The sequence below is a fragment of the Antechinus flavipes genome, chromosome 5 (genome assembly GCF_016432865.1).
Source record: "Antechinus flavipes isolate AdamAnt ecotype Samford, QLD, Australia chromosome 5, AdamAnt_v2, whole genome shotgun sequence".
Lineage (NCBI taxonomy): Eukaryota > Metazoa > Chordata > Mammalia > Dasyuromorphia > Dasyuridae > Antechinus > Antechinus flavipes.
Window position 1 is genome coordinate 116571308 of NC_067402.1, and position 1153433 is coordinate 117724740.

Genomic DNA, 1153433 nt, shown 5'->3' on the forward strand with positions numbered 1-1153433 from the left:
TAAGATCCTGGCAACTGGTCCGATCACTTCTTGGCAAATAGAGGGAGAAAAATGGAAGCAGTGTCAGATTTTATATACTTAGGCTCAAAGATCACCACAGATGGGTGACTTTTAGTTATAAAATTATAAGATACTAGCTTCTTGGAAAATAAACTATGGTAAATCTGGACAGAATAATAAAAAGCAGAGACATTACCTTGCTGACAAAGTGCATATAGTCAAAACTGTTTTTTTTTTTCAATAGTAATGTAGGACTATGAGAGTTGGACTATAAGGTAAGTGAGTGCTGCAGAATTGATAACTTTTTGAATTGTAGAGCTGGACAAGACTTTTTGAGAGTCCCTTGAACAGCATGACATCAGTCAAAAATTAAAATTAATTTGGAGTATTCACTATAAGATCAAATATTGAAGCTGAAGCTTAAATACTTTGGTCACATAATGAGAAGACTGTACTTATTGGAAAAGACCCTGATGTTGGGAAAATTGGAAGGCCAAAGGAAAAAGAGCCAGTAGAGGATGGGATGGATAGAAAGTATCATGGAAACAATGAACATGAACTTAGAAAAATTTCAAGAGAAAGAGGATAGAAAAGCCTGCATGCTAAAGTCCATAGAATTGTGAAGAGTTGGATACAACTACATAATAGCAACAACACCCTCTTACCTTGCAGTCCCTTGGTACTAGATATTAGTTACTAAGTTACTTAAGGACCTTTGAGTCTTGCCACTTGCCTTGTAGCTGGTTTTCTCATATATTTTATATCCTCTTCCCATTCAAAGGACTCCTTTTTATTCAGTATAATAACTATTAAGTACCTACTATCTTCAAGGCTCCCAGGTTAAATAGGGAGAATTTTTTTAGATGATGCAGTTTCTGCCTCTGAACATGTTACAATTATTAGTAGAGATATGGCTATAGATAAGTATAACACAAAGCCAAATATACTTGAGGGAAAGGAGAGATCCAGAAAAATTGAATGGAAAAATTTGATGTGTGAGAGAATACTTTCAGCTGGAGAGAGCTTCCATGATGATGTGCACCTGAGGTGTGCCTTGAAGGAAGGAAAGAATTTTAAAAGGAAGAGCTGGGGAAAGAGTGCATTCCAAGCATGAAGGATGTCCTATGAAAAATGCATGGTCATAAGAGATGGTAAGTTGAGATGGGAAAAGATAGCGATCCAGTTCAGTTAGAATGGGAATGCAAGCATAATATGAAAGGGGGCTGCAAATACAGGTTGGATTCAGATTGTGGAGGATTCTAAGTGGCAGATTAAAATTTTGATATTTTATCTTTGAGGCCGTAGAGAGACACTAGGGACTTTTGAGCAGGAGGATGACATGGTTAAATTTATGCCTTGGGAAAATTATTTTGGTAACTGTGTGAAAGATGGATTGGAGATGAAAGGGACTATAGGCAGAGAAACAAATTGGGAAACTATTCTAATAGTCCAGGAAGTAGGTAACAAGATTCTGCCCTGAGGTGGTAGCAGTGTGATTGGAGAGATAGTTAGATATTCACAAGATATATTTGGAGATGAAACCCACAGGATTTAGTAAAAGACTGGATATGGGTGGTAAGGGAGAGAGAAGTCAGGTTTTGAGTGTTGTTAACTGGGAAAAATGTTGTGCATCAACAAAAAGGGGAGAAACAGAAGAAGGAAAGATTTAGAAGATAAGAGTAAGTTGTTTTTCTCTTATTGAAATTTGAAGTTCTAATGGCCAGCCAAATGAAGATATCTGGGAGGTGACATAATTTGCCTAGAGGCAATGTAGGAAGGGGAATTGAACTGGGGTAATAAGAGAGAAGTGAATATTTTGAACAAAAATTGTGATGATAGAGAATCAATTAGATAATATCAAAAGTTTGCCTTGGCAGGATGAATCTAGTCAAGGTCGGACAATGTGATTTTTCAGTTGATCCACACAGTATAATTTTATGACTTTTCCCAGAAGGCTTTAGCAACTCCAGAAAAGGAACAGAGAAGAAAGTTGGTGAGAATGACCTAGGGTTAAGGAATTAGTAAGATGTAAACAAACTGTAGAAGTACAAGAGGATAATGTATGCATTTTAAGTTTATGCATATTTAAGAATATTTTCAGCCTGTTCTCCTTCATGCAATTGCCCCATCATTAGTAGATGTGCTTTGAGTTATTTTTTCTTGTTTTAAGAACACCAATAAAATTCTATTCCAATGCTTTATGGTGGTATGGGGATGGAGGTGACCTAGGGTTTTTTTTTTTTTTTTTTTTTAAGATTTACTATTGTAGTACAAACTTTGGCAGGTTCTGCCATGATGGAAAACCTTTGAGTTTGGACCAAATGATGGATTATGTATCTATTATCTAAGGATTAGCCTAACTTTAGAGAGGCTCATTCCAAGGAAGCAGCAGGGCAACTAATTTTCTCACCCATAGCAACTTTGAAACACCATCTACCCACACTGTCAAAATTATATATATATTTGAAGTAAGAGATGAATTTATATGAACTCATTCATGCTTTCTCACAAAACTTCTCTCTGTGGTCAACTGCATGCATTTGGGAAATGTCTAACTGAGGTTAATTATCTCATCATTGGTAATGAAGCTGAATGATTTCACCTGGCCTTTTCAGAATTTTATCTGTAGCTTTAAATTCAAAAGCACAATGATCAAAAGCACAAAAAAACAAACTATGCCTGGAAAAAATGATTGGATACAAATTAATGTTTGTAGATAAATTATGTATACTTTACATGAGTTTTGTTTTTATTTTATTTTTCCCAATAGAATAGAGAAGCAAAAAGTAAAGAAATAAATCTGATCTCCCACATGTACTAGTTCTGTGATGCTGAGCAAGTCATTTAATCCTGTTTACCTCAGTTTCCTAACCTATAAAACGAGCTGGAGAAGAAAATGGCAAACTACTCTAATATCTTTGCCAAGAAAACCCCAAATGGGGCCATGAAGAGTTGGACATGACTGAAACATCTAAACAACAAACTGTCCTCAAGAAATTTACAACCCACTGGATTGGAGCAGCTTGTCATTCTATGCCACTTCTATAAATACTACCTAATTCCTATTTCACATACTCTTTTTACAAAAGTGTCCTTGAAAAAGACTCTACATTTTGCCCCAGTTTTGACACATCAGCTCTATTACTAGCATCCATCCTGATGAGATACCTTGTTAGCTGCAGGCCAGAATTAGTCCAATATCCAATCCATGGTCCTAGATGTGCTTTTGCTCAGGGCCACACAACTAGTACATTTGGGAGACTGGATTAAAATTTAGATCTCCCTTTAAGAGACTCTAGCTCCGTGCTCTATCCACTGAGTAACTTAACTGCTTACCTTGAGGACAAGGGACATTTTATTTCTGTATTTGTATTCCCAAAACTTAGTAGTGCCATGCATATGGTAAGCACTTATTAAATGCTTGCTGAATTGATGTGGATTAGTTTAGAGTATTTCTGTCTATCTGTTCTTCTCTCTCTGTCCCAGATGTTCAGTTCTTTGGGTGAACCTCCTAGAAGGGCAAGTAATTTCTGGGACTTTTGCTTATCTGAGTAAATGTGGAATGAAGTTATGCCTTTACACACCGGGAGAAGTAGCAACACAGTGACTCATATTCAGCTTTGAGCTACATATTTGATAGCTTCTATTGAGACCAATGAGGAAACAAGAATAGGGGCAGGTCCCATCACTGATTGGCTGCTTTCTAAAAGAGCATCCTATACAGTACTTATGCCTTAATGATGGTACTGAAGCATGAATTCTGGCAAATAGCACCATGTGTGGAATACATATCACAGCTTGAATTAAATGGACACTAAACATATGGCATTGTTTTCTGCATTTTCCAACACATGGGCAGTTTCTCACATTTTAAATTAACAGAAAATGAGAAGATTATGGGTAAATCTACTTTCAGGATTAGCAACTAGAAAATATGTTCTATTTTGCATAGAGATTGAGGTTAAGATAACTAATGCCCAATACCACTGAGGACAGAGATTTCTCAAAGAAATACAGAAAGCCATAATCAGTAATAAGACCTGAAAGAACATTATATATAAATATTTTGTTTCAGATGAATAATAATGATAAAACTTCTTCCATATGTCATTCCCATCATTTCATTGATATAGGCAGTTTCTCCATTAGTACAAATCTGAGTTCCTTTATACTTTAGTGGATGGTTTCATGAGTTGCTATGGCCAAAACTGTGGCCAGTCACATAGTGACTGACTATGTTATGCTGGGTTTCTCTGAGTTTAGTTAGTCTTCAGTGACCAGATGTACTTGAAATCGTTTTCAGTTAGGTGGAGCAACAGATAGAACTTTGGTCCTGGAGTCAGGAAGACTCATCTTCCTGAGTTCAAAACTGACCTCCGATACTTAGTAGTTGTGTCATCCTAGGCAAGTCACTTCACCCTGTTTGCCTCAGTTTCTTCACCTGTAAAATGAGCTAGAGAGGGAAGTGGCAAACCACTCCAGTATCTTTGAAAGAAAACTGCAAATAGGATCACAAAGAGACTGAAACAACTCAACACTAAAAAATATTAGAGCGTGTCTTCTGATGGCATTGCCTTTGAGAGCCAAAAGTCACTTCTGCAAGATGAGGCCTTAGAAAAAGGGTAAGGAAATCAGTGACATTTATGCAGCACTTTACCATTATAAATATTCTGAATTGCAAGCCACTAAGGAGGGAACAGACAGAGGATTTCAACATCAATTCTATTTATCTGTATTAATTTAATTTTAAACAGTTTGCTATAGCACAAATTATTATAGAAAGAAATCAGATCTAAGGTACCAAACTTGGGTTTAATGAAAGGTAGTTGAGGTAGAGGGAGACTGAATATCTTCACAATCGTATTACAAATGACCAATGGCCAAAGAATAGGATCATAAATTTAAACCTAGACCTTATAGATCTTTTATCTGATCCTCTAATTTTACACTTGAGAAAATGGTATTCCAGAGAGGTGAAGTTGCTCCCTAAAAATTTCATATGGAATAAGTACACAGCCAAAATTTGAACCCAGCTCTTCTGACTTCAGATTCAGCAGGCCTCTTGTAGAAAGCCTCTTTTACTATTCTTCAGATTATGATTGATTCTGAATTCTTTAAGGAGGAAGCTTGAATATTTAACATTAATCACAGAAGCAAAGGGCAATTTGTTATAGTAATTTAAAATCTACAAGAATTCAAGAAATGAATCTACTTGATATTGATGTTCATGGGCAGTTTTGGATAATGGCTTAATTCTGGGTTTGAATAATTAAAGATAATGTGAAATGGAAAATTAGAATCCAACTCTGTTGTTCTTTTGTTGCCTGGAAAAAACCTGTTATTTTGAGGGGGAAATCAGTCATTAATTCTCCAAATGAAAGTATCAAGGTAAGGCTTCTGAAGCCTTTTGCATTTATTTTCATGATAATTTTTAAGAGGTAAAGACCAAAAGTAAAGAAAGAAAAGAGACTAATAAGAATTTTCTATAATGCTGATCACACTTGTGTAGTTTCTAGTGGAATAAAAGTATGATATACATGCTCAGCTAGATGGTACTAACAGGTAAGAGCATGGAACCCACAGTCAGGAAGATCCAAGTTGCAATTCTTATCAGACAACTAGATGTATGATAGAGGGCAAATCATTCTCCACCTCAGTTTCTTTATCTGTTTAATGGAGATGACAATAGCACCTACTTCACAAAGTTGTTGTGAGAATAAAATGAGGTAACATGTAGAGTTTTATCCAAATGCTAGCTATTGTTTTAATAATTAAAAAAAAGCATCCCTATTTGTTATTTCTGCACACAGATAGGTAGGTCTTAGCAAATGCCAAAGAAATATATGATTGTTGAAGTTTCTAGAGCATCTTCTAAGCCCCTCTATCTGCCTCCTTTATTTACCCTTTGTTCCAGTATCATCCTCCCCTCGATATTAATGCACAAATGGAAAAGAATTTTGAAAGATATACTTAGCTTGGTTGGACAAATTTGACTTCTCTGAAAAGAACTTAAGTGCCATCCACAGATAGCTATTGCTAGAGCATCAGAAAAAGGGTGACCATCCTAAGGCTTAAGGGACCGCTTGGGTCCTGTTTCTGGGATGAGACATCTAGGCATAGATTTAGGAAGTCAGGCAATTGGAAAGAAGAGATTAATTCTGCTAAATAGTGTTTCCTTCCTATCAGAATCAGAATCTCTCTCTCTCTCTCTCTCTCTCTCTCTCTCTCTCTCTCTCTCTCTCTCTCTCTCTCTCTCTCTCTCTTTCACACACACACACACACACACACACACACACACACACACACACACACTCAATTGTCCTGTAAATCAACATTTCCCATATGGCAAAGGTAGCACTGCTGCAGTTTGGGGGCATACAGTCTTATCTGCTTTAGTATGAACTCCAAGTCACTCCCTCTTCCCTCTACCTTGGCCCTAATCATAGAAGAAGAAGGACCAAGAAGAGAATTATAGAATTCTGAGCTGGAAGGAGACTTCAGGTCACCTTGTCCATTCACCACTTTTTTTTTTTTTTTTTTTTTTTTTTTTTTTTTTTTTTTTTTTACAGATGAGGCTTGGAAAGAGACATCACTTACTCAAGGCCACATATGTAAAGAGAAGAGCCAATTTTAAAACCAAGCTCTGGCTCCAAAACCAGTGCACTTTCCACCATATTAGGCACCGACGTCTGAGACTAGGGAGTTAATATTGCAAGTTGCAAAGGATGAAAGGCCCTGTTCTGAACACTAAGCCAGAGTGAGGGCAGCATCCAGAATTTAAACTTTAGCACCGTTGCTAAGAAGGGATCTTTAAAAATGCGAGTTCGGAAATGTGAAAGGTGTTACAGCAGGGGAACAGAAACAGACCTGAGAAGATTAAGCTCAGGGACTGCTTTGCACTTGGTCAGTACTCGCTTTGTCACCAGATTTCCTCCACTACTTCCTCCTCACTCTCTACTCCCCTCTCTTAGCAAGCTCAGCCTTCAGATGTAGGATTTGACGCCCTCCTCCACACATCCTCCAGCTCAGACGCTTGCCCTAATTTCTCTCATGCAGCTGCTGAACAATCAGATTGCGGGGTGAGAGAAGTGGCTCTTATCCTCTCTGTGATTCACACATTTCTCACCCAAGGAAGTGTAGAAATTCCGGGCCGACCCGGCTTTCCAGCAGACTGCAGTTGCCCACAGCTTCCTCAAGATGGAACTTTCTCACCAAGACAAGGCTTGGCGGCGGAGGCGCGGGCGGCTCCTGGCTAATAATCCCTGGCGAGGAGACCCGGTGCTAGCTGCGCGCAGAGCGCGTGCGGTGTAATAGGCTTAGCTACATCTTCCTAGCGCTTTGGGGAGAGATGTTTTGATAACACCAAGAAAGGGGCGCGGGCGGGTGGGAACAGCGAGGGGGCGTGTTTCAATACAATCGATGTCAAAGGGAAACCTGAGGGTTCCCGCACGGAAAAGAAGAGAAAAGGCACAGCCGTGGATGTGCTGAGGTGGTTTCCTTCTGTCCTGAGTCCAAAACCGAAGCCGGATCTGTGACTAATTTCAAAAAAGCTGTGCCCACCGCGGCACGCCCCACCTCGTCTCACCTCACCTTACTTCACCCCTCGGCTCTGCCCCAGTTGGCCACCCACTTCGCCCGTTTTGGGGGCTTCATGGAAAGGCTGTCTCCCATCTCCCAGGAGTAACTTCGCTCTCTTGAGTCCTTTGCTGCTGCCCGCCAGGACAAACAGCCAGGTAGCAGCCCAGCAGTGTGGGGATGGATAAAACTTTGATGGAGATCCACCCTAGCTAGTTCTGTTTATGAGTATCTCAGCTCCTATTTAATGTTTTTAAGGTGACGAGGAGTGGTGGGAGGGAGAAAGAGGATATTTCATTATTGTGATGTACTCTATATATTGCGATTGTTTTCATAGAGATGATCATTAGCTAGCATTAGTATCTCCAGCGGTTATTATGACAGTATACTAGGTCGACTGGGTAAGGTTCTCCCTCCACCCCACTCCCAACACCAAGAGTTCCCAGCCCACTTCACCCCCCCCACTCCCCAGTGAAGTGCTTCTCAGCCAGTTAGAGCTATTCAACAGCTATGTATTTCTTAACAGCCGTATTATTTATTTCTATTCATTCTCTTTCCTTCCTAATCCTTTCAAGTCCAAGAGTCTCCATTTCTGTTCTAGAAGTGGGGAGGTGTATTTCCCGCTCCCCCCCAGACCAGTTACATTTTTTGGTTGTTTTAGCTTTGGTTCGGGCTGCAGCGATTTAGAGGAGGGGAAATCCACAACACACACACACACACACACACACACACACACACACACACACACACTCGCGCGCGCGCGCACATACTCAAACATACTCACACTCACACTCAAAGCCCGCCTCGGGTCAGCTTCGTGACATCGGAATCCGGGGGCTTCCGAACCTCGGGATCTCTCCTCTGCATTCCAGATGTGACTTGCTTGGCACGCAACGATTGGCGATTATTCCGCGAGATCCCGTGCTGGGAAAGCTCCCTTAGCCCGTGGCCAGGCTGAATGGCTGATAAGAGGTGGATTAAGAGGAGAGTTAGACAGACCAATAGCTGCTGCCAGTGGGAGTATTTGTTATTCACATGGAAGAGACTTTGCGTTGTGCTCTGGAATCGCAGCCCCTTTCAGCACCAAGAACAGCTACAAGTGCAGCTCCCAGTCCCAGGCTCTCACAGCCGCATGCCCTGACATGGAGCTGCAAGCAGCCAAGGCGGGCTTCTTTACAGCACCCTCTGCCTGAAATAGGGTAAGAATATGATCGTGCAGGAAAAAAAAAAAAAAAGAAAGAAAGAAAGAAAGAAAAAGAAAAAGAAAAAAAAAGAGGAAAAAGAAAATAATCAAACAAAAAATTTCCCCTCCAGACCCAACAAAACATTATGTTTACCGAAAAAGGAAGATTCTCGCCTATTTTTTTTTCTTTTCTTTTAATTTTGTAAATCCGTACGGTGGGCAGCCAGTTGCACCTCTCTTTCTTCCTGGAGTTTGGTGGTTGGATTTTCGCTGGGGACATGTAGCTATGCACCGAAAACACGGGTGGAAACGGGTGAATAGGGGTGGAGGTGGGAAGTGGGATCCGGAGGGGCGAAGGGAGTGTGAATTGGAGGGTGAGGGGATGCCAGGGTATCTGAGCATGGTTTTGTTTCGATTGATTTCTCATTGCAAAGTAAAAGACTACCCCATTTGCTTTTTAAAATGTTCTTTTAAATTTTAGGTTGAAGAGCTTAAAACAGAGGGAAGGGGTTTAGCTGTGAACTCCAAGGTTTGGTAAAGTGGTCCCAAAAAGTTTATTTGATGTTATTTGGGGCTAAAAGATGAAGGGAAAGGGTGTGTGTGTGTCTGTGTGTTTGGGGTGGGGGAAGCTCTGCCTCGGAAGATATGATGTGCCATGCAGCAGCATTTTAAGGAGCTCTCCCTCAGGCTACCTGCTCCGTATTATCTCCTGCATAGTAAGCTGACGCTATTGAGAAAGATACAGTGAGGGAATGATTTACGTTTGTTGTACAGAATTTACAGAAGGGTATTTCCGAAGCCAGAGGCTTCTGTAGTGAATTCCGGGGACTTCTTGCCTTTCTTAGAAGAGCTGATAGGTAACTAAACCTCTCCCTGACGGGAGATATTGGGGCGTGGGGTGGGGTGGGGGAAAGCGGTGTTTGGGGCTCAGACAGGAAAGCAGGCACAGCCCTTCCTCCTTTTCCTCCTCCCCTATCCTATCCTCTACCCCCTTCCCCCGGGTGCAAGTTTTGCCTATAGCTCTTGTCTTCGGCCATCGATTGCTCCTGGTTCCTTGGCGAGATCGGAATTCCACTCCCCCCCCCCCACTTCCTTATCCCCATCTCTCTCATAGGTTGTGTGTCTTCCGATTGTCTTTTAAATGGAAAACGGCCATGGAAATCCAGAATGGGAAAAACAGGGCCCCCAGATGAGTCCCCAAAGACCCGGGTGCCCAGTTTTGTCTCCACTCCAAATCTATCCGGCGTTACCTGCGTGGGTCTCCGCGCGCAGGGATTGAGAGCTGAATAATGGTAGGCAGTCAGAACCTACGGGTTATTAAACCGCCCCCCCACGGCGAACAGTTTCCGAAGGCTGGGGACAGATGCGCAGCGTGGGGCTGGGAACTTAGAACAGAACTGAAGAAAGGAGCGGACGCTAGGGAAGGGAAATAGCATTGGACCTTTCCCACGTCCCTCCCTTAGCTCTATCCCTAAGCCTAGTTCTCCTCTGCCCAGGGCCAGGGAATCTTAAGACCCACAGGAGAGAAGTAACAGGAAGACAGGGAAGGAAAAGGGGTGAATGGGGGCGGGGCGGGCTGACTGTCATAAAATAGAGCCCGCTCAGCAACACAGAAAGCGAATGCATCTGCTCAGCGAAATAGCGCGAAGATCCCTTGAGGCTTGTTCAGCTGGTGAAAAGATAATAGAATCACACAAAATACAGTCTGTCTGACACGTCCCGCTTGGTGCAAATGAAACGCAGGGGGGCTTTGCCAAGCACCGAGCTGCGCAAGATGACACCCCCGCGCTCTGCTGACGAATTGCTTCACCCGCTACTTAAGTTTGTAGAGCCCAGGGTCAGAGGATTCCTCAGTTCCCTGGAACTGCCGCTGGCATGGAAAGTATCACAACAACAACAATCCCCCTCCAACTATCAAACAAACTCTGGCTTTGGGAGGGAATGCCCTACTAGTGGTTTTTAGGGGAGAGGGATTCTTTTCCTTCCGTCATGGAAAGGAGACTGACAAAACAATTTGCAAGTGAATGTAGGATACCCCAAAATCAACTACAGTAATTTGCATTGATTACTGACTTGATCTCATGCAAAATCTGCCAAGCTTGCTGACAAATGCTGAAAAATGCTTCACTGGCGCTTAGGACGGATTTATGCGAAGATTTTTTTTTTTTCTGTCTAACTGAGGAAGAGCAATCAGATCATAGCTTGCATTTTGTCTGATGGAGGAAGGAGAAAAGGGGGAAAGGAACCACCAGTAAGGAACACAATGTTTATCATGCATAAACAATTTTATGTTCCAACATTGATTAAGAGATTGTTTATCGATAGTTGTAAAAGGGAAATGATTTTCCTTTAATCAGGTCACCTGCGTGTGGATAAAGTCTTTAGAGATCAGTATCAGGTGAATTGTGAAGTTCTTTTAGGTATTCTTTGAAGCAATGAATATTTGGTTTCTTAATTTACATGAGAAAGGATTTTGATCTATCAGGGAAAGCTGAGCTAGACTTTTTAAAACAAATCTTTCAAGTCAGGATAAATTATGGGGTACGTTGTAGGTAAGTTGAAAACAAAACAAAAATACATTGTTATGAATCAGTGAGAAAGTAGCAGACTACGACAAAAAGCTCTCTACAAAGTATTTGCATAGATTCAAGGCAGAGGTGCTGAAAACATAACCCTTTGTAGGGACTTAGGCCCCATTTCTTCTTTCTGATTTATACTAATTCTCTAGCACTCTGGTTCCTTGGCAAGCAAGTTGTAGGCAATAGAAATGATCTGAAAAATATTGAATCCAAAAAGAAAGAACCAAAGGAAACCTAAACTTCCAGAAAGCATAACAAAGAAAGTTACTGGCTGTTTTCAAAGTTGTCATAGGGTAGCTGTAATTTGTGTAATTTGTATCTAGGCATGGCATTCAACTTGGTAGTGTCATGATGGCATCTGTGTGATGGAATCAAAGGTACAGATTTTAAAACCCATTTTTGGATAGGTATCAATGTGATGTTTTCATTCTACTCTCTCCCTTTCTCTCCTTTCCCACTCCTCACCTTAAGCTTTTAAAATAAAACCTTACTATTAAGGAGACCTTATGAAGGATTTGAGTTGCCCTGTTAGAACATCTTCAGAAAATGATGTCACACTGAATCTACTTTTCAGGTACAGCTGCAGCAAAGTGGTGACCAGAAATATGTCAGTAGGTATGCTTGGATAGACTTTTAAACTCATTGATGTTTATTTGTTAGCTGTGGATTTGACATCACACAGTGAAGATACTATGTGTATAGGTAATTCATATGGAGTTGGAGAAATTATTTCATTTTGCTTCTGATAGAAGTTTCTCAATTGAGAAGGGACTCTTTTTTCAATGAAGTAAGAATTTGCTATTTGATAGGATTTCAAATTGAATTTGACCTAGCCTTATGGACTTAGATCTTTTGAGGAGGTATGATGATATTATGGATTTCTAGAGCCAGAAAGAATCTTGAGAATTCACCTATTTCCTTACCACAGAGCCAGTTATCTCAATGAATATAGATCCAATAGATTGTGGGTGGCATTTGAAGAATATTGCTAGAAGTCTCTTCTCCAATGGTTGCCACAAATGACATCCTAATCATCAAAGGATCATTTCTTGGAGTAAGGAAGTTATCTTCAGGTATCACTTTTTCAAGAAAACAAATTAAGAAAAAACAAACAAACAAAATCTAGGAGAAGTAATCAGCCAATAATACTTCTGTGTGATTTTTAAAAACCCCAGAAATTAGCCACTTAATAAAGTCCTAAGGGAAATAAATACAGAACAGATAAAGCTTAGAGAAGGGGAAGGAAATGTCTAGGACTAAAACATAATGTAAGGCCACGTGGGAAAAGTCACCATGGGAAAGCCACTTAACCTCTGACTTCATTTTCCTCATCTGTAAAAAAAGAATGATAATATCTATAACCTCCTCCTCACAAAACTGTGAGGGTCAAATGAATGTGAAGGTAAAGTCCTTTGCAAACCTTAAAGAATTATATAAACACCAAATAGGATTCTTATTAAATAGAAAAAAAATTAGAAAATAGAATACAAATATCAAGAGAATTTAGTGGATGTATTGTTTTATGAACTGATCATACTCCTCAAGTTTAGTGATTTTGTTAATGAGCCAGATGGAATTCAGTCTAAAAATTCTTTTTATCAGTTTTAAAAACTATTTATTTATGTATTATTTAAAAATGTACAACTGAGATACAATATTTGTCATTTCAATATAGCTTCAATTCACTTATAGAATCTCAGAGTTGAAAGGGATCTCAAATATTATTTGGTCTAAGACATTTCTGATTTTCCAAAAATACCTGATAAGTGGTCAGCTAGCATATGCTATACCTACCCTGTTGGGATATTCATTGAGTTCTGAGGCAACCCATTCTATTTGGGAGTAGCTTTAATTATTAGAAAGTTTCTTCATGTATCAAGCCAAATTATTCCTCTCTGTAACTTTCATCCATTGCTTTTATTTCTGTCCTTATTGATTGTGATTGCTCCGTGGGATCATATAAAGCTAAAGTCTCTTTTGAACGACAGTCCTTTCAATATTTAAAGAGAGGTATCATAGATACCCCCTTGTTTGTGGAGAGAGGCCTTTTTTAGGCAAAATAAGCAAAATTTCTTCAAATTGATTCTCATATGGCATGGTCTTTAAGCTCCTGGTTGTTGTTTTTCAGGTTCATTTTAGCTTATCAATGTCTTTTTAAAAACAGGATCTTATTGATTATACGACTTATTTTTCTCATTGTGGAAATTATATTTTTTATTATTGTGTCAAAATGTCACATAAGTTATTGCTGTTGTTTGGCTATGATGTCACACTAGTGACAAAATATATTGAACTGGTTAGCCACTAAAATCCTCAGATCTTTTTCACAGCAGTTTTCATCAAAACTCCTTGGATCTTTTTCATATGAACTATTGCCTAGACACAACTTCCTTAAATATTTACTCTTGCACCTAAGTGGTCTGATAGGCAGAGTACTGGACATGGGTGCAAGAAGACTTGAGTTTAAATCCAATCTCAGAGACTTACTAATTACATGACCCTAAACAAGACACTTAGCTGCTGTTGCCTTCAGTTTTCCTATTTGTAAAATGAAGATAAAGCACCTATCTCCCAGAGTTGTTAGGAAGATAAAATGAAATAATATTTGTAAAACTTTTTTGCAAAATTTAAAGTACAATATAAATTCTAGTTATGATAATAATGATAATAGTTATTATTTCAGGGGAGCTTGGAAAAGAAGCATAGAACTTTGCATTAAATTTGAGCTATTACATTTAATCCCTTTTAAATTACCTCTTAGGACATTGAATCTCTTATTCTGTCTTGTTGAGAAGTGACTTGTCTAAGGTTACCTAGCATTCCTGTTGTGACACATTGAGAATGGCCCGCAACAAAACAACCAGGAAGCACAATATTCATAGCATCCCAGAACTAGAATTGGAAGGCACCACGGAAGGCTCCAACTACATCATTTTACAAATGAGGAAACTGAGACCTAGGAAGTTAAATTACTTGACAGAGGTTTCACAAGCAGCAAGTATCAGAGGTGGGATTTGAATTTGGGTCCTCTATCTGTAATAATTTGTGATGCATTTGCTTGGGGAATCACCATACCAACTTTATCACAGAATTATTACCTTTTTATTGTTTTTCTTTTTTCTGATACTTAAAGAGAATTTTATGCCCTGGTTTTCTTTTTTTCCATTTAGAATATTTTTAATCCTTTTAACCTTTCCTCATAGGTATTACTGTTCTTTAATAACATTTGTGTTTTCATTGTCATCAGACACTTAGTAAGTACTTCCTATATATAATGGATCAGGGTTAGGGGAAAATACAAAGTTTAGGTAAGAAAGGTTCCTTGAAATCATGGATCTTACAGTCTAGAATGAAAATTAGGCACAGGAATCAATAGCTATCATATCTACCTTTATGTGTGTGTATAAGAGAGTTACAGAGGAAAGAGTGTGTGAGGATTTAGGGAGAAGATCTTCACCAACAGAGGATCAAACTTTCTAGAGGAGATAGTATTTGAATTGGGCTTTAAATGATAGGTTAGAAATTCAGTATGCACAGAAGGGAAAAGAGTACATTTCAGGTGTAGTCAGCAAGAGCAGCAGCATCAATAACAACAACCCAGAAGTATTTATGTGAAGACCAAGTTAGCATCCTGGATGCCTTAGAATCAGCCGGAGTCAGGATAAGCAAAAGTCCTTGGTCTTTATTCTTGGTCTTTAGGGGGAGAAGTGAAGGGGATGGACAAGACTGTTACAAGATCTCCACAACTCCCTTCTCCTCGTCTGCCACAAAAGTAACTCTGGCTTGTCTTACTCTACTCCCTAATCCCTCCTACAATTTTCTGTATACACCAAAAGATCTAGCCAGCACAGAATAGTGGGAAGGGCCATTTTCCAAGCATATACCAATAGAGTATTGTCCAATAAGTAGTGACCCCTAAGTTCTCAGTTGTCTAATTCTAGTGCACCTACTTAGAGTTTTAGCCCTTTACATATTTAAGCATAGTCCATGTTTGAGGGGCAGAGAATAGTCCAATTTGGACCATAAAACACAGAGAGGTTGTATATCAGAGGATTTTGTATATCAGACAGAGAAGTTTGAATTTTGTTTATTAGGCAATAATCATCTGAAGAAAGTGTGTGAGAAGAGGAGTGACATGAGCAGTCTAATTTGGTAGTGTCATGGAGGATGAATTAGCAAGTAGAAATGGTTTTCTATAACTCTTTAAGTTCTTTACATTATTTCTTCTGATGAAATGTTCCTAATTCTCCACAGATTTTGCTTATAAACATTAGTGTTTTTAAGAAAACACACCATCTTCTAAATTAGTTTCCTTTAAGTTTAGAAATAATTAATGCTTGAAGATTTCCCCCAAATTTAAGCACTTCCATAAATAATCCTTGAAGGGTATGGAGCAGGGGTTTGTAGTGTGTGTGTGTGTATGTGTGTGTGCTCACGTGCATGCGCGTGTGTGCACACACCCATCATGGACCCCTTTGGCAACATGATAAAATCTATGGAGCCCTTTGTAGAATAGTATTTTTAAATGCCCCAAACAAAACATCTAAGGTTACAAAGAAAAGCAATTAGATTGGATTACAGTTATCAAAATATTTTAAAACTTGGACTGAAAGTTAAGAATCTTGTGGATTAAGGGGTCCCTGAGGCAAGTCCTGTACAGTTCCCTTGTCCACTAATTTCCACTTTGAGAATAGTCCACTATTGGACTATTGGAGATGTCATTTGACGTGGGATCTCAGAACATAGATTTAAGCCTTTAAACTATGCAAAGCCTATGATCTATTTCCATTAGAATTTAGTTCAAAATGAATTAAAAAAGAACCTTTTGTAGCCTAATCTACCATATTAAGTTAAAGATTAATCAGTCAGTCACTAAATCTTTATTTAGCACTTCCTGAATCCATGCTGTGGACTACAGTTGAGGAGAGATCAATAAAAGGAAGCAGGCAGGAATTCTGACTTTGAGGAGTCTCTAATCTAATTGGAGCCAGAAGAAATGCACAGGAGAAAACTAGAAAGTAATGGCAAGGTGATATAAAAGCAAGTTCTGAGTAATCCAATCTGGATGGTGGACATAGCCAAGGGAAAGTAAAGTGATGGAATGAGTGACTAGAGTACCAGCATAATCAGGTAAGGCTTCATCTGAAATGTTCTAGTCCTTTATTTATGCTTAGTAATAAGAAAGGGTGCCAGTTATGCACAGATATCATTTTTCAGAAACATGGAGTTTAACATCTCTGGGAGGAGTTAAAGCAGAATGGATATTTGAATTGCTACAACGTTGAGGTCAACCTTAGAGATAAAAGAATTCACTATGAATGAAGTGCTGAACACAAAACAGAATCGTTTAGCTTTGTGGCAATGCAGCATCATGATTTTTCTATAATAAAAACTATTTAGCTAGATGAGATGCTAGATAGAGCCCTGGACATGGTGGCAGGAAAATATGATATCCTCAGCACTCACTAGCTGTGTGATCCTGGGCAGGTCATTTTACCTCTGTCAGCTTCAATTTTCTCATCTATAAAATGGGGATAAGAGCAACATCCATCTCCTAGAGTTGTTATGAGAATCAAATGAGATAATATTTTAAGGCATTTTGCAAATTTTAAAGTTAAATATAGTTGCATAGAAGCAATAGTTAAGTTTAATCATGAAATTTAAGTGATGAGATTTTGAATGAATAAATCACTGCAATATGTGTATTTGCATATCAGAAAATAAAAAGGAGCTAAAAATCTAAACTGTATTGGATTATGCATTTTATCAACAGTTTTGATTTCATTTCCAAGATAAGTGACAAGTTCAGATATCGAAAAATCATGCTGGATTAATATAGAGAACACTAGTCTGAATTAGCGAATACAAGAATTATGAAACCCCTTCAGATTTCAGATTCATTAGTTTGAAGGACATAAACTAAATGGAATTAGGCTAATGAGTTATCTACTAGTAGTATCTGCTTTAAAGAATTTAGAGGGATTTATAGTTAGCATATCATTTGTTTTTATATCAAGTTTATGTCTTTAGGTTGTTTGAAAACAGTTTGTTCTCCTAAATATTTTCAACTTGTTCTTACTAATAAGATATATTAGCCATGACGAGCCTGTTTGCTCACCTGAGCTCTGACATACTTTAGCCTCACTTTAATGGAAATTATCATACATTCTCATTAAGTAGAAAGAGAATTAGTGAGATATAAATAACCTTTGAAGTCACTTCTAACTCTAGAGTCTGGGTAACAAAGATATATCTGTCTGGTAAAGGATTTTACATCCTGGTGATTAGTGTCCTCAAAGTTTGTGGGAAGCTTTGTGTGAAATGACTATAACTATACTTGCTTTGCTAACTTCTTGTAATTGTAATGTCTTGGGTCACTCAAGGGATCAGAACAAGGACTGAAGAAGAGAAATTATAGAGAGGCAAATTTATGGTTCAATGGGAGGAAAAATTTCCTAAATACTAAAGTTCTCTGAAAATGAAATGAACTGTTGTTAGAAAGAGTCTTCCTTCATTGTTGAATACCACTTGTTAGTGAAGTATGTGAGAGTTTTGATCCATAATTTGAAAGAATTCACAGAGATTCTCTATAGTAACAAGAGTTTGTTTATGCCACAACAGATGGACTAGTATCTAAAAGAATCTATCAATTGGAAAGAATTTGGGGAGAGTTTTGTATACTGAAAATTTGGGGCTTGGCTAGTAGGCTAACAGCCTCCTAGCTGTTGTAATTTATAAAAGAGAGAGAAGGAAGGAGCCAGGATGTCTTTTCATCCAGGTAAGGAGAAAGGATGTCTTTTAGCAATGTATTGTCAGTCAGACAGGATGGAGTTTTTGCAGAGGACAAATAAGGAGTAACAGATAAGAGGTTTTTATTGTTCCACATTTCTTAGTTAGATAGGCAGTTTTGAGTAGACTCTTGGCTCTGATCCATCATCACTCCCTTTTTTGTCTTTTGGGGACAAGAATTGGGGACCCATCATCTGGGATGTTGTAGAACTGATTTATGCTTTGGCCCAGAGTTGGACCAGGAAGGCCTTTGAGATCGCTTCTGATCCAAGAATTCTATTTACAAACATTGAATTGCACATTTCAGAGTCAAACTGTTAAAAAAAAATCAAGTGAGATTTTTCCTGTTCTGTCATTTTTTTGTTCCGACTTTGCATGTCCTTACCTGAAGAACAGGAGGAAAACTAATTCATTTTGTTACCAGTGTCCATTAATCAACTTAATTCAAAAATTTAGAGCAAACAACAGGCTAAACTCTAATGACTCAGAGATAAGAGTAGAAGAATTGTAAATAGCACAAAAAAGTCAACAGGGTCAAGGACCTGTAGACTTGGTGTATGGAATATCATTCACATAGCAAGCAAACAGATAAAATATAGGTGACATGATGCAGAAAAAGAAGTGGTAAAGGGGATATCTTCAAGTATTATACATTGGGTGTTCTGAATACTTTTTAGAGTCCACTTTCATAAGAAATGTCAAGACTTTGGGTATTTTAATTTGCTTTTAGTGCCCCCAGAGAAAGTACTGTTGAATTTCTTAACAAACATATTAAAATTAGATCACTGTTAAGAGCATGAAACAGTATACAAAACATTGATGATACACAGATGAAAAATGTTCAAGTCCTTGCTCCCTAGGAGAATGCTTTCTAATGGAGGGGTAGTGGTGCTATATCTAGCATGTATAGAAATATATACTTCTAAAGACAATGAGATAGGGGCAGAAGGAGAGTAAGAGGTTTCATGGAAGAAATAACTTCTGAGTTGGACCTTGAAATGGTGTCATATAAAATGTCATGGGCATTAAGCCCAAAGCATACCCCTAAGTTCAATATTTCATCTTCTGGTATAGTTGAAAAGCTAATAATTTGGAAAATCTGAGACAACTCTCTCTCCTGCCCATAATGTTCTCTTTCTCATGTCTCTCTCTTAGAGACTAAGAAAATTGTAACAATTCTAAGAAAATGTCAGTACAAGTGCCCCTTTCATTTTATAGTCTTTTTTTGACACTCCCCTTAGTTGCTAAGGCACCTCTCCCTTCTCCACAAAATCCCTATATATATTGCATTAATTTTGCATATATGCTGTACATGTTCAATCTCATTTAAAATGCATGCTCTTTGAGGGTAGGCACTATTTCACTTTTATTGTGATATCTCCAATGCTTAGCACAGTTAATAGACACATAGTGAATCCTTATTAAATACTAGTTGATTGAATGATTGAGTGAATAAGTGGTACGTATAAGTTGGGCCAGGACAGTCCTCACCCATATGTGAATGGGATAATCTGCCAAGGTTTATGAAGCAGTGGACTATGTATACCTTGTCTGAACTGGCAGCTAAGCAGCTTTCCAACTCATCTTGGCTAAAGCACGTTGTTATAAATTCAATGAAGATCAAAGCAGCCACTGCTAATAAAAAGTCAGAGGGCCTGGCATCAAATCTAGCTCAAAAATATCTCTGTGGTCTAACATCCATAGGCCCTTATTTTCTCATCTCTAAAGGGAAGGAACTGGACTAGATAGCCTCTGAGGGTCTTTTAGGTACTAGAGCTAAACATCCTCTTCTGTTTATTGGTGATCTCAACATTTAATAGGAAATATTTTAACCAAACAATATGAGATATGCACATCTCATATTAATTGGTATTGACTATTACTATAGAAAAAAAGCTGTGTTTTTTTTTTAAATGTCCTGCATAGACAGTTTGAGTCAACTGTGGCAACTGTAAAAACTCAGGCAGTCTTTAGCAGTTTTTAATAGAACTCGAAAATGAAGAAGGCAAGAGGTGAGGGTCTTGCTATTTTCTGCACTGGTCAGACCCTATTTAGAATATTGTGTCCAGTTCTTTGGAGCCATATTTTAGGAAAGATTTTGATGAACTACACTGTATTCCTAGGAGGCTTACCAGGATCGTGGGGGAAGCTGTGCTATTCAAGAATCAGATGAAGGAACTAGCAACATTTTGCCTCAGAGAACTGAAGACTTGAGGAGAAAAATGATCAATGCCTTCAAAATTTTTAAGAGTTTTCATGTCAAAGAATAATAAGTAGAACTTTTCTTGAAGGCTTGATAAGGGCAGAAGTAGGTCCATTGGATGGATGCATGGAAATTTCAGTTCCTTCTGTGTTTCTCTGGGCCTCAGTTTTCCTAGTCTACAAAATGAAGGGTTTGGATTAAGTGATCTCTAAGATAGTTTTTCCTATGGAATTTTGTGATCTTAATATAACATGTATTTTTTTTCAAAATTAAAGACTCATAACTCTTTTCTTTAATGAATACCTACTGATATTCTATGAAAGAATAAATTCATCCAGAAAGTCAAGCCTGTCTCATTAGTATATCTTTAGGGATGGTTCTCTGAACTCAGCTCACTAGGATGTCTTGGAGTCAGAAGAAGGTGATGAGAAAAGTGAATATAAGGGGAGGAAGATGGGAGGTAGGGAGTAAGGCCTAAAGTGAAATCATTCAGTTTTGCTTTTAAGGCTCTGCAAAGTTTAGTTCCAAGTACTTTTCCAGATCTACTTCACAGTGTAATGGGTTGAAGCTCCAGTTGATGCACTGAGGTCCCAAGTACCATACTCTATTAATATATGCTTGGAGAAAGAATGGCCCCACCCACTCTTTGTGCAAATTTTGATGTATTGTATAGGAAATGACGTAGAGACGATTTTGGTGGGTGGATAGAGCAGTGGGGAGAGAGGCAGAGGGACTGCTGGCCAGGTTCGTGTCACACATTCCTATCGTCATCCCCCTTCACCTCCACAAAGAATAAAGATTGAGGATTTTCCCTTTACCTGAATTCCTGATTCTGGCTGATTTTAAAATATTGTCATCACATCACAGTACTTTCATTCATGCTCCTTATGCATAAACAAAACCAACTTTCTGTACTTGACATTCCATTTTTGCCTTTGAGCATTTGGTCAGCTGTTTCATGCTCAATATTCAATAGAGAATATTAGTATTCTCTAATATAAAATGGTCCATTCTATTCTCATTAAGGTATAATTTTGTTAGGCACTTCTTCCTGATTAATATTCTGAATTCCATTTTCCTATGATTTTAATACCTGGGCTCTAGTTCTCCCTTCACAGAATACGTTCATTCTTTTTCATATGACAACTCCTTTAGTAGTTAAAGGCAGGAATCCTACTACTGTCAAACCTTCTCTTTTCTCCATGTGTTCCCCCTTTTTTGCCTAGATCTCTCAGAATCCTCTATCTTCCTTTGAGGCTCACCTCAGTTTCCCTTTCTTATGCAGAACTTTTCTTGGTTAGGGTTCTCAACTTGGGAGCCAGGAAGACCTGGCTTTAAATTTGGTCTCTGATATTGATTAACTATATAGTTATGGGAATGTCAACTAGATTTTCTAGATTTCAACTTCCTTATCTGTAAAGTTGAGGTAATAATACCTGTCATATCTATCTCATGGTGTTGTTTTAGGGCAACCAAAAGCAGAGTCTTATCTAGAAGTTAAAAGTTTTATATAATATTAACAATTATTTTTGATTCTACCCTTTCTGGTTGTTGGAGAAGATCAAATGAAATGATATGTATAAAATATATTTTTCAAATAATATCTGTTATATTTGCTATTATTATAGTCTATTGTTTCTCTTCAAATTATTTTGTATTTTCTCCTCTGTGTATATAGAATCAAGAATCCCAGAAGTGCAAGGGACTTTAAGTTCATCTAGTCAGTCTGTTAAGCAACAAGCATTTATTGAAAATCTACTATGTGTCAAATATTGGGTTAAGGCCTAGAGATATGAAGAAGTGAGGAAATAATAATTCTTGATCTCAAGGAATTCACAATCTAATGGGGATGAGAACATGCAAATAAACATGCAAACATAATAAATATGAGATAAATTGGACATCATCAACAAAGGGCAGATTAAAGAAGACTAATTGGAGTATCAGTGTATGCTCTAATTGTCCAGAAATGTGTTTTTTAAATTTTCACCTTAAAATTATGTATATGGAATTCGTTAACTTCTAAACCAGACTACTTTTTTGGATTGATGCTACATAATTCTGATAGGTAGGATGTTATTTTTTAAATTGATCTGAACTCTGCCTCTTGCTAACTTCTAACTGTTCATCCAACTAGTCTAATTTCCAGCTAGTTTTTCATTCTTTTTACAAAAAAAAATTGAATTCCTCTTCCAAGCAAGAATTCTCAGACAGCATATTATTTTCTTAAATATATCCTTTTACTGTTTCCCAAAATTTCCAACATTTCTCTCCCTAGTACCTTTGTTTATATGATTTCCTTTGCCTGGGATATTCTTTCCTTTTCTCCACAGCTGCTTTTGCTTCCTGGTTCAGTGTTGTTCCCATTAAGTGACATTATCTCCCAAAATAACAAATCAAATCATCTTGTCATAAGACACATAAACACTTGTCTTGGGTAGTTATGTAGAATTCAAATTCTTGAGCCAATAGTGTAGGTTAGAATTTTCTTGAAGAGATCTGAAGCCATTTTCAAATTCTGCATCAGGATTACATATATTTTAGCAATGTAATATTAGAATAGAATACAGGATTAATACTCATAAACATTCTATCTCCTCAGGAGATTGTAGACTTGAGGACAAACTCTGTTTTGCTTTCTTCACTATATCAGAGTTCTCATTCCAATACCATGCAAACTTGAGTTAAAAAATAATTGATCATGGCTGTCAGTTTGGAAATGGGATTGACAAATTTCAGGTTTAGATATATTGTAGAAGTTTTAAAGGTAAAGAAATAAACAGCATCATTGGATTTTGAAGCTACAAGGACCCCTAGAGATTTTGAAAGGAAGGGATCTGGGAAGTGAACTGCTTCTTTTTGTTCAACCTAAAAGTGAGTGCAAGAGTAAATTGCTTTAAATGTCACTGGGGAAATAGTCTTCTGAACACATCTCCATCATGACTATAGGAAAGGAAGAAAAGAAAAATTCACAGAACAGAAATTAAGTAGGATTTCAGAAAATACAGTTAGATGTTGATGGGTGATGAGAAAAAGAAGGAATTCCCTAATTCCAGGTCTGAGAATTGTATCAGTGAGTTATCAATGGGCTAACCAGGTTAATCAGGATGTCAAAACAAGTTCATAGAATGCTTGACATTTACAGAATATTACATGTGATTGCGTTCTGTCTATGTAAAATCAAGTGATCATCTGGCTTTAGATTGAGTATTCTCTAATATAAAATGGTCCATTCTATTCTCATTAAGGTATAATTTTGTTAGACACTTCTTCCTGATTAATATTCTGAATTCCATTTTCCTATGATTTTAATACCTGGGCTCTAGTTCTTCCTTCACAGAATACGTTCATTCTCTTTCATATGACAACTCCTTTAGTGGTTAAAGGCAGGAATCCTACTCCTGTCAAACCTTCTCTTTTCTAGGCTCAAAGTTTCCAGTCTATTCAAATAGTTCTCATATTACAAAGTTCCATTGTCACTCTGGTCACTGGAATTTATTTTTTAATTGCATTGATCCTTCAAATCTCACTGGTTCTTCAAATTCCTTTGCATTCCCAGTAGCATATAAGTGCTTGAGGGCAAAGATTGTTTTTTTCTTTGTAAACTCAGAATCTAATATAGCATCCATGTACATAGTAGGTACTTAATAAATGTTTGCTTAATAGATTGGAATATAATGCTGAATAAATTATTTACATTTTACTAGTTAAACCAGAGCAAAAGTATTTAAAAGGAATTTGTTAAATGCTTTAAAAGTGATGTGAAAACCCAAACAAGCAAATTTTCCCAGTGTTTTAAAGATAAAAATTTCCAAAGTATAAATCTTCTATTAGGAATTATGGGGTTATATTTTACACTCTGGATTATTTCCAGCCATGGGCAAAATCAAGAACCTGTTCAATTGATTTCTGATTCTGGTTTGTTTCTAGTGATTCTATGATCAAGGCATGTTTACGTCAGAACAACAATCGTACTTATTGCCTTCCAGCTAAGAAAATTAATAGGAAATTTAGATAAAGGTAATGCAAATATATTGATACACTGTCCTTCCCATGTGTTTAATTTTCATCTTTTTGTGTTTTTTGTCAGATCATGATGAGGTACATTTATATAAAATAACTGACACTCTACATTGAATTTCTTTCACTAGCCATAAATCTCATATTCTTTTAGGATCCTTAGGTAGATTTTTTTTTGTGATTGAATAATCATTTTTCCCACGGGAAATCGATTTTGAGGCACCAAATACATTTCACTAACAAATGACTGGCTTATTGAATATATTATATAAAGAAATCTTTTATCATGATTTTGTAGACAAAATCCAAATAAAAAATCCTGACAGCTGTTAAAAAATTTGAAAAAAGTACCATAAATTATGTGAAGTTATCTTAGCTGAAATGGAATTTGTTGGAATAAAATGGCAAATAAGAATAGTTTTTGCTTTAGGAGCAACAGCTTGGTTTTGATACTTTTGTATTTTCTTTGCTCTGATAGTATCATCAGTCTCACTTTTTATAGCTCAGTGTAACCAGGTGTTTGAATCCACAGGAGGATAAAAGAATTAATTACTCACTGAATGGGAAAATAAAATAACAAAAAAATTAGATGGAGGTAACCATGCTTTTAAAAAGATGACAGTCTTAAGCTCATTAAACTGAATTCATTTACCCTGTTTTTCTCTTCTTCCTTTTAGGAATAGTTCTGCTGCAGGGCTGACTTCATGTATTGTTGACCTCATCCCAACATCAGGACCTCAGATATTCTAATTATCTCATCAGTCTATGGGAGCTGAATTGATTGATAGAGAAACTTGAATCATATGGGCCCAATGGAAATTCACTGTGAAGCTCACATCCAGAAACCTTGCTGAAACACATAGAGCCCTTACTTCATGGGCCCTAATGGTAGCCTTCAGAAGGTACAGCTTCATATGGTCCCCTTCCTTCTGCAGCAAGAATAAACTTTGGGTCTTGGATTTTAATACCACTTGTGGAGAAAATGGTATGCGAAGGAAAGCGGTCGCCTTCTTGTCCTTGTTTCTTCCTCCTGACAGCCAAGTTCTACTGGATTCTCACCATGATGCAAAGAACTCACAGTCAGGAATATGCTCATTCTATTCGAGTGGATGGGGATGTCATTTTGGGAGGACTATTCCCCGTCCATGCAAAAGGAGATAGAGGGGTACCTTGTGGAGAGTTGAAGAAGGAAAAAGGGATCCACAGACTAGAGGCCATGCTATATGCAATAGACCAGATCAATAAAGATCCTGATCTCCTTGCCAATATCACTCTCGGGGTCCGGATCCTGGACACTTGTTCCCGAGACACTTATGCTCTAGAGCAATCTTTAACATTTGTGCAAGCATTAATAGAGAAAGATGCTTCGGATGTGAAATGCGCTAATGGAGATCCACCCATTTTCACTAAGCCCGACAAGATATCAGGGGTCATAGGTGCTGCAGCAAGTTCTGTATCTATCATGGTTGCTAATATTTTAAGACTTTTTAAGGTAGGTAAAAAAAAAAACTTTTAATTTGCTTATCGTCTGGTTTACAAAAACTTGTAACTTCAAAAATAGCTTCAAGAAGAAAGGAAAGGGAATGCATTATAGCTTGGCAAAGCAACCATGTGTTTTCATTGTAAGAATTGTTTTCAGAATAGCATTCAAAGCAAGAGGTACCATGCCTACTGAAAGTGTGTTTTCCAAGTGCTTTCTTATTATTTCTCTATCTCTCCAGTTTACAAAGGATGATGGAGTTGAATTCTGGCTTGATTACAACCCTGACATTCAGGTCCTTGTATTTGTTGTTATGTCCTATTATGGATTGATTTTTAGCATTCAGAGCACAGTTTTCTTAAATAAATTGCTCCTATGGCAACATGGGAAGAGAGGAGATAATATTGTTAAATATTAGGATGTGGGATTGTTAATTACATTGGGAATTTTATGGCCTGGTTTGTTTTTGTCAAAAAATCAATGGCACTCTGTTCTATTGTCCATAAGTTAGTGAGTGCACTGGTTATTGCTCTTATTTTTTTCTGTTACAAAGAAAGTGGCAATTTTGGTATTCAATGATCTTTAACATAAATAGCTTTGGGATCTCTTCCACTTTGTGATTCTTTTTATTTATTATTATTATTAATTATTATTTATGTAAGGAAATTGGTATTAAGCAATTTGCCCAGGATCATATAACAAGTAAGTGTCTAAGACTGGACTTGAAATCAAGTCTTCCCAATTCCAGGACCATCACTTTATCCAGTGTGCCACCTAGCTGCCTGAGGCATGGAAGATACAAATACATTGAATGACTTGAATTTCCTGAGGGATGTAAGACAATCTCTTATCACCTCATATGGGCTTTCAATTCCCTGTTAAACACTTTTGCTTTACCCTTCCCTTTTAAAGATCATTTTCCTTGACTGAGAAAACAAAAGCAAAATATGAGTTGCCTTTTTCACTACCCATTATCATCACCTCATAGCCTCTGAGCAGTGGTCCTATTTCTTCTATGTTCTTGGCTCCAACATAGCTGAGAACATCCTTAATGTCAATTTTTGCTGTTCTCACCATCAACTTTAGCTTGTAATTGCTTCTCTCTTTTTGTATTAATCCTCTATTACTTGCCCTTGCTTTCATTTTAAGATCATAACTCTAGAATTGTAAAGGAGCTTCTAGTACTTAATTTATATAAGAAGAAATAATCCCAGAGAATTTAAATGGCCTACAGGAATTATTGAAGTTGGGATTCACATTTAGGTTACATGATTCCACATTCAGTGGAGCAGTTCAGAATTCCTTTTACTCTACCATGTTGCCTCCCTCTTCTGTCCATCCCTTTTTAAATTGGGCCATTGTCTGTTCTCTTGACTCTTGTCTTGGCAGTGGACTAAGAAAACTCTGGAAAAGGGAGTTTGGCTGATGACTTTGTTTAACTCTGCAACACTTAAATCCAATTCATAAGCAAGACATCACTCCTGTGATGTCATTGCTTCTCTTCCACAACAAAGGTTGAATAACAATAACTATTTTTTAACAATGTAATTTGATTGATGAAATCCTTGCACTTCTGCACTGAACTCTTTAGATGGTTCCTCTTCTCTTCCCTTAACAAAAATGTATTTATGTGATCAGAATTTCACTTTTGAAGCCTTATTGCCAAGAGTTCCCTCGTTTTTTTCTCTTCATCTCCCTTCACTCCAATGCCTCCCCCCACTATCTCCTCATTCACTTATGTTTCCCATAAAGACCTGATCTTTTTTCTTTTTCTTTTTCTTCTTTTTTTGCCGAGGCAATTAGGGTTAAGTGACTTGCCCAGGATCACACAACCAGGACCTGTTAAGTGTCTGAGGCACTCAGGTCCTCCTGCCTTCAGGGCTGGTAATCTATTCACTGTGCCACCTGGTTCCCCCCTTCCCTGGTGATCTTTTTTCTTGCTGAGTCAAACCCCTCAACATACCATGATTCCATTCTCTTATCTTCTCCAGCAGTTTACATCTTCTATCATTTCCATCCTCTCACTGACTTAAAAACTCTTCTTGTCTGCTGTTTGTCTCCCTTCTGCATACCAACATTTCCAAGTCTCCTTAAAAATATTCTCCTTTGTTTGCTGAGTCTCTGCTGGTTATTATTCTATATCTTTCCTCCCTGTCATAGTCAAACTCCTTGAGAAAATTGTCTACCCTCTTTGATTCCTTTCTTGTCACTCTCTTCATAACTTTCTGCAGTCTGGCTTTTGACTTCATCATTCAATTGAAACTACTTTCCAAAGTAACTAATGATTACTTTATTGTAAAACACAATGGCCTCATCTCAAATCAGCCTGTCAATCCCTTTTTCCTTGATTCCTCTTCTCTCTTATTTTTCATGGTATAACTTACTCTTGGTTCTTCTCTTATCTGTCCAACTTTTCCTTTTCAGTCTTTTTTTATTTCCATTTTTTCATCTAGTTTGCATCCAATAACCACAGGTATTTTCCAAGACTTTGTCCTTGTCCCTTCTCTCTCTATACTATTTTTCTTGCTGATCTCATCCACTCTTAAAGATTTAATTATAGTTTCTATGCAGATGATTCTGGCATCTATTTATCCAGTTTTGACCTCTCTCTCTACTTCCATTATCGTATCTCCAATTGTCTATTGAGCATCTTAAATCTGATGTCCTTTAGACTTCTTAAACTCAATATGTCCAAAACTGAACTCATCATCTTTCCCCCAAAAGCTCCACTCCTTCTAATTTTCTTATTACTGTCAAAGGCACCATCATCTTCCCAGTCCTATATACTAGCAAGGTAGGTGTCATTGCTGACTTCTCACTCTGTTATAATCTTTATATCTAATCTATTGCCAGCTTTTGTGAATTCTGTCTTCCTAATGTCTCTCCCACACTCTTTCTTCTCTTCTTTGATACTGCTCCTGCATCACTTCTCTTCCAGATGTACAAAAGGCTGATGGTGTGCTTTTCTGCCTCAAGTCTCTCTCTGTTCTACTCTAGCCTCCATTTAACTACCAAATTGATTGTCCAGAATTGATCACGTCATTCCCATTGTCAATAAACTCTAGAGATTCCTTCTCATATCCAGGGTCATATATAGCGTCTTTTCTGTTTGACTTTTAAAGTCCTTCATTTTTAGCCTTTACATTCCTTTCTAGTCCTCTTATACTTTTCTTTCCTTCATGTACTGTAGGATCTATTGACACTGGTCTCATCCCTATTCCTCTGAAACCAAGATTCTCCTGTTCCTGATTCCTCCATTTTCACAAGCTCTTCCCCATGCCTAGAATGCTTTCTCTCCTAATATCTACCTCATGTATTCTCTGGCTTTCCTCAAATTTCAGCTAAAATTCCTTCACATGCAAGGAACCTTTTCTGGTCTCTCTTTTAATGTACCTTCCCTTAGAAAATTTACCCTTATATATCATGTATATACATAGTTGTTTGCAACTTTTAAATCTCATTAGTCAGTTCCTTGAATCTGGTATTGCTTCCACCTTCTTTTATATCTCCAGTGCTTAATTTAGAGCTTGGAACAAAGTTATTACTTAGTAAGTGTCTAACTACCATTTCTCTGTAATTGTGGAGGAGAAATGAATATCTACAACCACTTGTGAACACATCATGGACCTTATCAAGTCTGACCTCATTTGATAGATGAACAAAAGGGAAATGACTGGCCTAGCACCATATACATGGGCTTGGTAAATAGTGCCAACATTGCTTTATTCTCCAGCTTTTTAAACTGGGTTGTGACCCCATATGAGGTCTTATAACTGAATGTGGGGGTAACGAAATTATGATTTACTATCAGTTATATATATCTATATACTTGGGGTCATATAAGAGTTTCTCAGGCGAAAAAATATGAAAAGGTTATTTATTTCATGGCCACAGGCTTTATCATTAAGCCCAGTCAGTTGTTTCACAAATGTCAAAAGAGGGGCAAAAGGTAGCAGGATCTAACTAGTGAAGGGGGAAACTTAGTATATGTGTCTTCTGAATAATGACTCATTAGCATTATTTTCATATATAAGGGAGGGTACATTGTCATTATAATTCATATTAATATGAAGTTAAGTCATTGGAGCAGCACAGGTTTGATTGGCCAAGTACAATATGATAACCTATTGCTGGGATAGAGATTTCCCTGGTGACTAGCAGTCACTTCTGAATTCATGCCCCATACACAATGTATTCTCCGTTCTATAACTGACACCTAAAATACATACAAGTACCTTTAGTACTAAGATGATAAATTACTTTGAGAACTTCTCAAGTAGAGAATACTTAACATGTTTAGTATTTTATAATTCCTTATACTGATTACTAATCTACTTTAGAATCAAAAGTCAAGCCTCTGATTAATTTCTTTAAAGCAACTTTATGTGACAAGGCATAGATCGGTTCCTTAGATAATCCATCAAAAAATTAATAGATTCCTTATATATCCACCAGAAAATTAACTACCTTTTGTCACTCCATTTGGCTAGGGAACAGCAGTTAACTCTCCTTAACTAGCATGCAATATGCCCTGGAGGGATCACTTTCTTGAATCTGAGCCCAGGACCATAGAAATCTCTCTTTAAGAAGGCGCATTTGGGCTTTAAGAGGAAAACTTAGGACCCTTGTTTTAACACTCCCTAGGATTTAGTATGTGATGAAGTTTTAATCCCAAGGCATCAAAAAGCATTATACTACAGTGACATCCCATTAATTCAAATGTCCCTCATTTGGAATTTGTGATCATTTGAACAGAGTGGAAGTTGACCTTTGCACTCTCTTTGGCTAGATAAATCAATGTTATATCACTAGGGAAAAAGTCAAACTTCTTGAGTCTTCTTAAGAGAGGAAAGTTTTTTTCAAGTACTTAAGAAGCACCCCAAACATACAAAGACTTCATATGCTAATGACAAATCATCATTTTCTATGAAAGCAGGTTTTTCTGTGAAAGCAGGTTGCTTGTTTTGCTTAGTAACACATTTTAGTTACTGTATGCTTGGAAGCAATGGAATATTTTAAAAGAAATATGTTTTTGAAGTGCAGAAGTTTAATAAATTCAGACTGGTTTTCTCTTCATTCTTCTTCATTATATTTTTCCTTCCACAAGTACTTGTGTAAAAAAATTATGATGTTCTATTTATTAGAGATGATCTCATCTTCTGTTTTTTTCTATTGATTCTAATAATATATTCCAAAATAGGTTAGCAACATATATCAATCAAGGCATTTATTAAGCATCTGCTGGCTACCAGCACTGTGCTAAAAACTAGTTTTCAGAGAGAAAAAAGGGAAGTTATCCCTGTTCTCAAGAAATTTACATTCTATACATGTGCATTGAATAAGAGTGTATATATATATATATATATATATATATATATATATATATGTATATATATATACATATATATATATATATATATATATATATATATATATATTCACAGAAATTAGATTGCAGTTCTTCATAACAGTATTTTGGAAAAGTTACATGGGATTTTAAAACTATTATTAAAGATATTTGAGTACAGTCTATAATTATACTTAGAAAAAAAAAGGGATGTCTCTTTCTTCTGTCAGAAAGTGTGGTTCTATCAATTAAATGGGCAAATAGGGACTTTCCTAAGGGTGGGGACAAAAGGAGGCGCTTATGACCCTCTATTGATTAAGAGTGCAGTGGAATGCTATTTGCAATCTCATTGCATAATGGAAATCAGGAGGTAGCTGTCATGGTTTCAGAAGACAAATTACTGGTAGCTAAGACAAATCATAGCTTCCTTTCTCTTCTTATTGTTTTCAATTCATAGCTAATATGTATCTTACAGGCCTTGTTACTTAAATCAGTCTACTCAACCATTTTAGATAGTAAAAATGAGTAAAAGTGGTAATTTGGGTGACCCTGCATTTGAAGGCATGTTCAAGTTACCATTACTGCTATTATTACTTTGGAGATATGCATTATTTAATAAGAGAACACAACTTCTAAAAGGGCATACAATTAAAAATAGATCTTTATAGCAGTTGCTGTGATTATGGCTAATACGGACAGGAATCCAAACAGGCGAGAGTCAAAAGAAAAAAGGCCATGATCCAGACAGAACATTTTAAAATCTCATTTGTGTTTTGTGTACCTTGACTTTCTGGGCAAACCTGTAGTATGTCTGGAGCCAAGTGTTAATCTTATAGCCTTAAGTCTTCTTAAATGACTAGAAATCAACCCTTGGTGGCAAGAGCCTAGCTAGCTGAGAAGTAACCTATAAAAAAGCCCAAATCTAAAATCATTGCAATGTCCAATTTTAGATTGGAAAAACTAAATATAAGGGCATCTAGGTGGTACAGTGGACAGAGCTTCAGTCCTGGAGTCAGGAGGACCTGAGTTCAAATCTACTCATAGACACTTACTAACTATGTGATCCTGTACAGGTCATTTAACCCTAATCAACTCCAAAATTTATACATATATAAGGCAAACATATTTATGTATCAGTTTAAAGTGTGAAGGTACTTTACATATATTCTCTCATATATTATCCCAATTTTACACACGAGAAAACTGAGGCTGAAGGAGGGTTAAATTACTTGCCCAGGTTGATATAGCTGACAAAGTTTGAATTCAAATCTTGAATCCATGTCCAGCACTTTATTTGTGACGCCACCTGTTCTGGATTCAAATACCCCTCCAAAGACTTTTCAGACAACTCCTTAGGACTTATTCTCAAATCACAGAAGAGTTGCCACCTGCAACAGTGGAGGGAGTTGCCATTGGAATGAAATTATAGATGCTTTAGCTTGGATTTATAATTTCATCTGAGTGTGGACTATATCTATATCTATATGTATATCTATATGCAGACCAGCAAATTTTGTCATTTTTGTCATTTTTAATTTTAGAGTATTTCCTGGGATACCGAGTGATTATTTGCTCAACCCCAGCTTCTCTTGCTTTTGTACACAGGTTGATGGTACAATGGATAGAGTATTGGGCCTTGAGTCAGGAAGTTCCAAGTTCAAAACTCCCCTTAGACCGGTCCTAGCTATGTGAACTTGAGCAAGTAACTTATCCTGTTTACCTCAGTTTCTTCAACTGTAAAATGAGGATAATAATAACACCTACCTCCCTGCATTGTTGTGAGGAGCAAATAAGATAATAGTTGTAAAGTGCCTGGAACATAGCAGATGCTATATAAATGTTAATTAGTTTGTTGCCTTTTATGCATATATAAACATACACACAAGTCACATATTCTCCACACAGATAAAATCACAGGTCCAAGTTAAAAAATAGTGGATCTATGATTTCATCAGAATGGGAACTCCTTTCATCAAGGCAGATAGCCTTTCATAATTAGGTGATAAGTCCTATGCAGTTGCCTGAGGCTCAGAGACATTTAGCAGTTTGCTTATGATCACATAGCTAGTTAGTGTCAGAAGTATTTGAATATATATGTGTGTGTGTGTGTACATATTCACAGAATTGTATACAAGGATTTTCATGAGCAAACTCACTTTCTCAGAAGAAATGTTCTTTTAAAAACAGTTTGCATGATTATATAAGGTAAAATTAAAATAACAACTCTAAGACATTTTCCAATCCTCTCTCAAAGAGAAAGTGGGTAAAAACATGTTAAAATCCAGGTTCTGTATTCTTCTTTTAGCCACTGTCAGGGTACAAGTTCTATAGATAAGTTGAGACCCTTTTTGCATGAGTGGGAATTCTGGTGATGGGGATAGTTTTGAGGGAGGGGCAGTTCTTGATACTTGACCATCAGAGTGTGAGTTCCTTGAGGGCATGAATCATGTTTTTGCCTTTCTTTGAAGTCTCACATTTAGCACAGTATATAATAGACACTTAATGCTTGGTGACTGAATAACATTCTACTCCCTCTTTTGGGTTGATTTGTTCCTCATCTCAAATGCAAGGTGAATGTGAGCTCTTTGGATGACTGAGTTCTAGCATGTTGTAGTTAAAAGAATTCATTGGATTGACTGAAAGGCTCTACCTTTCAATTTTCCATTATCTATTTGCCATCAAATAAGATTTAAAACGAAATGTTAACTCCTGCTGAGTTTATTGATTAGGACCATTTATCTGTCCATCTAACTAGATGAGCCCCGATGTGACAGATTTACCATTTCATAGCTTATAGTTAATATAGCTGAAGCTATGCAATAAATAATGTGTAAAAGGTTTGACTGTGTTGAAGTAGGTTGCCACAATTGTAAGGCTTTTTGAAAGAAAATATATCTTTGTTGTAATACAAAACTGGGCAGGTTGAGAATTCCTGGGAAATATATTGAGGTATATTTCATTTAGTTAAATATGCAGATCAATTTGAGTCATTTATAACCACCGTACATCTATATTTGGAAATATTATCTGGTCAATTTTCACATAGATTTTGGTTAAAAAACCCAACTTAACTACTTTTAGAACTAGCCTAATACTAATCTCCAACCTCTGCAAAATTAGTAGCCTAGGTTAAGTTAAATGGAGAAAAATAGTTTTTCTTGACACTGTTCTATTTACTTTTTTTTTTTTTTTTTTTTTTTTTTTTTTGCTGTGTGTGGTTTTTTCTTTTTTCTTTTCTTTTTTTTTGGCGGGGGGGGGGTATGCATATGAGTTGCTTGTAAGGATTAAAGAACTATTTTAGAATAAAAATGTTCAGTTAATTTTCAAAGTGAACTGTATTGTTATTTTGTTGATGAGGTCAACTTTGCTCTTAATTAAAAGAGAAAAAAATAATCCAGAAAAGAAAGGACAATTAGAGTTAGGCATAACATTCCTTGTATGTACATACTTCAAAAGTGCTTTGTAAAATTTGAGTTTAAATTCTGGGCTTTCCAATCAACATTTTTAAAAAAATGTTCAAAAAAGCCCCTGAATTTTTGCTAATTGCATGATATGAAGATTTATGGCCAAAAGATAAATTCCTCCTTTCAGGTACTTCTCTGAAATATATAAGATTGAGTAATGCTTATACCTAAGAATTCCCTCTTTCAGAATACAAGCAAAAAGGATTAGGGGACATCAAGTCATTTGTAGTACCATTCCACTGGATTCAGCTAAAATTTCTTCTGAGTCCATTGTTATCCTGCCTTTCCTCAGAGCAAAAGCAGACATTTTGTCTATCTAAATAGCTTGTTTGGTCCTTCTTCTTGTATTGAATAAGAAGAAAGGCCTATGCATCCAATGTCTACCCTGTTTTCTCTGTCATTGGTTATTTATGCTATTGGTAGGCATCAGACTAGACAGCTATAGTGTAATAGCCACTTCAAACAATGGCTAGCTAACATAATGTTGATTGACAGGTTCAGGTAGTCAGTGCCATTGATGGAAAGAGGGAGAGAAAAATGGACTTCTTTCTTACTAGATTTAGAGGATTTGATTTGGAGGATACCTGATGGCACATCTCTTCCTTCATCACCTAGAAACAACTACTTGGTGGAAATAATTATTAACAAAATGGGAAGCAATAAAAATACACAAGAGTCTACTCCTCCAGGTTGAGTTCTCCTCAGTCCGATTAGGGAGATATCAAACATGGGGCCTACATGCAGCCAGAATGCCACAGACCAGATTATATTGGAAAAAATTTAAGAAAATAAATAAAATACAATAAAACATAGAGAATATTAATTTGTGGTTTTTAGGGCACCGTGTAGCTCATTTTTATTTGAATTTGATACCAAAGAACTAGGTGATTTCTAAGGACTCAGTTTGATATCTAGGATCCAATAATCCTCCTTCCAATCCCTTTTTTACTTCCCTATTCCCAGGCTCCTGAAGAGAACCTAGGGAATGTGAGGGGAGATTTAAAAAAAAAAGCACAATTCAATGTAATGAAAAATAGAAAATGGTGAGTGTATAGGACAGTTACAAATAAAAGTACAAGAATTAAACTAATTAGTCTGAATATCAAACTAATGACTTTCGCTTCATTATCCCCACACTGAATCCCAGTGAACTGAGTTATCCTCCCCTGTGCTATTTCTCTCAAGCCCATGTGTGGTAGATAATGTCATTTTATCTGTAAATGGCTGTATTGAGGCCAAGATTGAGTGACCTAGAGATTAGATTTGTCTAAGATTTTAAGGCTACTACTTATTAAGCTATTAAATGTGAGCTCTCCAGAAGTTCCACTTAAAAATAAGAGCCATCCCTTAAAGAGATTCTTTGAAGTTTTTCCACAGAGATTTTTGAATTCTTCATCAGGATATTCATAAAGTGCAAAATAAAAGATTATGGTTGAGAGAAAGTAACCTTCCAACATCTTGCTGAAATACAGCTATTGGTGGAAATTCACATTGAAAACTTTGGCCCCAAAGCAGAAACTCAAATGCAAAGTTGACAAAAAACATATTTGATTGAGGAAGGAATCTGCTACTATGGTGAACAACTAAGTGACCAGAGTTCATGCTTTGATGCTGCAAACGCCAGGAATTTAGAGGCTAATGCAATTCAGAGGAGTTTTATAAATTTAGTTAAATTTACTTGGACAACCAAAAAAAATAATATAACCGAATGATTAGATTATAATCCAAATGGTAATTTCCTACCCCAAAGTTCTGGATTGTTTTAAAATGTAAATAATTCCGTTTAGAAGGTAAACAATTCATTGTTATTTTGTCCTTATAAGATATCTGTGAAGTATACTCTGCTCTTAAACTCATTTACAAATGAGGAATATCAAGCTCAGAGAGAGCAAATAGTCTGCTTCTGGTCATACAGCAAGTGTCAGACATAGCATTCTAACCCAGGTGTCTCATAACACAAAGTCCAATACTCTACACCAGTACAGAATATAAATGTAGGAAGATTTAGAAGAAAGGATAAGTTTATGACTAAAGGCTGCAATGGTCACTTAAGGATTTTTGAAGGAATTAAAATTGAACCTAGTCTAGACAGATGTGTAATAGTAATGATAATATTCCTCCTCTCTCCCCTAAATCCTTCTCTCATTTCCCATTTTGATAAGAAAGTTCTGGTCCTTGATTCTGGAAACCTATTCTATAAGAATTCAAGATTTGACAAGTCCTGACAAGCTGGAAAGGCTTCAAATATAGATTCAATGAGGGAATGTGACAGTCATCCAAGGATGAACTTTGTTAAGCTCAGAGAAGCTCATCACCATCTTTGGCCACTAGATGATGACCAGTTTTTAGTTAAAATAATATATGAAGTTCATCTTTCAACTAACATATACAAATATGCTTGACATTGGTCTTGATGATGGAGGTGAATGAAATCAATGGAATCATGATTATTTTGAACAACTGACATGGGCAGAAGGTGTAGTGGATTGAGAACTAACCTCAGAGATAAGAAGACCTGGGTTCCTATCATTCCTCTTTGCATATTGGTTAGATAACCCAAATTAAATCACTCAATCTCTTAGTTCTCATCATTCAATTCTCTAAGATCATAAATTGAAGAGAAAGTTCTGATCAACATTAGAAGAGGATGTTATCTACACTAATAATAGCCAAAAAAGAAAAAAAGTTGAGGTGAATTGTAGTTCTCATTCATATAGTGCTTTGCATTTTACAAAATACTATAAAATTCTAGGAAATAGATGGAAAGAAGTATTGTGAGATGAAGAAATTGAGGCATGATTTAAATGGATGATGGGAATGGGCAGAACGGAGGAGGGCTTTCCAAGAAGATGGAATAGATAGTCAAAAATTTGAGGAATAAAAGTGAGACTAGATTATTCACCTCTTTATGGTGATCTCTCTGCTGCATTGCTTTCTGTGGGATTTTCAAAAATTAGTGTATAGTGGTGGGGCACAGAAGTAGGCAACTTGTGAGCACAAAAAGAGGTAGAAGGAATATTTAATTAGCTTCCATAAACAAGATGAGTTGCCTCTTGGTAGGCAGGCAGAGTTAGGAGTAGATGGCGATGACATGCAATGGGGATTTGAGGAAGGGAGCAAAAGGTAAGAGATAAGTTTCTTAGGTGGAGCACTTTGGAACTAAAAGGGAGCTTAGTGATGGGCCATTCTAACCATTTCATTTTTGTAGATGAGATGAACTGACACCCACAGAAGTTGTGACTGACTCAGACTCACACAGCTAGTCCTTGGCAGAGCTGAGACCAGCCCGATCCAGAGCTTTTTTTGTGTAACCACACTGTTTATAGGGAATCCATTGTTAGCATGAAGAGGAACTGAGCTCAATAAGCATGAAAATAATGTCTGTCAATCTTGCTTTTCTGTCTCTGTACTTATATATCATTTTTAATTCATGCATTGCCTTCACAGAATTTGAGTTGGAAAGGATATTAGAAGCTTTTTAGTCTAATCCAAACCTGAATGAAAATCTTGTCCTTATTCCTCCCTAAATCAAAATCAACAAAAGTTCATCTACCTTTTATTTGAAAATTCTCTAAGAAACAACCTACCTTCTGGATAGATACAGGGTAGCCCATAACAATTTTGTACAGCTTTAATCATTAAAAATGTTTTTCTCACATCAAACCTAAATGTTTGTCTCTGAAAACTTCCAGACATTTTGTAGTCCTTCCTTCTGAATCTGAAGAGAATGGGTCATATTCATCTTCCACTTTATAACTTTTCAGATACCTGAAAACAACAATCATGTGCCTGCTAAGTCTTCTCTGGGCTAAATATCCCCGCTTCCTTCAGCTAGTCCTCACACAGCATGATCTTGTTGCCCTTCACTATTTTTCTTATCCCTTTTTTGATACTCTTTGCCATGGTACTGTTCCTAAACATTGGGCATGGTGGTGCCCAGAACTGAAGCTAATAGCTTATCTTACATAATGCCTCCCAATGAAATCTTAGAATTACATCACTTTTCTTTGATACCCTAACCCACTGTTAATTCATGTTGAACTTGCAGCATTTTAACCAATCCTCTCCTGGATCTCTATATTTTAAGATGAAGGGCTACTTTGGGACAGGTAGGTGGTACAGTGCATAGAGTGCCCGACATGGAGTTAAGGAATATTTATCTTCATGAGTTCAATATACTCACCAGTTGTGTGGTCCTGGATAAGTCACTTAACTCTGCCTCAGTTTCCTCATCTATAAAATGAGCTGGAGAAGGAAATCCAGTATCTTTGTTGAGAAAACTTCAAATGCGATCACAAAGAATCGAACACAACTGAACAACAATGGCTCTGTAGCCAGGACTTGTACTTTTGAAGCTGGTTGTTTGAACCCGAGTATAAGACTTTACATTTATCCCCATTAAGTTTCATCTTACTGGATTATATGATTATTTATAGAAAGAAATATATTGTCTTATTAGTGAGATTGAAACAATGATTCCAAGTTTCTTCAACTGGCTTTATGCCAGTAAGGAACATCATTGATTTGGGAAGTATTTATGGATACTTTCTTCTTAAAAGGGATGGCAGCATATCTGTCCTAAATTTAAATCAATAGATCGTAGGATGATATATTCTATAGTTTGGTTAAAGACTTAAAAATCTCAATGGGACAACAATAAATATTTTTTGGAAATAGCTTCCATATTGATTAATGCTAAAAAAATTTCTATTACCCCCCCTCTTAGTGATCCTAACATCTTTCATCATCTGCAAAATGGTTTAATAATACCATTAATATGCATTTCAAAGTGGTTGTGCAGATTAAATAATATAATGTGTGGATATATATATGTTGTTGTTGTTGAGTTGTTGTAGTTGTGTCTGACTCCATTTGAGATTTTCTTGGCAGAGGTACTTGAGTAATTTGCTTTTTCCTTCTCCAGCTCATTTGCAGATTAGGAAATTGAGGCAAATGAAATTAAGTGACTGTGTGGAGTCACACAGCTAGTATCTGATATCAGTTATGAACTCATGAACAACTCATGAAGATGAGTCTTGTTTAGTCATTTTTAGTCATTTCTGACTCTTTGTGATCCCATTTGACAGTTTCTTGGCAAAGATATTGGAATGGTATGCCATCTCTTTCTCCAGTTCATTTTACAGATGAAAAACTGACACAAAATGAGCAGTTATTTGCCCAGGTTCATATAGCTAGGAAGTGTCTGAGGCCAGATAATAAAGGACTTTAACATTGTTAAATTCTTTAGTAAATATGTTATTTTTATTAATAAATAGTGATTTTATAAATTGACTATAAATACATAGATTAGGGATCCTAAATTAGTAAATATATTTATGATCATGAATCCTTCCATTTAATGTTTCCACTTTTGTAAATAAATACCTCTGATTTGAATGGCAAGTCCATGTGAAGAAGAGATATTGCAGCACATTGAGATCATTTGAATGGAATTTTACTTCCTGTCTTTTTTTTCTTGACTGTACAAAGAATAATAGTAATGATCTCTCTGTTTTCATCTCTCTGTGTCTCTGTGCCTCTCTGTCTCTGTCTCTATCTCTGTCTCTATGACTCTGTCTCTCTCTGTCTCTCTCACTCTCTTTCTCTCCCTCCCTCCCTCTTTTCCTCCCCTTTTGGTTGTATTCATTTTCATGCTGTCAAAACAGCTAGTATTTTCTGTTGGTGTTTAAACTGATATTTACAGGTAACACCCAATTGAAAATAAAATAGATTAAGTAGAGAATATTTTTCCCTTTGGTTCCTTCTCTAATCAAAATAAAATATCCCAATATCACTCCTTCTCTGAATATCCCATCTGTCACCTCCATACTAATCCAAGCCAGTGTCATACTGGGAGCAGTGTAGGGCTGAAGGTATGCATATGAATCAATATGGGTATGTCATGTGTAGGGAATTGGGATTTTTAGCATCAGGCTTATATTTGCCCTCAGTATGCTCCTTGGAATTATGGGGACATTAAACCAAAATCCATATTTTCAATCATAATGACATGATTTGCATTCAAATTTTGGCTTACGCTTATTAATGTCATAGCATTTATGCATAGCATAAATAAAATATATAAATTTGGATATTAAGTTAATAATACAAATACTACAAATTGTATATAGGTTTGTAAGTAAACACTATTTAAAAATCTTATTTATTTTTCATTTCTTGATGTTAACATGTTCAAACTAGCAATTTTAATATTTTATTACGTTGAAGTAGTATGATTCCGGGATTTTAGAGGAAATAAACGAGGGAACTGATGTGTGATACTAATTGCCAGATAGTGAGTATTAGCACTAAGGAACCTATAGCCTATTAGGAAATGGTGCTTGTGAAAACCCCTAGAAAACTCAATTCTGTGCTTGTTTAAAACATAACTTAGCAGAACTAAATGGCAATATAGTCATTTCACTGTCCTCACATGAGACTAATCACATCTACTAATGGGCACATTCAAGATGAATCATCTTCTAGGAATGTTTGCACAAAAATAACTCAAGATTTTAAAACACAGGCAATTTCCCTTAGGCACCCCAAATGCTTAGGGTCTTTGAATTTTAACAATTAGAACTATTAAAAATGTACTGGGCTGACTATGGAGGAAGTGGCTTTCCCATATGGGAAGATTTTAAGCAGAAGCTATCTATTTCTCAGCAGTAGCATTGGGAATTCTTCTTCAGGTCTAGATCGGAATTGTACATTCTTCATTTCCAAAGGGAAAATGACATCAGAGTGATGTCTTGACTTGAATTGGAATCAAATGAGTTGCACAAAAGTTGTCAGTCTCATTTTCTCTTCCAGAGTCATTGAAATCCAATGGTAAAACAAAAGTCAAGATTACTGGAGATGATTTGGAATGCAGTGGATGATTTTAATATCTTCCATGTCCGATTAAGCTCCACGTGAGCCCCAGTGCCTGTTTCAGTTGCCTTCTTGGCCATTGGAACAAATCGTTCTCACCCACCCATTCAGCAGGGAAAACTCTTCACATGCTTGAGGTAGACATTTCCTTAACTTACTGATGGGTTTGTTATCAGTTACCTTCAGCCTGATTTAGATCATCTGCTGAGATTTTTTTTTTTTTTTATCAGAGTATGGCCACTGTGCATACAACAGCTTCTTAGAGCCACTGAGGTCTCTTTCAGCTCTTAAATTCTTTTCTTTGTGAATTTTAGCAGTGAAAAGGACTTTGGAGGTTATTTCCAATCTCCTGTCTTAATGCCGGAATTCCTTGTATAGCATTCAACAGATGGTTATCTAGTCTCTAGCTGTACCATTGTTAAGAAGGACAACTTATTATTTTGTGAATCAATCTATGGAATTTTTGGGAAGTTCAAATGGTGAGGGGGTTTTTTCAAGAGACAAAGCTGAAATCATTCCTAGGCTCTAATTGCTGGTTCTCATTCTGCCCTATGGAGCTACATAAAATAAATGTAATCCTTCTTCTCTTTTGAACATCCAAAGAGAGTTATCTTGTGTCTACCCTCAACCTTTGCCATATCATCTCTTCTCTATTCTAGGATAAACATCTGTTATTTTTCAACAATTGCTTATGTGATGTAGTTTCTAAACTCTTTACCTCTTTGGGATAACTCCAATTAAACTTATGTCATCTTGAATTAAATTAAATCAAATCTTTCCTGTTTAATGATAAGATCATTGAGCAACCATGGAAAATTCAGATTCATTAATAAATATTTTCAAGTAATATGAACTTCAAAGCAACATGTTTTGGTGAACTTGGATGTAACATTAGCTATTGTCAACATTATCCATATAAAGTCCTAGGACTTCAGAAAAATGTTAGAAAGATTTTGTGTTATTCTAAGGTTACAGCATAGGCTTAACAGGGAATCCTATAATTAGCACCAATACAGTTCCAAGGAAGAGAGTTTATGAGTGATAATTTTGTATGGATTCTAAATGTTCACTGGGGTACACATGCATTGGGAACATTTTCCATGGTAAAACTGTGAGTTATTCCAGATATTTTAAGGAAGTGCATATTTTTCTGTAGTTAGTGGCAGGAAGTGGTGAAAATAACCATTCTGTAGAAAAGTCACTGAAAATTTCAAAATAAATAAATGTGGTTTGATCTACTCTTTTCCCACACTAAATCCCACTATTTTCATCAGGAAAGAAGTATGTATGATCATCTAGTCCTGCTTTTACCACCAACTATTTACGTGACTCAGAGTCAGCCACAATCATTCTTTGCTTTAGTTGGGTTACTAATGAAATAATTCAATCCAACATACATTTATTAAACATTTATTGTTTGCAAAGTAATAACTCATATATTTGTTGCTTATTGAGATTTGTGAAGTTTTTTGTCTATCAATCTTCAAGTTTTTATTTAGTGCCTTTTCTGTATCAGGTGTGCTAAGTTCTGGAGATTCAGACAAAAATAAAACTATCCTTGTTCTATGGGTGAGGCAAAATGTACACACACACATACTCATAATAAGTATGGATATGCTATGTTTAAAAATACAATAGAATTTTTTTGGGGGGGAGGGACTAGTAGCTGGGGAAATCAGGAAAAGGATTATGTAAACAGTATATGGCATGTGAACTAAGCTTTGAAAAGAACAGTGGGATTTTTAAAAGTCTTCATTTTATAGATAAATAAACTGAGCCTGAGGGATCGAATGACTTGCCCATTCAGCCTTTGTCCTCAGAGGTGGGATATGAAATGAAACAGTTGATGTGTCAGAGCTTCTTAAACTTTTTCCACTTGTGACTTCTTTTTGCCTGAGAAATTTTTATATGATCCCAGGTATTTAAGTAATAAAATAGGAATCAATCAAATCAAATCAAATATTTACTGATAATAAATCATAATTTCAAGACCCTCACATTCAGTTATGAGAGCCCATTTAGGATCACAAACTACGGTTTAAGAGGGCCTTCCATTTCTAACATTATGTAATTCTAAATACTAGGTAAAATGGAAAAATATTAGAGCATATCTTCTGATTATCTTGATTACTCTGTTGAAATTCATTATAATAGCCTATCAGGACTTCCCTCCTTTCCCTTCTCCCTCCAATTCTATCAAAAATCTTCAGCAGTTCCCGATTTCCTTTGCTTTTTTCTTAATTCATTTGCTTTTCATTTAAAGCCTTCTACCAACTGCTATTACTCCACCTTTTATATATTTATTCATTTAATTCATTCAGTGATTCTCCAAACATTTATCTAGACAACAAGTAGATAGAGTGCTGGGCTTGTGGTCAGGAAGGTATTACTGTTATTCAATTGTGATCCCATGGACCATAGCACACCAATACTGCTAATGGGGTTTTCTTAGCAGAAATAATGGAGTGTTTTGCCCTTTTCTTCTCTGTTGATTTGTGTAGGGTCACACAACTAGTAAGGTGTCTTAGGCCATATTTGCATTCTATCACTCTGTGACTCTAGGTTCCCTATACTGAGCCACCCAACTGCCTCCAGGAAGACCTGAATTCAAATTTAACATCAGACACTTACTAGTTGTGTTGCACTAGGCAAATCATTTAATCTTTGGCTCATTTTTCTCAACTATGGAATGGAACATCTAACTCCCAGGATTGTTGTGTGGATCATCTGATATCACATTTGTAAAATATTTAAGCATAATGGCTGGCATATAATAGGTCCTTTATAAATGCTTATTCCCTTATTTCCCTTCTTCTTAGTGGGTAGAAAGCTCTAGACTCAGTGCTAAAGAAGATGCAATATTTACAATTGCCCTGCTTTCATGAAAGGCAGGGAGAGAATACATATTGGTAATGCTAAACAATAATGTTATATCAGTTATTCAAAATAAAAATGACAATAAAAAGTGCTTTAAAGAGTTTTAAAATAAAATGTTTTGTAAAGTTTGAGGTTGGGGGTCATTTTAACTCTATCTCATTTTACTTTCCTCCATGTGTTCCAAGCTAAAGTCATTCTTTTGTGTCTTCATATATTCATTTTAGATGCCCGGAATATTTTGCCTCTTTCGTTTTGCCAGCTGGATTTCCTCATCTTTAAAAACCCAATTCAAAGACCACTTCCTTCCTGAAGTCTTCCTTTAGTCCTTTCATTGGAATTGACTTTCTTCCCTTAACACTCTTTGTTTTGTTCTATAGATTTCTAATGCAATTATCATATATTATTGTGTAGTATCAGTTTGATTTGTTTCTCCTTACACACTGATAGATAGGACCTATTTTAATCAAATTTCTTATTTTTTTCCAGTGACTAACATAGAACACTGCATGCAGTAGATGCTTAATAAACATTGGAGCTGTGGCTGAATGAATTCTTAGGGAAAGTAATTTCACAATGGAAATGTGGAAGAAGTAGAGATGTTGTAAAAGTGGCACAACAGATAGACTGGGAGACTTGGATTACTTGACATCTCTGAAACTCAGTTCCCCGATCTGTTAAATGGAGAAAATAAATTACCTTATCTACCCACTTCAATCAATCAATTAATAAGCATTTATTAATTGCCTGCTACATGCTAGGCACTAGGCTAAGCTCAAGACACACAAATAATGAATGAAAAATCCATACTCAGGGGAGCTTAAATTCTAATGGGGAAGAAAATAAGCATTTAACAGTACTTACTATATGCCAAATGAAATGATCTTTTCAAGGTCATACAGATAGATTTTTGATAGATCTAGACAAGGACATAGTTCCCCTGATTTCAAACCTGATATTCTTTCTATCATGCAATGCACCATCTTTGGCAGAGGTGGGATAGGGTAGAGTGAGGAGTGCTTTGTTACCTGCCCTAGGTGAATATTTCAGATTATTTTACTTTGAAACTATTTTATCTCAACTGTTAGTCTATCTTCCTATAACTTCTCTGATTTACTCATTACTTCAGCCATCCCTCCATTGCTAATGTGTCTTTTTTTTTGTACAGGTGGTCTCCTCTATATGACATATATTCCCTTTTTACTTGTACCTTACAGAAGCCCTAACTTCCTCCAAAGCAAGCTCAGGTCCCAACTCCTCCACAAAACCTTTCTTGATTATCCCAGTGATCAGGCCTTGTCTTTCTTCAAATGATTTAATGTTGATTTGTATGTATATTGTATTTATTTATATGGGCATTTGTTGTATCTTCCATCAGGATATATCTCAGGCATTGTATAAGTATTAGAGGTACAAAGAAAGGCAAAAATAGTTGAAATTGTTTCATATTTGTCTTTGTACCTCCCAGTATCTTGCAGAATGCCTTATATGGGGGGCATCTAGGTGGCACAGTGGATAGATCACCAGCCCTGAAGTCAGGAGGACTTGAATTCAAATTTGACCTCATATACTTAACCCTTTCTAGCTGTGTGACCCTGGGCAAGTCACTTAACCCCAACTGCCTCAGGGAAAAAAAAGAATGCCTTATATGTAGTAAGTAGGAGCCTAACAAATATTTGTTGAATTGACTAGAATAACTTTAAAATTTTTATTTTATTTGTATTTCTTTTCTTTCATTATTTTTATTTATACTGATGTTTTTTTTTAAATTACTTATAACTTTATTTTGTAAATTAATGAATCCAATGACAGGCTTAGTGGTATATAAGTACAAAGAATTGTACAAATCTGCCTGATTTTCTTATAGGGAAAAGAAGCATATATATAATACAAAATCTTATGCAAATGGAATAAAATTCTCTTCTTTGGTGGAGATTGATTACTTACTTCTCTCTGCTTAGGTAGAATTGGCAGGGCTTGGGAGATGTGGGATCCTGATCTTCTTGATTCCAAATTGGAGAGAGAAAATGTTTGATTCCAGATTGTCTTCAGGTAGAAATCCCTGATCTGACAAAAGCCTCCTGGAAGACCAAGACATGATCAAAGCTCTTTTTGATTCTTCTACATGTTGGCTTTTTCCCAAAGTCTTTCTTTCTCTCTTCAGGGACCTCTCTCTAAAGAGAATCTTGAAACAAATGTCTTTTCTCTTATAGCTGGAAATTAAAAGAGTAGCATCTCTTTACTTGCAAGCTCTCAAACACTCCACTTTGAGCAAGTCTTGAGGATTGAGTAATCCATTTCTGTCAATGAAGAGAGTCCTATGCAAATAAGCTTTGAACTGCAAGTTACATACACAAATATATATTACATAAAGTTAACAAATAATACTAAATAAAATACAAGCAGCGATGTACTGGAGCCAACTTTTAAGTGTCTGGAGTATGTACTACTAAATTTTCAGTGTAAACATTATTTATATCATGGAAATCAGGAAACCCTTCAAATCAGGGCCTGGTTTATTTATTTATATTGATTTGTAAACAAACCATGCTTGTCTAGACTAAGAAAAGAAATGGAGAAGATGTTAATAATTCAGTTAATAATTCAGTGTGTTTTGTCATGCATACTTTTTTCTGGAGATCTGATTGTTAAATATTTACCAGCATATTCCTGAATAAAAGATTATATTTTTTTGGGAGGGAGTACTAGAAATTGTGTTGGTGACAAGAATCAGGAAAAGCTTCCTGTAGAGGATGGTGCTTAGTTTATAACTTTAAGGAAGAGAGGGGCTCTAAAAGGTGAAGTAAGGGAGTATAACATTTTATAATTTTTGGTGTTCCTTTTGGTTTTTCCTATTAGATAAAAAGAGCTTTTAGAACTTATGTTTCCATGGTAATAGATAACCTGGATTTCTTTAGAAAATGGTTAGCTTCAGTTATAACCATGTTGTTGATGGAAAGTTTAAGTATTATGGACTGACACAATAAAAGCTAGTTTACCTATGAAAAGACTGATAGCATACTGGAAATACTTCAAACTACCTAGCAATGATATAATGGGTACATATTTTTTAAAAATTGCAATCAGTGGAATTTGGAGAGTCTTGCAATGCAGGCAATCTAGGAGCATTAGCATGAAATTTAGTGTGTGCTAATCGGCTCAAAGCAGAGAGCGCCAAATTAACTTGAGGCATTAATTTTGCATTTAACAGTATCTTAGAAGCAAATGTAAATTTGGTTACAAAGTATTTCAGTTTCCACTTTCCACAAGTGTCAGGCTGCTTTTTGGAATTTCAGGACAGGGACTGAGTGGGATAAAAGCTTTCCTCAGACTGTTGGATGCTGACAAAGTGATGAGATCAGGGACCAATTTTTGAAGACAAAGCTTAGAATTTGGTAACATGGGAGTGGTTGCTAGAATCCATGTTGCTGGCACTTGGAGAGTGGGAAGTGGTGAGGTGAAAGGAAATATGAAAATGCAGCTGAGTACTGGGCTGACCATAAAGGGAGAAGAGGAAATAAAACCAAAATAGGTGCAAAAAGTGATGTTGCAGAGAAGTCTGTTAAAATGAGAATGGGAATTGGGTTGGTGCTGCTGTTGGTTGGATTTGTGTGGTCAAAGCTCTATGGTCTATGGGTAATTTTTATGCAAAAACAGAGCTTCAATCCATTGATGTTTTTACTGATCTTCATTCTGCAGCATAGTAGTGGAAGCCAGTTACTGAGGATGCATTTAATACTTTCTGTGCAGACCCCCAATATTACTTATAAGTGTAGCATTAAGAACATCTCCATTAAAAAAAAAAAACCTAAAGGAGAAAGAAGTAGGCTAGAAAAATTAGCCATACAAAAGTTCAGAGCATTTTCATAGGGGAAATAAAACTTCTTTATATTGGATGGCAGAAAATTAAAGAGCTAGGAGGTATTTTGCCTTGACCTTGACCACATCTACCATAGTCCTGCCCCTTCTGCTACTCTGATAAAAATGAATGAACTTAAAAGCATTTATTAAGTACTTACTAAGTATTTACTATGTGTTGAAGAGAAATGGAATAAGAAGATGGGAAGCAAAATAAGGAACAATGTTCTAAAGTTCTCTGTTCTCTTCAGTTAGCTATCTCTTTCCTCTAACCTCAAGCTCTGTTTTTTTTTTTTTTAATGGATTATCAGATTCTGGAGTTCTGTTTCCATGTTCTTGTCAGAATTAGAGAATGTGGATTGCTGGCAAATAATTCATTATTCTTATACAGAAAAAAGAGAGTAATTGGGTACTTTGCTGATGTTTCCTTTGCATAGAAAAAGCATGAAACCTGGACATAGTCAGTATACAAATAATTCTTAATTGAGTGAAAAAGCTCCCACAATGACAAACTTCCTAATTTAGATATTTCATGATTAGAATATTGAATTGAATATAGAATTGGAGTCATAATTCTTCTATAGCCTTTATTTAAAGGACATTACTGATGAGAACAATTGCTCTAATGGAACAGTAGATTTTAAAAGTGTTTTTTTTAAGAACAATATGGTGTATCAATAGAATAATCTATATTGCTTAGTAATTATTTACATTTAAATTGACTTCAAAGCATAAAATATTATAGCAGGTTTTTATTCACTCCCTCTAAGTTTCTATAAGGAATTTTTGTTTCCCCATTCATGCTCATTTTTTGTTTTATTTATTTGTTCTTATATAGTCATGGCTCTTCTATTTTTTTGATTCCACTATTCCCCTCATCCCAATTTTGTATGCATAAAGTTCTTTGCAGATTTCTTTGTATCTTTCATACTTATAAGTCTTAATGATATCTTAGTATTACATTATATTAAGGTGCCACAAATAATTTTAATCACTTCCATATTTTGGGATATTTAGGTGGCTTCAAATTTAATTATATATAATACTGTTATACAAATCTTTGTATGGTTCTTTTAAAAAATCTTAATACTTTTCAGTAGGGCTTGTTTTTGATGTGGATTCAGTGATTTCAGTTTACTTTGTAATAAATTTTTTTTTAAATCCCCTCTATTTTCTTTGCCTTATGGATAAAAATGAATGCATTGTATCAATTGACCCAACTTAGTCCCACAAGGTATTCTCAAATTCTAGTCCTTCTAGGGTTGAAACATGCCTCTTCTCTCCCTTTCTCTCTTACTTCTCCTTCCCCCCCAAGAGAGGTGGTGAATTGCACATATGGAGTAATTTTTCTCAATACTTATTCTTTTATTGACGGGTATTTTATTTGTCCCCACCTTTGTTGTTTGGGGGTATTTGCAAGTAGACTATTCTGCTGGTATCTTTTTTCTGCTAAGAAGTAACTGAAATGCCTCTCTTTTGTATAATAGTCATATTTTTATTGGTGTTAAGACTTAGATTTGCATGATATAGTTTCGAATTGCAGTTGGAATTTTTTTCTTTTTTGAAATATAGCATTCTGTTCCCTTCTATTATTTCTCATGTCCTTGGACTAATTTTGTGTTACATGAATTTACTTTTCTTTTTATATGAAGATTTTTCTCCTGGATGGTTTAAGAATCTGTTGGCTTTTTAATTTTTTTTTTGGAGGGGTGTTGCTGAAATGATTAAATTTAACTACTTTGCATTCTTGAATTTAAAGCAGCATATTTTTCTTCTGGAGATGATCTCTAGATTCTCTCGATTGAGTAATTTGATTTTTGATAATCAGATATTTTAGGAAGTCTTTTTTATAGTATCTCCTACTTTATAATATTTAGATGTTTGACTTTTTATGTTCTGGAAAACATAGTATCCTTAAGTTGATTCTTCATACTGTCTTTGAAGTCATAATCATTTTGGCTTATATAAAATACATTTGTTCTTATAACATTATTATCTTTTGCTTTTCTTTTATTAGATTTTCTGCTACTTCAGTATTTTTGTGTTTCAAATCTGTTAATTTCTCTTTTGCTTATTCAGAGAATCTCTTAGTTATGGATTCAATTCTCCTTCTCCTCTTCCAACCCATCTCCTGTGTACCTGATAACAGGCTACTCTAAGAATTTTCCATGTTAATTCAGAAATATTTTATATTGTCAGGTTTTTCTCTCATTTGTCCCATCATTTTATCTGTAATTGTTCTTCATCTGGTACATACTCCCTTTCTTTGTTGGTGAGAGAGTTAGAAAAGTTTGGAAAAAATAACTATTCCACCATATTGCTGGTTGCTCACCATCTTTTATCTATTTATTTCAAGATCTTTCTGATTGCTCTTCACAAATGAAGAAATTGTTTTATGGGAACATTTGTCCTATGTAGCTTTGTAACTAAATGTAATTAAATTAAATGTTTGCTGGATTAGAGGCATGGGTTATCCACTTTCACTAGTGATTTCTTTTGACCTGTTGAAAATTTCGGGCAATTAGATATCAATTTATCTATACAAGCACATTCTCATATTTTATTCCGAGAGTTTCTTGCTTTATGATTATGTGTATTTTTAAAGATAGTTTTTTCTATAAAAAATTCTTTTATTCTGAACTTAAGAAATAAAATACGCATTTCTCTAATACAATAAAATAGAAAAAACGATTGCAGAAATATATAATAAAGTTATCATATAACTTTCTCTGTTTTATTTTTTTCTTTTCTTCCCTCCTCCACCCCCAGCTTAGAGACAGTTATCATTAGACACAAATATATGTATATGTATATATATACCGTTCTAGACATATAATGCCAGAGAAACTGAGGCAGGAGAGAGATTAGAGAGTTTTTAATATTTTATTAATGGGAGAGTAAGATTGACTGGACAGGACTCTCATCTCAAATTATCCAGTCAGACAGAGATAAAGATATACTGGGACCAAGGAATTCATGTTGGTCCCAGGGCTGGAGGAGTCCAGCATACAACTGCCAGCTGCCATACTCCAGCAATGAATGGAGGAACCCCAACTTCTTAAATACCTTTTTGGAGACAAAGAAGAGGGAAAGAGCGGGAAAGCCCAGCTGGAAAAGGATGTGAATCAAAGAGGAACCCAGAGACATGATGTCTGAATACCCAGAGATAAAGATGTTAGTGAAATATCTTGGAATATTTTAGAGGGATGTTCTCAAGGACAGAAGATAATCAGGAGGTCTACTCTCTTGTTTATCTTGCTTGGGCTAACAATTTATAACCTTAGACTAATTGGTCCTCAGCCTTCATGGACCAGAGGGAGATTTACAGCTTAGGGGAGTAATTAGGAAGACTGAGACAAGGGAAACTTGTACAAGGAAACTGAGTCAGGACAGTTAAAGAGAACTGTGGCATAACAGACATACTTCTATTTATCAGTTTCTTTTTGGATTTATCAGTTTCCCAAGAAATTTCCATCTGCCATGGCTTCCATTCGATTTAATTAATAATATGATGTTTGGATCAGAAAGGAAACTTGAGATGTTGTCTAGTTTCTATTGTCTTTTCCAGGTTCCAGACTGACATTTTAAATTTCCTACTGGACATCTCTACCTGGATTTATAGATATTTCTTCTTAAGCTCAGTACTTATAAAATCAAAATTGTCATTTCCCTCTAAAATCTGTTCTTTCTATCATCCTATATCAATTAAAGGAAGATATTATTTCTCCAGTTGCTAAGGCTTGAACCCTTCAAGTTATCTTTGACTCTTTCTTTCTTATTATTCACATTGCCAGAATCAATGTATTTTGCATTGACTTTGTCACTGAACAAATTATTTGACCTTTGGATAAACCACTTCATCTCCCTTCCTCTTAATTTAAAATGGAGGATGGTGTCCTCTGATGTCTCTTTCAGTTTTAGATCTAAGAGCTTTCCCTTTCCTTTGCATTCTGATTGCTACCACCCTAGCTATGGATTTCAGTATTTCTCTTCTGGACTATTGTAATAGATATCTCCTATCCAATGCATTCTACATACTGTTACCAGGCTATTTCCGCCCATGCATAATTCTAATGTCCTTTGCCCCAAAGTCTACATTAGTCTTTCATTGCTTATGGAATAGAGTCCTTCAAGGTTCTACATAATCTAACTCCAGTCCATATCATCTTACTTTTTTACATACTCCATGCTCTAGTCCAAATATCCTACTTGCTATACCTGGAGTGTATTGCATGCTTTCTGACCTTTGTGTCTTTGCTCATAGCATTTCCTCTATATCTCCTCACATATATCTGTTTAAAACCCAGTCATCCTTCAGAGTCCAGTTTATTGATACTACTTCCAGAAGCCGTTTCTGATTTCTCCCAATAAAAATGATCTTTCTCTCTCTCAACTCCACACAACATTTGGCATCTCTACTTTGTACTTAACTAATCTAATTTCATTATTATTGTATACAAGATTCAACAAAAATTATATACAAAGCAATGCATAAGCACCTTGAGATCTGGGATCTTATAATTTATTTATACACACCCGGCAGTGTTTTGCTTGTGGTAGGCATACAATAAATATCCAGTGAATTAAACTGAATCCTTCTATGTGTTCAGGAAGAATCACAAATAATGATGAATGTTTATTTTTTAAAGCTTTACAAATAAGCAGATACCTCAATCTGCCTCATGAATACTTTTCATTATTTGAAAACTCTAATTGTTAGAAATCCCTCATCTAATTTCATCATTAGGGGTTGAAAATCAATTAGTGATCAAGTAGTTTTGAAGTACTTACTATGTGCCAGATACTTAAGACAGGTGGGTATTACAATGGATAGAATAAAGTCAAGAAGACCTGAATTCACATCCAGTCCTCAGATACTTAGTGTGTAAGCCTATTCAAGTTACTTAACTTCTATTTGCATGTTTCATCATCTGTAAAATCGGGACAATAATAATACCTACCTCCCAGGATTATTGTGACAATCAAAGGAGATGATCATTGTAAAACTCTTATCATAGTCCTTGACCTGTAATAAGCATTATATAAATGTTAATTCTTGTTGTTGTTAGATATTTTTCAAGGCCAAGGGGATACATCTACAAATATGAAACATTCTTTATGGGAAAACAACTTATATTTCACTAGGAACTATTCATATTCTCCCAAAATAAAGGCCACTTTTAAATGCTACCTTGTCATTCTTTTTTCAGATTTCAAAAATCCTAATTCCTTTTTCTAGATAGAGCTGGAAAGACCTGATTGCAAATTTGACCCCAGACATTTTCTAGCTGTCTGACTGTGGGCAAATATTTAATGTCCTTCAACTTTAGTTTCCTTATCTATCAAATTGGCACAATAGAACCTATGTCAAACAGTTGTATTGAAGATCAAATAAGCTATATGTAAAGTATTTTGCAGAAGTATATAAAATGAAGTATATAAATGTTATCTATCTATTATCATCATGATGATGATTATTTTCTGATGAGTCTAATTTAAAAACATTTTAATTAGGTGGCTTTCCTTGGGGGTGATCTTCAAGTGATTTTCAAGTTTTTGAAGGGTTATTTTATGCAGGATGGATTAACTTTGCTCTGCTTGGCCACAGAAGATAGGTGAAATAAGGGAACGTCATCAGGAGGTAGCTTTCAAAATGATTCAATGAAACACTAATAATTAGGACTGTCTAAAAAGGGAATGAATTAACTGTTTGGTGATCATTGACACCTGAGGCCTTCAAATGAAAAGTGGATGACCTGAAGATGCTTTGAAGATGTTGTGAGCCTGGGTGACTAAAAGAATGGTATAACTCCACCAGAGATTGAAAATTTTTAGGAGGGGCAGATTTAGTAGAGGAGGAGAAGATAATGAGTCCTATTTGTTGGACATACTAAATTTGTGTGAGCTATCGGATATTGAAATGAAGATGTTCAGCAGGCAGCTGAAGATGTGGGCAATTAGGTGGGATGGTGGAGAGAACTCTGGGCCTGGAGTCAGGAAGACCTGGATTCAAATCTGCTCTCAGAATATACTAACTGTGTGAAATTGGGCAAATTATTTACCCCTTTTTGCCTCAATTTCCTCATCTGGAAAATTATCTGGAGAAGGAAATGGCAAATCAATCTAGCATTTTTGTCAAGAAAAGACCAAAACAGGTTATGAAGAATTGGACATGATTGAAAATAACTAAACAACAGTGATGTAAGACTACATTTCCAGAGAAAGATGAGGATTGCAGATAGAGATTTGGAACTTATATTCATTGATATAATAATCAGTCCATTGGGGACATTGAAAGAATTAGCATAAAGCATCAATATATGAAGAAGATATACTGATAGGAGAAGATCCAAGAACCAGAGAAAAGAAACATAGTGGAAAGTATTTGGAAGAATTTGGAACCCCCAATTCCATGGATCTAACTCATTAAAAACAGGGGCAGCAATAGAAGAATGGATTGAGGTCTGTGGAAAGAGGAAACAAAGAGCCCTTTATAGGAACCTATTGAATTAGTTCAGGTAGATAATAATGAGGATCTGCTTTAGGATAGTAAAGTGGAAATAGATGACCATGAGAGACAGCATGAAGCTGGAATTATTTTGCTACCACAAAAAGAGTTATAAATATTTTTGTGAATATAGATCCTTTTCCTTTTAAAATTTTTTGATTCTTTTGGGATACAGACTTAGTAATGGTATTATAGGGTCAAAGGGCCCCCTCACAGTTCTAAATTAATCTCTGGAATGGTTGGATCAGTTCACAATTCCACCAACAGTACATTAGTGTCCCAAGTTTTGAATTCAAAGGGTTGATTGTGAGACCTTAAGTGAATGATGGCATATATAAAAATAACAATATCAGAAGGAAATGCAAATTCAGGAGAAAAAATCAGTTTAGGGATGTTGATTTTCACTTTCATGGTTGATTAGGAGAGGAATGTTGAGAAAACTTATTTTCTCTGCCATAACTATGTTGTCTTTCTATCTTGCTCTTTCCCACAAAATCCTTCTTTATGGAAAGTGAAAGTTCTAAACTGTAAGTTTAGAAACTATAGGTTTTTATAGTTATAGGAATATATATATGTATAATATGCACATATATTTATACACACACATATATAGTTATAAGTATAGAAATTAAAACTATAGGTTTAGAAAAAACTGCTTTTTCTATTTTTTTCTAATTTTGGGGGGATTGAGGAAATATAAGCCTCCTGAAGGTTGGAACTGTTTCATTTTTTTGTCTTTATATCCCCAGAACCTAGCACAGTTTGGTATCTAATAGTCTACTAATAAATCAAATAAAATTTATGATTGATTGATCCTTTGACTAGGGGGTAGTCAGTCACCTTTTTTTTTTAAATAAAAGAATCTTGCTGCTGACTCTTCCCTTTTAATTGAAATCCCACGAAGCCATTGGGAAGGAGGAAAATACCTCTTTGCCTCTGGCCAAGCGCTGAGCTCCTTATTTGCCTGGGCATCATAGCCAGATGCAGTGAAATGGGAGGTTTTTTCCTCTTTGATATTGCATAGCAGGCTGACCTTTCCTTCAGAGAAGTCAGTCTGCTGCACAGTCAGCAGATACAGAGTCTGCTGGAGTTTGTGCATCTCAGATGACGATTTCTGTCTGGGCAGAGCTTTTAGAGTGGAAGCTGAGGGCTTGCAATTAAATTACTGGATTTGAGGGAGAGAGGAGTAGAGAGAGGGAGGGAGGAAGAGAAAGAGAAAGACACACACACAGAGAAAGAGAAAGAGAAAGAGAGAGAAAAAGAGAAAGAAAGATAAAGAGAGAGAGAGAGAGAGAGAGAGAGAGAGAGAGAGAGAGAGAGAGAGAGAGAGAACACACACCCAGAAAGAGATCAAATAGAAATGGAAAGGGATAGAGAAAGATGGAGAAAGAGGAAGAGAAAGAGACAGACAGACAGAGATCCAGAGATCCAGAAGACTAAAGACTCAAAGAAACAGAGATGGATAGAGAAAGACAGAGGCAGAGCTAGAAATGCAGAGACAGAAAAAGACATGGAGTAGGAGGTAGAGAAAGAGAGATAGAACGATGTGATATCTCTTCTTTTTCTTCCTCTTCTCCCACACTCTCCAGAAAACAGCCTTGTTGTCATTTCTTTGTGATTTGGTTTAGGTTTTATGTATGATATTAAAACAACAGAAGCAATTTTTATTCAGTATCTTCCATTAGGAGCATTAACTAACTTTATTTCAGGAAAGATAAGTGGAAATGTAGCTTATGGCATGATCAGGTTTTTTTTTTTTTATTGAAGAAAATCCTGCTATTTTCATTTTTTTCTGGTTTGTTGTGAGTTGCTTACCCTATAGTGATGTGGCTCCCAGGCTCGGTTGAGAAATCTTGGAACCATTGTCTGTCAGTGCTAATGAGTATGGATTTGGGGGAAGAGTTATTTTGTGTCAAGAGGGCACTTAGACCAGAGATCGAAAGGAGCAAGTTTCCTCCTCTGAAGCCTTTTGTTATCAACCACCTGCTTTGATACTTACAATATAATCTAAGTCTTGGGATAATGAGATGGAGGCTTTAGGAGGTACTGACTTCAACCAACTTTTTAACCTGCCAGACTGTAAAAGCAAAGTGCAGAATTAAAGGAAAGGATTCTTTGTGCTTTGTTGAATCATAACAGAAGCCTAGGTAATGACAGACAGAACCATTAGGAGGCATTAAAGAAAAAGAAGAAACATGGCTGAGAGTTCCATAGTAGAAGAAAATTTATTCTTTTTGAACATTTAAGTTCAATAATGGTACTTTCTCTGTAGATACTATGATGAAGATACCATCAGTGACCCACTCTCTGTGGGTCATGTTTTTCCAGAAGAGGGGATGGATTTCTTGTTATTGAGTCACATTTTTTAACTTGTCTGTCTCTTTTTATCAGCTTGATAAGCGAGATTAGGGATGCCATTTGTGGCCACAGGCCAGTGTCCTGCTGTTTCATGTTAGGCAACAAAACTGTGATATGAGATTTTTTTTTTGCCATTGTACCCTAATTCATCCATAATAATCTTTAGATTTCACGATCCCCCCCTCATTTATCTTCTTCTGTGCATTTACGGACCTCTAAGATCTTAATTATTAATTATAATAAGAAAAAAGGAATTTTTAGTTGTGGTTGCCAGATTAGGGGAAGAATGGCAGTAATTGAAAACAAGAATCTCTTAATATCAGGAATTTCAGAATATGTGCTAGAGTAAAGAAACAGTGGAGAAGCATGGTAGAATAGAAATCGTCTCAGCTTTGGAGTTGGGAGGCCTGAGTTTGAATCCAGACTGTTTCTTATTAATTATTTGTAAAAATACGTTGAGGACACGTGCCAACATGTGACATAACTACTTGGGTCTCCTTTACTCTTATCTCAGATATACCATAGCCCATTCAAAGTTCAACTATTACTACTAATAACTAGCAGTTCCATAAAATAATCATAACAATTAGGTTAAAAATCATCAAACTTTACAGATGTTAATTCATTTGATCCTGACAACCATGGGAGACAGACATTATTATTATCCTCATTTTACAGGTAAGGAAACTGAGACTGAGAGTGAGTAGTCACCCAGCATCACAAAGCTAGTGTTTGAGACCAGATTTGAATTCACTTTTTTTACTCCAACTCTACTCACTCAGTAGCTAGGAAGTTCTACCATGATTTCTGATTGAACTGAGCAGCTCTTAAATGTAGTCACTTACTTTGTTCCATACAGAGAGCTACCTAGCTCTCTTTTAAAAATTTTATTAAAGCTTTTTATTTTTCAAAACAGATGCACAGATAATTCAGCTAGCTTTTAAACTGTTTTGATCTAGGGAAAGTAATCCTTTTTCCCTTCCTCTCTACATTCTTCTCTTTGAATAAACCAATCATGAGTAAGCTAGATGAGGATTTGAATAGGATTGGTCAAAGGACCTTTGGTATTCAATGGATACCTTCATAGAGTCACTTTCTGATGATTGTTTATTATAGGCTTTATTGTTACTTCCCTTGTCTTGAATTACCTCATGGTCATTGACCATGGGCAAGTCACTTGATCTCTAGAAACTACAGATGTTCCTCATCTGTAAAATGAGAGGATTGAATGAGATTGGGATTTTAAACCTCGGATCCATAGATAACCTCTCTCCAAAAATGTTGGTGGATAGGTTTCAAGAAGTTCATGGATTGAGATGGGAAAATACATATTTATTTCAACACCATTAGTTTCCTTTGTTCTTTTAGAAATTCCTTTGTAATTTTATTTTATGCATTTAGCAACATTTTTCTGAGGAGGGATCCATAGGTTTCAGCAGATTGCTTAAGGATTTATGTATGAAACAAAAAAGTTACGAATCTCAGGATTAGATCACCTTTAAGTTCCCTTCCAGTTTCTAACTCCTATTACCACCTACCTCACAGAATTGCTATATGAAAGTCTCCTTACAAATATTAAAGTGATACCTACATGTGAACTATTTTTATTAGGGGAATGGATCACAAGTGACAATAATAGCTTACATTTATGTAATGTTTTACATACATTATCTCACTTCAACCATGTGAAGCAGGGAGTGCCAGTATTATGATGAATTTTCTTTGTTCATTTTCTTCCTGTGATGTCTATGTTTTCTGGTATACTGGTGCTTTAAATTCCTTTGAAAATAATGCAGATGAATAAGAGAGAGACTATCAGCAACCATAGAAATTATTCACATTTATTAATAATCAGAGAAAAAGTAAATGTCACCTCATCTATTTTTGTCAGGGCCAGGAAAACTAACTGTCACAATTCATTATATTCTGTATCCTCTTTTCCTTTCTTTCCCCCTTTGCTCGATCCCCACTTGGATGAGTTGCCAAATCTACTCTTTCCATTGAGATGGAGGAAAATCAATTTCTTCTGCCACTTCCTCTTAAAGGCCTCCTGGCTTTATCATCTGTCCTTATTCTAGTATCTTACATACCTCCTGCCCACCTCCCTACTGGCATCTGACCTGCTTATTTAACCTAGGGACCTTTGGGCTCGGTTATCTATCTCTCTGACTAATTTTTAGGATCTCCAGGCCTTTCCATCACGCTGTAGTTGAACTTTCTTTTAAATCGTGTCTTTGTTATAGAGTTCCTTGAGAGCCAGGACTATCTTGCATTTTCTAGTTACATCTATCCAGTGCCTAATGCAGTGTTTGGTAATTAGGAAGCACCTAATAAATTATTTTTTTTTTCATTCATTCACTATTTCAGAGAGGATGAGGTAAAGGCTAGACAGGTGATATTGCTCAAGTTATATTATTTGTAAGTATCATATTGGGACTCAGGTCTAGGTCTTTAAGAGCAGGGTCCTTTTTAGTAGTATTCTGTGCTCCCTCTTGTGACTAATATCATAAAGTCAGGAACTGTGAACTGATCCAACCATTTTGGATTGCAATCTGGAATTGGCCCCAAAGAATTATAAAACTGTATATCCTTTGACCTATCAGGACCACTATTAGGTCTATTTCCCAAGGTGATTAAGGAAAAAAGAAAAGAACTTAAATGCTCTAAAATATTTATAGCAGCTCTTTTTGTGGTGGTAAAGAACTGGAAATTGAAGGGATGCCCGTCAAGGGGAATGGCTGGACAAGTTGTGGTATATGATTGTGATGGAATACTACTGTCCTATAAGAAATGATGAGCTGGTTGATTTTAGAAAAACATGGATAGTCTTGCATGAAACAATGAAGAAATAGATGAGCAGAACCAAAAGAAGAAACAGCAATATTGTTTTAAGAACAACTTTGAATGACTAAGTCATTTTGAATATTATAAATACTTAAATCAACTATAAAAGAGCTATCAAAGAAGATGCTATTCACAACCAGAGAAAGAACTGGTACATAGAAGTAGGTATATTATGGTTTTACATATATACATATATATGTAATATATATGTATATACAAATTTGTATGCAATGATAGTCTTCTCTAGGGTGGGATGGGAGGAAAGTAGGAAAAAAGTGTGCAACAGAAAACAAAAGAAAACAAAAGAATCATAGAAATCAGGGTAACTTTGAAAATATGTAGTATTTATTACATAGTGGGTTTTTTCCCTTGAGGCAAATGGGGTTAAGTGACTTGCCCAGGGTCACACAGGTAGGAAGTGTTAAGTGTCTGAGAGGAGATTTGAATTCAGGTCCTTCTGACTTCAGTGCTGGTGCTCTATCCACTGCTCCATCTAGTTTACCCTTGTAGTGTTTTTTTTTTTTTTTTTAAGTATGAAATGAAAATTCAGTTTTATATTGAATCTGCTTTTTATATTGTACTATATACATGAAAATGTTCTTTTTTGTCTTTTTGTTTTTAAGTTCAAAATGAATAAATTTTTAAAAAAAAAACCATAGATTTAAGGCTGGAAAGGATCTTAGAGGCCGCTGAGTTCTTCATTTGACATATGAGCAAATTGAGAGAGAGACATATAGCTAGTTATGTCTGATTTAGTATTTGTTTCCAGTCCTTCCCAATATCTGCCCATCAGACAGGTTAGCAACTCAAAAAAGTAGAGGAAAAAAGGGTGTAGAATGATTTATGCATCATTTCACTTGGTGATATAGGAAGTATAATGGGCTCATGTATAGGAACTGAACTTTTAAGCAAGTCCGATCTAATTCAATCAGGAAGACTAAAGTTTTTCCAAAGCTTCAGAGATGTGAAAATCTTGCCAATGAATACCAGTGGGCTATATGTTGACTTTTATTTTTCAGTGATAACTATAGGCAAGGCACTAGGGATATAAAGACAAAAATGATAGAAAAAAACAACCTTCCCTCAAAAACTATATCTGGGCTTTGGGGGTTTCACTGTGATTGTCTCCCTCACTCATGGTACTTAGAGGTCCCAAGGTGGGAAGGAAGAAGAAATGGTTCTCAGAACTTCCAGTCTCTAACCCCATATCCAGAAGAAATTTCCATTCAACTTCTCCTGAACTGGAAGATCATCCTTTCAAAAAACTTCAAGGACTTGCCCAAGGTATTGGGAGTGAAAATGATGCTAAGAAAGACTGCTATAGCAGCCACTTCAGAGCCAGTAATGGAGATTAAACAGGATGAGAGAGAATTTCTACATCAAAACTTCTACCACTGTGAGGACCGCTGAGATAAACTTCAAAATTGGGAAAGAGTTTGAGGAGCAGAGACTGGATGGGAGGCCCTGTAAGAGCTTGGTGAAATGGGAAAGTCAGAACAAGATGGTCTGTGAACAGAGATTCCTGAAAGAGGAGGCACCCAAGACCTCCTGGTCTCAGGAACTGGCCAGTAATGAAGAATTGATCCTAACCTAACAGCAGATGATATAGTGTGCACTAGGGTCTATGTCAGATAATGAGTGCTGAGGAGATGTCCTGAAAGGATCTTTTACAGCTCTCCTGCTCCATGTCCTCCCAGTGACCATTCAACTTCAATCTTTGCTTTTCTTCCAACTTTACCCAGCTAGTGTTCTGACCTCTGCCCCTACCCTGCTCCTTGTTATATCTGAGAGAAACAGAGAAACAGAGAGAAAGAGAGACACACAGAGAGAGACAAAGACAATTCCCACAAACATTGGACAGAAACCCTCAGTCTCTGCTTTATCCCTAAAGCCTCTCCCTCACATACCACAGCATTTCCTTTCTTCCCCATATCTCTGTAGCTGATTCAGTTTGGAATATTTATTTGTTAATGTTATTAAACCATTTGAAAGTTTAAAAAATCCTACAAGTCCCTTGTGAAAAGGAATTGGATATTTTTCATTTTTTCCATCCCACTTTAAGTATTTTTAAAATTTTATTTGCCTGATCTTTCTGCTGAAAGCCCTTCTTTAGATTGAGAAAAAGTTCAGCTGGTACAAATTGGGTTCTAGGTGGGATGTGATCACTTTTTTTTTTAAACAGTGCTTACTCTTTTTATTTCAGAACATATAGCACCAGGGCTGCAGATCAGCATTTACTAGTCTATCCTATCAGTGACACGCGTAGATCTTCCCACTGACGATGAGCCAAGGGGAGAAAGGTCTAGCTGGTTTTCAAAGACTCTACATCTGTTCTCAACTAGTCTTTCCCTTGAGCTTTTTTCAGGCTTCCATCACTGTCACTCTGGGTTCCTCTCTGTTTGTAGCTAAGCTTCAGGTGAGGTTTATCTTTCACTTTCATATCATCTGGCTGTCCTTCAAGTGTCAGCTAAAATCCCACCTTCCTGATGTCACTGGCCTTCTTCAGAAACAAAAGGTGAACAACAATCTGCACTCCATAGAATAGAATGTAAGTTCTCCACGAGTAGGGATGGTTACAATGTTTTTATCTCTACTGCTCGGCACATTGTAGGCTTTTAAGAAAAACTTGTTTACTGATTGATTGATTGAATACAACAGTGAAAGTAGAGACATGATTACTGCATGGACTTCAACTTTAATTACTGCACTGATATCAGCTTTACTGACTGCATTGACTGGCTTCAGGGTGGTGAAAGTTCCCTTTCAGCTTTTGCTGGTTTTACTTTCCCACTCTGCTCTCCCAAGGCAGTGGCTTCCTCTTGTTCCTCCACATGGTGACATTTTGATTCCAGAAGTTCAGGCCATGGGGTTTACCTGGCACATTGCTGCTGCCAGGGCTCACCTCCAAGACTTTGGAAGCTATAAATAGCTGGACACTCGCTCTACAGACATTAAGTGTTTGAGAAAGAAGGATTGGTGGAGGTGAGACACAGAGAGAGTCATAGGAGTAAGCATTCCGTGGCAAGAAGGTCATCTGGGACTTTAGGAGGAGCAGCTCACAGGCAGGTAAGACTAAGCTAAGTAAAGGGGAAGCTTAGGAAGAAGGGACAGAGAGGCTGGGCCTGAGCCATGAGTGGGATGAACACAGCATTAGGCTTTCCACTCCATACACTTCCATATCCCTCTGGTGGGGGTACACACCATCCAGCGAATTACAGAATTACAGCTGTTCAGCAGTTTTAGAGCAATAGTAAACAATGGCTTAGTGCAAGGAGAGAAATAGACCCTATCAGTTGAATTGAAGGAAGGGATTTGGGAACTTGGAATTTAATTATCCTCATGCAAATTTGACCAGGAGCCTAATGTGAATTTCTCTGTGACATTTAGATCAGTCTTCCCCTTCTCCCCCACCTGCAGTGTATTGATAGAAACTAGCTGAAAGAGGACCAAATTCTTTAACTACAGAGAGGAGAAAACCTTGCCAGTGAATACCAGTGGGCGGTGCCTTGGCTCTCATATCTCAGTTAAAACAGCACAATGTCCCAGAACGCTGGTTCAATACAAAAGCCACATTATCTGGCTCTGAATCAATTACCATGTCAACCTCACCCAGCCAACCTGAGAGGCAGTTTGGTGGAGGGTGGAGAGTCAGAAGACTTAGCTTTCAGACCTGTCCTCCCCCTTATTTCATGGTTGTATAATATGAGCAAATCACTTGACCCAGAGGATGGGGAGTCTTTGAGCCTCAGTTTCTTAATCTATGAAATGGGAATAGTCTTTGTTTTCCTATATCACAGGATTAGTGGCTTGGTGGAGGAAAGAAAGTTCAGAAGATCTTCATATCATGTGAGCTGAATTCCTTAGTCAAGTCATTTGTTTTGGGCAGCTTCTGAGCCTCAGTTTCTAAATCTGCAAAGCTGAAAAAGTCATTTAGACATATGTAGACATTTTATATATATAATTTATTCTATGTATATATACACATATATTTAGAAATTATGTATATATGTGTGTGTATATATATATATATATATGTATATATATATATATTTAGAAATTATATGCCAGGCACTGTGTTAAGGTGCTAGGGATATAATAAAAAATAATATGAGAAAACTGCCTTCAAAGAGTTTACATAATAATTTTAATAAATAGTACCTGCCCTACATACTTCACAGAACTATTAAGTTAAAATGAAATGAAAATACTTTGATTTTGCTGAATTTTTTCTCTCTTTTAAAATCCATTAAATAGAAAAAGAAAGAGCTTGCTGGTTAGGGAGAAGAGAGAAGGAGGTATTTAATAATGAAGACAACAGGAAAATTAAAAAAAATCAGAAAGAAAGTGTTTTGAATACTGCAAAACAGCAGGTAATGGGCTGGTTATTATTATAGTAGCAGTAGAATGTAAGCCCTTAGAGGATGAGATTGTTCCTTATGATATCTTCATATTTCCAATAGATGTTTGGATCATAGATGGTGAGCTGAGAGGTTCAGTTCCCTTATTTTCAAAAGGAGGAAACTAAAATTTAGAGATGTTATGTGATTTACTCAAGATCACCCAGATATCAAATATCAAGAGGCAGTGATGAATCTTGATTCTCTGATCCCAGAGCCAGAACCCCTTCCACTATATAATCCTTTATTCAGTGTTTCTACTATAATCAATGCTTGTTGAAGTGAATTGAGCAACAGACTCTAAGTTAAAACCTCTCCCAGACCTAATTCTTCTTATACTATGAAATTTTAGCGTAAGGAGTAAGACCACAAAGACTGGTTGACAAATATATCAAGGGAAAACATTTGTAGCTATCTGAGCTCTGATATTTGAAAAATAAGACAGTATTTTTATAGGTAGAAGCTCAGTAATATATTAGTTAATCCATATTAAGCAGGAAAATAGGTAAACAGAATTTTCCTTATGTAAAAAACCTGACCCATTTATTTTTGTACATTCTATATGATGCAGTGGAATGGGGATTGGATGTGAAATCAAAAGAGCCAAATTCAAATTCTGGTTCGTCAACTTACTGCCTATGTGACCTTGGATGAGGTATTTGCTTTCTCTTGGCCTCAGTTTCCTCATCTGTAAAATGAGGAGGTTGGGCTGGATAATCTCTCAGATCCCTCTAATCTGTGATTTCATGATTCTATAATTATCCGATTGAGTATGGAACTTCCTTATCAACAATTTTAACAGGTTAACAGAGATTTCCAGCAAATCCTTTCACCCTGATTTTGGGGGTCTTTGGATATTCTAGTTTGTAGAGATTCTTGCAGTTGTCTCAATCTAAAGTTATACTTAAATCACTTTGAATGTGAGTTCCTCTAACTTTTTAGTTTTCCTGAATTTTGAACCAGATGGCATTTCACTGGCCCTTTCTTCTCAACTCCACAAATACACCCACTCACACCCACATACACTCTGTTCTCATCACAACTCACTTTGAGGTTGCTAAAGTTACTCATTTGTACCCCCATTATTTATGAAATTTAAGGGAGTTTCTCAATATTGAATGGAAATATTTGAATAAGATCACTGACTCATGATGACCTTTGCTGGATGGACAGTAGGATGGAATCTATTGAAAAGAAATCAAGGTCAGGAAGGACGGTCCTGGGTTCTAAGCCTAGCTTAGTCACAAGGTTAAATAATTTAGTTTTGCTCCTCTGCAGGTGTCTTTTCTGGATAAAATAGAGCTATAGACTCATGGTATGTGAAAGCAAGAAGATTTCAGAGCCCTTCTGATCCAATCTTTATATTGAATAGTCAAGGAAACTGAGTCTCAGAAGGGAAAGTAATGATTATCTCATGTCATCCTCACCACAGCTTTTATTTTATAGCAAAGAAATTGAACTTGAGTGGTCTTGACAAAGGGTCATAGTTAATAACATTATAATAATAATGGACATTTGTGTAGAACTTTAAAGCTTGAAAAGTGTTTTACATATGTACCAGCTCATTTTGTCTTCATGATAGTAAAATTTCATGAGTCATCTTGATGAAAAATTTTTTCCTTATGAAGTGAGCAGTTTATCGATGTTGTACAATCTTGTGATTAGCTATAATGGCCCTTGGAAAATAGATTCAGCTTGTAATTAGGGCCATATTTGAGCCTTTCCAGCATGGTAGAACTTGTATTTGTACTGATTGCTAGATCCTATGGTCATCCCTAAAATATGATGAAACAATGATGTAGGACTTCGTGGATGGATTCAACTTTGAAAGGTTAACTGATTGGCCCATGATCATGAAATTAACATGTTTCAGAAGCAGAATTTTCACCCTTATTCCTTCTGGCTCCAAGTACATTGCTTTTTTCAATTTGTAGTGACATGAGTTAAAGAAGTCCCTAAATCTAATCTAATCTAATTCCCTATCAAATACAAGAATAACTTCTGTAATATCAGAATATTACAGATGGATGGATATAAACTCTGCTTAAATGATCGCATTTGATGACATATCCTATTTTTTGTTTGTTTGAATGGTTAGGAAATTTTTTTGTTTGTTAAGACAAAATATGCCCATGTGAGCTTATATTCAGAGGTATGTGGAAGAATAAAAGACACCTTACATATGAAAACAACATATATATGTATATATGGTGGTGAGGGGGAAGAGGGCAAGAATTAAAAGCACCAAAAATTTTGATGAAATCTTCAGCAATATTAATCATAATGAAGATATCTGACTTAACTCTTGAGTATTATATATTCTACTTGCTTCTTCCTTTTTTCCTACTTAGCAACTAACTAAGTCTATCTCCCAAGTCTGGCAGTTCTTAGAATTGAGCTGAGTAGGTGCAATAAAAAGTGAAAAATATGAAGAATATATTAAGATATGTAAGAAACACCAAATGTAACCTGATTCCTCAAGCCCATTGACGTAGGACTCTTTTCTTATTGCTGGACCTTATTTCCTCATCTCCATGTAAGAGACAGGGTGAAGAAAAGAGAGGAGTTTCAATCTCTTGTTTTCTTTGAGTGCTTTACAAATTTTTATAGTTTCTTCTGGTGCTATAATCATCTCGGGCTCTTTCAGCTTAAGCTCACTTCAGGTTTCTGAAAGATAAGATTTTGGGAAGAGGCAGATATGAGAGGAGCTGGCAGGCTCTACCATGTCCCTATCCCTAACACTAGAGACTTTGAGAAATTTTCCTTTAGGTAAAATCTAGGAGACTCTCTTGCTTAATCTATTATTTTACTCACAATGGAAAAGTTCCTTTGCTCTGTATAGTTTGGTATATATTCTCCCATGGGCTACTGACATGAAAAACTGGATTTCTTTGGCATTAACTATATATGTATTCATTGTGGGATTGGTATTTGGTGGGAAAGGAGTCAAATCTAAGACAGAGCTTGAGATTCTTCCCCTTACTATCTTTATTAAGAAATAATGTTTAGAAGCTTAGCTTGAACTTAAAAAGATATCCCTTAGAGACTAACAATATTTAAGGGAACAGATACCTGGCTCTTTCTAAAGAGAACAGGATGGTCAAGCTTTTGGCCCTAACATTCTGCTTCCTTTTCTAGCAAGAATTAAAATATAGATGGAGGGACAAGAGGCTAGAAATTCTAATTGCCTTCCTTTGAGCCACACAATGATACTTCTCTGCTACATGTGAAGGACATACCTTGCCACACATATGTGAAGTAATAAAAAGCGAGTTCAGGATATAATAGGGACAACACATATTTTGACTATACTCATGAAGATACAACAAAAATAACCAAACTAATGATTTAGAGACACACTTGAAAGAAGACACAGGGAAACACATATTCTGATATTGTTTAAATTTACATATTAAATTTTTTCCTAATAAAATATAAGTAGCACAAATTTTAGGAATTTTATTTGGGTTCCTACTCTATGTGTTATTTGATTATTTGTCTGTTTCTCTTTCTTGAGAGTGTTATTAATACAAACCATACCTCAGAACAGGCACATTGGACTGACAAAGATCCAAGTTTTATCTTGAAGGGTTTTTAATAATTTGTATTTTCTGTGGCTTACCCTAACACAGATTGTCAATCTAGGAACTACTGAATTTAGATAATTTCTAGCATATTCAGTTTGTCTACTTGCTAGTAATCAAGTTTATCATTAAATGCTTTTTTTAAACATAAAAAGCATATTTATTACCAAGTAAATTTGGACGTGGATCTATATTCAGGAGCAAGGAACAAAATTCATGAGATTGATAGGGAAATCTTATTTTGTGAATGAGGTAGGTGAACTTTGGTGAGGAAGAGGTCTCACTTTTTACATCAGCTTTAGATTTGACTTTATGCCTCTGTTACAGCCAGATTGTTACTCTCTGCCACTTCAGGTATTTTCAACATTGACCCAACAGCTGATGCCTCTGCTGCATTCTTGCTGAATGCCATGTTTCCCAGACATCCCTCCTGTCTCTGCTTGGTGTCCTTGTTCCCAGATGTTTCTGTTCTCCTCTAATCAGTGCCAGTGTTTTGGTCCCAAGGAAAATGAGTCCTTGAACTTCTCTGTAATCAATGTCTATACCTGAGAACCTGGACTCCATGGGAAAATTAAATCTTCTCCACTGTTACAATGTCTTAAGACTAGTGACAATATAGAAAAATGAATCTTTTCTCTACTGGGCATATTTGTTACAAGAAATTTATTATAGGTATACATGTAAACCTATAAAAGTATATAAATAAATGTATTTATCTCACAAGTGTATTTATAGGTAAGTATAGTATATATATTCATATATATATATATAAATATCAACATAATGAATATCCTTAAAATTTTTTCTTGAGAGTTAGAATAGGGATAATGTTTCTCTAAGTCTATCTAGGAGTTCATAGATCTTTGAGTAGGTTCTATTACTACATCATTGGTAAACATATAGCTTGCTTTTTTGCTTTTGGTGAGATTTAAGGGAAAATAACAATAACAGCTCACTTTCACAGAATCTCAAAATGGAAATGATCCTTACATGTCATTAGTTCAACCCCAAATTAGACTATAAAGAACATTACCAGTGGTCAGAAAATCTTTACTTGATGATCTCTGGGATGGAGAGTTCATTACCTCTTGAAGGAATCAGTTCCATTTCCTCCTACCCTGCCCCACCCCCAATTTACATCTAATAGAAATCTGCCTCTACACAATTTCCATTCAGTGCTGCTAGTACTATACAATAGGACCTATCAGAACAAATCTAATCTAATATTCCATTTAAAATATCCTAATATATTAAAAGATAACCATTATGTCTTCCCTGCGCCCTTTCTCCTCTAGGTCAAACATCCCTAATTCTTTGAACTTATGTCCACTCATGAAATAATTTCCAATCAACTCACATGTTTTCTAATCGCATTCTAATTTGTCAAAATCCTTCCAAATGGAAAATGCCATCCACATCCAGAGAGAGAATTATGGAGACTGAATGTGGATTGAAACATTCTATTTTCAAGTTTTTAGTTTGCTTTTTCTTTATTGTGGTTTTCCCCTTTTGTTCTTATTTTTCTGTCACAGCATGACTAATATGGAAATATTTTAAAATGTACATGTATAACATGTCAGATTGCTTGCTGTTTTGGGAAAGGGGGAGGTAAGAGAGGGAGGGAGAAAAAATTTGGAAGTCAAAATCTTACAGAAATGAATGTAGATCTATTTTTATGTAATTGGAAAAATAAAATATGATTGAAAAAAAAAAACGAATGATGCTGTAATCATAGCACCTAGGAAAAAAATCCTTCCTAAAGCATGTTTAAATCCAACATTCCAAATGTATTCTGACCAGGGTCAGACCAGGTTCGGTCCATCACTTCTTTTATAGAACCCTATACTTCTACTCAATCAACCATCAATTTTTAAATACCTACTATATGCCAGACATTGAATTGTATTGGGATACAAAAGAAAGATAAAAGATTTTAAAGTTTAATGAGAGCGTTAACATGCAAACAACTACACACAAAGGCAAGATCTATGTCCTATGAGCCAAGACTCAAACCTAAGAATTCTGGTTTCCATTTCAATGTTCTTTCCTCTTTCTTATTGACTCCCTGCTATTGTATAACATTTATATATATATTCATCTTAATATATTTCTTTGGAGAGCAGTGCAGATAAGGAGATTTCAAACAAATTGTAAGTTATACCTTAATGAGGGAAGAGTGAGTAAATAGAGTTTGAAGAATCTTAGAGCATTTGTATGTTCTCACACCTTGCCAACTGCATAGAATCTTTCTGCTATCAGGATACTTATCAAATTCATCCTCTAAATAAACAATGTTTATTAAAGTATCCAGTCTTTTCATAATCATGTTAAATCTGAGAGAAGTCCCAAGAAATCTCTCTATCAAATTATAGCACCTCAGAGTTAAAAAGATTCTCAGAGGCTGTCTAGTCCAACTCACCCCACAAAGAGTCATCTTTACATCCAACCCAACATGTGGTCATGTAATCTTATCTTGAATACATTCAGTGAGAAATAACCTATTACCACCCAAGGGAGCCCATGTATAAAGTACCCTGTATAGCATAAACTTGCTCTTCACCATCTTTGTTGATTTCATCTAGACAATTTAAAAATTAATTCATGATCTCCCAAATTGTGGCAACCAGAACTGAACAGCTCATTCCCAGATTAATTTTGATTCACCTTAGAAGAATGTTACTCCTAGGAAGTTTTCCTGGAGAATCCTTAAGACAAAAAGATGGGTTCATCTCTGATTGTTTGAATCTACTAGAGGGGGAATATGAGGAGGCCCTAATCTGGATCTCAGTGAAATTTTTTTCTGAGTGGCTCATAATTCTTAGAATGGGACTGATGGCTTTGAATCTATAATTCCTCCCCCCCATCTTCCAAGTCAGTTCCTGAGAATTCTAGAATTACCTTGGGACCTGACCAGTAGTGTGACATTTGGAGAATATATGGGACATAGCACAAATTCTGTCTACCATTGCCAATTAGTACTTATTGGTACAATTTTGCATTGTGTGTCTATCTAAAGAAGCTATTTAAGTTTTTCTTATTAACCTTTAATTTCAGGGAGCATGTAGAGTTCCCCATATTGAATGCTACTACCGACTAGCAAGTTACAACTGAGATCTTGTCATGGCCTATATCCAACCAGCTTGGTTCTGACTTAAAAAAATTTTTTTAGAGTGTTAGTTTTCTTGCTGAATAATCCATTTTTGAAGAGGTTTCTATGTGAATCCATGTTTCCTATTAAAGAAGATTTTAGGTTGATTTACTTAATTCTTCAGATTGAAAGCCCAGGGCTTGTTTCAAGGTAGAGGGAATGAAGAGAAATCTAACATATATTTAAATAAATATGGTAAATCACTCATTTGATGATGAGTTGCTCAGCTCTCAGATCAAGGTCTTATTATTGAAAAAAAACTTCTTTTGTTTTAGACAGTCATTCTTTAATTTTATACATGTGTACATTATCTGACTTCCAAAGTTGTATGACTGTGGTTACTGGATTGGTACCTTGGGCACTCCCAAGTGGAAAAGACTCTGTTAAAGTAAAATGGGGATGGGGTTAGGAGGAATCAGGTTGCCCTCTTAAAATTAGATAACAAGAAGGTGAAATCTAATGGAAAGAGTAAGAATTCAACAAATGCCAACAAAAACCACAGAAAATAAAACTGTGGTTGATCCCAGATGATTAGGCTAAGTGTTTTGTAGTTTGCTTTCAGAATACTGGAAAAGAAAACAGTCATGTAAGTTTTAAAGATGATTAACATTTCTCAAGTTTACACTATATATGAGATATATGAGAATGATTTTTTGCTTTTCATTGGCTCTAGTCCATTAATATACCGATTATACCATTACCAGGGATCTTACAGAAGTATCAATGGTTGCTCAGATTATTCTATTACTTGATATTTTTAGCTTCACAGGAACTAGAAGCCTGCTTTCCCTTTCTAGTCATTCCTATACTGTTCCACACTACCTTGAATTTTCTAGTTTGTCTTTCCTCATTAGAACGTAAGATCCTAGGGGGCAGGGACTATCTTGCTTATTTGTGTTTGTATAATTCAAAAAAAGATATGCACTTATGGTTTATAATTATACTTCCATTGATACTTCTTTTTAAAAGAGATTTCATATGATTAGGCAGCCAGGCATAGGGCAAAGAATATGGAGTAGTTAGGTTTGAATCCTAGCTCTACTACCTACATAACCTGAATCAGTAACTTCTTTCTGGGTCTTGATTTTCTCATCTGCAAAATTCAATGAGGGCATTTGTGTGATCTGGTAGGTCTCTATTAGCTCTAAAATTGTGATCCCAAAGCATTTGATCCAATGATAAATTCAATTCCTACTTTCCATAATTGGAAGGAAAAAAAGGAGGGGAAAGAGAAGGAAAGAAAAAGGAAAGGGGAAGGAAAAAGGAAGGGAAAGTGTTAAAAAAAAAAAGGGAAAAAAAAAAGGGGAATGGAAAGGAAACAAAACCAGAGAAACAGAGATCATTTATTAAGATTATATATACTAAGTGCTAGGTTGGCATTATGTGAAGTGCTTGGCACTGTTGTTGAATTAAATTTGAATGACATATAGTTTCCCTGATTATTTCTATTAATTAGTTTTATTTTTGCTTTTGCTTTGTCTGAGATCATGATTGCTACCCCTGTCTTTTAAAAATTTCATCTGAAGCATATTAGATTCTGCTCTAGATCTTAATAACTCTGTATGTCTTTTTGTTCCAAGTATATTTCTTATAAACAACAGATTGTTGGATTCTGATTTCTAATCCATTCTGCTAACTGCTTTCATTTTGTTAGAGTGTATCCCATTCACAATTACGATTACTATTTCCCTCTATCCTGTTTTTCTTCCTTTGTTCCTTCCTTCATTCCTTTCTTTTTGCTCCTGTCCTTCTTCTTCTCTCTTTTTTTTTTCTGCTCAAAATTTTATTTTGCTTCTAGCCATTGCCTTCCTTAATCAAGCTTTATTTTTATTATTCCTTCCCTTCTCTTTTATCCTTTTCGCTTCTTGTTTTTCTATTGGGTAACTTACATTTCTATATACAACAGAATGTGTATATGTATTTATTACTCCTTGAGCCAATTCTGATGAGAGAGAGGTTCAATAATTGTCTGCTTGCCACCCTGCCCATTGCAAAATGTGTGTTCCTCTTTTATGTAAGAATATTTTCCCTATTCCACCTCTCCCTTCCGTCTTCTCCCAGAGCATCTCTCTTTCTCACATATTTGTTTGTTTTTTTGGGAGCTCATTTCAACATACTCTGTGTAAACTCTTTTTAACTGTCCAATAATGATACAAGTCTTAGGAGTAACATGTATCATCTCATTTGGGAGTATAAACAGTTTAACTTTATTGAATCCTTTGTGATTATTCTTTCATGTTTACCTTTTTATGTTTCTCTTGAATCTTCTGTTTGAATATCATATTTTCTTATTAGCTCTGTTTTTCCCTATCAGGAAAGCTTTAAAGTCCTTTATTTCCTTAAATATCCATTTTTACCCGAAAGATTACACTCAGTTTTGCAGGGTAAGTAATTCTTTGTTTAATCCTAGCTTCTTTGCCTTTTGGAATATCATATTCCAAGTCCTTTGTTATTTTAAAGTGAAAGCTGCTTAATCTTGAGTGATCCTGACTCCATCTCCATGATATTTGAATGTTTTTTCCTAGTTTCTTGAAATATTTTCTCTTTGACCTGGGAGTTAAGGATTTTGGCTATATTGCTAGATGTTTTCATTTTGATATATCTTTCAGGAGGTGATTGGTGCACTCTTTCAATTTCTATTTCACTCTCTAGAAACATGATATTGGGATTTTTCCTTGATAATTTCTTGAAATATTTTGTTTAGGCTCTTTCTTTGAGCATGACTTTTAGGTAGCTTAATTCTTAAATTATCTTTCTTCAATCTATTTTCCAGGCAATTATTTTTCTAACAAGATATTTTAATTTTTCTTCAATTTTTTTTTCATTCTTTTGACTTTCTTTTATTGTTTCTTGATACCTGATGGAGTAATTAGCATCTACTTGCCCAATTCTAGTTTTTAAGGAATTGTTTCCTTCAGTAAAATTGTATACCTCTTTTTTTCCCATTTGGCCAATTTTGCTTTTTAGGGAGTTCTTCTCTTCAGTTGATATTTTGTTCATCTTTTTCCACTTAACCATTTCTGTTATTTTTTCAGCAATTTTTATGCCTTTTAAAAAGCTAGTTGTTATTTTTTTCATAATTTTTTTGCATCTCTCTTATTTTCCCCCTATCTTTCTCTCTACTTCTCTTATTGTTTTCTTTGACATCTGGGAATTCTTATTGGGTTTGGCTCCAATTAGCGTTTTTGAGGGTTTTTTTGGTAGCTGTTTTTACATTTTTATTTTTGTCTGAGTTTATGTCTTGATCTTCTCTGCTCCTACAGTAGGTTTTTAATAGTTAATTTCTTTTTTTTTTTTGATGGTTGTTTTTATTTGCTACTTTCCCCAGTTTATTTCTTGACTTTATATTTGATGTTAAAGTTTGACTTTGGGAGACAGTATTCCAAGTTTCAGACTTTTTCATCCCATTGCTTTAAAACTAGTTCTGGAAGTCTCAAGCTTTTGTGCTTCCAAGGTAGTATGATGGGGAAAGATATGGTCATTACTCTCCTTGTCTGCACTCTAGTTTTTTTAACAAGGAAGAACTTCTAGTCCCTTCCAACCATAAGTGCTGATGCTCCTTTTTGTTTTGTAATTTAAACCAGGATCCTTGTTTCCTTGTGACTGAACTCTGTACTATTTTCTGCTGCCCTAGAACTATGATCAAGAATTGCACATGGGCAATAGAGTTTCCAATAAGTACCAGTTGTACCTAGTGACAGTAAATGGTCCCTAATACTCTTTTTCTGATAAGTTGTCCAACTTCCCTCACTGTTTCTGAGTCAAGAGATCCCAAAGTTGCTTCTGCTGCTGCTGTTTCAAGCCACCATTATGTGAGTGAGCTCCAGATAAACCAATACCTTTATATTTCAGACTTCTCCTACTGATTTCTTAAGTCAGAAAAAATATCTCATTCTGACATTCTGTTGGCTCTGCTGCTCCAAAATTTGATTTGAGATGTTTGGATGAGTTGTTTGGATGACCATATTGGGAGGATTTGGCTGTTTGGCTGCCCCTAATCTGCCACCTTGGCTGCTCAAGAAGAATTTCTAGAAACACATGCCTGATTTTGTCACTCTCCCATTCAATAAATTCCAATGTCTTGCATTCTTCTAAGATCAATATACATCCCTTACCTTGTCATTTAAATACTTGGAGAAGGCAAATGATTTTTAAGGGGTTTTAATATGGAAAAAAGAGAGCTTACATCTGATGGTTTCACTCTCTCTCCCCCCCCTGTAAAATAAGAAGCAAAGTCTCAGCTAAAGGATGGGAAGAGGGAGAGATGTGGAAAGCTTGAGCAGGAAAAAAGTTTCAGTATCATATTTAGTAAGGAAAGTGACAAACTGGAGTGTGCCCCAGAGGAAGGAGACCAGGTTAATAAAAATGCTTGAAATCATGTCACCTGATGATTATTTGATGGTTCTGGGGGTGTTTAATCTAGAGAAAGCTTAGGGGATACACACACAGACATACACACAAATCTTTTTGCAGCTGAACTCCAACCTATAAAGGAGACATATATTTGCACTGTATGGCCTGACTTCACACAAGAAACTCCATCTTCCTATTTTTTATGTAGACTATTCTACCTGCCTAGAATGCACTTTTTTTTCTCCCTTTTGTCCCATATAGAATCCTAGTGTCTTTCAGAGTCAAATACTGCCCTAAATAGAATGCCTTTCTGGATCCCCACAAGTTCTGATGCCTCCCTTTCCCCCAATAACTGCCTTGAATTTGCTTGGTTTATATTTCTGCATTATTATGAGGAAAGTATATTTTAAGTGACAAAATAATTTGTGAAAGTGAGCTGCTATTATTATTATCCAAACTATATTAGCTCACCTTTTGATTACCATTCATATAGAGGCAGCACAGTGGATAGAACATTGGGACTGAAATCTGGAAGACAAATTCAAATTCATCATTAGACACTTGTTAGCTATGTGATCCTGGAAAAAACACTCACCCTCTGTTTGTCTCAGTTTCCTCAATTGTAATTTGGGAGTAATAATAGGACATAACTCCCTAGGTGCAGTGCCTGGTACATAGTAAGTGCTATATAAATGTTATCATTGCTATTATTACACTTGGCACAATGCTTGGCACATAGTGTAACAAATGTTGTTACCATTATTATTATACTTAATACAGTTCCTGTCACATAGCAAGTGTTATATAAATATTGTTATTATTGTTGTTATCGTTACACTTAGCACAGTATCTGACACATAGTATTATATAAATGTTATTATTATTATGCTAAGCACAGTGCCCATCACATAGTAAATGCTATATAAATGTTATTGTTGTTACTGTTATTGTTATACTTAGCACAGTGCCTGGCACATAGCAAGTATTATGTAAATATTGCTATTGTTGTTGTTATTGTTACACTTAGCATGGTGTCTGACACATAGTGCTATATAAATGTTTTTATTATTATTATGCTTAGCACAGTATCTGTCACATAATAAATGCTATATAAATGTTATTGTTGTTATTGTTATTGTTATACTTAGCACAGTGCCTGGCACATAGTGTTATATAAATGTTGTTGTTGTTACCATTTTTATTATTATTATACTTACTACAGTATCTGTCACATAGTAAGTGCTATATAAATGTTGTTATTACAGTGATTAGCACAGTGTCTGACATAGTGTTATATAAAGATTGCTATTCTTCTTCTTCTTAGCACAGTGCCTGTCACATAATAAGTCACATATATATATAACACATATAAATGGTGGTGTTATTATTATAGTGATTAGCACAGTATCTGGTATGTAGTAGGTGCCATATAAATCCTTATTCCCGTCTCACCTCCCATCCCCAGGTGTGGTGTGGGAAAGTAGAGTTAAGGGTACAGTTGAGAGGTAGCTGGAAGGAAACATTAGTATATTACAAGCTGTGTCTTCCAGGAGGAAGGAAGCTTGTCTCTTTTTGAAGCTGGGGGAGTGCAGGTAAGGCTGGCTCCAGATTGTGTTTGGATTAGGAGTATGGGTAGACATCAAGCCAGAGACAGCCCTGATGTTTTTTTCTCTTTCTGTTGCAATGGGAAGGAGTGCCGAACATCAATGGATGTGCTGTCAGGGACTTCTGGGGGGGAGGGGCTAGCACAAAGGGGATAAGGGTCAGGAAGTCTGATAATGACTGCAGGGCAGACAAAGGTCTTTGCCTAAGTCAAAGCAGCAGATGTTCTTTTTGTGAAGGCAAAGAACTGGAAATTGTGGGGATGCTTGTCAATCGTGGAATGGCCAAACAAGTTGTGATATATGATTGTGATGGAATTTAATGTGGTATAAGAAGTGATAATGATCTTAGAAAAACATGGAAAGACTTGCATGAAATAATGAAAAGCAAAATGAGCAGAACTAAGAGAACATTGTATACAGTAACAGCAATATTGTTTTAAGAATTACTTTGAGCTAATGAGTTATTTTATCCTTTATAAATACTCAAATCAACTACAAAGGATGTCTGAAGAAAGAGTCCCTTTGCATCCAAAGATAGAACTGATAAGTAAAAGTATCTATAGAATAATTATATATATGCTATATATATGTGTGTGTGTATGTATAGATAGATATATACTTATTTACATGATTTTATATGATTTTGCTGTATATTTAAAAGAAATGGCAAGTTATATATAGTAGATTTGCATTTTCATGCACAATCATCTTTTTATTGTACCATTTTATGTAAATGTTTGCAGCTGTGGCTGAAATTCGTGAGAAGGGTTTTGGTGAGTAGTCACTGGTAAAGGAGAGCAGATGCCCTGACAACAGACAAGACCTTGTGAGATCCTGGAAAGAGAGAAATCTTCAGAATATATAACATTTATCTCTTCTTCCAGCCCAGATCGCCCTCCCTTACTCCCATCCCCACCTTTCTCCAATGGTCTTCTATCTATATGATCTGAGTTATGATGAGTCACTCTTCACAGATCTCCAAGTCTAAGGAATCAGAACTTCAACCCCATGAGCTCCTGTAACTTAGTGTTATTGTTTCTTATATCAAAAATAAGTGATAATATTTTGGAGTGAAAATTGGTTTAATTTCCTGTACTTTGTTCTGAAATTTTCTGACCCCTTTAGAATATCTGAATTCCCACCTCAGCTCTGCCATTAAATGTGAGTCACTTAAACTCTTGACACCTCAATTGTATCATTTTTATGGAGATAATAATTATTGTACTATCCATCACATAGGACTGAGATGGGGAAAGCACCTGGCAAGTCTAAGAAAAACACTCTATCAATGTGAGTCATTTTTCCTTCTCACCTGTACTTCTGAAAGTGCCTCATTTCTTTTATGAGAAATGAAGAGATATTATGGATAGAATGCCAGAAAGATCTGATTATTGTCTTAGATAGCATTTGAACATCATAGCTGTGGGATCTTGGGCAAATCACTTAACTGGCCGGCCTCAGTTTCCTCCTCTGTAAAATGGGCACAATAATATCATCTAGCTCTTGGTGTTGTTATAAGGATTGAATGAGATATTTGTAAAGCAATTTACCAACATTAGGCCACTCTATAAATGAGTGACTGGAGAGTAATCTCCTCTATGATAGGTAAGAGTTGCCAAAATATATTCATCACAATGTAGAAATTATAAAGGCTAAACCTAGTTTTTGTTATTATGCTCAAGCACAATAAGATAAGAGCAGGAGGGGCTGGCCTCAGACCTCAGAGAAAGCTTGACTCTAATCATTAGGATTCTGACAAGGTCTTTTATAGGCAAAATGATATCAGAGGGGCAGAAATAATTCTCTTACATTTATGCAATCTTGTACATTTCTCTTAGTCCATTAAAATTAAAGAAATGGCAGATTTGTAATATTTCCTTCAGTGTCATAAAATTTGAACAAAGTCAGTAATCTCATATATTCCTATGTAAACAAACTTTGTTAAATAAACTCTGTAGGTAAACTAAATAAAGTTATAGATTAAGCTACATTTAGAAAGTTCACAAGTAGACTGATTGAGAATGAAGATTTATATGTTATCAAGATAACAAAGACTAGACTTCAATAGTCTAGAGCTAACAAATAACTAAATCATGTTGGCTCTCCTTTGGCTTCTAGCTAAAGAATGTCAAATAGTTTTTCCTGATCTCATCAATCAGGTGTTGGTCAAGTAAGGCAATGGTGACAGAAGACAGACTTTTAGTTACCTCAGTTTTCAGGAGAAATAATCCTGAGTCTGAAATTGCAAAGAAAAAATAAAAATTCCAATTATAGTTATGATTTTTAGCTCAAGTTACCTCCTAACTTCCTTATCTCCTCAGATATTAATGTTCTTCCTAACCCCCCCCCAAAACTGCCTTTTATTTCTTTTGCATATGGCACAGTGTATATAACTCTAGAGAATCAGAGTTCAACTCTAACTTCACACACTTACTAGCTGTGCAATCCTAAGCACGTCAATTAACTCTTTTGCTTCAGTTTCTTATTTGTAAAATGACCTGGAGAAAGAAATAGCTTTATCAAGAAAAACCCAAGTGGGATCACAGAGAGTAGACAATCAGACATGACTGAAACAACTTTCCACCATCACCACCAAGAAAATACTTCAAATTTATTTATTTTTGTATTCATGCTATTTTCCCATAGAATACAACACCCTTGAGAACTAGAATGGTTTTTTCTTTGCATTCCTACTACCCAGAACAACACCTGCACATAGGTGCACGATAATTGTAGTGCAATGAAGGGAATTGTTCTTGCTTTTATTAGTTTTGGAATGGGAGTATTTCATTGCTTTCACCACAGTCTAATATTTGTGAATTCTGTCAGTATGTAGGGGTCCAAAAATTGTAGAGAAGTTTTAAGTTTTAAAAACTTTTGGGATCCTTAGCAATTTGAGTTCCAAAGTGTCATGAGGACAATTTAGTTTGAGAAATTCTGCTGTAGATCTAATGAAACTGATATGAAGTATTCAAGTAAATGTTGAAGCATCACTTTTAAGTCTAATTGGACTAAGATCGAGTTTAGTTACACAGTGAATAACTATTCTTGTTGATGAGATACATTTATTAAGATTATGTATTTTAGGAGAAAATTCTAATTCATATTTGTTAAATAATAATATCAACCACTATTGTAATATTTACCTTTATAGAATATTTCTAGCTTTTCAAAGTCCTTTCCCATCAAAAATTTTGTTATATCTTCACAAAGTGAAGTAGGCATCCTTTTCTGAACTTGTAGAAAAATATTCCAAATTGTTTCTATCTTTTGGAGCCCAGAATACAATGCATTTTCCTGGAGAAACAATGCAGAAACATTCTGATGATTGTAGAATAGACTCAATAGCTGACTATTGGCTGTATTTCCAATCAGCAGGGCTCTCTTGTGTTCCATGAACACAGGGCTTATCAAAGATTTAAATTGTTCTCACCATGTGGATTTCAGTGGGTTTCCTAGTGTGTTGATATGCTTTTTTCTATGCTATTGAAATATGTAAGAGAAAGCTGTGCAGAAGGGAAACAGATACATTTTTCAGGAGTTGCATAACTTGAATTTGTTCACAAGTTTGAAGATGCCAAGGAGGTTTCTTAGTTTCAAGAAAGTCTAACTTTCTCCTCAATAAAGAACTGCCTGAGCCCAAACCACATTGCTAAACTATACTACCCAGAATTGGGGAGAGGAACATTTATGAACATACCAGAAAAGAACCACTTTTTAAGTATGGATCAATTTTTAAAAACCCATGTATTCTGTGAAACAAATTTTAAAAACATTTAAGGCAGTTGTTAGATTAGCCTAGCTTCTTAAACTGTGACTCTTGACTCCATATTGAGTCTCATAAATGGGTATAGGCTCATGAAATCATAATTTATTATTAGTAAATGTTTCATTTCTATATCTACCTAAATAGTTACATACCTGGAGTCATGTAAAAATTTCTTGGGTGAAAAGTAGTCATGAATGGAAAAAGTTTAAGAAGCCCTGGTCTAGAGAACTGTCGGATTTTGTAGTCTTTCACTTAGGATTTCTGAACTTAGTAGCATCCTAATGGTGATGGATGGATGGATGAGGAGGAATGGGCAATTTAAATAGAAAAGTGATAGTTGACAAGTTTCAGGAGAAAGAGTGGCAACAAGGTTGGGGTGACCCAACTTTGCCCTTTGTAATTATTTTTTACATAGAATTGAGCTCTTAATTAGCAAGCCTAATTATTTACAGTACAAAGCTTCCAGATGAGGTCTTTCTTCCAGGTAGCATTGTTCCATCTTGATCCTTCTTGGTGGCTGTCTGAAGAAGTACTGAATTGCTCTCTGGTCTTTTCTCTCATGGAATCCTGTGTAGGAGGTCTCACTTCCAAATCATATGATTAATCTTACAATAGTGTTGACCTTATCCTCCTTTTGGCTAAAATCTGGCATTGTTCTTATGGTATATATTTTGAAATTGCAAGATATTTTTTCCCTTCACCCAACAAGATTAGTATGATAATAACACTGTTGAGTATTAGCTTTGCTGTCAACTAGCAAGTCACATAAACTTTCTAGGCCTTTGCTTCTTCATCTATAAAATAAAGTATTTAGACTAAATCATGTAAGATCCCTTTATAGCTGTATCATCCTAGGATTCTACCACTTAATGGGTTCCACATATATGATGAAACACTTTTTTTTTTTTTGGCTGAAGCAATTGGAGTTAAGTGATTTGTCCAGGGTCACACAGCCAGGAAGTGTTAAGTGTCCAGATTTGTTAAGAGACCAGATTTAAACTCAGGTCCTCCTGACTTCAGGGCTGGTGCTCTATCCACTGCACCACTAGCTGCCCCCAATGAAGCACATCTTGCGCAAATCACGCTCCCCTCAATTTTCCTCATCTGCAAATTGGAAGGATTTGATTAGTTTTATTGCCATGTGAATTACAGAGTTGCAGAAAGGTAGATTTGGATGGGACTTTTAAAAACTGTCTAGTCTAACTCTTGCATTTTATAGGTAATGAAATCACAGTCCAGGCAATTTTAATTTAATTGTCATTGTCAAGGCCTAGTTTGATTGGTGGTATTTTCATAAAATGACAGAAGCTTGTTGAAATAGGATTCCTTCTGAGACTCTCTAACTTGAACTATATTCCTAGTTAAAGATTATAGACTGGCACAAGATCACAGAATTAATTAAATCAGAAGAATTGATTAGATTTCAGGCCTACTGATTCCAGGAAGTCATCATTTATACAAGGAACAGAAAAAGAAGGTATACAATTGAGTCCTAGATGGTCACTGATCTTTTCAAATTTTTTCCCTTCTTCCATCCTCAAAAAAGAGAAAGCCCACGGGGGTGACTGAGCAATTTGATACTTGACATTGGCTTTGAAGGAAGAATAATAGGCTTAGAGGTTTACTGCAAACTAATCTTATGAAATTGAGGCTTTTCACATTGTATGTGCAAGTTGGTGACAGTTCTTGTCATTCTAATGTTTCCTCTATTTTCACAGTTGGAAAAATGAATGCGTTTTACTGCAACATGAAGAATAACTTCAAAAAGTAGTTGTAATAGATTCCAACATTTGGCAATGTCAGTAAAAGATATGTACATCTTTTCTGTGGATTATTTTACTGGATGAATTGGTCTTTTCACTGAGTACTTATGATGATGACTGATTAAGTGGTAGGATCATTGAGTCTGGAATTATTTTAGTGTATTCTGTGTATACTATTTCTCATATTCAGTACCATAATCATTTAACATTCTAGTTACTGTACTTTATGGTCCTTTTTGTGGATTATCAGAGTCATCACCTTGGAGCACAATTGAGTTAGGGATTTGGGGATTATGATTTCTCATTGAAGGAGATTTTTAGAAGTAGTTTGCCATTTTCTATCTAGCCTAATATAGACAAATGGACAAAAGTTTTAATACTTAGTTTTTGAATTTATAGAAATTACAAATTTATTTAATGAGGTGAATTCCTTAGAATCTCCTCAATGATGTAGATGCTTCCCCCACAATTTTCCTTGATTTTCTAACATTTGAAATTTCACACAATTTGAAATTCTATGAAGATATAACTTTAATTTGAATATCCAGGAGAGATTGGTCAAATTCTTTGAAAGCAAGGCTTCATCTTAGTTAAAATTGTTCTTTCTCCAGTGCATACTTTATAAATATATGTAGCCATATATTTAATACATAATACTAGCTAGCATTTATCCATTGTTTTAAAGTTTGTAAAGCACTTTATATACATTGCTTCATTTGATCTTCACAGCAATCCTTGTGAGGAAGGTACTATTTTTATGCCATTTTATAGATGAGAAAATTGAGGCTGAGAGAGGTTGTGACTTGTCAGTGATTATACACTTAAATGTAAGAAGTAATATTGAACTTGTTGCAAATGTATTATATAGTATAATAAAGAAGATTAGTAAAAATTAAGGGAATGAGTTTAGATTCTGATGAGAAGATGGGATGTATAGCATTCTATGTCAGCATGGCATAGTAAAGTAGATACTGTATCAGAGTCCCTTCCTGACTCTCTAAATTACCAAATTTGCCAATTTGCTAAAAATTGGCAAATCCTTGGCAAATTACTTAAACTTCCCTTAAGCTCAGTTTTCCTTCTCTGCAAATGAACAATAATACTTTAACCAGGTTGTTGTCAACTTTAATTTATTTTTGTTACTTTACACCCTTTGCCTTCTTATCTTAGTGCTTTCTTTTCCCTGATCCTCTTCCAATACTCTATTTGTAAATGTTAACAAACTACATTTTGAAAACTTGACACACTTAAGTTTAATCAGCATCATTCTCATTTCCTCTATCAACAAGTCTAGACAATTGATAAAACAACAAATTAAACCCCGATTTGTTGATCAGCCCTTGCTGATTTCCAAGGTATAAAATGCCCATGCTGAAAATTTAAGTCTTCTCTTGAGAGCAGGTTCAGGTTGGCTTCAGCACTTCCCTCATGTAATCAAATGTATATTTAATCTGAGAGAGGAGGATAAGTGCAAGATTTTGGCTACTATTATCCAAGCCATAATTTTCTCTGCCTAAAGATTTCCTTTTCAGTAATTCAATAGGTACGCTCTCAACTGGGTATTCAGAATATAAAGATAAAGGGATAGAGGTAAGGGTTAGTATAAGGATTACCCAGATGAGAAAATCTCAAGTCAACACTTAGTCTGCAATTTGAGGTCCCAGAGAACTGCTTATTGTTCTCAAAATTTCAGTGACTTATCCCAGGGATCCACAATTCTGGCCAGAACTTGATTCCAGGTCTTCTAGGCTTTGAGACTAGCCAGATTTATTTTGCTATGCTCCTGCCATAAGGTAGTTTTTAAACCTTTTTATATCTTAGTTTTGGAGCAGGTAAGTGGTGCAATGGTTAGCGTGCTGATCCTGAAGTCAGGAGGACCTGAATTCCAGTCTGACCTCAGATACTAACTGTGGTTTCCTGGTCAGGTCACTTGATCCTTATAGTCTCAGTCTTTTCATCTTCAAAATGAACTGGAGAAAGAAATAGAAAACTACTTCAGTATCTTTTCCAAGAAAAATTCAGCTGCGGCCACAAAGATTTGAATATGATTCAAAAATGATTGAACAACAACAAAATCTTGGTTTTTCCATTTGTAAGATAAGGGGATTGGACTAGGTAGCCTCTAAGAACTTTTTTAGTTCTAAGACTGAGATTCTACCTATCCAATCCCATTTCATTTTACTCTTCTCTAAATGCTCCCAAGTACCATCTCATCCCAAATGGCCTATTGCTATTTCCCAAACTTGACATTGTACCTTCTGCTTCCAAGTTTTGGACAGTCTGTCCTGCAAGGCTATAATTGATTCCTTCCTCACCTCTAGCTTTTGGAAGTCTCAGCTGCCTTCAAGGCTCAAGTCTATGGGAAGCCTTTGATGTTGTTACAGTCTTCCTTAATGAATTATCTAGGTTAACCAGTGTAAATCTTGTATTGGTTCAAGAGAATAAAACTTCTTTGATGGCATACTTTCTATCCTCCCTTTTTGTTTTTGTAACCTCACCATAGTGAATAAATGAGAAAAAATATTCATTAAGCTCCTACTGGGTGCAAAGATTTTGTGCTAAGTTCTGGGGATACTAATGGAAAAGACTAACTTTACTTTCAAGAAATTCACATTTTAATGGGGGAGCAACACCGAAAATTTTAATTGCAAGTCAGAGGAATAAATCCCATGATATTTAGGGTACTGCAGCTAAGTAGATAGTTATATAATATCTTTGATGTTATTTCCAAGAATAAAATCATATCAGTTTCTGATGTTGAACCACCTGACAGTACTTAGGACTTTAGTAGCAAGATCTTTCTTTTCTGGGTCTTTAGTAATTGTGACTATAGCACTTACAAAAGTAATTGTGACTATAACCAATCTAGAAATTTCCTTGGGGTTTGCTTTCTAGGTTTCAGACTGTGGGGTGGAAAGAAGACAAGTGGTGGGAGATCTGGGAGATGGGCTGCTATTGCCAAGGCTATTGGTCAGCAATTAGTGTTGGAGATGATGAGGAAGGTGGGCCCTTCTCTACAGAATAGACACTTCCTTACTGAATGTTGAATTTAACTGAATTGTATAATTCTTGTCTTACATTTCTGTAATTCTGCCATCAAAGATCTACTTAATGCCCAGGAGGCTTTCTCCTGGTTCTTTTAATGCTTCATGGCTATCATGGCAAAGGCTTAAGGCTTTTTCTCAGTCAACCCAGATTTTCTATTAGACCAGATTATCTCTTCTCTCATTCATGTCCTCCTTCTCCTCAACAGGTCAGCAATGCTAATTGTGTTGCTAAAAAAGCTAAGAATTAGGGAGAGCTTTATTTAATCAATGCAAGAAGTAATTAGGAAGACATCATATTTAATTCTGCATTTAGGAAATCAAGACTATTCACCTAGGGGTCAATTTCAGTAGCAGCTACATTTGAGGAATTCATGTTACTGGGTTTTTTTTCTTGTCTTATTAAACATGGAAGATTCCTTCGGTATTGAGGATATTTGAAAGAAGAATATTGTGAAATAATTGTTCTCCCATTTAACTAGTGTGACATTTATGTTCAGCACTATTGTGTTTTTAGTTTCTTCCTCTGAAAGATCAGATCAAAAAATTTTCCTGACAGTTTTTCCATCTCCCATGGGGATGTTCTCCCTTTGTTATTTCACCCCTCTTCCTGTTTCTGACAGACAGTTCCTCCCTTATTGAGAGAAGCTAAGATGAAAGGGAATAAGTTTGCTTCTTTGTTTTCTGTTTGTTTTAGGAAAAAAAAAGACTCACCACAACTTTGAGGTAGGAATCCTTTCTATTCTTAAAGTATCTTTCCTTAGGTCCTCCAGGCAGTTATGTTGGCAGGAGGCTGATAGAACTGGTTAATTAACTTTAGTGCCTGAAAAAGGGAAATCAAATTCACTGGATGCCCTGGCCTTCAAAATTTCCTTGACTATTGTATTTACATAGGCATTCACACAGGTCCACAGAGTTTGGAAAAATTTAGAACAAGTGACTAAAAAATAAATTTCTAAAGTAATGATTACTTATGTGGGACCATTCAAAAATCATCCATCTCCTGTAACATCATAGGTAGAAAGCTGCCTTCAGAATCAGGAAGACCTCAATTCAAGTCCTGCCTTTGACATGTAATGGCTAGGTGAACCTAGCAAAACACTTGATATCTTAGTCCTCTAGATCATATAGTGGTCAAACTCAGGGTCCGAGGTCTGTAAACAGCTTAAAAAACTTCCAAGTTTTTTTTCCTTTCCTATCCTATCCTATCCTATCCTAGCCTAGCCTAGCCTAGCCTAGCCTAGCCTAGTTTAGCCTAGCTTAGCTTAGCTTAGTTTAGCAGCCTACCCTAGTCTAGCCTAACCTAGCCCAGTTTAGCCTAGCCTAGCCCATCCCAAACCATCCCATCCCATCCCATCCCATCCCATCCCATCCCATCCCATCCCAAACTATCCTAGTCCAGTAACACTGCTAGTAAATATCTAAGATGGAATTTGAACTCAGGTCCTCCTGATTTTAGGGCTGGTGCTACTGTGCCTTTAAGCTGCCTTTATGATTTTTAAGTCAATATCTGTCTTACTAGGATCCATATCTATTGAGTCTGACATTCTTATATCAGGTAACTCTAGGGCTAAGCTGCAGAGGTGTTGATCTATATTGGTAGGGGGAATTTACTCATCCAGAAGTTTCTAATACCATTGGTATCACAGGGCCAATTTATATCTCTAGGAAATCCTACCTCTCTGGTACTTAAACTGTTATTTTAATAACTTCCGGTAAATTGAGATAATGGTACTAGCATGAAACAAGCAAACAAAAAAAGACAATTTGAGCTAAATTGTTTAAAAAATTTATCTTTTATCTAAGCTATTTGAAATATTTGTGGCCATTAGACAATATATATCTGTGGTCATAGTATGGTAGCAATTAACCCACTCAGTAAAAAGAGTAATTTTAAAATCAGTTGTTGAGAATACTTATAATTTTAAAGAAAAATAATAAATTATAATAAAATCTCCTCTGATTCAGAATTTCTGATCATTTAAAGGAGAGAGTGCAGCTAAAATGCACATTTGTATAGTTTATTAGAAAAATGTTTACTAAGCAAATTAATTGGGTAATCATTTCATGCCCCTAAAACTATTAATTTACTTAAGAGAACAAACTGTTTTCAACACCTTTGGAAACACTCATTTACATATAAACAATTGAAATGCTAATAATAAATTATTCATATCTATTCATTTAGGCAGGTCTCTAAGGACCAGTAATGGGGAGATATACTGGCTATATTTTATTATTTTGGTTTCTGTTGCTGAATGCATTTAGAAATAAAAACAAACAAATGAATTTCATATATAGGACTTACATATAATACTTATAGGTTTGCATAATGCTTTACAGACATTATCTTATTATCTTCAACTATTTGAGGCATTATTATTATTATCCTATTTTATATATGAGGAGACTAAGGCTGAGTAGAGTTAAATGATTTGTCCATGGTCATTAGAAGGCAAAAGAATAAACATTTATTAAGTATCTAGTGTTCTAGGCACTGTGATAAGTATTTTACAAGTATTATCTCATTTGATTCCCAGAACAAATAAATAGATGCTATTATTAATCTATTTTATTGAGGAAGAAACCAAGACAACTTAGAATCATACAACTAGTAACTGATCCAGAAGTCTATGTGATGAAGATAAGGAATGGAACCTTTTCAAGCATGGGATGGCCAGTGGAAAGGCACAGAAAAAGTAAATAAAGACTGGGTAATTCCTGACCAAATCTTGTACTTTAGTTACTAGCCTGTAAAAGAGAGTATATTTCTTTGGAATATGGATATGTTTTAAAGAAAGTGACAGAATGGAGAGTCCAATAGACAATTTAATATTAAGCCTGATGAGTATCATTTCTTCTAGACTGGTAGGGAAAATTGCTTGGGCACAAACAGAAAATTAAGTCATTTTGAAATGAAGAGATCTGGTAATTTATGAGCCAAAATATGTTCATTTGTATATTACCTAGAAGAGAATCTCTATTTCCCAAAACACAAAGAAATCTGAAAACAAGGATGAAAAGAGAAATGATTAGTCCTAAGAATCCTGGTTATAGTTTTCCTGAATCACTTATATATAGTTCATTAGCTTAGATTCTAGGAGGGTACTGCATATTTTCAGAATTAAAGTATTTCAGAATTTGACATTACTGGCCACAGTCTATCGAACACTCTCTCTCTCTCTCTCTCTCTCTCTCTCTCTCTCTCTCTCTCTCTCTCTCCTCCACAATTAACTCATTCTCCATTTGCTTCCCAAGATGGGAAATCTAGTACCTTCTGAGGCCATTCATTCCTCTTTAGGGCAGCTCTAGTTATTGGAAGGGCACGGATAGAATCACAAGCCTGAGTTCAAGTTCAGCCTTGGACACTTAACAGTTTTGTGATTCTGAACAAGTCACTTAGCCCTATTTGCCTCAGTTTCTTCATCTATAAAACAAGTTGGAGAAGGAAAATGGCAAACTATTCCAGTATCTCTACAAAGAAAACCCTAAATGAGGTCATGAAGAGTCAGATACTACTAAACAACATTAATAGAAATTGTTAGGAAAATGTTGCTTATAGCAAGCAAATTTTCCTGGTTGCAATTTCTTATTGTTTCTAGTTCTCTCTGAGGTGAAACAGGACAAGCTTAATCTTTTCTTCTGATGATAAGCCCTCTGAATATTTGAAGATAGTCATGGTGTCCTTCTTTGCTATTCTCTAGGCTGAATATACTCGGGAATTCTGGAGCTTTGAACTCCTCTTCCTTTTTGTCGAGAGCAGTAGTTGGTAACTTTTGTTCACTTGGTATCATCATCTGAAGGTTTATGATATTCTGATTCAGCTTGATTAATCTGGGATGGGGAGATCTTAGTCTTAGACCAAATTCCATGCTTAGTTGTAGTTTCTCCCTTCTACTCTGTACTTTTACTTGAAGGGCAGCAGTGAATGAATCAAAGTGGATATTGTTCATAGGGTTTGCCATTCATGGCATTGTAGCATTCCTTGCTTGAGCAAGAATAAGGATTGTAAGAGAAATGATTATTAATAACTAATGATTTGGGGAGATCCAGAATTCTCTCTTTTCCTATAGTCCTTATTTCAAAGTTCAGTCTCTTGAAGTATATTACCAATAATGAGATTAAATTTACTTTCCTCAATCTTCATCAGAACCCACCCAATCTTCTACTCAGGTTTAGATGGGGAATAAATATTTTGAATAGATTGTCCAAGGATGGGAGTAACTTATAAGGAAATGACATAATCAAAGTTCATTAGGCTAGGTCCAGAGCCTCATTGTAATATTCATTCTTATTAGTTGTTAACCACGTGAAGTGGATTGCCACACTCAGGAGCATCTTAATGCACCAAGGGCATTTAACCATGAGCCTGATGCCATAATGGCTTTTGGCATTTGAGAGGGCCACTGATCTCTTTTTGTTAAAAATGGGTATTATTAATAAAATGACTAGTTACCTAGAAACATCTCTCAAACTTTTAAAATGTCATAATAGTTGACATTTCTTTGGTGTTTTATGGTTGCTTTTTCACTATATATCTCTTCTTGAATCCTGGGTCTATACAAACTACCTTTCTCTTTGTTCTTTTTACATTTCTCAAATCTGTGCCTTTGCAGTGGCTCATGTTTGGAATGCATTTCTTTCTTACCTTCATCACATAGGATCCCTAACTTTCTTAGGAATTTGGCCTAAGCACCCTACCTTCTCCATCCTTCCTCCCCCACTTTTTTGTATTGATTTTATATTTATTCAATGCTTCCTTATAAATGTGTGTTGTCTCTCCTGATAGAATGTAAGCTTTTTCAGGGCAGGGATAGTTTCATTTTTGCTTTGTGTACTCTTTGACTAGTTAGGTACCTGGTACATAATAGATATTCCATATATATATATATTTGCTGACTGATTCGCTGATTGTTTTACAAAGATCTTCCCATATGTTATTTCTTTTCATATCATAACAACTCCATAATAGTGCAAATATTATTCCAGTTTTTAGAGGTGAGAAAACTGAGACTTGGAAAATGTCCCAGTTTCCTCAGGGGGTAAGAGACTTTCACAAAGAATTAGGTAGGCCAATAAATGTTTGAAAGCAATAGATTCCTATTAACATTTTAATTCACACAAGGGAGGGCTGAAGTCTTAAGATGAGACATCAGGGACAATGTGGAGCATGGGGAAACAGGCCAAAGGAAGAGGAACTCTGGGAAAAGAATTCCATTCAGACCTCAGCTAATACACGGTGATGAGGATACCACTAGGTCTTACTTGCTAGAGATGGATAATTGGATCTCAAGGACACTGGTATTCAGGACTCAGAATGGGAGTGTATGTGTAGCAGAGGGGGAGGGTGGGATGTCTACTGATGGATCCAGAGACACTTCCTTCAGATTTCATATATCTAAATTGTGCCAAGCTTTCATGACTCCTCCTTATTAGTGGGTAGAATACCTAGTGTCTTTTGTTATTTCTTCAAAGGGCAGGTCATCTCTCTATAGTAGTTATGGCTTTGTATATAAAGGAAAAAACAGTACTGATTCTTTCATTAGGCATCCTCTATAGGTGAATTGTCCAGGGAACAGTGCCCAGGCCACTCTTTGGATTTCATAAGTGGATAATGCTTTCCAATAGGTAAAGAAAAATGTTTGATGGGATTACTATTGAGTGTGGCTTGGGAGGATTTATATAATGGTAAAAGGATCAAGGCAATAGGTAGGAAAAAGAGGGAGTATATACAGAGTCTTAAAAGCTTTGAAAGAAAACAAGTGTTCTCTGCATTTAACCAAGAGATATTCCTTTATTATTTTGCATCCTATTTCAGGGAGAGAGATTGACCAACATTATTTCCCTGGCTTGCCAAGGACTTGCTTTCTAAAATAGAAGTTCTTAACATATGTGTGTGCATGCATATGCATGTGTGTGATGGATCCCTTTGGCAGTCTACTGAAACCTATAGACCTCTTTTCAGTCAGTCAGTGGTTCTACAACATTTATTAAGCATCTATTATTTGCCAAGTACCATGTGTTAAGTGCTGAGGACACAAAAGCAAAAATTAGTTTCTCTTCTCAAGGTACTCATAGTCTAATGGGGGATAATGTTTTTAAATGCAAAAAGTAAAATATATAGGATTTCAAGGGAAGCCAATTATACTGAAATAGAGTAATCAAAATATTAAAAAAAGAATAGTTTGTGGATTTGAGGATAAAAATTCCTGCCCTAATGGAACAATTATAGAAGTGTCCTTAGAAAAGAACTAATAATGAGTGTTAGCCTCTCAGGAGACCAAGGACCTTCTAACCCTTACCTGGTAATTTTAAGCTTCCATACAACTTTGTGACATTTTTCACCAGATAGTTTAGAGCTGCTGCTTAATCAAATAACAAAGAGTAGAATGTGGTTAGTGAGTAAGAAAGGGAGAGCTTGTAGGAAGGAGAGATAATCTAGGATGATAAGGGAAGGCTCATGAAGCTAAAAAGGATCATAGAGATCATTTAGTAAATCATTTTGTAGATGAAGAAATTAAGGCCTAATTTAAATCCATCAAGTCACATAGCTAATAAGTGTCAGAGCCAAAGTCAAGGTCATTTTCTTGCTATGATACCATCATCCTCCTTTTTTATATTAGACCTTTCTAAATAAAGTTCAAAATTGTTTTCATTTCAACACACTGGGTTTCAATGTACACAGAATGGAAGCAAATAGCATTCCTTGACTCCGAATCATTTTATAACCTTAGCTGGATCTTACAGAGAAACATGACCAAGTTTGGTGCTTCACAATTTCTTTCATCTACAATGCTCCTTTGTAATGTCAGATTATTTTGTTTTGTAAATGGAAAACTCAAGATCTGGCAATATGATTTGGGAACTCCTAATCTGGCAAATAAAAGGAAAAGGAATGAAAGCAGCATCAGATTTTATATTCTTGAACTTTAAGATCATTGCAGACAGCAACTGCAGGCATGAAATTAAAAGATGCTCACTCCTTGGAAGAAAAGCTATGGCAAATCCGAACAGCATAGTAAAAAGCAGAGGCTTCACCTTGCAGACAAAAGGGGTGGAATCAAGACTATAGCTTTTCCAGTAGCAATGAATGGCTGTGAGAGCTGAAATATAAGAAAGTTGCAGCAGAATCAACCCTTTTGATTTGTGGTGCTGGAAAAAAACTTTGAGAGTCCCACTGATGGTAAGGAGATCAAATTAGTCAATGCTTAAAGAAATTAATTCAGATTATTCCTCAGAAGCACAGATATTAAAATTAAAGCTTAGATACTTTTGCTACATAATGAGAAGATAGGACTCATTGGAAAAAACCTGAAGCTGGGAAAATTTGAAGGGAAAAGAAGAAAGGGACAAGAGTGGATGAGGGAGATTGATGGTATCAAGGAAGTAATACATAAGCTTGGACAGACATCAGTAAATAGTGGAGGATATAAAGCCCTACTGTGTTATAGGCTTTGGGGTCACAAAAAGGGAGGCACAACTGAACAACAATAACGATAGCAAGCTATGTATGACACATAGTGTATGCCTTCATAAAAAGCTGCTTTTGAAGGAAATTGGTTAAATTTAGGGAAAAACAAAGAAAACAAAAGGAAAAAAAATCACTTTCATGTTTCCTTCCTTACTTTCTGCTTTTTTCTAAACAATCAGTACCTTAGTTTCTCATCCTTGGATTAGAGGTCAAGGCATCACTAACTCAATCAATAAAACCTTCCCCACATTTACAATTAATTAATAAAAATTATTTATCAAACACTATTATATTCCAGATATCATGTATAAATTCTGTGAAAATTTAGATTCTTCTGTACCAGAAACGGTGACAGAAACAATTTGTCTCCTTCCTGATTTTGCAGGGCAGAGGTGTTCATTTCTTACATGGACCTATGGGTTTGTTTCACAACAGTTGCTGGTATATCTTAAGCTAGATTAATGTAGTTCCTATCTGATTTTAACGTCTTAATATATTAAGAAAGAAGAAATATATAGCATAAGAAGTCAGCTAGGTGACACAGTGGATAGAGATGGTCCTGGAGACAGGAAGACTCATCTGAGTTTAAATCTGGCCTTAGACACTTCCTAGCTGTGTGACTCTGAGCAAGTCACCTAACCCTGTTTGTTTCAGTTTCCTCATTTGTAAAATGAGTTGAAGAAGGAAATGGCAAACTCTTCCAGTGCCATTATCAAGAAAATTACAACCCAGGGTCACAAAGAGTTGTATATGATTGAAAATGACTGAACAACAAAATAAAATATGTAGCTTTCAAGTCTACTGTGGTCCTTGGGGATCCTTATCTATGGCATTGTGGTCTCTATTTTCTATTGAATTTGATTTCACTGTTTTAGGGAACTACAACAAGGGAATCTTTTTTTTTTCTTCAGCTGGTAACTAGTTCTTATTCATTCATTCATTGAACATCAAAACATTTATTCTGTTGTGCTAGATGTGAAACATGATTCCTACCCCAATGGACTTAAACTATCTAGTAGGAATGATTCATAGACATAAAATATATTGCAAAACAAAATATGACAATTTCATAGGAACAGTATTTTTTAAAGGTCGAGAGGGGTGGCTTTATCAGTATGGGGGAACTCCTATAGGTGAAGATTTTCTATTAATTTTTTTTTTTTTTTTTTTTTTGCTAAGGTAATTGGGGTTAAGTGACTTGCCCAGAAAATGTTAAGTGTCTGAGGTCAGATTTGAACTCAGGTCCTTCTGACTTCAGGGCTGGTGTTCTATTCATTAGTACCACCTAGCTGCCCCTCTTTGGTCCTGAATAGTAGGTGACTTGCTGTAATGACTGCGTATTTAAAGTCAGCTGGAATCAGGAATTCAGGTTAAGGGAAAAATCTTCAATATTTATTGAAGTGAAGAGGTGAATAAAGATTGCTATAGCAAATATAGGCAAGAAAGGTTGGGACAGCAATATGGAAGTTGTGACAGGAAGCCAGCTAACAGAGAGAGATGTGAGCTGAGCAAACCGTGGCAAGGCAATCCCAAAAGTCTCTCCTTCCCCTTCCTTTTCCACAACCCTGCCTCCACCCACCAAAATCGTCATTTCCTATACAACACATCACGACTTGCACAAAGAGTGGGTGGGGGCCATTCTTTCTCCAAGCTTATATATTAATAGAGTATGGTCCAATTACTATTTAGCCTCATGTGCTTGGGACCTCAGTGCATCAACTCAAGCCTCAGCCCATTACAACTTGCCTGTGAACAAATGAATATTTGTCAAAAACAAGACCTGAATTTGCATCTTTCTGACTCCAAAGTTAGCCTCTTTATTTGTGATTCCATATCGCCTCTAATCTATCAATATTAATATAGATATCAATCAGTAAATTCATATATAGAGATAGAAATATATCTATGTCTATATATTGATTTAGGCATCAATATAGGTATATTAATATAGTTATAGTTATATACATGTATATGTAATTCCTCCTTGGAATGGTCCTGGAGGTTATGATAGGAAATAAGGCTAATTGGAGAGATGCAATAGCAGCAGGAGTGTAGTACCCTGCCGAAGGGGAAATGAATTAACAGGGCCTTTCTTAGAGTATGAGGGGTTCCCTAGGCAAATATGTTTGGCAGGCTCCTATCTATAAAACTTTTGATTAAAATTATGTTAAATTCATGGGCCTATAGGAGGCATACTGATTTGTTGGTATTGGCAATAATTAGCTTCATCTTTTAATAGGAATTATTATTATTTAAAATTCTGAATTGTACAGAGCCTAAATGACTGTTTAAATTTGGGTTGTTATTGTAGTCTTCATGACTATTCACATTACAATTTCAGGCCCTCATCACCATTTGCCAGGATTATGGCAAAAGTCTCCCTGTATCTGGTCTTTCCCTTCTCCAATCCATCTTCCTTATAGCAACTGAATTGATAGTCTTAAAGTACAGGCATTATCTCTTGTTATTCCTTTCTTCTCTAACCTTAGAATCAAATACAAAGTGCTAACTTTCACAATTTGGTTTCAGCCTCTTTCCAGATTAATTACTTATTACTTTTCCTTTTGTACTAAACACATTTACTGTTCCTCATGCATGAAATTTCATCTCCTTTCTCTTTTTGCTCAAGTCTTGGAATTCTCTTTTTTTTTCCCTTCACCTCTTCAACCCTCAGTACCCTCCAAGCCTTACCCCAAGTTCTACTTCCTTTAAGAAGCCTATTCTTAATCACTTAATTTAATTCAGTTGTTAAGTCCACCCCATATCATTATATATTGAATTTATATATAACCTATATTTATTCCTCTGTGAACACAGTACCTCCCCCTAGAAAAATGTAAGCTTCTTGAGCACAAGGACTGTCTAACTTTTGTATCAGCATCTCCATAACCTCTCATAGTATCTGACCCATAGCAGGTTTTAAGTATAAGTTTATTGACAATACAAAAATAAAGATAGAACCTCTGTCCTCAAGGAGCTTAGGAGTTATAGCATGTCCACAAAGAGTTCTAATGTGGGATGAGGTTATAAAGAGTACCAAGTCCAGATATAGAGCTCAATAAAAGTGAACTTGTAGTCAGGATGATCAAGGGAAGAAAGGGCACCTCAGTTTTGGAGTGTTTTGGAGCTGGGAGGAGCTGGTGGGACTGGCTGCATCTGGGCCTGTGTCAACCTCAGCTTCATAGTGGATCTCCACTTGGGTCTTGATGAACCCTTGGATCTTGTCTGAGCAGGTTAGGAGGCTCAACGGGACCCACTTGTCTGGGTCTAAGGGCTGTTCTGGATAAAAGAACCAGAGAGACCTACGTGCAATCCTTCTCTGACTGCTGATTCTCCTGACTGTGCTCTATAATGGGTTAGCTGTGGTTAGTCTATCCAACTGAATGCAAAAGTTGCTGAAAGTTTGATGATAGGAGAAACTCCCTAATAATTAAAACTGTGCAGACATGGAGTTGGCTGCTTCATGGGATGGTGGACTCCCTTTCTTTGGAAGTCAAGCAGAGGTTGGATGACCATTTCTCAATGATATTGCAATGAATATTCCTTTTGCATATGGTTGGGCCCCTAGATGGTCCATAAGGTAACCTCCAATTCTCAAACATTATGATTCTGTCAGAGACACTCAGGTGGCTGGACAAACTTATGAGACTTATGAGACCAAGAAAGCATGAGTGAAGTATGATTTTTCATCCTCTTTAGAATTTTTGTGTTTGTGCCATTAGAATTTCATCATTAAAAAGACTCTGTCCCCCTCCCTCCAACTTCTGAGTCATTTTTTTCTATATCATCATGGGGCACTGAAGTTCCTTATTCCTTTTTTGATCTTTTTAAAATCCTCTTTGCCAAAGTTTTGGGTATCATAATAAACCCAGTGTTTCCTTATGTTACATAAAGAAATGAAGACTGTGACATTATAGCCAAAGTTTCTTGTCATTCCACTTTTGCAATCATTTCCTCCTGATTAGTTAGCTCTAAAATAGACACTCTTCATTGTTTCTTTCACATATTGTGATCTCCTTGAAGGTAGAAGTTGTTTTGTTTTCTTTTTAGTCCCAGAACTTCATGTAATTCCTGACACATAGTTATTTGATAAATTGGGTATAGGCCATAGAACCAAGGGATTCACTGATTGACATCCATAGAGAGGGTGGAATTTATTCAGCAGTTTTGCCCCATGGAAAAGTGAGGAGTTTGATATTAATGTCACTAGATAATTAAGAAATATAACAAATTTAATTTAAAAAGAATTCTGTGCAGACATATTCACAAAGCAGAGAAAAAAGAATTAATAATAAACTGTGCTGAATAAAATATATCCTTATGAGGAGTGCAAAGTTCAGATAGAGTTATCTGAGGTTATATAGATTGCAGTATATACATTTTAGATGGACAAAGCTCCCAATTTATATATTTCCTCATTGAATGATGAAAGAAAGAAATGTAAATGTTTCAATATTCTTTAATAATATGTAAAAATAAAGTTTAAATCCACATTGACTATGGTATCATTCATCAGTGTCACTATCTCCCCAACTCTTAATGAAGAAATTATACACATGACCAATTTTCTTGGGATAGACTATTAAATTGTATGATAGTTTGTCATCTTCTTTTATATTTTTTGAAATCTCACAAATATTTGAACCTCCCTTCTTTATTGATAAACTTTTCCAAATACTTAAAACAGAAACTGTAACAGTTAAGAGTTATTCCTCCTCACATTTCTCTTAGGGCACGATTGTCCTACTCCTTTGGATGGTTATCACAAAGCCCCAAAACAACATTCTGCTCCAAAGGGAGCATCTGTCTTCTTGGCAGGCTTCTTGGTCACTTGAATGAATTTTCTGCATTTGCCTTGGAGCCTGCCGTGTACCAAAGTCACCTAGTTGTCCAGCCTGGATTGCTTTATTCTGTGATTATTTCAGATATCAATGTACAAAGGTACATTGAGGTAGAGACACAGGGTAGAGAGCAGTTCTACACTAAGTAGCAAAGCCAATTAGTACAATGTGCAATTTACTCAGGAGCTTGTATAGTCAAATTTAATAGCAACAGTGTTAGTTGTTACATGAAGATGGATAAACCACTGACCAAATCATATACCTCTGAAATATCAGAGCTACACACAATGAAAATGTGGTGTGACCACGTTGGAGGAAAGGCAGGTGTAACCCCCCTTTAAAGCTTTATAATATTGGTTTCCCCACAGACCAACATTTGACTGATGCTTGGAGTTATTTGAGATGTTTCACATATTTAGACATTATTTATTGTACAACATGCTGGGGATGATTGGTGGATTTTTTTTTTTTGGTTCTTGCTTTCTGGTATAATATGCTTGCTTGCTTGTCTCCCCTAGGCCTGTATCTGAGGTGTGATGGAGATCCCTCTGAGACTTGTCAAAGTTGATGATCACTATCCATTTCTGGTGATTTATGTGGAGACAAATGATTGTGCTAGAAGGATGCTAGAAAGCATCTCTTAGGATTGTGAACTTCTGGTCTGAAAATGAAGCCCTAAGGAGCATAAATTGTATTTTTCTCATTGTTGCTGTTTAAAGTTTGAGATTTCAGATAAGAAAGGTGCATATGGGAAGTGATTAGTTGGTTAAATGTGACAGAATGGAATTTGGATTTCTAGATTTGGACAAATATATTGGACTCTTGGCCAGGATACAAAATGCCTAATAAGATCTAGGAAAACTCCATTTTTTTTGGGAGGAAACTTGCTGATTTAATCAAAGAATCTTTAAACTTAAAATGGAAGATGAGGTATAAACTTACCACATATAATTACAAAGATAGATGCCTTAGAGAATAGCAGGCAAGACTTTGTGAGAAGGATGGCAGTAAGGCTATTGCAGTAAGTTACCAGAAAATATCCAAGAATAGGCTGTCTCAGATGTTTAGATACAAATATAAAGAATTTGGGTAGTAAAGATGGAGATATTAGTGTAAGAATTATACTAAGAGTGCCACAATGGAAGGGTCCATCTTATCCAAAAGGAATAGATTTAGATGAAAGAGAGGAAGAATAGCACTGTTTTTTGAGAAAATATTTCCCTGTGTGGAAATCTGCCAGCCAGAGAGAACTATCATAATAGAGAGTATTAGTATGAGAGTGAATGAATAGAGAAATAAGAGCAGTGTTTTTGTGAGAATATATACTAGAACACTTAACCAGAGACAGGAGACTGATGATGACCTCTGGAAACAGATTGATATTCAATTAATTTCAACAAATATTTATTAAGAGCCTCTTTTGTGCAAGGTATTTTTTGCTAGCTTATGGGAGCACAGAGGACAAATGATAGCTCTTGTCATGAAGTGGGACCAGTTAGTGTCTTCAACTATACAGATACTTTGTTGAAGTTTTATTTCTTTCTTTGCTAAAATCCATGTAGCTGATTCATTCTTCATTTGCTTTGTGAAAATTTTCATCTTTCATAAAGTAAAAGAATCAATGAAAAGAATGGTTATACTGGACCTAACTAATCAGGAAGAAATAACTGTAAAAGTAGAATGATAAGAAACCTTGGAACAAGGGAACACTGGGCTTATTGTGACAACCCAGACTGTGGTGAAGACAATTTTGGAGAGTTAAAGAAAAAGAATAGTGGACTTCCATGTCACAGGATGATGTAGAAAAAATTGACTCAGAAGATGGAGGTTCCTCTAAACAATGAGATTCTGATGGCTCTGTTGAAATCCCAGCTTGTCACCTGTATAAATTGGGACAGGTCACTTAATTTCTGGGTACTCTAGCTTGTTGTTTTTAAAGTAAGGTGGTCTTACTAAGTACTTGGAAGGTTCTTTATGGTTCTAAAATTCTTTGTTTATGTACAAGTTGCATGATAAACTTGAATTTTTAAGAGAACAATTAGGATTGCAAAGAGACATATATAGAATATATGAATAAGGGTAATTCAACAAATATTTATTTTGACTTATGCATCTGCAGGGCCACTAGGCCAAGCCACTAGTGTTACATATAGTGAACACTTTTAATAACTGTTAAATTGAATTAGCTAAGACAATCATTTGATAAAAGAAGCAGCATATTATCATAGATAGGCAGCTGGCCTTAATCTCTAAGTGCCCCAAGAAATTCTCTAATATTACAAATTTCAAAACAGTTGCAGTTATTTGTTGATAGAAAAATTTTCTCACTAGAAACTCCCTTCACCAATGCATACTAGACAAATAAACGAATGTATACTTGAGATAGGTGGTGTGATATTGAAAAAAAGATACAAAAACTACATCCCTTTTTTGATTTTTTTTTCTACTAATGAGATTGATCTTTAGTTTGGGAATCAGTTGACAGGGAGTTGAAAATCAAGATGAGTGTAGAGATGGAGAATATTAACATGTCTTCAATGAGTTCAAGTCAGTAGGACAAAGTATAATACATTGCAAGGAGATTGTAACAACCTGATAGATGTGATTGTTGAAATGCTGTTTATGATGTTTGAAAAATTATGGAGAACAAAAGAAGTGTAATTGAACTAGAGACAGAAAGATTAAAAATTTTTTTAATATGGGAAAAATGTAGATTCTTCGAACCTATGGGCAAATAAGGTTGATTTTTATTCCTATTAAAAAAAAATTCTGGAGAGTGTTACCGAAAGGATTGTTTGTGAGGACTTAGAAAAGGGAGCAGATCCAGGTTGAATTCATCAACAAGTCACAGCAAAGTGACAAAAATGCCATAAGCATGGTATAACTAACAGGGTTTTAGTAAAATATTTGATGGGGCAGCTAGGCAACACAATGAATAGAACTCTAGTCCTGGAGAGTGGAGGACTTGAGTTCAAATATGATCTTAGAACCTGGACAAGTTACTTTACCCATTTGCTGCAGTTTCTTCATTTGTGAAATGAACTGGAAAAGGAAATGGCAAACCATTCCAGTATCTTTGCTAAGAAAATCTTAAATGAAGTCATGAAGAGTTGGTCACACCCAAAGCAACAATATATTGATCATAATCTCTTATATTACTTTTGTGGACAAGAAGGCTATATGTGGGCTAAATCAATGATGGCAAAATAAAATAGAAATGGGGCCATTAAAGGATAAGGATTTCTGCAGCCTGCATATTGGCTTGAAAAGCCACATATTTTTATTATGTGTTTTATTGTATTTTTATTTATTTTGTTAAATATTACCCAATTACCTTTTAATCTGGTTTTGGTCTTGATCAAAGCTTCTTCTACTATAGTTTGTGATCCCGTATGAGGTCTGTATGTGGGGACTGTGAAAAGATGATTTATTATCAGTAAACATTTGATTTGTATACCTTTTTTATATCAGTCTGGTGTCTCATACAGATTTCTTAGGTGTAAAGGGTTTGTGAATGGAAAAAGTTTAAGAAATCCTGGGGCAAATGATAGTAAAGTTACATGGAATTGGAACAGATTGGAAATCTAGACCTGAAAAATGATGATTTATAGATTGATATCAAATTGGAGTGATTTTTCTATTGAAATGCTGCAGGGTTCTATCACTGACTCTGCTTTGTTCTTTGCTCTGTCTTTTAATTAAGCATTTGGATAAAAGCATAGATGATACTTATTAAATTTCTAGATAACTTAGACAGGAAAAATTGTTAATGTGTTAAGTGACAGTATTAGGACCTCACGACCCCCCTAGAATGGAGGCTGATAAAAAAGTAAAAACCATTTTTAGCTCATGAGCCATACAAAAATAGGACTGCATTTGGCCTATGGACCCTAATTTCCAGTCCTCTGCTCTGGCATATTGTATTGAATCTAATAAGATAAAATAAATGTAAATGTCTATATTTCTGTTGAAAAATTCAATTGCACAAATATATGACCCAGAATATATGTCTTAACAATATGGTATATGGAAAAGAAAACTAGAATTTATAAAGGAGGAAAACACTGTTATATATTTTAAAAAAACCCCTAAACCTCTAATTTCATTGGCATCCCAACCAGATATATCTATTTTACTGTTTTTTTAATAGTAGTTAAGTAACTTGCTTGAAGTTATACAGCTAATATATGTAAGGATTTCAATCCAGGTCTTGCACACTCTAAAATTACTTCTCTATCCACTATGTCACAGTACCTCACGTTGGCAAGATCTTTTATTCTTCTTGTTGTTCAGTCACATTTGACTGTTTGGATTTTCTTGGCAAAGAAACTGGAGTAATTTACCATTTCCTTCTCCAGATGATTTAACAAATGAGGAAACTGAAGCTAACTGTTAAGTGACTTGCCCAGAGTCATGGAACTATAAGTGTCTCTGAGTCTGGACATGAACTCAGAAAGACGAGTTTTCCTCACTCTAGTCTCAGTGCTATATCCACTGTGCACCTTGCTGCCCCAGCAAGTTCTTTAGAATGCACTAACTTGATTAAGTAATTGTGGAAACTTTTCCATCATATTGACTGGGTAGAACTACTGAGGTAAGGGTTACATGAAGATCAACTAAGTTAAGAGCTTTGTAATTTACTTTTAAGGCAGAGAGAGTTTCTCTTAAAAGTACCAAAATCATTGGAAGACACAGGAGATAAAAGCTATTTTTCAAGACATGAAATACTTTCAATTTTTCATTATGTATTTTGCTTGAGAATGGTCTTTGGAATTAAGCCCAAGAACTGTATGTTAAAATAAGTAAGATAAGATGTTATCCAAAACAGCATATATGTGGCCAAGTAAATTGGTGACTGGGAAATAGGTTCAAATGACAAAAACTGGAACAGGTAAGAGGAATCCCCTTCTATCTTTGGTCTTAGAGGACAAGAGTTAGCATTGTGATAGTTTTAATTCTGGGTTTGCAGTAAATGAGACTACAATTCATATCCTGCTTCTATCACTTATCAGTTGAGTCACGACAGGCAAGTCACTTAACCTTTATGTGCTTCTTTGTACTCATAGATCTTTCCCATATTTGACATTGATATTTATCACTGTGATTTATAGGGAAGTCCTTCCAGATATCCAAGTTCACAATCATAGAGTCAATCCCTCAATCTCCTTCCACCTCCAGCCTCCATATCTAATCAGCCATTGATTCTGCCTCCACAGCATCTTTTGCATCTGTCCCCTTCTTCCCATTTCCCTCATTCAGGCCCTTATCATCTCTCACCAGGACCATTGCCACAGACTTTTGATTGATCTGCCTAAAGTCTCTTTTCTCTCCAATTTATCCTTCACAAATGTGTCTCTGTTCCTCCCTAACTCAAGAACATCCAGGAGCTTCCTCTTGTCTCTAGGATCATATAAAAACTCTTTTCTGTAACTTTTGAAACCCCTTACCACCTGGCTATCTCTTATCTTTCAGAGTTTGTGATATATTTCTCTGTTTCACAAACTGTATTTTAGATAAATTGGCTTATTGACTGTTTTCTGCACACAACTTTACCTCTCCATACTTTTGTACAAGGGACTCCCAATTCCTAGAATGTACTGTCTTTTCTCTTCCATTCTGTAGAAACTTGAGTTTTTTTCAAAGCCCAGATCAAGGACAACTTTGTATGTGAACCTTATTCTAATTCCCTCTATGTCTGGTGTTCTCTCGCTTTCTCCTTACCCAATGAATTTATTGTGGTGTGAGCCCCCAGATGAATAATTATGACTCTGTTTGTACTTTTGCTTCAAGTATTATTCATATTATGTTAGGGATATGGGTATTTATTTCTCTTGGAGATGCAATTATTTTAAACCTCATCTTTTTTCTATCTCTGCTTCTTGATGTTTGGATCAATGACAATAATGTTTCTCGACACCAAATGTAGAAAGGTATTTTATTTTTTCCAATTTTTATTTTCCAATTACATGTAAAATTACATATAAAGTAGTTTTCAACATTCATTTTTGCAAAATCTTGAATTCCATTTTCTCCTTCCTTTATCTTCTTCTCCAATAAAGCAAGCAATCTTATATAGAATATGCATGTACAATCATTTAAAACATATTTTCATATTAGTCATATTGTGAAAGAGAAATCAAAACAAAAGGGAAAAACCAAGAAAATCAATGAAACAGACAAAAAATGAAAATAGTATGCTTTGATCTGAATTCGGTTTTCATGCTTTTCTCTCTGGATGCAGATGGCATTTTCCATCCCAAATCTATTGAAATTGTCTTGGATAACTATTGCTGAAAAGAGTTAAGCCTATGTTGATCATCACATAATATTGCTGTTACAGTATACAATGTTCTCTTAGTTCCTTGCTGAAAAGAGCTAAGTCTATCATAATTGATCATCACTAATATTGCTGTTACCGTGTACAGTGTTCTCTTGGTTCTGTTCACGTTATTCTGCATCAGTTTATGTAAGTCTTTCCAGGCTTTTCTGAAATCAGCCTACTTATTATTTCTTATAGAGCAATAATATTTCATTATAATAATATACCATAATTTAATTCAGCCATTCTTCAATTGATGAGCATTCCCTCAATTTCTAATTTCTTGCCATCACAAAAAGTGGCTACAAACATTTTTGCACTAGTAGTTCCTTTTCCCTATTTTATGATCTCTTTGGGATATAGACCCAGTGTGTACTTTTACTTTTAGAAATACATGAACTTGTGATTTCTACATCATGGGTGAATTTAGCCTCCCTAACAATCCTCCCTATTGGAGTAGGGATTATAATACTCCAGTAGGGCCAAATATCCTGTGTATATCCAGCATATATATGGCCAAGTAAATTGGTGACTGGGAAATAGGTTCAAATGACATAAATGGAACAGATCTTAAAAAGTATTACGATCCTTTCTTTTTATGGATGAAGAAAATGAATTCCATAGAGGTAAAGTCATGTGTCTAAGGTCACAAAGTGGCAAAGTGATAGAGCTAGGTTTTGAACCCTTTTTTGCATCATGGACCCCATTGGTTGGATAGTGAAGCCTTTGAACTTCCACTCGTCCTTTTAAGATAATGTTTATAATAATTGATGAAAATGCTAAATTTCAAATAGAGGTTAGTAAAAACAAAGATTTTTTCTGCCTCCAAGTTTGTGGATCACTTGAAATATTTCTTTTGATAGTATAGGAAAATTTTTGAACCCTCTTTTATTTTGGATGATGTCTTTAAAATAGTTAATGGAACTAACTAGATGATAGTTAGAAGTTAGTAAAAATAAAGATGTATTTTTCACATCTCCAAGTTTATGGACTCCCTGAAATCTTTTTATGTATTCTTTAGGGATCCATAGAGGAAGAGAATTCCTCTCATAAGGCTTGCTGCCCCAAGTAGGTGAGCCATAGCTATGGAAAATAGAATCATTAACACATGAATCTTAGAATAACTCTGGGGGCAGGGAATAACTCTGTGGTGTCTGGATGGTGTGGATCTTGAGAGTCCTTTTGTGCAAATAGTAATCTTGAGAAAGGTCAGACGCTGGCTCTAGAGGGTCCATTTATACTAAGGAAAGGAAATCCTGACTGAATAGCAGCTTCTTCCAATTTCTCAGCAAGGTATAACCCTTTCATATATAACCCTTTCATAAGTTTGAGAAAAAAAAGGTCTGTTGAGCAGAAGCAGGACAATTGTTAACTATGATAGGATTTAGAGCTTCAAAGAACCTTACAATTCCTGTCTTCAGACCTAGAGATCTCAGACATATAGGAAATAGTAGAGTTGGTATTGGAAATTCCAGGTTGTTTAACCAGGATCAAGCACTAACTAGACTAGACTGAAGTTACTGGGAAAGAAAGGGTTTTCTTCTTCCAAGAGTAACATGTCCTGAGAGATTGTATGTTAGACTCTGGGCTGGAATTTAAATGAAAAAGAAAGGCATAGTGAGAAAGGGAAGTAAGGAAGGATGCATTTGCCTACTGCTCATGCCCCAATACTATGTATTAAGTAGCTCATAAAATTCAGTTGGGGCTGAAGCTTCTGCTTCTTAGGCTGATCATTGAGGCAGGCAGGTGATTGAATGCATAGAGTGCTGGGAGACCTGATTTCAACCCCCGATTTCTACTAGTGTGTGACTTTGGCCAAATTCCTTATCCTCAGTTTCCTCATCTGTAGAATGGGGATAATAATAACATGTCTCTCTCCTGGGATTGTGGTGAGACTTAAATGAAATACTATTTGCAAAAGAAAAAAAAGTACTTAACACTATGCTGGACACATAGTAGTTTCTAATGTAAAAGTTTATTCCCTTCCATTTCCTTTTCCCTAATTCTTTTCTCTCCTTCATTTAATCACAGAAAAATTCCTGGGTCTGCCTGTTGTGTTGGGATTCTAGTCCTCCATCCACTTGCGTAGAATCTTTGATTCTATGAGTTTTGGTTCCTTGGAAGGAGTTTACTCCAGTGTCTCTGCAGGGAGCAGGATTCATAGATGTTATATCTTCTTGTAGGTCAAAGGATTAAGCTGAGAATGTGACCCCAAGTGGAAGAATTAGAAGAGGAAAAGTCATAGGTGACATTATTGACTAAGTTAAAGCCTTTTATAGTTCTGAGAGTCCTCTATGGCATATTACTGCCATATCATTTAGGAAAGAAGGAAGTGCCCAACTAAGTACCCACTCTAATTTGCCAAGGAAAGCGATGTAAAATATTGTAGTGTACTTATCTAGCAGAACATAGGAAACTCTTAAAAAGAAAGATTAATTATTAAATGCTTATTAAGTATTTCACATGTGCAAGATACTGTGTTGTATGTGTGTCATAGGGAAATGGAATACAAAAAAGTAAGACACAATCTTACCCTGAATGTCTTAGATTCTAATTGGATGGACATAGAAATACATATAAGTATTATATTGTAACATATAAACATATAAGGAATATATAATTAATTACAATACATAAGCATATAAATAATGATCCAAAACTACTGTGTATGATGATTTGCCAAGTGAGTGACATAGATAATTTTTGGGTACTTTAGGAGTTCAGAGGGGGAAAAAAATCACTTTCTGATGGGGGTCATCAGGGAAAGGTTTACTTAAAAGAATTTTGAAAATGGCTAAGATTTAGATAAGGGAGGGAGGAATTGGCTTTAGCAAAGGCTTAGAGGTGTGAAAATTCAAAGTATAGATAGTATCCAAATCAAGTAAAGAAGCCAAATAACATTTATTAAACTCACACTTAGTGCCAGATAGTATGTTAAGGGCTAGGATGCAAAGAGTAGACTCAGGGAATAGAGCAGCTAGAGCAGAGGGTCCTTGGAGGGAAGTAGTGGAAGATAAGATTGGAGTTGTTACATAATATTCTGTAATCTAACACAATCCATATTCTCTATTACAATGTTGGGAGAAGCCCCAGGCAGTTACTAGATGTACAGGATAAACTATATGAAGAATGAGGGCATCAACCTAGTTATAGTTCAGAATGTGACCTTCACTTTCAGCAATTCCAGTGGTTCCAGTGCAGGATAAAATGTGAAATTCTCCTGGGCTTGGTATCAAATACTTTTTATATTCTCCAGGCTTCCTCTTTTTTGTAAACCCAGATGGGTTCCTGGAGACTCATGATAAAGAACAAACCTAGCGGGTGAACAACAAAGATGTCATAAATTACTGTACCTGGGCTCATAGGGCCTTGTTTCAGAGAGAGATTATAATTTGAGAACACAGATCTGCTATATGTCTCGAAAACAAGTTTTACAATTTTACAATTTAGGTTCCTAGGCTACTTTCCCATTTTCATCCCCATTCCCGACTCCATAATACCTTGGTAATTGAGAAAAACTACAAATGGATTGAGATTTAAATGAAATTCCAGTACTTAAAATGGACTTTGGTTATAGCTATTTCAAGTAATGGTGCATAATTTGGAAGAAGACAACATATGTTTCCCTTTTATCTATTTGTTCAATTTTCTTCTTCCTTCTATGAGAGTCTCTTTGAAAGGGTGCCTCAGATAAGCTCTGTGCCCCAGGTAATATTTTCCAATCAGAATAATTTGTATGCTTTTCTTCCCATATTGGGCTCTCTCTTTTGCATGATTTTGCTAACACTGGGAATTTTGGAAAAAGGGATAAATAGATCTTGTGTCTGGTCTACTGGTCACTATAAATGGAATCATAGCTCTCCTTTCAGGAGCTTTAATAAATGTGTCATGAGTTAACATATTGTGCATAATGACAAGATGGAAAGCTGCATCCCTAAATCAACGGTACATGGCAATGACCCTTAATGTATGGTGACTTGGGATTCTTCTGCAAAATATCCTTAAAAAAACCTAAGGTATCAGAAATATGTCATTTCATCAAGTTCCAAGGGAAGACTATCTGACAGAACTAGGTAAGAAATTTATTTTGAGGAATTTGCTGCTATTGGTAGCTCATGCTGAGAATATTATTTATATTAACGGGCAAAATAGCCTGGCCGTGCACAAGCAATTACCTCCATCTTATGTTTAGGGCTGTGCTCATAAATCTGTGTAATGATGGCATATCTGTTATGAGACTACATTAACTTCCTGGTTACCATAATTGTATTGAAGCAAATATTTGTCCCCTTGAAGATTGAGACACCGGGGTTTGAGCTCCACTAGCTGAGAAGATAAATAGGCTGAATAGCCCAGGACTTTAAAAACAAAAGAAACTTTTCCAATTAATTCTAAGTGGCTATAATTTGAACACTGACCTCTTTTTTTAACCCAAGTCTTTATGTCTACTGGAACACTTTTATCTCTAGAAGGTTAAGGGATGGGAAATTAAAGTCCCCATTTCTTCTCATGGTAGAAAAACAAAGTAGGTAGTTAAACTGTCAAAAGCATCCAACCTAGAAATGGAAGAGGGGTGTGTGTGTGTGTGTGTGTGTGTGTGTGTGTGTGTGTGTGTGTGTGTGTGTATGTGTGTGTATGCATGTGCATAATGGAAATTACAAGGTGTTTAAACCTTTAGAACTTAAGACTCTACTTGACTTTTGGGACACCCTCCCTGTATGTCAGAAACAACAAATTATGGATATATGACAAATTTATTACAATTACAACTCTAAGAAAATACTGCATTTTAAATGCTTGAAAAAATTGAAAGCAAATGGTATTCACATTTTCTTTTTAAGCTTTCATTTGAAGTCTTTCAAATGTTTATTTGTATTTTAGTTATTTCTGACATTATAATTTCCATTTTCTCTCACTAGGGCTGAAACTCCCCCCCCCCAAAAAAAAAACTTTTACTTTTAATATGTCCTTGTAAATAAAATAAACTGTGTCTATTGAAATGTTTTACTAGTCCACCTAACCACAAGAATACACCCTGCTGTTTATCCCACCCATTTATAGATTGTCTTTGCATTTAACACCTCTATTTTATCTCATCCATTTATATAATACCTTTAATTTGCATAGAGTTTTACAGTTTAATAATAGTATCATTTAGCTAGCACTCTAATATGTGTAAAATACTTTACATACATTATCTCTCCCTTGCTCTCACTCTCTCCCTCATTCCCTCCCTCACTCCCTCTCTTGCTTTCTCCCTCCCTCCCCCTCTCTCCCTCCCTCCCTCTCTTCTTCTCTCTCCCCTCTCTCCCTCCTTCCCTCCCTTGCTCCCTCCTCCCTCTGCCTCCCTCCTCCCTCCCTCTTTCTCTCCCTCCCTCCCTCCCTCCCTCCCTAGCTCTTTCATTTGCTCTCTCCCTCCCTCCTCTCTCCCCAGTGCTCTACTGCTTGCTCACCCGCACACTCCTACTCGCTCCCCCACACTCTTCCGCTCGCTTCCCCATGTGCTCCTGCTCACCCCCCCCCCCGCATGCTTCCGCTTGCTTCCCCATGCTTGCCCGCAAGCTCCCTTGCGTGCTCCCGCTAGCTCCCCTGCACGCTCCTTTCCCTGCTCCCTCCCTCCTCTCCCTCTTTCCCTCTCTCTCTCCCTCCCTCGTTCCCTCCCTCTCTCCATTCCTCGCTTTCTCCCTCCCTTTCTCTCTCCCTCCATCTCTCTCTCTCCCTCCGTCTCTCTCTCCCTCCTTCCTCCATCTCTCCCTCGCTTGCTCCCTCCCTTGCTCCTTTCCTCTCTCCCTCCCTCGCTTTCTCCCTTGCTTCCCCTCTCTTCCTCCCTCTTTCTTTCCCTTGCTCCCCCCTCTCCCTTTTGTCCTCCCTTCCTCCCTCCCTCTCTCTCCCTCCCCCACTCTCTCCCTCGCTCTTTCACTTGCTCTCTCCCTCGCTCCCTCCCTTGCTCCCTCCTTCCCTTCCTCTCTCCCCTGAGCACTCCCGCTTGCTCCTTTGCACGCTCCCTTCCCTGCTCCCTCCCTCTCTTCTTCTCTTCCTCCCTCCCTCCCTCTCTTCTTCTTCTCTCTCTCTCTCCATTCCTCTTTCCCTCCCTCCCTCTCTTCTTCTCTCTCTCTCTCCATCCCTCTCTCTCTCCCTCCTTCCTTCCCTCCCTCACTTCCTCCCTTGCTCTCCCCTCTCTCTCCCTCTTGCCCTCACTCTCCCTCTCTCTTCCTCCCTCACTCTCTCCCTCACTCTTTCACTCGCTCTTTCACTTACTCTCCCTCCCTTGCTCCCTCCCTCCCTTCCTCTCTCCCCAGGGTGCTACCGCTCTCTCCCCCATTTGCTCCTGCTCACTTCCCCGCGTGTTCCTGCTGCTTTCCCGCGCACTCCTACTCGCTTCCCTGCACACTCCCTTCCCTGTTCCCTCCCTTCTTCTCTTTCTCTCTCCCTCCCTCCCTTGCTCCCTTCCTTGTTCCCTCCCTCGCTCTCTCCCTTGCTCCCTCCCTTGCTCCCTCCCTCGCTCCCTCCTTTGCTCCCTCCCTCGCTCCCTCCCTTGCTCTCCCCTCTCTCTTCCTCCCTCCCTCCCTCTTTTTCTCTCCCTCTCTTGCTCTCTCCCTTGCTCTTTCACTTGCTCTCTCCCTCACTTCCTCCCTTGCTCCCTCCTTCCCTTCCTCTCTCCCCTGAGCACTCCCACTCACTCCCTCCCTCGCACCCTCCCTTGCTCCCTCCCTCACTTCCTCCTTTGCTCTCCCCTCTCTCTTCTTTTCACCCTCACCTTCCCTCTCTTTCCCTCCTTCCCTCTTTCCCTCCCTCTCTCCCTCACTCTTTCACTTGTTCTCTCCCTTGCTTCCTCCCTCGCTCCCTCCCTCCCTTCTTCTCTTCCTCTCTCTCCGGCATGCTCCCACTCGCTCCCCTGTGTGCTCTCGCTCGCTCCCTTGCACGCTCCCGCTAGGTCTCCTGCATGATCCCTTCCCTGCTCCTTCCCTCTCTTCCTCTCTCCCTCCCTCCCTCTCTCCTCTCCATCCCTGTCTCCCTCCCTCCCTTGCTCCCTCCCTTGCTCCCTTCCTTTCTCCATCCCTCGCTCCTTCCCTCCTTCCCTCCCTCGCTCCCCCTTCCCTCCCTTGCTCCCCTCCTCTTTCCTTCTCTCCCTTCCTCCCTCTCTCTCCCTCCCTCGCTTTCTCCCTCACTCTTTCACTCGCTCGTTCACTTGCTCTCTCCCTCACTCGTTCCCTCTCTTCCTCCCTTCCTTCCTCTCTCCCCAGCATGCTCCCGCTCACTCCCCCATGTGCTCCTGCTCGCTCCCTCGCATGCTCACATTTGCTTTCCTGCGCGCTCCCTTCCCTGCAGTGGAGTAGCAGATAAGATAGCTGGCTTTGTCAAGTCCCACTTCTGTCAAATATTGACTTTGTGATGCCAGGCAAAGCCCTTAGTCTCTTGGTGCTCTTGACATCTAAAACCATAACTTGGGCAGAAGATGTCTTCAGGGGCAAAGTTTCTTCAGATATTTGTTCTCTGTATCATTGAAATTATAGGTCCCTTCCTATGCTCTATCTTTTCTCCCTCAAGCCTCACAATAGCTCTCTGAGAGAAATATTGCAGGTTATATTATCCCATATTATAGATAAGGAAACAGGTTCAGAGAGATTAAATGAATTATGTGTGGTAACACAGGTAGCAAATGTTGGTGCTGGGATTGAACTCTTATTTGATGCTAAGAAGAAGTATGGTGTAGTGAATAGAGAAGTGACTTTGGAACCTGTCTCTGACACATAGTGACCATAAGATCCTTGCAAGTCATTTAACTTTATAGTACCTTTGGCAAAAGGCACTGTTTTGTGTTTCAGTCATGTCCAACTCTTCCTGAACCTTTTTGAAGTTTACTTGGCAAAGATACCAGAGTGGTTTGCCATTTCTTTCTCCAGTTCATTTTACAGGTAAGGAAACCGAGGCAAATAGCGTTAAGTGACTTGCCTAGGATCACACTGCTAGCAAGTCTCTGAGGCCAGGTTAGAATGTAGGAAGAGGAATTATCCTGACTCCCGGCCCTGTACTTTACCCTTGTGCCACCTAACTGCCCTGATCCGCATTAGTTTAGGTCAATGCAGATAAGATTGTTTATATCTATTTATAAAATTATGTCCAAAATGGAAGTACCTTCAGAAATTTTTTAAGGGTAGAAGATAAAATTTCAAAATGTATCTGATTTTTGGGCTTCTTTTACTTAAAAATCTATAACTAAATAAAATTCTTTTTACTATATTACTTTCCTACTCAAGTAATGTCAGTGGATCCCTATTGCTCTAAGGATTCCATAAAAAGTCCTGTTTGTCATTCAGATCCCTTACCAACTTGACTGCAATCCATCTTTCCAGCCTTATCACACATTCCTTTCCTTCATTCATTCTTTGATTTTGTCAAACTGGCCCTTATATTATTTCTCACACATGACCTTCTATATCTTCTTTCCATGTCTTTGCATTTGCTATTTTCCATATCTAGAATGCTCTCCCTCTTCACTTCTGCCTCTTAACATTTCTTGTTTCTTTCAAATCACAGTTCAAATATCACTTTCCAGGTGAAACATTCCTTATTTCTAGCAGCTGTTCATGCCTTTTCCCTCCAATCCATGTATTTATTTTGTGTAGTTTTATATATGTACATACAGTCTCCCCTGTAGAATGTAAACTTCTTGAAGCTTGTATTTTTTTTTTCTGAGGCAATTGGGATCAAATAATTTGCCAGGGTCACACAGTTAGGAAGCGTTAAGTTTCTGGAGCCAGACTTGAACTCAGGTCCTCCTGTCGTCAGGGCTGGTGCTCTTTCTACTGCACCATCTAGCTTCTCTGAAAGCTAGAACTTGTTTATTCTTTATCAAATTGAAAACAATATTAACCTTCTCCTTTGGCCAGTTCTAAATAAAGTCATAGCACTGTATTAGGGATGAATCACTCCCTTCACAGATATGACACTTGGGAATTACTGCTGTTTACAAGAGAGCATCACCAATAGCAAGGTTTAAGAATACCCTACAGTGAAAATACAAATAAATTTACAGTGATGAGTGATAGAAAATAGCTCAAACTTGCTTATGTCTGCAGGTCTCCTTAACATAATATAATCCTGTGCTGGCAGGAGGAAAAGAAATACCACTGCTGGAAAGAAAATATGGAGGAAAGATGTGACAACAGCAACCCATATTCCCCAAATGGTACCTCCTAAAGTTGCCATTCTTCATGAAACTTTTTTCAGGGACAGCTAGGAAGATAGAGTGCTATACCTGGAGTCTGAAAGACTCATCTTACTGAGTTTAAATTTGGTTGAGACACTTACTAGATGGGTGACACTGGAAAAGTCCCTCAACTCTGCCTGTTCCCTCATCCTGTAAAATGAAAATGATTGAACAAGAACAAGTAGGATTTTTTGGATTTACAACATAAATATCATGCTCAGAGAGATGAAAACAAGAAAATATACGAATCTTTCAACATTTTGTAGATTCAATGTTTCTATGATCATTTAGGCAGAGATGCAAGTCAAAGTCATTGGGGCATTTGAGTTACATTGGAGCAATTCTGTCACCCTTGTTGGCTTGGGAAATTCTGGAAACAGGTGACTTTCTTCAGACTGTTCTGAAGAATTTGATTTTGTTTCCCCAGGTAAAGGGAATTATTTAGTATATTATGCGAATGTATTCAGAAGAGATATGAGAAATAAGAAATGTGCTTGGTCTTAATGATTTATATTTGTATTTATTAGAACAAGTAATGAAATTGATATAAATAATATTTATTTAGTACCTTAAAATTTTAAAACACTTTTCTTGTAACAGCTCTGTGAGGGAGGGAGAACACATTTTGCCTTTATTTTATAAACAAGAAGGTTTAAAGAATCCTAGTGACTTGTCTAAGGTCATTTAACTAGTGTGTTCTGAAGTCTGAACCCAGAGCTTCTGACTTCAAATCTAGCATTTTTTCATTCCATTCCATGATCTGGACATACATGCTTGACAGAGTGATAATAATTACAAAATAACTTTATCAAATTACAAAATAATACAATTTTGATTGAAGCAAGGAATCTTAGAGGTCAAAAGGACCCTGAGAGCATCTATTCCAAATATTACTGAAATTAATTTATATCTAGAACTTATCCCTTTAATATATTTTTTTTTGTTGGGGAGTATTTATTTATGGGTATATGTGTTATTTTCTTTTGTGGAATATAAGTTTCTTAAGAACAGGGAATGATTTTTTTTCTCCATCTCAAGCACAGTGCCCAGCACAGGGTAGGTCTTGAACAAATGTTGGTTGCTTGAATTTTTGGATAGAATACGGTAAATTAAAGAAAACTTATTAATTTTGAGCTAGTGTTGGTTAAGGTAATGGATATGGTTTGATTGAAAGGAAAAGAAAGCAATTCCAAGGGGGAAAGAATGCAATGAGCAAAAGCAAGGGGTGGGAATTAACAGTTACATTCAGATAATAGCTTGCCCAGTGCTAAGAGGCTAAGTTAGTGAGCAAGGGTAGATAAGATTAGAAAAGTCACTGTAGGGAAATCAGAGCTGGTAAGAGCCAAAGAAGACCTTAGAGATCATCTAATTCAACCCCCTTCATTTTATAGATGAGGAAATTGATGCCCAAAGGAGTTAATGCCAATCTGTGGAGTTTGAACAGGGGAGTAACATGATGAAAGTATTATTTGAGAAAGATTCTTCTTGTAGTTGTATACAAAATGAACAGAAGCCAGAGAGAGACTAGTTCGGTGGTTGTTGCAATAATCCAGTTGTGGAATGAAGAGACCTAGACTAGACTGAGATGTAGAGTGGGTTGATGATAGAAATAGAAAAGAAGGAGGAAATCTGAAATACTTGGCAGAAAAACATTCAGCAAGGTAGTGCAAGTGAAAGTAAGATTCTAAAATCATTGGTTCATTTATTTATTAAGTAGCCTTTTATTTTTGCAAATACATGCAAAGATTGTTTTAAACATTTATTTTTTGCAAAACCTTGCATTCCAAATTTTTCTCCTTTCTTCCCTCTCCCCCCTCTGATAGACAGCAAGAAATCCAATAAAGGTTAAATGTGTATAATTCTTTTAAAACATTTTATTAAAGCTTTTTATTTTCAAAACATATGCATGGGTAATTCTTCAACATTAACCCTTGCAAAACCTTGTGTTCCAATTTTCCCCCCTCTCCCCATTCCCTCCCTTAAATGGCAAGTAGTCCAATATGTTAAGCATGGTAGAAATGTTAAATACAATATATGCATATGTATTTATACAATTATCTTGCTGCACAAGAAAAATCAAATCCAAATGGAAAAAAAGAGAGAGAAAATAAAATGCAAGCAAACAACAACAAAAAGAGTGAAAATGCTATATTGTGAACTACACTCAGTTCCCACAGTCTTCACTCTGGATACAAATGGCTCCATTCCAAGACCATTGGAACTGGCCTGATTCATCTCATTGTTAAAAAGAGCCATGTCCACTAGAATTGAACATATAATCTTGTTGTGGCTATGTATAATGATCTCCTAGTTCTATTCATTTCACTCAGCATCAGTTGATGTAAGTCTCTCCAGGCCTCTCTGAAATCATCCTGCTGGTCATTTCTTACAGAACAATAATATTTCATAACATTCATATATCATAATTTACCCAGCCATTCTCCAATTGATGGGCATCCATTCAGTTTCCAGTTTTTTGCCACTACAAAAAGGGCTGCCACAAACTGCACAAAACATGTACAATTCTTTTAAACATATTTCCATTTTCATAATGCTACATAAGAAAAATCAGATCAAAAAGTGAAAGAAAAAAATGAGAAAAAACCAAGTAAATTATCAACAACAACAAAAGTGAAAATGCTATGTTTTGATCCCTATTCAGTCTCCATAGTTCTCTCTCTGAATGAGGATTTCTCTTTCCATCACAAGTCTATTGGAGTTGCTTTGAATCATCTCATTATTGAAAGGAACCAAGTCTGTCATAATTGATCATCACATAATCTTGTTGCTGTGTACAATGTTCTTTTGGTTCTTCTCATTTAAGATCATCATTTTCAAGTTAGAAGGAATATTCAGGATCATCCTGTCCTACCTCTACCCCTCTATTTTACAGAAGAGCAAACTGAAAGTTTAAGTGACTTACTTAAAAGTCACAATAGCAAATAGGAGAGATGGGATTTGGTTCTAGGTCCTCTGACTAAACTGAGGACACAGTTCAGTCATTTTTCAGTCTTGTCTGACTCTTTATGACCTCATTTGGGGTTTTATTGGAAGAGATGCTGGAGTGGCTTACCGTTTTTTCTCCAATTCATTTTACAAATGAGGAAACTAAATTAAATGGGGTTAAATGATTTGCCCAGAGTCACCTAACTAAATGACTGGGGCTGGATTTGAACTCAGAAAGATGAGTCTTCCTATCTCTATTCTGGGACTCTATCCACTGTGCTACCGAATTACCTCAAACTGAAGGCACTTAATACCAAATACAGGATGTTCTAAAAGTCTAAGTTAAATTTTAAGCTTTAATAAACTTAGTATAGTACCGGGTACATAATAGGTAGTTGTTGATTTGGTTTACTGTTAGTTTAGTATTCCTCTATGCTCTATACAAATGGAAGCTAAAACAAAAACACGTCGTCTAAAATCAGCAGTTAATAGAGACAGTGTTCTTTTAATTTACTCGGATAGGGTGTCACAAAAGTCTTAGTGTAGTTTTATTATACCTACTATGTGATGGATACTTCTAAGCTTTGTGGATATAGAGAAGGGCAGATGCAATCTGATTCTTTAGAAAATATCTAGTATTATGTTTAAATAAAAAAAAATCTTTCTCTTGAGAGTATTTCTCTTTTCAGAAAAAAAGAATCCCTCAAAAATGGATTTGTTTTGGCCATGGAAATAACAGATGTGTACATGCTTAACATTTCAAGGTACACAGTGTTAGGTCACCGTAACCTGGATGGCTTGATCTTTATTTGGACTGCTTCAATTCTCTGTCAAAATTCTTCTTAGAACTTAGAGCAGGCTTTGAGAATTAGCTAACCAGCTTTCTTGAACAATAGCCCCTCGTCTGGGTGATTGTGTGGATGAGTGGAAAGACTGCTGGATTTGAAGCCAGAGGACATACATTATCTGTTCCTTCCTACCCATGAAACATTGTGCCAAGAACCTTACCCTCTCAAGGTTCCAGTTTCTTCATCTATAAAATGACAGAGTTACCCTGAATTAGAAACCCTTCAGCCTCTTCTATCTCTAAATTCATAGGCAACTAACTGGTACAGTGGATAGACAGAGTGCTAAAACTGCAATCAGGAGTTAATAAAATCCTGTTTCAGGCACTCACTGACCTAGCTGTGTGACCCTGGGCAAGTCACTTAACACTGTCCAACTCAGTTTCCCCATCTGTAAAATGAACTAGAGAAGGTAAAGACAAACCACTCAAGTATCTTTGCCAAAAAAACCCCATTGTTGGTGTCCAAAAAGTCAGACCTGACTGAAATTACTGAACAACAACAACAAAATCATAAGATTAATAATTACAATAATTTAAATTGATCACATTTAATTTTTAAAAAAAAACATGCATTAATGAGACTGCCTATGGTTTATTCCCTTTTGCCTCTGAGTTAGCTAAGTTGGGAAAATATCGATTTAAAAGACTGATTCCCACTAATGTCATGGAATCATTGGATTAGAGTTTTCTAGAGGAAGGGATTTTAGATCATCTGTTCTAAATCCTTCATTTTAAAGATGAGAAACCAAGGTCAAGTGAAACAAAGTAAATTTTCGAAGGCCACAAAGCTAGGTAAAGGCATAAATTGAATAGAAACTGGCCTTCTTAGTCCCAGGCCAGATGTTAATTGGCTTAATCTGTGAATCTTTTTAGGGCTTTTTACATGCTTTGAAAGAGAATTTTTGACTTATATGGGTTGAATTTGAATAGTAAATAGTATAGTCTGTCTGGAGGATGGTCATTTTGAGACAAGAGGGGTTGTGTGTATCCACCTTTGAGATCATTCTTGGGAAATGAGATTATTTCCAATGGAAAGGGAATTATTGGTATGGAATTATTGAAGTCAGTGTACTGGGGTACAGAAAGCTCCTGAATCACAGAGCCTAAATTTGAGTCTTAGTTCTTGGGTGCTACTGGGCAAGACATTTAATGACTAAGGTTCCCTTCAGGTCTATGATATTTTTTTCTATGGGAGGCAGGAATGACATCGATAATTAGAATCAACCTTTTTTGTTCTTGAAGTACTCCTAAAACTCTCCAGGTTGGTGAAAAACTTTGTGTTAATGTCAGGATCAATCTGACAATAACAAGATCTTTTTAAAGGCTTTGGTGTCCAGGACTGGAGCTAAACTTTTTTGTAGTTAATTGTTTCTCTTCTTTAACAAAAGGAAATGTTCCAGTTTTGTAAATAATGCATAGGAATTACAATTTGTAACTGACTAATACCTACCAAATTCCTCCTTTGATAAAGATTATATGCAACCATAGATTGAAGTCAGTACACCTAATGTTACTTGAAGAGGATGGGACTACTAGGTTTAAGTAGGAGGCAGAATATGTTTGGTGTCAGAAGAACTTAGATTCTTATTTTTGTTACTTCCTACTTTTTTATTTTGGGCAAATTACTTAACTTCTCTGGGGCTCAGAGGGCAGGGGTCACTTTGGATAACCTCTAAACTCCCTTTTGGCACCAAATTTATGATTCCGCGAGTTGGTAAACAGCTTAAAAATAGTTATCTTTCCCCTAAAACTGGTGATAATGAAGGAAATTCTTATGGTTGCTACCTTGGGGTAGGAGGGAGTAGGTAGAAAAGTCTGGGAATTTTTTTCAACTTATCTCCTGATTTTTGTCCCCAAGAGGTAGCAGAATTGGACTTTTATTACCACCAAGAAACTAAAACATTGTTTTCTCATATTACTTCATTTTCGAGGAAATGTTCACAATGGCACATATTGGAATGCTGATTGCAGAGGTAGGTACATTGAGACCTTTTCTTGTCCTTGGGTACAATTTATACACTCTTAAATCTTCCCTGTGGAAGCTCTAATCTCACACTAGTTTAACACAGGAAGCAAAACAGGGAAAAAAGGGGGTAGGTGGGAATGATTTTGAGTGGGAATTTTGAGTGGGAATAATTTATCCTCGCTACAGAAAGTACATGTATTAGCCCAAGTTGTAGGGTTTAAGGCAAGCGAAAATTTTAAATTTATGTGGGCTTAAGAGGCTTATTTCTAAGAATTTAATTTCTAAAGCTTTGAAGTTCTCCCATGTTGGAAAAACTCTGGGCTCTGCATATAAGGAAAAATGACAGCCACGAAGGCAGAAGGTGAAGGGAAACATCTGTATCAATCCTTACAATAGCCAAGAGATTTTCCTGGAGTTGACTTGTTTTCAGTGAAATAAGAATCAAGTAACCTAGGGTCAAATTGCCCATGGCCTTCTTCAGAGTTACGTGTTTCTCCTCTTAATGTTTTCATTATTTCCACTTACATTGGACTCATCAAGAATCAATTTCCATTACCAACATTTTCCCCTTTGGTCAAGATAAGCATCACATTTATCTTCCTGAATCTTCTGGCATTTTCTAAGAGGAATCCTTATTTGACTAGTTCTGAGTTACTAAAAATGGTTAGAATTAAATTCAAGCACTTGAGTCGTGTCTTTCCAAAATCTTTTATTTCTAGCTCCTCTTTATGTGTTTTCCCATAAGGTTGAAAGTTCTTTGAGGTTGGAGACTATTTTACTTGTTTGTATGTGTGCTACTAACATATGTCACAATGACTGACACTTAATAGACATGTCCATTTTCTCCATTCTCTTCTCCTTCAGTTCCTGTTCTGTCTTTACCTCCTTTCTCCATTCCTTCCCTCTATCTTTAAATCTCTCACATCATCTGTCCTATATTCCCTTTCAGCAGAAGACCTCGTATTTTTAGTGAGAGAATAGAGGCTATTTGCTGTGAGCTGTTTCTTTGATTCTACATCTCAAAAAAAATTGACATCATTCTCCATTCTCTTTTTCTTTACTACAGTCTCTGATGGAGTGGCCCTTCTTTTCTTCAAGTCCAGCTCCTCTACTTGTATCCCTGATCCCTTCCCTTTCATCTCTTCATGTAAATTGCCCACACAGTCATCTTACTACCCACCCTTTCATCTTTCTCTATTTACTGGTGTCTTCCTTTCCCTGCTGTAATAGGGACCTGCCCTATACCATTTTCTTACCATTATCTTAAGGTATATTATTTCTACACATGATGCCTCTGCTGCCTTTCTTCTCACTTCCCAACCCTTTTGAAATTTGACCTCAACTCTCATATCTCATCTGAAGCTGCTCTCTACAGTTAGCAGTGATTGCTGCTAAAACTAATAACCTTTCTCAAACTCTATCCTTCATGTCTTTGTTGCATTGGCCCAATTGATCATCCTCTCCTTTGGATACTCTTTCTCTCTCTGGGGTGTTATTCTCACACTGCTCTTTCTTGGATCTTTTCCTATCAGTCTGACTGCTTCTGTTTCTTTTACCAAATCATAGTTCATGTCCTGATCCCAAACCAAGGGACTTATCCCAAAGTTATTTCTTAGGTTCTCTGTCTCTGTTTCTATTTCCGTCTCTGTCTCTCTTTGTCTCTCTCTGATTCTCTGTTTCTGTCTTTGTCCCTATCTCCCTGTCTCTCTCCATTTTTTCTTGCTTCCTCTTTCATTCTTTCTTGCTTCCTCTCCCTCTCTCATCCTTTCTCTTGGAGAACTCATCATCTCTTATGGCTACAATAATTATCTTGATGAACCTGATTCCCAGATTTATATTTACAACTCTAGTGTTCCTCCTTTCCCCCCAGTCTCATATATTCACTGGTTTTCTTTGAACATATCTTTCGCATCTCAAACTCAACATGTCTAAAAGGAAGCTCATTATTTTTTCCCTCAAACCCACCTCTCCTCCAAAATTCCCTGTTTCTAGCAAGAGCACCTCTATCCCTATAGTGACTCATGTCTGTGAACCCCTCTTCTTTATTCTCCCATTTACAGTTGTAAAGCCTCATCCATACTATTTCTATAGCATCTCTTTTATTTGTTCCCTTCTTTCCACTCATATGACTGCCACGCTCATTCAGATTTTACTACCTCTTTCCTGGACTAACCCTAATTGTTCTCAGTGCCTCAGTTTCTCCCCTCTCCTCACCACAAATGCCAAAATGTTTTCCAAAGTTTCCTAAAGTCAAAGTTTAATCATATCATACCCTTGCTTAAGATACTGCTAGGGTTCCTTATGGCCTTTAGGATCAAATCCTCTGTTTAACATTTAAAATTCTTCACAATCAAAATCCTACTTTTTGGGTTTAAAACATGTCATCCTTCCTTTAACACTTTATACATTCTAGAAGAACTGGTCTACTTGCTGTTTTCTCTATACAGTATTCCATTTCCCATCTCTAGATCTTTGTATAGTCTGTCTAGAAGATATGCCATTCTCATCTCTGTTTCTTGAGAATCTTAACTTCTTCAAATCTTTTTTTTTTTTTTGAGGCAGTTGGGGTTGTCACTTGCCAAGGGTCACACAGTTAGCAAATGTCTGAGGCTAGATTTGAAGTCAGGTCCTTCTGATTCTGAACTCTATTCACTTAGTCACTTAATTATCCCCTTCCTTCAGATTTAAGCTCAAACATCATTTATTGCTTGTGGTTTTTCCTGATCTTTTCTCACTCCTTGCCCCTGCTGTCCCTTGTCCCCCTTCTTCCCCACAAATTTTATACTTAATTTTATGTAGATTTTTTATTTCTCTTAATATAATGTATGTACCTTGAAGGCAAAGCCTGTTTGTTTCATTTGACTTTTTGAACATCTAACCTCTCTCCCTCCTTTTTTCATATTTGGCAATGAAAGTGTTTTATTTTGTTTTGTTTTTAAACATGTGGCTGAAGTTTCACTTCTAGATAGAGCTTTGCAAACCCCTTAGGAGACCTACTGATTAATAATATTTAATCAATGTTTGTTAATTATCATGTAATATTATATGTAATAGTTTCTTGTGTTTGTGTAATATCTCTCTACAAGACTATAAGTCCCTTAGGATCAGGGACAATTTCTCATCTAAACTTGATATGTCCTCTAGCAGTTACGAAAAGACTTCTCACATAGTAGATACTTTATAAATAAGTATACAATCCTCTTTTCCTGTTCTATGTATATGGAAATGTTCATGTTTATAAAATTCATAAGAGAAAATAAAGTTAAAAAAAGATTAACCAGAAATCATTCTTATCCATAATCACTCTAGCTAAAAAACAAACAACAAAAACAACACCAAAAAACAAAAACAAAATCAAATCAAGAGAACCACCTAGAGAGTGAAGTTAGTGTATTTTGTCTTAATCATGCTTAAAAAGGGGACACTTCCAAGACAAATCTTTTGATTCTCAGAATTATGTACTGATCATTTTTTAAGCTACTGCATCATTAGGTCATAATCACTGCCATAATAATACTAACCAAGTAATAAATATCAATCATATAGCACTTTTAAGATCTGCAAAGTATTGTGCAAATATTGCATCTTATTTTTACACAACCTTGGGAGGCAGGTACTATTATTATCCCCATTTTACAGATGAAGAAACTGAGGCAAAGGGAGGTTTAGTGACTTGCTCAGAACCACACAACTAGTAAATATCTGAGCTATTTTTGAACATTGTGGGCACAGAGGGATGGCATGAAGGAAGGCAGCTAGTGGGTAGTTTTGTCCAGTTTGGTTGGAGCCCAGGTTGTGGAAAGGAATGATATGAAATCTAGCTGGAAAAGTTTAGGAAGTCTGGCATGTCATTCAAAGGAATCTGACCTTCACTCAGTGTGCAATAATGTGAAACCTTGTAGTTTTTTGAGTCGATGGGTAGCATGAGTCATCTCTGTTCATGAGAATATTTTGGCAGCAATTTTGGCAGGAAAGGATGGATTGGAGGGAAGAGAGGAGAGGTGCTAAGCCTTGTGAGGAGCTATTTTAATAAGCTGGGAGTCTGTACTAAGGAAATTGTAATGGGAATCAAGAGGGGGCACAGCAGATATATCGAGGAGGTGGAATTGACTGGCATTGATAGCTGATTGGATCTGAGAGTTGTGGGAGAGGAAAATGTCAAAGATAAGCCCAAGGTTTTTGAACATGGGAGAAAAGGTGATTGGCAATATCATAATAAGAAAGTGAAATCAGGTAAAATAAATTTAGGGGGAAAAGATCTTAAGTGTGATTGGAGATGTGTTGGGTCTGAAATGATAGTAAGAATATCCAAGTGGCATTGACTCACAGGTAGATGGAAATATTAATTCTCAAGTTCAAAAGAGAGGTCAAGACATAAATTGAAAGTTATTTGCACAGATTTTTATGACTGAACCAAGGAGGAGAATGTAGTAAAAGAAGAAATGGGGTCCAGGACAGAAGAAGCATCCACATTAAGAGTTTAGGATGAAATTTGAGAAGCCAGTGAAGGAGGTAGAAAAGATCCTTGGAAAAGAGATTTAAATCTAGAGAGTGTCTTGAAGGTCATTGAGTTCAACTCCCTCAATTTACAGATAAGGAAACTGAGGCCCAGATTGGTTAAATGACTTTTCCAAAGTTACTCAGCTAAGAAATGTCTAAGGGGAGAACGAATCCAGTTCTTCTTGATTGCAAGTCCAGCCCTCTTATTGGCCACACCATTCTGCTTTTGAAAGTGGTTGGGGAAGTAGGAAGAAAATCTGGAAGATGTGATATCTCTCTGAAGGCAGTGAAGGAGAGAGCATCTGGTGGAGGGTGGATGTTCAATATTATCAATAGCTTAAGGAGGCTAAAAATGATAAAGGAATGGAAAAAGGCTGTTGATTTTAATTAATAATCTTAGATAGACCAGGCCCTGTAGTTTAATGGTGGCGATGAAAGACTGAATGCAAAAGTTGAGAAGAAGAGGGGTGGTGAAGAAGTAAAGGCTTTTATTAAATATAGATGCCTTTTCTAAAAGTTTAGCAGTGAAAAGAAAAAGAAAGAAAAGATAGCAAAAAAATGGGATAAGATTGTCAAGGAAAAGGTTTTTTTTTCCTTCAAAAAATTAAAAAGACCTACACTCCTTCAATGATCTCATCAACTCTCATGGTCTAATGATTATTTCTATGCAGATAACTCTAGGCCTATGGGAAGGAAGCACAGGAGAAATATTTAATGATCCATGAAAATTTGCATGCCTTCACATGTATAATTGATATTGTATTGCTTTCCTTCTGAAGGTATATAGAGAGAGGCAGAAAGAAAGAAGAGAATTTGGAATTCAAAATTTTTAAAAATGTTAATTTTTACTTGTAATTGGGAAATAGTTAATGAAATAAATAAAAATATATTTGAAAAAAATCCATGAGAGAGACAATGTTTATGGGGTCACAGACAGAGGAGAAGACAGGAGAAGAAAATAAATAATAATAGCTAGCATTTATATAACACCTACTATGTGCCAGTATTGTAGTAAGTATTTTATAAATATTATTTCATTTAATCCTCATCCTGGGAGATAGAGGCTATTATCATCCCTATTTTACAGAACTGAGCAAATTGAGAAAAAAGATAGAGGTAATTAATTGACTTGCCTTAGATCACCCAGGTAATAATTATCTGTGGATGGATTTGAATTAAGGACTTCTTGAGTTTCTGAACTCTTCCATTGTGCCAAGACAGCAGGTTTATTAAATAATTGAAATACCACATGAAGACATAGATTTATTTTTTATTTTTTTCCCTTCCCTCCCTCTATCCCCTCCCCCAGATGGCAAGCAGTCCTTTACATGTTAAATAGGTTACAGTATATCCTAGATACAACATATGTGTGCAGAACCGAACAGTTCTCTTGTTGCACAGGGAGAATTGGATTCAGAAGGTATAAATAACCCGGGAAGAAAAACAAAAATGCAAGCAGTTTATATTCATTTCCCAGTGTTTTTTCTTTGGGTGTAGCTGCTTCTGTCCATCCTTGATCAATTGAAACTGAATTAGCTCTCTTTATTGAAGAGATCCACTTCCATCAGAATACATCCTCAAACAGTATCGTTGTTGAGGTATAGAATGATCTCCTGGTTCTGCTTGTCTCACTTAGCATCAGTTCATGTAAGTCTCGCCAGTTCTCTCTGTATTCATCCCGCAAGTCATTTCTTACAGAACAATAATATTCCATAACGTTCATATACCACAATTTACTCAACCATTCTCCAATTGATGGGCATCCATTCATTTTCCAGCTTCTAGCCACTACAAACAGGGCTGCCACAAACATTTTGGCACATACGAAGACATAGATTTATGACCAAGGGAATAAGGAGAGAATTTTGGTCATACTGACAAGTATTGAAGAAATGAAAGAGAAAAGCTGGAGGAATTTATGTCCACCATGATAATTTTAACCCTCATAATAGCAAAGTAGGAGTCTCGCTGCCATAAAGGTTGAGACTGGGGATATAGTAGAGAATAAGAAGAGACACAAAAGGTTTGGAACAACAGTTGTGAGGAATGAACTAGATGGTGATAAGAGTACAGTGGGAAAGATGTTGTGTAGCACCAAAGGCAAGCCAAGCTAATGAACCATGGATTTAAAATAAGCAGAATCGACTTTATCTTGTCACTTCTTCAGCAATGCTTATTAGTCCTACAGTAGAATTGCAAAGGCAGTTATCCTTCACAGAGAATGATATTGCAAGTAAGTGAAGTCAAAGTGTAGGAGGTGGATTGGGGGGACTAGGAATGGGTTAAGGGAATGGAGATTGTGATAAGGACAAAGGGTATATTTAGTCTGAGACAAAGAGTAGCAGAGGATTTGTTTGGGAGAATGGAATTTTGAATGTCAGGCAGCATGATCTAGTGGATAGAACCTTGGACTTGGATTGAGAAGGCATAGATTCAAACCTTGACTCAGATGCTAGCTGAGTGATCTAACAAGTGACCTTAAGCTCTCTGTATTTCAGATTTCTCTTCTATAAAATGAAGGGATTGATATCTGTAACCTCTAGCTCTAAAATCAATGATTTTATGTTCTATGATTTTGGAGTTGTGCAGTTTCAAGAGTTGGTAATTATTTTGTGACTGAGATGGGACCATGTTTTTGAGTGATTTCACTCAAGACAGAGTAATTGGAATTGAGGAAGTGGAGGAACTTTATGGTCTGATCTTTAAAGAGACCAGAAAAGAGTCAGCACGAGTTCATCACTGACAAGCTGTCCCAGACCAGCTTTGTTCCCAAGATTAGATTAGTGGCACACCAAAGAAATGCATTATATATAGTATTATTTACATTTGATATAATATACTTAGATTCCATCAAAATAAACAATCAGTTCTCTCAAAAGTCTTTCTTTTTGTGTGGTTTTAGTCAAGAGGGAGTCATTGAAGTTGAGAAAGTGGAGGAACTATATAGTCAAATCTTTAAAAGGATCATCTTCATGAATACTGAAGTCCTCAATGATAATTGCAGGAAGAGAATAGAAAGGGGGGGTCATGAGCTTGGTTCCAAAATCCTTAAAAACAGGAGAATGACTTGGAAATTGGTAAAAGACAAAAAGTAGAAACTGATATAATCCAATTGCTGGGATCTTAAAAAAGGATTGAGTGGAAGTAGGAAGCAAGCAGGACACAGACCCCTTTTCTTGGCCCTCTGAATTGCATGAATCAAGAGGAGTGACACCTCATGGAGAGGGTGTACTCCCTTCCTCTTAGAGTTGTTAGGCTTTCATCAACCTATTTAACCCTTCTCTTGAATATAGTCATAGTTTCCAGTCCATCCAACTGCATTGTTATTTGATACACCTATATGCATATTGCTTACAAATATCTTGAGAGTCTCTGTTGCCTTTCTTGATGAAATATGAGTATATTACATCTAGTGCATTTCTTTGATCACCACTAATCTAGCCTTGGGAATGAAGCCAGTCTGGGACAGCTAGTCATTTCTATGGTCCACAAATTAGGCAGCTGGGTATTATGATAGATCATCAGACATGGAGGCAGGAAGACCTGAATTCAAATCTGGCTTCAAGCACTTATTAGCTGTTGTGACTTTCGGCAAGTCACTTAGCCTGTCTGCCTCAGTTTTCTTTATATGTAAAATGGGGATAATAATAGCACCTTCTTCCAGAGTTTTTGAGAGGATAAAATGAGATAATATTAATAAAATAAACTTTTAAAACTTTAATAAAAGTATCTATAAATAAAAATTAAAAAGTTTAAATGCTTAGTTAATTTTAAAGTATTATATAAATACTATCTATTGTTATTATTATTTTCCCATTTCTGGAACTTAAAAAGTTTTTTTAAGAGGAGTCTGGATTTGCAATTATCAGGATGATTATAGAATACTAATATCTAGTCTTTATAGAACTCTTTAAAGTTTGCAAAGCACTTTACATATGTTATCTCATTTTATCTTCACAACAATTTTGTGAGGTAGATGCTGTTTTATGGAAACTGATAATATAAGAGGTTAGTTGACTTGTCCAGAGTCACTGAATTCAGAGTGTTCTAACTCCAAGTTCAGTTCTCTTTCCCTTTTAATGCTCTCTGCCTCATATTCAGGGATGAATTAGATCAGAAAGTTCTCTTCCAACTCAAACTTTCAATGATCTATAAGTGTTCAGAGGACTGATAATTTGGAATCAGAAAGTGGAAGAGATAATGCAAGTAAAAATAATTAAGCACTGAATTAAAAGGCAGTTAAATGTGTGTGGTCAGTAAGCAGTTTCTTAGGAAATAATTAAGAATGAAGAAATGAAAAGGTAAAGACTGAAATAGCAGAAATGAAAGAATCTGTCAAAGATGTGAAAGCGTGCTGATGACAAAGCAATGTGTTAGCAAACAAAATTAGGTCAAGACCAAAATGATGGGTATGGAGGAAATGGTGAAAAGTTTCAGTTTCTTATTACAAATCTGACAATTGGGTGAGCTCACCAATTCATTAAGGATTCAGAGATTATCAGAATGATTTTGATCAAAATACAGAGACTGAATTGAACTTTAGCCACTGGAGTGAAAGTGATTAGAGCATAAAAACTTAATTCAATTAAAATCAACCATTTTATTGTGTCTTCTATGTATCAGGAACTAAGGATATAAGGACAAGAATCAAAGTCTCTCCCACCAAGGAGCTTACATTCTACTGGAGTGAAACAACACGGATCCAAGCAAGTTGGCACAAAATATATAAAAAATGTACAAAATAAGTATGAATCAATTTGTATTTTAGGGAGAAGGTACTAATAACTAATAAATGTAAATCAGGAAAGGTCTTTGTAGCAGGGAACAATTGAATTGAACTTTGAATGGAACAAAAAGATAAAGACGAGGAAGGAAGGCATATCAGGTATGGGAGACAGGGGTAGGAAATGCAATGTCATATTTGTGAAACAGCAAAAGGGATACATCTATATGATGGAGTGAATTTAGAAAATAGTTTGGGGCTAGATGGTAAAAAGAAGGAAAAAAGGAATAAACATTTATTAAGCACCTAGTAATGCTAGGCACTATGTTAAGTACTTTACAAATTTATCTCTTTTAATGCTCACAGCAACTATACCTCCCAGTAGGTACTATAATTTTTCCCTTTTTACAATTTAGAAAACTGAGACAAACAGTTTAAGTACTTGCCCAAGATCAAATAGGCTAGTAAATATTTCAGGCCAAATTTGAACTTGAATCTTCTTAATTCCATTCCCTGAAAGACTTTTAATATTAAACAGTAGGGTTGATAACAATTCTATTTACAGAGTAGTGTGAATTAATTTCAAAACTTATCAAAATCAGAGCCTTATCATAGCTTAAACCAACATCAATGTGAATAAAACATATAATTTTCAGGCTTTAATAAATGATGATTGATAAACTTTTAATCAAAAGTTTTATTACTTTTGTTTTTTACTTCATAGATAATTCCTGATTTCTCACTATTTGCTCCTTTGTCACAAATAAAAAAAAAACAAAACTAATCAATACAGTGACAGAATCTTTAAAAATTGCACATGCAACATTTGGAGTCTATAGTTCTCTATTGTGAATAGGGAGATATGTTTTATTATCTCCAACCAAGATTGGTCATTGTCTTAAATATGAGTTCATCTAATGTTTAGAGTTGGTTTCATTTTTATTCCTATAGTCTTTGTGCCTATTCATTCTCCTGGCTTTTGTTTGTTTGACTGTTTTAAATCTGTGTGATTGACAAACTTTTAAACCATTTCCTTCTTTCTAGTACTATGGAACATCACAGAATCCTAGAACCATATTATTGAAATGGGGCTAAGAGCCCAGTCTAGTCCAAAGCTTTCTTCTGTATATCAATCTATTTCTTCAACAACCCCATCAAATTGCTGTTCAGTCTCAGTTTTAATATCTCTATCAGTAAGGAAGGAATTTATGGTCTCATGAGGCAGTCCATTCCATTTTAGACAAAGCTAATTGTAAGAATGTTCTTTCCTAAGTTGACCTGAAATCAGCTTCTTTATAACCTTTAGGCACAAAATGTCATTCTCCTTTTTATAGCTACACAAAGTCCACCCATCTTGTACAATCTTAGCTTCTTTTTGGGATTTTTTTGCTCTGGCAAATTAGTCATTGCTGTTACCCTGTCCATGGTACCCTGCCATAAAGTTACCTTGAGTCATTTGCACTGGATCTCTGTTCAGCCTTTCAGAGAAAGAAGATAGAAACCTGAATATTTTCAATGATTCTGAGCTGAAACAAGAATGTCATTCTTATCCTGTACCCCCATCCCAGGATTAATGTAATTTTACAGAGATGGAAATATATGAGATGTCAGGGGGAAGAGAGTTTATTGGTCAAATGAAAATTTTACTTAGAACTTTTAAAAGATTTATTTGAAAACATATCCAATTTGATGAAGAGGACTCTAAACTTCCGCTGAAAGGCATAAAGATATTTTTCAGTCTGTCAATCAATCAACAAGAGTTATTAAGATACTGCCAGATATCAAGCTATAGATATAGACAAAAAAAATGAGACAATCCCTGCTCTTAAGGAACTTCTACTGGGACTGGATGAGGAGAAAGAGAAAACAAATGCATATATACATATATATCACATTCAGAATAAATATAATTCAAAATAAATTTAAATATTCAGAATAAATATGATATAAATGTAAAATAGTTAAGGAGGGAAGTATCTCTATTTTCATTGATGTGGGTACATATTTTCCAGCTTCTTTGAATCTCTCTAATTTTATCAGAAAGTCTTCAGTAGCGTTTTTTCCCAAATGATGCCTATTGAGAATGTGGTGAAGAAGCCGTGGGTGCTTGCTTAACTAGAATGATCCTCAGACAGTACACATTCACAGCCCATTTTCCTGCATTTCTTGCCAAAGCCTATGCTTTTCCTGCAGCCCCCACAGTGAGCTGTTGGAGTAGGACTTTAGTGGATAAAAATCATAGATATTAAAAAAATCAAGGCCATTCACTGTGGTAATTTGATAAAACTACAGGGAAAGAATGAAATTTCATTTACTTCTTTACTTGCTTTATCTAAGGTTGCTCAAGGAAATAAGAATTTAAATAGGAGTTTTCCAGAAAACTCTTAGGTTGGACTCACAAAACAGAACAAGTATGATTATGAGGGGGGAAAAAAGCTATGCAAGTATACTGATTGAAAGGCTGTGGGATTATAGAAAACCTTGGATAGGATGAGCTGTATGAGCCTTTCACCATGATAAGGTCTCACTGGTGGGCTCGGTGCAGAGCCACATGTCTGTGACCTGAGGACCACCTGGACCAATTATAAGGCTTTTGTGGGCTGTTGGATAATGAATATTTTGTCTATAACAAATTACTTATCCTCTCTGAACCTCAGTTTATTGCTCCGTAAATTAGGTATAAAAATAGTTGAACCACCTACATTCTGCATAAGGTTGATTCTCGGGAAGTGCTTTAAAAACTGTGATGTGGTATGTAAATGAGTACTAGTAGGATGTCTTAATTTGACATTAAGTGCCTCCTGGCTGCCTAACAGGAATTTCAGGGAACATAAAAAGTATAAAACATAGTCTTTGCCCTCAAGGAGCTAAATATATAATTGGGAAGATGAGAATTGCATACATGAAATAGTTAGAAAACAATTTCAGGAAAATGTATATTCAAGTGTAACAGAAGTAGAGGATCATAGATTTAGGGCAGAAATCTTTAATATCATTTATTATAATTCCCTTGTTTTATTTATTAGGAAACTGAGACCCAGACAGGGAAAGGGATTAGCATTTATATAATACCTACTTTGTGCTATGTACTTTTTACAAATATTATCTCATTTGTTCCTCACAATAATCTTACAGGGCAAGCATTATTTATTAATCTCATTTTACAAGTAAGGAAATTGAGGCAATTGGAGATTAGAAGACTTATCCAGGATCAAACAAAACAAGTATCAGAGTCTGGAAACCTAGACTTCCTAATTCCAGAATCAGTGTTCTGTCCACTGCATTATTACCAGCTGCTTCTATTAGATTAAGATTGGCTCAATCAATCAGCTATAAAAGTGAAAGAGTCAGGACTTGAATCTGGGTCTTTTGACTAATAGTGTCTATTACTTTTATAACATTCTGTCTTTTCTTTCATTTTTTCTTATCCCATTATTTTTGCACTTTACTGAATAAAACCAAGATTATAAATTGAGAAATGGTCTTTAGAGCTCAACTAGTCCAGTGGTGTCAAAATACAGTAGAAATGAGGGTCAGTTAACAATAGAGAAAGATTCTTATGGGTCACATACTGACTTAGAAAACCACATAATAATATTATCAATGTTCTATTGTATTTTTCTTTATTTTGTTAAATATTTTCCAATTACATTTTAATCTTGTTGGGCAGTCCCCCAATCAAGATTGTTGTAGTCCCCCTTTCTGTAGAAACTGAGTCCCAAAAATGATTTCTTCAAGAATATATAAATGGCCAAGGGAAGTATGGCACTGGAATACAGTAGATAGAATCCAAAGAGATGGATTTGGAACCTGGTTCTACTACTTATTTCCTGTGCATCCTTGGGCAAGATAATTGCCTCTCTGAGTCTCAGCTTTCTTACTTTAAAAACAAAAAAAAAGAGTTGGACTCTATGGTCTTCTTTAGCCCCCAGTATATAATCTTGTGATTCTATGAATTTGGATGTGAATCCAGGTCCTTGGATTCAAATTGTACTTTCTTTCCATTTCCTACCCAACTTCTGCCAATCCTTTTCCATCTGGATCTTTCAGACACTAACTTAATGGTGATCAGGGGGTTTTGATTGTAGGTGTTGAAGGTAGCCAACATGTAGGTTCACCATTTCTCCTATCCCCTGTATTTATACCCTGAGTTCTCTGTTATTCTGTAATCTAATTAGTTCAGTAAACATTAAGTATCTATGATGTAACAGACACTGTCCTAAATTCTGGGAATAAAATCAATAAAAAAGACATTCCCTGTCTTCGATAAGCTTACAGTCTAAATAGAGCAACAACACACAAAAGTAGGTAGGAAAGGTGGGCTAGTGGGGATATCAAGAAGAATCTTGTTCCATGGACTGGAATTCTTCATTTTCTTAAACTATATGACCTTATGTGGGGGTCATGGAATAATGATTTATTATCAGTAAATGTTTGATTTGTATGTCTGTGTTATATACCAGTAAACACTGCAGGACATAAAAATCTCCTGAGCAGAAAGCGGTCATCAGTGGGAAACGTTTAAGAAGCTCTGCTCTGATGAGAGAGAAGAGACTGAGGGTAGTATATATAATCAAGAGATATAACTGAAGAGTGGAGAGCTTTCTTGGTCATTGGAATAGCAGATGCAAAAGCTTGAAAATGGGAAAGTGATACCATAAATTTGAAAGGTCGTGATGCAATGTGGCCCTTTGCAGTATGCACAAAATATGAATGCTAGGACATAGGTAGTCAGTGGTCAAAGTGGGGAGGGCCAACATGTCCACCCAAAGTTGTTTTTTATTTTCATTTTATCAGTATTTCACTAAGCACCTACTATTCAAGACTAGGTGTAGGGAGCCATTGAAGTACTATGTAGAGCAGTATATGTGAGCAAAGTGCTGTTTTACTCTCTGCTCCCCTACCCTTGTTAGCAACATTACTGAATATTCTTGAAAGTAATTAAATTGCATAGATTTAAGAATGATTTAAAGCTCAGACCTTCCATAGAGCCAGACTGACCTTGGCCCCAATTATGGTGAATTAGGTTTTACAATGCAATTAGTTTAGAAAAGACCATCCATATATTATATAAAGCTATTTATATTTAGGATTGGGACAAAGTGGGAAGGAGGCTGTTTGTCTTATCTATGTTCTTTTTTCCATCTAAGTTTAATCTCTTCCTTCTGTATATGTCTTTCCCCCAAATGCCCTGTTGCCTTCTTCTTAGCTGACTTTTTAGGATCCTTAGTCAAGCCTGAATGTTATAGACAGTGTGTCATACCATAAACCAATCTCTATAACCTTCCACCTATCAATTAGGCAACTAAGTTGTGTAGTTAAAATCCTGTCTCAGATTTGTGACTTTGGGTCTGAGTTTTCTCAACTGTAAAATGGGGATAACAATAGCAGAGTAGTGAGCATCAGATAGATAATATCTGATAAAGTGCTTAGCACAGTTCCTGGTCCATGGTAAGTGCTGTATGAATGTAAACTATTCTATTATTCTTGTGAGGCTAAGGGAAGGACCAGAAGACTTCTTATAGAAAGTTACTCCTGTACTTGGAAGGAAATATGGGCTTTTTCTAGGAAGAGGTGGAGGAAATGCATTTTAGACTTGTACAGAACTAAAGGAAATAGGTTGCTATATATGAGAGTTCTGGTAGGATTGTGTAAAAGATGATAATATAAAATTATCCTGGAAAAATCAGTGGGATCCAGCTATCAACTAGCAGCCTTGTGGAAGATGGTCTAATTCATACCAAGGTGTTAATAGTTATTAAAATAGATCATTCCTCCAAGGAGAATGTGCTTTTTACATTTTATTGAAACAGGTGAACGTTTTTGATTGAAAGGAATGAATTTCTAATGATGACATTTTAGACATCATTGAGAATTGGGAGAAGAGATAGTTTTGAACAGGAGTTTTTTGCTTTTGTTCCTCAAATCATGCCTTCTGTTCCAATGCTACAGACTAAATCTTAACATCTTACACTTATACAGTAAAAGCAAGGTGCAAAGAAACGGCTGCAATTGTTGGTGAAAGAAATAAGCTGTTCAAATTTGAATTGGTGACAAAGGATCAAGGATTTAGCCTCATTAAGAAAAAATAAGCATTGTCTCCCTTAACACCTAGCTGAAAGTTCTAACTAGAGTGGGCTCTGATGATGGTTGAATGAGTAAATGGATGATGAATGCAATAAGAAGGTCCTTGAAAATTATTGCTAAATGTCCCAAGGGTTATAAAACAGAAAGTTTAATTAAACTAATCCTTTCAGTGTTAATTACTTATTTGGTAGACAGGAAGAAAGTAGGGACTGTTAACAACACAGCTGTGGGATAATTAGTCAACCCACATTTATTAAGTGCTTACTATGTGCTGACCATTGTACTTATTCCTGGATATAGTGAAAACAACAATGACTTCAGCTTCCCAGGGTTAAAGTTTGAATCCTGGCTCTGCCAGTACTACATGTAGGAGTTTGCACCACTTAACCAGTGTCTCATTTATGAAATGAAGGGGTCAGATGAGATAAACTCCAATACTCCTTCCACAGCCTATGCATGGTAAAAGGAGGATAAGCATTATATATGATGGAAGCTTTCTTTGGGTAATCATCTCCTGGATAAATATAAATTGTCACAAGGTCTCAGGTATGTGGGGAAAAAGAGGCTTAAGACTTCTTTCTTTCTCCTTCCTATCTTCCTCCCTTCTTTCTCTTCTTCCCTTCCTTCCTTCTCTCATCTCCTCTTTCCTTCTCCTTCTTCCTCCCTTCTCTCTCCTCCTCCTCTTCCCTCCTACTTATCCTCCCTCTCTTCCTTCTTTTCCTCTCTCCTTCTCTTCCTCCCCTCTCTTTCCTTCCTTCCTTCCTTCCCTCCCTTCTCCTTTTTCTTTTATCTTCCTTCCTTCCTTTCCTTCTTCTCTCATTCCTTTCTGCAGAGCAAACACCAAAATAGTTGGAGGCCTTACTGTAATTTATCTGAATAATGAGAGATGAGCAAAAGCTGACAGAACAAGGAGTCCAAGCTATCAACAATTTTCAACAGTGTGGCTGCAGAGGCTCTTCAAGAATAGCTATTTCAGGTGGAGCTTTGGTTACTACTGTAGATGTAGCTCTTCAGCCATCATTGGATACGCTTTATCTTGATCCCAGTATAGTGAGCCATTTTGGTCCTCCTTGAGGACTGACAACAAGAGGAACAACAAATTTAAGCCTTCAAGCTTCAGATAACCAAAGGATATTTTAGCATGAGGTTTTTTTTGGGGGGGAGAGGGTGAATATTTGAGGGTTAGAATTATATAACTTTGGAAATGAATAGAAATTTAGGAATCATGTCATCCCTTTCTCCTATTTTATAGCTGAGGACAAATTATAAATCTTCCCTAAATTCAAGATACTTTTGTAAGGGAAGCAAGATGATGGTTAAGCAATAATTGATTACTAATAAAAGGTAAGGTAAGCAAAATAATAAATTATAAGTACAGCTATTTTGTCTTTTAAATCTTGCTTTAAATAGGGTTAGCCATCTAAATTTCTCTCTTAAAGACTTACTATTTAATCTATCTTGTTATTTTAATAAAGATTTATGGTCACATGGAAAATAGACACAATGTGAGGTATGTATTTGTTCTCTGAGAATAATTTTTTTAAACTCTTAGAATGTTCAATGGAATAAGGTGCTGATATTAAATTAGGGCTGGTCATTAAAGGAACCTAGGCAGGTAGATCTCTTTTCCATTTCTTCTTAGATAATTACTTGCTGTGTGATCCTGGTCAAGACATTTAATTTCCATTAGCCTGGGGTTCTTCATCAGAGCAAACAATTTTGCAATGGGGATAAAGGAAATTTGGGTAAGCAAAAATGGAAGGAAAACAAGCCAGTAGGAAATAAAGTGATTCAATGAATCATACTGGGGCAGAGGAATACTCTCCCTTTTCAATTTTTTGGTGTGGAGGACAAATTTAAATTTACTTTTCTTTATCACTATTACATCTTTCTCTTATTTCTTTTCTCTTGTTTCATTATTTTTTCATCTCTTTCTCTCTTCTTTATTTCCTTTCCCCTTTATCCCGCCCCCATCTCTACAAAAAAAAAACAAAATGGAAAATGGTCAGGATATAGAGAAAATCAGTTTAGTATATTCTTTCCTCTTGGCCTAAGCAAAATTGTTTTCTCACTGTATTTGTGATCCTACTCAAGAAATTGCAAAATCAGGGGGTCAGATTGGATAATATCTAAGATGCTTTCCATCTCTAAATCTATTGTCCTGTGATTCTATGTGCAAAAAAACAAGATGATCACATTTTAAAACTTGTTTGTTATTGTGAGATAAGCTTCCTAGTCACTTTATTCTTCTGCAAAGATGGTGGGATGAACATTTGGAAGTCAGGATATAAATATGGACAGGGGTGTTTTTCTTATGATGAGTTATGTGAAGTTAGCATATGCATGTACACAAGTATACAAATATATTCAATTTATATATGTCCCTTTTTATTTACTGTAGTATTCAATTCATGCTTGTTGGATTAAAAAAAAACAGTTTTATGCTCTTAATAAAAAATCACCTTACACTTCTCTTATGAAAAAGCTTTTAGAGAATTTTCTTATTAGCTATGTACTTTGGCACTCCATTCAGGCATTTATTCTTTGGCTCAGTAGTACTTTCTGCTATTGCTGGAAATTCAGTTTTCAGAATCAGTTTTTTTGTTTTGCAAAAGAGCAAGAGAAGCGCATTTCATTCTTTCAAGCTAAGGTCACAATTGAGCTCTTCTCACACTCTCTATCTGTCCTACAAAGGTGAATCTAGCATTTAGTTTATTTTGTCTGCATCTCAGAGTGACCTAATTAATGAAAAAAAAAATGACTCCTTTATCCTTGATCTAGTTGCCATTTAGATGACATTAACTTTCTTGAAAAAAGTACAAAGTTCAGTGGCTGTGTACATACATGCTTAAAAACAATCTGAGACTAGAATCTGATTTACAAAATGAGAATATAAATGAAAATATGCAGAACATTGTTTAAAAAAATAAAAAAATAACTGTGACAACATGCTATCCTCCAGAATTCACTCTATAGTGAATAGAAAGAGCGATGGATTTGGAGTAAGAGGACAAAGTTGTGAATCTTGCCTCTGCTGCTTTCTACAAGTCATTTCTCTTTTCTTGGTCTCATATTTCTCATCTTCCTTTCAGCTCTTCCAAATTTATCCTCTTTGGGCTACCAGTATAGAGTGATTTCCCCCTCCCCATAGTTTCCCCATCTTGGTTGCCAGTTTTATCTAAATCATTATATACACTTTCACAGACCTCCTCTGACATTAGTGTGTTTTCAGGCAGCAGTGTTTGTCTATATCCTCACCTGTGTTTCTTTTCTCACCACATTCTATAGACCAATTAATTGGGTCATTTTTAAAAATAGATATCGGTGACTAAACTCAGCCTCAACTCAGACAGTGTTTCTGTCTATTTATTGTCTTGGCTCACAAGTACTTTATTTTGCATCTTATTATCAGTGACTAAAAGGCTTTACTTAGATAAGTAATTTCAGATGAGAGAAACGGAACATGGATAAGATTTGTTTTTATTAGTTCACAAAAGAAGACTTTAAGAATATCAAGAGAAACTGTTCCCTCTGCTTTCATTAGCCCCTTTGTCTAGATTTGTTCCAACTAAGCAGCTATTTACAGTTTTCTTCCTACAGAAAAGGAATGCAAATTTGCTCATAAGGAAGCTTATGCCTGCATCTGTTGGTTCACTTTGGCATCCTTTGGCTGTATACCATATTTCATGTTGATTTTTTGGGGGGATGTATGGGAGACCGGATCTCACTGTCTTGTGTGGGCTGGCATTCATAGTCCATGTACCACTGCTGGTCGACACGGGCAATTTGACCTACACAGTTTCTAATTCAGACTGGCTCACTCTTCCTTTTTAAGGCAGCCTGATCCCTCCCCTTCCCTGCCACCTTGGGCAATTCCCATACTGGCACTAGGCCTAGAGCAGATGATCAATTGGCTTACCATAATGTGGCTCACCAGTCCTGAGCTCAAGTGGTCCCTTAGCTTCAGACTCTCCTAGGAACAGGGATTCTAGGTGTATGCAGGTAGCCTAAGCATTCACGGTACCTCTATTGACTTCCTTAGTTATATCAGACAACTGAATGATACTGTGTTTCTGCTTTTATTTTTAAAAACAAAGTGAGAGGTTTGACACATTAATATCCATCCTACCATATACCCATCACTACTCTCTTTATTCTGAGCCACCTTACTCTCTAGAAGGCTAAGATAACAGAAATATGCAGCAAAGGTGGCTATACCTGGTATCTCCCCACAAACACAGATTATAATGACAATCAAACCAGAAAGAAAAGAATCGTTGCTCTAATCCATTGAAGCTGCCATGGGACTTTAAAGGCTTAAAAAAAATAGACAAACCAGTCAATGAATGCTGAACACTATGGGTTTATTTTAACTTGAAAAAGAGAAAGTCTGACATAGTGTTCTTCATGAATGAGAGGAGGGAGAAAGAAGTCCAGGGGATATAGGAAGCTGGCACAGTGAAGGATGGTGATAGATCTTTAAGCATATATAATATGGATCAAAGTTAATCTTTTAGGGGCCAGTTGTGGGAGTGAGAAGGTGGGCAGGTAAGCACTAACAGGCAAGGCGATCAGATAAGGCTTCATGTAGAGGGGACACGTGGATATTGAAGGAAGTTAGGGGTTCTAAGAGATAGAGGTGAGAAGTCAGTTCTAGGTATGGGAGTATCTGTGTTCAAAAGCATAAAGAGGAGAAGAGGAAGTAGTATGAATGAAGAATAATAACAAGGTTAGTTGTTTAGATCTTGAAGGATGTGAAGCAGGGTGATGGGTAAAAAGGCTGGAAAGACAACTTCAGACCAGTTCTGGATACTGAGAGGAGTTTATGTTCACTTTAATTTATTAAGGAGGGTAGGGATGTGGTTAGATTTGTGCTTTAGGAAAATCATTTTGTCAGTAATTCAGAGGATGGATCGGAACACAGAGAGATGTCGGGAGACCAATTTAGGCAAGGATCAGAAAATAAGCATTTATTAATGGCTTACTATACAACAGGCACTGGATTAACCACTGCGGATACAAGAAGGCAAAAATACAATCTCTGTTCTTAAGGTACTCACAGTTTATGAGGAGGCAGGAATAGTACACAGAAATTTTGTACATACAAGATATATATGGTGAGGCAGATGGCCATCCCAGAGGGCAATCAAGCATTAGCAGTCGAGGATAGTCTGGAAAGGTTGCCTGAAGAAAAGGTAGGATTTGAGCACTTTTCTTGATCTAAGGAGGTGGCTGTGTGAGTTGAGAGAAGGAAATAGGTGCAAATGATATGGAGGACCATTATAAAGTGATGCAAAGTGAAGTGAGCAGAACCAGGAAAACAATGTACAAAGTAAAAGCAATGATAATCAAATTTGAAAGACTTATAACTATGATCAATATAATGACAGGCAATAATTCCAAAGGATTCATGATGAAATAGGCTATCCACTACTAGATACAGAAACTGATGGTCTTAGAGTATGGATTGAAGCATATTATTTTGTCTTTCTTTTTCTTGATTTTTTTTGGAGGGGGAGAGGGATGAGAAAGATCTAATGCAGAAATTTTTTTTAACTACACATTTGTTATAGGTTTAATTTTTCTTGCTATCTCATTGAGTGAAGGAAAGTGTAAGGGAAACAAGAAAGTTTGGAACTAAAAAAAGGAATAAAAAATTCTTTAACAATAATAACAAATAACAATTAAAATTATAAAATATTTATTATTATAATTATATTTATAGATACTATTTATTATTAGATATAAAATAACAAACTAAATCAAATTTTTATATATAAAACATATTTATACATGTAAATACTTATGATTATAAATATTACAAAATAAATTAAAAATATTTTGCAATTGATTGGATATTTGGGTGAGAGGAAATTGATGATGGCTTTGAATTTGTGAACCTGGGTGACCAGGAGGATAGGAATGCCAACAACAGTAATAGGAAAGTTTAGATAAATGATGGGTTTTGAAAAAATATAATAAATTTATTTTAGTTATGTTAACTTTGAAATGCACATAGTTCATCTAATATCTACTATGCAGTTGATGATACAAGACTAAAGAGAGACTAGGAGAGAAAATAGTATCAGATATTTAGATTTAGGAAACTTCTAAATGGCAAATAAACTTTTGAGAAATGATGGGAGTACAAATTAAGATCACAGAGAAGAGAAGAGGGCCCAGGGTACAATCACAGTTATGGTCAAGGCAACAAACATTTATTAAGTGCTTACTGTGTGACAGGCATAATGTAAGTATTGGAAATACAAAATCCAGCAGAAATAAAAATATCCACATGGAGATTACATTGCAATGGGAGAGGACAGCTCATAAAAGAGAGCTGGAAAGGGAAGGAGGAGATCAAGTAATGAACATACCTGGGGTGGAGACATTGGAGATACTGGAAGAATCAGAAATAAAATCTGAAGAGAAATGAAGACATTGCTGAGCTGGGAATTATTCCCAGGAATGGAGATTCCTGGAGGAATTAGCCAGTCAGAGAAGCCACAGGTTGGAGAATATTTCTGTTATGTAAAATCCAGGGATGAAATAAGCTCTTGGAGTGAAAAAGTTTCTGGGACAAGGTAGAGAAAAGAGCTAGCAGACTTAGAAATGCTGCCTGGAGAGGAGTAAGTTAGAGAATGTGATATCCATAATGATTCAGTAAAAGGTATTAAGAAGTCAGGTAGGAGAACAAGAATAGTGTCACAAAAACCAAGAACAGGGACCATATCTAGGAAAAAGCGATCAGCAGTGTCAAAAGCCCCTAATTTAGTGATCTTTCACTATACTACATCTGTCTCATCATCACATGAAAGAAACATTCATTTTATTTTTGTTTTTATTCACATTAGGTTCCTAGCACTTGACCCTGATTTATTTTTATGATGCTTTATTTTAAGGAATTTCCTTGAGAACAATCTTGCAAGATAATTCTGAATTTTGTATAGAATTACCACATGATTCTGAGAACTTCATTCTTCTCAGTTTCTCCTCTTCCCTATGCTTCTTCTGGGGTAGAAGGACCTCCCATGATCATTATGGCACATTAAATATTGAATATCACCTTATTCAGAAGTCAGCTAGCTGTTCTGTGAGTGCTGATATCTTGGAAGTATCAACCAGACCAGAACTATCTTCTAACCTTGGAATGGCCAAAGACAGATAGAGCAGACTAGAGACAGGAGAATCAGAACACAAACAGAAATTTAGTTAATTTAAATATAAGGAAAGTTCAGAAGTCCTCCTGAGGGGGTGTGCTTAAATTTCTAGGACTTTCAAAGCTCTAAGTCACAAGGTCTAATTGCACAAAGAAGATAGTTGCCATAATAGAAAGGTTCTACTTGGGTCAACTCTTTCACTGACTAATGAGTCACTCTAAATAAATCATATCACCATTCTCTCTCTCTCTCTCTCTCTCTCTCTCTCTCTCTCTCTCTCTCTCTCTCTCTCTCTCTCTCTCTCTCTCTCTCTCTCTCTCTCTCTGTCTCTCTCTTTCTCTCTCTCTCTCTCTCTCTCTCTCTCTCTCTCTCTCTCTCTCTCTGTCCATCCATTCTCAAAGTCCATCCAAATCTCTTGGGATTTTAGCAGAATCTAAGCTTATTATAAGATTGTATACAACCACCAAAAACTTCCCTTAAGCTTTGTCTGCTTAAAGAGAAGCACTTAGCACAGTGGCTAATACAGTGTTTAATAAAAATGCTTGTTGACTTGCTGGCAGAAGCATAATGTCAAGAATGTAGGAGGTGATAGTTAGTTCGGCCCTTCTCAGACTATATCTTGACAATTATGTTCCGTTCTGGGTACCATATGTTAGAAGAACATTGACAAGTTGGAGCACATTCAGAAGATAAGGGTGGTAAGGGAATGTGAAACCAGGCCATATTAAGACTGACTGAAAAAAAATTGGGAGTTTTACTTTGAAGAAGAGAAGATTTAGGTGGATCATGATATTCAAATATTTGGATGATTGTTTCATAGAAGATGAATAAGGTGTGTTTTGCATAGCTTCAGAAAGAACTAGGAACAATAGGTGAAAATTGTGGAGAGGCATTTTTTTTTAACTTGACATAAGGGATATTTTCTAGCAATTAGAGTCATTCTAAAGTGGAATGATCTGCATTGGGTGATACTGAATTCTCTGTAATGAAAGGTCTTTAAACAGAGTTTCATAATTATAGCTTTCAAAATGCTGATATAATTTCATGGGTATTAGCAAAGAAGACATTGCCTGTAGCCTTTCCAGTAAAATAACACAGGCAGGGGTCATCTGTATCCAAGATCCACACCTTATGGCCCCTGAATGTGTGCCCTGGGTGGATACTTCCTTACTCTCATTCATTGCTTAGTATTCCCACCTGCATGGATTCAAACTGATCTGTTCTCTCTCTATTTCTACTTTATTTACACTGTTTACCCTAATAGGAATCAGGTCTTGTCACTAAAGCAATCAATTTTTTTTATTTCAGGTCAGGAGGGGGAGCCCTGATAAGTGAAAATTGCTGATAGTTATAAAAATATCTCATTTCCCCAGTGTGTCTATTTTCCTTTAGGACCCTTTATCTTAACAGAGATGACCCCAAGATCATTTCTAGATCTGAAATCCTAGGACTCTAGGATTCACATTACAATGTAGTTTTTTAATGGCCTCCAAGTCCCAGTTGTCCCTACAGTGAGGTAGTGATTGCCATATAAATGGAATCTCAACCATCTGGCTAACCTGGAATTCTATGGTCAACTTTCATCTCCCTTATGCTTACTTGTGAGCTATTGAGGTGACATGGTACAGTGTAAAGGATGTTAGAATTTTTGAGTAAGTAAGAATGGATTTGAATTCAAGCTCTGTCAGTTATTACCTTTGTGACCATGGGCATGTCATATTTCTTAGTTTTCTCATCCATAAAGGTGCATGACCTCTAGAGTCCCCATAGCTCTAGATCTGTGATTCTATATGCTGCATATATTATTTGTAATTCACAGAAAAAGCTTATTCCCATGATCATCAAAGACCATCCTAGAACTGCTTAGAATTCTGATGGGAAATGACATATTCTAGATCTTAGGTTTTATCTCATGTAAATGTTGGTGCTCATTCCCAAGCCAAGAATATTTTATAGCCTATAAATTATTATGATTATGGTTAATAATTGAGACCATAGACTTTGTTTTTTGAATTGGAATATGTACAATTTATTGAATTTACCCTTCCCTAGCCAAATCTTTGACTATCTTTGGAAGTTAGAATCACTGGGGAATTTATGGTTCTGCCAATTGCCTGCAAGAAATGGCTTTGATGACTATGGAAAATAAGCTTTTTTGTGGACTATAATAAATAAATTGTTTACTACATATCTCTCCCCTGAGCTCTTTCCTAAATAAAGTAATAGGCAGCATGCTTTAGTGATAGAGTATTGGAGTGGAAGTTTGAAAGACAGGTGTCAAATTCTGTTTTTTGATCCATATTAGCTGTGTGACAGTGGGTAAGACCTTTAACATCCCCAATCTCTGGTTTACTCATCTGTAAAAAAGAGATCCTAACACCACTCATATAGGTTTTTTTTTTAATTTCATATATGGGGTTATTGTGAGGCTCAAATAAGATGATATACAATAATTAGGGTTTGGCAAACCACAAAGCACTAAGCAGCTATGTTTAATAAAGCCCCGAATGAATTTAGTAAAGCCTTAATGCAATATAAAGAGGCAGTATAGGCTCTGTATACAGTATAGAGACCTGGCCTTGAAACCTAGAATATCTGGATTCTAGCTCCACATCTATGTGACTTTGGACAAGTCATTTAACTTCTCAGTATATCAGGCAACTATTAAGTTGATATGTATCAGAGAAGGCCCAGTTTGCATTGGTGGATAGAGTGTCCTCTCTTGGCAGTTTCCTAGACCCACAGGTCTAGTTCTTATCTCTTAAACTAAAGATACCACATTCCATAGTAGACTGTGGGTTTCTTTTGATATAATATATAATTTTAATAAATGGGTTACGGAACACTGGGCTACTCTCTCTGCCCTCTAACATTTCTTGTACTTTTCCACATCTATACCTTTCATCATATCTGGGTCTCTTGTTTTAGAATTTCTTCCCTTACCTTCTTGGCTGTATTCCAACCCTTCTTTTCAAGTCCAACTCAAATGTGACTTTGTTCATGAAATTTTCTTTAATATTCTCTCCTATAATAGATTTATCTCCTGGACCTAATTAATATTTTGTTGTGTAATTCTCAAATTCACGTAAAACATGATACTGTTTTTTGAAAGAGTTCTAGAGTAAGACAACTGGAAGATAAATTTCATCTTTGCCAAATATTGCCCATTGGAACTTGGGCAAGATGCTTAATTAATATTTCTGTGTCTTAGTTTCTCCATCTTTATAATGAGGGTATTGGATTAGATAATTTCTAAGGTATTTTTAAAAACTCTTAATCAATGATCTAATAATTCTAAGACTGCAACTCTAGAAGGCAACTAGATGATACAGTGGATTGAGTACTAGTGGTCTTAAAGCTAAGAAGATCTGAGTTCAAGACTTTCCTCAAGGTAGAAACTTAGGAGCTTGTATGATCTTGGGCAGGTTACTTCATCTCTTTTTTCCTTAGTTTTTTCATTTATAAAATGAGGATAATAACTGCATCTAACTCCCATGGTGAGTATAACAAAGTATTTGTAAAGCATTTTTCAAATCTTATAGTGCTATTTAACTGCTAGTTAATATTTTTTCTCTATACCTTTCATCTTCTTCAGTATATAGTACAATATTCTGTCTATAGTTGGTGTTAAATAAATACTTGTTGTACTCTTAGGACTACTGTGATCTGATTGGAGGAATAAAAGTAGTGTTAAACTATTTAAAAAACCCAAAACCTTAAGGAGAGATTTTGTGATTCATGCTAATAGGGTTGACTAATTGGTTATTCCATAAATGGACTGCCTATAATTTAATTCTGACTGACAAATGGTTCCAAATTGTTAAGAACATAAGTAGTATAACAACAATTGAACTACAGCTCTATAAAGCATATGTCTAAAAAAAAGAAGTAATTTTATTCATTGTTTTTCCTCTTTAGAAAATTTCTTCAGGGATGTTTTAATTGTTTTCTTCAACTGCCATGAGCTGTGTTTCTAATTTGAAGAAATACTCTTTGCTTATAATACCTGGTCTCAAAAAAAAAGAAGGAATTTGGCAAAACAAATGCACATATGAAGAGCCCCCAGGGAAATGAGAAGATGATCTTTGGTGGCAGGTGTTTTATCAATTGTCATTGAAACCAGACCACTGGGAAATAATGCAGACATGTTGTAGACTCTCAAGGAGCTCACAATCTAATTCAATGCGGAGACTATATGATAGCGTATTATGCTGTTATACTTTTCTCCTTGATTTTAGGGTTTCATTTCTCTTCCACCTTTAGTGTCTTTTGATTTTTGTAGTCTTCCTCATCTTTAATATCTCTGCAATGTATCTTCATCACCTTCCTCCCCTTCTGGCCAACATTTTTTTGTTTTTACAATGTCTGTTCTATGTTCTTCCGTTTTTCTTATTATATATGTTCTTAACCATCCTCTACAAGAAAAAGAATGAGAGTGGATTAAACTTTTCTCAGCTAATAATTTCCCTCTGTTTTCAGGTTAAAATGAATGTTTTGATAACATTAATGGATTTCTCTTTTTAGTGATGTGACTATTCTCCTAGTACTGGTTATGACTTCGTTGAGTTGCTGTTATTTTTTTAATCCCATGGGATTCTTACTCAGATCTTTCCATGAGTAATCCATGAAAGGGACACCCAATCTACCTTGGATTCTTTTAATATTTCATGGAAACATATAGCCCATCATTTCTTTATTTGCTTTCTCTTGCCACATGACCGTATTTTTTTGGTCATACATATCCTTGAGATATTTCACAACATTTTTTTGTGTGTCCAAGTCATTGTTATTCATTCTTTATTTTCACAGAGACTTATGACATCATGATGATGTCTTGATTTGTTTGTTAGTGAATTGGATTTAAATGAGGCAGAGACGTGTAAAGTCATCAGCCATTCCCTTTTTCTGAATCACTGAAGTCCAATGGCAAGACAAAAATCATTGCTTTCAATATGAATTAACTAACCTAGACTTATTATACATCTTTTCTGCTATCTTTTGGGTAACTTCTAATTTTAACTCTTTTGTGATTGTGGTCCATGATCCCAGTTTATATATTGTTAGGAAAATATTGATGCCAAAGCAATGGACTTTTTATAGGGAACAGGCTGGCATTGTTGAAAGTACTGAACAGTTTCTCCAATGTGATCAAGCCCACTTTCCTCCTTTTCAATCCTGGGTCCATTTTATTATCTGTATGCAGTATAGCTAGATGGTAAAGTATATATAGAATGCTGAACTTGGAATCAGGAAGTTCTGAATTCAAAATCTAATTTATATACTCACTGGCTATGTGATGCTAGGCAAATTACTTAATCTCCCACAGCTTTAGTTTCCTTGTATGTAAAATGGAAATAATAGCACCTACCTCATAGTATTGTTGAGAGGATGAAATGAGATAATTTTTGTAAAGTGCTTTGTAAACATTAAAATATTACCTAAATGTTAATTATTATTGTTAGTTTTTTAATAGTTATGATACAGGTAAAAATACTTTAACTTTACCTCTGTCACAATCTGTGAAATGGACATTCTTCATCCACTTGGAGCTTCTTGTGAAGATTGCTAAGTTGATTTCTTTAAATTCCATGATGAGTAAGGAGGGAAGCATTTTTAAGTGTCTATTATGTGCCAAGCACTAGGTTAAACACTGTGAACTATATTAGTTATGATGATGATACATATGCTTTAGAATTAATTTATTGCTTACTTTATATTCATGATCTGATCTGATCTTCAAAACAAATTCATGAAGAAGGTAGTATATGCATTTAATATCTCCTTTAGGGATATGGAAACTGAGATTCAGGGATACATAGTTCAAAGTTACATGGCTAGTGAGAATCAAAACCAGAACTTGAACTTGGGTCCTCTTATTACAAATTCAGTGCTCTTTCCATTATAGTAATCTGGATTTATTAGTAGAAAACTACATCTACCAGTGAGTTAATTTAGCAACTGCCTTTAAAAAGGTTAAGAATATCCAATAAAATCAAACTATTTTATAATATTTCCAATTGTGGATTTTATAAGTTGGAACATAAAATATTTGTTTAGTTTTTTTTTTTTTTTGGTGGTGTCTAACTCTGTATGTTCTCATTTAGGATTTTCTTGGCAAAGATTCTGGAGTGTTTTGCCATTTCATTCCCCAGTTCATTTTACAGATAAAGAACTAAGGCTGGCAGGATGAAGGGACTTGTCCAGGGTCACATAGCTACTAAGTGTTTGTGGCCAGATTTAAATTCAAGAAGGTGAATCATCCTGATTCCAAACCTGACACTCTACCCACTGCATAAAATATAATAGGATATTAATCCCATCAAGGAAAAATATCACTAAGAGACTGTTAACAGAACTTTCAGGGTTCACATAATATCCCCCCTTTTGTCTGGCAATTCATAAAATCCATGGAAATATAGCTCTTGTTATATAAATCGTGCTTCCATAGAGTCTGATGATTCTGCCTTTTTCCCTTTGAGACATTTTTGTAAAGTGTAGAACCCAACATGTTTTTTGATTAGCCTCTATTTAGTTTCCCTAGAAGCCCAGTAGAGTTCCTATGTACTTAGATGCTCAAGAAAATAGGTTATTAATGATGAGGAAAGATGAGTCTGAATACTCCTGGTTAACTCTTAAGTGAGATTTCTTATTTCGTTTGCTACCAGACAGTGCTGTTGATGAGTCCCGAGGTGTATTTTGCCTTTCTCTCTTCATAAATGAGGAACTTAAGTACCCTTCTGCTATTTATCCCTGTGATCTCTTTGATGGCATAGACATATCTTTTAGCAAAGTGTTTTGCTTGTGATACAAGTGCTAGTGGGAGCTGAGCTGTGGATGGTTAACATAGAGGGTAGCCTAAAAGTCTTAGTTCAGTTTTAACCCATTAAAGAATAAATTTGTTGAATTTTCATTTTCATTGAAATGAACAAAAGTGATCACTATGATCTGGTGTTTATACTGGAAGGGTGAGGAACATATTGAATTTCTTTAGAAACCCCAAAAGTCTCAAGGAGAAATTTTGTGATTGATACTAATAAGGTTGGCTAATCAATCATTTCATAAATGAGCTGCTTCCGATTTAAATTTTTTTTCTCAATAGCATTTCTTTCCAAATACATGTAAAGATAATTTCCAACATTCATTTTTGTAAGATTTTGTGTTCTTTTTCTCCTTTCCTTCCTTCCTCTCTTCCTTCCTTTTATCCTTCCTTTTTTTCTTCCTTCCTTCCTTCCTTCTTTCCTTCCTTCCTTCCTTCCTTCTTCCTTCCTTCCTTCCTTCCTTCCTTCCTTCCTTCCTTCCTTCAACTCCTCCCTTTCCTAGACAGCAAGCAATCTGATGTTGAACATGCATATAACCTTTTAAAACATATTTCCATATTTTTCATGTGCCAGAAAAATCAGATCAAAAGGGAAAAACCAAGAGAAAGCAAGCAAACAAACAAAAAGTGAAAATGCTAGGATCCACATTCAGTCTCCATAGTTCTCTTTCTGGATGCACATGACATTTTCTCTCCCAAGTCTATTGTAATTGTCCCTCCAATTTAATTTCGATTGACAAATACTTCCAAATTATTAAGAACATATCTTAACAGAGTCCGTGGACTGGTTGGTATCTCTGATGTCTAAGTATCCTTGGGAAGCTGTCTATTAAGAAGTTTGATGAGATACTTTGGCTCTATCTTTGGAGGATATAAGGTTTGGAACTGGGACTTAAATAAATATAAGACCAAGGGATATCTCTGGCCCTTCAGGCTGATCATAGATACTAGAGAACTTGAATAGACATATGTGATATGTTAGAATGCAATGAACTTAGAGTTAAAAGACTTTGGTTTAAATTCCAACTTTGCCACTTTTGTGAATGTGGGCAACAATTAATTTCTCTGGGTCTCTGATTTCATAACTGTAAAATGAAGGTATTAACCTGGACTCTTTCCAAAATCTATCTCAACTCTAACTCCTGGGATTCTGCAGTCCCATGAAAATCTTATAAGGACAGGTATTCTATAGTATCATATGTTTAGGTATATCTGGTGAGATGGTATGCACACAGTGGGTATAATAACATAAAAACAATAAATATTTGGTGGATGATTGAATTCTAGTTCTCCTTGAGTTTGGTCTGAACATTTCTTTCTTTTTAAATTGTTTTATTTTTTCCTTTATACATGCACATTAACTTTTAAAATACACATTTCTTTATGAATCATGTTGGGAAAGAAAAATCAGAACAAAAGGGGAAACCATGAGAGAAAAACAAAACAGAAAAAAGTGTTCATAGTATATGTTGATTTGCATTCAATTTTCATAGTTCTCTTTCTGGATGCAGATGATGTTTTCTACCCAAAGTTCATTAAGATTGCCTTGGATCACTGCAGCTGAGAAGAACCAAATCTTTTATAGTTGATCATCACACATTCTTGCTGTTAGTGTTTACACAGTGTGTATTTTTGATTCTGCTTGTTTCACTCAGCATCAGTTCATGTAATGAATCTTTTGAAAATGTAAAAACATTTCTGTGAGCCCTGGACTAGATACCACTTCTTAGATCTCATAGCTTATACATCAGGGGTCATGGTTCATGTGCATTTTATTGATGATAGCTTTGTGCTACACATCTTACTCATGTATCTTGGAGTATTATGATATAACTTTAACTTACGGTGATCCTGGACTAAGCTATTTCCAAGCTTCCATTGGAAGACTGATTTTATCTTCTTAAGTTCAGTAGCATACCTCTGCTTTTACCAAGTTATATTCCATTTAATTTCAGCTTATCCTACAACTTCTCTAGGTTGGTGTGCTTATCAGTTTCATCCTCTGGCAGTCCTTCCAGCAAATATTCGCACATGTAACTTCAGGCTGCTATGTGCTGTTGGATTAGGGACAGATTTGTGTCAAAAAATGGTATTATATTTATGAGGGAGAAAAAAGTATTTTTTGTATTAGTACAAAGGTAATTCCCCCTTCTTCCCACCCCCCCCCGACCAAACCTCCCTCTGTCTTCAGAACAAATAAACAAAAAAAACCCCAAACAAACCCAAAGTAAATATTAAAATCTAAATATACAGTAAACAAGGGCCTTAAAGAGACTTCTCTAAAAGCAGGTTCAAATTTCTAAAAATTAAGTAGAAAAATCCACAAATTCATCAGAAATCAGTATTGATAGGATGAAGTAGCATGGGAAAATATGGGTATTATGTTTTTCAAGAGACTGCCTCTAAGACTATGCTCTACCTACAACATTAAAACTGCTGCCTTCAGTGTTTTTCTACAAAGTGGTGGTTTTTGATTTGCTTGTTTTTTATTGTTCTTGAAGTATATTCAAGACATCAGAACTAGGGTCTAGTCTATTGATACACCTGAGATAAACAAAGTAAGCTTAAAATGAGAACTCTCAGTTCTTTACTACCTTCTGTTGTGTTTTCAAAGCTATTTGGTAACTTTTGGGGGTAAAATGGGAAAAAATTCTAACACTATATAAAACATTATTGTTGGTTCCAATGGAAAAAAAAAACATAACACAATTTGAAAGACATGTAATTCCTGCTTATGGTCTAGTTGAGGGAGAAAACACACACAAATAGTACAAAATAAATTATCAATAATGAAAAATGCAGATTTCTGTAGAACTTTGGGGAAAAAATGGGCCCATAATTGAGGATGAAAAAAGAGGCTAACCTTGATGATATCTGGGATTTTTTTCAAGACTTAGAATCATGTCAAGCTACTCTATGCTATCAAAGCTTTTTTTTTTTTTTTGCACGAATAATTTCTAGTTAATTCTATATGGAAGTAAGTCATATAATATCATGATTTATAAAGAATCCAAGTTATAGGTGAACCCAAAGGACATTGGAAAGATACATGACAGATATATATATATATATGCAAATATATATAAACTATGACATTATCAAAGCTGATTTTTATACACTAGAAGTGTTATAAAAGTTATTGAGGCTGTAAATATGATTGGCAAAAGAGGTGATGTAAGATTAAGGGATGGAAAGTACACATTTTATACTGGTATCCATGAAATATTAAATGAACCAGGGTAGGGTCACCATTATGTTGGATAGATCTACAGAGCATTTATGGAAGGACATAGATAAGAATTTCATAGAATGAAATAGAATATGTTCTGCTATATCTGTAGAGACAATACCTACAGGCAACAATAAATATCATAAATCCAACATAGTATCAACAAAAGGAATACAGAAGGACTTCTTAGAGGAGGTAACTTTTGATCTGAGTCTTGAAGGAGGGTATAAATATGGAAAGGGAAGATGAGAGTACATTGCAGGTTGGAAGAATAGTATGTGGACAAAAGAGCTGTGGAATTATCATTGTGAGTACAGAAAGAGATCTGGACTGATAAAGAGATGAAAACAAACAGCCAGCCAATGAAGTCAGCAAACAGGGAATATGCTGAAGATGTTGAAAAAAAAAGTTTCAAAATGTGAACCTGAGGTTATTTTGTAGTAAATCCAATCAGCATATCTATTATTAGTGTTTGTCAGAAAAGTTTCAACTGTTGAGATGGCTGTCTTACTGTCTCTACTCATTTGTCAAAAAATTATTTCTTATTTTTGTTTCTAGCTTCACTTGATTGAGTGAAGGCCCTTTGGCCACCAGGGAAGAATTAAGAGTCTTTATCTTTGTGTGTTTTGTGCACTACATAATAATCTACTTCACTAGCATTGAAATTGGCATCTCTTGGTAAATTGAATCCAACTATTTCTGTTTTATTTAGGTTTTTTAAATTAAATCAACCTTATTTTTAGTTATTTAGCTGACAAATTCCATCAAATAGTAATATTTCCATAAAGAAAAAAAAAGAGGATTGTATATGAAAGTGAGTACTTCATCTCTCTGTCTCTTTTTTTAAAGCACACAATAAACTTAATATAGTAATTTAAAGCTATCCTGTTTTTGGCTTTGAACTTCCTCATGTATCAGATCATCAGCATCAGAATGATGGGATCAGCTATAAATAGATTAGGTAATCTTTCCCCTAGGACAAATCATATTGCAATTTAATAAGTGTGTTAATATCAGTATTAGTGTTTTGGATTGCTCAGGGTTAAAATCGTCAGGACCAGTGTAATGAAACCACTTTACATTTCAAATCAAATCCAAAAATCATTTATGCAGTAACTAATATGCACAAGGGATTGTGCTAGGTAATGGGAATAAAAAGTACATTTAAAAGTGTAATAGGAAAAAAAAGAACATTTTAAACCACAGTTTATCAGACATACTTCTTTGATACAATAATGGAGCCATGATTGAGAGGGGAACTTTTTCTCTTACTGAAAACTGCAATCTACCTCTGCCTTTATCTAAGCAGTTTGTGTCTGTGACCACCCATAAATCCCCCACAGAATATAAAACCAATATAGTGGAGGTCTTCTCAGGCAGAATTCCTTAACTTGGGTTACATGAACTTTAAGAAAATATTCTTATAATTTTTCCCAATATAACTGGTTTTCTTGATAATCCTCTGCATTTTATTTCATGCCTTTAAAATAATTCAAGTTTATGGGCTTCATGGCACTGCTTCTAGAGGGTTCCTTGACACAAAAAATGTTAAGATTACTTGTCCTCAGCCTTTTAATATTGGCATATGCCAGAGTAATGTCAGGTGGCCCACCTATTATCCCTTGCTCACCCCTGATCCATCCACTTCCTCTTCCCTATATACAAATCTTCAGTATCTTATATGCTTCTAGCTACATGTTATTACTAGTATTATGAGGCAGCATACTAATACCCATCATAAGGATTTCCATTGGCTTGTGGGGTATTTGCACTTCTGTTTCTTCTAAGATAGTTCCATTTCCTGATTCTTTGCTTATGATATCATGAGAGAATATTTGTTTTTAAAAGATGGACATTTGTGATGGAAATAAACTTGGCATATCGGAGTGGGATGTATAGTTCTCCAGGTCTATTTTAATTTCCTCTTACTCTTTAATTGTAGGAGCAGATCATTATCCATCTCTAGTTCCCTCTTAAAACAGGGGGCAAAAGCATTGGCCCCAGCATTGATAGATCTAGGTTTAAGTCTCACTCCTCATTTTCACTAATTGGGTGACTTTGGGCAAGGGACTTAGACTCTAAACTTCAGTCTCTTCATCTGTAAATGAATTTGGACTACATAATCTCTGAAATTCCTTCCAGTTTCTTATAAAGACTACTTCAATAGACTGTCTGCTCAACTAGTTCTGTAATCCACCTTTCCTTTTCCAGGAATCTCTATTTCCCTTGCTTGCTCTTGTGGGTAGTCAGAGATGTTGTCTGACACCCCCTTTTCTGTTCTTCTTCACAGCAACTATCTATTTAAATTCAACACCCTGTGCTTAAGTTGTAGCAAGTAGGGACCCCACTCCATACCTTGGAAAAGAACAACCACATTCCTACCAAATAGAAGAGGGGACAATTTGCAATTGTCCAAGTTAAAATGGGATATAACAGTTTAATATAAATGGTGTGATCTTTTTGAAGGCAAATAAAATTAGTAGCCCTAGTTGAATTCAACTTTGTTGGATACTTGCTTTCATTGAAATTTATGGAAATGTGTGCCTTGAATTAAATTGAAGTCAAGAATTTCAAGTCTAATCTTTTCGACTACAGAATAGAAATTGCAAGGTAAGTAGGTCATGTTCTGGGATCCAAGAGCCCTGAAGAAACTCTTCATATTCCAGCATATGAGGCTATTAAGATATTTTGGAGTTCCCAAGTCATGGATTCAGAAATCTTTGCAGTTATCCAATCCAACTCACTGCATTTGGGTATGAGGAACCCGATGATCTGAGAGACTGATTCATTGGGTTGTCCAGCTTACTTGGAGTCTGCTCTGTGTGGATTAGGGAGAAGGTCCTCTGGTAGGGAAATACCTATTCCATTGCCCTTCATCTATGCACAGATTAGACATTAGTTACTTGGGGTTATGCATAGTATCAGAGTTGGAGTATGAGTTGATATAATACACAAGCTGTTGTTTAATTCTAGGAACCTCTTCAGTCCTGAGATCCAAATGACTTGAGGAAGCTATCTCCTACAGAATGAGGGCATAATGATGCTTATGGCACCCAATAATATAAGCCCAGAGGACAGAGAGGTGGAAAGAGGAAAGGGCAGGGCAAGTCATGCAATAGAATATGAGTAATGATGCTGAGAGACACGTGGAGACATAACTATATAGTCTTATATTTTGGAGAGAAGTGTGTTATATATGGCTCATTAAAGGTGAGTATAGGTATTGTGGTGTTTTAGTATCCGAGCAGTAAAGGTAGGCATCCTTGCTTTTTTGTATGGGATTTACACAAAGTAATCAACCAATGTGATCTTGACTGTCAAAAGAAGAGAAAAAAGAGTAGTTTTTATTTGTGAGCATTTAAGAACTATTAAGTGCTAAATTGGAAGGAAGGAAGTATGGTAGAGTGGGAAGAATACAAGTTCTGGAGTTAGAGGATATGGATCCAAATATTGTCTCCAATGTCACTCCTTGTGTGAGAGGAGCAAATTTCATAGTCTCCCTATACCTATAAATGAGTACATTGGACCATGTGGTTTCTAATGTTCCTTCCTATTCTAAAATTATTTCTATAATATTATCTATGAGACTATTTCCTATCTTCTAATTTTGCCTCCCAAAGTACTGACTGAAGTATGTATTTTTAAAAAATTTGTGTGAGTTGGAATAAATTTTATTTAGAGAAATTGATTGGATCACTTGAGATAATGAATGCACTGAAAAATCATTGTAGTAACATTGAAATCCAGACTTTTAAGCTTTTGGTTTGCCATGACTTGTCTAAGACTTAAGAAGCATAAGATTCTTTAATTCTAGCTTCAGAATTTACCCTTTAAGTACTTTGATAATGCATTCCAAAATTAGTATGTATGGGAGTATTTCTGAAACATATTTGTCAGTTATTATGACCACATAGTTTACCCATTATAGACCGTGCAGATGAAATATGCATCACAAATAGGGGAAGCTATTCTTGGAAAACAGCAATTGCATACTCTGGCATGACATTATAGCCATGTAAGTATTTAAAATCAAGAAAATTTGATTTCAGATCCTGCCTGCTGCTGATCCTATGACAATGGCAAAGCTACTTATAATAATTTAGTAGTAATAATAGCTAATATTTACATTGTGATTTAAAGTTTACAAAACTATTTACATATATGATCTCATTTGAACCTTCATCCTCTCTCAGCTGAAGTTTTCTCATCTTAAAATGTATACTTGCCCTTATTACCTCACAGGATTTTTATGATGATGATCTTAGTGAATAGAAGTAAAAGTACCTTGAAAACCAAACTTTGCTATATGTTAATTAACTTGCAAAAGAATTAAAGATTTAGAAAAAAATATCTTCACAATAGCTTTTTAAGATAAGTGATATAAATATTTTCTCTTCCCATTTTACAGGCAAAAGGGCAGAGAGGGCAAGGGACTTGTACATGATTAGTAGGTACAAAAGTTGGAAATTGACCTGAGGTATCCATATTTTACTTTTCTACCATATTGTGTCTCAATAAAAATTAAGGTTGCTTATTATTTTAATACTTCAGAAGATCAGAAATTCCATTAATGAGAGTTTTCTCTCTCAGTACAGATCGCAACATCTTTAAAAACCAAGAATATTGGGAAATATAATCCAACCTTGTCACATGTTGGTTAAATATTTGGCAGTGAGCTTTTCTGAATTCACCTAGTCTGGTTTTTGGACAAAGGATTCAGTCTTTACTCAGAGACTTTTAAAAGCTTAGTAGGTTCTTTTGGAAATTACTTCCCTAACAGACTTATGGAGCCTTGGGGGTCACATGGTAGGAATTAAGTGGAATAAACTTTTTTTTTATCATTAGCAACAATTATTATGAATAATTTAGTAATTATGATAATGTACTTAAGGAATTCAAATGTTGTCTCTGATGATGTCTAGTTTAAGGTCATTGCTTTTGAAAAGGGTGGCTAGAACCAGACCAGAATATAGATAGAATTAGATTTAACAATGATTTCCATCAGGCTATTTCCAGTTGAGGAAATTAATTTGAAATGTCATTTGTTAATTATTATTTGTTACCCTTAATTAAAATGGTAATGAAATAGATTTATATTTGCAACATATTTAACATGTTGACTTTTTGACAAAGTCAGTGAGTCAGTTTTCTCTCTCCTATTTTCAAATGTTTTTCTTGTTCTTTTTTATTTCAATATTTTGGAGAAATGACAAATATAATTAAGCCAAACAGAAGCATCTGTGATTAAATCTCAACAGCTCATTGTACTGCTGTGGTTGGAGATAGCAGGCTTATAGGAAAGTAGGACATGAAGGAAAGAAAATAAAATTGAGTAGATGCTATGCATTTTTAGTCTTATGTTTAAATATGAGAAAGAACTTGACAAAAGTTAATCAACTGTAAAAGACCCATTCAAACTGGTATTTATAAATAAAAGAAATTGATTGGGAGAAGCACTTTAAACAGAAACTCACTTCAGTAACATTCACAAAAGGCAAAGTGAAGACAAAAATCTTTTTATACTTTTATGGTGGGACACAGTTGACCTCTTTTCTTGATGTACTTTGGAGATATTCTTTATTTGAATGATTCAGCTAGTCTTTTTGAAACAATATATGGGAATACATGGAAAATTGGATCAAAATTGTCCCTGAACAATGATTGTGATTTCTCTCTTTTCCACCCATCCATCCCTTAACCCACCTCTGTTTTGGTTAATTGACATCCTTGTTGTGTTTAAAAGGAAATAAAGTCCTGTATATTGGCTTATAAACACAATGACTCTTATGCAATTTAGTCATGAAGTCAAAATTTCTATTTCTCACCATTTCAAAATGCATTAGTTGAACATTAGGCAAGTATTTATTGAACTTCCACTGTGCAAATAGTAGCCAAGTAAGCATTTGGGGTAGATTTTAAAGACTCAGCAGGCTTCCTTTCCTCTAGGAGCACATCACATTGTTATTTAAGGAGCTTGTGAACATAAATTTTAATATTTTTGGTTATTCAAGGCTAAGATTATTTGTTTAGTGAAGTGAACTTGCTTTAAATTTCTATTCCAATACAAAAAGTGTTTATCAAATACCTACTGTGTACAAGGCATTGTGTTTTAGATTCTGTGTTTAAAATGACAAAACAAAGTCTATATCTGTGGGAGCTCACATTTTACATTTCTATCTTAAGAAATGATGCTGCTATAAATGGATTAAAGGCATCAAAATGACTGCTCTCATGTTATATATAATATCTGTCACTAATTTTTTTAAATCTGGAAAATGATCTCTAAATTCCTTAAGTAATAAGATTTGACAATTACATATCTTTCTACCCCCATAGATTTGCAAATTTTGGTCCTGTCAAAACCTTTATGTTTACTGATACTTTTATTAAGATTCCTTCCTTGAAAGAAATGACTGGAACAAATAGGAAGCACTTAAATGATTGTTGATCTGACTTGAAGGCTATCAATAGAAAAGGCTTCAGAACTAGTGTTTAGTGAATGCATGTCAGTTTGGAGGATGGAAGCTAGTGGAGTATTATAATTATGCTTTGATTATGTTCTGTTCAATATTTTACACCTCCCTCCAATAATTTGGATAAAGGAAATAACTGAATTCCTTTCAGATCTGACATAGTAAACAAAATGATTCTTATGTGCTAAGCATTGTGCAGAATGCTAGTAATTAAAAAGAAAGAAGTAAATAATAGTGCCTTCTCACATAAAGTTAAAAAGGATGATTAAAATAATAATGCCAGAATCAGGATCCAAAAATATGACAGGCTAAACACTGAGCCAAATGTAATATGAGATGACTTACAAAGGAAAAAAAAAAGGAAATATCCATAGTTGGATTAAAAATATAATAAACTTTGGAAGTGTAGAATGGGGAAATTGTATCTATATAATTCATTTTGCAATAGACCTCTGAGTTTTACTGGTTTAAAAGTTTTATAGGTGTCTAGCTAATGCACCTTTAGAATGCATTGATAGAAACAGCATATATAAGTTTTTGCTGCTGTGCTTTTTCACCTGGTCATCCCGCATTAAGAGTGTTGTCTTTGGTTCTAGAAGGTACATTTTAATCAAGGAAACAGATAAGCTAAAACATATCCAGCAAAAGGTACCTGGAATGGAGAAAAGGCTGCAGAATATGCCATGCAAATAAATTGAAGAAATTGGAGCTGTTTAATGTGGAGAAGAGATGACTTGGGGTAAAAGGAAAAATATGAAAGTTGTCAGAAAATATTTAGAAAGCTGCTGAATGAAAGAGAGATTTTAACTTGTTTTGTTTGTCCCTCAAAAGGCAGAAGTAAAAGCAATGGGTGAAAGCAACATACAGGTATATTTTGGCTATTTGGGGAAAAATTGCTAATAATTAAAGTTCTCTAAGTCCCTAGGTGCCACAGTGGATAAGTACCCATATAGAAGAGTCAGATATCTTCCTGAATTCAAGTCTGACATCAGGTAGCAAGTACTAACTGTATGATCCTGGAATCGTCACTTAACTTCCTTTGCTTCAATTTTCACATCTGTAAAATGAGTTGGAATAGGAAATGACAAGAAAATCCAAAATAGGGTCATAAAAGTGAAATGACTCAATGACAACAACAATTGTCCAAAAGTAGAACAGATTGTGCTGAAATGTAATGAGTTCCTTCAATTGGAGATCTTTGAACAGAGGCTGTTTATGCATTAATCAAGGATTTTGTAGAGGGGATTTCTTCCTATATGGATAAGAACTGACTCTTCAGGATTTGACATATTCTAAAATTCTATTAAAACAATTAAAACAAAACAAAAGCTCTCCAAGAATAAAAATTATACCAAAATACAATTCAGACCTTTTCTTAGCTCAACAAGCACTTTGTTATAAGAGCATCAACTTTTAATAAAGATACAACTCAGTTAAAAACACATGACCTACTAATTTGCTGATGATTGGCAAATATTAGCTGCTTAATAGTTACTAGCTCCGAAATAGATAGCATTTGAAAAGGTTCAATAGAAATATGCAAATTGGCAAAGAATATGGATTACTTTCATCTCAATCATTTGATCATTACCTGCTGAGTGTAATATATTATTTCCTTCATCTGGATATTCCATCAATGAATGTTTACACTCCTATAATTTTTGCTAAAAAGTCTTTCTGGGAATGAATGCTAAGAATGCCCATTAAAAAAATAGAGACATTTCAAATGTCTCTATCCATTACATCCAGATACACTTTGCCGGCTTGATTGCCTTTTTTTTGTTTGGGCTTTCCTTTTAGAGATGTTAAGATGCTGGGACAGAGAAATATAAGGGGGAGAAGGGAAAACATGTGCCAAGAGACTAAATAGAGATGTAGATATTCCATTCATCTTCTCTCTGATACTGTTCTATAGTTTTTGCGTTCTATCAATTCCTAATTTCACTAAGGAGTGACTTGCCACAGAAGCAATCTGACTGTTGGGTGCCTTTTCTTGCTAATTTGGCATTGAACCCAGAAATGTGATTAAGAGAGACACTGGGAAAAATAAACATCTTTTTTGGTCTTGGTGTATTTCTTTGTTAGAAAAGCTTTGTATTTTGGTGCATGCTGGTCACAGGATTTTATTTAGTCCATCATTGCTTTATTTCTATTTCCTTGCTAATGTCCTGTTTTTGTGTTTCTTTTTGGCCTACTCAATTATATCCCTTAAATTTGGACACTTCACTTTGTGTGAACCATGTTACCAGAGTCAGTGTTTTGATGAATTTTTTTGGTAGCACTTTGAAAGGGTTCAAGTCAAGTTAACAAGCATTTGTTAATTATCTACTAATTGCCCAGTACTATATTATACACTGGGATACATAAAAATCAAAAATAATTTCTTCCCTCAAAATTATAACCTAATGGGGTAGATAATGTATAAAAAATTATATAAAACAAGATACATACTGGATAAATTGTAGATAATTTCAGAGGGAATGCGTAAACATTAAGGGCGACCATGAAATACTTCTTTTAAAAAAATTAATAGTTTTTTATTTTAAAAATAAATGCAAAGATAGTTTTCAATATTCACCCTTGCAAAATTTTGTGTTCCAATTTTTTTCCCTTCCCCTCAACCCCCACCCCTAGACATCAAGTAATCCAATATAGGCTAAACATGTGCAATTCTTCTCTACATATTTTCACATTTATCATGCTGCACAAGAAAAATCTAATCAAAAAGGGGAAAAAAGTGGAAGAAAAAAGCAAGCAAGCAACAACAAAAAGGTGAAAAAATATATTTGAAAATGATCAATCAATCCCCATAATCCTCTCTCTGGATGCAAAGAGCTCACTCTCGCACAAGTCTACTGGAATTGTCCTGAATCACCTCATTGTTGAAAAGAGCCAATTACATCAGAGTTGATCATCACATAATATTGTTGTTGCTGTGTACAATGTTTTCTTGGTTTTAACTCACTTCACTTAGCATCAGTTCATATAAGTCTCTCCAGGCCTTCCTGAAATTATCCTGCTGATCATTTCTTATAAAACCATAATATTTTATGATATTTATATACCATAGCTTATTCAGCCATTCTCCAATTGATGGACATCCATTCAGTTTCCAGTTCCTCACCACTACAAAAAGGGCTGCTACAAACATTTTTGTTCATGTGGGTCCTTTTTCCTTTTTTATGATCTCTTTGGGATACAGAACCAGTAGAGACTCTGCTGGATCAAAGAGTATGCACAATTTGATAGACCTTTGGGCATAGTTGTAAATGGCTCTCCAGAATGATTGGATCAGTTCACGACTCCACCAATAATGAATTTGTGCCATAGTTTTCCCATATCCCTTCCAACATCTATCATTATCTTTTCCTATTATCTTAGCTAATCTGAAAGGTATATAGTAGTACCTCAGAGTTGTCTTAATGTGCATTTCTCTAATCAATAATGAATTAGAGCATTTTTTATATAATTAGGAATGACTTTAATTTCTTTGTCTGAAAATTGCCTATTCATATCCTTTGACTATCAATTAATTGGAAAATGGCATATATTCTTATAAATTTGAGTCAATTCTTTATATATTTTAGAAATGAGTTCTTTATCAGAACTCTTGGATATAAAAATTTTCCTCCCAATTTCTATGAAAGGTTTCTTGGAGAAGATGAACTTTTAGCTGACACTTGAAGGAAGTCGTTAGGTAGAGGTAAGGAGTGAGAAAATTCCAGGCATGGAATGTAACCATTTAAAGCACTCTGATGTGGAAGATGGAGTTTTTTTTTTTTTTTTTTCAAGAAACAGTAAGGAAATTAGAGTCTCTATACTCTACATGGTGGAATGCATAGAGGGAAGTAAGATATAAAAATATTGGAAACAAAAAAAGGGGGAAAGTTATGAGTAGCCATAAAAGCCAAGTGGAGGATTTTATGTTTGATGTTGGAGATAATAGGGAACCATTGGAATTGATTAAATAGGGGATGCCATGTTGAAACCTATACTTTAGGAAGACTACGTTGATAGCTGAGTGTAAGATGGAATAGATGGGAGAGCATCTTGAAGTAGGGGAGCCAAGCTGTAGGCCATTACAATGGTATTGGTGTAAGGTGATACCTGAATCAACATGGTGGCAGTGTTTAATTTACTGTGAATTCTCTTTCTTATTGAATTTTATTGTGATGTCGCAGTACAGTTATTTAATTCTGTGCAACTTTCTAATGAGAATTAGTTAGATATCGTTTTGCTTGGAGGCAGAATATTGAGCTGACTGATCATTTGAAATTCTCTTTCCTCTGATATTTTTTAGCACATTTTAAGTGTATAATGCAAATTAGTTATCTATTGGCTTGTGACACCTTTTAGAATTTTCCTCAGTTCCTTTTTTTTTTTTTTTGCCTGAGTTACCTGCACTTAACTTTCTGACACAATTCAGGGCTGCATAAAAAAGGATATGAGAGATAGAATCTGATGTCTTTAGGTGTTTTTATATAATGTAAGAAGAATTTCAAGCATTTTTCTTTTCCTAAGAAAATACGTGGGAGTGTATTTAGTAGAAGTAAAGCAGATAATGTATTCAAATATTACATTCATTATGAAAGAGAACTGAAGAAACTGTTTCTGTAGTTTCCTAATCTTTCATTTTTCCTTTCTCCCCAAAGCAATGACTGTTAATTTTTTTTTTGTTAATTTTAGAGTAAAATATGAAGCGAATTATTTGGAAAAATAAGTGACCTTAATTATATACTAATCTCAGAGAGGAAAATCACAAACAAAAATCCTATCATGCAAGTTAATTCTGAGCACTGTGGTCAGAGTTGTTCTAAATATGGAAATACACATGACTACCTGCTTTCAAATTCCAGTTTTGATACTTATCAGATATATGAAACTGGGTAAGTCACTTAATTTCTCCAAATCTCAGTTTCTTCTTCTGTAAAATGGAGATGATAATGTCTATTTTGAGGCAGTTAAGTGAATAGAGAGCTAGGTCTAAAGTCAGGATCAGTTGGTTGTTGACCTTCATTCTCGAAGAGGACCAAAATGATATCACTATATTAGTTGAGTTACAGTATGTCCAACATTGGGTCCAATACAAGCTCAGAGTGCTCTGCCACAGGTCCAACACAAACAATTCATATGAACATTTGGGGTGAAATCTCTAGCTTTTGTATCTCACATTTCTTCTGGGCTAATTCAGTTCTGCTTTGCTTATAGACTACAGCGCTGTCAGGAAGACTCATCTGGACTTCCTCTGACCTCGGGCATTTATTAGCTTTGCAACTCAGGACAAGTCATTTCATCTTGTTTGCTTCAGTTTCCTAAAGTGAGCTAGAGAAGGAAATGACAAACTGGTCCAGTATCCTTGCCAAGAAAACCCTGCATGAGGTCATGAAGAGTTAGACAGAACAGAAATAATTGAACAACACCACCACCTTTTTTACCTACCTCATTGGGCAATTGTGAGCAGAATACCTTGAAAATTTTAAAGCTTCATATAAAAATCTATGTTATTAAAGAAAGATGGTTCAGTGGATAGATGACTAGATTTGGAGCCAGGAAGATCTGGGACAAGTCCTGACTGATAAGTATTAGCTATAAGACTGTATGTGATCCACTTCAGCTGTCTTTGTGAAAGAATGAGGTGGGGGAATCTCTAAAAACTCATTAAAATTAGATAGTCCAGGAGCAGGGTGGATCAATGAGCTCACCCTTGTCTAAAAGCTCCCTCTGACTAAAAGTTACAGATATCTTTTCACACTTGGAGTTTGTGACACTGACAAAATCATGGTCTGCATAAATAAGTAAGCTATTACTTTTCAGCATTTCCTGGATAAATCCCAGATGTAAAGCCAGACAAATGAATCTAGTATCAAACAATAGAGCTAAGATTCAGAGTGATTCACAAGAATACAAGTTATGAAATAACATTTTCATTATTTACATTGTAATAATATAGTATTATATTTGTCTTTTAAGGCTCATTTGATATTGGAGAAGTAAGCAAACAGAATGAAATTAGGATCTCACAGCCTAGTTTATTCACATGGATTATACTTAATTATTGCTATGTACACATTAGGAGTACCACCTTTGATGGTTGTTAACCATGTATCCTTCTAGAGGAAGGAACTTAACTAAAACTCTTTTCAGGTGAAATTATTGTATCCTAACCAGCTGTTAGAGGGCATCTGGACTTAAGGGAAATTCTGGTTTTGTTTTTTGACAGAAGAGCAATGACTAAATGCTCCATTGCCCCATGCCACGGATGTTTTCCTGGCTTGCTTAGAAAAATTATTTTTCCTTGCCATTCATCCTGACTCTTGATTCCCACTTGGCTTCTAGCAGAAAGAGCCTAAAGTGAGGGACTTATATATTCTTTTTGAAGTGATCTTTTATGAAGATATTTCTCCAGAGAGACTTTTCCTGAGACTAATAGTTGTTGTTCTGAAGTGGGGAAATTTTTCCCGAAGCAAGTTTACCAATGTTTTCCACAGTAAGCCTGGTTTCTTTCTGTGTGGAAGTTACTTCATATCCAAGCAGTCCTGCCATTCCTTCTTTGATATCATCACTTTCATGTAGTACAGTAGCATTCTCAGTTGATTTTCTTCATAATTATAACCTAATGACTCATCAAATGGAATTACTCTTGAACTTTAACTTAATGTATGTTCTTATCACTTTGTCTAACTGTTCCCTATATGATATGGACAAAGTTTGTTCAATTTTATGTGCAATTCATTCATTTCTCTAATTGTTTAGGGAGCATTTATTGAAGCCTTGTACCAGCCAAAGCACTGTGCTAGATGCTAGAGTGGATGCCAAGGAAAAATGCAATATTTTCTTTTACCTATTGGATATCAAAGTTAAGTAGGGGATAAAATAAGTACACAAATGACTGAATCAAAATGAGCAATTTGGTGACTTGTTGGAGCAGGCAACACTAAATATATCCCCAAACTGATTATGGAGAGGGGGGAGAAACTCCAACATTGGCTCTGGAAGAGAGTACTCTAAGACACTGTTCCCTTAGTAGAAAAGATCACAGATACCAACAGCATTAGAGGACACCATATGATACTACTGTGTGCAAGAAAGGCAGAGAACACAGTCTCACTGGGGGAAGACACTAGGCTATGTAATATTACTGCTGGAGATGTGCCCTAGGGAGGAGCAAGATGAATTAAGGAATTCATGCACTTTACATTTTTGCATCCTTTAAATTTCCATGCCCTGCGTCACAGGAGTTACTCCATCCTAAGTATGGCTCTGAAAATAAGAACTATGCCAGGTAAGAATGAAAAAGTGGAATAAAAAATCTGCCAAGAGTGGCTGGAGTTCAAAGTAGTAAGAGAGGGTATTATTACTCTACAATGACTAACTGTACTTATCCTCATAGCTGTATGAGACTCCCTAATTTCTTGTCACTGAAAGGACACAGGTACATGTCAACATTTTTTTTTTTCAGGTTGTAGGGTTTGTTTTTTATTAAGCTATTTGCATTTTCTGGTCTACTTTCCCTGAGACCAATGACAGCAAATGGGATCAATAGCTAGATATGTTTCTGTGAAGCTGTTAAACCTGGATGCCTCCCACAAAAAGAAGTAGATGTTTGTTGTTCGTTTATATGCCATATTCACCATATATATATATATATATACATGTGAATATGTGTATCCAGATAATATATACATACATACCTTTATACAAATCTAAAAATAAGCACACACCATATAAAAAGCCTCTACTATGATAATTGTTATAACATGGAATTTTATATAAGCAGCCTATATTCTGGCTCACCAAATATTAATTCTTATAAAGTGGTATGTTGGAAATCCATCCTAGAATTTATTTACGAATGAAGGAAGTCATTTCAAGGACTAGCAGTATGATCAATCATGTGAGCAGGTGCCTTCAGCATGTTTACAAAGTATAAAACCAGTGAAAGAATCTTGTTGGTTGGACTCTTTAATGAAGAGTTAGAGTAATGCACTGCTGCATTATGACCAGATGCAGTTATCTAGTAATATTTATTTAGCTGAAGGCAGGCACCATAAAAAAAAAAAAAAAAGCAGAGAGCTGATTGGTTTGTGCTTTTTTACATTTTTTTTTTTTTTTTTTATATAGAGACTTAGAATAATGTTCTACTTGGAAAATGTGCCAGTGAACCCACCACTTTAGAAGCCTTTGGGTGCATGGAGCCAATTATGAAACAGAAAGTTAGAATAAATAACTAAGCAGAAGAATATTGGGGTGTGTATATGTGAGGAAGAGCTGGTAGAAAAGGAAAATACAACATTATTTCCTGAGAAAAGTCAGGTTAAAGGAATCTGCTTTGCATCTTTGTGCCATCACTAAAACTTAAATTGCCTCTGCAGATTTCTTGTTTCAGGAGTAGTGGATCCCCTGCTAGTTGCTTTTGGCCATGATGGCCCTACTTACACTTCTGATTGGAGAGGTCCAATTAGGGTGGGAGTAGAATGTTGATTTACACCAGAGGCCTCTTCAAATTTTTGATGAGTATTAAAGACTCTTTTTCCCCCTTTCACATTCAAGATCTATTTTTAAGAGAAAATGAATATGTAGTAGTTATGGAATTTTAGCACAGACATTATCCTATTACATTTTTATAGGCTAAAAATCCAACAAAATATATTTTCCCTTACTTATGTATTAAAAAAAAAGAATACAAGCAAGGAAGATAGTCACAAGATTACTACAACTTATCCAATAATTTGAGTATAGTCTGAGCCATGAAAGAAAATATTTGATTTCTAAAATTCTTTTATTTAAAAAAACAAATCAAGCTGTCATTTGTTTTTTTCTCTCTCCTTCCCTCCGTCCTTTCCTTTTTCCGTCCGTCCCTCCCTTTCTCCTTCTTTCCCTTCCTTCTTACCTCCCTCCCTTTACCCCATCTTTCCCTTTCTCCTTCCTCTCTTCTAATATGTTGAAAATCACACTTATTTCTACCCCCCCCACCTGCTTCTCTTTTAGACTTTGTTTTTGTTGGTGACACTACATTTGCTTGATTTCTCATGCTTGATACCGTGAAATCTTTGATTTTTTTCCTCTCCTTCTCCTCACTTACCAATAATTAGTAAGCCTTGAAGATTTTGATTCTGCAATATCTATCCAGACTTTGTAGCTTCTCTATTACAACAGCTATTGCCTTCATACAGACCTTTATATCAATTATCACTTTCTTTCTCTAAATCAACAATATAATCAATAATCTGGATTACTGCAATGGTCCCCCAGCAGATTTTTCATTCTCCATGCAATCTCCTCAAATGAATTATTATCATTATTTCTCTCCTCCTTTTCTTCTTTCTCATCATTATAGCTAGAATTTATATAATTCTTTAAGACTAGCAAAATGCTTTATAATTAAATTATTATTTCATCTGTAGCTCACAAATACCTGGGACGTAGTTATTATTTTCATTATACATATATACATACATATGCATGTATACATGTGTGTATAGGTATGTACACATTCATATACATATATACTATGCAGACCTATGCATATCCATATATATACATATGCATATATAGTATATATTGCTAAGATCCCACATCTAATAAGTATCTGCTGTCATATTTGAACACAGGTATTCCTGATTCTAGGTCTAGTATACCATTGTACCACCTCACTGTTTAGATATAGATAATATGCTGGTTTCATTATCTCAGAATTCTATTGGAGGATAGAATTAAAATATCTCAGAGTAGAAAGAGTTTTAGGGACAATCTGATCTAATTTATACTTAAATTGCATACATATATGCAATTTTTCAAATATAGTTACTCAAACTAGTCCAAAACAGGTTGTCAATTAGAATGTTTTTAATGGACCTGTTTTCATGAATAGATAAGAATGATTTGTAATTCATCTATATGAAGTCTTTGTAGTTATTTATATGTAAATAGATGCTGCTAAACTACTTAAAAACAGTTTGTTCTTAAAGTTGACTTTATTAAGTCAAATAGTCTTTTTGCAATTTTGTTCACTTTATTTACTTAACATTCTTCCTTCCTTTTCTGAAATATATGGTACAAAAAATGAACTTTAGTCCATTCACTGTATAAATGAAAGCAAAAGCCAAACTGGATTTGAGTTGAGCTTTATATTATATCGTAGCTAATATCCCCTTTTGAGGGGAAGAAAAGTGGGCCTTAACTTAGGGCATTCCCTGTGAGGAAACTCCTTTAAGCAGTGAGGATTGGTAACATGTAATTTAAATATTATAAAGTGATTAATTGGGGCAATAGATGGACAGAGCACCTGCGTTGAAGTCAGGAAAACCTGAGTTCAAATCTAGCCTCAGCCATTTAACTTACTAACTGTGCGACTCTGAGCAAGTCACTTCACTCCAATTACCTCAGCAAAACAACAACAGCAAAAAAAAAAAAAAAAATCAGGTTTAAAGTGATTAAGTGATTTGCCCAACGTGATCTAATATAGCCAGTATACATTAGATTCTAGACTAAAATCTACTTGTCCATTGTGATTTAATATAGCTAGTACATATTAGATTCTGGACCAGAATCTAGATCTTCCTGACTAACTTTCCTGCCAACTTTCTATCACTAAGACACATTGCTTCTTTTAAGATTCCAATAATCTATTAAATTTGAAAGTGCCACTTTACAGTTAAATTTAGCTACACTAATTGGCTTCCTGAAATTGCTAGGTTTTGTTGTTATTGGTGATGTTTGTACATTGATGATGTTAAGCTTACAGAAGTGACCTTTCTATCCCAACAAACATATTTCAAGGTGCTGCATTAAAACAATATGGTAGCTTTGTGAAAACTGTTGAACTTCACAAAGTAAAAGATTCCGATGAAACCTGATTAATATTGGCTACACTATCTATTGTGCTGCGCTATTTTTTGGTCCATAAAATAAATTGAAAAATCTGCTTTTCTAATTAAGAAAATCCTAAGTACAGGGATAATTTACTGTGCTTTTTGATAAGAGGCATCATCATTTTCATATGAACTGGAAAAAGAGTGCTAGTCAGGCTATTCCTGGGTTACTTTCTTTCCAGTTTCTATCTAGAAGTGGGGGGAAGCCCTTTGAGAATTTTTTAATGAGTTTGCTCATAAGAAGAGTTTATATTTAACAAAAGGCTCTTTTCCTATGAGCCAATAGATATAGGTCAATATCAGAACAGACTATTGTATCTGAAAAATGTCATAACCACAATTCTCTAATTTGGTGTCAGTAAGTCAACAAGAGTTTTAGGCACTGTGCTAAATGCTAGAAATACAAATATGAACAAAAAGAAAAGTGTTTTGAAGGAATGAACATTTTAATAGAGGAAAAGCCACACTTAAAAGGGGTCTTGAAAGGGAGGGTGAGGCTTTGGGAATAATCAGAGAAAGGAGGTACCTGGTGCATACAGGCGTCTGGATATAGCTTGGTGAGAAATGAAGATATATTTAGCCTGGGTGCTGTCCTTAAAGAAAGATTCTAGGTAGAACAATTCAATCAGAGGAAGGGATGATAGGGACAGAGGTTACTTCTGAAGAATGAATTCCAGGGCTAAAATCTTCATGGACAAGTTCAGAGTAGCTTGAGGAAAAACAAAGAGATATTTTAATGTTATCAAGGCAAACTGAACAGATGTTACAAAGATGTTTTCTTTTTATCTGTTATTTTAAAAAAATAGAATATAGATTTGAGGGTAGGACTTGATATTCCAATCAATCAACAAACATTTATTAAGTTTCTATTATGTGCTAGACACTTGCTAAGCTTTGGTGATACGACAAAAGGCAAAATACAGTTTCCTCCCTCAAGAAGCTTACATTCTAATGAAGACGACAACATACAAACAATTATACAAAGCAGGGCATATAGAGTTTAAATAGAAAAGAAAAAAAACATTGGATTAAGACAAAATAGAGAAGGTTTCCTATAGAAAGTGAGATTTCACTTGGGAAATCAGTAATTGAATCAAGGAAGGGAACATTCTTGACATGGGGACAGCCAGAAAAAATGCCCAGAGCTAAGGCATAATTTCTTGGGTATGGGACAGCCAGAAGGTCTGTATCACTGAATCAAAGATTATGTCTCAGGGAGTAGTAAGATATAAGAAGATTGGAAAGGTAGGTTGTAAAGAGCTTTGAATGCCAAATAGAACATTTTATATTTATTTGCAGAGAAAATATGAAGGCACAAGTTTGTTTTGAAAGAGGGAGAGAGAGACACAGACACAGACATAGATATAGACACAGACACAGACACACAGACATACACACACACATATAGCTAGAGAGAGAGTGAGAGACAGAGAGTATGTGTATGTGTGCATGCATGTATGTATGTGTTATGATCAGAGCTGCATTTTAGGAAAAAATCACTTTAGCCACTGAATAGAGAATGGATAGGAGTGGGGAAAAGCTTGAGATAGGCCCACTAGCATCTATTGTATTAATCAAGTTGTGAAATGATGAAGGCAGACTCTTTGGATATGAGGGATGATAGTGAGGAACACAGGATGACTCCTAGGTCTGAAGAATTGGGATGATAGTATTGCCCTGCATAGTAGGGAAGATAAGAGGAGGAAAGGGTGTTTGGGAGAAAGATCTTGAATTCGTTTTTAGGCATATTTGCTTTTGTATTTCCATACCTAGCACAATGCCTTGTCCATAGTAGAAGCTTAGTAAATGCTTGTTGAATTGGGTTGTATTGTAGCCAGTGTATTTTGGGATTTCTTCCTCTTAATTTCAACTCACATTTGAAGGTCTAATAGAGTTTTGGTAGAGATGATCCCACTCTGAGCAAAATTTTTCACTTCACTTTTGAAGTGCTCCCATTTTTATTCTCAGACATATTTTCTTCATTTAAATCATAACAGTTTTAAAGCTGATCCAGGCACATGAGAATTTATGTGACTAAAGTTTATCAAGTCAAGGTGAGATTTTGAGTAGGTGAGATCTGTTTCAAAATATGAATGTGCTTTAAATTGAACTTAGAAGAGTTAAGCAACTTTATTCCAATAGTACAATGATACTGATTTTTTCATTTGATTGCAAGCTAGGTCATTGCTATATTCTCTAGACATTTTCTCTTTTGACATAGGGAACTTCTACTATACATAGTCTCAGAACAGAATTTTTGATTTGTCTTGTTTTGATTTAAAATGAAGATTTCATTTTTTTTTAAAGGCTATCACTCACGTATCAGATACTTTAAGTTGATTAGACCATTAGATATGTTAGATAATTTCAGGAAACTGTGACCCACTCAGTGATGCAATTACATTATGGTCAATAATGCATTAGACTTGGAGCCTGAAGACTTGGCTTTTATTTCCCAGCTTGACCATTTACTAGATGGGGAACTTAGGCAAGTCATCCCACCATTCTAAGTCTCAATTTTTTTCAACTATAAAATTGAGGTATTATACAATGTCTTAGATTCTTTTCATCTTTAACATTCTCTGAAAATTTAAAGTATAAGAGCGTTCTCCTTGGAAGCAACTTTTAGCAATCTATCACCTAATTTAGACCTCTCAGTCAATTGCAAGGCTATAAAATCATCCTCTATTTCTAGATCTTTGTTGTCACAAAGAGTGTTGTTATTGATAATGCCCCAAATTTTCAACATTTCACTCTATCTTTGACTTACTTGGGGTTTATATCATATAGTACATGAAACAGTTTGGACAATTTAGTCTCTGTCTCTCCTTCCCCCCTCCCTAATTTTATTTTACTTTTTTTTTTGCATTAGTTTAAACTGAAACATAGAAGCCTTGTACCACTTTGTAGCTTGACCAACAATGTATCATTTTTTTCCCACACTAACTTTTTCCATCTTTGCTAATTTGCCTGTTATGAAGTGAAGCCTCAGAGTTGTTTTTAATTTTTTATTGTTTAGTTGTTTCAGTTATGTTCAATTCTTTCTGATCCATTTTGGGGTTTTCTTGGCAAAGATATTTTGCCATTTCCTTCTCCAGTTCATTTACAAATAAGAAAACTGAGGGAAACGAGATTAAGAGATTGAGGTTCACACAGAGCTAATAACCAAATGGTTGGATTTGAACTCAAGATGATTTTTCCTGACTCCAGCGCCAGTGTTTTATTCACTGTACTATATTATGGCTCTTGTTTTAATTTATTCTTTGCTTCCTATTAGTGATTTTGGAGCTTGCTTTCTTGTGGTCTTTTATAATTTTCACTCCTTTTGAAAATTTATACTCCTTGACATTTCATAAGACTTTTATATTTAGAAAATTATTTATTCATTTTATATTTGATTCAAAAAATTTTCCCCATTCTATTGCTTTTCTTCCAGTTGTATTGCTAGTGAATTCTTAGGAGTGGGGAAACTGGGGCAATTTATATTGAGTAACTGCTACTCTTTCCCTAAACATTTTTATACAAAGGAAACTTATTTATTTTCAAAGTAATTTTGAATGAGAAAGGAGAGCATATGTTACAAAATGATAAAAGGTTTGATTTGGAAATAGGGAGGGATTATTGTTTTGATTATGTAGTAGGGGATACTTACTGAATAAGGATATTTCAGATTTTTATTGTTTGAGGAGTAGCTGAGGTAACATTCTTTCCTCAAACTCCTAGAATCACTATGGAGCTCCAATTGCTTGGTGGGTCTCTCTTTACAGTACCAAATCTAGAGCAATCACCCCAGATGTCCATAAACAAGAGGCAATTCTACCTATATTTTATTTTATTTTAGAGTAACCAAAAAACATACTATAGTGCACAGTGAATTCTAGTTTCTACTTTTTAATCATTGAGATTCAAAGTTTCCTTGAATTTAGCTTCTCTTGATTACTAGAGTCAATTAAATGCACTATGTTCAAAGCATAGTTTTGCTCTTGAATTTAGAATTGCTTAGACTCAGAAATTAAATTAAGTTTTGCACATGTAATGAAAGACAGGAAACAAGAGAAAATGGCAAAATACCAATAACAAAAAATGTCAAAAATAACAATTTTAATAGATTCTTCATACTGTAAAAATCATTTTGGGTGTGATAAATTAAGTCTGTTATTAAGTTAAGAATAGAAATAATAGTTATGCTAGATTTGATACATTTGATATATATATATATATACACATATGTCAAATGGCATGAAATTATTTTAAACATGATATAAAAGGAAAGTTGAATTTTAATAACATCTGATACTTTGTAATGATGTAGAAATATCCATGAGTTCTTTAAAGCTACCCCAAATAGAATGGGAACTCTGAAAGATCTTTTTGTTATTGTTGATTGTTCAGTTGTTTTAATCATTCTATATGACCCTATTTGGGTTTTTTCCTTGACAAAGATATGGAGTAGTTTTTCATTTTCTTCTCCAGCTCACTTTACAGATGAGGAAACTGAGGCAAATAGAGACTAGTAACACACAATTAGTAAGTGTCTGAGGCCAGATTTGAACTCAAGAAGTCTTCCACATGCAATCTTGGCATTTTATCTACTGACCTAATGGTAGTAATCTTATGTAGCTAAGGGAAAATTAGTCAAATGCAGACAGATGGTTACCAGATGAAATTCTTAAATCACAACCACTTATGAAATCATCTACTAAGATGTAAAGAGATCATGATGTTCACTTATTGAGGAAGTGCCTGCACAAATGGTCATGGAGCCTTGAAGTATTGCAATAAAAGGGAAGACTGGGAAATTTAGACGGCAGCTCCAACTTAGACTTTTAAGTTTTAAAGGCTATTGATGATGATGATGGTGATGGTGATGTGGTGATGACAGTATTTCTTTTAATAATTTAAAGCTTTAATCAAACACTTTACATATTTCATTTGAGCTTCACAAAAACCTTTTAAAGTAGGTGTTATTTTTGCTAGAAAGTATATTATTATTTATTATACAGATAAAGAAACTGATTTGGGAGGTAAAAGCAAAATTACCCAGGATTGTACAGCTAGTAAAAGGCTATGTCAGAATCTGAATTCATATCTTCTTGACTCCAAGTCCAGAGCTCTAACTTCTCCATTACTTCTGTGACTATGGAAGAACTGAATTTATAATCTGGATTACTCTGCTTTAAGACTACTAAGTGAAAAGAATATGAAACTAGCAAAAGGGACCTTAGAGATTACCTATTTCCAGCCTCCACCTTATAGGTGAAGAAAATACCATCCAAAGAAACTAAATGACCTGTTCAAGAAGAGCTGGAGTTGGAATTTTGACTCCAAATGCAGTCCTATTTCCACTGTATTAAATGGCTGTTTTTAGCGCAAAGAAAAAATGTGCATTTGACTGTGACAATATTCTGGATGCTAAAACAAGTTTTGAACAAAATCTTTAAGCCAGTGAATTCTGTTTGTATACAACCATTTCAATTGCTTTAGTACCTGGTGAATGAAAAGAATATTCCTATGTTTAAGAAAGGCACTATGGGAAGCATAGTCTTCTGTGAGCTTATTTCATTCATTGGAGCATTACTCTGTGAAATTGCCTTTCTGGCCTTTTAATGTTTACTATTTCACTGAGAGAGAAAAAAATAAAAAAAAAATGACAAATCTTTTGAATAGATGAAAGTCACTAGTTCATTAGGAACTAGCAGTCATCTAATTGAGATTAGTTTTCTTAGAGAATCAGTTTGCCATAACCTAAAAGAACGAAATGAATATACAAATATGTTCAATTTACACTTGATGTGGTTAGTCACTTGACAAGTGTTTGGGATTTTTTGATTATTTTTTTTCCAGTGTAGTATGAAATGAATGAAGTAATATTAAAGGAGATGGCATTTGCTTTATTTCTCGACATGACCAAATTTGTATCCCATTGACATTACTTTATTATTAGAAGTAAAATACATCATTTAGGTTAAGTTATGCTTGTGACCAAATATAGAATACTAATAACCACAGCAGGAAAGAACAATTAGCAAGCAAGTACATCCTATAATCTTAGAGCTAGAACGAACTCTTAATGTTGTTTAGTTTAATTCCTTTTCTTTACATCCAAGGAAAACAAATCCCATGAAGGTAGATTGATTTATCCAAGCACTCTAAAAACTCCCAGTCTTCTTTCTACTATATACAATTCTGACTCCTATATTAAAGTGTGCCGTTTTTTGTAGCAAAGCCTAATAATTTAATGACAACTATAATACAACTATAATGACAATTATAATGACAACTGTATATGTTGATTGGTTCTGTTTTTTTTCTCTGAAAAGGCATAAAGTTTACACATTAATGGAAATTCAAATACTGTTATTCGCTTATGGACATAATCACTTCATTTAAGGGAAGGTTCATAAATTATTAGGGAAGATTCACAAATTATTATTTATAGGAATATTATAACAGAACCCATATTTCTTATGTTTCTCTTACAGTTCTTCTCTGATGCCAGATGTCAGAGGCTACCTAATCTTCAGGTGTGATGGCAATATCTTGTCTAAAAAAATAATTTCAGCCAGAACAAAATACAACATGCAATGAATTGCATGACTCAATGAAGCATTTTGACCATCTATTGCTAAACCTCATTATGCTCTGCCATAGGAAAGAGAGCTTGTAAAGAAAGTCACATTTTGATCAGCTTGAGCTGCATTCCACATTTTCCTTTATGCCTTGTGTTGGTGGGTGAATATAGCAAGTTTTGTTTGACAGCTACGTAGCTATGAGCCTATAGAAAAAAGAATTCAACATTAAAACAATTTCCTCAAACTTAGAGATCCTCCAAACTGGGTCTTAACAACCCAAAGCTTTCCCATAAGAATAACTTTGTCTTTTAAATTAAGGCCCTTCTCCTTTTAGGCAACTTTTAGATGGCATTGTGGTATATATTTACCATTTAAATCTTTCCTATATTTGAACCCAAAGAGATACATTGATTATCTACTTCTTTAAACTGTTTGTTACCTTATCTGCAGGTTATGCTTTTAACTTATAGTCTGACCATCATCATCATAAAAAAGCATTTTTGTATGTGTATAACATTCTTTGTATTTATATTTGCTTTCCTAATTAGATTTCAAGTTCTTTAAGGTCAAAGAATTTACTTCTATTATAACATAATTGATACTGATTCCAGTGCTTTGCACATATAAGACATTAATAAATATATAATAACTTGTTCTTTATACATACAGATATACATACATTGGGGCATTTAGGAAGAGGATGACATGGTCAGAGAACTAGGGAAAGAGTCCCCAAATCAGAAGTAATTTGAGTTATAAGGAGTCTTAGAAAGCCCTTTCATTTTATAAATGAAGAAACTGAGACAGAGAACAAATATTTCATTGTACAACTAAGGAAGCTGGGGCCCAGAGAGATTTATTTATCAGCCCCTGGTAACATACCTAGAAAACTTAAAATGTAAAAAAGGTTCCAGAGGAAATACCTTATTTATTTTTAAACTAAACTGACTCTTGCCAAAACACTCTCTACTTCTAGATCTTTGCACTTCCCATTCTCCACTTGTGATTCAAGTTCTGCTACTAACTTATCTCTTTTCTTATTGTTCAGTCATTTCAAGTCTTACTCTTCTGTCCCCATTTGGGAGTTTCTTGGCAAAGATACTGGAGTGGTTTGCCATTTCCTTCTCTGGTTCATTTTACAGAAGAGGAAATTGGAACAGACAGGGTTAAGTGATTTGCTCAGGATCACCTACTGGTAAATATTTGAGGCCTGCTTTGAACTCAGGAGGATGAATCTTCAGGTGTAATAAATAGTCTCTCCATTGTACCACCAATCTGCCCTACTTTATAGCTACTACTTCCCATTCTCCTCTTTAATCTTCCTGTTTTTAGTTTCTCACCCAAACTCGATCCTTCTCCTATTCAAATCTCATGTTCTTTTTTTCCATTATTAGTAGTCCATAATATTTGTCTGAAATCCACCCCTATTTTTCTATAACTAATTTCTAGTCTCTTCTCTTTAAACACTTATTTCTCTTCCCTTTTTTTTTCTATAACTCAAACATCTTTTATTCTGCTAATTCTCATCATTTCTCCCACTCCCTGTTTCTTTCTGCAAGAAAAAAAGCTGAATTTGTTATCTACAAGTATCTGGTAGATTGCATCCTTTAATCTTATTTTTCAACTTCTTTTGATTTTTACATTTATCTTTGAGTAGTTAAATTGTATTAAAATTGTGTACTATTTTTATTAAGGCATCTTTTCTATCAAGCTCATATTGGGACAATTAAAAAAAAAGCAACAGTAAGTTTTAAAATATATCCTTTAATAATATCCCTATTAAGGTTTTGGTAACTGACTATGCTGAAAAATAGTTAGAGGTTATATAGAAAATTTGAGGGAGTTGGAGAGATAGATATGTAACTTTATATTAAGTAATGATTTCTCAGAAGCAAGTTAGTTCTCTACAGGAAGAAATGATTCAGACTTAGTAGAACTTTGCATTATTTCAGATGAGCTGGAAAAGTCTTTGAGATTTAATTTAACTTGATAGTTCCCCCACTAGAAAGTAAGCTTCCTGAGAACAAGGACTTCCATTTTTGTATTTCCTATATCTTTGTATTTTCTGTGTCTGGCAAAGGTCTTACCTGTAATAGCACTACATAGCTATTGTTTAAATTGAATAAGGAAAAACTTATGTCAGGAATTCTGAATTATAGTTCTCTTGTAAGCACTGTTGGAATGATAAGGTTTGGAACTCATTTAATAAGGTCAATCAGTAAACATTTATTGAATGTCATCGATGTACTAAGTAATGTACTAAGTGCTAGAAAGAAAGAAAAAAAATAAACCCTGCTCATGATCTAAAGTACAAAAAATAGGTACAAACCAGCTATCTACAAGTTGAATAAGAAATAATTAAGAGAAAAGCACTAGATTTAAGAGGGGTTGAGCAAGATTTCCTGTAGAATATGGGATTTTACTAGGGATTTAAAAGGAATCCAGGGAAATCAGTAAGTATAGTAGAGAAAGAAGAGGATTCCAGGCATAAGGGACAGTTAGAGAAAATATCCAGAGTGAAGAGATGGAATGCCTTGTTTGTGGAATCAAAAAGAGGCCATTGTCACTGAATGGTATTCAGTATGTAGGTGAAGAGTAAGTTGTAAGAAGACTGAAAAGATAGAAAGGGACAGCATTATGAAAGTCTTTGTATGCCAAAGAGAGGATTTTGTTTTTGATTTTGGAAGTGATAGGGAGCCACATAGTTGAATCTACATTTGAGGAAAAATCTCTTTAGTGGCTGAATGGAGGATGAATGGAGTGGGAAGAAACTTGAAGAAGGTGGACCTACTAGGAGGCTATTATATAATCGAGATATGAGGTCAGGGGGCCTACACCAAGGTGATGACACTGTCAGAAGAGAGTGAATGACTGAAATCAATAATACAGATTACATATAGGGGGAATAGGAAAGATGATGAGAGAGAGTAAGAAATTAAAGATGGCCACTTGGATGTGAATCTGAGAGATGAAGAAGATAGTTATCCTCTATAATAATAGGGAAGGTAGGAAAAGAAGTGACTTTATGGGAAAGACAATAAGTTCTATTTTGAACCTGTAAGACCTAGTGATAGTATAATCATTTCCTGCAAAGTCCTATCCACTCATAGGCAAACAGTTCCTACTTTTTCTGTGTCATTGACTCCTTTGGAGTCTAGTAAAACCTAGAGATTTTTTCTCAGAAAAAATATTCTAATTGCATAAGTTAGACACATAGAGTTACAAAGGAAATTAATTATAATGGCATATAGTTATCAAAGTATTTTTAAAAATTCCACAAGTTTAAGAAATGTTGGCTTGGATTCTAGCAGTTACCTCCTCTCTAGAAGTAATTCTGGTAAAAATATTTCATTCTCTCAGACCATGGGTTGCTTAGCTCTATGGTGAATTTGAGGTTTGAGTTTGATATTCATTCACTATATTTTAATACAAAGTTCTTATTCCTAATACTTCAGCATCTACCTCATTTATATTAATCTAATTGTGTAAACCTCACAGCTTGAGAATCTTTTAATATCACAGGATCATAGAGGTAGAACTAGAAAAGACCTCAGGAAGTATCTGGTCTAGACCTTTCATTTTTATAGTTGGGAAACTGAGGCCCATAAAAATCAAAGAATAAGGTCACATAGTAAACACATAACAAATTCAGGATGAAAATCCTTTGGCTTTGAATTCATCCCTTTTTCTACTGCCTCTTCAATGGAGACCTTCAGTAACCTTTACTTGGGTAATGATACTTCTTGAAGTCCATAGGAGAATATTTGAGTCACACCAAAAAAACCTCAAGCTTCTGGTCTGATTATTCCCATTTGTTCACTTACTATCCCTGGGAACAGCAGAGACTCCTGTGGATATTTATGAGGGATACCAGACTAGAGAAGATGGAGTGGTAGAGATGGAGTTAAGAAAGCTCCAGTTTGAGCACCAAGCTCTTCAGGTGTGCAGACATATTGTCTGATCTGTGATGCTGAGTCAAAACTGCTTAGGATAAAAGAAGACCAGACCCCAACCATAATATGTTTATTAGCATATATATAGGAGAAGGTGAAAAAAGAAACTAGGCGTCCTGGATCTGATTTGCTAACTCTGAACAATAAACACCCTTGTCAGGAAGCAGAGTCCCCCATTCTACCTTTGGTTTGATGAGCATCGTTTTGCCTAGACAAAATCCAAACTTCTATTTCAAACTAAATTTTCCTTTGTGTCCCTTTCTTAAATTTTCTTTGCCCTTAGATTCTACAAATAACTTTTAAAATCCTGGGTTTTTTATTTTATTTTTTTGCTTGATTGTGGGCAAACTCTTAAAAAAGGTAGAAACAGAGAAGATACCAAGCTAAAGTGGGCCATGAATACTAAAACAATGCCAGGGGGCTCAATAAGAGGCATAATTGTATCCCTTGTCCTAGCTGGTCAGTCTACTATTTGTGTTCACTGGTAGTGAGGTAGGAATTGTTAAAACCTACAAGACAAAAAAGTCTGGTGGATTAGGGAGAAATTCAGGTATCCAAAAAGGGCAGACTGAGAGCTGTATTGGTTTTATCAGGAACTTGGGGAACATCATGAATAATTCTGGAGAGCAAAGTCTTTGTAGAATGATCAAGAAAGATTTTAAGTATAAGGGCAAAGCAGATTGGAAAGGCTATGAGATTGCAAATCAGATGTGAGAATAGATGATAGAATTTAAGAGGTTTTCACTGGGTCTGCCCAAGTAGACCTGGGAGAGAGAGAATATGGCATATAGAGGACATTTATTTTATTCAGCTCTTGTATTCCCTGAAATCTCTCCCATAATGTCAAAGCAGTGAATACTATAGGTAGGACTAAAAAGTATATATGTGACATATGACATATGTGATATATGACATTTAAAAAGTTTTAGAGACATATTTTCCATGTAATTTAATTAATTTCTTAATATGGCTAGTTTGTTTATTCATAAAAAGAAGTTAGAAGCACTCTCAAATACCAAAGACCCTCATGGCAATGGACTTAGAATGTATGTGCTCTGGGAAGTGCTTTTTGTTCTTGAAGATAGCAAACAACTCTGATTAGTTAATAATTAATGAGAAAATAAATATCATAATGAGGGCATGGTATGTGACTTGTATCACTCAAGTCTTGGTCAAAGAAACATCAATTTACATATTACCTATCTGACAAAAGGAAGAATCAACATATTCCCAGACCTGCCTGAGTAAACAACTTAAGTGTTGGAGGATCAGAATAACATCAACCTTCATTTTCTCATTATAAATATAACCAGAAAATAACAGAAAATTGGAGCAGCTAAATGGATGTTTAGCTCACAGGTTCTCCTGGGAGAGGACCAAAAAAAAAAGGTTGATAGAATTGATTTTATCATATATCTAAGGCAATACAAAATGTGAGGCAGGAGGAAGTTGGATGGAGTGGTCTTTAAGGATGTGGGTTTTTTTTCCTGTTATAGATATATTATGATCCTGTGACTTTTGATCATGTTATACTGCTCATGAAAAGTATTTGTAAAAACTGAAAATAACGTCAGTTTGTATGTGTGCATTTTTACTTCAGAGAATAAGGAAACCGAAGAATTCTATGAAAAAAAAATATAATCATATCTTCCACAGTAAAGTAATATGTATTTTAGTACTTTGATATAAAGCTAAATATAAGGAAAGACAGTGAAAATCTTGGAAAATAAGGTTCCAAAGTGAGAAATAAGAGACCAAAGGCTTGTAGATTATTTAGGAATCTCTTTTCTTGTCTCATGAATACTTCTTTCAAGAAGAGAGTTAGGTGACAGTAAATAAAATGAACATTAAATAATATGTTCTTAAATGAAATCAATTATTTTTTTTTTCTAATTGAAAATGCTTGATTACTGATGTAAAGATTCATTTCTGAAATTAAGTGCATTTAGTCAGGCTATCAATTTATTAGAGTGAAGATAAAAGTCAATATTGTTATTAGAAGTAAATAAAAATGAGAATATATGGTGCACAGGTTGGCAACTCCCATATTCATCTGGAGGATCTCAGCTGTTGTCTAGACCAACAATGTAATTTTGTGGATCAGGAAATTGAAGACTAAGGAGATTAAATGACTGATTTGACCAAGATCATGAAGATACTAAAAATTGGCAGTGGGAATTTGAGCTCTAGAATCTGTGTTAGTAAGTACCTCATGGGGGAAATAAAATATAAAGTTGGGAAAAGCAGCCACACCTGGAACAATACAGAGAGGAGCCGTGCTTGACCTACTACAAAAAATATGTTAATGTAGCAGGTAGAAGCAACACAATTTTTGTGGGCATTTAGATAAATGAAAGAGAAAAGGATATATCAAACACTTAGGGGAAAATCATAGACATTGTCATTATAGAAAAAATAATCAAGCAAAAACTAATAACTACTAATATGTATTCTAGCTTTCCCATCTCTGTAATTTTTTTTGGAAGAATAGCTTACAGATGTGTCAAGGGCATCTTTGATAAAGGTGTGAGAAAGGAACAATGAGGTTTTTGCAAATCATATTCTATAGCAAACCACATCTTGAAAGTTATACAATATATTTGATTTATTGCTTGTTAAATATTTCTTTAAAAAGCATTTGAATTGGTGGAACAAAATATTGCTTTAAAGATTCTTTTCAAATTATGTCAAAATGATATGAATTTCTTTGAAAGATGAAACTGAGATCACTGTTAAATAGCCATCTAATCATTAATATAATGTGTTTCCCACTGTTTTCCATTTATGGAGGGAGTCCATTATTATATCCAAATCAAAGAGGGATTGGATTGGCTTTAGATGGTGAACTTTTCTACGAACTGTTTGCAGATAATGATATTATTCTGAGTGCTTCCAAAGTGATATCTATAATCAGATAAAGGGGTTAGCCTATCCATCCATGCAAGAAAACCAAGTAGATGAAGAATATTATTTTCCAGATTTTGATATAAGATTGGAATGATAAACTCATAGTGCTAGTTTTTCAATACATATATCTTGTGCAGACATTGCAGGTGAGCAAATATTGGGCTGTGAAATAAATAAGAGGGGAGAACAAGTTGGATTTTATTTAGGAAATTGTATAGTGATTTTAGGGGCAGTTAGGTGGCACAGTGGATAAAGTGCTGGGCCAGAATTTTCCTGAGTTCAATCTGATCTCAGATACTTTACTAGCTGTGTGATTCAGGGCAAGTCATGTAACCTTGGTCCTTATCTATAAAATGAACTGGAGAAGAAAATTGCAAACCATTCACATATCTTTGCCAAGAAAACTCCAAACAGGATCACAAAGAGTAGTGCAAGACTGAACAAAAACAACAAAACAGTGATTTTAATGATATCAAGCTTCTTGAAACAAAAATTCATTTAAAAAAATTTAGTATTCTTCCAAAGATGCTGTATAACTTTGAGTCATAAACTACCATAAGTCTTTGAAGAATTAAAATTGTAGGTTACCCAACATGGGTAGACAAGATCCATTTGGATCTTGCTCTTAGATAAGCGTTTACTTTATCTTGCTTAGAATCAGTCTACCACTTACTTCCCAGTACTTCCAAATCTTGCTGCTTATATTCTGCCCAATCTCCTTATTTACTCTGGAGAGCTTTTGCCTGACCTTGCCCAGAACCAGGTCACTTTAGTATTCCTTGGCCATTTCCAAACAATGCTGCCATGTATATCATGGAGCAAAACAAAGAAATAAAAAACCCTATCTTTTAAAATAATTTTTATTTCCAGCATTTAGCATATATACCTGGCATTTATTAAGCATTTACTTAATTGATTCCTTGAACTATACTATGAGAAAAATGTATAACCAATAGGAGATGAGCCAGTTACTTAAGACAAGAGAGAACCAATAGACAATTTATGTAAAAAACAAAGAATGTGAAGGCAAATTGCTAGCCTTTAGGTAGGTTTTCCTATTTGCATCCCGCACTATGGAGGTTATGGAAAGACATGGACAAGAAGTAACCAGGATGGGAAGACGTGAGTATTTACAATCTACCCCAATTCAGGGATTATCCATTTTGATGAGATTACAAATCTAATGAAGTGTTGTTCTAGTTGTGTTGGTTTGTGAAGATAAGGCAAGAATAGATTTCTAGAAGAGATCCTTATTTAGATTGTCAAATCTCCTAGCCTGAGGCCATTTTTAAAGAATTCAAGTGTGTCTATATAGATCCTAGAAGTGTGTAAAGGCCATCTCCCCTTGCTCTTCAGGGAATGTGATAACATTTGTTCTAATGTTCCTTCTATAAATTTAAAGAAAAAGAGGGAGAAAAGAGGAAACACCAAAGATTAAAGTTGTCTTATGTTGGATGTACTAAATTATAAGAAAAATAGATGCATTTCCTTCAGGAAGGTTGGTATAAAGGATCTGAAATTTTATTTTTGGCTATGGTAAATCTGGGTTGTTTTTTTGAGTACAAAGAGGATCATATAAATAGGATATACACTTTGTCCATTTCATGGGTTAACTTACATTGGCTCATTCACAATCTTCCATCCAGTTTCCCTCATGCCCACAGGCAGACATTTGTCAGAAGGTTGGCCAGGGTCTGCTGCAGAATTTTTCTCTGTCTGAAACTAAATGGGGATCATTTTAAGAACTTTAATCTCATTAGTCCCATGAGTTAACCAGACTGGGGAGCATAGTAAGAAGGGGATTTACTACCTTTTTCTCTTACATTAAAATCCTGCCCAGCAGTCTTTGGCCCTCAGAATCAGCTCATTCCTGCCATCTGGGAGAGGTGATAAATAATGAGGTGATGACTGGGGTACTGGGGAATATGGATAATCATGCAAAATTCAAGAAATTGTCAACAGGGAAATAGTTTGCACAGACAAATGGCCCTATCGACATTTTCCCCAATTTGCAGGATTCAGATTGTTTATTAGTGAGTGGCAAAATGCCAGTCCAAATGGAATCTTTGCCAGCGCTGAATTTACTGACTTCCATTCCTTGGTTATAATTACTAACTTTTTATTTTTTAATGTGCTGTTGCTGACATGCTTGGGGGAAAAATTGAACCACAGCAGTGATTGCACAGCAAGGAAATCAGAAGAGGAACATTAAATGCTAGGTGATAGTTTGAAGTCAGCAGTGATGGGAGTGAGTGGGTGGGAGAGTTAAATTTTAAGTGATTTAGCAAATGATGCTAAGAAAGTGCCTCAGCATCATCTCAGCTTTCATATTACAGCAAATCATAATTGATCACTTTTGCAGTCTTGTAAAAAGACTACTTTACTTAAGATATGTTTCTTTATTTTAAGAAGCTACATTCTAAAGTGTTTTCCTACCTTGTATATAAAAGAAGATCATTAAAGTTTTTTTAACTGAGTAAAAATGTGGAGAAAGTAGTGGGGATACAATTTGGACAATCTCTTCACGTTGCTAACTTTCCATCAAGAACATAAATATTAGCACTGAAAAAAATCACATAAATAAGTATTTATTTATTTTTTTTTGGTGGGCTCCCATCTTCAAGGCTGTATGATTGCCTGTGTGTCAATGTCTGTCTTGTCAGAGTTTGTATCCCAGTTGGTTATTTTTCTTCATCAACTTGAAGAAGTTTGGGTATAATATTGTTTGACTAGTTGTGATCCTGTGTGGTTTTGGGGACGGTGAACATCTTATACTAGGTAAAGTGTGCATTATATGATTATTTTCTAAAATGCCCTCAGCACAAGATCAACTCAAAGCTTTTATATAATATTTGAAAATAGCATTTATAACAGGGTTGGGGAGTCTCTGGCCCTTGGCTTAATTTCATCTGACTGGAGGCAAGTTTTCTAAGATTCAGTGTCTGTCCGTCCTTTGGGTCCTACCACTCACAGTTAAGATTTTTTTTTTAAAAAAGCTTTTATATTTGAAAGAGAGTTCCCAAGGCAAAAGATCCAACTCTCTTACTTTTGTTTTACCTACCTTTCTTAGTGCCTAGTTTATCCTTTGGTTCAGTTTTTCTTTTACTCAGTCTCTTTCCCTTAGGTCCTCTTTTTCTCAGTCCTTCAGACCATTTTTCTTTTATTGTGACACTTTTTCTTCCCCCTCCACTTTTTTTCTTTTTCCTTCTCTCCTATAACTTGACATATTATAGAATGGAAGAATATTTTAAATTATTTCTTGTGCTCATTGACTTTTTTTGGGGGGGAGGGAGAGGAGTAAGGGAAGCAAAATCTTCAATTTCATCAGTGTCTAATCAGTGTATATCCTTGTATAGAAGAGTTTCAATCTAACTCACCTATAACTTATCTTAGCAGATTGCCTGGGATACTTGGTAGCTGAGTAAGCTATCCAGGTATACAACATATGTATTTGTTAGAAATAGAACTTGAACCCATATCTTCCAGTCTTAGGCTGGCCCTTTATCCGCTCTGACAGATTTTCTTTTATTCATTGGATAATGTTATATATCTATATCTATATCTGTCTATCTATCTGTATGTATATATATATTTCCTGTTTTTAATTTTCAAAATGGGCAATTCAAAATGTATTTCTTCTCTCAAAAAAACCCAGTCATTTCTTATTAGCAGTTTTTTTTTTTTTACTTATGTTGGCACTCAGTTTTGTATGAATGTAGTTGTGTATGTATGTGTGTGTGTGTGTGTGTGTGTGTGAGAGAGAGAGAGAGAGAAAGAGAGAGAGAGAGAGAGGGAGAGAGAGAGAGACAGACAGACAGAGGGAGAGACAGAGAGATGGAGAGACTGAGAGTGTGTGTGTGTGTGTGTGTGAGCCCATGTGTATTCACAAACAAGATAGCTCTGGGTTTGTAAATACATCCTGAACACAGAGATATGGTTTCAAAATTCAAAAAAAAAAAATCCAGAATTTCATTGTACTTGCTGATGGAAGTTCTAACTCTTCTGTGTCTTAACAGTCTTTTTGAGTTACATGATTCTCTCAAATCATTAATTGGCAGACAACCTTTCCTCAGCACAGCAGATAGAATTATGGACCTGGAATCCCCAAGACCTGAGTGTTTAGATACTTAGCTAGGTGTATGTCTCTGGCCAAGAAATTTAACCTGCCTGCCTCAGTTTCCTCAAGTGTAAAATGAGAATAACAGCACCTACCTCACAAGGTTATTGTGAAACTCAAATAAGAGAATATTTACAAAAAGTATTTAATATAAGGCCTAATTGTAGGTACTATATAAATGTTATTCCTTTATCTCTAACCTTCAGACAACAGGCATGTAAATCTATCACAAGATTCATGTTCTAAACTTTTGAAGATGGATAGGATGTTCGACTTTTATCATTATATTTTCCTATCATCTTAGCCAGTCTGATAGGTGATACCTCAGAATTATTTTAATTTGCATTTTCTAATCAATAGTGATTTTTTTAGAGCATTTTTATATGACTATAAATGGCTTTAAAGAAATTGTATTTTTTAACCATTGGGCTTTGAGTGATCCATTATATTATAGGTAGAACCATGACCAGGACAGTCCAATATTCTCTTCCCTCAAATTCTTGAAAAAACATTTCTTCACTTCCAATTTTCTAGCCCCTCCCCGTTTTTTTGCTTCTGATCCAAATCACTTAACTAAAATTTCCTCTCTGACAATAACAATGAATTCAGCTACTAAATCAGGCCATATTTTATTTGACCTCTATCAGCTTTTGAAACTGACAGAGCCCCCCCTTTTTTTCTCAATAATCACTTTTTCTTGGACTCTTTCCTGTAAATGAATGACTGAATGAAAAAAAAAAACATTCATTAAGCACTTCATATATGTTGATCACTATGTTAGTTGTCATACTTTTCTGAATGCTCAGTTTTCAATCTTTGCTGTTGAATCCATTATCCTACCACTAAATAAAGTTGTCTTTCAAATCTCTGTCCCTGAGACAGTTGGATGATGCTATGGGCAGAGTGATGAACCTGTCAGAAAGAGCCAAGTTCAAATTCAGCCTCAAACAACTAGTTGTATGATCCTGGCAAGTGACTTAACCTCTGTTGGCTTCAGTTCAGTAATAATAATAATGTAAAGTGGGAATAATAATAGTACTTACCTCCCAAGGTTGTTGTTGGGATCAAATGAAATAATGTTTGTAAAAAGGGTTAACTCTTGTTATTAAGGGCCAAGTACTTGGCCCTTAATAGATGCTTTAAAATGTTTGTGTTCTTCCTTCCTTCCATTTTCTCTTCTGACTTGACATTCTCTCAATGCTATCATCCATTCTAATGAGTTCATTTATGTTTTATATGTCAAAGATCTCTATATCCAATCCTAATTTTTCTCCTGAATGCCAGCCCCAAACTACAAACTACTTGCTGTATATCTTTCCCCATTTCTCCAATCTACCTCAAACTTAATTTGCCTAGAAGTTGATAGTACCTTCCTTTGATTGTCAGGGAACTAAAACAAACAAAGTGGGAAGAGATAGAGGAGCTCTTATTCTGGTGATCCAGTTCAACTACTTATTGCTGAATTAAATGTGATATTCTTCATAGTTGAGATATAGTGCTTGGTGAACTAGGAGATTTCTTTTCATGATCTTCAAAGACCATCCTGTATTTTTCAGTTGTGTGAATCATTGCATTTCCTTTGAATCTACTCTTTCATATTTGACTTTAGGAAGACATGTCATATCTAGACATTCCAGAAAAAAAAATATGGTTTTCTTTAAAGGGGAGCTGGTAGTTTGGGTCAACCCATGAGAGTAAACTGGGAAGCTGGTTTGACTTGGTCTGATTATGAGATGAAATTACTGTTGATGATTGCCAATTTTAGAGTATTCTTGTCTGAAAATAATTTTGAGGTATCTCTTATTGTGTTACTTTTTCCATGTGTATGATAACTAGAAGAGAGAAAAGAAATCACCCATTCTGTTTAAATATACAATGTAGAATCAGTATTTAAAAATCCTAATCATATAATTGAATTGATACTTTCTCCCCTTGGAGCTGTTTTCTTCTGTAATTGAAAAACAACTAAACAAATACAAAAAGCTTATTAATCATAAGGACTATACTAAAGATTGTTTAATTATAAATAATTATATTTATAGGTTATTCCTTACCTTTTAAAGAATTTGATCAGTCATCAGCCATATGTTCTGAACCATTTATTTTCAAATGTTATGCTATTCAAAATGATTGTCAAAAGAACTTAAAATAATTTGGGGCAGATAATATACTCTAAAATTTCCATTTGAAAACAAAATTACTGCCAATCTTAATAGTAGCATAATAGGAAAATAAAAATACAAGATATCTGAAAAGCCTTAGTGTAGTTTTAAGTATGCTGTATATACTGGTAAATTTGCAAATATACAATAGCATAATATTTCTAATAATATTTTGTAAATGAATGATGATGCAGACAAAATTTTCAACTTGAAGATTAGATTGACCACTCTATTAAGATTCCTAAATGATTAATATATAAGCTATCAATTAGCCTTCTAAAATCCAAATCCATATATTTCCTGAAAGGAGCATTGCTTCCTTCTTAAAATTTGATTGTGCTTATATATTTTATCAACACATTTCTTTAAATCTGGTACATAATTGAGATCCACAGCATTTTGAGAAATGGTAAGAATGCATTCTTTTGATGCCTTCAGAATATATAAATGGATTATTTGAAAACATCAAATAACTGCCCCACAAATTCCCTTTATGTGAGATATTTGCATGGCAAGAATCTGTACATTTTATGCATATGCTATTCTCTGCAACTCATTATAGTAAGTATTCAATGATTATGTTCATCCACCATGCTTGTCCTTTTTGGTATATTTTGTAGAAAGTATTTTACTCTATCAAGTACTATTTTTTAGATATAAACATAATATTACTGATCCACAATTGGTTGATAATGCTTTGAAATTTGTAATAATTGATATTGGATTTGGCCTGATTCACCATATTGTCCCAGTTCTCTTTATGATTTGCAATGTATTTATTTATTTTTAATAACTTTTTTAGTGACAGAGCCCATGCCAGAGTAATTTTTTACAACATTATCCCTTGCACTCTCTTTTGTTTGGATTTTTCCCCTCCCTCTCACCACCCCCTCCCTCACATGGCAAGCAGTCCTTTACATGTTAAATAGGTTACAGTATATCTTAGATACAATATAGGTGTGCAGAACCGAACAGTTCTCTTGTTGCGTAGGGAGAATTGGATTCAGAAGGTATAAATAACCCGGGAAGAAAGACAAAAATGCAAACAGTTTATATTCATTTCCCAGTGTCCTTTCTTTGGGTGTAGCTGCTTCTATCCATTCTTGATCAATTGAAACTGAGTTAGCTCTCTTTATCGAAGAGATCCACTTCCATCAGAATACATCCTCAAACAGTATCGTTGTTGAGGTAGATAATGATCTCCTGGTTCTGCTCATTTCATTCAGCATCAGTTCATGTAAGTCTCGCCAAGCCTCTCTGTATTCATCCTGCTGGTCATTTCTTATAGAACAATAATATTCCATAACATTCATATACCACAATTTACCCAACCATTCTCCAATTGATGGGCATCCATTCAGTTTCCAGTTTCTAGCCACTACAAACAGGGCTGCCACAAACACTTTGGCACATACAGGTACCTTTTCCTTCTTTAGTATCTCTTTGGTTGCAATGTATTTATGTGTGAGCTGTTTAATTAGTGAACAATATTCTCTTTAGTCAAATGATAGAGAAAAGCTATCTGATTGATGTGAGAAATATAACTTTTTACCTTAATTACAGTGATGACATGATTTATATATAGAAGAATTAACTAGCTACAGACCTTTGTCTTTAAAATTGTGTTTATTCTGAAATTGTAAAAGTAGAGCCCTTCTACTCTAGAAGAATAAAAAAAGAATTTTTTCATTAATTTATTTTAATTAAATTCAATAATCATTCATTAAGTATCTGCTATGTTTAAGATACATAAACTGAGTATTGAAGGAAATTAAAGATTGCAAGATGTAAAGTGAAGGATCTGTAAAAACACAGAGATAGAATGGACAGATAAGTTAAGAGAACAGAAATTAGGCAGATTTGGTACAAATGTAGAGTTTGTGAAGAGTAATAATATTCAATTAGCCTGGAAAGGTAGGCTCAGTCCCTGTAATTTTAACTGTCTTTTGTCTACCAGAATAATCACTTTTTCTTTCCCCATGTCACACTGTACATCAATATCTTTATTGAGCTCTTTTAGCCTTATCTGGATCTCAGACAAACTTAACTTGATGTTTTAATAGAGAGAAACAGTCAACTAGTGAAGTTTATATTTTGGCTTACTATACAAAATTGGTGGCTGTCCTTTGATGTTATGAAAAATGTTATTGGATACTCGATCTGTCTTGCCTTTTTCTATCTCTTTGTCTCTGTCTCTCTTTCTCCACCTCTGTGTGTCCCCCTTCTCTCCCTTTCCCTCTCTTTCCTTTCTTCTCACACTTCCCTTGGCTTTCCCCATCTTTTCTGAGCTGGAGGGTAGAGCTTATGATTATGGTTAGGTATAGAGAGGAGGAGGAGGAGGACAAATGCTCAGGAAATTGTTGTGGGGAGCAATGGTTTTATGGCCATTTAGCTCTTGCCTGAACCTTTTTGATCTTGCTTTTATATCCACCTTGAGCTTCGATTATACTCTTAAGTCTTGCTAAAAGCAACCAGTAGCTTTAACACTGGGAGGCAGTTGTGTGTTCATGTGGGCAGTCCAGTCCAAAAAAGAAGAAGTTAATGACTGTAATCATTACACATTCTAGGCACCAGTTCTGTAGTAACAACAAATCCATTTGAGAGGCCAACAGGAACAAGCTGTTGTTGGGATGGCAGTTGTTGCCATGGCTAGAATCCCTGAGGAAGTGCTCAGCAAAACACTACCCCCTGAGGAAACTGTGCAGCTTCATGCTGTTTGTCCACATGAGAAAACCAATGATACCATTGAATAGCACAAAGAATCCACCTTGCCATCCTCTTCCTCCATTAAGACAAGCGATCAATGGGCAAGATCAGCTGCCAAGAGAAAAAAGAGCAAAAGCACTCCCAGCAGGGGCCCTGAGTGAACATGTGTTTGCTGGCTCAGTCTTAAACAAACTCTTGCCTGTTAACTCCTACCCAGCTGTGTGGGAGGCTATACAATGTGATAAGTGTGGATTGCTCTAAGCAGCTGGGTTTTATAAGCTGGAAATAAAAGGACAGTATCATGATTGACCTATTCACTCTTGGTGAAATTGGCTATTTAGCTACGGCAACTGGAAGATTGTACAAATGGAACAACATGAATGGATTAGTGGGCAGTGGTCTGATTTGTCCATCGTAGGTTGGCCCAGCACCAGCCTTTGGGAAGAGAGGAATAAAATGATGACCTTAATCTTATGAAGTAGATGTGTTATGAACAATTTATTGCTGAGAGAATTTATTTAAGGGATTGTAATAGCGATTTGGACTCAAGATTTCATTAGAATGGAGAACTCCCCAGTGAGGAAATTCCCTTTGCCAATGCAAGTTGGGTACTATTCCTGCAACATGGAATCTTAGAGCATTGCCTAGAGAATTGAGAAGTTAAGTGAATTTTCCAGGTTCAAAGAGATGGTATGTTTTCAACTCAGGATTTGAAAGTAGGCTTTCCTGACTTCAAGACAGTCATTCTAGTTACTATACACTGCTGTCTTTCTAGCTATTATGATATACTATGTTTTATTTCTAATAAACTGAATAATATTTTAATGACTTCCCTGACAAAATTGGAAATCTATTCTTATACAAAGTGTTTTTGGACCTAAGAAATATTACAAATTATGCCATAAATGAAGAAAACTACAAAATTACATTTATATCAAATAACACAATTTGTTCCAAATGATTCCTTTTGAATAGTGAAGTTCTGTAGTTAGTTTTATTTTCAGATGACATTATGTTGATTGAATCTAGCTCTAAGATACTATAGAGTCTCCTGGGAGAAATCTGCAATGACTCAAAGGAATTTGTCCTGTCCACCCAAGTAATATAGACCACATATATGAAGAATACCTATTGCCCAAATTTCTACATAGTTTGAATGGACGTCCAATAGAACTTGTTCAACAGTACTTACATTTGGCACACTCAGTAAAAATAGACAATTAATTAGTTTGTCTTCTGTTTGAAAGGAGGAGAATGGTTAGATTGCTTTTGGAAAAACTACAAAGGTTTTTTTTTTTTTTGCTGACTTCAATCTTCCCATGAAAGAAAAGACTAACAGTTTTTTTTTTTTTACCAGTGTTGTTATATGGCAATGGGAATACAGGTATCTCTGAAGAAATAAAGATGAGCATTACAAAATTGTATAAATATGTTTACATATATTGGATTTAACATGTATTTTAACATGTATAATGTATTTTGGATTACTTGCCATCTAGGAGAGGCAGTGGGGAGAAGCAAGGGAAAGTTTGGAACACAAGGCTATGCAAAGGTCAATACTGAAAAATTACCTATCCATATGTTTTGAAAATAAAAAAGCTTTATTAAAAAGATGAGCATTACAGAGAGAACAATGAAAGATGCATAAATAAATATTAGCAGGATGCAATATAAAACCACAGAGGAACTCTGAAGGAGAATAAGGAGAAAGAATGCCATCAAGGGATTCTATGAGAGGAAAATAAAGTGGACTTGTTCATCCTTCAGTCTCGAAGAGGACCAATTGACATCAGAAGAGTGGTCTTGACTTGAAAATGAATTGAATTTAAATGAGGCACAGCTGTGCAAAGTCATCAGCTCAGTCTCTTCTCCAGAGGCATCAAAGTTCAGTGGCAAGGGGGCAACTAGGTAGCCCAGTGGATAGAGCACAACATGAACTTAGAATAGTATTTCTAAGTCTTTGGACAAAATAAAACAATGCTTAGAGGGTAACTCAGGGGAAAAAACAAATGGCAAAAAGTCAGGAAGTGATAATTCCCCTGTCAAACTACATCTGGAATTATTATGTTCAGTTCTAGAGACAACATTTTGAGATGAACATTGACAAACTGGAAATATTCAGAGACAATGATAAGAATACAAGAGATGAAGCTTTATGGGAATCAATTGAAAGAATTGGGGAGGTTTAGTCAGAACAAGAGACTCTTCTCTTGATTTGCCAAGTCTCTTGACAGGGACATGATCATTTTCTTTATATACTGAAGGATTGTCCTTTAATGCAGAGGGATCCATTTTTGCTGAACCAGGGTATCTTTTGGCCAATTCTTTAATTGTTAGGAAACTGTTTTTCACTTTAAATTGTAATGTGCCTCTGCAACTTCCAACCCTGTTCAGCCTTCTGGGGCCAACAGAACAAGCCAAATCATTCTTCCACATGACAATCCTTCAGCACATCAAGAAAATGATCATGTCCCTCTCAAGTTTCTTCTTTTACTCCAAAACTCCCTAGTTCTTTCAACTGTGCAGCATGATAATTGTTTAAATATATTTATACATATTGGATTTAACATATGTTATAACATGTATAACATATATTGGATTACTTGCCATCTCGGGGAGGCAGTGGGGAGAAGGAAAGGGAAGTTTGGAACACAAGGTTTGGAAGGGTCGATATTGAAAAATTATCCATGCATATGTTTTGAAAATAAAAAAAGCTTTAATAAAAAAAAAACACAATAAAGAAGTGGTCCATTGTCAATATCTCTTAAAATCCTATTTGTCATCCAGCATATTGACTATAACACACAATTTTGTGTCTTTTGTATGTTTAATGAGTGCACCACCTATTATATCATTCAAGCCACTGATAAAATTGTAAAATATTTAAAAACCAAGTATAAATTCTAAGAAACCACTGTAGATTTCCCTTCAAACTCATAATAATCCATCAATGTGTACATCTAGTAATTCTACAAAATGTGACTTTATCTAATTGCATAATTATGTTGTCTATACCATTTTTCCTGTCCCCTGAGGATGGCAATAATGATTTTATCAAATGTTTTACCAAAATCTGCATGTGTCATATCCACAGAATTCTCCTGGTCTATTGGCACATTTATCATGTCAAATAAAGAAATGAGATTTGTCTGGCATTCTCTACCATTCATGATGAATCATCAGCTTTTACCAATGATTATTTCCCTTTCTGAATAGAAAACACATCCTTTAAATAGATTCTTGATAGGGTTCAAGGTCAAGCTCTCTGGCCTATAGTTTGAAGACATTATCATCTTTCTTCTGTTTGAAAATTAGAATATTTACCCTTCTCTCTTGTTCACCTCATTCTTTCAAATATCACTGTAATGAGTCAACAGTCATGTTCTGCAGTTCTTGGGATAGTTTAGATTGTTATTCATCAAGACCTGGAGACTAAATCTCATTGAGGACAAATAAGGTCTCTTTTGCCTTTTCTTTCTGTATCAACTCTATGCTTAATACTTTAAATTTTATCTTCAGTTCCAAAATTATTTTTCTAGCCAGAGAAAATAGAAGCAAAATAAAAATTGAGTAGTTTTGTCTTCTGTTCCTTGTCATCATAGCTGTATCTGTTTCATACAATGCATTACTTCTTTTATCTTCCTCTTGCCCCCAACATAGCAAAACAAAAAAAAAAGTAGCCAAGTTGGTTGTCTTTTTAGTTTATCACAAACCTTAGCCCATTCTTAGCCTTAGTACATTTGACATTATTATTATAGAACTGTGCTACTCTTTGGGATTCATTTCCTATTATTTGTACTTGCTTCCTTCATCTGTGCACACCATTAAACAAGTTTGCATTGTTTAATCAGTCCCCTGTGCACCCACATATGGCTTCTTAAACAGCTCTTTCTTCGGTATTCTCAGTCTTCCCCCTCTGTTTATATCTTTAGAATTTCATTTTTGAGAACTGGCCATTCTTCATATACTTCTTGATGTCTCTGATCTACCTATCCTTTTCTGAATATGTGAAATCTGCTCACCTCAAGTTGAATGGTCCTTGAACAACGCCTAACTTTCTTTTCCTTCATTGTCATGAATTCCAAAAGAGTGATCCCTTGTACCTAAGAGAAAATTACCAGTAGCACTGTGGCCTAAAGCATGCTATTTACAAAATAGTTTCAATATTTATTAGAGCAGATAGGACTTGTACTTGCCCAAACTGGAGTCATAGACAAACATTTTAATTAAAAATCCTTTTAAAAACTGGTAACTCATCTATACAGCATTATGACAAATATTTTCAGTGCAAATGAATGATTTTTGCATGAATCCTACAAACTGAAAATGATTAATTGAAGGGTTCCTCCTTTTTGGGATCTGAATAAATTATGGAGCCAATTATCTGAAAAATAACTGGGAAAGGAGCTTCCTGAGAAGGGAACCCCATTACTAACCTCTTGTTAGTAATGACAGTTCTTGGCTTCATTTGTCCTGTAGAAAACTGGCCTCTGTTAACTAGAAACAAAATTTCTGTGAAAACATTGCAAAATGGGAAATGAATTAAGATAACCAAGTGTTCAAAATACTGTGATTTCATGGCAAAGGAAGGAAAAAAAAGAAATAATAGTAGTGTAAATAATAATAGTAATAATTCTTTAAATGATACTCTAAAAATTTCAAATCCTTTTAGATGCATTTTCCTTTTGTTCTTCATGTCAGCTCAGTTTGTTCCTCACATAGCTGAATAAAGCAGGTATTCTAATTGAATTAATTGAGAGACAGAGAAAGTAAATAACTGATTCAAGGTGACATAGGGAGGTATGGTACCTAAGCATGTTGAAGACTTCTTAGAGTGTTCAAAGAATACTTATTATATCCAAGACATTATGCTAAATACAATGGAGAGACTGGGAGAGTTACAAAGGTAATAATAGATTTGCATAGCAGTATAAAGTATCCAAAATGCTTCAAAGATACCAATATTTTCTTTAGGATAATTTAATTAGAGCTGGAAAAGGCCTTAAAAGCCATTTACTTCAACCTTCTCATTTTATAGATGTGGAAACTAAGGTCCAAAAAGATTGAATAATTTGTTTAAATTCATAGAAGTAATAAAGTGGCAAAGCCAATATTGGAACCCAGACTCTCTGTCTTCAGATTCAACATTCTTTCCATTCCTCAAAAGAACCCCAAGTTAGGCACCACAGATAATTTTATTTCCATGTTTAAATAAGGAAACTAAGACTGAAAATATCAAGTGACTTTCTGATGATCATCCAGCCAATAAGTCTCAGATGGTATTTATACCTCTGTTTTTTCTAGGATTCCAAATCCATTACTCCACCACATCATGTCCTTCTACCTAAATGAGTGAAGTTCCTGGTAGTGATACATACTATAGAGGGAAAGAGAAAGAAAAGAACCATTGCAGTCTTTTTTTTTCCTCCTGCTACCTGCATGAGAAAGGTGTGTGTGTGTGTGTGTGTGTGTGTGTGTGTGTGTATGTGTGTGTGTGATATGATTCAGGTTAGACACAGAAATTAAAATGATCAATGAACAAAGATTAGTGATTTATCATAGTTTTAAAATCATAAAATCATTGAGCACATCTTTGTTTAAAGCACTATTTAGAAATACTGTTAATGTATTTTGACTCAGATTATAAAAGGGTACAATCTACTAGAAACCGAATATAAAAAATGCAAACCACATGCTTTAGTTTACATTTCTTGGAGTTAATTTAAAGAAGGGAAGTTATTTTAGACTTTGGGGGGAAAGCCCACTGCCTAATTATTCCAACATCCTTCTTCTACCTGCATTTTTTATTTTATGTCCTCTTTACACCTGTTTAATTAATCTTAAACTGATGATTCCAGCTGCTAATTAAACAGCCTTGAATGTGACTGACTGAAGGTAGTAATTTGGGATAATTAGCTTTGGTTTCAAACACTCAATTTCACACTTTGTGCTCATTTTTAGAAAGGGGTGGCTCATTATTATGGGCAGAGTGGGGGCTGTCCACACTATCTTGCTACTGGACTCTGTGAAGATGAAGAAACTATTGGGTATCCAGAGAGGACTAGAGAATGTTTGTGCTGCAGAAATGATGATAGAAAAACCTGAAGTTTTAAATATTCTGTCTTTCAAAAATGAAGCTGCTGTTGAATCTCTGCATATAGAGAAAATATTTGTATTTTGAGTCTCCCCCACCCACCTAAATCAGTCATAGTTTATTTCCTATGATCAATAACAAGCTAGGAAGCTAGGGCTAGGTATCATGGATGAGAACAAGTTGTATTATGAAGACAGTAGGAGAATTTACATTGCCTCAATCTCAGAGGGTCGGGATTAGAGGCAAAATCTGCCAAAAAAGGAAGGTAGCAGGATTGCATTGTACAGCAATAGTATAAGCAGAGAAAAGAAAATTATCATAACTCAAGTAGTAGAAAAGGCTTTTAAATTGGTCACCTCCCTAACAGAAAAGTGGAGAAGATACATTTGATGTCTCCTTTTTGAAGAGCTAAGACTGGGTCCCCACATTAAGAGACCTTATTTTGTTTCATGGTGAAATTCAGTGACCTTACTCAAATCTTCATTTTTGTAATCTAGGCCATAACCAGACAATGACCATTAGTCTCCAGAACCTCCAGAATAGCTTTTAGCTTTAGGTTCACCTTTTTTATTTATTTCACCAGTTTCTTTATTTATATGTTATTTATAGTATAAATTCATCTAAGAGAGACTTCCCCTTATATCTTATTCTTTCTATATAATTAACTCTCACATCCCCAGTTAATTGCAGTCTGAAAGGAATACAACCCTGTACAAGGACAAAAGCAAAACTTGGAGCTTATATTGTATGTGAGTGTATGTATATACATACACATGTGTATATTGTATACACATATGTATATGTATACAACATATATATGTTGTGGATGCCTGATTGTGGTGGTGGGGATGGATGTATACATTTATAAGTGTATTTGAAGATGTTATTATGAAAAAGATATAGACTGCTCACTTTCTAGGGTTGGGGTAGGGTTAATAACTCAAGTCATGAGTTTTAGAATCATGGAATTGCTAGAGCTAAATGATACCTAAAAGATTATCATTTGATTTAAGTGCTTGTATTTTTACACACAGAGAAGACCCCCATGGGTGATCAGATGAACATTTATAGCTGGAAAGGACCTTAGAAAACATTGGGTTCAATTTCTAATTTTGCAGTCAAGGAAATTGAAGTAGAGAGGTTGATTTCATTGCTCTGGATCTCATAGCTGGTAAGGTCGGAGGAGTCACGTTTGCTTTAAATTTGTCTTCTTACTTCAAAACCCAGCATTTTGTCCACTGTATCACCTATGGAAAGTAAAGAGATCACAAGCTGGTTGGTATGAGTTCTGGGATTACAGCCGAGATCTTCTGATACTCAGTCAAGTCCAGTTATTTTTTCCCCAGGTTTTTACAAGCACAGCATCATGAAAGTTTCTTTTTCAGTACACACAATTCACCTGATTTAGCTCATATGGTCTCTGGCTTCTGTGATTCAAGTTCAATCAACAAGCATTTATTAAGTAACTCCGATATGTCAGGGAATGTACTGCTTGCTGGCATAGACTAGTACAAAGAGAATTGTAAAAACAGCCTCAGCTCTTAAAGAGCTTGCTTCCTCATGAAGGAAATAACATATACATAGAGAAATATGGAGAGGACATTAAAAAAGACTTAAAACAGCGTAAAGGAGGCCACTACCAACTGGCAGCATAAGAGAAGGCTTCAAACAAATCCTTGAGTTGAGTTTTGAAAGAAACAAGGAATTTCAACAATTATTGGAAGTAAAGAGAAAGAATATTCCAGCCATCTAGGACAGCCTGTAAAAAGGCTCAGAGATGAGAGGCAGATTGTTGTGGCTATTAGGAACTGCAAGAAGACTAATATGTCCAGAACATTTTGATTGGGAAAGATATCCAGCAAGACAGATTTTGAAAATCTGGGAAGATTCTGGGAAGATAGAGGAGTAGGTTGGTAAATTTCAAGCTTTCCAGTTTTCTCCCCAAAACAAAACAAAATTGTGTCCCAAGGCAAACAGAAGGGTGAAAAAGAAATCAGAATTGGGGAAGAACTAGGATCCTCCTGGGACAACCAGAAAAGACCTGAAAATATTTCCTAGGTGGGGAATTAATTTATGTGAAGCACAAGCAGTTCCAAGCTAACTCCTGAGAAACATCAATTATACCTAGTAGATATTTCTACACTTAGTGAAAGAAGTGAGGCTATAAGTAGCTCACTAGCACATGAAATAGCCTTGGACCAGCTAGGTTTGGCTGGAGCCTCAGCTGGAACCCCAGGAACTTTTACCATATGAGAGTGGGGGTCTGAGTTTGGAAAGACTGAGGGAACCTGGGCTGATTAGGAATGCCTGGCCTGGTTGTGCTGTGGGGACTTGGCCCTGAGCCAGAAGGAACCAGCACCTCAGTGAGTGCAGAAGCAGTGGAGCAGGGATGCTGCTGGCTGTGGGATTTGCGGGAGAGGGGAGCTTTTGGGTTGGGTTTCCAGGTCAGAGGGGATAGCTGAAGTGAAGCTAGAGGTACCATCCCCTCCATCCCCCCAGGAGTGCTTGTCCTAATAGTACTTATTAAAAATAAATGAAGAAATACTCCAACCATAAAAACTTCCTATGTAAATGAGGAATACTGGGATTCATCTTCAGAGGAAGATACTGAAAGTAAAAAAAAAAAAAAAAAAAAAAAACAAAAAAACCAAAAAAACCAAACTCTTCTACCCCAAACAGTAAAATGACTCCCTGCCCAGAAAGAATTTATACAAGAACTTAAAAAACAACTTTAAAAATCAAATGAGAGAAATTGAAAAAAATTTAAAGAAAAAAACAGAGACATTCAGGAAAAACAGGATTTTGAAAAAAAAAGTTAACCAACTAGAAAAGGAGATACAGAGCCTTAAAGAAGAAACTAATTCTTTGAAAATTAGAATTGGGCAAGTAGAAGCCAGAGAAAGTATGAGACCAAGAAATAACTAAACAAAATATAAAGGATGAAAAAATAGAAGATAATGTGAAAATGTCTTAGAAGGAAAATAAAAGATCCGAAAAAAAGATCAAGAAAAGAAAACATAAGAATAATTAAACTACCTGAAAGCTGTGTCTAAAAAAAGAACCTTGACACAATAATGCAAGAAATTGTCAAAGAAAATTGTCCTGGAGTGTTAGAACATAAAGGGAAAATAGAAATAGAAAAAATCCACTAATCACCAACTCAAAAAGATCTTACAAAGAAAATACTAGGAATATTATTGCTAAATTTTGAAAGTCCCAGGTCAAAGAGAAAATTCTACAAGAAACATACAAACCAGTTCTAATATGCTGGAGTCACAATTAGAATTGTGCAGTATTTATCAGCAGCTACAATAAAAGACCACACAGACCCTGGAATTTAGATAATCAAAAGAGCAGGGCCTGTGACCAAAAATCATATCCAACAAAATAATTATAATATTGAATGAAAAAAATGGATATTTAACATACTCTCAGATTTTGTGAAAACATATAAGAGCCAATAACAAAAAAATTATTTCAAGGGACTCAACAAGAACAATTGTTTATGTTTTTTTTTTTTTTACATGGAAATGTAAAACATGTTTAAGATGGACATCAATAATTGGATAGTTAAAAAAATTGGGGAAGTGCTGAGTATGGTCTGGCTCTAAAAAGTAAAGCTGTTTAGGAAAAGGAAAAAATAGTAATTGTGCTATAAAATGAGGTGCAGAGGAAGAAAAAACACAGAGACATTAGCTGTGGGAGGAGGGCTGGTAGTTCTGAAAACCTACTCACATTGGGAATGGATTAAATAGAGAAATACACACACACACACACACACACATATAAATACACACATAATACACACACGCACACACACATGCACCAGGAAAGATATAGCACCCTCCAAAATTTATAAAGAAATAACAGGGGGGAATAGAATAAGGTGGGGTATAGAGGGGTGCATGTATTTATAGCAGTGGGAGAAGGTGTGTAGATTAATGTGAATGGGACAAAGAAGAAGAGAAAGGGTAGTGAGAGAAGATAAGGGAGGGATTCATGGGTGAGGGGATGTTAGAATTAAAGTAGAACAAGATCAGGAGTAGATTTTATTAGGAAATAAAAATAGGCTAGTAATAATTGATCTCAGATAAAGTCAAACTTAAAAGATTCAATTAAGAAAAATATATAATATATGTCATCCATATTAATATAATTTTAGATGAATGTCTACATATGTGTAAGTATATATGTGTGTATGTATGCATGTAGATATGTCTGTGTGTATATATATGTATGTGGGTACTAATATGTGTGTGTATGTGTACATATATGCCCACCCACCCACACCCACCTTTGCTTAATTGTAGCTTGCTTGGGAGAAGTGGGGAAAGATGAAAGAAGAAGAAAGGAATAAAGTAAAAAGTACACAGCAGAGAACAAAAGAATATCCTATAAAAAAGCAAAGATGGATGGTCATGAATATAATCTCTTTTATTATATATGCCTTCTTGAAATGGAAATTTATTGTTACATATTTTGAATCCTTCCCGATGTTCTGCTGGGCACATGACAATGGTTTTTTTTTTTAAATTTTCTTTTTATGTCTTTCTTTTCTTATTTTGTATTAGTTAAATAATAAAAAAAGAAAATCTGGGAATCTTTCTTTTTTAATAGGTCATCTAACAATTTTTAAAATAGCTTTTTATTTACAAGTTATATGCATGGGTAACTTTACAGCATTGACAATTGCCAAACCTTTTGTTCTAAATTTTCCCCTCCTTTCCCTCATCCCCTCCCCTAGATGGCAGGATGACCAGTACATGTTAAATATGTTAAAGTATAAATTAAATACAAAATAAGTTTACATGTCCAAACTGTTATTTTGCTGTACAAAAAGAATCGGACTCTGAAATATTGTACAATTAGCCTGTGAAGGAAATGTAAAAAAAATGCAGGCAGGCAAAAATTTAGGGGTTGGGAATTCAATGTAATGGTTCTTCGTCATCTCCCAGAGTTCTTTCGCTGGGCGTAGCTGGTTCAGTTCATTACTGCTCCATTGGAACTGATTTGGTTCATCTCATTGTTGAGGATGGCCAGGCCATCAGACTTGATCATCATATAGTATTGTTGTTGAAATGTATAATGATCTCCTGGCCCTGCTTGTTTCACTCAGCATCAGTTCATGTAAGTCTCTCCAAGCCTTTCTGAAATCATCCTGCTGGTCATTTCTTACCGAACAATAATATTCCATATTATTCATATACCACAATTTACCCAACCATTCTCCAATTGATGGGCATTCACTCAGTTTCCAGCTTCTAGCCACTACAAACAGGGCTGCCACAAACATTTTGGCACACACAGGTCCCTTCCCTTCTTTAGTATCTCTTCGGGGTATAAGCCCAGTAGAAACACTGCTGGATCAAAGGGTATGCACAATTTGATAACTTTTTGAGCATAGTTCCAAATTGCTCTCCAGAATGGCTGGATGTGTTCACAATTCCACCAACAATGTATCAGTGTCCCTGTTTTTCCACATCCCTTCCAACATTCCGCATTATCTTTCCCTGTCACTCTAGCCAATCTGACAGGTGTGTAGTGTATCTCAGAGTTGTCTTAATTTGCATTTCTTTGATTAATAATGACTTGGAGCATCTTTTCATATGGCTAGTAATAGTTTCAATTTCTTCATATGAGAATTGTCTGTTCATATCCTTTGACCATTTATCAACTGGAAATGGCTTGATTTCTTATAAATTAGAGTCAATTCTCTATATATTTTGGAGATGAGGCCTTTGTCAGAATCTTTGGCTGTAAATATGTTTTCCCAGTTTATTGCTTCCCTTCTAATCTTGTCTGTATTAGTTTTGTTTGTACAAAAACTTTTCAATTTGATATAATCAAAATTTTCTATTTTATAATCAATAATGATCTCTAGTTCTTCCTTGGTCATAAATTCCTTCCTCTTCCACAGGTCTGAGAGGTAAACTATCCTGTGTTCCTCTAATTTATTTATAATCTCATTCTTTATGCCTAGGTCATGAACCCATTTTGACCTTATCTTGATATATAATGTTAAGTGTGGGTCAATGCCTAGTTTCTGCCATACTAATTTCCAATTTTCCCAGCAATTTTTATCAAACAGTGAGTTCTCATTCCAAAAGCTGGGGTCTTTGGGTTTGTCAAACACTAGAGTATTAAAGTTGACTGTTTTGTCCTGTGAATCTAACCTATTCCACTGATTAACTAATCTATTTCTTAGCCAATATCAAATGGTTTTGGTAACAGCTGCTTTATAATATAATTTTAGATCTGATGCAGGTAGGCCACCTTCATTTGATTTTTTTCATTAATTCCCTAGAAATTCTTGACCTTTTGTTTTTCCATATGAACTTTGTTGTTATTTTTTCTAGGTCATTAAAATAGTTTTTTGGGAGTCTGATTGGTATAGCTCTAAACAAATAGATTAGGTAGTATTGTCATCTTTATTATATTTGCTGACCCTATCCAAGAACATTTAATATTTTTCCAATTAGTTAGATCAGACTTAATTTGTGTGGAAAGTGTCTTGTAATTTTGCTCATAAAGTTTCTGATTGAAAATCTGGGAATCTTATAAAAGTACTCCTTTCCTTTCCCCACTTCCCAAAGAACAAACATTTATATTCTATTTTTAAAGTTAATGTTGAAAATTGTTGCATTATAGTAGAGAATAAATGATGAATCTTCAAGAAGTGTAAACTATTCATCAGGTAATTAAGTTCTTAGTGGATCAGACACTGTATTAGTACTAAAAACTGAAAGGCAAAAACATGATGCTTGCTCCCAAGATGTTTTTTAGTGAGACAACTTGCTGACAATTGCATATACAAAATTTATGTAAATAAGTAAATGTAAATAGATACACACACATATATATTTCTCTCTCTCCCTCTCTTTTTCTCTTTGTTTCCTTGCTCTTCTTGTTCTTCTTTTTCTCATTTTTCTTGTTCTCTTCTCTTCCCTCTCTATTTCTCTAGAGAGTAAATAGAAATTAATTTCAGAAAAAGGCCATTAATAGCAAGGGGAATAAGTGGAGAAGGGGGACTCAGGAGACTTAAGCTGAGTCTTAAAGGAAATAAAAAAGCAGAGATGAGGACAGAAAATTCCATGCATTAGAAATAAACGGTAAAAAGCATTTAGGCAGGAGATGGAGTATCATGTTTGAGGAATAATAAGAAGGCCAGAGTCTCTGGATCACAGAGTTTATGAAAGAAAAGGTGGGGAGAGGCTAGGTTATGAAGGGCTTTGAGCCATTGGAATTGATTGAATAGGGAGTGATGTAGTCAGAGCAGTGGTTTAGAAAGATTATCTTGGCAGTTCAGTGAAGATTAGATTGGAGTAAGGAGAGACTTGAGGCAGGAAAACCACTACATCACTACCTACTACAATAGCCCAGGCTCCCCAGGGGATTAGATGTGAATGGACAGAAAGGGACATGTGAAGGTAGATGGGACATGATTTGGCCACAGATTAGACTTGGGTGACCACCAAGGTCACAAGCTCGGGTGGTTGGGAGGAATAGGGCACCATTAACAACAATAAACATTCAGAAGACAGGATAGAGAGGGTTTGGGAGAAAAGGTAATAAATTATCTTTTTGGTGTATTGAATTTGAGTTATCTATACATATAGGATAAACTTTAAAGAGCTATATAAATGCTAAGTATTATTGTGATTGTTGTTAAGCAACTATGTGCAAGGCACAATACTAGGTAGATAGGATGAAAAGAAAAAAAAATCTCTTCAGGAAAGCTGTGATTTCTTAAGATAATATAGAAGGGGTGAAATTTGAACATAGGTCCTTGGTCTCCAGAATTAGTGCTTTTTCATCCTTTTCAGATTTTCTCATTGCATTGATTTTGTTGTTCCATTTTCTGTCACTATTCTATGTTCTTTTTGTCTAATACTTTTAATGCCCACCCCTTATTAAATTGTAATCTTCCTGAGGTCAGAGACCGCTGTGTTTTGTATCCTCCGTGCTTAGGATGGCACTATGTTTAACAGCAAATGTGACTATCTTGAATTGCAATGAATGTGTGTCAATAATAAATGTGTATTAATTCGAGAGCTGAATTAGGTAAAAATGTCCTGTCATTTCCTTCCCAGATACCTCAAATCAGCTATGCATCGACAGCTCCAGAGCTCAGTGATAACACCCGGTATGACTTTTTTTCCCGAGTGGTTCCACCTGACTCCTATCAAGCTCAAGCCATGGTCGATATTGTGACAGCTCTTGGATGGAATTATGTGTCAACCCTGGCTTCGGAGGGGAACTACGGCGAGAGTGGTGTGGAAGCATTTACGCAGATCTCCAGGGAAATCGGTAAGTGGGCATTGATCAGGCGTCTGTATTTCCTGTCGACAGGTTGCTCAAGACTCCCCAAGTGCTGTCTGGGCCATGTGGGATAATTAGAGCTCACAGATGAATGACCCAGACTGTCTCGCTTAGGCGAGGCTGTGCACGTTATGAATGATTTCCAGGTATCATAGGTCTGTCAAGGTGACACTTTTGGTGTGAATTTGGCAAAGAGCTTCTGGCTTCCGCAAACATTTTAAGAAGTTGTTTTGTTTGATGAGGGAGTTCTCCTAGGCATCGGAGCCATCGTGAATTTGAATAAATGACATGGTACTTGATTGTTGTAGAAGGAGGTTTACATTTACAAGTCATTAAATTAAAAATAAAAACCCACAGTGGAATTCTGCTAGTCCACTAGTGACAGGATCATACTAGTAATCTTATTAAAAACAATACTAATAGTCCCCAAAGCCATGTTTCAGTGATATCATTATTAAATGGTTCTATCTTCTAGACAGTTTTCATACTTTCATTCTTGCCATGTGTCTGTATGCTTGCTCTAGACTGGAAAGCAATGGGTAATCAGTAGAAAGGAGCATGGGGCTGAGGGTTAAGTCACAGCTTCTCATCCCCAAGGCAAATAGTCTCTTGTGTGATTAAAGATTACACAATGACAATCTCATAAACGTATCACCTTGGTCATAAGAAGGAAATGATGAGGCAAAGTGGGTGGTTTGATGTAAATCCATGTCCTGTTCAAGGCAGCTAGTTGCATTGTGAATAGAATGCTGGGTCTAGAATCAGGAAAACCTGAATTAAAATCCAACCACATACACTTATAGCTGTGTGTCCCCGGGCAAGTCACTTAACACTGTTTGTCCCAGTGTCCTCAGTGATAAAATGGGGATAATGATAGTACCTACCTTGCACATGTGTGCAAAGTGCTTAGCACAGTGCCTGGCTTCTAGTAGGCATGTAGAATATGAATGATTACTTTCTTCCTCCATTTGTTTAAAAATATTTTAAAAGCCCCTCAAGGTCCCTGTATTGCTGAGAGTGAGTCTCTTCATTTTGTATTAAGAAGTCACTATCAAATGCATGCTATTATTATTATTAACATAATATGAATAATATTTAAATATTTGTTTCTGTAGCAGAATAGCAAAATTTCATGGGAAGAATAAAGAGAAGTTACTTTTCAATAGTAAGAGATTTCTTTTTTCCAAATAAGAAAAGTCCTTTAGATTAGTTAAAGAAAAAAAAGACAATGGAATTCTCCTTCTGACTGTTTCCTTCACTAATTCTACACAGCTTACCAATGCCTTTCTTGTAGGGTTTAACTCCAGAAGAAAGCATGATATTTATGGTGGCTGATTGGTTTCAAATACAGGGATCCTTAGTTAAAAGAATGGGTCTAATTCTATTGATGGAGAGGGAGTAAGTTGCTTGCTTAGGAGAAAGAGGATCTCTTTTAGGGAACCATCAGGGTACAACATAAGTGTTATGATATTATCAGGTATCAACATCATTAATGAGATGGAATATGGATAGAGAACTGACCTTGGAGTCCGGTTTCTAACACACACTGTCTATGTGACAATGAACAAGTCACTTAATCTGTATCCCAGGCACTTATTTACTCTAAGCCACAGAGCAACGAATTAGAATTGAATTAGAAGATGGAGCTCAACCCCAAGAACATTCTATACTGATGAAATTATAGGTCTGGTAATGTGGTGTTTATTTTTATATTCATGTACATTTATATGTATACACATATATATTAAAGACACATATTTGACAGGCTTTATCTTTTATGAGATTTCTTTATTTTTGCTGTTATATAGATGGTTCAAAAAGCAGGGAGCAAGACTTTGATCAGAAGCTCACCTGATTTAACCTTTTAGATTGGGTTTATGGACTGATCAACTTGGCAGTGACTATAGAGTCAATTATATTTGCTACCCTCTGAAATTATTCTATATTATACTGCTGTTAGAATGAACTTTCTTTGATATATCTGTGGTCTCGTCCATGTGGGAAATGCATCCAAAAGTGCACATTATAGCCTTTCCTTGCTTCTTCATACTTAGCTTAGAACACTTGCCTTTATCCTACTATAAATCTTCAACAGGAATCCACTCAATATTCTAGGAACAATTCTCTAGATAATTTAACATTTCATGGATATAGCTGGAGTGTACAAACTATTTTTTGGTTATCCATTCTCACTTCATTATTGGTATATATACACACATATATATGCATATTTATTCTTTCAATATAATTTCAACAGGAATTATATAACATTTATAAATCTTTATGTGTCTTATTTTCCTCATCTGTAAAAGAGATATAATAATAATAATAACAATCCTAGGATTGTTGTAGAGATCTAATATTATAATATTTGTGAAATGTTTGCTTTGCAAACTTTACAGTAATCTATAAATGCTGAGTATTAATATCTTCTGAAGATATAGCTTTTTAGTCAGTTCCTCTTAACCATTATTTGTTGTTAGTATATTATAATATGTTCATACTTAACATGTACCTCTACATTACCCTGTGGCCTCATAATGTTTTGCTGTTCTTCACAGTGTAAATAGTTCTTTAAGATGCTGAAAAAAAGATTCAAATCTGCCTTATGAAAACATTCACTCCCATAATAACTTTGGTTTCTACAAGCAGAATTAATGAATTACTTATTATCGAATGTCAGTTAGAGAAATATCTAGGAAAAGAAAACTAATGGGGTGTCTCTGTCTCTCTGTCTCTGTTTCTCTCTCTCTATCTCTCTCTCTCTCTCTCTTTCTCTTTTTCTTTCTCTTTCTCTCTTCCTTTCTTTCTCTGTTTTTGAGGCAATTGGGGTTAAGTGATTTGCCCAGGATCACACAGCTAGGACATATTAAGAGTATGAGGTCACATTTGAACTCAGGTCCTCCTGACTTCAGGGCTGGTGCTCTATCCACTGCACCACTTAGCTGCCAATAGGGTCTTTTTAAAAAAAAAAAAAAAACAATTCTGAGAGGAAAATTTGCTTTTTTTTATTTCTTCACATGCTGCAATGTTGTGGTATATGCTCAGATATGTCTTTGGATCTGTGATTTCCTTGATGGGAGAACTGATCTCAAGGTTCAGATTGTTTTGTCCATCACTCAACATTTATTAAGTACCTACCATGTTCTAGACATTGTGTTAAGCACTGAGCATAAAAAAGGCAAAAGTCTGTACTTTTAAGGGGGCCACAGTTTCATGGGGAGATGGCATGCAAACAACTACATACAAACAACATAGGCTTAATCAATGGATTTATAACCAAAAGAAATATGTCAATAGAAATAAATCAACAAAAATCATCAATAGAGAAGAGATATTAGAATTAAAGGGAATCCTTGGGCCAGGCTTCTCTTAGAAGGTGGGATTTTAGCTTGCACATGTAGGAAACCAGGAGATAGAGATGAGGAAGGGACAGCATTTGAGGTACATGGGATAGTTAATGAAAATAATCAGAATAGGGAAATAGTTTTTTGTGTGAGGAACAGCAAAGATGCCAGTGTCATTGGGTCACAGAATATATGGGAACCAGTGGAATTTATTGAGTGTGTGTGAGGGTGACATGATCAGATTTGAGCTTTAGGAAGATTATGTTGATAGCTGAGTGGAGGATGGGGAGACACTGTGGCTGGGACTATTATTATTAGTTTATTATTATTATTATTATTATTATTAGACTATTGCATACAAAGTATGGAGTGGTAAGTGGCAGTATCATAGGAGACAAGAGATGGTATGCAATGAAAATTGATGATCCTTGCAGTTGATCAGATATAGAGGTGAGAGAGAGTAAAGAGTCAAGGATGACTTGGAGGTTGGATCTTGGGTGACAGAAGATGGTGGTACTTTTGACAGTAATAGAGAAGTTTGAAAGGGAGAAGAGTTAGGGGGAAAAGATAATGAGTTCAGTTTTGAACACGTTGAGTTTAAGTCAGTTATAGTACATCTTGTTTAGTCAATAAGTAGTTTGAGATAGGAAACTAGAAGTTAGTGATGAAGTTAGGATTGGAGAAATTAGATTTGAGAATCATTAGCCTAGGGATGATAATTGGATCCATGGGAACTGATGAAATCAAGTGAAAGGCTATAGATAGAGAAGAGGGCCCATTTACAGATCATAACTAATCTATGCATTTTCATCTGTGCAATTCTGGTCCATATCTGCCTAAATATTTAGAGGCTTACTCTATTACTCTTCATCACATAGCAGTGGAAACTTCAAGCTAACCATTGATTAATTTACTCTCACTATGTGAACAGTCTACTTCCTTTTGCATCATCTATGTCTTTGATTCATCCCTTCTTTTTTTTGTATAATTCTCTGTTGGAAATATGCTTTCATCTACTTATAAGAATAATGCAAGTCTCTTTTGTCTTTTGGATAATCTACAACTTTAATTCATTAGAGATTGTGGTAATCTATGTTCCTTATCTTAAGCGGGTAACTTCCTTAAGCAGTATCACTTAAAGAATATTCATATTTAAAATATGGATTGTTGATCAAGAAGAAACTTATAATCATTAAAAACATCATATGATTTCCTAATTGTTATCCATCCTCATTCCTTCAGTTCTGAACCCAATAAAGCAGCAACAACAACAATAGCGATTATAATAAATAATACTAACCAGCATTTATATAACCCTCTAAGTTTTGCAAAGCCCTTTATACAACTTTTTGAGGATGGTATTATTATTCTTATTTTGCAGATGAGGAATTTTAAGCTAAGAGTAGTTGGGAAGGACAAAACTTTTAAGTATCTAAAGTAGGATTTGAACTCATATCTTCTTTTTTTGGCATTAGATGCTCTTTAAAGTCTTTCAAGTATTTCAAGTAGACAATTCTAAATAAGAGATACAAATGTTCACACAGCATACCCAAGAAACGGATCTTGGAACACTGGGTATATATTATTTATATAATGAAAAGAATATGCTTTCTTTTATTAAATACCAAACCTCTAAGTCTCCCAACCTAAATGGCATATTTCTGCATGCAGAAATAAATTTCCTGCTCTTAAGTGAATAAAATTAATACCTAACAGCAAACAGTACTTCTAGCACACACAAGTAAGAACTCATATCTTCTTGATTTCAAGTCCATTATTCTATCTGCTGCATTTCCAAATCGCCACAATTTATCATCTATCTACAGAGCCTATCCACAATTTACATATTGCTAGACTTTCCCTATGATCTGTCCATCCAACTGTGTTTTATCATTTGTATTATAAGTATTCTTCATCTAGAATATATATGCATGCATGTGTATAAAAGATGAAAAATTTAAATTATTTTATGCTTCATAGGGTACTTTATATACATTCTTATTTGATCCTTTAAAAAATCCTGCATGTTAGGTAATGTAATTATTATTATCTCTTTTGTAGAAACCAAGGAGCTAAAAGGCAAAGAGTCTTGGGTAGGATCATGCAGTTTGCAGATAGAACTAGACATCAAGCTCATTTCTTAGGAATCTAAATCCAGTGACCTTTTCAGTACACCAAAATAAATATTTGCAAGATAGAAGTGGAATGCTTTTTTTTTTTTAAATAAAGAAAATAATTTTCTAATTGTAGAACCTGCTGAGAGTTGGTAGGCAGGATGTTGGATTGGGTTGTGGTTTTTTAAAAATTCCATGGGATTTGGTTGATTTTTATTTTGCACATTATTCCCTCACTCAGGTAATACCTGTCACATTAAAGTCTTCAAGTTGTAGCTTTAATTATTACTGCTATTGTGGTTGTCTTAATAGTGAGAGAAAATCATTTTTGTGCCTCATATGAGGGTTTGATTAAATCACTACTTTTCTTTCATGTTGATTGTTTCAGCATTCTGTGGTGTGATTGGCTGGTTGGTCTTTTTCCACTCTCCCTCACTGTTCTGGGGTAAAGAGGATGGATGGATTGTCAGCTGAAATGCAGAATATTGAAAAGGCCAAATTCATATCACACTACAATATGCTGTGAAATATATTAGATTTCATAAGCATCTCATTTTAATAACAAAGATTGCATCTAAAACAAAAATAGCTGAAAATTAAATCTTTATATGACAATGATAATAATAGACATAGCAAAGGGTAGCAACTTAACCCATTTTGAAATTATCTACTCACTCTAATGAAAGTGCTATAGTTCTGTAATAATTGATTCTCTTAGTACAACAATTGATGTCACTATGTCAGCGCATCTGTAAAATCCTTTGTATATTGATTTTGAGAAACGGCTATACAGATTCAGTATTTTAGAAGACATTGAAAATCAATTTTTGCCTCAATTCTATGATTATCTGATCCTCTTTCTTGAATTTCTCTGCTTATCAATTCTGATTGCTTAGAAATTTGGGTGTAAATTGAGATTTCCTACAATTTGTCTCTGATGCATTCAGACAGATCATAATGAAATAATATTGAAAAGAAAATCCATTTTAATGAGAAATTGCTTGCTGTTTGATTAGAAATTTTTCTTCATAGAAAAAGCTATATTTTGGTGGATCAAAACTTTATATCTGGAAATGTATTGGTGAATAATAGTCAATCTTTGACATTATAACCTTTAGCATCATGACCTTTGGCATTCTCTGTGATTATGATCTTTAAACCAGACTTTTCCAAAGAAGAAGGGGAAGGAGAAAAGTAATATGATAAAATCCTAGGTTTTCTTAATCTAGTAATTTTTAAAAATATGATATCATGGTATCAGTAGTGTATATGATTCCTTTATAGTATGACAAAGAGTATGGGATTGGGAGTCAGAGATTTGAGTTCAAAGGTCATTTTGCCATCGATTGATTGAGTGACATTCTGCATGTCACTTCCATTTCTGGCCCTCGGTATTGTAATATGAAGGTTTTACTGTATTACCTCACTGCTCCCTTCCATTTCTAAATCTCTGATCCTATAATCATATGAAACCAATGAGAAGAATAATTCAAATTTAGATAGATCTTTAAGAACATAAAATAATTTTCTCATATAAAAGTTCTATGCTAGGTAGTCCTATTATTTTAGCTTCCATGAACTTGTTCAAAGTTATAGCTCTTAGTGTCAGAATTTAGCTACAAATTGAAGTCTCTTGATACTGAAATCAGTGCTTTTAAATATACAGCTATCTCTTTGAGGGACATAGTAATATCAGGCATACTTAAATAGTAGGAATTACTGGGTTCCTCTGAGGGGAAACATAAGGCAGGCTTTGGTGAGGACATGCCATTAAATAGGTCTAGACAGTATCATATTGTTAATCTTTTAGGTCTTTTTGTCTTTTTATCAAAGTTGCCCAGGCTGTCATATCCCTGGGTTGTGGTCAAGATAAAGCAACAATTGAAGTGATTCAGATTTTTTCATATTGCAAACTTGGCAAAATACTTTCATCACTTAAGGAGTAAACAGCACTATATTATCATCTTTATTTTATAGATGAAAAAAACCTGTGATTTGGATAGATGAAGTAATCTTCCCATGGTCATACACAATCACTAAGTATGTGAGATGGAATTTGCATTCACATCCCCTTGTTGCAAAAACCAAGACTTACACCATCTAATTCTCACCTATTCCACCAGCCATTCTCAGAACAGGCTTGAAGTTCTTAAAGCTGCTCTGGAGAGTACTGCATGAAAACTAGGGCAAGAATTATATCTTCTTGATTTAGAAAAATAGTTGGAGTCAGTAATTTGGATTAAACACTAACTAGGTCTACCTTAGAATCTCTACATTGTGTTCCTTCTGAAGCCAACTGTCTTCATTTTCAATTTGAGAAAGGATAATCTCTGTGACAGAAAGAGATCTATTAGGAGATGGAATAAAGCATTGGGCTCATGTTTAATTTCTTTTAAATTAATATTCTTTGACCCCCAGTTTCTTAAATTATGGGTTGCAACCCCACATGGAAGTTTTATAACTGAAAGTGAGGGTTACAAAAGTGTGATTACTAGTAAATGTTTGATTTACATAGTTATTTTATATAGCTTTATACTTGAGGTCACATAAAAATTTCTTAAGCAAAAAGGGATCATGAATGGAAAAAAAAAGTTCTTTAGGGTAAATGATTCCTTAACTTCCTGATACAAGTGAACTCTTCACTATATTTATTGTTTACCATCAGCCTTAGATAATTCAAGAAAATTTCTTGATAATGCCTGGAAAATGTCCTACAATGTGACTCAGTAGATGGAGGATTGGACTTGGAGTCAGAAATTCTTGCTTCAGTCTTACCTCAGACTCTGGGCAAGTCCTATTACTTCTCTCAGTTTCAGTTTCTTCAAATCCAATGTCTTCTAAGGTTCCTTTTAGCTCAAAATCCATGATCCTATGAAACCAAGAGATCTTTGCTGGATGGGATTATTCTCATGTTCCATTTGGTCTCTCTTAGGATTGAGGGAAAGAAAGAACTTAGTTGGGTTTTTGTTGTTAAGATTACAATGTCACCCTGCTTGTAAAGTGCCAAGCTTTGGGAATCATTGTTCTGTTTCTTTTTGGTTGAGTGTGTGTATCATTTTTTTCTTTCCATATGATTTCATTTATGGAGCCATGAAGATGCTGTCAAATAATATGGATGTATGGCTTATAGCTTGTAGTAGAAGCTAAAGTTCCAATATTGACCTTTTTGGGTTCTTGGTCAAGATGTCTTTGAATAGATATGAACTCCACCATTCTTCAAAAGAAAGGAAAAGTAATAAATAGTATCGGTACCTCTCATGGTGAGGGAGAAGTAGGCTAATGATGATAAACAACAGATATAAAAGTACTCTGTCTTTTTTATGGGGATTTTTAAAGTATGTCTCTTGGGCTTCTCTATACAGTAATCAACTTCATGAATGAGTTATGAGATATGACAGGCCTGCAAATTGTCAGAAAAGACATTTCAGGTTTTTGAAGACAGAAAAGAAACACCCCTGTCAAGTTTTCTCCAATGCATAATAATAAACATAAAGCATTTTTTTGCAAATATAGTAAGTTACTGATTATCTGCTGATGGACACTCCTTGAAATTAATTAGTTAATTAAGCACTTACTTAATATGTTGACTATAAACCTTTTGAAAAGCACTGAAAAAATCTTTTAGAGAAAAATCACTTTTAGAGAAAAATGCCTGACATATGTCAATGTATTTGATGATTACAGGGTGTGATTCTTTTCCCCCTTTTCTAGAGCCAGTGGGGTAAGTGAAACATCATTTCTCCTCTTCAGTTGAAAAGCTTTCACTGATCATATTTTTCTATCATTGGCTGCCTTTATCTCCATATACCTTTGATGGAAAGCTCTTTTTTTCTCCTGGGTTTGTAAATGAGACCTGAGTTTCTATTCCCGAAAATGGATTCACTCTAAGATGAAAACAAAATATTTTCAATGACAGAAAGAGAAGAATACATAAAATGCAGCTCTTTCCCCTCAGATGTTCATTGCTTTAGAAAAATGGGGATTCAAGCTGGCAAAATCAATTTTAAAAAGCATTAATGTTCTAAAATACTATCACAAAAAGAAACATTTAAATTCAATTGGAAGTTTCACTTTTATATTTATACAGCTGAGTTCCATTGATAACACCACATTTCAAGTTGCAAACAATATTTAATTAATATTAACACCATGTAATTGGTAAGAATAGCTTCAAAGATGTGTTTGAAAATGTGCAAATTAGAGCTGCAGGTGCATTGATACTAAAGAAGTTTTAGAGTGAGTCAAAGAAAGTCTGACTTTTAAAAAAACAATTATTGTAAAATCTGATGAAACAGAATATAATTTAAAAGGCTCCTTTTGCTCTGGCCTCTTACATATTTGTGGGTTAGTAACAGGTCTTCTAATTAGATGACTGTGAGTCAGTACTGGCATATAGCAGAAAAGAAAGAAAAGTAGCAGTTTATATATATTTACTTTAATGCTATGCCTTCTGGTCAACCTTCTGGTGCTGAACCTCTCCTTATCTCAGTTGGCTGCTCCTTGAATGATAGATACCAAGTTCATTGCCAGCCTCACATCTGAAGTCCTATCCTGTTGGTAGACAGTCCAGCTTTAAATTTCAGTTTCTTCCACCTGTAAATCTATGATCCTATGAAACTAAGAATAATTTTATTGGTCTTGGATCTTGACCACTACTGCCACCAGCAGTGTAACAGCTAACATTTACAAAGGACTTTAAGTTTGTGAAATACTTCATAAAAATTAATGTATTTGATCTTCACAATTATCATGAGAAGTTATTGCTTTTATTATCCTTATTTTATGGATGAGAAAAATGAGGCAAACAGAGGTAAAGGGACTTGCTAGTACCCACATAGCTAGTATATGGAATACTTAGTACATAAGTAAGTGTCTGAAGAAGAACTCAGTCTCAAATCTTCCTGACTCCAACAGGTTACTAACTTTTGCCTGGCACTCATTTTATATATCCAATCTGTTGTGAAATCTTGTAGTTTCTCTTTTAACAACATTTCTCAGATATGTCCTTCTCCCTGTACTTACACAGCTACCATCCTGGGGCAGGTCCTCATCATCTAGTCACTGGATTATTGAAGTTGCCTCCTAACTGGACTCCTTGCCTCAAGTCTACTCTCCTTTCCAATCTATTGTCCACTCAGCTGTCAAAATTCCTAAAGCATGGCTGTTGCCATGTTACCCTGCTGTGCAATAAACCCTAGTGGCTCTCTGTTCCTGCCAGACTCAAATAGAAGTCTTTTGTTTGTATCTTAAAGTCCTTTACAACTTGGTTTTGCCTTTCTAATCTTCCTACACTTAGTTCACTCTCTGCACAATTTAAATTTTGTGACATTGACCATTTTATTGTTCCTGATATACAGTCTTCCATTTCCTCTTTGCTTTTTCACTAATTGTCTCCCATGCTTGAAAGGATGCTTTCCCTCCTCACCTTCACCTCTTGACTTCCTTTAAGACTCAGTTCCAATCACACCTTCTGCTGAAGGCTTTTCCTCACCCTTCTCTTTTCTTTCTCCTCTCTCTCATCTTAGAAGCTCCTTCTCTTAAGACTACTTACTATTTATTTTATACACACATACACCCACACACACTCACAAAAAATTTGTATGTACAATTTTATTTTGCACGTTGTTTTCTTCATTAGAATATAAGCTCTTTGAGGGTCTGCCTTTCTTTGTATCTACAATGCTTAGTACAGTGTCTGGCACATAGACATTTTTAATATTTGCTTATTGACTGACTGAGAATTGTTCTTTAGTTTAAGAACATTGCCGCTAAATTATTAGGAAATATCTTATGCAGCGACACAATAGAAATTGAATAAATGAGAAAAATGGGTTATGTTTTCAAACGTGACAGCATTTTACATTATTTATTACATCATTGGTTAAATGTGGACTAATGCAGAGAGAACTAGAAATAGTCAGGGTTGTTACTTTGCTTTTCCTGACCCATTTATAATTTATATAAATGTTTGGCAAGGCATAGCACCTGGGCCAAGGTAACAAAAAAACAATTTCAAGTATCACTGCCAGAGGAATCCAGGAAAAATTGAGAAATAGGCGAACATTTTCTATGGTGACCTCCCACCTCTATTCCTGCCCATTTTTCTCTTCCTGTTTTTTCAAAGCACTTTACAACTTGTCTTCACCTTTTTTCTTATGTCTTATTCTTTCAGCAGAATGTCAACAAGTCCCTATTGAGTTTTAATTCATACTTTTCCTTTTAAAACTCTGATATCTTGTTAAAATTAATTTTTTTCAGGGTAAATGTCTCAGAAGATTTTCGGGTTAGCAGTCCAGGTGCATAATTTGGACACTGAGAGACAGCATTGTATGTCAAAAATACTACTAATGATCTATGATATTAACACTGTAGGATTATCTTTACTAGACCAATTGTAGCCTTTCCATAACTGAACTGATCTGTCATTACTGAGTCAATAGGAACTCAATTTATTTCTATGACAAAACAGTACCACAGCCAATTTCAAATAATTTATTTTTTTCTGTTTTTGAATTACATGGAGGTTGATTAATAGTTGTTAATGCAATCTTAATTGGTAACTTTTTTTGGTAGCAGCTATATTTGTGGTTTTTTCTGAATTCTGTATTTGTTATCGTTCAATTATTTCAGTCATGTCTAATTCTCAATAATCCCATTTAATATTTTCTTGGCAAAGATACTGGATTGGTTTGCCATTTTCTCCTCCTGCTCATTTTACAGATGAGGAAACTGAGACAAACAGGGTAAAGTAACTTGCCTAGAGTCACATGGCCGGGGAGTGTCTGGGGCCAGATTTGAATTCACAAAGATGATTCTTTTTAATTCCATTCTCACCACTCTATCCATTGTACCATCTAGTTGCCTGCAATAATATAGTAGCTTCTCCAATTTCAGAAATCATTCCACCAATTTCTAAAAACCCTTAAATTGATGTTACTCTCTCTATATCATCCTTTTCTGAAAATATTTAGTTGAAGCTAGCTACCCTACCAATCTCTTATTTTCTTTAGAGATATTTCTATTTCATCACACTCCTTGGTTCCCCTTCCCTTCTCAGTTTCTTTGTTTATGTTGCCTTCTCCCATTAGACTATAAGCTCTTTGAGGAGAGGAATCTCTAGGTTAGATCACTGGGTCTTGCACATAATAGGCACTTAGTAAACATTTATTGAATTGAATTATATAGAAAGTTGAATGACATTAAAATCATTATGTGGTAGTTCTACTATCACTGCTGGAAAAACCAAATCTCCTTCCCCTCCCCTCCTCCCCCAGGTAATTTGGGTTAAGTGACTTGCCCAAGGTCACACAGCTAGGAAGTGTTAAGTGTCTGAGGCTATTTTTGAACTCAGGTCCTCCTGACTTTAGGACTGGTGCTCTATACACTGAGTCACCTAGCTGCCTCAAATCTGTTTTGTAGAAATACACACACACACACACACACACACGCGCGCGCATGCATGTGCACACATGCACTCTTTTTGTTATAGTTACAATTTTATCCTTTATATGGCTTAATAGGGCTGTATTTAATTTTTTTTTTTTGCAAATGATATTTTTTGTACATTTCTTCTTGCTCTTTTTGGAGATAATATGCATAATAATGTTCCACTATCTGTTCCACAAGATTTTGTAAATAGGCAATCAGTTTTGTCTCTGACTGCTATTTTTACTGGCTAAAATGGCTTCTAGTTACTTTTGGCTTCCTTGGTGTGGTGATTATTTTCTACTGGTTAAATTTCCATAGGAAATGATAAGATTCCATGGCAACAATTATTCCTTTACCTACTTCACATTTTTAGTGTCATAGTGGCTAGTTATATTGTTCTGATTCCTCAATTGCATATCTTATCTTTCCCCCCCCAGTCTTTCATTTGACTTAGCATTGATTTTTGCCCTAAGAAGCTGATGGTTTGATTATGCAAACATTTAATTGGGAAGTGATTCTTTTGTTGGTAACTCCATACCCTAAAATGTTTCTTGAATTGTTCTGATAAAAAAAAACAGAATTTAATCTGGTAGTCCATCTTCTGGTGATTAACTTTTCTGAACATAGATAGAACATTGGATAGAACAAAACCAGTGTTGATTACTGGATTCTGAAGACCTTTCAATTTTGTAGGCACTATCTAACCCTATAATGTTTTGGTTTAGTTTTTGAGAGGTTTTTGCTATGACATGTTGATGAGGAAAACCTAATTATAGTCTAAAATATATCATGGGTGTGTATTCCATTGTATAGAAGTCACCGTTGTTTAGAAGTCAGTTGTGTTTTATAAGCGGCCCCAGAGTCCTGTTTGAAGAATAAAAAATGCCTGTTAGCAGCTGATTCTAGTCTAATCAGTCAAACAATCAAAAAATATTTATTAAGTGCCTACTATGTGGCAGACTGCACTGAGTTCCAGATTTGTGATACAAGAAAAGAGTCAAAAGATAGTCCCTATTCTCAAGGACCTTATGTTCTAATGAGAGAGACAACAAACATGAAAACAAATATATATAAAGCAAATTATACAGGATAAATAGGAACAAAATGAACTAAAGGATTTAGCAAATATCAAACTACTACTATTATGTTATCTTGGCATTGTGCAATATGCCATCCATACTATTTTTTGTCAGTGCTACTATTTGTAATGTTTTTCTTAATATCAGTCAGGTGAAAGTTTCTAGCTCTTCCCATTTTGACTACTTGGGGCATAATAATCACATATAGAAACTTCTGTGTAATCCACATGACTTACAGAATCACTCTTCTCTTTTTTCATTTATGAAATACATTTCTCCCTGGATAAAATAGTGATTTCACTGCTGGAATAAGTGCCTTTTTACGAACCCTAAAGACAAGTCACATTCCTGAATTCTTCCATTTCAGAAGTCTTCTTCCTTGTCACAGCAGTTGTGGTCTGGAAAACATAGTTTTGGCTAGTGACAGCAAGGTGCAAGGATATTACCCAGTTTTGTGCTGATGAAAGTATTTAAAGATAAAAATATACTACTCTGACAAAAGCCTTCTACAAAAATAGAATAGCATCAGAATCAAGTTAAGTCATTTTGAGAGAACTTGAAATTTAATTCAATTCAACAAGCATTTATTTAAGTGCTTCTTATATCTCTTGGGGAGACTCAAAGATATTTAACAAATCCTTGACTCCATGGGGTTTACAGTATAATGGGTGGCAAATGAACAAGCAGTGATGATAAAGAATATGTAATAACTGTAAAATGAGTTCCAGTTAAAGGTTTCTTATAATATGAACTGTCAAAAAATAGTACTGGCTTCCTGAGATGAGTATATTGCCTCTGGAGGTCCCCATGCACTTGGGGGAACCCTCCACTTCCTCCTTCTGATTGGAGAGTATGAAAAGTAAAGGAACAGTGAGCTCCCAGATCTTCCAGTTAAGGAGGGCATCCAGGCTAGTCATCTATTCATTTCCTACCTTACTGTAGTCCTGTGGACTTCATTGTGCCCTACCCTATGTACTACATTCCCACCTACTTTTTAAGCTTTTTTCATGGCATCTTCCTCATTAGAATGTGAACTCCGTGTCTTTTGCTTTTATTTGAAGCTCTAGGACTTAGCAAAATGTCTAGCACCTATTAGGCACTTAAATGTTTATTGATTGATTGACTAGAAATATGAGAAATGATTCCTTCTTCTGATGTGGATTGGACTGAATGTGAAGGATAGCTGAGGTCCCTTGATCCTGTAATTCTTTACCTGCACTTCTCATTGAGACTTGAAAGAAGAAAGATCAATTTTAACCAGAGGAATTCTGGGGAGGAAGAAGAATCAGGGAAAACTACCTGGAATATGTAGCATTTAAGTTGGGTTTTAAGGAATGAGTAATAATTGGATCGATAGGAAAATAGGAGGGAAAAAATTTGGGTATGGGGATATATTATTGTAGCTGGATTGTGCCTGGTGATTGTTTAGTTTAATCATTTTGTGGGATACTGAGATCCAGAGAACTAACAGACTTTTCCCAGTGGAATATAATTTACCTGGAAGACATGTAGGCTGTGTGGGAACCCATGTTCAGTGTGCAGAGCATAGCATGATCAAAGGTATGGAGGTGAGAAGTTAGTTTGAGAAGCATATTCTTTAGTATATTTTATATACAGCTCCAGCTATTTGTCCTAATCAACATGATTTCACAATAAGAGGTAAGGAATTATGAGGCAACTAGGTGGTATAGTGGACAGAGAGCTAGAGTTCAGGAACCTCAGACAATAGCTGTGTGACCATGGTCAAGTTACTTAAATTCTGTTTTAAGTTTCAAGTACCTCATCTGAAAAATGAAGATGATATAGCACAGACTTGTGGTAAGTATCAAAAATATATATATTTTGCATATATTTGTTCAGAATGTTATGCAAACATTTAAATATAATATAAATATTTTCTATTTCTACAATTATTATTATATGCAAACCCCATCATGAAGTTACAAACTTGTCTTGTTACATTGTTCAGCTAATTAGCCATATATAACATTGCACTTCTGAGAGACTATGACCTTATAATGTAGCTTTTCTAAAGATCCTATTTTTGTAGAATTAAGTAAAAATGTCAGATTATACTAAATGAACAGTAATGATTTTTTAGTGTAAAGAAGATATAATTCTTTTAAAATTCTATTCCAATGACTCATTATAGCAGAAGACTTGAAGGCTATACCAGTGATAGTACTAGTCCTAACACATCCTTAGTTGAAGATAGAGATGACATGCTTATGCAAATTTAGAATTAATCAACCAGTCAATCAAATATTTATTGTTTCCCCTCTGTGCTTGGTGCTCTATGAGGATCTGGAGATATTGATAAAAATGATAAAATATGTGCTTTTATGAAGCTTACATTCTACCAGGAGGGACAATGTATGCACAAAAAGCAGTATAATAATATACAAAAGTAATTTGGGGAAATAGGGTACTTAGATCAGGGGATAGCAAGTGGAATGTCACAGAGTGCAAAAGTATGAAGATGGAGTTTTGTGTTTAAGGAAAGGCAAGATGGCCACCTTTACTGGGAGTGCACAAGGGGAGTCATGTATGATGAACTCATAAGGTAGATTAGAGCCAAGTTGTGAAGGACTTTTAAAAACTAAATGGAGGGACATCCATCTGATCCTCAAAGTAATAGGGAGCCATCAGAATGAGGGTTCTTAATCTTGTCCTTGCCATAGATTCCTTTGGCAGTTTGATAAATTCTTTGGACTGCTTTTTCAGAATGATATTTTTAAATGTATAAAATAAAATATATAGGATTACAAAGGAAGCTAATTATAGGCAAACTTGCTTTTACTGAATCTTGTTGGCTCACTATATACTTGGTCAAGAATTCATTTCATGTATACATATATATGTGAATATAAATATATTGTAAATAAAAATGTGCACATACATTTGACTTGCTGGCTGCAACATCCCCCTTGGATCCTGTCTCCAAAGTCACCATCATGCCTTAAACTCCCGAGTCTCATCCTCAAATAATTTTATTTAGTTGTTTTCTTCCCAGATGCTCCTTTTTCTTCTGAAATACCTTCCTTAAATCCTCAGAAGTAAAAAAAAAGTGATGAATAATTCTACTTCTGCTCTAGCTATCTCTACCCTTATGATTTCTTCCTTCTCTTGGTAAGTCCTCTCCAGAGCCATTCCACCTATGCTTACTGTCAGTCTAGCTCATCCCATCCAAGTTTAGCCTAGCCCAATTCCTGACTTTTTGGTTTCACTTTTCCTCCCCAGAGCTAGCCAGAACCATAATCTTCTATTGTATTTCTTGGTAGCTTTCTCTTTTTAGCCTTGTGGCTGATCATGTTTTACTTAGTGACTTATATGTGATCTTGGGCAAGATAGTTTCTTCATTTCTCAAATAGGGATAATAATAACATCTTCCTCCCAGGATTGTTGTGTGAGGATAAAATTATGTTGTATTTGTAAAGTGATTTGTAAACCTTATAGTACTTCATAAATGAAAGCTGTTATTATTACTCTTACTATTATTATTCACATAATCATTCTTTGAAGCTCAAAAATCTTCTTTCTCCTGAGATAGTCTAGTTGTTCCCTTTTAAGAAAAAGTCTCATAATTATTACTTGGTTTCAATTATTCAACATTTCTTTATTATTGTGTTATATTTTCCTTTTTAAATTTTCTTCTCTTTATTATATTAATATGTATTTATGGAATACAATACACATTTCCATAACATAGTACAATAAAAGAGATGATTGTACATGAAACAGCAAATCTACTATGCATAACTTGCTATTCCTTTCATATATACAACAAAATTATAGTGTAAATTTTTTTTGTTTCCTCTTTATTTCTACCCTTTCCCCACCCAACCCTAGAGACAAAGATCATTAGACACATATATACATATGTATATATGTAATGTATGTATAAAATTATTCTGTACATACTTCTTTTTATCAATTCTTTCTCAATGCAGATGGCATCCTCATACATCATTTACAGTTAATTTGAGTATTTATAATAGCTAAATTAACTTATTCACTGAAAGTTATTCTTAAAACAATATTGCTGTGGTCTACAATGTTCTCTTGATTCTTCTTATTTCATTCTTCCTCATTTTATGCAAGTCTTTTCATTGAGTGCATCATTTTTCTTAGCACAGTAATATTCTATCACAATCATATATCAAAACTTGTTCAGCCATTTCATAATTGATGATCATCCCTGAAATTTCCAGTTCTTTGCCATCACAAAGAGTGGTACTATAAACCTTTTAGGACAAAAATTTTCTTTTCCTTTTCCCCTAATCATTAACAAAATAGACCTAATAGTATTTTATTTTTCTACTCTCTATCTTCATGATACATGATTTAGAAGTGCTTTTATCTATTTTTTATTTTGTGTTGCTATCTTCTACTTCCATTTTTTGGGAATGACAACTTTCTTCTCCCTGATAGGGAGGAAGAACAAACACACACACATATATACATAATATATACATATGCATGCTAGAACATAAGCAGCAACACTTTCTTTTTTCAGGTTGCTGAAAACTTTTCCTTACCCTCCCTACTTTGTTTAAACTATAGCCTTTGCCTTTTGATTTTTTTTTTGATACCTTTTTTGGTTTAGCCTTGTGGTTAAGTGCTATGGTGAACTGTCTGCCACAGCTCTTCAGTGTGCTGAAAATTAGATCACTAGCAGTTCTGAATAAGAATCAATTTATTTAAGGGAGACTTCCTGCTTTTTCTCTGAATTGGAAAGTGCAATCTGCTCAGCTTCCTTAAAATGGTAGTTAACACATCTCTATTATATTCTATGCAAACAGAAACAGGCAATCTAGAAGCAAAAATCCAATTAAATATAACTATCATGTTTTTCCCCCTTGTCATTGATCTTCTGATGTCTCCTTAGTCCCTTGGCTCTCTGTCCCCATAATGTCAACTACCATGATCTACTGCACAACATCGGTGTCATTGTCAGAATCAGAAAATTAGGTTAGACAGAGCATATATCTGACCCACTGTGGCATTTTTATATCATTAGTCTAAAGAACTCAATTTGTGTGTGAGAACAGGCATATGGCTGTATTGTTAGTAGGCCTGTGAAGTGATATAGTCATTCTAAAAAAACAATTTGAAATTATATTCCTCAAGTCACTAAATATAGCATTTGACCCAGCAACACTACTTTTACTATCCTTTTATCCCTAGAGATCAAGCACAGAGGGAGAGGACCTGTATGTACAAAAATATAGGATCTCTTTTTGTTACAGCAAAGAAGTAGAAACAAAGAAGGTGTTCCAAATTGTGAAATCCAGAAAAAAATATATTCTATCCATATAATGGGATATTATTTTACTATAAAAATGACAAAAGGGATGGATTCAGAGATATCTGGGAATATTTGTATGAATTATTATCAGGTAAAGTGAGCAGAACCAAGAGAACAGTTTTATAATGACTATAATGCTGAAAATGACAATAACTGTGAAAGACTTAAAAACTGATCAATGAACTGATGAATCATGATTCCAGAAAACTGATGATGAAACATGTCAACTAGATAGAATGGAATCTACGTTATTAGATGTGACTAATACAACACAAAAACAAAAAAAAATAGTATTTGTTTTTCCTAATTGTACTATTTGTTACAAGAGAGAACATTTATTGGAGGAAAGGAGTTTTATGGATAGAATAATAGGAGTAGTGACAGTGATGTAGGGATGGAAAACATGGGAAACACAGAAATAAACCAGAGTTCAAGTGGACTTTCAGAAAGTGCATAGACCAGAAGGACAGTATTGGTATCAAAATGCTGAAGTTGAAATACATTAAAAAACAAAATAAAACCCAAGAAATTGCATATGGAAATTCATGTTTTAAGCCATCTTCTTTTTTGTTTGTATATGTAGAAATGTTTGTTTTGTTAATAAATGCCAAGCTCTAAATAATAAAAAGATAATTAATGTCATCCTTGTAATGTTTATTTTCAAATACAGTCCCCAAGAATAAGATTTCCTAGAGATTCTTGGATATTTCTTTCACCCTTTGCTTGAGTTTTTGAGAGTCTTGGAGGCTGAAAAATTCAATTGAGGTGCTCCCAATCTTATTTTGTTCTCACACATTGATAGATTAATTAATAATATTATTAACTATCATTGTATAGTGCTTTCAATGGACCAGGCACTGTACTTTGCAATTACTATCTCATTTGATCTTTTCAACAAATCTGAGAGGAAGGTGCTATTTTAAAAGAGGAAATTGTGGCAAATAGAGATTAACCGATTTGCCCAGGGTTACTTAACTAGTAAGGGTCTGAGATTAAATTTGATTTCAGCTGTTCCTGACTCCAGGCCTGGCACTGTATCCATTGTGTCACTTAGCTGCCAACGGAAGAGGAGTAGAGGGAGGGAAGGTCAAGAGGGATTCATGCCTTTCCAGTATTTCACCATGTTCAAGGCTCAAAAAGAGAAATATTGGGAAATGATGTTTTATGAGATAGTTTCCAGAGTTCTTAAAAGAAATTCTTTTAGGATATTTTAAATTGCTTTTTAATATGAGGTGTATCTGAGCTATATGATATCTTTATTAATGTATCCAAATCCTCTCCTTTCCTCCTCAATTTCTTATTTTTTTCTATTTTCCCTTGTATGACATTACTTTATATTGTGCTGATTCATAATTATATGGTTTCCTAATCTCAAAATAAATAGTGGCAATTCAAAAAAAAATGTATCAATATGTCTGTTTAGCCAATAGAACCCCATGGAAGATGGGGCCATGATTCGATCATTAAGCCTTCTGTGCCTCCCAAAATAAGTTTTTGTGATTATTTTGCTAACATATATAACTGGGTTATGTATTATGAACTTCAAATTCATATTCTACATAATAATTATAACAATTATTCTTAACTCCCAGGAAAACTGAAAGTAAGATTTTAAATCTTTTTGGAATTATAGATTTAAAGTATATTAGGAGACAGTTCAAGGATTAAGTCGTAGACAACATCTATCCACATAACTTCTTTAGACAATTCCTTTAAATCTCAGTTTGCATTTTATTTTGGCCTGTGATTCTTCAATGCTGAAAGGTCTAATCCTTTTTTTTTTTTCATTGCTGGAGATAACAGACTCTCAATGCCTTAACAGATATTTTCCTTTATTAACATTTTTTTTTCTTCATAACTGTGGTGAAGACAGCTGAACACTGGAAATCAACTTCTTAGTGATAATAATTTATTTCCTACCTATAGTCTCTTTCTTCTCCAATTCATCCTTCATTTAGCTGCTAATTTGATATTCCTAAAAAAGATAGATTTGAATATGTTAACTTTACCCACATCTTAACCAAAAGTCTTCAATAACTCCAAACTTTTCAACTTGGCTTTTTAAATGCCTTAGTTTGGCTCCCACCTACTTTTCTGGTTCTATATCACTTTATTATTATTTACATACTTCCCTCTTTTTCCTCCCCAGTCAAATGTCCAGCTAATATTTTATGCCCTTTCTCTGTGCCTTTCCATAAATTATCTTACATACACAGAATTGACTCCTAATCTTTATCTCAATTCCTCCTCCCCCCCAAAAAATTTCCTGCAATGTTCAGTAGCTACTTACTACATGAAACTTTCCATGATTCTCTCATTTATTAGCACTTTTTACTTTGAAATTACTTTGTCTTACTTTATATAAGCTTTGGATTTTTCTGTGTAGATATTATATTGTTTTAGTGGAATACAAACTTCTTGAGGACAAGAATATTTTTTAGTTTGTTTTTAATCTTTCCATTTTCAGTATCTAGGACAGTTCCTAGCATGGGATAAACAATAAATCTTGAGTTGACTTGAACAATTTATATTTATGTAGGTTTTTAACATTTAATGAGACTTTGCAGGTAGGTCGTATTGTATTAATGAAGACTCAGATATTTTGTTACTTGTTCTTAATCATATAGGTGACAGAGCTGAGACTAAAAACCAGGTCTTTTGACTCTAAAATCAGATTCCTTTTCACTATGGTATAATCCTTGTTGAGCTATTTTGATCCTCAGGCAACAGACATGGGCTGCTGCTGGGGCTGTAACCAAGAAATTCAATTTAACAAACATTTATTAAGCAAATATTATTCTCAGAAATCTGTGTGAGGGTCTGTAGGAGATGTAGAGATTAGTTTTAATGTGAACCTTGCCTTCATACAGCTTACCATTTAGTAGGGAGATATGGCATATACATTAATAATTAAATACACAATAAAACACAAGAAGTGCATAAGATAGAGGCAACCTGGAAAAGTAGATAGTATACTAGACTAACGATCAGAAAGACATCCTCAAATCCCACATTTAATACCTATCAACTGTCCTTTAAACTCTGTATTCCTCATATGACTTCTTGGCACTTAATTACTAAGTCGTAAATGTGTTGACTTTTGTCTCGATGGAGAAAGTTTCCATGGAGGGATCTCCTCACATGGGTGAATTAAATGATATTTTATATATTGTATGTTACACCTCTTTCTAGTGAATATGTTATAGAGCCTATCTCTTTAGAACAAGTTGAAAGTGTAGATATTGTTAATTGTAACTTCAAGCTGCAGATAAAATTCTGGGAGAATGGCCATTGGTACTTACAAGGTAAAAGGGATGGCTGAGAAATGGTTGCATATGGAATCAGGCAGAAGATGTATATCAATGTATGTTATCCAGCCCCTATGGAATCAGAGAAAAATTGTGTGTTTCTTTGCTTCTTATACATGAGAATCTAATTGATAAACTGGGGTGAGTCAGATGGAATGCTTCAAATTGTTAAGTGATCTGAACAGCTATTTCCTGTTACTACTGGAGAGATGCTGAATAAGAAACAGAAAAGAGATGAGATTTTTATCTGAGCTAGTTGTTTTCAATCTTTTATTATGAAGAGGATTTTAGAGAAGAGACTTTACATAATAGTTGAGTAATAATGAGTTTCCAGAGAAAAGATGTAAATTACAGAAGTATTAAGGATTTAAGATGTCATTGGTCAGAGCAAATATATTACAAATATGTTTATTTTATGTAATAGTGTTTGTGATTGCTTTCAGATACTGGTAATTTATGTATCTATTCAGCATCTTATATTTATTAAAATAGAAAAACACAAATTAGTCATAGGAAAAGCAGTTTCTTTCTTTCATCAGATATTTGATATTTAATGAATTAGAATGGCAGTTCAAGCTAATTAATTAGAAGAGAGTGCAAATTTATTAATGAGGAATAAATTATCTAACATAATATTTGATTGCTCTAGAGTTTAGAATTAGTAAATTAAATATTAGCAATGAGTCAAGTGGCAGCCAGAGGCTAGGTGACCTACAAGTGAGTATGGTCAGACCCCAAATTTTTCTATGCCTTTTACATGCATATTTATGGATAAGGTACAAGCAGTGTACTGTTAAGTCTAAGGAGAATCATGGAAGGATAGAGCTGGAAGGAACCTAAGCTGTTATCCACTGCAACCCCCTTGAAGCATCATTATTCATGCTTTTTGGAAGGTCATCTTACTCAAAGATTTTCCAGCTTGAAAGGACTTGCCAGACCTTGTTTTTCACTGGCATATCCTTTAAGAACCCAAGGTCACCTTCATGCTGAGATGAGTCACTGGAAAAAGACTTGTTCCTAAGATAATCTAAGCATCTTGGAAAAATAATAAAAGAAAAGATAATTAAGCCTTGCTCTAAATTGAGTCATTGACTCTCAAATGTCAACAATATTTTTTGGCTCCCATCTATATGACAACAGGAACATAATTAAGACCAGGAAAATGGTTCTTGTGTGTATATCCTCATTGTGGTTGAGTCATTTTAGTTGTGTCCATTCTTTGTGGCTCCTTTGGGGATTTTCTTGGCAGAGACAATGGAGTAGTTTGCCATTTCCTTCTCCTACAGAAGAAGAAACTGAGGCACATCCAGTGAAGTGACTTGTCATGTGACCCACGGCTGTAGGTCACAGCTAGTAAATGTCTGAGGTGAATTTGAACTCAGGAAGATGGGTCTTCCTAAGTCCAGGTCCAACATTCTGTGTACTATGGCATCACTTAGCTGCCCAGAGTGTATATCCTGCTGCCTTTTGCAAAGATAATATAGGCAATGATCTATCTCTTTGTGTGTTTACTAAGTTACAGAGCCCTGATCAGAGATACAATGTATTTTGCCTTCATAACTTGCAAGACCATTTTAGATTAATCAATATAGAATATCGAACCATTGTTATTTCACAAAATTATTTTATACTTTTTATTTTAAAAGATCATGTCTACATTTAGAGCCTATTTGCTGAAGTCAGCCAAGATGATCTAACTAGATGGGACTTTAGAGCAGCCAATACTGGGTTGCTCTTACATTCCTCTTTAGTACCCATCATAATATAATCAGGCAGCAACCAGGAAAACATTGACCAAAAGAAAAGAGAGTCAAATTAAGGTATATGTTTTAACATGAAAACCATCAAAAAACTGACTCTTTTATTAACTTTGTTTTTCACTTAAGAAAGAATTGTTAGTAAGGCATTTGTGTGTTTGAAAAATTTTGAGGAATATCTGGAATTCTTAAGAGAAACATCAAGCAGCCTGGGATTTTGAGAAGAAAAGCAGCACTTAGAAATTTAAAAAAAATTGCTATTTCTGAGAAAGTGCTAATTCTTCAGAACTGTTTTTTTAAATGAAGGCTAAATGAGATGTCAAAACAGACAATAAGTTGAGGAAGTTTGAACTGATTTGGTTATAGTATACACTTTTCCCTCTCTTGTTTTATATATTTTTTAGGAACTTTCAGCTTTCTTTCTGATTTTTGATATTATGTAATAGCATGAACACATGAACTCAGATTCTCTCTGGACTGTTTTATAACACCAAAGCTTCAGGGATGGCTGAATTAATTAACCTAGGGCATGATTATCCTATATGCTCTTCTTCATTATTACTGTAAAATGAAATTAGTACATCTCAAAAGGCTGTTACTTTATTTGGCTAGATGTATACATTTAATAAATCTGATTTTGAGATTGGTTTGGCTGTTAGATACATCATTTTCTTGGCTCTCAAAGAATTAAATTGATTATTTCAGAATGAACTCTTTTATTCTCTTCCAGTTTATTTTACAAAAAGTTCTCCCACTTCATGGACTCAGCCAGCTCTGTGCCATCTCCATGAAGCATGAAAATATTGTGACTTTACTCTCCTTACATTCATTAAATTGAATGCCATAACTACAGATGCCTTTTATGATTCTGTCTGCTGAAATTCAGTGGCAGCTATTTCCAAGTGGCTGGATATGTTAGGTGGTGGAGAAGTCAAGGAAGACAGGGGAGAGGAATATGATGATGGGGCAGGCCAAACACTAGACAAAACAAAACTGTATCTCTAAATTCTTGGGGTATGGTTAATTAACTAGGAATATATGTTATCTGCTATCACGACTGGTTATACATCTTTTTTCTTGTAGAAATCTAATAAGAGGCGTATGCTTTTTAAACAAGGCTTATCTCTAGAGATCCTAGAACTATCTAGTTCACGACAGTCTAGCATTTTGGGGGAACTCTCTAACTACCTCCCTTTTAATGGAGAAAAGGGTTGACAAAATAGCTGAATGAGTGGTTGTGATTAAGTTCAGCTCTCCTTCAGCACATCAATCAAATAATTAAACAATATGAATTAAAAAAATTTATTATAATAACTTTTTATTGACAGAACCCATGCCAGGGTAATTTTTTACATTATCCCTTGCATTCACTTCTGTTCCGATTTTTCCCCTCCCTCCCTCCACCCCCTTCCCTAGATGGCAAGCAGTCCTATGTATGTTAAATATGTCATAGTATATCCTAGATATAATATATGTGTGCAGAACCGAACAGTTCTCTTGTTGCACAGGGAGAATGGGATTTAGAAGATAGAAATAACCCAGGAAGAAAAACAAAAATGCAAATAGTTTACATTCATTTCCCAGTGTTCTTTCTTTGGTTGTAGCTGCTTCTGTCCATCATTGATCAATTGAAACTGAGTTAGATCTTCTCTTTGTCAAAGAAATCCACTTCCATCAGAATACATCTTCATACAGTATCATTGTTGACGTATATAATGATCTGCTTATTTCTGCTTATTTCATTTAGCATCAGTTCATATAAATTTCTCCAAGCCTCTCTGTATTCATCCAGCTAGTCATTTCTTATAGAACAATAATATTCCATAATATTCATATGCCACAATTTACTCAACCATTCTCCAATTGATGGGCATCCATTCATTTGTTTCTAGCCACTACAAACAGGGCTGCCACAAACATTTTGGCACATACAGGTCCCTTTCCCTTCTTTACTATTTTTTTGGGATATAAGCCCAGAAGTAACACTGCTGGATCAGAGGGTATGCAGAGTTTGATAACTTTTGGGGCATAATTCCAGATTGCTCTCCAGAATGGTTGGATTCGTTCACAACTCCACCAACAATGCATCAGTGTCCCAGTTTTCCCGCATCCTCTCCAACATTCATCATTATTTTTTCCTGTCATCTTAGCCAATCTGACAGGTGTGTAGTGGTATCTCAGAGTTGTCTTAATTTGAATTTCTCTGATCAATAGTGATTTGGAACACTCTTTCATATGAGTGGTAATAGTTTCAATTTCATCATCTGAAAATTGTCTGTTTATATCCTTTGACCATTTATCAATTGGAGAATGGCTTGATTTCTTATAAATTAGAGTCAATTCTCTCTGTATTTTGGAAATGAGGCCTTTATCAGAACCTTTAACTGTGAAGATGTGTTACCAGTTTGTTGCTTCCCTTCTAATCTTGTTTGCATTAGTTTTGTTTGTACAAAGGCTTTTTAATTTGATATAATCGAAATTTTCTATTTTGTGATCAGTAATGGTCTCTAGTTCATCTTTGGTCACAAATTTCTTCCTCCTCCACAAATCTGAGAGATAAATTATCCTATGTTCCTCTAATTTATTTTTAATCTCATTCTTTATGCTTAAGTCATGGACCAATTTTGATCTTATCTTGGTATACAGTGTTAAGTGTGGGTCCGTGCCTAATTTCTGCCATACTAATTTCCAGTTATTCCAGCAGTTTTTGTCAAATAGTGAATTCTTATCCCCAAAGTTAGGTTCTTTGGGTTTATCAAACACTAGATTGCTGTAATTGACTATTTTGTCTCGTGAACCTAACTTATTCCACTGATCAACTAATCTATTTCTTAGCCAATACCAAATGGTTTTAGTGACTGCTGCTTTATAATATAATTTTAGATCAGGTACACCTAGGCCACCTTCATTTGATTTTTTTCATTAATTCCCTTAAGATTCTCGACCTTTTGTTTTTCCATATGAATTTTGTTGTTATTTCGTCTAGATCATTAAAATATTTTCTTGGAAGTCTGATTGGTATAGCACTAAATAAATAGATCAGTTTAGGGAGTATTGTCATCTTTATTATATTTGCTCGGCCTATCCAAGAGCACTTAATATTTTTCCAATTATTTAAGTCTGACTTTATTTGTGTGGAAAGTTTTTGTAATTTTGCTCGTATAATTCCTGACTTTCCTTTGGTAGATAGATTCCCAAATATTTTATGCTGTCGACAGTTATTTTGAATGGAATTTCTCTTTGTATCTCTTGCTGTTGGATTTTGTTAGTGATACATAAAAATGCATAAAGAATTTATGGGGATTTATTTTGTATCCTGCAACTTTGCTAAAGTTATGAATTATTTCTAATAGTTTTTTAGTAGAATCTCTGGGGTTCTCTAGGTATACCATCATATCATCTGCAAAGAGTGATAATTTGGTTTCCTCATTGCCTACTCTAATTCCTTTAATCTTTTTCTTGACTCTTATTGCAGAGGCTAGTGTTTCTAATAGAATATTGAATAATAATGGTGATAGTGGGCAACCTTGCTTCACTCCAGATCCTACTGGGAAAGGTTCCAGTTTTTCTCCATTGCATATGATGCTAACTGATGGTTTTAAATATATGCTCCTGACTATTTTAAGGAAAAGGCCATTTATTCCTCTACTCTACTCAGATGCTTTTTCTGCATCTATTAAGATGATTATATGGTTTTTGTTAGTTTGGTTATTGATATAGTCGATTATGCTAATAGTTTTCCCTAATATTGAACCAGCCCTGCATTCCTGGTATAAATCCTACTTGGTCGTAGTGTATTATCCTGGGGATGATTTTCTGTAATCTTTTTGCTAATATTTTATTTAAGATTTTAGCATCAATATTCATTAGGGAGATTGGTCTATAATTTTCTTTCTCTGTTTGCAGCCTACCTGGTTTAGGGTTTAGACATCAGTACCATGTCTGTGTCATTAAAAAAAGCTTGCTAGGACTCCTTCAATCCCTATTTTTTCAAATAGTTTATATAGCATTGGAGTTAATTGTTCTCTAAATGTTTGGTAGAATTCACATCCATCTGGTCCTGGGGATTTTTTCTTAGGGAGTTGGTTAATAGCTTGTTCTGTTTCTTTTTCTAAGATGGGACTGTTTAGGATATTTACTCCTTCCTCTGTTAATCTGGGCAAGCTATATTTTTGAAGGCATTGTTCCATTTCATTTAAATTGTCGAATTTATTAGCATAAAGTTGGGTAAAGTAACTCTTAATGATTGCTCTAATTTCCTCTTCATTAGTGGTGAGTTCTCCCTTTTCATTTTTAAGATTAACAATTTGATTTTCCTCTTTCCTTTTTTAAATCAGATTTACTAAGGGTTTGTATATTTTCTTGGTTTTTTCATAGAACCAACTCTTAGTTTTATTAATTAATTCAATAGTTTTTTTACTTTCAATTTTATTGTTCTCTCCTTTTATTTTTAGAATTTCAAGTTTAGTGTTTGACTGGGGGTTTTTAATTTGTCCTTTTTTTTTAGCATTTTTAGTTGCAAGCCCAATTCATTGACCTTCTCTTTCTCTATCTTATGCAAGTAGGCCTCTAGAGATATGAAATTTCCCCTTATTACCACTTTGGCTGCATCCCACACATTTTGGTACGATGTCTCATTATTGTTGTTTTCTTGGGTGAAGTTATTAATTATGTCTATGATTTGCTGTTTCATCCAATCATTCTTTAGTATGAGATTATTTAGTTTCCATTTATTTTTTGGTCTACTTTCCCTTGGCTTTTTGTTGAATGTAATTTTCATTGCATCGTGGTCTGAAAAGGATGCATTTACTATTTCTGCCTTACTGCATTTGAGTTTGAGGTTTTTATGTACTAATATATGGTCAATTTTTGTATAAGTTCCATGAACTGCTGAAAAGAAAGTGTACTCCTTTCTGTCTCCATTTCATTTTCTCCAGAGATCTAGCATATCTAACTTTTCTAGCATTCTATTTACTTCTTTGACTTTTTTTCTTATTTACTTTGTGCTTTGATTTATCTAATTCTGAGAGTGCATGGATGAGACCTCCCACTATTATAATTTTGCTGTCTATTTCTTCTTGCAGCTCTCTTAATTTTTCTTTTAAGAATTACTTGCTACACCACTTGGTACATATATGTTTAATATTGATATTGCTTCATTATCTATGCTACCCTTTAGCAAGATATAGTGCCCTTCCTTATCTCTTTTAATTAGATCAATTTTTGCTTTTGCTTGATCTTAGATCAGGATGGCTACCCCTGCTTTTTTGACTTCACCTGAAACATAATAGATTTTGCTCCAACCTTTTACCTTTAACCTGCATGTATCTCCCTGCTTCAGGTGTGTTTCCTGTAAACAACATATTGTAGGATTCTGGCTTTTAATCCATTCTGCTAACCGCTTCCTCTTTATGGGGGAGTTTACCCTGTTCACATTTATGGTTAAAATGACCAATTCTGTATTACTTGCCATCTTGTTAACCCCTGTTTATACTTTTCTCCCTTCTTTTTCCATTACTCCCCTTCCCAGTATTAAACTTGTGAACACCACTTGCTTCTCACAGCCCTCCTTTTTTAGTATCCCTCACCCCGCCTTCCAGTTCCTCCCCCTATCTTATTCCTTTCCCTCACAGGTTCTATATTCCCTTCCACTTAGCTCATTCCTTCCCTTTTCACTTTTCCCTTCTCACTTTTCAATGAGATGGGAGAAGTTTCACCATAAATTGAATATGTCTAAAATTTTTCTCTTAAAGCCAATTCTGATAGCAGTAAGACACCCACTATATTCATCCCCCTCCATTCTTTCTCTCAGATATAATAGGTTTCCTTTACCTCTTCATGAGATGTAGTACCCCCACTTTACTCTTTTTCTGGTACAAAGTCCTTTCCACCTCTAGTTTCTAGAACAAGGTATACATGTATTCTTTATACATCTTTATAGCAGAAATATGGTTCCCAAGATTTCTTTTTATCTTTTTAGGTTTCTCTTAAGTTCTATATTTGTAGATCAACCTTTTTGTTAAGTTCTGGTTTTTTCATCAGAAATAGATGAAATTCACTTATTTCGTTGAATGTCTGTCCATCTTCTTCCCTGGAAAAAGATGCTCATTCTGGCTGGGTAGGTTATTTTTGGTTGTATACTGAGTTCCTCAGCCTTTTGGAATACCATATTCCAGTCCCTTTGATCTTTTAATGTGGATGCTGCTAGATCCTGGGTAATCCTTATTGTGGCTCCTCTATTGGGTTTTTCTAGCCGCTTGCAGTATTTTTTCCTTTGTCTGAGGATTCTGGCATTTGGCCACTATATTTCTTGGTGTTTTGATTTTAGGATCCCTTTCAGTAGGTGATCGATGAATTCTTTCAATGTCTATTTTACCCTCTGTTTCTATGACTTCTGGGCAGTTATCTTTGATGATTTCCTGGAAAATAGTGTCCAGGCTCTTTTTTTCATCATACTTTTCTGGGAGTCCTATAATTCTCAGATTGTTTCTCCTGGATCTGTTTTCCAGGTCTGTTGTTTTCCCAAGAAAGTATTTCACATTCTTTTCCATTGTTTGATTTTTTTGGATTTGCTTGACTAATTCTTTTTGTCTCCTCGAGTCATTCAATTCCATTTGTACGATTCTGATTTTCAATGAAATATTTTCTTCACTCACTTTTTTTATATCTTTTTCTATTTGTCCAATTGAGTTGTTTTGTTCTATGGATTTTTTTTCCATTTTGCCAATTTTATTTTTTAGAGAGCTATTTTCTGTTTCCAGTTCACTAATCCTATTTTTCAAGGATTTCATTTCTTTATCCACTCTGTCTTTAAATGCGTGGGATGACTTCTCCAGACTCTCTTGCTAAGCCTTCCTCTCCTTTTCCCATTTTTCTTCTAGCTCTCTTGTGAGAGCCTTTTAAATTTCTTCTATGAGATTCATCTGTGCTGAGGAACAATGATCTCCTCCTTTGGGGATTCACCTGGAGACAGTCTGTTTTTAGTCTCCTCAGGGTTTAGAGTCTGCTCTCTATCTATATAGAAGCTGTCAGTGGTTAAGGTCCTTTTCAATTTTTTGGTCATTTTGTCAGAGAAGAATCAAAGAGAAACTAGCAAAGAAAAAAAGAAAAAAAATCCCAAATGGAGTCTGCTTTTTTTGGGGGAGGTGCTGGGTGGTGTTATTGAGCTTCCTCTATGGGGGGGGGGGGAGAGGAAGCAGCAAGGCACTAGGACACTGTGGAGGAGGGGTGGCCAGGTCTGGCTGTTTGGGGTTGTATTCTTCACTCCTTCCTCCCCTCTTCCCCCCCTCCCCCGTGCCTCCCCAGTGTTTTTAGCTTCTCTGCAGGGCCACTGACTTGCTGCCAGGGCAAAGTATCCAATCCTGTAGCAAAACTCTCCCCGCAGAGACGGCTGAGATCACACCACACCCCCCCTCCGGGCTGTGAGCTGCCTGCCAGGCTCTTGCTGCCACTGCCTGCCCTCAGCCTGCACCTGATCTAAAACCGTCCCTGCCCTCGAGCAAAAACAGACCTTTCCTGGGGAATTTCAAGGATGTCTTCTCTTGGTAACTATTTGTGGGTTTTTTTTTCACTCAAGCATTAATTCAGAGGCTTGTCATGAAATGTATTCTGAGAGAAAACGTGGAGCTTATGCTGCTGTGTGCCTCCTCTCCACCATCTTGGCCAGAAGAACCATATGAATTTTTAAAGCACTTATGTGCCATGTTGAAATAAAAAAAATAGCAACAAATACACCAAATAAAACAAAAATACAATAAAAAGTAAAGGAAATCCTCTAAGGGAAATTTGTATCTCGGAAAAATGAATGAGTTAAAAAAACAGGTTCTTATACAATAAAGAGATGGAGTAAAAGAAGTCAACAGAAAGAAAGAACAAATAACAAGAAGGTATTCAAAAGTAAAACAGGACCTAGTTCAAGAATTTACAGTGTGAACAATAAGCTCAATAAGAGAAGCAAAGGAATATGGGGTATCTTTACAAAATAGAAATAAAATCAATGAACAAAAAATGTAGAAATAAAAACCATGAGAACTGTTAGCTTAGAACAGTTATTAGAATTTCTTAATAAACTGGTAAATTTTCTGAGGAATAAAATGGGTCAGGGAAATTAACAAAGCACATTTTTAAAAAGTTCAGTAAGAGAAAGTTGTGAGACCTATGAAAATGAAGCTAATGGATTTATTCTAGAGGACAGAGGATGGAGATGAAGAGAAGGTTGAATTAGGTTAACAGGTTGTTTTAAAATTAGTAACTTTAAATGGTTAGTTATCAAAATATAAATATGTTTGGCTAAATTTAACATTTATCGTCACTTGAATCTCCAAATTACTGTTGATTATTTATAAGAATAGAAATAAGTTATTGAAATAAAAAAGATGTAGAATTAGTGGTAACACTAAAGTTATAGGAAATGACCAGTTATCCACTTGAATTAAGCAATTCCATTACAATAGATATTTGTAAAGTAGTTTAATTTTATTCATTTTGAATGAATATAATTCTTTCCATTAAATCATTTCATTCACATACAAATTTTTGTTCTAGGGACTCATAAAGCAAAAATAAAAAAATCATTGTTCCTGCTTTCAAGGCTTTTACAATTTAGTATTTGACATTTGTTTTTGATATCCTCAAATTCCCAGCTCCATGATTTTGCCCCTCTCCCCACGTAGACACCAGCGTCTTCGTACTCCCTATTAAATTCTGTTTTTAGGGAAGAATTCTAAATCCATATACACGAAATGACTGATAATAACCTAAATATTGACTTCCCTAGGAAATTTACATCTCAGCTGGAAGGGCCCTAGGAGGTAACTTGGTCGAAGTCTTTCTAGTCCAATCCCATAATTCTACACATAACTGCAACCCAGAGAAGATAAAGGATGAGTGTAGGTAATACATGTCATAAACAAGATTTTAATCAAGGTCCTCTAACTTCAGACAGTCAATAAATATTTACTGAATGAGTTCATTCAGCATCAACAAAAAGATCCTGCCCTTGCTGAGGGTGATATTGCTGGCTGTTCTGCTTGGCTTTGTGGAGTGACAATTTTACAGTCTTCAAAACCATCTTTGGCAATGGGTACATTAGGCAAAGTCGACAAAGTGGAAGGAGCACTAGACAAGAGGTCAGAAGACCTTTTCATGTGACTTTTAATTAGATAACCTCTCTTCTACATTTTTTACGAAAGTAATAATACTCTTTGCCCTATCTACATTTTAAGTTTCCTTTTTATTAGCTCATCCATACCATGATTTATAAATATAGAAATACTTCAAGCTTCTCTCCCAGGCCCCTTCCCCTTTTATAATCTCTCTTTGTAACCCCTATAAGTTTAACTATCATCTCTATGTAGATAATTTCTAGATCTATTCATCCATTTATACATCCTTGACTCTTTCTCAGCTCATACATAGGTAAACATATATATTCATAAATGTGATGGCAACGAGACACCTAGGTGAGAATTTCTGTAGATATTGTGTCTATGTGAGTATGGGGGAAGGGGAATATGATCAGGGAGACATTCTTGAATAATGACTTTGCTCTAGAAGTGAGGGTAAGAATGGATAAGTGAAGTTTCTCCGAGGCTGAGATAAGAAAAAATGCTGAAACTGCACTCAAAAAAGTGAAGTAGTCCTTAGATTTAACACAGAATAAATCATTAAAGACCTTAGTAGGAGGGTTTCATTATCTCATATTATTCCTTAAAAATTTTTTTTGGGGGTGGGTGAGGATAGAGAGATGACTTGATTTTCCCCCCTGAAAGTTAAGATCAAATGATTAATTAAAAGTGCAACAGTGGCTTATTTTCATTTCATTTTATTTTTTTTCTTATATTTAGGCACCTTTTATTTTTGTTTTCAGATAACTTATTTACTTATCTAAAAGTTAGCCTTTAAAATTTCATTGCCTAATGATATACACACAAAGTTTTGAAAAATGTTAATTCTAAAATAATTACATCATATTTCATTACTCAGTTAAAAAAATAGGCATTCATAGAGTTATAGCAATATTTGGAAATGCTGTTGTACATCTTCCTTTAAACCAATCTTCATTGAGATGAAAATTTCAAGCTATGGATCCATCTTTATGATCAGAAGAAATTCTTTCTAGTTGCCACCCTTTATCATCAAAGATAAACATTATTAGTGGGGTTCAGTCATTCCAAAGTTTTACAAATAAGAAAAGTTGTGATACTACTTAAATTAATCTACTTATTCAGTGCCATACCAATCAAACTCCCAAGAAATCATCTTACAGAGCTAGAAAAAATAATAACAGAGTTCATCTGAAAGAACAAAAGACCAAAAATTTCAAAGGAATTAATGAAAAACATGCAAATGAAGATGGCCTAGCTGTATCAGACCTAAAACTATTATAAAGCAGCAATCATGAAAACCATTTGGTACTGGCTAAGAAATAGAGAAGTCAAACAGTAGAATAGGTTAAGTTCACAAGACAGAATTGTTAATGGCAATAATAATCTAGTGTTTGATAAACCCAAAGACCCTAGCTTCTGGGATGAGAACTCACTATTTGACAAAAATTGTTGGGAAAATTGGAAATTAGAATGGCAGAAACTAGGCACTAACCCACACCTAACACCATATATATATAAAATTTGAAATGGGTTCATGATTTAGACATAAAGAGTGATATTATAAGCAAATTAGAAGAGTATATGATAGTCTACCTCCCAGATTTGTGGAAAAGGAAGGAATTTGTGGCCAAAGAAGAATAAAAGTATATTATAGAATGCAAAATGGATAATTTTGATTATATTAAATTTTTTGTACAAATAAAACCAGTGCAGACAAGATTAGAAGAGAAGCAATAAACTGGGGAAAGTTTTATATCCAAGAATTCTGTTAAAGGCTAATGTCTAAAATATTTAGAGAATTGACTCAAATTTATAAGAATTCAAGCCATTCTCCACTTGATAAATGGCCAAAGGTTATGAACAGACAATTTTTCAGATGAAGAAATTAAAACCATTTATAGTCATATGAAAAAATGCTTTAAATCATTATTGATCAGAGAAATGCAAAGTAAGAGAACTCTGAGGTACTCACCTCTCAGAGTGGCTAAGATGACTGGAAAAGATAATGATGAATGTTAGAGGGGATGTGGGAAAACTGGGACACTAATTAATACATTGTGATGGAGTTGTGAACTGATCCAACCATTCTGCAGGGTTATCAAACTGTGCACACCCTTTGATCCAGCAGTGTTTCTACTTGGCTTATATTTCAAAGAGATCTTAAAGGAAGGAAAGGAACCCATATATGCAAGAATGTTTGTAGCAGCCATTTTTGTAGTGGCAAGAAACTGGAAACTGAGTGGGTGCCTATCAGTTGGGAAATGGCTGAATAAGTTATGGTATATGAATGTTATGGAATATTATTGTTCTATAAGAAATGATCAGCAGGACAATTTCAGAAAGGCCTGGATAGACTTACATGAACTGATGCTATGAAGTGAACAGAACCAGGAAAACATTTACACAGCAACAATAACACTATATGATGATCAATTCTGACACTCATGGCTCTTTACAGCATTGAGATGATTCAGGCCAGTTCCAATGGTCTTATGATGGAGAGAGTCAACTGCATCCAGAGGGAGTACTGTGAGGACTGAATGTGGATCACAACATAACATTTTCACTCTTTTTGGTGTTGTTTGCTTGCATTTTGTTTTCTTTCTCATTTTTTATTTTTTGGTCTGATATTTTTGTGCAGCATGATATTTGTGAAAATATGTATAGAAGAATTGTCTGTGTTCAACATATATTGGATTACTTTCTGTCTAGGGGAGGGAGTGGGAGAAAGAGAAGGAAATAATTTGGAGTTCAGGGTTTTGCAAGGGTGAAAGTTAAAATTATCTATGCATATGTTTTTGACAATAAACAACTTTAATAAAAAAGAAAAGTCGTGAAGCTAGCCAAATACATTCAGATAAAATAGAAGAAATGCATTATAGAAGCTGAAAAACTTAAACTCAGAGGTTTATTGTTAAGGTAACTCAGGGAGGAGAATGTTTTTAAAAGGTTAGAATTCCACCTTCTCTGTCTCTCTCTCTGATTGTTTGCTCTATGATCTTTCATACTTATGAAATTGGCAGCTACTATTGATTCACATGCTTTCTCATCTCTAAAACATCTTTATGAGAAAGACCTTTTGCATACTGTTGAGGAATTCCTAGATGATCTCTTGAAAAGGAAATAGTCTGGCTTTCAAAGGAGATTTTCTAGTGCAGTCCATACAACTAGACAGCCAACTTTTTGAAACATATAATAAATATAAGATCCTGCAAAAATGTTTTTTAAATACTTGTTTTTGAGAAAGTATTTGATTCAATGGAGTCAATGAATGGTAGCTTTGAGGCCTCTGCTTAGAATAGATGTTAGTAAAGATTTTGTGATAGATGCAACAATAGTATAGAGAACTTTATTCTAAGTGTTGACATCAGACTTTTGTTAAACAAGAAAATAGATGCTTAACAGCAATTTTTACCAAGGATATGGAAGACACTTCCCCTAAAGTCCAAACAACAGAAGGATTTCTTCTTGAAAATGGTTAGATTAACTTAGTGGTGGGATGGAGTGGAAAGAGTAGTACTAGTGATGAATTTTCCATGTAATAGCAGACATTTTAGAACATTTTCAAGGTTTGCAAAGCACTCATATTATTTCACTTGATCCTCACAACAACCCTCTGAAGCAATATCTATATGCATTTTATCTAGATATTATTTTCATCATTTTCTATATAAGAAAATTGAGGACTATTCTAATTATATCATCTAAGTGAACTTGAAAGCATCCTTAGTGAAATCCATAGAAGCAGAAACTGCTCTAAACATTTACAGTAAAAAATAAAAAAGAGAAAGAATAAAAAATGTGTATTTTCTGGATTGTGACAAAGCAGCTGAAAGGATATGTGGTAAAGGCAGTTCTATCAAGTGACTTAAGCACATTTTGAGCATGGGCATCAAATGAAACCCAGAACTGAGTAGTAGAAAATTGGACACTTGCATTTGGAAAATTGCTTTCAAAGCTCTTATATCATTTGATCATGAAAACACCAGTCTCTTTAAAACCAATATTCTCACAATAATACTATATTACTATAAATCATGAATCATTATGACTTGCAAAAAATAGCCCAAAGGATAATAGAATTATAAATGTTGGGGCCTCTAGAGAACTGAAATGTATTTCCAATGACTTGTACACAAGAAGTACTATAAAAGATATCATTTAGGACATGTATAACTAAAAAATGAGGGAAGCCAATTATGTATGAAAAAGAAGACTCAGTTGCAATTCATTCCTCTGCATATAGAGATATTCAGGTTATTGGCTAGATCTTTATGGGAAAACATGGATAAGAATCATATATGATGGGAAGGTATACAGGATGTTTTGATCTGCTTTAAGGGAAGTAGTATCTATACCAGTTAAATCCCAGGACTTCCATAAGGCCAAGTGTGTTGGTAGGGGTAATGGAGAGTGGAAATAACTGAGGGAAAAACTAGAAGAGGAGAAGCCTTGTGAACTTGGTTCACTTAATTCCCGTTTCAGGGGATCAATGTAAGCATTTGGTACAGTGCATGCACACCATTTGGGAGAGATGTAAAACCTTTGCTTGGAAAAACATGGATCAAAATAACAACTTTTAAAAACCTTGTTTGATAACTGGTTTCTTTTAATCATTAGAGATTTATTAATAATTAATGATTATTTATCAATTAATGCATGTTATTTATAACAAATAATTGTTATATAATTATACAATATGTTATTATTAACATTAATCAAAGCTAATAATTAGTATTGTGGTAAAACAAAAATAGTAGGTTGATTTTTCTAATAAGTAAGATATTAGAAGGATTATATTTTCATACTTGTAGACAAGCACAGGTAACATTCACATTGTGTCAATATAAAAACAGAGAGGAAACAGACTATTCTTTCTTCACATCAGGTCAATGACTAAATGTTAGCTGTTTAATAGATACAGAGTACTGAAGAGAGATACAATGTTAAAGAAGGTGATTCCTGTCCTGAGATGATAGTAGTGAGAAAAATAAGGGAGGAGAAAATGCACAAGTAAAATATAAAAGAAAATAGAGCATAACAATTTATTAATGCAGTAGAAATAGAGTGGTCTGTGAACTCTGAGGAGGGAAAGATGATTTTTTTTTCATTTGGGTACCAGAGAAGGTTTTTTCAAGATATAACAACCAAATTCATTAGTTTTAGTGGTAAGGATGCGGTCAGGGCTCAGCATGGGAGTGGTAATCGTATTCATGAAGTCTCTAAGAAATTGGTCTGGAATATACATGTAGCATTATTCAGTATAGCTAGTACCCTCGCTGTTTCAGTTGTTGGGTATTTCTATTAAAGCTGTTGCCATGTCATCAAAGACTTGGAAGATGCGTAATAGTGTCTGATACTCTAGAGACTTCTTAGTTCCATGCTTGTCAGGGCATGTCTAGTTGGGATGCAGAACTGGCTAATTTCATCCTTCAGCAAGTAGAGGAAGCAATGAGAAGAATTCCTATTCTGGACCTGATTCTGAGCAATGAGGAGGAACTCGTTGCCAGAACAAAAATGACAGGAATCTTGGGAGTAAAGTTACCACTCCATTTTAGAACCTAGTGATAGATTAGGATTGGAAAATTCAGCTACAGGGTGCACAGTGAAGTTTTTGGAGAAGTAGATTTAAAATTATTGTGTTATAATAGGATTTCATGAACTAGGTTTTTTGAAATCATCTCAAGAAGGCTCTGAAGAATAGAATTTTGATGACTCAAACATAAATGATTCTGATGAGGATGAAAAAACAGAGGGACCTCAAAAGAGACTGTTCCTTACTGTGGTTGCTCAGGAATTTTATTGATAAACTCACAAGCCAAAGATGGAACCAAGGACAGGTAACTGACAATGCAGACAAAAGTTGGCATAGGTTTATAAGAATGTGAAAATGCTAAAGACTAAAGCTGGGGCTGCTATTGCACACAAAGGATTATCAGTATGTTTGCCACTGACAACAGAGAGACTAACAACTTTAACTTGACTCAGCATCATGGTGAAGGACAGTGTCAACCAGCATGAAACTAAGGGCTTTATGTCACTATTAAGGATTTACAGGGGTGGAATACAGTGATGTATCTGAGAAGGAGCAAACAAGTGGATTTCACTTCTGGAAGGTGGATGAATATTGTAGTACCACATTATACTTTTTTTTGTGATTTCAGAGAACAGTTCAGATCCATGTAAACTTCTCAGTCTCTGGAAGGGTATGGATGCATAGTTAAAATCCCTCAGAGTTCGCTGATTTGAGTGAGTCTCAGTATTTTTGTCCCTGGACTAAGAAGCCATAAATATCATGAATGTTAGTGTTTCCCTTATTCCTGGGCATATTATGTATATACACATACTGTGTATGCCTACATGTAGTATTCCCACAGTTTTTTAGCATTCAAATCTACAATACTGAACAAACTCACTAATAAAAATTTCTGGGAAAACTGGAAAACCATTTTAGCAAAAACTGGGCAGAGACCAACATCTCACATTCTATAATAAATAACAAAATAAGTTCAAAATGGGTAAATGATTTTAGGTATAGAAGGTGATATTATAGGTAAATTAAGGAAGCATGGAAAAAATTACTTGTGAGATCTATCATTAAGATAAGAATTTGTGAATAAAAAAGAGGTGGAGAGGATCATAAGAAATAAATAATCTTGATTACATAAAATTTAAAAGATTTTATGCAAACAAAACCAATGCAGCCAAAATTATAAGAAAAGCAGGAAACTAAGAAAAATTATAATAAAGTTCTCTGCTAAATGCTTTAGTTCTCAAATCTATAAGGAAATGAACCAAATATAAAAATAAGAGCAATCTTCCAATTGATTAATGTCAAAGACCTTGAACAGATAATTAAAAAAACACGTTATTTGAATCATTATTGATTAGAGAGATTAACATTAAAACAACTCTGAAATACCACCTCACATCTATCAGACTGGTTAATGTGACAAAGAAGGAAAATGACAAATGCTGGAGGGAAGATAGAAAAATCAGGACACTAATTGGTCCAATTAGTGTCTGGTCCAAACTGGTCCAAACATTCTAGAAAAGAATTTGGAAAATGCCCAAAGACTGTGCATATCTATTGACTCAGCAACACTGTTACTAGACATATATCCCAAACAAATTAAAGAAAAGGAAAAGTGACATAATTTTTCAAAAAATAGATCATTTTGTTAGGCAAAAAATTGGGAATTAAAAAAATGCTCATCAATTAGGGCATGACTAAATAAGCTGTGGTATCTGATTATGGTAAAACACTATTGTGCTATAAAAATGATGAACAGAATGATTTCAGTAAAAAAACAACTTGAAAGACTTATATGAACTGATGTAAAGTGAAGTGAGCAGAACCAGGAGAATAGCAAAAATGTTCAATATTACCTAATTACATTTTAATCTCATTTGGGCTGTTCTTGGGAGTGTCATGACTTCATGCAGCTGCCCCTTGATGACACTTCTGCTTTAGAGCATGCTGTCAAGAACTAATATTTAATAGAGTCTTAAATCTCAGGAAAAATGAGTCAAGAAGAGTGCCTAGATATTAGACTACTGAAAGGACTTAAAGATATAATTCCCAGGAAGCATGCTATTATGATTTTTGAAAAACTGTGGAGAATGGGGATATTTTTGCAAATAGAACAATTGTTCTAAATTTCAAAAAGAGAAACTCAGTCTTTCAAATTATAGAGTGATCAGCTTGACTTGAATTCTCTTAAAAATTTTAGATTGCACTAATATTAAATAAGTGGTTTAGAAAATTTAGGGGAAAATGTGATTACTAGAAATCTATGATTTTGAACAACTCAAGCCAGATTGATCACTTTTCCACTAGGCTGACATGGGCTTGGTATGCCAGACTTTATCAAAGCAATTGTCAGAATTCTCCATGACACCTTTATAGAAAATATGGAGTGACCACCACCAAAAAATGGATTAAGAAATTGACATATCTGGAGGGTTAAAGTAAGAAGAGACTGTGTTTCATTAGGGTAAGAGACTAAGCAAAAGATGTAGTTTAAGTTCTGGATCAAATACTGAGTAGTTAAATAATTTAATCTCTCTTTTTTCCATTTCACCTTGAAATGAGTGGATTAAGTATACCCTATTATTTCGTATTTTTGTCAGAAAATTATTTTGTGCAACCTAAAATTTTACATGTGTGTATATATATATATATATATAAAATATATATGGATATTTATCTATACATTACCTACATATACCTATATGTCTATATCTATATTTATTTACTTATTTATATTAAAATATATTTAAATATAAGACTGAACTACAATGAAAAAAATTTAAATGGATTTAAAAATACAAAAAGTATTAAAGTTCAAATTCCAGCTCTTTTATTTACCATCTCTGAACCTTAGACAAATCAGGATATAAATATCAACTTTTAATATCATTATTACTAATATTAGCTTAATTCACTTGAATCAATATGTTCATTGATTCTTTCAAAGTGTTTTGAATCAAAGCTTTCAAGTGTCTGGTAAGTGCTAGGCACTGAGGATGTACATGAAATACATGATATATGGAATAAATATAAGTAAATATAAAATTGTTTAATATGAAGTAGTGAATTAATATTTATTAAGCATGTACTCATGATTAAGGCAGTTGGGAACCTCAAAGATTTTAATGGGCTTTAATGATAGCTTTAATCTAAAGTGATATAATTTAAGAGGAAATTAAATTTCTCTCCTTGGATTAAACAAAAAGTCCTATATATTTCCAACATTGGAAATATATAACTAGGGAATTAACCAAAAACACCTAGTAGGCAATATAAATTGACAGCCCTTGGGATGGGGCATGCATCCCAAGAAGTTGATGCTGTCGTAGGCAATATTAATGGAAGTAGTATCCAGAAAGAAGAAGATGTGTCTTGTATTTTGCTTTGGGTAAGCCACATCTAGAGTATTTTATTCAGTTCTGGCAACTGGTTTTTGGGAAGGACAATGACAAATTAGAGTAGATTCAAAGAAAGGAGACTAACATGGTGCAAGGGTTAGAGACTATGCCATATAAAAATCAATTTAAGGAACTAATGGTTTTTGATCTGAAGAAAGTGAGACTCAGAAGGGGCACAAAATCTCATTTTAATAGCTCCTAACCAATTGTTGGAGATATTATAAAGACAACTTTTTCATGTATGAATTGGAGAAGATTATCTTTGAGATACCTTCCAGATCTGAGAAGCTATAACTCTTTGGAGTGATTAGGGTCCAAAGGCAGGAGTTAAAATTAACATAGCCACAATCTGAATAGGAATAGATTAGGAATTTCTGAATAGGAAAAAATTCATAATGTTTCAAATATTGTCAAAGAAAGTAACCAGGATCAGAACAAAGTTTTGTTCTTTTTAAACTTCAAACACGACTTTGAAGCATCAGGCTGTTATTGAAATACCTGGATGTATTGATTTGAGTATTTCCAGTAAATCATCATACCTCAGAGAAATACTGTCATATGGAAGAAATAATACAGAAAGAATACCTGGAATCTGAAGCCTTGGGCATAAGTCTATGATGTACAAGTATGTAACTCTATGCAAGTTACAGAATTTAGATTTACAGCTAAAAGGGAACTTAAAGATCATGATGTATAATTCCCTAATTACTGATTAGGAGACTTAGGATCAGAGAAGGAAGATGACTTGTTCAGTCATACCTACAGTAAATAGAAAAGTGAAGATTTGAACACAGTTCTCCTGAGTCAAAGTTTAGATTCACATTGTTACATGATATCAATAACCAATTCTTGGTTTTGGTATTCTCATTAATAATCAGATGATAATATTTGCTCTACCTAACTCATAGAGTTGTGAGTAGACTAATTTGTAAGCTGTAAAGAACTATATGTAATGTAAGATTATCTTTGTCTTCTCCCTCCCCATAACCCATCATCATTATTTCTCTGGCTGACTTTATTTAGTTTTATGGCTAGATAGTGCAAATTCTTATTTTGCAGTGAAATATTGTGAATTAGATGTCTCTTATAAGCACAAGAAATAGTCTTACAATAAACTGCTTTCGTATATTGAAGTAAGTATGCTTTTTATTACCCACAAATATCTATACAACTTTCATAACTAATTCCCAGATGATATAAAAAATAAAATACTCTAATTATTTTGATCACATAGGACTCCATTGTCTTTCTAACTTTAACAGAATAAATCTTTGGCTAGACTTTTATAATTGTGCTATTTTTCCTTTTTGCATCAGAAGTTTTTTAAGAGCGCATTCTCTGCCTAGCATTGTAGACCTTGTTTCTGACCAATTTGAGAGTTTTGTTCAAGTATGGGTTAGTATAGAGTTCTCCTCTAACTTTGAGGTTCTGTCTAATCCTATATTATATAAAAATTGAATATGCTCAGTTTTGGATGGGCAACAGTGCATGTGATAGACAGGGGTTCAAGTAAATTACAAGGTCAATATGAGTCAAATGTGACATAGCAGATTAAAGAAACTAACTCCTTCTTGAACTACTTCAATTTAAATCAATTTTAATCATTTAATGCTTGGGTTAACTTTCTAACAGATCTCTTTGCATTCAAGCTTTTCCCATTTTAGCCTATTTTATCTGTTATCACCCAATAAATTTTCTTAAAATATCAACTTTCTCATGTTCAAAATGTGATTATGGTTCCTCACCATGCATAAAAAGAAATTTCAACACTTTTGTTTAAAGCATTTAAAACATTAGAAAGAACAAGTTATTTATAATTATGAGACTTGAATTTGAATCCTGGTTCTGTTACTAACTGTATGATCTTTGACAAATCAATTAATCTCCCCATGTTTTTATTTTTCCATCTGCAAAATGAAGATTATAATATTTGCAGTGCCCAAGGTTGATGGATTAATGTGGTACTTTGTGTAAAGCACTTTGTAAACTCCATAGTCTTGTATAAATGACAAGGCAGTTAATGATAAAAGTGCCTGAAGTATATGGTACCAGCTCTTTATAATAATGATAGTTTTTTTTTTTTGCAGAGTCCTTCATGCCAGTTGATTTATGCTTCTTACTGTTTCCACCACAAATTCTCTTTACTTTTACACACACACACACACATACACTCTACTACACAAACTCCAAAAAGAGAAGATATTTTCAATGGTTTCCAAGTCCTTCAGTTTTTAGCTAAAACTTAAATGTCACCTGAGACAAAATAGCAAGTGGTATCAGTCTTTTGTATATCAACCAAAGGAAAAGAATATTAGCCAAATGCATTCATGGAGCATTGACTAGTTCCAGTATTCTGTGGGAAAACTGATTCTTGTTGGAGGTGCAGTTCCACTGGCCAACAGGGCCTTCTAGGGGCACTTGGTGAACAGTGGATAGAGCATTGGGCTTGAAGTAAGAAAGACCTGAGTTCAATTTGGGCCTCAGGCACATTGGACAGGTTGTTTAAATCTCTGTCTGCCTTATTTTCCTCATCTGTAAAATGGAGATAGTAATGAAACCTACCCCTCAAGGTTACCCCTCTGTAAAGTACTTTGAAAACATTAAAACACTATATAAATGCTAGGTATTATACCAGCCAAATATTCTATTGTCATCTGAGCCTCCTTGTAGTACCTTGTAATTTTCTTTAAAAAACTCATTTGTTATAGTTATAACATATTTTATGTTTGACTTTATGTAATAAATAATGCATCATAATTATCTTTGTGTTTCCCCAGAGGCTGACATAGTGTTTTGTTCATAGTAGACGATAAATAATTGCTGAAAGAATAGTAGCGCTAATAACATAATAATAACTACAATTATTTTATTAACTTTCATTTATATAGTATATTAACATTTATATTAAACATTTTTAAAGAAATGTATTCCTGAACTTCTGATAAATTTGTATTTTTATAATCAATTTAGTAATAGGAAGAAGGGATTTTATCCATGTTTTAAAGCATTGTTATACTGCCACTACAGATTGTCTTTCTGCAAGAATCAGGAGAAAGGTACAGAAAATGAATTACTTTCCTAAGTGTTTATAAGGCAAGTATAGTTTTGAATGACCTAATTCTTAGTTCAAGGTAAAGCTTTTTATCAATATTTGTCACAATTTTGTGTTTGTTAATTGCCTATGGTGTGCTAGGTGGGAGTTCCCCAATCATTCCCTATCTCAATCACACCTTGTTTTGATGCTGCAAATCCCAGCGCAGAAAGGTGTTCTTCCTTCTTGCTCTTCAACTCGGAGATTTGCCTATCAGCATCCCTCATCCCTCCTCTCCAACTTATCACCCTAATGGTTTCAAGATTTGGGGATTCAAGGGAAATGGAATTTTGTTGTTTGCCTGTTTAACAGTCATGTCTTACTCTTCGTGATCCCATATAACATAAAAATCTTCTGTTATTCTTTGTTTATTTTCTACATTGTACCATTTTCTACTCAGATTCAACATGTAATGGAAAATTTGAGATATTTTTTAAAAATAGAGGGACCACAAAGAATTAAATTTTCATAAATGGCACAAAACCTTACTTTGAAAAGCTGAATTTTTACATCGAGGACCTGAATGTCATATCCTTTTCTGAGACAATAGCCTCTGTACTCTGAGTAATGATTAATCAAACTGCTATTTTATTTCTGGTTTCTCTTGAAAGAATAAGTCCAATCATATTTAGTGTATCCAATAAATCCAATATACCATTGTATTGCCATTTAGGCTTATCAATAGCAATCATTTCTACTTGTTATTAATTAATTGTCATTACATCATATTCATTGTACTCTAAATATTAAAGTACCAATATTACAGCAACAAAAAGCCTTTCTAATGCTTAAAAAAGGCCTGAATAAAACCATGTCTTTTTTAGTTTCCTATATTTTAATATTATGATCTTACCTGCAGCATATTCTTTTTTCAAGGACAAAAATTGGTTAAGAGGAGCTTCAAATTCTTTGAGAGGTAAGGCTTAGAATGTGGCAGTGTTTTCTGTCTAGTTAGAGTACGTATGAGGGTAAGCACTAAAAATGTCTGAAGGGAAGATTTTGATTGTACTCAAGAGGATTTCTAGTGTGCTGTTTTTCTTTTCAGATCTGATCAGATGGGTCATGTTCTGGTTAGACCGGACATTTCTCCTTTCTTTAAAGTTCTTTTGAGTTCAGAAGGGACTTCCTAGAGGCAACACAGATTCTCCCACTTTGTTCTATTCCTCTTCCCTCCCCAGTTCCTTTAAGAAGTTATGCTTCTCCTTTCATTAAGTTTAATATGAAGCTTTCTTCACTTTATCAAATTTAATTTCATTGATTCTGGGACTTATGGACTGCAATATATACAGAGAAAAGGGGAAGGGCAAAGGGATTCCATTGGTCACTTGGCTCATGTAAGCAGAGGCTCATGAGGTCATCTGCCAGTAGCTACCAATTCCAAGAGTTGGTTTTTTTCCCTGTCTCTTCCTCCCTCTGTCTCTCCCCCCGCCTTTATCCTTTTTTTCCCATTCCACTACTGAACAGCAAAGAAACTTTGACTTTTTGGTTCCCAAATGTAGCTGGTTAGCTGCTCCTTTCCCCTTCAGCTACCAGAGACTTGTCATGTTGCTGCTGGACTTTGTTAGGACTTGAATTTTATTGTCACTCAGAAATCCTTAGCTTAGGCAATCTTACAGCCTTAGCTTCCCTAGTAATAGGAATTACAGCTATGAGCCCTGTAAAGTACCAATTTTCAAAATCTTGTGAATTGTATAACTTGTCTGGCTGAATTTCTGTAATATTTGAACTAATCTGAGTAAGAATAGTTTCCTTTGTCATCTTCTCCATGGGTCATTTTGTTCTTTTAATTACATATACATATTTGTATATATACAGATATATTCATATGTATATATGTGCATTTGTAGGTAAACATAAATTTATATACACATATACATACATATGTGTATTTCACTTTTTATACATACATACACCTATATCTATATATCTATATCCTTTACTCAAGGTCAGACTATCATAGACAGTATTAGGCCATCTCCACGGCAAACTTGTATTGGAGTTTATAATATTTTTTCAGTTGCTAAGCTTCAATAGAACACAATCAGTCTTTAGAAATTGCCTATTCATCTGACTTCCAGAAGGTTTCCTCAGTGACCAGATTACAGGAGAACTTATCCATACTTGAAAGGGGATGGAAAAATCCAGTGCTAAATTTTATTTCTAGCTGTTTTCTCATTAGATTGAATTTATGTGAGTTGCTTTACAATTGGAGTCTTTAGAGGCAACATTTTTTGTTGATAAATTTTTCTGATTAAATATAGGACTTTACATTATTTTGGATCAACTTCCTTCCATAGCTAAGTGCTTAGGATTGAATTAGAAGCCATGTAAGTTGCTAGGCAGTGTGTTGCCTTTTCAGCCTTTGATCTAGACCACCTAATGAAGACCCAGTCAGGGCTTGATAAAGGAAGGTTGTTGTGGGTGACGCTGAGAACATAGCTCTAAATGATCTTAAATTAGAATCCATTCACCTTCATCCTTGATTTAGACCTAGCCTGTTGTAATGACATCGGTGCACAAAAGAAGAGGGTAGTATTATGAAGTCTTAAATCATTATCTGAAAACTGAGAAAGACTGTGAAAAAAGACCAGTTTTTAGCTCATTAAGGAATACTGTGAATACCCCAGGATATCAAATTAACCATTAAAAACCTTTGAAAGTTGAGTTTGAAACTAGGATGTTTTAAAAAATCTTTTGAGATTCAGTTTTTGAAGTGAAGGAAGCACAGAGCTTTTAAGTTTTTTTCCATCCATGATGAAGAGAACATTAAAGGACATTTTTCTTCTACTCCTTAGGAAAAGCATAAGAAGTTAAGTTCAGGAGAAAGCTTATTTGCTGGTGACATTATTTTTTTGGTAGGATGGTATAATAACCTAGATTTTGAAATGCATAGGAAATATGAAGTTGAAAACCTTGACATTAAAAAAGAGTTAAACGATTCCTAATAAAAAGAGAGATTCTACTTTTTGACCCTTTCTGAATGGTCTTATGCACTTATATGTAAATAACCTTTACAAATCACTCAATCCTGTTTGCCTTAATTTCCACATCTATAAAATGATCCGAAGGAGGAAATGGCAAACCACTTTAGTATTTTTGCTAAGAAAATCCCAAATGGGATCATGATGTATAAGACATAACCAAAATGACTGAATAAATAAAATTTTAAAAACCAAACTGTAATAATGAAGGCTCACAATTTTATAAACCATTCTCTCTTTTTTGTTTTTGGAAATGTTTATATTTGTCAAATTAAAAATTTGAAAACAAGAGTAATATAGAATTGTTCTTAAAGCTAATTGTTCTATATATTATAAATAAACATATAAGTGTATATATGTATTTACATACATACACACCTACATACCTACATACAAATGTATGTGTAAATGAATACATATACATATCTTTATTTAAACATTGTTAACTTATTGTAATCAAGGCAAAAGAGGAGGACTGTGGTTAATAAGCTATTGGTCACTTATATCTTGACAACAGTTTTCCCATGGATACTGTGCACATAAGAATTGCTGATTATACCATAATATTTCTTCCTTCCTACATCAACAGCTTGCACACACTGCCATTATTGTGTTATTATCAATATCACAATAACTCTGTTTTATTCCTTTGGACCTTAGAAGACCTGCTCTTGACTTGCAGGACGGTCATAGAAGGAAGTACCCATATTACATTTATTTAATGGCAGACTGTGTATATTATGGATCATATTTGGAAAAAGTCATTTATTTGTTGGCACACTATGAATAGCTGTACCAAGTGAAGAATCTTTTAACGCCATTCAGCTGAAAATATCAGGATACCTCTGACTTGAATTAAGCAGAATAAACACAATAAACTCATTTGGAAATTTAAAAAAAAATTTGGAGGCCTTGACTTGCCCCTGGGTCAAACAGTAATCTAAAGCCATATCTGAACTCAGGTCCTCCTGATTCCAGAAACAGTGCTCTATCCACTGTGCCAACTGATTGCCCCTATTTTAAAACATAGGAGGCTTTGAGAACTTAGCTCAGATCAGTTTTACTGGAAATAGAGTAGTTGAATCATTTCCTGAAATATTGATAATACTTTAAATGTTTTCCAAGCTTTGTTATGCCTTATTTGTCCATTTGAAGAAACAACTGTCTATTTGCAAGTTGGCAGGTTTCTAGATATGGGTGATAATGTAGAGAACAGTAACTCTTACTATCTTGAGATAGAAAAAATCAAATGTATTTACTTTCTGAGGAGAGAAAGCCAGTTAAACTTTGTTATTAAATGTCTTAATATGTCACAGATTGAATTCTACATGGTATTAAATCATGTCACCCAAATTCACAGAAGGGTGTCCTGATATCACTCACTGTAATAAGAAAAACCTATTAAATAGCTGACATCTTTCACTCCCAACCTTATTGTCATGACGAAAGTCTTTTCCCATACTATATTTATAAAATAAGTAAGTATAGAACAATGAACTTAGCCAGCATCAATGACCTAAGAAGAACAAATAAGGCATAAGATAATGGGGAATAATGCAGGGATGTTAGAACCTCTCAATTATTCAGGAAAAAAAGCAACTCATCCACCATTGAGTATGTTGCCTCAAGTGATTCTAGTTAAGTCTGAGGGTCTAACTAATCTAGAGAGAATGCCTCAGTGGTACTTTTGAATCTCTCTTTTTTTCACCAGGAGTAAAATCCCTAAAGATTTTCTTACTTGATGTCTGGGACTCTTTCCACCCTGTGCCTCTCAATCATGGTCATATATAACAGCTTTTAGTTGTGATCCTATTCTGGCTCAGTGCTAGAGTTCTGCATTTTATTGTGTGAGAAGACTTAGCTAGAAAAGCCCTTAAGATGTTATACTCCTTAAGTCATATTATTCCCTAAGTATGACATTTTAATCAGCTGTAAAGACAAGAGTCTGTCTTGCTTTTAGAAAACTCCAAAGAAGATTCTTCAGATTTCCTCATTCTAATTTTTAATAAATCTTTCTGTCAAGAAGCTGTATAATTATCATCTAATCAACTAATTCTTTTATCTTCAGTAAACTTCAGAGTTCTCTCAGTAAACACACAGCAATAGTTCTCTTGTCTCCAAGACATGGCATAGTAATTTTTTCTGTACTGGGGGAGAGAGAGGGAGGAAGGGAGGAAGGGAGGAAGGAGAAGAGAGAGAATGGGAGGAAGGGAGGAAGTATGAGAGAGAGAGAGAAAAAAAAGAGAGAGAGAGAATAAAGAGATAGAAGAGAGAGAAGAGAGACAGAGAACTATGAAGAGACACACAGAAACACACATGGAGATAAAGAGACAGAGAAACAGAGACAGAAAGAAAGAGAGAGATGAAGAGACACACAAAGAGAGAGAAACAAAGGCAGAGAATGGGAGAGAGAGAGAGAATGAATGAATGAATGAGAATGTTTATGCACAGGTTAGCTTGGAATGATAGATTAGGATATTTAAAAGTACTTTATGGAATTCAAAACTATAATTGTGTGGGAAGCTTATTAAAAATCAAATCATTATTAATTCATGAAAGTTCACTAGGTTTCAATCAATACATTGTCATCTTACTTGCCCAATCTAGTTTTGCAATTTGTTGAAATGTTCTCCAGTTGTTGCTAAGTGAGTTAATAAATTGAATTTGTGAATCTGGTTCTCAGGTGTTCTAAAAAATTAATGGAAAAAATCAAAATTCTCATATCTATCATTTGCAAATTCAAATACTTGTAACTTAAAGTTACAAAAGAATTTTGTTAAATCCTGGAATTTCATGAATCCATTGCTGAATTAAACGAAAGTGCAAAGACAGGGGTATGATTCATTACAATATACCATGATGATGGCCAGCATCTCTTACTATCTTTAGAATGTAGTAATAAATGATTGCTGATTGATTGGTAAGAATTTAATTTAGAAGGATAAACTTTTACACAATGTCTTCCAATAGGCTTATATTAAATAGGGTCTTCTAAATCATGGATTTAGAATTGGAAGAGACCTTAGAAATCAGCTAATTCAACCTCTTCCTTATACAAAAGAAGAACTTAAGATTCATTAGAGATTAAATGATTTGTGCAAGCTTTAGCAAGATATTCTGATAAATCTAACTCTGATTTCCTACCTCTCCTCCATGTTGGTGTCAACCATCTATTTAAATAATAAAACCCCTGGACAGAAGCCATGTCTAAACATGTGTTCCTGGAGAGTTTCTCATGCTCGTTCAAATTTAAATAACAATAGTGGTGAAGAAAGCAAGAATTGTTGTAAGAAAGTGATTTATCTAACTAGTAAAGAAGGAACCTGGCATATTCAGGTCTAATTTGGATGGAGTTTAGATTTGCTGTAAAAAAAAAAAAATGTCAGTTTTGTCTAATGACATTTTTAATTGCTAGAATCTAGTGCAGGATAACATCTTTTATAACAAAGGGGAGACATTTAAACTTAATGAAGAACTATCAAGGGGATAAAATGGAGAGTTGATACATGGTATTTATCCATCATAGAAAGCCTTAGAAAAGAGACCTAATAGAATTTTCTAGACTTGCAATATTTTTGCAAATTAAGCTAATTGTTCAGTGGGCTAAAGCAGCCCTCATAAAATTACCTTTGAGTAAAGCATTTTCCTTTAGGAATGGCAAACACAGAGTAATTTCTTGGTCGGGTAGAGGAATGCATTCAATTTGTCATTTCCACAAACATGTGACAACATTGACAAGGATGATTTAAAATAATAATGTGGCACCTGTTGCTGACAGATGCTAGAGCTACTATTCCTCAAGAGATGGTGAAGATATGTTGGAGGAAATGTCAGTGCCCTTCTGATGTGATCTGATTCTTGAGAAAATGGAGTTGCAGCTTCGGAGACGGCAGCTAGCTCTGCTCCTCTGGAAAGAACTAAGGTGTGAAAAGTTGGCCACCAGAGGGAGAGATGCACTAGGACAAAGAAGGGACAAAATGGCAAATGCACAGAAGTTGTTGAAACTGAGTGTCCAGTACATGAAGAAAGCTGGTGAATCTTCTCTTATTAAAGAAGATCTGTTTAAGAAATCTGTTTAAATAGAGAGCATCAGCCCAGATATACACAAGAAACAGGGAACAATAAAGCCTTAGCATGAACCAAAAATATACGCATACGAAGATATCACACATCAACCCCTTCCCCTGATTGTTTGGCCACCAAGTATAACATGTTACATTCTATAACTTGGCGTAGTGGAGGCATAGTTCAAGCTGAACTTGAAGTCAGGAAGGTTTGATTTCAAGGCTTTTCTTTCTCATAAACTATTTGGGTAACTCTGAACAAGTGACTTTAGCTCTCAATGCCTCAGGCAACTTTCTAATGCAAAGCAGGTGACAATCTATATTAGGGGAAGGAGTTTCCACCTGGAAGTTGCTTGCACTAATAAAATCACAGGACCATTTACTGTGCCCCCCAATATCCATAAAGCAAACCTACTCATAAAACAGAGCCCCAAACTGTACCCTGCAAAGGCCTCTGCGAGTCCATCTGTAATGACTGTCAGATCTTCCTTTTCTATAGGCATTATGGTAGGGTTCCACTGTATTTAGCAACAAATCTACCATTCCATTAAATGATATATGAGGTGCTATTCAGTGGATGATTGGTTTGCTTGAAATAATCAGCAGGTGCTAACGGGCTTTAAGAGAAGAAGCTGTTTAAAATTTATTCCATATGCTTCCTTTGCTCTTACTAAATTTATTAAAGAAAAACCAATTAATGGGATCAATGGAAGCAAGAATGGTATCAGATACTAATTTGAATTAAGGGGAATAGCACTCTCCCCATTTAAAAAAAAGTCCTTTTCCCCTCATGAAGTCAAAACTTTTCAACAAAAATGAAAGCTATTCAGGAGGTTCATTATTCTTCGTAGGTCAGTTTTTAAGTAGGAATGAGAAGAACTCTTTTCTTTTCTCCTTTTAAAAAGTTAAAGAAAGAGAAGGATGAATCTGACACATTGTAAATTTGTTTTTATTTGACCAGCTGTTTTGGGCAATGCTTTTAAGGAAGGAAAGTTCTAAGTACTTTTTTTATCAGGAAGTTAACTCTCACTGTTCATGTCCAGCCCTGACCTCTCTCTTGCCCTCCAATGTCAGATCAATGATTATAACACGATTCTACCTGAATATCCAGTGGTCACTTCAGTCTCAAAACATAAAGCACAACACGGAAAAATGAATGATTACTCACCTTTATCCAACTTCTCTACTCCTGTCAGTATTATTGATATTCCCTCTGATATCTTTAACTAAAATCTATGGCACAGATATATATTTTTTACACTCTCTTCTTTCATCTCACTATATTCAATATGTCAACAAGGCTTTTCATTTCTCCTTTTGAGATATTTTTCAGATTTGCCCTGATCTTCCATTTTCTTTGCACTCTCATCAAATTCTGACTATATAGGGACTGTTAGGTAAGTGGTGCAGTGGATAGACCTGAAGTGAGAAAGGCCTGAGTTCAAGTCTAACCTCAGGTCTTATTAGCTTTGTAATGCTGGATAAGTCACTTAATTTTTCTCTACCTCAGTTTCCTCAAATAGCAAATGGGCAAAATAATAGCACTTTACTTGCAGGGTTCTTGTGAAGATCAAATGAAATATTTGTAAAGCACTTAGCACAGGGTGGTATATGTTATTGTTTAATTATTTTAGTTGTTCTGAAACTCTGTGACCTCATTTGGGGTATTCTTGGCAAAGATACATCTTTACCAGTGGATTAAGGCAAACAGAGATTAAGGACTTGGCTAGAGTCACACAACTAGTGAGTGTATGAAGCTGGATTTAAAATCCCTGAATCTAGACCTAGTGCTTTATCCACTGAGCCATTTAGCTGCCACCTGCTACATAGCAGATGCTTTATAAAGGCTTATTCCCTTCACTTTCACTTTATCCCATACTCCCTATAGTCCATCAAAAGTCTTAATTCTAACATCTACCCCTTTTAATTTCTTCTGTCATATTAACATACCATTGCTATTATGTCATATTCCCTTCAAGAAATGGTACTGGCTCCCTTAGCATAGTATCTGACACATAGTATGTTCTTAATACATAATTATTTCCTTTTTTCCTCCTGCTTAAATCAAGTCTTTCTTGTTCTGACCCAGAAAATCCTTTGTAACTTTTTTGGGGGAATCAGTAACTATGAATTTCTTTTAATCCTTTGTCTCTAAACTTCCCATGTCAACCAGATCATTTCACCTGTTTGCCCCTGAAAACAGAAAAGGTAAAAATCAGAGGGAAACCAAAGCTTCAATGATCAAATGTTATGCACTCTGGGTTTTTTGGCCACTACTTAATGTCCTTCCTATTATCTAATGTGGTTTCCCACCAACATGAATTGTTTTCAAACTTGATTCTTTCCCCTAATTTCTTGATTGCCTTTCACTGATTTCTCTTTTAATTAAAAACCTGCTCTTCACTTGGTTGCAGACTCCTGCCTTACTCCGACTTCTCCATCTCTGTGTATCCTACTAACTACTGACGTTTCTTCTGGTTCCAGTTGTTCTCCACATGTTCAAATCCTACTAATGCTCTCATCCTTTCAGGAACATTTTTCCATTCTTCCTTTCTTTCCCCTACTTTCCATTATTGGTCCATTTTTAGTCAAGTCAATCTACTCTTCTGATCTATTATACCATGCCATTGCCTAGGCCTTTGCTCATGCTGTTTCCCATGTACTTATCTTCCTGACAATTGTCTTCTTCTCTCCTTTCTGGGCTACCCTTTCTTTCAAAGACCAGTTTAAGTTCTACTTTCTGCAAGAAGCCTATATTGTCTTTTGTCCCTTTTACCTTTGAACTCCCTTACTCCACTCTCTATCTGCCATCCTGTCTAAGTTCAATTTTAAGGAACAAGATGCCCCTTCAAGGATAAACTGATCATTCCCAATCTCTCTTCAACACTCTGGAGACTGTCTAATTCTCAGACTCCTTCCCTCCTCCTTCAGTCTCCTCTCACCGATTAGAGAAGTAGAGGGAGTACTGAACTCCTCTCAAGCCTTCCTTTATTGAGGGCAGAAATTAAACTTTCAGTTCATTCCACTTTATATTTGTAACTCTTCTTGGGTTCAGCTCCAAAGAACAAGATGTTCCAGTACAGAATCTAGCATAGCATCCAGATCTCCTGGAGACTTCTTGTCTTAGAAACTTTGAACTATTAACAATGTCTCTTTCAATCTGCCCGCCACATTTGAATTTGTTTGGTTATATATTATTATGTAATCTGCATTTCAAAGTATATTGAGATAGTTTATTAGAAGTTCAAGGAAGACCAGTGCCTCTGGTTGGATCATATAGATTTGGCACTTGAAATGACTGTAGAGATTGTCCTATCCAAACTTCTCATTTTGCAGATGAAGGAACTGAGGTCCCATGAAATTAGACAATTTATTCAGGATTAAATCAAAGAGAATGGTAGCAAAATTGGGATCAGAACTTTATTTTCATACTCTAATTTTCAAATTGATGTTTGTTTTTTTATAGGCTGCCTAATCCATCTGACTATTTAGAAATCCTGGTAATAAAACCAAAATTTTCTTATCTTGCTTCTCTAATTATGGGAAGTATTTAGGCCAATTTATAAACTTTTATATATTTTTTAAAAAAAATTAATATAGGCATAACTTTACAATTCTTAAGGAGAAAAGATCCAAGCTGCTCATCAAATGATAGTATCATCAATGGACAGCAGGAAGGCATTTTAAGGACCATGTAGAACTAATCCTCTTTAAAGGAAACTGAGGACCAGAAAAGATAAATGATTTGTGTCTGGTCAAGCAGGTAACATGTATGAATGCTCTAAGGTTTTAGTCCAGGTCATCTGATTCTAAATGTAATGCTTGAGTGAGGTAATATTTATAAAACTTAGTCCATTGCTTGGTATATGGTAGACTCTTCAATATGCTTGTACCTTTCATTCTCCTTTCCAAACTATAGAAGAAACATATAACATATTGCAGAAAACATTTCTAAGATCTAAACTTGCATCCTGAAACTCATATTACTAAGAAATAAAGAATATATTAGTCCTCAGAATGAACATTTTTAATATAAAAATAATTGCCTTTTCTGCTCTGGGGCAGACATGAGTATCATATATATATATATATTTTTTTTCTCCCCATATTTCCTGTCCAGTTCAGAGATGACAATCTAGAAGTCTGTCAGAAAATTTGCTTCATAGCCTCCTTTTTGCCTCACAGATCTGAAAGCAGTCACTAGGGACTGAAATCCCCCAGAGTTTTTATTCTCTTGTCATGTCTGGTTTTTTAAACACCTTTTGAGAATGTATGACAGCAACGATAGAAAACAGCTAACTGGTAGCTTTCATGTGAGCCTGAGTGTCAGATTACATAAGTAAGCTGGATTGAAGTATTTCTCCCATGGCATAGTAAAAATAAAATATTATTTCAACTTTTCCCAATTTTTTGTTGTTCAGTCATTCTTCAGTTGTGTCCAACTTTCTGTGACCCTACTTGGGGTTTTCTTGGTAAAGAGGTTCCAGTAGTTGGCCATTTTCTTCTCTAGCTTATTTTAAAAATGAGGAAACTGAGGCAAACAAAGTTAAAAGACTTGCCCAGGGCCACATAGATAAAAGTGTTGGAGTTTAAACTCAGGAAAAAGAATTTTTCTGACTCCAGGTCCTTTTATCTACATAGCTACCTTTTCTCAATTTACAGAGGTCAATTATTAACAATACTTTCTAATCTTCTATGAGTATATAAATTAGGGATGATCTTTGGAGTAAATTAAGTTTCTTTTATAGCCATAAGTGGTTTGATATCTGATTTTTTCTATTATAAAGTAGACAATATATCTAGCCTAGCAAATATAGGAGTCTCCTGTAATACTCAGAGGCTCAGAATACTCTGTATATTAGCAGTTGAAAACTATCACGTATGCATCTTGCCTAACCTAGATGTATTTGAATAGATCATTTAAACCATTTCCCATAGGGTTGCCCAATATTCCTTGGGTTAGGCTCACTGTCTAAGGAAAAGACCTTGGGACTAGTTCAATTGTGAATTCAGACATTTACTGGCTGTGGCATCCTTGAGCAATCTCTTAACTTCTTTTTCCTCAGTTTCTTTAACTGTAAAATAAGGATTATAAAAGCACATACCTCCCTGGGGTGTTAAAAAGATCAAAGGAGATAATAGTTTCAAAAGCATCTAGCACAGTAGCACATAATAGGCACTATATAAATGCTTATACCCTTTCCTTCTCTCCCTTTTTTCTGACATGTAACTGGGGGAAATTACTATTTGAACAAAAATAGCAGCTTGGTATATAGGAGATAAAGTATTGTCCTTAGAGTCAGGAAGTCTTGATTTTACCTCTTGGCTTTGTATATTCAGGTTTGTCTGATCCAGATATTCCTGCTTTGTAGTTTATTAAGGCAGCGTGATTTGATCTCAGGCTTATGATGGAGAAAAAACAAGATCCCTTCCTTCACAATATGCTTCCCCATCCTCACTACAAGCTCTGACTTAATTCTTTTTATGACCTGTTCACTTCAGCTATTCCAATTCATTCTGGGTTTGGGAGGGTAGAAAGAGATGAGTAGGGACAGAAAAGGAAGAAAGAGAAAGGGGAAAGGAATAGGGAAAGGAAGGTACTGAGTACCAAAAGTACTCTAGGGATATTCTAGCCTAGAGTAATTTTTATATATTTACAATTGGAATGGCAGAATTCCTCTTCCTTTTCTCCTATACCTCTTCTTTCTTTCTCCTCTTGCTCTTCCTCCTTATTTTCCTCTTCCTCCTCTCCCTGCTTCTAATACAATTGCTACTACATTTGGGAGGGGATAGTGGTGAGGATTACACTTCAGAAAACCTTAGAGGGTTATATACATATGTATAGTTACATAAAGCTTCCAAAAAACCAGAAGTGCCATTCCCCTTGATTCAGCTCTCTCTGATTGTCTACTTTAGGCTTTACGATTAGGAATTTTCCATGCTAATTTCTGAAAAGGGATTCCAGTTATTTCCTATTCTGAGAAAGGGTGATATGGCTTCAAGAATACAATCAAGCAGTTAACATGTATTTTTAAGCACTTTCTATGTGCCTGTGCTAGATTCTGGGAATACAGTGCAAAAATGAGTCAGTCCTTGCCCTTAAGAAGTTAACATTTTTCTCACAGAAAACTACATATAGATATATTATAAATATACTTTACCTATACATGCATACATACCAACATATCATGTTAATGTAAATTAATAAGGATGTTTGGTAAATGCAGAGTCACTAAGAGCTAAGATGAGATGACCTCCTAGAGAAGCACCTTGCCAGGAAAAGGAGAACTATGAATTTGGAGTCACTAATTTCCAAATTCAAATCCTGCCTTAAGCACTTGCTAGCTGTGGCAAGTCACTTAACCAATTTCAACCTTAGTTTCCTCTTCTGTAAAATGGGGATGATAATAGCAATGGCCTCCCTGAATTGTCACAATGATAAAATGAGATTATATATTTGTTGTTGCTTTCTGTCTTCTATATATTTGTTGTTCAACCATTTTAGTCATGTCCGACTCTTCATGACCCCAGTTGAGGTTTTCTTAGCAAAGATACCAGAGGGGTTTGTCATTTCCTTCTCCAGCTCAATTTATAGATATATAGATTTATAAAGGCAAACAGGGTTAAGTTACTTGCTCAGGGTCACACAACTGCAAAGTGTCTGAGACTGGATTTGAATTCCTGATATCAGACCTAGTGGTTTATCCACTCTGCCCTACAGCTAGCCCTAGCTACCCACTGAAGCCCTATTTATATTTTAGCAATTATTATGCAAGTGAAATAAGCTTTGAAAGAAGCTATGAGGGATTCTGTGAGCCAGGTTAAGAACTTGACTTGATTAGTTTTTAAAATTTTGAGTTCCAAAGAGTGACCTAAGTCTTTGGCCAAGGGCTCAAGATTGAGAGAGGTGGCTGAATGCTGTAGAAAAAATGAGTTGAGTAGTTCTGAAATGAAAATGTTTCTCTTTCCGAATCCTGCTGCTTTCATTTGTGTATGTCTACTTATAGAATTTGCAATGACAACCTTCCTGGGAGGCAGTTAAAGAGATCAGAATCCGACTTCACTTAATAGACTATTTCTATCACAAGGTGTCACAATGGTGATTTTCTTTTGCTTATAAAACATGAAATGGCACTAAATTTAAATAAAATTTGCAAATGGAATGCAAAAAAGTACATTCTACTGCTAATTTGGGAACTGGGAACAACAACAAAGCTTATTTATTCAGACCTTCTTATATGTCTTCAGATTTAAAAATGAAACAAATGAAATTACATTGAAGCATGTGTCCTTTATAGTTACACATCGAGATTTGGATAAAACATGGCTAAAAATATCTCATGAAATTAATTTTGAAAATTGCAATGAATCTGCTTTTATATTTTGTGTGATTTTGAGGCTGCTGCTCACCTAGCTAGTGCCTCAAGTTCCCTATTTGTAAAATGGAGAAAACGAATTTTACTCTCTCTTTTAAAGAACTATGAAAACAAAGTGGCTCAGAGACAGGGAGACCTGGGTTCAAATTGTATTTTTGACACTTAGATACTTGACCATGCATAGGTCACTTAATCTTTTTTAGCTTAAAGCAAGTCTTTGAGATTATTGTCTGAATCATAGACTCAAAATCTAATATCCCATGGTGGAAGGTCCTACACTGATCTGATAATAGATCTGTTATATAGGCATAGATATAACATGGGAATATATTTCAATTCTTTGGAGAACAAACATTAAATAAATCCAAGGAATTATTATAAGACCACTCTAGAGCAATGTACTTGGCACTTGTGAACTTGAAATCAATGGGATAAAAAAAGGTTAGTTGACTTAAGATTGAGATGGGGTCAATATTTGGCTCCAGATCTTGAATTTGTTATTTTCCTGGAATTCATTCAGTACTGGATTCATGTAGTCTGAAATCCATTAGATGTTTAACTCCAAAGGTCAGTGATGAACAGAAGATTATATTTGTGATATTAGAAGCTTTGGATTCTCCCTTCATTCTATGAGGGCAGATAAGAAGGTTAACATACCTGCAATGGCAAAAAAAAAATGTGATTTTGCAACCTACATCAAGAGCATTAGAGTTTATAGAGAGGAAAAGTTTTGAATTCCCTCATTCAAGTGCAGGGCCAAGGCAATTCTAAGGTAAAGCTTGAGGCTCCACATGAGAGCTATATTATTTATTGAATTTCTTATCTAAAAATCCACATTGACTTTTCCTTTTCTTTTGCTCCTCTTGAAATATGTAGCAAAGTTTGCTACTTGCTGAGAGTAACACATTATTTTTTGGATAAATCTTTGAAATGATAGTTGATTACTTTTGAATAGTCTTTCTGTCTTTTGGCAAAAGACTGATTGCCAACTAGCATCTGCAACAGGGGAGAGCAATTAGTGAATTGGGGAATTATCCTGTCTCTATTGTAAACAAGAATGCTAATTATTTATTTCTCTAGCTAAGATACTGTACCTTGATTATGGGATATCAGTGGTCATTAATAAGTGAAATTGTTTTTATCTTTCAAAAGAATGTCTGAATCTCTTTCCTTGAATTTCTTACTAAAGATCTAGTACCCTAATTCCAGGAGAAATCATTCCTTACATGCTTTGATTGAATCTTAGATTTCAAACTGCAGGGGCCCTTAGAAATAATTTAATTCACCTCACTACTTTTGTAGGTCAGGAAACTAAGGGCTGAAGAAGTAAAGAACTGATCTGTTCAAGAGCAAATTACTCATTAGAGGCATAGTTAGGACTTGACCATAGGTGTCCAGACTTCTTTCTGCTGCAAGTGCACTTAGGGAGTAAATTTAAGTTTTCATATACCATTGCTTATTTAGATTGTGCAAAATGTTTTCAAGATAATCCTGTTACCTATTATTTTGTTTTGCATTTATCTAGATTATAGTTAAATTGCCTTATTTGACAGTGACATTTTATTATCTCTTAATTATAGGAAGGGCATGGTGGGCATAAAAAATCTAAAACCATAGATTATCCAGACATCTCTTCCCATAATAATGGGTAGCATTTATATGTCACTTTAAGATTTGCAAACTACTTTACATATTTAATTTCATCTGCTTTTCATAACAAACAAGGAAAACAGGTAATAATTATTATTACTATTCCCATTTTACAATTGAGAAAGTAAGTGAGGCAAAGATTGAATGATTTGCTTAGGACCATATAACCAATAAATGCCAGAAAAACCATACCTCTCTTGGCCACTAAGTTTCTCCCCTTCATGTTCTCTCAACCTATTCATTTACTCCATTGTCAAGTCTTGTTAATGGGCAAAGAAAAAACAACGTTTATATAGCACTAAGTGCCAGACACTTTTTAAAGTATTTCAATGCCTACTATGTGCTAGAAACTGCACAAATATTTTTGCAAATATTATTAATCTTCACAACAAGCAGGAAGTAGGTGCTATTGTGATCCCTATTATATAGTTGAGGAAACAGAGGTAAGCAGAGGTTGTGACTTGTTCATGGTCACAAGTATTCAAAATTAGATTTGAATTCAGGTCTTCTTCCCTTCAGATAGTGCTTTGTCTACTCTGTCATCTCTCCATCTAGCTTCTGAGGAGAGCTCAGTAGTTTGCACTGATTTTTTTTCCAAATGGCAGGGTTGGTGTTTAGCCAGTGGGAAGAGTCTATTAGATCTAATATGAACTCAGAATTATAGAACATTTTAAAAGTATCCTACAGTGATCCATACAGAATACTCATAAATGTCTTCCAGGTAGTACTGATAGACCCACTAAAACTATAGTTAAGGGAAATTCATTTAAAAATAAATAGAAATTATTTTGTTAGCCTTGAAAAAGACTTTCTATAAAACTCAGCCAAATGAATGAAAGCACTTTTATTAAGCACTTTAAATGTGCAAACTACTATGTTTATTACTGGGAATGCAAATAGGAAAATCAGACAATGGCTATTGGGGCCTTCAAGTGCAAAACGATAAAAAGATGCAGTAGTCCATAGGATGCAAATGCAAAGTGATACATCTTCTTCATTTCTACTGATAAAACCTTAGCTTATTCTGACATTCAATCATTTTACAACGCAGGTGATTTTTGTGAAGAGAGCTTTCATTTCTGGATCTTTAGTAGTTACGGCAATTGAGAAGTTGAGTTTTCCAGCACTTGAAGAGGTAGAGGTAGTTGACAAGTCTTATGTTCAACATAGTTATGTCCCTGGATAATGTCTTTGAGGTACAGGCTGGTAGTAGTGTTGGCTGTTTGCGTCAGAGCTGTTGGGCTTACCCATGCATTGATGGTAGTTGTTTGGTATTTGTTGATGATGGGGATTTTGGGTTCTCAGTGATTTCTCTGTATGATTGATCTGCGAGTAGGATGTAGGTTCTGGAAGGCACTGAAATTAGTGGGGCTTTTGGACTCTGTGTCTTGGGCTATTTCCACCTAGATCTGAGAAGAGGTGATGTTTGAGGTGAGAAATCCTGAAATCTACATACTATTATTTCGTTGACTATATCATCTTGGGCAAATAACTTCAATTGTTAGGGCTCAACATGTTCCTTTTAAAACTGACAGGTTTGTTCTAAATGTTCATTCAGATCTTTTTAGTATTTTCTAACATTCTCTGGATATCTAGATAAACTTCAATGTAGGTACAATCTATGTTAGATCAAATGTTAAATATGAACATCAATAGCAGTATATTTTTGTTTGTAATATTTATTTATAATGTTTGACTTTGAAATTAACTCTATAATTTCTATTTCTGACTTTTGAGAGTGGAAAGTCCAAATATATTTCTACAGTTAATTTTAAATTCACAAACCATTTTTAAGTACTCTATATGGTTAGAATAAGGGTCAGCATATAGTTATGGAAAGTTCTTGGTTTGAAATCAAAAAGACCTGGGTTGGAATTCTCCCTCTTAATTTATTGGCTGCGTGACCCTGTTCAAGTCTATGTTTTGGGCAGCTATTCAAAACTTATTTGTTGATTCATAGATAAGTCTATTGTTGGTATATGGGAGTTCTCACATCAAACTTACCCATATAAATAAAATCATATATCCTTCATGTATTCATGTATATATAGATTATTGTGCTAGGAGCTAGAAGAGATGAAAAAACAACTCAGATGCAGTCTATGTATTCACGAATCATATAGTCTAATATTGGGACATCAGGCATCAGTAAATAAACAAAACATAAAAACTTGAATGCATAAGGAGGATATAAACAGAAAGCTAAATGAAGTTTGAGGAAGGAAGGATCATTTTCCATTAATGAAGGGAGACCAGGTAAATTTTTATAGCACTTTGTATTATTCCTTGAATGATAGATTAAAATTTAGAATTTCACCACAAAGCAGATAACACAAGGAAATGCTAGAGAGTTGTCCATCCTAATGTGGTAATTGTGATATCTCCTCAAAGGAAAACTACCACTGTTAAGTCCCAAGGGTAATCTTAAGGGTCTACATTCTAGACACTAATCACAAAACTCCACTGGTATGCTTCCCCTCAACTAGTAGTGAGCTACTAGTCACAACTAACTCTTAGGAAAAGCATTTATATATTGAGATGGAATAGTAAAGACAGCTATAAAATATCTCCCAACCCCCCAAACAAACAAAGCTGGAGGGTATTCTGCAACAAAAATATATAATATCTATGGGGAGAATGAGAAGTATCTTAGATTATAATGGTAATAAATAGTACTTATAAGGAACACATATATCACAGCAAGGCACAGCTCTGGAAATGCATGATTTATAAGAACTTTCTTTCTTGCTGAAATTGTTTTTCCAGCCAATTTCTTGAAAGATAGGGCTACTTATTTTGAGTCCATTAGTGACTCTAATGTCAGCTGCCCAGGGTCATGATCTTTGAAACTATTTCCTCCATCAGGTAGCTTTTTCTCTATATCCATGTCTGATTGTAGTATATGTCTCTGTTTTCTGGACCTCAAACTGACTCCAGTTGCTTGAAGAAATGTTGAAGAAAGTCATCATTTCAAAAAATAAAGAACTGACTTTGCTTCCATAAAAAATCTAGAGCAAAATAAAGGGATTTCATTCTTCCCCCACCTTGTATTATATATGCATATGATTGGTCCTGGGGGATAGAATACCAGTCAAAGGTGTTTTAACAATGATATTCCAGGGAGGAATCTCAGTTTGCAACTAACGATGCTCCTTCTCAGACAAGATATCTTGAGAACTTTAAGAAAATAACAATTGGTTCTAGAGATCATTAAACTCTACTGAATAAACAATTTTGTTTGAAACAAGCAGAGCGATTTTAATGATGACAAGTGGGTGGATTTTAAGGAAAATTTCTAGTTCAGCAAAATGTGCAAATCCTTTAGAAATAATTTTTAAGCATTGGAAATTTAATATTTTAACTCTAACTTTAACTGCACAAGATATATAAGCATTCCCACAAACAGAATAGAATTAAGATAGCTTTTCTGGGGCCAGCCTAGTTGATATACCCTAGTTGAAATCAAGAGAAGACAGAGACAGGAGAAGAAAGAAGAGGTAGAAAGGAAAGAAGTGAAATAAGAGAAGTAGAGGAGAGACAGGAGAGAGGAAAATGAGAGAAGGGAAAGAGGAGAAAAGAAAAGAGACATGAGAGGAGAAAGGGAGGAAAGAAAAGAAAAAAGGAGAGGAAGAGATAGAGAGATAGAGACAGAGAAACAGAGACAGAGTCACACATACACAAACACAAACACAGACACACACATACACACACAGAGCATCTAAGCCTTTCCACTATATTTTTAGCTTTGTCAGATCAGGAGACAACATGTTATATTGTAATTGTACTTTGGGATCTAAGGAACTAGAATCAAATCCTCCCTCTAATGCTTATATTTATATTATCTAATGCTTAATTTATAGAAGTGTGACCTTAAGAAAGTTGTTTTATTATCTTCATCTCAATTTACTTATTTGTGAGATGAGATTTTTGAATTAGACAGATGGCCTTTTGAAGTCCCTTTGAGCAAAGACTGATGTGTAATTAGCTTCTCTTTTTAGAATCTCTCTTGATTACTTCTCAGTAGACCCTGAAGATTAAAGGTCATCCTGTACCTTTTGTATTCCCAGCTCTACCTCAAGTGGAAAGAGTCATTGTTAGAGTGCTGTCCATGAGAAATAAATTGATTTTAAATCATGGAGATCCAACCATGCTTGTTGTCCATTTTTCTGAGCTGTACTGTCATGAGAGGCAGGGGTGAAGAATGATGTCATGTCCTCATTCCAAGAAGAGAGAAAGTAATAAGAGATCACTTATCATCATCATGTTGCCAAGAATAGTTGAGAGAGATTATTTAATAGGTGTGATGAAAGTGGAATTAGTTTTTACAGTATTAATTTAAAATCTTCTTCCATTTTGATAAATGTTATTGGTGAAGGAAAAGACCTTTTAAAAATTTTTAAAAATTTAAGAAGAGAAGATACTAACAAATCAAGATTTTTGTTTTGATGTAAAACAACTTTATTTTCCAAACTTTGCTGATTTATTTATTCTCCTTCATCCATTAAAATATATTTTAGAGCACATACTCTGTAATTCTTGTTTCATGTTCTATTATCATTTCCTTTCACCATAATTTAGGTTATTGTAAACAAGAGGGCCATTAAAGCAGAAAGTTGGATAATGAATAAGGGTTGCTAAGAAGGCATTGAATTCTGAAAAGGAAAAAGGAAAGAAGAAAAAAAGGAGGAAAGAAGAAAGGAAAGAAAACTCCTATGATTTTTCTTTTTTGAGAAATAAAATAATTTTATGTTATTCATGGTGGTTTTCCAAGTATGTTTACTTCACTTCATAGCATTATTCTATTAATCTAAATTCCTGTTTTAGTCTTTAAGTTACTTGCTTAGTCATAGGGAGTCTCAAAATATTTTATGATCTTCCAGAGCAATATTGTTTATGTTTATTGAAATTACTTTAAACTACTTAGCCTGGCATTCAAAGCCATCACAATCTAGTGATATTATGTATTACAGTAGATAAATTGGCCTTTCTGTTTTTTATATGATATATTCCATCTGAGAATGCCTTAGCATAACTGAATTCATATGCTACCTGCTCCATGAAACCTTTCCTGATCTCACTGATTACTTGCGCCTCTATTAATAATTTACCTGATATTTATTCTCTCTCTTTTTTGCTATGCTCATTGTTCTCTTGCATGACAGAATCAACCCCCTTCTAAAGAAGGGATCATTAGGACTTTATTTATCTCCAATAATTCATATAGGATAGGGACTAGATCAGTGATTACACTGATGTAGGTAACTCCATATAAAGAAATTATCACTTCCAGTGCAGGTTGGGACCTACTCTACAATTGATAGTTTTAGAAAATTGTCTTAGATTTTTCCATTAGTGTCATAGATGAGATGCATGAGCTCCCTTTACATCATACCTGCTGTCTAATTAGGTACTTAATAAATTCTAGTTGGTGATTTCCAGTCTTATCTCATATGATCTCTGGATACAGTAGGAGCTTAATAGAAGCTTAAAGTGAGAAACATGCTGGAGTTTGTTAGTTTGATTTTGGTGTCAAACTATTTCTTAGTCCTTCAAAAATCACATCTCTAAGGAGCTTCTTAGTTTCCATATCTGTATTAAAAACTTTTTTATATTAAATGATCTCTAAAGTTCCGTTCAATGCTAAGATCCTCTGTCTTACATCTCTCTTCCTTCCATTTATCTGCTGTGCCTTTTGCTTTCCTCAAGAATTCAGAGATACTGGTTATCTTCAGTAAAAGGAAAAGAGAATATAAATTGGATACAGCCAACTTTGTACATTCATGTGAGTGGATTTTACTTCCTGCCCCTCCCTCAAGCAAATGAGGGCAGAAGAAAGAAGGAAGCAAGAAAGGGGGAAAAGGAATGGAAAGAGAGGGAAGATGGGTAGAAAGGAAAAAAGGGAAGAAAAAAGAAAAAGTGAGACAGAAAAAATAAGAAAGGAAAATGGAGACAAGAAAGAGAAATTTCTTTTTAAATAAGTCTGACCTTTTCTTCCACCATCCATTCCTTTGCTATACACACCTAAAGTGATAATGAAAAGTATTATTAAAAGGGATTATAATGTCCTGAATATTGGTGTCGGTACTAACAAAATATTGATTAAGCATCAGCAGCCTACTAGGCAGAGTATTTAAATCTCATACAAAATGAGATTCCAAAAGAGGTCTAGGGTTTTAAGCCAAACTTTGTTACTTAAAAAGCAACTTCTTGACTTTTAACTAAAGTCTAATTTTAAATATGGCTTCCTAGGGAAAGACTATGTATACATAATTCAGGCAATTGCTTGCAAACTGATTGTTTTAATTACCTTTAAAATCTAAATTGTCTTAGAAAATTCCAAATAGACTCCATTTGGAGTCCCAAAGGGAGAAGCAAGTATGCCTTTCAAAGCCCCATTACTGAAGAGAAGTGCATTGGCTATAGAGCTCATCCTTTTCCTAATCCTTCTTGTCGGTAATAGGCTACAGGTTTGGGGGAATGCCAAGTTCAGGGAAGGAGTTGTTTCCTATAGCTGAAGGTTCCATTTTGGCTTTGGTTCTGGAGCATGCTGTTCCTGGTTAGTAAGAAGTAGGGCCAGTGATGGAAGAGGAAGAAAGAGCCTGAAGAAGGGGTTCTGGAGTCTGTTTTGTTCAGGAGATTGATTGCTGTGTTCACTCACATACACACTCATATAAATGTTAAATATAACATTTATATGTAAATATATAAAATCCGTATTTGTTTTAGTTTATGCTCCATATGTATTTCATATGTATTTGTATACAGTGGAGTATAACTCCTTGCCTGGAGGATGTCTTCTTCTTTTCTATTTTTATCCCCAGTACCTAGTAGTTGTCTGTCACACCACAGGACAGTGAACACTTATTGATGGGTGTCTTGCTAAACTAGCAACTATAAAGGTATGAACTGACAAAATGACTGTACTTGAATCAAGGTGATATTTTTCTTCTTTTAGGAGAGATTTCTGGGTATGTTTGAATATTGAGCCATATAAATCTTTAATTGACAGAACCCTGGGCCCTGGGGAGTAAGAGATTTTGAGGCAGGAGGGTCCAAGTGCCTTAAATTATATTACTCAACCTCCTTTTTCCTACATGTAAAACCAACCATGAGAGAGGAAAGCCTTTAGTCCTTACGTCCCCATAAGTTCCTTTTCCAGGTTAAGACAAATCAATCCGAGCTGGATAGCTATTCAGGCTCAAACACGTAGATTGGTTGTAAGTTCCAGGAACATATATATGTCACTTTTGTCTCTGGCTCAGAGGAAGGAATATTGAATTTAGAGTCAGACAGAGGACTTAGTTTAAATCCCAGTTCTGCCACTTACATTTGTGTACTTACGGACAAATCATTTAACCTTTCTAGCCCTTAGATCTCTAGTTTCTTTATTTGTAAAATGGGGTTGGATTAGACAAAGTCTATGGTCCTTTGTACCTATAAATCTATAATTTTCTTATTGCCCTATACAGAAGGGAGGTTCAGCTATTTATAATCCCAAGGATTATACAAATTGATGGGGCTTTAGAACTCAAAAAGGCTTTGTGCTCCACCTAGACCCTTCTCCAATTCCTCCCTGCTGCCTTGATCCCAAAGATGTTTGGCTACCATTTATACATAACTATGATACAGTCTAACAATAATCGTGCTTATTATATTGAATAATAATTAATTCATATAATGAATAAATAATTATTTAATATACATGATGAATTTTGTAGTAAATTTTTGCTTGATTATAATATCCAATTCTCTGTATACTTGGTTTTATGTTGTGTTTATTCAAGATATGCTTACTGATGGAATAATCCCCCTTTTTCCTGTATATCTCAATCTGGTCAGTGTATATTTGTTACCTTCATGGTTTCTCCCCTATGAATTGCTCGACTAACTTCACTAAAATTGGAATGTGTAGAAAACATTAGTATAGACTCTATGAAGTATTGACATACAAGTTTATGAAACATCCCATATTTTTCATCTTAGGCAATACAATGATAAAGTTGAAAACAGTATTCTTCCAAATCCTCATAAAGTGTGAGTTTTTGTTGAAGTTTTTCAATCATATTTGACTCTTCGTGACCCAATTTGGATTTTGGTTTTTTTTTTTTTTCCAGGAACTCTAGAGTGGTTTTCCTTCTCATTTTACAAATGAGAAAATGGAGGCAAATAGAGTTAAGTGACTAAATGAGGAAACTGAGGCAAACAGGGTTAAGTGATTTGCTCAGGTTTACATAATTAAGTTTATGAGGCCAGATTTGAATTCACAACAAGTCTTCCTGACTCCAGACCAAGCACTTTATCTACTGTGCCACCTAAGTACTCAGTTGAATTATCATTTAATTAGTGAGTTTTTATTTTCCCCAAACACTTGCCTTAGCCATGTGGCACATTTAATTTTCTTTATAAAAAATAAAAGGAAGAAGAATAATATTTCCATTTGGAACTAAGGGCAGAATTCAGTAGGCTTGAGGTAAAACCTATTGTAGACATTGGACAGAATACTTGAGATGTTCCTATCAGCTGGATTAGGCTCATACAGTGAACAAAGTCAATTCAAATAAGGTCAACAAATTTCGATAATATTTTAGGCATCACAGATTAACAAAATTGAGAGTCTCTGTGCTCAAGGAGTTTATATAGCCACGTTAAAAAATATCATGCTTTTATGCCTTCATCATAATTGGGTGAAGTGGATATTTTAGTGATTTCCCAGTCAGGATAGATGTATTCTTCATTCTGTTTTTTAAAGGCAAATTATGCTTTTATTGTCCATATTTTAAAAGATATTTTATATAGACTTCATGAGGGGAAGAATATGCTGGCTCCTGCTATTAATTTTATTTTTATTTTGTTGAGTAGCCATCAGAGCTAAAGCTAATCAATTTACTAACTGAATATGAAGAGGATAGATAGACTTTCATATCATCTGATGTGAAAAAATGTATTTTTTAAAGATTTAGATAGCTTGTCCATCACTGGTTATTTATTGTTGTAGTAAATCATCAATATTATTTAAATATTTAAGCTAAATATTTAAATAAGTGCCTTATTTCATTTTTATATTGGGAAGCAAAATAGATATAGTGCTGTTAATAAATAAGAAATAGATATATTATTTCCTCTTTATAATGAGGTTGGTCAAAGCCTGTGCTTTAGTCCATTAAAACATTCTGCTTTGACATGAAATGCAAAATTTCTTGTAACCTTTTTGCTTTATGTCAAGCAAATAGCTTCCTTGACTCTGCTTATACGTTTCCTTTAATTCATGACCCAATCATGACTTCCATGATCTATTATGTTTTGATCTTTGGCCCACAATGACCTTTCTCTTATTCTGAATTCCATAACATTTAAATGAGTGGTCTCTATCACATTATTTCATCCCTTTTTACATATTGTCATGAATTTTTGTACTAGGTTAGGAAGTTTTAACCTTTCTCACATTGTGGCCCATTTTGACATCTGGTGAAAGCCACGGACTATTTCTAATAATGTTTTTAAATTCATAGAACAATTGAAACTCATGAATTTCAAGATAAGAAACTCTGAACTAGTTGACTGTTTCAGACATATCATTATGTGGTCTCTATGAAGGTCCCCTGTCTTTCCCTATTTTTCCTTCTACTACTAGATGTTGGGAGCCTCACAAACACATTCCAAGACCGAAATCTAAAAATGAAATGTCATGAAGAGAACATTGGTTTTGGAATTAGAAGAGCTGAATTGGAATCCCAATTCTTGTTACTAGATGACCTAGAAAAGAAAATTTACCTCTTTAAGCATCAGTGTTTTTGTCTATAAAAATGGGTATTGAACTCACTGATCTCTAAGGTGACTTCTGATATTGAACATAGATCCTACAATCAATTGTTCTGTGACAGGATTGAGGTAATTTTCCTTAATAACTCTTCAACCTTCAGTGACTGGACTGATTATGAACATGATAAAAAATATCTAGAGATATACAAATGACTTCTGTTCTTGCATTGACATAAGAATTTTTTAAAATTTCCCTTCACCCCCTCTCTCTAAGACAAGATCCTGAAATACTGAATTAAAGGGAAAGACCTTGTGAAAGAAGCTTTAAGTACTCTCTAAGACTGCCCTTCTGGAGATCTGAACAAAGATCATCCCAGGATTCTTTATAAAAAGAACAGAAGTATTTTGTGCTGGGATGGAAGGGGTAAAGCTTTAGGCCTGAGGCCTGGTCTCCTACTTGGACTATAGGTGGTTATTTCTCATTCCTGTGACTGCTAATCTGAATCAACCATAGATATGGCAGCTCTGACTTAATGTTATTCATATTACTTCATTAGAGAAGAAAATGGAAAACCATTCAAGTATCTTTGTGAAAAAAATCCCAAATGGAGCCACTGAGTCAGACATGCTTAAATGACTAAACAAAAACAAGATATTATTATATAATATATACATATTATATATACATTTATATATACATATATACACATATATATCTGTTCTTTCTACTTTGATTCGAATCCACCTCAATGAATGATTTCTAGGCTTTTATTATGTATCTCTTTTTACATGAAGTGCTGAGGGGTATCCAAGAGAAACGTGTCATGGATCTTCCTCAAAGTCTCTCCATTAAAAAAAAAAATAAGTTGTGAGAAGGCTACCTCTATGAACAACTGATGATTAAACATACATGAAAAGAGTTTAGTGTCAGAATCAAATAAAGCTTGCAAGATTAATGACACATTAATGATATGCATAATAGTTATTGTGCACATGGTAATTAGCCATAAGTGGTAAGAAGTACTCACAAATTACTGTAATTAGTATTACTTTTACCCAGCACAATTGTGTTTTTAGCTTTTTTTTGGTCTTTGTTAGATTTCTGGTATCTATAAATGAACAATGTCAATGTTGACAGTTTTCCCTAATGTGATGAACAGTTTAATCTTCTCTCCACACGTGCAACAACACACATTTAAAGATAAAGAGCCTGGTTCCATCTCCTCAGTAGGAGGAAATGCCCCTATCATTCTGCTGCCTTTAGCCCTGTGTCTCAGATCTATCCCTTTGTCATGATCTCTCAGTCTTATTAATTTTTATCTCTAGCCTTCTAATAGATCCTTGAGTGAGCATAGTGAGTTCCCTCTGTTTCCAGCTCTTCATCTTCTACTTCTGGGTGCCACGGAGTCCAGGAAATCCAGAAAGATTCTTGGGTTGGAAATTGTGAATAGTTGGTTTAACCCAATATAATCACAAGTGCTGAACGCAGGATTCCAGTATAGAACAGAGGTTGCAAAGGAAACCCTGAGTATGAGCTTGGGGTCTCAGGCATTTGGGAGTATTGGAGCAAAAGGAGCAGAGGGAAAAAGAGTGAAGGTGAGGCAGGAAATAAGACAGGTAGGGAGAGCTGGGATCACACAGTTTAATACTGTACTTGGAAAAAGGTGACATTATCCATATTTCTCTACTCTACATCAGTTTCTCAAAACATGTTTTCTGCAAGTCCGTGCTCTGAAACAAATTCACACTCAAGTGAAAAAATAATCACCAGCCTATCTGTGGACTGGAAAATGGGCGAGGGAACAGAGGGCATGAGGTAACAGTATTGAGTAAAAGCAATTGTCCAATTGCTTCCAGCTACCACCAATCCTGTGGAATGGAGAGGAGGCATAAATAGTTAGGGCTGTCTGTCAGTCAAAAGGACTTCAATAAAGGAGTAAAGCATGTTGTCTGAATGTCATTGTCTCACTCTCTTATACTTTTATCTCATTTTTGTTGGTTTGTTATTTCATATCTGGGAATATCAATCAAGTTTCTGTTTTTGTTTTTTTTTTCTGTCTCATTTGCACCTACGCTCATGAAAAACCCCTTCTATTTCTTGGGACATTGTTTCATCTCTGATTTTCCTTATCCTGGCAAGGCTTTTCCACTTGCCATTTCTGATGTTGCACCTTCCCTCACACGCTCTGAAGTTGGTAACGCTCTGAAAGGTAGCTAGGTTTCCCATCCCTTCCCCACACCATATGGCATATAACAAATTAGCATCTTAATTTTTTTTTTTTTTTACTGATAGGATGATACTGATGATCTTCTTCCTTGTTCTCTCTGTTCTCTACCCAATTATTGAACTGACATAACTGACAGCGTTCCTCTCTGTTTTCCATAATACTTGGAGTTTTCTAGAGTGGGGTTCAAAGTACAGCACAAATAGATGGCAAGGTTGAAGCTGGAAGACTATTTTTGGTTGCCTTGAGCTTCAGCTGGATAGAGCCTTTAGATTTATAGGTAGGCTAAAATTGCCTTCTTAGATTATAGGAGTAAAGAAGTAGATTTTATTGCTGTTGTTCAGTCCTGTCTGACTCTACATGACCCCACTTAGGGTTTTCTTGGCAGAGATACTGGAGTGGTTTGCCATTTCCATTACCAGCTCATTTTACAAATGAGGAAACTGAGGCAAACAAGATTAAGTGACCTGCCCAGGGTTACCCAAATAGTAAGTATCCGAGGTCAAATTTGAACTCAGGAAAATAAGTTTTCTTCACTTCAGGCTCTATTCACTGTGCCACTTAGCTGAGCTAATAGGAGTAGAGCAATACGATTATTATATTAATTTAAGCACCTGGGATTTTACTAGATCCCTTTCTCTTTTTGTGTTATCTTTGACTGTGTTTCAATCATGCCTTCCCAAAGCCTACAGAAAGATACCCTACTGTGATGTGAATTATCCAGTGAGGGAGCTCCCAATTAGAATTACTCACAAGTGGGACTACACTATATTTGAGTCACCAGCCCAGCTCAGTCTGTTTCTTTCTGCTATATGCATGGAATAACTTTATTAAGAGATTACATCATCCCCTTTGGTCACTAAAAAGGTTCCTAGATGACAGAGCTCAGGCAACTCCCTTTATTTCCCAAACCAACCTGTGACTACTATAGCAATGCAGCTTTAGTTAACTTTCCCTGAGTGTGTGAAAAATTTATACAGAAGATAAAAGGGAAAATCGCTTAAGATACTAATTATGAAACATCTTGTTTATATCTAATTTTACTAGATATCTAGTAAATACCTAGTTTATATCATTCCTCTCAATGGACTCCTCTTTCTTTCAGCTCCCTGCCTACTGCATACACAGATTCAAGGATTTAGCAAACTGTGATCACATAGTTAATTGTATATAGTCCTAAATGAAAATGAGACAGATGAAACTCCTGTTTGAAGTTATTTAATACTGATTATCTCCTAGATCTCCTTCTTGTATCCTCCTAGATAATTGAGTCTCAGGACTCTCAGCCATAGCCATTCATAGCTCATAAGAAAGAAATAAAAGTGAAGAATACCTGCTTCTTTCTTCAGGAACAGGTACTACAAAGTAGTTAGATAGTGAAGGAAATTCATTTCTCAGTTTATTAATTCAGTAGGATTCAAAATACCTAGTAATCTCAATAATTCCATTATCTACTGTCCCATTGGGCTAGTCCCCATCCTTGCTCCTATTCTGATCTCTAGTTTCCTTTCTTTTTTAAATTCTACAGAGAATTTTAAAAAATACAAACATTTCCGGTTTACTTCTATCTTGAGTTCTGATAAAATGTAAAATAGTTAAATAAAACTAATAATACAATGGTTTCATCTAAAAGTGTGTGCAAAATTCTGTACCTGAAGTTCCCCCAATTGCTCTATTTTAAATGTTTTTTTTTAAAAATAAATAAATTTATTTTTTTTCTCTGTCATTCTGTAACCACATTAGTAAATGAGAGAGAAAAAGAGAGAGAGAGAGAATACATTCATTACAATAAATTTGCAGTCAAGCAAAACAAATTCCATCTTTCACTGTGTTCAAAAACTGTATCATTCAATATTCTAAATTCATCATCTCTCTATTAGGAGGTAGATGGTATGTTTCATCATAATACCTTTAAAATCATGGCTGTTCATTGTATTGAACCACACAGTCCTTAGAACTTTCAAATTGTTTGTTTCTACAGAGTGGTTTTTCACATATAAATTGTTCCCTTGGTTCTACTCATTTTATTCTTCATCAGTTTATAAAACTGTGATGAATATAGCATATTTGCAAATAAGTGAATATAAAGAATTTACAAAGTAATATGAAGACTTTTAAAAAAGAGAATGATTCACTAGCTAGATAGAAAAATAATGGTCTCATGCAGGATGTGGAACATTCCTTTAAAAGGAAAGTAGTAAAAAGTAGGTAAGAGTGAATTCTCAAGATAGGGAACCCCTAGTAAAAGGGAATGAAGGTGGATGAGATATGTCATATATGTGAAGCAGATAATGAGCCAGTTGAACTAGAATAGAGAATACATGAAAGGCAATAATCTGAGATAATACTGAAAAGGCATGTAGACAGTTGGCCAATTATTTTAAGTCTCAGGTATAAGAGTTTATATTTTTACTATAAAGTTTCCTAACTTCTTTTTCTACCCCTTTGGAAATCTGGTGGATTCTTTCTTAGAATGGAATTTGTTATTTACATTCACAATTGAAGAAAATATTAAATTTCGGTTAGACTAGTGAAAATAAAGATTTAATTTTTTCCATCCAAGTTCAAAGACCCCCTAAAATCTTTTTGGGGCTCATGGACTCCTGAATAAGAATACCTGCTTTGGAGGTAATAGCAAGCCATTTAGGATTTGTGTGTGTGTGTGTGTGTGGGGTGTGTGTGTGTGTGTGTGTGTGTGTGTGTTGACATTGTGAGATCCATTTTAGGAAAATAAGTTTGACAGATATTTGGAGGATGTATTAGAGAAAGGAAAAACTGGACATGGAGAGACCATCTAGAAGCAAAGAAGATTAGTGTAATAATACAGGTCAAAAGTGATCAAGACCTGAACTACAGCTTGTGTGTTTGCGAAGAATTTTATTACATGAGGAATATTGTGCAGATAAAATAAACAAAACCTGGCAATTGATTAGACATAGAGATCGATGGAGAAAGGAAGAAATAAGGATGATTCTAAAGATGTAAACTTGATAACCAGAAATGAAAAAGGAAAGTCTGGAACAAATATACTGTAGTTTTGTTTTGTTTTGGCTATGTAGAGTTTGAGTTGTTGATAGAATGTAAAGATTGAGATTTCAAGTAGAAAGATAGTTGGTAACACTGGACTAGATTTTAGGAGTGATATTAGAACTGCATGTGTAATTCTGGAATCTATTTACATAAATTACCTAATGTATAGGAGCAAAAGAGATGAAAGAGAGAAAGTGAGATGTAAAGAAATGAGAAGTGAGCCTTAGATAGAATCTTGGGGTAGACATAAGATTAGAACTCCCTTCTATCCAACTTGTCTGTGTTAAATATCTTCTTTTTCATTCATTCCTTTCCTATATCCTATTTCCCCCAAGTATTGTGCATTCTTGTAGTCTTCATCCAATTCTCTTGATTTCTGAATTCTGAAATCTCAGAATTTGGAACTTTATGCTACTACTACTTTTTTCCCTTTACCAGTCTCTAGGGAGACAACTCCTGAACTGAGCTAAGAAAAGAGACAAAGAAAGGCTAGATATATTTCCTTTTCTTTTTTCCTCTCTTATTTTTTGTGTGCAGGCACACTCTTGTGTTTGCCACCAAAGCTGTTTTTGCTGCAGGGCTGAAATCGTTATTGTGTAGAAGCATCCCTCTGGCTTGGTTTCTCTCTCTCTGAATGCCTGTATGTATTAATTATAGTCTTTATAGATGATATATTAGCAATACAAAGCATACATAGATATTATTTCTTATGAGTATGTATATTATCTCCAACTGATATCTTAGAAATGGATTTGTATTCAAAGGATTCAAGTTCTACATTTTTTGCTACCTCTGTTTTCTTAAGTCACTCACTTAATCTTTCTGAACCTTAGTTGCCCTGAATAGGAAATGAAGAGATTGAGGGGTTAGATTAGTTAACTCTAGTGTCCCTTCATGCTCTAAATCTATGATCTGATAACTAGACCATAAGTTCCTTAAAGACAGAATCTTTTATTTTTTAAATACATCCTCAACTTGTTTTAAATATCCAAAGCAGATAACTTATGCTGATTTTGTTGTTCAATAAATGTTTATTGATTGATTGTTGAAATATAGGGATAGCTATATGATAGAAGAAAGAGTAATGAACTATGAGTAAACTATGTGACTGTAGGCAATCACTTCAGCTTCAGTTTATTCATATGTAAAAGAGGGAAAATAGCATCTTCCTTATCTACATGGTAAGGTGGATGTAAAGATTCAGTTTAGTTCAAAAAGTATTAAAATTAGGTTTTCACTGAGCCCCATTTAAGTACTGGGGATAGAAAGACAAAAATAAATCAGCCCCAGCCCTCAAAAAGCTTACATATACAAAGAGATGACGTGTAAAAAAAACTTTGTAAACAACTAAGTGCTTTATAAATGTGAGTTAATTATTATTATTAAGTTCAATTATAAGAAAAGTAGGGCTAGACAATAAATTGATTTGAAAACTGAGATGACGAATAGGTATTATAAGATTAGAGTCCATGTCTTTTCCTCTTTTAAATCACCACAGCCTGTGGCACAACACTAGCCCCTGGTATGTAGTTAGCAATTTTTTTGAATAATATATAATATTCTATAAATGCCACAAATGAAATATTTTTGCATTATCCAAAAGCAAGTGTAGTTCCAAGCCTGGAACTACTCCCCTAAAGCAGCATTTAAAAATTGGATGCTGAAGGTGACCACTATCCCACCTTCTCTTTGGGTCTACATTTTTAAGAGTAGAATTGATGTTTTCCCACTGGTGTACTTACTGTTAAAGTCAGCCAGGAGACACATTTAGTCCAAATCAGACATTTACTTGGAGAGTATAGTCAAATTCCTTATTACAAAACATTTTCTCTCTTAACTTGAGTCAAACTCTTCCACCACCATACACAGGGCCTGTGAGAAGAATGGGTACAAATGTATATTGCTTCTGAGACACACATTGGGAGCAAATATGGCAAAGATAGTACATTCCTTTGACATTGTACAGTCCTAATTTTCCTATTCTTCCTCTGATGTTATGCTGCTCTTCTTTTTCTCTACTCCCAACTTGGGTATACTCTGTTGAGTAGGCAACTTACTTGGGTTCCTTCAGTTTATTATTCGTTATACCTCAACTCCTAACTGCTAGAGCAAATACTCTTGAATCATTAGTTGGCTCTCTTCCCAGATGCCAGCTATCCCAGTTACTGAAGACTAACTTGTCTATTTCTAAGGCTTAGTGATGGGTGCATTATTTTCTACTGATCAGGTAGCTCAGTTGGAGGATGAGGGAGAGAGAGGATGAAATTTTCATATTCTTTTTGTAGAGGCACAAGGGAAAAGGCCAAAAGATTCTTTGGGTCTTTCTTCCTTACCTGGTTCTTTGCTCCTAAGGCATCCTTTCCCACTTCTGTGCTTGCACAGTACTCTCTTCCTTCTCTCTCTCTTCCCTTCAGTCCCTTCTTTCTTTTCTTCTCCTTCTCCAGAGCTAGTTTTTAAAAAGCATCCCGTGGCAAGTCCAAACTTTAGCCAGCTAGTAGCAATGGTCTCTCCAGTTATATTAGGGAATTTTTTTTTAGACTTTGTAAAGTCTGGGTATGGTCTATAAATTTATAAATACCTGGTTACTTGAACATTATATAATTTTATAAACTTGGTTTTGGGGAATGGGGAACATTTGACTAGAAGTATCTGGAATAAAAAAAAAATAAAAAAATACCTCACAGGCTATATTTCAGCAGGAAATTAATAACAAATAATTTAGTATCTTCACTGGACAATTCATTTAAAGCATTACTTTAAGTACATTTTCTTCCTCTCAGTTGACTAATTAATCTAAATTAACAGATTGTGACAGCTATTGTATCCTTCCTTAAATATGTACATGTCATTGACCTCATAGAAGTCTGGGTCTTTTGAATTTGGAGTTTTAGAAACCAGAATATAGGATTTTTCAATGGAGCCTCACTTTCTATTGTATTCAAGAAGATTCTGATCCCCTAGTAAAAATATAATTCATTTAATTGGACTCATTCCTATGATCTAAAACATAATTATGCAAATTTCTCCTGTTTTGATATTTCTTTTTGTGATTTTTTTAACAATATATATTGGATCTCATTTCTGAAGATTGTAACAGTTCCTCATTGGCACATGCAATAGGTTTGAAAGAAACTCTGTTAGTTACAAACCTGGGGAAGAAATGACTAAAAGAAAACTTTATGATCAGAATACTTTTCTAAATTGAACAAGTTTTAAAAGGGTGTTGCAACATTCCTCCCTCTACTCCTGACTTCCTCCCCCCTACACTGTCCCTTACCATCTGGTCCATGCATCCTACCTCTGAGGTTTTAGAATGACTTGAGTGAAAATACAGTTTTAGAAGCTTTGTTATTGTTCTATTTTTAGGTCCTTTTTTCTCCTCCCCAAAACAATTTTCTCTCCTGAACAGGGTTTTCCTAGAGAAAACAGTGAAAACAATAACAAAATGGGCTTAGGTTCTGAAACTCTCTTTGAGTATTTTCCTGGACCAAAATCAGTTTAACTTTTGACTTGTGTTAGGATGAGGGCTTCCTTGTGACAGCACTGGGTTTTCCCACCAAATTTACAGACTTTCTGACTGTTTGCCAATGATGATTTCCAAGAAAGGTCTTGAGGTAGAAAACTACGAAAATATTTTTTGGGCTTTGGTAAAGAGAAAGCAGAATTGGATTTGGGATTAGATTTAGGAAAAAAATAAAAGGGGATAATAAGAAGTGAAGGCAGGACCATGTCAAATGAGTATTAGATGAAAATATAGAAAAAAATAAAGAAGAGAGTTGGCTGAGGTTTGGAAGAGAAGGATTGCAGTTTTAAATATTTTAGAGCTGTCCTGTGGAAGAGGGACTTGATTTGTTCTGCTTGGCTCCAAGGGCAAAACTAGGAGTAATGGAAGATAGCTACAGGTCAAATTTTGAGACAATATAAGGAAAAACTTTCCAATAATTAGGGCTGTCTTTGAGTAGAATGATTTTATGTGGTCAATGGGTTCCCCATCTTTGGAAGTCTTCAAATGGAAGCTGTATAATCTCAATTCTTATATCAGGAATGTTGTAGATGGAATTAATTCTCAGGCACATTTTGGATAAGTTGATCTTTAAATTCTTTTCCATGTTAGAGATTCTGGGGTTCATGAGGGTTGAATGAGGCATTTTTTACTTATCTAAAAGTGGGAGAGCGAGAGTATGCATCAATAAATAGGATCTCCATTCCTGAACCCTGATTTTGGTTAATTGTGATCTAGTCATGATGTGATCTAGCCATTTATAATCACAGGATTATAAATCTAGAGCTAGAGAGCTCAGAGGTCATCTAGTCCAATCCCCCTCATTTTATAGAGGACCAAAATAAGATCAAGAGATTAAATGATTTGGCCCTTGGTCACAGAGGTGGCAAATAAAAGGATGGGGATTTGAATGATCTGATGGAGATTTGAATGATCTGTATACTGCGTGAATCTTGCTATCAATTGAAAGAGTACTATCAGTAAGACTAGTAGATGCTTGCAGAGGTCAACTGAAAGCTCATTATACATAATTAGAGCTCTAGAAATACCAGCCAAAGTGACATAATTCAGCATTCGTAAACCCAAACCACTAAATGACAGGTCAACTAAATAGGGACATGAGAAGGCTAAGGCACTGAGGCACTGTGGTATTCAAAAAACACAGTTGGGATACATGCTAGATACTGAGATACTAAGAATGCAGAGTAAGAAAAGTCAATGAAGAGAACTCAAGACAAGGTTAGGAACAACACAATCGGCTATGGTGGAGGGACTCGCAGAAAACAGGTGAGCTCAGAACTATAACCAGATAGTTCAGTCACTTCAGGCTCTAATCCTATCTGGCATCTGGTGTAAGGAAAACAAACAGGACTCAGGATTTGACCAGAGGTGGATATGTGTGTGTGGGGGTGCAGCATTGATCTTTCCATTTCTTTGAACAATCTCAACAGAAGAAGCTCTTTTTATATGGTCTTCAAGGCCACATGTCAAGTGATTTATAAATATATATATTTATATTATATATATATATAAAACATATAATATATATAATTATAATATAAATATATAATTTTTGTCTTAGTGATGACAAACTAAGTAAATGAGAACAAAATACTTTGATATGCAACTGGTGCAAAATATTGAACAGATTTGCACATTGGTTTTGTATTGTGTAATCCTCTCTAAGAAGTCCACCCCATCTTCTTTGAATGAGATAAAGGAATAGTTGATTATGTCTCAGAGAGTCAGAAGTTTCATTTCCCGAGAAAACTCTTCCATTAGACCATAGCCATGAATCTTTCTAGCTGTATGCCCTTGTGGAATGTCTTAAAGACAGCGTAATTTGTGATGCATATTTAGTGCTTATGGGGAAATAATTGAATAGATTAAAAGCAATGTGTTTACATATGTGATTTTAGCTTCCATTATTAATGGTCCCTGTTCTATCAATGCATATGTCCAGGGTTTATATCAGAGTGAATACTCTGTGACTCATTGCTTTGATATTTAAAAATAATATGTCAATAAGTAGCTTTCCTTTGGCTTTGGTAATTGGTAGAGTGATAGAAGCAAGGCAGGATTTCTATTATAGTCCCTTTTGCCATGTGATTAGTATACTACCTGGCACATAATGAACACTCAAATAGATAGTTTTTAAAAATTCATTTTCATTGATCGATTTCATTGATTAATTCCATGTATTACTTCTGTTAAACATACTCAACTCCAATGTGGTAACATTGAACAGAGTTCAGGAAAAAACTACTAAGGTGATTAATACTTTCAAAAATAGAATCTCATTGGAAAGACTGGGGAAAAAGATTATGAAGGAGAAGCAAAGGCTGAAGAGAGCTCCATCTATCTTAAAATCTATGAAGGACTCCATTATACATTTATGGGAGAAAAAGAAATATGCCTTAACTTGATTTAATAATGTATTTAAATAGGCATAAAACATGGCAGGTCATTTGATCCAACCTACCATAGGGGTCTGTCACAAATGATGAAGGAAAACATGGTATATGATGTTGTGTTTACTAACTTTGCAACTTTTCCCCTTAAATGTCAGCATATAATAATTCCAGGATAAAGGGAATAATATCATGGCCTAGATACCAAGAACAACAATGACAATGATAAGAACAATAATTTATATATTGCCTGCTATGGGTCATGCACTGTGCCAAGTGCTTTATAAATCTATCATTTGATTCCCCAACACAACCCAATGAGGTGCTGTTATTATCTGCGTTTTACAGTTGAGTAAATTGAGTCAGGCAGAGGTTAAGTGACTTGTCAAGATCACCATATCATCATCATCATCATCATCCTCACCACCACCACCACCACAATAATAATAATGATAATAGCTAACATTTATATACCGCTTATATACCAGACTTTGTAGTTATTATCACAGTTGATTTTCACAACATCCCTGGAAGGTTAGTGTTATTATTATCCACATTTTTCAGGTGAGAAAAATGAGCCAAACAGAGGTTCAGGGTCACACAAGATTGCTCAAGGCTACAAACTAATAAATATCTGAAGCTGGATTTCAGTTCTGGTCCTTTTGATTCCAGACTCATTGTGCTACCTAGCTGCTTCTCTATGTGATTCTATGGCTTTTCTCCCATTATGGAAGGCATTCCCCTCTTCACTCTCTCCTCTGACTCGTAGAATCCCTATGTTTCTTTGAAATCTGGTTGAACAGACACTACCTGTATGAGACCCATCCTGTTAGCCCCGTTATTAGTTTTCTCTCCCTATGGAAATTATGTTCAATTATTTTGAACACATGTTGTGCTTGCTTGTCTACGTACATAATGAATTCCCCTTCCTTGTCCCCAGTAGAATATAAACTCCTTGAAGGTAGGGACTGCTGCATAGTGCAATGCATATCAATGTTGAATTGAATAAATTTGAGATTTCTCTGTGTTCTCTCTCTGATTCCTTTTGCAGCTGTTTACTTATAGAAAATCCATAATGAATTGACTGATGATAGTTTGGAGCAATTTTTTTTTCTGGATCAGCAAGTGGGTTATATTATCCTCATCATTTAAAAGGATTATTAAAATAAAAACAAATAAGAAAGATGTTAAATGTGGAAAGGACTTTAGAGATCACTTGGGCTAGCTTTCCTCCTACCCCTGGAGTCTGGCCCAGCCTTGTTTCATAGCAGAGGAAATTGAGACCCAACGAAGGATAGTAATTTGTCTAGCAATGTATAAGTAGAGCCCATGTTCTTTGATTCCAAATTTAGTGATCTTTCTGTTCAACAATTCCACATATAACGATAACTTATGAATATAGCTGAACTGTCTTTAAGACACAGGAGAGGTAGATTCTTCTTCCTACTCAACTCAAAGGAAAATGCGTCTTCCTGGACTTTCCCCTCAATGACTCACTGCTCATGCTGCTGTCTTTCTTCTGAAGCTGATTTTCTTATATTCTGTATATATCTTGTATGCAGATAGTTTAATAAGGCATGTTGTCTGCTCTATAGACTATAAGCTCTGTGAGATCAAGGACATTCTTTTGCTTTTCTTTGTATTCTCAGCATATAGCACAATACTTGAATATAGTAAGGGCTTAATAAATGCTTGTTAAACTCAAAAGAATAAATCAATAAATAAAACTCAATAAATAAATACTCAATAAAGTATTAATAATAAATAAAATAAATAAAACAAATAAATATTAATATAATAAATAAATAAAACTCAAAAGAAAATAAAATCACTAATCTTCAGTTAATATAGACCTTAAAACAAGATGCCCCTACTCTTCCTACCTCTTTCCTAAATCTAGATTTTAGATGTGGTCTAGGATTGAAGAAAAAAGAGCATAGTGAAGGGGCTATATCATAGGACCAAATAGTCTTTTTATGTTTTCTTAAATTTCCAGTGTTCATGCATAGTTAAAGATTTGGTCCACTTATCTCTGGTGGGAATCAAGATTGCTATTGATTTTTTTAAGTACCCCAAATTAAGGTAGTAAATGAACCTTAACAAAGTCTGGGACTTCAATTTTCCTTAAATAGCATGGTAAAAAGATTGTAGAAACATTCTACTTTTACAATATTGGGTTGCAAAAGCTAGTCAGTTATCCCTGAAATGAATTCCCAAATGTCAGTTGAGGTAAAGGGAGTCTATACTTGCTAACTTTCTTGATTGAGGTAAATAGATCAATAATGAAAATGAGTTAGATATGATAATGACCTAGGAGAAAAACATTCATCTGGGAAAACCCAGATGCAAGCTTTCAGTGTGAAGAAATATAGGAAGTATAAGTAATATTATGGCAACTAGGTGATGCAGCAGATAGTGCAGGGTTTGGAGTCAAGAAGACTTGCCTTCTTGAATTCAAATCTGGTCTCAGACACTTCACTGACCCTATTTGCTCCAATTTTCTCATCTGCTAGAGATGAGAATCTGCTAGTAAGGTGCTAGTGAGGAAATGAAAAAAAAACATTTAATATCTTTGCCAAGAAAACGCCAAATGGGGTCATGAAAAGTCAGACTTGACTGACCAATGACTGAACAAAAATGGGTAAGATTATGCTATAATGATGGTGCTTATATTTTGGTGAGGGAAAAGGAGATGGATTTGAAATGTATAAAGATGCATGAAACAGATTTCATTTAGCATCTCAAAAACAAGTCCTTCCCTTGTTATGATTTTAAAAGTATCTTTTTATAGATGTAGGATTAGATGGATCTTATTCTTAAGGCCCTGGAAGAGAAGAAAGGCAAGCAAGAAGAAAAAAATAAGGGAGGAAGTCTTGTAACTTTGATGGTCTGCTCATGAAATTCCTCTACCCACTGTCTTCTTTGTCTTTTCTCTCATACAAGCTATGGCCCACAGGGAGTTTTGTTGAGGATACTTTAAAAAAGATTCTCAATGTCCTAAAGGCTTTCTTTTGATTCTTTGAATATTCCATGGAGCCCATTGTAAAACTCTTCCTATTAATTCATCATTTATCCCAGGTCCTCTTTCTCTGGAAGCAGTGATCTTTCCACTATACTACACTGTCAGATTCAGACAGCTTATAGTCCAAGACAATGAAAAAAATCCTAAATGTTGACTCTGAGTCATTTCTTGGAAAAATCGCTGAGTGAAAAAGATAACAGAAGATTGGGATCGGATAAATGCTATTGTGTTTCTCAAAAATAGTTTAAAATCGAAAATTTAGGAACTATCTGTTGGTAATAATTGATTCCTAGCAAAATTCCTGAATAGATCAGTAAGCAAATAATTTCTGAGCTCTGCACAGTATAGTGAAAAGAACACTGTGGAAAATCCTGGTTTTGCTACTTAATATTTCCGTGACTTGGTCAAGTGACTTAAATTCTCAGTCTCAGTGTCCTCACCCATAAAATTAGTTGATCTCAGGTCTTTCTTTCACCTGTAAATTCTGTGATCAGGGAATCTTTGAAGAGAAGCATAAAATAAACATTAAGAACTAATATAGCTTTCCTGAAAAAAAAAGTCAAATAAAAACCCTTAATATCCTCTCTCTCTTCCTTCCCTCTCCCCTTCTTCATTCTCGCTGTCTGTCTGTCTGTCTCTCATGGACATACACAAGATTTGTATGTAGACAGTATTTTTTTATATTAAGAGAAGAAGTCTCCTAATAAAATCTTTGTAAGATTAGAGGGAACAAGGATGTGCATCCCTAAATTTGCAGGTTGATTAAACAACTCTATGAGACCTGATTAATGCTTTGAATACATGCTGAGAGAAGTCTCCTTTGGAAGTCCATAGGATTCTACATTGGCCCTGGGCTGTTGAGTGTTATTGTGCTTGATGAAGTTACAGAGGACTTTTTTTATTAAATGGACAAATGCCACCGATTTGAGGGAAATAAATAATATTACGGCTGACTACAATAATGGGTAAATGATTTTGATATATTCGATTACTTGGTGAAATCAACAATATTGATTTTAATAGGGATAAATATAATTTCCTGTGTTTAGAATAAAAAATCAATTGCAAAAATATAAGCTGGGGAGACTATACTTGATAGCAATTTATGGGGAAAAGATCTGAAAATGGTAATTGACATGCTTAACATGAGCAAATTGTGTAATGAGTCAGTTAGTCTACTAGCATTCATTAAGCAACTTATTTCGTACTAGACATTGGGCTAAAATACAAAGAAGATACAAACAAAGGCAAAAGGCCATCTTTTCTCTTAAGGAGCTCACAGTCCAAGAGGAGAGAAAACAAACAACTTTGTTCAAATAAGCTATTTATAGAAGAATTTGGAAATAATCAATAGAGGGAAAGCAGTAACATTAACTATGGGGGTGGAGGGTCAGGAAAGGCTTTTTTTAGAATGTGTTTTTTTTTTTTTAAGCTAGGAGTTGAAGGAATCCAGGAGAGCCAGAAGGAAGAGATGAGGAGGAAAAACATTCAAGACCTAAGGGAGAGCCAGTAAAAGTGCTTGGAGTAAAGAGATTGAGTGTTTTGTTTAAGGAATAGGAAATGCCATGCATTGAAAAATTCATGGAGGATGGAAGATGAAGAAAGGCCAGGATATGAAGTGCTACAAATGCCAAAGGAGTTTATATTGCTTTGTAATATCAAAATTGTAGCATTTTAAAGACTTATTTCATGCTATGTAGATACATTCATATCTTGAGAGGCACTAAAAGAACAAAAACAAAACTAAAATGCAAACAGAGGTTAAGTAAAATGGTGAAAGATTTAGAAAGCATGAGGAATAGTTGAATGAACTTAACCTGGAGAAGAGTAATATTAAAGGGAACCTAATAGGTGTCTTTCAATATCAAAGAGTGGGTTGACTTATTCTTTATTGCTCTAAAAAGCATAAATAGATAAGAAAGTAGCATAGAGAAGCATAGAATGGATGATCAGTTGCCAAAGGTATCATCGGAAGGATTTTTGCATTAGGTGAGAGATTGAATGAGATAACTAATATCCCTATCAACTGTAAGATCCTATGATTCTATGAATTCTATCTAACAATTGATTATAAATGGATTAGTTTTAAAATAGTCAATAATTTGGCCAAATCCAGCTTTCTTTTCAAAAACCATTTACGCATAGAACCATCTTTAAAATACTTTTAAATATTAAAGCTTCAATATTGCAAAAAGTCTGTGACTACACCAGGACTGGTATTTTTTCCCCTTATGCATTTCCCCCCAAAATCTTAGATACATATTTGTTAATTTCTATAAACAAAAATCTATATGGTGATTCCATAGGTAAACCTTTCTGAATTTGCTAGGCTAATCCTTAACCAACAGGCACATTTCTGGGTTCATACTCAAAGTATTTCCATCTCTGTAAGACCTACTAGAGTTTGTATTCCTGAGATTTGACTTTCAAGAGCACAATTTCTTTTATCAGGGCTTGATTACACCTTGGGGGAAGGTTTTAGTGTCACCATCTTGAAATAGCCTTTCTTGATGGAGAGACGTTCTGTAGGATGAGATATTTTCAATAATCACTTAGGGAAATTACAAAATCATTTTATAATATGTCCCTTAGATTTTATGTTTTTAATATTCTAAGATGTCAGGATATTTGAAAATCTATATGAAAGGCCATTATTTATGTAGGGTTTCAGATTAACAAGCCAATACAATTCCATAGGACTGTGCAAACATTGAATGAGATATGACTGCACGTTTAAAACTTGAAATTCTTGTCAGAGAGTGATATTATTTGGTCTGCCTCCCTGAATCCAATTTTACAGTTTTTACTTGATGAAATGATCAAAGTCTGTTGCTTTTGAGCTGCAATCCCTTTGAAATGTAAGATGAATAGCAGGAAAACCTAAGGGGGAAATAAGCATACTGTTTGGGGTTCCAGAATGTGACCAACTATTATTAATATCAGGAGAAAGCAAGGCCTGTTTAACAAAGAAGAAGGAAGAAGAGGAAGGAAGAAGAAAAAGAAAGAGCAAAGAAGGAAGAAGGAAGTAAAATAAGAAGAGGAAGGAGGAGAAAGAGAAGAAGTAGAAGCAGAAGCAGAAGCAGCAGCAGCAAATGCAAAGCCAACTTGAACATTTAGAAAGTGACCCACAACTTTATTTAACCTTGAAAAGTTGTCTGTCATTTTTCCATCTTGCACAACCACAAAATGGTCCTGATAGTAGCAGGAAGTGTACTAAAATTAATTGATTAATAACTTAAAATAATGTTTTGTCACAATAAGAAGCTAACACTATAAGTGAGTAAAGAAAATAATTGTACTCATTTTAGAGCTTTCTTAAAAAGGATGAAAACCATCCACAAAACAAGCAAAAGAAAATTAATAGGAAGGAGATAGTTTGAAATTCAGAAGGTTCAGAAATTACTCTTGAATACAAACTGGAGTGATGTAATTAGCAGTTTGTCAAAAAGTGATCTGGGGGCTTGTTCATTTATTACAAGCTCAAATAAAGTCAGTAGTATGATGTGGTAGCTGAAAAATCTAATGCAACCTTGGGCTGAATTAAGCGTAAAGCATAGCTTTCAAAATAAGGAATATATAACCCCTCTGTAGTCTGTCCTGGCCATATGACATGTGAAGCATTGTTTTCAGGCTTCTGGGCTTCTGAGTTTTCACAGACATCAAGAAGCAGGATGTCATTAAGGAGGGCAGCCAAGATAGTGAACTGCTTTGAGTTCATGTTATATAAGGAATAAGGAAAGAGTTCAATAACTTTGAAGAAAGGACTCTAAAGGACATCATAGTTGTCATGCAGAATTCTGAGTCCTGTTGTGAGAAAAAGGATTATACTTATTCCATTTCACTCCAGTGGACAGAACTAGGATCAATGGGTATACTGTGCAATGAAACAAATTTAGTTTAAATCTTGGGAAAATACCCTAAAAGTTGTCCAAACGAGGAATGGGCTCCTTCAGGAAGTGTTAGGTGTATACCAAATTTAACTAATTGGTGTTATGGGTCTCTTTCTGCCTCAGTTTCCTCAACTGTAAATTCAAATATTAACATCGACAATGATCAAATGAGATAATGTTTGTAAAATACTTAGCACAGTACCTGACACATAGAAGATGCTTATTAGATCCTTGTTTCCTTTGTTTCTTGTTATAGGAATTGGGCAATGAGGGCAATGATAAATAATGAAAATATTGTTATCTCTGTTTTACAGGTGAGGGAAAAAAAGTTCATGTAACTAGGTGATTTGTGCAAGGTCATGTAGCTAGTTAATGGCAGACTTGGTTCTGATTCTCAATCCTGTGATCTTTCTACCATGCAAATGTGAAGGCTGGGGCCTGGGTCTTTTGAAGATAGATCTAGTGTCTTTTCCACTATTCCAAACAGACTTTCTCACTAAAGATGGCATGTTTTATGTGTTTTTACAGGTGTTGTGTAAAAGCTATGAAATATATAGGCTCTTAACCAGTGAAATAAAAAAAAATACATAGTACTAGATGGTATGATTTGCTTGAACTTTTAGTGTCATTCTGGTCCCGGATTTTAGAGATATAACATTGAATTAGTTAGAATTTCTATGTTAATAATTGTTCAAATTTTCACTTAACTACTAATGGACTTTTACTTATTTTGGACTCCAGCACGTGGTGGTCACTTGATCTATTCTCCCCCACTGAGTTCCCTGTTTACTTTTATCTATCTTCCAAAAATTTCTTGGTGGGAACTTGACCTGAGAAAATTGCCTTTGCTATGGTTAACTTTTTCTAAAAAAGTCATTTTTGTGCTTAACTTTAGCCTGCAGCAGAAAATTATTTATTTTAAAGACACTCTCTGTTCCTGTATGACTTGAATATTAGCCTGGCCCACTAAGTACCCAGAGAATCTATGGCTCACCAATGGTCTAGAGATCATATCTTAAATGACAATTGATTTTGAATGAGTAATTTCCAAATCTAACTTTATCCATAATAACCTTTATGTCCAGGAAGAGAAATAGCATGAGGAGCATAACAAATGAGATATCTCTAAGAAAACCCTGATACAAAGTTAGCCATGAATTAATACATAATTGGACTGATAGCAAGCTATTTCCTCAGTAAGAGAGTCAGAAATGCTTAGTGCAAGAAAACCATTGCTGCCAAGTACAAGTTGCCTAAAGCATGAGTACTTAGATCTGGATCACATATTGTGTCCTCAGCATAGAGTCTGATTATAAAAGCAAGATATGGAAGGGGAAAAAAACCCCTCAAATACTCACAAGATTAACAGTGTAAATAGAGTAAGAACAGGAGAAGAGAAGACTCATTCAACAGGGAAAACATGCTACGAGTCAAAAGGACCAGAGTTTTCACTCTAGCTCTGCTGCTAAATAGCTAGGTGGCTGTTGATGAGCTACTTCAGTTCAGACTTAGCTTTTTTCCTGGTTGGACTAAACGATTTCTAAAATCATTTTTAGACTGTGGCTCAGAAATGAGAGAAAGAGAAGAGGTATTTTATTTTGCACTAAGCTTTCCAAATTTATCCATGGGCTCATGGGTTTATATATTTATTTAAAGTTTTATTATTGATTTTTGACTCTTCCAAAATGCCCCCTTTCCCTCCCTAGCCATTGGTCTGTCTTTTCTACCAAAGAATTGATAAACAAAACCAACAATTACAGAGATCATCATGTAAGGCAGCATATGTAACATTTTGGACTCATTTTCACAATTTCTTCACCAAAAAGCAGGAAATGTATTTCACCATTATCTGGGACACAAGATAGAAACTGCAATTAATCTGACTGAGTTCAGCTATCTATTAGTGTTATTTTCATTTTTCATTATTGTAATAATCATACTTATTTTCTCTTGGTTCCATGAATTTGAGTCTTTCTGTGTTTCTTGTAATTCTTCATATTTCTTATTTCTGTGTGAGTTCAGCTGTCTATTAGCGTTATTTTCATTTTTCATTATTGTAGTAATTATACTTATTTTCTCTTAGTGTCATGCATTTGAATCTTTCTGTGTTTTTTGTAATTTTTCATATTTCTTGTTTCTTGTGATATAATAGTATTCTATAACTGATTAGTATTCACTTCGTTTTCAATTTTTCTTTCTTCCTTTTCCTTTCTTTCCTTTTCTTCCCCTTCCTCTTCACTTTCAGTTTCCTCTTGCATTTCTCTCCTTTTCCCTTTCCCTTACCTCTCTTTCTTCTCTACTTCCCTTTCCCATTCTTTCTTTTTCCCTTCCCCTTTTTCTTTCCTTTCCCTTCTCCCCCTGCTCATTCTCTTTGCTCCTTTTCTTCTTTTCCTCTGAGAAAGGATAATTATTGTCAGACTTAATTGTAATTTTGTAAGTTTGATTAAATTAAACTAATTTTTAAAATGCTGTATATGTAGGTAATCATAACTAGTTAGAAATCTGATATTGCTATACAAACTTTGATTTTTTTAAAACCAATGTGTGCTTTTTAGTCTTAGAATCCTTCAAGCTATGTAAAATCAAAATTGGCTGCCTTAGGAGGTAATGAACCTTCTCTCAGCAAAACTCTTTAAAGAAAAGCTGATAGTGAGTTATCAGCATGTAAAAGGAGATTCTTGTTTATGTTCTGATTAAACTCTTCCAAACCTGAGGTTCTCTGATTGTACCTACGGATGCATAATTGAGGTCTTGACTTGACTTTCACAGGACTGAAGACCAACCAGTTTGAATGGACTGACTTATGAAATCAATCAAACATCTAGCTTGACTTTCCTCCCATTAATTTGATTTCAATTTGCAATTATTACACTGTGTTTTATCAAGTGGTATCTTTGACATTGTTAAGACATTTGATTAGAATTCATACCAAAAGGGAAAAGGATGCTGGGTGTGGTTTACCCTAGAGTACAAAAAGTATAGAGATAGAACAAGTAGGATTCTTTGGCCTAAGTCTGTTTAGGAGAATTTAATTCAAGAAGGAATGACGTTTATTAGGAGCACAGTTCTGGCAATATGGTAACCTATTTTATCTTTCCCAAATGAGAAAAAAGGAATTCTACATGGCTCCATAGGGAGCTCATCATGATGTACAGTTTAAAACTTATATATACAATAAGAGGATAGGAAAGTGAATATGAATAAAAATAGTAAGGGTTTAGAAAAATAGTATCAAAATGATATAAAGTTATGTCAGGGAAGCAGATTGTCTTATGGGAGAGGAATTAACTTGTTTTGATTGACCCAGTTTGTATAGAACTAGAATAAAAGAATAGAAGACATAGAAATACAGTGAATTCTTTATTGCTGGTTATTCTCAAGTAGAGGCTGGATGACCACTTGTCAGGGATATTTGGTTCCATTCTAGTAAATTTGACAAACAGCATCCTGTAATATGTTGGTCTCTGCTTTCTAAAGACCTTCAAAACCCAACTATACTCTTCAAGAACTAATATTCTACTGGAAAGGAGATATTTTTGTAAAGGATATTCTTTTTTTTTTTTTTTTTTTTTTTTTTTTGGTTGGGATTTGGTACTAGCTGACCTCTAAGACCTTGGCATTTCTGCAAATTCTTTCAATTCCTTTCTTCATTTTCAGAAAAAAAAAAAACCATCAAAGACAAATAGTAATTTGGTAGCTAAGGTTTGGACTGTAATTTCTTTTGGTAGTATCACCTGAGAAGTGCCTTTCTTTTAAACAGCTTCTATGCAAGAGCTCTGTCCTTTTCATGATTTGATTTCTGGGTGGTGACAGGGAGTCAGTGAGACTTTGGGCACCTCAGTTGGCTCTAGTTATCATATTTTATTGGAATCATTCCCGGTGGTGTCTCTGTACCCTGTGCAAGCCAAGAGAGAAAAGATTTTCTTTGTCTTTGTTTGAAACAATGACAACTGCTGTATTTGCAATACTCATGAATCTAAAAGACTTCCCTTTGCCCTTAAAGGTCCAAGACTAATGTAACAACCTTTGAAAAATGTAGAGATGTTATTCCTTGTAAGCATTTAGAACTGAATTGAAAGTCTTGAAAGTGTTGGCAACTGTACATAACACAATTGCTTATCTTTTTTTATAATGTACTATTCAGCACAGTGTACTTCCCCTTAGGAAGCTCTCTAGAATTGCCCTTTCTTCCATTTAGAAAAAAGCTTTAATTTTCTTCCTGTATCTATTCTGAATAGTAATAGACTACATAAGCTCTTGTTTTCTGATTTATGATGAAGATCAAGAGTGGTGGAAGAACCACATATATTTGACTGTTCTAAATTAACATAAGATAAAACAAAACAAAGTAAATAATGAGGGGATGAATTTCTGGATACTTTGCACTAGACTTAAGAGTTGCCTAATATTTAACAAGGAAGGAGCCAGTGAGATCTGCTTAATTTAACAAAGGCACTAGCATTTAAAAATAACTGGCCAAAAGTACATATTGACTTTTTTCAAAGGAATAAATGATATTTAATAAACTTCACACCTTTGTTATCATTAGAAAACTAATTATGAATGGTACTGTAGTACTATCTCCTGATTTGAAGACTGCTCATAAGGGGCCAAAAGACTTATACACATGACTTCAGGATGAAGGTGATGATAGGTGAGAAGCTCCCTTTCCTCTTTCTAGTAAAGAGAATATTTGTTTTTCTTCTGTGAGATAGATGCAGTATTAGACCATGGATTACCAGTTCAATCATGAGTAAAATCATTTCCTTCCTTCTGCTGGGAAATATTAGTACAGAGATCAGTTGGATGTTTGAGGGGATTGGTACGCTCACCAGGAAACTCCATGTTTACTGCATAAAGGTGGAAAAATGGCTAACCCAGCTCTTTTATTCCACTCTCCTTCTCCTTCAGGTTGACGCCTGGTGACTGACTTCACTCGTCTAGTTTCATCTCATCCCAGTTTTGTTCTTATTTCCTTATTTGACTGTAAACCCCTAGAAGGCAGTATACTTTAGGCCCTTAAAAAGTGTTTATGAAATTGAATTATGTATGGTTTGTTTCTTTGTTTCATAGAATTAACTCATTATCCTATGGTCCAGGACATTCCCAGTAGTTTCCTTTCCTTATTATCCAAACAAACTTTGTACTTCTTAATACTGGAATTTAACTCAAGTTGAAGGACATATATTGTGGAGATATATTTTGTGAGTCTGCTAGAAGGATATCCTAAGGCTACTAATAATTAAGCTATCTGGGATAGAATAAAAAGGCGACTCTTGTTTGAGTATATTTTGTAGGATGAGTCCTATTATAATGATATTCATATATTATTGATGCCATCAAGTTTATCATATCTAATCAAGGTACATTATTTGGAAATCCATGAGATTGTATCTGCTTTTAAATAGGATATAGTTAATGATACAGGAGGACAGAGGGGAAATTTGTGTGTTAATAAAACTTCAGTTTTGTGCTATTTGACAAAGATGAATTCATATATCCTTCAAAATGAGTGAATGAAGCTAAACAGTAAGCATAAAAAAGAAAGCAAAATTTAGACAATATTTTTTTCATACGTAAGTTACAAAAATCCACATAGACTTATTGGTTTATGTTAACAAAATCTGCAATCCAAAAGGACTCGATTGCATGCTATGATAAGCAATGCCATTTAAATGTCTACTACCTGTTATAACACATGACTGAGCTCTCTGAAACACACTTTCCATTACTTTCTTTAAAGTGCCCTTATTAATACACAAATACTAGAGGAACCATTTACAAATCTGGTACTATGACATGTGATTGTCTGTGAACAATCCACTTATTCATGGTACAAAAGCTGGGTATCCCTATCATTAATTTTAAAGAAAAGAGCTGTAGCTACTGTGGTTTCAGAAATGGAAAAAAAAAACAGGGTTATGATCTGTCTATAAATAGATGACATAGCTAATTCCTTGTAATATTTCATTACTCTCTTCTTTCTCATACCACTGAATATAGTTCTTTCACAAGGTTCTAGTTTTATCCTCTTCTGTTCTTTCTCTGTATTCTGAAAGGTTTCAATTCTTACAAAATTTGAAGGCCAAAGATCTTCAAAAAAGATCGTCTCTCAAGTCAGAAAATATAGTTTCAAATGTGCTTCCAAAGCTTACTGCCTGTGTTATCTATTACAAATCACCTAATCTTATCAAATGAAATAATTTTTGTAAAGCATTTAGCCCATTGCCTGACACATAGAGACATCTCCATATTTCCTTCATCTCTTAATCTCTTTGGACCTCAGTTTCATTATCTCTGAAGCAGTTGGACAATAGTTCAGCAATAGTTGAACAAATTACACAAATAAAATGCCCCTGAAACATTTTACCTGCCTGCTTGGTCCAAATGAGGATTGTTGGTTTGACTTAAAAGGGCTCATTCTATGTCTGAGTTGATGGGCAATGGCTCATGAGGCTTTGTCCTTCTTTGTCCTGAGTAAGTCTGGGATATTAAAGAGGTTCTTGGAGTATGGAAAAAATGGAAAGATCCCTAAGTTAATGAGTGAGAACCAAGGGATCAATTTTTTTTCTATTTGGGAAAGTCTAAATGAATAAAGAAAAGAAAAGGGTAGCTAGATAGCCCAGTGGATGGAGCACCAGCCCTGAAATCAGGAAGACCTGAGTCTTAGACACTTAACACTTCCTAGCTGTATGACTCTGAGCAAGTCACTTACCCCCAATTGCTTTAGCAAAAACAGAAAGAAAGAAAGAAAGAAAGAAAGAAAGAAAGAAAGAAAGAAAGAAAGAAAGAAAGAAAGAAAGAAAGAAAGAAAGAAAGAAAAGAGGGCTTTCCTTGGTGCACAAAAATGTATGCTTTCTACTTTACTGGATTATCATCTGCAGCATATTGGAGTTGAATAGGTTTTTACAAATTATTTGGTCCAAAAGTTTCATTTAACAGATTGTATTAAAACGACTCGACCAAGTTAATATGGGAAGTTAGTATACTCCTTTAATCATCCTATCCTTTTCTGCTTATCATAGCTCATACTGTTGCAACCCTTATAATCACTAGAATATGTTAATTCCTTAATAAATGCTTGTTGCTTGATTGAACATAAAACTGAAAGGGAAGATGAGGAGGCAGAATAATATGGGAATGAGTTTGTACTCATTCAAAATTGGATTAGCAAGACTGAAGTGGCTATGATGATGTGGATAAAAAAGTGGATCTGGGATCGGGAGGATCATGTTCTCACCTTCAATCTTCCAATAATTAACCATGTTACCTCCATGACATCCTTCAGTTTAAAGATAAAAATTTCCACTAAATGAATGCTGAAGTCCCATTATGTTTGACACATACAGTTACAATACATTGAAAATATGGGAGAATTGAGTTATTTAAACTGAGTGCTGCTAATTATAATATTACAAGAGTTTTTTCTTTCTGTACTATTGGTAAACGAATTCATGAAATGTGACAAGAGAGACATTAAAATCCTTTTGGAGCTTTGAAGGGTTTGGCAAAGACTGATCAGTTATTCCTACTCAGTAAATCTCATGATTCAAAAATCAGGGGAAATATATTAAAATTAATAGGTCTGAAATTTCATAGAACATATAATTTATCAAACCATACATGTCATTTCTGCAAGAAAATATTGAATCATATTGATATATTAGATGTCTAAATAAGAGAAGTCATGTTTATGTGAGCTCAAAATAATGGGCTGAAAAGTGAAAAAGTCAGTCAAACAAGTTATTTGGCTTCCTGCAGGGCAAAGAAAGGGACAGTAGGCGGTTCAGTGGATATTGTGCTGGTCCTAAACTCAGGAAGACTCATTTTCCTAGTTCAAACTTGGGAAAGTCACTTAATTGTGTTTGAATTCAATTTCTCATCTATACAACAAACTGGAAAAATAAATGGCAAACCATTCCAATATCTCTGCCAAGAAAAACCCAAATGGGGTCACAGAAAGTTGGACAGAACTGAAAAATGACTTAACAACAACAAATAGAGAATCCTATTCAAAACAATGGCAGCAAGAAACCATTTAGCTTTAAAACATACACACATTTTAAAAAATACACTTAATAAATGTAATTTTTTTTTAATTTAAGGGTTTTCTGTATATCTTTTAAGATTCAGAAACTGCATTGGAGACATCATGGTATCATGGAAGAAGCCTGAACTTGGAGTCAGGAGACCTTAATTCTAGGGCCTTTTTTGCCATTAATAGTAGCTTTCTCTTGTCACTTAAACTTTTGAGGCCTCAGGCTCTTTATGTGTAATAAAGTTTGCATTATCTACCTCACAGGTTACTGTAAAGAAAGCACTCTATTTATTACAAATGTAAGTAAGTATTATTTCACTGAATGACCTTCTCATCTTTGGTAGACTGACTCCCTAGCAGATTTATCTGGGTAATGCTATATGTATTCTTTTGATTATTTTTTGTTGCTGTCTTGCATTCTCATGGGAAGTTGACCATATTTGTTTTTGGTATTATAAAGAAAAAATAACTGATGGCCCCATGATACAGCTCAAATTTTGGTTCATTGGATTTATAGAATTTAGATTTTTTTTTACCACAGTTTTCTGGGATATATCCAATTAATAGATAATTAGAAGACCATAGAAATAACACAGCTGATACCTATATGCTCTCGTGACTCAATTTTTATTGATATCATATATTTTTCTCTTCTTTGTTTTATGTCTTAGCAGTCTTAATTTAATGGTTAAGAAAGTTGTGATTATTGATTTAGTTTGAAATATTTAGAATCACAGATTGATATTTAGAGCCCCAGGAGAACTTCAAAGTCATTAAGTCCAACACCCTAAATTTTGTAGATGAGAAGCTTGAGTCTCAGAGAAGGTAAGAAACTTGCTCAAGTATAACTCATCTGCAGAACCAGGGATTTAATTTCGATTTTCTGATTTCAGATCCAATCCCCTTTCCACTTTAACTTTTTGTTTCCTTCCTCAGCCTTTGTTTCCTTTCATAAATCATTTACCTAATTCTAAGATATTCCTTTTCTGGCATTGAGAGAAGAATTTTTTCTTTCTTTCTTTCCCTATGGACTTGTAAGAATCAAATTCATTTCTTGGATGAATGCCATATTACAAGTCACATGGCAGTGCTGGTGCTTCTAATATGGCCCTAGGCAGACTTTGTCTGTCTTCTCTATATTGGTAGAAATTCCACTTGCTCTTAGAGATATTTTTCTTCTAGATATTTTCCCTTCCAATAAGTAAAAATGAATGTTATTTGGATCTGAATCTGAATAATGTAAAATTCTTTTATGAAAGCAAGGTTGTAACTTAAGAACTGGGCCATTTTTGAGTTCACATAAGGACTCAACAATTCTAACCTGCATTAAATTTAAGATTTATTTGAAACTGACTCTTATTGATATCGGCTACAATTCATTCAACAAAATAACCACAAATACATGGAATATCTCTGTTTTCATCAGTGAAGTTAATTCTCCCTGTAGGGAGTCCCTTCCCATTTTTTACTATAATTTATTACTATATCACATTTATTACTATAATAAATCCTTGGGAATTTCTGAGACACAAATAATTTAAGTGACTTGCTCAGAATCACACAGGAAGTTGTTGGGATTTGAACCTTGCTCTTTTTGACTTCAAAGTCATAACTCTATCTACAATACCATTATATTTTTGTATTGGATAAAGTATCTGGAACTCTGGATCCTAGCATTCTTATACATTTTGGCATTTTGTCCATCTCCAAATACCTTTTAGACATTTGGAACTGGATATCCAGTAGATAATCTTGAATTTAACATGGACTAAATGGAATTCATTGCCTTTTCCTCCTAGACTTCACTACCCTATTTGCCACCCTGTCCCACAGCTTATTATTAGTTTAGATGGCAATATCACAGTCCCATTGCCATCACTGTGCTACAGGTTCTTATCACCTCATACCTAAACTATTGAAATAACTTTGTTCTACTTGCTTCAAGTCTCTCTATATGTCAATCTAACTTCCATTTAGCTGCTAAAGTGATATTCTTAAAACTTAGGTGGGGCTATCTGCCCTTCCCCCATTCAATAAATATATGATTCTTTATGGACTCCAGGATCAGAAACAAATCAAATTTTATCTTATGTTCAAAGCATTTTTCCTCCTACTTTCTAATCTTCTTATACCTCATTCCCTGCCACATATTCTTCTACCAAAATTCTTCCTTGCTATTCCATCAACAAGATAGTCCATCTCTTACTTGTGAGCATTTTCTCTGGCTTTTCTGATGCTTAGAATGCTCTTCCTTATCATCTCTATTCTCTAGCTCATTTTAAGCACAACTAAAATTTCATTTTCTACAGAAAGACTTTCCCAATCCATCTGAATTCTAGTGCCTCTTTGACTTAATTGTCTTATTTATCTGTTACTTAGCTAGTTTTCATGAAGTTATTTATTTGTTATTTTCCCTATTTTATTGTGAAGTACTCGAAGATAAGGACTGTCTTTTGCCTCTTTGAATCCCCAGTGCAATGCCTGGCACCTACTAGGTGCTTAATAAATAGTTCTTGATAGAATAATCCCTTCCACCTAAAACTAGCTAAGTTATCTTTTAGACATAATTTTATCTCTTTGGCCATAGTTTGCTCAATTGTTAACAATAAATCCATGGATTACTCTAGCTCATCTGGAAAGTTTCCTTCTTGTCTCAAAATACAATGATTCTGTTTTCAATAAACTAAATGACTGGGGATGGTTAATCCAAAAACAAATCAGTCTAGTACTTCAAGATAAAAGTCAATAAAAATGACTCCTTTTGCATTCCTCTTAAAAAGGCAGTCATACTGGACTTTTGATAATTCATTTCAGAAAGCACCAGCCACTGACCCAAATTTTGAATGCTACACATTGCTTATAAGACATTAAATTGATGGAAAAAATTCCCTTGAGGATCTTAATGAATGTCATCTACATATATTCTTTTTTATCTTTATTACATCTTTGTGAAACAGGTTTTATAGCTGAATTGACCATCAACTAAATGATGAAGTAGATAGAATGATGAGCCTGAAATCAGAGAATTGAGTTCAGAAACAACCTCAGACATTTAACAAGCTTTATGACTGAAGGCAGATTATTTAACTTCTGTCTGCTTCAATTTTCATAAGTATACAATGGAAATAACACCTACTTTCCATGGCATTGTGAAAATTAAATGAGATAAAACATTTAACATAATACCTGGAACATAATAGGTACATGATTTTTTAAAGGAAAGAAAAGAACTGTATGATAATATCTAGTGAAAAGTAGGAGTAGAGAGATGAACAAAGTTGGGGCAGAGAGATAATTCATCTCTCTCAATTTAGATTCCTTCTCATGCCATTACATGAGTGGTTCTTCATATTTTTTTGCAAATCATTGTTGCTTTTCCTTCATGATATCCTCAGGCTCCCATTTTTTTTTCCTCTCTGACCTTGTCATCATCAATTAATATCTATGGCTATCCAGAGGGTGCCTTCCCAGATTACTCATAACCTATTTTATCACACTAACTCCTTTACCCTGTGTTCTGGCAATACTCACATTGTCAATTGGCACTAGCGATTCACACTGGTGAAATATTATTTTCTAAATTATCTTCCTCAATTATACTGAATATTATCCTTTCCTTAATGCAACCTTAAACTCTTCAATGCCAGAGACAATACCTTCTGTGTGTTTGGTACTTCCCACAATGTCCAATATAATCTTGATACATGGTGAATTCTAACAAAAATAGATTGTTGGCAAAAGGTATAATTTATAATCTTAACTCTCTTGCTTTTATAACTCAAAGTAATTTTTATCTCTCAAAGAGTCATTGGAAAATGACTATATTGACTAAGACTGAACACTATTTTGAGTCACTGGGAATATATGTCTGGCCCTTGACCCAGATTCCTGTCTTATGCTATCAAAATTCTCATAGCATACTACATATAACACTTAGCACTTGCTCCATTGTCTCATAATTATTTTTGAACAAATCTTACTTCTCTGTATTAGATGACAAGCACCATGAGAATAGGGACATATCCAATTCCACATTTGTTATCACCTAGCACAATGCCTTATTAACACAAGACACTTAATCAATATTTGTTGAATTGGAAGGGATGAGGAAACACAACAGAAGTCAAAAACTGGGTGCTGTCTGGTGTTCATTAATGTCTATTTTCTGATTATGCCTCAGTTCCTGAATCTTACCTTATGACTATCAGCTGATGAAACCTCTAATTCCCTCTGCTCATTTCTGCCATGAACTGTTAAGTGATCCTACTTGTGAATTAGCTTCAGGGAAAGATGATCTTATAACTTGTCAGGGGACATTGTTGGCATCTTGGGGTCAGACAATCACCACCTAAAATATCTGGCTTTTTTTCATGGCTGCCCTCATCAAGCCCCAGTTTGCAGGGGATAAAATCAAAGCAGAAAATGACTATGAGTTGGAACAAGTGCCTCTTGTTGATCCAAGAAATAAGCCATGGAGACTAGAGTAGGAATGATATTGTATCTCTTTCAGGAAAACATAATAAAGGAAGGAATCTAGATGAAAGTTCCTGAAAATATTAACAATTAAACAAATATCCTGGAGAATTATTTAGATTTCTTTTTGGAAATCTGTTATTTTAATTTCTTCTTCTTAGCTTACATCTTACTTGATGCAGATAAAAATGAAAGAGGCAGGTAGTTGAAGAAAAGGATTGTGAACTACTACAGAATAGACGACAACAAAAATTATGAGGCTCTCTTCATTTTTATTCTAACATTTTAATCCTCAATAAATGGCTCATTGCCTTGTACACAATAGATGCTTAGTAACTATTAGTCAAGTTTAGTTAAATTGAAAGGGAGGAAGAGTCTTTAGAAGAGCTAGCAATGATAAGGCCAGTGACCTAAAACAACCAGAAAACCTATAGTCTAAAATGTAATGTAATATAAGCTGGGAAAAACTGCATCACAGAAGATGGCAATGATCAAATAAATCATAGGATGATTAATTTTTTAGAAGGGATTTTTTAATGTAGGGAAAAGGAATGACTGAAGTTTATCATGGTTAAGTGACTTTTCCTAGGTCATACAGATCATAAGTAATGCAGCCAGGTTTTGAGTGCAGGTTGTTTCTTTAGAATCCAAATTCTGTGAATTCCTTCAGCACAATGAAAAAATGTGTGGTTTATTTCAAGAAGATGAAGATATTTTTAATTACAACTTTTTATTTTGAAACATATACATGGATAATTTTTCAATACTGATCCTTGCAAAACCTTGTATTCCAAATTTCCCCACTCCCTCTCCTAGACGGCAAGCAATCCAATATATGTTAAACATTGTGCAATTCTTCCATACATATTTCCACAATTATTGTTCTGCACAAGAAAAATCAGATAAAAAAGATAAAAAAATGAGAAAGAAAACAAAATGCAAGTAAACAACAACAAAAAATGAAAATACTATCTTGTGATCCATACTCAGTTCCCACAGTCCCTTCTTTTGGTATAGATGGCTCTCTTCATCACAAGAACATTGAAACTGGTTTGAATCATCTCATTGTTGAAGCGAGCCATATCATCAGAATTGATCATCATATAATCTCATCATTGCTATGTACAATATTCTTTTGGTTCTACTCACTTCACTTAGCATCAGTTCATATAAGTCTCACCAAGCCTTTCTGAAGTCATCCTGCTGATCATTTCTAGATACAATAATATTCTAACAGAGAGGACTGGCGAGACTTACATGAACTGATGCTAAGTGAAATGAGCAGAACCAGGAGATCATTATATACCTCAACAATGATACTGTTTGAGGATGTATTCTGATGGAAATGCATCTCTTCAATAAAGAGAGCTAATTCAGTTTCAATTGATCAAAGATGGGCAGAAGCAGCTACACCCAAAGAAAGAACACTGGGAAATGAATATAAACTGCTTGCATTTTTGTCTTTCTTCCCGGGTTATTTATACCTTCTGAATTCAATTCTCCCTGTGCAACAAGAAAACTGTTCGGTTCTGCACACATATATTGTATCTAGAATATACTGTAACCTATTCAACATGTAAAGGACTGCTTGCCATCTGGGGGAGGGCGTGGAGGGAGGGAGGGGAAAAACTGGAACAGAAGTGAATACAAGGGATAATGCTGTAAAAAATTACCCTGGCATGAGTTCTATCAATAAAAAGCTATTAAAAAAATAAAAAAAATAATATTCTATAACATCCATATACCATCATTTATTCAGCCATTCTTTAACTGATAGGCATCCACTCAGTTTCCAGGTTCTTGCTACTACAAAAAGGGCTGCCATAAAATTTTTTACCATGTGGGTTCCTTTCCCTCCTTTTTGATATCTTTGGGATACAAGCCCAGAAGAAACACTGCTGGATCATAGGGTATACACATAGTCTGATAGCCCTTTGATCATAGTTCCAAATTGTTCTCCAGAATGGTTGAATCAGTTCACAACTTTACCAACAATATATCAGTGTCCCAGTTTTCCCACATTCCCTCCAACATTCATCATTATCTTTTCCTGTCATCTTAAGCAATCTGAGAGGTGTGTAGTGGTACCCAAAAGTTGTCTTAATTTGTGTTTCTTTGATCACTAGTGATTTAGAGAATCTTTTCATATGACTAGAAATGGTTTTAATTTCTTCATCTGAAAATTGTCTGTTCATATTCTTTGACCATTTATCAATTGGAGAATGGTTTGTTAAATTATTGTTTTTGTGAAGTTCTTCACATTGCATCTAGAGGGCAGTAATTTTCAATTTTAATTATAAATGGAAAAATATGAGTTATTGAAAGTTGTAAAGAAAGGTAAGTCTTATATGACATTAGATGCTATGATTTGTCAGAAATTGGTATTTTGAAAATAAGACTCTATGATTACAGCATGTTTAGAATTTCCCAAGGTCATACTATGAACTTGTACCAGAATCAGTACCACTGTTCAAGCCATCTGACCCAATGCCATTTCCATTAATCTCTGCATTAGACATCCTTTTCCCAAAGTAGCAGTTTTTGAATAAAACAAAGTTTTGATTATCATTAAAAATAAATAAACTACTGATGGAAGAAAGGGATCATGTAAAAGGAAAATATTTTACAAAAAATACAGATACAATTCTCATTTTGTTTCTCCTATTGATCACAATTCAATCATTTATGTCAGTGAACTAGACCAGAAAAGGCTGATATGATGAGTATTGAGGCATACTTAGGTTAGGCAAAGATTAAATTGTAGACCACTAGATTTATAGCCTGAAAGGGCTTTAGATATTATTTTGTTAAACCCCTTCATTCTATAAATAGGAAGATCTCCTAGGGAACAAAGAGCAATGTGGTGGCTGGAGATAGTCCAAGCATATAACAATGAAGATGGCATTGAACATTGGTAAATGGAAGATGGGGGTCCAATCTGCCGAGTGGGCCATGGGCAATGGTATTCGTTGGGCATAGGAATCAAGGATTCAAGTAAAAGCCTATCCACTATAAGATTTGGAGAGGAGAAGTAAGACAGTAATCTAAGAGAAACAGATTGATCACACAACATCTTAGAATCATGTGAAGAAACCAAGGACACAGATTTAGAATTAAGGTACAAGATCTGGCAAGCAGAAACAATTACCAGAACTATTGACATTGGGTTTTTAAAATCACCTTGTCCCCAACCTTGCCTGCCTAGTGAGGCAGCTCATCTTCAGAGTTTAGACAAGACTTCATTGATAGGGGATGGTCAAGTGAACCTGACTTCAAAGGAATGAAAGTTCAGGAAACTAAATAGGTCACTGTTTTACCTTTCTGGGCAAATGCTATTGTTAACAGATGTTTCCCTTTTTCCCTCTCATAGGAAAATGCAATTGATAGCATATCAGGAGTTAGGAAGACTTGAATTCAAATTTTAATTTAGGGCATATATCAGAGCTGTTATTACCTTGGGAGGGACAACCTCTTGGAGCCTCAATTTCTTCTCTTGTAAAATAAGGATAATAATAGCGCCTATCTCATAGGGTTGTTGAGATCAGATGAGATATATAAACCTTAAAGCATTATATAAATGTTAGCTATTATTTGGGGGATATAATGAGATACATAAATTATAAACATAAGAAAAATAGAGAATCTGATGGAAAAGATTGCTCAAATAGAGTTAATTATTGTACTTATCAAAAAGATTGTGATTAATTTTCCCCATTCCCCAAATAGGAATGCTGAAGTTAGTTGGGAATAGCCATTACTTGAGGAAACTATTACAGAAATGCAAATATGCAACAAAAATTATTTTTTGAACAAAATATCCCCGTCTACACACACACACACACACACACACACACACACACACACACACACACGTTATTTACAAAATATAAAGTATCACACAATTTAAAATGAGGATGCTGTAATGAGATCTTCATGCCAGAGTTTGCTTTTACACCTATTTTTCCCCACTCTATGATAGTGGTCTGACAGATGCCAGGGCCTCACTTGGACAGGTCTGCACAGAATGAGATGTCTGCCAGAGATATCCTCTTGACAGGTCAGAAATAAACATCTCTATGAAAGTGTTTCATGGCAAAACCCATTCTCAAATTGCAAGACTAATTTCCATGCCTAGCGTCACTGCTTTTCCCCAACATATTTATTTATTTTCATGGAAGCCTGAATTGTCTCTTTTCCACAAATGAAGCTTTCCTAGTTTTCAGTAGAGCCATAGGGTTTAAATAGGGTAAAGGGAACAAGGCAATTAAGATAGGTATTGTAATAACATAATATTAAACTATCATGTCCCACTTGTCATAAGTAAAATGTACAAATTTAGCCAAAATTGGAAGCAACAGATTTGGAAGTGATAGCAGCTCCTTTCTGGAAAGTTTAATTTATACTTAAACCCCAAGGCGTGTTTTGCAATTTGGGTTTTCATATTAAATGCATATGTTCAATTTAGAACTGTGACTTTATTTTACTGAATTCTGATCTCTTCTCTCTCTGCCGCAGCCTCGTGTCTTTGACTATGAAAGTGGGACAGTGCAGATCAGCAGTTTCATACATATTATCTTAAGGTTAGCATATTGGGTTGTTTTGTATCCCTTGAATTTGTGTTGGAGTTTCAGTGAACCTGAAACTCAAAGGAAGTGCCTTTTCATAATCATTTCCTCAGACTAAAATAATAAATTCTAGAAGAAAAAGTTGCAGTATGGCTAGAATTCAAATTCTATTTAAGAAAGTAATAAATGAAAATATTGGGATCATACGCTACTGATGATCAAGAATCACATTTTATCAATCTTTCCTTCCTCTACAACATGGGGATAGTTCTCGGCACATAGTATTTAATAAACACTTGTTGAATGTTTGGATGATCCTTAGATTCCATAAAGCATCTAGTAGAGTCATAACCAGAACAGGGTAACAAGTTACTTTGTCTCAAGGTATCAAAGTTTAGAGAGTACAAAAAAATAACCTCTGTACTGGTTCAGTGAATAGAAGCTATTGCAACAGATAATTCCTTCTCCTAATCAAATAAATGTTTCTTCTTGTATTATTTCAAATGAGGAATTATGTTTTACTCTGCCTGTCCTAGGTGACTTTTAAATTGCATGCCTTTGGAGCAAAAACTGCTAGCTAATTGCTGGACACCTAATACTGATCCATACTTTGTTGCATCTCAGCTTTGAAGGCTGCATTGAGTACACAATCATTTGTAAATAAAAAGTCATGTACTAACATTCCCTCCACTTTAGTTTTGGTTTCTAGCCTTTTCAAGTTATTCTTTGATGGAGAACTCACATAGGACAAGCACTCACAAGGTAGTTAGAAAAAGCAATACAAGGACAGTCTCAAAGTGTCTCTGAAGAACTTTATGATCGATTGTATGACATGGGAGACACTGACACAGGATCATTCACCATGGTGTACCTTCATCAGAGAAGGAACTGTGCTCTATGAGCGAAGCAAAATTGAATCAGCCCAAAAGAAATGAGAGCTGCACAAAATTAAAGGAGTTATTCCATATGTCCCCATTTATGTCCAACCTGTGGCAGAGCACTACAAGTGTGGACTGATCTGATCAGCCACAGTTGGACACACTGTAACTCAATTCTATCATACTAATGTTACTTTGGTCTTCTTTGAGAATGAAGGAAAACAATCAACAACCAATCAACCTGACATAACTGACATATATAACAAGTTTTCAATCAATGTCTGTTGAATGAATGAATCTGAATTACAGACTGCTTGAAACTTAGTTTTATAGCTTTTGAATTCCTACTGTAACTAATGACTAATAGAACATTGCTAAGCATCCTCTAGATTGGACATGGTGTGATGAATAGAGCGAAGTCATGTATAATTAAAACATTAATTATTAGCATGCAAATAAATGCTAGGTAATTACTTATATTAAATTGTTATCTTAAAATATTAAATTCTCATAAAACTATGTCTACATTGTGAATTTTTAAAGCAGTTATTTTTTCATAGATCACTTAAAGTTCTTTGTAGGGTTAGGTTCAGAAGATGGGTTTAGAACCCACTCTGCCCTTTGTTAATTTTGTGACCTTGGATAATTCTTGTAACTTTTCTAAACCTCTCTTTTCTCATTTGCACAGCACTAATAATTGCTTGTCTTATAAAGTTGTGTGAAAAACATCTGTTGATCATAAAGAGCAATCTCAAGGTGAGCTATTAAGCTAAATGTAATTGTTTGTTGAGAAGAGTCAGTGACAAGGTCTTAGAACCTTACATGTGGAGTTAGCAGCCATCTAACCTCCTCACTGTGCAGACTAGGAAACTGAGACCCAGAAAATGTAAGTGACTTGTTCAAAATCATGCAGTTATTAAATGGCACAACCAGTTATGATGATTAGAATCCACATGTGCTTCTAGAAGAGAAATGAAGTATCAAGGAGTAACCATAAGAAGAAGAACCATGCATTGTTCTAGTATAAACAAATGGAAAGCATCTGCTGCTTTCCCAGGCTAAATCTCAAATCTCCAAGCTATAATAGAGACATCCTTGAGATTTCTCAAATTTGAAAACCACCACTCACATTGAGTGATTCACAATGGAACATGAAGTCTATTGGGAAGGAACCTAGGAATGATCTCTATATCATTTTATATTATTTCAATAATAAATCTTTCCTATTTCAGAAGATGTATTCCTCTGAAACTCAAGGCAGAAAAAAAAAGCCCTACAATATTACCCTACATAATAATGATAGCTGGCATTTATATGTAGCACTTTACATTAACATTACAAACACATTTCTTTATATGTATGCCATTTGAATTAACCTTGTAAGGTCAGTGTTATCATTATACCTATTTCATACATGAGAAAACTGAGGCTGAAAGTGGCTGTTTAATATGCCTGGGATCATAGTGCTATATAAGTGTTGAGGAGAGTATTTAAACTCAGGTCTTCTGGCAGTGCAGTGGCACAATGAATAAAGACCAGGACTGAAGTTAGGAAAACTGAGTTAAAAACCCAACCCCAGAAACGTATTTGCTGTTTTCTCAGCTGTAAAATGATCTAGAGAAGGAAATCTCAAACCACAGAGTTTTAGTCAAGAAAACCCCAAGTGGGGCCACAAAGAGTCAGACACTACTGAAATGACTGAATAACAACAATAATTTCTAGACTGTAAGCACTGGCCTTTATCTATTACTTCATCTAGTTGGACCATTGCTTTTTCTCTCACTTTTTATATCTACTGAATTTGAGTTTCTCAGTTCCCCTTGGTTCATGCACTTACTGTTAATGGTCATGGACAAACTGGCTCTTTGCTGTGTCTGGGATCTGAGCCAGGGGTGCTTAAGTGAGTATGACATTTTTTCCCCTGGACTATTTCTATTTTTATTGATTTGTTTTGTTGGTTCAAATTTTCTAGTAAACATATGAAATGAGTGTATGCACATACTTATTTATCTGTGTGTGTATGAAAGTACATGCATTATTTTTCTGGGAGAAAGTAAATTGCTTTTTCCAGGTATATATAAGTCTCCACATGTTGTGGTTCAAACTTGAGTTTATGGGGTTTTTATGTAAGGGGTATTTCATATTCGACATGAAAATATGTGTATATATTGTGTACACATGTGCACTTGATATATTTCTGCCAATGTGAACCATGAATAATCTGAACAGTGCTTACATTAATCTGATTTCTGTAAGAAATTTTACTTATTTCTTCTTTTGTTCTTCCTTAATTCTTCCTATTTCCTTTATTTGCAGAAATCCAACTTTAAGCTACTTCCTGACTTTTTTCTTTCTCTTTTCTTTTCCCCTTCCGCTAGTCAGACACTTTGCCTGTATCGTGAGCCTCTTTGTCCCTCCAGCAATATAGTTGCCAAAGTGCATTTTACAAAAATGCAGGTCTGATCATGTCACTCCCCTATTCAATAACCTCCTCTAACTCCATATTATTTATAGATTCAAGTATAAGCTCAAGTTCTTCATAATCTGGCAACTTCTTGCCTTTTCGGGCTTATACATTACTCCTTTTTGGGCATTCTACAGTCCAACTAACCTGATACTTTTGCTGTTTCTCATAACATTTTTACAGAGACTGTCCCTGATGCCTGGTATAATCTCCCTCTTCCCTGCAAGCTCTTAGAATCTTTAATTTCCTTCACAGCTCAATTTAAGGGCCAGCTTTTGCCTAAAGCATTTCCAAAGGTGTTCCATCTACTTGTACACACCTTCATTTGGTCTGTGTTGGATATGTTTTCTTATTTCCTCTGTATACATATGTTTTTCTGGTGTCTCCCCTAGTTGAATGTAAGATCCCTGAATTCAGGTATTATTTCATTCTTCTTTGAATATTCATACTGCCTATTACAATTACTGACACATAGTGGGTGCTTGTAGATTGATCTTTGTATAGTGATTTCAAACATTTAAAGATGTTTGCTAAAGATCTTGTCTTCTGAAATCTTTTTTATAAGAAGGAACTCCTTCACTCTGGAGAATTTATGAATCTGTTTAAATGTGTCAAGTAAGCAGTATTCTAGTATTAATGGATTAGGCAAGCTTATTTCTTTGAAGTTACTATATACCAAGCCAGGTTCTTCATTTCTACATCTCTAAAATTGCTAATGTCTTCTAGGGAATAGTGCCAATCTAGACAGAATTTCTAAAAAATCGATAGGATTTGTGTAAATAAAACTTAGATGATGAAATAAAACTGATTGGAAACTGGACACAGGCTATATCTAGACTATCATGAATTCTAAATGCTGGTTTCACAGTTAATGAGTTTCTTTTAAACTGGATGAATTGAAAAGATCACTGATGACCTCTTACTTATCTTGTATCTCCCTTCCCCCACTCCTACCATATCCAGCATAGTGCTTTGCATTTTAAAAATCTGGATTGTTTAAAACAATAATAAAAATAAAAACAATCCTGATTGCTTAAATATACCTCTGTAATATTTTAATAGATCTATGACCTCAAAGGAGTAGAAATTTCCTCTTATGATGCAGATCATAGTCAATCTATACTTGCCCATCTTGTGAGATTCTTAGTTGTGTCTTCCCATAAATTGACCATTGGAAGTCTACTCAAATATTTTGAAGGACTCTAAATAAGATTATTCCTACATAACAATGATATGTTATAAAAAGATATTACAATTTAACATATTTAATTCTTATAATAACCTTGTTTAGTCAGTACTACAAGATAGTATTACTCCCATTTTTACAGATGAAAAAAATTGAGAGTTAGAGAGGTTGTGTGCCTTACCCATGGACCTACAACTATTAAGTGAAGGAAGCATTTGAATACAGGTTCAATTAACTTAAGTTGGGTGCTCTTTCCTCCAGCATACTGCTTCTTAAATATTAAAAACTTAAGCTATATTGACAAGCATATTAATTTAGCATTTTAACTAAATAGTGTTACTATTTCAGGGTCTCATGATTTCATTAGTGTGGGAATTTCCCTGTGATGATCGTGTATTTAAAATCAGCTGGAGTCAGGAATTCAGGTTAAGGGAAAAATCTTCAATCTTTATTCGTTTTGAGGTGAAGGGGGATTGCGATAGCAATATGGGCAGCTGTGACAGGAAGCCAGCCAGCAGAGGTGAAGAGGGATTGCAGGTGAAGGGGGTCGCGATAGCAATGCGAGCAGCTGTGTCAAGAAACCAGCCAGCAGTCTCTCTTTTCACTTCCCTTTCCACTCTCCTGCCTCCAAAATCATCATTTCCTATATAACACATCAGGACTTGCACAAAGAGTGGGCAGGGGGCCATTCTTTCTCCAAGTATATATATTAATAGGGTATGATCCAATTACTATTTAGCCTCACGTGCTTGGGACCTCAGTGCATCAACTCGAGCCTCAGCCCATAACATTTCCCTATTTTATTCTCATTATATATCAATTTCTATCGTCTATGAGGATTGGAAGTACTCCCTACCTTAGTAGATAGCTTTTAGGAATCTCTCTGTTCTCCCTACCTCAAAGCTTCAAAACCAAAGTTCTTTGAGAGGAGAGTCTGTATTTGTTCTTTCATTTTTATTTCCAAGGCTTAGCACAGTGCTTAGTAAATTATAAATAATAAATGAATATGACTTGATTTACCTTGTCTAACTCTTTCCTGTTTCAGGTGTATAAATAAGACATGAAGAAGTGAAATGACACAGAGGAAATAAGCAGTATAATCAGGATTTACACACAGTTCTCAGATTCCAAATGCAATGCTTTTTTCTCTACTGGTCTAGCCTTCAAGAACCTAATTATTAGCTGACTAAAGAATAGCAATTGTTCAATTTCTAAACCATACAATTTAAAACCAGAAAGTACCTTTTAGACTTAAACTCAGTCAATATATAGATGAAGACTGGAGTAATGGAGAAAAGAATCAAGCTCAAAGAAATAAAGCTACTAAATCATGAAGGAGTAAAAGCTAAGATTTGAGCCGAGGTATCCCTACTCCAAATCCAAGGTTCCTCCCTCTACACGTCACTACTTCATTTTAACTGGATCTTGAAGGGTCACTTTACTGAAAAAGAAACAAACAAAAGAAACCAGCCTATAGATGGGATGATTAAAAATTTTAGATTTCACAATCTTGACTAACTTTATCCACATGTTTTCTTAAAAATCGAGCAAACTAACAACAGCAGTGTCTAAAGCAGAAATCATAACAGGACAAACTGTAGACAAAGAATAATTTTCACTGATGGTACACTTTAGAAAGGTTAGCTAGAATGTGTTTGCATAATGCTTCATATTATACAAAAGTTATTATTTGTGTTTACATTGTCATTTCAATGATCTGTGATTTCCATAAAATAACAATATAATCTCCAAATGATATATCACCTTGATAAAAGTAGGAATACATTTTAAAGCTGAAAAAACATTCCACCATTGACATTTTCAGTTAACAATTGATTTGCTTTTCACTTTCATTGTGTGGAATGCTAGCTGTAACCAGAATGAACATCTCATCATGGATGATAATACATGTTCAGTAGTCATATAAAACAAAAAGGCATTAAAATGCCTGTGAAATTTTGGGATTCCCCCTCCCCCATTGCTAATTGATCCAAAGTTTACAAACCAACTAAAATAGGCTTTTGATTAGAAAGAAAAAAGTCACTAATAAGCAGTTATGTTAAGCAGAGATATGGAGGTGGTACAAAATTACATATTTAAATTAAATCAGGCAGAAATGCAATTAAGAGATAAAATAGAAGGCTTAAGGAAATGTTTAGCTTTTAGTAGGTCATCTGAGAAAATGGAAAGATTACCTTGTGACTTGGAAAGTATAAGTATTTCTAGACATTAAAACATATATAGTTTTACATATGTGATTTAAGCTATTTAGTGCCTAGATTCCCTAGAACTTAGTTAAAACAGGAAATGAAAAATAAGAGAAAAAAATAACACTACTATAATTTAAAATCCAGAGTTTGCTTTGAAGTACAGCAAGTAAATCTAGGCTCTATTTTTCTTTCTTTTTTTTCCCCCAAACCAAAACCAAGTACTTGCTACATATAAGGAACTATCCTAGGTGCTAAAATTCCTCATTTCCCTTAATGCTAACTTCTTTCCTGTATTATCTCCAGTTTATCCTTCTGTGAAGCTTGTTTCTATGTGTTTTTTTGAATGTGTTTCCCTCAGGAAGCAGTGAGTTTTTTGAAAGAAGGGACTGCCTTTGGCTTTTCTTTGTATCCCCACAGTTTAGCCCAGTACTTGATATTTTGTAGACCGGTATTAGAGGTAAGTTTCAAACCTCTGCTCTTTCACTCCAAAATTCTGTTTGCTGAACAGTATTGCATTACTATGATGAATTGCCATAGTAATGTTATTATTTCAGAACTCCTAAGCAGACTGACTACTCAATGATTCACAGAAAGAAAAAAAAAACATACCAATGTAAAAATAGTTCTTACCTTCAGAGAGCTTATAGTCTATTGGAGTTATATAACTTATATGCAGATAAAAATAAATCAGATAGAGAGAGGAAAAAGAGAGAGAGAGGAGAGAGGAGAGTGGAGAGAGAAAGAAGAGAAGAGGGAGGAGAGAGGAAAAAGGAGAGAGAGAGAGAGAAGAGAGAGAGAGAGAAGAGAAGAGAAGAGAAGAGAAGAGAAGAGAAGAGAAGAGAAGAGAAGAGAAGAAAAGGGAGACTTGGTCATTTCTATGTGACAATAAAATGAGATCTATTTAAAAATTTCTCTATAGATGATTTGTTTATATATCAAGATATCTTTAATAAGATCCCATTATGATGCTTTATTATTTCAAAGAAGTAATACAGGATCTCAAAGTCTAGCAGAGCACAAACTTAGAAAGATCTAATCAAGAAGTTTTCCCTCTGCCTGGTCCTATCTTACTTATTCCCACTTTAGCCTAAAAAAGTTGTGATTTAGTTTTTGTCTTGGTCTCTTTGTCTTGCTCTGACTAGACTGGTGAATTGAGGGAACAGGCTGCATGACAGCCATAGGGAGTAATGCTTCTTTTCTTTTTAAAAAATATATTTATATTTCCCATGGAAAACAATTTTTACATTTTTTTTGAATTTTTGAGTTCTGGATTCTCGCCTTTCCTCCTTACACCACCTCTCATTGGAAAAGCCCATGTCAAGTTGTAAAAACATTTACATAAAAGTCAGACTACAATAGAAAACATAGATTTCCCCACCCCCAAAAAAACCCTCAAGATAAAAGAAAGTTTAAAAAATATATTTCAGTGTGTATTAAGACACAATAAGTTCTTTCTCTGGGTATAGATATAATTTTTCATCATAAGTCCTTAAGAGTAGATGGACATGGTTCTTTTCAACTGCGAGGTGATTCAGGCTAATTCCAATGGTTTTGTGATGCAAAGAACCATCTGCATCCAGAGAGAGCATTGAGTGTGGATCACAACATAATATTTTCACTTTTTTGCTCTTGTTTGCTTGTGTTTTGTTTTCTTTCTCATTTTTTACTTTTTGATCTGATTTTTCTTGTGCAGCATAATTGTGGAAATATGTGTAGAAGAATTACACATATTTAGCATATATTAGATTACTTACTGTCTAGGATGGGAGGAAGGGAAAAGAATAACAGATAATTTTCTTTGATAATTCCTTGAAAGATGATATCTAGGCTCTTTTTTTGATCATGACTTTTAGGAAGACAACAATTTAAAAATTACCTCTTTTGGATCTATTTTTCAGGTCAGCTAGTTTTCCTATGAGATATTTCAATATTCTCCTTTTTTTTCATTCATTTGATTTTGCTTTATTGTATATTGGTTTCTCAAAGTCATTAACTTCCATTTTGCTCAATTTTAATTTTTAAGGAATTGTTTTCCTCTGTGAGATTTTTTATTTCCTTTTCCATTTGGCCAATTTTGCTTTTTAAGGCATTTTCTCATTACTTTTTTGTATTTCCTTTTGCTTCACTCTCATTTCTCTTTCTGATTTTTCCTCTACCTCTCTTATTTGATTTTCAAAATTTCTTTTGAGCTCTTCTATAAGTGGAGACCAATTCTTATTTTTCTTGAAAGCTTTGGATATAGGAGCTTTGACTTTCATCTTCTGAGTGTGAATTTTGATCTTCCTTGTCATAATAGTAATTTTCTGTAATTAGAATATTTTTCTGTTGTTTATTCATTTCCCCAGCCTATTATTACTTGGTTTTTTAAATTCTTTGTTAAAGTAGGGCTCTGTTTCTAGAGTGGAGGGCACACTGTCTCAAGCTTTAGGGCTTTTGTGTAGCAGTTTTTAGAGAACCTTCTAGGGACTGTACTGTGAACCAGCCCTGCTACCCAGATCTGAGTATAGGCAAAGCAACAGAGTCCTGCCACAGTGCCTGTAAAGAGGGTTCCTGCAATGTCCTTTGGACCAAATGTTCTGGCCCTGATATTTGTGTGCTGAGATCTCCAGAATATCTAGCTGTAAATGCTACTGCTGTAGCACTGCTCTGCTGCTATAGATTCAGTGGCTCCCCAAGCCCATTCCTGCAGCAGGGCTCTCCTCAGACTCTGGGACATCAAACTTTTCCTTGTTGTCTTTGACCTCTATGGGCTGAGAGGTCTGGAGTTCACTACCATTTTCTAAATTCTTGGGGCTCAGGCTGTGCTGACATAGGCTTATTCTGAGATTGAGCTTCAGACTCACTCCAATGCAACAGACCTGTCCTGCAGACCTTCCCAGCTGCCTTGGCTGGAAAATTGTTCCATTCTATCAATTTATGGATTCTGATGCTCTAAAATTGATTGAGTCATTATTGAAAGATAAAGGAGGAATCTTGGGGAGAACTTGAGAGAGTCCTTAAATTCACTCCTCCATCCTGGATCTGCCTCTCTAGAATGATGAGTTTCTGATGGTATTTATGCAGGTGTAGATTCCAAAACCATGTGGAATTAGCAAAAACTGAAAATAGGGCTATCTTTATGCTTTGTATGACCTAGACACATATGGCCTAGTAGAATTTAATAACATGCAGTTATTTCTCTATAGACAGTTCAAAGCCTATATTTAGAAGGCCTGAAAATTTATCATTATTGTAGCATTAGTCATAGTAAAGCAGCACTGCATAGTGAATGGAATGCTGGAGATGGAATGGAAAGACATGCATTCAGATTCCATCTCTAATTTTTTCTAGCTGCATAACCTTAATTATGCTCAGTCTGAGACTTCAGTTCATAATCTGTAAAATGGACCTAATAATATCTGCATAGTTACATCTTGGGGATAATGTGAAGCCTAAAAAAAATCCAACTCCAATTTCTTTTCTTTTTCTTTTGCATCCAACTCTTCCTCTTCTATCTTCTTTCTTTGTTCTTCTCTTTCTTCTTTTATTTCATCCATTTCCTTTTTTTTCTTCTCTTCTTCTTTCTCCCTGAATTTGGGGTCTTTGAGTTTTGTGCTTTGATTTAAGAGGGAGTAGAAATAACATTTAAAATGAACTTGGAAAGAACCTGAACAAAAATGCTGGAGATCACAGATTTTTAAAGGTATTCATCAATTCATTTTTAAGATGAATGATAACTAAAATAATGGTAATGCTCTAACCAGAAAAGACAACCTAGAGAATACTGATTAATATCCCTACAATTAGACATCAGTAGAGAAAGAGGTGATAGAAAGCTACAATGTTAGACATTGTCTTAACATAATTGAATCAAAGTACTTCTGAGCTCTGCTTCTGTTTAAATAAAAATCTGTAACAAAGATATCACACAAATTATTTTTAATAGGTTTACTATATGGTATGGATAGTTAGTGTCTTTTTGGAGTGGGGCAAACCTATGATTTCCTTGTAATAGTTGAGTGAGGAAACTCACTCTACCAAACTCACCTGCTCTGCATTTTGTAAGAGTTGCTCAAACCTTTGAGAGGTTAATTTAGCAAGTATTACAAAGACAGTATAGATAGATGGGGGAATTGAACGCAGGTTTCCTCTAAGCCTTTCTCTTCAGACCATTCTTACTCTGAGGTTCTTTTATAGATACTAATATTGCTGATCCCCCAGATAAAAATGGGTCAGAAGAAGGGGAATGGGAGGAAAGGATAAAATAAAATATCAGTGGCCCAACTTTGGTCAGTTTTTATACACATTTTCCCATACTTCCTTTTAGTCACTAGCAATTAACAAGCAGGAAAAGACACTGATTCTCTTGGGCAGCAAATAATTTCTAATTAACTCAGCTTTCCTTCCATCCACTGGTTTTACTTTTTTCAGTAATCATTTCCTTCATCATTTATGTCTATGAATGTTTTCTTGGTGTCTTTTGCTTTATTTGTACATTTGTCATCTTAATGCTGTGATGAGTCCAAAACGAGAATGAAGAAACTTCTTAATAACTGTTGTTATTGTTGAGTCAGTCATGTATAGTTCTTCATGACCTCATTTAGGGTTTTGTTGGCAAAGATACTGGAGGGGTTTATCATTTTGTTCCCCATCTTATCATACAGATGAGGAAACTGAGGCAAACAGGATTAAGTGATCATCCTAGGTTCACATAGAGAGTGTCTGAGGATGGATTTGAATGTAGTCCTTCTGGTTCCAGGGCTAGAATTCTAACCACAGCACCACATAACTGCCCCATCTAATGATTACATAATTGGACATATAAATTTTGAGTTTTGACTCCAGAGTAGAGGCAGCAAAGGATTTAGTACAAAGGCAGAGAAGTACAGCTACAGAGCAATGCAAACGCTATTCAACACAGCTATCATATTAGCTTTTTCTGCTTAACTCTATTTCTTTGTTAAAAATAAAATAAAAGCAGAATTCTCTAGAGGGAGGGGTCATTGGAAAGTGACATTAGTGTTTTTAAAAAAATATTGATCAAACTTCTTTAAAGTAGTACAAGTGTTTGAGACAGGAGAAAGAAATAAGAATTAGGTAAACATCAAGTAGAGCACTGAGCACATAAAATCTCTCAAGGAGTGTGCTTACAATCTAATAAGAGGATTCTGTTTTTTTTTAAAAAATAATTCTCCAAGAAATAATTTATGTTTAGATAAAATATAACTACATAATGTTCATTTCTTGTGTTTGTGAAAAAAGTTTAGGATGAGAAACTAAGATTTAACCTAGCCAATTACTTATTCAGGAGAAGGATCTTAAGTTCTCTTTATTCTGTTATAGTGACTGATTCCTGGTGTGAGATTGGCAGTAAAGAAGTTGGTAATATAGCCACATGTTCTAGCAGGTCTCCTGTTGTTAGAACTTGTCTTTTAAAACCTTCTAAAAAGAAAATTAATACACTTTTGATTTGCTCTCCTTACCTTATCATTTTTCTGTTGGCTATCTGATCATAAAAAAAGTTTATCTTTCATTTTGTGCTGATAATACTTCATATAACTTTTTAACACTTGAGAATCTTTGTTCACATCTTACATTTCCAAGGAATTATTAACATTTCTCACTCCTTTCCCCCAAAGAGATGAAATCACTGCAACAGAACTCTGTACTTGGATAGCCCCACTGTGGAACTGATTAAGAGATGACTCTATCCTTTCAATATTTACAATAAACTCAGAAGAGAACTTTGCTTGCCTTCCATTTTCCTCCTTATAGAATTAAAGAATCCATATTACATCCCCTGACTACTGTTGGCCAATTTCTGAACCTCTGCAATTCTGTATATCTCTCTGATCTTTGATAGAATGTGAATTCCTTCAAGGCTGCAAGCTCTATGTTGTAAATAATGCAAGACTTTACATATTAGAAAAGTTCAATAAATGGTTAAAATTGATATGCTGGTAAATCCATGAGCTCATTTCTCCTCCTCTGGTATGAATCCCAATCCTTTCCCACTTTCACCATCTCTATAGTTCCCCAGCTGTGTTCTTCCATGAATCTTTCATAATGGGACACTTCAATGTACTATAGGTTCGCTTGTGACTATACAGAGGGGCAGTGTAGGATAGTAGGGGGGGAAAATGCTGTGCTTGAAGCCAAGAATACTTCATCTATGACATTTTGTTGTGTGACCCTAGGCAACATCTTCTATTATAAATAATAAAATAAACAACTAATGTATCTATATAATTCTAAAACAAAACTAAATTGGTAAGGCATTCAGAGGTGGTTAATTTTTATAGAAAGGACAGGAGTTTATAGGGGTTAGAACTGAAAGAGGGATTTAGAAATCATATAATCCAATATGCTTATACAGTTAAGGAAGCTGAAACCCACAGGCATAATTTTTGCAGGTCATATATGTTGTAAATAACATAAATAGAATTTAAAACCAGGTCTTTTGACTCCACATCCAATGCTTTTATTCTAAGCAGTACATATAGGTTCACTGAAAGGAAGAAGAGTTTGAAAATCCCAGGTCGATTTGGAAGATTAGATTTCATGATTTTGGAATGTTTTAAATGGTTTTCAGTATTTGGGCAGGACCATTGGTGAATGGGCATATTTCTATTTGAGATGGTGGGAGTTCAGTATTTTCTCTTTTTTGCTCCTTCTTTGAAAAAAGAATCAGGTCTCTTGATATGTCACACTCATCCAAAGAAACATTGCTCAGGAGTGAATTTGAATTTTATCATGGTGGATAGCCTTTTGCCCCAATTACAGCTTCTCAAATAAAGTATATTGATAAAAAACATTGACATTGCCTTCTTTTATTTCCCTGAGTTAATAGAGGAACTATTGAATTATGGATGGCAATCCCTTAAAGAATTCATTTGTAGAATTGCCTCTGAGAAAAGAATTAGAAAAATGGAAACAAGAAAGTCTCTATTGGCTTGCAAAAACTGAGAATCTTGTGTAGCTTTCTGGGATAAGAAAGTCAAGCAGATGTCTGACTTTTTGAGAGTCTTATGAAGGAGACAAGAAATGAATTCCTATAATTATGATAAATGCCTTGATTATAGAATCATAGATTTAGAGATAAAAGGCAGTTCACAGAGGTAAATGGGAGGACCAAGATTTCCACCTACTCAGGTCCTTCAACTTTAAATCTTGTACTCTTTCTTTTGAGCCATGTCTAGCATTTCTTTACACAAGATTTAATTAGAATTAGTAATTTATTATTATTATTTATTGATAATATTATAATTGCAAGGGATCTTAGAGGTCATTTAAACAAATATCCTCATTTTACAAATGAAGAAATTGATTCTCAGAGACTAAATAAATTGTCCAAGTTTATACAAGTAATAAAGAGTAGAGTGAAGATAGATTTAATCCAAGTTTTTGGATTCCAGTTTAATACTTATGGGGAAACTTCAAATATTAAAGGTAGGCAAGGTCTTAGAGATCATGTAGTTAGTCAACTAGCATTTATTAAGTGTCTACTGTAAACCAGGTTATACTCTAATTATTGGGGATATAAAGAAAGACAAAAGACAGGCCCTGTCTTTATGGAGCTTGTAATCTAATGGAAAAGAATCCTATCATTTTGCAGATTGAAAAAAAAAAAGCACCCTGGGGTCTTGAGAGATTCAATAACTTTGCTAAATATGTCTATAAATAAATTTACAGCTAATAAATGGCAGAGATGATCATTGAACTTATGTTCTGATGTGGATCTAGTGACTTTTTATTACACCATTCAGCTAGATGGTTAAACATAAAATATAAAAAATACAGTAGTCAGTAGGAACTAATAAAAGTATTGGCCCTTGAGTCAAATGAAGCCTATGGACTCAGAATATTTTTATTGAATAAAATAAAATACACAGAATTACAAAAGAAACCAACCATATGAAAATCTACTTATTAATAGATATATGTATTATATATGTATATATTAAAATCATGAATACCAAGTAAGGGATACATGCTCTACACTCTCTCCTTCAGTGGTCTCAGTAATCATCTTAATAAAGCTTTCTTTCTGACAGAGTACTAGAATGATAGGCAAGAAGATTTGAGTTTAAATGTGGTCTCAGACACTAGCTTTGGGAATCTGGATAAGTCACATAAAATTTCCTCTGCCTCAGTTTTCACAACTGTGAAATGTGGAATTTGCTTTGCAAATTTCTGGAATCATCAAATGAGACAGCATATAGCAGACACGCAGTAAGTGCTATATAAATACTTATTTAATCCTTTCCCCAGTCCCCCATACCATGTTGCTTAGGCTACCACATGTTACTGCCTTCATGGAGATATTGTTGAATACTTAAAAGCAACCTAAAGCTCTAAGACTTCTGATGATTCATATTGCCTCAGGTTAGCCAGAAGGAGAATTATATGTTATTTTAAAAAATACCTTATCCTATCTAATGCTTAAAGAAAGTAGCCTAATTCTTTTTTGAATATTATTTCTCAGCTGGATACAAATGAAATGCTTAATCATTTATCCCTGTTTTGATAATCTTATCATGAGACCAGGCCATAGATTTAATGCTGGAAGAAACTTTGAAGTCATCTCATTCAACCTTCTCATTTAACTGAAGAGGAAACTAAGATCCTGAGATGTTTAAATGATTGCCCAGAGCTCCACAGGTAGTAAATGGGGGAAGCCAGAATTTGAACATAGTTCTTCAGAATCCAAATTCTTTCTACTGTTCTACTCTCAGTATCATTGGAAGAATATAATCTTGTTATAACAATACTGTGCTCTTTATGATGTGTCTTTATGTATCTCTTTATAATGAGAAAGACACATATATATGTATTTATTATATGTGTATATTATATATTATATGTATATACTATTCCACAAACCTTAAATTTATATATTTATTTTTTGTTATAATTTTTATTATTATTGATCTTAAAGATATATAGAAATATTACTCACTTTAGATAGGATTTTGTACCGGATAAGTTCTTAAAAGCACACATACACAATCAGATTAAAGATATTTTTAATATCATTTGGACTAACTCATATTTCTTGAGACAAGCTCCATTTTATCTTTAATAAATTGTACAAACTTTGGATAAATTGATTAATACATTTATATTGTCTAATATTTGAAAAGACTCATATCTTTTTTTTTAACTTTTTAAAGCTTTTTATTTTCAAAACATATGCATGGATAATTTTTCAGCATTGACCACTGCATAGCCTTGTGTTTCAGATTTTCCTCTTGTTCCTCCCATTCCCTGTCCTAGATGGCAAGCAATCCAATATATGTTATACATGTTAAGATACATGTTAAATTCAATATATGTAAACACATTTATACAATTCTCTTGCTGCACAAGAAAAATCAGAACAAAAAGGAAAGAAAATGAGTAAGAAAACAAAATGCAAGTGAACAATAACAAAAAGAGTAAGAATGTTATGTTGTGGTCCACATTCAGTTCCTCTCTCTGGGTATAGATGGTTCTCTTCATCACAAGATCATTGGAGCTGGCCTAAATCATCTCATTGTTGGAAGGAGTCACATTCATCAGAAATGATCATCATATAATATTGATGTTAAAAGGTTTATATCTTTATAATAACCTTTTGAATATGTGCAATTTTAAGAAAAAGTTGTATTTTCAGTTTTATGGGTTGCATGCTCAGAGTTAAGAAACAATAAGCTTATTGGTTCCTAAGTTGCTATAATTTTTATATTTCATGCAAATTTTTAAATTTATCAAGGCAGCAACTTTTGGGGAATCTTTTTAATTCAGTGCTTACCTTTTAGTCTAAGCTCAAGAAGTTATAGAATACCTTCCCCTCTTTTCATCGATTCTTTCTCCTTTAATAATAACAACTTATTTATTCCCCTATTAATGTCTCCCTAATTAATAGGTTACAACATATTACTAGCAAATAAAGAATTGTGTAAAGGATGTCATTAGACGAATGTATCATTGGGAAAGAAAACAAACCAGTTAAGTGTTTGGCAAAAGTAAGGGACACATGATGAATGGCTATTATATTCCACTGGTATTCATGAAACATCAAAAGATTAGAAGGAAAGCCTTTAGCATTTTGCAGGGAATTCCTGGATTTTCATGATGATATGCACAAGAGTGACCCAACAAGAGAGAACATAGATGGGCTGTATTCATACATCTATTAAATCAACAAGCTCTCTTTGATCCATTGATTGAAATAAATAACAATAACATATATATCTAATACTTTAAATTTTACAATACCTTAACAGGCATCTGTTACATACCTAGAATGCATAGGGAAGTGGAAGTGGTATAGAAGAAGTAGAAAACATGATTTCTGCTTTTTGTTGTTGTTGCTGTTGTTGTTGCTGAGGCAATTGGGGTTTAAGTGACTTGCCCAAGGTCAAACCATTGGGAAGTGTTAAGTATCTGAGGCCGGATTTGAACTCAGGTCTTCTTGATTTCAGGGCTGGTGTTCTAGGTTCCTGCTCTTAAGAAGTTTAATCTAGTTGGGGAAATCTACCAAGCTTACTAGAATCTCCTAGAACATATAATATATTTTTCTGTTAAATAATTATTGCTTTAATTCTCTTCCAAACTTTACTTTCCTATATATGAGAGACAAGGACTGGATACATATGTATATATACACACATATATGTGTGGAGAGAAACATACACAGAACAAATTAGTGAGTTTGATGTTATCTTTATTAAAATCATTGCTGGGAACACTGAAGGAGAGAGTATAGAGTAAGTGTTCTTAACTTGGTGTTCATGATTTAAATATATGAATATTTAAATCACATATATATGATTTATACACATATGCATATATATATGAATATAATTAGATTTCCATATCATTAGTTTTCTTTGTAATTCTGTATATTTTATTTTATTAATTGAGGAAATATTCTGAGGATCCTATAGACTTCACTAGACTCAAAAGCCAGTATTTTCATTGGTTCCAACTAGTTACTGTATTTTCCCCCCCTATTTTATGTTTATTTTTAAACATAATAAGGTCCCAAATGATGACTGAGTTTTTCCATATAATTTTTTGGTAATTCCCCCAAGTTGGTTTGGAGCAGTGTAAGAAAAAAAAATTTGGCCTGTGTATCTGGATTCTCTTAAAACAACATTGTTTTGATGTCCCTTTCTGCAAATAATATGATGCCAGCAGTGACTTCCCTTTGCAGAAAAAAGAAGTGCGTGGTGGCAATTGCTAACCTCTTGTAGTGTTTGTTGGAAATCCCATGCTATGGTAGTTTACTGTGCTTTCCTAGGCTTTTAGCCTGAAATGCTCTCTGCAGCTGGGCTGGCATGCCTTCAAACAGGAGGCATTAACATCTTTAGGTTCAAAACCCTACATTTCTGGAAACAGCAATGTCAAGAAGGGGGGTGTGATGTTCATTAGCTTTTCCCCCCTCCCTCGTATCCATTTTCTACAAATCACAAATAAATCCAGACAAACTTGCTAATTATAATATTGGAATGGTTGCTCACTCCCACTAAGAGAGTGAAGAAGCCAGTTACTTATATGTGTGAGAATTCTGGTATTCTCTTGTAATTTCTTCCTAAGGGAAATTTAACTCATTGATTGCTGTGCTATTTGCCCATAATACTTTATACACTTCAGAGAAGCAGCTAGACTATGGTAGATGTGAAGTTTAAGGACCTATATTTGAATCCTGACTCTAACTGTGTGACCTTAGGCAAGTGGTCTAGTTCAAATGATCTCTCTGGATTTCAATTTCTTCATCAGTGGAATGAAAGGGTTGGACTAAATGGCCTCTAGGCTCCCTTTCAGCTTAAGATTTATGATTATGAATCAAGAAAAATGTATCCCACTCATCAAAAAATGGGAAACTTTAAAAGGCCTCATTATTCAAAAGTAAAATTTGCTAATCTTCTGGGTATTATAATGACCCTTACCAAAAAGTAATCAATTTCCTAAATTTAGCTGTTCTAATCAGACAGCAATTTTATGGAATCACAGAATTTTAAAACTGGAAGAGATTTGAGAAGTCTTTTTGTCCATCCTTTTATTTAAAAAAAAAAGGTTTTTAGCCAATTAAGAAGCATTTATTCTCTGTTCCTATCTCCTTCCATTAAAAATAAAACAGAAAATCTGTAACAATTACACGGTCAAGAATAGCAAATTCCCACATTAACTATATGCAAAAATATATCTCATTTTGCATCTTTAGTCTTTCTCTTCTCCATCAGGAGTTAGGTGGCATTTTTTTCCATAGGTCTTTCATCATTGAAATCATAATTGGTCCTCATATTGATCAGAATTCTCATCAGTTGGGGAATAGATAAGCAAATTATAGTTTATGCTGTAAGAAATGATAGAAGGAATGATTATGGAAAAATGTGGGAAGATTTATAGGAACTGGTTCAGAGTGAAGCAATCAGGGCAATAACATCCCCTAACCATACCATCATAAAAACAAACAACTTTAAAAGACCAATCCTCCTATGATCTATCTGTTATCTAGTGATAAAAGTGATTTGTCTAAGGAGTAGGAGGAAGAGGGGAAAGGAGAAGGAGAAGAAGGAGGAAAGAAAAGAGAAGGAGGAAAAGGAAGAGAAAGAGGAGGAAGAAGAGGAAGAGGAGGAGGAAGAAGAGAAGAAGGAAGAGGAAGAAGATGAAGAAGAGGAGGAGGAGGAAGAAGAGAAGGACAAGGAGAAGAAGGAGAAGGAGGAGAAGGGAGAAGGAAGAGGAGGAGAAGGATGAGTAATAGTAGTAGTAGGAGAAGAAGAAGGAGGAGGAGGAGGAGAAGGAAGAGAAGGAACAGGAAAAGGAGGAGAAGGAGGAGGAAAAGGAGTGACACATTTATGAAATGTCTACTACATGCCGGGCACTATGCTAAGTGCTGGAATACATATACCAAAAAGAAAGACAGTTCCTGCCTTTAGTGAAATTTAATCTAAGAGAAGAAGACAAAATGCAAATGGAAGCCGAAAGATTGGAGTGGGGAAAGAGGAGAAGGTAGCAGATTTGAGGGCATAGTGATGTTATTCAAAGAAGTCCCGAAGAAATAAAATCAAGTGAAAAAGGAGGGGGTATTCACAAAGGGTAGTGACAAAACAACTAGATTCCAGGTCTTCTGACTCAAATCCTTTCCTTATTAATAAGGTGGCCATGAAGCACTGGGACCTGAGTGAGTAGTACTTGAGTTCAAATTCAGCAATACTTATTACCTGTGTGACTCTAGACTCCTGTGCTTGCCTTTACCTCCTCAATTGTAAAATGGAAATAGTAATAACTGTCTCATAGAGCTTTTGTGAGGAACAAATGAGATGATAGTTATAAAATGCTTAGTACAGTGGACTCAATAAATGCTAATTTTCTGTTTTCCCATTAGAAATATTCCCAGTAGGGATAAAAAATGAATTTTAACAAATATTAAACTGTGCTTCTCTTTTCTTCTCTGGACATCTCTTTGAATTCTCTCTTGGTGGAATTACACAGATAAGTTTTTCTCCCTCTTTTTTTCTGCTAAAAACAACTTGGCATATGTCAAGTGTTTCTGTCTATTTGCTACTGATTTTTCTAAGGAAAGAAAGGTAAGCCATGTAGTGAGAGCTGAAGCTCAAATCTCAGACAATGGATCAAACAGCTCCAATAAGCACAAGAAGCTAGTGAAATCTTTTCTAACATCCAGTGCAGAAGAAAAAAAAAGTGTATTATACATCTTACATTACTTTGACAGCAAGACTTTTAGAATCAAAATAATTTCAAAGCTAATCATCAAAATCCAAAGAAATTTAGGGGGTGGCCAAACTCAAAAGACAATCTGGCATTTATCTGTTGTCCTGGGAGAGAACTTGTACTCATTCTTTTCTAGGTCAGAATAGCAAATAATTTTGTTAGAAATTTTGTGTAGTGTACCGAAGCATCACGGGAATTTCTCCAACCCTACTTTTTGGAGGTTGTCCAGTATTGACTGCTTGTATCCTGATCATTATTTTTCTGATTGAATTCAAAGACATTTCTTTCTTGAAATATCAGGATCTTTGAACAATTTTTTAAATCTCCCCAATAACAAATTAGAAAATGAATATTACATCTACACTTGTTTGCCTCAGTTTCCTCATCTTTCAGTGATCTGGAGAAGGAAATAACAAGCTATTTCAGTATTTCTGCCAAGAAAATCCCAGTTGGAATCACAAAGGACAGACATAAAAATGAATAAATACATTGTTATTAATTATTTTTGGGAAATATTGTTGGTATTCTGAAAACAAGTGGTATGTTACTTTACTCTATGGCTCCCATAAAGAATTGCTATAAGCAATATCCAGGAGGTATTTGATTCATCAACAATCAGCTCATATATTCCAGTCACTGAGTATACAAATAGATACAAAAAATGAAACAATTCCTTATGCTGAAGGAACTTACATTTTATATGGTCAGACTATATAGTGAGAATAAGGAGTAACAAATTGCCTAGGTTTTACATCATTGTCTGTAGAATATTGTGACATAGAAGAGAGCTTTTCTTGTTTTGGAATACTTGTCCAAGAACCACATAAGTTAAAACATGTATTTGATGGTACAAATTGTTGTTATTTGTCCTTCATTATCAAAGAGAAAAAATACATTAGGGGTGAAATATTAACTTGTGCAAGAATTAGATTTGTGAGGCAGATTTTCACAAAATCATTAGCCTCATTCTTCTAGAGTAATTTAGGTTAAATGCCAAGACAAAGGTCAGGATGACTGGTATCTCTTGGGGGGCAGTAGATGACATTAGTGTTTTTGATGCTTGACCAAGCTCTGGGCTCTCCACAGGACTTGCTTCAGCCACCTTTCCAGCCCACGGGAATAAGTTGTTATTCATCATTCATCTGCCAGGAGAAGTCTTCAGATGCTTGAGGTAGACAGTCCCCTAACTCACTGATGGGCTTGAGACCTATTGGTTACTCTCAAACTGGTTTAGTCCATTTACCAAGACCATTTTACAAGGATGTGATTGCTGCACCTGCTACAGCTTCTTGCAGCCACTGGTAGTAGTTGCATGGCAAGGGAACAGCAAAGGTGGATGGTCATTCCTGAAAAGGGCTTGGCAAGCCCTCACACCAGAGATACTAATCCTCCCTTGTCATTGTATATGCCCTCTTCTCCAAATATATGGAGAGTGTTCCCACATTAATGGGATCACAGATCTGTTGAGTTGTTCAAGAATGGTAGTTGTGACTACAAGGCTTTTATTTTCTTCACTTAGGTGAACTATATATAGAAGTTGCGAGGAGATTGGAATGGCTTTTTCTTGTTGGGTTTAATCTGTAAATCATGCTTACATAAAACTGAACAATGCCATTTGAAATTTAGTCAGTCTTTTCTAGATACAGCTGTTCCTGTCATTAGAGTATGTGATACAGTTCATCACCTGTACTGGGAAAAGTATGGTTTTTACCTCAAGAGAGATACCATATAATGTGATTTCAAAGGGTGAAAGACTTGTAAAACTTTCCTGCTATCAGAAGGGTCTTTATTGGGGTCATGGAGAATGGTAAAGGATTAGTATGTTTTTGGTATTGGTAGGTTTTATTATAAGATAACTACGACAGTCTGACTCTGGAGAAGGAAAAAAAGACAGGGAGAGGGAGAGGAAAAGGGAGACACAAAGAGACAAAGAGAGTGAGAGTGAGACAGAAACAGAGACAAATAGAGAAAGACAATGAGAGGAAGAGAAGGATAGAGGGAAGGATAGAGACATTTTCTTATAGCAATTTTTTACCTTGTGCTGCTCCTTTTTGTAAAGAACTGACTCATCTATTAGGAAGTTACTTCACCCTACAAACTCAGTTACCTTGAATACTATCAAAATCCAAATTTAAAATATTTCTGGAAAGCCAGAATAAATGTCACAAAATTTGTGTACCTCCGTTCTTCAATCTCAGACTACTGATTCTCATTTTATATATAATTCTGATAACTTAATCTATCTTTTTATTACTAGACCAGAAGTTATAACTTTTTTAAAATGTTAGGATTAAAGACCATTGTTCTAGAGGGGTACCTTGAAAATGTCAAAAAAAAAAAAAAAAAAAAAAAAACCTGCCTCCATACCCTGGGGGTAAACCTCGCTAAAAGTAACCTGTCTTTATCTGTTTGTCCTGTTTGTGATGGAATCTTGAGTCTTTTTCTCCCCACCAAAGGGTCATTTTTTTCAGTCTTATCTCCTGGGCATTTCTTTCCTAACATCAATCCTATGTGGCCAATATTGAGATTTTACTCCCACAATTGATGTAAAACATACTTAGTGTAGTTGTCCTGGGTACCATTTTTGTAGTTTTTTTGGGTTTCAAAATTGCTAGTTAAAATTTACATATGTTACATAACTGCCTGTGGAGGAATGTGGATATAGTTTCTGCCTCCATGAATCATAAAATCTAGTAATAATGATTATAATGACCCAAAGCCAGTTTGAAAGGAGTTGAATTTTATTTAGCCTGTCTTTTTCAGAAGAATGTAAACCATTCAGTTATGGAGAACCATAGGAAAAGGACAGAGTATGTGCTTCAAGTAGGTGGTAAGGCTTAGGGAATACTCCACAATTGGTGAAAGTATTCTAAAATCATTTGCTTGTGCTTCTTACGTGTCCCATTTATATCATAACACCTAGTAAATTACTTCTAAAAGCTTTCTTTTCTCTTGGCTACAAGAGAAATGTTTAGTGGAGAACTGTGGGAGGAAAATTGTTTTGCAGAGAGATAATATGACTTTGAAAGTCTTAACTGGATAAAACATGCAAAAATTGTATCATGGTTCACAAGGAAGGCAGAATAATGCAGTATAAGGCACTCTGATTGTCTGGAGCCCATGGATCTACTGAATTTGTTAACTAATTAATTGGATAATCTTAAATATATCAATTCATCACTTTGGGTTATGTTTCCTTAATCCACAAAGGAGCTAAGGGAAACTTTCTGTTTGATAGGATCCATGGGATGATGCTGCACAAGGAAAATTTGGTAGAAAAAAGATTTTATAGCAATAAAAACATAGGCATTTGTGTCCATATTTGCTGATGCCTTCTTGATTTTATTCTGTCAATAATACCATCTGTGATCTTTTCCACTGTTCCCTGAGTGCCCTTAAAATTAAAACCCTTAGACCTCCATCATGGATTTCTTCTAAATGTATTTGGTGAGATTCAGCTCCTGTTCTAACTCTGTCTTCTCAAGTATTATTACCACTTCCTCCTATAGTATATTGGTTTTTTGAATATCGATACATGTAAATATAAAATGATGCATATAATAGTCAATAACCCACATTAGTGTGGGGAAGGAAGTGGATGATCACAAATAACAGAAAATACAAAATCAATTTATATTTGGCTTTAGGAGGGCTTACCCCAATCAGTGAAGCACAGTATTTGAGCTATAAGAGTGAGAAGACAGCAGCTATTGCCAATAAGACTAAGAAGAGCATCTTCTTGCTTGTTAAAAGGCCACTTATAGGCAGTCTCTAAAGCTAGGGAGTTGTCCAGGCTGGTGTTCTTTAAGCTATTCATTATGTGGGCATAAGATACCGACAGAAAGGAAAAAAGAGTCACATGAGACTTTATTGTGACAGATCAATGCTGTTGTAGAGAATCTGGTTACTCTGATAGGTTTTTCTATGGATCTGTATTGTTCCCCTATGTTCCTATTTCCCTAGGAAAAGGCTTTGTTGGTGGTGATGTGATTGTTATTTGCATTTTGTTTTGCTGTAAGTTGTCCAAGAACTTCATTATGAAGTACACAAAAGAACTATGTTGATGAATTTGTCACAAGATCAGTGGCAGCTGAATTCTAAGCAATATCTTCAGAATGCTTTCTTATTCCCTTGGATGTCTGGGTCAGAGGTGATGGGACCCTATTGGTCAGCAGTCATGGGATCCAAATAGAATACATTTCCAGATGCAATTTTATTTTAGCAGATTTGCTGATCAAATTGTTTTATAGAAAATATTGATATTAATTTATATTTCCTGAGCACGCAGTGGCTGGTCAGTGAGGGAAATGTGCTATCCTAAGTAGAATAGTAGTTCAATCTTTAGAATTTATCCTGTATAGTACACAAAGACTAATGCCTCGTTGTGATGTGGAAGTGAGCCTGATTTCAAGTCTGTGATAAATATGTGAAATCGCTATTTTCACAAAATAGGAAAGGAGGTGGATTATTATGTCTTTCACCTAGGAATGAATTTACTTAAATTCAGAGAGGGATATCATCAGGCCAGATGATAGATTCTTTCCACCCCAGTAATTATGGCGCAGAGGGGACATAAGTGGAGGATAGGTTGAAAACCTATCATAGATTTAGTAAAAACTATCACAGACCAGAAAAGATGTAGTTGGTCAGCTACGTGACTGTGGATAGAGCATTGGGCTTGGAATCAGGAAATTCTGAGTTAAAATCTGGCTTCAGACATTTATTAACTGTGCAAACTTAAGCAAGTCACTTAACTCTGTTTACCTCAATTTCCTTATCTGTAAAATGAGCTGGGGTAGGAAATAGCAAAACACATCAAGTCATTTTGCCAGGAAAATCTCAGATGGAGTCACCAAGAGTCACACATGACTCAAAACAACTGAACAATAACAAGAAAGCAGATAACATAGAGACATCATATATTGAAATGCATGTAAGATCTGATAGTTTACCATGTTTCAAGAGCCTTTGGTACAAGAAATTCTTAGAATAGCCTTTAATGTTTCTCAAACTGCAAAAAGAAAATCATTTTCTAAATCCATTCACATAATTTAAACAGGAGAATGGGGATTTCTCACAAAGTGAATGTGTTGAATAGACAATTATATATAGAAAGATAAAATGGGCTATGTGGAAATTCCCAAAGTGGGCCATAATGGCAGCAAAGGACAAAGAGATGCTAATACATTCATGTGGAAGGAGATTGTTTCTCTAAAAAGCAAATAGACAGGAAAAAGGAGGATAACTTAAGGAATTACTAAAGACTGGGCTCACCTCCTGCAGGCTAAGCATTTATCTATTTTTTTTCCCGACAAGAGAATATGTGGCTTGGGAGAAGTCTTTGCAAAGAACCTAATTTTTACTATAGGAAAATGTTGTTTTTGCTTCAAATATTGCTGGTTTTTTCTTTGTGAATTAGATATACCATCCATCATGGATTACTCTTCAGGCAAGGACTACATGTTTGATTACCTATCTGCAAGAGTGATTCTGGAAAACATGAGGCATTATATAAACCATAGAATCAGTATGGTATGGGGTTACAGTGAAATCACCACTCTGAGAGTGTAAAAAGCAGAGAACTTGAAAAGGTACATGCATTTTGGAAAATCATGTCACAAATAATCTCTGCCAGATTGTTGTTATTGTTTTCGAGGCTTGAGTTGCCTTCCTAAAAGAAATGATGGGGCTTAAAATAATTGGGCAAACCTGTGTGAAGAAATGTTTCCAACAAAGGCCATCTGGTCAAATAAGAAATGACACAGGAAGAGATTTGTTCTTCTCTTTAGTCAATCTTCCTTTCGCTCCTAAAGCTACCCCTCAAAAAAAAAGCTACTAATTTATTTTGATCTGCAATGAGCTGGATGCACTGAATACAAATTATAGTTCTTTGCTTTTCTTTGTTTTCTTACCTGGAAAATTATTTTTATGGACTGATACACCTTTTAAAGGCATAATTAGATCCAATTAGTTTCAATTCAATTTAACAAGAATTTATTAAGGGATTGTCTGCAGATATATAATCTTTGATATAAAGATAAATCAAAAAATCCTGCAAAATCTAGTGTCTGTCCTCAAGAAGCTTATATTCCTTTGGGAAAGGGAATATACAACATTTATATAGATAAGCTAATGCAAGATAATTTGAGAAATACAGAAGCCCTGGGACAATGATGGGGAATCAGAAATGGATTCCTAGAGAAGGATTCCTAGACTCAACATTCAAAAGCTGAATTTTGCATAAAGTTAAGAATTCTAAATAGATTAGTAATATGGATCTGAGGGATAGCCTGTTATTAAGGCAAAGAGTTGTAGTTGGCTAAGATGATTAGAAAAGATAATGATGAATGTTGGATGGGATGTGAGAAAATTGGGACACTAATACATTGTCCATAGAGTTGTGAACTGATCCAACAATTCTGGAGAGCAATTTGGAACTATGCCCAAAGGGCTATCAAACTGTGCATACCCTTTGATCTAGCAGTGTAACTACTGAGCCTCTATCCTCTAACCCAAAGAGATCATAAAGGAGGGAAAAGGACCCACATGTGCAAAAAATATTTGTGTCAGCCTTTTTTGTAGTGGCAAGAAACTGGAAATTGAGTGGATGCCCATCAGCTAGAGAATGGCTCAATATATTATGGCATATGAATGTCATGAAATAATACTGTTCTATAAGAAATGACCAGCAGGGGAGATGACTAAGAACCATTACACTGAATTCCCAATCCCTATATTTTTGCCCGCCTGCATTTTTTGATTTCCTTCACAGGCTAATTGTACAATATTTCAGAGTCCGACTCTTTTTATACAGCAAAATAACAGTTTGGACATGTATACATATATTGTATTTAACTTATACTTTAATATATTTGACATGTATTGATCATCCTGCCATCTAGGGGAGGGGGTGGGGGGAAGGAGGAGAAAAATTGGAACAAAAGGTTGGCAATTGTCAATGCTGTAAAATTACCCACGCATATATCTTGTAAATAAAAAGTTATTAAAAAATTTAAAAAAAGAAACAACTAGCATGATGATTTCAGAAAGGCCTAGTGAGACTTACAGGAACTGATGCTGAGTGATGCAGTAGAACCAAGAGAACATTGAACATAGCGATAATGAGATTATACGATGATCCATTCTGATGGATGTGGCTCTTTTTAGCAATGAGATGATTCAGGCCAGTTCCAATGGTCTTGTGATGGAAAGAGCCATCTGCACCCAGAGAGAGGATTGTTGGAACTGAGTGTGGATCACAACATAGTTTTTTTTTTCAATTTTTTATTATTGTTTGCTTGCTTTTTATTTTCTTTCTCATTTTGTTTTTCTTTTTGATCTGATATTTCTTGTGCAGCAAGATAATTGTGGATATACATATATATATATATATATATATATATATATATATATATATATATATATAAGAATTGCACATATTTAGTCTAATATTGGATTATTTGCAATCTAAGGGAGTGAGTGGGGGGAAGAGAAGAAAACAAAATTTTGGAACACAGGGGTTAATGTTGAAAACTATTGTATATGTTTTGAAAATAAAAAGCTTAAAAAAGGCAGAATTAGAAGGCTGAATTTGGGGACAAACTAGCAGGCCAGTTAAGCTATAATGAACGTTACATTAAGGGATTAATACAAAATTAGATCTAGAAATGCAGGCTGGATCCAGCTTTTGAAAATTTGTAAATGTCAAGCTGAGGTATTTGAATTTTACCTTCCTGTAATAGTGAGCCATTGAAAATTACTATTTAGGAAATATTAAGATTGTAGTTGCCTTAGGAAAGATTGATTTTGGTATCTTATATGAAAGATAAATTGTAGATAGAGACAGACTAGAATCAGGGAGGCTAGTTAGTAAACTGTTTGGATAGACTAGATAATATCCTGAATTAAGGTAAGGCCATATGAATGAAGGAAAGGAAACAAATTCAAGACATGTTGTATTGGTAAAACTGAAAGGACATGACAATTTATTGAATTTGGAAGTGAAAGAAAGGGAAGAATTGAGGGTAACTTCAACAGAAATAGACAATTTGGGGGAGGGAAGGGTTTGCGAGGGATGTAGCACCATCACTCACATATATTAACATACACATTTGGAAATATTACATTTTTATTATATTTTCTTCAGAACCATTTCCTTATCCCTTTTCTATCACCCAAGTGGCAGAGATTTAGATTGGTTTTCATCCCAAGTGTGTAGTCATTTGAGTCACATTGGAAAATCAATGTTAAGTTTTATTGGGAGCCAAACAAGTTTATTTTTTTTTTATTTTATAGTTTGAATGTTTTTTGTTATTTTCCCCCTCAGATATAAAGTATAGGCACTTAATATTTTCCCCAAAGTGTTATACTAACAACACACTTAAACAGTTCAACAAGAATTTATTAAGAGCCTTTGTGCCAGTTTCTAAACGTTGCCATCTCTACTTCTCCCTACTAGAACCTTGGATTCCAAACTTGGAACCATCCTGGCTCTGGTGAACTTTTGCTTTTAACTTGATGGACGTAGATTTTTTAAATTTATTGCCCACTTACTCACCATAAAGCTGCATATGTCTAGACATTGTATATAATGAATACAAAATAAAAATGAAATAAATAGTCCCTAATTTCAAGATGCTTACATTCTCTTGGAGTCAAACCATACACATTAAGTCTATACCAAATATAAACCAGATAAATAAAAGACAGTTTTTGAAGTATAGCATAGTAACTGGAAGAATAAAAAAAAAAATTGTGTAGAAGAAGGATGTGATGAGGGCCTTAAAGTGGTGACTGGATTAATAGATAAAAAGAGCCAGATATGAGTAATGTGGAGGTTAAACTCCCAATATCTACCAATCTAATGGATATATGGGATAAGGAAGAAATGAAAGATAAATCTAAGTTCATTCCAATGCAACATGGTAATCTAACTAAGAAATCTTAGTGATCTTTGATATAAAGCAAAAAGAATTAGTTACTGAAGTTATGAAAGGATATTTTAGTTGTTTAATAGTCTGGGTTAGTATAAAAATGTTGGAATTAGCCACAATTTGATTTTTAACTTTCACCATTATTGCTATTGAATAGAAGGAAATAAAAATTTGTATAGCACATATCATGTCAGCCAGTGTATTCTTTGCTATACAAATATAATTTTATTTGATCTCCACAACAATTTTTAGAGGTAGATTCTATTAGTGTAGTTTTCTTAATTGTATTTCATTTTCCTCAATTACATGTAAATATAGTTTTCAATATTTGTTTCTTTAATATTTTGAGTTCCAGTTTGCCTTGTCCCTCCCCTATTTCCCCCACCCTAAGATATCAAACAATCTTATAGGTTATACATAAACAATCATTTTAAACATATTTCCACAGTAGTCATTATACTTAATTTTTAAGTTAAGGAAATTGATATCCTTGCCTAGGATCACATAGTTTATAAGTATCTGAGTTTGGAATTGAATTCAAGTTTTCCTGAATTCAAACCTAGCACTCTATCCATTGTATCACCTAGCTGTCTAGTTTAGTTCCTATTTAGGTTGTTCAAAATAAATTGTTATCATGGCCTTGAGCACAACATGCTAATAAAGAATCAAGAGCTTTTCCCCATGTATATGCTATATTTATATTAAATTTGAAGATGGGGAAAGGAGCGACAGTTGGCATTACCTAAAGAAAAAAAAAAAAAAATTCCAAGTTGTGAAAGAGTTAAAATGAATTTTTAAGAGCTGTAATTCTGTAGAATAAAGTTACTATATTATTTAAGCCTTCCATTAGAGCTTTACCAGTTTACCTTCAAAAAAACTTACTTAGAAATTTCTGTTGACAAAATGAATGCTATTTTCTTTTTCTTGACATAATGAATTCTGAACATTCAGAACCCAATTCTTTGTTCTGAATGTTCAGAACTCAATTCTTTGTGTTATAGTTAGAAATTCTTGGATCTTAAGTTAAAAAAACAAAAAGATAAGAAATTTTTCTTTATCCTTTGTATATTAGTGATGTCTCACGATGAGAAGTCTCTTCTTCTCACAGTCTTCTTTGAATCCCTTTCTTTGCCTCAGGAGGCAACTGATAGAGGATGATTTTATTTTATCTGACCCTATCCACTTTTCTATTTTTTTTTTTTTTGCTCCTTAGGAATATTAGAGGCACATGAGTTATTAATTGCCATAACAGTAGAGTGACCTAGAGATGGAAGGAACCTTCAATGTTACCTAAGCCAAACTTTTAATTTTAATGATGAAGAAATGGAACTTCCAAGAGATTAAGTATATTGCTTTAAGCATCACAGATGGAATATCAAATCAGTTTCTCTCAGTCTAAAGCCAGGGTCCTAAAAATTAAGACTATAACATTTCCTGGGATAGAGATCTTCTTGAACTGATTGAAGACTTTCAGATTAATGCAACTTAAATGAGGTTATTTTATTACATGTAATTTAACTACTTTATGTTGAATATATAAAACTTATTCATACAGAAGCATCCTGTTAGAATGGATGGAAGGCTGGTTTCTGAATCAGGAAGATGTGGGTTTAAATATTTCTATTTTAAAAAAAATTAAAACTTTATTTTAATTTTCAAAATACATGCATACTTTTCAACATTTACCCCTGCAAAATCCTGTGTTCCAATTTTTTTCTCCCTCTCTTCCTCCATCCTCTCCTTTAGATGGCAAGCAAACCAATATATGTTAAACCTTGCAATTCTTCTATACATATTTCTAAAATTATCATGTTAAACAAAAAAAAATCAGATCAAAAAGGAAAATGAGAAAGAAAACAAAGTGCAATAAACAACAACAAAATATGAAAATACTATATTGTGGTCCACATTCAGTCCCTCCAGTCTTCTCTCTTGAGTGCAGATGGCTCTCTCCATCACAAATCTATTGGAAATGGCCTGAATCACTTCACTGTTGAAAAGAACCAAGTCCATCTCAGTTTATCTTCACATAATCTTGTTGTTGCTGTGTACAATGTTCTCTTGATTCTAATCATTTCACTCAGCACCAGTTCCTATAAGTCTCTCCAGGCTTCTCTGTATTCATCCTGCTGGTCATTTCTTACAGAACAATAATATCATCCATAACAGTCATATACCACAACTTATTCAGTCATTCTCCAACTGGTACCTCAGAGTTGTCTTATTTTGCATCAAATCTTGTTTTTAAATCATGAGCTGTGTCATTATAGGCAAATCACTTAATTATGAAGACAGGATTAGAAGATAATTTATGTGATTATAGATTTGTGGGTTTTAGTGGACTTTACAAGAAACTTTGAATCAGTAATGTGATGGGGCAACTTCATAAGCTAAAATAATGTTTGGCTACACCAAGAGTAGCATAACTTCTAAAAATAAGGCAGCAGCAGTCACCTTGTACTCCATCATTCCCAGATATCATCTGTGACACTGTGTTTAGTGCCGAGCACTCCAGCTTAGAACAGGCACTGAAATGAACGGAATTCCAGAGGAGAACAGAAGCCTTACACTCCCTTCTGTCACCTACACATTTGCACACTCTTATGCCTGGGATATTCCCCTTCATTTCTACCTCTTGGAACCTCTGGTTACCTTGAAGGTTTAGCTAAAATAGATTACATCCATTTAAAATGGTCCTTTTCTGATTCCTCTAGTTACTAGTTACCTTCACTTGGTATTTATTTTATAAATATACCTATAATATATTCCTATGTTACACAGGAAAATTCTAAGCTTGTTAAAGGTAAATTTATATAAAGACAATGACATGTAAAAGCAGTTCCATGCAGACTATATTTGTACTTTGGAGATGATGGCTTTTTTTTAAATAAGATACACAAAATACATACATATATATATATATGTATATGAATATGTATATATATTATATATATATATATACACACACTTACATATATTCTAACATCAGAATGAATTTCCCCCGATAGTCTGTACTTGTGAAAGAGTGCTGTGTCCCAGGTTTACGGGGAAGGATTATTTTTATAACCATTGTTATTGTTATGTCATTTGAGTAAATGTCTTTGCTAAGAGCTAATTGACTTTACTGGCTAATTATTAATGTGATATACACTGCTAGGGGCTCATGAACTATAGGTTTTTATAATGCTACCACAGGGCACATTCTTGAATCTTATACTGCAGTCACTTTCACAACCCCAACCTATAAATGAGAGGGCAACTTGGAGAATTGCACCAGAGAGGGTGCTGTATATCTCTTATATATGCTTATTTTTAGATATATTTGTCCTCAAGCCCAAGCAGAAGATAAGGTCAATGAATGTAAGGAATGTTTATTTAGGAATTGTTAATACCTAACAGTTCCTGGAACATCGTAATCATGTAAATACTTGTTTGACTCAAATACTTGCAAGTATACATTATGGAAGAGTTTATTCTTTTTAGTGTCAGAAATAGAAAAATGCATGGAAATCCTAGAGAGGAACATTTAAGTTTCATGTGATATAAAAATCCTCACCCATTTCTAACAATTAAAGCAATTCAAAAACTGGAATGGGCTATCCAGATTAGAGAATGGTGAAGGATTATCCTCACTGGAGATAGTCAAACAAAGGCTGAGTAACAATCTGTTGGGCATGCTGTAGTGTATTCTTTTTCTGGTGTAATTTGGACCAATCAAAGATTCTGTGATCCTGTGATTTCTCACCACTCTTTAAGATTAAAATTTACAGAAGCATTGTTGTGAATGATTGGAAGTGATTTTTCTACCAAAATAAAATAACAGGTTATTTGGATAAAATATGCCTCTGAATTAGTCAGATTTAAACAAAGAATTCCTTCCTTCATTCATTCAAAATGCACTTACCTAGCACCGACTATATAACTCCAGCTCCTTTGTCTCTGCCCTTGTACTAGCTATCCTTCAAATGTCTGGAATGCTTTCTCTTCAGACTTCCACCTGAGTTTCCTTGGTTTCCTTCAAAATTGACAAGATTCTATCTCTCTTCTCCAGGAGGACTTTCCTGGTCACCCTTACTGTTGTTATATTTCTTCTGAGATTCTTTTCTAGCCACTTTATATAAGATATCTTGCATGAACTTAATTATCTTCATGATTGCCTACCCCATTATAATGTGAGTTCCTCTCAAGGTCTGGGATAATTTTTGTTTTCTTGGGATAGACAAAGGGGGAGATAATTTAGCGCCTGACACATATTAAGCAATTAATAAATACTTATTAAATGATTGACTTAATAAAGGCTTGTTGACTGACTGACAGGCACTAAATATAGTCTGGAAATAGGAATACAAAAGTGAATATGATTTCTTAGTCTATTCTTGGGAATACTATCAGGCTCAGGGAATTCAAATTATTTAGGACAGTTGGGAAATAGTTACACCTATGATATTTATGCTCTTCCCAATATTCATGCTGATGAGATATTGGATTTTTTATGACCATCAGGATAATTTTACAGACCAGTTAGGGATTCTTATATTAAGAATAGTGGACCTGGCAAATATACAGAGAGACTAATAAGCTCAATTTAACTTCTGGTTGCCTTGTGTTGTAATCCTAAAATGATGTCCTATCTGTAAGGTTGACTGCACTTTTGGTTGCTTAATACCAAATAAAATTGCATTTGCTCAAATGCGCTTTAATTATAGTTCCCAGCAGGCAGAGACAGAGTCACAAAATACTAAGCTTTGATGATTTTTTGCATAATGAGCATAGTGAAAGTGTTTAGCACAAATGGATTACAATTCCCAGTACTAGATAACAATACTTTAGAAGAGCTGTATATTTTTTCTTTGGTCTTACATCCTCTTGTTCTCAGTGTTGGCTTAATCCCATTACTCCCTTTCTTCAGAAATATGGAATATAATATCTTTGTCCCCAAGAGAGGAAAGGACAGACTGACAAGATCATTTCTCCTATTCTGTTATGTGTATGGATTGCTTAAATCCAGCATTTTGTAAAACAGAGAGAAGTAAACAGTATCAGAACAAAAGCTGATTAAAGAATTTGATTTGGTTTTGTATAACAAAGAATTTGCTATTTAGATACAAAACCCCCCTTAAAATTAAAAAGCTGATTGATGGTAAAGAATTAAAGGAAAAGGAAAAAATGTCGATTGGGAATTTTTATATAAAAAAAGATGTGACATAAAAAGGACAAAAGGTTGGTGTGGTTACTGAATAAAGTCCTATCTTCCCAAAACCAGTACAGCTGGATGGACAGTTGAGCATTCAGGCAGGTGAAGATTTTTATTGGCCTACATAATGTCAGATAACCAGTTTGATTTTTTCCCATTGAAATGCAAAAACAAAATTGCTTCTTAATTCCCCTTAGGTGTCTGAACTATCGATGTCTTAGTGCTGTCTATTTTGGGAGCATGGATTTAGAGTTGGAAGGGACTTAGATATTATTTAGTTTAACACCTGTATTATTTTGAGAAAAATGAGGTTCAGAGGGGTTAGGTGACTTGACAAAAGTCTAATAACTAATAACTGCCTCCTTCGGTTTTAATCATATGATCCCATTAGCCCTGCTTTTATCCAAAGAGCAGCATACACCTGCCAGACTTGTTTACACAGCTTAAGAACACTTCTTGAAGACTTGAGAGAAGTGGAACAGGTTGTTGTGATATTCTTCTGGAATCTCAGCTACTGGGCAGGCTGAGGCTTAGTGATACTATGAGCTCAGATTTTCCAATCCACTTTTGTAGTGGCTAAGCTTATGAGACATCTGCACTGCTTGTCATTAATATGACAGCTCCCCAGGAATGGACAGGGGCTACCTAGTTACCTTTAGAGAGTGAACTAACCCCATTCAGAAACAGAGCAAGTCAAAGCTCCCCTGTTGATCAAAGTGGGACTGGACCATGAGTAGCTCCTGAATTTCCATCCTGGACCAAAAAAAAAAAAAAAAAGATGACTCAATCTTTATTTTTGTGAGAGCTTTTTATTTTTCAAAACACACGCCAAGATAGTTTTCAACATTCACCCTTACAAAACCTCCAAATTTTTCCTCTCCTTCCTCCCTTCCCCTACACAGCAAGTTATCCAATATAGGATAAAAAATGCAATTCTTCTAAATACATTTCCATATTTGTCATGTTGCATAAGAAAAATCAAAACAAAAGGGACAAAAACATGAGAAAGAAAAAAATAAGTAAACAAACAACTACAACAAAAAAGATGAAAAAATTATGCTTTGATCCACATTTAGTCTTTCTCTGGATGCAAATAGGTTTTTCTATCACAAACCTATTGGAATTTCCTTCAATCATATCATATTGAACAGAGTCCAATCCATCCCAGTTGATTACCATATAATCTTGTTCTTGTTGTATACTATGATCTTCTAATTCTGCTCATTTCACTTAGCATTAGTTCATGTAAGTTTCTCCAGGTGTCTCTGAAATCATCCTGCTGATCGTTTCTTATAGAACAATAATATTCCATATTCAGCTATTCCCCAACTGATGAGAATTCGCTGTTTCCAGTTCCTTGCCACTACAAAAAGGGCTGCCACAAACATTTTTGCACATGTATGTCCTTTTCCCTTTTTTAGTGATCTCTTTGGATGACCTAACCTTTAAAAAAATGAATTAATCAAAATAATTTTGGGAATCTATTTGCCAAAGGAAAATCAGGAATTATATGAGTAAAATTACAAAACACTTTTTACACAAATAAAGTCAGATTTAAATAATTGGGAAAATATTCAGTGCTCTTGGATAGGCAAATATATAAAAATGATAATACTACCAGACTAATCTGTTTATTTAATGCTATACCAATCAGACTCCCAAGAAACTATTTTAATGACCTAGAAAAAATAACAACAAAATTCATATGGAAGAACAAAAGGTCAAGATTTTTAAGAGAACGAATGAAAAAAAAAATCAAATGAAGGCAGCCTAGCTATACCTGATCTAAAACTATTTTATAAAGAAGAGGTCACCAAAACCATTTGGTATTGACTAAGAAATAGATTAATTGATCAGTGGAATGGGTTAGGTTCACAGGACAAAATAGTCAGTAACTATAGCAATCTAGTGTTTGACAAACCCAAAGATCCCAACTTTTGGGATAAGAATTCACTTTTTGACAAAAACTGCTGGGAAAACTGGAAATTAATATGGCAGAAACTAGGCATGGACCCACACTTAACACTGTACACCAAGATAAGATCAAAATGGGCCCATGATTTAGGCATAAAGAACGAGATTATAAATAAATTTGAGGAACATAGGATAGTTTACCTTTCAGACTTGTGGAGGAGGAAGGAATTTGTTACCAAAAAAGAACTAGAGATCATTATTGATCACAAAATAGAAAATTTTCATTATATCAAATTAAAAAGCCTTTATACAAACAAAACTAATGCAGACAAGATTAGAAGGGAGGTAATAAACTGGGAAAACATTTTCACAGTTAAAGATTCTGATAAAGGCCTCATTTCCAAAATATAGAGAGAATTGACTCTAATTGATAAGAAATCAAGCCATTCTCCAATTGATAAACGGTCAAAGGATATGAACAGACAATTTTCAGATGATGAAATTGAAACTATTACCACTCATATGAAAGAGTGTTCCAAATCACTATTGATCAGAGAAATGCAAATTAAGACAACTCTGAGATACCACTACACACCTGTCAGACTGGCAAAGATGACAGGAAAAGATAATCATGTATATTGGAGGGGATGTGGGAAAACTGGGACACTGATGCATTATTGGTGGAGTTGTGAACGAATCCAACCATTCTGGAGAGCAATCTGGAATTATGCCCCCAAAGTTATCAAACTATGCATACCCTTTGATTCAGCAGTGTTATTAAGTGGGCTTATATCCCAAAGAAATACTAAAGAAGGGAAAGGGACCTGTATGTGCCAAAATGTTTGTGCAGCCCTGTTTGTGGCTAGAAGCTGGAAAATGAATGGATGCCCATCAATTGGAGAATGGTTGGGTAAATTATGGTATATGAATGTTATGGAATATTATTTTTCTTTTTTTAAATTTAAATTTTATTTTATTTAATAATAACTTTGTATTGACAGAATCCATGCCAGGGTATTTTTTTTTACAACATTATCCCATGCACTTGCTTATGTTTCATTTTTTTCCCCTCCCTCCCTCCACCCCCCCCCCCCAAGATGGCAAACAGTCCTATATATGTTAAATATGTTGCAGTATATCCTAGATACAATACATTTTTGCAGAACTGAACAGTTCTCCTGTTGCACAGGGAAAATTGGATTCAGAAGGTAAAAATAACTCGGAAGAAAATCAAAAATGCAAATAGTTCATATTCGTTTCCCAGTGTTCCTTCTTTGGGTGTAGCTGTTTCTGTCCATCATTTATCCATTGAAACTCAGTTAGGTCTCTTTGTCATAGAAATCCACTTCCATCAGAATACATCCTCATACAATATCGTTGTCGAAGTGTATAATGATCTCCTGGTTCTGCTCATCTCACTTAGCATCAGTCCATGTAGGTCTCTCCAAGCCTCTCTGTATTCATCCTGCTGGTCATTCCTTACAGAGCAATAATATTCCATAACATTCATATACCACAATTTACCCAGCCATTCTCCAATTGATGGGCATCCATTCATTTTCCAGTTTCTAGCCACTACAAACAGGGCTGCTACAAACATCTTGGCACATACAGGTCCCTTTCCCTTTTTTAGTATCTCTTTGGGGTATAAGCCCAATAGAAACACTGCTGGATCAAAGGGTATGCACAGTTTGATAACTTTTTGGGCATAATTCCAGATTGCTCTCCAGAATGGTTGGATTTGTTCACAACTCCACCAACAATGCATCAGTGTCCCCGTTTTCCCACATCCCCTCCAACGGAATATTATTTTTCTGTAAGAAATGACCAGAGGATGAATACAAAGAGGACTGGCGAGACTTACATGAACTAATGCTGAGTGAAATGAGCAGAACCAGGAGATGATTATATACTTCAACAACAATGTATGAGGATATATTTTGATGGAAGTGGATTTCTTTGACAAAGTAAAGATCTAATTCAGTTTCAATTGATCAATGACGGACAAAATCAGCCGCACCCTGAGAAGGAACACAAGGAAATGAATGTGGACTACTTGCATTTTTGTTTTTCTTCCCAGGTTATTTTTACTTTCTGAATCCAATTTTTCTTATGCAACAAGAGAATTGTATAGATATGTACACATATATTGTATCTAGGATATTGTATCTGCCTGCCATCTTGGGGGGAGGGAGGTAAAGGGAGGGAAGGGAAAAGTCAGAACAGAAGTTAGTGCAAGGGATAATGTTGTAAAAAAAATTACCCATGCATATATTCTGTCAATAAAAAGTTATAATTTTAAAAAATGAATGAATGAATTAGTAAAGGAGAAGGCAGTTAGTTTTTGTCCTGGGATTAATGATTGTATTTTAGTATATCCAGTTAGGATAATGGGATCATGGAGTTAGTGCTAGAAGGTATTTTAGAAGCCATTGAATCCAATTTCCTTTTTTTTTTTTTTTCAATAAGAAAACTGAGGTCAGAGAGATTAAGTGATTTACCTAGGGTCACACAGCTAATAAGTGTCTGAGGGAAGATTTGAACCAAAATTTTCTTGATTTTATCACATAGTAAACACTTAATAAATGCTTACTAATTGAGTATCTCCAAATCCAAAGTTCTAGTCATTTCACATTGGAACTCATTTCTCAATTTTGGCTCTTAAAATGCTTTTTCTTGTGTCGTGGTTTAAACTCTATTGTTCTTCACCTGTTTCTTTAAGCCTCTATGTCTTCATGACTCTAATCTAAATTCTGACCCAGGACTGTATACTCAGAGTCTTCTCTAGCCTATGACCAAGTTAGCCTTTAAAACTATTATTAATAATAACAACAATAATATAGTATACCTACATATAGGTAGATGGTATTTGAAGTTTTACAAAGCACCTTCCAATATGTTACTATGAGATAGATATTACAAGTGATTTTTAATCTTGTTTCATAGATAGAGTAAGTAAAGCCAGAGGCTACATAACTAAGAAGTGTTAGAATCAACATTGGAACCTGGGTCTGTACTAGAATGATGGCCATGTCAGAGGAGAGAAGGGGCTACATTCAAGAGATGTTGCAGAGTTGAAAGTAATAAACTTGGCAATAATTTGGATATGGAGGGGGGTGGTTGAGAAAAAATGAGAAAATAAGAATGACCTAGGCTGTAAACCTAAGGGATTGGGTGTATGGTATTGCCCTCTATAGTGAAAGGGAAAGTATGAGGGGGAAAAAGTTTTAAGGGGAAAGAAAATGAGTTTTGTTTTAGGCATATTGAATTTAAGGTGTCTATGGGTCATCCAGGCTGGGATATCTGGAAAGTAACTGGAGGGGTAAGATTGGATGTCAACAAAGAGATTAGGGCAGAATAGATAGATAGGGGAATCATTGGCATAAAGGTGGTAATTAATTCTATGGGTGTACATGAGAATACCATGTGAAGTAATATAGAAAAAAGAAGAGAAGAGGGACCTGGATAGAACCCTATGGGACACCTATGTTCAGAGATTTTGATTTGGATGAGGATCCATCAAAGGAGAATAATAAGGAAGCCTGAAAAGCTAAAGAAGAGTACCAAGGATTGTTAACAGTATCAAAGACTGAAGAAAGGTCAAGGAGAATGAGGACTAAAGAAAAGATCATTGGATTTAGAAGTTAAGAAAAAAATGGCAACTTTGGAGAGAGCAAATTCAATAAAATGATGAGGTCAGAAGACAGGTTGTAAGGGATTATGAAAAGATGAGAGGAGAAAAAAAATAGACTCACATATTGTAGATGGCCTTTTTCAAGGAGTTTAGCCACAAAGGGCAAAAGAGATACAAGACAATAGTTACTGAGGAGGGAGAAACAAGTGAAGATTTTTTGAGAATGAAGGAGACATGGATATAATTGTAGATAGTAGAAAAGCAGCCTTTAGGCAGGGATAGATTGAAAATAAATGACGAAGTAGAGATAAGAAAGAGAGCAGTCTGTTGGAAGTTGGAAGGAGAGATCTGAGATAAGAGGGTGAAGGCTAGCCCAGAAACCATGTAGATGCAACACCTGTGGTGGGACTGGGTGGTGGTAATAGGAGCAGCAGCAGTTTCAGGAGTTCTCAAGTGAGAGGCAGTAAGGTGATCTGTAATGGGCTGAAGCTCTAGTTGATGCACTGAGGTCCCAAGCACGTGAGACTAAATAGTAATTGGACCATACTCTATTAATATATATGCTTGGAGAAAGAATGGCCCCCGTCCACTTTTTGTGCAAGTCCTGATATATGTTGTATAGGAAATGACGTTTTTGGTGGGTGGAGGCAGAGGGGCAGGAAGAGAGGGGAGAGAAACACTGCTGGCTGGGTTCGTGTCACGGCTGCTCTCACTTTCTATTGCCATCCCCCTTCACCTCTACAAAGAATAAAGATAGAAGATTTTCCTTTAACCTGAATTCCTGATTCTGGCTGATTTTAAAATACGCGGTCATCACAGTGACCCTATGCTGACATTATTAGCAAGGTTAGAAAGTATTGGCAACTCCATTGCCTATATCCACTTATGGGTCACAATTCAAGGGTAGAGAGGATCATTTTTGACCAAGAGGGCTCAGGAGCCCTGAGGAGCAGTAACACTTCCAGTCCCAATAGAGGCAAAGCCCTGAGAAATAATATTAATTGTAATCCCAAGGGAACAGGGACCCTTTTTGGGTAAGTACCAGAATTCACATCAAAAGAGCAATGACTGAATTTTTTCCCAGATCACCGCATTTTGGAAGCACTGAACTAGTCCCTAGAACTAGCCTTTGCTGCACAAGAGAATTGTATAAATATGTTTATAGATATTGGATTTAACATATAGTTTAACATGTTTAACATATATTGAATTGCTTGCCATCTAGGGGAGGGGATGAGGGGAAGGAGGAGAAAATCTGAAACACAAAGCTATGCAAGGGTCAATGTTGTCAAATTATTCGTGCATATGTTTTGAAAATAAAATGCTTTATAAAAAAAGAGAAAAGAGAACAAGAAAAGACAGTTATTAAGAGACAATTTGGTTTAAAAAGGCGCAAAAATTGAATAAAAAAACTTAAAAAGTAGAATTGGCCAAATGAAAAAAAGAAGAAAATTATTCCTTAAAAATTAGTATTAGCTAAGTGGAAGATAATGACTCCATGAGAAATTAAAAAATAAAATAAAGCCAAAAGAATAAAGAAGTAGAAGAAAATGTGAAATCTTATTGGAAAAGAACAACTGAACTAGAAAATAGGTAAAAAAGAGATACTTGAATAATTATTGAAGTACTGATCAAAGAGCCTTTAGACTCTTTATAGTTCAAGAAATTATCAAGGAAAATTGCCCTGATATCCTAGAGTCAAAGAGTAAAATAAAAATTGAAAGAATTCACTCATTACCAATTGAAGGACACTCCAAAATGAAAACTCCTAGGAACAGTATAGCCAAATTCCAGAGCTTCTGAGTCAAAGAGAAAATACTTCAAGTAGCCAGAAGAAAACTATGCACATTTCATGGAACAATAGTCAAAAGCATATAAGATTTAGCAACTATCATATTATGATATTCTAGAACACAAAAGACTTAGGAAAACAACTGAGAATAACCTACACAAACAAACTGATTATAATTCTTCAAGAGAAAAAATATCTATTTAGAGAAATAGAGAAATTTCAAGCATTCCTGATGAAATGATCAGAACTGATTAGAAAATTTGACTTTTAAATACAAGTGTCAAAAGAAACATAAAAGGTTCATGATAAAAGAAATAATAAGGGACTCAATAATGTTAAACTCTTTACCTTTCTATATAAGAAAATATGACTGCTGAGTCATTATTAGAATAGTTTTAAGCATTTTACATAAGGTGTAGTAGTGAGTCAATTATGTTGGAAGGATGTAAAAATAGATTGGTGAGAAAGCAATGTTCTAGAAGAAGGAGGAAGGGAAAGGTAAAATGGGAAAAATTATCTCACATGAAAGAGGTACTCAAGGAAGAGCTTTTACAGTTGAGGGGAAAATGGTTGGGGAAGAGACACAACACTTGAACCTCACTCTTACCTGAATTGAGCAAAAGAAGGAAAAATATATACACACATGTAATTGGGTATAGAAATCTATCTTACTCAATAAGGAAATAGTAGAGGAAGGAATTAAGAAAAGGGGATAAGGTGATAAAAGGGAGGGTGGATAAGGATGATTCTCATCAGAAGCAAGGCAGACTTTAGAGAAGGGACAAAATAAAAAGAGAGAGAGAGAAGGATAGACAAAATTAAATGGGATGAAGTGAAATAAAGTTATTAATTATTATTGAATGTGAATGGGATGAACATAATAGTTTAGAAACAAGAATTCAGCAATATTTTGTTTATAAGAAGCACACTTGAGACACACACAGAAACTGCAAGGGACTGGAGCAGAATCTAGTATGCTTTAGCTGAAGTAAAAAGATAGGTAGCAATCATGAACTCAGACAAGACAAAAGAAAGATCCAGCTCTTCTTTTCACCTAATGCCAGAGTTCAATCATCATAGAGGACCTCTGGTTCAGTAGGAAGTCAGTTTGGGGAAGATGGAAGATGCCAGGCCCTGGCTGCTCCCCTTGTAGCCTTTCCTAAAAACAGAGAAGTCAGAAGAAAATCAGACCATTTCATGTTTTCTGCTACACTATATTGTCTCGGTATTTCTCACTTCTGGCCCCCAAATCTCTGCCCACATTTCTTCCTATGAAGAAATTTTAAATCTATCCTCTCAATTTCTCAACCTGGTTTGAGTCATCCAATTTCTCAAGTCAAAATGCTTTCTGTTTTCAGCTTTGAAAGGCAGGACTCATGATTAATCACACACCCAGGTTTATACAAATTGGATCCCCAGTGTAATTCCTTATTTAGTATTTGTAAGGGCTGCTCAGCTAACCTGTTGTGAAAATAAAGGCTTTATCTCTTTGTAGTGGTAGGAAAGAAACTGACACAAAAATCTGTGTGTGGTATAGTGTCAGGAGATTAAGACCTCTTGGATTGAGGAGCTGGAATGACTTTCAGTTCTTACCGTTTATAACTCTGTGAAGCTTCTTTTGCTTTTCATCACCATCTGAGCAGCTGACAAGGACATGCTTGATTGTGCTATATTTCTAAATAAGTATTTAAAGGTGTTAGATTGTAGTAAACAGGTGGAGGTTTGTTGGAGGAAGCAATGGACTATTATCTGTGACAAAGAGCAGATAAAGTGCTACTTGATAATTATGGAGAATGGAGAAGACAAAAAAAAAAAAAAAGACAAAAATTTGCTTCTTGACCTCAGAATTCACATTCTAATAGGAAAGATAACATGCAAATAATTTTTATATCTGAGCTACATGTGCAAATGGGATGTGAATTCAGAGAAAAAGCAATGAGAGAGTATTGCTCTGTCCTCTCAGAGAAAGTGAGATTTTATCTGAGTCTTGAAAGATGTCCTGGAAGCCAGGATATGGAGGTGAGAAGGAAAAAAAAAAAACATTCTAGGCATGGAAAATAGCTTATGAAAAGCAATGTGGATCAATGTAGCTGAATTGGAAAGGAGAAAGGCACAAAACTGGAATGGAAGGAAGAAGCCTAGTTTTTAAAGGTTTTAAATGTTCATCAACAGAACATCTTATATGTGATCCTGGAAGTAATAAGAAAGTATTGAAGTTTATTGAGTAAAGAGAGAATGTAGACCTGTGTTTTAGGAAAACGATTCCATAATTGAATGAAGAATGGATTGGAGTGGGGAGAAGCTTGAAGTTCAGAGATCAATTAAAAGGTGATTGTAGTAGCAGGGGAGTATTGGTTATATAAGAGCAGAGAAGAGAGCATATATGAGAGAAGTCAAGACCAGAATTTCACAAAGGCAACAGATCTAGGGGCTAAGCAGAAGAACTTAATTCTGAAAAGAAAATGTTTAAGGAAGAAGGCCTTAAGGAAAAACACCACAGAAGGGAAAGCAAAGGTGATTTTTTTCTAACATTCCTATGCAAGTTCTTGGCCAGGAATAATAACTGGCATCTCAGCTGTGGCTGTCCACTCTGCTAAAGGCCACACTGCTGTGGTTGTTGACATAAAAAATGGTGGGGTTTCTCCACAAGCTGTAATAATAAAGTTCATTTACATCTACAAATACATTTATAAGCTCACACTAACAATTTATGAATATTTATGGACTGATATAAATGTATTGCACTATATTATGAATGCAAGCTACAGGATGGGAAAGTCATAGGAGCTTAAAGCAATTTCCATAAGAAATATTTCTTGCTTGATTATGATTTATTAGTTTAACTTACCCAGTTGACTATTAGCAATGTTATTCTCTTTGAAGAAAAGACTGCTGTTTTAGAACCCAATTAGGGCTTTACATGAACTATGAACCTACTTTTGCCTTGAGGAATTGAATGAAAGAAATAGTATAGAAATATTGTAAGATGTAGAGCTTGAGAAGTGAATATTTTCAGAATATCTTCACTTATACTAAGGAGAAGAGCACATTTAGAGGCATGGGGGAAAATAATTGTCAGTAGAAAAAGAAAAAGGAAGGCATTGATCCAAGTATGAAGTATTGCCATAGTGTTTTTGAAAAATCAAGAGAGTTAATTAAAGCATGCTGCAGATAGTCCTAACTTGTATAGCCATCATTCTGGCAACAGATCCTTGATATACTCCAGTAAGCTTCATGGAATAGCGGGGGTAATGCTTCTTATGTCTAAAATTTTCTTGAAAAATTCCATGATGTAAGGGAATAGAGACTTCAAGGTTCAGCTGGAACTATCTCTATCTTTTCCTATTTCTTCAAAATAGACAAAGCAAATGATTCAAAGAAATCCAGTACCTTTTTTATTCTTCTGTCTCTCTTTTTGTTTTTACATGGAGGTCTTCTGGACCTAGATCTGACTTATCATTTGGGTCCTCTTACATTGTATTTTTGCCTCCCCCCTAGAAATAGCTTTGCAATGGAGTTAGTGGATCAGAGGAAAGGTCATTTTTTTTGGAATGGAGATAGAATTACATTATTTTCATTGTGCTGCAGAGGATATATTTTTAACAAAGTTTTTCTGACCAAAAAGTGAACAAACTCAAGAATACAAGTATCCTACATATACATATTCATATTGTAGCAAAATTATCTTAATTTGGACTGATATTTATCATCACTCCCACTATCATTTTATATTATTATTATTTGATTTGATCTTTTGGTTTTTTACTGCAGAAAGTTCCCAGGAAGGAACTCCCTCTATCAATTCAGACTGGCACTTTCCCTGCAATTTGTAATCTTTTAGAATTGCTTCAGACACTAGGAGATTGAATACCTTGACCAGCATCACACTGACAATATGGGGCAGGACTGGAATTTGACCCTGAGGCAAACTTTAAAAAAATACAATTTTTTTCTTTCACATATAAAACTTCTTGTCTTTTATGTGAATGTTCCTATTCATCTGGATTACCTGCATAGTTTTCAGAAAAGGACACTGAAGCTCAGGTTTGCTCAAGATGATTGAGTTAATATGTGACAGAGCCTGATCATCAGAATATAGCCTTAGAGTGGAAGTGACCTTCGATACCATTTAGTTGTCATTTTTTTATTTTTTATTTTTTTTTTTTTAGAAATAACATCCTGAGGCTTAGGATTTAGGTAATAAATAGGGATAGGTGTTTTAGGCTGAAAAACCACAGGGATAGTGAATGGAATTAAAGGGCCACACTGATTGATGAACTCCTTCTAGGAATAGCAATATTTATTTGATTACTAGTCCCAGTTTGATTACTATTTTAAAGAAATAGGAAAAGATAGAAACAGTTCTAGCTGAATCTTCAAGTTTCTATTTCCTTACATCATATTGTTCTGATAATGAGACTTAGAAGGAATATGGGGTAAACAGGGGCAGCATGATATGAAAATCTCAAGAGAACAACAACAAAGATTGGCTTAAATGAGTAAATTTCTTCATGTAACTACTTTTCCAGAAGATGCTAAGAAATTAGGTGACTTTCTCAAGGTCACACACTGAAAATATCTTAAAAGTAATAATTAATCCCAGGTCTTCTTGACTCTGAGGAGTTGTCTATACCCTAATGCCTACCTGAAGGAGGTAAAAAATGAATGCTTCATATCTAGTACATATAGTAGGTCATGGATGAATGGTGAATTAATGTTTGAACATTCCTATATTATTATTAAGTTCTTTTTTTGCATAGAAATGGTAAAGAAAATATTCTTTGTCTGAATCATGACTTTTGAATTATTTAGGTCCTAGTTAATGAGATTTTATGATATTGGCAGGTTTCTTGCCTATTCCTCATATAGGACATTACCTATCTCACATCAGTTTCTCTCCTTTCTTCCAGTTCAGAGAGACTGTCATTTGCCTGTCACTTGCTCCATGAAACCTTTCCTAACCTCTCCTCCTTTAGTATTCCATCTTCCCCTTTTTTCTCTTTCCCTCTTGAGATGACTTGGTTTATAAAGTTCTTTTTTATTAATATATTATAAGCTTCTTGAAGGCAGGAAGTAGGTCTTTTTGTTATTGGGTTTTTTTTTTTTTTTTTGGATGAGGAAGGAGAAGAGAGATAAAACTGTGAAATCACTAGTGTTTACAACTCGATACCCCTGATGAGGACCATCCTCTAATGTATAGTAATGTGGTAGCTGAGAAACTGTTGTAAGAGTTAGTATGACAGTGAGTTGCCTGAACTATTGATAGTTTGAGTGACTAGTCCCAGCATCCCTTGGCTAGGAGGTATGAGGGGAAGGTCTGGAATATAAGTCTTCTTGCTTTTGATCTTATCCATTATGAATGTGATACTACCTTCATAGTTCCATGAATAAATTTGGGAGGAGGAATGACATTATCTGAAAATTAGAGAGACTTTTTAAAATCTATTGTCTGTTATGGTATATGTTTAATTATATTATAGACCAAAACATATGCCTCCCATGTAAATGGTAAGGTAGCATATCTCTCTTTTTGCATGATGTAGAAAGTCTATTATACAGAAATACTCTATGCATTTTGACTTTGTTGTTTTAGTTGGCTTCTTTAGTATTTTATCCTGGGACATTTATCCATCTGAAAGAATTTAATTCTAAGACACATTGAAGAATTCTTATAAATCTGATTAATAGGTGATTCTTTAAATTCAAATGGTTATTTTTAAAATAATGGATTACTCAGCACAGTTGTTCTTACTTTTCCTATCTCTTCTCTCTTAGTGGCTTGTATATTCATATTACTTTAAAAAACTTAGAAATTTCTGATTTGCATTCATAGTCCTAACTTTCTTCAGATCTTAGTTTGTATGTCTCCTCCTATTCTGGTCTTCCCTAGTTGTTAATGCTCTCTCTCTAGACATTCATTTAAAAAAAAATTTAATAGCTTTTTATTTACAAGTTATATGCATGGATAATTTTACAGCATTAACAATTGCCAACCTTTTGTTCCAATTTTCCCCCTCCTTCCCCCCTCCCCCTCCCCTAGATGGCAGGATGACTAATACATGTTAAATATATTAAAGTATAAATTAAATACAAAATAAGTATACATAGACATTCATTTTTACTAATTTTTAAGTTTGGTTTTCCATTTTTATATTTTTCTCCATAGAAAGAGACTTCTCTGGCTACTATTCCTCTATCTCTCTTGAATCTTTCCTTTATAGTCTGTCAGTGGGTTTCTTAAAGATTTTCTGTCTCAACTCTTCTGTTCCCATCAAGTTTTGAACATAAACAGAAGTTCATATGAGTCAAGGCATGATAGGAATGGAAGGGAATGATCATTTATTAATCTCCTAATATGTATCAGGCACTATGCTAAGAGTTTACAGAGATTATTTCTTTGGATCCTCACAATAGTCCTGACAAGTAAGTGACAATTATGACCTACATATTACAGTTGAGGAAATTAAGATTAAATGACTCGCCTAGGATAACACAGCTAGAATATTTCTCAGTCTAAATTTGAAATTAGGTTCAAGGCCCAACACAATTAATTGTGCCATCTAGCTAACCATTGGGAGTGCCTTCCATGGGAATAGACGTCATTATGAAACCTTTAAGGAAAATACTGACCCAATTCTCAGGTCAAAAGTACCTCATTCGGGTCTAGCATAATTCTATAGCACATGCTATATGAGTATTGTTCTTAAAGAGTTTCGGATTGAATAGAACATAAGACAAAAAGATAATTAGCTGTGATATAAAAGAGTAAAGTAAATGCAAAGGAGAGGCCTGAGTAAAGTGCCATGAGAAATTTGTGGGAGGAAGGATTGCTTTTACTTAAAGAGGGACAGGGAATATTTAGAGAAATTTTCATGGAGAAAGAAGATAACCTAGAATTGGGACTAGAAAAAATGAAAATACTTCAAAAGAAAAAAATGCTGGTGATCCCTTTTGGGGACATCTAGTAGAATGAAATTTGTTGAGTTCATTAAGTGAGATAGTGTCAGAGATTTTTCAATTGTGTCTACCTCTTTGGGACCCCATTTGGAATTTTCTTGACAAAGATACTGAAATGGTTTACCATTTCTTTCTGTAATTCATTTTACAGATGAGGAAGCTGAGGCAAATAGGGTATGTTTTTAAGTTGTGTCTAAGGTTACACATCTAATAAATATCTAAGGCCAGATTTGAACTTGGGAAGATGAGTCTTCCTAACTCCAGGCCCAGTATTCTATTCACTGAACCACCTAATTGTCCAAGAGAAAGAATGTAGCAAGGGCTAATTTCTGAAAGCTGGAAATGTCCCTAATTAAGAGAAAGAAGAAGAGGGATCCTATAGAGAAAAAGTGAGGTAGGAAACCTAGGACAACGTAGCTAAGGACATCAAAAAACTCAGGTATGAAAAGTTTATTATCAGTGTTAAAACCTAAAGGAAGGTCAATAAAAATAAGGACTGGGAAAAGGATTGTTGAATTCTTTATTAGAAGGTTGTTACTGGAGATAGAGAATACAGTTTCAGAAAACTAGAGGTGTCTGAAATCAGCTTACATTGTGTTAAAAGAAAGATGGGACCATATTAGTGAAAGTGAAAATATTTCTTAGAAGCAATGTGTTCGAGATGTTTGACAGTGAAAAATGCTGGGTAGGTTAAAGCTAGAAAAAAAAAAAGGGAGTAAGTCTAGGAGAATTTCAAAACAATTGGAGATATGTGCATATTTATTGATAGAGACAATAGAGACATATGGATGATAGTAGGTATTTAGTAAGCTATTTTTGACTCATTTCTGGATATATTTCAATGGACTAGCTCAAGTGGTCACTCAATTTATGTATTCCAATATAACAGAAACTATAGGAGAAAGAATGTTTATGGCAATTTACAGAAAACCTGTTGGCATTAAAAACTGAAATAACAATTTGGAACTATCCATTATAGAAAGGATAGAAAGCTTGAAAATTAACATCATATAATTTCACTATTTCAATTTTATTATAAGGCAAAATGAAATCCTACCTCATTCAAAACAAAAATTTTTGAAGAAAATAGTGATTGTGCTTACAAAATATTGTGCTGAAAAAAATGGATAAAAAAGAGAACTTGCTTGTTCATATCAACAGTTTAGAAGGGCCTTTCTCAAGATCAGGGTGGTACATGATTTCAATTAATGGAGAGATGACTTTAGAATGATAGGAAATGGAATCCACATAACCAACTAAACTGAACTTAAAACTCTGAACTTAAAAGCAAGAGCTCTGGGTTCCACTCTTAGAAACAGTATTCAATATCCATCTGAAAATAGACATTTTATACTCTCTCCAATTCTATTTCTTTATCTGTAAAATGGGGATAATAACACCATTAGAGCTATTTTACAGGGTCATTGTAACCAATGTAAATAGCAGCATTCTCTATGAATGTGAGTTATTATTGAAAGCAATGCAGAATGATATTTGTAGAAATATGTATAGAAGAATTGAACATGTTTAACATGTATTGGATTACTTGCCATCAAGGGGAGGAGGGAAGAAGGGAGGGGAGAATTTAGAACATAAGATTTTGTTGAAAATTATTCATGGGTAGAGTTTGAAAATAAAAGGCTTTAAATTTTTTAAAAAGAAAGCAATGCAGAAAACCCAGAAACAGGATCTAGAAAGGAAGTTTCACATAAAAACTTGACCTATGAAGAGAACAAATATACAAGATGGTTCTTTGAAACATTTACAGCAGACTTAGCTCATCAGGTTATCATGACAGACAATATTTGTTCTAACCACAGGTATTAAAAGAGAACTATTTACAGTGTTTTGAGCAAGCTCTTATTGAAGAAGGCTTGGTTAGAATTGGAAACTGCTAACTGTGAGTTATTAAAAGGCACAGTATACATAAATCAATTATGGCGAAATCCTTTTAAGGTGCATTATACACTATTACATTACCAGCAGTCATTTAACTGTAGAACTATAGTGTTTCCCATCCTTGTTATTACAAGGCAGAAGTCCACAATAATTTAACAATTCATCATGGAATGTTCTTTGCTGGAATACAATAATACCGATTATTTTGGTTGGCAGGGAGTAAATTCAAGGAGAAACAAAAATTTGATAAACTCTTGGTTGTAATAGTATTCCTTTCTATTTGCTTGTCACATCTTGACCTTATTGAGATATATTATTTCTTGGAAAATAGAGCATTCTGAACAGCAAAGACTACTCATGAATAGGAGGGACATTGGATTCATTCAGAAGACTGAGTTCTGCAATATTCTAGTTCTATGACCTTGGGGATGGTGATAGTGGAATCATACAGACAACAAAGCCTCAATTTACTTATTGTTAAAATGGGCATAAACTGTTTGTACTTCTTACCTCTCAAGGTTTTTGTGAGGATCAAATGAAAATGTCTCAAAGTGTTTTTTCACTTTAAAGTAGAGTTTTTTAACCTGAGGTCCATAAACTTGTTTATTTTTTTCAAAATGATAACTATATAAATTATTTCCTTTGCAATCCGGTATATTTAATTTCATGCATTTAAAATCATTATTCTGAGTGAGAGTCTATAGTCTTCACATAGGTCCATGACACAAAGGTTAAGAACCCCTACTTTACTGTGTTGAATATAAGCAGCTATTATTATTATTCCCATCATTCTTACCAATTTTCAGAAGCTTGAGAAAATGCCCTTGGTTTATCATCCAAAAGAGGAGAGAAGATAGGATCAACTTGAACAATAGAAAAACCAATGGTTTTATGAAAGCTGAGAGAGGAAAACCTATCTAGGTGAAGGAAATAATAAAATACAATCAAGAAGAGCCTGAGGAAAGACCATCAGAATTAACTGGAGGAATTAAGGGGAGATGGGAGATTTTCAGGTCCCTGTGACAACATCCACTTGTGGCCTGACAAATGTCAAGAGTCTTGATACTTTACTACAGCTGTGGGGGAATTTCCAGAGGAGTCAAAAATTAATTCAACAAATCAAAATGCTGCTCTTTTGAAGCCCCTCCTCTCTGAATACACTGGGAAATGGCAAGGATGAAGTTTGTAAAATTCTAGTGATTTCTTCAACTTAGGTTGAATTCTACAGTCAATAGCAGTGAGCTAGTATGTGAATATTTGGAGGCTCATTCTAAGCTATCATCACTCCCCCTTCCACATACTTAAAAAAAAATACCACATATTTTCACAGATGGCAATGATAGAAAAGTAGAGAAATAGGAAGGTAGTTGATACTCATTTAAGCAAAGCCATTAGCTTCCAAACAACAGTCTTCTCAGACAGTTTTCACAATTCAACTGCTTGTGTATAAAGTGCTTTAGTCTCATCATTCACTGTAGGTGCACTTTCAAACTCACTAGTTTTCTCCTTAGAGCCTATTAAAGACAAACTACATGATTTTGATTTTTTTTCTCCTTTTAAACTCAAATTTGTTTAGAGCAGGACTTAGATTTAAAAAAAAAAACAACCAACAACAACAGAATTGGGTGTATGATACACTTTATTCTTTGCTTGGATAATGTTGGCAGAGCTGAGTTTATGAAGATATAGAAAACTTTTTGCATCCAGAATTTTTGCTAGAACATAAAACAGCTCTTCTTTATTTATATTTTATGTACATTGGTAAAGGAGGTCCTGGATTTTAAATATTGGTAAGCCAATAAAGAAGATGAATTGAAATTTATTACAATTCATTGGGAAGGAGCGGACAAGTACAGAATTAAATTACACTAGATTTAGAACATCAAATTGAATAGTCATGTGAATAGTATTAGGTATGGGAGTCAGAGTGGTGAGGGCAGATAGAAAATATAGTTTCCTGATCCTAAGGCAAGTTTACCAGTGTGCAGGACTGAAATTCCCAAGAAAAACCCTCTTGGATGGTTTTCAACCAATAAAAGACTTTAAATGTAACAGGAAAGTTATCAGCTTTAGTGAGAGGTAGAAAGGGGTAGACAGAAAGTACAAATGAGAGTTTAGAATAGCTCCTAGTGCCTGAAGCTGAAAAAAGCTAAAAGATCATCAACTGGACAGAACTGGCCTCTGACCTGTGGATAGCTAGAGCTGAACAAAACTGACTAGAAACAAGAGAGTCAGGAATCAAACTGAAGTTTATTTTCAAAGGGAAGGAAATAACTTGTAAGCAAGGAGGGAAGTTAGACACGTGTACCAGCCAGTGGAGGAACCTACTTTAGTGTGGGCAGACTGCAATACTTATACCAATGACTACTTAGTGAATGGTAGCCCTGACAATGATGGGTAACAGCAACAAGGAGACAAGTTTGATTCATGGATATAGCAGGTGCTTGTCCGAGCTCAGAGAACACTGGGTATTGGTCAAAGCAATACAATCGTTATGTGAAACAATTGTGGGATTTTGCTGTGGCTGGGATCATCCAAAGGGTGAGCAGAAAGAATTGTTGTTAGTGCCAGACTCAGAGAACAGCTTATTTTCTGGGCATTAGCTCTGGACAACAGGGTGACTCCTAATAGTGTTTTGTCGTGGATTATAATAGGATCTACCTTACAGAATTATTGTGAGGATCAGAGGATATAATATTTGTAAAAAGTTCTTGTTTCAGTCTTTCCTATCCATCCTTTCTCACTTCCCACCGAGGTAGACAAAGTCTTTTCTTGGATTAAAAGCAGCAGATAGGATTTTCCTTGGAAATTTCAGTCCCTGTATTGACATATCCCCATATATTGACATTCGGGCAGTCTAACTCTTAGAATTTAAGACTGTTCAAATACTGGATGCTATATAAATGCTTATTATTTCTCCCCTGACCTTCCTGCTTTGAGGTTACTTATTTGCAGCAAACAAAAGCAGGAAATACTTAGAAATCTGGGCTGTTGTTAATTAGATCGTCCCATTATACCATGGTGGAGATAACATGTTTTAAAAAGGGTGAGCAAGAGAACTAGATGAGAGGTGGACCTTTTTAGAACGGAACAGTACAGTTTGGACAAAACTAATTTTCTTTGGTGTTTTCCTCCTATGTTTACCTACCCCTTTGTAAAAAGAGTTTTATATATTATACTATAAGCAGTCTGAAGAGTTAGACAATATATAAGAGAGCTAATTCATGTTGAATCTGTGTAATAATATGAGGAAGAGTTATGACTTTGACACCTTCTTAACCCTTCTCTATTCTCTCAGCTGTGTTTATATTAGAGATGGTAGACCATAAGACTATGAGCCCTTTAAGGAGGATTACCTTTGGAGAGTGTTTGTTCACCTTTCTTTGTATCCTCAGTGCCTCAAACATAGGGATTGCTGGACACTGATTATTTTGCTTGGGAAATTATAATTAAATGTTTTTTGACTGACTGAAAAGTGATTTTGTATCTGGGACCAGATTTAGCCTAAGCCTTTCTCAGTCATTGTTTTAATTAGGTTATGTTACCACCTTTCTAAGCCAGTTTACTTATCTTTAAAATGAAAGGAATTGACTAAAGAAGCTCTAAGTCCTATGATATAATTATGTTTCTAAGCTGGCCCTTAGTGCTTGAAGAGGACTAAAATGACATCACTAGGTGGGGATCAAGGTGCAGTGTCTGTCTGTGATTTCTCAGACCAATATGACCTTGAAAACCTTTAGCATAGATGGAGAAAAAATAATCCTTATGAACATTTGGAGTGGGGAAGTTTCTAAATTTGTGTGTGTTGCTAGTTAGGGAGGTGATCATATTTAACAACTGGCTTTCAAAAAAAGATATAGATGACACACTTTGAAATTTAATCTACATTATTATCATTTTATCCATCACTTTTTAAAGTCTGTTCAATCGACAAAGCAATATATTAAGCCCTGATTTGTAATTTTTGCCTATTTCTGAGGTGTGAATGCTCTCACTGAAAATTTAGCAATTAGCTTTCCTGAACTGTAAGAGTTGATTCCAGCACATCTCTGAGTAGGTGTTAGGATCCTGTAAATGTCAAAGATGGGAAGTTGTCCATAATTACATGGGGCTATTTAAGGGAGAGGTATACAGACTCCCTATGGTCATTGATTGTTTTAAGAGACTGGTCTGAAGGGGTGATGATGGGAATGGGAATAGATAGTTAACATTAATACTATGGGTATTAAAATAATGACTGGGGAACAGGAAAGGAGCACTCTGATTGGTTGGAAAGCTTAGTGGGATTGTGAATTTATTGTGAGAATGGCTTTACCAGGGAGAAAGAAGCAATGGCTATTTTGTGCTTGAATTAAGAAATTTCTAAAATGAGTCAGATGGCTTATATGTCATATAAGCAAAATACAGGGGTAAAATAACAACCTGGATTTTGGGGCTCACCTTCTACCCTATTTTTTCAGCTCAAGAATGGTAATGAAAAGCAGGTAGATCATTGTCTTGTATTTGTAGTAATATCTGAAGAGATTTCAGCTGACCTATTTTCAGGGCTTTTGAAGACTAGATCTCCTTCAGAGGAAAAGAAGCTGGCTAGGAGCATGGTTGTGCATGACTCTAACTTGATTGCAAGGAGGTCATGATCTTCTGACTCCTAGAGAATCAGAGACTGAAAACTGGAAATATTCTCAGATCTCTAATCTGTACCTGCTATTTTATAGATGAGGAAAGGCATGAGAACCAGGAGTGGCTCAGTCAGGGTCATATAATTAGTGATGGAAGGTAACATTAGAAACTGAGTCCTTTAGCCCCAAAATGAATGCTCTTTTCACTGTAACACTATGGTGACCAATGAAAATTAAATTGCTTTTTTCTAAGACCATTGGTATTTTTCAACTAGAGGTTCAAAATATTATGAATATTGTCCATGGACTCTGCCCCTTGCCCTGTTGCACACACAAAACTGATCCCAGTCAAAGAGGCAACCAAGTTCCTTCTCTGATGGGCCCCATACCTTTTCTAAGTCCCCAATGAGATCAGAGTGATTGATCAGGAGGCAGCAGTTAAACAAGGTTCAAATTCAACAGGATGCTTTGCCCTGTTAATAGGTTTTCATTTCAGTCATAGCCTCAAAGTTTATAACCTCCCTCTATGAATTGCCCAGAAAATCTTATTAACCTGGGATGGCAAAGATTGTTACAAGATGGGATGGGGGTAGGGGAGGAATTATGCTTTACTCTGAAGTCATCATCATAGTTCTGTTTCAGGAGATTACTACTATAAAACTTACCTCTTCATTGGAGAGTTGCTGTTATTTCTTGCTGTATAAAAGTCCCCTTGGGGCTTGATAGGAGGCTAGGAATGATGGTTTATTACCCTTTTCCCATTTGTCTTCACAAACAAGAGTGCTACCTATAAATAGGAGTGGTTTCTTACTTTCTAGTCTCTCAAAGAACACAAAGTATAAATGCTTATAGACCTAAATCTTTGTTGAATTTTAAAGAATGGGGGAACTTCTCTTTATTAAATTCTAAAACTATACCACTGATTTGAATATAAGACCCAAAAGCATTAGTAGTAGTATACATTTGCTTTGAGTAATCTCTGGACACGGTATAAAAATTATATTCCATTTCCTCTTATGAATATAGGCTTTTTCTTGGGACATTCCTATCTTGGTTTCCCTTTTATTCTTTGCTTTCCTTGTTTACCATTATCCTAAACACTTTAGCTATATTAGTATATGTCTGTAAATGCATACTAAAGTTTCATTGATGTTTTAAGTTTCCTGTATTTCATGACATCTGCTCCATGATAACTTGCATCTTCCTAGTCACTAATCACCTCCCTTCTCCTCAATTAAAAATGTATCCTAATTTAGATTTCCAGAGAACTTTCTCCTTCCTCTTCCTTGGAGGAGTTTGTCTACTTAGTTTTAGAATTCCATTCTAAGTTCTGATCGATGAGTGACTGATTGAATAAGTGAGTGTAAAAACAGCTAACATATTTAACACTATGGTTCCATTTGTTGTTCTCTCATCTGTCTTAGAGGGAGAAGATTGTGTCAGTTTTGTCACTGTATTTCCATGGCCTAGCATAGTTACTGGCATAGTAGGCATTTAATAGTTTTTTTTCTTCCTTCATTTCATGTTGATAAGTTAAAAATGCTTTTAAATATTACAAATAAATATTATTGTTTTATGCAACTAATATCTTAGATTTCTGTTGCCAGCCACCCTAATTTAACAGAAACGTTTCCTGGATCTTCTTTTTATTACACTTTAAGATTTATTGTCATTTGTTACTAATATTTAGCTGAATTCCATTCACAAATTCACATTCACATTCTTCTGCTATATACGGTCTTTGTTCTGCTGTTACTTATGTAATGTTGAGTGAACTATCCATGGAAGATTGATGGAAGAGAAAAGGGTAGAATTGTACAAAATGAGAAATCATGGATAGGTTACAATTTGCACTGTTAGAACACTGACACTAATGAGATTATATATCTGTTAACATATTGTAGCAGAAAAAAAGTCATCTAGATAGAAAATGAAGTAGTTACTTCATTTCAAAAGAACCAGCTTAGGTTCATTAGTAATGAATCATACTAGGTAAAGCTCTACTACATTTTTGATAGGATTATTAAATTGGAGTAATATTGAAATATATAGTTTACTTGGATTTCTTCAAGGCACTTGATAAAGTTCTTCATGCAACACATGTGGAAGAGATGGAAATATCTGAAATAAATGTACTCAATATTTTCGCAAGTAAGTGGGCTTAGAGCACTGGGCTTAGAATCAGGAAGTCTCAAATTTTTGAATTCAAATCTATTTTCTTACACTTACTAGCTGTGAGACCCAGGACAAGCCATTTAATCAGTTTGCCTTAGTTTCCTCATGTACTGTAGGAGGTGAAAAGGAAATGACAAACTACTCTAGTGTCTTTATCAAGAAAACCCCAAAAGGGGTCAGAAAGGCTCAGACATAACTGAATGACTCAATAATAACAAATAGTCTTAGCCCAATTAGATCAAGAATTGATATATTATACTTAATAGATTATATCGAATATAGAAGAGGGATTTATTGACATGTTATATATTATACTGAATGCAGAACAGATTGAAAAACTAGACTCAAGGTATAGTAATTGATGTTTTGATGTAGGAGGGTGCTGATTAAATGTTTAAAATTGGCTTTCTAGAAAAATATACATATATTTTTTTGGGAGGGCCCAAAGACAATTGGGATTAAGTGACTTGCCCAGGGTCACACAGCTAGGAAGTGTTAAGTGTCTAACAGCAGATCTGCACTCAGGACCTCCTGACTGCAGGACTGGTGCTTTATCCACTGCACCATCTAGCTGCCTCAATACGATGTTTGAGTTTAATCTACATTAATAACATTTTTACATCACTTTCTTAAATAAACAATAAACAAAAAAAATCAAGATCTTATTTCTAATATTTGCTGATTTCTGTTCACACTGAAAAAAATTATAGTTAATTTTGTGAATTTGTAGGAACTGGCTTTAATACATTTCTTTCTGGATTTCAACATTGAGGAGGGGAGTGGGAGTATCCCAAGGATATGTATTTAAAGTTTTATATGTTTACCTATGACTCAAATGTAGACATGATATCATGCTTATTATTAAGCCATTATCATAGCTTAATAAATGCATATTGCTTGATTATCAGATTTACAGATGACATAAATTTGAGAATGACAATAATATGGATGATAGAGTCAAGTTTCAAAAAAAAAATTACAACAACCTGGAATCATGGACCAAAGTTTGATATGAACTTGAAAGGAAGAAATGTAACATCTTTTTGATATAAAAATAATCAACTATATAAGGTAGTCAAGACTTAAAAATAGTACTTGTAAAAAAGATCTGTTGGGTTTTAACCTCAATATGAGTCAACAATGTGTACTGAAAAAGCTAACTTTTAGCTATAATTATAGGCTTTATTAATAGCAATATAGTATCCAGATAGAGGGAGATGGTGGCTATACCCTATTTTGCCCTGACAGATCCTATCTAGCTGTTATATTTTAAGAATGGCATTGACCAATTATGAATGGGCAGAAGAAAGTGTCCAAATTGGTGAAGGGACTGAATAGTATGCCATATTAGGACTGGTTGAAAACGCTAGAGAGGGATAAGTTGGTAAAATGAAAATTTAGGATGTTTGAGAGATGTGTCTAAGTATTGAATGAATGTCACGTGGAACTAAACTTCTTTTGTTTTGTGCCAAAGGGCAGAACTTGGTACAAAGGGTAGAAATTGCAAAGGCTTTTTTTTTTTTTTCACACAATTGTAAGACTGGCGACTGAATAAATTGTAGGAGGTACAGCTGACCCAAGTAAGAGGTCCTTTACTCTTCCACCTTTTCTCTTAGTACTTCTCTCCTCTTTTCTCTTTCTTTGTTGATGCCTCTCTCTTTTTTCATTTCCTTCTTTCCTCCTTCTCTCCTACCCCCTTCCTCTCTATCTAAATTTGTGAATTTATTTTAAATGAAAAGTTAGAAATACAAACACAATTGTTCAAAGCTTCCAGATAGGAAAAATTCTAATATTTAAATTGATGTTTGACTTTCTCTCTTGCTAATTCCTGGACTTTTTGTGGTTATAAGTCAAAACTTCAGATTTCAGAAAGTAGAATACAGAAACAAATAGAACATATCACACTGTCTATTAATAGAGACGTATGGGTAAGGGAAATTGAAAGAAAAATCCATTTCTTAGAATTTCTTTTGTTTCTTGAACAGGTGAGTGCAGCTGATGTTTTCAATACAATTCTTTTTCTCCGAGACCCATACCTGTAGCGTTTCATGAGACTCCTTGATCTTTCCCATCTTGGCCACAGCTTGGTCCTCCTTTTGGTTTTTCCTTTTGCCTATTGTCTTCTTCACTGCTGGGGAATCCTTTCCAATTCAGCTCAGGAGCAGCTATGGAAATTGACTCTAATGCTACAGTTAAGGTTTCCTTCCTTTCCTCTCAGTTTGTCTCACTCTCTCTTCAACTAATGCGATTCAGTCCAATAAACATTTCTTAAATATATACTATGTACCAGGCAATATGGTAAATACTGGGGATACATTTAATATAAAGAAAGACAGTTCCAGCCCTTAAGGAGTTTACAATCTAAATGAGGACACAACATACACAAGGGAGCAAGAAAGGAGGTGGAGATAGAACACCAGGACTTACTTGGTCCCAGGGCATCTTATTCAATGCCGAAACCAGACAGGGCAGCAAATACAAAATAGAGTGAGATCAACTGCCTTCCTCATCCCACCTCTTTAGATTCAAAATTAATAGCTATATTGGAAAAAAAAATTGCCCTCCACGTTCAGTGTTGCTATAGCTTGTCTTTTCAAGCTAAGAAGGAATATGAGTTTCAGGGTCTTCAGCAACCACCCTTATCCCCCATCCCCAACAAGACAGCCAATCCAGGACATGCCAGAATGACTATTACATAAGGAAAAAAAAACATCTTGTTAATTAGAGTCATTCAAACCCTACATTTACCGTTGCCTTAGCAGATGTATTCCTTCATATTGGAACTTTATGAATAAAAAGGAGCTTGATGATTCTTTATTAGAGACTGAGATTCCCATTCAGTTATGGGGTGAACTAGATGACTTCTGGAATCATCTAATCCAACACTGAAATTTTGTAGATGCATAAAATAAAATTGCTTCTACTGACAATTACATTTATTAAGGTAGTCAAGATTTAAAAATATAAATTTTAGAATTAAATTTTCTATATTAAAAATAATTTTAAGCTGTGCAAAGCACATTAGTTAGAGAATGAACATTTATTAAGCATCTGGTATGAACTATTCACTGCATTAAGCATTTTACATGTATCTCATTTAATCCTCACAACTCTGGAAGATAGGTGCTATTATTATAGCAGTTTTACATATAGGAAAATTGAGGTAGATGAAGATTAAATGACTTTACCAGAATCATACAGCTGATAAGTGTCTGAGGATGGATTTGAATTCAGATTTTCCTGACTCTAAGACCAGAACTCTATCCACTGAACCATCATTGTTTTCAACATCTTGAGCATATTATTTTTATATTCCCAAACCAAGCCCTAAACGTTTTTTTTTTCTTTTTCTTTTTTTAATTTGGGAGAGTAGTGTCTTTTTATTCATCGTGAATATTTAAAGTTTTCTTCATGTGATATATACCCCAACCAATTAGACTGTTGGTTGGGATTATTTTGTTTCATTTCCTGGCTGTTTGATTTTATGCTTATGGCTACAAAGCATGGATGATGTCTTTGTAAAAGAGAAAAATATGTGGAATTGAATTACACAGACATTGATGAAGCATCTCCTTTGTCAAAGGCTTTTTGCTAAACACTATAGATTTGAAATATGAAAATCAAGATCACAATAATAACAAACAGCACAGTATGAGTGCCTAAAAAGTGCTAACATCATTCTAGACCCTGAAGACATAAATGCAAAACAAATAACAGTTTCTGTGGTCTAATTCAAAATATTTTTTCTTTCTCTTCTCATTGTTCTTCATTGCTTCTCCAAGCAGCCCCTTTCTGTTCTTTCTTAGTTCTTTGTAAAGAATGCATTTCATATCATTGGCTAGTTACTCTCTGACTTATAAATGATCCTATCTGGGAATGTTTCTGGTTGTGGTACTTTGCCACCTCTTCTTTCCATACAAAGACAACTAGGAATTGTAGTCAACTGACTGTCATATAAACACAATCTTTGGTTTTCTTTCAAAGGGACCAGTATTTTTTTTAGTCTTTTTTTTTTAAATGGGCATACATTTTTTTTACACCAAAATCAGCATCTCATTGTTAAAAATGTCGTACTTGTTTTCTGATTAATTGACTCCATGTGAGTATTACATATCTTTCCACAAATATCATTTTAGCCTTGCTTTATTTTCTTGTGGTAATAGAGTTAAATGTGAGCCTGTCCTTTCCTTATATCAAGATTTGAGAAGCATTATATACCATTTGTTGTGTGTGCTTTGTCGGATCCCTCACACAAACTTTCTTATTTACTCTTGGATTGGCTAATTCAGTTGAAATATTATCTAACATTTTTTATTGCCTGAAAGGTGAGTTGTTAGAGTAGAAGAATACTCTTCAAGCCGTTGTTGCCATTTTGTCTGACATCTGTTTGACTGTCAGATCATGCTGCTTCTTTCTATTATTATTATTACTACCCCAAACCCAGTTTTTTCCCTATCTCCTTAAATCCAGTGCATTAGTTCAAGTACTTGTTATGTTTTGTCCAAATTATAATTTTCTTTATTAATGGCTTCTAGTATCCCCAACCTTTAATCTGCCCCTTCTCCTAAAAGTTGTATTTCAATTCTATTTTTAAATAGACTTCCAAGTTTTATGATTCCCTACTGACATATGGATCAGATCAAAATTGTTTCCCAGAGTTCTCTAAGTGACCTAATTTTGATGAACTCTTCCTATAATTCCATGCAATTGTATCTAACCCTTGTACTCTGTTTATATTGATTTTTCCACTCTGTTTCTGATTATTTCTCTAATTTACAATGGTCATTTAGAATTCTGATCCTAGCCTATAAGCTATGGTTATAATAATTTGATGTTAGCACCAGAGTTGCTGATAATATTTCTTTTCCTTCTTTCTTGTCTGCTTTTTTTATCATCTAAGCTGAACTTTGACCATATGCACTACCATTGACAGAAAGAGACAGGGGAGGATGGAAAGATATTACAAATCTCACTAATCTTGTAAAGAGTATCTTTTCAAGGAAGAAACATTGCTACTCAATATTTCAAAAAGTGATACATTCATCCCCCCTTACTATTAGTCCCAAACATCTTTTTTTTTAAGTTCTCTCTGTTCTCTTCAACTTTTAAAATTAGAATCTTCTGACCTTCATAGCTTTTCTTTCTGTAGTATTTCCCAACAGGAGGTTCTTTTCAACAGAATCTTCCTTCCTTTCTACACATGTCTTGAGAGAGATCTCAGATATAGAAATGCAGCAAAGAGAAGTGAAGGTTGTTAGATCTTTGGAAGTCTTGGATTTTGTTGTCATGTGGGGAATTCTGAAAGACACTGACAGTGATATTGAGAAAGAATGACAAAATAGCTTTCAGGATTCAGACTCTTCAAGGAATCTTAAAAGTTATCTTACTAGGGCTAAATAGGATCTTTTTTCTTACAATTATAAGTTTGATTCATATTTTACATTTTTGCAACATTTTTTAAATTTCAAAGTTACCAGAGGTATGATAATCATTTTATGGATTAGAAAACACTTTCTTCACTATAATTTTATTAATTATGAATTCATCATTACTTACATTTTACAGGTAGAAAATTGAGGCTTATAAAGGTTGTGATTTGCCTAAAACCATATAATTGATAAATGGCAGAACCCCAGGCTTTCGCATTTTTTAAAATTTAGAAACCAAAGTTGCTTCTACTTATAACTCTGTGAGGTAGTGACAGTATAATTATAATCTTTTTACCATGGAAGAAACTGAAACTGGTAAATTAAGGTCCCAATACCAATAAATATTTGAGTTGGACATTAATTGCCAAACCAATTTTCTGTCTCAAATTCACAGATATTTCTACTTCACTGCAGCCCTTTAAAGAAATGAAGCTATACTATAAGGAGCTACATAGTTAACCTAGTCATAATCTACCAGATTAAAAGCTTTTTCAAGGCAGGGCCATATTTTTTACTAAACTTTGTATTTCCCCTATTGCCCAATACTTTGTTGTGCATAATAATAAGTACTTAGTAAATGTTGAAGGAATGAATTAATTAGGTTATTTATATTATAAGCTTAAAGTGATAGGTTTTATTTCATCCATTAACAATAACTGAGAAACTGGCAAAACCTGCTGTAATGGGAGCTTTCAGCTTTCTAAAACCTTCAGTTATACCCTATTGCATATACAATAAAATACAAGACCCTTGCTATTCAATTAGATCCTACTATAATCAGACTCCAATTTGCCTTCCTAGCTTTATTTATTTTTACTCTCTATGTTCCAATCAAATGAAATAGCTAGCCATTCCCCTTTTCAGCACCTGTTTTTGTGTATTGAGATGAGTTTTCCCTCCCTGACTCACTTTTCTTCTCTGCCTGCTGAATTCTTTTTCTTCTTTCAAGAACCAGTTGAGGAGTTAACTCTTCTAGGAAACCTTCCATTCTGATAGGTTTAGCTTTGAGTCATCAATCTTTCTTCAAAGTTCTCATAGCATTTTGGCAAGATCTCTTCTTTAAACATATTCTTCTCTGTCTTGACATTATGATTATTTGTGTATATATTTCATACAATTCTAAACTGCAAACTTCTTGAGGGTAAGATCTTATATTTTTTATCTCTAGTACTTAAAATAGTGTCTTGCATATAGCTGGTATTTAATATCTGTTGAATGGAATTGTTAGGCATGTTTAGAGATCTATTTTTATCTACTATATACATTTTGGTTCCCACCTTATTTAGCTATAAGCCACTGTATAATAAACTTATTTCCTCCCCAATAAATTGAGGCTGTCTAAAAACCAAAGATGACTTTTAAAGAGATTTATGAACATTCCAGATTGGCTCTGCTTGACTGGATGAGGTACCATTTCCCCCCACTATCTTCCTCACCACTTTATCTTTGGAATACTCAACTTGATCACCCTGAGGTCCCTTTTAATCAAAAACATGCATATAATGAATGGGAACGATCCCAGGAAATCTTCTGGGAAACAAAACGAAACCTCACTGCAAACAAACACTAACAGTAGTCTTAGAAAATTGACAGGCTGTACTCTATCCTTAAGACAATTGCAGCAATTGCTAGAAAGCTCTTTGGAGATGCTCTCCTCCTTCAATGGCAGCACAATTAAGAGGCAATGTGATGTGGAAAAATACTCCATTGGAATGTTGAAATCTGGAGTCTGCCTGACAGAATGAAGAAGACAGATCTGCAGGGGTTTGTTAACAGGAAGATAGACCTGAATTGACAGGAATAATTAATCTCTTGAGTACAGATAGGGATAAAAAACATATTTTGGCCAATAGAATACTCTCAACTGCTTATGAAAACTAGTAATAAAGAAAAAAAATCCCTTATATTGATCTTGGCTCTGGGGGAAAGAATGAGTAGTTTTTGGAATAATTAACACTTCCCCTTTTCTGCCTTCTTTCCTCTTCCTTTCTCTTCTTTTTCCATCCCTTTCCCCTAGAAAGCAGAAGGAATGAATTCAAACAAGTTTCATTGAGAACATTTTTGTGGTTGTGGCTCTCACATCCAGTCAAAGATAAAGTGTCATTCTATAGGTGCAGAAATGTCTTTGTGTGTGAATTGAAGGGTTTCTCATGAAACTCCTCTAAGAAATGGAGATAGGAGAATTAGATAGGAAACTTCCAAGAGAAAACTTTATATTTAGATTTATTATCCAGGTGCAAGAAATCTGGACTGGGGATTGTTATTGTCAGTTGACCTCTAAATGGAAATATATTTACTAATGGTCACTAAATTATTTTTTCAAGGGCTAATATATCTTTATTCCGCATAGGTTTTTTCTCTGTCTGGACCTTATCTAGTGGTTTCATTCCTATTAATTCTCTCATAATTCTGAATTGAAAATGTAATATATAAAACATTGAAGGAAAATTCTGTAAGCTTTCCTCATTCTAAAACCTGACAGTAATTACTGTTAAGGGATTATAGGGAAATCTCATGCTATAATTTAGGGATCCTCAATTTACTCACAGAGTTCTTCTCCTTTACCCCCTGCATATATTATTTGCATAAATTTATCCTCCAGAAAAGAAGTTATATTAGAAAATAAATTTTTCATGTGTTAGTAATAAAATTGAAAATGTGTTAATCTCAGAGACCTAACCTTACAAGGAGATTCCAATAAAATTCAGTTTCTCTTATGATTTTTCATTAGAGCACCCAAATAAGCCTTTTTCTTTCTTTTCCACTTCCAATCATGTATGATTTCTATTCTTCCCCCTGTTGCTTCTCTGTCAATGCTTGACTGTTGAAATTGAGTGCCTTTTAAAACCTTGATCAAATGCCACATCTTCCATGAAACTTTATTGAATTTTCCTAGTTAGGAAATGAGCTTTCTTTTTTCAGACTTGGAGCAACACAGGGTTGAATCCATTTTGTGAAATTATCATGTTCTGTTTTACATTATAATTATTCCTCTTTTCATCTATTCCCAGTGTTCTCATAGGGCAGAAACATAGACTTAACTAAGCTTTCCTAGCACTTAGTAAAGTGCTCTGCACATAGTAGGTGATTAATAATGTTTGCAGAACTGAATTAGATTTGCCTAGAAGAAAACAATGCCTACCAGTAATTGGACAAAATGTGATAATAAAGATGGATTTATTATATTACATTTCTGCTAATCCTCTCCAAGTTTCATTTTAAACTTTGGCTGTGGGACCAATTTGAATGACTACTGCTATACCAAAGAGTGCATAAATAGACTTGTCCACTTCATAAAGTAGTTATCCCTCTAGCTGATTGTAAATTAAAATGTATAATTCATTGGAATTCAGTACTGGGTCATTTTCTTCAAAGGAGAGGTAGATATTAATTAATGCATGGCTTAGAGGCTTGATTATATGTATTTCATTCCCTTTGCTGTTGTCATAAAAACACTCCTTCAGCTCTTCAACTTTGGCTGATTAGCTCTCACACAGTCAATCTTTGATAGGCTGAATCTTGACAGAAGCTCTTTAGTAGAACTACAGTAGGTATGTGTAGCAGCAGCAAATACCTTTCATGATTTGACAAAGCTGGGGACTCTTTCACCTTACCAGATAAACTGACTTAAACTGCCTGACTTCCTCCATTATGGATAGCCTCCCCAGGGCTACAAACCAGCATGGCCAATAACTGACTTCCTAGAACTTTAACAAAATGATGACTGTATTTTGACTAAATTGATTTCTTTTATATGTGTATTTTATAACTATTTAAAAAGAAATGAGTTCTCTTTTTCAGAGACTTTTTTTAGTTGAAAATCTGACTGAGTCATTCTCCAAAGCTAACTAGGGAAGACTGTGATAGGAGAATTTTTCTCTGATTTGGAACACATGTTGAGTAAATTGGAGCTTCTAGCTCAATAATAACTAACAAATAAGACTCATTAATGCTTAGTGTAATTAACGGAATTATCACATTGTATTCTTAATATACAACTGAAATTAGAATAAAACACTCAAAATAGATTTCTATGAATTCATATTCAAGAAGCTGTAACATTTATGTTCATAAATGAATGATTTTTGAAGCACAGTATTGCCCGTTAAAAGCTATTTATTTCTTTTAGGACTTCCTTGATTCAACAAGAGAAAATATACTTAACAAAAATTAAAACTTCCTCCAAAATGAATATAAATTAAAAGGAAGAATAATAGGAAGATCTATCATCTTAGGGGCATATATCCAAGATATCCCAAGATATGTCAAAATGGATGAGTGATTAACATAATTATAAAGGATATTGCCAGAAGGAACTTAAAACATATTGCCAAAGATCACAACATTATGCAATCTTGAGATGTAGTTTGTATTCAGTGCTATTCATGGAAGACAAGGACAAAGAAAAAGAAAAAAATGATTTGAGAAGTGATGACTTGGGGTCCAATGATGGTATATAAGAATGAGATTTAGATTTCTTAATCAAGTGTTAAACTATAGGAATAACAAATTCTTAGCCAGAAATAAAAGACATCTACCCTAAGCTATCAAGAATTTATTTGCTTGGAATTTTGCAAATCTAATTAAAAGGAAGTAATAGTAGAAGTAGTAGTAGTAGTAGTAGTAGTAGTAGTAGTAGTAGTAGTAGTAGTAGTAGTAGTAGTAGTAGTGTAGTAATAGATGGAAGGTACATAAACCTCATCAAGTTAAATGTAATAATAATTATTAATAAAAGCTAGTATTATACAGTATTCACTGTGTGCTAAATACTATGGTAAGTGACTTAACAATTATTATTCCATTTGGTCCTCACAAAAACCCTAGGAAGTAATTGCTATTATTATTCCTTTTTTACAGATGAGGAAATTGAGGCAAACAGAACTAGCAAGTCTGAGGGTCCACTTAAATTTAGATTTTCTTGATTACAGACACAGTACTCTATCTCTTGCCATGAGGGTAGGGGAGAAAAAAGGAATTGAGAAAGAAGAAAGGAAGAAGGAAAGTGGAAGAGGAGGGAGAAGAGAATAAAAGCTAGTTACAATGAAGGAAGAATAGCACTTGAGAGATGACACCTTCATAGGAGAAAGACACTTAAAAAAAGAGCCAGTGATAAAACCCCATGACTTCAATAATTGATAGACAAATATTGCAGTTTGGGTGATAAGAAAAAAGATGTGGAGGTTCTATGGCAAGGATACAAATTTCAACCCCTAGATTTCAATGAGGTTTATGGGCATTGAAACTCTAAATAGATATAGTTCTTGATAGGTAAAATGGATTCAGAAGAAATAGTATCAGTAAAGCAAATGGATTAGGGAAAATATTGTACATTAATAAATTACAATCAGATGGGAAAATAGAGGTACAAGAGAGGACTATGATGGAGAGTCAGCATGAATAAAGGAAGAAATAAGTGAATTATTTCATCAGACTACCCAGACAGGAAAAGTACACAAGTGAGAAGATCAGAGATAAAAAGTCTGGTTTAGAGACTTCAACTAGGTAGACATCTGTTGAGGCATTTTTTTTTTTTTTGCCAAAAAAAGGAGCAGTTAAGTACTCCTTGGCTTGTCTTAATAATTATACTGTCCTTTAAAAAGTAGAGGAGCTAGTAAATTAAAATTCTATTCTCAGTATTATTTTTATAAACAGTGTAGGGAGCTGATGACTAGAGGAGTGATAATAGTAACTTTGAGGGAAGTGAAAAGTATCATGAGTTTGTGATAATATAATGTTATGGGCCAGAACTTGAAACAAGGTGATAACTCAATGGAATTGATAGAAACAATACTTGTGTTTATATTGTAGGGCCCCAATTAGAGTGTATTTTGAATTGGATGCTCAGCCTGATCATAAAATTGAGTACACTGATAGTCCAGATAAAGAAAGAACGAAGATGAATCCTAGGTTAAGGTCTAGGAGTGTATTGGGTATGGGTAAAGGTGTTAAAATTGTGAGGGCAATGGAAAGGACTAGAATAGGAGGGGTGATGAATATTGAAATATTCTTTAAAATTCTTTAAAATATTCTTAAAAAACTCTTTAAGAGAGTTTACACATTAGCTCACACATTAGTTCACAAGTTTGGGAGATTCACAAAGTCAGTATTCAGTATGAGATAAGTTTATACTTCCCATAATCCCACTCTCAGAGGAGGAGTCAACCTTTGAGTTTACACCTCTAAAAGAGCATAAAAAGGAGCTGAGTGAGTGGAGTCAGTCAGTTCGGGAGATCGACAGAGTGAGGAGAGACTTGAAGAGTTTGAGAACCAGAATTCAGTTGAGAGATTCAGAACCAAGATTCAGAGAGAACTGGAGGCTGAAGCTAGCAACAAGAGCTCTGGGAATCAAGGAAAGCTAACTAAGGTATTTTGAAGGAGACAATTAAGATTTGGATTTTAACTCCTGGCTGCATTTAAAGTGATTATTACTTTGAACTGAAACTAAGGCTGCCTCCAGAAGCTCCCCAAGAAACCTGCTCCCAGAGAACCATCATATATTAAACAAAAGAAGAGAACACTACAATATAACAAAAAGAAAATCATGAATGGTCTGACATGTATTCTAAATTTGGATACTAGATTTTAACCTCACAGGAAATTTTTTAATTATGAGTGGGCTTAAGGGAGAGACCTAGAATTCTAAAATCTTTAAAAATTGGATTTTCAAAGGATTCAGGAAAAGGATTAATAGGGTCTCATATATTAAAATTACATAATGGAAAAACTAATGGGAAACAAGAATGAACTACTAAAGACAGTGGGGAATAATTTTATTGAGTAGGAAAACTAAGTTGACTGAAGTTAGATAAAGATACAAAGATAACTCACCAAATAATAATTTTAAAAGAGATAATTTAGAAAAAAAAATTAAAGCATGGGGAGGTAAGAACTGATATGTATAAGTGTTAGCTCCAGTCATATATAAATGTCATAAATAGTAACCTTCAGAATGAGTTGCAACCAATGAAATTTGAAAGTGGACGATGAAAATTGAAAGTAGTTAATATTAACTGCTTAGGAATCTTGATATACCAACATGAACAAAGTTTAAAGACAAATGATTTTTTAAAAAGTAAAAACCTTTGGATGATTTTTTTTAAGTTAAGGTAAATAAAAACACTGGCAGAAGAATTATTTAGATAAAAGCTTTCTGAATGATTCCTTTGTTTAGTCCTTAACTCATTCCTTTGAATCTGGAATTCCTTTGTGTAAGAAGGATGGTTGTGTCTTAATATTATGAGTTTCTTAAATGGTACTGAGCAAAATTCTTAAAACCAAAAATGTCTCACTTATATCTTTAATCCTCAAGATTACTATGAGGGTGTGGTGGGAAAAGATACTGGCCATCCTGATTTGCATATAGAATGAATGAAATCTACTAGCATTTCTAGTTTTATTTCTCTCCCACTAGAAAAATAGTTAATTCACCATTCGGGACAGGTGGTCATATCTTTTGCTTTAACTCTTCTCCTTCAGAGAGATAGATGGCGAAAGACCTCTTTTTAGGTAAATGATTCCACTTTTTACTTTTTAAAAACTTTTTCCTTCACATTGAGTGAACTGAAACCTGTCTTTGTGAAACTTTTACTCATACATCATAGATGAAACTGAGTAGGTACTGTTCAGTGCTGAAATCTAGTCTGCTATTAACAGTCCCATATCTCTCCCTGGTAAGTGCACATAATTGGTCACAAAAGTAACCTAGAAGACCCCCAAATAGCTATCTTTTTAAAAAGATTCATTGAAGAATGTGATACCTATTAATTACTTTTGAATGAGCTGCTGTCCTCAGGTGATTTTTTTTCCATTTTTTAAAAAATAAAGTGAGCTTCAAAGAAACCTTGGATCTGGGAAAATCCAGTCATTTTTCTTCCAGTGATGGGACCTGAGTAAGTTATTTTTTCCTGTTCCTCAGAGGGTTCTGTGTGTATTGTTTCCCCTTAAGAAGGATGGAGAAATCGTCTGGGTGTTCAGATCTGGGAAAACATATTAGGGCTTCTAAGTAGGCTAGTTGACCAGGAGGTGTAGCCTAAGAATGATAATGGGATAATTCTCAGTTCATGCATGAGTTTTTGTTTCATGTAGATTTTTGATATCTCACCTTACAGTCATAGAATTGTAGAGTTATGTATAAAAATTTACTCTAACTCTGGTTCTTTTCCTATCACCTGTGAGATGCTTCTTAGCAAGGGAACAAATATGTTATCTATATCTATCTATCTACCTATCTATCTATCTGATCTGCCCTTTCTCTTCAATTAAGTTTAGGTGATACCTTTTGCTAGCCTTTGCTTCTCCCTGTGCCCTACATCCACTGAATTTATCTTTTATATAATGTACTTATAATATTCTTATTTAATTTTTGTCTGCATGCTGATTGCCATCAATAGAATGCAAATTCCTCAAGGTGGGAAACTTTTGTATTTTGTCTTTTTTATGCCCGGCAGTTGGGATAATTTTGGAATACATATGATAGGTGCCTAATACATGCTTGAATGAATAATGAATTCTCTAATGGGCCTTTTAAACTCTACTTATTTAGCTCTAGCCCAAGTCTATAAAATCATAATAAATGACTCATAAATTCAGATTTTGTATTTGAGGATACTCTTATATGTGAGAGAAATGGGGAATAGGAATAGTAAGGCTGGATGGTTTTAGCACCACTTTCACATATGAAACTGCCCAGATATGGTCTCTTATTGATTGCGATTTCACTTGAGAATCTTAAAATCTAAATGGGCTTGTAGTACTTCCACAGTTCAATTCTATATCTACTTATGGATAGCAGCTATGGGTTCTCTAGGTTCATCTGTGTTCCTATCTATTCTGAACATTCTTTGGAGTCTTCAAAACAAAGTTCTTAGGAAACCATGATGAAAACCATACTGTTACCTGTTTTTATTTTCTTTTAATTAATTCCAAATTACCAAGAGTCAGCAAAGACTGGTACTTATGCCTGAAACTCTTGTCCTTCCTCTTGGTCTCCCTTACTACTGACTTCTCTAGTTTCCTTGAAATTTCAATTAAAATCTCACCTTCTTCAGTAACCCTTTCTCTTATCCTTCTATTACTTCCTATTTATTCTATGTAGAGTATGCTTTGTATATATTTGTTTACATCTCTTTGATTAGTTGATAAACTTCTTGAAAGTAGAGACTATCTTTTGGGTCTTTTTTCATATCCTTAGCACTTTGCATGGTGCTTGGTAAGTATTAGATATTTAGTAGATAGTTATTGATTGATTTATGGTACAACTTTCCAATTTATTGGACTGAATTCTTCTCAGTAAAACCTATTAATTATCCCAAAATTTTCCTAAACAATTGACTGGAGAAAATATTGGCATTTACAGGAGGAAAGATTTAAGGCTTTTCCATATATCCCAGTTCCTGTTCATTTATTGTTTGAATGATAGTTTTAAAAATGGGAGGCATCTTAGAATTTTAGTACAGCATTTTAGTTTCTAGACAGGGACATTAAAGCCAACCTATTTCTCCAAGTTCCTATGGGTGATAGAATCACTTAGGACATCCAGCTCTTCTAGCATTCTTCATATACAACACTATTGCCTCCTAGTAGTCTAGAATTTGTCCAACTATGAAGCAAGCTAATAATTTTCTTCTTGCTATTGCTATTACCAGGACACATTGCCTATTGCTGTTGGCCATTAAAAATCTACATGTAAGAAAGATTCTGAAGGTGGTGGTTGCTGTCTCTTGAGTATAATACTGACCTAGAGATACTAGTTTCATTTGCATGCTAATAGCTTTTAGTTTGGGAAGGGGGTCATCCTTCCCATTTGGAAAGACAAAAGAAGCATTAAAATGCATTTGCAAACTCAAGAATTCATATATAAACTTCCTTTAAACAAACAATTAAATGACCTGCTTCTAAATAAATATTAAAGCTTCTTTCTCCTTAGGCAAATCAAAGACTTTTTTGTTAACTATTTGGCAAGTGGCTAAAGCAATTCATGTGTGTACATAAGATAGTGGGCTTGCTCCTTGCTATGCATCATAAATTTTACAAATGTGATTCCATAGGCCTAATTCCAACTGAGTCTGACTCCATTTATATAGAGTAGAGAAGATCTATAGATGTTATGCTTTTGAGTCTGGAAACAGTTGCATCCTGTTATGTCCTAAGAACAGTTTCAGACCATCAAAACAAAATGTGTATAGGTGCAATGATCTGATGAATTTGGGGCAGAGTAGACCACCAATTCAGATCATTTAGGACAATAGTTTTCTTTTTATTGTAAGATGCTAAAACTTACAGTGGCCTTTGGCCCAAAGGATGGATACAGATTTGACTGACCACTTTTCAGAGATATTTTCTCTTTTAGTCTCATTGCTTGAACCCAGATGCCAAATTCTCAGTTCTTGCTTATGACTGTAGCTCCTTGCATCAACTTATCTCTACCCAATTGTTTCCACTTTGACTATTTTGTTGGGCTTGTATCCTACAGGTAGGTTCCCAGCTTACTCCTGCTCACAGATCACACTGACTGGAAATTGTAAAGTGAAGTGCCACCCCAACATCTAAACTAACCCTTGCCTAACCCTGGAAGCTTAGCTAACTTAAAGTATAGTGAAACCTCTAGGGCCCAAAAGGAAAACTGCTACTTCACCATAACCAACATGACAACTCACCTGTCCTCAAAGACAATAGGAGACATCCTCTGGGCCTCGTGAAAAAAAACCCTGATAAGTCTCTATCCTTTGTGCACCCCTCATGCACAAAGAATAAGCACAAACTCAGCGTTCTATGCCCAATCCCCCTGCAGCACATCCTGTTGTTCAGATGACAGGGAAATTGCCACAAACTCCCCCTTCTCTTAGGCCCTGAAGGTTATTTTTCAATCAGCCCCCTCCTTTGTAAACTTCCTGGAACATTTTGGGTAACTTGAGGCATAAGGACATTCTGGTAATCCCCAGATATGGAACTAACTTCTTGCTTTTTGCTTCTTTACAACTGTTGTTTATGGCATAAGGACCTTCCTTCATATGGTTTTTGTTTGACCCTCCCTCCATTAAGACTTGCTGGGATTAAGGGACTGCCCCTTGTGGCCACATATTTTAATAAATCTTCTATTGGATTTTATCTCACATCTGTTTCAACATGACAAAGTGGCAGTTAGATCAGAAGATCCAAGCCCTCAGGTTCCTATTTGTACTTTGACTGGTGGTCACTATGCGTTATCTTCCTTTGAATTCTGGATCCAAAAGCTTTCTTCAACCTCTGAAATCTGATTATTTAAACCTTGGCTATCCTCCTCAGCTTCTGACCTTAGGTTTGTTTTTGCCCATCAGTAATCACAGACCCTATGATCTCTGGCTTGATTTTTTTTTTTTTTTGGCTTATTTCTCTGGTATCTTCCCACTTCTATAATCCTGTTTGACTCCTTTGAACTTTTATTTAAGGAAAAACAATAAATCAGATTGGGAGAATTTAAAGCTATAAATCCAGAGATACTGAAGGCATTATATAGCTCTTATTCTTTTATACTAGTCCATGATTGGAAGAAAAAGATTAGAAAAGTTATGTAAAGTTTCTTCTCCTCATTACCATTGCATTTATTTCAAAGTAGAGACAAGCAAATAGCCTGAAGATAGGCTAAGTAAGTAAATAATCATGATATATAAAGTACCTTTCTCAATAAAGTAATCCAGAAAGATTTATATGGTGCATCTTCAAACTGTTTTCTTGACTTAGATACTTATCCAGGCAACAAACAAATTCGACTAAGTGAAATGAAAAAATATTTTCTTTAAAAGAAGGTGTAGGTAAAGGGGATGAATCTTGCCTCTGGAGATATGATTGACCAATTAGGGGTTATAGTGGAGAGTTTTTGCACTAGATAGCTTCTGATAGTCTGTAGTCTATGAAAATGTACAAAAATGGAGAAGCTTCAAAAATATGGAACATATCTGGGCTATATTAGAAAGTGAATGCCTACTTGTGCAATCTGCTATAGTAAGAATTCCTTTTGTGTATAAGTCCAACTGGTAGGCTACTGAGCTCTCTTTGAACTCAGAAATTTTAACATTATGAGTTTCATTGAGGCACCAGATGCAGGTGAAAAATGATAAAGCTAAGAATTAGAGACTTGAATGCTATCTAGTTTCAGCTCTGTCCAAAAGAAAATTGACCTTACTGACTCGCTCTTGAGTTGCTTTGCCCCTTAGGACCTCAGTTTCTGTGAAATGAGGTTACACTAGTTGGACCCTTCCAGCTCTAACATCAGATGATTTGATATTTCTTAAGAATTTTCTGAAATTATATATCAAATGCTGTGGTCCTCTTATAAGATTGATGCAGTGATCACAAATACTTCAATGAAACTTTTTTTTTTTTTTTTTTCTGGGAGAGAGCATATCTACTTACATTCCTGATGGCAACAAAGATTTAAAAGCAATATATATATATATATATATATATATATATATATATATATATATATATATATACACATATATATTTTGCTTAGGGTCCCCTTATTGTAGAGGTTAGAGCTCTCCATAGATTATAGAGTTTGGAGGTTCAATTAAAGGATTCTTAGTAAAAGTACTAATTTATATGGTTATTAATGCCCCTTTCTCTTCTGAGCTTTGCTACATCTGCAATCTGTTCTGATCTGTAAGCCAATCAAGTTTTAAATAATGTGACCCTTCAGATTTACATTTAAACTTTTATGATTTGATTTTGGGAACCTAATTTTGAGTTCTATGATCTCTTACTCACCTTCAAGGAATCTTTGTTCCAGTCATTGACTACTTGCTATTACCTCAAATAGACAGACTATGTCTCACTATCTTAGCTTTATAAAAGGTGTCCCCCATCCCTGAAATATACTCTCTCTTCATTATAAACTCTTACAATCTGTAGTTTTCTTCAAAGATTAGCTTAGTACTGTCTTTTATGGTAGGTGCTTCCTGATCCTCAGCCACTGATGCTTTCTCCCCTCTCAAATTAAAACATGCACATACTTATCTAGTTATGTGACTTTTCTCTCCAGTTATAATTCAGGTTACTTAAAGTTGTTTCACATTTGTTTTTGCATCTTTGTGTCTAGGTTGCATTATTTTTATTTATTTATTTTAATCATATTTTTTCTTTCCAAATATATGCAAAGATAATCTCCAACATTTAGCTTCACAAAATCTTGTGTTCCAGATTTTTCATCCTTTTATCCCTCCTCCCTCTCAAAGACAGCAAACAATCAAATGTAGACTAAACATGTGCAGTTCTTCTAAACATATTTCCGTTTTTGTCATTCTGCACAAGGCAAAGCAAATAAAAAGAGGAAAAACATGAGAAAAGAAAAAAAAAACAAGTAAACAAGTAACATCAACAACAAAAGAGGAAAATGCCTTGATTCATATTCAGTCTCTATGGTTCTCTCTCTGCATGCAGATAGCACTTTCTACTATGAGTCTATTAGAATTTTCTTGAATCATCTTATTGTTGAAAAAAGACACTTCCATCAAAATTGGTCAGCACATAATCTTGTTGCTGTGGACAATGTTCTCTTGGTTCTGCTCACTTCATTTAGCAATTGTTCATGTAAGTTTTTCCAGGCTTTTCTGAAATCAGCCTGCTCATCATTTCTTGCAGAGTAATAGTATTCTATTATATTCATGTACTATAACTTATTCAACCATTTCCCAACTGATGACTATCCACTCAATTTCCAGTTACTTCCTACTACAAAAAGGCTGCTATAAACATTTTGCACATGAGGGTCCTTTTCCCTCTTTTATGATCTCTTTGGGATACAATCCTGCTAGTGGTATTGCTAGATCAGAAGGTATGCACAGTTTAGTTGCCCTTTGAACTTAGTTTCAAACTGTTCTCCAGAATGGTTGGATTAGGTCACAACTCCACCAACAATGTATTAGTGTCCATACCCTCCAGCATTCATCATTATCTTTTTCTCTCATCTTAGCCAATTTGAGAAGTGTGAAATAGTACCTCAAAGTTCTCTCAAAATGCATTTCTCTAATCAATAGTGATTTAAAACATTTGTTCTTATGACTAGAAATGAATGTTTGCATTTAATAAGAATATAGTGCTTGGTAGATTGAATAGTAAATATGGAAACAACCAAGGCAGTCCCTCTACTTTTAACACTAGTGTAACAGCCATCTTAAAAGGCCCATTTTGAATATCTTACTATTAGTTCTGCTTTTTCATTCATTTCCAAATGTTTTGCCTTTCCTATGCTATTGTTGTGGTCAGTAACTATAGTCTCCTTCCTTCTTGATCTCTTTCCTTTGGTGAGCTAGTTCATGTCTACTCTCAACTTCTTTGGACCTTATCCAATCAATATCTATGCCTTGATAAGCCATTGTCTTGGAACATGACTCCTATCTGTTATCTTCAGTCCTATTCACACTCTGCTAAATGGGGCTAGAGAAAATCATAAAAACGTGTGTCATCTATTTATTTTATTCAACTGGACACTCAGGGTAGCAAGACAGTCCTTTTATACCTCCCTAATTGATTCATTAACCCACTTCTCCTAGGGATTATTATAAACTAATCTTTTCTCAAGTCTGCATGGCTCCTATTTCCCTATACTCTTATCTGAAAATCTTGGTTTATACTTCATTGTAATGGGCTGAGGCTTGAATTGATGCACTGAGGTCCCAAGCACATGAGGCTAAATAGTAATTGGACCATACTCTATTAATATATATGCTTGGAGAAGGAATGGTCCTCGCCCACTCTTTGTGCAAGTCCTGATGTGTTGTATAGGAAATGACAATTTTGGTGGGTGGAGGCAGGATTGTGGAAAAGGAAGGGGAAGGAAAGACTTTTGGGATTGCCTTGCCACGGTTTGCTCAGCTCACATCTCTCCCTGTTAGCTGGCTTCCTGTTGCAACTGTCCATATTGCTATCCCAACCTTTCTTGCCTATATTTGCTATCGCAATCTTTATTCACCTCTTCACTTCAATAACTATTGAAGATTTTTCCCTTAACCTGAATTCCTGACTCCGGTTGATTTTAAATACGTGGTCATTACACTTCATCAATAAAATTCAAGTTTTTTGTCAAAAGCTCTTTCTTCTAGTCTATTTCTTTCACATCACTCATATATATACCTTGTCCCAGTATCTCCTTTTTCACCTCTGTCTCAAAAGAAGAGGTGTCCCTTTTCCTTGCTGAGGAAAAAAACCCCTTTTTTTTAAGTAAAACAAAATTAATTTGATTTAATCAGCAAAAATCTGACTTCTTATTCTCCCATCTACATTCCTCTCCCTTCCCAATTTAGAATACAAGAAAAACAAAATCCATTACAAGAAAAACAAAATCCTTACCTCTTTATCATGAGATGGATAGCATCTTTCATCATTAGTCCTCTGATATCACAGTTGGTCATTAAGCTCATAAATAATCAACACAAGAGTATTCCTTGACATTTATATACCAAAACTTGTTCCTCTATTCCAAAATTTATGTACACCTCCTCAGGTTCCCATTTTTGCCACTTCAGAAAAAGATATATTTTATAAATCCCCAGTCAGCTTTGTTTATGAATAATCTTTCCCCTTATCTATCCTCTGTAAAATTCCTCTTTCCCTTTCTTCCTTTTCTTCCCATTTCTTTATTAAGGGGAATGTACATTGTTCCTTCTTTTGACCACTTCAGATAAAAATAAAATTCAAGTGTCCACTCCTCCCCAACTCTTTTCTTTTTTTTGTGTAGCTATCTACTTGTGTTATAGAGAAATATAATTATCATTAATAATAGGTAATTATTTGTTGTTTAATCATTTCAGTTGTGTCCAACTTTTTGGAGTTTTCTTGGCAAAAATATTGGAGTGTTTTGCCATTTCCTTTTTCCAGTTTATTTTACAGACGAAGAACTGAGGTAAACAGAGTTAAATGACTTGTCCAGAGTCACACAGTAATAAATGTGAAGCTAGATTTGAACTCATCCTGAGTCTTCCTGACTCCAGGCCTGGTGCTCTATGTATGCACCAGCTAGGAGTTAATTATATAGGGAAATTATGTGAGATAATTCCCCTTATCTTCTTTCCCTTTCTCACAACCCCTTGTCTAGTGAATTCCTTTTCTTTTCTTCTTTAATTCTTTTCTTGAACACAGCACTGGTCCTGAAGCCAGCAGATCCTGAGATCAAATTCAGGCTTAGACACTTAACACTTACTAGCTGTGGGACCTGCACTTAACTCCAATTATGCCTTGCCAAAATAAAAAAAAAAAAAGAAAGAAAACAATTCTTTTCTTAAAATCTTCGTAATGTAACAGAACCATTCTTGTCTAATTAGACTCTCTTCGTAATACCTGAAGATAATAGGGATCAGAGGAGATAAATTTATCATATGTTTACATTTGAACTCAAGCATTTTCTCTTGATTTAGTCCTTGACCATTTTTCATTCATCTTTACTTTTTTGTTCTTTTTCTCTTTTATGTTTGAACTTTGAAGTTTTTCTACATCTAGTGGAGATATCTAGTTTTTTCATCAGAAAAGCTTGGAACACTTTTATTTTATTAAAGGATCATTTTCCTCCCCCTGTAGCCTTTCTATCAGTTTTTCTGGTAAATTGTTCTTGGCTGTAAGGTCAAATCCTTTTGCCTTCAACAATACTGTATTCCAAATTCTTTATTTCTCAGAATTTTGGCTAAGATCTTTCTAGGAATTTTCACTTGGGGATTTATTTCAGGAGACAAGCTTTGGATTCTATTTTCACTTTGCTCTCTGGTTCTAAGAGGGCTGGGCAGAAATTTAAAATCTTCTTTTAAAATTTCTTGAAATATGATATTTAGACTCTTTATGGTTATAGAGTTCAAATAGGCCAATGTCTATTTGATAGAAAAATAACAGGGATAATTTTTTTGTTCATTTCACTTTATCATTCAATTAAAATTAATATCTCCAAAATTATCAATGATTTCTTTCTTTACTGACAAATCTAATTTTTTAAGTCTGTCATTCACTTTTTTCTCCTTCTTTTCAAGTTTTTGAGATGCTTCCCATTTATCTGTGTGGCTCTTTCTTCTTGATCTCCTTTACTGGTTCTTCAATGAAGCTATACCTAGCAATCTCAGATATCTGCAAGACTCTGTCCTTGGCTTACTTCTATTCTCAATTTATATTATTTAGCCACCTTCATGGCAACTGAACAAATTGTTCTCATCTCTCCCTTCCATTAGGGGGAAGTCTTTGCATGCTTGGGATAGATGTCCCTTTAACTCACCAAAGACTTTGTGGATTTTCAGTTATCCTTGACTACTTTAGCTCAGAAGTGACATTGATCTTCTTGCTGTTATTGCATACAATATTCCATCTCTTATGTCTCAATCACTCTCCCCTCCTGACTTTTGCTTTTTGATTTCCTTGGCTTCCTTTAAGACTTAGGCCAAATCCCAACTTCTCTAAGTGGCCTCTCCCCAACCCATCACCTCCCATTGTATATATCTTGCATGTACATAATTGTTTGAATGTTCTTTCCCTTCATTGAAATGTGGATTGCTTAAGTACAAGGACAGGTTTTTTTTTTTCATTTTCTTGTTTTTTTGGTAATCCTAACACTTAATAGAATATCTGGCACATAGCAAGTGTTTAATAAATGCTTATTGACTGACTCTCACAGATTTGGCCACAGTCCTAAAATATAAAATTTATATCTGAATTCACATGGATCTTGACACAGTGAGCCAGGAAATCATGTCTCATAGAAGATAATTTAATATATTATAAGGAAGTGATAACTTGTTTTTTCCATGAAGTGTTCAGAAAATCCTGTCATCTATGGCTAATATGATTAGGGCAACGTTGGCTTCTGGGATGATATATAGATGCGATGTGAAAGTTAGATTAAGAAATCATCTAAGGAAAATGGTCACATGGGTAATATGACTAGTCAACAATCTAGAAGAGAGGATAACATAAATAACTCCTTTATGTTATTCTTATAAAAACTGGTTGTTTTAAAAATAAAGAAGAAACAATGCTTTGTAAAGGGCAATGCTAAGTATCTCTCACAAACTGATAAAATGGGATGTAGAATCAAAAATGGTATGTGCGGGGGGAGAGGGGGTAAGGAAAACTTCTATTTTAAGCAAGGGGATAAATGGTTTATTTTCTCTCTAGCTTTCAGTATATTTTTAGCTTTTGAAGAAACTGCCATCTTGAAAATGAAGGGAAAAAAAAGAATCTGCTCCATCCCAGATGTTGGCTTAACCAATGACACTAATTGTTCCAATCGCCATTCTGAAAGCTAGAGACATTGTCTTTGTGTACTTAATTTTAGTTTGGGGGAATCATTATAATTTGGGGTACTAGGAAGCACTCAGAACTGGAAGTGTTATTTAATCTAGTCTAGACTGGTCACTAAATTGTAAGGCTAGAGTGTATGGCTAATGAGATTAACACTAGAATTCATTTCCTATGAGCTGCTTAGCAAAACTGTATAGCATGGCAGAGGTACCAAGGCCATAGCCTTGTCATTCGGTCATTCATCTGGTAGACAGATGGTCATTCAGTGACTGTTTATCAAATGCTGTGACTGAGGGTAAGTGGGAATACACTGATAGATATAACACACTACTTTCAAGTAACTGAGAGTATAATGGCAAGAAGGACTACCCAAATACAAAAGAGATATTAGGAGAGGCATCTGGGAAGTGAGTGGGGTTGATAGAGATGCTGTGGAAGGCTACAATGAGCTGTCTTAAATAATTCATATTATAAATGTGTAACTCTACAAAATTTATATTTGTAGAAATAGGGTGGATTCCACTAAAATGTAAATTGTTTAGGGACAGAGACTCTTTTAATTGTTCTTTGATTATGAGCAGGTATTTAATGAATACTTATTGAATTGAACTGGATTAAAATGAGACAAAACAAAACTACCATCAAAGGATAAATTGTTGTTTATTTATTTATATCAATCATGTCTGACTCTTTGTGACTCCATTTGGAGTTTTCTTGACAAAGATACTAGAGTGGTTTACTATTTCTTTCTCCAACTCATTTATCAATGAAGAAATTGAGGCAAACAGGATTAAGTGACTTGCCTAGGGTCACATAGCTAGTAAGTGTCTGAAGCCCAATTTGACCTTAGGTCTTTTGGATTCCGGGCCTGGTGATTTATCCGCTGTGCCATTGTATTAGTCATTCTTTTTTTTGCAACAACCATTCAGGAATTTAAGAAGTAACTATTTTTAGGGTAAAATCTAGTAAGAAGAATCATTCATACACACACACACACACACACACACACACACACACACACACACATATATATATTATACACATACACACATACACATATGTATATGTTTGCACTTTTTTCCTTTTTCTTTTTCAATTTCATTGAGTATTTTAGAATTAATTTTTGCTTAGGTATATTGCTTCTCACATTCATGATTTAGTGATGGCTAGAATATTATGGTGGTGTTCAGCATGCTATCCACATGATCCTCTTGATTCAGCCTAGCATAATGGAGAGACTCTGGTCTTCATTTTAGTAAGACCTAGGTCTAAATTCTGTTTCTGACATTTGGTAGAATGCTGGGTGGTACAGTGAATAGAGTACTGGCCCTGGGATCAGGAAGATTGCTCTTTCTGAATTCAAATCTGGCTTCAGACACTTAGTTGAGTGACACTGGGCAAATCACTTAAAGCTGTTTGTCTTATCTGTAAAATTATCTGGAGAAGGAAATATCAAACCAATCCATTATCTTTGCCAAGAAAACCCCAAACAGGGTCATGAAAGGCTGGATGAGCCTGAAAATGATAAACAGCAAAAACAGATAAAAATCTGCTTGTGTCATTTTACTTTCCTATGTCAGGTGATCTCTGAGGATTTGGAAGATAAGTTCTAGAGGTCTCCAGGAGCTGAAATATCATTTAAAAACATTCATGACCTTTCATTCTCCTTAAGGAGTATTTTTTGATTTCCATGACATATCCATGTGTAAACACATGTGACCTTTGTTCCCAATTCCATCAGTATGTATTGTCTTGTATTTTCTTAGTAATAAGGTTAGGCTGAATTTTGAACTGAATGCTGGTTATCTCGGGGAAAGAGAGCTGGATTTGGACTTATAGGATCTGGGTTTAAGCTTTGCCTCTTATTGCAATACCTTTGTGATCCTGAGTAAGTCACTTGATCTCTGTGGACCTCATTTCACTCATCTCAGAAATGAAGAGGTTGGGCTATATGACCTTAAATGTCCTATCAAATTTTAAATATGTGATTCTCCTCAACAAGATACCTTTCTATTATAGAGTGTGCACAGAAAGAATAATGTCGTCTTATTTGCTGTCTCTCATCCAACTCCCTCACTGTGTTCTTACTAAACCAAAGTAAATTGAGTTTTAAGATAAAATGCTGTGAGGCAAATGATCCATTGCCTCTAGCCCAAATATCTATCATGTGGTGAATTTCTTTCAGCCAACAGTGTTGTAATTCTTTTACCCTCCAATAATATATTCAGTATGTCTGGAAAGATGTACTCATACTAATTCTAAACAGCATTATTTTGATGACTTTCTCTTCTCTTCTCTTCTCTACTCTACTGTTTCTCTGTCTTTCTCCATTGCTGACATCTTATCTAGCACAAAGTGCATTTATTAAGTTGTATTGTGGAAAGACAAAACAAAAAACCCAAGGTATACAAAATTATGTAAAGCCCAGTATCTGCATGAGAATAAAGGGCTGGTGGTCAGTTCTTTTATGAGAGTCTTCTAATCTATCCTTCCTCTTAGACCCAAACCACTCCAGTACTGTCTGAACAATATGCACTGAGCTTATAAGAATTGTCTTTGCTGCTCCTGAGATGGGGGGTGGGGAGGAATAAAGAAATTTTAAAATAGGAGGGGAAGGCACTAAGTGTGAGTTTTTATCCAAGAAAGGCACTTAACAAAAATGAAACTTAAAGCCTTTAGAATAGAATAGAATAGAAGCAGATCCCTTAGTAGCAATAGTTATTCTGTCATTTATATAGCTTTTACTATGAGTAAGGAGCTCTGCTAAACACTTTACAAATGTTCTCTCATTTTATGCTCACAACAACCCTAGGAAGTGTTATTATCATCTCCATTTTATATTTAGGTAAACTGAGGCACACAAAGGTTGCAGTGATTTGTCTGAGGTCATCCAGCTAATAAGTGTCTAAAGCCTGATTTGAACTCATTTTTCCTGACTCCAGAACCATCACTTTAATTGTATACTGGCCAGAACCCAAGACTTGGAGTCCAGAAGACTAGGAGTGGGGGTGGCAAGAGGGGCTACAGCTTTCAAGTTATCTAACCTCAGACAAAAACGACTTGGTCTCTTCCAGACTCCGTTGCCTCATTTATGAAATAGGTATAAAATAGTGATTACTCCACAGGATTGTTGAGCGAATCCATTGAGGTGCTATAAAAGAAGGCACATTGCAATTTCTCTAGGGCTATATAAATGCTAGCTATTGCTCTCACAGTGGATAGGCAGTTGGTCTGGGAGACCTAGCTTTAAGTTCTATCTGTGTCATACACTGGCTGGAGCATCTTGGGAAGATATTGATTTGCTTGCTGCTGTAGACCAGGTGTATCAAACTTAAATAGAACCGTGACTGCTCCCTGCAGGCTATATATTGACTTAGAAAACCACAAATTAACGTTACCTATGCTTTGTTGTATTTTTATTTATTTTGGTAAATATGTCTCCGTTGTTACATTTTCATCTGATTCTAGCTGCACTTGGGAAAGTTGTGGCCGGCAATATTGCCTCAGGCTGTGTATTGGAAAGCTTTGGCTATACACAACCCTTTCCAACTTTAGAAAAAATTCTGACTTGCTTTAGTGAAGGAAGTTTCCTCCTAGTTCCCTAGATAGATAGAATGTTTTAGTTCTTATTGTAGACCAGGCCCTGTACTAATCTGTGGGGATCCAAAAACAAATAAGCAAGACAATTCCTACCCTCTTGGAGCTTATATTATAAATGCTTAGCACAATCAGGTGCTAGCAAATGAATATTCTTTTCTCTTTCCCTATTGGAATGACAGTGCAAAATGAGGAATTATAAAGGGAAAAAGAAGAAAAGGATATCCAGAGAGGGGCTAAAAGAAGGAGCAAGGAGTATTGACAGAAGATGAGTTAAGAAATTATGCCCATGAGATGAATCTATAAAAGCCAGAGTTGCTAAAAATATTTGTTTGGATTCACATAAAACAAATCATTTTACTTCTCTGAGGTACAGTTTCCACATCCATAACATAAAGATAATACTTGCATTATCTACCAAGCAGATTATGACGATAAGCTGACATACACACATACACAGCTTTATTACCATAAAACTAGTCTATAAATATAAGCTATTATTACTATATCATCTAGCTTCTGCCAAGTCCATAGTCTTCAATATCTCTACTATAAACAGAAAACCTGAAATTTCTCCTTAGTTTCTCAAAAGAAGTGATTCTAGAACACAAGAATCTCCAAATTTTAGAAGATCCATTTAAAAAAATCATTGTGTTCATTTATGTTTCAATTATTATTTGTCTGACACTGAAGTTGCAACTTTATTCTATAAACACATCTTAAAAGTATTTTTAAAAACCATGCATGCATTATTGAGAATCATTCTGACAATGTTTTTTGTTGTTTTTTAAGGAGTGATAAATAGTTGAACTAAGTAATTATGTAGAAAAGGTTTGTCATTTGGTGAGTCAGCATGAGAAACAGTGCCCTTTAGCACCTTCTAAGTATGGGCATCCTCATAAGAGATGATATGTATAAAATACCTTGCAAATTTTACAATCCTTTATAAATATTAATTATTATGATTGAAAATTTTATTTCTTACTTATTGAAGCATCATACATAGCACGATAGGAATACAAATAAAGATTCCTCTCCCTCTCATATCAGAAAAATCTCTATTCCAATAAGGTCTGCATGTTTTTCCCATTCCTTCTTTTTTCTTCTTCCCTTTAGCCCTGGTCTTCCCCTTCTCTTAAGGCTCTTCCCTCCATATGTGGAATCTGTATTCTTTGTTTCTTTGGTTCTCTCTTCTATTCATCCTTCCTTCCTCCTTTCCTCCCTCTCTCCCTCCCTTCCTTCCCTCTCTCTCTTCCCCCTCATTCATTTCCCACGTGCCTCCTTCCTTCCCTTCTTCCTTCCTTCCCTCCTTCCTTCCTTCCCTCCTTCCGTCCTTCCTTCCTTCTCTCCTTCCCTCTTTCCTTCCTTTCTGCCTTCCTTCCTTCCTTCCTTCTTTCTTTCCTTCCTTTCTTTCCCTTCCTTTCCTTCCCTTCCTTTCCTCCTTCCTGTCAATCTGAGGTAAGTGACTTGACCAGGGTCACCCAGCTAGTGTCAAATGAGATTGAACTTGATTTCAGAGGTGGTGTTTTATCCACTACTGCCTTTGGAATCTTTTTCTAGGGTAGCAATATCCAGTTTCCCAGCTCATTGATGTTTCTTTGCCTGTGGCCTTAGGGATGAGGAAATATTCAGAGCCTTTGAACTGGATCTCTCTCTTCTCACTAAAATACCTGAGAATCTGGGTCTTGAAGCTACATTATTTGAACAGAAAGAAGCATCTAAGAGTTTGGTGTACTCATACATCAAATCGTTGGGGCAACCTTTTGCCAAACTGTAATGGGCTCCTTCCTGTAGTCACAGCTAGCTGCCATTGTGGTGAATGGCTTCTGGCAACATCTTGGCTTGTGTCCCTGACCTACCCTTTCTCAGTACCTTTTTGACAGTGTCAGTCTAAATCACACTCTAATTCTCCTCACTATCATTTTTGTCTCTACCTCTCCCTTCATAGTCTATTGGGTACTTCAGAAAAGTGCTAGAGTCTTTTCTCAACCATACCAATGAACATACAATGAAAATTGTTCCTGTCAGCACTGACCCATCTGATTGTCAGGGGCACTCTGGGAAGGTCCCTTGAGAAATGCACTCTCTTCTCACATCATGTTCATGTTTTAGAGGAAAGATCACTCACTATCTGGACAATCAAAGTGCTGGGTTTCAATTCTTGTCAGTGACACTATCAATGTAATATCCCTGGGCTTCAGTGGGAACTAGATTGCTTCTGAAGTCCGTTCTAGTTTTGAGTCTGAGATTCTATGAGCTATTCGTGGTAAGACCCTTTAGGTTGTACATCAGCACATAGTTATTAAACACCTACTCAGTTCCAATTGGGTCAGCTGAGTGGTGTGGTAGATAGGCTTGGAATCAGGAAGATTCATTTTCCTGAGTTCAGATCTGTCCTCAGACTCTATGTGACACTGGGCAATTAGCTTTGTATTTTTCTCAATTTCTTCATTTGTAAAATGAGCTGGAGAAGGAAATGGTAAACCACTTTAGTATCTTTGCCAAGCAAACTCCAAACAGGATCATGATGAGTCAAATAGGACTGAAATAACTGAATAGCAAATGTATCAAGCATTGTGTTATACCAGCAAGAAATAAGGAGACATTATCCTAGAATATTAGATTGCCAAATGGATCATTGACAACTTTATATTATGTCTTCTCAACTGCTTCTCCTTGCTGCAGAGCAATCCCTTAACACTTCCCTAATTGACTCACTTTCCCACTTACCATAGTGGTTTTTCCAAACCTTTTCATCTTTCTAATCTCTCCCTCTTGCAGCTCTCTCAATTAAGAACCTTGCTTCATATTTCAGTGAGAAAATTGAAACCATTCACTGAAAAATTTCTCTTCTTCCTGCCCCTTCAATTCATACCTCACAGATGCTTTCTGTATTTCCTCCTTCACTTTGTGTCCTTCTTGCCAAAGCAAATCTATCCAAGGCACAAGTGATCCATTTCTATCCTTTCTCCAGCAGAGTTCTCTGTCTCACTGTCTTATTTATCTTTAATTTCTCCTTCTCTACTGGTTGTTTCCTTACTACTTAAATATATTCTACCCTCACCTTCAAATTGGATGTCTTGTAAACATACATAGAATGTCCAAAATTGAACTCATAATCCTCCTTCAAAGACTTTCTTCCTAAATTCTCTATTACGATTGAGAATACCACCATATTTTTAGTTTTGTAAACCTGCATGAAATCCCTTAAGTATTCATTTTCTTACTATCCCTTTTCCACATCCACGTGGCAAGACCTATCAATTTTGCCTTTGTAACTAACACTTTTTGTATATGCTCCATCACTCCTCTGTTACTACCTTAATTTGGGTCAGGCCATCATCACCTCATATCTGGATTATTGCAATAGCCTATTGGTCAGTCTACCTGCCCCAAGTCTCACCCCTATCTCAAATTCATCTTCTATTCACCTGAAAAAGTGATCATCCTTAATCAAGCTTAAGGCTTGTCTACCTTATATACTCTTCCTCCCTACCCATTAAACTCTAATGGCTTCCTGTCATCTGCAGAATAAAATATACAGTGCTCTGGTACTCAAAATCCTTTGTGATCCAGGGATACTGACATCTTCATTGAATCTTGAAGAGACTCTATCACCTGACATTTTCATTGGACGTTTCCTATGTCTGAAAATTTTCCTCCTCTGTTTCTTCTTCCTAGTTTCATTTAAATATCAACTTTTCCAGAAAGTCTTTTTTATCCCTTTTAATACTAGTGTCTTCCCTCTGTTGATTATTTTAAATTTGTCTTAGTATATTTGTACATAGTTGTTTGCATTTTGACCCTTCATTAGACCGTGAGGCCCTTAAGAATAAGAATTTTTTTTGTCTTTGTATCCCTAGAACTTAGCCCAGTGCTGGTAAATAGTGGATACTTAATAAATATTAATAAACCAAATGACTGACTATAACTTACTAAGCCACTTCTTTTAGCCTTCATCACCTCTTCATTAAACTATTGTAATAGTCTCTTAATTGTTCTTCCTCCTTCTTGTCTTTCTTTTACACAGCTGCCAAACTGATTTTCCTAAGGTGTAGGACTGAAGATGTCATTTTCCCTTGTCAATAAACTCCAATGACTTCCAATTTCTTCTAGGAGCCCATACAAATTCCTCTGTCATTTAAAGTCTTTAAGAATCTTGTCTAAACTATCTTTCCAAGATTATTGTATAATACTCTCCTTCAAGGGGCTCTATGGTCTAGACAAATAATTTAATGTATAAATACAAGCATATACACATACTCACAGAGAGACATGATATTCCATCTCCGACCTTTGAAAAGGCTATTTTACACATATAGAATGAACTTTCACTTTGTTTCCACATCTTTGGAGGTATCATTTTCTTCAGAGTTCAGCTCAAATATACCCTCTCATATGAGGCTTTTTCTGGCTATTCTCCCAGACATTTTTGACCCTCTCCTCCACTTTACCTTGTATTCATTTTGTTTATAATTGTTCCTCATTTAGCTATATAGTTACTCCTTTGATAGATTTAAACTCCTTGAACATGGGCAATTTTATTTTTGTCTTTGTATCTTTAGCCCTGATACTTGGATCAGACTTTAACAAATGTTTATTGATTGATTTATGCATTTGCTAATTAAGATACCTTTTTGATGTTTGGTCGGTTTTCTGTGGCAATCTCCATTATGTCCAGACAACTGGTCATTTGAGCCAACTCATTTAAGAAAGCAATTCAAATACATGACTTGGTATAATGAAACTAAAAATCTGATTGATTAACTGACTAAATTTTTCACTTTTCAGCCTATAGTTTTGACATTATGGAGACCTAAACAATTTTTAGATCAATTTACATTAGTGGGATCTATTTATTATACTGTGAGCTATTAGAGACTACAATGACCACTTAACTCATTTTATACAGTGATTCACAGAGTTAATGAATACTTCTGACATTGTTCATTACCAACTCATCACTTCCCTTCTTCCATTCCATTTTATCTCAAATGATCGACAGCCAATGTCGGTTAGCATAGTTGGAGGCTATATAGCCAAAGGAAGGAATAATCATTTATTACTGAAAGGATATTCAGTTTTATTCTTACCTGGAGGATCCTTTAAATCTTGATATTTAAGTTGGAATGACAGGATCCTTCTACAGGCATATCTGTAAGTCTAGTCATAGAACCTGCCCATCCTTGAAAATCCATGGCTAGACTGGGGGAAGAGTGTGAGGGGAAGGGAGGGAAAAATTAGAACACAGGGTTTTGTAGGGGTGAATACTGAAAATTATCCATGTGTGTATTTTGAAAATAAAAAGGCATAATTAAAAAAAAAAGAAAATTTATAGTATAGTGAAAGAAGACATATCCAGTCAACTTTCTGGTGTGAAGATGTGGAACTCATGCTTTGGTTATCTTGATTACTTGATTATCTTGTATCCCTTGCCTTCTTCAGATAATATGTACTTTTCTGCTGTATTAACATTGTGAAAACATCCAGGAGCAGTCTGCATACATTATTAGGTGCTCTGAGTTACCTCTCCCTTCCTTAGAAGTACATATCCTTTTTCTACCCTCCACAATGAAGTTAGGGGTTAATCAAAGACCTTGGAATTATACTGTATCATGCACATGGTGAAGTAGGGTCTTACCACCTTTTCAGGAATAGCCAACTAGGGGAATATCTTCAGAAAAAAGTGTCTGTACTCATCCCCTAAATACGATCAAGGACAGACCAGATAGTCCTAATTCCAAGAGTTTTAGGAATAAGTGTTTTCTCTAATCTCTAATTGTTGACTACTGCCCCTGCTTCCAGGTGTGCCCTCTTAACTATTGTCTAGGGAATCAACCCATGTGAGCATGGGACTTTTTTCCTGCCTCTTTGGGAGCTAATAGTCTTCACCTGTGTAGAAGTCACAACATCTGAAGACCTAGAAAAGGATCCATCAAAGTCCTTGGCTCTATCTAATGGCTCAATATCAAAAAGAGATATGATTTTTATCAATGAAAGTTATCTTAAAATAACATCTGCTTTGCCACAGCAGGCTTAGTGGCTCGTTTTGAAACCTCCAAATGTATTGTCTTACCCATTAGAATGTTAGCAACTTGAAAGCAGAGTTCATCTTGGTTTGGATTTTTTATTTCCTATGTTTAATGCAATGCTTTGCTCCTAGTAAGTGATTAATAAATGTTTTCTTCCCCATTAATTCATTCCATAATGGATAGATGTAAATAGAAGGCAGACTCACTATTATTGGTATAGCAAATGAGAGAAAACAAAAAATACTACCTTTCTATGTCAGAATGTAGTGAATTCATTTAAACTGCACCAGAGGTTCATAATCTTCCTTGTGTCCTGAACCATTTTGTGTAATGGAGAAGTCAATGGATCCCTTCCCAGGATAATGTTTTGCTGCTTTTATCTATAATTAAAGAATTGGTAAAATTAAGTTATAAGTTAGTGATAATAAAAAAATACAATTTTCCCCCCATCTAAATTTATGGATCTTCTGAAATATGTCTGTAGAATGAAGACTTTAGATTAAGTGGCCATGATCTAGATGATTAGTTACCATAGTTGTAGCAATTGTGGTTTTTGGGATTCTGGGGCTGAGGTGGAAGATTAGACTTCTGGTAAAGGTACATTCCCCTAGAGAAGAGACATCCTCAGAGAATTTTGTCATAAAAAAAATCTGATATAGGCTTGTATTTACTGAAAAAGGTATTTTCTATATATTAGCAGTCAGTTATCAAGCACTTATTTAGCTTATTGATAGGTAAGTACTGTCCTAAGCAGTGAGTCTACTTATACTTAGCACACCAAAATCTTCTAATTGCCCATTTATCATCTCAATTCTTAGGTAGGTTTCCTTCAAGACTGTAATTATTCATTTTTCTCTTCTTTCTTTCATCCTTCCTTTGTGTTAAGTGTGCTTATCTGTTTTAATGCTAATCATGATAGTGTCTATTTAGGAAGTAGAACATCATTTTTTGAAGATAAAGTAAGAATGATTTTAGAGAAAGAAAACCAGAAAGACCATTTTTTAGGGACTCTGCAGAAGAGGGTCTAAGACTGGGATGTATGTTGGAATGAGTAAGCTGTACAGTTTTGTCCAAACACAAGTTTTTGTATCAGAACTCAAGGTTATAGGAGAAATTTTAAAAGAATCAGTATTGTAGAGACTTAGTGGAGTGAAGATAGAAATGAAGCCTTTGGATTTTATAGTCAGAAGGTCAATAGCAGCTGTTTTCTGGGGCTTTGATGCTAAGTGCTATTTGATGTTTTCAAACCAACCATGATAAATTATTTAAGTATTTATAATTTATCATACACATCAAGAAACTATATATTGCAATGTGAGCTGATGTCATTAAATAATATTTGCTTAGGTACTTGCCTAGATATTATAGAGGATTGTCAGCAGTGGACTTCTTAGTACCTTTTAGGTTCCAATTTCCCCCTCTCTGTAATATCTTCTATGCCCTGACTCCTTTATCATTCTGAGTCTTTCAAACTTGACAATTTAAAATTACAAAGAAATATTTATATTCATTTAAGTATCCAATAGCAGATTCTGTCTTGTGATACTCTGTGAAAGCCATCAGTATTTTCCATATGTGAACAGTAAAATGAATGGCTCCATCTATTTATAAAGCCAATATTTTATGAACTCCCTATAAATAGAAATTTGGGATTTTGATTCTTTAGTTCCCCCAGTGCTGACTTGAAATGCCATTAATCCATTGTTTGTTAACTTAGTTACAAGCGGCAGGCATGACATTTTTCACATTATTTTCAATATAATTTTGTAAAGTATAATTCTCACTTGACATGCAACAGCATGCCCCAGGTAAGGATTAGTTCATAAAGCCTCCAGAGATTATCATTTTTCATAGCAACTCCATAGCCTCGAGGGCTCTATTCCACACATTCAATCACACTACTAAATTTGTGTTGGGAAGGGAAAAAAAAAGTTCAATTGCTAGTCTGTCTAAAGTAGATTCTTTTTCTGTCTCTCTCACTCTCTCTGTGTGTTTTTCTCCATAGATATTCATACTTTAAGTATATATATGTATATATATACATATATATACATATATATACATATATATATACACACACACGTGTGTGTAGCATTTTGTTATAGTTTTAAAGTTTTTACAATATAACATATTTATTATAAATTAAATAACCATGAATCATGGTATAGTGCAGGGGATCTTAACCTTTTCAATGTCACAGACCTTTGATATTTTGGTGAAACTTTTGGTCCTTTTTTTGAAACCATGCTTTTAAATAATTGAAGGAAATGTGAAATTTTGGTTAAAGGTTAATAAAATTAAAAATAAATTTTTTTGCCCATCCAAATTCATGGATTCCCTGAAATCTATCCATGGCATTCTCTGGTTTAAGGGATTGAGGTAGAATGCTAGGGTTTCAGTTCCCATCTTTGGCACATTCTGTATGTGTAGTCCTGGGTGATTCAACTCAGCCTTTCAGTATTCAAGGCAACTCTTGAAGATTGTAAGTTGAAGAGAAGATGTCCTTAATAGTAGCAGAGGAAGTTTCTTCCTCTGGAAATTCCCTATGCTAAATTCTTTATCAGTGAACATTACAGACAGACAATATAATAATTGAGGGAATTTATTTGAACATCAAGAAACCTTAACAGGGAGTTAATCTACCTCATCCTGCCCTGTTTTACAAATGAGGAAACTGATGCTGGTTAATTCACTAGATGTTATAAAAGTCAAGAGATGGCAAAGTTGGAATTCAAACCCAATTCCTCTTATTCCAAAAAACAGCACCTTCTCCAGTGTAGCTCACTATTGTCCAACCTCAGTGTGACTGAGAATTCTCTCTCTAACATTCATGATAAGTAGCTATCTTGCCTTTATTGAAAGATTTCCAGTTTGCAAAACCGTATTAAATCCATTCCATCTTTGTATAGATCTGTTAGGAAGTTGATCCTCCTTCTCCTTGATAATAAGTTTCTTTTGAAACTATTCCTGACTGGTCCTAGTTCTGACTTTTGGACTAAACAAAATATTTCTAATCTGACTTCCATATGAAGGCATGATATTATCATATTATTCCTAAACCTTCTCTTCTCTAAGATAAATACTCCCAGTTCCTTCAGTTGATCTTTAAATGTTATGACCTTTCAAGGTACTCATTGATTTATACTCATCATACAGAAACAACAAGCTAAAACTCTGGAGATTTTCATCTATTTCCTACTCTTTAACTCTGGGAATCCTTCAGGGCTCTGTCCTGAGTCTTCATTATCATTGTCTCCTCTTCCTCTTTTACCAGCTCCTATGATTTCAATTTAGTTTTTGCTTTTTTTGTTTCAAATGCCTAGGGTAATAAATACTACAATAGTAGACAGTGCGGTACAGAGGAAAGGCCACTAACTCTGAAGTCAGGGCATTTGAGTTCAATCGCTACTTTTGATGATTATTGCCTATGTTACCTTGGGCAAATACATTCATAAGATCATAGATTTAAATCTGAAAGGGACCTTAGAGACTACTTCAACCTTTCTTTCCTATACCACCTTTTTTCTATTTAAGCATGAGGAAGTGAGGCTAAAAGACATTGTTAGTCAGTATTTGAACCTAGATCTTCTGGCTCCAATGCTAGAACTCCATTCACTTTGCCAGTGTCTCCTTATGCTATGTTTTACTCAACTATACCCAAATTCTCATATGTGTAGTATGAGAAAGGTTGATTAGATGGCTTTTTAGTCCTCCCAACGCTCTAAAAATGTAACCTAAATAAATGTTTATTGATGAATTAGTCATCTCAATAATTCCCTTGGCTCTGCCTATCTCAACATAGGTGACTCTCAAATCAATATTTCTATCCCTAATATATCTCCTAGATTTCAATCTCCTTTTATTTCCTGTTTGAACTTTACACCTGGATGTCCCGTTGGCAATTCAAAGTTCAACACAATAGAATTGATTATATCTACTCCATCATTCTCCATGTCTAAAACTGCTTCAAAATTCCCTATTTGTGTTGAGACTTACATGACACTTTCAGTCACCCAAATTTGATAAATTTGAATTAACAGTTACTTTTTCCTTACTCTTTCTCTTATTATTCAATTATTTTGTCAAACTTTATTGATTTTATCTCTCTGAGGAATTCCTCTTCATTGAATAACTTTTCCTGATTCTTTTAGATGCTAGTGTTCTCTTTTCTTGAAATTGTTTTTATTTACTTATTTTCTAAGTGGTGTACTCCCCCTTGCCATTGTGAACTGGGATTGTTTGCATTTTATGTTTGTATTCTTAAACTGGGTAGCTAGGTGATATGGTAGATAGGGTCCTGGATTCAGGAGGACCTGAGTTCAAATGTGGCCTCACACACTTGTTACCTGTGTATCTATATGGTCACTTAACTCTTTTTTTTTTTGCCTCAGTTCTTCACATATAAAATTAGCTAGAATAGGAAATGTCAAACTATATCAGCATATTTATCAAGAAAATCCCAAATGTAGTCATGGAGAGCCAGACACGAATGAAACAACACAACAATAGCAATGGCAATACAACAAAAATTCTAAACCCTATCACAATGACTTTCTCATAATACTCTATTTGTTTTTTTATATTTATTTGTCTTAAAAATTCTTTTCTTTTAAAATTTTGAGTTCTAAATTCCATCCCTTCTTCTTAGCCTTCTCTCATCCACTGAGAAAGCAAGCAATATGACTTAGGCATCTGAAATCATGCAAAGCTTTTCCATAGTAGCCATATCAACAAAGAAAGAAAAAAAAATAAATAAGAAAATCATGCTTCCATTTGCACTCATAGTTCATCAGTTATTTCTCTGGACAGATAATATTTTTTCATCATGTATCCCTGGGAACTGTATTGCGTTATTATATTGATGAGCATAGCCATGCTTTTCACAGTGGATCATCATTATTGCAATATTTCTATTACTGTGCACAATAATCTCCTGGTTCTTCTTACTACACTTTGCATCATTTCATAAAAGTCAGCTTGCTATGTTTTTATGAATCCAACCTCCCATCAATTATTATAGCATGATGGTACTCTATCACAACTTGTTCAGTTATTCTCAAATTGATGAGCATTCTCTTATTTTCTAATCTTTTGTCATTTCAAAGAAAACTGCAATAAATATTTTGAGCAAATAGTTTTTCCTTTTTCTTTGATAACTTTGGGATACTCAGACACTGATCTAGTAATGGCATTTTTTAGTCAAAAGATAAGCATAATTTGATAGGCCTTTGGGCATTGTTCCAAATTGTTCTCCAGAATGCCTGAATCAGTCTATAATTCCACCAACGATTTATTACTATACCTATTTTTCTTCTTCCCCTTAAGCATTTGTAATTTCTGATGTGATGAAGTACCTGAGAATTATTTGTTTACTTTGCATTTCTCTAAGCAATAGTGATTTCAAGCATTTTAGATGACTATAAATAGTTTTGATTTGGTACTAAAAAGTACCTGTTCATATCCTCCACCATTTATTAATTTAGGAATGCTCCTTATTTTTATAAATTTCACTCAATTCCCTATACATCTGAGAAATGAGGCCTTTATCAGAAAAATGATGCAAAAGTTTTTGATATCACATCATTATCTATGGTGCCATTTAGTATAATATAGTTTTCCTGATTATCTCTTTTAACTAGCTATGTTTTTGCTTTGTTTGAAATCATTATTATACCCTCACTTTTTTTTTTTAACTTCAGCAGACATATAACTGATTCTGCTCCAGGCCTTTATTTTAATACTGTATATGTTTTCCTATTTCAAGTGTAACTCTTGAAAACAACATATTGAATTCTGGTTTCTAGTCCATTCTGCTATTGCTTCCATTTTCTTGGTGATTTCATCCCATTCACATACACAGTTATGATTACTTGCTATATTTCTCTCCAGACTATTTATTTTCTTCCATTTATCTTTTTCTTGTTTTTTTTGTCTATTCTCAAAGGTCCATTTTGCTTCTATTCCCCTCTTTCATTCCCTTTACTTCTTTTTACCACCTTTCTTCCCATATCTCATTCCTTTTTATTCCCATTTCTCTATTGATATTATCTGAGAAATATTGTTTCTCAGTTTATGAAAAGACTGAGTATATATATACATAAACACACATAGCCCTACCTCTACCCACCCACTCTCAGCCCCAGATATCTCTATCTAACTATCTACATGTATTCTTCTTTCTTTGAGTCAATTTCAATGAGAATAAAGTTCAAGCATTGCCTACCATCATCCCTAATTTTTTCCTTTAGTATAAAAATTTTTCATTGTGTGCTTATTTTATGTGAGAAAAATCTCCCCATTCTGCTTCTCCTTTTCCCCTTTTTCCAGTATATCCTTTTTTTTTGCCCCCTCATTTTTTTGAGGGGGAGGAGATTATCCCAACATAATAAAATCCATACTCATGCCTTTGTCTATGTATACTACTTCTAACTGTTCTAATTATGAGAAAATTCATCTTGCATTTGGAATGTGAACAATTAAATTTTATTGAATCCTTTATGATTATTCTTTTATATTTATCTTTTTGTGCTTCTCTTGAGTCATCTGTTTGTATATTAAATTCTCCATTCAATTCTGGTCTTTTCATCAGGAAGGCTTGAAAGTCCTCTACTTCTTTACATATCCATTTTTTTCCCTGAAAGATTATACTTGATTTTGCTTGGTAGGTTGTTTTTGGTTGTGATCCTAGCTTCTTTGCCTTCTGGAATATCATATTCTAAACTCTCTATTCCATTACAATTGAAGTTGTTATGTTTTGTGCAGTATTGATATAGCTGGACAATATTTGAACCTTTCCTTTTGTCTGTTTCTAATAATTTCTTCTTGACCTAGGAGCTCTGGGATTTGGGTATGGTATTTTTAGAATGTTTTATTTTAGGATCTTAGGATATTGATACAAGCTTCCTTGATAATTTCCTGATATCTAGGCACCTTTGTAATCAAGACTTTCAGGCAGTATGATAATTATTAAATTATCTCTCTTTCATCTCTTTTCTAAGTCACTTTTTTTTTCCAGTGAGATATTTCATATTTTCTCCAACTTTTTCATTCTTTCACTTTATTTTATTATTTCTTAATGTTTCATGAAGCCATTTGCTCCCTCTTGCCAAATTTTAATTTTTAAGGAATTATTTTCTTCAGTGAATTTTTGTACTTTCCCCCCCAATTGACCTATTCTACATATTAAGATGTTCTTTTCTTTAGTGAAATTTTATGACTTTTACCAAGCTGTTAATTCTCTTCTCATAATTTCCTTGTGATCATTTTCATCCCACCCCATTTTTCCTCTACCATTCTTATGTCTTCCTTTAATTATCCCAGGAACTCTTGTTGGATTTGAGTTCAATTAGCATTTTTTTTTAAATTTAAGATTTACTTATAGCTGTTTTCATGTTATTTTCTTCTGAGTTTATGTCTTCGTGTTCCCTGCCACTATAGCAGCTTTTTAAGGTCAAGTTGTTTTTTTTGTTTGTTTTTTTTGTTTTTTTTTGTTGTTGTTGTTGTTGTTTGCTCATTCAGCCTATTTCTCACCTTTATGTTAAAGTTGAGGTCTGCCCACCTGGGAATGGAAAGGCAATGTTGCAAGATTTAGGCTTTTTAATGCTGCTGTTTTACATGTTTTCAATTTTTCCAAGGTGGTATGATCCAAGAAGAGGTATTTGATCACTATTCTCCTGGTCTGTGTTCTGATTTTTGCCTAAAACCAATTCCTGTTTCTCACTAGCAATCGCTAGTGATCCCATTGGCCCTGGAACTGTGACCAGATCCCCTGCTCACTTAGATTCCTAAATGTTTGTGCTTTTTTTGCCTTAGAACTATGACCAGAATTCATGTTTCCTTATGATCTACTTATAAGTGTTCTACTACATCCTGGTATAGTAACCCAGAGCTGCATATGGGCAACACAGTTGTCAATCAATGCTAGTTGTACCCTATGCCAACAAAGAGTCCCTTGTGATATTTTTCTGACAAGCTTTCTGATATTTTTACCAACTTTTTCTTAATACCTCCAGGTATGGAAAGAGCTCTAAGTCACTCATGGAAATATTTAACATCTTCATAATCAAGGTGTTATCCCTTACAAATAAGTCATAGGGAAGTCAACTAGGCAACACCATAGATAAGAGTGGTAAGTCTGGAGTTAAAAAGATCTGAGTTAAAATACAATCTGAGATACTTATTGGGTCTTTTACTCTGGGCAAATCCTTTCTGTCTGCCTCAATTGCCTCAAAATGGAGATGACAACAGTATCTACCTTCCAAGATGAGATAATATTTGTAAAGTGTTTTGCACAGGCCCAACACATAGTAGATACTTAATAAATGTTTATTTTCTCCCTCCTTCCTTCCTTCCTTCCTTTCTTCCTTCCTTCCTTCCTTCCTTCCTTCTCTTCCTTCCTTCCTTCCTCCCTCTCTCCCTTCCTCCCTCCTTCCCTCTCTTCCTTCCTTCCTTCTTCCTTCCTTCCTTCCTTCCTTCCTTCCTTCCTTCCTTCCTTCCTTCCTTCCTTCCTTCCTTCCTTCCTTCCTTCCTTCTTCCTTCCTTCCTTCCTCTCTCCTCCCTCCCTCCTTTCCTCTCTTCCTTCCTTCCTTCTTCTCTGTAGCAATTAATTCTCTTTCTTCTTATTCAGCTTTTTGGAATCTCAGAGCACATCTGGTCAGCTTCCCCATGATGCACTTGAAAGCAATAATTATGTTGCCCTTGGGTCCTCTCTTCTTCAAGCTAAATAAGCACAATTCTGTTAACCTTTCTCTTGAACATACATAATAAATATGATTTGATGATGCTATTTTCTCTAAAATCCTCGTATGCACCTCTTACTACCTTTTATTTCTAGAAAATCCATTTTCCTTTTGCTTTCTTCTTTTCCCTCCTCTGCTTCATCATGTTCCTTCACATTGAATGTATGTGAAACTAACTGCTGGTGCCTATTAAACAAACCCACACCTTCCTCTTTTGTGAAAGCTCCCTTGGGGTCCATTTCCTTTAAAAAGCCTTTCCTGATTCTCCTTTGAATCCCAAAAGACAATGAGATTGGACTTAGGGCTCACAGTGATGTTGTGACTGCTTTTCTCTTAACCTTGAGCTTTTCTCACTGTCTCCTTCTATTTCTTTTCTATATGTCTAAATAATCTCAACCAGAGGCCAAGCAGCAAAAGCAATCTAATGTCAAGAACCAGTTCAAGCAATTCAGATGTGCAGATGTGTGTGTGTGTGTGTATATATATATATATATATATATATATATATATATACACACACACACATACATTATATAATCAGATCATATCAGTAAATGTTGTGCAGATCTGACTTGTGCATCTCACCATTTCCTCATCTGACCACTGGCATTTACAAAATTAAACTTAATAGTGATGTTAATGATGTTAATGAGTAACAGACTCACCAAGTCAGAAGCAATCTTCTATTACAATTCTTACTTGAGAAAGAATCTTCACTTTACCCTACCAGAGAAATGATCATCTAGCTTTGCTTGATAACCTCTACTTAGGGGCAACAATTGTCATCCAAAGCATCGTGTTCTACTTTGGGATTCCTTGGATTGTAAAAAAGCTGTCCTTAACAAACCTACATTGATTGATCCCTTTGAAATTTCCATATATTATTTTTCTTCCAGCAATTGGGATTGTAACAAAGTGGAAAAAACCATTGGATTTGGAGTCAAAGAACTTGGATTCCAATTTTAATTCTTTCCCTTAAATATTTTGTGTTTTTGGACAAGTGACTTAAGCTTTTTGGATTTCAAGTTTCTTCTCTACAAAATGAGTAAATTGATCCAGGTTATACCTAAAATCTCTTCTGGTTTTAAATATGTCACTATGCTACAAATATATAACTAGTATTGTATGTTGTATTTCAGAATTTGTCTTGATTTCTTACTTTCCAGTTTGATTTAATCTTCTTGGGTCCTGGGTCTCTCTGTCACTACTATTTGGAGTAGATATTTGGTAATAAAGTATACTTTTTATCTCTATGGTTTTAGCCTCATGATAGTATGGAGGTATCCAAAGATGGTTCATAATCTTGATTCTTTTAATTTTTCCCAGTTCAGAAGACCAATTCATCTAATAATAGAATACAAATGCAACCATTCTAAGTCTTTCTGTCTTCTTTCTAAACATTCATTCAAGCATCATTTTCATAGAAATCTACCTATGCTTTTTGAACTACTTACTGTCTCACAATGTTGTGCTAAATATTTCATGACAAATACAATTATCATTTATCATTCAGTTTCAAAATAGAAGAAACTTATATTAAGACCCCAAATTGAGCCATCAATTGGTACTTTGGATAATTTCTTATTACCAATTAAAAGAAAAGGGAAATAAAATGAAGTAGCTATACTTCCTTTTAAATTCTTGTATCTTCTTTTACATGTGCATTAGAATGAATAAAATAGTCTCTTTCCTTTTCCTTAGGCCTGTTCTTTCTTCTTAGTATGAGAAGAGTAAGAGACAATAAACAGATCTGGCAGTCAAAAAGATGATGTGATCTTAGAATTTAATAATCATGGGAAAGTTGTGGTCTTGCTATTCCATCTTAGTTGGATCATATTTAGCGCACTGTTTTTATTTTTTGTTGTTACTTTTTAGGAAGGACATTGTTCAGTTGGAAAGAATCCAAAAGAGAATAAATATTGTGGAGAAGGGTCTAGAGATCATACCATGAGAACCAGTTGAAGGAGCTGAATTTGAAAACATGGCAGATAGAAAGTCAGTCAATAAACATTTAAATGCCTATTACATACCAGGCACTTTGCTCTATGTCTATGATTGTAATAACAATGCTCATTATCGTCATCCATATCTGATGTTCTCTGTGAGAACATCATGGTGCTTTTTTCTCTATGAGATACTTGAAGAAAAAGTTGTTTAATCCAATAAAGACATACTCCCTGCTCTCTAGAAATTTCTTTTTAAAGATAAAGCACCTGGATGCTTTTTCAATTGTAATAGATGAGAAGGCAGATGTGCACAAATAGTCACACATTAGTAAGATGAGAAAAACCTACTAGACCTTATCCTTTACCATGTAAATCATTACAACTGTGACACACTGGATTAACCAAAGGAATTAGCTACATATCCCTTCAGGTCCTGATATATTGTTCCATTACATGAGTCTCTGAAATGATTAAGCAAACCCCAACTATCCCAAAATGTCTTCAACAAAGGAGGGAAGGACAGCAAAGTGGCCTGTGAAGGGTACCCTGCTGGATGAGGATCTGGCTGTGCTTTTAGTCATGATTGGAAGAGGCATCCTGGTAGTGCAATGGATAGAGCATTAATTGACTTTTCCAAGATTTTATCAAGATTATCCAAATCCCACTTGTAATTTAAGGTCCTATCTTCAATGTCTGTGTCTCTTTTCCCATTATGACAGTGGATTATATGTGTCCCTTTGGGCTTTGATATATTCCATTAAAGATATTTCTCTGACATGTTTAAGGAAACCCCAACTATATCAAAATGTCTTGCACAAAGTAGAGTAGGGCAGCACTGCCTTCTTTGATTAATATAGTATTCCACAAAATGCTATTTTCCTTCTTTTCTTGCTTTGAGTAGAATTTCTGAGAGCCAATCTTTTCAGTTCATTCTGCAGTTTAGGGATAATCTAATTGCTGACTTGAAAATCTAGTTTACATATTTTACTTTTACACTTTATATGATCTGGGATTTCTTTTCCTAATGAAGGGTACAGTACCTTATCCTATAGGAGAGTTTCATGAATATTAACAAAATGCTCATCTGAACACATTTCTGGTGAGCAGCAGTCTCTCCAAAATTATTCAGCCTGGTTGGACAATAGATGGACCTGACAGAGCTTTTGTTTCATTGACTTAGCTTTTGAGAACTTGTCACCTCCTTATCATAATGTCATAAAGAGATATCAAAGAGTGCCATTTTAGTGGAAGCACTGAATAATAGGCTTACAAATATGCATGGATATTATTAAAGTAGAAGATCACATAAATCTTTTTTTTTTAATATTAGGTGTTTTTTACTTTATTTTATTTCATTTTAAATGTCCATTTCCAAGCATATCTATCCCTCTCATATAAAGACATCTTTTGAAATAAAGAAGTTTTAAAAGAAAAGGTAAGGAATTTCAATAAAACTAAGAAAAATATCATCTGTGTCTGACTAGGTATGTAATGTTTCAAATATATTCTAACTATTAATACAATTTTAAATGAGAAATATTTGGAAAATGGTTCCTTTTCCATCAGAAACATCTAGCAGATTTTTTTTTTTTTTTGGCTGAGGCAATTGGGGTTAAGTGACTTGCCCAGGGTCACACAGCTAGAAAGTGTTAAATGTCTGAGGTTAGATTTGAACTCATGTCCTTCTAACTTCAGGGCTGGATCTAGAAGATTTTAAACCTCTATAGGCCTGCCAGAGGCATAGGTATTTGAATAATGCCTTCTGTTTTGAAATGTTTTAGAACATCTTGATTTAGAGTTAAGACGGTCTGGGTTCAAATGCTGGAACAAGTCATTTAATTTCCCTTAGTCTCAGTGTGTGTCCTAGGGAGCAATGTAATGGGTAGACAATTGGATTTGGTGCCATGAATACCTATACTCAAATCATACTTCAGATGTACACTAGCTATATGTAGAGTTATCATTTCAGTTGTGTTTACATCTTTATGACCATATTTGGAGTTTCTTAGCAGAGACACTGGAATAGTTTGCCATTTCTTTTCCAGTTCTTATAGATGAGAAAACTGAGGCAAACAGGGTTAAATGTCTTATACAGGGTCACACAGTTAGCAAGGATCTGAGGCAGGATTTGAATTCAGCTCTTCCTGATTCTGGACTAGGTATACTATTCATTGCCAAGATGTTTTCACATTACCTGGACACATTATTTCACCTTTTTGTTTCTGTTTCCTCACCTGTAAAATAAGTTTTTGTGAATTTTTTTTCGCTTTTGAATCCATAATTCAGTGATATTATGACTGGGTGATTTCTGAGGTCCCTTCTAGATCTAGACACTGGTAACCTTGGCTTTTTCTTTCCCTTTCTTCTCTCTATCTCTTATTCTTAATTTTCCACATTCCCAACTTTCCTGGCAGTCCTACAAAAAACAATAAAAAATAACAACCCTCTGCCCCCACAACTTCAGCTTTCAAAAAATATTGCTTGATTCTCATGTATACCTTGGCATTAAAAGAAAAGCTGCTTTTCATGACCAATAATCACATCTATGTGATTTGTCATCAAATTTGATGGCATATTATACTTAGATAAGGTCATGCTTATTTTGTTTCAATAACATAATTTTTCAAAACTTCATTGCAACAGAACTTACAAATTCTAGCGTTTACCCTGAAGGCAATTTATTGATAGAGGTTTTCCTTTACTTGAATGAGGGAGGTAGGTATGAGGAAAAGAGTTTGCTTTTAAACACTGACAACATGGGCTACCATGTTTTTTTTTTTTTTTTTCTATTATTTACTGTTTAGTCGATATTCATTTTCCCTGTACTTTGCACTTACAAGAGGAAGCAGGCATGACTTTTTTGCCCTTGAAAAAATAAATGTATCCATCATTAGATTAAAAAAATGCATGAACAAAACCCTCACTATGCCAAGGTTGGCAGACTTGATGCATCTATGCAGCTGATGAAATCAAGGGCAGGATGATGCTCCCCTGCGGCTCTTCTCCATTCCATTCTCACTTGCCTTCGGGGCAGGAGCCCAGGTGGGCATTTGGGGTCAGAGACCTGGGTATTTTGTTCTGGCTGAACTATTAGGATTTGAAGTGAAGGGGGAAAATACAAAAGAATCCCAGCAGTTCTTTCCTTAAACCTACCATCCTGTAGTGCTTTTCACAAGGATCATAGATTTAGACTGCAAAGTTTCTTAGAATTCATTTAATATAAATTTCTCATTTTACAGGGGAAGAAAATGAGGACTTGAGATGATTAAGTGATTTGCCCAACATTACACAGTAGTAGAACTGAGACTTAACCTTTGATCCCAACATCTTCCCTCATTCTAGGGGACTTAAATGTAGATATTGATATTACCTCAAATATTCTAACCTCCAAATTCTTCAATCATTTCATTTTTTAAATTTTGATCAGCTTCTCCACCCCATCTCAGCAACACATAGAGATGGTCACTGGCCATGAACTACAGGTAGTCCACATCCATATTCAAGAACTCTGAAATCCCCTTATTTGATCACAATTTGTTGTTATTTCACTTCAGCCCCAAATCTCTTCTTAGTTCTCATTATGACCTTAATCTCCTCAACACTGTACTGATGTCTTCCCTATCTCCATCCTTAGAGAACCAGTACAAATATATATTACTCTCTACTCTTAAATCTTTTAAGCTATTCCAATCATACTTTGCTGAGCTTCGGCATTAGATTATTTTTATCATTCTTTACTTTCAACTTTTTTCATATCTTACTGAATAGAGTGAAAGAAAATCAGCTTCAAATGAGTCCAATATAATTTTATGTAGATCCTGGTGATCTTCTCACTCTGGATCATTTCTGCTCTACTGTGGTTCCCTCTTCTAATTGTTGAATTCCTATCAGAACCACTCATATTCACGCTTACTCCTTCACTTCTTTTTTGGCTCTTGAGACTATGAACTTCTGTACCCAACCAAGGAACTTTCTTCCCAATTGCCTTTTCAATTTCCTTTTTTTTTAATCTCCTTTTTCTTTTACTTTACTTGAGGTCTGGGACTTTGTTTTAGCTCAGAGCGTTTTCTTCTTCCTTCCTCTTTATGTCTCCTTCCTCATGTTTTCATTCTTATTTCATTGAAAGAGGTAGTCCTCCTTATTTCTTGGACAAATCTCACTACAACCATCCCTTTTCATCTGTCTCATGCCCCAGGATCGTCACTCCTATCATTCATTCCCAAACTCTTAGTAATCTCATTAATCTGTGTTTTTAATGGCTGCTATAAAAACATCTAAATTTCTCTCATCCCTTAAAAAACCTTTACTTGATTTTACCATTTCTAGTAGATAACTGTCCTTTTTCTCTTCTCCCTTTTGTGTCTTAACATTTTGGGAAATTCATCTATGATTGATACTTCCATTTGCTCTTCTTTCATTCATTTCCAAACTCTCTACTAATCCAAATGAAACTGCTCTCTCCAAAGTTATTAATGATTTCTTAATTTCAAAAGTCAATGACCTATAATCAGTCCTCATCCTTCTTAACATTTCTGTAGTTTTAACACTGCCATTCACAATCTTCTCTTGAATATTGTCTTGTCTTTTAGGTTTTCATACTTATCTTGTCTAATTCTCTTCCTACTGGGCTATTTATTCTTTCAAAATCTTTGATGGATCTTCCATCAGGTCACGTCCCCCAGTCATAGATACCTCCCCATGTTTTGTTCTTAGCATTCGTTTCCTTTTCCTCTATGTTATTCACTTGGTGAACTTATCAGCTCCATGGGCTCAATTTTAATCCCTATGCAGATGATTTTCCAAAACTCTTTATCAAGGACTAGTTTTTTTTTTCCTGACTTCTACTCTTGCATCACTGATTCCTTATTAGACATCTTAAACTGGATGTTTGATAGACATCCCAAACTTAACATGCTTGAGACAGAATTCATTATCTTTTATGAAAAATCCTTCCTTCTATCAAACTTCCTTATTATTTCTAGGATACCACCATCCTCTCCGTGATGTTGGCTTACAACTTTGGTGTAATTCTTAACATAATCTGTGCTTCTGTCACCTATTCATTATGTTGCCAAACTTCATCATTTACCTTCATAACATTTTTCATTTCTGTTCCCTTTTCTCTATTCACACTGTCACTATCCTGGTGTCCTAATTTTATCATACCTGAACTATTGAAATAGCTTTCTGATTGCTCTGCCTGCCTCAACTACCTCTACACTCTAGTATGTCTTCCGCTAAAATACTAGAGTGATTTTTCTAGTTCTGATAACTTAGTCAACAGCTCTTCAGTATATTCCAGTTGTTCCCCATTATCTCTAGAATCAAATATAAAACCTATTTGGCTTTCAAAGCTTTTAAAAGTATACTTTTTCCTACTTTCCCAATATTTTTATGTTTTACTCTCTTCCATGTACTTCGTGATCCAATGCTACTTACTGGCCTTCTTTATCTTCCTTAGTGAGGGAATCAACTAACATTTATTAAGTGATTACTAATTGCCAGATATAGTTCCATGTGTTGAGGATACAAAGACAAAATGTCTTGCTCTCAAGAAGCTTACAGAATTGGAAGAGACATATGCAAACAGCTATGTACAAAAAAAGATACATACAGACTTATACACTTACACAGATATTTGTATACGTGTGATCTCTCTCTGTCTCTGTCTCTCCCTCTCTTTCTATTTCTTTCGACTCTCTTTCTCTCTGAAGACATACATGATTAAGGAGGGCTATGAAAATTTTCTTGCATAAAGTGGGATTTTTGCTGAGATTTAATGGAAACTAGGGAAGCTAGGAAGCATAGGGGAGGAGAATATTTCAGGCTTGGCAGACAGCTAATGAAAATAGTCTGAGTCAGGAGATCTATTGTCTTATGGAAGGAACAGCAAGACAGCAAATGTCACTGGATTACAGAGTACATGGCATGTAATAAGGTATAAGAATACCTGGAAGATAGAAATGGGCCAGGTTATGAAAGGCTTTGAAAGCCACGTTTATTGTGTCATCATTTCAGTGGTGTCTGACTCTGTGACACCAAAGAGTTTTCTCTGGCAAAGATTATGGAATAACTTGCCACTTTTTTTTCAGTTGAATACAGAGGTTAAGTGACTTACCTGTTATCATACAGCTAAGAAGTTTCTGAGTCTGAATTTGAACTCAGATCTTCCTTACTGCTAGCCTATTATTGTATCCACTGAGCCACCTAATTGCTTCTTTGAAAGCCATATGAAGGATATACTATTTGAAATGGGAAGTTATAGAAAGTCACTTGAGTTTATTGACGAGAGATGAAAGGGTCAGACATGCAATTTAAGATCAATTTGACAGTTTCATTGAGGATATAGTAGAATGGGGAGAGACTTCTGGCAGGAAGATAAACCAGAAGACTATTACAATAGTTCAGTAATCACATCAGGCCATGATGGTGGATATGTCAGTGGAGAGAAGGGGGGATATATGAGAGACATTACAAAGATGAAAACAGCAGGACTTAATTGCTGATTGGAAAGGGGAAGTGAGAGAGAATGAAGAAGTCAGGAGTTTGGGTGTCTGGGGAAATGGTGATATTCTTTAAAGTAATAAGGAAGTTAAGAAGGGAAGATGTGGGAGGAAAGATAGTAAGTTCAGTTTTGGACATGTTTTTGAGATGCTTTTGGAACATACAATTCAAGATGCCAAAAAGATATTTAGAGATGTGAGTCTGAGGTCATAGGTACAGTTAGGGCTGAACAAATTTACTTGGGAATCATTTTCATAGAGCATAAGAGGTGATGAGATCACCAAGTAAAATAGCATAAAGGGAGGAGACGTGGACCCAGGACACAGAACACTCCATATTCTGAGCCATATCTTCTTAGTGGCTATTAGGCATTCTCCCTCATTTCTGCCTCCTGACTTCCTTCAAGAATTGACTAAAGTCCCACTTTCTTTAAGAAACCATTCCTGGAACCCCTTTCTGACTGCCTTCTTCCTGAGGTTATTTTATTTGCATGCTGTCTCCTTAATTAGAACATGAAATCCTTTAAAGTAAGGACTATGCATTTGTCTTTTTTATATCCCTGATTACAAAGTAGTTCCTGGCACATAGTAAGTACTTAATAGATACTTGTTGAATGATGTTAGTTGAACCTGTATACTTTGGATCTATACCTAGTACTCTTTTCGTTGCCCTAGTTAATTGAATTTCTTTTCATCTCTCCCATCCTCTACCAAGGATTATCCCTGGACTTTGAGGGAGAGGAAGATAAAACCTAGACAGGAAAAAAAAAAAGGGAAGAATGAAGACTATGAAGCAGAAAGAAGAAGACAGATAGACTAGAGGTATTTTGCATTAAGAGAGATGGAAACAACTAAAAATAAAACCACCAAAACATGAGCCAGAATAGGATGTCATTCATCCTCTCCCTTGTCATTCTTAAGTGTAACCTGTCATTTTTTCCCATTTTCATTTTTTTGAAGAGGGACTAGCAGATAGTGTGGGTAAGGATTGTTGATAAATTATATTCTAAGGTCCTGTACTCTATCTGTGTTTTTTGTTTTGCTGAACTATTTCCTGCCTCCCCCAGAAATCTTTCCAACCTGTATCCTCCCACACTTACCCATGATTATTCTTTACTCTAAGGATGATTTCTTACATGTAGAAAAGTGATATAGAAATGTAGGTAAAATCAAAATGTAGGTAACATTTAAAAAGTATAGCATCAAAGATTGCTTGTCAAATTCTAGAGTATAATAAATGGTGTCTAGAGATAAACAGGACAATATGAGACTAATGAAAAATTACTGGACTTCCATTCAAGAGAACTTGTGTTCAAGTCCTCATTTCAATGTTTACTAGTAAATAATAATCTAGTAATAATAATTATCATGTATAATAATTTAGTACCTCAAGGTTTTAAAAAGTGCTTTAAATATATTCTCTCATTTGATCCTCACAAAAAATTTTGGGAGATAGGTGATATTATGATTCCAGTTTTAGAGAAGAGGAAATTGAGGTAGTCAGAAGTTAATTGATTTACCCAGGATGACACATCTCATAAGTGACTAAGACAGGAGTTGAACTGATGTTTTCCTCATTCTAAGTTTCAGTGCTCTATTTGTCATATCTATTTGTCATCTGTCATTGTTGCTTTTGTGTGCAACATGTACTGGATTTGGGGTTTGAGGTCATAGATTCAAAATCCAGCTTTGCTAGGCTTTTAAGAAGCTAAAGTTATTTAGCTTTTTAAGGCCTCCATTAATTCATCTGTAAAACAGGAATGATAATTCTCATACTTCTTAGACTTAAGAAAAGACAACTTTAAACAACTTAAATTGCTCTAGAATTTTGAAATTTTAACAATTTAAGCAGAATTCATGACTCCAAATTTTGATTCTTATTTCCTCTACTCTTTTTCTTCAAGGTTTTAAGTGAACCTAATGCTCTTTCTCTTTCCCTATACATCCTGGAATGATTTATTTGTATCTTATTTGAATTTCCATTTCCCAGAATAGAATCATTTAATTCATTTAAAATTAACCACAAGGTAGGCCATATTGAGAGGCAGTATACAAATGGCGGAAATAGTTAATGAACATTGTCTAGTATGTGCACTAAACACGCATCTACTTTGTACCAGACACTATTCTAAGTTTTGGAGATATAAAGAAAGACAAAAGAGTTCATATTATGTTTTCAAGGAGCTCACAGTCTAAGGATAATATCTAAATAACTATCTTAAAAAAGATTTATAGTATACAGAATAAATTGGAAGTAATCAATAGAGGGAAGGCACTAGAATCAAAGAGAATCTTTATTGATCTTCTTCTTGTAGAAAGTAGAATTTTAGTTGAAACTTAACAGAAGTCAGGAAACCTAAGAGACAGAGATAAGGGGAGAAAATATTCCAGGCTCGGGGGACAACCAATCAGAGAAAATGCCCAGTTAGGACATGGAGGTTCTTGTTCAAAGTTGAAATTGGAAAGATTCTCGTTTGAATTCTGCCTTTACTACCAACTTTGGGGGTCTTACCAAAAAAGAAAGATTTCAGCAGATGATTTCTAAGTTTCCTATGAATTTTCATGGACTCTGAAAAGGATAGAATGAGTCAGCAAGGGTGATAGGCATCATCTCTTGTCCCATAGAGATTAGAGATGTGGAAACAAGATATGGAATGACTTGGCCAAATTTTGTTTTGATTCCTATTGATATCTAGGGATATGTCAGTCATTAAATTATTATGATCAAATTTCCTGGGATGACAAGAACAGGGGTTTTATCCTGGACTGGATATTTCTTTCATAAAGGAAATTATCATTGTGGAACTTCCCTTCATCAGTGTAGGTCAGATGTACAATGATATAAGATTGTTTGAGATGTCTCAAGCATTTTAGTGCAATTTTAATCTATAAAAATTAAAAACTAATTTCACTTATTAAAACTTAAAGTTTTAATTAGACTTTTGGGACACATTAGGTTATACTCTTCCAATGACTTCCATCATTATTCAAATATCATATACTATGTTTAAAAAAAACTATATTCCATCAAGAAAGAAATAACACAAAGTTTTCTAAATCTGATTTCTTTCTATCATAATTAATGATACACTACCCTTATTGAAGAAAAATATTCCTTAAAGCACCCATTGTTTTGTAGAAATAAGTAAAAATGAAAAGTAAAATAGTAAATCATCTTTTCTGACCATGAAATCAATGATATCCTTTGGGTGCAATATGGGTTTGTTATTTTATTTTACTGTAGCTAGTCAGATAGCTATCAGCCTGAATTTGATATTTTAATACTTAAAATGTGTCAGGTATTGATCAGGATAATATGCTATTTTAGAGATACAATTATTTTGAAAATTATTATTAGAAATTCTAAAAATTTGCTACACCAATGTTTCTGTGATGAAAAAAGGATCTAATATATTTCCAAATGAGAAGGGCTATTGACCTGACTGTCAGTGCTCAAAGAAGCAGTTTGAAAATTTGCTATAAATTCTTGTCATTTGTTAAATAACATTTCTCTGAGTTGGGGAAAGGGAAAAAAGAAACTTAGGAAAAAACATTAAGTGCTCAATGATCCCCAATGTTATCGAAGCATATAAGAATGAAAACTGATCCTAACTGCAAAATGATGAAAGGATAACAATTTATTCCTTCATAAATTTCTACAGGGTAATTTCCACTCATGCAAAAGCTCTTGGGTAGAATGGATTCTTTCTGTCTGAAATGTACCCCCTGAGGTTATAAACACATCTTCTTCTTCCTTGTGTGTAAAGTAATTATCTATAGATACAAAGAGATATAGAATGTGAGAAATATTTCCTTTTATAGAAATGGGATAGGTGGCAGTGTGGCACAATGGATAAAAGGTTGGTTTTGGAGTCAGGAAGACTTTGCTTCAAACTCTGTCTCTGTTATTATAGGTAAATCATATATCCTCTCAGTGTCCTAGACAACTAAGACTATTAAATTGAGTTGGAGACATTGTGTTGAGATGGATCAAATCTTTTTTTATTGCTTATTTTCATTCAACTTTATTTTATTTTTCTGAAAATCTCTCTCCGGCTCCTCTTCTTCCTACCCTACTCCCAGCCCTCCCTTTTCCCATTGAGAAAACAATGAAAACAAAATCCCTGTTACAAACGTGGAGTATTCTCTCTATTGAGAACAAGGATCTTAGTAGCCATCTAGCCCAATCACTGTATTTTACAGATGAGGAAACTGAGGGTTAGTTGAGCAATAACTTCCTTACAGTCAAATAGCTTGTATGAATATAGCTGCTTGATTTTAAGTTCAGTATTTTGGGTGAGTCTGTTTTGTTTAGCTATACATGTTTGTAACAGGACTTTCCTCATCTTTTCTTTCTCAATGTGGAAATGATCATACATATCATACTCTTGATTGTGGGCTGTACATAGTCTATACAAGGCTTTATCATGGGCCTTCCCTTCTCCCCTCTTTTTCCCTCTCTTTCCTTTTTTTTTCTTTCTTTCCTTTTCTCTTTCACTTTCCATTTACTTCCCTATCTCATTTGGTAATTCAAACAATTCTGGGAAGTGGGGACTATTATGTTGTCCATTTTATAGCTGAGGAAACTGAGACAGAGGTTAAGTGACTTGACAGGATCACAATCCACTAAATGTCTGAAAGAGGATTTAAATCCAGGTATTCCTGCTTTCAGATTCAGTACTCTATGCACTTTTACTATCTACCTGTTTTCAAGCTCATATCACCATTAGCCCATTGTCCTTTAAACACCTCAAATTCAATATGTTCAACAAAGAATTTATTGCCCTTCTTTCCAAACTTGCCTCATTTTTCTGATTTCTAGAAATAAAAGACACACCTGTCCTTTTAGTCACTCAGGATTACAATCTAAGAATTATCCTTAAAGTTATCTTCTTTCTCATTTCCCCTTCACTCCTAGTATCCTAGCAGTTACCAAGTCTTGTCACTCAAACTCTATAACATCTCTTGCATGATTTGTTCTCTTCTTTCATTTCACATGGCTACTATCCTAGTCCAGGACATCATCTCATTTCCCATGAACTATTATAAATTGTGAATTTCTTGGGAGCAGAAGTTCTCTCTGGTCTCCTAACTAATCTCTCTGAATCACGTTTCTGCCCTATCCAGTCCACCTTTCACATATTGGCAGAGTGACATTTCTAGAGCATAAGTTTGATGCTGTTCTCCTACTCAAAAAATTCTATGGGCTCTGTCACCTGAAGAATAAAATGAGAAATAATTCAATGGACATTTAAAGCTTTCCACAAGCTGGCTTTAGCCTATCTTTCTAGGTAGTATTCATTTCTATCCTTCATAGACTGTGTTCTTGCCAAACCAAGATACTTGTTTTTACTCATATATGACATTCCATCTTTCTCTGAATTTTTGCATAGCCTATCTCTCCTTTTCTCATCCTTGACTCTCAGAACACATATCCTCATGTATTAGCTAGTTCAAGATCTACTTCCAACAAGACTTACCTCATTCCCTGAGTAGTAATAATACACTCTACCCATCATACCTTTTCCCCCATTTCTACTTTATAAGAATTTTTTATTTATATGTGTCCATGTATTTCCCCTAACAGAAGCTCTTTGAAAGAAGTAGTTATTTGTTTTTTTCTTTATCTTATCCATACCTGACACAGTGAATGATTGGCCCATTGAGGATACTTTAAGTATTTGATTGTTTGATCCAAAAGTCTAGGCAAGAGACAATGAAAGCAGAAATACAGTCAACCAGTCCATTAACAAGAATTTATTAAGCACCTACAATATTCTATACACTTTACTAAGAACTGGGGATACATTTTTTAAAAAAGTTCCTTGTCCTTTGGAGATTTATCTAATGAACTCCAGTGGTGGAAGTAGAATGGGGAGAAGAGAGAAGGGAATATTAAAGAAATATGGAGGGAGTTGAGTTAAAATGAAGGATCTAAATGATAGGCCAAATTTAGGTAAAAAGAAGGAGGAATCTAGGATGATGCTAATATTTTGAGCTTAGAATTCTGGGAGTATTATGGAAATCAAGAAAGAAACAAGATTTGGAATAAGTATCTTGGTTTGGCAAGAGCATAGTCTCTGAAGAATAGAAATGGATATTACCTAGAAATACAGAATATGAGATATTACATTTGAGCTACTGATAGTACTTTCAACTATCCTCTTTTAGAGATGCATTTTTCCAGAAAACTAAAGGGCATGTTGGTCCATAAGTCAGAAGAGAGATAAGTTTGATGCAGATTTAGAAGTCATCTAGTTATATAAATCTATGGTAGTAAATGAATTTAATTAGGAAGAGAATGTAGGGGCAGCTAAGTGGCACAGTGGATAGAGCACCAGCTCTGAAGTCAGGAGGATCTGAGTTGAAATCTGGTCTCAGACACTTAACACTTCCTACCTGTGTGATCTTGGGCAAGCCACTAAACCCCAATTGCCTCAGTAAAAAAAGAGAGACAGAGAGAGAGAGGGAGAGGGAGAGGGAGAGGGAAAAGGAGAGGGAGAGAGAGAGGGAGAGGGAGAGGGAGGATGTAGAGAAAGAATAGAAAAATCAGAATAGAATAATAGGAATGGTAGCTTTTAGATACTAAAAAAGATAAGCTACCAAAAGTGTGTGTGTGTGTGTGTGTGTGTGTGTGTGTGTGTGTGTGTGTGTGTATGCGTGCGCTCAATTAACAGAAATCAAATATTGTGGAGCGATATGAGACATGACAAAAAACTATTGGACTTAGCAATTAAAAGGTTACTGGTAACTTTCTGAGAGAATATCTTCAATAGCATGGTAGGAAGTAGATTACAAATTACAAAGAATAGAATGTTAAGTGGTGAAAAAGTAATGTCTCTGAGCATATAGACAATTTTTTCATGAAGTTTAATGAAGTATAGATGAAGAGAGGAAAGAGATTGGTGGCTTCAGGAAATTAGAAAGTTTTTAATCCCTACAGAATCTCAAATATTGTTGCTTGTTAAAAGTTACTTCCTTTTCCATTGCAAGTATAAAAGTCATTTGACTTTTAGTTAAGGGATGGTGACTGTGTTATCTAGAGTTTTACATTTGTTGTATTTTAATTGGACCTTGTTTTTTGATTCAGATAAAACACTCTAATCCAAAAACATCATGTCAATGGTAGTGAATCTCCATGTCTAATGGATATTAAGAACACAACTTTTCTTTTATTATCTAGGTTAGCTATTAATTCTGTAATAAATTTAATTCAGTGACTTGATACTTTTTAATTTCTTTTTTTCTATTCATAGGCTTTTAAATCTCAAATAATGTGAAGCAATGATTCCCAAGGTTGATTCCATCTCTTGGTATGAGAATTTTCTCAATTAAAAGTTTCATTTCTTATACATTCTGCTCAGGCTAAACATTTGATCATCTCAGAGGCAATCATTTTTTTAGTTTTAGTTCTTCTGAATATATTGTTGGTCCAATTCACTAGGAATTAATTCAAACACAGTCAAACAAACAATATCCCTCCACAATATTACTTTATTCAAGAATTATATAAGTAGTGCCTCAACAATCCCTGAAAAGGGACAAAAGTTTCTACTTGAATGAATCCTTAGAGAATACCAGTGTCATCTTTGATTCCTTGTATCCTTTGTATTGTAATCAATTAGTTGATTAAGTCTGACATTTTAAGATCCTTCCTATCCTTCACAAATATTTTCTTCCCTTTTACCCATTCCCACTTTTACCACATTTTAAGATTTCATTGTATCTTGCCTGAACTATTGCAACATTCTTCTTTTACTTGGGATGCCTAATTCTAGCCTCTTTTTCATTATAACTGATAAGACAAATGTCAAATTATTCTTCTTAATATTCCTGAACGTGTCACACTTTTGACTTGATAACTTTCAAATGTCCCCATTACCTACAGATAAAGTCCAAATTCTTAAAACATTAAAAACCACAAAAATTGTTTACTTTTGTCCCAGTCTTCAGGAATACTAGTCTACAGTGTTTGCTTTGCTTTTATTAGTTTAGCAAACATCAATGTGTAAACCATCATAGTTGTTCTGTTTTATTGAAAAAATTTGTCTCTTTTCATTTTAACAATAATAGTTCACTTACATATCTTTTGAAGATGTACAAAGCATTTATCTCTCAACTCCATGGAAAATTAAGTTATATCACATGAGGGAATGTACATTTTGTCATTCACTAGAGATTTGGCATTAAGCTATTTTCACTTGTTTGGAATTTTAAAAAATTTAATTTGTAAATAAGAGTAGAGGTGAAGGATTGGACTTCATCACCTGTGCCTTATTATTTTGATTGTTTGAAGGATGGTGGGTTGAAGAAGATACTTGAATTATGGAGATAAATTAGAAGGGTATTGCAGTGATCCAGATGACAGCTGATAAGGTGCTGAATTAGGATGATGAAATATGAAAGATGTTATGGAGACTAAATCAAGACCTAGCAATTTATTGTATAAGGTGAATGAAAAAGAAAGAAGCATAAAGCTTGTACACAAAAGAAATAAGAATTGGGGCTTCATAGAGGAACATGAAAAGTTGTTTTAGATGTAACTTTGAGATTCTGGGTTAAGTTGTAAACAGTTGGTGATGTGGGACTAGAGTTCAGGGCAGAAATTACACTATATAGATGGCAGCTAAGTGGTGCAATAAATAGAACTCTGAGCCTGGAGTCAGGAAGACTCATCTTCCTGAGTTCAGATCTGTCCTCAATCATTTCACTCTGTTTGCCTCAGTTTCTTCATCTACAAAAGGAATTGGAAAAGGAAATGACCAACTACTCTGGTATCTTTGCCAAGAAAATCACAAATGGGGTCATAAAGAGTCAGGTATGACTGAAAATGGCTAAAGAATAACAACAATAGATATAGGAATTCTGTATATAGTAATGAATATTGAACTAATGAGAGTGGATGAAATTATCAAGGAAAAAGAGTTGAGTGAGAAGATAAGAGGACTCTGCATTAACTTTTATGGTAAGACTCATAGTCAAGTATAGAAAATGAAAGATGACTTAGCAAAGAATATTAAGAACACTTCCTCAGTGGAAGAGATCAACAGTGACATAGAAGCTAAAGAAAGAAAAAATATGAAGGAGAATGGAGTAGTCAATAGTGTCAAAAGCTATAGTGGGATTCTGAAAAAAGAGAACTGATGGAATAAGCAATTGAGATGATATTGTTAACTACTGAGAGTTATTTCTATAGCGTGGTGAGTGTCAAAGCCATATTGTAATAAATTGAGAAGTAGGTGAGTAATGAGGAAATGGAAGAAACATGTATGAGCATATTTTCCTAAAAGTTTGGCAGTGCAAATATGGTGTAATTTATGAGAGGACAGTGGGATTGAATGAAATTGTTTTTTATTGTCCTCGAATTTAAGAGTGGTTGAGATCTGTACTGATTTGTAGGGAGCAGAGAAAGGAAACAGTAAGCAAAAGAAACACACAGAGAGAATGAATGAATGAATGAAAGATTGAAGAAGTATAATCTCAGAGACCCAGGAAGGGAATTGACAGCACAAATAAAGTTAAGTACCAATTTTTCCCCAGAGAATGAAGCACAAGAAAAGATGGGTGAGATTTTAGAGGTTAAATAGTGAAGGTGAGAGAGCTCACAGCAGGTAGCCTCCATATGCTCTATAAAATAGGAGGGAAGAAGAAAAAACTGTAGAAGTAGACTTGAGGGAATATTTGTTGTTGCCCTTGGTTCAATTTTTCTGAGGCAACTCCTATTCAGTAATTAAAGGCTAAGTAAAAATTAGTTAAAAGATGGTGTACTTTGCCTTCAAAGAAGAATTCATCTGGGAGGGGAAGATCCTCAGCATTTCTGTGATGGAGGTAGATGAGAATTGCAGAGAATGGAGACCATTTGGAGGAGCTGGTGAATGGGTCATGACAGTCAATCTGGAAAGAATACAAGGATTGTCATTAAGCAATGTTCTCCTAGTTAAGCTTAGATAAATGAAGTTTATTTGGCTCTTCTGTTGCATGGGAGTAGGTGTGGAAAAAAGTTAATGGTGATTGACCAAGTGTTGAACATATGTGAAAGGCAAGTAAGACAAGGAAGTAAAAAGTGAAGGAGTACTTTGTGGAACTTGATGAGTGTAGTTTTAAGATTGTGAAGGGAGGAAAGTAGGCTCAGAGCCAGAATAATGGATTTAGAAAATAAAGTGGAAACAGAGGTTACAGGTCGGAATAAATGATGAGTTTAGAAGGAATGAGGCCAAAGGAGAAATGGGAGAAAAGTAATTATGGTGAGAATGGGGAATTTCAGAATTCAACAAAGAAAGGGAGGATGGAAAAGGAAATAAGCATTTATATAGCATCCATTTTTTGCCAAACACTGTGCTAAGTACTTTTACAAATATTATCTCATTTATTCTTTACAACAGTCCTGTGAAATGGGTGCTATTAATGATTTCCTATTTATCCTGTTTATAGGTCATGGTTATATGTATTTGTTTGCATGTGGTCTCCTTCAGTAGATTGTAAGCTCCTTGAGGGCAAGCTCATTTGCCTTTATAAAAAGTCACCAATATTTTAGCGCATTGTCTAGTGTAAGAACTTAATAAATATTTATTGACTGATTTAGGCAAACAGAGATTGTGACTTTCCTATTAGTCACATAGTCAGTAAATATCTGAGATCACTATACCACCTAGCCTCAAGATCACATTTTAGAATGTTAGTAAAGTATAGGATATTTAAGCTGTGTTATGAGTGGTTGAAGTAAAGATGCAAAACATTGATCTTAATGAGGTTGCTGAATTGAAAGGCCAGGGTATTTGAGGGAAGCCACTTGTGTGTGAATGTTTTCTAGGATCAGGGTGGGATTTGGTCTGAAAAGAGACTTTGAGGGTTAAGTTTTATACTCATTAATAGAGGAGGGATAATTACCTGGACACTTATTATCACCAAGCTACTTGAGGGAGTCTGTTTTTCTGTGTGTCTTTTTGGCCATTCTTCAGTTAATGGATACTCTTACTCCTGAGCTGTATCTCAAAGTACCTCATGCCTGAAGAAGACTTCAAAACCTTATCCTTGGTGCTTAAACCAAACAGTCTTGAGTGCATTAAGAGTAATATACTGCTAGACTCATAGCATTTTCGAGCTGTTTATCTCTCCCCGAGACCTTGAAAGAAGTCAAACAATTAAGAAGCTTTCTTTTCTGATCCTTTTGCTTTGGGGACTTTATGCTAGTTTCAATAACCTCTGAACAGAAACAAACAAAATCATAAATTTTCCCCTCAATTCCCTTGACTTACTTCCCTTTACCTGCACTCTCAGGAAAACAGAATGATTTCTGATTAAATTAAAAAAAAAAAAGATAAAGTGTTTGCAGTTAGAAAATCTATACATTTGCTCCTTGAAAAGAAAGAAATGAGTATAGTACTCTTCTAATACATTTAGGTTAACAATAACATTTTCAGAGCTCAAGTGAGAGAAATAACACACTGGGTCCACTTTGAGCTGAGAAAGTCACACACTTTAATCCTGCCGTGCACTTTGTGGCAAGTCCCAATTGTGCACCACATGAGCAGGTGAAAATATTATTGCAAGGGGTGTGATTACACTTATTTGAACCCCAGAATAAATTTTGCTTAAGCAGTACTAAAGAACCAATTACATCAGGTAAAAGTGTTATTTTACTTATGCTTCCTGAGAGGTTTAAAAAGAATCTATCTTGTCAAGGTATCGGTACTGAAAACATGCCTGTTCTTGATTTTCTTTTAAAGTTTCTATTTGATTTGCTGCTGATAAATTCATACAAATAATTAAAAAGATATGTATGGTTACTTTTCTCTCTTCTCTGTTACTTGGTTTCAATCATGATGAATATTTTCTTGCATCCTATTTTCAAAATCCATTAAGTTTTATAACACAGAATATTTTAAAACCTAGAGATCAAAGTCTTCTGCTACAGATGTCTGACAAGCTGAATAAAAAGGAACTGCATTTGATTAACTCAGAACCTTAATTTAGTGAAGTAATAAAGACATTAGCTACAGAGGTAGTGGCCATGTTTTGTTTCATTAAAATGTGCATATGCAGTAACAATGAATTTAGTTTTACTAAAGGCCTTTTGCATAGCACTATCATAGTGAGAACTATATATACATATATCTGTGTATATAGATAGATAGATAAATTGTTTCTTTCAGATTTTCTCCCTTCTATGACATCCAGTAATTATTACTATTAATAACAATAAAATTTCCTATTGTCCATGTTCACATCTCATTCCCCTAGCCTTTCTTTTCTTTTAATTTTTTAAATTTAAATATTTTAATAGTATTTGTAAGCTCTATCTGTGCAAGGCAATATACTAAGTATTGGGGCTACCAAGTCAAGATGAAACCATTCCTGTTCTTAAGAGGTTTACTAACTATTGGAGAATATGAAGAACAGAGATAAGAAAAACACATGGATAAGTAATTACAGGGAAATTTCCAGAGAGCTAACAATTGGGCAAAATAGGAAAGACTATTTTTTTTTTTTTTTGAGGAGGAAGAAGGAAATGACAGCTTGAGAGGTACTTAATAGCCTTCTAAGAGGAAGAGGTAAAGAGAAAATGCATTGCAGACCCTGGGAGTCATTTGCATACGGGCAAGAAGTTGGGAAAGGAGATGGACTATGGTTTATAGGAAATAGCAAGTAAATTTATTTGGTAGCTAGAGCCTGTGATTTCACTGGTATAAGGGTCTTCCAAAGAGGAAAATGTGTACCGATGCATGTCAATACCTTTGCTACAATTTGTAGTCTTAAGAGTATTGCTTGGAAAACCAATAACAGAAGGGTCATATATCCAATATGTGTCAGATATGTAATTTGAGCTCAGGTCTTCTTAGCTTTGAGGTCAGCTCTTTTTTTAAGTTTATTTTTTTAAATAATATTTTTCCAAATACATGCAAAGACAATTTTCAACATTTAGCTTTGCAAAACCTTGTGTCCCATTTTTTTCCCTTCCTCTTTTATCCACCTTTCCCCAAGACAGCAAACAAATCCAATATAGGTGAAACATGTACAATTTCATATTTGTCATGTTGTACAAGAAAAATCAGATTCAAAGGGAAAAAACATAAGAAAGAAAAAAAAAAAACCAAGCAAACAAACCACCACCACCACCACCACAAAAGGTGAAAATACTAGGCTTTGATCCACATTTAACCTCCATAGTTCACTCTCTGGATGCAGATGGCACTTTCCATCACAAGTCTATTGGAAGTGCCTTGAATTACTTGAGGTCAACTCTTTATCAAATTAACAAAACTAACTCTCTCTCTCTCTCTCTCTCTCTCTCTCTGTGTGTGTGTGTGTGTGTGTGTGTGTGTGTGTTTGTGATAATTATATACTAATAGGAGTACATACATATCTCCTCCAGGAGTTTTTACCTTAGTATCTATAAATTTGTTTTAAAAAAAATATTTTGATGATGTTAACATATAATTGATTTCCTAGCATGTACACTATAGAATATAAACCCTTTGACAACTGGAGTTTATCTTTCTCTTTCTACACGGTAGCATTTTAAATGTTTAATGAACAATTCATTGGTTTACAATCATAGATCCCTTATTTCTTCTCCTTGTTCTAAGATTCTTGTTTTCTGCTATTGTTGTGCATTATATTCCTAAGAAGTTAATATCATAAAATTTTAGATATAGAAGACAGCCAAGATATGTAATGCTGGAAAATCAATTATTCTCTTAGTTTTCTCATCTTAACATGGAGATAATGCCTCTTGCATTATCTCTTAGGATGGTTGATTGGGAATTAATTAAAGTGCCCTAAAAATGTGAACTTCTTTGATTACCTCATGGAAACCTCTGATATATGAGGAAACTGAGGATCAAGGAAGGGGAGCAGCTTGCTCGAAGACACATTTGAACTTCCTGATTCCCTGACTAGTAATTTTTTTCACTCTACATCTATAACCACTTTCCATGAGAGTATGTGTATGTGAATGTATGCACTAATCAAATGCCATTTTCTCATTAACTTACATTATCCTTTCTAGATAGTTTATCTTAATTTCTGATTGATTTTCCAATTAAGTTTCTCCTTCTCAAAGGATTGCTACCTATCCTGGATGTTTGTGAAGAAAATACTTTGTGAATTGAAAAGCATGATATAAATGAGAGGCATCACTGGTATAGTTGACAGCCAGAAAGATCTGGGTTGGAGATCTGTCCGTGGCACAAATTATCTGTGTGGCAATGATGCATTGCTTATCCTCCCAGTGTTCTAGCTCAGTCTGTAAATTATCAATGAATTGAAGATCATCATCAGTGGTTTCTGTACTAGCAGACAAAATCCCTTGAATCATGGCAGCACAATACATTGGAAAGAACAATAGGAGGGCAGCTTGGTGGGGCAGTGGGATATAGTTCTGGCTCCAACCATAAACCCTGATTTCTTCCGGAGTCAGGAAGATCTGAGTTCAAATCCAGCTTCAGAGACTAATTTGAGCAAGTCACTTAACCCTATTTGTTAGGATTCTTACAAGGTGCTAAGTGGAATGAGGAGATAATGGTTAAATCTAGTTTAGCACTGATTTAATCCTACAACAAATAATGTTTTCCTAGTGATATAATGTGTGGAACATATAAAGAAAAGCTGTCAGGGCCAGAAAGAACAAGTGCACTAGAAGCTCTTGGAGGCTGAGACAGATTCATTCCATCGTCCACCTTTGTTGTGCTGGAGGCTCAAGCACAAACCTTTGGATTTGGAGACATTTTGAGGAAGCTAGAGGCAGAAAGTGGCAGAGGCAAAGGACTAGTGGCAGGGAGCTCTCGGAACCAAGGAGAGAGATAGGCCTCTAAGAAAGCTAACTGGGCCCCAGGAAAAGAGACAAAACTTTGAAGGAGACAATAAAGGATCTGGACTTTAACTCCTGGCTGCATTTGGGGAGATTACTGAACTGAAAGGAAGGCTACTCCTAGAAGCCCCCCAAGAAACCTGCTCCCAGAGAACAATACATTTAGAGAAGAATATTATACCTATTGCCCTCAAAAAAAAAGGATAAAAAAGGAAAAAAAAAGGAAAATGAAAAAAGAGCAAAAGAATAATAGTTCTAAAGTTAGAAATATTGGGTCCCAGTCCAATTTTTGGTGCTTCTTTCTTTGTGATACAAATCATTTAATTTCATAAGACCTCAGTTTCTTCAACTGTAAAATGAGAATTGGCTTAGATGGCCTGTGAGGTCCCTTTTAGCTTTAGGTCTATGCTCTTGTGTACCTTTTATAAAGGCTGACAAGTAATTCTTTACATTCCCTTACAAAGTAATTACTCTATTGTAGTGTTCTATTTCTTGCCCTGAAAGATGAGATGACTTTGATTTAAATTTTCTATCCTTCATGTAGAGTGAGTTTTGCAAATGTGACTTCTCAGATCTTGGGTTTTAAGAGGTGTATTGATTTGAAGGATGGTAAGCAGTCCAAATTGTGAATTCCTGAAATGGCCATGTAGCTCAAACCTGGGATTCATCGATCTAAGCCATTTAAGTATGTTTATGGCACCTGTCCCACCACTGCTATTAGCAGCAGATCAGAGGATGGGAGTTGAATTATTTTGTTCTTCCTTATGACTTGCCATTTATGGGGAGGCAGAAATGGAGGCACAGATGGGTTTTAGCTTATGTGGCACACTGAATCATAGGCTTTGGTTAAAAAAAGAATACTATTGGTGCCCATTTCTATGGCAGCAACAAAGCCGTTTTCGGAGGGTGAGGGGTAAGGGTGGTAAAAGCATAGCTTTGTAGGTGGTCTTGGCTAGATATTGAAAACTTTGATATAGTAATGAGGCTTCCCTATGTTCTAAGTTATCCATGAAACTTAGGGGAACTTTAGATGATAAAATTAATCCCTTGGAACTTCATTACAAGCATTCTCTTTACAGAAGTTTCAATTCTGTTTATGAACCAGCTAGTCCTCTAAGGTTTTCTTAGCTTTTGTAGTTATTTTGTTCTGCCTTTCAATCCACTAACTAATTTTGTAGTAAATCCAGGAATTTGTCCTTATGGCTAAAAAAATATTGTTCAAATTTGTAAGTGACAGGATAATTTAGTGTAACAGGTAAAGAACTAGTCTTGGATTCAGCAATTCTTGGGTTCAAGCTTGCCTCTGAGATGTACTAAGGGACAATGTGAAGCTTATTTAGTCTGCCAGAGACCCAAGCAACTTTCTAAATTAAATTACAAAGGAGTTGCTGATCTATATTGGTGGAGAAAATTTCCCCCTAGGAGGTATCCTACAGGGATGAAATTAAGGATTTTCAACAAATATGACAAACAAAAAATATTTTCACTTTGGTTCTGGGAGAAGGGGAAGGCAGGAACATTGAAATTGATGGTTTTGTATATATAGATATATGTTTTAAAATTAGTGTTAATTCAGACGATTTGATTATAAATTTAGTCAATCAGGATATTTGGTACCATATAGACACTTCTGAATTATGATTTTTTTAAAATTTCATAAATTTTATCTCTGATCACTTAAGCCCATAGTCATCTCTCTCCCCTAAGAAGTACTCATTTCTTCTGCTCTCTTGGAATTTAATTCTTGTTCATTTGCACCAGGGCACACCTACTAAAAGATCACAAATCTTCTCCATTGTTTTGGATCTCTGAATTCTTTTCAAGGCTCAATTCAAGAGAGAGCTTCTTTAAAGGTCTTTACTGATTTCCTTAGTCATTTCTATCAGCACCATAGTATATTTTTTATATATGCCCTGTCTTTGCTTATGTGTGAATGGGTTGTATTTCCCCCACTACTACTCAGTAGAATGTAAAATCCATGAGGACAAGGATGTGTTCCTTTTTTATTTGTACTCTCAGGGTCTAGCACTATGTTTATTATATAGTGGGTAACTAATCAATACTTGTCGACTGATTGTGAATTACTCATTTTGCATTATAGTACTCAAATATGCACTATTTTCTCATACAATTTTTATTATTCTCTTGGACTGTTGTTTAACTCCTATCATTGTGCATAATTTCTCTAATTAGTTAAGTTTCTGAGAAGTAGAAAAATCTATGTTAGTCTGTTAGACTTGTCATTATTTCCCAGAATGCCTAATTCAGTTTTCCCACATGTGTTACTCTTGTTTCAGTCATGTCTTTGTGATTTGTGATTTGACTTGAGATTCTCTGGGCAAAGATACTGGTGTGGTTTGCTGTTTCTTTTCCCAAACTTCTTCAACCCACTTTATTGATGAGAAAACTAAGGCAAACAGGGTTAAATGACTAGGCAGAACACTCTATACATTGTGCTACCTAACTGCCTTTGATAAGGGCTTAAAAATATTTGTTCTTTGGAATGCATGAATCCTATGAATGAAATGATTTGGGGCATGTGTAAATACACATTATGAATCAGTGTCAAGGCCTGGAATGGAATCCCAAATTCCTCCTTCCTTTTTTCTGAAAAGTTAAATACAGGCTATGTCTTAATAAAATACCCATAATTATATAACTTCTCCTTCCAGAAAAATAAATGCAGACCAGGCTGACATAGACAAGGTGAAGCAGAGGGATGAGCAATTCTGTGATGTATTCAAGCAGGATAAATACCCAACCCAGATAATTCAAGGCTAGACATCTCTGTCTACATCACCTGTCTACCTTGCTTAAAGCTGTCAGTAGAACTTTTTTTTTCTTCAGGCCTTCAGATATTTTGCTAGGAAGTCCTGACTGTGCAGTGATTAGTGGTTTCAAAATGCTATTCAAGACAGAATAGGTCTTCAAAAGGATGCTTAAGTAATTAAGGCAATTTAATTAAGTCTTCAATAATAATTTGAAAAGGCCAGTGTATTGTTCCCAGGAGAAGGTTACAATTCTAGTGTCAGGTTTTATAGTTACATGATGTATTTTCCTTAGTACTTAATTTCCTGATTTTCTATGCAAAAATTAAGATAGTAACTAACTTATAAGTAGGTTGTGGTCAAAATTTTTGGAATGATTTTTAAAGAAGCCAACATATTTCCTGAATATTTTAGATGGTATTTGAATTTCAGTTTATCTCAGCTCCTCAACCTGATTAACTCTTTCAGTCTATAGAAGCATAGATTATAGATTAAGTGTTAGAAAGGGAATGTAAATGACCCTCATTTACCACCAAAGACAGGAGATTTAAAAACTTGGCCAAGATTACAGGGAAAGTTAAATATGAAATCATTTCGACTCCATAAGATGTTCATTCTACCATACTAATTAATGACTATTGTAGACAATGTACTGGTTGCATTCATGTATTGATAGTTCTGAAGTTTCCCATTGTCTCTCTTTCTGGTTCTCTCAATGAGTTGGGATATTACTCCATGGTGTAAAAAGAGTAAATTATCATATAGTAGCAAGGGTCACATTAGTACTCAAAGGATCTAGCTTGTATCTGGTTTCTCTTATTTCCTTCCCTTAGGAAAAGCACTTAATCTTTTGCAACTATGACTACAAAATGACCTCTCCCCCTCTCCCCACAAAAGAAAAAAAATCAAACCATATGACTTCTAAGATTTCTCCCAACTCTCAATCCTTCTCTGTTTGATGGGAAGATCATGGAAAGTTAGAAAGAAGTAAAATACTTCTCCCTCTTTTCTTCTTTTCCCTTCATCTTCTTCTAATTTAAGAGGATCTTTCTTTACTTTTATCCAGTTATTTGTAGCTGTGTGGTAATTCATAACCCTATTTGTGTTTGTTTTGTTTTGTTTTTGGCAAAGACACTGGAGCTATTTGCCATTTCCCTTTCCAGATTATTTTATAGATGATGAAATCAAGGTAAATGGTGTTAAGTGACTTGCCCAGAGTCACATAGCTAGTAAGTGTCTGAGGTCAGATTTGAACTCACAAAGATGAGTCTTTTCTCATTCTAAGCCAGGAACTATATTTGCTGAGCCACCTAGCAGCATCTTTCTTTGCTACTTGGATGAATAAAACCTTACAAAAGATTTCTAGATATAATGGCTTTATATTAAAAGAACATTGTCAAGTCCAAGGTTAACTGTTACTGATTTTCTGTTTAACAGACCCCTTGGAGGAAGACCACTCTGACCAGTATTGACTATAGAATGGATAGGATTTATTATATGTTTTGTCCATTGAAGGGTAGAAGTTAATTTCAAAATTAAAGGAAGGATTTGTGTCACAGCCAATAAGTCTTGCCCATGACACTTAGGTTAGTTAAAACAAATAGCTAGTTTCCTTCTATTACTAAACTTTCCTCAAATTTCTTTCATACAACATTTTCCCAATTGTATCAAGGAAAAATAACTCACTATTTTAGGGGGAAAAGATTATGGGACTGTTGTACAGCTATATAATTGGTATAATTTTCATCTGAAGCAAGAATTAGGTATTACTTAAACAAGACTGCTTCCTACAGGTGAGACAGATTTTAAAGAAACAAAATTCTCTTTGCAGAATCATTCTTTTATAAACTGTTCTCAATGGTTCTTTTAAAACCACAGAATTAATTAAAAAACACCAGCATATCAACATTGCCCTCTTTTCCCCCCCTCTTCCTTTGCAGGTGGTGTTTGTATTGCTCAGTCACAGAAAATCCCCCGTGAACCAAGGCCTGGAGAATTTGACAAAATCATCAAACGTTTATTGGAAACACCTAATGCTCGGGCAGTGATCATGTTTGCCAATGAGGATGACATCAGGTACTTATCTCTCTCTCTCTTTTTTTTTTTTTCTCAGTGGACTATCAGATCTGGTGACCTCCATTCTTTTTTCTAATTTATTCACATGTGTAGTAAAACTTTAGAAATTTAAAACATGTAAAGAAAAAGACTTTACAGTTATAGAAAAGACTGAATTCTGATCTACTGAGTGCTCATAGCTATCAAGCTCCTAAGGCTCAAGCTTTTCTCTGCTAAAACCTAGAAATTAAAAGAGAAGAAACAAATATGGATGATAGAGTGAAGGATGCAAATGAGCTTTATAATAAAACTTATTATCATATACTGAAGTTGAAGTCAATTATATTTCCTTAAGGAGATATGATTTAGATAGTTAAAATAATTGATTGACCAGTTGTGTAATGGTGACCTACCAACTATGTAGAACTTAATCCATTTAGTGTTCTAAGGCTTGTATTTGTTGAATTTCTTGCTAAACATTGTTGGTTTTATTTATTTTCATTTCTATAGGCGAATATTGGAAGCTGCCAAAAAAGTAAATCAAAGTGGGCATTTCCTCTGGATTGGCTCAGATAGTTGGGGCTCAAAAATATCACCTGTCTATCAACAAGAAGAAATTGCTGAAGGAGCTGTAACTATTTTACCCAAAAGAGCTTCAATTGATGGTAAGAAGGACACATTGTAATGACTGAGATCAATAAATGGATATGTTTCAGTTAAAGGAATAGAAGCTCAGTTGGATAAAGTACAATATTAAAATTGGAAAGAGAAGATTTATAACAATTCACTTCGAATGTATGAATATGCATATTGAATAGCTAGATCCATTGTACTGATTGACCAGTTGTTAACCAGGTAAGATACATATATGGATATGAGCAAGAAGACATTCACCACTCTGAGCCTCAGAGATATTTTCATAAATTGTGATTGAACATTATAAGCCTTCTAAAGAGGCCACATGGAATGGTAGAAAGAGGAACATCTTTTCTGGAAATCTGAAATGGGAGGTTTTTTTTCATTTGCTTTGAAATGGGAGCTGGATATGGACAATGAACATTCCCTACTGTCGACTCCCTTGAAGCCAGGAATGGGAGGGAAGATGCTTTATTCTATTTTTTGTATAGTAATTAATGATCCTGTTACCTTCTTTTCCTGAGCAAGCATACAAAGCATTCCTGAGAATTTCTGAGAACTTTCTCCTGCTTTTTTTCTTTTTTTCTTTCTTCTTTCTCTTTTTTCCCCTTCTCTTTTTCTCTTCTTTTCTCTTCTCTTCATTTCCCTTCCCCCATTTCCCTTTCCCATTATTACATCTTTCCCTTCTTCCCTATTCCCCAATTTCCTTCCTTTTCTTTAATACTTCCATTCCCAAGGTTAGTGGAAGGGAACAGATAGGAAGAAGAGTCTTGGAAAAGCTTTATTATAGTTAGGGAACAATGAACCATTTGGTTTCATTTTGGAGGTAGCATGATGTTTTGATAAGAACATTGGGTTAGGAGTCAGATGACAGTTGCAGATTACTATTTTTAGATCTTGTCATCCTCATTGTTTTTACTGACTTAAGCTTCTTCTTACTTTCTCTTATTTGTAAATATCCTACATAAGGTACCTATTCCCAGCTCTGCTGTTTTCTACATTACCTCTATCAAGTCACTTCCCTTCCTCTATTGCTTTAATAATCTCTAAGGTCCCTTCTAGTTCTGAAGGTCTATGATTTGCACCTACTTTTTTAAAATATAGAAATTGTTCATGCAATATAATAAGTTGCACTGAATTCCAAAATAGTAATTCATTCTGAATTGCAGCCTATAAGAAAAACCTGATTATTGTAGATGATTTTTTGGGGGGTAGGGAAGGGAACTAACAAACCCCTGTATTTTCCTTGGTTCTTTTTTGTTTTGTTATTTTTCAGTCTTGTCTGACTCTATGACTCCATTTGGGGTTTTCCTGGCAAAGCTACTGGTGTGCTTTGTCATTTCCTTCTCCCGCTCATTTTACAGTTGGAAAACTGAGGCAAGCAGGTTAAATGACTTGCTCTCCAGGTTCACACAGTTAGTAAGTGTCAGAGGCTAGATTTGAATTTTGGAAGATGAGCCCAGCATTTTATCCCCTGTATCATTTACTTGCTGTAATTTATTTTTTAAGTCTGAGTAAAGTCCTTCCTTATCTTGGCTGCTACTGGGACTATGCTGATTTGCATGCATGAATAGCAGAATATTATGTTATTTTAATCATTCGATTCTTTTTAATTGTTGAAGAAAGGAAAGTGGGATGTAGGATTAGTCTAATATACAAGTGGTCTGGAGGGGTCTAAATAACTTGTGACAGGACCCTAAAGTTCTGCCCACTTCTAACTATCTTTTCCATGTCCTGAGATGGTTTCAGAAATCCTCAACCTTAGGATCACTCTTTTGATTGATGACCTCGCAGGGTAATATCTATTATTACCCATGATCATATTAATAAAGATCAGTTTGTCAGATTATCTGGAATATATGACACAACACTAGAATTGTATGATGATTTAAAGGTCTGCTGTGTCCCTCCTAACTTTGTGTTTGCTTTAAAGTCGGTGATTTCAGGGAGGGGTGATGTTGCTTTTGTCTCCATTTTTTGTTTGTTTGTTTGTTTTGTTTACTTTCTGTGTATTTTATCACATTGGGATGGTTTGGATTTGGAATTGTAATTTCATTTGTATAAAGGATTGCCAATGGAAATACTCTTTCAAATGCAGGTCGGTTTATTTATTTATTTATTTATTTAATATTTGTTTATTTTTTTAAATTTAATTTTTATTTAATAATTACTTTATATTGACACTCGTTTCTGTTTCGATTTTTTTCCCCTCCCTCCCTCCACCCCCTCCCCTAGATGGCAAGCAGTCCTTTATATGTTGGATATGTATGCAGGTCTCTTTAATATATAGTCACAAACATTTCTTGGGAAACTGAGGGTGATTTACCCAAAGTAACAGCCAGAACTTGTTTTTAGCAATAAGTAGTCATAACTTACATGACTCAATGATCCACAAGAATATACAATTCTGTTTTGATTATGAATTTAATTTGATATTATTCTAGAAATAATAATTTCTAATATAATAACTTTTAAATTATTTCTTTCTTGTACATTATAGGATTTGATCGATATTTTAGAAGCCGGACTCTTGCCAATAATCGAAGGAATGTGTGGTTTGCTGAATTTTGGGAGGAGAATTTTGGATGCAAATTAGGATCACATGGAAAAAGAAATAGTCATATCAAGAAATGCACAGGTTGGATACTTGAGTATTTTATTTGAAACCATTATTCATAATTACATATAAAATGAAAAAATCCTTATAAAAATGAATGGTGCCTTATTTATGGGTAAGCTGGACTTAGCTAGCTTAAGCTCTTGAGAGCTGATTTTAAACTATTCTGTATGAGCATTTACACCTGAAAAAGTGGGAACATCTACAAATTAGTGCTTGAAATTTTGGTGATTTTCCAGACATAAGAAAGTGATAGACATATAACCTACATCTAATTGTTTAATTTTTCAGAGGGGTGGAGGTGAAAAAGGGGAAGGAGAGAAGGATAAAATTTGAAACTCAAAACTTTAAATAAAAATGTTTTAAAAGATAGAGAAAATCTAAATAATGCAGATTAAATTTAAAAGTGTTATGGATACCTTTTTGATTTTCAGAGAGCCAGATGTTAAATTATTATTGGTGAATTTTGCTATTTTTCTCCTTTGTTCCATAGAGAATCTCCCACAGAGTTGAACTCATATTAGGCAATCAAGTAGTGCTGGTTAATTGAGTGTGTTTATGTGTTCAGCACTATCCTAAATAAGTGACTGATAAAATAACTCTTTTAAAGATATGACTTTTGTCTACAAGAAGCTTATGATTCAGTTAGGAAGATAATTATAAAGTTTAGACAAAGGATTATTTAGGGAAGAGAGATACCAAGGTAGTCTTGAAGAGTTAAGAAAAATTCTACAAGAGAAGTGAAAGCATACATGGCCAATCCTTGAAGAATGGGTAACATTTGGCAAGATGGAGATGAAAGAACGTTCCATACAATAATACACCAAAGACCAAAATGAGAATGGTGTTTGTTCATAAAACAATGAGATTAGTTGGATTAGAATAGAAACTTTCTGTTGGGGAATAGTGGAAAGTAATGGATACATTGTTTTTAGGGGACTTGGCATGAGCTGAAAGAGTTGAAAGAAAACTTTTTATGTTTGATCTCTTGTTAAATTTTACTACAGTCTCCAAAGATAAACATCAGGCTAATAGTGATGTTTAGTTATCTCCAGATTAATTTTTTCAGATTCTGGTTTATGTATTCCTAATGATTTGGGGTGGAAAGATGACGAAAGAGCTGGTTGAATTCAATCAAATGCCTGGTTATTTTACAAATAACTTTTAGAAAGTGGTTATATAAACTCAGCTGGTTACCTTAGAATCATCTCCTGTCTGAATTCACATCATATCTATTCTTATTCTACACAACTCCCCTCCTTAAGTTGTATGGGGACACATATCCTATATGGCAGTGGCTGTGGGTATACTGAATAAATATGTCACTTGTGAATGTGGAATCAAACTACTGAATTTTCATGGATTCTGAATTTTATCCAGGTATTTGGCTATTATCAAAATTGTATTAACCTGCCAAATTAGAGCTATTTCAGTGTAGAACAAAAAAGGGTGTTTAATTGATAGGCTAGACCAGATATACCCCCTAAGGTTAACTACATCAAGAGGCAGATTTTCGTGCAAATTCCATTATGGCTGTTCCTGAAATAATTTCGAGAATGGAATTTCATCAGAAGCAAATCCAAGAAATACACACCTGGATTTTGTTGTTATTGTTTTGATTGTTAGTGAGGCTCTTTTTATTATTTTTATTGTTGTTGAGAAAACTTCCACAGCAGAAACTAGGCTGTGTTTGTGTCCTCAATTGCCATCACTTATAGCTTATGTTTCCATTTTTAGTTAGGAAATAAGGTCACCTAACATACTATTGATTAAAATGTTTAGGAGAATGAAGATTATAGGGCAGTTAAAAGTGTCCGTGTATAATTCAGCATTGATTTTTGCCTCCAACAGCCTCATTCCTGATTGACTAGAAATGTATCTATGAATAGATGTTTAATTCAAATTTGACTTCAGGTTTTATGATGGTTTTGACAGCCTTAGCAGAAGTTTTTGAAATTAGAGAATCTTTAATATATCTTTGCCATATCCCCATTAACAAAACAAGCAAGATTCATGTTAACGTTTTTGTAACACTTCCCACTTGGCGATGCTGGTCTCCCAACACTTGTACTGCCTTTGGGGCCATATCTGGATGACAAATTAACATGGCAAAAAGCTCAGTTCTCATAAGCTTGGGGACATCTTTTTTTTTTTTATCAGATTTCTAAAGCCAGAGATCTTTGAATTTTTGTAAAACACCTTGTGGAAAAGAGACGAGGTGTACTTTTTCTGAAAATCAAATGGTTTTTACTTTTTTTTTTTTTAGTAAAACAAGACTTGGCTTTTGGCTCATGATAATTGTTACCTTTAGGGTGCAGGCCAAATTCCAGATGAGCAATGTTTCTCTTCTATTGCTCAAGACTTAATAAATTTGAAAAAGAGAATTATTTAATCCTATGTAAAGTTTCCTTCATCTTCCTAAAGATGGAAAAACATCCTTTACTGATTATTGAGGTGATGGGTAAGATTTTGGTATGTCAGCTATATACACATATAGCTTGACAATTCTCCTTCATATGCAAACCCTCTGTCCCTTTCATCTTCACATTGTATACAAATCATCACTAACCATTCCTTTTGTCTCCCAGCTCCCCCTTGGACTAATCCATTTTCAGCACTGAGCATATAGTGGCCAAATTATAGCTTCAAACTGATTCTTTCCAGGAATTTTCTTAAAGATAGAAAGACTTAGATTTTAAAATTTTCCTTTAACTGGTGTCTTTTTCTAGCTAAGCAAAGGCATTTTGGAACTCGATCCAGCCCATCATGGCATCTCTCTCAGGAATTTTTTGGCTGAGAGCTCTGGCAGTACCTGCGCAAGGGGCTAGCCCTGATAATGTGTTGATGAGTCTTTCAGGGTGGGCTCCCTTCAACTTTCACATAGTCTCTGCCTTCTTTTCTTTAAACGTGAGCTCTGAGTCACCTCTACAATTTACTAGGACTATTCTTTTCCCTTCAGTCTTCCCCTTCCCCCACCAAAAAATATACCATCTTCTTCCATTTTTATGTGCCTTGTTTGTCTTTTGAATTTAGATTGTGAGCCCAGCGGGCAAGGACCTTATTGCTTAGGGAGTACATAGTTGACACTCAAGTGCTAAATGGTTGTGAGCATATGCTAGTTAAAATGGCCTATTGATTCTTATTTATGATGATAGGAATAGCAACGATGGGAAAAAATGCAAGCATATTCTGCTCCTGCCAACTGACTACATTCTGTTCATTGAAGGAAACAGAAAATTTAGTGAGGCTTGGGATTGCTAGTGCTTCCTAGTGGTTATTAGGAAGGTTTTAAGCTCCACCCCAAGTTTTATCTACTGCCTAAGCAGCTTTTTTGTGTGATTGGAGGGGTTCTTTGGAAGGACAAAATCATTTCCTTCCCAAGTAGGGAGCATGGAGGAGCTTTTGACCTAGATGGACTAAAAAATTACCATCACCTCTGCCACCTTATAAAATCTTACTTTGTTTCCTAACTCTTAAGAGGAAAAAGAAAATCAGTATTTGAAAATATATCCTATATATCTCTCTGTACATTTCCAAGATGAGAATGTATTCATACTTGCTACTCTGTAACATATGGGTGTGTGCATATATGTGCATGTATATTACATGTATATATATATACATTTTCTATATATATTCAATATATATTTCATCTACAATAAATGAAAGAATAATTACTACGAACTTACATTCTAACAGAGGAGAAAACAGGAACATGCATAAGTATAGCAATGAATATAATGTGCCTAAAGAGTTAATCCTACCATCAACAAATATTTATTAAGATGTATTAGGCACTCTCCAAAGCACTAAGGATCCAGAGAAAAGCAAGAACATAGTCCCTTCCCTGAAGCACCTGACATTCTGGAGAGGAGAAAACATGTAAACAACAATGTGCATATACTATTTATACAATATAAATGGAAAAAAAATATCTCAGAGGGAAAGTGCTAGTTGGGAGGGAGGCTAATGGGAAAGTTAAAGAAAGGCCTTTTGCTGCAGCTAAGTTAAAGCTTAAAGGAAGCCAAGAGGCAAAGATGAGGAGGGAAAACATTACAAATATGGGCAGCCAGTAAAAAAAGCAAGAAATCTGGGAGATTGTAATGCCTCTGTAGCTAGAAATTATACTAAATTAAAGGGAATACAGGTTGTAAAGGTACAAAGAGGCCAGGTTCTGAAGCTCTTTAAATGCTAACAAGAGTATTTTAAATTTGATCCTGCATGTAAATAGAAAGCCACTACCATTTATTTAGTGGAGGAAGTAAAGGGAAGGCATGGAACCTGGTCAGACCTTAAGCTTTAGGAAGATCAGTTTGTCAGGTGAATGGAAGATAGAGTGGAATAGGGAGGGATTTAAAGCAAAGAGGAAGCCATTGCAATAATTCGGGAGTAAAATAATAAGGTTTTACACTAGGCTAGCATGTGTGTGAGTAGAGAGAAGGGGATTGATATGAGAAATGTTCTGTAGGTCGAAATGTCAAGAGTTGACAACAGAATGGAAAGATGAAAAGAAAAAAAAAATATTGAGGAAGTTTCTGTCCAGTTGCACTGAGTAGAGTAGGAGAAAGGAGCTAAATATGGTCTGTCTTTTGGGTAATCCAAAAGAATAGCAATTTCAGGGGAGAGAGATGGCCCCAATACATCCTACCTTACTCCTCCCTTCCAGTTTTACGAGATGCTGCTTCAAGTAGGTGAAGAAGTAGTTTGTGGGAATGTTCTGATAAATATTTTTGTTTTGTTTTGTTTTCCTTTGTTTTAAGGAAGAGGAATTCATTAGCATTGTTATAGTTAACAGGAAAATGGGAAGAGATCAAAGAATAGTGAGAAAGTGGGGATATTGAGTGAGGGGATCTATTGGAGAAGACTACATGGTGCAGGGTCAAAGGTGCCTGTCTGTGCAGTGTTCTGGATGTTTGCTTTGGTCACTCATTCAGTCAACAAGCATTTATTAAATACTTGATATGTGTAAGACACCATGCAAGGTACTGAGGACACAGATGCAAAAAATACAATCCCTGTCCTCAAGGAATTCTCATTTTAATAATTTGAGCTTTCCCTTCTCTAAAGAGATGTGAGATAGAAGTGAAGTGAAGGAGCAGATAATAGAAAAAGATGTCTGAACAATGTGAAATGAGGAAAAAGGGAACTTCTCTTCCATCCCAAATCGATTGATATTTTTCCTTACTTACAATTTAGATTGCTAAATTGCAACTGAGAGAAAAGTTATATCACTTAAAATCAGGAGCTTTTACTCTGAGCATGGCTCAGGTTCATTACTATGGAAGAGAGGCAATATGAGGTAGTACATAAAGGGCTGACCTTTGAATCAGAAAAAGCTGGTTCAGGTGCTTCCTCTGACTATGGGCAGGTCATACCTAAGAAATTTTTGAAACTTACAGATGAATTTCTGATCTGCATTGATGATTGCGTTTCCAAATCTATAATATGTTATATATCAGTGAAATCCAAGGGCCATACTGAAGGGAGATAAAGGGAAGAAAGAGGAGAAAAGGCCTGCACAAGCTATTCAGATCTCTTTGTAAATCAGTTTCTTTTAAGAAAACTGCTATATAATAATTGTAAAAAAGGGAGGAAACAAACTTTTAAAAAGTATCTATTATGTACTAGTTAAGGTCTTTACAAATATCTCATTTTGTAATGAAAACACATAATGATCTGTCTTTTAAGATCTATCAAAATGTAAGTCATTATTATTATACTAGCTGGGGGAAAAAACTAATTGAAAGGGGAAAAAAAGGCCTTTAATGTTTCCAATTCATAATTATCTATGTCCTGCTGTTCCTAGCGGGCTAGGGGTGGCACTTTTGAATATGCACTTCTTAGAGACCATAGAACTTTGGGCATGGATCTTGCCACCTGCTGTGAAAGAGTCCTAATGTAGAATCCCCTCATAGCTTACTCCTCCTACTCTATTCTAAGACTTTCTCTTGTTAGCAAGCCTGAACTTAGCTTCCCATCCCTTCTTATGATTGTCTTGCTAGGAGAGAGCCTTCCATCTGCCACCCTCCACATTGAAATGGCCAGAGACTTCTAAACTGCTCAGGGTTGGGACAGGCAAGGTACTGAAGTGGCAATGCTACATAATCTCTAGGATGTAACAATGAAAACAAATCCTCTTTGAGAACCCAATGAAAAACAATATAAATGTAGATTTTAAACATGGTACCAGGGGATGATGGTGTTCAGTAATCAGTGAATCAAACCTTTGGTTTGACAGCAAATTAAAATTTGCCTGATGCACCATAGGTCTATATGTTACTACAGTCATTCTTCCTACATCTATATTTAGCAATAGAGTCAGTCATCACAGACTCTTAAGACAGATAAGCTGACAGAATGCTCAAGTTGCAAGTCAGTTTTCTAACAGAAAAAGGTCATGCATGAATGAATCATTTAAATTATTTTCTGTGTTTAGTTTCTTATTTTTAAACTACCAATATTATTTTCAGATTATTTAAAAGTCTATTAAAACATGTTGGACTAGGTACTATGGGTCATAAGTATGGAACAAGAAGAGATGAGGAGAATTGTTCAATAAATGACAGTTAATTCTACTTAATATTCTTTATCCTACCAGTGGGGGTAAAATATTTATTTAAATTTGATTCAACAAATATTAAGTATCTTCTTTATACAACCCCCCCCCCACTATTCTAGACCCTGAGCATACAAGATAAAAAAATCATATTCCTTTAACATAAGAAACTTACAATCTAGTAAGAGGATAAGATATCTATGTAAATATTATAATTTTTGTTATTATTGTTCAACTATGCTTGATTCTTTGTGATCTCATATGGGATTTTCTTTTCAAAGATACTGGAGTGGTTTGCCATTTCCTTCTCCAGTATATTACAGCAAACAGTCACCCAGCTGATTAGTGGTGGAAGCCAAATTTGAATTTGGTTTGATCCCAGACTCATTGTTCTATCCACTGAGCCACTTAGCTGCCTTAAAATATATATATATATATATATATATATATATATATATTATATATATATATATTATATATATATATATATATAAAGATCAGGTCATATAAGAAATCAAGCATGGTACCTTGGGATGGTCAAAGAGAAAAGGATCACTTGTGGCTTGAACAAAGAAGTGATCAGTTTATAAGCATTTATGAAGCACTTACTATAATGTCAGGTACCATACTTAACACTGAGTATACAAAGAAAGGATATTGTTTCTGTCCTTAAGGACAGAATATTCTAATTGGATACATACCTGTGTATATACAAGTCATATATAAAGAGAATATAATCTTGGAGGAAAAACACTAGCAGTCAGAGGAATGGATGCCTGAAGAAAATAAAATTTAAGTTTCCTTAAAGAAAACCACGGGAGTTAGGAGGCAGAAGTGAAGATGCATTACAAACACAGGGATGTAATGCAGGCATGGGGTTTGGCCATGGTATGGTGTTTGGGAAGAACTACAAGTATACCAGAGCATTTGGGCTAGAGTAAGTTGTGTCTGATTGGTTCCTGTAAGAGGAGCTTCCACTCTTTCCCAAAGAATAGAAACTTAATGAGAACTGAAATAAGCATTGTGTAGTATTCTATAACTAAGGCTTTTAAAATGAGAGACATCCCAGCATAATGATCAGAGAGCTGTCTTCAAAGCCAAGATTTGTTTCAAATCCAGCTTCTGCTACATACTTATTTTGTGACAATGGGAAAGTAACAACCTACAATTCTCTAGGCAACTTTCTAAGACTATAAATTGTAAAAATTATAAGATTGGTTTCTATTCTTATAAATGTTAGGTAAAATATGGAGGAACTTTTTATTTGTTTAATCTTAGTCCATTCTAAGACCTGTTATGCTTTATTGCTTTTGTTATTTTTCCCCTCTATAGATATGGTTTGTTTTACTTATACTAAGTTTGTTCCTAAAAAAATTTGATGTAAACTAAATTTAAAAAAAAATTAAACTTTAATTGTATTTGAAGGGTGACTTGATATTTAGAGGATATACTTGTAACTGGGTCAATATCAGGAATATGAACACCTTTGTGTGTATATGAGGTAGAACAGAGGAGTAGGTTATATGAATTGAGTAGGTAGAGGAATTAGGAAGTTAGTATTTTTGAAGATATATATACTGAGGTCTCCTTATATGAGGATGGAAGTCAGGCTATAGAAACTAGGTACTGAACTCTTTCAGGAAGGAAAGGGAATATCCTGGAGGGTTGGCATATATTAGCTACTAAAATCTGCATTTGTTGGTAAACTTAGATTAAATGAATCTTGAAGGGGGAAAAGATTCTAAGATTATTCAGTGATGAGGAAGGAGAGAGAGAGTCTGGAAATGGCAATGAAGAACAAAGAGTATTCCAATTCCCCTGCTGTGACAAGTGAATCAAGAGTATGAATTAAAGGATAATACTGGAAAGGATGGCCTGAGATGCCATGTTCTCATGTAGGAGCAAAATCTTAGAAGCAGAAGGTGGAAGGAGTATAAAAAGAAAAAAAATCTAAGATTTAAAGCAAATTTGCTAATTATTGAGTAGGCATTTCAAAGAGCACAGTGGGAAAAGTGAATAAATTTGAACTATTAGTGGAAGATTGAGAAATGTAGAAGTAAGGGAAAAAGCAACAAGAGATGATTAATAGAGGTTGTACAGGAATTCATATAGGAATGAGGAATTCAAAATCACTGGGATGAGGAGAGTAGAAAATTTAGGAGTATACCAATTATGAAGAAATGAATTCAGGTAGAGTATTAGTAGCTGGAGAGAGGTCTCTTGAGGGAGATAAGTGATTAGATTGTTCAAGAACTTCCTTGAATGTTAAACTTGATGACAGTTGATGATGTTCTCAAGTTCAGGAACAGGAAAGTGTAGACAAGGTATAGGAGTGTCTGGAAAGTAGAAAGAAGCTGAAAGTACTAGGTGGCTCTGGTTGGGCATTCCTGGTTCTTTGGAGAACAAGAGAAAGAGGGTGATGTCAAAAAGTGGAAGGATCTGAATCCAGGGCTGACACAAAGCTACCTAGAAAAACCATGAATCAATGGGTTTGATCATCAGAACCCAATTATTTTCACCCAGAATAGCCACAAGATAAGTTTTGTATGATTATTTGCAAATATCTATATCTATCTATTTATCTATATATCTAATGATTAACTAGAGAAATTATTTTTAAAATATGATTGGCTCAGTGGACCTCATCACTAATACTTTGCGGACCATTCAGAGCAGTTTAATGTAGTGAAAAGAACACTAGATTTGGGTATTTTTTTCCCCAGGTTTGTTGCTAACTAGCTGGGCAGTCACTTATTTTTTCTAAATTTTAATGCCTTATTCTGTAGAACGGATGGATTGAATTGAATTAGCAATTTGGTGTAGTAGAAAAGATACTAGATTTGGAGTAAAAGACCAGGGTTCAGATCCTAACCTGCCCACCACTTTTGTGAGTTTGAGCAATCTGAAATATATTATGTCTGAATTTCCTCTTCTGAAAAATATGGGGCTTCAATGATGTCAAAATTCTATCCCATATAGATACCTTATGATCCTAAATCTTTCCTCATGGGAGGGCATAGGTTGTTATGAGGGAGGAAGCATCCTATTCAGAATGAGTTCAGAAGTCCATTCCAAGTAAAATTTTACAATTTGATTTTCATGTGTCACTAATGACCTATTTTTAAAAATGTCTTCAGTATATTTTTTGCTTCTTTGCATTACACAAATTCACATCACCCATTTCTTTGCATATTTTTTTTGCAGACAGATACAGGTGCATTTGTGTACATTACTTTAAATCTCCTAATTAAGCTTCACATTTTCATATTTTCATGATGAAGCTATATATTTTCATTACCTTATCGTTTTAGTTCATATTTAATCAAGTTACTCACTAGTTGTTGAAAACAACACATGGAACATTGGCTGCCCCAGACTTCTGATTGCATATTCTTGAACTTTATAGTTTTTGACAACTTCTTTAAATGATCTGTATGGTACTTGAAATTTGTAAGTAAACTTTAGCACAGTTAACCATTAAAACTATCAGCTAAGCTTCATAGGCAGTTGATAACTCTTAAAGGAATTCTAACTATAGCACTTAGTATAATATACATACATATTTAATGAGTGCTAGTTCTCACTGATACAATACTTCAGAGCTTAGAAAGTATTATTTTTACAGGAACTCCCAAGTCAGTTAGCTCAAGTAATGTTATCTCTTTTACAGATAAAGGAAACTGAGGTCTAAAGATTTAAAGTAAATCTTCTAATCTCATACAGTTTTTAAATGATAGAGCCAGACATCATTTATATCTCCTCATTTTGACAGATCTTTATCTGTTATATCTCCCTTAAACACAGAGATAGTATCTTTCGTTTTATCGAATTTAGTGGTTCAATGTTTGCATCCTGTTTTGTACTATACTGGTAAATCACTTAAACTAACTTTTATTCTCTGTAAAATGGAGACAATAATAATACTTTCCTTACAGTATTGTTGTGAAGATAAAAAGTTAATATAGCACTATGTAAATGTTACCTATTATTGTTTCCCCAGATGCAACAGCTTATTTAAAATGAATTTAAAAGTTGGGCTTGCCATGGTCACATTCAGTATTTTCTTTCTTTCTCTTTTCTTCTAATTTGGAATTGGTTGTGGATTTCATTCTACCCACTCAGTGATCTAACTGCACAGAGAAAGCTGATTCTGAAATAGCTATTTTATTGGCAGTCTGTCATTTCTTGTCTGTCAAGATAAAATCAATTGCATTGTTGATGATATTCTTCAGTGCTTACCACATGCAGTACTTTATAAATCTTCTTGAAGAAATTACTTATGATGTAGTTGAGTTCCAAATCTATGTATCCAGTTTTCTTTCTCACCTGAAGCACTTTGCTGTACCAATAATGGGCTGCTAGGCATTTTCATTTGGATATCTTATAGCTCCCTCAGACTCAACTGGCCCCAAAGTGAATTCATTGTCTTTCACCAGCCCTTCTCTTATTTTTCCTTATTTCTTTGTAGGGTATCACTATCACCTAAATTCACAATACTGGACCATCTTTTTCTTTTCCTACTCCTTTACCCACCTACTGGGCAGTTGGTGATTTAGGGCTGGATTTCAAAAGAGAGATGAGAATTGGATTTATAGAAGTAACTTGCATAAAGATGATAATTGAATACACATGATGACATTTATTAAAATATCAAGATGAATATGGTATCATTACTCCATTAATATATCAACTCGTTGGTCTTTGGACCAAAAGGACATATTAACAACACCAGCAGTTAAACTACTGTGAATAGAGAAGATAGAGTTATTTGGTTCTTGAAATCCTCTTCTCTCTTTTCCAATCATCTGCCATAAGGACCATAGAAAGTAGTAGCAACTCACATTAATCTTGCACTTAGAATTTGTAATGAACTTCATATACATCATCTCATTTGAACCTTACAAGAATCTTTTGAGAGATGTGTATAAACACTGGACCTATGATTTCATTGATGCTTCCATGGACAAAATGAGAGAACTCATCTATGCTAGATTACTGATTGTTAAGGGACTTGCTTGAAATCACACAGCCAGCTTGTATCAGGAAGTTTGGATTCAACCCCAAATCTGCTTGCTTCTGAGTTCAACTCTTCATCCACTATCTACCACAATGTTTCCACCTGTAAGAAGTAGATATTACAGGCATATCATTCTTATCCATTACTTAAGAAGAACAGCTGTTTTGTTTCTTTGTTCTTTGTATTCACTTAGTCTGGCATAGTATGTTGCCCATGGCATACTTGTTGCATTGACATTTCTAAATGATGACAGAGACTCTGTGAGGTCACATAGCTTGGTACACATTTAAGAAATGACAGAGGTGGGATTGAAACATGGGTCTCCCTGACCCTTAAGTCCAACATTCTTTTCACTAGGCCATCCTGCCTCTAATTCTGAAAAAGAATGATTTTTTTTTCCTTCAGTAAATTTTTTGTATCTTTTTTCCCCATTTGGCCAATTCTGGTTTTTAAAGGTGTTGTTTTAATGAAATTTAGTCTTTTTCCATTTGGTATAGTTTGCTCTCTCATTTAAAGTGCCTTTCTGTACCACTAATGTTCTGCTGGGCATTTTCATTTGGATGTCTTGTAGCCCTCTCAGACTCAACAAGCCCCAAAGTGAATTTGCTGTCTTTCACCCCAAAACCAGCCTTCTCTTAATTTCCTTATTTCTTTGGGCATCACTATCATTTAGGTACACAATACCAGATTATCTTTTTATTTTCCTACTCCCTTACTTACCTGCCACTCAGGATTGTGACCAGATCTGAGTATGGGGCAAAGCAACAAAGTCCTGCCTCAGTGCTTACAGAGGTCTGTTTAATCTTCTGATGCATTGTTTGACCCTCTTATGATCTGTTGGCTGAGAGATCTGGAAGCACCCATGACACTGCCATTCATGATTCAGTGGCTCTCAATGCCTACTTCTAATTTACTGGGCCTGCACTGAACTATGTTCCACTCTCACCCAGATGCCTCAGACCTTTCCTGCCAACCTTATAAATTGTTTTTGGCTGGAAAAGTATTTCACTCTCTCCTTTAAGGGGTCTTCCTGCTCCAGGTTTTGTTTTAGGATATTATTTTAAAATGTTCAGAGAGGTTTTGAAGAGAGCTGAGTCCCTATCTTTTCTCAACTATCCTGTCTTTGCCTTATGAGAAAGTAGTTTTTTAACTGCTGTTGAAAATAACATCTTTTGTGTGTACACTTTGAAGTAGTTGGTTGGCCAGTGTGTCTGACTATTGTAATGCAAATTCACCTTTGTAGGGAGGTGACAGCAGGCTGAATATTTGGTGATGCTATTCAACATATGAATTTCTTTTAACCAAAAGTCTTATGGCTATTGGGAATGTTTTTACCTGTTTAGTAAGTTACATTGTTGCAACCAAATGGTTAGATTTACATATTTTCATTTGGAAAATTTTGATTCTTAGTATTGAGGAAGTTTATACTCTCATAATTAGCTACCTTAACTTTCATAGGATCATCAGTTTAGAGTTGGAAGAGATCTTAGAGATGATTAGATCTAATACTGTTATTTTACAGATGAGGAAACTGAGGCAAACAGGGTTAAATGATTTACTCAGGGTCATACAACTATTAAGCATCTGAGACCCAGAGTAACAGCTATTCCTAATTTGAAGCAGGATTTGAGCTAAAATCTTTCCATCTCCAGGTCTAGTGATCTTGCTGCCTTAGCTGCCTCCATTTTGTTTAGTCCTGGGTAGAATTCCATGTTACAGGATACAGCTGTCTCCTAGCCATCTAGATGACTTTCAGGAAGAAAATCAAATCTGTTAGTTAATCTCTTAGTGACAACATTCAGTTGTCTGCCAAAGAAGAGCCAAGACTAAAAAGATGCTTATTTGGCAGACTGTAGGAGTGTTATCTAAAACTGAGAACTCTGGAATCTGCCAGAAAATAAGAGTACAAATTAAAAGGAAATACAAAAGCCTGTAGCCAAGGGGAGGACAGGAGCCATACAGAGAACTTCATGCTTTACTAAGCAAGTGGAATGGGTGCAAGAATGGTTTTATTAGCAGCAAATGTGGCCTTGTTCATTGAATATGAACAGGCTTATTAGCAACTCTAATGAGTGATCTTTTCTTTATCCCTAGTCATAATGACAAGAAAGTCAGAAGTCAGGTGATAGTTACTGGGACTCACCCACCCAAAAGCAGAAGCTGTGGGATAACTACTACCCTTGGTTTAGCCAGCACTGAGAGCAGATCAGCAGTTGGACAGAGAATGCTTTATGCACGCAGAGCCAGCATTTGATTTTTTGTTTGGGGAACAGAATGATGGAAAGATTCGAAGTGTCAAATAAACCCCTTCAACTTTAAAATGCTTTGTTTTGGTGCTTCTGTTTAAATATGTGCTTGATATTCTAAGACTTCATGACATTTTATACTATAGGAGTTTTATAGGAGATAGAGTATGAGACTTACTGTCAGGGATTCCTGAATTTGAATTTTGCTCCAGGTACTTATTAGCTGGATGATCTTAGGCAACATCATTCAGCCTTAGTTTCCTCATCTTTAAAATGGTGATAATAAATGCATCTGAGTTATTCTGAGGATCAGTAAGATAACACATATAAAACACTTTTCAAACCTTAAAGTATTATCTATGTGTTATTGTTTTATCCTCCTCATTACGATTTTTTTTTATTTAATGTGCATGGGGTACTTCCTGGTATAGACATTTCCTCCACTGATGCAAATAGGCAACTCAATTAATTTATAATCTTAGTTGTGTGGAGCACTGAGAAATTAAATGACCCCCTTATAAAGAAGCTCATTGTAACCCAACTGGAAAGTCAGAGACAGATTTTAACCCCAAGACCTTACTCCAAGTATAGCTCTTTAATCATTGGTAGAATATAAGTTCCTTGAGGACAAGGAATCTCTCACATTTATTTATATTAACATCCACAGAGCCTAACTAGCGTCTGATAGGTACTTAATTAATGTTTATTGATCAATTTATAGTCCATAATGTCTTAGGTTTCAGCATTTGATTTTATAAATCAACTCAGAACAATCATGCATGGTTATTCATTATTTCCATACTGTACTTCCCTCTCCTCTTGTTGTAGAGAGTTCTCTACAACAAATATAGTGGTAAAGAGACCAACAACATCATTATTTGGGTGTGTTCATTGGTTCAGCAAAATTTTCATTTCTTTTCTTTTCTAAGCTTGATTATGATCTGTCATTTCTCTCTCTGAGAGTGAAGAATGTTTTAAAGAACCTTCTCTAACTACTGAATATCTGTGTGGGGCAGAGAAGTCCTTTATTTCTAGCTTCTGCAAACTCTAATCTGTACTTGAAGTAATTGCATGTAGATGTTATAAGTCATAGGATTTAAAATCAGATGTATCTGATATTATCTTATCCACCCCATCATTTGAAAATGCAGGAAAATAAACCTACAAAAGGTCAAAAGATTAGTTCCTAGTGATGATAACAAGGTTGGAATTCAAACTCAGTTCCTCTTCCTTAAAACAAAGTGTTCTTTCCAAAATATCATAATTTCTTCTAATATGAGCAAGAGTTAATTAAAAAAAAGTAATGATTTTATAAAGAAGCTGGAAGTTAGACTTGCAAAGAGAAACCTGTAGCAGAACATTTTCAAGACAAAATACAAAAGAAAAAGATCACCAGTATTTTGCTGCTCTTTGTGAAAGGAGGTACTATGGTATAAAGAATACAGACAAATGAATAAATTGTTTGGTCTTGATTAGTGGAGACGTGGTTTGAATTCAAATCTCACTTCTGATATTGAATGTCAATATCCTACATTGACACCTAAGCCACCCAAATGGTGGAACAGAGTGCTAGATCTAGAGTCAGGAAGATGAGTTCAAATCCTGCCTTGTATATTTATGAGCTTAAGACATTTGCAAACCTTAAAGCTGAATATAAATGTCAGTGATGATAAAATGACAAGTCATTTTTCTATGACCCAACTAATTTTCTATCACTTATCTATTGTATTGCAAGTATTTGCCAGTTTTGTAGAAGTTGTAATCTGTACTGTTGGAGTGATTTTTTTTTTTTTTTGTAAAACCCACAAAAGGTCTTTAATGACTTTTTATTTAAGATATCATGCTACTAATCTTTAAGCATTAATGCATTCATGAACAGGCCTGGAAATTAATGAACTCTGGTTTCCCATGGATTTTCTCATTAACTTCTCTTCTCTATTCTCCTTGTCTTCCTTACATCATTGGTGACATCCAAAGGCGTGTTATAGATCAACCTGCTGGCATTGTCACCATTTTTCAGCCATCGTTATAGATTTAAAGAGTTGTCTTAATTTGGAACTTTCATCAAATTTAATTGAAATGTCCATGTAGAATTAAAATAATTCAAACTGTATATTCACAGTGTAAGCAACTGTGAAGCAGCAAACAAAAAAAATGCAAAAGTTAGGTATGTAAAACAGTACTTGAATTCTGGTACACAGTTTCTTTTTATTGGGTTGAGACAGCATAATTTTTAATAGAAAAAAAAACAGAATTTGTGCAAGAAGATCTAAGTTTGACTTACTACTTAGAAACTATGTGACCTTTGACAACCTATTTTGTGTAGAGGTAGGTGACTCAGTGGCTAGAGAAGGACTCTAGTCAAATCTGGCTTCAGATTTTAATTTCTGTGACCCCGGACAAGTCACTTGATCTTTGTTTTTTTCATTTGCAAAATGATAATAATATAACATCTTCAAGAAGTGTCCTGAGGGCAAAATGAAATTACATTTGTATTTTGCAAACTAAAAAGTATGAGCTACTGTTATTGTTATTGTTAGGATGATGCTAATATCTCTAAACTTTAGTTTCTTCATTTGTAAAATGATAATTGCGAAAGTGTCTTCAGATATAATGGAAAGAACACTGGCTAAAGAAAATAAAGAAAGGTGGGAGTGATAATGTTTGAAATCTCAGCTATCAGGGAAGCTGTGGCTGGAGGCTCTCTTGATCTTAGAAGTTTGGAGTTGTACTAGGCTATGCAGATCAGCAGTCCTTACTAAATCTATACTGGGGTGCCTAAGGAGGGGATAGCTAACCCAGACTGGAAATGGAGAAGTCAAAGATCCTGTGCTCTACAGCTGTGCAACCAGGCTACTGAGACCACCTATATTTCAGCCTACATAAAGAAGGGAGACTTTGCTTAAAAAGAAGGAAGGAAGGGAAAAAGAGGAAGGGGGAAAGAAAGGAGAAGAAGGCAGAAAGAGAAGGAGAAAGAAAGGAGGAATATTGGCTTTGAAGTCAAAGAAATTGGAAAAATCTGCCTCTCTTATTTATTAAATGTAGAGATTGGAATAAATTGACTTTGGGGGTCTCTTCTAATGTATAACCCTGTGATTATCTGGGAGGAAATAATTAAAAGAGATAAAGTATCTAAAGATTTATGTATGTGTGTTTGTATGTATACAGACATGTATATGTCTACTCTGTGTGTATTTGTATGTGTTCTTGTTCAGCTGTTCAGTCATCCAACTCTTTGTGATCCTGTGGACATACCACATTAATACTTTCCATGGGATTGTCTTGGCAAAGATATTAGAGTGTTTTGCTATTTCATTCTCTAATGGATTAAGGCAAACAGAGTGTAAGTGATTTGCTCAGAAATATACAGTTAGCAAATCTGAGGTCAGATCTGAACTCAGGTCTTCCTGACTCCAGACTCAATACTCTATCATCTGAGCCACCTAATTTCCTTTCTTACACACACACACACACACACACACACACACACACACGCATGCACACATGCACATGCACATATATTTCTATAACGTGCACACATATAATATATAGCAATTTACATACATGTGTATGTATATTTATACAAATATATACTTACATGTACATAAAATATATATGCCAATTTTTATTTTGTTGCTATCATATAATCTAAGCAGTTCTTAATGTATAGTGCTCCAATAGTATATTAGTGATCAGAAAAAAAAAATTAAGTTTTGATTTTGTCCTTCAAGCTTGTGAAGGTAAATAAAGATACTCCTACTCTCTTATATTATGGTTAAATCACATATAGTGTATTGGGTTCAAGTCTAGACACCACATTTTAGGAGCACATTGATAAATTGGAGAGCATTTAGAAAAAGACAACCAGAATGGAGAAAGGTCATTGAGTTCATGCCCAAAGGAAGCTTGAGTTAAAGAATTGGAAGTGTATAAAAGAGAATGAGTAGCTATAAAATATCTGATTTCAAAAATTTGAAAGACATAGGCATTAGATTTTATTTTATTAAGTGCAAGAAAGTGGTCTACCAAATCAGGACCAATGGGTAGGAATTATGAAAGGGCAAATTTAAGGTTGATGCCATGAAAAATCTCCTGACAATGAAATTATTCAGAAGTGGAATGGGCCATCCCAACTGTTGAAAGGAATTGATAAGTATGTTCTTTGTTGGATAGATTTGGAGGGAATTCTTTTTCAGGTGTGAGTTGCACCAGGTGAGCTTTGACAGTCTTTCCAACTCTGAGCATCTAGATAATTGTGTTATGGTCATAAGATCAATTTATACTTGGCATTGAATTAGGAGACATCTACGTGTGTTCCATCACATTATAACTGAAGCTTACTGAAGCCCCAAAAATGATCTATACAAGAAAGACTTCCCATAATGGAACTAGAAGTTGAGCCAAAGTCATGAGATTTGAAATACAGTCTTTTTCTCTCCTTTGTCCTCATGACTATGCTTGGTTTGGAAATGTGGGTAAACTATAGCATTATAATGTCCATATAGTGCCAGTGTCTTCTGGTTATTAACTGAGGAATATGAAATATATCATTGATCATGAAAATTATCCAGCAATGTTTCTTAAGCATGCTCATTTAAAAACACATGCAGAGTCAATTATTGGTGAAATTTTGAATTGCTTAGCCATTTTAGAAAATAATTTGAAATTGTACCAAAACTAATAGGTTTGTATTTACAAAATGTTTACATCACTATTTTCTATATTGATGAAGAACTGGAAGGGATTTGGTGCTCAATAATTATAAATGATTGAATACATTGTGACACATGAATGTAAAGGCATATTTCATTATAATAAATAACGAATATGAAGAACTCAGAGAAACTTAAAGATTTTAATGAACTGATGCAAAGTAAAAGCATAATTAAGGGAACATGTTTTGGAGTGGTCACAATAATATAATAGAAAAATGCTGAAAGCCTTTAAAACTCTAATTAATGTTAGACACAATTGTGTCTAGAGAATTGATGGGAATGAAACATACCGTGTGCCTCTCATCAGAGTGATATGGAACTGTGGGTATGGTGTGAGACATATATTTTCAGTATTGGTCAATGTCTGGTTTGCTTGCTTAATTCTGTTTCTTTTTAAAAATAGTGTTTTCCTTGGGGTGAAACAATTGTGGGGAGCTATTGGGAAGTGACTAATATTTGGCAAATTTCAATCAAAAATTAAAAAAAATGTACATAACCCACATACACACAAATATACACACAGATATGGAAATGTTTGTACCTACAACTATATCTGTACCTGTATCTGCATTTGTAGCACTAAGGTCTGTGTGGAGTGAATGTCGGAAGTAGTTCTACTATCTGGCCTCCTAAAAACAAAATGAAATACACCTAAAAAGAAATGAATATATACCTAGAAAAAACAAAAAATAAAAACATTAATATAAGAATTAGATTTTCTCTGAGAATGCTGTATTTTAAGAATAGAATAAAATAGTTCCCCACTGAAGAAAGTAATTATCTTTCATTCCTTAAATTGCCAGTGCCCTTCCTAATCTTTCATTCCTTAAATTAGTAAGGGCACTGACAATATTTTATTGTTACATATAATTAAGTTGAATTTATTGGCTCTGAGCATTTTAAGTCCAATAACACTTTGGGTGGCTGTAGAAGTTCCAGTAGTTGGATGAAACAGAAAGGAGCATTGTACTCCCTTGTTTCTGTCAGGCAGTAAAACTCATCACTCAGCTTTTTTCCCCTTCTGTGCCTTTCAAAGACATATCCCTTATCAGAAGGAAGCAGATTCTGAGATTCTCTGAGCAGGTGTGGCCATGGCATTCCCACTGAGCCAGTTACTTGGCAAAAATCTATGAGAGCAGTGGAAAGAATTTAGGACAATATACCAGTCTTAGGTATTAATGTAACTGATGACTAGGAGGTAAGGGAGGATCTTCCGTGATTTGAAGCAAGGTTTGGATACAGGAGTAAAAGATGATTAGCAAAACAACCTCAGAGACATTTTAGATGGTTTGGGAAAAAAAAAGGAACACTCATTGACCTTGAGTGGAGAAGGAAGGAGATGTTATGAGTGATGCTGAAAAGGGAGCCTGTTGATATTGAAGGCAATTTTGTCTAAGGTAAATTACTTTATCTGATATTAGATAGAATGAAATCTTGTATTTTTGTTGTCCCAGTCTTTTTCTTGGAGAACTTAAGCCACTGAAGCCCAGAGAAACACAATAAGTAACAGTGAGTGTGGTATTTATGTTTGTGATGACCAATTTACTTATACGTCCCTTTGGCTATGAACCAATGATGTGATATAACTGCTGCTTTCTTCTTCTCCTTCTCCTTCCCTTTCTCCCTTGGGTGGGTTTTTCTTAGATCTTTCATTTTGGGGAAGGATCCAGAGGAGGAATCCTTCATTCTCTGAACTCTATAAGTACATCTCTCTCCTCTCACTTTTCCTCTTTCATGGGTTTTCTTCTCTGATTAAAATCTTCAAAGACAAGGAAATCTTTATTTTTGCTTGTATTTTTATTCTTATTGCTGAGATTTGTACTTGACATATAGTAGTTAAAAATATTTGTTAACTTGATTTGGCATAAAAGATAGAAATGGAGATGATGTTGTTGTGATGTTTTTGATGCAGGAAATTCTTAGATGAAGAAATTCCCCATACTTATGCAAATTGGCACCTTTTCTGCCACTTGTCATCTTAGAGAGTTTTCTAAGGCACAAACTGACTTGTATAGGTCACACAATCTATATGTGTAGATAGATGGAATGGATTCTAGGATGTATGTTGTTCTAACTTTTTCTTGGAGAATTTAAGTTACCGAAAACCAGAGAATCACAGTAAATCATAATCAGTGTGATATTTAGGAAAAGTCAACTAGATATCAGCTTCTTCTACCATTTAGATGGTACTTACTCATGCTTCTATTGACTTGTCCTAAGTCAAATTATAGAATCTACTTCCTTTGAGAGAATCAAGCAATTAAGCCAATGAAAAGCATGCAAAGAGAAAATATATCCAGTTTCTAGACTGTGGATACCAAATAATTGTATTAAAGATAAGCAATTATTTGGTTTAATTTATAGACTTTCTTTAGTCATAGACCAAAGGTTCTATAGAAACTGTTTTCTCTTTAGTTTAGATGGTTACCTATGAGAGGGGATCATAGAGTCCTGGAAATCTTTAAAATGAATGAAATCACTGCAGCCTTCAAATCATCCTGCTGGCAGTTCAAGATCCCTGGCCTCCAATTCACATTGAAGCATTCTGTTTGCAAGGCCTGCCTCTCTTGATGGCTTAGCCTCTTTATTTCTGCCTGATGCTGACTGGCTGATTCCCTCTTCAGTAGTTATAGTTTTTTATACATTGCTTTCAAGTACTTCTTTGAAATGTGGCCTTGCTGGGCAAGAGTTACCTGCTTACTTTCTACTGCTGACCTGCCTTATTACATGGAGTCATATAACTGGAGTCATATAACTTAGCTAACCTCACCCTTATTATAATGGTAATTTATAAGCATCACAATAAAAGATGGCCTAGCTAGAAGCTTAGTTTCTGCTTGGGCTAATTGAGCATAGCTAAGGCAAGTAGTAGGATTCTGGGGAAAATTAGAAGGCTTTAGCTATTATACGAAATCTTTCATATAAACCACCAAGTGATTTGAATAGTCATAGTGGAAACTTCTTACTATGGCTTTCAACACATATAGGGGTTGGTTCCTATTCCCAGCTAAGAATCTAAAAATACTTCCTCAGCCTTTCTTGGTCAAATAGATGTCATGTCAGCCCAAATCAGAACCACAAAATCCTAGGGTCTCGAAATTGGAGAAAGATTCAAAATTCACTTAGGACAATCAATATTTAAGATGGAATCAATCTCATCTACCAAGTTTAGCCTCTAGTTGGAAATCTCTGGTGAGCAGGAAAATATTACTTTGTGAGAGAACAACTGTTAGTGTTTTTTCCTTTGGTGACAAGGAACTATTACTTTCAGAGAGCAACTGTTAGTGTTAAAATTTTTTCCCTTGTACATACCAAAAATATGTCTCTGTAACTTTCATTTGCTATTCTTAGTGTCCTTTAGGTGTATACAAAAACATGTTTGCGCCTCTATTTGTCAGATATTCAAATACTTGGAGGCAATTATAATTTGTCTTTTAAGTTTTCTTTTTTCTAGGCTAAATATTTTCACCCCTTTTGGCAAGTCAGTCAATAAGGATTTATTAATTGCCTACTATGTGCAAGTAAAATGTTAGGAATAGGAAGAAAGGCCAAAGACAGATAGGACCTCAGAATTTAATGGGGAGAAAAATAGCAAAAAATGAACAAACTATGTATCAAATAGAAATAAGTTACAGAAGGAATTAATAACATTGTTTTTTAGATTTTGGTCAGGAAGTAAAGTTCATTGGCTTTTAGTTTGAAGAATCTGTCTTTTTCCTTTCTTGAAAAATGGAACATTATTTTCCAATTTCTAGTCTTTAGAAATTTCTTCCATTTTCACTGATATTTCAAATATCACCAATAATGACACAGAAATTATATTCTCAAGTTATTTTACTACCCTTGGCCGAGTTAGTTGAGTTCATCAAGTATATTGCGGTGCTGTTTTAGCATTTATTCTTTTAGTTTAGGTTTCCCTTATGAACAAAATACTTGTTTTATGTTTCTTAAGCAAAAGTTCCCCTTGGGAGAGAAAATCAAAGTTAAATAAGGATTGAGTTGATTTACCTTCAATTCCTTATTTATTCATATTCTATCCACCTTATTTAGTGGTCCTTTCCCAGGTCTTCTTTCTTTTTTCTCTAAGAGAACTACAGAAGCCTGATTGTTATATTTAGCCTTCATTAAAAACCTAAGTCAACTCTGGACTTTAGTGCTGGGGATTTGTAAGACTGTTTATCTGTTAGATGAAAAAGTAATATAGTATGGTGGATTACTAGATTTAGAGTCAGAAAGACATGGATTCAAATCCTATACAGACAATTATTAGATGTGCAACTGTGGGCAAGTCCCTTGAACTCTCATTGTTTTTTTCACTTTAAAAATGAGGATGAAAATACTTGTGGTATCAACCTCATGGAGTTCAGTTCATATCAAAAAAGATAAAGCACATTGTTATAATAAAGTTTTTCCTGTCAGATTTATTGACTGTGTAACCCTGAGAAGGTCACTACATTTCTCAATATATTTTATATTGGTAGTTCTCAAACATTTTGGTTTAGACTTCAACTATTATAGAAAGTCATATCATATTATAGGAAGTTGGCATTCTTGAAATTATTAAAAACTCCCTTCTCTACTCCCCAACAAAAAGTGGTTGTTTATGTAGATTACATCTGTAAATATTTACTGTATTATAAATTAAAATGTCAATATTATTTTAAAGAATTTTGACTTCATGGATCCCTTTAAAATGTATCTGAGACCCTGCGGACTTTTTGGAGCACCACATTTTGAGAACTGCTACTGTAGACAACTCTCTGACCATAAGTTTAAGAGAAAGTGCCTGTTTGTTAGGGAGTTACCTCATCTAGGAGTTCTCTATACTGATGAAAGTACAGGTCCAGTCCCAATCTTTATTCAATTTCTATTATCCTTTTCCTTTTCTTACTTAAAATGTTGATCTATTCAAAGGGAATTCAAAGTAAATGGAATGCTCCTCCCTCCTCCCCACCTTACTTTATTAATATTTTAACCGAGTTCAGGATGCTTTTAACTTTTTTTTAATCAGAAAAGTTGAATTAAGGACATGAAAAGAGAGAAGCAAAATGTTACGGCTATAAATTTCTGGGTCAATCCAAACATAAAAGGCATTAAAGAAAATGTCAGCTACGAGGCCAGATGCAGCCTGACAAGAGAGAAAACACACACACACACACACACACACACACACACACACACACACACACACACAATTTTGCTTGTTTTTTTTGAAAGCCCCAAATTCAAAACTAAATTAAAAATTGAGCTGACCTTTCTCCCTTGGGGCTGCAGATGTCACTGCTGTCCAATACAGAATCTTTGACTGTGAGAGAAAGAGAAGTCATAGATCTCTAGTGTAAAATGAAAGAGTCTACCTGCCAAATCCTTAAAATGACCTGCCATAGTTTTACAGGAGAGTGACAGCATAATTGTTTAACAACCCCTGTGAGTGACTACAAATTCCTGAATATTTGCTTGTGATGTCTCATCAACTTTATCCTAAGGAGCTGCACATATGCATCTATTTATCTGTCTGAGTATTTATCTATTTGTCTATCTGCATATATATCTATATCTCTCAGTCCATTTGTCTTTGTTTGCCTTCTCTGTCTTTATATCTGTCTGTATCTGTCTGTCTATTTGTCCATTTGTCTCTGTCTATTTGTCTTCTATATAACTCTTTGTCTCATCTCCTCAGTGTCTCTCTCTCTCTCTCTCTCTCTCTCTCTCTCTCTCTTTATATATATATGTCTGTCTGTCTCTATATATAACTGTCTGTCTCTGTCTGTCTATATATCTATCTGTCTTTATCTGTTTTTATATGTCTCTCTGAATCTGTCTATATATGGCTTTCTCTGTCTTCTGCCTATATATCTAAGTGTCTCTCTGTTTCTGTCTAAATGTCTCTCTATCTAAATCAATTGTTTCTGTGGCTTTCATTTCTAGTCAGAAATAATTATTGAGTGCCCTCTTTCTCAAAAACTATAGAAAGGACAAGGAAGAAATATGATGGGGAAAAAGACATAATTTCTTCCCAATAGTGGATTATATGTTAGTTGGGTAGACAACATAATATCATAACAATATTTATAAGGAAGTTTACCAATGGCTATAAATTAATGAAGTAGAAAAAGAACTCATAAATAATAAGGGATAAGGAAAGATTAGAGTGAAATACATTTAATCAGAGAAAGCAGTCTGAAGGTCACTAAGAAGTAACCATGTAGCAACATTATGTGAGATAATTCTATAAACCACAAATGATTATTAAATGATCAAAAGGATTCTTCACAATTATATACCCACACATATGTGCATATCTATCTATCTATCTATCTAACTATATATATATATATGAATATATGTGTTTAGTGGGAGCAGATATGATTTTGTAGGAACCTAAAATACTTAGTTTATTTATCACCCACAAAAAGGAACATTTTAAAATGTAGACAAGGACAAGAGAGAGAGGCCTTCTTAAGTTCTAGGTAAATGTGAAAATATTAAGCCTGGAAATTTATGAGTTGTGTGAATGAAGTGACTTTTTTTCCCCTAAAATACATTATTGGTAAGAAAAGCTGAAAATGACATTACTGAGACATTAAATAGGTTTGAAGACCTTTCAAAGGATGGAAATTTTATTCATGAACCAGGAGTCACTTCTTTTAGATCCTAGAGCAGGGGTAAAACAATTTTTTTTTCACATGAAATTGTAGGCAATTAATAGTGTGAATGATTTAGAAGAGGAAAAGAGCTTAGAGATAGAGAAACTAGCAAGTTGGCTATTACAATAGCCTAGCTGCAAAATGATATGATGTTAGGTGAACAAATAAAAACTGGGTAGAGCCAATAAGATAACACTATTGGGAAGAAATTGTATCTCTTTTCCCCCCTCATAACTCTTCTTTGTCCCTTCTATAATTTTTGAGAAACAGAGGACACTCAATAATTATTTCTGACTAATTAGAAATTAAAGCCACAGAAACAATTGAATTAGATACATAGAAAAATATTTAGACAGAGAAAGATAGACACTTAGATATATAGGCAGAAGACATAGAGATCATATATAGACAGAGACAGACGTATATAGACAAAGACAGATAGATATATAGACAGAGACAAACAGTTATATGGAGAGATAGAGAAACAGTTTCTCTCTCTCTCTCTCTCTCTCTCTCTGTCTCTCTCTGTCTCTCTCTGTCTATATACATATATATATATATATATATATATACATATATATATATATATATATAAATAAAATTGTTTGCCATTAAATGATATATGGATACAATTAATAATAACAATAATAAAGGAAATGTTACAAAAATGTTAGCCTTAAGAATCCTGACATTAGTTAATTGTATTATGAAAGGTAATAATAATAGCAACAATAATGAGGGGGATTTAATATTTGCAAAGCACTTTCCATAGAATATCTCATTTTATCCTCACATGAACATTGGGAAGTAGATACTATAATTATTTCCATTTTACAAATGGGGAAACTGAGAAGACAGAGTTTAAGTGACTTGCTCAGCATCAGACAGGTAGCAAATTTTGAATAAGGAATTTGAACCTAGGATTACCTGATTCCACATCAAGCATTTAATTGATGAATCTATAATTGCTCGTGCTTCATCCTTTCTGTTTAGTCATTATAATCCATAGTTGATAGCACTAACATTCTTCTATTATTATTACCTTTCATAATACAATTAACTAATGTCAGGATTCTTAAGGCTAACATTTTTGTAACATTTCCTTTATTATTGTTATTATTAATTGTATCCATATATCATTTAATGGCAAACAACTTTATATATCTATATCTATATCTATATATATATATATAGATATAGATATATATATATATACACAGAGAGAGACAGAGAGAGAGAGAGAGAGAGAGAGAGAGAGAGAGAGAGAGAAACTGTTTCTCTATCTCTCCATATAACTGTTTGTCTCTGTCTATATATCTATCTGTCTTTGTCTATATACGTCTGTCTCTGTCTATATATGATCTCTATGTCTTCTGTCCTATTTCAGATGACATCAGCTTGAGGAGCGAATGTCTCTCTTACTATGCCAAACTAGATCAATAACTGTTAATTTTATTTATTTTTAGGCTTTTAAAAATTAATCCATTTATTTTAATAAATACTGATTTATGAATCATGTTGGGAGAGAAAAATCAGAACAAGAGGGAAAAATCACAGAAGAGAAAAAAAAGTAAATATAGCATATGTCACTTTACATTCAATCTCCATAGTTATTTTTCTGGATGCAGATGGCATTTTCTGTCCAAAGTCTATAGGGATTTTGTTGGATCACTGAACCACTGAGAAAAACCAAGTCATTCATAGTTGATCATTGCACATTCTCACTGTTACTTTATACAATGTATTCCTGGTTCTGCTTGTTTTGCTCAGCATCAGTTTGTACTGTAAATCTTTGCAGGCCTTTCGAAAATCAACTTGTTCACCATTTTTATAGAACAATAATAATCCATTGCCTTCATATATTTCAACTTATTCGGCCATTCCCCAATTGATGAGCATTCATTTTCCAATTTTTTTTCCACAAAAGAGCTATTAGAAACATTTCCCTTCTTTATAATTTCTTTGGAATACAGACCTTCATTCTTGGTATAAATCCCATTTGGTCATAGCATATTATCCTGTTGATAAGTTGCTGTAATCTCTTTGCTAATATTTTATTTAAAATTTTTGCATCAATATTCATTAGGGAGATTGGTCTGTTATTTTCTATCTCTGTTTTGATTCTTCCTGGTTTAGCTATCAGTATTTTATTTATATTATAGAATGAATTTGGCAAGAAGCTTTCTTTGCATATTTTCCCAAATAGTTTACATAGTATTAGAATTAACTGTTCTTTAAATGTTTGGTAGAATTCACGTGTGAATCCGTCTGGACCTGGAGATTTTTTCTTAAGGAGTTCATTAATGGCTGGATCAATTTCTTTTTCTAAAATTGGGACAATTTAAGAGATTCATTTCCTCTTTTGTTAATTTGGGCAATTTTTTTTGTAAATATTTGAACATTTTGGTTAGATTGTAAGATTTGCTGACATACACAGTTGGGCAAAATAGCTCCTAATTATTGCTTCAATTTCTTTTTCATTGGTAGTAAATTTACCCTTTTTATTTTTAATGCTGGTGATTTGATTTTTTTCTTTCCTTTTTGTAATCAAATTAACTAAAGATTTATCTTTATTTTTTCATAAAACCAATTTTTAGTTTTATAAATTAGTTCAATAGTTTTCTTAATTTCAAATTTATTAATATCTATTTGTTTCAGGATTTCTAAATTAGTATTTAATTGGGCATTTTTAATTTGTTCTTTTTCTAACTTTTTTACTTGCATGCCTAATTCATTGATCTCCTCTTTCTCTATTTTATTCGTGTAGATATTTAGAGAAAATTTCCCCAAAGAATTGCTTTGGCTACATCACATAGATTTAGTATGTTGTCTCATTATTGTCATTGTCTTGGATGAAATTATGGATTATTTATGTAATTTGTTGTTTGACCCATTCATTTTTTAGAATTAGATTATTTAATTTCTGATTGGTTTTTAGTCTATTTTCCCTGGCCCTTTATGGAACATAATTTTGTTTATACTGTAGTCTAAAATGAAGCATTTATTATTTCTTACTTTCTGCATTTGAGTGAGGTTTTATGCCCTAATATATGATCAATTTTGTGAATATGCCATGTATTGCTGAGAAAATAGTATTTTCCTTTCTGCCTCTATTCAATTTTCTCCAGAGGTCTATCATTTCTAGGTTTTCTAGCATCCTGTTTACCTCTGTAGTTTCTTTCTTGTTTATTTTGTGGTTAAATTTGTCTGATTTTGAGAGGGGAACATTGAGGTCCCCCACTAGAATAGCTTTGCTGTCTATTTCTTCTGAATTGACTTTATATATATTTTCTAAGAATTTGTATATTCTACCACATAGTGCATATAGAATTAATAAGTTATTACTTTATTGTTTATGATACCCCTTATCAAAATGTACTTTCTCTCCTTATTTCTTTTAATGACATCTATTTTTACTTTTATTTTTTCTAAGATAAAAATTACTACCCCTATTTTTTTTCCCTTCAGTTGAAGCATAATAAATTCTGTTCCAGCCTTTTACCTTAACTCTGTATGTGTCTCTCTGTGTCAAATGTCTTTCGTGTAAACAACAAATTGTAGTATTCTTTTTAAATCCATTCTGCTATTTGCTTCCATTTTATGGGAGAGTTCATCTCATTCGCATTCATAGTTATGATTGCCAGCTCTGTGTTTCCTTCTATTTCATTTTCTCCCCTCATATGCTTTTGTGTTGGAATCCTTACTAACTGCTAAGTAATTAGAGTAGATCTAATCTTACAAGAAGATGTTTTGGGCAGAACCTGAAACAAGGTACTAAGTAGAACTAATTAAGACAAGGCTTGTGTTCACACCTTTACTCACTGGAGTCCACAAGTATGCTAGCTTCACAAAGTACACTTTCTACACCTCCCTTAAAGCTCATTGGGCCAGAGAGCACTATGGGAGAAAACCCATAATCCCATTCTCTCAGAAGAGGCAGATAAAAGGCCAGCGATGAGGGATCTATGGCAGAATACATTTTTTCCTCTTGGCTGGCTGATCGCGCTGGACTCGAGAGGAACGACTCTGGTGCAGAGAACACTTTGACGGATTTCAGTGGAGCTACGCCAGAAGCCCTCTCCCTGTGGCAAAACCGTCCATTCATTATCTTTTATAAGGCTCAGCTAAATTGACACTGGGCACCGAAAAGGCAAATCTCTTCACATCCTCCTTATCCAGAGGAATGGAATAGAAACAATCCTTGATGTCTAATAACCCAAAGAGGCCATTCTCTAGGAAGCTGAGTAGGAGATGGAAGTCCAGGCTGAAGAGTTCCCATAGTTTCCATCTGTTCGTTCACTTTTCTTAAATCAGTGAGCATCCTCCATTTTCCCGATTTCTTTTTTACAACGAACACTTTGAGGGCTTCTGGTGTAGCTCCACTGAAATCCGTCAAAGTGTTCTCTGCACCAGAGTCGTTCCTCTCGAGTCCAGCGCGATCAGCCAGCCAAGAGGAAAAAAATGTATTCTGCCATAGATCCCTCATCGCTGGCCTTTTATCTGCCTCTTCTGAGAGAATGGGATTATGGGTTTTCTCCCATAGTGCTCTCTGGCCCAATGAGCTTTAAGGGAGGTGTAGAAAGTGTACTTTGTGAAGCTAGCATACTTGTGGACTCCAGTGAGTAAAGGTGTGAACACAAGCCTTGTCTTAATTAGTTCTACTTAGTACCTTGTTTCAGGTTCTGGCCAAAACAACTTCTTGTAAGATTAGATCTACTCTAATTACTTAGCAGTTAGTAAGGATTCCAACACTTTTGTTCTCTCTTTCCACCCTTGACCCACTCTATCCACTAACTTATCTTCTATAATCCTCCCTCTTATATTAGTATTGTTTTTTCAACTTATCCAGCCCATTAACTTACCAACTTCTATCACTCTCACCCTTTCTCTTACCTTTCTTTCCTTAGTATTGCTGCCTTCCCTTATATCTAGCTTTTCCCTCTTTTTTATACTTCCCATTTGGTTGATTCTAGTTTTGAAGGTGCTGTTTTCTTCAGTGTTCTTTTTTTTTTTTTTTTTTTGCATTTAGACAATTGTATTTTTTAAGGAATTCCTTTTCCAAGAAATTGACTCTCTTTTACATACCTCATATTTCTTTCCCATTTTTTCTTCTACCTCTCTTATTTGTTTTTTAAAGTTTTTTATGGGCACTTCTAAGAAGCCTCTTTGGGCTTGAGACCAATTCATATCCCTCTTTGAGATTTCCTCTGTGGACATTTTGTCCTTGTCTGAATTTGTATTTTGGTCTTCCCTGTCACCATAGCAGCTTTCTACAATCAAGGTTCTTTTGTTTCTTGCTCATTTTCTTTCCTTTTATTTTGGTATTTTCTCTTTATTTTTTTTTTCTTTTTGATCAAGCTCTGTTCCTGGGAATAAGGGTGCTGTCCCCAGATTCCTATGCAATTCTGGACCTTGGCTTTGAGCATAGTGGCCCCTTGTGATTACAAGGGGTAGCTTTGTCTGCTCTTTTCAGGAAACAGCCTGGTTTCCCCATATTTGCATTCTGAGCTGAGACTGGGGGCTGCCCATCTGAATTGCTCCTCTACTTAGCCAGCACTGAAGATCTATGGTTGATTTGCTGTGATTAAGACTGTCTCACCAACTTTCTAAGAGTCTGTTTGAGCTAGGCTGAATACTCTTCTTACCCCAGTGAGACTGACCTTTCTTGAAGTTTTTCAAATTTATTTTGAACTGGAGAATAGTTTCATTCCATCAGACTCAGTTCAAAGACTTTATTTCATATGTTTTTTGAGGGAAACTGGGAGACCTCAAGCAAGTTCCTGGCTTCACTCTGCCATTTTGGTTCCACGTCCCAAAAGATTCAATAACTGTTAAGTTTTAAAAAGGTTCATCTGTATTTATTTTTACATTAAAACTTGCATTTATTAATATTTTCCCAATCTAAAATTTCCTGTTTTCCTGTTTTCTCAGTGTATTTATTTGCCCCATTATATGTAAACATTCAACATTCATTTTTGTAAGATTTTGAGTTCCAAATTGTTTATCCCTTCCTTATCTCCTCTTCTCTCCCAGATAGCAAGCAATCTGATATGTTATACATGTACAATCATTTTGAACATATTTTTATATTTCATGTTGTTAGAGACAAGTCAGGAAAAAAAGGGAAAACACCTCAAGAAAGAAAAAGGAAACAATTTTTTTTTAAAGTTCATAATAGTATATACTTTGATCAGTATTTGTTCTCCCTTTGGATTCTGGTGGCATTTTCCATCCCAAATTTATTGGAATTGTCTTAGATCATAACATGGTTCATCTTTGTTGAAACATCTTCTAATAATTTTATAGCTGAATAATTGTTTTGAAAACATTCATTTTTCATGAGAGGCAAATAAAATAATTGTTTTTTAGATTCTAACAATATTGTATTTGTTGCCCTCCACCCCAAAACCACATAAAACCTAAAACATTACTTCATTTAACAAAGATTTAGTGACTATAGGATTATCCTACATAACATTCAGGCCTTAATTTTTTTCCCATAATATATTGTCATAGCATTATAGATAACCCCACCTTGTTAGAAAGGGCCCCATTGTTGAGGCATTTCTCCATAACTAGCCTTGGTGAATGCCAGCATTCTATATGAGTCTTTATGCTGCCCACCTCAGCCATAGGTATAGTCCAGATTTTCCTATTTCTGTAATAAATAACTGAGACCAAAGTACATATACTTCCCACAGAGACACTATGCAGGTTACAACTTAACAGGGAATGAAAAAAAAATCAATGATGGCTAAAGCTGAAGGCATTGCTCAGCTGGCAGATGCAGGAGGATATAGTCAACAGTGTCAAATGCTGCAAAGAAGCCAAAGGCACAAGAAAGTGCAAAAATATATATCCTTATTTATTTTCTAGGAGCTTATAGGTCACTTGGAGGACACAAACAAAATTATAAGTCACAATAACAAAAACAAGTTTGAGGAAACTAGTTAAATACTATACACACACACACACACACACACACATACACACACACACACATATATATACACACACACACACATATATATATATGTGTATATATATATATATATATATATATATATATATTATATATATATATATATATATAGTGTCCTTTAATGAAGAAAAAAATGGATGCCTGGATCTTATACTTTGTCAACAGCTATGATAATTATGATAATACATTGCATTGTGTAGGATATATTGCTTTGCGCTAAGAAGAAAAAAAAAACTATTATAAAAACATAGAAAAATAAGAATATATATTTTTTTCCAAAAGATCCCAAACACTTTTATAGTATAATTTTCCAGAAGGGAAATCATGTAGATATAATTACAGTTAAGTTCTCTGTACATTATTGTTTACTTTTAAAAATAATCATGCATATTCATAGCTAAATTGTTAATTAGCATTCTGAGGGATTTTTTTTTTTATCAGCAAGAGAGATGATGAGCTTGGGCAAAAAGAATATGATAAAGATCTGAGAAAGCTGATATTTAACTGAGAATTTTACTGGTTGATTTCTCCCCAATGAACATGAGCATTAGAGCCTCATTATCATGTCTTTCAAAAGACAAAGAGGACAAGTATAAAATGATTTTTCAAGATAAAAATATTTCAAGGTCTTAAGAAGAGAGTTTAGAAATTTATTTTTCTTAAAACAGTTGCTGAATCTAATGAATGAAACTAGAGGCAAATTACGTTTTGGTGTTATGCACACTCCTGGAGGGCAAGGCTGGTTTTATTTTTCTATGTGTATTCCTTGGGTCCTAAGTCAGTACTTTCCAAACTTCCTTGCCAATTTATTTCAATTGATTGATATGTAAGATATTGCTCTAGGAATTATAGGGGACACAAAAGATAAAAAGTTACTTTCTGCCTTTTGTGATGTGAAATTTGGTAGAGAAGAGATATAAATAACTTCGGTACAAGGGGGAAAAGACGGGAATGAACATTTATGTAATGCCTAGTATGTTCTAGGCACAAGAATTAATACAGTTGATTCTTCTCCCTTTTATGTCCTTTATTAAGGATAGGATATAACAAATGGCAAATGATTTGTACCAATGGAATCTATAGTTAATATAGAGAGTATTTAAAGTAGTCTGGAAGATTGGGTAAAGTTTCAGCAGAGAGATGAAGAAGATAAATCATATATATGCATGTAAGTTTGTGTTTAATCTTTAATTCAAAGACTGCTAATTAGGAATTTGTGATAATTCTAAGTTAAAATTTATAATGGCCTTCATTTCTCTTCTTCTCCTTTCTCTTTCCCTTACCTATCCCCTCATTCTTGCCCATTTGTAAATTTGATTTGTGAGGAAGTATGATTATCTTAAGAGAAAAATAAACTGTGTTTAAGACATAGAAATATTGGATCTACTACACAAAGGAACTTTGGAAATCATTGAACCCCATTTTACTAATGAAGACATATCCCTGATGGGCACAGTGTAATTTTTGGATATTAAAGAGGGATTATTGCAAATTATTTTCTTCAGTGATGAAATGATTTTAGTAGGCAGATCAAAGGGATTGATAAATCTTTAATAAACCTGTGTGACTGTGTCATATGTACAATCCACTGCTGAGAAAGTCTGAATTTGAGTATTCCATGTCAAAAGATGAAGCAGGAAGTCTTGCTGTAACTATGAACTTAAATATTTCAAACAGCAAAAATAATGGCATACTTTAAGCTATGGTAAGGTGGCACTCAATGTGATTCTCCAATCCTCTTCCCACAAGAGAATTTGAACATATTGCAGAGAACAGGTTATGCTACTTCTATCATCATATTTTTTAATCAAATTGAGTTCCATAATGAATTACTGTAACTGTGAAAAATGAAATGAAGTCCTAGAATTCATTTTCATTCAGTGGATCATCATATAATCCAGGGAACAAAAAAAGATAATTAGTCTCTGACCCAAGGAAGGAAAGGAACAGGAATGTTTCTTTCCCAATTTGTTCTATTTATTCTATCCTTATTTCTGCATGTCCTTAAAAACTTTGCAGATACTTCCTTAACAGTTCCCCTATTGCTGCTCAGGAATAGAGGGCAGGTGATTTAGATAGAAATGTGATTCATTAAAAGAAATTGTTGAGTTTTGTGGAGGGGAGTGGGGTGGGAAAGAAGAGTGGATGAAAATTCCCCTTAACCTACTTAGTGGACTTTTTACATGTAAGTTTGTCCAGTTAATTAGTATCAATCCTCCATAGTATGAGTTTAAAGTTTTTTATGTTACATGGAATAACTTAGTAAGTCAAATTCTTTCTTTCATGTCCTACATCTCCATGCTGAATATATTTCAAAAGTGAGGATGATCTTTGAGGAAGAAAGCATGGGATCCAAGGATTTACTTCTGATTTCCCTACATAAGCAAAAAAAGGTGGATACTTCCAGAAATACAATCAAATATTATAATTTTAAAAGTTTTGAATCCTTCATTTACTTTGAAATTGTATATTGTGAGGTCTCAAAGTATGTTACATCCGCAATAGATAAAGCTTTAAATATGTCATTCTCCCCCTTTTCCTTTTTGATCACAGAAAAACTGTGGGAAACATAGATATTCTAAGGCTGAGGAAAAGTACTTTTTTCTGGATGTACCTTCACTCCTTCCCCCAAAAACCTAATCAGTGTTAGTCACATAGTAGGTATTAAGTACCAATTATCAACTGAACTTTGATCTCAATGTACTTTAAGCATTATAACATTTGGCAAAGTATGTTTGTAGAAAAATATTCTTTCTCCCTTTCTTTCTCCTCCCTCCAATTTTTTCCTATTCCTTTTCTTTTCTTCCATTGCTATATATATGTATCATCATATTATCCCATTTTGCCCTCTCCTTTTCATTTCTCTATTTCTTTTTAATGTGGTATTTCATTTCCTCTCCATTCTTTCCTTTATTCCCTTTGTATCTTTTTCTATTTCCTCCTTCTCCGTTATATATCTTCCTGTTTTTTTCCCTTTTCTCTGTCCCTTCCTTTAACCATTATTTCTCCCTTATTCCAAAATCTGTTATTTCAATGAATAGTGAAATAGTAAATCAATTAGATACTGAGCTTTACCATAATATGAAGAATTTCTAATTCTTTTCCCACAGATCATGATTTATTCCTAAGAAATATACACATCAATTGCCAGAAATTCATAAAATTTTCAGTCAATACATCAAAATTTCAAATTAACTTCTAGTAGATTCAATAAGAAAGCACCCAATTTCTTATTTTGCTTCATTTATTGTAGAACAAAGTAGTGATAGTTTGGAACAAGGCTGAATCGGGACACTATAAGAAAATGAGTCATGTAAATGAGTTTCCATTTCCTAAGATCCAGTCATTTGAGTGACTAAAGTTAGTTGGAGCTCATTGGATTGCATAGTTACGGGTATTCTGCTGTAACTCTCTTGTTATTATCAAGATTACTACATTGCTGCCTCTTTTTTCCTTTCCAGTCTAATCAATCCCAGAAAAGTATAGGTACATGCATATCAACATATACACACACACTGTACCAAACATTACATCTAAATCCAGATTTTTAAAATCCCATAAATTTTAATGAGATCATAACAACAACCAGTTAAGAAATTCTTTTTTTCTTTTTATACCAGGTTGGTAGCTTTTATGGATATTATAGCCTAGGTTTTATGTATTTATTTGGTGCTCTTAAGAAAGGTGTGACACTTTAAAAAATACATTTTATGTCCTCTTTTCTTCTTAAGAAGGACATGGTAAGTGGAAGTGGGAGCAGCTGAGCCCAGGCAGGGTAGAGATGCTATGTTGAAAGATGCCTTGAGGCACAGCTTTAGACAAGGTGGCACTCTTGTGAACTGCTGGGAAACCACAGCAGCTTAAAGGCTGGCCTGATGTGCTGCTATAAGGTACCATTTCTGAGCAAAGCCTGCAAGCCAGGAGAGTTAGGGTCTCAAAAAATGGGCTTTTCAAAGTGCAGCTGCATCCACAAAGAAAGAATGATCCTCACATGATCACAGTGTGTAAAGGACTTTTGTTTCTTCATTAGATTATTTTGGCTTTAGCTGAACACACAAGACATTTCCAGGGAGTGGTGTCTTGCTGAAGAAGAAGCAATGAGAAGAAAGGCAGTAAAAGATATATTTTATATAAGCTACAGATTCCAAGAACTTGATCAACTGCCACCAAAAAGGCTATAATTGCTAGCAAATTCATTAATTAATATTATGCTTGTATTTTAATTGTCAATTAAAATTTATTTAAACAGAGATCTTCTTAGTGCATTACATTTAGGTTGTTTATGGCTCACAGCAAAAGACCTTGTGTTTGGACTTTACAAGTAAGAGAACTGCAAATGTTATATGTTCCTTAATAATTTTCAGAAAATTATACTTTTTGTGAAAGTAAAATACCATGGCCATATACACATGGATGTTTAAATTTAATTGAAACAAAGGTCTTACTTGTGGCAATAAATTATTATATATTTTTTTATAAGTAGTAATTGCTATGTGATCACTGTAAACGATTCAGAACTTTTTTGAACTAAACCTGTGGTTTCCTCAATGAGAAGAAACTAACCAATATAGGTAGGTAGCTTCTCTGTCACTCATTCTTGGAGCTGCATTGAGTGAGAATTTCGTTGGATTTTCAACAATACTATTAACATAGGGTTTTATGTATGTATTTAGGGTTCATATTAAGGGGAGAAGATCTATCTTGCTGATTGAGTGGAATGAAATGGAAGCTAGACTATAGCTAGCCTCTTGTTTTGGATGCCAATAAAAAGTATTTTTGAAAATGGAAATCTAGTTGTATTTTGATTGCATTCTCATTAGTTAAGTCGTCAAATAAGGTAGTCACATTTTAAGATTGTTATAGTATTTATGATTTAATTTCCTTTTAATTATACAAAGAGAATCATGATATTCAAAATTTATATAATGAAACAGCCAGTTACACAAAGTTACTTTTAAAATCTGAGGAGGTTGAGGTAAAGAAAGGGATTATGGGAGTAGCATGCCCCATATACAGTCAAAAGGAGTTCTTTAGTCCTGATGGTTTACTTAAATTGGTTTTCTTTGTTACATGCTTGTACTCAGTGATAGTGGTTTTTTTTTTTTAATTGGAGAATGTCTCTAATGCAAAAACCAAAAGTCTTTAATACAATAAACAGAAACAAAGACACTAAGACAGTGTTTTCCAATGTAGGGAAGAGAAAGGAAAAGTTAGTGATGATTTTTTTTAAGGTTATAGAAATGTGGAGATTAACTTTGTTTTTTCATAGTCCTTCGCTGGAATTGCCTTAAGAGTAAACAGTCACCCAAATGGCATAACTTCATGGATACTTAACAGATTCCCTGGTTTCCCCCCATGCCTTTTTTGTTCAGCTTGTTAATGATTTCCATAATTACAGCTTCATTCCTTTGTCCCCTGTTAACACAAATGGTCTTTGGGAAAATAATACATTGACCTTAAATTTATATTTAAAACTCAACAAGTTCTTCAGATATTTTTCAGAAACTAGATTTTTCTTCAGAAAGAAAATATCTTCAGATATTTTAATAGAAAACTGAGTCTGCTGCATACCTGAGATGGAAATAAATGCTCTCCATTGAGCACCATCTAGGAGTGATGATCACAAACTTTACCTCTTCACCATTTTGCTCATTCTTATGGGAGAATAGAGGAATTTTCTGGATCAGTACATAGCATATCACTTATGTTTTCCAATAGCGAGCCCCAACATCTTGCCTAAGCTCACAAGGGCAGCTAAGTGGAAAATGGTTGCTTATAATGGTGATCTCCACAGCTGCCTCTCAGTAAGACAGCAGGCGGCAAAGTCATTTGGCTCAGCTGCAAATGAAGCAGGGATAGCCCTCTCTGGGCACCAATAAGACAACAATGACATTTGTCCTCTGCAGCTGTTGTTTCCTTTCTGTTGTGAACAGTGCCTTTCCCCTTAAGAAAAAAAAAAAAACTTTCTTTAATTTTACATTCCTCCCTCCCAAACCTACTTTTCCTTAAGCAAAGCAAATTTCCCAAACTTAGTAATCCCAGCTACCATTTTTTTCTACCTAAGGTAAGGAGAGACTTTTTTTCTTTATGCTGAAGAATGAATGTGCCATGAAATTAAAAAAAAAAGATATTTTAAACCAAGAAGTCTTAACCAAGAGACTGCAGACCCTTTATGAAGTTTGTCTGTAAACTCAAATGGGGAAAAATAAGACATCTTTTTTTTACTAACCTGTCTAAAATTTAGTGTTTCCTTCAATTGTTTAAAAATGTTATTCTGAGAAGAGGTTTGCTAGAATGCCAAAGGGATCCATGACATACAAAAAAGGTTAATAATTCCATCTCTAAACATGCCTATGATTAAAAACAGTAGTAATAAGAATTTTATGAGAGAAAAAGGGTGAGTTTTATTTGCTAAACATCAAAAGAAAAAGCTAGCTAACACAACCTAGTACAATGCCTCTCCAAGGTTTCATTCAGTGAACCTGACAGAGGAAAATGTGTGAGAAATGTGGTTGCCAACAGTAGAGTTTGAATGGAAATACTAAAAGTTATTGCTATTTTTGAACTAGATCATCATGTGCAGGTGCCCCAAATTGTATAACCCTTCCCTAGGGCCAAAGGTCTGGCCTTGGTAGATACAGATGAAATAGCTTGCTCTGGGCTGAGTTTTAACACATGTCATCACTGCTCAGATTCACTTTCAGAAGCATTCTTTGCCCAGACATAGCAAAAGACCTTGTTGGGGATCCTCATATAGGCAACTCTGGACAAACAGGCATTTCACATTAATTCATTCTGACTTGCTTTCCAAGAAGGTTAGACATACACCTGGGGTCAGTGGGTCTCACAAGGGAATCTATGTTGACAAGGACCAGTTTTGAGCCTAAATGCTTGATACTCCTAGAAAACAGATTGAGTTATCTCTTCTTTTGTGCATTGCCTCCATCTAGATTTGTCTAAGCAAGTTTCCAAATTTAAATGTCAGTATAACTTGTGTCCAAGATATCCCACTGTGGATAGTAGGGTCTCCAAATCTTGCACATTAAACAAAGTTTTCAAAAAGGATGACTTTTAATTCTACCTACAGACAATATATGATACCTCTTGCAAAATATCAAATAAATCCATGAAAATAGAGAAAAAAAGAACTTAAATAGATAATCAGCTGCTCTCCCTTCCTCCATCTCAGAGGAAACTGGACTTGGGATTGTTTTTCTGGGCAACTCTTTACAATTCCATTGAGTCTTTCTTTTTCCCAGAGTGTTATAAAATCTCCCTATGACTCATAGTATCTTCCTGTGCTGTAGACTGCTCTGAATGATAAATAAGCTTTGGAGCTTGTTAAACCATTTATTCTAGCCTTGTAAAACAAAACCAGAGAGGAATGTGCAGGAATCCCAAATCTTAGTTGAACCCCTGATTTCTTCCTGGAGGTTTGTTATAGCCCTTTAGTTTCATGTATTCCTCCATGCTACACTCTGAAAGTCACCAAAGGTTGGCTGGTTTGATCCCTTTACAAAAAAATGTCATTTGTTGTTCTGATTCTGCTTAAGTCTTCTTTCTTTAACCAGATTTCGTCTGTTGTTAATGCAAGTGAGAAGGATCTTCTCCCCACTTTTTTTTTCAGTTCCTTTGACAGTGTGAAAACAGCAAGTTTTATAGTATTTGAAAGCATTTTTCTTGAAGGCTTAGGTTGATAACATTCTGCAAAACATTTCCATGATGCTGTAATTTTGTTCATGGTTCCAAATTAATGTGCTAGGAGCTTTCTCTTAAGAAGATTTCATATATAATAATATTTGACAGGTGGAAGCCTTGTTTAGATGAGTAAAAAAAGTATTGGAAACTAAAATTCTAGTACACTTCTATCAGTTAGCTCTGTGATATTGAGTGATTCACTTAAATTCTTTTTTGAAAGTTAATTTAAAAAAAAGATTAATAAATATTAATTTTTTTTCTCCCTTTCCTTCCTAACCTACTGGGGCAGGTGGAATCTCTGGAACAAACATGTATAGTTAAGCAAAACAAATTTCCAATTTGGCTATGTCCATTTTTTTTTTTTTTTGCATTTAGTTAATCACATTTCTTTGAAGAGATAGCATTCTTTATCAGTCCTCCAGAATGATGGTTGGTTATTATGTTGATTAGAATTGTTAAGTTTTTCAGAATTTTTCATTTTTTAATAATATTGTTCTGCTCACTTCATTGCTCATTAGTTCATTCATGTTTTTCAAGGTTTTTAAAATTATCTTCATCATTTTATGCCTTCTATCAACATTTGTTGAATTAGATATGAAAAAGTTTTAATATTTTATGAAAATAATTTTGATATGAGAGAATCCCTAAAAGAGTCTCAAGGATCGCTGTGGGTCCCTGTATCATATTTTGACATTTTGGAGCAAAATAGAAGAAACAAAGCCTCTTTCTGTAGCAAAATCAAAACAAAACTTTTCAGATTTTAAAAATCATTTTTAACAATATGTAGGTAACTATATTGTAAGTTTTATATTTACCAATTATTTTCTTTTTCTTTTTTATTTTCAAATACTAATATCTTTTTTATTTTTCAAAATATGTACAAAGATAGTTTTCAACATTCACCCTTGCAAAATGTGATGTTCCAATACATTGTAAATTTTTAGAAAGAAATATACTTGATTTTCATTTTTTTAGTAGAACTCTAATTCCTATTTCATGAAACACTGGAACAAAGTTTGGAAATGGTTATTGGGAAGTTTGAATTAAACCTAAGTATGCTAGTGACCTCTAGTCTTTCTATTATTATTAAAGATAGTATGAAATACTCCCAATACAAATACATGTTAATACTTAGAAAAAACAATAAAATGAATGCAAATTATAGAAATATCATTCATTTATCTTTAACTTCTCTTTGTTGGAGATGAGTCTTCATTTCAGCTCTTCAAAACCTACAGAACAGATTGCTTGAGAAATTTGTGGCAATGTTACTTCAGTAACTTGATTTTTTAATTTACAAGCATTCCCTCCAGATCTCACAGTGACAGCAGATTTATAGAGCGCTAATAAAAGAATGTACTGAGTGGAAATATTTCAAGTTTGAAATTGCATATAGTAATGACTTACACTAGCAAGAGTCCAAAGCTATAGAATCCAACATATGGGACTGAATTTCAATTAATTATTGGGATTTGGGAAATAATAAATAAGGATATTTTAACCCCCAATATAGAGAAATATAGGGCTTATGTCAGAATGTAGAATTTGATTAGGAAACAAGGGCAGAACCAGTGATTTCCTTATCTTGCATATTATCTACTATATCCATTTCTTCCTCCAACAGAAAAGATGGTATTTTAGGCATCTGGGTAAAAAAAAATCTTTGTATGTCCTATAGAGTACTTTTATGGACAGTAACTTCAATCAACTTCTGTTGAGTGAATGAATTGATGAACAGTTCTATAGGAGTGGAGCCCTGCCTGTTGAGACTGACATCTATTACTAGAGAGCAAAGTCCAAAAGGACAATGGCCCTTAAATATTTCTGACATAACTCCCACTAATTTCTCTCTTACAAATAGTGACTTGTGGGCTTTGCCTTCTGATTTTTTGGGTCCCTAAAAATTATATGCCCACTAAATACTGTTTTTTTGCACTCTAAGGTTCACTCTTGGCCAACTAAAATCATTAATTCCTTCAATATTTAAAGAGTGTAATCTTGAGGCTCTTCAAGATCCTATTTTTCCTTTTGTACACATGCATCCCTTTCTTCCAAACACCATGGTTTTGTTAGTGCCCTGTCTAAAATATGACCCTCAGGAATGAGCAAAATATTCAAGATGTGGTCTGAGCAGGATGGAGTTCAGTGACCACCTTAGTACTAGATATCCTGCCTCTCTTAATGTAGTCTGAGATTGAATTTGTTTTTCTGGAAGCCTTATCACATTGTTCATTAATATTAAACAAGCCCCCTTAACCTATTTTGTTCCTCATATTTTGTACAGACTATAAAAAATAAAATTTCATTTTAACAAAATGAGATAATATTTCATTTTAACAAGGTGGGAAAATAACCTTGTCATTTTGCCCTGTGTGTGCAACATTTTTTTAGACTAGCTAGAGGGAGTCCTCTTACTTTATTACTTTGACCACCTATCTATCTTCATCCTTATGAGGTCACATCAAAACTATTGTGTCTGCATTAAAAGCTGTTTCTTTGTATGGTCTTAAAGTACAATGCAATCCTTTCAGTCACTCAGTAGCAACTAATGAAAGTTGAATCAACTAGAGGGATGTTTAACATAAGATGATGGCTATATTAAATTTTACTTGGAAATATATTAATATTTTAAAATAGCAATAATTGACATTCCAAATATTATTTATTATTAAGTGTACAACAGTTATACTTCTGAAGTTATTAAAGATTAATACTACTTTAAGACTTTTGGGACCCATGATATATCTGAAATATGTTATATTTCAAATATGGATCTTTTCTCACCAAACTATAGCCATTTCTATATGAGGTCAAACAGGTCTTCTTGTATTCACATCTCTAGTTCATCTAGATTGACACATATATTTAATAACTATTTCTTTAAAAAATTTTTAAGACTTTTTAAATTGAATTTTTCCCAAAACATATGCAAGGATAATTTTTCAACACTAACTCTTGAAAAACCTTGTGTTCCAATTTTTCCTCCAATTCCCCCACCCCTTCTCCTAGATGGCATGTAATCCAATGTTAATAACCATTCCTTTCTCAACTATTATGCACCTATAAAAAAGATCAGGCACTGGAGATAGAAAAATAGAAAACATATCAATCTTGAATCTTAAGGATTTACAAACTAGTAGATGAATAAGATATAAACAAAAACTATAATGTGAATTAAATTGTAAGAAGTATATAGGACATGTTAAAGAGAGTAGAAAGCATGAAACATTCCTAATTGATAAAGGAAAACTTAAAGAAAGTGTTGGTCTATCATTGAAGGCTTGAAGGAAAATAGTTATAGTAAGCATTCCTTCCTTACTAGACACATTCCTTGTGGACAGCATGAATGTTAAGCATGGGAATGGCCCAGACCACTGAATAGATACTGGAAAGAGAAGATCAGGGAATTAGGACATTAACATTATGTATAATTTTTATTTTTATTTAATTCTCATTTCTAGATACATTCTTTCCCCAGAACTCCTATCCCCACTTTTTTATTCTCAGTACCTTACAACATGTCTAGAAATGAGATCTTTATATTAAAAGATTTAAACAGTCTTGTGACTTTCTTTGCATACTTCAAAATCGTTTCCTCAGCATATTTGTACCAATAGTGCATTGGTGAATCTATTTTTTGGCATCTGTACCAACATCAACTATTTTGGATTTTGCTATGTTTGCCAATTTTCTGAGTGTAAGGTGAAACATTATAGTTGCTTTAACTTGAATTTCTCATTTTATTTGTAATTTGGAAAGAAAAACACTTTTATATGATTATTAATAGTTTGTAGTTCATTAACCATTTTTCTCTTGGGAATAGTTTTTGGCTTTATATATTTGTATTATTTTCCCATATAACTTTGGTATAAAATTTGATCAAAGATTTTTGATGCAAAAATCTTCATAATTGGCAGTTTTCCTTCTTTTTTTTTTTTTTTTTTTTCAAAAAATTTTTTTTTATTTTTTTTATTTTTTTTTAAGTTTTTTATTTAATAATTACATTATATTGACACTCATTTCTGTTCCGATTTTTTTCCCCTCCCTCCCTCCACCCCCTCCCCTAGATGGCAAGCAGTCCTTAATATGTTGGATATGTTGCAGTATATCCTAGATACAATATATGTTTGCAGAACCGAACAGTTCTCTTGTTGCGTAGGGAGAATTGGATTCAGAAGGTATAAATAATCCGGGAAGAAAAACAAAAATGCAGATAGTTCACATTCGTTTCCCAGTGTTCTTTCTTTGGGTGTAGCTGCTTTTGTCCGTCATTTATCAATTGAAACTCAGGTCTCTTTGTCAAAGAAATCCACTTCCATCAAAATATGTCCTCATACAATATCGTTGTCGAAGTGTATAATGATCTCCTGGTTCTGCTCATTTCACTTAGCATCAGTTCATGAAGGTCTCTCCAAGCCTCTCTGTATTCATCCTGCTGGTCATTTCTTACAGAACAATAATATTCCATAACATTCATATACCACAATTTACCCAGCCATTCTCCAATTGATGGGCATCCATTCATTTTCCAGTTTCTAGCCACTACAAACAGGGCTGCTACAAACATTTTGGCACATACAGGTCCCTTTCCCTTCTTTAGTATTTCTTTGGGATATAAGCCCAATAGAAACACTGCTGGATCAAAGGATATGCACATTTTGATAATTTTTTGGGCATAATTCCAGATTGCTCTCCAGAATGGTTGGATTCGTTCACAACTCCACCAACAATGCATTAGTGTCCCAGTTTTCCCGCATCCCCTCCAACATTCATCATTATTTTTTCCTGTCATCTTAGCCAATCTGACAGGTATGTAGTGGTATCTCAGAGTTGTCTTAATTTGCATTTCTCTGATCAATAATGATTTGGAACACTCTTTCATATGAGTGGTAATAGTTTCAATCTCATCCTCTGAAAATTGTCTGTTCATATCCTTTGACCATTTATCAATTGGAGAATGGCTTGATTTCTTATAAATTTGAGTCAGTTCTCTATATATTTTGGAAATGAGGCCTTTATCAGAACCTTTAACTGTGAAAATGTTTTCCCAGTTTGTTGCTTCCCTTCTAATCTTGTTTGCATTAGTTTTATTTGTACAAAGGCTTTTTAATTTGATGTAATCGAAATTTTCTATTCTGTGATCAGTAATGGTCTCTAGTTCATCTTTGGTCACAAATTTCTTTCTCCTCCACAAGTCTGAGAGATAAACTATTCTATGTTCCTCTAATTTATTTATAGTCTCGTTCTTTATGCCTAGGTCATAGACCCATTTTGATCTTATCTTGGTATATGGTGTTAAGTGTGGGTCCATGCCTAATTTCTGCCATACTAATTTCCAATTATCCCAGCAGTTTTTATCAAATATTGAATTCTTTTCCCAGAAGTTAGGGGCTTTGGGTTTGTCAAACACTAGATTGCTATAATTGACTATTCTGTCTTGTGAGCCTAGCCTTTTCCACTGATCCACTAATCTATTTCTTAGCCAATACCAAATGGTTTTGGTGACTGCTGCTTTATAATATAATTTTAGATCAGGTACAGCTAGGCCACCTTCATTTGATTTTTTTTTCATTAGTTCCCTTGAGATTCTCGACTTTTTATTGTTCCATATGAATTTTGTTGTTATTTTTTCTAGAACAATAAAATATTTTCTTGGAAGTCTGATTGGTATAGCACTAAATAAATAGATTAGTTTAGGGAGTATTGTCATCTTTATTATGTTCGCTCGGCCAATCCAAGAGCACTTAATATTTTTCCAATTATTTAAGTCTGACTTTATTTGTGTGGAGACTTTTTTATAATTTTGCTCATATAATTCCTGACTTTCCTTTGGTAGATAGATTCCCAAATATTTTATAGTATCAACAGTTATTCTGAATGGAATTTCTCTTTGTATCTCTTGCTGTTGGGTTTTGTTGGTGATGTATAAAAATGCTGAGGATTTATGGGGATTTATTTTGTAGCCAGCTACTTTGCTAAAATTATGAATTATTTCCAATAGCTTTTTGGTAGAATCTCTGGGGTTCTCTAGGTATACCATCATATCATCTGCAAAGAGTGATAGTTTGGTTTCCTCATTGCCTACTCTGATTCCTTTTATATCTTTCTCGACTCTTATTGCCGAGGCTAGTGTTTCTAATACGATATTAAATAATAATGGTGATAGTGGGCAACCTTGCTTCACTCCAGATCTTACTGGGAAAGGTTCCAGTTTTTCCCCATTGCATATGATGCTTACTGATGGTTTTAAATATATGCTCCTGACTATTTTAAGGAAAAGTCCATTTATTCCTATGCTCTCAAGTGTTTTTATTAGGAATGGATGTTGGATTTTATCAAATGCTTTTTCTGCATCTATTGAGATGATCATGTGGTTTTTGTTTGTTTGGTTATTGATATAGTCAATTATGCTAATAGTTTTCCTAATATTGAACCAGCCCTGCATTCCTGGTATAAATCCTACTTGGTCATAGTGTATTATCCTGGTGACAATTTTCTGTAATCTTTTTGCTAATATTTTATTTAAGATTTTAGCATCAATATTCATTAGGGAGATTGGTCTATAATTTTCTTTCTCTGTTTTCAGCCTACCTGGTTTAGGTATCAGTACCATATCTGTGTCATAAAAAGAGTTTGGTAGGACTCCTTCAATCCCTATTTTTTCAAATAGTTTATATAACATTGGAGTTAATTGTTCTTTAAATGTTTGGTAGAATTCACATGTAAATCCATCTGGTCCTGGGGATTTTTTCTTAGGGAGTTGATTGATAGTTTGTTCTATTTCTTTTTCTGAGATGGGACTGTTTAGGATATTTACTTCTTCCTCTGTTAGTTTGGGCAAGCTGTATTTTTGGAGGTATTTTTCTATTTCATTTAAGTTGTCGAATTTATTGGCATAAAGTTGGGCAAAGTAACTCCTAATTATTGCTCTAATTTCCTCTTCGTTAGTGGTGAGTTCTCCCTTTTCATTTTTAAGACTAACAATTTGATTTTCCTCTTTCCTTTTTTTAATCAGATTTACTAAGGGTTTGTCTATTTTGTTGGTTTTTTCATAGAACCAACTCTTAGTTTTATTAATCAATTCAATAGTTTTTTTACTTTCAATTTTATTGATCTCACCTTTTACTTTTAGAATTTCAAGTTTAGTGTTTGACTGGGGGTTTTTAATTTGTTCCTTTTCTAGCATTTTTAATTGCAAACCCAATTCATTGACCTTCTCTTTCTCTATTTTATACAAATAGGCCTCTAGAGATATGAAATTTCCCCTTATTACCGCTTTGGCTGCATCCCATACATTTTGGTATGATGTCTCATTATTATCGTTTTCTTGGGTGAAGTTATTAATTATGTCTATGATTTGCTGTTTTACCCAATCATTCTTTAGTATGAGATTATTTAGTTTCCAATTATTTTTTGGTCTACTTCCCCCTGCTTTTTTGTTGAATGTAATTTTCATTGCATCGTGGTCTGAAAAGGATGCATTTACTATTTCTGCCTTACTACATTTGAGTTTGAGGTTTTTATGTCCTAATATATGGTCAATTTTTGTATAGGTTCCATGAACTGCTGAAAAGAAAGTGTATTCCTTTCTGTCTCCATTACATTTTCTCCAGAGATCTATCATATCTAGCTTTTCTAGTATTCTGTTTACCTCTTTAACTTCTTTCTTATTTATTTTCTGGTTTGATTTATCTAATTCTGAGAGTGCAAGGTTAAGATCTCCCACTATTATAGTTTTACTGTCTATTTCTTCTTGCAGCTCTCTTAGTTTCTCTTTTAAGAATTTAGATGCTACCCCACTTGGTGCATATATGTTTAATATAGATAGTGCTTCATTATCCATGCTACCCTTTAGCAAGATATAGTGTCCTTCCTTATCTCTTTTAATTAGGTCAATTTTTGCTTTAGCTTGATCTGAGATCAGGATGGCTACCCCTGCTTTTTTGACTTCACCTGAAGCATAGTAGATTTTGCTCCAACCTTTTACCTTTAACCTGCATGTATCTCCCCGCTTCAGGTGTGTTTCCTGTAAACAACATATTGTAGGATTCTGGCTTTTAATCCATTCTGCTAACCGCTTCCTCTTTATGGGGGAGTTTATCCCGTTCACGTTTATGGTTAGAATGACCAATTCTGTATTACTTGCCATCTTGTTAACCCCGGTTTATGCTTTCCTCCCTTCTTTCCCCTTTCCCCGCCTTCCAAGTATTAAGCTTGTGAGCACCCCTTGTTTCTCACAGCCCTCCCTTTTTAGTGTCCCTCCCCCCGCCTTAGAGTTCCTCCCCCTATCTTACCCCTTTCCCTCCCAGTTCCCGTATTCCCTTCCGCTTAGCTTATTCCTTCCCTTTCCACTTTTCCCTTCTCACTTTTCAATGAGATGGGAGAAGTTTCACCATAGATTGAATATGTCTTAAGATTTTTCACTTAAAGCCAATTCTGAAGGCAGTAAGATACCCACTATATTCATCCCCCTCCATTCTTTCTCTCAGATATAATAGGTTTCCTATGCCTCTTCATGAGATGTACTACCCCCACTTTACCCTTTTTCTGGTACAATGTCCTTTCCACATCAATTTCTAGAACAAGGTATACATGTATTCTTTATGCATCTATATAGTCAAAATATAGTTCCCAAGATTAATCTTTACCTTTTTAGATTTCTCTTGAGTTCTATATTTGTAGATCAAACTTTTTGTTAAGTTCTGGTTTTTTCATCAGAAATAGATGAAATTCGCTTACTTCGTTGAATGTCCATCTTCTTCCCTGGAAAAAGATGCTCATTCTCGCTGGGTAAGTTATTTTTGGTTGCATACCAAGTTCCTTAGCCTTTCGGAATATCATATTCCAGGCCCTTCGATCTTTTAATGTGGATGCTGCCAGATCCTGGGTGATCCTTATTGTGGCTCCTTGATACTTGAATTGGGTTTTTCTAGCCGCTTGCAATATTTTTTCTTTCATCTGAGGGTTCTGGCATTTGGCCACTATATTCCTTGGTGTTTTGATTTTAGGATCCCTTTCAGTGGGTGATCGATGAATCCTTTCAATGTTTATTTTTTCCTCTGTTCCTATGACTTCTGGGCAGTTCTCTTTGATAATTTCCTGGAAGACAGTGTCCAGGCTCTTTTTTTCATCATGTTTTTCTGGGAGTCCAATGATTCTCAGATTGTCTCTCCTGGATCTGTTTTCCAGGTCTGTTGTCTTCCCCAGAAGGTATTTCACATTTTTCTCCATTGTTTGATTTTTTTGGATTTGCTTGACTGATTCTTCTTGTCTCCTCGAGTCATTCAATTCCACTTGTTCAATTCTGATTTTCAGTGAAGTATTCTCTTCACTCACTTTTTTAAAATCTTTCTCTAATTGTCCAATTGAGTTCTTTTGTTCTGTGGAATTTTTTTCCATTTCGCCAATTTTGTTTTCCAGTTCACTAATCCTATTTTTCAAGGATTTTACTTCTTTATCCACTCTCTCTTTAACTGACTTCTCCAGGCTCTTTTGCCAAGCCTCCCTCTCCTTTTCCCAAGCTTCCTTCTTCTTTTGCCAAGCCTCACTCTGCTTTCCCCATTTTTCTTCTAGCTCCCTTGTGAGAGCCTTTTTAATCACTTCTATGAGGTTCATCTGTGCTGAGGAACAGACGATCTCCTCCTTTGGGGAATCACCTGGGGACTGCCTGTTTTTAGTCTCCTCAGGATTTAGAGTCTGCTCTCTATCTGTGTAGAAGCTGTCTAGGGTTAAAGTCCTCTTCAGCTTCTTGCTCATTCTGTCTATTAATCAGAGACAAACTACCAAAGAAAAACAGAAAAAACTGGAGTCTTTCTTTGGGGGAGGGGCTGGGTGTGTTATCGAGCTTCCTCTCCAGACTGCGGGGGGCAGCAGTGAGGCACTAGCAGGACTGTGCTGCGCCTGCGCTCTGAGAGCCCAAAGCGTGCTGAGTCACTGAGGGGGGGGGAAGGGGGGGGGCAGGTCCTGAGAGACTCCAGCTGTTTGCGGTTGTGTTCTTCAGCCCCGGTGTTTTTAGCTTCTCTGCTGGGCTGTTGACTTGCTGCAGGTTCCAAACCTGTAGCGAAGCTCTCCCCGCAGAGACAGCTGCGATCACTCCCCACCCCCTCTCCAGTCTGCTCCCGTGCTCTCACTGCCGCTGCCCGCCGCCTGCGCCCGATCTAAGACCGCCCCAGCCCTCCAGTAAAGACAGACCTTTCTTGGCGGATCTCAAGGATGGCTTCTCTTGGTAACTATTTGTGGGTTTTTTTCAGTCAAGCATTGATTCAGAGGCTTGTAATGAAGTGGATAGTGAGAGAAAGCGCGGAGCTTATGCAACTGTGAGCCTCCTCTCCGCCATCTTAACCGGAAGTCCAGTTTTCCTTCTTTTTCTAGTTGCATCAATTTATTCCTACAAAACAAAATTTCAAGACACATTTTTATTGATTAGCTTTACATTTGCATAATTTTCTCCAGTATTCTTTTTCCCTTTCCAATAGAGTCACCCAAAATAATATTTTAAAGAATAAACAAAGAAAAAATTAGCAAAAGTGATCATGTATTCCCTCTTGCAAAAGGCAGAATATATATGCAAGGTACTACACCTGGGGTTTTTCCACTCCTACAACGTGATAGGATAGGGATGTCTTCCCATAGCATTTCTCTGGAACCATCTTTATCCTTTGTAATTTCATTGTATTTGCATTTCATTGTTTTCTATGTATATTGCTGTTGTCATTGTGATATTAATTATTGGTTCAACATCACAGTATATCATTTCTTGTAAAAAACATTCCATGCTTCTCTATATTCATTAAATTTTTCATTTTTATAGCACAATGATATCTAATTAATTCAAGTACCTTGCTTTTTCTAGCTATTTTACCTATTTAATAGCATTCTACCTTGTTTCTAATTTTTTGGTCTCACAAAGAAGATTTTATAATATTTTAGAGTTAGGGAGACTTTCTTCATAGAACATTCTTCTTCATACAAGAATAATATCAATAGTAGCAAAATTTGTGCAATTTGCTAAATCAGGGATTCTTTTTTCCCTAATAGTTAAAACATAAGTTTTTCATATCAGAATGCTGGTTTCAGTATATTATCATAGGAAAGGTTATTTGCTATTCCTATTCATATAGGATAAAACCAAAAGTACCATGTGTACTTGTCAAATGGGTTCTTTATTTATTAACATTTTGAAATAGCTAAATCTTTAAAATAAAGTAAAACTTGTTTCTATAGACAAGTCAAGTGATTAATAATCAATACCTTGTCTTTTAAAATTTTATTTTTAAGGTAGATGTTTTCAAAATTGGTAAATATATAAATATTATTTTATATATTGATTTTCAAAAACTTCAAATTTTCATATATGATTAAATTTTTGTATTACATTTTATCTTTTTTGAAAGACAACATTAATTTAGAGTACTTGATTTCTTATAGATATCCATATGTGCACAAATTTAAGGAAGAAATTTTATCATAAAATCATTTGTATAATTTTTATTTTCAACATTAAGAAAATTGCTCATTTCTTTTTTTAAAACTCAAATCAAACCCAAAGAACATGCAAAAGCATGAGGAAAAAATATTGCTCGCTCCAGTTTTGTGTCATTACATGCTTTTGCAAAGTGACTTTGCTTTAATAATTAATTTTGTTCTAATTTTGTATTAAAAATTTCTTTACATTTTTGATACAAATATCATATACAAAGTAAGTTTGTGTTTGTGAACCTGTATTTTGTTCTGATATTAGTTGAGCTCCTTCATTGCTAAGTCTAATACAATTATCTCACAACATTTTCATTTATAAATTTTATATATACATATTATATATATATATAATATAGATATAAATATATAAATTTAAATTTAAAAAATCCTTTTGTTGTAACATTGTCAATAATAAATTTACAAGGTAACAAATCTTCCTTCACATCATTTTTGACAACACATTGTGCATGTTTAATCAAATGAGCATCTTGAACTACAGCTGGTGCTTTATCCACTTAGAATGAAAAGTTAGAATATTTTAGTTTCACAAGTGAGCATAAAGGTCTTCAGACATAAGAGCACTTTACCTTTTCACTGTATTATCTGTAAGTGGAACCATTTGGAACTGTTTTGCATATGATTCAATGATCCTCATTTTGACCATCTTAATGGCTTCAGGCAGCACTGGCATTTCTTTTATCCAATGAGGCTTTTTAACCTTAGAAATTCAATACACAATCTTTCAAATAAAAAAATCATTTTGATGTGAGATGTGGTTTTTGAGTTTGCTTTTGCCTGTTGTAAGTCTAATTTATTCTGAAAAAAGTTGCTATCTTGCCAATATAGTCTGCTTATTTGTATGTATATGCAGAATATTCTTGGTCAAGATGTCATTTCATAATATCATATAATAATAGATTTAGAACTGGAAGGGGATTTGTAGGCCTTTTAGTCTAACCTTTTCATTTTAGAATTGAAGAAACTGGTTTTTGAAAGGTTCAGGAAATTCTTAGGGTCACAAGGAGTAGAAATGGGATCTAAGTTTGTCTTCTGATTCTAAATTCAATGATCTTTATTTCATACAAAGGAAAAATAGTATTTCCACTCATAATAATAATTAACTTCCATTAATAAAATAGTATTTCCATTCCAGCTTTGTGAATCCCAGTGAAACCTACAGTGAGATTATATCTTTTAGCTTTAGCTTTTTTTTCCTTTTTAATTCCATATATCTGTTGATTAAATTGCATCGATTATTTACTCCTACTAGCTTCATATTCCCAAGTAGCTTTCCTCTTTAAACTCTTTATGCATTTATATGTACTGAAATGATAGTTTTACTTTTAAAAATTAAATACAGAACTTTAAGACCATTAAATTTAAACTTAATCATTGACAGTGTTAAACAATTTTCTATAGCTATTCCTGAGTTATTTTATTTTTAAGGAGTTATATTTTAAAAATTAACTTGTACTATTGTTTTTGCTTAAATAAATGATTTTGAGAAGTTTACCAGATCTTAAGATTCTTTTAGTTTTTTTTTTAAGTTGCTTAACTTCAAGCTTACACATTTTTTATTCAAGTATAAGCAAATACCATGAGGACACTCAACTTTTCTATATCATGAACTATGCAAAGTGATAGTCATGGTGAATAGATTTTAAACATGTTCTGACTTAATTTTAACCTCAAATGAGCCCACTATATTAAATAATGTGGATTTTCTGTCACCTTAGAATAATTCTCTGCATTAATTTCATTTTTGTATGACTTTTATTTGAACTTTATTTATTTTCAGGTTATGCATGTATATCCATTTTTTTAAATATATTTCCATCATAAGTCTTGTTGAAAGAGACAAATCAGAGCAAAAGGGGAAAAAACATGAGAAAAAAACAGAAGAAAAAAATAAATGAAAATAGTATTTATTGATTTATATTCAGTGTCCATAGTTCTCTCTATATGTGGATGGTGTTTTCCATTCAAACTTTATTGGGATTGCCTTGTATCTCTCTATTGCTGAGAAAAACCAAATCTGTCGTAGTTGGTCATCACACAATCTTCTTGTTGCTGTGTATAATGTTTTTCTGGTTCTGCTTTCTTTTCTCAGCATCAGTTCATAAAAATCTTTCTAGGCTTTTTAAAATCAGCCTGTTCATCATTTTTATAGAACATTAATATTCCTTTATTTCCATAAGTATAATTTTTTCAGCCATTCTCCAGTTGAAGGGCATCTACCCATTTCCCAACTCTTTGCTACCACAAAAACAGCTGGTACAAATATTTTTGTATATGTGGGGATCCTTTTCCCTCTTTTGTGATTTTTTTTGAAATATACACCCAATGATGACATGGCTAGACCCAAGAATGTGCAGTTTTTTTAAGCCATTAGGCATATGAATTTTATTTTTTTAAAAGCAGCTATATTTATATAGTAGTTTTACTAAAAGAAAATGTCCAATCCTCCTCTCTCCCTACTCTGTAGTTCTGAAAACTATGACTTAAATCACAGTATTTTGTGGTGCTCATTTCCTTTGTATTATTCTTTATTTCCCATCTGTATTTAGGACTTTTGTTTTCTCATTCTTGAGCTATACAATTAAGTTCTTTCTTTAAAATGTTTTTCACTTATAGATCCTTCCTCTATTGCATTCATGTATTACTCTATTTGTAGTTTTCCCTCAAATCCTACCTTTCTTTTTCTTCATGTTTTGAGGATTTCTATGCGGGAGGAAGAGGTAGAGAGGTAGGAGAGGTATCCTATTTTTCCAATGTGTTTGACTCCTACAGCTATCACTCACAAAGAAGATCGTGTGGTATGGTGATCATCACTTGTCTATTCATCCATCTTAAAGCCAGTAAATCCTACCTCTGAATTGTTGTTTGTCTATCTTCCACCCCTCTTTAGCAATCAAAATGCTGGTTAGTCTGGATGTTGTGGGCAGGGTAAGGTAGAGGGAGTAGCCTTGCCAGAAGGTCAGTATGGAAAAAGGTGGACAGTTCAGAGATGATAGTCATACAACTCTTAACTGGGCACAAGAAACAGTGGTCTGGAGTCATGGGGCTTGCTGTAGAGCTTTTCCCTCCCTTCCTATGGGCATCATGTGTGCACAGAAGAAGGGCTTCTCATTTGCTTTCTAGTGTTCTCCTCTCCTGGTATCACATATTACTACTGAGCAATGATGAGACCTACTAATTAGCTAAAACAAGTGGATTCAATTTTGTGCAGTACAAGTTATTTGAACTATGGGAGCTAAGATTGCTTCTGAAGATCCATTTCTAAAGGGAAGTGCCCGGAGGAGGGACGTGATTGGTAACTGGGGAAGATAAAATTGTGGCCCTTTGCCATATAAAATATACATGGAAGGAGGTGAAAACATGTAACTTGCAGAATCTCAAATGTCTACAATGAGTCTAAGTCTAGAGTCTAGAGTGAGAGAGTCTGGCTAGTAGTTCCATGTACTCCAGGCATGGAACAATGAGAAAGCAATGAGATCAAGAGCCTTCAAAATTGAAATCTGGGTAGTTATTGCCATCCTTCTTATTCTTCCTTCTTGTGGCACAATGGTAGAATATATCATTCCTCTTCCTTATGCCCCACAGAATTGCTCTGGAGTACTGCATTTTTCACTTTCCAACTACTTGTTTTAAATAATTACATAATTAAGAAGCAAAGATACATTCCGATAAAACTAACTCTGGGAAAAAGTTGTTGTTCTGACTCAATATTTCATACTCCAAATAATTGTGTAATATGACTTTATAAAGCTATTTGACAAATCTGTGAGCAAATCCTGTTTTTTTTTTTTTTTTAAAGTGCTGGCTAAGTGATCTTTACTGAAACCATATTAAATTTTGGGTATGTGTCTCTGTTTACACACACACACACAGTGCATTTAAATCAGTGCATTTTAACTTAATATTTTAATCTTGTTAGGAACTCAAAAAAGCATATATAGTTCATCACATTTTTGATACAAATATCATATACAAAGGAAGTTTGTGATTTGTAAATCTGTATTTTGTTCTGACATTAGTTGAGCTCCTTCATTGCAAAGTCTAATACACTTATGTCACATTATTTTCATTTATAAATCTATCATCAACTAAATTTTAAAAATATTTTTTAAATTTCAGAGCATGGGTATGGAGGAGAGAAGTACATTTATTACAGGCAGCATGATAGAGTAGATAGAGTACTGAACATGTAGTCAGGAAGATTGTGGTCCATATCTTGCTTTTGATAATAGATGTATGGCTACAGACAAGTTATTTAATCTTTCTGAGCCTTAGACAACTCTTTAAGACTATAAATTACAAATGGGTTTTGATCAATAATGGTGGAGGGATTCCCTACCCAGTAGTCCTTAGTGCAATTTAGTTCAGAGATTCTTGACATATATTATATGTAATATAGAAAGGCAATATGACACAATGAATAGGGAACTGACTTTGAAGCTAGAGATACTTGGGTTCAAATTCGATTCCCCATATTTAACTCTTCAGTTCTCTCAGCAAATCATCCAGGCTATAAGTTGCAGAGAAGGTGCTGACTTTACTTTAGTAAAGGGTATTTTTTCCTGTAGGAGTTCTCCATACTAATGAAATCACAAGTCTTGTCACTATCTGTATTTTAAACAAGCAAATTATTGTTTTTCTATAATGTCTATATACTAGAGTGCTTCGCCATTTTCTTCTCCGTATCATTTTTCATATGAGGAAACTGAGGCAAGCAGGATTAAGTGACTTGCCTAGGGTGAGACAGCTAGTGAATGTCCAAAGTCAGATTTGAAGTCATCTTCCTGACTCCAAGGCTGGCACATTATTCAGTGCATCACCTAGTGGTCCATGTTCGTGATATAAACCTTTATTTTTAGTAGTATCTTCTCTAGTGTTCATTGGTTTCATGAAAAAAAATGATATATAGAATGACATTACAGGGGAATTGATATTATATCTTATTAGGCATATCATATGTGTCATTGACATTCAACTAGATCATGACAATGTGGCTTGGAACAGATTTGGGTTTATTTATATTAAAATTCATAAGATCATAGATTTAGAGATGGAGAAGAAGGACTTTACAGGTCAGCCAGTATTCTTTTCATTTTTATATAAGGAAACAACTCCAGAGAGAATGAGTGGCTAGCTCAAAGTTGCCAGGTTTATAAAAGGACTTGAACCTAAATCCATTACTTGAAAGATAGTACTCTTTTCTCCATCATTTTGACACTCACAAGGTAATGTTGTTTGAGCAATGGTTATGTAGTATATGCTAATGGCCCATTTAAAAATCATCTTTAAATGAAGAAAAATGTATTTCTGCAGGGAAGTTGCTATTGATTATTGGCCATTACAATTCCTATGTGTGACATTTGATGTTTCTAACTTATAGAAATTACATGGGAAATTACAGTTCATGGACATGAACATGAATTTTGACTGTCTTTCTTTTAATCTGAACCCAATGCATAAATATGTGCATTTCATGAATACTTGAAATCAATTTAGACACTACAACTGCTTTCATAGTATTAAGTATAAGAAAGAAAAGGTCACAGAGAAGGAAATTTAAAGACCAAGAAGCCATAAATTCCATTCATTGATTAAATTGTGTTCTGTTTGTATTTATAGTCAAATATTGACATTATTATATGTATAGTTAGTATACTAGGTAAGAGTCTGTATGTTTTATTCTGTGAATTATGGAATATTAGAGCTAAAAGGAAAATGAACCCCATAGTGAGGAAGTGAATTCATATTCAAAGCTGATATTGCTATACTAATAGCTATTTGTGTTTGTATGAAGGACTCAAAACAAATGTGGAACTGTTTCTTTTTACAGCATAAGCAAATGCAAATTTCTCTATGTAATACTTTTCACTCTCTGTAAAATGAGGGAAGTAGAAGCAGATTAAATTCTAAGGTCACTTCTATCTCTAGATTATTAATGAATGATTCAGTGATTCTATTCTTTTTTGAGACTGCTTCTTAGAATTTATCAATACCCATCATTTTCTATAGCTTCAATAAACGTTGTCTGGATGACTATTTCTTTAAGTGAGATTTAGTCCAGATGTGTTTAAAATTGACCTTTAAAAATTGACTTGATGATTATTTGAAAGCTGAAATGACTTTGGCACTTGAAAAAAAGAAGTCACCTTTTCCTACAATATGGAATATTCCTGCATTTTAATGACTGTTCGAATGCACATCTACTTCCTTTAGTCTCATTTATGAGTAGAGTTACAAACCTTCCTTGGAGAGCTTCAAGTAAATCACTGACATCTTCACTATCTCTCTTTACCATGATTTGCTAGAATTTTTTTTGAATAATTAACCAAAGTTTATTTAGCTCTAAAAAGAAAGAATATTAAGCTAGATTTTCTTTCTTTTTATTTTATATTTTATTTTATTTTATAATAACTTTATATTGACAGAATCCATGCAGGGGTAATTTTTGCTAGAATTTTTGATACCAAAATGTATACAGTTGTCATTGGTGCCCCATTACCTTCCATCAAACATAGGGACTTAAGTCTTTTTAAGTTGATCCTATTTATGACTTCCTAGTGTCTATTCACATCCTCAAGGATAACAGATTTCCTTAAGGCAAAAATAGAACAGTGATTAACTGGAAAACTAGATTTCTAAATTTAACTCATGACAGTCCAGTTGAATTTCTGAACTGAACATAAATGAAACTAAAATGTCTATTTTGTCTTGTTACTGTCTGTCACATTTTAGTTTCCTTGAGGGATGCGGGTAGACACTAGGAAGTCTGGTCTAACATCTTGACAGCATCCATGTATCCTTTGAGGATGTCTGGTTCATTATTCAAAGAAGTCTGGTCCACTATCTTTACTATCCTTGCAGGTCAACTCAAACAATAAGCATTTCTTAGTCACAGGAAGTCATTCCCAATTTCAAACCAATTATATTGTCTCTCATGTCTCAGCTCTATAACCAATCATCAATTTTGCCTTTCATGGTCAAACTCTTGTTCCCCACATACAAAGTCATGTGCTCCCCCAAAGTGTAAAAAGTACTATCTCTCCAATTTGTTAAGAAACCTGAGATTCTATTTATTGGTAAAATTGTACTTTACTATATAAATTGATTATGTTTGAAACTTTAAGCCTTAGTCAACCTTTATTTTAACTGTTACAACAATAGCAGTTACAACAATTAAAGGATATTGGTCCTGAGGCATAATAGCGATATCCAGAAGAGGGTCACAGGATGGGAAATGGAAAGATGGCTGCCCTGTCCCACCCTCCTTAAATGGGGATTCTTGCAGGGAGTCTTCCACTCTCCAATCAGAAGGAGGGGCCTCTGCAAGGGGCAGAAGATAGTTTTGAGGTGTGAGATCTAGGATTAGAATGATCTTCTAGTGTGAAGAGCTTTTTGGGTTATGATGGAGAATGCCAGAGGAGTTCAGCTTGCACTTCATTGGTAGAGGGACTTTCCTCATTTAGGAGATCTCTCTTACACAATGAAATCACAGGTTCTGTTCCTATTCCTATCCTTTTTTTTTTTTTTTACATAAATGCTGTATCATGTGCTATTTTTGACAAACTTGTCATTCAGCACTAGAAATAGAGTAAAATTTATTCAGAATTGCCTCCAGTTCATCATGCTTTCAGTTGTCTCCTTGGTGTCTCTTTTTTATCCTTGCTTTTGCAATGACCTTGCAAATTTGCAATAAAGATAAAAGATTTCAGAACTCCCAGGAAATGATTCTATAATTGACTTTATTTCCTGCTTGGACACCAGCCTGAAAACTGGCTTCAAGTTTTCAAATTTGTTTTATCAGTTTCACCATGAGACCATATACCTTAATGCAAGTTCAGATCCCAGTGAGTCACTTAAACACAGATTGTGAGTCAGAGCAATGCAGATAAATGTAATAGATGGCCCCTACTTTTGGATAAGGGAAGGATAAGAAAAAGTCTGCTCGAGTCAAGTGAAGGGTATTTGTGCCAGAAGAGATAGGTGATAGCTTTGGAAGAAGTAGATTCATTGGCCTTTAGATTTTTCATTTTAAGGTAGCATCTACTTTCTTTAAACCTTCAGCTACTGAAAAACATGCAGATTTTGAAGATTACTTTGCACTGGATTTGATGGACTTTCTTGTCCCTTGCTTCCTCTTGGATTGTGAATATTTCACTACAGATAGAATGGAAAAAGCATATCCAGTAGACGAGATGTGATTTTCTAAGTTTAGTAAAGTGATCTAGTGTAATCCCTGACATTGGTGTACTTGACTCAAAGGAACAGCTTTCAGATTTAGGACTGATAACCAGAAACTTAGGTATCTTAGGTGGCATAGTTAATAGAAAATAATATTTGGAGTCACGAAGATCTGAGTTTGAATTAAGCCTCAAACATTTACTAGCTGTGTGACTGTCAGTAAGTAACTCAACCTCTGTCTGCTTTAGTATCCCCATCTCTAAAACATAAATAATAATACCTACCTGCTAGGAATTTGTGAAGATAAAATGAGATAAAACTCTTTCCAGACTTTCAAATGTTATAAGGTTACTTTTTCCCAGACTAGAACTCCTCCTTCCTCCCACAAAACAACAACAACCCCCCCCCAAAAAAAAGCCCCAAAACCCTCTTCTAAAATTACTATCTTTCTGGCTCCTGCTGTTAATACTGATCACCACCCTGAGTCATTGACTCTGAGAGAAGGACATAGAAAGGAAAAGAAAAATGTAATGGAGTGGAAATAAAATAATTTGAAATCCCCAATGTTGCTCACACTCCCTCCCCTTACATTGATTGTCACATTTTCCTTTTAGAACCATATTCACATTCTTCCTGATATCAGACCAGAAGGATAGCTAGTAGGAAAAGAATTGGAGTAATTATTTTGCAATTGCCTCCACCTCCACTTTGAAGGAGAGAATTATGAAGGGAAAACCAGATACTGATGTTGAACTGTCTTTGGCCCCCAAGCTACTTTTATTAACTCTGTAAAGTATGTGTAGTATCCATCCAAGGGATCATTTTTTAAGCTACTTTCTGAGGTTCGCTACCTAATGTTGAGTTTGCAGTTGCAATTATAGTAGTCCACACAAATGAGTATGTATCTAAGAACAAAAGAGACAAAAGAAAATCTCATTAATGGCCACCTGGTGAACTCCTGGTTGGATATGTGGTTCTGCCCACACAGGTGAAATGTTACAAAGGACAATGGCTCAGTATTGACCATAAAATTAATTAAGATAATTTAATATGATTATTGTGCAATTGAAGCAAATTACAACCTTGTTGAAATTCTACTTTCTGATCAATAACATATGGGAACAATATGCAAATTAAAAATGACCTCATAAAAATAATCACTGCAGACTTAAACTCTTGTTGGTTTGAATGAATAATTGATGGTGGGTAAAATTACCTTTCTTTGTCTTCACATAAGAAGTGAACAGAACTAAAACATCAGTGTTATTCTCTTCCTGAATCACAGAAATATTGATTGTTTTTTCTTTTAGTGATTTTGCATCTCATCTAAATGATGAAATCTTTAACAAGAACTTAAAATACACTGGAGATAGTAATTATGTTGCTTAATCCACCCCCTCATATCTTCTTGCAAGACAATATTTACTTTGAGTTATATTTGCCAGAGAGAGCCCAGTTTTAGTTTATGGGTGTTATATTGTACCCATGAATTCTTTGTGAGGCACTATAAGGAGCTAAGTTTGGGAGTTAATTAGTAATTTTAAAACTCTCATTAATAGCATCATATGTTATCAATTGTCTTTTTAACTTTAGTTTGAAATAGATTTAAATATATAATTTCTGACTAAAATACATGAGATTGACTCTAGAAGAAAATTACTTTCACTATTTTATAAGCACAAATATTATTGTGATATGTTCAATTTAATTCAATGAATATTTATTGTGTCTATGCAGTACAAAATACTGTTCGACCTGGTGGAGATACAAAAACAGAAATCAAAAGTAATCCATTCCTTGCCTTGAACCTGTTTAAGAGAAGTGGGATCTAGATTGTGATTTGTTGTGTGACTTTGGATGTGTCACTTTATAAATTTGGGACTTTGTTTTCTTATCTGTAAAAAGACAGACAAGATGATCTCTTTCCTACCTTTTAGGTCAAAAAAAAATCTATCGATTCTATCAATAAAGATAAAAGCTGGTTAATGTCAAGAATAGCAATGATTGCCTTAACCTTGATACAATGACTGGAAAGGTTGTGTTAGAACAATAACTCAAAAATGTTAATATTAATGAAAAGTTGATAATGCTATTACCCTTTAAAATGAGGATTTCCTAAGTTTGATCTGAGCATTAATAAAAAAAATTAATCTGATTGGGTCACTGGGTACATTTAAATGTTGGCAAGCAACAACATTTATTAAACTCTTATGTGTAAGATACTGGTGAACAACAGTGATACAAGTCAAAAAAAAAAAAAAAAGATGGGCTCTTCCCTAAAGGAGCTTACAGTTTAATGGGAGAAGACAAATAAAAAGGAACTGAGAAGGGGGAAGGGACAGCTGTGGAGAAGTGTGTTGGTGAGGTTCAGAATATTGGTCTTATATTTGTTTTGAATTTAAAATGAAAGAATAATGTATTTGTTTTGATTTTTTGCAGGGGATTTCAGAACTATGATTTTAATAGTGTTGAGAAATTCTAGTGAAGTAATCTCTACTAATAGGCAGTTAGCTCAGTTGTGGATATAAGGCTATACTTGGACTCAGAAACACCTGGGTTTAAATCCTCTCAAATACAATATATGTCACCCTGTACAAGTCCCAGATTTCTTTTAGCCTTGGTTTCCTAGTCTGAAAATTGAGATATTGATAGCATTTATCAAAATCAGGATCAAATGAAATAATATTAATGGGAGAGTTGCTAAGTGATTTGCTCAGTATTCTGTAGTTAGTATGTTTCAGAGGGCATACTTAAAATTAAGCTGTGCCAGGAGTCAGGCTCTGCTTCCTCCCACACTCTTGGAAGAGAATGATAGGCCATGGTGCTGTCCATAATATAGTCTGAAGGTAGCTGCAATGGACTTATAATTGGAGTAACTGGTTTCTGGTCATTTATTGACAGTGAAGTTTGAGGCCCCCATAAAGGCCCCAAACCAGTGCCCATAATCTTGAAGCTTTGGTGTTCTCATATTGAATGGAAGACATACTGATAATTTACTTTGATTATACTGAATTATTGCTCCATGAGGTACCCTTTGACTTCATTGCTGGTAGTATTCTCAGGAGTCTGGGGCTTTGTCACATTGCCATAGTAGCCTGACCTGAGAGTTCCTTTTGTTTTTCCCCTAATATCTCTAAAACAGTTCTCCCTCCTTCCTCTTAGAATATTACCTTCCCTGTAACTTTACCAAAAAAATATAAGCCATTCACCATGGGCTTCCTCATCTCTCCTACTATGCATCTCAAAAATCCTATACAATACTTTCCCTCTGCCCATATTCTCTCCTTATTTGTTAAAATCTTTGTTGAAGAATTAGGTGGCCCTTCTTTTGAAGGTCTACCTTATTCATCACATTTTCTCTCCCATGTTCCTCTGCTTTCCTGATGAACTTATTTTCTTTTTTTAAAGTTGGTAAATGTCTTTTATTCTTTAGTTTTTACATCACAATCATTTCCAAATATATCCCTTCCTCTCTCTTGTACACTGGTATTCTATTATAATAAAGATTTTATTTTATTTTATTTTTTATTTTAATAACTTTTTATTGATAGAACTCATGCCAGGGTAATTTTTTTACAACATTATTCCTTGCATTCACTTCTGTTCCGATTTTTCCCCTCCCTCCCTTCACCCCCTCCCCCAGATGGCAAGCAGTCCTTTACATGTTGAATAGGTTACAGTATATCCTGGATACAATATACGTGTGCAGAACCGAACAGTTCTCTTGTTGCACAGGGAGAATTGAATTCAGAAGGTATAAATAATCCGGGAAGAAAAACAAAAATGCAAGCAGTTTATATTCATTTCCCAGTGTTCTTTCTTTGGGAGTGAACTTATTTTCTTACTCTTTACTTTTCATTTCTATCTTTCCTTCTCTTTCTCCTTTATCTATTTTCTGATGACCTTTTAGAGGTGAAACTCTTGTTTTATTTTTTATGTTTTTATCTTCTATGTCTTCAAACTCTTTTGATGATCTTATTAATTCCCACGGATTTAATTATTATATTTATTGTCAGATCTCTATATCCTGCCATAATATCTCTTTTATCTCATGGGCTAATCATAGACATTTGATATTTTTATATATCCAAAATTAGACTCATTGTCTTTTTCATTAAATCTACCTTTTCTTCAAACTTCTTGAGGTTACCATTATTCTTATAATCATCTAGGTTAAAACTAATCTTCATTCTTTTTTTTCCCATTTTCCTCCACTACTGTAGCCAATCAATTGCCAAGACTTCCAAAACACATTTCATTTCTGTCCATTCTATTCAACAATCATTTATTAAGTGAATATTAATGCAATACACTGTACTCAGTGCTGGAGATACTAAGATAAAAAAATGGAACAGGACCTACTCTCAAATAGCTTTTCCATTCTCTGTTTATATGGCCTCCTTCCCTTTATTTATATGGCTACTATGCTAATCAAAATTTTTATTTTATCTAAACTATTCACCTAAACTACTGCAATAATTTCTGTCTGGTTTTTGTTCCTAATCTCTCCACTCACCCATTAATTTGTTACCAAATTAATATTCCTAAAGCAAAGGTCTATGTGTGCCATCTCCTCACTCAGATATTTTTGGTAGCTCCTATTTTTCCTAGGAAAAATTACAAATTTAAGAATCTAGTATTTAAAGTTTTTTACATTCTGGCCTTTTTCATACTGACTTCATACTAGCCTCCTTCTTATGCTCTTTAATATACTCAAACCACCTTATTAGCTCTTCCCTGAACTCGGGGTAATAGGTACATTTTTGATGCCCTCCTCCATACTTCCTTTTGAAGTATGTTTAGTAGCTATTCTTGGTAACAATAATGAAGCTTGAGAGAGGCAAACAGTGTAGGGAAGAGCATCTGAGGACACTAGCTAAACAGCATTCTATTTCCACTTTCTGTGCTTTCACCCTATCCCCATGCTGGATAAAGTGTTCAACTTGGGAGTTAGGAAGATCTGAATTCAAATCCCAGTTCAAATATTTATTGGCTATGTAGCCTCAGGGAAGTCATTCAGTATCTTTTAGCCTCAATTTGCTCATTTTGAAATGGCAATAACAGTAAAAATTACTTCACAGAATTATCAAATGAAATAACATGTAAAGGCTTTTGAAACTTGGCTATTGTTGTTGTTGGTATATTATTACCTCTCAGATTTTTCCTGTTCACACTGCCCTACCTTTACAACCCAAATCGTTCATGCACTTCCATTTCTGAAATTACCTTTTTTTTAGTTCACTGTCTACATGATTTATCTGTAAATTTATTGAAGGAAGAGACTGTTCTTTTTTTTTTTTTTTGGTCTTTAATTCCATAGCACCTTCAACAATGCATGATTCATAGTAAGCATTTAAATAAATTTTCTTAACTGAATTGAATTATTGGTTCCATAATATGAAGATGAAGCTTCTATTTATGTCATTTGCTATGAGTGAGATAGAAAAAATAGTAAAAGCCAGTGGAGACTTTTCTATTATGATTTCTTAGTGTGACTGTGGTTTTTTGTGGCCTTTACTTGTTGTTGGACTGCATTAGATCTATATTGGTCCTTACCTAATGACTGTACAGAAGTCAAGGACCAGGAACCTTGACTGCAAACACAATCTATGAAGTCTTTACTGTGCATTTGAATTTCCCAAATATGTTCCCATCTATTATTTCATTTCATAATCATACTTTAATATATGGTTAGTATACTTGTCATTTGTCTCTATCACCAAAATATCAAAATTATTCTTAACATAGCACACTACTATAAACCCAAGACCATCAAACTTTATTTTGACCTTTTCTTTGACAGTTTTCCACATCAATAGGTTTCAGCATTTTTGCTTTAAAAGTCTTTATTTGCAAATCTATGTTTCTTTGTTTTTTTAAACTTCCTTTACTCTTAATAAAATATCATGAACTCTTTCCCAGAGATTGGTCACTTTTTCCTCACTTTTTATTTCTTCATGATCTTAGCTAACTGGGTTTCAGAAGTTATTTGCCCTCCCACTGTCAGTGATTAGAAGATACACTCAGTTTTGCTTTGATATATTAATGAATCGGAAATGTGCTATGCAAAATATTTTATGTAATGTATTACTTCAATCTAATCCTTTTTCTCACAGGCTCTTAAAAGATCTTTTAAAAATGCCTTTTTTAAAAAATAACTTTTTATTTTCAAAATATATGCAAAGATACTTTTCACCATTTACCCTTAAAAAATCTTGTGTTCCATTTTTTCTCCTTCCATTCTTCTTCCCTCCTTCCCTAGATAGCAAATAATCCAATATATGTTAAACATGTGCAATTCTTCTATACATATTTCTACAATTATCATGCTGCACAAGAAAAATGAAATCAAAAAGGAAAAAAATGAGAAAGAAAATAAAAGCAAGCAAACAACAATAAAAAAGGGTGAAAAAACTATGTTGTGATCCATATTCAATCCCCACAGTCCTCTCTCTGGGTGCTGATGTCTCTTCCTCACAAGATTGTTGGAACTGCCTGAATCATCTCACTGTTAAAAGGAGCCACGTCTATAAGCATTGATCCTTGCATAATCTGTTGTTGCTATGTACAATGATCTCCTGGTTCTACTCATTTCACTCAGCATCAGTTCATCTAACTCTTTCCAGGCCTTTCAAAAATCATTCTGCTGATCATTTCTTATAGAAAAATAATAGCCTATAACATTCATATACTATAATTATTCAGCCATTCTCCAATTGATGACTATTCACTCAATTCCCACTTTTTTGCCACTACAAAAGGGCTGTTACAAATGTTTTTGTACATGTGGGTCCTTTTCCTTTTTCATGTAGAGACATTGCTGGATCAAAGGGTATGCACAGTTTGATAGCCCTTCAGACATAGTTTCAAATTCCTCTCCAGAATGGTTGAATTGGTTCATAACTACATCAACAATGTATCAGTGTCCCAGTTTTCCCATATCGCCTCCAACATTTATCATTATTTTTTCCTGTCATCTTCTGAGAGATGTGTAGTAGTACCTCAGAGTTGTCTTAACTTGCATTTCTCTGATCAATACTGATGTAGAGCATTTTATATACTAGAAATGGTTTTAATTTCTTCATATGAAAATTATTCATATCCTTTGAGCATTTATCAATTGGAGAATGGCTTGTATTTTTATAAATTTTAGTCTATCCTCTATATATTTTAGAAATGAAGACTTTGTCAGAATTCTTGGATGCGAAATCCCAGTTTTAAAAATCCTTTATCTTTGAATCCATACCCTTTTAAAACTTCATAAATATAGATTTTCTTTGATATTTCTCGGGGTTTTCTAGTTTTCCTTTTTAAGTCTCTAATCTTTATGTTTCTCTACTATCTTTGGCTCCCCATCCTTTTATTAACTTTTACTTTTCCTTTTTTCAAAATTCTCCCCTAGTCAAGGGAATTGAATCTTGAAACATCTTCAAATTGTCTAAATTGTTTTCCTTTCTTGATGTTAAGACAGAAAAATATCCAATTTATCAATGTATCTGTGAACTTCTTGATACAGGCATTCCATCTAATAGTATGAACCAAAGTCCAATTGTACCCAGGGGTGTACTAGAGTTTACTCATATTGACACTTGAGAACTGATTGTTAAATTTCCAGTGTGAACATTTAAGAAAGGGGGTAGAAAATGGGCTGATTCCACAAATCATTGCTTTGATTTATTATTTGGTTGATTCTCTACACTGAAAAAAGTAATAGATAAAATGTTAACTTTTTTATTATAGCTTTTTATTTACAAAATATATGCATGGATAATTTTTCAGCATTGACAATTGCAAAACCTTTTGTTCCGATTTTTCCTTTCCTTCCTCCCACCCCCTCCCCCAGATGGCAGGTAGACCAGTACATGTTAAATATGTTAAAGTATTTGTTAAATATAATATATGTGTACATATCCATATAATTATTTTGCTGTACAAAAGAAGCATTGGACTTTGAAATAATGTTCAATTAACTTGTGAAGGAAATAAAAAATGCAAGCGGACAAAAACAGAGGGATTGGAAATGCTATGTAGTGGTTCACACTCATTTTCCAGAGTTCTTTTGCTGGGTATAGCTGGTTCTCTTCATTATTGAACAAATGGAACTGATTTGATTCATCTCATTGTTGAAGAGAGCCATATCCATCAGAATTGATCATCATATAGTATTGTTGAAATATATAATGATCTCCTGGTCCTGCTCATTTCACTCAGCATCAGTTCATGTAAGTCTTCCAAGCCTTTCTGTATTCATCCTGCTGATCATTTCTTATAGAACAATAATATTCCATAACATTCATATACCCCAATTTATTCATCCATTCTCCAATTGAGGGGCATCCACTGTTACCAGTTTCTGGCCACTACAAAGAGGGCTGCCACAAACATAAAATGTTAACTTTTTAAAAAATGTGTCTTGCATCCTTTTTTTGAGATCCAGTTGCTTAGTATTTAGAAACATACTTCCTGCCTATACTTTTTATATTATAATTCTTTATTTACTCCATTAATTAATATTCAGTGAGTACCAATGCAGAAATGAAATCATTCAACTTCTGTTTTATTTTCTCACTATATTATTGATTCACTTTCTTAGATAATTTATTGCATGTAAAATATATTTTTTGTTATTTCTGATATATTATTATTGGTAATAAGATATAGTTTACCTAGCCCCATAATAATGTTTAAGTCATTTGTCATACTGATTCTTCAGAGAAGATGGTATGCCATGTTGAGTACAATATGAAATCACTAGAAGAACATTGGTATTCTTTATCTTTTCTATTTAGGGGTTTTTATATTGAGAAACAGAATTAATTGCAGAGCATTTTCTCAAAATCAGTCCAACCTATTTTTCTTTCTTCTCTTTACTTCTGGGAACAGCTTGTTGTCTATTTGTAGTCTTTGGACAAATTATATGTATTATAAGGTTAATAAAATAGACTCCCCATACTATAGTTGGCTATTGTTTAGGCAAAAGGCATGTTTTATTCATTCAATGTTTCTTAATATTTGTTCAGCTCTTTTCTTTGAGTAGTTGTAAATTAGATTGAGAAGATCCAGTTTTTCTTAGGGACTTATGCAGTTGGCACAATATCATCTCCAAATATTAGCACTTCAGGGAACCTCACCATCTGTAGGGAATCTGTTTTGATTTGGATTCTGCCATTAAGACAAAATATCCTTCATGGAGGTGAACATATTTGATTAGTGTACATCTTGTTTTCAGTTTCGCCTGAGACTGACAGTAATTTGTAGCCAAATTACCACTCTAATTGCTATTTCTAGCATTTGTACTAGAGAGGTCATCGTTGAAGAAAGTCTTTAAGAGTATAATTTACCAAATCAAATGTATTTTTCTAATTAAATAATAATGGAATCAACTTTTAGTTAACTGTGTGAATATGAAGATATTTGGTATAAAAATCATTTGCAAAATCATTCTCCTTAGATTTTCATCATCAATGCCAGTTATTTTTATAGATGATTCTTATGATTATTTTATAAAAATTAAAAAAATATATAGATTAGTCATTATTCATTTATTTTCATTCCCCCCTGAAGAGAGTAATATTAATATTTGCAGTGATTTGCATTGCCCACTCCTACTGCCCAGTCATTCAGCATTTTTTCTCTTTTCCATATCTTAAAAAGCATTCTCTAAACACCTTAAAAATTGTATCACCTCCAAGATAGATTTGATTTTTTCCTGTTTTTGCATGGCCTTCAGCAGATGTTCTTCCTGACTGCATTTTCTTGTATAATTTCTAGATGATGAAAATTGGTTATTATAGAAATGTTGGCAGATTTGTACCATTATTGTTTTGAGTCATTCTTCCAGTTATTTCAAAATGCTCTTGAGATATTCTGGCTCATTTGAATCTCACATGAAGTTTTTTGATTTTTCTATTTTTCTCACCCAACATTCTCTGACACAGCATAAGGAAATATTTCATGCAATCAGAAGAAAACAAAAATATTGAATTGTAAAACAGTTTCCCTAGAGCATGTCCTGTTGTAGTTTCCCTGTTTCCAAATATGAGTACTTCATTTTCATCTTCATAATCTATTTAATTCTCACAATGATATTATTTATTACATAGTGACTTTCTGAGCATAGGTTTCTCAGAATTCAGCTAAGTTGGTACTCACATGGGAGATACATACATTAGACAATTGTGATGTTCTCTTCAATTGTTTTATCCTGGGACAAAAGTACTAAATGTCTGTAAAAATACTTTTGAAAATTAAAAAGTAGCTGAAAACATTAAGAAAAATAAAAAGCTTAAAAATGCTATAATTGGATGATCAATTTGTGAAAAATTAGATTTTTGTCTATACTAGATTTGTTGTGTCTGTTTATTAAACTTGGAATCAAAGAAATATTATCATCAAAGAGACAGTATAGGAGATTCATACATGGGAGAGGAGGCTAGACAATATAATCTCGGAGATTGTTCACCTCAATAATCCATCTACACTGCTTTTCTATAGAATTATTTTCTGAACTCTATTTATTAAGGTTTACTGTAAGGGATCAAATTAGAAAGAGGGAAGTTTTTCAATAATGTGGCTGATATGCAAGTGAGAGATGAACTCAGCTTTGACAAGGGTTTTAGTAAAAAGAAAGAAGGACACCGAAAAGATCTTTAACCAGTGATATTAAGGATCACAACAAAAATATTTCAGATCTCAGACTAGAGCTTCTCTCTCATAATATCTTTTTTCAGCTGTCAGTATACTATATTGTATATAGTAGGTATTTATTAAATACTTGATGGATATACAATTAAAGGATTTTTAAATTCATATTCTCAGATACACAAAATAAAATATAACTTATAAGAATGAACTATAAAATACCATATGCACAAATACGGGTTAAAATCTTATCTGTAACAGAAAATGAGTTAATCTTCACATCACTGAAATTCTTTTGATCTTTTATGTGAATGTGTGTATCACATACACGTAAGTACATACATAAACACATGCATTTTCATAATATAGTATGTATGCATACATGTATGTATATAATATACATATATGAATTTATGTATGTCTCTATATATGTTGTTTATGCTATGTATAAGATGAGTTTGAAGTCTGTAAGACTTTGGTTTGAACCATGCTTTGGGTAGAATTCCATGTAAATTTCTAAGGTAAGTTATAGTTGAGCTAGATAGCTACATTGAGATAAGAAAATCTTCTATAAAGGGAATTACGTGCATAAATGAAATTATTGTTCTACAATTTTGAAAAATGAATGCAAATATCAAGCAATCAACAGGCTTATTAAGTGCCTGCTCTATGTTGGACCACATTAACATACAAATATCTAAATGAGATTATACCTTTCATAGGAGTTTACATTTTCCTTCAGAAGTGGGAAATTTACTGATAATAATATAGAGTATATATGCTGGATATCTAAACAAAACAAAACAAAACAGACATGATATTTGTCTTGATTACTTAACCAGTTTTGATGAGTAATTTGTAATTTATCTGAAAAGCTTAGAGAGTCAATGCTTTGGCAAAAAGAATTTCTTATGGTAGAATCTCAGCCACGGAAAGTGTATGTATACTTTTAGGCAGAAGTTTCTTATCTCCTTCATATCTATTATGTAGGAAGTCTCTCCTTTCTTCATGAGTCAGACTGTTTGCGGCTGTTCAAATGCCTTTCTGAAAAAAAAAAAAAGAATAAATTAAGCATTGGAAATACAAATTTAAAAAAATACACAATTAGTCCCTAGTGCCAAAGAGAAAGCAAAGATTTTAATGGGGGAGACTAATACATATAGAGAATGTCAACTACAAGTGAGAATAAAAGATCACAAAGTTCTTTAGGGCAAAGCAGTAAAACAATCCATTCTCTCAAAGGATTTCAGTTTTGTCATCCACATGGTTGTAAGTCCACATCACTTGCCTTCTAGAGTATTTTTTTTTTTATGTCTTAACAGTGGTACTGTTAAATTTTATGTGATCCTGATTTTGGTTCCTTGGGACTTGAATATTTTCTTCTGATTACTTTTGCTTTGTTTGCTTGTATTTTTAATTTTTACTCAAAAGCTCTAGATTTCTGTTATAATGTTTCTAGGAATTTCATTTCTTCCAAGAGATAAGTAGTAAATTATTATTTTTTTATTTCTACTTCTTGGGTTCTAACACATTTGGAAAATTTTCTCTTATAATTAAAAAAACATAATCTTTAGGATCATTTTTGGGGATATAAATTTATGGCTTTCAAGTAGTACAATGATCATTAAATTTTCTCTTCCTGGTCTTGTTTTCCAGAATTCTTTTTAAAGAAATTCCAAGAAATTTCTGGAAAATTCCAGATTTGTATGTAAAGTTCAAATAAAATCTACTTTAAAAAATCAAATAACTAAAAATATAATTCTTTAAGTTAAAAATAATTTCTTGTCTCAGGAAGTCCATTAGTTTATTTTTGTTCCTTTCTAATTTTTAGAGATCTATTTGGATAAAGTTTTATACCTTTTAGGCAGACTGTTAACTTCTTTTCTAATTATTTTCCCATTTCTTTCATTTCTCTTTCATTTTTTTCCTCTAGTATTCTCATTTTTTATTAAAAAAGAAAACAATTCAATTATTTAAAAAAATTCTCTATTGCTTCCAAGAATTCTAGTTATGCCAAACTGTATTTTTTCTTTGTGGCTTTGTTTATAGGTCTTTTAGAGTTGTCTTCTTTTTCTAGGTTTGTGTTTTAGTGTCCCTTTAACAACCATACTATTTTGGCAGGATCTTTTTTAAGTTTACTCAGTTTTCCAGGCTCATTTCTGATTTCAGACATATTCTTGAAGCCAGAATCTACACTTTTCTGGAGGACATATCTAGGCTAAATTATAATTCTCTCAGCTCTTATTCTTCTTCCTTGGGAGCATTATTTGTTTTGTTATTGCAGGTTTTTCAGGAAAGCTGATGCTAGCAATATTCAAGCCGTTAGTCCTCCAATAATGATCTAAGTCATGGTACACTTTTGCTACTGTCTTTCTGTTCTATATTCTGAAAATTCTTGACCTGGATTTTTGTCTGAGTAACACATCTGATGACTTGCTCCAGTTAAAGTTCCAGTGAACAAGTGCTGGATGTAGTTACTATTAGAACAGCAGAATTTATACCTCCTTTTGCTTTGGAGTTTCTGCCCTGGATATATTAATTTGGGCTTTAGGGTTGTAGACTTCATTCCTGGGGGTCGGTATCACATGGCTGCTGTTTGTTCTTGAACTTATTTTTTTGTTCAGTATGCAACCTAAATTCTGCAACTATTCTTCACCTTGAAACATCATCCTTAGGTTCAGCTCTCTTCCTCAGTGTGCCTTGGATCCATATCTAGAACTGGATAATAAGAAACAGAGCTGCCAAGAAGCTCACAATAGAAACTGGGAGACAGCATAAGAAATATGTAATAATATAAACTACTATAGATTCAATAAAGATTTATAATGAATTTTTATTTTATTAAATACAACAATGAGTCAGCCAGTAACATTTTTAAGTGTTAGGCATTGTGCTAAGTGCTGGGAAAATAAAAAAGGGCCAATAGTTCCAGCCCTAGAGGAGCTCATAATCTAGTGAGAGATAACATGCTGACAAATCCATACAAATAGATTTGCATGATAGGAAGTAATTAGCAGAGAGAAGACACTAGACTTAAAAAGGACTAAGAAAATGATTCCATTAAAAGTGGTATTTTAGCTGGAACTTGAAGGAAGCCAGGGGAAAGAGGTGAGGTGAGAGAGCATTCTAGATACGTGGGATAATCAGTGAACATATCCAAAGTTGGGAGATGGAGACTCTTATTTGAGGGACAAAAAGAAAGCCAATATCATTGGAACATAGAGAAATGAATAAGATGTAATAAAACTGGAAAGATAAGAGAGGGGAAGTTTATGAAGGACCTTGAATGTGCAGCAAGTTATTTAATATTTGATACTGAAAGTAATAAAGAGCCATTGGAATTTATTGAGTTATGGGTGGAGGTGTCATAGTTAGACAGCTTCTTCATATATCTAAAAATATTAAAATATATATCATCTTATAAATCATAATTTATATAATTGTATCTATGTAAATTATAAATTAAATTATAAAATATAATTATATTATAAAATACAATTATATTATCAATTACAAAATAGAAATATATTTTATATAAAACATTTTTGATCTATAGGAGGCTTATTTATTTTTACCATGTCACTCTGAATATCTCACTGGCATTTAATAAAGATGAAAATGGCAGTATTGTTGTTCAGTTCATTTCATTTTTGTCTGATTCTTTGTGAACTCACTTGGGATTTCTTGGCACAAAAATATTGAAATGATTTGATATTTCCTTTTTCAGTTCATTTTACAATTAAGGAACTGAGGGCAATGGGTTAAGTGACTTGCCCAGGGTCATACAGAAAATATGTGGCTGAGGTCAGATTTGACCCCAGATCTTCCTGCTCCCAGATCTAGTGCTTTATCCACTGCATCACCTATTATTACTATTACTAGTAATAACTCCATAACCTTCTGGGATTCTTAGCCCATAGTTTGAGATACACCATTCTAAGAGTAACTGTTCCTTGGCAAAGAGAGTTAGTGCATGATACTGGAAAGAACCCTGGGTTTAGAATCACTAATCCTGGATTTTTACTTTCGTTTACTACATGCATGCTATTGGTCTGGTCACTATTCTTAAATCTTCAGTTTCCCCTTCTCTAATATGAAGATGTTAGACTAGGTGGTTCCTAACAGTAGTATATACTATGAACCTGATACCATTAAGACTGACTCTGAATTTACCTCCCTCTCCTCTTTTAATATAAAATATATTAGTAGAGTCTATGTATAGGTAAGAAAAGATCATAGTGTATACATGCTGAAATCTGAATGTTGAATTAGCTGAACACAGAGAAAATAAACAGAGAAATAGAAAAAAATGTCACTGACAGTCTTGAAATATGCCATGGCAACCTTATTGTTCTTATTTTTTAGGGTGTATGTCATGAAAAACCCTTTTCCCTCTCCCACTTCGTGTCCTTTTTTTCCCCCCTTCAAGACACTATTCCTTAAAGGTCATGTTTATTTTCTGTTTTCCCTAAATATGAAAGTGCAATATAATTCAAGCTGGAGTGAACCAAGAAGATTGAATAGGTTCTCTGAGTCCTTTGTTAATTATAACATTATTTCTTTAGGAGTAATATATCTAATGGGCAAAGGTAGTAGTTGCAATTGAGCATCTGTTATGATTTTAACCTCACAGGCAATAGTTATCTTTTATAATCCTTTTAAAATCACCTTCATGGTCTCTTGAATTTTAAGATGAGATGTCTCCTTTTCTAGATTTTTAAAGGAAACACTACAAGTGCTTTTGATATTTTGCAGCATGGTTTGAAAAATGGAGATGTCAAAATGGATGACAGTTAATGAACTGAATCCTCAATAGTTCATCACCTGGGTTTTTCCAGAAACCATTTCTTGTCCTTTCCTGGTCAATTGATATCATTCAATTTTGTGGCCACACCTGAAACAAATCAGATTATCTAAATGTCCGGATGAGAGTAAATATCTCTCAATATTTAAAAAAAAATCCAGGATCTGGCCTCAGAGTGTAATAGCAAGAGTTCAAAGTCATATTTATATGACCTTAGGAGAATGACTTCATATAGAGAAAAAAAATCTTCTTTAAAATTCTAGCCCAAGGAGGCAGTTACCTTAGGCCATATAGTCACAGTGTTAAGATAGATTTTACAGATATATTAGCCCAAGTCAATTCCCAATATTGGAGAAAATTAATAATGTACATATCATATTTTAGGTGTTTGAAGACCCTTAGATAAGAATGACATTTTCATATGCAGAATATACTCCCATATTCCATACCAGATATTTATTCACATGAAGACATTTTGGGGAAGAAGCTAATATACTTGTGAAAGTTGCCTAACATATGAAAAACCTGGATATTTTATCAGTGAATTTCAACATGATTATACTCCTTTTGCTATTGTATATACCAATGCTTAAATATTTTTATCCTGTCTAATCCTGGTTCATGTTTCCTCATAAGTCTTCGATGAAATATTTCTTACGAATGGAGAGCTTAATTTTTATTCTTCATTTTTGTATGTTTAAGAAAACATCAGTCATCTCTTTTCTACCCAATCAGAGCTGAACTTCCCTTTAACTTAGAGTCATGCTAGTGTCATGGAAAAGAAAAAAAGATCTCTTTCAAGTCATAAAGCCAAAATATCACAGATTTTGGAAATGAAAGCAGGTTTTCCTGACCTCAAGGCCTGCTCTGTATCAACTGTACCAGACTTTAATTTTGCATAATATGAAATTTAATAGAACTTTTAAAAAAATAGCATTTTCAGAAAAAAAATGCTAAAATAATCAGATTAAGATTATTTAAAGACATCTTTTAAAATAAATTGACAGCTATTGGCTGGGGAAAAAGCAAATTGATCAAAGCATATATACATACATAATAAATATATTCATAAACACACAGCTATATATTCATGTATGCATACATAATCATGTATGCACACATAGAGATATCTATCTAAAACATATCACACACATACATGCACACACATATCATGCACACATATGTAAACAAACATCTGTTTGTCTATCTGTAATGATAAATGTTCTTATGGAAAAAAATAACAATTCAGAAAATAAAATGTAAGTAGTTTAGAAAATAATTTTCAGGAAATTTTCAGGAAATACTTGTATATGTATGCATATATAGGAATATATATGTGTATATATACTTTCATTATATATATATATATATATATATATATGTAAATATATATATGCATGCATTCATTATATAAGTATCTTATACCAATTGCAGCTTCCTGAAAACTCTTTTCTAAACAACTTATATTTTATTTTCTGAGTTTTTTTCCCCCAGGAACTTGCTACTTATGTATGTATGTATGTGTAGGAATACATGTGTGTGAATATATATTTTTATAATATATTTATACATATATTTGTTTGTAAATATACACATGCATGCATACGTTATATAAGTATCTTATACAAGTTGTAACTTCCTGAAAACTCTTTTCTAAACAACTTACTTTTTACTGTCTGAGTTTATTGACATAGGGACTTTTTCAATAGTCATTTATAGAAGCACTTTCTGGTCCATTGGTTTTTGTGTAGTCTCTCATTCTTGAAGCCAATCCACATATGCCTGTCCAGAACTGCACTGCATTTATTATTTGATTGCCCTTCAACTAAAACATGTTCCAAGTAAATCCAATATCTAAATAATTTAATAATGAGTAGCACTATCAATGAAGTAATTCATTTTTCATTTCCTTCCAACAGCAGTCATTTCATTCATTCTTGTTTGAAGGACAACTTGAACTTTTACTGGAGAATACATAGAGTACTAAAAGTCATTTTAATTTTCTCAGATTATGTTCTTCCTTTATTTGGTCTTTCACAATTATGTTGAGGAACAATAAGAGTTGAAAATTCATCATTATATGAAGTTTACAAAGAAAAGCAAAGGCAATAAGCTTACAAAGCTTTATAAGTAAATTTAGTGTTGTAAATTCGGAGCCTGCCATGCTTTGTTCTGTTTAAATCCTCCACATTCATGGTTTATGGAGTGCAACTGTGATCATAACACATTATCTGGAGAACAATTTAATTATCACTTCTCCTTTTGACTCTCTTCTGAATCTTATTATTTCTTTTGTTTGAACTAGTTGTCATCATGACCATGTTCAGCAAGTAAGAAACTACTCATTGGATTAAAACAGACTTTATTTATCCATATTCTAGTAAATTGGACAGTTTATAGAGTTCTGAGCCTTGAATCAGGAAACTCATCTTTCTGAGTTCAAATATGTCCTCAAACACTTATTAGCTGTGTAACCCGGGGCAAATCACTTAACCCTGTTTGCCTCAGTTTCCTTGTCTGTAAAATGAACCACAGAAGGAAATGGCAAAGTATTCCAAAATCCCAAATGGGATCTCAAAGAGTCACACTTGACTGATATAAGTGAATAACAACAACCACAAAATTCCAGGAAAATGCTAGCTCTTTGTGATTGACATAGCTTGAGCCTAGCACAGTGCTTGGCATGTAGTAAACACTTGTCGATCATTTAGCTAGAAGGTAAAGCTGCTATTCTCCTTCGCTTCTAAAGTCTACAAATATTGATCCAATTTATAATAGGCCAAGAGTGACTTTGTCTTTTTCCAAGTGAGATGAAATCCTGGAGTACTAGTTCTTAGTTATAGGATGCTAAGGGCAGTATCTTTATCATTTTTGCATTTTCCTTAAAGCTTAATAAAATTGCTGGCACATTGTAAACATTTAATAATTTTTTTTTCTAAATGAGTGAATGAATATTTGTTTAGTTTCAGGAAGATGCTCCTCCCCTCATTCCTTTAAGTATTCAATAGACTCATATTTCCTCTCCTCTTTTCTGATTATTGGGTTAAAATGTTTATGGAAAAGAATAGTGAACTAATGGTTACCTGTAACCTAGAGGACTTGAGGTGAGTGTATTAATCATAGTTTTATTTTCTAAATTGCTTAATATCATCTATCCAGGCTGGGCAATGAAAAATTATGAACATTAAGGAAGCAAGTTTTTATTCATTTTCTCTATTTAGTTGTTATAATATTGAATTGGTGATATATAATATCTGATCTCCAAAATATCCCTCTTCTCTAGTTCCATCTAATCCAAAATCATATAATAGACACATAATAAATGACTATTGCATAAATTCATGCATATTTTTGGCTAAAAACAGGACTTTCCTTTTTCTATAACCCCCATTGGGTTAATTAGGGGTTAAATCAGACCCTGTCCAACCAAATTCCTTTTTTATGATTTCATCTTCTCTTCATAGAATGGAAGATTTGGAATAAGAGTGGGGATGAAGATGGAATTGGGGTAGGATGAACAGTCACTTAGAACTGTTCATTTATTTTCATCCACTTTCATTTATTTTCATCTCCAAAATGGATCATTCTTTACCTAATATTATTCATACCTCTCATGACATGTCTATGCATCTTCTTTCTTTTGATCCTCCTGTCCCTCATTTTTGCCTGTATTGGGTAAAAAAAAAAAAAAAAAAAAAAAAAGAAATCTATATCCTTATCAGATGTTAAATTTACAATTCTAAAATTCTGGTTCATTCTCTACTCCTGACTGGTTTAATTTCATTACTGAATGATCATGATATAGAGACTCTTTGTGCTTCTGAAGTGCTAACTGAATTTGTTTACTCATTAAATTTGAGAATATCATGTTACCTCACATTGCACACTGCTAAAATTGACTATGTCCCTTTAATCTTCTCCTTCCTTGTACTGTTTTGAGTGGTACTGTAAAATTCATGAATCATCATTGAATTTTCAGAAATTAAAACAGCATGTTAACAAATGAGAGTAAATATGATTTGCTGCATGATTCTATCATTCAACATATGTTGTTGCTGTTTTATTTTGTTATTGCCACTAGCAGGGGAAATCATTGCAAACTGGGTAGAATGAGAGATCAACACAGAAGTGGATTACCTTAAATGAAAACAGTTTAAAAGATTGTCTTTCAATGAAAAGATCCAGAGTGCATAGTAGCAGATGTTGGAAAAGCTCAAAGAACAGCTCTACTCTTCCTTATCTTCAGGTGGTTACGTTAAACTGTAGCCTAAGGGTGAAATTATAATTCAGGTCAATTCAACAAACATATATTAAGTGATTAATGTTCCTCAAGCACACAACTAGGTGAGTAGTTAGAGCACTGAATTCAAATCAGTCATAAGACAATTATGAACTGTGTGACTCTAGACAAGTCATTGTTTGTCTCAGTTTCCTTATCTGTAAAATTAATTAGAGGAGAAAATGGCAAACCACTCAATCTTTTTCAATAAAATCCCAAAAGACTCATGGAAAATGACTGAAATGATTGAACAACAACCAATATTCATCAAGCACTATGTTAAGTGATAGGAATTCAGAATCAAAAATGAAACAAACTTTCAGGGAACTTATATTCTACTAGTGGTAGAGATATAACCTGAACAGAAATCAATACTACTCATACACACAAGGCAAAGTGATTTCAAAGAGGGAGTGTTACTAACAATTGGGGAAACTGGGCTATTTCCTCAAAAGGAGGTGGCACTGGAGTTCAATATTTAATGCAAAGCTTCTTAAATTCTTGGTTAGGACCCCATATGGGGATGCATAATTGAATATAGGGGGCACAAAAATTTGGTAACAGTAAAAAGTTTCTGAACATGATGAGCAAAGCTTAATTCAAAATCAAATACATGATGAATCCAAGGTGTTTCTGGCAGCACTTGCCTGTGTTGTATCCTGCAACTTGTCTCTAACCTTGGTGCTGAACACAAAACATGCACATTTTGTTTACATTGTTCATGTACAAATACTGCAGGAGACACCTTGACTCAGATTTGAGATGGGCTGCATAAAAGGCGATCAGACAAAAAGGAGTCACAAGTACAAAAGGTTTAAGAAGCTCTGGTTTAATGGAGTTAGAGCCAGAATTAGGAAAGTGAGAGCATTGCAGGCAAAAACACAGAGAGAGGAGATGAAATGTTACAAAGGGGGATTATCAGTCTGTTAGTTCAGTTGGAAAAAAGAGGGTATGAGAAGGAATAATACATAACCAGTCTGGACAATTGGTTAGAAAGTTAAAAATGCAAATGAAGATAACTATTTTATTTTTCATTTTAAAATATGTTTTATTATAATATCCTTTTATGTCTGTATTTTGTATGTTTTTATGTTTTGTATGTTTTTAGCATAAATTGTATTTTGTCAAAGGCAAAGCTTTTGATTCATTATTAATATAATTATGGTTTTCATTTTCATTTTTAATATGATCATCTATTAATTAATATTGTTAATTGTATTAATGTTGATTTGTTAGTTTTAATGAGTATTGTTTTCCTAATGATGAACTAACTTTGCATTTCAGTATCTGTATCTTTATCTTTATCATAGTGAATGGTTGGGTAAATTGCCACAATGTTTATGTTAAGATTTTATTTAAATTTCTGAATCAATATTTATAAATTATATTGGTCTACAGTTATCTCTCTTGTAATAGAGAAATAAAAATAGGAGCAAAGGATGAATAGAACTTTTTGACTTTAAAGTGTTTTAAAACAGTAATGAAAACCATTTGGTATTGGTTTGAAATAGATTAATGGACCACTAACCAAGGAAGAATCAGAAACAAAACAAAACAAAACATTGTTCAATAAATTTTAAAATACAAGTGACCCCGGAAAAATCTATTTGCCATGACATGCTAGAAAACTGGAAAAACAGTCCTCCAGAAATTGGGTTTGGAACAACACCTCACACTATATTACATGATAAATTCAATCTTGAGGCATTGTATTTTTTATTGATTTAGATGTGAGATGAAAAAAGCTATGCATATGGTAATATCTTGTACTTCATTTATTTCCCTCGCTTTGACTTACCTGAAAACATCTTTAACAGGGTAGTTGCTATCATTTGCCTTAAAAGATAACCAAGCACTAAGTCCACATTCCAGAAAATCATATTTAATTTGATTTAAAGATAGGATTCCTCTATTCACCTCCTGTTACAATACTTCCTGGGATTTCATGGAGGAAAGTACTTAATCTATTGCAGAGTCAGAATTTCACTGGAGAGAATGAGAAATCTGTTATTTTTGTATTTGACAAAATTTCTACCTCAAGAAGTTAATAATTAAAATCTATTTAAAGATGTTTTGTCTTCACTCTATTTTTTATTCTCTTTTTTCCCCGTCATTCACCTCTTCCTTTCTCTTTCCCTTCCTTCAAAAATGCTAAAAAGTTTTAGGGTATTACCTAATACAGAAATGACAAAGTTAGAGACATTTGAGTAATGTAGTTCAAAAGCATATGAATTACTTAATGATTATCCTTTATGGCTATTTTCTTGTTCTCCTCTTGAAAGCAGACTTAAACTCAGCAAAAATTATATAGTATTTTATTTCTATTGCACAAGGATATAAAAACTGGCTTTTCTAAAACACACACACACACACACACACACACACACACACACACACACACACAAAACCCCAAACCCAATACAACTAAATCTTTTGTTTATTGTGGTAAATTATTGACTTAAAAAAATAAACATCACTAATCAATTTCTCCTTCTATCCCACCACTCTCCTCCCACACACCAAAATCTTATTTCTGAAAATCCATTTCTTAAAACTGGTGATGGCATAAGTGGTCAGGATGTGTTTAACACAGGACAAATGGCAAAGAATGCTTTTTTGTAAATATGAAACCTACAGGATATTATCTAAGTTTACTGGTAAATGTACATTAATAAGCTACTGTAAATAAACTGAGCCTTAGAAATAGAAGTCAAACACATACCATTCCTTATTTATCATCTTTCTGAGGAAATTGGTAAACATTGAAAATATTTATATGGTCATTTAAAGCACTTATTAAGTGAACCATTATGAATATCTTCAAAGGTATCAGGACACAATTCCCTTTGCTATAATAAAATGTTCTAAATAATAAACACACATCTTCATTTGAGTGGCTCATTTACCAAAATATCAACAAATAGCATACAAAAAAGGTAACTAAGATAATAAAGTAAGTATTAGTATAGATACATTTTCTTATTATTCCATTTGACATATTCTTATAAAGCACCCTCCCTTGAGTAGTTATGTCTGTTTTATTGAGTGACTCCCTCATACTTCATTGAACATATAAGCTCCTCTGCTTGACATTTAAAGCTCTTCACAATCTGATCTTATACTGCCTTTTCAGTCTTCTTTTAAATTATTGGTCTCCACAATTTCCAAATTTTAATATTACTGGCTTACTTGTTTCTACATGGTAGTCCTCTGATTTCCATGCCTTTTCACTGCCAATTTCCTCATGGCTTAAATGAGCTCTCCCCTCTTATTTATCTCTTGCAATCCTTGCTTAAGATTCACTTAAGGAGCCATTTTTTGAGGAAAGTCTTTTTCTGATCCCCCTAGTTACCAGTTCCTTCCCCTCCAAGGATACCTTAAATCTGTCATCTATATATGTTCATTTCTCTCCTCTATTAGAATGTAAAGGATGGTTTCAATTTTTCTTTTTTATCCCCAGTGCCTGGTATATGGTAGGTGCATATAAGTGCATCTTAACTGGCTAATTAATATTTTGCCTTAGTACAATATTCTATTGAAGATAAGGATCTTGAGAATTGCTTTATGAGAAGGGGACTTGATTTGTACCCACCTTTATTTTATGGGATGAAATTGGTAATATAGTATGCTGCAAAGCTTTAAAAAGAAAATTCTTTAGGAAATCTTCAGTGAAAGACAGAGTGGAAAAAGAGGGAAAGAAGAAGGGAACAATAGACAGATAATCATCTTGACTGATGTCAGAAGAAACCAGAATATTTCAGATGAGTGGTAGATTGACAGGAGTTCCAGTTGGAGATATAAGATGCAAAAACTGAGGTAGGAGATTGGCATGTATAAAGGAATGTAATTTATACTAACTTTTATTTGGAGTAAACTTATTTTATCCTTTCTACTTAGTGAAAATGAATAGTTGATATCTTTTTATTTGAGTTTAGTCTGAATCAAAAGAGTCTCTTTCTTGATATTATTTATTTTTCTAACATTTAGATAAAGTTTAAGTAGAACAATTTTCTATTTGGAAGTCTTAGGCAAATATATGTGCCTCTAAATCTTCAAGACTCTTAAGTTATTAAGATCATCAGATCAGCAGGTTCAAGGACCATGTTTGCAAATAAAGCTTTACCTATGAAGAAAAGGATAAATTTTAGCTTCTAGTCTTACATTACAGTAAATATGATTTGATAATAAAAGGAATTGAATGGAAGTAAAGCATGATGTTTTAAGGAAATGTAGAAAGATATTTTCCTTTTAACATTAAATTTGTTTTTGTAGTTTTGTCTTTTGATCTCAAAGAGGTGGGGGGAACCATGATATCAGCGATGTGATGCCATGACATGCAAGTGAATTGAATGTGTTACTAGCCTCCCTTTATCAATGAATTTAAATGTTATCTCATTTGCTATTACCTTTTGTAGAGTGCAATTTTATTAAAATGTTGCCATGAGCATTAATATTTATTTTAACCACATTGATGAGAACAATTGGTTTATCTTAGACATAACTCCAAATCAATGCATAGAGATTTTATTTGGTGGTCCAATTATCTTAAAACTCAACAATACTAAAAAAAAAAAAAAAAAAAAAAAAAAAAAAGCTCAACAATGCTTTGTAATGTTGATTCCTCTAAATTGTAAATATAAGTTTTCTGGCCTGCTGGGTGGCTGGTGGATAGAGTGCTGGATGTGGAGTATGGAAAACTCATCTTCCTGAATTCAAATTTGGCTTTAAACACTTATTAGTTGTGTGATTCTGGGCACTTAACCCTGTTTGCCTCAGTTTCCTTTTCTATAAAATGAGTTGGAGAAGGAAATGGCAAACCACTTCAGTGCCTTTTCCAAGAAAACTCCAAATAGATTCACAAAGAGTCAGACATGACTAAAAAAAAAAAAAAAAAAAAAAAAACAAACAAAAAAAAAACAAAAAAAAACTGAACAACAATGATGTCCTTGAAATTTGACCTTCCAGACTCAACCAGAGAAAGACAAAAAGTACTTATTCTCTTTCCAAAACATACAGAGAGATATTGTAGCATAGCAGAAAGAGTTCTTGACTTGGAATCAGGAAAAATATCTATTTGGATCATGACCAACATTAGTTACCCAGCTTTGGGTAAATCACTTAAAATCTATCAGCCTCAGTTGCCTCACCTGAAAAATGAGGCTAACAATATTTGTGTGGCCTTCTCTGAGAAATGCATTTTGTAAATTATAAAGTGCTAGGCAAATATAATTAAATGGGAATTTTATGAAAAAAAAACTACTGTTCACATAGTGGAGAAAGAGTTAACCTATGGGTCCAGAAGATTTAGATTCATGTCTAGCATCTGGTACATATTGATGTTGTGATTATGGACAAGTCAGGGAACTTCTCATTGCCCCCATGCAACATTTTAATGCTATGATTCAATGGCTGATTAAAATTGGTAAAGTTTGTTTCTTTGTTGAGAGTTCCTTACATCAGTGTAATTATAGATGTAGGCCATCCACCTATAAAGAAAAAAAGTGTGTGTGTATGTATGTATGTATGTATGTATGTATAAACATACCTATATGTGTATATTTGTGTGTTTGAACTGTTTAAATGCTCCAGGAGAATAGTTTATCTTTAAATGGATTTTAACTTAGGAGCAGAAGAATTGACCATTTTGAAGTATCTAATGCCCTGGCATGGAAATTTACCTAACCTGTTTCTTACAAGTCCCACTGTGAAGAATTTCCAGAAAATTTACTGCTGGTCATTGCATTCACCTTCCCCAGAGTCCATTAGTTTAATTCATATGATGTTATATTTATATGAGTACTATATCTACCTCAAACTAAGCAGTGTCTCTATTTCATCCTGTCCCCAAAACTTCTTGACCTTTTTATTTTAAATGACAAAACCTCAAATGAATTTTCTAGTTGAGCTGTGTGTTTAGATCCCTGGCCACTTTGTTCAATAGTGAATTCCTTATAATTGTAGGTGATTAGGTGGCACAAGGGGTAGAGTACTGGACTTGGAGTCAAAAAACCCGAGTTTAAATTCAGCCTCAATTATCTGGAAGTCACTTAATTTGTCTCTCTCAGTTTGTTTATCTATAAAGCAGGGAGTATAATTATAGCACCCATTTCCCACAATTGTTGTCTGGATCAAATGAGATAATATTTGTAACCTGACTTAGAAATCTGAAGCACTATATAAACCACTTCTTAGAGATATTTAATAGGAAGGTATTCAGGCTTTAACCATAAGTTGAACTAGATAACCCCTGAAGTTCTTAGCTCTAGGATGATGAGTCTAGAACAACCTAATAATATGATTACATGGTGTAAGTTGCTATAAGGATATATTAAAATAACATGGAAAAGAAGCAATGTGGTACAGTAAATAAATGAAAACAACAAGGGAGAACCTATCAAGATACCTGCTTGCAATTAGCTAGTTGATAAGGATTATTCTGACATTAATGTCCTTATCACTGAACTTTGAATGTCTGACAAAACTTTTATTTCCAAATAATATGATACAGACTTTAGCTATACCTTCAAAATTTGCAGAGGTAGAGATAATATCTTATTGAAGATCAATCATTCAAGTTTTTGGAGGTCAGACACTTAAGGACTGGGTAAGTTAGAAAAAGAGTCAACTGTCAGAGAGTAGAGAAGATATTTTTTACTACCTGCCCTGTTCTCTCTCTATAGTGTAAATTCTGCTTACTAGGGATATAGAGCACAAAAAGAATGTCTTCCTTCTTTGTTTATTGCCCTATTTTGTAATTAATAAAGGATGAGAGAATGCTTTCTGCATTTTTCCTTTTTGGTCCTGAATTGTAGGAAAGTTATGTTTCCATGGTGTTGGAGCTATAATTAACCAAAATTACACCCACAACACATTTAGTTAAGTTGGGGGAGAAGGGTAGAATAGTATTACAGAAGATAGTCATTCCCATCGTAGTTAAATCACATGGGGAGGAAAAGGACTATCCATCCTTCAAAGAGTGTTGGCCCTTGTCTTGGGGGGTATCAAGAAAAAAAAAAAAAAGGAGAATCTGGGAGAGGAACACAACTGTCACATGATCTCGGAGATAGTGGCCAGGGATGGATGTACTCTGTACTTCCAGAGACCCAGGGAATTAGACTTAGGGATGTCAAAAACTTCAGGGACGAAATACCAAAGTATGTCCCCATCTATTGGTGAGTCCTGGGACAAAGCCTCATTGTTCCATATTATGGCTTATTGGTCAGCTGACCTCCTCTAACTGGACAAAAGGACAACTCATTGTAATCATTGGGAAACAAAGAAACTAGGCAAATTTTTAAGTAAATAATTTAACGTGTTCTTCTCAATAAGCAAATGATTCAATCAGATGAGACCAGTTTTAATTCAGTTAGTTTAGTGGGTTCAAGAAGCCTGGGTTTTCCTATTCAGACATTTCTTGGCCTGTTTCCTCATTTGTACAATGACCTGCATAGGAGTCACTTGAGAAGCCACTCTCCTTTCCCACCTGGAGGGTCAAAGAGACTTGGAGATGACAAAGATGCAGTTGTGGGTGAATGAGCACGAAGTTTCCCAGCAGAATCTGGTAATCAGGAGATTCCAAAAAAAAGATAATAGATCTGGACTCAAAAGATATAGGTAGATTCAATCCTTGCTCTGTTATTAATTAGCTGTGTGACTTTGAGTAACTAACAACTCCTTTCTGGGTCTCAGTTTCCTCATCTATAAGAGTGATAATAAAATTCATTCATATGGTTATGACAATATTTATCAAGGATTCTGTAAGTCACAAAGTGTCAAATAAAGATGAACTACCATATTGTTTTTATTTCACCATTATACTATTATTTTGGGGATTAGAAAGACATTTTAATTTAAAAAAACCCCAAATATCGCAGAATTTCTAAATTTCTAATGATGATAATTTCTAGAATGATGGCAGCAAATAAAAGGATCTTCAGTGTTCCTTGAAGTCTAAACTCAAGAACCTTTGGTCATATAATTCTCTTGTAAATTTGCTACTCTTTATGGTTGAACCAAGAGTATCTGAACCATTGAGATGACAGTCTGAAAAGTAAATGTGGGTTGATTAGGCAATCAATGAATAATATGTGGGTGCTCCCTCTTGATTACTTGACAAAAGAGGGTAAAAAAAGAGGGTAAAAATATGGTTTATTGAAATGAAAAAATGAGACATTTTTAAAAGTTCAATTAACCTTGTACAGAGTCTTATAGCTATTAATCATCTGAGGTGGTATTTGAACCCATATCTTACTGACTTCAGGTCTACTTCCCTAATCACTACGCTGTGATGCTTCTAAAAGAAAGAGTAAAAAGTAGTTTTCTATATCCAGCTGTGAATAGAGTCATTAAGTATTTCATAGTTGTGAGACCTTTATCTCATTTAGTTCAACCCATGCTTGGAGTATGGATACACTTCTACTATATTAAATATAGAAAAGGGAAAATAATAAATTACCATTGATAACATAATTATATTATATTTATAAATATTTAAATCAAGGAAAGAGATAGGGTGAGAAAGTCTCTCCAGCTTTTAGTCATTTCAAATGGAGTATTCTCTATTTGAATCCAGAGTCCCCTTATTTACTCTTATGTGTTAGATATTATTCAAGTGCTAAACCATTGGGTTACATCTGTTGAAGAAATCCAATTAGTTAGCTAGTTGAGTCACAAAACTCAAATTCTTTTTTTTAAATTACTGTTCTTTCTCAATCCCTCTATTTATGTCCACCTGCATTTTTTATTTCCTTCACAGACTAATTGTACACTATTTAAAAGTCCAATTCTTTTTGTATAGCAAAATAACTGTTTGGATATATATACATATATTGTATTTAACTTATATTTTAACATATTTAACATGTATTGGTCAACCTGCTATCTGGAGGAAGGGGTGGGGGAAAGGAGGGGACAAGTTGGAACAAAAGGTTTTACAATTGTTAATGCTGAAAAATTACCCATGCATATATCTTGTAAATAAAAAGCTATAATTAAAAAAAATTGCTATTCTTACTGAGCTTAGCTCAGTACGTGTTTTATTCAGATCAAACCTAACACTAATACTCCTATACAAATATCCCAAAGAGATGAACTATTGAAAAAAAAAGGTTTCTATATAGATCAGAAAGTTTATAATATTCTCCCTTTAAATTATAGCAGATTATTGCAACTGGATCAAGACAAAGTTTGTTTCTTGTTTCTAGAGAGTGAAATAATGATTCAGTTTTGGTTTTGATCCAAAGGAAATCATTGAACAATTTCCCAAATGAAAGCTTGCCTAATTTCCTCCTATTAGTCAATTTTAGGTCTAGGTAATTGCTCAGGTAATATTCAACATCTCTACAAGGTATATGAGCTGATAAACCCAGCCCTATACTAGTCTATAATTGGATTATAGATAGTCTTCAACATTATTCTACCCTAACAAAAATAAAATAATAGTAATAATATCATTTCTCTCTCTTATGAGAACATTGAGATTGTCTCTTATGAAGATATTGAGAAAGCCTTTCCCCCCCTTATCTGTTACCATTATTAGGAAGGTAGGACAATTTAGTTATAGTAGCATTAAGACAACAACTATTGCCAATGGAAGTATTGAAGACATTGATTTTAGCTTCTTTCCCATTGCTGAAGCTGTTTGAAGATAGGAAATGAAAGTAGGAAGAGCAAATCCTCTAGATTTTCTTTTAAATGCTTGGCCATAATAGAGCTGTTTGCTGAGATTGAATGAATTCTTTGAAAACGCTCAATGGTAAGTGCTGTGATTTCGGAGATCTGGTTGTTCCTAATGATTTTACCTACATTGTCTGTGATATGTTCCCTTGTGACATATCTGAATGTCCCCGGGGAAGTTTTGTATATTTGATTTTGCTGTGTGCTTCTTAGTCTTAGGTATTTAACATACAAAAATGTTTAGTGCCAATGACCCTATCACAAAATCAGCAATGGCTATCTACTCCTTTAAAAAAAAAATAGATTTCACTCTGAACCCTTCTTTATTTCCTTAGTTCTTCCTATCTCAAGGGTCATTGAACCTCTGCAGCTGGAGATTGTAAGGCTCCCAATATGGCCTTACAAGATTATATGGCCTTGAACAAGGCCTCGATTTCATTATCTTTAAGATACTGGGTCAGGCCAAATCAACTCTAAAGTCTATTGCAGGCCTGAAAAAATCTGATCCTGATTATTTCTCTAAAATGTTAACCTACCTACAGTGTACACTGTGTGAAATGTTGAGGGCAGAGGACCTGATAAATTGAAAAGCCTGAGAAAATAAATTCTGGGTGGCATTCATCAAATCAGGATTTAAGGAATCTTAGTGTTATTTGGCCTTCTCTTGAGGGCTAGCACCTAATCTCATATCCTTTCTCTTGGGATAACTTTTTTTTTACACTTACAATATATAATCCTTATTCTGTTTTGGAAAATATTTATAATTGTACATAGGCAACAAGCACTTTTATATTAAATAGTGAATCCTAAGCATTCTCCTTTGTCATACTTATTAATGTACTCAAGAAAGCAAAGATTCATTAGTCTAGCTGCAGTTCTAATTTTATGTGCACAGGAAAAGTAGGATAAAAAAGGCAGCAGACTTGGGGCTTCTCTGTTATTGGACTCTTATTATGATGTTTATAGATTTGGGAAGAAGATTTTGTTATATAGGAGTAATTGTGTTTAGGCCATTCTCTACTTCCTCCATGATTTTCCTTTTTAAATATACAACAGTAAAATGTAATTGAGAAATCATTTCCTGATAAATTGAAAGACTTAAATTTACCTATATCCAGAGATTTCAGATGTGAATAGTGTTTCAGGACAAGTATTTGGATGAGATCTTTAAGGTTGTACCCCACAGCCAAGTGAAACAATAGACATTTGGGTATTCAGATGGATCAAAAGTGGTATTCTGCTTAGAATGAATTGGAAAAAAATTAGTGATGATTGAATGATTGAATGGATTTTTTAACATAATAACATGGATATTATTATCTCTACTCCCTTTAAGGTATATATAATCAGTATTCTGTGGACCTGTTTTTTCACTGGTATCATTAGATCTTCCTTCAGAAATGAATATTACATCCCATATGTAAAGGAATACTACCTCTGGATTCACAGATTTACTATCTGTTTGTTTTGAGGCATCTTACTTTGGAGAAAACTCTTCCTGGGTTTCAACTTCCTCATTTATAAAATGGAAAGAGTTGGATTAAGTGGCTTTTGGGTTCTTTCATTTCTAGATCTATGATACTCACAATAGTTTGAATAACAAAGAAATTAAGTGACCAGGCAATGGTCACATAGTTAGGGGAAGAATTTGAACCTTCGTCTTCCTGATTCCATATTTAGGACTTTATCTACTAAACAATATTGCCTGTCCCATTTGTACCATGTAGGGCATAAACAATATTGCCTCTCCCATTTGTACCATGTAGGGCATGGCATATATATATATATATATATATATATATATATACATACGTATATATACGTATATATATATATATATATATATATATATATATATAAATTTAATTTTAATTATTTTAATTTAAATTTAATTAATTTTATTTATTTTAATTAATTAATAATTATTATATATAATTTAATTTTAAAAATTAATAATAACAAAAATGGAAAATATATGCCATTTCACTCTTTATATTAAGTGAAATTTTGACAATTTATAAAACTAATGAATATGATGTTTTAATGGAATTTTCAAGTTATGTAGTTTTAGTCATTTTTCTACTATTAATCATAATATAGGCAAAACACACAGGTGTGCATGCACACACACATAGTATATGAATATATGGTATGCTCTAAAATTTTTGATTAAATTCTAACTATATGCTGACAAGCAAAGCTTAAAGAATCAAAAGATAAAAGAATCGTCTTTTTCAAAAATTAATGATCTGCGAGACTGATAATAACTCATCGTAGGACAAACTATCCCATTTACTCTTTCTTTCTTTTATTCAATATGGGGTTACCTTTCAAGGAGAAAAAAAAGTTTCAATCCCTTCCCCTCTTTTCCCTTCCTCTCTTCTTCCCTCCTTTATTCTCTTTTCTCCCTTGGTCCATATTTTTAAACCTCCTAACTTTCTTTCTGCTGGAATAGCCTTTAAAAACATAGGATCATTTCATTTTGATGAACTATCAAAGTTTCACCTTGGGAAAATAATAGGTAATAATATTTTAGATAGTTATATTATTAGGTTTTTAATACATTTTGGTAAAATGTGTTATGTTTAAAGCTTTCAAGGAAAAAAAATGTCTTATGAGAACAGAAATGTCAGGAAGGAATTTTAAAGATCTCAACTAATTATATCCTCTCAATTTAGAGAAATGAAAAATATTGCTTATGCTGGCAAAGTAATTTACTTAAGATCTCATAGTAAGTAATGCTACAATTAGGACTAGAGTAAAGGAGGTCAAATCTTTAGCCATCAAGGAAATGGGGACTAATATATGCCATTGTTTAAAGGAAATTAACATTCAAGTCTATAAGTTTTTTGCTAAATGCCTACTATGTACCAGGCATTTTCTAAGTGTTGAGTATATAAAGAAAAGATAAAAATAGTCTTTCCTCTTAAAGAGCTCATCTTCTAATATCAGGAGACAATATGCAAAACTACATGTAAATTAGTATATAAAACATTTACATATGTACATTTTTTTTGTATGTTATACAAAAATATGTATGTATGTATGTGTATATGGGTATATATATATATATATATATATGTATATATATATATATATATATATATATATATATATACAAAAAGTATGTCTATGTCTATATCTGTCTATCAATTACTGGTCAATATCTACTTTGTCAAACTATTTTTAGGCTTTCTCAGGTCTTAGTGAATAGAGTTCTTTTTCAGAGGGCTTTTTTTGTTTTTGGTTGTTTTTTTTTTATATTATCAACTACAAAGCTGCTTCACATGTGGCTTTTCAGTCTTATTTATACTAACTATTCTGCTAATCCACTTCTGCTTTTCAATCTACTTATCAGATAGTTTCAACAATAACTAATTTGTAATATAGATGAGAATCTGATAATTTTGAGAAGCACCATCCTTCATAGTTTTTCATGAACTTATTTTTCTCAAAGAGTTTAAGAGATCCTTTCTTTTCCTCCCTTTCCTCCATTTTCTTCCTTCCTTCCTTCTTCTCCTTTCTTTCATTCTTTCCCCTCCCTCCCTCCCTTCATTCCTTCCTTCCATCCTCCATCCCTTCATCTGTCCCTTGCTTTCTGCTTTTCTCTCTCCCTCTCTCCCTTCCTTTGCCCCTTCTTTTCTTCCTCCTTCCCTCATTCAATTTTGTTTACTTTTTTGATTTTCAAATTTTATTTTATTAAAACTTTTTTGCGATTATGAGTATATTAGTTTACTGATTTTAATAATTACAGTGAATTCATTAGACATCTTGCTGTTGTTTCACTTAGCATTCTCAATATTGTAATTATTTATCTTTTCTATGATTTATTCTTTGCTCCATTAAATAGTAGCATAGTATTTAGTCTTCATTGAAACTTGTTTCTTCTGTTTATATTGCCCTTTATCATGATCATTTAATTGTCCTATAAGGAAATGTTTTTTTAATTTTTTCTTTCTAAATTTATTAGTTTTTCAACATGTGTTCAATTTAACAAAATTCTTTTATTATATAAGCATTCTCTTTTTAAATTAAATTAAATTTTTTAATTGCAGCTTTTTATATATAAAGCATTTGCATGGGTAATTTTTCAACATTGATCCTTGTAAAAACTTCTGTTTCAACTTTTCCCCTTCTTCCCTTCACCCCCTTCCCTAGATAGCAGGAAGTCCCATATATGTTAAATATGTTAAAGTATATGTTAAATACAATATATGTATACATATTTATACAGTTATCTTGTTGCACAAGAAATGAGATTTAGAAAGAGGTAAAAATAAGAAGAAAAATACAAAAAAAATACAAGAAGAAATAAAAATGCAAGCAAACAATAACAAAATGAGTGTAAATGTTATGCTATGTCGTACATACTCATTTCCCAGTGTTCTTTTGCTGGGTATAGCTGGTTCTATTCATTACTGATCAATTGAAACTGAGTTAGATCTTCTCTTTGTTGAAGAAATCCACTTCCATCAGAATACAGTCTCATACAGTATCATTGTTGAGGTATATAATGATCTCCTGGTTCTGCTCATTTCACTTAGCATCAGTTCATGTACGTCTCACCAGTTCTCTCTGTATTCATCCTGCTGGTCATTTCTTACAGAACAATAATATTCCATAACATTCATATACCACAATTTACCCAGCCATTCTCCAATTGATGGGCATCCTTTCATTTTCCAGCTTCTAGCCACTACAAACAGGGCTGCCACAAACATTTTGGCATATACAGGTCCCTTTCCCTTCTTTAGTATCTCTTTGGAGTATAAGCCCAGTAGTAGCACTGCTGGATCAAAGGGTATGCACATTTTGATAACTTTTTGGGCATAATTCCAGATTGCTCTCCAGAATGGTTGGATCTGTTCACATTTCCACCAACAATGCATCAGTATCCCAGTTTTCCCACATCCCTTCCAACATTCATCACTGTATTTTCCTGTCATCTTAGCCAATCTGACAGGTGTGTAGTGGTATCTCAGAGTTGTCTTAATTTGCATTTCTCTGATCAATATTGATTTGGAACACTCTTTCATATGTTCCACTCTATCTTTTAATGAGTTACATGTCTTATCCTGACCCTCTTGCAAAGCTTTCCTTTCCTTTCCCCATTTTTTTTCTAGCTCTCTTTTAAGATCCATTTTCATTTCTTCTATGAGAGCCTTGGGTGATGGGGACCAGATTATATCCATCTTTAGATCTAGAGACAAACTGTTTTTAGCCACCTCAGGTTTGAAGTCTGCTGTCTTTCCACATAGAAGATATCTATAGTTAGAGCGTGCTTTGCTTTTTTGCTCATTTTAATAAAAGAAAAAAAAAAGTGGGGAAAAAAAAAAAGAAAAGCTATGATCTGCTTATGGGGGGTAATGGGGTATTTCCAAGCTGCCTCTACAGATGACAGAAAGTGGCAGGAAGGGGCAGTGGGATAGTGTCCCCTGGATGCACTGGGATTAGCAGTTGTGCTGAAATCAGGGGCTGAAGAAAGGCAATATCTGCACTGGGAACAACAACTGAGGCTGTGCTTGGATCACACTAAATTACTTTGGGTGGGTGTGGTCAGCATTTTGGGGTCACAGTCTTTACTCCCTGTGTTTGTAGCTTCTTTGCTAATCTACTGGCTTGTTGCCAGGGCAGAGTAGCTCACACTGGATAGTGTTCTCCCTGCAGATTTTCCGCCAGCAGAGACCACATCCCACCCCGCTCCAGTCTGCTCAGAGTGAGCTGTTCCCCATGCTCTCACTGCCTGCCTGAGTCTGCCCCTGGCCTAACCTGTTCCATCTCCGCCCACAAGCAAAACAGACCTTTTCTGGTGAATTTGGAGAATATCTTCAGTTGGTAATGTGTTGTACTCCCAATATTTGTAGGTTCTGACACTCAAGCACTAATTCCAAGGCTGAATTTCATTAAAATTGGTTGAGGGAAAAGGAGAGCCTAGGAAGACACATGTGTCCTCTCCACCATCTTGGCTCCATCCCCTATAAGCATTCTCTTTAAGTTTCCAGTTAAAAAAAAAATTTTTTTGTTTATCGAACATATGATTTGTCCAACATTTTGTTGTTATAATATGCTTCTTGTTTGTTTTTCTATTAGATTTAAAATATATAAATATTTTATAAGTGTGTGAAGGAAGCACATTAAAATCATCTACTATTATTCTATTACTGCTTGACAGTAAATATTTTTTAAGAAAAACAGGGAAACCAGGAAAACTGCAATATGCTTAAAGGCATTAAACTCTCTCACCATTAAGATACATGTATATTCCTCCCCATTGTGAATTTATGTACGTACACACACACACACACACACACACACACACACACTTGATTACTTCAAGTATCCTTAAGCATAATGTAGTTCTCTAGTTTTTTCTCTTGACAGTATTTATTTTTTTTTTACTATTATCTTGCTTAAAATAATGTTTATAATTCCTAATTTTTTAAATTTCCCTAAAGCACATTTATTTCAGTCCTTCACTTTATTTCTGTATTTATTTTTATGTTTTAAGTTTTGCACAAGGTATTTTCCTTTCACCAAAGCTTTTTACCCCAAAAAAGTAAGAACTAGAAATTTCCTTCAAGTTTTGCATGAAAGAATCTATCCTTCACACAAGTTAGACTCAGATCTCTTTATCTTGCCTTAGATTTTATTTTAATCAGTCCTATGTATTTGAATTTTCTTTTGCTTGAAGCAGATCAATTATAGTTTCTCCCCACATAAATACCTTTTTCAAATGATAAGTAGATCCCTTGAGTCTATTTTTTCTTGATATAATCTTTCAAATAAGTCTTTGCCTCACTCATATTGGTGTGGTTCATGAGTCTCCAACTTCCTTATCCCCTACTTTGTGTGAATTGCCTTCATCTGTAATCCTCTATTTCAATAAATAGTAATTTGCTTTTTCCACCCTTCATCCTTCCTTCTTCATTCCTTTAGGATGCATATGATCACTCTTCAAGGAATATATATTGTTCCCTCAATGACTCTTAGATGAAGGGAAACTCCTGTGACATTGTTTTTTTATCACACTCATGCAGCATATAAAATCTAGCCTAAACTTTTCATGATATGCAGACTTATTTGTCCCCATATTAATTTTTTGTTTCTAAAGTATGTGTGTGTGTGTATGTATGTATGTGTGTATGTGTGTGTATATATATATATATATATATATATTTTTTTTTTTTTTTGCTGAGGCAATTGGGATTAAGTGACTTGTCCAGGATGACACTTCTAGGAAGTGTTAAGTGTTTGAGGTCAGATTTAAATTCAGGTCTTCTAACTTCGGGGCTGGTGCTCTATCCACTGCACCACCTAGCTGCCCCTAGAGTTTGTATTTCAAAGACTGTCCATCTCAGATTTTCTTTGAAGGAATGTTTGAAAATTTGTTATTTTTAAAAAAATAAACCTCCCCCCACCACTGTATCTTACATGATCTTCAAAGCATTCTCTTTTATATATCATCATTAATGAATGGTCCTGCATGATTGTAACTGCTATGATTCTGTCAATTCTTGATGTACAAATTGACTCTTATTTGTGATACTTTGAGAATAAAACCATGGAACTTGATTTACTTTTTCATCATTAATTACTTTCTGATATTATTTTGTATATTTTATCAAAATATATTGTATTAGAGATTCAAAAGTTTCTAGGCAATTCTCTTCTTTGATTTCTGAACAATTGCTTAAACTTTTTATCTCATAATTTTCATAAAACTAACAATTTTCATGTTTGGGGGCTGACATTTGTCATCAAGGTCATGAGTTATGTTTGTTGATAGCACATGCTTATATTTTAGCTATATTTTTATTTTTTTCTGATATTCTTGTTTTTATTACTGCATTTTTGAATTTGATTTTGGTCATTCTCTTTAGCAGCATCTACTGACTTAGCATTTTCTATCCCATCAGTTCTAGATGGTTAATTATCTCCTTTGTCTTTTTAATTTTTTCTTTAAGAGCTGTAATTTTTCTCCTTATATTGCCACATTTTTTTGAAGAATAATAATCATCTTTCTTCCACCCCTACAACAAATATTTTGCTATTTTATAATTGATAATCTGGGAAATAAAGATGTGTTAAGCAAGATATTTAAGAAGATATGTTACTGAATCAGTACCAAATACCTATAATGTTAGTGAAAATAGCATATGAATTCTAATGATATAATTACCTCTTTGAGAATATAAATAGGAGGATATAAAGTAGAAAGAACACCAGGTATACATGGTAAATCCTTGACAGAGTCTATAATAAACTTCATGTATTCCAAATAGGAGTACAGTAATTTTATACTTAAGGTAGTTTTCCCAAACTATTTTGGCTTAAAAGCAAACAATATATAAATTGATTTCTGTAATAAACTATTATGAACTTGTGTTGATTATTATCAGTTACATATTTTGTTACTTTTTTTTAAAAAAAGCAAAAGCAAAATAAAAAAAAACACAGTGCATACTGGCTTAGCTAGTATGCTAAGAATAAATGTCATTTTGCTTTCATATCTTATGTCAAATGTCAGAGAACAATGAATTATTTGTCAGAAAGAAAAATAAAACAGTTTTTTTAAAGCCTTTTATAAAATGCTCCTGCTTTTTTGTTACACACAATGAAGGGGATTTTACTTTTCAGAATCAGAAGATGTGCATTTAATGGGTTGACAATTTGCTAAGTTAAATTTAACCTCTATCTCCCTAGGAACCTAATCTCTAGTAACCAGAAAGAGTGGCTTTATGAGCTCTTAATTTGGGAAGCTGACCCTAGCAATTTGGGAAGAGCGCTGAGCAAAAGAACTATGAAAATATAATCCCCAAGGTTAATAGGTTTATTTTAAAAATAAGGAGGTGAGGTGGGGCAGGGATTTTATCCTAGGAAAAATAATTCAGTTAACTAGTCATCGCCAAAGGCTACTTTTTGTTTGCTTGTTTTGAACTGACAATTCAGTTTCAATCATAAAATGAATCAGGGAATTCTCTTATCTCAGCTACTTTGGGAAAATTCTGAATTCCAATTAATACATTTTCTTCATACATTAAAGTGCTATGCTTACATTGGACAAAATATCTTTTTTCCCCCCTCTATCATCTAAAATAGTGGCAAAATAATTTATTGGTGATGATAAACAATATCTCTTCATATACAGAATTTTCCCCCTATGATTCATCAGTCTATTTTCAATAACTCTGGAGGTTATCTTCAATTTATTAGTTTTTCTAAGAATGTAGTCAAAATTTTTAATATGCAAAGTTGCCTATTTATTTTTGTCATTTCCTTTAAAAAAAATTAATTTTGACCATACATTCTGGCATTTGTTTTATCCACAAGGTACTCTTTTTAAAAAAAATTAAAGCTTTTTATTTTCAAAACATATGCATAGGTAATTTTCATTATTTTCTCTCGAAAAATCTGGTGTTCCAATTTTTTCCCTCCCTTGCTCTCACCCCTCCCAAAGATAGTAAGTAATCCAATATATATTAAGCATGTGCAAATCTTCTATATGTATTTCCACAATTATCATACTGCACAAGAAAAATCAGATCAAAAGAAAAAAATGAGAAAGAAAGTAAAATGCAAGCAAATAACAAAAAGAAGTGAAAATGCTATGTTGTGATCCTACAGTCCTCTCTCTGGGTACAAATGGCTTTCTATATCACAAGATCATGGGAACTGGTCTGAATCATCTCATTGTTGAAAAGAGTCACGTCCATCAGAATTAATAACATATTTAATATATTTAACATGTATTGGACTACCTGCCTTCTAGGGGAGGGAGTGGGGGAAGAAAGGGTCAATGTTGAAAAATTACCCATGCATATGTTTTGTAAATAAAAAGCTATAATTTAAGAAAAGATCTCTTTGAGATATAAGCCCAGTAGAAACACTGTTGGATCAAAGGGTTTGGAAAGTCTGATAACTTTTTGAGCATAGTTCCAAATTGTTCTCCAGAATGTCTGGATCCATTCTCAGTTCCACCAACAGTGTATTAGTGTTCCAGTTTTCCCACATTCCCTCCAACATTTGTCATTATCTTTTCCTGGCATCTTAATGGCTTGAATTCTTATAAATTTTAGTCTGTTCTCTACCTATTTTAGAAATAAGGTCTTTATTAATACCCTCGAATGTAAAAAGCCTTCCCAGTCTATTGCTTTCCTTCAAATCTTTTTTTTTTTTGCATTGGTTTTGTTTGTACAAACCCTTTTTAACTTAATATAATCAAAATTATCTATTTGATATTCAATAATGAGCTCCAGTTCTTCTTTAGCCATAGATTCCTTCCTTCTCCATAGATCTGAGAGGTATATTATCTTTTATTCTTCTAATTTGCTTAAAATATCAGTCTTTATTTCTAAATCATGAACCATTTGGGCGTTATCTTGGTATAGTTTATTATATGTGGGTCAATGCCTAATTTCTGCCATATTAATTTCCAATTTTCCTGGCAGTTTTTGTCAAATAGTGAATTCTTATCCCCAAGGCTGGGGTTTTTGGGTTTGTCAAACACTAAATTATTATAGTCACTATTTTGTCTGGTGAATCTAACCTATTCCACTGATTGACTACTCTGTTTCTTAGCCAGTACCAAATGGTATTGCTATCTACTGTTTTATAATATAGTTTAGGTTTGGTACAGCTAGGCCACCTCCACATAAGGTACTCAAGTCATTTTCTCACTGTGACCTGTGTCTATGACTAAGTTTACATATGTCTGCTGTGATAGAACTTACTCATTAGTAATTCTATAAGAGTTATTAGGTATTTGGATCATTAACCAATTTCCTTCAACATTGTCCTGTCATTTCTATGTCTTGTTATATTCTAGGGTGGAATTTTTAAAGTTGAAATGCAAATGAAATTTGAAACAGACAAATCATATGTAGCCTTGATTCATGTTTATGAGGAAGATTTATAAAATAGGACCCAAATTCACAGTTGTTTTGGAACATAATAAAAAACTTATACTTATGTCTCCTGATAGAGAACACATCTCTTTTAATAGTAGTCTGCATTTTGAACTCTCACCTCTATGTTAGGATCTTGAATTTCATGATTATGTCCCTGGTTCCTGGGATATTATTTTGGCAGATTACTGAATCCTGTGGCAATACCACTTAACATTTCTTTGTAAGTTTTTTTGAATTGGTTTTATTTATAAGATTATGCTCCAGCAAGTTTGCTTAATAACTAGAAGATTTGTTAATCATTGATTAAGACCCATTTTTAATAGTGTAAAGGCCTGGTTGTTACTAAAGAAACTTTGTTGTGGGAAGAAAAGAGAAGAAAGGGAAGACAGACTCTTCTTCCTGACTGGAAATGGTGCTGATGACTTTCTGAGTTTTCCTATGGATATACTAGGCCATATTGCTTGGGGAGGGGGAGAAGATGAGCTCATCAGTTGTACTTCTCATGATAAGAGAAGAGAAGGCCACTGTATTTACACATCAAAGCTGGCTACAAGTAGATACAAAAGGAGCCAGAATTTCTCCTTTAGGATATCCATGGAGCCTGTGGCCTACAGTCAAATTGTGACTATTTGCCACCATACAATGTGAACCCTTAATCTATGACCAATAAGAGACAGAAGATTTCTGTTCCTGCTCTAAACTGAGGTAAAGGAAGAATTCTTCCATCAAAATGGCTCTAAGTAGGCCTACTTCTAATGGAGCACTACATTCTGCTTTGGGTATAACAGGTGTTTAATAATCACTTGTTGAATTAAATTAATTTTAACAAAACATCATTTTGTCTTTCCTAAAAAGATATAAAATATTTAAAGTACAAAATATGAGAGTAGTGTTAATATTGAAGGACAATGGTAATTTTTTAGAGAGACTACACTGTGAATATATATATATATATATATATATATATATATATATATATATAATATATATATATATATATATATATTTGGTACACACATTTGAGTGTGATGTGGATATTCACACATGAATATACATTTATGAGATAACTATAAATAAAATAAAGATATTTAAAAGTCAAGACACAACTGGAAAAGTGACATTTCGAATGACGTCCTTATTAAAAGAGAAAATACATAATAGCTTGAGTATTAATGAGAATATTGTGCTATGTATACATAGATGTTTGGTTTCTGTCTAGAAGAATCATTATCATTCAGACAGATTCTTCAGTTTTATTAATCACTCACTGGTAATAAGCTAGTCACTCTGCGGTATACATTTATTCCTACCACCACACAGCTACCATTTGGCACACTGGTGCCTTCATTTGTCAAATGGCACCCTAGTGCTAAGGAAGAGTTAATGAAGCTAATGAAATCCCATGCTTATTTCAACAACCTGGAAGACTCTAACTCACCATTTATCAGTCTAGCACAGTGCTTAGCCACTCTTCCCATAACACCAAGCATTCTCCTGCTGAGTGATCACTGCTGTTTTCATTAGGGCTTGTTGGAGATGAGCAGGAGAGGAAGAGAAAGAAGGAGTATTATCGCTGCTCTCACATATTTGCCTTTTTCATTTTCTTTTGATAATTCATTTATCCCAAGATATTCTTTTCTATCTCATCTTGCCTTGACTATGTTCTTAACTTGGTGTCTATGAATATGTTTTTATAAATATTTTGATAACTGAATTTTAGTATAATTGGTTCTTTTATAATCATATGTATTTTATTTTGTATACTTAAAAACATAATTCTGAGGGGGAGGGGTCTACTGGATTCACCAGAGCACCAAAGAAAGGGATCTATGACAGAAACAAAAAGTTAAGGAATTTTGAACTAGATGATTTCTAAAATCTCTTCTAACTTTAATGCCAAGTAAATAAAAAAAAGGCAGACCATTTCATCTTCCATTGCTATATAGGAGCTATATTAAGCAAGCTTTTTATCCTTCTTAGAATCAAGGAACATTTATTACTTTCTATGTGCTAGACGTTATGTTGGGGACCGTGGCTACGAAGACAAAAATATAATATTCCTTTCTTTATAAGGCTAATAATCTAGCTGGGGGAGTTATAAAATAATGCAGCAATATAGATCAGGTAGCTAGGTGGTACAATAGATAGAATGACCTCAAGTTTCTCATAAAATAAAAGGCTCATCTTTGCAATATTAACATTTACCATGATTGCTATATCGAAACGAAACATGAAACACTATCTCCTCCAAAGAACTAAACCTGAACATCATATAAGGGCAATGGAGAGATACATAAGGAGTGTGAGCAGACTTTAATATGTAACCTGAGTCCAAAGAATAATACTAAAAAAGATATCTCTAAGGAATTGTACGATAGCTTGAAAATGATTGACTGGCTATATATCAAGAGTTAGAGATGAGGTAAGTAACTAGAATAAGCTGGTGCTACTATTATAACAGAATTTGAAGAAGGCCTACAGCATATTGACTAGACCCTTTGGGATGAAGTTTTGAGACAATGAGTGGGAACCTCATAGAATGGTCAGAATCACATTGTTGGAAAGAATCCCCAAATTGAGAATTTATATAAGAAGGCAATATATATTAGAATGAGTGGAAGGGAGTAATAGTCCTAGAAAGAAAATAGGGAACAGATTAGGAAGGGTTTTAAATGCCAAAGAAGAGTTTATAATTGATTCTAGAGATTTAATAAGAGCCTCAGGAGATTAGATAGGAAAGTGATGTGTTCAAGTCTGTGCTTGAGAAAAATCACAATAGTAGCTATGTGAAAGATGGGAGAGGCTTGTGGCAGGGGGAACTATTAGAAGGTTCTTATAATAATCTATGTAAGACATGATGAGAGTCTGGAATGAAGAAGATGAATAGGAAAGCTTTGTGGAAAATAGAAATGGTGAGATTTGGCAATAGACCGACATACACACACACACACACACACACACACACACACACACACACACACATACATATATGTTAAGGGAGTATGAAAAGCTAAAGAAAGATGCTTGGGCTTGTAATTAGTGCAAAGCAGAACTGAGGCTTAAACATAGGTTTATCTACCTCTGAATCCAATATTCTTGACACATCCTCATGTTCTTAATTGTCCCAAGGTAGACATTATCTGTAGAAAGCTATTAATAGCTTCAAAAGTTGCAATCTTCTTTAAGTATATTTGTATCCTAGGCACACAGAGATAATTTGATAGAGGAAAAATAAATGGCTAGATTCAATGTTTTACCTTGATTATTTGATAAATCTAGACAAATCATTGATTACTAGCTGGGTATTTGATTGAATCAATAAACAAAACAGCACTCATAAAGAACCTCTAGGTTCCAGGTACTGTGTAAGATGCTACTGATATAAAACAGAAATTAGAGCAGTCCCTACTCTCCAAGAACTTATAGCTTAGCAAGGGAAAACAATATTTATACTTAATAGATATAAGATGATATGGTTTGATAGGTGGGTACCATATTTTCTTTAGTTATCAGAAAGATTTTGTGTAGAAGGTAATATTTAAGCTGAATCTTGAAGGAAACCAAAGATACCAAGAAATGGGCAAGAGAAGAGATTACATTCCAGATGTAGCATAAAGTAAGGAAGTGAAAGACAAAGAGTCACAAAATGAGGAATTGCAAGGTTTAACCAGTAGTGTCACCCCTTTTTCCAACCAGCATCTTTACTCTCTAACCCCACATTTCCAAAAAAGGCTAGTTTTTGCTTATATGACACACCTTAAGGTCACTGCTCAGAAAAAGTTAATGTCTAGAGCAGCAGAAGGAAAAATACACTTTCCATTTGGCAAAAATAAAATTATTTAACAAGTCATGATTTAAGTAAATAGCTGTTAATAACCACATTTTGTGGAAGCATTTTTCCTATTTTTTTCAGAGCTGTTATTTGTAATGGACAAATAGAGAGCTGCTTTCTCTTGACTTTTGATTGTATTTATATTTTTAAAAGTCATGTTATTTCTCACACTCACACACTTTTAAATTTTTGAAGAAATAAATTAGCCTTTCTCATATATTAACTTGTGCATCTGGATTTTGCTTCTGATGAAGAGAATAGTCACCTCAAAACTTCAGTTTTCCAGTTATCTTCCAGGGAAAAGAAGATAAACAGCCCAAAGATACTAATAAATTTATAATATAAATATAATTTATAAATTTATAAATGATATGGAATTTCTTGCTGTTTCTTATGTGTTGCCTTATTTGCATTGCCATAATTATAAAATGATTATAGCTGGGGGGGGGGTCTTTCTTGTTCTCCTCACTGAGTAGTAATTACTTTGAAACTATTTCCCTGATCATTTTTCTAATCTTTTTAACATCAGTAGGCTATCTTAGACATTGGCTTGACTGTTGAGGAGCTCAACTGTAATAGAGGTAAATATATATGCCACATTTACAATGTCTTTTATCATGGTTAATTAACCATTCTATGAATGCATTGAGTATATATGTGAAAAAGAACCTCTTTTCAATCATGGGTATCCTATTTGTTCTTTGGCCAAGGACAATTTCTCTTTTAGTTTAAAATTTCTCCTTTAGAATAAAGAAAAGGATGAACAATGAGCAAAAATAATGATCATTTTTGGCTCCTAAAGAACAAATAGTAAAATAGACTTCCTTTTTCTTGACAAAGGGGCAGAGGATTCTGTTGACAGAAAGTTATATACATTGAGAACAGGAGACCCAAAGAGGATTCAACACTTGGGAGTAAGGGCTGTGGTACTGTTATCTAGAAATGAATGTAATAGGAAAAAAAAAGACAAATAACAAAATTTTTAAAACTAATTACAAACTTTTGAAGACTTTTCATAGTGGCAGGATAAAATAATTCTCAGATTATATTGGAGTAATTAATAGTCAAAAAGAAACATTTTTAAAGCTGTTTCAAGAGATGGTATTATAGACATGACTCGGGGAAAAATCTGAAGGAGAGGTAGAAGAAAAGCTGTGACACAAATAGGGAATTGAATGTTTAATTGAGAAAATGAAGAAAACAGGAAGAGCTTTTGAAATATTGAAATAAAATATTAATTTTACACATGGCATTTATTTGGGAAAGGACACAACCATTTCACTGGGGGAATCAAATGAAACAGGTGCAGTTTTAATTTGATACTTTCATATAGTAGGAATTAGTCAAAGATCTAAAGACTGGAAAGCAAAATTGGTCACAATGAATGCTCAGGCTTCCAATAAAATGGAAGAAGAGAAATTAGCCGAAATAGAGAATTAAATCTAAAAAAGCATATACAACAGCTCTGGAGGTGAAGCCTAGAGAGCAGAGTAAAATTAGGAAGCTGCTCAAGCTCTCCCAGTTTCTCTTGAAAACCACACTTTTCAACAGTCTGATGGAATGAGAGCACTCTCCAGCTCATAATAGTCTGAAAAAACTTCAAAAAAAGTCAATCTTACTGAGGTGAAAAGGATGTTGAGCCCAAGTTAGACAGACCCTGGCAAATCTGCTGAGAGGGTCTTAATCACATCAAATCAGTAACTAAGACCCTCACTCCTGGCTCAATAGAGAAGCAAATCATGGGGGCAGCTTCCAATCCCAGCTTAGAAGGCAAACTCTAGGAAACCAGACTTTTTCCTGAACAGAGGAGGCAAGACTACCCCCTACAAAAATAAGAGTCCCCTGTGCTCAAGGCCATGGCTAGAGCTGCACAGGAAGCTTGAGACAGTGCACTTTCACCTCAGGAGCAGAACTCCACCTTAAAAGTAAAAAAAAAAAAAAAAGAGAGAGAGAGAGAAAAGAAAAGAAGAAATACCAAAAGAAAAGGAAAGAAAATGAGCAAGAAAAAGAAAAGAACCTTATCGATAGAAAGCTACTATGATGACAGGGCAGACCAAAAGACAGATTTAGATGAGGACAGAATGTCCACAGAAGAAATCTCAAGGAGTGAGGTAAATTGGTCTAAAGCCTAAAAATGCTAATTGGAAATGCTCATAAAAGACTTCAAAAGGCAAATAATAGATATAGAACAAAAAATGTAAAAATAAATGAGAGTTATTCATGAGAGAGTCAACAGTTGGTAAAACTTATTCTACTTAAAAAGTAGAATAAACCAAATAGAAAAAGAAATACAAAAGCTAACTGAAGAAAATCAGACATTAAAAACTACAAGGCAAATGGAAGCTAATGACTTTGTGAGGCAGCAAGAAACAGTCAAACAAACTAAAAGGAATGAAAAAAAATGGAGGAAAATGTGAAATACCTTATTGGAAAAAAACAACCAACCTAGAAAATAGATCCAGAAAAGACAATTTAAAATTTATTGATCTATCTGAAGGCCATCACCAAAAAAAGAGCCTGAATAGCATTCTGCAAGAATTCATTGAAGAAAACTGCCCCATTATTCTACAAACAGAGGGGAAAATACTCATTGAAAAAATCCAAGGTAATCCTTTTTTCAATTTTTTCAATGGATTTTTTCAATGAAATCCAAGGATTACCTCTGGAAAGAGATCCCACAAGGAAAATCCCAAGGAACATTGTTGTGCAATTCCAAAAGTATAATCTCAAGGAAAAAAATACTGCAAATTGCCAGACAGAAAAGAATTCAAATGTTAAGGAGAATTCATCAAGATTATCCAGGATCTGGCAGCTTCTATAATAAAGGCTCAGAGGGTCTGGAATACCATATTCAGGAAGGCAAAGGACATGGGATTACAACTAAGAAGTAAGTAATCAGTTAATTTCAGCATCATCTTTTGGGGAGGTGATAGAACTTCAATGAAGAGAATTTTAATGATTTCCATTGGAAAAAAAAAGAACTAAACAGAAAATTTAATCTACAAACACAGGACTCAAGAGAATCATAGAGTGGTAAGCAGAGGAAAACTGTATATTTAAAGGTTAAGCCCTAGATGGGAAAACAATATTTGTAACTCTCTAGAACTGTTTCTGATACTGGGGCAGATAGAGAAGGGTATCACGTGGACAGAGGGTATGTTGTGAATGGGCTCTGAAGTGATGACATCAAAGAAAAATACATAAAGGGATGGTCAAAAGCCTATACTGGGAAAAGAGGAAAGGAAAAGCATAATGGGATAATTAGTTCACACCAAGAAGCTCAAAAGACCTATTACAATCTAGGGAAAAAAGGGAGGAGGATGAGAATTATATGAAGCTTGATTTCATCAGTTGGGCCTCTAAAAGAGAATAACTTAATCATTCAATTGGATATAGAAATTTATTTAAGCCTACAAAGAGTAAGAGGAGAAAGAGGAAAAGAAAAGGAAGGGACAGGATAGGAGGGTGGGCAGAAACATTGGGAAAAAAGGTAAGAGAAGGGGAGAAGGACTGATAGAAAATAAGGTATAGGGTAGGGTGGGTAAAAAAACACTAGAAAGAAGGAGGAGGGTGATAGAAGATAAGGTAGTGGTGAGTAAACATATGACTAAAGATAGGGTGGAAAGAGAGAACGAAAGTATATATCATAGAGAAAATAGATTGAAGTGAAAAACAGAGCTGGTAATCATAACTATTAATGTGAATGGGATGAACTCTCCCATGAAACTGAAGTAAATATCAGAGTGGATAAAAAACAGAATCCTACAATGTGTTGTTTACAAGAAACACATTTGACACAAAGAGACACAGAGTAAAGATAAAAGGCTGGAACAGAATTTATTACAGGGGTAGTAATACTCATCTCAGAAAAAGAAAAAGTAAAGATAAAAAGAGATAAGATGGGAAAGTATATCTTGATAAAAGTTACAATAAATAATGAAGTACCAATGATACTAAATGTATTTACCAGTGGTAGAGCAGAAAAATACATAGAGAAGATTTTAAACAAGTTATAGGAAGAAATAGACAACACAACTATTCTAGTGGGGGGCCTCAACCTCCCCCTCTCAGAATCAGACAAATATAATTACATAATAAACAAACAAACAAACAAACAAAAAACTAAGGATGTTAATAGGATCCCAGAAAATCTAGATATGATAGCCCTCTGGGAAAAAAAAAATGAATAAGGACAGGGAAGAATACCACTTTTCTCAGAAGTACATGGCACCTGCACAAAAATTGATCTTATATTAGAAGATAAAAATCTCACAATCAACTGCAGAAAGGCAGAAATAGCAAATGCTTCTTTTTTCAGACCAAAGTGCAATAAAAATAATATTCAATAAATTGCCTATGAGAGATAGACAAAAACCCAATTGGAAATTAAATGATCTAATTTTAAAGAATGAATGGGTCAAACAACAAGTTTCAGAAACAACCCAAATTTCATCCAAGAAAATTACAATAATGAGAGAATATACCAAAACCTATGGGATGCAGACAAAGCAGTTCTTAGGGGGAATTTTTTATCTCTAAATAGCTATATTAATCAAATAGAGAGATAAGATCAGTGAATTAGGTATGCAACTAAAAAAGCTAGAAAAGGAACAAATTAAAAATTCCCACTTAAGTACCAAATTAGGATTATTGAAACTGAAAGGAGAGGTTAATAAGATAGAGACTGAGAAAACTATTGAACTAATAAATAAAACTTAAAGTTGGTTTTATGAAAAAATAACAAAGCAGTTAAATCTTTGATTAATTTGATCAGAAAGAGCAAAGAAAAAAACAAAAACTAAACCAGCAGCATCAAAAATGAAGGGGGTGAACTGACCACCAAGAAAAAAAAAATTAAAGCAATAATTAGGAGCTATCTTGCCCAACTCTATGGTAACAAGTCTGGCAATCTACCAGTGTAAATGAAAATTTACAAAAATATAAATTGCTCAGGTTAACAGAAGAGGAAATAAAATACTTAAATAGTCCCATTTTAGAAAAGGAAATTGAACAGGTTATTAATGAACTCCCTAGGAAAAAATCTCCAGGGCCAAATGGATTCACAAGTGAATTCTCTTAAACATTTAAAGAACAATTAATTCCAATATTATGTAAATTATTTGCAAAAATTGATAAAGACGGAATATAGCCAAATTCCTTCTATGACACACATATAGCACTGATACCTAAACAAGGAAGGACCAAAACAGAAAGAAAATTATAGACCAGTCCTCCCTAATGAATATTGAAGCAAAAATTTTAAACAAAAATTAAGCATTCATTATAGCAACTTATCAGCAGGATAATACACTATGACCAAGTACGATTTATAACAGGAGGGCTAGTTCTATATCAGGAAAACTATTACCATAATTAACCATATCAATAACAAAACCATCAGAAATAATATAATTTTTGACAAAATACAGCATTCATTCCTATTAAAAACACTAGAGAGCATAGGAATAAAAGGAGCTTTCCTTATAATAATAAGCAGTATCTATTTAAAACCTATAGCAAGTATTATTTATAATGGAGAGAAGCTGAACCCATTCCCAGTAAGATCAGGGGTGAAACAAGGATACCCATTATCACCAATGTTATACAACATTTACTGGATATGCTTGGCTTTAGCAATAAGAAAGGAAAAAGAAATTTAAAAAATTAGAATAGGCAATGAGGAAATGAAACTATCACTCTTTACAGATGTATGATGATATACTTAAAGAGTCCTGGAAAATCATCTAAAACCTGCTGGAAACAATTCAAAGCTTTAGCAAAGTTTCAGTATATAAAATAAACTCACACAAATCATCAGCATTTCTATTTATCATTGACAAAGCCCATCAGCAAGAGGTAGAAAGAGAAATTCTATTTAAAGTCATTATAGACAAAATACTTGCAGGTCTACCTGCCAAGACAAACTCAAGAATTATATAAACACAATTACAAAACACTTCTCACACAAATAAAATCATATCTACACAATTGGAAAAATATCAATTATTCATGGCCAGGCTTAGCTAATATAATAAAATGATTCTTCTACCTAAATTGATCTACTTGTTTGGTCATGCCAAACTGCCAAAACATTATTTTATAGAACTTGAAACTATAATTACAAAATTCATCTGGAAGAACAAAAGATGAAGAATATCAAGGGAATTAATGAAAATAAATATAAAGATTATATAATATTCTTAATAATATATAAAAAATAAAGAATTGGTAGGAGTACCAAACTATATTATAAAGCAGCAGTAATCAAAACCATTTGATACTGGCTAAGGAATAGAGTGGTGAGTCCCATAATACAATAATCAAGGTCTATAGTAATCTAGTATTTGATAGACCCCCAAACTCAAGCTTATGGTATAAGAACTCACTATTTGACAAAAACTGCTGAGAAAACTGGAAAATAATATGTCAGAAACTTGGCATAGAACTACATCTCACACCCCATACCAAAATAAGGTCAAAATGGATACATGACTTGGGCATAAAGGATGATGTCACAAACAAATTAAGAAAACAAGGGATAATTTACCCTTAAAATCTTTGGAGAAGGGAGGAATTTATGGCTAAAGAAGAACTAGGGAACATTATGAAGGGCAAAATGAACAAATTTGATTACATTAAATTAAAAAGGTTTTGCACAAACAAAATGAACAGAAACAAGATTGAAAGGGAAGTACAAAACTAGGGAAAAAATCTTTACAGCCAGTATTTCTGATAAAGGTCTCTTTTCTAAAATATATAAATAACTGTGTCAAATTTATAAGAATACAAGTTATTCCCAATTGATAAATGGTCAAATGATATGAACAGTTTTCAGGTTATGAAATTAAAGCCGTCTATTGTTATATAAAATGCATATTAGAAAAATGCAAATTAAAACAACCCTGTGGTATCATCTCACAACTTTCAGATAGGCTAAAATAACAGAAAATAGACAATGACAAATGTTTGAGGGGATGTGTGAAAACTGATACACTAGTGTATTGTTGGTGGAGTTGTGAAATGATCCAACCATTGTGGAGAGCCATCTGGAACTATTCCAAAGAGCTATAAAACTGTGCATACCCTTTGTCCCATCAGTGCTATTACTGAGTCTGCATTCCAAGGAAATCATAAAGGGGAGAAAAGGACATCATATGCAAAAATGTTTCTAGCCACTTTTTTATAATAGCAAAGAATTAGAAAAGGAGTGAATGCCCATCAATTGGGAAATGGCTTAAGAAGCTGTGTACATGAAGGCAATGGGATATTATGGTTCTATAAAAAATGATGAACAAGCTGATTATAGAAAGGCTTGGAAAGATTTATATGAACTAAGGCTGAGTGAAATAAGAAGAGCCAGGAATATGTTGTACACAATAATAGCCAGAATGTGTGATGATCAACTATGAAAGGCTTGGTTCTTACCAGCAGTTCCAAAGCAATCCCAATAGACTTTGGACAGAAAATGCCATCTGTATCCAGAAAAAGATCTAAGGAAACTGAATGTAAATTGACACATTCTATGTTCACTTCTTTTTTCTGTTTTTTTTTTTTTTTTAATCTCTCCCATGGTTTTTTCCTTTTGCTCTGAATTTTCTCTCCCAACACGATTCATAAAGCAATGTGTATTAAAAATAAAAAACTTACTCCAATAAAAAAAAAAGAAAGCATATACAAGTATATGGCAGTGTAAAATAATTGAAAGAACTTTATGATCAAGGGGCAAGTCTAGGAGACAAGGATATGCTTTGTAAAAAGAATTTTAAAGTCATAGGAGAAATTCCACTCCATTTTCTTGTCAACCTTCCCTTCCCCATAAATGACAAATCCTGGAATATGCTAAATTGGCTGAACAATCAGTTGATTAAATTGCTGAAATGCAAAAGAGAATACTACAGAAATTTAAAGCTATGGAAGATTATAAAATCTAAAGCAAAATAGAAAAACTAAGAGGAAATGAGGCAAAATCTAATAATGGTAGGGATAGAAAAACTAAGAGGAAATGAGGCAAGACTTGCAACAAATATCAAGGAAAATAGAAACTTATTCTGTAACATTTTTTTCATCAACTATCTCCAAGTAACCAAAAATAATATAGAAATCCTTGCACCATATTTAGATTGAGGAAAATATGACAGAAGTTCCAAATGCACTTCTAATGCATTTTATTTTGTATATGTATATAAAATAAAATGCATTGGAAGTGAGAGAGAAACTAAATGTGAACTTGATGAGGTCTAGATATGAGGTACCTAAATGAAATTAGAGTTTAATTGAGGTCTAATGGCAGGTTTGGGGTACAGGGAATCAAACAGAGCTCCCCTGTAACCCCACTGGATTTGGCATAAAGATATGGCATTACATGAGGTCTAGTAGTGGCGCGAGTCCCCAATAAAAGCATTTATTGGCCCAAAAAGCTAGATTGATAAAAGAGGTTTATTATGGGGTTTGGAAAGTAATGTAAAGGAAATAGGTGAAGGTAGAGATAAGAAGGGCACTGGACATAGGGTCCAGTGGACAGAAAGTCCTGACATGCCAGGAGTAAGATTGGCATGTTTGGGACCTCTTCAAAGAGGGGGTCCCAGCATGGCCCTTTTATAATGGGAGATTTAGGTAGAGGGGCCTTTGGGTGTAACCCCGAGTTGGCTCAGATCCAATGGGGACTGGGATAGGCCCGGATCTTCTATTCGAATTCAAAGGGACCAGGATTTGTGAATCAAAAGGTTAACTAGGAGGGGTTGGGAATCAGAAAGAAAGGAATCTTAAAGGGACCACCTCCACACCAAACTGTGTTAGTAGGGGGAAAAACTATAATGCAATATAACTTGGTGAAATATAATTTAAATATGTTATCTATAATAACTTTTAAAACCAAATGACTTACAGGATCAGAGGATTCAGAGCAAGACCTTAATGATTATATTATCCAACACTGTATTGAGTAGTGCAGTTGTGATTTGGAACTACATTTCCTAATTCACAGTGTAGGACATTGACTTCTACATTCCTCTGACTAGATTTTGTCCTCATTAGGAAAGTAGAATATAGTCAGCCCCATGATTCAATTAGGATCATGATATAAAACTAAGCTGGCTGGAGAGTAATTTGTATTTTAAAAGTGAGGTATTTTGGAGCCTGCAGCCTCAATATGAAACAAAGATGTGTTTTGCTTACCTAGAAAGCTGATTAACTCTCAGCTTGTATCATCAGACATAGGGTCTAGGACAAAACAGATGTGATAAGCTTATTATATTGCCACATATGAGAGAATGTGTTCAGTTCCATATTTTGGAAGGCCAGTGGTGACTTGATTAGTTGGTTCTCCAAGAGAACTAAAATGACAGCACCATATTGGAATCACATTCCATTGTGTCCAACTGTAGCAAATCAGACCAGCAGGACTTGACTGCTCTATCATAAGCTGGGCATAAATAGTCCATATGGACATTTAGGGGTGAGATATCTTGAACATTTGCTTATCTCATGTTTCTTTACTGAAGTTCTTCTTTGCTCATCGAACACAGACATGCCATACTGAAAGGTCCTGTGCTAGTGTCTACCGTATTGTACAATCTATTCCAAAGTTTTTCAGCAAAATGAATGAGAAAGTATCTATAAGAGACTCATAAAATCATTATGATTATAATAATAATAGCTAACATTTATACAGTAGTTCAAGGTTTGCCAAAAGCTAGCTTTAAACATATATTTATATGTATAAATATAAATATACATGCATATATATTTGTTTATGTATATAGATAGATTTATAAAAAGATAGAATCTCAATTGATTGTCATAACAACCATGCAAAGTTGGTGCTATTATTGTCCCCATTTTACTTGTAAGGAAATATATAGCAAGAGAGGGCACTTGATTTGATCACCGAAGTAGAAAATTCTGAAGCAGAATTTGAACTCAAGATAAGCCTTACATTCATGCATATGAGATTCAGTTGAAGGAAATGAGAATTAAGTTGGAACAAAGAGGGATTATATGGGTTTTGATAGAGGTTTCAAGCATTTTAAGGACTGTCCCAAAGAATAGGAATTTGCTTTGTTTAAAGGTTAAATTAGTTTTCCTTGATGCAGAGAACTAAAATCCATGGGTAAAATCTCGAGGAGGAATAGTCAGACTGTAGGTTAGGAACAACTTCCTAAAAATTTCATTTCTCTGAAACAGAATAAATTGCTTCTGGTTTTCAGAGTATCATACAGATTGGAGGTGTATAGGCAAAAGCTATAATATAAAGTCACCTACTGATGCTAGTATTGACTAGAGAATTTTTTTTAATGTTGGGGTTATTTTTTGATACTAGAAAGTACCATCTTGGGAACTTAATCCTTATAGCTAAAAAGGAAAAAGGATGAGGTAATCAATCTGTAAACACTTTGAAAAATTCTTTTTAAAGCATACACATACATCTTGGATTCAAGGTGAGTGATAGATGTAAGCTATTCTAACTTTAACAAGGTTTTAGATTCTGTCTCCTATGACATATTCATCAATATACAGTGAAAATGTGGTGAAAGTATCAATCAATTTATCTAGGTAGATATACAGTTTGTTGGGAGAAATATAGACAGAAAATGATCATCATAATGATTTATATTTCTACAGTTATTTAAGCTTTAATACATTAAGAGCTAACATTTATGTGGTATCTACTATGTTCCAGGTACTGTCTATGCACTTTACAATTGTTATTTCATTTAATAGAACTCTAAGAGAGAGTACTATTATCCTCATTTTACAATTGAAAAAACTGAGGCAAAAAAGTTTAGGGACTTATTCAAGATCACACAACTAGTAAATGCCTAAGGTCAAATTTGAATTTGTCTTCCTTACTCCCCACGTAGTGCCCCATTTATTGTGCTAAGTGGATGCTGCCAAAATATTTTAAAGTTCAAAGTTGACAAAATTCTTTTTCATGACATGCCCAAGACATATGTGATTCAAGTGTTATCAATCCCATTTTACAAATTAGAAAACTCAGGATTTGAGAAACAACCTCCTTATTTATATACAATTAATCAAAAGTGTGACAAACAACAAACAGAACCAGTGCAGTCAAGATTAGGAGAAAAATATAAAGCTAGGAAACAATCTTTACAGCTAGCATCTGTGATGAAGGCCTTAATTTTCAAGTATATAGAAAACTGAGTAAAATTTATATTACATCTTCAGTTGATAGGCAAAGGATAAGAACAGGCAGTTTTCAGATGAAGAAATCAATCTAACAATAGGTACTCTAACTGTTCTAAAAAATTTTGCTTAGAGAAATACAAATTAAATCTGTATCTCAGAATTGATACTGACTCAAACCATTCAGAGTAGTTAATATGACAAAAAACAAAAAAAGAAAAGTGATACATGTTGGAAAGGATGGGAAAATTGGGATACTAAATGCATTGTTGGTGAAGTTGTGAGCTGATCCAACCATGGAGAGCATTTGAGAACTATGCCCAAAGGGCAACCAAACTGTACTTACCCCTTTACCCAGCAATACCACTACTAAGTCTGTATCCCAAAGAGCTCATTAAAAAGATAAAAGGATCTACATGTGCAAAAAGATTCATAGCAGCCCTTTTCCTGGTGGCAAAGAATTGGAAAATGAGGGAAACTGGGGAATGGTGAACAAGTTATGGTATATGAATGTAATGAAATACTACTGTGTAATAAGAAATAAACATTTAGGAAACACATACAAACCAATACAAAATAAAATGAGAAAAACAAGGAAAATATGGTAGATAGCATCAGCAACATTGTATAATGACCAACTATGAATAATTCAGCTCTTCACATTAACACAATGATCCAAAATAAGTACAAAGGACTCTTGAAAGAAAATGATATACATATTCAGATAAAGAATTGATAGACTCTGAATAAAGATCAAAACATTTTTTAACTTACCTTATTTTTCCCTGTGGTGTTTTTTCCTTTTGATCTGTTTCTTCTTTCAAAACTGTGACTAATATGGAAATATATATTTTATATGATAGTATATGTATAAACTATACCAAACTCTCTACCAACTTTGTAAGAGGAAAGGGGAGGAGAAAGAGGGAGGGAAGGAGAACTAAAAATTTGGAACTCAAAATCTTGTGAAAAATGAATGGTAAAAATTTTCTTGTTATGTGACTGGGGCTAAGATAAAATACTATTTAATTAAAAAAGAAAAATATCAACCAACATTTATTAAAATCCTGCTGTATGCTATGCACTGTGGTGAGCACTAAGGATCCAAAGAAAGGCAAAAAACATAATCCTGCCCTCACGGAGTTCACAATTTAGTTCACAGTAGTGTGTGAATAAGATGTACAAAAAAAAACAAAAAACCAGAATAAATTGCCTCTAGGAGGCCAGGGTTTGCCCAGTATGGAATAGGGAGTATCTGTTCATTGGATGCCATTGGATAGCAGAGTACTTGGAAAGGAGAAGATGTAGGAAGACTGGAAAAATAGGAGAGATATGGGTTATAAAATGTCCCAAATGGGGCAGCGATGTGGTGCAGTGAATAGAGCACCAGCCCTGAAGTCAGGACTTGAGTTCAAACCCAACCTCAGATGTTTAACACTTCCTAATTGTGTGGCCCTGAGCAAGGCACTTAACCCCAATTTCCTCAGGGGGAAAAAAAGTTTCAAAAACCAAACAGAAAATTTTGTATTTAATTATGCAGTAAATAGAGAGTCTCTGATAAAAGAAAGATTAGCCATAAAGGCAAAGAGAGTTATGTTAACTGTTAAAAGCTAAAATACAAGTTCTCATTCCCCTCCCCTCCCCCCAAGTGTATTTATTTTCACTTAGGAAGCTTTTTATCTGGGATGAGTGAGTTTGTAGCCAGTGAGAAGATGCATCAAAAGAAGAAAAGAAAGAAAAACATGGTGAAGCATGAAAATCACCAGAAGAAATTCCAGAAGTACCACACAAAAAGGCAGTTCTTAGTTAAATATCTATTTTTTATAAATAGAAATTCACAGTTTCATATACCATTCTTTTTTTCTGTTTGTTTTTCTTAATTTGTTAAAATATGTGGATTTATTGGTTTTTTTTTTAAGTTCTCAAAAAAGGAAAAAATAAAAGCCACCTAATTTCTTTTTATATTTCATTTTACAGTCTGAGCCAAAACATGGATGGAGCTAGGGACTGAACTCTGATACATTCTTGAGTGTGGAATTGCAGAGTATTAGAGAAGTACTTAAGAGCAAGAGCATATTGACTTCCCCCAAGTGTCTAAGGAGATCTCAGATCCTACATCTGCCTACTCTTATACCCTTACTTCAGTGCCATCATGCCTTTGAGATAAGATAAGATTTAAAACAAACAAACACATGTCATTCACTTTGAAATTTTGTCAGAATCACCAGAAAGAAGCTTAGTAATGAATGTATAACTTATGGTCCAAAATATGAAAAAAAAAAAAAAAAGAGTATAACAAGAAAGAAAATGAGAGCTCTAGACAAAAAAAGAAAGGCTACCAGGAATATGATACCTATGCCTGAGTCCTTCTGGTGTCTCCTTAATGAGTATGCCATTTCTAATCTCTTTAAGATCTCTACTTAGTAAAGATTAGTTTATAGGAGACCTCTGATCTCAGTGACAAAGTGTGAACTTGCCTGCTGGGGATATAGACAGGGACTTAAGCTTAATTTAGGGATGACTTCTTTTGTTTTTCCCCAGATGTTCATTGTCAAATTAACAAGTCAATTAGAAATGAAATTAATAATAGAAATTTACTCTTATACTTGGACTTTAAAAAGATGGAAAAAACCAAGTATAAGAATTGGAGAAAGACCAAGAGGAAAGGGAAGTGAGCAGATTTGGATCTCTGGAGAGAAGCCTGCACACAGGAGAGAATCAATCTCTCCTTTGGAATGGCAGTGGCTTTGAGGCAGGGGCAGAGCAAACAGAAGTCCTCTGGGACTGAGCACTCAACACTGAGTAGAATTCCTGCACTCAAGCAGGAGCTGGAACAAACAAGCTTCAAGGAACTGAGCTTCAAGGTAGAAAATATTTGCCTTTCATTGGTTCTATGAATTACATAGACTGTTTGTCTGGTCAAAAAGTGGGCTCTAAGGCGGCCTTAGTGTTTCTGGCTAGAATGCTCAACTCTGGAACTCACTCTGAAGTTTAAAGGACGCTATAAATCTTAGGAGTATTGTGGAATTCATTGCCTCACAGAATATTATGAGGATTAATTAGTTTAACTAAAGACAATTATAGTAAATTATAGTAAACCACCTTGTAAGCTTTAAAATACTACATAAATACTATTTTTATTATAACTACTACTATCATCATTATCATTACAGCATAGGTTACTTCTTTCTCTTTTTGTTAATTTTATTTATTTTACTTTTTAATTTGTGGACACAATTTCCATAACATAGTATAATAGAAAAGATGATTATACATAAAACCGAAAATGTATTATGTACAACTTACTATTCATTTTAAATATATAATAAATCAGAGGAAAAATTGATAAATAGAAGTATATATAGATTGATTTTACATATATATTATAAATACATATCATATAAACATATATGTATATGTGTCTAATGATAGCCATGTTTAGAGTGGAAGGGAGGGAAAAAAGACAAAAGAAATTTGCACAATATTTTTATTATATATTTTAAAAGATTACTTATCTCAAGTAAATATGAATTATTTCCCCATTTTGGAGTGTAAATTGCATATTAGTATGTATGACTATAAAACTTTATATATTTCTGGTGAAGATGGGGATCTTCAGGAAAAGTCTGAAACTAAAAGTCTCAGTTAAAAGCACTTTAGGGGCAGCTAGATGGCACAGTGAATAGAATACTAGCCCTAAAGTCAGGAGGACTTGAGTTCAAATTGGATCTCAGATACTTAATAATTCCTAGTTGTGTGATCCTGAGCAAGTCACTTAACCCCAATTGCCTTAGCAGAAAAAAAAAAAGTGCTTTAAAGTGTAGTGAAGCATCCATCTAGTTAAAATATTGTTAACCTGAGAGCTTACATGAGAATTGATTTTTTTAACCTTTTTTTAATATATATTTATAAGTCAAATTTCCATCTTCTCAAGGGAATACTGACTGGGATGTGTGTTTGTGTGTATGTGTACATGTGTGTCTTTGTGTAATGAACCAAAGAAATGGTTATTGAGAAACCCTCAAGGAATGAAGCCAAGCTAAGGAAACCCAGAACTTTAGTACTAGATCATGAATAATGTAAAATCATATTGTGGGGAGAGGAGGGTGATAATCAAAACAGACTCTCTGGGCCATCTGCTTGCCTTTATACAGGACTGCAGCTAAACTATCCCAAGTAATAAAACATCTCAGCTGCTTTTCAATTGCTTCCTTCTAACCTTCTCCACAGATATTCTTTTGTTAACCCACATCAATGTTTAATAAATATTATATTTAAGGTATTCTTTGCAAAAATCTACTGTAAATTAATTAGGATGCATTTCATGTTCAATCCAAATGGTCATCTTCCTCTATCACATACTTCAAACCTCTTATCAAATCTCTCTTTTACAACTCTACCTTTCTTTCCTATTTGTCCCTTTAACAAAATGGAATCGATCACAGGCTTTGAGTCAAACATGACTCTAGAAGTCATCTTGGATAACTCTTTCATTTTACAGATGAGGAAATTGTGACCAGGAGGATAAATTATTTGTCCAAAGTTATATACCATAAGTAGTAAACAGCAGAGCTAGAGAGATATACACGAACAATTGAAAACATCAACTCAGGGAGAGATTTGCCAGCAGTGAACCTCAGGAGGATTTAACTAGTTTATAAATTTAGAGTCTATGATCTTCACATTGCTTCTAAATTTAACAAATTCTCTAATTATAATTTCTTTCACAAGATGTGTTTTGATATTCATGGCATAAAAAAAGAAGTCTAAAGCTGAAAATATTCTCAATTTCTCTTTGTATTTACACAATGAAATCAAGTGCAATGGCCTATGACGCAAAATGTCAAATATGTTTATATGGCTTATGCTCAGTCTATGAAGATAAGATCACAAATTTTGTTGCTATAACAAATCATGGATGAGCCATATACAATCATCATATATCCTAATTTCTACCTATCTTATTCAGTGAAAGAACTCACCCAAAATTACCTAGAATGTGATGAAGCTCACATTGAATAATTAGCTTTAATTTAGTTTATTTGTTCTATTGTGGTACATCGAAGTTTTTGATGGCTAAAGATCAAAAAGACCTATTGAATGGGCTCATTCCTTCATCATTACGGGCTAAAATTCCCAGTCAAAAGCTGTAATTTTTGATCTTGGACAACAATATAAACAACCTCTTACCTATTGAATACCAAGGCTTTATTGATTGTTCAGGAAGTCTTAGAACACAGCAACAAATTCCTGATGTAGGGAAAGTTTGAAATAAAGCATTAGAGCATTCATGTCATCATGGAGCCATCATTTCTTTTTTCTTTTTTTTGAGCAGTAGACTTAATACAAGTTGTAATAAATAACATTAATAATGGTGTTCTCATAGTTCTAGATTGGCAGTTAATTGGTCAGATGCATAGATCATTGAACTTGGACTTATAAAAATTTATTATTTGAATCTTATTTCAAATACATATTAATTTTGTGACATAGGTCAATATATTTAACTTAAATCTAAATCTTGTTATGTAGAATCTCTTTTTAAGCTGAATTTTTCTTTTTTTCTTTTTTAATTCCTTTATTTTTATTTTCAAAACATATTTTTCAACATTGACCCTTACAAAACCTTGTGTTCCAAATTTTCCCCTCCTTCTCCCCACTCCTACCCTAGATGGCAAGTAATCCAAAATATGTTAAGCATGTTAAAATATATTTAAATTCGATATATGTATACACATTTAATCTTGCTGCACAAAAAAAAAATCAAAAAGGGAAAAAAATGAGAAAGAAAACAAAATGCAGGCAAACAACAAAAACAGTGAAAATGGTATGGTATGATTCACACTCCGTTCCCACAGTCCTCTCTCTGGGTGTAGATGGCTATCTTCATCACGAGATCATTGGAACTAGTCTGAGTCATCTCATTGTTGGAAAGAACCATGTCTGTCTGAAAAATGATCATTTTATAGTCTTGTTGTTGCCATATATAATGATCTCGTGGTTCTGCTCATTTCACTCAGCATCAGTTCATGTAAGTCTCTCCAAGCTTCTCTGTATTCATCCTGCTGGTCATTTCTTACAGAACAATAATATTCTCTAGCATTCAAATATCATAATTTATTCAGCCACTCTTCAACTGATGGGCATCCACTTAGTTTCCATTTTCTGGCCACTACAAAAAGGGCTGGCACAAAAATTTTTGCACAAGTGGGTCTCTTTCCCTCCTTTATGATCTCCTTGGGATATAAGCACAGTAGAAATACTGCTGGGTCAAAGGGTATGCACAGTTTGGTAACTTTTTGAGCATAGTTCCAAATTGCTCTCCAGAATGGCTGGATCCGTTCACAATTCCACAAACAATGTATCGGTGTCCCAGTTTTCCCATATCCCCTCCAACATTTCTCATTATCTTTTCCTGTCACTTTAGCCAATCTGACAGGTGTGTAGTGATATCTCAGAGTTGTCTTAATTTGCATTTCTTTGATCAATAGTTATTTATAACACCTTTTCATATAACTAGAAGTGATTTTAATTTCTTCATCTGAAAATTGTCTGTTTTTATCCTTTGACCATTTATCAATTGAGGAATACCTTGAATGATTATAAATTTGAGTCAATTCTCTATATATTTTAGAAATGAGGACTTTATCAGAACTCTTAAATGTAAAAATGTTTTATCAATTTATTGCTTCCCTTCTAATCTTGTCTGTATTAGTTTTAATCCTTTTTAACAATATTATCAAAACTCTCTATTTGGTGTTCAATTACAAGTTCCAGTTCTTCTTTGTCACAAATTACTTCCTTCATGGAGCCATCATTTCAACAATGTCTCCTGTAGTTAATCTCAAGCAGAACATTTTCTCAGTTATCAAAAGCCTGCTTCTATTTTCTTTGGTCAAAACAAAAGCAAAACAAACACCCCCGCAATCCCAACCCACAATGTGTGTATGCATACATACATGTATACACACCTACATAATATATATATATATATATATATATATATATATATATATATATATATATATATATATGATACCCATAGATATAGATATAGCTAAACTTGAAACCAATGTGAAGATCATAGATTCTAAATTTATAAGCTAGTTAAAACCTTCTGAAGTGCACTGTGGGCGAACATTTCCCTGAGTTGATATAGATATAGATACAGATACCCATAGTGTATTGTGTTATATGTGTGTATGTACACATACATATATATTTCCTTATATCTTATTTGTTCACAGTTGAGCTTTCTAGACATCTGAAATCAGAAAAAGATTGGAATATAGGCTGACATATAAATAATTAATCAGCAAGCTCCTTTTTAGAAATCCTTTTGGAAGAAATAAGAATATTTTTCTTTTTAAATAAATTTTATTTTTCTTTCTTGTATCACAGGCATTTTGGAAATATAAAATCAACTAGTAGGGTGACTGGGTGTGACAGTGTGCATAATATTCTAGTCCATTAGTTTCCTGCTGAGTGTACAGAGGCATGTTTTATTATTTGTAGGTTGAAGACCATTACTGTATTTTCAGTTACATTGAAGTCCCCTTCCTTTTCTTGAATTCTTCATTTAAGTGGTAGTTGTCACTGCTTGTGTCATTTTGTATAGACTTTCATTCTTGAAGAGGACCAAATGCATCACTCTGCTGGAGTTGAGGTATGTGTGTCCAACGGTAGCTGATTAGACCAATATCAGCCCAGAGGGCTCTACCGCAGATTAGTCCATATGAACTTTTAGAGTGGAAATGTTTCTAAATCTGTGCATTTCATGTTTCTTTTGAGCTACTGTAATTCTACTTTGCTCATAGAGCACAGCAATTTCTTTGACATGGGCACTCCACACCGGGTAGTCTTGTGCCAGTGTCTCCCATGTCACCCTGTCAAATCTAGAGTTCTTGAGAGATCTTGACAGTGTCCTTTTATAGCTCTTTCTGATTTTTTTTTTTTAATGAGTGCTTGACTTATGTGGGTTCTCCATAACTTAGTCTTTTAGGCAAAAGTATGTTTATATTAAAAAATATCTGCACACCTATGTTGTTTCCCCGATTGAATTTTAAGGAGATAGAACCAGTAATCTTCTATAGCTGGGACTCTTATTTTGACCTTTATTCCCTAGCATCTAATCCAGTCTCTAGCATATATTGTTGTTGCCCGGCACATGGTAGGTACTTCTTAAACTAATTTATAGAAAATGAAATGACAAAGAAATTAATTGACTTATTCATAGTTGTCACCTAATAAATATTGACAGCTATCTGTCCTTACTATTTGGAGCAGTAAATCCAATTCTGGACATATACAGTAAGGAGGGCAAAGAGAAAAGCTAAATAAAGTCCAACACATACCCGAATAACATTTTAATTAGTGGGGGAAGGGAAAGAACATGCTAAGTTCATCTAATTATCCCATAATATCTGCATTTTAGAAAGATCAATTTGATAACTGAATGGAAGACAGACTGGGTTAGGAAGAAATTTGAGGCAACAAGGCCAAAAAGATGGCTATTACAGTAGTGAGTGATGATGGCCTGTAAAAGATTGGTTGCAGTGTCAGGAGATGGAATGCAGTGTAGAAATATTATTAAGATTAAATCAACAGGACTTGTTCCCTAATTAGTTATGGGAAATAAGAGAGAAAGGACAACAGCAATAATGCTCCACATTTATCTTAAAGGTATATTATGAGATTCAATGAGTTAAACATTTTATAGAAAGCTGTTATTATATTCATACATACTTCAGAGCTTATCAGTATGCGTTAGGTGGTTCTGGACCTTTCAGTAATATGGTCAGAAAAAAATACTATATCAGAATGGCATCAAGTTCCCTGGGTTTTTGCAGTATGAGATTAAAAAATCATTTCTCATCTCTGGGTCAGACTAGATAAGAGATCCAAAGTCTCTTCTGTCTGAGATTTTTAGATTAAGTGAACAGCTATCCAAAAATGAATCTTGAAATATTCTAAGAATAAATATTCCTATATTGTTGCAAGTTATTTTATTCTATTTTCTCCTGAAAATGAGGTAAAAGACAGAAAATATCTGGGAAAAATATTTCTACAGAATGATTTTTTAAAGCTGTCATATTTAGAGTTTGACTTTTATCCCAAAGAGAATGACAATGCTTTTAGTGCATGAGTGATTGCCATGCTTAGACTATTGGAACCAGTTGTCAAATAATGTTTCATTTCCATCAAAAAATTTATATAATTGGTTTCCTGAATGCTATTTAATGTTGCATCCAGTTGCAAAATTGGAAAAAGAAGCATATTAGAGAACCCGGTGATTTGAACTCTGGGCAGAAGTTGTAACAAAACTCCACAGATGCAAGCCTGATAAATGATTCCATGCAGTTTTGGGAGGTGAAAGGCTACTGATATATGTACATGTCCTATTAGATTAGAAAGTATTAAGTGTGCACAGCAGGTCAAATGTCATCAGAGAAGCTAAGGGAAACATAATATTATAAAGAATATTTTACTGCAAGCGAGGAAGAACTGGTCTAGAATCTGACAGTTTGTGTCAGTGTGGGTACTGAATGCAAGTTACTCAATCTTTTCTGTCATCCTTTCCTTTGCTATAATATGGTGGTAATACCATCTGCAGATTATAATATCTAAATTGTTGTGAGGATCACAAGATCTCCTCTTAGCACATTATCAAATGATCCTTTTACATATTAAGTGTTTTAAAAACCTTGTTTCAGAGAAATCTAAGAAAGTTTGTTTCCTTCCCTTCTTCCTTCAAATCCTCCTACAGTCTTATCTTCTACAGGAAGTCTTTTCCAATCCCCCTTTATGTGAATGTCTATTCTTTAGATAACTTGCTTTTATATAACTGTTTACATATTATCTCCTATATTACACTGTGGCTCATGAGAACAAGAATTTTTTTTTACCTTTTCCTTTGGATTCCCCAACACTTAGCACAGTGCCTGACACATAGCAGATGCTTAATAAGTATTTGTTGACTGAAAATCAATTTTGATAAACTTAAGACCTTAGACCAACCTTCCAGAGGATTGATGATGAGCATGCTATCTTCCCCCTTTTCCCCCACCCAAACCCAACCAAAAGATGATATACTCAAGGTATAGAATATCACAAAATTTTCAGACAGTTCAGGAATTTGTTTTGCTTCAGTATGCATATTTGCTGCAAGCATTTCCTCCCCTCCTCCCTCTTTTCTTCTCCTGTCCTCTCCTTCTCTTTCCTTCTCTATCCCTTTTGCTCCTTTCCCCCTTTGCTCCTATCTTTCTTTCTTCCTTCTATTTCTTTTTTCTTTTCCTTCCTTCCTTCCTTCCTTCCTTCCTTCCTTCCTTCCTTCCTTCCTTCCTTCCTTCCTTCCTTCCTTCCTTCCTTCCTTCCTTCCTTCTTTCTTTCCTCCCTTCCTCCCTTCCTCCCTTCCTCCCTTCCTCCCTCCCCCCCTCGGTAAAGACATTCAGTGATTTGCTATTTCCTTCTCCAGTGGATTAAATCAAATAGGGGTTGACTTGCCCAGGATCATACAGCTAGTAAGTGTCTGAGGCCAGATTTTAGCTCAGGTCTTTCTAAATCCAAGCCCAGTGCTTTATTCACAAAGCAGGCCAGCTGTCTCTTTATTTTTTTATTTATTTAGTTTTTGTTGTTGTTGTTTCTTCCTTGTTTTAGTCGTTTCCAACTCTTCATGACCCCATCTGTGGTTTTCTTGGCAGAGATACTGGAGTGATTTGCCATTTTCTTCTCCAGTTCATTTTATAGATGAGGAAACTGAGGCTACAGAGTTAAATGACTTGCCCAGAATCCTAGGTTGCCTCAAATTTACTTTCTCAATTTCTTTCATATGTGATGCCAGAAAATAATATAGTGTTTAAAAGTTTTTGGAGGTACATTTGAAAAACAAAAAAGGGTTATATCTTCCTTTTGAAAGAATGTCATTAATGTTCCTCTTAGCGCCCCCTCCTCAAAAAATAGCATTTTTTTTCTTTTTTATGATTTAACTAACTCCAGAAAAATGCTATTTTTGAAAAAAAAAAAACCCACAACTTTTTTTTCCCTTTAAGGTGGTTTGGGGATATATTATAGTAAATGATTTTCTTCAATCTTTTATTTTCTCCAAGTGTTTTTTCCTTTGGTTTGTTTTTGTTGTAAATATGTCTCTTCTTTTTTTTTTTTTTTTAACATGCAATTCAAAATTGAATGCGATTTTGAAAACATTTCAGAAACTTCAATACAATGCAATGAGAACTTAACAACTGGTGTTTGTGTGAAACACTCATACTTTATTTCTGCATGTAACCAGCAACATATATATTATTACAGGGTGTTCTTTTGGTTCTTTTCTATTGTAGAGATTAAACAACATAATTCATGTGACTTTGTAAATTTTCAAGCCATACAAAGAGATGATGTTGCTGCTGCAGTATTTTCAATTAATTAAGAACATTTGATTCTTAATACTATACTGAAATTATTAGAGAAGATGGAGAATGGAGAGTTTTTAGCCTTAGGCCTCTTATCCTTTGAATCCTTGATATATTTTGGAAATTGACAAAGTTCAAATTAGTTCATCTCTGTTGCACATCTTTTTATTTAGATCTTTGCCTGAATGCCTTGGTATTACCACAGGACAATTCAGAAAATAGAAAAAAAAATTTTTTTTTTGTGTGTGTGTGTGTGTGTGTGTGTGTGTGTGCGCCTGTTATTTTTTCAGAGATTTCTTCTTGAGAGGTTCATATATTTATTCAGATGAACATATGAATAAAGATCTGCTTATATACATGCCCATAAATATCTCTACACATCAATTAATATAAAAATATAGAGATGGGTGTTGTTACACATGAGACAATTTGCGTGAAGTATTTTTCAAACTTTAATGTCCTACATAAATGTTGGTTTTGGGGGCAATGAAAAGACTCAACTACCTATTTCACTGATGTAGAGAAATCTCATTGAGGACCTTCATTTGTTATTAGAAATTGTCCATTGCTCTGAAACTGAATTTTACAGAACTGTGTGGGAAGATTGAGAGATTTAATTCCCTGCTTAGGGTCATATAACTAGTGTTTCTATGTAATAGTGGTACTTGAACTTAGGTTCTTCTGTCTCTAAAGCCAGCTCTCTATCTGCTTTGCATGCTGCCTCTCATCACCATCATAGCTTTTATCTTCATCATCTTTATCATCATCATTGTCATCATACACTGGAAGAATCTCTAGAAAACACACACACACACACTCCTTAATATATCATGCTCAAACATGTGCAATATGTCCTTGCCCCACATTTCTTTTTTTAATTAGTAAAATGTTGGAATGGTAAATGGTAAATTTTTCTTATCAATAAGATTTGGTTAAACTCTGTTGCTTTTCTGACTATGATTGTGTGTGTGTATGTATATGCATGTATATATATAATGTGTGTGTGTGTATATGTATAAAATAGGGGTAATAGATTTGAAAGTTGACTACCTTTCTACAGTGAGTTTCCAAAGTGCTTCTGATAAAGTTCATTTTTAAATGCATTTTAATTTTAATTGAACTTTTATTTGCTGAATTTATAAAATATCTCCATATATAAATATACTATAGTCAGTTTGTCTAATAGATAGAGAACATAACCTTGAAGCCAAGAAGTGGGTTTAAGTCCTACATCTAACACAATGTCCCTTTAATCCTGGTCAAATCACTAAGCCCCTCTTGCCCTACACAGCTCTCTATGCTCACAAGGTGTTCATCTGTATTGGTAGAAGGAGTTTTCTTATTTGGGATTTCACAAACCCTATCCCAATCTCCTATTGATATTATGATTTGATTTATTTCCTCTTAACTATTTTGGAATGAAAAGCCAATAGAAAATAAATAAAAACACTAAGAAAACTGGCATGGCCTCTGATTTTGTGTCCAAATGAGAGCTCATTACATTTCAATTTAAACTTAACTCTTCCTCTAACATTTTCCATTTCTGTTAATGGCTTGATGATAAGTATACTGGCTTACCACCTTTTCATGCCTGTCTTCTGCCCCCTTTCCCCCAACCAATGGTCATATTTTTTATATTCTCTCCCCAATGTCATTTATCTGTCCCTTAACCACACAGAGCCACTGCTTTTGTTTAGGACGTCATTACTTTTCATCTCAAGTATTACTATAACATCCTAATTTGTTTCCATGCCTCCAGTAGCTTCCTTCCTTAATTCATCCTTCTTATAGCTGCTAAAGTAATCTTAGCTAAGATAAAATATAACTTTTTAACTTGGCACAATTTGACTTCACCCTACCTTTTCAAATTTATTTCACATTACTCTGCTTCACATACTATTTCAACCAAATTGGTTTATTTTTTAATTCCCCAAAGATGCTGTCTCCTTAAGATCCTTAGCTCCTCCAAAGATGGCTTTTCCAATGCACCGAGTTTGTTAGCATATTGTCTCAATTGTTCAAATTTTCTGTTTATTTAACTGTTAAACAAGGTACCCTTGCCCAAAACTTCCTTTTTTCTAAGAAAGTGAAGTAGGCTAAAAATATCTATGAAACACAAAAAAATAAGAACTAATTCAATTGATTCTCATGGTTTTACATTGCATACCTTACATGCACTAGATTTTTTAATAATTATTAATAAATGAACGGATCAATGAGGGAAAATGGCTTATAATTTTGAATTATAATTTTGTCATAGAAAAATTACATTCACATATAGTGATAATAGAGATAATCTCTCCAAATAGTATGAGCATAGTCTTTATATATATCTTCCCATTGTCTTCAACATAACAACAACCCGTTAGCCTTACATCTCTACTTTTGGTATCATTACTAATCTTTATATAAGTTTATAAGTTGTAGAGAAGGTTTTTGATCTGCTTTGGTTAAAGGGTTATTAGTCTGTTTCCTGTATCTATATTTTTATAGCTATACTTTTACTTTTCTATTATACAATAAGCTTTTTAAATTAGAAATGTTATCTTATTTTTTAATATCTCCTCAAGAGCCCAATAGAATTCATTTCGTTTGTCTTCTACTTAGTGCTTGCTGAATATATAAATAAATATGAAAAGTATAATGATTTAAGATTGATTAATTAGTACTTTAGTGATATACCCAACAACTTCTATGTGTAATTGATCATAACTTTACTTGATAAATAGACCATTTTCCTTGGAGTTTATGGATGTGTGTATATGTGGATATGTCCATAAGTGTGTGTATATATGCACATATATACACATGAATACATATACATAATATCTATATATTTACATATGCATATATTTTTGTGAATTATGTAAGGGTGTAGTAGGAAATAAAGTTGGATTTTAGGTCGAATAGTTTCAGTCCTAATCAAAATGAAAATGAGAAATTCTGCTTTAGAAGTATATCTCCAAGTTTTATGTTGGGGAAAAAAAAGATGACAGATTTTTTAAAAGCAATTTTTAAAAGTTCATGTTCAGTTTAATTTAAAAGAACGTGCTCCTAGAAATTTAATTCAATGAAGAAAACATATTAATTGACTGATGAAGCTATGCTATGGATACAGAAGCAAGCATAGAATTGATTGCTCTCCTCAAAGATGTAACATTTTTATTGGGTGTAGCAGGGAGATAATACAATATTTATGCAAACAAATTAAGAAAATTAGTGGTAAGGGAGAATGCTAACAATAGGGATGATGAGGAAAGGTTTTCTATGGGCTCTTGACTTGACCCTTCAAGAAAGATAAAGATTTTCAGAGTATTTTATTTTGGGAGGGAACATATTCCCCACATGCAGAATAGTCTTTTCAAAAGCATGAAGGTGGAAGATTAATTCATATTTGCTGAATAGCTTAATATTTTACTTTAGTATTGTATTTAATATATAACCTCACTTTATAGCATTTCTTACTATAATATCATTTTATTTGATAATTTGATAATAGATATGTGTACATATGTATATATTAATGCACATATATACATGTATGTATTATACCAAGCTAAATGGTTGAAATCCAGAAATTGTAATCATCTAATTTCCCTTCCTAAAGTAAACAATATCAGCTAGTTTCAATGAGAAAACTGAGTGGATTTATTAGTTGTACAGGCAATATGTAGGCTAACACAGATGACATTTCTCCTTCCTTCTTGGTTTATTTCCATTCCCTGATCTCCTATTATTGTCTTTTTCTAATGTCAGAGTTCTGAGTAAATTTTTGTTCACATGGTTTAAGTCACATTCCTGGTTGATAATGAAATAGCAAATGTCTTTTAATGAAGGGGAAATTATAGGCTTTTGATGCAGCCATTTCCTAATTATTTGTATTTATAGAACCAGTAGTACACCTAAAACCAGAAAATAAATGACCCATTTTTGTCATATTCAATAGCGATTATAACAAGCGGAATCATTTTAAAATGTGTATAAGGGTTTTTTTTTTTTTCTGATTCAGAATGTTCAATAAAGTAACCAATTGTCTTATTTCTTAATTCCACATCTTTATTCAATTGAAACTGTTGTCTTCAAAATTATTAACACTCTTAATTCCCATATTTAAGGGACTTTTCTGAATTCTCACTCTTCCTGAACTCTTTGTACCATCTGACTTTGTTAATTATTGCCTCTTTTTATCTTCTGCAACTATGGATGTTCCTAAGACCAGTTCTTTCCTGGCCCATCTTCTCTATTTCCTTTTTATTTTTTCCACTTACTGATCTCATTGGCTCTCATGAATTTATCTATCATCTTTATAGACATAATTCCCCCATCTATTTATCAAGTCCTAACCTTTGTCCTGACCTCTTTACTCTCATTCCTCTAGCTTTATCCAATCTTTTATTAAATCTCTCGATTTTATCTTCAAAACCTGTCTCCTGCCTCTCTCCTAACAATACTACCACTTTGGTGCAGGAAGGCTCCTGAAAACCAATCAGCAGTCTGCTGGCTGGTCTTCATAACTCAAGACTCTTCTCACTTACATCCATCCCATACTTAGCAATCAAAGAGATCTTCAAGCACACGCCTACCAAATCACCCCTCTTTTCAACAAACTCCATTGGTTCCTTATTATTTCCAAGATTTAAAAAAAAATGAAAAGCTCTGTTCTAGTTCTTTGTACTTTATCCTCTTTCTACCTTTCCAGTCTTCTAAATATCTTATTCTCCTCTATGTATTCCATGACCCAATACTACTAGCCTCTATGATCTTCCCAAAAGATACTCTATCTCTTGATAACATACATTTTCATCTTCATTAGCTGTCTCCCATACCCAGAAATTTCTCCTGAAAGTTTTTTTTCTGGCTTCATTTAAATCTTACCATGTACAGGAATACTTTCCTAATCTTTCTTAATATTAAAATCTTCCATTTGAATTTATCTTTAATTTTTTCTGTGTGTATTTGTTTATATGACATTGCTTGCATATCACCCTCCCCTCTCCCCAACTATGCTTTGTACATATGTGGTAAACTCTTTTTTTCTTCTTTTATTAATTAATTTATTTTAATACACATTGCTTTATGAATCATGTTGGGAGAGAAAAATCAGAGCAAAAGTGAAAAACCATGAGAGAGAAAAAATAGAAAAAAGAAGTGAACAAAACATGTGTTGATTTACATTCAATCTCCATAGTTTTTTTTGGGGGGGATACAGATGGCATTTTCTATTCAAAAATTTTTGGGATGGCTTTAGATCACTGAATTACTGGGAAGAACTAAGTCTTTAATAGTTGATCATCATACATTCTTGATGCTATTATGTCCAATGTATTCTTGACTCTGCTTGTTTTGCTCACCATCAGTTCAGGCAGATCTTTCCAGGCCTTTCTAAAATGTTTATCATTTTTATAGTATAATAATATTCCATTATCTTCATGTACTACAACCTGTTCAACCATTCCCCAATTGATGGGCATCCACTCATTTTCCAATTCTTTGTTATTATAAAAAGAGCTGTTATAAACATTTTTACACATGTGGGTCCTTTTCCCTCCTTTATGATTTCCTTGGGATACAGACCCAGTAATGGCACTGCTGGGTCAAAGAGTATGTACAGTTTTAGAGGCCTTTGGGCATAGTTCCAAACTTCTGTTCAGAATGGTTGGATAATTTCATAATTCTAACAATAATTGCATTGGTGTTCCAGCTTTCCCACATCCCCTCCAACATTTATCATTATCTTTCCTTATCATCTTAGCAATATGAGAGGTGTGAGGTGATTCTTCAGTTTTTAAATTTGCATTTCTCTAATCAAGAGTAATTAAATTTTTTTTCATATGATTATAAATGGCTTTATTTTTATCATCTGAAAATTGTTCATATCCTTTGATCATTTTTCAAATGATACAAATAAAATCTGTATTCTTACAAATTTGACACAATTCTTTATATATTTTAGAAATGACACCATTATCAGAAGCACTGGCTGTGAAAAAATTTCTCCCATATTTGTACTTCCCTTTTAATTGTTTCTGTTGGTTTTGTTTGTGTAAAACCTTTTTAATTTAATATAATCAAAGCTGTCCATTTTTCATTTCATAATGTTCTCTAGTTTCCCTTTGGTCATAAATTCTTCCCTTCTCCAAAAATCTGATAGGAAAATTATCCATTTGCTTATGGTATCACTCTTTATGCCCAAATCATGTATTCATATTGACCTTATTTTGATATGTGGTGTGAGATGTGGGTCTATGCCTAGTTTCTGACATATTATTTTCCAGTTTTCCCAGCAATTTTTGTGAAATAGTGAGTTCTTATTCCAAAAGCTGGAGCTTGGGGATTTATCAAATACTAGATTACTGTAGTCATTGATTATTGTGTTATGTGTATCTAATCTGTTTCATTAATTTACCATTCTATATCTTAGCTAGAAACAAATAGTTTTGATGACTGCTGCTTTATGATATTGTTTTAGGTTTGGTACTTTTAAGCTTCCATTTTATTGATTTGAGTTGTCCATGATATGTGTTATCACCATAGTGTGGTGTTGGGAAATATACAAGACAGTGTAACACATCTATATTTGTTATTGATCAATTCTCAAAACATATAAAAATGGTGAGAAGAAATGAAATATTATGCCAATGAAGTACTCTCTATGACCATGAATTTTTTAAAGACTGCTTTCTGTTGCTCTTCTACGTTGATTTTTTCCAGGGCAGTTCCAAGTTAACTTCCCCACTTATAATAGTTGCTGTGTACTTGAAATGTCTTTGAATCAAATAAACTTATAACTTACTGATTGAGAGTATTTGTATCACCAGAATTAAAGGACTATCAGGAAAAAAAGAATTTTTAAAAAATAGAAATATAATACCCATATCCATATCAATCTATATACACAAATATAAACATACATTGAGAGTAGCCAACACTGATTAAATAAAATCTGGACCATTCATTGTGCTTCCTCAAGACTGATATCTCACTTGTCCATGTTCTATCATTAATCCTACAAAGACGATCTGCTCAGTGTGCCAGGAAGCCAAACAGATTCTTGAGAATTTCTTAGAAAGTGAAAATGCTCAGGCTGCCAACAACAGCAGCTAATGGCCCCTGGGCTTCTTTTCCATTGAAGTCATGCCAAACTCAGTCATAGAAAGCCCAGTTGTGCGGGTACTTACCACACTTGAATGACCATTTCTCCTTTATTTGTGTTTTTATTTAGTCATTTCAATCATGTCCATCTCTCTGTGACTTTTTTGTTTGTTTGTTTTTCTTGGTCTAGTGGTTTATTTCCTTCTCCAGCTAATTTTACAGAAGAGGAAACTGAGGCAAAAAAATTGAGGGTTTAATGACTTGCCTAGGGCTACACAGATATCAAGCATCTGAAGCCAGATTTGAACTCAGGAACATGAGTCTTCTTGATTTCAAGCCTTTCACTATATCTACTGTATCACTGATTGCTCCATCTTTATTCAAAGAGATTAATGAAGCTCTATCATGAAACAAAGGTTTAGCCTTCAACCTATATTGTATTACACAAGAAGGGAAAAAGAGGGGAGGGAAATAGTAGCCTAGTTGGTAAGGTGGAGACTGCCCTGAATTTGGACAAAGAGAACCTGAATTTTAATTCTGGCTTTGTTGCTTCTCTGACTTAGGACAAGCTATTTAATTTCCCTAAGGCTTCAGTTTCTTCAAATGGAAGAATTAGATTAGAACATCTTTTGACATTCCTTCTAGCTCTAAATCTTATGATTTACTCCCATGTTTATGAAAATGAGATACAATCAGAAACTTTAGAATTCATTAATGAAAACATAAAACAATCTGTCTGATTTATGAGGCTGACTTCCTCTCCTACTATGAAACTATTTTTCAATTTATTATGATTTCAATCTATACATTAAAATATATTACAACTTTATAGTCAGGGATGTTTTAAATAATATTAGTAAAGGTGTGACATTTTTGTGGGTGGCTGACATAGAGTCTTTAATGCTACTGAACATTTTTATGGTTATACATTAACATTAACTTTGGAAACTATAACATAATGAAATTTTATTGCCAATTAAGTTGATGAGTCACTGTCACCTTCTTAAACTCCTCATTTAGATGGATGAGAAAATCAGATATAGGAAACATGGTACATATTCTCACTGTTGTAAAACTTTGTGACACCATGAAGTTGAAGTGTTATAGGAAACAAGGGAGTGCATCATCAAAATATCTCAGAAATAGTCTTATGATTGCTTGGATGAGAAATGAAACTGGAATTTGAGGCCTTTCATTTGTCATAATAACTTTGCAAAGATTACTAGAAAAGTGATCTAGTATCTATTGATCTTCATGTAAAAAACAACAACAACAAAACAAAACAAAACAAAAAACCCTAATGAAGCTGACATGATTAATAGTAAACCAAATCTCTAGTTCATATCTAGAAAAATAAAAATTCAAATATTGTTTGCATGTTAAAAAATATAAGGCTGCCTTTTAATTTGTACTTTGTATTTGTATATTGTATTGGTTATCAATTGGTTATCTGTGAAGTTTAAATACCCATTATTTTAGAGAAGTCAAGGAGAGGTATAGTTTATTAAATACTGGTTGTCCAAGTAATAGTAGCTAGTATATAAATATAAATATAAATATATAAATATATATGCTATATGTTTACTATGTGTCAGGCATTGTGCTAAGCGCTTTATAATTTTTATTTCATCTAATCCTCACAAGTCTGGGAGGCAGGTGCTATTTGTTATTGCTCAGTTGTTTTTTAATTGTGCTGAATACTTCATGACCCTCTTTGGAGTTTTCTTGGCAAACATACTGAAATGGTTTGCCATTTTCCTCTCTAGATCATTTTACATATGAGGAACTAAGTTAAACAAGGTTAAGTGACTTGCCTAAGGTCACACAGCTAGTAAATATCTGAGACCAGATTTGAACTTGGGTCTTCCTAACTCTTGACCCAGTGCTCTGGAAAATATTTGAATATTAGCTCTGATTAAGACTTTTTAACAATTAAAAACTTAAGGAATTTTCCCTCAGTTTTAGATTTCATTATCATTTTCTAAAATGGGAGTGTGATCATTGATAAAAGAAGGAAATGTACCAAATGTCAAAAATTTACTGAAATATTTGCAGACTAAATGATAGTACAATTTCAAATGATTATACAGTCAGATGATAGACTTAGACCTAGAAGGAATGTTGAAAGCTATAAAGGTAAATGCCCTCTTTTATAGATGAGGATTCCAGTCCAAAGAGATAATTGAGTCACTGGAGGTCATATAAGCATTATGAAGCAGAACTTGATTTGAATCTAGCTTCTCTTATTCTAACTGAGTGCTCTTTCCACATTCCTATTTTGCATCCATATAGTTATTCAGGGAACTTTTCATTTTCTCTTTGTATCTATCATTTAGGATATCCAATATTGTCATCCAGGACTGTATATGTAATTATAGCAGACTGAGTGGGACCTCAGGGCATAATTCCAATAAAAGTATATTTTACTCTATCAACATGAAATATACTCAGTGTATCCATAACTAATCTGTATAGACTCTCTTCACAGTAGTACAGCTTGCATGTCATTTCAGTTCTCATTCTCTAAATTCCTGTCCCTAACTTTTATTTTAACATGTTATTTTTACCAATTACATGTAAAAACAAATTTGACATCCTCTTTAAAAAACTAATTAAAGCAATTTTTTACATTTGCTTTTAAAACTTTTGAGATGTAGATTCTTTCCCTTATCTCCCATTAAAAAATTACATGTAGAGTTATGCAAAACATTTCCATAAAAGTCATGTAAAAAAACAAACCAACATACATCTCCCATCCAAAAAAAAAACTTAAGAGAGAGAAACAAAGAGACAAAGACAGAGAAAAACAGAGGCAGAAAGACACAGACAGAGGAAAGAATTCTTCAATCTGTATTCAGAGACAATTAGTTCCTTATCTGGATATGGATAGGATTTTTCATCATAAGTCTTTCAGAGTAGTCATGGATCATTCTACCACTGAGAATTCTGAGACTAGCGAAATCACTTACAGCTGATCACCCCAAAATATTGTTATTACCTAGTATGCATTTTGCTTGAGTTCACAGAGGACTTTCCAGGTTTTTTTTTTCTGAGAGCATTCTGCTCATCATTTCCTATAGAACAATAACATTCCATCATAATCATATACCACAATTTATTCATCCATTCCCCAATTGATGGGTTTCCCCTCTGTTTCCAATTTTTTGCCCTGAGAAGAGAGCTGTTATAAATATTTTTGTACATATGGTCATTTTCCTTTTTTAAAAAAATCTCTTTTTGAGATTCATGCCTAGTAGTAGTGTTGTTAGGTCAAAAGATATGCATGAATTTATAACATAGAACATATCTTTTGATCATTTATAAATTGGGGCATGTCTTTTATTTTTTATAAATTTGACTTAGTTCCCTCTATGGTTAAGAAATGAGGCTTTACATCAATTGGAGAATGGCTAAATAAATTGTGGTATATGAATGCTATGAATACTATTTTTCTGTAAGAAATGACCAGCAGAGAGGCCTGGAGAGACTTATATGAACTGATGCTAAGTGAAATGAGCAGAACCAAGAAATCATTATACACTTCAACAACAATACTATATGATGATCAATTCTGATAGATGTGGCTCTCTTCAACAATGAGATGATTCAAACCAATTCCAATTGTTCAGTGATAAAGAAAGCCATCTACATGCAGACAGGGCTGTGGGAACAGTGTGTAACACAACATAACATTCTCACTCTGTCTGTTGTTATTTGCTTGCATTTTGTTTTCTTTCTCAGTTTTTCTTTTTTTCCTTCTTGATTTGATTTTGCTTGTGCAGCAAAATAACTGTATAAATATGTATACATATATTGGATCTAACATGTATTTCAACATATTCAACATATATTGGACTACTTGCCAGCTAAGAGAAGGGGTGAGGGTTAGGAGGGGTAAATTTGGAACAAAAAGTTATGCAAGGGTCAGTGTTGAAAAAATTACCCTTGCATATCCTTTGTAAATAAAATGCTTTAATAAAAAAAAGAAAAAATGAGGCTTTATCAGAGAAACTTACTTCAAAATTCTTTTTATAATTATAACAATCAATTTATAATTGATAACTGTATTTCTTCCATCTATTCTGTTCTCTCTCTCCTTTTATTCTGTCCATACTCAAAATAGTTTTGTTATTTACCACTCCCTCCCCCAATATGTCCTCTCTTTTTTCACCCTCCCCACTTTCTATGTCATCCTCCTCCTACTATCCTGCAGGTTAAGATCAATTTCTATGTCCATTAAAAAAATTTTTTTAAGGTTTATTTTGTTTGTTTATTTTTAATACAAATTGCTTTATGAATCATGTCAGGAGAGAAAAATCAGAGCAAAAGGGAAAAACCATGGAAGAGATTTAAAAAAAAAAAAAAGAAGAAGTGAACATAGCATGTGTTGATTTACATTCAGTCTCCTTAGATCTTTTTCTGAATGCAGATGGCACTACCTTCATATACCACAATTGAGTTCATGTAGTTTTCAAGGGAAACTGGGAGAGCTTGAGCAGCTTCCTGATTTTATTTTACCATCTTGGCTCTATACGCATTTTAAGTGTATATGTTATTTCCTCATTGAGTCAGTTATGATGAGAGTAAGTTTAATTCACTCACCAACTTCTCCCCCTCCTCTCCTTCATTTTAAAAGCTTTTTTCTTGCCTCTTTTTTTATGACAGATAATTTACATCCTTCTACTTTTCTGTTTCCCTTTCTCTCAGTACATTCCTGTCTTACTCATTTTTTTTTAAATTTATTATCCTTTCATGCCTGTGCTCTGTCTATATATACTCCTAACTGCCATAATAATGAAAAAGTTCTAATATGTTTCAGATATCATCCTCCCATGTAGGAATATCAATACATAAACCTTGTTAAATGCCCTATAATATCACTTTCCTGATTACCTCCTTATGCTTCTCCAGACTCCTATATTTGAAAATCAAATTTTGCAATTAACTCATAATTTCGAATGTTTGAAAATCCTGTGTTACATTGAATTTCCATCTTTTCTCCTGAAGTATTATACTCAAATTTTGCTAGTAATTCTTGGTTGTAATCCTACCTTCATTGCTCTCTGGAATGTTATATTCCAAGCTCTCTAGTTTGTTTAATGTGGAAACTGCGAAATCTGGTGTTATGCTGACTGTGGCTCTACTATACTTGAATTGCTTCTTTCTGGATGCTTGCAATATTTTTTCTTTGATCTGGGAGTTTGGGGATTTGGCTATGAGATTCTTGAGAGTTTTAATTTTGGGAATCTAAGGAGGTAATCAATAGATTCTTTTCATTTTTATTTTACTCACTGGTTCTAGAATTCAGGATAGCTTTCTTTGATAATTTCTTGAAAGATGACATCTATACTCTTTTTTTTGATCATGTGTTTTTGATCTCCCTTTTGAGGGATGAGATTAAATTTCAGACAATACTCATTCTCCTCCCTCTCCTCCCTTTTTTATAATGGGTCTTTTGTGTCTCTTCAGGTGATCTAATTTATTCCATTTTATCTCTCCTTTCCTCTTTTTCTCAGTACAATCCTTTCCCCATCCTTTAAGGTTTTTTTCTTTAACATCATTACATCAGAGTCAATATTTGCATTCATAATATGAATTATGGACATTTTTTTTTGAGGCAAGTGGGGTTAAGTGACTTGCCTATGGTCACACAGCAGCCAGGAAGTGTTAAGTGTCTGAAACTAGATTTGAACTCAGATCCTCCTGACTTCAGAGCTGGTGCTCAATCCACTGCACCACCTAGCTACCCTTGTCTATGATACCCACTCAAACGGCTCTAATAAAAATATAGTTCTCAAGAATTACATGTATCATTTTCCCATCCAGGAATGTAAACAGTTTAATCCCTAAATAATATTTTTTTTTCCTTTCCTGTTTACCTTTCTATAGCTTTATTGAGTCCTCTGTTTGAAGATTAAATTTTCTTTTCAGTTCTGGTCTTTTCAATAGAAATGATTGCTAGCCCCTTATTTCATCAAATATACATCTCCTACCCTGAAAGATGATGCTCAGTCTTGCTAATTAGTTAATTATTATTGGTTGTAACTCCAGATTTTTTGCTTTCTGGAATATGGCATTTTAGGCTCTACAATCTTTGTTCTGTAGAAGTTGTCAAATTCCATTTGCTTGGTTCTTGCTTTTAATGTATGGATTTTCTTCAGTTAGCTTTTGTATCTCTTTTTCCATTTGATTAATTCTCCTTTTCAATTTGGTGTTTTCTTCAGTGATTTTTTTTTCTTTGCATTTGGCCAATTGTATTTTTTAAAGAATTGTTTGCTTCAATCAATTTTTGTCCTTCCCTTTCCAAGGACTCTCTCTTACATACCTCACTTTTTTCTCAATTTTTTCTTCTACTTCTTTTATTTGTCTTTTAAAATCTTTTATATCTTTTATAAGTGCTTACAAGAAGCCTCTTTGGGCTTGAGACCAATTCATATCACCCTTTGAGATTTCACCTATGGACATTTTGTCCCTTTCTAAGGTGGTGTTTTGGTCTTCCCTGTCACGATTGTAACTTTCTATGATAAAATATTCTTTTTTGTTTCTTGCTCATTTGGTTTCTTCTTTTTCTATTGTGTGACTTTTAAAGTTGAACTCTGCTTCTAGGGCATGGGGATGTTGTCCCAAGATTCTTGTATCACTCTGAGCCTTGGCTTTGAGCACAAAGGGCCCCTTGTGTTTGATGTTCTTCTCATAGTGGGGGATATATCAACTTTGTCTCTCCAGACAACAGCCTGGTTTCCCAGGCTGGTGCCTTCTGCACTTGGTCTCGAGGCTGCCCCACTGGTCTGCTCTGCAACCGAGTCAGCACCAGGGTCTCAGTTGCTGATCTGCTGTGACTAAGACCCTTTCACTGTCTTTCCCAGAAACTATCTGAACTGAAGTGAGCTGAACACTATTTTCACCTCCATGGAAATGACTTTTCTTAAAGTCCTTCAATCTATCTTGAGCTGGAGAGCTTTCATTTTGTCAAACTTTGTTCAGAAGCTTGGTTCATGTGGTTGTCAAAGTAGGAAAGATCAAACAGCTTCCCTTTGAGCATGATTTTCAGGTAGACCAATAATTTTAAAAAGATCTCTTCTGAATTTATTTTCCTAGTCAGTTGTTTTTCCTTTTTTTTTTCTAATAACTTTTTATTGATAGAACCCATGCCAGGGTAATTTTTTACAGCATTATCCCTTGCATTCACTTCTGTTCCAATTTTTCCCCTATCTCCCTCCACCCCCTCCCCCAGATGGCAAGCAATCCTTTACATGTTGAATAGGTTACAGTATATCCTGGATACAATATATGTGTGCAGAACCGAACAGTTTTCTTGTTGCACGGGGAGAATTGAATTCAGAAGGTATAAATAATCCAGAAAGAAAAACAAAAATGCAAGCAGTTTATATTCATTTCCCAGTGTTCTTTCTTTGGGTGTAGCTGATTCTGCCCATCTTTGATCAATTGAAACTGAATTAGCTCTTTTTATCAAAGAGATCCACTTCCATCAGAATACATCCTCAAACAGTATTGTTGTTGAGGTATATAATGATCTCCTGGTTCTGCTCATTTCACTTAGCATCAGTTCATGTAAGTCTCACCAGTCCTCTCTGTATTCATCCTACTGGTCATTCCTTACAGAACAATAATATTCCATAACGTTCATATACCATAATTTACTCAACCATTCTCCAATTGATGGGCATCCATTCATTTTCCAGCTTCTAGCCACTACAAACAGGGCTGCCACAAACATTTTGGCACATACGGGTCCCTTTCCCTTCTTTAGTATCTCTTTGGGGTATAAGCCCAGTAGAGATACTGCTGGATCAAAGAGTAGGCACAGTTTGATAACTTTTTGAGCATAGTTCCAAATTGCTCTCCAGCATGGCTGGATGTGTTCACAATTCCACCAACAATGTATCAGTGTCCCTGTTTTCCCACATCCCCTCCAAAATTCCACATTATCTTTCCCTGTCACTCTAGCCAATCTGACAGGTGTGTAGTGGTATCTCAAAGTTGTCTTAATTTGCATTTCTCTGATTAATAATGATTTGGAGCATATTTTCATATGTCTATAAATAGTTTCAATTTCTTCATCTGAGAATTGTCTGTTCATATCCTTTGACCATTTATCAATTGGAGAATGATTTGATTTCTTATAAATTAGAGTCAATTTTCTATATATTTTGGACATGAGGCCTTTATCAGAACCTTTGATTGTAAAAATGTTTTCCCAGTTTATTGTTTCCCTTCTAATCTTGTCTGCATTTGTTTTGTTTGTACAAAAACTTTTCAATTTGATATAATCAAAATTTTCTATTTTGTGGTCAATAGTGATCTCTAGTTCTTCTTTGGTCATAAATTCCTCCCTCTTCCACAGGTCTGAGAGGTAAACTATCCTATGTCTTCCAATTTATTTATAATCTCATTCTTTATGCGTAGGTCATGAACCCATTTTGACCTTATCTTGGTGTACGGTGTTAAGTGTGGGTCAATGCCTAGTTTCTGCCATACTAATTTCCAATTTTCCCAGCAATTTTTGTCAAATAGTGGAGTCAGTTGTTTTTCCAATGAGATATTTCATTATTTTCTTTTTCTTTTTTGTTTTTACTCCATTTGTTTAAATCTAATTTTTAAGGAATTGTTTCTTCATTTAGCTTTAGTACTTCCTTCAACATTTGGTCAATTTTTGTGGTATATGAATGTTATGGAATATTATTGCTCTGTAAGGAATGACCAGCAGGATGAATACAGAGAGGCTTGGAGAGACCTACATGGACTGATGCTAAGTGAGATGAGCAGAACCAGGAGATCATTATACACTTCGACAACGATATTGTATGAGGATGTATTCTGATGGAAGTGGATTTCTCTGACAAAGAGACTTAACTGAGTTTCATTGGAGAAATGATGGACAGAAACAGCTACACCCAAAGAAGGAATACTGGGAAATGAATGTGAACTATTTGCATTTTTGATTTTCTTCCCGAGTTATTTTTACCTTCTGAATCCAATTCTCCCTGTGCAACAAGAGAACTGTTCGGTTCTGCAAATATGTATTGTATCTAGGATATACTGCAACATAATTAACATATATAGGACTGCTTGCCATCCTGGGGGGGGGAGGAGGGAGGGAGGGAGGGGAAAAAACGAAACATAAGTGATTGCAAGGGATAATGTCGTGTAAAAATTATCCTGGCATGGATTCTGTCAATACAAAGTTATTATTAAATAAAATAAAATTTAAAAAAAAAAAAAGAGAAGAATGTAAGATTTAAAAAAAAAACATTTGGTCAATTTTATTTTTAAGGCATTCTTCTCTTCATTAACTTTTTGTATTTCATTTTGTACTGCTCTCAATTTTTTTTCTAATTTTTCCTTTTTCTCTCTTAACTGATTTTTAAAATTTCTTTTGAGCTTTTTTATACCCGAGACCAATTCTTTGGATGCAGGAGTTTTGATTTTGTTTTCTTCTTTTGATTGTATTTTTTGATCTTCCTTGTCACCATAGTAACTTTCTATTTTTCTGTTGTTTACTCATTTCCCCAGCTGGGAAAACTTCAGCATTTATCATTTTCCTTTTCTATAAAATGAGTAAATCTGAGAAATATGGAATGGTGCATTAAAGATTTTGCATTTCTCTAATCAGTAAGGATTTAGAGCATTTTGTTTCATATGACTATAGTTAGATTTCATTATTTTATTTGAAAACTGTCTATTTGTATCCTTTGACCACTTATCTATTGAAGAATGGTTAATTTTTATAAATTTGACTCAATTCTTTATATATTTAAGAAGGAGGCCTTAAGCAGAGAAATTTACTTTTTTATGATTCTCTTGAATCTTGTATTAGAAGTCAAATTCTCTATTTGCTCTGGTCTTCATCAAGAATTCTTACTTCAGTTTCATTAAATATTCATTTTTCCTCTAGCAGGATTAAGCTCAGTTTTATTGGTAGGCAATTCTTGACAATACTCCTAACTCCTTTGCCCTCCATATTATCATATTCTGAACCCTCTAATACTTTAATATAGAAGCTGCTAAACTTTGTGTTATCCTGACTGCAGCTCCATGGTATTTGAATTGTTTCTTTTTAGATGCTTGTTATATTTTCTTCTTGACTTGGAAGTTTACCTGTTGCTGGTTCCTTCTTGCCCAGTGCTGTATCTCGGCCTCATAACTGAGTCTGGCATTACCAATCAGCTGAGGTTCACTCTATCTTCCCCTCACTCCATCTTCCCTGATTCAAACTCCAACTCCACAAACAGTCCAGGAGGTGAAATTGTCTGTAGTTCCTGCTGAGACTCCAGCCATACTCAGCTAGCTAGAGGAATCAGATACCTGATATTTCTGCAGAGTTAGCACTTCAGACAGATTAATCCTGACTTAAGGTCTTTCTTCAGATCTTATGGTGTCCTGTCATAAAGACTCCTGTTCTGCTCCACGTCTTCTTGGTTTTTCACCAGTTTCTGTTCACCTTGAGGCACAAATTTGTTTTATTTGTAGGGGAAATCAGAGAGCTTGAAATTTGCCAGCTTATTCCACCATCTTTCTACAATTCTCCCATTCCGTTTTATTTTCTTCGTGTTATTTTCTTCTGTATTTTTGTACCTCCTTTACTAAGCTTTTGACTCACTCATTCTTCCAATTTTTTTCTCTACCTCTCTTATTTGATTTTTAAAATCTATTTTAATGCTTTCACAATTTCTTTTTGAGCCTGAAATCAATTTGTGTTTTTATTTGTCTTTAGATATAACAGTATTTATTTTGTTGTCTTCTTCTGAGTTTGTGTTTTGATCTTTCCTGTCACTATAATCATTATCTATGGCTAATTTTTTTATTTGTTTGCTTATTTACCCGGTTTAATTTTTTTTTAACTTTTAACTTTAAGTTAAAATCGGACTTTCCTCCTAGAATGGAGAGGGGCACTATCCCAACCTTTAGGACTTTTTGTGCAGCTGTCCTTATGAGGACCTATAAAGTTTTATTCTTTCAATGTGGCTTGACTATCTTTGTGCTAATTCTATTTTCCAAACTGCTATAGATTCAGCAGCTCCAAGACCTGCTGCTGTCTTTTTGGGGCACTGCCTACACTGGATTGCACTCCACTCTCATTCTGTGACAGACTTTTCTCATCAACTTAAGTTATCTTAGGCTAAAAATTGTTTTTCTCCATCCTTTAATAAGTGCTGCTGCTCTATCATTCATTTTAAGGCATTATTTAAAGTTATTTGAAGGGGGATTTTGGAGAGTTTAATCGAATTCCAACCTTTTCTTTGCCCTTTTGGCTTTGCCCATGTTCTTATTTTTTAGTAAATTATCCATAAAGGATTTCTCCAATATACTGGATGTTTCCCTCTGATTCTTTTAATATCCTATTAAAAATTATTTGTCATGTTGTGGAGTCCAATAGATCTCAAATCTTTCAAATTCAAAAAATGTTGTAAAAACTTTGGATATAGTTCTGTCAAGATGGAGCCCTCTATACAACACTGGGCCTGGTGTCAGGAAGACCTGAGTATGAATTTGATCTCAGACATTTCTTAGCCAATTTATCCTGGATAAGTCATATAAATCCTCTCTGTCTCAGTTTCTTCATTATAAAGTGGGGGAAATAGTTGCCTCATCCTCACAGAGTTATTGTGAGAATCAAATGAGATGATAATTATTTACCACTTAAGGATGATTAACATATATTAAGCACTTAATAAATGCCTGTTGCCTTTCCATCCCCCTGTGCTTTCTGTGGCTTAGCCTAAGTATAAATACTTTGTGTTGAATTCTTTGACAATGACAATATATGAAACAATTTTTTTCTATATAATAAATCTACTAACTTTTCTAATCAAACAAGTTATTGATACTCTCTTTTATAAAACTTGTATATAAATCTGTATTGTTAATATGTTGATGGCCATTTATTCCTTCCATGAATCTTCCCATTTTCCTGTTTCCCATCTATCATTCTAGATTTAGTTTATGTCATTCCCCTTTTGAATCACACATTCTTTGTAAAATATACTTCTTGGTTTATCCAATATTCCATCTGCCAAATCTGCATTTGCACTGGTCATTCATTATAAGTAGGATATACTCCATACTCATTTCTACCTTTCAGAAGTCTTAATTTCTTTCTTATCTCAATGTAGATGTTATTTCCACAATAAAATATTTTCAGACATCCCCCAACCCTCATTGCCCAAATTGTTAACATAAGAAAAAGAAGGGAAGCTATTATACACATACACACACATACCTACATATGTGTATACACATATGTATGTATGTTTGTGTAAGTATTTGAACACATTTGTCTTTCAATAGTAGAATGTAAACTCCTTATTCAGTTAGTACCTTTGAATCCCTAACACTTAGCTTAGTACCTGATACATAGTAACCACTTAAATAAATTTTGTTAGAGTGAAAACATTGTACAGTTTCCTAAGTGTGATTTTGTACAGTTTCCTAAGTGTGATTTTGTTTTCTTCTTAACTTATTTTGATCCCTGCCACAGCATTTGTCCCATGTATGTGTGCTAATGATTTTAATGATTTTCTCATTTAGGTACATATCATTATTTGGGCATTATGATTTCATACATTTGACTTTTTCTTTGGGGATTGCTCTATTATCTTCTATCATTGGCTATGGATTTTATGAATAATTTTTTTTTAGTTTCTTGAGATTTCATGTAGCTTGGCCATCGAGCATTAGGAGCACCTAGAAAAGTATGCCTTGTGCATAGGATCCCTCTTTTATTTGGACTTTTTAGAAAATATATTTACAACAATGGTACAAATGGGGAAAGTACAAAAGTTTCTTTTGTGTCTCTGCACATGAAATAACTCCTGTATTGTAAAATGTGAATATGTAGGAGAATGTTGTTACAAATTTTAATTTTAGCTAATAGTTAATGGACATTTGCCTAGGCATGAATATGTGGCTTTTTTCCTCAATCATTAAACTGGGTACCTTGAAAGTTCTACATTTGTTTCTGTGATTAAAAAGTTTATACCATGTAATTAAAATAATGCTGGACTGAAAATTTTTTAAAAATCTGGTTTCTGGTTCCGATTCTGTCACTATGTGGTAATTCGTTTCATTTCTCTAAGCCTCGGTTTCCCTATTAGTAAAGTCAGTAAATCACCTCTATAACACCTTCTTCCTCTAAAATTATATTTCTTTCACTTATAAAATGGTAATTTCCAAACCAAAAGCAATCTCCTATGTCAACTCTAAGCATTGAATATGCCTTCATATGAATACAATTATTCTATGTGACACTAACTTTGACAGATCTACATGTCTTTAATGGAAAATTAAAATGGAAAATTGAGTGTGAGAAGAAAGTAAATTGGCTGATTCTTCTAAAGATAAAGAGGGTTCACTTAGTGAAATATTCCATTATAAGATCCAGGGTTGGGGGAAATGTCTCCAAAAATGGCATATTCAAAATAAGAATCAATTTGAGAAAAATGACCATATTTTGAGCATACTAATTAAATGATATTAATGGAGCAGATATGGTTAAGAAGAATGAGACAGCCAACCCATTTTACTTAAAAGGTCAGGTCATAGACAAAATATTATGTAATTACAAAACACAAAATATTCTGAATTTGTTAAGCTTGGCACAGAAGTATATAGTTTCTCTATCTTTGTTATTTCCTTGTGACCTTTCCCCCTTCCAATATTTTCCCCATATTGTCAAAGTAATAATTCAAAATACAATTCGGAAAGCCTGGCTCAGTCTAGTTCCATAGTATTTAGAAGTAAAATGTGGTAAATTAGGCATATCTCAACAAGTATTCTAAAAATGCTGGAAGCTGGAGCTATGCTTTTTTCTCTTTATTTGTAGTGAATACTTTATACTATGTGAATAAATAGATTAAAAATAAAATAAGCAGATTTTGTTTTTCATCCCTCTCTTCTATTTCCTTCCTTCTCTCTTACAGGATTAGAACGAATTGCCCGGGATTCCTCCTATGAGCAAGAAGGGAAAGTCCAGTTTGTAATCGATGCAGTATATTCCATGGCTTATGCCCTTCACAATATGCACAAAGATCTCTGTCCTGGCTATATTGGTCTTTGTCCACGAATGAGTACAATTGATGGTAAAGAGCTCCTTAGTTATATTCGGGCTGTAAACTTTAATGGTAAGTTACACACACATTTATTTATTTGTCTTTTTTTTTTTTTTTTTTTTTACATTTCTGAAGTGACAGGGTGTGTTTTTTCTTCCCTATATATAGGACACTTTCAGACACAGTGGAAAGCACAGGATTAGAAAGAATTCTCTTTTTAATCAGAAGTGTGAGTTTTTCCACCTGCTTTCAAATCTCAAGCATATTTTTTAATGCTGCCATTAAGCTGCTCCTGAAACAAGCAAAAGCTAAAAATAAGTCCCTGTCAATCAAACTATTCTACTTAAAATTGCTATTTCAGAAATAACTTGAAGAGCTTATATAGGACTATTGACAACAGATTAAATTTTTTTGAAAATGTTTTGTTCATACCATTATTAGAAAGGCAATTGTAGACACTGTTTTGAAAGCGATTCTGAACATCTTAAACACAAGATTGCCTTGAGAAAGGTGAGTGATTTGGAGTTTGTATCTGCAAATTAAGATGTTGCATAGTCTGTGCCAGACTTCCAGTCTTCTGTCTCATTTTCTATTTAGTAATTCAGCTGATTTGAAGCTAAAATCTATATCCCTTTTTTCCATTAAAAATGTTTTTATATCAAGTTTTGAATCCCAAATTCTATCCTTCTTTCCCCTCTCACTCTCCCCTTATGTGAGATGTTAACAAAAAGATATAGGTTATACATATGCAATTATATAAAACATTTACATTTTAGTAAATTTGTATAAGAAAACTTGCATAAAAGAAAAAAAATTGAAAGAAATAATGAAAAATAGCATGTTTCAGTCTGTATTCAATCAATATCAGTTCTTTCTCTGGAGGCAGATGTGATGTTTTGTTATTAGTCCTTTGGGATTGTTTTGGATTATCATATTGTAGAGAATAGCTAAGTCATTCATAGTTTTTCACTGAACAATATTGCTGTTACTGTGTATGACATTCTCTTGTTCTATTCATTTCACTATGTATCAGTTCATTTAAGTCTTTCCAGGTTTTTTCTGAAATTATCCTGCTTGTCATTCCCTTAAGAACAATTATATTCCTTTATAATCACATACCACAGCTTGTTTAGCCATTCCCCAATTGATGGAAATCCTTTTAATTTTCTTTTTTTTTTTTCCATCACAAAAAGAGCTGCTATAAATATTTTTGTATAAATAGGTCCTTTTCCCTTTTTGGATATTGTTGGGCTATAGACCTATCAGAAGTATTGCTACATCAAATGGTATACACAGTTTTATAGCCCTTTGAGCATAGTTTTTGAGAATTCATTTGAGAAATGAGGACATTATCAATGGTACTTATTATGCAGAATTCTTACTTGCTTACGGGGGCTGCTGGCTTATAGAAGGATCCCTCATTGCTGTTGGATTGCCTCAATCTTGGAACCTTGCTGGAAGCCTTCTTCTGTGAGGCTTGTTGGGACTGTTCTTAGATCATATTCTCCTCTGACAGCAGTGAGACAGTTGTTTCCTACTGTGCTGATAAGCTATTCTCTGCTCCTCCATCAGTTCTCAGGTGGTTTTTCCTCATTGTTTAGAGGGGAAATTGGGAAGTTCATTATCAGTGTGCTATCTTATCACTGGAAGTAACCTGTATTCTATAAAACACTGCTGTGGAAATGCTGCTGATGGAATTTGCCCCCTGGTGAGACACAGTGAGCCTTGCTTCTGTAGTTGCCACAAGTGATAGATACAAAATAGGATATTTTGAGTATTTCTCATTTTTGATTGGAAGAGTCCAACTCACTTTCTTGAGGAACCATTAGTTTGGTGAAAGTTGTAGCAGTTGCTTCCAATGACTTTGGCTATTATTTACTAATGAAATGATAGACTGTCCTGTACTGTCTGTTGCTTTCTGGTTGGCACTAATCCATGTAACAGAAGTGCCTCCAAGCCAGGCACAGAGCATGACTGTCCATCATAATATACTCAAGTGACCTTAGCTGCCAACCTCCCCCAACCCCATAAAAGCACAAGGTCATCTTCAATTTAAAATCCAAGCAGAACTTTAAAAATATTTCTATTTTTTGCTCCAGGTAACATGCTAAATCTTTTGCCTCTTACTGGTATTAAACCAAATATGCTATATTATTTTAATAGGATTTATATGAAACTCTTTATAAAAAGGAATTCCCTTTTTATGAATACTGAGAGAATCAGTGGAGATTGAATAAGTACACATAATATTTTTAATTAGAAAATCAGAAATGTATTATTTTAAAAAATGTTAAAGTTTCATATTATTGTGACTATTTAACCTCAGTTAGCCCTTGTCTCAAGGGGAATAAGTTAATTCAATACTCATATTTGCATTTCAAGTGTTTCATGAACCTGGAATCTTCTTATTTTGGCTGTTATGCATTTTATATCCAGTGAAATAAAAATCTTCTGTTTTCCAACATCTTTTAGTGGACAATTATCATATTCGTAGGATTAAATTATCCATTGCTCACTCTAAAAAAAGCCAAATACTTGCATGCAAAGATTTTTTTCTTATAAAAAGGAGAAATTAGCTTAACTAGATAAACTACTTCTTAGATTGTTTTACCTCTTTTTGGACTACTTATGTAACGACCGCGTATTTTAAATCAGCCGGAGTCAGGAACTCAGGTTAAGGGAAAAAATCTTCAGTCTTTATTCAAGTGAAGAGGTGAATAAAGATTGCGATAGCAAATATAGGCAAGAAAGATTGCAATAGCAATATGGGCAGCTGCGACAGGAAATCAGCTAACAGAGCAAGGGAGGGCTGAGCTCTCCTCCCCTTCCTTTTTCACTCCCCTGCCTCCACCCACCAGAGTCGTCATTTCCTATACAACACATCAGGACTTGCACAAAGAGTAGGCGGGGGCCATTCTTTCTCCAAGCTTATATATTGATAGAGTATGGTCCAATTACTATTTAGCCTCATGTGCTTGGGACCTCAGTGCATCAACTCAAGCCTCAGCCCATTACAACTTAAATGTTGTAATCATGAAAAAAAATTATGCGAACAAAGGAGGTTAATGACAGGAAGACAAGAAGAGAGATATATTGAAAAAAGATGAAGAATTCAAAGAAACCAAAACCAAAAGAAATTAGAGAGGAACAAAGGCCTGATACAGACATCAGTAAAAGAGAAATACTTGCTCATCTCTTATTTGGATGCACAATTGTGTAGTATAGTGGCCATTTAAAAAAAAAATTCTTTCATTTACATTATTATAGTCATTATGTTCTACTGGTTCTGATTATTTTACTCTATATCAGTTCATATAAGTCATTGTGTTTATGTGAATTCCTCACACTTATTTCTTACATTCTCACACACATTTCTTGATAATATAACATTGCACTGGCATATTTTGGTTTGTTCGCTTATTACTCAGTTGATAGATACCCACTTAATTTCAAGCTCTTTGCTATCATGAAAAGTGATTCTATGAATATTTTGGCATCCACAGGGCATGAATTTTTGCCTTTAACCATGTTGGAGAAGGTACTTGGTAGAAGGATTCCTATATCAAAAAATATTAATGATTTAGTAACCTGCAGCACATTATTCCAAATTGTTTTATGGAATGGTTAACTAATATACAGTACTGATTACAGTGTATTAATGTGCTTATCTTCCCACAACCCCTTTTAACTTGATTTTTGAACCTTTTATCATTGCCAATTTTCTCAGTGTGAGGATGAAAGCTTAGAGTTCTTCTAATTTGCATTTTTATTGGATACTTTTATGATGCAGTTCTTTACAGCAATTTTCCATGTGTGTATCAACAATTTGTAATTCCTTTGAAAACAGTAACTGTTCTTTGACTACATATCTATTGAAAAATGGAAAACTTTCATTTTATTTTATTTTTCTATTTTAAATTCTATTTCATCACTTCGACAATTACATATAAAACAATTAACATTCTTCTTTTTTTTCAAGTTTTGAGTTCCAAATTCTATTCTTCTCTCTGTTACTGCCTCCTTGAGATGGTGAGCAATCTAAGTGAAACATGCGTAATTATGTAAAACATTTTCATATTAGTCATTTTATGTGAGAATAAAAAGAAAGAAAAAAAGAAAAATAATATGCTTCAGCCTGTATTCAGATAATATCAGTTTTTTTCTTTGGAAGTGGATAACATTTTTCATCATTCATTCTTTGGGATTGTTTTGGATCATTGTATTGCTGAGAATAGCCAAGTCATTCATGATTCTTCAATATACAATACTTCTATCACTGTCTACAGTATTCTGTTTCTGCTCACTTCATTTTGTATCAGCTCATGAAATCTTTCAGGTTTTTATTTAGTCTGTGTATGTATCTGTGCTTCAAAATGTGATTCTTGTAAACAATATATTGTAGGATTGTGGTTTTTAATTCATTCTTCTGTCTACTTCTGCTTTATGTAAGATTTCATTCCATTCACATTTACAGTTACAATAATTAAGCATTTATTCCCTCTTCTAAGTTACAGTGAGTGAAAAAGGAGACAGACTGGTCATGTAACAAAAGTGAGGGATAACAGAGGGAGAGGGCCCCTTACCTAATATCAAATAATCTAGAGGATCCTTCTGCCTTCTCTTAGAATATTAGATGAGTCCTGTAGAGAAGATACAGACTATCAATGCACAAAATTACAGAGCATGAGTCCATCATGGTCCAAGAGTATGAGGCAATATCCACATTAGTGAAATGGGCTCACTGAAATATTAATTATATTTGCCTATAACATAGAAGCAATATGGATAATTTTACTAAATTCCATGACTCATTTTCTTCTTTTAAAATTGATAGTTTTAAAAACGATTATATTATAACTCATTACCTGAAAGAGAGCAAAATCCTGAACTCCATGGAGCTGTCTCCATTGCATTATTATGAAGGTGCTGACATAGGGAATGATACCTTTTAAATCCAATTAATTTACAAATGGGTATCAGTCAAATATGTTTATGAATAGAAACTCAATCTGTATCTCTTTCAGCAGCATTTCTATAAAAGTTAGACTAAAATAGTATGCTTCATGATACATTTCAGACAAAGATTGCTTGATAAGTTTTGTGCTAGTCACCCCTTTATAAATTTTCACCATGTTTTTAATCTAGAAGAATAAGTCAAATGAAAAATAAAAGGAGCAGCCTTTTGAAGTTAATATTATGGTGACCCTCATAACTAACTGCTTTTTTCTATAAATTTCACAAGCTAGGGTTTGTCAAAAGAAAAATAGATGCTATAGATGAGGAAGTTAGATTTTTTTTCAAGAATCTGAGAAAGCACTTGTGTTAATTCTTTATGCTAGATCTGCTTTGGAGGTGATGAAATATTAATACTACATGTCTTGTATGGAATCAAAGATTTTCCCATTGCTAGAGAGTATTTTCTTTATCAAAAAGAGAAAGAGTTTGCTGGAGCACTGGAGAGTGCTCCCAGTTCCCTTTATCAAAAGATGATCTCAAACATAGACTCCAGAAATGAAAGGGAGAGGAGTGTCAAAGATAAAGCTGAAGCTGGAATCTGGCCCTGGTGGAGATGGAGTCGTAAGGGAAGGTCTAGCCTTAGGATGCTTGTAGTTCAATATTTCTCGAAGGGAAGGGACAAAGAGAAGGCTAGTCTTCCAAAAAGACCAATCTCAGGAGATCAAAGAAATCCCAGCTACTTGATAAGAATTCTTGGTACTGTTTTTGTTGTTGCTGTTCCTTCATAACTTGCTATAATTTCTCCTCCTAGTCACTGCATCTCATTTTCTGCCTCACCTTTGTCCTTATTAACTTTGTCCATGGTTTTATCTCTTTCTTTATGAGTCTATCTACTCTTAGGAAGAAACGAAGGGAGGAAGGAGAAAAGGAGGGATAAAGGATAGGATGAAAGAAGGAGTGAGGGAAGGGGATAGAGAGAGAGAAAGGGAAGGACAAATAGAAGGGAGGAAGGAAGGAAAGAAAGAAGGAAGGAAGGAATTATGGAATTATTTTCCTACATCTACTATCAGAAGGCTTCCTCATAGGAAGAAAGAGGCATACTGGATAGATTACACAGAAACACAGGTGAGTTACCAGAAATATTGAATGCAGAACAAAGGTTTGGGGATGGAGTTAAGACCAGAAGATCTTCTTGAAGAGGAAACAGACCTGGATTTAGAATAAGTGGATCTGAGTTCAGTCTGGTGTGAACCATCTATTAGTTTTGTAACTTTAATCAAGAAATTGCTTAATAAACTCTAGAAACTCTTCATTTATGCCTCCTTTCCCTGATTTACCTTCAAATCTAGCTAAAATCCTATCATTTACAAGAAGGATTTCCTTATTCGTTTTCTAGTGCTATCCCTCTGTTAATAGTTTTCTATTTATCCCAGACATAGATTGTTAGTATATTGTTATTTGTCTTCTTTAGATTGTTTGTTGTTGGTTTTTTCTGAGGCAATTGGGGTTAAGTGACTTGCCCAAGGTCACACAGTTTAGGAAGTGTTAAGTGTCTGAGGCCAAATTTGAACTCAGGTCCTCCTGACTTCAGGGCTGGGTGTTCTACACACTGAGCCACCTAGCTGCCCCATCTTCATTAGGTTGTAAACTCCTTGAGATCAAGAACTGTCTTTTGTCCATTTTTTATTCCCAGTTCTTAGCATAGTTGACCAATACATGGTAGGCACTAAATAAATGTTTATTGATTGATTGATTGACAATTTGAAGCCTTATTTTAAATGATTTATTTTTAAAAGTGGTTGCAAAATCACATATAGTGTTTCACATATTTATATTAGTAAACATAATATTTATTCTCCCAGGAATCTCAGGAACTGAAACAGCAATAGCTCTGCTATTGAACTATGCAAATAAAATAAGGGATGTCTGGATTAAAGTGGTTTTATTTGGCCTCTTAGGCTGAAGTTAAAGCAAATACCAAGGTTTGCATTTTCTAGCAAATTGCTACTCAGGAAAATGATACAGTCCTGATCTTTATTGTTATTCAATATAGTAAGCAGAGTAATGAAGCTATACATACACATATAGAGTGGCAATATTATACATAATATTTCTGCATACAAGAAAATCATCCTATTCTGAGGGTGATGGAGATAATTGGGGAAAGGAATACATTCAAACTTGGGGACAAGTGGCAAGAGTATTTACCCTAATAATTGGCATGGCTGAGAACAGGAAATGTGTGTCAGATGTTTAATGGATCTTTCTTAATCAGATCAAGAGTAGAAAAGTTATCTTATCAAAACTAGACCTGAATGAAAGTTCATGCAGTAAGCTAAGAGTTCAAGAGTTCATCCCATGAAAAGCTGTAGGCTTATCTATCTGACCCAGGGTTAATGATGGAATAAAAAAAAAAAAGCTGTCTATTTTACCTAAATTTTTCTATTAGATTAGGACCACATAGCTCAAGTGACTCCATATTAAGGTTCTATCATTATAAATGTATTAAACAATACTCATAATATCAAATCTATAAAGTTTATGAATTTCACAAGTGGTTTCATCTTAACTAACTCTAATGCAGTGATAATTCAGACAATTATAATGGAATAGGCTGGAATTTTCTCTCTCTCTCTCTTTTTTTTTTTTGATATAGAGTATTTTATGTGGGTTTTGATTGTTTAATTTTTTTTCCTTTGAAAATTGCCAATTCATATTTTTTGGTTTTATCTGTTTTGAAATTTCCATTAGTTGTATGCATTTGAATTGATTCTCAATATATTTTGCATTAAAACTTTATCAATTAAATTTATAAATTTATTGTATATATTTTCCCAGTTACTTCCTTTATCCTTTTAAATTTTAGCTGCATTAGACTTTAATAGGTGTGCATGTGTGTATATGTGCATGTATATATATATATATGCATATATATATATATGTATCTGTATATCTGTATGTGTTATATACACTTAGAGATTACCAAATTTTTGCCAGACTTCTTTTCAGTTGTTCCAGCAATTTTTATCAAATTACATTTGCTTGGTTCTGATATATTCCACTGTTGGACCTTTCTTCTTTCCCTTCCTTGCCCAAATAAAGTACCAATTCATTTAAATGATTATTGCTTTGTAACTCATCTTGCTATTTGGTACTTTTGGACTTTCTTCTTCCTTATCTTTTTTACATTATCACTTTGGAGGTTCTTGATCTTTTTTTTTTTTAATTCTACATACTTGGAATGAATTTTGTTATAATGATTAGAATATATTATGGTCAACCACTTCCTTTTACATTTCAAATATTCAGATGCATGTATTACTCCTGAGAGACACTTTCTGAAAAAGATATGATTGTCTAGAAACCACTATTAGTCCCTAATGGCTCAGTTAAATGATACAGTGGAGAGAATGCTGGATTAGAAGTTAGAAAGATTCACTTTGAGTTCAAACCTGACCCCAGATACTTACCTCTAGCTGTATGTCCTTGGGCAAGTCATTTGACCTTGTTTGTTTTCATTTCTCCATCTATAAAATGACCTGGAAAGGAAAATGACCAACCAATATAGTATCCCTTCCAAGAAATCCCAGATGGTGTCATGAAGAGTCACATTGGGGCAGAAATGCAATACCAAGCCTTGGGAGAGAGGGTAGGATGTCAATGGAGATTCAGGAATCATTTATATAAAGGTGGCAGAAAAAGATGTGAAAGTAGAGGAGATCACTAAGGGAGAAAATGCATAGGAAGAAAGTTAAAAACATCTTTAAGGAATGCCTAAGTCTGCTGTTCATATGCCTGAGTGTGATCAAAATGGATGTTTACTATAAAATGGAGCAATACTATTCAGTTTTTATTTAATAGGTCATTCTTTAATGGATTGTTAAAAAATGATCTAATCTTGAATCATGAGCAGCAGAATTGTGTTATAAATAAACTTACAGTCAACCTCATTTATTCACAGCTTATTAAAAATGGAGATAACTTAAAAATCTATATAGATGATAAGTTAGGAATATAGACTCTTTAAGTATGGTGATAGAGATAAGTTAATCTTATATTTTCTTCCTTTGTAAGACTGGCAATAGATACTCACTTCCGAGGTAGAGGGTTTTCATAATAATGTTCTTAATTCAACCCTTATGATGTATAGGTTTTTTGGTTGTAGTATATTACCAAATTATAAGTTGTATACTGAGCCATTTGTACATTATTGATTTGAAAAAAACCTTTTGGATTAGTGTTTTGTTGAAATAGGATTTTACTTGTATTTATGTTTTCTCCTGAAGAAAACATCTTCTCCTTTATGGAACAGGGAAGAAACTTGTGGTTTCTGTAAGATCTAATCACATTTAGTATATTAGGACATTTTTTGCTTGGATCACTAAGAGAGAGAGCCTATATTGGGCTATTAGATTCTGTTTTAAAAGTGCCTAAAATAAGAAGAAGTCAATTAGTAACAATAATTTATTTTTGCATAGTGCTTGCAAAGTACTTTACACATTATGTTACTTAATCTTTCCAACAAACCAGTGACATAGGTGGTATTATTATACACATTTTACTCATGAGGAAATTGAAACTGAAAGAAGTTAAATGATTTGCTGCAGCTCACATAGTAAATATATGAAATAGGTTTTGAATTCAGGTCTTCCTGGTTGCTTCTATTAATTCCAACCTAGTATGGGGTGAAAATAGTAGCTTAATTGATTCCCACAATTCTGAGAGGTAGGTACTATTTTTTTTATAATTTTACACTTGAGGAAACTGATGCAGATAGAAATTAAGTGGTTTGCCCAAAGTCACATAACTAAAATTCTTTGAGGCTGAATTATACCCCAGTTCTTCCTGACCTCAGGACCAGGATTCTATCCACTGAGCCACTAATTGTCTCATGTATGAATTTTTGTCTCAAGGCTTAGTTGGGGAGATTTGCATGTGCATATGTATATAAACATATGTACAAAGAAAGCTAAGAAAAAGGTACCCTTTTGTTTTGTACAAAGTGAGGAATAGAGTCAATAAGTGCAATAAGGCATATTACTAAAGTCAAAATTTTGGTGCTCTGGCAAGGCCTATTACAAGAAATAGAGTATTAGGATTTGACATGGGAGTCTCAAATTAGATATAAAAAGACCTACTTTCAAGCTCTGCCTTTTCCACTGAATACCCAACTGTTTTTGAATAATACTCTCTCTGAGCCTCAGCTTCCACCTCAAAAGGAGGGAATAATATGTAAAATTGAGAGAATAGGTCTAGATGACTTCTAAAGTTCCTTTCTTTTGTAAGTCTTGAGTGCCATGATATTCTGTCACAATTGAAATTGCAAAATTTTTAAAAAGGGAGGAAAGTGAGTAATGGCAAAAGTTTTATGCTACAAGGAGTGATTTTATTCAGGTTATGTTTCACATTCTCTTGAATCTACCTTAAAATTATAATGGACCCTGATTTTACCCCTTAAGGTTATTAACTCTTATAATTACATTAAAGTTTAATCAAGAAGGTAACTCAAAAATGCAGAATATAAATGGAGAGAATTCTTCTGAGTGAGTAAGGTGTCTGCCCTGGTTTAAGAACTCAGTAGGCACTTGGATATATATATGTTCAAAAGAGAGGGAATATAAAAGAACATTTCTTCTAATAGAATTATTACTTTTTGGGCAGCATTGCTATTAGTAAAGCATCTCTAGTTGTCATGTTCTTCCCATGGCATTTCATGTAGAATGTGAAATGTTCTCTCTGGTTGAAAGAACAGGACCTTGCACTTAAATCTAGGTCTCCTCCTAGCTACAAGTCCCAGGTCTCCTACTTACCAGCTGCATAACAATAGGTGGATCATTTCAATTATCTGAACCTCTGTAACCTCCTTTCTGAAATGAATATGATAATATATACATGTAATGGCTTCATCACAGCAGCTCTCTGATACTTCATTATAAGCAGCTATAATATGAGCAGATACTATGAAACTTCTCTATGAGCAGTTCTCTATGATACCAGGAATCATAGTTAGATAGTGCAGTAAAGTGCCAGGTCTGCATTCAGAAAGACTCATATGTCTGAGTTCTCAGTCGTTTACTAGCTAAATGATCCTTGTTTGCCTCAGTTTCCTCATTTGTAAAATGAGCTGAAGAAAAACACTCCAGTATCTTTGCCAAGAAAACCTCAAATGAGGTCATAAAGAGTCAGACAAGACTGAAAAATGACTGAACCATAACTTTATGATATAACGTAGCTCTCATTTTAGAAAATTTGGGTTTAAGGCTTATTCCTGCTATATACTCACTATGTGACCCTAAAAAAATCACTTAAATTCTTAGTGCCACCAGGTACTTTGCTGAGTTATAGCCACAAAAAGATTTCTCTCATTGAAATTTCCTTTAGGACCACCCTTCCACTCTGAAGAAAAAAAAAGTGCATATAGAGATGACCTGTTTCCCAATAAGTATATATATATAAATACATTTGTGGTAAAAAATTCTTTTCTAAAGATATACCTACTAGTACACCATTTTGATATTTCTTTTGACATACTGTTTTAAATGAATGAATGAAAAAAAATCAGCCACTGTACTAATCACTGTGGAAAATGCAAACATGACACAGGACCTGATTTTAAATAGCTTGCATTCTAACAGGACAAAACAACATATAACAATAGTGGCCAGAAAAGGAAATAATTTGGTGACAATCAAAGATGATGAGTTGACCACTTGATATGCCTTTCCCAAGAACAGTGGTAGTGGCGTGGTGGTGGATTTGATTACTTATCCCAGAACCACAATTAGAGAAGTGTGTATGTGTTTGAGATGAGGGGTTCAACTTGAGTTACAGAATTTGGATAGACAGCTGAATGGGATATTAACTTTGGTCTGATATGGGGATCTGAGCCAGCTAGATTAAACAGAGTAATCAAGTTAACACTTACTAACTCACTAGTGAAGAAAATTCTGTCCTGCAAAAGAGTTCCAGTACTAATATGCACATGTACATATACACAGTACATTTACACACACACACATATATATATATATATATATATATATATATATATATATACACACATGCCTATATGTATATATATACACACATACACATATATATGTGTGTGTATGTCTCTCTCTCTCTCTCTCTCTCTCTCTCTCTCTCTCTCTCTATATATATATATATATATATATATATATATATATTTATATTTATATTTTCAGGGAATGGGGATTATTTTTTTCCTTAGTGATTTAATCCATAAATACTATTCCAGGTTAGAGAAGAATGAACACAAATATTTCAATTTGCAAAGAAGAACAAAAGGATTGAATAATAAATGATGAAATTATGCACAATTTAATATATACAGTTAATTTGTTTGTGTCCCCTCCTGTATGTTTTTCTGCAACTATTTAAAATATTTTGTGGATTGCCTTTTTTGGACAAGTGTTGATTCCACATTTATAAATATATACAACATCATTTAAATACAAGCTTCAACAAAAGCTAGGAATATATTGTCTTTAGTATTGCATTTCTGACACTTCATTGATTTCCATTGCTTCTATTCCATCATATATATGTAATTCTTTACTAGTAATAGAATTCTTGAAGGAAATTATGTACTATACTTTTAACATACATATGTGAGAGTTATCATTTGCACTTTATTTCTGCTGTCCGGTTGCTTCCATCAAAACCAAGAGCTCAGGTTTGATTTCCCTTGTTCTCAATTTTCTTGTTCATCAAATAAAATGTTGGATTAGGTGATTTCAAAGGTGCCTTTCCTCTTTAAACCCTATGACCCTGTTACCATTTTGAAATTTCTAAGTGGTCTTAACAAGTCAATTGCCTAGAGAGTGGAGAGATAAATATCAAATGATCTAAGTCATACTTTTACCCTGAATTCTAGACAACAATAAAACAGAAATTAGTTAAACATAGTAGGAATTGAAATGTCATAACATTCACTAAAATATTGACAGTGAGCTTGGAGGAAGTGTCTTGTGAGGATTCTTTACTTAAGTAGATGTGAAATGTTTTAATTTATGTAAGTGGATGTTAACTATTCCCATGCAACTCTTTAATTATGTTTCACTTTCTAGGACAAACACTTTCCATGACCACTTCATATCAAAATATTATCATCAAAAAGTGTTGATGAGATAAAACATACAGTAGCCCTGCCCTCTAAGAACTCAGTGATGTGACAGCATAATTGCTTCCCATTTTATGCTTCATATACTATTAATACTAAATGATAGTAATACTTGTAGAGGATATAGGTTTGTCTTTATAGAGAAAAATTATTCTTTTTTAAAGCTTTTTATTTTCAAAATATATTTATAGATAGTTGTCACCTTTTACCCTTGCAAAACTTTGTGTTCCAAATTTTTTGTCCCTCCTTTCTCTCCACCCCCTGTAACCTAATATATGTTAAACATGTGCAATTCGTCTATACATATTTCCATAATTATCATACTGCACAAGAAAAGGGATCATAAAGGGGAAAAATGAGACAGAAAACAGAAAAGCAAGCAAACAACAACAAAAAAGTGAAAATATTATACTGTGATTCACACTTATCCTCACAGTTCTCTCTCTAGGTACAGATGGCTCTCTCCATCACAAGACTATTGGAACTGGCCTGAATCTTCTCCCTGTTGAAAAGAGTCATATTCATCAGAACTGATCATTGTTCAATCCAGCCATTGTTGTGTACAATGTTCTCCTAGTTCTGCTCACTTTGTTTAGCATCAGTTCATATAAGTTTCTGCAGGACTTTCTGAAATCATTCTGTTAATTTGAAAAAGATCATGCTTATATTCTTGTTAAGGCACACATCTGTAATCATACTTGAGGAGGCTGAAATTGGTGGAATGCTTGAGTTAAGGAGTTCTGAGCTGTAGTACCCTAAGCCAATCAGGTGTCAATACTAAGTCAAGTATCATTAAGATATAAGATCTTGGAATAGAGATTTAACAGTATGCTTAAATAGAATCTAAGTCATAAATAGAACAGGGCAAAGTTCTCATTATAATGAGTTGTGGAATTGGGCCCATGTGTGGCTACTGCATTATTATCCTGGGAGAGGTAGGGAAGCTTAGTGTAAAAAAAAAAAAAATTGTCTGTCTGAATGTTTGAATATCTGTCTAGTTACATACCCAGATTGTGCATACATACACACAATACAAATATGAATGTATTTATGTGTATATATATATATATAAAATGAATAATGCATTTTATATATATAAAATGAATGTATTATATATATATATTTTTTTTTTCCTTTAAGGATTACTATATAGCCTAAAGTCTTTAGATCCTTGAAGTCTAGAAGCAATTTAAGGGAATATTATCATTTTACTATCTTTGAGGACAAAGTGTATAGTCTATGACTGGAAAACAAAAGAAGTAATGGAAATCCATATGCTTCATTTGAAATATAATGTCAAGATAATTCAGATAAGGAATTCAACATCTTGAGTGGAATAACTTTGGTGAATGTAGAGAAGGGCATGAAAGAGAGTCACATCAAATGTATAGGTTTGTTTTGGTTATGATTTACATCTTTGGTGAATGTACCCATAGCTATATGGTCAAAGTTGCTCTGGAGTATGGGGATCTGAGCCAGCTAGATTAAACAGAGTAATCAAGTTAACACTTACTAACTCACTAGTGAAGAAAATTCTGTCCTGCAAAAGAGTTCCAGTACTAATATGCACATGTACATATACACAGTACATTTACACACACACACATATATATATATATATATATATATATATATATATATACACACATGCCTATATGTATATATATACACACATACACATATATATGTGTGTGTATGTCTCTCTCTCTCTCTCTCTCTCTCTCTCTCTCTCTCTCTCTCTATATATATATATATATATATATATATATATTTATATTTTCAGGGAATGGGGATTATTTTTTTCCTTAGTGATTTAATCCATAAATACTATTCCAGGTTAGAGAAGAATGAACACAAATATTTCAATTTGCAAAGAAGAACAAAAGGATTGAATAATAAATGATGAAATTATGCACAATTTAATATATACAGTTAATTTGTTTGTGTCCCCTCCTGTATGTTTTTCTGCAACTATTTAAAATATTTTGTGGATTGCCTTTTTTGGACAAGTGTTGATTCCACATTTATAAATATATACAACATCATTTAAATACAAGCTTCAACAAAAGCTAGGAATATATTGTCTTTAGTATTGCATTTCTGACACTTCATTGATTTCCATTGCTTCTATTCCATCATATATATGTAATTCTTTACTAGTAATAGAATTCTTGAAGGAAATTATGTACTATACTTTTAACATACATATGTGAGAGTTATCATTTGCACTTTATTTCTGCTGTCCGGTTGCTTCCATCAAAACCAAGAGCTCAGGTTTGATTTCCCTTGTTCTCAATTTTCTTGTTCATCAAATAAAATGTTGGATTAGGTGATTTCAAAGGTGCCTTTCCTCTTTAAATCCTATGACCCTGTTACCATTTTGAAATTTCTAAGTGGTCTTAACAAGTCAATTGCCTAGAGAGTGGAGAGATAAATATCAAATGATCTAAGTCATACTTTTACCCTGAATTCTAGACAACAATAAAACAGAAATTAGTTAAACATAGTAGGAATTGAAATGTCATAACATTCACTAAAATATTGACAGTGAGCTTGGAGGAAGTGTCTTGTGAGGATTCTTTACTTAAGTAGATGTGAAATGTTTTAATTTATGTAAGTGGATGTTAACTATTCCCATGCAACTCTTTAATTATGTTTCACTTTCTAGGACAAACACTTTCCATGACCACTTCATATCAAAATATTATCATCAAAAAGTGTTGATGAGATAAAACATACAGTAGCCCTGCCCTCTAAGAACTCAGTGATGTGACAGCATAATTGCTTCCCATTTTATGCTTCATATACTATTAATACTAAATGATAGTAATACTTGTAGAGGATATAGGTTTGTCTTTATAGAGAAAAATTATTCTTTTTTAAAGCTTTTTATTTTCAAAATATATTTATAGATAGTTGTCACCTTTTACCCTTGCAAAACTTTGTGTTCCAAATTTTTTGTCCCTCCTTTCTCTCCACCCCCTGTAACCTAATATATGTTAAACATGTGCAATTCGTCTATACATATTTCCATAATTATCATACTGCACAAGAAAAGGGATCATAAAGGGGAAAAATGAGACAGAAAACAGAAAAGCAAGCAAACAACAACAAAAAAGTGAAAATATTATACTGTGATTCACACTTATCCTCACAGTTCTCTCTCTAGGTACAGATGGCTCTCTCCATCACAAGACTATTGGAACTGGCCTGAATCTTCTCCCTGTTGAAAAGAGTCATATTCATCAGAACTGATCATTGTTCAATCCAGCCATTGTTGTGTACAATGTTCTCCTAGTTCTGCTCACTTTGTTTAGCATCAGTTCATATAAGTTTCTGCAGGACTTTCTGAAATCATTCTGTTAATTTGAAAAAGATCATGCTTATATTCTTGTTAAGGCACACATCTGTAATCATACTTGAGGAGGCTGAAATTGGTGGAATGCTTGAGTTAAGGAGTTCTGAGCTGTAGTACCCTAAGCCAATCAGGTGTCAATACTAAGTCAAGTATCATTAAGATATAAGATCTTGGAATAGAGATTTAACAGTATGCTTAAATAGAATCTAAGTCATAAATAGAACAGGGCAAAGTTCTCATTATAATGAGTTGTGGAATTGGGCCCATGTGTGGCTACTGCATTATTATCCTGGGAGAGGTAGGGAAGCTTAGTGTAAAAAAAAAAAAAATTGTCTGTCTGAATGTTTGAATATCTGTCTAGTTACATACCCAGATTGTGCATACATACACACAATACAAATATGAATGTATTTATGTGTATATATATATATATAAAATGAATAATGCATTTTATATATATAAATGAATGTATTATATATATATATATTTTTTTTTTCCTTTAAGGATTACTATATAGCCTAAAGTCTTTAGATCCTTGAAGTCTAGAAGCAATTTAAGGGAATATTATCATTTTACTATCTTTGAGGACAAAGTGTATAGTCTATGACTGGAAAACAAAAGAAGTAATGGAAATCCATATGCTTCATTTGAAATATAATGTCAAGATAATTCAGATAAGGAATTCAACATCTTGAGTGGAATAACTTTGGTGAATGTAGAGAAGGGCATGAAAGAGAGTCACATCAAATGTATAGGTTTGTTTTGGTTATGATTTACATCTTTGGTGAATGTACCCATAGCTATATGGTCAAAGTTGCTCTGGAGTATTAGGATCTACAATAATATGACTGTCTTAAGCAAATGTTCCTTGCCTCCTCCAGCCTTATACCTTGTCTTTTGGCATGAGAGAGTTCCTCTAGAATAGGACTCCTTAAAATTTTCCCACTTATTAACCCATTTCTTGCATGTAAATATAAACATATATACACAGATACATGTTTATATACACATGTGTATATATTTGTATGTGTTGATATATTTATATATTCTCTTTTATTAGAATGTAAGTTCTTTGAGAATTGAAACTATAATTTTTTCTTTGTATCCTTAGAACTTGGCATAGTAGTTAGGCAATAAATGCTTGATGGTTGAATGCTGTAGTGGATAGAGTGCTAGTTAGAATTAAATAGGGTAAATATGTGAATGGTTCCTGGGCAAAACAATTACTTTCTATCGGCTTCAACCAACTCCCTAGGACTGCCCTAACAAATCTTAGGTCCTAGGCAATCTCCCATCATTCTTCTTTAACCCCCTCCTTAATACAGAGTGATAAACTCACCTTTCCTTTGTCTACTTTTGTTCTACTTATATTTGTACTCCTCTCATTCGGGGTCACCCAGAAGGCTTTTCATTTTAATGTTTACATGACAAAATTCACCCAACCCTTCCCCTTTTACATTCCAGAGTTTAATCAGTTGGAGCCTACCCGTGTTAGTTAGCACAAAGTACAGATGCATAATAGATGTGGTATGACTTTCATCTGGGATATGTTAATACCTATGATTAAACTAACTGACAGAACATTAGCATGGAGCTTGGGCTTTTTCCAGCCCTTCCTTGAAGCTGCCTTTCTGCTTTTGAGTACAATAGAAATTGGCTTCATTGGTACTGAAGTAGAAAATAACTGATCCATAAATTTTTCAGCAGCTTACAAACACAAAGGGTTTGTGAAAATAAAAATAACATATTTAGCAAGTTCAAGGTTGGTTTCAGGTGAGCAGACTCAAGCTCAGCAATAAGCCTGAGTAACACAGGCAGGGTTCTCTTCCCAGGCATTACAATTGGACTGGTTCAAATACTTTTGAAAAGAAATACAAAAATCACAGTACAAAGGAAAAAAAGAATCAATAAACAATTGGAGGGAGAAAGCTATTTTTCCTTTGCTAGAATAATGTTAAAATATGTTGGATCAGAGAGAGGTAAAAACAGGCTTTCAATCTCCTTCTTTTCTTTGCATGGGGCTTTTTTTTAACTAAGAGTTGATTGGATTCACTTAGACCTGCTTATACTGATAGGAATGATACCAGTGCAACTTTAAATTCCAATATTTCAGGAGATTTGTGATCTCATAGACATGATTATTTCCTCCAAAAAAATATAGAGTGGACATAGCCTTTCCATCCAGTGCTGCTTTTGTCCATATTCACATGTAAATTTGCCAGAGATATTTCAACCAGTGTTTTGGGAGGCTTTTTTGTATTCTTATGATTTCATATGAAAACCAGGGGGGCCAAAAACCTGTCTATTGGCTGAGCTATCTTTTTTCAGTTATATGTTAATTCAATATTGGAAAAAATAGTCCATATCATAATCCATAATGCTTAGACTATTATGACCAGCAGTCATATCCTGTACAATTTTTCAGAGCATTATAATTTCAGCATGATGTAACTCAGGAGTAGCTTAGTGCTCTATTTAAGGAATTTAATGATCTATAGCAGATTTTTAGGTACTTCTTCCTCAAGTTCCACACAGGAAACATATGTTTAATTGAGGTATGTAAAACTTAGGTGACCCCATTTGCTTTCACAGGGGACTGGGTAAGCCTTACTGACTTACCGTAAAAAATTAACCCAGAGAATTTTGAGAGTTCTCTTGAAATAGTAATAACTGATTAGCCCATCAATCTCTTTTATTTGTCTTGAATCATGAATAAAATGTCGAATGCCATGTCATCATGAAATGATAATTCTCCAAGGGTATAACGTACTTCCCCTTGCTGTGGAATAGAACTTGATTAGCTATCACTTTGATTAAAGTGATTTTTCATAGTTCCTGGCAAACATGGTAAAAATTACAAATATAAGTGATTAGTTAATGCCATTGGGGTTTTAGGTCTTTTGAAAAGTGAATTATAAGGAGCCAAATACAATTATTTTAAATGTTTGTGAAACAGAATTTTAAAAATCACTTCAAGCTCTCTATTATAGTAATAGTTCTCCAAACTATCTCTGCATGTATGTGCTTCTCTTCTCCTTCTTTTCCTGTTGCAGGCCTTGATTTATAAATGCTCCATTATTGTCAGAGAGAAGAAAATCTTTTAATCTATGATTCCCACTCAAATTTAAAAAGAGGACAAAAATGACAATCCCAAAGTAACTAATAATGGAGCATGCTCCCCTTTTGAATAGCAGCTTTGGTGAAAATTTTCTTTGAAAGTTTGATAAATAATATAGCATAAATTAGTGAAGTGGGTTTTTCCTTTACCTGATTTGAGGTAAAATGTTTATTCAGATTTCTAAAATTACTTGAATTCTGTAAATATATATATGATCATGGGATATATAACAAAATTGCATTTTGAATAGGATCTATAAGAAGAGCTTAATATGGATTTATACAATATGATTTAGGCTAAATAAGCAACATAGAATCAACAGAGACATGGTCTCAGAGGCAGAAAGAGCTGAGTTATATTCTGCATTTGAACAAATTACTCAACACCTTACTGCTCCCAAACAACTTTCTAAGATCAAGAATCAGATCAAGTCCAATTCTGCCTTGGTAGGATAAGTTTCCTTGCTTATGATTACTCAATGATTATAAATCACAGCTCTGCCTTGTGAGTTTAGTTAAATTTCCTACCCTATTCATCTTGCCCCTCTTTCCTTCGCAATGTAAATAGGGCTACATAAGGAATTTTACACTAAATGAACATTGGAAATATCAATGGCGCAGAACAATATCACTTACTGTCTGTTACTAGTGATTGATAGCTCAGGCAGTCAATGATAATATATAGTTGTGCTTCAGGTCTTTAGGAGGGTCCTTGCACCAACCCCACCTTTCAATTTCCCAAAATTCCAAGACATAACCATGCAAAGATATAAAATGTCCCCTGCTCAACTTGGATTACACTGAAATAACTATAGTTATTAGGAAATCAATGGCCATGAGTACTTGGTGTATTAGAGCAACATGTATACATTATGTATATATATAATGTGTATATATGTATATGTATATAAATATACATCTAGCCAGTTGTTTACATGATGATGTGTTTCCTTTTAGAATGTATTCTTTTTTTTTTACTTTAAACTTCTTTAATCTAATATTCATGTAAACCAAAATAATGTTAAGAAGAAAAAAAGTAAATTTGTGAATTTTGCTTAAAATGGTCTCATTTACATATTGATCATCAGGATATTTTGAAACATAATGAATTCCTTTTTTTAACATTTTTATAATACTTTATTTTTTATAATAGTTTTTTTTTTTACTTTTCCAAATACATGCAAAGAGAGTTTTCAACATTTACTTTGTGTTCCAAAATTTTCTATCTCCCTTCCCTCTTCCCTCCTCCCCTAGACAGCAAGCAATGTGCAATTCTTCTAAAATATTTTCCATATTCATCATGTTTCTCAAGAAAAATCAGATGAAGAGGGGAAAAATTAAAACAAGAGATCAAACAAACAAATAACAACAACAAAAAGGAAAATACTATACTTTGATCCACTTTTAATCTTCATAGTTCTCTTTGGATGACTCTAACACAAATCCATTGAAATTGTCTTGAATCATATCTTTGTTGAAAAGAGTCAAGTTCATATAAAGTGGATGCCCATCAATTGGAGAATGGTTGAATAAATTGTGGTATATGAATGTTATGGAATATTATTGTTCTGTAAGAAATGATCAGCAGGAGGATTTCAGAGAGGTCTGGAGAGACTTACATGAACTGATGCTGAGTGAAATGAGCAGAACCAGGAGATCATTATATGCTTCAATAACAATATAATATGATGAGCAATTCTGAGGGACATGGCTCTTCAACAATGAGATGAACCAAATCAGTTCCATTTGCTCAATAATGAATAGAACTAGCTATACTCAGTGAAACAACTATGGGAAATGAGTGTGAACCACTACATAGCATTTCCAATTCCTCTGTTTTTGTCCGCTTGCATTTTTTGATTTCCTTCTGAGGTTAATTTTACCTTATTTCAAAGTCCAATTCTTCTTGTTCAGCAAAATAACTGCATGAATATGTATACATATATTGTATTTAACATATACTTTAACATATTTAATATATATTGGTCTATCTGCCATCTAGGGGAGGGGTTGGGGTGAGGAAGGGGAAAAGTTGGAACAGAAGATTTTGCAAGGGTCATACTGAAAAATTACCCATGCATATATCTTGTAAATAAAAAACTATAATAAAAAAAAAGAAAAGAGCCAAGTTCATCTCAATTGATCACCACATAATCTTATTGTTGCTGTGTACAATGTTCTTTTGGTTCTATTTACTTCACTCAGCATCAGTTCATGTAAGATTGTTCAGGCTTTCCTGAAATAGTCCTGCTCTTCATTTCTTATAGAACAGTAACATTCCATTACATTCATGTATCATAACTTATTCAGTTCACTCCCCAACTGATAGATATTTACTAAGTTTCCAGTTTTTTTGCCACTATAAAAAGGACTGCTACAAACATTTTTGTACATGTGGATTATTTTCCCTTTTTTATGATCTCTTTGGGACACAGACAGATAGAGATACTGATGAATTAAAGGGTATGCACATTGTGATAGCCTTTTGGGCATAATTCAAATTGCTCTTCAGAATGGTTGGATCAGTTCACAACTCCACTAACAATGTATTAGTGTCCCAGTTTTCCCATAACTCCTCCAACATTCATCATTATCTTTTTCTGTCATCTTAGCCAATTTGAGAGATGTGAAATATACTTCAGAGTTGTTTTATTTTACATGACTCTAATAAATAGTAATTTAGAGCATTTTTCATATGACTAGAAATGGCTTTAATTTCTTTGTCTGAAAATTATCTCTTCATATCTTTTGAGCATTCATCATTTGGGTAGAATGTAATCTTTTTGTGGTGTATTATGCCTTTCTTTGCATCTTCAGGGCCTCATAGTGTCTGACACATAATTGTTATTAAATCCTTGTTGACTTTTCTTGATTTCATATCTATTGTTGGAATAGTTATAGGAGAGCAGGACCCTAAGAGAATGGAAGATGCCAACATTTTGATGAGAGTAAGAAGCCCCAGAATATGTAGAAATAGTAGCTAGGATTAGTGAAAAGCTCTAGAGATATCAAGGTGGAGGTATATATATATATAGATAGATAGATAGATAGATAGATAGATAGATAGATAGATAGATAGATATAGACATAGATATATAGATATATGTCTGTAGCCTACACACACACACACCCTTCACACTCTGACATAGAAACTATTTAGGAGTACAAAAGAAAGGAAAGGGGAATTTAGGGGTAGAAAATCCCATGAATCGTCTGATGCAGTACCTGTATTGGTGTTTTTGTTTGACTTTGTTTGTTTGTTTGTTTGTTTGTTTATAAGGAAAGAAACAGTTATGAGGAGAAGGGAATATATACAAGGTAATTTTGGTAAAAACTAAATATATCATTCATAGATAATTTTAAGAAAAGAGAATGAAGTGTTCCATAGGACAAATTTTGACATTTCAAAGTTCTCTCTGGGATATATGCTACTTGCTACTTCATGTCACTATAGATTTCAGGAAAATATCTCAATGTTGAATATGACTGAGAATAGCATCTGACATGGTTCTTTTGTGAATGTTTTATTGAATAACAAAGATCCTGGCCCTTGTATCATTTTTGTTCAATACTACTGTAAGACAGAATTCAAATTTGGAAGGAAGGTGATGTTAAAATTGTTGGAATAAAATGACAAAAAGAAATCAACCTTGTCAGCATTTTAAATTGTGCTCAGTTATCCAATGCTATTTGGGCATAAGGGAATGATTTGGTAAAGAAAAGAAGGCGAGGCTTGTGGAAAATTTGGAATCATCAGTTTTTCCCATAGTATTGAAAGATATATAATCTAAAGTTGATTAGAAAGGTGGCACTGTTGAAGAATCAGTCCCATATAAACCAGGATTACATGTGTATGTACACATATCTATGTTTATCTAGAAATATAGCACAGGGAAAAAATATGATTATTTTTAGTGGGTTTTTTTTTGACATTTTGATTTTGAGCAGAATAGTTCTGAATTCAGTAATGTTTGTTTCTTTTTCTTTTTCCTTTATTGTAGCCATAGAAGTCAAGTGTTTAAAAGAAATTTCTCTGTAGCAAATTTCAGTAAGTATATTATAAACAGGTATAATATACCACATATATTGGTCTTGTTATTAAGAGAAGAATGGGAATAAATCCTGACTCAGTACTTTTCTGGTTCTGACGAGTGGACAAGTCACAAAATCAATCTCAACTTAAATTTCCTCATCTGTGAAATGACAATAATAATTCTTTTTAGTATCTTCTATCTCAGAGGATAGTTGTAAGGATCATATGAAATAATGAATATAAAACATAACATAAATGTCAGTTGTTATTACAGCATTTTTTTGGTTTGTCAATATTTTTATTGGATTATAAATATTAGTCGACAGAAGAAACACAATATTAAAAATATGGTTAAAATGGTTTTGTATAATAAAAATATTTTATTAGAATTCTTACTGAAATGTGGTGCAGAGAAATTTCTTTTAAATACTTGACTTCCATAACTACAATAAAGGAAGAAGAAGAAGAAGAAATGACCACCACCCCCTGTTGTCTTTTATTTAATGATTATTTAATGGATTTGAAATGTGAGATCAACTTTCTCAGACATGCTGTTCAGACTTTTTCTTGTTGTAATGTGGACCAGCAACCTCAGAGACCAAAATAAAATAAACCAAGAAGAGGAAAAATATGGAGCCATAGAATGGTATCCCTATGAATTATGAAAGTTTCACTGTAGGGCAGCTTCTGGCTTTTTAGTCTTATTTTGACACTCTTATTGATCAAAAGTTGTTTGTTCAAAGAGGTCCTGATTGCTACCAACTTTGGTGTGTTAAGTGGAAATTCCAGGGTAAAGGAATGAAAATCAATCACATAATTTGAGCCTGAGGGGAAAACGTTTGCCCATTTGCAAGCAGTAGTAACAAGACCCTTCCTGTGCAAATAGACATATGTCTCTTCCTAAAACACAAATTAAATCCTCTCTAGTCTGGGCAGAATATGGGAACCTGTGGATGCACAGCAGGTCCCTCTGTTCTTGCAGATTTTGTTGTTAAAGAGAATGACAACAGAGATCTGAAATAACAACAAAACCCCCCTGATATTTATGAAAATGCTTTGATTTTTATATACATGATTTGATTTGATCTTCATAAGATCATAAAGCCAGGGCTGTAAAGGACCTCAGAAGTCTTCTAGTGCAACATTCTTATATAGGCACACCCAACATACTGCAAAGTCTTCCCATTTGCCTTTCACTTGTACTTTCATCTAAGTGTCATCTTCTATAACACATTTATGAATGCCTTGAGAGCTTACTCACTTTTTTCTATTTGTTTGCCCAGCTCTTACCCTAATTTGGTATTTTGGTATGTGCTTAACAAATGTTATTATTTTCATTGATTATAGATGTTCAAACTGAAGCTCAGGGAGTTAGTGAATTTCACAAGGTCATATAGTTAATCAATAACAGAGGTAAGATTTAAACCCAGGTCCTCTAGCTCCAGGATCTTCCAAATAGTCTATACTGTCTCACATCAACATTATTATTATTTTCATTTTATGGATAAGGAAATTAAGGCCCAGAAAGTTTAAGCAATTTTGCCCAGGGTCACGTTGCTGAGTAAGTTTGGGGACAGAATATGAGCACCAGTCTTCCTGATTCCAATTCCAATATTCTATCCATTATGTTCTGTTATCTCTCTTAGATGAATAAACCTGAGCCAGAATTTTCTTCACACATTTTTACCCCAAGAGGTTGGGCAGATAGATGTTATAATGGATAAACTGCTGAGCTTACATACAGGAAGATTTAGATTCAAATCTGGCCTCAGAAACATATTAGCTGCGTAACTTTGAGAAGTCATTTAACATATTTGCCTCACTTTTCTTATTTCTAAAATGGAGATAAATAATACTGACTTGGTTGTTGAGAGTATCAAATGAGTTAATACTTGCAAAGTGCTTAGTACAATGTCTGCTTAATTAACATTTCTTCCTCCCTTTTATCACTTCCTTCCTTCCCTTCTTCCTTCCTTTCTTCCTTCTTTCCTTTCTTCCTTTTGTCCCTCCATCCCTCTCTCTTTCCTTCTGTCTCTCCTTCTCTCTTTCCTTCCCTTCTCTCTCCTTCCTTCCCTCCCTCTCTCCTTCCTTCCTTCTTTCTTTCTATTCATCCTGGAATGAGAAATAAAGCTGAAGACTAAGCCTTTAGATAATTCATTGCAGTCAACCATCAGTTTTAGATATTTAAAGTGTATAACTTCTGGGAGAAATGGACTGGAAAACATCTGGAGTCTCCTTCTAGGCCCTTTGCAACCAGACTGTAATTACAACATTTTTTTTTTCAATTCAATCATTTGAATTTTATTTAAAGGTAAATCGACACTTGCTGATATGCAGGGAGCCACATTGTAATGTGCTTCTCAAAGGCATTGCCTAATATAACTCAGTTACTGCTGCTTTGGCTACATTCTGGCTTCTTTTCAAAAAACTTCCTTGCCAATAAAACTAGAGAAGCCAAGTAATTATAATTGTCAACTTAATAGTTGAGTACCTACTATGTGCCAGGCTCTGTAAAATAAAAATAAACAAACAAAAACAAATTGTACCCTCTTTGAAGACTCATTCATAGTTCAATGGGGGAGATAACAAAGAATTATGAACAAAGGGCTGAATCATTTAGAACACGGTCAGATATCAAAGATGTCAATGTCATCAATTGTTTCCTGAGCCATTGCCAGTTGTTTTGATTTTTATCTTGCTGTTAGTCTTCAATGACTCTGTAAGAGAGAATGAGACTAATGCCTTTGTGTAACTCTGCCTGACTTAAATCCAATTTACATGAAAGTTAAAGAGATCATTCCATGACATCACTGGTCTTAAAAAACAGAACATGAACAACAACAAATTTACAGACATAAATTATCAGTACAAATTGAGCCATTGATATGTGTAACATCTGACATTGTTGACTGTGTTTTCTTCCTGGATATTCTTCCCACACTGTGTTTTCCATATGTTCTCTCTCAGTTCTTTATTACCTGTATGATTCTCTTCACTCTTCCTTGTTGGATCCTCCTTTTCATGCCTTATAATCATGCTTGTCCTCAAAGTTTCATTTCTTTTTCTCTCTGTATACTCTTCCTAGATAATTTCATCACCTCTGATGGGTTAAAATACAATTTCTTTGCAGATTATTCCTTCATCTCTGTACTTAACTCTAGTCTCTCTATTGACTTCTAGACCAATATCATCAACTACCTATCTGACATTTCAAACTACATGCCCCATAGGGATCTACCCAACAGTCCAAACCAGAATTCATGTTTAATTTTTGCCTATACACCAAGCCTTTTAATTTTTCTTATTACTTTTTAAAACAACCATCTTTTCAGTCACTCACATAAACAGCCATGGTGCCATAGTCAACTCACTCTCACACCAAATATTGAAACATTTGACAAATATTGTCATTTCTATTCCTACAATAGTTTTATATCTCTAGAAACAGTTTATCCTTTCTACTTATGTAGCCAACATGTTAGCTCAAGCCCCAATAACCACTCCCTTAGACTATTGTGACAGCCTTTTAATTAATCTTGTTGCCTTCAGTATCTCTCCTCTTCAATGTATTCTTCACACAGCTACCAAAGTGGTTTTCATAATGTATATAGTTTGATTATGTCACTCCACTATTCAATAAATGCCAGTAACTCCATATTATCTTTAAGATATAATAAAAATCTTCTTTTTGTCATTTAAAATTCTTTAGAACCTAGTGTCTCCTTAGAGTTCCAGTTTCATAACAGATATTTCCTCAAATTAACTCTATAATCAATTCATACTAACCTAGATGTTCTCCATATATGTCAATCTGTCTCCCATAACTGTACCTTTCCACTGACTGCTTCTCATGCTTGGAATGCTTTTTCTGATAGCATGATAATGAGGTAAATAGGTAGAACAATGGATAATGAACTGGACTTGGAATAAGGAAGATTTGAGTTCAAATTCTTCCTCAGATACTAATTAAATATAAGACCCTGGGCACATAAGTTAATTTCTTTGTGCCTTAGTTTTCTAATCTGTAAAATGCATTTAGCTTCTAGAGTGGTTATGAGAATAAAATGAGAAAATGTTTGTAAATCTCTTTGTAAACCTAAAAGAATTAGATAAATGATAATGATCATCATCAACATTAATATCTTATAATTTTTTATTTCCTTCAAGACATAACTAAAATGTAACCTTAAGCAGGACATCTTCCTAAGATTCACTACTGTTAGTTTCTTCCTCTTAAATGCTATACTGTATCTGATCTAAGTGTATCTTTCATCTGTACATTTTTATCACCCCCTTGGAATGTAAGGTTCCCAAAGACAGGAACAATTTTTTTGTATCCCTAAGGATTATCACTATTTCTGATATATTTTAATAGATACTTAATAATTAAATGTGCTGGCTGCTTTTATGCAAAAAAGTATAAAATATAAGGTATGACTTGTGCCCTTGAAGAAATTAAAAGGTATTTGGGAAGATAAACCATATATATATGAAGCAAAAAGAGAGAACATAAAGAAATCTGGAATCTGGGCCAAATTATACAGAATAAGCAGTAAATTCTTCAGCAATTAAAATTCACCTTTTTATAGTGAAACGAAAAGATGTTAGAGTGGAAATAAGTAGGAGTTTAATTTGCTCTTGAAAGACAAATTAAGATTCAAAAAGGAAGAGAAAAATGGGGAAGACACTGCAGATGATGATATGGTCACTGAAAAGCATGAAGAAAGGGATGAACATAATAGGTATGGAGAAGAGGCTAGGGACTCAGTGATGAGAAATCCGACCTAATTAAAACAAATAAATTATGGTAAGGAATAGTAGTATAATATATTTGGATAGGCCAAGTAGAATCCAAACATGGAGGGCCTTAAAAGCAAAGAAAATGAATTAAAATTTGAAATATTATCATTTTTGCATTTCATGCTGTACTTTTCTTCTTTGGCCATAAACCCCTTCCTTCTCCAGAGATCTGAGAGGTAGACTATCCTTTGTTCTTCTGATTTGCTTATAATATTGCTCTTTATGCCTAAATCATGAACCCATTTTGACTTTATCTTGGTATAAGATGTTAGGTGTTGAACATTTCCTAGTTTTTACCATACTATTTTCCAATTTTTCCAGCAATTTTTTTTGTCAGATATTGATATCTCAGAAACTGAGGTCTTTGCATTTATCAAACAGTAGAATCCTATAGTCATTGACTGTTACGTCTTGCAAACCTAACTTATTTCACTGATCAATTACTCTATTTCTTAGCCAGTAATAAATTTTTTTTTGACCTCTGCTTTATAATATAGTATCTGGTATAGCTGGGTCAACTTCATTTGCATTTTTTCCATTAAGTTCATATAAAATCTTGACCTTTGATTTTTCAAGATGAACTTTATTTTTATTTTTCTAGCTCTGTAAAGTAGATTCTTGGCTGTTTGATATGGCACAGAATAAGTAGATTAATTGAGGTTGAATAGAATTAATTGAGGAATTTTTTATTATATTAGCTCAGCCTAACCACGAGAACTTGATATTCTTCCAATTGTTTAGATCTGACTTTATTTATGTAGAAAGTGTTTTGTAATTGTGTTCATATAATCCTGACTTTATTTTGGCAGGTGGACTCCCACATATTTCATATTATCTACAGTTATTTTTAAATGGAATTTCTCTTGCTGCTGGGCATTGTTGGTAACATATAGAAATGCTGATGATTTATGTGGATTTATTTGTATCCTGCAAGTTTGCTAAAGTTGTGAATTATTTCTAATAAATTTTAGTTGATTTTCTAGGATTCTCTAAATATAATATGTTATCATCTGCAAAGCGTGATAAATTGGTTTCTTCATTACCTACTCTATCTTTAATTTCTTTTTGTTCTCTTATCGATAAAGTTAACATTTCTAATACAATGTGGAATAGTAATCATGATAGTGGGCTATCTTGTTTCACATCTGATCTTATTGAGAATGCTTCTATTTTGTCTCTATTACATATGATGCTTGCTGATTGTTTTAGATAGATGATACTGATCATTCTAAAAAAAAAAAACTCCATTTATTCCTATGCTCTCTAGTGTTTTAAGTAGGAATTGGTATTGGCTTTTGTCAAATCCTTTTTCTGCATCTCATGAGATAACTATGATTTTTGTTAGTTTGGTTTCTCATATAGTCAATTATGCTAATAGTTTTTCTAATATTCAACCAGCCCTGCATTCCTAGTATAAATCCTACTTGGTCATGGAATATTATCCTGGAGATAACTTGCTGTAATGTCTTTCCTAATATTTTATTTAAGATTTTTGTATCAATATTCATTATACAAATTGGTCTATAATTTTCTTTCTCTGTTTTGACTCTACCTGGTTTAATATTAAGACCATGTTTGTTTCAAAAAGGAAAGTTTTAGGACTTTTTCTTTCCCTATTTTTCTTTAAATGTTTGGCAAAAGATGGTAAATCAATCTGGCCCCGGTGATTTTTTCTTAGGGAGTTAGTTGATTAATAGCTTCTTCAATTTCTTTTTTCTAAAAGAGTGCTATTTAAGTAATTTATTTCCTCCTCTGTTAATCTAAGAAATCTATATTTTTGTAAGTATTCATATATTTCACTTAGATTATTAGATTTATTGGCATACAGTTGAGCAAAATAGCTCCTAATTATTGCTCTAATTTTCTCTTCATTGGTGGAAAATTCACCCTTTTTGTTTTTGATAGTATGAATTTGATTTTCTTTTTTTTCTAATCAAATTAATTGAAAGTTTATCTGTTTTGTTGGTTTTTTCATAAAATTAACATTTTTGTTTATTATTTCAATAGTTTCTTACTTTCAATTTTATTAATCTTTCCTTTTATTTTCAGAATTTCAAATTTGGTATTTTATTGGGGGGGTTAATTTTTACTTTTTCTAACTTTTTTATTTGCATTTCCAATTCATTAATTTTCTTTTCTTCTTTCTTTATTTTATGTAAGTAAGCATCTAAAGATATAACACTTCCCCTAAGAACTGCTTTGGGTTTTTGTTGCCTGTTCATATGATATAGTTTACCTTATTTTATCTCTCCTTCCCTCTTCTTCCAGTATAATCCATTTTCCAACCCTAGTTTCTTTTTATATCATCACTTAAATTCAAATTATACCTACAATCTCTATGTATACTCCTAACAAATATACAGTCCTCAAGAGTTAAACATGTCATCTTCCCATATAGGTATGTAAACATTTTAACTTTTGAAAACCAGATTTTTTTTATTTCCCTTTTACCTTTTTATGCTTCTCTTGAGTTCTGTATTTGAAGATCAAATTTTCTGTTCACCTCTGGTCTTTTTATCAAAAATAAATGAGAACCTCCTATTTCATTGAATATCCATCTTTTTCACTGAAAGAGAATGCTTAATTTTACTGAGTAGTTAATTCTGGCTGCAATCCAAGTTCCTTTGCCCTCTGGAATATCATATTCCAGGCCCTTTGATCTTTTTAAAATGAAAGCTTCTAGGTCCTGGATAATCCTAATTGTGACTTCTCAATATTTGAATCATTTCTGGATGCTTACAGTATTTCTCTTTGATCTGGTAATTCTGGAATTTAGCTACAATATTCCTTGGGGTTTTCATTATGGAGTCTCTTTCAGGAAGTAACTGATGGATTCTTTTAATAGTCATTTTACCCTCTGGTTCTAGGATATCAGGGCAGTTTTTCTAGATGATTTCATAAAAGATGTTGTCTAGGCTAGTTTTTTCATGTGGTTTTCAGGTAGTACAATCATTCTTATTATTGTCTCTCCTGGATCTATTTTCCAGGTTTCCCAGTGAAGTATTTTACATTTTGTTGTATTTTTTTCTTCCTTCCTTTCTTCCTTCCTTCCTTCCTTCCTTTCTTTCTTTCTTTCTTTCTTTCTTTCTTTCTTTCTTTCTTTCTTTCTTTCTTTCTTTCTTTCTTTCTTTCTTTTTTTTACTGATTCTTGATGTTTCGTTGAGTCATTCACTTTCATTGTTCAATTATAATTTTAGTGCATTATTTTCTTCAAGTTAGCTTTTTTATCTTATTTTGCATTTGGCCAATTGACCTTTTAAAGGAGTTTATTTTGTTCATTGGATTTTTTTCCCATTACACAAATTCTGTTTTTCAAGGAGTTGTTTTTCCATTTCACTAAAACTATTTTTTCAGACAATTTTTATGTTTTCCTTTTCTAAAACTCTCATTTCCTTTTCCCGTTTTTCTTCTAACTCTCTTAGATCAATTTATCTCACTTTTGAGGCTTCATCTGGAGATGTTTTGTCTTTAGTATCCTCAGAGTTTGAGAACTGTTCTTCCCTGACTCTATAAAAGCTATCTATATTCAGAGCTCTTTTTGATTTTTTTACTCATTTGGAAAGGTTGAAGTCTGCAAATAGGAATTTGTCCTAAGCTTCCTCTACAGGTAGCAGTAGCTTCACTCTGCCCTGGGGCCAGTACTGCCAGTTTCCTTCTCATACAGGGTGGATGTAGCCATGTCAACTTGTTATACTGGAGTTCAGGGACTCATTATTTGCCTTTTGTAATTTTCTTGGAGGTAGCACAGCAGATCCATGGCTTCTGAATCAAGGCTGAATAGCAACTGCTGCTGTATTTTGGCTCTGTTCCTCCTACTAGGTTTCCCCACTGCACAGAAGCCTCTCTTTCCAAAGTCTAGATTATTCTGGACTGCACCTGCCCAGAGCTGCAGCTCTTCCCACTGCTTGATCGAAACAGATCTTTCCTGAAGTTCTTCCAAAATATCTTCTGCTGGAAATTTGTTATACTCCAGATATTTATGAGTTGTCACTCCAAAACCAGTTCAGAGGCTTGATCAGGTGTTGAGCTGAGGGAAGCCAGAAAGAGCTCAAAGACCTATCTACTCTCTATTATCTTGACTCTGCCCCTCTCCTCACAACAATTTTTATAGAATAATTTTTATTATAATACATAAGGTACAATATAAATGAGTTGTCCTATCATTCTGCATGAGTTTAATATTAGGTCAAATTTGGAAGTTGTCATAATTCAGACTTTTAAAAAAATTCAGAGATCCAAATAAAATGCTTCATCATGAAGTACTTATAAGGTTTAAGTCATATTCCAAAGGATTACTGTTTATTTCACACAGTTTTAAAATCATTGTGATTTTTTTATAAATATGATTGTATTCCTCTAATGACTTTACATTTTATATTATTTTCTATGGTGAATTTTAAAAATGTATGAAGTTCATCTATTTTCAATATTCTTGTTAAAATGTGATTGGACTTTCCTCATGATAAGTTCACAATCATTGCTTTCTGTACACCAATCCCTTAATGATCATCTGTTCAAATCAATGCACCAAATCAATAAAACAATTTTCAGATGATGGAAATCTGTTATCTACTTGGCCCTGACTTTCCAAAGAATTGCAATAAAATATTAAATAAAAAACAGTAGATGAGTAATACTGAATTGCTTTTGTTTGCCACATTGATTTTTATAAATGGAAAAGGAGAGAGTACAAGGCAAGAGAAAAAAAGATTTTGAAAATGCAGTATATGAAACAGTAAATAAATCAAGTGATAATGCATAGAGAAGAAAATATTATACCACACTAATAACAGGATCAAAGAAAGGAAATTTTGACCCTCAATTTAGTATCAAGACAAAGGCAAAACCTTAATTTAATTATTAATTAGTATAGTTTTCTAAATTCTTATCATGATAATATGGTCTTGAAATTTATCAATGGGCTATTAGTGTACAGAATGATAATGATGACGATGGTCATTGTGGTAGAGGAAGAGGAAGAAGAATTTATAAAGTTCTTTATGATTTACAAAGTCTTTTATGTATTTTATTTCAGTTGATATTCTCACTAACTGTGCAGTAGATGTTTTAATACACTTATTTTAAAGATTAGTAAACTAAGACTTATAAAGATCAAGCTACTTATGCAGACTATCACAGCTAAGTAGGTGTTTTAGGGGAAGACACCTTCCCTAATCAGCCTAATCAGATCATATCTCATATTGTATTCATATCCAAGTAATATATAATAGGGAGAACATTATCAAATAGATCATATTCAGAGCTAGAAAGTAATGATGAATGATGAGAAGCTTCAAAAACATAAGCTTCAATTCAAGGAACTGGGGATGTATAACCCAGGCAAGTGAAGATTAGGTTATAGAGAAAAGAAAAATAAATGTCATTTTCAAATACTTGAAAGGATGAAAAAAAGTCACATGGAAGAAGAATTAAATTTTTTTCTTTATTTTTAAGGGGTCTGACCACTTATGAATAAATAATGTAGAAATGGTGAAAAGAAACATCTTCTTATTAATTTGAGCTCTCCAAAAAGCATAATAAGCTGTCTCAATATCTAAAGTTGGAGGCAGTGCCTTCTCTATAACAGAAGTTGTGTAAGAAGAGGCTGGATAATGTAGAAAGAAGTAACATATATGCCTGGAGTTGGACTTCAATGAATTCCCTTCCACCATGAATGTGTTGGTAAAATTTTAACAACTAACTCTCCAAAAATTAAAAGTATGAAGGGTACACTTTTAAGTTTAATCTCTATTTTTAACATTTCTTCCATCACTTTCTCAAATCTAGACACTAACAAAATAACAAATCAGACTATGATTTGTAGTGTTTACTGATTTCTGTGATATGATTGTTCACATTGAAAATCTCATACTTGACTACTACTTCCAGCATTTCCAACTCTAAAACTGAAGTTCCTTCCAACTCTAAAATTTTATGACAATGATTCTCTGTGCACAGTAGTATGCTAGGTGCTGAAGGGAGGTATGGTTCCTGTTGTAATTAATATACATTCTAATTTCATGAATGTCTTTCTCAAATGCCTGGACCAATTTTGAGGCTCTGTATTTTAAAGAGGAATTTTTTAAAAGGTAGAAGTAAAAGAATTAGAGATCCTTAAAATATCAAAGAATTATTAATAAAATGAACAAAACAGAACAAAATTTGGATTAATGACCTGTTATTTCACTAGTGTGAGAACTCAGTTCACCCATGCAAATCATAATCGACCTGTAATTTAGATGCACTTTAGAGAATTATCTAAGACTCACAGACTCATAGAACTTGAAATATGAACAAAAATCTAGGCTGTGATTTAATTCAGTTTATACATGATTATACATTATACACTTTAATAAAATTTAGAAGTAGTGAGTCAAGTTATGTACTTGCTCATGGCCACCTGACTAGTTATTATTTTTACATATCATTTGAGCTCATGTTTTGCTTACTCCATGTTACCTCCACAATTTTAATAAGATATAAATAAAAAATGAAAAATGGATAGAACATGAACAAAGAGATGTTAACAACATGAAAACAAACATCCCTTTTGTAGAGGATGAAGAACAGGCAATGTATGAAGGGAAATTAGCAATGGTATGTTTTTTAATGTATGTAACATATTTGTAAACACTATTACCTCATTATTTTGAATATGTAGCACAAATGGGACTTGCCCTATGCCATTGTAAGAGGTTTTGTTTCTTTCAAAATAAAATATTTTGATACTATGTGAAGATTATTGATACAGTTCCTGCCTTGGAGAAGCTTATAATCTAATTTAGTGGTGGTAAATTATATAAATGTAAAACTTTAGTACATACTAGACAATAAGTAAGTGTTCAAAAAAGGTCAAAAGAAGGAGCCTGAGTACCTTAAAGAGAGGAAGGTTTATTTTAGCTGGAAGGATATGGAATGTTTCAGAGGAGGTTCCATTTGAATTGGGTCTTGAAAGAAGAGGAAAAAATTAAATATATAGAGTAGAAATTGGATAGAAAGTCTAATCCAGGAGTGGGGCTCAGTGTGGGCAAAGTTTACAAAAGCAAAAGTTTTATAAAAAGTAATGAAAAAAATTAACTTTGCCCAGACTATAAGTTATATGTAGAATGTACAATTAAAATTATATTCACAAAGTATGGACAATCAAGAGAGTTTAAAAAGTAACGAACACAAATGCCAAATCCTTGTCTGGCAAACTAAAATATGGATAAGATTGATTCACAATAGGAAGTCACGGTGATTGTTTTAAAAAGAGAATTCCATTGCCAGCATTATACATTAAGAATATAACTTGATTAGTATGAAAACTGGATAACAGAGTGGATGAGACTAGAGTCACGGAGATCACATAGGAGGCTATTAAAGTTGTATAAGTGAGAAGTAATAGAATAAATAAAGAAGGGTGGTAATGGGAGAAGACAGGGAAATGACTTAAATAGAGATGTTCTTAGAATTGAAGAAGTCAGCAATTGTATATGGGAGAGGAGAATAAAAATCAAAGATTACTCTGAAGTTATTAATCTCAGTGATAGATTCAAGTGTTGAAGAAAAAAAATAATTTTGTTTTGGTACTGTATAGCAGATTGATGGAAATACAGTACTGAAGTTCCAGAACAAAGTGGGCTATAGATATATATGTGTAAGAGTCAGCCTCATAGAAGTAGTAATTGAAGGAAAATAGATACACTTACCATGGGAGGGATATCATGGAAAGAAGAATATCCTATGAATAAGAAAATATTTAGAGAAAACCACTTTTAAGTTATGGGAAATGAAAGTAAAACCATCAAAAGAGACCAAGATGAATGCAATACTAATGAAGATGAAATAAGCAGTTATTAGGAGTTATTTTATCGTTATATGCCAGCAAAACTGACAATCTAAGTGAAATTTATTAATGTTTACAAAAATATAAACTTCCCAGATTAATGGAAGAAGAAATAGAATATTTAAGTAAGACTATCTTAGAAAAGGGCAATGAAGAAATCATAAATGAACTCCCTAACCAGATAGATTTACAAGAATTCTATCAATATTTAAAGAACAATTGATTCCTGATAAATAAGGAATTCATTCTACCAAATTTCTTTTAGGATACAAATATAGTGCTGATACCTAAACTAGAAGAATAAACATGGAGAAAGAATCGATAGATCAATTTCCATGGTGAATACTGATGCAAAAAATTTTGAAATAAAATACTAGCAAACAGATTATATTAATGTATCACAAAGATGATGCATAATGACTAGGTGAGATTTATACCAAAAATTTAGAACTTATTTAGTATTAGGAAAAGTATCAGCTTAATTGACCGTATTATTCAATGTCTTACTAGAAATGTTGGCTTAGCAATAAGACAAGAAAAACAAATTAAATTAAAATGAATAAATTAAAGAAATTAGAATAATCAATGAGGAAACAAAGTAATCACTCTTTGTGGATATGGTATACTTAGAAAATCCTAGAGAACTGACTAAAAATCTACTTGAAACAATTAATACTCTTAACAAAATTGTAGATTTTAAAATGCACATACATAAATCATATATACGTGTGTGTGTGTGTGTGGGTGTGTGTGTGTGTGTGTGTGTGTATAAAACCAATAAAGTCCAGAAGTAAGAAATAGAAAGATAAATTCCATTTAAAATAACTATAGGCAATAAAAAATACTTTCATATCTACCCACCAAGACAAATCCTGAAATTATGTGAATACAATTACAAAACATTTTTCACTCAAATAGAGATCTAAATAAATTGAGAAATATTCATTGTTAATGGGTAGGCTGAGACAACATCATAAAATAATAATTCTATCTCAATTAATTTACTTATCCAGTGCCAGACAAATTAAACTTCAAAAATTATTTTATAAAACTAAATGTAATGATAACAAAATTCATATGGAAGAACAAAAAGTCAATAATATAAAGGGAATCAATGAAAAATAATGTGAAGGAAGACAGCCTATCAAAAACTTATTTCAAACTCTATTACAATCTAGTAATCACCAAAACAATCTGGCACAGGCTAGGAAATAGCGTGATAGATCAGTATAAAATAGAGTAGGTACAGAATAAACAGTAATAAATAGCCATAGTTATCTAGTATTTAATAAACCCAAAGATTTAACCTCTGTGGATAAGAAGTAAACAACTGACAAATTTTTTCAATCATATTTTATTTTTCCAAATATATGAAAAAATAGATTTTTGTAAGACTTTTATATTCCAAATTTTTCTCCCTCCCTCATTTACTTCCCTTCTCCACAGTATAGCCTGCAATCTGATATAGGTTAAATCTGTGCAATCCTTTAAAATATATTTCCATATAAGAAAAATTAGGCCAAAAGGGAGAAAAACTACTAAAATGAAAAAAAAAGTGAAAATAATATGCTGTGATCCACATTCATTCTCCATCGTTCTCTCTCTGGATGCTATTACCCAACTGACAACCTGGAAAGCAGTTTGACAGAAATCAGGACTAGACCAAAATTTCATACTATATAGTAAAATAAGATCAAAATGGGTACATGATTTGGACATAAAAGTTGGATTATGAGTAAATTAGAAAAGCATGAAAGTTTACCTGTTAGGTACATTGATGAGGGAAGAATATTTGAAATAGAGGTAGAGGATCACAGGATGTAAAATAGATAACTTTGAATGCATGAAATTTACACAAAATTCTATTACATGAATTTATTTATTTATTTATTTATTTTTTGCACAACAACAACAACAAATGCAACCAAGATTAGAAGGAAAATAGAACCTGGGGGAAGTTTTTTTTTTTTTTTAACAAATTTCTTTGATAAGCCTTCATTTCTCAAACATATGTAGAACTGAGTCAAATTTGTAAGAAGACAAATCATTTCACAATTCATAAATGGTTAAAAGACATTGGGCAGGCAGTTTTCAGAAGAAAAACATCAAAGCTATCTACATTAATTTGAAAAAAAATGATAAATCCCTTCTAATTAGAGAAATGCAAATTAAACCATTCTGAGGTACTACCTCACACCTACTAGATTGGCTAGTATGACAGAACAGAAAAAATGATAAATGTTGAAAGGGAATGTGAAAAAATTGGGACTTTATGGTTGGTAGAGTTGTGAATTGCTCCAACCATTCTGGAAGATAAATTGGAATGATTTCTAAAGGACTCTTACAACTGTTTATATCCAGCAATGATGTCTATGATCTGCTAACACCACTACTAGGTTTGTGTTCCAAAGAAAGCAAATAAAAAAGGAAAGGACTTATATGTACAAAAAAAAAAAATCTATAACTACTCTTTTTTTGTGATGGCAAAGAATTGGAAAGTGAAAGAATATCCAATTGAGTAATGGCTGAATAAGTTATGATATATGATTATAATGGAATACTATTGTGCTATAAGAAATGACAAATAGGAGGGTTTCAGAAAAACCTAGAAAGACATATCAGCTGATACAAAGTAAAATAAGCAGAAGCAAGAAAGCACTGTATATAGTAACAGAAATGTTGCATGATGATTAATGACATAGCTATTCTGAACAATCCAATGATCCAAGACAGTTCTAAAGTACTCATGCTGAAAAATGCTATCTGAATGCATACTGAAGTATAGTTTTAAAACTTTCTTTATGTGTTTTTTTTCTTTCTCTTTCTTTTTTTTTCTGCATCATGGCTAATATGTAAATATTTTGAATGATTTTCCATTTGTAATTAATATTGATATTGCATTTCTTGGCTTCACAAGAGATGGGTAATGTGGAGGGAGAAAAAAATTCAGAAGTTAAAATATTTTGAAATGAATGTTTAACAATAAAATAATATATTTGAATTTTTTTTAAAAGATCAAGAAAGAGAAAACCTAAGAAAGGTTTTCTTAGGAAAACCAATAAGAACCATGACATATGAAATCGAGTAGGAGAGAGAATCAAGAAACAATATTACAAAAACATCAAATATTGGAGAAAGTTCAAATAGAGTAAGATTTTGTTTTGTTTTGTTATTAAAAGAAAAGACTATGATTCAGAGAGAACAATATCAATAGAGTGGTAGGATTAGAAGCCAATTTTCTGTGGTTTGAGGGTTGGTAAGAAAGTAGAATTACTCTTTTTATAGTTTAACAGTGTAAGAGAAGAAAGAGAATGATAACTGAAGAGACTAGGTGAGTAGAGGGAAGATTTTATTTTCTTAAAAGGATATAGGAGATCTGAACATATTTGTAGGCAGTGGGGAAGAAGTTAGTAATGAAAAAGATTGAAGATAAGAGGGAAATGATTGATTGAGCAAGGTAATGGAAGAGATGGGAGAGGATGAGATCAAAGACCTATGGGAAGGGATTAGAATGGGCAAGGAGGAGATTCACGTCAGGATCCTTTGAGACTATTAGAAAGGAGGAGAAATTCAGAGATTTTGAAGTATGAAGAAGGGAGATAAAGGAGTTCTTGTCAGTTTTAAAGTTGTCAGTTTAGTTGGAGGTGAGATCATTTTTTAGAATAAATTATTCAATCAAAATACACTCCTTAAATTACTATAGTGTGTCAGGAACTGTTTTATGGGCTAAAGTGATAAAGACAAGCCAGGAAACAATCCCTGCTGTCAAAGGATTTAGAAGAGGCTTGAAACAGTAATTGTGAGTTACTGATTGGGAACCAATTAGGGATAAACTGGAAATCAATATTCTGGTTAGAATCATATAGCTCAGAGAGAGGCAAGTTGAAGTGGCAAATTTTAATTTGTGGTGCTCAACCTAATTTTGTGACTTTCACCTGCAGTGATTTACTTTTGGGTAGTGGGAAGGGAGCAAAGATGACTGATGATTGGATTTTCCAGGGTTGAGAATTATAGCAAGGAAGGAACAGTAGTAGATCACAGCATCTACTGAACCAAGAATGGAAGAGAATACTTTGGTGGAATGGATGAAAATAAAGGGAGGGAAATGAAACCAGAACAGGCCTCATAAACTGAATAAAAAAAAATTTTTTTTAGATAATTCAAACAAAGTATACACAGCTTTATAGCCCTATGAAGAAAATCTTAACCTTGGAAGCTTAAAATGATATAAATTAAAAGAATATTTTCAAAAAAATATTTGTCTGATCAGTTTGGAATTAAGATTAAAATGCTAATAGCCTGTGAACTTTTTTTCACACAGCCAAATGTTTTGAAAATGGAATTTAAAAGCACAAATTAGACTATTTTATCTCAAGTCCTTGAACAAAGAGAATCTTGATGGTGCCCATTTTTGAACAGTTTTATTCACTGTAATTGGAATTTTCTTTCCTGAATTCTGTGGATTACCCTTTTAAAGTCTCAATTATCTTTTGTATAACTTTCCTATATCTACATTCTTTTACTGAACTTGTTACCCACATGTCTTCGATTTCGATATCCCTACCTCCTCATCCCAACTTGCTTTTATTTTATTTTTTCTAAGGTAATCCTTTTATATCCTCTTAAAATGAAGGATTTCAATGTTCAGCAGATAGGCCTGGATATCAGTTCTATCTACATAGCACCATTCACAATTAGCAAATGCTTTTTTTTGGTGTTCATGATTAAACCATGCGTATATTAGCTAATTATAAAATATAATATATACAGCTTAACCAATAATGTTTCTGTTGTGCAAAATTTAGAGTGTCATTACACTATTCATCATAGGATCAGCTGAATAATTATAACTGTGTCAGATGAATAATTATAAAAACAATCAAGAGCATGAGAACTTAGAAGTCACTGAGTATATTCTTTCATTTTATAAGATAAGGAAACTTGGACCCAACGAATTTTAATAACTTGCTACTTGTTATAGTTTATACAGGTTATAGATTCCAGACCTGGGGTTTCAATCCAGATCCTCTGACTTCAAATATCTCTTCTTAGTATATCACATATTATGTTGCCCTGCAGAAGACATGAATACCCAGATGAGGGGCATGTGGCAGGGCCCCAAACATCCAATCTGTACTAGTCAGCCAGACTCCAAATACCTACTTTGCTTCTCTCTCATTGCATCTAACCTTACAAATAGTTTCTGTGAAGTAGCCTAGGCAGCTTTATTTAAGACAGACCATTGATTTTCACTGTATATGATACCCTTAGATAATGTTGGGTCTAATCAATTTGGCAGGCATTTATTCAGTGTCTATCATTAACAAGGCACTGTGTTAGGTGTTTGAGGTAGGGAGAAAGGAAAATAAAACAGTAAACAACCCTGTCTTCAAGGATATTATATTCTAGAGTGGAGATGAGGGAAACATGGAATGCAGGTAAAATCTGCAAACCAGTGGGTCTCAAACTATTTTTGCTTATGGGAGAGTATTTTTTGAGGCACATTGAACAGTTATTTGGGCAATAAAGAAATACTTTTCAGATCATTTCTTTCAGAAATAAGATTCTGGCTCTCCTTCCCTTCCCTCAATTCTCTCCCTTCATTTTTCTTTACTTCAACAGGAAATTAATCAAAGGCAGTCACTTTACATCTCTAAGTATCGAGATGATAGTTATACTTTCTCAATGTCTAGCTGGAGAGAGCTGGGAGAAAATGAAAGCTGTGGATAAGAGATAGGGACAGATGGATGTCTGGGGGCATCGGAAGGAGTCTTGTGGCATACTTGCAAAAACCAGTAAATGAGGAACATAATCCTTGAGAATCATTGATGTAAATAAATAACTGTATATATTATATAAAATATTATATAATGTAAATGAGTTGTAATAAATAATATAATTATATCATAAATTATGCTGTAATAGTATAAATTACACATAATTTGTCATATAATATATATAAATTATATTAAAATATACAAACAGTTCTCATCATCATTGCTTCTTCATCTCAAATTGCTTTTTTTTTTTTTTAATGCAGAAAGGAATCCAACCTATTCCCTTAAGATGAAGGATTTTAATGTTCAATAGATAGGCCTGGGTATCATTTCTTTTTTTCTACCATCAACCCCAAATAGCAGGTGCTCTTCAGCATGTACACATAAATACATAAAATATATTTATAGACACAGAAAAATAATTATATTTATATATACATATGTTTGCATATATAATACATACATATACATATATATTTCTCTCTTATATATGTGAGAAAGGGAGAGATGGAGACAGAGACAGAGGAGCATGAGGTGACTAGTAACTCAAGGGATCAAGAAAGTCTTTCCACAGAAAATAGTAAAAAGGGTGAATCTGGAAGAATGTTAAATAGCTAAGAGGTCTGAGGAGAGTACATTTTAGTTCCCTAATAGCTCTGTATGAAAATACCATGAAACCACTGTTGCTCCAGTATCTCCTAGTACCTGCTTGAATGTGGTTCTTATCCAGTAATTTTATGGCACAACACTGCTATACTCTAAAAATTATGGCCATTTTACGGATGAGGAAGCTGAAACTCAGATAAGTGACATAAGTGAGATAATTGGATTACTCAGTGACTGAACTCAGCTTACCTGAAGTGCCCTGATCAGGAATCCATTGACTTTTTCTGCTATTATTCTATCTGACCCTTAAAAAGACACTACTAGCAGAGCAGCTTGTGAAAAACTGTCAGCAATGAGACAGGATGTGTGTTTGTGAAACACAAAGGGAGAATTACTTGAAATTTCTAATATTCCTACATTAAAACTTTTTTTAGATACTAAGATGGAGAAAATTTTATGTTTGGGCATATTTGGAGTCTCTATAAGAATCTTTTTATAAATGCATATTTATGTTCTAAAATGATTAAATCTAACTTGTCATTTAAAAAAAGCTTATTCAGAATGTCAGTGTAGCGTGTTATGTGAAAAGTGATGGTATCCATGAAATATATCCTGAAAATCTCTCTCTGTTTTAGGGACATTATCTTATAATTCTCCAAATTTTTAAAAATGAAAGTGTTAGGGTTTTGGGGGGTATCTGCATTATAATATATTAAACTGTAATATCTATGACTATATGGGAGAATAACTTTTTAAAAATTGCCAATTAATTTCATTTTTTAGCAGAATTCTACATATTCCCCTAGGGTCTGTTATATATGTGTGTGTTTTTCACATATTAAAAAATCCAAATTTCAAATATACCATACTCATCTTTCTATCTCTTAGTCTCCACCTCTAGTATTTCTATCTATACTACCAACCACTTATAATAATACTTGCAGATATTAAACATAACCATTTACTGTTTTCTTAATAAGACAAAAGAAAATAATTATATAGCATAATATACATTATATATCAATATATAATATATGATAGCTACATATGTGTATATGTGTATATGCACAGGTATATATACATATATAAAGCTTGATATGACTGGGTAAGAGGAGAGAAGGAATGTATGTGATATATGTTGTAATATGTTGAAGAGTAAAAAAGGAAGAAGATTGAGAAAAAGATCATTATATTTCACAATTAAGAAATCATTGATAACTTGGAAAGAGAAGTGTCAGTGGAATTATGGGTTGAAAACCAACCTGCAGAGTTAAGAAGAGAGTGAGAATAAAGGAATATAGCAGTACCTTTTCTAGACACTTTTTTTTTTAAAGGATATAGGATGATAACTAGCAAAGATGGGGATATATGGACACATTCACAGGTAGTAAGGAAATAGGCAATATTTACAAACTGGATAAATCAGAGATCTTCAACAAAGAAAAGATCACTATTAAAGGAAATTAGTAAGTTTTTTTTAATAGAAGGTGGAATTTTAACTGGAACTTGAAGGAAATAGGGAAAATCAAGAGGAAGAAATGGGAAGGGAGAGAAGCCACTCCTTTATATTAAATAGGGTAAGGAAGATATAGTGACAAGAAGGCACCTTAATTCTTTGAAATGAGGGGATGCAAAAAGGAAAGTCTTAAGTTAATGGTCTCAATTTTTATCAATGAAATATAAGAAAGATTTTCAGATAAATTAAAAGAAAATACTTAGGAGTTTTCAGCTTTGATGAAAAAAAATTGGAAAAGCATCTGTGATGAGTGGGATAGTGAATTAATTTTGGAGGCATGAAAGGAATATCTTGCAGCAGTGAGATCTTGTTGAAGTTATGTAAAAATTGTTGTGTACTGTATCAGAATAGTTTCATCATTTTTTCCAGCTTCACTCAGTAGAGTATGAGAAAAAAGCAAAGAGAGTGATTGGTAAGAATAACCCAAGGTTAAGGTTAATGATGAAATAAAGGGGTAAGAGACTCACCAAAAAAAAAAAAAAAAAAAGTACAACACAGAGCTGAAATGGTTCATTAGAGCATCAAGATACCAAAGAGAAGAGAATATTGCTACTGGAATGGTAATGGCCTGGAGTGAGTGAAAACATTAGATGTCATGCTAAGGATGAATAATAGGGTTTGAGGCTTTTAAGGAAGAGAGAAATGTGGAAATACAACAGATTGTAATCGGATAAGGAAACTTCAGAATTCATGATCAGAGGAATGATGGATTGCCGAGTGTTGGCAAGATCAAGGATATAATCATCACTGTTTGTAGTTGAGGTGGGGTGATGAAGCAGGTCATGAGAAATAAGTAAACTGGATAACTGTGGAATTAGAGTGGTTGAGGGGGCATTTTATATGCTAAAACTCTTTAGGATTAGGGGAAGATTTGGAGAGGAAAGACTATGACTCATTGAGAAAAGAAAGGGAGTGCCCTAAGATTGGAAGATAATAGCTACCAGAATTGTCATCTATTGGTAGATATGGATTAAGTAAATTTCAAAGAAAGAAGAGATGTTACTTAGTGATGGTGGTAGAGCTAGAGCCTCTTATCTAAAACAGTATTTGAACACAGCTTTTTCTAACCCCAATTCCAGTCTTCCTTCTGCTGCCAGAGGGAGAAATTAGGATAAAAAAAAAAAAGACTTTTAGATTTTGGTGTCAAAGGACTAGAATTTAAATTCCAACTCTCCCACTTATTACCTATATGTCCTTTGGAAAACAATTTCTTTCCCTTAGTTTCTTCATTTTTTAAAATAATATTGTGAGAGATAGACTGAATGACCTCTCCAATTCCTTTTTGCTTTAACCCTACAATCCTGTTTTCTTTCTTTTGATGCTTTGCTAGTAAACTTATTTTTAATACACATTACTTTATGAATAATGTTGAGAGAGAAAAATAAGAGCAAAAGGAAAAAACAACAAGAGAGATAAAAAACAGAAAAAAGAATTAAACATACATGTGTTATTTTTACATTCAGTCTTCTTAGTTCTTTTTCTGATGCAGATGGCATTTTCCGTCCAAAGTCTATTGAGACTGCTTTGGATCACTGAACCATTGAAAAGAGCCATATCTTTCATAGTTGATCATCACACATTCTGGCTGTTACTGGGTACAGTGTATTCTTGGTTCTGCTTGTTTTGCTCAGCATCAGTTCATGTACATCTTTCCAGGGCTTTCTAAAATTAGCTTGTTCATCATTTATTATAGAACAATAATATTCCATTATCTTCATATACCATAACTTGTTCAACCATCCCCCAGTTTTTGGGGCATTCATGTTTTCTTTCTAATGTTTTGTTTGGACAATTAGCAGGCATAGTGGATATAGTGCTGGACCTGGAATCAAGAAGACTTATTTTCCTGACTTCAGATCTGGTCTCTGACACTTACTAGCTGTATGATCCTGGATAAGTCACTTAACCCTGTTTGCCTCTGTAAAAATGAGATGGAGAAGTAAATGGTAAACCACTCCAGTATCTTTGCCAAAAAACCTTCAAACTGGCTCACAAAGAATCAGACATGACTTAAACAACTTAATGACAATAATTTCTAAGCTGAAATAATTTAACACTTTGACATAGTTATTATCCTGAAAGATCATTCATACTTATAGGGGTGGTATGAAAACTTGATTATAATTTTAAATCTTGGTTGCAACAGTAACTGCAAAACTAAGGGATAAGGGATTTTACCTTTCTGAGTTTTCCCTTATTTATAAAATGGGGAACAATATCTTTGTTGCCTCTTTCTTTCATGTTGTTTTGAGGGAATTACTTTGTTAAACATAAGCATGAATAATGACAGCAACAACAGTTGTTGTTATTCTTTTTTGTAGTAGTAGTAGAAATAATAATAATCATTAACACTACCTTTTATCTTTACAAACTTGAAAAACTAGAATAGGGTATTAGTGGATATTTTTCCTAGTGGCATAGAACAAGTAAGTTTTAGTCTAGTTTGGAGACTTGTGACTACATTTTATGTCTCTGTTATAGAACTCTCTTTATAATGTTAAAAACTAAAATAATGAGAAAGACAGGAAAAACAATACACATAAAACATTTGAATTTTCCCTGAATATGTTTTGAAAGGCTTTCCATCTTAAAAAACTAATTTATTTGATTTGATGAGAGTAGTAGCCCATTGAATTAAAAGTGACAAAAGATTATGATAAAATAGTAGCATACTAGTCAAAGGGGGTGATATTTAGTTGGGATATCACATATGATTGATGTCACTTAGCGTCTTGTTTAGCAGCTTTATTATCTTGGTGGCTAGGTAAACAACCTGTTAATTGTCCTTTTGGTTGTAACCTTCTCCTTAAAGTTACCAGGGATTTATGTGGTAAGCGCTGTGTTATGTGAAATGTTTTAGCATCTCTATGAATTTATGGTGTTGCATAAATATACGTTATTAATATTATTAATGTTTACATCTGATACTAAATTAGAAATAGAAGCAAAACCCAGCAGGAAGCAAAAACAAACAAAAATCAACAGTTTAAGAAGGGTTAGCAGGATGAAAAAAATAGAGAAAGAAATATTTAAAGAAGATTCATCTAGGAATATTGTGAGTAATGTGGTTAAATGGGGGAAAAATCATCAAAAAGAGTAATATTGAATAGTAGCAAGAAGCAATTGGGATAAAAATCACATTTCCCTTCCAATAGATCAGTATTTTATGGAGGGGAGGGTGTATGTCAAGGGTGTAATCTGAAAGGAAATTCTAATTGATGCACTGATACTCAGTTGTAGACCTGGAAAAATTGGCATCTGAAAAAATGCTGTGGTGACAATGGACTGAAGTTCCATTGAGATTTTGGTGAATCTTTTTCTGTTGAAACTTTTTTTAAGCATAAATGGTAATGCCATAAATTCATGTCTCAAAAAAATGAAAAAGTACAGGAATGGTTTAAGAGATTGTGAATGGAAGACTAATTCAGGGTTTATTTGCATTCCTCTATATGTGAATACACTATATTGCTGAAAAATTGGGCATTTTCTTCTTTGCGTAAAGAAAGTCAAAGGCCAGATTGCTTTTATTTTCTTCAAGTTATGAAACCAGACTTATTACTCGTACCATGGAGCCTCCATCTGGGTAATAGGCTTTCAGTATGACTTTGAAGCCTTGGCCTTTAGGGTAGAATCTAGATTTTATTTATTTATTTATTTTACTTTAGCTAAATGGATTTAGCTGGATATTTGACATCTTGTTAGAAGTAGCTTATGAGAATGAGTCTGGGACCTTATATAGCTTTTGAATGTGGTTTTACACTTGAAAAATAGCAAACTTCACACAAGAACATCCCAAAAGCATGGAACTATAGACAATCAGCACCAATGAGCTATTTCATACCAAATTGGGAGGATCTAAGAATGATTATGGCCATTTAGTAGCTTTTGCTTGGTTAAGCATGTTATCTTCACATATAAGAAACTCCTATCTGATGAGATTTTGATACTAGGAAATGTCCTTTAAAGGATTTTTTGGAGGATAGTGTATTTACAATTAGATTAGAATATTCCCTTGAAAAGAAACTTTGAACTTAATTTTTTCACCTTTGAGATTTATTAATATTATTTGAGCATTATTAATAAATAATGTAGCATATTCTAATTTCATTTGTAAGATTTTATATGATGAGCCAATATGTATGAAATGATTTTCCTTGGGGCCTTCGTGATTTTTTAATATATAATATCAGCCAACTCACTACTTTTTTTCCTTCTTGAAATGTAAATACATTGCTGATGGAGTTGTGAACTGATCCAACCATTCTGGAGAGCAATTTGGAACTATGCCCAAAGAGCTATAAAATTGTGCATACCCTTTGAAATTTGTAACTACACCCAGAGTGCTATAAAACTATGTGTATGCTTTGATTTTGTAGTACCACTACTAGGTCTGTATTCCACAGAAATCATAAAAGAGGGGAAAGGATCCACATGTGCAAAAATGTTTGTAGCAGCTCTTTGTGTGGTAACAAAGAATTGGAAAATGAGTAGATGCCCATCAATTGGGAATGGCTAAATGTAAGTTTTGGTATATGAAGGTAATGGATTATTATTGTGCCATAAAAATTATGAACAAGCAGATTTTACAACTGCTTGAAAAGATTTACATGAAGTGATCCTGAATAAAACAAGCAGAATGAGAATACATTGTATGCAATAACAGCAAGAATGTGTGGTGATTGCGAGAAAACTGGGACACTAATGCTTTTTAGTGGAATTATGAGATGATCCAACCATTCTGAAGAGTAATCTGGGATCTATGCCCAGAGGTCTGTCAGACTGTGCATATATATCCTTTGACTCAGCAGTGCTATTACTGGGTCTGTATCACAAAGAAATCATAAAGGAGGGAAAAGGAACCGTATGTGCAAAAATGTTTGTGTATTTCTTTTTGTGATAGTAAAAAAAATTGTAAAAGCAATGCATACCCATCAAGGAGAATGGCTGAATAAGTTGTGATGCACGGAGGTAAAGGAATATTATTCTTCTATAAAAATGATAAATAAGCTGCTCCTAGAAAGTCCAGGAAAGATTTACATGAACTGATGCTAAGTGAAGCAAGCAGAACCAGGAATACATTGCATACAATAACAGCAAGAATGTCCAATGATCAATTATTGAAAGGCTTGGTTCTTCTCAGGAGTTCGTGATCCAAAGCAATCCCAACAGAATTTGGCCAGCAAATGCAAAATGATACCATCCAGAAAAAAAAACTAAAGAGGCTGAATGTAAATCAACACATACTATGTTCACTTTTTTTTCTTTTCTTTTTTCTGTTTTTTAAAAATCTCTTTCATGGTTTTTCTCTTTTGCTCTGATTTTTCTCTCCCAACATAATTCACAAAGCAATGCATATTAAAAATAAATTAACTTACTACAATAGAAAAAACTGTGTGGTGATCAACTATGAAAGACTTGGTTCTTCTTGGTAGTTCAGTGATCCAAGGCAATTTCAATAAATTTTGGATAGAAAATGTCATTTTCATCCAAAAAGAGAACTATAAAGATGGAACGTAAAACAACATAAGCTATGTTAATTTCTTTTTTTGTTGTTTGTTTGTTTTTTCTCTCTCTCTAGGTTTTCCCCTTTTGTTTTGATTTTTCTCTCCCAACATGGTTCATAAAGAAATGTGCATTAAAAAAAGTTAATATGCATGTATAACCAGAAAAAAATCAAATAATTAACAAAAACTTATAGCCAGCACATTGGATCTTTTTCCAAACTGTGGGTACCTCACTAATCCTAGGTGAATTTTCAAATGTCTAAACTGGTTGTCCTTCAATATTTCATTCAATTATTTTAATAATCTCTAGTATAATTAATCAGATTTTGTAGATAGTATCTTAATAATAATTTTATAGTCAAATAAGGATTTGCTGTTACAAAACATTTTATAGACTAATTTCATTTTTATAATCAGCCTATATGCATACAAATATTATCATATCAATTTTATAGTTTAGGAAACTAGCTCAGATATTTAGTAATTTTCTTGAAATCACACAATTAGTAAATGGTATGCTTAGACTCAGCAGACATTATAGAGGGTCAGAACTCTGGAGAAGTAAACTTGAAACAAGGTGTTAACTCAATGGAATTGATGAGATCATGGTTCTCTAGTTCACATATATACTTAATACTTAGTATGGTGATGTAATAGTCCCTTCCAATGATATTTCTGAATCATACTCCCATAATTCCTTTATTCACATTGATCAAGAGAATTTGTGAATATCTTTCTCTTTAGATTTATATTTATGTATTTGGGTTTCATTTGCACTACAAATATCAAATGAATGCAGATTAGTTTCTTCTATCAATCTGTTGGTGTATAAAGCTCTCACATTTTGATTAACAATAGTTAAATGAATAGTTAATTAAATTAGAGAGTTATCATGCTAGAATAGGATGAATAATAAACTTAGAGTCTTGGGATCTCAGTTCAAATGCCAGCTGCAGCATTTGTTATCTACATGACTTTGTCATGTAGTTTAGCCTCCACAAATCTCCGTGTCCTCTTCTTCAAAAATGAAGGTGGTTAATTCTTAAGTCCTTTCAAGCGTCAGTTTCATGATGCTATGATACTCACTCTTTTTGTCCTCAATAGCATTTTATTATTACAAATATATGTAAAGGTAGTTTTCAAAGATACATTTTTATAAGGCTGTGTTCCAAATTTCTCTCTCCCTTTCTTATCTCCCCCTTCCCCGACAGCAAGTAATCTGATATAGATTTAACACGTGTGATCCTTTAAAATATATTTCTAGATTTGTCATATTGTGTAAGAAAAATCAGATGAAAAGGTGTAGTGACCGCGTATTTAAAATCAGCCGGAGTCAGGAATTCAGGTTAAGGGAAAAATCTTCAATATTTATTGAAGTGAAGAGGTGAATAAAGATTGCGATAGCAAATATAGGCAAGAAAGATTGCGATAGCAAATATAGACAGTTGCGACAGCAAGCTAGCTAACAGAGAGAGATGTGAGCCGAGCCAACCGTGGCAATGGCCATCCCAAAAGTCTCTCCTCCCCTTCCTTTTCCACTCCCCCGCCTCCACCCACCAGAATCGTCATTTCCTATACAACACATCAGGACTTGCACAAAGAGTGGGTGGGGGCCATTCTTTCTCCAAGCTTATATATTAATAGAGTATGGTCCAATTAATATTTAGCCTCATGTGCTTGGGACCTCAGTGCATCAACTCAAGCCTCAGCCCATTACAAAAAGGAGAGAAAACATGAAAAAGAAAAAGCAGAAAAAAGAGGTGAAAATACAATTTTTCAATCCATATTTAGCTACATAGTAATCTCTCCGGATTCAGATCAGCACTTTTCATCCAGATTCTATTGGAACTACCTTGAATCATCATATTTCTGAGAAGAGCCTAGTTCATCACAGCTGATCATCACATAATCTTTTTTTTTTTTTAATAATTTTTTATTGACAGAACCCATGTCAGGGTAATTTTTTACAACATTATCCCTTGCATTCACTTCTGTTCTGATTTTTCCCCTCCCTCCCTCCACCCCCTCCCCCAGATGGCAAGCAGTCCTTTCATGTTGAATAGACTGTATATCCTAGATACAATATATGTGTGCAGAACTGAACAGTTTTCTTGTTGCATAGGGAGAATTGAATTCAGAAGGTATAAATAATCCGGGAAGAAAAACAAGAATGCAAGCAGTTTATATTCATCTCCCAGTGTTCTTTCTTTGGGTGTAGCTGCTTCTGCCCATCTTTGATCAATTGAGACTGAATTAGCTCTCTTTATCGAAGAGATCCACTTCCATCAGAATTCATCCTCAAACAATATCATTGTTGAGGTATATAATGATCTCCTGGTTCTGCTCATTTCACTTAGCATCAGTTCATGTAAATCTCGCTAGTCCTCTCTGTATTTATCCTGTTGGTCATTCCTTACAGAACAATAATATTCCATAAAGTTCATATACCACAATTTACTCAACCATTCTCCAATTTATGGGCATCCATTCATTTTCCAGCTTCTAGCCACTTCAAACAGGGCTGCCACAAACATTTTGGCACATACGGATCCCTTTCCCTTCTTTAGTATCTCTTTGGGCCATTAGAAACACTGCTGGATCAAAGAGTATGCACAGTTTGATAACTTTTTGAGCATAGTTCCAAATTGCTCTCCAGAATGGCTGGATGTGTTCACAATTCCACCAACAATGTATCAAGGTCATCACATAATCTTGCAGTTACTGTGTAAAATCTTCTCCTGGTTCTACTCACTTCACTCAGCATAAGTCTTTCCAGACTTTTCTGAAATCAACCTGCTCATTATTTCTTATAGAACAATAATATCCCATGATTTATATTCCATGATTTATATACTATATCTTATTGAATCATTCCCCAAGTGATGGATATCCATTCAATTTCAATCCCTTGCCACTACAAAAAGAGCTGCTATAAACATTTTTACAGCATGGGTAATTTTCCCTTTTTTTTTTTTGATCTCTTTAAGATATAGACTCAATAGTGATACTTTTGAATCAAAGGCTATGCACAGTTTTTATGATCCTCACTCTTGTCAACTGTTTAAAAATGAAGTGATCCTTAACTCCCCTACTTACTTTTCTACTACTCTGTGTTACTGATGTTTGCTAAATGGGAAAGTAGGGAACTGAGAAATATTTCATATTTTTAAATTTAATGGTGACTATACCCAGTCACCTCTATTGAATTATATATATGTAAAAAACAACCTCTATTGAAATGATTTCTTTTTCCTTAGGGAGAATTATTGGACAGCAAAAAGTCTGACAGCAGATTTTTGTTGTTTGTTGTTCAGTCATTTTTCCAGTCATGTCTAACCCTTATTGACCCCATTTTTTTTGCAAAGATACTAAAGTAGTTTATTATTTCCTTTTCCAGCTTATTATATAAATGAGGATACTGAGGCAAAAGAATGAATTGACTTGCTCAGACTCATTCAGATAAAAAGTATCTGAGTCTGGATTCAAACTCATGAAAATAAGTTTTCTGACTTCAGGTTCTGTGCTCTATCTACTGCACCACTTGACAGCTAGGATTATATACTTGAAATCATTTTACCAGGATAGAAATTACAAGAACTCTCTTGGTCTAGGCTTTAAAGATCTGGGATCATGTTCCTATTAACTGCAACAGGGTTTTGTGAAGAATAGAAGACTTAATTACAATAATTATGTTAATTTCTTTAGGGACTTCTTTTTCAATGGTTGTTCCATTCTAGTTGTTTTATCATATTTCATAACATAACTATAGTTTTCAGATTCATTGTTTATAACACACTTAATTTAATATGAGCTCATGTATTCATGACATTTTTCTCCTAGCTAAAGACTTGTATTTATGTTTGTAAATAGAGCAAAGGAATGAGAATATTTGGGGGTAATTAGTTGGTGCAATAGGGCTGCAGTGATGAACAAAGAATAAGGCCTGGAGTCAAGAGGACCTGAGTTCAAATCATAACTAATGAAGCACTGGCAATTTAATTAGTTAAGAAGTATTTGTACACTTATTATGAAATATAATTATTCGTGATCTTAAAAGTCTCTCTGATTGTCATTTTTTGAAAATGTTGAGGGAATCAGGATATAGACAATAATTGTAACTGATCTAGAAGACCATAGCCCCAATAAACAAATTATTCTACTTAGCTATATAAATAATCTGTAACTGGTATTATGAAGCAGGGAAAGGAAAAAGGACCAGATTGTTGAGCAAGGCCTCATTATAGTGTTGGCTTTGCCACTCCCTTATTATGTGACCACAGATAAATCAATTAACCTCAGTGCCTCTATTTCTTTTTTTTTTTTAATTTTTATTTATTTATTTATTTTTAAATTTTTATTTAATAATTACTTTATATTGACAGAATCCATGCCAGGGTAATTTTTTTTTTTACAACATTATCCCTTGCACTCGTTTCTGTTCCAATTTTTTCCCTCCCTCCCTCCACCCCCTCCCCTAGATGGCAAGCAGTCCTATATATGTTGGATATGTTGCAGTATATCCTAGATACAATATATGTTTGCAGAACCGAACAGTTCTCTTGTTGCACAGGGAGAATTGGATTCAGAAGGTATAGATAACCCGGGAAAAAAAACAAAAATGCAGAGAGTTCACATTCGTTTCCCAGTGTTCTTTCTTTGGGTGTAGCTGCTTCTGTCTGTCATTTATCAATTGAAACTCAGTTAGGTCTCTTTGTCAAAGAAATCCACTTCCATCAAAATATGTCCTCATACAATATCGTTGTCGAAGTGTATAATGATCTACTGGTTCTGCTCATTTCACTTAGCATTAGTTCATGTAAGTCTCTCCAAGCCTCTCTGTATTCATCCTGCTGGTCATTTCTTACAGAACAATAATATTCCATAACATTCATATACCACAATTTACCCAGCCATTCTCCAATTGATGGGCATCCACAACATTAAAATAATAATACACTTGCCTTGACTGGCTGGCTCAAAGGGAGTCTTGGAAGTATCAATGAAACCATGATGTTTTCTTGACAGACTGTTAGAGAGGAATCCAACAATGTGGATTCAAAAAGTGCCACAAATATTTACTCAAAATGTGATCAAGACAAACTTAGAGTCTCATTTTCTTTATTATAATGTAAGGATGGGAAAATTTGTGTTACTTATATCAGGGCTTTGTTATGAAGGGAACACTTTGCAAAACTTAAATAAATATGAATTATTATGATGGGGCTTTTTTTTTTTGGAAGATTAGTTTGCTAGACTTGGATTGAGCAAGATCTGGATTTAAATTTTCCTTCTTATATTTACTAGCTATGTGATCTTGAACAAGTCAATTAAACTCCATCAGTCTCAGTATTGTCATCTATGTAATGGGAATAATAGTGCCTCCAGGAGCAGTATCTACTTAAGCGAGTCATGAAACTTAACTAAGGTGATATGTGTGAAATATTTCATAGACCGTTTAAGCACTACATTTTTAATTCCAGTTGCTAGATGGTATAATTAATAGGGTGCTTGGCCTGGAATCAGGAAGATTCATGTTCATTAATTCAAATCCGATCTCCAACACTTACTAGCTGTGTGACTCTGAGCAAGCCATTTACCTTTGTTTGCTTCACTTGTTCATCTGTAAAACGAGCTGGAGAAGGAAAGAGAAAATCATTCTACTATCTTGACCAAGAAAACCCCTAATAGGGCCCTAAAGAATCAGGCACATCTAAAGAGACAGGACAGTAAGAAATTTAATGACAGTTATTTTAATATATGTGAAAAATATTTTCAACCATAAAGTGCTATGTAAATGTGAGTTATTATTGATTAATGAATTTGCTAATTATTATCCATTTACATATATTAATTAGTCCCAAGATTATTTTTTAACTGTGACATATGCTTGCCTATCTAAGATATTCAGTTTGCATGAAAGATGAAAAATGATTGTGCCCTTCTTGCCTGTAGGGAAAACTTCATGCTTATTTGAAATAAGTTCATGTATTTACTGTAATTACATGCATATTATAATGATGGAGGCCATCTTATATTGAACGATACTAATTAAAATTTAGTTTACTTTTATGTTAGTTTGTCATTGGTAAGAATATGAGAATTTTAAATGTTTCTTTGAATAGAAAAGGGAAGATTTATAATTTCTTATTTCATTATATATATCATAAGGTTTGAAACTGCAAAGGATGTTATCCTGTGCACAGTGCTGGCATACTCACATAGAGACAGGAGATAATAATTATATTGACTTAGAAAACACATTTTAACATTCCATTCTATTGTGTTTTTATTTAATTTTTCCCTCTGATTTCATTTTAATTTGGTTCAGACAGCACTGAAGTGTGATGCAATTATGTGTTTGATACTTAAACTACAGTGGGTCATTTGGGAAGTTAGTATGGTATCATAAGTGTCCTGGGTTCAGGATCAGATAGATTTATATCAGATAGATAGATCAGATAGGTTTAAGTTTTCATTATCATACTTAAATTGCCATCAAGTGTCATAAAGAGGCAGTGTGTAGAAGAGCTGTCTTTGGAGCCAGGAAGAGCTGTGTTCAAGTGCTGACTTTGATAGATCCCTGACAAGTGGTTCTGGGTGAGTCTCTTACCCTCTTCAAGTTCTAGGCAATTCTCTAAGACTATAAATTACAGAGAAAATGCTGATCTGCATTGGTACAAGTGTCTTCCTCTGTTTTGCTTATCCCTATAGCAATTAAATCACAGTCAGTTTCTATTATTTGTATAAGTGTTACTTCCCACTGTGGTTTGGAGGATTAATTAGACAGTGCAAATGAAAAGAGAGGCATTTGATGTCCTTCTGGTAGCCTAAAAGACCTGAATTTCCTTTGTATAGACTTTATTTTTGTATTTCAAAGTAGTTTCCAGCCTTGCCTGATACTTTAAGGCTACTGATGCAAGTCTGGAGGCCTAAGTCTCAATCAAAGTGAAGACTGAAGGATTTAGTCTAGATCCTGTTTATTCTCAGAGATCTGAATTGTCACTGTGGTTTTAAGTTGATTTTGTTCCCCCCCCCCTTTTCTTTCTTTTATCTATCCTTGGGTGCCATAACTCTACTGAGTTTTAAAGAGTGAAAATATTGGAGATGATTTCTTGTTCAGAATTCTGAGGTTACAAGTGAAGCCTCTCTTCTGAATCTATAGTGAATGTCAGCAGTCAGTAAATAACTATTTCAACCTTATAATAATAACAATATTAATAATGTCCTATTTATATAATATTTTAGAGTTTCTGTAGCATTTTTTCTTATAACAGAATCTTGAAGTAGGTAGTCCACAGTACCATTGTCTCCCTTTGACAGATTAAGAAACCAAAATTGATATAAAACACTTTCCACACAAATAAAGTCAGACCTAATCAGTTAGTAAAATATCAAGTGCTCATAGATAGGCTGAGCAAATATAATAAAAATGACAATTCTACCTAAATTAATTGACTCATTTAGTACTATACCAATCAAACTCTCAAGAAATTATTTTACAGATCTAGAAAAATAATAAAAAAGTTCATCGGGAAGAACAAAAGGTCAAGAATTTCAAGGGAATTAATGAAAAAAAAATGCCAATAAAAGTGGCCTTGCTGTGCCAGCCTTTATAATGTAAAACTATATTATAAAACAGTGGTCATCAAAACCATTTGGTACTGGCTAAAAAATAGAGTAATCAATCAGTGGAATAGGTTAGGATCACATGACAAAATAGGCAATAACTATAGCAATTTAGTGTTTGACAAATCCAGAGAGTCCAGATTTTGGAATAAGAACTCACTATTTGACAAAAAGTGTTGGGAAAATTGGAAACTAGTATGGAAGAAATTAGGGCTTGACCCATACTTAACACCACATACCGAGATTGAAATACCTGGGCAAGAGAAAATACAGGGGAGCCAAAATAATATATATTTAAGAGCGTTTGTTGTGGGCCAGTGATTGAGCCCACAAGTACAAGACTTGGGGAGTCAGCACTGAGCAGTTTCAGGGACACATATTTATAGGAAAAAATCACAAGAATGTTCTAAAACATTTATCGCACCAAAAATTCCATTCCCAGACAGGTGGCAAAAGTTAACAAGGAAACAATATTTCTTTAAGTTTTATGCTTATCAAGTTGTCAAGGTCTTTGGTAATAGATAAGGTTTAAGGTGGCACATCTGGGGGCCAAGTGTGCCTGCAATTGAAGACAGAAAATACCACCTGCATTAGGGAAGGAAAAGCTTGTAACAAAGTTCTGACTACAGACAGAGTTCAAACAGAGATAAATTCTCAGGACCTCAGGAGTGCAGAACACCGGACTGTGTCCCCTCGATTTCAAAATAAGATCTAAATGGATTCATGATTTAGACATAAAAGAGTGATATTATAAGCAAATTAGAAGAACATAGGATAGTTTACTTCTGAGATCTGTGTAGAAGAAAGGAATATATGTCCAAAGAAGAACTAGAACTCATAATTGAACAGCAGATAGATAATTTAGATTATAATAAGTTTAAAAAGTTTTAGTTCAAACAACACTAATGCAGACAAAATCAGAAGGGAAGCAATAAATTGGGAAATCATTTTTACATTTAAGTGTTCTGAGAAAGGCCTCATTTCTAAAATATATAGAGAATTGACTCACATTTATAAGAATCCAAGTCATTCTCCAAATGATAAATGGTCAAAGGGCATGAACAGACAATTTTCAGATGAAAAAATTAAAACTATTTCTAATCATATGAGAAGGTTCTATAAATCACTATTGATCAGAGAAATGCAAATTAAGACAATTCTGAGATACTATTATATATCTCTCACATTGGCTAAGATGACAGGAAAAGACAAGGACAAATGTTGGAGGGGATTTGGGAAAACTGGAACACTGATACATTGTTGGTGGAACTATGAACGGATCCAGTCATTCTGGAGAGCAGTTTGGAACTATGCTCAAAAAATTATCAAACTGTGCATACCTTTGATCCAGCAGTGTTTCTATTGGGCTTATACTCCAAAGAGATACTAAAGAAAGGAAAGGGACCTGTATGTGCCAAAATGTTTGTGGCAACCCTTTTTGTAGTGGCAAGAAACTGGAAACTGAGAGGCTGCCCAGCAATTGGAGAATGGTTGAATAGGTTATGGTATGTAAATATTATGGAATATTATTGTTCTGTAAGAAACTATCAGGAGGATGGTTTTAGAGAAGCCTAGAGAGACTTACATGAACTGATGCTAAGTGAAATGAGCAGAATCAGGAGATCATTGTACGTGGCAATGTCAATATTACACGACGACCAATTCTGATGAATGTGACTCTTTCCAACAATGATGCCAGTTCCAATGATCTTGTGATGAAGAGAGCCATCTACACCCAGAGAGAGGACTGTGGGAAATGAGTGTGTATCACAACATAACATTCTCACTCTTTTTATTGTTGTTCACTTGCATTTTGTTTTCTTACTCATTTACTTTCTTTTTTTTTGATCTGATTTCTCTTGTGAAGCAAAAGAATTGTATAAATATGTTTATATATATAGGATTCAACATATATTTTAACATGTATAACATATATTGGATTGCTTGCCTTCTAGGGGTGAAGGGAAGGAGAAGAAAATCTGAAACACAAGGCTATGCAAGGGTCAATGTTGTTAAATTATCTGTGCATATGTTTTGAAAATAAAAAGCTTTACATATATATGTGTGTGTGTGTGTGTGTGTGTGTGTGTGTGTGTATACACCAAAGTTGAGAATGACTGTTTTATCACTTAACCTCATAATTAGTAAGTAGATTCAGACTTTCAGACAATAGCTATAAAGACCCCTGGAAATCTAGTTTAAAGGGGGCAGCAGCATCAGTACCTCTATAAAACAAGAGGAGTCAAGGATGTTGAGGGGGTAATTGGGTTTTTAAAAAATATTATAATGGGGGAGGGAGGGAAAAGTGAGTGTTAATGTTAATGTTAAAGATTATTCCTCACCATAACAATTATTAAAACTTGAGAGGAGAGCGGTGTTCTGGAATGGACTAAGGTCCCTGGCTCTTGTTATTCCTTTAGATTGAGAAAAAGGCAAGGAAGAGTTAATTTCTTTCCTTCCAGCTTTCTTGGCTCCTGCAAAAGGTGAGCAGGCACTTTCTATAAAATTATTTCTGTTTCTCCATTTTTGCCCTTATGCAGTATTCAGTATATTGGTTCATATGTCCAATCTGTGGCAAATCTTATTTCTGCATCAGATCATCAGATTGCTATGTATGTTTTCTTTTCTCCACTCACATATCCACCCTGATATAGAAGATAAAGGTTCTTTATTATCTCCTGTTTGAGTTACTGTAATATCCTTCAGCTGGGTTTCCCTGCTTTTTCTCTCTTCCTTAATCCATCTGTTTAGTTGCCTCAAAGATTTTCCTAAAGCACATATCTATGTTTCCCCCTATTTAATAAGCTCCAATGCGCATCCTATTACCTCCAGTATCAAATGTCAAATCCTCTGTCTAGCATTTAAAGCCCTTTGTACCTGGTCCCTTCCAACTTTACCTGACTTCTTATATTTTACTGCCTTTTAAGCACCTAAAATATGGCTTACTTTCTATTTTTCATACAACATGCTCTCATTATTGAAATAGGCTGCGGGTTAGTCTGCCTTACTCTATTTTTTCCAAACTTCCATACACTGTCTGATCAGTTTTCAAATTAATCTTCAAATTCAAGGCTGATTATGTCACTTCTTTCTACCAGAAAAAAAATTAGTTTCTATTGCCTCTGTGGTCAAATATCCTTTTTTGGGGGAAAGGCATTTAAATACCTTTATTTAATGACCTTCTTCTGTCTTTCCAACCTTCTTATACTTTGTTTCCATCTACATACTCTACATAGGCTTCCTTAATGACACTATTTTCTGACTATATATATTTTGGATAGTCATCCCCTATGATTCTTCCCTTCTCAGCTTTGCCTGCTGACTTCTCTGGATTTCTCCAAATTCCACCTGAAATCCCACCTTAATACCCACTTTATTATATAAACATAATTATATGTATATAAGTACATAGTATATATACTATATAGATGTTATCTATTTAGTATATATGTTATATACACATAGTGTATGTAGTATAGTATGTATGAGTACATAGTTGCTTACATGTTGTTTTTCAAAATCTCTTAGATTTTGAGCTCTGAAAGTAGGAATTGCCTTTTGCCTTTCTTCCTATTACTCATGCTTAACACAATGTCTGGCATGTAGAAGGCACTTACTTAATAAATGCTAGTTGATTGACTGACAAGAATTCTGTCTTCCACTTCATGCATCTTCACTGCACCATATTCCTGGAATTCTCTCCCTTCTCACCTTTAACTTCTGACTTTTTGGTCTTCTTTCAATCCTTAACTCAAATCCCATCTTCTGTAGAAGGTACTTTCTCTTTTCCAACCCCTTTCCTTTTCTTCTTTCTGAAATTATCTTTCAGTGACATTGTATTATCTTGCATGCACATATTTATTTGCCTATTGTTTCTCCCATTAGAATGTGAGCTGAAGGGAGAGAATTTATCCCGCCCTCTACTCTCCTCCCCCTTCCCTTGTATCCAAAGCACTTAGCACTGTGCCTGATACATAATTGACTAATATTGCTTGTTGACTGACTGCTGTATTATATGGGGGGATTATTGTGAAGTGAGTGAATAGCTGGTGTAAGCAGTGTTACAAAGTCATAGGTTTAAATATCTAGGATGATCAGACTTTTTGAAGTCTGAGGTGATTAAGATGAACATTTTATGATTTTGGCTTTATTAATAACCTAAACTCCTAAAAGACAGAGATAGTTGAATTATATAACTTTTTTAAAGTAGCTCAAGTTTAATGGGATCATTCTAATATTAGATTTGTGGTCATATGCTTGTAGCAAAACTTCTAGGTACTATCTGAACCAGATGAAAAGTTAATTGAAGAATGTTTAGCAAAATAAATTTAAAATATACAATACAACACAGATAATGTTAACATTTGTTTTCTAAGTCAATATGAATCCCACTAGGACCCTTTTCTATTTGACACTATTGGCTTAAAACAAAGGCATTTCAGGAAGCTCTAAACTTTAAAGCCTCTAATCCCCTTGGTCAGGCTAGCATCCTGATATACTTTGGGCTCAGCTTTTTACATTGCCTCTCTAAATATTGCCCAGCCTACATTTTCTAGTTCTAATCTAGCCATCTCCTCATAGTGATTCCACTCTTGTCAAGTGATTGCTCCTTTCTCCAGATTCTTAATGTCTATACTATTTAATTTCTACTTTCTATTTGCTGTCTTATATAGTTATGAATAAATTCTTAGAGGCTCATCTTCCTAACTAGATCGTAAACTCCTTAAGGGTAATAATCGTGCCATACATACTTTAAAAAATAAATTCCCCACAATTATTGTATTCACTAATTTTTTTCTTAATTATTGGTAGTGTGTACTCTTAATTTTTTGCCACATTTTATTATGATATAGGACATCATAGTATTAATAATGAGTAAACAAAGTATTGAAATCTTGAATTGAACCATTATTCCATATTGAAAAGTAATAATGACAGGATAAGGTTAATTGATTGTAAGTTGATTATATAAGACTTTAATTTCAGAAAATGACAATAGCTCACAGTTTATAAATATTGATACTATATATATTTACATTATATATGTATATTTACAGTGATGGCTTTTTTTAAAATAACTTTTTATTGATAGAATTCATGCCAGGGTAATTTTTTTTTTTAACAATTCATCAATGGATATGACAATAAGAGCTTGACTACCTTTTGGACTGAATGAAATTAAAAAAAAAAAAAAACTAATTAAAAAAAAAAAAACATTGATTCCCTTTCTCAAAAAGCTAATTTTAAAATGAATTTACATATTAAATACAATGTGTTTTCACCAAAATTGACTTGAGATTTTACAACTTAAAATCAAATTTATTTCTGCCTTAGGTCAGGAAGAAATCTAATAATTCATGAAGACACATATTTACATATAGGGCTCCTTATTAGATTGGAAGTTCCTGGAGGGCAGGGACTGATTTTTACTTTTTTTTTTTTTTGGTAAACCTTCTTTCTCACCCAGCATTTAGCATGGTGTCAAATAAATATTTATCAATTAATTGGTGGATATAAATATTCAAGAATGAAGTTTCATGACTTTGGAAGAAAAGCACATGGGGATACATAAAATATTTGAATTGCAGTACATTTATAACAATAGGCCATCTTCTTCCAGATATTTGCAACAGTTAGAATAGTATTAATCAAGTCTTCCTAGGTGATTCTTAGGAATCATTTTTTTCTTTTTAATAAATGGACATAAAATGCATAAATAACATTAAATTTGTGTATCATAAATAGGTGTTTCTGAAGTCCCCCAAAATATTTTTCAAAACAGGTTAAACATTGCCCATACTACTCATTTATCAATCAAGCTATGTATTTAATACTACAAAATTATCTATCTTCCTTCTTGTCTAAATAAGTATGGTATAAATTAGCTGATTCAAATAAGTAAAGGCTTAATATATGAGCACCATATTTGTGTAATAATTATTCTTGCTATTTAAAGATAGTAGTACAGTATTTCACTTTCTTAATTGAATATAATGAAATTACCCTTTTTGAGGACAACTGTGGATTAGGATGCCAGTTTGGGAACCCTGATTTCATGCAGTTTCCTTGGCGTTGATTACTTGTAGACTTTGTGCTTTGATTCTTTCAGAGAATCTCTGTCTCAAGCAAACATCTGCTGCTGTCATTTTCTCAGCAATTGTTTTCCACAACAAGAACCCCTTTTAAGGAAACCAAAATGTAAATCTTGGCATGAGATACCATCCTTCCCTGATTTTACATAATAATTGTGCATCATACTGAAACAGCTTCGGTTGCCTTGCTCATTTTTGTCCCCCTTCCCTATCCTGCTGGAATCTCCTTTTTCCACTTTAGTTGTGACTAAAATTATCTGTGAAAATTACCCGAGGGTACACATAGCAAATTAAATAGAATTTTGGAATTCTTTTTCCCCAGAATAGTTTTATCATATGTATGAGATTATTTCTTTTTCCTAAATTCATCTTTTTTTAGACCCATATTTTAAGATACCATCACAAATAAAAGTTCATTTAAAAACTGAGTATATACATATCCATGAATGATCTGAAATATCTTGGTATACTTTCTATTTTTCATACAACATGCTCTCATTATTGAAATAGGCTGCGGGTTAGTCTGCCTTACTCTATTTTTTCCAAACTTCCATACACTGTCTGATCAGTTTTCAAATTAATCTTCAAATTCAAGGCTGATTATGTCACTTCTTTCTACCAGAAAAAAAATTAGTTTCTATTGCCTCTGTGGTCAAATATCCTTTTTTGGGGGAAAGGCATTTAAATACCTTTATTTAATGACCTTCTTCTGTCTTTCCAACCTTCTTATACTTTGTTTCCATCTACATACTCTACATAGGCTTCCTTAATGACACTATTTTCTGACTATATATATTTTGGATAGTCATCCCCTATGATTCTTCCCTTCTCAGCTTTGCCTGCTGACTTCTCTGGATTTCTCCAAATTCCACCTGAAATCCCACCTTAATACCCACTTTATTATATAAACATAATTATATGTATATAAGTACATAGTATATATACTATATAGATGTTATCTATTTAGTATATATGTTATATACACATAGTGTATGTAGTATAGTATGTATGAGTACATAGTTGCTTACATGTTGTTTTTCAAAATCTCTTAGATTTTGAGCTCTGAAAGTAGGAATTGCCTTTTGCCTTTCTTCCTATTACTCATGCTTAACACAATGTCTGGCATGTAGAAGGCACTTACTTAATAAATGCTAGTTGATTGACTGACAAGAATTCTGTCTTCCACTTCATGCATCTTCACTGCACCATATTCCTGGAATTCTCTCCCTTCTCACCTTTAACTTCTGACTTTTTGGTCTTCTTTCAATCCTTAACTCAAATCCCATCTTCTGTAGAAGGTACTTTCTCTTTTCCAACCCCTTTCCTTTTCTTCTTTCTGAAATTATCTTTCAGTGACATTGTATTATCTTGCATGCACATATTTATTTGCCTATTGTTTCTCCCATTAGAATGTGAGCTGAAGGGAGAGAATTTATCCCGCCCTCTACTCTCCTCCCCCTTCCCTTGTATCCAAAGCACTTAGCACTGTGCCTGATACATAATTGACTAATATTGCTTGTTGACTGACTGCTGTATTATATGGGGGGATTATTGTGAAGTGAGTGAATAGCTGGTGTAAGCAGTGTTACAAAGTCATAGGTTTAAATATCTAGGATGATCAGACTTTTTGAAGTCTGAGGTGATTAAGATGAACATTTTATGATTTTGGCTTTATTAATAACCTAAACTCCTAAAAGACAGAGATAGTTGAATTATATAACTTTTTTAAAGTAGCTCAAGTTTAATGGGATCATTCTAATATTAGATTTGTGGTCATATGCTTGTAGCAAAACTTCTAGGTACTATCTGAACCAGATGAAAAGTTAATTGAAGAATGTTTAGCAAAATAAATTTAAAATATACAATACAACACAGATAATGTTAACATTTGTTTTCTAAGTCAATATGAATCCCACTAGGACCCTTTTCTATTTGACACTATTGGCTTAAAACAAAGGCATTTCAGGAAGCTCTAAACTTTAAAGCCTCTAATCCCCTTGGTCAGGCTAGCATCCTGATATACTTTGGGCTCAGCTTTTTACATTGCCTCTCTAAATATTGCCCAGCCTACATTTTCTAGTTCTAATCTAGCCATCTCCTCATAGTGATTCCACTCTTGTCAAGTGATTGCTCCTTTCTCCAGATTCTTAATGTCTATACTATTTAATTTCTACTTTCTATTTGCTGTCTTATATAGTTATGAATAAATTCTTAGAGGCTCATCTTCCTAACTAGATCGTAAACTCCTTAAGGGTAATAATCGTGCCATACATACTTTAAAAAATAAATTCCCCACAATTATTGTATTCACTAATTTTTTTCTTAATTATTGGTAGTGTGTACTCTTAATTTTTTGCCACATTTTATTATGATATAGGACATCATAGTATTAATAATGAGTAAACAAAGTATTGAAATCTTGAATTGAACCATTATTCCATATTGAAAAGTAATAATGACAGGATAAGGTTAATTGATTGTAAGTTGATTATATAAGACTTTAATTTCAGAAAATGACAATAGCTCACAGTTTATAAATATTGATACTATATATATTTACATTATATATGTATATTTACAGTGATGGCTTTTTTTAAAATAACTTTTTATTGATAGAATTCATGCCAGGGTAATTTTTTTTTTTAACAATTCATCAATGGATATGACAATAAGAGCTTGACTACCTTTTGGACTGAATGAAATTAAAAAAAAAAAAAACTAATTAAAAAAAAAAAAAACATTGATTCCCTTTCTCAAAAAGCTAATTTTAAAATGAATTTACATATTAAATACAATGTGTTTTCACCAAAATTGACTTGAGATTTTACAACTTAAAATCAAATTTATTTCTGCCTTAGGTCAGGAAGAAATCTAATAATTCATGAAGACACATATTTACATATAGGGCTCCTTATTAGATTGGAAGTTCCTGGAGGGCAGGGACTGATTTTTACTTTTTTTTTTTTTTTTGGTAAACCTTCTTTCTCACCCAGCATTTAGCATGGTGTCAAATAAATATTTATCAATTAATTGGTGGATATAAATATTCAAGAATGAAGTTTCATGACTTTGGAAGAAAAGCACATGGGGATACATAAAATATTTGAATTGCAGTACATTTATAACAATAGGCCATCTTCTTCCAGATATTTGCAACAGTTAGAATAGTATTAATCAAGTCTTCCTAGGTGATTCTTAGGAATCATTTTTTTCTTTTTAATAAATGGACATAAAATGCATAAATAACATTAAATTTGTGTATCATAAATAGGTGTTTCTGAAGTCCCCCAAAATATTTTTCAAAACAGGTTAAACATTGCCCATACAACTCATTTATCAATCAAGCTATGTATTTAATACTACAAAATTATCTATCTTCCTTCTTGTCTAAATAAGTATGGTATAAATTAGCTGATTCAAATAAGTAAAGGCTTAATATATGAGCACCATATTTGTGTAATAATTATTCTTGCTATTTAAAGATAGTAGTACAGTATTTCACTTTCTTAATTGAATATAATGAAATTACCCTTTTTGAGGACAACTGTGGATTAGGATGCCAGTTTGGGAACCCTGATTTCATGCAGTTTCCTTGGCGTTGATTACTTGTAGACTTTGTGCTTTGATTCTTTCAGAGAATCTCTGTCTCAAGCAAACATCTGCTGCTGTCATTTTCTCAGCAATTGTTTTCCACAACAAGAACCCCTTTTAAGGAAACCAAAATGTAAATCTTGGCATGAGATACCATCCTTCCCTGATTTTACATAATAATTGTGCATCATACTGAAACAGCTTCGGTTGCCTTGCTCATTTTTGTCCCCCTTCCCTATCCTGCTGGAATCTCCTTTTTCCACTTTAGTTGTGACTAAAATTATCTGTGAAAATTACCCGAGGGTACACATAGCAAATTAAATAGAATTTTGGAATTCTTTTTCCCCAGAATAGTTTTATCATATGTATGAGATTATTTCTTTTTCCTAAATTCATCTTTTTTTAGACCCATATTTTAAGATACCATCACAAATAAAAGTTCATTTAAAAACTGAGTATATACATATCCATGAATGATCTGAAATATCTTGGTATACTTTCTATTTTTCATACCCAGTTGTAATTCTATGAAGCTTCCCTCAGGTACCCTTCTCCTTCACTAAGGAAATACTTAATTGTGACAGAGAAAGAAAGGACCTTAAATGTAGAAAGATCCTTAGGTTATTATTCAATCCACTTATTAATTACTTAATTGATTAATTAATTAAATCCCTTCATTTTACAATTAAAGAAACTGAGGCTTAGAAAAGTAAAGTGACTTGTACCAAACCCTACTAGAATTAAGTGACAGAGCCAGAATTTAAGTTTATATCAGCTCCTTAACAAATTTCCCAGGCCAATCACATCTGCATTTCTTACATGGCTATGCTACTTTGCACTTCATCATATTTAGGATCAAGATGTCTTATTCTCTTTCTTGCCCTACCCAGCATCCTTTTTAGCTTCACTTTATGTGTTGTTATCTTCCATTAGCTTGCAACTTTCTCGAGGTCAGGGACTATGTATTTTTTTTAAAATTTTATATTCCCAGTATTTAGCACAATGTGTCACAGGTGAAGGCAATTAATGAAGGTTTATTGATAAATACTCTTGTTCCATATCCATGGGTCTTTCTATCATACACTATTTTGGTGTGTGTATGGGGAAGTCTGCTTTCTCTTCTATGTAGCATCTCTTATCCTAGCCCTTATTATACCTTTAATATGTAGGACACTCATATTCCAGGATTACAAAAACTTGTCCAACTCTTAACCTGTTATCCCAGATCCTGAAGATGTGCTGGAACTATAACATTCCTCTTTTTTTTAGTTTCGCCTGATTAATATGAGGACATTGATGTTTATCCCAAAAAACTTCTATTTTTCCTTCTTATCTTCTTCACAAACCACAAGTCCAGGATTGGTCACAACCAGCAAGTTAGAAAAAGGCAGTCAAAGATAAAACTTAAAATTAGAATAATTTCATTTTCTCTTATTTGCTTATGTTATCATTATTTTATGTCTCATTATTCAAGCTTCTATTATTTATGTAAATTAACCTTAATTTATTTAAGCTTCTAGATACCTGACTTTTGAAACCTCTTTGTGCTATTTGCCTTAACTTACTTATGATTCATTTAAATTACAACATTCTTGGATTGCTTTGAAGGCTTGGCTTGTAGACTTTTAGTTAATCTCTGGTTGGAACTTAATGTAATCTTAGCATTTCAAAATTAGAAAGAATCTTAAACACTGTTTGAAATCATTTAAGATTTGTTTGAATGCTTCATGGATAGAGTCACTATCTTTTAAGATAGTCCAATTTCCCTTAGTAGATTTTTGGGGTCTCTTAAAGTCTTATAGAATATGTGTTAAGTGATAGTAATTAATATGACAATAATGTAAATGTTCACTGGTTGGGGAGTAGCTAAACCAATTTGCAATATGAATGTAACCGAATATTACTGTGCTGCAAGAAACTGTAAGAAACAATATGATGAATACTGAGAAATATGGAAAGATTTACATGACCCATGAAGAGTAAAATGAATAGAGCCAAGAAAGTAATATTTTCAGTGATTACAACAATGCCAATGGAATGATCACCCATAAAACAATGAAAATGAATATTGTATAATTGCAAAAAATAAGTATATCCTCAAAGAAAAGCACATGATAAAGTATTCTCACTCTATATCTTTATAGAGGGTAGAGAACAACAGGTACATTGCATATATTTTCAGCTTTTTCTATTTAGAGTTTTGCTAATTTTTTTTTCTTCTTCTTTTCCCTTCTTCAAAAAATAACTTGTTTTATGGAATCCTGGGAGAAAGTCTGCTGATATAAAAAAAAAAAATAACAACAACCCATCAACCAAGAGATAACAATAAAATCTATATTAACAAAAAACAAACAAAAACCCCAAACAACAAAGCTTTAAAAGATCTGTTTAAGAGATAGCTATGCCAGATTCCACTGAGATAGTCTCGGCTAATTGTTTGCAATTGAATTGGAAACTTATGGTTCAGTGGGAAATATTAGATTTATTGGCATCAGGGCAAAGCAATATGCACTCTTGAATCAAATCTTAAAGTATTTTTAACAGTGTGAAGCAACTACATAGTAAAGATCCAAAGGATTGAAAAGTTTCGGGGCAAATAAGGTTCATTTTTTTTCAGTTGTGTGCTTTGCATATTAGCAGGATACAAGGAAAAACTGCTTCACTGATGAAATGGTAAAGTTGCAGCAGAAGTAGAAAACTATTTTGTTTAAAAAGCAGCAGAGTAACGAGCAAGTTAATCTTCAATTTCTATTCTTGTAACAAAGAACTTTTTAATTTAAAGGAGCAAAAACCAACATCCCTGAGACAATTTTTCAAAAAAGTCATTATTCTCCTCCTAGTCACTCTATAGAGCCCAACATGATTTTCCATTGAGGAATACCATCTGAAAATGATGGCCTATGTGAAGATTTCCTTCATTAAAAAATTATTAGGAAAAAATGGAAGGAAAGTAATTATGAAAAAATGAATTTAAAACTTTAGTACAATGTGGTATCTCGGCCTGGCTATGAGCATAATTCATTGTATTAGCAAAGTCATTTCACTTTTCTCCACTTAAGTCTCCTCATCTGTAAAATGATTGGACTAGATAATATGAGATTCCTGCTACTCTGAAATTCCATGATTATATAACTCTAAAGCATTATTGATAGCTTACTTTGTGGTTCATTAATCTATTTATATATACTTTATTAAACTTTGTGCCATAGCGATTTATCATTTATAGTTCAAATTACAGTATTTTCAGTTGGAAGGGACTACAGAGGTTATTTAATCCAATTCACATGACCTCTATAGATATCCCTGGGCAGGGGTTTCTCCTGCCTCAGTGGGGCCTTCTATGGCTGAGGGCAGTCATGGGTGTAAGCTGAATTGGGCTGATTTTCCGGTTTCGGTGATGATGAGTCCTAATAGCGCTAGGGTGTCGACATTTGTTATGAAGATGTGTTGGATATCTCAGGAGTTGCTGTTAATTATTAGTCACGCTATAGATAGTATAAAGCCAATATCACCCATTCGGTTGTAAAGGACGGCTTGCAGGGTGACAGTGTTTGCATCAATTTGTCCAAATCATCTTCCAATGAGTATATATGATATGATTCCTATGCCTTCTCATCCAATGAAAAGTTGGAATAGGTTGTTAGCAAAGACAAGGATGATTATAGTGAATAGGAAGATAATTAGATATTTTAAAAAACGATGTATGTTAGGGTCTGCGTGCATGTATCCTGTTGAGAATTCTAGGATAGATCATGTGACATAAAGCAATAGGAAATAAAGCAATAAAGTAAGAAATAAAGCAAAATAATACTTTTATTTGGAATTGTACCAAAATTTTTGGTTCCTAAGACCAATGGATGACTATTATCCTTTAAAAGTGGGAAAGCCATGGGTTTTAAGCATGAGTTCAAGAGTTAGCAGTTCTTATAACTTTCTCAGGCATACAAGGAGATTTAAATTCCTAAATTTAGATTCACAATCTAAGGTTTTTGTTAAACTATATTTGCAGTATGTAGGGACGAGGATGAATTTGGGACTTATGGAAATCTGTAGGTATCATATATTATGTCATATCACATATCGTGTCATATTTATCTATATATCTGTCCATTAATCCATGTATTTATTTATCCTTGTATCCCTACCTCCTCCTAGCACAGTATTTTAATAATTAGATACCTCATAATTATTAGTTGACTGTGTTGATACTTAACTATACGTATTCTCTCTATTATATCCCTGCATTATAGTTAACCTCTGTTTGAATACTTCCAATGACAGAAAGCTCACTATTATATATTGTATTTGGTTCTGGGCATTACATTTTATAAAATACATTTAGAAATTGAAAAATATCTATAAGAAAACAATTAATATGATAAAGGGCCTTGAGATTATGCAATGTGAGGGTCAGTTGAAGGAAATGGGGATTTTTGCCCTAGAAAAAAGAACACTTGGGATTAAAATAGATGTGGTCAAACAATAACACAACTGCAAAAATAACAGTACTATTTATACAATGCTTTAACTTTTACTAAGCACCTTGCATATGTTACCTCATTTAAAGAGCTATGATATGAAGAGTATATTAACTGATTCTTTTTGAACCCAGAAGTCAGTACTAGGAGAAGAGTAATAGTGGAGAGGCAAATTTTGGTTCCATGTAATGTAATGGGCTGAAGCTCGGGTTGATGCACTGAGGTCCTAAGCATATGAGGCTAAATAGTAATTGGATCATACTCTATTAATATATGTGCTTGGAGAAGGAATGGCCCCCGCCCACTCTTTGTGCAAGTCCTGATGTGATATAGGAAATGATGATTTTGATGGGTGGAGGCAGAGGGGCAGGAAGAGAGACAGGGAAGGACTGCTGGCTGGCTTCTTGTTACAGTTGCTCACATTGCTATTGCAATCCCCCTTCACATCAAAAAGAATAAAGATTGAAGATTTTCCCTTAACCTGAATTCCTGACTCTGGCTGATTTTACAATACGCCGTCATCACAATGTACGGGGAGAGTTCCTAAGAGATAGTTATTCAAAGAATGAAAAAAAACCTGTCTCTGGAAGAGAAGAGTCCTTCTTCATTAGAGGTCTTCAGAAAAGTCTGGATGATATTGTCTCTGGAATAATATAGAGGAGATTTTGGATTCATTTATGAGTTAGAATAAATAGTCTTTGAGGTACATTTTAGTCTTGAAATTTTTTTGATTCAGGGAAGGGGTCAAGATAGTGAACTCTGAGAAATATAAGGAGAGAATTGATTTTTAAAAAATTGTAGACATGTTGCAATTTTTTCTTTGAAGAAAAAATGTATGTTTGTGTACATTTATAAAAGGGACATATATATACATATATATATGTATATATATATATATATATATATACTTTTCCAATAAATAACCCCCTATGGTAGCATTATTTCTATAGGAAAATCAGATTTACTTTATATTATTTCCACTTACAGCAATGTTTCCTAGAATATAAGCTTGCCATAAGCTTGATTTCTGCCTGTAATAGCAGATATTTTTCTCTTTCAGTGTTGTTGTAAAATGAGAATGGGAAAATGAATATTAAGATGCTTTGCAAAGCAGTGTAAAAATGTGAGGGATGATTATTACTAACATATTATACATCTTTTAAATAATACTTCCAAAAGAGTCTTACTCCTATGCTTCATTAGGGCAGGAACTTGACCTTTCATTGCCCATAGCCATGTTTATGGAGTTCAGGCTTTGGCAGATCCTACCCAGTTGAGAAGGTTCTGAGGATAGACTTGGTAATGGATCAAACATCTGCTGCATGGGGAGTGACCTAGTCAAATCTTGGAAAGGCTTAGCGCACATGTGGCCAAAAGTGATAAGTATGTTGGTGATAAGAACCTTTTTTAATTTGTTTATCTTTCTTGTTCATACTTGAAGTCCAGGAGTCACATATTGGCTTGATTTCTAAACAAATCAGTATTTTTCTTGATCTGCTTTGGGCTGGTTCACTTCAACTTGGTCAATCTGGTGGGCCCCTGATCTCTGGTGCTTATCATATTGGAGCTAGACTAAGATGCCAGACTATCTATCTATCTGTCTATCTATCTATCTATCTATCTATCTATCTATATACAGTTATTGCTTCTAGCCCAGTAGAAATACACATTATTAATTTAGATAATAGGATCACTTCGTGGGATTCCCATACACACTAAATAGCACCTGGTTCTAAATTATCTTCAAAGGTATATAGGAGTTGAGCTATATATTGGAGCAGAAGTTAATGGTATTGATAACACATTTCTTTCAAATATCAAATACATATGTTCAGGTACTTGTACATGTGTAACTGAGATTCCTTAATTAGTAGTGATATTTACATATATGATATGGGCATATATGTATAGAATGTATAGGTATATTATGCCTTCTGTATGCAGAGTACACATGATTGTATGTATCCTAACATTTAAAGGATATATGAAATCCACATGAAAGTGTGTTTTTTTCTTTAGTTTTTTTTTTAAGGGTATGTAATTTTGTCAGTGACCATTTTCCCTCTCCCAATGAAGATATAATCCTTTCCATATCTTAGCAAGCATTTTAGGCACAGACACAAATAAACACATTCTACTTCTCAGCGTTGTTGTAAGGATAAAGTGAGATACTATTTGTTAAATACTTTGCAAACCTTAAAGTACCATTTAAGAGACAGATAGAGAAAAGGGAAAGGGGGAAGAGGGGAAGTAGAAAGGGAAGTAGAGAGAAAATCAGAGTACTACTAAAGAAAACAGAAAAAATATCTTATTTTTCTTGATTTGAAAAATGAAAAGACTGAAAATTGCCTTTTAGCAACTGCTCTTGGGAAAAAATTCACCTACTCTTCAGTTCTGATATGGTCTATTTGTAAGTTCCCAGTTCCCTAGAGGCCTAGTGAATTGTGTCTTCTGGAATGTTTCCCTAAGAAGATTGTCCAATCTAGGATTGTAGAGGGCTGCAGGCTCAGTAAACTTCACTTATTATGAGACTTTCACATAATGTACCTCTGTAGAGGTGTCTCTGCATAATGTTGGGTTGAATTGTTGTCTTACAAACATCAACTTACAGTGGGTAAAATAGATTATTTTCAGAAAATTGGGCTGTAGAATTGACAAAACTATTTGCTCCCTCATGTGTAATTCTTTTAAGATACAGTTGCTAAAATTTGCCTCTGTTACTAACATCTGATTTGAGCAAAATTCTCACTTATTTAAAAAATTCACATTGATAAGGACTTCAATGATTGGGGATCAACTTTATGGGCCTATTGAAGTAAGTTGAGATAATTACCATTCCTTTGTTCTTTATAAGGAAAAATAAAACATCCTTAGTAATTTATTAGCCTCAGTATTTTATAGATCTAATAATAGAGGAAGAAGTATACATTAATAGGAGAAACTATGGCATTATGTAAGGTGAAATTTTTATGAAGCCTCAAGCTTTGAATAATAATGTAGAGGAAATAATGATTATGTTTAATGGAAGCAATATTATCAACCATAACCAATTACACCCAGCCATTTGAAGTAACGGCATTTCTTAATTATCTGTGAGCATTTTCCCCATTTGCTCATTTGGATTACAATCACGGAACTTAAACAAAAGAAGACCTGAATTAAGAGATCAATTCCACATTCCTAGATAGTTAAATATTTAATTTAATATTTAATATTAAAATTCAAAGACTGTGTTGATCCTTCCATTAGTTTGGAATCACAATTGGTCTTCAAAATTAAGGACTGATTTGATTTTTTTTTTTTTTTTGCAGATAGAGTAAGTGACAATAAACTTTATAGGGGGCATAGCATATGTCTCTTGAGAACTATAAATTTCCTTTGCCCTTGAGAAAAGCACTCAACCTTTTCCCTGCTTCCTCCTCGCTTGGAGTTTTTTTTTTTTTTTTTTTTTTTTGAAGAAAGAACTCTTGTAATTGTATAACCTGGTTATTCTGGCTTTATAGAAAATCAGGAAATAGAAAAGAATGTGACAAAAGAGCCAATGAACATCCGAGCCCTTGCACTCCATTGGTAGTATGATTGTAAGAGGAAAGTACATTATCCAGGCAGTGGGTAAGAGAGGAGACAAACATGATTAGTGGCCTAAGTAATCATAGGTGAAAAACTGTGAAGCAGGAGAAATATCAGAGCAAGCTGAGAGACCCTTTGTAATGAGAGTGTGCAATGGGATACAAAATAGAAAGTTTCAGGAGAACAGAATGAATTTTTTCCCTTGAAGAGGAGGAGAAGGCTCATTACATTGAGATAGCTGAGTATGTCCATCAGGTCGAGCTGCTAAAGAACATGACAAACATTGTCTGTAAGAAAATGATAGCACTCAACTTGAGCTGAACTCTAGGAAGTGGAAATTCAGAAGCCCATAAATAGGGCCTTGAAGAATTACCAATACCCTCTTGGAAGCTAGGATGTAGGGAGGATTGAATTTGTATATGGAGGAGAAAATCAGAGCCTTCTTCCTTGCCAGAGTTTAACGCAGGTAGTAGCAAAAATCATGGCAGGAGGGAGAGGAGTATACCTTTTATGGGCTTAGACACAATGTTGTTTTGTGATCTTTGACCTGTAAATAAAACTGTTCTATGTTTGAGCTTCACAATCCTAAGGGCTTTTGCAATCTCAGTGGCTACCTTTAGGAAACTATCCCATCCTGACATTTATAGGTTACATCTCAACAAGGGAAATTAACCAATGAAGTGTAAGTTTTAAAAAAAAAAAAAGGTGTAAATTCAAAGTATACTTAGATTTTTGTGCCAGGAGGAAGCATCTAGCCCAAGGGTAACACATATATTTCATATTCAGTTGATTTTATACAAACAATGTATTTTTGTAGAGTTGCATGTAAATGGGTTGTTTTTGTTAGTTGAAATATATTTTAATGTAATAAAAGAAACTGACTATTTAAAGGAATCTCGAGAAATATTTAAGTAAATGATTACTCTTTAATTGTATTTTGTTTCTGTAAATCTGGTTTTGCATTTATTAGATATATTCAAATGGTGAGTTATAATATACCTTCTTTTTTAATTTTATAATAAGTTTTTATTGATAGAACCCATGCCAGGGTAATTTTTTTTTACAATATTATCCCTTGCACTCACTTCTGTTCCGATTTTTCCCCTCCCTCCCTCCACCCCCTCCCCTAGATGGCAAGCAGTCCTATATATGTTAAATATGTTGCAGTATATCCTAGATACAATATATGTTTGCAAAACCAATCAGTTCTCTTGTTGCACAGGGAAAATTGGATTCAAAAGGTAAAAATAACCCGGGAAGAAAAACAAAAATGTAAGCAGTTTATATTCATTTCCCAGTGTTCTTTCTTTGGATGTAGCTGCTTCTGTCCATCATTTATCAATTGAAACGGAGTTAGGTCTCTTTGTCAAAGAAATCTACTTCCATCAGAATACATCCTCATACAGTATCGTTGTTGAATTCTATAATGATCTCCTGTTTCTGCTCATTTCACTTAGCATCAGTTTATGTAAGTCTCTCCAAGCCTCTCTGTATTCATCCTGCTGGTCATTTCTTACAGAACAATAATATTCCATAACATTCATATACCACAATTTACCCAGTCATTCTCCGATTGATGGGCATCCATTCAATTTCCAGTTTCTAGCCACTACAAACAGGGCTGCCACAAACATTTTGGCACATACAGGTCCCTTTCCCTTCTTTAGTATTTCTTTGGGATATAAGCCCAGAAGTAACACTGCTGGATCATACAATATACCTTCTTAAAATTCATATAGCAATGAATATTCCAAATCCCAAAATGTTAACATTTCCTTCTAAAATTTGAATAATTTATTGCTTATATTATACTTCTCATATGTCCACCATTTTTAATGATTTAATTTATTTCATTTATTCCATAAAGGAGAACTTTGGATGTACTTATCTTTGTGCTTTTAAGTTCTTCCTCAACTATTATAAATCTCAACCCTTGGATAAAAGCAATTTTATAGAACTCAGCAGCTTTGTTTCCAGAAAGAAAGAAAGAAAGAGAGACTCCGTGGTCATCTATTTAAATTTTTTCTTCCTTAACACCCTAAAAATCTCTTGTCTTTCCATAATGCCATTTCACAACCATGATTCATCTTTGCCCTCCCTTTCTTCTGTTCCTTCTTGGGTTACTTTGAATTTTTGAAGACTATAACTAAATTATGCTAAAGACCAAGCAAGCAAGTCTTTATTTCTGCTCAAATTGGTTCTTTATCATATTGTCTCTAAAGGCTATTCCAAATCTTGTCTATATTTCTCAGGTCTTCAGTCCTCTGTACCTCTTTGATGGACAATATTACTTTCAATAGAAAGTTTTGTTTCTGTTTAATAGAACTTCAATAAACAGTATTCAATGTAACAATATTTATGTTCCTTCTTCTCTCCTCAAAAGTTAGCTGCATCTTCACTTGTTTGTTCCTTTTCCTTTGCTATCTCAGAAAAAGAAATGTTCTTGATTTTTGTAAGAAATATTTTCCTCAATTATATAAAAAAAATTAATTAACTTAGTTTTGAGTTCCAAATTTTCTTCCATCCTTTTTCCTTGTCTATCCCTGAGACAATAACCAATCTGATGTTTTACATATGCAATCATGCAAAACATATGGGCATATTAATCATGTAAAGAAAACAGACCAAAAAAAAACACAAAAAAAAGTGAAAAATAGTGTGCTTCCATGTGCATTCAGCTTCAAAAATCAGTTCTTGCTTACAAAAGCTAATCCCTTCACTTTGTTCTGAATGATCCAGCTTCACCTACTTCCTCTATGATATATCTGATTATCACTGTCTTTGCTATGTCTTTAAAGTTTCTCATAGTATTGAATACTGTTGTACATATAAAAAAGCAGAAAGAAGAACAATATACACAAAAGAACAATAACATGATTAAGTGATTTGACCAGAGTTGTACAGTTAGTTAGTGTTTGAGACCAGATTTGAACTCATGAAGATGAATTTTCCTGAGTTTACACCTAACATTATTCACTGGGTCACCTAGCTATCCCAGTGAGACTGATTAGTTGATTTCAATTTAGCCAACATTTATTAAGCATCTATTTTATCACATTATTTATATTATATTTTAATATCCCATGCCAGAAAGCAGAGAGACAAAAATACAAGAAACAGTTCCTGCCCTCAAACAAATGATTGCAATTTTGGAAGGAGGGTCACATGGGCTAAATCTAGAGTTATATATATTCTAAGCCTGTGCAAAAGCATTGGGACAGGGAATATGATTGTTGAATTTGTCAGCTAGAACTTAGAATGCAAAAAAAAATAGTAATAAATACTGGAGAAGTCTGAGACAGATTGTTAAAGGCCAAATGAATTTGCCTTTTATTCTTAAAGGTAACATGACAAATCTGCAAATATTCACCTGAAGACATTTTAGTGGGAAAGTGATTAGGTCAAATCTATGTTTTAGGAGTATTAATTTAGTCATTGTATGGAAGATGCATTAAAGCCAGGAGACAAGTAAGCAGGGAATTATATAAAAGACTACTATAATGGTCCGAGGAGAAAGAGTCACAAGGGCTTAAAATATGGTGGATGGCTATCTAAATTGAGAGAAGATGAGGGGAGGTCCTAGAGTTAACCACTTATTGAATGTGGTGGGATGAGAGAAAAGGAAGATTTGAGAATGATTTCAAGGTTATGAAATTAGGTACTAAATTTTGGGTATTATAATGGTACCTTCAGTTCAAATACAGTTACTTGGAGAAAGGACAGGTTTGGAGGTATGGGGTCAATAATGAGTCTGTACTGGACATGTTCCCTTTCAGATGTTTATGGGGTCTCCAGAGGGAGATGTTTAGTTGTGTAAGATGACATTGGATCAATATTAAGAAGATGGGTTAGAAGTGGGTACATACACCTAGAAGTATAGTGAATATAACCAAAATCAGAGAAGCTAATGAAATCGTCAACAGAAGAATATGCAGGGTAAAGGTAAGGGAGGCAGGTTGAACTAGCAAAGGAAGTCTAAGAAATAGTCAGAGACATAGGACTATGTAGAAGAAATACTTGAACATAGAAGAAATAAAAAAAAAATACTTGCACATAGAAGGCATTAAACAAATATTTATCAAGACAAAGTGAATGAAGTAGCACGTAGCTTAGATAAATCTTGATAGTATTTGTACATTTTTTCCATGTTACTTTCCAAACAAATAAACAGGCCAACAAAAAATACAAATACACTATTTTCCTCAAGTACATTTTAGTATGCACAAAAAAGGGAAAGCACGCAGATCATACTTGCAGGCTTCTGCCTCCTTCTAAGTATACTTTCAGTGACATTAAAATTAGTGTCAACCCATGCAATTATATGTTTTCCCCCTCTCTTTTAAAGTAATGGTTCTTTTATCTAAATTTTATCTCCTACTGATGCATTTAATAATTACTTTGGCCTACTTCACTTGCATTAGGCTTAGAAACCAGACAACCTGAAAAATATTAAAGAGCTTAAGATTAATTCTTTAATTCAGTGCCAGTTCTTTTCCACTGAATAAATATGCTATCAGAGCTTTTCTTTTGTTTGTGGTCTCTATTAACTTTAATGGGTGGGCATTGCTCAATGGGAATTTTTAAAAAGGCATTTTTGAAGATCTAATGTAGCATTATTCTCCTCAGCTTTCTTTCCTAATGGCCGATATGATCTACAAGTTTTTAACCACTTAATCTTATGGTTTTAAAAGATGATAAATTCAAGCACAGAATTCATTGAAATGTGATATTCAGTAGCAGATGTATCATTAGTTGTATCCTTTTGTTTCTCTGGTAGGCCTAGAAATATTCCTAAGACTGTGAATTCCTTAAGATCAGGGTCTAATATTTGTTTCTCTTTTTATCTCTCTTGATAGCTAATTAGTGTCCGCATATAATAGGTATATAACAAATTCTTGTTAAATAAATGATAGCAAGAATGGTATTATATATATATATATATATATATATATATATACATATATGTATATATACATATGGAGAGAGTAGATGATTATAATATATACATACACACACACACATACATACATGTACCTTAAGCATCTATTTTATCACATTATTTATATTATATTTTAATATCCCATGCCAGAAAGCAGAGAGACAAAAATACAAGAAACAGTTCCTGCCCTCAAACAAATGATTGCAATTTTGGAAGGAGGGTCACATGGGCTAAATCTAGAGTTATATATATTCTAAGCCTGTGCAAAAGCATTGGGACAGGGAATATGATTGTTGAATTTGTCAGCTAGAACTTAGAATGCAAAAAAAAAAATAGTAATAAATACTGGAGAAGTCTGAGACAGATTGTTAAAGGCCAAATGAATTTGCCTTTTATTCTTAAAGGTAACATGACAAATCTGCAAATATTCACCTGAAGACATTTTAGTGGGAAAGTGATTAGGTCAAATCTATGTTTTAGGAGTATTAATTTAGTCATTGTATGGAAGATGCATTAAAGCCAGGAGACAAGTAAGCAGGGAATTATATAAAAGACTACTATAATGGTCCGAGGAGAAGGAGTCACAAGGGCTTAAAATATGGTGGATGGCTATCTAAATTGAGAGAAGATGAGGGGAGGTCCTAGAGTTAACCACTTATTGAATGTGGTGGGATGAGAGAAAAGGAAGATTTGAGAATGATTTCAAGGTTATGAAATTAGGTACTAAATTTTGGGTATTATAATGGTACCTTCAGTTCAAATACAGTTACTTGGAGAAAGGACAGGTTTGGAGGTATGGGGTCAATAATGAGTCTGTACTGGACATGTTCCCTTTCAGATGTTTATGGGGTCTCCAGAGGGAGATGTTTAGTTGTGTAAGATGACATTGGATCAATATTAAGAAGATGGGTTAGAAGTGGGTACATACACCTAGAAGTATAGTGAATATAACCAAAATCAGAGAAGCTAATGAAATCGTCAACAGAAGAATATGCAGGGTAAAGGTAAGGGAGGCAGGTTGAACTAGCAAAGGAAGTCTAAGAAATAGTCAGAGACATAGGACTATGTAGAAGAAATACTTGAACATAGAAGAAATAAAAAAAAAATACTTGCACATAGAAGGCATTAAACAAATATTTATCAAGACAAAGTGAATGAAGTAGCACGTAGCCTAGATAAATCTTGATAGTATTTGTACATTTTTTCCATGTTACTTTCCAAACAAATAAACAGGCCAACAAAAAATACAAATACACTATTTTCCTCAAGTACATTTTAGTATGCACAAAAAAGGGAAAGCACGCAGATCATACTTGCAGGCTTCTGCCTCCTTCTAAGTATACTTTCAGTGACATTAAAATTAGTGTCAACCCATGCAATTATATGTTTTCCCCCTCTCTTTTAAAGTAATGGTTCTTTTATCTAAATTTTATCTCCTACTGATGCATTTAATAATTACTTTGGCCTACTTCACTTGCATTAGGCTTAGAAACCAGACAACCTGAAAAATATTAAAGAGCTTAAGATTAATTCTTTAATTCAGTGCCAGTTCTTTTCCACTGAATAAATATGCTATCAGAGCTTTTCTTTTGTTTGTGGTCTCTATTAACTTTAATGGGTGGGCATTGCTCAATGGGAATTTTTAAAAAGGCATTTTTGAAGATCTAATGTAGCATTATTCTCCTCAGCTTTCTTTCCTAATGGCCGATATGATCTACAAGTTTTTAACCACTTAATCTTATGGTTTTAAAAGATGATAAATTCAAGCACAGAATTCATTGAAATGTGATATTCAGTAGCAGATGTATCATTAGTTGTATCCTTTTGTTTCTCTGGTAGGCCTAGAAATATTCCTAAGACTGTGAATTCCTTAAGATCAGGGTCTAATATTTGTTTCTCTTTTTATCTCTCTTGATAGCTAATTAGTGTCCGCATATAATAGGTATATAACAAATTCTTGTTAAATAAATGATAGCAAGAATGGTATTATATATATATATATATATATATATATATATACATATATGTATATATACATATGGAGAGAGTAGATGATTATAATATATACATACACACACACACATACATACATGTACCTTCAGTATCTATACATCCATTCATTAATTCATTATATATCTAATATGTGTAGAGCACAGAACTAGGTTCAAAAGAAAATAGGAGGGCAAATACAATTTGCAATCTGCCTTCAAAAAGACTAGAGTGTTGACATGGGCAAAGATAAGAAGTCAGATTATAATAAATGCATAATTGGAGAATGAAGTGCTTTTCAGTCAGTGGAAGGACAGATTGCTTTTATGTATTCTAATCCTAAACTACCTCAGCTCGTCATTCTGGGTGACAAGTTGCTTTTTAAGTAATAATCAAATAATTATCAATTTAAATAAATGAAGAAGAAGAAACATCATTGCCTTTACTATTGCAACTTAGGATCATGGCATCTTTCCATATAATTATAACTGAAGTCTTGCAAATGCCTCCCCCATTAGTATGTGAACTCCTGGAGATCAGGGGCTATCTTAATTTATCTTTGTTTTTATAGTACTTTGCATATAGTAGCTTGTAAAAATGCTTTGTTTATTGTAGTGGAATTCATAATGGAAAGACAAGAACATGGTTAGATTCTTCAGATAGGTCACTGTGTAACAAGCCAATATGGCAAGAGTAAAGAGACTCATAGTCATAAAGAGGCTCTGGTAGTGTCTATAAAATATATAGGAAAGTGTTAGGGAAAACAAGGGAGTTTTAATGGGTGAAAATCCATCATACCCTGTAATCTTAGAAACCAGGGAAGGTCTGTGGCAGTAGTAACTCTGAAACTTTGTGTGGCTATTGAGCTAATATGGTTTACAACATGTTCAGCCTTGACTCGTCTCACTCTTAATATGTTCTAGCATGTTTATCTTGGATTGAAGAATGGTTGGAATTGAGGGGAAATAAAAATGCAGTCTGGAAGTGTTGGAAGGAAATTTGTGCACTTTTGTGTAACAAACAAAAAACCAGAAACAACAAACCCCAAACCAGGGTAGACAGATGGGTCAGCAAGTCCAAGAAGCTACTAAATGCCATGGAAACTCAGAATTCAGCATCTTCCTTAGGATGATTCCTGTCACTATTTAGGATTGGCCAGGTGCTCTGATCATATGAACCTGAGCAGTTTTCTATTTATCAGGAGACAAGATTTCACTCAAAATACCTAATAAATGACAAACCCATTTGTATTTAAATTTATTGTTTGAATTTTAGGTTGAAAGTTTGACAGTTATAATAAAAATAATAAGAACCATTATGTTAGCAAATCCCAAATAATATCAAAAAGTTGTATACTTGCATATATTTATGCAGAATGCATACTTTTTTCAGTGAAATATAAATGAAGTTGAAATTGAGAAGGAAACTCTAGAGCAGTTATCCTAGTTATTCTAGTAAATAGTTAATATAGATAAGAACTCTAGCTAATTAGCTGTTTGGTTCACAAAGAGAAGATCGTAGAAAAATCAGAGCAAAAGTTATCCTAGTTAGCTGCCAATATAGACTTTCATACCAAAGAAAGAGATCGAGTCTCTCACTGGCATAATTGATACATTAATCAATCAAACTCAAAGAGGACAGAAAAGATATTCCCTGAGACTTGGACAATTTAGGCCCCCTCCATAGCCAATGTGTTTTTTTCTTTAATATTAAAACAGAAATGTTAAATTCTTTAATAATAAAGATAGTATACTTTTCCGTTGCAATCATATATATAACAGATGCCCAATTAATTGCTCCAAATAGCTGCTCCTGGAATATGAAGAAAAAAAATCTTGAGGTTTAATTTTTTGCCTAAATTTTTTGCACTGTTAAAGGACTCTGAGGAGGGGAAGGAGGAATTAAAGAAGATGAAAAACCATGGGGAACATAAGTAAAGAGGAGAAAGAAAAGCAGAAAAAGAAAGACCTTAAGGAAGAAGAGAGGGAACTGAGGAGGAGGAAAGCTCAGGTAGGAGTTAGCTATGGTAAATGGCTAATGGGTTAAAGGAAAAGAAGATTATCTGTCAAGGTGTTGATGAAATACTAGAGGACCAATAATAGCTAGCATTTATATAGTTAATATACATTATCTCATTTGGTTTCATCAAATCCATACTACAACTAATCAGAAATTAGTCATGACTGCAAAGTTAAAGAACCCTTCACCCCCCAAAAAAGAAATAGCAGCTTGCCATATTTATCCTCCAGAGAAGCTATTAGAAAAAATGATAAACAAGGATAAAGGGCAGGAACAATTTGCACAAATGCTCAAATATAATGTGTCATATTTCTGTCATGGTGATGTGAATGACATCTCTGCCCAAAATTCAAGTGGATTCTCAGAGTAGAGAGGGTAAAAAGCCTCAAATAGCATGATTCAGTGGAAAGAGCCTTGACTGGAGTCAGATGATCTTATTTAAAATTTCACCTTTTATGCTTTCTAACTTTTGATCTTGGGACTTAACCTCTATAGATCTCAATTTCCTTATCTGTAAAATGAGGGGACTAAATTAGATCATTTAGATCATTTCTAAGTCCCTTGTAGTTCTAAGCCTAAAGTCCTATGAATGAATCTCTGTTCTCTAGGATATAAAAACAAAGGAAAAAAAAAAGATCTAAGAGACAGAGGGAAATTCTGAGCTGTGTGAAGAAAAAATGTCATGCAGCTTGTATTTTTTTCTGATTTTCTTTAGTGATCTCTCTCTCTCTCTCTCTCTCTCTCTCTCTCTCTCTCTCTCTTTCTCCTATTTTCTCCTCTCCTCTCCTCATCTCCTGTCTACCCCCTAATTGTTTTAAAGCAACCATACTGAAAAAAAAGTAACATTAATAAACATTTTAAGGCCTCTGTATAACAAATACTTTGGTTATCAGTTAGCCATATTTTATAGTTGTACAGCTTTTAGCATATAAGTCCTTCTTCTGTTGACTTCTCTGTCTCTGCCTCTCTGTCTGTTTCTCATTCTCTCTCTCCTTTCATGATTTGCTACAATGATATTTTCATCCTTCAGAAATGCTAAAACTAATAAAAGAAATTATGTATTTTTATCTTACTTTCATCAAAATAGGAAAAACTGATTGAAGTAGAAGTTACAGGAGACTTCTGGGGAAGAGAACACCACATTTTAGAATTTATGTTAAAGAAAAGATTAGCTAAGAATAGTTTGACATTCACTCTAGATTGTTGTAAAATGGATTTCAAAAGATTCTGAGAGGATAGGAAGAATCCAATATACTTAAATTCTACAAAGGAAGTGAGCCAGGGAAAGAAGGAAAGTTATCAAGAATAAAATTCTGAAGACATATCTATGTGTGAGTGTGTGTGTATATTTGTATGCATGTTTACATATGTATGTATGTATATATAATACATATTCACTATATATATATATATATATATATATGTAATACATATGCACACACTCATCACATAATACACATATAGAGATGCATCTGTGCTTAAGATCAGGGACTGTTACAATTTATGCTTGTATTCCCAGCCCCTAGTTCAGTGACTGACATATTGAGTAATAAATACCAATTGAATGAGGCTTCTGTTTCATTAGTGGATCACTTCTATGGACAGGGATTTGATAAAGTTTAAAGCTTCTAAATATCACATACTTTGGTTATCAATTGTTATCCATATTATTGTGGCTATACAACTTTAATAAATGTCTCCCTCCTTTTGGACTCTTAAACTTGCTTACACTGAAAAGATATTATGATGCCTGGAGAAAAAATCTGTTTACCTATCTATGAGTATGGCTGAATCAGATGTCTTTGAAAAACATATTTTCTGTGACTCCCCTGGGAGTCAATATTTATTATTGCCCTGAAAAATCTGCAATATTATAGCCAGAGAGCGATGCTGCAAAATTTTGGTGAGTAAGACTCATGTGGGCTCAGGGCCATTTCCATGGTGGTTTGGCTCTTTATCTGAGGCTTGGAATGGAAAATTTAACTCACACTGAAGAGAGAACCTCAACAGCCACTGCAAATGACACCCTGGAGCCTATAGAAAACTTCAGATTGCTTCAGGGCTGGAAGCAAGTAAAGATACAGAAACATAAAAGTTGAATTCAAAATGTAATAGAAAAAATGAAAGAGAAGATAGAGGAGGAGGAAAATGAAAAAAGAAATAAATGGACTGCTTTTTAAAATTCAGTACTTTTATCAAAATCTTAGGGAGTAGTGTACATTTTATTCCTTTCTGAGTTCCGAGTCTTTGAGCATATAATGAAAACACCTTGACTCTTCAAAGTGCTTTGCATTTTGGGGGGAAGATTTGGGAATTTCTTACTGTTATTCTTCATCCAGGAAGATGTGAAGTAGTATTACAGACTTCTTAAAAGTTTATTTTTATTTAATTCAATTATCATAAAAGCAATATATTGCAATTCATGGGGAAACATGAAGGAACATTGTCATGAATTTCAACTGTCTTATTGTTATATGTATGTGTTGCAATTTTGTCCTTATTGTTTACTATGTAGTGGTGTAGTATATTATTTACAGATAAACTTGGATTAATACACAGATATATTAAATGATTAGCTCTGATCCTATAGTCAGGATGATAGAAAATGAAATAAGGAATATCTCAAATCCTATCTGATCTCTCAATCCACTAAATCACTGTGACTTCCTTTATTTAAAAATCCAAAGCTCAGTAAATAGCCTCAAAATTTCACAGTAATCCATGGCCTAACACCACAAGCACTAAACTTATTTAGAATGGACCCAATCTTAGGATTCTCTCAAAAATCATATTTATTTGGCTTATGTAAACCCATCCAGAGTTTCCTATGGGAAATTTCTGAATTCCACAGGTTGAGGTAAGCCTGTCCCTAGCTCTGGTACAAACATTCAGGGTAATAATGAATATTGGCTGCAACCCAGTCTTTATTTCACCCTGCAGAATACAGAGAGAATGCATAAAAGACTCAGAGTCCCTCTCCAATGAATTTGCTGTCACTACCAATCCAAGGGGCCTATGTATTTCCTTAGATTCATAGAGCCATCTGGAGTTTGGATTCCCTTCAGAATACAAAGAAACTTAGGATCACCAGAAAGTCACCCTATCATTCTGATGAATACCATTTTAATCCCCAGGACCTAGTGAAAATGCCAGGTATATGTAACTACATTAAGGACTTGGTTTCACCCCTAAAAGAAAATGAACTTGAAGTTCCTAATGAGACAACTCCTTTCCCATTAGAAATTTACTGTGTAAGATGGAAGGCAGTTTACTTTGGGGTCCCCTATATACTACCTGTATCATGAGAGGCAGACAAATATGGCATATAGAAAGCCAATTTCAGATTCAGAAAGATGTAGGTTCAAGAATGTACTATCTTTATAATCCTGGCTAAATTGTTCAACATCTAAGTATCCCCAGGAAAATCTTAAGACTGTTCTTCATTAAGTTGTGAGAAACAATAAGATGACACTTTGAAAATTTCTTTATCAAGTTTAAAACATTATAAACGTCATTGTTTTCATTGTTGTTTGTGGAATAACTACAAGTCTTCTTTAGTACAGGGAATTTTCTTTCTGGGATTTCTTTATGGCAAAGAAATCAAAAGTTCAATCTCAAATTCCAAATCCAATCATGACACAGTCCCTTACTGTGTGTTTCTCCAGTTGTAAATCTACATGTATGATCCTCATTTCTCCAAATGGCTGTCATTATCCACAAACTTCCTCTTCTCTCTCTGAAAAAGGCTAAATTCTAGAACTCTCTAGGGAATTCCTCTTCCTCTGCTGTTCTTGAGATTAGGGTCCATATCTCTCCAGGAATTATTAAGGAAATTCTCTTTCTCTCTTGGACCAAGAGGTTTCATGCTCTGCTTTAAATCTATGATTTCTTAATTTATCTGCTCTGTTGTTCAATATTTAGATTTATCTACTTTTCTATAAATAGGATACAATCTTTTTTCCATTTTATGTAACTTTTTATTTTCCCCAATACTTGAAAAAATAGTTTTTAGCATTCCCTTTGTAAAATCTTATGTTCCAGATTTTTCTCCCTTCCTTTCTCCTTCTTCCCTCTCTTAAAAAGCAATCAATCCAATATAAGTTAAACATGCGCAATTCTTCTAAACATATTACTATATTCATCATGCTGTGCAAGAAAAATTAGATCAAAAGGGAAGAAATACATGAGAAGTAAAAAATAAGTAAAGAAACAACAATAAAAGGTGAAAATACTATGCTTTGATCCACATTTAGTCTCCATAGTTCTCTCTCTGGATGCAGATGGCTCTTTCCATCACAAGTCTATTGGAATTGTCATTAATCACTTCATTATTGAGAAGAGCCAAGTCCATAATCTCGTTGCTGTGTACAATGTTCTTTTGGTCTTACTCATTTCACTTAGCTCATGTTCATGTAAATCTATCCAGGCCTTTTTGAAATCATGCTGCTGATCATTCCTTATAGAACAATAATATTCCTTTACAATCATATACTGTCTTATTCAGCTCTTCCCTAACTGGATGGGCATCCACTCAGTTTCCAGTTCGTTGCTACCACAAAAAGGGCTGCTCCAAATATTTTTGTATATAATATCCCAGTTTTCCCACATCTCCTCCAACATTTATCATAGATCTTAACCAATCTGAGAGGTGTGAAGTGGTTCCTCAGAACTATCTTAATTCACATTTCTCTATCAATAGTGATTTAGAGCATTCTTTCATATAGCTGGCTTTACTTTCTTTATCTGAAAATTGTCTGTTCACATCCTTTGACCATTTATCAATTGGGGAATGGCTTGTATTTTTATAAATTTGAGTCAATTCTCTCTATATATGACACAATCTTGAAAATAATTTTTGTTGTTGTTCATTTGTATCCAACTCTTATAACTCCATTTGGGGTGTTCTTGGTAAAGAGATTGGAAAGTTTTGCCATTTAAATATCTAGCTCATCATTTGGAATTTGAGATTGAACTTTTGATTTCTTTGGTATAAAGAAATCCCAGAAAGATGAATCTTCCTGATTCCAAATTCAGTGCTCTATCCCCACTATGCAAGTATTAGATATTTAATTTTATTAAAATATTATGACTTTTTAATATATAGAAATTGATCAGACATTTTTCTATTAGCATTAAAAAGTAAACACACATGCCTTAGTAAATTATTTCCCAGTATATAGTAAAAGAAAAAACAAACAACTCTTACTGTTAATGATATTGTAAAGAATTCCCCACAAATGTTGCAAAGAGAAATTGCAAATAAGAAATTCCTTATATTGAAATGCTGAATTCTCACCAGATATAAGATAGACATAGTTATAAGATACATTCATTATTAAAATCTCAGAAACAAATCAAATGACAGAGTAGGAGAATGAACTAAGAAAGATATAATGGCCTGTTTCTATGAAATCCCTCAATATCTACTATGTTTAGTTGCTGTTTTCATCTTTTATTAGATATTTTACTGCTGAAATACCAGGGAGCATCTGCAGCTTTCAGGGCTATTCTCTTACCACAGGTTCAAAATATTCTTTGGATCTTCATCGATTCTAAAAACATACTTCAGGAGACCCTACTGATGTGTTTCCACAAGGAATCAGAACATACAGTTAAAAACACAGTCATTTAATTAATTAGCATAATGTAAAAAGAAGCACATTGCCTACAATCTTTTGGACAAATAGTCTGAGATTTTACCAGGTGTTAGAATTAATTTTGTTGTTGTTGTTGTTATAATTAAATTTAAAAAATAACTATGGATTTTTTTTTTTTGCTTCTAGTTTTCAGCTTCAGCAAAGTCCTTGGCTATAGTGTTCTATCCCTCAAAAGAAGAGTGGGTTCTACCAAAATTTTTCAGTTTATTGACCCAATAAATTTTTAAAGACCTTTTCGCAAAGTAACAGTTCTCATCTTAGCCACAGAAAAAAGGATACAAGTTCTCCAGCAAAAACAAACAAACAACAAAAACTCTCAACAACACCACCACAAAATTAAAAAAACAAATCCTTTGTTCAATTTTCTATTTTTTTTATCATGTTGAAATGTGACCCCTTCAGTAAAATCTATAATGTTTAGTAGTAGATTGCTTAGCTCTTTACCTCAAAGAGGAGTGGTAGTCTTATTTGGATAACTAGTGTCTACAGATTCCAGACTGCCTTTTTTTTTTTTTTTTTTTTTTTTAAATTGAGGCAAGGGATTAAGTGACTTGCCCAGGATTACACAGCTAAGAAGTATTACATGTCTAAGACCAGATTTGAACTTAGATCCTCCTGACTTCAGGATTAGTGCTCTATCCACTGTACCACCTAGCTACCTTAAGTCTGTCTTTTGAAACCCTAATTTTGTGGTCCTTGGACTTGGCTCTCTGTATTAGGATCATCATGCTAACTTAAGGTAACATTAGATTTTCATCTTTGAGGATTAGTACAATTTTAGTCCATACTTTGTAAAGCCTATCCCTCAGCTGCTGCTTATAACCTCCAGGATAGGGGATCTTGGTAAAGCCTCTGAACCCCTTTTCAGAATGTTTTTAAATACATAAAAGAAAAGTACATAGAATTACAAAGGACATGGATTGTAATGATATACCAATATAATAATAGTTTTTAAAGTTCATATACCTTAGTGAAAAATCTCATGCTCTATCTAGAGTTTTGGTGCCTCTAGTTTCTCAACTTAAAGTACCTCCTAGTTTTCTGTGTTGATTATTTGAGGAAAAGGCTAAGGCTGGCAATTCAGGTCTCTCCCCAGGGATATTCCTGGTCTTTCATATGTATATGCAGACAGCAGAACCTGAAGAGGCTTTGGGCTTATCCTTATGCTGAACAACAACAACAACAAAAAAGGGCAGAATCCTATGGGGAAATGAATCTCAGGTGGAGACCATTGAATTAGGAAGATCCAGCCATTCTATCAATGGGTATTATTTTGATATGAAGCCTTGGTAAGAGCCATTGGAAAAAAAAAATGTGAATAATACTTAAGAAGTCTCCCAATGAAATTTAAATAAACAATTCCCCCACACCCTCTGCTTGTTCACCTACTTTTTACAAAAAGACAGAAAACAACTTCTGAAGCTGTTGATAAGTTAAGCATGGGAGTCCACAGGGGAAATTACTTCAGCACTTCAAAAGATTTCATCCATGCTGATACTGCTTCCATTCCTACAGATCTCGACCTCTTCAATTCTAATATAATTCCATGAGTTTCTATAAACAAAAATTGCTATCATCTGTTACTCAGCTTGCCAGTTCTTTCCATTCTATGAAATAACTATCTGTATGGGCATTACTATGCATGTGTAATTAATAGTGCTTGGATCTAGAAAGATAATAATAAAGCATGATAGTCCCTTCCTTCAAGGAGTTTACATTTTGTTGAGTGTGAGGAGTGGTTATAAGCAAATAGACATCATTTGAGGAAGAAAAAAAGAAAAGACTAACTGGAATTAGGAGGGAACAGGAAAGGTTTCTTGGAAGGAATGCCACTTGAGCTTTATTTTGAAGGAAGATAAGGATTTGGGGATCTTCTCCACCTTTGATCATGAGATGATCAATGAATCTGCGATAGATATCCTTGTATGGAAGTTGTTGTTGTTCAATAGTTCTAGTTGTGTCCAATGCTTCATGACTCCATTTCTTGGCAAAGATACTTGAGTAGTTTGCCATCTCCTTTCCTAGCTCATTTTACAGATGAGGAAATCGAGATAAATGGGGTTAAGTAACTTGCCCAGGGTCACATAGCTAGTAACATTTAGGACAGATTTGCACTCAGGAAGATGTTAAGTTTAGGGTTAAGTCTAAATGCCACCAAGTTGTTCTTAGGAGATAGGATTTTCCATAGTAGGTATATTGATGAATGAACCTCAGAGAACCCAGGCCCTTTACCACAAATGATGGGGAACCAGAAATTAGAACTTCTGTGGAGAAAGGGTTAATTATGGAAAAATATATTCCCTCTTAAAAGTTTGGAGATTAGGAAGGAAGAAAGATGAATATATAAAAATGGCTTCCTTATTTATTATTGGGAGTTAATTAGATAGAGTTCCAAGAACCCCCTATTCTAAAGGTATGATTCTATGATACAAAGTGAGTAAATAGTGATAAGCTAGAAATTGGGCCTGTGATTTCACTGGCATGGGAAACCCCTACTAATACAAGTTGGCATCTGCTCTTAAATTCACTGAGACTTGTCTTTAGCAAAGATGGCAGACATAAGACCAGCAGCAGTGGCAACATTCTCAAGTATAACCTGAACCAGATTAAAGTATAATTGGAAAGTATTTTGTCAAATGAATAAAAATACAATAAAAGACAGATATTCCATTTTAAAACTAAGTCAATCTGTGGCCCACAGGGATTCACATATACAATTTAGGAGCCCCATTTCTATTTGAGTTTGACATCACTGGCCTGTATCTATGAGAGTTTAAGTCATAGGGTCAGAAGATGTGACTAGGATCAGAAGATGTTTTGATTAGAAATTGTACCCAGATTCTTTACCCTTGAAATTTTATCTCTTATGCTGCTCTATGTAAGGATATACTATACCGGATTCCATATTTAAGGATAATTGGTTGGTTGTCGTCCTTCATTCTGAAAAAAGATCAAAATGGCATCACCATGTTGAAGTCAAGATACAGGGTATCTGACTGTGACTGAGCAGATCAATACAAGCTTGGAATAAGTACAAATAGTCCATATGAATATTTGGAGAAGATAGATGGTAAAGACAGTAGGAGTAGGAGACATTACCTTTGGAAGTCATCATCAGAGATCTATTTTGTATCCAGATTTGTTTTTTCTTTTGTTTTCAAAGGATTGTCACAGTGATTGTCTAGAGTCACAGTGATAAAACTCCTTTCCCAGAAACCAAAGGACATAATAAAACAGGCTATTATCACAGGATAGAGTAAGATGTTAGGGTTTCTTAAGTTTATCACAATGCAGTCATGAAGCAGAATCCAGAAATAAAAATGTACATTGGTCAGACATCTAGTATCAGAGAACCAAGTGAATAGTAATGTTGATCCAATTATCATGGCTTCTGCTTATATATCAAACTTATAATTATTGAGTCTTTGGGATACATTTGCTTATGTGATTATTTTTATAAATCTGTAACATATATTTCATGGTACAGATAAGGACAATGAGACTCAGTGATATTAACTGAGGCTTAAAGTGTTTTCTTATGCTCACACAGCTGGTGAATATCAGAAATGAGATTCAAAATGAAGTCTTCCTCACTCAAAGTCCAGCATTCTGTCCACTTTTTGACAACCTCTAGACAGAAAAAGCAAAAGAATCAGGATTTGAAATCCAAATTTATAATATAAATCCAAATACATAATATATTTGTGCTCATATGAATCTCTGACTCCTCATACCTGATCTTGGAGAGTCAGATCACTATATTTTATGGCTATAACAAGACAGACGACTAACCTTGGCCAGAGTAAATGCTTACAAACTACTCTGGGAAATAGCATGGATATTAAAAAAGGAAATGTATCTGTTCCTGAGTCATTCAGTTAAAAAACATTTATTAAGCAGCTACTACATGCAGACATTTAAGCACTCAGAATACAAAAAGGGGCAAAAGATAGTCACTGTCTTTAAAGAGCTAAAAACCCAGTGAGAGAACAAGAAAACAAAGATGTACAAAAAAAAAAAAAAAAAAAAAAAAAAAAAACAAAACGATATCCAGAATAAATTCCTCCAGAATAAAGAGGAAATAATTAAGCGCAGGTAGACACTAGAGATTGGGGAAAACTTCCTATAGATGAGTTTTTAGTTGAGACTTAAAGGAAAACAGAGAGGTCAGTAGATGAAGATGAGGGAACTCAAAATTGTAGGTGCGGGGGGTAGCTAGAGAGTTTGCCCAGAGTCAAGAGATGGAATATTCCTTTCATGGCATTGCAAGGAGAGTGATATCACTAGATCAAAGAGTATATGACAAAGACATGTAAAAAGACTGATGGGAGCTAGGTTATGGAAGCACTTAACTTGTAAGGTCAATCAAAAGTCTATATGAGGAGTAATATAAGGAATAAATGCTAGAAGAAAATATAAAACTCAAAGTAGACTTTGTTAAATTGAACCTAAATGAAAGACTAAATCCCTCAAATATGAGAAGATGACTTTAAAATGAGGAGTTTTCTTGTTCACTTTTAGGACCACACTTTTCTTTAGAAATGATAGTTATAAGGTAATTAATGGGACACTGCAAATTAATTGCTGAGGATAGGGTGAAAGAAGGGGAAGCATCCAAAGCAAGAAATTGCCAAACTAAAAGTGAAATTGCTGTATATATACATAATAGCATCCATTAAAAGTGTCTTCCAACACTGGAAAGTTTAATCACAGTTGCATTCAAATTATTTGTTACACTCTATTTCACAGTTATACAGCTTGGGAAATCTATGCGCCATTAAACATGATAGGTTCAATGTTTTTTATAATATCTGGTCAGTAGTGGAAAATTTTGTTAGCTAATTTTGTGAGTGAGTTTTGGTTAATTTTAACAATAACAATTAAAAAACTATGAGTACTGCATCCAATCCATAGACAAAAATAAAATTCAAATAGAACTGAGTTAGAAATAGATCTCAAGGGGAAAATAGTAATACATTGTTGTTCTGGATAACAGTATCCATCATCATTCTTTAAAAAAAAATAAGCCTATCTGTGCCTTTGATCACATATCGCTCCTCATTCTAATAGTCTGCTGTTTAACAGATGGCTGTCATCTTCATTAGATGCTATTAATTCTAACACTGGGAATAGAAAGCTGATCTTGAAACCAGGAGGACATGGGTTCAGGGCCCTCTTTGATATATATTAGCTCTGTGACCCAGAACAAGTCACTTAATTTCTCTGTGTTCTGGGATAGCTTCTAATTCTATTAGTTGTGAAGAAGGTGCCAGCTTTTCTTAATAGAGGATGTTTCCTTTCCTGGGAGTTCCCCAAACTAAACAAATCACAGAAATAATATTTATCCTCTCTTAGCATAATAAAATGTCTATGAAGTTGACAAAAATTTTTCAAAAAATCAATCTCTTCCTTCCCTAGATAATTATGAATTTTAGGTGGAACAGATAGCCTTTTTATGTTAAAGGACTAGTTAAATAGACACAATGTTAGTTTGGGAAAGAAGTGAATACAAAGTGTAATTTAACAACTCACTGACAAGATAGGATGATAGATTTAGAGGTAGAAAAGTTCTTGAAACATGGCTCTGTTCAACAATGAAAGGTTTCAAACCAGTTCCACTTGTTCAGTGGTGAAGAGAGCCATCTACACTCAGAGAAAGGACTGTGGAAACTGAATGTGGACCACAACATAGCATTCTCACTCTCTCTGTTGTTATTTGCTTGCATTTTTTTTCTTTCTCAGTTATTTTTCTCTTCCTTCTTGATCTAATTTTTCTTGTGCAGCAAGATAACTATATAAAAATGTATATATATATTGGATTATATATATATATATATATATTTAACATGTATTGGACTACCTGCCATCTAGAGGAAGGGATGGGGGGAAGGAAGAAAACATTTGGAACAGAAGTTTTTGCAAGGGTCATTGTTGACCCATGCATATGTTTTGTAAATAAAAAACTTTAATAAAATTTAAAAAAAAAAGAAAAAAAGAAAAGTCCTTGAAGATTATCTACTCTAACCTTCTCATTTTACAGATGAGGAAACTGAGGACCAGAGAGGTTAAGTTGCTTGTCTGTTTATTAATACTAAGTAACTGAAGAGAGATTTGAACCCATGTCTTTTCAGTATTCTTTCTACCATATTTTATTGTCTCCTATTGATGGACAATATTTTGTAAAAATTACTTGTATTAACATAAATGGGAAAGGGGGTAGTAAATAGAAATCCTTCATCTCTGTTCCCTTCCTTTCACTGCTGCAAGAGACATTTGACAATACTTTAAAAAATGATATTTTCAAAAAAAATTCTCTTTTAAGCAACCTTTATTATGTACAAGAAAACTATTTTTCCATATAAGAAAGGAGAGAAACTTTTGATATTATCAGTTAAAGCAGAGTTAGAGTGTCTCTTCTGAAGTTTAGGAGAGGCAATATTAGATCCAGTCTCCCAGATCCTGATATATTCTCAGTTTATTGCTTGTTGCCACAGTATTTTTCCATTATGTGTTGCTTGAAGATTTCAATCTTCTCCGGATGGCAAATTGGACACACCTTCTAAGCAAGAGTGATACTTTTGTAGTGGGTAGACTTCTTCCTGGCATCTTAAATATGTTTCACTCAGTATCTGACAAAAGTAATCTGGAGAGCATAACTTTGCAGCTTAGAAGCCCTGGATTCTAATTCCTATTTTTATAATTTTACCAGCTCTTTGATTTGTTGAGCAAATCATGTCATATCTCTGGACCTAGTTTTCTCATTTGTAAAATGAAGAGATTGTATTTGATGATCTGTGTCCCATTTCTAAAACTGTGATCCATAGGCTTTATTGGTAAATGAACAGCTTTAAGTCTTGGACTTAGAAGCAAGTGCTTTTCTTAATTAAAAACAAAACCAAACTTTCTGTTTCCCTCTTATTCTATTGCACTTGAGTCTTTTCAGTGCTATTCTTAACTCTGGTCAAATCAGAATTTAATTGTAATGAGGAATTAAGGATTCAAATTCCCTTAAGTTGGTTCCTCCTTCAACCCTGCCTATTCATCCTAGGGTTTTCATGACTATGCCCTTGATTGACCCTACTTATACCTGGAAAATAGATAAAAGTTTTTTTTTTTTCTAATTCTCTAGGCTTCTTTTTTTCCCCCTCTGTCCATCTCCTTCTTTAAAGATGAGTTTGCTTTCTCTTATTTGCCAAATTTCCTTATACTTCCTTTTTCATCCATCAAACAAACAAAAAACCAAACTTTTAGGGAAGGATTAATAACTCATCTATATAAAGGAGTAAATGATATATAACAACTTAAATTGGGAAAACTCATATACTCTACTCCCCATAGCTAAAGAAATGGGTTTTAATGGTGTTATTTCAAATATTATGTCATTGCAGATTTTTTTTTCCCTAGAGGGAAATCACAGTTTACTTCAATAGTTCCCTCTCCTTTTAGAGGGAGTTGCTAAGATGGTCTCCCAATACTGGCACCCCTTTTCATGCCTACATATTCAAAGACAAAATGCTATAGACATTTGAAATTGGATTCCTTGAATTTTTAACTTCGATTTTTGTATAGCTATGTCCCATTGCACTATTTCCATCTCATCTCAGCTTTTTTCTGGTTAGCTGTACCCATAGAAACAATTACTGTGGAATCACTATTCAGTTCCAATCCAATTAAAAAAAATCAGTACAACTGACATTTTAATTCTAGAAACTTCTTCTGTTTCCAGTAAAACCCAGTCCATATAGTCAATTCAACAAATGTTTATCAAATGACTACTGTATGCAAATCTCTAGCAAATCCTATTCTAATGCTTTCTTGAATGACAAATTAATAAATAAGATATTATTAAACAAAATATATTTATCAAGTGGTATGATAGGCACAATAAGTGATATAATCTCTCCTTCTAAGGAATTTATATTCTAACAGAGGTGACCTTGATTTTCAAGATAAATGCCAGCACCTTGTAAGTTCTTGTGGGTTTTACCTTGATAGAATAATTTAAATAAGTTTTCTTTCTATGAAGGAACTTAGTTCCATATATGAAGAGGTGATTATCACTAGTAGATCTGCCACCTTAAAATGAATCCTTTGACATTAGTAACTTATTAAACAAAGGAAAATAGACAATGCCATTTGATTCATTTTGGTTCAAAATGGTAGAAATGGGGCAGAAAATTCCAAATAATCATATAATTTTTAACCTACTGTATAAAAATTAATATAGCTATTGGTACACTAAATGGCAAGATACTCTTCCTGTGAACAATGAATTAGGTTAAAAAGGTTAAAATCTTTACATTCTCACTGTAAATAAAATTAAACAATATCAACAACAAACAACTTAGCAGCTGAAGAGAAGGACAACTCACTGGTTCTCCTGGTATATTCAAATAAAGGAGTTGGCAGAATTTTTATCACTGTACAAAGGAAATAAATAACACAAGAATTTAAAATATAGCAAGGCAAATGTTTGTTTAATTGAATTTAAACATAATTTCATAGGAAACTAAGTCATCTGACCTCAGTAGTTCTCATAATGAACATCAACAAAATGACCACCCTGAAAATAATTGTAACTTAAGTGACAACATCTGTTCAGAGAGAGAGAGAATCTAGAGATAGATTCTATGATTGATTCACCAGGACAGCTAAATTAACATATACTTTTAAATATGCCTCATTATGCTTGACATATAGTATGTGGTGAATAAATGGTTGTTGACTTTCCTTGTTGACTACCGGTAAGTAGAACATATTTGAGAAGAAATCCTTAAAACATTACATAAATGCTAAATATCATATGTATTATATAAAATATATTTAAATATGATACAAATACAAATATATGTGTATATTATACTCAATGACTTTATTGAACAGTTGGACACAGGGGAAAATATATTTGAAAAACATGGTTTGGGTCAGAAACAAAAGAGATAAAAACTGAGAGTATGTTTATACCTATATTTTATGAATGCTTTCTTTGAGTTGAGATTTGGAAGGTACTTTTCACAGCAAGTATCAGATAATATCATGGAAATGGATTTGATTAGTTTTAATTGACAGAAACATTCATTAAAGACAAAACAAATCAGAGTTTCTGGATAAGGATGATTAGAAGGGTTACTAGAAGGACCAGAACATGCTTCATGAGTGTCTGTTGAAAGAAAAAGAATACTTAGGTTGGAGAACAGAAGAAATGGGAAGGACAAACACATCATAGCTGACTTGAATACCTTGAAGGGCTCTTATGTGGAAAGGGGATTATAATTGTTCTACTTAGTCTTGGAATGTAGAATTAGGAACAGTAGGTGAAAGTTGATGTAATGAATGATTTCCTAATAATTACAGTACCTTTAAGTGCAATAGATTGCCATATATGGTATTGCTTTCCTTTATACTAGTGATCTTCAAGCAAAAGCTTCAGGAAAATAGCAAAATATTAGGATTAATATAATAAAACAGAGACCTGTGGAAATTAAATGACATCTCCAGACACACAAATTGTATGTATCTTAAGTGAGATTTAAAATCATGTCTTCTGACTCTAGAACCTGTATTAATTTGGCTCTACTAATTAGGTTTTTATGAATGGGTAGAAATTAAAATATCAAAGATGCAGAAGGTATATTTTCAAGAAACTGGGCAAAATCAGTGAAGAAGAAAGAGGCAAGGCTTTAATGGTTGGAAAATAGTCGACTTTATACAAAACATAGCATGTGTAGAGGGGAATAATACAAGGAAAGGCTGGAAAAATAAGGCTGTAGAGGAAATCATACAAAAATATTCAATCAGCTCTACCTTGTAGAAAGTTTTTCCAGATATCAAAGCCAAATTGATCAATAATTTGATTTAAATTCAAATCAAACCTCAGACATTTATAGCATCGTGACTCTGGGCAAGTCACTTAATCTCTTGGTAACCTCAGTTTCCTCTCTGTCAAATGAGAATAATATAATACTTACCTTCCATGATTGATATGAAGATAAAATGAGGTAATGTATGTAAGCTACTTGGCAAAGTTTGGAGTGCTATATTAATTTTGGTTATTATAATATCATTATAATAAGAGAATAGTATTTACTATTATATTATGCCCATGATATTTTCATAAAAGTAGCATTAGAGATTGTTGACTACCTTCTCATTGCTCTCTGGATTTTTGTAGAAATTCTCTCATATCTATTCAACTTACTTGTTCCTTTACAATTTTTTTTTTTTTTGCTGATCCATCATTCATGTTATGTTCCCTAATAATTGCTTTCTCTCTAAAAACCCTACCCAAGACCCTCTTCACTTCTTTTTCTATTATCTCTCTTGAAGGCATTTGAAATTACCATGGATTTTAAAAGTTTCTGTTTCATTAATGTCTACTATTTACATAGCTTTAGTTTCTTTCCTGAATTCTACCAGTTTATCTCCAAATACCTCTTGGGCATTTCATTTATGTTTCATAGTTGTCTGAAATTGTGCATATCTAAAATGAAACTCATTATCTTTCCCCCTGAAATCTCTCTTCCAAATTTCTCAATTTTTATTGAGGACCCTACTATCCTTCTAGACACAAGGTTTACAACTTTGATGTCATCCTGGACTCTTTACTCTATTTCACTCACATTCACTCAGTTGCTAAATCCTGTTGTAAAACCTTTATAAAATTTCTGGGATATTTTCCCTTCTCTTTATTCATGTAGCCAACATCACCAACCAACATATCCTACTTCTCTCCCACTCCAGTCTATTCTTCACATAAGTTAAAGTGATTTTCCTTAAATCTTTAAATCCTTAAAAAAAAAGAGTCAGAGATGTCTCCATTCCAAATGTTTATATGGACTATTTGAATTTGACCTCTGGTAGAGCTTTTTGAGCTAGTATGGGGCTGATCAGTCACAGTTAGACACATTGTACATTGACTTTAACATAGTGATATAATTTTGGTGCTCTTCAAATATGAAGGACAACAGCCAAATAACTAAAGTGATTTTCCTAAGTACAGGTCTGACTTCGCAATTTTCCTTCTCAGTAAATGCCAAGAGCTCCTTCTCACCTATAAAATCAAACATTGACTTCTAAAGTACTTCACAATCTAGCTCTAATCAAATTTGCTAGCACCATTATATATTTTTTCTGAACTCTCTCAACTAGACAAACTATTTTTATTATTCCTCACATAAGATCCTCCATCTCTCATCCCTTTCATGAATAGTATACACTTCCTTTTCCTTTCCACATCTCAGAATCCTTGATTTACTTCAAAACTGACATGTCACCTTTATATGAAAGAAGAAAAGAAAGTAAACATTTATTTAGTACCTATTATGGGATAGGCACTATTCTAAACATTTTATATAAATAATAACCTCTCTGGGTGGTGGGTGTTATTATTAACTGTATTTTACATTTGAGGAAACTGAGTCAGCCACAGATTAAAGTGACTAGCCCAGGGTCACCCGGTTGGTAAGCTTCTGAGGCTGGATTTGAACTCATGTTTCACTTATTCCAGGCTCAGTGTTTTATCCACTTTCTTGCCTTGTTTCCTCTAAAGGTTACCTGAAGGTTTTTCTAATTCTCAATAACTAATAATTGAGATGTGCTAAGTAACTCATATTTATTTTACTTTCTTTTTATATATTCTTATACATTTGCATATTGTATCCCTTGAATGAATGTATGCTTCTTGGGAGCAAGACCTGTTTCAGGTTTTCTGTTTTATGTCTAGTGCTTAGCACATTGTCTAGCACATGGCTGTGGTCACTTTAAAAAGTGTTTTTGATTGATTGAGCCAGTGAGTACTTTTAAGCATATAGATTATATCTCTATGGAAAATATCTTGTCTTGGTATGAAGGATGGATCTGAAGGGGGAGAAAGATGTATCAGAAAGTGCCATTAGGAGGCAATTTATAAGAGTTCAAAGAGAAATGCACATCTTTACTTTTGGATAATTGCTGTAAAGATGGAGAGGAAGGGACAGAAGGGAAAGATGGGGTGGAAATAGAATCATCAGGACTCATTAGATATGAGAGGGAAGGGAGAGAAAAAGAGTCAAAGACAACTCCGTAGTCCACTGTGCCACTGAAAGAAATTGTGATATCAAATGGAGAGATTAGTTAAGGAGAAAGATAATAAAATTTCCTTTGGACATATTGAGTTTGAGATGCTGGGAATAATAATAACAGAACAACAACAATAACAATTCATACTCATTAGTAATCTAGGTTTTAAAAAAAAAAATTTTTACCCACCCTGTGAGATCAGAGCAAGCACTTTTAGCCATAGTTTATGAAGCTGTATTTTCAGAGGAAACTGAGACTTTCCTAGATTAATTGATTGGCTCATTATCATACAGCTAGCAAGAATTTGATGCAGGATTTAAACCCAAATCTTCTGGGAATGGAATGAAGAGACATCAAAGAGATAGATATGATGCAGTTATATAGGAAAATAATTTTCAGTCACTCTCCTTCCACATGACCAAGTCCAAGCAGAATTATGCATTCATTACTTGTTACACACTCTCTTATCTTCTCATACATAGCAAAACAAAAATGCAGTCTATTAAGTCCTAATAATCCTTGGGGATCACACACATGAACACGTAGATCTACCAAAAAAATACATTTTTTCACCTACATACATTTTCCTCATATCTATATATGCACATGAAACTTAACATATAATATGTATAAAAGCATGGGTGTTATATATACATACATATATACACATATGTGTAATATTTATGTTAACAATGCAAAGTATATGCAAATCAATATGTATATATGTTATGCTGATTAAATACACATACATATATAGCTAGGTATACATACAAGTATCTTGAATTCATGCATATATACACATATACATATATTAAGTCTATATGACAACTGAATACTTAAAACCAGGAGACAAAAGGAAGAAAGGGAGATCAGTATAGAAATGAAAGGAAGAAAATAAATGAAAAAAAATGGAAGAAAGAATATGGAAAGAAAAGATGCTAAAGGATTCTAGAAAATGTTATTTTGGTAATCAACAGAGAGGGGATACAGTCCTTTATTACTGCAAAAACTACTCTGGCAAAACTCTCTCATAGAAAACACTTTAATGTACAATAAAAGGAGCCAAAAAAAAAAAAAAAATGGAAGGAAATCACAAGGAATAAAACCCACCAGCACAGCATCACAAAACTTCTGGCAAAGCTATATGATAGAAATGAAAGGATGAGCAGCATGAATTATGGGAAAAGAAGAAAACATTCCTTGGTTTGAAAGTAATAGGTGGGAGGAAAATTAAAAAAAAAAAGATATTTGAGTAGGAAAGATACTAAATGAAATGGGCTGGTGGGTGAAGAGCATTATCGGATGGATAAAAAAGAGCAGTTGGTTGGAATTTGATGAATAATCGATATAGAAATCATAGAAGGTTGCTTTTATTTATCCCTAATAGCTAAAAGCTCTATTCTTTCTTTTCTTTTTTCCTTTGGGTAAATTCCCAGAGCCCTCACCCTCCACCCCTGGCTTTTTGATCCCTGGAAAAGGACTGAGAGTGACTATAAAGAGCATTATTCACATCTCATTTTTGGGAAATGTTTCTGTCTTTAGCCTAGCTTCCTCCCCCCCATTCACCAAATCAAATTAGTCACCAGTTTATTTTGGTTTTTATTCTGCAATGATTCCTTCATCTGTCCATTTCTTTCCTTTCCCACTACTAGTACTTTAGTTCAGACCCCTTACTTAGAACAATGCAATAATCTAACTGGTCTCATTACTTCTAATCTCTACTCCCCAAAATCATTCTGCACATTAACACACCATTTCCAGGAAATTTGTAAACATTTAAGTTTCTGCCTATGATCTGGAATAAAGAATCTGCCTAACAGAGGGGTTAGAGGGGTGAAATGCCTGCCACTCAATCATCTTCCTTAAGTATGAATTTGGTCATATCAGAACCTGCTCAAAAAACTTTTTCCAGCTTTATTGCTACTACTCCCTTTCACCTACCCTGTGCTTCATCCAAGCCAGGCCATTTGCCTTTTCTTTGCAAAACCCAGTAATTTATTTCTCTCATACCTTTAGTCATTCCTTTGCCTTCACTAGCCACACTTTATCTTGTTATATTTGTCTTTTGAAATCTAGTTCAATTCTTTGAGACCAATCCCTTGAAGATTGCCCTGTTCCCAATCAGAAATTGTATATGTGTGTGTATGTATATATATATTTGTATATTATCTGTATGTATATTTGTGTATATATATAATAGATAGATGTTTGCAAGAAGAACTCATGCATATACAAGTATGTAAGTGGTATCTATATCTATATAATATCCCTCTCCTATCTTCCTACAGCACTTTTCTGATACTAAAGTATTTGTCCCTTATTGCCTTATATTAGATTATATTTATCTCCAAATGTATGCTATCTTAAAAGAACAGAGATAATGTCTTCTTCACAGACAATGGTGTCTTACACATAACAGGTCTTAATAATTTTGTTTCATGATTTGAACTGAAAATAAATCTAGAAGTACATTTACCTTCATCATATCCTCTGTTTAATCATTTTGTGCCAGAGAGGAACTTATCCACTATCCCTAACTGTGCCCTCAAATGCAGCTTTACAGAAGGCTCATCTTGATTATAAAACTGCCACTGTGGCAGTGGTATGACTTGGAAGTGCTATGGGTGTTCTCTGAGAGTGGCAGAAGTGCTATAAAACTGTGAAGGGAGGCAGAGCAGGATCTCTGCATTCATCCACTTCCTACACATCCTTGCGTGATATAGGATATTAAAATATATTTTCTATGTTGATAAAATTAAGCAAGACTAAATGGAAATTCAGAAACCTAACACTACAAAACTTCCTCTCCCCCTTGATCCAGAACCCCTCACCCTTGATCTAGAACCTCCCTCAAAAAACCAAAACAAAAAATAACATATGAAAGGTTAAATTGTCCTACCTGCAAATTGAATACTACAAAACATAAATCTTTTTAAATAAATGATATTTTTATATTTACTTAGATTTATATTATCATCAATTAATTCAGAGGAAAGTAAAAGGAAGAAGAAATAAAAGAAAAAAATGACAGATATAAGGAAAAGAAGAGACAGATGAAAAAGAGATGGAGGGAAAGAGAGATAGATGAGCAAAGATAAAGCCACAGAGTGGGAATAAAAATGCTAGAGAAGAAGAGAAAGTGGGAAAAGCAGAAAGTAGCTTTTAAAGTATTTGTGAAATACTTTGATTAATAAAATCAATTTAAAATTATTTTGCCATATTGGTACTCACTTCCATAATATGCTTCAGGGTGTGATCATTGTTATTAATTTTTGAAAAATTAGCTGGTTGATCATTATTTACAAATATTCTACTGCTTTAAACTTGAGGACTTCAAAAGTACAATCCCAAGTTGAAATGAACATAGTATCTTAGTAGGTGGAAATTATTCTTTGGTCTAATTAACTAATAATCAGAACCCCATAATCTTTAGGTTATGATGAAATTAAAAGCATAGTTAGTTTTGGAAATACCTTAGGCCTACATTAAAAATTTCAATTTCTTAATCTCTTGATAGGAATTCATTTATTAGATTGATTGAGAGGCAAGGAAGAATTATGAATTCTAAGGACAGGCTGCACTCTAGGCTGATATTTCATATTACCTCCACCACTATCAATCATAAAGTTCTGCTATTCAAAAATAGAGAAAAGCAGGTAATTTCTTAATCAGTTTCCTTTATCTGTACTCATTAGACTTATCTGTCTGTTCTTATAATTTCCCTTACTCCTAAATCATCTGATTTGGTATGTGGTCATGTTAGGATTGAGTTTATTTATGATCATTTCAGAGTAGAAAGGAGGCTCTTAGTGGGGTTGAAGGCAGAACAATGGGGTCATGAAAATTTCTATATCCCTCATTTCATGGGGCATATCCAAGTTAATACTCCAATGTATACATATATTTATCCTAGAAAATTGAAGATAAAGTTACCTGGGATAGTTATGTCCTTATTGTGGTCTGCATTTTTTTTTTGAAAAAAACAAAAAAGATTTAAAAAGCCCCTAAAACAGGAAATTTCTAACTTCCTAGGTCACAAGTAAACATTTCTGTTTCCAATTAAAGAATATGAGTTGGATTGAAGAGGGTAGACTATGCCATCATTGTCAACATTTATTAATTGTTTACCATGTGCCAGTACTGTGCTAAGTACTGGGCACTGATTTCCTTCCTTCCTCCCTCTCTCCCTAGTCTTTTTAACCCTCCTCCTCCTCCCCCTTTCTCCTCTTTCCCTCTTTTTCCTCCTCTTCCTTCCCCCTCCTCCTGCACATCCCCCACTTCTCTCTCCTCCCCCACTTCTCTCTCCTCCCCTTCCCCTTTTCCCCTCTTCCTCCTCCTCCTTTTTTTAACCTTCCTCTTCCTTCCCCTTGCTCCTCCTCCTCCTCCTTCCTCCTTTTCCTTCTTCTTCCACTCCTCCCTTTTCCCCTTTTCTTTCCCCTCCTCTCCTTCTTCCTCCCCCTTTCCCTCCCCCTTCTTTCTCCTCTTGCTCTTCCTTCCTTTCTTCTTCTCCCTTCTCTTCTTCCCCCTCTTCTTCATCTCTTTCCTTTTTCTCCTCCTCCTCTTCTCTCTCCTCCTGCTTCTTCCTCTTCCTGCTCTTCCCCTACTTCCTCCTTCTCCTCTTTCTTCTTCTTCATTTTTATTCTTGTTCTAGTTCTTATTCTGTTCTGTTCTTGTTCTTGTTCTTTTTCATTAAGTGGAAAGAATTCCTTTTCTTCCTGATACTTGCCCAATTTGTCATAGATCTAGTTTCAGAGAAACAGATAGGAAAGAAACAAGCATTTATTGTCTATTATGTCCAAGGTACTACACTAAGGGCTTTATAAGTACGATCTTATTTCATCCTCACACCAACTATATGAGAAAGATATTATTATTATTGCCCCCACTTTACAACTGAGAAAACTAAGGGAGACAGAGGTTGAGTGACTTACTTAGAGACACATAATGAATAAGTGTCTATGGCCAAATTTGAATACAGGTCTTCCTGAATCCAAGTCCTGCACTCTATCCACCGAAGCACCTTTCTGCCTCTCAGAGATCGTGAAGATTGTCTCCACAATTCTGGTATCAATCACAAACTGAGAACTGCAGGAGAATGCTAAAAATCCTTCCATAGCTAAATAATAATCTATTTGCCATATTTGTTCTGCTTCCCCTTCTTTTCTTTGTCCTATAGTATTACTAAAATGTCCTATAAAAAGTAGAGACCTTCAAAATCTGTTAGAGGACCAATAGAATGGTAAGTTTCTTAAGAACATACTCAGTTTTCTATTTTAATCCTTGAATTCAGTAGTAGCACACTGCTTGGCACGTTAGCATGTGCTTGATAAATGCTTGTTGAATTGAATTAAACCTGACAGTTCAGAGACCTCAGCAGCTCCTGGGAGAGACATTAGAATGAGAAAGAGAGCCCTAAGTCATAAATTTTACTTCACAAAAGTCCATGATAGTGAGTGTAGTTGGCAATGTACTTCTATAACATTCTCACGGGTATATAGATTTAGGTTCGGGGACAAGAGAGTATGAATGAATGAATGAATGAATGAATAAATAAAAAATATTTATCAATTGTTTATCCTGTGCCAAGTACTGTGGATAAAACTATGAGAGCAAAGACAGTATTGAATGGCCATGAGATAAAACAGAATTCCATATTTTTTTGTTATTTTTTGTCCAGATTTCCCATAATTTGAGACTAAACCACAATGACAACAAATAGAATTTTAACATATATGGAAAGTATATATATCACGGAATCAGAAACTGGAAACCCATCTTCTTCATTCCTTTAATATATTTGTAAAATTTTTCATTTAAACTTTAGAGACAACATGTGTATTTCTTTAAGTTATTTTTAAAAGGAAGGAAAATTTAATCTAAAGTCAAAAGATAAGAATTTTATTGAAAAGATTAAATTTTATAACTATATAAACAGAATAGGATTTGCAAAATTGAAGTGCCTTCTGTGACTAAATAACCAAATGCTGGATCAAAAACAATGATGCCTCGATAACTAAACTGCTAATGTGAATCGTAATGGGAGAAGATCAGAGCAATAGAGTGAAAACAAATATTTCTTTGGCAAAAGAGAGCCACCTTACATTCTTCCAAAAAAGCCAAGTATAAGACTAATTCTAGTCACAAGTATACTAAAAAGGGGGCAAATAATTAAATGATGATGATTATTGTTTAGTTGTGTCTAACTCTTCATTTTTAATATATACTGGAGTGGTTTGCCTTTTCTTTCTCCAGCTTATTTTATAAATGAGAAAACTAGGCAGCTAGGTGGTGCAGCGGATAGAACACCAGCCTTGAAGTCAGGAGGACCTGAGTTCAAATGTGACCTCAGACACTTAACACTTCTTGGCTGTGTGACCCTGGGCAAGTCACTTAACCTCAATTCCCTCAACAACATAAAGGAAGGAAGGGAGGGAGGGAGAGAGGAAGGAAAGAAGAAAGGGAGAGAGGGAGGGAGGGAAGAAGGAAGGAAAACTGAGTTGAGTAATTTGTCTAGAGTCACACAGCTAGTAAATGTCTGAAGCTGGATTTGAACTCAGATTTTTCTGATTTCAGGCCTGGTACTCCATTCACTGGGCTACCTAGCTGCCCCAGATGATGACAAAACAGGTGTCTTAGCAATAAAATAGGTTACTTTTAAAATTAATAAATATAAAAATGTCTTTTCCCATTCCATGTGAACAGCTGTGCTGTGTATATATTAGTGATGGAGAAGCTTTTCTTAACAGAAAAAAAAAAATAGTGGGAAAGTATACATTTGACTTGATACCCCCTACCAGTAACACATATAGGTACACTAGACACACTGATAACTAAAGAAATGAGAGAGAGGTTGACAGCCATAGCTAGAGAGTGTGCAAGTGGGTTTATAAATTCAGGAAACAACTTTGTAGTCTTACTGGTAATACTTCTATATAAAATACAGTGGATAAATGGAAACCAAAAGTCAAGAAGGAATAATGATTAAATAAAAAGAATACTTCCCTAGGTAACTGGAGATTTGGTTTGGGGGTTCATTTCCTTCACTGCCAATGCCTAGATAAGTCATTTAACTTGGTTTGGAATGTAATTTCCTCATCTATAAAATGAATAAATTTTGATAATAATCTCCATGTCTTTTTTCCATTTCTAAAATTCAGTGATTATTTTTTGTTAAAAATTGGGGGGAGAAAAGGAGTAGTATTAATTATTATCCTAGTTTCATCTCAGAGGAAATTTTTGTGTAATCCTAAATCCTTTGCCTTCACAGAAAAGTCAATAGGCAATATATTTCTGAAGATAAGGATAAGGAAATTGTTTATATTTTTTTAAAAAGCAAAGTAAGAATCGAAATGGAATATCAATATTAGGTGAATTGAATGGATGGAATAAGGAGAGGGAGAAAGCCATGGTCAACTGGATAGTTGCTTAATTTAAATCAGGAATTCTTTATATCATGGATATATTCTGTGGCAATTTAATGAAGTCTATGGGTCTCTTCTCAGAATAATATTTTTAAAATAATTGAAAGAAACACCAAATTTCACTTTAACGGTAGTGACAATAAAGATGTATATTTTCCTAGTCAGGTTCCTAGATCTCCTGAAATATGTTTGTGAACCCCAGGTTAAGAACTTTTGATTTAAATGAATATGAGGGAGAAGCCAAACCATAAAAATTTTAGAGGCATAATAAGACTGGGGAGAGATTTTTCAGACTTATTCCTTTAAAATGAACTTCATGGTTTAAATGCATCTTTAAACCAACTAGAGACACTGTAAGCTATTTCCAAAGTATAAACTGTAATGACTAGTCTTAATGGTCAAAAAATGATTTAATTTTAAGGCAGTGAAGATGGGACTTAGTATTAAATTGAATGTTATAAGACTATAATTCTTTTTCTGTCTCTGATGAATTCTTTCACTTTATCTATTTCGATCATTGAAATAATATTAGCCGCCATATCAGGGATCTAAGATGTCACTAAAAAATATAATACTTAGCCTTTGAAAATGCATATATTCTTTTTAGTAGCTGAATATTCTGAAAGCTTGGATGATTGGAAGGGGGCAATTCACTTTAGCTATCTGTTTCCTCATCTATAAAATGAGGGATTTAGATTATGATTTCTAAGGCTATTCTAGCTGAGTGCGTTTTTTGTTTGTGATTACTTTTGACTGAACCAGTGATTTCATTAATTTAGAGAACTGTTAGTGAGGAAATACTTCCCCCAATACAGATAAGAATCTACTTTTCAATTTATAGTCTAAGACTGTGGCATAGGGCCACTCTACGATTTGTCCAGGGTGATGTGGTTACTATATATCAGAAGCAAGATCTGAACTGAGTTTTTCTTGATAAACTTTCAAAAAGTCCTCTATTATCATAAATATTATACTATCATTTAAAAAGTTATTTGATATCACTAAATTAAGATATCCTCCATATATTAAAAATTTAATGTTGCATTGATATCTTTTTTTTACACCAACAAAATTTCTCTCTGTAATCTTCTTTCTCTCCTTTCCTTGAGGGTCATCACATATAATGATGTTTTAAAGGGAAAAAAAGAAAGAAAAAGTGGGAAAATTGCAAAAGTTAAAAAAAAATTATATTATTTCACACCTGTAAATCTCTTGCTTCTGGAAAGAATAGGATAAAGGAATACTTATTCTTTGTAATTTTGCATCATAAACTGTTTTATGGTAAGTATCTTTTACATTGATATGGTCATTGTGTATATTGTTTTCTTGGCTCTGCTTACTTCATTTTTATTGGATGCTGTAAGCTTTTCCATGTTTCATGCATTCAAGATAGTCATTGTTTCTGATATTGGAGTAATATTCTATTACTTTTCATGTATATCAATTTGTTTGCTATTGATATTTCCCAATTGATGAGCATCTGCTTTATTTTTAAGTTTTTGCTGCCACAAAGTTTTGGATATTTTGAAATCCATATTTTGGAGTATACAGGAACTTTCTTTTTTATCAATGTCCTTTCTGGAATATATAGTTAGTTGTATAATACCTACATATTCATCAAAGGGCAGATCTGATCACTTTTTTGCATTCCAAATTCCTTTCCAAAATTGTTATACTGATTCACAGCTCTACTAACAATGTCTTAGCTTTCCCATCTTCCCACAACCCTCCAATACCCCGAGTTCTCATCTTTTGTCATCTTTGACACTTTGCTAAATGTGAGATAAAACTTCAAGGTTATTTTAATTTGAATTTCCTTTATTTTTAGGCATTTGAGAATTAATAGATTCCAATTATTCTTTTGAGAACTGTTTGTTCATATACTTTGATTACTTATATATTGGGCAATGCCTTTCAGTATTTGTATATGTGTGTACATATATGTGTCTATATATATGGTATATCAAACTTTTATCTGAGAAATTTGATAACAAATATTTTTTCCTATTCAGTCATTTTCTCTCTTCTCAATACACTAAGTTTATTTGTACAGATGTTTTTCAGTTTTGTGTAATCAGAGTTATCTATCTTATATTCTATGATTGCCTTTCTTCCTAAGAATATATCGCTCACTTATAGCTATGACGTCATTACACACACACATTTCTCTCTCTATATATATTAATCTGCTTGTTTTCTAAATTTTTAGTAGTATAATAATTAATATTATACATTGCAGGACATGAATATCATTGATACTTGAAAAGGACATTGTGATTTAATTCACAATAATCTTATGGAATGGAACTTATTGTTCTTATTTTTACTTCTTCATAGATTCTTTATTAGAGTATTGGGAGATATTTTAGAGAGGAAAATTAATATGTAGAATTTGGACCTAAAATAGGATGTTTTTCTGTCCATCAACTAGATTGCAGAAACTGATATTCCCTTATGGCATTGTCTGGTTGTAGGCTGGGGTTAGTCATAACCACCTGGCACCCTTTGCTGAGAAATGCAAATATACATATATACATATACATATATGTGTGTATATGCATGTATACACACACATATACACATGAAAATCTACATATCTAAACCCTGGTGTTGCTCCTATATTGATATGTCATTACTTTTGACCAAAACAAAGAATGATATCCCTATTTGATATAATAAAGGTGCAAACTGAATAGTCACATTTATACTATTCATTTGGTTGTTATTATGTAATATGTTATGCTTCTGTTATTACCCTTGAGTAAATAATATTGAGTAACCATACCACTAATAACCCATCTTTCATTTTTCTATGAATGCAAATTTAGTCAAGAACAATTCCAGTTAAATATGATTTAAACTCAAGAACTTCTATCTTTCACAAAAGAATTTTAAATAAATTGCTAGTTCATATTTTCTAATATTCTAAATGTTTTGATCTTGTGTTCTGCTATCTACAAGCTATGATAGACAATTCTTAGACATATCTCACGCAGACTATTTGGTCAGAATTCTAAGTTATGGACTATGCCAGGCAGTTTGCTCTGTAGAGAAATCTGTCTATATTTATTGATATTTAAATCTTGACATTTAAATTTTGTAACATTGTGAATTAATAATAATGTTTAATAGTCTTTTGAGTGGTATTGAATAGTCTTACTATTTAACATAGCTGTAGTATTTATATTCAAATTAATTTTTTAAAATACCTAATTTTAATATGATAGTAAGAATAGTGGACTGTTAGCCTAATTATTTTTACTTTTAGAAAATATGTTTTCTAGGAAAAACTGTTCTTTTAAAAAGTGGTAAAGCAAATACCAATGTCAATACCAAATTGAAGTGGCATATATGAAATAAAACCTCAGGAAATTGGAAGTGGTAGGTGGTATCTAACTAGGTCAGCTTGTATCTGTTGTCTCAAAATTATCATTCCTTGTATTCAGTACTAAAGTAATCATTAAAGATCTGGGAGAGTGGAAATTGGGTCATCATGAACCTATGTTCTTTAAGCTTCCTTTCCTTAAAACTCTACCCTCTGATTTGAAGTAAATATTTAAATGAAACATTTATAAGGCATTGTCAATTCTGATTTTTAGAAATTAAAATATATCTTCATATGTTTTAGGGACCTGAGTAATGTCCAGACCACACATCAATCATCATTAATATAGTGGGTTATCCAATGATTGTGTTTACATTTTTTCTAGATGTTATTGGACATAATTCCTTAAGTCAAAAGATTGAATATTTAATTGCAAACATGGCATGCTTGTGGGAGAATGATTTGGGGAAATGGAAGAAAAAGAAAGGAAATAGCCTCTAAGGAGATAAATCTTCCAGCAAGCTTCCTATTGCAACTTGTCTTAGAGAATGTTCCATGCCAAACTCCCACCCCTGCCAAAAGAAAAGGGGGAACCTCCTTGAAAGACCATTCCAACAGGACTAATGCTCTTTTTCTTTTCTCTTCTCCAGTTGTACCCCACTGTAGTCATTCTTTAACTCATTTACTTTGTTTATCATGAAAATGTTGTGTGTTTATCTTAGAGAATGACTAATAGACCCCAGGCTATATCATCATTAATGTTTGACTGGTTGTCTGCAACCTCTTTGTTAATTCATCAATCTGTCACCACTTCATACTCTGTTACATGAGAAAATATTTCTAAATACATGTAGGACTTAAAGATATTACCATTTATTTTGGTAATAATATAGTATTTGATAGTTTGGGGTTTTTCTTTTTGTGGTTGAACACAAATAGTTTTTTTTTTCAATGCTGAGTATTAGTTGTGAAACTAATTCCTCAAGTGAGACTGAATTCTAGGGTTTTCTCGTGTCTTTTATATCTTTGTTCAGTTATTTTAGAATGTGGTTTTAATGTTTGCATCTCTCCCATATGTCACTCTTTCTAACTGCAGCTATTTGAGAAGGTGAATGGAGAATGATCCCAATTTTCTGTGGTGATTAGGTTTGGATAGCACTATTTACCAGGATGATGCATTCAGCAGATGCATTCAGACTGCTTGGTTTCTATGGTCTCCTTCATTGTAGATATCATTTGACAAATTTCGAATCAGAATCAGTAATACAAAATCTTGGATCCAAGATCATAGAAGGGTTATTTTTGGAAAAGTCTTATGACTTCCATTCTTTAAGTGGAGTTGCCCATACAGAAAATAGCTAGTGATCAGTCACAGATAACTGTGGCTGAAAAGAATGAATAGTTTTTGGTCCTAGAATATGATCTATATGTGAAATATATTCTTATTGAAAGAAAGATAGTGAACCTTATGACAGAATCTTCATACTCATCCAATTCCCTATGACTTTTACACTCAGTAACAAACAACAGAGCATGAAGATAAGTAAGCATATAGATAAATCAGAGCTACCCCAAATAGATTTGACTTCAAGCTTTCTAATCTTATGATTAAAGGAGTGAGCAATGCTTAGAGCTGGGAATTTTTCTACTCTCCTTATAACAATAAAAGGCAACAAGTTCTGCTGAGTAGCTTTGAGCAGGATCAATATTAAACTCTGGAAAAAATTACTACTGACTCTTCATTTGTCTCTCTTCTTCATTTTTCTTCTTTCCCTTTCTGGTTATGGTTCTTCAATTCTGTTTCTACAGGTCTCTCTCTGTTTGGCAATCTTTATCCCAAGTAATCAATGATAATTAACATGAATTCCCCATAGCTTCTCCTGGATGCTTTTCAACAAAATAGTGTTTTTTTTTTCTTTAACAGTTCCTACTGCTTTAATTTTCACTTCACCTTTAAATTCTCCATTACTGTTAATTAAACTTGCACTGGACTTAAATACCTGTATAATTTGTTCTTAAAAAAAAACAGCAATTAATCGATTTGCCCAACTTCATCAGATGCAATAATATAATTATAAGTGTGCCAAATATTGTAAGGGGAAAAATCAAATGATATTGCTTCTAATAAAAGGTTAATAGTGAATTTTGTTGAGGAATCTCAAATTTCTTTTTTTTTTAATTATAGCTTTTTATTTATAGGATTTGTGGATAGGTAATTTTTCAGCATAGACAATTGCAAAACCTTTTGTTCCAATTTTTCCCTTCTTTCCTCCCACCCACTCCCCCAGATAGCAGGTAAATCAATACATGTTAAATATATTAAAGTATATGTTAAATGCAATACATATATATATATATATATACATATCCATATAGTTATTTTGCTGCACAAGAAGAATTGGGCTTTGAAATAACATACAATTAACCTATGAAGGAAATAAAAAATACAGGTGGACAAAAATAGAGGGATTGGATAGTGGTTCACACTCATTTCCCAGAGTTCTTTCGCTGGGTGTAGCTGGTTTTATTCATTACTGCACTATTAGAACTGATTTGGTTCATCTCTTTGTTGAAGAGAGCCACGTCCATCAGAATTGATAGTATTGTTATTGAAGTATATAATGATCTCCTGGTCCTGCTCATTTCTCTCAGCATCAGTTCATGTAAGTCTCTCCAGGCCTTTCTGAAATCATCCTGCTGGTCATTTCTTACAGAACAATAATATTCCATAATATTCATATACCACAATTTATTCATCATTCACCAATTGATGGGGAGGAATTTCAAATTTCAATCTTTGTATTTTATGGTAATAATTATGCAATCATTTTGGGAAAAAATGTTTTAGTTTGAATTCTACAATAGCTATTACATTTATAGCTTACATTTAATATTTGCAACTATTTTACCTTTACAAAAATTGAATTAGATAGTACCCTCTGTCTATAGTAAGTGTTTAAATTGATAAGGAATTTGTACTCTATAATTGTTTATGGATTAAAATCCATTGTAACAATGATCTGTAGTCAAATCTGTTGCAGTCTTCATAAAACCACAAAAGAGATGGATATTCTGGGGCCCCAGTGTTGGAAGTGTACCATTGAATTTCATTTCAGGAATAAAACTCCATGCCTGTAGTTACATTGCAGTTAAATACTCCTCCTACTGGAAAGTTGTGTTGTAGGCAACAACTACAAGATTAAGCATGGGACTTTCTTTGATTCTAGTTTTAAAGTCTGTTCTAATGTTGAAACTCTTTCATGAAGCATGCAGTGGCTAACTCTCCTTCCCTCCACGTTGGAAAGTATACATGTATTATGTTTTGTTTGGATCTAAGTGAAGTGGATATTTTTTTAAGATCCCTAAGAGATTGGAACTCCTTTGCATGTCTATGGTTGTATCTGTAAGGGGAGATAGAAATGAAAAATTATTAGCCACTGCTGAGAGTGGCTCTCTCAACCTAGTCCATAGAATAATGTCTGAGAATATTTTGTTTGTTTCAATATATTATGCTCATGCAATTGAGAGAATAACCAGGGAAAATAGCACATTCAGACAATTTCACCTGTAGTTGTTTGTCTAAGTTTGCTTCCCTGCTTTTTATTTGTAAAAGAAAGCTAATTATTAATTACAACTAAAATTTCATGATTTCAAGAGTCCCTTTTTTTACACTGTATAATACAATGAGAAAAGAGTTTAACCACAAAACAGAGGCATTACAAATTGACCTATAATGTCAAACATAATCATAGAACTGGTACACACACATGATCATAGTTTTCTGTTCCTTTTAGAAAAAGACTAGCAAAAATTCCACTTAGTCCTAATAAATTCTCTCTGCTTCAAAGGGAAGTTAAATTTTCCCAGTGTTCCTGCTATATAACCTAAGAGGCATTGTCTTCCTGACTCTTTAATTTAGCAATCAGTTATTATTCTTTTTATAACACTCACTTATTGATATTTTTATGCTCACTGAGAGATCAAAAGTATCCAATAACTTTCCTTTCTTCTGAATACATATTGTAAAATATATTCTGTCAGTATATCCAAGGAAGACATATGAAAATATTGATTGCTCTTTGATTAAAAGTAAAATGGTGCCTTTGAAATAATCTATATTTTTAAAAAGATTCTACCATGAAATAAGCATTGCTGGTATTATATCTTTGCTATAGACAGTTATCTTTACTTAGCCTTTGTAATCTTTACATTCACCATTAGCTAGAAAATCTCATTCTATTGTCATTGCATCTCCTTATTCTTAAAATCTCAGGCAATCCAAGGTTTCCTACCTTAATACAGGTTAATGTGTTTTAGAAAAGATTCATACTTTGGGGAGCATTAAAAAGCTTGCCCTGGTAAATAATCAATGCAATTAACTTCCCCTTTCTTGTTTGTACTACCTACTACCTTTTAATATAATTGGAAGAAGACTTAACTTTCTAGTTGTTACTAGGGAACCATTTTCAATGCTGGTTAAAAGCAAACCAAAAAAAAAAAACAAAAAAAAAAAACACACATCAAACCCCAAACAATAACACATCAACATCTGATCATTTTAATCAAATTATTTACTTGGTTTTCTTTCATTGAATTGATTTTTGAATGAATGAATCAAATTACATATTCTTTTAACTATTTCTTTGACTCTATCTGTTCTATAATCTCTATGTAGCAAAAGATCATACCTCATCTAAAATCCCTAATTTCCCCAATGCTTTATACATAGTAGTAAAGGCATTGTAAAAGTGTTTCTTGGTTTCTTTTCTTTTTTTGTTTTATGAACATATTCCAAATAGCTTCCCATTGTGCTGCTGGGTTCCTCCTATACACTGAATTTCCTTTTACCCCCTTCCCATATATCTATTACATTGGAGAGTGTTTCTGAATATAGAAGGTAAACTCCTTCAGGTCAGGGACTTTTTAATTTTTTTATATATCCAAGAATGATTAGAGTATATTGAACATAGTAGCTGCTTAACAATTAAAATAAATTGTGGAATCACCATATAAGACCTTTTTAGGATTGAGAAAAATGCAAGGAAAAAAAAAACCACAGGGTGAAATTATGGTGATGTAGTAAATCATTCCACTTCCCTTAAAATAAGAGATAGTATGTTTAAAGAATCAAGTGCAATAAAGTATACCGTTAAGTACATTTTCTTGACTGTCCATAGTCCATTCAGAATTACAACTCCACACATCAACAACAACATGCTGACAGCTCCTAAATAAAACTACTTCTTAAAAAAAAGAAAGAAAGAAAGACATAACCCAGATGTTCCCTCATTTGATCAACTCCATCTAAGTTTAGATGTGCAGAAGGGCTTAAATATATCCAGAGAAAGCCACATGCAACATATTTTACTTGATCAATTTTCCAAAATAAAGTTTCAGGACTATGACTCAATCATAGGCTATAGAATAAATATTAAGTCTTTTGAAATGATGCCATATAGTTTGTATCACTTGACTGAAGAATTTCACCATACTTTCTACATATTGTATTAAAGTTTCTAGTTATCTAGAATTAGGAAGTTTTAGCCAATTGTGAGTCAAAGTATTCATTTCTCAGCTTCAATCCTGATTCTCTAGACTTGTTCCCCATTTTGAGATTGACTCTTATTTGTGCCTCTTCCCTTGTGACTGCTCCCCGTTTTTCCATTTTGTGAAAGTATAGGAGTCAACCATTTTTCATTTCCTGTCCCAATCTCACTATTGATTCTCTGATTTCACTAGTTCCCTCTATTCCAAAATCTAACGCAAATCTTCCTCATTCCCTGTGTTTATGCTTTGTATGTATTTCCCCACTGAAATACATACAGCCTCTCTGAGGCTGGGATTGTCTTGCTTTTTGCTTCTATTTTTATCCTCGGTGTTTAGTACTATATTTGACACATAATACATATTTAATAAATACTTTTTGACTTGATAAAAAACTGTTCCAGCAATCCCCTGAGGAAGAGAAAGTCAGGATGGAATGGGGAGGAGAAATTCTCTTCTTCCCCATTCCTTTAGCTTGAAAAGGACTTTATAAGTTTCTCATCTTCCCATCAGTGTCCTAACTATATCTCCAAATCAGCTGATAGCAATGTCTGTATTGGGAACTAAGAAGAGACTGTTTATATTCTCATAATTCCACTAGGAACCAAGTAAAGAAAATACTCACTGGGTAAATAGGACTTCTTGATCATTCCTTGAGTAAGAAAAAGGACATCCAACAAGGAGTTGTGAGTTTTCCCTTAAGTATAAATTTTTTCTAAGCTTGAATTTACTTTTCTTGGTATACTGCACATACCTGTGGAAATCATCAGAGAATTTTTGAGGATGCTTTTAAAAATATTTTTTTATTTTCCCCAGTTACATATAATTTTTTTTTACATTTGTTTTTAAAACTTTGAGTCCTGATCTCCCCTTCTACTCTATACACCCTCATTGAGAAGATCCATGTGAAGTTGTATAAAAGATTTCATAGAAAACATAGATTCCTTCCCCAAAAAAACTCAAGAAAAAAAAGTTTAAAAAATTATGTTTCAGTCTGTATTAATAAGATATACAAGGCTTAAACCTATAATTTAACTATGGCAAAGTTATGTAATGATTGTTACTAATATCTTTTTGAGAACATCATAATGGTTATGGTGTTGACTTGAAATCAATTTTTTGAGGGTTTGATTCCTTCCTTTCTTGTTTTAAGACTTAATCAGTTCTTTCTCTGGGTATGGATAGAACCTTTCAACATATGTCCTTCAGAACAGTGTTGGATCATTGCATTACTAAGAATAGCAATCACAATGATCACAATTGATCACAACCTTGCTATTACAATTTGTACAGTACATTTCACTTTACTTGAGCTCATGGAGGATTTTTCAGGTTTTTCTAACAGTATCCTCCTCCTCATTTCTTATAGGAAAATAATATCCCTTCATAATTCCATGCTACAATTTATTCAAATTCTCCAATTGATGTCATTCTCATAGTTTCCAGGTCTTTATCCTGAGAAAAGAGTTGCTATTAATATTTTTATACATGTATGTTCTTTTCCTTTAAGAAAAAAAACTCTTTTGGGATTCATGCCTAGTAGTGATATTGTTAGATCCAAAGAACGTGCATAATTTTATTATCTTTTGACATAGATCATCATATCTTTTGATCATTAGCCAATGGGGGAATGACTCATTAATTTTTTTTTTTTACAAATTTGATTCAGTTTCCTATTGATTTGAGAAAACAGGCCTTTAGAGATTTTTATCAGAAAAAAACTTGCTTCAAAATTCTTTTCATGATTACTGTTGCTAATCATATTTTTCTTGGGAGAATTTTTGTATTAGGTTTTTGATACATTTCTACCTCAGGGGAAAAAAAAAACCCTTTCTAATGTCCATTTTACTACCTAAGTTTAGTTAATAAAAATATTCTCAACTGATAATGTTGAGGAGATGCATAATCATATAGTCCTGAGATTTTAACATTATAGAATTATGCTTGAGTTTTCAGAGAAACTTTAGAGCTTAGAGGGGGAATTGTAACCTTGCTCTGAGACCTGAGATTCATCTGTAAGAATGAAAAGTGGGACAAGAATTTTGAGAGTTTTTAATGACTACATCAATATATCAGGTCTTACACAGACACTCTAATTGATGCATAGAAATTGTAAGTTTTTGAAGTTTAAGAATATCACAACCATATAAAGTAGTAAAGAAAGGAAATGCCCAAAAAGTGTCAGATACCTTGCTAAAAGTTTTACAGATATTATTTCATTGTTCCTCACAATATCCCTAAGGGAAGGGTAGGTAGTTGATATTATTATTATTATTATCCCCATTTTACAGATGAAGAAACTGAGGAAAACAGAGTTTAAGTGGCTTGCCAAGGGACAAATAGTTAATAGATGTCTGAGACTGAATTTGAACTCCTGTCTTTCTGAATTCTGGCCCAAGGCTTTACTGCAATGCATAGCTGTCTCTAATACAAATAAAAATGGAATATAATTCTCCTTAAAAATAACCTAATACTAGCACCCGATATTAGCCATCTTTCTTTCCATAAATTAGGATTCCATATTTTCTTTTTTCTTAACTATTAGTTCTGTCTCTAGAATTCTAGTATTCCAACATTTTTCCTATTCATAATTCCAAAATATCACAATATGATAAATCCATACAAATGGACCTAAAGATTGACTTGAATTTGAGTACAAATATAACTATAAAAGCAGTAGCAGTCTTCAGGAAACTGATTAATGTCATTAAAAGATACACATTCACCTTTCATTCTTCTTTTTTTTAAGTATTTTAATTTTTCCTCAGTTACATGTTAATTTTTTTTTTTAGTATCCATTATTATAGAATTTTGAGTTCCAATTTTTTCTCCATCCCTCCTTCCTTTCCCCTTTTCTGAAGATGGTAGGCAGTTTGATATGGTTCATATATGTGTTATCATGAAGAGCCTCTTTCCATGTTAGTCACAATTGTGAAGATGAAACTAAACAAAAGTAAAAAAAAAAAAGGAATAAAATGTTAAAAAATGCTTCCATCTGCAAACAGTCTACCAATTATTTATTTAGATATGGATAGTATTTTCCTTCAAGAGTTCTTTTTACTTCTCTTGGATCATTATCTTCATAGGCTTATATATAGATAGGTATAATTTCTTCATCTGAAAAGTGCCTGCTCATATCTTTTGACCATGTAGCAATTGGGGTATGGCTTGTAGTCTTATAATTTTGACTCAGTTCTTTCTATACTTGAGAAACAAGACCTTTATTAAGAACATTTGCTATAAAGATTATTTTCCAACTTTCTGTTTTCCTTCTAATCTTGGTTGCATTGGTTTTATTTGTACAAGAGGCTTTTAATTCAAAGTACTCAACATTTTCTCTTTTGCATTGTGTAATGCTCTCTATCTCTTGTTTGGTCATGAATTTTTCCCCTCCTCATAGATCTGACAGGGAGACTCTTCCTTGCTCTTCTAATTTGTTTATGGTATTACTCCTTATGTCTAAATTATGCACCCATTCAAATCTTATCTTGGTATGTAAGTTCTTGATCTATACATATTTTGTGCACTATTGTTTTTTCAACATTTTTTTTTCAAATTGTGACTTCTTATCCTCTAAGCTAAGATCTTTGAGTTTATCATTGATTACTATGTCTTATGTACCAAATATATTCCATTGATCCACCATTCTATTTCTTAACTAGTACCAAATATTTTTGATGATTACTCTCTTTTTTTGATTATTGTTTTACTGAGAATTGAAATTGCTTTTTTGTATTTTTTTCATTAATTCCTTTGATACGCTTGATGTTTTGTTCTTCCAGATGAATGTTGTTATTTTTCTACCTCTATCAGATAATTTTTTATAGTTTTATGGGTATGAAACTGAATAAGTAAATAAGTTTAGATAGATTGTCATTTTTATTATAATGACTTGGCCCAACCATGAACACTATATTTGCATCAGAAGAGAGTTTGGTAGGAATTCTTCTTTGCCTCTTTTAAAATATGGTACTGGAATTAATTGTTCCTTAGAATAATTTGTGTTCATTTGTGAACCCATGGCCCTGGGGATTTTTTCCTAGGGAGTTCATTAATGACTAGTTCTATTTCTTTTTTTCTAAGATGGGGTTATTGCTTTCTATTTCTTGATCTGTTGATCTAGATAACTTATATTTTCACAAATATTCATCAATTTGACTCAGACAGTCACATTTGCTGGAATATAATTGAACCAAATATTTCCTAAAGATTGCTTTAATTTTTTTTCATTGCTAGAAATTTTACTCTTTTCATTTTTGATACTGAATATTTGGTTTTCTTCTTACTTTTTTTTTAAATCAAATTAACCAAATGGCTTACCTTATTTTTTTCAATAAAACTACCTCCTAGATTTATTAGCTTAAAAGTTTTTTTTTCAATCTTATTAATCTCATTTTTGATCTTCAAGATTTCCAATTTGGTGACAATTGGGAGTTTTTAATTTATTCTTTTTTAGGTTTTTTTTTTTAATTTTATACTCAATTCATTGATCTGTTCTTTTTTCCCCATTTTGTTGATGTAAAAATTTAGAAAAATTGATTTCCTCTTACTACCATTTTGATTGCATCCCATTCATTTTGTTATGTTGTCTTAGTGTTGTCATTCTCTGACATTATTCTGTCAAATTATTGATTGATTTTATGATTTACTCTTTAACCCATTTATTCTTTAAGATTAGATTATTAATTTCCAATTTTTTTAAATCTATCTCCCTCTGCCCTTTGTTGAATATAACTTTATTGTATTATAACCCAAAATAATACATTCACGATTTCAATATTTCTGCTCTTTAAAAATTTGATTTTGAAGTGTTATGTTGCATTATATAATCTGTATTTGTGTAGATGTCATATGCCAACTGACCAAAAAAATGTATTCCTTTTTGTTTTTATTCAGTTTTCTCCAAAGATCTGTCAGCTCTTTTTCTAATATTATTTTTACCTCCTTAATTTCTTTCTTACTCATTTTTTTTGTTGGATTATTTAAGTTCTGGGAGGAGACAGTTGATGTGCTCCACTATTATAGTTTTGCTATCTATTTCTTCCTATAATTCATTTAACTTCTTTAAGAATTTGGATGCTATACCTCTGGTATATATGTGTTTAGTACTGATATTGTTTCATTGTCTATGACACTTTTTAGTGAGGTGTAATTTCTTTTGTTATCTCTGCTAATTAGGTCTATTTTTGCTTATCTTTGTGTGAAATGAAGATTGTCACCCTTGCCTCTTTTACTTCAGCTGAATCATAATTGATTCTGTTCCAACCCCTTTCCTTTACTCTTTTAGCTGTCTCTCTGCTTCAAGTGTGTTTTTTGTAAACAACACAATGTAGTATTCTGGGTTTTGATCCATTTTGCTATCCACTTTCATTTAATGGAAGAGTTCATCCCAACCACATTCACAGTTATTACTACCTAGATGTTTCTCTCCATCCTATTCTTGCTCCTGTTTGTCCTCCCTCTCCTTTCATCCTTTCTGTTCCCCCAAATAGAAGTATTTTGCTTCTATCTACCACCTCTCTTGATCTTCCCTCCAATCAGTTCCCTTCCTCCCATTTTACTTAATCTTCACCCCTTTTACTTCCCTTTTTGGTTAGATAGATTTCTTTATTCAAATTATTGTATATGTTATTCCTTCTTTGAGCTAATACTGCTGAGAGTAAGTACTGATCAGTAAGTATGGATGCTCATCATCTCCCCTTCTATCTTCCCTTCCATTGCAATAGACCTTTAGCACCCATACCTGTACCGGTATAGGTATATACCTATATATCTATACCTGTACTCTCTAAGTATATTACTTTTAGCTGTATTATTAGTGATGTGATTTTTAAGAATTACAATATTAACGTCCTGGGTAGGAATGTGAGCAGTTCAGCTCTATTGAAGCTCTATGTTTTTTTTTTTTTTTCCCCTCTTTAATTGTTTATGCTTCTCTTGGATCTTGATATTAAAGGTCAAATTTTTGGTTTAATTCTGGTCTTTTCCTTATGAAAAATTTTCTTTTATTTTATTTAATGTCCATTTTTTCCCTTGATGTATTATGCTTAATTTTATTGGGTAGATGATTCTTAACTGTGGCTCTAGCTCCTTTGCCTTCCAGAATATCGTATTCTATGATTCCAAGTCCTCTTAATAACCCATCCCTGTGTAATTCTGATTGTGACTCCCCTGTATTTGAATTGTTTCTTTCTGGCTACTTGCAGTATTTTTCCTTGACCTGCGAGTTCTGGAATTTGGCTATAATGTTCCTTGGAATTTTTATTTTGGGATCTCTCTCCTGAGGTGATTGGTGGATTCTTTCAATGCCTATTTTGCCATCTAGTTCCAGAACACCAGGGCAGATTTCCTTCATAATTTCTTGAAAAATGCTGTTCATGTCCTCCTTTTGATTATGACTTTCAGGTAGTCAAATTACTTTAATATTATTCCTTTTTGATCTAATTTCCAGGTCAATAGTGTTTTTTTTATTTTTCCATTTTCCATTCTTTTGAATTCATTTAATTGATTCTTGATGTTAGTCATTATCTTCCACTTGCTCACTTTTAAGGTCTTTACCTCACTTAGCTTTTGTACTTTCTTTTCCATTTGACCAAATGTACTTTTTAAGTAGTTTTACAAGCCATTGACTCTTTTTTCATAATTCTTTTGCATCATTCTTCTGTCTTTCCCCAATTTTTCTTCTACTTCTCTAATATGATTTTTAAATTCTTCTATGAGTTCTTTCTGGCTGGAGACCATTTTCTGTATTTCTTTGGGGTTTTATTTTATAATGTCTTAATATTGTTGTCCTCTATTGTGTTTGTTTTTTGGCCTTCCCTATCAACATATAACTTTTAACAATATAACTGTCAACAATAGCTTTCTATTATTTTGGGGTTATATAATTTTGGGGGGGTGACACCTTTTTCTTTTTTGAAATTTCAGCTGTGTTCTCATGTGGAAGGAGTGTTCTCTCAGGCTCCTTGTGCCAGTGGTTGCAGGTCCTGGTTATTTATCTGTTGTTACACTAATGTTGCCCTGAGATACATGGGGGATTGTTATATTTAGTGCTGCACTGAAGGGATGTAGCTGCCATTATTTGAGGTGGTAGTGGTCTGGCAGCATACTTAATGCTGAATTGGGGTCCTCATTGCATGTCTTATGTGGGTTGAGACCCAGTGGGGTGTTTCTGCTTTCCCTGGGGGGTACACTGAAGCATGTGGCAGTCTGGCTGCTGAAAGATGCTTGTTTGTCCAGGGCTACCCTGAGGCATGTGGCAATTCCTGGAATTGGAGTCCCTGGGCATAGCTCTCTATGCTAAGGCACACAAGGGTCCTGGTGCTGGCTTTCACTCACTCCACCACACCAGGACTTAGGATCTCCTACTGGTTTGCTGGGGTAGGACTCGCTTCTGGCTTATTGATTAGCCTCCTGTCCTGGACAGTGTACTCCTCCCACCACATCCCCCTTTACTTAAGTGAGAAGGACCCCTCCTGATAATTGTCCAGATTTCCTTGCTGGTTTACCCGATCTCCTTGCTGTTTCCACCACTCTAAGACTTGTCTTGGGACCCTTTTTTATGGTTGTCCAAGATGAATACAGAAGAGTTAAAGTGACTCACTACTTATTCTGCCATCTTTGCTTCCTTCCATTTTTTATAGGTTTATTATGCCCTGATGTTTTAACTCTGAAAATCAGACTCATTTAAAGGATAACATTTAACTCATATTAAAGCTTGCCTACTATATAGAAGAAAAATGTATGAATATATAGTAGAGACATCACTATTTCCCAAAAAACAATTAAAGCCCCTATTTAATATGTAGGTGAAACATTTGGTTCTTGAGAAAATATATTGAAAGATTGAAATATTAAATGCTATTTCAAATGGATATTACTGTTGCTGTTTTCTATTGAAAATTGACATGGAGGAGACACTTTGAAGTGAAGATAAGTTAGTGCTGCCAGGAAAAGCTTCTTCATTTGGAAAGCAGGGTAGTTGTCCTAATAATGCCAACCTCAAAGGATGGCTCTTACCATTCTTTCCAAATTTTGGACACACTGCTTCCTTCCATGCATTTTATGGCTTAGCCATTCCTAATGGATTCTCTATTTCCTCTCTGTTTCATTATTAACTGTTTTTTAATGTTCTTCATTCTCCATTTTAACCTCTAACTTTTTTTTTACATTTTTTTATTATAGCTTTTTATATACAAAACATATGCATGGGTAGTTTTTCAACACTGACCCTTGCAAAACCTTCTATTCCAACTTTTCCCCTCCTTTCCTCCCTCCCTCCCCTAGATAGTAGGCAGTCCTATACATGTTAAATATGTTAAAGTATATATTAAATACAATATATGTATACATATTTATACAGTTATTTTGCTAAACAAGAAAAATCACATTTAGAAAGAAGGCAAAAATAACCTGAGAAGAAAATGCAAGCAAATAATAACAGAAAGAGTGGAAATGCTATGCTGTGGTTCATACTCATTTCCCAGCGTGTAGCTGGTTCTGTGCATAACTGATCAATTGGAACTGATTCGGATCCTCTTATTGTTTAACCTCTAACTTTTAAATCTCTGACATTCTTTAAGACAACTCAGATGTCAGTACAGCAGGCCTTTCTTGGTCTCCTTAAATGCTAGTTCCTTTCTCTACATATCTGTGATGTACTTTGTATGACTTATGTGTATTACTTTGTGTATATTCTATCTCTTTCATTAATGTTAGCTTCTTCAAGGTGAAAACTGTTTTATTTTTTATATTCTCAGCAGTTAATACAGTGTCTAACATATAGTAAACACTTAATAAATGTTAGCACTTAATAAATACTTATTGACTGATTGATTTTAATGAAGGTTTACAACATGAACATTGAGCCAATGGTCATCAGATATGCCCTTTGTTAAGTCAAATGGCTAACATAATTCATGGTCAAGGCCTTTAGAAATGTTATTTCTACATCTTAATGAACAGTGTAATACAGCATATTTCTAAAAATCAACATCTTATCAAGGTTCATATGAAGAAATGTCTCCGATACAAGTAAATAAATGATAATGACAAAGATGCTTTCAGTCAAAGGAATAATATGCTTTAAAGCAGGTCTTCTTTAAACTTTTTCCACTTCTTTTTGCCTAGGAAATTTCTATGCAATTCTGGATATATAAATATATAAACTAGATATTATTAATCAAATATTTTATAATAAATCATAATTTCATGCCCCCTATAGTCAGTTATGAGACCCTATATAGAATCACAACATACATTTAGAGAACTTTGCACTTAGAAATCCTACATTAGTTAAAACGGAGAGGGACTTTGGGTTTAGCCCAAAGTTGCATATCATAGATGAAAAGAATAAACTCATGATCACTGTCTTTTTTGGAAAGATTTACTAATGGTAGATTTGCCTCCTTACCCATCATTAATCATGCGAGACATTAAAAGAAGACATTATTCTTGTTGCACAAAGAGATTATCAACATATATACATATTTTTGCTTAGTTTTCTGTTTCCAATAAACATACTGCATTAATGTGAATTGTCAGTATCTGAAATACATATGTGGAAAAACTTGTCTCCAAATGAGAAATGAAAGACTGATGAAAATAAAGCATACCTATGAAATCCTTACACCTTTTCATTTATTAATTATTATTATGAGAGGCAATATGGTATAATGAATAAAGAATTGGTTTTCTCAAAGGCCAAAAGATCTGAGTTCCAATCCTATTTCTGATACACATTATCTATGTGATGTCTTAGGAAACTATTAGCCTTAAACTGCAGAGCAAGTGTTGATCTTCATTATTAGAAGATTTTTCTTAGCTGGGAGCTCCCCATGCTGACTTGAATCTCATGTGTAATTTCCCTTTTCCTCAATCAGGGGGAAAAAGGCCTGATCATAATCAAATAATTAGCCATGGGAAAAGAAAATTCATAAAGTTGCTACTTATTCTTTTTTCTTTGGTCATTTGTCATTAGCAATAATGTACATATGATGCATACATTATTAATATATATGTGCACACATGTATGTATATATGATGCACACATATATTACATATAAAAGTGTATGTAGTAGATCAGAGACAAAAATGTTCAATTAACAATTTTTATTCTGAGAAAAATGTAAGTCACATACAATTTTCTAAGTATACTTATTTCTACAAAATTTAAATTAACATGGATTTACAGATGAAGGGAAAGCATCATTTTCATTTTCTGTGTGAGATTTACATCCAGGAAAACCTCTACCATATGTTTATTCTTTCATATATTTTAAATTTTGGGAAATTGGCTCTTAAGTGGAGAGACTACCCAGGGAATTTGAGTCTTCTGGGAAGATGTGAAATCATATGTGATCTGCTTATAATTCCTCATAAAGCTTACACTAAAAATATAAGAGAAAGAGATAGGGAAGGAAGAAACAAGAGAAGAGAGTTTATAACATAAAAGGCAGTTAATATGTTGACTGATTACAGAGAAAATAAAAGGATAGAGGAGGAGAGTAGTAAGAGAAAAGGAGAAAAAAAAGAGACACAGAAGAAGCAATGGAGGAAAGGAGGGAGGCACAGAGAGACAAAGAGATTGAGAGAGACTGATAGAAATAAAAAAAGTAGAGGGAAAAGGAGATATAGAGAAATGAAACTTAACTACTTATAGCAATACCTGGCTCTTACAAAAACTTTAAATTGATCACAGTGTTTAGCAGTTAAGATTAAAATTCAGAACTTGCTCTGACACATTATATTTTTCTTTCCAAATTATTCATTGATGATTCAGATTTGATTTGCCTGTCTAGAAGCATTGGCTTATCCTTTATATTGAATAAATGTGTAGCAACAGAATATTCATACCCCCCAGGCACACCGCAAATATGTTATTTGCTCAGTTTGCTTTATTTGTCATTAAATACATAGAAATTAATCCTCAGGATGTTTTATATTTGCATTGTGGTCCTGCTAGAGTAAACTACTCTTAGAGAAAAACTTCACTTGCAGCCCAGGGGTGGGAAGGAAGATTTAATTCTTATTTCAAATCTTTTTGTTAATATAAAACAAATGATTCACTATCTTCCGGGCGAAATAGCTTAGATACTATTATTTGTGGTGTGCTGATTGAGGCAAACAAAAAATTATTACTTTAGTTCCCTAAAGATCAGGGCCAAATGAGGTGCCTGTCTCTAGGCTTTCCCAAGATATTAAGCTTTAAATAAGCACAGTTTATCCTAAACTTTGCCTTTCCAAAGATTATTTCATGAGGATGGTATCTCTGGGAAGAGATAAAAGTAGCATTTACCTTTCCTATCTTACACTTGCCAACATAGGCCGGGGTCATTTTATTTGCTCCTAAGATGTCTTTTGGGCATTATTAAGGTTTTCAGCTGGGTGCTACTGTTATCAGACTGTGGCAGGAGATGACATTTAACTAATACTCTGGCTTCTGACTGCAGAATGTTGAACTGACTGTTAAAAACAATCACCTTAAGACTAACAGCTGTCCTATGGATCTGAGTTTGCACAGTGAGTGATATAGCCCAGAATGACCTTCTATGGTTTGTTGACCACTGTCAATATTCATTTTCAGTTATGTGAGTCTTTTGCCCACTAGCTATCTGCCACAAGGCAAAGCTGGAGGTTTTTTGGACCATCTACAGTATGTGATTCTCAGTGGGTCTTGTCTATTAGGTAAAAACACATACTGTAGATGGGGAGGGCTTTTACATATTAGACAAGTACTAGCTATGGGCAGGGGAGTCCTTACTGTAGACCATATCCTACCCTGAGTAAGAATCCTATAATTTCCCTTTTGTTAATGAAAAAGGCAAATATGGGCCAGGAAGGATCAGTCAGTACTGACCCAGCATGACCAGTATTCTGTGGCCCCTATCACCAACCTAGTAACCTCCATGGCTAACTGGAAAGCAGGGAATGAAGAAATTACTATTATTTTTACTTGTATTTACACTGTATTTGACAGTCAGGCTATTTTTGTTGCTTTTTTAGGGGAAATGCAGCTGTATCTGAACCATTGCCATGTGTAGGCTTATGATTCAGTGAAATGAAAACCAGGCTGGATTCCTTGGATTCTGGAATCCAGAATCTGGAAGACATAGATTCCTATACTGTCTTTGGCATGAAATGTTATGCCTAAAAATTTGGCACAAATCAGGCTATTTCTCTGAAAATTTCCTCAGTAGTTAGGTATTAGAGTTAGGTGAAGTAGAAAGTAAGAAGTAAGAGGACTTGGGTTCAGATACTAACTTGATTGCTTACTGTCTGTGTTCTCTTGGGCAAGCAACCTCTATACTTTTTTGAAATAAAACAGGGATGGATTGGACTAAATGACCTTAAAAACTCTTTTCAACTCCAAATCTGTGATTCTCTGACTCTGAATTATATATATATATACACACACACACATATATATATATACACACACACACACGTATACACATATACATGTTATTATATATATAATATATATATATATATATATATATATACCTTTTACCCCCACTGTCAAGACCAAACATGGTAAACAAAGCTAATTTTGTTGTCTCCTTACAGAATTTAAGTATTTTTTCCTTTAACAGATGGAGCTAATGCTGATGAAAACATTCTTTTAGGTTTTTGTCCTTAAAGTAAAATCCATGCTATTAACTAAATAAAAGACTAGGTTAAGATTCAATTAATTTTATTGATATTTGCATGGAAGATTTTTTTCCCTTATGTGGCAGTGACAATTTTTAATGAGTTCCTCTATAGCTGGAAAAATTCAAATATTTTTTATTTTTCTGAATTCTGTCAACTGTTCTATTGTGCTCACATGCTCTGGTTGCAGTGTTAATAGTTTCTAGGCGTCTGAAATCACAGTTCCACTTGAGTCTCATGACAGGCTTTTATCCTCATAGGAATTCAACATTAAGTACAGAAGGGCTTACCAGCATGATCTAGATGACATTTTTATAACCTGTAATATTCTTCAGTAAGATGTAGTTAATGATCCTTCACATGATCCAGATGGCAGAGCATCTCATCCTCTATGGAAGGCTCCATTCATGCTGCAGTTTCTTGGAACAAGTTGAGTACAAAGTTGATTATAGACCACTTTATTAAAACCTAGGTTATGTGGTATGGTCTTTGTGATTGTTATCAGCATCAATTCAAAAGATTTTCTTTGATTTTCAGCCATCCAAATCATTGCCATTGAGTCCAAATAACCTTTTTTTTTTATCTGAAAGTTTCTTCCAGGGAAAATGAATAAAGAAATAAATAAAACTTCTCCTTCCTTCCATCCCTTCCTTTTGATCCTCTAACACTAAATGGGATAATTATTAGCTGACCCTCCCTTTTAGTTGTATATGTTATATCTATACCATAATCACAGTGAAATAGTTCAATAAAGGATCGGAACTGAGATAAAGAGGAACAGGAACTTCAAATAAGTAAACTAAGACCTAGGAAAGGTAAATAATTTGTGTAAAGTCACACAGACGTAGGATTTGAAACCAGGTCCAGTGACTCCAGACAGAGAGCTTTTTATATCCTAACATATGACATGAATTGCACTAGATAATGAGATATAGCTAAGATATTACTTCTCCCCTCAGGAACTTACATTTTAAGTAAGGGATATGGACCACTTACAGATATATAATAACTGTAAAATGAAACTGAATATAAGAAAAAAAGAAAATTGCAAGGTTGAATGTAAGGTCAGAGAAAATCATTATTTTATTCATAGAAATATCAGGAAAAATTTCATGGAGAATGTAACATTTGGAATGGGACTTGGAGTATGAGAAAGGATTGAATAGACATAGGATGAGGTGGGATGAAGCTAAAGTTTATAGGTGGGACGGGTCAAGACATATTTAGAGAATATTGAGTAACTATGGATCTTTGGATGTGGTACCTTTATCTTTTTGAAACATTTTTAATTCAATAAAGATTTCACAATTATATATGAAAAATTTATAAAAAAATTTTGAGTTCCAAATGCTCTTGCTCCCTCCTATTTCCTCTTCTTTCTTGAGAAGGCAAACAATTTGATTCAATTTGATTTTAATTACACACATGAGATCCTACAAATAGATCTATATATTAACCATGTTGCAAAAAAATATGAACAAAATAAAACAATAAAAATAAAATTTGAATAAGGCAAGCTTTAATCTGAAACCAGAGTTTATCAGTTCTCTCTTTGGAGGTAGATTGCATTCTTTATCATGAGTTCTTTGGAATTATCTTGGATCATTCTCTTGATTAGAGTAGCTTAGTCTTTCACAGCTATTAATCCTTTCAGTATTATTGTTATTATGTAAAATGTTCTGATTTTGCTCACTTTACTTTTTGCATGAGTTTATAGAAGTCCTTCCAGGTTTTGCTGAAACCATCCTGCTAGTCATTTCTTACAGCAGAGTAGTATTCCATCACAACCATATACCACTTATATGACTTATTTAGCAATTCTCCATTTGATGAGCATCCCCTCATTTCCAATTCTTTGCTAATATAAAAAGAGATGCTATAGATATATTTGAACTAATAGTTCCTTTTTCATCTAACAGTGGTATTGCTAAATCAATTTGCAGAGCTTTATAAGGCTTTTGAGAATTCCAAATTGTTCTTCAGAATACTTAGACTATTTCACAACTCCACCAAGAGTGCATTAGTATCACAAGTTTTATCGCCTCTAGCATTTGTCATTTCTTTTTTCTATCTTGTTAGCCAATCTTTGAAGTGTGAGGTAGGTATCTCAGAGCTGTTTTGATTCACATTTCTCTAATCAGTAGTGATTTAGCACACTTTTTCATGTGGCTATTGATAGCTTTGATTTCTTTCCTGACACCTACCTATTTATATTCTTTTATCCTCTATCAATTGGGGAATAGCTCCTATTTTTATAAATTTGCCTTAGTTCATACATATTTGAAAAATGAAGGCTTTATCAAAGAAAAACCTGCCACAAAATTTTCCCAATCTTCTTCTAATTTTAGTTGTATTAGTTTTATTAGTTCATTTCAGTAGTTCATTTAGTTGCATTAGTTTCATATATGTGTGTTCTCAAAAGCTTTTAATTTTATGAAATCAAAATTATATATTTTATTTCCTATTATTCTCTATTTCTTGTTTAGTCATAACTTCTTCTTTTATCCATAAATTTGACCAGTACATTTTCCATGATCCCCTGATTATATTATCATCCTTTATATCTAAATCACTTATCAATTTTGACCTGTAGGAGATATTAGTCTATGTCTTTTTTTTTGCCAAACTGCTTTCCACTTTTTTTTTCCAGTAATGAGGAAACCAAAGCTTAGATCTTTGGGTTTATCAAAAAACTAGATTACTAAAGTCATTTACTATTGTATAATGCATACTTATCTATTCCACTAATTTACCACTCTATTTCTTAGCTACTAGCAGATTCTTATAATGATTGTTGCTTTGAAATATATTTTAAAATGTGGAACTGCTCTTCTCCCTTTCTTCATGTATGTTTTCATTGATTCCCTTGATATTCTTGATCTTTTGTTCTTCCAGATGAATTTTGTTGCTATTTTATCAGGCTCTCTAAAATAATTTTTTAGTATTTTATTAGTATGGTGTTGAATAAGTATATTAACTTGGATAGAATTATCATTTTTATTATTTTGTCTTAGCCTACCCCAATTAATAGTCATCCAGTTATTTAGATCTCTCTTTATTTGGGTGAAAAAATGTTTTGTAACTGTGTTCATATAATTCTTGAGTTTGTATTGGCAGGTAGACTCCCCAAAATTTTGTATTGACTTAAATTATAAAATGGAATTTGTCTTTCTTTCTCTGCCAGTTGTATTTTGTTGTTAGAACCTAGAAATGCTGATAATTTATGTAAATATATTTTGTATTCTTCAACTTTGCAGAGGTTATCAATTATTTCAGCTTGGTTCTTTGTACATGTATGTATATGTGTGTGTGTGTGTGTGTGTGTGTGTGTTGCTGTTATTGATTTTCTTGGGTTCTCTAAGTCTACTATTATCTCATCTATATAAAATGTAGTTTTATTTCCTCATTGCCTATTTTTTCTTCCATTTTTTTCTGTAGCTAGCATTTCTAATATAATATTGAATAATAATGATAACGGATACCCTTGCTTCACCCCTGATCTTACTGGGAAGACTTCAAGTTTATCTCCATTATTGAAAATATTTGCTGATGAGATACTAGGTATCTCCTCCATTGATTCCTATGCTTTCTAGTGTGTTTCTAATGTGAATAGGTTTTATAATTTGTCAAAGCTTTTTATGGCATTATCATTTCTTTTCTGCCATATTACATAATAGACATATAAAAGTCGCCCTACTGAGAGGATAAATTAAAGGAAAAGGAGATTAACACTTGAGACTATTATGATAATCATGCATCATAAATGAAATCAAAGGATCTTTCACTGAGTGTTTTTTATGTGCAAGGAACTATCATGCTATACCAGATTGATACATTAAATAAGCTGGTAATATAGAGGACTAGTCTTTTTAATTAAACATCCTTCTGTCTTCTCTGCTGTTTTCCCTTCCCTTCTTCTCTTTCGGAATGATATCCTTTGCTGTGGGCTTTCAGAGATTATAACCTATCTCACTGAAGGTGTTTTGAACTCTTTCTTAAGGCTTAGCTTTCCAGTTTACAGAGTGACTGAATAAAAATTTATATATACCTCCGTATCTATGAGGCTGCCACACTGCCCTTATCTCAATTTTCACATCTTACAATGGCAATAATAAACAACATATATTGCCATTATATGTTGCTTCCACCTAATGGAATATGAGCTCTTTGAGGGTAAGGGCTCTTTCATCTTTTTTATGTATATCTTCAGTATCTAGAATAGTGCTTGACATATAATAGGTGGTTTGAAAATATCTTTTCATTTGTTATTATATCCATTTATCATTTGTGATAAATAAATAATAAAATCAATCTTATAGATTAAAATATAAAACCACACATGCGTATTTAGAGAAATTGTGGTATTAAAAGTAAAGAAAAATGAAATATTTGCACTGTAGGGGAAAATTATTGGTATTGGTGCTACAGGGAATCTGGCAGAAAAAGGACTAATATCATTAGTAGCTGACACTGATCTACCTTTACAAAGAATTCCAGATTCCTTTACAGGTGCTCTAAGCTAGATTTACAATATTAGCCTCCGTGGGTCTGTTGCTAACTGAAGGGACAACTGTAATCCAAGTATTATTTCTTCCCATTATGAAATGCAGGCACCTTAGGCGTATGTGTTAATGACCACTCAGCAGAACACAACACCCTGGTAAATACATTAGGGGTAGAAGTGACGCACACTGTTAGAGACTTCAGGGGAATTTAAGACAGGTAAAACTTATTACCCCAATAAAATTTTGTTTGAGAGCCAAGCTAATACCCCTTCTCTAACTGTAAGATGAAAGGAATTATTAATGATCTAAACCTTGTTTTTTGTTCTGACTTGAAAGACAGCATTCTTTCTCTTCTGAAGAACAGTTGGCACAATTCACAGTTCATAGAGTACTGGGTCTCTAGTCATAGTGCTTTCATTGTAGTAGTCTTTACTTATTAGTAGTTTGATTTCCAGCTCAAAATTTAAAATAATATTAATAATAGATTTTTATCTACTTACCTTCTTTTTACATTCTTTTAATATGACTTTTTCACTCTTCTATTTATCTACTACCTATTCTTTCACTCCAAATCTGTGTATCTATTCAACCTATAGTTTATCAGTTTATTATATGTATATATTTTTTAACTCTAGACATCTGATTTTCCAATTTTTTTCTTCTCTTGGAAACTATACTCACTCATGCTTTCAATATATATATCTACTTGAAATTTTATTTTCGCTGAGGAAAGTTCAACCAAACTATTCTCTGCTCCCAACTGTCCTTGGATCATAAATCAAAGCTACTGAATGTTCCAAAAGCCTGAGAAGGGGGGTGATGACACCATAACTAGTGTAATGGTGCCATGGCTGGGAAAGACAGTTGTAATTATAGCATTTCCCATTGAAAATTGAACTGACATGCTCCTATTCATTTCCTAGCCACTTCACAAGCAGTTGGTTCCCTTTTGGATAAAGTATATCTGATTTTGAAGTTCAAAAGCTATACAGAGTGGTAGGAGGGAGGGAAAAAATTGAAAGAGGAGTTTAAAAAACAACAATGCAGAAGAGTAGTTTCTAGCTTTTGTTTGCTTCTGATCTGCTTTCTATATGAACAACCAGCACTAGTGAGCCCTATCTTATGCCCAATGCTAAACAGGCCTTTTGAATACTCCTGAGATCCATGGCAGGTAAGCTCAAGAGCATGGAAAATAATATCTCCTAAAACTACCATCCGTATTTTGTAATCAACATCCAGAGGAAGGTAAGGGAAATAGTATAAGCCATTATATTGTCCCTACTATGTGCTAAACACTGTACTGAACACTTTATAAATATGGTTTTGATCCTTACACTAACCCTAAAAGATAAGTGCTGTTATTATCTCCATTTTTCAGTGGAAGAAACTGAGGAAGACATAAGCTAAATGACTTGTCCAGGATCAGAAAGCTAGCAAATATTTGAGGTTAGAGTTGAACTCAGATGTTCCTGACTCCAGACCCAGTACTCTATGAACTGTGAATTGTGCCAACTGTTCTTCAGAAGAGAAGCCATTCGGAAGCCAGAAGGAACCATCAGATTCTTATGGTTCCATCCCTACTTGATCGAGAGGGTATGACCATATGCTATTTAGAGTTGTGGATTAAAGAAAGTGCTAGCCTTTCACATTTCTATAGATAATGGTTTTTAAACTCTTGGGTTTTCTGTAGATTTTCATCAGCTATTGGTCATAAAATGGGACTAAATATTTCTTATTTACTTGTAGACTCAAACCTTTGCATATTAACAAAGCTTGGTATCATATTTCTTCTTATCTGATATTTACTCTTCAGAGTAAAAGATAGACACTAATTTGACTTTAAACTTCCTTTGCTTCCAGTAGTTATGGGACCATGGAATTGCTTCAGTAGACTGGGATGAAATGTCACAAAGAAATCAAAGCAAAATTTGTCCACAGTTAGCTGTTCTGTTCATTAGATATCAAGAATTTCACATTAAAGTTCTGCAATAGAGAGGAAGAAAGAGTGAAATAGGAGGGGAAAGGAGGAGAGAGGGAGAGAGATACAGACAGAGACAGAGATACAGAGCTCAAGTAGATATCAGAAGAAGAAATTATATAAGGAAACACTGGATTTGAAGAACTTGGATTTCTAATTCTCAGGTTGATATTTTACTGTGTGATTTGGGGCAAATCATTTAATGTCTGTGGGCCTCAAACACTGCAATGATAAAATAAAGGATCTGATGAAATGGAATTTAAGGATACTTCTATATCTAAATATTATGATAATATCTTCAGGTATCCTAGAAGCAATGCTGCGTAATCAATAGATGGGGAACATTTTATTCATACGAAGGCATATACTAGGTGATATATCTCACATTATTACATAGGCTGAAAAGATATTTAGTCACTGAGCCTTGGAAAGATTGATTTAAATTGGTTATAGAATGGGCTTAGAGATTTGTTCACGACATGTCCTTTAAAACTAAATTTTATTGACATTGTTACATCCCTTATGCTTCCCAAAATGTGCTTTTCTCCCCTTCTCAGAAAGATATTACCTATATCAAAGTTGAGTGAGAGAAAGAAAGAGAAAAGAAGAGAGAACTGAGTCAAACTAACCAAAAGAACAAAAAACTTTCAGGTAGGTATGCTCTGAACCAGGGAGTTAGGTAACTTATTGAAAGGTTACTACTACTAAGCAGATACATGTGAACTTTAACAATTGGTATGACTTCCAACCAAGTAATAAGAGTCCAATACAAATGTATGATAAATAAAAAGCCCAGTGGCAGTTCCATTTATTAACAGCTCACTGACTGAGAATTGTCTGAGCTAAAGTTTTTTGAATCATTTGAAGATGTTATCAAAAACTCTCAGAAACAGTTAAAGAATAGATAAAGGGCATCTATAGAAGGTTCCACTTTAACACTGTCAGTAATAATATTTTTCTGAGGTTACTATTAAGAAAAAAATTAAAATATATGCTACATAAGCTTTTTTTTTAGTTTGTAATAAAATCAAATTATTCTGTCAAATTCAGAGAGCTTTGTTTCAGAAGACATTTAATCTCTTATGTAAGAAAAGTGCAAAGCAGAGCAGTTTAGTTATGAAGAGAAAAATAAAAATGAAACGGAAAACAAGACTATCTTCAAAAACCTTCTCATAGTATTTGAGTAATTAGAATGATTACTTTTACTTTTACTTTACTTTTAAAATGTTTTTTTCTATATCTTCTCAGATAATGGTTCTTTGAAATTTGAGTAACAACTTATTGAAAGTTTTTTTTTTCTTTAAAAAAAATCTTTTCTAGTGAGTTGGGGACATATACAATTTCTTAGAAAGGAGACTATATTATTTATATGGTAAAGAGCAACCATGTATGCTTGTTTATATGTGAATAGGATGTAGATAATAATTTATAAGTTTTTCTTGGGGGCAATGGGAGCCACAGAAGATTGTTGAATTTCCTAGAATAAAGTGGTCAGAAATGGTACTTAGGAAAATTAATTTGGTAGCCATATGTAGAGAATGAAGTGAAGAGAGGAGAAATACTGTCTAAGGAAATAAATTAGAAAAGTATTGTAATAGTCAAGGCAAGGACTGATCATGGATTGAACTTGAATATTAGCCTATTTGAGTGATGAGAAGAAGGTTGCAAGACATGAAGATGTTAAATTGGATATAGGCTATATATAAGAGGAGGAGAAAGATAAACTTGGATAATATGGAGAATGATTGTTTATTCAATAGAAATATGGAAATTTGGAGAAAGGTTTGGTTTAGGAAGAATGAGATTGAATTATATTGTGACTATGTTGAGTTTGATATCCCTTTGAAATATCCTGAAACGATTTCTAACAAGTAATTGATGATATAGAAATGGAATTAAGAAGAGAAATTAGATCAGAATTTATAGATTGAGAAGTCAGCTGCATAGATAGATGCTTGAATACAATGAAGCAGATGAAATCAGCAAAGGTGAGAAAATAGGAAAGGAACATAGCACAACTATGCTAAGAAAGGGTTGATGGCCAAATAAAGGAAACTAAAAAAGAACAGCCAAATAGAAAGGATAGATATGAAGATACAATATCTAGGAAGAGATAATAGTATATGGTGAAAAGAATTACATAATCTTGTAAATTGTACCAGCATAGTATAAGCTCTGGGTATTTATTATCAACCTTCTAATTTCCAGAAATTTAGGAAAGGGTGAAGAAATGAGAAGAAATGTTTCGAAATTTGTTATTTTGCCTTTTAAACTGGACTAAAGAAACGAATCAACTAATTATATAATTTTGGTAAATATACTTGCTCTCCCTACCTCCTTTTATTCAGATATATTAAGAGAAAGTATTTTTGTTATTATTTTCTGGCATTTTTATTTTGCCTTTTATTATCTGAATCACTTAAATAATAATCTTTATAGTTTGAGATACTGTAAAGCCTAGAAAATAGTGATATATGTTTTATCATCAATTTTTATTTTAACAGTGTAAAACTTTCCTGAATTCTACATCTTGGGTCTCTGTTACTCTATGAACATTTTCAATCTGAAATATACAAAGAACTATCCTGATAATTCCAACATATAAAATAGTAGGATAGATAGATCCATGTTATGATGTTTTGATCCTCATGTCAATTGACTTCCCTTCTGTAAAATGTAAATAATAACTTTTAAACTACCTATATTGATAAAGTTTTTTCCCCCAAGAATGAACTTTGTAAATTGTAGAGTGCATAGAAATAACAATTTAGACTTAATTAAAATACAAGCTAACATTTAAAAAAAATTAAACCATGTTAATCCTTGGGAGTTCTCAAACTAGGGAAGTGTTTTGTTGTAAAAAGATATAAGAAGGGGAAAAGCTAGATTATTTTTTGTTAATATAATCTTGACTTAACTTTACTTATTTAGTAAATAAGTCTGAACTTCATTCAAGTCCCTTCATCCTTCATGCTGCTCCAAGAAGATAATTAACTTTTCTACTACACCATCACTCTGTTTAGAATGCCTCTTATCTTAGGTATCAAATAAGTTAGCAAGTTAGCACTGAATTGTCCTTTGTTTTATGGGTATTTCTTTTATTTTCTCGAGAAAACCATGAGGTTTTGGGTCTCAGGCCACACATATTTTCCTTGATTTTTGACAAGTTTATTTCATAGCATGCTGTCAGGCATCTTGGAGAACAAGTCTAAACTCATCATTTTACACATGAGAAAGCCGGGGCCTAGGAAAGTGTAAAAACTAAGCTGGCAATATGAAAGCATTCTTTTGATGCCAAATTCAACATTCTTTATATGATATCATTATGCTACCTTTTAGGTGCAGTAGATAGAATATTTGGAGAAGGAAATGGCAAACCATTCCAATGTCTTTACCAAGAAAATCCCAAATGGGGTCATGGACAGTTTCACATGAATGAAAATGGCTGAACAAGATAGAACACTGGACCTGGAAACAGGAAGACCTGAATTCAAATACAATTTCAGACACTTATAAGTTATATGACCCTGTCTCAGTTTTCTCATCTGTAATATGAGGAAAATTATAACCCCTCCCTCACAAGATTGTTGTAAAGGATCAAATGAAGTAAGAATTATAAAGTGCTTAGCACAATGCCTGGTAAATACTAAATATTGTATAAATATTAGCTATTATTGTTATTATAATCAAATTAGATGTTTGTAAAGTGTTGAGCACAGTGTTTGATACGTAACAGGTACTACTAGTAGTTATTCCTTTCCCTCCCCTTTTTCCTTGGACACATAATAGTTATAAAACATGTTCTTTGATTGATTTTTTTTTTCATTCACTTAAAAGGAAAACAAAATGAACTTGATGAAAAAGCTCTAAATGCTATGTGCTATGCTAAAGTCTGGCAATGCAAAAAAAAAAATTATCCATGCCCCCCTCCCCCCCAAAAAAAGCTCATATTCTAAAGGTAGAAACAATAAGTGATAAACCAGAAATATGTGAGATGTACAGAAATGGAAAACAATCTCAGAGGGCAAGGAACTAGTGGCTAAGGAAAGAAAGAATTTTAAAAAATCCTATAGAAGGTAGGATATGAGATGATTCTTGAAGTAAATAAATGAAACTGAGAAGCAAATGCATTTCCAAATAAAAAGGATAACTACAACAGAGTATTGCATATGAAATTATAAACTTCTTTATATATAGTTTGTTTTGGAGGGGAAAAGTATGAATCAAATTTATCAAGTTATAACAGAATTATTACAGATGTGTTCATTTCTATATTTTAAAATTTTTCTTCTTTGTATTTAAGGTTTTTTTTACTGATATTTATTCACTGAATTTTCACCCAGTTTTTCATTGCTTGTATTCATGTATCTATGTATTCAATAAGAATTTTTTAAAGCATTGTATTAGATGCTGAAGATACAGAGACAAAACTCTCTATAGCCCCTGCCTTTAAGAAGCTTATAGTTTATTATTATATGCCCTAGTAAACATTTCTTGGACCCTTTTCTTTTCTCATCTCATCTTGACAAATGTTTCCAGTTACTAGAATTTGTGTCCCATTATGTTACTGAAATGTTTATACTTCCAGGACATAAAGACTCAACTTTCTTCAGCTAATATATAACAATCTTGTGTGTTTTCTCTAGCACATTCATGATCTTTTTTTTTTAATTTCTGCAATGAATTTCCTTCTATTATGATTCTCATATCTTTCCAGAATGAGTCAGCTAGTATTTATAAAATGCATATTATGGTCTAGGCATTGTGTTAAGTGCTGGGGATGCAAAGAAAGTTAAAAAAAAAATCCCTATAACTTTTAATCCCACTTCATTGAGTCTTAAGGAATTTGAGTCAAATGCTGGGATTAAAAAATCACAAACATAAACCTTGGAGAGGAGTAATTATCAAGGTTCATTAAGGAAGAGGTGGTCATAAAGGACTTTTTCACTGAAAGGGTGAGGGAAATTTCACTTTTAAAAAGACAATTGACTTTGTCCTGCTATGTTCAAGAAAAAACATCATTTGAGTGATGGAAAATGTCTTTTGGTACTAAATCATTTGACCTCCTTTTTTTGTTATTGTTATAAAAACAGTTGACATTAATTTCTAACTTTAAAGTTATCACCTGAAGGGATGTCAGTTTCACTACTCATTGCCTACTGAGGGCAGGTTTATTTAACCTCAAATGGAAAAAAGTATCCTGAACACTGTAACTTGAGAGGCTCAGAGAAAGTCCCTCAATGCCCATCCCACTTACCCTTCTGAAATTCCTCCATTTAGATATATATACATTTAGATTAAGCAATTATCTGCCTGTGTCCTCCTTTTAAAATTTAAATATAAATAAATCACTCCTGAGTGGTTCATTATTCTTTAGTATTAGAAGGCTAAATTGCTTTCATCTATTCTGTATTTTGGGTAAATTATTTGTTTATTAACTTGTTTTCCCCTTAAAAGGTAAGCTCATTGACTGCAGGGATTGTTTTTGACTTTTTTTTGTATGTGCAGTACTCAGCATGGTTACAATGCCTAGTTCACCTGAAGAGATTAAAAAGTGTTTGTTGATTAGTTTATTGATTACCAAGAATTTTTTTTCTGCTTAAAAAAATAAAGAAAAAAGGAATAATTCTGAAATCTATGATACTGCCTGAGGAGGGTAGGTATGGTTTAGCTACTATATCTGGTATCATAAGGATACTACATTTGGATGAGTAGATAGTTGTACCAGAAATAAGATTAAGATATAGCAAGAGATAAGAAAATGTTAAACCTGTTTCAATGTTTAGCATGAAGCTATTTTATAGTAAATTGTTTCATAAAACTCTTAGAATTAGACAAAGAATGCAGAAATTTGAAGCAAGAGAACCTATTAAAGTGGTTTTGCAATAATCTATCAGGAGATGATGAAGCCTCAAATTTAGGTAGCAGTTATATAAGTACAAAGAAAGGGTAAAATATGGAGATAGCAAAAGTTGGCAAATGATTTATCACGTGGAGTAAGGGAAAATGAGGCGTCAAGGATGGTACCAAGATTACGAACCTGAGAAACTGGAAAGTATGTTACCTATAGCACTAGTGATGCTTTTGATAGTATGGAAGACTGACAGGTTTAGAGGAAAATATATTGAGTTCAATTTTAGACATGTTCAATTTAAGACAACCTGTTTGAAATGTCCAGTGGAGAATTGGTGAACTAAAGCTCTCAAGGAGATGCTGAGGCTGGATTTATTGATCTAGGAGTCATCTGCACAGAGAAGATAGTTAAACTATGGGAGCTGGGGAGATGATTAAGAGAGAGAATATAAGGAAATGAGGGTTTCTGACAAATCAGCAAGTTGTCTAGTACACAGTTTCAGAGAAATACCTAGGGCACTGGGAAGTAACTTGCTAGACATTCTATTATACCACAAATCTTTTGAGCTTACAGTCTTACTAAAATCATACAGGCTATTTTTTTTTCTTTTGCCACAAGTTATTAATTAGACATATCTTTTCCATTCATATCATATATAGGATTTTATGTTTCTTCCTATTAAATTCCTCTTATTAAACTCAATATATTATTCCAGCTAGTTCAGATCCTTTTGGATCCAAATCCTGTCTTCCAACCAATCAGCCAGAATTTCTTAAGTCTTACTGTGTGTGAAGCACTGCACCAATCACTAGGGATACAAACTAAAAACCAGGATAGATCCTGGCCTTTAGTAGTTTACTTTCTAAAAGGGAAGAGACCATGAATATAAATAGATAGCTATTAGAAACATCCAGAGTATATGGAAGGTACAATCTTTCTACTTTCTGTCACTTATGAATTTGCAAAGCATGCTATCCTTGTCTTTTCTATTTCTGTCAAGGGCACCACTGTCCTTTCAGTGACTAAATTTACAACTTTAGAGTCATCCTCTCGTACTCCTCATGTCCAATCAGTTGCCACAAGTCTTGTCAACTATACCACCCCAACATCATCTTTTCTTTTTTCACATCCACTATCCTAATTCAAGTCCTTATCAACTCTCACCACCTGGACTTTTGCAAAAGTCTCTTAATTAGTCTCCCTTCTCCAATCTTTCCTCCTCATGGCTGCCAAACTTAATTTTCTATAGCAAGTTATGAATAAACAAATGTTCTGCTTAAGATTTCAGATGCTCCCAAATTGCTTCTAGGATAAAACTCAGATTCCTTTGGCTGATATCTAATGTTCATTAAAACTTCTGCCCTACTCTTCTAACCTCATTATTCCAAGCAATTCCCCTTCATCGATTCTATGTTTCGTATATGACATTCAATCTCTGATCTCAATGATCCACTTCTAATCTCTACATCTTCAGATCCCTATTGTTATTCAGTCATTCAGTCATGTCCAATTCCATGCGTCTCTTATGAATTTTGTCCATGCGGCTTTTTCTTCACAAAGAAACTGAAGTAGCTGACATTTTATTCTCTAGTGTAATTTTTTACAAATGGGAAACTGAGGTGAATCCTCAGGAATTAATTGACTTGCTCAGGATCACATAACTAAGTGAAGTGTCTGAGGGTGAATTTGAACTTAAATCCAGGCCCAGTGTTCTATCCAGTGTCCCACCTAGCTGACAATCTCTCCAAACCTCTAGTTTTTCTAAACTACTGCCATTTTCTGTACAAGGTCATTTCTAATCAATTCTTTTCTTCTCCAATGACTTAGTGCCTTTTTTTTTTAATGTTTTCTTTACATGTACAAGTTGTTTGCTATAAGTTCTTGAGGACAAAGAGTTTCATTTTCATTTCCTATCTGAAACCTGAAGATAGTACCTGGCACATAAAAGATGAACAAAAGCTTCATAGTATATATAGTACAGATCACCCTGAATTTGGAATCAAAGGATCTAAATTCCAATCCTCTATCATTTATTACCAAAGTGACTTTGAATGACTTTGGCAAATTCATTTAAATCCTCTGAGCTGCAAGGTTTTTTGTTTTTTTTTCCAATCAGCAGGGTTTGAACTAGGTGCCCTCCAACATCCCTTCTACCTCTAATTCTATGATTCTTCATTTAATGAACACTTGCTCAATTATTGAAGTAACTGATAAAACTGTTGGACAAAATAGGGCCAGGGCCTTGTGATCTTGCCTTAACAACTAAATCAAGATTCCATATTGCAGGCTTGCAATAAGTTGAGACCTGATGAAATCTGCAAAGCCTTCCTGAATTATTTTGGTTTATTGTTGTGGATATTGGCTTTCATTTCATTTTCCAAAGTGATGTCAAGCATTTATAAAGAGTAGCCTCCTTTTCTGTATTTTTAAAAGTCTAATGCTCTTTCAGCAGATGCCACATAAAATCAATTATTTCATCAACATATTAACCCTTGGAAGAATCCATCATCAGAGTCATAGAAAGGCCTTCAATATAGCAAGTAGGGTCACTGAAGGATGTCAGCAAAATCAATACATAATCTGATAGCTTTATTTCTTCATGTTGATAAAGAGCACTCATGCTGCTTGTGTCCCATTTTTCTAGGGCCCTATGAATTAAAAGGAAAATGAAAAAACATGCCACCTTTTAGTAATAGCTGGGATATGAACCTTCCACAAGGGAAGTCACAAATTATCAAAGAGAGAATGTACCTTGGAGAATGCTTTGCTGATGAGGAACCAGAGGAGCAAGAAGGTCACTGACCTAATTTATGAATATGTAAATCAAGATCCAAGAGATTCAGTGACTTATCCTTAGTCACACAATTAGTGAATGCCCAGGGCCTTTAATTTAAACCCAGATTTTTTGACTCTTTGACACTTAAAGTTCTATCTTTAGGCAACACTGTCTATTCCGAATAAGACAACCACAAGATCTTCAAAAAGAAATAAAGTATGCTTTGTATTTTTAGCATTTTGTGGTAGACATTTCTAAAAGTAAAATTTGTAATACACTAGCATTTCATTAATTTTTTATATAATCACAATGACTCAGAGACACATCAATAATTAAAAAAAAACAAAATTGAATTGGTAATCCTGCTGGAAACTATTAAAGCTAAAGAATTCAGAATTAGAGTTTAGTTGGCGCCCCAAACCTATTTCTTATGGCTGCCACATTCCATGTATTAGGATTCAAGAGATCAATTTCTTAATTAGACAATTTAGAGCATGAACTTTAGAAATTTGATATTAATTACCAAAATGAACACTAATAGCTGTTAGGCATCAGTTCTTTTTCACATGAATCTTATACAACACCAAAACAATAGGCTAAGTCACCTAATTTATTCAAACTCCAAGTCAATTCAATATTCTAAAAAAAATCCATTGGTCCTAATATAGTCTGAATTTGCTATTTGATTGCATTCTTTGTTCAATTCCACTCTAATAGTTTCTCTAGTTTCCTTATGAAATAACAGCTTAAATATCAAACTTTGTTCAAAAAATCTCTATTCATCTTATAATGTTCTAAATAAATTATGCTATGCATAATATATCCTGTAATGTTCTAATTGAATTAAATATGGAATCTTAGTGTTATAATGAAATTAATAGAATATTGAGCCATCTGTAAGAAAAACCTAGGTTTAAATATAACTTCAGGCATTTGCTAGTTTAGCAATCCTGGACCAGTCACTTAATCTGTCTGCCTCAGTTTCCTCATCTGTAAAAGGAGAACAATAAGAGAACTCACCTTTCAGAGTTGTTTTAAGAATCAAATGAGATAATATTTGTAAAGCACTTTGCAAACCTTACAATCCCAGAGTACCTACTATTATTATCATTATTATATTTGAATTTTGTTATTGAGTCATTTTTCACTTGTGTCCAACTCTTCATGACTCCATTTTTTTTTTCTGGGGGAGGCAGATACTGGAAGTTTTGCTATTTCATTCTACAGCTCATTTTACAGATGAGGAAATTGAGAGAAAGAGTTAAGAGACTTGCCTAGGGTCACACAGCTAATAAGTATCTTAGGCCAGATTTGAACTCAGAAATCTGTTTGATTCCAAGTCCTGCATTCTATCCACCGTGACACCTAATTGCCTCATTGTTGCCTTTAGACTAAATATCAAATGGATCCAATTCAAATAAACAACTATCTCAGGAAATGCTTTCAGTCATGTAGCATGTTAAGGTAGTGGCAAATATAACCTCCCTGTCTTGGGAAGTCAGCTAGATGGTCAACAACCATTTTTTAAAAACTATGGGACAGATGCTAGGCTAAAATTGGTGAACCAGTGAAAAGCAAAAATATGTTTTTTCTCCTTAAGGAGCTTATATTCTAATGATGCAGACCACATACAAATAACAATGCATGTGCAAGACATAAAGAGTGAAATGGAAGATTTTCTCGGAAAACTTAAATTCTTTTTGCTAGTTTTCTTCAACTGGCCCTCCTGTTAAAAAAAAAAAATGACATATTTTAAACTACAAGAAAATAACCCAGTATATAAATATTTTAGAACCAGAGGAAAACTTAATATTATTGTAAAATTCTAGTTGTGTATAAAACTATATTTCATTTTGGAATTTGCCTTTCATACAATAAAGTGAAAATATGTGGTACTTTATAGTATGAAAACAGCTTCAATCTTTTTTCCCTTTTTCAGGAAAAAGAGAATTTGCTTTAATCAAAAAGTTTCTGTAGTCCAAATGACCACAATTTGTGTACACAGACAGAGCCACAAAGAATGTATTAGAGCTTCAGAATATGTCAGGGCTAGCATTAATTATTCATAGGAAGCACATCTGGTTTCTTTTTCCACTTGCTAACATCATTTAGACAAGAGAGAGGGGGTGGTTTACTATTACAGTGTTCTAAGGATTGAGCTACTTGACCAGGAAATTGCAAATGTGTCTTTTTGACATTTTCATTGGAGGATGATCATGGAAGAAAATTACACATACAAACTCGGGAGGAGTGAGAAAACTGCACTCATATTATTGCTGCTTCTTTGCTTCAGGCATTGACGTTGTTGTAGAAAGGCTTGTGAAGCATTTGTATTGCTCAATATATTGCCAAATATTGTACATCTAAACTCAAGAGCCAAAACAGACAACTGGCCTTCATAATTCTGTCTCCTATTGATTTGGAATACAGTTAGATTGCATAAACACATTTACAAATACATGAATGAATGTGTGATCACATGGGGACAGCTATTTTATGCAATAAATAGGAGTACTGAGTTTAGAATCAGGAAGACCTAAATTCAACTCCAGCCTGCCCATCATTTGGGGGAATTGCTTAAAAAATAGTTATGGCATATGAATGTTATGGAATATTACTGTTCTATAAGAAATGATCAGCAGGATATTTCAGAGAGACCTGGAGAGACTTACATGAATTGATACTAAATGAAACAGGTAGAACCAAGAAAACATTGTACATAGTAACAACAAGATTTTGTGATGGTCAATTCTGATGGACATGGCTCTTTTCAACAATGAGGTGCTTCAGGCCAATTCCAGTAGCCATCTGCACCCAAAAAAAGGACTATGGGGACTCAATGTAGATCACAACATAACATTTTCACTTTTTTATTGTTGTTTGCTTGCTTTTTTTCCCTTTCTTTCTCCTTTTTTCCCTTTTTGATTTGATTTTCCTTGTGCAGCATAATAAATGTGGAAATATGTACAAAAAACTTTACATGTTTAACATATATTGCATTATTTGCTGTCTAGGGGAAGGGGAGTGGAGGAAAGAAAGGAGAAAAATTTGGAACTCAAGGTTTTGCAAGGATGAATAATTGAAAACTCTCTTTGCATTTTTTTTGAAAATGAAAAGCTATTATATATTTAAAAAATTCAAATCCAGTCTCACGTGAGCTGGATGATGTTAGGCAAGTCATTTAATCTCTATTTGTTAAGGTCTCATTTCCCTTAATTGTAAAATGGAGATAATAATAGTATGTGCTTCACAGAGTTATTGTGCAAATAAAAGGTGTAGGAAAATGCTTGACACATAGTAGTTGTCATAAAATATGATGATAATAGTATATTCAAAATTCACATATGGTACAATGGAAAGAATATTGAATTCAGAATTAGAGAATCTGGATTCATATCCTATCTCTACTCACTGTGTGAACCTAAGTAAGTCACTTATGAGCCTCAGTTTTGTTATCTATAAAAATTAAGGATTTCATAGATAACCTTTGAGATCTCTCCCATTTCTAGATCTTAGATCCTCTGATCCTGTGACTACTTTGGCTCCAAAAGTTCCTTGTTACCCTGTCAGATTTTTGCACTTATCTCTTATAAGTCCTTAAATCCTCTTTAAAGGAGATTGTGGTAGGAGTTTTTCTTTAGTTTTTTGTTTTGTTTTGTTTTGTTTTGTTTTGTTTTTTTTTAATACTCTTTGATTACTGGTACAATCCCAACATTGTCATTCTGCCATTCATTATTCTTCCTATATAATCCAAACCCAAATGTCTATAATTATATAAAGTCTATGAAATACATCTGTAATAATGTCTTTAATTATAATTGTCTATAATTATGTCTATACTATAATAATAATATAATTATAATTATAACAATATATACATACAATGTATATAATTATATTTATAATGAAAGGAAATATGATATACAGGATAGAGACCTTATCTCATAATTAGAAAAACAAGTTTAATCCCACAGATGATACATATAGGTTTTGTGATACTGGTGAATCCATGTGGACTCTTTGTGTTCCTAACAACTTGCAGAGAGTATAATTTGTAGAACGTTTATCATCATTGATAGAAAGGAATTCTTCATCAAAGGTCACTTGCATCAGTGAAGTTAAAGAAATGGATAAAGGAAAATATCTTATATCAATTCTTGCATATGGGTCATCATCGAAAATTGCTGCCACCTTTTTAATACTCATTTGATGTATTACTATTTTCCACACATTCTTCAGAGACTGTGGTGTAGCATGATTTTTTAGTAACATAGCAGAGTGAACGTAAATAGCAATTATCTCTGTTTGGGCCAGAAACACTGAAGGACTTCCCCTTCCAGACTGATTTTTTTTTTTCTTAATTAGGTAAAAGAGGCTATTCTTTGTCTCAATTCTTTTTTTTAACTTAAAAAAAAACTTCAAAATGGAACAAACAAAATAGAAAAAGAAAAAAAAGAGAAAAACTGCCATGTGCATAGCAGAACATAAGAGAAAATGAATTTCCATTTCAAGAAAGCCAATATGATAAATACACATTGTGTTCAGAACTGTGCATCCTTCCTTTGCTTTCTTGTGGGTTTTCTTTTGTTCTCTGATATGCACTTTTTAAATTTTATTTTTTTTTCCCCTTTCCTTTGTCACAACCTCCCCTTCTTAGGCTATAATTAAACACAAATATATTTATACACACACAAACATATATAAATATATACACACATACATATACATGGGTATTTATAATCATACCTATGTACATACACATATATATTCATATACATCTATCTAAGGTCATACTATACTTATTTCTCCTCTATTTCTCCGAAGGTGGATAACATTATCCTTCATAAGTCTAAGCCCTGACATAATTTTCTAAATCCACTAACTCGTCATTTCCTATACTACAACATTTCAATCTTATGCTATCTAGTTATTTTAAATAGTCTAAAACAATATTGATTAATATGACTGGCTTATATTGTAGTTTCTCTATTTTTCTTTTTTGATTAAATTTTTTTAGCTTTAACTATGTCTTAGAAAAATGGTTACTAGCTCTCCTTTTTTTTTCCCTAATAAAGTCCACTCCTGATCATTGCTATTATGTTTGTATGTCTCTATTATTTCCTATCCCTACTGATTTTTCTGCTTTTTTATACTTGCTATCTTGCCTTGCTATTACTAAACTTAGCCCTCCCCATCCTTCCCTTATCCTGATCTCCCTCTTTCCCTCCATCTTTTCCCATTCCCATTAATTTGCATACCTTTTCTCATTCTCATTAATCCCAATTCCTATCTATAGCCCAGCGTATCCTTTTTATTCTCTTTCTTATTTCTCTATAAATTTAACAGACTTTTCATATCCTTCTAGATATATATGTATTGTTCCCTCTTTAATCTATTCATTATGTGAGTAGGATTTCAGACCTACCAGCTCTCCTTCCCCATCTAATTCCTCTGTGTCAGTTCTTGCTCTTATACCTCAGTTGCATAACATGATTACTGGTTTTACCTTTTCTTACATGGTTTTGCTTTTTAGAAGCACATCATACTTAGATTTATCCCAAACTTTCTTTCAAACAATCCATATACAAATGACAACCTTAGACATATGGTTTACATTTTCACATGCTTGTCCTTATTGAGTTATTTAAAATTAGTTGTTGATGTTTATCTTGGATTTCTCTTGGATTTTATATGTCAAATTTTCTATCACAGTTTTTTTTTTTAATAAAATCCTGAAGGTCTGTCAATTTAATGAATGTCCATTTTCTTCCCATTCAGGATTATGCTTAACTTTATTGAATATGATATGTTTGGCTTCAACAGTAATTCTTCTGCACTTTGATATATACTATTTCAAGATCTGCTGTATTTTAATGCAGCTGCTGCTAGGTTTTGTGACTCCTCCATATTTGAATTGATTTTAAAAAATTTTTTTTCTTATTGTTTGTAAAATTTTCCTCTTTTTCTGGAAGTTTTGGAATTTAATAATGATGTTCCTGTAGATTTTCCCTGTACAATTTCTTTCAGATGGTGAGTGGTAGCTTTTTTCTATTTCTTCTATTCCCTTTTGTTCTATACTTCAAGATAATTTTATTTAATTATTTATTGTATCATTTAATCAAGATTCTTTTTCTGATTGTAGCTTTCAGGTAGTGCAATTATTCATGTTTTCTTTTCTTGATGTTTTCTCCAGATAAGTTATTTTTCTTATGAGATACTTCACATTGTCTTCTACTTTTTCATGCATTATATTTTGTTTTATTATTTCTTGATCTCTTACAACTTCATTTGTTTCCCCTTGCCCAATTCTAGATTTAAAGTAATCATTTTATTCCTTAAAACTGAATTTCCTTTTCTAATTGCGTAACTTTAATAATCTTCTTGTTTTCTTGGATTATCATTTTTTTATTTAATATTTTTCCACAATCAGTCTCCTTTGATTTTGAAAGCCCTTTTAAAAAAAATTCTACTATGAATTCTTTTTAGGCAGGTGACCATTTAGCATTACTCTTTTGAATAGGAGAGGCTTTATTATTATTTTATTTTACTTCTCTATTCTCCTTTGAAGGTGAACCCTGATATTCCTTATTCTCATAATAACTTTCTATGGTTAAGTTCTTTCTCCTTTGCCTGTTTTTTTTTTTTTGGTTGTTGTTATTGTTTTTTTTTTGTTGTTGTTGTTGTTGTTGTTGTTGTTTGTTTTGTTTTGTTTTGTTTTGTTTTGTTTTTAATAAGAGCATGTTGGTGCAATTGTCTCCAGTCCTGAGGTGGAGAGATAAATGTTGACTCTGGCCTCAGCTCTTCCTTCAGTTCTCCCCTTTGTCCTGGACACATTAAACCTAAAACTCTACCCTCCTGTAAGTGCCCACAGTCAGCAGTGTCTCTGTCTCACTGCTTCTGCATTCACTGGCATATGTTGATTCCTTCTTGCCAAGGGCAGCATCTTAACAACACAGCTGAGCCTAGTGCCCTTTATCAGCAGAAGTTCCTTCAATCTTTCCTCTCCACACAGCCCAGCAGGTAAAAGTTCCTGTGTCTGGGACCGAGGCTATATCCCAACCCAGGGCTCTCTTGTTTGCTGTTTCAGTGCCTCCTTTCATGGTGGCTAAACCTCCTGGAATCTTTCTTCAGATTGTCTCTGAGTGTCCCAAGAGGACCACTCTTTCCCCCCAATTCTTATTTATTTGTAATTGCTTTACATTTGTCCAGAGGTACAATTTTGTCTTGTTTGTGGGGGGAATCTGGAAAGCTGGGGCCTTTCTGAGCTACTCTGCCATCTTCCCAGAATCCTCTCTTGATTCAATTCTTAACTAACCTTAATCACTGAATGGATGTTGTCTCATCAAACTGAGACCAGTTAAAACCTTAGCTTAAAAAGTCCAAGAACTCCCACTGCATTTGAGGTCATTTCTGTTTGTCCTGATTAAACTTTGCCACTGGACCCAGATGGCTCTGAAGGAGAAAGTGAGGCTGGTAACTTTATATAAGTCTCCCTCACTTAAATCCAGTTCACTTGCATACCATGTCATCATCTTCCTGATGTCATGATCCTCTTCAAGAACGAAGGATAAATAACAAGAACAACAACAAACATCACATGAAAATGAAAGTGAGGAACTTTAAATGTACATATATGTATCTGTGAAGGAGCTGTCTGAGATGATTATAAATGAAACATCATTTCCCAAATATATCCCAGCCTTTTACCCTCTTCCTCTTTTCTTCTGAGCTTACTAAAGCCTTCCAAATTATTAGTAAAAAATAATCATAGTACAGAATAGCAGGTATTTGGATAAGGAAGATGCAAATAAAGTGTTGTGGGAATTAGAAAAATTCCTAGAAGGAGTATTTGACAGTTTTTAAAAGATAAGTTAAAATTCAATAGTTTTTATATTCATGGAGGAGTCAGTGAAGGAAAGGGGTTTCCAGGCATAGGAAACAATGTAATATACAGTGATATTTCATCTAATTTCAGAAAGGGAATACCATCTGTGCTCATTTCTTAGAAGCAAATACTGAAGTAATGGGAAAACCATCTATGCCTAGTTTTTATTAAAGTTTTGTTTTAAATGTGTGGTCCTTTAATGATCTCAAAGATAATCATTCTATTGTGGCTCGGGTGTAAATGTGGATATATCCAAAGAATTATGTCATATTTGCAATCTAAGTAAATACGGGATATATACATTCAAGACTTAGTCCTTCAAAAAAGCTATAAATCGCAAAATTCATCCATATTATTGTAAATTAAAATGTCATTAAAATGATATGAGGTAGATACTCTTCTGAATACAATATAGATAATATCAAGATCATTTTCTATTTGGAGGTAGTCATAACTATTTAGTTATCTGGAATCACCATAGTAACATAATGTATTGCCATGTATTTTACTGACCAATTATTCACTGATAGTTGGGGTAATTATGAAGAAAACAAGTCCATAAGAAACAAATAATTTGCTATCTTCTTTCTCCCAACCCATTCATAAATCACTGCCTGGAATGAGTAGATGTTTTCCCACTGTTTTGCTATAGCTAGTAGATGTGGTATTTTCAGGATTTTCAGTTCTTCAGACACAGAAATATGTTCTTGAGTGAATTGGCTATATCATACTGAATAATAGAATTTTTGAGCTGGAAGGAACTTTTGAGATTGCACTGATATATTCTAACTCACAAAAATGAAGATAGATATTCTCTATGATATTGGGAGAAGGCATATCACTGAAACATCCAGAAATGATGTAGGACAAAAGCATCATAATAGCTTCCTATTCAGGATGGACACAGCAAAGGAAATGAAGTGATAACTTCAGACAGATATCTAGGTGAGAAAATATTTTAACTTTATGTCTCTGAAATTCAGTTTGGCATTTTAAAAAAATCAAATGAGTTAACATTGTAAAGTGCTTTACAAACCTAAAAACTATATAAATGCCACCTGTTAGCTATTATTATTTGAAGCTGTGAATTCAAATTGCCTTTCCTTCCTTGTTACTTTCACAAGTTCTCTAGTTCAGCTAAGTTATTCTTATTGTGTCACATGCATAACAATCAAACTTCCAGCTCTGAGTTTTTGTACTCTCAAAGTCACCATATCTACAATGTATTCTTTTTCATTTGCTTGGACTTCCTAAGTTTGCTTCAAAACATACTTCAAGCCTCATCTACATGAAGCTTTTCCTAATTCTCTCAACAACCAGTACTCCTTTTCCCCTATTTTCTTTATATCTATTCTGCATATAACTTCATTAGTACATGCCGAATTTTGTCCTTGAAATCCTAGTGCCTCACATATTGTAGGTCTGTAAGAGTACCTTAAGGAATAAGACTTAAGTTGATTGATGTAGTCCATTTGTACATACAGACATATGTGCTCATAATTATTTGTATTTAAGAACATTTGCCCAAACAGAACACATTCTAGTATATTATTAAAAATTATAAAATAAATGTAAAATATTATATAAAAACAGTGCAATATATACTATTACATAGTAATAGGTAGATGTTAATTAATATTAATATGTTATATAAAAATAATTTGTGCATCAATTGACACAAGTGATAATGTGGAACTTCTGGTGCAAGTGCTTATTGAGTGATAATCAAGAAGCAACTTTTTCTATTTAATAATTTAACTTTAATAGTATTTTATTTTATCCTATCTTAACAATTCAATAAATATTTATTAAGGTTCCTTTGGTGATAGTGAATAACATAATATCAAAAACTGTTGATGACCCAAAGAATACTGAAGAAGTACATGGTGGGTCTATTGACATGTTCTCTTGATATCTTAGAAAGGATTAAGAAAGATTGTGGATACGTTAAATAGCCTGACAAATGATAATAAGTAGATTGTTCATATTTTGCACTGATATCCATGAAATGTCAAAAGAGTTGAAGGTGGGATGATATAGAGAAAAGATCAATAGATTTTTAGTCTCAAAGACCTGAATTTCAATTCTGCTTAATAACTGTAAAGACTCAAACAAGTCATTTATCAACTCTAGGTCTTAGTTTCCTCAATGAGGTTGATAGATTTGATGTCTAAAGTTCTTTCCTGCTCTAAAAATCTATGAAAGAGGAAGAACTTCACTATATTGTGAAATAACATAAGAGAAAAGATTTTACAAATGAGAAAACAAAAACTCAGAAAATCTAAATGATTTATATTAGGTTATAAGGCAGTACTCATAGAAAATATTTAAAGGTGGAGTTTTAAACTAAGATCCTCTAACTCCAGAGACGATATGCTTTCCACTATACCATACTATCCTTTTTATATGAGATATATCAAGGAATATGGAGGAGAAGAATCAGACAAAAACAAGGCAGGAACAGATTATGGCCTGTATTAACGTGGGAATTCCTATTTGGATGAGATTACAAATCCATTAAAGTATCATAGTATATGATATAAGAGGTACCAGAATACAGTTGTATGACCATCTATAAGATTATAGATCTGGAGCTGGAAGAGACTCAGAAACTATCTAGGTTAACCCTCCCATTTTGCAGATGAGGAAAATGAATGCCAGGGAAGTCAATGATTTGCCAGTGTAACAGAGTTCATAAGCTATCAGATGTAGAATTTGAACTTTTTTGATTTGGGAAAAAAGTACAAAAGTTAATTAAAACAGAAACTGTCACTATTTTCATAGAGCTTATATTATAATCAGAGGAATTGTTATATAAAAATATTTAAAATATAAATAAGATATAAGCTCATGAGAAATGTAAATGAAATACTTATAAAAATTGGAGGGAAGAATCATCATCATGGATTAGAGCGATCAGCAAAAATTACCTAAGGGAGGTATCATTGATGATGGATTTTGAGAGGTGGTGGGAATTCAACAGATCTTGAAGTCCCAAGTAAAGGTATTTCAGAAAGCAAATAGTGGCTTCTGCAAGCATAAGCAAGGATAATATCTGACCAGGTACTAGAAGTAATGCAAAAAAAAAAAAAAGTGTAAAAAAACCTTTGGGGAGTGAACAAAGGTCATTTTCTTTATGACCTTGACTGCCAAAGTTCATAGCTCTGCAGTGAGGACGGTATTTCCCCAAGGAAGCAATTAGAGTTGGTTTTCCTACTCAATTAGTTCCCCAAATTACATAATGATTACCATACTTCCATTCACTGATGCAAGTTAACTTAATGAAAACTGCTACCTTTTCTCATGAGATTTGATAGATTCAGACCAGCAAAAGTACCATTGAGTTTCTATCAAAAATCTTAAGATTTCTATACATTTTCAATTTTCCTTCACTCCCTTAAAAAAAAGATAGAAACCTAGTAACATCCCCAAATATTTGAGAAAACAAGTTAGCCATGTACCACTTGGGGGTAGCTTGGTAAATTGGTAGAGCCCCAGATTTGGCATCCAGACACTTGGGTCCAAATCTTGATTCAGACACTACTATTGTGTTTCTGGGCCAATCATTCTATCTTTCTGGTTTTCAATTTTCCTCACATACAAAATGAGGTTGATGGTAATCCTATTCATATAACCTACCTAATAAAGCTATTAACGGGTAAGTGCTTTTTTAAACTTTGTAAAACATAATAAATGTGAGTTAAGATGACTGCTACTCAGGAGCAACTGGACATGGAATTTTGGAGAGATAATTAAAAGCTGAAGTAGCCAAAGCTTGCCTAATTGTGAGAGGCCTGGACTTGATGTGCTGATGATAATATAAACAGACATTAATGAAGTGCCTAATATATGCTAGGTACTCTGCTGGGAGCTAGAACTGCACAGACAAAAAAGAAACAGTCCCCTGATCTTGGGGATCTCTGACCTCTGAAAGTGGATATCTGATCCTTAGCAAGTCACTTGCTGTCTTCCAGCAATAATCTAAGTCTAAGTCTGTAGGGCTGATTTTCATCTGCCAGAGTACAGGGAGTCAATGGAACCAGAGATAAGCCAAGATGGCAAAGTTAAGGCAGGGACTCAGCTGAGACCCCAAGAGTTCCAAATACTTTTAAATGATTCTAAATAAATTCTCAAGCAGCAAAAAGCCCATAAGTGACAATAAAATGATTTTCCAGTTCAAGACAATTTAGAAGATTAGCAGGAATAGTTGGTTGCACCTGGGTGACAATGGAGCACAGTCTAGTGCCCCAAAGCAGACCAGGCCCTAACAAACCAGAAACAGGTCTTAAGAGCCAGTGCATTATTAGCAGGGGCAGTGCCAGGAGGAAGAGGCACATTACCATACCACAGCTTGGAGCCCTAGTGGAGCAGGGACCCTAGTTCAGAGTTGTAGGGCACAATAGCGTGATTGTGGTTGCTTACAGACCAGAAACAGGCAAGGAGGGTACTAAACACCTCTCCTTAGATCATATCACTTTTTAAATACTGAAAATTTATAGGTTTGTAGAAGTATTTCTGAAAGCAGCTGCACTAAATCCTTGAAGCTTAGGATATTGCACCTACTATCCTAGAAACAGTGCCCTACTTTAATTAAAAAAAAAAAAAAGTTAAAAATCACGTTATTAGATTGGGGAAATGAGCAAACACAGAATAAAAAAAAAATTCTGATTATAGAAAGTTACGATGGTGACAAGGAAGATCAAAAAACACATTCAGAAGATAACAACGTCAAAGCTCCTATATCCAAAAACTCCAAGAAAAATCTGAATTGGTCTTGGGCCATTGAAGGAAAATGAATAAAAAGAATTTTGAATGTCAAGCAAAGGAGGAAGAGGAAAAATTGAGAAGAGAAATGAAATTATGATGTAAAAAAAATCATGAAAAATGAGTCAATATCTTTGTAAAGGAGACACAATAAAATACTGAAAAAAATAAAAAAAATTTAAAAAATGAAAAAAACAGATTAGGCCCAATGGTGAAGGAGGTACAAAAAGTTCATTGAAGAAAATAGTTCCTTAAAAAGTAAAATTGAGCAAATGTACACTAAGGACTTTATGAAAAATCAAGAAATAATAAAGAAAACCAAAAGATTGAAAAAATGGAACACAATGTGAAATATCTTATTGGAAAAAAAACAATTGACCTAGAAAATAGAACTAGGAGGGATCATTTAAAAATCATTGAACTACCTAAAAGCTATGATAAAAAAAAAAAAAAGCACAGACAAGAAATTATCAAGAAAAACTGCCTTGATATTCTAGAACAAAAAGGTAAAATACAAATTGAAAGAATCTACCAATCATCTCCTGAAAATGAAAACTCCTAGGAATATTATAACCAAATATAAGAGCTCTCAGGTCAAGGAGAAAATATTGCAAACATCCAAAAATGAAACAATTCAAGCTCAAGAAGCAGCTTCTATTTTAAAAGATTAGATGGTTTGGAATATGATATTCTGGAGGGCAAAAGAGCTAAGATTACAACTAAGAATCACCCAGCAAAACTAAGTATAATGTGTTAGGGGGAGAGAATACAATATGCTGTATGCTGATCCCTCTAATCCATGATGATGATTCTTCCCTCCAACTTTTATAAGTATTTCATTTACATCTCTCATGAGCTTACATCTTATTTATATTTTAAATATTTTTATATAATAATTCCTCTGATTATAATATAAGCTCTATGAAAATAGTGACAGTTTTTGTTTTAATTAACTTTTGTACTTTTTTCCCAAATCAAAAAAGTTCAAATTCTACATCTGATAGCTTAGGAACTCTGTTACACTGGCAAATCATTGACTTCCCTGAGTTCATTTTCCTCATCTACAAAATGGGAGGGTTAACCTAGATAGTTTCCGAGTCTCTTCCAGATCCAAATCTATAATCTTATAGATGCTCATACAACTGTATTCTGGTACCTCTTATATCATATACTATGATACTTTAATGGATTTGGAATCTCATCCAACTAGGAATTCCCTACAAATAGGGAATTTGTAAACATTCTTGATGAAAAGACCAGAGCTGAATAAAAAAAAAAAAAAACTTTCAAATACAAGAGTTAAGAGAAGCAGAAGAAGGTAAATAGAAAAAGGAATTTATAAGGGATTTAATAATGTTAAATTGTTTACATTTCTATATAGGAAGATGACACTTTTTCCTTGTAAGAGCTTTCTCATTATTAAGGAAGGTAGAATGAATGCATTTAGATAGAAGGCATAAAACTCACAATTTATTGAGGTGAATATGAAGGAATGATATCTTTAAAAAATAAAATTAAGGTGTAAGAGAGGGATGTACTAGGAGAAACTGAAAGGAAGAGGTGAAATGGCATAAATTAACACACATAAAAGAGGCTAGAAAAAAAAGCTTTTACAAAAGAAGGGAAAAAAGAAGGGGCGAATGAACCTTATTTTCATCAGAATTGGTTCAAAGAGAGAATAGTGTGAATATTCAATTAGGTATATTATTTCTACTAGAAAGTCAGAGAGGAAGGAGAAAAGAGAAGGCTGGTGTTGATAGAAGGGAGGGGACAGTCAGAAGCAAAACACTTTAGAGAGAGACAGGTGAAAGGAGAGAGAATACAATAAACAGATTGGGATAGAATGAAGGGAAATACAGATAGCAAAAATAACTGTGGAAAAATTTTGAAGCAAGTTCTTCTGAAAAAGTATCTCAAATATAGAAAGAAATGAGTCACATTTACAAAACTAAGAACCACTCTCCTATTGACAAATAAGCAAATGACATGAAGGTTTCAGATGAAGTAATCAAAGCTATTTATAGCCCTTATGAAAAAATGCTCTAATTCACTACTAATTGGAGACATTCAAATTAAAAACACTTCTGAGGTACTACCTCATACCTATTAGATTGACTAATAAAATAGAAAAGAAAAATGACAAACATGGAGGGGATGTAAGGAAAATAAGATATTAATACTTGTTGGTGGAGTTGGAAACTAATTCAATTATTTTGTAGAGCAATTTGGAACTTATGGCCAAGGGGCTATAAAACCATTCATAACCATTGATTTAGCAATACCATTACTAGATCTATTTCCCAAGAGAGATAAAAAAAAAAAAACCCAAAAAGGAAAAGGATCTTTGTATATCAAAATATTTATAGAACTCTTTTCTGATGACAAAGAATTGGAAATTGAGGGTATGCCTATACATTGAGGAATGCTAAACAAATTGTATTTTGTGATTGTGACAGAATACTATTATGCAATAAGAAGTGATGAGCAAGATGCCCTCAGAAAAAGTTGGCAAGACTTACATAATCTGATGCAAAGTAAAATTGTACTGTGTACAATGTAACAGCAATCGTGTAAGATGATCAGCTGTGAATGACTTAGCTATTCTCAGTAATACAATGATTGAAAAATGCTATCCATACCCAGAGAAAGAACTGATTGTATCTGAACATAGATTGAAGCATACTTTTTTTTTTTAACTCTATTTTTCTTGAGTTTTTTGTCTCTGTTTTCTTTTATAGCATGACTATTATGGAAATGTTTTGCATGACTATACATGTATCATCTATTTCTAACTGCTTTCCTCCTCAATGGGAAAGGAAAAGGGAAAGAATTTTGACCTCAAATCTTTTTAAAAAATGAATGTTAAAGATTATTTCAACATTTAACTGAGAAAAATATAATACTAAATAAAAAAAGTTAAAAAGAAGTGGTGCCAAAGTGGATACAAATCAATTGAGGAAGGCTTGAGTAAAATATAATTTTTGAATGTAATCTTTCTTATGCCATGAGAAATGAAGAAAAGGGAGAGAGAGGGAAAGGTGTGGTACTGAGCAAGTTATTTAATTGTTTTTTGTCTGTTTTTATCATCTTTAAAAGTGGGATCTGAATGAGATATCTTTTAAAATAAATTACAATTCTATGTCTATCAAAAAAAGGTAAAAAAAAAAAAAATAGAGAGAGTCCTTTCTTGCTGTTCAACTCTCACCTCCATTGCCCTAATCATGGATCCAATCTATATTCAAATGATAATGATCATGAACATATTCTTAAATATTATTTCAGCTTATCTTCTCAATAATTTTAGTAATTTTTTAGTGATGTTAGACTTCAGTTTTTACATTATCATAATGATACATGTATGATATCACATTTTTTATTGAAATAGGATTGGGAGAAGAGGTATATATACACACATATATACATACACATATACACACATATACAAACATATGTAGAATGGAGAGAGAGCAATTCTCATAATTTCTTTTACACTGAGCTACTTCTTAGCTGAGAGCTGGGTGGTACATTGGATAGAATGCAAGGCCTGACGTCAGGATGACTCATGTTCCTTATTTAAAATTTGATTTCAGATACTTAAGAGCAATGTGATCCTATGGAAGTCCCTTAAACCCATTTGCCTCAGTTTCCTCATCTATAAAATGAATTGGAGAAGGAAATGCTAAACCACTCCAATATCTTTGCCAAAGAAAAACAAAACAAAACAAACAAACAAACAAACAAAAATTGAGATCACAAAGAATTGGACTGGTCTAAAAAGAAAAAGACTAATTAATGTTGGTAATCACTATTTGCAAAGTACTTCAAGTTGACAAAACATTCTCCTCAGAGTTAGACATTAAAAATGTCATCTACTTTCCTTCTCCCACCCTCTTTTGAGTAAACCAAGACTCAGAAAGTTTGTCTTACTCTAAATCACAGGGCTAATAAATTTCAGAGATGGAACTTGATTTCAGATTCAAGACTAAGATTATTCTCTTTGTAGTGGCAAGAAATTGGAAACTGAGTGGATTCCCATCAGCTGGAGAATGGCTGAATAAGTTATGGTGTATGAATGTTATGGAATATTATTGTTCTGTAAGAAATGACCAGCAGGATGATTTCAGAGAGGCCTGGAGAGACTTATAGGAACTGATGCTGAGAGAAATAAGCAGAACCAGGAGATCATTGTACACGACAACAAGAAGATTATAAGATGATCAATTCTAATGAATATGACTCTTTTCAATAATGAGATGATTCAGATCAGTTCCAATGATCTTGTGATGAAGAGAGCTGTCTACACCCAGAAAGAGAGAGGATTGTGGAAACTGAGTGTGGATCACAACATAGCATTTTCATTCTTTTTCTTGTTTGCTTGCATTGTTTTCTTTCTCATTTTTTTCCCTTTTTGATCTGATTTTTCTTGTGCAGCAAGATTATTATGTAAATATATATGTGTACATATATATATATGTAATATATATATTGCATTTAACATATATTTTAGCATGTTTAACATATATTGGATTACTTGCCATCTAGATGAGGGGATGTGGGAAGGAAGAGAAAATTTGGAACACAAGGTTTTCTAAGGGTCAGTGTTGAAAAATTATCCATGCATATGTTTTGAAAATAAAAAGCTTTAATTAACAGAAATAAACTTTCTGTAACCCCTAAAAAAAAAAAAGACTAATAATGTTCTTTCCATTATACCAATTGGCAGAGATATAATATGATGTGTACAATATGCTTATAAACAGTGGTCTGTGGATGTCAGCTATAGCCATTCAGCAATGTATGGGGTGGAGGGTATCAAGATCTTTCTCACCCAGTGGTTCTCTCTCTCTCTCTCTCTCTCTCTCTCTCTCTCTCTCTCTCTCTTTTCTCTTTGAAATAATTATCAAGTAATAAAGGAACTACAAGGCTACATATTGAGTCAGAAAGATATGAATTTGATTCCTGTCTAGCTATGGGATTCTAGGCAAATCATTTCACTGACCATAGCCTTAATTTCCATATCTCTAAAATGGAAATTCACTGGCATCAACGTAAAGTTTCTATGACTTCTCTGATTGTCATTCTTAAAAGTCAGCCAAGGAAACAGAAGTAAGAAAACCATATCTATAATGACAACAATTGCAAATGTAAAGCAGTCACATAGTCATAGAAACTGAATGTTACAGAACTATGTTCTCAAAGATGAAATATGAGATTCACTTCCTTCTGCTTCTTAGGAAGAGGTGAAGGCCTACTACTTCTATTGAGTTATTTCCCACTCTTCCCTTTACACCTTCCTCTATCTCTTTTTTAATCTTATTATAAAACAAACAACAAAAAAACCACAAACACTGTTTTTTCTGTGGCACGAATAGGGGTGGAAAACTACATTGGGAAATGTGGATGATGTAAAATGAAAATATATCAACATAATTTTATTTTAAAACCAAGTAATAAGCCTAAAATATGAAGCACTGTATTTCTGAAAATAGTATAGAATTAGGTCTTCTCTGTGGCTTAGTTGACTCTATCTTGAGCCATGTTTGTGTCATGCTTGCCTGCCAGAAAAGCCTGGAAGGGAAAGTGAAGAACAGAGTATCTGCTTGCCACTCAGCTGCCCAGGATGAGGAGGTAGCCAATGAGAGGGGGAAAGAAGGAGAAAATTGGAAAGAGAAGGGGAGAGGAAAAGAGAGAGGGTAAAGGGAAAGTTATTCCTCATGAGACCTTGATGTTGGGAGGTATTATTTAGAACCTCACAAATCAGGCCCTTTATTGCTAAAATCTCTTTTTGTTTCTCAGCTTTCAAGGACTTGAGCCAATACCATACCATCTGCTTTCCAATCTCAAGGTCATAATGTTTAGTGACTTCTTTGCTTTGCTTCTGACTTTCTGCAGCTGTCAGTTCATTCTGAAACTTCCTCATTGCCTGGGGCCTCCTCACCATGGAACATTCTTCCAGCTCTGCAACCTTCTCACCCTAAACGTCTTTCCTCTAAAGAAGCTCTCTTCACTTATTGTTGAATTTCTCAACATTTTGGGGAGCAGGCAAAGCTGGCTAACCTTCATTCCCTGCCCTGGCTTTACCTCTAATTTTCTGGATTTTGTTACCAAGTCTTTGGTACCTTTCCTTTAACCCACTTTTCAATTCTCTTTTGTCGGTTTTCTTTTCTCATTAGAGGGCAATCTTTCTTTTTGCTTATATTTATATCTCCTACATATAGCACAGTGTGGGGCACATAATAATAATATATACTTGTTGCATTAATAAATACTTGTAATCTTGCTTGCCAGTGCTTGACTCCAAGTCAAGAGATAACTGTACAACGAATTCTTAAAGTGAGGATTCTAGGAGTTCTGGGATACGTCAGGGTATAGGGGTATTTTTTTTTTTTTTTTTTTGGTGTGAATTGAAAAAAAGTCTTTTGGAAGGTTTTTAGGTTTAGAGTGTGCAATTCTAATAGAACATATCCTTTTATGTCTTGTTTTCTTAGCAAGGCTCATCTTATCCCCTTTGTTGCTAACTCATTTTGTGACTGCTGTTAACTAGCAATAGAATCTGGGGTTTATAGCTAGATATGTCCTTGGAGTACAGTTCTCTCTTTTTAAAGACGAGGAAACTGAGAGGTAAAATGACGAACTCCAAGTTACACAAGTAATAAGTAGGAGAGCCAAGAAACAAACCCACATTTGCTGACTTCTGATCCAGTGCTCTTTCTATAATACATCCATTTTGAGGGGGTGGGGTAGTCCCAGGTTGCTAATTGCCCACTGTGAGAGCTTGCATATCATTCAGCTTCTCTAACATTGCTTCTCCTAACTACCTTATAAGATTTTAAGAGAATCCAATGGGGTAATGCATGCTAAACATTGCAGTCTTATATGAATGTCCATTACTAAAATGGGGGTGTTAATAGCATCTTGCTACACATACCTGCTATAAATACATATAGGTTTGCTATAAGCATTAAGTATTGCAATACTTTACATCATGGTTATAAAAGATTGTTAATATCAACTCAAAAACAGTTACCATAGGATATTATGAGTTATAAGTTGTATGCTAATTTAAAAAACTCCATAAATAATGCTCTTTTAAGGGACAAAGCGTGGTGATTAGATTACTGATTGGTTTTTAACTATTGTGACATGTGGGGGAGTGGGCATTTAAATCTTCACCTAGTGTGAAATTCTATATAAGTGGATGTAAAGCATTCTATCACATTTTAGATTTATGATAATAATGCATTTTAAAATGCATTACTTAAATTACATCTAATCATTGAACATTCATTTCTCTTTCTTTTAACCAAATAATAAATGTTGTAATAGCTATTTCGTCATTTTTTCTTGGAAGGAGTTTTATTTAAATCTCCTAATTCATCTATTTTGCTGAGACAAATGGATGTTTTTGTTGTTGTTGTAAAGATTCATCCTGCTTATTTAAGAACCATACAGGCAATTATGAGTTGTATTTCTATGTCTCAAACAGATCTATTCAATAAGGATGAAATTTCACATTCATCAAATTCCCTTGATAGCAGCATCATAAAGTCACTCTTCTGATGGAGAAAATCAAGGATTTTAAAAGACCTACCTATTGGTCCATTAAATCAGGCATCAGGGAATGATGTTTTTTCCTTTCTTCTTCTTCTTCTTCTTCTTCTTCTTCTTCTTCTTCTTCTTCTTCTTCTTCTTCTTCTTCTTCTTCTTCTTCTTCTTCTTCGTCTTCGTCTTCTTCGTCTTCTTCTTCGTCTTCTTCTTCTTCGTCTTCTTCGTCTTCGTCTTCTTCTTCGTCTTCTTCTTCTTCTTCTTCGTCTTCGTCTTCTATGTACCAATGCAATCAACCAATTGCTGTATTTTTTTTTTAACAAAACCATGTAAATTTTGAATTATCTTTTTCTTTGGTATGGCAATTAAGAGGTTATTTTTTTTAAAGAACAAAGGCAATGTGGTATAATAAGAGTGAATTTAAAATCAGGAAGATCTGAGTTCAAGACCTGCCTACTTATATATAGTATTTCCAAGTGAGTTTCTAAGACACTAACAACTAAGTTGTTCTGAGGCAAAACAATGGTACTCATGAAGGGAGTTTGAAGAATTCCTTACATGTATGAAATCATAGGTTTGAAGCAAAACTCAAACAAAAAAAGTGACTCTGAGACCCAGAACCTATCTATCTGTCTGTTCAGAGTTGGATAGGTTAGCTATAGTTTTGTGGGATTCAAGATCCAGTTCTCAGGGTTGATGTATTATATATTTTTTAAAAAATTCACCTTGAGTGATGAGACTGTGAGGAAAGGATTTCATATTAGTACTAAGTCCTATGAATCTTAATTTTAATTTCAGAAGATTCCATTTTCTGCTATCCCCAAATTCTGGACTCAGGCACTGACACTATTCAGATTCCATGAAAATAATATATATTTTTTTTAAACAGAGAGCTCTAAAATTAAACTAAAATATTTCTGATGAAATCAGATTTATGTACAATTAATTTTAAGTATAACCAACCTAGATTTCTGTTTCCAATTTTACATTCAAATATTTGGCAACCAGAAATATTATTATGATCAAAACAGTAAGAGGAATGTCAGATATTGCTTTTGAAAAACTGCAAAGTAATATAAAATGCTTATGGGGAAGTATTGGAAGTGATTATTAAATAAGTCAGATGTCTTTGGGCTCTCAGAGGGAAACAGTAGGCTAGTTCTTCACATGCATCAGTAAGATGTAATGAGAGACACCTATTTCAACTTATTATATCTATTATATCCTATTTGAATTCTAAATGATTTTTAAAAACATGTAATCATTTATTTTGTTTCTTTTAGATTGTTTTTTTTTAATATTTCTGAGGGGGAAACTCATTTTAATGCTTCATCTTTTTCAAAATAATTTACATGTTTTATATTATTACATAACAACCCTTTAAGGTGGATATTATCATCCATTTTATAAATGAGGAAAATGAGAGAAAGTAAAGTGATTTTCACAGGATAGCCTCTATGAGGAGAAAACCAAACTGAGACCAAATCTAATGGTCTTAACTCTTCATAATTTTTACTTTTTAGCACACTAAAATATTTAATTAAAAAAGTGTTTAGGAAAATAATATTTCAGATTTTGGATTTATAAAGTTCTTTCATCACAAGTCCATGAGCAAGATAGCACAGATATTTTGATACCTGTTTATAGAAAAGGCAACTAAGTTTGAAGACTACTCCAGAGTACAGAACTTAGACTTGAATTGTTATGCCACAGTCTCTTTTGAACTGTTCTACCTCAGTTTCCCTGCACAAGTTTCTCTGAATTGTTCCATCTCAGTTCTGCCTCAATCCCCCTTGGTTGTAAAACCCCCGCTCTGGTCCATTAAGACTGAGGACCGTTTGCTCTAGGGTTGTAAATTGCTAATGTGAGACTCAAGATAAGGGGGGGGGGGGGGGGGGGGCTCAGACTTCCTGACTCCTTTGGTCCTCAAGAATTTAGTTCTATTTATTCAGACATCTTGACTCTGGCTTTTAGTAGGATTTATAGCCCCCCACCCCCATCCTGACAGAGTCAAATAGATCTGTGAAGAAGTTTCGCTTCTGTTCCCTTCTTTGTAACTTCCCACTCTCAGTGTTCTGACCCTGCCCCTGCCTTGGTCTACCCCTGTAGCTGAGACATGTGGCTATATATGTCATTAAGAACTCACATTCAGTGCTAGATTCTTTGAGATGACAGTCTCGTCCAGCCCTGGGACCAACATGGATCCATTGGTCCCAGTATATCTCTCCATTTAATAAACTATTGAATTGGTCTCTAATCTCTGTCTGACTGGATACTTTGAGACGAGAGTCCTGTCCAGTCAATTAGGCTCTCCCAATTAAGAAAATATCAAAAACTCTCTAATCTCTCTCTTGCCTCAGTTTCTCCGGCATTACAGAATTTAGCGTCAAATCTGTTTTGTTTATTTTGCCACTACACTTTCTGCCTCTTAGCTATTAGAAATTAGTAATGCCATTTATTTCAATTCAAGGCTTCTGCTCTATGGATCATTGGTATTAATGCTCACTAGATAGAAGGGACCTTGGTACAATGAAGTCAGATCCTTGTGTCCACAGAAGATAAATAGAAAATCCAAGATAAATACCAGTCTTTAGTTCAAAAGAAGACACAAAGCAAACCATCTAGATGAGCAGTCACTGCATGAGTTAGTTTAGAGAATGCTAAATTCTTTCTTAAAGCAGAGAGTGAAAGACAATTAGATTTACCACCTAAACTTTTTTCCTGAGGCAATTGGGGTTAAGTGACTTGCCTAGGAGCACACAAGTAGGAAGCTTAAGTGTCTGAGTCCACATTTGAACTCAGGTCCTCCTGACTTCAGGGCTAGTGCTCTATCCACTGTGCCTTTACCAACTAATCTTAGACTAATTCTGATAGTGATTTTTATGTTCTGTTCAGACATGGAACTTCACATAAACACTGGCTAGTTTGACCAGAAATTCAAATAGAAATTCTTCTTTAAACATAGCAGGGCAGTCATGATAGAGTCCAAGCTTCTGATAGATATTAAGGGACCTGGAAGATAAACTAAAAGAAGGGAAGGTATTTTAAAGATGGAGCTAGAGCCAGTATCAAGTGAAAGTTCTGAACACTGAAGAGATTCAATTATATAATCTCCAAGATCTCTTTGAACTCAACAGCATATGACATTAAGAATGGTTGGATAATAAGGTGATAATGTCATGTTTCAATTGGGAAAGTATAATGTAAAAACTCTTCTATTTAAAGAAATGTGTACTCTTTTCTAGATGAATATTTTGTTGCCCCTGGAGGTTCTCAATACTATTTCTTCTTTCAAATTTTGTTCATTTAGATTTTGGAGAAATTGCCTGTGATATTCGCTATTTACTTTGTTATAAAACAAAATTCTTTCCTGAATACCAAGTCATACAGATTGTAATGCAAATGATATTGCATAGTCAAAAAGAACCTGCTGATTCACAATCATTTTATCTTTGATCACATATAATCACAAACTTTATATCTTTCATCAGAATACTTTTACGGAACAAAACTGTTTATTAAAATTCTTTTCCAAATGTTTATAGGCAGTGCTGGCACGCCAGTCACTTTCAATGAAAATGGAGATGCTCCTGGGCGTTATGACATTTTCCAGTATCAGATAAACAACAAGAGTACAGAATATAAAATAATTGGTCACTGGACTAACCAGCTTCACCTAAATGTAAGTATTTGTATGATTATAATCTGGGTTTTAGTTCAGTAGATACTTTGTTGATTAAGAAAATCAATTAGGTAGCCTTACTTTTAAGGTATATTGTGCATTTTCTTAACTGTTTATGTAATCTATAAATTGCATTGTTCAGCTGGAGAAGCATAGCACATGAAAGCTTTTCTCAGAGTCTGGAAAGGTGGGGTTAGTTGTATGATTTTGGACACATCCTGTAAACTCTTCCTGATTTTCTAGGGTTTAATTACAAACAGTTGCCTATGTATACCAATGGGACAGATTTTTGTACTAGTAATCATCTTTACAATGAAATCACTGGTTCAAATATGAGAAAAAAATATTTAAAACCTTTTCAGTCTACAGTTACCAGTCATGGTCATATATAAGACCTGCTACACTAATTTCTGATTCATGAAGAAATCATTGTGTCACAGGCCATCTATCTGGGCTAATTTACTTGAGAATTGCTGTCAATGGAATATAAATTGTGATTCTTTGTTATTATACTTATTCTCAAATAGAATTATTTTATTATTTTGAATGATTATTAGTTTAATCACTTGCATATGTTGAGGCAGAAGCATAGAAGTAGGGTGGAATGATGTTCAACAAGAAGACTTTGGGGGTTATTTGTGTTTTCACATTGGCAATAGTTTGTAAAAAGAAAATGGAAGGACAAAATATTCTCCAAATATTCTGGCTTTTAATACTTTTAATCTCTCAATTCCCCTAAAATGTAACACATCTACCTACATACAGTTGTGTAGAATAAAAAGGAAAAGTGCACATTCACATGCTTTTTTTTTTTTTTTTTTTTTTTTTTTTTTTTTTTGTCATTGCAGCACTGCAGAAATAAAGCATTTACTCCCTTTTAATTAAGGAAAAATAAAGTATGCACTGGTAGCTCCAATTGCAGTCTTAAAACTTCATTATATAGTATCCATACTATAGAAACTTTAGGATCTTTAAAGATGAATAGGAAATCAATAAGGCTTTATTAAGTACCTACTATGAGTCAGGCAGTGTGCCAGGTTTGGGGAGAAGACAGTCCTTATCCTTGAAGAATGTACTTGCTTGATAAGAATGATAGCATTTTTTCTTATGCTATGATGCTTTTAAATTGTTTCAAAACTCACTAAGAAAGGATAATAGCCCACGTATTTTTTCACCCCAATTTAAATGTTTTCCCTTCTACTTGATCTTGAAAGGCCTCTTTATAATACAATAATAATGCTCTTCATTTCCCTAATGGATAATTAAGCAAATTGTGAATCTCTTAGCTGGAAGGTAAAAAACAAACATACAAACAAAAAAATAAGGGTTGAACAGTAGAAAACTGTGAATGGTTTAACTCCCCAAATTTTCAATTCATTTATGCTTTGCTTGCATTTGAATACCAGCAAAAGATGTTGATTTGGTATTATAATACATTCTTCAGTTCTGCATGTCCAAATATGCTCATTGAAGTGATATATTTATGCAATGTATTTATCCAGAGTTCTCATCAAAGAAGCTGATGATAAGCAATAACAAAAACATCACTGGAGTATTTACAATTTATTGCTCCTTTGAGATGACTTCACAATAATTATCACAGTACTGCATTCAATAATGCATAAAATCAACTTCCATTCCCAGCCTCTGCTGTGTAAAACCATCCCACCACAGCTCAACAGTCGACTGTGTATTCATTGCAGCCTGGATATGTTTCATCTGTTTGTCTCCCCCTCCATTATTCCCCTTATCCGGGGACTAAAACTAATATCTACTGAAACACAGACTGACCGTGTCTCATAGTGTACATTTTTGCTGCCATTGTGTGATAAAAGCAACCTTTTTGAAAAAGTATTTTAAAAGTGGATAAATGAAAACTAAAAAGTAAATAGGACTAAGAAAAGGTAACAATTTTAAAGCAAGAAAGTTATGTGACTTTTCTTCACCTGCTTTAAATTGATGGTGTATAAAATCAGTTGGATCTTCACTGATGCTCAGTCTTCTACTTAAGTTATTAATTTCTTTTCTCACTTCCCACAGAGCAGGTTCCAAGGTTTTCCCTCTCTCTTTATATCTTGAACTAAATTCTCTCTCTTCTCTCAACCACAAACATACACTTAAAGTTGATTCTAAAAGGACTCTTGCCATCTGGGGGAAGGGGTGGAGGGAGGGAGGGGAAAAATCGGAACAGAAATGAATGCAAGGGATAATGATATAAAAAATTACCCTGGCATGCATTCTATCAATAAAAAATTATTAAAAAAAAAATAAAGTTGATTCTATTTTTCTTCTTCACTAAGAAAAAGACCATCCTGCCTTAACTTTTTTGACTCCCCTCTAACTTCCTCAAAACTCAGCATTATTACCTTCCATCCTTCTCATCATCACACAAGATACAGAATTCCTACTATTCCTTAAGGCTTTGCCTGTGTCTTTTATCCCTAATAATCTAAGACCCAGCTCTATTAGTCAAACCCTTTGTTGCATAGACCTCCAATTCCCTTTCTGTTGACTACTCATGGTGACTATCAATATGCTTAGATATCTCTATTATTTTTTTTCTGCTTTAAAGCCTTTGGCTCTCTATCCATCTACCATTGTCTCTCTTTTTCTGTTCACTGCTAAACTTCTTTTCATAATTATCTACAAGTGATAGCTCTTCTTGTTAACTATCCAGTCTTTATGCAACTCTTTACAACCTGGATTCCATCCACATTATTCTACAGTAGATATTTCTTCAAAAATGACCAGGGACCCTGAAAGATTGATCAATGGAGAATATGAATAAAGATTAGAGATCAATTGTCAGTTAAGGTAATTTGCCCTTCAATCACTACAGGAATGCTATCTAGAGGATTTACAAGTAAGAAAAATATCTTTCCTATTAAAAGAGCAAGTGTGTATCCATTTATTTCATATTAACTTATTGATTTATATTCTCCCTACTGCTTGAATTTTCTAATTGCATTTGCCCTTTAATTTTTTTCTCCTTTGGGAGCTTTGTAAAATATTTTGTCCATGTTTTGTGATAAAATATAGTATTTTCTCTTTTTATTCATAACATCTTAAAAGTAAAGTATCATTACTAAATAAGATTTTAAAATGACAAGATTAGTTGTTGAAAAGAAACTAAATAGGTTATATGATCTATAACATTTAACTTGTTTTTAAGACTTGTGAAATTTATGTGTATGATAATTTAAATTATATATAGTGAACTAAGAAATATCTAATCTTAACTTTTATTATTTTTTTGCCTTTTTTTTTTTTTTGGTGTAAGCTTAGCTCTATCAATTTTGCCAATATTTCTTCTTAGTTTTAAAACAAAATCCACTTAATGTTTGCAGTTGTTTGTTTGTGAATAGGGGTCTGCTACTGAAAGTTTATTTTAATTTTTTTCAATAGTTCTGAAATCATACAATTTCATTTATAAACCATGACCATCTGATAATATGCTAATTTATTTTATTTAGTTCTCTATAATTGTTTACTTTAGGAGGAGTCCATTGCACTTAATAATCAACCAGTTTTTCATTATTTCTAGAATTTCAATTTCTCTAAAAACTCTGAAACCCCATGTACCTCAAAAATATACATCTTATCAAACTTAGGAGATCTTCATCTTTAAAGGAATCCCATAATGCCCTTGTGGCACTTTAAAAGACCATAGCAGTAAAACATCTTTGGGACTAGATCCCTAAAAAACTTCATAGTCTTTACTTCCAATTTAAAATTTCAGAAAATATACTAGAAAATATGTGTAGTGATGACTTGCAACTTTCAAGATAAGAATTGGATTTTTTTTTTTTTTTGGTTCAGATTAATTCTACCAACATATCTAGTAATCTGGAATTTGTACTAACCTGAGGAATGTTGAATAGGGAATTCATGTGATTTATAGAAACACTCTCCAAGGTTAAGGATATGAGCAGCTAGGGATGCAAATTTATGTTAGAGAGAACAATCTGAGGAATATAGAAATGGTCAGGAATCACTGCAATAATCAATAGATCAGGAGACTAGTAGAATGGAAGCTGAAAAGAGAGTACCAACCATGAGGCCATCATTTCTAAAGCAATGAGTTTTGGGTTCATATCTATTCATAGATCTTATATCATTATTTAGAGTTATCAGAATTTTCAGGACCACCTAATCCAATCCTTCTTCCTTTTACATGTGAAGAAATGGATACCTAGAGAGGTCAAATAACTTGCCAAGATCATACAGTTTATTAGGTAGCAGAACCAATATTGGAACTTATACTGACTATAACACTTTCCATAATTATACCTTTTGTCCTTCCACTTATTCTTTGATTCAATGACTTTGCTCCTCTTGGTATTTCTTACATGAGATACTTCATCTCTTGATTCTGGGAATTTTTAACTGTATCCCATTCCTGGAACTGCCTTCTCTCTTTTTCTCTACCTTCAGATTTCTCTGACTTTTTATAAGTATCAGATTAAGTCCCACTCTTTATAAGAAGCCTTTTATTATCTCCAATTAGTCCTGTAAATATCTTATTTACACATTGCATATGATCTCCCCCATTAAACTATGAGCTTCATGGGAGCAGAGAAGGGACTCAACCTCCCCTTCTCCCTTCATTTATATCCCTTGTGTTTAGTACAGTTTCTAGCAAACAGGAATTTTTAAATTTCTGATGATTTGACTAATCATTTTTGCAAAAAATTGCAGTAGTTATAAATTCTATGGAAACTTTTTTTTTAGTAAATCATTACTTCAATATGTCAAGGATATATGATTTTGTTGTTTGGGTACTCCTTATATCAGAACAAATCACCATCTTTCTGTATCTTAGTAGAAAAGAATCAGTAGTCAAAAGAATTCAGAATCTAATGGTCCTAACTTTTTGGGATAAGCTTCTCCTTCTGGTTTTGAAAGGCAGACTATACATAATCTACTACTTAGCTACATTTGGAACCTTTCCACATTGGTCTTTATATGGCAGAACTTATACCCCAATTTTTTGTTTTGTTGAACAATCCTGGATCCATCATTATAAATTATTTCATTAAAAAGTTCACTAAACAAGCTTTGTGGGGAAGATGGTCTTTGGGAGGCACCGAGTCTATAATTTAATTTGTGTATGAAATATCCCATGAAGAAACTTCCACCACAAATTCAAGTTAGAACCTGCTCTGAAAAAAATAGACTTAGTTGAGTCTGAGTTGAGACCAAGAACCTCAGGTTCCTTAATTTATTGGTTGCTTTAAATTATTTTGATAACCACATTTAATTATAGGTGATTTGCTTTGTAATCCTATATGTTTTATTTTATGCATTTAAAAAATATTATTCTGCAAAAACGTCAATTGGTGTAACCATAACTTTTCTCACATATGGTCCTTTGTCTTTTCTCTTCTCAGTTAATCAATCAATGAACACTTATTAAGTACTTACTAGGTCCCAATATAGGGTGGGGGATACAAACATGTGCAAAAGACAGTTCCTGTCCTCAAAGAGCTCACAATCTAATGGGGTAGACAGCAAAGGTATAAATACAAACAATCTAAATATAGGATAAATACAGGAGATAATCAATAGAGAGAAGGCACTAAAATTAAAAAAAAAGGGTTGGTAAAAGCATCTTAAAGAAGATGGAATTTTCACTGTGACTTAAAGAAAGCCAGGGAAATGAACAAGTAGAGATGAGGAGAGGGCATTCCATGCATGGGGATAACCAGATAAAATGCCCATAAATTGAAAGAAAAGGGGTATCTTATTTGTATAATACAAAGGAAGAAAATGCCATTGGATCCTGGGGAAGGGGGGAGAAGTTGAGGGTAAAGTGTAAGATTGCAAAGATAAGAGAAGTCTAGATTGTGAAGGGCTTTTAAATTTGATCCTGGAGGTGAGGGCAGCTAGGTAGCATCATGTGCACAGAATGCTAAGTCAGGATGATTTATCTATCTGAGTTCAAATCTGTCTCAGACACTTACTTGTGTGACTATGGGCAAGTAATTTAACCTTTTTGTCTCAATTTCCTCATCTGTAAAATAAGCTGGAGAAGGAAATGGAAAAACACTCTAATATTTGCTAAGGAAACTCCCAACTCCCATGAAGCGTTAGATACACTGAACAACATCAACTTGGACATAAAAAAGAGGCCCTGGAATTTATTGAGTAAGGGATGACATAATCAAACTAACTTTAGTAGCTGAATAGAGGCTGGATTGGAATGGAGAGAGATTTGAGCTAGGCAAACTCACTGGAAGGCTATTGTAATTGTCCAGATGGGAGGGGAAGAGAACCCATACTTGAGTAGGGGCCATATCAGAGAAGAGAATTTCAGAGATGATGCAAAGGTGAAATCAAGAGACCTTAATAGATTATATTGGGCTGGGGAGGGGGGAGAAGGGAGGGGAGTAAGAGATACTGAGGAGTAAAGATGACTCCTTGGTTTCAAGCCTGAAAGAATGGGAGGATGGTGTTAACTTTTATAGCCCAACTTCTATGGTTTGTGACACCATATAGTGTCTCAAAACTGAATGTGGGGGTCTTGAAATGATGATTTATTATCAACATATGTTTGTTTTGTATGAATATTTTATATGCCTGGGGTCTCATAAAAATGTCTCAGGTGAAAAGCTGATGTGAGTGAAAAAAGTTTAAGAAGCCCTGCTCTATAATAAGAGGGAAGGTAGAAAAGGGAAGTTTGGAGGTGAAGTCATTCCATTTATTTAGAACATGTTGAGTTTATGCTGTTTACTGGATAGTTAGAAGTGTCTGAAGACTGCTGGAGATAGGAGATTGGGGATTAGCAGAATATTTTGAGCAGGATAAGTAAATTTGAGAATCATCAGCATAGAGATGGAATTTAAATCCACTAGGCCTGATGAGATTACCAAATAATGTAGAGGGAAATGAGAAGGTGGTTCAGGACAGAACCCTGTGGGACAACCATGCTCTGACTCTGCTACCATCTTGATACAAGTTTTAATTATCTTATTGCTGGACTATTGCAGCCCTCTAGTTGGTGCTCCTGCCTCAAGCCTCTCTTCATTCCTGACCATCTTCTCCTCAGCTTTCAAATAAACTTTTCTAAAGAACTGACCATGTCACTTCCCTATTTAATAATCCCCAGCAGCTCCCTGTCTACTTCTAGGGTCCACTTCAGGATACAATATAAAATCCTCTGTTTGGTGTTCAAAGCTCATCAAACCTGACCCTTTCCCACATTTCCAGTCTTTTAAAACCTTACTCTTTTACACGTGCTCTGTCATCCAGTGGCTGTGGCCTTCTTATTCTTTCATAAGACATTCCATGACTAGATTTCAGGCATTTTCCAAGGTTTTATTTGCAAAGTGAAGTGAAGTGTATTTCACTTAGCTCAGTGCCTGGCACACAGGAGCTGCTCTATAATTCTTAAGTGCTATTATTTTCATTGTTTACTTACCTTTGTTTAAAATATCCTCCTCCATATCTCCACCTTTGGTCTTTCCTGGCTACTACAAGAAATCTTTCCCAGTCCCCCAGACTAATTCTAACTGAGGAGATTATCTCCACATTATCATGTATATATTCAGTATGTAGTTGTTTTCATGTTTTCTCTCACCATCAGTTCCTAAAAGCACGGACTGTCTTTTGCCTTTCTTTGTATTCCAACTGCTTCGCACAGTGCCTGATACATAGTAGGTATTTAATGAATGCTTATTGCTTGACAGACAAGCATTGCCAAAGAAATATGTGACACGCAAAAAATTAAGAATCATGTCCAAGGAAGTTGTTTGTCTATAGTCCTGATTATACAGCCCGTATGTCAGAAACAGAATGAGGAAAGTCCCTTCTGACTCCTCATATGGACTCTTCCTCTATTACCCCATGTTGCTTACCTAGACAAATGCAGCACAAAATAATTCATCAGAGTTAGAACAAAATTACTTTTGCCTCATTGAGCCTATCTACATTAGTCCTATAAATTGAGCCTTACATTCACCATGGTAACCATTTATTACCCAGTTATTTGATTGAATTTAACTAACTGATTAAATTAAAAATTTTTCCTCTTTCAACAGCTTTGTGTGTACATAGTGTAGATCGGGGTGGGGAACCTTTTTTCCACCAAGGGCCATTTGGATATATTTATATAACATCAATTGCAGGCCTTGCAAAATTATCAACTTAAAAAAAATTCAAGTAATGGAAGGCTGTTGTACCTAGCTTTCAGCTTATCATCACTTACACTTGTAAGATAAAGTGATTTTGTGGGCTTTATATGCCCATATATATGCCCAGGGCAGACTGGACATTCCCCACCTTTGGTATAGTCTCTCACTCTTAAATGTAAACAGGCATTATTTTAATACTTGAATGAATTACAATATCATTAATATCTTCCATAACACTGATTACAACTCTTCCCTATTTAGTAATGATTCTTTAAGACTTACTGTGTCTGTCTGTTTCTCTGGCTGTTCATCTGTCTGCCTATCTATTGTCTCTCTGCCACCAACTAGTAATGAACTTTTTTATGTATATCTCCCAATTTAGCTAGATTGGTCCTTGAATAAGAAACCTAAAGCACATCCCTTAGCTTCTGGTGCTTAAAGCCATTTCAAATTGGCAGAATCTCCTAGTGCCTGTATTCTCCTGGTATGACACTGAGGAACACAGGGCCACCTCCAGGCCATGATGATATAGCCTCGTAAGAATTAAGTGAAGACTGAATGGGCACATTTTGGTGACATGATGATTCTTGAAGCAAAACAAATTGCTTTTTCTCTCAGAAACACATACACATATAACTGTATAACCCTTTGCCAATTGCTTCATCTTCATTACCCCTATTGCTATTGGCTTTTCCAGCTTTATGCAAGTAGCATATGTTCTTCATTCAGTAATTATGATTGGAATGTATAATTTGGTTATTTTGATTTAGTAACCATGCATGAAGGGCATTCTGTCTGCTGGAAAGTGAATTTGAACAATGATACCCCTGCATTTCACCAGACTGAATTTCTCAAGTGGCAGGTAGTCCTTATTAGTGATTACAAAACATATTGCAACCTGGAGGTTCCGAGTAAACAGAAGTGCCTGAACTGTGAACAAAAGGGCCATATGCTGTTTCCAGTCCACAGAGAGAGAGGGGATTGAGGGTAGTATATTGGCTTAAAATAACTCAGTGCTTACTTTTCTTGGCTTTCAAATATTAGCTACTTTATTTGAAAACTATAGAGATAAAACATGTATCCTTGTGTGATTTTATTTTAGTTTTTGTAAAAGCCAAGTCATGCTATTTGGGATTAAATGATTAGAAGCAATATGAAAGGAAAGAAGTACTTTTTTTGCCATATGTAGCATGGATTACAAGCCTCGAGGTTACCTCTTACCTGGCTCCTTTTCATGATGAAATCCCTTGATGCAATGGCCATTTTTGGCTTGCTCTTTGTGCCCCTTAAATCTGAGATTTCAGACTTAGGGGGCATAGGGCTTTTAAGCCACAAGTGGGCCTTATCTCCCCCGAGGTTTTGCTGCCTTGGAAATTGAAAAGAAGGAACCCCAGGAATTTGGTGAGATACACTCATTACCAAGCCCTGAATTCTCTGTGATGTGTTCCATATATTCTAATAAACCTACTTTCTCTATTGGTGATTGGCTTTGCTCTCTCACTTTGCTAACAATAGCGGAAGCTTGATTTCCAAAGGCTCTGAACTCTTCTAATTCTCCTAACCTTGATGTCGATGAAAAGCCTTCTTCTCTTCACATATGAAATGAGAGGATTCTTGAAAACATTTTCCAGGTGATTAAAAAAGTGATTGTGAATATAAAATTAAACACAAGCATAAAAGTAACCAATAAAGAAACTTTACTAAACAAACTAGGAGAAGAGTAATATAAAACACTCTTAAGATGATCAGCTTCATATAATTTATTCAGCTTCATATAATAGTCTTTCCAAATTATTTAGACAAATAACACTTGAGGACATAAAACCCCACACATATTACTCTAGCATCTAGCACATGAAATAGCTGTAGGTTAAAAGGACATTGAAGAAATTTTCGCTGAAAGTACAGGAAAGTAAGTCTATTTTGTATTCAAATTTAAATTGCATATTGTTCACTTTATATTTTCAAGAGAAATATCATTTTAGCAGGATCCCTATTTCTATCAGATTTCCATGGGACACAGTTTAAAAAATATTACTATAAAATATTGTTTCTCTTACTATCTTCTCATCCTATGTTAGTTTAATTGAGAGTACATAGATGCTTGGACTTATTTCTGATAAAAGAACCAAGAAAATCTATGTATTGCAGAATCTGGGCAGAGACTAGTGATAATGGAAAAAAGAGGATTTTTCCCATTCCAAGAGTTGGGGTGTTAGCCTAATAGAAATTAATGACAACTTTATAAAAAGATGGCAAGCCTGCTTCTTAGGAGTGGTTCTTTACAAATGTAGTCATTGGTGTAAAAGAATACCTGCTCCTTGAGGTAATTTTTGTCTGCATTCCCAATGTCTAGAACATTATACAGCATAAAGCAGGTGCTTAACAAATCTGTCTTCACCTTCCCACCTCCCCCCAATAGCATTTTATTTTTCCAATTGCATGTAAAGATCATTTTCAACATTCATTTATAAGATTTTGAATTCTATATTGTTTTCTCCCACTCTCCTTTATTTCCACCTTCTTCAAGACAACAAACAATCTGATATGGGTTATACATGTAAAATCATCTTAAACATATATCCATATTTTTGACAAATAGTTCTTGAATTATATTGCATACTTGTTTTACCTTATGGGTAGATGAGCATGAGAATTCCAAGTAGGAATATAGCAGGCAAAAAAACAAACAAACAAACAAACAAAACCCATATTCCTCACTTGTAAAGCTCTGAATAGATTTGTCTCAGGTTCTTCAGCTGTAAAATGGGGTAATAGTAGGAAAAACCTATAGGATTAAATAGGGGGATCAAATAATGTATGTTTATAAAAAGTGTTGAGCACAATTCCTGTCACTTAGTAAGAGCTATATAAATGCTTTTTCTTTTTTTACTTCACTAAATATCCTCTAACAAAATTTTAATAAAATATGTGTGGAGGGATAGAGAAGTAATCAGTAATATGGTAGTAGTGAAGATACACCTGGAACATTTAGTTTCAATATGGACTAAACTTATTGACTGTAATTTTTTTTTAACAATATTAAGTAAACATTGACAATTTATTTCCCCTGTGGCCTTGTTCCCAGATTTACAACCTGATTGGCTAATGGCTAGAAATTGTAGCCATAGATAAGTATGACAGCAGAAAAGTAAGCATCCTTGCTGTATTGTTTTTTTTTTTCTTTTAAAAAAAAAATTAAGAAGAAGAATTTTTGCCGAAAATGCAGCGATCCAGAGCCATTGAATTCAACTACATTCATTTGCTTGATTCATTTGTTTCTGCCACATAAATAAATGCTAGAAAGTTACAGTGGTTTGAATCAGTGTATCCAACTAGTCACAATCTCTATGAATTGAAAAAACAAACTGAAATGTTGTTGGAGAAAACACTGGATCATCCTTCCAAGACATTAGCATATCATTTACCATGAATCTTCTGAGGCTACTACTTAGCCTGTCTTAGTCTTTGTTTCCCATTTGTAAAATGATCTAAAACAAAACTTGCCTCCCATATTGATGTGTCATCTGTATAAATATAAATATATAAATATATATGTATATATATGTGTGTGTGTGTGTGTGTGTGTGTATAATACTTTGAATTTGGGGCACTATTTTGGGCACATTTATTGTGTGCATGAAGGTGAAGTCAATTGCTTTAGCCATTTAAATGTATTCTAATTGAAAAAAATAAAATTTTAAAAAAGCGCTGTTCTTTGTATACATAGTCATTATTGCAAAGTGTCTCCCTGTATTTCTTTTTCTTTATATCAAGGTAGTTATTATTATTTTTTAATTTTTATTATGAGAGACCATCTGATATATTTGGTGGGGACAGTATCCTTGGAGTCAGAAAAACCATAGATTCAAATTTGCATACAATTTACACTCTTGAAAAGTCATTTGGCTTTTACATCCTTCAAAACTTATCTACTTTGCCATAGATCAGGCTACAACTCTGTTGGTAAACATTTCATACCTTGCTTTCACTAAAATACCAATCTATCATCTAATTTATTGCTACTAGATGCTAATTTTTGAATTTGGGGTCTTTCTTTTTGCCACCACCCATTTAATTACCTTGCAGTTTGGTGGATTGTGGGAAACAAATGACCTGATAATGGAAAATTTGCCTGAATTGTCTTATATATATTGCCTAAATAATATCTTTTTTGGGGAGAAGGGAGAATTAACATATATTTAGTGAGGACAATTTTTATCATAGCCCTTTTTTGTTTTCTTACCTAGGCAGAGAATAGTATCTATATAATATATTTCTATTCCTGCTTGATTGTCAGTATTGACCATACATGTGTGTTTGTGTATGTATTTAGTAATAATAGTAGCCAATTTCAATACAGTCACTAATATGCTATGATTAGACAAATATTTAACAAGGTTTTCCCCTTCCTCTCTCTTCAACATGAGTTTAGGAAAAGTAACAAAATCAGGACTTGATTGGTTTAGCTATCTCCCTTATCAGATTCCTGGAGTGAGTGGATAGATTTGTCTTCCTGATCTTCCTGGAATTCCTAGGGACATAAAGAGTCTCATTCATATGGGGTCAAGGTCCCTTAGACTTGCTGGATTATAAAAACTATGCAGTCAACATACTCTTTACTGTTGAATAATTTTCCATTTGAAGATGGGGAATGTGAGAGGGGACAAGGAAGGCGTGTCATTTATAGCTAAATGTCACTATATCCTTATTACATATCCTTTCTTCTTTTGTTTACTATTCAGTAACTTGCAGCTCCATCATTTTGTTCCAGTATTGAATCTGAACTAACCAGGAATCTGCTGTCAGATTTATTCTTAACACATGGCCTCACAAACAATCCATTATGATTATATATATTTCACAAATTCATGTACTCTTTGGATTTTTAAAAATAAATTTTATTTTAATAGGCATTTGGTAATTTTAGACAGATACCAGTGCAAAAAGTTCAAATAAGTAGAATCTAAGAGATTGAGTCAATCTTTGTATAAGAAAATTTTTTTTTCCTAAAACTTATCCCTGTCAAATGTGTCAGATGGAAGGAATTTAGGGAACTAAATTATAAAATATTGATGAAGTGGCAGTAAAAATAGAACTAGCCAAATTACCAAAGAAAAAGATACAAAATAGCAAAAGTAAAATTGAATGAACCAAAGTAAAACTTGAGGAACAATTTTACAAAGACATAAAAGGAAATAGAAAAAAACATGTTTATATATACCAGGCACCAGAGGAGGATAAAGGAAAATTGTGTCCTTTTACTTTTATGAGAGAGTAAGGTAATAAAGAATGATGGTAAATGCTGTTTTAATCCTTGTCTCAACCTTGAGGTAGATAAAGCAAGGTCAATTGTGATATGAAAAACAGAATAGGTATTGCAAAGCACAGAGACATGGAAATACAACCTAGATTGGAGAAAGCATTTGGAAAGATCACCTCATTAAGCGATAGGCACTCAAATCTCTGTTCTCAGTAGGATACATGAAAAAGTCACCAAAGTCAAAATACGAGCCATATCTTTGCTTGAACGCCTTTTTAAAAATTTTGCTCCAAAATTATGTTCTGGTGAGAGATCCAGAATCTTTTGGGAAACAGTGAAGGCAAGAATTCTCTTATGCCAGCAGTTTGTAGGCGCTGCAGGTCATAAAGGGAGCAGCAAACAACTTCAATCATCCAATGGCTGCAAAGAGTTCTATCTGCAATCAGCTAAAGGATTTAATAACTGAAGAAAAGGTATGGAGAATAAAAATTTTTTTAAAAAATGCAAGGTAGAAAGTTATTCCCTTGAAAAGGAGTTCTAATCTCTTTCATTTTGTTTCCCTCTCACCTTTCTTTCCCTGGAGCAGTTGAACTGAATTATACAAATTATCATAGGCTGATTGTTGAAGAGCTCCAAAACGGAGCTAGAAAGTTCCTAACATCTGCTTCCAGAGCAGGCACTTATGGCTTTAAAGAAGAGAAGCCCCATGCAATAGCAATAGTAGAGAATGTGGTGAATGGGCAAAGTTCAATTGGAGAGAGTAAGGGATTAATAAAACAAAGCTCACCAAATTGATCTTCATATTGGCTGATTTCCTCAACATCATATCACTAGATTGTAACCCTAACCATCTTCTGCCGTTCTGCAATTTCATGCTTTTGGTCACCAATAGTTTGGTTTAAAGCATGCAAATGACTCCTAGCTGGGAAAAAAAAAAATTGCATGTATTTTTTACTGAAGTAGAAATCCCATCTTCATAATCCTTTGAATCCAATTTCAGCAAAGCATTTCTATTTCTAAGTACACTTTATTTTTTAAATTTGTATTTATTTTTTAATTTATGTAATATTATAAGTATTTCCATAATATAATATAATAAAAAGATGATTGCACACAAAACTCCAAACTATATATAACTTGCTATTCTTTTAAAATACATAATATAGTTATCATGTAAATTTCTTTCCCTCTATTTTCTTTTATCCCTGCCACACTGCTACTATTAGACATAAATATATGTGTACATATAAATATATAGTACACTTTAGTAATGATTTTTCCACTGATTTCTTGTAGAATTTGTTGATACATTTTGATATGTAATTAGATTTTCTAAGATCAATCAACATTTGTTCTGTTCCTATTATGTGGTAAGTTCTAAGCTAAGGACTCAACAAAAATGAAATAATCCCTGTCCCCAAAGAACTTATGATCTTTCAGGGAGGCAGCACGTGTGTGTATGTGTGAGTGTGTAGATACATAAACACAAATAAATACAAAGGAGTTTAGGAAGGGATGTAATTAGCGTTTGGGAAGTTAGATCAGGAAAGGCTTCAGGTGCTAGATATTGCTTAAATGGACTATTAAAGAAGTGAAGCATTCTTTGAGGTGATAATGAGGCTGGAATATGGTCCAGGGCTGTATGATAGTCTGTATGAAAACATATTGATAAGAATTGATGAAACTTTGATAAGGAAAAGGAAGAGGATCACTTTGGGTAGCACGGGGAAGAGTAGAAGCTGGAAAATTAGATTGGGTTCAGATTATAAAAGGTTTTAAAAGAGAAAGACTAGGATTTATATTTTATTCCAAAGACAATAGGAGTCACAGAAGTTTACTGAATATTGGCACTTAGAGAATCACAAACAGGAGAGGAAGAGAAACTTGATGAAGGGAAACAAAGCTGGAGTCTCCTGTAGGCAATAGACTAATGTGTGTGAGAGGTTAATAGGATATAAAGTAAGATAGGTGCCATATAGTTACAATTTACCTGTAAGGTATTTAAGGCAAGATGACAAAAATTAACAAATTATTGGGTGTATTGTGTAGAAAATAGGGTGGAATCATAAAAAATGCTGATGCTGTGAACTTGGGACACTGAAAGGTTGGTATTGACTTTGACAGAAATAGGGAAATGCATAAAAAAAGTGGGGGAGGTAGAGAGGAAAGGTAATAAGTTCTGTTTTGGTTATGTTATGTTTTTATGTCTATAGGACATTCAGTTTTATATATTCATTAGACAGTTGGTAATGAATAAATGGAGCTACATAGAAAGACAGGTTAAATATACTGATTTTACTAGCTCTCTTCTATTTCATTTTTTGTATGCATCTCCCAACTCTTGTTGTATTTTCCTTCATCAACTGGGACTGAGATTCCTCGTGAATCATATTTTGCTTCTCAATGAAGCTAGTGTATAGCTCCCAGGGTACACTAATCCAGTCCTGCTAAAGAGAGCGTGAGTTTTAAATTGACAGGCAGTGAGTATATGAAGATACAGCCTCTGGCAAACAACACTTGGGGCTCCTAATCAGAATGTTATTTTAAACTCTCAATGAATGATATGATCTGACTTGAGTGACTGCCCCTCTTTTCAATTAGGTTCATTTTGAAAACAAATATCCTTGAATACATAGATCATAGACTTAAAGCTAGAAGGATTTTGGAGGTTATCTTGTATAGCTCTAACATTTTAAAATAGAGGAAACAGAAACTGAGAGTGGTTAAAACGATCTATCCAAGGTCACAAAAATAGGAAATAGCAGATTTGATTTTTGAAGCATTCATTTGATTTTTAATCACCTTGAAATGTTTGAGTGGTTTTACCATACTTATGAGCAGGGCAGTTAGGTGGTATAGTGGGTAGAGCACTAGCGCTGAAGTCAGGAGGATCTGAGTTCACATTGAGTCTAGATCTTTAACACTTTCTAGCTGTATGACCCTGGGCAAGTTACTTAACCCCAATTGCCTCAGCAAAAAAGCTTTTAAAAAAAGATATAACCATACTTAGGACCAGAATTTGTGAACTTGAAGGGAATTTTTTGGGAGGTGAGGGAATAGAATAGGCATTGTGTTGCAGTGCAAAACAAATTGCTTTGTAAATCTGGAACCTGGGATTCTGGAATTTATCACTAGTCTAATTATTAAATGATTTTGAACCTTACTTTTCTCTGATGCAAAAGCAAAACTAAAACCAAACCAATCAAAATAAAACTAACAAGGAGGTAAATTTCTTCCTCTTCTAAACTGCTAAGATTTTACTTCTTTCATTGATATTCAGATACATAAAGAAAACTAATTTTATATCTGCACAAAAGGTCACTACAGTCAATTTAAAGACTCATCCTTATAAGCTCTATAGATGAAATGATGCCTAGTTTAAAAAAAAAAGAATTTGGGGGCCTTCCCTTGCATAGTTAATACATCTTCATTTCAATTTGGTATGTTTGTTCTAGACAGAAATGCGTGCTAAAATCCTCTGACACCTGCAGTCAAGATAGAGGGGATTAATCAGGAAAACTTTAGCTCATTAGACAATATTTATTTTTAATAAAAATACAGAAAAATGCTAATCTGATGGTGACTCTAATATTAGATTTTCTTCTGATTTCATGGTAGGATGTTTACTTAAAATGCTTTTTAAGAAATCAAATATATTTCTAGCACAAAGAACTAAGTACTCTTATTTATAGACCTAATTAATATTAAGAATGATAATTAATATATGAAATAAAAAGTTACTGATATGATTAAAAGGAAGCTGTTTCTTCTGAAAATGGCTATTTAAAAAAAATAATGTCTTCTTGTTTTTATATCACTTTCTTTTCTCTATATATCATTCTTCCTCCACACACAGCATATTTTCCCTTGAAACAAAAATTTTAAAAGAAATACCAAAAGACATTTCAACAGAAAAAAATGCATGACATTGCATATATATTATTTCTCACCTCTTCAATGAATAGAAATGCATTTCATCAATACTTTTTGATGGTCACGCTTATTATTATGATTATATAGCATCCTGTTCTCTTGTTTTATTGTTATTATTATTCTTCTTTCTACTTATTGTTGTTGTTGTATAGATTAGCATCAGAGATTTTATGATCATTTGTCTGAGGAACTTTAAAGGCTGTTTAGTCCAACATTTTCATTTACAAATATGTAAATTGAAGACTGGAATCATTGAAGTATTGCTCAACTTCTTGCTGATACATGATGGCACAGAGGAATTCAAGAGAAAGTTTTTTGCCTCGCCTTTGAGTAGAGTAATTTTCTTGGTCCTAATTACTTTACATCAGTTCTCATAAGTCTTCATAGGATCCCCTGAATTTTTCATTTTTGAAAAGTGCATTTCAGGCAAGAAAATAGAAGTTTAGGGACATGAGGCTGAGGAGAAATAGGAGGGTTGGTTATAGTTGTATTAGCAAAAACATGTAAGCTACTTCTGCTTTTTTTTTTTTTTTCTATATAAAAGGGAACAGAAAAACAATTCTACAAAGTCCAGTGGCATATACTCTCTCTCTCTCTTTTTTTTTTTTTGCATTCTGTTTAGTGATATCTGACTCTTCCTCTCCTTCTCCCACTCTATACAGCTTTCTCTCTTTCTCTCTGTCTCTCTTTCTCTGTCTCTCTCTCTGTCTCTCTCTCTCTGTGTCTCTGTCTCTCTTTCCCTCTCTGTCTATCTCTCTCTCTTTCTTTCTCTGCCTCTCACTCTGTCTTTCTCTGTTTCTCTCTCTATATGTATATATAAATATACGTACATACATATATTCATACGTATACACACATATATGTAAAAACATAGGATTAACTTTGTTGTTTGTTCATATGACTTCTTAACTAGAGATATTTAATTTTATTCTACTTTCATTAGAGAGATTTCATTCTGTATGTATCTCCCTGAATTATTTACACTGTCTCATCAAATTTTTTTTTTTTTTTGTTACTTTTCTGATACATAAACTCTCCCAGATTGTATATGTGCTTCTGGGAGAGTGATGCATTCTCTGGTTAAAGGGAAACAAGAATGGATCTAAGAGTTGCAGATTGGTCTGCCTCAAAAAAGGAGTCTGGAGTGTTATTAAAAAGATTCCTGTTTACTTGCAGGTTAGAGTAGATGGCCTTTTAAGTACCTTTTGATCCTGAAATTTCATGATTCATAATATGACAGGCATAACATTTTTAAATCATTAAAGTGAAATAGTAAACATTTATCTTAAAAATAGTAGCCTAGTGGCCTAAATGGTAATATATCCCTACTTATATATAGCTTATCACTTGACAAGATCTGGTCTTTCTGTGACTAATTAGTATCTGAAATAGCCATAATAACTCCCTTACTTTAATCTTGGACTTTCATAAGTAGATACATGATGATTTATTAGACATTTTTCTTGCTAACTAAGAAATCATGGAATGAAATGGCAAAACCTATGACTGATAATTGCCTTAGTTATTGTTCAAGATTAATTTTTCACCAAAGTAGCTGTTTATATACCTTCCCCAAGGGTAAGAACAATGGCACAATCATTTTACAATTAGATAGATATTCGAGAGTAGTGGAAACTATGGTTGGCTGAGTAGAGCCCAGATTAAAGCCAAATTATAGAGACCTTTAACATCAAATTAAAGAGATTAAACTTGATATGGTAGGCAGGGGGAATTCATTGTAGGCTCCTTAGGAGAATGATGGTGTGATACAGTGAAATGCAAACTTGATATAGAACCAGACCTTTGTTCAAATCTCATTTATTCCACTTACTAATTGAATGTATGATTATAAGCAAGTCATTTAACATACCTGAGTTTTAGTTTCTTTTAGCCATAAAAATGAAAAAAAAATTGAACTGCCTTCCTTATTAATCTTACAAAAATAACTGTGTAGGCTTTAAAATCTCATATAAATGAGAGCCATTATAATAAATATAGTATGCTATGTCAATTAGTTTGCTAGTATAGTTAGGTGAGATAGTAGATGGAACACTGGATGTGGAGTTAGGAAGATTAATTCAAATCCTGCTATAGAGACTTAATAGCTATGTGACTTTGGATAAATTATTTGACCAATGTCTATCTCATTTTGCTCATATGTAAAATAGAGGTAACAATAGCACCTACTTCCTTAATTTAGGTCCAAATGAGATATTTGTAAAGTGCTCTTCAAACTTTAAAGAGCTATTTATTATTATTAACACTATTATTAATGGACATAATACACAAGCCATGTTAAGATCTTTGTTCTCCTAAATAAATCCTTTTAGTATTTATTAAGCTATCATAATTTATCAATAATATTTTCAAAGTCAGGCAATTAGCATAGTGACTAAGTCGTTAATGTTAATTTTTTCTGCTTTATTGTATATTATTATTATAATGCAAACATTTGTAAAGAGTACATCAAAATTAACTTGCACCACATTAGAACATCTAAGTTACCCATACAGTAACACTGATCAATGTTGATCAATTTAACACCAATCAATTCTGAGTTTTTCTTTGTTTTTTTGTATTGAGCAAAGAACAATGGAAAAAGTCTAAGAAAGCTCAATGGCAAAGAATTTTATAGCTCCAGAATCTCCAAAGATAAATATACAGCTAACTCTAAAAGCAATTAAAGAATGTAGATTTGAAAATAAACTAAAATTTAGTTTAAAGAAAAATGGAAAAGGAATGATGGTCTCAGTAGGTTGTTGCCTCTTTCTAGTGATGAACCTAGTCATACAAAAAAGATAAAGGATACCATGTTCATTTTCTTTATTGACAATATTACTAAACTAGAATATGAAGGTGATGCTATGGATATAGTTTACCTATATTTTAGTAAAGATTTTTGCAATGTATCTCTATGTTATTTTTGTTATAAATTAGAAAATACCAAAGTTGGAAAGATTCAGAATGAAAAGAGCAGTTCTTAATGGTTCAACACTATTGTGGCAAGGAATTTCGTGTTGATTACCATAGAGATTTCTCCTGGACTCTGTAGTGATCACTCTTTTGTTCTTATTACTGCTTGAAAAATGTATAATTTAACTCATCTGGCAGGTAGGCAGGCAGGCAGAATTTGGAATACAATTCTCTTCATTTCTTGTGATGCCCTTCCCTCCCATATCTTTTTTTTTTCCTTTTTCTTCTCTTCCCTTGAGAGGCAAATGATTTTATTTTCCTGATATAGCTTACAATCCACAGATATCAATTAGTGAAACAGTGGCTATTATGGCTTTATGTATGACTGTGACTAAATCATTGCCTGGTAGCCAAAATTCTGGTAATGAGACTTGCTTTTCCACATTTAGTTAACCTTATCCTTAGTTGACACAAAGGCCATGTCTTACCCTTATTCAGTTTGGAAGATCCTGTCACAATTTATATTCTACTCTCTTGGCCTTCAAATATATGAGTACCAAGAAAAAGAAAAAATCTGATGTCACCTCCTGTTTATGATCTTTGACAGAAGGCTATTCTTAATTAATGAATGTATTGTCCTCCCTAATAACAATTTCTTTAAGCCCTTGCTTTCAGGGATTGAGTTGTGATTTCATCCAATTGGGAAACTCCTGGTGTGGGAATTTCCTCCATTAATTCAGATCAAGTCATGATGCAACTATGACCTAATATGCTAAATCCCAGGAAGTTGTCTAAGACATAGAGGAAAAGTACTTATCCAGGGAAAGAAGACATGAAGGAGATGAATATTTATTAGGGATTGCTTGTGTATCAGACAATGAGACAGGTTCACATGACAAACTTCAAAAGCAGGTTTCAGTCTACACCTACCTGAGTCCAAGCTCAATACTTTCTCTAGTTGGCCCACCTACAACAATTTTAAGATAAATAGAAAAGAAAGTTTAAAAATAAGGGAACGATATGAAAGAATTAAAAATTTCAATCAGCACAGTAGCAAGCCAAGCATGATTCCAGATGACGAGTGATGAAGAATCCCTCGCCTGAAAAAAAAAATGGTGGACTCAAAATATCAAATCAAATACACATTTTTGTAAAAATTTGTTTTGTTTGGGTATGAATATTGGTTAGAAGAATTTTTTTTTAAATTTTTTTTAAATTTTTAAAAAAAATTTTTAAATTTTTTTTGGAAGGCAAAAGAGAAAGCAAATAAGTACTTATTAGTTGAAAAATGTTCCAAAGGAGGAAAAATGCATGACAATAGTAGATGCATAAAATTAATTGATTATTATGCAAGAATGTTTAAGAAACACAAAGATTAATACGATACAGTCCCCATCCTCAAGAAACTTCCAATTTAGTAGGAAATTAAGCACTATGTTAACTTGTAGGATCTATATAATTGATGTAGACATTTCTTTAATTGGTGTAGATGGCATCTAATCTATGTCTGGATGAGCTACCATAGGAAAAAATAGGATGATGTATGGTGTCCAAAAAATCTGTGACTAAACCTTTAGGATCTAGGTTGCTCCTCTGAACATAAGTGTAGTCCATTGTCCTGACCTTTTCTGCCAAGCTCTTGTATCTTGAAAGGCTTATTAGAGCTTGCCATCTTCTGGAATAACCTCTGAGAACTCAAGGTTATCCCTATACCATGAGGAATTACAAAGTGGAATATTAGAGGGGAAAATGTGAAGATAAATAACTGATGTAAGAATTCAGTAAATGCTCTAAGGGAGGGATAGGCAAAATGCTTCCGGAGCAAAGAGAAGGAATAAATTATTTTGGACATAGAAGGGAGAAGGGACCTAGAAAAACTTTCTTGGAAGAGATACTACATGATCTTTATCCTGAAAGCTGGGTAGGATTTTGACTGGTAGAAATGGAGAGAAATGGTATGTGAAGATTTCTAGTGGCAGATGACATTTCAAAAAATAAACTTAGTTTAGAAAGATGTTTGAGTGCTTGGCTAATTCCCTGGGATATAATTTTCAAGGCAACTGGAACCTTGAAACGTTTTTGAGCAAAGGAGTACCCTAATCAAGTGGTAACATGAGATTACTCCTAGGAATGAATGCTATTGTTATTACTAATCATGGTGGTAGTGGTGATGGTGTAGTGTAGTGTGTGTGTGTGTGTGGGTATGTGTGTGTTTAGGAATATAAAAATGGCATTGATGACAACTCTCGTCATTGTCATTATGTAATCACATTTCCATTATTTGGAGACAATAGGAGATTGTTTAGATGATATAAGTTGTGTATGTGTTGAGGATAGGGTGAGCAGAATTTGCTACCCAAGTTGTTAAAGATAGCACTTATGGGAATAGGGTCAAATAACAGGATTTTATATAGCTCCCTGAAAAGTAGCATTCACTATCTCTAAAGTGTGCGATGTTTCTAAGCTAAGCAGAAAATAACCACTAGAGACTTTAGAGAGTTGCTAGCTACTTCTGGAATTCAATAGGACTGACAGATGGATGTGAGCCATGTTCTATTCTCCTCTCCTAATAGAGTCTGTATTCATCAGGGAACCTCTTCACGGGAAGTGCAGATGCCACATTTAACAGCTCCCTGGTTAATCGATAGCCTCAGACAATAGATGTAGACTTTAGACCAGTCTGCAATAGCAAGCCCAAAAAGATCAGGAGAAGAAAGTGGAAGGCAGCCATTTTCTGAGTGTCTAATTGGTTGGTGTGCAGGTGGAGATGAAGGGAAAAGGTAAGAAAAGGAACATAAGCTGTCTTGAGGGATAATTGAGCATTTAAAAACTTCTGTAGAAATAAAAGCCAAATGAAGTCAGATATGGCAAATACACAGAAAATGTTTAGATTATATAGAGCATTGGTCTGGAGGCATCTGTATCAATGATTTTTCAGACATGACTGAAAAATCTCTTTAATTCCTGACTAAATGTACTTTTTTGGAAAAACCTTCTATCTTCTATGTGGGTAGGTAGGTGACTCAGTGGCTAGATCACTAAAACTGGAATGAGGAAGACTCATCTTCCTAAGTTCAAGTCTAGCTTACTAAGTATGTGGCCCCAAGCAAGTCACTTAACCGTTTGCCTCAGTTTCCTCATTTGTAAGATAAGAATTGGAAGGAAATGACAAAAGGACTTCAGTATTCTTCCCAGGAAAACCTCAAATAACATTTTGAAGACTCAAACATTATTGAAAACAATTTAACAATAACAATAACAAACCTGTTATCATGAACAAATGGTTTTCCAAATTTTTAACACTCTTTGCATACCTTAATTTAATGATAAGCCATTTTAAAATTGCCAAAGTTTTTTTCATACACACACACACACACACACACACACAGAGAGAGAGAGAGAGATAGATAGATAGATATATGCATACTACCACACAGGCACACATAAATCTTTCCTATCCCTGCTGACTCTTTGCTTTAATTCTGTTCCTAATTTGTCTTGCTATTATTTAATCTTTCCCTACTCATGGATCCCTTCCTTTTCTTCTCTCACCCTTTGCTTCCCTATCCACCTATGGCTCTCTTTATTTTTTTATAAATTTTGGAGGGTGTTATACCTTTCATGATATTTATGTAGTGTTGCCTATTAATCCATTCCCATTGTGAGTAGGTTTTCAGAACTATGATCCCTCAATCCCCCTCTAATGCCTTTGTATTTATTCTTCCTCTGCATCTCCTTTGTACAACATAATTACTATTTTTTTTACTTTAACTCTGCCCTAATCTTTCTTTTAAGCGTCATATTGTTGTCAATCTTAAACATATGCTATACATTTCTCTTGTTTAAAAAAAACAAAACATATTGAGTTCCTTGAAATTGATCTTTGATATTGGCTCTTATGTGTTAAATTTTCTATTAAGCTCAGGTTTGGATAATAGAAAGTCCTGAAAGTCTGCAAGTTCATTGTTAATGTCCATTTTTTCTCATTCAACATTAGAGATAATTTTGCTGGATATGATATTTTTGGTCACAGGCCTTGTTTTTTGATCATCAGTAGATATGATTCCAAGACTTGTGATCTTTTATTGTGGCTGTGGATAAGTCCTGTACAATTCTAATTATATCTGCAGTGTATTTGAATTATTTTTTCTTGATTTTTCCAAAGTATTCTTTTTGATCTGGGGATTTCAAAATTTAGCAGTATTATTCCTATGTGCTTTTCACAAAAAAATCTCATTGAGGTGGCGAATGGTGGATTTTTTCTTTTTCTACTTTCTTCTCATATTCTATCATACCAGGTCAATTTTCTTGATTATTTCATGCATTAGGTTTTTTTTTTTTTTTTGGTCACAATTTTTAGGCAGTCCAAATATTCGATGTTTCACATTCTGTTCTATTTTTTAATTCTTTATAATCTGTTTTGTTATTATTATTATTATTATTATTATTATTATTATTATTATTATTTTGGTCTTTCATATCTTCACTGACTTTTCCTTGCCCAATTTTAATTTTCAAAAAGTTACTTTTTTCTTTGAGACTCTATATTTCCTTTTCTAGTTGGTTAACCTTTTTTTCACATAATTTTCTTGTTTTTCTTGGATGGTTTTTATTTTTTTATTTTTTGTTTTTGTTTTTTCTCAGTGTCTCTCATTTGATTTTTGAATTCTTTTTTGAGTTCCTTTGTAAATTGTCTCTGGGCAGGGAGCCATTTCACATTATCTTTGGGATAGAAACTTTTTTTATTTTAGTGTCTTCCTCTGAAGAGGAACCCTGATCTTCCCTGTACTCATAGTATGTTTCTCTGATGGGGTTCTTTCTTCTTTGTTGATTCATTTTTTTTTTTTTTTTAATAAGAGGCATTAGTGAAAGCACCTCTATTCATGGGGTGACAGGATGATGTTTACTGCTTCACTTCAGCTTTCCCCTTTGACCAGGAACTCCAAGTCAAGAGTTCTACCCTTTAGTAAATGCTCACAGTCCATAGGGTCCCTACCCCACTGCCTCTGCACTCACAGGTGTGCTAATTCCTTCTTACCTAGGGCTACATCCTGTAGCAGTGCTGTGCTTGATATCCCCAATCAGCCAAGGTTCCCCCAGACCTTCTGTACCCAGACCTTCTGTACCCAGATCCAGACTCCATGAGCAGCCTGGGAAATGAAAGTCTCAGTGGCCTTTGTGGAGGTCCCAGCCACATCCAAGTAGCCCCAGGTCTTCCTACTTCGTGTTTCTGAGGTGCTAGCCCCAAATTGTTTGCACTTCACACAGGTCAATCCCAGTCCTGGGTCTTTCTTCAGATTTTCTCAGGTTGTATCACAAGGACCCCTGTTCTACCCCAAGTCTTGTTGATTTTTCACAAGTCTATGTTTGCCCTGAAGTATAAATTTGTTCTCTTTGTGGGAGAAATCAAAAGAGCTTGAAAATTTACCAACCTACTCTACCATCTTCCCATAATCCTCCCCCAGAGCATTTTTCTTACAACAACTCTTTGAAGAATGTAATGAAAATATCATGATCTACATGTTTGTATCCTGCCCAAGGTATAAAATGTTTAAGTAATTTAATTAGAGTTATGCAGTTTTTCAGTGGGACTGGGATTGCTACTCACCAAACTTTACATCAGAAGAGATTTAATTTTCCATGGCCATTATAATTCTTAGTTAACAACTTATAAGACTAGTTAATACCAGTTTTAAAAAGTATACCACTTAATGCCTATCAACATTCATCATATTATTAGAGTTATTTATGGAATATTTGTAACCTTTAATTAAAAAAATAAATCACTTACTCTTTTCTGCCATTAAAACATTCTTGACTGGAAAAGAATACCTTGATTGTACTCATGATCACTTTCTCTTAGATGTTCACTTGATATTGTTTTAAATGCTTTACTTTTAATATTCAGAATCCCTAATAAAGAAAGCAACCATTCAGTAAAATAGATCACTAGTTTTGGAATATTGTTGTCAACATGAAAATAAGTTGATTTAAATTATAACTTTAAATTTATATGAAATATTGTTTCATATAATTAGTTTAATATATAATTTTTTCTGGTAATTGCTAACTATTCGCTGGATTATTAAAGTTAGTACTTGGGAGTTTTAAAAGAATAATTAAAATTTATAAATGGAGCAAATAAAATAGAGATCAGATGTCACAGTCTTTAAAAAATCTCAAGTTTTCAAAATGATAGGATGGCATTTGGAATTAGAAGACCTCAGTTTTCTCCTTTTCCAATGCCACTTGTTTGGCTGTGAGTTGAAAAGTAAGAGAAAGTGTGCTCAGTAGAGTATTTTATCTATAAACTGGTTTATAAACTGTGAGAAACTGGATGCATTTGATCATAGAAATGAAAAGAGCCCTCATGCTCCCTCAATTTCCCTAGCCAGAAGCAACAGAAAAAGGTAGGCTGTGCCAAGAGCCATCAAACCTCTCTGTAAATGGGATATTAGAATGGTCCTGAACTGAATGGCCAATTGCCATCATTTGTTACTGCTTGTAAATGTTTTAGAAGTGACCTGTTACTGGGAAAATCATCTTCCTTAGGCACTCAGTAATAAATGACAAAACATTTATTTTGTCATTATATTGCTTTGTCATTCATTCATTCAGAAGTGAGTGAAGCACTTTGAACTTCTTGAAGTTATATGACTACAATGGAACTAATATTGATCACTGGTTTTAGCAAGCAGTTATGGGTCACAAAGTATACGATTCAGAAATGGTTCTCTCTTTACAAAAATGAACAGATTTCTAGTATAACCACTCCTGTCATAATTCAAGGGCATTCTCATGCTTTTTTAAAAATGGAGAGATGCCTTCTCTAGTTTAATTTTATCTTTTTCCTTTATTGACTTTTCTATTTTGTCCATCCAAAAGAGAATTATATAAATGGTCAAAGGATAGGAACAGAAATTTTCAGATGATGAAATTAAAGCCATCTATAGTTATGTGAAAAAAAATGCTCTAAATCACTGTTGATTAGAGAAATGCAAGTTAAAACAACTCTGAGGTACCACCTTACACCTCTCAGATTGGCTAAGATGACAGGAAAAGATAATGATAAATGTTGGAGGGGATGTAGGAAAAGTGGGACCTTAAAGCATTGTTGATGGAATTGTGAAATAATCCAACCATTCAGGAGAGCAATTTGGAACTATGCCCAAAGAACTATAAAACCATGCATACTTTTTGATCCAGCAGTGCCATTACTGGATCTGCAGCCCAAGGAATTCTTAAAGGAGAGAAAAGGACCTACATGTTTGTAGCAGCTCTTTTTGTGATAGCACAGAATTGGAAAATGAATAGATGTTCATCAATTGGAAAATGGCTGAACAAGTTGTGATATAGGAAGATAAAGGGGTATTATTGTTCTATTAAAAAATGATGCACAAGCTGATTTTAGAAAGGCCTGTAAAGATTTACATGAACTAATGCTGAGCTAGACAATCAGAACCAGGAACACATTGCACACAATAACAGCAAGAATGTTTGATGATCAACTATGAAAGACTTGGCTCTTCTCAGTGGTTCAGTGATTCAGAGCAATCCCAATAGACTTTGGCCAGAAAATGCCATCTGCATGAAGAAAAAGAACTAAGGAGACTGAATGTAAATCAACACATGCTATATTCACTTCTTTTTTACTGTTTTTTTTTTTTTTTTTAATCTCTCCCATGGCTTTTCTCTTTTACTCTGATTTTTATCTCCCAACATGGTCCATAAAGTATTATGTATTAAAAATAAATAATTTTACTAGGAAAAAAAAGAGAATTAGAAAATAATGAACCCTAGGCAAGCTAGGCAAATAATCTTTTGCAAGTAGCAAACTGGGTGTAGTATGTTAACACAACCTCCATAAAATGTCAAAAGTCTTCAGATAGCATTAAAAAAAAATCTCTTATTGGATTAGCAAAAGCCTTGGGTAGGGAGGGGATTTCCTGGAGATTTACCTGCAGCTGCTTCTGCTGCTGCTACTATTAGTCAAATGATTCAGAGCCAAATCCAAATGAAGATAGGTCATAGGCTTTATTTTTTAATTCCAAAGGCAGCATTAATTAATATGTTAATCTGTTGGTTTGTATTCCACCTACTTTTTAGGCATTTAGAATGAATAAATTCTCCTTCCCAATTACAATCTCATCACCTGCAATAGGCAAAATTTAGGCTATCTATGATGGGTTTATAGGATTCTAACTTTTTAACAAACTTTTAAAAGTTGTTAAGATAGGAATAGGTATTAGATGAATTAGTATCAGGTGGGCTGAAGGCAAAGATGTGCTGAAGGGACATAATTAATGCAGAATTTGATGATGAAGTAAAAGATCTGATTAAGAAGAATGAAAACACAAAATGAGAAGAAGAAAAAAGAATCAAATATAGGAATAAAATTTGTTGAAGGAATTAATAATTGACTGAATTCAGGCTCAAGAGAGTCAGCATAGTACAGCCAAGTGTTGGAGTCATAGATTTGGATGTAGAAAGGAGCCTGCCTAATTTGAATGCATAGAAATGGGAATCAGGGCTAGAAATCAGTAAGAAAATCTTTTGTGACATGGGCTTAGAGTAGAGTGAGATTTGGGGAGAAAGCATTAGTATAGTGAGAGGGATTTAAAAAGTTCTGCTTGTGAAATCCAGGAGTGTGAGCAATAAACTGGAATTCAAAAAATTATAAGGGCCAAGTTTCAGCCTGAAACGAGGAAATTATATTTGACTTCTGCTTCACTATGATTTGAGACATTTTGTTACAGCATTTAGTTGAAATTTTTCTGGTGAATTATGTATTAATCAATGTTCTGAGTAAGTTAATGCAGCACCTGTAGGAGCTGACTAGTCATCTTTACAAAAATAAAGCTTCCTTGACTGAAGCACTAAAATCATTTGAAAAATAAAATTAATGCCCAGAAAAGGACAATACATTTTGGAAGAGCTAGGATTTGTTACTTGAAGCATGTCAGTGGTTAACTATGAGAGAAAAATATCCATTCCAGAATAATAGCTACTGTTCATTTTTTGCCACCTGTTTTGCCATTAGGGAGAAATTAAGAGAACTTTTGCTTCTGTCTAATATATTGAAAGAACTAGATTTAAAAGTTTCCACATCTTCTGGCAGTCTATGTTATCAGTGTCTAAGAGTTAAAGCAAAATTTCCTCTATTTGATAGCTTTGTGTCTTTTGCGGCTTCATTTTGAGCAGGCAAATATCTGTGATAAATTAAACAGAAAAAAGGATACAAAGGAAAAGAAAGCATTCAAGAATGGAATTTGGAATTATTTTTATTTGTAAAACTTCCATTCAAGGATGAAACTTTGGAGTGTTGTGCCATAGTTCTCTTTTAATGTTCTGACCCAGTTTCCCTAATTGTCCTACTAATTTATAACCATTCCCTCTTAAAGTTTGATAGGATAAAGGTCTTATATCTTAGACCTTGGGCTATACTCATTCCCTCTTAATGTTTAATGGGATAAAAGTCTTTATCCATTTTAGACATCATTAGAGTATCTGGAGCCTCTGCAGTACCTTCCTCCATTATGTCATCCTAGGTTCCTCCCCGCATTAGGTCATCCCCATCCAGGTACCTCCCCCATTATGTCATTGTTCTTGTTACCCTATAAAAGAATCTTGTATCTGATATTTGCTGCTGAATTCTTTGAGATAATCTCATTCAGCCCTAGAACCAAATCATGGGTCCATTTGGTCCCAGTAAATCTCTCCCATTTAATAAATTAGTAAATTGTTCTCTAATCTCTATCTTGCTCAGTTTCTCTGGCTACAGGAGGAGCGATGGATTCGGTGATTATATAGTTAATTTGAACTATCATTGTCTTTTTTGGACTTATCTTCATAGATTAAATTTGATGCTTTAGTTATTTATTCTACTCCCTAGTTTCTCTCCAATATCTATTAGTCTTTTTCTATAACACACTGCAAGACTGATAATGATTTTGGATTTGTTTAATACTATTCATCCTAATTAGATCCTGAAGTCCTTTATCATAACATTTAAAAACTGATAAAAGAGTGCTTATTTCCTTGATCCCTATAGTCAAATAGCAGAGAGAAGTTCTGCAAGCAACCTTTGTTATAATGTAGCTGTAACTTTCTCAAAAACTCCACCTATGGATGGAGATTCCCATTCATTATCTTAGCTGAGGAAGAACTTTTAAATATAACAACAAAAAAGATCCCTTCTTTTATTTTCAAATAGTTTTCAAAGAAAATAGATTTTTAAAAAAAACATTTCTCTTAAAAACAGATAAAGCTTCATGAAAAATCTGCATCTATGAAATTTTAGGAGGAAAAATAGCTTACTCAGCCCCAAACCTCATATTCAAATACTACCATTCTTTATCTTCTAATGTTTGGAATTACCTAGGGTTAAAAGATGAATCAAAGTGTAATGAAAGAGATATTTCTCAAATGGCTCCATGTAGTTTCCCCAGAGATATTGGAAACCTACATCCTGACCTTTTATCTGATAATAATATGACCCAGGACTGGCTGAGCTTTTGAGTCTTTAAGAAGCTTTCAAACATCTTTACCAATTCAGCAGAACTATGGTATAGGTTATCCAAAGTATCAGAGTTTTTGGTTAAAGAGAATTATGAGATAATGGAAAGGCTCCTTGTTCTGATGCCCATTAGCTCTGTGACCTCAGAGAAGTTACTTTACCTCTCTGGACCCCAATTTTTTTTTTCTCAAAATTGAAAGTCATATTTAAAGCTATCAAATGCAAGAAGTGGTTATTAAGTATCTCTCTTGGCCAAAGAATTATTCTGATCACAATCCTATCATTTAGAATGTTTGGTATTAGATCACAGTTTTTAAAAGTTCCCAAAACAAAATAAATTTCATTCTAAAAAGATGAGTCAAGAGCAATTTTTCTCTTTCTTTCTTTCTTTCTTTTTTGCTTTCTTTCTCTCTTCCTTTTTTTCTTTCTCTCTTTTTTCTTTCTCTCTTTTCCTTCCTTCCTTTCTCCCTCCCTCCTTCCCTTCTTTTTTCCATCCTCTATCCTTCTTTCCCTGCCTTTCTTACTTCCTCCTCTCCCCTTTCTTTTTTCTTTTTCCCTTCCTCTTTCCTTCTCCTTCTTGTCTTTTTCTCCCTCCCTCCCTCCCAGTCTTTCTCTTCTCCTCCCTTCCTCTTCTCTTTCCTTGTCTCTCTCTCCTCTTTCTTCATTTATTAAGAAATAGACCCCATCACTTTCTACACTAATGAAAATAGTCCAAATAACAACTTCCTTCTTGGTGATTTTTGGGAATTGAAATTTAGCACTTCCTTAGAGAAAAGCAGAAGTAATTAAGTGTGTTGATTTGAAGACTTTTACTTCTGGTTTCAAGGGGCCATTGAAAGGATAAAAGTAAATAGATATAATGATGGTATTAATGGAATATTTAAACAGAGTGGAGGATAATATCAGGAAGATTTTGAAGCATGATTTGTATAGCTGTTAATTGAAGGTGAATTGCAATACATTTATAGACTGAAAGGCCAACATCTAAGTAAGTACAAAATATGTATCTTTTCTTACCAAAAACAAAATATGAAATATGAAATGATACATAATCATCAAGATGGACAAGTAACTTCTATATTTTCATGTAGGAACAGACTTATAAGCAAAGAAATTTCACAAACAGTGTAAGAGGAAGAGTGTATTTAAATAGGTAAGAATACATGAGGAATTGCCTAGACCAAACAGAAGAGAGAATATATCTATGTATATTCTCAATATTTTTATCTGTATGTCATAGAGTATAAAAGTTGGAAAACACAAGTACAGACCAGATAATCAATCTTTAACTCTATACTTTGGTTTTCATATTACAAATCAGTTTAAATAGGTGGATTAAGCCTTGGATTTGAATCTTGACCTCAGTATTTAAGTGGTGTATGAGTTGCTTAATGCTTTCTAGTTTAAGTTCCCTGATCTGTAAAAGATGAGTATTTTTGGTTTTGCAAGCTCTGCTCAGGGTTATTAACCTGGAAAGAGCTTTTTAAACCTAAAAACACCATGTAACATATAAATTATGATTAATGAGAAACATTTAGAACCTTAAGATTAAATCTACCTTTCTAATGATAAAAAGAAAAATGAAGATTCATAATTTTGTTAGGCATAGGTCCATTTCACCCTTTTGGGTGACACTCTGAATTGTGACATTGAACTCTTGGAAAAGAATTTCATGCTCATTTGTGTTCTTCTTATCACCCCTTCTTTCCCTTGAAATATGATCTTGGTCTGCATTGCTTTACTGATATTTCTCTTAAAAAGAATCTTAATTTATTTACTTTTCTGCAGTTTTTTGACCCTGTAGATGATAATCTATTTGTGTCTTTTTTCTTCATGTTACTGTACTTGTAGATCTATTAAAACTTCTCTGATTGCTATTTTCTATGTTCATTCACTTTTCTTTTACTCTTTTTACTGTAAGCTTTTCATAAAATTCTATTCTTAAGTTTTCATGCTTTCTCTCTATATATCATTTCCCTTGATGATCCCATGCACTCATTCAGTTTCAATTATCATAGTGCAAGGTGACTCCAACTATTGTCTCTAGCCCTATTTAGTTCTACTGGATCTATCCAGATCTTAATTCTAGACTTGCCCTTTCTAATACTCATATACCTTTCTCCTTCCTGTCTCTAAATTGTATATGTTGCCAACTGAATATCTTACTGTTAAGTGCAGTATGTTTAAAGCCAAATCAATCAACTTTTCTCCAAATTTTCTTGTTCTTTTTCTTTTACTTCTGTTAATGGTACTGTCATTATCCCAGTTACCCATGCTTATTATCCTCATCATCATTTTGAGTCTTCCTTCCTTATATCAGGAAATAGTAATCATTATTTTTTCCCACAATACTTCTAACAATGGTCCCTTTCTCAATATTTCCACTCCTGAAGCATATTTTTATTGCTTTTAATTTGAACTATTGAAATAGTGTCCTTGTTTGTTGCTTATTTTCAAATTCATCTTACATACCACTTCCAGAAGATAAAATTTTCTTATTTAGACTTACATCATTCTATTGTTTAAAATTCCCTAATTATTTTTTTTACATTGACTCAATTAGAAACCAAAAATTTTTAGATTATTATTAAAGATCCACTACTCAATGAGTCCAACATGCCTTATACTTATTATTTTACCTCTTTGGACTGTCTTACCTCATATATTCTATGCTCTGAAAATGGCAGATTATATACCATCTTCAAATCCATCCTATATTTTCTCAATTTCACACAATTATTGATGTTGTTCTATATGAAAAGACTCTTCTCTCCCTGCAACCATTCTCATCATTTGATATCCTACACAATCTTCAAACTCTAGACCAGAAATTTCTATCCTAAAATCTTACATTGATAACTTAAACATTATCCTTGACTTCTCATTCTCCCTCATCCCATATATTTAATCAATTGCTGAATTTTGTTATTTTTATCTAAGCATTTCTCCTTAGTCATAGAGCTAATAGTTCCCCCCCTACCCAAGTCATTCATCACGTCTGGCCTAGATATTGTAATAGCCTTTTAATTGTTTTCCCTGCCTTCAGTCTTTGCCCACTAAAGTTCATCCTATACACTACTGCCAAATTCATTCTCCTTAAGAACAAATGGATCATTTTCTCCTCTGTTCAATAGTAGCTCTTTACAGTGTTTTGATCTTCTATCTTTTAAAGCCCTTCCCAACATGAACCCGGGTACATTGAACATTATCTTCCCTCTCACACTTTGCAGTCTAATTAAACAGATGTTTTCTCTATGTGTTGATCCATTTCTTATCTCCTCACCTTTGTATTGGCCATCTCCTAAGTGTAGAATGCACTCTCACCTTACCTCAAATTCCTGCAGTCCTTTTCTTCCCACAAGATGTAACTCAAGAACCACATTCTATATGAAGGTTTTCCCGAGCCTCTTTACTATTAAAATATTCCCTCCCTAACTTAATTTGATTTGTTTGTATTTGTTAATATTGTGTGTATGAACATGTTATGTGAATAAATTTTCTTCCCTGCAGAAATATGATTTTTGTGAATAGGAATTATTTTTCCATCTAAAAAAATTATATCTCTGGTGTCAAGAATAATGTGTGGCACATAATAGATGCTTAATAAGGGCTTGATGATTGATTATAATAAGTTCTTGGGGTTGGGAATCATTAGCAAATATCACAAGATACCTCTTCTACAAGAGTCTTCCTTTTGACTCTTCTGCTAAGGATAATCTTTCTGATCCTAGTCTTCATAGGTACTGATTGCATCTTGTTTATACCTTCTACATTCCTGCTATATTCAATTCTGTTTTCATCGTTATTCTTGTTCAATCCTTTCAGGTTGTGATATCTATGTAACACCTTGTGACAACTCTCTGTGATCCCCATTTGGGGTTTTCTTGGTAAAGATACTGGAATGATTTATCATTTTCCTCTCCATCTAATTTTAAAAGATAGGAAACTGAGGCAAACAAAGTTAAATGACTTGCCCAGAGTTACAGTTCTTACAAGTCTGAAGCCAAATTTGAATTCAGGAAAATGAATTTCCCTGACTTCAGGTCCATGGCTCTGTGGGCACCCCCTAGCAGCAATGCCAGTTTTGTAATATAGCTATTTGTTTTCATTTATTATTTTTCCTAGCTCTTAGGTTTGTTGAGAGCAGCATCTACCACTTATTCTTTCCATATCTTCTAGGACAAAATGTAGTGCCTTATACCTAGCAGGTATTTAATAAATGTTTATTTGTTTGTTTGTTGAATGAGTGAATCAATGGAATGAATAGAATTTGACTTTACCCTTCGTGGGCAACAGAGCGTTTTATTAATTTTAATTAAGAATTCACTAATTTATTAATCATTATTCATAGCAGGTGGTAACCTCCCTGTTCCTAAGTGCTCAAGGCACAAGAAACACTTAATGTCACTCTGTATAGTAGGGTACTAATACTTCACAGTGACATTTATAGAATTAATGAGATAATTGTTGTTGTTTAACAAAACTTGGACTTTTAGAAAAAATTTCTATAGTGATGTAGGGAATTTACTATGTAGGCTCTAACTGCTTCTCTTGCTGTGTTCTTATATTTGTTTTCTTATACAAAAAAGCTACATTTTAGCCAATAAATCTTATCTATAGTTTTTTCCTACAGCTTATATCTTTAGTGCATTTTGTAGTTCACTACAGCTCTGAGCAGAGATTTCCCTTTATTTATTGACTCATTTACAAGTAGCAATGGAGAACTGGCAAAAAAGTACTTTTCCCACTGTTTGAAATCTCTGAACATAACAAACCTTTTTTTTTTTTCTAGAACGTGTGAATCAAGGATGTTAAAATTCATATTCTAGGGGATTTTTTTTCTCTTTTCATTTATCTTTGCCAGAATGTTTGGTGGGATATTTTTGTTTAATAAAGAATTTTCATTAGTGGTTGGTCTATCTGAAATCTGCATATTAACAACTAAGTTTTCCATGAACTAATGGGTCACAAACCTGTGATTTTATAGGTAAGGAAAACTACCTCTATCAATACAGATCCCAACTCACTTATAACTTATATTTTTCTGATGTTCAACATGATTAAATGATTTGTTCAGAAGAAAATAGTAAATGAAGGAGGGAAGTAGTATTTGGAATTTGGACTCCCAGTTATATACAAATCATGCACTCAATTCACTGTAGCATGCTGCCTTCCTAGCCATGTCTATAGCCAAAATAATTGATTTTAATCAATCTAGCCTGATCAATTAAAACTATATACATAATGTAAGCAATACATGTTAACAATATATATCCAATTTGTGAGAAACTCAGCTTGTTATCAATTAATAAAGCAAGACAACTTGGGTTAAAAATCTATATTTTGTATGGTAGTAGAATTTAAGCTTCTTGAGATGGAGGATTAGTTTTCATTTTGTCACTGTGCTCCTAATACCTAACATAGACATCTTATGCTCTTAGAAATTTGTTAGATTATATTGGCTTAATTTGTACTGTGGTCAGTCAGTAGGTTAATTAGAATTTATTGACTGTCTAATGTATGCATACTAAATGTTTATTAAGTACTAAAAATAAAAAGAAAGGCAGTCCCTAGATCTGGAATCACAGGACTTGAGTTCAAACCCTGATTCTTCTACCTACTCTATCTTTGGGTTAGTAACTCAGGGTTTTAGTTTTTTCATCTATAAAAATTGAACTTGGCTTTTGAGGTCACTTCCAGCTCTAAATCTATAATATTCTATGACCCAGAGAACACACGAGTACATAAACCTCTATCCAGTGTTTGGAAATTCTTCTTCTGGAAAAACATAATTTATCAGTTCAGTTATGTCTTGTTAAAATAAAACTGTCAGCATGCCATGGAGCCATTGCCATTGATTAATCTGTATAGATTAGCCTTTTGTCCCAGAAAGTGTAGCTTTGTTCCTTGGGTTTTCAAGTGTCAATGAATTTGTTGCTCCCATTTATGTAGATGACAGAATGTCTATGTATGCTGATACATTCTAGTATTCTTCTAGTCATGCCTCCTGTGAATGGAGAGAGATAGCCACAGAAAAAGTCATATATCTAACAGCAGCTAGAAATGTATGTCACTTCTGGAGGTATGCAATTCCCTATTCAGCCTCTTTCTATACTTTTGCTTCCCATTGAAGACGATGGCTGGATTTTGGACCTTTCACAGTCCTCTCAAGGGTCCAACTCCTTTTTTGGAGTGGTCTTGTATGCTTGAGTAGCTAAAACAAATCAAATGGGAACTTTTTATCTTTGGTTCCAATTCAGTTCTGATTCAATTTGCTTTTCCCCATAGAAGCAGTTAAGCGATTTAAATGTCATTTTAAGAAGGAAACTTTGGCACAGAAAGATCATTTAACTTGTCCAGAATCACCCAGCATGGCAGAGGCTAATCTGGGATTTGAATCCTGAATCTGCTGCTTAGTTTATAGAGCAAAACATCCGCTCTGATACGGTATTAGCACTTAGTGTATCAAAGCTTACCTATTGATTCCCTATAACTAGTTTCTCAGAATACTCTAATTTCTGGAGTTTCTTTTCCATCTCCATCCTTTCCAGGTGTCTGATTTCCACATATCCATCTGAGGTATATCATAACCTGTCAACCATTTCTTATTGTTCAGTCACATCTGACCCTTTGTGATCCCATTTGGGACTGTTCCTTCCTTCCTTCCTTCCTTCCTTCCTTCCTTCCTTCCTTCCTTCCTTCCTTCCTTCCTTCCTTCCTTCCTTCCTTCCTTCCTTCCTTCCTCCCTCCCTCCCTCCCTCCCTCCCTCCCTCCCTTTCTTCCTTCTTCCTTCCCTTCCCTACTTTCCCTTTCTCCCTCCCTCCCTTCTTGCCTCCATTCCTTCTTCCTTTCCTTCCCTCCCTCCCCCTTCCTCCCCGCCTCCTTCCCTTTCTTCCTTCTTCCCTCACCCCTTCCTCCTCTCACTCTCTTCCTCCCTTTCTTCTTCCCCTCACTCCCTCCTTTTCTTCCTTCCTCTGTCCCTTCCTTCCTTTCTTACTATTTATTTGTTTAAACAAATCCATCTATGTTGTTGTTGTTGTTATTGTTGGGAAAGATAGTAGGAAATCCTGGATGCTGATCGAGGAATATATAGACTAAGGGCCATAGCCTAAAGCACTTTGGAGAGATGCTGGATGGATAAAAATGACATTAAAGCAAAGGTCTAGAATGGGAGGTATGTCTCATACCTCATTGAGAAGTCACCAATGATGTGTATTCATTAGGGCTGGACTTGCAGAACAAAAATATTTTTATCTTTCACTCTTCAAGCAATATCCATGAATCATAAGATCCTAAATTTGGAGTTAGAGGGAATTGGAGATCATCTGACCTAAATACCTCCATTTATAGAAGAATCCAATGAATAAAGCAGTTTGCCCAGAGTTTCAATACTAATAAGAAACCTGAGATTTCAACTGAAAAAATTCTGAGTCTCCAATTCTTAACTTAATGTTCTCTCCACAATACTACATTACATCTATATTCCCTTTATGAAGCTTGTTTGGTCCTGATAGTTCTATAATAGATCCTAATTCCACCATATTATATCTCTCTTTGCTCTAATATCATATTTCACCTTTTTTTCTTTGAAAAGTGATGATTTAGAAATAAGTTTCAAATAGGTATTAGGGAAGCTGAAGATTATACAGATTCACAGATTCATAATTGGAGGGAACTTCAAAGACCACTTAATCCAATTCTTTTATTTTCCAGATGAAAAAGGTGAGGTTAAGGGGCTTGCCCTGAGTTATTTATCTGGTATCAGAGATGGGATATGAATCTAGAGCTATTCTAGAGCTAATGTTCTTGCTTCACACTACTTTTAACTGTATGGCATGATTTCGTTTGAATCCAGACCCATAGTAAATGTGTAAAGAATTCTTTTGTTGTTATTATTATTTAATGTGATAGACTTACAGAATCACAGAATTTAAAGCTATTAGGGAATTTAAAGATCTTCCAGCCCAACTTTTTTACTCTATAGTCATACATATAAGGGACTGCAAAGACCTTCTTTCTTATTTACACATGAGTAAGTTGAGATCCAGAAAAATAAAATTCCATGGCCAAAGTGATATGCAAGTAGCAAGGAGAAGAAGCAGGGTATAAACAAAGGCTATTGGACAACAAATAAAGAAGGCTTTTTCCAGAATACTTCATCACACCTCACTGAATTTCATGACTGGCACCCTGAAGGATATTTATCAAGATCCATGGGTGAATATGAATACTTTTTGTGTTGTATTTCCTTTCCTCATCTTTATGTTCCCTCCAGATATCTTGTTAAAGAAATACTTGTTACTGTAACTATCTACTCTGCAGTGTTTCCTTATGAATTTTTCATAAAATTGAAGTCATAAAGGGAGAGGCACCGGCATTTGTATCTGATTAAAGAAAGAAAGTAACAGACTGTGAAACTTAAATAAGAAAGTTAGACAAAATTCTCTTTTGAGACAAAATGAGTTGCCAAAGTGATTATATTACCTACCATTGCCATATTTAGAATCCCTTCTTTATAACTTTCTTCATTGAACTTTCCCATGAAGTATATTAGCAGCTTGATCTTCCTTCTGAGGGAAGGCAAAAGCTTATTTTAAAATAAAACCACTAACAACAACAACAACAAACTTTTAAAAAATGATTCCAAACTTTAAAAGTCATCTAACATCATCTATGAGTAATGCCTCAGAGCTCTGCAGCAGACACTTCAGTCTCTGATAATCAGTCAACAAACATTTATTAAGTGCCTATGATAAGCTAAGCACTGTGGATACAAAGAAAGACAAAAGAGAGTCCCTGTTCTCAAGAAGCTCACAGTCTAATGGGGGAAGTATCATGCAAACAACTATGTGCAAAGAAGATATATAAGAGTAAATGGCACTAACATTAAGGGAGATTAGGAAAGACTTTTTAGAAAAGGTGAAATTTTAACAGGATTTTCAGGGAAACCAGGAAATCCAGGAAGCAGATATAAGAGCAGTGAGGGGAAGAGAGAGAGAGACAGAGAGAGAGAGAGAGAGAAAGAGAGAGAGAGAGAGAGAAATGGAGAGAATGAGAATTCCAGGTATCAGAGAAACTTTTTATATATAAATGTATATAATGTATATAATGCATTCTAATATATATAATCAGATGATGCCTCTGAATTTTGGACAGGAAAGATTAAGTAATTGCCTGATTTTGAGAACTAAGATTAGGCAAGCTTATTTTTTGTAATACTCCTGAGAAATGTGAGACATTTGAGATTAAATATTTTATAATTCTATTTCAAAATTTTGAATAGCATTGATATTTACTGAGTTGCTAGCACACAAAAATTATTTTAGGGATTTCTCAGTTTTGACCTCTGGTTTTGTTAGTATAGTAGTAACTCTTATCATAGAACCCTCCCCATTTCCCCTCCCTCCACTTTTGGTGATTGGAAATGTGTGTGTAACTCATAAACTCATAAAATTGCATGGGAGCAGATTAAGTGATTTGTTCATGGTCATACAACAATTATATGGCTGAACTTGAATGCAGGTCTTCCTGATTCTAGTGAAGCTAATATTACTTGTGACCCCTGCCTCAAATAGTTATTTTGAGGAAAACATTTTGAAAACTTCAGAATACTATATAAGTCTCATATGTTATTTCTATTATTTCTATTATTAGTTCATGAGATAGGCTTTAGGAACTGATATAGAAGTTAAAAACAAACAAACAAACATTGTTTAACAAAAAAGTAAATAAAGTGGCCCATATACAAAGTAATTTCTTTATATATTATATATCTCTATATACTGAGAAATGATTTATTCCTAGCATGCATGTCCTTTTTCAGGAAGTTGAACTGCTTTTCATATGCATTACAGATTTGTAAGCCAAAGTTTTGCAAAGGGATGCAAATGTAGTGTCAAGTGGAATTAATGCTAAATGCATTCAGAGTGTGTGCTTACTTATTTTACTATGAGAATAGAAAATGAAAGCCTTATGAATTTCTTTTTTTATGGAATATGGAAGAAAAATGAAAACAGAAGGATAAAAATTATGATAATCAACAACCAAACTCTGGCAGGGTTGCTACCACTATCATATATCTTTAGAATAGGTTTTTGGGACATATTATAAAATATGATCTACTTGAAGAGAAGGAAGACAATATATACACCAAGATCTCTCTTAATACCAAGTTACCTCAGCCTGGATTGATTGTTGTAGATTTCTTCTATCTGATAAAAAAAAAATGTGAAACAGAGCACAAATCTATGATGCTATGGCTCAGAGACTGCCTCACAAATGAGATCTCAAACAGCTGACCTCCCTCTTACCATTGTCAGAGATGTATAGGTTGGTCATGGAGAATTGGAAAGATTAAGCTTTTTGATCATTGTCAAAGTCTATCTAATCCTTGACCTATGTTGTAGACATTAGGATCCTTGCCTATATGAAATAAATATGAATTCACTTCTTTAGTCTACACCCCAAGCTCTTGATGCAAGACTATATTGTTTTCTTCCTTGAATATTTTTCCTGGATGGTGAACACGAGGATCCTCAAAGCCACTCTCCCAAAAACCTAATTAGTCTAATCTTACACTTCTTCCCATCAGTGACAACTTTACCAGTTCATGCCAGTATTCCAACTCTTCCCCAAACAAGCAAGCCTTCTCTACAACCCTTCCAAGGCGACAAGGGCAATATATATGTGTGTGTGTGTGTGTGTGTGTGTGTGTGTGTGTGTGTGTGTGTAACTAAAAGAGTGAGGCATAACTTATACAAATTTACACAGATATACAAGGAATTATAGATACTATAGGGACTGAAGACTTCTGAGTATAAAATATTAAATGGACATTTTAGCTAGGGACTCACAAAAATATCTTCCTTTGTAGGTGGGAAGGAGAACCCATCAGTTTGGTTCAATCAAATATTGACTCAGCCTGTTTCCAAATAGAAGTAGTTATTAATAAACATCCCAGGTCCAACAGCATAATGCTACATCTAGTCAATTTATCTTTCTACAATTTCAGTAATGAAAATCAGAGCTGCTAAAAATATATATATATTATCAGTATAGAAGGGCTCCATCAATGCATGATCTGCCATTTGATTGAAGGAATAATGAATTCAAAAGAGAGGATCAGAATTCAAATCAAGGGTACTTTGCATGACTGAAAACATAGAGACATCAGTTTCTTCAACTACAAAAGGGGTTTAGGGAAATGACTCTGATCCCTTCCTGAATTAAATATATAATTCTATTATTAACACAAGTATCAGCCAGATAGCATTCTCCCAAAGATTTTATTCTCTGTCTCTGTTGACAATTTTGTAAACTCAAGCTAATGACGTATGTAGGCACTGTAGTAGCTGAAATTTCCTCTAAAAATCAGATATTTGACTATAAGGAACTTGGTTAGCAAGCTCCAAGAATCCTGGACTTGGGGGATCAAAGTTCTATATTCATATATAAGTTAGATACTTAACTAACTGTTTTACCTTGGGTGAATTATCCAGCCTTTCAGAGCTCTGTTCTACTCATTAGTGGGATAGCACAATTTATAGTAGCTCCATCAAAGAATAGTTGTAAGGAAATCACTTTGCAAACATTTAAAACATTATCTCAATGAATTACCATCTTTATCCACACTGTCACCCTCCCATCAACAATTTCTTTTCTTATTCAATAATTGATTTTGTCACTATCAGTTCCTAAAGCCTATATCATGAGTTAATAATAATAGTGATTATAATAATAGCTTAGTCTTGTATGCTATTCTGAAGTTTTCAAAATGTTTTCCTCAAAAGAACTGTCTGATTTAGTGGTCACAAGTAATATTACCTTCATTGAAATGATGAGGAAAATTGTTCAAAGAGATTGAGTATCTCGCCCATTGTTACATAACTAATATGAGAATCAAGACTTGAATCCATGTCTCCTGCCTCTAAGTTTAATTTTCTTCATCTATGTGACCCATAGCACTTGAAGTATCAAAGTTGCTTATTTTCACTGCCTGGAACCTTACAGATAGAGGGCTTGACTGAGTCCTGAGGCTAGAATGTTATTATCATAATCTAAATTCCATAATTATACATAATCAAAAGAAAAGAGCTATGGACTAGGAGTCTGCAAATGATTTTTCACAAATCATTTGCCCCTTTTGATTTCAATTTCCTTTTCTGTACAAAGGAATTTGTAATACCTATTCTTCCTGATGGATATCATAGGATTGTGCATCCAATAACAAAATAGTGGCAATAACACCTTGAAAGCAACAAATAATATAATCTATATACTTGAGTCCATGACAGGTCTTTGAGTTCCCACTATCAACTCTGATGACAACCATTTTATAATTCAATAAAGATGTCCTAGGAAATGTCAAGTGGCTTTCTGTATAGCACATAGGTACTGGTACAGGCTAGACTTGAACCCGGATTTTCCACATTCCAAGTTCAGCCCATAATGCTTATGGCACAGTAATGATCAGAATAATGACATGATTGGAAGGTGCAATTATTCTATTTTCAGCCACTGAAAGAATGTACTATATCATTTTCACTCTAAGCCATTAGTTTTTCATTATTTCTATCACAATTATTCTTAGACATGTTATTGAATCTAGTTAAATATGTTGTGGCTACTTCTTTTGAATATTTTTCTGCATACTAGAGTAGTGAATTACTATTGTCTTATTATATCTATAGCAATTTTCTTTGTCCCTTTCATATTTATCATGATAAATGCACTAACAATAAATTCAGGGAATGGAAATGGGGGGGTGTTCTTCTATCAACAGTCACATTATCACAATTTCTAATGTTATCTCATCCCTTTGTATTTCTCCTATCATTTCTCCAACTGTAAATAATCAGAAGATATAAAGAAATCCAACATTGACCAGAAAAAAAATGTTTTATTGGGTATTTAATGTAAATTTATCTAATCTTGGGAACCTCTGAAATCATTTGTAGGACAGCTAAAAAGAGAAGAGAAAGGAACAATCTCTGACAGTTTCTCAGGGAAGTAAATTTAATAAACTGTAATTTCTATCTCTTGATTTCTCTCGAAAAGCACAAAGCTTTTCTTGGGTTATTTCTTATTAGTGTCTTCTTCTTTATGTTTTCTTCTCAATTATCTTGAACTACTTTTATGTGATGTCTTAGTTTCTTCTAAATATATATGTACAGTGAATGTAAATTAGTTTTGACCATAGATAGATAAATATAGATATAGATATCCCTACATATGAATAAGAAATTCAGTGATTGTAAAAATGAGGCTGTATAATTCTAAAGACCAACAAGAAGAACCTAATTTATTGTCTCCTTACCTTCCAAAGTCCATTTAATTTAATAGCATGCTCTACATGCCTTAAATTTCCTTTTCTATATATACATGTCTGTGTGTATGTGTATATAACTATATATATATATATATATATATATATATATATATATATATATATATATATATATATATATATATATATAAATTGATATAGATATCTACAAAGACTTGTATATCTGTATTTTTTTTCTTTGAAGGTTAGATGACACAAAACACCAGCAATGAGTGAGGCCTTATAGCTGGGAATTTTAATCTGTGGCCCATGAATTTGAAACAAATTTATGGACTCCAGATCTAGAAGCCTAGATCTCAGTATGTATATGTAATTGTATTCCAATATAATTGCTTTTCTTTTAATCCTATGTTCCTTATTTTATACTTTTAAAACCATTACTCTGAGGAAGGGGTTCATAGGCTTCCACTGCACTATCAAAATATTCCAGAATTTTAGAATCCCCAATCTTTTCAAATTTCTTTATTGTCCAAATAAGGTGAGAAAAATGAAATAACATCCAAAGTCATATAACTAGCAAGTAGAAGAACTAGGAATGTCAAACTAAGAACTTTTGACAAGAAGTCTAGAACTTTTTTCTAGTACCTGGAATAAAACCTGGTAAGGCTGTTATGAAAGAAATAACATAGTATAATGCTATATATGGCAACTTAACCTGTGAAAATCAGAATTGTGCATAGAATGTTAGACATGGAATCTGGAATCCTTGGCTTCATTTTCTATCAATTAATAGCAAGCAATTAGATAACATTTGAAATTTTATAAAGAATGTTATATCTATATTATCTTCCTTGATTCTCACAATAATCCTGTGAGGTAATTGCTATTATAATGGAGATGATAACATGTGTAGCACCTACTTTATAGGTTCTTGAGGCTCAAATGACATAATGCATTTTTAAGAGCATTTTGTATATTTAAGCACTATATAATCATCGATTATTATTATTCCAATAATTGGTATCCCTACACATGAATAAGAAATTCAATGATTGTAGGAATGAGGCTGTATAATTCTAAAAACCAACAAGAAGCACCTAATTTATTGTCTTCTTACCTTCCAAAGTATATGCTGCTTTTTTTGATATTTTGTTTGAACTATAAGCAAAAAGAAAAAAAAAAAAAAGAAAAGAAAAAGACCAGACTGAAATATAATGCAGACACATAGAGTTATTTAACTTTAAAGAAGAACTTTGGCTCTGGAATTTAGAAGCTGATAATCAATATTCTATGTTCCAAAAGACATATTGGGAGATAGGTATGTAGGAAAATATCATATGTTCTTCAGCTAACTTTTGTTGGTTAATGAAATTGACTGACATCACCCTTTTCAAAGATAAATTATTTCAGACTTTATCTAAGTGTCTCTTTGCATTCTTACAGTCTGATGGATGTATTGAAATGGATTTATTTCTCAGTTGCTAAATTTTTGTGATTTCCCCTAGCGATACTATTTATCCAGTCTCTTAAGATAGGACAACTAGCTAGCAGAAAAGTTCAATGTTAGTCACATTTCATCTACTAATCAGTTTACTTGGATTGAGACTGTGAGCTTAATTTCTAAATTTCATAGTTCAGATTAACAGAGTAGATAAGGTACATTGAAGAGTTTAAGTTAACCATTGGGAGATAGAGACATATTGTGGTCTGTAGAAAGTAAAACATTAAATTGAGTTTCATTCAGTTTTGTGATTGCTTTATTTCTTGGAAGAATAAGTCAGATGAGGAATAGTCTTAGGGATCTCATACGAACAAAACTGACATTTTAGTGCATTGCCATTTTTAAAAGGAGGACAAGATGATAATATTTCTTAAAATCTGTATTACTAACTAAAAAGCAGTGTTGAAGTCTCTGAAGGGGAAAAGCCATTTGACATTAAGTAAAAATACTGATGTACTCGTTTAATTAATATCACCAGGAAAATGTCATTTAAAATATGCTACTTATACCACACTGATATTGCAATGGTATCCTTCAGCCGGATAATTTATGAGATAAATTTTTATTTCAATAGATAAAGAAAACTTTTCTTTTTCAGATTATATATCTGATTGGTTGCCACTTTAAGGAGGAATGAAAAGCCTGATTTTTATACTTCCTATGTGAGGTGTCATAAATTCCTGGAAGGAAGCCTACTGGGGATTAACTATATGTAGATAAATGAGGAAGAGCTAGTTTTACACATAGGCAAAATAAAAATATACCTACATGGTAAAATTTAAGGAATAACAAAGGATGCCCCCAACTGAATTCTACTGTCAAATCAAAATCTTATCTTACAAAATTATGTGTGACATACAGTAAAAGTACAATTGATATAAAATTTAAGCACAAATGAACAATTCCTGTATTACATGTATACATTTTAATATAGATAAAAAATTTATAAACATAGCTAGAAATTGAAGAATTTCTACTTTGTAGTATGACTACTACTTTATAGAAGTGATGTTTAACATGATTATATATATTATAACATGGGTAAAAGTAATTTCAAAATGGCAAAATCACTTCCATTTTTTGACCATTGTAAATTGGTACTGAAACATATTTTATAAATTCTGGGATTTCATGAGGATGGAAATTTTTTCTACTCATGCAGATTGCAGTAATTTGTCAGAATAGACAGGTACATGAATTTCAGAGAGATTATATACTGTTTTTAGTCACACAAAACATTACATGGCAGAAGTAGAATTTGAACTCAGTCCTTCCTAATTCTCAATTTAGCATTCTATCTGCTTGTCTATGCTATCAATTAAAAAAAAGATTAACTATTCATGATACTCAAAGACATTGTAAATAGAAATTTTAAAGTGATCAACCCATATGATCAATTAAAAGTTACATATTCTGAATAAGGTTGTATATTCTGAACAAAGATTAGAGTGTTAATAATATACTTGGAAAGAAGGCAGCATCAATAAATAAATCAAATCAGTCAATTCTCATGCATGCAAAATTTGTTTTATAGGTGCCAAGCACTGTCCTAGGTACTAGCTATGCAAATAAAACAATAATAATGATGATGGTAATAGTAATTAACTAATATATCCAATCTTACGATTTATAAAGCAACTTGAAAATGTGTTATGGGGTTATTCTTGGTTATAATCCTAGGTCTATTGTCTTCTGGAAAGTCATATTCCAAGATCTCTAGTCCTTTAATGATAGCTTTTAAATCCTGTGTAATCCTGACAGTGGCTTTATGGTATTGGAATGGTTTCTTTCTGGCTACTTGAAATAGTTCCTCTTTGATGTGGAAGTTTTCTTTTTGGGATCTTTTTTCAAGTAATGATCAGTGGATTCTTTCAATTTTTATTTTACTCTCTGTTTCTAGGGTATTAAAGAAGTTTTTTTTTTGCCTTGGGAATTTCTTAAAATTTTATTTCTGTGCTCTTTCTTTGATTATGGATTTCAGGTAGTCCAATAATTCCTAAATTATCTTTCCTCACTTTATTTTCCAGGTCAATTGTTTTTCTGATGAGGTATTTTAGTGTCTTGTATTTTTTTTTTTTGTCCTTTTGATTTTGTTTGTTTTTTAATGTCTCATGGAGTCATTAGTTTTTACAACTTAATTCTAATTTTTAAGAAATTATTTTCTTGCTGGCTTTTCCCTTTCATACCTAATTTTCCATTTAATTGACTTTGTTTTTCAGGTATTATTTTCTTCAGAATTTTTTGTGCCTCTTTTACTAGTTACCATCTTTTCACAATTGTGTTCCTTTACTTTTGTTTCTTTACCAAATTTTCCTCTACTATTTTATCTGATTTTGAAAATTATTGTTTAGCTTTTCCAAGAATTATTGCTCAGGTTGTTTCCATTCATATTTCCATCCATATCATGTTATTGTTCTTTTGAATTAACTGTCATCTTAATTTTTCTATCCTATTGCTTGATTTTTAACTTTGTCTTAAAGTTGTAAGGTGGGTAAGGGATACTATACCAAGCTTTATGATTTTTTTTTTTAACTTTGGCTTTCAGGATTAGATGCAGTGGAACTTTTCAGTGATTCCAAGGTAGTCTAATCCAGAGAGAGGTGTGGTCACTTCTTTCCTTGTTTTGTACTCTGATTCTTCCCTTGAAATTGTAATATTACTCTTCAGTGTCCCTGGACCTTTAGAATTTGTATTTTCTTTTCCATTTAGCCAATTGACTCTTAAAGAGTTGTTTTCTTCATTGAATTTTTGTATCTCTTTCTCCATTTGGCCAATTCTAATTTTTAAGCAGTTGTTTTCTTTTGCAAGTAATTTACTCTTTAAAAAATATTCTTTTGCATCTCTCATTTTCCCATTATTTCTCTTTTTGCCTGTCTGACATAAAGTTTAATAATCTTTTTGAGTATCAGGGTTTGAGATTGATGAGGTCTGGGATTAAGGGGGAGAGATCCCCTCTGATCAGACTAAGCGAAAGAATTCACAAACCTGAAATCTGTGTGGCAAAAAGGGATTTTTATTGTTCACTAAGAAGGGAGCTTTTTTAGCAGGAGAAATTCCTGATTAGGAATTTGGAAGAGATGGATTAACAAAATCTTGATTATATGGCATAAGTCTTGGCCTGGGGCTGGGAGTATCTAGGCTACTCAATAGAGGACCATCCGACAGACATCTCCAATTGAATAAAATCACTTCACTAGGAGTTTGAACCATTGAGAGTTGTTTGTTGGCAATTCATTCAATGGAGGGTGATTGATCAAGATCTCCAATTGAATAAAACCACTTAACTGGGAGTTTGCAGGCTTTTCTCAGGGTCTAGGAGCTCCCCGAAGGGGTACAGTTTATATCCAGCTTCCCCCCACCCAAGAAAAAAAAAAATCTCAGTTTATGTCAAGATTGCTTCTTGTTTCTCTTTGGGGTTTTGCCCATAGGTGTTTTTACATTGTTTTCCTCTTCTGAGTTTGTGTCTGGTCTTGTCCTCCTCTCATCATAATAATTTTCTTTTTTCTTTTTTTCTTTTTAGTGGTGGTAATAGTTTAGTTTTAGTTTGTTTGATTGTTTGTTTCTGAGTGAGGCAATTGGGGTTAAGTGACTTGCCCAGGGTCACACAGCTAGGAAGTGTTAAGTGTCTGAGACCACATTTGAATTCAAGTCCTTCTGACTTCAAGGCTGGTGCTCTATCCATTACACCAATTAGCTGCCCCATTAGTTTAGTTTTTAAAGGGAGCTTTTTCCTTTCATTGAAATGTAAGCTCTATTCCAAGGGTAGAAGTACTGTTTTAGGCTTCTTGTGCAGGGACTAAAGGTTATGGCTCTTTACTTTGTGCAGCATTTCATGTTTCCTGAGGCCCATGGATTGGGGGGAAGGAGTTAAAAACTTTGTGTTTGGTACTGCACTGAGGGAGTAGGAGAGGTGACTGACAATGCTGGAGGCTGTTGGGGTTTGGCAACTCGTCTGTTATTGAACTGGGGTCCCAGTGGTGGTGTCTGGCATATGCTGGGGCTGGTGGGTGTTTTTTCCATTTCCCCTGGGCTACACTGAAGCTTGTGGAGGTCTAGCCACTAAAGATCACCTGTTTTCCTGGGGCTATGCTGGGAGGTCTGATCATTGGAGTATACCTGTTGTCAGAACTGGACTTTGCCAGCACCCTTGGCATGCTGAGGTATATAAAGTGTCCTAGTGCTGGTATTTGCCTGCTGTACTACGTTGGGGCTCAGGATTTCCTGCTGGCATGCTGAGGGGCTTATTGCTACCTTTTTGGGTAGCTTCTTATCCTGGACTGTGTTCCGTTTTACCCAAGTGAGATAGGCCTTTCTAATCTCAGTTTCTTGGGCTAAAAGATTGTTTTACCCTATCTTTTTGCTGGCTCTGCCATTCCAGGATTTGTTTTGGGTTGCTATTTTGTGTTTTTTTTGAAGTTGAATATAGAAGAGTTACAGCAATTTATTTTTTTCTCCACCATCTTGGTTTCCAGAAGTTCTTGGGATCTTTTTCTTTATTGATTGTATTTTTTTCTTTCTAATCTCTGTTTTCAGAATCTCTCAGTATTTCTGATTTGAGAGGCTCCTGAAGCTGCCAATTCTGTTGCCATTTTGAGAGACAATTTAAAGTTAAGTTTCCACAGAATGGTTAATTTCTAATTCCTCCAAAACCTTAAGCAGATAAATTTCCACATAATTTTGTAAGCCTTGGGGTAATGTAAGAAAATTACTATCTCTGACCAATGATCTTTCAGAAGAAGAGACTCACTTGACTCCAAGTTTTTGATAAATATGTCTAGGCTAGAAACTAGTTTAAACTGACCAGGGTCAAGAACCTGGAAAAGGCTTTTCTTTATTGCACTTCTATATATAGGCTGACACACTTTGCATAGAATTAGAACTTCATTAACAGAACATGGGATATATGGCCAGGTAGAGAGGGCATGGGCTTAGGAATAGAATGTAAAAAATGATATAACCCTAATCCATTCTCTGGTGGAAGGAAGTGCAACAAACTGAGAACACATAGCTTGTCTGCTTCTGTACCTAGTTCTCCTTCTTCCCATTAGAAAGGTGGAGTCTATTTCTGGTCAGAAATGTCCAATTCCTCTGGACTTTCTCAATAAAATTTCTTTGTTATCTGACTTTCAGAATCAGCTTGTTTCTAACACTACCTGCTAGTCCCATTATTGGTTTTCATCACATGAGCTTCAGTTAAGCTTCCATCCTTTGTCATAGATTTCTTTGACTTTCTAAGTTGTCTTCGGTTAAAACAGTTTCTTACTCTGATCTTTTGTTAACTCTGCTACTCTAGAATTCACTTTGAGGTATTTTTTAAAAGTTGTTTGGATGGAATATTGGCAGAGTTCATCTAAGTCCTTCTCTACTTTACCATCTTGGTTCTGTCCCCAGAAGTCTCTCTTACTTACAATTTAATCTAGTCCTGTTGATACTTAGAAATTTAGGACTATGAGTTTGATACATCTAGTGTAAGACAAAGATCGTTCCCTCAAGGAATTTACAGTCTAATTATTCTAATTCTGTGTTCTAATCCCTTCAGTTGTTAGTACTCTCCCTTTTGAAATTGCTATGTACATAGTATTTCCCTGTTTCTGTCCCTCTTGTATTCTCCCTATGCAATCAAATTTCTTCAAAGAACAATTTTGTTTTTTGTCATTTCATCTTCAGTACCCAGCAATAAGCTTTCAGTAAATTTTGTTTTAAAAAAAAATTATCTAGTGACATATGAACAGATTTGAAGTAGTATGAATAGGGTTTATATAGGCAGAAATGGATATCACAGTATTCTGAATGAAGAAAACAACATTAACTACTACATAGGGATAAGTAGAAAAGTACAAAGCATAATTGGCTAAAGGATAAAACGCTAGCTTAAATAGAGTACAGGGCTACTTAATGGAATACTTCAAAATAAATTTCTAGAGGTAGGTGTGGCTCAGAAGGCACTAAGACAAGCTAATGAATTTTAATTTTCTTCTATATGTATTAATAATGGAAGCTTTTAAAGTAAGATATCAAATTATTAAAAGGGGAAAAAAACTATTTCTAGAAAGAAATAAAATTTCACCATAGTTTGAAAGGGGAAGATTTATATTGCAAGTAAAGAGGCAATTTGGAATACTATTAAAATAAATTAAATGTAAGGCAATAAGGACTCTGGACCAGGGTTGTAGAAATAGAAAGGGAAGAAAAAGAAACTGACAAGAAAAAACTTAGCATTGGGCAGGGACATGAAATGGTTATGAAAAAGGATAAGAGCATAAAATAATATAGATTATTGAAGAATATAATGATTTTGAGAAAAAGATTTACTGTGTTTGTCAATAAGGAAGTCACTGGTAACGTGTGAGAAGGCAGGGTTCTCACAGTAACCTTCTGAAATAATGAAACTTTTATTGTGATCATTTTAAACTGAGAAAACAGTCACAGAAAAGTTATATGACATGATCAGTAAATAATGAAATCAGGTCTTCTGACTTACTCAACGTCCCTTTCTTCTTGCTGACTCTTCCTTAATATAATACATTTAGCTATTATTGGTTATTTACTATAATGGTCTAAAATTGATGGTCAAATTAAGTATCTTTCCCAACAGCAGAGCAAAGAGTTAAAAGAGTGGTTAATGAACACCCAAAAGATAAATTTTATAGTACTGTAGTTAGACAGTGGTCAGTTCTGAAGTGGGCAAACCTTCTATCTTTTTTTCTGTCCTAACCTTCTCTGCCCAAGCACTATTTTCAGATCTACCTTTTTCGTTACAATATTTCTGAAATCATATAGATCCTTTCAGAGACATAGACTTAATGAGGGAAATCATTTGAAGAGTCATAGGGGATAGAATAATATGACTATAGATACTGCTTATTATCATAGTGTCAACCAATGTGTAAGCCATTATGGAAGGAGCTGTAAGCATCTCTTGAAAATGGATTAACTATCAGCGTCCCTTCAGTAGCTTGATGTGGGCATTATTGCATTATGTGGAGCAGTATAGAATTTCCCAGATAATTGTTAAATCCATATCACTCTTCTAAAGTGAACCTCTACTTTTCATGAGAAGCATACACAAGGTTTTAAAAATGAACATAAAATGACCCCCAAGTATCTAAACAATCAACTAACATCATTTAATGCATTGCTACCATCTATCAGACTATTTGGCACTAGGCATACATTTAAACAAATGACATAGGTCCTTCTCACAAAGCTTGTATTTTTATAACAAAAACAACAATAATAAAGCCTCTTTCAAAGTCTAGCATTTGGGACACAGCTATTCAATAAGCATTTATGATATGACAGAATTGGCAACTTTTTTATTGGTTTACTGCATCAAATACCTATTTGACTTTGTGAAATTATATTTTGGGAACATGATGTGTGATATATTTTAATTAATATACTAAGTTACCTTACAAGAATATTCAGTGAAACCTTTAAAATAGCATAAATCTCCATGTACTCTTTATAAAAACTAATCCCTAAATGACACATTTTCTTCATCCATGGAGCTGATTAAAAAAAAAAAAAATACTAGACTCCTGAAGTCCTAGATAAACATTAAGGAATGCATATTACACAAAAGATGTGGGAAACCTAAATATATAGGTTTCCCTTTTGTCTTTTGATTTTAGTAACTTAGTTGTGTTGTTGAATATTTGTGGGTCAATAGTAATGTGAGAATTGTGAGAATGGTGGGGCAAAAGGAACACAGAAGCAACAGACAGATATGAGCACTGATTTTAAAGAGTAAAAATGAATGAAAATCTTTCTACCTACTCTCCCCTTGCCCCAAATCAGAATTACCTAATCTATGAGTTGGACCATTTCATTTACCCTTTACTTGAATAAGAATCTCTTCTTTAACTCTAGCAAATGACCATCCAGATTTTCAGAAAGACTGCTATTCAGGGGAAACACAATCTCTACTAAGAAATATCCGTTTTGAAGCAACTTTAATTCTTATTTTTCAAGTAGGAAAGGTTTAATAAACAAGATGGGTAATACCAATTTAGTTAAAAATATTGTCCAATTTTTAAAAATGGATCAATTTGTACCTTTTAGCTTTTAATGGGATCTGAAGAAAATTATTAAAGATGGCCTATGAAAATAATTGGGGAAATGACATCACTATTTTTATTTTTTTATTATAGCTTTTTATTTACAAGTTATATGCATGGGTAATTTTACAGCATTGACAATTGCCAAACCTTTTCTTCCAATTTTTCCCCTCCTTTCCCCCATCCCCTCCTCCTAATGGCAGGTTGACTAATACATGTTAAATATGTTAAAGTATAAATTAAATACGATATAAGTATATATGTCCTAACAGTTATTTTGCTGTTCGCAAAGAATCAGATTTTGAAATAGTGTATTGTTAGCCTGTAAAGGAAATCAAAAATGCAGGTGGACAAAAATATAGAGATTGGGAATTCTATGTAATGGTTCTTAGCCATTTCCCAGAGTTCTTTCACTGGGTATAGCTGGTTCAATTTATTACTGCTCTATTGGAACTGATTTGGTTCATCTCATTGCTGGAGATGGCCATGTCCATCAGAATTGATCATCATATAGTATTGTTGTTGAAGTATAGAATGATCTCCTGGTCCTGTTCATTTCACTCAGCATAGCAACTTTAATTCTTAACATCTCCCTTAGACTGAACTTTGTCTTTTGGCCACATCTGCCCATTGTTCATAATTGTATGAGGAGCAGAGCAGCAACAACAATAATTAAACATAACAATAATAGTAGTTAGATTTTATAGTACTTTATAGTTTGAAAATCACTGTATAAATACTGTTTCATTTGATTCTCACAACAACTCTGGGAACTAGATGCTATTATTATCCCCCTATTGTAGATAAGGACACTGAGGCAGACTAAAGTGATTTGCCAAAGACCACAGAGCTAAGAAATTGTCTAAAGTAGAATTGAAACTGTAGTCTTCCTGATTTTTAGACCATCTATCATGTGCCATCTACATGCCTATTAGAAGACTAATTTTTTTCTTCTCTAGATCAGGAGTGGAATATGTTCCATCCATGGGCTCTATAAGGTCCATGAAATCATTTGATCTGTCCCTACAAAGACAACTGAAGACCACAACAAGACCACAAAAACTCCCATTGCTTGAATTCTTTAAATTGATAATATGGCCTAGTATGGCCTTCTATATGTTTTCACTTAGAAAATTAGCCAGAGCCATTTATTGCAGAAGACAATATGTATTTGAGTCTATAAATATTTGTTTGTGCTTATTAAGTACTAGTGTAGGTGTACGGGTGAGTAGTGGATGGCAAAAGAACACAGATTAGAAAAATATAATTAGTGTATATTAAAAGTTTATCATGATTTAGTACTTATTTTATTATTACTCATATATTCCAATGGCTTGGTGACCTCATTCACTAGGGAGTTTTCTCTAATGATACAGATCATAATTCTTCTGTTCTTCTTTCTCTTAAATGATTTTTAAAAACATGTTCTCATATGGTTGGCATAGAAAAGTCCAGCCAAGCTTCTAGTGGACTTCTTTCTTCCTGACATTTTAGGGTTGTCTGGGGAACACTCTGCTTGTCAATCTATTCCATTATTCTTACCACAGTTTCTTGATGACATATTTTATTCTAGTTATTCTTCAGGTTTTTTCACTGGGCTATGTTGAAACCTACTCAGAAATCAGCCTAAATATCAATCTTTCCTCTGCCTTCTGATTGTTACTCATTTTTATTTCTTTGGAGGTGGTTATACTCCATGTCTAGTTGCCACATAGAAACACCAGAGAAGTTAGGGGAAAAAAAAAAAGATGGGCTGTTGCTTTCATGGGAGCTAAGTGGTATAGTGAATAGCATGCTGGTCCTGGAGACTCAAATCTGGTCTTAAATATATATTGGCTGAGTGATCCTGGGCAAGTAATTTAATATTTGCCTCAATTTCATCAATTGAAAATGGAACAATAACACTCATCTCTTAGGGTTATTTTATGGATCAAATGAGATAGTATTTGAAAGTGCTTAGCCTAGTTCTGATATGTAGTAGGCACATAATAAATGTTTCCTTTCTTCATGGGAAGCTTGATGTATTCCTAAATAAATTTTAGTTTATAGTTTCATTCAGATCATCCAGCTAATTCTCTCCTTCCTGTTCAACTTGAGTTCTGATGTGTTAATCTAAAGTCTTTCTTTAAAAAACTCTATAGGTTGTCCATCCAAATACATGTTGAGATTTGAATAATATATATTATTTGTCCTTTTGGATAGAGAATTTCTATTTCCTGTGTGAATAGAAAACTAGATCTGGAGTCAGTAAGAACTGAGTTCAAATCCAGCCTCAAATATTTATCAACTGTGCCACACTGAGCAAAACACTGACTTACTCCTGTTTGTCTCAGTTTCTTCATTTGTAAAATGAGCTAGAGGAAAAAAAAAAATAAACCACTCCTCTATTTTTGCCAAGAAAATCCTAAATGGGGTCAGGAAAAATCAGACATGACTGAATAAAAACAACAAAATTTGTTCCATACTCATCCCCTCATTGGGCTTGCCCTTGATTAGCACAAAAATAGCTCTCATGAAGCTTTTGTATAGATGGTAAAGCAGTAATTTAACTTGCTGGTTATTAAGAGATTTCAAGTAATTTTTTTCAGTATTATATGGTCAGATTCTTTCTATGTCTTTAGTACCAATGACTTCTTAAAGTGCCTTATATATCAGTCACATGGTGCCCTCATAATTGTGGTGTTCCCTTTCCTCAGCACACAAATTTACTCTACATATATTGTGAAGAAATCTAGCACAAAGTTCATTTTGAAGAGAGCTTTCCTGATAAGGCCTCTAGATGCTTATCTTTAAAGATGGTATTGTGATGCATTCCCCATCATTCACTCAAATTACCACTTAGAGGGGACCTGTGATAATTCAAAATCACTAAAAATTCTTGAAAGATACAAATCATTTACGGTAAACTAACAAATAAATCTATTACTTTAAAAAAATTAAATCTATTACTTTTGTGCCATTATAGTTCCACCTTTCCAACTCTGAAAAAATTTCATATATTCCTTTACAGAATACAGTCATTACATCTTGTTACTGCTTCACAGTATTTTTTGGATTAATAACAAAAACAGATATTAATTAAATGCTTGTCATGTGCAATATATAATGCTAGGTACAAAGGATAGAAAGACAAAAATAGAAAACAGCTCCTGCTCTCAAGGAGGTTACATTCTTTTGGGAAAATAATGTTCTTTAAGTAAATATAAGATACTTTGAAACATGAGAGATGACATGTTTAGGGAGTTCAGGAAGGAATTTCTCTGGGAGATGGCATCTGAACTGATTGATCCCTGAAGAAAGCTAAGAATTCCAAGAAGCAGAAGAAGTATGTTCACTTTTCCCCACTGCCATTACCTTTGCCTAAGCCCAGATCTTTTTTTTTTTTTTTTTGATTTTCTGGATTTGTTTTCTAGATTTTCTGTATCCTTTTACTGATTTGTTACCAAAGAACTTTCCTAAGCATCCTTCCAATTCATTTATTTTCAACATAATTTAATATTAGTTGTCTGAGTATTTGTAGATAACTTTGCTAAGTCCTAGGAAAATGAGATTCAGATAAAATTGTGCCCTGTCCACATGAAGATGATGATGTAGCAAGTTTTTATTTTTTCCTCCTTCAAATTAGTCCTCTGTTAAAGATTGCTTATGTATTAAGACCAAATCCACTTGCCTGACTCTTGAGGTACACCATGATGTTTTTACTTGGATTTTTCATCTTTATTTTCCATAATCCTCTAGAGTTCAATAAGACTTTGTTGAACTTAATTGACATTCTGCCATAGATAGCACATTTATGTGTTTTGGATCATATAATTTCCCTTTTCTAGATTTGTCTATTTTTACATTATATTTATTTAGATTCAACTCATCTTCCTATTTCCTTCATTGTAGCCTTCTCTAATATCTCACACTAATCTGCCCCTATTTAAAAGATTTATTGCCCTTATAACCTGTAACACCAATAACACATTTACTTAGTGTTGCATTCTTCACCAGTTGTTTCATGGATGTTAATTTTAATTTTTTTTAATTATTTAAAAATTTAAAAAAAATTATATTTCTTTTAAGTTCCACCAAAATGCATACTACAGTATGGCTTCATCACAGGTATCTAAGAAACATTATTTGAATGAATGAAATAACTCACTTTAGTTAACATTCTTCCCATTGATCCTTCTATCTGCTACTTAGTGATAAGTAGAGTATATTTTTTTCTTTACCATCTATGTTTTATCATCTCTTCTCTCTCTACTCTCCTGTGTTCTTCTTTTGACTATAGTTTCAGTAATGTAATTTGGAAATAGATTCCAGTGGAAAAGGGTCCTGTATTGAACAATGGAATATCTAACATATTGTCTAAGATTTTCCTCACAAAGCAGTACATTCTCTCACACCAGGAAGTCTTTGAGCAGAAACTTGTTGACTGTCTGCCAGGTATATGGTAGGGAGCCTTTATCTCTTCAATGGGTAGACCTATTTCTATAGACCTTCCAAATCAAATTAACAAACTTTCATTAAGCACTACTATGTGTCTCAGTGCTAAGATGCAAAGAAAGGCAAAACAGTGTCTGTCCCTAAAGAGTTCATATTCTAATCTAGGAGACAGCAAGCAAACAACTATGAACAAATTATATATAAAGAGAATAATTAACAGAGGAATGGCACTAATATTACTGGAAACAGGGGAAGGCTTCTCTCAGAAAGTGGAATTTTAACAGAGATATATGTAAGAGGCCAGGGAAAGATGTGTTCACAGAATGCCTTCTAATAATTTCACTAAATGGGTTTTCTTAGATTCTAGTTGCACTAATAATTAAATTAATGAAGGAAAAACTAGAGAAATGTAGACATTAGGAAAAGGGATGTTCTTAATAATCCACATAACTGCCAGTAAAGATAGTTGGTCTTGAGCTTATTCTCATGCCATTAACTTCCAGTTTTGTTATTAGAAATGAAGGGCTAAATTTAATTCTGTTTTAATGATCATAAAAGACTAGCACTATTTATTCTATGTTACTACTTTGTATGGCATTTAATTCATATTTAATGATTTAGCTGATATATTGAATTTTGGGATCATAAATTTGAATAAATCTCAGTACTACTTGGCAAAAATCTCACACACAGATTCTTTTAATGTCTACTTTAAAATTTTGTCATTTCTTTCAAAGTAAATATTCAAATGTGTTAGTCTTTTAGTAGAAGAAATTTGTTTAAAGAAATACTTTGAAATTCTAATTTTCATCATTAAGCAGATAGTCATTAATGAAATAGAACAATGGTAACTCATTGGCCAGTTCTTTCCAAGGAAAAATATTTACTATTTTCATAGCATTTAAATTAGAAAACAGTGGTCCATCCTAAGTAAAGCTTCATGTAAAAAGGAACTAATTCTGTTTCACTGATATTATAGATAAATTGAAGTAAATTCAACAAATGTTTATTGAAAATGCTTTGTGACAAGCATTATGCTAGGTACTGGAGATCCAAAAACAAACAAATGGTTTCTGCCCTTGAGGATTTTACATTCAAATTAGGGGAAACCAAAACGTAGATTCGACAATATAAAGTACACAGAAAATAACATGGAATCATTTCATGAAGGATAACTAGGAAAGGCCTCATGTTGGAAGAGGCAGTAGAGCTGTGCTTTGAAAGAAGGTAGCATCTTAGAAGGTAGACATAAAGAGGGAAAACATTTCAGAGATGTGAAACTACCTGGTCATAGGCAGTAAGATGTGAGATGGAATAATATAGATAGAAAACACGTAGTTGGCAAATTTTATTGAAAATGAAAGAGAATCAATGGGACGAATATGAAATATGACTTGAAAGGTAAGAAAAATACAAATTGTCTAAATTCCCCTTCAGCAAGCAGTTTGATCGAGATGAACTCTTTATCTAGCATATCTGAAAGTGACATATTTACAATCTTTCTTTTTTTGTTTTTATTTTAAATGAATTTTTATTGTATTAATCACATCAACATTTACATACCTTTGAGAAATAGTAATATATGTAATATATCTATATAACCATTTATATAGATTTATACCTATATACATATATTCAAGACAGTTAAAAGGTTATTTAAGGTAAGGTAACCAGAACTTTGTCCAGCGTGGTGAAATTTAAAAAGCTCTGATAGCACTTCCATTACAGCAAAAAGAAATAATTGTTGAGCACTAGTTAACAAGAATAATTAGTTAAAACAAGAAGCTACTACCAAATGATACCTGTTCTATCAGCAGCAGCCACAGCCTAGTTGGTCTGTTCCCTGGCAGGAGCCTATCCTGTTGCTTCTCCCAGTGACCCAATCTCAATAAGTGGCTTAACTGTATCAGAACTTTCATCTACATTAACCAGTATTCTGTGAAAGGAGGGTGGGGAGGAAAAAAAGAAAAACAAACAAAGAAGGTGTCTTCTTTGGTCCACATCTGTGATTTCAGTAAGGTGTTTTGGAGAAGGATGACAAATGACAAAAGATTCTGCCCTACAAGTTGAAGTCTTAAGAGAATTGTAAGCAAGGAGTGGTTAAGGGACTTGTCCAGAGTCATGAAAGCAACGTATCAGAGGCAACTGATTTTGAAGTGGGAGCAGGCTGAAGAGATAATATGGCTGCCTGCTTCAGGACAGCAAAAATATTAGCTTACATTTATATTGTAGCTGGCTCTTTTTAAAGCATTTTTATGTACCTTCACACATTTGATCATCATAGTATTGCTATGGGGTGGGTAGAAAAAGCTAGTCAACAAGTGGAGAATTCAGTCAAAGTTATTGTTATTATCATGTACACATATACCCACAAATGTATTTAAACTACTAGCTAGAGTCCTTTGTAGCTGAATTCAGTCAGACTGGTTTTTGGCTATACACTCAGCCTCTGAATGAGTGAGTGAGCACAAAGAGAATTCAGCCCTTTGGGCAAAGTTGCAGAGATGTTCACTCTGCCAGGCTCACGTGGTTTGTAATCTTGCTGAACAAGAGGTAGAGATTTCACTGTTAGTGCAATAAAATGTCAGGGCAAATCAGCTTTCAAAACATAACAGAAATCTTGAGCTTTTTAAAAGAGAGTCATAGATCTGTTGTATATGACACATCTGGGACATGGAATAGAATCAGAGTTTAAACCAGAGGGGAATCTCCCTACATTTCAAAGCTTGGTACCTTTAGAATTGTATCGCTATTCAAAGATTTTGAGCAATAGAGCCTTTAGATTTATAGATTAGGAAACTCTTTTCTTATATTTGACTATTCTTGGCACTCAACGAGGGAATGGCTATGTGATCATCTGGTTAGAAGAGGCAAAATCTGTTATTTTAAAGAACCTAGGAAAAAATGAAGACTTGAACCATACCATTATAATATTTTGTCATATGGTCATCTTTCTGATTAAAAACACTGATAGACTAATCTCATTTCACTGAATGTTCACTCTGGGTTAATTGACTTGACAATCTAATTGTATGAAATTATATGACATAAATTAAGAATAAGTTTCTAAGGGAAGACAGATTATTTTGTCTTCATCTCAATATTTCTTAACTTCTTTCATGATAGTAAATATTGAATAAATTCTTTTGATGATTTTTTAGAAAATTCTACTCAAACATGGTTTATCAGATAATCATGTACAGACATAATTTTGTCACCAAAGTTCGGTGACATGGGTATTCTGGACACATCAACAAGAAATGGATATAAAAAAAGTATCAAGTTTAAATGATTCATAGAAAAGATGAAAAGAGCTAATTAAGAAAGGTATGATTAAATTGAGTATGTCTATCTTATATGTAAATCCATTGTTTAAGGCAATATATGGTATCAGGGAATGAAGTAGTAATAGATTTATAATGTTAAATGAAAATTTTACTTGAGTATTGAGGATTATAATTATAAGTATTCTATTAGATAAAAGAAAACATCTTCCAAAGAAAGTGGCCCATTAAAACTATACTTGTGAATATATTAGAGGATCAAGCAAACACAATTATGATTAAAAGTAGCTCTAGATTTAGTCTTCTGGAGCAATTGAGCATTTTTGGAAAGAAACAAATCTACTTATACACAAAATCAATCTTAATTTCTTTCACTGCCTCTGTCTGTCTGTCTATCTGTCTCTCTCATTCTCTCTCTCTGTCTCTGCATGTGTGTTATTCCACAATAACAGTCTGGCAACAGAATTTGATTAATGCTTTACATTGTTTATAATTGACTAATTGGAAAGGCTAGGAAGCTAGGTGACACAGTGGATAGAGTTTAAGGCCTGGACTTTAGTTCAAATCCTCCTCAGATATTCTCTGTGTTATCCTACAAAAGTCATTTAATATTGGTTGCCTCAGTTTCCTCATACGTAAAATGAGTTGCAGAGGGGGCAAACCAATCCTCTATCTTTGACAAGAAAATCCCAAATGGGGTCACAAAGAGTTAGATATGATTGAAACAACTGAGTAACAACAAATGGGAAGACAAAATGAATCATGGAATTGATTGAATAATTGAATTGAATGATAACAAACACCCCAAGACAGCAATGAATGATGATTTTTTTTTTCATATCTCTCTACCTTTTTAATCATCACAAAATAATTTAAAATGGTACATGTTCAGGGATCCATAAAGCAATCTTTTCTTTTCTTTTTTTTTTTTTTTAAAGGCCACACATTTCCTTTTATTTAATTTTTTTCTCCAATTACAAATAATTTTCTTTTCTTTTCTTTTTTTTTTAAATAACTTTTTATTGACAGAACCCATGCCAGGATAATTTTTTTCACAGCATTATCCCTTGCATTCACTTCTGTTCCGATTTTTCCCCTCCTTCCTTCCACCCCCTCCCCCAGATGGCAAGCAATCTTTTACATGTTAAATAGGTTACAGTATATCCTAGATACAATATATGTATGCAGAATCGAACAGTTCTCTTGTTTCACAGGGAGAATTGGATTCAGAAGGTATAAATAACCCGGGAAGAAAAACAAAAATGCAAGCAGTTTATATTCATTTCCCAGTGTTCTTTCTTTGGGTGTAGCTGCTTCTGTTCATCCTTGATCAATTGAAACTGAATTAGCTCTGTTTATCGAAGAGATCCACTTCCATCAGAATATATCCTCAAAAAGTATCGTTGTTGAGGTATATAATGATCTCCTGGTTCTGTTGAATGATTATTTTTTTGATTTTGAATGTAACTAATTTCAGATGAAATGGAATTGGGAATGAGAAGGAAACATTAACAGTAATTGAAAACTCCTTCCAAAACTTTCACCAATGGGTGATCAGCTGGGGAGACCAGAACTTTCATTTCAGCCCCATGGATAAATTTATGGTTGCCAGAAAGTAGTAAGACTAGCTGCATATATAAAGCTTCTTAAACTCTGGGTCTCACATAACTGAATGTGAGGGTCATGGAATTATGATTTATTATCAGAAAATGTTTGATTTGTATACTATTTTATATACCTGTACATCTGGGGTCATGGAAAAATTTATTGGATGAAAATGGGTTATGAGAGGAAAAAATTTAAGAAACCCTGATACATAGTAAATGTGGATGAATGAAACTGGCCTTGGGATAGAAAGAAAGGAGGGAGCACTAGTGGTTAATTTTTTTGTAGAACATTACTTGGTGTAAGATCACCTCTTTGTAATTTTACTTCCAACCACATTTAACTAAAACTGCTCTCTCCAAAGTAACCAGTGATCTTTCAATTGTCAATCTAAGGGTGTTTGCTCATTAATCATTTGTTTTTGGCCTGTCAAACTTAAACTTGTAATACCTCTTTTCTGAATTTTCATGACACTCCTTTCTTTTGTTTCTCTTCTTACCTGAGTGGCTATTTCTCAGTCTAATTTGCTGGTTCTCTATCCATGCAGTGATTCAAAACTGAGGTTTTACACATGATTTTGCTCTCCATCCTCTTCTCTCTTTTTTTTCTTTACAGTCTTTCATTTGGGGATCTCACCTTCCCTCATGGATTTAATTATCATATCTATGTGCATGGGTGCCATATATCTGATCCTAATTATTCTCCTGAGCTATAGTTGTACATCTTCAACTAAATATTCAACACTTTTAAATAAATGTTCTGTTTCTATTTGCTATAGCAGAGGTATCAAACACACAACTGGTAGGACCTATTGCCTCCCCAGTAGCCTGAATCAGATTAAAATATAGAGAGCAAACATGTAACAAAGTAAAATTTAAAAATAAAATAGAATTTAAGAAAATATTTTCTAAGTCAATATGGGATTGCTTGGATCCTTAGGTATAGTTTCTGTTTGAATTTGATATTACTCTTCTACAAAATATGAGGCTTTCTTAAATTTAGTGCTTGCCCTGTCTTGACCATTTCTTACTTCTCCTGTATATGGTTTGTGTGCTCATTGTTTCCTCCATTAGATTGTGAGCTCTTTGAGGGCAGGGACTGTCTTTTGTGGCATTTTTTTTTTTTTTTAATTTCAGCACATAGCACAATGCCTGGCATAGAGTAAGAACTAAATGTTTATTAACAGATGATAGGTGTTTCATATTCAATCTATTCAAAACAATTCATATAATTTCCCTTAAAATCCTCTTTTTGTCAGAATATCCCTATTTTTATTGAATTTCTTATTATCTATTCAGCTAACTCCATCTTAATCCCAACTCTTCACTCTTCCTTACTTTACCTAGCCCAATAGTTACCCAATCTTGCTTTTCCTATCTCTACCACATTTTTTGCATCTGCCCCCCTTTTCTCTATTCATATGGCTACCACCCTAGTTTTACCTTCTGCACATCTCTTTTTGGATAATTGTATTGAGCTTTAATTGGTCTTCCTTTCTTAAATCTCTCTATTCTTCATTCTGTTGTCCACACAACTGCTAAAATAATTTTCATAAAATATGTCTGATTATTTCATAACCTCATTTGATAAACTCCAATGATTGCAATTAAGATCAAATAATAAATACTGTGGCTTAAATGTCCCAGCTCAAATATCACTTTCTATGTGAAACTTTTTCTGATTTTCCCTATTACTGCCTTCCTCACCAAAATACCTTGTATTTATTTTAAATATAATTAATATTAATGCTAGTATCTTCTAATTAGAAAGTAACTTCCTTGAGGGAGGGGATATTTCTTTTTTTTTTTTTTTTTTTACAGCTCCTAGTATTGTTCCTGGAATAGAGTACGTGTTTAATAAATGCTTAATGATCGATAGGTTAAGTTAATTTTAAAATCTTATTTATAATTGGCAGGCATTTTAAGAATTCTATTTATGAATATGAATTCATTGTTAGGAAAATTATAGCAATTTTTGAAGAAATTCCTTCATGCTATTAAGGGGAAGAATGATATTTTTTAGGACAAATGGGAGTATATCCAGGGAAAAATACAGATTATATTCTTAATGATTAATAAACATTGAAATCAGGAGAATCTCCCAAGGAAAAAACATGATGATTGGCTAATACATCTATTTTCTTTTTCTAAAAGTGGCATAAATGGACTGCTGCCTTGGTTTGGCACAAATAACACAAAATTATAGAGCACCTCCATCCAAAATGTAATTATGGTATTCAAATAATTATCTCAGAAGCATTAAGCTTCAGAAAATAGTGTTTTATTTATGTCTAAGGGTCCATTAAAACATAAAGTCAATATTTTAGCCACTCACTGGACACTCAATTTTTCTCACCAATTTTGAGTGAAGCCACTATGTGGTTACAATATTGATTCCTAAAAATTTAATGGATTCCTATAAGCAAATATCCTTTCAGAATATTTAAAACAAGAGAAAATTAATTGAGTTATAATACATTGCCCTATTATTTGTGGTGGTCACATAAGGCAGATCAACTATGCTCATGAAATAAAAATTCAGAGTTCACTTTTCCATTCTGCCTTGGAGAACATTGTTAGAATGGTAGGACGTCCTATTACAGTTTTACATAGTGGATAAAATTTTTATACTTCCTCTTTTTATTTCATAAATAAGGTTCAGTGCCACCAAGAAATATATGGGTTTCTGAGCATAAACAGAGCTATGTATTAAAGCTATGGGTAAGAAACAGGAATCAGCGAAGCTAGGTAGTCATGGAAAATGGAAAGCAGTATGTATAATTGTGATGGATATTCCTTATTACATAATATCTGTTGCTACATTTTCCCCTAATGTGTTGCTACAGGATAGTAGTGGTACAGAAGATAGAACATTGGACCTGAAGTCAGGAAGTCCCATTCAGATTTGGTCTCATATACTTATTGTTATGTGACTTGTGTTTATTTTAGTCTCCACATCTATAAAATGGGGATAATAATACTTTTTTTTTTCAGGACTCTTATAAGCATTAAGTAGATTATTTGTACAATTAAATTTGTAACGTATGCTGCACCATAGGTGCTATCTATATAGATCTTACATTACATTACATTATATTTGCTTTATAATTGTCATCATCATATTATTATTAGCATAAGAAGGTTATATTGCTTACAGCACCAAGCTGCATGATAAATTGTTTTTTTCTTGAATTGTACATAATCCATAAGGTACACTTTCAACTCCCTCTTTTTTTCCTTCCAGCAACTTTCTCTTGTACTATGAAATTCTTAATTTTTCCTCCCTTATACAATGAAACTTTAAATTTTGTTTTACTCATATTTGCTCAAAGCTCTCTGCCATGACACATCCCCCAAGACTGCCTTCTCTCATAGTGCCAAATGTTTTGGTTCTTTCTTAACTTCCCAAAACAAATTCTTCCTTTCTAGTATCTCAATACTTTTTTAAAGGCCCTGTATGTAATATCACTGGCTAGCAAATTTATTAAACTAATGGTTTCCTAGATGACATTTTTGTTTCAGTAGAGGCCTTCATTGTTTTAAGCTCAAAAAATGACTGATGTGGGACTTATAGGTAGTACTGGTCTATCAGCAAGCATTTATTAAGTGCCTAATTTGTTCTAGGCACTGGAGATACAAAGACATAAAATGAAACAGCCCAATCATGTCAGAGTTAGTGAAGAAAAATTATTTTTTGGTTAAGGGTAAAATAATGCTATACTGTCTTTGAGTTTTATCATTTAGACATGTAGCAGCTCCACAATGGGTCTAGTTTTATAATCCACATAATGAAAGAATGAGCATTCATTAAGTGATTACTATTTTCAGTAATTGTGCCAAACATCGATGACACAAACACAAAATCAAATAAAGTCCTTGCCCTTAAAGTGATTACATTCTGATAGGAGATGATAGGGAATGGCAGCTAAGGTAATTTACAGGGATGATTAGCAGGGAGAGAGAAAAGTCAATTATAGGATCATATTTTTACGGTTTAAAGGGGCTTTAAAGGCTATCAAGTCCAACCCTTAGATTCACACATGAAGAAACTGAGGCATAGGGAAATTGAGTAACTTGCCAAGGGTTATAAGTTAATTAAGAATCTAAGGATCAAATCTCACAGTTCTTCATTGTCCTAAGAATAAAATTGGCTTAGCCCTTTGAGGAACAAAGATTCCATGGATTTGCTCAGTATTCCACAGGTGGAGTTAGGAAGAGATAGAAGGTGGTTTTAGAGAAGATAGGGTAAGGAATGAATCAAGTGAAATATAGTTAGAAGTATGGCTGATACCTTCCCAACAAACAAGCCCAGTAAGACGTGTATGTGTGTGTGTGTGTGTGTGTGTGTGTGTAAATTAGTTTAAATAATATTATATACATAATATAATAATAAAATACAGTAATATAATATATAATAATATATACTATTATAACCTATACAAATACTGGTGACGAAAGGGTTAAAACTCTTTGATATCAGCATAACACCATATTAGTTTCATGAAAGTGAGATGCAGAGGTGGAAAGCTTAGCTGACTCTTTGGATAGAAGGGACTTTAAAAATGCCCAAAGTTAAGAGATCCTTCTTTGGATATTTCTTTTTGAAGGTGGGACACTGTGTGCTTTGTGTTTTCCAAAATATAGTCATAGAATTCATATCTTTATGTATAGACATTTAACTCCTAATTAGATATTTCAGAACTTCTGTCACTTAGTTGCATGTGATGAGCCCCTGAAACTTCTTTCTGTGGGACTAATTTTTTTGTTTAAAACATCATCAGAGTCGATAAATCTTTCTCCAAACGTCAGATTGGTCAGCAGCTGAGGAGTAAATGGAAATTAATGACACTCATCAGGCTGATGACACAAGTGATTTATTGGACACAATCATTTAACACTTTCATAAAGTCAATATAAGGGAAAGAAACTGGTTTCTTATTATGGTAAACTGTATTTGTACTGTCAGCCCATAGTGATTTATTATAAACCTGTGGCTAGGATTAGGATATTATAAATGGGGGAAAAATGGAAGGCTCATTAATTTTTTATACCTACAGGTAGAAGACATGCAGTGGGCTAATAGAGAGCATACTCATCCGGCATCTGTCTGCAGTCTGCCATGCAAGCCTGGGGAAAGGAAGAAAACGGTAAAAGGAGTCCCCTGCTGCTGGCATTGTGAGCGGTGTGAAGGTTATCATTACCAGGTAGATGAACTGACCTGCGAACTCTGCCCTTTGGATCAAAGACCCAACATCAACCGCACAGGTTGCCAGCTCATTCCCATTATCAAGCTGGAATGGCATTCTCCCTGGGCAGTGGTGCCCGTGTTCATTGCTATCCTGGGAATCATCGCTACCACCTTTGTCATCATGACCTTTGTCCGCTACAATGACACTCCGATCGTGAGGGCGTCTGGGCGGGAGCTGAGCTACGTGCTCTTGACCGGAATCTTCCTCTGTTACTCGATCACTTTTTTAATGATCGCCGCCCCGGACACAATCATCTGCTCCTTCCGACGCATCTTTCTGGGGCTAGGCATGTGTTTCAGTTACGCAGCCCTCCTGACCAAAACAAACAGAATCCACCGGATATTTGAACAAGGAAAAAAGTCCGTCACAGCTCCCAAGTTTATAAGCCCAGCGTCCCAGTTGGTGATCACCTTCAGCCTCATCTCGTTGCAGCTTCTGGGAGTCTTTGTCTGGTTTGCTGTGGACCCCCCACATATCATCATTGACTATGGCGAACAGAGGACACAGGATCCCGAGAACGCCAGAGGGGTGCTCAAATGTGACATTTCTGACCTCTCGCTTATTTGTTCCCTCGGATACAGTATCCTCTTGATGGTCACGTGTACTGTTTATGCCATTAAAACCAGAGGCGTCCCAGAGACCTTCAATGAAGCGAAACCCATTGGATTTACAATGTATACCACCTGCATCATTTGGTTAGCTTTTATTCCCATCTTTTTTGGTACAGCACAGTCAGCAGAAAAGGTAAGTGTGAGAAACTGAATCACCAAGTTTTTGCCTTCTCTTCTCTTCCGTGGCCATACTCCCTTGCATTTCCTAAGCTCATTTCTATTCTTTCATGGTCCTTCACTTCATGCTAGGCTTACTTAGAATTATACGCATCTTTCAGGGTCACAGTGCCTTGAAAAGTGAGTGGGATAAGCAAGATTTCCATGAAGAATATTGAAATGTACTTTCTTGTTGGGAAGACTAGAGAATTGATAGATTATACTTTCTGCAAGCCTCTCCCCAGGCTTCTATCTCTAAAGTAACTGTGCTCTTTCAAATTAAGATTGGGGTTGACTGGGAGGAGGGAAGAGTAAGAAGTAACTTCAAATTCATTAAGTCCCAGACATGTCCTACTTTAAGCAAAAGTTTCTTTTTTTGCATTTCTGAAGTCAGAGGGGAAATTTGCTGGTAGTGATGGTGGTGCTGATAATTATTGTACTTCCTTTTCCTTGTCTCATTAAGAGAATGGGGTGAGGATGCTGTGTGGGGAAAAAAAAAAAAAAAAAAACTGATGAATTCTCTTTCTTGCTACTTTTCATTCTCATTTCTTCCAGTAGGCAACTATAGACCTTTGGTAAGATTAAAAAGAAGGAAAAGGAAAAGAGGAAAGAAAAGATGATAAAGCAAGTGGGATATTCAAGAGTTTGTACTATCTCAGGAGCTGAGCTTCCTAATTCTACCTACCTGGAGAGGAGCCAAAACTAATTTTTTTTTTCTTTTTCCCACTCTTCTCCCAACAACTCTAGAAAATAAATCCATAGTTGAAAAAAAATAATTACACTCTGTAACGAAATAATTACATGCCCATAGAAAAGAAATGGTGAAGGGGACTGTGAGATAAAAAATTTAGGTGTCCAGTTTGAAAGTAGAACATCATTAAAAAAAAAAAAAGACATAAAATATCTCCTATGATAGTTATTGCTTTAGTAAATTGTTCCTTTAAATTAAACAGCTATAAAATTGTTCTTTCCACTATTAAAAGTTGTAAAGAAGTAGAAGAACATCCTGGGGCCAATTAATGCTTCTTTAGCAACCTTTAAAGTGAGACTCTGCAGGACTCTTAAGTCCCAGCTAATTTAGAAAACTATAGCTAGATGGGGGCACTGAGAGCTCATTGCTATGAGTTGTCATCTTTTATTAGATCTTTGTTAACTTCAACCATATTCTTATAAGAAAAAAAAAGTGAGTTTAGCAAGTTTGCTGTGAATAGGTCAAACCAACTGTGGATCCACTATCTATGACTTGGGTGACCTTGTGTAGGAAAGCAAAGCACAATCATTCTGACTGCTCAAATAAAAAGTAGTAAAAACAACAACAACAACAACCAAAAAAAAAAAAAACCCAAAAAACAAAAACAAAAAACCCTGTATTTGATCTAAGTTTTCTTTCTGTGTTTGACTTAGGAGAGAAATGTGTGAGTAAGAATTGTATTTGATAGAAATTGTATACATGTATTTCCTTATATACCAAGTTTTTGATGACATCTGTGGCAAAATGTGGCTTTCAAAGAAAGTATTGAAAATTATCTGTGATTTGAGTGAAGAAATGGAATCAAGTGTTGGTATGGTTACCAGTTCTTAAACAAATCACTTATCTAACTTTAGTTTTTTTTCTCTCTCTCTCATTCAGTCTCTCTATTCCTTTTAAAAATTTTAGACTTTATGAATGTATGTTTACCAATGGCTTGAGAAGGAAGTATGCTTTAATGGAAACGCTGGTTTGGGAGTCAAAGGAATTGAATTCAAATCCAGGCTGGACCTGCAAGATAGTAACTTTAGTCAAATAATTAAATGCTGGGGTCCTCAATTTTCTCCTTTACGAAAGGAAAACATTGTACTACAACAGGAATTCTTAATATTTTTTGTGTGTCAAAGACCCTTGACATTCTGGCAAGTCACTTGGACATATGTTTTTAAAAGCATAAAATATAAAACATAGGATTATAAAGGAAAGCAGCTAGATTGAACTAATAACTGACATATATATAATATACATATACAGGTATATGTTATATTAATTCTGACCTTTTGCTTATTTGTTCATTCTGGTACCATATTACCTTGATTATATGTATCCATATATATAAAGACAAATTATATACATATATATATATATATATATATGTGTATTCACACAATACATACACACACATACACACATATATACACACATGTATTCAGTTGTTTCAGTCATATCCAACACTTCACGACCCCATTTGGGGTTTTCTTGGCACATTGCTGTTGTGTTTTGCCAATTTCTTACCTAGATATAGACATATATATAAAAATATTCAGGTATGTGCACACATACACAGATACACACACACACACATGTTATATAATATACTATAACATATTATACAGAACAAGTCCATGGATCCCAGCTTAAGAACCTCTAAAATGCATAATTTCTAAGGTCCCTTCTAACTCTAGATTGATGATTCTCTCATCCCTAAGCTCTCTTCCAGCTCTAAATCTGTCATCATAGACTTCATCTTAAGGAGTAAGGCACCTTTATCTGAGCTGAAGAATAGCTCCCTGCTCACATAACTCTGCAATAACAAAAAAATTCAATAATAAGTAACTTACTTTCCTACATTATAGAAAAATGAACATTTGAAAACAGTTAAAATCTCCAGGATTTGAATACTTATGTGAATTTTTTTTCCAATTTTTTCTTCTATTTTTGAAATTATAGGCTACTCCTAATCTTTATATAATAACTTCCAGGAGAAAAATAGGAAAATTAAAATGCTAATAAGATGGTTTTGTTATTCAGCTTCTTCTTTTAATGCATTTTTTTTTTTTTTTTGATAAATAACATGCATCTCTAGAGTAAGCCTCTTGGACTTCATCATAGTAATTCAAACATGCTATGAACGTTTTTTTTTTTTTTTTTTTTTTAATAAGTAACTAAAGTGGTCATTATTTGAGACAGAGACAAAAATAGGGACAGAGAGAGATAGAGGCACAGTTAGAGACAGAGAAATCAAGAAAGGAAGATAGAAATGGAGAGGAAGAGTCAGAATATGGTTAGGTTGACTTTTCTTCCTTGGCTAAGAACTTTTTCTGAAGACAGCCATTATAAAATATGTTAATTGAAACATGCAATTTTTTTACACATACAATTTGGTTGAATGAAGCAATGACTAAAGAGATGTATAAGAGAGAGAGTACCAGGAACTTTGGTAGTAGATTATCAAGTCTTTAAATTATTTAGCTAGAAACAGGGTTTGCTCAGACATGGACCAGTTATACATCAAGATGCCAAAGTTATAAGATGGTTAAGGCTCTTTTCCTGAGGTGCTTGATATAATAAAATTAGATGTGATTCAAAAAAACAACAACTATGCTTTCAAACTTCCTACCTAATATTCCTCTCTGTCTAAGGCCCTTAATCACTATTATTCTGAGATAGTATTCCACATACTTCAGGATGGTATTTTTTCTTTTGTTCCTCAAACAAAGGGAAAAAGGAAAAATATGTACATTTTAAAATAACTCTAAATGCATTTTATCAATTTTGATTCATCTCTGTCATCCCTTACAGCCATCTAAAGCAAACCTTCTTAAACTTTTTCCACTTGTGACCCCTTTTCATCTAAAAAATTTTTACATGACCCTGGAAGCATTCTTTTACTTCAATGATCTTTAGATGTTCTATAAAGTGCTTTCCAATTCTAACATGTTTGTTCGTTTTGTAATTTAATTATTTGACTTAGAGTGATTTGCATTGTTAGGCTTAGCCAATATGTTGCCAATATTAATCAATTTAACAGCAGATAATCAGCATACAAATGAATCTACATTCTGGTTCCTGGTGTATTCTATGAAAGAGTAAGAAGTTAGGGGTGATTCCACAACTGGGAATAGCAGTGATGATTTTTGTTGTTGTTTGTCCTTACTTCTTGAAGAAGACCATGACATCGTGGAGATGATGCCATGACATGCAAATGACTTGGATTTAAATAAAGGAAGGCTGTGCAAGATCTCCTGCCTCATACTGTCCTCCAGAGCCATCTGGGTCCAGTGCCCAGATATAGATAAGGACAACTGGAGATGGCCCTAGAAGCAATGGGATACTTGGCCTTTTAAATTTAAGGTCTTCAACAGGTCTCAGTTTGATTGAAGCTGCACCCGTTCAGTAATTAAGGCTAGGTAGCAACTGAGGCAAAATTGAGGCAAAGGATCTTTCACCTAGTAAAAAAATAATAATCTAAATAAATAAATTAATGAATGAGTGAATCTGGGAGAGGAAGACCCTCAAGGTTTCTGGCCAAAGCAGAAATTATGCTATTTACATTCAATCTGAGTCAGTCTGTGGTTTGAGTGAAGAAATGGAATAAAGTCTTGGTATAGTTACCAGTTCTTGAACAAATCACTTATCCAATTTGACCAAATGAGGTTTGGCCTAGGACTGATTGGTGGCCAATGAGAATCAAATTGCTTTTGGTTTAAAGCCTGTTCATTAAGAAAGAAAGCTAACCAGTATGCCCCAAGATATCTTGGAAAGGTTCAGAGGTGCAAAAGAGGAAAAAAAGTGCTTTTAATTTGGAAGTGGGAGAGGGGAATAGGGAACAGATAAATTGAATACAAAAGGAGAGAGAGAGACAGAGAAACAGAGACAAACAAAAATAAATAAAAGAGAAAATAGTCCAAGAGAGATGGAGACAGAGAAAAAAAGAGAAACAGAGAGGCAAAGTATAAAGACAGAGACAGACACACAGAATGAAAGACAACAGAAAGTAAAAGAGACAGTCTCAGAGAGACACAGAGATAGATATACAGACAAGAGACAGGCAGAGAGATATAAAGTCAACTAGACATGGCGAGACACAAAGGGAGAAAGACATGGAAAAAGGGAAATACAGAGAATATAGATGTGATTTGAATTTCATCATATATAAATAAAGAAGATTTAATATAAGCAAAATAGATGATATACCTGGAAGTTTAGTGGGTTTCACAGTCGATTTGAATCAATAGGGGAAAGGCATTGAACATTTGATTTAGTATAGGGAACTCCTATATAAAGTCTCTTGATCAATGCACATTCACACCATCATTCTAATTTATAGTCTTAGAGACTTGCCAAAGGACATGTCTCATCAGAGTCAATATGTATCATAGTCATCACCAAAGGGTGATATAGTAGCCAAAACAAAGCTTTTGTAAGGAAAGGCTTAACTGAGAGGGATAATGTCAAGAATAAGGAAGATTTGTTCTTGGCAGAATCTATCTGAATCAGTGTTCATTTCTGAGCATCATACCTTAGGAAGGATATTGATGAGTTGGATTTCATCTAGGGGAAAAAAAAAAAAAAAAACTTTAGGAGAGTGAAGAACTTGGAAAGATGTTCTATGAAAATCAGCTAAAGAAACTAAGGTTGTTTAGCCTAGAGATGGAGCAGAGCAGCTTTTGGATGGGTGAGAACACACCAAGTATCTAAAAGCTAAGAAGGATAAGATTTTTTTTTTTTTAGCCTTAGAGAGCTTCACCCTGAAGTCAGTGATATTTAAAATTGTGTGGCCCCCATGACGGGTTAAAGGACAGACAGGAGTCTGGTAGAATGAGTAATCTATAGTGGGTAGAAGTTATTAAAAAGTCTTGGGGAAAGCAACAATGACTCCTTCCCTACCACCGACAAAAATAAAATGAATTTCCTTGACTATGCCTAGAACAGAAGCTTTCAAGTAAAGGCTGGATGATTCCTTGTAGCATATGATATAAAGGAGTTTCTAGTAATGCCATGAAGTAGGCTTTCCTAAGTCACTTTCAATTTTGGGATTTTAATTTAGTGAAATTCATTTTTTCTTATTACAGATAAATATCTCAGAAATCAATTCTACTAAAGTAGTTCCAGAAGTATTTTGAAACATAATAGTATCATTAAATAATAGCTATGATTTACATAGAACTTTATAGTCACTGAATGCTTTGTATTTTCCCATTTAATCCTTACAATGGCTTTATTAGGTAGGCAGAACATGTATTATGATCTGTATTTTCCAAAGTAGGGCACCAAAGCCCAAGTTCTTATGCAGTTACTGGCAGAGCCTAGATTCTGGATCTAGTTGCTTGTGGGCTCTCTATGGGGCTACCTTGAACAGCAGTACTCATTTGGAAGGGCTTAGTTAGCATGTGTTGAATTGAATTAAATGAGTGTTCTATGTTTAAATATTTTATTATTTCATAGTCACTTTATATCTCACCCTTTTTAATGTGACTTGTAAAAGGAAACAAAGCAAAATAAAATAAGAACTTTGTAGTGATGATTGGAATTCTTTATATGATAAAGGGTGATGGGGGGAGGGGGAGGAGAGGAGGGAGGCTTCTTCCTGAGATAAAGATGAGAATAGCTAACATCACACAGTGTTTTAACTTTGCCAAGTGCTTCATAGATATTATTTTGTTTGATCTTCACAACAACCTTGTGAAATAGGTGCTATTATTGTATTCACAGAAGGGGAAACTAAGCCTAAGACAGTTGGGAAGTTAATAAAAAAGTATTTTAATTCCAGCCTTCCAGAAAGTCCATTTTACTCCTAGCTACCCAACTGGACTCAGGATTGTTCTATGGCTTTGCATTTTAACCATCATCTAAGCAAAAACTTTAAGATTTTCATTACCATGAGGGAATAATGCAATACAGGATCAAGGGATGAAAAATTCAATGTGAATAAAAATCAGCTCACCAATTTTGAAAACAGCTATGTTTTGCATAATAGTGTCAGATGAAGCTAATAGCTCTAGTGAGAACCTAGTTAGAGAAAGCAGAAAGATTTTCTCTTTTGAAGTTGAACATATGATCAATAATGGCCCAAAGACACTTCCATGCATCAAATCTCAAAAAACGTCATCAGCTATACTTAAAAGTTGCCTCAAGGATAGATACTTGTGAAAACTTCAACAAAGAAACCTCTAGATTCTATGACTGACAAAATGCAGCTTCACTCTATGGGTGTTTTGAATTAAATATTTGTTCATATAATTCCCCTATTCTAGTTGTTGCTATGGCTCCCTATCACTTCTAGAATAAATAAAACATCTCACTTTGGCATTTAAAATTTATCTTAGTCTACCTCTTGTGATCAGGATCACCACATATTGCTCATGCTTTCTCTCCTCAAATTCTATTTTTCCATGCAAGGTAAGACTATTTGTTGTTTCACAAATTTACCACTTTATCTTGTTTCTTCATGAATTTGTATAGCCATCCACCATGCCTGAAAATAAATTTTTCTCCTTTTTTTTTTTTTTTGCCCCATGGAATCCTTCCTTAGCCTCCTTCATATTCAACTCAATTGTCAGCTCATATGACAAAACTTTAATGATTTCACTTGTTGTTAGTGCTTTCTCTCTATTAATATTTTCTTGTATTTACTTCCCTTTTTAAGTAGAAAGTAATCTCTTTAAAAATGAAGACTTTTAAAAAATATATCATTATTTCTATAGTTTCTATTCCAGGGAATTATTTGTTGCATTCGCTTTAATAAATCCATATTGAATTGAATTAGGTTTAAAAAAGCAGCAGGCATAATGAACACATAAACTAAAAACTTTTCTGGGATATTATGATAAAATATATTACTTAAAATTGTACTTAATGAAATTTTATGATTAATTGTAGAATTATTCCATTTAATTGAATTATATGAACGTGTAAAAACATTATACTATACAAATCTATCATTTTTTAATGTAATACTTATAATTTTTTCTAGAAAACATTAGATATCAGGTATTTGGTTAGAATTGCAGTGATATTGCTGCATCATGGTTTCTATGGATGAATCAAATTTGATTTAAGTCATTTAAGTTTAAAATATCAAAAAATACAAAACTCATAATGCATATGAAAACTATCCTGCATTAAATTTAAATCCTTGTCTAAACATCATCCACATGCAGAAGCATCTCAGGTCAGTCCCTGATTCCAGGTTAAACATTCTCATTTCTGACTACCCTTGCTTTTTGAAGCCCCCTCTCCATCATAAATTATCACTGGGAAAGTTCATCATCCTGCTTCATCTAATCATCCTGGGTGCTCTTCTCTCATCAGCAACCTCTTCCTATCTGATTGATTGGTGTAATCATGAACTTCTTTTTTAAGGGTCTCAGAGCGGACAGACTGTCTCTGGGAAAGGCCCTCCTGGATGCATTTGTTTTGGACTTCTTTGGCATCCCCAACCTGGCCCTTCATCAGGCACTTCCCCCTTCTTACATTCTCTTCCCCCAACTTTGCAGACTGTAAACTTTGAGGGCAGGGACTGTCTTCATATTTGTATCCCCAATGTGTAGTACTGTGCTTAGAACCTCGTGGATACTTAAATGTTTGTTGTATTTTGGAAATGAGCAATGTTTTGGAGAGATCCGTGATGGCAACTATTAGATGGTGTGGATGAAGGTATAATGTGGTCCATTTGTAATTGGAATAGTTGGGTTCAAATTATATTCTATCATTTGTAGGGATGTCTTTAGGAAATACACTTAAACTTCTTGTGACTCAGTTTTTTTTTCCTTCTTTCTAAAGAGAGAATAAAATTTTAAAAATCTCAGATCCCTTCCATATTTATATCTATGATTCTAAGAAATAAAAACTTGCAATGCTTATTAATGGTGGAAGGGGAAGAGTTATAAATTTTAAAATGATAAAAATGCCAAAGAGATAAGTTATGTGTTTAATAAACTACTATAAAATATTTTGCATATCAAGAGGACTTCAGCTTAATTACAAATATAACCAAAAGGTTAAATTCTCAGCTGTGGAAATTCAGTGATTTGGAAAATTTTATATACCCACTAATCTAATCCCAAGTAAAAAAAAAAAAAATAAACCTATATATCTTTACTATTAATTCATGCCAAGCAAAAATGATCATATATTATTATTATTTCTTTATCATACATATAACCTATATATACATACACACATATAAAATTTTATCTCATGTTGCATGGATTTTTATGTATATAAGAATATGCATATATAACATGTCCTATGTATAATGTATAAGGATTTTGTTTATTATTATTTCCAGATCTGTAAGGCACTTATTGCTATCAAGTTGAGTCAACTCCAATAAGAAAGTAAGAAGACTTCTATTCTAAGTGAGGAAGGATCCCTCTTTAGCTCTCCCAAATTCCCCTCCAAAAAAAGTAGAAAACCACCTCAGATTTGATGTAAGATGAGGAACACAACTTACCAGCCCCACAGGAAAGCTCCTTTTCACTGGGGTGGGAGAGTTGAGAGCTCCAAGAGCAGCAGCAGCAGTCACCAACCTCCCAGTAGGAGGCCTTTAGCAAGGCTTCAAGCTTGGGGCAATCCACCAGTAAAGACTCTGCCCTTCTGCAAACCAGGAGCCCCTGAGGCAAGTGAGTAGTCTGTGTAGCACAGCAATCAGTGTCTTATCCCAGGGACCTTACCCCCAGAACAAGCCACCAGCAAGACTTTGACCCTATTGCTGACCAGTACTAAAGCCCTGCCCCAGGGCTGGTCAACAGTGAGACTATATGCTTGGGACCTACAAGCAGAGAGATCCTATTCCTATAACAAAACCATCAGCAGGGCCCCACTTTGGGGGCAGACCAGCACCAAGGTTCTTCTTTCAGGGCCAACCAGCAGAACTCTGTTTCTATGGCAACCCAGAAGCAAGGACCCACATCTGGAGCAGACCAGAAGTTCAAGTCCACAGCCACAGGGGGCCAACAAGGAGAATCCCCTTCACCCATCATCATGCAAGCCTGAAAGAAAGCCTATCCCACAGAGAAAGCAAGCAGTTAAGTGCTGCAGCTTTCACTGGAAAGCTAGCAGTAAGAGTCAGAGACCCAATACAAAAAAAGCTTGAGGTAGTGCAGAACCAGAGTCCAACTCTCACATAAAAGTATCAAGTCACAAAAAGAAAAAAGAAAAAGCGAGCAAACAAACAAACAAACAAACAAATTTACAAAATTTGATTTGATTTTAGAAAGTTATAATGGTGATAGAGTGTTATGGGCCAGAACTCTGAACCTGAAACAAGGATGCTTACAAGGATGCTAACTAAGTGGAATTGATGAGACAATGGTTATCTACTTTAGCCTGGTGCTTAATAGTTCTCTAAGTTCAGTATAATTGATTTAATCTTATAACAAATAATGGTTTCCTAGTGATATAATGGTTGGTTTATACTCAGTGTAGAGCATATAAGCTGAGGGCCTCAGCTAAATTCATTCACAGAAAGGCAAAGAAGACAAAGGACTGGGGGCAGGAGCTCAAGCTCTCAGAGCCAAGGAGAAAGAAATTCATTTCCATCTTCATTACCCTCCTTGTGGCTGGCCTGTCCTCCTGCTCCCCCCACTGAAACCAAGACTCCGGAAGGCCTTTAAGAAAGATAACCAGACCCCAGGAAAGGAGACAAGACTTAGAAAGAAATAATAAAGAATTTGGACTTTAACCCTTGGCTACTCTCGTGGTGATTACTGAACTGAAATAAAGGCTGCTCTCAGAGACCCCCAGAAAACCAACCAAAATAAGAACACTACAATAGGAAGTATCAAGGTATTATTATTATTTGTCATACTTAGAAGAGGTCAAAATGGCTACAAGTGAAGACTCAAAGAAAAATGTTATTTGACTGTAGGCCCTAAAGAATTCTTGGACAGGTTTAAAAGAATTTTAAAACACAAACAAAAAAGTTAAAGACAGAAGAAAAAGTAGGAAAATAAATAAGAATGATGTAAGAGATTCATGGAAGAGATGGCAGGTAGGTGGCAAAGCGGATAGCACACTAGCACTGAAATAAGAAGCACTGAGCCTGAGTTCAAATCTGGCCTCAGATACTTAATACTACCTGTCTATGTGACACTGGGCAAGTTACTCAACCCCAATTGCCTCAGCCAAAAAAAAAAAAAGATTCATGGAAGAAAAGAGTAATAGCATAGGGAAAGTGATACAAAAAATTACTGAGGAAAATAACTTCCTCTAAAATAGAATTTGCTAAATGGAAAATGAAGTACAATATCTCATTGTAGATTAAAATAATTCTTAAAAAGTAGAATGAACAAGGGCAAAATAATCACTCTGAAACATCAAGCTAAAATAAAACAAAATAAAAAAAATATAGAAAATATGAAGTTTCTCAATGGGAAAACAACCAATCTAACAAACAGATGCAGGAAAGATAATATAAAAGTTAATGAACTACCTGAAAGCCATGATCAAAAAAAAAAAAAAGAGCTTGGACAACATTTTTCAAGAAATCATTAAAAAACAAACAAACAAAGCCTATCCTTATATATTAGAACCAGAGGGCAAAATATAAATTGCAAGAATCTACCAATCATGACCTGAAAGATTTCCCAAAATGAAAACTTCAGGGAATATCTTAGCCCTTCTGATTAGTAATATGAAAATGATGACAGAAATAATATGAAGAAGGGGCATAGGATTTGGTCAGGAGCCTGTGAGTAGTTAGTGGTTGAGCTAAGACTGGAATACAGATTCCTCACTTCAAGCCTAAGAAATTTCCATTTTACATTGGGGTGTTTTCCCTCTCTGTCAGTTCCCCACTTCCCCTGATGAACTCTTGCTTTTTTTTCCCAAGGACCCCTGTGAGATATATGACATAGTTGCCAGCACAGATGGAGAAGACAGGTCATAGTGTGTGATGGAAATAATGTAAGTTTAGGCTCAGAAGATCTGCCTCTGCTGTTATTTAACTGCATAACTTGAGTCAGGCACATGACCTTTCTAAGACCCCATTTCCTTGGTTTTAACTATATCTATGATTTATTTTACTGACATTTTTTCCTATTTATATCAGCCAACCTACCAGGTTGAATGTTCTCTTTACAGAAGAAAAATTTCCAGGCAAATCCAATCTCATGTTTCAAGTAGGGTTCTTCCGTGGGGATCAGGGGCCCATCACTTCCTCATCTGGGGGCAGGAGTGGATAGGATGTAAGAAGTAAATGGTTCTGGTTCAGATGCTTCTAGCGCCTTCAACATTTTCTACACAGAGACAAATGATCATCTGTCATAGAATTGCTCTAGCCCCATCCCAGCCCAATTCTTGTTTCAGTTCTGATTAAACAGAGCTTTGAGTTCAAATGTAAGGCACAAAAATATTAGAAGAGATATTGTATTTAACTAAATCAGAATCTGGCTATGGAGCGATTGGTCATGATGATATGTGAAGTACTGATTTGATGATAGGAGAGATGACTGAGTGTCAGCTGCTTTGGGCTATTTGCTTTTAAAAGTTTGATGGGTGCTTATGGCTGCCTTTTGAGCCTGAGAGCATCCCGGCATAAGCCATACCTCCCCCATTCTATTTCATGAGCCACAGCTGTGCTATGGTTGGCAGCAGTGACCAATAGTTGTTTTATCCTTGGGTGCTAGCCTAAGCCCAGTTACTGTCTCCTTTTCCTTAGCCAAGTTATCTAGAAGCCACTTGTCTAAAATAAAACAAAATAAAAAAAATATAGAAAATATGAAGTTTCTCAATGGGAAAACAACCAATCTAACAAACAGATGCAGGAAAGATAATATAAAAGTTAATGAACTACCTGAAAGCCATGATCAAAAAAAAAAAAAAGAGCTTGGACAACATTTTTCAAGAAATCATTAAAAAACAAACAAACAAAGCCTATCCTTATATATTAGAACCAGAGGGCAAAATATAAATTGCAAGAATCTACCAATCATGACCTGAAAGATTTCCCAAAATGAAAACTTCAGGGAATATCTTAGCCAAATTCTAGAGCTCACAGATCAAGGGGAAAATATCACAAATGGCCAAAAAGAAAGAATTCAAATATTATGGAAGGTTACACAGGATTTGGCAGTTTCCATTTTAAAGAACTGTAGGACTTGTAATATGATATACTGGGAGGCAAAGGAGTTAGGATTATAACCAAGAACATCTACTAAGTAAAACTGAATATAATCTTTCAGGGAACAAATGGACATTTAATGAAATAGAGGACTATCATCCTTTCTCTCTTAACACCCACCTTTTCCCATTTCACAAGTATTTTACTTCTAATCATGACTTTCCTCAATATGCCCACCCTTTTATCCATCCCTCCTCCTCCTTCTATTATGCTTATTCTTTTTTACTGCCTTAAAGGGTAAGAGAGATTTCTATATCCAACTGAGCCCCTCTGTTATTTCCTCTTTGAGCCAGTTTTGATGAGAATAAGGCATATTCTTTGCCTTCTAACCCTCCATCTTCCCCTCCATTGTAATAGCTCTTTCATGCCTCTTTTATGTGAAAGAAAATGGGATTAGATCTGTGTCATAAGCCTATCTATTAGATAGAAATGAGTATGGAAACCAAAAAGATCAATGACTGCAGAATATTGTTTGTTGTTCTCCCTATGATATTTCTATTCACTTTGTGATTACACTGTCATTCTCTCTAATAAGTCTGAAGAATGAGTCCATTGGTTATATATATATGGGCCTCATGGTAATGGCAAGCATGCATCCAAGGGCATGATTTCTGTTCTTTCTTAGTGGCAGCAGCAGTGTCCCTGGTTCTCTTCCATGGTGATTGTGGGAATAAGGTCAGAGACATCTATCCCTTTGTCAAGAAGGGACATCTTGGTAGGGCTCTTTTGCCTTGCTACCTTTGTCCCTAAAGCGTATACTAACTCATAGAACTATACTGAATGGTGCTGTTTGAAATTGAAATGGATAGGACAAATCCCTCCTTCCCGCCTCGGGCCAGCAGAAGAAAGTTTGCTTAGATTGGGGATTTGTTTTGTATTTCAAGAGACCGGGTCAACAATGCCCTTAAGGTTATCTGTTCCAGGTGGATGGTGCTCAGGCGGTGTTCAAGATTGATCAATACTTGCTCCCACCCTCCTGTTGTAAAATGCTAATCACAGATTCTAATGTAACAGAAAAACGCTTATAAAAGCTGTCCTTAGTTCTGTGAAGTGACGGAATTTTCACCATTCCATCCCGAGCTCAGTACCAAATAAATCCTAAATCTTCCTCATTGCGGCTGTCTTGAATTTACCAAATAAATCCTAAATCTTCCTCATTGCGGCTGTCTTGAATTTTATTTCCTGGGCTATTTCATTTGGAGGTTCCCACCGAGATAAGCCTTTGGCTCAGTCTGACGGCTAGTCCCTCTCCCTGGAGGGCGAAGGGGATTACAGATCCTAGGGGGTGGCCACCGAGAGATCTTTCTCGGCCCCTGGTGTCCAGTAATCTCTCTTCTGCGAACCAGGAGAGTGAGACCCAAATTTTGAATTCGGTCCAAAATTGGCATAAAGCATTCTGATTCTGAGGGGCCCTGCAGCTGCGTCTGCAGTTGCCTGTCTGTCAAGTACTCCTGATTCTGTGTGGATGGAGCTCAGTTGGACGCAGTGTTTACAGCTCTCCCACTGACTCTTTGTGGGACACCACCGTGAGAGTCCTGACCTGGTTCTGGAAGACTAGTCTGTATGTTCTGTGTGTGATTTGACTGGTGTTCTGTGTGAGTTGTCTGTCTAAAAGCTTTGTTAGTTTCAGCATTTAGAAGAGTAAGTCTGTCTGAGTACCTTTTGGGGTACCATCTGGTTCTGGTTCTGGTCCTGGTTATGCTGGAAAATATCCTCTGGGTATATGTTAACTGTGTAGTCTGTGTGAGGTGTGTTCTATGTTCTGTGTGATTGTTATGTTGTTGGTTGGAAAAATTTTAAGAACAACGTTGCAACTGTGCTTAGTGAATTGGAGCTCCACATGTGTCTGTTAGAAGTTAGCAAGCTTGTAAGAGATAAGAATTCAGCCTCTGTGTTGCAGACTTAGAAAATATCCAGAAGTTTGCAAAATCTTTCTCCCTCTCTGTCTCTGGCTGACTGCAGCAGCCTGTGAGAAAAGGGGGAGAAAGGAAGAAATAAAAAGGAAATTTAAAAAAAAAAAAGATTGAAAGGGATTTGTCCTGTCCATTTCAAAATGAACAGCTTTACTGATTTTAGAAAAATACAACAAAACAACTAAGTAAAACTGAATATAATCTTTCAGGGAACAAATGGACATTTAATGAAATAGAGGACTATCATCCTTTCTCTCTTAACACCCACCTTTTCCCATTTCACAAGTATTTTACTTCTAATCATGACTTTCCTCAATATGCCCACCCTTTTATCCATCCCTCCTCCTCCTTCTATTATGCTTATTCTTTTTTACTGCCTTAAAGGGTAAGAGAGATTTCTATATCCAACTGAATCCCTCTGTTATTTCCTCTTTGAGGCAGTTTTGATGAGAATAAGGCATATTCTTAGCCTTCTAACCCTCCATCTTCCCCTCCATTGTAATAACTCTTTCATGCCTCTTTTATGTGAAAGAAAATGGGATTAGATCTGTGTCATAAGCCTATCTATTAGATAGAAATGAGTATGGAAACCAAAAAGATCAATGACTGCAGAATATTGTTTGTTGTTCTCCCTATGATATTTCTATTCACTTTGTGATTACACTGTCATTCTCTCTAATAAGTCTGAAGAATGAGTCAATTGGTTATATATATATGGGCCTCGTGGTAATGGCAAGCATGCATCCAAGGGCATGATTTCTGTTCTTTCTTAGTGGCAGCAGCAGTGTCCCTGGTTCTCTTCCATGGTGATTGTGGGAATAAGGTCAGGGACATCTATCCCTTTGTCAAGAAGGGACATCTTGGTAGGGCTCTTTTGCCTTGCTACCTTTGTCCCTAAAGCGTATACTAACTCATACAACTATACTGAATGGTGCTGTTTGAAATTGAAATGGATAGGACAAATCCCTCCTTCCCGCCTCGGGCCAGCAGAAGAAAGTTTGCTTAGATTGGGGATTTGTTTTGTATTTCAAGAGACCGGGTCAACAATGCCCTTAAGGTTATCTGTTCCAGGTGGATGGTGCTCAGGCGGTGTTCAAGATTGATCAATACTTGCTCCCACCCTCCTGTTGTAAAATGCTAATCACAGATTCTAATGTAACAGAAAAACGCTTATAAAAGCTGTCCTTAGTTCTGTGAAGTGACGGAATTTTCACCATTCCATCCCGAGCTCAGTACCAAATAAATCCTAAATCTTCCTCATTGCGGCTGTCTTGAATTTACCAAATAAATCCTAAATCTTCCTCATTGCGGCTGTCTTGAATTTTATTTCCTGGGCTATTTCATTTGGAGGTTCCCACCGAGATAAGCCTTTGGCTCAGTCTGACGGCTAGTCCCTCTCCCTGGAGGGCGAAGGGGATTACAGATCCTAGGGGGTGGCCACCGAGAGATCTTTCTCGGCCCCTGGTGTCCAGTAATCTCTCTTCTGCGAACCAGGAGAGTGAGACCCAAATTTTGAATTCGGTCCAAAATTGGCATAAAGCATTCTGATTCTGAGGGGCCCTGCAGCTGCGTCTGCAGTTGCCTGTCTGTCAAGTACTCCTGATTCTGTGTGGATGGAGCTCAGTTGGACGCAGTGTTTACAGCTCTCCCACTGACTCTTTGTGGGACACCACCGTGAGAGTCCTGACCTGGTTCTGGAAGACTAGTCTGTATGTTCTGTGTGTGATTTGACTGGTGTTCTGTGTGAGTTGTCTGTCTAAAAGCTTTGTTAGTTTCAGCATTTAGAAGAGTAAGTCTGTCTGAGTACCTTTTGGGGTACCATCTGGTTCTGGTTCTGGTCCTGGTTATGCTGGAAAATATCCTCTGGGTATATGTTAACTGTGTAGTCTGTGTGAGGTGTGTTCTATGTTCTGTGTGATTGTTATGTTGTTGGTTGGAAAAATTTTAAGAACAACGTTGCAACTGTGCTTAGTGAATTGGAGCTCCACATGTGTCTGTTAGAAGTTAGCAAGCTTGTAAGAGATAAGAATTCAGCCTCTGTGTTGCAGACTTAGAAAATATCCAGAAGTTTGCAAAATCTTTCTCCCTCTCTGTCTCTGGCTGACTGCAGCAGCCTGTGAGAAAAGGGGGAGAAAGGAAGAAATAAAAAGGAAATTTAAAAAAAAAAAGATTGAAAGGGATTTGTCCTGTCCATTTCAAAATGAACAGCTTTACTGATTTTAGAAAAATACAACAAAACAAAAAAGCAAAACTCCCGACCAATTTAGCATGCAAATGCCTAGCTTTTGTTTGTTCTTCTCTCACAATTCCAGGGGGGGAAAAAAGCAGCTATAAGCTGGTAGATTCAGCTGAGCATTTTTAAGATAATGCTCAAAGGGTACTACAAAGTATATCAAAGCTACTCTGTAATAATTCATAAGACTCAGCTACCAAAAAATGAAACAACAACAGCAAAAACAGCAACCATTTAATGTGTAATTTTTAAAAATAGAGCACTATTCTACATAATACAAGTCCACAGAGGACAAAGAAAGGTGGATAGATTGTCAAAAATAACCTTAAGATAAAGTGGCAAATAATTGCATAGGAGTGCTTAATAGCATAAACTTTGTTGTCAGGAGGCATGGATTCTAAACTTCTCTCTTCCATGTATTGATAGTGTGACCTTTCTTAAGTCCCATCACTTCATTAGATATCAGTTTCCTTATTCTTAAAATGAGAATATTGTACTGAATGATCTTTAAGCTACATTTCAACTCTTAAATTCTATGACATGAGTCAAACATAGCAGTTTTGACCATTATCCAACTGCATTAATTCACACTACTCTATTCGAGAAATATTTATTTAGGACCTACTTAGAAACAAGACCCTAAGGATATCAAGATGAAATAATAAAGATCATGACTTGGAAGGCCTAATAAGACATGTATACCGAATAAATATTAAATAAGACAAAGGATTATAGGCACACAGGAGAGATCAAGACCATCTCCTCTGAGGAAATGCAAGAGGGAGTATGATCTTTTAGTTATGGAAATCAGGAAATGCTTCACAGAGGTGACATTTGAGGTGAGCCTTAAAGAAAGAGAAAGATTCTAAGAGACAGAGATGAATGAAAAATGCATTCGAGGAATAGTGAACATGGAGGAATACTTTTCCTTGTAGGAATTAAGATCAGATGAGAATGGGACACCCAAATTGATTTGAACATGAATAAAATGATGAGCAAAAAAGGCTAGGAAGATCCAGATTGTGGAAAGCCTTAGACTGGCCTAAGGAATTTGTAACCTGTTCCATTCATTATTCTTTTCTCATTTATTTTTTTAACAATCAATGAATCAGTAGCTAGATGGCACAGTGAATAGAGAAAGAGAGAGCCAAGTCTGCAATCAGAAAGATTCATTTTCCCGAGTTCAAATGTGGCCTCAGATACATATTAGCTGTGTGACTCTGGGCTGTAGTTTTGTCTCTTTGCTGTAGTTTTGTCAGTGAGCTGGTGAAGGAAATGGAAAGGTACTCTGTATCTTTGTCAAGAAAACCCTAAATGAGGTCACAAGGAGTCAGAAGTGACTGAAACAACCATAAAAAGGAATGAATACTTAATATATGCAAAGTATTGTGATAAACACTGAGAAGAACTAAAGATGAATAAAACATTTTCCGTGCAGGTAAGGAACTTACAATCTGTTAGAGTTTATATAACTGGAACACTTAGAATCAGGAACACAGAAACTGAAATTCTTCCAGAATGGTTTCAGCTTTATATTTTTAGAACAGTTTCTTATAAAGAACTGGATTAAGCTAAACTGAAGATCTCTTTGAAGTCATGAGCATTGTAGAATGGAGTGAAATTAGTTGAATGATTTAAGCAGATGTTTTGGAAACCTCTGGGTAAAATTAAGCGATGATGGGAGGCTGCACTAGAACCAGATGAGAATAGATGGCTGTTGAGAGTGCATCTTCATTCAATAAAAAGACTTAGTTTAATTTCCACGCATTACTCGTTTTACAGATTTTGACATCAAGATGAATCATGTTCTTTCAAAAAATTTTAAAGACATCATTTATTATCTCAGTGTTTATTGCTGTTCTGGATCAAATCATTGTGAAAGCGCTTGTTTAAGGTTATATAAGAGAAAAGTAAGTTGTTTAAAAAAAAGAGAAAATTGTGGAGATATGGAAATAAACTAATACAACAAGAACATATGACTCTAAAAAACACCCTTATCTAAGGAGATGGGAAGGAATATATATATCCAAATCTGATAAGGTTCTTTATAATGTAGAGACCTATATAAGGTATTCAATTCAACAGACATTAAGCATACACTGGGTAGAGAGCACCAGGGATGGTTAATGAGGAAATTATAGTTTGGGAAAGATAAACCCTACCTTCATGAAGTTCTAGAAAGTGGATGAGAGGGAAACAGATAACCATAACAAAGGGTAAAGATGTAAAACAAAGTGGTTTATGTGGTAAGAGTAGAAAACTTTGCTAAAGAATTGAGTTGAATAGTAAAAGATGAAAAGGGAGGAAAAAAAGGAATATAGTTCAGACATAGCAAACAACAGGAACAGAAATAAGAAAGAATGGGATTGGATGGGAAGGAGGAGAAGCAGACGAAGAAGAACCAGTCAAAATATGACAGAATTGTGAAGCACATGGAATGTGAGTAATATAAAGTGAGGTTGAGTGGGAAAGGTAGAATAGCACCAGATTGTGGAAGGGTTTGAATGACAAGCAAAGGAGTCTGAATTTTGTTCAACAGGAAATAAAGAGATATTAAAGCAGACATGTAATGTAACCATATGTGAACAAGGAGAAGATAAGCTTGGCAATGATGAGATTAGTGTAGGCAGATAGATCTCTTAGAAGAATATTGCAATAATCCAGGTCAGTGGCAATGAGCATTTTTATTAGGGTGGTGAGAATGAGAATGGAGAGGAGGGGATATATAGGATAGATGCTGGGGATATAGATTCAGGAAGCAAAGAAATCCTGTATCAGAGCATTAAAATGATAAGTACTTCCCTCAAATTTGACATTGCAAGGTGATGCAAACACATACAGGCTCATCTTTATCTAATGCATCCATACCTTAGCATGGGAAGGAACTGCTGAAGGCATTTTAGTACCACCATTTTCCAGAGGCAGAATTATTTTGAGGATTTTAGAACTTCTAGACTCAATATTAATCTACAGAGCAAAACTGAGACTGTTGTTGCTCAGTCATTTCATTTATGTCTAATTCTTCATCCCTCTTTTGGGTTTTTTTTTCTTTAAATAACTTTTTATCGACAGAACCCATGCCAGGTAATTTTTTACAACATTATCCCTTGCACTCTCTTCTGTTCCCATTTTTCCCCTCCCTCCCTCCACCCCCTCCCCAGATGGCAAGCAGTCCTATACATGTTAAATAGGTTACAGTATATCCTAGATGCAATATATGTGTGCAGAACCGAACAGTTCTCTTGTTGCACAGGGAGAATTGGATTCAGAAGGTATAAATAATCCAGGAAGAAAAATAAAAATGCAAGCAGTTAATATTCATTTCCCAGTGTTCTTTCTTTGGGTGTAGCTGCTTCTGTCCATCCTTGATCACTTGAAACTGAATTAGCTCTGTTTATCGAAGAGATCCACTTCCATCAGAATACATTCTCAAACAGTATCATTGTTGAGGTATATAATGATCTCCTGGTTCTGCTCATTTCACTTAGCATCAGTTCATGTAAGTCTCACCAGTCCTCTCTCTATTCATCCTGCTGGTCATTCCTTACAGAACAATAATATTCCATAACATTCATATACCACAATTTACTCAACCATTCTCCAATTGATGGACATCCATTCATTTTCCAGCTTCTAGCCACTACAAACAGGGCTACCACAAACATTTTGGCACATACAGGTCCTTTTCCCTTCTTTAGTATCTCTTTGGGGTATAAGCCCAGTAGAAACACTGCTGGATCAAAGGGTATCACAGTTTGATAACTTTTTGAGCATAGTTCCAAATTGCTCTCCAGAATGGCTGGATGTGTAAACAATTCCACCAACAATGTATCAGTATCTTTTGGAGGTTTTCTTGACAGACACCAGAGTGGTTTGCCGTTTGCTTTTCCGGAGCTGGAGATCCTGTAATAATATTAAATAATAGTAATAGCTAATGTTTACATAATATTTTTAAGTTTATAAAACACATACATTATTATTATTGACCATATTTTATGTAAGAGGAAACTGAGATCAAGGGAAGTTATATGCTTTTCCCATTGTCACAAACCTAGTAAGCAGTGGGGGCAAAATTCAGACTTCAGTCTTCCTGATTCCTAATTTAGCATTCTATACATTGTATTACCCAGCTGCCTGTAGTGCCTATTGGAGGTCTCTGTTTTTAAATTTGTTCTTCTCCAGTGACCCATGAATTGTGCTATTGTACACAACTGGCAACTCTGTACTTCATGAGATGTCTGATGATTGGGCAGGATGTCTGCCATGAGAAGACACAGGAGAAGTGAAAGAGGCAGCAATGAAAATCTACTCTTCCTATTCATCAATTTTTCAAAGGCATTTAATACCAACAGTCAATCCAAAGTCTGGCTTTATTCAAAATCAATGTTTGGATTCCCAAAGAATTTCTTCAGGAAACTCAAGAATATGAAACGTCAGGTTTGAGTTGATGGCCCAACCCCAGAATCATTACTTTTCATGCAGCTTCTTACATAAATAAGACAGAGACTGCAAGAAGCACAGAAATCAGTAGGAAACCCTTTGGTCACCCTTCTGATTAGTAATATGAAAATGATGACAGAAATAATATGAAGAAGGGGCATAGGACTTGGTCAGGAGCCTGTGAGTAGTTAGTGGTTGAGCTAAGACTGGAATACAGTTTCCTCACTTCAAGCCTAAGAAATTTCCATTTTACATTGGGGTGTTTTCCCTCTCTGTCAGTTCCCCACTTCCCCTGATGAACTCTTGCTTTTTTTTCCCCAAGGACCCCTGTGAGATATATGACATAGTTGCCAGCACAGATGGAGAAGACAGGTCATAGTGTGTGATGGAAATAATGTAAGTTTAGGCTCAGAAGATCTGCCTCTGCTGTTATTTAACTGCATAACTTGAGTCAGGCACATGACCTTTCTAAGACCCCATTTCCTTGGTTTTAACTATATCTATGATTTATTTTACTGACATTTTTTCCTATTTATATCAGCCAACCTACCAGGTTGAATGTTCTCTTTACAGAAGAAAAATTTCCAGGCAAATCCAATCTCATGTTTCAAGTAGGGTTCTTCCGTGGGGATCAGGGGCCCATCACTTCCTCATCTGGGGGCAGGAGTGGATAGGATGTAAGAAGTAAATGGTTCTGGTTCAGATGCTTCTAGCGCCTTCAACATTTTCTCCACTGATGCATATCAACAACTCATCTGCAACTTACATATTTTATAGAGTTACCGAGTTTCTGAGAGATTGAGGATGTACCCATGATTTCTCAGCCATAATGTGTCACAGGTGAAACTTGAACATATTTCTTTTTTATTGCAAACTCCACACTCTTATCTTTTTAAATGCTTTGGTTCTCAAGATAAGACACTGTATAGAAAATATATGATCAGAAAAGAAAGTGAATTAGGATTGTAAGAATGAGAGATTACTTATGGGCCTCATGTTGCACTGATGATTATGAAATAATAAAATACTTAGGAGAAGACCTATGAGTTGGGCCTATATGGCAGACTTTTGGGAAGAAATGGATAATAATTGCATAGGATGAGAAGGCAGGAATGTAATATGTTCTGGAACATTGGAAAGGTTATCTACATTGATAAGATCACAGATTAATTAAATAATAATATAACAAACAATGGGTTTAGGATAATGATTAAGGGTCAAATCACTATCATTAGGAATTAGAAGATTATCTTCAGGCAGTCTCAGATTTAATAATGGCAATAGATTATAGCATAAAATGGTTAAAAATTGTGAATCTGTATATCAGATTGCAGATTGTAAAAACTAACCAACCAAACAAAAAAACCCAATACCCTTGCATTTAACAGATGCCTATTAAGGCACTATCATTTGACTCAAAATGTATGTCAGAAGGTCACTAATTATTCATTATAAATGAACAAACAATAAATACCCACGCCACAAATACACACTCCTAATATCCTTGCAATGTGAAAAAATGAATTTTACTGGAAGGTAATTACAGATACAACTCCCACACAGAACCTGTTGGGCAGCTAGAAAGTGCAGGGAATAGAACATGGAGCTCGGAATCACGAAGACTTATTGACATGAATTCAAATCTGGCCTCAGACATTTACTAGCTGTGTGACCTCGGGCAAGTCTTTGCCTCAGTTTCCTCATCTTTAAAAATGAACTGGAGAAGGAAATGGAAATTAATTCCAGTATCTTTGCCAAGAAAACCCTGAAGAGGGTCATAAAGACTCAGGCATGACTGAAGTGACTCAATAACAACATGTAACAATGATCCATAAAAATTTAAGAACATTTGGTAGATGTTGTCATATGGAATCCTCATGATTTCGAAACTATGAGCTTTCAAAATAGGACATTGTAGCAGAAGAAATTAAAACCCTTTGTGGGGTACTTTGTCATCTTGAGTATTACTAGAGTTGTTCTAAACATGCAAACACAGAATGTAAACTATCAATTCAATTAAAATGGCAGTCTTTTTTTCCCCTACCTACACAGTAGATTATAGAACATTTTATCAAAAATAGAAATATCAAAATAGTCTTCAGGCCACTTCAATATGAAATTCATCCAAAAAGATGAGAAACATGAAAATACCACCATCACTATATTGATTTACCAACAACTTTAAGCAACTCTTGACTCATCAATTCAAGGGCTTATCATGATGATTATCAAGGCTTATCATGGTGGACGTATATTCAAGAGGTTGCAACATGTAGCTTAGTTCTGACACGCAGATTCATTATCATATTCTTAAGCCTGGTTGTATAAAATAGAATGAAAAACACTGAGTCCTATTATGCAAAAAAAAAATAAGTACTACAAAAAAGGGGGAAAGGTATTAATTTTACAAGTCTCTACTTCAGCAATAGTAAGAAAATGACTGTCACTGTAGCTTATACTACCTTTTAGCTTGTGATAGGATAATCTAAAGAATAAAGTAAATATTCTATAGTCAACTAATTTAAATACCTAAGATGTATAGTCAATTTACTGCATGGGTACAATTTTAATTTAGTATCACCTTTTGTTTTCATATGTTCTTTAATTATCCAGGATAAGTGACTAATAAATTGTTGTTGATTCTATTTGTTTGACTCATTATCAGTTCAGATGAGTCTTACTATGTCTCTTTGAATATGCTTATTTCTTTAAACAACAATATTTCCATTATATTCATATATTATAATTTGTCCAGCCATTTGTTAATTAATTGCCATCTCCTTAGTTTCAAGTTGTTTGCCATCACCTTTCTTTTTTGGTGGATAAAAAGAGAATAGGGTCCATTTGTAGTTTTGGTTGGTACACATGAAACATTCATTTCCTAATTAATTGCCATCCCCTTAGTTTCTAGTTCTTTGCCACCACATTTCTTTTTGTAGGTAAAAAGGAGGAGTAGGGTCCATTAGTATTTTTAGTTGGTATACATGAAACATTCAATCATTTCACCTAATGTTTATTAAAAGCCTCCTCCCATGTGCAAGGCATATTGCTAAGCACTAGGAGAGACGTTTTAAAAATGATAAATTATCTAATCTAAAAAAACTTATAACACTAAATGATTTGACTTTATGCAGATTACTTTAAAGATTCCTGCCCTTTAGGCCAAATAAAAGTAATTGTTGAGATGCCAGAGTAGAAAGAGTGCTGAACTCTGATGTCAGAAATAATATTTCTTGTCCCACCTTTATTGGCTACTTGCTCTGATGACAATGGACAAATCACTTATTGGACAAGTTAGTTATTGGGCATTGTTTTTTCATCTAAAAGAGGAAGTGGTCCTTTTTAGTTCTTGACAAGAAAAAATTCCGTAGGTTTTTTTTTTTTTCCTGTTCTACTTTGATTTCCTCTGCATCTTCTTATTTGTCTCATTTGAAGAAGACACAGAAGTCTGACTATAGCCAGAAAATAGGCTGACCCCCAGATGGCCTGTAGCTCTGAGGAGAGGGATAATTTTATGCTGAGCCAGAAGGAAAGGATCTGTTTCTTCTTTTAGCTGCACCAATCTTAGGGTAATCTTAGGTCAAATAAGTCCCCACGAAAGAGTTGGCAGAATTTACTTGGAATCGTGGGCTGCAGGCCTAGACATTTTTGTTACTCTAGATGTGTCTCCGTCTGCACTTTCCCTCCGCTTTTCTTGGTGCCTCCTCATTAAACCTGATCTCACCTCTGCAGACACAACAAACCTGATCTCACCAGCCTGTGGCAAAGGGTCATCAGCAGTTATGCCCCCGAAGAGACATTAATTAGAAGCAGGCATAAAGACAATTTGTTAGCCCTGGTGGGATTCAGGATTCAGGAATCCTGATATACCCATTCCTGTTTCAAGTTGTCAGCACATTGTCCAATGCTTGACATATAAGTGTTCAAAAAATTCTTGACTGATTAAAATGCTTTGCGGTTGGTCAATATTACTGAACTTCAAAATACAACATTTCTCTGGAAATACTTATATTTCCCTGAAAGACAGGGGTTCTTCATAAATTACACATAACCAAAATGCACATAGAATTTGGGAGAAATTTCTAGATCGATAGAAACCTGTAAATATATCCAAAAATAACACCAATAAATTAAGAATATGTACTTCAATACTTGCTATTTCTAAACATCCAGACAATATATGTTTGAAGAAGAAAGATGAAATTGGACAATAAATCAACATCTCTACTTGTAGGACTTTATATAAGGCTTCCAAGTCCATCACTTCCAATATACAAAACACAACTATAAAATGAAGAAATGAAATAAAAGTTATGTGTATGCATCTATGTGTGTGAATGTGTGTCTGTGTGTATGTATGCATATGGACATGTATATGCCTGCAAAGTGTTTACTTAGTCACTGAAATTAAAATTTAAAAATTAAAATTTAATTTTTGCAACTTGTCATCTTACTAATCTAAATCCTTAATTATATGATAATATCATCTTTGTATTAAAATTGTATTAAAATTAAAAAAAAAAAAAAAGAAAAATCCACTGATAGTGGTGAAGTATTACTATCTTTTTCATGGAGTCAAAGAGATAATTAGGAGATTCATTTCACTTTATCTCTTCAATCAGCAAGAAGTAAGAATCATTTCTCATACTAAGTCCCCTCCCTATCTGAGAACTATTAAAAAATATACATCTTATTTTCCAGGTCAGTGCTTCTCTATAATTATATTTTTATATCTACTTGAAACTTAGACTATACATGACAACATAGTGTAATAGAAAGAGGTAGAAATTCTGAGACTTAAGAGTATGGGTTCAAATCTCAACTCTAACACTACAAATTTAACTGTGGGCAAATCTTTCAATGTCCTTGTATCTCAGTTTGTTCCTAAGTGAAATGGGACACTTGGACTTGGTGCCATCTGAAACCCCTTTTAAGTCTAAATCTGAGATGTTATGATTTGTAATCCAGTCCCAGTACAATTCAGGAGCTATATGTAGTTCGGAAAGAGCTTGCTTTGTGAAACATAGGAAAATATTTTCTGATCCAAACAGCTTATTTAGAAAATACCTTCTGGAACTGGAAGTTATGGCGAAAGTTTACATCAAGAAATGGCTTAGTAATTCTCTATGGTGCAGAGATATATTGCACATTCCTGCATTGTTTTACATTTGAATAGATAAGAATGCAGACTTCAAGGAAAAACACTGTGGCTTTGGGTTCTTGGGAGTGTGAATGAGAAAAGTCTATTGTTCCATGAGCCAAAATTTGACATCTAGGGGAGTCATTGCTTGCTTTCTTGTTTTGCCAAGAATGGAGGAGATCAAAGAAAACTATTCTGTCTTCTGGGCTAGCAAATATATATATATATATCCCACAGATAGCAGGCTGGAAAGGAATCTGTGTGGTGTCAGTGAAAGACAAGGACATCACAAGGACAAGGATGTCACTAAGATAGGAATGACAGTTTCATTTTGATAATGGATAAACAAATCATGCGAAAGTAAATAAAACGCAATTCAAACTTTGAGATTTCTAATGCATAATAACTGCTGATTTCTAAGTGAATATAAATCCAGTTCAATCTTGAACATTCGATCTTATAGAAGACACTGTCCATTTTTTCTTTCTGTATTCTAATCACAGTTCTGTGAGTCTCAGATAATTTTTATTGAATCTCAGAAAATTTGAAAGTGGGGAAATGGGATAAATTTAATTTCCGAGGACCTATCACTATAAAATTAATTTAATTATTCTTCATTATGTACCAATTATTTATTTTTAAAACTTTGGGAACATAGTTAATAATTATCAGAACAAATTGATATTTAATTTTATTATTCATTTTAAAAGTGTTTTAAAAGCTCAAATGAAATGATTACTCTAAAAATATAGCTTATTCTATTTTTTAATCAAGTTTCTTCATTTTGTCAACTTCCAATAAAAATTTGGACACTATAGTAGTTATATGTTTCAAAATAGTTTATAAGATCATACGATCATAGGATTCAGTGTGGAAACAATTTCAGAGATCATTTGAGGCCCACAAAAATAAAGATCCAAATAATAAATAGCAGAATTGCATTCTTCTAGCTCTTGTGTGAGGGTAAAAAAATTCAGAACCAAACAATGAAGTCTTTACCCAGTGTAAATTGTTTTGCTAATTTGCCATTAATTTGGACAGATTTGTGGCATTTTTTTTTTTTTTTTTGTATATTTGAATTAAAAGTGTACTAATTCAGACAAACATTTATTTCTCAGGAAAAAAAAAATAGCCACTCAAATGCTTTCTTCAATTAGTAAAAAACAACCAAAAATAGTGTCATGGGAAAATTCCCATGAGTGCAATATTTTTTTCCTATATTGCTAAAATACTGGATCTAGGGCATGGGTCCTCTTTACTCTAGAACTATGCAGTATGGTACCCAAACTTCCAAAACATCATAATATTTATATAGGAAGCATAGTATTTTGTGGTGATGCTATGATTTTTAAAGCTGAATGTTGTTTTTCTCTTTGAAAAATTCAAGTGTTTCAACACTATGTGGGAATAATGTAAACCTGCATTAAGAGATTAATGGTTATAAGACTGGGATGAAAAGAGAGGGAAAGGGTGGAGAAAGAGATAAATGAGGAGGAGGGTGAGGAGGTTAAATAATAGAAAAATAAATTAACAGATAGAAGTAAAGCAGATAAGTTAGCAGGGATAGGAAATAAAGAGATATATGCAAACAAAATAACAATGATCAAGGGTAGAATTTATTAGGAAAAAAGTGGGGATAGTAATCATTGATTTTAGACAAAGTCAAACTTAAAAAAAGATTTAATCAAGAGAGAAATCTATACTATATGTCAGCCATATGAATATTGTTTTAGATGTATGTGTATATGATTGTATGCTGTCTGTGTAAGTAGATATATGTAGGTGTGTGTATATACACATATGTATATGTTTATACACATACACACACACATATATAGACCTGTATGTGTATATATGCATGTACATATGTAGGTATCTCTGTATGCATATATCAGTATATCCATGCTTAACTATAGCCTGCTTGGGGGAAGAAGGGAAAGGAAATGGGGGAAAAAAGAATAAAGTAAAAAGGACATAGCAGAAACCAAACAAAAAAAAATATAAGGAAGCAAGGAAAAGTTGGACACTCATGAACACAATGTCTTCTATTTATATATATATATATATATATATATATATATATATATATATATATATATATATATATAATTTTTTTTTCTTTAAATGAAAATTTACTGCTACATATTTGAAGTACTTTCTGACATTCTGCTGGACATGCTAATTTTTTTTTCTTTTTTCTCTGCTTTCTTCTTCTGTTTTGTTTTTCTTATTTTGGATTTAAGTTTTAAAATAAAATAAAGTAAAATGTGAAAAAAAAAAGATAGGCCTAGGTAGGAAGTGTGAAGTTGTCTATTCTCTTAAAGCAAATGCCTTCTAATTATCAACATGACCAATCAATGAAAATGAAAGATACCAGCTACTCAGGCTGATGCTTATGTTTCATAACAAAAACATTTTAAAATTTGAATACAAAGATGATATTATCATATAATCAAGGATTTGGATTAGTAAGATGACAAGTTGCAATGAAATATTTATAGATCACTCATTGTACTTTTCCTGGATTCAGGAGAGGGAAGGCAGAAGTCTAAAGTCTACAAATTATTTGTTTTCTTCATTTATAACAGTAAAATAGAGAAATGGGAACTAGAAAGAAAAAAGTAGTTATTCCTACATTAATTTATAGAAAATGGGTATGTATTTTTTAATGAGGTAGAATTGGAAGTGATTAAAATTGTTAGTGATCATGGCTTTTTTTCAGTCTATTTCCGTTTCTTTGCAATAAAGAACTTTTTTTTTTTCATGAGGTCTCTCCTGCCTATGTACAATACTTTTAATTAAGATTTTCCTTTTGAAAGTTTTTTCTCCCATAGATTCTAGGAATTCTTGTCTAGTTCTCCAGTCCTTTCAGACTGAACAACAATAGCAACAACAACAACACAGAAAGTATCTAGGGGCAGATTTGAACTCAGGTCATCCTGATTCCAAACAAAAAGCCTTTCCCCTGCACTTCTCAGCTACCTAAAGTTTTTGTTTCTGTTCAGTTGTGTTTGATTCTTTGTGACCCCATTTGGGGTTTTCTTCAAGATTGTAGAGTGGTTTGCCATTTCCTTCTCCAGTTTAATTAATTTATAGATGAGGAAAGTGAGACAAACAGGGTTAAGTGATTTGTCCAGAGTCCCATAGCTGATAAATATCTGAGGTCAAATTTGAATTCAGGAATATGAGTCTTCCTGACTCCAGGCCCAATATTCTAACTACTATACCATCCAACTGATTCCTAAGGTTTAATATATGATAAAACTGGAAGGAATGGAATGATTTCAGATTGTGGAGGTTCTTGAATGGCAAGCACAGAATTTCACACTTATTTATTGGTCAGTAGAAAACAATCTCAATCTGTATATAAAAGAAAATTTTCTGTCCTTGGCTCTTATGATGTGAGAATAGATTTTAGATAAAAATATCTGTAAGGGAAAGCTAAGTTCATGGAAATGGTATCTTAGACTAGAAAAGTGATGGTAGGAATGGAGATTGTTGGAAGCTCATGAGAGATATTTAAAAGTCTTATTTGACAGAATTTTGCCATGAGACTTGATTATACTTGAGATATAAAGAAGGATGAAGGTCAAAAATAACTTTTTCAAATCCTGGAGGTTAGATGAATGGTACTGAAAGTGATAGAAATGGTGAACCCAGAAAGAATGGGTTGAAAAGTAAAAGTTGGTGAGTTTGATTTTGGAGATGTTGAGTTTCAGGTTGTTGTGGGACCTCTGGGGAAAGATGACCTATGGAACAGCTGCAGATGAAGGTCTGGAGCCCAGAAGAGAGATCAGGATTTAGCAGCAAGATTTAGCAGCAGGATGATTCATGCAGAGGCAAAGTAGAGACCTTGCAGAATGTTTGTTCTACCAGAAAATCAACCATAATTGCAAGAAACAGTTTGGAAGTACCATGAGGCAGATCATCTGTCTCTTAAACCTCAGTCAGTTCACAGACACATTTAGATCAACACAGCATGATGCAGAAAGACGACCCAGAGCCTGAATTACTTTTCCAAAGAGTCCTATGGGGCATGTGCTCCCGCCATATGTTTCATTCCAAAACTGATCTGCTGGAGTAGCATTAGGGAAACAACAGCAGCCTTATTGACACATTTTAGAGAGTACAAGACAAAAGTCAGCTTCACTGAGGATGAAATAGGAATTTCTGAAGGTGCCTTCATGATGGCATCGTTCTCTGACTTGAACCATAATGATTTAAAATACAGCTTCACCAATAAAAGAATCTAATCAATGATTACCAATTAAAGATCATGTCTCTCTTGTTTTGACAGGCAGTATTCATCATTAAAGTGTGTTTGTGCTTTGCTTTTTTTTTTTCTTGTCAAAATATATATTTGCCACTTGCTAAAAGACTTTGAATTGACCCTGAAGGAGTTGATGGGCAAAATAATCTCTTTTAAGAGATGGATTTTGATTTTATCTTATGTTAGAGAACTTAATTTACTCAATTATACTTCCTTTTGACTTTTTTTTTAATTAAGCATTTTATTTTCCCTCACTCTCCTTGTGAATATTCATTGAAAAAAAATTTCCACATTGGCCATGTCTAAAAATGTGTGATTCATTTTTCAACTTGAGTCCTTTATCTGTCTTTCAGGAAGTATGTAGCTTGCTTCATCATCAGAATGGCAAAGATTTTAAAAAAGAAAAATGGCCAATGTTGTGAGGATATGGAGAACTAATGAATTGTTGTTGGTTAAGCTGTAAATCGATAAAATCATGGGAGCAAAGAGAATAAATTGAAACTATGACCTCACACTTATTAAACTATGTCTACAAAATCATTTGATTCAGTGATGATGATGATAAAGATGATTATAAAAAGATAACTAAATATGGTATGTTAGGGTTTGAAAAGTGCCTCCCAGATGTTATCTCATTTGTTCCTCACATAATCTTATGAGCTAGGTACTATTTTACATTCCTATTTATAGATCAGGAAACTGAGACTCAGAGAGGTTAAGTAGGTAACTATTATTGTAGTTAAACATTTAGTAAGTATCTGAAGCAGAATTTGAACTCATCTTTCTGATTTCAAGTCCATCACTTTTATACCCACTATACTTCCCAATTCCCTATTGATATCACTACTTTTTTCTTGACCCAAAAAGACTGAAGAAAGAAAGGATCCATATGTTTTCAGACTCAATTTTTTTTTGTTCTTCCACTTAACTACAGTTGTATCATTATTTCTGCTATGAGATCATATGCATATGGAGGAAATGATCCCTGATAGTCAATCCTTCTCAATGATAATTAGTAGTTTTATTTCTTCCTTTTGCATTCTCTTAAAATTGTTGTCCTTTCCCCCACCCCCTTTTCTCTTATCTTTTACTTTTGACCTTGTGTAGAAATTAGGACTGATCCATGGCAATGGAATAGATAACCTAATGAGATAATTAGGGCTACTTAGAAGAAGCAGATAAGTCACTTTACTGACAGACTTAGGAAATAGCCATTTCTGAAAAGCCTTTCTCTGCTTTTATTAGAAATATTTTAAACACAAGAGACACAGGATTGAGGGAAAAGATCAGAGCTGTTTCCTATTTGTTGTTAGTAGAGCCTTGTGGATCAAAAATTAGATGATTTTAAAAAAAGTTATTTAATTTTTTTCTTCCTTGGATTGTAATAAATCTGAAAATTATGAATATCTTACCCTTTATCTAAAGTCTCATTATTAAAGTATTCCATTCAACATTAAATTTACTAAAAGTAAATATTTCAAAGTGGTAGCACTGTATTAGATAAAGCTTCTTAGAAGAAGAAGCACCTAACTTGACAGTTGAAGGAAGATTAGGATTCTGAGAAGCTAAGGTAAGAATGGGATTTCTTCTCTCTCCAAAAAAGGGATAGCATACTAGACTCCATAGAGAGAGATATGGTTTTGAGCTTGGGGAAAAAGCTAATAGTCTGAAAAGTGGTGTCAAAAAGTGGAGATAGAAATAAGGTTAGTTGAACATCATCATCATTATCAACATCACCACTACAGCAGTCTAGTTCCTCCTTTCTCCTGAGCCACACTCTTCTCATAGGAATATGGGATTTAGAGATGGAAGGAAACTCCTTACTCATGTGACTCTTTGGGAAATCACTTAATTTCTCTGGTATTCCCTTTCTTCTACAGATCAGGGAGCTAGAGTAGATGACCACAGAGATATCTTCCAGATCTAAATCAGTGTTTCTTTTTTTCTGATCCTCTGTTATAGTTTAACTGTCCCTCCATTTTACAGAGACAGAAACTGAGGTTCTGAGAAGATATATAACATCTAGGATTACACAGATAGAAAGCTGAGCCAAGGTGGGGACCTAGATCCTCTGATTCTAAAGAATTTGTCCTTTTCATTACACAGATTTACTTCATCCAGTGGCCTCCCATTATCTATAAGATTAAAAACCCCTTTACTTAACATTTAAGATTCACCATAATTTAGTTTATCATATATCTTTTAATTTTTTGACATTGATTCGTAGTTTCCCATGTTTGGGCAAAATAAATTTACATAGTGGTGTGTTCTCTGACATGTGGCAGCATCTTGAAGCCAAATTGTTACATATGTGTACATAATTTTGGGTATATTGCAATGCGGTACAATTTAAAGAGCTATTGATGCAGTTAGTGGCAGTGCAGAGAGTTGAGGTGTGAGAATCCCCTTCTAGTTGGCTTCAATGTGAAAGAATTCACCATCAGAAAAGTTTGACCGGCAAAGGGGAAGTTTTATTGTTGGGACTGCAGAAGGCAGCTTTGCTAGGAAGATCAATTTCTGAGTGAGAAGATCCTGGTAGGGAAATAGAGGTCCTAGCAGAGAAATCCTGGCAGAGAAATAACAAAAGGTCTTCACTGAGAAGATGGTCTCTTCAAAGCAGGAAGGAGTCCTGGCAGGCAGCTATGTCAAGAAAAGAGGTCCCTTGACAAGGCATAATCCTGCTTCGGATATTCTGCAAGTTAGGAGTTTAAAATTGCCTTTTTTATAAGAGATCAATTGAATGAGATTCCTTCAATGTTGTCACTGCCCCAGGCCTAGATTTCCAATTGAATGAGACCATTTTAGTTTGAGCTAAGTAGGAGTGGTCCTGAACTAATTTTCATCTCAATAGAGGGTGCAGCTAGTAGCACCAAGGTAACAGAATGAACCTCTTATCTTGATTCCCTGAGGCGGGTCTCTCCCAGAGGAGAGCTCCTCAGACTTTTCCTCTCATTGCCCCCAAATTTCAAGGGGAACACTATTTGCATCACTATGAACCTGAAGTCTAGGGAAACCTTGGGTTCAAACTCCAAATTATACAGCTATGTGATATCAAGCAACATCTCTCTGGGCTATAGTTTGCTATCTATAAACTGGGGAATATAATACTTGTTCCCCTTACCTCGCTGGTTTACTGTGAGAAAACTACTTTGAAAATCTTAAAAATATTATATAAATATAAGGGATCAATATAATGTTACTAAATGTTAGCTATTTTGAATACTACTTGTCCTTACGATTCCCATAATAAAGTTTTGAAATAGGGTAATACTTAAAGTTTTAATTCTTTAGTATTCCTCATAGTGGCTAATTTAGTATTCATCTTGCAGTAAGTACATGGGAAATATGATTAACTGAATAGGTCCAATTTTGATTTTTTTTTAATATCAATATACATTTTAGTCAAGAAGATTCTATAGGGCTTATGTGCTATACTTTCATAGTGCTGTCATAACTTGTGTTTTTTTTTTTTTTTTTTGTTTGTTTGTTTGTTTATTTGTTTTTGCTAAGGCAATTGGGGTTAAGTGACATGCCCAGGATCACACAGCTAGGAAGTGTTAAGTGTCTGAGGCCAGATTTGAACTCAGGTTCTTCTGACTTCAGGGCTGGTGCTCTATCCACTGTACCAACCAGTTGCCCCACTTAAGTACCCTTTTATACATTCTCTCACATTCTTTCAGTACTTCATTTTCTTCTGAAACATTTGATCCCTTGCAAGCCAGGGACTGTCTACCAACATTACTGTGATATGCAGTACAGTGAATAACATGAAGTCATATTTGTAGCAATAAAAATAAAATAAACATAAATTACATCTGAATTTCATTTTTAAAACACCCTAAAATTCTTAAAGTGTCCTAAACATTAATACAATGGGATATTGTTGATATTTATAGGAATTTTAATATTTGTGAAGTTATAGTTTTTTTTTTTTTTATTTTGTGGTTTGCTGGTAAAGAAAAAAAAAAAAAAACATTTATTCTCTTTTACTTTCTAATGGACATCATTTCAACCTGCCAGCTCTTAAGCTCACATATTTTATATTTACCAAGTTGATTCACAATTAAAAACTATGGGCATGGTGAGTTAGTGTTCTTAGGCTTATATTCTGACAGTTTCATCTTTAAATATTTTTTACTTAATTCATACATAAAAGATTTTTTCTGCTCTTTATTAGGCATTCTTTCTCTGGAGGAATGATGCGGAACAGAAATTCATGTTTACACACTTAATTTACATAACTTTACAATGCAGATTATAGTGAAATAGATGGGCCTTGGGGATACTCTAATTTTTTTAGTACCACTCACTTGTGATTCATTTGTTCAGCTTGAAATAATCTGTATATCCCTGCGACACACAGAGTTTATTGACTCTAGAAAGGGATTGAGGTCCAGATGTAAATGTTAATAAGGAAAGATAGAATCACCATCACAAAGGGAAAAAAAAAAAAATTACCTGAGGATTATGTATTTGGGGGTGTGCAATGAACATGGATGTTTTTTCTGCCTAGTATACTCAAAAGGTCTCAGATTTCGTATTATCTTGCTCCAAAGGAAAAAGGAAAGTAAAAATGAACAGGATGAAGCAATGTAGAGACTTTATTGAAAGGATGATAATGAAAAGAGGACCAAATATGGCAACGAGAATAAAGACTTTTAATCATGCATGTAGGTTCTGCCCATTCATCCTTAAAATATATTATAAAACCAAACTTATTTGATTGTCTGGTTCTATGAACATCTAATGATTCAGTTGATTGTGTGAAATAAAGTGATGTGAAATAAAGTTGGAAATATAGGTTGGACTCAGGTTGTATAGAACTTGAAAATCTAGGCTAGGCAGTTTCCATTATTTCTCTGAGACACTTCACAGCTTCCAAAGATTTTCGAACAAGGCAATGACATGGTTGTGATGAGGTATGAGAATTGAAGGTAAGAGATCCCTTCTGGTTGATGTCGCAGATACCTTGTAAAAGAATTCACAAACCCAAAGTCTGTGGCAAAAGGGGATTTATTTGTACTAAGAAGATAATTTGCTAAGAAGACAACTTTCTCAGTGGGCAAGATCCTGTCAGGACTATTGCAAAGATGAGTTACACTGAGAAGAAAAATATCTGCATCAGATTAGGATTCCTGATTAGGAATTTGGCAAAGATTCGGCTCGGAGTTCAGAGTTGCCTTTTATTAGCCTTCTGAGGTTTGAGGCTCTTTTGATCTTTGAATGAATCTGAGAAATTGATTTTCAATTCAATTCAATTCAAAATTGAATGAGATTACTTAACTGGGAGTTTGAGCCACTCAGTAGAGGACTTTGACTATGTCCCAGAATGAGATTTCCAATTGAATGAGATTATTTATCTTGGAAAGGATGTTGCCTGGGAAAAGCATGCCCCTCCCAGGGGAGAGCTGAGACTCAGGAATTCCCCCCAAAGTGAGGGCACAGTTTCAGGGCTCTCCAAAGGTTAAAGGGGACACAATTTATGTCATTTGGATCTAAAATAACAACTTTGGTGAATGTATGAATTAGAGAGTTGTGATTGGAAGTAGGAAGATACAACAAAGACTTACAGCTATACAAATTAGAGATAGATATATATTCCTAAAATATTATGGTAGTATTACACAAAGAGAGAAAGCACTGTGACATAAGAGATATTGTGGAGCCAAAATCAATAGGACCTTACAACTAATTAGCAGAAAAAAGCAGTAAAGCAGAAGGAGGATCTTAAGGTTTGACTCTAACATTTCAATCTGAGTGACTGGTGGGATGGAATCAAGGCTCTGCTGGAGCCAGCTCTATCCAGCCTGTGATAGTAGACAATTGTTAAATTTTCAGTGTGAGCATTTACAGTTAAAAAAAAAAAAGAAATTTCCACAAGTCTGAGTTTGATGATAGTTCCATCAATTTTCGAGTCTTAATAATGCAAACTAAACTTTAAAGTATGTCTATTCAGGAGAAAGAGAGAAAAACAAAAGAGAGAGAAAGAGAAAGATTTATATTTACCAGCACACCCTTCTTTGATCTATAAATATTGTTTGAGCTTAGTAGAAGTGCAGGAAAATGCACTCAAGGAAGGTAGTCATCATCAGATTGAAAACATGTTGACTAAATAATAATGGGTATAGATATAGATTTTGCAGTCATCTCATAGAAATAATAATTGAGCCTCTGTGTGTGTGTGTGTGTGTGTGTGTGTGTGTTTGTGTTTGTGTGTTTGTGAAAGAGAGAGAGAGAGAGAGAGAGAGAGAGAGAGAGAGAGAGAGGAGCAAAAAAGAATGATTGGAAAGAAATAGAACTTTAGCACACACACACATTTAGATGGTAGGAAAAGGGTCAAGGAGTCAGCAAAGAAGATAAGCAAGAATCAATTGAATAGGTGGGAGGAGAATTAGGAAACAGCAGTGCCATACAAGCCAAGGCAGAAGAAATACCTAAGAGAGGGAGTGATCAAAAGTGGTAAAACCTTAGATGTGGTCAAGAATCAAAGAGGAATGGGAAAAAAAATCTTCATGCTTTTCAATTAATTAAGGAATGATCAATTTTTGAAGTAGGAGCTTCAGGAAAAGAGCAGAAAAAGCTGCTTTGCAAAAGATGGAAAAATGAGTAAATGATGAGGAAGGAAGGTCAGGAATTTTTACTTGAGAGATATAATTTGTTCTGTTTTCATTGACAATTTAAGCTTATATTCTTTAAAATACCCTTATAAATAGACAAGACAAAAGACAAATTTGCCCAAGAGGAGTCACAGCAATTTTTTTTCTCCAACAAAAAAGTGAGAAATATAAAATCCCCAGGGTCCGTTTCATAAAGGAAAAGATGCATGGAGGGGAATTATTTTGATATAGGATGGAAATTACTCTGTATAGTGATACAGTGCTACCAGATTGGGAGTGAAGATTTGACTTCAACAGTCATTTATTTAGAGATTATCATATCCCAAGGACCGTGCTAAATGCTGGTGGTTCAAGTCGAAATAACAACAGTCCCTTCCCTTAGGAAGCTTGGATGAAGAATTCTTAGATTAGCAACCTCTAAATTTTTATTTTTTTCTAGTTCTGTGTTTCTTACTGCTCTCCCCTACCCTTTTCCCACACCCTCCTTCCCCATCCCAGTCCCTATCAATATTTTCTGTTTTTTTAATAACTATTTGAAAAATATATTTTCACCATTAAGCTACCTAGGGCTGAAAACTAGGGAACGAAAGGAGAGAATGGCAGGCAGGAGCAAGATAATAGTAGACAAGGATACTGACAGGTAGCAAAGGAAGAGAGCAGATTGGCTGACAGTGTTGACATATGCATGGAGAAGAAGTCATGTTAACTTGAGCAGCTGAATGCAGTCCTTTTCTCAAGAATAGTTGCACAGTTCTTGTCTCTAAGATGCCAAAATTCACTTCCCTATCAAGCCCTGGCTTAAACTGTATTAGCATAAGAAGTTAGGCACAAATTATTCCATAATCAGAGTGCAATTCTGGACTCTAGACACCCTGAATGAATTGTTCTTAAAACTGTTTGGTGGGGCTGGATGATCCTGGAACTGGATTCATAGCCATTTATTCATATGATTTTACTTTTGCTTCTGCATATATTAAACCTGTGTTTCTTGAAGTAATATCACAAAGGGAGGAAACTACACAACCTCATTTGACAGTATAGATGTAGCCAAACCATCTTCCTATTTAGTAAACTCCAGTGGCTACCTCTTACCTCCAGGATCAAATAAAAAATATTCTGATTGGCATTTATAGCCCTTCACAAGCAGATCCCTTCCCATCTTTCCATCTTTTTACTTCCTGCTCTGCTCTATAGATTTTAAGATCAGCTATACTGATCTTCTTGTTAACCGTAGAATATATAACACTCCATCTTCAAGTTCTGGGCTTTTTCACTAGCTGTCTCCATACCTACAATGCTCTTTTTTTATTACCTCCCTCCTGGTTTCTTTCAATCTCAATTCAAATCATGCTTTTTATAAGAGGCCTTTCCTAGTCTTCTATATTCCTGGTGCCTTCCTTCTCTTGCCTCTTCCTTTAGAAAGTGATCTCCTTGAAGATAGCAATCATATTTTTGCCTTTATATTTCTGGTATATTTTTTACATTTACTACTTACTTTCTTTATATTTACTACTTACCATAGTACTTGGCATATAAGACCTGGCATATAGTATTTAATAAGTGAATTTTGACTGAATGATTCAATAGTAAATTCTAGCAGAGTTGCTTCCTTTGCTTCTTTACTTTTGTCACAATCCTTTGTATTTTTCATCATGACTTCTGGTAAATAATGGACTAGACAATAATGCAAATGACAGCAGAGCCAGAGCTTCAGTCTCCAGATGGGCTAGTTAGCTTTGCTGGGTTATTGCTTTTTGGGCACAAACTATAGCTTAACTCTTGCCAGCTGCTTCATCATTGTATGTAATCCACTGTTTACAAGAGGATCAGAAATGTCTCAATTATTCTAATTAATTTAATAATTATTATTATCATAACATCCCTTTAGATAATGCTTTATGATTATGATATAAACTATTTTACACTCAGGACTTCTTTTCATCGTCCAGGCAATATAGTGAAGGATGGAATACAAATATTATTCTTGTTTGACAGATGAGGACCTGGAATATCAGAAAATATAAGAGATCTATTCAGTCTCCTAATCCATAAATGATGGGGCTAAAAGTTATATTCAGGAATTTGGAGTCCAAAACTGGTGTCAAGTGTGTTGTTGTTTTTTTTTTTTTTTTTTTCTTTTTTCTTTTTCTTTCTTTCTTTTTTTTTTTTTTTAAGTATTCTATTTCCCTTTCAATCCACACATTAGAAGTATATGATTGGTTCTTTTTGGGAATGAGAATTTTATTCGCTTATCCTTCCATCATTAAGATGTGAAAAGCATTTTAAAGATACTGTTTCCTATTTGATCCTTTGAGGTGGGTGTTATTATTAAGCCCCCTACTTTTTTTTTTTTTTTTTTTTTTAACAAATTAGGATGAGAGAGGTCAAGAAAGTGATGCAGGGTGACTGAATGGCAGCAGCAGTAGGAGGAGACAATACTTAGAATTGATTTAGGAATTTAAGATATACAAAGCGCATAAGAAATATCTCAGTTTATACTCATAATAACAGTAGGTGATAATAACTGGTGTTATCCCTGTAGGTGAGGAGACTGAGGTAGATAGCAATTAAGTAACTTGCATAGAATCATACATGTAATAAATGTCTGAGGTCAGATTTGAACTCAGGTCTCTCTCACTCCAGATTAAGTACTCTATTTATTGTGACACCTAACTATCTGAGGAAGAATGGAACTTCCTGTCCTGATTCAAAGTCTAACACTATATACTATGCCATTTTGCTACCTATTGTATCAAGGACAGCACATTTATCACCCATTCTCCAAGTTAGTTCTCCCTTTTGATTTTAAACAACTTATTATACATTTCCCTCTGTGGAAAAAAAATGCATATATTTCAAAATTACTTGAAATGTTCAAGGCATCCTGCTTATCAACTACATGGATTTAATGGCAGCTAAGTCGTTCAATAAATAGAGTACTGGTTCTGGAGTGAGGAAGGTTCTTCTTCCTGAGTTCAAATCTGAGTTTAGCCATTTACTAGCTGTATGACTCTGGGCAAGCCACTTAACCCTTAGTTTCCTCATCTGTAAAATAACTGGAGAAGGAAATGGTAAACTGATCCAGTATTTTGAAAAAGAAAACCCTTAAATGAGTTCACAAGAGTTAAATAGAACTGAAATGATGGAACAACATCAAGAATGGGTTAAGATTCAGAGATTTAAATAGCCAGATAAGTGAAATGAAGACAGTAATAATCTGAAAACATTGCAAATCTGGTTATAAAGCTCAACCCAAACTATCTTATAGCTCTTTTGAAAATAGGGATAGAGGCAGAGCAAAAATAACTAGATGAGGAGTTCCAAAGAAGATTCCACTGTGTATTTAGAGTTAGAAAAATATTTTCTTAGACCTGATCTAGTCAAATATCCTCAATTTACAGAGAAAGAAACTGAGTCGCAAACAAAAAAAATTACATTCAAAGGTACTCAAATGATGAGAAGCAGAGCTAAGCTCTGTTCCTCAGAGGCCAGATTTGGGTGACATTGATCAAAAGCATTTAAGTGCCTATTATGTACTAGTCATGGGAGACACAAAGAAAAATAATGAAGCATTCTCTAGCCTCAGGGAATTTACATTGAGTTGTAAAGATCCTGTATCTCTGTGTATTTATTTTAAGTAAAGGATATGCAAAATGGAAGTAAAATAAGTACAAGGTACTTTGTTGGGGGAATCCACCAGCAGTTGGTGGGATAAAGGAAAGCTTTGTATAGAAAGTAGCATTTTTGAGTTGTTTTACAATACTATTTAAGATATGAAGATCAGGAAGTGTTTTCTAAGCATAGAAGGCAATAAATGCAAAGACATAAAGATGAAAAAATGAATTATTTTTTGTAAGAATTAATAAGAAGATAGTCTATCTGGGCATTAAGTGTGGGAGGAAAGGAATGTATAATTGGGCTAGGAAATTAAGTTCAGGATCAAATTATTGTTTAAATCCAAACAGGTGAGTTTCTATTTAATCCTAAAGGCAAAAGTGGGATATTGGAGTTTGTTAAATAAAAAAATGACATGCCAAAAGATATGAGCAGATAATTTTCAGATGATGAAATTAAAACCACTTATATCAAAAAGTGTTCTAAATCACTATTGATTAGAGAAATGCATATTTAGACAATTCTGAGGTACCACTACACACCTCTCAGATTGTCAAAGATGACAGGAATAGATAATGATGAATGTTGGAGGGGATGTGAGAAAACTGAGACACTAATACATTGTTGGTAGAGTTGTGAATGGATTCATCCATTCTGGAAAACAATTTGGAATTATGCTCAAAGGGCTTTTTCAGACTGTGCAGAACCTTTGATCCAGCAGTGTTTCTACTGGGTCTATCTCAGAGATCATAAAAAGGGGAAAAAGACCCACATGTGCAAAAATGTTTGTGGCAGCCCTTTTTGTAGTGGTGAGAAACTGAAAACTGAGTGAATGCCCATCAGTTGGGGAATGGCTGAATTAAGTTATGGCATAGAATATTATGGAATATTATTGTTCTATAAGAAACGGTTAGTAAGATGATTTCAGAAAGGACTGGAGAGACTTATGTGAACTGATCTAAGTGAAATGAGCATAACCAGAGGATCATTGTAAAGAGCAATAGCAAGATTATACAATGATCAATTCTGATGGACATGGCTCCTGTGAACAATGGGATGATTCAGGACAGTTCCAATATTCTTTTGATGGAGAAAACCATCTGCACCCAGAGAGAGAAATGTTGGAACTGAGTGTAGATCACAACATAATATTTTCACCTTTTTTGTTGTTGTTCATTTGCTTTTTGTTTTCTTTCTCTCTTTTCTTTTTCTTTTTTGATCTGATTTTTCTTGTGCAGCATGATAATTGTAGAAATATGTCTAGAAAGACTTATATGAGAAGTCCTATGAAGAGATACTATATATTTTAAAAAGTTATTTGGATGTTATTAAAGCTAGGGCAGCCATAGTTACTGCTAAGATTAGGAATTGATTAATAAGAGAAATGCATAGATTACAAGAGATTTAAGAGAAGGGGAAGAAATAAGACAGGTCTTGTTTTTATAAACCTCTAAGGGTGTTTTCTTATATTGTGCCACCAATCAACTAGAGGCCCAGTAGAAGCTTGCTTACATCCATCAACCAAAACCTAATTGGTGACAGGAGTGACTACTTCTGTTCATTATTCCTCTCTGGAATCTTAAACCTGAAAAATGATTCTTTCTTCAAAATTGAAGACCTTCATGTTTCCTTCTTCATTTGGGAAAAAAAAAAAGATTCAGTAAATGACAATAGCAGATACTATTTTGTTTTCTAGTTTGCAAAGATAAAATTATTTCCTAACAAAATCTGATGAAACTTCAGTTGCAGAAATCAGAAGGATGATTCATAATGTATATTTTTTTGAAAATTTAGGCATGAAATCTTATATATGTTAAGATAGACAAGGGAAAAAAAACAGTTATTAATGAATTCTGGAAAGGCTTAAGAAGGACTCATTAACATGAAAAGGTGTCAGTTGTATATACCAGTAACATCCCATCCCATCCCATCATTATTTTGAAGTGAACAGAAAGAAAATGTCAAGGGAAAAAATGGCCAGGTTCCCATGTGAGTGAAGAATTACAACTTACATTATAGAAAGATAGCCATTATAGAAAGATAGTTAGGGTGTGAATAGAAAACTTATGGTAGATTTTTTTCTGCCCTATACAAAACATAGAAGGCAAACTAGAAAGAAAAAAGTCTAACATTAAAATGTGATATAAATAGATTAGCCAATATATAATAAAGATGCCTCTGGCAGTTATAAAATGCTATATATTTTTTTGAAAACAGCCTTCCATAAATGAATGTACATTTCCAAAAAGATATTTAATGCAAGTTCATATCTGTAGTCTGTGTGTGTATAGGTATGTGTATAAGTATGAGAAAAGACAGACAGACATATAGAGACAGAGGAAGAGAGAGATACAAACAGATAGACAAAGAGAGATGAGAACCAACATTTTTTTCTGGATCCAATCAAATGGATCCCAGTGAGCAACTGAAATGAAAAACTTAAATAGTTAATAGGATCTTATGGGTAGAAAGGAAACTTAGAGACTATATAGTCAAACCTACTGAAGGTCACACAAAGAGCAAGAGGTAGAACTGGAATTTCCTCCTCAGATTCTAAGTTCAATTCTTTAAAATTATTTCTAGATGCACATCCAACACGTACATTTTCTAAAACATATAGTATAGACTATGCTCTATTATTTGTTAGTCTGACAGCCAAACAGAAAATAAGAGAATCAGGTTGCTGAAGAATCAAATGTGACCAAAGGATTCAATTAGTTAAGAAAGTTTTTTAGTAGGAATTAATAAGAAAATTTTGTGGGTTTTGCATTGAACAGGACTAGTTCTTGCTCTTTAGCATCTGGCCTTTCTCCCCTTCCCCCCAGATGTCCATTGAGAGAACAAAGTAGGTGAGAAATTACCTTTTTGGTCAATTGCTCTTCAGGTTGTCTGGATATTGGTTTATGGTTCAAGAAATTTCAGCTGAATATTAAGAGTACAACACTTACTTATATCTGTCTATCTGCAGGAGAGCAAATTTAGCATTTATCCAAAGTAGAATTTTGATATCATAATTTTCATTTGTGGAATTTTTTTTCTACTAAAATCTTCTTAATAAAACCATTTTTCATTTTCTTCAGCTAGAGGAATATAATTTTATTGATACCTTTGTGACATCAAAGCCATTTCCAGATACAATCCTTATCTTTTTCCTATTTCCCCTCCTCCCAGAATAATAATGTTTGTCCTAAAACAAAGAAATAGGTCAGCAGAAATACTATTTGGCAGTGTGTGCAACCTTCTATACTCAGAATTCACTAGTACCATAAATAAAAAGAGGGAGGTGTAGTATATGTTTTTTTTTTTTAATGTTTTGTGATAGTTAAAACAAAATTGAAATCAATCACTGCCTTGACCTTTCAATCACTCAGGCATAGGATTGAGTGGACAAAGAATAAACTAGATAATAGCATTTAAAAATATATATATTTTTCTTGGAAGTGGAGCCCAGAAAGCAAAGTAAAGGCAAGGACTCACCAGAATTCTCCCCCAAACCCAGCCAAATACCTTTAAATGATTACTCAAAATAAATTTTACAGCATCAGAACCCACCAAAAAATGGAATGGAACAATTTTCCAGCTAAAGACAACTTAGAAAATGAGCAAGAAAGGTCTCTTGTATCAGGGTGGGACTGGAGTATAGTCACTGCACAGGTTGTAACAGCACAGCTCCAGTCCCAGTAAACCAGGAGCAGACATTGGGGCCTCTGAAGCAGTGGCAGCAGATGCTGTTTCCAGACTTCTTTGCTCACAGTCACCAAACATGACTTGGAAGGTTGTCAGGAAAAGCTTGTTGCACTAGCTTGTAAGGGAGCCCAGCAAACCAGTAGAAAGCTTTAAGAGCCACTGAATTAGCAGTGCTAGCAGCAGCGGTAACATTTGTGACTTCTAGAGGTCTCAACTCATGGGTGAAGGGAATGGGACGAGCAACCATCAGAAGGAGATTATAGAAGTCTCTTTGCTGTAACTAAGGGACTCTGTTGCTTCATCCATATCCAGATCTGGGTTATTTGGCTCACAGCACATGTCCCCAAAAGGATCTTTGAAAACAACTGCACAAAATCCTTGAAGCTTAGGACATTGTACTCTCCATCCTGAAAACAAAGCTTTATTTTGGTGATGAGTGAAAAGCAGTGGGAAAAAGAACAAACAGAAAATGATTCTGACCATAAAAAGTTATTATAGTGAAAAGGAAGATTAAAAAAAACAACAACAAAAAAAAAAACCAAAAACCAAAAAACAAAAAAACAATAAACACTCAGAAGGAGATAATGAAGTCAAAGATTCTACATCCAAAGCCTCTAAGAAAAATGAAAATTGGTCTCAGGCATGGAAAGCTTAAAAGGGATTTTGAAAATCAAGTAAGAAAAATAGAAGAAAAACTGAGGAGAGAAATGAAAATGATGCAAAAGGAAATACAAAAAAAAAAAAAACTTATGAGAATACAAAAAGAAAAATTGGGCAAATCAGAAAGAAAATATAAAAAGTTCACCAAGGGAAATCATTCCTTAAAAATTAGAACTGAGCAAATGGAAGCTAATGACTTTATGAGAAATCAACATATAATAAAGCAGATGCAAAAAAAAAATGAAAAAATAAAACAATGTGAAATATCTCATTGGAAAAACAACTGAGCTGGAAAATAGATTCAAGAGGGATAATTTTAAAAAATTATTGGTTTACCTGAAAGTCATTATCAAAAAATAAACAAATAAATAAATAAAGAGCCAGGACATCATCTTTTAAGAAATTAACAAGGAAAATTGTCCTGATATTCTAGAATCAGAAGACAAAATAGAAATTGATAGAATCTATCAATCACATCTTGAAAGATATACCAGAATGAAAACTCCCAGAAATATTATAGTCAAATTCTAGAACTCCTAGGTTAAGGAGAAAATATTAAAAGCATCCAAAAAGAACCAATTTAACCATAATGGAGTCACAATCAAGGTAACTCAAGATTCAGCAGCTTCTACATTAAAGAATCATAGGGCCTGGAATATGATATTCCAGAGAACAGTGAAGCTAGAATTACAACCAAAAATTACTTATCCAGTAAAACTGAGTGTAATCCATTGGGGGAAATGTGGGTATTCAATAAAATAAAGGACTTTCAAACTTTCATGAAAAAAGACCAGAACGAGAATAGAAAATTTGATTGTCAAATACAGGTTCTAGAAAAAGCATGAGGTGACAGTCAGTAAAGGGACTTAATATGGGTTAATCTGTTTACATTCCTGTATGGGAAGATCACTCTTATAACTCATAAGAACTTTAATAAGAAGGAATATATATAATATACACACACACACACATACATATATATACATATATGTATACACATACATACATATATACATATATATATAATCAGAGGGCACAAGTCTGAGTTACTATGAAAGGTGATATATAAAAAATAAAATTAAGGTCTGAGAGAGTAATTTACTGGAAAAAATGGAAGGAAAAGGTAAAATGGTGTAAATTATCTGCCATAAGAGAGGCAAGAAAAAGCATTTATAATGGAAGGGAAGAGGGGAAGTAGAGGGACAGTGAGTGAGCCTTACTTTCATCAGATTGGGTAACATACACACTAAACATGGATATAGAAATATATTTTACTCTACAGGAAAGTAGAAGGGGAAAGGAATAAGAGAAGGAGGGTGATAAAAGAGAAAATTGGAAGAGGGGATAGTGAGAAACAAAACACTTTTTTAAAAAAATAACTTTTTTTTGATACAACTCATACCAGGATAATTTTTTACAGCATTATCCCTTGCATTCACTCCTGTTCCGATTTTTCCCCTTCCTCCCTCCACCCCCTTCCCCAGATGGCATGCAGTCCTTTACATGTTGAATAGGTTACAGTATATCCTAGATACAATATATGTATGCAGAATCGAACAGTTTTCTTGTTGCACAGGGAGAATTGAATTCAGAAGGTATAAATAATCCGAGAAGAAAAACAAAAAATGCAAGCAGTTTATATTCATTTCCCAGGGTTCTTTCTTTGGGTGTAGCTGCTTCTGCTTATCTTTGATCAATTGAAACTGAATTAGCTCTCTTTATCGAAGAGATCCACTTCCATCAGAATACATCCTCAAACAATATCATTGTTGAGGTATATAATGATCTCCTGGTTCTTCTCATTTCACTCAGCATCAGTTCATGTAAGTCTCGCCAGTCCTCTCTGTATTCATCCCGCTGGTCATTCCTTACAGAACAATACTATTCCATAATGTTCATATACCACAATTTACTCAACCATTCTCCAATTGATGGGCATCCATTCATTTTCCAGCTTCTAGCCACTACAAACAGGGCTGCCACAAACATTTTGGCACATACAGGTCCCTTTCCCTTCTTTAGTATCTCTTTGGGGTATAAGCCCAGTAGAGACACTGCTGGATCAAAGGGTATGCACAGTTTGATAACTTTTTGAGCATAGTTCCAAATTGCTCTCCAGAATGGCTGGATGTGTTCACAATTCCACCAACAATGTATCAGTGTCCCTGTTTTCCCACATCCCCTCCAACATTCCACATTATCTTTCCCTGTCACTCTAGCCAATCTGACAGGTGTATAGTGGTATCTCAGAGTTGTCTTAATTTGCATTTCTCTGATTAATAATGATTTTGAGCATATTTTCATATGTCTATAAATAGTTTCAATTTCTTCATCTGAGAATTGTCTGTTCATATCCTTTGACCATTTATCAATTGGAGAATGGTTCGATTTCTTACAAATTAGAGTCAATTCTCTATATATTTTGGAAATGAGGCCTTTATCAGAACCTTTGATTGTAAAAATATTTTCCCATTTTATTGTTTCCCTTCTAATCTTGTCTGCATTTGTTTTGTTTGTACAAAAACTTTTCAATTTGATATAATCAAAATTTTCTATTTTGTGGTCAATAGTGATCTCTAGTTCTTCTTTGGTCATAAATTCCTTTCTCTTCCACAGGTCTGAGAGGTAAACTATCCTATGCTCTTCCAATTTATTTATCATCTCATTCTTTATGCCTAGGTCATGAACCCATTTTGTCCTTATCTTGGTATACGGTGTTAAGTGTGGGTCAATGCCTAGTTTCTGCCATATTAATTCCCAATTTTCCCAGTAATTTTTGTCAAATAGTGCATTCTTATCCCAGAAACTGGGGTCTTTGAGTTTGTCAAACACTAGATTATTAAAGTTATTGGCTGTTTTGAACCTAACCTATTCCATTGATCAACTAGTCTATTTCTTAGCCAATACCAGATGGTTTTAGTAACTGCTGCTTTATAATATAATTTTAGATCTGGTACAGCTAGGCCACCTTCATTTGATTTTTTTTTTCATTAATTCCCTTGAAATTCTTGACCTTTTATTTTTCCACATGAACTTTGTTGTTATTTTTTCTAGTTCATCAAAGTAGTTTTTTGGGAGTCTGATTGGTATAGCACTAAATAAATAGATTAATTTTGGTAGTATTGTCATCTTTATTATATTTGCTCACCCAATCCAAGAGCATTTAATATTTTTCCAGTTGGTTAGATCAGACTTAATTTGTGTGGAAAGTGTTTTGTAGTTTTGCTCATAAAGTTTCTGATTTTCCCTTGGCAGATAGATTCCTAAATATTTCATACAATCAGTAGTTACTTTAAATGGAATTTCTTTTTGTAACTCTAACTGTTGGGTTTTGTTAGTAATATATAAGAATGTTGATGACTTATGTGGGTTTATTTTGTATCCTGCAACTTTGCTGAAGGTGTGGATTGTTTCTAATAACTTTTTAGTAGAGTCTCTGGGGTTCCCTAAGTATATCATCATATCATCAGCAAAGAGTGATAATTTGGTTTCCTCATTGCCTATTCTTATTCCTTTAATCTCTTTCTCAACTCTTATTGCCAAAGCTAGCATTTCTAATACAATATTAAATAGTAACGGTGATAGTGGGCAACCTTGTTTCACTCCTGATCTTATTGGGAATGGTTGCAGTTTGTCCCCATTACATATGATGCTTACTGTTGGTTTTAAATAGATGCTAGTAATTATTTTAAGGAAAAGTCCATTTATTCCTATACTCTCAAGAGTTTTTAATAGGAATGGATGTTGGATTTTATCAAATGCTTTTTCTGCATCTATTGAGATGATCATATGGTTTTTGTTAATTTGATTATTAATATGGCCAATTATACTGATAATTTTCCAAATATTGAACCAGCCCTGCATTCCTTGTATAAATCCTACTTGATCATGGTGTATTATCCTGGGAATGATTTTCTATAGTCTTTTTGCTAATATCTTATTTAAGATTTTAGCATCAATATTCATTAGGGAGATTGGTCTATAATTTTCTTTCTCTGTTTTCAACCTACCTGGTTTAGGTATCAGTACCATGTCTGTGTCATAAAAGGAGTTTGGTAGGACTCCTTCATTCCCTATTTTTTCAAATAGTTTATAAAGCATTGGGGCTAATTGTTCTTTGAATGTTTGGTAGAATTCACATGTAAATCCATCTGGTCCCAGGGATTCTTTTTTAGGGAGTTGATTAATAGCTTGTTCTATTTCTTTTTCTGAAATGGAACTATTTAAGCTCCAACTTGTCCAAGGTTACTCAGTGAATTGGTGGCAAAGTTGGGAATAGAACTCAGGTTATAGTCAAGAACTCATTCCATTTCATTAAAGTTTCTTGCGCTGTTTCAGTCATAGAAGTCTTTTTAGATTTTTATACATTTCTTTGTAGATTGGCCTGTGAACCTAGATTTTTAAAAAGTTCGAATGTTCCATCTATTGATTTGGAATACTTTTTATGGAAATTCGCGCTGCCTCTTTGAGAATCTGAGTTCTCATACTAGTGGAAAGATTGAGAATTATCTTAAATATGCATTAACTTGGTATATCAGTTTTCATTGGAGGTAGTCGAGGCCTAATTACAGTATTATGTTTTGTCCTCCTCTGGATAAGTCATAAATTTGCTTAAATACCACATTTGAATAAATAATTTAAATTTCCTAACTGGATTTATGCTAATTATTCATTTCATAAGCAGATGTTTTATTATCAATGCAAATAAAACAATTGAATTGATAAAGCTACCATCCAAGTACCAAAGGAACATGAAAGAGCAGTTGAGGGTAACAATTGACTATGTTAGTAAAAGTTCATTGAAGCAGAGCTCAGAAAACAAAATAATATAGGTGACCAACATAGTTATTTGGGCCATATAGTTTTAAAATAATATTAAATGAGTAAAATAATATTAAAATGCTAAATTGTTGGATTTTTCAAAATGACACATTCAAAAAACAAAGACTATATTATTCTCTTCACTTTAGAAATAGATGCATCTAAATAATAAAAATTATGGATACATCTAAATAGTGAAAAAAAATCAAAGAAAAAGAAAAGGAATTCAGTGTGAATTATAAGCTAATAACATGCAACAGAAATGTGGTATCACAGTAATCCTCAACTCTCCAAGAACTTTCTGAGCTAATCTGAGTGGAATTTTCAGAGAAGTGAACCTCACAAAGTGCTTGAACTCTAAAATAGAAATGTTTCAAAACATATATTTCTTGTATGGGATATGCAAGTTACAAAGTTGTTCCTTATTTTAAGAACTTAGGGTCCTATTAGAAGTATAATTTGTTATAATGTAGATGCTGATGGTATAGAACTCAGATCTAAATAGTTGCAGACTTTGATGACACTTCAGAGAATAGACTATGCTCAGAAATGGGTTATATGAAAAAGGAAAAAAATAGCCTCATGAACTGACTTTTTCAGTAACTATATTTAGCTCTCTAACCAAGTTTCTGTTTAGAATACTAACACTGCTCATTAAGAAACAAGCTTGGCTCAGTTAACTGAACTTGTTCAGTTTTTTTAAATCAACTTTTGTACAAAGAAAGTCATCTTCATAGGAATATAGATTTAGAGATCTCCATTATAGGTGACCTTGTCTAACCCTAATATATTGCAGATGAGGACATTGAGGTCCAGAAAAGCTAAATATATTGCTCACTTGCTTAATGGCTTTAGATCTTTTGAATGACCATTCTTCATTTACAATATGTTTTGGTGTTTTACTTTTGGAAAGTAGATTATGTTAAGATTTTCATAGCCTTAGTTGAATCAGAATATATAAAGAATTTTAACAGATACCTGCTTCCTGATAAAAGTTTAGATGTATTGTTAAAGTTAAGGATGTACTGATCTATTAACATTTTGTCATGCTAAACTTTAACACCTAATACAGTTATATGTTTCTTTGTTTCGAGTTAGTGCAACTTTTTTACACTACTGCAATTGAATGTATACCATATATGATTTCTATGATAGACCCCATTTTGTTGTGTTTCATATATAAAGATTCATGAAGAGGCTATCCTCTGCTATTATGACTGCATAACATGTCTTAAGCCACCAGAAACACTGTATTGATAATCAATTGGCTCTTCCTCACTTATCCCCAATACATGCAATAATTCCCAAGAGTAATCAAGATTCAGATGTCCTGTTTTTCCATGAGTTTTTCCATTCAGACTTCAGAGGTATTTTGTGTTTTGTTTGCATGACACATATGCTTTACCAAGCTTTGCACTCTTAAGTCCCTTTAAACTTTATACTTGTTATTATTTAATGCTCATTCAATGATTAATATCCTGCTCCTTATCCTGATTAGTCTAATTCCTAATTAAGGTAAAGAAAAAAGTATGTAGGTTCACTGTTTCAATGTAAAGTCATTTTTGCTGATGGTTCTTCTTTATATTTTGTATTCGCAAAATTATGGCCTTGTTGTACTAGAACAAAACCCTTATGTTTCATATCCAACATATAAAGGACTGCTTGCCATCTAGGGGAAGGGGCGGAGGGAGGGAGGGAGGGAAAAAAAAATCGGAACAGAAACGAGTGTCAATATAAAGTAATTATTAAATAAAAATTAAATTAAAAAAAAACCCTTATGTTTCTTCCCAGTAAGATGAGATCCATTTCCCTTCCTTTGTCTGAGCTTATAACACTCTCCCTCTTCATCTCCATATTGTGACTTCACTGGCTTTCTTCAGGTGTCAGCTATAGTTCAAGAAGCCTTTCTAATCCCCCATAATTTTAGTATCTTCCCTCTGAGATTTCCCCAAGTTTATCCTATATATATCATATTTATACATTTTTTTAAATCTTGTTTTTTTCACTAGACTTTGAGTTCCTTTAAAGGGCAGACTAGGTTCTTTTTCTTTTTATGCAGAGTACTTATTCAGTGTATGGCACATAGCAGATGCTTTATAAATGCTTATTGATTTGTATTTATCTCTTTCTTTTCTCCTTGCACAACATTCCAATGCTTTCTGGCCCCAAAGCTTTCCAACTATCATGATCCAGCAGAGATGAAGAAGTAGAGAACTCCAAGCACAGGGAACAGCCAATGAAAAAGCACAGTCAAGAAATGGCAGGTCTTACACAAGGCAAAAGTAAAGAAACTAATGTTAATAATCACAAATTATGTAGGAGAGGGTATGAGGTATACAAAACTTCTATTTTATACTTTGATTCTGCACTAAACATCCACCATGGAAATAGAATTGCCTTTGGCAAGCCCAGCTGATTTATGCTTCCTTTAATGGCAAAAATCACATAATTATCAAAATTATCTCTGATGTTACATCATTCAAGGAATCTTAAATAATTATATTGTTCTCTGCTGAGTCTAGGGCTTTTCAAAATTATTAAGCAACCACAAGCACAATGGGATCTTGTATTCATCACACCATTCATTTAGTTTACATGACTACTGTAGAATATTGTTTTCAAAACCTATTTCTTTTTCATCCCTTATGTAAGTATTCTCTTTTTCATATGGGAAACTTATTCTGAAAAAAAGCCTTTGTGAGAATGGGAAAGGAGGCAAGAAGTGAGTAGTTAGTGATATTTTCTCCATTACATTTTTCTTTAATAATAATAGTCATGGATTTTATCCCAGTGTTTGGTATTCTCCCCTAATTCTATTCCTACAATTATTCTATCTGTAGCATAGGCCTCCTCTGTAAAATTGCTCTGGTCTAGCTACAGTTCTCTCCCTTGTCATCTTTAGTGCCATTGCTCTTGTTACTGTATCATTGTTATGCAGATAAAATTAGAGAGATAAAATGATCCCTCCCACTTTCTCCAGGGATGCCTATATCGAAGCCACATGGAATATTGAATAGCCTTTCTTTAAAGACGTTCAGGAAAGGGCATTTTATTACTTTATCTGAAATATCCATTTTTGTGTTCTTATTGTGCAAGAGACAAATATAGCTGCCAATGAAGTGGATAAAAGAGAAATCAAATCTTAAACTAAAGCAAGTCCAAATGTAAATGTTCTTTCTTGAAGTTAATATAATTCTTTTTAGTTCTATTTGATCTTTCTTTGGGAAAAAATATGGTGGGTGACACTTTCTATGGTCTCCCCACAGTGACCTGACTTTCCAGCCTTTTCCTCCGTGATAGAAAACTCCACTCCTGTCTTTTCCATGGTTCTGATAGATAAACCTTTAGCTCCTCTGCATGGAATCTAGGTAACTATAACACTAATTTCAGTTTCCTCTCTGTGCCTTCTTAAGTATCTTTTCCCCATTTTAATCATTTCTAGCTCTCCTTTATGTGTCCTCTTCTACTATTAGATTCAAGTTCTTTATTGGCAGTGACTTGTCTTTATTTTCAAGTATCCCTAGCACTTATCATATTGCCTGGCAAATAGTACCCATTTTAACAAATGCTCTATTATTTATCTATTATCTAGCTCTTTTTATCATCCATCTCTATCATCTAATTTTGTCTATTATCTATCTCTTATCATCTAATTCTATTAATCTATCTAATTATCTTCTAGAGAATATTCACATTAATAAATAGTATCATCAAAATAATAAATAAGTTCCACAAATGAAAAGCAATCAGATATTAATGGTTATAGCCCTCTTTTTCTGTACTTTATTTGTTTTATAATATCTTAAAAGTTGTTTTGAACAAATGAGAATTGTTGAATTTTAATATCATTTGTGAAATTATCTTTGAGGGGATGGTGTACATTCTGAAACTTCATTAGCCTCACCACTATCCTTCATTTATTCATACGGACATCGTCACCTAATTTTTAAGGAAGCAAAAGTTGATATGAAAATATCTGAGCATTTTTGTGAACTCCACGCTCATCATGTATTAACAATGTGATGACAGAAAATAATAATATAATTTTAATCTGCAGTAGTATGACATGAGAAGTGGTAGTCTTCCTGATCTCTGCCTTTCTTGTATGTGAATTTGAATATGGGACTCTACATATGAGGACTTATGGTCAAAAGTTGGTTCATATCTAGAGGAGAGTGACAATCATGGTAGGTGACAGAAAACCCCAGAATTCAAGGATCTGTTGAAGGAGCCAGGGAAGTATGGCTTTCAGTAAAGAAGACTGAGAATGTCATGTGGTTCATGGGATTTTTGGTTAATTATGGTTTGGGCAAGATGATTTCTGATGTTTTTTTTTTTTCCTCATTGTGATTCTTTGATTCTAATACTTCATGAAAAGTGAGCTTCTAAACTATCACCATCTGTACATTTACTATTTTTGTGGGAGTTTTTCAAAAAAGATGGCACAAATAATATAAGTTCACATTTGTAATTTTAAGCATAATAGGATATATTACTTTTATGTCAGTGAAAATTGGAAAGATCTATTATATGATAATGCTTTTTAATTTCTTCTAATTAGCAAACTATATTAATTAGATAATATACTTTATAATACATTTAAATACATAATATATGCCCTGTAATCAAGTTGCACACAGTGAAATGTCCTAATTTGACACAATCATTGCATTATGCCCACCATAGCTCTTCTTTTATAGGTATAAAAAGTACAGCTGCACTTGGAAATGTAGAACATTTAAAAGTAAAAATAGACTAAGGTGAAACAGCATACACTATTTTAAAAGTTATTTTAAATTTTAAATTTAAATTTAAAAAAATTATTGAGTCATAGAAGCAGACAAAGAGCACACATATATGTCATTTTTAAAACTTATTTATAGATATATCTGCATAAAGATAAATATTTCTCATTGGGATATGTGGAAGAGAAAAAAGCATTTATTAAGCTCCTATCGTGTGTCATTCACTGTGCAAAGCACTTTATAAATATCTCATTTGAGCCTCATAACAATCTTGGGAGTTGGGTTCTTTTATTACCCTCATATCACAGTTGAGAAAACTGAGACAAACAGAAGTTAAGTGACATTCTAAACTGGCAAGCATCTGAAGATGAATTCAAGTCAAGATTTTCCTGATCTTTTGTCATATAAAATCAGAGTCCTGACAACATCTACTTAATCACAATCCACAAATTATTATCATCTGATTATATGTGGGTTATTGATAGGTATTTTTTGTTTGGGAGACAAGCGCTATTTATGAAACATACAAGGTAAACAAAACTAGATCTGCTAGTAGTATTACCACTAAACATTATTGTAAATTATTTAAAGAGGCTTATTAATATACAATGTTCATGGTTTAGGGGGATATATAGTATGTGGGAGGCATGGACCTTTCTTTTAAGAGTAGTATATGTTTTAATCACATAAATGTTTATGAGCATTTCCCATTAGGTGATTTTCTTTGAAAGAAATGTAGTTTGGGAAATTCTTATCTGATATGTTTATGTGATTTCTCTAACCTCAGCCATTATGTTGCATCAAAGCATGTTTATAAGGAAAGAAACATCTCGCAACTCTGTATTTCCAATCATCTATAGTAGCTGTTGAATCAACATTGATTCTGGTTTTTGAAGGATTGCTACTAAAGTGTTCTTGTGATGTCTGAGCAAGTAGTTTAGGGCTTTTTTTTGAAACTCAAATGAAAAGAAATAGAACATGCCATGGTTAAGCATTTTCCTCAGGAGGGTCTAACAATCTTGGACTCATTTTAATAATCACATAAACATGTTTCCCTCCCCTGCTTTGCATTAGAACAATTTTGTTTCCTTTCAAGCTAAAAAACAAACAAACCTCAGTTGTGTGTATATCCTTTTGGCTTTCATGATGAAATACTTAAAAATCACTAGGCAAAAATTTGAGATAGATGGTATATGTTCTAGTAAGTGGATTTACATAATTTTAAAGATGTATTGGAATATTTTGTAAAATAAATGACAGCACAACATTTCCATTTATTTTAGCTAATTATTATTATATGTTAAATTATGATTACCTATACAACTTTCCTTTCTGTGGCCAAAGTTTTAAATTCTAGGTCACTGCAATACAGGGAAGCATCAATAACTAAGATAAATTTTCATTTTGGATGGCTCTTATTACTTACAATATATGCATCCCTACTCTTATTATTATGCCTGAATAAGTGGTGCACATAGTTTCTGCAATAAAAAAGTTGATAGCATTTTTATTCATGTTTTTAAAATATAGAATATTTTTGAAAATGGAAAATTATGCTTTAATAGAACAGCCAGACTTAATAGCTAGAGGACTTGGATTGGCTTCACAGAAATCTGGATCTTTCTTCTGCCTTCTAATTCTTACTGCTTCCATATGCTTCCTTTGACTTATAGAGGATTTGAGGTCTACATTAGTGGAGACAGTTCCTGTGTGGGAATCATTTATGTGGGGAAAAAAAGGCCCTTCTTTTATTTACCTATTATGCTAAAATTCATCTTTTTGTGCTGATTCATTTTTTCACTCTTTTAAGTGATATTAACTATAAAAGAAACACATTTCTAGTTGGGATGGTAAGATTTTTCATAAGAAAGAAAGATGAATCCAATAGGGACTGTCTCCTTTGTAATTTGTTTTCCATCATTGTTTCCATTTTCTCCATGCAGATTAGTTACCTAAATATCTAACTCGCTATAAATTCATTACAAGATTATAGATCCTTTGAGAGTAAAGGTTATATGTTAAGATTCATCTTTGTAGATTTTTATTATAAATTAGTTGCTGAATGAATATTGTATGAAAAAGTTGATCAATAGGCACAAACATTTCACTGTATAAAGAATATAGAAGCTTGATCAAGATCAAAAACCTATTAACAGTGTTGTAGTTTTAAAGAAGTGTATATTTCTTTACAAATAGTTACATGTGTATGCATATATACATTAATAGGGACTGGATCTGCGATTTTCATTGGTTAAGAGATTTCTCAGATAAGGAAACATTCCCCTACCAATGTGGGTTGGTAACTTCAATGAAACTAATAGTTTAAGACTAAGACTCACAGAGGTTCCTTGAACACTGAGAAGTAAAATCGCTTGTCCAGGTTCACACAGATAATATACATCAGAATAAGGCTAGAATTCAGATCTTTCTATCTCCTAAACTAGCTCTCTATCCACTCTGACAGACTATTTCCCTTTCCAGTTCCCTTTCCTTACAGGTCTTTCTATTCCTTTCTTTCTCTCCTATTCCCCCTTCCTTTCATTCTTCTTTTTGCTCCTTCTCCTACCTTCCTTTTCCTATCCCTAAGCTTAATAAGATAGTCACAAAATTGATTTATTTGTTTCCTTCCTTTTTTATACTTTTTTTATTGTCCTCTCTGCATTATTTTTTAAAAGTCAATATTCTCTTTGTATATGAATCTATCCCTATCTACTAATAATTACCTCCATCCCACCTCCCTAGTAGAAGACATCTTTAGAAACAAATTTGTATAGCTTTGTGAGGGAAAAAAATCAACACGTGTTCAAGTTCAGAATGCAGATCTTATTCTGCATCTCTATTATCTCGCCATAAGGAAGTGAAGTTATGGTTCTTAATCACCCCTTGGAAGTTTTCATTGTTTGCTGTTAGGATCGTAGTTCTTGTCTTCATTAATTGCATAAGTCGAGGAAATGGCAGCTATGAGGATTGCACTTGACTGTGAGGCTTGGTAGTTCCTTCTGTGGCCATGATTAATTCTTTATTAGACAGGAGATCATTATATACCTCAACAACGATACTGTTTGAGGATGTATTCTGATGGAAGTAGATCTCTTTGATAAGGAGAGCTAATTCAGTTTCAATTGATCAAGAATGGACAGAAGCAGCTACACCCAAAGAAAGAACATTGGGAAATGAATATAAACTGCTTGCATTTTTGTTTTTCTTTCCGGGTTATTTATACCTTCTGAATCCAATTCTCCCTGTGCAACAAGAGAACTGTTCGGTTCTGCACACATATATTGTATCTAGAATATACTGTAACCTATTCAACATGTAAAGGACTGCTTGCCATCCTGGGGAGGGGGTGGAGGGAGGGAGGGGAAAAATTGGAATAGAAGTGAGTGCAAGAGATAATGCTGTAAAAAATTACCCTGGCATGGGTTCTATCAATAAAAAGTTATTTTAAAAAAATTCTTTATTAGAGACTGGGGAATGTATATGCCATGCTAGGTGCTTCCTATCTCTTCCTCCATTCATTGATATGGGCGATCTTTTTATTTCTGTCACTAAAATATACATTTTGTTCTTCATTAGTATAACCAGAGCTTTAAAATCCACTGGTACAGGACTCTATCCTCATTCATGGAGACCTATGCCCTACATCTGTATGAGAATTGAAGTGGAGTTGGTGAGAGTTAGGAAAGAGGAGAGCTCCAGGATCTAATAGTCTCTTCAGATATTTAGTTTCTTTGGACTTAGGGTACTTCTGGTTTCCATCCTGAGAGAGAAGATGAATGGAATTAAACCTTTCTTTGAATTTCTGTAGGGAAAACAGAACTGTGGAAGAAGCTGATGGGAGAAGAGTCAGTAATCTCCATCATGTTCTTACCCCTACAATACTAGAGACTTTGGGGAGCTTCCTCTTAGGTGAAATCTGAAACTCTCTTGGTTAAACTGAGTTATTTCCCTCCCAATGATTGAGCTTCTTAATTATATAGTATTTGCTTATATAGTATATGTTCTTAATTCTTTTGTGTGTACTTTCTATGATTTATGTTTTTTTATTGACATGAATAGATTTCTTTGCTATCTTCCTTGTGTGGTTATTATAGAACTGGCACTTCATGGGAAGGGAGTCAAAGCTAGGACACAGAGTTAATAGTCCTCATTTCCCCTTTAATGGACAGTGGTTAGACCTTTACTTTTAACCTGAAAATTATATCACCTCAATTAAATATTTAAGGAAGCAGATATATACAATTTTTCTGAGTTGTACTCTGTTCATGAGGAGAGCAGAATGACCAAGCTTTTGGCCTTAACTTCCTGCTTCCCTTCCTGGCAAGAATTAAAACCTTTCTTGAAGAAGGATGGAGGGAGAAGAGGCTAGAAATGACTATTTTGCCTCCCTTCAAGATATACAATGATAACCCCATGCTATATATGGGACACAGCTTTCAGGATAATATCTTTACAGCCAGATGGTGCAGTGGATAGAGAACAGGATCTGGAGTCAGAAGACCTAGATTCAAATATAACCTCAGATCCTAGACGGGTTACATAATCTCTGTCTGCCTCAAGTTTCCTCAACTATAAAATAAGGATAATACTAATCTCTAGCTCCCAGGGTTGTTGTGAGGATTAAATGAGATAATGTTTGTAAAGTGCTTAGCAAAATGCCTGACATATAGTAAGTATTTAAGATACTCTTGTTTCCTTTTCCTTCTTTCCTTTGCATTTAGTATGGCAATTGAATTGAAATGCCATAAAGAAAAGGCTACAGGACAGCTGGAAAGAGCGATAGTATTTGGAAAAACACATACATGCAAGAGGGCTTCCATAAAATGACAGGTGTGAATTAAAATATATTCATATTCATGAACAGAGCTTTGAAGAATTATTTCTAATGCATAGCCTCATCTTTCAAAGATAATTCTAAAATTTTGAGGAATCTCAAACCTTAAGACATTTTTATTTTTAGAAATGAAATTTTCTGCTTGACCACCCAAATTAAAAAAAGCAAACAGACAAATAAAAAACAAAACAAAACATATTTCTTTTGGGGTTTTCATTATCCAGTAGCCCACTTTAACATGACTGGTATTTTGAAAGGTATCCATTTGTCATATATTCCAAAACATATCCTCAGATTTATGCAGTCTTATTACTCAAAATCATGAGTTAAAATCAAGTTCACTTTTTTTTCAAGGAAAGAAGTCAAGTACATCTGTAGTCAAGTCCTCAATAAGTTCACAATTAACTTTTTTTGTTGGATATCAGATGGTTGTTTTGAAAGTCATTCTTTTATATGGTTCAGTTTATCCCCCTGCAGCACTTTCCATACTATGTTTTATTTTTTAATATTTTATTTTATTTTATAATAACTTTATATTGACAGAATCCATTCCAGGGTAATTTTTTTTTTACAACATTATCCCTTGCACTTGCTTCTGTTCCGATTTTTCCCCTCCCTCCCTACACCCCCTCCCCTAGATGGCAAGCAGTCCTGTATATGTTAGATATGTTGCAGTATGTCCTAGATACAATATATGTTTGCAGAACCGAGCAGTTCTCTTGTTGCACAGGGAGAATTGGATTCAGAAGGTAAAAACAACTCAGAAAGAAAAACAAAAATGCAAATAGTTCACATTCGTTTCCCAGTGTTCTTTCTTTGGGTGTAGCTGCTTCTGTCCATCATTTATCAATTGAAACTGAGTCTTTGTCAAAGAAATCCACTTCCATCAGGATACATCCTCATACAATATCGTTGCCGAAGTGTAAAGTGATCTCCTGGTTCTGCTCATTTCACTCAGCATCAGTTCATAAGCCTCTCTGTATTCATCCTGCTGGTCATTTCTTACAGAACAATAATATTCCATAACATTCATATACCACAATTTACTCAACCATTCTCCAATTGATGGGCATCCATTCAATTTCCAGTTTCTAGCCACTACAAACAGGGCTGCCACAAACATTTTGGCACATACAGGTCCCTTTCCCTTCTTTAGTATTTCTTTGGGATATAAGCCCAATAGAAACACTGCTGGATCAAAGGGTATGCACAATTTGATAACTTTTTGGGCATAATTCCAGATTGCTCTCCAGAATGGTTGGATTCGTTCACAGTTCCACCAACAATGCATCAGTGTCCCAGTTTTCCCGCATCCCCTCCAACATTCATCATTATTTTTTCCTGTCATCTTAGCCAATATGACAGGTGTGTAGTGGTATCTCAGAGTTGTCTTAATTTGCATTTCTCTGATCAATAATGATTTGGAACACTCTTTCACATGAGTGGTAATAGTTTCAATTTCATCCTCTGAAAATTGTCTGTTCATATCCTTTGACCATTTATCAATTGGAGAATGGCTTGATTTCTTATAAATTTGAGTCAGTTCTCTATATATTTTGGAAATGAGGCCTTTATCAGAACCTTTAACTGTGAAAATGTTTTCCCAGTTTGTTGCTTCCCTTCTAATCTTGTTTGCATTAGTTTTATTTGTACAAAGGCTTTTTAATTTGATGTAATCGAAATTTTCTATTTTGTGATCAGTAATGGTCTCTAGTTCATCTTTGGTCACAAATTTCTTTCTCCTCCACAAGTCTGAGAGATAAACTATTTTATGTTCCTCTAATTTATTTATAATCTCATTCTTTATGCCTAGGTCATAGACCCATTTTGATCTTATCTTGGTATATGGTGTTAAGTGTGGGTCCATGCCTAATTTCTGCCATACTAATTTCCAATTATCCCAGCAGTTTTTATCAAATAATGAATTCTTTTCCCAGAAGTTAGGGGCTTTGGGTTTGTCAAACACTAGATTGCTGTAATTGACTATTCTGTCTTGTGAGCCTAGCTTTTTCCACTGATCCACTAATCTATTTCTTAGCCAATACCAAATGGTTTTGGTGACTGCTGCTTTATAATATAATTTTAGATCAGGTACAGCTAGGCCACCTTCATTTGATTTTTTTTTCATTAATTCCCTTGAGATTCTCGACTTTTTATTGTTCCATATGAATTTTGTTGTTATTTTTTCTAGATCAATAAAATATTTTCTTGGAAGTCTGATTGGTATAGCACTAAATAAATAGATTAGTTTAGGGAGTATTGTCATCTTTATTATGTTCGCTCGGCCGATCCAAGAGCACTTAATATTTTTCCAATTATTTAAGTCTGACTTTATTTGTGTGGAGATTTTTTTATAATTTTGCTCATATAATTCCTGACTTTCCTTTGGTAGATAGATTCCCAAATATTTTATGGTATCAACAGTTATTCTGAATGGAATTTCTCTTTGTATCTCTTGCTGTTGGGTTTTGTTGGTGATGTATAAAAATGCTGAGGATTTATGGGGATTTATTTTGTAGCCAGCTACTTTGCTAAAATTATGAATTATTTCCAATAGCTTTTTGGTAGAATCTCTGGGGTTCTCTAGGTATACCATCATATCATCTGCAAAGAGTGATAGTTTTGTTTCCTCATTGCCTACTCTAATTCCTTTAATATCTTTCTCGACTCTTATTGCCGAGGCTAGTGTTTCTAATATGATATTAAATAATAATGGTGATAGTGGGCAACCTTGCTTCACTCCAGATCTTACTGGGAAAGGTTCCAGTTTTTCCCCATTGCATATGATGCTTACTGATGGTTTTAAATATATGCTCCTGACTATTTTAAGGAAAAGTCCATTTATTCCTATGCTCTCAAGTGTTTTTATTAGGAATGGATGTTGGATTTTATCAAATGCTTTTTCTGCATCTATTGAGATGATCATGTGGTTTTTGTTTGGTTGGTTATTGATATAGTCAATTATGCTAATAGTTTTCCTAATATTGAACCAGCCCTGCATTCCTGGTATAAATCCTACTTGGTCATAGTGTATTATCCTGGTGACGATTTTCTGTAATCTTTTTGCTAATATTTTATTTAAGATTTTAGCATCAATATTCATTAGGGAGATTGGTCTATAATTTTCTTTCTCTGTTTTCAGCCTACCTGGTTTAGGTATCAGTACCATGTCTGTGTCATAAAAGGAGTTTGGTAGGACTCCTTCAATCCCTATTTTTTCAAATAGTTTATATAACATTGGAGTTAATTGTTCTTTAAATGTTTGGTAGAATTCACATGTAAATCCATTTGGTCCTGGGGATTTTTTCTTAGGGAGTTGATTGATAGTTTGTTCTATTTCTTTTTCTGAGATGGGACTGTTTAGGATATTTACTTCTTCCTCTGTTAGTTTGGGCAAGCTATATTTTTGGAGGTATTTTTCTATTTCATTTAAGTTGTCGAATTTATTGGCATAAAGTTGGACAAAGTAACTTCTAATTATTGCTCTAATTTCCTCTTTGTTAGTGGTGAGTTCTCCCTTTTCATTTTTAAGACTAACAATTTGATTTTCCTCTTTCCTTTTTTTAATCAGATTTACTAAGGGTTTGTCTATTTTGTTGGTTTTTTCATAGAACCAACTCTTAGTTTTATTAATCAATTCAATAGTTTTTTTACTTTCAATTTTATTGATCTCACCTTTTATTTTTAGAATTTCAAGTTTAGTGTTTGACTGGGGGTTTTTAATTTGTTCCTTTTCTAGCATTTTTAATTGCAAACCCAATTCATTGACCTTCTCTTTCTCTATTTTATACAAATAGGCCTCTAGAGATATGAAATTTCCCCTTATTACCGCTTTGGCTGCATCCCATACATTTTGGTATGATGTCTCATTATTATCGTTTTCTTGGGTGAAGTTATTAATTATGTCTATGATTTGCTGTTTCACCCAATCATTCTTTAGTATGAGATTATTTAGTTTCCAATTATTTTTTGGTCTACTTCCCCCTGGTTTTTTGTTGAATGTAATTTTCATTGCATCGTGGTCTGAAAAGGATGCATTTACTATTTCTGCCTTACTACATTTGAGTTTGAGATTTTTTTGTCCTAATATATGGTCAATTTTTGTATAGGTTCCATGAACTGCTGAAAAGAAAGTGTATTCCTTTCTGTCTCCATTACATTTTCTTCTGGAGAAATTTGAATAGGGACTGAAAGGAATACTCTTTTTCTTGGAAGTACATGGCATCTACACAAAAATTGATCATGTATTAGAGCATAGAACCATCACAATCAAAGCAAAAAGTGAGCAAAGTGTGAAAACACTAACATGGGTAGAAATAGTGCTGGATTTCTGTTTAATAGTCGTGGCTCAATTTCTAATTGTCTACTGCCTGTTGTTGTTGTTCAATTGTTTCAGCCCTATCTGACTCTTTGTGACCACCCTCTGTGGTTTTCTTGGCAAAGATGCTGGAATGGTTCATTATTTCCTTTTCAAACTGATTTTACAGATGAGGAAACTGAGGCAAACAAGATTAAGTGATTATCCCAAAGCTACATAGTAAGTTTTTAAGGCTGGATTTGAACTATGAACTTCCTAACTCCATAACAACACTCTATCCACTGTGTCATCTAGATGCCCACCTGCTACTTCCTCATCAAAATATTTAATCTTTCTCGCACTGACTTCTTCATAAGGGAGGGGTTGTCTACTTTTTCACAATAAATCTATGACCATGACTACCAGTGGCAGAACAATTTTCCCTGCAACTGGCTTTCACAAACTAACTGCCTTCAGTGGTAAAGAGAAAAGGAGGAAAGTGTGTAACTATCAGCTACTGAGAACAGACAAGTGTTTTAAGTTCTTTGTGCAAGCATCTTTGACAACCAATGTTTCTGCTCTGCTGGACACACTTAGGGGGTAGCTTTTTCTTCATACTTATGTATGATCCTATGCACTCTGGTAAAATCACATTGTAGTGAATTTTATAAGAGAAGCAAGAAGGGAAAAAAAAAACAATCATGTAATTTATCTGCCTTAGCTTCCTGAATAATAAAATGAGAATAATAATAGTACCTACCTCTTTGGGTTCTTATGAGTCTGTGTTTCAGGTGAGTCTGCATTAGTGTCAAGATAGGGAATTCTCTCATCATGTATCACTGACAGATATAGCATCATGAGGGCGATTAGCATCTATCATTGGAGGGAGGATAAAATTGCATACACATATTCTTCTTTCTTATATCTAGTACTTTGTGATGACATATTAGAAATTGATTCATGTATATAGCCTATCAGTCTGTGACACAATCTATTAGTTCTTTTATTTACAAAAAAAGAGGAACTTTGGGAGAAGCAAAATTGTTTCATGAGTCTAATGAAGTTATGAAGTTGAAAAGAAAATAAATATAAAAGAAAAATAAAGAATTAAGAGAAGGCAAAAAAGAAAAGGAACAGTTTCAGAATAAATATTAAGAGAGAGACATACAAGGGGAAAGCACATACTCTAGAACTGAAATATGAAAGCCCAAATATACTTCCTGGTCATATATGCTTGAGAATATCAGTTTCCCAAATGACAGAGACCATGTTTATTTAGTCTCTACTCCAATGTACATACCACATGGCAAGGCACAAATAGTTTCTGATGATCATATTTTATAATCGGTTATGAATGTATCTGAATAAATCATCAAGTATTATCATGACACAATAATATCTAGTGGCAATTGTTTTTGAAACTCATTCCATCCATATTTTAATTTAGAATTCCATTTGATGTTGACTTGACAAAAAAAAATCTTTCCCTTTACAAGAGAAATCTATATATCCATTATCATAATAATCGCTCACATCTCTATAGTTTTAAAGGGCTTGAAGTTTCAGAGAGTGCTTTCCTTATAATAACTCTGTGAATTACTATATATAAAAAAAGTTCATATCCCTATTTTACAGATGTAAAACTGAGATTCAATGAGGAGAAATAATTTGCCCAAGGTCACATAATTAATAAAGTATGCCAACAAACTAGGATTTCAGGAATTTTGTTATTTCTTCTATAGTGGATAGCCTCCTCTCAAAAAGATAATACATAACATTTGTTAGACTAAAAACAGTAGAGGATATGTGATTTTTTTTTCAATTTTCCAAAGCACAATGCCTACTTCAGATAGTTATTATAAAGTGCTACTTATGGTTTGCCCCAGTGGTTAAGGTTTTCACTAAGTATTGTTAATGGAAATGCAAAGGTAAAGCATCCATTCAATTTTTGCTTTCTTCTAGAAAAATTATGTAACCTTAAATCTTCCCTGTGTTTCTCAAAATATATTTTGTTTTCTTGCATAAAAGCTGGAGGAAACATTAGAAATTATTATTTCCCTAATTTTGTGGAAACTTTTACTTAGTGATTTACTACCTAAGTTAGAACCAGTGTTCAAAGATATAAATTAAGTAACGCTATTATCTTATAAAAATTATAAGTAGCATTTAGGTAAACATTTTATGATATAGCTCCAAGGATCTTAAAATTTTAAAGTTTGGCATTCATCTTTCTTTTATCCCTAGACTTGTCCTAGATTCTTTTTACACACACACACACACACACACACACACACACACACACACACACACACACACACACACATATATATATATATTTTGTCCCAGCCTATTTTCAGCTGCTGTTGAGGCAGTGGTAATAATTACGCCCTTTTCATAACCTTATTACTTTTTTGAACACTTACTGCTCTATTTTTCCTAAATAGAAGATACTGAACTGAATTTTCCTCCTTCATGTTATCTTAATCCTATGGGACAGTATTCCACAAATTTTTGTTTATTTCATCTATTTTCTGATTTCTCACTTCTTTTTATAAAGTAGAGAATGGTGTTTCACTATTGCTATAATGTTCCTGATTCCAATCTATTCCATTTATTTCATTTATTCTATACTATACATGTTACATCCTTGATTCTGATACTTTTAGGATGTTAAATTCTTGCCCTTTTCTCAAAATTTAAGACAACTAAGCTCAACAGAGTATGCTTTAAATAAATATATACTCCAAAGGTAGTTCAAAGAATGGTAAATTTGTAGCTTCAGATACATTAAAGGATTTCCCATAGGAAGAAATTTATAGATGTGGATATTAGGAATTTCTAACTCTAAGTCAGCTAGTGAGCTGGGATATTGGACAGTGGATTCAGCCTGATATATACTAGGTTAAAAAAGTAGATTAAAAGATACTTTTTTTAAAATAACTTTTTATTGATAGAACGCATGCCAGGATAATTTTTTACAGCATTATCCCTTGCATTCACTTCTGTTCCAATTTTTCCCCTCCTTCCCTCCACCCCTTCCCCCAGATGGCAAGCAGTCCTTTATATGTTGAATGGGTTGCAGTATATTCTAGATACAATATATGTGTGCAGAACCGAACAGTTTTCTTGTTGCACAGAGAGAATTGAATTCAGAAGGTATAAATAACCCGGGAAGAAAAACAAAAATGCAAGCAGTTTATATTCATTTCCCAGTGTTCTTTCTCTGGGTGTAGCTGCTTCTGTCCATCTTTGATCAATTAAGGCTCTCTTTATCGAAGAGATCCACTTCCATCAGAATACATCCTCAAACAGTATCGTTGTTGAGGTATATAATGATCTCCTGGTTCTGCTCATTTCACTCAGCATCAGTTCATGTAAGTCTTGCCAGTCCTCTTTGTATTCATCCTGCTGGTCATTCCTAAAAGGTACTTTTTTTCCCTTTTATTTATCCCAGTGAGTAATTTGTGTGTGTTTTTTAAGAGTTTGATCTCTAGAAATAAAACTTTCTGATCTTTCTGATGAATAAAGTCAAGTTTCTAAGAATTAGCAAATTCTTTCTTTATAAAGAGAAAATAACATGTTCATTTTCCTTAATGTAAGAACTTGCTATGAATAGAAAGAGCCTGCTTCCTTCTCTAAAAAAAAAAAAAAAAAAAAAAAAAAAAACTGAATGTTAAGCCTTTTGACTTTAAAGTTAGAGTAAGTTTTGGTCTTTCTCTTATGAAGAAAAAGCGGTTTAGCTGTAGATTCCAGCTAATTGTCATTAGTAATTCCTTAAACTTCTTAACACCTCGTAGAGTTCTTGTTCCATCTCTTCTTGTCTCAATTAGGGGAAAAAGGTGAGTGGAGGCTCTATCAAAGAAATTCAACAAAAGCTTTGAGTAATGTAGTAGTTCCCAAATGTATATACAAGTGAGAGGAATATAGAATTGAAAGAATAACAATCACATATGGTTTCCCAATGTATTTCAATTCTACATTCTAAATGTCTGCCATTATTATATAAATGTTGACAACAATCCTTTGAGATTTTGAATTTCTCTATGCATTTTTATAAAATTAGTGTTTTAATTAAATAAACATTCCTCAAGAAGGAAAAAAAGTAGCTTTTTGTGATTATAGAAAATTCAAATTTGCATTACTTATAAGAAACATTAAAAGCTTACCATTACAAAATAAATTTACTAGTACTGAGCTCTCAGTGTTCAGAAAGAAAGAATTCTAGATGGCATATAAAATCACTGGGTTTGGGGGAATTTCTTCAAACTTTTGTACATATCAGAAAGATTTTTGGCCTTAATTATAAATTTCCTCAATTTAGGAAAGGCAAAAAATGAGTAGAGTGTGAATAACTGTTAATTCAAATGAAGATGTTTATACATGAACAGATTTGAATTTTGCTTTGCAGGTGTCAATGTCTAGCTATATTATAAACTATTGTTTATAAGGCATGGGATATATATTCCAGGGAATATATTGGACACATAAATTAATAGTGCACATTGAAAATGTGATTTGAGTTATCACTTCTATTCCCAAGTCAATTTTACTGTCTAGGCACTGATTAAAATAGTGTAACTTGGTGAATGGATTTGATATATAACAAAATTACTGTTGAAATATCCAAATCAAAGATTAATGGTATGTCCAGTGGACAATTGGATTTAAAACTAGACTTAGGAATTTATTCTGCTGATTTATTCTACTTTAACTTTTTCAAAGTATATTTCATCTTTAAAACACACACACACACACACACACACACACATACATTTGATAATCTTACAAACTCTAAGAGGTAGTTAGAGCGGCTGTCAGTAGTTCCACTTTATTTTAATTTCTTTAAAATCAATTTGAATTTAACTTTCATAAACAAGCATGTAGTTTCAGATTTATTAAAAAGAAGAAAAGAACAATTGAAATAAAACAGAACAAGAAAATTACTGGAAATAAAATACAGCTATAAAAGTACTGGAGGGCTCAAGGGAGAAAAGCACTAGGTCTGGAGTCAGAGCTCAAAATTAGCCTCAAACACTGATTAACTTTGTAACATTGGGCAAGACATTTCAATGGTTTACCTCAATTTCTGCAACTATAAAATGGGGATAATAATAGAACCTGCCTCCCAACGTTATTGTCAGATATAAATGAGCCACTTTTTGTAAAACACTTTGCATAGTAACTGATATATATAGTAGGCATTATATAAATATTAGCTATTATTATTATGACTAATGATAAAAATAATAAATTGTTACTTGCAATTTTAAAGAAAATCATATAATAAAACAAAAACAGGCAGAGTAACTTTAATAAGATAGTAACAAAATAATTTAATTTTTTTCTATGGGTTTTTTGGAAGTTCTTTCTATGTAATTCATAGAACTTTTATTGTACAAATTTCCAAAAATTTAGTTATAATTTATGTCCTTTTTTCTTGCTTACTTTGTTCCATATCACATTATATATGATTAGCTCAACTTTGCAGATAAATAAATTGAGACAAACAAGACTAAAAGAATCATGTAGAATACATAGTGACAGGGTCTCATGACTTGTAGTGCAGAGTTGTCATGTTACCTCTTCCAATATAAAATTTTATGTTTGTCGTTCAATTTCATAAATGTATGTGTGTGTGTGTGTGTGTGTGTGTGTGTGTGTGTGTATGTGTGTGTGTGTTTCTTTGGGTTTTCAAAAATAAGTTTTCCTAATCATTAAAAACATCTTCTCAAAGTCTATTATCAAATAGGGAACAGTTCAATGTCAAGTAATAATAGATATTATAGTTTGTAGATGTAATTGTAACAAAAGAAAATACCTTGTTATACCCTCTAGCATGAGCCATGAACAATAGGACTTGCTTAAGTTTCATACTGAGAAGCAGCATGGGGTAATGTAATATGAATCTGGCTCAGAGATAGGGGCAGAAACTAGGGCTTTTAGACTTCGATAAAATTAATGAAACTTGAATTAGCTATCTTACAGTGATGCTTTGAAAAAACATTTTATAAAACTTAAAATTCTCTAAACATGTTATCTATTATTCTATCCAAACAAAGAAGGAGATTACTTGAAATAAAATATATATCTGAGTGTGAACCTGATCCCTAAGCTAAGTTTTTCCTTTCCAAGAGAGTTGGTTTCTCTAGTTTTTTTTTTTTTTTTAAACAATAAATTTTTGAATTCTCAAGTGTAGAGGGCAGGAACTTTGAAAAAGTGTACTTAAATTTAGGTCAGCAAGGTACTTAATATTTAAGCTTATACTTAATACTTAGTATGGTGATTTAATGGTTGCATGCTCAGTGTGTTGTAGTGATGTAATGTTACTGAAGTATTTAAGGTCTGGGACAACTGGGAACACTCTCTCAGCCAAGCTCTCAGCCACAGACACAAGAAGATGCCAGACTCTAGACAGACACCATCTTTGACCAGCCACGTGGTAGCTCTCCTGCCTCCTTCACTTCTCCACTAAGACCAAGGACTTGGGCTAATCCCAAGATCCTCCAGAGAGCTAGTCCAGACATTAGACTCAAGTCAGTTTTCTGGATAAAAATTATTTCACCAATATAAAAGAGGGGGAAGAGAGTCTTAAATTTAATTTAAGGAAAAATTTCTGCCCAGTTGTAGAAAACCAAATAACTGAGATGCTTTAGGATGAGTCAATGTAAAGGGAAATTGGACCACAGGACTTGAAGATGCAATCTAGCTGTCTGTTTGGCTTCTGATAATGGTACCACAAAAATGTAGAACTTTGAGAGGAAAGGGGGAAAAAGTAATAACCAACAAGTAGGCAAAAATAGAGAACACTCCTGCTCATCTTAGCCCTTTATTGATGTTCTATTGTATAATGGGAATACCTAATCAAGGCTGAATCATTGAGTATTTTTTGAGAAATATTTGGAGTCAAAAACCTCCTAAGAGGACCAAGCTGGTATATTAAGATAGCTGCCTGTAGAATGCTGGCTGGATCAGATAATCTTCATGTAGATAGAAGTTCTAGGTTTTTGGATTACTAATTGATCTGTGTCTTGAACTATATATAAAGTTTGAATAAAAGTAAAAAGAAAAAAAATCAGCTGATTAGCCCTTTGTGAGTGAGCAAGGTTCAAAAAGCTTCTCCAACCCTTCTCTGCTATTAGCCTTACATAATGATTTAAGATTTCTATGTGATTTGCTAAACACCTCCACCTGTGTTTTTATCTTCTATGCTATATGAATTAAAATTCCAAGAAAATCCTGATTTGTGTTTGTTTGAGGTTCAAATCAGCACTTATAGCTGTGTGATACTGAGAAAGTTATTTAATTTGTTTGTGCTTCAGTTTCCTCATTTATAAAATGAGGGAGGGAAGACTTAATAACTTCTGAGATTCTTTCAGTTAGTCAGCTAACATTTATTAAGTATCTCTTAAGTTCCAAGCATTGTATTAAGTGCTGGAGATAGGCAAAAATAATTTCTGTTGCAAGGAGCTCAAGGACTAATGGGAGAGACAAAATAAAAATAACTATGTACAAACAAAATATATTCAGGATAAATTTGGGGCCATCTGAGAAGGAAGGCCCTATGGCTGAAGAGGACTAAGAAAGTTTGCTTACAGAAGGTAGCATGTTAGGTAAAGTAGGATCTCTAGGAGTTGGTGATAAGGAGGAAGAATATTCCAGGTATGAGGGACATCCAATGGGGAAAAAAAAAAAAAAAAACTTGGAGTATCATGTTTCAGACAGAATAAGGGAGCAGGTGATTCTTGATTGCGAATACATGAAGAAGGTATAAGAAAACTGGAAAAACAGGAGAAGAGAATCCTAAGTTATGAAGTACTTTAAATGCCAAACAGATAGTTTTATATTTGATTCTGGATTAATAAGTTACTGGATTTATTAAATGAAGAGGTTGCTGATGATATAATCTAATTTAGTCATTAATGGAGTATGATTAGAGCAAGAAAAAATTAGTTATGTTATGGATGGATTAGGGTAGGTGAGAAACTAGAGACAGAAGACCTACCAGGAATAATAATCCAGATACAAATTGATGAAAGTCTATGGCCATACTGATGGCATTATGAAAATGGAGACTGAGGTGAATATGAGATATTTCAAAGGTAAAATTGACAGGAATTGGAAGAAGTTCAGATGTGGGAGAATGAGAGAGAATGCAGAATTGAAGATTACACCTTTATTGGGAGCTTTGGTTACTAAGAGATAGGTTGTACTGTTATTCATAGTAAGAATGTTAAAAAAAAAAAAAGTGGGAAGTTTAGAGAACAAGAAAAGATAATGAATTCATTTTTTGATACATTGAATTTAAATTATAAGACATACAGTTTGAGATTCCTCATAAGTAGCTGGAGATGTGAAATTGACAATCAGAAAAAGAGGTAAAGTTTGGACAATTCTGACAGTCACCTTCAAAGTGATATAGTGATAATATTTGAACCTATGGAAGATGAGATAACCAAACAAAACAGTATGGAGGGAGAAGACAAGATGATCCAACTCAGGTTCTGCAAGGATGCCCTTAGTAGTCAATATTTGGATGAAGTTCTAGCAAAATAGCCTTTGAAAGGAACTACCAAAAAGTTTGAAGGAAAATCAGGAGACAGGATAGCAGTGTCTTGAGAACTTAAGAGAGAAGAGAATTGCAGGAAAACAAAATTACTGATACTGTCAAAGACTGGCCATGAGGTCAAAAAGAATAAGGATTAGGGGAAAAAAAAAACTTTTAAATTTAACAAATAAGACATCAGTTTTGGTTGAATAATGACTACAAAGAGTTTAGAAAACAGAGGAAAGGAGTAGAAGTTCCTGTTTTAGACATCCTTCTATTTATTGAATATCATATTTATTGCATTATGGTCTGAAAAGGAAGCATTTACTATGTCTGCCATTTTGTATTTCATTGTGAGGTTTTTATGCCCTAATAAATGTTCAGTTTTGTGTAGATGCCATGTACTGCTAAGACAAAACTGTATTCTTTTCTGCCCTTATTCAATTTTCTTCAGAGGGCTATCATATCTAGGTTTTCTAAGGTCATATTACTTCCCTAGTTTCTTTCTTGTTTATTTTGTGGGTAGACTTCTTCCTGTAACTGGCTTAAACCTTCTCTAGGAATTTGCCTGCTCTACCACTTGGTGAATACACATTTAGTATTGTTAATACTGTTTACAGTACCCTTAATCAAGATATACTTTCCTCTTTATCTCCTTTAATAAGATCTATTTTTACTTTCGCTTTATCTGAGATCAGAATTGCTACCCCTGCTTTTTTTAGTTCAGATGAAGCATAACAAATTCTGTTCTAGCCTTTCACCTTTATTCTGTATGTGTCTCTCTGTGTCAAATATGTTTCTTATAAAAACATATTGTAGAATTCTATTTTTTTAATCTACTATGTTATTTGCTTCCATTTTATGGAAGAGTTTATCACATTCACATTCACAATTAGGATTACAACCTCTGTATTTCCCTCCATTCTATTTTCTTCCCTGTATATACTTTTGTTCTGTCATTCCACTCTGTCTTTAGTAGTGTTTTTTTTTAAACCACCCCACTCATTACCTTATCTTCTATCACCCCTCCCTACTTTTAGTTACAACCAAGAATTTTTCTTTGATATCACATCATAGTACATTCACAACTACACCCTTAGTCCATGTGATGCCCCTCCTTTTGTCCGCCTCAGTGTCCAATATAGTTCTTAAGAGTTACAGATATTGTTTTCCCATTTGGGATGTAAACAGTTTAACCTTTAAATACATATTTTCCTCCTGTTTACTTTTATATGTTTCTCTTTGAGCCTTTGTTTATAGATTAAATTTTCTATTTAGTTGTTTCTTTCAGTAGAAGTGATTGAAAATCTCTTTCTTTGTTGAAGCTCCATCTCCCCCCCTGAAAGATGAAACTGAATCGTGTTGGGAAATTAATTCTTGGTTGTAATTTCAAATCCTTTGCTTTCTGGAATATGTTATTTCAGGCTTTCCTATCTTTTATTGTAAAAGCTACCATATCCTGGATAATCCTGACTGTTGCTCCTTGATATTGGAATTGTTTTTATCTAGCAGCGTGCAGTATTTTTTCCTTGAGATTATAGTTTTGGAGTTTTGCAACAATGTTGTTTGGAGTTTTCCTTGTGGGATCTCTTTCCAAAGGTGATCAGTGGATTCTTACCATGAGTATTTCCCCTTCTCTTTCTAGAGTATTAGGGCAGTTTTCCTTAATGATCTGTTGTAGAATACTAATCAGGCTCTTTATTTTGATCATGGCCTTCAGGTAAACCAATAATTTTTAAATTATTTCTTCTGGATCTATTTTCCAGGTTAGCTGTTTTTTTCCAAAGAGATTTTTCACATTGTCTTCCATTTTTTCCTTCTGTTTAGTGTGTTTGACAGATTCTTGCTGTCTCATAGAGTCATTAGCTTCCATTTGCTCTGTTCTAGTTTTTAATGTGTGATTTTCTATAATCATCTGTTGTATCTCTTTTTCCATTTGGTTTATTCTACAAGGAATTGTTTTCTTCAGACAATTTTTTTCCTTCCTTTTCTAAATTGTTGACTTTCTCATGCATACATCTCATTTTGTTTCTCATTTTTTCTTCAACCTCTCTTATTTGCCTTTTGAGGTCTCTTTTGAGTATTTCTAAGAAGCCTCTTTGTCTAGATATCAGTTTATCTCACTCTTTAAATTTCTTCTGTGGACATCCTGTCCTCTTCTGAGTTTGTGTTTTGGCCTGCCCTATCACCATAGTAGCTTTCTATGGTCAAGGTTCTTTTTTGTTTCTTGCTCATTTTCTTTCCTTTATTTTGGTATTTCTTCCTCTTCTTCTTCTTCTTCTTCTTCTTCTTCTTCTTTTTTTTTTTTAACTTTTAAGGTAGAGCTCTGTTCCTGGGGTAAAAGTGGCATTGTCCCAAGCTTCCTGTGCAACTCTGAACCTTGGCTTTGAGCACAAAGTCCTCTTATGTTTGTAGGGGGTAGCCTTGTCTCTTCTAAGAGTTCAGGAAAAAAGCCCTGGTTTTCCAAAGTTTCCCTTCTGAGCTGGGACTTGAAGCTGTCCCGCTCATTTGCTCCTCTAAAGAGCCAGGACTGAGAGTCTTAGTTGATGATTTGCTATGATTAAACCCCTGTCATGGGCTTTCCCAGACCCCCGAAACTGGACTTTTTGTTTTTTAATCTAGACAGTCTTCTTGAGGAGTTTAGTCACAAAAGGCAAGAGACACATAAGGCAATAACCAGCTCAAAGTCTATAATACTGTGGCTCTATTTGACAGTGTTCCTATGTAGCTGCAGCCTGCTCCAAGGCTAGAGGAGTGGATATTTATTTAATATTTTAAAATAATTACTTAGTTTACCAGCCCATTCCAACTTATTATGTTATAAGTTAATCTGATTGATTAACTCCTTGAAGTTCCATAACTGGAGACAAACAGGAAGAATAAGACATATTCCAAAAATGCCATTTGGAGGAATGCTAATGTTTAAGAAATAAACACAATGAATCTAGATTCTTGTACGGATTGAGCATGACTGCTTAGCTCTAGTTACATTAAAAGAAAAAAAAAAAAAAGGAAAGAGTTCTTGGAAATGGGCTCATTACCCAATGATGACAAGCCTTAAATTTCTCTGGACATATGAAGTACATTTGAATATGGGAATAGTACTCCAGTACTTACTTTAAACATTTTCCCACATAAATGCCAATTGAAATGCAAGCTGAGGGCTAAAGGGACTTGTTGGATTGTTTGTTTTTCTCTCTGTCATTCTGTTTTAGTGATTTCCTTAGTCATTATGTTGGGCCTATTAGCATTATACATGGGCTGTGTTTGCACAGCTTTCCTTGCCAAAGGCTGCCCCGCAGTTGAACAGTCATTGGGGTAGCCAGCTGTTACTTACTTAAACCTCCATCATATTGCATGATCGAGTAACTTAATTATGCTCTGCTTTGAAGATACTCAATAAAATTATCTTCAAAACAACTGTATTCCATTTGAATTTTTTCCCATCAAGTGCTTCAATGGTTACACTTCTGTCCTAAACATTAAAAAAAAAAATACCCTGAGACTTTTTAAATATAGACCTATTATTGACAGCATCATTATTAAAGAGTTAGGGATTCATATTGTAAAATATCTTTTGTGGGATCTGATTATAGAAGCCAAGACTGGTAGTGAATAATGTGTCTTGGATTTGGAGAAAGGAAGACCTAAATTCAGATTTTACTTTATATACTTGCTGGCTTGGTGACTAAGGGTAAGTTACTTGGCTGCTGTTTCCTTCATATGAAAGTTATAGTGAAGATAAACTGAGATGGTATTTGTAAAGAACTCTGCAAATCTCAAAGCATTATAGAAATGCTAGCAATTATTATTATGATTAGTCAGTCATATAATTAGTTTTTTAAAGTGCTTGTTTACTATGATGACATATCTGGTACAATACAACTATATTGCATGATACTCTCTCCCACAGGTAAATAGCACTCTACCTACACACTTGTAAGGGAAAGTGAGTTTCCTTTACCTAAGTTTTTATGGAAGGATAATTAAAAGACAAAGTCTTCATTGTCTTGAGGCCAGTGACAAATTAGAACAATTTATATTGCTTTTTCTGTTACACAATAAACTGCTAAATTTTCTTCTTCGCAACTTCTACCCATCTTGCCTAGTTTTAAAGTAAAAAAGAACAGGTCTAATTCCTCTTCCAAGTGATAGTTCTTTGAATACTTTAAAACTGTCTTATGAGTTTTTTTTATAAATTAAATATTCTCAAGTCCTTTGACCTAACTTCATATTACAGACTTATCATCCTGATTATCCTCTCTTGGATACTTTTTAGTTTTTCATTATTTAGTAGTCTTCCTAAAATGTAGCCATCAGAATTCAAAACAATACTCTAGTTTTGCTTGAGCAGTATACTGTGGGACTATAGAATAAAAAAGAAATGGCCCTCATGCAAAAAAACAAAAACAAAAACAAAAACCTGAGTGCAAATTTAATTAATGGAGATTTTGAAAAGCTATCTAAGCAGCAAACTGGTTTGAGTATAGGATGTGGCTTCCTAAAAACCTGAGTTCAAATACTCTCAGACATTTAGTAGATATGTGAGTCAGGATTAGTCATTTTCCCTTTATCTGCCTCAGCTTTTTCATCTGCAAAATGAATGTAATTATAGTATCTGTTTTCCAACATTGTTTTATGGATAAAATAATAATTTGTAAGGTATTTTGCAAATGATGTACTTTGCACTTAATATGCTATGTAACTGCTATATATATTATTATTTGAGGTAGTTCCATATTTTTCAAATATTTGATAGATGAAATAATGTATTTTGCATTTTTTGATCTAGTCCTGGATATGTTGGTAAATTGCATTTGCCAACACTGACCATGGATATGTCATTTGATCTCAAGAAATTTCAGTTTGTTCATGTAGAAAATGAAGATAGTGATTTTTCTGGTAAGTTTGTCCAATCATAGGAGGAAAACCTTCTGCAAATTGTAAAATGAGAGATACATATGAGCAATTATTATTTAAATACAACCTGTATGTGATATATAATATCATGAATTTCATTCTCAAATCATTAAACAATATAGTGCTTAGTTTTTTTTTAACTCTAATGCATTTATTATGAAATGTTGTTCATATTGTTTTCTGTGTTTGTATCTTTGACCCTTAGTAAATTAAACTATAAACTCCATGAGAGTAGGGAAGACTTGCATCTTATCGAACTTTAATATCTTATTCAGAGCCAAGTTCAAATTTCTTTACCAAGTAGGAGCTAAAGCAATGATTTTTGGTTTCATTTTGAAGATGAAAAAAACAAAATCACATGACCTGAACAAAGTAATTCATTATGCAGTTCAGGAAAGGGGTTGGAGAATTTGGCTTCATTTTGATCTTCAAGTGAAACTAGTTTTGTAATCTTCATAGCTGAAGAGAGGTTGGGGTAGGAGGGTCATACAGTCCTACTGCATTGAGATAAGACCTATCATTAAGTGTAGCCTGTTAGCATTTTCATAGGTGGAAGTTTGGTCTATCAGTGCTTTGAGTTTAACACCCAAAGCTTATATCATGACAGATTTTGAAGGTTTTTAAGGTTGATCTCTATTAGAAGAGAAGTATCTTCCCATGATAAGTGAATCTCATGCTTTCCATTTGGCCAATTGGTTTTTTGAGGCTGGAATGTTCTGAAATGTCAACTCCCACATTTTCAAGTGAATTACATTTGAAAATATGCCAGACTACATGAAATTATTTTGAATAGTTGCCCATCTGCTGCCTTTGCAAGTTGATTTAGTCTTTGGACAGCTTCTACAATTCATATTCACAGTAGCTACCTGCAATGGAATTAATTGGCAATGGGCATGAGACATAAAAGAACACCTCATTTTTAAATTTGAGTAGTCCAAATGTAACATGATTGCTAGCATACTGTTACATTTGAATTGGACAGATCAATGTGATAAATGGGGAGTAGAATATGTTACTCTTTAAAAATAGATAGCTTTGCATTTCTAAACATCCCCAGAGAAGTTAGGAGCAATTTGTCATTCTGACTGTATTATTTGTTTCTTTTCAAGATCCTCTATTAATTATGCCCTGAAAGAATAGTTTACTTACAAAATGGGGTAAAATAATAAAAATCAAGTCACTTTCAGGTACATTAAAACTGAGCAAGATTAAAACACTGGGGGCAAGTTAGTGACCTTTAGAATTCCTAGACTATTAAGCTCATTGAGAAGGATATAGGAATGAACACTGGGCATTTGAGTCTCTCTGCTTAGGCAACTTCTCAACTCATTTTACCTGCCTTATCTTTATGTCTTTTTCATGATAACTGACTTCTTCAGTCAAAATAAGGGGAAACAGGATACTTTATCCATCTCTTAACTAAATATTTTGTTGAAGTATAGAAGGAGTATTTGATATCACTGGACAAAAACAACAATAATAACAACAAACCTGAAGAGCATGTTCATCAGTATCTTATTGTCTCTTATTTTGACCCCTATCATTTAGTAGGAATAAAAATACTCAGTTATTTCCTCTTTTAAAATACAAAACCATGAAAGAAATATATAGGCTAGGTTAATGCCTACATCTCTGTGAAAATTATCTTTGATAAAAAAAAATCCATTTGACTTCATTCATTTCCTTTTATAAAAAAGAGAAAAAGATTTCAATACAATTATTCAGGAACACAAACATACACACATAAATATACATACACTTCTAAGGATTTGTGACTAATTTTCATATAAGCATTTGTAGCTTGTATATCTGATTTAGTTACTCCTTATCATTCCTAGATCATTGTTCAGCTCACTTTACATTGTGATTTATAAATGAGATAGTGCCAAAATAGGCAGTTGAAAACTAGGAAAATTGAGTCAACCAATCAGACTTTTTACTTGTGATATGCCAAATTGTTTGATTTGTAACAAAGTTGACTGATCAGATATATTGAATAAATAATAGAATTGATCATGTAATTTAGTGGGAAATGATTATTTATATTCATTATATTGCTAAGTTTGGCTTAAATTACCATGCTTTGTGTAGATTTATTGTTTAAATTTCTTATGCTACTGGTTATATGTAGAATTAAAGTTCAGTCTTGTTTACTTGTTCTTCCTCAGATAAAATATTCCATCTCTCTTCCCTCCTGAATGATTGTATGGCTGTCCCCAGTCTTTAGAAAACAGTTTGACACTCCTTAGGGCTTCTTTAATTCCTAGTTTCTTTCAAAGTTCAAAGTTAAGCTTACATATTATTTCCTACATGATACCTTTCCAGATTCCACATACACACATACCCATATACACACATACACACTACCCCAATCACAAATTTTCATTATTGTTATTTAATCATTTTCAGTCATGTCTAACTCTGGCATCCCATTTGGAGTTTTCCTGGCAGAGATACTGGAGGAGCTTGCCATTTCTTTCTTCAGCTCATTATATAGATGAGGTAACTGAGAAACAGGCTTGAGTGATTTGCCCAGGGTCACATACCTAGTGTCTGAAGTCATATTAGAACTAAGGAAGATGTGACTTCTTTATTCTAGGATCAGTATGCTATACACTGGGCTAAATAATAGGACCCACATTTTATTTCCCCTGCTCATACAGATGAAATTCTCTTTAGGACATACTTGATGGCCTTCACAAAATATTTTGTCTGAAAATATCCATCACTTGGTAGCTAATCTTTGGGTGATGAGCTTCCATGCATTTAGCTGGACTAGTCCTCCCAATATTGTCTATTGCTGTTTATAGGTTGCAAGAAATTAGGGTACAACTGAAAGAGAGAAAGGAATTTCTACTGTGGAAATGTCTATTAGTTGAGGGTCTTAATAGCTTCTGTTAAGTAGCACAAATTATTCAAACTAGGAAATATTTCTGAGATATAAAAGAAAAACTGTGGAGTGAAAACTGTGTTGCCAGTTAAGCTTGAACCAAGTTTTCTCTGTGTGTGATACCTATTCTTGAGTCCTTATTCAGCCACCTTAAACATATAGACACACCTCTCACCCACAGACACACAGACATCCACAAAAAGATGGGTTTCTTAAAGAAAAATCTCCTTATGTGGAGCAAGTTGTTGCATAGACTCTTGTGCTTCTGGGATTTCAAAAGCTGAAAGTCCAAGGAAATCATGCAGAGTAATGGTGACTGGTTACCTAAGATAAAAGACATGATCCACTGGAAAAGCTGTTGAATTTAGATTTAGTGACATAGGTTGAAATCCTGGATCTGTCACTTATTTGCTGTGTCACCTTACACAAATCACTCCAATTCTCTAGGTCTCAACTTATGAATCTGTAAAACAGTGTATTCGAACTCAGTGCCATCTACGTTAATTCTAGTTCTAAATCTATAAGCTTCTATATCCATATTTATTAAATAAAGCCAAATCAAACAAACCAGCTCTATCATGATGATACTCAATTTGTCAGATCATGTGAATCCTTTGAATTTCTTGCACTGAGCAAGATAGCCCCAACCTCTGTGGAAAGTAGTCTCTCTTTGGTGTTTTTAGGTCTATACTTTCTTACCTCATATAATGATAATGATTATGTAGCTTGTTTTCATAGCAGTATGTTAGTTCTGTGCTATTCCAGGCCCAGATGCATTTTGAACCAGAATTAGAACCTGAGCTCTGAAAACTGTGGTCAGAAGCAGACTAGTATTTATTATCTGAATATTAGCTATGCTTACATCTCACTTCCTGTTCCCAAAAAAGGAAGTTGCCAGTCATGGGACTGAACAAATACAAAACTAGACCCTGCTAGAATTTTGACTCTACTGGCATAATTTTCAAACACACAAGGCAAGATCCAAACCATACTTGAAGAAGCAGAGAACAACTTTAGTGGAAAAATAATGCTAATGTTTTCTTTGAAATTCTTGGGGACAAATATCAATAGTAGTATATCTATATATCCAGTAGTAAAATAAATAATAGTGTGGGCCCCAAGTTTGCTCCTTACAAAGAAAACAGAAAATAGAATAACAATAATCCATTCTTTTTTTTTTTGACAGTTACTGTAATAATTATGAGAAATGAAGCAAGTCTCCAGTAATCTGTTCTCATCATACTAATCTAGAAGCATTTTTTGCCATTCTTTTTAGGTATATTTAAAATACAGTCACAAACTTTGATATAAAGTCTTATTTCAGTGCAAAAGTTAAAAAAAAAAAAGGTATATGATATCTTTCTCCAGTGTCCTTTTTACTTGTTAAGAAGCTGAAAAGGAAAAATGGTGAAATAGTTGTTTTGAAAATATGTGATACATAAATTCTTTCCAGAAATTATCTTGTGATATCATAACAACAGAAGTCCTTTAAAGCAAGGAAGTATTCACAGCTATATTAGTAGAGGAGGAGAAAAAAAAAGACTAGAAAATGTTTTTTGGAAAATGGAAAATGACATAGTATATAATTGTCTATTCTCATTTCTGTATAAAGAGTATCAAGTTTCAAGTCTTTCTTGACCAGAAATAGCATTGAATAGATATGATAAATTTCTGGGCTTTGAAGCAAAAGACCTTCTAACAAGAGCTAAGTGATACATTAGATAGAATAAAAGTCTTGGAAGCCTCACGAAGAACTGAGTTTAAATCCAACTTCAGATATTTATTAACAGTATGACCTTGAACAAGTCACTTAATTTGCTTGCCTCAGTTTCCTCACTGGTTAAACAGGGATAATAATAGCATCTACCTTCCATTATGGGGTTCAAATGAGATAATGATTATTCTAATGTGTCTGGAACATAGCACTATATAAATGTTAGCTCTTAGCTAAAGAATAATAATAATTGTTATTATCATTGCTATTACTGTATATGGGACTGTGGGTAAGTATACTTAATCTCTGTATACGTGAAAAATTCATTAAGACATCTATTTAAGTATAGATAAATTGCTAATTTGCCCCATTAGCAGAAGTTCCTAGAGAGAGAACATCCTCTCAAACCTCTTGCAGATGAAATCACATGTATTTTACATACCTTAGACTTGGCAGGGGTCCTCAAACTATGGCCCACAGGCCAGATGCAGCAGCTGAGGACGATTATCCCCCTCACTCAGGGCTATGAAGTTTCTTTATTTAAAGGCCCATAAAACAAAGTTTTTGTTTTTACTATAGTCCGGCCCTCCAACAGTCTGAGGGACTGGCCCCCTATTAAAAAAGTTTGAGGACCCCTTCATTTAGAGTATATGAATGCATGTTTGTTCAACTGTCTAAGAAAGCTCCTAATTCTTTGAGAATCATTACTGTTGCTTTCAGCTATTCTTCATTGTAGGTGGGAATTCACTGCTAAGACCTGCTCATTGCTGGAGCACTTGTGGGAAACCATATTGCTACTTACTCTTGACTCCCCATTATTTGTAGCAAGTCAGACATAGCTCTGTGTTTAGAAGTTGCCAACTGTCAGGGTGATTCATAGTTGTTGTCCTAAACTTGTTCTGTTGATGATGCCTCAAACATCTTAATGTCTAGAGGAAAAAAAAAAAGCAATAAGCAGAACTATTATCATTAGTTCTTTCTTCCCCCAAACCTACCATTCTCCAAACTTCTTATTCTATCCCCTTTTCCCAACTTTCAGACATGTTTAATGGTAACCTTCCCACTTATTCCAAAATAAATGTTTGTCTTCAGCTACTTTTTCTTTAGTTTGAAGTTTCTGCCTTTCACTTGTCACTCAGTCCTGCTGTATATTCTTTTGTACTCTGTCCTGGATTTTCCTCTTTCTTCTCAAATAGAACTTCTTTATCTGCCTCATGAATAAATTTCTACAAAGATCCTTTCCATAGTATCCCTTCTGCAATCCAGTCCCCCCACCTTCATTCTTCAAGACAGAAAAATAATAACCACCTCCCAGATGTCAGAGAAATTTTCAATGACATTTAATTGCCAAATAAGTGTGATAAAAATGCCTGAGATTATTAACCCACCACCATATTGAACCATCAACCAATTTTGGCAGATCTTCCAGAATTACTATTCTTGATCTCTCTCCCCAGGTACTGTCTTATATTATCTCTTTCCTACTAAAATGTCTTTGTCATTCATACTATCAATAAAATATATGATTGCTTCTTAATACAGGAATATAGTGATTAATCCTATTGTTACATGTGCTATACATATAGCACAGATCTATCTTAAACTACATAGTTCTATAGCGTAAAGATAGTGCTTATAATCACATTGTGTAGCTCTGTTCATTTTATAAATTTTATAATGATATACTACATTGATATAAAACTTATTAGTTTATAAAATACTGCCATATATATTATTTCACTTTATCTTCATGACAATCTACTCACTTTTATACCTTAGGAGTCTTTATTTACTTTAGGGCTTTAGTTAGCTCAGCTACTACCTCCTATAGGAAGTCTTTGCTATTCCCTATACTATTTAATGACCTTTTCCTTTTTAAATGATGCTAGTTACTGCTTTTTACTTTTTCTGTGTATAATTCCCTGCCCAAAGTAATTTCTTTAAGGATGCTGTTTTATTTTGGTCTTTATATTCCTGGTATATAACACAATTTTGAATATATCACACATTTACTATGGGTTGAATTGAAAGCTGACAGGTACCATCAACTCCAAATTAGTAGAGGGGGAAGACTAAGGCTCATAGAAAGGTTAAGTGAGGACTTCCGGTTAAGATGGCGGAGAGGAGGCTCACAGTTGCATAAGCTCCGCGCTTTCTCTCACTATCCACTTCATTACAAGCCTCTGAATCAATGCTTGACTGAAAAAAACCCACATATAGTTACCAAGAGAAGCCATCCTTGAGATCCGCCAAGAAAGGTCTGTCTTTACTGGAGGGCTGGGGCGGTTTTAGATCGGGCGCAGGCTGAGGGCAGCGGCAGTGAGAGCACGGGAGCAGAGCTGAGAGGGGGTGGGGAGTGATCGCAGCCATCTCTGCAGGGAGAGCTTCGCTACAGGTTTGGATACTTTACTCCAGCAGCAAGTCAGCAGCCCAGCAGAGAAGCTAAAAACACCGGGGCTGAAGAACACAACCCCAAACAGCTGGAGTCTCTTGGGACCTGGCCGCCCCCCCTTCCCCCCCCACAGTGACTCAGCACGCTCTGGGATCTCAGAGCGCAGGCGCAGCACAGTCCTGCTAGTGCCTCACTGCTGCCCCCTGCAGTCTGTAGAGGAAGCTCGATAACATACCCAACCCCTCCCCCAAAGAAAGACTCCAGTTTTTTCTGTTTTTCTTTGGTAGTTTGTCTCTGATTAATAGACAGAATGAGCAAGAAGCTGAAGAGGACTTTAACCCTTGACAGCTTCTACACAGATAGAGAGCAGACTCTAAATCCTGAGGAGACTAAAAACAGGCGGTCCCCAGGTGAATCCCCAAAGGAAGAGATCATCTGTTCCTCAGCACAGATGAACCTCATAGAAGTGATTAAAAAGGCTCTCACAAGGGAGCTAGAAGAAAAATGGGGAAAGCAGAGTGAGGCTTGGCAAAAGGAGAGAGAAGCTTGGGAAAAGGAGAGGAAGGCTTGGCAAAAGAGCCTGGAGAAAGTTAAAGAGAGAGTGGATAAAGAAGTAAAATCCTTGAAAAATAGGATTAGTGAACTGGAAACAGAAAACAGCTCTCTAAAAAACAAAATTGGCGAAATGGAAAAAAATTCCACAGAACAAAAGAACTCAATTGGACAATTAGAGAAAGATTTTAAAAAAGTGAGTGAAGAGAATACTTCACTGAAAATCAGAATTGAACAAGTGGAATTGAATGACTCGAGGAGACAAGAAGAATCAGTCAAGCAAATCCAAAAAAATCAAACAATGGAGAAAAATGTGAAATACCTTCTGGGGAAGACAACAGACCTGGAAAACAGATCCAGGAGAGACAATCTGAGAATCATTGGACTCCCAGAAAAACATGATGAAAAAAAGAGCCTGGACACTGTCTTCCAGGAAATTATCAAAGAAAACTGCCCAGAAGTCATAGGAACAGAGGAAAAAATAAACATTGAAAGGATTCATCGATCACCCACTGAAAGGGATCCTAAAATCAAAACACCAAGGAATATAGTGGCCAAATGCCAGAACCCTCAGATGAAAGAAAAAATATTGCAAGCGGCTAGAAAAACCCAATTCAAGTATCAAGGAGCCACAATAAGGATCACCCAGGATCTGGCAGCATCCACATTAAAAGATCGAAGGGCCTGGAATATGATATTCCGAAAGGCTAAGGAACTTGGTATGCAACCAAAAATAACTTACCCAGCGAGAATGAGCATCTTTTTCCAGGGAAGAAGATGGACATTCAACGAAGTAAGCGAATTTCATCTTTTTCTGATGAAAAAACCAGAACTTAACAAAAAGTTTCATCTACAAATATAGAACTCAAGAGAAATCTAAAAAGGTAAAGATTAATCTTGGGAACTATATTTTGACTATATAGATGTATAAAGAATACATGTATACCTTGTTCTAGAAATTGATGTGGAAAGGACATTGTACCAGAAAAAGGGTAAAGTGGGGGTAGTACATCTCATGAAGAGGCATAGGAAACCTATTATATCTGAGAGAAAGAATGGAGGGGGATGAATATAGTGGGTATCTTACTGCCTTCAGAATTGGCTTTAAGTGAAAAATCTTAAGACATATTCAATCTATGGTGAAACTTCTCCCATCTCATTGAAAAGTGAGAAGGGAAAAGTGGAAAGGGAAGGAATAAGCTAAGCGGAAGGGAATACGGGAACTGGGAGGGAAAGGGGTAAGATAGGGGGAGGAACTCTAAGGCGGGGGGAGGGACACTAAAAAGGGAGGGCTGTGAGAAGCAAGGGGTGCTCACAAGCTTAATACTTGGAAGGGGGGGAAAGGGGAAAGAAGGGAGGAAAGCATAAACCGGGGTAACAAGATGGCAAGTTATACAGAATTGGTCATTCTAACCATAAACGTGAATGGGGTAAACTCCCCCATAAAGAGGAAGCGGTTAGCAGAATGGATTAAAAGCCAGAATCCTACAATATGTTGTTTACAGGAAACACACCTGAAGCGGGGAGATACATGCAGGTTAAAGGTAAAAGGTTGGAGCAAAATCTACTATGCTTCAGGTGAAGTCAAAAAAGCAGGGGTAGCCATCCTGATCTCAGATCAAGCTAAAGCAAAAATTGACCTAATTAAAAGAGATAAGGAAGGACACTATATCTTGCTAAAGGGTAGCATGGATAATGAAGCACTATCTATATTAAACATATATGCACCAAGTGGGGTAGCATCGAAATTCTTAAAAGAGAAACTAAGAGAGCTGCAAGAAGAAATAGACAGTAAAACTATAATAGTGGGAGATCTTAACCTTGCACTCTCAGAATTAGATAAATCAAACCACAAAATAAATAAGAAAGAAGTCAAAGAGGTAAATAGAATACTAGAAAAGTTAGATATGATAGATCTCTGGAGAAAATGCAATGGAGACAGAAAGGAATACACTTTCTTTTCAGCAGTTCATGGAACCTATACAAAAATTGACCATATATTAGGACATAAAAACCTCAAACTCAAATGTAGTAAGGCAGAAATAGTAAATGCATCCTTTTCAGACCACGATGCAATGAAAATTACATTCAACAAAAAAGCAGGGGGAAGTAGACCAAAAAATAATTGGAAACTAAATAATCTCATACTAAAGAATGATTGGGTGAAACAGCAAATCATAGACATAATTAATAACTTCACCCAAGAAAACGATAATAATGAGACATCATACCAAAATGTATGGGATGCAGCCAAAGCGGTAATAAGGGGAAATTTCATATCTCTAGAGGCCTATTTGTATAAAATAGAGAAAGAGAAGGTCAATGAATTGGGTTTGCAATTAAAAATGCTAGAAAAGGAACAAATTAAAAACCCCCAGTCAAACACTAAACTTGAAATTCTAAAAGTAAAAGGTGAGATCAATAAAATTGAAAGTAAAAAAACTATTGAATTGATTAATAAAACTAAGAGTTGGTTCTATGAAAAAACCAACAAAATAGACAAACCCTTAGTAAATCTGATTAAAAAAAGGAAAGAGGAAAATCAAATTGTTAGTCTTAAAAATGAAAAGGGAGAACTCACCACTAACGAAGAGGAAATTAGAGCAATAATTAGGAGTTACTTTGCCCAACTTTATGCCAATAAATTCGACAACTTAAATGAAATAGAAAAATACCTCCAAAAATACAGCTTGCCCAAACTAACAGAGGAAGAAGTAAATATCCTAAACAGTCCCATCTCAGAAAAAGAAATAGAACAAACTATCAATCAACTCCCTAAGAAAAAATCCCCAGGACCAGATGGATTTACATGTGAATTCTACCAAACATTTAAAGAACAATTAACTCCAATGTTATATAAACTATTTGAAAAAATAGGGATTGAAGGAGTCCTACCAAACTCCTTTTATGACACAGATATGGTACTGATACCTAAACCAGGTAGGCTGAAAACAGAGAAAGAAAATTATAGACCAATCTCCCTAATGAATATTGATGCTAAAATCTTAAATAAAATATTAGCAAAAAGATTACAGAAAATTGTCACGAGGATAATACTCTATGACCAAGTAGGATTTATACCAGGAATGCAGGGCTGGTTCAATATTAGGAAAACTATTAGCATAATTGACTATATCAATAACCAAACAAACAAAAACCACATGATCATCTCAATAGATGCAGAAAAAGCATTTGATAAAATCCAACATTCATTCCTAATAAAAACACTTGAGAGCATAGGAATAAATGGACTTTTCCTTAAAATAGTCAGGAGCATATATTTAAAACCATCAGTAAGCATCATATGCAATGGGGAAAAACTGGAACCTTTCCCAGTAAGATCTGGAGTGAAGCAAGGTTGCCCACTATCACCATTATTATTTAATATCGTATTAGAAACACTAGCCTCGGCAATAAGAGTCGAGAAAGAAATTAAAGGAATTAGAGTAGGCAATGAGGAAACCAAACTATCACTCTTTGCAGATGATATGATGGTATACCTAGAGAACCCCAGAGATTCTACCAAAAAGCTATTAGAAATAATTCATGATTTTAGCAAAGTAGCTGGCTACAAAATAAATCCCCATAAATCCTCAGCATTTTTATACATCACCAACAAAACCCAACAGCAAGAGATACAAAGAGAAATTCCATTCAGAATAACTGTCGATACCATAAAATATTTGGGAATCTATCTACCAAAGGAAAGTCAGGAATTATATGAGCAAAATTATAAAAAAGTCTCCACACAAATAAAGTCAGACTTAAATAATTGGAAAAATATTAAGTGCTCTTGGATCGGCCGAGCGAACATAATAAAGATGACAATACTCCCTAAACTAATCTATTTATTTAGTGCTATACCAATCAGACTTCCAAGAAAATATTTTATTGATCTAGAAAAAATAACAACAAAATTCATATGGAACAATAAAAAGTCGAGAATCTCAAGGGAATTAATGAAAAAAAAATCAAATGAAGGTGGCCTAGCTGTACCTGATCTAAAATTATATTATAAAGCAGCAGTCACCAAAACCATTTGGTATTGGCTAAGAAATAGATTAGTGGATCAGTGGAAAAGGCTAGGCTCACAAGACAGAATAGTCAATTATAGCAATCTAGTGTTTGACAAACCCAAAGCCCCTAACTTCTGGGAAAAGAATTCATTATTTGATAAAAACTGCTGGGATAATTGGAAATTAGTATGGCAGAAATTAGGCATGGACCCACACTTAACACCATATACCAAGATAAGATCAAAATGGGTCTATGACCTAGGCATAAAGAACGAGACTATAAATAAATTAGAGGAACATAGAATAGTTTATCTCTCAGACTTGTCGAGGAGAAAGAAATTTGTGACCAAAGATGAACTAGAGACCATTACTGATCACAGAATAGAAAATTTCGATTACATCAAATTAAAAAGCTTTTGTACAAATAAAACTAATGCAAACAAGATTAGAAGGGTAGCAACAAACTGGGAAAACATTTTCACAGTTAAAGGTTCTGATAAAGGCCTCATTTCCAAAATATATAGAGAACTGACTCAAATTTATAAGAAATCAAGCCATTCTCCAATTGATAAATGGTCAAAGGATATGAACAGACAATTTTCAGAGGATGAGATTGAAACTATTACCACTCATATGAAAGAGTGTTCCAAATCATTATTGATCAGAGAAATGCAAATTAAGACAACTCTGAGATACCACTACACACCTGTCAGATTGGCTAAGATGACAGGAAAAAATAATGATGAATGTTGGAGGGGATGCGGGAAAACTGGGACACTAATGCATTGTTGGTGGAGTTGTGAACGAATCCAACCATTCTGGAGAGCAATCTGGAATTATGCCCAAAAAATTATCAAATTGTGCATACCCTTTGATCCAACAGTGTTTCTATTGGGCTTATATCCCAAAGAAATACTAAAGAAGGGAAAGGGACCTGTATGTGCCAAAATGTTTGTAGCAGCCCTGTTTGTAGTGGCTAGAAACTGGAAAATGAATGGATGCCCATCAATTGGAGAATGGCTGGGTAAATTGTGGTATATGAATGTTATGGAATATTATTGTTCTGTAAGAAATGACCAGCAGGATGAATACAGAGAGGACTGGCGAGACTTACATGAACTGATGCTAAGTGAAATGAGCAGAACCAGGAGATCATTATACACTTCGACAACGATATTGTATGAGGACATATTTTGATGGAAGTGGATTTCTTTGACAAAGAGACCTGAGTTTCAATTGATAAATGACGGACAAAAGCAGCTACACCCAAAGAAAGAACACTGGGAAACGAATGTAAACTATCTGCATTTTTGTTTTTCTTCCCGGATTATTTATACCTTCTGAATCCAATTCTCCCTACGCAACAAGAGAACTGTTCGGTTCTGCAAACATATATTGTATCTAGGATATACTGCAACATATCCAACATATAAAGGACTGCTTGCCATCTAGGGGAGGGGGTGGAGGGAGGGAGGGGGAAAAAATCGGAACAGAAACGAGTGTCAATATAATGTAATTATTAAATAAAAAATTTAAATTAAAAAAAAAAAAAAAAAGAAAGGTTAAGTGATACAACTCAAAGTGCTAGAACCAGTAGAACCCAATCTTCCAATTAAAAAAACAAACAAACTAGTATCCTGTCCACTATAACTGTGGTTTAAAAAAAATGATGAAATCAGGAAGTTTTACCTTAAAGTCAGTGAATCCAAGAGTTACTGAAAGCAACATTGTGATGGGCCTCTCTGAATATAGTCACGGTTATTCTTATAAAACATATATGTGTGTGTGTGTGTGTGTGTGTGTGTGTGTGTGTGTATAATAGATAGATAAATAGATAGATAGATCAATAGTACATTAATATATTGTGGGGTCTTTATCCATATAAGGGATGTCCAAAATGCTCCTTTCCAAATTCTTTATTTCCATTTACAGTACTAAATACCTTCCATCAATTAATATTAAAATTCCCTTATCAGCAACAACTCTTGGATTTCCCTTACCTTTCATATACATCAGCTGCTCAATATTGACAAGTCTACTTCTACAGCATCTCTTACTTTATTCAATTATCTCTACTCAAAGAATGAGGGAGAGACAAAGCAATTATAGGACTCCAGATGATGGCTTTAGTTAGAATGGTGATTATCTGAGTAGAGAAAAGGGAATTAGTTCAATAGAGGCTTCCTAGTAAAAATCCATAAAGATTTGGCTGACTAATTTGATAAGGGGAGTTAGAGAGATGGAAATGTCAAGCATAACTCAGTGATTAAAAGTATAGGTTACTGTAAGCATGATATTTTCATCAATAGAAAGATGAAAAGACGAATTTATAGGGAAAGTTAATGAATTCCATTTTGGACATACTGAGTTGGAAATGACTGGAACATTTTGTTGGAAATATTCAGAATTGAATACAGGAACTATACTGCCTGCAAACATAACTATGTCTTCTCCCATCCTCAAAACACTCTATATTGATCCATATATCCCCACTAGCTATAATCCCATTTATTTTCTTAATTTTTGTGACTACACTCTTTGAGAAGATCATCTCTAAATGATGACTGATGTCGCTTTTCTCTCATTCTCTATTATTGTGCGTTGGCTTGCTCCTGACCTTATTTGCCCACACTCCTTTCTCCGAAGTTACTAATGACTCTCAATTGCCAAATCAAGTTGTTTTTTCTTCCTTATCTTTCTTGACTTCTCTACAGCCTTTGGCACTGTCAATTACTCTCTTCTTTGTGATACCTTTTTCTCTTCAGATTTTTCTGACACTGCTTTCTTTGGATCTTTATACAGGCTATGCTCACTAAACATAGTCTCCTCGGAGTTCTCATCTGGGCCATCTTTTCATCTCCCTCTCTAACTTTTTTCACTTGGTAATCTCATTTTCTCCCATGGATTCAATTTTTATTTGCATTCGATGACTCTCATATTTCCCTATTCAACCCTAACTTTTCTTCTACCTTCTAGTCATACCCCTTCAATTGTCTGTTAGATTAATCAAACTAGATACATTGTAGGTATCTTAAAATTAGCATGTCCAAATCTAAACTCATTATTTTTCTCCCCACAGCACACCCAGATTCTGAACTTCCCTGTTACCATTTAAGTCATCAGCCATTCTTCTGGTGACCTGTTCTCACAGCTTAGGTATTATTCTCAACTCCTAACTCTCACTTCCCATATGTAATAAGCTCCAAAGTCCAGTCATTTCTAAAATTCCAGCATCTCTCATGTACATTCCATTTCTACTCTAATGATAATTTGCAACATTATAATGGCTTGACAATGGTTTCCTTGCCTCAAGTCTCTCCCTAACTAATCTTCTCAAAATACAGATATTTCCAATGTCAAATCCTCAGCCCCATGCAACTAAATTTAGTGACTCCAACCTCCAGGATAAGATATAAACTTTTTTTTTTTTTGGCATTCAAGACTTTTTATAACCTGATTTCTACCTTTCCAATTTTCTTATGCCTTATTTCCTTCTACATACTGTAGAATCTGGTGATAGTTTTCTTTGCTGTGTCATGTATAGAACATGGTATCTCTAGACGAGACATTTTCATTAGTTATTCCCTGTTTCTGGAATATTCTCTCTCTTTATTTCCCATGACTGGCCACCATGACTTTTTTCAAGTCTCACTTTTTACAGGAAACCTTTCCTAATCCATCTTAGTGCTAGTACTTTCCCTCCATTGTTTTATTCAGTTATTTTATATCTATCAAGTTTGTACAGAAATGTTTTCATGTTGTCTCTCCTATTAGATTCTAAGCTCCTTAAAAGCAGGAGCTGACTTTCTTTGTGTTCCTGGTACTAACATAGGGCTTGGCACTTGCAAGGTGCTAAATTAATGCTTATTGACCCACTAGATATATGGATTTGATTAGAATTTTGGAGTCTTCTCCAAATGAAAAGTGAACTCTTGATGGTTGCCTAGATCAATAAGAAAGAAGCTTTAGAGAGAAGATAATAGTTCATAGAGGAAACTTTGGTCTTTCCTGGAGAAGCATGTCTATAGGAGAGGCCTCTCTAAGACATAGGTCATTGGGAGAATGGTTGGTGACTTAGACAGTAATATAGTAATAAGGAAGTTCAGAAGCTGGGAGAGCTATGGGAAGGAAAGGCCTAAGGGAGAAACTGAAAGATGCTATCAGAGACCCAACTATCACAAATTTTGTGACATGGCCATTAGTAGCCAAGCTCTTCAGTTTTGTGGTTCTTGTTATTGTTTTCCATTTAAGATATCAGAAACCTGCAGAACACTTCAATGCATGTTTCCTTCAGGGAAACACAAAATAAAGAGAACATAAAAACAAACACACAAGAAAAACAACCAATTCTTTTGTTTTCCTACATATCATGACCCCACAACTCAACCACCAAAGTAAAATGAACCAACCTAAAAAACAAGACTAGGATTTTCACAGCTTATATCTTCCATCTTGGAAGTGGGAGAAAGATACATAATCTTTAGAATCATTTGGCAATAGCTTTTACTTTCTTTTAACACTTTCTTTTACTTTTTCTTTTAACAAAGACAGACTTTTCTAGTCAGTCTTTGTAACTTTATCAAAAAGTATTTTCTAGAAATCTACTCGGTGCCAGTCACTGTAGTAGGTACTGGGTATATGAGCCCAAAGAATGAAACAAATCCTATTCTTATTATTGCATTGTAATTTGAGTACATATATAGATAAGTTTAAAATGAATATAAGAACATATAATGTAGTTACATATATGGCAATTTGAGGAGGAAAACACTAGCAGTAGGGGGAGGAGGAATCTGGAAAAGCTTCATGCAAAAGGGCTATAAAGATTAGTCTTCTCTAATTACATGTTTAACCTATATCGGATTGCTTGGAGAGGTAGAAGAGGGGAGAAAGGGAGAAAAATTTGGAATGCAAGATTTTGAAAACATGAATGTTGAAAACTATCTTTGCATATATTAGGAAAAATAAAATACTATTAAAATAAAAAGATTAGTCTCTCTTCCCTTTTGAACAGAAGGTCTGATAAACCAAGTGAGGCCTACAAAAATCAGTTCTTTTCTTTAACTACCATTATACTATATAGCCTTTAGAATATTATTTTTCCCTTTGTACAAAAGATAGCTTAAGGCTGTGTACAGTTGCTAAATCAGAATCTTAGAAGAGTTTGAAAATTCATCTTTGAACTAGATTTGGAGACAGTACATCAACTTTAGATCTTTATTAATGAAGTAAGTAAGGTTATGATGGCCATTCCCAAGCTGAATGAGTACTGGCTAGGTCAGTAGAATAATCTCCTGTCATAGATAATCCTTCCTGAGGTTTTCTTTGAGCTATGAAATCTTTCTTAGGGATAATCTTTGAGAGTTAAGTAAGCTTCATCCAAGTGCCAAGGCAATAGACTTGATCAGGACCCTCACTCCTTTGTTTTTCTTTTGCTACTAATTCCAGGCAAATGCATTTCTTCAACATAACATCTAATAATAGTTTAAACATATGGTCTAGAGGTATTTTCCTTACTATGGGGAAAACATTCTCTCTTGCTAAACCACACTGTTAAATATTGCCTGGACTCCAAATTTCCTATAATCTCATCTCTAAAATATCTCTCATAATGAGCCTTGCATTGTCATACTCAGATAGTAGAGTTATGGTTTCCCTCTCTTTTCCCAGTCTTAGAAATAACTGTAGTCCTAAGAACTCTTTTTCTATAATCCATTCATCTGGAAAAGAGATTGTCCTAAAGAGTGGTTCCACCCATATTACTCCTTTTTTAAGTATAGTCCAGTAGCCCCTTATTATATACAGGATCAAATTGAATATTCTGATTGTCTTTCTAAGTATTTAATAACCTGGCTCTATTCTATCTTTGTATCCTTCTTATATTATACTCCCAACTTCCCCATATATGCTGTAATCCAGTGATACTGATTAACTATTTCTTCTTGTTCTTTTCATTGTCATTCCTGGAATTCTCTGTCTCGCTGTCTCTATTTCTCTCTGTCTCTTTTTCTTTCTCTCCCATATACACACTTATTAAATTCTTTGGCTTCCTTTAAATTCCAGTTCAAATCTCATTTTCTTAACAAGCCTTTCCTAGACTCTTCCCCCACCCATGTTAGTGCTGCAACTCTTGCATATTGTTTATCATATTAAATTGTGAGCCCCATGAAGAAAGGGACCACATTTATGTGCTTTTCTTTGTTTTATAGCCACTTTCAACAATGCTTGGCACATATTAACTGTTCAAAAAATTCTTGTTGACAGCTAGATATACTTAGGTCCACTGGTTAGATGATCTATAAATCAGAGACACATTATAGAAGAAAGAAGGCCACATTGTTACCTTTTCTATTTCATAAGTTATTAGGCTCAAAAATATTCCTCATCTGTTGGCCAATCTTCTGGCTTGTCTAGAAATGTATACTTACCTACATAGTTGTTCAGGCAGTAGCCACAGAATAGTGTCTTTGTACTTGGCTTTAATTCCATCAATGTTCAGAACCTAACAAAATGTGTGCTCTATTTGCAGAGAGTTTGTTATCTTTATACCACAATTAAGACCCAGCAAGACTTCTGGGTCTCTTCCTATGTAATATCCATTATTTTCAGAATAAAATTTTTAAAAGTTTGACAAAAAAAGACTTAGATTTCAACAACTAAAAAACTTCCAAAAGAGTATTTCTGAGTCATGATTTTGACTCATATTACAACAGTATGTAAATTATCACATGAGAAATAGGTCACATACATATTAATATACTGGAATATATAATGTGCCATTCTTTAGAGAAAGCTGAGCTCTATAAACAATTTCCTGTTGACCTTAGGGAAATATATTGTTGAATTGAAGAATGAGCGATAAAGAACAAAACATTGATGGTTATAAATTTATCTATTGGTAGCTGCAAATGTACAAAATGTGCAGCTATATTTTTCAAATGTCAACTTTGAATGATACCAATTAGACTATGGTTAGGAGGTAGGGTAGAGTTTCTTTATTTTATGTCTATATCTATATGTCTCTCTTTGCATATGTATATATGTATGTGTGTGTATATATGTGTATATATTATTACATTCCACTTTGGTAATCTGCTAAAATCTATAGACCCTTTTCCATTTTTTCCCAACATATAAAATAGATAGCATTACACAGAAAACCAATTATATTTTTAAAAGATGAATTTTTTCACATTCGCAGATCCCCTGAAACCTACTCAATAATTCTTTCAGAGTTCTTGATCCCCAGTTAAAAACTTCTTGAGAGAATATTAAGTTACAATCTGTCACAATCCTTATCAGTTATCATCCACATTACAGAAGTATGATATTGATTACAACAAATCTGCATGAGTATGGATTGTTTATTATTATTTATCACCATGAATGGAAGCATTTTTCCCATTGATGATGAATCACTATTTATATGAAAATAAGAGAAAAGACATATTTTCTTCTAGTTATTGCCTAAGGAATATGTGATATGTTATGCTATAGTTAGGAATAGAGGAGTCTGTCTATGTATATTTATGTCTATATCTGAGATATTTTTGAAGATATATTTTCTCCATCTGATCTCTAGCAAAGGAAATATAATCTCTAATAGAGTAGCAAAATAAAGAGCTTGACAAGGAAGCTGGAAAACTGAGTTTTCATTGATAAAGTTAGGAAAAGATAAAATGACATATGGAACAGATCTTTGTAGTAGGATGTCAAAGAAAAAATTTAAAGGCGGTGGGAATTGCAGATTCAAGTGAAGGGGGAAAAACAGAAATCAAGGACAATCCTCTTCTTACTTAAGGGAGTAAGGCAATAGTTGTTAAAATGATAGATATGGATAAAAGAAAGGTCAGAAGTTAGGTCTTCTCTCTGTTAAATCAAAGACTGATATTTACCTAAGCAGGAGGTCTGGTAGATAATGCTCACATCTGGCATCAAAATAGTTTCACTTCCTTTGAAAATGCTGAGTTACCCATTCAACAAGATAAACTATTGAAGATGTTGATTCTTAGTCTGTGTGTTGAAGATACCTGGGAGGCTTCACTGTTATTTTGAAGGGTTCACGAAATCAATATGGACATCTACCATAATAATTTTGATTTTTCCTTAACTCTAGGAAAAATAAGATTTCATTTAAAATATTTGTAAAAATCATAACACATAAATTGAATTGTTTTTCATTCATGTTTTACTATTTTAAAAAATATATATAAATATTGTTATTAGTAGCAAAGCATATATTCAAAGTCTTACTGAAGTCATCATTTTTGTCATCATTTGTTTTCTCAATTTACAAATATCAATAGGCTACTATTATACAAGCATTAGTACAAGTTTAGCATATGCCAAGCACCATATAAACATTGCACATATAAATAAAAACAAAAAGAAAGATAATCCTTGTCCTGTCCACCAGGACCTCGTCATTTGTGGGGTGTCGAGGAGGACAAGACCTGTAAGAGAAACGGGCGAGAAGGAGGAGGGAGACTACATTGCGGTGGAAAAAGTCTCATTTATTGAACAAAGGTGCTTAATTATATATGGTTTGACTGCCTGCGTTTTCTGGGTGGGGGGTTGCAATGTAAAGAGAAGAATGTCAGACCACAGGTGTGGCTGACATCATGGGGCATACTCGTTATCTAGTTCCTGGGCGGATATGGCCAATTTCCTGGGACACACATTATCTTGTCTCAGGAATTTAGGACGTATTGTTTGTTCACAATAAGGTTTTAGCTAACCATATCAGAGTCACGCACAGGTAGTCACGTTCTTCTTGGCTCTTTGTTTCCTGTCTCCAACAAATCCTTACTTTCATTAAATTTATAAAGGAAGAAAGAGAGTGGAGAAAGTCCTACTCAAGCATGGTGGAATGGTTGTGATCTGGTAGGGGATGTCTGGTCTAGTCTGTTCCTAAAAATTGAGGTTCTAGAAAAAATTAAACAGTGGAAGAAAGGATCCATAGGATAAAAGAAAGAGGCAGCTGAAACATAGTGGAAAATTCTGGAGAATTAATGGGGTTTTGTAGGGTCAGTGAATTATTATTATTATAAAAAAGAAGCCTTCAGAGTCCTTCATACTGAGTCAAGGCTCAGAAATCCACTAATTTCGTATATTGCAGCATCTTTAAACTTTCTGAAATGATTGATGATTTGTAAATTCTTTAATCAAAACTTTAGTGTGATGTTGGGATGCTTCGGTAAGTTTGTGATATGTTCTAAGTATGTCATTCATCATTTTAGTGTAACTCATTCACTCTCTCTCATTCTGTATCACCTATTTTCATGTAAATACTTCAGAGGAAGAGGATCTTCTCAAGACATGAAAAATGTTCTAGATTCTCCCAAATTATGTGAATACCAATGGAACACACACAATGTCTGCCAGTTATTTTTCTCTTGCAATGTGGCCTCCTTTCTGGTCATCTATACATATCCTTTAGGACTTTTCTCCTGTACTGTTTCTCATTATAATTTCCTTGACAGTAGAAGACCTTTCTCAGCTTTTTGGAAACTGATGCTAATAGTTATAATTGTCAAGAACATAAGGTGTGTATGGTTTAGAAAGCTTCTTTTCCTTCCATAGAATAACACCAGTCCTGTCAACCTATTTCATATTGTCATTGATCAGAAAAAAATAATGAGTAAATCCATCACTATAAATAGAAGATGTAATTCAAAGTACACACTGGAATGATGATGTTGGTAATTAGCCATTTTATATGTGAAGCCTAGAAAATTAATATGGTGGAAAACATTATATTTTTTGCTGCTCTTAGGCAATGTTTTTGAAAGTACAAGAAAAATTTGACTTAGGTTCTACTGATTCGTAACTTATGATTATAATATGATAGGCTACAGAACTGGAAGTGACATTGGATATCATTTCATCTAATACCTTTATTTTATAGATTTTTTTGAAATGCAGTTCATATAATTATACTTAAATGAATGGTTCAAAACACATTTTGTGATCTTGCAGCCTTCCTATGAAATGACATTCATATCAAGTTAGTGCCTTTTTAAAAATATGGTCTCTAAGAACTGAACATTTCTTTCACTTACTTTTGAACTCTTAAATATTGAAGGGCTTTTAATCTATTATAATCTATTAAACATACTATGCATTGTTAGGATTTTCACTAAATCACTGCATCTTGTATTTTCCTCTATCCTGATCAAGATGCAAATGCTTAAACCTCCCTCCTTTCCCCCCTCCCCCCTTCAGATAACTCTAGTTAGTAAGTACCTGCATTTTTCCAGTGTAGACAAATTGCTCTGAGAGCTTGCTAAGCACTCCTGAAAAGAATCTAATTATGCTTTTTTATTGTGGTCATAGGAAAATTTGAGAGGTATGTTTTCAACTTCTAAATTACTTAGCAATATTTCACATATTTTGCTTGGGATGAAAATCAAGTTATAGGGATCTTAATGTCACTGGAGTTCATTCCCACAATTGAAGCCATGAAGCAACTCAACTACATAGTTCTCCTCTCCTACTTCAATCAAGGGTACACTGTCTTCCAGCTTATAGTCTGTTTTCCAGAAGTATCAGTCAGTCAGTAAGCATACTTACTATATGCCAGACACGGTGTTAAGTGTTAAGGATATAATGAAAGCCAAAAGATAGTCCCTCCTTTCAGGTAGCTTGTAGTCTGATTGAGGAAAAAACATGAAAAACAATGACTTTAAAACAAGACATATACTGGGGGGGGGGGGGGGGGAATGTAGATAATAAAGAGGGAAAATCCATGAATATTAAGGAGGATTTTGAAATGTTTCTTTTCTTAAAAATTTAATTTGCTTATTTATGTAGTGATTTTTAAAGCATATTGCTTTATGAATCATGTTTGGAGAGAAAAGTCAGAGTAAAAAGGAAAAATCATGGGAGAAAAAAAAAAAGAAGTAAACATAGGATGTGGTGATTTACATTCAATCTCCATAGTTCTTTTTCTGGATGCAGATAGTGTTTTTAGTCCTAAGTCTGTTGGGATTGCTTTAGTTCACTGAACTACAGTTTATAGTTGATCATCACACTTTCTTGCTGTTATTATTCTGCTTGTTTCTCTCAGCATCAGTTCATGTAAATTTTTCCAGGCCTTTCTAAAATCAGCTTTGTCATCATTTTTATAGAATAATACTATTCCATTATCTTCATATACCACAACTTGTTCAGCCATTCTCCAGCTGATAGGCATCAACTCATTTTCCAATTCTTTGCTACCACAAAAAAAGCTGCTACAAACATTTTTGCACATGTGGATCTTCCCCTCCTTTATTATTTCCTTGCGTTACAGGCACATTAATGGCACTGGACATAGTTCCAAATTGCTCTCCAGAATGGTTGGATCATTTCACAATTCCATCAACAATGCATTAGTGACCCAGTTTTTCCACATCACCTCCAACATTTATCATCATCCTTTTCTGTCATCGTAGCCAATCTGAGAGATATGAGGTGATACCTTAGAGTCACTTTAATTTGCATTTCTCTAATCAATAGTGATTTAGAGCATTTTTTTTCCATATGACTATATATGATTCTAACTTCATCATCTGAAAAATGTCTGTTCATATCCTTTGACCATTTATCATTTGGGGAATGACTTATTTATATGAATCTGACACAGTTCTTTATATGTTTTAGAAATGAGACCTTTATCAGAAATACTGTCTGTAAATGTTTTCCCAATTCTGTACTTCCTTTTTAATCTTGTTTCTGTTGGCTTTATATATGCAAAAACTTTTAAATTTAATGTTATCAAAGATGGCTATTTTGCCATTCATAATGTTCTCTACTTCTCTGATCATAGTTTTCTCTCCTCTCCAAAGATCTGATAGATAAATTTCCTTTGCTTCCTGATTTGCTTATGGTATCACCCTTTATATCCAAATCATGTATCCATTTTGACCTTATTTTATATGGGGTGTGACATGCAAGTTTATGTCAAGTTTTTGACATGTCATTTCCCAGTTTTCTCAACAATTTTTGTCAAATAGTAAATTCTTATCCCAGTAGCTTGAGTTTAGGATTTATCAAATACTAGATTACTATAGACCTTGATTATTCTGTCATGTGTATCTAATCTATTCCACTGATGCACTGCTCTATTTCTTAACCAGTACCAAAAGTTTTTGATGACTACTGCTTTATAATATAGTTTTAGTTCTGGTACTGCTCAATCATTATCCTTTATATATTTTTTCATTAATTCCCTTGATATTTGTGAATTTTGTTGAATTTTATTATTATTTTTTCTAATTCTATAAAATAATTTTTTGGCAGTTTGATTGGTATGGCACTGAACAAGTTAGACCAATTTAGGCAAAATTGTCATTTTTATTCTATTAGCTTGGACTATTAATGAGCAATTGATGTTTTTCCAGTTGTTTAGATCTCACTTTATTTGTGTGAGAAGTATTTTGTAATTGTGTTCATATAGTTCCTGGGTTTGTCTTTGACAGGTAGACACCCAAATATTTTATTTTGTGTACAGTTATTTTAAATGGAATTTCTCTTTCTATCTTGCTGCTGAGCTTTGTCAGTAATTTACAGAAATGTTGATAAATTATGTGTTTTTAACTTATATCCTGCAACTTTGCTAAAGCTGTTAATTGTTTCCAGTAGGTTTTTGAATGATTTTCTAGGATTCTCTTAAATATATCATCATATCATCAGTAAAGAGTGATAGTTTTATTTCCTCATTACTTATTCTAATTCCTTTGTTTTTCTTTTCTTATTGCTGAAGCCAACATAGCTAGTATAATATTGAATAATATTGATAAGAGGCATTCTTGTTTTACCCCTGAATTGGAATGCATCTAGCTTCTTTAGTTTTAGAGAGATACTGCTTATTATTTTAGGGAAAGGTTATTTTATCTCTATGTTCTCTGGAGTTTTTAACAGGAATAGGGGGTGCATTTTGTCAAAAGTTTTTTCTGTATCTATTGAGATTATCATGTTTTCTGTTGATTTTGTTATTGACATGGTCGATTATGGTAATAGTTTTCCTGGTATTAAATCAGCCCTAGAAATCCCACTTGGTTGTAGTGTATTATCCTGCTGATAAATTGTTACAATCTCTTTTCTAATATTTTACATAAAATTTTTGCATTAATATTCATTAGGGAGATTGGTCTGTAGTTTTCTTACTCTGTTTGAGCTCTTTCTGGTTTGGGTATCAGTATATATTTCTGTTATAGAAGGAATTTGGCAGTATTCTTTCTTTACCTACTTTTGCAAATAATTTACATAGTATTGGAATTAACTGTTCTTTAAATGTTTGATTGAATTCACTTGTGAATCCATCTGGCCTTAGAGATTTTTTCTTAGGGAGATCATTAATAACTTGTTCAATTTCTGCATCCCACAGATTTAGTATGTTGTCTCATTATTGTCATTCTCTTGGATGAAATTATGGCTTGTTTCTGTGATTTGTTGTTCGTCCCACTAATTCTTTAGAATTAGAGTATTTAATTTCCAGTTTCTAGTCTGTCTTTGCTTGGCCTTTTATTGAATATAATTTTTATTGCATCATGGTCTGAAAAGGAAACATTTACTATTTTTGCCTTTCTGCATTTGATTGTGAGTTTTTATTACCCTAATAATGTGGTCAATATAAGTGCCACATACTGCCAAGAAAAAGGTATATTCCTTTCTGTCCCTATTCAAGTTTCTCTTTTAATTTTTTTTCTTACTTATTTTGTGGCTAGATTCTTCTGATTCTTCTGATCAAAGGGAAAGTTTGAAGTCTCCCACTAACATAGTTTTGGTGTCCATTTCTTCCTATAACTGGCTTAAAATCTTCTATAGGAATTTAGTTGTTCTACCACTTGATGCATATACATTTCATATCATTACTACTTCATTGCTTATGGTACCCTTTATCAAGATGTACTTTCTTTCCTTATCTCTTTTAATTAGATCCATTTTTACTTTCACTTTATCTGAGATTAGAATTGCTATCCTTGCTTTTTTTTTTAAACTTCAGCTGAAGCATAATAAATTCTGTTCCAGCTTTTTAGCTTTACCCTGTACATGTCTTTCTATGTCAGATGTGTTTCTTATAAACAACATTGTTTTTTGTTCCATTTTTATTTGCTTCCATTTCATGAGAGAGTTCATCCTATTCACATTAAAATTATGATTACCAACTTTGGATTTCCCTCCATCATATTTTTGCCCTATATATATTTTGAAAGTCAGTAAGTGGAGATGAGGAAGAAAAGAATTCCAGGCATGAGAGACAGCCAGCTGCAAGAGATGGGATCAGCGTTAGGATTAGGATTATATGTTATACAATGTGTGATGTTCTCTTTGGTTTGGTTTTCTTGGGGTCTCTGGAAGCAGCCTTCTTTTCAGTTCAGTAATCACCACAAGTGCTGCCAAGTGTTAAAGTCCAAATCCTTTATTGTCTCTTTCAAAGTCTTGTCTCCTTTCCCGGGGCCCGGTTAGCTTTCTTAGAGGCCTATCTCTCTCCTTGGTTCGGAGAACTTGAGCTCCCTGCCTGTCTTCTCTGCCTTCTGAATGCTTCTCCTCTGTGGCTCTCAGTCCCTGCTTATATGCTCCACACCGAGTATAAACCAATCATTATATCACAAGGAAACCATTATTTGTTGTAGGATTAAATCAATGATAAACTAGATTTAACCATTGACTCCTCAATTCCACTTAGTACCTTGTTTCAAGTTCTGGCCCATTGTTGGAATCCTTACTAACTGCTAACTAATTAGAGTTGATCTAATCTTACAAGAAGATGTTTTGGGCAGAACCTGGAACAAGGTACTAAGTAGAACTAATTAATACAAGGCTTGTGTTCACACCTTTACTCATTGGAGTTCAATGAGTTCATACCTCCCTTGAAGCTCTTTGGGCCAGAGAGCACTAGCATAAATAGAGCTTCAATGGGCCAGTCAAGGAAGTTCTTCAGAGTGAAGAAGCTACAAGTCGGGATTTCAGCAGAATTATGCCAGAAGCCCTCTCTTCAAGGCAAGACAGATTCATCTTGGTGCTGGCTCTGGAGGCTGAAGAAAGCAGAGGCAGAAGCAAAGGACAAAGCGGCAAGAGCTCTTGGAACCAAGCAGAGAGATAGGCCTCTAAGCTAACCGGGCTATATTGGAGATAATAAAAGATCTGAACTTTTATCACCTGGCTGAGTTTTAAGAAGAAAAAGCTCACAACAGCCCATAACAAAAATGTTTTATTCAAGAAAAGCAAGAATGCCTGTATCACTAGATCACAGAGTGCATGTGGGTGTATAAGGAATAAGAAAACTGAAAAGTCAGGAAAGGTCAAGATTTTGAAGGGCTTTCCTTGTCAGACAGATGATTTATATTTAATCCTAGAAGTAATAGTGAGCCACTAGAATTTTTTTTTTTAATGAGACTGAGGAGGGTATTGGTGAGAATGTTATTTCATCTAATGATGCTTTAGGAAGATCAGTTTGAGAACTGAGTGGGAAATGGATTGGGATGAAAACAGATTTAAGAGAAGAAGACCGATGAGTAGGCTATTGCAATAATTCAGGTGTGTGGTTATGGGATTTTGAACTAGGGTATTGACATTGTTAGAGAAGAAGGTAAAATTGACAGGACTTAATAATGGATTGAATATATGGGGAATGTGAGAGAGTAAGGAATCAAGAATACTTAGTTTATGCATTACTGGGAAGATGATGATGTTCTAGACAGTAGTCAGAAACTTCCAAAGGAAGGAAGTTTAGAGAGAAAAAATAATGAGTTCAATTTTAGATCTATTGAGTTTAAAAGTTTTATGTCTACTAGACAGTTGGAGATGAGTCTTAAATCTACTTATCCAGCATTAACCTCCAGAATCACATCTCCGTGCTCCTTGGTAAGCAGAAAACTTTTAAAGTATGTGAAATAAGTAAACAGAAGATTGAGTATAACATACTAAATTCTATTATATAGATTATGTGTAATAGAAGGTTAGATCACAAAGTCGTAGATTAAAACTAGAATGGACTTTGTTACTCAGTCAACACACTTCCCTCCTTATTTTACAGATTTGTAAACTGAGATTCAAAGAGGTTAAGTGGCTTGTGTATAAGTCAAATAAGTAGTGCATGTTTCTACTCTGAACAAGAATCCAATGCTCTTTATGTTATTGTGCTTTTAAAAGGACTTTTCGGGGGTATCTTCCAAGGGGTACTTGATACTTTGAAGTTGCTTCTTCTATATTATTTCTAACAACCTTGATATTGTGAGTTTTCCTGTTTCTTATGAAACATGATTAAGATTGGTTCGGTTCTCACAAATTGGAAAGGGAAAAGGAAAACATGATGGAGATCATGAGAAATGGAACCATAGACATCATCAGAATGATGGATTTGCCTGACTTTTTAGGGCAGATTAAAGCAGATAAAAATGCTGGGCCCAGAGTTTGGAAAACTCTTCTTCCTGAGTTCAAATCTGGTCTCAGATATTTATTAGCTATATAACTCTGAGCAAGTCACTTTCCCCTGTTTCTCTCAATTTCCTCGTTGGTAAAAATGAACTGGAGAAGGAAATGGCAAGCCACTCTAGTATCTTTGTCCAGCAAACCCCAAGTGGGATCACAAAGAATCCAACATAACTGAAAATGACTGAACAACAATAAAAAACCTTTTATTTGTAACAATGGAGATCTCTTTAATATGGCAGGAATGGTGAATTAATATTCAGAAATAATTGTGATATATAAACAATTAAAATCATTGAAACATTTAAACAAAAAGAAACAAATTGGTTGAGCTATGATGTGAAAAACAAAAAAGAAACAGTGTGGTATGCCTCTAAAGAGGGAATAGTTGGTAGGGGAAAAGGGTATTATACAGAATTCCCCTTTTTAGACATGAAGTAATATCACTGGCTAAAGACCATTAGGTTTTGGGTTGGAATGACTTCAGGATACAAGTTGAATGTAGTGAGGTCTTTTTATCTTTGAGAAAAACATACATCAGAAGTTTATCAGAAGAAGACCACCAGATCCATTAAATGGGGAGGTTAGATGACTGATGGTCACAGTATCTAGATGGGTCCAAAATATTTACCATATATAAAAATAATAAAACTGATTTTGTTTTAAGATTATATTATGATAATTCTAAGCTATCTTAGATTTCTTTCTTCAGAATCCTTTTTAGATAAATCGTCCACATAAAGTAGATATTAAAAACTCTGAAAGTAATATAAAAACAATTCAGAAAAGAAAAAAAATGTGATGGGGCAGAGTAGAGCTGATGGAAACATGCCAGTAAAGACTAAAACATCAAATAAGATAGCAATGAAGTAACTGACAGAAAAGTGTGTTTTGAATTCATCTGTAAATAGTATAGCAAAATTTTCAGGGCCACTGTTTGCTAAATAAATATTTGATTATCTTTCTATGAATATGCTCAATAAGATCATCGAAAATTAATGATCACATTTTATTCAGTATTAGTGTGGATTTAACTTCTGCCTCATTTATATCTCATCTGTTTTTAATAACAAAGGAAAGATATTGCTCATCTTATTACTCAGTGTTTTATGTTTAATTATTAACTCTTGCTTTGATATCTCTTATTGCTCTTCATCAAAAAAAAAAAAAAAAGCATTCTTAGAGACTCCTTTAAGTTCTTATTCTTGGCCAAACAAGTATTCAAAAAATGTTTAAGGAGTACCAGTTCGGTACAAACTTTTTCTTTGGCATTGATATGCACAAAAAGGCAATTAATCCATAGATCCTCAACTCATAGAATTGAGTATAGTGAAGACTGAAATCTTCAGAACAGATTTATTGGATTTTATTTTGCAAGAAGTTTCATTTATTTATTTATTTTTGCTGAGGCAATTGGGGTTCAGTGACTTTCCTTGGATCACACAGCTAGGAACTGTTATGTGTTTTAGGCTAGATTTGAACTCAGGTTTTCCTGACTTCAGGGCTGGTTTTCTATCCACTATGCCATTTAACTGTCCCCAGGTTTAATACAATATATATCTGGTTATTGTCGTAGGCCAACACAGACTTTGAGTTTTTAATCTTAACTGATGGTATCAACCAATAACATGATAAATGTGTATTTGAATGTGTAAAATAATGTGCATTAAACCACTTCTGGATGGCAGAAACATTTCGTTCTTTATCTTATTACTATTGCCCTATTATCTTTATCTTTCAAATTGGCCAATCTGCTGACAAGCATATACCAAGAAACATGAAAGGGACAAAGTGAGAGAAAGTGAATGGAAAAATATAATTCCATTACTATTGCATATCTTTAGTATATTGTAAGCTCTTTAATAGTGAGCATCTTTCCTATCTTTGTAGTTTTCATAGTGATTGGCATTGTATATTCAATAAACTATTAATTATTTTTAACTGTATGAACAAATATTGAGTCAGTAATATTAATTTTTATTTAAAAGATAGAAAATAATTCTCCACATCCATATTCTTCATTGCTAAAGCCCAGTATCATAGTAGACATATACTTCAAATGTGCACATAGGTCATAAAGTTGAAGTATACAACCTTTCAAGGTGAAAGAAGAGAAATATGCAAGGATATTCCAGATAAATTGCTAAGTAAATGTTTCCCTCATTTCTATTCAGGAGCAAGAAGTATAAAATCATGTATAATTCAAACACACATAAGTACATATATACTATGCAGGACCACAGTGTCCATTGGTGATAGAATATAAGGGAAACAGAGTAGAAATAATACTTCTTTCTCTTCAACATCGATGCTTTATTGTGATATAATAAGTGGGACTAATTAAACATTTCTCCAGAAACCTTGGACAAGAACCTTAAATTCCTTGAACTTCAGTTTCATCAGTAAGGAGTTTAGGCATATGACTCCTGAGAGCTTTTCCAGCTTTAGAGATAAGATGCTCTGATTTTATGAATTAGTTTCTTCCTCTCTCCTTGAGATTCTTAACCTTTTCTCGTGTCATGAACCTTTTTGGAAACCTGATAAAGCTTCTTAGGGTCATGATTTTAAGTCCATAAAACAAAATATATAAGATTACATAGAAATTGCTTTATCATATTGAATACAGACATCAAAAATATTTTAAGTACACTTAGACATCAGAAAATGAATTCATGATTTAATTACCTGTGCCACAACTGGGCATGTGTGTTCAATGCTGATATGTTGCTACAATTGTTTAATCCTCAAAGAAGTCATGGAAGAATTATGGCTCCCATACTGATATCATATCACTTTCAGCTGGCAGGTCAAAAATCTATTTCTTTGTTACTGAAGAGGTTTTGATGAGGTTTGCCTCCCCTTGATTTCTGGTCAGGGAACCAAATGATGAGGTTCGGTGCAGGACAGGAAGTTGTGGGAACCCCCTTCTGGTGGTGCAGGTCTTTCATAAATGAATTTACAAACCTGAAAAGTTAAACTGGCAAAAGAAGTTTATTATTAAAGATTTAGCAGAAAAATCCTCTATCAGAGAAGGTTTCTATAAGAGAAATCCCAACAGAGAGGTGAATGAGGTCTTAATGAAATAGGAGACAGAGTAACATTGAAAGAGAATATCATTTCAGCAGGCAGAGGATTGCAGCTATGCCAAGGGAAAAGAGAGGCTCCTTGGTATGGCATATTAGGTCCTCTGCCAGGAGTTGGGTTGAAGGAAACATATTATATGGGCAGTTCTTGGTGGGAGTTGGGAGCAGTTTAAGTTGAAATCAAAACAGAAAATCTTGGAATTGAATGAGAAGTCCTAGACTAATTTTCAACTCAACAAAGAGCATAATTAGTAGTAAGTGTTGTCATTGGGGGTGGTGCTGGTCTCTCAGGATAACAGAATGCAGCTACTTATCCAGTTTTCCTTGGACATGTCTTTTACAGATGCAAGAATTCAAGGAGACTATCTCCTTGAAGGAGTGTCAGAGAGAGAGAGAGAGAGAGAGAGAGAGAGAGAGAGAGAGAGAGTGAGTTTCGGGGTGCCCCCTTCAGTTTCAAGGTTCTTACGTCATTTTGTTGTTTACCCTTCATTCTCAAAGAAGACCATGACATCAGGGAACCCTCCTAAAATATTTTGGGGTTTAAGGGATAGATGTCTTCTTAAGGGCCATGACTTAAACTAAAACCATTCTGATTCTCATTGATTGCCACCAATAGGTCCCAGACCAAGTTACTGAAAAAAACTTAGATGACTGAGCAAAAATTTCAACATATTAAAAAACTGTATTTGCTCAGTAAAAGAAAGTGATAAAGTAGGGTCTAATATATCTGGGGAAGCATGTTTCCAGAAAAATCTTTCCTATAAGAAAAAAAAAATCAGATCAGGTAGTAACAATATACCATGGATACCTCAAACCCATATCATACATTAGGGTCTTATTTGATTGTAATAAATGCTGATTTCCATTTCTCTTAAATCAGTACTCCATTTCATCGTAAGTAATAAACAGACCTTAGAGGCAGCAAACTTAATTCATGGGCTCCAGGCTCCACAGAATTGTGGTGAATCACTGAATTGTTGATTATGTTCATTTTCTAAGAGCAAGAGTTTTCATATCACTTTTTCATTAATGCTAAAATTTGAATTCCTAGGTAACTGGATAGTACTGACAGGGGGTGAAACTGTGTCCTCTTTGATCTGTAAAAGAAGAGAGATTCATGCTCTCATGCTCTCCTGACTCCAAAAAGTCTGGAAAGAAGCATATTTTCTAGACAAACTTTTCGAAGATAAGTGGCTTCATTCAAATGGAGTTCTCGAGGAAATCATCTCCCACTGATCTTTGGGGTAGCTGGATTTTCAGGAATTTCATTCAATTGGAGAGCTGGGCCTGATATTGAGTGGCTTGAAACTCCAAGATAACTATCCAGGGCTGGGAGCATTGGCTCTTTTCAATTGGGAGCCTTAAGCTCAGACTGTTACAAAAAGACAATTTTAAACTCATATCTTTGCAGCAGTCCAAATAGTATGCTTTGCCAAGAGACCTCTCCTCTTGGAACAGCTGCCCACCAGGATTCCTGCCCGCTGTGAAGAGACCTTCTTCTCATTGATAACCTTTTGTTATTTCTCTACCAGGACTTTGCCACTTAGAAGTCTGCCTTCCTAGCAAAGCTGACTTCTCAGTGCCAGTAAAATTCCCTTTTGCCATTCAAACTTTTTGAGTTCATGAATTGTTTTCATGTTGAACCTGTGCCTTCGACCAAAGAGAGGATTCTTAAATCAATTCTCTACTACTAGAACAGTATCAGTACCAGGTTTCTATCTTTGTAGATAACTCCTGGAATTTTTAAAGTTATTATTGGTGTTTACCCTATTACCACCATTTGAGCTCATTATGAAAATATTCAGGAACACTTAAAAAGAACTAACTTATACCTTGTAAGTAACATCTTAAAATTAAATCTTTAGCACTTAGAATAAGTTCTTTCATTCTAAAGTATGATATTTCATGAAGAATGTGGTGCATGGGATGATGCACATTAAATCTACTTTGTTATAACTCTAATTTCCTTGTTTATTGAATCTTTAATTGAATTAGTTTGCTGAAAGGATAGGCTGCAGTAATACATTTGCTGGGGAAATTGGCATTCTAGAATCTTAGGAATGTATCTTCTAGTTAGGGAAAGAATATTGACTATACTATATAGAAATTATATCAAACCAGATAACTTTATGAGAAAGATACAATTATCAGGGTGGTTGAATGGATAAATAACAACAAAAATGAAAATTTTAAAGTTGAAAGAAACAAATTGATTAACCTTTTTTCTACATAAATCAAAATGCAATTTGCCATTTAAAATACATAATTGAATCTACACTGTATCTATGCTTTTTGCTAAGTGTTTGAACAAAACACAGACCATTGTTTCCTAAACTAAGGCTTGGTGGGACATTTTCTAATTTTTCCATTCAGAGAAGTTAGTCTGAAAATTAGATGGGACCATAGAGTTCATTTATATCAACCTCCTCCTTTTATTTGAGGGTCCAATAAGTTAAGGTTCTTCTTGCCTGAGATAAAATTCAGCCTTTTAACCCCCAGTAAGGTATTATTCCATGGTCCTTAGTTTTGCTATAACTCTGTAATCCTCACCTCTGTACTTTCCCCATAGTTTGGTATGCTTTCCATAGATTTAAAGCTGGAAAGAATTTGAGAGGTCATTTAGAAACATCCCTTCATTTTATAGATAAAGCACTGAAGCCAACAGAGAAGGCTAGGTGGCTCTGGAGTCAAAAAGATGAGGTCAAACATGGTCTCAGATGTACAAGTGACTTAACTTATATCTGCCTCATTTTCCCTGCTGGTAAAATGGGGACAATAATATACTTACCTCCCAGAACTGTTGTGTAAATAAAAGGAGATAATATTATAATATTTATGGTGTTCTGCAAACTTTAACGTGATATATAGAGAGTTCAGAGTAACTATTAACCTTAATGAACCAGCTATAAACAATTACCAGTCTATGAATCAATAAGCATTTAAGTACCTGCTTCGTGCCAGGTACTATGCTAAGTTTTAGGGATACAAAGATCAGCAAAAACAAATTCTACTCTCATGAACCTTACAGGAGAGAAAACAGATAAAGATTGAGAATATATGAGATACATACATTTATGTGGAAAGTAATCTCAGAAGGGAAGTTGCTAATATATGGAGGTACCAGGAAATACATTCTGAATAGTGATATTTTATCTGAGAACTGAAAGAAATTGTGGGAACAGAGATAATGATAAATAGTACTAAAGAGAACAAAGAAAGAATAAGAACAAGCTTTTCTTTCTTTCTTTCTTTCTTTCTTTCTTTCTTTCTTTCTTTCTTTTTTTCTTTTTTTTTTTTTTAGGCAGTAAGGGTTAAGTGACTTGCCCAGGGTCACACAGCCAGGAAGTATTAAGTGTCTGAGATCAAACTTGAACTCAGGTCCTCTGACTTCAGGGCTGGTGCTCTATCTACTGCACCACCTAGGTGCCCCAGAACAACCTTTTCTTAAGGCTTTTACTTTAAGAAAATCATTTCTTTTACTATATAGATGGTGGATTATAGTGGGGAGAAATTTGAGACAGAGACTAGTTAGAAGGCTGTTTTAGTAATTCAAGCAAGAGATGATGAACGGCTGATTTCTAGTATTAGATATGTGTAATTGAGGGATCTTAGGAATGTAGAAACAACAATATTAGAGAATTGATTGGATATGTATAGTGAGTGAGAAGAATCGAGGATAATATTAAGATTGGAACCAAGATAACCAAGGTAACTGATGCCTCAAATACTAACAGGGAGAGAGTTAGTAGGAAAAGGTAACTGTTTTGTTTTGTATCATGTTAGGTTTGAGAAGCTTATGAGACATAGAAACTGAAGGAGTCAGGAGGTAGTTGGGATGGAGCTCAGTAGATTGTTTATGACTGGATATAAAGATCTGGGACTCTTCTGCAGATAATGTTGTTGCTCAAAACATAGGAATCTAATAATTAACAAATGAGAAAGTTTATAAATAAAAGAAGACCCAGGGCATTGTCTTTATACTACTTGCTGGATGGGACATGAATCTGAAGAGCAAGCAAAGGAGAACTAAAAGGAACATCTGCTATTTGGAATTCTGTATTAATTTCTGAAGCAGTATTCAATACTAAAAACATGATTCTTGAACTTATTGACTTTATAGTCAAATCAGAGATAGGATAAAAAACCTTCACATTAGAACTATAACTAGAAGGAATAACAATAAAATTAATGCAAAAATTTACTTCTTCCTTTTAGAATCCTTTATTTCTTTAAAAATTCAAACCAGTCTTTCTTTTATATGAAGTTTTTTCTAATTCCTTTCTCAAGGATTCCACTGTTGGTACCTTCTCTGACAAAATTGCCTGTGATTAAATTTTGTTTATATTTGTATTCATATATGTTGACTCCCCAGATTAAATGTGAGCCTCTTGAAGTCAGGAATTATTTTCTTTTTGCCTCATGCATCTCTAATCTCTTGTTTGAAGGATGGGTCAAGAATATTCAAAACAAAGGCATGGCAATAGAAAATTGAGTTCTGTACTCAGGAAATTAAAAAAAAAATTAACTTATCAAAAGTAAATAGTCCTTAAGGGAATAGACAAGTGTAGTTTGGAGCCAGGTTTTAGACTGAATAAAGCTTAAAATAGGATTATCTTTCCCAAGGGCATTTTTATTTTAATATGAGTCAAAACCATTAAACTAAAGTGAAGACAGTGCTTATGGTTAAATTTCAGACATCAGTGAACAAGGGTGGAATACTCTTACACCCATCTACCCACTGAAAAACACACATGCAAACACACACATGTTTTCTAATACTTTAGAAGTGACAAAAGTAGGTAATTGTCTACTTCACATATTCACAAAGGGTGCCTTTTCCTTAGGAAGCACTTTAGCAAATGATTGCTTTGAGTCAGGATAATTAATATAATAACTTCATTCTCTCAAAGATATTGAACATTTAATTCTCCAGGTTAAATTCCAGGGAACCTTTCATGATAAATATCACAAATGAATATATGGGATAGAGAGAAAGAGAGAGAAAGAGAAAGAGAGAGAGAGAGAGAGAGAGAGAGAGAATGCATATATGTGTGTGTGTGTGTGTGTGTGTATCTGCGTGTGTATATATATGCATTTATGTGTATATATGTATGTGTATATATGCATATATACATATATTTGAATATATATACATATATGTGGATATTTATTTATAAGGTAGAGATCTTAATATTATCACTGGGGGGAGGGTCTTTTTTTTTTAATCATGATGGCTTGTACATAGCAAGTGATTGCTAATTGCTTGTTGACTGAAAATAGTGTATGCTATCTGAATAAAAGTCTTTGTGTAATAGCATCCTAATCAGAAGATCTTGTGCATTTTCTTTGCAAGAACCAAAAACTTGTGCTTTTTATTCAATTCAACAGATTTTTTTTTTTTTTTTTTTGGTTCACAGAATAGTCTATAAGACCCTGGGAATATACAGTTAAAAAACAAACAAAAACAAAACTGGGTGGTCCCTGTTTTCAATGACAGCATTACAATATTATTGGATTTAATTTAAAAAATGAAAACAAAAACTTTTAAAGCACTTACCCAGTACTATGAGACAAAACTGTCCCAAAGAAACTTTCAAGAGTAAAAACCAGACATTTCCCCTCCCCATCCTCTGCTTTTTTTGTACCTATCCCTCTGGAAGTACTATTTTAAGAAACAGTAACTAAGATCCATAACATATTGATTTTGACTCTAAAATACATGGGTACAGGGCATGTACTTTAATCAAAGTTTATCTTTCACTCATCACCTGACATAGTGTGTTTAATGTATATTTGTTGAAATGAATTTTAATTAGCATGCAAAAACACCTTTTGGATGGAATCATTGGATTTAGAATTAGAAGAGATCTAAGAAACCCTCTAGGGTAAATGTCTTACAATAAAACTAAAGGCAAATGAGATTAGGTTATTTGACTGAGGTGATGAAGGTTGTGGGTCAACTATTTTATAAACCTTACAATGATACATAAGGAGCTTTGGTGGAGGGGTGGTAATAATTGTCATAGCTGAGATTCAAACCCACATCAATAATCATGTAGAGATAGAGACATATAAATGGATGTATGGGTATAGACATAGTTTTAAATCTATTTAAATCTCTCTATATAATTATATGATGTGAGTTTGAATCTCAGCTATGATAATTATTATCACCTCTTAACCAAAACTTCTTACACATATTTTTTTGATAACTATGCATCTGTCTGTCCATTTGTCTCTAAATTTATCTTTGATAACTATTTACATCTATTATATGTAAACTTTATGACTCTGAACAAGTGAAAAAATTGAAGCTCAGAGAGCCTGAATGATTTTCTCAGTCTCATAGATAATAAGACATAGCTTTCCATTCTCTGAGTCATTTTATGGCATCATAGCTTTAGAAAACAGAAGTATCTTAGAGGTCAACTAAGATTTAGAAAGGTTAAGTGACTTGTTCAAGGTGTCACACATAGTAAAAGGTAGAACTTAGATTTACCTCCAGATCTATCATCCAGCACTGTGAAACTCAGGATTGTTAGAATATTGGTGTCAAGAGTTGGTTGTCTGAAATATTTCATTTCACCACAACTTGAGAGCTTTTTGTTTCTGGATTCAGAAGAGTGGTGAGGAAGGAGGATGGAAAGGAAGGGAATCCTCTGTTCTCACATCTCTTTCACTGCAGAGGCTCTGTCTTACAAAGAGGTTTGTTGGTCAAGCTGCTTTTATATTCCTTTTTTTGGATGTTTGTTTATAATCCAAAGATGAAATAAGGTGCAGAAGTTTAATTGTTTTTATAGAAACTATGTCTAATGAACATTATTATTGCCTTTCTCACCCGCATTTTCAGGAAACAAGAAATAAAAAAGGAGTGCTTGACTATAATTAAGGACAATTGAAGAGAGACAGACTCCTGATGAGTATGCAACAGAAGAAATAGCATAGTGTTTTCACCTTTAGTGGATGGTGCTGTGCAGTATGCACTTGAGAAAACAGTAGTGTGATTTGCTTGTCTGCCAATAAAGCTTGCTAACATATCTTGTAATGTTCTTTTTTTTCCCCTCAGATGTACATCCAGACAACAACACTTACCGTCTCCATGAGTTTAAGTGCTTCGGTATCTCTGGGCATGCTCTACATGCCCAAGGTTTATATTATAATTTTTCACCCTGAACAGAATGTTCAGAAACGGAAGCGGAGCTTCAAGGCTGTGGTGACAGCTGCCACCATGCAAAGTAAACTCATCCAAAAGGGAAATGGCCGTCCAAATGGCGAGGTGAAAAGTGAGCTCTGTGAAAGTCTAGAAACCAACAGTAAGTCATCTGTAGACTTTCAGATGGTCAAGAGCGGGAGCACTTCCTAATAGATGTACGTTTCATGGCAATCCTGTTTCTTTCTCATAGACTGGGGATTCGGTGCATGGGGTGGCGGCATGCCAAATGTTATATGTCACATTTGAAGAACAGTTAGCTTAGTGTGAGGGAAGGCCAGAACTGGAAGGGAATTTAAAGATCATTTAGCCCATTCTTAACAGATGAGGAAAACAAAGTCCATAAAGATATAGTAACAGATCCAAGGGTACTTTATTATTTAAAAGTAGATTTGAGACTACAACCCGAGTTTCCGATCCTCAGTACACTACTCTTTGCTCCAGTTCACCTAAATCCAAATGACTCAATGACTAGAGGATATCCTCCAGAGACCCCTACAGCCAGGAAGCCTATACTTTCCCTTGACATACACTTGCCATATCTTACTATGCTTTTGCTAATTTGGCCCACTGTAAAGTTTGAGATATATCAGTATAGCTTCTTTGGAGGGAAAAAACAATCTTCTTAAACCAATTAAATATTTTATTGAAAACTTAATATTGAACACCAACACAACCATGTATACTTTTAAATAGTTATTTTCAATTTAATTTCAATAAATATAATTATTTTCTTTTTTTAACTATGTCAGTTACTACCCCTACTTGACTCCCCCAAACAACAATGGAATTACTCTCGTAACAAATATGTATGATTAAAGGGGGTGGAAGAAGCATTTTAGAAACTCAAAAAAAACCCCATACATTTAGAGGCTTTTAAAGAATATTTCACAATTGTGTATATAATCCCAACTATAGCTTTCACTTGTGTAGTATCCCATAGCCACTTGTAATAAAAAAGATGATAAAATGATAAAAATAACCAGCATTTATTTAGCTCTATTGACTTTAGTATGCAGTAAAAGGTTTTGTTAACAGGACTTCTGGGGAATAATGATTGTTACCTGGTCAATAATTTTGTTATTTGTAACTGTTCGTTCATATTGCCCATAGTGGTCACCTGTTTTGGACTTTCTTTTTTGTTATACCAAAGTTAAATTAAGTGACTTATTCTAGGATTAATTAATTGATGTCAACATTTAAATCACCATAATGGAAATGCTCTGTAAGACAGAAAGGTAAATCTGTCTGCTATAGCCATTCCCACAACCCACTTACTTCCTCTGAAACCTACCTATTCAACTCAGATAGCAAAAAGGACCAGCTGCAACCCTGAATCTGATCGAATATACTTTAACTCTTCTATTGCAATTAATTTCTGCTTATGCTTTTGGGCTAATTGATTTGTATTCAAAGATATCAAAGATGTTCATTTCTAGTAAGGCATGAAATGCTATACCTTCTGTTATTCTATACTCAATAAGTAAATATAAAGGAAATAACAATCATGCTCTTTGCCCCCAAGTAGTTTACAATCTTGATAGGAAAATGAGTTTCTCTTAATTAAGATCAATTCTTATGGCAAATACTCTTGCATCTCTGGAGCTCTCTACGTTACTTTGGATACTTCTCTGGCTCTTTGACATAAGAATGAGGAATGTACTTTCTTTAGCTAGCATCATCATCAAATATTTGTTATCTGCTCATGTGATATTTGATAATAAGGAGAGTATCATCCATTTATAGATCCATTGGCAATTTGCAAAGCACTTCTGAGTCTCATTTTGATGCACACTTAAAGATAATGACCAACTCCTTAATCTGATTTCCTACTAAGGAACATAACTTATTTGTAACTATAATTTTACTAACTATTCTGATGCCTATTGTATTAGACCTCTCAGAATGAGGGGCTGATTTCTCTCTGTTTTCCCACTATATATAGACTAATATTGCTAGAAAATCCAGTCAGCAAATGAATTTTACCCAGATTACCACAAAGAATTCTCTTAGTTTCAAATTGTAAGTAATGAGAGATTGTTGAGGGGTGAGGATTCAGTGCTTGGGAGGAAGATGATTTTGCGTAGTAAGCAGCCACAATAAGAGAGTTCATTAGTCCCATGATTACAGGTGAACAATTTACCACTAATGGATCCATTTTGCTTCCTAACTTCTTGTGTGACAATTTACTTCTGTTAAGAGTTATTGGTGCTACATTCTTATGTCTTAGGAAAGAATCTGGTCTGGTGTTTTTATATCTTGAAAGCTTTAGTGTGGGAAGTTAAAGCTATTCATAGGAAGCCAGTAAACCACATCTGGCAGGTTATTTTCTTTTGATTCCTGGTGCTTCTCTATATGACTCACTGGAGTCGGTGATAGTGTCTTCCTTACAGTATCATTTCATAAAACTTCATAAAAAAAAGCTTTAAGAATGAGAATCACACTAAGTTTTAGTGGATGGCAGCATCATCTCTTTCTACCTCCCCTATGAGATGCAGTGGAAAATGAAATATCAGTTGTTATTTATTTTTTAAAAGCATAAATTACTTACTAATGTGGAAAATTCCCATTATTACCTAGGGTAAATTCCCTTTGATGAAAACAAGCCTTATGGGTTTTATGATTTTTCTATTATTTTCTGGTTATATGGAAGGGAAATTATGCAGCAAGAATGTGTTTGTCCATTTTCTTGGAAGGCTGGCAAATGCTGGACTTGGATGGAGGACAAGTCAGCAAATCTCTGGAAGGATCAATTTTTTACCTTCGGAAGGTGAATCAAAGATAGAAAAAGTGCACTATGATTAAAAAACAAATACTGTTTGAGGCATCTCTAAGTAACACACACGTGATTAGAAAGTTCATTCACCTTTCAGTGGAAAAATTGGCTTATACATAGGAACCCCAGGCAATTTCTATTTAAAATGGTCAAGAGATAGCATAATGCAACATTTGAGCCTTTAAACCTTTCATCTATGAAGCAAAGAGGCCTTTCCTTCTATATAAAGAGAGGTTGACTATTTGTAGCCTGCATTTGGAAACTGGTATTAGACACAGTTAAAGTATCTTTGTGCATTGTTCTTGTGCTATCTGTATAGTTCCCCCCCTTCTTCCTTTTTAAACTGACTTCATAAAACTTTTCCCCAAACATCAGATTTTCTGAAACTTCTATGTAATTACTATTCCAGAACTTTACCTTGTTTTTATACCAGTAATGTATCTTATGGATGTGAAAATAGAATTGATTACCTTGAATACCTTGGTGACTTTAAAGTATATAGCTCCCTATTGTGATAAAGTGAAGGAAATAATTTTCCACATAACCCCAAACACTCACAGTCAAAAATTTGTGAATTATCCTTGTCCCTTAGCTTCCTGACTTTTGTCAGTTCACTATCTGATGTGTTTCCATTTAACTATGCTCAAAGAAATGTAGAGAGCTTTGCCTTTCTTTCCCTTTCTCTTTTCCTTTCTTTCCTTCCCTCTCTCCCTCCTATCTGTCTCTGTCTCTATCTCTGTCTCTGCCCCCGTCCCCCAGCCTTTCTCAGGAGTAAATGTATCTTGCCTATTTGCAGCTTCTGTGTGACTTTTTCGAGAAGAGAAATGGAGAATAATTCTCTTTAATAGATGGTTTTTTTCTTCTCTATTATTTTAAAATTCTTTGAATTTAAATGATCCTATATTAGTACCAACAGCTAAAAGTTCATCATACTGAAATTCTCTCTTTTCCCCACCTCTACTCTTTAAAAATGACTTTAAGATCATGTAAACAAGGCCCAGGCAAAGATCCCAAATATAATCCTTCTCAAGTCACAAATAATACATTTAAAGAAATTGGAGGTAAGAAAGTATATTACTTGCTGAATTTGCAGTATTCTACCTTAGACAAGAAAAGGTCATATGTGTTTTCATGGCCAGGGTCAGAGGGGAGGTAGAAACAAAGTTCTGTGTGTAGAAATTGTATTAACAGTGCTTAATTAACAAATGCTGTGTATGGCATTCCTGAAGCTATGTTCATGTATAATTCATGAAAACAGCTGCTGCTGGAAGTTGATTTGTTCTCTCTAGCTCATGAACACAGTGTGGTGCACACAAGGAAATACATATTTGCTATACTCAAAAACTGATTTTCCTATTAGCATACTCATCTCCACTGTTGAAAATCTCCTTGGTAGCTCATCCTTATAGATCTGGTACATTTCTTTCCTGAAATATTCAACGTAAAGTTTCAAATAGGAATAAAATACCTGTCATCTCCAAAAATGGTCCCACATTTATTGGTTAGATTGGTAATCCTTGAAAAGTCTAGGTTTTAAACTTTTCAAATCATCTTTTGCCTACTTGATTTATAGATTTGCCTTTTCTTTTCTCCAGAAACATTTTTGTACTAATTATTCAGTTCGCAATAAATTTTAGATTTTTCCCCCTCTGAAAATCATTGGTACTAGGGGGAAAGAAACCTTTAATTGGGTTATTCAGATTTATCTATGAAATAACAGAACTGTTTACCTAGAAATATCCCTAAGACCAACTAGTCTAATTTCATTTTGCATATATTGAAAATTATACTTTAAATAATTAAGTATCATGACCAAGGTCCTGATTTTGTGATCTAGCATCCTTTCTATTGTACTTCACTTTCTTCACCAATTTAAACTCCAAACCCTGGCTGATGTTGATCAAAAATCTGAAAAATCATGTTCCTAATCTAAGAGATTCTTCTTAGTTACATAGTGATTAAAAAGCTAGACTTGGAGTCAAGAACATCTAGATTCAAATTGTGCCTCAGATACTTTAATATGTGTGAACCTGGACAAGTCATCTACCTTTCCTCAGCCTTAATTTCTTATCTGTAAAATAATTACAATAACATCTACCAGACATGGTTTTGGGGGTAATATTTAAATGATATGACAAATGTAAAGTGATTGATAAATCTTAAAATACTATAGAAATGTTTACAGAATCTGATTTTCAAATATGAAATATAAAATTTGTTAAATTAAAACAAAATTTAATCTACTTAAATTATTAACTAGTTGTAGAATAATCAGTATTCTGTTTTGGGCTCTAAGACATTGACTAATAGCAGGAATAAGTGGAATAAATCTCTGGGCTTTAAGCTAAACTGGACTCTGTCTCCTAAAGCATCCCTAAACCAACTTGATCTTCTTTAGATTGAGAGATGATTCCCCTCATGCTTGTAAAAGACCTTTCAGTTTCAATCTGGGTCAAAAGAACCTATATTTGCCTGTTTCAATACAGGTCCCACATAAATAGACCTTCAGAAAACCTTTTATTAGTATAACTCCTCCTCCTAGTGGTATTATTGTTACTTCTACTAAAACTACTACTTTACTTCTTACTACTCTTTACTTTGGCTGCTGCTGCTGCTGCTACTGCTACTACTACTACTACTACTACTACTACTATTAATTCTACTACCATCCCTACCACCAGTATTACTACTAGCACTGATAAACTTCTACTACTACTATTAAAATACTACTAGTGAAATACCTATCATCTCCAAAGTTGGTTCCACATAACTTGGTTAGCTTGATAATCTTGAAAAAGCCTAACATCTAAGAACTTTAACTATTACTTATTATTGTTATTACTAACTACTACTGTTTAATACTGCAACTTATTATTGCTGCTACAGACTATTACTTTTACTTCTGCTACCACCACCACCATGTCTACTGCTCTTACTATTCTTGCTGCTACTACTACTACCACTTTTGTTGCTATGACTAGACTACTATTTAGCACTACTTCAACACAACTTTTTCAAATAGCCAACATATATTTACAGTGAAAGAAAGGCCTCTTTGGTAGAAATAAGTGGCCTTTCTGAAGTGTTTTGTTTTAGGGCTCATAAGTAACATGATGATATATCTATATAATTGTTAATATTATACTATTGTATTACTATTATTAATAATAATACATTTTCTCAGTATAGTAGATAGTTTTGCTCACTTATACCTGACCTAGTCCTTCCAAAGGAAAGACTTTGAGGGTTTAGACTTTTTTTTTTAATGTTCTCAAACTTAGCTCTCCCAGAATATCTATTCTATTAGGAAATAGAAATTAAAGGATGAAACCAATAATAAAAGTTATTTCCTACCATTCTTTCATTTCTTTGTTCTTGTGACTATTCATTCCCAAATTCCCCCAGGAAGATTAAATAACAAATCAGTTTAGATTTACTTCTTTGAATCTTATAAAACCAAAGGAAAGTTTTAGATTTTAATTTCTTGGAAATTCAAACAAATACATGAAAAATTAAAAAGATATCCAAACATAAATATGAATTTGATATAGTACATCTTGCTGTGTTATCTAGTTACCTTACAATAACATACTTAATATAACATAGTAATTAAACACTTTGTTTTTCTATCCTAGTCTACATTTATGTTCTAAAGGAATCCATTTACATCCCTTTCAGTGAAAAGTTAACTATATCTTAATTTGAAATGTTAAAATAGTAATTCCATATAATATCTCTTTATTGATGGATACTGTGAGATATGTAACTTGAAAGTTAATATATAATAGACATACTTATCCATTCATATTTAGTAACTATGATTAAAATGAAAATGACACTGCATCATATTCTTTAAAATCCCACCAGTCATGATTAGCTAACCAATCTCTCAGTAACTATATTACACTCAGAAACTTAGGTCATGTGACTTAAGTATACAAAGATGCTTTGTTTTTTCAATTGAGGTAGTGGGTTTACTCAATATAAGTGCAATGTATAATGCCATATAGATGTGAGATTTGTTATCACTTTTTCTTTCTTTTTTTGCTGAGACAATTGGGGTTAAGTAACTTGCCCAAGGATCACACTGCCAGGAAGTGTTAAGTGTCTGAGGCCAGATTTAAACTCAGGTCCTCCTGATTTCAGGGCTGCTGCTCTATGTACTGCACCACCTAGCTACCCCATGTTATCACTTTTTCATGAAGGCTATATGAAATTGTGTTTAAGTATGTGCACTGTCACACAAGTGTTCAAAACTTTATGAAATGAAAAAAAATTAAAAAATTAAAACCATCTCTGACTAAAATTCAAGTCAGTCATCAATGTTTTGTTAAGTGTCTACTATATGGGAAACACAATTCTACGTGCTGGAAATACAAACCTAAAAAATGGAACAATATCTGCCTTCATAGAGCTTATAGTCTACTGGAGAAATATAACATGCATAAATGAATAAATATAAACTCTGCAAAAAGAATTACCAAATAATTTGTGGTTAGCTTAAAGAGCACATGGGGTGATCATGAATGATCCTGTAGGAGGGTTTAATACCTGAGCTATAACAAAGTCACTTGGTTTAAATCCCTTCATTTCTTTCAACCTGCAAAACAACCCCACAGATATTATTTCACTTTAAAATGGAGAGAGATATAATAGTGCAACATTTGAACAATAATTCAAATATTATAGAAATATTTTAGAAAGAGTCACTTGGGCCTTTCATAAATATTTCTCTATTTTTAATTTTAATGTATTACTACTGCTCAAAAAGCATACATTATAACATTTGTGAGTCTCAGCATAGAGCTAAATATATATTGCATACCATAATGTTTTAAAATAAAAGGGAAAAACAAACAAGAAAAATAGCATGGGTCTAATAAGTATTGTTGCTTATTTGGGTTCTGAAAATCAAACTAACCAAAAAATGCTCTCAATTTGTCTTAATAGCTTCCTCTACCAAGACAACATATGTCAGCTACAGCAATCATGCAATCTGAAGAGAGAAATGAAATCAATCTGAAGAACTGCGGTATGTGATCTTAACAACGAATATGACACCACCAAAAACTCACTCTTGGAAATCTCTGTAGACTACAATCAATCAATAGTCAGTCTCTTAAAGAGCAAAAATTAATCATGAGCCAAAAGTATCGGTAATGGGGAGGAAAGAAATCTGTTTTAAAAGATACAACCAATGAGTTTAAAGCTCAAGAATTGCTTACTCATGAGAAGTTTAAAAAAAAAATCACAAAAGGAAAACTAATGTTAGCTTGTGAAAAAAATGCTGTTGAAATAAACCATGTCTGATGTTATTCTTGTAAGTAATTTTTTGTGATTGTGAGAACTCCCATTCCTGTCCTACATTGTTCAACTTGTATAAGACAATGAGTCTGTTTCTTGTTAATGGCTGACTGGATTGAAGCCCTGGGTTGTGCTAAAAATTAATGCAATGGTTGAAGCATGCACATTTTTATACAAATAATTTATTTCTAATAATAAAGGAATGTTTTGCAAATGTTGAGACTTGTTTCGTTGCAGTTTTAAAGGCAGGGGGGCCCTTCTCTTTGCAACTGGCCCTATTCCCACTATTGTTTAACTCCTGCTATAAAAGGCCTGGTATGTTTAAGGGTCCTTGAAGAATGTGCTGTTGGTGTGTTGTGTATGTGTGAATGAGAGAATGTGTATTTTATTACTATGCCAAGAGAAGTTATTTGTATAAGAACTCGTGAATATTTCAAGATCCCCAAAGTAGTTTTTCATAGTTAATTTCATTTTTTAAAAATGAGAATTCAAGAAATAGCTCAAGGCAAAATGCTCAAGGTACTTATTCCAACCAAAAATAATGACTCAGAAACTTTTATTTTGAGAATATTTGTACTATTGTGATAATCTGATTCTGAACAAGGTAAAATTTTAGTGAAAATTCTCTGAAATTCCCCTTTATTTACCTAAGTGCAAACCACTTTTGTGTTATAGAATATATGAAACTGAGCAGTATTAACCATTTCCTATCTGAGAAAACAAAACCATTTGTTTTCATAGAAGCCTTACGGAAATCAATGAAGTAATGGGCCTTAACTGGTACATTATCCATGAACACAGAGTTACTTTATTTATTCCTCCAGAATGATTAAAGCAATCATGGTTCACATAGTATGTCAGTGCTTTCTAATTTTCCCAATGAAAACATGCATTGGTTCATAGAACAGCACCATTAGAAAGAGTAAACATGGAAGCAAAGTAAATATTTGTCATGCTAATAAAGCATACCAAGCCAGTTAAAAGAAGAATGCTAGAGGTTTTCAACTCCATTACCATTTCTGTCTTGGGCTTCTCTATTCCATAATGTTTCAACCATCCATCAAGTCGATGGTTCTTCACAATCATTTTGAAAGTAATTGTTCTCTCTGCTGAATTAGCTTGGATGGCTCATTGGTCTTCTTATAGATATAAAGAGTTATCTGTGCAACATTTCCTCAACCCAGATATTAGAAACAATGCTGTTACTTTATTTAATGCTCTAAGCCTAAAGTAGTTAAAGCTCAGATTCATGACAGTATCATTTTCTCAATCCCTTGACTGCCAGAAGGATCACCTGCCTTGAAATTAGCTTTTATTGACAATTAAATTTTGCCTGGGAGCATACATACTTGTTTCTATCCTGTTTATAAACCAAAGATTTTAAAAATTCCTTTTCAAATTCTTGAATAATTAATTGGGCATACTAAACTGACAGGGTAGACCAAAAAAAAGTAAACCCACTCATATTTTAACATATCTATGTGTAGTATTCATGTCCTCAGAATCAAAGACTGGCTAACATCTAAAAAAAATAAGCATAAATTTTGTTATCAAATTCCACCTAACTTCCTCAAAATAATTGTACACCAATTTAAGAAAAACATTTTGACTTAAGAGTAACTGAACAGTAATGTGTGTCTATAGCACCAAATAGTCTGAATTTCCTGGGTCTTGTTTTTCACCATCACAAACAAATTTCCATTCCTTTTTTTAGTAATTTTTAAAATAATGGATGTAGATATATTAGCATAATCATGGAAAGGCAAAATCAGCTATTGACTCAAAATTTTATTATGGCAGGTTTGGGAATATATGTGTCAAGTTGAGTGCCAATGTAAAGTATTTCAAACGTTAATTGTTGAGGAGTTAATGATTTAGTTCCTAGCAAGGCACTCCAAAGACAGTGGTTACTGATGTATAGTTGTCTAAATTGGCAACCAGAATTTATTGTTTCCCTAGGGAAATACTATCTTGATTGCAACTTTGGATTCTAGGAACACAATTCTCCAACCCTAGAAAATGAATAAGTACTCTTTCCTTTTACTTCTCACACTAGAAATAAAGAATATCTTGTTTCCTTTGAATGTGTTGTAGGATATAACTGTAGACATTCTGCAGATAGCAGAGGATTAGAAGATAAAGATTAGTTTTCCATTGGCCATATTGGTGGGGGAAGGTATAGATGTATAGCTAGCAGTTCACTAATGTGTTAGGAATTGCCTTTATACATAATTAACAGCAAACTTACCAAAGTATTGCTTGGCAATGATCTTGTGTTTTATTCTGATGATGAAATTAAATGATTTCAGCATAGTAGCAAAAAATGCTAAAGATTCTTCTCTAAGTTTTAATATTTAGCAAATTCAGAATGTTGTGAAATAGGCTCTAGATCCAAATTGAGAAAATTAGGTATATAGAACTGCTTTGGCAACTGTTTTATTTCCTTGATCAAGTCACTTAAAATGTCTAGATTTCATTACTCATCTGCAAAATGAAGTGTTTGCCATTAAAATTTCTTTTATCTGTAAAAAAATCATTATTTTAAGGCAGTGGGAATTCGTGCATGGCTCCCCTTAAGCAACAGATGGTCTAAGCATTTTAGTCTTTACTAGGACTTGCTAATTATTTAATGGTACCTAAACAGATTATTGTCTTCATCAAACAATAATTTTACTGCTATGCATAAACACTTACCAAAACATAATTGAGAGGAGAAAAATTGGGGATTATGTACAGAAAATCAAATCAACTAGAAAATGTGGTATTACAGGTGAACTAATAGATTCAATCCAATTAATATACTGGTTTTCTAATTTTCATAAGGGGCAGAGATGTTATTTGGAAATTTTATTAACTTTTAATTACATATCACATGTCATTTGTTGCCAGTGTTGTTGGGTAGCACATACATTTGTCATAACTTTTCTAAACCTACATTAACAGTCAATTTGTGCTGCCAGTCACTTTTTATTATTTTATTTTGTTTACTTTTTATCACTGTATTTATTCTTTTTTTTATAATTACAGACTGATCACTCATCCATCTTTTAAAAGTAAGTGGCTAATAGTAATAATAGTATGATATAGAAGGGAAGAGTGATGAATATAATCCCAGAGTGAAAGAAACACTAATCAGATATTATCATTTAGGGATAATTCATTTTTACTGTTCCCAGATTGAGTTCTTTCAATGAAAAAGTTAGAAAGAAAGGATAATTGGGCAGCAGCTAGAAATAAAGAATTATTTTAGAAGACTTTTTGGAGGCAATGTTTTTAGAATGCTCCATGCATAGGTTATTTGGAAACTTAATTCTAGTAAGTAGCCAAAATCTTGTTCTTTAGTTGCTTAAAGGTAGTGCTAATTAAGAAATTTTTTTCCCTGTAATTCTGCTTTGTTATATGACATAATCTTTAATGAAATGATAGCATGAGTCCCTTAAATTGTATAACTATTTTTTTGTTTAATTTACTCCTTCTGAAAACTTGCAGATTATTATTTTCACTGATGAACTCAGTCCAATATTAGTGCCAAATGCTGTAACTTTTTTTGATGTGTCTGCTTTTACAGTAATAAGAAAAATAATTGATTTTTAAATTGACCCATTAAATGTTTACTATAATTGCTTGCTGCAATGCAGGGATTTGTACTAAAATTGGCCAATGGCCATGTTGTCCATAAAAAAATCAGAGATTGGGGATTAAATGTCAAACAAACTGGTCACTGTGGGAAAGCCAGATTTTTAACTTGAATTCTATTTAACAGCCCATTGATAAAAGAATGAAGTGAGACTTGTAGCTATAAGGAAATAGAATTTTTCCTTTTTTATATACTTCAGTTGGAGGAAACCAGGAAATTGACCTAAGGAAGATATAGAATAAGTAGTTCTTTATCCTCTTTGTTCGTCTATTGGCTGAAATCCCCAAAACAGGCACTTCTACTGTGCACTCATTGATCAAATAGTCTTAGAAACAACTAGTTTCTTCACTTTATGTTCTAGAGGCCTTGTCACATTTTAGCAGTAATAAAGAGATAATAGATCAAAACCCGGAAGAAACTTCATTATTAATCATTTTTATAGGTGAGAAAAATGAGGTCCATAGAGATCAAGTAAAATTGCAAAGATCACACAGTAAATGATAGAGCTGGAATTAAAATCCAGATCATGTGACCAATCCCTCACACTAAAGAGCACTTCCATCTTCTCTTATGTTTGACTCCCACTTTACATTTTAATCCTTTGGAACAGTGAAAAATGAGTTCTTCCATATTTGTGGGGCTTTGAATAACTTAAAATGTTGTCATATAAGCCTTCTGTGTGCTTTCACCCCAGGTCTGCTTCTGCTTTCTCCAGGATTCTGATTTTACCTTTGGCATTTGAGAAAAGGCGGCAGAGGGAGGGGAAATTACAACTGTAATCAGATCTGAAAGGAAGGGACTTATTCTGGGGTTAAAGGTTTCCATCCTAGGACTAGAAAAGACAGTTTATGTATCCCCCCTTTCCTCCTTTTACATTGTTTCCAGGGAAGAAAACAATATGATAAATATAAACATCATCTTCATTTGTTGGTTCTATTTTCTGAAGAGAGAACTGGTGATAGGATGAACCTCTCTCAGACCTTTTTTGAGAGTCTTCTCATCTTTGGGTAGAAAGAAGGGGGCAGAGATAGCCTTGGACAAAATTCTTAAATAGATGTTTGTTTTCATTGATCTACTTCCCCTTCTCTATCCCTCTCTTTTACCCTTTCCTCTGTCTTAAAGTGCCCAGTGCCTTCATTATGGCATTAGGATGCATAAAGCCTCCCAGTTTCATGTCCAACTAATCTGTTTTTCATATAGTTGATTGACGTTTAAAATAATTTTCCTACAACTTTTTCCTCTTCATTTTCCTCTTCTCCTACTCTATTTCATCAGAGTTCTCATTCTTTCTATGTCAAATAATTTAGCTATTAAAAAAAAAACTAATCAAAGTAAACTAATCACACTAACATTTGGAGGACTTCCCTTTCATTCTAATTCTTAGGAGTAATCAAATTTTAGAAAATAAGTCTCTAATTCCGGGTTTTATGAGACAAGAGAACATGTGTGGTTTGGTCTTCTTGGTTTCTTGGAGTATCATTTTTTTAAAGAAAATGCAGATTATTTTTTCCCCTCTTCTTCCATTCCTATAAAAAAAGATCTAAAAATGTTTTTTAGACAACAGATTTTACAGCCCTTCTTTTCTGGACCTTACACTCTTCCTCTGATTTCTTGCGGGTTAGACTATGACTGGTCATTCTTAGCTCTGGGTCACTCTTTTCTCCTGACTCCGAATGATGTGTGGCTCTACAGCTCAATCTCAATGAGTTCATTTTCTGTTCTAGTGCTATAAGGGGTTAGGTATGGGATGCAGTTTTCCTGGACTTTACTTCTTCATAGTTGGTAAAAGATTCAAAAGAGCTGGACTATAATTGATCCTTCATCTAGGCAATGAAATATATATAAATACATATATACATATATATTTTATTCATCAGGCATGTATTAATCACTAACTCTACAAATTATATTCTCTGTAGTCATTTGTTTATGTTCTGTTATATTGTCGTGGCAAAGTGAAAAGTATGCTGAATTTGGAATCAGAGGGCCTACATTAAAATCAGGCCCTGCCACTTACTAGGTAGACAAGTCAGTCACTCTTGGGCTTCAGTTTTCTCATCTGTAAAATAAGTGGGGGTATATTTGATAGCTCCTAGGTTCCTTCCAGTTCTAAATATGTGATTTCATAATCTTTTAATAATCTCCTAGCAACCTGAGGGAGGGGGGAGAGAAATAGAAGCAATATTACACACAGAGCAGTAGTTAGGCTGCAGGACAATACTATTTCATAAAACACCATCTGTATAGGCCCTCTTTAATTTCCAGATTCATTGGATATAATAGGATCCTATAGTATTAGGATTTCTAAGATAAAATGACTTTGTATTGTGGACAAGGAAGTCTGATTAAATAGGCACTATTCAATTCCCCTAACTTAAAGATATTTAAGAGCCACTAAAAAAGAGTATTTTGTTAATTTGGAGGCACCATGTTTGGAGATATATATTGAAAATCTGGGAAAAGACCAGAGTAGGGGAACTAGAATAATTCAGAAATATACAACCATGTCACATTAGGATTTGTTAAAGCAATTGGGTTTCTGAATCTATAAAAAAGGCCTTGGGAAGACATGAGAGCTATCTTTAAATAGGTGAAGGTCTAACATGTAGAAGATAGACTTATTCTGGTCAGAAATAGGATTAATGGATAGAAATAAGAGAAAGGCAAATTGAGTCTCAATAATAAGGAAATTTATAATAATCAAAGCTGTTCAAAAGTAGAATGTGCTGCCTTAGTGCAAAAAAGCAAATTCCTATTATAGGAGGTAATAAAGAAGAGATTGAATGACTATTATTCATAGGAGATAAAGAAGGGATTTCTGTTCAGGTATGGGATGAACTAAATGACTTATAAAATCACTTCTAACTTTGAGATTTTCTGGTTCTGGGCTACATTTTTGAGCAGTATGGTACTATAGGATTTGGAGCTAGAAAGAATTGTTTCATAAATGACTAAACTGAAGATCAGAGAGGTCACACAAGTGACTGAAGTGGCAAGTCAAAGATTCAGACCTAAGGCTCTAAAACTGGGCCTATTTTCAAGTGTTTAAAATGATGGAAATGGAACTAAATCATTCCAACTTGAATTTTATAATTATCAATAAATAACAATATTCAAAGTTGAATATAAGCCACATTTTTCCCTAGCTACCCATCAACTACATTTTTGATTTACTAGATACTGCCAGAAAAAATCCTTAATATCATTCAAAAAATCCTATGAGGTATTTAGGGAGCCTTTAAACTTATTTCCCCTGAACTGATATGATTCTCTTATTTTATATTTACAATGCATTTTTCATCATAGGTTTGTAATTTGCTTACAAAAGTTTCCTTATTATTCAAATCATCTGATGACAGTGAGTTCTTTGCTGAAATCAGGTCTTTGTGTACTAGTTTCCACTTTGGTAACCAGTGCATGAATAGCATCTTGGGGCACAGGAAGTGATTATTACAATGTCCTTCAGACAGAGAGATCAAGACCCCGGGAATTTAAAAAATTCATTGTGATAAAACTCTCCAGTCATTAAGTCAGAAATGGAACCTCAACTGCCTCACTGCTGGGCTGCATTGACCCTGACCATAATCATCCCATACAGAACACTGTTATCACCTAATGACTATTTATCGGTCCATATAACCTTTGTACCATTGTCAGCAGAAAGTTGTCTGCATCACTGAAGTCTCTCACAATGGAAAAATCTCAGCAGAGCAGAAAGGTTGAATTGACACAGAGACCAAAATATAGTTGCATTTCCAGGCTAAATCCTAGCTCAGGAGAAAGTCAGAGAAGCAACCCCATTCTGGATAGGTAAGGGCTCTTCCTTATTTAATGGACCATATTCATCTCATAGCACCTAATAATTTTTTTTCTTCGTGTCTAGAAAAAGCCAGAGGGAATAGTGGGTAGAAGGCTCATTCAGAGTCAGGAAGAGCCAGGTCCAAGTCCTTCTTCTGATTTTGTTGGCTGAATGACCATGAGTAAAGTCATATAGAGAGCTCGAGGCAACTTGCTAAGATTATGAATTATAGATGATATGCCTATGACTACTCCAATGAAATCATAGTGACTGGAGTATCTAATTTTTCACAAGTCCCAAATTGTTTTTCTAATGTTTGAAAGGGCAGAGTATTACTTCGTCTCTTCCCTATGTTTCTTTTTCCCACTACCACATAAAATGTGAGAAAAGAAAATGCAAGTTTCTATTTCTAACTTAATGACTGGGGAACTCTGCAATGTTGAATTTTTTAAAATCCCAAGGTCTTGATCTCTCAGTCTGAAGGACACTGTAATAATCACTTCTTGTGCCCCAAGATGCTATTTATGCCCTTGTTACCAAAGTGGAAACTTGTATACAAAAATTTGATCAGAGCAAAGAGCTCACTGTCATGAGGTGATTTGAATAATAAGAAAACCTTTGTAAGCAACTTGCACACCTATGATAAAAGATGCACTATAAATAATGAAACCATAGGGCCCGGTTCCCATTCTACAAAATTGAAATTCCAAACTTGAAGTTTTTAGACTCATTCGTGCATAGCAGCTGATATAGTAGTTGAGAACATGCATCTTGTATCAGCAAATATTTAAGATAAAAAATATCTCCTTAATAATGGGACATTATTACTGCTAGACACACAATAAACTATAGTAACTCAGTGAAGGTTAGTGAACCAGAAAATTAGGAAGATTTATATGATAGATTTTAACTGTTCTGAGAAGCCATAACAGATTATTATATCCAAACCCTACTTTTCCAAAAGTACCTAAATGCTATTTTACACAGTGGGGCTTTTTAACCTGAAGTGAATGGCATCTTCCAAAAGAAGGATTTCATTCTTTTTTTCTGCTAAGCAACAAGAGAAGATATTTTGCTCCTTCCAACTTTATAGTTTACAAGTAGAGTGAATATAAAAAATTCAAACTGTTATGTTTATGGATCTCTTCTTGCAAAATATAAAAGCAGCCAACTAAATATGGTGCATAAGAGAAAATATCTTTGTAACCATTTTTCATTGCATTCATCTTCAGAAATCTATATATCTTATGTGATTCCTTTAAACATTATTTTATGCATTAATATGCCCTACTGCTTCCATCATTCAATGGAAATGCCAATTAAAAGCCAGAAAGAAGTGTCTTATAGTGGAGAAAGTTAAAAACAGATTAATTTTATGGAGCAAAAATACATGGCAAAATTCAGTCTTGACATACTTCAGAATGCATTTCCCCCCTTTCTAAATGGTAGCATAAACATTGTCAATGTAATGCTGATCAAATTCAGGATTTTTTTTTTTAAGTTTTTACTTCCTGAATAGAAAAATAAATGAAGTTAGTTTTTCACTGCAAATATTAGACATTTCTAAGTACATTGAAAGTCTCTTTAGCTTATACTGTGTATTTTTCAGTTAAGGCCTCATAACTCATCAAGCTGACCAAATTATTATTTTAAACACAAAGGAAATGAACTATGTCATCCTAAATTTGTGTGCACAGTAAATGGCCAAGATATTTTTTTTAATTCAAAAACTTAAACTAAATGAAGCTGATATAAGTTAAAATAAATATATATTCTTGCTTTGGAATAGAATAGAAAAAGAGGCAATGACATTTTTTTTTGCAGTTGTTTCTTTCCCCACCAATTTTTCCTTTACATTATTTTCATTTTTTTTAGTTTAATTGACTTTGAGTCTATCACTGTTATAGTAAGCAAATGTCAAAGGAAAGGAGGAACATTTGAACTTGTTTCCATTCTATTCATCTACTTTCTTCTTCTTTGCTCTGTAAAAGCAGCCATAGAAGAATCAGATGGAATTTAAGAATGTCAGAAACTCCTGATGATGGGCTAATAGTTGCTTCAGTTTTCTGGATTTGATCCTTATTGGTAAAATGAACTTCTTGTTCACTGACAACTCTCAGTTTCCTTCTTGTTTCAATAGTTTATTAGTTATTCTCTCATCTTGATTGAAAGGTGGAAGATTACAGATTTGAAATATGCAGTGGACATGATTTTGCTTGGTTATGATTATTAGTTTTTCATTGTCACAGTGGACAAATATCATGGTGGAATTCACTGGGAAGTGGTTGTAGTATAAGAATGAAAATTTTCCTATTTGATAAATGGTCAAGGGATATGAACAGATGATTTTCAGATAACAAAATTAAAGCCATCAAGAGATATATGAAAAAATGCTCTAAATCATTATTGATTAGAGAAATACAAATGAAAGCAATTCTAAGGGACAACCTCATTTCTCAGATTGGCCAAGATGACAGGAAAAGATAATGATAAATGTTAAAGGGGACATGGGGAAACTGGAACACTAATTCGTTGCTGGTAGAGTTGTGAAATGATCCAATTATTTTGGAGAGTAATTTGGAATTATGCCCAAAGGATTATAAAACTGTGCTTACCCTTTGACCCAGCAGTGCCACCACTGAGTCTGTATATCAAGGGAATTATAAAGAAGAGACCTATATGTGCAAAAATGTTTGCAGCAGGCAGCTTTTTTTGTGGTAGCAAAGAATTGGAAAATGAATAGATACCCTTAACCTGGGAAATGGCTGAACAAGTTGTGGTAGATAAAGGTAATAGAATACTATTGTTCTATAAAAAATGCTGAACAAGAATAAAAATTTAAAATTCTACAAGTTTATTGCTTCCTCCCTAAGAGCATCAAATATTCAACCAGAAGGAAATTTGTAGAGCATTTAGTCTAATATCTTCATTTTACAGATGAAGAGACTGAGACTTCAAAAAGGAAAATATACTGCCCAACATAGTAAGTAGCAGAGTAAGGATTTGAATCCAGTCCCCTTTGTTCAAATCTTTCAATATTCTCTAAAGCTTTGATGACTCGTGCTCCTTTTTGGTTCTACTATTTTTAGTGTGTAATTGGAAGAGGTCTCTTTTTTCTGGTCTCACTCTAGTCCCTGAAAATAGCATGTGACCTTCCTCGTGGGAGGCTGGTGATTTTTAAAAAAGGTTTTTAAAGATTTATATTACCAAATATTATAGGTACAGTTAGACAGATGGGAAAAATATACAATAGGTACAAGTTTACAAGTTTACATTTTGTCAGTTGATCTGAATCTTATCCACAAATGTAACTGAAATTAAGCTTTGATTTTTTTTTTTTAGTCTGTTACCATTCATCTTCCCTTAATGTAAAAGAACCTTTCTTGGTCTTGTACTTAGAGAAATTAAGTTTGGCAAAACTCTTACTTGTTTCAATCCAACTTCTCATTTTTCTTGTGTATGGGACTTTGAGGCTTATAGTCATTATACAGTAGAGAGAGATACAAGGAACTTAAAGAGTATTTTTCTAAGCCTCTCATTTTACAAGAGAGGAACTTAGAGTCTAGAGGGGTTAATAACATGTTTTAGATTGTGTAGCTATTTGAACTCAGTCCTGCTGACTTATAATTCAATGTTCTTTGACATCCAACTCCTCTTCAGCACTTCACAGACCTTGGAATTGAATCCTTTCCCTTAACATTTCATAGGTTTGAAGATAAAGATCTTTCCTTATCTGATTCTTATTTTTTGGCATTTGTCCGCTTGAAATGTGTTAGATCTCAATGACTACAACTGGTAGAATCTTGACCTTTCACCCTTGATTCTTTCCTTCTGTCTTTCTGTGTTTGCCTGAAACAAAATCGTTAGCCAGGACAAGGAGGCTTATGGTAAAGTTTTAACTTCAGAGTAATATCATTAAAGGATGAAAATAAAATATATAGATTTATAAAAGAAATCAATTATATTGAAAAATAGTTTTCAAAATATTAAATAGAAAGTTCACTTAAGAATCCCTTTCCTAAACTGATATATCCTATTCTTTGAAGCTATCATAAAGTTAATAAAAGATCATAAGGTTAACCATAATCTTTCAGAATTTTTTTCACCTGATTTACTCTCAATACCAGTTTCTAAAACAAAATTGTTTTCTCCTGTGCAAACTTACACACACACCCTACCTCTAAACTCCTTAGCGTAGTTCTTCAGGCTCCAAGCTCACTGTTAAGTCTGAAATAACAGAAATCTGACACCAGTGAACAATTGATTTTTTCCATGGCCTGGACTTTTGCTGTACCCATTTCCCTATGTTCAGATTTGTGACCCCTTCCCAGAATCCAAGTAAAAGAGTAAGTTTTTTTTTTTTTCAAGAAAACAGTTAATAATGATAAAACCTTCTTGATGCCAATGAGGGCAGAGTAATAGGACCCCCGGTAAATAACATGGAAAAGAGAGAGAGAAACTTGGGAGGATGATTCCTGCATGTAAGGAGGCCAAAATGTAGTGAGTACATTCTTTGCTGAATTTTTAATTTGATTATTTTCATCATAGGTTGCTTTTACCTCAAAAACTATGGGTTCTTTGACCAGGTTTAGTATTATTTTCATAGCATTGTCTTGAAATTGTACTTTATGATAACATTATTGATAAATTATAATGAACATCCATTGTTATACAGCAGAACTCTGATATAACATTACTCTAAGTAACTCACTGCCTCATGTAATGCTTTCATTTCACATTATGTTATTTTATCAGGCATTAACAAGTTGGGTAGAGGTATGCCTGTATTTGTAAGCATGTGAAAGATTTTTTACTAACACTAGATTTATAGTAAGGGAATTGGAATGTATATACATAATTTTCAGTTCCTATGTGTTTCTAAATGGTTTATTTTTTTTTAATCTGACCTACATATTTCTATAGTCTTCCAATGATTGTTAATATCTAGTCTTTCACAATTAAGCTGATAAGTTCTGAGTCCATTACTTACTAGTCTACTATATATAAGGAGATTTTCCTGTGAGAATCTAAAAATCAGGGGTAACATTTATAGATAATAAAAGATGTATATAAATAGTGGCCCTCTCTTCAATATTTTGCTCTGGCATATCAAATTAAGAAACAGACATTAAATATACATGGTGCATCATGCCATGAGTTTTAGGGGTGAATATGGCATGTATACTATATTAAAAATTTAATAACAGTAACACCTTCTAGAAGTGGACTCTTGCCTGTAGAAAATCAATCAATTACAACATTTTTTTCCAATAGTGCTCAGAATGTTGACTTATGTACAAACTGAAGCTTGGTATTTCTTATTTTCTCAATCCATGATTCTGAGTCATGTTACCAAATTTGGTGTCTTTTCATTTTTTTTAAAGTCTATGGAATTTAGTTTTGCATAAATAAAAGAGTATATGTAATCATGATGTCATTTTTTTCCAGTATTGTACATTTTTGGGTTGCAAATGGAACAGGCAGACAACCAAAAACCTTAGTCTTTGGGAGGCTAATTCCTGACCTCATCAATTTCATATCTCCTTCAGTTATATTGTTGGGTATCACTGGATAACTTATATGACAATTATTAGTAGAGGGCATGACAATAAACCATCCATGTTAGCACTTTAAAATCTATAAAACACTTTGTATCTATATCTCAGTTGAGACTTGAAACAAATTTGGGATTTTCATCACAAGTTTTCAGATGAGGAAACTGAGGCTTAGAATGACACAGTCATCTGTCCATAGTTATAGAAATAGCACCTGTCAAAGGCAGGACATGAAGGCAAGTCTTCTGACTGCAAGCCCAATATTCTCTGCAGTATACTAGACAACCTTTATGATGTTAGTTTTCTTTTCATGAAAACTTAGAGTGTTAATTTATTGTGCAATGGCATGTTAGCAATAATGAACATTTGTGTAGTCATTCTTTATATATGGTATCTAATTAGATCCACAAAACAATTCTATCAAATGGGTACTACAGATGTTATCACCCCTGTTTTACAGATAGGAAAATAGAAGCTTTGAGAGGTTAATAACTTGCTTATTGTCACGTATCTAGTGAAGTTTCAAAGGTGTAAATTTGAACTTATCTCCTTGACTTCATATGCAGTACTTAAGGTACTTCTCCATGCTGATAGTGGATAATCAGGACTTGGACCTTTCATTCAATCTTAGAATGCAGTAAGAAAAAATAAAGGAAATTTTGCTGAAGTAGCTTATGCTATTCATTCCACAATCAAGAGCCACATTTTAAGCAGGAACATGACAAACTAGGGAGTACTTAGGGAAAAGAGAACCAGTTTGTAAGAATATTCAAAAATATATGGTATAAAATTATGAATTAAGTAACTAAGGATATTTAGCTTGTATAATATTAGTTCTGGGGAATAGCACAATTTTCCAATGTTTAATAAGTCATCATGTAGAAGGATTAGGCTTTTTTCTACAATACTTCAGAAAGCAGAACTAAAATTAATGAATATAACACATTATCCTTGGGTAGAATTCATATCTTCAGATCACAGATACAAAACTAGAAGGAATGCCAGAATTCATCTTGTCCAGCTTTCTCACTTCATAAAAGAGGAAATTAGAGCAAAAGAGATTCAATGCCAAATCTAAGATCACATAGGTCTAAGATAGTATTTGGCAGAGTTCAGACTTTAAGAATTTCTCTACAATTTGTAATGGTCAAATGTAAAATGTACTACCTCATGCAGTGTTGTTGCAAAGAGGAGACATTCTCCTCTATGGAATGTGATCAATCAGCCACCTACTAAGGATACTGTAAGAGATTCTTCATTGGGATGGAAGATGATCCTAGACCTTTTATAAGATTCTTTATCATAATAAGCAACTGAGAACATTCAGTAAAATGTCCTTGTGCAACAGCAAAGACAATATTACTTCTACCAATTCAAACTAATTTAAGAACTTGAGCCAAATTTTCTGCGATGCCAAGTAGTCTAATTGTTATTCTAAGTTCCTAAGTCCATGGAGAACCAAGAAAAGAGATGTAACTAGAGGAACTAGGAGTTATTTTGTCCACACATGAGAAGAAAGCCTTTCAGCACTCTGGCAATGGAAGGGGTAACTAAAGAAGGCTATACAGCCCTGTCAAAAATGTAGCCATTTTTCTCCATGCTTAGTCACTGAACTACCTCCAGCATCTGTCTAGTTTAAACTTCTAGGTAGACTTCTTAAAAGGGCATTTCCAAGTCTAGTATTCTATAATTGTAGCACATACAAATGGATAGAAATGGAAATGTAACTACACACTATGATAGAAAATCTATTATGGTACATGATTAAAATAAGATCAGATAAATCATTAATGGAAACTTGTTAAGAAACTGATCTACATACATATTATATGTTTGTAGGATGGATCCAGTCTGTTTCATCATCTGTATAAAGCCTGAAAACTTTGTGGGAGGGACTTGAATTTCCATCTCAGTGATTACATTCTAAAAATGAAGTTGCGAGATTTGAAACCTCCTATCCTCTTATGTTGAGTGAATTTTTGAGTTGCATATTATTTTTGAAGACCAAAAAAAAAGTGTTTCTATATACTACATAAGGTATATTATTTCCATATATTAATCCATTTAAAACTACATATGTACATATGAATATATTTGTTTTTAGATGTGTGTACATGCCACATGTAGACACATACACAATATCTATATAGGAGGGAAATATAGAGGAAAAGGAAATAACTTGAATATACTACATTCTACATAATTTCTGCATGAATGAGCACATCTTTATTGAGCAAAGACAAAAAAGGCTGAACATTTTAATTTTCACTTTTTCTCCTTTTCTCCCACCTGAAATGCACACACATGCAATCTTCAACTTGCATTTGAAATAATAGCATAGAATCATGTGGGTAATATGTGATGAATATATATATATATGTGTGTGTGTGTGTGTGTGTGTGTGTGTGTGTGTGTGTGTGTGTGTATGTGTGCGTGTGTGTGCGCATAAACACCTGGAATATATGGAATGATATTACAAACAATTGCTAAGTATTCTTGTACAAAGCCCCCTTTCCAGGTCTCAGGCCCTCTCTGCCAATCTCCAAAAAAATATTGTTTTCATTAAATTAATATAGATTAGTATTTTTACCTCTTCACATTAAGAATTATTATATCTATATTCACACATAGGAAAAGAAGAAGAAAAAGAGACCTATATTCTCTTTTCATAAATTAAGCGCAATTTGTCACAAATTCAGTCCTATTTCATCTAGTATGAAACTTTCTCTGTATAAATTCTCTCAAGGTACTTTTAGAAAGGAAAATTGGGTCCACAGAGGCCAATTAATATATCCCTTCTTAGGGTCTGATCATTTGATAACCCTAAGGATCTGCATTTCTTGTATAATTATTGTTAGTTATCATCTAAAAGATCCAGTGAATAAATCTGCTTGAACATAAAAAATTGGATTTGCTTGTGACATAATTGTCTGACACAAATATAGGTGAAGGGGGTCCTATGTGTAAACTATATTTCTGTACCAAAGGGGTAAAATCACTGCTGCTACAGTGGTGGAAATCCTTTACTGAATCTTTACCATGTTTAGTATGGACATATATAGATTCTGAAAATGGAAAAATAGTTGCAGAGTACCTTGAAATTTCCTATATTTCCTGAATGCATTTCTCAGTATCTTTATATTTGAAGTTTGAGTCTACTCTCTTCAAGGAACTTATATACCCAAGGGAGAAGAGTTTATTATTAATTACAGGAATTTTTTTGGGGGGTAAATTTTGATTTTGCTATACCTTCTCAGTAAATAACCAAGGTGGCACAGTGGAGAGTGTACTGAATCTGGAATCAAAAAGACCATTGTTCAAATATGGCCTCAGATACTTCAAAACTCTGTAACTCTGAGAAAGTCATAGGACTGCTTTTTCTCTTGGTTTCCTCAATGGTAAAATAGGGATAATTGCACCATCTCTTAGCACTGTTGTATTAAATTTATAAAGTGTTAACAGAGTGCTTGGCACTTACGAAGCACTTAACATACACTTGTTTTCTTTATTTCTTCCTTCTTTCTTTCCCTCCTTCTTTCCTTCTTAATTGATGTCAGGTTATTTATTTATTTGTTTGCTTTCTGGATGATTTTCAGGGGATACCAATTGTTAATTGATATTCTAAGAGTACACTGGAGAGAGCCTTGTGAGTGATAGTAGCAGAAATCCCCTAGCCCCTCAGGCTTCAATCATCATGTAACCCTGACTCAACATTGGTTTTCTTCAGTCACTGGTAGTGGCCCTTCTTTTGTGAGCTGTCAAGTCTGAGAATTCTGTAGCATTGATGGTCTTGCTTTTGCTGTTACAGAGCACTGTTAAGTTTCAGATTAGTAACCATCTCTCAAAATTCTGCAAAATTCAGCAATTGTTGAAACTTGCTTGTTGGAAAAGTCAGATAACCCTGACAATCAAACCCTGAGGAGACAAGTAGTCAGCTACTTGTCTCAAGAGACCCAATCTGCCAAAATGAATGGGAACTGGGAGAATTAGCTCAAAGGAGATATTATGCTAATTTAGAATAGTAAATTATAAAAAATTTTACATCCAAGTTCATTATCCAGGTCTGAAATAATTGAAGTGAGACTTATATAACCTATGATCACTTTTTATAACCTCTATGTGATTGTGAACCAGTAACTCAATCTCACTATCCCCTATCTTAGAAATGTAATTAATAATGTTATCTACTTCTGAGATTTTTTTTTGAGAATTTATTATAAATAATACTACAGTGTTTGGAACTCCCTAGAGGTCAGTTGTTAGATAAAATGTGTTCGACCAGTGTTACAGTGATTTAGAATAATAACAACAAAACATATTACAACAAAAGAAAATGCATTTGAATAGACTATAATTATCTTAGGGTAAAATTGATTTAAGATAATATATAAACATGTATAATCTTATGAATTACTTTGTAGCACTAGTTTACTATGGTGCTACTATGTAACAGTATATAGTATTAGATAGTATTTAGAAATTTTTATTGTACTTCATGGAAAGAGTTTGTAGATTCTAACTATTTCTAATTATCTTAAAGATTCCAATGGTAATGTAAGGGCCAGATTTTTTTCATTTCTATTCTATTAGTCTTACCCATTGCTGCCCTTCAGTAGAGCCAAATGGGGAAAACCTGTCCAATTGGTGATAAAGATTTTATTGTGAGTGGAGTTTGCTTATAATGCACTAACACCACTATGTTTCAAAAATATTTTTAAATTGTCCAAGGTTGGCTAATATATTACATCATTTTTTACTGCAGCTTTGAATGGTCTCCTGGTTATGTACTTTCCTACTCCAATCTTTTTATTTTTCACTTTAACTTTACTCTCTCTACACCAAAGAACTAAAGAAGAAATTTGGTTAGAGATCCAGTTTAACAACACTATAGAAAATAAAGTGAAGTAATTAATTGCTGGATCTAGAGTCAGGAAGATAGGAAGATCTAAATTCAAATCAGGCCTCAGACACTTTCTAGTTTTGTGGCTCTGGGCAAGTCATTTAATCTCTGCCTTAAACCACTAGAGAAAGAAAAGGCAAACCACTCTTTGTCAAGAAAACTCCATGGACAGTATAGTCTTTGGAATCAGGAAGAGTCAGAAATGACTGAATGATTAAAGAACAAGTCAGTAAAGTAGTATCTTAATATTATCTTAGTTTCTCTCTCTCCATCATATTTACATAATGTATATGTTCAAGAGTACTTTCCCCTATGTCTTAAAGGGAAAATGAAAGAAAAACAGATTGTTGGCTTACAATTCATATGAATGGCTCACATCTTCCCTGGTATCCATACAATGTCAAGAGTTCTAGTGAAAGGTGCCAAAATAGTGGATAGAACTCCCTTGGAAAATTTATAGGAAGATATTTATAAGTTACACAGGATGACAAAGTAAATGACTTGCCATTTTCACTGACAAATTTTGACACAAGTAGATTTATCATTAAATCCACATGAGATAGATTCTCAATGGCTGTATGCCATTTAATTAATATGAGTTCTGGCTTAGTCCAATAGTGTTTCTTCTATCTCTTTGTTTGCGTATCAGGTGAGGTTATGCAGGTTTTGGTTATAAGTGTCTCTTCTCAAAAGAAAAACAGGCAAAGAGAATCAGAGCCCAAAGGAGCTATTCAACAAGAGGATTAAAACCTTCCTCTTCCCATTTTGTAGTTTCAGACATTAAGGCAATTTGGATGGTGGTATGGGTAATTTGCTAACACAGCAGGCTTATGCATACTTGGTAAAGGCAATATTCCATCTGGTAATGCAGAAACAGCTAAGAGTCTAAAGGGACAAAGAATACACACATATGTATATGTGTGCATAAATAACACATATATACACATACACACACATACATTTTCCCCCAAGAAGCAAGCAATATTATTTTTAATACACAAAATACAAATACTGCTTATGATCACAAAAATCTCAATTTATAAATATTTCTTTACAATAAGGGATGAGTCACAGCATTAATAAAGTACTAGCCATAAAGGCTTCCCTAAATAGATGCAGAAAGATTGTGACTTAAACAAGGTCCTGTCAGTATCAGCTTTCTCAACTGTTGTTGCCATTGGAACATGCTTCCCTCTCTGCTTTCCCTCCCATCCTCCTCCCTCTCCTCCCCCCCCCCCCACTGTCCTAAACAGGTAGCTTAGAAACAAAGATGAGAAGTGTCCATAAGATCCTCCAGGGAAATACTTGAATTATTAACAAAAAACAAAAAGAAAAAGGATTACAAATATAGAAGTGTTGCACTTAGTACAGTTTGAGCTAGGTTTGTGGTTTTGGGATATGGCTGATGCAGAATTTTTTTTGACTATATATTTGTAATGATTTTTGATTTTCTTGCCTTTTCAATGAAGGGAGTAGAGAGGAAAGGAAGTAAATCAGAGTTATTATTATTATATATGTTTATATAATATATAATTAAAATAATATTGATTTAAAAAAAGATATAGAAGGGATATATAGTTTAAAAATAGGTTATGTATAAGATCAAAAAGAATTCATGTTGAATCATGATTTGGATGGTATCATAGAGATATAGAACCAGAAGGGATTAGAAACCAGAAATATATTTCAAGTTGTCTATATATATGTTTAATATTCTGATAACTGTTTCAAAACATTTGGTTTCTTTGTAGATCTATATTTGTATGTGTCTAATAAAATATACTGGGAAGAGGGTCCATAGGTATCACCAGACAGTCAAAGGAGATTAGTGACACACAAAAATGTATCTTTAATAGAATCTATCCCCTTCCTTCACTTTAAAGGTGAGGAATTTGAAAACCAAAAATGTTAAATGATTTTAGAATTTGAATCCATGTCTTGTTCAAATAAAATTTTTGTTTGAGCCTTGCCCTCAGTGATGAACCAAACCCAGGAAGAGACAATTTAAAGAAGTTAATTATAGCACCCAAGACAAATGTGTGCTGAATGCTGCCAGAAATCAAAATCAAAATGTTCTATTTTTATAGATATTTCACAAGGGAAAGGCAATACTGGTCAGTAAACTTTTCTAAAAAGGCATGGGTTAGTGTTTTGCTGCTCCTACTTTATGGCTGTATCATAAGGAAATGAGATTGGAAATAAGGAGATTAGATGAAAGGTGTGGAGCTAAGGGCTGACGAGCTGGAACTACTATGGGATCATAGTACTATGGGATGGCATCAAAATAAATAGGACTTCTCACAACAGACTGAGGGACACATACCTGAAAGACAAAGAAACAATGAAACCATAGGTCACTCAGAAAGAGCAAATTTCAATAGTCTATGGCTCTAAAGTCAATACCTTTTGTCCCTCTGGTATATTGTTGCTATTCCTTCAAACTCTTTCTTTTCCATTCTCCTTCTGTGGGTTCCCAGCAGCCGCCTCCCCATGCTCTTCTCTCTTGCAAAATTGCTTTAGTAAAATTAAGCACTTTTAAATTTGTCATTTTAGCCAATACATTATTTCTTGATGCTTCAAGATAATTCATTATGAAAGGGATCCATATAGAAGGAAGGAATTAAAGAGATTGGGAAATGTCTGAATTCACTACCTATACCTTGCAGACTCTTTGAATGATTGCCTCCTATGTCTTTTTCTTTTCACTGGATAAAAGAGCCTTTGGCAGATAATCATTATTTTCTATTAGGGCTCCATTAACAAGGATAAGATGGAGATGAATTGATTTGGTGTGGGGGATAATAAAGGAAATACTACTTGGAAAATCCCAGATGCTGCCCCATTAGGGTCCCCGATTTTTTTAATTTTATTTTATTTAATAATAACTTTTTATTGACAGAATCCATGCCAGGGTAATTTTTTTTTACAACATTATCCCTTGCACTCGCTTCTGTTCCGATTTTTCCCCTCCCTCTCTCTACCTCCTCCCCTAGATGGCAAGCAGTCTTATATATGTTAGATATGTTGCAGTATATCCTAGATACAATATATGTTTGCAGAATCGAACAGTTCTCTTGTTGCACAGGGAGAATTGGATTCAGAAGGTAAAGATAACCCGGGAAGAAAAACAAAAATGCAAATAGTTCACATTCGTTTCCCAGTATTCTTTCTTTGGGTGTAGCTGCTTCTGTCCATCATTTCTCAATTGAAACTCAATTAGGTCTCTTTGTCAAAGAAATCCACTTCTATCAGAATACAATCTCATACAATATCGTTATCGAAGTATGTAATGATCTCCTGGTTCTGCTCATTTCGCTTAGCATCAGTTCATGTAAGTCTTGCCAAACCTCTCTGTATTCATCCTGCTGGTCATTCCTTACAGAACAATAATATTCCATAACATTCATATACCACAATTTACCCAGCCACTCTCCAATTGATGGGCATCCATTCATTTTCCAGCTTCTAGCCACTACAAACAGGGCTGCCACAAACATTTTGGCACATACAGGTCCTTTTCCCTTCTTTAGTATCTCTTTGGGGTATAAGCCCAGTAGTAGCACTGCTGGATCAAAGGGTATGCACAATTTGATAATTTTTTGGGCTTAATTCCAGATTGCTCTCCAGAATGGTTGGATTCGTTCATAACTCCACCAACAATGCATCAGTGTCCCAGTTTTCCCGCATCCCCTCCAACATTCATCATTAATTTTTCCTGTCATCTTAGCCAATCTGACAGGTGTGTAGTGGTATCTCAGAGTTGTCTTAATTTGCATTTCTCTGATCAGTAGTGATTTGGAACACTCTTTCATATGAGTGGTAATAGTTTCAATTTCATCATCTGAAATTGTCTGTTCATATCCTTTGACCATCTATCAATTGGAGAATGGCTTGATTTCTTATAAATTAGAGTCAGTTCTCTATATATTTTGGAAATTAGGCCTTTATCAGAACCTTCCAATTTTTTCTTAGAAAACTTGTATGGCTCAAACTCCATCCAGTTCAATTTATATGATCCTCTCCCAGAGGGTCTTTGGGAGCATGATGAAATATTCTATTGTTCAATTCTTTGAGTCAATTTGTTTTTGAGAGGATAAAATGATATTGTTTTCATACAAATGTTTACTCCTCTTGGGCATTTGGTAATCTATAAATTTATGAGGTGTGACCATAGAGTAATGCAATCCCAAACTAGGTATGCAAATATTGTCTTGTTACTTTATGGTCACACCTGGTTTAAAGACAAAAAAAAAAAAAAAAGCCTGATTAAACTTATTTAGTTATTTATTCCCATGATTAGCATATGTTGATTCCTGAATAAAGAGAGTTGCTTTATTTCCAGGAGGAAAATATGGAAATGTTCTGCCTGCTTTACAAAAACAAAAACATCCTTTCCCACCAAAAAAGCAAACAACAAAACACATACAAGTTCAAAAGGAGAAGTGAAAAATATGTATATATATATACATGTTCAAAAAGAGAACTGGAAAAAAAAAAAAAAGCAATAATAGTACTCTTTCATAAGTGAGGTTCCAAAGACAATATTTCTTTTTTCTTTCCTTTTTTTTTTTTAAAGGAAGGAAGAAAACCAGCACCTATAACAATGTAATGTAAAAGCCTAATTCTAATTTCTTGGACTAATTGAGGATCAAATGAGATAAGGCCCAAGAGTCCACTTTTCAAACCTTAAAGCTTCTATAAATGTCAACTATAATTGAGGTTCAGCACATTCTAAATTAGTGACAAATTCTGAGGAACATGCTATTTTTATAAAGGATGTGAATTTTCTATTTTCATGTCCATCCAATAATACAAAATTTCTGTTAACAAAATATTCTGACATACTTCCTGGAGTTCTTTAGTGAACAATTATGATATCCTAATTGTGGAACTGGGATTTTATGTTTGGATGACTTCTCCATGAATGCAAATCACAATTTCTCTGGCCTGGTAGACAGGTTAATGTGTTCCTGTGGCAATAGATATGATGCTATCAAATAGGGATTATCATATTTTGCCCACCCAAAGGTGGGACTCTAAGATCTATTGATTTCTTGAAATTCATTTTAATTATAAATGGTATGGTACACTGACTCTAGAATTATATGTGTTAAATGCAAATCTTGACTGATACTCTTCCTATCACCATCTATGTTATTTAACCTAAAGGGGCCTCAGTTATCTCATCTGTAAAGTGAGGAACTGGACTTAAATGGCCTAAGGGTCTCCTATGTCCCATGAATATATATCTATAAACTATATGTATCTTTATATCTATACATCCATATATAGATATATGTATATATATGTATATACATATACATATACATATATACATATATTTGTGGGTGTTTGTATACATATATACATACTTGTAAGAGTATATGTGATAGGTTGCATAGTGAATAGAGCACTACATCTGGAGTCAGAAAAAGTGACATCCAATTTTGACTCCAAACGTTTTGCTGTGTGAATCTGAACACGTCATTTAAACCATGTCTGCATGAGTGTCTTCATCTGTAAATGAAGGTTAATAATAAAGACTTGCCTGCTAGGGTTATTGTGGAAATAAAATGAGATAATATTTTTAAGAGTGCTTTGTCAGCCTTAAAGTGCCACCTATTACCACCACCACCACTACAACTACAATTACTATTATTATCTATAATGTGCATAATTCTTTGTCTTTCATATAATATATTTGTATACAAATGATTAAGTAGTCATAATTGTGTAGTAGGAAAAGGCTGAAATAGGATTCAAAAATCCTTATTCTACCACTTAGCAGCTGCAATATCAGATCAATCCCTTAACTTTTAAGGTTCATAGATTTTACACCTATAAAATAACAGTATAAGATTAGATGATTCTAATCTTTAGAATTGTAGATTACAGCTCTAAAATACACAATTCTTCATCTCCTAAGTATATTAAGGATGTTTCCAGTCATATTTATACTCAGAAAAATTTTCCCCTCCCACCCCATTATTTTCATTTATCTAGAAGTTTTGAATTTTGCCTATATCATTCATAGAGATTTTTCATTCAAGATTCTATAAGAAGGTTAATGGTAGAGCCTCTTTTCTATTTTGCTGTGACTCCCCAAGGTCTGCTAGCAGTTTTATGATTCCTTCAAGTATGGTATCCAGATTTGTCATTTGGTCATGATTTTCAAGAAATCCGATAAAGTGTTCTCTCCTAAATCTGTTTTCTGTTTCCATTGTTTTGGATTGTAGATAAAACTGTTGTTCATGTTATTCATTCTTATGACATTGTTCTAATATTTCCCATTGTCTCATGGAATCACTGATTTTACTTTATTCTATTTTCAGAGTCCTTTATTTGGGTAAGATTTTCAATCTATTGTTCTAAACCATTTATCTTTTTTTTTTTCTTTTAAGAGCCTTAATTTCAGTCTTTATTACTTTCTTCATTTCTCCCAGAAACTTTTGATATCTTTGTGATCAAGCTACTGTTTTCTCCAAGGCTCTATTTGTAACAGTTATTGAGCTATTCTTTTATTCTGAGCTGCCATCTTGGGCTTGTTGTCAGTGATTTCTTCAGTTTACTGAGTTTGTGCTAGAATCAGATTTTCTTGAATACAGTGGGTAGGCCCTTTTTGGTTCTGTCCCCTTTGTGTTCTAAACACTCTCACTACTGCAGTTTTGAAAGTAGTTTTTGTCATAATGATGAGGTTTAGATTTGGGGACTCCAAATGAAATTAGGGTTTCTGGTGGTCAGGGAGTTAAATGAGGTCTAGTGGCAGGTTTGGGGTTCAGAGTAGTTTTGGCTCCCCTGCACTCCCTTGGGATTTGGCGCAAGGGTAGGGAGTTTTGTAGAACCCCCTTCTGGTGGCACAGAAGTTCTCTATAAAGGAATTTACAGACTCCAAAACCTAGATTGATAAAAGAGGTTTACTATGGGTATTGGAAGCATAAAGTCTAGTTAGGGAAATAGATGAGGCTAAAGAAAGGATGGCAGTAGAAAAGAATAATATTCCATTGGGCAAATCTATGGAAAATGGAGTTTTGCACTGAGAATGCAGTTCTCAGTGGGCAGAAAGACCTGGTAATAAAAGGCACTGCCAAGGTCCATCTGCAAAGACCTTAGTTGATGGCAGCTCATTATATTGCTTGTCTTGGTGGGAGTTGGGAAACCCGAGCAGATCATCAGAATGGGGCTGTGAGAGCCCAAGTTGGCTCAGATCCTATGGGGGCTGGGACAAGTCTGGATCTCTATTGGAATGTAAAGGCATGCTTTTGACCAGGATTTGTGAATCAAAGCTCCTGGCATCCTGAATTGATAATGCATCAACCAGGAGGGATTGGGACTCAGAAAGGAATCACAAATCAATAGGAAATACAGTTTCTTAAAGGGACCACAACCTGCTTCAACAATCCCTGCTTATTTTTCTATTGTCCAGTGACCCCATGAAAGTGTTAGCCTCAACAAATCATCCCCCCCCCCCTTCTTCTTATGCAATTTCCAATCAGGAATTGATTTTATTTCTTTTGAGATTTAAACAAGCCCTAAATTTCATTTTCAATGAGCTGTATAGGCATTAACATGATACAGGTACAAATATAAAATTTAAAGATCAAATGTTACATTTGACAAATGCCATGTGACAAATGGGTACTTTCATCATAAAAGCACAGGGAAAAAAATCATTGACTTAAACATTCATTAGCATATCAAAATGTTCTATTACTTGATCTGAAATGAAGTTTACCAATTCTCCTTCTTAATACCTCTTTGACCTTGAACATTATCTAATTTAACATGCACTTATTAAATACTATATGCAAGACACTGTCCTGGACTTTAGAACTAATAAGAAAGTATAGAGAAACAACCCTCATTATTTCCCAAAGAAATATAAGGCAATTCTTAAGGACCTGTACTGAAAAATGCTATCCAACTTCAGAGAAAGAATTGATAGTGTCTGTATGCAGACTGAAGCATATTTTTTTTTCAGTTTCTTTATTTTTCTGCTTTTTTATTTTATAAAATGTCAAATATGGAAATATATTTTGCTTAATTTCACATGTATGATTGATATATTTCAGGGAAGAACAGATTTTGGAACTCAATTTTTTTTTTTTTAAATAGAATGGTAAAAATAAATAACAAAATTTTGGAAAGAAAATGTATATGTTTTATTTTCAAAACACTTAGATAAATAGAATTCCTTCTTCATTAAAGTTAACTAATTGCCTCATTTAAAACCCAGTCAAGCTAGTGAGAGATAACTTTTACTTAATTCTTATATCTTATTTTCTATTATGCTATAATGTACCTTAAAATCAACAGAATTTATATATATGTGTAAGTCTAATCTGTGATTAAAATCATATTTTACACCTCAGGAAAATGGAGTAGGAGGCCAAATTAAAGCACTCAGTTGTTGCCATTTCTGTTTTAGTGGTATGACGTGACAAGGTCAGACTCCAGAATAGTAACCAGCAAAAAAAAAAAACTAGTTAATACTTTCAAGAAATTTGATATCTTACCGATGATTCACAGAGGAAAATGATTATGATTAATGCAGACCAGTGGATGGTGGTAGTTGTGGACTTTACTTATGTGCTTTTATAAGTTATATCTCCACACACAAGGGGATGCTTCTAAGGTAGAAATTATAAAAGTAAAAAGGAGTATGTTAATCATTTTGGTTCTATTTAGTCATTTAATTCATAACCAAAAAGACCTTAGTTTTTTATTAGTTTACTTTTATAAAAAAGAAAATTGATACCCAGCAACTTAAACCAAACATTCCTATAGTTATACAAATAATAATGCTCAGAATCATGGACAGATCTATCTGTTCATATCTGATTTTTAATGTTTACCGAATTGGAATGGATATTCTTCCTTAGAGTAGGATACTTCCATATAAATAATTTCCTTATTTCTTCTTCTCCTTGTACTTATGATAATTATGCTGATTATTAATCATAATCATAAACAAAGAAAAATTTCCATAACAGAAGTTCTCCATATCAATGCTAAATCCCTGAGCAAAAATGAAACCAAACCAAACAAAAGCCTCCCCAAACTCATTCTTATATTCAAACCACCCAGCATATTATCAAATAATCTCAAATAGTCTCCGCTGATATATCTGCAACCTTCTGAATTCATCCTTCTGGAATCCCATCAATTATCAATATCCTTTCCCTCTTCAATTTTACCTGTAATTTTCTCATGAGTGGTAGTGTGGCCGATTATGTAGAAGGCTGGCTGTGGATCTAGGAAGACTGAGGAAGATGTCCTCACTGTCTCTCTTTCTTCCCATCAGAGGGCTAAAGAATAGGCTACCAAACTCATACCAGTGGCTTTCTTTATAGAAGGTAGAAGCTGAACTCACTGCCCTAGGCATTTGCTGTTTTTCCTATCTCAACTCTAGGGATATCGTTAGTCTCCTTTACCCCCACCCTCACTTTCCTTTTTTCTTTTGTGTGTTGTCTCTACCCCTTAGAATGTAAATTCTTTGAGATCATTGATTGTCTTTATTTTAATTAATTGTATCCGAAGTATTTAACACAGTGTCCGGCCCATAGTAGGTATTTAATGTTTATTGAATTGGAATGAATGCTCTTCCTTAAAGTACAATACTTCCATATAAGTAATTTCCTTATTTTTCCTCCTTCTTATGATTATTATATTCATTATTAATCATAATCATGAACAAAGGAAAATTTCCGTACCAGGAGTTCTCCATACCAAAGAAATCTAAATCTCTAAACAAAAATGAAACCAAACAAAACAAAAGCCCCCCAAAACTTATTCTTATATTCAACCCACTCAGCATAATATAAAATAATAAAGTGTAAATTCCTTAAGATCAAGGATTGCTCTTTATTGGTGTGTTCCCTGGAATTCAGCATACTCCTTTGCCTAGAGTAAAAGCTTCATGAATATTGGATGGTTTGAGTTGAGTCCCCATCCTTGCTACATTCAGGATCCTGTCCCTAGAAGACTGGATCTAGGAAATGTTTTATTTGGCACTAGAATTCCAAAAGAATGTATGAGGGTCTAAAAAAAAAAAGTCATAGTTCCTTGAAAGATAGAAGTATAACTCTTTAGTTAGGAATTATAAAAAATTCCTTTTTTTCCCAGCAGATCTAAAAAATTGTTGACCAAGCTGCTGATAGAACAATTGTTCATTGACAAATCTAGCCATTCCTTTGCCTTATGATTTTCCCAAATAGGCTTGAGAATCATGAGCTCTCTCTTTGAACTACAACCTTGACATAGTTCAATAAAAACTTGGCTGGATCTTAAAGAGAAGACCTTGGACCAAAACACAGTGATGGGGAAAACCTGAAAAATCAAGACTTTGGGAGATGAGCAAAATATCCCATTGATATTCAGCTAGAGCTTGTGGAGGAAAAATACAGAGGATGTTTTGAAATTGCATTTCTAAATGTTATGGGCTTCTGGTCTTTCAACCATGTAATGAACATATATTTTTCCTCCATTTGTTTATTATTGGTAGAAATTGAGTGATGGACTTTTCCACTGATGCTCCAGTTCATGTTTATTTTTTCATTGCCATAGTCAGCACTGTTATCTGACAAGGCAAAACAAGCTGCATTTGGATTGATATACAGAGGTTATCTTTCCTTTGGAGAATTTTCATCTGTCACCATCATCTCCACTATGACACAGAACAGGCCCTGACAGAATGATTAGTTTTATCTAAAATTTGGGGTATTTTTCTTTGAATGGCAGCTAGAGAGCGCACAATTTGTGAGATAAAATAACAAGGAAGAAAATGTGATTATTCCAAATGGCAAGGCTTGCTGGTGGTTTTAAAAACTCTAAGAAATACCTAGGAATGATGCCTTAAAAGTATGTTTCACTATGCATGCCCTTTGATTCAGAAACAGCACTTCTAGGTATGCATCCCAAAGAGATCATAAAAAAGAAAAGGACCCATATGTACAAAAATGTTTTTAGCAGTGCTTTTTATGATAGCAAAGAATTGGAAATTGAGGCAATGACCATAATTGGGGAATGGCTAAACAAGTTGTGGTATATACAAATAATGGAATACAATGTGCTATAAGAAATACTAAATAGGGAAATTTCAGAAAAACCTGGAAAGACTTACATGAAATGAAGCAGAATAAAATGAGCAGAACCAGAAGAACATGTACATTGTAAGGGCAACAATGTGTGATGATCAACTTTGATTTGATCAGCAATACAATGAACCAAGACAATCCTAAAAGACTTATGATGGAAAATGCTTTCCATATCCAGAGAAAGAATTATGAAGTCTGAATGCAGATTGGATATCCTATTTTCATTTTTTCTTGGTACCACTTCCCTTTCATTTTGTTAATTCTTTTGCAACAGGGCTAATTATATGAATACATATGCATAACCTATATCAGATTGCTTGATGCCTTGGGGGAGGGGGAAGGATGAGAGGGAAGGAAGAAGAAAAAAATTGAAACAAAATCTTATAAAAATGAATGTTTAAAACTATCTTTCTACTTAATGGAAAAATATAGTTTACTAAAACTTAAAAAAAAATGACTATGTCTGGGAGATAGTTTAGAGAATGACAATCTTTTAGAATCTAATCCTTATGAAAATTAACTATTTCTTGCTGATGGCAAATTTGCAACAAGAAGAGGCAGCCATAAGAAGACCAACTCAAAATAAAACATGACAAAATGAATCTCTATAAATAAATCAAACATATCCAACATATCTTCTGTTTTTAAAAATAAAATATTAATTACTTATCATTTGGCCCTTTGTTTTTTGAAACCTAACTCATAAAATCAAAGTATTTCAGAGTTGAAGGAGTGCAATTAGCAATTTAATCTATCTAAAATCTGAATAAAATCTCCCTCATCATGAAGAGGTCATGCAACTTTTGAGATGGATTGTGTCAAAAGGTTACTGGGCATAGTCAATTGAGTACATAATGGGTTCTCAAAACACATTTGTTGAAGAAGATGTTAAAAGAACATTTTTGTTAGGAATTTACTAATATTTCAATTTTTAAAGACTTCTATTGTTATATTAAATGCTTAAAATGACAGTTGTAATTATCTTTTCACTTCTTCTGTCATTTGGCTCCCCTACTCCTATCTTTTTTATAAATCTTGCTGTATTCCAGTTTTTCCTATGTCATTCCTTCACTGGATGATTCTCATGATTAGGAAACTTTTGTTGTTATCATTGCTGCTGCTGTTTTATATGAAGTATAAATGTTTTTCTGCCCATTACTTTTAATTCTGATTCTGGGGTCAAGTATAACAGATTTAATCTGTTTTGCACATGATTGCCTTTTACATATGTAAAATTTAGCTATCCTATCCCATCCTGATACTCAATGTTGCTTTTACTTGTAAAATGGCTTGTATGTGCTTTGCACCCTACATGACAGATAGTAGATACCTGATGGTTTTCGACAGTTGTGAAATGAGAATGGAAGAGTAAATTAGGGGATCCACTTCCCCAGTCCATTTGATGAATATGATGATTGCTAAACATCATAATGAAAGGAGTGGTGGGCCTGGAATGAGGAAAGACCTGAATCCACATATAACCTGAAACATTAGCTGGCTGTTTGATTTTTGATCTCATTATACCATTGTGTGACTGGATTTCCTCAATTTTCTCATTGAGTTGTAAGAATAAAATTAGATAATATTTGCAAATCTTCAAATACTATATAAATGTTAGCTATTATATCATTTAAGGGAAAAGTAACAGAAAATGATTTGTTAATATCTTGGTGGAAATATAAAGATGTATTTTTTTTTTACTCTTATAGGTGGAGTAAGAAATTTTTCAATCAACTGTTTCACTTGAAATTATAGGATAGCTAGTTACTTGCTAAAGGATCAGCTCTTTATAAAGGAAATATGCTTGATTAGTGCAGTGATGCATAATCCCTGCTCCTGTGAGGATTAAGACTGGTGGGTCTCTTGAGTTTGCTAGTTCTGAGCTGTAGTAGAAATAAAGATGAACAGAGATCTGCTGAACTCTTTTGCAGAAAGGGAAGAGACCATCTTTCCTAAGCAGCAGTGTGAAGTGGAGCAGGTCAAAGCCTCTAAAATGATCAGTGATAGGATCAGATCTGTAAATGGTCACAGAATTTTAAGTCTAGGTGAAAGAGGGAGTCTTCAAAATAATAATAATAATTAGGGACTCATCAGGGAGTCAGTAGAATCAGTCTGTTATGCCACAGTTCTCTTTAACTGTCTTGACTCTGTTTACTTGCACTAATTTCCCTTGTCTCAGTTTCTTTAATTGTTCTGTCTCAATCCCCTTAGTTGTAAACCCCCCTCTGGGCTATTAAGACTCAGGACCATTTGCTCTAAGGTTATAAATTAGCAAGACAAATAAGAGAGTAGACCTCCTGACTCTTATCTGGCCTCAAGAATTTACAATATCCCTCTAAAATATTCCAAGATACCGCACTGATATCTTTATTTCTGTGTATTCAGACATCCTGTCTCTAGATTTTTAGGATTTATGTCCCCCCATATCCTGACAGAGTTTTTCCCATGCTTCTCACCCCTTCCTTTGTTTAGAGAAAAAGTATTTAAGAAATTGGGGTTCCTCCATTCATTGCTGGAGGCTGGATGCTGGATGCTGTCCGCTGGATTCTTTGAGTTGACAGTCTCCTCCAGCCCTGGGACCAACATGGATTCCTTGGTCCCAGTATATCTTTATCTCTGTCTGACTGGATAATCTGAGACGAGAGTCTTGTCCAGTCAATTATACTCTCCCATTAATAAAATATTAAAAAACTCTCTAATCTCTCTCCTGCTTCAGTTTCTCCGGCATTACAAGTCATTTTTAAGAATCATTTCTAGAAGTTCAGAAAAGATGAAGAGGGGATTTATTTCTCTTCTTCTCCCCTACTCTTCACAGTATTCAGCAGGTTAGAGTGCAATTGTAAGTTGGGATAGTGCACTTGAGTTATTAGGAGTTAGCCCTGGTAGTTGAAACCATCTGTGAAGAGGAAAAGGTCCAGGTTCTATGGCTAAGCAATTCACTAAGCAGATATCATTCCTAATGCAGATCAGTGTAAAAATACCTCAAGAAGATAAAATACATTGGGGTGCTGCAAGATAGGAGGCAAGATTTGTTGTATATAATATCTTTCCTAAATATTCTCTACTTAGAGTCTTCTACATGGTTGTATAGTCTTCCAAATAAAATTAAGTGTATTTGTGGGAAAGTATACTTGAGTTTTGTAGAGAGAATATTTTGTTACTACTAATTATGCATATGAAGTGGCAACCCATGATTTAAGAAGCTGGAATCTATGCTAACTTCCTTGTGTTCCAAAGGAAGAAATGAAGGTACGGTCAAGTTAAGTGACTTGACCAAGCTCATAGGGGTTTTAAGACTACAATAACATAGTTTAAAGATGGAAGAAATCTTAAAGATCATTCTCTAATAGTTGAGGAAACTAAGACCCAAAGAAGTCAACAAAGGTTACTGATGACTGGCACAGTCAATTGAGTACACAATGGGTTCTCAAAACATATTTGTTGAGGAAGATGTTAAAAGAACATTTTTTGTTAGGAATTTACTAATATTTAAATTTTTAAAGACTTCTATTGTTATATGAAATGTTAAAATGTAATTGTTGTAATTATCTTTTCACTTCTTCTGTCATTTGGTTCCCCTACACCTATCCTTTTAATATTGCTATATTCCAATTTGCCTTATGTCAATCATTCAGACATCAGTTAGCTAACATTTATTAGGTGTGCTAAGTCCTGGGGATACATAGAAAAGCAAAAACTAGTCCCAGCTCTGAAGTAATTCAAAGTATAATATAGAAAACTGCCATGTACATACAAGATGAAGACAATATCAGAGGAAAGATACTAAGAGTAAAGATAAGGAGAAGCATATTGTAGATAGTGAAGTTTTAGCTGAAATTTGAAGGAAGCCAGGAAATGTGGGAGTTGTAGAGCATTTGGTGATTGGGGGACAGTAAATGGAAATGCTCAAAGTACTGAAATGTAATATTGATTGTAAGGAACAGCAATGAGGCTGGATTACAAGATCATGGAGAGGAATAAGATTGAAAAGGAGGAAAGAGTTGAGTTATAAAGGTTTTTGAATGATAATTTGATTCTGGAGATAATAAGGGAGGAACTGGAGTTTATTGAATGGTATGTATGTGAAGGATGGAGTGATATGGTCAGACCTGCCCTTTTGGGGTATCAGCTTGACAGCTAAGTGGAGGCTTAGCTCATGGACTATTCCAGTAGTCCATACATGAAATGATAAAGGCTTGAACCAGGATGCAAACGGTTTCAGAGGTAAGAAAGGGAATTTTGCCCTGAGATGCTAGACAGCTAGAAATGATAACATATGACCACTAACAGGATATGAAGGAGACAGAGAAAGAAGGGGTTTCATGGTTTGAGATAGACTATGAGAGAATTAAACAGTATAAAGGCATGAGTAGTTTGAAGGGAATGCATTGATAAAAATCTATAGAAGTATATAAACAGCATCTAATATATAAAATTACAAATGGTTTAAAAAAGCATTACTTCATAAAATTAATCTGAGTTCAAAGCTTATACTATAACATTCTAAAGTCATTCTGCATGAAAAGTATTGTTTATGCCTTTGAATTCAACAAGCTTTATCTTTCTGGCATATGGTAGTGATTGAAAAACAACATTTACATTTTAACATAATTATCATTTTGGATTTTCTAAAGTATTTTTGATATGTATCTTTAAATATTTTGCTATTTGCTCTTTCTTTTATCTCTTCATTTATTCATTTAGCAAATAACCATTAAATATCTGATATTGAATTGTTGACTGCCTTACAAGTTACTGTGCTCAGCAGTATAAGGCAAATCTCATCTCTATAATCACTGTTTGATTTTATTCATCATGGGGAAGGTTTCCAAATGAACTTTAGATTCTATGGTGTATATATATATATTTAAATTTGTAGTAACCTTACATTCTAGTTCAATCATAGGTTTCTAGAAAATGAGAGATGCGATCTTATAAATCAGTTAGTCCAATAAGAGAAATTATTTATATCTAGTGACAGATCATTGCAGAACCAAAAATATGATCTAAGTCTCCAAACTTCCATTCTTCTGTTTCATTATGCTCTCATCCATCCCACTTTCAAATGAAATTGTTTGTAGAGTTAAAGCACCAAATTTGTCTTTAATTTAAAATTCAAAATTTAATTTTATAATTAAAAATAAAACTTAACTAGCTAATTGTCTCAGAAGAAAAATAAAATTTTCAAGTATTTACAAAGATTACAACTGGGTTTTTATTTTGCAGTAGATACTTTTCTTATAAGGCCTTCTTGCATGTAAACTACCTATATAAATCTCTTTACTGGAACAATTTTTTTAAAAAGAAGGTCCCACCATATATACTATGCTGTAATGACACTAGTTTCTTTGTTGTTCCCTCAATAAGACCCTCCATCTCCTATCTCCAGGCATTTTCATTGTTTCTCTTCTGTGCCTGTAAGTCTTTCTCTCTTCATTTCTACTTCCTGGCTTTCTTCAAGTTGTAGCTAAAATACTATCTTCTACAAGAAGCCTTTTCCAATCTCTCTTAATTATAATCTCTTCTCTTTGCTAATTTATCACTATTATCATTATTATTTTAGAGGATGCTTCTTTTTTAATAATAGTTTTTTTTTATTTTCAAAATACATGCAAAGATAGTTTTCACCATTTATCTTTGTAAAACCTTCTGTCCAGATTTTTCTCCCTCCCTTCTTTCATCCCTTCCCCTAGACAGCAAATAATCTATGTCAAATGTGCACTTCTTTTCTTCATATTTCCACATTTATCATGCTTTTGCTAAGTATTTCTAATTTATCCTGCATGTAATTTGTTTATTATTTGTACAAATATGATTGTCAACATGTGGTCTCTCTCCCAATACACACACAGTGAGGTTCTTGAGAGGCAAGACAGGTTTTTTTGTTTTTTTTTTTTTTTTTTTTTTTTTTCATTTCTTTGTAGCCTAAGCACTTTAATACATGACACAATCTTGTTCACAATCTTCACTTAGTAAATATTTGTTGAATAAGTGATTGACCACTATGTACTAGGCACAATACCATTCTCACCCCTAAGAGAAAAATATCTGTTTTCCCAACAGGAAATCTTTCTAAATTAAATTCAGTTTTGTTTTGTTTTGTTTTTAATCTTAAAAATAAATTTCATTGGAATTTTAAAAGATTTCTTGATAAATGCTTGATAAAAGGCTATTTCTAATATAAATGGATGTTTCACTGAATTGAAATTTAAAAATCTCCAAAAAATCCCAGACTGATTGTTTTGTACATGTAGACATAGCCTAAACTTTCAGTTCTTTTATCTTCCTTTTCTTAGCATCTGCTCCTTTAACATGGTTTAAAGGAATAGCCTTGGGATTAAAAACACATGGGTTCATCTGAATCCAGAGAAAGAACTATGGAGACTGAATGTAGATGAAAGCATAGTATTTTCTTTCACCTTTTGTTGTTTGTTTGCTTCTTTTTTCTTTCTTTGTTTTTTCCTTTTTGATCTGATTTTTCTTGTGCATTATGATGAATATGGAAATATGTTTAGAAGAATTGCACATGTTTAACCCATATCAGATTGCTTGCTGTCTTAGGGACAGGGGAAGGGGGAAAAAAGGAAGAAAAATTTGGAACACAAAGTTTTGCAAAAATGAGAGTGGAAAACTAATTTTTGCAAGTACTTGGAAAAATGAAATACTATTTTAAAAAAGAACACCTGGATTCAAATCTCAAGCTGTTTGCTTATTAGCTATATAACCTAACACAAGTCAGTTAATATCTTTATGGCTCAATTTCTTTATCTGTAAAATCTGTAAAATGACACAATTATGTCAATGTCTTCCAACTATCCTTCTGGCTGTAAATCCATGATCCTATATCCATGAAAGTCATTTGACCTCTCATTGCCCCCAGGCAATTCTTTAATTATTTTTCATGAGACTTCCCAGATTGTTTTAGTGGAGAGCCTTTACATTTGATATTCCCCAAACTCACGAATTCACAAGATAAAATACTGTCTTATGCACCAAAAATAAGACAAAACAAAACAAAATTTCTACAGAATCCTTTTTTAAATATTTTTAATAAATATTTTATATTGTGAATATTAAGACCATTTTAATGGTATGTGATGCTGCTATAAATGAAGTCTTATCAATACAGCCTATCTTATTATCTATAGAGTGTGAAGCCTCTTGATCAATATGCTTACTTGGTTTTGGTATTTGGAAAGCCTTGCCAGTACATCTGAACTAATGTATGAGAATTTCAGTGCAAGATTTTTCCCAATTTCTCAATGTTTTGTACCTCTTTTTAAAAGCCTCAACCCAATTAAACTTTGCCTTTTACTCACAAAATAATCTATACTTCATTTTCATGTAAATTACAGAATTTAATTTTGAGTAGAATGGTTGTTAATTCAAAGAAAGAGCTTAAGAAATATAGGCTCTTTTCCAAAAATGACTGAAAATGAGACCAGAGAAAACATTCCCTTTCCTTTTCCTTTAGCAGAGGAGGAAATTTGCCCTTGTCTTTTCTTTTAATTTCCTTTTATTCCTTGGCTCAAGGTTTCCCTGTCCTGATTCATTTTATTTGTTTAAGATCCCATATGGTACAGCAATTTGAATATAAGAATATATTTTTAAGGATCTTATTGCTCTTTGGATGATCCAATTTTAATTATCCCAAGGGATTTTGTCCATCAGTCAGTAAGCACTTATTGTAATTTTATTATGTGCCAATCATGATGATAATCACTAAAGAATACAAAGACAAAGGCAGAACAGCTCTTGCTCTCAAGGAGCTTACATTCCAACAAGAGAAGAAAGCATGTACAGTCAATTCTAAACTTTTATAGGAGTAATATTCATAGAAAATGGAACAAAACAAACAAACAAACAAAAAAAAAAACATGAATATCGATACCATTGAACCTATTGGAAATAGAGAGTTACAGTCCTGTGACTAACAAAAACAAATCTTTTACTAGAAATTGCTGACAATGTACTTTTTTGCATATAGTTCTTTACAAGAAAGCTTTTCTTTCTGATAATATGCACTTTTTCTAACACAGGAAATGCAGAACACAAAATAAAATTGGTAACATGCAAAATATTTTTCCTTGCACTAATTCTTTTGACTTTTGTGATCTTTTACACTAACGTCTCAATTAAAAAACACATTCATTACAGACTTCATTCACTTTTTCTAATGTGTGAAATCTACAATACCATAAATACTTTATTTATTTTTGTTGCTATGATGTATAGTCAATTTGTTAACATTAAGGCTGCAGACATTCCAGTGCAAAGTTTATCCAACACATATTTTCTTATTAAACTACATCATGGACTACAACATAAAGGACTTGCACTATTCTTTGGGGATATAATTGTAACACAAAACTTGAGTTTTAAAAGCAAAGAAGATATTCAGTGAATGCATAAGAAGATCTTTATAAATAGGATAAACAAGACCAATAAATGATATGATAGCAAGATACCAACAAGTTGACAAACTTGCATATATCATGCCTATTTTTTCCCCATTGTCATAAATGTGCATAGCTAAGGTAAAAGTAAAAGGAAAATGAAATTACCAATGTAATAATGTGAATGTTTAACATTGCAAAAGTTAAACACATGTTGTTGATTGACTGTATATACACACATGTATATATGTATGTGTGTATAAATAATGTACATAAATGGAATAAACAATTGTAGACATATATAATATACTTTCAAATTGAGGAGAAAGTACTAACAGTTGATGGAACCAGGAAAGACATTCAGAATGTGGTACTTAAATTGCTTCTTGAGGAATAATACTGGATTCCAAGATGGAGAGGTGAAGAGGGAGAGCATTCCAGTAATAAAGGCCAGCTACTAACAAGGTATTGAAATTAAGATGGAGTCCTCTTGGTGATGGGATCATCAAGTATGGCAGTGTGGCTTACCATTCAGAGTATGGAGGGGACTTATATGTGAGAAAATTTTAAAAACAGGAAAAGAGTAGGTTGTAAATACCTTTCATTTTCAGAATTTTTGATCTTACAGGTAATAGGGGGTCCATTGGATTTTACTTAGTACAGGACTGAAACAGTCAGATTTATTCTTTTTGAGATTTGCTTTGTCAGCTAGATGGAGGGTGGACTGGAATGAAAATTTTGAGTTGGGATCAGGAGATTCTTGCAACAGTCTAGACTAGAGTCTAGAGGGTGTTTATGGGAGAAGAGAAGAGATGTGAAAAATATTGTAGAAGTAGAAATAAAACAAACGATTTGGAAATTGATTATCTATATGGGTGAGTGAAACTGAGAACTGGAGTACGCAGAGGTTACACACTTGGCAACTTGGATTGAAAGTGTCCTCAGGAGTAATAGAGAAGTTGAGAAAATGAATGGATTTGAAGTAAAGGATAATGAATTATGTTTCGAATATGTGGAGTTTGAAATATTGTAGAATAATCTCGAAATGTTCCAAAAGTTACATATATTTTTTGTGAAGGTTTTTTTTTTAATTGTTCAGTTATGTGTTTAAGAAGAATAGGAGTAAAAGAAAATAAATGCTTGTCTAAATAAAAAAAATTGTTTTCAAAAAATATATAAAAGAGCATTTAACAAGTAAGAAAATAAGAAATGTCTAATAGACAATTTGTGCTATGGAACTATATCTCAGAAGAGTGAAACTAAAGCTGCTTATTTAGATTTTTCCCATTTTATAAGGTAGTATGAAAGTAGTGTTAACAGGAGCTAAATGACTTCTTTAATATCACAGTCCTTAAATGTCATAACTAACACTTGGTAACAACCTTCCAACTTCAAGTCCTAGCTGCTCTCTACAAAGGGATGGAAACTGAATTCTTGGAGCTTAATGAGGTCACCAAGTGACCTCAAGTATGGAGAGAAAAGAGTCAAGAGAACAAAAACTCATTAGCACCCACTATGGCTAAGGCATTGTGCTAAAGAGAAGTTTAAGGTATATTCAAGTGTATGGCAGAAACTAGGCTTTGACCCACACTTAACATGATACATCAAGATAAGGTCAAAATGGGTTCATGACCTAGGCATAAAAAATGAGATTATAAATAAAATGGAAGAGCATAGGATAGTTTAACCTCTCAGACCTGTGGAAGAGAAAGGGATTTATGACCAAAGAAGAACTAGAGATCACTATTGACCACAAAATATAAAATTTTGATTATATCAAATTGAAGTTTTTGTACAAACAAAACTAATGCAGACAAGATTAGAAGGGAAACAATAAACTGGGAAAACATTTTTATAGTCAAAGGTTCTGATAAATGACTCATTTCCAAAATATATAGAGAATTGACTCTAATTTATAAGAAATGAAGCCATTCTCCAATTGATAAATGGTCAAAGGATATGAATAGACAATTCTCAGATAAAGAAATTAAAACTATTTATAGTCATATGAAAATATGCTCCAAATCATTATTAATCAGAGAAATGAAAATTAAGACAACTCTGAGATATCACTACACACCTGTCAAATTGGCTAGAATGACAGAGAAAGATAATGCGGAATGTTGGAAGGGATGTGAGAAAACAGGGATACTGATACATTGTTGGTGGAATTGTGAACACATCCAGCCCGAGAACAATTTGGATCTATGCTCAAAAAATTATCAAACTGTGCATACCTTTTGATCCAGCAGTGTTTATACTAGGCTTATACCCCAAAGAGATACTAAAGAAGGGAAAGGGACCTGTATGTGCCAAAATATTTGTGGCAGCCTTGTTTGTAGTGGCTAGAAGCTGGAAGGAAAATGAATGATGCCCATCAATTGGAGAATGGTTGAGTAAATTGTAGTATATGAACATTATGGAATATTATTGTTCTGTAAGAAATGACCAGTGGGATAAATACAGAGAGGACTGGCGAGACTTACATGAACTGATGCTAAGTGACATGAGCAGAACCAGGAGATCATTATGTACCTCAACAATGATACTGTATGAGGATGTATCCTGATGGAAGTGGATCTCTTCGATAAAGAGATCTAATTCAGTTTCAATTGATCAAGGATGGACAGAAGCAGCTACACCCAAAGAAAGAACACTGGGAAATGAATATAAACTGCTTGCATTTTTGTTTTTCTTCCCGGGTTATTTATACCTTCTGAATCCAATTCTCCCTGTGCAACAAGAGAACTGTTCAGTTCTGCACACATATATTGTATCTAGGATATACTGTAACTTATTTAACATGTATAGGTCTGCTTGCCATCTGGGGGAGGGGGTGGAGGAAGGGAGGGGAAAAATTGGAACAGAAGTGAGTGTAAGGGATAATGTTGTAAAAAATTACCCTGGCATGGGTTCTGTCAATAAAAAGTTATTTTAAAAAAATAAATTAAAAAAAAGGTATATTCATGTTTAGTGAGAATGATATTAAGATTCAAGAAGGCTGACCAAAAGAAACAAAGTTAAGTAAATTGGTAAGAGAACCAAGAGAACTCTGGGTCATGAAAACTCAGAGAAGAGAGAGGCATCCTGGGAAAAATAATGTGATCAACAGTGTTGAATGTTGCAAAGAGATCAAGAAAGAGAAAGGAAGAAAAAATCAATAGATCTGGCAATGAAAAAAGATCATTTGCAATTTTGGAATGATTTCTTGTGATCACTATAGTTACCTACAGATTGTAGAAGGTTTAGAAGTTTAGATACCAAGTGTTAGATGGCTTTTTCTTGGAGTTTAGCATAGAATGGGGAAAGAAATAAATTATAATTAGGGAAACTGAAAGTTGTTTTTCTTTTATTTAGAAAAAATCTGTGTTTATAGGAAGGCAGTAAAGAATCAGTGATGTTATTTATTTTGCATTTTGATTAGTACTCTACATTTGTACATGTTAATACATGGGATAGTGCCAATATATATCCACAAAACTCAGATAAGTTTTTTTCATCCATGTATTTGGGAAATAGCAAAGTAAATTGATTTGAAAATAATCAGTTGAATTGATTCATCCAATTATTTATTTTGAGACCAACTGATGGAGAACTGGCTAGTGACCTCTTAAGTTAAGCAGTATTTAACCAGTTATTTTCAAAATAAGGAATAAATGCATCGAACAGGTGAACAAAAATTATTTCACGATGCTTAATAGAATTGACTAGTTTTCAAATTTTTCATGTCTAGTTTTCAAATTTTTCCATTTATTTGAAGATTAATGACATTGCATTGGTATCAGATGATTTGAGTTCAACTTGCTGCAATGTTATCCCTGGCTGACTAATTATAAAGCAATTGTTTCATTTCTTTGGATCTATTCCTTATCTCTGTAATGAAAGTTTGAACTGAATGACATCTAAGTTTTTTTCTATAGTTGATTTATTTGTCTGTTTTCAACAAATTGATCAATAAACATTAAGCACCCACTCTGTGTCAGACACTGTTTAAAGCATTTGTCATGTTTCCTTGTTTGCCTCTTATTTAAATTTTCCTGAAGATATGGTTTACACAACTTAATATCTCAAAATACAAAGTCTTAGAGCAAAATACATTACCACAGATCCATCCTAAGATTTGGTGGGATGAGGGTGAGGGCAGACATTAACCCTCCCCTTCAGCATCCATAAAAGACAGATCTTCTCAGGACATTATGTTTGTTCTGGCATGGGCAAAGGTAAGAGAAGAATAGATCTAGTGAATTAGATTAATTCAGACAAACAATCAAGAAAATTAAATGAGATCATTTGTCCTTTTCTTATCCTCCAGCATCAAATTGGTTGATCAAAATTATTCAGATAACTTTTTTAACCTTCCAATTTCTTTCCCTCTATGTCTACAGTCTTGTCCTCCCTGACTTGTCTCTTTGAATATTTTTCTATCCCTTTTTCACCATTGCCTTAAGTCCAGTAGAGGTCACCCAGAGGATGTACTTTTAAAGTGATTTTTTTTTTTTTTCTGTAAATGATGTATCATTTCAATTAGTGGAGGTTTCCACTTTATTTGCCTTATCGCTCTAAATAAATAAGATGGTAACCATGTTGTGGCCATACCCTTGACTTTACCTACTTTAAGACCCACATCATTATTACTCCCATAAAACTTTTGCTCACATTGGGTATACATATATCTTAATTATTCTCTAGTTTCTTCAATTAAGTTCATCTTTTTCAGTGACTCGGAGAAGAGGTGGATAACAGGGCTATTTTAAGTAAGCATGAGTCAGATGTCCCTAGCACAAAGGATAGCGATATTTCTTTCTGCTCTTGGAGAGTACAAGGACCAATAGAGGGAGAAAAAACAAGAATAAGCTGAAGGGGGCAGAGTTAGTAATAACTATATATTGACATTAAAGATATGTCCATATAGCTGTTTTTTAATGGATATTTTGGCAATAATCTTGTCCAAAGGCACTTATGAGATTAATTTATGATATTATAGTGTTAATTTACATAATTCACATGCCTTCAAAACCCAGGAAAGACTATCTTAAATGGTAATTTATGTATTTAATTTTATAATTATAATAATAATAAATAGAATTAATATAATGCTAACCACATGAGATTTGGGAAAAAAAAAAAAACTTAAAATAATCTTGCCCAACCATCTGAAATTGAGCAAATGAGGCCAAGAAAGGCTATTGATTTGCATCTTGTAAATTAAAAAGCTGACATTTTTAGCCTGGCTGTGGGGACAAGATGGGCGATTAGTACAAGGTGTAGTTGATGAGTAAGGCACAATCACCAGTCAGGATAGTAGACCCCAAGGTAGACATTTCCAGCAAGAAGCTATTACACACACTGGACTTGGTTTCTGATCAAAGTAGAATGGGAGCTTTTGGGGTGATAGTCAAGGAAAGAAGTAAAATATACAATTATAGACTTGATTATTTTAGCAAATATTTTTCTACTATGATGGTAGATGGGAAGTCAATATATGGTTCTTGGGCATTCCACTAGAGACTGCCTCATGTGTGTGTGTATGTGTGTGTGTGTGTGTGTACATGCATATATCTATCTATATGTATGTATGTATGTATTCTTCCATCTTTAATCCATTCCCAATGTGAAGAGGAATTCAGAATTATCAGTCCTCTGTATTCCTTTCCATCTAATTCCTCTATGTAGTTCTTGCAACTCATTCATATAGCATAACAGTTTTTTACCTTTTCTACATAGTTTTACTTTCTAGAATCACATTATACTCTATTCTATCCCAATCTTTGTTTTAAACCACCCAATTACTGTTGAAAATCTTAGACATATGTTTTACATTTCCACATATGGAATATAAAGTTTATTCTTATAGAGTCCCTTGAAATCAGTCTTTGATGTTGGCTCTTATATGTAAAATTTTCTATTGACTTCAGGTTTGTTTGAGAAAAAATCCTGAAAATCTGACAGTTTGTTGAATGTCCATTTTTTCATTTGATATTACATTTAATTTTATTGGATATATGTTTTTCACCTATGACCCTAGTTCTTTTGATTCTTCATATATTGTATTTCAGGAACTATGGTTGTTTATTGTGGCTGTAGATAGATCCTTTGCAATTCTAAATGTAGCTCCAGAATATTTATGGGTTTTGTTTGCTTTTTGTTGCTTGCAAATTTGTCACATGGATCTGGAGGTTTCAAACTTTAGCAATAATATTCCTGTATGTTTTCCTTGTAGGAGTTCTTTGAAGTGGTATTGTTGTATTTTTCTATTTCTACTTTCCATCTTGTCCTATTATTTCAGGACAATTTTCTCTAATTATATCTTGTATTACTGTGTCAAGGCTCTTTTTTTTTTTTTTGGTCATAGCTTTCATGCAGTCCAATTATTCTTTTGTTTTCTCTTCATGACCTGTTCTTGAAATCTGTTGTTTTTCTTATAAAATGTGTCACATAGTATTTTTTTTTCATTTTTTAATATATTTTGTTTTATTATTTCTTGGTCTATAACTTTACTGGCCTTCTCTTGCTGAATTTTAATTTTCATAGTCATTTCTTTCTTAAGACCCTGAATCTCTTTTTCTAGTTGGTTGACTTTCTTTTCAGGATTTTCTTCTTATTCTTGGATTGTTCTTATTTTCTTTTTAGTTTTTCCTCAGTTTCTCCCACTTAATTTTTTAAATCTTTTGTAAGTTCTTTCAATTCTTTTTGGGCATCTATTTAACATCATTCTTTGGGGATAGGAGAGGTTTTTTTGTTTGTTTGTTTGTTTTTGTTTTTGTTTTTTGTTTTTTTTAACTTCAGTATCCTCCTCTGAAGATGCATCCTAGTCTTCCCTATTCCTATAGTAACTTTCTAAGGTTGAATTATTTCTCTTTTGATCCCTCATTTCTTTTAAATAAAAGATTATTAGTGTAATCATCATCTTTAGTACTTGGGTTGGGGATATTATACCTATGGCTTCACTTCAGTTCTCCCCCTGACCTGAAAACCTGACCTCTGACAAGAACTCTGCTATTCTATAAATGCCCATAACCAGCAATGTCCCTACTCTGCTCTTTCTGTGCTCGCCGGGCATGTGTGGGTTCCTTCTTGCCCAAAGTTCCATCTCTGTGGTACAGGTAAGATATCAGGAGAGGTTCTCTCAATCTTCATCTCAAACCTGACATTTCTACATTGTTGAGGAGGTAGAAGTTCTTGTTGTTCGGGCTGAGACTACCTCTGAACCCAGCTAGCCCCAAGGTTCCCAGTTTGCTTTTTCAGTGGAGCTGGCCTGATACTTCACACCAGCTAAATCTCCATCCTGGGGACTTTTTTCTAGTCTTCTTAAATTCTCCCAGGAGGATCCATATTCTTTCCCAAGTGTTATTTAGTTTTTCACTGGTCTGTTTGCTTTGAGGTACAAATTTTATTTTGTTTATGGGGGGAAATCTGGAGTACTTGGAATTTTCTGACCTACTCTGCTATCTTCCTAGAATCCTCTAATGCCTCTGGATGTATTTTCCCTCTGCATCTCATTTGTATAACATAACATAATTTGTATAACAAATGTATAACATATTTTTATCTTAACTCTGCCTCAAACTTTTGACCTGCCCTATTGTTCTTGTCAATCTTAAACATGGTATTCATTTCCCACATTAAAATCAAACAAACAAACAAAAAAATTTGTCCATATTGAGTTCCTTGAAATTGATTTTTGATTTTGGATCTTATATGTTAAATTTTCTATCAAATTCAAGTTTAATTGATAGACAGTCCTGAAGACCTGCAAGTTCATTGAATATCCATTTTTTCTCTTTTAATATGATAGATAATTTTACTGGATATGATATTTCTGACTATAGGCCTAGTTCTTTTGATTGTCAGTAGATATGATACACCCTGAGGCACAAATTTGTTCTGTTTGAGAGGGAAATTGGTAAAGTTTGAAATTTGCCAACCTACTCTACCATTTTCCTAGAACCCTCCCCTAAACTTGGCTCTTTTCAATTAGATGATTCAGACCAATTCTGAGTCATCCACATCCAGAGAGAGGTCTATAGGACTGAATATCAATTACAACATAGTATTTTTACCTTTTGTTGTTGTAGTTATTGGGTTTTTTCTTTTTCTTCTTTTTACCTTTTTGACTTGATTTTTCTTGTGCAGCATGATAAATATAGAAACACATTTAGAAGAATTGCACTTCTTTAACCTGTTTTGGATTACTTGCTGTCTAGGGGTGAGAGGAGTTAGAGAGGGAGGAGGAAAAATATGGAACATAAAATTTTGCAAGAGTGAATGTAGAAAACTATATTTGCATGTATTTTGAAAAATAAAAATCTATTATTAAAAAAATTCCTCTACTACATTTATGTCTTTCATTAACTCTTCCAGAAATCCTTGCTTTCCTTGAGTACAATTAGAATTTGTCTTTGAGTCTTTGCTTATAAATGGCTTCACATTCTTGACTTGTGAGTTTATATCTTTGTCCTCCTTGCTGTCAGAGTAGCTTTTTAACTTAAGTTCTTTTTTGTTGTTTACTCCCAACAAATGTTAAAATTGGACTCCTTATCTGGGTTGGGGTGACACTATTTTAAGCTTCAGACTTTTTCTCACTAATATTTTCAGAGCTAATTTTGTGAGTCTTTAAGCTTTTGTTGTTTTCAGAGTAGTTTTTATCCCAGAACAGGTAATGGTCACCACTTTTCTGGTCTGTTATGCTCTTTATCCAGGAATGCTTCCTCTTCCCCTGCAGCTGAAAGTGCTAGCACATTTTTTTTTTTTTTGGCTCTGAAACCACAATCAAGTTCTTGGTCCCAATCACAAATGTTCTTCTTTGCTTTGGAATTGCAACTTATGGATAATAGAACTTCCAATCATCACCTGCTATATTGAATGCCAGAAAAAAGATCCCTTACAATTTCTTTTTGACCATTTGTCCTATCCCCATACCCTATCCAGGCTGAGCACTCCTAAAATTGCTGGTGCTATTATTGTAGCTAACTCCAAAGTTTATTACTTTTGCTTTTGCTGAGCATCCCAGAGTTATATACATCTCCTGCAAACCTATTAAAATGCCAAGTTCCTATTTATGCAGATATTTTATCCACTAATGCATTTTTGCACTTTTCTAGTACTGTTAGGACTACTAGTTAGACTATCTCTTTTGTTGTTTTGATTAAAAAAAAAACATCTTTCATTCAACCTTATGAAATGGCATTTCCTAGTGTACCTAGACAAGTCTTTTGATAGCAATATCTCTTGATATATGCATAATTAAAGAATTTTTCCATCTGGTAGGACTTTTAAAGTTAAGTTTCACTAGCATAACCTTCAAGAATTCTACCTTCAAGAAATATTTCAGTTCAGTAATTAGGAACTGAAATAGAGATTGTGGAGAATCCTAAAAAATATACCCTCATAAAAGTGTTGCAATTAATTAGTAAAATGATAAAATTGATGGCAAAAATTTCTTAGCAAAGATATGGTGCCAAATTATAGACTAGATCAGTCTCTCCACCCCAAATCTCCTTTCTGAATTTTTAAGTACCTATGAGTAATCAAGGTTTTCTTTGAATCGTGATATGCATTAGTTGGTTCTTCTGTTTCAGTAACTTATGATTGTTTTTATTTTATTTTTAGAACTCAATCAAAAATCTATTTTCCTTATCTATAAACTGCCACACACTAGCCAGTACCTTAGCACAAATGAAGCTTTCTAGGAACACGAAAAGGCTTAAGATGTGAGGATTATTTAGCCTATAGGAATTTATTTCTCTTTTAGTTTTGCAGTCCCCTCAGGATGCTATCCGCTATAATTGTTTTCTGAATAGCTCTAGTGATTTTGTTTAACTATCTTGCCTGGTAGTTTGGGTTTTTATGCATTTCTAATCCTTTTTATGAAAAAGTGCTTCCCCGACATTTGCTTTGTTGTTTTTTAATTTCCATCTATAGCTTTGTCCTATTATTACTAAGAGGCCTGAAATGAGAACTTTGAACATGGTCGATACCATTGAAGATTCTATATACTTCAATTAAACCCCACTTACTATTCTGTTCCAGGCTACAGCCTATATAGGCTTATGTATGGACATAGAAAGCAAGAAGAGAGGGAATTAATGTTAGGTTCTTACTTATTAGAACTTATTTGCATTTATTTTCAAAATCCTAGGATCAGTAGTTCTGTTACCAAGGGCAGTGTTTTATGTATTACTTGGATAAAACAGCAAAGTATGATATATAAGTTCATAGACTTTTAAACATTTTTATTGGATTTGGATTTGTAATTTCATCTTCATGGACAAATTTAAGGTTGAAAACTTCTACCAATTCAGAGAAGTAGCTCTTGTGTAACTCAGAGTTATTATAATATGGGACATTGATAAGAAAGAAAAAAAGTCTCTCAATTTAGGAATTTACAAGGAATAAATAGATCATTATTTAAATATAATATTTAAACCAGGCTACTGTTATGCAAGATTTTGCTACTGACATTTTTAAAGCACAGGAATAACAAAACTTAAAGAAATGAATTGACTTATTAATTAAATGGAACTCATTTCATCTGCTTAGGTTCAATGTACTCATGTATAAATCATGTATTGAATAGAATGTGTGACTTAAGAATCTGGAAGACATGAATTCAAATCCTGCTTTCAGCACTTAAAATCTATGTCCTGTTACTCTTCAGCTCCTTGTATCTGTCCAGGATCAGTTAGTTAATTCAGAAGATAGAACACTGGGACTAAAGTCAGATTAGCTATGTGATAAGAGACTTAATTTCTCTCTACTTCAATTTCCTCAACTGTAAAATGAGGAAAATAGCAGCAACCCCCAGCCAGAGGGTTGCTGTGAGGATCAAATGAGATTATAAAGTTCTTAGCTCAGTGCCTAGCACATAGTCCATACTTAATAAATACTTATTTCCCCTCTCCCAGGGACCTCAGTTTCCTGATTTGCAAAATGAGAGGAATAATATAATAATAATAATATAATAATAATCTAGAGTTCTATGATATATCAATAAGTTATTTGTATGAAGTCACTACTCCATTACTTCTCTCCCCTCACATTAAATTTTGGAGTTGCTTTCTATTAATTATCTGACTCCCATAGTTGACCTTCCTATTGCATAACACAGTTCTGAGAAGATAGTAAATTGGTAAATTTGAAGTTCTCCAAATTTCCCCCACAAATAGAACAAATTGGTACCTCAAGGTGAACATAGATTGGGGAAAAATCAAGAAGACTTGGGGCAGAACAGGGGTCCTCCTGATACAACCCTAGAAGATCTGAAAGACCTAGGGCTGGGGATTAACCTGTGTGAAGTACAAACACCTCTAGGCTAGATCCATAGAATCACCAAGTGGGGGACCCTGGAGTATGGCTGGAGTCTCAGCAGGAACCACAGAAACTTTCACCACCTGGGCAGTGTGGGGAATTGGGTCTGAGTCCTGCAAAACTGTGAAGCTTGGCTGATTGGGAAAGTTAGGCCCAGCTGTGCTGCAGAGACAGTCCTGAGTGAGAAGAAGCCAGTACCCCCATGAATGCAGAGGCAGGGGGGCAGGGACAATGCTGACTGTGAGTACTTGCAGGAGGGGAGAACTCATTAGTTTGGAGTTCCTGATCAGAGGGAAGAGCTGAAGTGAAGTGAGAGGCACCATCCCCCCATCCCACAATGAGAGATGCTTACACTAATACCTCTTATTTAAAAAAAAATGAACCAGAAAAGAAGAAAAAAAACCCACCTCAAAAATATACTATGGGAACAGGGAAGACTGGGGTTCATCTTCAGAGCAGAATATTGAAGTTAAAAAAAAAGTGTCTACTTCAAAGAGTAATATGAAATGGCTCCCTGCCCAGAGTGAATTTATAAAAGAACTCAAAAAAGAATTTAAGAATCAAATTAGAAATCTTAAGGAAAAACTAAAAACAACAACAAAAAAATACAAAAAACAAACAAACAAACAAAAAAAAACCCAGAAACTATCCAAAAAAAAAAAAAGATTGTGAAAAAGAAGTTAACCAATTAGAAAAAGAGATAGAGTCTTGAAAATAAAAATGACTCTTTGAAAATTAGAATTGGACAAGGGAAAGCCAGTGAAATAACGAGAGACCAAGAAATCATAAAACACATAAAAAATGAAAAAAAAAATAGAACAGAATGTGAAACATCTTATAAGAAAAATAGATCTGGAGAACAGATCAAGAAAAGAAAGTGAAAGAATAATTGGATAGCCTGAAAGTTGTGACCAAAAAACGATCTTGACACAAGAATAATGCAAGAAATAATCCAAGAAAAATGTCCTGGAGTGATAGAACAGGAGGGGAAAATTGAAATATTAAAAAATTCATCAATCACCACCTCAAAGAGATTATTTGTGGAAAACATAGATACATAATTGCCAAATTTTGAAACCCCCAGATTAAAGAAAAAATTTTGCAAGAAACAAGGAAAAACAATTCAAATATGCTAGACCTATAAATAGAATTGTACAGGACTTATCAGCAGCCAAAATAAAAGATCATGGGTCCTGAAATCATATATCCCAACAATCAGTGGTCAAAAATATCATGTCCAGCAAAATTATCTATAATATTGGACAAGAAAAAAATGGACATTCATAAGTCCAAAAAATGGACTTGCAGATTTTCAGTACTTTTATCAACCAAACCTGAACTTAATAGAAAATTTAACATGTAAGAGCCAATATAAAAGATCATTTTCAAGGAACTCAAGATGGATAAATTGTTTCCCCCCCGCCCTTGGAAAATTTATAGCTTATGTTTAAGATTGACATCAACAATATGGCAGCTTAAAAGAAACATTGGGGGAGAGTTAAGGTAAAAATTGTAATTATGTCATACAAATGAAGTGGAGAGGAAGAATAGATATAGAAACATTAGAGGATGGATAAAGGCTTATAGTTCTGAAAACCTACTCACATTGGGAATGGGTTAAATAGGCAAAACTGCATATATATCATGAAGAGTATAATACCCAAAATCTAAAAAGAAATAAGGGGGGAGGGATGGGTAGAGTAGAGTGGGAAGCAAAGGGTGAGGGAAGAAAACAAGGGAAGGATCAATGGGTGGGGGCCCACCCAAGGCAAGCCAGGAGCAGAATTTATTTAATAATCAGCAGGAATAGGAAAGATATGTGTGTGTGCATCTATCTATGTGTATGTATTTACCTATAGATGTAAACATAAAAGCATCCTTTCTTAACTAGCCTGCTTAGGTGTGGTAGGGAGGATGAAAGGGGGGAAAAGAATAAAATAAATAAGATGTGTAACAACAAAAGAACAATTTACAAGAAAGTAAAGGAGAGGTAGACATTTACTCATGAATATAATTTATTTTTACTAATATATATATATATATATATATATATTTTCTTGATCTAATAATTTGTTGTTATATATTTTGAATCTTCCCTGATCTACTAGGCACATGACATTGTTCTCTTTTGTTTTATATTCCTTTTCTGTTTTTCTTTCTTCTTATTCTTTTTTTTTAATAAAACACATTTTTAAAAAATTGGCAAAAAAAAAATAATAATTGGCTTAATTTGAGAGTTCAGCTTCTGACCATAGGACAGAGAAAAGCTATCTGGTTCAATATGAGAACTTATTTTCATAGCATGAAGTCAACTGAGATTATTTGTTAGCAGTTTTAAAAGCAGCTAAGTAATCGAACATGGTGTTACTAATTAATAACCGTTGCTACTGCTGTTGTAAGTAATTGCCAATCTGATAGCTCATCATGATCAGCATGGAGATCATCTTGAGTTTTCGAAGGTTTGCCAGTCAGCTGGCATTTAGTCAGCTAGTATTTTATTTAGTGCCAATTATGTGTCAGGTCTGTGCTGATTGCTAGGGATACAAAGAAAGACACAAGAGCAACCCTGCTTCAAAGCTCTCCCAGGTGAGAAGAACACAAGCTCCTCAACAGGGCTGTGAAAACTGGAAAACTTCATGTACGCAGGCTGGCAATAGTCTCTGTGTCATCCCGTCTACATTCAAAGAACATCATCACCAAATGGACTTTAGAATTAAAACTATTTGAATTACAGGTAGTATTAATGAATGACTACTTGTCAAGCTATTGTTTATACTCTGCATCAATGGAGGAAGGTCACAGCAACTACTAATGAATCTTAAAATATTAAAGAGTTATAAATTATTACAGTCCTAACAGTTATATGGTATTTTAAGGTTTTTGATGAGGTTCAATGGATAGTGCACTGGCCTAGGAGTCAAATTTGGCCTCAGTTATTTTCTAGCCTGTGCAAATCACAACCCTTTTGTCTCAGTTTCCTTATCTGTAAAATGAGGTGTTTTTTTTCTTTTGCCAAGAAAACTCAAAATGGGGTCACAGTGAGAAATACCTGAATAACAACAAAAAAGACTTTTGAAGTCTTTTTTTTTTCCACAGATGAGTAATTTTTTTTTAAAAGAATCATGAAAATATTTCTTAACACAAGGAGAAAGGATTTCATCTGGTAAATTTAAATGAATAATTTCCTACCTCATATGAATAGAGATTTTTTCTAATTAAGATTTTTGCTAGAAACTAGTCTTTGATCTAAAACCTGACAATTTGCATGGAATTACAATGTAATTCCTGCTTTTCCCTCCCTCACCCAATAATGACCATTTTAGACTTAGAGCATTATCTTCTAAATAATGGGATCTGAAGAATATGATCAAACAAAATTTTATTTCTTTGATGAGAAGAGACAAAAATAGTGCAGTTATATAGTACCTAGTGAAGCCTTAGGGATAGGTTTTAAATGTCTCTCAACTTACTAGAATTTCCACAGTCCTTTCCACATTTTCTAGTGACACAGAAATGATACAGCTGGTGTCAATGAAAATCTGTAGCCTGGGGGAATAGCATAAAGAAAAGATCTAATATCAGTAGCAAAACCAGATATCCATTATTTATTATGTGAAGTAAGTTACAGGATTCCACTTTGAGATACACATGCAAAATGCAATTATTTAAAGAAGTAACTTTCATTATTTTCTATTCCATAGCATGGTTAGAAAAACATACAGTGAGAAATTAACCCATTAAAAGAAGATGAAGAGACACTAACTCCTAGGAGATAGGTCCATTTAGGGAAACACTGCTGGATCTGGAGTTTAAGGATATCTCAGTTTGAATTCCGTCTCTGATGATTATTGGCTGTGTGATCCCAGTTAAGTGGGATACCTCTCTAAAATGGAATTTTCTCATCTGGGGTTGAGGATGAAGATGTCCATCAGCATGCTACATAACTCAAATGATATGTTGTTCTACAAAGTCCTCTGTCAACACTGAAGTTAACACATAAATGTCAGCTATTATTATTAAATTTTGAGAGGATAATACCTAATAAGATTTCTGATGGTGCAATCTACCTCCCACTATTACTATTTATCAACAGCTACTCCCTCATGGCATCCATAAGGAGAGAATGGCCAAAACTGGAGACTCTAAAAGTCCACCTTTCTTTGGCATATCAATGAAGGTATCTGTATATAGATATTAACATACTAAAGAAGTTTACAGAAATGTTATTGCATTTCTCATTAGGCAGGAAATAAGCAAATCTATACAGACTGATTTAAAGGTATGAAGCACTGAAAATCAGGAGAGAGAAAGAAAAAAACAGAGAAGGGGGAAGAGAGGGATAGATAAGAGAAAGAAGGAAAGAGGAAAAGAGGGAGAGAAAAAGAAGTAGAAGAGAAAGAAAAGTAAGAAGTGAGAAGGATGGAAGGGATATAAAAAAAAGAGAAACAGATAAGAAAAAGGAAAAAAAAAGGAAAAGAGAAATATTGAGGGATGCTATAAAAGTAACCAATCAAGCAGAAAACCTGAAAGATGTTCAGTCCTTATTCAGTTATGAGATAAATTAATCTCAAAAAAATTAATCTTACATATGTCTCTGATCTTCAGATTAGAGCCAGGAAGGATATTTAGGCTATGTGAAGGAAATGAACAGCATTTGAATTTTACCTGTGAAGTAGATCTTCTTTTTTAAAATTTTTCTTTTATAAAGGAATAAACTAAATTTCATAGAGAGTGGCTTAGAATAGTGCCCAGATAGTGTGAGATGCTTAATGAATACTTGATGACTGACTTACCTCAAGTTCCACGATTAATAAGTGCATGAAGAAGGATTTGGACTCATTTTTTTTTTTTTTTATTATTTCAAAGTCCGATCCACTATCAATTTGCCTTCTATTAGAGCCCTTTACAGCACAGATGAGAAGTGTCATATTTAGAGCCAAAGGAAGTGACTGCAAATCCCAGTTTTGCCATTAACTATCCTTAATCTTATGATTTATTCTTGCTGAATTTGTTATCTTAACTGTTAAATGAGAAGGCTGAGCTAATCTCTAAGATCTCTTTATTCTATGATCCAAAAGAGATTAAGTGATCCATTCAAGGTCAAAGGACACAGGAATTCTTACTGCCCCTAGCTGAAGCACTGAACTGTGAAAGCATCTGCCTGTATAATCAGGCAGATCATTCCATGGGGCTTTATTAAATATAGAAATCCCTCCCCCTTCCCAGTGTTTATAATCCCTTCACAAACTTGTGTGCTTTCTTTTGATTCTACTCATCTGATATCATCTCAAGTGAAGTATAAGCTGTCTTTGTTCCTAGAGTAAGAGAGATCCATTGACAGTGGGAAAAAAAATTTCAGAAGTGGCCGAAGCTAGATAGATTAAGGGAAGTCAGAGCTGCTCCTAATAACTGGTGTCAGAGTTGGACAATTAACAAATTTTTCCGTAGAATATGATTCTATAGTTTCTCTTGTCTATTCTCTAGAAAGACATTGAGAAAGAAGATAGTATTATGACATTAGTTTGAATTGAGAATTTAATTTAAATGTCTATCTGAGGAGGTTATTCTTCATCCTTTAAGCCAGAAATGTCAGACACATGGTCAAAATACTCACTCTGTCATTCAGCCAGAACCAGATTTAAATGAATTTGGGAAATATTTAACAAAATAAATGAAAATGCAATAGAACATATCTACTATTTTTAAAATAACTTTTTATTGACAGCATATCTACTATTAATAGGTTGTTTTTTAGTCAATCTGTAGCCCATACGAATCCTTATGTATGCATTACTAGCCTCCATTTCTATTTGGATTTGACATTCTACTCTAGGCATTAGGGAAACATTATAGCTATTGGTAGGCAGGTGACATGGTCAGATTAATGAATTCAGATTATTTTTTCCATTTCTAGGGAATGTGGATTGTAGAGGGAAGATAATGGAGGCAGAAAAACCAGTGGCAGTAACAGTTGGAATCCATTCAGGATATATCTAAATTGATGACTTTTCCAATAAGAGGAGACCTTTTCAATGATAGGAATGGTGGTATAATGGAAAAGTATAAGTTATAACATCAGAGTTACAGAATGAAATTCCAGATTTGCCTCTTAATATTTTTGTGACTTTGGACATGCCATTTAACCTTTTAAAACTTTAGAATTCTAATATGTATAAATAAGGGGTTAGACTATCATTTCTGCGGTCCCATTGTAGCTAGATTGTATAGTGGGTAGAGCACTGGGCTTGCAGTCAGTTCAAATTTAACTTTAGACACTTGATAGATGTGCAACTCTGGATAAGTCAGGAAACCACTGTTTCCCTTAATTTCCTTAACTGTAAAATTAAGATAATAATAGTACTTATCTCCCAGAGTGATAGTGAAGATCAAATGAATGAATTTATAAAGTTCTTAGTATAATACAAAGCATATAATATCCTTTTGCAATATTTCTCTCCAGATCCTTAGAGGGAGCACATAGAAACATGTAGAGGTATATTTATGTAGCTAGATGTATCTGTCTTGTCATATGTTTATTAAACAAGGGTTATCTATCCCTGAATTGACCATGCAGAACATAGCCATGGCTGGCTCTGGACAACAATGTAGAAGCTTCAGTAATTCACTGTTGAACAACTTAGACTGTGAGATAATGAAGAATGCCCTCATTTGCTATGAAGCTGATTATATTTTATCTTATTAGATTCATTTCAATACTCTGTTCATAACTTTAGGGATCCTAAATCTATCATTCAACATATATATGTGTGTGTGTGTGTATGTGTGTGTGTGTGTGTGTGTGTGTGTGTATATACATATATATTTATATATCATCCCATTTAATGTCATCTGAAAATTTGATAATTATGCATCTTTGCCAATATCTGTAATGTTCTCATTGGTTTGATTTCCTTGGGGTCTCTGGGCCAGCTTTCTTTTCAGTTCAGAAATCACTAGAAGACGAGCCAGGGGTCAAAGTCCAAATCCTTTGTTATCTCTTTCAAAGTTCTATCTCTTTTCCTGGAGCCAGGTTAGTTTTCTTAGAAGCCTATTTCTCTCCTTCCTTCAGAGAGCTTGAGCTCCTGCCCGTCTTCTCTGCCCTCTGAATCTTTCTCAACAAATCCTGGCTGAGGCTCCTAGCTTATATGCTCTACACTAAGTATAAATTAATCATTATATCACTAGGAAACCATTATTTGTTGTAAGATTAAATTAATCATTCTGAACCATGCTAAACTAGATAACCATTGTATTTATCAACTCCACGGACTTAGCACCTTGTAAGAATCCCTTGTTTCAAATTCAGAGTTCTGGTCCATAACAAATATCTAAGGCTTTTGTAAATTAAACACACATAATATTGAGCACATATCTCTGTGACAATGTACTAGAAACCTCTTTCAAAAATTAGATTAAAAAACCCCTACTCTTTGGAGCTAGTTCCAAATTCTCAGTCTACAGAATTATATTATCATTTGGCTCACATCTCTTTATAATTATAAAAATAATTACACATGTTTGTATATTAATATATTTTGTAAATCACAATTATCATAAAAATTTTGTGAGTTAGTGCTTATGTTATTTGGCACTATTTAGCACTTTGGGGAAACTGAAACATAGAAACTTTAATTGACTTTTCTAAGTTCACATAGCAAGCACATGTTGGAAGTGGGATTCCAATTCTAAATGCAAAATTATTGCTCTTTCCACTTCTCTTAATCCTGATTTTGTAATCTGTAAAAGGAAGATAACATCTGCCTTTCTAACTCATAGAACTATCAAGAAAAAGGAAAATTAAATGAGGTGACAGCATAATACAAGCCCTCTTCAAAATGTAATTACACCTTTTAATATATCATCATCATCATATTTTAATGATAATGTCCCAAAATATGTCCGCTTAAGAAATAAATTTTAGTGTCAGGAAATTTGTGACTAACCTTAAACTAAACTATAATTCCTTTTCAATGACTGATGCTAAACAAAGTTTGAGGTAGGTAAAGCTATTTCTAAGATCCATTCATCTCCAAGTACTTCTTTATTCTGTTCCTCTCCATTCTTTCCCCCTTTCCTCTCTTCTTATTCCTCTAGGACTTTGATCTTGACCATAATATTAGATGACATTGGCTAATGAAGCTTAAAAAGGAATATCCTGTTGTTCCTCTAGTTGCAAAATCATGATATGACTTGTTTTAAGGTATTTTAATTAACTTTAGTTTGTTGATGTAAAAAACAAGTAGAAATGCCAAGATATGTGGCCTTCTAGGTCACAGTTAGCATGGGCCCAGGGCATTGAGCTTTTTCTTAGGATTTACAGTGGCATATGAAGTAAACAAGCTACTCAGATATACAGAGTACTAATGTACTCACCTAGGATGAAAAGACCCTAGGGCATTTATGAATGAAATCATCATAAATAAACTAGATAAAAATGCATTTCTGGATTGGTATAATTTGCTTTTCCCTTTCGGAAATCACCAGTCATCCTGACAGTTTAAATGGCATGGTCACTACCACTACCCTTCTTAGGGAGTAAGGGGGAAGGTCTAACTGAATTATATCTCTTTCAAAATGCTTATAAAGTATTAGATGATTCTTAGACATGTAAAAGCCTTTAAAAACCAATAAGAATAAATCTGAAATGATTAAAATATGTGTTTGAGAAGAAACTATTTGGGACTAAGAGATCTTTACCAATACTCCTCAAATAAAAATACATCAGTGACCTTTTCCCCTATTATTAAGACCAGTTCTACCTATTATCTCATTAATAGAAATAAGATTGATCATTGTGACCTGTGCATATATGAAAACAAAGGCATCTTACTCTCAATAAGAATTGCATCAAATTACACTGAAAATATCATGCTCCCAAATTAAGGAGAGAATTGCCCAAATATAATTCTACTACTTCCAAATGGACTGTGAATTTTGAATTGGCACAATAAGTTCTTTTCAACCTGAAATATGATTTGAAATCAAATGATATCAATGGATTCTGCAAGTATGGGCTGGAATGCATTGAGGAGAGTCAAGTTTGCATGTTAGTTTGTAGTAGGCATCTCAGAATGTCCCAGAAAAGGAATAATAAATGACTTCAATCTTGGGTTGTCAAACTTTCTCAAGCCATGGATATTTTGAATGTTCCCTATTTTCTCTTATAAATTAAGCATTAAAATGGAGGGGAAAAAAAAAAAAAAACCTATCTATCCCCAGTAGAGTACCAAAGCAAAGGGATGTGAAATTTTCCATATTATGGCACTATTTTAGGAATAAAAAAACTTCACATAAAAAGATATTACTAAGTTTTACGTACTAATACAAGATAGAGATTAAATGGAAGGAAAAAGTTGAGAACAGAAAACAATATGAAAAACACTTAACCCCATAGTCTGTGAATAGATTCAAAGAAAGTGTCTAAGAATGTTTGTGTCTAGAAACTTTCATTTCACTGATGAAAGCTTGTCTGAACAATGTAGAAATTGCCAGAGGTTTGAATTATGCCCTGAACTGTTAATAATAATTAACTGAGGCTGCTAGCTGTCATTGTATTCATGTTTGTTCATAGTCATCACTGTTCCTATCTCTATCATGAGCATTATGATCATCATAAAGCAATTTTGAGTCAGTAGTATGTCCACATTGTACACACACACACACACACATGCATATATATATATATACATATATATATACACACATATAGTTATATATATACATATATGTATATATATAACTATATGTATATATTATATGTGATGCTAGGTGATGGAGTTCCCACTCTCAAAAGCTTATAATTTAATATAGAAACAAGTTCTTTACATATGAATGTGTGTATTTATATATAGATATTTAAGAAGATTTATTTGAGAGGAATGTGTAGGATGAATTGGATGGCAGAGAAGAGACACAGGGATTATTCTGACAATCTATGGATTATGGAATTGTTGTTGCTGTTTAATTATTTCATTCATGTCTGACTCTTCACAACTTCATTTGATATTTTCTTGACAAAGATGGTGGAGTGATTTAGTGTTTCCTTCTCCAGCTCATTTTACAGCTGAGGAAACTGAGGTAGCCAAGTTAAATGATTTGCCTTGGGTCAGGTAAATAATAAATGTCTGAGGTTGGATTTAAACTCAGGTCCTCCTGACCCCAGGGCCTATGCTCTATCCATTGTACCACCTAGTCCTTCAGTATCATCCAAGAAGGGTCATTAAAGTGAATAGGAAGTAGGTAGTGGATATGCAGTCCTCAAAGCCCTCCCTTCCTTTTCCCTCTAATTCAAAAACTATAAATTTCGTGATGGTTGTGGATCTGCGTTGGTAGAAAGGGTTTTTTCCTTGACAATTTGCTATATTAATGAAACTTTAATTTAGGACCCAAAATGATGTTGTCTTTGAATAAAATAATGAAACTGTCATTAATTCTGAAGTCACAACAATTCTTAATAAGCACCATCTAGACTTTTATAAAGGGGGATGAGAAAGTAAAGTATGAGAAAAGTTTTTAGAATTCTCTGTCTCTGAAAATTTTAGGTGTTTGAATGCTACTTTGATCTCTTTAAGACCAACAGGTTATTTGGGTAAATATATTGGTTATATCCAAAGGTGACTATTGTTATATAGTATGCTTGGACCTGGGATAGAGTGGTTGAAACTTATATAGACTGCTATAATTTGCCTTCTAGCCAATATTAAATGATCAGGAGAAAAATGTATTTAAGGATAGCATTTAAATAAAGATGAGGTCCTTAATTCTAAAGCTATGTTTTAGAGATAGAGTCTTCCTATTCCTCCCTGCACAGAGTTAAATTTGCAAAGCTGGATGTCCTTAGATTTAACATAGTAATTTTTTTAAAGTTATAACCCAAGGCTTGAGAACTCCTAAGTACTATGTAAACTTGTGATATTATAAAGTGTCAATAATTATTATTGCATCATAATCCCTTGTTTAAAGACATCTGTTTGCTTAACCTATACCAACTACGTGTTAGCTTAACATTTTAGAATATATTTGTTGAGTATGCATGGAACCTGCATTCCTTTTAAAAGTTAAGTTACTGATTCTGTCATGTTGGAACTGAGAGAAGGAGTTAACTGAAGTCCTCTGAGGTGGTATGAGCACAATCCTTGGAATATAAAAGAGCAGCCCAAAGGGGAATCCTTATTAGGAAGAGAAGACCAGAAGGATAGAAACTGATTCAGGAAAAAAAAAGGTAAAAGAAAGTGAAATTTTGCTCCAAGGGTATAGTTAGATGTCAGTTTTAGCCAGTAAAAAGAATACTCTTTGTTCTGATAATCAAGAAAGAATCAGATAAGAGCTATTGAACTCCTTTGCTTTGAAGCACAGATAATCAGGAGAGCTTTGAAAATAAGGTTAAATTTGTTGTATAGATGAACTATGGTGTACATAATATAGTCAGGGACCCATATGCAATCTTTAATTATGTTTCGTTATTGGTCATGCAAGTAATCATTTGATCTAATGTTTACATTTAGATATAGTACATACACATATATGTATATGTGTGTGTGTGTGTATATATATGTGTGTGTATATATATGAGAGAAATTCCTTTGTCTTTTGTAAAACAGGTAGTTGAGGTCATTTTGGGAGGAGGTATATATACAGAAATCATTGCACAGAAAGATGAAAAGAAGCAATAAAACTTTTTTTAAAGCAAAAATAAAGATGTTACTTTTTCAAAAGGAAATACACCACTTATGCATTGTTGGTAGAATTATGAAGTGATCCAACCATTCTGGAGAGCAATCTAGAACCATGCCCAAAGGGCTATAAAACTGTGCATATCCTTTGACCCAGAAGTGCTATTACTGGGTCTGTATCCCTAGGAAATCTTAAAGGAGGGAAAAAAGACCCATATGTGCAAAAATGTTTGTAGCAGCTCTTTTTGTGGGTAGCAAGGAATTGGAAAATGAGTAAATGCCCATCAATTGGGGAAAGGGTAAACAAGTTGTGGTATATGAAGATAATGGAGTATTATTGTTCTATAAAAATTATAAATAAGCTGATTTTAGAAACGCCTAGAAAGACTTACATGAACTGATACAAGCAGAACCAGCAATACATTGTACACAATAATAACAAGAATGTGAGATGATCAACTATGAATGACTTGGTTCTTCTCAGTGGCTCAGTGATCCAATATAATCCCAATATCCTTTGGCCAGAAAAATGCCCATCTGCAATTAGAAAAAGAGCTAATAACACTGAATGTAAATCAACTCATTTGTAATCTCAAATGTAAAATCAAATGCTAAGTTCTTTTTTTGTTTGTTTGTTTATTTTTTCATCTCTTCCATGGTTTTTCCTTCTGCTCTGATTTTTCTCTCCAAATATGATTCATAAAGTAATGTGTATTAAAAAAGCAAATGCACATGGGAGAGATGATACTTAACAGCCTTATTTGCACTTATCTAAGGGACAGTTTTGAGAAATTTTGGAAGTGGTAGAGAGAATACCTAAAGGAAGAATCTAAAGGAAAAGATATAAAAATACCAGGGTACTGAGAATAAATTTTGCCTAGACTTTTCCATCTCCCCTAGTGCTTTATAACAATGCAATCTTCTGATTGTTTGATGATGATTGGATAAGAGTCATGATATATTTCTTTATTTTTGCCTATTTTAAGCTAATGTGGTACTATTGTGAGACCAGGACGACAAGTGTCATAAAAATATCCACATACAAAACTGCACAGTTAACAAAAGCTGAAGAACATGCTTAAAATCATGGAATCCTAACTTCCTGAGAGGGATTACCTTCTATTGTATTTTCATATCATCACAATGAAAGCTATAATTAATTAAACCTTGTCAAAGTTATGAGCAAACTAAAAGGCCCACGGCCCTTCCTTTCTCTATAAACCTTCATTCAGGTTTTTGTAAAATTGTCTGGTATTGTGGTTCAAAGACTTAAAAAAAAGAAAAAAAAATACACAGCTCAAGTCTTTTAATTTGGAAGAGAAACAAAGTGATAAATCTAATATAACCTGAGGAAACATCTCCCTGCAGTAACCAACAACTAGGAAATTTAAATTGAAGTGAGATTTTGAAAGTAAAAAAAAAAAACATATTGTGAAAGTGATTGTTGAATTGGGGTGGTCCAACAATATTCTCTTCAACATCCTTTTTTTTTCCCTTCTGAATGCCCATATCCCTTCCGTTAGACTGAACAAACAAAACATGACAAAGTTGTTTTCAATTTTTACGATAGTAGACAGCCAAGACTTACTTAAAAGCTAATTTTGTATAAATTGCTTTTATTGTTATCCTTAGTTTCCTCATTTAATAAAAGTATTCAATTAAAGGATCTAGTTGGTCCACTTAGCTCCAACATCCTAATGAATCTAGAAAATCTAAAGATCTGGGCTGGGCCTTAAAGAATGAATAACATTTTCATCCTCAGAGAAAAATGAACAAGTAAAAGAAATCATTCAAAGTAGAGTTAATTCTATAGACTAAAAGGTTGAATCTCTAAAGATGGGATTTTAGACCTCAGAATCAGACAACTATGATTTGAGGGAAAGATAATTTTTGGCATCTACTTAGGACTTCTTCAACTTTCTTAGAGTAGCACTGATTACTTTTTTTCATTATCCTGGAAATCAAGCCAAACTTACATTAGTCACTCTATTGATCAGCTCTCTACAAAATTTGCCAAATCTAATGGCCTTTTCTCAATTCTCATTCTCCTCGACTTCTTTGCAGTTATTTATAGCATTGATCAATCTCTGCTTTTTGATACTCTCTTATCCTTTGTTTGTAGGGATATTACTATCTCCTGGCTTACTTACACCTATCTGATTGATCCATCTCCTATCTTTCTCCATCTCCTTTCCTGGATCTTCCTCAAATCATTGTAGGTGTTCCTCAGGGGTCTATTCCCAGGTCTCTTATCTCTCTATTGGTATTTCATTTGGTGATCTCATCAGAAAACATAGATTAATCATTTCTTTGTTAATGATTCTCAAATCTACCTTTCCTGCCCTAATATTTCTGTTGACCTCTAATCTTACAAGTTCAATTGACTTTCAGACATCTTGACTGGATGTTTAGTAGCCATTTTAAATTCAGTTAAGTCTAACATAGAATTCAATATCTTTCCCCATAAACTCCTTATCTTCCTTCTTACTGTAGAGGACAACACTATCTTCCCAGTTCCTTAGGCTTCCAAATTCTTTGCCTATCTTTATATAAAAGATGTATATACATATATATATATATCTTTATATGAAAGAAAGATATATATATATATAGGCAGATAGAGATATAGAAAGATATATAGCTCTCCTTTTTATTACATTGAAATCATTTCTAAAAATCACATAACTATAACTCTGATATTTATTAGGAAATTTTGGTGCATTTCCATTCTTAATAATGCTAAATTTTGGTGTTAGGGATATTACTTTTAGTATTAAAAATGACCTTTCTATTCCTATCCTTTATAGGTAATTTTTTTTCTTAAGCATAAATGAGTTGTATTTTGTCCAAGAGTTTTTCAGAATGAATCAATATTATATGGCTCTGGGCATTTTTTGGTTAATTATATAAATGGTTTTCCCTAATGTTATACCATGTTAGTGTCTCCTGGTATAATGGTGAATATTAAAACAAAAACAACAACAACAAAAACCTTGGAGATCTCTGCTAACTCTAAAATTTTTGGGATTTTGTGTGTTGTTGCTTACAAAGTAATGTAAGTAATTTTTTTCCTAAATGAAATTTTAGAGTAACAGATGCTATGTCAAAAAAGATCAACATAATCAAGCCCTGGATCACAAGGAAGAAGACACAGACATATAAAAATCTGTCTATCAGTGATTTGCTATTTCCTTTCTAAAGTTTAATCTGTGTCTCCAGGACAATACTGAGATTGTTTGAAAGTGTAACAATAAAAAATTAGAATTTCTAATTGGTACTTTAACCTAACAAATTATTTTGAAAGTACTCTCCTTGGAATAGCAGATTTTAAAGACTTCACATGAAGGTAGATAGGATTATATGGACAAAAATTATGTGATATTTTAAAGAATGGAATTTTGAAAAAATGAAAAAAAATCAAGAAAAGAAAAAAGCATGAATCTCTAAAAATACAATGTGGATGCACAGGAAATTAATTTATCAACTTAGAATTTCAAAAGGATGTGCTGAGAAGATATGAACAAGGAGAGGTAATGGAGATTAATTATGAAAGCATAATATGGTCTTATGGTTCTAGAGAAGACTTTTGAGAGTTCCGTGGACAGTAGGGAGATAAATTAAATCTATATTTAGAGAAATAGATTCAGGGGCAGGTAGATGGTACAATGAATAGAGCACCAGTCCTGAAGTCAAGAGGACCTGAGTTCAAATTTGTGCTCACACACTTAACACTTCCTAGTGGTGTAACACTGGGCAAGTTATTTAACCCCAATTGTCTCAGCAAAAGAAAGAGAGAGAGAGAGAAAGAGAGAGAGAGAGAGAGAGAGAGAGAGAGAGAGAGAGAGAGAGAGAGAGAGAGAAAGAGAGAGAGAGAGAGAGGGAGAGAGAGAGGGAGAAGGAGGGAGGGAGAGAGAGATCAGGCTGTTCATTGGAAGTTCGAGTGATAAAACAGAAGCTTAAATACTTTAATCACATAATGAGAATACAGAACTCAATGTAAAAGACTTTTGTATTGGAAAAAAAATTGAAGTTAAAAGGAAAAGAAGAAAGCAGAGAATGAGATAAATAGATAACACTGGAAACAATGAACATAAATTTGGACAAGTTTGAAAGATAGTATGGAGAGAAGGACCTCTTGTGCTATGGTCCATGGATTCACAAAGAGTCAGATTAAACTGACTGATTGAACAACAATATTGGTCCTGTTAGTACAAAAGCTCTCAATGAGAAAAAAGGGAATGAAAGTAACAATAACAACTATAATCAATGTTGAGGGAAAAAAGAGAATAAATACGGAAAGAAGTGGAAGCTTTGATTGCTAAATCATTGTCAATGATCTTTGGAATATTGATTGAAAAGGGGAAAAAATGTCATAGAACTGATAAATAAAATGTCCTGATTTTCATAAAAAAGAATGCAGAATCTATTACCGAAACATTGATTTATTATGGACATTGACTTACCTATTAGATATAATAAACTCATTTGGACTGTTAGAATTTTTAATAGTACTTTATTTTTTCCTCAGTTACATATTAAGAACATTTTTAGCATATGTTTTTTCAACATTTTGAGTTCCAAATTTTTCTCCCTCCACTCTTCAAAAGATGGTACACAGTTTAATATCCATTATGTGTGTGCTATCATGTAAACCTATTTCTGTTAGTTACAGTTATGAAAAAAGAAACAGATTAAAAGGGAAAAATGATGAGAAAAATAAAATAAATGAAAAAGAACTGTTTCAATCTGCTTCCAAAGTCCATTACTACTTTATTCCAAAGTCCATACTATACTTTATGCATAGTATTTTCCTTCATGAGTCCTTTGTACTTGTCTTAGATCATAATGTTGCTGAGAAGAACTAAGTCATTTGTAATTATCATCACACAATGTTACTGATACTGTGTACAGTGTTTTAGGGTTTTGCTTACTGTATTTCGTATCATTTCATATAAGACTTACCAAGTTTTTCTGAAATCTTGTTCATTATTTCTTATTACACTATAATATTCTATTATGTTCATATATTTTATTATATTTTGGCTCTATGAAAAGGGCTGCTATAAATATTTTTGTGCATATAGGTTCTTTCCCCCTTTTTATGATTTCTTTGGGATACAGACCTACTAGTGATATTACTGGACAAAAGGGTATGCATTGTTGTGTTGTGATATAGTTCCAAATAGCTCTCCAGATTGGTTGGATCAGTCATGGCTCCACCAGTGCATTAATATCCCAATTTCCCAACAACTTCTCCAACATTTATCCAAAAATTTCCCTTTTTGTCATATTTTATGTATGGAAGGTATGAAGTGATATCTCAGAATTGTTTTTAATTTGCATTTCTCTAATCAAAAGTGATTTAGAGCACTTCTTATGCCTATGGATGGTTTCTATTTCTTCATCTAAAAACTGCCTCTTCATATCTTTTGACTATTTATTAATTAGTCTATTAAAATATATTATTAAATTAGTGGCTAGTGAATATCTTAAAATATACTCAAATGCGAACAAGTTCTAGTTCTTACTTCTATATCAAGAAGAAGAACTCCAATTCTTCCACATAACACTTATGCTGACTTGTCTCTTTCTAAGTCTTCACTAAAACTAAGTCTTAGTTAGACATTCCCCATGCTTTTAGCTGTCCTCTAATGACATGATCTTAGATCTTTTTCCCACAATAGTGGCCTTCCTCTGAATGATCTTCAGCTTATAATTATCCTTCTAACCATGCCTTGTAAATTATATGTATACCATCCCTTAGCAACTAGAAATAAGCCATGAATAACATTAATAAAAGTGCTAAAATCCTTGTAATTGATATCAATTTTGTGTGTTCCTGAATGACTTTGAAAGAGGTAGTCAAAGAAAATTATGAACTAGGAACATAACTGTGCATTACTTCTGCAACATATTTTGAATTGAAGATTGCAGATTATTTTAAAGGGGGTGCATCCAGGGTTCTCTGCAAAGTCTGGAAATCCTTTCTTTTTCCCTACCTCTACCACTCAAAGTGGTTTATTCCACAAAAGAGCTTCTAATCAAATACAGAAATGGTTGTGGGGATCTATTTGTTTTTCTTACCAGCTTGTTTTTGCCTCCATTTACCATTGCTTTTCAGTTGTCAGCATTAAATATGATTTGCCGCATCAGCCCATTTTTAGAACAAATGCAAATCCTCATGAATTCCACATATAATTTCTGGATTCCCTCAGTCCCTTTCGGTTCTGCATTATCAGCAAATCTGACTCATTGCCATTTAGGGGCTCTGTTCTCAGTAAAGATTTTGATTTGTTTAAAAGCAGCAGAGACTAAGACAGAACATTTTCAATTAGACATTGTTCCTTAGTGCCCTTCCTATGTATGCTACAGCAGGAACATTTTGAGTTTGAATGACTGTGTTCCCAACCTCGAAAGGGATTTTACTGCCATAGCATTTAACAAAAAGAATACAAAGAATTGGCGTTTTAATGGATCTTTGTAGGTGGGAGTAAGGATAAAGGAAATGCTCTGTGTAGTTATTTTTTTATTTTCTATTTCAGCATTTGATTATTCCCTGCAACCTTATTGTATTTTACTATGGCTTTATCTGATTTGCTCTTTAGGTGTTATGTTCTTAAAGAGTGTCTTGAATGTGTATTCCTTGAAACAATTTTTATAAGTATGTTAGCACTATTCTTTCATAATTTAGCAGCTCTGCTTCTCTTTGGTAACCATTTTAACATCATTCTGTTTTTTAGAGAGCATTTTTAATCATTATTTTGCTTTCTCAAATCATACCAATATAGCTTCCAGGCATCAAAAATCAATTTTTTCCTCCTTTCCTGTAGGTCATGGCTAGATGTATGTTTTGTTTTATTTTCAAAGTAAGAAATACTTTTAAAATCTGTGATTGGGGAAATATATCTATTTTTTAAAAATATAATCAAAACACAACTGCTTGCCATATAACATTTAAACAAAAATATCTTACTATTAATTCTCCTACTCAACATTAGAACAAAAGAAACAACAGAGACAGAGAGGAGGGAGGGAAGAGAAGAAAAATCATTAAGCACTATTGTCACCAGGCATTGGGCTAAACATCTTACAAATGTGAGTTTTTTGATCCTCACTGACAACTCTGTAAGGGTAAGTGCCATTATCTCCACTGTATACATCCTAGCTTCTTAAACTGTGATTCATGACCCCATATGGAGTCTTTTATCTGCAGTTGGAGGTTGAGAAATTATGATTTATTATCAACAAATGTTTGCTTTGTATACCTATTTGATATATCTATATACCCAGAGTCACATAAAAATTTCTTGGGTAAAAAGAGGTCATGAATGGAAAAAGTTTAAGAAGCCCTGGTATAGATTAACAAACTGCCACAGAAATTGACTTAGCTGGGTTCACACAGCTTTTGAGTTTTTGAAGCCATATATGAGCTCAGGTATTCTGACTCCAGGACTAGTACCTAGTTGCCCCATATGGAAATGAACATAATCTATGGCTATTGGTTTCCTATAATACAAGTTAAGATTTTTGGAGCCAAGAAGCTGGAAAAGACTATAGTGGCATCATTTTTATACAAGGAAGTACCAGAAGCATTAAGCTGATGGCCTACAGCTAGAAGAACGTTGCTCCCAGAGAACAGTGCTAAGCCATGATAGGGTTGTAGAGATGAAAATCAGGGGGCACATATAAAATATGTAAATTCTAATCTAAATCAGCAGAGTTATTCTTTTTTTTAATTAAAGCTTTTTAAAAATTTTTCAAAACATATGCATGGATAATTTTTCTACATCAACCCTTGCAAAACCTTGTGTTCCAATTTTCCTCCCCTTCTGTCACTCCCTCCTCTAGTTGGCAAGTAGTCCAATATATGTTAAATATGATTGAAATACATGTTAAATCCAATATAAGCATACATATTTATACAATTATCTTTCCACACAAGAAAAATCAAATCAAAGAAAAAAATGAAAAAGAAAATAAAATGCAAGCAAACAACAACAAAAAGATTGAAAATGCTATATTGTGATCCACGCTCAGTCCCCACAGTCCTTTCTCTGGGTATAGATGGCTCTCTCCATCACAAGACCATGGAACTGGCCTGAATCATTTCATTGTTGAAAAAAGCCACATGCATTAGAATTGATCATCTTATAATCTTGCTGTTGCAATGTGTAATGATCTCCTGGTTCTACTCACTTCACTCAGCATCAGTTCCTGTAAGTTTCTCCACGTATCTCTGAAATCATCCTACTGGTCATTTCTTATAGAACAATAATATTCCATAACATTCATAAACCTCAATTTATTCAGCCATTCTCCAACTGATAGGCATCCACTCAGTTTCCAGTTTCTGGCCACTACAAAAAGGGCTGCCACAAACTTTTTTTTCAGCAGAGTGAGTCTAACAAAACAAATGAAAGGATGAAATAAAGGTATAAGGCAAGAGGCTAGGTTGGAGATTGATAGTCCATGATAGTCACAATTTATATTGATATGTATGTGTGTATATGTGTGCAGTCATAAGTCTATGTGCAAAGGTTGCTCTGCTTTTCCTAAAGGAGTTTTAGCTGTGCTGTTCCTTAGCATTACTTGTAGTCTCATCCCCAGAGAAAATGACCATCTTTAAAATAACAATGGATAGCTGCAGAGCAAAGTAGGTATTACTATATGAAAAACAAAATACTTTAACTGACTAGTCTAGATTAATCCTCAAAGTTCAGCCCATTTATTGTCTTTGTAACCTCAAAAAATTTAATATCTAGGGAGCTGGTTCTACTCTAAAATCTTGAACATTTATCACCTGAACTCCTTTTTCCCTCTTGGAACATAAATGAACAACAATAATATACAAGTTGTGGAAGACTGGGGGAAAAAAGATAATTCTTTCTCACTGATTTTTTTTTAAGTGCCCAAGAAATTTGGCCATACTCAAAGTAAATTGCTTGACACATCTGGATTTTTGGATCCACTTGCCCTACAAATTGGAAGTCCAAGTGGATTTGGGAATCAAAGGATAATCTCTGGAGTTTGAATTTGGTCTAGAATAGTCATGAGAACCCCTTTAACTACCATAATATTTTTTTTTCTTTTTTCCATCCCTCTCCAAGTTTTAATTAATTCTAGTCTTCAAGACTCCTGGTGATAGGTGGCCATAGATTCCTTGATTATAAAACCCTTCTGATTTGGAAGTTGAGTTCTGAGCTGAGGAGACTGTGAATTTTCTCTAAATTAATCTGGTACTACCTTTAGAACCATTCATATAACCAGCACTCAAGTTATCATTTATGTGATACTATAATATATTTGTACAACAAATTAACCAGAACTCAAAGAACATTTCTTTTGTCCTGCTCTATATAGATTTTAATCAAATCAATAATTGCAATTAAAAGGTACATTTATTTATTCCTTTTGTTACAAATTAAGAAATGGAACCCCAGAAAAATGAGTTGACTTGTGAAGGTCAACAAAGTAGAAAGTAGCATTACTATTATTCTTTTAAAAATAAAGTTAATTAATGCTTTAAAAAAATCATAACTGCCTCATACTAACAACTCTTAAAACAAATATACTCTCAGAATTTTCTCTTGTAACAAAGAAAAATTATTAAACCAAACTGTCAAACATCATATACAGTATTCCTCACTCTATGCTTATCACCTTTCTGCTGGAAGAAAAGAGATTTTCAAAGCTTCTATTTAATTAAAGTTTTTCTTCTAAAATTTCATATGTTATTACTTCAAATTTCCCTCACAAATTTCCCAATACACTTTGCAGTTCATTCTTAAACTTAAAAAAAATGAAAAATTGAAAAGAGGTGGGGAAGTCATTGCTGTAGTGGACAGAGCACCAGCCCTAAAGTCAGTAGGACCTGAGTTCAAATCTGGTCTCAGATGCTTAACGTATAATAAGTGTGTGACCCTGGGAAAGTCACTTAACACCAATTGCCTCAGCAAAAAAAAAAAAAAGTTGAAAAGAAGGAAAAAATCAGAAATCATATCTTTGTTCTTATGTAACTTTTGAGTTTGTGTTCTCAGTGAACATATTATTTAGTTAATGTTAAAACGTATTTTTTTTTTATAATGAGCTGCTATAGCTTCAAAAATCTTTCAGATTAGCTATTTATTTGTTAATTATAACATTTCTTCTAGAGTCAGACACAAATGTTCTATTTGTTTCATGACAGGAATCCATTTTCTGCTTTGTCCATAAGTTGCCACCTTTGAAGGATCATGAATCAGAGAGGTCATACTGATAATTTTCAATATTTTATTTTATTTTATTCTTAAAGAGCTCTTCTGTTAATGGTGATGTTGCCTGATCCTCTTGTGGTGATGAAAGAATGAGATTACTGAAGTTAACATTCCATCCATATGTCAGGAAGTAGAGGTTTGATTGCTACCTTCTTTCACTTGGCCTTGGATTTGTGGCTGCCTGGATTTGCACTTGGTTTGTATTCGTATTTGTGAGAGGAAAGAAGGATACCATAGACATGGGGAAAAGACAGGAGAAAGAAACTGGGGAGAAGAGGATGAAGTCAGAGAGGTAGAGACAGAAGGAGGGAGACAGGAATAGATTGAGACAAGGGAGGTGGGGGGTGAAAGTGGGGTGGAGATTGACTCTATCATTCTTTATGTTCTTTCCTATCCCCAGGCACTAGCCCCATATGCCTCCTGTTTCAGTTTTTCTTGCAATGTTTAAACCATCAGACCTAATTCACTACTCACTTTGGGGCCCACAAATCCTATAGTTAAAAGCAATATTGTGACTTCCAATATTATTGTCTCTAGTTTTATATTGTTTTTTTCCCCTCTCTTCATTCACAGTACTCTGGGATTTGCAGATCAAAGAACATGTCATATAAGGAAGAATAAATCCCTTTTTCTCCTTTCACATGTCCTGGGTCTTAGCTATACACTGAGAAGTATACTTTCTGTTCCATAGAAAGAATCAACTCACTATTTAGTATGTTGTCTGTTTGCTGTCTGGATAGCCCATAGAAAAGCTACAAAAGCAACAGTTTTCTATAAATATTCCTTAGTCACAACTTGAAAACTTTTACTTCTTTTTTGTTTCCTTTAAAAAAAAATAGCAATGTCCTTTGTAGCAATTGTAATGGTGACCCTCTCCTATCCAAAAACTTAATTATTTTTTTCTATAAGAGTCTTAGAATAGACCTGATCTAGCTCAACATTTTTATTTTACAAAAAATTGGAAAACGGCTTTCAAGGAGACAGTGAATTAGTCCAGTTTTTGCAGATAATGATTAGGAGAATTGAGATTTGATCCCAGGTTTTTAAACTTCAAATCTAGTACTTTTTTCTTTAAGCTAGACTGGATCAAGCTAGTAGCCTCTCAGTTACAAAGAGACAGAGAGGAGACTGGTGCTTTGAAGATTCACTCTTCTATCTTATTAACCATTAAAAAAATCACTAATATTTTGCTGAAGAACAGTCTCAAATGCCTAGTTTCAGTAACAGCTTTTATAATTAAAAAAATAAGGGTTTTTCTTTCTCTAATTCTAAGTCAAGGGTCTTACCTATTGTCATTGGTTTTCTTTTCATATGTATTTATCTACATATGCAAGCACACATACACCTTTATATATAATATACTTTTCCTTTTCACATATATGTATGTATATATACATATGTAATTTTTATTTATTTAAAACTCAAATGGAAACAAGAAAAAATAAATTAGAAAAAGAAAGAAAAAGAAAAAGAAAACAAACAAGCAAAAATATTGTTATGTGCCCAAAATAATATCAGGGAGAATTCAAAATAGGTAACAATAAATTTTAATTTTAAGAAAGCATATACAATAACAGATGACTATATTCATAACTGTCCATCTTTTCTACAATTTTTTTATGTAAGGAGTTAATAAGAGTATTGAAAACTTTGTCTGGAACTTTGATTGCCCTTATCAATTGAAAATAGAATTGTTATTTAGGTTATTATTGATCGCTTGGGAATGGACTTATTGGCTTGAATTATTTGAGTGGGGACACACTTAGTACTAACCTTTAAAAAGGACCTCATATATGGTGGTTGGGGATCAATAACAAAGGTCAATTTTTTTTATTTTTAGAGTATAGTCCAGAAAGCAATAGAAAAGACTTGTATGATGAGGTATATATATATATATATATATGTGTGTGTGTGTGTGTGTGTGTGTGTGTGTGTGTAAGAGTGTGAGCATGTGTGTAAATAGGGAAGCTTATGCATATACACAGTCTCTTTCAGCTCATAGAAATATTTATGGATTTATGGATGTCTTGAAAAAAGAGAATCTATAGAATAGATTCAAATAATGTCACTTATAAGACATAAGAAATAAATATGTTGGATTCTTAATTCTTGAAATCAAGCCCCCCTTTTTAATAGAGAAAGGGGAATTTCTTAGATAATATCAGTGTCCTAAAGAGTTTTGGAAGTCCTTCTCTAAAAAGAAACGGCTCATAGGATAATAGTGTCAGAAGCTTAGCTCTAAAGTAGATTGAAGTCCATCAAATCCAAACCTCTCATTTCATAGATTAAAAAATTGAAAGTAAGAGAGTGACGTACCCAAAGTCACACAGGTTGAAAATAGCAAAACTAGGAATAGGACTAAGATGTTTTGATTTAAAAGCTCAGTACTCTTATTTCCCCATGCCTGGTCTCCAAACATTATCTTCTTTAAGGTTACATCCCTAGCAATCACAAGTTTGAGAGTGGAGAATCAGACTTCTAGTGAGAAAAGTGGATATTCTTGAGCAATGTGAGTTTCTTTAGTAATCAGTGTCAGCATTTGAGGGATGTTTATATATGTGGTTTTTATTTTTAATTTTATGGGATTAAATAAAGGCTGACCCATACCTGATATACATTGTTTCCCAGAATTCTTGATTAAGAGCTAAATGTTTTTATCTGCATCTGTGGATCCATACAGTAGATATATTCAAGCTACATTTGGAGATATCCAAGACACGACATTCATTGAGGAAAAATGAAGCAGAGATTATGATATGGGGATTAGGTTTTTGTAAATTTAATGTTTGGGAAACTTGACCCTGGATTGCATTTAAGCTTTTCTAAGGAAAAACAAATATTCATTTACACTATAATCCTCCTGACAGCAAAGAGTACTTTAAGGGAATCCCTAAACTAAACAGCTAATTGATCTCTAGAACTTTGAGATCTTACTCTGTGCTCTCTTAGAAAAGGCCCTCAGGATGCTTTCTTTTTTCCTGCCTGAATCCTCATAATTTCATAACCTGGAAGGAGATATATTTTAGTTCCTGTTTCTGTCTCCCAAAGTTATTCAACATGGTTTGAGAACTCCCTTTACTGGTGCTGTTGTATTCCACTTCCATTTTTTTGCTAAAATTCTAGTGTTGCACTTTCTGTAGCTATCTGATGATGATTCAATCTCTGCTTTAAATGAAGTTAATTTATATCTTTTTAAACTGCCATCCTCCTGTTGCTACAGATGATGCTTAGAGGATCATTTGTTTAGAGTAAGGTTCCAGGGCCAACATGCTTAGGGGTTAGTCAACTTAATTTTGATCTTGTTATTAGGTTCACATGCCTGCTTTAATGTTACACCAAAATATTGCTTAGGCAGTTATAGGATTTATAGATTCCTACTTCTTTACGGAAGGTCTTCAACTTTTACTTGAGTCATGAAATTGAGTTCCATTCATCTCCTTCCTGCCTTTGATGCAGGAGTGCACCTGCCACATGGTCAACACCTCCTTCTGTTTTTATGGGTTATAAAATAAATATTGATATTGTTTTGTCTTTCCAATTCTTTTCATCCTTGTGGTACTTAGCCCCAGTCTTACAAATGGCCATGAAACTGCAATAAGCTTCAAGGAAGCAATAGAGATATTGAAAAAGAAGGGCAAAAGCTGCTGTGTTATGCCATCATGATAAATAGCAATTAATATGGCTCATTAATTAATTAGTTAAATATACAATTAGATTGATTGAAGGTTAGACATATTTATATACCTGGACTGTTCTTTAATGAATCATTCATCCTTTATGGTTGGCATGGAGAAGTTCAACAAAATGTGCTTTGTTTTCTAGAGCTACAAATCTGTGAACATGGAAAAACAGAGAAGATAGAAAGGCTGAAACTTTTAGTCATTTAGATATACACTGTGTTTAGACAGCTAATATTTTTGGGTGAATTCCAAGGTCAAAATATGCTGTGTGACATGGAACTCCAAGACATTAACAATCTTTATTGCATTGATATAAAGTCTTCAGTGAAGGGTGTGATAGACTGTTCTCTGACCTTGTGAGACGATAGCTTGATATATTATGTTTAGCAAAACTGTTCTGGGCAATTATGGACCTCACCATTTTAGAATGGGCTTTGAGAAGCAGCTCAGCCATACAATGAATGGGTGACCCAGACCATGAGTATTGGAAACCATGACTGAATGAAGAGTCTCAGAAAAGAAAAGATGTCTTGGGATGGACTTGGAAATATTGAGCTATGTAAAGGGATTTGATTTGGAAAGATTTTGGTCTATGTGAGCAGAACCTAAGACCACTGTATCTATATGGCCAATTTTTACTCAATGAAGACAAAGTTTCTAATGGTTTGAACTGTCCAAAAATGGGATAGTCACTCTCAAGAAATAACAAATTCCCTGGAAATTAAAGGAGAATAGGTAAAGAGGCTGGGCTATTTTTAAAGGAGCCTCTTAAAGAAGATGGCAAGAGAAATCAATCAAGCTTGAAAAGAAAAAAAGAAATCTGTCAATAATTATTGCCTAATGTTAAAAGAATACTGGTACTATGTCAGGAGATGACTATAGTGTGTAAAACATGGCCTCTGGATGGCATCTGGCAGTTGGAATACAACAGCTTGTCAGAAAGGTGAGGGGGAAGGGGTGGCTTTCAAGTAATTTTTTTTTCCTGTTTAGTTTTTGATAGTAGATTTAAACTTCTGTATCATGTTTAAAGCAGACTTTCTTTAATGTTTTGTTATCCCCAGCAACTAGAAATATGCTTTACTCATAGAGGCAGGATCTGTAACTGTGATTTTTTTTTTTTATTAGTAGAAAGATTCCCATTTAGGAACACTCCCTGTAGCATTGTAAGCTAATATTTTGTTCCTTCAAGTACTGAGACCTGCTCATGGTTAACATAGTATGTGTCAGAAGTGGGTAGTCGCATCTTGTACATAGTACATAGTTAAATGCTTTTTGAAGTTGCATTGATAGAAGAGATGGCAAAGGAAATAGGAGACAGCATTCAGAGGAAAGGGATAAGGAACAAAGTGCTAACAAGGATGAGAAAAGGCATGGAATGAGGAAGGTAGAAAATAATTGTGACAAAGTCACATTCAAATGTTGCCCAAAGTTGGCTTCATAATAAGGTTTTCTAAGTAATTAAATATCCTTTAATTGGCTCTAAACTAGTTTTACCTTAATTGAAGTCTACCACATTGCCAATGGGGTATCAGTGATTTAGTATATTATGACCATTTGGCTTATGCTGAGTACCAAAATATTTATCTGCATGCTAGAGACAGATACACTTCACTCCTCCTTACAGAAGCTGATTCTCAATTAATTGTGACTATGTAGAAACTTAGAGGGGAAATAAATAAGAGAGACAGACAGACAAAGACAGAGAGACAGAGACAGAGAAACAGAAGCAGAGTGATTAGGGGATAGGGGAAGAGAACAGTACTAAAACAAAATTTACCAAATTAAAAATATATCTTAAACGGCAGAGACATGGAACATATTTTTTTAACATTAAAAAATCAAGTTATAAACTCTAGTTCTAATGTTTAATAGTTTTTAATACTTTGGAGAAGTCATTTAGCCTTCCATGGGTCTCAGTTTCCTCATCTGTGAAATGAGAAGTCTGGATAAGAAGGCATTTGAGGTCTTTCCACCTTTTGATCTATGAACCTCTTCTAAAAGGAGTCATCAAAGAATTATTTATTACTTGGTTCTATCTGTCTGTATCTCTCTCTCTCTCACACACACATATATACACGTGCAAATATATTTATGGATATACATGTTCAAATATATATGCACATGTATGATGTGAGTATTGATTTAAGGGGAAAAAAAGCATATTGTCTGTGCTGAAGGCAACTGCTGGTTTAGCAGGTAGCCTGTAAATATATCTGAAGTTTTTAGTTGTATGTTCTCCTACTTTATGTTAAAAAATAAATAGCTGTGAAAAGGGTTTTATATTCAGGTGTAAATTCCTAGGATCATATTTAGATTTAGAGAGAGACTAGATATATGTGTAAATTGTTACTTCAGAGCATGGAAATGGTATAGAGCACCTGAAATAGGAAGTTTTTGCTGCTATTATTGTTGAAGTCATCAATCTATAATCACACCAGTAGACCTGCTTCTTTTTCTTCTTCCCTTTTCTTATTATTCCTTAGAAGGTTATCCCCAAAGGTGTCTTTGGAGAAATGATTGCTTGCCTGACAGTAGCAAGACTTGAAACAGAAAAAAAAAAATTGTTTAGAACTAAGATGAAATACCCCCAAATCGATATGGCCACTGGCCTAATGACCACTAGAGAGTGGGAATTATCTGAAAGGAAGGCTAAGAAAGCTGACGGAAATGACATGTTATGGGACTCTTAGGAGGTAGGTATGTAAGTCCAAGATGGGAGAAACGGGAAATAGGTGTTGGGCTGATGAAATGCAATACTTAAGGGATCTGGATAAAGTCAGAGAGGATGTGAAGGAAATAGGATAATCTGCTAAATCTGGCACCTTTAAAATTTATGGGCATTAAAAGCACAGAAAAACAGTATTTTAGAACTGGAAGAGACCTAGATGGCTAGCTACTTCCATTATATATCAAAAAGAATCCTTACCAGAAGACATTAAAGAAGTGGTTACCTTGCTTTTACACCTTGAGGGGGAACTCATTTCTCCACTAACTCCAGGGGGGAAAGATTGGAAAGCAACATTTCTGTTCCTGATGAAGAACAAGTATTTCTAACTTAGAATAGGTAATGTATAGGAAGTAGACAGGAAAATATTAAGGAAGATCCAGAAAGGAGAATAATTCATAGAATTCAAGAATGTATTTCCAGGATTGGAGGGATCAACTCATAAAAATAAACATATCTAAACAGAGCAAGAGGTTTACCCAACTCTTTTTCTCTTCTAATATTTCCTCATCAATTTCCTTCCTTTTCATCCTTCTTATCTTGGTATCTTATTTTTCTTATCTCAACTATTGTTTACTTCCCATCTCTTTATTATCTTAGGGGAATAAAATTAAAGCTTTAATTATAAGGAGATTAAGGAGATTATTGAATATTTCAGTCCGTGACTCTATTTCTCCTCACCTCTATTCATAGAGTCCTTAGCTTCTTTCAGAGCATAATTCAGCAGGCATTTCCCACATAAGCTATTTCCCACTTTCCCAGTTATTGACATCCTTTCTATTTTAGATTTATTTGGTATTACTGTGTATATATTTAATAGCTACTTATATATTTACTTGATTTCCTTCCTCTCCCCAGGAAAAATAATCTCTTTCAAATCAGGGATGGTTTCATTTCTGTCTTTGTATCAACTGGTCATTACTAGTTCTATCTTATAATAAAAAGCTTGTGTTAAATTGCTGTATGGTGATAAAAGAGGTGGAAGAAAAATTCAAGATGATGGGAAAAGAGAATGGGTTTATGGAGCTTAGAAATTAAGGAAGAAAATAATGGTGTTAATAATAGTTAATATTTATATTTCAAAGTTTGCAAAGTAATGCAGAAAACAAAAAGTTCGTGGATAGAGGGTAATTCTATCTATTGTATCTATCTTAACCTTCTTGTCTGCCAATTGGGGATGACAGCATTGGCCTTGTAGTTACTGCAGAATAATTTGCTAAGGATAAGTGATGTAATAGCTATAATGTTCCCTGAGCTTCTTAGCACAGGATGCTTTATAACATCAAAGTATTGCAACAGTATTATTTTTATTGTTATTAATGGTCCAAACATGGATCTGGCCCATTTGATCTCCCATTTGCTGGTGAGGCAGGAGGCCAATCTATCTTAGAATTATATTATGATTGAGTGGTCATGGTTGAAAGAACTGAATAGCAAATACTTCAACATGGAAGATGAAGAACTCATTAGCTTAATTTGCTGCTAACAGGGCTTCTGAGCCCTGTTAACTAGCACTGAGTTGCGTTGTCATGGTGAAAGCAAAAGTTAATGGTGGATTGGGTAAGGATTGTGACCTCTCTATCAAGCAGCTAACGAGGTTAGGCTGCCACAGAATTGAGTCCCTAGTCTTCTGGGGCTTTCAAGGACAAAACTACTTTGTGTTCCAAAGCACTTACAAATTGTAAGTTTTTCTTTAGCCTTTGTCGTTCTCACTGACAGTGCCTTTTGGTGATGTCTAACACTTTGGGGCATTTAGATAGTTAAAGTATACTTTACTATACCCTCTGAGGTGAAGACTATTATAGCCCATCCTCCCTTCAAGAAAAAAATATTTATTTGTTCTCTGATCAATATTACTTTACATATCCTGGATCAAAATACACACACACACACACACACACACACACACACACACACACGTGGGTATATACATATGCATACATTATGTATAAAATGAAACCACACATTTATATATGTATGTGAAATCACACACATGCATATATGATTGTGTTTATGTATATTATTCAAGGTATCCTAAAAGTTTTAAGCTTAAGATTTTGAGACTACAGGTGCATATATGTGTGCATGTATGTATGTATATTATATATGTGTGCATGTATGCATACATGATTATGTATAAATGAATGTTATTTAATAATAAATATTAAGTATATATATATATATACTTTTGAGTTGCCCATGTGTATTTCCCATTCACATGAGTTTCAAAAGATAAAAAAGTTTTAAATCATGCAAAACCAAACAAAAAGCCTTAATTAGTCTCTTTTAAAAACTAATTGTAGTACAGAAAAGTCCTGAACTTTAAGTTACATGCTGTTAGTTTAAATATTGCCCATTGTTTAGCTGGGATTTATATCACAGTTTTTATTAACCTTCATAATGATTTAGGAAAGTGAACGATTAAGATGTGTCAGTGTGATTCACACATTCCATATCTGGCTGTGCACTTTGAATGAGGCTTGTATAATTCACTGGCAGTGCTTGGGGAAATGGTCTCTCTTATTACAGCACAAAAGGAAGGCATCTGGGGAAGTGCACAGAGTAAAATCTCCGAGGATTTGCTCTAGTAGGAGCACATTAAGATTGCCTAGGGGAAATGCTGAAAGACATATAGCAACATCCCAAAATAAAACACCTCACTAAGCCCTGGATTGGACTGTATGTCAGGGAACATATATGCTCCCTATCCGTGATAATGTAATTCTTTGCCAGAAAAGATGCTATAGAGTCTGACACTCTTGTCTTCAAAACTGCTACCCTTATAGAGCTTTAGTATAATAATAATAATAACAGCAACAACAATAGTAATAATAATTAATAATAATGATTGCATTTCTGTAGTTCTTTAAGGTTTATGATGAGATTTATATTTGTTGCTTCATTTTGTCATCATGACAATTTTGTAACACAAGTATTATTATATTAATAATATATAATATATTATTATAATTATATATATATACATATATAATATAAGTATTATTACAGATAAAAAAAAAACTGAGGTCAATTGAGGTTAAGTGACTTCTCTGAATTCAAGTATTTCTGATTCCGTTATATTGTTGCCACCCAATTGTCTTCAAATGACAACTGTAACGTGTTGCCTTATATTTGTTTACATTATAGAGAGGTACTGTTGCATAATGGATAGTTAAAATGATATAAGGTCAAGCTTTGCTTCTGGTAGATACTGTTTATATTTCTAAGTCAAACCGACTTCTCTGTACCACTGTCAGCACTCTCAGACTATAAATTGCAGACAAGTTTCTGATCTGTGTCTGTTGAGGGGATTTCCTCACTTAGACATTCTCTAGCCTAATGAAACCACAGGTCTGAATTTCCTATTCCATTCCCAACCCCTGTTTTATAGATTATACTTTGTATGGAGTCTGTTCATATGCACATACATGCATGTGGGCAAAGCAAATTATAGAACTGGAACCCTGCTACAGGCATACTTCCTAGACTCATTACTATACCAATTTCCCAATATATCTCCCACCAAAAGTTTCTCTGTCCTTCAGGCCATCTCAGCACATATTACCATCTTAGAAAATGATTTCTTCAGCTCAAAATTTTAAGATAACTTTGATTTTTATTATCATTATGGTTATTAATCTAATAGATTAAATTCTAGCTGAGTAGAGGCTATTCATGGAAGTTGCAGAGATGGCAGATTTTAACTTGTTATAAAGGGAGAAAATTCTTTCAAACTGATCATACTGATCCAAGGCAGAAAGACACTATCTGAGAAGTTATCGAGTTTTCTGTAACTGCAAAACAATCAACTAGACTTTCCTAACTATATTGTCAAAGGAATTCCTACTCAGTTATGTTTTCATCTATTTGATTTGAACTTACTTCATAATTTGAGAATCAGTGATTTTAAGTTGCACAATATGACAATCAAAACCTACTATTATTTACTTGATACTTTTTTGCCTACAAAAATTGCTTCCATTATTTTTAACATGGTATTTGGGTTTTATCAAGTTAGTTTCTTATCTCTCCCCCTCATTTAAATTCAGTAAACCTCTCTTTTTTTTCAAATTCAATAAGCTTCATTATCCATAAGTCATTGTTAGAAATAAGGTCTGAAGATGAAGAATGAGACTTAATCCAAAGATGTTATGTATGTGTGTGGGTTTGCATTTGTATGCATGTCTGTGTGTACATTGGTAGGAAAGAGTAGAAAGTTATGTATGAAGGAGACAGAAAAATAAAGCTTATTTTGCTTTTAGCTTGTCTGCTATCGAAAGTGATTTTTTACATTGGAAAAGATAGAATGAAAATAAGAGGGATCTCATAACTAAGATAAGTAGAGATACAAGTGAAGAAAATTTAAATACTTGAGTTTAAAATATTTAGGGAAAAAATCTGTTTTCAAGAATTTGAAGGATTATTTTCTGGAAAAAAGGAATAATTTTGTTTGCTTTATCCCCAAAGTCAGAGCTAGGAATAATGGTTTGATGTTTCAAAAAGACAAGTTTTGATTTGTAAGGAAAATCTTTGTACTAGTTAGATCTTTTCAACAGTGCAATGGGAAAAGATGGTAGAGTAGGGAAAGTGCTCAGCTGAGCTCTCCCAACTCTTCCCTCCAAACAAATTTAAAATGAAAACTCAAGTTGAATTGTGAAGCAGCAGAGCCAGTGAAGGCTAGACTGAGAGATTCTTTCAGCCCAAGACAACACAGGAGGTCAGAAGATGATATCTGTAATACAGGAAATAGATTTACCCAGAGCCCATGTGGGTGAATTACATGGGACTAGATGGCAGCAAGGAAAATAGCAGCAATAGCAGCTGTGGGAAGTCTCAAGTCAGAAATGGCAAAGGGAGCAGATAACTGGTCAGAAAGAAATTAAAGAGAATGCTTCTACTAAATATAGCATCAGGTGTTATTTGTCTATAACCACTTTTCAAGAACAGGGAGGATCACTCTTTTTCTCAAAGGAGAAGAAGCCCAAAGGGATAGAGTATTACTTCCAGCTACAAAAAAGAAGCAAGGACTCTGAGGATCAGTATTATATCTGGCCCCAAGGAAACGGGAGCCCCAAAGAGCAGAACTGATTGTAATCCAAAGAGATCAGGGTTTCTTAATGGGTAAGGAACAGACTGTAGACTAAGAAAACAGTGGTCAGAACCCTCCCCAGTTGATACCTCTTTGCAAATATCAAAAACTGAAACTTTCAAGAACTTGTTCTGAAAGCACCAGTACAAAGATTCCAGAAACTTGAGACAATGCCCCTCCCCAAAACACACTTTAGGAAAAGATTAACATTAACAAATGAAGAAATGAGGTGGAAAAATAAGCAAAAAACAATAAAAGACATTGACCTTATAAAGCTGCTATGATTACAGGGAAGATCAAGACAAAAATTCAGAAGAAGACAGTGAAGTCAAAAACAATTACAAGCAAAACCTCAAAGAAAAATGTGATTGGAGGCATGAGCCCAAGAAAAATTCTTAGGAAAAAACTAATAAATGCTCTTCAAAATCAAGTAAGAATGGTAGTAGAAATATTAGGCAAAGGAATTAAAGCTAAGAAAGAAAAATATGAAAAGACAATTATCAGCTTAATAAAAGAAACACAAAGGTAATGAAGAAAACGACACATTAAAAAGCAGAATTGGCAAAATAGGAAAAAAGAGGTATAAAAGTTTGCCAAAGAGAATAATTATTCAAATATAAAATTGCGCAAGTAGAAGCCAATGATTTCATTAAACATCAAGAAACAATAAAAGATCAAAACAATAAAAATATCAGGAAATGTGAAATATCTCATTGGAAAAAAAGCTTATTTGGAAAATAGAGAAGGAAGAAATAATTTAAGAATAATTGGATTACATGAAAGCTATAATCAAAGAAAGACCCCAGACATCATATTTGAATAAATTATCAAAGAAAACTATCCTTAAATCTTCAAACTACAGGAGAAAATAACAATCAAAAGAATCCACCAATCAACTCCTAAAAGGGATCCTAAAATGAAAACTTCCAAAAATATTGTAGCTTAATTCCATGTTAAAGAGAAACATACTTAAAGCAGCTAGAAAAATTCAGATATTGAGGAGCCACAATAAGGATTATATAATATTTGCTGGCTACTATATTAAAGGAATGGAGAGACTTGAAATATGATATTCTAAAAGGCAAAAAGACTTGGTATTACAATAAAGAATAACCTACCCAGAAAACTGAGTATAATTCTTCAGGAAAAGTACTAGATAGAGGTCTTTCAAGCATTATTGATGAAAATACCAGAGCTGAATAGAAAATGTGACTTCTGAATCTTTTTGTAGGAAAGGTAATTGTGGGTTTAAGAAATGAATCAAATATAAAATTTAGCACATTTGTGTTATAGGCAAGTATCTCTTCCCCTCTTAACACCCATGAAATCAATAGGATGTCTATATTTGGGCTTTTTGTTTGCTGAACAACTGTGAAATGGAAATTTGCCTTCTGCTTTGGTTGAGCCTGGGACTGAATATTCAGAGGGGACCACTAATTTAATGTATGAGAAAGAGTTTTACATAGAATTCTATTACTCACAAGCCTCCATTATATTCTATCTTATCCCAGTCCTACAATTCTGAAGTTTATACACAGGGCTTGGGTGGCAATGACAATATTTTAAAGGTCAATGTACTTAAATTGATCTCTAACATAGATAACAGTAAAGTAACAAATTCAAACACTTTCATACAACTCTAATAAATCTTTCTTTAAACCTGTAGTTTGTGAATCTTGCATTTCTCCATTTCCCCTTTACCTCAGATAGTGAGAGAGGCAAATATGCAAGGCCATCAACTCCTAATTAGTTACTTGATTTTCCTATCATAGTGAGCAAGAAGAGTGACCTTAGTCACTCATAGGAGCTGGAAGGGAGACTTTCTGCTACTTTTGGTGTGTGCTTGGCTTTGCATTAGCACTTCTCAACTGACAGCTTCAGAATGAGTTTTAGAGAATCTGATACTTTCATTAGTCTTTATAGTCTTTAAAGCCTTTCTAATAGGAATGACATTATCTAGATAGACCAACACTTCCAGTTAACTTATGTTTCAATCCACCTTCATCATTAATTCAAACTGGCAAAATTCAGAAGATAAGATGTGTTGGAATCCTTACTAACTGCTAACTAATTAGAGTTGATCTAATCTTACAAGAAGATTTTGACCAGAACCTGAAACAAGGTACTAAGTAGAACTAATTAATACAAGGCTTGTGTTCACATCTTTACTCATTGGAATTAAAAGTATGCTAGCTTCACAAAGTACACTTTCTAACTTCAAGGGAGTCCACACCTCCCTTAAAGCTCTTTGGGCCAGAGAGCACTATGGGAGAAACCCCATAATCCCATTCTCTCAGAAGAGTCAGATAAAAGGCCAGCGATGAGGGATCTAGGGCAGAATACTTTTTTCCACTTGGCTGGCTGGTGGCAGAGAAGAGCTTTCAGAGGATAAAGCTACGAGTGGAGAGTTCAGTGGACAACCAGATTCATCTTCATCTCACACCACTGTAGTTGGTGGCTGGGCTCCCCAGAAGGAGACAAGAGAGACATTCCATCTCTGTGTTGGTTGGAGGCTGAAGAAAGCAGAGGCAGAGGCTGAAGGACAGAACCTTTGGATTTGGAGATATTTGGAGGGCTCTAAGCCTCTAAACCCTGTGTTTTGAGAAGAACAAGAACTCCAACATTTGAACTCATAACAAAGATGAAAACTATATTTTCTTTATTTTCCTTTTTTATATTGGTACGTGGTACTATCTACTTTGAAAATCCATGCTGAACATTATAGTTACCTAAGTAAAGAATTGAAATAATTTTTCAGAACCTTCTGAGGTCTTCCATATTCTAGAAGGCAATTTTTTCAAATTATTCTCAAAAGGTAAACGATTATTGAGTGAGATTCGTTGTAAACACTACAATCTTTCTATAGGTTTCCTTTCAATAATTATATATAAAACAATTGAAAGTGATTATTGCAAATTTAGAAGCAATGAGCTTGTCTCTAATGAAGAGCTATGAAAAGACCTCATGCCTTTGTGGAAACAGAAGGTCTAAAATATGAATCATTGAATATATTTTCTATTTTTTATATTACTGACTTTTTCCTCTTCCCTTTTTCTTCTTTAAAGAAATTTATTTGTCATAACATCTGTCTCTTCCAGAAAAGGAAAGAGAAAAGATGCAAGGAACAATTTGGGGTTTATAAAAATATCACTATAATCTTTTTTTAATTTTAAAAACCAGATCATATTATTTCAATATCAATTTTTTTCTCTCTTCTATTTCCTCTCTCCATGAGAAAAAAAAAAGATAAAGCCTTTGTTACAAATAATCATAATCAAAGAAAGCAAATTCCTGTTTGGATATGCCCAAAAATGTATGTTTTTTTTTAACATATTGATTTGTCAACACTTTTAGAAAATGGATAATAATTTTTTTATCATAAGTTTTTGCAAGTATGATTAATTATTGAATTGATCATTTTTTCTATTAAAATGGATTAAAACCTTTCAAAATTGTTTGCTTTGATGGTGTTTTATTATAGCATAAATATTTCTCCTGATTTTGCTCACTTTACTGAGCATCAGTTTACATAATTTCCTCTGGTTTCTTTAAAATAATTTTTGTTTTTTATACAACAATAGTATTCCAGTACATTCATATACCTTAACTTTTTATTAGTTTTCCATTTTTTGCTGCCCTAAAAGAGCTGCTTTAAATATTTTCTTTAAAATGTACACCTGATTAGAAATATAAATAATTTGGGCATGTATAATATTTTATCATGTGTGTATCACACACATATATGTATAAATACATATATGTATTTAATATTGTGTGTGCATAACACACATAAACCTAAACAAACAAAACCACATCTTCTTTGCTACTGAATTTTGAGAAAAACAGTTTTTTATATTTTATAAATTATAAAATTTCAAATTCAATTCTTATAAGCTCTCTTACCAATAATAATGAATGAGAGTATAAAGTGTCCTTTATGTCACCTTTTGCTTCAAATGTGGATTTTGTCCTTTAATATCCTAAAAGAAGAACATCTTGAAAGTTCTTCTTTCTTCCTCCCCCCCCTTTTTACCCATATCATTACAAATTTGAGACTTCTGAGAAACTACTTTTCTTATGAAAAAAGTCTCCTTTTTTATAACCTCCACTCAAAAAAAGTAAAGAAAAACAAAATAAAGCCCTGATGATTCTAACCCATATTTGAGGTTAGAATAGACAACAATACCTTTAAAAACTAGGAAACAAGGTCATTTCTATTCATCTTTGTCAAGGTTATATTCTGTCTACATTGTCCTTGAATGAATTTTGCAATGTGCTTTTTTTTGGCTCCCACAGCATTAAAACAGTGGGAGATTAAAGAATTTCCAATGACTTTTATAGAAAGTGTGTCTAAATACAGTACTAGCCTTAAAGTTAAGGACAAGAATAAAAAACAGTTAAGTGTAAGAACATACTTGAATTTATATATGAAAGCATTTAGGCCTTGGAGACAATTATGTCTTTGAGGCATTTTTTAAATGAAACTGTGAAAGTAATTGATCTTGGTCTCACTTATGTCATCTCTCAAATGATGATAGTTTTGAGGTTTAAAAATTGTTTTGAAATACTATTGTTTAATAAAGAAAAGTTTTGTTAGTTTCTAATGTTCTGGGCAATTTTGTTGCTTGCTATGGAAGAATATAAATAATAGATGGATAACATATCCTCAGATTGGAGTAAAAAGAATCTTCTAACTGCAGGTGTGCGTCTGTATATATGTGCACACACATGTGTGCATAAAGGTGTTATGTGCAGGTTAGTTGAACTTAATAGTAGACAGAAGTGTGTAACTTATCTTTTACTAATTATTTTAGTCCCTATCCATTTCAAGTAATAAAATGTTTATTTTAAAAATCATGTGGTTTAATATTTAAACAAGCTTAGACAATAATTGTATGTTCAGAAATATATATGTACATCATACAGAATATAGCTATCTGGCTTTATTGTAATAAATTTAATTTACAAATGTGCCTAATGAAAATATATTTGGAAAATAATAATAAGGCCTGAGGTTCATCATAAATTTTCTAATGTATATGGCCATTAAGTTGGACTAGGAGAATTGTTATTTGAAAAAACCCATTTCTAAAACAGGATAATCAGTTTTTGATTAAAAAAAATCATTTTTTAATGTATCTGTTGTTCAGTTAGAATTTTTATACATCAAGCATTATTAATGTGGGATATTGCAAAGTTGACATGTCAATTGGAAAGTTCTTGTCATCATAGATGATTGGTATAGTAACATCACAAATACTGTGGTCCAGATCTGTCTCCACAAATAACTACATCTGTGACCCTTGACAGGTCAATTATCCTCACAGATACTCAGTTTTCTTAAACATAAAGTGAAACTGCAGACTATTTACTTAGAGGTCAGAACCAGCAGTGAAAGAGAGTAATCGAAAAGAAACAAATTTAAACTTGGTATAAGGAAAAGCTTATTGCTAAGTAAAGCTATCCAAAGGTGGAATGAGTTGCTTGTCAAGGTAATAGGGTCTCCTTAATTTATAGGTCTTAATGTAACTGCTGGTGACCATGTCTCCAATATGTTTTCAACAGAATTATTTTTCAGCTATGATTTGGACTAGATGATCCCAGAAATCCCTTCAACTATTGCAAAATTTATTATTCTGTGAAATTTGTAAAGTATTATATAAAAGTAATGGGAGTTTTGGAAGAGAGTATTCATCATACTTTTCTACTACCATCTGACTGATTAGGGTTTCTTCTTGATTGATTGACTGAAATTTAGGAAGCCAGATTTTAGCTAGAACATCTGCTCCTGACAGAAAAGTACAAAATGTGAGCTGAAAATTCAACTTGACCTTTTCCCATGCTCTCTTCCTTAGTTTTGGATAGACCCAAGCATAGGTACAAAGATCTTCATTCTAGGGGGGTGGGGGGGGGAAGGATTTCTCTCAATTTTCTCTACTATGTGAAAGGCACTGTACTAGGCACTAAGGACACAAAGAAATGAAAAAAAAAAAAAAAACTAACAAAAGCATCACCACTACCCAAAACAAAACAAAACAAAACAAACAAACAAACAAGTAGTTCTAATTCTCCAGGAGGAATTCACTGTATTATAGGAAAGACAAAATGGAAACAACTTTGTAGAAATAAGATATAGACAGGATGAATCAGAAATCTTCTTTGAGGAAAGGCTTTAGATTAACAAGCACTGGTCAAGGCCTCTTTATGGCAGTTGCCTTTGTGTTGTGTTTTCTGAACACAGGCTTGAGACTAGATTTCCTGTGAATGAATTTTCCCTAGCAAAACAATAAAAATATTGTCAGAGTTCCTAAAGAAACATGTGGTATAAAAGTGCACATGTATTTACATACAGTTTGAATGGAGAGACCCTAAGAGTGGACTTTCAGCTTCAGGGAGGCTACCTCATGAATAATACTAAGTTTGAGGGATATAAAATTCAAATAGCCTCCTAAAGGGAAGTTTTCTTAGAAATATTTTATACAAACACATATACACACATACACATATATATATAACACACATATGTACACACACACACACACACACACACACACACACACATATATTAAACTTTTTTTTGGAGAAGGAAAAGAATTGCCTACCTTACTCAACATCTTGATGACTAGATCATGTCACAGCAGAAAAGGGAAGTGGGAGGAGAAGATCTGAACCTTTTTAACCCTTCTCACTATTTTCATGTGATGATTACCCAATACAGTTTCAATGTGAATCAAGCATCATATATTTGGCATCCCCCCAAAATTGTATTTGCCTTTTAAGCATAATTGCATAGACCATTCAAGTGCTTTATGCATTTCCATTTCAGAGTATGGATTCCTAGCAAGTAGTTTGCATTTTGTGCATATTCTTTAGGGGTAAAATAAATGATGCCTCATAACCAAGATGTATATTATATTTTAAGCATTGGTGTGAGAGTTTGGGAACCTCATTGTATACATTTAGAGAAACCTAAACACAAATTATATCTAAGCTTGAAGATTTCTTTTGTACTAAAAGTTCAGCAGGAGATGACAAGCTTAAAAGAAGAATTTATCTATTATAGAACTAGGTAGTATATCAAGAATAAATCTGATCCATATTAACCCCAAGTCTTAAGAGGTTAGGTCATAGACTGGATAAAGATGAGCTATTATTTTAAAATCTGTAATAGGTAATTTAGTACAGTGGATAGAATTCTGGTTTGGGAATTAAGAAGGTTTGTGTTCAAGTCTTGGTCATTTAATATCCCAAAACTCCCCTTATAAATCTCTAAGACTATAAATTTGTGCTGAATTACTGATCTGTTTTGATGAGGAAGATTTCACCTTGGATTTTCTCTACATTGATGAAATCATAGGTTTAGATCAAAGACATTCCCCCATTAAAAACAAAACCCTGTAGATGATATAACTTCTCTTTAAAGAAAAAAATAAACTAATTATTTAGCAAATTAACCATGATATTAAATACTAGCAATGTAAAATAATTAGAACAAAATAATAATGACAATAAAATAGAATTGGAAGAAGTAGTTTCCTCACCTGAAAGTTCCTTATAACAATCCATATAATTATCCTTAAAATATATTTTTTTAAATTATACCTCTTATTGGTTGTTTTCTAAAGACAATCCCAAATAAGCAACTGTTGTTATAATGGCAGATAATTTATAATACATTGAAGATATTCAGTTCAACAAATATTTACTAATTGGAGACTTTATGTAAGTCACTTAGTATATTGAAAATACAGAAGGAGGTTTAACAGTATAGAGTCTTTAATACTTTCAAACTTTTCCAACATCCCCCTAATCAACTTCCAAATAATTCATCCATTTGATTTCTGGGTTATCAGAACCATCAACAGATCAAGGTCAAACATGTTTCTGGCCCAAAATAAATTAAGAGGTTGGAAGGAAATGTCTGTGACACCATACTGGGGACTAGCATGGAAACATGTGGCAAAACAAGTAATGAGACTGGAAACAGCTATAACAATTACAGCAGCTTTGGAAACTCTCAGGTAACTGACCAATCAGGTAGGATTGAGAAGAGCACTAGTGCTTACAACTACAGAGGAACACGGATACTGGATATACAGTTCAAGGGCTGAGACGAGCATTATCACTCATGGCTGCAGAGGAACAGGGTAAAGACAAGAGAAGAGACCAGGAGTGCAGTGACCATATTTGTCCCAAGATAACATCACTTTGGAGGAGCTGGTAATTAGCTAACTCCCAGAACTACCCCTGAAAAATATTAGTGAGAAAAAGTCTGAAGTTGTAACAGTGCCTCCCCACTCTAGGTGAACAGAGTCCAACTTTAACACAAAGTTCAAAGTCTAGAAATAGATTGGAAAAATGAGTAAAAAACACCACCACCAATAACAAATTCTAACCATGAAAAGTTATTATGATGGCAAGAAGGATTGTTAGGGTTCTTACAAGGTGCCAAGTCAGTGGAATTGATGAGATAATGATTCTCTAATTGACATATACTTAGTACTTATTATAATTCCACAAGATTCACACCTTTAAGAGAGCATATATATATAAGGAGGAGCTCTCAGGGCCAAAGAGGAAAAGTTCACTGGAAGGTCTCAGGAGCAAAGACAGATTCATTCCATCTTCCACCTTTGTGCTGGCTGGAGACATGCAGAGGGAGCTAGAAGCAGAAGCTGGCAGAGGCAAAGGACTAGCGACAGGAGCTCTCAAAACCAAGGAGAGAGATAGGCCTCTAAGAAAGCTAACTGGGCCCAAGGAAGGACACAAGACTTGGAAAAAGAAAATAAAGGATTTGGACCTTTAACTCCTGGCTGCATTTGGGGTGATTATATTGAACTGAAAAGTAGGCTGCCTCCAGAGACCCCAAGGAAACCTCAACAGAGAATATTATATTTTAGAGAAGAACATTATATTTTGGCGCCCAAATGTGAGACAGACATAATCCTGATTCCAGTGGAAAAGCCTCTGATCCTGATTTCAGTGGAAAAGCCTCTGATCCTGATTTCAGTGGAAAAGTCTCCTCGACCCAGAAATTAGGGTGAGTACAAAAACAGACAAGGAAACTTTGTTATAGGGCTAAAATGGTATTTCATCTAAAATGGGACAGATGTTTAGAAAACAGCCTGCTTTTCCTCTTCAAAGAAAATGTGTAGGGAGCATTGTCAGGCTTATGAAAAGGCAAGGTTTGATTATAATTTGGGAGCAGATCACTGAACTTTTAGAAACTGTACGTTACATATCTCCTTGGTTCTCTGTGGAAAAGGAATTGGATCTAAAGGAGTGGAAATTAGTAGGAGAGCAATCATGTCAATTCTACAGTGATAATGGACCTGACTCATTTTCTAAAGACACACTTAATATATACAATTTAATACAAATGGGTTTAGGAAATTATATAAGTTATAGAATAAGGAAAAAGATGAAAGAGCAGGAGGGGAAGGAGACAACTAAACTAGGTGAAAAGGATGAAGAATCAAATAAGAATGGAATTAAGTACAATTCTGAGTGTGATACTTCACAGCAGGAGAAATTAGGTCATTCCACATCCTCTGACCTACTTCCCTGAATTAACCCTTCGTGGGTGGAGGAAGGAGGAGGGGGAGAGGCAGTGACACAAACAGAACCACCCATTAAGCAGCCTATGACAAGATTACAAAAAGCATTGGTTAAGGCAAAAAATGAAGGACAGGATATATCTAATTAAAAAATAAATGCATACCCTGTGATTGAAGAGCTTGACTCTTCAGGTCAAAAAAGGAGAAAAAAATTGAGGATTTGAAAAGGATTGTGCTCTTTATGGGACTACATCATCTTATGTTAAGATGTTACTAGATAATTTGTCTTATGAAATCCTAACGCCCGAGTGATTAGAAATCCATAGCAAGGACACGTTTAGAACCTGGACAAAACTTGTTGTGCCTTTTGGAGTATCACGAATTATGTAGGATTCAAGTCCAACACAATAAGCAAACTGGAGTTAATATATATACAAGTCACCTTTGACCAAGTAGCAGGTGAAGGTCAGTATGCAGAGAATTCAGCACAGATTAATTTATGAACAATAATTTATGAACAATTTATGAACAAATTGCCACTGCTTCAACAAAAGCTTCAGGTTCTCTTCCAAGGAAAGATGGAGGGGAAGCCTTCACAAAAATAGAGCAAGATTCCAATGAACCCTTTGCAGATTTTGTGGGACGTCTGCAAATAGCTGTCACAAGAACTATTGGAGAAAATGCAGCTACAGAAATAATGACCAGACATCTGGCTAAGGAAAATGCTAATGAGGTTTGCAAAAGAATTATATGGGGACTACACAAAGATGCTTTTTTAGAGGTGATCATAAGACGCTGTGCCACAATGGGCACAAGTGCTTATTATACCCAGACTATGATGAACATGGAAAGACAGGCTCCCTCTTGGCAAGGGACTTCTAGAGAGAGTCATTGATGTTTTCAGTGTGGAAAAATAGGACATATGCAAGCTCAGTGTAGATATGGAGATAGAGTGAGAAGACAGGGTGAGAGAAAACCCAAAAACCCATATCCAAAATGCAATTGAGGCTTCCATTGGGCCTCAGAATGTAAATTGACCCAGGGAAATGAGAGATGGGGCTCAGTTCCAAGACCTCAAACAAAAAACAGGTGGGGCATGATGGCAGCTGAGTTTATACCCAAAGAATCTTTAGAAGTTCAATACTCTGATATGAGCAATCAGCTGAAAAGTGATCACATGGCAGAAAGGGATTATATGATCAATCAGCCAAAAAGCAATCAGATGGCAGAAAGGGATTTTAAACCAACAGGGCAGTGTCCAGTGCAAACAGCTCCAATGTAATTGCCAGATGATAGATTTAGAAAGTGATAAATAGAAGGGAATTAGATGGGTTAACTGCTTGGGAGAAAGGGTTTGCTTGTACTCCTACAGATGGGAAAGGAAACACATGGGTAGCAATGAGCACCTGGAAAGAGACAGAAACGGAGAAAAATCTCAAAACAAAGGAGATCTAAGAAACATCTGATACTGAAAGAGCATGGCTGATAATGAGACTGTTTCAGGACTTGAAAACCAGCAGGAATCATTGGATTCCCTAACATAAGATGACACTATTGCAGGACTTCAAAACTTGCAGGAATTATTGCATCCCTGGCACATGAACTAATGGACAATAGATTGGTTTTGAACTATTTTAGGACTTAGGGAAAAGTATAATTTCTCATGTTGATTCCTGTTATTTGTTACATCACTATTAGCCTGTGTTATGTTACTATGTGCTTATGTAATCCATGTAATTATGTGTAATACCTCCCATATTGATGTATTTATGTATACCTGTTTTAAGAGTGAGACCCTTCAGAAACCTGTTAATCTGATTTGATTTCCCATTTCCTCTGGCGTTTTCTTCTCTCTTCCTGAGATGTCAGGGAGGGTGTGATCATCTCCTTTTTATGGTGTTTTCATTCCTTTTTTGAGCAGTCAGGAAAGGTGTGGTCACCTTCTTTTTGGGGGTTCTCACCTTGAGAAGTCAAGGAGGTTATGACCACCTATGTTCTAAATCAAAAGAAAGTGGGAAATATTAGCATTTTTACAAGGTGCCAAGTGAGTGGAATTGATAAGATAATGATTCCCTAATTGACGTGTACTTAGTACTTATTACAATTCCACATGATTCACACCTTTAAGAGAGCATATATAAGGAGGAGCTCTCAGGGCCAAAGAGAACAAGCCCACTAGAAGGTCTCAGGGGTGGAGACAAATTCATTCCATCTTCCAACTTTGTGCTGGCTAGAGACATTCAGAGAGAGCTGGAGGCAGAATCTGGCAGAGGCAAAAGACTACTGACAGTAGCTCTCAGAACCAAGGAGAGAGATAGGCCTCTAAGAAAGCTAACCAGGCCCAAGGAAGGACACAAGACTTGGAAAGAGAAAATAAAGATTTGGACCTTTAACCTCTGGCTGCATTTGGGGTGATTACACTGAACTGAAAGGAAGGCTGCCTCCAGAAGCCTCTTGAGAAACCTGCTCCCAAAGAACATTAAATTTTAGAGGAGAATATTACAAAGGATAAAATAAAGCACAAACCCAGAAGACAACATGAAAAAAGTTATAAACAAAGCCTCAAAGAACAATTTGAACACAACCCCAACAAGAATTCCTGGAAGAATTGTAAAAAAGAGAAGAGTGTGAAGATAATCAAGAAAAATTGTCCTGATATTCTAGGTTCAGAGGGCAAAATAGAAATTTAAAAAAATCTACCAATCACCTCCTGAAAGAGATCCCCAAATGAAAACTTCCAGGATTATAGCCAAATTCCAGAAATCTAGGGCAAGGAGATAATATTTCAAACTAATAGAAAAATAATGTGAATGTAAAAGGTCTTTTGCCTTTACTCTGTATAAGTCTCCTTGTGTCAAATATGTTTCTTATAAGGAACATATAGGATTCTGTTTTTTAATCTGCTCTGCTATTCACTGCCATTTTATGGGATAGTTCATCCTATTCACATTTACAGTTATGATTATCAGCTCTGTATTTCCCTCCATCCTATTTTCCCCACTCCGTATACTTTTGTTCTCTCTTTCCATCCTGTTCTTAACGGTTTTTTTTTTAACCCACTCCAATCAATACCTTATCTTTTATCACCCTTTCCTCCTTCTCTTTCTTTTTTCCCTAGTCTTTCTGCCTTCCCTTTTGACTTGCCCTCCCTTTTCTTTCCTCTTTATCCTCCTCCTTTTTTATTGAGTTATATAAATTTCTATACCCAAGTGAATGATTAAGTTATTCCCCTTTAAAGCCAATACTGATGAGATCAAATTTCAGACAATGCTCATCACCCTCCCTTCTTTCTCTCTATTGTAATAAGTCTTTTGTGTCTTTTCATGAGATTTGATTTTTTCAGTTATACCTCCCTTTTACTCTTTTTTCCTTTCCTTAATGTCTTTTCATTGATATCATAACATCAAAGTCCATTTACCACCACACCATCAATCCATGTAGTGCCTCCCTTTGTCTGCCCTAGTGACATAGTTCTAAAGGGTACAGATATCATTTACTTAGGGATGTATACAGTTTAACCTTTAAATAATATATATTTCCTCCTGTTTACCTTTCTATACTTTTATGGAATCTTGAGCTTGTAGATTAAATTTTCTATTTAGTTCTGTTTTTTTTTTTTTTTTTTCAAGAGATCCATTGACTCCCCTGAAAGATGATCCTGAGTTTTGTTCATTAGTTAATTCTTGGTTGTAATCCCAGGTCCTTTGTCTTCTAGAAGGCCCTCCAATCCTGTATTGTAGAAGCTGCCAGATCCTGGGTAATCCTTACTATTGAGCCTTGATATTGGAATTGTTTTTGCCTAGTAGCTGGCAATATTTTTTCCTTGAGGTTTTGCAACAATGCTCCTTGGGGTTTTCTTTGTGGAATCTCTTTCTTTTAATTAAAGCTTTTTAAAAAAATTTTTAAACATACATATAGATAATTTTTCAACATTAACCCTTGTAAAACCTTGTGTTCCAATTTTCTTCCCTTCTTCCTACCCCTCATCTAGATGGCAAGAAATCCAATATATGTTAAATATGGTAAAATATGTGTTAAATCCAATATATGCATAAATATTTATACAATTATCTTGCTGCACAAGAAAAATCAAATGAAAAACAAAAAGGAATGAGAAGGAAAATAAAGTGCAAGCAAACAACAAAGAGTAATAATGTAATATTGTGATCCATACTCAGTTCCCACAGTCCTCTCTCTGGGTGTATATGACTCTCTTCATCACAAAATCATTGGAACTGGCATCAGTCATCTCACTGAGGGAAAGAGTCACATTCATCTGAATTGATCCTTGTAAAATATTGATGTTGTCCTGTACAATGATCTCCTGGTTCTGCTCATTTCACTCAGCATCAGTCCATGTAAGTCTCTTCAGGCTTCTCTGAAATCATCCTGCTGATCATTTTTTATAGAAAAATAATATTCCATAATACTCACATACCATAACTTATTCAGCCATTCTCCAACTGATGGGCATCTACTAGTTTCTTGCCACTACAAAATGGTCACAAACATTTTTGCATATGTGGGTCCCTTTCCCTCCTTTAAGATCTCTTTGGGAAATAAGCCCAGTAGTAACACTGCTGGGTCAAAGAATATGCACAATTTGAAAGCCCTTTGGGAGAAGTTTGTGGGATCTATTTCTAAAGGTGACCCTTGCATTCTTTTAATGAATATTTTCTCTCTTTTTCTAGAATATTGGGTCAGTTTTCCTTAATTATCTCTTGAAGCATGCTATCCAGGCTCTTTTTTTTTTTTTTTTTTAGTCATGTCCTTCAGGTAGACCAATCATTTAAAAATTGTCTCTTCTGGATCTATTTTCTAGCTCAACTGGTTTTTTAATGAGACATTTAAGTTTCTTCCATTTTTTTCATTCTATTTTTTTGAACTTATTCTTGCTCTCTCACAGAGTCATTAGCTTCCATTTGCCCTATTCTATTTTTTATTGTGTGATTTTCTTCAGTTAGCTTTTGTATCTCTTTTCCTATTTGGTTAATTCTACTTTTGAAAGTTGTTTTCTTCAGTGATTTTTTTTTTTCATTTAGTTAATTGTATTTTTTAAAGAATTGTTTGCTTCAGTCATTTTTTCCCTTTTTTTTCCAAGTTGTTGACTCTCTCATTTTCTTTCTCATTTTTTCTTCGACCTCTCTTATTTGCCTTTTTAACATCTTTTATGAGGACTTACAAGAAGCCTCTGTGGGCTTGAGACCAATTCATATCATTTTTTGAAATTTATTCTGTGGACATTCTATTGTCATCTTGTTCTGCCACAGTTTCCTTTTATTGTTCTGCTTTAGTTTACCTGAATTGTTCTGCCTCAGTCCCCCTGGTTGCAATCCTCCCTTCCTGATTATTAGGACTGATATAATTTAGGGCTGGCTACTCTAGGATCATAAAATATAAATGTTTAATCTCAGATAAGGGGGAGATCTTCTATTTCAGACATCCTGGCTCCTAAATCCTCTTAAGTTATCAAAAATTTATGGTCCTCACCCCTCAACTTGTCAGAAGCAGACTGATGGTCCATTCCTGGAAATTCTCACTCACCAGTGCTCATTCTTCCCGCAACCTCTCCTTTGTGTCTCCTGATCACTAAAGCCCTATAAAAATCCTTGGAATCTCACATTCTATTCTGAATTCTTTGAGATCAAAGTCCAGTTCAGCCCTGGGGGAAAAAATGGATTCTGATTTGCCCCCAGACAATCTTTCCCTCTCAGAAATTCAAATAAAATATTAAAAACTCTCTAATCTCTATGTGCCTCAGTTTCTCCGGCATTACAATCTGAGTTTGTATTTTGGTCTACCCTGTCACCATGTAGCTTTCTGTGGTCAGGGTTCTTTTCTGTTTCTTGATCATTTTCTTTCCTTTTTGTATTTTTTCTTTTTTACTTTTATGGTTTAGCTGTGCTTTTGGAGTAAAGAGGGTGCTATTCCAAGCTTCCTATAAGCCCTGAGCCTTGAATTTGAGCACTGGGACACCTTGTCTTTGCAGGGGATAATTTTGCCTGCTCTTTTCAGGAAACAGCCTGGTTTTTCTTAGAGACTGTGTTCTGAGCTGTAACTAGAAGTTGCCCCACTGGTTTGCTCCTCTACTGAACCAGGACTGAGGATCTCAATTGCTGATTTGCTGTGACGAAGAGCCTCTCACCAGCTTTCCCAGAATCTGTCTGAGGTGTTCTGAACATCCCTTTCATCCCAGTGACACTGACTTTTCTTGAAGTTTTTCCAGTCTATCTCAAACTGGAGAGTAGTTTCTGTCAGACTATTCAGAGGCTTATTTTCATGTGGTTTTTGAGGGAAATTGTAAAGGCTGTGTAGCTTTCCGGTTTTACTCCACTATATTGTCTCCACCCCCAAGAAGTCTCTCTTTTTTAAAATGGATTTTTCTTGTTTTTTTTTTTTTTTTTTTTCATTGTGGTAAGAGAATTGTGGTTTTTTTTTCACAGCTTGAGTTTTGTGGAAATGTTTTGCATGACTTCAAAGATGGTTTCTTGGTTATAGGTAGGGATAGGGTAGAGTCTGGAACTCAGAAATTTTAGAAACAAATGTAAAGAAGATTTTTTTCCCGTTTTTGAATATAAAGGGAAAATATTAAATAAATAAATAAATAATTTTAAAAGAATATTAGAATTTTTTTGGGTAGATAGAGTCTGCATAAGCAGAGGACATGAGAATTAGTTGATTATATTGAAATAATTTCCCAAAAATGAAGAGATGAGAAATAAGGATACATTGAAAAAGAAATGATAAGGATGGGGAAAAATTTTACATAGAAGAGGTAATCTAAAAAGCTTTTTGTGCTGAGTGATGAAATAGGGTGAATAATGCTTCAATTTTCATCTTTTTTGAGCAGGTTCAAAAAGGGAAGAGTAAACACATACACAGAGTATACACACTCATTTAGGTATAAAAACTTATCTTACTCAACATAGAACTAGAAAGGAAATAAGGAAAAAAGGAAGAGGGAGTAATAAGATGGATGGAACATTAAGAGCAGTATAGTGGTAAGAATCAGAACAGACTTCTGATATTAAATTGTTTGCCTTTTCAATGTATGAGGAAGATCTAGAGAGAGAGAGAGAAATTGTGACTCAATTTTAAAAAAAGAGTGATAAAGTAAACAACAATTTTAAAAGAAAAAACAAATCTTTACAATTTGAAAATTTGAAAATAAAATGGCTAACATGTTCATAACCTTTGACATTGAGATTCTATTGCTAAATATGTAACAAATATTTTTACCTTCTGAATCCAATTCTTCCTGTGCAACAAGAGAACTGTTTGGTTCTGCACACATATATTGTATCTAGGCTCTACTGTGACATATTTAACATGTATAGGACTGCTTGCAATCTGGGGGAGGGGGTGGAGGGAAGTAGGGGGAAAGTCGGAACAGAAGTGAATGCAAGGGATAATGTTGTAAAAAATTACCCAGGCATGGATTCTGTCAATAAAAAGTTATAATTATTAAAAAAATAATAAAAAAATAAATAAATATGTAACAAAATATTTATGGCAGAACTTATTATGGGAACAAGGAAATGGAAGCAAAATATATGTCTGTTGATTAGAGGAATGACTCAACAAATTGTCTTATATAAATGCATTAGAATATTACTATCCTATAAAAAATGACATGATAAAAATATTATATGAACTATTTTGATAAAAGTAAACAAGCCAAGAAAACAATATATGCAATGACTACACCATTGTGAATGGAATAGAAAACTTTGGAAATTAATTGTTGCAATATTATAAAGGATAACCTGGAACACAAAGAGGAAAAATGATTATGTACCTTACCCCATTCCTTTTCTAGGGTGCCAGGAAGCTTCACATACAAAAGTATCAGATTGTTTTTGTTACATTTCTTTTCTACAGTGATAGTAGTAGTAATATTTTTCTTTTTGTTCTGAACTTTTTTATTACACAAGATCATTCTTTAAGAAGGAAAAGGTAGAGAATATTAGAGGTAAATTTAGGAGATGCAAATTTTAAAAATTGGTAAAAAGTTGGTAAAAAAAATTGTTAAAATTAGTTTTCAAAATGAAAATGCATATTTTTCCATGGATAATATTAGCATTTTCTTCCAAGACTTTTTATGGAATGAAAAATTTATGCCACAAAATACAATAAATTGAAAACTGTTGTTCAGACTCTTTTTTATAGTATACAGACTGGATTAACAGTGTAATGAACTGTATATCTTGCTGTGGTCACCACCACTACCTTTGTTATTTCAAGATGGGTTTCTCTAATACTTTGTAATTAAATTCCAATTTGAAGACTCTCCAGAGCATCTAGTTCATAAAGCTCCTTATTTGTAATGAAATGGAGCATAGGCAACATGGATACTAGTCCTTCCATGACAGGCTTCCCATTTGTTTTTGACTGTAATTTAGTAGGAGTACAATAGCATTGTAATACATTTTGTCACTGTCCAAATTTAGTAATAAGATTAATATTGCCCAGGGAGTAATATTAGTAGTGCACCCCAATAAAGCTGCATGTCTTTGGTAAAAATTCTGAAGCACAGTTAGTCTAGAAAGGAAGAATTTAACCCTACTATCAGCATTCCAGAAGGATTGCCCTGTATTTATACTTCAATTATCTCATATCACATCCTTAGAAGATACTTTCGTAAGTTTTGTAGACAAAACAATAAAGCTTTTAGGAGCTTGTCCTCTGACATGGAGCCTCTTAACTTTCCTCAGTCACTTGGACACTCATCATGTTCTCCTGTGGTAGCCCTATTTGGACTTTCACTTTCAAAGGACCTAACAGAGCTTTATTTGTCCTTCCTTTTCAAAAAGGACCAATGACATAGAGAGGATGATGTTTTGATTTAACAGTGAATTGGATTTAAGTGAGGCAGGGCTTTGCAAAATCATCAGTCTCATACTTTCTTCCAGCATCAGTGGAGCCCAATGCTGATACAGGTCAGAATGACTGACAATAATCTCACATGCAGTGGAAGACCTTGGCCTTTATAAACTAAGGTTTTTCCCAAGTTTCAGCTTGTCCAAAACAACACCCATTTAGTGATTAATCGATATGTAAGAATTAAGGGGAAATGATGATTTAGTTTACCTTCACAAAAGAATTAATCTGGGAGGGGGAAGACCCTCAGAATTTTTGACCAGTATAGAAATAATTACTATTTAAGCCCACTCTGAGCTACCAAAACACAGATTGTTTGAGACAGAGTTTGTATTCTATGGCCAAAATCTCGCTAGATTAATTCCACTACATAGTGGAGCTTTGAAGAACTTTTTTTGTGGTACCATAAGATCTTAACTTTAAAGGAAAAAAGAAGAGATTATTCAAAGCTATCTTTTTCTAAAACTTTCATTTTACAAATGAGAAACGTGGGACACAGAAAGGTAAAACTGAATTCTAGGTAAGGAATTTGCATTTATGAAGGAAGTGGCAGAGTTTGGGCTGGAATAGAAATAATTTAATTCCAAATTTTACATACTTTCCACAGTACCATGATTTTACAATAAGTTTCCTGGTCTTTAAGAGAAAGATTGATTTTATGGTAGAAGAGGAGTAAAAGTTCTGCAATGAGAAGCTGATCACCTATAATATTTATTTGCCAACCAGTTAAGATAAATTATTTCTGCCAGAAATCAGTAAAGGAGATGATCAATTATTCCTTTTGGGTGTAAGTAATGCCCCTAGGAATTAGATGAGTCAGTTTTGGTAAAAAGAAGTAGTAATAAGCTTTGGAAGTTAATTTGGGAGCAAGTGATTTAAAAATGGATGATTTATTAAAATTGAGTGGTTTCTTTCAGAAAAAATATTCAGTGGATATGTTGGGGGAAATAGACCTTTGAGTTGGGCAGTCTATATAAGCAAGAAATCAAAAGGTTTGTCAGTTCTATCCTCTTATTTTCCAGATGAAAAAATTGAGGATCAGAGACATCAAGAGAATTGTGAAAAATCACACAGTTGGCAAGTATTAAAGTTGTGAATTTACTCCTAATCCTCATGACAAATTCACTCAGTTTTCTTCTGTAACAAGTAATCTTTCTGTGCATGGTCTGACTTTCTTGAAAAGGAATACTTTCTATTGAAAATGGCAGTTAGTAGATTAAAAATATGACTTGGAGTAAAAAATGCTGGACTTTACTTTTACCACTTACTAGCTGTTCAAAGTATTATCCTGGGTAAGTTATTGACTTTCTCTGAGTTTCTGTTTATTCGCCTGTAAAATAAGAATATTAATATTATTCCTTCTTATTTCATAGGGTTTAAAAATGAGAAAAATGTTCATAACAGGGCTTCATAAAATGAAAAGCACCAAGTTATGTATGTATGTACATATAGATATTCATTTATTTATTGTTATCTTTCATAATCAAAGAGGCCCAAAATGACATTATGATGCAGTGTTTGAGTATAACTGATCAAACCAATATGATCTCAGGAGCTCCACCACAGATTGGGCACATATAGACCATGATAACTTTTGGGAAAGAGATTTCTGTAAATTTGTATATCTCACATTTCTTACACAACATGTACATATGTGCACTATATACATACATATTTATGTGTATGCATATGCATATACATATATGTATATATTTATATGAATATACATATGTGTGTATAAAATAGAGTTCCATAGAACAAGGTATGAATATCAGATTATTATTGAGAAAAAAAAACTGGCTCTAAAATGTCACTGGGAAATTGAAGACCTTATTTAAGCTTTTGCTGAAATAAGCAAAGCATACAAAGCATATAACATTGTATTTGTGCAACATAAAAATAATAGGCTGTGTATTGAAATAAACAGTAAGTTCAATGAAGCATTCCTCAAAATGGCCATTGGGTGTCTTATGATAAGAAAAGAAAAATAATAATCCCATGATTTTTTGTTGGCCATGTGTATCTGTAGGAGAATCTAAATTTATCATAAAGGTTTTGAATATTTATGCATAAATCTACACATAGTTAGAAAGCCTTTGCCACCAAAATTCTTGTACTATTAAATGGTTCAATAGAAACTGATCTGATTTTAATTGTATAAATAACATTAAAGAAGAAACATTGCCACCTACTTTGCTGCTTTACTCTAAAGATAGAGTGACCTTTCCATCTTCCTCACAACTCCAATTTTCCATATATTGTATCCTCATATATATAGACTGTCATACTTTTGTATTTGTAGCCCTGATCTTAGCATATAGCTAAACATAATAAATGAATAAAGCATTTAAGTATTCATTAATTGCCTAATATATACTAAGTACTATGGAAGGCACCTACTTACAAACACAAATTAAGCAACCCTGCTGTCAAAGATCTTATATTCAACTAGATGGCAACAGCATACATGGAGTAGTGATGTAAAGGAAACATTCACCCATGTAATTATGTTGAAGTAATGTGGAGTGGAACTAGAAGACAGTAGATTGTCACATGTCTTTTCTAGTAGCAATCTAAAATCGATTTGATCATTGATTGATCCCACAGTAAGAAATTGAAGAAGGATTTGAAAATAGTCACATGGTGGCGGGATAAATGGCATGATGAACACACTGAGAAAGTCCTAGTGTTCTAGTAGATGACATCAGGGGATGTGACATATGGTCTAGGTCTAGTAGGTGATTAATAAGTATTGATTGCCTATTTGGTTAGAAATAGTGGATTAAGAATAGTTTAGCCCCAGGACAGAATCCCAAAATAGAGGACTGACTCCCATATGGGGATATACTTTCTTATAAGTAGAACAATATATTTCATTCAAATATATACTATTATTTTAAAGGCTTGTAGATAGTATTATGATTCATAAAATACATATTCATTCAAAAGTATTCAATTCAGAATAGCTTTCTGCAATTCTGTTTCCTAAATTGACATTAATAGTATAAATTCTATCTTATGAAGATATATGAAATTTTGTAACATTATATTCATTATTTCATATGTCAAAGGTTAAGAAACACTGCTCTATCCAAGGAGTTTTCCACTTTAAAAATTTTCATTCTTTTAGTTTAGTATATTATCCTTCAGGGTGGTAGCTGTTGCCTTTTATGTGCTTATATGTCTCACAGTGCCAGGCAAATTTATCTATCTAAATATTTATCTATCTCTAGATAGACAACTATATATACATATATATATATATATACACACATGCATATAAATGCGTACATACATAAAGTGTGCTGTGTAAACACATATCAAATACTTGTAGACTGTCTTACTATTTAGAATCAAAGTCTCTGACCTAATATACAGATCAGGTCATAGCATATAACTACAGTTAATTATGGGAATAACCTGGTAATACAACTTCTAATCACATTTTCCTCCAGGGAAAATTAAGTAGACTTTGAAATCTGAAACTATTGGTTCAAATTGTTCCATACAGAATTTAAAGAGACATCATATCCAATGTACGTGTCCATAAGAATCCATTTTCATTCTAGCTTTTCTCCTTTCCTATCTTCTTCATGATTTCCAGACTCGACACAAAGATTCCTATGAGAGAGAAGATAGTATTCAAGGTAGCACAATCCACTTTTGGATAGTTCAAATTGTTTGGAACATATTCTTTTTATCAAGGATCATTCAATATCAATGTAACTTCTATATCTTGTTCCTAGTCCTTCCCTCTACAACCAACCAGGATAAATTCAGTTCTTTATTCAATTCAATGAACATTTTATTAGACTCTATAATAAACCTAAAATACAAGGCCAAAAAAAAAAAAAAAGCCTTTCTTTGTGCTATTTGCTTCCAATATTTTAAGACTGCTATCATGATTATATTGTATTCTTTTTCTTGGGGAAAAAAAAAGCATCCTCAATTCTTTAAACTGATACTTGCATGGTATTATTTCAAGGTCCTTCACCATTCTGGTTGCTGTCTCCTGGGGGTTTCTAGTTTATCACTGATCTTTATAAAACATAGCGCCCAAAGCTGAACAAAATCTAAGTTAAGGGTTCCCCTCCCCTTTTGGGTTCTATACCCATTGGCTTCCAGTATACTTTCAGCACTCACTATTCAGTAGGAGAGGAAACAAATTCTAGACTGCCATTTTTATATATACAAGAAAAAATAAAGAGATCAGTTTTTAATTTAAAGCCATGTAACCTTTATGGAACATAAATTTTTAGTATTATAAAGATAAATGTATAAAGCCTATTTTTCAACCTTCATTTGAATGAATCCCCTAGAAAATTTGTCCAATAGTTTGTATATCAAGGAGAGACAGTATAGTTGGACAATACATGGGTCCAGAGTTAAAAATGAGGTAAATTCTCTGACTTGCTTTCTTAAAAAACACAAAGTTTTTTTTTTTTAATTAACTTTCAATTTCTCCATGAAAACAGAAGTTCATCCAATAAAAAGTCGAGAATCTCAAGGGAATTAATGAAAAAAAAATCAAATGAAGGTGGTCTAGCTGTACCTGATCTAAAATTATATTATAAAGCAGCAGTCACCAAAACCATTTGGTATTGGCTAAGAAATAGATTAGTTGATCAGTGGAAAAGGTTAGGTTCACAAGACAGAATAGTCAACTATAGCAATCTAGTGTTTGACAAACCCAAAGATTCTAACTTTGGGGATAAGATTTCATTATTTGATAAAAACTGCTGGGATAACTGAAAATTAGTATGGCAGAAATTAGGCAAGGACCCACACTTAACACCATATACCAAGATAAGATCAAAATGGGTCCATGACCTAGGCATAAAGAACGAGATTATAAATAAATTAGAGGAACATAGGATAGTTTATCTCTCAGACTTGTGGAGGAGAAAGAAATTTGTGACCAAAGATGAACTAGAGACCATTACTGATCACAAAATAGAAAATTTTGATTTTATCAAATTAAAAAGCCTTTGTACAAACAGAACGAATGCAAACAAGATTAGTAGGGAAGCAACAAACTGGGAAAACATCTTTACAATTAAAGGTTCTGATAAAGGCCTCATTTCCAAAATATATAGAGAACTGACTCAAATTTATAAAAAAAACCAAGCCATTCTCCAATTGATAAATGGTCAAAGGATATGAACAGACAATTTTCAGATGATGAAATTGAAACTATTACCACTCACATAAAAGAGTGTTCCAAATCACTATTGATCAGAGAAATGCAAATTAAGACAACTCTGAGATATCACTACACACCTGTCAGATTGGCTAAGATGACAGGAAAAAATAATGATGAATGTTGGAGGGGATGCAGGAAAACGGGGACACTGATGCATTGTTGGTGGAGTTGTGAACGAATCCAACCATTCTGGAGAGCAATCTGGAATTATGCCCAAAAAGTTATCAAACTGTGCCTACCCTTTGATCCAGCAGTGTTTCTATTGGGCTTATATCCCAAAGAAATACTAAAGAAGGGAAAGGGACCTGTATGTGCCAAAATGTTTGTAGCAGCCCTGTTTGTAGTGGCTAGAAACTGGAAAATGAATGGATGCCCATCAATTGGAGAATGGCTCGGTAAATTGTGGTATATGAATGTTATGGAATATTATTTCTCTGTAAGGAATGACCAGCAGGATGAATACAGAGAGGCTTGGAGAGACCTACATGGACTGATGCTAAGTGAGATGAGCAGAACCAGGAGATCATTATACACTTCGACAACAATATTGTATGAGGATGTATTCTGATGGAAGTGGATTTCTATGACAAAGAGACCTAACTGAGTTTCATTGGATAAATGATGGACAGAGACAGCTACACCCAGAGAAGGAACACTGGGAAACGAATGTGAACTATTTGCATTTTTGATTTTCTTCCCGAGTTATTTTTACCTTCTGAATCCAATTCTCCCTGTGCAGCAGGAGAACTGTTCGGTTCTGCAAATATGTATTGTATCTAGGATATATTGCAACATATTTAACATATATAGGACTGCTTGCCATCTTGGGGGGGGGTGGAGGGAGGGAGGGGAAAAAACGAAACATAAGCGAGTGCAAGGGATAATGTTGTAAAAAATTACCCTGGCATGGATTCTGTCAATACAAAGTTATTATTAAATAAAATAAAATTTAAATTAAAAAAAATGAAAACAGAAGTTCATCTTTTCAAACTAATATTTTTCTGATGTTATAAAGCAATGAGATCTGGAATATCACTGTATCCAAAGAACTAAGAAGAAATGTCATAACAGAGTGCAATGAAAAGATGTACCATGAATATGAGTATAACAAGGAAATAAAAGAAGAATAATGTGATTATATAACAGGAAGGGAAGATACTCTGGTCATAAGACAAGAACAGTGGATGGACAGCCAGAGTAGGGATAGGACATTCCTAGGAACAGCAGGAGAAGTTGAGGAAGACTTTTATTATGTTGAGTCAGTTCCCTGTATTGGGATTTTAGATGAAAATGAATAAAAGTCACATAGGAGGAGTAGAAATGGATAGGTTGTGATCTTTATATTAGGAAGGAGGTCTTGATTCAGTAGCATTGAAGATCTGTTTGAGTATTTGAGGGGGTAAAGTAACTAATTTTTCTTTATCAAAACACAGTCATCTAAATTATTCAACCACTTGATTCTTTCTTGTTAGCTGTGGATTTTTTTTCTCATTTTTTCTTTTGAAATATGTTTGTAATATTAAGGACAATTGTAGGAAGGAGGTAGAGTAGGTCAGAAAATTCCAAGCTCTTCAAGTTTCCCCCATAAATGAAACAAAATTGCATCTCAGAACAAATGTAGATGGTGAAAAATAAATAAGAACATTGGTTCTGGGACAACTTGAGAAGACCCAAAGAAAGACTCCACGATAGAGAGTCCTGGACTAGCTGAATTCATCCCAAATTACATGAACTTTCACTTCCTAGACAGTGAAGTCAGGGGTCTGAGTCTAGGAAGATTGAGGGAACCTTTGCTGATAAAGAATGTCAGATCTAGCTAGGTTACTAAGTCATGGCCTTGGGTGAGAAGGAACCACACATATTAGGTGCATACAGAAGCAGTAAGGCAAAGAAACTGCTGGCTATGGGCACTTACAGGAGGGTGGAGTTCTTGGTTCTGAATTCTAGGCCAGAGGGAAAAACTGAAGGAACACCTGAACCCAGAGGCACTATTGCTCCACCCTAGGATTAGAAACAGTTAGACTATTAAATTCTTTTTTTTTTTAAGGTGAAAGAACCTAACCATAAAATATTATTATGGACATAGGGTAAACAAGAGCTCATTTTCAGATGATAGTGAAGTTTTTTGAAAAGCTATCCTTGCCATAAAGAGTAGTGTTAAATAGATAGATACCTGCCCAAAAAGAATTTATAGAACTCCAAAAAAAAAAAAAAAAACCTTTAAAAATCAAATGAGAGAAATTGAAAACTAAACTAAGTTAAAACAACAACAACAACAACAACAAACAAACAAACAAACAAACAAAAAACAAACAAAGAAAATTATGAAAAAGAAAGTCAGTCAACTAGAAAAGGAGATCTGAGATTTAAAAAAAGAGAATAACTCTTTGAAATTTAGAATTGGGGAAGTGGAGAGTGGTGAAATTATAAGACCAAGAAATAATAAAACAAAATATAAAGAATAAAGAAACAGAAGATAATATGAAACATCTTATAAGAAAAACAATAGATCTGGAAAACAGATCAAGAAGAGAAAACATAAGAGTGATTGGACAATCTGAAAGTTATGACCAAGAAAAGAAGTATGACACAATAAAAGAAATATGCTTTGATGTGATAGAACAGGAGGGGAAAGTAGAAATAGGAAAAAAAAATAATCCACCAATGACCACCTCAAAGAAATCCTACAAGGAAAACAAAAAAATATCATTGCTAAGATTTGAAACTGCCAGATAAGAGAAAATTTTATTGCAAAAACAAACAAAACAACCTCCCTCAAACAACGAATAATTCAGGTATGCTGGAAGTACAATAAGAATTTCACAGGATTTATCAGCATATAAAAACCAGTTGGTCTTATAGTACTATATATTGATGATAAAAAGAGCTAGGGGTGTGACCAAAAATATTACATCCACAAAAAATGAACATTCCATGAACTGTCAGATAGTCAGGATTTGTCTCAAACAAACCTAAACTCAATAGAAAATTTAATATAAAAAAAAACAACATCATAGACTAATTTCAAGGGACTCAATAAGGAAAAATTATTCATGTTTTATATGTGGAAATGGAAACTATATGTGTAAGATTGACATTAGTAATTCTGTATTTCAAAAGAAATATTAGTATAGAGCTAAGTATTGTGTGACTCTAAAAAACAAAACTGTCTAGAAAAAGGTAAAAATAGTAATTATGCTATATAAGTGAAGTATAAAAGTAAGAATCAACACATAGGAATTAGATGAGGGAGTGGTAGTTTTGAAAACTTACTTGCATTGGAAATAGGTTAAAGAGGGAAACATACACACATACACACACACACACACACACACACACACACACACACACACACCCAGAAAGGGTATATTACCCTCCAAAATCTACTACAAAATAAGGGTAGAGGAAATAAAATGTGGTATAAAAGGAGGTATAAATCAAGAGTAGGATAAAGTGTATAGATTAATGGGAGTGGAATTAAGAGGGAGGAAAAGGCTAGGGGAGAAGATAAGGGAGAGTTTCATGGTTGGGGGAGATTAAATAGCAGTAGGCAAGTTAAAAGATGGCAAGTAAAGTAGAAGAGTTAGCAGGGATAGGAAAAAAGAGATATGCACAAAAAATAATAATGATCAGTAGAGTTTATTAGGAAAAATGTAGGGGTAGTAATCATTGATCTTAGACAAAGTCAAACTTTTTTTTAAAAAAATTCAATCAAGAAGGAAACCTACATTATAAATCAGTCATATTAATATTGTTTTAGATGTATATGTATGAGTATATGCATATATGTGTGTGTGTGTGTGTGTGTGTATGTATGTATGTATGTGTGTGTCTATAGGTAGGTGTTTATATAAGTGTATATATCTAAGTCCCTGTGTTTGTCTATATATAAATATATCCATGCTTAATTTCAGTCTGTTTAGATGAAAGGGGAGGAAAAATAATCAAGTAAAAAGTACAAAACAGGAAAAAAGAAATAAAAAAAAATTCACAAGGAGGCAAAGAAAAGATGGAAAGTTATGAATACATCTCTGTTACATGTTATCTAAAAAATGGAAATTTATTGTTACATATTTTGAATCCTCCCTATTATTCTGCTGGGTGCATGATGATTTTACTTTTGTTTATTTTTCTTTTTCTAATATTGTTTATGCTTATTTTTCATTTAAGTGTTAAATAAATAAAAGAACAGTGACAAAAATAAAATCTTAAAAATGGTAACATTTTTAAAAAAGTATTTGCATATTAAATTTAGAAATCAATTTGTTTCTTGATTTGGATTTGATTGAAAAATGATCTGAAAACCATGATTTACAAAGACAAGTTGTTATTTATGGAATCTAGTCATTTGGTATGAATGGAATATCCTTATATAAGCATGTACCACTTCATTGATGGGAATCTTTTTAGAGTTTCTGGTTTTTTTATTGATCTAATAGTTCATCTTTCATGTTTTGTAGCTCAATCTAAAAATGCCATATATTCAATTATTATTCAATTGGTTTTGGTCAGTAAAAATTATTCCTTCCAATATTTCTTTCATAATTTTCAAAAATGTAGTAATTGTACTTTCCTTCCCCCCCAATCCATTGTTTCATTGATATCACTACAGTTTAAGAACATTACAATGGAATAATATGGATGCTAGACAAATAGTTCAGTGCTTTCTTGAAAAAATCTCAAGGAACTTTAAAAAAGTATATCCATACCAACATACATGCAGTGTTATACAAGAAAAAGCCAATTATTTGTTTTACTTATATAAGAAACATAGAAGACCTGTCCTGACATCTGGGGGTGGAGCCAAGATGGCAGAGTAAAATCAGAAATAAAACCATGCTCCAGCTCAAGATAGCCTAGGAAAACTTCAGTCTCATTGGGATGAAAAGGGTATTCCACTCTGCTCAGACAGACTCTGGAAGAGCCTGTGAGAGAGTCTTAATCAAAGCAAATCACCCACTGAAATCCTCAGTTCTGATTCAGAAGAGGAGCAAATCGGGGGGCAGCTTCCAGTCCCAGCTCAGAAGGTAAAGTGGAAAGCCGGGCTGTTTCTTGTACAGAGCAGGTAAAGCTGCCCCCTGCAAATATAAGGGAGTGCTGTGCTCAAAGCCAAGGTTTGGAGATGCATAGGAGCTTGGGACAGTATCCCCTTTACTCCAGGAGCAGAGTTCCACCTTAAAAGTAAAAATGAGTAAATACCAAAAGAAAAGGAAAGAAAATGAGCAAGAAACAGAAAAGAATCTTGACCAGAGAAAAGTACCATAATAACAGGGCAGACCAAAACATAAACTCAGATGAGAAATGTCCACAGAAGAAATCTCAACAAGTGATATGAATTGGTCTCAACCCAAAGAGACTTCATAGAAGTGCTCATAAAAGACTTCAAAAGGCAAATAAGAGAGGTAGAAGGAAAAATGAGAAAGGAAATAAGAGGTATGATTGAGAGTGTCAATAGCTTGGAAAAGGAAGGGGAAAAAAATGATTGAAGAAAACAATTCCTTAAAAAGTGGAATAAGCCAAATGGAAATAGAAATACAAATAATAATTGAAGAAAAATCACACATTAAAAACGAGAACAGGGCAAATAGAAGCCTAATGATTTTGTGAGATAGCAAGAATCAGTCAAACAAATTAAAAAGAATGGAAAAATGGAAAAAAAAAATGTGAAATATCTCATTGGAAAAACAGCTGACCTGGAAAATAGATTCACAAGAGACAATTTAAAAATTATTGGCCAACCTGAAGATCATGACTGAAAAAAAGAGACTGAAAAGCATTCTGTAAGAGGTCATTAAGGAAAACTATCTCAATATTCTGGAAACAGAGTGGGGGCAGGGAATACTCATTGAAAGAATGTATTGATCACCTCTGAAAAAAGATTCTACAAGGAAAACCTCAAGGAACATTGCTGTGAAACTCCAACTACAAGCTCAAGGAAAAATTACTGCAAGCTACCAGACAAAAACAGTCCAAATATCAAAGATCAACAGTCAGGAATATTTAAGATCTGTCAGCTTCTACAATAAAGGAACAGAGGGCCTGGGATACCATATTCTAGAAGGCAAAGGATCTAGCATTAATAACCAAGAATTAACTAAACTAGGGAGAATCAACATCATCTTTAAGAGGAGATTAGTTTTATTTATTAGTTCAATGCTTTTTTTATTTTCTATTTTATTAATCTCTCCTTTGACTTTCAGAATTTCTAATTTGATATTTAACTGGGGATTTTTAGTTTGTTCTTTTTCTAGGTTTTTTAGTTGCATGCTTAATTTATTGATCTCTTCTTTCTCTGTCTTATGCATGTAGCTATTTACAGATATAAAATTTCCTCTAAGAACTGTTTTGACTGCATCCCCTGTGTTTTAGTATGTTGTCTCATTATCGTCATTCTCTTGGATGAAATTACGTATTGTTTCTGTGATTGGTTGTTTGATGCACCAATTCTTTAGAATTTAATTATTTAATTTTCAATTGCTTTTTAGTCTACTTTTCCCTGTCCCTTTATTGAACATGTCGATTGCATTGTGGTCTGAAAAGGAAGCATTTACAATTTTTGCTCTTCTGCATTTGATTGCAAGGTTTTTATGCTCTAATATATGTTCAATTTTTTTTTTCTAGGTGCCAGGTATTGAGGAAAAAAAAGATATATTTCTTTCTGTTCCTATACAACTTTCTCCAGAGATCTATCATATTTAGCTTTTCTAGGATCCTATTAATTTGTCTAGTTTTATTCTTGTTTATTTTGTGGTTAAATTTGTCTGATTCTGAGAGGGGAAGGTTGAAGGCCCCCATTAGAATAGTTTTACTGTTTATTTCTTCCTGTAACTGGCTTAAAATCTTCTATGAAATTTACTGCTCTACCCTTTTGGTGCATGCACAGTTAGGGCCATTACAACTTCATTATTTATGGTATAAAAAAGATACACTTTTCTTCCTTATTTCTTTTAATAAGATCTATTTTTACTTTTGTTTTATCTCAGATCAGAATTGCTACCCTTCCTTTTTTTTTTTTTTTACTTCAGCTGAAGCATAATAAATTCTGTTCCAGCCTTTTACCTTTACTTTGTATGTGTTTCTATGTGTCAAATGTGTTTCTTGAAAACAACATATTGTAGGATACTGTTTTTTTTTTTTTAATCCTCTCTGCTATTCACTCACTTTTTATGGAAGTGTTCACCCAATCCCCATTCTTTTTTTTTTTTTTTTTTTTTTTTTTTTTTTTTTTTTTTTTTTTTTATTTTATTTTTATTAGTTTTTTTTTTTTTTTTTTTTTTTTTTTTTTTTTTTTTTTTTTTTTTTATAATAGATTTTATTTTATTTAATAATAACTTCGCATTGACAGAATCCATGCCAGGATAATTTCTACACGACATTATCCCTTGCAATCACTTATGTTTCGTTTTTTCCCCCTCCCTCCCTCCTCCCCCCCCCCAGGATGGCAAGCAGTCCTATATATGCTAAACATGTTGCAGTATATCCTAGATACAATACATATTTGCAGAACCAAACAGTTCTCTTGTTGCACAGGGAGAATTGGATTCAGAAGGTAAAAATAACTCGGGAAGAAAATCAAAAATGCAAATAGTTCACATTCATTTCCCAGTATTCCTTCTTTGGGTGTAGCTGTTTCTGTCCATCATTTCTCCAATGAAACTCAGTTAAGTCTCTTTGTCAGAGAAATCCACTTCCATCAGAATACATCTTCATACAATATCGTTGTCGAAGTGTATAATGATCTCCTTGTTCTGCTCATCTCACTTAGCATCAGTCCATGTAGGTCTCTCCAAGCCTCCCTGTATTCATCCTGCTGGTCATTCCTTACAGAGCAATAATATTCCATAACATTCATATACCACAATTTACCCAGCCATTCTCCAATTGATGGGCATCCACTCATTTTCCAGTTTCTAGCCACTACAAACAGGGCTGCTACAAACATTTTGGCACATACAGGTCCCCTTCCCTTTTTTAGTATCTCTTTGGGGTATAAGCCCAATAGAAACACTGTTGGATCAAAGGGTATGCACAGTTTGATAACTTTTTGGGCATAATTCCAGATCGCTCTCCAGAATGGCTGGATTCGTTCACAACTCCACCAACAATGCATCAATGTCCCCGTTTTCCCGCATCCCCTCCAACATTCATCATTGTTTTTTCCTGTCATCTTAGCCAATCTGACAGGAGTGTAGTGATATCTCAGAGTTGTCTTAATTTGCATTTCTCTGATCAATAGTGATTTGGAACACTCTTTCATGTGAGTGGTAATAGTTTCAATTTCTTCATCTGAAAATTGTCTGTTCATATCCTTTGACCATTTATCAATTGGAGAATGGCTTGATTTTTTATAAATTTGAGTCAGTTCTCTATATATTTTGGAAATGAGGCCTTTATCAGAACCTTTAATTGTAAAGATGTTTTCCCAGTTAGTTACTTCCCTACTAATCTTGTTTGCATTCGTTCTGTTTGTACAAAGGCTTTTTAATTTGATATAATCAAAATTTTCTATTTTGTGATTGGTAATGGTCTCTAGTTCATCTTTGGTCACAAATTTCTTTCTCCTCCACAAGTCTGAGAGATAAACTATCCTATGTTCCTCTAATTTATTTATAGTCTCGTTCTTTATGCCTAGGTCATGGACCCATTTTGATCTTATCTTGGTATGTGGTGTTAAGTGTGGGTCCTTGCCTAATTTCTGCCATACTAATTTCCAGTTATCCCAGCAGTTTTTATCAAATAATGAAATCTTATCCCAAAATTTAGAATCTTTGGGTTTGTCAAACACTAGATTGCTATAGTTGACTATTCTGTCTTGTGAACCTAACCTTTTCCACTGATCAACTAATCTATTTCTAAGCCAATACCAGATGGTTTTGGTGACTGCTGCTTTATAATATAATTTTAGATCAGGTACAGCTAGACCACCTTCATTTGATTTTTTTTTCATTAATTCCCTTGAGATTCTCGACTTTTTATTGTTCCATATGAATTTTGTTGTTATTTTTTCTAAATCATTAAAATATTTTCTTGGAAGTCTGATTGGTATAGCACTAAATAAATAGATTAGTTTAGGGAGTATTGTCATCTTTATTATATTTGCTCGGCCTATCCAAGAGCACTTAATATTTTTCCAATTATTTAAGTCTGACTTTATTTGTGTGAAAACTTTTTTGTAATTTTGCTCATATAATTCCTGACTTTCCTTTGGTAGGTAGATTCCCAAATATTTTATGCTATCAACAGTTATTTTGAATGGAATTTCTCTTTGTATCTCTTGCTCTTGGATTTTGTTGGTGGTGTATAAGAATGCTGAGGATTTATGGGGATTTATTTTGTATCCTGCTACTTTGCTAAAATTATGAATTATTTCTAATAGCTTTTTAGTAGAATCTCTGGGGTTTTCTAGGTATACCATCATATCATCTGCAAAGAGTGATAGTTTGGTTTCCTCATTGCCTACTCTAATTCCTTTAATCTCTTTCTCGACTCTTATTGCAGAGGCCAGTGTTTCTAATACAATATTGAATAATAATGGTGATAGTGGGCAACCTTGCTTCACTCCAGATCTTACCGGGAAAGGTTCCAGTTTTTCCCCATTGCATATGATGCTTACTGAAGGTTTAAAATATATGCTCCTAACTATTTTAAGGAAAAGTCCTTTTATTCCTATGCTCTCAAGTGTTTTTATTAGGAATGGCTGTTGGATTTTATCAAATGCTTTTTCTGCATCTATTGAAATGATCATATGGTTTTTGTTTGGTTGGTTGTTGATATAGTCAATTATGTTAATAGTTTTCCTAATATTGAACCAGCCCTGCATTCCTGGTATAAATCCTACTTGGTCATAGTGTATTAACCTGGGGATGATTTTCTGTAATCTTTTTGCTAATATTTTATTTAAGATTTTAGCATCAATATTCATTAGGGAGATTGGTCTATAATTTTCTTTCTCTGTTTTCAGCCTACCTGGTTTAGGTATCAGTACCATATCTGTGTCATAAAAGGAGTTTGGTAGGACTCCTTCAATCCCTACTTCTTCAAATAGTTTATTTAGCATTGGAGTTAATTGATCTTTAAATGTTTGATAGAATTCAGATGTAAATCCATCTGGTCCTGGGGTTTTTTTCTTAGGGAGTTGATTGATAGTTTGTTCTATTTCTTTTTCTGAGATAGGAGTGTTTAGGATATTTACTTCTTCCTCTGTTAGTTTAGGTAAGCTATATTTTTGGAGGTATTCTTCTATTTCATTTAAGTTGTCGAATTTATTGGCGTAAAGTTGGGCAAAGTAACTCCTAATTATTGCTCTAATTTCCTCTTCGTTAGTGGTGAGTTCTCCCTTTTCATTTTTAAGACTAACAATTTGATTTTCCTCTTTCCTTTTTTTAATCAGATTTACTAAGGGTTTGTCTATTTTGTTGGTTTTTTCATAGAACCAACTCTTAGTTTTATTAATCAATTCAATAGTTTTTTTACTTTCAATTTTATTGATCTCTCCTTTTATTTTTTGAATTTCAAGTTTAGTGTTTGATTGGGGGTTTTTAATTTGTTCCTTTTCTAGCATTTTTAGTTGCAAGCCCAATTCATTGACCTTCTCTTTCTCTATTTTATACAAATAGGCCTCTAGAGATATGAGATTTCCCCTTATTACCGCTTTGGCTGCATCCCATACATTTTGGTATGATGTCTCATTATTATCATTTTCTTGGATGAAGTTATTAATTATGTCTATAATTTGCTGTTTCACCCAATCATTCTTTAGTATGAGATTATTTAGTTTCCAATTATTTTTTGGTCTACTTTCCTGTGGCTTTTTATTGAATGTAATTTTCAATGCATCATGGTCTGAAAAGGATGCATTCACTATTTCTGCCTTACTGCATTTGAGTTTGAGGTTTTTATGTCCTAATATATGATCAATTTTTGTATAAGTTCCATGAACTGCTGAAAAGAAGGTGTACTCCTTCCTGTCCCCATTACATTTTCTCCAGAGATCTATCATATCTAATTTTTCTAGTATTCTATTTATCTCTTTGACTTCTTTCTTATTTATTTTGTGGTTTGATTTATCTAATTCTGAGAGTGCAAGGTTGAGATCTCCCACTATTAAAGTTTTACTGTCTATTTCTTCTTGCAGCTCTCTTAATTTCTCTTTTAGGAATTTAGATGCTACACTACTTGGTGCATATATATTTAATATAGATACTTCTTCATTATTCATTCTACCCTTTAGCAAGATATAGTGCCCTTCCTTATCTCTTTTGATTAGATCAATTTTTGCTTTAGCTTGATCTGAGATCAGGATGGCTACCCCTGCTTTTTTGGCTTCACCTGAAGCATAGTAGATTTTGCTCCAACCTTTTACCTTTAACCTGCATGTATCACCCCGCTTCAGGTGTGTTTCCTGTATACAACATATTGTAGGATTCTGGCTTTTAATCCATTCTGCTAACCGCTTCCTCTTTATAGAGGAGTTTACCCCGTTCACATTTATGGTTAAAATGACCAATTCTGTATTACTTGCCATCTTGTTAACCCCGGTTTATGCTTTTCTCCCTTCTTACTCCCTTACCCCCTCCCTTACCCCCCTTCCCAGTATTAAGCTTGTGAGCTCCCCTTGCTTCTCACAGCCCTCCCTTTTTCAGTATCCCTCTCCCCCCTTAAAGTTCCCCCCCCCAACTTACCCCTTTCCCTCCCAGTTACCGTATTCCCTTCCACTTAGCTTATTCCTTCCTTTTTCACTTCTCCCTTCTCACTTTTCAATGAGGTGTGAGAAGTTTCACCATAGAATGAATATGTCTAAAATTCTTCTCTTACTGCCAATTCTGAAAGCAGTAAAATACTCACTATTTTCATTTCTCTCCATTCTTTCTCTCAGATTTACTAGGTTTTCTTTGCCTCTTCATGAAATGTAGTACCCCCACTTTCCCTTTTTTCTAGTACAATGTCCTTTCCACAACTAGTTTCTAGAACAAGGTATACATGTATTCTTTATACATCTTTACAGCCGAAATATAGTTCCCAAGATTAATCTTTACCTTTTTAGATTTCTCTTGAGTTCTGTGCTTGTAGATCAAATTTTTTGTTAAGTTCTGGCTTTTTCATCAGAAATAGATGAAATTCGCTTATTTCGTTGAATGTCCATCTTCTTCCCTGGAAAAAGATGCTCAATCTCGCTGGGTAAGTTATTTTTGGTTGCATACCAAGTTCCTTAGCCTTTCGGAATATCATATTCCAGGCCCTTCGATCCTTTAATGTGGATGCTGCCAGATCCTGGGTGATCCTTATTGTGGCTCCTTGATACTTGAATTGGGTTTTTCTAGCCGCCTGCAGTATTTTTTCCTTTGCCTGAGGGTTCTGGCATTTGGCCACTATATTCCTTGGTGTTTTGATTTTAGGATCCCTTTCAGTAGGGGATCGATGAATTCTTTCAATGTCTATTTTACCTTCTGTTTCTATGACTTCTGGGCAGTTCTCTTTGATAATTTCCTGGAAGATAGTGTTCAGGCTTTTTTTTTCATCATACTTTTCTGGAAGTCCGATGATTCTCAGGTTGTCTCTCCTGGATCTGTTTTCCAGGTCTGTTGTCTTCCCCAGAAGGTATTTCACATCCTTTTCCATTGTTTGATTTTTTTGGATTTGCTTGACTGATTCTTCTTGTCTCCTCGAGTCATTCAATTCCAATTGTTCGACCCTGATTTTCAGTGAGGTATTTTCTTCACTCACTTTTTTAAGATCTTTTTCTAATTGTCCAATTGAGTTCTTTTGTTCTGTGGAATTTTTTTCCATTTCGCCAATTTTGTTTTTTAGAGAGCTGTTTTCTGTTTCCAGTTCACTAATCCTATTTTTCAAGGATTTGGTTTCTTTATCCACTCTTTCTTTAACTGACTTCTCCAGGCTCTTTTGCCAAGCCTCCCTCTCCTTTTTCAGAGCCTCCCTCTCCTTTTCCCATTTTTCTTCTAGTTCCCTTGTGAGAGCCTTTTTAATTTCCTCCATGAGATTCATCTGTGCTGAGGGACATAAGGTCTCTTCCTTCGGGGATTCACCTGGGGACTGTTTGTTTTTAGTCTCCTCAGGGTTTGGAGTCTGCTCTTTATCTGTATAAAAGCTGTCCAGGGTTAAATTCTTTTTCAGTTTCTTGCTCATTCTGTCTATTTATCAAAGACAAACTATCAAAGAAACAGAAGGAAAAAAAAACCCCTTGAATGGAGGCTGCTTTCTTTGGGGGAGGGGCAGGGTATTTGTGAGGCACAGGTCCTACTGTGCTATGGCGCCTGCGCACTGAGATCCGAGCGCTCTGAGATCCGAGCGGGTTAAGACACTGTGGGGGAGGGGTGGCCAGGTCCCGAGAAACTCCAGCTGTCCGGATTGTATTCTTCACCCCCGGTGTTTTTAGCTTCTCTGCTGGGCTGCTGACTTGCTCCTATAGCAAAGCTCTCACCGCAGAGACGGCTGCGATCGCGTCCTACCGCCTCTCCGCTCCACCCGGTTCTGAGCTGCTAACTGTGCTTTGGTTGCCGCTGCTGCCCGCAGACTGCTTCCAAATACCGTCCCCGCCCTCGCGCAAAAACAGACCTTTCTTGACGAGTCTCAAGGATGGTTTCTCTTGGTAAGTAATTGTATGGTTTTTTTTCAGTCGAGCATTAATTCAGAGGCATGAAATGAAATGAATAGTGAGAGAAAAACACGGAGATTACACAGAAGTGTATTTCCTCTCCGCCATCTTGGCCGGAAGTCCCACCCAATCCCCATTCAAAGTTATGATTACCAATTGTGCATTTTCCTCCATCCTATTTTATCCTTTGTGTGTGTGTATGTGTGTGTGTGTATGTGTGTATATGTGTGTGTATAGATATAGATAGATAGATTTGTTCTTTCTTTTCACCTCAGTCATGTCTTTTTTTTTTAACCTACCCCACCCATTACCTTTACTTCTATCACTCCTAAGCTCTTAGTAATGTTTTCTTTAACCCACTCTACCTACTACCTTATCTTCTATCAACTCTTCCTCCATTCTCTTACTTTCCCCCCTAATTTTTCTGTCCTCCCATCTATCCTGTCTTTCCCCCTTTTCCCTTCTTTTTTCTCCTACTTCTTTATAGCATTAGATACATTTTTATACCTAACTGAATGATTGAATTATTACCTCTTAAAGTCCAAACTGATGAGATCAAATTTCAAACAATGCTAATCTCCCTCTCTTATTTCTCTCAATTGTAACAGGTCTTTTGAGCTTCTTGGTGTGAACTAATTGTTCCATTATACTTTCTCTTTCTTCTTTTTCCAATACATATCTTTTCCCACTCCCTAATGTTTTTTTCTTTGATGTCATTACATCAGGGATCATTTACAATCACACCTTCAGTCCATATGATGCCCTACTCTGTCTGCCCCAGTGACAGATCCAGTCTCAAGAGTTACAGATATCATTTTCACATCTAGGGATGTAAACAATTTAACTTTTAAATATATGTTTTCCCTCTGTTTACCTTTTTATGTTTCTCTTGAATCTTGCATTTGTAGATTAAATTTTCTGTTTAGTTCTGTTTTTTTTTTTCAATAGAAATGATGGAAAGTATCTTACTTCATTGAAGCTCCACCTCCTCTCCTGAATGATGCTACTGAATTTCCCTGGGTAGTTAATTTTTGGTTGTAATCCTAGGTCCTTTGTCCTCCTGGAATATGGTATTCCAGACCCTTTGATCCTTTACTGTAGAAGCTGACTAAAGTACTCCTGATTGTTGGTCTTTGATATTTGGATTGTTTTTGTCTGGTAGCATGCAATATTTTTGCCTTGAGGTTGTAGTTCTGGAGTTTTACAACAATGTTCCTTGGGGTTTTCCTTGTAGGTTGTCTTTCCAGAGATGATTGGTGGATTTTTTTTTTTTAATGAGTATTTCCCCCTCGGTTTCTAGAATACTAAGGCAATTTTCCTTAATGACCTCTTGTAGAATGCTATCCAGGCTCTTTTTTTGGTCATGGCTTTCAGGTGAGCAAATAATTTTTAAATTGTCTCTTGTGGATCTATTTTCCACGTCAGCTGTTTTTCCAATGAGGTATTTCACATTTTCCTCCATTTTTTCATTCTTTTTAGTTTGACTCATTCTTGCTGTCTACAAAGTCATTAGTTTCCATCTGCTCTGTTCTCTAATTTTTAATGTGTGATTTTCTTCAATTATCTTTTGTAGCTCTATTACCATTTGATTTATTCTGCTATATAAGTAGACAATTCAGACAATTTTTCTTCAGACAATTTTTTCCTTCCTTTTTCAGTCTGTTGACTCTCTCATGCATACCTCTCATTTCCTTTCTTATTTTTTTCTTCTACCTCTCTTGTTTGCCTTTTGTAGTCTTTTATGAGCACCTCTATGAAGCCTCTTTGGACTTGAGAGCAATTCATATCACTCTTTGAGATTTCATCTGTAGACATGCTATCCTCTTCTGAGTTTGTGTTTTGCTCTGCCCAGTTATCATGGTACTTTTCCCTGGTCAAGGTGTTTGTTTCTTGTTCATTTTCTTTTCTTTTCTTTTTTATTTCCTCTTTTTTTTTTTTTTTTTAACTTTTATGGCCTAGCTCTGCTTCTGGAATAAAGCAGTGATGTTCCAAGTTTTCTTTATAACTCTGAGCCTTGGCTTCATGCACAGGGGTGCCTTGTGTTTGTAGGAAATAGCTTTGCCTACTCTTTTCAGGAAACAACTTGGTTTCCCAGAGTCTGTCCCACTAATTTGTTTCTTTACTGAACCTAGGACTGAGGGTGTTAGTTGCTGTGTTTAAGGCCTTCTCATGGGCTTTCCCAGAGTTTGTCTGACCTGGGCTGAACACTCTTTTCATCCCAATGAGATGAACTTTTCCGAAGTTTTTTGTCTGTCTCGAGAGAAAGCTATTGAACTAATAAATAAAACTAAGAGTTGATTTTATGAGAATATCAACAAAATAGATAAACCTTTGATTAACTTGATCAGAAAAAGAAAAAAAAAAGAAACTAAATCACCAGCATCACAAATGAAAACTGTGAACTTATCACCAATGACAAATAAATTAAAGCAACACTTAGGAGCCATTTTGTTCAACTGTATGGCAGCAAGTCTGACAATCTAACTGAAATGGATGAATATTTACAAAAATAAAAATTGTTCAGGTTAATAGAAGAGGAAATAAAATACTTAAGTAGTCCCATTTTAGAGGAAGAATTTGATCAAGTCATTAATGAACTCAAGAAAAAAATCTCCAAGGCTTCACAAGTGAATTCTATCAAACATTCAAACAATTAATTCCAATACTATGTAAAGTATTTGGAGAAATGCGTAAAGAAGGAGTACTGCAAAATTCCTACTATGACACAATCTTCTTAATGAATTTTAATGCAAAATTTTAGATAAAATATTAGCAAAGGGATTACAGCAACTTATCAGCAGGATAGTATACTATGACCAAGTGGAATTTTTTTATCAAGTATGCAGGCCTATTTCAATATTAGGAAAACTATTTTCATAATCAACCATGCCAGTAACAAAGCTAACATAATTCATATGATAATCTCAATAGATGCAGAAAAAAAACTTTTGACAAAATACAGCATCCATATCTATTAAAAACACCAGAGAACATAAGGATAAAGGTAACATTCCTTAAAATAATATGTACTTTTCTGTGTAAAACTGACAATAAGCATTATTTGTAGGGCTAGAAAGAGAGAGAAGGACAAAGATAGGGGGCGAAATATACATATATATTTATATAAATATTTAGAGAGAGAGACAGAGACAGACAAAGAGACATAGAGATTCTGAACTAGTATTATTTACAAAAAAATTTGGTTCAACTAAAAGAAATAGAAAGACTCAAAAGGATGAGAAGTGGTGGGAGGATGAAGTTGGGGGGATTACAAAGGAGTTGTGACAAACTCCATAGCATGAGAAATAAATCTGAACTGTTTACACATGTGGCAATTTAGATATGGATCAAAGGAAATTTCTTGCTTACATGTTCAAAGTAAAATGCATAATTAGGTCTGATTCATATCTGAAAGCTTTTTCTGGGCATATTAGCATAAAAAAACTTGAATGCTTGGTCTAAATTAGATACAATTCATCTATGCATATGTACATATCCATATGTACTCTATTTTGTATTTATATTCATTTTATTCTAACTTCATCCCAAGCTTCCTGTGAAAATGTAAGGTAGCTATGGACAATTAAGTAAAAAAACTGAGATCAAATAAATCATGTAAGAAGTTAAGAAAAAGCAGGAAGAAAGAAAGCAGGGCAATGGTCCATGTGCATTTTTGTCATTTTTTTTCTAAAATTTTCCATTTGATTTTATCTTGATTTTCATAATTCATACTATTAGTTGTGCAGATATTTTCCATCAGATCATACTCATAAGAAAATTTCATTAATTCAAGGTAAAATTTCTGGATAATCACCCATCTCTGTCAGTCCCAGAAAATGAAATAGCACTCTTTCTTGTTAAACATAGTCCTTTTCAATTATCCTTGATCACATTCTTCCTCCAGCAATTATTTTTCCCTTCTCTCCCATGAATTCATTTTCAATCTATCCTCTCTTGGTTCTTTTCTTCCCTCCATATGAACGAGTTCAGTTCTGCTACCTCTTATGAGACAGAGAAAGATACAGAAACAGAGAGACAGAGACAAAGAGAAAGAGACAGGGAGATGGAGATAGAGACAAAGACAAAGAGAGGAAATAAGAAGGGAAGGAGGGAATGATGAAGAGGAGAGAGAGAGATACATCTTTCCATTTCTTAACTGACAAATTTTAATTAAAAAACAAACAAACAAACAAATAAACAAACAAAACAGTACATACTTATTTCTCCCAGTTCCTCTCTGAACATTCGGCAAATTCCAGCAACCATACTCCTGAATGTACTTCCCTAAGTTACCAATCATTTTTAATTACCAAATCCAATTATATTTTTCTCAGCCACCCTTATTCTTGTTCTTTGTCTAGAACTGATTAATACTGACAATTCCATTCTTCTTCACACTCACAACTTCCTTGGCTTATATGAAATTGCTCTCTTATGCTTCTCCTTTCTATGTGTCCTTTCTCCGGTGTCCTTCCCTGGTTTATCTTCTTTGATATACCTATTTAGATATGGGTGTTGAGAGATCTTCTTTTTCTATCTTAATTCTTTACCTCCATAGGCTTAACCGTTCTCAAGTTTTTAATTATTTCCCTTCAGATGACTCCCTTGTCCAACCTTGACCTTTTCTTTAAGTTCCAGTCATACAGTCATACATTTCCCATGGCCTGATGAACATATCTATCTGAATGTTTCCCAAGCACAACAAATTTTCAGATTCCAAATACAGCTAATCACATTTTGCCCCAAACCTGCCTTTTATGCAACTTCTTTATTTCTATTGGTTGATAAGACTGTTCTTCCCATCCTTTGAATTTAATTCTCAGAATCCTTTGTGACTTTTACCTATATCAAATCATTTAGCAATATCCTTTTAATTCTCCTTCCTTTACAACATTTCCCCCATTTATCTTTAATTCATTTACATAGTCACCATCTTGTTACCACTTCTCACTTGTACTACTGAAATAATCTTCTAATTGATTTGCTTGGCTCTAGTGTCTTCTTTCTTTACCCATCCATGTAGCTTGTGGAATTAAATCTTTTTAATTGATGAATAACTATGAAAACCCCTTTCTTAAAAATCTTTAGTGGCTTTCTGTTCAGCACATAAGATAAAATAGAGATTACTTAAACTAGTATTTAAGACCTGCCACAATCTGGTTATTACCTATATTTTTAATTTTGTTTAACATAATAATCTTTTTATATACTCTCTATTCCAGCAAGTCTGGCTCCCATTCTTATCCTTCACTTTTTTTCCCTTCAAGAAGGTTACTAACATTCCTGCAAGGTACTTCCTACACATCTACAGCACATTGAAATCCTCAAAATCCTTTTCTATACTCCTCCTTCTCGCCCTAACTGGGAATGATTTATCAGGACTTTTTTTATAGTATTTTGTCAGTAATTTTCCTTCACCATAATACTTTTACTTGTTTGTGCTAAATACTTGAATTCAATTTTTTTCTTCATGGTTCTGTTTTCTTTTGTTTTAATAATATTTCATTTGTTTCTCCAGTTACATGTCAAGAAAATTTTTAGCTTTCATTTTTACACACAATTTGAGTTTCAAATTTTTCTTCCTCCTTCTAGTAAGCATTGTAATATAAATTTATACATGTACTATCACATAAAATCTTTTAAAAATTTATTTTTCTCAGTGACATGTAAAAACAAGGTTTTTTTTTGGATTATACATGCATGGTTAGTTCCTTTTTTTTTTTTTAACATATTTCCTTATGAACCATGTTGGGAGAGAAAAGTCAGAATAAATGGGATAACTGTGAGAGAAATAAAAAGCAAGAAAAAGGAAAAAAGTGAACATAACCATTTGTTGATTTACATTCACTCACCATAGTTCTCTCTCTGGCTATAGATGACATATTCCATTCAAAGGTTACTGGGATTAACTTGGATTATTGAACCACTGAGAAAAATCAATTATGTCAGATGATCATTGCACAAATTTGCTGTATTTGTGTACAATGTTGTTCTGGTTCTGCTTGTTTTGCTCAGTATCAGTTCATGTTAATCCTTCCAGGCCTTTCTAAAATCAGCTTGTTGGGCATTTTTTTGTACAATAATATTGCATTCTTTCATATTCCATAACTTATTCAGCCATTCCTTAACTGAGAGGCATCTAGTCATTTTCCAATTATTTGCTACCATAAGAAAAACTTCTACAAAATTTTTTGTACAAATGGGTCCTTTTATTTCTTTCATGATTTCTTTGGGATACAGACCCAATAGATCCATTAGTGGCAGTGCTGGATCAAAGGGTATATACAGTTTTATAGCCCTTTAGGCATAATTCCAAATTGCTATTGAATGATTGGATCATTTCACAACTCCATCAATAAAACATTATTATCTCAGTTTTCCCACATCCCCTCCAACATTTATCATTATTTTTTTCCTTTCATCTTAACCAATCTGAGAGGTATGAGGTGGTACCTCAAAGTGGTTTTAATTTGCATTTCGATACTCAATAGAGATTTAGAGAATTTTTTCATATGACTATAGTTAGCTTTAATTTCTTCATCTGAAAATTGTCTGTTCCTATCCTTTGACCATATATCAATTTGGAAATGACTTGTATTCTTATAAATTTGACTTAGTTCTTCATATATTTTAAAAATGAAACTTTTATCAAAAACACTGGCTGTAAAAAAAAGTTTCCCCAACTTTCTGCTTCTTTTCTAATTTTGGTTGCATTGATTTTGTTTTTGCAACCCCTTTTTAATTTAATGTAAAAAGAGTTGTCCATTCTGCTTTTTGTAAAATTTTCTAGTTCTTTTTTGGCTATAAATTCCTCTCTTCTTCAAGAATCTGATAAGTAGATTACACCTTATTCTCCTAATTTGCTTACAGTATCATCCTATATGTCTACATCATGAACTCATGTTCACTTTATTTTAGTATATGATTTTAAATGTAAGTGTATACCAAATTTCTGACACATTATTTTTCAGTTTTTCCTGCAATTTTGGCCAATTGTTTTTTATCATGTAAACAAGAGTCTTTGGGTTTATAAAACAGGAGATTACTATAGTAACTGATTATTGTGTCATGTATATCTAACCTATTCCACTGATCTACCACTCTTTTTCTTAGCAAGTATCAAATAGTTTTGATGACTACTGCTTTATAAAAGAGTTTTAAATCTGGTACTGCTAGGCTACCATGTTTTTTTTTTTTTTTCATTAATTCCCCTTATATTCTTAACTTTTTTTTTCTTCCAAATGAATTTTGTCAGTTTTTCTAGGTTTATAAAATAATTTTTAACAGTTTGACTGGCATGGCACTGAATAGACTAAGTGGAATTATCATTTTTATTATATTGCCCTACCCATAAGCAATTAATATTTTTTTTACAATTGTTTAGATCTGTCTTTATTTGTAGGAAAAATGTTTTGTAATTGTACTCATATAGGTCCTGGTTTTGTCTTGTCAGATAGACATCCAAATATCTTATTTTGTCTACATTTAAAAAATAGAATTAATCTTTGGATCTCTTGCTGCTGGACATCAGTAGTAACATAATGCTGATGAATTGTGTGGGTTTATTTTATGGCTTGCAACTTTGCCAAAAAATTAAAACAAATTAGAGTTTTGGATGATTCTCTAAGATTCCCAAAGTATATCATCATATTATCTGCAAAGATTGACAGTTTTATGTTCATTGACTACTCCAATTCCTTTTGTTTTCTTATTGCGAAAGCCAGCATTTCCAATATAATGTTGAATAATAGTGGTGATAATGGGCATGCTTGTTTCACTACTGAATTTATTGGGAATGCTTCTAGCTTCTCCCCTTTACAAATAATGCTTGCTGATGGTTTTAGATAGATGCTGCTTATTATCTTAAGGGAAACTTCTTTTGTTCCTATGCTCTCTAGTTTTTTCTTTTCTTTTCTTTTCTTTTCTTTTCTTTCTTTCTTTCTTTTTTTTTTTTTTTTACAAATGTGTGCTGTATTTTGTCAAAAGCTTTTTTTGGATCTATTGAGATTATCATAAGATTTTTCAATTTTGTTATTGACATGGTCAATTATACCAGTAGTTTTCTGTATATGGAACCAGCTCTGCATCCCTGTCATAAATCGCATTTGGTTATAGTGTGTATCTTGCTAATAAATTATTGTAATCTCTTTGCTAATATTTTATTTCAAATTCTTGCATCAATATTTATTAGAGAAATTGGTCTGTAATTTTCTTTCTCTGTTTGGGTTCTTCCTGATTTAAGTATCAGCACCATATTTGTGTCATATTTGAGACTCCTTCTTTGCCTATTTTCCCAAATAGTTTATGTGGTATTGGAATTAATTGTTCTTTTAAATGTTAAGAGTGAATAAGAATTCACTTATTAATTTATTTTTCCCTGGAGATTCTTTTCTTAGGGAGTTCATTTATGGCTTGGTCATTTTTTTTAAATGGGGTTACTTAAATAAATTACTTAAGTAATTTATTTTCTCTTCTGTTAATCTGAGCAATTTATATTTTTGTAAATATTTATCTATTTCAATTAGAGTGTTAGATTTATTGACATACAATTGGTTAAAATAGCTTCTAATCATTGCTTTAATTTCATCTTCATTAGTGGTAAGTTCACCCTTTGCATTTTTAATTCCAGTAATTTGTGGGTTTTTTTCCTTTTCCTAATCAAATTAATCAATGGTTTATCTATATTTTGTTGGTTTCTTTATAAAACCAAATTTTAGTTTTATTAATTAGTTGTATTAATTTATTAATTAGTTTTTCTTACTTCCAATTTTATTAATCTGTCTTTTCATTTTCAGAATTTCTAATTAGATATTTAATTGATATTTTAAAATTTTTTCTTTTTCTACCTTTTTTTAGTTATGTGTCCAATTCATTTATCTTCTCTTTCTCTTTTTTATGCATGTAATTATTTAGGGATATAAAATTTCCCCTAAGAACTGCTTTGATTGCATCCCATGGGTTTTGCTAGGTAGTATCATTATTGTCATTTTCTTGAATGAAATTGTACATTATTTCTGTGATTTGTTGTTTGATTCATTCTCTTTAGAATTGAATTATTTAATTTCCAATTGGCTTTTAGTCTATCTTTTCCTTCCCTTATGTCTGTAATTTTTATTTCATTGTGATCCTAAAAGAAAGCATTGAAGTTATGATTACTAAGTGCATATTTCCCTCCATCCTATTTTCTCCCTTGTTCTCTCTTTACATCCTGTTCTTCCTTAGTCGTTTGTTTGTGATCCACTCCATGCTCAACCTTCCTTTCCTTCTATCACCTCTCCACTTTTTTCTTTCCATTTTTTCCCATGTTTCTACCTTCCCTTATATGTGGTCCCTCTGTTTACTTTCTACTTTTTCCTCCTAATTCCTTAAAAGGTAAGATAAATTTCTATGCCCACTGAGTGAATTTGTTATTCCTTCTTCGAACCAAAACTGATGAGATTAAACTTCAGACAATCCCCATCTCTTTTTGTAATAGGTCTTTTGTGCCTCATGTGATTTAATTTATTCCATTTTTCCTCCTTGTTCTTTTTCTCCCAATACAATTTTCTTTCTACAAGTTTCTTTCTTTAATATTATCACATTAGAGTCAATTTATTTCCATATCTTCTCTCTATATAACTGCTCTTATAAAAGATACAGTTCTCAAGAGTTACAACTACCTTTTTTTAAATCTAGGGATATAAATAATCTAATTTTTAAACATATTTTTTTCTTTCCTGTTTATCTTTCTTCTCTTGAGTCCTGTATTTAAAGGCCAAATTTTCTTTTTAATTCTGGTCTTTTCAATAGAAATATTGAAAGACCTTTACTTCTTTGAAGATCCATCTTCTTCCCCAAAAGATGATGCTCAGGTTCACTGGGTTGATTCTTCTTTGTAATCCCAGGTTCTTTGCCTACTGAAGTATAGTATTCCAGAGCTCCTAGTCCTTTATTATAAACATGCCAGATCCTGGGTAATGCTGACTGTGATTCCTTAATATTTGATTTTTTTTCCCTTGAGATTATGCTTCTGGAGTTTTGTAAAAATGTTTCTTGGGGTCTTTTTGTAGTATCTCTTTCTGGAGGTGATCATTGAAGTCTTTCAATAAACATTCTGCCTTCTGGTTCTAGTATATCTCTTCAAGAATGTCATCTAGGTTCTTTTTTATGGTTGTGGCCTTCAGGTAGACAAATAAATTATTTTTCCTGGATCTATTTTCCATACAGGTGGTGTTGTCCCAAACTCCTTGTGCCTCTCTGAGTCTTGTCTTTGAGCACAGGAGCCCTTTGTGTTTGGTGTCTTATTCAGAGTAGGATGTGGCTCTACCTAGTTTCTCCATGCAGTAGCCTGGTTTCCTGTGCTGGCACTTTGCTTTCTGAACTGGGACTGGAGACTGATCCATTTGTTTACTTTGCTACTGAACCCAGGACCAAGGGTCTCAGTGCTGATATCCTCTGATTAAGACCCTCTCACTGGCTTTCCTGGATACCATCTAAGCTAAACTGAGCATTCCTTTCACCCCACTGAGACTGACTTTTCTTGAAGTACTTCTAATCTATCTTGAGCTGGAAATGGTTTCATTCTATCAGACTCAGTTCAGAAGTTTGGCTTCATGTATTTTTTGAAGGAAACTGGGAAAGTTTAATAAAAAAAAAGCTTCCTGGCTTTACTTTGACATCTTGACTCAATCCCCCCCTCCTATATGCAGGTACTTTCATGTAAAACATATTCTCATATTAGTCACAGTTGGGAAAGAAAAAAAAAACAGAACAAAAGGAAAAAAAAACTATGAGAAAGAAGAAAGTGAAAAAATATGCTTTGATTTGCATTGAGAGTCCATCACTTATTTATTTGGATATAGATAGCATTTTCCTTTATGAGTCCTTTCTACTTGTCTTGAATCATTGTATTGCTGAGAAATGTTGAATCATTCATAGTTAATAATCACATAGTGTTGCTGTTACTATATACAATATATTCCTGGCTCTCTTCATTTCACTTTGTATAAATTCACATAAGTTTTTCCAGGTTTTTTCTGAAATCTGCCTGCATAATTTTTTTTTTTTGCACAATAGTATTCCATTACATTCATATACTATAGTTACTTCACCCATTCACCAATTGATAGACATTCCCTAAATCTCTATTTTGTCACCACAGAAAGGGCTACTATAAATGTCTTTCCATATACAGGTACTTTTCCTTTTTTAAAAAAGATTTCTTTGGGATATAGCTAGTAACGGTATTATTGTACCAAAGGGGATGCATGGTTTGGTTGTTCTTTGGGTTTTGTTCCAAATTTTCTCCAGAATGGTTAGAGCAATTCACAACTCCATCAACAATGCAATTTTCCCATATCTCTTCCAACATTTATCACTTTCCCTTTTTGCTGTATTAGCTAATTGGAAGTAAGGTTGTGTCTCAGGGTTATTTTAATCTGTATTTCTTTAATCAAAAGTTATTTAGAGCACTTCTTTATTTGCTTATACAAAGCTTTGATTTTTTCACTTGAAAACTTCCTGTACAAATGCTTTGACCACTTGTCAAATGGAGAATGTCTTGTCTTCCTATAAATGTGACAATATTTTATATATTTGAGAAATGAGGCTTTTATCAGAGATACTTTCCATAAAGATATTTAAAGAAAGCTTTCTGCTTTCCTTATAATCTTTGTTGCGTTGATTTTGTTTGTATAAAACTTTTTTCATTTAATATAATCCAAATTATCTATTTTGCATTCATGAATTCTGCCCCTCATTATATATCTGACAGATAGTATATTCTTGTTCTTCTAAATTGTTCATAGTGTCATTCTTTCTGTCTAGTCATAACTCTATTTTGACCTTACTTTGATACACATGAGAGATGTCATTCTATACCTAGTATGTGTCTTATTATTTTCCAATTTTCTTCTTTTCTGTTTTTTTCTTTTTTTTATTATATAGCTTTTAATTTACAAGAGATATGGATAGTAATTTTTCAGCAAAACCTTTTCTTCCAACTTTTCCCCTCCTTCCCTCCATGCTCTCCCCAAGATGGCAGGTTGACCAATATATGTTAAATATGTTAAAGTATAAGTCAAATATATACATGGTCATACAGTTATTTTGCTGTACAAAAAGAATCAGACTTTGAAATAGTGTACAATTAGCCTGTGAAGGAAATAAAAAATGCTGGCAGACAAAAATAGAGGGATTGGGAATTCTATGTAGTGGTTCATTGTCTTCTCAGAGAGTTCTTTCTCTGGCTGTAGCTGGTTCAGTTCATTACTGCTCTATTGGAACTGATTTGGTTCATCTTCATTGTTGAAGAAGGCTATGTCCATCAAAATTGATCATCATATAGTATTGTTGTTGAAGTATATAATGATCTTCTGGTCCTGTTCATTTTACTTCAACATCAGTTCAAGTAAGTAAAAACAGGCCTTTCTGAAATCATCCTGCTGGTCATTTTTTACAGAGCAATAATATTCCATAATATTCATATGCCACAATTTATTCAGCCATTTTCCAATCAATGGGCATCCACTCAGTTTCCGGTCTCTGGCCACTACAAAGAGGGCTGCCATAAATATTCTTGTACATACAGGTCCCTTTCCCATCTTTAAAATTTCTTTGGGATATAAGCCCAGTATTAACACTGCTGGATCAAAGGGTATACATAGTTTGATAACTTTCTGAGCATAGTTCCAAATCGCTCTCCAGAATGGTTGGATGTATTCACAATTCCACCAACAATGTATCAGTTCTCAGTTTTCCCATATCCCCTCCAACATTTCGCATTATCTTTCCCTGTCATTCTAACCAATCTGACAGGTGTGCAGTGGTATCTCAGAGTTGTCTTAATTTGCATTTCTCTGATTAATAATGACTTGGAGCATCTTTTCACATGGCTAGAAATAGTTTCAATTTCTTCTGAGAATTGTCTATTCATATCCTTTGACCATTTATCAATTAGAGAATGGCTTGATTTCTTATGAATTAGAGTCAATTCTCTATATATTTTGGAAATGAGGCCTTTATCAGAACCTTTGACTGTAAAAATGTTTTCCCAGTTTATTGCTTCCCTTCTAATCTTGTCTACATTAGTTTTGTTTGTACAAAAACTTTTCAATTTGATATAATCAAAATTTTCTATTTTTGTAGTCAATAGTGATCTCTAGTTCTTCTTTGGTCATAAATTCCTTCCTCTTCCACAAGTCTGAGAGGTAAACTATCCTATGCTCTTCCAATTTATTTATAATCTCATTCTTTATGTTTAGGTCATGAACCCATTTGACCTTATCTTGGTGTATGGTGTTAAGTGTGGGTCAATGCCTAGTTTCTGCCATACTAATTTCCAATTTTCCCAGCAATTTTTGTCAAATAATGCATTCTTATCCCCAAAACTGGGGTCTTTGGGTTTGTCAAACACTAGATTATTAAAGTTATTGGCTGTTTTGTCCTTTGAACCTAACCTATTCCATTGATCAACTAGTCTATTTCTTAGCCAATACCAGATGGTTTTAGTAACCACTGCTTCATAATATAATTTTAGATGTGGTACAGCTAGGCTACCTTCATTTGATTTTTTTTCATTAATTCCCTTGAAATTCTTGACCTTTTGTTTTTCCATATGAACTTTGTTGTTATTTTTTCTAGGTCATCAAAATAGTTTTTTGGGAGTCTGATTGGTATAGCGCTAAATAAATAGATTAGTTTAGATAGTATTGTCATCTTTATTATATTTGCTTGCTTAATCCAAGAGCATTTAATATTTTTCCAGTTGGTTAGATCAGACTTAATTTGTGTGGAAAGTATTTTGTAGTTTTGCTCATAAAGTTTTTGATTTTCCCTTGGCAGATAGATTCCTAAATATTTTATACAATCAGTAGTTACTTTAAATGGAATTTCTCTTTGTAACTCTGACTGTTGGATTTTATTGGTGATATATAAGAATACTGATGATTTATGTGGGTTTATTTTGTATCCTGCAACTTTGCTAAAATTGTGGATTATTTCTTAAAACTTTTTAGTAGAATCTCTGGAGTTCTCTAAGTATACCATCATACCATCAGCAAAGAGTGATAATTTGGTTTCCTCATTGCCTACTCTAATTCCTTTAATCTCTTTCTCAACTCTTATTGCCAAAGCTAGCACTTCTAATACAATATTGAATAGTAACGGTGATAGTGGGCAACCTTGTTTCACTCCTGATCTTATTGGGAATGCTTGACATTTCCCCCCATTACATATGATGCTTACTGCTGGTTTTAAAGAGATGCTGCTGATTATTTTAAGGAAAAGTCCATTTATTCCTATACTCTCAAGTGTTTTTAATAGGAATGGATGTTGGATTTTATCAAATGCTTTTTCTGCATATTGAGATGATCATATGGTTTTTGTTTAATTTGGTTAATAATATGGTCAATTATACTGATAGTTTTCCTAATATTGAACCAGCCCTGCATTCCTGGTATAAATCCTACTTAATCATAATATATTATCCTGGGGATGATTTTCTGTAGTCTTTTTGCTAATATCTTATTTAAGATTTTAGCATCAATGTTCCTTAGGGAGATTCTTTCTCTGTTTTCAATCTACCTGGTTTAGGTATCAGTACCATGCCTGTGTCATAAAAAGAATTTGGTAGAACTCCTTCATTCCCTATTTTTTCAAATAGCTCAACTTTGTTTAAAATATTTCTTGAATTTTTAATTTGAGATCTCTTTTCTGAGGAGATCTGTGGATTCTTTCATTGCCTTTTTTGTCCTCTGGTTCCAGTAAAAAATAGAAGTTTTCCCAGATAATTTTTTTTACAAGATATTGTCCTGCTCCTCCTTTAGATTGTGACTTTCAGGTAGTCCAATGATTCTAATAATGTCTCTCCTGGATCTATTTTCAAGGTCAGTTGTGTTTCCTCAAGATGTGTTTTATGCTTTCTTTTCTTTTTTTCATTCTTTTGAATTTCTTTGCTTGATTCTTGAAGTTTAATAAAGTCATTAATTCCCATTTGCCTAATTCTACCCTTCAAGATATTTTCCTCTCAATTAGTTTTTGCATGTTCTTTTCCATCTTGGCAGTTCTACTTTTTTTTTTTTCCTGAGGCAATTGGGGTTAAGTGACTTGTCCAGGATCACACAGATAGGAAGTGTTAAGTGTCTGAGGCCAGATTTGAACTCAGGTTCTCCTGACTTCAGGGCTGGTGCTCTATCCACTGTTTAACTTAGCTGCCTCATTGCCAGTTCTACCTTCAAAGCTTTTTTTTCTAAGCTGTTGACTTTTTTCTGTAATTCTCTTGTATCACTTTCATTTCTTTTTCCAATTTTCTTCTACCTTTCTTATGTCATTTCTAAACTTCTTTTTGAGCTCTTCCATGAGTTCTTCCTGGAACTGAGAACACTTTCCATTTTACTTTGGAGTTCTGCTCATAGGAATTTTGACATTGTTGTCTTGTTCTAAGTTTGTGCCTTGATCTTACCTGTCGCCATAATAATTTTCCATGGATAGATTCTTTTTTTGTTGTTGTTGTTCTTGTTTTTGCCCCTCTTTTTTGAGCCTCTTTTCTTTTTTTAAATTTAAGGTCTGCTCTTCAGGTGGAAGGAATACTATCCCATCCTTCTTGTGCCAGTAGCTGAAGGCTCTTTTCGTTTTCCTGGTGTTGTATCAATATTGCTCTGGTTGAGGAGATGAGGGGGAGACTTGATTCTGGCACAGCATGGAGTGGGAGATAGTTGGCAATGCTGGAGGCTGTAAGGGTATGGAAGCTTATCTGGTGCTGAGCTGGTGGTGTCTGAGATTTGCTGAGGCCCTGTAGATTGTTTCCACGTGTCCCTGGGGCCACCCTAAAGCTTGTGGATACCTGGCTGCTGGAGGATGCTTGTTTGCCCAGAGCTGTGCTAAAACATGTTATGGTTCCCAAAGCAGGAGTCTGCCGGCTCCCTTGGCTATGTTAAGATAGATGTGGGGTCCTGGTGTTGATATTTACCAGCTCCACCACATAGGGGTTTAGAATTTCCTGCTGTTTTGCTGCCAGTTCATTTGGAGGCTTTCTATCTTAGACAATATACTCTTCTTTACCTGAGACAGATCCCTCCTGTCAATCTTCCTAATTTCTAGGGCTAAAATATTGTTTAATCTGCTTTCCTTGATGATTCTGTCTTGTGGTACTATTTTATGGTTGCCTGGAGGGGAACATGGGAGAGCTATAGCAATTCACAGCTAACACTGCCATTTTGATTCCTGGAAGCAGTATTCAAGTACTTGTTAATTTCCTATTTTTATACTTTATACTCCTCTGAGTCTAGCACTGTGCCTGGAAGAGAGTGGATTCTTCAAAGGGTTTTGTTGAGCTTAATTACTATTTTTTTGAGTGAGAACATTATAGTCAAGATAGACTCAGTCAGAGAATCAATCACATAATAATGATGTCAAACCCAACTTCTTTTGTGCTTTGCAGTTAAAGCTTTTTTCAATATTCTATATGTTCTATCTCAGCATCAATGGATAGCTTTATGACCTAGACTTTATGATCTACACTCTCTTGAGAGCTTTCAAATGGGAATTTAATTAGAAAGCATTAGAAAAGAATATCCTGAAATAACAAAGGAACAAAGGTAGTGGTGGTGACCACAGCAAGATGTATAGTTTATTTAACTGGTGAGAGTTGTTGTTAATTCACTTGGTGTATCACACACACACAGACACACACACACACACACACACACACACACACAGTTGTTTACTCTGCATTATTCATGGAGTTGTTGTAAGACAAACACTTTAAAAATTGATCCTCTATAAATGTGAATTGCTTAATAATATGCAAAATTAGTGCTTTAAGTGATATTTATCCTGTTATTAGTTGGGATTCATGATCATAAAGGCACTTATTTGCGTGTATTGCTATTGACCTTTTCAAGATTATGTTCCATGTAGGCATTGCTAGGAGGTAATGAAATGATGCCAGACACATTTCAGTAACTATCAGGAATCAGCAAGACAGAGGAAATTAGAACTGCCAGGTTGTCTGCATTACCTTGAAATATTCTGGTCTTGGAACTATATCAGGGAAGCACTTGAAGCTCTTTATCATGAGAATTTGCAATTACAGAATTGCTGCAGTGGGATGGCATGTAACTGAATCAAGGATCTGGGTTTATATCTCACTTATACTTCCTGTTATCCATACAACTTTGGGCAAGTGAATTTTTATGGACATCCAGTTGCTTCTCTTGAAAAATGAGGAGTCAGCAAGGATTCTCTGAACTCTCCTCCAAACCTCTTCAAATACCTTTAAATAATAACTCTAAATCATTTCTTAACTGGCAGGACCCACAAAAAGATGGAGTGAAACAAGACAATTTGGATCAGAAGATTTATGTAGGGCCCTTTGTGGTCACCAGGGTCAGGGCTCTGTTTCATAACTATATTTGAATTTTGGTCATGGTTTTTGGTCTTAATTCCAGGACAAGGAGAAGCTTTAGCACAATAGAGCTATTGACTACAGAGGAGCTGGAACCTAATCACAATTCCAGGGTTGAAAAGAATATTTGTGGTCACTCACAGATTAGTGTATAGGCCAGGAGAGTAGTAAATGTACTTCTCTCTAAGTCATACCACCTTGGAAGAACCCAAAGTGTCCAGAATAACTTCTGAAAATAGCTGCATAAAACCAATGAAGCTTGGTCAGTGCCTTCTTGACCTGGGAACCAAAATTTCATTGTAACATAAATTTAAAAGTCAAGAAATAGGTTGGAAAATTCTAACCATAAAAAGTTACTTATGCTAAAAAGAAAGATAAAAACATATACTCAGAAAAGATAACCAAGTCAAAATTCTTGCATCTAGAGCCTCCAAAAAATATGAATTGTTCTCAGGCCATGAAAGTACTCAAAAAGAATTTCAAAATTTGGGAAGAGAAAAAAAATGACCTAGAAAATCATTTTAGGAGAAAGAATTCAAGAACTATTAGACTACCTGAAAGTAATGATTTGGGAAAAAACAAAAAAGAAAAAGAACCTAGACATCATCTTTCAAGAAATCATCAAGGAAAACTTCCCTGATATTTTGAAGGAAAGGGTAAAATAGAAATTGAAAAAATCCCATTGATCATCTTCTGAAAGATATGCCAAAATGAAAACTTCTAGGAATATTTAGCCAAATTCTAGACCTCCTAAATCAAATGCTACAAGCATCTAAAAAAACACAATTTAAATATCAATGTTGTAGTGTGCTAACACAAGATATAGCAACTTAAACATTAAAGGATGAGAGAACTTGGAATATGATATAGAGGGGGAGGGGTTGCAGGGGGAGAGTAGGCAAAAAAGCTAGGATTACAACCAAGAATCACCTATCTAGAAAAACTGAATATAGTCCTTCATGGGGAAATGGATATTTAGTGAAATAAAAGATTTTCAAGTATTATCCATGATAAAACCAGACTGAATAAAAAATTTGACTTTCCAATACAAGATTCAAAAGAAGCATAAAAAGGTAAAACAGGAAAAATAAATCATAAGTGATTCAATAAGGTTAAACTGTCTACATTCCCTACATAGATAAATGATCTTTATAACTCCTAAAAACTTTCTCATTGTTGAGATAGACATATGCCTAGACAGAAAGAAGAGTGAGATTTGCACATAATATGATTATCTAAAGAACAAAATTGACTGATGAGAAAGAAGAATGTACTGGGAGAAGGAGAAAGGGAGAGGTAGAATGGGATCAATTATCTGACATGAAAGAGCCCTAAATTTGCAGGATGGGAAAATGGGGAAAGCAGGGTGTGGCACATATGGTTCATAGTCTCATTAAAATTGGCTCAAAGAGGGAAGTATATGTATACTCATTTGGGTGTAGAAATCTACTTTACTATATAGGAAAGTAGGAAGAAAAAGGGATAAGATAAGAGGTGGGGAAGATGGAGAGAGATGGGGGAGTAGTGCATATAGAAGAGAGGGAAGTTTGGGGAAGGTAAATGACAGAAGCAAAATGTTTTTGAGAATCATTAGGGCACTTCTGGCCAAGATGGCGGAGAGGAGGAACAGAACTGTGTAACCTCCGTGTTTTTCTCTCACTATCCATTTCATTTCATGCCTCTGAATTAATGCTCGACTGAAAAAAAAACATACAATTAGTTACCAAGAGAAACCATCCTTGAGACTCGTCAAGAAAGGTCTGTTTTTGCGTGAGGGCAGGGACGGTTATTAGATCGGAAGCAAGCTGCGGGCAGCAGCTGCAGCAAGAGCACAGAAAGCAGCTCAGAGCCCGAGCAGAGTGGAGAGGGGGTGGGTCATGATCGCAGCAGTTTCTGCGGGGAGAGCTTTGCTACAGGATTAGATACTTTGCTCCGGCAGCAAGTCAGCAGCCCAGCAGAGAAGCTAAAAACACCGAGGGTGAAGAATACAACCCCAAATAGCTGGAGTCTCTCGGGACCAGGCCACCCCTCCCCCACAGTGTCTCAGCATGCTCTCCAATCTCAGAGCGCAGGCGCAGCACAGTAGGGCCAGTGCCTCACGGCTACCCTGCCCCTCCCCCAAAGAAAGCAGCCTCCATTCAAGGGTTTTTTTCTTCTGTTTCTTTGATAGTTTGTCTTTGATTATTAGACAGAATGAGCAAGAAACTGAAAAAGACTTTAACCCTTGACAGCTTCTATACAGATAAAGAGCAGACTCCAAATCCTGAGGAGACTAAAAACAAACAGTCCCCAGGTGAATCCCCAAAGGAGGAGATCATATGTTCCTCAGCACAGAGGAATCTCATGGAGGAAATTAAAAAGGCTCTCACAAGAGAGCTAGAAGAAAAATGGGAAAAGGAGAGGGAGGCTTTGCAAAAGGAGAGGGAGGCTTTTCAAAAGGAGAGGGAGACTTGGCAAAAGGAGAGGGAGGCTTGGCAAAAGAGTCTGGAGAAGTCATCCCATTCAGTTAAAGAGAGAGTGGATAAAGAAATCAAATCCTTGAAAAATAGGATTGGTGAACTGGAAAACAAAATTGGCTAAATGGAAAAAAATTCCACAGAACAAAAGAATTCAATTGGACAATTAGAAAAAGATCTTTAAAAAGTGAGTGAAGAAAATACTTCACTGAAAATCAGGGTCGAACAAATGGAATTGAATGACTCGAGGAGACAAGAAGAATCAGTCAAGCAAATCCAAAAAAATCAAATAATGGAAAAGAATGTGAAATACCTTCTGGGGAAGACAACAGACCTGGAAAACAGATCCAGGAGAGACAACCTGAGAATCATTGGACTCCCAGAAAAGTATGATGAAAAAAAGAGCCTGGATACTATTTTCCAGGAAATTATCAAAGAGAACTGCCCAGAAGTCATAGAAACAGAGGGTAAAATAGACATTGAAAGAATTCATTGATCCCCTACTGAAAGGGATCCTAAAATCAAAACACCAAGAAATATAGTGGCCAAATGCCAGAACCTTCAGACGAAGGAAAAATATTGCAAGTGGCTAGAAAAACCCAATTCAAGTATCAAGGAGCCACAATAAGGATAACCCAGGATCTGGCAGCATCCACATTAAAAGATCGAAGGGCCTGGAATATGATATTCCGAAAGGCTAAGGAACTTGGTATGCAAAACATAAATGAGTGCAAGAGATCATATTGTAAAAAATTACCCTGGCATGGATTCTGTCAATACAAAGTTATTTTTAAATAAAATAAAAGTTAAATTAAAAAAAAAAGAGAATCATTAGGGTAAAAAAAAAGAGTAGAATAAATAGGGGTAAAATAGTATGGAAGGAAATACATACTTGGTAATCACTACTATGAAAATTACAGTGAGTTTCTCTGAGAAAGACTTCATTTCTCAAACATATAGAAAAATGTCTTTTTTTTTAGAAATAAAAACCATTCCTCAATTGATAAATGGTAAAAAAGATGTGAATAGACAATTTTAATTTATTTTTTCATTTTTAAAAATTTATTATTTTTTAAATTTTTAATAGCTTTTTATCTACAAGTTATATGTATGGGTAATTTTATAGCATTGACAATTGCCAAACTTTTTGTTCCAATTTTTCCTCTTCTTCCCCCCATCCTCTCCCCTAGATGGCAGGATGACCAGTAGATGTTAAATATATTAAAGTATAAATTAGATACACAATAAATATACATGACCAAACCGTTATTTTGCTGTACAAAAAGAATCAGACTCGGAAATATTGTACAATTAGCCTGTGAAAGAAATCCAAAATGCAGGCAGGCAAAAATATAGGGATTGGGAATTCAATGTAAGGGTTCTTAGTCATCTCCCAGAGTTCTTTTGCTGGGCGTAGCAGGTTCAGTGCATTACTGCTCCATTGGAACTGATTTGGTTCATCTCATTGCTAAAGATGGCCAGGTCCATCAGAATTGATCATTATATAGTATTGTTGTTGAAGTATATAAAGATCTCCTGATCCTGCACATCTCACTCAGCATCAGTTCATGTAAGTCTCTCCAGGCCTTTCTGAAATCATCCTGTTGGTCATTTCTTATCGAACAATAATATTCCATAATATTCACATACCACAATTTATTCAGCCATTGATTCTCCAATTGATGGGCATCTACTCAGTTTCCAGTTTCTGGCTACTAAAAAGAGGACTGCCACAAACATCCATGCATACAGATCCCTTTCCCATCTGTATGATCTCTTTGGGCTATAAGCCCAGTAGTAATACTGCTGGATCAAAGGGTATGCACAGTTTGATAACTTTCTGAGCATAGTTCCAAATCACTCTCCAGAATGGTTGGATGTATTCACAATTCCACCAACAATGTATCAGTTCTCAGTTTTCCTATATCCCCTCCAACATTTCACATTATCTTTCCCTGTCATTCTAACCAATCTGACAGGTGTGTAGTGGTATCTCAGAGTTGTCTTAATTTGCATTTCTCTGATTAATAATGACTTGGAGCATCTTTTCATATGGCTAGAAATAATTTCAATTTCTTCATCTGAGAATTGTCTATTCATATCTTTGACCATTTATCAATTGGAGAATGGCTTGATTTCTTATAAATTAAAGTCAATTCTCTATATATTTTAGAAATGAGTCCTTTATCAAAACCTTTGACTGTAAAAATATTTTCCCAGTTTATTGCTTCCCTTCTAATCTTGTCTGCATTAGTTTTGTTTGTATAAAAACTTTTCAATTTGATATAATCAAAATTTTTTATTTTGTGATCAATAATGATCTCTAGTTCTTCTTTGGTCATAAATTCCTTCCTCTTCCACATCTCTGAGAGGTAAACTATTCTGTGTTCCTCTAATTTATTTATAATCTCATTCTTTATGTTTAGGTCATGAACCCATTTTGACCTTATCTTGGTGTGTGGTATTAAGTGTGGGTCGATGCCTAGTTTTTGCCATACTAGTTTCTGACATACTAATTTTCCCAGCAATTTTTGTCAAACAGTAAGTTCTTATCTCAAAAGCTGGGGTCTCTGGGTTTGTCAAACACTAGATTGCTATAGTTATTGACTGTTTTGTCCTTTAAATCTAACCTATTCCACTGATCAACTAATCTATTCCTTAGCCAATACCAAATGATTTTGGTAACTGCTGCTTTATAATATAATTTTAGATCTTGTACAGCTAGGCTACCTTCCTTTTTTTTTTTTTTTTATTCCCTTGAAATTCTTGACCTTTTGTTTATCCATATGAACTTTGTTGTTATTTTTTCTAGGTCATTAAAATAGTTTTTTGGGAGTCTGATTGGTATAGCACTAAACAAATACATTAATTTAGGTAGTATTGTCATCTTTATTATATTTGCTTGCCCTATCCAAGATCATTTAATATTTTTCCAATTGGTTAGATCAGACTTAATTTGTGTGAAAAGTGTTTTGTAGTTTTGCTCATAAAGTTTCTGATTTTCCCTTAGCAGATAAATTCCTAAATATTTTATACAATCAGTAGTTACTTTAAATGGAATTTCTCTTTGTAACTCTGACTGTTGGATTTTATTGGTGATATATAAGAATGCTGATGATTTATGTGGGTTTATTTTGTATCCTGCAACTTTGCTAAAGTTGTGGATTATTTCTAATAACTTTTTAGTAGAATCTCTGGGGTTCTCTAAGTATACCACATACCATTAGCAAAGAATGATAATTTGATTTCCTCATTGCCTACTCTAATTGCTTTAATCTCTTTCTCAACTCTTATTGCCAAAGCTAGCACTTCTAATACAATATTGAATAGTAATGGTGATAGTGGGCAAACTTGTTTCACTCCTGATCTTATTGGGAATGCTTGACATTTCCCCCATTACATATGATGCTTACTGCTGGTTTTAAAGAGATGCTGCTGATTATTTTAAGGAAAAGTCCATTTATTCCTATACTCTCAAGTATTGTTAATAGGAATGGATGTTGGATTTTATCAAATGCTTTTTCTGCATATTGAGATGATCATATGGTTTTTGTTTAATTTGGTTATTAATATGGTCAATTATACTGATAGTTTTCCTAATATTGAACCAGCCCTGCATTCCTGGTATAAATCCTACTTAATCATGTATATTATCCTGGGATAATTTTCTGTAGTCTTTTTGCTAATATCTTATTTAAGATTTTAGCATCAATGTTCCTTAGGGAGATTCTTTCTCTGTTTTCAATCTACCTGGTTTAGGTATCAGTACCATGTCTGTGTCATAAAAGGAATTTGGTAAGACTCCTTCCTTCCCTATTTTTTCCAATAGTTTATGTAGCATTGGGGCCAATCGTTCTTTAAATGTTTGGTAGAATTCACACATAAATCCATCTGGTCCTAGGGATTTTTTCTTAAGAAGTTCATTAATAGCTTATTCTATTTCTTTTTCTGAAATGGGACTACACAAGCAATTTACTTCCTCTTCTGTTAATCTGGGAAGCCTATATTTTTGGAGGTAGCCATCCATTTCACTTAGGTTATCAAATTTATTGGCATAAAGTTAGGCAAAGTAAGTCCTAATTATTGCTCTAATCTCCTCTTCATTAGTAGAAAGTTCTCCCTTTTCATTTTTAAGACTAATCATTTGATTTTCCTCACTCCTTTTTCTAATCAGATTTACCAAAGGCTTATCTATTTTATTGTTTTTTTCATAGAACCAACTCTTACTTTTATTTATTAGTTCAATAGATTTTTACTTTCAGTATTATTAATTTTTCCTTTTAATTTTAGGATTTCAAATTTAATATTTGATTGGGGAGTTTTAATTTGGTCTTTTTCTAGCTTTTTTAGTTGCAAGCCCTATTCATTCTCTTTATTTTATTCAAGTAAGCCTCTAAGGATAAAAAATTTCTTCTTATTACCTCTTTGGCTGCAGCCCACAAATTTTGGTGTCTCATTGTTGTCATTATTTTGAGTGAAATTATAAATTTTGTCTATAATTTGCTGTTTCACCCAAACATTCTTTTAGATGAGATAATTTAGTTTCCAATTACTTTTTGGTCTATTTATCCCTAACTTTTTGTTGAATGTAGTTTTTATTCCATTATTATCTAAAAAGAAAGCATTTATTATTTCTGCCTTCCTGCATTTAATTTTGAGGTATTTATGTCCTAATATATGGTCAATTTTTGTATAGGTTCCATGAACTGTTGAGAAGAAAGTATACTTCTTTATGTCACCATTCAGTTTTCTCCAAAGATCTATCATACCTAATTTTTCTAATATTCTATTTACCTCCTTAATTTCTTTCTTGTTTGTTTTGTGGTTTGATTTATCTAATTCTGAAAGTGCAAGGTTAAGATCTCCCTCTATTATAGTTTTGTTGTCTATTTCTTCTTGCAATTCTCTTAAGTTCTCCTTTAGGAACTTAGATGCCATACCAGTTGGTGCATATATATTTAGTATTGCTATTGCTTCACTGTCTATACTACCCTTTAGCAAAATATATTTTCCTTCCTTATCTCTTTTGATTAGATCAATTTTTGCATTTGCTTGATCTGAGATAAGGATAGATACCCATGCTTTTTTATTAATATTTTTAATTTTTTTAAAATTTATTTTTATTTTATAGTAACTTTTTATTGACAGAACCCATGCCAGGGTAATTTTTTACAACATTATCCCTTGTACTCACTTCTGGTCCAATTTTTCCCCTCCCTGCCTCATCCCCTTCCCTGGATGGCAAGCAGTCCTATATATGTTAAATATATTGCAGTATAACCTAGATACAATATATGTATGTAGAACCGAACAGTTCTCTTGTTGCACAGGGAGAATTGGGTTCAGAAGGTAAAAATAACCCGGGAAGAAAAAAATGCAAATAGTTTACATTCATTTCCCAGTGTTCTTTCTTTAAGTGTAGCTGCTTCTGTCCATCCTTGATCAATTGAAACTGAGTTAGGTCTCTTTGTCAAAGAAATCTACTTTCATCAGAATACATCCTCATACAGTATCGTTGTTAAAGTATATAATGATCTCCTGGTTCTGCTCATTTCACTTAGCATCAGTTCATGTAAGTCTCACCAATCCTCTCTGAATTCATCCTGCTGGTCATTTCTTACAGAACAATAATATTCCATAACATTCATATACCAAAATTTACCCAGCCATTCTCCAATTGATGGGCATCCATTCAATTTCCAGTTTCTAGCCACTACAAATAGGGCTGCCACAAACATTTTGGCATATACAGGTCCCTTTCCCTTCTTTAGTATCTCTTTGGGATATAAGTCCAGAAGTAACACTGCTGGATCAAAGGGTATGCACAGTTTGATAACTTTTTGGGCATAATTCCAGATTCCTTCACAACTCCACCAACAATGCTTTAGTGTCCCAGTTTTCGCGCATCCCCTTCAACATTCATCATTATTTTTTTCTGTCATCTTAGCCAATCTGACAGGTGTGTAGTGGTATCTCAGAGTTGTCTTAATTTGCATTTCTCTGATCAATAGTGATTTGGAACACTCTTTCATATGAGTGGTAATAGGTTCAATTTCATCATCTGAAAATTGTCCTGTTCATATCCTTTGACCATTTATCAATTGGAGAATGGCTTGATTTCTTATAAATTTGAGTCAATTCTCTATATATTTTGGAAATGAGGCCTTTATCAGAACCTTTAACTGTGAAGATGTTTTCCCAGTTTGTTGCTTCCCTTCTAATTTTGTTTGCATTACTTTTGTTTGTACAAAGGCTTTTTGATTTGATATAATCAAAATTTTCTATTTTGTGATCAGTAATGGTCTCTAGTTGATCTTTGGTCACAAATTTCTTTCTCCTTCACAAGTCTGAGAGATAAACTATGCTATGTTCCTCTATTTATAATCTCATTCTTTTTGCCTAAATCATGGACCTATTTTGATCTTATCTTGGTATACAGTGTTAAATGTGGGTCCATGCCTAATTTCTGCCATACTAATTTCCAGTTATCCCAGCAGTTTTTATCAAATTATGAATTCTTATCCGAAAAGTTAGGATCTTTGGGTTTGTCAAACACTAGATTGCTATAGCTGACTATTCTGTCTTGTGAACCTAACCTTTTCCACTGATCAACTAATCTATTTCTTAGCCAATACCAAATGGTTTTGGTGACTGCTGCTTTATAATATAATTTTAGATCAGGTACAGCAAGACCACCTTCATTTGATTTTTTTTCATTAATTCCCTTGAGATTCTCAACCTTTTGTTCTTCCATATGAATTTTGTTGTTATTTTTTCTAGATCATTAATATATTTTCTTGCGAATGTGATTGGTGTAGAACTAAATAAATAGATTAGTTTAGGGAGTATTGTCATCTTTATTATATTTTTTTGGCCTATCCAAGAGCACTTAATATTTTTCCAACTATTTAAATCTGACTTTATTTGTGTGGAAAGTTTTTTGTAATTTTGCTCATATAATTCCTGACTTTCCTTTGGTAGATAGATTCCCAAATATTTTATGCTATCAACAGTTATTTTGAATGGAATTTCTCTTTGTATCTCTTGCTCTTGGATTTTGTTGGTGATGTATAAAAATGCTGAGGATTTATGGGAATTTATTTTGTATCCTGCTACTTTGCTAAAATTATGAATTATTTCTAATAGCTTTTTAGTAGAATCTCTGGGGTTCTCTAGGTATACTGTCATATCATCTGCAAAGAGTGATAGTTTGGTTTCCTCATTGCCTACTCTAATTCCTTTAATCTCTTTCTCGATTCTTATTGCAGAGGCTAGTGTTTCTAATACAATATTGAATAATAATGGTGATAGTGGGCAACCTTGCTTCACTCCAGATCTTACTGGGAAAGGTTCCAGTTTTTCCCCATTGCATATGATGCTTACTGATGATTTTAAATATATGCTCCTGACTATTTTAAGGAAAAGTCCATTTATTCCTATACTCTCAAGTGTTTTTATTAGGAATGGATGTTGGATTTTATCAAATGCTTTTTCTGCATCTATTGAGATGATCATATGGTTTTTGTTTGTTTGGTTATTGATATAGTCAATTATGCTAATAGTTTTCCTAATATTGAACCAGCCCTGCATTCCTGGTATAAATCCTACTTGGTCATAGTGTATTATCCTGGGGATGATTTTCTGTAATCTTTTTGCTAATATTTTATTTAAGATTTTAGCATCAATATTCATTAGGGAGATTGGTCTATAATTTCCTTTCTCTGTTTTCAGCCTACCTGATTTAGGTATCAGTACCATGTCTGTGTCATAAAAGGAGTTTGGTAGGACTCCTTCAATCCCTATTTTTTCAAATAGTTTATTTAGCATTGGAGTTAATTGTTCTTTAAATGTTTGGTAGAATTCACATGTAAATCCATCTGGTCCTGGGGATTTTTTCTTAGGGAGTTGATTGATAGTTTGTTCTATTTCTTTTTCTGAGATGGGAGTGTTTAGGATATTTACTTCTTCCTCTGTTAGTTTGGGCAAGCTATATTTTTGAATGTATTCTTCCATTTCATTTAAGTTGTCAAATTTATTGGCATAAAGTTGGGCAAAGTAACTCCTAATTATTGATCTAATTTCCTCTTCATTAGTGGCAAGTTCTCCCTTTTCATTTTTAAGACTAACAATTTGATTTTCCTCTTTCCTTTTTTAATCAAATTTACTAAGGGTTTGTCTATATTGTTACTTTTTTCATAGAACCAACTCTTAGTTTTATTAATTAATTCAATAGTTTTTTTTTAACTTTTAATTTTATTGATCTCTCCTTTTGTTTTTAAATTTCCCAGTTTAGTGTTTGACTGGGGGTTTTTAATTTGTTCCTTTTCTAGCATTTTTAGTTGCAAGCCCAATTCATTGACCTTCTCTTTCTCTATTTTATACAAATAGGCCTCTAGAGATATGAGATTTCCCCTTATTACCCCTTTGGCTGCATCCCATACATTTTGGTATGATATCTCATTATTATCGTTTTCTTGGGTGAAGTTATTAATTATGACTATGATTTGCTGTTTCACCCAATCATTCTTTAGTATGAGATTATTTAGTTTTCAATTATTTTTTGGTCTACTTTCCCCTGGCTTTTTGTTGAATGTAATTTTCATTGCATCGTGGTCTGAAAAGGATGCATTTTCTATTTCTGCCTTACTGCATTTGAGTTTGAGGTTTTTATGTCCTAATATATGGTCAATTTTTGTATAGGTTCCATGAATTGCTGAAAAGAAAGTGTATTCCTTTCTGTCTCCATTACATTTTCTCCAGAGATCTATCATATCTAACTTTTCTAGTATTCTATTTACCTCTTTGACTTCTTTCTTATTTATTTTGTGGTTTGATTTATCTAATTCTGAGAGTGCAAGGTTGAGATCTCCCACTAGTATAGTTTTGCTGTCTATTTCTTCTTGCAGCTCTCTTAATTTCCCTTTTAAGAATTTAGATGCCACACCACTTGGTGCATATATGTTTAATATTGATATTGCTTCATTATCTATGCCAATCTTTAGCAAGATATAGTTTCCTTCCTTATCTCTTTTAATTAGATCAATTTTGGCTTTTGCTTGATCTGAGATCAGGATGGCTACCCCTGCTTTTTTGACTTCACCTGAAGCATAATAGATTTTGCTCCAGCCTTTTACCTTTACTCTGCATGTATCTCCCTGCTTCACGTGTATTTCCTGTAAACAACATATTGTAGGATTCTGGTTTTTAATCCATTCTGCTAATGCTTCCTCTTTATGGGGGACTTTTCCCCATTCACATTTATGGTTAAAATGACCAATTCTGTATTACTTTCCATCTTGTTAACCCTTGTTTGCTTTTCTCCCTTCTTTCCCCTTTCTCTCCCCCATTGCCAGTATTAAACTTTGTGAACACCACTTGCTTCTCACAGCCCTCCCTTTTTAGTATTCCTCCCCCACCTTAGAGTTCCTCCCCCTATCTTACTCCTTTCCCTCACAGTTTCCCTATTCCTTTCCACTTAGCTTATTCCTTCCCTTTTCACTTTTCACTTCTCACTTTTCAATGAGGTAGGAGAAGTTTCACCATAAATTGAATATATCTAAAATTTTTCTCTTAAAGCCAATTCTGATGGCAGTAAGATATCCACTGTATTCATCCCCTCCATTCTTTCTCTCAGATATAATAGGTTTCCTTTGCCTCTTTGTGAGATGTAATACCCCCACTTTACTCTTTTTCTGGTACAATGTCCTTTCCACATCTAGTTTCCAGAACAAGGTATACATGTATTCTTTATACATCTTTATAGCAGAATTATAGTTCCCAAGATTTCTTTTTACCTTTTTAGGTTTCTCTTGAGTTCTATATTTGTAGATCAAACTTTTTGTTAAGTTCTGTTTTTTTCATCAAAAATAGGTGAAATTCACTTATTTTGTTGAATGGCCATCTTCTTCCCTGGAAAAAGATGCTCATTCTGGCTGAGTAAGTTATTTTTGGTTGCATACCAAGTTCCTTAGCCTTTTGGAATACCATATTCCAGGCTCTTTGATCTTTTAATGTGGATGCTGCTAGATCCTGGGTAATCCTTATCGTGGCTCCTCTATATTTGAATTGGGTTTTTCTAGACACTTGCAATATTTTTTCCTTCATCTGAGGGTTCTGGCCTTTGGCCACTGTGTTTTTCAGTGTTTTCATTTTAGGATCCCTTTCAGTAGGTTATCGATCAATTCTTTCAATGTCTATTTTACCCTCTGTTTCTATGACTTCTGGGCAGTTCTCTTTGATAATTTCCTGGAAAATAGTGTCCAGGCTCTTTTTTTCATCATGTTTTTCTGGGAGTCCAATAGTTCTCAGAATGTCTCTCCTGGATCTATTTTCCAAGTCTGTTGTTTTCCCAAGAAGCTATTTCACATTTTTTTCCATTGTTTGATTTTTTTTTTTGGTTTTGCTTGATTGATTCTTGTTGTCTCCTTGAGTCATTAAATTCCATTTGTTTGATTCTGATTTTCAATGAAGTATTTTCTTCACTCACTTTTTTATATCTTTTTCTAAGTGTCCATTTGAGTTCTTTTGTTCTATGGAATTTTTTCCATTTTGCCAATTTTATTTTTTAGAGAACTATTTTCTGTTTCCAGTTCACTGTTGTGTTCTTTTTCTTCTTTAAAATAATATAATGGTAGTTCTCTCTAGGAGAAAGCAGGTTTCTTGGGGAGGTTTTCTGGAGGCAGTCTTAGTATCAGTTAATAGTAAATAATCACCCAAAACACAGCCAGGTGATAAAAGTTCAGATCTTTTATTGCCTCCAATATAACCTGGTTAGCTTAGAGGCCTATCTCTCTGCTTGGTTCTAAGAGCTCTTGCAGCTATGTCCTTTGCCTCTGCTCCCTTCAGCCTCCAGCCAGCACCAAGTTGAATCTGTTTTGCCTCCATAAAGCTCTTGCAGCTTTGCCCTTTGTTTCTGTCTCTGCCACCAGCCAGCACCAAGGTAAAAGTTGTGATGAATCTTTCTTGCCTCTGAGAGAGGGCTTCTGGCTCTCCCAGGATGCTCTGTGTCTGGCCCAGAGTGCTCCTCTCCAATGTAATTCAGCTGAATTCTCTTCTGCCACCAGCCAGCCAGGTGGAAAATGCAATGAATCTCTCCCCAATTGGGCCTCTGCTTTCTTCTTATATATCAGAGAGCGCGATTATGGGTTTTCTCCCAGACTGCTCTCTGTCCCTAAGAGTGTCAAGGGAGGTGTGAATTCACAAAGTTACAAAGTTTACTTTGTGACTCTCCTATACTTGTGAATTCCAATGAGTAAAGGTGTAAACATTGATTAGTTCTACTTAGTACCTTGTTTCAGGTTCTGGCCCCAAACATCAACTCTAATGAGTTAGCAGTTTGTAAAAATTCCAACAGTTCACTAATCCTATTTTTCAAGGATTTTATTTCTTTATCCAGTCTCTCTTTAAATGAGTGGGATGACTTCTCCAGACTCTCTTGCCAAGCCTCCCTCTCCTTTTCCCATTTTTCTTCCAGCTCTCTTGTGAGAGCCTTTTTAATTTCTTCTATGAAGTTCATCTGTGCTGAGGAACAGATGATCTCCTCCTTTGGGGATTCACCTGGAGACTGTCTGTTTTTAGTCTCTTCAGTTTAGAATCTGCTCTCTATCTGTATAGAAGCTGTCAAGGGTTAAGGTCCCTTTCAATTTTTTGCTCATTTTGTCAGAGAAGAATCAAAGACAAACTAGCAAAAAGAGAAAAAGAAAAAACCCTAAATGGAGTCTGCTTTTTTTGGGGGAAGGGCTGAGTGGTGTTACCGAGCTTCCTCTACAGACTGTGGGGGCAGCAGCAAGGCACTAGCTCTACTGTGCTGCGCCTGCGCTCTGAGACTCCGGGAGTATGCTGAGACACTGTGGGGGTGGGGTGGCCAGGTCCCAAGGACTCCAGCTGTTTGGGGTTGTATTCTTCACCCCCACCCCTGTTGTTTTTAGCTTCTCTACTGGGCTGCTGACTTGCTGCCAGGGCAAAGTATCCAATCCTGTAGCAAAGCTCCCTCCGCAGAGACGGCTGAGATCACACCCCACCCCCTCTCCGCTCTGCTCAGCTGTGAGCTGCCTGCTAGGCTCTCACTGCTGCTGCCTGCCCTCAGTCTGCACCCGATCTAAAACTGTCCCCACCCTCCAGCAAAAACAGACTTTTCTTGGTGAATTTCAAGGATGTCTTCTCCTAGTAATTATTTGTGGGTTTTTTTTTTTTCAGTCAAGCATTAATTCAGAGGCTTGTAATGAAATGGATTCTGAGAGAAAACACAGAGCTTACATAGCTATGTGCCTCCTCTCTGCCATCTTGGCTGGAAGCATCTAACCCTGCTTTTTTGACTTCACCTGAAGCATAATAGATTCTGCTCTAGCCTTTTACCTTTACTCTGTATGCATCTCCCTGGTTTAAATGTGTTTCCTGTAAACAACAGATTGTAGGGTTCTGACTTATGATTCAGTCTGCTATCTGCCTCTACTTTATGGGAGAGTTCATCCCATTCACATTTACAGTTAAAATGACTAATTCTGTATTTCCTGCCATCTTATTATCCCCAGATTATGTTTTTCTTTTACTTCCCCTCCAACCCTCTTTCTCAGATTTAAACTTATGCACCCCACTTGTATCATGCCTCTCACCCTTTTTAGGATCCCTCCCTCCCACCCCTTTGAATCTCTTCCCCTTTCTTGTACCCTTCCCTTATTACTCTTTTTCTTTTCCCTTTTCCTCTCCCCCTTTTTAATGAGGCAAGAGAGGATTTTCTGGAAAACAGGTATGTCAAGTATTTCCTCTTTGAGCCAACTCTGATGAGTGTAAGATTCACACAATGTTCCTCCCCCCCTCTGAGTTCCCTCAGATATGATAAGTTTCCTTTGTCTCTTTGTTGGATGTAGTTTCCCTCTTTTTATCCCCCCTTTTCCCCTTTTCTGACATTATCCCTTTTCCATAACTACTTCCCTTTTTTATGTTATATCAGTAAAATCAAATTATACATGTAGTCTTTTTGTATATCTACAAGAGAAATAAAGTTCTCAAGAGTTCCTTTTACTTTTTCTGTATCTCTTGAGTCCTATGGTTGGAGATCAAATTTTTTGTTTAGTTCTGGTTTTTTCCTAGAAACAAATGGAATTCATCTGTTTCATTAAATATCCGTCTTCTTCTATGGAAGAAAATGCTCAGCTTAGCTGGGTAGTTTATTCTTGGCTGCATTCCAAGTTCTTTTGCCTTTCAGAATATCAATTCCAGGCCCCTCAATCCTTTAATGTGGAGGCAGCCAGATCTTGGGTGATCCTTATTGTGGCACCTCAGTATTTGAATTGTTTTTTTCTAGCTGCTTGTAATATTGTTTCCTTAATCTGATAATTCTGAAATTTGGCCATAATATTCCTTGGAGTTCTTATTTTAGGGTCCTTTTCAGAAGGTGTTCAATCAATTCTTTCAATGCCTATTTTACCTTCTGATTCTATTATCTCTGGACAGTTCTCTTTGATGATTTCTTGTAAAATAGTATCTAGGCTCTTTATTTCATCATAATTTTCTGAACGTCCGATAATCCTCAGATTATCTCTTCCAGATCTATTTTCCAGGTCTGTCATTTTCTAAGTAGATATTTCATGGGTTTTTTTTCCACTTTATCATTTTTTTGGTTTTGCTTGACTGATTCTTGCTGTCTCAATGAATAATTAGTTTCTATTTGTTCAGTTCTGATTTTTAATGAATTATTTTCTTCATTAGCTTTTCTTACTTCTTTTTGTATATGTCCAATTTAGTTTTTAAATGAATTGTTTTGCTCTGTGTAATTTTTTTCCATTTCACTAATTTCTTTTTTTTTTTTAGTGAATTATTTTCTTTTTTCAATTCACAGATCCTACTTTCTTGCAAGTTCTTTGTCTTTTCCAATTCACAAATCTTACTTTCTTGTTCACAGATCTTACTTTCCAAAGATTTTTTTTTTTTACTTTTTCCAATTCACAAATTCTGTTTCCCTGCATTTTCTGGGAATTTTTTACCTTTTCTAATTCATATTTCAAAGCTTTTGTTTCCTGTCTCCATTTTTCTTCTAACTCTCTTTTGAGACTTTTAATGGTCTCTTCTATGAAAGCGTTATATAAAAGTGGACAGGTAACATTCCCCTTTGGAGTATTGTCTGGTGACTGTTTGCTATTAGTCTCTTCAGGGTTGCAAACCTGCTCTTTTTCTGTAAAGAAGTTATTGATTGTCCTTTTAATTTTTTTACTCATTTTTTAAAGCCTTTAGAGTCTGCCTTGAGGGAAAGTGTTACCAGCTTCCTCTGCAAAGCTGGGAGAGTTGTTAAACTGGCTTTAGGCAACAAGGTATGGGAATGCTCTGAGTGAGAGTTTCCCCCTTCCCCAACCAGAGGTGAGCATGGCCGAGCTACCAAAGTGCCCAGTGGAAGAAGTCCACCTCACTGTGTGGTTTAGCAACTGCCCTAAGGCTATAGACTAAGCAATGAAAGTGTCACTGCCCCAGGCCAGAGCCCCTTGTGGGGGTGTGGGTATTAGCAGCTGACCAGCGAATAGCTGGGCTCTGACCGGAAGTCTCTGCCTGGAAGCAAATTGCCCTGCAAAAGTTCTATTGCCCCAAGCCAAGCCCTGCACTGTGCAGATTAGAGCCACCCCAGGCTGTGCCCTCCTGCTGTGCAGGTTCGCAACTGCACCTAGGGAAAACCCCATACTGTGGGTTGGGGCTGCGAGCTGGTGCTTTGATCTGTACTCTCATTTCTGGTTTGGGGGTTCTACTCTGTCTGCCTCTAGTTCTCTCCCTGCCTGTGCTGGTCTTCTCCCCGGCCCCTGAGGATAAACTTTTTCTGGCGAGATTCCAGAGAATCTCCAGCTGGTGAGTTGTTATACTTCTAATCTTTATGAGTTGTAGCAGTCAAGCGCTATTTTTTGAGGCTGAATATAATATTAATAGTGAGGATAAGAGAGGAGCTTGGAAAGTCGTGTGTGCCTTCTCCACCATCTTGGCTCTGCCCCCAAACAGACAATTTTTAAATGAAGTAATCAAAACCATCTAAAGTCATATAAAAATGTTCTCAATCACTATTGATGAGAGAAATGCAAATTAAAACAACTCCTAGCTACTATCTCACACCTGTCAGATAGGCTAATATGACAGAATAGAAAAATAATAAATGGTGGAGAGGGTGTGGGAAAATTAAAACATTAATGTACTGTTGGTGAAGTTTTATAGTTATTAAACCATTCTGTAGGACAATTTGGAACTATGCCTAAAGGTCTATAAAACTATATATATATTTCCTTGGACTAAGCAATACTATTACTAGGTCTGTATCTCAAAGAGATTAAAAAAAAGTAAAAGGATCTATGTGTAAAAAAATATGTCATTAGGCTACTTTCTTTGTGGTAAAGCACTGGGTGCTGATTCTATTCCAGTTAAGATTTACAAGGTTGGGAGTCCATTTCTCATACAAAAGCTGACTAACCTTTTCTAGATTATATGTCAAGAGGAGAACATAACCCAAGAATTCAAGGGTGTCTCCACTATACATTATAAAAACAAATGGAATAGCTTGTTCTGTGACAATTATAGGGGAGGGGGAGATGGGCTGGAGATCTCTCTTTTATATATTGCTAACAAGATTTTTGCCAGAGTCTTCCTTAATGGGCTGACACTACAATGGCCACAATTTGAATGCCAAATGTATGCTTTCCAAAAAGATTATTTCATGAGAACTCACACAGGGCAAGTACTCACAAGATGGTCAGAAAAAGTGATATAAAGACACTTTCAAGTGACCTTACCTACTACTTAGGTAGATATAAAACCCACAAGCCAGCGTGGACAATGGACAATGCTCTCAAGTTTTGCCAGTCACAAATGGAGTGAAACAAAGCTGTGTGCTTTCTCTCATGCTTTTTAGAATAATGATTTTAGCCATGTTGTCAAATGCCTTCAGTGAGGACAAACATGGAATCAAAGTCAGCTACCACGCTGAAGATAGATTCTTTAATTTGAAAAATTATGAGCCAAAATTTAAGTGGAGGGAAGGTTGATGCAGGATTTTTTGTTTGCAGATGATTGTGCATTCAATGCAGCCCCAGAATTGAGATGCAACCAAGTATGGATTTATTCTTTTCTGTTTGTGCTAATTTTGACCAAACAATTAACATCAAGAAAACAAAAATCCTCCATCAGCCAGCACCATACCATCCCCATGCAGAACCATCAATTACAGCAAATGGTGAAATTTTGAGTGCTATGGATAAATTCACTTACCAGTATACTTTCTAGGGATGTCCACATTGATAACGAGACTGACAATGCATTATCAGAGCTCGCTCATTGTTTGAGAGGCTCCAAAAAAAAGTGTGGAAAAGGAGATGTATTGGAATTATTACCAAACTGAAGGGCTATAAAGCTGTTGTGCTGACCTCATTGTTGTACGTCTGCTGGACACCGAACCAGTATCATGCTAGGAAACTGAGTCTCTTTAATCTGGATTGTCTTTGGAAGATTCTGAAGATCACCTGACAGGAGAAGATCCCAGACACTGAGGTCCTTTCTTGAACTAATTTTCCAAGCATCCTAACTATTGCAGAGAATACAACTCTTTGGGATGGCTGCATTATTTGAATGCCAAATGTATTCTTGGTAAAAAGATTATTTCAAGGCGAACTCACACGGGGCAAATACTCACAAGGTAGTCAGAAAATGCGATACAAAGACATTCTCAAGGTCTCTCTTAAGAACCTTACAACTAATTGTATCACATAGGAGACACTAGCATTTTACGTCCCAGCATGCTGCTCTCATTAGAGAAGATGCTGTGTTCTATGAGCAAAGTAGAATTGAATTATCTCAAAAGAAATGTGAGATATGCAAAGTTAAAGAGTCCACCCCAAATGTTCATTGAAAGTATTTTTTGTCCAACCTATGGCAGTACATTCCAAGCTCATTCTGGTCTTATTAGTCAGAGTTGAATTCAAATAAAAGTAATAGTCCCCTCCTCAAGGAGCTATTAATCTAAGAGGGAACACAACTCATAAAAAAGATGCTGGAAAGCTGGAGGAGAGGCGAATGGTGAAGTCTTGTAGCTGGGCAGAAAATGATCTGAGGAGATGTGAGTTATGGAACTATTTCATTTTGCAGAATGATGAATTTCTGGAGATCATAAAAATATGGGAGAGCAGCCTAGTAGAAAATGAAACGTGAATTCAGTGAGTGCCCTACTTAAATGCTGGAGCTTCTGAGAGGATGTCTTCAAAGTCTACCCTTTATCCTATCTAATAAGAAGGAGAGAGGGATCCCAGGACAAGAAGTCCAGAGAATGGAGTCATGAGTGAAACAAGACACAACTAGAACCTCTTCTGAAATAGTAATCCTGGCAAACAGTCTATCATCAGTCAGCAGCACATGCCTGAACTTCAAGATTTCTTCAAAGTAGGAAGGGAACAGAAGAAGAGAAGAAGGGGAAAAAAGAACATACAGCTTCCCTGTTGTATGACTGGGAACTCATTCCCAGTTTATGACTGTAACTTATTCAGCACCACAGGTTCCTAAAAATTGAAGTTATGGGCTACCCAAAAGGCACTCAATGGGTATTTGGCAAATATGAGTATATTGTAGCGTATGAAAAGTTTTATAGTAAAATTAGTATAAAGATTATCACCAGAAAGCCATTTTGCTGTCTATACTCTGGTCAAAGGAAATACAAAACAGAAAGTGACCTTGGGATTCCGGCTCATCTAGACATGAATATATTTTCATTTTTGTGTATTATGGCTAATTTTTGGACTAGACATGTGATTTCATTATTACAGGGAACTGCCAGGGAACTGTTTCCTCTGCCAATGGAATTCAGATCCTACCCTTATAGTCTTGGAGAGTTGCCTGGGCCCTGAGAGGTTTAATTAACTTGCCCAGGGTCATATAGACAATATGTCAAAAGCAGTTCATAAGCCCAGATTTTTCATACTCTGAAGCCAGTTTTCTATTTGCTATACTATACTAACTTTCATGAATAAATATTATGAATAAATAAAAACCATGAAAAAAAAATTTAGTAGTAGCCTAGTGAATAACAGAATAGCACTTCAGTTCTGGTATTAGTTTCAGACTTCAGTTCCTAATCACAATTAAATAGCTGTATGACCTTAAATAAGTCACCTCTCTGGAGGTTGGTTTACATAGCTGTAAAAGGAAAAGGTTTGGCTACTTGATCTCATATCCTTTCTGAATGTAGAATTTTGCTAAAGAAAGATCTCTAGAGGAAAAAAAAATGCTATGTCAGAGTTCAGCTTATTTTAACCTTTATATCTTTTTTTTAGCAAACTGTTCAGAGAATATTTAGTTAAGTAACCTATAATGAGAGCTCTATGAGGTATAGGGAAGGTTGAAATGTGGATGCAAAGTAGCAAAAGTCAAATGTGTACAAGTTAGATTGAGAAAAGGAGGAGAAGGAAGAACTATCCAATATGTGGTTATTGCTGTGCCTTTGGATTAAAGAAAAATAACAATAAAAACAACAACAACAAAAAATGTTGATAGGTTCAGATTCCTTCAGCAACAGTTTTATAAAAAAACACAACAAAAAACAAAAAACATCAAAATACCCAAGAGAGTGAATGTCAGGGCAACACAGAAATCAGGTGAAAGCAATGGAATACATCTGATCCAAGTTCTTGCACCAAGGAGGTGTCCATTGAGAAAAGCCAATGAATAGCGATTGGTACAAATGATTGAAAACCCTCTGCTTGCATTTCAGCAGAAAGCTTGAGCATTGAGAGACAGGAATGCAGAAATATATAAGATGCAAGGCGTTTTTAGTAAAAAGAAATGTAAAGAAAACAAAAATACTAGGTTTGCTTGGAAGATCCCTGAGGGTTATGATCAAAACACCACAGAAGAAAATTAAGTCAAACTTGAAGGCAGAAGAAGGAGGTATTAAAGTGTGTAGCTGGTGTGCTAGCTGATATTGCAATCACTGGTACTTTAGTCAATAGATAAATTAAAGTAATCCACATGAACTTCCCTAGATTTTTATAAGACCTTAATGTCATTTCCCAGCACTGATGATTCTTGGAAGTAAGGGGAAAAAAAATTTTTTTTGATATCAATTAGTCTGAGGAAGAAGTTCATTCTGAACCTTGATGAAGTAGAATTAAGACAGACTGGTTAAAAGTAGACTTATAAGAGTTCTGCTATGCAGGAAATTATTTTTTGGGGGGAGGGTGCAAAGGGAGACATATCAAATTTTAGTTTTCATACTCTGAAGCCAGTTTTCTATTTGCTATACTATACTAACTTTCATGAATAAATATTATGAATAAATAAAAACCATGAAAAAAAAATTTAGTAGTAGCCTAGTGAATAACAGAATAGCACTTCAGTTCTGGTATTAGTTTCAGACTTCAGTTCCTAATCACAATTAAATAGCTGTATGACCTTAAATAAGTCACCTCTCTGGAGGTTGGTTTACATAGCTGTAAAAGGAAAAGGTTTGGCTACTTGATCTCATATCCTTTCTGAATGTAGAATTTTGCTAAAGAAAGATCTCTAGAGGAAAAAAAAATGCTATGTCAGAGTTCAGCTTATTTTAACCTTTATATCTTTTTTTTAGCAAACTGTTCAGAGAATATTTAGTTAAGTAACCTATAATGAGAGCTCTATGAGGTATAGGGAAGGTTGAAATGTGGATGCAAAGTAGCAAAAGTCAAATGTGTACAAGTTAGATTGAGAAAAGGAGGAGAAGGAAGAACTATCCAATATGTGGTTATTGCTGTGCCTTTGGATTAAAGAAAAATAACAATAAAAACAACAACAACAAAAAATGTTGATAGGTTCAGATTCCTTCAGCAACAGTTTTATAAAAAAACACAACAAAAAACAAAAAACATCAAAATACCCAAGAGAGTGAATGTCAGGGCAACACAGAAATCAGGTGAAAGCAATGGAATACATCTGATCCAAGTTCTTGCACCAAGGAGGTGTCCATTGAGAAAAGCCAATGAATAGCGATTGGTACAAATGATTGAAAACCCTCTGCTTGCATTTCAGCAGAAAGCTTGAGCATTGAGAGACAGGAATGCAGAAATATATAAGATGCAAGGCGTTTTTAGTAAAAAGAAATGTAAAGAAAACAAAAATACTAGGTTTGCTTGGAAGATCCCTGAGGGTTATGATCAAAACACCACAGAAGAAAATTAAGTCAAACTTGAAGGCAGAAGAAGGAGGTATTAAAGTGTGTAGCTGGTGTGCTAGCTGATATTGCAATCACTGGTACTTTAGTCAATAGATAAATTAAAGTAATCCACATGAACTTCCCTAGATTTTTATAAGACCTTAATGTCATTTCCCAGCACTGATGATTCTTGGAAGTAAGGGGAAAAAAAATTTTTTTTTATATCAATTAGTCTGAGGAAGAAGTTCATTCTGAACCTTGATGAAGTAGAATTAAGACAGACTGGTTAAAAGTAGACTTATAAGAGTTCTGCTATGCAGGAAATTATTTTTTGGGGGGAGGGTGCAAAGGGAGACATATCAAATTTTAGTTTTCTTACTAACAAATTTACAGCATTTCATTTGATTTATAAATCAAGAAAATTGCTCTCTTTAAAGGAAAAAAAAAACTGTTTAAGTTGAAAAGCCAAATGCTCATTAAAATTCATAGCAATAAACATCCTAGGCAGCATGTATTTCCTATTCCTCTGCTTAGCCTCACTTGCTCCTTTTCCATGAATGGAAAAATTAAACTTATTACGTATTTCTTCTCATTAACACTAGCCATGACACTGCACTCTAATTAGAGGCTATACAGAAACATTTTTTTTCTGTTTCCATGCACTGAGACTGCCTGAAAGGATCAATGCCACTTGGGAAAATGCTTTCTGGTCCATGGCGATTGAGTGTAACTGGGGAGAGTAACAGTATCAGCAAAAGCAGCAACAACTGCCATTGTGTGTGACTGTCAAAGTTTCAGACACTGCCCAGAAGCCAACATATTGCTCAAGGACTGTCTTGTCCCAAATAGCTAAGCCCCACATCCAAAGGAGGGGCTCTCAGCCCCTAGGGGTTCATTAGAATAGTGTAGACAGGACAGAATTATGATAGGCAGAGATGTCTTGAGGCAGAAGGTGTCCTTTCTCTGTGGTGACTATACTATGTGCTGACTGTGGTAATATTAAATTCATGCTATTTATTAGACTTATAGGATTAGAGATTTAGAGCTGAAAAGGGCCTTAGCATCCCTTTATTCTAGCCCCTTCATTTCAAAGATAAGGCATCTAAGGCACAGAGCTGTGAAGTAGCTAATTCCAAGTTACCTACAGAGTAAGAGAGATAGAGCTAGAACACCAAATTTTTGAACTCTAAGTTCATTGAATTCTCTACAATACCACACTTAGTTGCAGGTTTTTTCTGCTTAACTGGAAGATAGTTTAAGAGAATAAAACTAAAGAAAGTATAGGTAAACTGAGAAAAAGTATGGGAATAGGAAAAGAAGTAGTTGGTTTTCTTACACTGAGGTTTTGATACATCTGATACATTTGATACATCTCCAGCATAGGCATTTAGTGACCAATTATAGTAATTAGTTTATTTTAAAACTAAGGAAATATATTGGTCCTTAAGGCCTCCATGGTTTCCTCCTTTTAGCTTTAAAAGAAGACTATTTTTGATAAAAAATTGATCCTAGTAAGGAAAATTCCTCACATTTATGCCTAAATTTTTATTTATATGTATATATTATTTATATACATATATTTCTAGCTAACTACTAGATTCTATGTAACTGATTAAAAATAGTTTAAGTAAGACTGTCTGAATATCAAAAAGGGTTATATTATATTGTTTGGAGAATTAGAAATATAGAAGGGAAGTTCTAGAGTTAGTCATTTCTCAGGACTTCCCTCTACACAGATCTTATAATCCCTTTGTAACTCCCTTCTCTTGCACATCTTCAACCCACTTTTACTCCTCGAAATTGGTTTATCACTTTGGAATTTCTAAATTACAGCTAATTTGATGCTTTATATCATAGGACCTGGATCATTGCAATAATATTTTGATTCCCTGCCCCAGGTTTCGGTTTCCAGCTCATCAGTCCACTCAGCCTTCAAATCGATCTTCCTAAAGCACAGATTTGATGATGTTACTGCCTGCTCCCCTTTACCAAATCCCATAAACTTCATGACTCCCTATTTCCTCAAAGGATTAAATATATTATGTTTGTCATTCAAAATCCTTCATAGCCTGCCTACTTCCTATTTGTTCAGTCTTTCCCACCTTACTGACCTCCAAGTATTGTGTAATTCAATGTCACAAGCACACCTTATCTCCAAACTGGAAATTTTGATTGTTCCATATTCCTATAATTTTCTCCCTTCCTAACTCTGTCTCTTGACTTCCTTCAAATTTTGTCTAAAGCTCCCTTCTAAAAGAATCCTTGCTTGAGCCTTTTTAATGCTATCATCTTATCTCTGTGAACCTTTCTCTAATGCTTGAGATTATTTCCAATTTATCCAGGATGTAGCTAAAATATATACATAGTAGTTTACATATTGTCTCTTCTATTAGAATATGAGCTCCTTGAGAGAAGGGAATATTTTTTTTTTCCTTCTCTTTATCCTCAGTTATTAGAACAGGGCCTAGTACATAGTGGATGCTTAATAAATGTTTACAATTGACTGTTGATGTGATGAAATTCCTCAACCAATAGGAACATACTTCCTATATGACATCATTTCAGTATCAGAGGCTTTCAAGACTTTTTTTACATTTATTCTAAGTACATTTACATTTTATTCTAAGTCTTACTAGTGAAATTAATGAGCACTGTATCATTTACTTAAAGTGGGAGTGAGGGTCATGTAAACCAATTGCCTCACCCTTAAAAGTCTTTGTTTCCTAGGTTTTATTACATCCAAACTATATTTCTACAATTTATGTGATTCTTATCTGTTAACTTTTAAAAAATTATTTTTTCAATTAGTAAGAGTTTACTTCCTCTCTTACCCACCTCACTTCCCCTGTCAAGAAAAAAAATGGAAAACCTCCTACCAAATGAATATGAAGTCAATAAAAACAAATTCCCACATTGTCTGTGTATAGAAATGGATGTCTCATTTTGTGTTCATATTTTTTCATAAGTGTTCCAGAGAGGAAGCATCCAAAGTAGTAGGGCCTTTCTCTGAGTCTTTTGATAACCTAAGAGCAACAGGTATGCTCTGCAAATAAGCAAGGATGAGCTCTTTGTTCTTGCACCTGGAAACACCTATTAATAGAAATCACCTAGGTATCAGTTACATGTGGTTTTAAAATAGGAATACAAATTACTACATTAGATAGGCCTCCTGCAGAAACTATCAGGTGCCTAAGAAAAGAAAAGAAAGAAATTAATTTTAGGGTTTCCCCAGTAGAAAGAAAAACTAGGTAAAATAGTATTTAAGGGGAAATAGAGAAAAAAAAAGAGTCTAATCATATGCAATTTCTCTAACAACATTGTTTTATGCTATTCAACTCTTAGTTCACATCTGGTGGACATCATACAGTGATCAAGTGGGACAATGTGGTCATAATCTGAGTCCCAAATTGACTTTGTAAATTTTCCTAACCCAGATCAGATTAAATAAAGAGGTAATTCTTTCATTCCAGATGGAAAAATACTCACTATAGGCAGAGGATTAAAACAAATATGCCCAACAGAAAGAAAGGCCCTGAAAATGTAGGAGGATGGTCAGGATAAACCATTCAAGTGAAGAAGTGACAGCATTTATGATTAAAACTCAAAACAATGGGGGAGGATTCTGAGAAGATGTCAGAGTAGGTGAGAAAATTTCAAGCTCTCCAGACTTTCCCCACAAACAGAACAAAGCTGCACTTCAGACAGAACATAGACCATTGAAAAACACTTGCTTCAAAGAATTTTGAAGATTAGAATTAAGCAAGGAGAAGCAAGTGAATCTATAAAGGGACCATTAAAGAATGAAAAAAATAGAACACAACAGATCTGGAGAACAGATCTAGAACGGAAAATATAAGAATAATTGGTCTACCTGAAAGCTACAACCAAGAAAATGACTTTGACACAATAATGCAAGAAATAATGAAAGAAAATTGTCCTAGAATGATAGAACATGAGGGGAAAGTAGAAATAGAAAAAACTCACCAATCAGCCATCTCAAAGAGATCCTAAGTAGAAAACAGGAATATCATTGACAAATTTTGAACCCTCCAGATCAAAGAGAAAATTCTACAAGAAAGAAACAAACAAACCCAAATGTGCTGGAGCTGCAATTAAGATTGCACAGGATTTATCAGCAGCTATTATAAAAGACCTCAAGTCCTAGAGTAATATATTGATTACCAAAAGAACTAGTCCTGTGGCCAAAAATATATCCAGCAAAACCAGCCATAATATTGAAAAAAAAAATACACATTCAATGAACTTGTAGGTTTTTAGGACTGTCTTAACCAAACTTGAACTTAATAGAAAATTTGACATATCAGAGTCAACATCAAAGATAAATTTCAAGTGACTCAACAAGGACAAATTGTTTTTTAAGATGGAACTCTATACCATATGTCTAATATTGACATCATTAATTGGATAACACAAAAGAAAGGCTGGGGAAGAGCTGAGCTTGATCTGACTCTAAAAAGCAAAACTGTCCAAGAAAAAAGTAAAAATAATAAATATGCTATATGAATGAGGTGCAGAAGAAAAAACTGACACTGGAATTAGAGGATGTGGGGAGGACTGGTAATTCTGAAAGCATACTCACATGGGGAGTGGATTAAATAGGGAACAATATCAAGAAGGATATAGTATCCTCAAAAATCTGTAAAGAAATAAGGTGGGGAACATAGCTCAAATCTGGTCTCAGACACCAACACTTCCTAGAGGTGTGACCCTGGGCAAGTTACTTAATCCTAATTATCTCAGCAGGGAAAAAAAAAAAGACTTAAGGGGGGAAGGGAATAGGATAAAATGGGGTATAGAAGGGCATGAAGATTTATGGCAGTGGGATAAGTTTGGAATGGAAAAGAGATAAAGAAGAAGAGAAAAAGTAGAATAAGAGAAGATGGAACATAGGTATTTAGACTAATGGATTTGGGATAAGGTATAGATTCATGGGAATGGGATAAAGAGGGAGGGAAAAGCTGGGGGAGGGGAAGAAAAAATTCAAAGGAGTCTGTATAGCTTTAATGTGATTGGCTGCCTGTTGAGAATCTTTTTTTCCTACAGTGAAATTTTGAAGATTTTCAATAAAAAATATAAGCAGGAAAAAGCTGGCTAGTTGCATTTGTACCCATAATCACTCTCTTCTACTTACCAAGGAGGAGGTCAATGTGGACAGAAATAGGCAAAAATACCAGTGAAGTCATAAATGTAATTATAAGGCATGGAAGAAATTGTGCCAACCTAGGTATGAATTTTTAATCTAATGTGATGCATTTGTGGATGCCTTAGACTGATACGTTTATAAAACATTTCTGAGTAGCTTATGCTGAGTGCCAAATATTGCAGTGTTTGAGGTCACTGAGGTTAGTATACTGATCAAGCACTTGCAGCTTATCCTATAATCAGGACGGTGACTAGGACCCAATAGTGACTTACATTTGTAATAGACACATGCCTTTTACTGAATCCTCTGTTTCTGTATCAATAATTTATGGGTAGGTACATCTATTGAGCACGAAGTATTTCTTTTCCCAACTCCCTAGCCAAATCAGATCAATAATTAATAAAAGATAATCTGTAACCTTGGAATCACAAGTATGTGAGTGCTATGTTGAAATAAGGAGACAGTGATATTGAAAAAGGAGAGTTGAGAAGTGAAAAGTTATAAATAAATGTGTAACTCTAACCAGGGCAGAGAGTGACCTCACTAGATTGGATGCCAGTGTTGACATTTAAGGACTACCTCCTCTCCCCACATTATTGACAACTTCCTTGTGCACTAGCCTTGTGTTATTTCCATAATCCTTTTTCTTAAGAGTAGGATGATAGAAAGCTAGAGCAATGCTAGGGATTAGGTATAGGGATGAGTTTGCATTTTTGCATGCTTATGCTTGGCCAAACTATAAAAGTTCATGTGATTTTAATGAATTGATCTCATGATATTGCTTGCTGCACATTTTGTTCTCCATTCAAAACTCCATTCTTACCCTTATTTTCTCTGTCCCAACAATTGTGTCTTTTCTCACACTCTGCATTAAGCCTGAAATATCTTCCCCACTCCATTTACTCTACATTCCTTATCTCTAATTTAAATCTCATCTGAAGAGCTCCCTTTTCTCTCCAGTCTTCCATTGCCACCACTTCTATCTGTAATTACCCACTCCCTACTTCAAGTAGCACTTAATTCTAATTCTGCTTTAATGATTTTATTGTTTGATGCAAAAATATAATGCAGAGGGATGCTATGGAAAGGCACAGGGCATTAGACTTGAAGTTAGGTGGTTTTCATTAAAGTCTCACCTTAGATATTTAGTGACTGAATAATTATTGGCAAGTCACTTAAGAGGGGTAAATTAAGCTTGTTAGGGCAGTTAGATTATGCAGTGGATAGAGCTAGGTCTGGAATGAGGAAGATATCTTTGTGAGTTCAAATCTGACTTCTGATTCAAGATATGAAACCCTGGACACATTGTTTGACTCTATTTACTTTAGTTCTTCATCTGAAAATTAGCATAAAGAAATGGTAAACTACTTCAGTATTTTTACCAAGAAAACCCCAAATAAGGTCATCAAGGAGTAACCACAACTAAACAGCAGCAGCAGCAGCAAACAACAACAACAACAACAACTACTACTACTACTACTATTACTACTACTACTATTACCACCACCACCATCATAACTACTACTACCTAAGCCCAGAAAGTTAAGACTCAGAATAATCATGGCATCTACTTCATAGGGTTGTTGTATTGATTAGGATTATGCTTTGAAAATCTTAAAATACTATATAAATGTGAACTGTCTGTATAATTTCTGCATTTATATATACATATTTATATATATAACCTTTTATAAGATTGCAAATTTCCTAAGGATAATGATCTTGCCTTTTTTTTTTTGAACTTTGCATCTTTCACCACTGCCTTTCAGAGTGTTTGCACAGAGTAAATAATTTTTCTAACTTATGTTAACTGAATTTGTTGAATCTGAATATCACATGTTTTAGATGGAGACATATTTAGTGGAGAAAAGTGGATCTCTAAGTTACATAGCAATTAAAACAATTCAGTTTCCTTTATTTTAATTCTACATACACAGAGCAAATCTATGATCTTCAAATATTCCAATAAAAAAAGAAATATACTAGCCATTTTAAATATCTGGTGTCCAAGCTGGTTTTATTTTCTTCCTTTCAGGTATAAATTATTCTTCTGTAAGATTAAAGATGTGCCTTACTCCCCTAGGATAAACTATTTGAGTTCTAGAACTGCATGGCTGAGAAAATAGTCCTGTATTGAATCCCTGAAATGCATGAGATTCAATAAGTCATGGACTCAAATGACTTATCTGCTTTTGTCTCTGTTAACTATACTTGGGTATCATAGTCACATGGGAATCTGTTGTCTCATTCATCCTGGGTTCCAATTTGGTAACTACTGAATTTTTCCATCTCTATAGTTGTTTCTGTTGAGGTTACTTAGTGTTCTTTTACTGACTTACTATACACAAGTATAAGGGGCTAAAACTTAGAATGTATTTTCAAAAGATAGGCAAGATATTCAATGATTTGGTGAATCACATTGCTTTCATTTACTTTGATCAATATATGCACTCAGTTACTTTACTTGATTTACTTCATAGAAAGGAGGAAAAACCCTTTCTCTGATTGCTACACTACACAATGGAAAATTTAAGTTCCCTGAGATATGTAATAGGGATTCTCAGTTCATTTTATTTCCAACAATCTTGCCATTTTCAGGATAGCAGAAGAACAATTCTGTATTTGAAATTCAAAGTGCCGGGTTCAGGGAATTGAATCCCTGTGGAAAAAACCAGGAATCCATGGACTGTAATGACTTGGACCTTTTCAGTGCAGTCTCTGATGAGGCTATAGTTTTAAATAAACTCTAGATAGCAGTAATTCTTCTCAAAATTCAGATCATTGTCAAATCAGGCTAGCTTGATTCAGCTTTTATAGGTCTTAGATTCAATCTAGACAACTTAGGTTTATTGTGGCCCATTTTTTTTGCTGAATTCACCTTCAAGTATACATAGATTAAATATGTACTATGCATAGGATACTATGTTAGATCTTGGGGACACAAAAACAAAGATGACACATGCCCTGCCTTTGAGGAACTAATAATTGAATAAATGAAATAAACCATGTATTTGTCTTATCTCCATTGCTTGTTTTGTTTTCCTAGCTTTGTTTACTTTGTTTTGGATAAATATCTATGTCTTCCTATACTTTTCTGATACCATTCCTTATTTTTTTTCCTCAACTATTATACTGACTTTTTTTTTTCTTGCAACTCCCCATTTCTGTTGATGATTCTGCCATTTGTATAGTTATTTCAGCTTATAATCTCACACCTTATTTTACTTCTTCCTTCTCCCACATCCCTCTTAACCAATCATTACCATGTCTTGTAAATTCTAAAGTTACATTATCTCTTTCGGTTGTCTCTTTTTTCTCCAGTTACACCTCTCCTTTTCACCATCTATTAACTGAACTATTGAGAAAAAATTACTACCGAGTTAGCCTATCTGTAGTCTTTCTGTTCTTCTGAGTCATCCTTCTCATAGTTAACACGTTATTTTTTTCTCAAATTTTTTTCCTTCATCACATCATTCCCCATCTCAAAGATATCAAATGGCTCCATATTTCCCCAGGGCAAACAAGGCTCAAGCATTCAGTGATTTATCATAGTATCCTAAATGTCTTTCAGTGCTTTGCAATTAACAAATTTTTATCGAATAAAAGGTATGTCCAGCTTGTTTTTCTTGATATTAGTGTCTTCCCTCTGAGATTAGCTTCAAAATCTAATATATCTATCTTGTCTGTACATAGTTCTTTACATATTCTTTACACCTTCCCCCCTTTAGAATATAAACTCCTGGTACAGGAATTGTTTTTACTTTTCTTGGTATTACTAATAATACAATTCTTGGCATACAAGTAAGTGCTTCATAAATACTTGCTATCTCATTAGATTTTATGCTTTGAATGGCCAAGTGGTGACATTTTATATTTTTTGTACTCTCCCCATCCACCCAAAACAATAAATATTATTTATAAAAATAGATGCTCAATACATGATAGAAGGAATTGTTGAATTAAAAATTGGAAAAGTCCTTTAAGATGATCTATATTAATCCCACCCAAGTCATGAATACCTTCTTCAAAATCCTTGCCATGTGGCTATTCAGGATTACTTTAAGTTCTTCAGTAATGAGTAAGATGCTTAGAATTTCATGGGGTACTCCAATACAACTTTTTAAAGTGCTAATTATTATAAAACTTTTTCTTATGCTGTATTGAAATCTACCTTCTTGTAATTTCTACTCACTTTTCCCTGATTTGGATTCTTGAGGCTCATATGCTAGGATAACAGTTTGGTGATTGGATACTTTGCTACAAATTTTTTTTTTTTAGTTTTTTTCTTCTGGATTTACTCAGAACAAGTCTAATTCATTTCCTACATAATATCCCTTCACATACTTAGTAATAACATAATAGTCTCTTGTTGTGTCTGACCCCACTTCCTTCAATAGATGTTTAAATGACAAGGGATACAGAATAGAGGAACTAATTTGACACACAGATCTTTTGTAATCCATGGAGAAATAACATGATTTTCTCACTTTCCTCATTTGTAAAATGAGAGTATCAGTATAAATGGTATCTAAATATCTTTTAATACATAAAGCTATAGAAAAATCAACATATGCTACAATGTGAAGGACCTTTAATTTCTTAGGTATGAGGATTTCTCCCACCAAAACATTACTTTTAATTGTTGATACAAAATATTTTAGAGATGTTCTCAAAAGTATAACGAAGGTAAATGAGTTGATAAGCATTTATTAAATGCCTACTAAGCCTTAGGGATTCAAAGAAAGGAAAAAGACCATACTTTTCCTCAAGAAGCTCACATTCTAGTGAAGGAGTCCCCATACAAGTAAGTACAAATAAACTATTAGAAGGAAAATAGGAAAGAATCAGGAGGAAAGCACAAGGTATCCTATAGAAAGTAAAATTTTAGATAAAACTTGAAGGAAGTCAGGGAAGCTAGGAAGGAGTTATTGATGTTGTTCATACTTCATTCTCCAAGAGGACTAAAGACAGACGCCATGAAGATGATATCTTATCTCACCCATGAATTGGATTTAAGTGAGGCAGAGCTACTTGGTCGTATTCTTTCTTCCATAATCATCTGGGTTTAGGGGCTAGGAAGGCAAGATGAAGAAAGGAAGCATCAGGGGCATGAAGGATAGCCAGTAAAAATATCTCAAGGCAAGAGATGGAGTATTTTGTTCAAGGAACAACAATATGACTGGATTAAAGACTATGTTCAACGTGGGCTATAAACTATAAGAATTCTGGAAGTTTAGGAGGGGATTAGATTAAAAAGAGTTTTCTCATAGCCACAAAGATTAGAGATGGGATTTGAATCCAACTACAAGTTAGCATTCCATGCAGGGTCATAGAACAACATCTAAACAAAATAATACAGTATTCCCAGAGGAGAAGTTAATTATTTGATGAATTAAAGTGAATCAGGAAACTAGATTTACACCAAAGCTTATTTTTTTATGGAAAGGATATATTCTTAAATGAAACAAACAAAAAAAAAAGCATCTCAGATCATATATGTAATGTTATTTCAAAGAGCCACTCACCTACTAATTGAGATATAGCATTATCTTTTATTTTTGTACCCACTTTGTATGTTTTTAGAAGGATGAATCATATATTGTTATGTAAATTCTGTGACTCACACATCTAAAATGTTCTCATTTTTTGGGTTAGTGCTGAAGGCTATTCTCATATATTTTATCACTTTTTTTTTTACAGACTAGAATATTCCAGTGAAATTTGCTGTAGAAACATCTTTTCCTTAGAAATTTAGCTTAGAGGCTTGACAAGTATACTTATATACAGAGATTGATGGAAGGAAGTTTAGATTTAATTTAATCTAAACTCCTCATTTTACAGATGAGAAACTGACTCCCAGAGAGATTGAGTGACTTTTCCAAAGTTAAATTTGCTTGACCTGCTTAGAGACATTTATCAGAAGACAAAGATTAAGCAAGTATAGCATCTCCTTAGAGGATCTTATACTCCAGGAGGGCACACAGAGCACACCTGGCCTGTCTTCTGATCTTGCTTGACTGAATGAAGTTACTTCATATTTTAGATCCAAGTGAAATGATACTTATAAGTCATTAAAAAGTCAATAAAAACAAAGATTTGGTTAGTTAGAATGAGGAACTCAACAAAGATATGAATAAAGATACCCAAGATATTCTCTGTTGATTGGCTGAATATATTTTCCTTGCTTGTTCAATGGAGGGCCAACAAACAACCACTCAAAAGTAGTTAAATCTTGCCATGACATTGTTTTTTTAACTAGGTGTCCAGCTATTGATACTACGGGCACAGGACTTTAGTTCTCTGAATCAATTTAACTTCAAAGATGCTTTCAATAATTTGCAAGGAAAAAATTAGTCCAGTCCATGTAGTGGGTGACTGGCATGCAGAAATACGTTTTATGTTGAGTGTTTCCTGGAATCAAGAAGACCTGAAATCAAAACAGGCCCAGACACTATTCCTGTCAATCCAAGCAAGCTATTTAACATTTCTTTCCTTCAGTTTCCTCAAATTGTAAAATGAAGATAATAGTATCTTCTTCACAGGGAAGCTGTAGAGAATAAATGAGATTCACTTCACCCCAATTGCCTCAGAAAAAAAAAGAATATGTTAGATACAATTATGAAAACATTTAACGCAGTGCCTGGGACAATCTGTGCTGCATTTAGTGGTCATTCCTTCTCCCCCCACTCTCTTTCCCTATTTTGGGAATGGGAGGTAGAAGACAGTCTCACATATACCTGAAGTCAATCTGCCCTATACTTCCATAAACTTGACTGAAATGTCAGCTAACTGAATTTTAAGGTGGTAAGGTCCCTAGGGAGCACTTCAGAAGAGATATGGATGCTAGCTCTTAGTTGCTATTTAATCGTCAGTGAAAGTCTTTGTCCCTCCTATAATTAAAGTTGGGAAATTCACTCATCTTCAATACTTTTTAACTTGAGAGCTTACATAGCAATATTGCATCTATAAATATAGCCCTTCCTTTGAATTTATTCACATGAAATCATTGTGCATTTTCTCCTTCTGTAGTCTGAAATGCTAGGTCATTTAGTTAAGAAAGTCTCCCTTAGTTTTGCAAGGTCAAAAAGATCAGTATTGACCAGGGCACTTTTGCCACTCTTTCCTTTTTTTCTTCAAAAAGACATTTTCTGATCAATGGTAGATGGGCTAACTCTTACCAAGAATGCTTTCTTGCTTCTGAGCATTGCAGCTTCTACTTCTAAATGCCAAGAAAATTCCAGAATCAAAGTGTGAAGCACCATATCATTGCTCATTTTGAGGAGAGCCAAGAGAAGATTCCATATAAGATAGGAGGTAGGAATAAAGGGGAATTGGAATGGTCTCATAGAGTTAACTCATGACAATGCTTTTAAAATGCATTTACATTTTATTGATATTTTTTAAATTACATTTCCTAATGTATTTCTCCCTATTTGCTCTCACTGCTTATAATGAAGAATGAATTTTAAAAAAGGATGAAAGTTTAATTATAAACATTTTTTTTAAGGCTGGCATATACAGTGTTCCAAATCCATAGTACCCTACTTCTGTGAAGAAATGAGGGATAGGGAAGGGACTTCTTATATTTCTTTAGATTTAAACTGTCATTATGTTTTTATAGTATTCATTTTGACTGTTATATTATAGTTCCATTTATCTTGTTGTAGTCATTGTTTATATTGTTTTTCTAAGTCTGCTTACTTCATATGGATCATTAATTTATGTCTTCCCATCCTTTTCTCTATTCATCACACTAATCATTTCTTCCAGTACAGGAATATGCTGTTACATTTATGAATAAAAATATGGATTTCTAAATAGGCAGAGGAGAGTTGGGTGAGGTTCTGGTCTCTGAAATATTGTATAAGTAGAGGCATAGATCATTTGGAAATTTATGCCTCTTGGACCACCAAATGGGAGAAAAATGAATCCTTTCATTCACTTTCATTTTCACCTAAACCTCTAACTATTGCCTAGTAGCAACAATGGCCAACTATACACCTTATCAAGCTACTTCTCAATTAGTGGTCATTTACTTTGTTTCCAATTCTTTCTATTAAAAAAAAAAAGTGCTACCATACATATTTCAATCATGTTTTCTACAGGTTTAGAAAATGGTAATTAAAATTTTGGAGGCCAAAACAGTTTTTAACCATAAAGCCAAAATTGATGTGAAGTAGTAATATCAGATAGATTTCACATTTGTTTGTATCTTCAAAAATTTAGGAGACATCCATCCAATGCAATAGCATGAATCCCCTCTTTAATGTTTTACAGAAACAGTATGACAGCTTGAGTTGGGATCTGTATGTGTTTCCAGAGGCTCAGAATGCTTTACATATAAAGTAAACTGAAATAATCTTAGAAACCCCAATATTTCAGCAATCATTAGTCTCCATCAAGTAGTTTTGACCTGTGAAACATTAAACAAGATAATTAGTGAAAATTAAACCACTCTTTATATAAATCAACTGTTTTAATCATTGAATATAAGATAGTCTTAGAAGTACATCGTGACTCTAGAAATAGCTGTAAAAGATTAAAGTACAGGTAAGCAAAAATAGGTTGGAGGAATGCTCTATTTTTTTTAAAGCTTGTATTATTTTTCCTTTATTTCTAGGCATTTATGTGCTAGGACTGTAAGTAAGTAAAGTTACTTACTTTTCATACTTAAGAAATTTATATTTCTAAGAAACATGCAGAGCTTAAATCGAAATGGATTTTGGATTAGATGATCACATTCTACTTTGGTGCTGTTCAATAATTTTCAGACATGTGTAACTCTTCATGACACTATCAATGTTTTCTTTGCAAAGACACTAGAATGATTTGCCATTTCTTTTTCTACTTATCTTATAGAGGAGAAACCTGAGGCTAACAAGGTTAAGTGATTTTCCCAGGGTCTCACAATTAATAATTATCTGAACTGAGATTTGAACTCAGATCCTTTCATCTTCCTATCTACTATACTCCCTAATCTCTCTACATTCTTTTACTCTCCCAATACCAGATTTAAAAAAAAATTATACCAGATTTTTTTTCAAGAAAATATAATGTGTCTCATTTGCATTCTTGTTTTAATGAATCTACATTTCTTATACTTCACCTCTATAAGCTTCCTCTCCTAAAAATCAAACAAAAAAGTATCCAAATTTATTAAATGAATAAATATCATCTGTTATAATTATTATATTATTCAGGGATTCTAAAAGACACACTTAAGTCCTTGATCCAGTTTATTTATCTCTTGTCACATTAGCACATTTCAGGGATCCAATGCAACTGTAGGTTAAAAAAAAAAAGACTTCCTAAAAAAAGGTAACATTTAATAGTCCTCCTATTGGTAAGTATAAAAATAACCCTCCCACCCCCCCCCAAACTCAATCTTCCTTTGACTTCTGAAATGCTTTGTTGTCAATGGTGATAAATCCCCAAAGCATGAGTCATTCTAATGATGATTTCCAATTGGCATATTCATATCCTTCTTCCTACCAGAAATGCTTCCTTATGGAGTATGTGTAATTCAGCTACATTAGCATATTGGGAAGACAGTATTGATCTTGTTTAAATGACAACCCCATGAGAATGTAAATCAAGTCAGTCATTGATGGCTGACTTCTAAACTACATACATTCCTTCTACTCAAAGCAGAACATGGTCACTGACCTTTTATAATTTGCCACAGGGAATCAACGCTCCCTGATTATTCAGTTCAAGACCCACAATAATGCCATCCTGTATATTTAGTGATAGATATTTTGGTTGTGGGTTTTAAAGTGCATTAAATTATCATTTAAGCATTTACGTGCTTTTGAACATTTCTTGGAGAAATTCAAAAATTGGTATCTTTCAGAAAGCTGGTGTCATGTAGGAGTCCCAATCCTCACATTTGAGACTAAGCATGCTGTATCAGGCTTTTTTCACATGTAGCTGTTTCAGGAAACTGATCATATCTACATTTGAGTGACAATGAACAGACTTTTTAAAAGATTTTAATCAATATTAATTAATAAAATAGTAATATTTTAAAATAAGATTAGCCAACATCTAAAGTTATGAGGGTGAAGCTAAAAATACTTTTTTGGCAAATATCCTGCCTGTTTGGGGCAAGTCATTTAATGTATCAGTACTCTAAGCAATCCACTAAGACTATGAGAAGATATTAGCCTGCATTAGTAAAAATAAACTTCTTCATTCCAAGACAGACTTATTCCTTTAAAATCACAAGTCCAGACCCTATCTCCATTGCCCAATTATACAGTAATTATTGATATCTGTATATCACTTTAAGACTTACAAAATGATTAAACATTCTTGTGAAGTGGCAAAATAAGTTCATCTCCCTTTTATACATGAGGAAAATTTGTAAAGATTCCAACAGTCCCATAATAATTGTCAAGTTTAGAACTGAAAAATCATATTTTCTAAATCCTCATTTGTTGTGTGGACTGGACCTGACTCAGTCATTTAATATTTTAAGGCAACTATTGGAATGATATGAGAAGCTCATATATTATTCAGTTGTTAGCAAAAAGAGATTTTCCTAATTGTGGCAGGAAAGGATATTAAATGACCCCTTTTAACCTCATCTCTTCCTTCCTTCCTTTCCATTCTTCTTCTATTTTATTCCCAAGAATAAAGTATCCAGTGACACTGGTCTCCTGGCTTTTCCATGTATAAGACAGTCCATTTTCACCTCTGGGCCTTCTCTCTGGCTATCTCCTATGAGTGGAATGCTCTCCATTCTTCCTTCTGCTTATTGATCTTTCTGGCTTTATTTAAGTCCCAATTAAAATCCTATATTCTATGGGAAAGCTTTCCCAATCCCTCTTAATTTTAGTATCTTCCCTCTGTTAATTATTTCTCATTTGTCCTATAGCTTGCTTTGTAAATATTTGTTTGCATTATCTGTCCCATTAAAGTGTAAGCTCTTTGAAGGCAATGATTGCTTTTATTTTTTTTTCTTTTTTATCCCTAGGTATTAGTACAGCATTCATTTAATTTAATTTAATAAATGTTTATTGATCAAACAAGGATACAATGATGCTACAAACTGGTCCAATTGAGCAAATCTCCCCTTTTTCTGAATTGCTAATAGTTTTCCACTAGCCAAGTGTCTATGAGAGACTGAAGTACCTAATGGTGATTTGTAATCAGAGTAATAAAAAAATGATATCACTGATCTAAACTTTTAGTTCTCTAAACCAATTAAGTCTTCAAATTGAATATGATTTTTGTTTTACCTTTATGAAGAAAAAAAATAGCCTAAGTTGCATGAGTTTAAGGGAGGCTGGGTGTTTCTCCCATTAAACATATCCCACCCCTTGCTGGTCAGGTCCTTGCAAAGGACTTTCCATCTCTTAAATTATTTTTGGGTTTAGCTGATCAATCCTGATCTTGGGGATGCAAGAAAACTGACAAGGGCAACATTTGCTCTGTATGGCTTCAGTTCTATTGAACAAGAAGTACCATCATCACCCACTTTTCTGACTCATTTTGTGTGTTGTTTCCCTTTTAGAGTGTAAGCTACATGAGGGTAAGGACTATCTTTTTATTAATCATATCCCCAGTTATCCGCACAGTGTCGGGGACATAGTAAGCACTAAATGAATGGTAACTGGTTGAATTTTATAGGGCTGAACTGAAGGAGGAAAAGGAAAACTGAAATAAAAAAGGAGCAAAAACAGTCACAAAAAACACCCAACAAAATAAAAGCCCCTTGAAAGAATGACTGAATAACAAAGCCTGAAAATCCCAGGTTTTGCCTTTTTCTCATCCTTGGGAAGGACCCAAGTCCTAGATCTGAATGATCTGATTTGTAAAGTGGGTGATGCTGTACCTAATTTCTCCAATTCTTAATAAATTTATTTAAAGAAGTGACAAAAGTAAGAAAAACACCAAGCTCTTTAGGACTGTTTAGGTACTAATTCTCATCAGGTCAAGGCCAGTTTCCTAGAACTACTTACACACTTAGTGTTTTCTGGTCTATCAGCCTTCCTTTACTGGAAGTCCCATCCATGGAAGGGAAGAAATAACAAAAAAATTGCCTAAATAAAGATATCTGGAAGATTGTCCAACTTCTCTGAGATCTGGAAGAATACTTTTACCTCTCAATTGTTGGAGGACATAGACACTTAAGAAGCAACCTGATACAATGCTCTGGAAGTCCTGGATTCAAGTGTCCCCTAAGACCCACATTGACAACATGGCATTTAATTTCTAGGTGCTCCAGGCAGCTCTCAGAAGCTATATATTTCAGAATAATTGCCAGTCTCAATGAAAAGAAAGAAGTGTGCTCACTTTTTAAGTTCCCAAGAAAAGTGGCTGACACATAGTAAGTACTTAATAAATGTTTCCTCTCTTTCTTTCTATGTAATAACAATTCAAGACCAAAATAAAATAAAATAAAAGCGATAGTCCAGCTTTTAATCTAGTATGTCTTATTGCCACCTCTCTCTTTTATGGTTACTACATTATTTGTCTACCCCTGAGGAGGAACAGAGAATCTATTCTCCCTCAGCATGCCTTCTTGCAACAACTTTATTTTCCCTAAGCTTCATACCTTTGTGAATCTCTGTGCAAAGTTTTCCATTTTCCTAACCTCCTTTTCTACTCCCTCTCCCCAATTTGGAATTTAATGCTTCAGAGAATAGATAGGATAATACATTTGAACTAAAATATATTAAATATTCAGTTTGGGTTGAAGGGACTCTACTAGCCTTTGAAAATTGTTCTTCTCTTTCCTCTAATAATTGCACAAGGTTAACTATTTCAAGCAGAAGACATTTTAACAAAAAAAATGTATCAAAAAGAAATACCTCAAAGGTAACTGCCATTTCATTCTCTGGGTTAGAAATTTTAACTTCATTTATATATTCCAATATATTTAGATTCATATGTTCCTCCTGAGTCCCAAACCCATAATTATCAATGTTCATATCAGTTTTATGGATGTCTGCAGGCTTCTATTATGCTAATTTTATTGAGCACTCTATTTGTTGTTCATTTAGAGAAAAAAACCACCTTAGCATGGGGAATTAAGAAAGTCAGGCAACTCTGAGTCCAAGGGCATTTTGTTTGTCTCTGAAGTTGGCTCTGTATCAATCTCAATCTGAAAATACCTAGCAACACTGAAAAATGTCCATCCTCAGTTTCAAACTTCATAGTGGACGGTCTGTATTTCAAGACCTATCATTCCACCCCTCCTTCAAAGAGAGATGAGCTCGTCTAATTAAATAACTGTATCAATAGCTCACAGCATTCCAAAAAGCAATTTAAAGTGATTGTGAAAGTATTTACATATTTTAAAAATATTAAATAAAAATATTTGTGGAAAAATTATCAAACTACTGTCTGCTTCATCAAGAACATCCACTAACTTAGAGAGCATGAACAATTTGTTTTAAGGAACAAAGCCCAACCAATCAATCAGTCAACCAACAAGCATTTATTGAACACTATGTGCTAAGCACCACGCTAGGTATTGTGGTACAAGGGCAAAAATAAGACTTCTATGGCCTCAAGAGGCTTATATTCATGGCAGGGTTTGGGCAAAAGCTAGAGGGAGGAAACATAATCTGTGCACATAGCTATATGTGCACATATAGATATATAAGAAATACATACAAAATAAAGGCAGAGGAAGGGGTCAGTGTGGACAAGGTAAACTGAACAGATAGTGCCTTTTTCAATTTACGTGCTAATAATTACAATATATATAAATGTGATGCCAAAGGTCATAAAACAGAATACAGCCTATGCAAATGTGACCCTACTGTGTCAGAAAATTGAGATTTAAAAAAAAAGAAAGAAGAAAGAAGGAGCAGAAATGAGGATAAGGGTTAAAATCTGAAACTTCTAGACTTCAATATGATTTTGTCAGAGTGCTTTCTTTTCTGGTGGATGAATTTAGCTATGGATATAAAGTGCTAAAACTTTTGTACAATTCAATCAAAACCCAAATTACCCTATTTTATAAATATCTTAGATGCTTTGAAGGATTCTTATAGTAATAGCTGATATTTAAATGAGTTTGTCTGAATATTTTTAATTAACTTTCAAAGCTAGAATGTTTCTGGTCCTTCAAGATTTTGGCTGCTTAAATTGGAGATTTAAATACACACACACACACACACACACACACACACACATGCACATCCATGTATATATGTGCATGTGTGTATGTGTAGCTTATAAACTTAAAATTAAGTAAAAATAAACAGATGTTTTGGATCAGTTGACTCTTCTTTTCTTCCTCCTCCTCCTCCTCCTCCTCCTCCTTCTCCTTCTCTTCCTCCTCCTCCTCCTTCTCCTCCTCCTCTTCCTCTAAGGTCCTTTAATTTTTTTTTTAAATTAAAGCTTTTTTTATTTTTCAAAACATATGCATAGATAATTCTGCAACATTAGCCCTTGCAAAACCAGTCTCTTAATTCTTGTATAAAAATAATAGTTTACTGTTCTGACAAGAAGTACGCATTTAGTTATTTTTTTTCTCTGAGTTAAAAAATAAAAACAAAACAAAAATAAAAATCACCACCTCTCCTGACTCTCCTTCAAATCAAGCATGCATTTGAGTGATGACTGGCCAAGGTTAGGAAAATAGTCAGTGGCTGAGGAAAGAGTAAAATTAACTGGCCTTCTGGGAATTGAAGGCAATGACTTTGGCTTCATTAGTACTGGGCTCTAAGTTAGAACAATAGCCAGCCACAGACATAAAAAATCCATAATTGTATTCTCTAAGTTGATAAGATCTTCCCTCCCTAGATGATACATTCTCCCTACCCTCAAGTATTTTTGGCTTTATATTGTTTTTCATGCTCAAGAAGGAGCTGCTTAAACGATATCCTGTTTGTGTGTGTATATGGGGGATGTAGATGTTTTTTTGGGGGAAATAGTATATAATTCTTCCATAGCTTTCTTCCTCCCAGTTTTCCCTTCTCTTTAAATTTGTCTTCAACCAGGCCTTTTTTCCCAAATAGATTTATGCTGTTGATCGAGAGAACTGCAGATTTTTGCAATGGTTGAAACATTTCCACCTGATAGCACTAGCTCTTTCAATGAACATCTATTTTTATAGCCTTACTGAATAGATATAGCTACTTTTTTTTTTCACCATCCTGGGCTTCAACACTTGTTCCAAATGGGGAAGTCTGAACATTCAAGGTTGAAATCAAGTCTACATTTATTAAAGACCTACTGCATACAGAGTATCATACGAGTTTATGGAAAAACTTAATATTTCTGTTTTAATATTGTGTGTGAGTGAATTTAAGGAATTTTTAAAAGTCAGTTCAAATAAACAATTATTAAGGATATACTATATGCAGGGCATTATGGCCTGGTAACAATGACAGTCCATGCCTTTAGGGAGCTATCACTTGGATGTTTACTTTTAAAGGAATCATCCTTTTTAAAAGAATTTATGTCAGGTCAGGTTGGCAGCAGCAATAAAAACCTTCAAGGGAGGCTGATGCGATGGCCTGTCATAAGAGCATCTATATAAAGATATAGGTAACTAATGATTAATATCTCCCACTCCCAAGTTTGCTCCCTGAAATTCCATCACTAGAACTAGTATTATTTTAGATTAAAATATCATCTCTCCAGGCATTCTCTGTTAATCTATAAATATTCCAGTTGTGAAGTTACTATCCACCATTCACATCTTTTCATTAATTGCTTAGTTCACATTTTTCAGGATGTAATAACAAGAACACTGGCTTCCATATCAAGGAGACATAATTAAACCCAGGTTCTATTACTGCCAACTTTGTGATCTTGAACTAGCGGTTATTTTGTTGCTTTTGATGTCAGTTTTCTCATTTGTAAAACACACACACACACACACATACATACACACAAGCAATATGCTCTACAAGGTACTTTCTAGTTCTAAATCTGTGATCTTGGAGGAATTAAATGACACAGATATGTTTTAATAAGTAACATGGAATTTTAAAAAGTGATACAAACTTAAGGATTAAAAAATATTTGTCAATTTAGACTCACCTATAAAATGAGAATTATAGTACTCACTTTACAGAATTGTTCTGAAGCACACAATGAAATGTTTGTGATAGCTGCAAAGTACTATATAAAGGCAATTTATCTTAGGGGGGATAGTGAGCAATTATAATATGAGGTAATATTTGGCAAAGGAATAAGAGAGATGTTAGCATTAGGGTGGTGAGTCCCTGAGAGTAAGAATAAGACCCTGGGGAAATAAAGATTGAAACAGGGCTGTGGGAAGACATTGAAGTGAAATAAATCATTATCTAGGATGATTTTGTCCTATCTATGGTGATGAGGAAGATAAGGATTACTATGTACAAATTAACATTCATAATTCTAATCAAAAACTATCTCAATACTCTTATAGCAAGTAATCCAACCAAATCAGCATTTATTAAGGACCTACTATGTGCCAAGCCCTAGGAGTACAATTTTTAATATTATACATATGTGTGTATATATATTATATAGCTACATATACATATATGTGTATTTAATTTTTTTAAGACAGTTCTTGACTTCGAAAAGCTTATGGTATTTGGGGGGAGAGAGTATATGAAAGATCAAGGATATGGTGGGAGGAAGAAGAATAGAGGGTACTGACTATTATATATCTTATTAGATGGAATTGAAATTAGATAAAGTAGCAGATGCAGAATGGAGTGAGCCAGAAAATACAGTGTATCTTTAAATTAAAAAAGAATAACATTAGAAGGTAAAAGTTTGAATATGAAACAGGTAACATCATAGAATTAGTTTAATAAAAGGAATCCACAGACTCTTTTAGTAGCCATGCTTTTTAAACAGAAGTTGTTTTAGCTTTGAGTTTTGAAGCTGTCAGTGCAAATAGATACTCCAATAGCTCTATCCCTGCAGGGTAGGTAGTAAGTCACCTTTATTGGTACAGGCATACCTTTATAAAGTGGCCTCTCCAAGGACCTTCTGCAATAACATAAATACATCATAACCAACCTTCTCAAGTGACCCTTTCTACTTCATCTACTCTAGTCCTGTGCTTTCCCTAGGCCCTGCTGATCCTTGTTTGTTTTTAGAATTCCAAACACCAGTGGTCCCATTCAGTATTTCTGCTTTACTTTGTCCCATGCCCTCTCCCGTACTTTCCTGTGCCTTAAGTTGACATTTTCTCTGTCCAACTCAGTCTAACCCTCTGGTCAGAGTAGAAGAGCTTCCTCTTTTGCCTTCAGGATAAAATCTACTTTAAACTCATCGCATTTTCAATCTCTGCAATAAATCTCTGGCCTGTTTCTTCTCCTCAGTGATCACCCTCAGAATACTTTCTTTTTTATGACTTGTTTCCATGAAAATAATTTCAATATTATTGTACTTAAATGTGGAGCCAATTAACAACTATACCAGTTAGGATTGTTTTATTGAGAGATAATTAGTTAAAATAAACTTTTTTTGTATTCAAAGCAAATAAGTATTAGTTAAGAGATATTGGTTAAAAGAATCTTCTTTTGGTATTTAAACTGTATTCTTTAGATGTAGATACTCAGAAAAGAGACAAAGAGTCTCTTTCACCCAGTGAAAGAACTCTGGGAGATGATTATGAACCATTACATAGAATTCCCAATCCCTATATTTTTGCCTGCCTGCATTTTGGATTTCTTCACAGGCTAATTGTACACTATTTCAAACTCCGATTCTTTTTGTACAGCAAAATAACTGTTAGGACATGTATGTTTATATTGTATTTAATTTATACCTTAACATATTCAACATGTATTGGTCAACCTGCCATCGGGGGAGGGGATGGGGGGAAGGAGGGGAAAAACTGGAACAAAAGGTTTGGCAATTGTCAATGCTATAAAATTACCCATGCATGTAACTTGTAAATAAAAAAAGCTATAAGAAAAAAAGAAAAAAGATATCCCATCTAAAATTTGAAAAAAAAAAAAAAGAAAGTGAAGTTCTAGGGAAGAATATAACCATATCTGAGAATTTGATGAAGTTCATTAATAAAAGCTGTAATTAACTGAACATTTATTATTTTTTTTTGTTAGCTACATACAGTTCCTTTCATCTGCCACTTTGTATTCCTTCTTGTTGTTCAGTCATTTGAGGATTTTCTAACTCTGTATAACTCCATTTTAGGATTTTTTTTTTTTTTTTTTTGCAGAGAAACTAAAGTAGTTTGTCATTTCTTTATCTAACTCATTTTACAGATGAGGAACCAAGGTAAACAGGGTTAAGTGACTTGCTTAGGATCACACAACTAGTATCTAAGGCCAAATTTGAACTTATCAAGATGAATCTTCTTGATTCCAATTCTAGTGATTTATCTACTGTGCATTACTTTTTAAACTCAAATTATGAATTTTGAATTATTATAGATATAAAATGAGGAGATTGATCAATTTTTAAAAGTTCTCTCTAATTCTTCCATTCTACAGAAAAGGAACCTGAATCCTAAAGAATTTAAATGGATTTTATCAAGATCATAGAGCTTATTTAAAGTGCTGTAGGGATCTGTCCTCGGTCCTGTTATTGTCAACATTTTTTTTTGCCTATGGTATGGATAAAGTCTGTGGATGGTTTCAAAATTAAATAATTAAAATTTAATTAAATTAAATTTAAAAAGAAAACCATGATAGTCTACAGTAGATAACTGTCTGTCTGCCTCTTTCTCTCTCTACACACACACACATACACACACACACACACATAAACACACACAAGCATGTGTCAATTGGGGATAAGTGACTTGTCCAGGGTCATACAGCTAATAACTAGTAGGTACCTGAGACAGGATTTGAACTCAGGGCCTTCTGACTCCAAGGCCAGCTGCCCCTAAAATCTAGAATTTTGAAACTCTTGATATTATAGAATTATGAATTATATTTAATATGATAACATTTAATTGGGAGAAATATAAGATAGATTTAAATATCAAGCAATTGTACAAAAAGCAAGATTGGAGAAGGATAGTTTTGGCCACAGTTCATCTAAAGAAAAAAAATCTGAGAATTATAATGTACTGTGAACTATAAAACTACTTATACAACTTTAGGCAGGTCAATTAAGCTCACTGGATCTAAGTTTCTTCACCTGTAAACACTGGGTAAAATTGCTTCTTGTTCCAAATCTAGAATATTTTTATCTTCAAGTATTTGAAGGACTGATACATGAATCATTGGATTTAATAGATATAGAGTTTAAAGAAGCCACTGATATAATCTAGTTCACTCATCTTATTTTTTAGATGAGGAATTCTGATCATAGAATTTAATTGGTTTTCTATCAAGCTCACATAGGTAACAAATGACAAAACTAAGATTCTAACCAAGATTCTAACCCATTGTCTTTTCTATTTTATTATGCTTTTTGTTCTGTTAGGTCACCAAGGACAAAACTGAGAGCAGTGGTCAGAAATTGCAAAGATTCTGCTTCAATATGATGAAAACTTTCTAAAATTTTACCTATTTATGAGTAACATGGGCTTTCTGTGAAAGGATTAGCCAGGGAAGCTGAAGTGGTAGGGGAAGGATTTCTACTTGATTAGAAGTTGAATAGAGAAAATCTTGAAAGTTCAAAATTGAGACATTGTTATTATGTGAATATAGGTCTCACTTTTACTCCAGTACCAGTACTCTCTATTTCTCCATTATTTCATTCTATATCCTTGATAAAAAAAAAGGTACCTTAAGAAATTATTATTGTAAATGATGCAAACTAAAATCATCATGAGTCTCAAAAATCAGTTTCTTCTAATTTATGTCTCTTCATAGAACAACCAATCTTATCATAATCCAGGCTCAAAATTTCAGTTATCACTATTGCTTACCCTTTGCTCCCGCTGTTCTCTTTACCAGTATTCCCTGCCCAGTCAATACTTCATTTATGAACCAGTTCAAATGACACTATTTTCATTAAACTTTACTTTGTCATTCCAACTAGACATGATCTCTCTCTTCTTTGAATACCTATAATGATATTTTATACTTTTTCCATGAAACTTACTGTAGAACTAATGACTTAAAACTAGATATTTCATTAAAGTTTTCCAGTCCAATAGTCTCATTTGAAAGATGAAGAAATTGTGACTTAAAGAAATCGATTATCAGAAGTCATGGGTATATAGCAGAGCCAGAATTCAAATCATATTATTTTTCTACTATATTAAACAGTATTCTTTTTCATGTTAGTTTTTCTTATCCTTCCATTTCCTTCTAGGGTATAATTTTTTTATTAGCAAGGGTTCATATCTCTTTCTTCTTACCTTACTTAGGGTACCCAGCCCAGTGTTTTAAATTGCACTATTTAATAACTATTTGTTGAGTGAGGCTGGTGAATTTGCACAGCCCTATATCACTTAAATCCAATTCACTTGCAAGTCATGACATCACCTTCATGATGCCATGATCCTTTTCAAGAATGAAGCAACATCATAAACTTTTATAATTTTTTTCACAAAATTAATTGGTATTTAGTAACTATTTGTTGAATTAAACTAGACTTGATTAAATCAAAAGCAGATGCTTCAGCTTTGTACTCAAAACCATCTATCATCTCAAATCATTCTATACCTGGCTCTCATTTAAACATTACTTCTTAATTAAGAACTACCTCACCATACCATACCATCACCACTGTGTTAGAGTTCAAATGTTGGAGTTCTTGTTCTTCTCAAAGCACAGCCGGTTTAGAGGCTTAGAGCCCTTCGGATGTCTCCAAATCCAAAGGTTCTGTCCTTCAGCCTCTGCCTCTGCGTTCTTCAGCCTCCAACCAACACAGAGATGGAATGTCCAATCCTTCATCTGCCACCAGAGTCGCTCCTCTCGAGTCCAGCTGAGCTCTCTTCTGCAACCAGCCAGCCAAGAGGAAAAAATGTATTCTGCCATAGAGCTCTCATCGCTGGCCTTTTATCTGACTCTTCTGAGAGAATGGGATTATGGGTTTTCTCCCATAGTGCTCTCTAGCCCAACGAGCTTCAAGGGAGGTGTGAACTCATTGAACTCCAATGAGTAAAGGTGTGAACACAAGCCTTGTATTAATTAGTTCTGCTTAGTACCTTGTTTCAGGTTCTGCCCAAAACATCTTCTTGTAAGATTAGATCAACTCTAATTAGTTAGCAGTTAGTAAGGATTCCAACACCACTGTTTATTCTCTATTTTATTATTTCCTTCTTTTGTATTTCTTTGGGATATAAGCCCAGAAGTAACACTGCTGGATCAAAGGGTATGCACAGTTTGATAACTTTTTGGGCATAATTCCAGATTGCTCTCCAGAATGGTTGTGTGAGGGATGTAGAAGACCCTTACCCAAAATAACTACTCAGAGATCCCTCAGTAGAAGGCAGAAAAGTTGTTTATTGAAAAACCTCCGGAGGATGAGCCGTCCCATCGCAAGATAAGCTCGCGGTAGGAGGGCTAAAGAAGTAGTAAAGATACATGGCTTTTATACAAGAAATTACATCACAAGTAAGAGAGCATTGAAAGGGGAGGGGGAGGCATCTAATTGGTTGTTACTATTTGGGAGATTGGAATGGAAGGTTTCTGTTTCCCTGAAATCTCCTGATTTCTGGGAAACAAAGTCAGGCCTTCAGGCTTAATCAAGCAGACAGTGGTCCAGCTAATAGACTAAATATTGATAAATGTCAAATACCAATAAATGTCATTAGTTCAGGTTAAGTAAATATGTTTCTAGCTGGCCAAGGCTCAAGTAGATATGAGCCTGCACATATACAGGTCATAGGGGAAACACAGAAATAATAAAATACAGAAAAAGAATTCATACATTCCTGTAAGTTCTTCACCTTTTCTATTCCCCACAGCTGGATTCATTCACAACTCTACCAACAATGCATCAGTGTCCCAGTTTTACCGCATCCCCTCCAACATTCATCATTATTTTTTCCTGTCATCTTAGCCAATTTGACAGGTGTAATTATTATTTGTTCTGCTATTTTACAATCCTTTCTGTCTCCATGGGCTATCTAAAATTTTTTGACTCATCTTGATCTATTGATTCTGTGTTTTAAACATTGACTCTGCCTCAATTACACTTTTTAAAATAGAATTTAATACCTGCTAAATTTTCTTTGAGATAAAAAATAAATTGTCCTATTCCAAATATGTATTTGACACCTTTGATGCTCCTATGGGGGTATGACTCACATTGGGGGTAATGAGAAACTTGGGGAGGGGAGAGAATATGCTACCTGTAGTAATGGAAGACTACTTTCATGGCCTTGGAGTAAGCCTTGTGAGATTTTTTTCCCTGAATATTCTTTCATTTTCCCTTTTATACACTATTGTATTTTTTAATCACATGTAAAGACAATTTTTGACATTCATTTTTTAAAATGAAATTTTGAGGGCAAATTCAGTGTGGTAAAGGCAGAAACTTACCCAATTTCTCCCTGCTCCAAATTCCTTTAAATAAGGACTCCAAACAAATTCTTAGATCATCAGAACACTTGGAAAGACAAAATGTAGAAAGACAAAGTAGAATGGTTTCCAGCCAAAGAAAACTTAGCAGCTCAGCAGAAAAGATCTGTGATTCCAGGGTGAGAGGGCCTGTGCAGTGACTGTGCAGGGATCAGCCTCTGAAATAGCAGCAGTCCTGGTGACTTCCAGATCTCTTAGCCCAGAATAACTAAGAGGACCTAAAAGGTCAGTAGAGAAGGTCTGTAGCAATGGGATAGGGTCTGGTGTGCAGTCCCAGAGCAGCCCAGAGCAGCAGAGGCCTATGCTCTGATAAATGGGACAGGGACATGCCTAACAGCTCCAGGGCAGAAAAGAATACTTGTGGTCAGATTCTAAATAGGACCCCTGAAAACAGCTGCACAAACCTCCAGAAATTTGGGACAGTGCATCCTCAGCATGGTAATGGAGCCTTAATTTAACAAGCAGTTAAAAGCCCAATAATAGGCTAGGGAAATGAGCAGAAAGCAAAATAAAATAAAATAAAATAAAATAAAATAAAAGTAAAATAAAACAAACAAACAAAAAACCACATTTCTTAACAATGAAAGTTATTATGGTGATAAGGAAGACCAAAATACACACTCAGAAGAAGATAACAAAGTTGATGCTCTTACATCCAAAGTCTCCAAGAAAAATAAAAACTGGGCTCAGGCCATGAAAGAACTCAAAAGGGACTTTGAAAATCAAGTAAGAGAGATAGAGAAAAAAATAGGGAAAGAATTGAAAGAGGAAATATAAAAAGTTAATGAGGAGAAGAATGCTTTGAAAAGCAAAGTTGGTCAATTGAAAAAGGAGGTACAAAAGCTCACTGAAGAAAATAATGCATTAAAAATTAGATTTGAGAAAATGGAAGCTAATGACTTTATGAGAAATCAAGATACAATAAAACAAATACAAAAGAATGAGAAAAAATAGAAAACAATGTGAAATATCTCATTGGAAAAGCAACTGACCTGGAAAATAGAACCCAGAGAGATAATTTAAAAATTATTGATCTACTAGAAAGTCATGATCAAAAAAAAAAGAGCATGCATGGCCATCTATCAAGAAATTACCAAGGAAAATTGTGTTGATATTCTAGAACCAGAGAGTAAAATAGAAATTGAAAGAATCCCCTCATTACCTACTGAAAAAGATCTTAAAATAAAAATTTTCAGGAATATTGTAACCAAATTCTGGAACTCCCAGGTCAAAGGGAAAATATTGCAAGAATCCAGAGACAAACAATTCAAATATAATATAGCCACAATCAGGATAACATAAGATTTAGCAGTTTCTACATTAAAGAGCCAGAGGGCTTGAAATATGATATTCCAAAGAGCAATTGAGCTAAGATTGCTACGAAGAATCTCCTATCCAGCAAAAGGAAAAATGTGGCCATGAAACAGAAGATTCTTAAGCATCTGTAATGAAAAGACCAGGCTGAATGGAAAATTTGATTGTCAAATACAGGACTCTCAAGAAGCATAAGGAGGTAATCAGGAAAGTAATATCATAAGGGACTTAATAAGGTTTACATTCCTACTTGGGAGAATGATACTTGTAACTCATTAGAACATTGTCACTATTATTATGGCAGTGAGAAGTATATATATAGACAGAGAACATGGGTGTCAATTGAATATAAAGAGATAATACCATTTTTTAAATTTATGAAATTAAGAAGGGCTAGGAGAAGAATGTACTGGGAGAAAAGGAAAGGGAGAAATAGAATGGCAATAATTATCTGCCATTAAAAAAAGAGGCAAGAAAAAAAATTTTATAGTGAAGGGGAAAAAGGGGAAAGAGGAGGGAAAGAGGGGGAAGAGAGGGAGAGTGTGTGAACCTTACTCTCATCAGAATTGCCTCAACTAGGAAATAACATACATACTCAAGAGGAATAGAAATCTAACTTACCCACAGAAAAATAGGTGGAGAATGGGATATGAGAAGTAGGGGGAGGATGATAAAAGGGAGGGCATATTGAGGGAGGGAGTGGTTAGTAGCAAAACAGTTTTGAGGACGGTCAGGGTAAAAGGAGATAATAAATGAGAGGGGGGAACACAATTAGCAATACTAAGTGTAAAAAAAAAAAATTGAAACAAGTTTCTCTGATAAAATATTATTTTTCTCTGGAAAATAATGAGTAGGATGCTCTCAGGAAAAAAAAAATGGAAAGTCCTCCATGAACAAAGTGAAATATACTGTATACAAAGTAATAGCAATGTTCTAGGATCACCAGATATAAATGACTATTATTCTCAGTAGTACATCCATACTTGTTCTGAAAATCCTATTCATACCCAAAGAAAGAATTGATCAAGTCTGAATATAGATCAAAGCATTCTTTACTGTTCTCTCTATCTCTATCTATTATTTTCATTAGGGTCTAGGAAAGCTATGTTTTCTTTCACAACCTGACTTATATGGAAATGTTTTGAATAACTTCACATGTGATTTCTTAATTATGGGTGGGAATAAGGGAGAGAACCTAGAACTCAAAAATCTTTTAAAATATATAAAATTTTGTTTTGAATGTAATTTGCGAAAAATATTAAATAAATAATTTTTTAAAAAATCCTTCTTTTCCTTAGGGGGGAAAAAAGAAAAAAGTACAATTGAATTTAGGGTTAAAGAGTATATATATATGTGTGTGTGTGTGTGTGTGTGTGTGTGTGTGTATATATATATATATATATATATATATATATATATATGTACATTTATCCCTTAGAAGAAGTGTAATCCTTCGGTGGTATAATAAGCCTCTAAAGGGTATAGAAATAGAGGACTCACCAGATTGTCAAAAAGTTTGTATGTATGTATGTAAGTGTATATGCTTGTCCAGCATCACGTAACTAGTAAGTGTCTGAGGAAAGATTTGAACTTATCTCTTCCTGACTCTGGACCAGACCATCTATTGATTGTATTACCTAGCTACCATGTCTTGTAATCATAGGTTAATTGAGAAAATTATTAAGTTAAATTGATTTCTAAAGGTATTACCCAGAACCCATTGAGTTTTTACCTCATCACAGTTAATCTTGTCAAGGCATTCAATAAACATTAATGAAGACCTACTATGTGCCAAACACAAATGCTGAGATTACAAAGAAAGGTGAAAGACAGTCTCTGCTCTGGTGATACAAGCTGCCAAAGATATGAAAAAAAAGCGTTAGCAACCATCTCACTGTCTAATGGTGAGAGAGCAGACAAATATGTTCCTCCTAGGATGAAACATCCAGGCATCTATTGGAGAAGAGAAATTCAAATTCCATGTTTTTTTTTTCTTTTCTGCTCAGCTACCATCTCTTGAACATACATCCATTGCCTTAATATCTTTCTGAACAAAAGTCTTTTTTGCCATTTTAAACACGTTATGTCGTATCAGATTTCTTGAAATTGTTCTGTTGGCTCTTGTGATTACTCTGCCAGAGTAAAAGGGAGAGCCTGAATATCAGTGCCAAGGTTTTACGATGAATTGCCACTTGTTAAAATAAAGAAAAGGAGAAGAGGCACAAAAGAAAGCCCTTGGATCATCTTGAAAGCCTTTTGTATTTGTTTTTCTTGTTAGGAGCCTGGTACCAAGAGGGTTTCAGAATTTTGGTTCAACTTCTTATCAAGTGAAATAACACATTTAGAACATTTGATCTACTTGTAAATATATAATTTCTTTCAGAATTTGTGGATATTTTCCAGCTGCTTTGTGATAGGAAGCCAATTATGTACAATATTATAGAGAGGAAGCAATTACATTCATTGCTTGGGCACTAGAGGATTTGATAAGTTGATACTTGGCACATTGACTTGTGATAACAGTTAATTTTTTAAAAGGCAGAAAATATGAGCCAGCTGAATCAAAGTCATTTGTTTTTAAATTGTAGGAAATCGTGCTACCTTAGATATTTTCAGATGATGGGAACAAATGGAAAAAAAAATAATTTAGGAATCTATTCTAAATTCAGTGTCAGGCTTAGTAAGATTTTTTTGTTTATTTCAATTTCTTACTTAAAGTCTTCATTCCAGGAACAAACACATTTATGGAACAAAATAATCAGTTCCACATAGGGCCAATGCTAGACAAAATTTTAAATAAGAAGCCCCTCTTCCACATTTTTGAAATAAAACTGGACTTTGCGTTGCAAGACAGATTAGAATCCCAATTTTTTCACTTGCTAGATATGTGATGATAAGTAACTTCACTCCATTCTCTGCCTCAGTTGGCTCACCTTTAAAAGGGGCACAATATTATTATTTGTACTGTCTCACAGTGTTGTTATATGATCAAAATGGAATAATTAATGCAAGGTTTCAAAAATGATAAAGCATGAGATTCTTACCAATTATTTTTGCTGTTGTAACATGAAAACATAGCCTTTTACTTTCATATTCCCAGCTATTTCATTTTTAGTTCTTTTTGATCCTCAATTTTCTTTATGCATATGCTATAGTCATTCTTTCTTACTCCACAACACACATACTTTCCACAAAAACATACTTTGAAGAAATAATCTGGATGCATGGAATGTCACACACTTATCCCTGCAATGATGGAGGCTGGGATAGGTGGATCTCTTGAGCTCTGGATTTCAACTACAGGGAACTAAATTTAGTAACTTTCACAGTTCAGGTGAACCTCTAATAGTGAAAGGATATCTAAAGAGGGACAAAGCAGCCCAGGTAAAAAATAGATCACATGACAATGTCAATGTTGATTGTTGTTGTTTGTCCTTCCTTTTGGAGAAAAGACTAATGACATTAGGAGGGTGATGTGTTGACTTGCAAGTGAATTGGATTTTAAGTGAGGCAAAGCTGCTCAAAGTTGTCAGCCTTATTCTCTCTTCCAGAGTCATTAAAGTCCAGTGGCAAAACATAGGTCAAGACAACTGGTAATTCCCCTTCCCTCTACCATGTTCATTAATATGAACTCCTGACCCAGAATGGGTAATGCACCACCAGCCTGCATAAAGTAGAGAAAATTACTTTATAAAAATTTGTAAGGGGCAGAGCAAAGCTGTCAGAGAGAAGCCAAGAAGTTGTCTGAGGTCTCTCCAATTTCTGTTAGAAATGATGTTAAAGAAAGCCTATGAATAGATCCTAGAGTGACAGAACTTACAAAGAGATAGAGTGAAATAATTTTCCAGGTTAGGATAGATTGGAAGAACTTCAAGAAAGACCAATATCATTTGGATGAAAAGGGAGAAAAGCCAGAAATGAGTGTCTAGGTAAAGAACCAGGAGGGTGTTAGCCCCAGCACAAATTAATAGACAAGCTCACTCTATTCTGTCTCAACAAGCCAATGGCACAGGATGCCAGTTGTGGAGCCTATAGCCCCATACAAAAGGCAAATTGCCAGTCCCAGAAGCCAGTTAACAATCATAAGATTGGACTACTCCAACACAGCAAGCAAATCACCAAACTCCAGAAAATCTAGCACTCAAATTCAGTGACCCTGCCCATGGTCCCCAGCACACAAAACTTGGACAACACCCCTTCTATTTCAGAAGCTGAGCTCAATTTTAAAAGCTAAGAAACAGGCCAAAAACAATGAATAAGAAATAAAAAAAGAACCTTTACCATAAAAAGTGCTATGATGACAGGGAAGATCAAAACACCATCTCAGCAGAGGACAAAATACCTACATGCAAACCTCAAAGTGGGATATAAATTGCTCTCAAGCACAAAAAAGGCTTCTTGGAAAAATCCAAAGAGTATTTTAAAAGTAAATCAAGAGATATATCAGAAAAATTATGTCTTACTTGTTCCTATTTTGTTAATTACATCTTCATTTTTAGAGCCCTTGAATGATCTGGCTTCATTGGATTCCATACTGAGCAATTTTTAGGTTTAGGGTTTTTTTTTTCTTGTTTCTTTATTTTTCCTTTGTAGTTTTATACTTTTTTGTAAAGATTTATTTCAGATTTCAGGGAAATTTGTCTCAATCTTTAAAAAAATCCATTTATAAAATTGACACCAAAATACAAGGGTCTGAGATCAGATTTAAGAATGTAAGCTAAAATTGTGAAAGTTTAGCTCCATCATATAGGAGGATATACTTATAATTTAGAGTACTTTTATCATCCCTCTAGTTGAGTTATTCATCATCATTTACATGAACTATTGAAACAGCTACTTTAATTGTCTCCCTGCCACCAATCTCTTTTCTCTCTTATCATTCCTCCTCATGGCCAATTGATATTGTTAAAACGTACATAAAAGCTCCCCTGCTTTCTTTTTAATTTTTTTTTTCACAATTTTGGTCCAGCCTATCTTTACACATGTTGATTGTCTATGTCTTCATGACCTTTACATCCCATCCAAACTGGACTACTCACTCTTATCCATTTGTAACATTCCATTTCCCATTAGTATATCTTTACCCAGGCTCTTCTCTAAGCTTGTAATGCATTGTCTTCATCACCCACTTGTAGACTCTATAAACATCTTTAAATTCTAGCTCAAATGTCTCTTCTTGGAGTTTTAGAAGGATTTCTAAATTGCTAATCCTTCATTTTAGAAAGAGTGAGGGAGAACAAGTATAGCAGTACCCAGTGGAAGCAATTGTGAATTGGTCCAGTCACTTTAGAAAGCAAGTTGAAGCTATGATAAACCATATCAACACTTTGATCTAGTGGTACCACTTCTGAAATAATACCCTAAGAAGATCAAAGAAAGAGTTAAAGCTCCTGTATATATTAAACTCTTTATAACAACTTTCTTTGTTGTTATTGTTATACTAAAGAATTAGAACTGAAAGGGATATAGACCAATTGGGAAAATGATTAACAAATTATGGTATGCAAATTAATAAAATATGAGTATTCTTTAAGAAATAAAGAAAGGAAAATTTTCAGACAAGTTAAGAAGACTTATGAGGTTATCAGGCAGAATAAGGTGAACATAAGCTGGAAAACAATTTATGTAATAATAACATAAAAACAACAGCAAGAATTCAGATAATTACAGTGAACAACCCTGGTTCTAGAGGACAAATGATGAAGTTTGTACTCACTTCTTGACAAGGAAGATGGATTCAATACATCTAATATGAGAATTTGTTTTCATCAATTGTGAATCATTACAAAATTTTGTTTTTTGTTTCTTTTTTTCTCAAGAGAAATAGCAAAGAGGAAAGTGGATAGAATAGCCAAAATCAAAACAAGAAAAAAAAGAAAAAAGAAAGACAAGATTAAATGAAAATATCAAAGAATTATTTCTTTTAATGCACAAAGAACAGAAAGCTAGTCAGACAGAATTAGAGACTCAAAGTTATATGATGAATTTATTATTTGAAAAAGAAATTCAAGTTGTATGTAATAGACCCTGCAGTTTCATATATAATTCTCTTTTCTCTTTTATTTCCTATAGGATAATAGCCAATAAATTTGATGCTTGGTAAATTTAGAATAAAAGGAAATAAAAATCATCATCTCTAATTTCTTCCAGTTATTAGTGTCTTACATTCTGGAATTCTATTGAATTTATTTTATATTTCCTTTTGTATGTATATATTTTCTTACCAATAGAATGAAAACTTCTTGAAGACAGAGACTTTTTTTCTTTGTATTTCCCAGCATTAGTACTTAGTTTTTGGGAGATGCTTAATTAAATTTATTCAACGTTGTTGAAAAGCACACAGATGTAGATAGACATATCCATGTATCATCTATATGCATATATAAAAAAATCTTTAAGCATGCATTCACATGAGCATATAGAAGTATATAGATGTTTATGTGTATGATTGTGACATCTATTTGGCACTCTGAAAAAGACCCATGTGTTTATATGTGTGTGTGTGTGTGTGTGTAAAATCTCACGAGTAAAATGTCACTTAATTGAAATTAAGTGACTTGCCCAAGGTGACAGCAAGACCAGGACTAGACAATAAGCTTTCTGACAATAAATTCAGAGTTTATGCCAGATGCAAAGCTCCTTGTAAGGTTTTTACACTTGTGTATTATTGCCAATGACAGGGGGAAAGGATATAGACTTCATTCAAATCCAGTTTAGTCATCTAAATACTGGAGTCAATGTTTTGTACCAGCATCCTTCCTCTTCTCCCTGACATCACACCTGATAAAGCAGCAATTTATCAACATTGACTCAAAGTATGTTGAGAAAAAAATTCAGTTTTTTACTATTTTAAGAAAGTCCAGAGATTTTTTTTTAATTTATGTAATCATTCAATAGATATTCACAATTCATTTCTTATGTAAAATACTTTTAACTTAAACACATATCATTGGCATTCTGCTTTTGCAATATCAAGTGTTATGTAAGTTTCTTGTTATTTTAAATAAGGAGGAATATTGATTTGTTACCTTTTTTATTATGATCACGCTAAAATTGCTGATATATGAAGCAAGCAATCAACATTTGGTAACATTTTTGGTGTTAAATTCTGTGTCGGGCATTGAACATACAAATATAAGCAAACAAAAAGAGGGTTCTTGTGTGCAGGAAACTAGCAGGATAATAGAGGGAAACATCATATAAAAAGAAGCTAAAATGGGGAGACAGAAGAGAAAATGGAAGGGTGGAGAAAAATCTAGAGAGTTAGAAGTAGAGTCTAGAGAGGAACAAAGGAGTTGCTGAATAGTAATATAATATTAGAGAATGATTGAAAAGGCTTTGGCAGTTGGTATAAATTTTCAAAAAAGGAAATGCAAGGGTCATATCTAATAGATTTTATTGTATTTTCAATCTTTTTTTAACCTATGTGAAAATCCCTTCCATCTCTTTCCTTTCTCCATCTATGCTCCAATCAAATGTAACTCCTACCTACTTCTCTCCTGAGGATAAAGATCAGTGGAATTAATTCTTAGTGGGAACTCTTCCTTTGCCTTGATTTCATTAAGGTTCAGCTGTGAAAAATGGCCCCTTCCAAATGGCTCTGGAGAAAACAATTCATAGCAGTAAAAAATAAATAGGATAAATACCATGGAACACGGACCATTTTATAACAATTCCAGGGATGTCCTGACACACATTTCAGATTACTGCATACAAATTGCTGTTGCATGCCAGACATCCTTGTTAAATCCAAAGGAAAAAAAAAAGAGATAGAAAATAAAGCTGAGAAACATATTTACATGGGAAGAAATTTAGAGCTCATCATTAGATGCAATGACAGCATTGATCTGTGTGTTTTATTTCTCTCTATTATTATAGCACTTCATTTATTCATTGTCTCTCAGCCTAGAGCTTTAATTTTCCTCACTGCAAAACACATCTTATTCTGTATTGCTTAATTCATTTAAATTATTTGTGATGCAAGGGAGAAACACTGATGTTTCATGATAGTAATTTCAGAGTGGGAGAGCGTCATTTCATAGCTAAAAAGCCTGCTACAGGGTAAAAAAGAACTGGGTTCAAATTTGTTTTCTGATCTATATGCTTAGTATATGGCCATTGGGCATGTTACTGACAGCCACAATTTCCTGGGGGATCCTTTAGGTCTAAATTGTCCCTTCTAATCTGTCTTTCATATATGGAGTCTGTCAATTAGAAAATTTCCACATCAATGAAATTACAGGTCTGTACTAAAACAAACACCAAAAATTCTGACAATAGACTTATCCAGAATTTTGGGTGGAAAGAAGAGGGATATATAAGGTGAGATAAAGGCAATTTCATGTTTCAGTCAGCAAATTTCTGTTAAGCACCTACTCTGTGCCAGACACTATGCTAAATGCTGGAGATATGAGGAAAGGCAGAAGATGGTTCCTAACCCAAAAAACCCCATAATCTACTGAGGGGAAATAACACATAAAAAGAAGTTAAAAAGGAAAATTAGAGGGAGGTAGTTTATCCACACCAATGACATAACATCGTTCTGTAATCAAAATAGGAAATGACCTTAAGATGGCTGAGTTTCATTCATTTTGTAGAATGATAAAATTTTGAACTTTCAGAAGGATTTAATAAAATCTTGAAGATTCATAGGATGGAAAACGATGAGGTGAATGCCCCAGGTGCTCTCCCCAAACTGAGAGGACTGAGTAGCTCCCAAATTTCCTAGCCTCATCTTCTTCAAACACAGCAAAAGAAGAATCCTAGGGGTATTTGGGATTTCTGCAGAAATATAATTTTCAGAATTGAGTTTATCTTGCAGAATGATTTTATGGAGATCATGGAATTCAGGAGGTCAGTCCTGTAGGAAAAATGCTGTTTATCTTCCAGATTCTGATTTATGCAATAAGAGACTGGGTACTTACTATCATACAGAAAAAAAAAATGTCTCTCCACATTATAGGTACAGGACAATTTATCCATTATTAAAGAGAACCATTCTTGCTCAACACTATTCTTTAACTATAATAAAATAGAAACTCTTCCAGTGCTATTTCTCTAATTATCACCAGAACCCAGAATTAGATATCATCAATCATTTTGGTTATGACCCCGCCAAGAGTGGATCAAGAGTTTACCTTGCTCCTTCTATATACATCAATAAGTAAGAACAATAGCATCTGTTTTGTTTGAACATATTGAAACACAAGCAACCCTTACGGATTTGAGTCCTACAGAAAGTAAGTATAAGGACCTTATCAACCTACACATGGCAAAATGCCAGAAGGATACCAATTTACATCATGATCTCAGGAGGCTCCATGACCTCTCTTAATCAGTTATGTAATATATAATGTCTCTTTGAATTCCTTCAAATCAAAGTCTCAAGATCACTAGCATCAGAAAACTTTAAGATTCCATCGTATCTGAAGTCACATAGATAGTGAATATTAAAACTCGGATCCTTTGATTTCAAATACATCACTCTCATATTATATAATACTTCTAGAGTCTAACATCAAGTGCTATATAAGGTGAAAAGGAGAAGGACGTTACTAGTGGGGGATGGGGACAGGAGGGAAGGAAAAAGCTGCTATGTTACAGGCATTGTGCTAAGTCCTTTTTACAAATATAATCTCACTTGATTCTCATAGCTACCCTGCAAGGTAGGTGCTATTTTTGTGCCTCTTTTATATTTTAGAAAATTGAGGCAAATAGAAGTTCAATAACTTACCCGGAGTCACATGACAAGTAAGGATCAGCAGCCAAAAGTAATTTCAAACCTTCTGATTCTAAGCCCAGTAGTCTATCTATTGTACCACAAACTGCCTCTGTTAGGAGGATAAGATCTGTGATGACTTTGTGAAAAAGGTAGCATTTGAAATTTTTTTTCCTCAATAATATTCTATTTTTTTCAAATACATGCAAAGATAGTTTTCAACTTTCATTTTTGTAAGACTTTTGTTCCAAATTGTCCTCCCAACTTCCCTTACCTCTTCTCTCCCCAAGGATGTAAGTAATCTAATATAAGTTAAATGTGTGTAATTCTTTTAAACATTTGTCATGTTGTGCCAGAAAAATCAGACCAAAAGGAAAAAAAAAAAAAACATGAGAAAGAAAAAAATCAAAGAAACAAAGAAGGTGAAAATACTATGCTCCAATCTACATTCAGTGTCCATAGTTTTGTCTCTATATGAGAAAGGCATTTTCCTATTGTAATTGCATTGAATCACTGCTTTGTTGAGAAGAGTCAAGTCCATCACTGTAAATCATCACATAATCTTGTTGTTACTGTGTATAGTGTTCTTTTGGTTCAACTCACTTCATTCAGCTTTCCAAGCTTTTCTGAAATCAGCCTGCTCATCATTTCTTATGGAACAATAATATTCCATTACATCCAGATACCATAACTTGCTCAGCCATTCCCCAACTGATAGAAATCCACTCAATTTCCAATTCTTTGATGTTGGAGTTCAAATGTGGGGTTCTTGTTCTTCTATAAAATATTATAAAAGTTCTCTCTGGGTGCCTTCCCTGGAATCAGGATTTTGTTTGCCCCACGTTGGGTGCCAAAATGTTGGTGATCTTCTTCCCAAATGCAGCCAGGTGATGAAAGTTCAGATCTTTTATTATCTCCAATATAGCCCGGTTAGCTTAGAGGCCTATCTCTCTGCTTGGTTCCAAGAGCTCTTGCCGCTTTGTCCTTTGCTTCTGCCTCTGCTTTCTTCAGCCTCCAGTCAGCTCCATTCTTCATGTCATTCCGGTGAAATCTCGACTTGTAGCTTCTTCACTCTGAAGAACTTCTTCGACTGGCCCATTGGCCTATTTATGCTCCTTCCAGAGAGAGGGATTACGGGTTTTCTCCCATAGTGCTCTCTGGCTCAAAGAGCTTCAAGGGAGGTATGAACTCATTGAACTCCAATGAGTAAAGGTGTGAACACAAGCCTTGTATTAATTAGTTCTACTTAGTACCTTGTTTCAGGTTCTGCCCAAAACATCTTTTTGTAAGATTAGATCAACTCTAATTAGTTAGCAGTTAGTAAGGATTCCAACACTTTGACACAACAAAAAGGGCTGCTATAAACATTTTTGCACATGTGGTTTATTTTCTCTCTCTCTCTCTCTTTTTTTTTTTTTTTTTGTGATCTCTTTAGTATAGAAATCCAATAGTGAAACTGCTGAATCAAAGAGTATGCATAGTTTTATAGCTCTTTTTTATATAATTCCAAATTGTTCTACAGAATGGGTTGGATCATTTCACAGTTCCACCAACAATGTATTAATATCCCAGTTTCCCTCATCTTCTCCAACAATTATTATCTTTTCCTGTTATCTTAACTAGTCTGAGAGGTGTGAAGTGGTACTTGAATTTTAATGGTTTTGTAGGAATTTAGCAGACAAAAATGAGAATTTAGATAATTAAATATATACATATATATATCTATGACTAGCAAAAGAAAGAAGCAAGGTAATAAAGGGAGTTTTCAGTTTGCCTGGAGCATAGAGTGGTTGGAGCGTTAGAACATAAATCTGATAAGTGAGATGTTCATATTGTATTACTTGTCCAGTCCCTATAGCTATCATGGAAGGGAGAGATCATTGTGGAGGAGGGGTCTACTTTCTTTATCATCACTAACAATATCTGCTGAATGATACCAACAAGTAAATAAGCATAAGAGCCATGGGCATGATAGCCCCAGCCCTAATTTACCCTTCTCCGGCCCAATAATTGGTATTACTTCCAGCCTAGCCCAGCTATCAAAACCATTATCCAAGGAAGCAATTTCTGTGGAGAAAGGGACAGCTATCCTTATCAAAGACCTGTCTAGTTGAAACTTTAGGGTAATACAGGAAGCAGTATATGACCAATGTGTCCCTTGACCATCATTTTTCCTCAGATTCTAATAGATATGCCCAAGACTAAACCCCAAAAGCCTTGGGAATTGCAGTGCTTCCAGCCTAGCACCCTCAACTATCATCCTGTGAAACAGTCCCTGTGGAGCCAGCTTGGCAATTACTT

At 34.1% G+C, this 1153433-nt stretch overlaps 1 protein-coding gene and 1 pseudogene across 2 annotated transcripts; both read left to right on the forward strand.

Moving 5' to 3' along the window:
- The first annotated feature begins 8353 nt into the window (after positions 1 to 8353).
- On the forward strand, positions 8354 to 953399 carry GRM8 (glutamate metabotropic receptor 8). Of its 2 annotated transcripts, none has more exons than XM_051962591.1 (11): positions 8354 to 8774; positions 25027 to 25841; positions 205680 to 205896; positions 439935 to 440070; positions 440560 to 440714; positions 443186 to 443323; positions 590561 to 590761; positions 760139 to 760275; positions 828258 to 829193; positions 944958 to 945204; positions 952828 to 953399. In XM_051962591.1, exons 2-11 carry the CDS (start codon positions 25332 to 25334, stop codon positions 952875 to 952877), a joined length of 2727 nt encoding a protein of 908 aa, XP_051818551.1. In that variant the 5' UTR covers positions 8354 to 8774; positions 25027 to 25331; the 3' UTR covers positions 952878 to 953399. The 2 variants fall into 2 exon arrangements, with proteins under 2 accessions (XP_051818551.1, XP_051818552.1); XM_051962592.1 differs by having other exon boundaries at positions 944958 to 945259; positions 952828 to 952925.
- LOC127564747 (cellular retinoic acid-binding protein 2-like) lies at positions 61015 to 61590 on the forward strand (annotated as a pseudogene).
- Positions 953400 to 1153433: the final 200034 nt, after the last annotated feature.

What these genes read in the sequence shown, in the direction of transcription:
- GRM8 (XM_051962591.1), top strand. Translation starts at nt 25,332, where the DNA reads ATGGTATGCGAAGGAAAGCGGTCGCCTTCTTGTCCTTGTTTCTTCCTC. An exon ending in TCATATCAAGAAATGCACAG is followed by an intron (nt 443,324 to 590,560) that starts GTTGGATACTTG and finishes TCTCTCTTACAG; the next exon opens with GATTAGAACGAATTGCCCGG. An exon ending in TCGGGCTGTAAACTTTAATG is followed by an intron (nt 590,762 to 760,138) that starts GTAAGTTACACA and finishes AAATGTTTATAG; the next exon opens with GCAGTGCTGGCACGCCAGTC.